The 1,153,433-nt window shown below is 47.7% G+C and overlaps 5 protein-coding genes, 2 long non-coding RNA genes and 1 pseudogene across 18 annotated transcripts; 4 read left to right on the top strand and 4 right to left on the bottom strand.

Annotated features, from left to right (window-relative positions):
* Nucleotides 1-5,018: 5,018 nt before the first annotated feature.
* On the bottom strand, nt 5,019-70,811 carry FAM131B (family with sequence similarity 131 member B). Of its 3 annotated transcripts, none has more exons than XM_006268594.3 (7): nt 70,227-70,809; nt 29,836-29,945; nt 27,573-27,608; nt 9,711-9,804; nt 8,261-8,458; nt 7,828-7,971; nt 5,019-5,834 (listed from the first exon to the last, which is right to left on the bottom strand). In XM_006268594.3, exons 1-7 carry the CDS (start codon nt 70,252-70,254, stop codon nt 5,278-5,280), a joined length of 1,167 nt encoding a protein of 388 aa, XP_006268656.1. In that variant the 5' UTR covers nt 70,255-70,809; the 3' UTR covers nt 5,019-5,277. The 3 variants fall into 3 exon arrangements, with proteins under 3 accessions (XP_006268656.1, XP_059582808.1, XP_019356130.1); XM_059726825.1 differs by lacking the exon at nt 70,227-70,809 and adding an exon at nt 28,880-29,264 and having other exon boundaries at nt 29,836-29,916; XM_019500585.2 differs by lacking the exon at nt 27,573-27,608 and having other exon boundaries at nt 70,227-70,811.
* Nucleotides 70,812-118,018: 47,207 nt separating this feature from the next.
* Nucleotides 118,019-119,530, bottom strand: LOC132250292 (uncharacterized). Its single transcript, XR_009461967.1, has 2 exons — nt 119,395-119,530; nt 118,019-118,441 (listed from the first exon to the last, which is right to left on the bottom strand). It is a non-coding gene; the product is annotated as an uncharacterized LOC132250292 (long non-coding RNA).
* Nucleotides 119,531-119,595: 65 nt separating this feature from the next.
* Nucleotides 119,596-133,253, top strand: ZYX (zyxin). Of its 3 annotated transcripts, none has more exons than XM_019500613.2 (10): nt 119,596-119,682; nt 125,991-126,277; nt 128,461-128,639; nt 129,136-129,228; nt 129,755-130,282; nt 130,567-130,711; nt 130,798-130,970; nt 131,194-131,372; nt 131,593-131,713; nt 131,827-133,253. In XM_019500613.2, exons 2-10 carry the CDS (start codon nt 126,013-126,015, stop codon nt 131,935-131,937), a joined length of 1,794 nt encoding a protein of 597 aa, XP_019356158.1. In that variant the 5' UTR covers nt 119,596-119,682; nt 125,991-126,012; the 3' UTR covers nt 131,938-133,253. The 3 variants fall into 3 exon arrangements, with proteins under 3 accessions (XP_019356158.1, XP_019356151.1, XP_006268658.1); XM_019500606.2 differs by lacking the exon at nt 119,596-119,682 and adding an exon at nt 119,812-119,933; XM_006268596.4 differs by lacking the exon at nt 119,596-119,682 and adding an exon at nt 119,814-119,933 and having other exon boundaries at nt 130,801-130,970.
* A 22,589-nt stretch (nt 133,254-155,842) lies between these two features.
* EPHA1 (EPH receptor A1) lies at nt 155,843-219,042 on the bottom strand. Of its 2 annotated transcripts, XM_014609234.3 has the most exons (18): nt 218,692-219,042; nt 213,815-213,882; nt 184,751-185,026; nt 179,777-180,167; nt 174,595-174,750; nt 173,961-174,290; nt 172,207-172,331; nt 171,898-172,057; nt 170,879-170,975; nt 164,768-164,823; nt 164,067-164,189; nt 163,767-163,952; nt 163,165-163,226; nt 160,201-160,410; nt 159,205-159,354; nt 158,148-158,341; nt 157,699-157,854; nt 155,843-157,008 (listed from the first exon to the last, which is right to left on the bottom strand). In XM_014609234.3, the coding sequence occupies exons 1-18, from the start codon at nt 218,822-218,824 to the stop codon at nt 156,930-156,932; spliced, it is 2,952 nt and encodes a 983-aa protein (XP_014464720.1). In that variant the 5' UTR covers nt 218,825-219,042; the 3' UTR covers nt 155,843-156,929. The 2 variants fall into 2 exon arrangements, with proteins under 2 accessions (XP_014464720.1, XP_019356177.1); XM_019500632.2 differs by lacking the exon at nt 213,815-213,882 and having other exon boundaries at nt 218,692-219,041.
* A 3,057-nt stretch (nt 219,043-222,099) lies between these two features.
* Nucleotides 222,100-242,481, top strand: LOC132250293 (zinc finger protein 883-like). Of its 5 annotated transcripts, none has more exons than XM_059726828.1 (5): nt 222,100-222,565; nt 223,202-223,412; nt 223,809-223,884; nt 224,340-224,516; nt 239,382-242,481. In XM_059726828.1, the coding sequence occupies exons 2-5, from the start codon at nt 223,374-223,376 to the stop codon at nt 241,325-241,327; spliced, it is 2,238 nt and encodes a 745-aa protein (XP_059582811.1). In that variant the 5' UTR covers nt 222,100-222,565; nt 223,202-223,373; the 3' UTR covers nt 241,328-242,481. The 5 variants fall into 5 exon arrangements, with proteins under 5 accessions (XP_059582811.1, XP_059582809.1, XP_059582812.1 ...); XM_059726826.1 differs by having other exon boundaries at nt 222,101-222,233; nt 222,401-222,565; nt 223,202-223,884; XM_059726829.1 differs by lacking the exon at nt 223,202-223,412 and having other exon boundaries at nt 222,101-222,565.
* Nucleotides 242,482-254,088: 11,607 nt separating this feature from the next.
* LOC102562640 (zinc finger protein 135-like) lies at nt 254,089-282,859 on the top strand (annotated as a pseudogene).
* A 1,881-nt stretch (nt 282,860-284,740) lies between these two features.
* Nucleotides 284,741-766,107, bottom strand: LOC102561347 (acid-sensing ion channel 2). 3 transcript variants are annotated; one of them, XR_002094474.2, is made up of 11 exons: nt 764,960-766,104; nt 575,322-575,472; nt 470,542-470,669; nt 367,402-367,552; nt 363,025-363,081; nt 359,724-359,877; nt 358,275-358,366; nt 317,402-317,481; nt 295,853-295,921; nt 285,165-285,340; nt 284,741-285,068 (listed from the first exon to the last, which is right to left on the bottom strand). XR_002094474.2 is itself a non-coding variant. In XM_019500653.2 (10 exons), exons 1-10 carry the CDS (start codon nt 765,596-765,598, stop codon nt 285,239-285,241), a joined length of 1,623 nt encoding a protein of 540 aa, XP_019356198.2. In that variant the 5' UTR covers nt 765,599-766,103; the 3' UTR covers nt 285,075-285,238. The 3 variants fall into 3 exon arrangements, 2 of the variants coding, with proteins under 2 accessions (XP_019356198.2, XP_059582814.1); XM_019500653.2 differs by lacking the exon at nt 284,741-285,068 and having other exon boundaries at nt 285,075-285,340; nt 764,960-766,103; XM_059726831.1 differs by lacking the exons at nt 284,741-285,068; nt 363,025-363,081 and having other exon boundaries at nt 285,075-285,340; nt 764,960-766,107.
* Nucleotides 766,108-1,033,973: 267,866 nt separating this feature from the next.
* On the top strand, nt 1,033,974-1,040,606 carry LOC132249880 (uncharacterized). The gene is made up of 2 exons (XR_009461360.1): nt 1,033,974-1,034,068; nt 1,040,102-1,040,606. It is a non-coding gene; the product is annotated as an uncharacterized LOC132249880 (long non-coding RNA).
* The last annotated feature ends 112,827 nt before the right edge of the window (nt 1,040,607-1,153,433 follow it).

A 1,153,433-nucleotide genomic window follows, 5' to 3' on the forward strand; every position in this document is an offset into this window, starting at 1 on the left:
TCGGGCCAAATCCGAATCCAAATCCAAATCAAATAGGGCCCGCTTTGCACACCTCTAATGTTCATTAATGTGCTGTAGTTACTGTACATTAAGTTTAGTACTTGGTTAACTAAGTACTAAATCAACATGCAGTAACTTGCGCTACTCTGCAGCGCACAGTTATTTAGTGATGCTTATTGCACAGTAGGCTAACACTACTGCACAGTAGTGTATTAGCACAGTTTTTGCCCAGCATAGTACTGCACAGTTAGTGTCTTGTGTAGATGTGCCCAGTTTGCTCTTCTCCAGACTAAACACTCCTGATTTATTTCCAGTCTTTCCTCAATGGTCTTCTTTCCTAGAACTCTAATATTTTTCTTGGTCTCCTCTGGAAACTTCCCCATTTATTCACATCTTTTTTGAAGAATGGGGCCCCAAATGGGACAGTGCTCCAGGTGAGGCCTCACCTGTACCAAATAGCTTGGAATGACCACTTCTCTTGATTTGCAAGTGGCGGTCCTATTAATATAAGTCAGTATGCTACTTGCCTTTCTTGCAACAAGAGCACACTGTTGGCTCACATTCAGCTTGTGGTACGCTGTAACCCCCAGATCCTTTTCTGTAGTGCTGCAGTCTAGCTAGTTATTCCCTAGTGTGTATTTGTACATGTAGCTGTTCTAAGTCCTAATTTTTAGCTGGAATTCACCAATTTATTTGAAAACTTAAAGGCTGTCAAGAGGAAAGATTTGTAATTAATACAACCAAAGAGAAGATTAAGTCCAATAACCAAGAAGTACTAAGATGTATAGGCCCTTTTGTAAACCCGTCAGCCAATTCCTCATACCTAAGACCTATGGTTGCCCCTATTGTTGCATGTATCCAAGGGTATTCTGAAATAAAATGACTCCAGCCACAAGAGTAGGAAAGAGTGCTTCCCTGCTAGCCATCACTGAATATGTTTGGAACATAATGTAAAGCTGTGCACTAGTTGCCATGAGTAGATTCAACAAAACAAAAAGTTAGCTTAGATTCTAATGACCACATTCAATACATTCACGCATCTCACACGTATCTCATTTAGTAGCTCCTTAAGCCCACCCATTTCCCTCCTGCTGACTTTGGACCAAACTCAGAACTGTGCCTCAAGACTGAAAGATCCCATATTCTTTTATTTGATTCCCCTGCCCTAGCTACTTCCCATACTGTAGTGATGTACTGAAAGTGCTGCCTTGGGGGTGAGGACTCTGACCCAATTACCCTCCATCAGCCAGGTTCTACCCTGCCTCATATTCCTGACTTTCCACGACCAACCTAAAGCTTCCAGGTTTAAATGAAGAAATATGAACTAGTCAGAGGGTGGCAGCAGATGGTTAAAGAACAAAAAAAGAATGATCTGATAACAGTCTGCAAGCTCTTTCAAGTACAGCCACTCATTGAAAGGGACGTTCTGCATTCAACACAAAAGTAAAAGCAGCACGGCTCTTGCTGAAGACAAATGGCTAAATCCCATCAGTATTAGGCTCATAAATGGAATTCTTGTGCAACTCCAGTACTTTCAGTCTGTCTGTACAGGTGTAGCTAACTGGAAGATAATAAAGGATTCTCTGGATTAATAAACCCTAACTTCCTCCCTCCAAGATGGACTGGCTTTGTAGGATGAACACAAGTAACAATCAGTTAAGAAATGAATTCAGCTCTAAGGCCAAGATTCTATAGTGACAAGAGATCTTTCATTCTTTGTTTTTTGTGTGCCTAATTTAAGACATTTTTCAAAGACCCGATTGTCAGAGAGTCCTGAGAACTAACTCTCTGAAATCAGGTCCCTGGAAAGTGAGATGAACTGGGTCTTCAGAAGCTGAGGAACTCAAAATCATGAGTTAGTTTTTAAAATCTTAGCCAAGGGAGAAGATCCAATGATGACTATACAAAGGGAGTGGGTATGTGGTATAAAAGGACACTTTTTGTATAGTCACTTTTTTTTAAGTAACTATATTTTAAAACGAGACTCAAACTGACCTATCAGTTTGACTTCAGATATCCATTCAGATGTTGCTTAGGAAATGGTAGGTGAAGATACTGTAGGAACCATGTCCAGTAAACTTTCAGGCAAAAGAAGAGGCACATGCATTTCTCCTTTGATGGCAGGGAAACAATAGGATTTTTTTTTTACAAAAGAGGCAAGACCGTTATTTACAAAAAAGCAAGACCTTCATGGAAAAGTCATAGAATTTAATAAGCTTGAAACTAACAGATCTATATAGGAATTACTCTTAAAACTTGTAGGTCTTAATAAAGGATAACAGCTTGTCTACATGCTTTTCAAAACCAGGACATTAAGTTCTACAGCAGGGTTATAATTTTCTATTCAATATACAGGTTAGAAATCCCTGTAGAAAGATTTTCACTTGCAATTAAATTCTGAAGATTTTTTCCATAAGGTCAAATTTTCGTTTTCAATCTTTGTTTTCAACATCATATGCATCTCTCTGTTATCATCCCCAGTTGGGCAAAATGTACATTTCACATCTTGCCTATATTAAAAAAAATAGACCTGCATAAGATAACCCACTTGCCCCAGTCCTGTGAATGACCACAGGGGAGCGAGGTGCATTTAATGATACACTGAAATATAGTGTATCTAGGTGGGTCCTGGACAGACATGCAGGGGCAAAATTATATGAAGAAAATAAGTAGTAGGCTACCTGAAACTTCACCCCCAAAGATATACTCCAAATCTTTTTTTGTTTCCCTGAAGGCTCAGAAAAAGGTGGGTTAAATTTTACTTGTTTGTTGTATGTTGAGGTGTCCTCTACACTCCCTCAGTTTCCCAGTCTGGCTAGTGAGATTTCACCATCCCATCAAGCAGCAAAGGCCCAAAGCAGTTCAGCTGAACTCAGGAAAATGAGCCCCCTCCTTGAATTTTGGGAAGTGCTTTATCGAGCTTTCTTAGTCTTCGGAGGTTGGCACCAGAACATGTAAACATATTTAATACATGCTGAAGCCTCACTGCTCAGGAAAGGAGAAGCCTTCCTTGAGGAGAGGCAAGAAAAGCTCCAAAATAAACAGTAGTTTCTTAGGTATTTGTCTCATGCCTGCCCATGAGCATTAGGTTTACTTAATACCTCCCAAATATTCATCCCAAAGACATTTCCATTAGAGGTGCAGTGAAGAAGGAAGACAGTTCTCTTGAAATGGAGCTGGCTGCAGAAGCTCAGAAATTCACGGTGAAGTTGTCTCTTCCTCCATTTATTAGGGGTAATGGTTCAGAAAGGCATGTGGCAGAAATACCACCTGACAGTCTCCATGTCCAATCCTTTAACAGTCCTGAATGTATTATGCTCACTAGTGGCTGCCTCAGCAATCTGTCTCAAGGATAAATACTCAGGCCACCTTTGCCTCTCTTGGTACATTTACTGGGTCCCAAACTTGCATCAGGAGAGGAGCATGCTTCACTCTCCCATGCCTTGAGCAATAATACCAAATCTTCAGCCTGGGGAGAAGGCAGAGAGATGTGTGTCAGCTGAATAGAGTAGAGCAGCCGGAGGAAAAGATCACTCTGGGGTAATGTGGTGATATCCGACCTAGTCTATTTATCCAGGAAGACTTTAACTTTAGATCCAAACATACTCTTTGTGGACATTTCCTTTCAAGAGTATAGCAATCACTCATATGCTACCAATATTTCAATAAAGGTTTAACACTTCCTTCCTCCTCTGAGATCCATTCATCCTGTTCAGTCCTCTAGCAAAACGGATTGTTCCACATGATTTTGGTTCCCCATTTATTCTTTAGCAAGGGCCAGAATGAAGACAATGGATTAAATGCCTTTGATACCACTTTCCCTGCATTTTCTCCACAGCAGGAAGTTGAGGAATCTCATGACAATGAAAACCCTCCAGTCAATGAATCATAAACTTTGTTAACAAAAATATAGAACCCGTACAAATGGGGGAAGCCCCCAAACCTAGCCTTTCCCATCTCTGAAAAAGAAATGGGAGATAAGCGAAAAAAGGAACAAGAGCTGAGGAGTATTTACATTGTTAGGGAGAAAAACCCAGAAAATATAAAAAAAAATGAACAGGAGGAAAGGAGAAAATTCCTCTCCCACCTTCTTTTGTTCATCTGCATTTGGTACTGCAGAGGGAATGGCAACACTGGGAATGGTGCCAGGCTTGTGATCAGTGGTGGCCAGTCCATAGGCATGTCCCACTTTGTTAAGAAACATTACTCAGCAATATAAAAATGTAGAAAAAGCAACAACAAAAAGCTCCAATGTAAACTGGAAAACTGTGATACTGTTAATGCTGCTTCTTGACTTGCTGCCTCTTTTTTTCCCCTGTTACTGGCAAAGGAAAAGAGAAAAGGATTCAAGCAGCAGCACCATGATGAACAAGTTTCCAAGCCTTCCAGGAAAGTCAGCTTTATGTTACTGTGTCTGTATAGTAGAAAATGGCATGTGACCCTCCCTATCCCTTCCTTTGACAACCAGTGGAAATATCCCTCTCTCTGACTTCGAGCCAGAGATTGATGTCAGATGTCTGAGGGAGCAAAAGAAAACTGCTTCAAAGAGAACAAAGCAAAGCTGTTTGGGAATGGGATATCCATATCCACAGAGCTACTCAGTCCATATGAAAGCAGAGCCCTTGGTCACAGAGCTGTGCCATCTGTATCACAGTCTGTATTTATACAGCCTTGAGTCTTGTATCGAGGTACTGTATTTATCCCCATAAAACATTCTTTATATCAGTGCAAAGTTCATAACCATACAGACTTATGCTTCTTTTCTTACATCAGCCATAATCCCTGTATCAGTGCAATCAGTATCTTCAAAACTGTTTTCCGTTTAAGACAGAATCTGTATTCACATCTCCCATGTATCAAAGTGGACTGTATCCATAAAACGTCATTCTTTTCACCAAGAAAATATCCTATCCATATAGCTATATCCATGTAGTAAGCTACTTTCCATGTTTCAAGAGACACCCAAGTATCAGAACAGTTGGCATCCAGAGCCAAACCACTGGTTCAAAAAGACTTGCAGGTGATGTCACTATCCACTTTCCAAGCACTCCGTGCACACTATCCAGGGCAACGAGGCTCCGTCTAGTCACAGATGAGGAGAGCTTTAAACCTGTCAATCACATAAAGTTTTCACTCTCATTTCTTTTTTTTTTTTTAATTAAATGTCAGAAAGTGTATCTGCCTGGGAATCTGGGGAGCTGGAGAAAGGATTCCCTGCCATTTCAATTCTCCCTCTCCCCTGTCTTAGCAGTAATGGAGACTTGATCCCTGATAGTGTCAATTGTTTGTTTCCCCCTCCTCCTCATCAAAGGACTGCACCCCGGATGAAGTAACATCTGAGACCTTACGGCTGAGTGCAGCATTTTCCAACTCCTCCCTAGGAGAGAGGGACTCTAAGTCCCGGCATACAGCATCATCCTCCTCTGGTGAAGGCTTCTTGTTCAGCAGGGGAGCTTTCTCCAGCAGTGGGTTCCCTTCCTCCTCTGTGTGAACCCCCACATAGGTGCTGGATTCAGCACCAGTGCCCCCACCTGGAGCAGTCTGGGGGGGCCACACATCAACTAGCCCTGCATTCTGCAATATGGCTTGCTGCTGCTGCTGCTGCTGCTGTTGCTGCATCTGATGCTGATGGATGAGGCTGCTCTGAATCAATATGCTCTCCTGCAGGTTGGGCTGGGACTCTTCAAAGTTTTGGCCTAGGTAAGAGCCAGTAGCTGGTGAAGCGATGAGGGACTGGTCACTGGTCTCCCAAGCATCAGAGGAGCCTAGGCAGTACATGCCCTGTGAGACATAGGAATGAGGCCAACTGTCGTACTGTGTCTGAGCCATATGTTCTGCAGAAAGGAAAAGGAAGAGAAAGAGAGAGAGAGTGAATTGGGAAAGGACACAGTGCAAAAGTAGGAAAAGAAGAAAAAGGGAAAAATAGGAGAGAGAATGAGAAAAGAACAGTGATATCTATGAAGAGAAAGACAGAAATAGCAAGACAGAGAGGAAGGCAGTTGGATCAATGAGATTTTCCCTGAGAAGCAAAGATAATTGGGGCAGGCAGGGCACCACGTAGCATGGCTATGCTAATTTCAATACTGAGCTATTTTTTAGAGGTAGCTTGAGTACTTCCACACTGTTCTATGTAGACGTATCAAAGAAATCAGGATACAAACTATGTAGGCATGATGTGTTTGGTAGAATGATGTGTTTGGGGGAAGGGGAGCGTGGTACTGTATGTTAAAGATAGTACAGACCTAACAACATAAAAATCTTATCAAAAAGGATTTTTTGTGGGTAGAAATTCCATACTCAAATAAAGAAACATAGTATTAGGACTGTACTATTGACCACTTGATCAGGATGGCAAAGTCGTTTCTTAACTAGGGTGCTGCAGCACCACAGGGTGCTGTGGGGCACCATACAATATTTGGACAGTTAGGTGTGCACACATTTACATAATTCACAAAATAAACCACATATTTCAAGTAGGAATCTAGTGTTAACAACATGCTAATCTTTTGTGGTTCTTTGCAACAGAAAAATTGTTTTATTATTTTCCTATAGTCAAAAAACAAGCGAAAATTAAGAGCTGGCATTTTCCAAGGGGTGCCTTAAGTCTAAAAAGCTTGAAAACTCCTGCTGCAAAGTATCTATTCCTTGTCACTATTGGAGAAAAGATTCTGGGCAAGATGGACTGTTGATCTGACTCAGTCAGCACTTCCTATATTCTCCTTTTCTTGTGTAAACTGGAAGCAGGGTGAAGTGCAGAACCTGGATATACATGTGATTAACTCCAGGAGGCTCCAGGCCACCCCACTCCCCCAACATGTGCTCCGAGGCTCAAGAGAAAGTGCTTGAAGCATGGGTGGATCTAGGAGTTTGTTAAGGGGGTGCAGAACAGTGACCAATACTACAGGAGTGACTGCCCCCTACACTCCCAGCCTCCCCTGCCCCCACCAAGGCAGACCATGCTGCAGGAGCAGCAGCCAGGGTCTTTTTTTAAGTCCCTCAACCATGTAAGAATCTTCTTTCCTACCCTCCCTTCCCCTCTGTGCACTGTGGCGTATCTCCTCCCATCCCATTCCCCCCCTCCCTTGCTTACTGCTACTGCTAATCCCTGCTGTCCCCAGCTACGCCAGTTATGGAGATGGGTGGGAGGGAGGCTCCTGAGCTGTTCCTGGCTCACTTTAGCTGGGCTGCATGTGAAGCTGGGGTTCCACCAGAGACTGCAGTGGTGGCAGCAGTGGGTGAGTTCCCTTTTCACATGCCTACTCCCAGGCTAGTAAGGAACATGGGGACCAGGCAGGGAGGAGGAACCCACTTGCAATTGATAGTGATTCTGGCAAAACCTGCCTCCCTGTAGAGCCTGGCTGGAGGGACCGGGAGCAGCTCTGGAGTCTCCTCCCTTCCCCTGCCTCTACCCCCAGGTAGAGACAGCAGCAGTGGTGGGTAGGGAGGCAGGGAGAGAGAAGGGGAGGGGAGGTGCTGCTGAGCACAGAGGTAAAGGGAGGGGGGAATTCTTTTTTTTTTTTTTCCGGAGACTTAAAAGAAAACCCCAGCTGCTGCTGCTGTGGTGGTGTTGGCTGAAAGCGTGGATGCAGTAGTGACATAACACCCCCTCTGGATCTGCCCCAGCTTGAAGTCAATCTGATAGGACCTGACTCCATGGGCAAATCCAAAAATTGCAGATACTCCTCTTTATTAGTTCTACACCCCAAAATGGATGATGCTGAAACCCAGGGGGATACAAAACCTTGACAAGGTGAGTGTTGGAGAGAACCCTGGAAGCACAGGCAGGGGAAGTTAGAGGTGGACTATCCTAGGACTGGTGGCATTTACCTGGGTTCTCCATCAGTTCCTGGTAGTTCTCACTATAGTTGCTTGCCAGATTCTCTTGATTTGAGTTGACACTCACATCCTCACCATCCATGGAGGACCAGGCCATGAGAGTAGCCTCAGAGATGGCAAACTGCTCCATCACTCCTATGCCAGAGAGAGACAAGGAGAATCAGTACAGATATAAAGGTTTATAGCTGAACCTCCCTACTTAACTGTTTCATTGACATGTTGTCCCCCTATTCCTGATTCCATAATATTCATTGCTCTAAAGTGCTGCTTCCAACATCATGGATATCTCCTCTCAAGGTCTATCATGCCACCTCTCCACCCCCAACCTGTGCAGATTCTCCAGAAGGTCTCCCACCCTGGTCCTTTCATGCATTGTTAATGTTTTAGATTCTCCTTCCCCCAGTGTGGGGTAAGTCTAGACTACCTGCAAGGAATCGGGCTTCTTTCTCGCCGTCGCTCAGGTCTGAATAGGCATCAGCATCTTTGCGCGCTGTCTCATGTGTGTGCTGCTGTTGCTGGCTGTTCCCTTTGCCCCAGCCTTGCCACTCAATCATGTGAGCCACACGACCCTGCCCCATAGCTGTTGGCTTCGTGACGTGATCCTTCATGCTGCGAGATATCCCTAAGGGGCCAGACATTAGAAAACAAGGAGGGGCTATTACACAGCTCGATGGATGTTTCTTGTCTTTGAAGCAGGGCTTCCCATATCATCCTCCAGACTCCTTGCCTCAGATGTTTCATTTCTCTTTTTCTTACTGTGAGATTCCCCCAGAAAATCATAAGCCCCATTAAGCAACTCTAAGATCTCTCCCAGTTCTCTGTATCCCTTTCTGAAATAGATTCCCCATCACTTACTGGATGGGGTATCACTGGGGAAACAGGGAGAGAAAGGAAAAAATCCAGAGGCAGAGGAACTTGGACAATACATTCTTTTCTTTGCCTATGACCTGCCCAAAACAGAACAGAGTGTTAGGGAAAAGTACTTTAAGTGTCAAAATGTAAAACCTGATGACCTAGTAGCATAGAGAGAAGTGACAATTTTCGCCCCATCTGGCCACAGAAAGTGGTTTATAGCTGTGAACAAACACAAGTGCATGGTAGCAGACAGCTTCAAAAATGGCTGATGGGGTGAAAATCTGAAACCTCATTGCATGACAGGGTCAGATGATGACATTTCAAAACAGAGTGTCTTCTGTAACTTCAGTCTGCCTGCCTGCTACCCTTTCACTGTTTTCAGGAAGGGAGGGGGAAAGGGAGCAGAGGGAGTTCAGCGTAGGAGCTTTTCAGCCCTTCCTAGAGGTGGGAGGGGGAAGGGGTCCAGTGCACCAACCCCAACTCCAATGCCAGCTGGGGAGTTCCCTCCGCTCCCTTTCCCCCTTCCCCTTCTGAAAACTTTGCACCCTGGCAGGGGGGAGGGACCATTGCTAGGGGAAACTAGCTGCAGGCTGGGCGCCAGCAACTAGATTTCCCTCCCCTCTAGAACCAACAGTGAACTTGTTTGGTCCAGGGGATCAGGATGCTTCCTGCAAAGCATTCTCAGTTACAGCAGGGAGCTGCACTTCTGTCTGCACCCTATTGCTGAAAAGATGGCTTATCCCAGGGCAGGCTTGAGGGGAAGCAATCAGAGAAGTCTGAGCTTGGGCGCACAGTGAGAAGAGGCTGAAAAATATGGGAAAACCCTGATGCTGGGGCAGGTGTCAGCTGCTGGAGGGGCCTAAAGCTTTTAGTAGTATTTAATGCAGAGAGGTCTAGATCTAGGCGATGAGGACAGAAGTGGGGAGATACCTGGGGTTGGGGAGGAACAGCAGCAGGGAAAACAGTGGATCTAATGGACAGGAGCAGAAGGAGAGGAGCCCAGGGTTTGAGGTTCTCACCAGAGAAAGATGATTTAGCCAAAGCCCCGATCCCATAAGCATTGGAGTTCCGCTTCAGCCTGGGGAGAATGGAGGTTGTGTCTTCCATGGAGAGCTGGAAAGAAAAACAGCATGAAGGATTGGAAGAGGGTGGGAAAGAGGAAGGGAACGAAAAGGAAAGACAACGTGGGAAGAGAACGGGGAGAAGAAAAACAAGAGAAAGAAATGAGAAATCAGTTGAAAGATTCAGGAAGGAAGAAGTCAGATGGAAAGCAGAAGCAAATTACAAGAGAAGGAATGAAGAAGGTGTTGTGTCTTATTGTGTTTTCCTTGCACTGTCCCTTGAAGGCCAAAGCCCTCCTGTTCAGCACTGCAGGGTTCGGTTACTTTGTGGCAGTTTTGCAGCACTGGGATCCCCATTGTCTCTGCCATGAGGAGTCAGAGGCTTTCTTGGTTCCCTTCCCTCCATGGGACTGGACTAGGTCAAGTCAGAGGCAGAGCAAATATAAGATCTGCATACATGTACTGAGGCAGTTGTTAGATCCACCCTGGATATGATTCCAGAGTTATAATAATAAATGACTGTTAGTTTAACACAGGAGTGTCCAGCATTGTTGCTGGACTCACAATGTATCATCTGGCGATGAGGATGGGATCCTTTGCTAAAAAGGCCCCGCTAGATTGTGGGATGATATTCAGAGACCAACCCGTGTTTTGTGATCAGAGGGAAGTTTTATTTTTTCTTCTTCTTTTCTCCCTATTACAGCTGATGTTAGTTAAAATGGCTACATTGGGGCACGTAGAAGAATTTGATGTGAGCCAGCTGGCTCCTTGGGACTCCCATATGGAAAGGCTATCCTATTACCTGGAAGCAAACAAAGTGGAAAACCCAGAACAGAAGTGTGCAATCCTCCTGACAGTCTGTGGTGCCAAAACATTTGCAATTGTTCGTTCCCTCACAGCACCTGCCTTACCAAACACTAAGTCTTCTGGTGAACTAATTGCTCTGTTAAAGGCACATTTTTGCCCAAGGCCATCTGTTACCTTGCAGAAATTTCATTTTTTTAAACAGGACCAAAAGGTGAACGAAGGCATAGCAGATTATCTGGCTGAGCTCTGTTGCCTTGCCCAATTTTGTGAGTTTGGTGATCTCCTGGATGGCCTGCTTCGCAACCCCTCATCTGTGAGGTTCAAGAGCATCACCTGCTCTCTGAACCAAATTTGACCTTGGCTACTGCACAAGAAAAAGCCTTGGCAGCTGAAGCAGCATCCCATAACATGAGAGAAATTCGCCAGGCATTCTCCAGAAATGTCCACTTACTCCAAAAAGATCAAGAATCAGATCATCACCAGCAAATTCAGAGGATTATACCCTCACCAACAGCACCACGTAAGCCAAATAATCGACAGACATGTTTGAGTTGTGGCGGCCAACACAGATGAAGGGAGTGCAGGTTTAGGAATGTGGAGTGTCATGCCTGCAAGAAGAAGGGCCATATAGAGAGGGTTTGCTGCTCAAAGGCCAGTTCCAGGAAACAAAAAGACTGTGGCAAATGTATTCACTCCCAAGCCACTCACAGATTAGAGTCCTCCCCAGAACGCAAGGTACAAAAACCATATTTGATTCAAAATGCTGCTATTGTTGAAACTCAAGGTTCTGAGATGATTGTAACTGTAGTAATAAATGGAAATAAGTGCAAAATGGAAGCGGACTCAGGTTCAGGAGTATCCCTCATAGGTGAAAACACGTTCTTCCAGTTGTTTTGGCACCCTCTCCCCACGTTATTGAAACCTGTGTATTGCCTGTGTGACTACAATGAACAGACTGTGGATACCTTGGGTATCTGCAGTGTAGATGTCCAGTAGGGCTGTGCGAAATTTTGCCGAGTGTTTCGTTTTGAAGCTGTTTCGATGCATTTCGAGCTCAAAACTGTGAAATCGAAACTAAACAAAAAGCATTGAAACAGCTTCAAAATGAAATGAGGGCACTTGAAACATTTCGAAAGTTTTGAAACATTTCGAGCTTTGAAGCAGCCCGGTGGTGGGAGGCAGGGGAGAGCCAGGGCTGCACTCTGAGCAGCTCCACAGTCGCAGGTAGCTCACCCCCGCGGGGAGCGCAGCCCTGGATCTCCCCACCTCCCACTGCTGGGCTGCGCTCCATGGGGCTGGTGGAGTGGATAGAGTGCAGCCTGGCAGCGGGAGGCGGGCAAAGCCAGCACTACACTCTGATCAGCTCCGCCAGCCCCATGGAGCACAGCTTGGTGGCGGAAGGCAGGCAGAGCCAGCATTGTTCTCCAATCGGCTCCACCAGCCCCATAGAACGCAGCCTGGCGGTGGGAAGCAGGCAGAGCTGGGCATGCCCTTCACCTTCCGCCACCGGGCTCAGCTCCGTGGGGCTGGCGGAGCCGATCAGAGTGCAGCCCAGTGGTGGGAGGCGGGCAGAGCCGGCGCTGTGCTCCCATCAGCTCCTTCAGCACCACAGAGTGCAGCCCAGTGGCAGGAGGCAGGGAGAGCCAGGGCTGTGCTCTCCGCCGGGCTGAGCTACATGGGGATGTGAAGCTGCTCGGAGTGCAGCCCTGGCTCTCCCCTGCTTCCCACCACCAGGCTGCTCTGTGGGGCTGTCCCACTGCCAGGCTAAGCTTGATGGAGCCTGGCACTGGATGCGGGCTGTGCCCAGCGCAGGTCCCATGCAGCAGCGGCAGCCTCCTGTCATCTGTCACAGATCTTGCACCCCCCAGAGGAGTCCGGCACAGCCCTGCAGCTCACCTGGGTATGCAAGCCTGAGGATCTGCATGCTGGATGATAGAAGGCTGCCACTGCCAGCAAATTTGCTTTCAAGACTGAGGTGCAGTTTCTGAGAAACCTCTGCACCTATCTCCTTGAAACTTGGCAGACTTCGTGCCCTCAGAAGGAACAACCATTCCTGCAATTTGCATCTGAATCAGGCAACAAATGACAATATTTGAGGCATTTTTATGTTTCTTCATAATAGCCTATGGACAAAACAGTGAAATGAGTTGAAACAGTGAAACAAAATGAAACAACAAAATGAAACATTGTCCCTTTGAAATGGTGAAATGGATGGTGAAACGAAACAATGGTGTTTTGCACACAAGGTTCCATGGGTGAATTTGATATCTTTTATTAGACTAACCCAAATGGTTGGAGAATAGTTATTAAGCAAGCTTTTGGGTTCAAAAACCCTTCGTCAGGCTAAGGAAGCTGCAGCAGTTGCTGTGCGCTCTTCCTGGATGGAATGAAAAGTAAACAAGCCAGGGGCTGGGCTGGGCTGGGCTGGGGAGTCAGTCCAGTATGGATCTGTTAGACAGCATCTACTCCTCATTGTCACTAAGGGTTCCTGCAAAAGTCTTCTGGGGAGAAACTGGTTTTCACCATTGGGAATTAGTATTCAAGACATACACAGTCTCTGTACAGAAAGTCTGGACAGGGTTGCAAGGGAGTTTCCCCAAGTATTCTCTGAGGAATTAGGAACTTACTCTGGTTTACCTGTGATGTTCCAAATGGATCCTGCCCCTATCTTTATGAAGGCTCGGCATGTACCTTTCACACTGTGGCTGAAAATTGATGCAGAATTATATCGGCTTATCACACAAGGGGCCCTCGAGCCAATCGTACATACAAGCTGGACCACACCAATTGCTCCTGTTTTAAAACCTAATGGCAGTTTTCATGTATGTGGGGATTACAAGTGTGCTCTTAATAAAGCACTTAAGCAGGACTCGCACCCAGTGCCTGCCATTAACCAGTTACTGTCTCTTCTTGCAGGAGGGAAGGTTTTTGCCAAACTTGACCTCGCTCAAGCCTATCAGCAACTGATAGTGGATGGCAAGGCTGCTGAGGCCCAAACAATAACTACACACTGGGGAGCGTGCCACGTCAAGCGCCTCCAGTTTGGAATTTCTGTGGCACCAGGAATTTTCCAGCAGTTCATGGAGAAAATGCTAGCAGGAATTCCTGGGGTTGTTCCATACTTTGATGATGTGTTGATAATGGGGCCATCTAGAGAGAAACTCACTGAGAGACTCAGATAAGTTTTACAGAGATTCAATAAAGCAGGTATCAGAGTAAAAAGAGAGAAATGTCAACTGGTAGTTTCCAGTATCAACTTTCTGGGATATCAAATTGATGCTTCTAGCATTCACCCAGCTGAAGACAAGGTAAAAGCAATACATGATGCCCCTGTACCAAAATGGAGACAGGATCTTCTTCAAGCATTCTTAGGACTTCTCAATTTTTATCCCATCATCTTGAAAGACAAAGCCACCATAGCAGAGCCCCTTCATCACTTACTGGATAAAGGAGCTCAGTGGAAGTGGACTTGCCAGCAGAAGAAAGCCTTCCAGGGCATCAAGAAATTGCTGACATCATACTCTGTTTTTGTTCACTATGATAAGCAGAAGCCACTGTCCATTACTTGTGATACCTCACCAGTCAGCTAGAAGAAGCCTTTCTCTGAGGCCTTTTCCTCTGCTCCCATCTCTAGGTGACTGTTACAGGTTTTCTTCACGGTGACCGCTAGCTTTAGATGCAGGGAGTGGGGATTCAAAGTGAAGCAATAACTGAGTTAGAATCATAGAAATATAGAAAGTTAGGTTTGGAAGGGACCTCAGGATGTCATCTAGTCCAACCTCCTGCTCAAAGCATGACTGGCCTCAACAAGATCATCCTAACTAAAGCTTTGTCTAGCTAGGTCTTGCAAACCTCCAAGGATGGAGATTCTACAACCTCTCTGGGTAACCTGTTCCAGTGTTTTATTACCCTCCTAGTGAGAAAATTCTTCCTAATATCTAACCTAAACTTTTCTTGCTGCAACTTGAGACCATTGCTCCTTGTTCTGTCATCTGCCACCACTGAAAACAGTTTAGTTCCATCCACTACCGAACTCTCCTTCTTCAAGTAGTTGAAGGTTGCTATTAAACCCCCTCTCTGTCTCTGCTTCTCTAGACTAAATAATCCCAGTTCCCTCAGTCTTTCCTCATAAGTTATGTCCCCCAACCCTCTCACCATTTTTGTTGCCTTCGGCTGGACTTTTTCCAATTTGTCCACATCCTTTTTGTAGTGGGGGGTCCAAAACTAGACACAGTACTCCAGATGTGGCCTCACCAGTGCTGAATAGAGGGGAATAATCACTTCCGTTGACCTACACACCATAGCAACACACCTACAAATACAGCCCAGTATGCTGTTAGCCGTCTTGGCAACAAGGGCACACTGCTGGCTCATATTCAGCTTCTTGTCCACTGTAACCAAGTCCCAAGTACTTTTCTGCAGAGCTGTTGTCCAGCCAGTCAGCCCCCTGCCTGTACTGGTGCATGGGATTGTTCTGTCCTAGGTGCAGGACTTCGCACTTGTCTTGGTTAAACCTCATAAAATTCCTTTTGGCCCAACTGTCGAATTTGTCTAGGTCACTCTGAATCCTAGCCCTACCCTCCAGAATAACTACTGCTCCCCACAGCTTGGTGTCAACTGAAACTTGCTGAGGGTGCACTCTATGCCATCTTCCATGTCTTTGATAAACACATGGAACAAAACCAGCCCCAGGACCAACCCCTGGGGCACTCCACTTCATACTGGCAGGACTAGACATCGAGTCATTGATTACTACCCTCTGAGCCTGAAGTTCCAGCCAGTTTTCTATCCATCTTACATTCCACTCATCCAGCCCAACTTCCTTAGCTTGCCTGTGAGAATGTTGTAGGAGACTGTATCAACAGCCTTGCTAAAGTCAAGATGTACCATATCCACTGGTCTCCCTGCATCCACAGAGCCAGTCATGTCATCATAGAAGGCAGACAGGTTGGTCAGGCACGACCTGCGCCTGGTGAATCCATTCTGACTGTTCCTAATCACCTTCTCCTCCAAGTGCTTAGAAATGAATTCCTTCAGGATCTGCTCCATGATATTTCCAGGGACTGAGATGAGGCTAACTGCTCTGTATTTCCCTGGATCCTCCTTTTTCCCTTTCTTAAATATGGGCATTATGTTTGCCCTTTTCCAATCATCCGGGACCACTCCTGATAGCCATGAGTTTTCAAAGATGATGGCCAGTGGTTCTGTAATCTCATCTGTCAACTCCCTCAGCACCCTTAGGTACATCCCATCCAGCCCCATGGACCTGTATATGTCCAAATTTTCTAAATAGTCCCTAACCTGCAGGGCCAGATTTACACCTCACATGTCCCTAGGCACACAATGTTCAGTGTCACCTATCTGGATGCAGGGGGGGTTGGGGTGGGGGGGTATTGTGCAGCTAAACGCGAAGCAGGGAGGCAGGGACGGTATGCAGGCAGCAGGGACAGAGCGCTGCTGCCTCCCCAGAGCAGGGCTGGGAGGGGTGAGAGCAGTGGCACCCCTCTGTGGGGCGAGGAAGCTGGTGGGTGGTGCTGGCACCTGCCACCCCTGGTATGTTGGTGTCCTTAGGCACGTGCCTATTTTGCCTTATGGGTAATTTGGCTCTGCTAACCTGTTCTTTCACCACTGTTGGCTGCTTACCTCCTCCCCAAACCGTGCAGTAGTCTGGGAGCTGACCTTGCCTGTGAAGACTGAGGCAAAAAGGTATTGAGCACTTTGGCCTTTTCTGCATCCTGTCACAAGGTTCCCTCCCCGATTCAGTAAGGGACCCACACTTTCTCTGATCCTTGTCTTGCTACCAACATACTTGTAGAAACCCTTCTTGTTACCCTTCACCTCCCTTGCTAGCTGGAACTCTAATTCTGCTTTAGCCTTTCTGTCTTCATCCCCACATGCCTGAGCAACGCTCTTACACTCCTCCCTAGATATTTGTCCAAGTTTCCACTTCTTTTGAGCATCCTTTTTGACCCTTTTTGTGACTTAGTTTACTGTACAGCTCCCTGCTAAGCCAAGCTGGTCTTCTGCCATACTTGCTAGTCTTCATGCACATTGGGATGGTTTGTTCCTGCACTCTAAGTAAGGCATGTTTGAAGTACCACCAGCTCTCCTGGACTCCTCTCCCGCTCAGTCTGGTTTCCCATGGGATCCTATCCATGACTTCCCTGAGCAAGTTGAAGGCTGCTTTTCTGAAGTCCAGGGACCTTACTCTGCTGCTCTCCATCTTTCCTTTCCTTAGGACCCTGAATACAATCATCTTGTGGTCACTGCTGCCCAAATTGCCATTCACTACTACATTCCCCACCAATTCTTCCCTGTTTGTGAGCAGCAGGTCAAGAAGAGCATGGACTCTAATTGGCTGCTCCAGCACTTGCACCAAGAAATTGTCCCCAGTACTTTTATAAACGCCCTGGATTGCCTCTATACTGCTGTATTGTCCTCCCAGCACATGTCAGGGTGATTGATAGATAAGGTTCGTAGATTCATATTCATAGATGTTAGGGTCGGAAGGGACATCAATAGATCATCGAGTCTGACCCCCTGCATAAGCAGGAAAGAGTGCTGGGTCTAGATGACCCCAGCTAGATACTCATCTAACCTCCTCTTGAAGACCCCCAGGGTAGGGGAGAGCACCACCTCCCTTGGGAGCCCGTTCCAGACCCTGGCCACTCGAACTGTGAAGAAGTTCTTCCTAATGTCCAGTCTAAATCTGCTCCCTGCTAGCTTGTGGCCATTGTTTCCTGTAACCCCTGGGGGCGCCTTGGTGAATAAATACTCACCAATTCCCTTCTGTGCCCCCGTGATGAACTTATAGGCAGCCACAAGGTCGCCTCTCAACCTTCTCTTGCGGAGGCTGAAAAGGTCCAGTTTCTCTAGTCTCTCCTTGTAGGGCTTGGTCTGCAGGCCCTTAACCATACGAGTGGCCCTTCTCTGAACCCTCTCCAGGTTATCCGCATCCTTCTTGAAGTGCGGCGCCCAGAATTGCACGCAGTACTCCAACTGCGGTCTGACCAGCGCCCGATAGAGGGGAAGTATCACCTCCTTGGACCTATTCGTCATGCATCTGCTGATGCACGATAAAGTGCCATTGGCTTTTTTGATGGCTTCATCACACTGCCGACTCATGTTCATCTTGGAGTCCACTAGGACTCCAAGATCCCTTTCCACCTCTGTGCCACCCAGCAGGTCATTCCCTAGGCTGTAGGTGTGCTGGACATTTTTCCTCCCTAGGTGCAGCACTTTGCATTTCTCCTTGTTGAACTGCATCCTGTTGTTTTCTGCCCACTTGTCCAACCTATCCAGGTCTGCCTGCAGCTGTTCCCTGCCCTCCGGCGTGTCCACTTCTCCCCATAGCTTTGTGTCATCCGCAAACTTGGACAGAGTACATTTCACTCCCTCGTCCAAGTCACTGATGAAGACATTAAAGAGTATCGGTCCAAGGACCGAGCCCTGCGGGACCCCACTGCCCACACCCTTCCAGGTCGAGACCGACCCATCCACCACGACTCTCTGGGTGCGACCCTCTAGCCAATTCGCCACCCACCGGACTGTGTAGTCATCCAAGTCACAGCCTCTTAACTTGTTCACCAGTATGGGGTGGGATACCGTATCAAAGGCCTTCCTGAAGTCTAAGTATACGAAATCCACCCCTCCTCCTGTGTCCAGGCGTTTCGTAACCTGGTCATAGAAAGAGACTAGATTGGTCAGGCATGATCTGCCTGCCACAAACCCATGCTGGTTTCCCCTCAGCATAATTTGTCCTGCTGGGCTCTCACAAATGTGAGCCTTGATAATTTTTTCAAAGACTTTGCCAAGGATGGAGGTGAGACTGACTGGTCTATAGTTGCCCGGGTCCTCCTTCCTCCCTTTTTTGAAAATGGGGACCACGTTGGCCCTTTTCCAGTCCTCTGGGACCTGGCCCGTGCGGCACGAGTGTTCAAATATTCCCGCCAGTGGCTCTGCAGTGATGTCGGCCAGTGCCTTCAGCACCCTCGGATGGAGCTCATCCGGGCCTGCCGACTTAAAGACATCCAGTTCTTCCAAGTGACTCTGCATCATCTCAGGGTCTACGCATGGAAGTCTGGCACCTTGCTGCTGCCTCTCTACAACCCCAGCGAGAGCCTTGTCGTGCCCCTCGCTTAGGAACACTGAGGCAAAGAACTCGTTGAGGAGTTCAGCCTTGTCCCCCCTGTCCGTCACCAATTGTTTCTGCCCATTTAGCAGGGGTCCTATTCCTCCCTGGGCCTTCCTTTTACTCCCTATATATCTAAAAAACAATTTCTTGTTGTCTTTTACTTGGGTTGCCATCCTCAGCTCCATGGTAGCTTTGGCCCGTCTAACTGCCTCCCTACAAGCACGAGCAGAGGAGGTATATTCGTCTTTGGTGATCTCTCCCTGTTTCCACTTTTTATGTGCTCCCCTTTTGTCCCTTAGGCTGCCCTGGATTTCTCTGGTCAGCCAGGGAAGCTTCCTGGCCCCTTTCCCTCTTTTGCCTCGCTCGGGGATTGTCTTGCTTTGTGCCCGAAGGATCGTTTCCTTAAGGCACAGCCACCCTTCTTGGGCTCCCATCCCTTCAAAACTCCTACTCTGCAGTGCGTCCTTGACTAATTGCCTGCATTCATTGAGATCAGCTTTCCTAAAGTCTAGCACTTTCACCCTACTAGTTACCTTACCCACTCGACGTCTTATGTTGAATTCTATTATTAGGTGATCACTGTCCCCCAGATGGCTAGCGATCTGGAGGTCCTCTACCATGTCATCCCCCGTTGCCAATACTAGATCCAGTATGGCATTCCCCCTAGTGGGACTGTGTACCTCCTGTGTACACAGGAGGTGTACACAGGTGTAGAAAGGTGGCAGAAACTTCTTCATCTCTGGCATCCTTTCATCTGTGGGAGATGGTGGATATTGCAGCCTATGACGTAGATGGTTTGCAATGTCTTATGTGACTGAATAGTTCAGTCTGAGATTTGCATGATCTGTGGCAGTGGTTACAAATGTATATGTCATGGTTTGGTGGTTCAGGAGCTGCTTACTTCCTATGGGCTCTTTTCTGTTCAAGCTGTTGGAGCCAATTTCTGTCATGCACTTTGATGCCCTGGTGGAGATGATCACGCCACTTGTTACAATCACTTTCCAAGGTTTCCCATTGGTGGCAGAAGCATTAATAATGGAAACAATTTGCTTCTGGCATTTGTTTTTTCTCACACATGTTAAATAACCTCTAATAAAAAACTAACAGGAATGTATCAGTGATGATTCCTCCTTTGTTCAGACCATCAACAGCTATCAAAACCTAATAAAGAAATTATGCCCAGGGTTCTTATGAATCCCAGGTACTTCCCATTTCGTGTTTAGTCACAACCCCTAAGAGACAGTTAAGAAAAGTACCACAACAAACAGGAGTTTATTAATAACCACTTTCGTAGATGCATTAGGTTTTTAAAGGGGCACATAATCCAATTCTTCCTTGAAAATGGCAGTACTTTGAATGCCAAGTCCTCCTCCACAAAAAACGATCTTTCCAGAAAAATCCTTCAGGTTTCCACATACAGTCCAGCCAAAATCATCTGACTTGTGGGGTTGCTTATAAACATTTGTTTAAATATGCATGAGGGCCCTAAATTGAAGTGGTGGGCTTTAAAAAACACCATTTCAATTTAGGGCTGATTAAACTGCTGTGTTGTACACACACCCCACTTACCTACCTGCCTCTCTGGCAGGGAGGGGAGGGCAAGCTGCCAGTTGGCAAAGCCAACCCTGGGCTGGGTGGGGCGGGGGTTAGTGCTTCCCTTTGCAGCAGCAGTGGCCCCCCCAGGCAGCACCTGCCCGCAGGCACCCGGCTCAGGCAGTCCCGGGGACACCGCAGCCATGGAGGAAAGCACCAGGCCCCCGTGCAGCTCATGCAGGCTCTGTGGGGGGTTGAGGGGAGGAAGATCAGGCTCACCATTTTCCTTGGGTGGAGCCTGCTTTCCCAGGTTGCTGCCAGGCTGCCTGCAGGGCTTCCTGCAGAGCTGCAGAGCTGCACGGAGCCCAGTGCTTCGCTTCACAGCTGTAAGGGCAGGAGTTTTAGTTTGCTGCATCCCCAGTCATTTAAGGTGCATTATGGGGCCAAATTTCCTGCAGCAGCTGGAATTAACGCACAATACGCCATCGAGGCGCAAAAACCAACACCATTAAAGCGGTGCAAAAGCATTTAGCCTGCTTTAAAGTGTTGTGCGCACACACCTCTCGTTTCATCTACACACAGCCAAATGGTAGTTAATTCAAAGCTGTGTTCAGTTCTGTTGTTCTTCTCTCTGCATATGTTATATTATTCGATACAAATGCAATATGGATGTATCTTTACATTTCAGCTAAAGTTATATTAGTAAGACAGTAAGTAAGGATGTTCATGTCTTTTAATATGAACAGCCAACAACTGTTTACCCTTAAAAGAGCCAATGGCTGAGAAATAGCATTGGATTTGGTTTATATATTTGTCCTCCAGGTGGAAGTACTAAGAGACAGGAGAAGCCTGGGTCTGTTCAAACAATGACATCTTTTAAAAGAAACCTAACACCCAGCTGGTCACACTATCATACAAAAGAGACAGCATATCAGATTAATGAACCCGCGTGTCTGAAAAGGAGGCAAGAACGTAGTTTGGTAAATAGGCACCATGGAGGAGAGGAGTGGTCTGGAACTTACTTCCACAGTGTGAGTCCCCCTAGAAATGAAGGACTGATGTACATTACTAGCCGGACTGACAAAGGTACTTAAACCTATCTAGAGAGCATGACTAAGTCTTCAGTCTTCCTGTGTACAAGGGAGTGGCTGACTCCCTCAATCACAACGTCTGGGTAAATTAAACTGACAGTGGAATGTAGGGTCAGACCCAGAGGCTGCATTTAGACCCTTGAAGCTGGCTAAGGACTACATCTATGGATTTAAAGTGTAGGGTAAGACGTGGTCAGTGTTTTCGTATTTTCTTTTGTTCGTTTATTCTTATATCTCTGTCTGTATCTCAACGTGTGGTTACTGGTTTCTTATGCTTTTTCTGTTTCTATAATACATTATTTTGTTCATTGATGATGTGTAAGTGTTGATAGTGGGGGGGAGCACAACTCCGTGTCGCCACCAACCTCATTGCTGCTGGGCCCTGGTTCTGACTCTCACCCTGAGCCCCACCATTGGTACAAAAATCTGGGGGGGTTCCCCCTATGACATGTCACCAATGATTTTGTTGTTTGGCCTGTTACAGGTCGGCCTGTTCAAAGAGTGACAGGCAAAGAATGACGTCTGGGCAGGTGATATTCCAGACTAACCCTCTCCACAAAGAGCGGGGGGCTATCATTTCTTTTTTCATAACCCAAAAGTGTAGGCCACTTGGGGCCAGCAGAGATCTCTTGCTGCAGCTGCAGTATATAGTTTAATGACTGAGAAACTGAGGTGCTGGGATAGGGAGTTATCTTGGGGCAACATTAATCTGTTCCTTGGAGTGAGCGGAACCACAGTGGGGAGAAATTTGGGGCTCTTTAGGTCCCCTGCCAACGGTCTTCACAGTTTCATAGTTGGTAGGGTTGGAAGGGCAGATCATCAGATCTGACCCCCTGCTATGGCAGGAAAAAGTACTGGGGTCAAACGACCCCAGCGAGGTGTTCGTCTTACCTCCTCTTAAAGACCCCCCAGGGTAGGAGCCAGCACCACTTCGCTTGGAAGTTGGTTGCAGATCCTAGCCGCCCTGACAGTGAAGTAGAGCCTCCTGATGTCTAGTCTGAATCTGCCCTCTGCCAGTTTGTGACCGTTATTTCTAGTCACTCCTGGTAGTGCTCGGGGGAACAGGGACTCCCCCAATGCCTGCTGGTCCCCTCTGACTAGTTTGTAACAGGCCACTAGATCCCCCCTCAGCCTTCTCTTGTGGAGGCTGAACAGGTTTAGGTCCCTTAGCCTCTCCTCGTAGGGCCTGCCCTGCTGCCCCCTGATCATGCAGGTGGCCCTCCTCTGAACTCTCTCAATGCTGTCCACATCCCTCCTGAAGTGCGGCGCCCATAACTGGACGCAGTACTCTTGTGACAGGGTTTCTAACTTGCATCACTTTTCTTGTAAAACTAGTATCTTGAGTTATCTATTCTACAGGATGTAGAAGGAGCCATGCTCTAGAAATAACCTTAAATAGATAAAAAAGAATAGATGCTTTAACAAGCTGATAATTCAAGATCTTCCATTGCTTTACGTGCTACTGGGAAACTAGAAAAAAACTTCCCTTTCTAGTGATACCAAACTTCCATTTCTAAGCCATTAGTTAGTATCTCTAAACCTGTAAGTGGCGGCACAAAGCTGGGTCCCACTTGTCCTGGACCTTAGGAAAGAGCAATTTGAGGGAATGATTCCCTCACTTAGCAGGGGGTCGGACTTGAGAGAAGGAAACATTTCTGAGATGGCCAATTTAAAAAAATGGTAGCCGAATATGGAGTGTTATAAAAGTTCCAAGGGAAGTGGATCTGTGGGCAGAATGCAAGTGAATAGGTTTACACATAGCAAATTAAGTGCCGTATGATCCATTTATTTACACCATGGAGATCACATGTGCAAACTGTTTGTGGTGTGACAAATGGAGTTGTTGCTGACATATTTCAATGAGACTCATGGTAGGGGTAAGTCCTTATTAAGGACTGTCATCATGATGTGACCTGAAGAACGGGGAGCAAGAAAGCATTTCATGTCTGTGGAATGAGCAGAGAACTGCAGTGGAGAGGAAGAAAAAAGTGAATCTGCTTTCTAGACTGATAGCTGTGGAAAGAAGGGGAATGTAATAAGCCACAGAGTCAAAGATTTGGGCCACCGCAGATTTGATAGAAATCATAAAAGTATTTTGATGAAATGGGAATTTAACAGAGATATTCAAAGAATGTGTGTGAGAGAGAGACAGAGCGAGAGACAGGGAAAGAGAGAGAGAAAGAGTGTGTGTGGGGGGGAGAAGAGTGTGCGAGAAAGAGAGAGAGAGAGAGTATGTGTGTGTGAGACAGAGAGAGGAACATAGTCTGATTGATGGTAGAGGAACACATTTTGTTGATTACAGTCTGGTCCAAACATGTTCATCTTTCCAAAGTACTCCTCTTGCTCTACCCAATGCACTGAAACACCTAGTAACTGGCTTGCATTTTTTTTCTCTTTTGAGTAAGCTAGTACTGAAATTAATATGGGGTTGGACAAGGAGGACCTTCCCTGACCCCGGGAAAGAAACAATACCTCTCCCCCATGCTGAAGTCAGATAAACCCTAATATATATCTTTTTTTCTAATAACACAGACATAAATGAGACGTGAAGTCAATAGGATGCTTATCCCACCAACCTCCAGCAGTCAGATGTTAAAACATGGGCATACTTCCAAGTGAACGACAAAAGGGATCTTATGCAAGTTTCAAATGCTTGAATTTGAAATATAGCTATGGTACTGATACTGGGGTTCAAGACAAACTCCATCATTTGACTTTGCTAGACATGACTATTATGGTTTGCCTAACAGGGTTGCAGCTGATAGATTTGGGCTATGAACAAGCTGTGGTAAAGGAAAGAACCATTTTATCCCATGAAGTATATCCATTAGACATCCAGCCACTTGTCTCAATTCATTGGGACACTATGGAGAGACATATGCAAACAAGAGTACAGACCCATCTAGGGTTACCATACGTCTGGGTCTTCCTGGACATGTCCTCTTTTTTGGCCCCCGGTCCTTGTGTCCAGGAGGGTTTTTAAAATGCGAGCAATTATCCAGGTTTTTGCTTTGCCCCCACTTTCCCTAGGCACAAGCAGCTTGGATGTTTGGGGCTGAGAGCGGCAGGCAAGGTGACTGAATGCCGGGGGTCACATGCTCTGTGCGCGGGCCCCAGCAAGGGTGTGTATGTCTGCTGTCTGTGCCTGTGCAGGAGCTGCATGGGCAGCAGGGCTGGAGGGATGGGGGTCTCTGGGTCAGGAGTGAGGGGCACTGGCAGTCCTGGGGGGCAGGGGATGTGGCCTGGGAGTGAGGGACAGCGGCAAGGCTAGTGGGCAGGGGCTGCAGGTTGGGAGTGAGGGGCACCAGCAGTTATGGTGGGGTCAGGGCTGTGGGTTGGGAGTGAGGGGAACTGGCAGAGTGAGGGACACTGGCAGTGGTAGCGGGGGGAAGGACTGCAGGTTGTGAGTGAGGGGCACCAGCAGGGCTGGGGAGGACAGGGCTGTGGTTTGAGAGTGAGGGCACTGGCAAAGTGAGGGGTACCAGCAGTGCTGGGGGGGCAGGCCTGTGCATCAGGAGTGAGGGGCATTTGCAGAGTGAGGGGCACCGGCACTGCTGGGGGTGGCAGGGCTGTGGGTCAGGAGTGAGGGGCTGTGGGGGCCAGGGCTGTGGGTCGGGAGTGAAGGGAACTAGCAGGGTTGGGGGGACAGGGGCTTAGGAATGAAGGACAGAGGCAGGGCAAAGGCATATTACTTCCCCACAACATATACCACCCTCCCCTTCTTCTCCTCCCACAGGAGTCCTCTTTTTTGATCTTGGAAACATGGTAATCCTAGTCACCTATCAAAGTAGGGCAATTGTAGCCAAGAGACTGACTTATGTCTTTCTTGGTTATGACTGGCCAGATTTTATTTATGTGTATGTAACCCACACAATGTACAAGCCATTTTGTATTGCAAAGTGTGTTGTTGTATATTGTTTTAGTTAAATATAATTGTATATATTTTTTCTGCTGTGCTGTATATATCATGTTTTCTGTATTTGAGTATCTTGTTTTCTCTCCCCTGCTTGGGAAAGATGGAAAGAAGCAAGAGATACTGCATGTAAGCAGGTACTGGAGGCAAATAGTCCTTTTTGTTTAGAACTTACCCCCTGCTGTTTACTGTAAATAGCAGAGTAGGGGCAGGGGTCAGCCACATAATCAGGGGGAGATCAGACCCCTACCCTAATTGGCAGTGTTCTTTTTAAAATTAATTGGCTAATAAGAAAACCTGAAGACCTGGAAAGCACTGACTGGAAAAGCTTAGGTGAAGCCACACCAAGTATATAGGAATTTCTCAGCTGGGACTTAGGCCTCTTTCTCCAGGGGCTGCTGAGAGCTGAAAAGCTGAACTAAGAGCTGGAGAAACGCCGCCCCCCGCCTTCACTGGAGAAGTGAGCTGAAGCTATGTGAAGGGAAAGCCTCAGGTACAGGGAGAGAAAGACTGTCTCAGGGTTTGAGACCTCTATTCCCTCCCTCTTCTTTCCCTTTTTGTTTTCCTGGGTTTTGAATAGGATAATACCATGGGGATGCTAATCCCTAGAGCAACGGTTCTGAACTGGGGGTACATGTACCCCCAGGGGGTACGTGAAGCACATGAAGCCTCATCGGGGGTACGTGAGATATATTTCATACATTGTCTAACACAGGTCGAAGGGCCTAAAAAAAATTAATTTCCCATTGAAAGGGGGTACGTGAAGCCTCACTCTAAGACCAAGGGGTACGTCAAGTGAAAAAGGTTCAGAACCGCTGCCCTAGGGCATGCTTACCAAGGTTGAAGCCTGGCAGTTTTATTGACAGATTTGGGCCAGGATTAAAAGCCTGGCATGATGTCGAGGGCCTGGGACATCTGTTGCTGTTACAACTTCTTTTAGTTTCAGCCTAGCTCTGTGGTTGAACCCCAGCTGTATGTTTTATTGGCAGTTTTGGCTAGGATTTAAAGGCCTGGCAAATTTGGGCAGGATAATACCATGGGGATATTAATCCCTGGAACATGCTGACCAGGGTTGGAGCCTGGCAGTTTTGCTGGCAGATTTAGGCCAGGGTGAGACCTGGCACAGTTGGAGCCAGGGTGAGACCTGGCACGATTGGGCCATGGTGAGGAGCCTGACACATTTTGTTACCTAGTCCGGGCCAAACTCACAATGGGCTGGCCCGTCTTTGGGTTCTTTTGCAGTTTTCTGCCCCAGCAGAGCTGGGGATTGGCACTAGGAATTTTGGGGGTGCAGTATGCTGACCGAAGCCACAAGTCACCCCCTCAAAGCCCAGGAAGCAATGAGGGGCCCTTTGCACTTCAGAAAGATCTTCGCTTACTAGCAGCTCTCCAAGATGCAGTAAACCTCAAGGAACATCATAAGACACTTCAGCGTGGGCCATCCTGTCCAGCCTACTGCTGAAGGGCAGGTATAGGAGTGCAGGCCCCTCGAACTGCCCTTTGAGGAGCCGCCATGTCCCAGACTGCCTGGACATGAGTGAAGCCTCCCCAAGAGGCTATAGACCAGGGGTCAGCAATGTTTTTGGGAAGAGTGCCAAAAACATCTGCAACCTCAATTTGTAAGATGTTGGCATGCCAGGGGCAGGTGGCAAGGTAGCTGCAAGGGGTCTGATGCTTGTTGTGGCAGTGCAGACCCAGGCCCTTCCCCACCCTCCACTCTGAGGCTTACGTGCCAAGCAAAATGCCTTTGCGTACCATGCTCTGGCACCTGTGTCGGGAGTTGCCTATCCCTGCTATAGACTATGCCTTGTAGTTGGTAGTGTTTTAAATTGCATTTCATGTTTTCCTTTGTTTTCCTTCCCTTTGGTTTCTGTAATAAATCTGTCCTTCATGTTTACACTGCTTGTAAGGAGGGGGTTTTGTTTATGCAGGACACTCCAGCCAAATTCAGCGATCCCAGATGGGACTTGAGCCACAGTGAAAACTTATTGGGGACCCCAAAGTTTGAACCCAGCCCTTGTTGCTACTAACTGGTGCCCAGCAGAAGGGTTACATATATATTTATTTAAATACATGTTTCCATAGAGGAACTGGACAACCTAGAATCCACTGGTATCCAAATAATTCCTAAAATATTAGTCTCAAATCTGTCAACAGTCACATACTACATAACAATTCCCACAATTTCAGTGACATTCAAGGCTCCAGAGACATTTCTGAAATTGTACCCATTAGTCCAGCTGGAGAGTTTGACAAGCCCAGCTAATCTATTGGCTGTGCAAGTGCAAATACTTCTTTGCTGCCACCCATGAAATAGAAAAAGTTGCAGGGCTTGTACTCACATTGATACCATCCCAGGAAAAATCTGTCCGTGTTTGCTATAAAAGGGAAGAAAGACAACGTGTTAATGTAACACAGAGGTACAGTGTGTGTGACTATGTCTCTCTGCAGTGGCAGGTCCTAGAGCAGGGGTGGACAAAATGCAGCCTGTGGGATGGATGCAGCCCGCCAGGCCATTCTATCTGGCCCGCAAGGCCCCTAAAAAATTTAGAAAATTAAATCATATCTGCCCCTGGCTGTCTGTCATGTGGCACTCGATGGCTTGCCAACACTCATTAAGTGGCCCTTCACCTGAAATAATTGCCCACCCCTGTCCTAGAGGGTGTCAATACATGAGCAGCAAGGCTGCTCTGACGCGCTGGAATTCCAGTGCATTGGAGTAGATTTGATTAATTGTACCATGCTCCAGCAGCTTCCTGTGTCTCATGTATCAGCGCCCCTACACTTAAAAATGGCAGTGGATGTGCTTAAACTAAAGCTCATTTGATGAGCTTTAGTTCAAGTGCTTCCCACTGCCATTTTTAAGCGCAGGGATGTTGATACACAAGACACAGCAGAGCTTTAATTGGAGCAGCTCTTGAACCCACTCTAATTCAAGCACCACCTCCCCCACCCCTGCAAGAATACAGGAGCCTTCTATTCATAGTTAGAGAAATTATGCTTTAGCTTAAGTAATAGAGGCTTATACTTTTGGTGTTGAAGATTCCAGCTTCATTCTTTCCTGCTGATAGTGGTGTCTGCAGGTATGTGTTTACGGTTTGTTGTATCAGGGATTGGAAAGATGCATAGAAGCAGAGGAGGAAATAAAACAAAATACAATAAAACAAAACAGAAGAAAACAAACAAAAAACCCACAACACAAGAGAAAGGCAAGGAGAGGGTATTTATAGGACCCCCTTGCATCTATAGTGTTTCTCAGCTGGACAGTGCAGCCTGGTACGTTTGGTTGTTTCCAGAAGATGAGCTTGTGAGATTCTTATTTAAGGGAAAACTACAACTGTGCAAACTTTATATAGGAAGTGCTCTTGCCTCAGGCTCATTCAGTTAGGAGCACGAGAAACTATTTGAATGTAAATAATTATTTAACAGACAACAAAACCATTTGCTCATGAAATGGCATGATGTGTCCATATTAGCCAGCTTTCTTTGCACAAAGTAGTTACAAATGTTCCCTCCAGCCATTTTAGTGCTATCTCATTGTACAACTCTTTAGTTTAGTACCTTTCTCTAAAGGGACATTTGGGAAAGTTAAGGAGAGTCAATGAAAGGTGTAAGAGTCAATGCACATAAGCTGAAGTCTGTTAAATACCTGTGTGGATCCTCTCATTCAGGAGTAAGAGGGCCTTAGATCAATGTAGATTAATCTTCTTGGAGCAACCACACATGTTTTTGCTGTTCTGTAGCTTATACATATTGATTAATATTTTTAGCTGAGTTGCCTTGACTTTCATGAGCGTTCCAGGCACTGCCCAGCTTATCCTGCAGTTCTTGCTAGAGTTCCCCCAACAGGAGTTTCTGGAAGTTACACTTCCCAGTTGTAAAGGTTCTGTATCAAAATGTAATTCTTATATACTGGTATCTTGTAATGTGTGACATTGTTGGTGTTTTATGAAGTAACGTAGTACAGGTATCGAAAAAAATAATTGTGGCCTTTTGTTCAACATGAAATGTTTCATGATTGCATGCAGTAGACCCTACAGAATAGAAAAATAAGATTATGAAATTACAGAGGTTGCAATAATGCAAAACAGGAAGTGACTCACTACAGGAGATACTGCATAGCAACCAAACAGCAGGGATTAAGAGAACATATCTGAAAAATATTGAAATAAAAAAACAAAGTATTTTTTCACAGCAATGTAGGTCTTTGCTGAGGGTCGTATAGGCTTTTGTCCTCAACCTTAACCAATATTCATGTAGTTCAGCTTTTAGTTCAGTGGTTATCAGACTTGGTCTGAGCATCCAACTTGGTCTGAGTATCTTCCACTCCTCTAACCATTTATGAACTGTCAGACACACTTTTCCTTGTGAAATCTTATTTAGTCTAAATTTTCAAAAATAGACCCTAATTTTGGCTCAACTTTTAGTTGTCCAGCTAGAAACCAAATCTTTGACTTCAGAAAATTTGGGCCTGAAAGTCTTTAGTGCAGTTAAGATTTCTGTGCCCTTCTTAGGTGAGCCTGATAACTTCAGCCCAGTTATATGTATTCAATAAGGTTGAGACTTCCTGGTCCTCTCCCCTGTGGATACAGGGTTGGCACTCACCTCAGTGGAGGGTCGGTGGATGCTGCTTCCATGTAGAGAACTGGTGCTGTCCATATTGATTTGGTCCACATCTTTCAGTCCTTTCCAGTCCACTGCAATCACCTCATTTCCTGAAGAGACAGGAATACAGTTAGGTTAATAGACTCATAGAGTTTAAGGTCAGAACATACAATGAGATATTCTCACTGGCCCTCTCTTATCTCATCACCCACTAAATGTCACCTAATTATCCTTGTCTGGAACCAAATAATTTGTTTTCAGCTGAAGTGTATATTCCAAAAGAAAGGCATTGAGACATTATTAAAGGTGGAAAATCCACCCCTACTCTTGAGTACTCAGTTACAATGGATTATCATCCACCCTGGTGTCTGTTTAAAATCTATCTGGCATCAGTTTCATTATTGGTTTTTGTTTTGTCTTTCTCTGTTAAAGAGATCTTTAGTATTTGGCCATTTTTTCACATGAAGGTACTTATATTCTGTGATCAAGTTATCTTTATCCTCTATGTGACCAGCTGAGCATGACTACACTGCAAATGTAGCCATTCTAGACAGATTATGCTCAATTATGCCATGCTGTTCCACGTGCATTACCCTCTAAGCCAGAAGCTGGGTAGCAGGACTCTGCCTCTCAGTAGAGAGAGATTCATAGAATCAGTGGACCAGAAGGGACCTGGAAGATCATCAAGTCTGGTCCCCTGCCATAGGCAGGTGGTTAATGAGCAAAAATGAGCTCAATGTGGTGCTTATCCAGCCTCCTCTTGACCACCTTCAAGGATGGCAACCGCACCACCTCTGCCAAGAGTGTGTTCCAGGTTCTGGTTGCCCTTACAGAGAAGTTCTTCCTTATGTCCAGGCTAAATCTTCCCTCTATTAGCTTGTGACCATTCGTCCTCGTCTTCTCAGGGGGTGTCTTCCTGAAGAGTTGCTTCCCCAGATCTTGGTGCTTCCCCCTGACATCCTTGTAGGCGGCTATCAAGTCACCCCTCAGCCTCCTTTTACTCAGACTGAACAAGCCCAGCTCCCGAAGTCTCTCCTTATAAGGCCTATCCTCCAGGCCCCTGATCATGCAGGTGACCTTTCTCTGCACCCTCTCGTGCTTGTCTGTGTTCTTCTTGAAGTGCAGTGCCCAAAACTGGGCACAGTACTTCAGCTGTGTCCTCACCAATGCTGAGTAGAGGAGGAGGAGCACCGCTCTGGGCTACTGCCTAAGCTATAGTTATGGTGAAGGTTCTTCCTACCTAGATGAAGGACCCAGCACTTTTCCCTGTTGAACCTCATCTGATTCTGATCAGCCCATAGAACCAGGCTGTCTAGTACAGCTGTGAGAAATTTCACTTGCAGTTTCGTTTCGACACTGTTTTGACTCGTTTTGAGCTTGAAACAGCAAAATCGAAATGAAACAGAGAGCTTCAAAACAGCCTCAAAACGAAATGAGGCAAGTTGAAATGTTTTGAAATTTCCAAAACATTTTGAGTTTCAAAGCTCAAGCTGGGCTTGCCTGCAGGGAAACAGAAACTAAAGTAAGGAGGGGGAGGAGAAAGAGGGAAAAGGGGGGGGAAGGAGTGCTCTAATTATTGACTGTATAGCTGGCCAGTGACTGTCATCCTTTCCTGAAGTCCCTTCCAATCTCAGTGCTCTGGGGGAGGGATGGAAAACCTGCATAAAAGGCATCATTGTTTGAACTACCCTGCTTTCTGCCTTGGTGTCAGTTGAGTGAGGGCGCACCTCAACACACACACAGTGTCACTGACCCATTGCCTGTCAGCAGCTAGAGGTGCAGGGTCCCAGAAGCCCCTGTATCTATCTCAACAGTTGGCAGGCTTTGTGGCCACAGCAGGGGATAGCATGCCTCCCGTTTTTACCCTGCTGCGCCTTAACACACACAGTGTCACCCATGTCACAAGTTTTGCTTGTCAGTAGCTTGAGGTGCAGTTTCCCCAAAACCCCTACACCTGTCTCCTTGAAAGCTGGCAGGCTTCATTGCCTCAGCAGGGGCTATCAAGCCTACAGTTTTGACCCCACTGTGGCTTAACACATACACTTGACATGGATTTTCTGCTTTTCAAGACTTTGAGGTGCAGTTTCCCTGAAACCCCTACACCTGTCTCCTTGAAACTTGGCAGGCTTTATGCCCCCAGAAGAGGCTACCATTCCTGCAAGTTTCATCCAAATCAGGCCAGAAATGACAAAGTTATGGGCTGTTTCGAGCTTCCCCATTATAGCCTATGGGGAAAACATCGAAACAGTGTTGAAACAGTGAAACTGTTTCGATGAAACAGAATGAAACAGCAGTTTTGAATCAAAATGAAATGCTGTTGTGTCGAAATGCAAGTCAAAACAGGAAGGTGCCGTTTCGCCCAGTCCTACTGTCTAGGTCATTCTGGATCCTTACCTATCCTCTGGTGTGCTTGCATTTCCCCACAGCTTGGTATCATCAGCAAACTTAATCATAGAGCATTCCACCCCTGCATCCAAGTCATTAATGAATATGTTAAAAAGCATGGGTCCAAGCACCAATCCCTGTGGGATGCCACAGGAGACAGCCCTCCAAGATGAAGCCGTCTCATCGATTACAACTCTCTGGGACCGGCCTCTAAGCCAGTTGTCCACCCACCTCACCGTAGGCTGCACCAGTTTAACTGAGAGAATTTCATGGGAGATAGAGTCAAAGGCCTTACTGAAGTCCAGGTAAATGATGTCTACTTCATGTCTCTTGTCCAGCTGGTTAGTTACCTGGTCATAAAAGGACACCAGGTTTGTTAGGCATGATCTACCCTCCACAAAGCCATTGTGGAGGGCATGATCTACCCTCCACAGTATTGTTTCTAAATAACCTGTCAGTTGCTAGCTTGCAATTAATGGCCTTCTTAACAATTTTTTCAGAAGTTTTTCCTAGGATCAAAGTCAAACTGACCAGTTTATAGTTTGCAGAGTCATCCCTCCTCCCTTTCTTAAAGATGGGTATTACGTTAGCCCTCTTCCAATCATCCAGGACCACTCCCGTGTTCCACGACTTTTCAAATATCTTTTCCAAGGGCCCTGCTATAAGTTCAGCCGGTTCTTTTAGGACTCTTGGGTGTAGGTCATCTGGCCCAGAGGACTTGAAAACGTCTAATTGTTCTAAGAGGACCCTCACCTGGTTGGGGATGATTACTTGTTGTCTGTTGACTTCCCCATTTTCCCTGGGCCTCAGGACAGGTGAACAGCTCTTGTTAGCCTTCTGGAATACTAATGTGAAGTAGCCATTTAGGACCTCTGACTTTTCATGGGGATCTACTGTGGACTGCCCCTCCAAATTCAGTAGGGGTCCCACAGTGAAGCTTGATTTTTTTTCTTGCTCCCCATGTACCTGTAGAAGGACTTTTTGTTGTTCTTAATTTTGGATGCTAGCCTGATCTATGTGCCTGCCTTGGCTTTCAGTATCTCATACCTGCCAACCCTGGTTATATAAGTGAACTCTTCTCGTTGCTGATCTTTCCTTCCATTGCGTATATGTATCCTTTTCCTGTTTCAAAAGGTCTCTGATCTCCCTATTGAGCCAAGCAGGTCTTTTGGCTCCCTTCCTGCTTTTTGATCTCATGGGAATGACCTCTTTTTGTGCAGAGGATTGCTGCCTTCAGGAGGCACCATTGCTCCTGGACCCCCAAATCCTCCAGTTGCTGGTCACAGAGGGCCTTACTAACTAGACTCCTGAGTTTGTTAAAGTCTGCCCTTCTGAAGTCTAGGACTTCTGCTCTACTAACTGAAATCCTAGCCTTCTGGTGGATGATGAACCTAATCAGATCATGGTCACTGTCACCCAGAGTACCACCAATCCTCAGGTCCTCTACCATGTCCTTCCCTTTGATAAGCACTAAGTCCAGAGTGGCTTCCCCCCCAGTCAGTCCTTAGACAACTTGTGACAGGAACAGGTCATCAATAGTTGCCAAGAAATCAACAGGAATCCGGGTTTTCCATTTCCTGTGGGAAAACACGGGGAAATGCGGATTTTTTTCCTTTAAAGGAGAAAAATCACAGATTTTTCTCACAAAAGGAGAAAGCTTCAGGAAACTGGGTTTTTCCTTGCAGGCTGGCAGCCTTCCAGTTTGCAAGTTGCTGCTTGAGGCTGGGGTGAAGGTGATTGAAGGCATGAAGTGCCATGTGCGTGTATGCACTCATGTGGCCAGCATACAGCCAGGTAGGGTGGTGGGATCAGCCCTGGCAGCTGGATACAGGTAAGTCTATGGGGTGGGGATTGGAAGGCCAGATCCAGGAGACTGTCTAGGGGAGCTGTGCAGGGCATATGTGTGTGTGTTTGTGACAGAGGTATGTGGAGGAGGTTTGAGTGCCTACTGGCACTGGGAGGTGTCCAGGTGCTGGGGCTGTGGCAGGAGAGGGGGATCTGAGGCTGTGCTCGGTGCTGCTGGTGAGCCTGGCTCCATGCTGTTGCTTGCAGGACCTGGCCAGAGGCTCCTACCCTTCCAGCTGGGGAAGCAGGTGTGGGTCCTTTGGGGGTGATGGGAAGCTGTATGGCTGGGCCACCAATGCCAGGGCCTGTACCCAAGCTCTCAGTAGAAGGGGGTAGGACAGCTAGGAGATGCTATCTGCTGGGGGGGGGCGGGGTCCGGAGAGAGCTGACCATGGCCAGGCTGCCTGGCGCAGCATGGCAGCTCCAGCCTGGGGTGGGAGGTACCATAGGCATCCCCTTCTCCTCCCTCAAGCCCGTGGCATGGCTAGACTCATGCTGCTGCCACCCACATGAGCTGGAGCTGTTGCAGCCACAGCTGCAGCTGCAGCCACCATGCTCTGGCCTGGACAGGACGGCGGCGACCTGGAGCCCCTTGCTGTCCTGCTACCTGAGGCACAGCCTGGGCCAGAGACGTGCTTGGCTTCATGCTGCTACTGTGGAGCATGGTGCTGATCCTTACCGCTGCACCATGCCCTAGATCGTGGCATGGAGCAGTGTGTAGTGCCTGAGCAATTGCCTGTGCTTCCACGTGAGGTGTGCTACATGCATCTCATGCTGGAGGCTGTCCCTGCCATGTCCCTGCAGACCATCATTCTGTGAGTCTGTGTGGGGCTGGGAGGGGTGGTGGGAAACTGGGGACCCTCTCCAGCAGGGCTGAGATGCAGGGGGCTGAAGGTTGGAGTAAGGGGCACTAGCAGAGCTGGGGGTGGTAGTGGTGGGATGTAGGTTGGGAGTGGGAGGCACTGGCAGGGACAGGGGACTATGGGTTGGGAGTGACAGGCACCAGCATGGCTGGGGGTGGGGAGTGCAGAACTCTGGGTTGGGAGTGAGGGGCACCAGCAGGGCTGGGAGGGGGCTGTGGCTTGGGAGTTGGGGGCAACAGCATAGGCAGGGGCAGGAAACTGGCATATCAGGGCTGCTCAGCATCACAAAGTAGCTGGGGGGACAGCTGCAGCTGGACCTGTGTCCTGGTGAGCAAGGGGGGCAGAAGGAGCTCTGATTTTCCATGAAGAAAAAAAATCAAATCAAAGAACAAGATATGTAGGTATTTAGAATTCATTTTATTATAATGATTGAGGCACTTTAAAATTGTAAATATATCTATAAAACATTGTGTTCAACTGACACATACATATATACATATAGTGGTATTTCATTTTAATTGCAGAAAAATGCAGATTTTGGTTTGGGATTTTTTTTGGGATTTTGAAACAGAGAAAACCAGGATCCCTGATAATCAGCCTGCTTGCAGTGCCCTGCAAATGCAGTACACTGCTTCTGGTTTGGAAGGTTGGGCATGCAAAACGGCGCAGTCTGTTTGAGGGTGGTGTTGCCTGGCAAAGCAAGTCCACAATGAAGACATTCTAAATCTTTACAACCCTAAATTTTTTATGGTTCTTTTTCTATACCTTCTCCAAGTTTTTAACCCTCAAGCCTTGCAGTAGTCCATTTTACAGTAGCCTCATACTGGCAGCTCATATTCAGTTTGTTGTCTATGGTGAACCAAATCCTTTTCAGTAATTGCTTTCTAGAACATAGTCATCCATTCTTTAACTGTAGCCTACATTCTTTGTTTTAGATGTATCATCCTTTGGCTATACAAAACCACATTTTGTGAGAATGGCCCCAGCTTCATCCTTAGCAGTCCCTTGCAGTTGAGGATGATTGTCTTCTATGATTGCCTTATCTGTGGTTCTGAAGATGATTGATAAGCAGGGATCCTGGTTTTCCCTGATAAAAAAATTGCAAATTCTCTGATAAAAACCCCAAACTCTGTAATTAAAATTAAGGGCCCACCACAGGCCCCTCCCCAGCCCTGCTGGTGCCCCTCACTGCCCCCAAAAGCCCCCCAGCCCTGCTCATGCCCCCCACCCCCCCACAACAGCCCCCCACCCCTACTGGTGCCCTTCATTCCCCACATCAGCCCCCCAGCCCTACTGGTGACCCTCACTCCCCCACAACAGCCCCCCACCCCTACTGGTGCCCCTCACTCCCCAGCTACAGCCCCCTGGCCCTGCTTGTGCCTCTCACTCTCCCCCAAATCCCCTGAGCGGCTCATTCAGGGGGCATGGCTCCTGCTGCTACATGCCTCCTAGAAGGCATGGGGGGCACAGGGCGGGCTGCTGCTGCAGGCTGGGGCTGGGGCTGTGCCAGGCTCTTCCTGGCGGGAGGGGGCCATTCTACACTGGGGGTGGGCAGTGGCAGTGCTGGGAGGGAAGCTAAGGGTAAGGGGGGCAATTGCAGCTACCCCAAGAGTCTCCGTAGCCCACCTGATCCCCCTCCCAGCACTGCTGCCACCTGCCCACAGGGTAGCATGCCCCCCCGGGAGGAGCCCAGCACTGCCCTGGCCACAGCCAGCAGCAGCTGGCCACCCTTGTCCCATGCAGATTGTCCCCTGTGCCTCCCAGGACATGTGCAGCGGTGGGAGCTGCCACCCCCTCCCTGTTCCCCCGACGAGCCGTGGCTCCGTCCTGTGCCCTGCCCTGCCCCAGCTGCGCAGGGCCTGGGGGGGGGGGGGGGGGGGATTCAGGGGTCCTGGGGGCTCCATCCCCTCTGGCCTGGCAGCACAGTCAAAGCTGGCCCTGATCCGGCTACCCTGTCCAGACAGCTGAGGCTGGTGAAGGGCTGGGGGCAGCACACGCGCGGACTTTCCCCCACAGACTTTCCTGCCTGGGGGGGTGCAAGCGCTCAGCCCTCCCCCAAAATTTTTCTCTCCCTCCACCTATGATTCCACTCCAGCGGGAAGCTTGTTGATGGTCAGATGTAGCAAGAAACCAGTGAACAGGGGCTGCAAAAAAGGTAAGTAGTTTGCAGGCAGTTCACAGGTCAGTCCGCAAGTCAGTTTGTCCCCCACCTTTTTGAGGGGAGAGCCTTTCAGTTTGGTGTGAGGAAGCAGGGAAGAAGGAACCTTTTGGGGCCACCAAGTAGTAAACACGCCAGCTTCCAGGTGTGCTTGGAAGAAGGGCAGTAAGAGAAAGAAGGCAGATTAAGAGACCAAGGGAAATGGCTGGAGGACGTCACAATGGCAGAGCCACTGCCACTGCCTCTGCTTGCAGCTCTGAGGTTTCTGTCCAGGCAGGACGGCTTACCAATAAGGCTTGCTCCCAGGTCCAGGCTTGATGCTGTGGGGACTGAGGCTTGAAGGTGCCTTCCAACAACAGCCAAATCTGGGGGTGCCTGTGGTGTAACCTCCTGGTGGTGTCTCTCAGGGAACAGGCATGAGAGGTACATGAGGAGGTGGTGAGGCTCTGAAGCATCCTCCACCATGAGGAGTTCATTGATTTGATGCTGATCTCTGGAACTGTGGAGGAAGAACTGCCAAAGGCAGCGCTAGAAGAGAAAGGACATAGACTCCCACAAGGGTGGAAGCTGGAAGCTTGTGGCCTCTGGCAGCAAGCAGAAAACTTCACCTCCACCTGCAGCAGTTTGCTGTAGAACAGATATACAGCCCTACAAACACACAGGGAGGAGTATGTTCCATTGGTGGAGGAGGATAGGTCAGGCCTCACCAAGGTGGAAAGGATCGTGACAACCGCCACCAAGCAGAAGCGATGGGTACTGGTGGTTGGAGACTGTCTTTTGCAGAGGACAGAGGGAGCCATCTGCTGACCTGACCTGTTGTCTTGGGAAGTCTGCTGTTTGTCTACAGCCCAGACCCAAGATGTCAAGGAGGTATTACTGAGACTCATCCAGCCCCCCGACTCCTAACCTCATGCTGCTCATCCATGTGGGCACCAATGGTACTGCCAGGGGAGACCCTGAGCAGATCAAAAGTGACTACAGTACTCAGAGTGCAAGGGTGAAGGAGTCTGGGGCTTAGGTTGTGTTCTCTTCAGTCCTTCTGGTCCAGGAAAAGGGCCCTGGCAGGAACAGGTGCATCATGCAGATCAATACCTGGCTGTGCAGGTGGTGTCGCCAGCAAGGCTTTGGCTTCTTCAACCATGGGATGTTGTTTCAAGAAGAAGGATTGCTGGGAAGAGATGGGATTCACCTGACAAAGAGAGCGAAGAGCATCTTTGCAGACAGGCTTAGTGAGGAGGGCTTTAAACTAGGTTTGTGGCAGGGTGGAGACCAAAGCCCTGAGGTAAGTAGGGAATCGGGAGATCTGGAGGAAGAGCAAACAGGAGACAGCAACAGGGGAAGTGTTCTCATTCTTCCTGAGAAATCAGGGCAATCGACTAGTTACCTCGGGTGCCTGTATACAAATGCACAGAGCCTGGGAAACAAGCAGGAAGAACTGGAAGTCCTTGCACAGTTACAGAACTATGATGCGATTGGAATAACAGAGACTTGGTGGGGTAGCTCGCATGACTGGAGCACTGTCATGAGTGGGTACAAACTGTTCAGGATGGAGAGGTCGGGGAGAAGAGGAAGAGGAGTTGCACTTAATGTAAAAGAGCCATGATTGCTCAGAGCTCCAGTATGAAACTGGAGATAGACCTGTTGAAAGTCTCTGAGTTAAGGTTAGAAGGGAGAGAAACAAGGGTGATGTTGTAGTGAATGTCTGCTATAGACCACCAGGTCAGAAGGAAGAGGTAGATTAGGCTTTCTTCAAACAGGTAGTGAAAGTTTCCCAATCACAAGTCCTGGTTCTCATGGGGGACTTCAATCACCCTGACATCTGCTTGGAGGGCAATACTGTACAGCAGTGCACAGGCAATCCAAGAAGTTTCTGGAGAGTTTTGGGAACTTCTTGGTGCAAATGCTGGAGCAGTCAACTAGAAGCCATGCTCCTCTTGACTTCCTGCTCTCAAACAGGGATGAATTGGTGAGGAATGTAGTATGGCAACTTGGACAGCAGTAGATGGCAACTTGGGCAGCAGTGACCACAAGATGATTAAGTTCAGGATCCTGAGGAAAGGAAGGATGGAGAGCAGCAAAGTAAGGACCCTGGCCTTCAGAAAAGCAGACTTCAACTCACTCAGGGAACTCGTGGGCAGGATTCCCTGGGAAGCCAGTGTGAGGGGGAGAGGAGTCCAGGAGAACTGGCTGTATTTTAAAGAAGCCTTACTGAGAGCAGGAACAAACCATCCCGATGCACAAGAAGACTAGCAAGTATGGCAGAAGACTAGCTTCGTTTAGCAGGGAACTCTTCAGAAAAATTAGTCACAAAAAGGGTCACAAAAAGGAAGCTTATAAGAAGTGCAAACTTGGACAAATATCTAGGGAGGTGTATGAGAGCAGTGCTCAGGCATGCGGGGATGAAGACAGAAAGGCCAAAGCAGAATTGGAGTTGCAGCTATTAAGGGATGTGAAGGGTAACAGGAAGGGTTTCTACAAGTATGTCAGCAGCAAGAAGAGGGTCAGGGAAAGTGTGGGTCCCTTACTGAATCAGGGAGGGAACCTTGTGACAGAGGATGCAGAAAAGGCTGAAGTGCTCAATGCCTTCTTTGCCTAAGTCTTCACAGCCAAGGTCAGCTGGCAGCACAGTTTGGGGAGAAGGTGAGCAGCCAGCAGTGGTGAAAGAAGAGTGTAGGGACTATTTAGAAAAGCTGGATATATACAAAGCATATATATGGATGCACCCATGGGTGCTGAGGGAGTTGGCTGATGAGATTGCAGAGCCACTGGCCATCATCTTTGAAAACTCATAGTTATGAGGAGAGGTCCCAGATGACTGGAAAAGGGCAAACATAATGCCCACATTTAGGAAAGGAAAAAAGGAGGATCCAGGGAACTACAGACCAGTTAACCTCGCCTCAGTCTCTGAAAATATCATGGAGCAGATCCTCAAGGAATCCATTTCTAAGCGCTTGGAAGAGAAGGTGATTAGGAACAGTCAGCATGGATTCACCAAGGGCAAGTCATCCCTGACCAACCTAACTGCCTTCTATGATGACATGACTGGCTCTGTGGATGAGGGGAGACCAGTGGATATGGTACATCTTGATTTTAGCAAGGCTTTTGATACAGTCTCCCACAACATTCTCACAGGCAAGCTAAGGAAGTACAGGCTGCATGAACAGACTATAAGGTGGACAGAAAGCTGGCTGGAGCTTTGGGCTCAGAGGGTAGTAAGCAATGGCTTGATGTCTACTTGGCAGCCAGTATTAAGTGGAGTGCCCCAGGAGTCAGTCCTGGGGCTGGTTTTGTTCAATGTCTTTATCAATGACCTAGAAGATGGCATAGAGTGCGTCCTCAGCAAATTTGCACATGACACCAAGCTGTGGGGAGTAGCAGATATGCTGGAGGGTAGGGCTAGGATTTGGAGTGACCTAGACAAATTGGAGGATTGGGCCAAAAGGAAACTCATGAGGTCAACAAGGACAAGTGCCAAGTCCTGCATTTAGGATGGAGCAATCCCATGCAATAGTACAAGCTGGGGGCTGACTGTTTGGGCAGCAACTCTGCAGAAAAGGACCTGGGGTTTACTGTGGACAATAAGCTGAATATAAGCCAACAGCATGACCTTGATGCAAAGAAGGCTAACAGCATACTGGACTGCATTGATAGGAGTGTTGCCAGCAGGTTAAGGGAAGTGATTATTCCTCTATATTCAGCACTGGTGAGGCCACATCTGGAGTACTGTGTTCAGTTTTGAGCCCCCCACTACAGAAAGAATGGGGACAAATTAGAAAGAATCCAGTGGAGGGCAACAAAAAGTTTAGGGGGGTTAGGGCACATGATTTCTAAGGAGAGGCTGAGGGAACTGGGCTTATTTATTTTGGATAAGACAAGACTGAGAGGGGATTTAATAGCAGCCTTTAACTACCTGAAGGGAGGTTTGAATAAGGATGGAACTAGACTGTCTCAGTGGTGGCAGAACAAGGAGCAACAGTCTCAAGTTGCAGCAGGGGAAGTTTAGGTTAGATATTAGGAAGAATTTTCTCACTAGGAGGGTAGTAAAACACTGGAACAGGTTACCCAGAGAGGTGGTGGGATCTCTGTTCTTGGAGGTTTTCAACTCGCGGGTAGACAAAGCTTTGGCTGGGATGATCTAGTTGGTCCTGCTTTTGAGCATGGGGTTGGACTAGATGACAGCAAGGAGATCCCTCTGTAATTTTCACAGTCAGACATGTCTCCTTTCTTGAAGGTTGTCGTGAAGGTGTCCATGATGTCATCTGGAATTTCCTCATCATTCCAGATGCTTAAGATGAGGGAATGGAGCTATGATGTAAACTTCTCTCCCTCCTGCTTGAAGATTTCTGCCTGGATTCCAAATGCTCCAAATGCTTTGCTGTTCTTCATCTGCTTGATGGCTTTCCTCACCTTGTCAAAGGGATTGAGGGATTCTGATGTTGTTTCTGACTGTGTTGTGGGATGGGGTTGAGAACACTCTCTCATCAATCATAGCATCTAAAGAAGCAGATGGATGTGTACAAAAAGTTCATGCCCCTCTAAACCAGTTAGCCTCTAAGGGCACCTATATATGTGATGGAGCTCTGCTCTGACATGTAGTATGAGTTGGAGCAGTCTTGATTAATCAAATCTGCTCTGAGTCTGCTAAACTGTGCTAATTAGCACACTCCAGCAGCCTCCATATCAGGTGTATTCAGTGTCCCCACGTTTCAAAATGGTGGCAGGGACACTTTAACTAAAGCTCATTGAATGACTTTTAGTTAAAGTGCCCTCACCACCATTTTGAAGCATAGGAGGCTGAATACATGTGACTGCAGGCACTTTAATTAGAGTGACTCTCAGAGCCGCTCTAATTAAAGTGCCCTCCCCCACCTCCACCTCAGAGCATGTGTACAGACGCCCTAAGGCTGTATACAAGCATTGCATTTCCACCAGTAGAACTGCAGTTCCACTGGTTAAAATGTTAGATGTACAAGTGTTCATAGCACTTCCACCAGAAAAAATATTCTGTGCATAGTGGAAATCTCCACCTGTTGAAGTCACTTCAATTGAGGTTCAACAAGTTCAACAAACACTTTTCATAGATTTCATAGATATTAGTGTTGGAAGGAACCTCAAAGATCATGAAGTCCAGCCTCCTGCTGGAAGCCCAGCCCCCAGGGGCAGGAAGTCAGCTAGGGTCAAAGGATCCCAGCAAGATAAGCATCTAAACGTTTCCTGAATGAGTAGGTGCTTGCACCACTTCTGGAGGGAGTCTATTCCAAGCCTTGGGGGCTCAGACAGTAAAGAAGTTTTTCCTTACGTCTAGCCTAAAACAGTCATGGAAGAGTTTATGATTGTTGGTACTCGTTATCCCTTGGGGTGCTCTGGTGAACAGACGTTCCCCCAGATCCTGATGCACACCCCTTACGTACTTATAGGCATTACCTGAGCCTGCGCTCAGGTCACCCCTGAGCCTGCGCTTTTCTAGGCTGAAGAGTCCCATGGCTCTCAGCCTGTCTTCATAAGGCCTATTTTCTTGCCCTCTGATCATGTGTGTGGCTCTCCTCTGGACTCTCTCAAGTTTCTCCACATCCTTCTTGAATTGTAGAGCCCAGAATTGGATGCAGTACTCCAGCTGTGGCCTCACCAAGGTTGAGTAAAGCGGGAGGATGACATCCTGGCATTTGCTTGAGAAGCATCTATGGATGCAAACCAGAATTTTATTTGCTTTACCAGCTGCAACATCACATTGGTGGCTCATGTTCAACTTGTGGTCACTCATGACCCCCGAGTCTCTTTCAGCCGTGGTGCTAGTGAGCGTAGCACTGCCAAGCCCATAAGCGTGCTGCATGTTTTTTCCCCCCGAGGTGGAGTACCTTGCATTTTTTGGTATTGAACGTCATCAAGTTTGTGTCCACCCACTTACTAAGTTTATCCAAGTCAGCCTGGATCACTAGCCTATCCTCAGGTATGGACGTTATGCCCCAAAGTTTAGTGTCATCGGCAAACTTGGCCAGTGTGCTTCTGACACCAATGTCCACATTATTGATAAAGATGTTAAAGAGAACTGGTCCAAAGACAGAGCCTTGGGGGACACCACTGGTCATGGAGCGCCATAGTGATTCCCTTCCATCAACTACTACTCTCTGGGCCCAACCTCAGAGCCAATTTCCCAGCCATTGGACTGTGGTGTAGCCAAAGCCACAGTTGGACAATTTTTCCATGAGGAGGTCATGGGGCACCAGATCAAGGGCTTTTTTAAAGTCCAGATATATGACGTCAATCTCTTTTCCCTTTTCCAGGTGATAAGTCACCTGGTCATAGAAGGAGATAAGACTGGTCAGGCAAGACCTACCCATAACAAACCTGTGCTAGCTGTCCCTCAGGATGTTGCCATCAGCCAGCTTATCAAGAAGGGTCTCTGATAATTTTCTCCAGAATCTTGAGGTCAAGCTGATTGGCCTGTAATTCACAGGATCTACTTTCTGCCTTTTCTTGAAGATGGGTACCACACTGGCCTTCTTCCAGGCTTCAGGTACTTCACCTGAGCATCATGGACTTCCGAATATTTTTGCCAATGGTTGGGCTATGACACCTGCCAGCTCCTTGAGTACTTTAGGGTGTAATCTGTCAGGACCAGCTGACTTGAAGATGTCCAGCCACTCAAGGTGTTCCTTTACAAGGTCTACATCGATGCTGTGTATAAATATGCTCTCACCCTGGCCGTCCCGTGTCATGCTGGGCAGGGCAGTCCCCTTGGGCTGATGAAAGACCGATGCAAAGTACCCATTAAGCAGGTTGGCTTTTTCCTGGGTGTCAGTTATCAGTTGTCCCATTTGGTTCAGCAGGGGTCAAATGTTACCCTTGCTTTTTTTCCAACTCGCTACATATCTGAAAAAGGACTTTTTATTATCCTTGATATATGAAGCCAGATGGAGTTTGGTTGCAGCCTTGGCTTTCCTGGTCCGCTCCCTGCAGGCACAGACCAGTGCTGAGTACTCCTCCTTGGTGGTTATTCCAGCCTTCCATCCTTTATAAGTCTCTCTTTTTAGGTGTAGGAGGTCCTCAAGTTCCCTGCTGAGTCAAGGGGGTTGCTGTGCCCTTTTACTACCCTTCCTCCGAGATGGGATGGACAACCCTTGTGCTGTCAGGATCGCTCCCTTGTGGAGCAACCACTCCTCTTGGACTCCTTTTTCTGTTGAGTCATAGTCCCTTAGGGACTTGACAATCAGCCTCCTGAGCTTGTCAAAGTCAGCTTTCCTAAAGTCAAGGATTTCTGTGTTGCTGACTGACTTGCCAGCATTGCGATGGATAGTAAAGGTGACCAGCTCATGGTCACTATCACCCAGTTTTCCATCGATTCTTAGGTCACTGACTAGATCGTCCCCTTTGGCCAGTACCAGGTCCAGCAACGCTTTATCTCTTGTCAGTCCATAGACTTTTTGAGTCACGTAGAGCTCATCCACGCATGTGAGGAAGCTTTGCACCCTCCCTTATTGATAGGAGCCACTGTACCACCTTCTGATACACTGTACCACCATCCCACTCCCCACCCCCAAGAGACACTTTGGCATTCAGCTGCCCTTCACTGTTCCAGTAAAGCACAAAGCAAACACCCCTCCCCCATCAGCTTCAGTTCTAGGGAAGCTCAGCCCCTTTCACCAGCCCCACACTGCACTGTAGGCAAATACAGGGGAGTAGGGGTTAAGGCATATATGTGAAGTCCCCCAAGACACACACACAGACCCATGCACCCAGAGCGAGAGACCCCCAAAACTCAGACACAGACCCAAAGATCCAGGACCCCAAGATTCAAATCAAGACCTGAGATCCCCAAACCAAAGATGCAGCCCCAAACACCTCCAGTTCAAAACCCTGGCATGGCTCCTGGCTCACACATGTGGGAGGTGTTCTGACATTTCAGGTATGGGGTAGGGGGCAGACCAGTTTGGCTGGCAGGGAGTTGACTCTTGAAATATTTAGGGCGTGGTTGGCTATGGTCAGCCCATGGTGGGCCTCCAGGTAGTGGACCCTGTAAACTTTGGAGCTGTGTTGGAGTTTGCAGGTAGATATCCCTGGAAAGTTTGGAGCTTGGAGAGCCTGCCCAGCCATGCTTGGACCAGCAGGTGGATGGCCCTCAAAAGTTCAGAGCTGGGGGTGGCATGGTCAGCCATGCTGGAACTGCAAAGCAGATGGCCCTTTAAAGTTCAGGGCTCGGGAGGGGCATGAACAGTGGTATTGAGGTATCTGGAATGAGGGGACACATCTGATCAGACCTGGACCCAGTTGAAGTTAGAGAGAACCATATACCTGTAGGAATTCTGGTTGTTCTAGGCTGTAGTTATACTAAGCTTTAGTAAACTATGATGCCAAAAACAGTATGGGAGAAAGTTCCTGACTACTGGATGACCCGGTAAGGGGAAAAAAACAAACTACATGCACTAACGATCAAAAAGACTTTGGAAGTAGTACAAAAAGAGAAGCTACAAATGTAGTTAGAACTTACTAATGAGAACCTCTCATTACAGGAACTTGGCAAACAAAAACAAAGATGAACATCTTGACAGAGAGAGATAAGAGTGGGCATGAGATAGGGTGGGGTGGGGGGATGCAAGTATAAATACAGGAGTTCAGAGACCTCTCCTTCATAAAGGTCATAGGGAGCATGAATAATGTATCTACTGGTAATGGTCAAGCTTCAAGTTGGACTGACTGTTAATCAGACTAACTGATATGCTCTCCAATGACACTAAACCTTTCTGAGCTTTTGCCACCCAACAGGTATCTGAGTTGTGATTTCTACATCATCTGCAGTATCAAGAAGACAGCTTTCTAGCACCAGCCTCCCAGAACAACTAGACTCCAGCAGCCTGTATACCAAAAGTCTCAGCAACAACTTACCACCCAAGAAAACACTGTACATGCCTCAGAATAACAGTGCCCAGAGCCACACCCCTGTGACATGACCAGTACCCTCATACCCAGACCTTTATTCACCTGGTGACATCTGAACCAGTTTGTATTTACTGAGATCCCACAGGAACAGCCCCAAACCATAGCAGACCCCATCCCTTCCTCTTCTGCTGCTTACAGCTGGGGGCAGAATTTGGTCATCAAGGAAATGATGAACCTCATCACCCTCTGGGGTACTGAGAAGATCCAGGAACAGTGCCGCACTGTGCACCTCAACAAGGAGGTGCAAAAGCAGAAGGCACAGGGCCCTGACCAATACTAGTCATAGCACAAAACCAAAATCAAGTGGATGGAAACCTACTTCAGGAGGGCTGTCAATGCCAACAGGATCTCCAGGGCCAAGAGACAGACCATGCCTTTCCATGAAGAGCTGTTCTGCATACTTGGTAGGAATGATCATACTGTGAGCACCTATGCCATTATGGGGCAGGTGCAGCAGCAGGTAGCAGAAACACCCTGAGAGCACATGGTGCATAACAGCCCCAGGGAAGGCAGTGGAGCCCACCACCAAGGCAGGGAACAACCCCCTGGGGACCTGATTTCATAAGCACTGGGCAGGTGAGGACAGTGCAGTTCCCGGACATTGAGGGAGATAGAGAAGATGGGGAACTTCATATTTTGAGCTTCTGTTGCTGTAAGAGTCCCTGGCTGAGAAATGCTAGATGGGTGAAACCTCAAATTGACAAAGCCACAGTGTTTCTTGTCTCTATTCTCAGGGGCAACACCTACATGCAGAAGGTGTGAGCATAGAAGATGAGATAGAAGCTCAAGGACAGGCCATCACATAGTTGCAAACACAGAAGAGATGTCTGGAGAAGATGGGCAGCAAGGAAATGTTTGAGGTGCTGCTTACTTCACATCACCGATTACTTGCACTTCAAGCTGTGGGGGAACTAGCACATGGAGAGACTGGAGATGTGGAGGGGGGACCTTGTGAGGCTGATGGATGTCCACACAAGGTCTGCCAAGGAACAAGAAAGGGTCACTGATAGTCACATGGTGCCTCGAGGAAGCCAACCATGCCTCATCAAGGCTGGCTGATTCCCAGCAGCAGGACAAGGACCTGGATAGCCTTTAGAAGACCTATATTAGCCCAGTTGCTGTACTGCTCTCTCCCTGGAACACATCATAACCCCCATGGCCCTGAATGGAGTGTGAGGCATCTAGCAGCCCCAGTCACCACGGTAAATCCAACCCTATGGACTCTTCCCATTGGGGTGGCGAACAGGATTTCTGCACTCAGCACCTTGGGAGGCAGTCTTGGTCCTCCCTCTCTTGGTGCCTTGTCTGGCAACACAAGAAGTGGGAAGAGGAGCAGGGACAGGAGAAGCAGGGCTGGAGATACTGCAACCTGGCTGACTGATAGGAAGAAGGGCAACTTGGCTGTGCCATCTCCAAAGGGCAAGGGAAAAAGTGTGACTGGGACTGAGACATCCACTCCCACCCTCCCCCCGACACCATGGTCATCCCCAGGGCTGTCACCTCCCCAACAGTTCTAGCAGTCCCCCTGGGTCTGTAGGCCACCAAATTGGTACTGGACAGCTCTAGCAAGACATAGGACTGCCAAACTCAAGGGAATAATCAAATCCCACTTCTCTGCCATGACAGAACGTTGCAAGGACAGAGCCTTGAGTGGGGACCTGGGACCCTTATATCCCCCCTTCACCATGTCTGAGACCTAGAAGTGAGCTCGCCCCACACCCAGGACCATAGTCCTGCTTGCCAGGACCTCTCTAGACCCCAGATGAGAGAATGGCCTGCCAACTCTGGTCTTGGCACACACAAGACCTGCTAAGCATTGCCAGGAGTCCCATGGTGCCTGGAGTGGGACAACGGAATCCAGGGACCATGGACAAGGATGTCAGGGTTCCTCAGCAGGCCATGAGGTGCCAGCAAGACTGGCTGTGGAGCAGACTCCTGCCGCACCCCTGCCCACACTCCTTTTAGGGGAATAGTGGGTCAGGGATCACCCACCTGCCCAGACCTATGGAGAAAAGTCCATGGACCTCACTCCACTGCCAGGGACCTAGGGCACTGGGGCTTCCACCCTTCCATCCCCCTTGAGGTTGTCTCCCAATTCCTGTGGAAGTTGCTACCCCACTGGCAAAACCTTGGTTCCCAACTCACCCATCCCTGTTATCTTGCCCTTCCCACTTCTCCCTCCAAGTTCGTTTTGTAGTTTTTCACCAAGAAAAGGACTTGTTTTTCAAAAGTTTAACGTTCAGTGGGTTTTATTAAATAAAGTTCTACTATATTAATGAAAAAGGTAAACTGAGGCACATTTATTTCCTGTGCCATATTCCCCTATATCTGGGTGCTTCTACTAAAGATCAGCCAGTTTCTCTAGATCCCCCAGTCCCCAGTTCATCTGGCACATCATCCCAGTGTACCAGAATCTCCCTGACCATGACTCCCTGGGTGGTGATGCCCAGACAAGGGCACACTATGGTTTCTCCCCTGGTCTCACAGATGTTGTGGAGGATGCAGATGGCAATGATGAAGTACAGCAAGTACTCTTCAGCTGAGTTGAGGCATATGCCCAGAGCCCTTTACCGCATGTTGAGGTGGCCAAAAGAACACTTAATAGTGGGGTGGGAAGTGGCAGAAGTGCAGGGAGTGGCAGGGGCCACAGGCAGCGGCGCAGGGAGTGGTAGGGTCTGTGGGGAGCAGTGGCAGAGGGGGAATTGGCAAGCAAGGGTATGGGAGGGAAAGCAGGGAAACGATGGAGTAGCGGTAGTGGTAGGTGAGCGTGGAGCCCATGCAGGTGCCCTGGGACTGGCAGGGACCCAGGGTGGGGTGGCAGGAGTGCGGAGCCTGGGCGCAGGATCTGCCTGGCTGCGTCACGTGAGGCACCTGGGCCCCATCTCTCTTTCTCTCCCACTCAACCCCACACCATACCACAGCCCCATCTCCAATAACTTATTTTAATTTTAAAATATTTTTGTACTAATTTATGTGTTTACAAAGTGTATCTAGAGCTGACTGCGTAATAGCTCAAAATACAGTCCTACTATATATTGTGTGTGGGTGGTAAGGGGATGTATATAGTGGGGTGTGATTGGGGAGTGTGTGTGTGGGGTGAAGTGTGGGTGTGGTGGGTGTGGGGTATGTGGTTGAGGTAGAGGCTGTGGGGTACCCATGCGGTCCTCAACAGCTCACCAAAACTCAGTAAGCAGGCCTCCACCTGAAATAACTGTCAGCCCCCATTGTATGGGCATGCACAGGCCAGAAATGATTACCATTTATACATGCGCTCTGGAAGTATGGGGGCTCTTAAGAGGCTCCAAGAGCCACTCTAATTAAAGTACCCAGAGCACCTCATATATCAGAGTCCACATGCTGAAAAATGGCTGTGGGAGTGCTTTAACTAAGCTCACTGAAAGAGCTTTAGTTAAAGTTCCTCCAATGCCATTTTTCATCATAGGGATTCTAATATTTGAGATGTTGGAGTCTGCTGGTGCACAGTAATTACCACGCTGCAGCAGACTCAATTACGGTATTTTACAGTGTATAGGTTGACACAGTGTATAACTCGACCCCATATTTCTGTACAAAAAAGTTAGGATTTTTGTAGATCCATTGTATAAGTTGACCCCACCCCAGTGTGCAAAGTGCTGGAAGCCTGGGCAGACTCAGGGGATATGTGGCATGTTGGCAGGCTCCTGGGGAGTTGAATCAGACTCCTAGGAGCTTGGGCAGCACACGGCCTGCTGGCAGCCTACCCAGCTGGCACCCAGGAGTGCTGCCACCGCAGAGGGAAGGACTGGGCCCCCTCTGCAGGTCAGGGGCTGCCCAGCCCAGTGCAGCTCACCCCCAGCTGTGGGGCAGGCAGGGAGGCTCCACTAAAAGCAGGATTGGGCCCCTTGCTGCTTTAACCTTCAGCAGGTTCCTGCAGCTGACAAGACACCTGGTGCCATCCAAGAAAGGGCTGGCTTCAGTTTCATAGTTGGTAGGGTTGGAAGGGACCTAAGCAGATCATCAAGTCCAACCCCCTGCCATGGGCAGAAGAGGATGCTGGGGTCAAATGACCCCAGCTAGGTGGTTGTCTAGCCTCCTTTTGAAGACCCCCAGGGTAGGGGCGAGCACCATTTCCCTTGGAAGTTGGTTCCAGCTCCTAGCCCACCTGACTGTGAAGTACTGCCTCCTGTTGTCTAGCTTGAATCTACTCTCAGTCAACTTATAGCCGTTGTTCCTTGTTACTCTCGGTAGTGCTCGGGGGAACAGGGACTCTCCCACTGCCTACTGGTCCCTTTGGCAAGTTTATAAGTGACCACCAGATCCCCTCTCAGCCTTCTTTTGTGGAGGCTGAACAGGTTCAGGTCCTGTAGCCTTGCCTCATAGGGCCTACCTTGCTGCCCCCAATCATGCGAGTGGCCCTCCTCTAGACCGTCTCGATGCTATTCACATCCCTCCTGAAGTGCGGTGCCCAGAACTGGATGCAGTACTCCAACTGGGGCCTGACCAATGTCACATAGAGGGGGAGGATCACCTCCTTGGACTTGCTCTATGGATGCATGACAAGGTGTGTTAAGCTGCCTTCCTGTCCCCATACTGGCGGCTTACGCTTATCTTGGAATCAATAGAGACTCCAAGATCCTTTTCTGCCTCTGTGCTGACAAGGACCTACAGTTCCCCAGCCTGTAGGTATCCTGCTGGTTCTTCCTCCCCAGGTGCAACACCTTGCACTTGTCCATACTGAAACCCATCCTACTCTCATCTGGCCACCTCTGTAACCTATCCAGATCTAGTTGTAACCTGTCCCTCCCTTCTAGCATGCCCACTTCTCCCCACATCTTAGTGTCATCTGCGAACTTGAACAAGGTGCTTTTCACCCCCTTGTCCAAGTCGCTGATGAAGATATTGAACAGTGCGGGCCCGAGGATCAAGCCCTGGGGAACTACACTGCCCACATCCCTCCAGGTCGAAAATGACCCATCCACTACCACTCTCTGGGTGCGGCAAACCAGCCAATTTGCGACCCATCTGACTGTGTAGGTGTTGACACCAGTCGCCTAATTTTTTAATGAGGATGGGGTGAGAGACAGTGTTGAGTGCCTAGGGGTGGCAGGCTCTGCCCGCCACCCCTAGCTTCCCCCTGCCTGACACCCCATGTTGCCCGCCAGGGCCAACCAGGCAAGCTGCCAATGGGCCATGTGCTACCTGAGCTCCTAGAGGAGTCAGGGCACTGCTACTCACAGGGGATAGTGTATAAGTCAAGGTTGAATTCTAATTGAGTCTGCTCCAATGTGCTGTTATTACAGTGCAGAGTAGCCTTGCTGCATGTGTATAGGCTCTGAGATGGCAGCAGCTGTGAATGTAACAAAAAGAGCAGTTCAGCCTAGTCAACCCTCTGCTGTCACTTCCTCATACCATTCTAAAAAAAAAATCGCTTCCAAATCAGATTCATACCAAAAGATGATTTAATTTTTTTAAATATTTGAGTAGAATCCATTTTTAGATCAGACATGAAGGAAACAAGCAAACTTTCCTCGATAAACAAAAATGAATTTTATACGCAGGGGAGCAGGTGATTAAATTATAAGATGGCAAAATACACCTATGATGTGTCTTTACAGATGAAGATAGTGGCATATTACAATCAGCTTATATTGTATTATAAGTGCTATTGAACCTAATTGAGCACTAGGCTCCAAAATACTTTAAGCTCCTTTGAAAATCACAGCCTCAAATGAACCAATTAAAAAGGATTCATATTTGCTTTAAATATATATTATATAAAATATTTTTGTTAAATTGCTGGGTCTTCGCAAAAATTCTTACAGATCCTTAAAGTTACATTAATTTTAGTACCTATTTGTCTGAAAATTCATACCAACAGTGCCTAATATATTATTCATCATTCTCCATTTGAAATATTTTAGTCACCAAACAAGGAAACAGAATACTATGGACCAAATTCTATTGGGTCTTTATGTGCCTCATGTTACTGCATTAATAAAATGTTTTGGTGCTTATATAATGTTTAGATTCCATCTCTACTTGTGTACCTGAGCTTGCCCCATGCTTCCCTTCTGAGTATGTTCAAAAGATCCACTGTGGTGAAAGAGACTCCGCCTTGGCAGATCTAGTATTTTGAAAAGTGTAGTGCAGACAGTGTGGCACATCATCATGTATAGCACAATACATTTTTCTATAGCTAAAGAGAAACTAGAAGCTTTACTAACCCGCTAGGGGGCTAGCACTGCAGTATTTAGTTTAGATCAAAGAAAAAATATATAATTATTGGAATGTGCCCTAAACTGCTAGATTATATATACAGTTAAAAAAAAAAACTAGAAAAAATAGTCAAAAGATAGTGTGTCATTAGTCCCATAGTCATTATAGTTAAATATACATTTTTATTTAGAATCATAAAACAAAACCTAGCCTTCCTGAGCATCTTGACAGTGCCCCCAATACTTTATCATCAGTCATTTCACAGGGCTGTGAAAAAGAAGACAGACATTACAGAAATGGCTAACAGACAACAAACCTGCAGAAAAAGGGATAGTTGGAACAGTTGTACATCAAGACCATTAAAAAGACGCCTTAAAGGTTGTTAACACCTGTGGAGTAGACAGAGATGATCAGGAATCAGGGAGAGATAACAAGCTATGAAGTCAATTGACTCTCTCAGCACTGCCTAAATAGAAATGTCACTACCCCTGCCAGGCAATTGGGTTTAAAGTTTGGGTGAAACAAGAATCAAAAGTGGGCAGGGGAGAGGGGGTGCAACAGCACCACTGCACTCCTCCCCACCCAATTCATCCCAGAGTTCTCAGGTAGAACAGAATCACTTGGGCATGTATGTAACTATGCACATGTCCCCAAAACTTTAGGCAAAGGAAAACAATTGCTAACAAGTATTTGATGACAGTGGAGGAGGAAAAGGACCCTTCAACCTTTTAGTTTAGCATTCTTATGGTTAAAGCCCCAGTGAGGCAGAAACTATCTGAACGCTATTTATCCATCAAATATTAAAGGCCAGGAACAGAAAAGCCATTGGGGGCAGGGACAAGAACCCATACCCCTTTCTTTGAAGGGCAGTGACCATCACTTTGAACCACCTCGTCCCATATATTTTTCCTGCTTGGCTGCCCAGTGGACCAACTTCTGGAAGAGGGTAAATAGTACTTTGAACACTGCCTAGCTGGTTGGTGGCAGAGGCGGAGTGGGTGCAATCTGCTGCATGCAAGGCACAGGTAGCCTCTGCATGTGGCATGCAGCCTATCAGAGAGGGGGCAGGGACCACAGCAGCAGATCAGGCAGGGAGCACAGTGCAAAGAGCAGAAAGCAGAGCAGCCGGTCAGACAGGGGAAGGAAATGGGAGTACAGGGCTTTGTTTCAGGCACATTGGCCAAAAAGGGTGGCCAACATTGGCCTAGAACCTTGAGCACTTTGCTGGGAAGCAGGAGACGTGTGTTCTAAACCCCTTCTGAATGAAAATGGAGTTAAACCAGATCCTTCAATATGTGTCTTAACCATTAAACTACTGGGTAAAAGGTGAGAGGGTCTTCTCTTCTGTACCCCCAAATCTTACTTTGAGAAGTTACACACATACTTAGGCAATCCTATTCCACTACATGTAGAAATAGACTCTAAGGGCATGTCCGCACATGCAGGCATGTGTACTTGCAGCAGCTCAAATAGGACCGGCACAAATTTGAGCAGGGGACTTTTCGCTCAGCGCATGTGCCCAGACATGCACTTTGGTGTGGGGCAGGTTGTACCACTTAGGAGAAAATAACCTTGCGCAGCTCCTCCCAGATCTGCAGCCTGGGGGACCTAGAGACTGGAGCCAGCCCCAGCAGTATAAAAAGCTGCCCTGGTGAGTAGCTCAGGGCTACTTGCCCTCAAAAGCTTCTAAGGCCAGTGACTGAGCCTGTACTCCATCCTCACCCCATGAGCCACTGGGGACTTCAGCTGGTGGCTCCTCCATGGAGCCATAGCCACGAGCGTGTATGTGGCAAGCTTCATGGACACCCTGGTCTCCTGCCCCTTCTGTGAGTAGAGGGAGACCCTGGCTCACATGACCCTCGAGTGCACCAGGCTGCAGCCCCTCCACCTCCAGAACCTTCTCTGAAGTTCTGGTTGAATTTTATCCCCTACCTTTTTGTTTTTTATCACCCCATCCATGGCCCCACCAAGTCCTGGGACCTACCGGTTAACCTCCTCCTGGCTCTGGCCAAGTGGGCTTCTCTGCTTGACCAGGAAGGAGGCTCTGGCCAGGAAGGTGCCCGAAGACTGCAGGGCCACTTTCCTCTCACTCATCCATGCACATATCTGGGCAGATCACCAGTGGGCAGTGTCCGCCAGCTCCTTGGATGCCTTTGAGGACCAGTGGGTGTGGCCCAGGGGGCTCTGCTTGGTGTCCCCCTCCGGAGAACTTCTTTTCACATTTTGAACCTTTGATCCCCACATCACTCCTACCCTTTTCTTCCTTAGTTGTCCCACAAAAAAAAAAAAAAAAAAAAAGAAAAGAATTGTATCCTTCAACCTTTGGCCCCCGGAAGTGGGGGCTATTAGTTAAATAGGTGGACCTTAAGGCCCATGATCTCTGGAAGATACAAATAGACAGGAGCTTCTGAGGCCAGTGGCTGAGCCTGTACACTCCACCCTCATCCCACAAGGCACTGGGGACCTCAGCTGGTGGCTCCTCCATGGAGCTGTCACCAAGGACATGTACGTGGTGAGCTTCACAGACACCCCAGTCTCCTTCCCCTTCTGCAGGCAGAGGGAGACCCTGGTGCACATGACACTTGAGTGCACCAGGCTGCAGCCCCTCCACATCCGGAACCTCTGCCTGAGGTTCTGGATGAACCTACCCCCCACCTCTTTGTTTTTGGATGAACTTTACCCTCCCATTCGTGGTCCCACCAAGTCCTGGGACCTCCTGGTCAACCTCCTCCTGGCCCTGGCCCTGGCCCTGGCCAAGTGGGCCTTGTACATAACCAGGAAGGAGCCTAGGGACTGAAGGGCCACATTCCTCTCACTCATCTGCGCACGTTTCTAGGCAAAGCACAAATGGGCAGTGTCCACCGGCTCCTTGGATGTCTTTGAGGACTGATGGGTGTGGCCTGGGGAGCTCTGCTCAGTATTCCCTGTCAGGAACATTCGTTTTCATGGTTTGACCCTCTGACCCTCACATCACTCCTATCCTGGTTTTTACTTTTGTTGTCCCAAGAAATTTAGTTGCACCTCTCACTCAATGGCCCCGCAAAGTAGGGGCTATTAGTTAGTTGGGTGGGCCTTACTGCCCACGCAAATATGAAGGATACAAATAGACAGGAGCTTGTAAGGTCCGGCCACTTGGTATTTGGGGACACTACCCCTTGTACCAGCTGGGCTGCTGAAGCAGCCCTAACCTGGAGTGGTTGCTGCCCCCCCCACCCACTGCAGCAGTCTGGCAGTGGGGGCTGCTGCCTAGCTGTGACCTGCTGCCACCTGCGACAGCACGTGGCCCCAATGCTGCACACCTGCCAGACCTGGATGGCGACTGTACGGCTGCAGCAGAGGCATCTGCACCTCTGAGCCAGCTGCCAGTAGGCTGTGGCTGCATGGTTGGCCTCTGTGCAGCACTACTATCATGTGTGCCACTGCCCTGCCATCTGGGCAGCTATCACCCAGAAGATGTTCTGTGTAGTGGCCTGCTTTGAACTGTTAAAATATGTCCTCTTGCTCGGGCTAGGAGGTGGGCCACCTCCAGATGGGTCCTGGGTGCCAGCCCTGAGCAGGCTCCTCTGCCTGGGTCCTGCCACCTACCTCACCAGCAGTAATTCTCGTGGTCCCTATTTAAAAACTGCAAAATCTCTGACAAAAAAATTCCAAATTCAATCCTTAAAATAACCCCAAATCCATGTTCTTCCACAATTAAAACAAAAGACCACTATACATACATACATACATATACATACACACACACACACATGTGCAGAGAGATCAGTTGGGCAATGTTTTATTGATATATTTACAATGTTAAAGCATTTTGGAAGCTTACCAGTGTCTCGATCATCAAAATAAAATAAATTCTAAATATTTATGTTTTGAGGTGTGCTTTTGGTTTTCTTATCATAGAACAATTAGCGGTTCCCCTGACCCCTTCACTAACTAGAATGTGGGGACAACTGCCCCTGCAGCCACAGTTCCTGCCAGCAGGTCTCATCCTGTCTGGCAGCTGGGCACAATGGGTGTGTGATGAGGGGATGTGGGGTTTGCAGGAGGGGGGTGGGATAAGGTGTAGGGGGATGCAGATGGGTGTGTGGGGATTGTGGAGGGGACTGTGGGTGTGGGAGAACTGTGTGGGTGGAGCTGCTCAGGAGGGGTGGGTCCCCTTCCCCCCACAGGGCACAGGCCCCCCCACAGCACATGGATTGCCACCCCCCCTGCAGGGCACAGATAGCACCCCACTGGGGCTACAACCCACCCTGGTCGTGCCCCACTGGTGCCCCACAAGTTGCCCCTGCAAGGAGGGCCCTGAGCACCCAGATGGTCACTGCTGCAGTGGGAGTGAGTGTGGGCCCTGCGAGGGGGGAGAAAGGGGGGGGCCCGTAGCCCCAGCAGGGGGCAGGTGGGGGACCCACACCTCCCGAGCAGTTCCCCCCCCCAGATTCCCCCCCCCAGCCCCCCAAACCCACACAGCCCCGGCTCCAGTTCCCCCAACCCTCAGTCCCTACTTACCTGGGGACGGACCCCGGGTTTGGGTTCTTGCAGCTTGCAGAGCTTTTTGGCCTGCACATGCTGCAGTGTGCTGCAGTACGGGGGCAATGGGCAGCCATAGAGACGCTCTGGATGGCTACTAGAGTGTCTCTGTGGAGGACGCAAGCCTCCGGATGCCTAAGGGCATGGTCGGGGACTATGCCCTGCCCCACTTCTTTCCCCCAGATTTTATTTTGGTACCTGGATCTCCAGGTGTCAAGTTTTGAGCCCATGCTGCAAATATGCAGCACAGGGAATTTTTTTGTTTTCGGCGTGCATCTTGCAGCATCTCAAATTCCTTTGAAACGCTGCAAGAGGCACGCGTGCGCTCATCTAGACGCACCCTTAAAGTTCCATAGGAGCCAAAAACAGCACTTGAGCACCTATGTAGGTGCCGCTTAAGGTGAAAGTGAAATATAATTTGGCTCTGTTTGATCACATGTATATTAAACAAAACAAATAGTGGCCAGTTGAAATTAAAAGTTCATGAATGGTGAAAATTATCAATCTAAATAATTCAGTAAAAATTTGGAATAATGAATACTTTGAAGAAAATCAGAATCTGTTCACAAAATATTTAAAAGGACATAAACTAAATGCAAGAATCTACATTAACAGAACGTTAAGATACCGCATACTAAGGAGAAGGAGATAATTTCTGGCATCTACGGGTATAGTTACATATTACAATTAGATCATACTAAGAGCACTTAAAACACAAGTATCCGCATGTTAAATCTCATTAATTCATGCTAAGCGCATTCTGAGTGTCTCAAAGTTACACTACTTCAGGTCAGACTTAGCTTGAATCTGTGCTACCTAGCTCAGGTTAGGGTAACTTCAGTCTGCTTTACAGAAATAAAACAAGCAATCAGCAGTCCTCCAGCATCCCCGTATGCACCTCTCCCAGCCCTTCACCACCCAACCAGTAAAAAGCCAACTTACTAAATGGGTACTTTGTGTCAGTCTTTCACAAGTCCCATGGGACGCCCCTGCCCATTATGGGACCGGGACGCCTGAGTGAGGGTGGTTCCTTGTCTTCCATTAATGCTGACCTCGTGAAGGAACACCTTGAGAGGCTGGACACCTTCAAGTCAGCTGGCCCTGACATTTACACCTCAGAGTACTCACGGAGCTGGCCTGCATCATAGCTTAGCCCCGGCACGGATCTTCCAGAGCTCCTGGTGCTCTGGTGAAGTGCCCAATGATTGGAAGAAGGCCAATGTGGTGCCTATTTTCAAGAAAGGAAGGAAAGTGGATCCGGCAAACTACAGGCCCATCAGCCTGACCTCTATCCAGGGGAACGTCTTAGAAAAGATATCAAAGAGGCCATTCTTAATGGACTGGCCAATGGCAACATGCTGAGGGATAGCAAGCATGGGTTTGTTGCAGGTAGGTTGTGCTTGACCAATCTCATTTCCTTTTATGACCAGGTGACCTATCACCTGGACAAGGGGGAAGAGATTGATGTCATATATCTTGACTTTAAAAAAAGCCTTTGATCTGGTATCCCATGATCACCTCTTGGCAAAACTGGCCAACTGCGGCCTCGGGTCCACCATGATCCGCTGGCTGGGGAATTGGCTCCGTGGTCAGACCCAGAGGGTGATGGTTGATGGAAGTCAATCGTCAAGGTGCCCTGTGACCCGTGGGGTTCCTCAAGGCTCTGTCCTTGGACCTATTTTGTTCAACCTCTTCATTAATTATGTGGACATTGGAGTCAGAAGCGGACTGGCCAAGTTCGCCGATGATACCAAACTTTGGGGCAAAGCATCCACACGTGAGGACAGGGTGGTAATCCAGGCTGACCTTGACAGACTCATAAAATTGGTAGACGAGAACCTGATGATGTTTAACACCGAAAAATGGAAGGTTCTCCACCTTGGGAGGAAAAACCTGCAGCATGTCTATAGGCTTGGCAGTGCTACGCTGGCTAACACTACGGATGAGAGGGATTATGGGGTCAGGATTGACCACAAGATGAGCATGAGCCTTCAATGTGATGCTACAGCTAGTTAAGTGAGAAAAACCCTGGCTTGCATCCGTAGATGCTTCTCAAGCAAATCCCAGGATGTCATTCTCCCCTTGTACTTGGCCTTGGTGAGGCCGCAGCTGGAGTACTGCATCTAGTTTTAGGCCCCAGAATTCAAAAAGGATGTGGAGAAGCTTGAGAGTCCAGAGGAGAGCCACGCGCATGATCAGAGGTCAGGAAAACAGACCTTATGATGACAGGTTGAGATCCATGGGACTCTTCAGCCTGGAAAAGCACAGGCTCACAGGTGACCTGATGGCCACCTGTAAGTTTATCAGGGGTGTTCACCAGGATCTGGGGGAACATTTGTTCACCAGAGCACCCCAAGGGATGACAAGGTCGAACGGTTATAAATTACTGCAAGACCATTTCAGGCTGGACATAAGGAAGAACTTCTTTACTGTCCGCACCCCCAAGGTTTGGAATCGCCTGCCACCAGAGGCGGTTCAAGCACCTACTTTGAACGCCTTCAAGAGAAACCTGGATTTTTTTCTTGCTGGGATCCTATGACTCCAGCTGACTTCCTGCCCCTGGGGTGCGGGGCTGGACTTGATGATCTTCTGAGGTCATTTCCAGCCCCAATGTCTATGAAATCTATGAAACCTAGAGCAGGCTCCTAGCCACACCCCTCATCATCAGCCTTTTGGGTTAGGGACAGAAGTTACACATAAACCAGTTTAAGTGATCAAAAACTGGTTTAAACCTGTAACAGAACATAAGTTCAGTGCACATAAACCAGTTTCAAAATGGCTGAAACTGGTTTAAGATAAACCTGGTTGAATGTAATATCAGACTTAACTGATTTGGGTCAAAACAGTTTATGAAACTTCTGTCCCAGACCCCTTCCTGGTTAAATTAAACCAGAATCCCCCAGCATCCCAGCAAACTTTTCAGCCCTGGGCTGGGCTGTGCTGTCTGTTCCAGATAGCAGGGCTGGCCCCACCCCTCTGCTCTCTGGCCAGAGCAGGGGTGGGGGCATGACCAGACCCAGGCCTGGCATGGTCCCCTGAGGCAAAGAGAGCAGGGAGGGGGTTTATTCTCCCCTCCCTCCCCTCGACTGCCAGGGGACTGCAGCTGGGGTCTGCCTGGCCAGGGTGTAGCAGCCCCTATCAGACATACCCCTCCTCGTTGCTAGAGTATGGGGCCATCCCCCACCCACAGCCTGAAGCAAATGGGGAGAGGGTGTGGGATTTAATCTCCCCCTCTGTCCCATTCCATTGACAGCTGGTGTCTGCCTGGCCAGGGAGGAGCAGCCCTTGTCAGGGATTCCCTCTTTTCCCCACTCCAGTAGCAGGGGTGGGAGCATGGCCAGTATGGCCCCGCCATCCTCCTGCCTCACCTGTGGCTGGGGCTCAGGCTGTGGGGCTGAGCCAAGCCCCACCCATGCCCAGCCAACTCCTGCCCATGCTGCCAGGCCCAGCTGTCACAGAGTTGCAAGCAGCTGGGAAGGACCCTGCCTCCACGGCCCTTCCCAGAAGGCTGCAGTTCCATGACAGCCAGGCCCGGCCTGGGCATGGGGAGCTGGGAGCAATCTGGCCCCGCAGCTCCCGTGGTCCAGGCCAAGCCACAGCCCATTGGGAAGGGCCTGGCCCCCGTGGCCCACTCTGGGCTGGCCTCTCTGCGTCCACACTCCACAGCACTTGCAGGCCAGCTCTACTCAGCCCCATAGCCCCAGCCCTACATCCCCAGCCCTAGGTGGATAGCAGGGCCATGCCAGCACGCAAGTCGGAGTAGGGGGGAAAGCTGGGCAGATTCCGCATATGTCCTGTGCCCGGAGACAGGGGAGTTTAATCGCCCCTCCCTGCCCCACTTTACCTAAAGTGCTGCCCCAGCCAGTGCCTGGCCTGGAGGACAAACCTCGCAAGGGCTGCTTTCCCCCTCCCCCTCCAGGCACACCATGGCTGGGGTCCCTACAGGCCAGGATCGGGGTTTAAACCCCTCCATATCATAATTAGACCCTGCCAGGGGCCTGACCATGCCCTCCAGGTCCGCTTCCTTCCAGCCTTGCGGCTGCTGAAGAAGGAAAAGGAAGTCTGCTCTAGGGCCCCCTGGCTTCTAGCCTGAGCCACTGTAGGCATGTGCCTGCATTTCCGGAATCAAAACTGAATGTGTTTACTTGCAAATTGGTTCAATCTTTGCAGGTTAGACTAACAGATTTAGTATAATCTAAGTGCAATGTGTAATTTCACCCTAAATGGAGTTAGGCTTGGGGACAGCTATGATCCCACCTGTTAAAAGCTAAGAATAGTTTTAGATTTTATTTCACTTTTGCTAGAAACAGCTGAAACAAAATTAAATCACTGAAAGAACATGGCATCATAGATCTGAAAGGTCAAACTCTGTTCTCAGTCACGTAACACACTGGGGTTATGCCAGGGAAAATGGAAGTATTTATCACAAGATGTTGGATAAAACATTGTTCCTATAAAATAAAACAATTACTATATAGTAATTTACTGAGCAGTTTTTTTTCTTTTCCCTTTCTGCTTTATTCTTCATATGTATTTTACTCTCCTATATTTTCATGTATCCTTTCTTCGATCTCTTTCACTCACAACGTTGTCTTTTTAAGCTTTGAGTTCTTCCTCTCTTTAATCTTCTCTTCTTTCAGCGTGTTCTGCTTTTCTGGTTATACCTTTTTTCCCCTCAGGGGCTAAGGTGGACAGTTTTAGGGCTTGCTGGATAAAAGCTTGCTGTGAATGCAGAGAACTGGGTTTAGAACTTTCTAATCCATTTCTATCTCCATTGTCAGTCTTCTCTTGTCTCTCAGAGCATAGGCCTTGCTCACCTTAAAAACAGTGATGGCAAAAATATTTTAAAGGGTAGGATAGATCACAGAGATAATTTGAAGGTGTCACCTTTGACATGTAATGAAAAAGATGCAAGGATATTTTGGTTTAACGGGGGGGGGGGTTTGTTTGATTTGGGTTTTTTGGTTTGTTTTGGGGGGGTTGCTTTTCAGTTATTGGGTTTTTTTACACTAAACAGTCACAGATATTCAGGCCTTGCCTTCTCTCTTTTCAGTACACATTTAAATGCAAACTCTCAAAAGGCAGGAAAAGAGAGCATTAAGAAGCAGTTTGAATTTAGTCACATTGTGATAAAATCAATGAACACATCCAAGGACCAACTTGGATGGGTATATACCACAGTGTTCATGTTACATCTTACTTTTAATTTAAGTGATTCAGTCTGCCACATGTTGTGCTATACATTCTGCCATGTCTTTTATTTATCCTGGAGACAGACTGGGGTTCTTGGAGCAAGTTACTTTTTCTCTTTCTTACTACTTTCATTTTCTACTATCTCTACTCTCGCTCATACTTTTTGTGTTTATAAGAATTGTATCTTGCTTTAAATTGCATTTTTGCCATAACGTTTAGAGGTCCATCTGCTTTGGGTTTCATGGGCCTTTGGTTCTCTCCATTCCTATTTCAAGTCTGCAATCAGTGATGCTATATTTAGCCAGCCTGCCTTTGTTTTGTTCATTTGACAAGTAGATGGCAAGAGTCTAGAATCTGTGCAGAAGCCTCTTACAGTGTATTTTCTTGTAATTTTCTATCTTCTTATACAATATGCCTCATGCAGTCTAGGTTATTATTTAATTTACTGTAGTAGAGTAAGATGCAATTTTAAATGATGATTCTCTTAGTCTTACTGTAAATATCATTAGGACAGTGGTCACCAACCTGGGGATCCTGATCTACAGGTAGATCCCAGAGTCTCTTTTGATAGATCCTGGGCTGAACGGAACAGCTGGGCATGCGCACCCGCTGCCCCCAGCCCCAGCAGGTCAATCTGTGGGGGAGGGAAGATCGGAGACCCCGCGGTGAGTGGCTGACCATGTGGCCCAGCCAGAAGCAGGGGAAGGCAAGTGGGGCCCTCCTCTAGGAGTGTGGGAAGCTCCCTCCCCATCTCTGTGCAGGCAGAGGTGGCAGAGACTGCTGCCGCTCCACCTTAAGTCCCACTGCAGCTGCTCACGTGCAGGAGCAGCTCAGCTCAGCAGTGGGGACAGCCCTGGCCCAGCCGGATCTGGCAAGATCTGGTTGTCCAGGAGCACATGGGGAGGAGAGGGGGGCGGGAGACCCTGAGGGCCTGCGCCCCCTCCACCTGTGCATGGGAACAGTGGGCAGCCCGCAGCAGCAACTGCCTCATCCCGAGCATGGGGAGGGGACAGGCCCCCGGGGCCTCCACCAGGCTACACCCAGCGGTAGGAGGCCCCCTCCCCTCCACATGCCCCTGGACTGTGGAAACTTCCAGACCCCGCTGGGCTGAGGCCCAACACCAGTTCTTCTGGCTGCTGGGTGGACATGGCTCAGTGCAGCTGTGGCACAGAAACGGGATCGAGCCCTGGCCCAGACGGGTATAGGACATTCTGTGATCCAGGGCCGTGTGGGGTGCGGGGGGAGTGCGATAGATCCTGGGGTGATCTTTAGTTCCAAAAAAATGCTCTTCACCATAAAAAGGTTGGAGACCACTGCATTAGCAGCTGTCAGTAAACCAGTATAGCTATGGAATGTGTTCACATTACACTTTTGTTTCAGGAGTCTGTCTCAGGTAATCTAGTAGTTTAAGCAGAGGAGAAACTGAAAAACTAAACACATCTAGTGAGCACATTGTTTTTTTAATGTGATCCTCTGCAGCTGATGAAATATCCTAGGATGACATTCCTAAACACTGAAGTCCTCCACTGTCCACAAGAGAACAGCAATAAAGTAATACTCATGCTGTACAACCAAACTGCTTCAATGCTTCCATGGAATGTGGTGAGTGTAGAGGTGTCTCTCCAAGAACCATTCAATGTTAAGGCTCTTTGATGAGATTACAAGCCAAGGGCTTCAACTTTCTTCATTTAAAATGAAAATAATTTTTGCAATTGACTCTTTCCTCACAAACTGTCCTTTCCCCCCCACATTTCTCAGTCTTAGTGGACAAAATCACCACCTTTTCAAAACTCAGGCCCTTCAACCACATTATATCTGTCCTGGTCCATCTTGCAGACCAGACACATTCATTCATTCAATTCACAGATCTAATGCCAAGCCAATAAGGTTATCATCACCTTATCTGACTTCTTGCATAATATAGACCATGCATCTTCCCTGTTAGAAGTCCACTCACTATGCTAGGAAACACCAGTCTTGAAGTAAAATGTTGCAGTGACTTATGGTCCACAACAGACCTGGCTAAGTTATTCTAATGTTAGGTACTCTCACTATTAAAATGTGGCATGTTATTTCTCATTTAAATTGAGAAACTCTATATGTTTCGAATTTTCTGTTCCATACAGAGATGCTTACAGACTGTAATCTAATCAACCCTTACCCTTCTGTCTGATAAATTAAATCCATTAAGTCACTAAAATCTTTCACTGTCAGGCATATTTTCCAGTCTCTCAATCATTCTTTTGGCTCTTCTCTGAACCCTCTCCAATTTATTAAAATACTTTCAGAAGCAAAGACAGCAAAACTGAACATTTTTCCCATAGTCATTTCACTGGGGTCAAATACAGAAGCTATATAAACTTTGTATTCTTACTCAGTATTTCTCTCTTCATACATCTAAAGATTACACCAGCCCTTTTGGCCCTAGCATCATACTGAGAAATCACATACAACATTAGCTATCATGACCCCCTAAACTTATGAAAATCATCCCTTCCCAGCATAGTTCCATGTCCTGGAATAAAGATATAGGCTGTATTACTATGTGTGCATCCATACATATTGTTTGCTTACATCCAGATCACTAAATGATCCAGATTGCTCTGCATCAGGGGTTTGTGACCCGACTTCTTTATTTCTGAACATTCACTAATCTTTGTCATCTGCAACCTTTCATAGTATTGATGTTTTTCTTCTTTTTTGAGTAACTGATTTAAAAAAAAATTAAGGAGTATAGGCATAAGAAGCAAGCCTAGGGGGTGGACTCTATTAAAAACACAGCTTTCTGACAATGATTCTGTTTATACTGTATTTACTTGAACCTAAGACAAGGGTTTTCCCCCCAAACAGCATAGGGAAAAAAGTCCTTAATCTTAGATTCATATACAAAGCGGCAGGGGAAGGGGTAGGGACTTCAGGCAGTTGCTGAAGCTCTGATTCTGGCTCCAACCCAGGCTCTGGTCCAGAGTCAGACCCACAGCATTCTCCTGCCTACTTCCTCTGCACTTCCTCTCTGTACTTCTGCCCCTCTCTATGCTCTTTTCCCTACACCCTTACTGTCAGGTGCAGCTTGGCTCTGGTTTGGGCTAGACCCCTTCCCACAGAGCAATGGAAATTCTGTCCCAATGTGCCTGGCCAATCAGTAGTGCTGCCATTATTGCGTGGCCTGTCAAAGGCTGTGCTTCCATATGCTATATGTACTCCAGGAGGGAACAAAGCCCTAGCCGTGTCTCATAGTAAAGAAGGGGGAAGAGACAGAGGCTACAGGGAGTGCCAGTGGTGGGGAGGCAGGGAGGTTGTGTGGGGGAGAAGTGGAGGGTGGGCAGAGGGCAAGGGGGCCACCTCACACCTCCCCAGCTACCTGACTGTACCCCCACCCCCCAGACACTATTTTCCCAGCTGTAGCAGTGGGAAAGGGACACATTCAAGACAACCCTCCAGTAGTTAGAGTCTATATTTAGAAAATTATAACAAATTTATAAATGTTCCATATATAGAATAAAAATATTAGGGGGTTATCTTAAATTTAGGGTTGACTTAGACTTGAGTAAATATAGTAATTATTTTGAGACTATCAGTTAGCCAGTTTTTAATCTGTTTAATATGTATCACAGTTCTAGGTTTTTAATTAAGCTGTTGATTGTTAAATATAGTCCATCAATACAAATACTTTTATCATAGGAAAGTAGGACATGGGGGGAGAGGCCTAGTTAGTTTGACAAGACATATTGATGTTGGTTGGCATTAATTATATTGCCCTCTTTCAAAGTCTTATTAGTCAAACCCTGTATCAACCATTCCATTATCTTGCCTGAGATTGGTGGGACTGATATTAGGCAAACAGATGTATAGCTACTTGGGTCTCATCCCATTTAAACATTAGAAGCAGTTTACATAATAGTAGCTTTCATCCTGTCCTCCTCTGGTTCTTCCTTAGTGTTCTAAGATTTATTGAAAATCATCATTAACAGTCCAGAGAGCTATTTAGACAGCTCTTTTACAATTCTTGAGAGTAAATTATCTGGGCCTGCTGATTTTAAAATGTCTATTGTTAGTAGCTGCTGTTTAATATCATCCTTATCTACTGCTATAGTGCCAAATTTATCATCTTATTTTATGAATACATCTATTTTCCCAGATACAGAACAAATATTTATTGAACATTTCTTACTTTTCAGAATTATCATTGACACTTTTACCATGTAAATATAATAATGAAGTGATAGCTCTGTAAAAATTCTTTTTGTTCTTAATATCCTTATAACCTCTTCTATTTTTATTATTTTTAACCAAAGATTTCTCCTTGTGTCCTGTTTCCTTTGCCAATTTCCAACCTTTCCTCTCATTTCAATTATATTTATTGTTACCTGATTTCCCCTTTTCCTATTACATATTAGGCTCTGTCTAAATCCAGTTGTTACTTACTACACCATATTTCTAAGAGCTCATGGAGTTGTTTTTTTTCAGTTGACACAACCTGAAGTCCAATCCAAAGCCTTGACGATCAGAACTTTCTCCTTTCTCACTTGTGGAAATGCCCCCTCAAAATCGTTCAAAACATTGCTTTCAAGATAATCTTCTTGACTTGTTTCTCCATGATATTCTTCTGCCTTTGCATCTGTCCACTGGCCCTTGCTTTCTGACTGCAACAAACACTATTTGATTTGAACGCCCATCATTGGTTTGGTTCCGTCTAATTCATTACTGAGACTTACTAGGTTAATTAGTCCAATATTCATTTTCTCTTGCGCCCCTTTGTGCATCCTCACCCAATGAACCTTTTGCATAGAAGGCGCTCCCCCTGAAAAACACAGAACTAGTACACAATTCTTCAATTTTCTCCTTCAAACTCTTCTCTAATTAAAACAAACACTTCCCAATGGCCAGGCAGTTAGGCAGCAGTTGTCCACACACTGTAATAGTAAGTGTAATTGTGTAGTTGTGCCTATTATACTGAGCATTATTTGCCTGTAACATGTTGTATCAATCTGTTCTTTTTTGTCATATACTGATTTTCTCAGCTCATAGGGGACATACTGCCTTTTTATTATGTGTACATATAGTACATACATAGAACAATAAGGTCTACTACCCTTATGAAGGCTACTAGTTATTACCATAACAATACAAATCATAATAACGAATGCAAGGGGGTGGAATTGAACCCTACATGGCCTATTTGTGCCAGTTGTGGAGATGGTCTTTTATAAAGATATCATTCATGGGGAGTGGGCTGAGACATACCAACTCATTTTACACCATTCAAGGTAAACAGTGTAGGAAACATTATAATAATGCTAAATACATAATATTTAAAAGTCTGTAAACACCCTTTCACCTAACAGCAGAGGTTCTCAGCTGTTTTAGACTCAAGGCACTCTCAGAAATTGCCTACTCTTAGCTTTCACTCCTTTTTTCACTCCAAAAAATACTAGAGCAATTCTTGTTTTGCACAGAATTCAGGAAGACCACAATAGGCCAGAATGTTTTTGACACTGTGGATTCCTATTTGAAATGCTGAGGTTTATCTTGTGACTCATGTATTGCCTTTGCTCATCTGACAGTTCTAATACTGTGTGGCATCTGCCGTACCCTTAAAATATCTCAAGTCACCCCAGGGTGCCATGGCGCCCTGGCTAGAATCATTGCCCAACAGGAATCACAAATTACTAGAACGCAGTCTATACATGTAGGGAACACTTACTGTTGAATCACAGCCATCTCTGTAACCACTTAATCACACTTTTTGTCAGAGCAGGGTGATATCCACAGTGCCCCAGTTGAATTTTAATTTGGCTAATTACCTTTCACCAGTTTATAGTTCTCCTAGCTACTTAATACGAGTCACATCCTATGCTAAACTTCTGACCACTGTGAAGAGAAATAGTTGGAAGCTCAAAAGACCCCCCCCCCCCCCCCGCCACACAAAGAACATGAGAACCACATGCAGATTTCATATAATGTAAGCAGGGGTGGATCCAGGGAGAGTGCACTGGTGCTCATGCACCCCCTCCCCACTTTGATTGCTTCTCCACCTGAAGTTTAAAAATGACTGCCTTGCAATGGCAGCAGTATTTCTAGTCAAGCAGTGCTGAAGGAGTCAATTGACTTAATGGCTCATTATAAACATCATGGCTCATTATAATCTACCTGATCCTTCTAAACTCTTCATTCCAACTGCTGTCTGCTAGTTGCACTCAGTAATGAAGCTCCTATTTCACAGTTCTGTAGATTGTTTTTAACTCATTCCCATGAAGTTACATTTGTTTTTCTTCCATCTTCAAGTGAATGATACAGTCCTGGACCCCAAGCATATTAATGAAGCTTTTAGTTTCTTTTTAAATGTAAAAAATGTGTTGTTTTATAGGTGATGATGCACTTCACCATGTACACCCCCTTTTCAAAATTCTAGATCTGTCCATGAATGTAGGCATTGGACACAATTACTAGGTAAATGTTTTAGACCTATAACTCCCAAAATACAGAACTCTTGTCACATATTATCTTTACTGAGAGCCCAGCTCTTGGAAGTCAACATGTCTAGCCAGTGGATTCCCAAAGGTCCAACAAATCCAGTACAGCCTTGTGATAGTATGAGCCATATATTTAGAATTATGGTATAGATGCACTTGTTCATGCAAAGTATGGTTTCACCACTGGATGTACAATTGGACATTTTGGCACTTACAAATCCATGTCCACACACAAAAAGATAATTTACACATGCACTTGTGGTAAATGTGGATACAAAGGAAAATACCTGATTGCACAGAATTTTGCCCAGTACAGACTTTAGGCCTTTAATCATCAAGATGTAGAAACAAATATCTATGTAAATAACAATGAGTAGTTTGGGAGAATGCTGGACAACTGGGAAGATGTGTCCCTGGACAGATGCTATTTTCTGCTATATACTAAATGAGATCTGATACCATTAGTTCAGACACAATGATGGTAAGTGCAATATGACAGATAATCTGCTATACTGCACTTATCAGTATAGATATATTTAGACAGGGAGAGAAGGGGGGATGTTGATTTTGTTACAATGCCCATCTGGTGTCTGTATGTGCAGAAAGGGGGAAGCATATCATGTTGATATGCTTCAGGGTGCCATCAGGCTTAGTAACATATCCTAGGAGAAACACTCTGTGTTCTTAGTGGTAGGACAGTATAAAGGGGCAGGCAGAGCCTGGTGGGGAAGGTTGGAGAGATGGAGAGAGAAAACAGGGGAAGAAACCTTAAGGCAGGAGCTAGTTTCACTGGGTTTAGGCTTGCTTAAAATAAAAATACATTGACGACACTCTGGGAAAATGTTCCCAACAGTGTCCTCCCAAGATGCATAGGGCCAGAGAAAGGATAGGCATGTTATTTTTAGATCAAATAGAGGGCTCACAGGATGGGGAGCAGTTCTTTAGTGCAGGCCCACTTTGGTGTGTTCTCAGGGACATGACTCAATATCCTGACCCCTACACATTTTTATTGCTGTTGGGCGGTACATGGTTTGCGCGATCTGGGGAAGGCTTTGGGGAGGGCAATAGCCTAGGAAAGGAGCTGGTATTTTCTACTAATGGGGTGTGCAGCATCAGGTGGGTGGCATGCCCCTCTTTGGCTGACACTTCGGGGTGCTGAAGGCCCCGCGGAACGCGTGCACTTTCCCCTGAGTGGGAAGTGTCAGGGCCATTCATTATCCTGGACCCCTGCCTGTTCATTAAGCGGGAGGGATGTCACAGGGATGTCTATGCTTGCCATCCTCCCACAAGAAGTGGGTGGCCCCAAGGCAGGGGGCGTGCCTGGCACAGTGCCCCTAGCCCGGCTCTCCGGGATGGGAGGTGTTGGGTGGATATTTATTATTCTCCAATGAGGCGCGGGTAGCAGGGAAGGAGGAGGAGGATGAGCAGCTCTCACTGCAGTGATACGGGTAGTCCGATAACAACAACCCATCCCTTAAGGATCCCGGTCTCCTCCCTCAGTCCTCCCGCGATGACAGAAGGGGCAGTGCCACGCACCCGCCCACCCCTCGCCTCCCCGCATGGGGCACCCGGGTCCCTACCCGCCCGCCCGCCCTCGGGGGAGCATGCACCAAGCCCCGGCGCAGCCAGCCGCACTGCCGCTGCAGAGGGAGGCACCGGCGCCCGGGGACAAGGGGCAGGGGCGCGGAGGGCGCCGAGTCCGGAGGGAGAGGCGGATGGCAGGAGACGCCGGGGGAGGATGGGAGCCCCGCACTACTCCCCAGCCCGGCTGCCCCGGGGGAGGCTCTGCGTGTGCACAAGCAGCTCCCGGCCCCGGCCCCTTACCGACAGTCCTGGAGCCTATGCAGCCCATCACTCCAGCAGGTCTCCGTGTGGAGGCAGCGGCCGCAGCGAGAAGGAGGAGGAGCGGGGGGCGAGGGCGGGAGGCGGCGCTGAGGCGCTGGGCGCCCCCCACTCAGCGGGAAAGCCCCGCGGGGCCCGGCCGCAGGCGGCGGGGGGTCATGGCGAGGTGCGTGCGCGCAGTGCGCCCCCCGAGCCGCAGCCGCCCGGTGGAGACGCCCCGAGGGAGCTGCCCTGGGCAGGGCGCTCATCCACCCTTCTCCAGCCGCCGCCTCCCTCCCCGGGCCCAAGCCCCGCGCGGCCCCTTCTCCCCCCCCCGCCGCCGCTGCCGCCGCCGCCTCTGGCGCGCCCGCCCGGTGCCTGCCACAGGGACGGGCACAGGGACTGGGGGGCGCGGATTGGGTAAACAGCTCGCAGCCCGGCAGCGCCGCTGCTATTGGCTGCGCCGGGTCCGCGGCTGCAGGGGGCGGGGAAGCGCTGAGCCCGCGGGATGCGGAGCCAGTCCCGCCCGGCACGGCGCGGCGCGGCACTGCTCGGCGGCCGTCCGCGGCACTGGGGCGGGGGCTCTCGCGCGCGGAGGGAGGCTCCCGGGGGCGGGGGCCATTTTGGAGCTCTTGGAGGCAGAGTAAGAGCGGGGCGGGGGGGGAGGCCGGCACCGGCCTGTCAGGCGCGGGGCCGGTGCCCCAGACGCCGCGGAGGCCCTAAGGAGCGGGGCGGGAAGGAGCCAGGTGTAGGCCGGCGCGGTCCTCTCCCAGCCCGCTGGGCTGAGTAGCGGGACGCGCAGGGGCGGAGCAGTGCCGACTTCCTCCCGCCCCTGCTCCCCGCCGGGGAGGAAGATGCTGCTCATCGTCAGAGGCCGCCTGCCACGAGCCTGCTTGCGGCGGCAGCCCCGAGCGCTGCCCCGCCCCGCCCCGCCCAGCCCAGCTGCGGGGTGAATCAGCCGCGGGGGAGGGGAGCACGCGGGAGGGCGCGCCCGGAAAGGGAGCCAAGCTAGGGGCGGGCAGTAATAGGACAGGTGAGGAAATAGGTTAGAAGCCAGGGGAGGTCATGGGGAGTGACGGCGGGCAGGGGCTCCCGAGCAAATCGTGCCTGTGGAGACCAGTGAAAGATCCGCAGGACGAGTGCGCCCGAGGGAGGGAGGGAGGGAAGTGGAAACAGCAGGGAGTCGGGTGCCAGGACGCTGTCTCGGTAACTACATTTCCAGACTCTATCCAATTAAGAGGAAAGCCCCTCTGGTGGCCACGGTCGGCAGCAGCAGCCAAGTCCCAGGGTGGGGTGTGGCTCAGGCTTGCTCACAGCTATTTGCTCTTAATTGAACTAGAGGAACAGAAAAAGGGCAAACCCATGCAACCCTCCAACCCTGAAGCAGTAGAGACCCCTACCTATCACCTCCTCTCCCCTGAACTGGCCACCACCCGTGACACTTGGTAGAGCTCACAGTCTTAAAGGGTAGCTGTTTTTATTTTATTGTCTTTACCAGATGTATGTGTGGCCTTCCTTTGTGATTCACAGACCTGCCCTGAACTGGAATCAGCTGCTGGAGTTGCAGACATGCATCTTTAATGCATTTTATGCCTACTAACTCTGCAAAGTCAACACCGCTCAGAAAAAAAATGGAGCTGAAATATCAAGGGAATTGTTTACCATTGCTCTTATAGGTTACTCCTGTGGAAATTCATGGAGGCAATGGAGTGACAGACCAGCCACCAAGAGAGAAGTTTCAGAGTTGAGCTTTGCTTTCAGATGAAGTAGGAGAAGTCAGGCAGAATTTGAGACTGATCTGGAGAAAGCATGGGAAAGAGGTGTAGATCAGATGGGCAGACCTGTATGCAAGAAAGAGGGATAGCAGGAGACAAGATGCATGTTGTTGGGGAGGTGACACTCCTGGAAGGTTACATTTGTATACACCTGTGTACTCAGTGTCTTTGAAAAATCAAGTTCCTAATGACTCCACAGCAAGGGAATTGGGGAGCAGCCATGCAGAATAGGTGTAGCAGGACATAAATGTGGAGGACAACCAATACTTGTTTCAGAGAAGTGAAATATAATTGCTTCCTGCTGGGAAAGCTCTTTTCCTATATGTTTAAACCCCCAGGTAATACTGATTGATATATCCTGCCTCCCTGACCCTGTGGCTGAAACTAAAATGTCTTCCCTCTGAAGTTTTTCTGCAAAACCCACCCAACAGCATGTGTGTCATTTTTTAATCATGGAAGAGATCTTGCCGTCATACCTAAAGTCAGATTTAAAGTTCTTGCTCTCTTTTCTTAACCCTTTTCTCCTTTCATACATCTCATCCTCTTTCCCCTCTCCAATTTCAAACTCTTTGGGGTTTATAGCTCTGCCCGTCACCTCAATTCTGATTTCTTTCCTCTCCAAGATGGTCAGTAAGTCTCATCAGCCTCTCTCTTCCATCATTTTATTCTCTATGCTTGACTCTGTTTTCTTTATCATCTCACCAAGAACAATCTCTCTTTCTTCACTTTCTACCTAGGCTCTCATCTGACCTAATGCAGCAATATCATGCATGGATGGCAATGTAACAGGCAGAATAAAAGGTGTCCATGTACTTCCATTTTAAGTTGAGGAGTCATAGTTAAACATCGAAATTTCCTTTCTTGTTTTGCTTGTAAACCACACTTTTCATATGGAGTATTTTAAATATGTTCATTTTTAAATCTCAGACTTGTATTAATGTATACTTCACTTTTCCTTTCTTCTGTTAATTAGACATTCCCTCACTTTCTTTTTATAAACCTTGGTATCAGTTCTACAATCTTGAGTGCTCTGCAGTTTTTAGATCTGTCTACCATCATGACTTCTGCAAATTGTAGCTAATTGTTGCTGCAGTACCTCTTTGCTAGCAAGCACCATCAATCCATTTCCTTCTTTATTCAAGCACATGATTCTTCTGTGTTTATGTGCATTGAAACTACCTCCAGGAGATAATTTGGACATTTAAACTGAAATCACTATTTCCCAATCTTCCATTTACAGTCACTTAATTTACTATGTTTTCTAACATCTTTAGATATCAACAAGAAAACAGTCAGTGGAGAAAGCACTATCATTTTTCCCCTTGACCTTACCATAGACTTTTTGTATGATCATAATCGAGTCACTTTGATTAACGTTTTCAACACTTGGCCACTTCAGTTTTTCTTAGCTCAGCTAACGGCAAGCCAGGGCCTCATAACAGATGTTGGTCATTCACTGCTCCCATTTATTGCAATGGGGGCTTAAATGCTCAAGACTCCTAAAAAAAAATCAGAATCTATCTGTTTTAGGTCAGGGACTCAAAATAAGCAGCATCCAGAGTCAATGGACAGTTATGAAAAAATGGTCATAATATACATAGAAAACATGCAGAGAGATTATGGTGATAAATGACAATGGTACTTACCTACTTATGTGAGAAACAAGGTTTTTTTTGTGATATCTTTTATTGGCCCAACTGTATCCCTGGGAGAGATGTCAGACAAGCTTTTGGACACAAAGTACCCTTCTTCAGGTCTGGGAAAGAAGTGACTTGCTTGAAGAAGTACACTTCATGCTCAAAAGCTTATCAAACATCTTTCCTAACTATAGAATAAAAGATGTAATAAAGAAAAACCTCCTTTCTTCTCTCATATTTCCTGGATGATCACAGCTACAACAACACTCCATTTTATGCAGTTGTCTAAACATGCTTACTAAAACCTGTCATTTTTAACTCTTAAGTTGCATTAATTGACATTACTGTGACTATGGACAACCGGGGGTAAAAATGAATAACAGAACAGGTGCCAGATTTTGAGGGAGGCACTATGAAAGGAAAGCTGAGTATGACTGATCCTGTTTGGGGTAAGAAGCAGACTTTTAAGCCAGGAACCCCACTAGGGACCACAAAGAGATAAGTTTCAGCTGTTGTAAATGCATGGGAAACGAAATGGAAAATTGTGCCAAGCCAGAATCCATGGGTTGTGTTTGGGACCCAAGAAGAGTTAACCTAGTTACCTGGGAAAAACTGGACTGTTGACCAGGGGGAACTGATGCTCTTCTTGAAGCCCAGGGTGGAGAAGACCTGCTTACCCCACTGAGGAGGGAGGTGGCTGGGCCTCCGATATTGACTTCACACGATGCTTTCAGAGACCTCCACAGGGCACAGTCTGGATCTCATCTCTGGAGGTGGATGAGAAACCTGTGAAGACACTCTGGGATACTGGGGCTGAGATAACTTTGGTCCATGAGAGTATAGTGAACTTGAACAAGCTGATTCCCAGTATATTTGTGTAGGTGTGGGGCTGTTTAATTCCACAAAAAGCCTGTTGAAAAAATATATCCAAAATGTGGCACCAAAAAAGAGTTCAAAGACGTCACCCAATTTGGAGGGGTCACCCAATTTGATACTGGGGACTGGATTTGAAGAAAAAGCCCAAAACTTTTGAAGCAATTTGCAAGTACTGCCAAACCTCGTTTGCTAATCAGAGGGTAAGGGGAATACTGAGCTTAGTGAGGAAAGATTGAAAAGGAAAATATCCTTCCAGAGGAAGAATTGGTAATGGAAACTACTACCTCAGGGGAAGAGGCACCCATGGTGTTTCTGAAATGAAACCTGGTCCCCAGGGAGGAAAAACTATGCAAATGTTGTTATTGATGCTTTGTCTTGAAGGGGTGGGGGGCTTGATCTCCCATCACTAGTCAGCCTCTCAGCCTAATTTCATGGATGTCCCATTTTCCACCTCAACCTATTTCATTTCCATTAGCTTTTCCCGCTACGTTTCTTGCTTTCAGTTTAGAACAACATCGCTGTACTGTAACTTATTTTTTCAGAAATATCAATATTATTCTGATGGTATCTAGCCCATTCTGATTTTCACACAAAAATTATATTTTTTGCCACATATTTTATTCCCTATGCATTACAAAAAGTCACACATTAATGTCTTTTTGCAGTTCTCATTTATGTGCATATAGGATTTCAGAAAAAATCACCATCTGGAGGTATGGCTAGATAGACTGTTGCTAACTCTTCCATGATTCAGTAGTCAGAGTTAACAAACATCTGTAGACATTTTCTTTAGTGGCTAACCTACATTACTTAGATGAAGCTAATGGAATTCTCCTGTTAGTGTAGGTAGTTTTTGCAATAGGGGCTGAGCACATTTGATTCAATCACCACTGGTGATCACAGCTTATGTCTGCAGCCCACAAAGATCTAGAATGATCTAAGGAAAAAAATTCTGCCAGCATTTTGAGTAGAATTCTATTTCATTTAATGGACAACCGAAATGCAGATGGGAACCAACTCTTAATTATATCACAGGCATATAGGAATTATTCTGTTAACTCCTCTAAGTGCATACTTGCCCCAGTCATAAGAATAGGATTGCTCTCAGGAGACATGCACTGGGAGAGAGCAATAAAATTGCTCCTACACTTTAGTTGGGTAACTCACAGTTGGCTGCAGGGGGGCAGATTCTATTTAACCAATTAAGTACTTAAGTGGCCTACTCAAGTCCCCAAAAGCCCATCTACCTTTGTGACACACTGCCATATTACCCTTAAGATTGAGCCACAAAAAAAGTAGTGAGGAGGAGGACCCCCACCTTTTGTATTACTAGTTTTTCAGGGTAATACAAAGTGAGCAGTGTGAAATTATGGGTGCAGACAGAAGTGCAGCTCCCTGCTGTAATAGAACGCTTTGCAGGAAGCGGTCTGAGTTACAAAGATTCCTTGTAACAAACAGAAGGTCACTGTTGGTTCCAGGGGGGAAGAGAATCTAGTTGCTAGCGCCCAACCAGCAGCTGGTTTCCCCTAGCAATGGTCCCTGCTAGGCTGTAAAAGTTTTCAGAATGGGGGTGTGGGGAAAGGGAGCAGAGGGAGCTTGTTCTTGTTCCTCGGCCAGGGCTGGAGGGTGGGATGTGTGAATTAGAGCCCTCCCTACCTTGGAGGGTGGGGGGCACTCCAATACACCCACCCCACTCTCCAGCAGGGGCTGAAACACCCCCAGACAGAACTGCCTTCTACTTCCTTTCCCCGCTTCCATTCTGAAAACAGCTTGAGGCTGGCAGGCAAAGCAGACAGAAGTTACAGAAGATGCTCTGTTTTGAAACATCTTCATCTGTCCCCTCTTGCAATGAGGGGCCAGATTTTCACCTGATTGGCCATTTTTGAAGCCCTCTGCAGCTGTGCACGTGTGTTTACTCATGGCTATAAACTGCTTTCTGTGGCCAGATCTGGCAAATATTGTCACTTCTGTTTATGACCAGAAATGCACATAAGTAAATACATCCATTTATATGCTTAAGAGGTGGCATAGTATCTAGCCCTGAATGTTTTAAGTTTAGGCATGTCAGCACAAATTCATCTCTCCCTTCAGATGCACAGATATAAGATAGATGATGCACAAGTGGCATTTAAGACTACTGTGACAGACTATGGTACTGTTTGTGCTATGTCTGAGTTAAATGTATTTATGTTATAATAATACTGTTTATCTCAGTTCCTCAAACTAGCTTGTACTTTGAAAATGTGGGCTAATGGTGTCTTGAAGCTGACTTGGAAGGCTCTGTACTAAGTGCCTCAGCTACAGGGCAATGGGCCATCAGGAAAACAATGAATCGCTTTACGTTAGAAGTGGTCTTCAACCTTTTAAACTTGAGGCACCCCTGAGTAGACTTGAAGCACCCTTCAGAAAATGTTAGCTCTTGCTTCATGATGACAGAAAAATAAGAGCAATTCTTCTGTTGCATAGAACTTAAAGGACATTTTACATGGGCTTGGGGAGGGGGATGGAGGGAGTGCTTTAATTAGAGTGGCTCGGAGACCACAACAGGTCAAAATGTTTTGACTCTGTAGATTCCTATTGAAATCCCTGTGTGCATCCAGACGAGCCTGCACATGCTTCTTGCAGCGTCTCAAACCTGTTTGAGACGCTGCAAGAGGCACGTGCAGGAATGAGAAAATGTTCCCCATGCTGCAAGTTTGCAGCGTGGGGGCAAAATCAGATGCCTGGATATCCAGGGGTCAAAAAAACCCACAAAGAAAAAAAGCAGGGCAGGACATGGACCCCTGCTGGCTCCGCCTGCTCCCCCAGACCCCCGATCTCTTCCTTACCTGGCCCCACCCCGCACATGCCCCCAAGTCTCCCTGATCCCTTCCCTGCCCAGCCCCAGCCCCGCTCAATCCCTTCCCCGCCCAGCCCCCTGAGCCCCCCCGATTCTTGCCCCACCCCAGCATTGGGAACCCCCCCAACCCCCCCCCCAGCACTTACCGGCAGTTTGAGCTGCCGTTGAGGTCGCTGGGGTCCCCCCCTGCACAATGCAGGGCAGGGTGACAGCCCCAGTGGCCCCAGCATGGACCCTGCTGCCACCCACTGGCCTGTGTTGCCTGGAGGGGCTCTACCAGGAGGCCCCAGAGCCCCCCCAGACCCTGATCAGTAAGTAGAGGCTTTTTTTTTTTTAAGTGCCAGAGGCTTGGGGGTGCAGCCATGGGGGACTGTGGGTGCAAGTGGGGGCTGGGCGGGCAACCATTGGGGGGTTTGGGGGTGGGGCTGGGTGGGGCAGCCTTTGTGGGTGGGCTGCAGGAGGTGGCAGGGGAGGGGGCAAGGGAGGGCAGCAGTGCAGGGGGCTGGGGGAACAAGCAGGGGTGGGGTGGTGCATGTGAGCCTTGCAGGAGGGGGTAGCCCCTCTGGGGGGTCATGGCCTTCTGGGGAGCTGTAGCTCCTGTGGGTGGGCTGTGGCCCCTGTGGGAGGCAGTAAAATATATATTCATGTATTCATGAATTCATGAAACATGTATTTAGAGTTCATTTTATTATTATGATAGAGACACTGGTAGTCTTCCAAACTGCTTTAACACTGTAGATATATCAATAAAACATTGGCCAACTGGTCGCTCTCTCTCTCTCTCTCTCTTTATATCTTTTGTTTTAATTGTGAAGGAACATGGATTTTGGGGTATTTTACAGAGTGACTTTGGGATTTTTTTATCAGGGATTTTTCAGTTTTCCAATAGGGAACACCAGAATTCCTGCTAGGGAGGCCAGTGGCAGGACCCTGCCTGCTCAGAGCTGGCACCTCGGACCCAGCTGGCTGTGGCTGACCTCCTGGCCAACTGGGGCCAAGAGGACATGCTTTGACAGTTCAAAGCAGGCCACCACATCCAAAACATCTGCGTGATAGCTGCCCAGAGGGCCTGTCAGGGGCACACATGGCAGTAGTGCCACACAAAGGCCATCCCTCCAGCCACAGGCCACTGGCAGCTGGCCCAGAGGGGCAGATCCCCCTATGGGCTGTACAGTCCCCATCTGGGTCTGGCAGGTGCACAGCAGGTCACATCCAGGCAGCAGCCCCCACTGCCAAACTGCTGCAGTGGGTAGAGGGTGCAGGGAACTCTCAGGGCTGCTTCAGCAGTCCAGCTGGCACAAGGGGTAGTGTCCCCAGGTACCAATTGGCTGGGCCCCAGGAGCTCCTGAGCTACTTGCCAGGGCAGCTTTTTATACTGCTGGGGACAGCACAGGTGCTGGCTGTGGGCTCTAGCTCCCCCTGGCTGCAGATCTGGGAGGAGCCAGGCAGGGTTATTTTGCCCGAAGTGGCACAATTTGCTCCACAACAAAGTGTATGTCCAAGCACATGTGCTGAGGCAAAAAGCCCCAGCTCAAATTTGCACCGCTTCTATTTGAGTTGCTGCAAGTGCATGTGCTTGCATGTGTGGACGCGCCCCCTGGGTTTATCTTGAGTCATGTTTGCACACCTAATAGTGCTAATATTGCCTGGCACCCTGCAGTACCCTTCAAAGGATCTCCAGGCACTCCAGGACACCACAACATCCTAGTTGAGAATCTCGGCATTAGAAGATACAAGGAGCCATACTGAATTCAGGCCTTGGCACCTTGAAGCCTGTTGCTGTTGCTGGAGGCCAGGTACAAACATTACATTCATTGCACAGTAGGCATGCAGCAAAGTCTACAGCTATAACCAGACAGTCAGGGCATATAAAGTGCTGTAGAAATGGTGGATCCCACCTTAAGATAACCCCAGGTGGATGTGGTATCAGACTTCAGTGCTGTAGGTTAGAGCGCTGTAATGAACATCTGTGCCACATCCCATTGTGACTCATGGTGGGTCTCATTCCTTCACCATCCCATGGAGCATTGAAGCACTTCATTCACCCCACCTCCTAACATGGTGCTCTAGCCTCAGCCAGAGCTTGTGTGATCTACCTGAGCACTGGATCAGCCCTGCCCCTGGGCTGTCACTGACAGGAGTCAGCAAAGCCTCTCCCCAGGCCCTCACACACATCCTCCTTCCAGGTAGCATAGATCCATCCACACAAAGAAAACTGCTTATTCCTGAATTTCTCTTATTGCATAGTGTCATGGGTGCAGGAGAGCAAGTGCTGAATGTAGATCTGATATTTTGCTTCTGCTTACAGAGAACATGCCTTACAAATCAATTCATCTGCACTGATTTCTGGCAAAGGGCAAGTTCCCTAATGGCAGTAAAAAATGTACTTGAACATACCCAAAATGTACATCAGCCCACCTATGCATACAAATATGTAGCATCACTACTTTCCAACTTGTCTGGGAAAACCGAATGCATGGTAAAATGTAAATTGTCAGAAGCACTTACACTGCTTATGCTCAATACAGGATGCAGGACCAGAAACCCATGAATACAGCTCACAGACACGAAGCTCCACAAACCTTGGATACATTCAATAACCCATAAAGAGACAGAGAGTATTTTCCTGTTTTCATGTCTTAAAGCCAATTTCTAATAATTCTAGTTACTTGAGCAATGGTTTGGAATAATATGCACTTGATAGAAAACTGGTTCAGACAGTCTGTTACAGAGTTTGAGAAGCACAACTTCTGTAATGTTCCTCTTAGGAAACACCTGACAATCTTCAATGGGAGGAAAGGAAATTCTTTTCCTGTCTTCCTAATCTGCTGCCTGCAAAAGAAGCAGTGATTTGATCCTTCCCTTCTGAACCCAGTAGATCCCCTAAAATCCATACAGAATTTTGGAAGATACCAGACAAACAGGGTCACTTTCCTGAATCCCTAGTGAGTGGAGACAGTCAGGTTGTCCCCATTTGCTACCTCATGCCCCAGAAAGGATGGCTTAGGATCACCAGGTACTTGGTAATGGGTCGATATTCCAACAGTTCTGTTTTAATTGCCTGATTAGCTGGTGCCCTAACATTACCAGCCAATTGAAGTTATTGTGTGTTTGCAAGACAGTGGAGTCATGGGCCAGGACAATATACTCTTTACCGAGAAATTGTTTGAAAGTTTTAAAAGGCATTGAATGTTTGCAGTCAGGGCAATTACACTCCCATTGTGTATTTTCTGAAGTGGTATAATGGATAGTACAGTAAACTTTGGGGAGGGAAGGGTTGTTACTTTTTTATCTAAGTTTATCACATAGTCCTTCAGTAAGATGCAAATTTTTAAAATATAGCAACACTTAAATCTGAAATTGGGATAATTTTCTCTTGATTTCAAGTGGAGCAGAATTGGATCTTTGTAAAGTACTGTTGATTCTATAAGGTACATCTCTAGCCTGCCCTTGTTTAGTCTCCTTGCAGTGAATTAAAGAAATTGCCTGAGCTGGGGAAAATCTCTTAATGATTACCCAGATGGGAAGTGAAGTTACAAGTACAGGTTTCCCTCACTTTATATGGGTTCTATATGTGTGAATTCACTCTTATGCGATGACCCTTTTTATACCCAAAAATCGTTATATGCAAGGTAAATTTACTCTTATGCGATTGGCATAGGTGTGCTTCCCCCGCCCCCAAGCAGGTAAGTCTGTGGGGGGAGGGGAAAGGGCTGTAGGGCCAGGGCCCACTCACCCCAGCCCCTGCTGCAGAGGCCCTGGGAGTGGCCAATGCCAGCTGTCTCCAGCTGCTGGGCTGCGCTGCGCCCCAACCTTCCCAAGGGTCCGCTTGTCCCCACTCACCCCAGCCCCTGGGCTGCACTGTGCCATGGTGCAGGCAGCTGGCGTCCGCTGCTCCCAGGGCCACTGCAGCAGGGGGTGGAGTGAGTGGAGGGGCAGCGGCCCTGGGAAGTCAACACCAGCTGCCTGCACCATGGCATGATGCAGCCTAGAGTCTGGGGTGAGTGAGGACAAGTGGAGCCCCGGGGGGGCTGGGGCACGGTACAGTCCAGCAGCTGCAGGCAGCTGGTGTCGACCGTTTCTGGGGCCGCTGCAGCAGGGGCTGGGGTGAGCAGGCACAAGCTGCGCTGTACTTTGTGCCCCCACTTGTCCCCACTCACCCCAGCCCCTGCTGCAGTGGCCCTAGGAATGGCTGATGCCAGCTATGGAGGGAACTGTCAGTGGGTGGGGGGCAGAGGGGCATGGCTCTTGCTACTACACGCACCCCAGGAGGGCTGCAGGCTGGGGGGCTGCACCAGGCTCTCCCCAGGGGGCACATGCCCCTGGATCTGCACTTGGGATGACAGCAGTATGCCGCCTGCCCCAAGTGCCAGGAAGAGCCCAGTGCTGCTGCTTGCCCCAGCCCGCAGCAGCAGCCTTCTCTCCTCCCGTGTGCAGATCTGGGGGCATATGCCCCCTGGGAAGAGCCCAGCATAGCCCCCAAGCCTGCAGCCCTCCTGGGGTGCACATAGCAGCAAGAGCTGCTCCCGCCCTGCACTGACTGACAATTCCCCCCCACTTTGCTCCCTGCTGCAGCCCTGGGAGTGGCTGATGCCACCTGCCTGCAGCCCTTGGGCTGCACTACGTCCCTCTCCCCACCCCTGCCCTAACCTCAGCCTTGCTCCCTCCCTACCTCACTGCCTATCCTATTTGTTATCTTATTAACTGGGTTCCCTTTATGTGAACTCAATTTATGCACGGTTTTCTGGGAACGCATGTACTCCATAAAGCGAGAGAAACCTGTTTGCAAAAATTCTATAGTTTGGGAAAAGGGGCAGAGAAAAGACAGCATATTCAGGGTGAATGAAGCCAACTAAGACTTATCAGATGAAGCTTCTGAGCTCTATATACCTGTAAAGAAAAGAAGAATAAGAGCCAGTTATGTATGTGGGTTTGAATTAGGAAGCAAAATCCTCCCTGAAATATTTTAATAGTACTCCACTTTCTTCATATGATGTTGGGGTAAACAAAATAACCAAAAATAAACTGTATTTCTTGTTTTTGGTATCTACAATCCATACTCTCTACTCTCTCCATCCTGCATTGTCCAAAGTGATTTCAGAATCATCTGATGCAGTAAGCAGCTGCTTATACTCGGAAGTGTTTTGTAATGTTCTGATGCAAACAGTGTCTTGTTCAAATCAAGTTCGTGTTTGCCTGAGACTTAGGTTAGTTCTCAACTCTGAACCAAAAACTCTTTGGACTTGCCTTGTTCATTCAAAAATTACTTTCACTTACAAAAGGAATAAAGCCTTAAATATGAAATTTCAATTTAGGTGTGTGGGGGAGTGTTTGCATTAGTCTTGGATCTGAACCTAGCATATGGTCTTGGTTCCAACACTAGAATAGTTCTGCTTATGTATCTTCTTGAAGGGTTACAGCTCTGGATGATGGAAAGTGATGAGAGGTGATGATCTCTCCATATCTGTCTCATATCTCCTTTGTAATCTTCCTTTTAAAATCTCATGCCTCTCCATACCACATTTGCCACTATGAGTTATCCCAACTTTCTATCTTGCTCAGGTTTATAAACTACATATCTAGATGTATTTATTTATTTTTTAAATATTGAAATACATTTGAAATCATTCAAAACAACCACTTGACAGTGTATTACTGTGTGCCTTCTTACATGTGATATCTATATTTATATCAAAATCTCCTCAAATAGGGACTATGTACAGTGCCAGTAAAGGATGGGGAAAGAAAAGGTGAAAGTGGAAAAATGAAATCTAATAAAATTTTGCAAGTACTATTTGGGGTTGAAATTCATAACCTGCCAATAATAGAATCCACTACACTAAAGTCCTCTATGTTATAAAGTTATAAAGTAAGGGTGGCTGAGCTGGGCTGTAAATATTTGCCATCCTTTTTTTTTTTAATTTCTTTCAGAGGGAAGGCTGACATGTCCTTCATCCTCATTCAGTGCAGATTGACTCCCACACTTCTTGCTTGCTGATCAGATAGCTAGTAGGTGATCAACTAGGTAGTTCTGGGGGGGGGGGGAGAGGCACTGATGTTGTGGGGCATTGAACCTACAAGTCAAGACAAGCACACATACACTCCCCCTGGAACTTAAAGGACTGTGTGGGGCATGGACCCTTAAATTTTACAGTTGAGATGGGGCATGTGGCATTTCCAGAATCACAGAGCATCAGCTGAAAGCCCCTGGACATTGAGATTCTGGAGATGGTCTGAGCGGTGGAGGCCAGGTGACATGGGAGCAGAGGCCCCAAGCTTCTGAAGTGAGAGTGAGAACTATGCACCAGGAACTGCACCTTCACATGTCCACCACTGCTTCCATCCTTCCGTCCATCCACCCTTCCAGTCTTCAACTCACTCTCTCACAGCCAAACCATTACTCATCCATGGATACAGAGATCCCATGGGCAGCGCCACAGACCATGGATGAATCCAGTCCATCCACCACCACCAGCCAAGCCTGGGAACACAAGTGGCAGTTTGGAGAATTAAAGGATCTTATCACTATCTGGGCTGAGGAATACATCCAGCACCAGACAGGGCATTCATAGGTGGAAGAAGAACAAAAATTTTGGGGGGACTGAGTGTGTGCATGCATATGTGCGTGCACACACCCCCACATGCGGAAGTCTGCAGGGGGAGGGGAGCAGCATTGACTAGTGCTGCACCGCGCTGGCTGCCTCCCAGCCCAAGCTGCACTGGCCTCTGGCCCGGGCCACAGCTCCAGTGGCCCCTAGCCTCAGCTGCCTCCCAGGCCCGACTGCACTGGCCCCCAACCCTGGCTGAATTGGCCCCGGCCCTGACCCCAGTGGCCCCTGGCCCCAGCTGCAGCCGCCTCCCTGCCCCAGCCCTGGCCGTGTACCGCCTAGGGGAGCCCAGAGCCGGAGCAAGGCCAGCCTCAGCTGCACTACTGGGCCAGAGGGCTTCTTGCCTCCCTGCCCCCCCTGCTTTGAAAGCAGCGGGCTCCGCCATGTGCATCCCACCACTAGGTGGGCCAGACGGTGAGGTACATGGCACTGCGTTGCACCACTTTCAAAGGAGCGGCAGCAAGGTGCAGAGACAAGGAGCAGAGCACAGCTCACAGCTGCAGCGTGCCCTCGCCCGATGCAAAGATTGGGGGGGCCATGTGCTCCTCACCCCGCCTTGGCTGCCCAGCACCAAGCATCTGGAGGAGCCACTGGGCTCCAATTGTCCCACAACCCAGCCCAGGCAGGGCCCAATTCACTGTGAATGGAGCCCTGGCCGGGCCAAGTCATGGGGTAATCAGAGCCCAGCGACCCATCCAGGAGCGTGGTGCAGCATAACCAAGAGTGGGGTGGAACTCCCCCCTTGGCTCCCCATGGTGCTTGCAGTGGCAGGAGCTGCCCACCCATGTACCTAGATGAGCCGCTGGGCTCTGATTGTCCTATGACCTGGTCTAGCCAGGGCTCCATTCACGGTGAATGGGGCCCTGGCCGCGCCGGGTCATGGGACAATCCCCACAGTGCAGCAGGGAGTGGGGTAGGGGCAAGGGTGAATGATTCACCCTTGCCCCTACCCACTCCCTCCTGCACTGTGGGGGGATCTCGATCTGCCCCCACTCCCCCCCAAGGCCAGGGTGATAAAGTAAGAAAATTTAAAAAAATGTACCTGCCTGCATGCAGCTGGTCTGGGTGCAAGTGTGCAGGGTATCTGAGTGTGCCCTCCCCTCCCCCCCTGCTGCAGCAGCCCATGGCCAGGCTACCCTAAGGCTATGTTTGCTGCTGCTCTCTGTATGGCGGGGTTGAGCCCTGTTAGCCCCACACTTCCACCATCTATGCATCAAATTGGAGATGTCTTTAAGTATATCTCCCAGGAGATGCAAGTGAGGGGTCACAATAGAGACTGGAAGCAGAGCCTCACCAAGGCCACATAGATGAGGAGGCAATACTACTGCATTCTTGATGATAGAAAGTGGTCTGTGGGCTGACGGCAGAGCAGGTCATTCTACAAGGACCTGTCCCATTTCCTCATCAAGAACAGAGCAGATGCCTGTCCTCCACCCCACCCTGCTCCCACGCCCATGGGTCCAGGGGTGTTTCCAGAGGAGCTGCCCACAGCAATCCCACAGGAGGAGAAGGAGACAGAGTGAGGCTCCACAACGCCATTCTTCAAACAGGGGCCATGGCTGTTCTGGACCAAGTCCTGTCATATGTCACTTCACCCCTCCCACAGATGCAGAGTGAGTACCACCTCTCCCCCCTCCCCCCGCCCCCAAGTACCAAAGCAGTGACTGTTGTGCTGGCACAACACATAGGACCCAGGGCCAGTTCTCCTAACATTTCTTCTGATGAGTGAGGCCACGTGTGAGGATGCTGTGTAACCTGTGATGGTAAGGCTCACCCCAGCTCCGTGTGACCATGACAAGGACTCTGGTCACAGAGGAAATGCAGAGGCCTGGGGAGGGGGAAGGGGGAGGGAGGAAGGAAGGGACAGTGGGAGGAGCCAGGCCACCACAGGCCATTCCCTGTGATCATAGACCTTTCTTAGGCCATTATGACCGAGAAGCCCACAAAAGGGTAGGGGACGGAGTGTGGGGAGGGGTGCCAGAAATGCTGGGGCATAGGGAAAAGGTAAATCATCTGCTTTCTGCCCACCCCTGCCCTCCTCAGCTGAAGTGTGAAGTGCAGTCAAAGTGCCAGTTTCCCCTCCCCAGCCAGTCGTAGGCACTTAAGAGAGCATATGCCATTCATTGGGATCATAAATCTGCATAATTTACATGTCCTTGCCATTTCTGTTAGGACCATGCTGTACTCCATGAGAGATTTGGGGCTAAGCACAGATGCCTCAAGCACTTGAGTATAAACAGCTCTCCCTCCAATCCAAGCACTCATGGAAAGGCATCAATAGAGTTTATTGAGCTCAGCTGGCAAAAGGGTGATAAACAGAAGTATTTGCAGAGAGCACCCCTAGGTCAGGGACCAAAGATACCTCACAGCTATGTCTGACAACTGCTGCAGTCACAGTGCAGCAGGAATGAGGAAAAAAATGTTCCCTTTCCAAAAAGCCCCCAGACTTCCCTCCCACTCCTGGGAAGAAACGCATGTAATGGAAAGATTCCCACATGAGAACCATTATCTCAGCTGTTTGGCTCTCACTACCAGAGTGACTCAGGTTCTGCACCTGGACAGGCTAGCAAGTGGTCCAACAGCACTTCCCCCACCCCTCCTGATCTGATCAGTGAGTGAGGTCCAACGGGCACTGGCTGATTCTCTCTTTCTCATGGCACATGCACTACTGTATCATGGCAACTTCTAATCCCCCTCTTGCATTCATGGCCCCATCCTGACCCCAGACCTGTACCTGCAACCCCTCCCCCGCAACTCCTGTAAGCTAAGTAACCCCTACCCCTTGTCTGCAGGCTCCATGTCTGCACATGAAAGGCCAGGTCATGGCAGCCAGTATGGTGAGTCCAGGATGGGCAGCCAAACACCTGCTGAGTGAATGGAAGATGTGAGTACAAGGTACCAGCAAGGTGAAGAAGAGATACTACAAGCTCTGGTCACAGGCTCTGAGCTCAGGCCATGCACCATGGAGTCCTGTCACCAGGGGCTGCAAGACCAGCAGAGGGAATGAATTGGGAAATGTACAGGACAAATGGACAGGCTGGAGGGTGCTTACATGCTGGCTGCTGAGTCACATGACCAAGGGCTTTAGATGCCTACCTACTGGTTGGAGGAGACACCTGCACAGAAGAGGTTGGAGTCGTAGCACCAGGATAGGGAGTTAATGCACGTGGCCCTGGACCGCTGCTGGTCCTCTCGTAGGCAAAGTCTCCCTAAGCAGGTCCAGGCCAGTCCCAAAGGGGTGCAGGAGTGCTCATAATGGGTGGGAGAGTGCAGCCCACCAGCCTGCCAGGCCAAGTGGTCACTGGGGGAGCTTCTGGTACCAGAGCCCAGTGGCCTCAGCTCATTCACCAGCTGGGAAGTTGGGTGGGAGCTCTTCCACTCCCCACGGCCCCACTCATGGCCCAAGTCCTGCTGTGGGGAGCAGCACAGCCTTGGCAAGAATAGGTAGCCCTCCAGCTTGAGCTGGCTGCCTGACATGAGCCCCAGGTGTTGGTGAGGGCTGTGGGTCCATGGCCCTTGAAGACAGAGATATGGCCTTGGGGGCCAAGAGCTGCAGTGATGCCTCCCAGCCCGCTGCTCTCTCAGACAAACATCTGGCATTTATAGACCTGCTCTGGGAGGTTGGGGCAGGGGGTGCTTTAATGAGCGGATCTGAGAGCTGCTCTAATTAAAGGTCCTGGAGCATCACGTGTATCAGCAACCCTGCACAGAGAAATGGTACCAGGGGTGCTTTAAAACTTGCTTGACAAGGAATTAAATGCGTCTGCTCTGATGCATTGGAATTACAGTGCATTGGAGCAGTCTCTCTGCACATGTATAAGTGCCCATTGGGTCTAGGAACATGCAGCTATCCAGCTCCTACAGAGAAATCCCTGGAAAGTAGGGGGTCAAGTCAAAAGTCCCCTACTACAAGATTGCATGTTTGCTGAACAGCCCTGGTTGCCCCTGACCCCAAGCCCTCTCCCAGGTTCTGTCACCTCACTCTCAACTGAAGTGCATGCTCCTTCAGGTGTTCCATCATTGGGCCTCATGAGCTAGAGCAGAAGTGGGTAGGTCAGGCCCCCAGTGAGGATTGGGGGAGTGATGACATTGCCAATGACAAAACTGGAGACCCTAAAGCATAGCACCTGCTCTCTCACCCTGGGGAACAGGGACTTGCACAAGAGGTGGGTATCATCCTCATCAACTGTGTGAAAGTCAGTGGCCCAATCGCGCCCCTGATGCATGGGTTCTGTGTGTGTGTGTGTGTGTGTGTGTCTAGGATGCCTGGGTTCTGTGTGTGTGTGGGTACACAGACAGAGACACACACAGACACACCCCAGGCATCCAGGATACATACACATACTTGGTGGGTGCAGGGTGCACTGGGTGGGCATGCACATGACGTGGCTGATGGCTCATAGCCATGATGAGCCAGTCCCGCATCAGGTCCAGGTGGGTGGCCATGATGTCCCTGCCATCCAATCACGGGTGGCTCAGCCATTTGGCTGTGCTCAGGAGTCTTCGGCAGCCTGAGAAGCCTGCAGGACATGCTGGGAGGTGTATGAGAGACCCCCCAACCTGCTGCACCAGAGCTGTTCAGGCAGACTCAGAGCCACCCCTTCTGCCCTCAAAGGGTAATGTGTGTTCTGCTTCCTTCCAGACTAAATGGGGACACTTAGAGTAAAACTTGAAAGCTAGAATGCTTCTGCCACAGGCTTCTTGAACACCTGTATTTAGCCTGAGAGAAACTTCAAAGGAGTCCTAACACAAGAAGACTATCTTGAATAGAGGACTCCCAAAGACATGTGGGGAGAGAAAGGCAGGAAAAGAGAACTGAGAAGCTGGAAAGAGAACAGTAGGAGCTGCAACTCTGCCTAGGAACTGGCCTAGGCACTGTGGCCTGAGGAGTCTGCCTTTTGTATTGCTGAGAGGGTTAGTTAGCCATGAACTAATACACATTGTTTTTGTTGAAGAAGAGCTGCCTGCTTTGCTGCATATGATTTTAGGTGCACTACATACTCATAAAGAGGTTAAGTCCCCATCTGGGGCTAAGCCATCTGGGGCTAAGCCAGCTCTGAGGGTGGGCCACAGGTAACCAAGGCAGTCGGGGACCAAAAGGCTGGGTCTTGGAATTTAAGGAGCAACAAGCTCACCCATTTCTGAAGCTAACCCAGGCTTAGCTTCTAGGAAGTACTCCAAAAGATTATATAAAGCAAGAACTCCTCTGGGGAATTCATGGCAGCCACTTAGAAAGATTTTTTAATCCTACTGTAGCAAGACTGAGTCCCAGGGGCGGCAGTCATGATGCCCCATTGTTCTGATGACTCCTGCCTTGCTCTGGTTCTCCAGGTATCCTCTGTTTTTCCTCTCTTGCCTGTAAAACCTTGTTGTGATTATGTTATTTGTGAGAAAGGGAGGCTGCCCCTAGGGTTGCAGAGCAAGACTTCATCTACTGCTCGTATGCCCTTAGACATTAGGTGGGCCTTCCCAGCCCATCCATACCCTTGCATACTAATTGCCTTAGGGGCTAATTTTGTGGCCTCCAACCTACCCTACAGCCACACCCAGGCCTTGCAGGGGTTAACAGTTAAGCATTCTAGGAGCATCTTGGCCCTACACAAGTTCAAAATCTTGCACTCTTGTTAGGACTTCCGCCTTCTGTCCCTTTTCTCTTACTGGGCCCCTGTAGCTGAAGTCCACCATACTGGACATAGCTCCTGAGTTCCAGCCCTTGTCTAGTTCTTCTGGCTTTGGGCCCTGGCCCTAATCTTGCCCTTCCAGGGCTGTGGGCCTCTGGCCTTGGTATCCCTCCAAGGTAGTCTTGCCCCTGTAGGGCTCTGGTCTCACACTCCAGGACTGTGGACCCCTGGCCCTAACTACACCCCTCTTGGGCTCTGGATTTGCCTCTCAAGGGCTGTGGGCCTCTGGCTCAGCCCTTCTAGGGCTATAGTTTTGCCCCTCAGCTGTAGTCTCACCCCTGTGGGCTGAGGGCTCTTGGCCCCATCTCCACCCCTCTCAGATGCTGGGCCCTTGGCCCCACCTACTTTTCACTTGCTGTGACTTTCTCAAGCTTAGGCTTCACCCCTTCTTAGGTGCCACCTGTTAGTACCCTGAGTCTGGCCCCTGACTGGGCTCATAGCATCGTAGTAACATGCCACCTCAGGCACCACTGGATCTCCAACCTCTTCTGATTGGCAGTTTGGGTTAGGACTGTCTCAACTATAATGAAAACATAAGCACACTGGCTACAACACAAAATCCAAGCTTATATGCCATGTAACAAACTCCCCCTGCAAACCCTTAGTTCTTTATTTGCAGTCCTCATTGCAGATGGATTTCAGTAAATCTCTCAGCCATAGTCCTTCCAATGCAGAGTTACTTTCATGGTAGCCTGCAGAACCAGACAGCCTCTCTTAACCAGCCCTGAGCTTATATACTACCTAAGCCCTGGCCCTTCTGGTCATGTGGGCCCCAGGTGCTTCTTATTAGGTTAAGTGGCTGGCCTCCAGAGCATCTTACAGTTGCTGAGTTAGCAGATATGGCCATAACGCAAGTGAGCTAGATAAGGCTCTGCTCCCTCACACTACTGCAGAGCAGCTAGCTCTGCAACAGTCCCTCCCAGCCTATAAGACCATGATAGACTGTTCTTCTATAGCTCATAAAAAGCAGCCTCCCAACCAGGGGAATCTCCTGGCTGCTGCTTCTCCCTTAACGTAAGACAGAGCCCCTGGTTCCCTGTTATACCTGTTCTGGGCTGCACAATGAGACATGTCTTTCTGAGTATGTTCATAGGCATATATGGTCTGTTAGAAGGCAGGGTAGAGATGCACTTAATATATAGACAGGATCACAGATGAATAAACTATGTTACTAGGTCAAGGCAAAGCCTGAAGCAAACACAGACACTATTATTTAAGTTATATTGGTTTATTCATTCCCTTGCATGGTCTGGATGCTGTTGACTGCAGACCGTTAACAAGAGCCCCGGGCTCAGCTAACTTACACTGACCCCGGACCACTTAGTTTTCTTCCTACGTGGACCTGTCTGCCTAGCACATTGTGGCAGTGAGAGGATAAATGCCTTTAAAAATAACTTAAGGGAAGCATGCAGGAAGCCGTGGTGTAGAGGTGAATTGATTCAGTCAACACTAACACTGACAAGAGAAACCCCGCCGCCAGTGCCAGCATGTTTTATGAACACCTGCCAACTCTGATTGGCAGGGTGGAACACCAGTGGCCAGATAAAAGCTGCTCAGGAGCCTACAACAGGGGGACTGGAAGTGAAAACCCAGAGCCATGGAGAGCAGCATCTTGGTATGGAGTGCCCCGAGAGGGGCAACTGGTGGGAGCCAAAACTGCATCCCATGGATAGAGGCTTGGAGGAGCCTACATACTTACCTGAAAAAGCTGCGTGGATGCCTCAAAGTAGTGGCTAGGTGCCAGATGACAAGGATCCTGAAGAGACAGAATGAGAGATGCATCAGAAGCATGAGTAAAAGGAGGAAGTGAGTCGTTCCCATATAGCTCATCCCTTTTCAGCGTGTACTTGGAGAATAAGGGAAACTTTATTGTAAAGGACTTATAACGTGAACGAAGAGAGGGAGGTGGACAAACAGGGTTAGGAGTTCAACAACCTCTCATGGGCCCTCCAGTGAAGGGACCATAAAAAGACAGAGAGACCTTACTTATCTTATTGGGGTTCTAACACTGGGTTGGCACTGGGTGGGGTGTAGGGGAAGCGGAGCCCCAGAAGACAGCACTTGATCTGAGTGTTGATGTCAAGAGATGGAAGACCTTTCTCCCATTCTCAATAAATTTAAATATCAAATTGTGGTGGGTGAGAGCATTCAGCACTATGAAAGTTAATTTGAGTCAAACTGTCTGCCCATAAAGGTACAGACACGGAGCTGTACTGAAAGAGGTAAACATCCGGCCAAGGAACAGCATGGACGGATACAACTTGGTACACTGGCTGGGAAACAGTGCGTTGACCCAACCCTGGAGGAAGATATAGACATGGATGTGGGCACGATGTCCCAAGTAGACATTCCCGTCATTTTAGGGATTTGGAATTTCTCTGATGCTCCTAATATGGCTGCTTGTTAAGCCTCCTATCTTCTCACTGAGCGCTTGTTGTTGACTAAGCACTGCCATACTTGCTTCAGCCTCCTGGCTCCTTACTCATACTAATTCCTCCAGCTGTACCTGTTGAGCGTGCATTATCTGCACCACCACTTGATGGGCTTGCTGCCAATCTTTTGGAGCAGCTATCCCCACATGGGTTGCAGCATTCTCCATTACTATCTCCTCAGATTAAGGATGAGTCCTCGTAATTTTCCAGCTCATTTCAGTTTCCTGGCCAGTGCACCATTGTGAATGTTAAGCTACGCCCACAAAAATAAATCACAATCTCTTGTTTTAATATGATCTGGTTAATTTCTTTTATTTCTCGCATGCCACGACTTTGATGGAATAATGTAAGGAAATAAACACAATCCTGAAAGACAAAGAAGATTTTGTGTCTTCAGTTCAGCAAAAATAACTCTTCGGCACACTTGTTATGTCTCTCTTAGATATATTTAGTTCTCTCTCTCTTTGGGAGCTCTCAATTTCTTGGTTGCTTGCCCCATTCCCTTTCGCACAGGTCCCAAGCAAATGGCAATTCTATGCCACCTTGTATTTTCTACTGATATCAAAATGTGGGGTTCTCTTCTTTGTTAATCTTCATACATTCTCATTCCTTTCTCTTTTTTTAGGTCTCTGGAATGTTACCTGACATTCTCAGGTATCAGACTCACCAACTCAGAGGTCTCCCTCATTACCTCACTTCAGCTTCCTAGGTAAGTCTCTCTCCAGGACCCTTCTTCCATTCCCTTCTCTCTGTTGTCTGTTCTCTCTCTCTTGTAGTATCTCCCTGTTTCTTCTGGGTTTCTTTCTTCTCTTTTCCAGAGCAAATTCTGGGCTTCGTTCCCCTTTAAATCCTTCTGGCCATCTCCTGCCTCTCTCGTAGCCAGCACTCTCCTCCCTCGCTCTACACATGCTGCCTTTGTTTTTTGTTTTCATCCGGGTCCCTCTCTCCTCCATCCAGGTATCCCTGCCCCTCACTCTCCTCGGACTTGTTGCTAAGGTAAGTTTTCTGTTTCCCTTCACCCCCTGGAGTTCTGTGACTGGGCAGACTTGGTGCCCCGTCACACCAGGTATAAGAGAGGAAGTGACTCACCAGGATAAATCCTGTAGGAAATGCCAAAGAATCACGGAAAGATGCTCCTCTCATGCTCAACTCCAAATGATGCCTGTTATAGGCATCCCATTTGACTGAGTGGCTCTTGATATTGTGGGCCCTCTTCCAAAAAGTAATGCGGGACATCAATTAATTTTAGTTATGATTCACTATGCTACTCGGTATCCATAGGCCATTTTGCTAAGGGTGGTGATGGCGACACATATGGCTGAGGAGCTCCTCAAGTGGATTTCAAGGGTAGGGGTCCCAAGGGAAATTCTGACTAGGTACAAATTTTATGTTTGGAATGATGAAGGCTACATTCCAGGTACTAGGCATAAAACAGCTCAGAATATTGGTTTATCATCCTCAAACTAACAGGTTCATAGAACATTTAAATGGTACCATAAAATGCATGTTGCCTTGCTGCATGCAAAAAGATCTAAAGAAATGGGACTTGCTGTTAACACCTTTATTGTTTGCCCTGCGGGATACCCCTCAAGCATCAACACAATTTGCCCCATTTGTGTTGGTATATGGGCATAAGCCCAGGGGTTTGCTGCAGATGGTGAGGGAGGACTGGGAGAGCTCAGGGAACAAAGGTGTGGGTATCCACCAACATAGGCAGATGATGATAGATCATCTCAGTATGCTAGGCAAGCTGCATGGGAGAATATGGAAATAGCACAACAGCGACAGAAGGAAAGTTATGATCAAAAGGTTAAAGAGAGAGAGTTTCAGGTGGGGGGATAAAGTTTTGGTCCTACTCCCTACCTCAGCTAATAAATTGCTTACGAAGTGGCAAGGCTCTTTCAAGGTCATATGCAAAGCTGGTCCCATAGATTATGAAGTACACTGCCCTGGATATGCCAGGGAATGACAAATTTATCATGTTAATCTGTTAAAAGCCTGGAAGGACCCTGAGGGCTGGATGGTCAGCCCCAAATATATAAAAGAAGAATTTGGGTCCAAAATTTGTAAGCACAGTGGGGAGAAAAGGTTAGATGTGTTAATCCAGCAGGAAGAGAGATTAACACACACACAACAAAGGGATCTGTGGATGGTGATTCATAGTTTTAAGGATGTGTTTAATGAGAGACCTGGGAAGGCTAAAGGCATAAGACATGAGATTCAAACACCAAAAGGGGTGATTGTGTGGAAACGGTGGCACCCAGTGCCGCACCACTTACAGCAGGTGGTATATGAAGAATTAAGGAAAATTTTGGAACAGGGAATTATAGTACCATCACGTAGTCTCTGGCACAATCCCATGGTTATTGTCCCTAAAGCAGATGGGTCACTTAGAATTTGCATGGATTTTAGACAGGTTAATACCATAGCCAGGTTTGACGCTTTTCCTATGCTCCACATGGAGGAGTTGTTAGAGTGTATAGGTCAGTCAAAATATATTTTTACCATTGATTTGTCAAAAGGCTATTGGCAGATCCCCACTGTGGCAGAGCACAGGGTGTGTCTGCCACTTTAAGGGCCTGGAGCTGGCAGCCTCCGGGTGCCTGATTAGGGCAGCCATTTTGGAGACAGCAGCTGCCTATTTAAACAGGGCAGTTTGGCTGCAGGAGGCCAAGCAGCAACATTGCCTGGTCGGAGGGCTGCTGAGAACAACCCGGAGGTAAGGGGGAGCTGCAAGGGGTTGGTAAGGAGGCTCCTGGTCCTGGGCATGACCTGAAACTGCACCCTGCTGGGAGTGGGTGGTCTGGTGGGGCTCTCAGTGGCACGGGAGCCCCCAGGAAATGCCAGGCCAGTTACCACCCCAGTGAAAGGCGGGTCGGGGCGCCTTAACCCCTAGCTCCCACCACTGGGTGGGTAACCCTGTATTTGGAGGGGCCCAGAGGGTGGACCCCAAGACAGTGATTGCGTACAGGGCGTGGTGCTGTGGTTGCCCCTGGGAGAAGGGAGTAGTGGCACGGTGAGCTTGAGGATAGAGAGTGATGGGCTAGAGACCCAGCCCGAAGGAGAGAGTACCCTCGACTGGCCCAAGCTGGGGCCAGGACCCAGTGGGTCAAAAGGGCCAGGGGCCCACCGCGAGGGACGCCCAAGAGCCGGGGGCCTGGGGTCCCAACTGGCCTGGAGGTGGGCCAGGGCCAGTTAGCCAAAGGTCCCAGGGGGACCACACCCGAGAGGGGAAAGTAGCTTCGAGGGGGCTAGGTAGCCTGGATGAAGGCGGAGAGGCTGCCTGATAGGAGAGGATCATAGAGGGGTCCTGTATGGATGATTCTGGGGCCCAGTGTGGGGCCGGTGATTATGGGAACATCAAGATGCCATCTGTGAGGCTTGGGCTGCGGTATTAGGGGAGGTCGGAGCCGCAGAGCGCCCCCTGGCATCAGGGCATTACAATGGGTAGCCTCCCGCTTAATTGACATCGGATCGAATCGATTATCATCAAAGGCATGGCGGGTGAGATAGGTGGGCGGTTGCCCAGAGACAGGTGGGCGGGCCACAAAGAGCTCGGCCCTGAGTAGGCCCCCTGTCATGGTGACAGGTGGGCGGGCCACGGACATCGGCCCCAGGAGGCCCCCCTGTCACACCCATGACTAAGGAAAATCAGGCCAAGACCATGTTCGGGACACCATGGGAATTATATGAATTTATGTGGCTGCCTTTTGGATTACACGGGGTGGCAGCCACTTTCTAGAGGCTTATGGATCATATATTAATATCACATATGGCAGGCACAGCCACGTACATAGACAATATTATAATCTATTCGCAGTCCTGGGATCAGCACATCCAACATGTAAGGGCAATACTTAAAGAGTTGTGATATATAGGGATGACCGTGAATCCCAAAAAGTGTGTGTTGGGAATGGCTGAAGCTAAATATTTCGTTTTTTTGGTAGGGCAAGGGATCATTTGGCCTTTGGCCAGTATAGTAGAAGCTATGGAGAACTATTGACCTCCTCAGACCAAGAGACAAATGAGGTCATTTTTAGGGTTGACCAACTACTACCACAGGTTTATACCCAATTTTGCAGAAATAGTTTCTCCTTTGATGGATGCTGTGACAGCGGGGTCCTTCAGGAGGGCCATGATCTCCTTGTGGCCCCCTTTACCGTGCCAAGTCGGCCCAAGGCTTCCTCAATTCTCACCCACCACGTCTTTGCTGTTTAGTATAAAGTTGGGAGGCTGCCTACGACTCCCTGGGCACGGTTAGCCGGGACCTCTGTCCACGTATATTCCGGGACCCCCTGGGGTCTCCCGGGATGATAGGTGCTCCCCAGACACCCTAGCCTTATGGGCTATGCGTGGCTCCTACCAACCCCTAATACCACGCCCCAAGCCTCACAGATGTACCAGACGTTGGACTGTCAACATAAACGCCTGCCCGCTCTCTCGGGCCTTCTCTGTATACTTGCCCGCTCTCTCTCGGGCCTTCCCTAACGTCGCCCCTCTCGGGGCTCCTGGTGTACCCCTTTCTGGGCTCTCTCTCTCTAGTCTACTTCCCTTGGGACTCTCAATATGCCCCCTCTGGGCTCTCTCTAAAATACGTCCCTCCTCGGGACTCTTGTCCACTCTAGGACTTCTTATCGGGCCACTGGTCTTTTAGGCCCACCGCACTGCTTCCCCTTTCCTAGACGCTGTGCCGCTATTCCCTTTTTCCCGGGGTCACCGCAGCACCCTGTCCCTCAGGCTTACCGCACTACTACCCCGTTTTTCCCAGGGTCACCGCAGCACCGCCCTTCTTCTGGGTTCTCCTGCAGTGCAGGCCTGTCCCCGGGTCCGCCACGCCCGTCCTGGGCTTCTTAATCTGGCCCCTCTCCAGGGCTTCTCAATCTGGCCCCCTTTGGGCCTCTCAATCATTGCCCGACTTGGGCCTCGCAATGGTCCCCTCTCTGGGACCTTCTGGGCCCCGCTGGGCTCCTTAATAATACTGCCCCCTTTTGGGGCTCTCTATGCCCACACTGGGCTCTTAAAAGTGCCCCACCCTGGGGCTGGGGTCTATGCACCCTGCAAGTGACGCGCTTACTGGTGTCAGGGTCCTCATGCTCCGACGTGAGGCCCCTTTAAGGCTACTGCGCCCTTCCCAGGTGCTAGGGTCCCCCACTCCTATGGGGTCCCTATGAGGACACTGTGCCCTTGTCAGGCGCTGGGGCCCCACCCCTTTGGGGTCCCTATGAGGCCTCCTCCAACCCTTAATAGCCTCTCCCAAGCCACCGGTGTAATACACAACACCAAAGCAAAACAAGCCTCTAGGCTATAACTTAACATAAGCCGCCTGGCTATAACTTAGCATCATGTCTCAAGCCTCCAGAGCTATCGTGAGCTATACTTGTGATCAGGCTTCTACCCATAGCTTGACTGAGGGAGCTCCTGCCTCTCCGGCCACTGGCAGGGAACTGCCAGCCTGGCTTCAGCCCTGGGTTTTATAAGGGCCAGGCCCTGCTTCCTACAGGCAGCTGGCTCCCCTTAGTTACTCCGGCAACCCGCAGCTGCGCTTGTTACCCTGGCCACCCTCAGCTGGGCTCATTATGTTCTGCCAGGGCTCTCTTCTCCCTGGCAGTCTCTACTCCCTAGGAGCAGGCACGGAGGTGCCCTGCGACAGACGCAATGAGGTAAAGTAAGGGGACCTGTAAAATGTGCCCCATATATGGAAGAAGTATTTAAGAGGGTTAAGAAGGCCCTCTGTAGTAAAGTTTTAGTGATAATGTCAGATTTTACAAGACCTTTTATCCTCCAGAAGGATGCCTTGGAAACAGCTCTGGGGGCAGTGCTGTGTCAAGAGAGAGAAGGTGCTGAGAAACTCATTTCTAATGCAAGAAGAAAACTGAATGCTGCTGAGAAGAGGTATGCCATGGTAGAAAGACAATGCCTAGTGATCAAGTGGGTGGTGGAGTATTTTAGATATTATCTAATAGAAGAGAATTTCAGCTCATAGTAAATCATGCCTCATTGCAGTGGTTGTGCAAAGCCGAAAATGATAATGCTCGCATTATGAGATGGGCACTTGCCTTACAACTTTTAAAATTGGTGGTGGATGGGTCATTTTCAACCTGGAGGGATGTAGCCAGTGGGGTCCCCCAGGGCTCAGTCCTCAGACCTGCACTGTTCAACATCTTCATCAGTGACTTGACGAGGGGATAAAAAGCACCTTATTCAAACTTGTTGATGACACTAAGATGTGGGGGGATGTGGGCATGCTAGAAGGGAGGAATAGGCTGCAATTGGACCTAGACAGGTTACAGGGGTGGGCATATGAGAACAGGATGGGTTTCAACACTGACAAGTGCAAGGTGCTGCACCTGGGAAGGAAGAACCAGCAGCATACTTACACGCTGGGGAACTCTCTTCTCGTCAGTGGAGAGGCAGAAAAGGATCTTGGAATCATTATTGATGCCAAAATGAACATGGGTCGATAGTGTGGGGATACGGTCAGGAAGGCCAACCACACCTTGTCATGCATCCACAAATGCATCTTGAGCAGGTCCAAGGAGGTGATCCTCCCCCTCTATGCGGCACTGGCCAGGCCACAGTTGGTAGGTACTACGTCCAGTTCTGGGCGCTGCACTTCAGGAGGGATGTGGACAGCATGGAGAGGGTTCATAGGAGGGCCACCCGCATGATCAGGGGGCAGCAGGGCAGGCCCTATGAGGAGAGGCTAAGGAACTTGAACCTGTTCAGCCTCCACAAGAGAAGGCTGAGGGGGGATCTAGTGGCGTGTTACAAACTAGTCAGAGGGGACCATCAGGTATTGGGGGAGGCCCTGTTCCCCTGAGCACTACCAGGAGTGACTAGAAATAACAGCCACAAGCTGGCAGAGGGTAGATTCAGACTAGACATCAGGAGGTGCTACTTCACAGTCAGGGCGGCTAGGATCTGAAACCAACTTCCAAGCGAAGTGGTGCTGGCTCCTACCCTGGGGTCTTTAAGAGGAGGTTAGATGAACACCTTGCTGGGGTCATTTGACCCCAGTACTTTTTCCTGCCATAGCAGGGGGTCAGACTTGATGATCTGCTCAGGTCCCTTCCGACCCTACCAAATATGAAACTATGAAAATTCTCAATTAACTACAGGCCAGGCGCATCTAATGGAGTGGCCGATTTTTTTTTGTCATGATGTGAGGAGCCTTTGAAGACGTGTAAAAGAATGCGTGTTGACAGCCAGAGGATGATGAATAAGAGTAGCAATAGAGATGCCACCTTAAGAAGGCCACAAGGTGACTTAATTGGGTATGTGGCAGCAACAAGATAAATGCCTTTAAAAATGACTTACAGGAAGCATGCAGGAAGCCGTGGCTTAGAGGCGAGCGAGTTGGGTCAGCGCTGATGATAGAAACCCCACCACCAGCGCCAGGACACTTTATAAGCACCTGCCAGCTTCAGTTGGCAGGGAGGAACACAAGTGACCAGATAAAAGATGCTTGTGAGCCTATAACAGGGGGACCAGAATTTAAAACCCAGAGCCATGGAGAGCAGCGTTCTGGCACAGAGTGCCCTGAGAGGACAACAGCATGTATGGATACACACATGAAGTTAGGTGCCTAGGAAGACCAGGTGTTATGATCACCACCATAACACCCGCATGGAAAGGGGTGGAGTATAGGGAGGTGGAGTCCCACAGACTCTCAGACATTATGACCTGCACTGGTCTCAACAAACCCTATATGATCAGGTACCACATCCCTGTTGGTGCTGGATTTATGACCCAGATACCTTGTTCCAGGCAGACCCAAACCCTCAGACAGACCATGACTTCTCCATTTAATAATAGGTGAATTTTATTGATACAGTGATAGCAGATAAGAATAATGTAGGCAAGGCAAACAAAATAACTTCCCCAATTCTATGTCTACCAGTTCTAGGGCTGTCACAGAAGGAAGGTATGTCTGGCCAGTATGCAAGCTTCACGCTGAGGTTCTCACTTGAATGTCAGATGTCAGCAGCCTGGAGGTCGAGGGCTGAGGCCCACTCCCCCAGTGGGGTAGGTGAGATGGGCTGGTGGTGTGCTTTCTGCCCATGGTGGCCTCGGGTTCCTTCCTTAGGATCCTTTGCTACTCTGAAATCCCTCCTTTTGTATTCTTTCTCCCCTCTGACGACTCTTCATCCTGGGCATTGTTGATTGGTTTTCCTGTAGTCATCATACTGTCCATGTTCTGTTCTGTAAACATATTCATTTGTTTTCCACAAATCCATCACATGCACCATCTTAATTTGGTTATTTACTAGTGTTTTCCTAATTTGGTCTGTTCACCAAAACCAGAGATTCCCAAGGCCTCTGCAGTTGAGCACTGTGACCTAATGCCATCTTATCTTATGTTATGGAACAGTGTGGTACATGTCTTCAATTTCCCAGCCTGTGTGTCTGCCTACTCCAAAAAGAGTGGGCCATGAAGGAAACTTTGTCACAAACAGGCTTTTAGAAACAAATTAACCCTTCCCTTTGCCCTGGGCCATTATTCTAATGCGTATCTACTTTACCTACAAGCCATTTCCTGAAAGCAAACCTCTAAATACCATTTTCTAGCCATCACTCCTGATATCCTTTATAGTTACACCAAGTCATGGTGGAAGAGATACAAAAATAGAGGAATAAGACACCTGTTGAGCATGCAGCATCCGGGCCCCAACCCAGTGTGGCTGCTCAGCCCACATCCATCTACAAGTGGTGCATTGGCTGGGAAACTACAAGACTTGGACAACAATAGTCCTAACCCATGGGCCATGAAAGAAAATCATGGAAGGCACACACATTGGTGCAGCTGGGTCTACAGGTCCTAGGCCACAGCCTCAGGAAACCATATTGCAGCTGTTCCAAGAGCTGGTTCATGCCCATGGTGCTTTGTTTTTGTGCCAGCAAGACCTGGCAGAGAAATTAGCTGAGATGCAGGCTATAAATGCCCAAGGTCACGGAGAGCCTCGGATGACAAAAATGACAAAAGAAGATGATACCAAGGCATACCTTGAGTCTTTCTAGGGCACTACCTCAGCAGCAGGGTGGGCACCAGCAGATGGATTATCTAGGACACTTGCTGACTAGCCATGCTCAAGCCACATATTGGGCCCTGTTGTGGCTGCATTATATTGCCTTGAGGTTTCCCTCAAACACTATCTCATTCTTTTTCACCCAGAACTGTAAATGAGAGAGAAAACCCTGGATGCTGGCCCAAATGCTCAAGGATGCTGTGGTAAAATGGGTTAAATCTGAGGAGACTCCTCCTCTCAGGATGTTTGACATGGTGGTGCCTGAGCTGTTCATTTGGGATCATGAGGAGCAAACCCAGAAGTGGGTGAAACAGCATTAACCAGGCACGCTAGATGATGCGGTTAAGTGTGACCAATCACACTTGGCTGATGCATTGGCAGAGGTGGATGAAGAGACACCCAGAGAATTTGGTATGAGAGCAGAGACCCAATCTAATGTGCCCTCAGGATGGAGAGAATTTAAGGATGTTAAGCGCAGAGTGGCATATCAAGAAGATAGGTGCACTTGGTGTGGACTGTCCAGGCACCCTATATGGAAAAGCTCTGGGAGTTTCACAGGTCACAACTTAGGGCATGACCCATCCCACAGACAACCTGAAGCCAAACCTACTGACACTGAACAGGAACAAATGGACTTCACTTTTGCGCATGCATGCCTTGGATGGACACACCCATGATCCATCATGAACATACATATGGGTGGATGAACAATTACCATGATGATAGACAATGGGTGTGCACAGTCCATGATATATGCTGGTGCCCTACAGCCTCACCTGGGGACTCCTGTCAGCAAGACAACTGTAGTCTGAACGCACAGAATACCTATGACATATAGGGGACGGAGGCTTTGGGTCATGATAACAGGTAGAACACACAAGATGCCTATTGAGATTTCTAATGACCTCCCATGCCCTATGATACTAAGGTGGGATTGGTCACACTTCCAGGATGTCTCAGCACACCCTGAAACCAGCAGCAGCAGCTAGCTGTGAGATCACAGAGGTGAGCCATCAAGCAGAAGGACTAGTGGGGGAAACAGCCTCAGGAGAAGAGGAGGACCTCGAGACGCCACAGATAGATATCAAAGAGCTGATGGAGTCTGACTTATTCTGAGAGGACCGGATGGATGAATTGGCCTTTTGCCACATGTATAGCAAAGTACTGGTCTGGTGCAATGAAGAGTTGCTGCAACTGCAGAAGACAAGCCAAGTTCCTCAGTTCGAGATAAGAAATGATCTTGTTTACAGAATAGATAAAGGGAAAGAAGACCAAAAAGAGACTGCCCAGCTTCTAGTGCCCCAGAGGTACCAGAAATGATTAATACAGCTAGATCATGATGGACCCTTGGGTGGGCATCTTGGCTGTGATAAGATGGGGGCATGCCTGATATGGAGATTTTATTGGCCAGGGTTACACAAGGAGGTTGGGTGGTACTGTGAGACTTGCCCGATCTGTCAAAAAGCCTCCACAGAGAAGCCTCCAGTAGTCCCCTTGATCACGGGCAACTGGTGCCTCCTGGTACTGGGGGGGGACCAGCAGTTGATCGCCAACTGTGGGCAGGAGTCCCCTAGTGGGCAATAACTGCCGCCAGCAACAAAACCTAAAGTGTTGGCGGCAAACCCAGAAATGCCGCCAGCTCTTCTCTCAGTGCCCCCACAATCTCAGGGGGGCACCAGCTGTCGCCCCCCACTTCCTGGCTGGCAAGGGCCAATCTCGGGGGGGCACATGCCCCCCACCCCCTGCATCGCCTATGCCCTTGATAGTGATGCCTGTTATTGGGAAGCCATTTGACAGAATAGCTTTAGACATCACCAGACCCCTACCTAAATGCAGTGTGGGCTATCAATATATATTAATAATCATGGACTATGTAATGTGGTTCCCTGGGGCCATCCCACTGAGGTCTGAAATGGCCCCCAGAATAGCCGATGAACTGCATAAACGGATAGCCAGGGTGGGCATCCCTAAAGAAATTATAACTGACCAAGGAACAAATTTTTATGGCCAGAGAGTGTGCAATACCTTACTGATAAGGCACCTGCACACCTCCATATACCACCCCCAAAACTGATGGCCTGGTCGAGTGGTTCAACCGAACTATGAAGGCCAAGCTTAGGAATGTATTCAGGGGGATTGAAAACAATGAGAGCAAATGCTGCCATCATTAATATTTGCCATACAAGAGGCACCTCAGGCCTGTACCAGACATTCACTTTTTGAATTGGTGTAAGGATATCAGCCCATGGGCCTGCTGGACATCATAAAGGAAGGCTGGGAACAACAGCAAGCCCTAGGGGCCCAAATCCCTGCATGCCTCACAGACCTTTGGCAAAGGTTATGCAGCACTCAACAAAAAGTGAAGGAAAACCTCTGAAGAGGCCAGACTAGGGAAAAAACCTACTATGACCGCAGGGCTTGAGAGCACACGTTTAAAGTGGAAGACAAGGTCCTGATATTACTACCCAACCAGAATAGTCAGCTTCTATCTAGGTGGCAGGGCCTCTTTGAGGTATCATGCCAAGTCGGGCCTATAGATTATGAAGTTATCTGACCAGGGCACAGACCACCCCAACATATATTTCATATAAATCTACTAAAAGAGTGGCATGATTTGGAGAGCTTCCTAATAACCCCTTTCCCAGATAGCCAGGAGTTAGCACTACCACCAGAGGAGCCTGGCCTCACAGAAGGGCCTATGCTCAGTAAACAGCTCGATGCCACACAACAGTGGCAATTATGACGATTAACATGAGAGTACCACAACATATTCTGCACAGAACCTGGACATGCAAAGGGCTTGGTGCATAAAATTACAACTTCTCCAGGTTGTGTGGTCAAAGAGACGTGGTGGTAGGTCCCTCCACACTTACACAGGTCTATTAAACAGGAATTATGAAAGATGCTAGGCAAGGGGATTATTAGAGAGTCAAGAAGGCAGTGGTGAAGCCCCCCCAGTGATCATCCCTAAAAAGGAAGGGCCCCTATGCCTATGTATAGATTTTAGAAAGGTCAACACGTTGGCTATATATCTACCTTGGTTAGTCCATAAGGTGCAAATCTACCATGCCTTTCACAAGATAAACCCAGAAATTTCAAATAGGTATTAATGTAATTCTGAATTGTTGTGGTCTTTCTGAGTTCTTTGCACAGAATTGCTCTATTATTTTTCTGTAGTCAAAAAAAGAGTGAAAGCTAAGAGCTGGCATTCTCCGAGGGGTGTCTTGAGCCTAAAAAGATTGAGAACCACTGGTGTAGGGTAACAGTATCAAGGAAATCAAGAGTGAATTTGAAAAGTAACAAGTTAACTAAAAATTGAGTGAGATTCACTAAAACTGTGCATATCTCAGGGAGTTAATTTCTGTTCACAATGGGCCCAGAGAAAATTCTCCCATCAAAAGAATAGTTGTGACAGGGAGGTGGAAAGCAAATTGTATTTCCCTTCTTAGTCACATCCACTGTAGGAGGAGGAACTGTTTTTTTCAGATTACAAAACCACAAGCTTAAAAAACTAGTTGGCAAATGCAAAGTCAGACTCAGTGTCTTCCCACCCATCTGTCGAATTCTGTTCTCTCGCTTCCGGACTTCCTTTCTCCATCTGTTAAACCCCTCTCTATTTCTTATCAGCTCTCACCGTGATGAGCGACAAAAAAGAGCTTAATGTCCCTGTTTTTATTCCTCTTATTTCTTCCCTATTTGATCTGGTTTCATGTTATTAGCCAACTATTTCCCTGTCATTACTGTAGCAGGACAACGGGAGTACCCTCTTCACCCTTGGTTTTTTACCTATGCCGTGTTATAGGGTATTTTTGGTGCTTGGTAACTAAGTGTGTGTGAAGGTTTGAAATGGAAATTTTGGATATTCCTTGGCTGCCTGCAAAAAATGGGAGACTAGATTCAGTGGCCCAGGAGGCCCCCACCATGCACTTTTATTTGTTTTTCATTCACCACTTTGTCCTAAGAAGGATCTCACTGGATCAGAAAGGAATTAATCAGTTTCCATATCCTTCACCCCTGGACTTCAAGTCACAGTACATAATAAAGAATACCTCTTTTCAGTCAGGGCAGTGTGTATCATATGCTGGTGAGAAATGAACGTGTGTCTGGGATGGTTAGGAATAGTGAATCCTACATTTGTGCAGGGGTTGTCATACATCCGGGTTTTCCTGGACATGTTCTCTTTTTGGGTCCTCCGATCTCCATCTGGGTGGTTTTTTTTAAATATCAACAAATGTCTAGGATTTTGCTCTACCTTTGCTCATCATCAAAGTTTTTCCTGGCACTTCCAGGCTTACCCAGGCAAGGAGTTGCTTGGGGCTGGTGGGAGGCAGGGGAGGTGCCTGCCCCTCTAGTAGGGGAGGGGCATGGGGGGGTTGTTTGGGGGCAGCAGGGCTGGGGGTGTAGGGGGCTGCAGGTCAGGAGTGAAGGGAACTGGCAGGGCTGAGGAGAGCTATGGCTTGGGAGTGAGGGGCATCAGGGAGCTGGAGACTGTGGGTTGGGAGCACAGGGCACAGGCATGGCCTGTCGGTCAGGGATGAGGGGTATCAGCAGGGGCAGAGGAGCTGTGGGTTGGGAGTGAGGGGCAGCAGCAGGGCTGGGGGGCTATGGCTTGGGAGTGAGGGCAGGGGCAGGGCATGGGCATATCACTGCCTCCCCATCATATTACCCTCCCCCCCAACAAGTGTCCTCTTTTTTTAAACTAGTAGTATGGGAACCCTAGGTTGGACCAGATGACCTTGAGGTCCTTTTCAACCCTATGATTCTGTTCAAGCCAAACAGCTGAATTTACAGATGTATGAAATGCCATAGACCAAGACTAGGCTGCCATAAAAGGAGTTATGCTGCAAGGCTGGGGGTGGTGGGGGATGAGGTTCAAATTCTAGACCAAAATGAAAGTGGGATCCCTTTGATTTAGCCAGTGTGTGATACTCCTGGTCCTGAAGGGTGCCTGTAGATGTGCCAGGAGGTTACTCAGATGCACTGTAATTAGTGCATCAGAACAGACTCAATTAAGTGAGTCTGCTGTAGTGTGCTAATTAGCATGCTCCAGCCACTCTCTGTGTCATGTATCAGTGTCCCTGCCCTTCAAAATGGCAGCAGAGGCATGTTAAAGCTTGTCAAATGAGCTTTAGTTAAAGCACTCCTGCTGCCATTTTGAAGTGCAGGGATCCTGATACATGAGAGACTGCAGCAGGAACTTTAATTACAGTGGCTCTTGGAGCTATGAGGTGCCCCCACCCACTCCCAGAGCATATGTAAAAATTGCCCAAAGAGCTGAGTCCAAACTAGCTAAGAAGAAAAAATGTGGGAAGTGAAACAGAGAAAAGAAGTGACTTTGCTAAAATGTGTATTTGTGGATTGTTTATTATAAGGCACTCTGAGCCTTTTGAAAAGGACAGGATATAAATTTATTAAATAAACAAAAGCTTCATTAAGCCTCAGCTCTTGCTTAATACTACCAAGTTCTGCTGGCATAGCTACATCAACACAGGTGTAAAAAGATCACACCTGGAACTTATGTGGTTCTTCCAGCACAACCCCAGGCACGGATGCAGCTCTGATGGCAGAAATCTTCTCGCAGGAGAGGTTCATTCTAGTACCGACACCAGCCAACAGTGGCAGGTGCTTGATAGGGAAGCCTACCCAGGAGGACCTTGCTGCTCCTCACTGCCAGGGGGTGCCATGCTGCTTCAGAGGCTTTATCATCTTGTAACGGGTTGCTGCCTCAGAGCCTTTTCGCCCAGGCTTTTATTCCTTTCCTGAGCATCTCTTAGTCAGCCTCTGTAATATGCAGTCGTTTAACCTGATGGCTTCTGCTGCCTGTACCATCTCTCTGTATGCCTGTCATATACAGCCCTTTTACCAAAATAAAGCAGCAAACAAAAAAAACCCAACGACACTGAGAAGGATCTCCTGTGACTTCCACCTTCCCAACACAGGCTTGCCCACTTCATAGCCCAGAAGTCCCCTTGTCTCTAGCGCTTCTCCTTCACACACCCTAATTCCGCCTGGTGGAGCTTTTGCTTTCCAGTGAACCATGCCCCTATTAGTTTTCTCACAGCTGCAGCCCTTCAACCAGGCTAGCTGCCTTCTGTACACGAGACACTACTGTGCAGTGGTTACTGCACATTTATTAATTGTATATAAACAAGGACTAAATACACGTGCAGTAACCAGAATGTAACAGGAGTAGGGTGCTCTCCTGTTTGGGCAGCCTGTTTCACTCTTTCCTGCCATGTCTTGATGGTTAGATGGAAAAATGTAGTGTGGGAGGCTGCCTTGCCTATATGGCCTTAGTAGCTGTGGCTCGAAGTACACAGCTTCACCTTCCCCTACACTGTGTCTAACTCCACCCTCAGATCTTAATGGCCCTGGTTGACTAATGAAGTTCTCAGTTGGGATTCACTGTATTTTTATTCACACTTTGAATTTGGGTGCTCAGTTTGGAATAATTGCCAATCTTTAGCTTTCTTACTTAAATGATAATAATAAAAAAGCAAAATAATAACTCAAAGCAAGGAGTCAGTATTTGCTAACCAATTTGCCTTCTACTGGAGACTTTTGTTTACAATTCATGTTGCAATAAACCAAAAGTCACTTGGTTGCACTTAACCAGCTTGTATTTTTCCAGCCCAGTCTCTGTTCCCATTACAGATGCTTTCCCACGCTGTTAAGTCCAACCCTGTCTCTGTCAGTGATCAGGTTGTTTTGCTGTATGAGACGGACCCCCCCGCACAGTCACAGTCCTCCCCGCCTGGGTTCTTCACCACCCAGGGTGTGTTTCACCTTTTGACAGAAGTCTGACTCTTTACTTACAGTTCCTTTTTGAAACTGTCTTTCTCTCTCTTCCTTTTCTCCCGCAGGGCCGGGCAATCTCTGCCTTCCAGCATTTGGGAGACCAAAGAAACCAGTCTCAGTGCTGTCCTCCAGGATGGCTGCTTCAGCATCTGTCCGCCCACATCTCCCTGCCATCCCGTGTAAATTACTGTGCCCAGTCTTAGTCCCTTTCCCAGAGTCACTCTCTCTCCCTCTGTAGCTTGAAGTCCCTTTTCTCCCCACCCCCGAAGTCCTGGCATACTTTCCCCGCCCCCCGCTTGTTTACCATGTTACTCCCCCACACCCTCCCTAAAAGTCCCATATCCCCTTTTATTTGAACCTCACCACTGGATTCCCAGTGTTGGCTCCTCTGCAGGACGAGCATAGCAAAGTCCAACTCTCTGTTACCTACCTCCCCCACTACTGTGGAGTCTATCTCCAGTTCTTGTCCTACTGTTCATTTGGTCACCTAATTTCTTTTCTCCTTCATTTATCATCTTTTTTTCAAGCATATCTGTTTCCTCCATACTTCAGTATAAGAAATCAGTGGGGTTGTTTAGTTTTCCTGCTCGGCGTTCAACTGAAAAACAAAAAGGTTGGAGGGCCAGGGTCCATCTCATCAGCCAGTTCTTGGTCTTCATAGATTGAAGCCATTTTAATGGTGCATAGTCGATCACTAAGATAACCTCCGGCCCAGCAGATAATACCTAAATAGATTGATGCTCCACTTAATTGTTAAACATTCTCTCTCAATTGTAGAATATCAAGACTGACCCTGTCAATTTCCAGCTAGCATAAGCTATTGATTTTTCTAGATCATCTACTTTCTGAGCTAGCACTGCCTCTAGAGCTCAGCTAGAGACATCAGTTTGTAGTATAAAAGTCTTGGAAAAATCTGGGGTATGTAGCACTGGGTTACTACACAAGGCCTTAAGCTGCTGAAAAGCCCTTACTGCTTCTGGAGACCAGTGGATGTCTCCCCTTTTCCCTCTTGTTAAGTCAGTTAAGGGCTAGAATAAACAACAGAGCAGCCTGCAGGTGGCTGCATTCCCAATCAGGAGTCACGTGGCCAGCAGGAGGCCACCTGATTGGGAAGTGGGACCAGCTGCCTGATATAAGAGCAGGACCTGAGCAGTAGGGCCTGCAGTTTGCTGCAAGCAGTCAGAGGGGGAACATTGCCTGGCTTGAGCTGCTGCTCACATAACATTCTTGCAGGTATAGGGCAGGAACTATGGGGATGGTGGAGGGTCCTGGTCCTGGGGCATGACCTAAAAGTACACCCTGCTGGGGTAAGATGGCATGGTGGGGCTGCCTGCAGTGGGGTGGTCCCCAGGAAATGCCACACCAGTTGCCTCCCTAGTGAAAGGTGAATATGTGGTGCCTTATATCTTCAGCCCCCACAACCTGGTGGGTAACCTAGCAAGGAAGTTGCAGGACCAAGAGGGTCCAGAGTGGGGCAAGGAGCCCAGAGTTTGTGGAAAGGGCATGGAGCCTAATGAGAGGCATGGAGTCTACTGAGAGGGAGGGAGCCCAGAGGCAAGGAGCCTAGAGTGTGTGTGAGGGACATGGAGCCTAATAATGAGGGGCATGGAGCCTGGTGAGAGGCAAGGAGCCCAGCGGCAAGGAGCCTAGCGTGTGTATGAGGGGCAAGGAGTCCCAGTATGAGTGAGAAGCACGGAGCCCAGTGAGTGAGGCCGAAGTTAAGGGCTGGGATAGGGATAATAATCTGGATGCCACCTGCGAGGCATGGGACATGGTATAGATTCATAGACATTAGGGATGGAAGGGACCTCGGAAGATCATTGAGTCCAGCCCCCCACCCCAGGGGCAGGAAGTCAGCTGGGGTCATAGGACACCAGAAAGATAAACATCCAAATGTCTCTTGAAGGCGTTCAAAGTGGGTGCTTGAACAACCTCTGGCGGCAGTCTATTCCAAACCTTGGGGGCTTGGACAGTAAAGACGTTCTTCCTTATGTCCAGCCTGAAATGGTCATGGGGGAGTTTGTGACCGTTCGATCTTGTCATCCCTTGGGGTGCTCTGGTGACAATCCCAGATCTTGGCGAGCACCTCTGATAAACTTATAGGTGGCCACCAGATCACCCCTGAGCCTGTACATTTCTAGGCTGAAGAGTCCCATAGCTCTCAGCCTCTCATCGTAAGGTCTGGTTTCCTGACCTCTGCCCATGCGTATGGCTGTCCTCTGGACTCTCAAGCTTCTCCACATCCTTTTTGAATTGTGGAGCCCAAAACTGGACCCAGTACTCCAGCTGCGGCCTCACCAAGGCCAAGTACAACGGGAGAATGATGTCCTGGGATTTGCTTGAGAAGCATCTGTGGATGTAAGCCAGCATTTTGCTTGCTTTACTAGCCGCAGCATCACATTGAAGGCTCATGTTCATTTTGTGGTCAGTCATGACCCCCAAGTCCCTTTCGTCTGTAGCGCTAACCAGCGTAGCACTGTTGAGCCTATAAGCATGCTGCAGGTTTTTCCTCCCAAGGTGGAGAACCTTGCATTTTTTGGTGTTAAACACCATCAGGTTCTCATCTGTCCATTTCCTGAGCCTTTCAAAGTCAGCCTGAATCACCCTCCTGTCCTCAGGTGTGGATGCTTTACCCCAAAGTTTGGTGTCGTTGGCGAACTTGGCCAGTTCACTTCTGATACCAGTGTCCACATCATTAATGAAGATGTTGAATAGTGTTGGCCCATGGACAGAGTCTTGAGGGACCCCACTGATCACAGCATACCACAATGATTGACTTCCATCAACCACCACCCTCTGGGTCCGACCACAGAGCCAATTCCCCAGCCAGCTGACCATGGTAGGGGAGGTCGGAGCCATGTATAAACGCCCTTGGCATCAGGGCATAAAATGGTCAGCCTCCCGAATTTTACATCGGTTATTTTACATTAAGTCATGGCAGACAAGACAAGGCAGACTGCCCTAGACAGGTGGGCAGGCCGGCTTTGGGCCTGGCCTTGGGATTGCCCCGTCACAACACCTCCTCGACACTGGGCATAGGAAAGGCATCAAACACTGATACCGTGTTTACTTTTCTAAAATTGATACATAACCAAATAGAGTCATCTGGTTTTGGGACTATAACTATTGGGCTGCACCATGGGCTTCTTGTTTCTTCAGTAATTCCCCATGCTAACATCTGGTCAAATTCTTTCTTAACGGGGCCATATAAGGATTGAGTGAGTCTCCTCCACTGTTCCCTAATGACACACCCCAAAGGTATAATGATTTTATGCTCAACCCCTCAGGCTACCCCCAGTTCTTCAATCAGCACATCTTGGAACTGTTCTAGTAACTCCTGGAGCTGTCTCCTTTGATTGGCATTCAGTTGCTCCCCCATTACCAATTTCTTTTACCCTTTCTTCCTGTCCCCATTTGGGCTTAATACCTCCTCCCCCGCTACTGGGTCTAACAAACATCCTTCAGGATCCACTCAGGGCTTTAGCAAATTAACATGGTAAATCTGCAGGGGTCTTCTCTATCCCAAATACTCTACTTCATAATTAACAGGTAATTACGAGTAATTTTGTAGGGCCTTTTCCATCTTGACCTTAATTTACCTGCTCCTTCTGACTGCAGTATCAACACCTTATCACCCTCTCTAAAGTCCCAGGTCTTAGCCCTACAATTGTATAGGTCTTTCTGACATTCTTGGCTCTGCCCGAGATTCTCCCTCGCCACTCTCCTTATTTTTTCTATTACTTCCCGTAATACTTTTACATACTGGGGTTTTTTCCCTTCGCCCAGTACTATCTCTTGCCAACCTTCTCAAACAAGGTCCAAAAGACTGCGCGGTTTGTGGCTGTAAAGTAATTCAAAAGGTGTGCACCCAGTGGATGCTTGGAGCACCTCTCTTATGTCGAACATCAATAGGGGACAATATAAATCCCATTTCTTAACATAGCCTTGGATACACATCCTTAACGTTTTCTTAATCATTTGTGTTGCCAGTTAAGGCAACTAGAGGGATGCTTACCGAGGAATCATGGTAGCCTACACCCAAGCCATCACCAAACTGCAAGGGAAAAGAGACCAGGAAGGGCTGCTGACAAGTCAAACTTACCTGCAGGGTCGGAAGCAGAGATACAAGAGTGGTACATGCTGCTCCCACATCATTTTGAAAATATGTACTCCCTGTACATTGGAGGACACACAGGGAGGGACATCAAAAGGCACCCAGGTGTCAGAGGTGGCAAAAGACCACCAAGAGCTGAAGCAGGACAGAGGTGGCTACGAGAGCCTCTGTGCCCCAACCCAGAGCCGAACCCATTCTATTGAGTCAGGCAGAAAGGAGAAGAAAAGCCCTGAGCTCTGGTAAGCTGAGGAACTGGAGGCTCAGGGATTTGCCTGCAGAGAGGACTCATAAAAAAAAGACTTGGAGGGCCAAAAGGGGAGCACTGGAGTGCCTGTCACCCTACCAACCCTCCTGCTGCCTTCACCTATGTGAAGGTGGGGGAGGAGCAGGCATGCTCATAAAAAAAAGACTTGGAGGGCCAAAAGGGGAGCACATAAAAAGTGGAAACAGGGAGAGATCACCAAAGACGAATATACCTCCTCTGCTCGTGCTTGTAGGGAGGCAGTTAGATGGGCCAAAGCTACCATGGAGCTGAGGATGGCAACCCAAGTAAAAGACAACAAGAAATTGTTTTTAAATATATAGGGAGTAAAAGGAAGACCCAGGGAGGAATAGGACCCCTGCTAAATGGGCAGAAACAATTGGTGACAGACAGGGGGGACAAGGCTGAACTCCTCAACGAGTTCTTTGCCTCAGTGTTCCTAAGCAAGGGACACGACAAGTCTCTCACTGGGGTTGTAGAGAGGCAGCAGCAAGGCGCCAGACTTCCATGCGTAGACCCTGAGATGGTGCAGAGTCACTTGGAAGAACTGGATGCCTTTAAGTCGGCAGGCCCGGATCAGCTCCATCCGAGGGTGCTGAAGGCACTGGCCGACATCATTGCAGAGCCACTGGCGGGAATATTCGAACACTCATGGCGCACGGGCCAAGTCCCGGAGGACTGGAAAAGGGCCAACGTGGTCCCCACTTTCAAAAAGGGGAGGAAGGAGGACCCGGACAACTATAGGCCAGTCAGTCTCACCTCCATCCTTGGCAAAGTCTTTGAAAAAATTATCAAGGCTCACATTTGTGAGAGCCCGGCAGGACAAATTATGCTGAGGGGAAACCAGCACGGGTTTGTGGCAGGCAGATTGTGCCTGACCAATCTAGTCTCTTTTTATGACCAGGTTACGAAACACCTGGACACAGGAGGAGGGGTAGATGTCATATACTTAGACTTCAGGAAGGCCTTCGATACGGTATCCCACCCCATACTGGTGAACAAGTTAAGAGGCTGTGACTTGGATGACTACACAGTCCGGTGGGTGGCGAATTGGCTGGAGGGTCGCGCCCAGAGAGTCGTGGTAGATGGGTCGGTTTTGACCTGGAAGGGTGTGGGCAGTGGGGTCCCGCAGGGCTCGGTCCTTGGACCGATACTCTTCAATGTCTTCATCAGCGACTTGGACGAGGAAGTGAAATGTACTCTGTCCAAGTTTGCAGATGACACAAAGCTATGGGGAGATGTGGACATGCCGGAGGGCAGGGAACAGCTGCAGGAAGACCTGGATAGGTTGGACAAGTGGGCAGAAACCAACAGGATGCAGTTCAACAAGGAGAAATGCAAAGTGCTGCACCTAGGGAGGAAAAATATCCAGCACACCTACAGCCTGGGAAATGACCTGCTCGGTGGCACAGAGGTGGAAAGGGATCTTGGAGTCCTAGTGGACTCCAAGATGAACATGAGTCGGCAGTGTGACAAAGCCATCAAAAAAGCCATGGCACTTTATCGTGCATCAGCAGATGCATGACAAATAGGTCCAAGGAGGTGATACTTCCCCTCTATCAGGAGCTGGTCAGACCGCAGTTGGAGTACTGCGTGCAATTCTGGGCACCACACTTCAAGAAGGATGCGGATAACCTGGAGAGGGTCCAGAGAAGGGCCACTCATATGGTTAGGGGCCTGCAGACCAAGCCCTATGAGGAGAGACTAGAGAAACTGGACCTTTTCAGCCTCCGCAACAGAAGGGAATTGGTGAGTATTTATTCACCAAGGCGCCCCCGGGGGTTACAAGAAACAATGGCCACGAGCTAGCAGACAGCAGATTTAGATTGGACATTAGGAAGAACTTCTTCACAGTTCGAGTGGCCAAGGTCTGGAACGGGCTCCCAAGGGAGGTGGTGCTCTCCCTTACCCTGGGGGTCTTCAAGAGGAGGTTAGATGAGTATCTAGCTGGGGGCATCTAGACCCAGCACTCTTTCCTGCTTATGCAGGGGGTCAGAGTCGATGATCTATTGAGGTCCCTTCCGACCCTAACATCTATGAATCTATGAATCTATGAGTCCTCGCTCACAGGGGAAGGGGCATGGTGGGGCAGATCGAGGCCTGCATGGTGAGGGAGGTGGTGGGGCTGGGACAGGGGCAGGCACTGCCCAGCTGGGGTGGGGCAGGGTGCAAGGACAGAGCCATGGGAAGCTTGTTTAGAGTCACAGGGGTGGGGTGGAGGCAGGGAGGAGGTGGCTCCCGCTGCTGCATACACCCTTGGGGAAGGCATGGGGGGCATGTGCCCCCTGGATTTGTACATGTGGTAAGAACGGGCTGCCCAGGGGCTGTGCCAGCCTCTTCCCAGCAAGGGGGCTGGCTGCACACAGGGCATACAGGGGCAGGGTGGGTGGCGGTGATGCTGTGAGCGGGGGCTATGATGAATTTTGGGGTGGCTGTAGCCCATTCTGTAACCCCCCCCTCCCAGCACCGCTGCCACCTACCCCTCCCCCATCTTTCCTGAGCACAACCTGGTCCAGCCCCCTCTCCCCACTCCCACCACTGGGAAGAGCCCAAAGTGGGCAGCCCGCCATCATCCTGTGCACAAATACGATGAGCATATGCCCCCCATGCCTCCCTTGCAGTGTGCACAGCACGGAGAAACATTTCCCCCCCTCCCTGAATGAGCCACCCATGGCTCCGTCCTGTTCCTTGCCCCGCCTGGGCAGTGTCTGCCCCAGCCCCAGCCCCAGCCCCTCCCTCATCATGGGGGGGGGCCTCAATCTGTTCTCCCCATGCCTCCTCCATCCCCCATGCCCCTTACCCCCCACACACTTACCAGCCAGACACTGCTCTTCAAGCTGCCAGGCTGCATATCAGCAATCGGATCAGTACCAGCCATTATGGCTAGTTAATAATCGACCATCGGTACTGGCCAAAAAATCTTTATCAGTGCACCCCTACTAATTCTACTTCATTCTTTTTGAGATATGGAGACCAAAACTACACACAGTATTCAAGATGTGGGCACACCATGGATTTGCATAACGGCATGATAACATTTTGTTTTCAATTCCCTTAACGATGCCCAAAACTTCATTGGCTTTTTTTGGTTGCCACTGCACATTGAGCTAGGTCAGAACCCAGTATTATGTAGGTATAGTTGAAGCTGTTTTTCCCTAGGTGTATTTTCCTTTCAAAATTAATCTGCCATTTTTTTGCCCACTCAGTCTGCTTGGTAAGATGTTTCTGCAGCTCCTCTTGATCAGTTTGGGACTTGACCACCCAGAATAATTTATCATCTGCAAACTTGGAGATTTCACTCTGCATCCGAATTTCCAAGTCATTGATGAAAATGTTGAACAATACTGGGTCCAGCACAGATCCCTGCGGGATCCCATTCTCAACCTCCCTCCATCCTGAAAAGTAACTGTTTAGCTCTACCCTTTGTTTCTTGCTCTCAGTCTGCAAAAGAACCTTCCCTTCAATCCTGTCACAATGCAGTTTTTTTAAAAGCCTTTGTTGAAAGTTTTGTGAAAGTCCAAATATATTATGTCAACTGGATCTCCCTTGACCACGTGCTTGTTAACACCCTGCACCAGATTTGTGAAGCAGGATTTCTCTTTACAAAAACAGTGCTGGCTCTTCCCTAGCAGATCTTATTCATTCATATGACTGCTGAATTTATTTATTATTGATTCTACCAACTTGTCAGGGATGAAAGTGAGACTCACTGGTCTGTAAGTTCCCAGGTCACCTCTGAAGCCCTTTTTGAAAATGGGCATTTTGTTGGCAACCCACCAGTCCTCTGGCACAGAGTCTGTTTTGTTATGATAAGTTACTGATAGGTTATTGCCAGCCATTCTGAAATTTCACCCTTGAGTTCCTTCAGAACTCTGGGGTGAATGCCATCCGGTCCTCATGACTTATTAGTATTTCATTGGATTTATTCTAAAACTTCCTCTGTTGTTATTTCAGTGTGGTCCAGCTCTTTAGGCTCAATGATTAGAAGGCACTGATCTGGCATGGAAATTTCCACAGTATCTTCTGCAGCAAACATCAACGCAACAATTTTTTTTAGCTTCTCTCCTATGGCTTTATTATCTGAGTGCACCTTTTACACCTTGGTCATCTAATAGTCCCACCAATTATCTAGCTGGCTTCCTGCTTCTGATGTATTTGAAAAAGTTATTATGATGAACTTTAACATTTTTGCTAGATGTTCCTCAAATTCTTTTTTGGCCTTCCTTATTTTGCTTTTATACTTGATCTGCCAGGGCTTGTGATCTTTCCTGTTTTCCTTACTTGGGCATGTTTTCTATTCTTTAAAGGATGCCCGTTTGCCTCGAATGGCTTCCTTGACTCTGCTATTAAAGCATGCAGAGGTTTTATTGGTGTGCATGTTACCCTTTCTGATTTGTGGTACACACTTTTCCTGAGCCTCTAATACGGTATTTTTAAATACCTTTCAAGCTTCCTGCAAGCTTTTTACATTTTTGACTGCTCCTTTAAATTTCTAACTTCCTCATTTTTGTGTAATTTCCCTTCCTAAAGTTGTATATTGGTGTGGTGGACTTCTTTGGCTTACTCCTTCCTGCTAGAATGTTGAACACGATTATGTTATGATTGCTTTTACAGCATGGCTAACCAACAAATACCTCTTGAACTAGGCCCTGTGTGTTACTCAGGATTAGGTCTAGACTTGCATCTCCTCTTGTGGGTTCCAAGATGAGTTGTTGTAGAAAGCAGTCATTTATCACATCCAAAAATTGTATATCCACGTCATGTCCTGATGAGGTGTTTACCCAGTCTATGTGAGGATAGTTGAAGCCTCCCATTATTATCGCTAGTCCTATTTTAGCAGTCTCTTTAATCTCCCTAAGCATTTCATAATTATTTAAACCTGATCAGGTGGTTGGTAGTACAATCCAAGTACTAAATACTTTGTATTCAATTATTGGATTTCTACCCACAGGTATTCTATAGTTGTTTTCCTTTCAGGTAAGATTTGTACGCTCTTACTAGCTATATTATCCTTAACATATATTGCCACTCATCCACCTGCATGTCTTACTCTGTTATTTCTATATAGTTTGTAACCTGTTAGAACAGTATCCCACTGATTATCATCCTTCCTCCAAGTCTCTGGGATGCCTATTATGTCAGCTACCATTTAATACTAGGTATTATAGTTCACCCATCTTATTTTTTAGGCTTCTGGCATTAGTGTAGAAACATTTATAAATGTCCTTGCACAGCTGCCTGCAACTGTTCGCACTGAGCAATGGATTAGCTCAGCAAGCGGCCGATTAACTCAGCTGGTTAGTGCATGGTGCTAATAATGCCAAGGTTGCTGGTCTGATATCTGTTTAAGACACAACACCTTTTCTGCCTCAGGCAGGGGGCTGGACTGGATGACCTCTTAAGGTCCCTTCCAGGCCTACTTCTCTACAACTTCTATTTGGAACTCGATGTTCTGACTTATCTTCACTATTATAGTTATACTTCTTACTCCCTCACTATCCTCTTCAAAACAGTAGACTCCAAATTAACATTCCACTTTTGTTTTGCATCAGCCCAACCTGTGTGCTCTGTGTCACTACAAAATGTCTAATGCAGGCACACTATGTTAGTGTAAACTGCTGTCTCAACTGGCACAATCAGCAGTGTGCCTTAACTGAGGTAGATCTATGATGAGCATACTTTGGAGCAGTTACACTGTTGGCTAATAACCCTAGCACAGATGGACAATGAAGTCATCTAGGCATAACAATTAGTAAGTTATTTCTTAGGAATCTGGCAACAATAGAACCATTAGCCAGTAGCAAGTATCAAGGCCAGATTCTGAGGGCAAAGTCTGATGATTATGCAAAACAAAGGAGTTTCCCTTGGCACTTTCCCTCAAATTCCTTGGAGAGAATTTACTGAGGGAGGTTGTGCTTTGATAAGAGTGGCTTAAAGAAAAGAAAGAAAACCAAAGATCTGGTATTTAAGTTGTGAGGTCCTTGATGTAGGGGCAAGATCTTTTGGGTCAAATACTGTGGAGTGCCGCTGGCCAGCAAAATAATAGGGAACACTTTGAGTGGATTTAGGATTCTGCAGATCAAGATTGTCACATAGGACTGGCAAAGCAGGAGGAATCTTACTCTGTGTGACTATGCATCGGGACTGAGAAGCATCAGTAGATGTCAGGTCTGAAATAGAAAATCAGGTGGCATTAGCATCATTTCAAGAAACAAAGTGATCTTACTGGGGGCTGAGGTTTGAAATAGTTGAGTCATGTCTCATATAGAGTACAACAGGAATACCTTACTTGCAGTATTGTGGGCTTGGCTGTGGGTTGTTTAAAAAAACAAACAAACAACCAACAAACATTGAGAGGACTGGGAAAGTCTGAGTCAGATGCTCTTGCAGCTGGCTCATACATGGAGGGGGCGGGGGAAAAGGATAGATGGGACATGACTCAGGAGAACTGTAAAGTTGCTGCGTTGGTGGCTAGAAAAGTCACCCATAGGCTGCGGACTGAGGAGTGCCACCCGGGCCATGGCCCGACCAACTTTTAGCATGTTAATTTAGCTAGCTACGCAGTTAAAAAAATAGCTATACAGTTTTAATTGGAATGACAATTGTGCATCTGTGGGTTATATAAGTCATGGGCGACTGGTGTCACCTTAGCTGGGGGGGGAGGGGGCACGTGCCCCCCCCCACAACCAGGGGTTCCCCTGCAGGCAATCTTGTGGACTGGGGGGGGAGGAGTCCCCCCATGGCAAAACTCACTGACCGGGAAGTAGCTGCAGGGCTCCCAGAAGCAGCCACGGCGCTACAGCGAGTGCTCCTGCTCTCCCACTAGTGCTTGCAGGGTGGGCACTGGCGCTCCCGCCTGCCCATCGCTTAAGCGGGGAGCACAGCCTGTCAGGGGGTGCAGCAGCGCTCTCAGGGGGTGCACATGCACTCCCAATGCGTCGCCACGGATAAAAATTAACGTGATACAAGTTGGCCGTGCCAGGCCCAGGTAGCCCACCCCGTTCCACGGCCTACGAAGTCGCCAGCCAGCAGGAGTGGCAGAGGGGAAGCATTGAGGACTAGGCGGATACAAGGGAAAAGCAGGCATGGGATCAAGGGGGAGGAGAGAGAAGCAGTGACTGACCCAGGAACGGATGGGCATATGCAGGGCGAGTCACAATGGGGCGGCTCTGGTAAAACACAGCATCTGGGGCTGGGCAAGGAAAGAAGAGAGGCTACAAGACGTTCAGTTTCCAGGCCCTGAAGAGAAGAGAAGAGAAGAAGAGAAGAGCGGACGGGAGGGCGCCTCCTTCTCCTCGGGAGGAGTCGAGGGCGGGGCTGGGGGCGCAGCCTGGAGGGATGACCGCCGCCAGCCAGCTACGGCTTCTCCGCGCCCCCCGCCCGCCCCGTTACCTCATTGCCACATTCCCCGGTGAGTGAGCTCAGCTGCCCGCGCAGCCTCGCGCTCCTTTTATGGGCAAACAGCGCGGGCTGGGCGAGGCCTTCTCGCCGCCTGCGAGGAAGTGATCGGGCTGCTCCGCTCCCCACCCGGCCACATCCTCCCCTTCCCTCCCCTCGCAGCGCAGACGCGGGCCCGGGCAGGGAGCCGAGCCGAGTCGAGCCGCGGCGGACAGGAGCTGGTCCCCGCGGGCGGGGGCTCTGAGGCGTCGGCGCGGAGCGGAGGTGAGCCCCCCCCGCCCGGCCCCGCATCCCGTGAGGCGAGCTCGGGCCCGGGAAGCGGCTCCTCCTTTCTGTCCCGGAGCCCCCCGCGCCTGACCCGCTCCCACACGCGTGGCAGCGTGACTCCGGGCCTGCCTGGCCCCCTCCCCTCCGCGGGCCGGGCGCTGGCCTGCAGCGGGTGCGCGGAAGGGTTTGTGGCTGTTGTCGAGACTTTCTTCTCTTTTGCCAGCGAAGCTATTTATTTTTTGCAGGAGTGACCCGCGAAAAGTGGGGGGTGAAGTGAATGTGGCGCTGCTTCCAGCTGATCCTTTCACTTCGCCTTTGTAGGGGCACTTCCCCTGTGCTGCTTTGCACTTGGAGGAAGCGGGTGACTGCATGCAGAGCCGAGAGTTAAATCGCGAAATAGGTTACTGGATGGTGTGTCGCCCTTGCCTGACTTAAAGCTGAGATGCCCTTCCCTTCGTGGAAGGAAAAAAGTAACTAGGAGGGCACGGGGGACCTCCTCCCCGTGCGAGCATGGGGGAGCGTGGAGACCGGCTTGCGAAGTTCAGGTGTTTGCAAGGTTTCAAGTCCAAGGTTTTATTGTACTTGAGGATTGGTTTGTTCACAAATGTGAGCGCCTTCCTTAAACTGGGTTGCTTCTGTGTATGAGATGCATCTGTGGCCAGCAGGACAGACAGCAGTTTGTGTTCCAGGTGTGTGGAGAAGACATTGCGGGTGGGAAGGTAGCCTTTGCCTGGGGCTTTGGTGATGCCTTCCTCTACACTTCCGCTGGGCTTCCTGAATATTGCTGCTAATAGCAGGGCAGCACGATGATTTAGGATCGGGCCTCTGCTGCTGACACAACCTTTTTGTCCGTTTATATGCATGGATAGCAGACCTGCCTGAACTGGATTGTGTGTTCAGGGGAGCTGCAGCTCGGAATTGAGTACCAGTAGAACTGGACAAGGGGGCAAAACAGCAAGCAGCTGTATTGCAAGTTATTGGGGAAAGCTGTCCCTTGGCTGCCCCATTTTTCTTTTTTAACTTTCCTCTGACAAATAGGGTGGTGGCTGAACAGACGGGAAAGATCACGTTAAGTAACATTTAGGACAGGCAAAGGCAGCTGCTGTGAATAGAGAGAAGCTTTGATCTAAGTAGAACGTGTAGGGAAAGGAGCTGCTTGGGTATATGGGAGAACGGGACCGCTGCAGGTAATTAATCCAAGTGTCTGCATGAAGCAGCCAATGTCCCAGAATCCTTTCTGTGGAGACTGTCCCCATGATGGTGTGCAAGTACAATCTGGCAGTGACTGACTCATGGCCTGTAAGTTTCTACCTGGCAAGATAAGATTGTAATGGTAATGGGTCTTTCCTTAACCTAGCAAAAGCAAAATAAGCTCCAGTGACTTGCCTAGACTGTAGATGAGATTGAGATCTCTATCCATCACTTAAGATCTATATTAATCAATTAAGGTCTCTGTAGGATACGTCTGCTCTTCAGTGCTCTCAAGTCTGCCATTGAAGATCCTGTCCTGCGCATTTTCTCCCTTTTCATATAAGCACAACCGAGAGAAATGAGGCAGCTCGGTCAGGGGATACTTGTTTCCAGGATCGGCTTATGTAGAGGGAGTGTGGGAGGGTAGAGTATAATTTTTTCCCCCTCTCTTTTCAACAGCAGACTCCAAAGTGTTGGAAAAGCAGTGCCCTTAGTACTCTGAATCTTTCAGAAAGAGGATGTTTGCTGGAGTTAGAATACATACATACGTCTGAAAGAATCATTGGGTGGGGTCTGCGATTTGTTTGCTTATACAGGAGATTTGCACTAGCTGACCATAATATTCATTCAGATATATGGAGGTATTCTGCAGGACTCTGAGAAACTTTAATAGTGCCAATGTCTGATACTGGGTGAAATGGGTCTTGGGTTTTAGTAACTAATGACTGTAGAAAGAAGCAATTATCCAGATAGAAATAGTTCCATCACTGGAGGAGAATGGGTGAGGATGAGGGAATGAGACACATTTTTGATAGAGGTGCACTGATATATCAGTTCATATCATATAGGCACTGATAAAAGGAAAATTGACAGTCGGCTTTTTTCGACTGATGTGGCCAATTAATGTTGCCGATTTAAATACTGCATGCATGTGCACAGCCACAGTATGCATATGGCCAGGAGTGCAGCCTGGCAATTTGGAGCACAGTGTCTGACTGGTAAGTCTGTTGGAAGGGGGTTGGGGGGAGTGGGGCTGGTGCAGGTACTGCCCAGCCAGGACAGCTACAGTCACCCTAAAATTCACCATAGCTTCCCAGTGGTAACTCCTTCTCCCAGTGCTGCTGCCGCTCAGCCCAGACACAGTCCCAGCCCAACCCCCCTGCTGGGAAGAGCCCAGCACCGCCCCGGCCTCAGCCTGCCTTTGCCCTGTGCACAGATCCGGTGGGCATGTGCCCCCTGTGCCTCCTCCAGGGGTGTGCACAGCGGTGGGAGCTGGCCTCCACACCCCCTGGACAAGCTGCTCACGGCTCCGTCCTGCACCCTGCCCCTTCCCTTCCCTTGCCTCAGCCCCATTCCCTCCCTCACCACAGGGGGCCTCAATCTGCCCTTCCCCTAATAGACTTACCAGTTGGATGCTGCTCTCCACACTGCCTGGCTTGCATATCGGCAATCAGATCAATATCAGCAGATATGGCTCACTTAATTGACCGTTGGTATCTGCCCAAAAGATCTTTATTGGCGCACCCCTAATTTCTGAGTGCAAGGGCAAACTTCAAAATCATGGAATCATAGAAATTAAGGTCTGGAAGGGACCTTGAGAGATCATTGAGTCCAACCTTCCTGTTCTGGGCAGGAGAACTGCTGAGAAAAATGATCCTAGCATAGTGTCTGTCCAGCCTCCTTTTGAAGATTTCCAAGGTTGGGGACTGTACCACCCCCTTGGGAAGTCTATTCCAGATTCTGGTCACCCTTACCATAAAGAAATTCTTTACATCCAGCCTGAAACCATCCTTTAATGCAGTGGTTCTCAACTTTTTTTTGCTGTGACCCACTGCTGGGAGCAGGGTGCAGCAGCGGCGCCCTGAGGGCAGGGGAGCTCCCGGCACAGCTCGTCTTTTGTGTGCAGCGCTGCTGGCATTGCCCCCCGCAACCCTCATTTGGGTTGCGATCTGAGGTTGGGAGCTACTGCTCTAACAGTTTATGGCCTGCTCCTTGTCCTCCCCTGGGGCGCCCCCTTTTTTTCCCACCTCCATGGCATCTCCACAGTTTGGAAACTTTGGGCACATCATTAACTTCTGGCCACCTATACAGGCTTCATCAGTAATGGATGATCAGTGGGACAGCAATGCTGAGGATTGCTTTCAGCATCAGGACTGTTTTATAGCTGCACTTATTGCCCATGCTGACTGAAAAAGGGCTGGTATTGTTGAGGAACACTGTCCAAGCAGTGCTTTATCCAAAGCTAACTGACTTTGAAGGTTGGTAGTATGCTTGCCTGCGCACCACTGGGAGTATTACTGTATGTGGGTACTAGGCCGTACTGATGTTAAGGCCATACTGGTGGAACTTGGAGCTGCTGGCACTGCAGACTTTTAGTGCAGGCGAGATCTATGGGCTGAATAACAGGATGAGAAGTTTTTTAGAAATTGGCAGTCTTATCATAGGATCTCCAGTACTGATTATGCTGAGTTTGGAAATATCTTAAAGATAAATTAATTCATGGAAAGATGGGGAAAGATTAAGGGGAAAGTTTTTTATTTCTGAAGAGATTCTGTGCCCTTCCCTTCCCCCCCCCCCCCTTAAAGACCTGAGTTCCTATACCAGCAGTGGGTATGTCTAGCTTGGTGTTTCCCAGCCTTTTCCAGCCCAAGGCACACTTACATTAATAACAATTTTCTGTGGCACACCTGTTGAGGCATTCCCCATCTTTATAGCTCATTGCCATGGCAAAATTCTGCAGCACACCTGTTCATTTCTGATGGCACACTTTTGTGCTGCGGCACACTGGTTGGGAAACACTGGTCTAGCTGACTGAGGTAAGCCACATGCCACATTAGCATTGGCATAACTGTGAGCATATAGTGGAACAAAAGAGGTTATTTTGGCAGCACTGTATTCTGCTGCACCCTGAGGCTTTGGCAGCACTGTACTTTGCTGCACCCTGAGGCTAGGTCAGAAGTGGAATGGGCTGGCTTTAGTACAACATCTGTGCAGCAGGGGCTGGGAGGGAGTGACTCTAAGAGTGTGTCAGTGGAGCTGGCTAGATCAAGAAGTCACTTCCTGTAGGAAAGGGAGGAGGCGGGACAGGCTGCCTGTTGTTGCAGCTAGTGAGGATGCTTTAAGAGCTCTTATCTATTACCGCAGTGACAGGGACAGCAAAACCATCAGAGCAGGAGAGCAAGACGGAGACCTTGTCTGAGGAATGTGTTATGCTGTGAAATCCCCTAGGCTTTCTTCTGTTCTTGCGTTGCAGCTGTCTGTGCTTTGTTAGCTGTCTGAAGAAAACTGGGCCTAGAGGTAAAAGTTTTGGGGGTGGGGTTGTGATGACAGGGAGGTAGGTATTCTGTCTAGAAAAGATACAGGAAGAAATGGATAGCATTGTGATTTGGGGTATGCAAATATTGCTGTTTCAAGGGGCTGCTGGCCCCTCTGCAGAAGGTTGGCATCTCCAAGAACTCTGTTCTCCTGGGTTTTTTTCCTGCCATTTAGATTTGTAAATACTATATCTTTATTCATGCCATTCAGCAAAGGGTTAAAGCAGTGGTTTTCAACCTTTTTTTTAACAAGTGTACCCCTTTTCTCCCAAAGTTCCAGCTCATGTACCCTCATATATTTTTTTTTTTCCTTGTTTTTAAGGGGGAGGGGGGCAGACCGAGGCCCCCACAGTGAGGGAGGAAGTGGGGCTGGGACTGCACAGCTGGGGCAGAGTGCCGGACGGAGCCGTGGGTTGTCCAGGCAGCGCAGAAAGTGGGGGTGGCTCCCACCAGTGCACGCACCCTGGGAGGTCATGGGTGCGTGTGCCCCTGGATCTGTGCTCGGGGTGGGCTGGCCCAGTGGTGGGGAGGGAATGGGGCTGGGGCAGGGACTGCCTGGACAGGATGTAGGACTCAGCTGTGTGGGGGGTGGGCTGTGTGCCTCTGGATCTGCATGCAAGGCAGGTTGCCACTGCGGGCTGGGTTTTGCACTGGGCTCTTCTCAGCAAGGGGTTGGGCTGCGCTGCACTCGGGGCAGGTGGTGGTAGCACTGGGAGGAGGGTTGGGGTGGCTATGGCGAAGTCTGGAAGAGGGCTGCAGCCACCCCATAGCCCCTTCCCAGCGCTGCTGCCACCTGGCTCAGAGCACAGCCCAACCCAGCCCCTTCTGGGAAGAGCCCCAGCCTGCACACAGATCCCACGACATATGCCTCCTGGGACACTTGCAGCAGTGGGACCTGTCCCCTCCCCTGGATGAGCTGGCTTGTCCAGGGAGGGGAAGGGTGGCTCCCACTACTGCATGCACCCCAGGATGGCATGGTGGAGCATGTGCCCCTGGATCTGCATGTGAGGTGGGATGGGATGCTGGCTATGCAGCCCCTGTCCCAGCCTTCCAACACCTGGCTTCCTGCATGCTGTGCTGCAGCTGTGCGCACGCAGGCAGCATTCATCGGCCACATTAGGTCTGCGTACCCCCCATGACCTTTTTAAGTATCCCTAGGGGTACACATACCCCCAGTTGACAGCCACTGGGTTAAAGGTTTCTCTGTACTGGAAGAGGTGTAGGGGATGTCACTTGCTTTGGATAGTTATCTTTGCCTTATACCATCCCTGAGTGAAGATAGTAAATTAGATCGTTGGGGTCATGTTCATTTTGGGCACTTTTTTTTTTTTTTTTTTTTTTTCATTTAAGAGTTTTATTTTTTTGCTGTGTTCCAATCCTAAGGGGTACCCCAAGGTTTATTAATGCCTCTGTAGAACCTATATGTGTACACACACAACCCTTATTCCTGTTGGCTTCCTACTGTGCATTCCTCAAATTCCTTTGCATTTCTTTTTTACAGTCTCATGTCTGACATCTTGTGCCTCTTGTTCTTGCCTTCTTCGCACAGGTGCTGAATAGCCATTAACAAGATGGCTTCACCAGGTCCCCCAGGAACTCGTATGACCTCTACAGTCAGCATCAATATTTCTACCCCTACCTTCTACAACCCTCAAAAGAAGTTTGCTCCTGTGGTTGCTCCCAAACCTAAAGTGAACCCCTTCAAAGATGGGGGAGCTGTACCTGTTGGTCCTTCTGAGTCACCTCTGCCACAGCCTCCTGGGGCTGGTGCACAACGTGCCCAAATAGGGAAGGTGGGGGAGATCCCACCAGCTTCTACACCTGAGCTTGCTGAAGGTATGTGAAGTCTGTGACATGTTATCCACATGTGAGGGTGCAATGTACATTGAGAACTCAAATGCGCCTCGTGTAGGGCTGAACCAAAAAATGAAGAGTGCTAGCATTGGGGCGAGTAGTACAATACCAGAATGTGGTGAAGGAGGGGATGTAATTGCCGGGGGCAAGGGAAATGTTTCTCATCGCTCTGATCTTAAGATGCATAGCATGGTGTTCCCAATAGAAAAGGTAGGGGTAGGGGGGAGATAATGATTGTGCCTCCTCACTAGTACTCTGTACCATATTTACCATATTCTAGTATTCAAGTACTATATTTACTTGATTGTTAGACTAGGTATCTTTCCCTGCCTTTAACATGGGGTGGGGGGTGTCACTTATCATAGAATCAGCTATGAGGGTAGTGAAGAGGCAGGCTGCTGCTGTGGCTTGGGCTCCTGCCCCTACATGGGGTCAGGGCCATAGCCATAGCTGCAGCTGCTGCTCGCCACCTCTGCACCCTGCCATCTCCCCTCCTATAGTCTTTCTCCCCACCACCCTCCCACACAGCCTTTGCTGTCCTGCTTGCCCCTCTCCCTCCCCTGCCCTTAGCCTTGCTCTGTACTGGCAGGTTCTTCTGAACACAGCCCCAACCCAGCACTGCTGTGGTGGCATGCAGCATGTAGTCCAGACAGCTGCTACAGGGGCTGGGCCGGGGCTGGGCTCACTGCCTCAGGTTGGAATGGAATTGGAGTCCACTGGCATGGAGCAACCCTCCAATAATTAGGTTCTATATATGGAACATTATAACAAATGTATGCATCTTTCATGCATAGAATCTGGGGAGTTCATCTTAGGGTTGTCAGAGATACAGGATGTAGGAATACATTGAGTCTCTGTAGCATTTTCTTGATTTACTTTATTTATTTTCCCCCACCATTTGTGACCTGAGATCAGAGCCTATTGCTAGTTAGAATTCCCCACCACATACACAGTTTCTCCTTCTAGGCTGCTGAGAGAGGGGGGAGCGGGTTTCATTCCTCTCCTACTCAGTGGCTTGTGCAAACTCTTCCCCCTCATGGTCTCTCTAACTTTCTGCCATTGCACCATACTTCCTTGGTATGAAGAGTAATTTCAAGTGCATTACAGTAATTCACCGCCTCCTAAACACAAAGTCCTGGCACTGCAATGGTGTTGCTTCATCTACTTAGCTCTGTTGTGTTTGTTTTCACTCCTCTGAAATGTGCCGTCATGCAGCACACTGACATTGGTGAAGCCTGCCTTTACACTAGTGCAAGTACAGTGCATACAAATTATGTACAGCTCTGCACCAGTGAATTATTGTATTCTGGCATTACCCCTCAGAATACTGGGATCAACTCTCTGCTGGTGCAAGTTACAGTAGTGTACAGGCTGTGATGCACTGTAGTCAGTTTTATCTCTATCCCTTTATACAGTGTGGACTGTTATCGGCTCCCCTGACACCTTATGGTGAGGCACCTGTAATGGCACATTCTAATTAAGAATTAAGATTGAACAACAGTTTTCTGAGACTTTTTTCCCCCCACTCCAGTTCAGACAGCTATGTGGACTTTTCTCCAATTTTTCTCTTCGTTGTTTGTTTTTTGGGGGGGGGGGACAGAGGCTAAAGTTGGGAAATGCAGATTCAGATCATGCTGGGCAGGCATCTTTTATTTCTTAGCAAAATGTTCTAACCACCTTGCCATACCAGATCACCTCTTGAAGCTGGCCTATTGTACCTTCCATTTAATATTCTTTGGACATAAAACCGCACTGGGAATGCTTCAGATTCATTAGGAGCAAGGGCCCAGACTAGAATTAAGAAACCCCTCCATTCTAGAAGGCATCTCCGAGTTGTGTACTCTGGCTTGTTCTTTTCTTCTTGGCTCCACATGACTCCCTCTCTTGGCAAATAAAAAATAAGATGCCAATTGCATTGGCTTGTACGCATGCTGTTTTGCATCCTCTCCTAGGTGAGCAATTTGTAGTGGTTGTTTCAAGGCTGTGAGTGGGGAGCAGGGGAACAGTCCCTGTGTCATGGCATGTCTGTTGTGGGGGGGGTTAAGGACTGTAGCTTGGAAAGCATTATCACTCCTGGTCTGGAGAGTACTCTGGTTGCTCTTATGAGTGGTACTGGAGAAGTGCAGAAGAGAACCAAAACCTTCTCCTTTTCTTTTTCACTGCAGAATTGCCGCTGCCACCCCCACCCCCTCTGGGAGAGGAGATGGCACTCTCTCCAAACAGTACTTTTCTCCCTCCACCACCACCCTTTGAAGAACCATTCCCCCCAGCCCCAGAGGAGGTTTTTCCTTCTCCTCCTCCACCCATGGCTGAGGGCCTTGGGACTGGAGTGTCCATCCCACAGGTGAGCAGAACCACAGCTGGTCAGTGGTTTTAGTTGGGCCAGTTCAGTTCCTTGCTTTGGTCTGAGCATGTGGGTTAAAAGACAGTATTGCCTACTATTGGGACAGCTTTTCTGTGTGTGCAGAGTTCAGCAGTGGGAAGATGCAGAAAGTGGGAGGGGTCCAGAGCTCTGTCACTGCAAATACTGGGAGAGAGAACAGAGTGCTCTGCTCCTGGGGAAGGCATGACTTGCAAACATGCTATGGAGCAATATACCCGGAATGTGTACTCCTCACTGATCACAGTGCTTGGAGACCATGTGCCTAGTCCCCATCTATCACCTGAACCTCCCTGCATACCCTAAACCAGCTTCAGTTTTGTTCCATGAGCCCAGTCCCACAATTCCACTGCAGCAGATAGCAGGGGAGGGGATACACCTAGGGCTGTGGCACTTCATGTTGGGGTGGTCCCTGCAATATACTCTGTTGTTCCTTCCTTCTGCATGATTGGTGGCCCAGGTACGTGGGAAAGTGAGCAGCATAGATCTGGAGATTGACTCTCTGTCCTCAATGTTGGATGACATGGAGAAGAATGACCCTTTCAAATCCCGGGTGAGCTGCACCATGGTGCACTGAATTGAATGGATCAGGTGTGAAGGGAAGGGGTGGCCGGTTGATTTGATTTGCAGTATAAATGGGAGGCTGAATGAATATTGTCTTAGTTGGAAGTAGCTAACCCAACTGTAGGGGGAGGATGCATAGAGAAGGGGAAAAAAAACATAAGTTCTACAACAAGGTTGTCAGAACCTCTGGATAGAAGAGGTGGGGGTTGGAGTACAGAGGAAAGAAGGGTTCTTCTAGCCTTCTGGTGGGGGGGGGGGGGGGGGTGTGTTTTGTTTTATCCCCCAGCAGTCTGAGGGAATGGATTATTTTTTGTGTTTATGAGATCTGGGATTGCCACTTCTTCTCTTCCTGAGGCAGTTTCCTGTGTGCTTCATGCTGAGGGTGTGGTGTGTGTGCTCTCTCTTTTTTTCTTCTTTCTCTCCCACCCCCCACCCCCTAAAGCATGGTAGACAACTGCTAGCATGACATGCTGTCTCTTTCTCTCCTCCTCCCCCACCACTCTTCCCTTTTGTAGGCATCTCCTGGATCTACAGTTCCCCTGAGAACACCTGCTCTTAAAAGCCATGTGGAAACTATGTCTGCAGTGAAAGATCCTCCAGTTCCTGCTTCTTTCCCCCCCAAGATCACACCAAAACCCAGTGGAGGCTTCACACCTAAACCTCCTGGGGTGGATGTGGCCCCAGCTTCAACCCCTTGGGCAGCACCAGTGCAGTGCAGAAAATCCCCAGCCACAGAGCCACAAGTGCCAGCTCCAGTTGCTCCTCCTTTACCAGCCCACCCTGCTCCTAAATTCAACCCATCACCCACTGTAAGCTCCCCCAAACTTGGATCCAAACCAAGTGCTAGTGCTCCAGGTGTTCCCCCTAGCTCCATGAGATTTAATGCTACTGTTCCTGGCCAGACCCGATTTACAGCCCCTTCAGCTGGGGTTTCAGCTCCAAGGCCACAGCCCCCTACTTTTGCCTATGCCCAGCAACGGGAGAAACCCCCAGTACAGGAGAAGCTGCGTCCCACAGGACAGCCGCCTACTGTCTGTGACAAGGTAAGGAGAGGAGTGCTACATTCCACATGGCTTATAGCAGAAAGAGTATCCCTGGGAGTGGGAGGGGGAAGGATGGCAGAGGAAATTCATTGTGATTTATTGAACAGGAATGGCCAGGCAAGGGCTGTGGAAAGGACTTCACTTGTTCACCCGAGGGGGGAGATAAATAGGCAAAAGGTGTGGGGGGGTTATTCCCTAGAGTTACTGTGAAGGGCAAGAACAAAGGGGCTCCTCACCTACCTGTACATGCTGTCAAGGGTTGAATATTTCCTTTCTTCCCACAGCCAAGAATCCCTGGAGGTACTGGCTCTGAATCTCCCAGGGGTAACTCCTTGTTGACCATGAAGGAGGTAGAAGAGCTAGAGATGCTGACACAGAAGCTCATGAAGGACATGGAGCAGTCTCCGCAGGTGGAAGCTTCAACTTCTGGTAGGTGTGTGTGTATGCATGTTTCCCCAGTGGAGTACCTGGGGTGACAGCAGTTATTTCCTCTCTCACCCTCTTCTTCCCCTTAGCAGAGCTCTGTGGTTTTTGTCAGAAGCCCCTGTCACGAACTCAGCCAGCTGTGCGTGCCTTGGACTGCCTCTTCCATGTTGAGTGCTTCACCTGCTTCAAGTGTGAGAAGCAGCTGCAGGGGCAACAGTTCTACAATGTGGATGAGAAACCCTTCTGTGAGGAGTGCTATGCTGTGAGTGACTCCTGGGATGGCAGATCAGGGTGGGGCTCCATATAGGCAGGAAGGAGTGGTCAGGAGGTCTGGTAGTGGTGAGCTTGGCCTCTGTCTGGGCTGCTCCCACTGTTGCACTTGGCTGCTTAAGGAGAGGTTGCCTTGTCTGTCTATTTTGCCACTCCTGTAGCAGTACTGTTGGGCTGGGCTGATCCTGTCTTGAATCACCTTTCCTTTTCCCCAGGGCACCCTGGAGAAGTGTAGTGTCTGCAAACAGACTATTACAGACCGGATGCTGAAGGCCACAGGCAATGCTTATCATCCTCAGTGCTTCACTTGTGTGGTGTGCCACTGCACTCTTGAGGGCACTTCTTTCATTGTGGACCAGGCCAATCAGCCCCATTGTGTGGATGACTACCATAGGTAGGTAGGAGACTGCACATGTAGTCATTATTTCCAAAGGAAGGAAAGCTACCTTCGCTGCCACCTGATGTACCTGGCCTTGCCGAAGGGCACCCGGACTCCTCGCTTTTATTTCTTGCACTCTTTGTTCAGCTAAGTCCCTGGTGGGAAGGCTGTCCCATAACTTCTTCATTGAATTCTGGAGTTGTGAGTGTCTTCTCTCCTTTCCTGTGTATTGTAGAAAGTATGCCCCCCGCTGCTCGGTTTGTGCTGAGCCCATCATGCCAGAGCCTGGGAAGGATGAGACTGTCCGTGTGGTGGCACTGGAGAAAAACTTCCACATGAAGTGCTACAAGTGTGAGGTGATAAGGTTTCTACCACTTTTCCCGCTCCCCCTGCTCTGGGTGTTCAGTGAACTGTATCCACTTTCATGTTAGCTGTCACTGACCATTATGTTGTCCTCTTCTTCCCTCAGGACTGCGGGAAGCCTCTGTCTATTGAGGCAGATGAGAGAGGTTGCTTTCCGCTGGATGGGCATGTGCTGTGTATGAAGTGTCACACCACACGTGCCAAAGCTGTGCACTGATTTGAGGCACACCCCTGACACAACTGCACCCTAAACTGCATTTCCTTCCCCACAATTGTCCAACTGTCTGCTGTGCAGGGCACATTTCTCAAGGGACTCTGGAGAGTGATAGCTTTCATCATATGCATATTCTATTTCCAGCCCCTCCCTTCAAGCACTCGTCAGGACAAGATTCCCTTCTACAATCCCCAGTTCCCTACCTGCAGTGCATTCCAGACTGTGGGGAGTAACATGGAAGTTGCAAGAGATCGTTCTGTTCCCATAAGCTGCCCTTAAAAGGACACATCTTAGCAGCCCTAGAGAAAAGTGGCTTTGCTTCCAATTCTGTCTTCACACTTTTGGCTCACTTGGTGAGAATAAAATACCTGATGGCTGAGAGGTGGTCTAAAGCTCAGGGTACGTTCTGCTCTTTGGAGTAGAAGTACAGTTATTTGGCATTGAGAGTGACAAGATGATGGGTACTGCCATCTGTTCCTTTTTCCTGCTGGCTCCCAAGGGCTCCTATAGATGCGCAGGGAGCCTGCTCTGACATGCTAGAAATTCCAGCACGTTGGAGTAAACTTGATTACCCGAGTCTGTTGGAACATGAAAATTTAATGCGCTCTGGCAGCCTTCTCTGTCATGTGTATCACCATCCCCACGCTGAAAAGATGGTGGTAGGGCACTTTGAAATAAAACACATTCAGTGAGCTTTAGTTCAAAGCGCCCTGCCACCATTTTTTCAGTTTGGGGACATAGATGCACCTGATGCGTGGGCACTTTTTTAACTGGCACAGCTTGCTAATTAAAGCACCTGGTGCTGCATCCCAGAGCACGTGTAAAAATTCCCTAAGATACCACTCTGCCCTTCCTTCTTCCTGACTTCAGACTAACACAGTTAACTACCTCTCTAGACTGGAAAATGTTAATAGCTTTCCTTTGATGGATCTTACTGGCTGGGTTAAACCATATGTAGAAGTTCCGTATGTTTAGGGAACTTTCACGCTTCTTTCCAAAAGTTAGTTGCTTCCCAGATCCTGTCAGCCATTTTTATCTGTGGCACTTGGTCTAGCCACCTCTGAGAAGCAAAATTTATCAGAAGTCCTGAGAGTGCATTGTGGGGAATGGCCACAGGGCACAAGGTGAAGATCTGGTAGAAGGGTGTGTCTTCAACTGGTGAAAATTGATAATCAAAATGTACTGGCTGACTTTGCCTGTCACTGTCTTGAGCCCCTCTTTCTGGACTAGAGCCTCTTGGGGACCAAACAGGTATTTTACAATGGATACTATGTTGTCTAGCCACAGACATCTAATAAAACCTTTTCTTTTTTTTTTTTTTCCCCTGTCGAAGCATCCTTGCTCCGTCTATCCACTTCCTGCATGGGAATTGTTGTTCCACCTACTACTTTCTTGTTTGTTACCTGAACCCCAGGGATATGGATTCTGCTCCTGTATGTCAGAGGAGAGTAGCTGAATTTCCTAACCAGTTATCTTCCTCAAACTGTCTAGACTTTCCACCAGGAGTTAGATGCTTATGATTAAGTGCTTAGTGGAATTTTCTGTGTATCTGGACTGTTAGTTGACTAGATATATTTGAAAATTTGGCCCTTAGGATGTTCTACAATAATGAGTTAACTGGTTCCTTGGACTTCTTCCAATAGCTCTTATTTTGTTTTTGGGTAAGTATCATCTCACAATGCTTCTGCTGCTCATGTCATAGGCTCTTGGTAACTTACTTAAGCAATTCAAATGAGTTCCCTCCATCATAATCTAGCTGCTGGTCCACCTATAACTACAGCACTGGGTTAAGAAATGAATTCAAACTGGGGTGTTTTTTTTTTCCATTTTTACCCATCATTTTGAGTAATGACCATTCTTAAGGGCAACTTGGGCATTTAAGTGTGCAGACAGGTTCATCAAATAATTCTGATGCATCAGAGGAAGAAGGTTTCGGAGGTCACGCTTTGTTTTTTGCTTTCTTGCCTGTAAAACTAACAGGAATGAAAATCAGGAGAGTCTCTTTTTTGCCACTAAAATTGGCAGCTACGACTAATAAACAAAGAGCAAAGCTGTGTACCCAGGAAGGACTATTTTCTCAGTTACTTTTCAAAGTATGATCATGTTACGAAGGAACAAAATACGTTGTTTCTATACTTGACATAGTATATTGGGTGCATATAGTCTTCTAATTTCTGAGATTAATATGTGGAATTTGACTTTAAATTCCTGAATTTTAGGTACCAATGGAACTTGTTGTGCAGACTTAGGCAAATGAAGTGATTTAGTAAATGCAGAGGAACTGATTGCCCAGGCATTGCACTGCCAACTTTTGTCTGTGGGACTGTTTGTCATTATGGCAACCTTACTTGCTTTCCTTTTATCCAGTTTTATTTTGCTTTTTTATGTCCTTTTCATTCTGAGTAAGATTTGGATGTTAATAATATTAGGCTTGGCAGAATTTGATTTTTATTTTTTAATGATTTTTCAACAGCTAAACATGTTTTTGTTTTTAAGCATTTATTTTGGTGTGTTGTTTTTGTTTGTTTGTTTGTTTTTTAATTAACAACATAAAGCTCTTCTGCCCCTTGGCACGACACCTTTCCTTCCCCCCCCCCCCCCCCCCCCCCCCAAAACAATGAGAAGGCCAAGAAAACACCAAAACTTGTATCCTTTCCAACAAGTCTTTCTCTCTACGTACCAGTCTCAGCAGTAGCCTACTCTGCCTCTTTTTACAGTTTGAATGCAGTTGCAGAGAACTGGGGAATCTCACTTGGGCATCAGAGATTCCTTCTGCTTCAAATGTCTTGCTCCATGGCTGTTTCTTCTGGTCCAGCACAAATACTTTCCTCCCCATTTTGAGCTTTACATAGGGGTTTAACTATCTTCTTATCTTCCTCCCATGCCCCCCAACAAGCAGCAAACTGCTTAATTGACAAGTAATTAGGTACATTTCCTACCCCCCGCAACTTTCCACTTTACAAAGACTGGCCTTCTATATTCTGGCCAGTGACTCCCTTCTGTTTTTCCCCTTTTGAATTGTTAACGATGAAAATACTTTTTAACGTGTCTGTGAAATGTGAGGTGAAATCAGGTTTTAAAAATCGAATCCTGCCAAGCTTATACTAAGTGCAGGGGAGCCAAACATATGAGGGTCCCATTATCCACCTCCTCCACCCCAGTGCTGCCCCTGGGTGTGATCAGACCTACACGCCATGCCTGGGGTGTGGGGCTGGCCAATGGGCCAGATCTGGCCTACATACCGCCTTCCTTCCCTCTCCCTTTCCCCTTGCTCATTCCCTTCCCACAGCATACCTGAACTGGTGGCTGTCCCAGCTGGTCTGAGACCTGCACTGCAGCACAGATAATGGAGCAGCTAGAATGAGCACAGTACCCTGCATGTAGCACAGTCTGGCCAGAACAGCTGCTGCTCTGCACATGGTGGTTGCCCCAGCTGGACTGCACTACTTGCTGTGGGGTGTGTGCTGTGCATGGTGCCTGCTCTAGCCAGTCCGGGGCCCATGCTGCATGTGGCCTTCATAAATGCCATGTGCAGTATGCATCCCAAATCAGCTGGAATGGGTGCCAGATGCAGTGCAGTCCTGGAGCTGCTAGGGTGGCCACTGCATATAGCACAGCTGCACTGCATGCAGTGTCTGTTCTGGCTGTCCTAGGATCTGTTCCCATGCAGTGTGGGTCTCAGACTTCCTGAAGTAGCAACTGGATCAGGTATACTGGGAGAGGGGGAAGGGGCTCCTTGGGCCTGATCCAGCTTGCAGACTGGCCCTGTGTCACTAATCTGGACCACAGCGCTGAGTGAGTTTAACAACCCTGATTTAATGGTTTAGATGGAGGTGAATGCGCCACACTAAGTTAGGTATATACTGTTGACAGTCTTCCAAGTAGAGGTTGCATATGATCAGAAATCCAGCAGCTCTTGGTGCTCACTCTCTGCTACATACATAGCCTAGTTTTCCTGTATTAGCCCTACCATCATGTGATAAGCCGCTGACACCATACTCTTAATTTGGATGCAGAAGGTCTCTGGTTCAAGTCTATATGCATTACCTGTACATTTTAAGTGTGCCAACTGTTGTATGATTTTGTGTTAAGTCATACTGCTTTCAACCTCTGGGCTGTGAGACTGGTTACACACACGACAGGACGTATTTTGTTGATTTAATGCGGATTGCTCAACCTGCCTGCAGGCGAAATGCAGCCTGTGCTGTCATCTCATGTGGGGCTCCCCACAGATCAAGAAATTTTGGTGGCAGGGGAAGAGTGACCATTACTACCAAATTCCTAAATCCCAAGCTAAGCCTTCCCCCTGCAGGACTGGGTTGGGGCCTGGCCACCCCTTCTTCCCATCTCTACCCTTGTGGCGGCAGGCCACACCCCATTTCCCCCTCTTCCACAAGGCCAGGCTGTGGCTGGGCAATGCCCCCTTTTCCCCTGTGGGGCTGAATCACCCTCTTCTTTCCTCCCCTCCCCACCCCACCCCTGCTGCCATATTCCCTACCCTGGGATGCCAGGCTCAAGCAGGTCTGCTCTCAGTCTCCACTAGATGGCTAGATGGTGGCCACTGTTCTGGCCCCAGGTGCTGAACTGGAACCAGTCTGGCCTATTATCAGACCAGGTACTGGTCATCTGGCTTGGTGGAGAAAAAGGTTTTTCATCACTGGACTAGTGCAACTGAAAGCTCAGAAGTTGTATCACCCATGTATGTATATACAGTGTGATGTACTACATGCTGGGGCAGGTTGTCAGTGTCCCTTTTTGCTACGATAAATAACATTTCCCTCTGGACACTTAGAGCCAGATTCTATTTCCAATGTTTAGAGCTGTAAGTGGATTTGGGCACCTAGAGTGCAATACCATTCCACCCTGCTTAAATCCCTGAAGAACAGTTAATACAAAAGGTTCATAGATTCATAGATGTTGGGGTCGGAAGGGACTTCAATAGATCATTGAGTCTGACCCCGTGCATAGGTAGGAAAGAGTGCTGGGTTCGGATGACCCCAGCTCGATGCCTATCTAGCCTCCGCTTGAAGACCCTCAGGGTAGGGGAGAGCACCACCTCCCTTGGGAGCCCATTCCAGACTTTGGCCACTCTAACTGTGAAGTTCTTCCTAAAGTCCAGTCTAAATCTGCTCTCTGCTGGCTTATGGCCATTATTTCTTGTAACCCCTGGGGGTGCCTTGGTGAATAAAACCTCACCAATTCCCTTCTGTGCCCCTGTGATGAACTTATAGGCAGCCACAAGGTTGCCTCTCAACCTTCTCTTGTGGAGACTGAAGAGGTCCAGGTGCCCTAGTCTCTCCTCATAGGGCTTGGCCTGCAAGCCCTTAACCATACGAGTGGCCCTTCTCTGGACCCTCTCCAGGTTATCCACATCCCTCTTGCAGTGCAGCGCCCAAAACTGCATGCAGTACTCCAACTGTGGTCTGACCAGTGCCCGATAGAGGGGAAGTATCACCTCCTTGGTTCTGTTAGTCATGCATCTGCTGATGCATGATAAAGTGCCATTAGCTTTCCTGATGACTTCATCACACTGACGACTCATGTTCATCTTGGAGTCCACTAGGACTCCAAGATCCCTTTCTGCTTCCGTGCCACCAAGCAGGTCATTTCCTAGGCAGTAGGTAATGCTGGACATTTTTCCTCCCCAGGTGCAGCACTTTGCATTTCTCCTTGTTGAATTGCATTCTGTTATTTTCTGCCCATATGTCCAACCTGTCCAGGTCTGCTTGTAGTTGTTCCCTGCCCTCCGGCATGTCCACTTCTCCCCACAGTTTTGTCATCCGCAAACTTGGACAGAGTACACTTCACTCCCTCATCCAAGTCACTGATGAAGACATTGAAGAGTATCGGTCCTAGGACCGAGCCCTGCGGGACTCCACTGCCCGCACCCTTCCAAGTCGATACCAACCCATCCACTACGACTCTCTGGGTACAACCCTCTAGGTTGGTGGATACCATTTCCTCCTCCTTCTTTTATGTGCCACAATTTTAAGGTTAAGATAACAGTCTTCTAATTAATTATTTTTTTAAATAATGAATGGACAACTTAGCAGGGTGGACCAAAATCACACTTAACTGCCTTAATCCACTTACATAATACAGGAAACAGCATTTGGCTCTGTTTGTGACCAATTCTCAGGTCCTGACTAAAATGGAGTGGTTTTTTATTACGGTCTCTGGGCAAGTCCTCCTAGTATAGGAATAGGCAATGTAGACATGTCTTTGGAGGGTGATCTTGTTCCTTTAATGGGGAAGGTTGTGTACTTATAGGAGATAACAGAGCCTCAAGGTCCAGGAGCCAGACATGGTATGCCTGCTCTTCACAGTTCCTCCCACTCATGCATGTCCTTCTTCGACTTCTGTAGGCCTGGCACGTGGAGGACATCATACATGTCTGTCAGCTGCTCCTCTGTGATAGTGACCAGCCAGTTTAGGAGCAGGATCCAATCCTGCTTCTGCTGCTGTCAGAGGCAGTGAATGGGGAAAATGCCAGCTGCTGGGGGCACTGTCCCTGCTGATGCCACATCCCTGGTGGCAGCTGGTGTCTCTCTCCTGTGAGCAGCTGCTGGAGCTGCAGAGCAAAGACAGAGGCTGGCTGTGAGATTTTAAAACATTTCAGAGGTAACATGCACTATACGAAGGGGCTGTTCATGACCTACCCTCAGGTTGGGGATCATGTGGTCCCTATGCTCCTGTGCACATAGTAAGTTGGCTGGGCAGCCTCTGCCACAGGCGAATGGTGGCTGAGCCCTCTGGGGGGCGGGAGGCCCACCTGGCACTTGCTGCAGGCAGCCTGCCTTCCCAATACCCTCCCCAGGGCTGGCTTCTGGCAGCAGCTGCCACAGCTGCTCTGGCTGTATTCCATACCACACCCCTGCCCCCAGTTGTAGGCCAGGCATTTTGTTCCTGTGGTGCCAGGCCTGCACCTGTTGGGGGGCAAGAGGCTCCCACCTGGCTGGGACATGGAGCTAGTGATGCCTCTGTCTTCCCTCTGGTGGGTCAGGGCAAGGCCCCATTGTGTGTGGCCTGTGCCTCGAGTGGGCCCCTGCTAAGAGTCCTCCAGGCATGCCATGACCAGCTGTTTGAGCATATGGAGGGGTGTCTGACCCATTACACCCTGCTGCTGCTCACCATGGTGCCTTGGGTGCAACTGAGAGCCTAGCACATGGCCTTGAGTTTTAATGGTGCCACAGGCAAGCCTGCACATCCCTGCAATGTGCACTGCCACCTGGAGTGATACTTCTGCCTACACTACAAGTCCCTGACCCCCCACCAGGAGGAGATTGCACAGCCATCCATGAGTTCCTCTGCATGGGATGGGCCCCTGGCTGCCTAGCTGGGAGGGCACTGGCTGCCCAATAAAGTTCTGCAGGGGGGAGTTCAGTGAGACAGGATGGGGGGGAGGGGAGGGAACATGAGGAGAGGTCTCCACCCCCTGTGTGGGGGCTCTGGTGTCAGGCTGTAGGCCAAGGGTGGGCTAGGGTGCTGCACCAGGTCTTTGCCCCCCCCCACCCCTTTTTTCCCTTGGAGTAGTGGGTCCTAATGCCCTGCCTTCAAGCTTTGGGGTGGGGGTCCTCTGGGGAGCGTCTCAGTCACCACCCTCCTGCTGGAGGGCCAGGACCTCAGCCTCTGCCACATCCAATCCTTCTGCTGCCAGGTACCTATCCAGCTGGTGGTGGGGGCAGGAGGGAGGGAGGGGCTTTATGGTCCCCTTCCAGGGATCCCTCAACTAAGTTTTCTATGTGTTGAATGGGCTGAGGTGCTTCTAGTGCCAGGCACAGGGGGAGAGAGGTCCCTCAACCAGCAGTGTGGGGGGGGGGGCACTGTAGACCCCTATTGAGGAAATCACCCCTGGCACCTTAGCCCCAGCATCCAAGACCCCACAAACTCAGGGACCTCTGCACCACACCTGCTGGCAGGGTCACGGGGAAGTAGGGTGCAGGCAGGGGAGTGGGGTGGGGGGCATGTCTGCCCCCACCAGCAATGCCATCCCCTCCTCACTCCACACCACTCCCAGCAGCCCTGATCAGTCCCAGCCTGTGCCACCCTGAGGATGGGTGGGTGCTGATCCCACATAGGCAGCAATCTGCCATCCAAAGGCTGCATGCATAGCCCAGGCACAACTAAAACCCTCTGCTATGGAGGAGGCCCCCTCTGCATGGTCAGGCCTACCACTTCCTGAGCTGTGCTTCTGGGATATCCCACCCCCGGAAAAAATAAAGAAATTTGCTACAACCACATGGAAGGATCCAGGACAGCATGGATATCCTGTGGTAGGGGAGCCCATGGAGGACTGAACTACTCTGGCTGTGATCTGCCTCCCACCACTGCAGGTGCTGAGGCCCCAGCCCAAACCACCTTGGGGACAAGTCTGAGAGTGGAACCTCCCCTCTCAGCCATCTGCAGGAGGTGAGAGTCCTGGGGCCCACACTAGTGGGTCCCAGTGAGGAAGAGTCCCTCTCCCAGGGCTCTGGGGAGGGCACCATCACCAGCCAGGTGCCTGAACCATCTTCTCCAGCCCTATTCAAAGCCACCCCTGCCATAGACCTCAGCATGTCCTGTGGCACCAGCACAAAGGGGGGAGAAGCAAGGCCCCCCCCAATTTATTCCAACCCCAAGGGGGGGCCCCACAGAGACCCCACTGCCACTTGCCCTCCTACTCCCTGTGCTGCTCCCTTCCCTGCCCTAGGGGACTGCAGCTCTCCCTACCCCAGTGTTGGGGGATGTAGCAGACCAGGTGGTTCAGGCAGTGCTCTAAAGAGCCTCTGGACCCACAGGGGAAGAGGAGGGGAAAACACCCTGCAGCCAGGAGGAGCCCACCAAACCATAGGGCCAGGAAGGGGGTGACCAGCACCTGTGGGCTCCATAAAACCTACAAACCTATTAGCCCCAGCAGTACCCAGGGAAGAGCTCCAGTTCTTGGAGAGCACTCTGCTCTCTGGGAACAAGGTGAAGCTTGCCCTGGACCTCAATGGATTTCCACCATCTTCAACTTAGCGAGGGCTTTGGTGGGGGAAGGCAAGAAGCATAAATAGAGCACTGCCAGAAACTACCAGCAGGCCCTCAGTTTCCATTATGCCCTTTACACCTATGGGAGGGTGTTGGGTTTTCTGATGGGCCCCGCACCTGGTGCTGTCTCATGCAAAAGCCCTGCCATGCCTAAAACTCCCAAACTATGAGGTCCCTCACTGTGGTGACTCTCAATATACATGGCTGCAGGATGGGTCTCTGCAGGTGCTCTGGGAGGGAGGGTACTCTGTGCTTTTGCTGCAGGAGAGCCACATAACATTGGCTGGTGAAGCCAACTGGTGGCTGAACTGGGGAGACAGGATGTACTTCAGCCACCTCATAGGGGCATCCTGTGGGGTGGCGGATCCTCCAGGCTGCTGAGATGGTGCCAGGCCACCTGCTTCATCTCCAGGTCTAAATACAAGGTCTTGTCCTGAACATCTATGCCCCTGTGCATGACCTGGAAATGGCCTGTTTCTGTCCATGGGCAGCCACCTACCTCAGGGCATTTAGTCCTCATGAGTGCTGGTCCTCTGCAGGGACTTTAATGCCACTCTCAAGGTGCAGGACCACATAGGCAGGGAGTGAAGCCAGGCTGTGGAGGATGTCCTCAGGGTAATCATTGCTGACCACTCTTTGATGGAGGGGAGACCGAGCTGCCCAAGGGCAATCTGCCAAGATGCCATAGAGACTACTGACCACCTCCTATGGCTCTGCTCATACCCCAAGGAGTGTGGAAAAAGGTTAAGCAGCTGTGTGAAGTGGTGACAGGGGATGGACAGTTGTTGAAAGAGGCTGCTCTGTACAGACATCTGACTAAACACCAGGGGAGCCTGTCAGTCCACTTCAATCAGTTCATGTCCTGCAACAGGAGCACTCTGTGGAAGTCCAGGAACCTCCTGATGTACAGGCACATGAACCTTGAGGTGGTAGACTGTGTTAAAATGGCTCTGCGTGAACTCCAGTCCTCAGAAATCAGTAGCAGAGGATGGTGAGGATGCCGCCAACCTCACCTGGCAAAGGGACATTTGGCACAGGATCTTCAAAGACCTTCCCAGAGGGCAATGGACAGTGACAGTGAAGAGGATGATGAGACAACCAGACTTGGAGACAGTGAGGAGCACAGCAGCAGCGACAGCAGCAGCGGGCCATCCAGCAAGACAGCAGTCAATAATGGAACTGAGACTTTAAACCCAGTAATTGGGGCTGGGACTAAGGGACAGTGTGATTGAGTTGGGAAAGCCTTGAGGACAGGTGCATGGAAGTTCAGTTCCGCTGGAACATGTATAGTAATGGGTGAGTGGGTTGTCCTTTTGAGGGTTATGGTATAAATACACACACACACACATACACATATATACATACATACATACACACACATATGTAACTTTATTCTTACAAAAAAAAAGTCTGGTGTGCCCACCATTGTGACACCACCACCACTTTCACCTTTGCCAGGGTGGAGGAGCAGCAGGCATACCACTCCCAGTTGGACTGAATCTACATTTCCACATTAAATACTGCCCAAATCCACCCCTCTGGCATTAGGCTGGCCCCCTTCAGTGACCACCAACTAGTGTATGTTCAGGTCATGCCACAGCCGGAGTATCCAGGTCTGGCCGCTGGCACAACAGTAGCAGGCTGATGGAGGACGTGGGCTTTGTGACTGCCTTCCAGGAGTTCTGGCTGGCCTTGCATAAGCAGCAGCAGGGCCTTCCCTTGTGCCAGAGCTGGTGGGACATGGAGAATGTGTGTATCAGGCTGTATTGTTGCTGTTACACCTGGGGGCACACTAAAGAGCAGCAGGTGGCTAGAGAGCAGCCCAAGAGGGAAGCGTTGGAGCTGGAGAGGTACCAAATCACTGACCCGGACAACCTGCCCTAGAGAAGAGGAGGGGTGCCAAGAAGTACATCACTTGCCTCCTGGTGGAGGATGGCACCTCACTCACAGATCTTGGTGAGCTGCAAGAAAGGGGAAGGACTTTCTACTCAATGCTCTTCTCATTGTATTCTACTAACACTGATGCCTGCCAGGTCCTATGGGAAAGACTGCCACAGGTCAGTGTGGGTGACTGGGTCCGGCTAGAGGGTACTCTCACCCTGGCCAAGCTTTCAGATGCCCTCTACCTAATGCCCACCAACAAAGTGCCAGGCTTTGACAGGCTGACCATGAAGTTCTACCACACCTTCTGGGATGTCTTCAGCCCAGACCTTGCTGCAGTCTAGGCTGAGTCTGAAGGGGATGGGGAGCTCCCCATTGTGCAGGAGCACCATCTTAATCCTCCTGCCCAAAAAGGGGGACCCTCATGGTCTGAGGAACTGGTGCCCAGTCTCAGTCTTCTGTATAGACAATAAAATCATAGTGAAAGCCATCTTGCTGCACCTGAGGTCCAGGGAGGTGGATATGATTCACCTCAACCTTGATGTACATGGTTCCAGGGCACTCCATCTTAAATGACTTGTATCTGGTATGAGACCTCTTGAACTCACTTGCCAGGAAGTCTTTCCTCTTTCTATCCCTCAACTAGGAGAAGGCTTTTGACAGGGTAGATCATGGAAACCTCATAGGTACACTGAGGGCATTTGGCTTTGGTCCTCACTTTGTGAGGTTTCTCTGGGTGCTGTACACCTCCACAGAGTGCATGGTCAAGCTCAACTGGATGCTGATGGAGCCCATCCCATTTGGGCATGGAGTACCTCACGGTTGTCTACTGTTAGGCCAGCTCTATGTCATTACCCTCGAGTCGTTCCTCTGCCTCCTGTGGAAGTGGGTGTGGGACTGGTGCTCGAGGAGCTGCCTTTGAGGGTGTTCCTGTCAGGTTATACTGATGATATGCTCCTTACCATCCAGGACCAGGTGGAAATGGGCCAAGGTGAAGGCCTGCCAATCCATCTACTCAGCAGCTTCCTTTGCCTGGGACAACTGAGTCAAGAGCTCTGGACTGACCATGGGTGATGGGTGGCAGGTGGGTTCACTCCCAACTGTGCTCCAAAATATCCAATGGAGTGTGGGCCTGCTGCTGTATCTGGGGGTCTACTTGTCCCCCAGACATTCCTCCCAACTGGAGAACTGGCAAAAACTAGAAGTTAGGGTATCTGAGCAGCTGCAGGTATGGGCAGGCCTGCTGCAGCGTATCTCCCTTTGTGGAAGGGTGTTGTTCATCAACTAGCTGGTACTGCCCATGGTTTGACAGCATTTTAACAGCCTGGACGTGCCCCCAGAGTTCCTGGCTAGGCTCCAGAGACAGGCACTGGGGTTCTTCTGGCTAGGACAGCACTGGGTCTCTGCAGGTGTTCTGAGCCTCCTCTTGTGGGAGAGTGGGCAGGGCCTGGTCTGCCTCCACAGCCAGGTCCACACCTTCTGCCTTCAGGCCCTGCAGGGGCTCCTGTTGGGTGCTGGTGGCAATGCAGCATGGAGCCACATAGGATACACCTTTCTCCACCACTTCTGAGGGTTCCAGTATGACTGGCAGCTCTTCTACCTGTGAGGTCTCCCTAAGCAGGATCTAAAGGAGCTGTCAGATTTCTATCAGGACTTCTTCAAGGCTTGGAGACTGGTCTCTACTTCCAGGTCCCCAGACATGGTCACCCAGGGTGCTGACCTCTGAACCAAGCCCCTGCTAAAAAAACTGCAGCTGGTGGTGCCAGCAATGGAGGCACCCTGGATGCATTGGAGGATGGTCCTAGGCAACATCATTCATCTTGGGGATCTCCTGGACTGCGTTCTAGCCTGGCACATGGACCTGCCAGTTGCACTTAAAAATGGGTTTTTAAACCTAGTGCTTGAAGAAGTGACACAACACTTGGTTGATTAATAGCAGAAAAACTTGCTTTAATAACTACCAGTGAGCTAAAAAACTAAATGATAGAAAAAAAGACTCATTCCCTATAAAATGAGCTACTACACAAAGTCCTAGTACATATTTAGTTGCAGCAGTGTTTTCTCACCAATGCAGGCAGAGAGGAAGCTGGTCCAGTCTTGCAGCCTTCACCAAGCAGGATCCTTTGCATGTTAAGCTGGGTGCAGTATGGCTTTTTGGTCTTTCTTAGACTGCACACCTTGCTGACAGTTCTGTCTTGCTTTATACTGTTTAATTGTATAGCTTTAAAGCATCTTTCCTTGATGGTTGGCCAATTAAAGTTGGAACAAAACAGGGAGAAAAAGGGTGGCCATCATATTAGAACTGTTAAATTGCCTGGCTCCTGCTTTTGGATTTGTCTAGGTGTGAAGACTTGTGTTTCTTGTAGCTTTTGACTAGCTCAGCAATTGAATGTGATGGGCCTTGAGTGGCTAAACAGGATGCTTAGAGGCACTGGTTATGAGACCAGTCTCTGGGTATTTGTTTATCAATGGGCCAAATTTGCAATAGCTTTTACTGGTGATGGTCTATTTACAAAACTCCAGACATACACTGAATAATTGAGAAATTTATAACACCTTAGACATTGGATACCCGTTTTGAGAAATGTGAGGATGTGTTTAGCAGGGTGCATTTGTCAGGTACAGGGATTTTTTCCTGTATTCAATGCACCTTTTATAGCTTTTGCTTGAAATGTATATTTAGTCTTTTGTTTTCTTTAGTTGCTAGTTCAATTAAAATGCATATGTAGTTTCCTTGCCTTCTTTAGTTACACTGGCTTAGCCTTTCTCTCTCGCTTTCTTAGCTTGGAGATACACATGTGATGAGCATGTCAGATCCAACAATTTTAACCATCCCTTTTACTATTTTATGGGTCTGGTATTGGGTACTGCAAGCTCCTCTCTCTCTTACTTCTAATGGGTTGCAAACCATTAGTGGAGTTTGATATTCTTTGTCTTGCCCCAGCCATTGTCTTGTATTTTTGAGCAAGAGGCACTGTTCCAAGCTTTCACAGCTTTTAAAGCCAGCACCACCCATGCTGCGTGCTCCCTGCTGCTTACTTCAGACAGTAAAGTCTGCTCTGCTGCCCACTGGCCTACCCTATATTGACCAGATCCTGTGTGAAGGCCGTCGTCACCCACCAGTATCTCCCAGCCCTCCGGAGTTAGTTGTGGGGCTGCTGCCTTGGCAGGCCCCATGGCAGTCCTCGCCACTCCATCTCAGCCATCTGGGGGATACCTAGTTGGTTTGCCTCTGAACAGCCCCCTGCTTCCATGCTTGTGTTCCTCACAATCCATCATCCCATCCTCCCGTTCTGACTCTGACAAGTGGTGGGACACCCTATCCAAGGACAGGGGTGAGGGTCCCCATTGTAAAAGTCTGTATGCCACCCTGATCCCATGAGCCACTGGGGGATGTCAGCTGGTGGATCCTTCACATACACACCTGTAGTGGTGACTATCTGGCATGCTTTATGGACAGCCTTGACACCTGCACCTTTTGCCAACAGAGGGAGACCCTGGTACAGTCTTACCTCGAGTGTGCCAGGTTGCAGCCCCTCTACTGCTTCCTCCAGGACCTCATGCTGAGGTTATGGCTGCACTTGTCCCTGAGCCTTTTTTGTTATTCACTCCCTTTGTAAGGCCTCACCATGCCTTGGGATCTCCTGGTTAACTTCTTCCTGGCACTGACCAAGCTTGCCTTCCACAAGACTAGGAAGGAGACCCTGGCCAGGAGGACCCATGTGGGGGTGTGGGGCTGTTTTCCTTTGATGCTGCCACTCATCTCTGGGCAGAATTTCACTAGTTGGCCTCCACAGACTTCTCTCAACTCCTTCAGGGGGCAGTGGGCACTGGCTGGTGTCCCCTACCAGATCCCTTGTTATCGGCTTAAGACCTCACTCCTCTTCCTGTTTTCTTTTTATTTGTCCCCTGGAATTAGTTTGTGTGTCCCCAGTGGCCTCCCTTATTAAGGGAAGCTCATAGTAATTCATAATAGGTCTAAGTCCATGATCTTTTGGCACATCAAATAGGCCTGTGTTACACAGTGGCAGAGATTGGATGCTGAAAGGGAGAGTGAACAGGCCACGACCAGTTTTTTCCCCTCACTATTCCTTTCCCACTTGCAGCTTCCAGAATTTAGTGCTATTAAACCTGCACCTTTAATATCTATTCTGTCCTCTTGGGAGTTATTTGTACATAGGTTTCTTATACAGTATGTGTTTGGTCTTTTAAAATATTTTTATTCTGTTTCACTGATGTTGGCTTTCCTGTTCTAGGGACTAGCATATCACTAGCATTGCCATGAGAGAGCTCAGGTGGAAGCTGTTTTTCAGGCTTTAAACAAAAATATTCACTATTGCCAGCAGCAGCCAAGGTGAAATTTTAAAGTGACAGAGGGCACGTATACATGTGCAATGAATGTGCATGAATAAACTTCAGAATTTATTGCTCTGGAGTTTTTTGCTCTCAGACATGCTGTTTGAATGTGCACCTGGGAACAAAAAACTCTGGGGCATATTGCTTCAGAGTTTATTTGTGCACAGCACATGGAGCCTGTCTGTAGTGGGTTATGGAATAGAGAAAATCCCACACAATTTACTGATTCGTTTTGATGCACTGGCAGGGGGAGTAGTTAACTGATTGCACGATTTCACAATGATTACACACTTAATTCATACAACACAATTTTATTTTAAAACTCTTTGCTACGCATATAACACTGCTTAGCTTTAAGAAACACCACAAACATTAAAAACACAATAATTACATATATTAGCTCCAAATGCACTTCCTTCCCAAACAATGCTATAAGAATTAGTATTACAAAAACAACTACAATTACAACTAAAAGTTAAATTTGAATCAATACTATTATTTTCATAATATACTTACAATCCTAGAATTCCGAGAAGCCAAATACCAAAATATGGTTTCATTCCTCAGTAGTACGATTTAATGGGTTGGCCTCAGTAGTACGGTTCAATGGGCTCGCCTCAGCAATACAATTCAATAGGCTGGCCTCGGCAGTGATAGGATATGCCTCAGCATGAGGGCTGCACCTTCATGCCCCAGCCACTGCACATGGAGCCTAGTCAGAACAGCCCTGAGCTGGCAGACTGTCTTCCTGAGCCCCCTACCAGCTCAGGGCAGCTCCAGCTGGACTCCCTGCGCAACATGGGGGCTGGTTGAGGCATGAGATTGCTTCAGCATGGGGGCTGCTTACCAGTTAGCCCTGCACTGAAGCACCCTCATGCCTCAGCCGCCCCCCCTCCCCCACTGTACACTGAGCTGAGTCGGAGCAGCCCTGGGCTGGCAGAGGACCTGGAGCTGCTGCACAGCAGCCTCTGGAGCAGCCTGCCAAGTCTGGCTCCGTGTTTTGCGGAGGGGCTGGCTGGGGCACAAGGGTGCTCCAGTGCAGGGCTAGCCAGGCAGGCAGTCCCTGCACTGAAGCACCCTCATGCCCCAGCCAGCCCTGTCATTCCCTGTCCGGAGTTTTTTGCTCCCAGACACGCCATTTGAATGTGCACTTGGGAACAAAAAACTCCACATGAGCTGAAGCACACAAAACAATGCCACCTCAGGTTCCTACTTGGGTTTAGCTGGACTATCTTGCAGTGGAGTTTCTGGCTGTTTGTGAACATACTCACTGTTTTCTTAACTGATTCGCATCACTCCTTTGAATCAAATTTCAATTCAAATGAAGGGTTAATAGACAATCATTGACCATCAAGGCCTTGGCTACGCACACTCTATACACTTGACACCCCTGAAAAGACCCAATTCACAGCCTGTGTGTGTGAGTTTATGCATAATCAGAAGGTGTTAATAAGCCTGTTTAGGCACTGCTACATTGTTGCAAACCTACCAACCCTTATCTAAAGTGCTGGTGCAGAAGCCATTGAACTTGCCTAAAATATATTTTCACATTTCAGCAGAGACACAGGAAGACTTCAACCCACCTCTGCCCCCTGCATGAATGGTTTTAAATTAGCCAGTTTAAACCTTCACACTGGCAGTATCTCTGATGTCTTGTTGCTGGGTATATAATCTCTCTGGCATAATTGGGGTACTCCTATTTAACTCTTACTCTCCTTTAGTTAAACAATATAATCTCTATCCCCTTTGTCAATCTTATTTCAACCTTATTTACTTGCCTAACAGAAAGACAAAGCTAGTAGATATGATGCCAGCTGTGAGTAATATTTTTTCATTCCCCATTTCTCTAGTCTGTCTAAATTAGTGAAACTTCAGGTGTAGGTAAAACTATGACATTTAATTGCAACAGGGTTTCTTTACAGCTTTATTTCTCTTACTTAAACACAGTTATCTACCCCCTATTTTTTGTAAACAAATGCTTAATATAAGGTCCTGACTAAAAGAAAGTAACCTTTTGGTTCAGCTCTTCAGTTAACACATGATCCTTAATTGCTGTATGTTTCAAGTGACTGCCTCAGTAACTGTAACAGCTTGCTATGTCTACAGGAAGGAGCAGCCTTTTAGTTCCACTAGTTGAGGCCTTGTGCTTTGGTTCTGCAGATCATGGTATCTTATGATTTCTATACATAGGTAACCATGACTTGTCACCTCTCTATCTTATGTTCTTAAATCTTGCCATGTAGAAGTGGTGCATGTGCAAAAATAACAAAATTTCTTTCTGTCCCAGATAGAGGGCAAAGGGAGAATAAAAATTGCAGTAGGAAATTTAATTCTGATGCCTTAGCTTGCTGGCAGTTAAAGTGGCAATACTGTTGTGTTTCAAGTCTATAAGGAACTGTGCAATTACCTGATGGCTGCTAAGTAGTTGCTGCATAACTGCTAGACAATTATCCTGCATCAGGATGAGAAGTATTAAAATCCCACTTAATTAAAATTGCATGAGGCAGTAGTTGGAAGTGCAAGAAAAGTGGATAACAAGCCTAGAAGGCTGTGATTGATCATACAGATGGAAAACAAATTCTCTTCCAGAAAGCTTGTTTAGCTGAATGGTGGTGGTGGCAGCTGCAGAGGAGGTGAGGTGGCAGGAGGGAATGAGTAACATACAGAAAGAATGTAATGCATCTCTCAGTTCTTTATTCTTGGGGTTGTTCTACAGGAACTTGTTGCCTAGTTATGCCTCCTTATGTCCTTATACAAACTTCTTGGCTACTAGACCTAGTCAACAAGGAGGCAAGTACCATGTCAGTTTTTACAGCTCTACCCACACGATTATCTATGCCTGCAACTGTTAATACTGATTAAGGTAGAGAATGAATTTAATTCAGGATAGCTATTCAATAAGCCCATGGGTGGAGACTTCTCTTCTAGAATACATAACCACAGCTGGAAATATCCCTGAACAATCCTCTGACCATAGGATTGTCAATAGGAAGCTTGTTTAGCATAGTTGGGTGCATCTACATGAGATGCTTTACTGTGCATTAGACTAATCAAATGTGCAGTAAAGTGTCACTGCAGAACTGTGCACTAGGCTAATGCACTTTAAAACTGGCTAATGCATTTTTTTCTAGTACCTGAAAATACAGGGTGTCTGTACACATGTGGGGAGGCTGTTCCCACGCACTGCAATTACAACACATTGGAGCAGACTTGATTAATTGAGTCTGCTGGACTGTACTAATTAGCGCACTCCAGCCAGCTTCTGCATCTCATGCATCAGTATTTCTGCACTTCAAAATGGTGGTGGGGGCACTGTAAGGCTCATTCAATGAACTTTAGTTAAAGTGCCCCTGCTGCCATTTTGAAGTGTGGGGACACTGATACACAAGATGCTGTAGGCACTTTAGTTCAAGAGGCTCTCAGAGCTGCTCTAATTAAAGTGCCCCCACCCCTTCCCCCGTGTAGAACACCCATAGATACTAGATTTTATGTGCATTAGCTAAAGTGCAATAGTGCATGTGTAACTGACCAAATTTGCTTCCCGTCAGCCAGTCTGGTAGGGGACCAGCCTCGAGCTAGAAGCAGAGCATTGTGGCGGGGAGTCCCTCCAGCCACAGGGCAGGGTTGACTCTTCAGCAGCCCCTGCCTGGCCCTGACCAATGTGGGTTCCTTCAGTGGGCCTGTGTTGGCAACAGCAGCATTGCACAGCCCTGGCCTGAGTCCCAGGGCTCAGCCGGCTGCCCCCTGGCCCCTGGGCATTGTGCCCCTGTGTTGCGAGCACATGCTGGCTCCTACACTCCTGTAAGAACCCTGGCCTGCCTCTCATGGCTGGTAGCTGCACCTGCCTGGCCCCTGGGCACTGTGCCCCTTGCTGGTGTCCACAAGCTGGAGCCAATGGCACCTGCAGTCCCTGGTGGAGGCAGCCCCATACGTGTCAGCTTCCCTGACCCTGACATAAGCAGCCTGGGGTGTCAACTAGGCAGCAACGGAGACTGCTTACCTGACGGCCATTTGAAATCAAGGCTGTATGGGACCAGCGGATCCATGATAGACCACAATAGATGGTCTCTAGTAGTCCTCAGGACCATGCCCTGCATGCGGGAGCTGGACAGAATCCTGGGTCCCAAGTTATGGGCAGGATATTTATTCCATCACTGGCAGGCTGCTGGAGCCCTTGTTGCAGCCCAACCCTGATGAACAATTGCCAAAGGAGGGCCCCTTGGGCCAGCAGTGCCAGGAGCCAGCGTGCTTCTCGCCAATGGCCTTGTTGTCCTGTGTGGGCAGCTTCCTGGAGTGGCCCACTGTTGGGAGGGTAGGGGTGTCACCAGATCTCAGCTGGGGAGGATCTCCTAGCTTCCCAACCCCAGCTGGCATGGGCCTGGCAACACAGGAACAAAATGCCTGGCCTGCAGGAGGAGGAGTAGAGCCTCCTTGGCCTGGTCTGGGGAGGGGATTGGGAAGGCAGGCTGTCTGCAGCAAGCACCAGAAAGGCCACCTGCCCTTACAGAGGGCTACACCCCATGGAGGTTGCCTTCCCCCCATGGATGGCTCAGCTGCTGGCTGCCTGTGACAGGGGTGGCCCAGCCAACTTACCATGGTCCCTGGGCACCTATGTATGCATGATCCCTAACTTGAGGCTGGGCAGTGCACAGTTCCTTGGTATAATGCATGTTATCGCTGAAATGTAAAATATCATAAAGAGCCTCTGTTTTTGCTCTGCAGGTCCAGCAGCTGCTCATGGGGAGAGGCACCAACTGCCGCTGGGGATATGTCATCAGGGACAATGTGCCCAACAGCTTGCACCCTCCACATGCACCGCAATTGACAGCCACAGATGCAGGATCAGACCCTGCTCCCGCACTGGCTGGTCACCATCATGGAGGAGTGGCTGGTAGACTCATGGGTCTGGCACATGAAGGAAATCACGCACAAGTGGAAGCAGGACATGTGCAAGTGGGAGAGGGACATACACAAGCAGGAGAAGGACTGCGAGGAGCAGGTGTACCGTGCCCAGCTCCTGGTTCTTGAAGAGAGGCATGTTGCCCTCAAGAGGATAGTGGCCGCCTAAGAGCAGCTGGCCTCCATGGCAGCTTGGGCAGTGGCAGCCATGGAGGAGGACCACCAGATATTTGACAGCATCCTGGCCCTGGTGGCCTCCTTTGTGCCACCCACTGCCCATCCACCAGCCCCACCTGCCAACCACCTGCTGCCCAGCCCTGGCCCCAGCTGCTCATGGGCCAGGCACCAGCCCCAGCTTCAGCCCTGCCTGCCAACCACCTGTTGCCTAGCCACCAGCCCTGGCCCTGGACCAGTGGGCCTGGGAGGAGGTCCAACATAAGCTGAAGTGACCAGGACCCCCTGCCCCTGCTCCTGAGCTGGGTCTCCCAGCAGCCAGGTTGCCCACCTGGGCTGGAGCCCCCCTAGTCCTCTGCCTGCCATGTGGCCCCTGAATGAGAGCAGTCTCCCACCAGGCCTGGCCCCATGGAGAAGGGGGAACAGGTTGGACAGCACCCACACTCACCCCTGGCTGAGCTGCTGGGCCACCAGCCTTGCTGCGGTGTCTGCACGCACAGTGGTACTCCCAGAAGCTGGGGTACCAGGTACCTCTCCACAGGTTCTGTGTCACGGGCACCACCATGCCACCATTCCCCTCTCACGCTACATCAAGTGCACTCTTGCAAATAGTCATATGGGGAGGAGGGTGTTTTAGTGATAGTGGGTGTTGGGGTTTGGGGGGGGTGTTGTTGGTGGGAGGGCAGAGGGGACTGTGCTGTATTGCAGATTGTTGAATGGAAACCATCCCAAGTGCATGTAGTCTTGGGGAAGTGTTGTGGGCCTGGGGTCCATGGGCAGCAGCCCAGGTGCCCTACTACATGGGGCTGGGGAAGAGGTGGTCTGTGGATGCCTCGCAGACATGGTGTCTTGTCTGCCACTGCTGGGGGGGGGGAGGAATCCATGGTGCACTTGCCACAGGCTAACAGAACAGTGTCCCCTGCCAGGCTCTGCCTGCCCGTTCCCCCTAGGAGACCCCTGCCAGGCCGTGCCCTTCTCCCTCCTCCGAGCCCCCTGGCACCTGGTCAGCTGCAGTCAGAGGCTGCAGCTCCCCTTGGCTGCTGCAGGAGGTCAAAGCTGTGAAGGAGCAGGCCTGGATTTACTTAGTCCTATAAGGAATAAATCTACTCCCAACAGAGTGCACATGTAGACACATTTCCAGGGCTGGCTTACTGTGCAGTAATTTACTGCACAGTAAGATGATATAGCATTAATTGCATGTGTAGATGTGTCCAGTTGGTGTGTAATCCACTTACTGTGTCCAGTCAGGAAAAAAGAAAACTGACTGCCTAGTTATGCCTTTCTGGCAGGAGGTGTGGAATTACAACTTGCTTGCTCTTCCAATCTCACTGGACTGAAACATGTCACTTGCTGACTGCGTTAATACTTGCCAGATAAACTGATCTTCAGGTTCAATCATTTGAAATACGTTCTTGGCATCTGCTTGAGGTCATTTTTTTTTTTTTGATACAAGCATGAGATGTTCGGCCATTTCCAAAATGGGACATGAAAAGGTGAGGAGGGATGCTGCAGTCTGCAGACCACTTATCCTCTTATAAGTGGCCTACAGACTGTAGTCTGAGATCTCTGGCTTAGAAGGAAGCTTATTGGGCTAAACCGGAAGTTCAAGATTAATCAGCTGAAGTAGCAGAAATTTGCAAATCTGGTTGAGCAAGGTTGCATGTCCCAACTTGAGGGTCAGGCAAGTATTTGTCTTCCTCATTCTACAGATGAAATTAGTTAAGAAGTTGCATAATTTACAATGATATTTCTCCTCTTCTATCTTACCTCCCTTCATTCAATGCACAAAATACAAGGTCTATCACTTGCTGTAAAGCTATAAAGGACAGCATGAACAAAATGATGCTTCTGTGTTTAGGACACTGGATAGAAGCAATTCTGGCTGTGGTACAGTGTCATAGCTGGTGATGAGGCTGACAAGTTATCTAAGACAGAGTGGTGTTTGTTGGTTTGTTTTTTTTTTAAGTCAACTGCTAATTGTAGTTTCCAATTCTATTGGAATTCTATTTCCAATACAATTGTAGGACCTACTATAAGACAAAAACTAACTTAAGTAAATCAAAGGGATTTGGAATGTGACTTCATAATTCAAATGATTTCTGTGGATGGTAGAATGAAAACTATCAAATACAGGGAATAGGAAGAGCATACTTTCTAAACAGACTAGGCTATGGTATTTGAACATGGCTCTGTGTTTTCAGCTCTCTTTATTATGGTGGGACTTAAGGGCCAATCCTACTTTCCTTTTAGGTCCCTAAGTAAAGTCCTCTTCCACTCTCCTCAAGGACCTGGAAAAAGGGTTAATACAAAAGGTGTGTGGGTAGGTACTCCTTGCTGCTTTGGTGATTTAGTTTTAAGGCTAAGATGACAGCACATTACAAAAAAAGGCGTATTAACAGGTTCTCCAGGGACTCAAGGTGGATTAAGCACCTAACTGAACTCCTAAAGCTGCTTAGCAACATTATAGGTAGACTAAGACTGGTCTTCAGGCTACCTACATGGGTGTTTGAGGGTGGGGTTCCCAGACAGCCGCTCTAAAATGGCTCACTGTCATGTGGATTAAGCCCACCCTGCATTTCAAATTGGCTGCAGAACACTATCTAAAGCTCATTTAATATGCTTTAGATAAAGCGCCCCTGCAGGCATTTTGAAATGCAGGGGGACTTAATACATATGATGGTAAGGTGATGCTGGAGCATTCCAATTAAAATGCAGAGCAGACTCAATTCATTGAGTCAGTTCCAATGCATTCTAATTACAACGCGAATGCGCATGTCTAGGCATCCATAGTGCTTAGATATAAACTAAGACTCTTCTCTAGGGTCTCGGAGGGAAGCAGGCCGGTATTAGGAAGTGTCAAATGCAGAAAGTTCTCTCTCTTTCTGCACTTCAACAGTGGCATGTTTGCCTGCCAGTAGAGTGGCAGTGCTCACACAACTGTCAGCTCCATAGCAGCAGCTGGGAGTGCCACCAACACTTACTTCATTTAGGCACTCATGCGGCCTATGGCCCTACAGGTATGACACTGCAGAGATACTGTGATTGCCAAATCTTACAAGTTATTCTGGAGCAGCCACATCAGTTTAGAGTCTAATACAGGTACTGCCAATGTAACATACAGTATTGAAGAGATGAAGAAGCAAATGTAAATCCTGGGCCTGCAGCAACAGGGGAGTCCTGTGTCCTTGATGCAGTCATAGTAACAAATGAGGAGGAAACAGTGGATGCGTCTACATGTGCATTAATGTGCTTTTCCTAATGCACATTAAATTTAGTATCTCCAATGTGAGGTACTAAATGAATGTGCATTAGGCTGCCCTAGCATCCACTCATGCTTTTTAGGAGTAATGCACAGTAGCCTATTTTACTGAGCATTAGCATAATAGCACTTTTTTTACATGCTGCTTTAATGCACAGTAAAATAGGCTACTGCACATAAAAGCACACATGTAGAAGCACCAGTGTAAGACAATTTGGGCGTGACACTATCACAGTTAGAGACAATACCGTGCAGAGCCCATCCTGTACCCGGAAGGAAAGTTTGCATTAGTACTTAAGGTATTAGTCAAGGAAAGCTACACTATGCAGCTTCTGTTCTCGCAGAAGTTTATTTACAAAAGAATATCTACAATCCATAATCTCTCTTCATCCAGTTCCTTCTCCATGATTTCTTATACATTTTTAAAGCACATTTCCTTCACAGAGGAAGAGTGAGACATATCTCCTGCACTTTTCTTACTGGGACAAATTACTCATTGCAGCAAAACAAACAAAAACAAACAAAAAAACCATCCATCTTCCCATTTGGCAAAAAAAAATGCAGAAATTGGTATTTGGTCAGAGACTCTGTAACCAGGACAGCACTGGGGCAGCAGGAGGAGAGGTGTGTAGCTCCATGTTTCAGCATTAATCATGTGTCTATATCACAGATAAAGTTATGTGACGCACATGGGTAACAACAAGGTGCTTCTCTTCCTTCCTCCTCTTGCACCTCAACCTCCCTCCTTGGCAGGAAGTGACCAGTTACAGCAGGGGAAAGAGTATACCATTACTTGGTATTAGTGATACCTGGGCAGCCCTCCTTCCCTGAGTGCATGAAGAATTCTGATCCTGATCAAGACCAATGGTGCATCTGCTTTTGTTATAATAGTGAATAAAGAAGATAGAAGGACTTGTGAAAAATGGAACATGTGATAACAATGGTACTGGTACTTGTCATGGACCAATTTCTTCTGCTCTGGCCTCTTCGTGCGTTCCCTCTACAGATTATCCTCTCTCTCTTAACAGGGGGTTAACAGGGACATACCTTTGTGTGTGTGTGTCCCTAAGAAGTTCCATGAACAACATAACCAGTCACTGCTGTGTGGGCTGCAGAGGGTATGTTAGGACTGCACAGAACACAATACAGATATCATCAGTGCTGGGGATTGGTGCTGAGGACTCTTCCTGACTCCAGCACCCATGCAAAATGCTGCATTAGGACCAGAGGCTCACAAAAATAAGTCAAGGAAGAAGGGAGGGCAAAGTAGGCAAGACTTCCCTGTGAGTTCATTCTGGCCTATTTGTCACTTTGATCATACCAGTCTTTCTTCTTGGAAACAGTCACCGTTGGGAATGGTTCCAAGTAATACCCAGTATGCTTGGGTGTATTAGCAGCTTGTGGCCCTGAGTTCTGGTCACTCCTTGAAGCCCTGGATGCTACAGAGAATCCTCTTCTGATGGCCATGCAGGGATATCCCCATGTGTTTCAAGTCCCTTTAAAGCGACAAAGGAAAAAAGATGGAAACATAAGCTGAATCACTGTTCTTGCTCTTAGTGACTGAGAGCAGGGAAAGGAAGACCCTATTCTTCAACCTGAATGCAAGTGATTCAGACCCCTTGCTTTCAGCTCAAAGCTGTGTCTCCCTGGTTGAGAATCACTGCTTTAGTATCTTCTCTCTGGACTGGGAAGGATACTTACATGGCAAAACAGAGAGGAATGAAGCTGCTGGTATAGTCCTTGCAGGTATTTCCACAGAGACTTGCTGTCTGACTCCAATACAGGAACCAAATTTGCAAAGCCCTTCAAGTAAGAAGAGCCAGCCAGCTCTGGAACTGCCCACCACTGAGTGCTCAAACTACTGTCTTCCCCTAGCACCTGTGGCTGATGCAAGATCATGGTATCTGTGGCAGGTCACAGTGAGGACCGAGTACATTCAGTGGAGGGCATACAGCCCTGAAGTAAATTTGAGGGAATTAGGCTGAGTTTGCTTAGCTACCTTCTGGGAAAGATGGAACCTCTGCTTTGGTTACTTTACAGGGAAGGTTGGGGGTAAAGCTCCAACTCCTTTTGGGTAATATATAGAGGGAGATTTGGAAACCAGGATGGCAGCTGCAAGTGAATTCAGCTGTGAGACTTCTACCCTCATACAAGCCAGACCTGCCCTGGGTGTAACTTCTGCTTACTCGGCTGTGAGGTCCAAGATGGATTCCATGGTGTCCAAGCCTGCAGTGCGGAAGTTGATGATATAACGCTTCATACGGATGGATTCCAGCCATTCTGGGATAGACCGATAGGGAATCCCATCAGAACCGCTGCAGCTGGGGAACCGGAGTGTCACCCTGAAGACAAAAAGTCACCATAAAGGTAGCTACCTTAAACTTAATGCCAGCAGCAGAAGACAGGCACTTTCCTACAGGCGAGAGTACTCTCTGTTGCGATCAGGGAGACATGCCTGCTTCCTCTTGACATGGGGCTCAGTGTCCCAATCTAGCAACAATGCCCTCTGTTAATGCCAAAAATGCAATTTTTTCATTTCCTGAACACCCAATCATGAGGTGTTCCTCTTTTGCACTATCAATAGGCCCAAGAAGTCATTCCCTCAGTTCTGAGCAACTCCCCCATGCCTCCTTACCTGGGGTCGAAGTCTGCAACAGATCGGAGCAAGTGGGGGCTAGAGATAAAGTGTTCCAGCTGTGCTTGGATCTCCTGGAAGCGGGGCCTCTGTAGGCAATCATGCAACCAGCAACTTTTCATGAGCTCATAAAGGATGGATGGGCAGTCCACAGGCGGGGGCAGACGGTACCCATCCTCTATGCTCTTCATGACCTACACATGAAAGGGCACACCAGACTTCACAAGAGGCAGAGAAATCACAGAGTGCCTCTATAGGGTGAAACCAGTCACAAAATTATCCTAGGATTTTTATGGGGTCCTATGCAACATGAAACATCTGGGGCAAGTTACTTCAGAGTGGGGGGCAAAAAGGGTGGGCAGACAGGTGGGGGCTTAGAACAGCTGGGGAAACAACTGCCAGGAGCAATGGGATTTAGAGTGAGACAGCTGTCACTGGCCACTGCCATGTTCATCTTTTAAGGCACCTTGTAATAGATATGGATCTATACCTTCTTTCTTCTATACCTGATGTTACCAGTCTCAGAGAAAGGATCCTACCTGCCTGCCTGCTTTTGCTGCAAAGGTGCACTGATCTGGCCAGGTGTACAAAAGGAACTAATCAGAAAACTAGAAAAGGGGAACTGGGTAGGAAGAACAGAGTATTCTCAGAGAGTATAGGGAGGAGGCAGAAGGTTTCTCTATGCTTTCTGTGGCCTTGGCTAGGAGTAGCACATCTTTCAGGATTACAACTGAAGAAACCCTGTGGCTGAGAGCCTTGATTTGATCAGTCTGTCAGCTGGAGGTTTATTTCCAGCTCCTCCCCCATGAACTAGGTCAGGGTTCCAACAGTTCAGTTCCATTATCACACTAAAAATCAATGTCCACTGACTGCAGTTGCTAATGTTCAATGGAGCAAGGGTGTTACAGCAGGGTTTGCACTCAGTGGGACTGGCAACAGAGCAGGGTACTTGCAAACAGGCTTATGTGGCTTGCCTATTCTAGCATATGCAGACTCAATCTTGCCTGCTCGGGCTTAGATCACTACGTTGATATCACATCCTCTCAATGTTTGTTACCTCCTGATTCATCATGTCTCCATAGGGCTTGTCACCAAATGAGAGAACCTCCCACATGACAATGCCGAAACTCCACACATCACTGGCTGATGTGAAGATCTGGTGAGCAATGGCCTCAGGTGCTGTCCATCGGATGGGGATCTTTCCACCCTTTAGGGAAAGGAAGTCACAGGAGAGCTCATATTTAGCTGAAGGGTAACTCCATTACTTTTCACCCAAGCAGTCACTGTAGTGACTTAGGCCCCCCTGGTACATGGGGGAGCTGAGGCAACTGAAGCAGGAAAGGCAAGTGATTATAGCACAAGTGACTTTTGACCTGTTCCAAAGCCAATCAGTTGTGGCCGTATGTCTGTGGGTAGTCACCAGTGATGCTGGGATACCGCCTGTGGACCTGTTTTTATTATTTATTTATTTTTAGAACTTGTTTTTATTGTAAGCTAATCCTGAGCATTTGGGGGAGGGTGGCATAGAACTCAATCAATCAAATAAATTAAAGTGTTTTACAGACCATATATAAATTGGGATCACTTCACCCACCAGTCACAAGCAGAGGTAATCTAGGGGAATGAAAGCAACTTTCTACCAGTTCAGTAACCTAATTTTTAAAAGAAAAAATGAGGGCAAATTCCTTCGTTTCTATTGAGCCACTTTTAAGGACCATCTGTAATGGAAATGGGCCAGGACACCATCCTTAATGATCCACATCTTACATGAAGTGGCATAAGGTTTTAAATGATTGTAAATGGCTACCTCATCTAAATGAGAACATTTCCAGTTCCAACAGTTTTAAATGAGGAACTGAGGTCCGTTCTGACTGACATAAGAAAAGCATCCCTCTCAGTCACCCACACAAACTCTTTTAAGTTTTAACTTGGAAGTCCCTCATCCAAATCCTTGCCTGCCTGGCTTTCTTCACATGGCAGCCAGTAGTGTCCCATCCCCAAAGCTATGTTAACTTCATTTTTGAGATTACAACAAAGATTGTTCCCAAGTTACCTTAGTTTTGTATATTCCCTCCACATCAGCTTCCCGTATCTGTGAAAGGCCAAAGTCAGACACCTTACACTGGAGATTGTGAGTTACCAGGATGTTGCGAGCTGCTAAGTCCCGGTGCACGTAGTTGCGGTCTGACAGATAGGTCATTCCTGAAGCTATCCCTTGCAGCATGCTGACCAGCTGCACAGGCTTCAACTTCTCTTCATTTTTCTGCAAAGAAAGGGAAAAGGGGACAGGGAGGGGATGCAAATCTCTTGATTCCCAGTTACAGGACTATTGATTCACAAAAGGTTTTGGGTGAATAAAGATAAATACAATGTCACTGACAGTGTGGCAGAGGGGGCTTCCTGGTTCTTGACACAGTACAGAAATTCCACTGTAATCATAACCAGACATTGCCATTAAATACCGAACAGGCAGAATTCAGGAGATTAACGAGCCTGACTGGGCTCAACCCATAGCAATGGACACCAGGGATGCAATTCCCAGTTAAGAGAACCCCCTGAAAGTAGCAACAGGTGACCTTCTTGCACCTTTCAGTGGCCTGAATGCAGGCAGTAGCTGGCAAGTGCCCATAACAGTGATTCTCATCCAGGGTGCCACAGCATCCTGGGGTGCCTTGAGATCTTTTCAAGGGTACTTCTCAGTGTTAGTACTGTTAGGTGTGCAAACATGATTCACAATGTGGCCTGTTTGCTGGTGGCAGCCTGGCGTGCCAGCTTCAAGGAAGCTCAAAGTGATTGGTGGGGTATTACCTCTTCCCCACCAATTGGGTGATAACAGGGGAGAGGCCTGCCCTGCCCCCCTACCCCAGGGCAAGGCAAAGAGCTGGACCTGAAAGGGGACTGACACACCCCTCTTTCTGATTGGTCCATTTCCAATCCAGGGGTGGAGCCTTCAAAGGGAGTAAAAGGGCAGTGTGCCTGGCACACGGGTGGCTGTGTCGAGGGATGAAGAAGAGGGTGAAAGAAAAGCTGGCAGAGCTGGCCAGCAGGTTGGAGCGGTTGCCCCAGAAGAGCCCGGAAGATGACTCATCAGACAGAGAATGGCAAGCGGCCATGTCCCCAGACCTGCCGTGAGGGAGCATGGCGTTGGTGCACAGCCGGTGCATGGATGGTCTGGGAGCAGACCAAGGCCTTAGAGCTGCAGGCAGTAGTTTGGGCCCCAACTCTTACACAAAGCGGGGCACCCAGTGCACAGAAGGTGCAGGAGGGGACTGCGACTGGGGTTGGGGACCATGGTGGCTCAAGCCCCAACCCCAGCATGAGGCCAGGCATGCGGTGTACAGGTCAGTGCATGGAGAGTCCCAGAGCAAACCAAGACCTTGGAGCCACATGGGGCAGCTTGAGTTGCTAACCCCTTGCACAAGGCAGGGCATATAGTGCACAGGTCAGTGCATGGAGGATCCGGGACTGGACTGAGACCCTGGCGCTGCACAAGGTGGCTCGGGTCTCCAACACCTTGCATGAGGCAGGGCCATCGGTGCATGGAACGGTGCACAGGGCCATGAGTGGGCCAGAGGCTGAGAAAGCCCCAATGTAGCTGAGGGCCCCTGCAGATTGAGGCGATGCCTCACCCCAAGAGTTGAGGACAGCCTCATCAGGCCCCAGGGAGTTGGGAGTCACCCGGGAAAGGGATTCCCACAGGGGACAGAGGTCCCCCATCCTGGTGGCACACAGCTGGGGAGATGCCCCAAGGGAAAGAAGGGGCTGTTGCGTTGGAGCCTAGTCAACTGGGTGGTCTAGGCAGAGTTAAGATTGCCTCATAGGGCATCAGGGTATTAAATACTCGCTTTCCTTTTCCCTTCTCCCCTCAGGGTAGTTTCTTCTGGGGAACAACCACTGCATTCGGGTAGTATACTAACCTCTGTTTTCTGTAACCCCGCACCTCAAACTTTGTGACTTCACACCTTATTTGAGTATAAGACTGCATAATGTTCAACAAAACCCTTGTTTTAACCTACTGACCCCTCACCTGCATATAGTGTTTTCATAGATCTTTAAATATCTATATCTATAGTTCCATATAAACACACACACATTTATATTTATAATAATATTATAACTGTTATCTTCTATCAAATCTGTACATAGTTAAGTCTCAACAAATGTTCTGGCCTTTCTCTACAGGGAGGGGGAAGAAAACTGCACACAGCAGGGCAGCTACTCCTCCCACAGCGCATCTACACCCATTAACATCCCTTCATTTAGAGAGCGGGGTACATACCCGAGTACCACCCGGGTTATATTTTGGGGGCTTGTCCGGGATTTTGTTGGTGGGTGCTCTTAGCACTTGTGGAGTGCTGTGTACCCCTATAGAGAAATAAGAACATGTCTGATCCTGCTAGCCCTCCAGTATTGCCAGGGGATGGTGAACAGGGACCCCCTGAGCCAGAAGGGGCAAGGGTGACGGCGTCTCCCAGTGCTGCCCTGGAGCGGCGGGGGGGGGGGGGGGGGGCCACAGGGCCAAACACAGGAGTCCATTCCTGACTGCCCCTCCCCCCCCTCCCCCCGGGTCATTCTTGACAGGCAATTTGCTAGTAATATTATAACTGTTATCTTCTATTAAATCTGTATATAGTTAAGTCTCAACAAATGTTCTGGCCTTTCTCTATAGGGAGGTTGAGGAAAACTGCATACAGCAGGGCAGCTCCTCCTCTCATAGTGCATCTGCACCCATTAACATCCCTTCATTTAGAGAGTGGGGTACATACCCGAGACAAACCCAGGTTACAACAAGATAAAACCATACATTTCACATAGGAATCCATAGTCTCAAAAACATTCTGATCTGTTGTCATTTTCTGAGTTCTTTGTAATGAAAGAATTGCTCTATTATTTTTCTATTGTTAAAAAATGAGTGAAGACTAAGAGCTGACATTTTCCAAGGGCTCTCTAGAATCTAAAAACCTTAAGAACCTCTGACCCACAGTATAAAGACACATTACAAATGTCAGGCCCTCACCTGGAGGAAGGCATCCAGGGCTCCATTCTCCATATACTCAGTAATGATCATCATTGGTCTCCCTGGCTCAAAATGAGAAAAAAATATCATCTACATGGCATCCCTTCCAAATGCCCTGTTCCCTAGCCACAAAGGTGTAGGACACTAAACCTCTAATTTGCCCTGCAGGAATGTACCCCACTACCCCATTCCACCACACTGGATTGTAGGATCCAACCCATGTCAACCTCCCTCACTTCATTCCTGAAAACATCCAACTGCTCTAATCTGCTCTCACCTCCAGAGATGAATCTATACCTCCTTCCTTATGTTCATCTCACACCCATGGATTGATAGAGTAGCACATTTCATCTCCTCATTCACTCATCATGCTCATTAGGTGCTGTCATGGAGGCACTTGTGGGGGCCTCTCATACAAGACACTTCCTGTCCTCCCTGCCACAAGACACTTGTCTCCTCTCCTCTGTATAGACTAGTTAACACCATTCTCTCCTTACTGTGAACTCTCACTGGAATACCTCCTTCCTTATTCCCTCTGTAAACTCCCACAGAAGTGCTCCTTCATGGGTCATTCCATATACAGACTGGACAGGGTCTCTTACGCTTTGTGACAACCCCTTCCAGACGCACGATGTTTGGGTGGTTGAACTGGCCCATAATTGTTGCCTCTCGCAGAAAATTCCATCGTTGTGAATCAGAGTATGTTGACTTCAATGTCTTGATGGCAACTGTGATGCTTTCTCTCCCTGGGAGGTGCAAGGATCCAAGAAAAACCTCCCCAAACTCTCCTGTGGCACAACCAAGAGATACGAGGTTACAGGTAGTAGGCAAACAGACATAGGCGGGGAAAAGATGTGATGATGAGGAAAAAAATAACGGGGAGCTGGCAGAATGAAACTCACCCTCCCCAATAACATTTTCCATGGTGACACAGGACACATCCAGCTCCCTGGTGAACTCCAGAACCCCCCTGCTGGGGTCCTCATAGGGCTGCAGTTCCACATAGGGCTTCAACCAGATTTTCTCTGTGATGAAGGGAAACAAAAGAATAACCAACCTGTCAAGTTGCCAGTGTTAGAGACTGCCTATTATTCTCACAATAACAGAGCAAAGATTAATATGCTTCCCAACTAGAGCTGTGGATGAACCAAGGATGGATACTGAAGCCAGCATAGGGAGAGATAATTTAAATTTGAATATCTGCATTTCTAGCCACAGCAGACAGGACAAGAAGTAATGGGCTGAAGAAAGACCTATTTTAGATATTAAGAAAAGACATTCTATGAGGGTGGTTTAGAATTAGAACAGATGATTTAGATAGGATGGTGGAACCACCATCCCTGGATGTATTAAATGCAGATTACATAAGTGCTTGTTTGGGATAATTTAGACAAGGATGATCCCACTTGGAACAGCAGGTTGGACTGGATGACCTCTTGAGACCCTTTTCTGTCCCATCAATCTGTTTATAGGAAGCCAGTATCCTGACAGCATCCTCTAATATCTCTCATAAATAATGCCTAAAGTTGTCCCATTCCCTGGACCCATTGCCTTTCCCACCACAAGCAGAACTTCAGGTCTTTTTCCTTGTTTTGTGCCTCACCTCGGTCAAACCCTGAGATATCATAGTCTGGCCGTCCTTGGCGATGACCGGCTCGCCTGTAAGACACATGACAATCATTATGAAACCTGAATGATGAGTAAAGCAGCAGGGTATTGCAGTAGGAACAAAAGTATGATTTTCAGGGTCTCTGCTGTAGGCTAGAAAGGATCAGGCACTTCATGGTAGGTCAGAGCCAAGTCCTGTATTAGCTTTCTGGGATCCTGATGCAACAGACAGGAAACTGCAGCAGCTTTATTTCCTACTAACAAAAGGAGTTTAATGTCTCACTGTGGGAATAAAGAAGACCATCATGGAGCTCTTGGTAAATATGTTTGCTCCCTAAGATGCTACACTTGCCTCAGGAGAGCTGATGTGATGACTCTGAAACTCATGCTAAGCTGGGGCCTACTCACAAAAGTTAAAATACAAAATACTAATGCTAACTGCATAGTACAAGAAGTTGCGATTTCATAGCTAGGCCATCTGAAATGAAATAATGAGCTATCCCTTCCAGCTTATCTTACTATATTCATGATTATTTTAACCAGGCTCCTAGTTGTTTGGTATGTAACCATGTGAAATGTCTATCCTTGATTAATTAGTACGATAAATATTTCTCTTGCAATTAACTCATGTTGTGTACAGGAGGAGTCATTCTCCATATGTAATAGATGTCTCGTCCTGATTTTCCAAGGACACTCCCCAAAACCTCATGTTTCTCTTGGTTGTTAATCAGTTTCTTGATATGTTCCAAACTTAGTAGAAATGGATAACCTCTTGTCACTGAGGAAGGTAATTCATTCAAATTGGAATTGTCTGATAACCAATAATGAGCAGTTCGATTAACAGGATTTTCCTGTTAATTACTGCTTGGGATGCTCTCTCTTGATTTATACAACTAAAAGAATGCTATGAAGGTGCTGGGCTAAGGGTATAAGAACAGCATGAAAACAGCCAACAGCATGCACTTCAAGAATGAGAAATTTCTCTGACACCAACTGCTGCTGCGCCCCAGCTATCTCAAGAAGCTGGAAGAAACAGACTGTCTCTCTTGTCACCTGTTTTGTGAGAAATCATCACCTTATATCTAATTACTGGACTTTGCTTTGTTTTGGGCTCATTTGACTTTGAATACTTGTAGTAAATAAAGCCTTTCTGTTACCCATCCAATGAGGTGTCGTGTCAGTCCCTAGGCTTGTCCAGAATCCTAGTTTTTTATTAGCTAACAGAGCAATGCAATTGTAGTTAATAGGGAACACTAAGAATAAGGGTGTGCCTGAACTCCTGCCTCTCTTGAAAGCTTAGACATCTGAAATTCAATCACTGCCTAGTCAAGAGGGCAGTGCTCATGGGAGAACAAGCAAGAGGAAATTGTGGAAGCTCTATCATAGAAGGTGTTTAGGAATAGATTGGATAAGTATTGGTCAGGGATGATCTAGAAGTAGCTATGCCTTTGCTATGCTATGTGTATTTCCAGTGCTGCTTGGTTTTGCTGGTTGCTGTATGGGGCTGGGAAGGATTTTTGTTTCCCTTCCTGTTGATATACATGTTAGGGATGGGGGTATGTAGCAGGGTGGCATCCCCAGGAGTGGTCATAAGCTTTGGGAGGCCCCCCAAAATTAACCTTTTTGCCTTGCTCACTCTGGGAACAGTCTCCCTTTTGCTTACCTGCCACACCTTGATGTTTTTATCGTTATAAAAGGGAGACTGCCTCAGGGCTTCCCAGACCTGATCTTGCTTTAATGACCAATTGGTGGCTGTGGTCCTTTGCCTTATGGCTTAATTGCATGGCTCCATACCTCTCCTACACCATGCCCCATGCCTCGTAGATGGCATCATCATGAATGTTCTTTTTGTCACGTGTCTACACCCATGCAGCCTTCCTCTGGGTCCTTAGACCCTCAGTCTCTCATACAGCTCTCTTCTGGGCCTTCAGATTGCTTGGTCTCTTGCATGGCCTCCCTTGAGTCTCCAGGTCTCTCAGTCCCTCACTTAGCCACTCTCTGGGCTGCCAGGCCCCTCAGCTCCTCTCTCGACTCCCCTCTGGGCTGCCAGACCCATTGATCCCTTCTTGGGTCCTCAAACCTCTCAGCCTCTCAGTCAGCCCTTCTCTGGGCTGCCACACCCCTGGTCTCACTCTTGAGGGGAGCTCCACTCTGCACAAAACACACACACCCTGCCACTGAGTCACACACATGCACCCACACGCATGCACACTTACTCATTTGCTCACTCACATACATGCAGTCACACACCTCACTCACTCACCCTTCCTCAAGCACTTCTTCCTCCTATTGCTGCTGCTGCTCCAGAAAAGTTGCACTAAGTCTTAACTCAGGAGTGGGCAATTTGGGCTTCAGGGCCAATTAGCATGTTTTGGTGAACTCTTGAGGTTTCACACACACACACACACACACACACACGCACGTGAATACATATGCAGATGTGTGTATGCACAGACATGCACAGACACACACATGCGCAGACACACACAAAAGCTCCTCTCAGCTCTCACTACACACCCTCCCCAAGTCTCCAGTATGTAGCTGGGTATGGCAGGAGCCACACCAGCCACTCCAGCTTCACCCATGTGGCCTGAAGTGAAACATGGGAACACAGAGTTTCACCAGCCTGACCCAGTCACATGCCAGGGACTCAGGGCAGGGAAGGAAGGGAGAAGGGAGCTGGGAGTTGCAGATGATTTGAGCTGTACCGGTGCTGTACTGCGTTCTCATGTGCCGCTTCAGGCCATGTGGGTGTAGTTGGAGTTGCTGGCATAGCTCCTGCTTGACCCTGCCATGTGCCAGGGTCAGGCATCAGCTCTGCACCAGAGTCAGGCAGGAGTTGCACCAGCTGCTCCAGCTGCAGCCATGTGGCAGGGCCCGAAGCAGCACCTGGGAACACAGTATGGCACCGTGTTAGTGGTGCCTGCGCCCCTACCAGGCCCAAGCACAGAAGGGTCTGGATAACCCATGGCTTCTGGCTCTCTTCCCCCTGCACCCTCTGCCAGCGGGAAGAAACTTACCTGAACTTCGACTATTGCCAGCAGCTGGGCTGTCTAATCTGCGAACTGCTGCAGTGTCAGAAGCCTGGCCCCTGGTCAGAAGCTCATTGTCTCCTGCTTTGGAGCATTCAAGGGGAAGATGGGAGGCAGGGCAGGCTGATGCGGAAAAAGTAGTGGCTGTCAGGCCACTGAAGCCAGAGCTGCTGCTGCTGCTGCTGCTACTGCAGCCAGCTACAGCAGGGGGAAGTTAGAAAGGTGAGAAGTGCTGAAAGCCAGAGCAGCCATGAGTTGAACACGATTCTCCTTCAGAGGAACAGCTACGAGACAGATAGAATCATTTGATGGGCCAAATCTGGCCCATGGGCCATATTTTGCCCACTCCTGCCTCAATTGCAGAGGGCAGCCAGGGCTGTGTCCTTTGCCTAGGATCTGGGATCCGAGGCAGAAGGGGTTGGGGCTACTGTTCCACCTGCCCTGGCCTGATGCCAACAGCCAGGGATGGAGCCCAGAGACTCACTCTCCTTGCAGAGCAGAGACCATTACCTCCTGCCAGGAAATTATACTCCTCACTGCATACACAAGCCCTCTCCCCGCTACAATGCTAGCAGCATAGGGGCAGCTGCTGCTGGCTCACTCTGTCTGCTCTGTGCTGCTCCCAGGTGTTTGAATGCCATCCCTGCCTAGGGATGCCATATAAAGAGAAATAAATACAGAGCTATAGACACTTCCTCCCCGCCCCCCACTTGCAGCTGACAACTTAGAGTAGATGAGCACAGTTGAAGCTAGCGACCTGCCTGGGGGTGAGGGGGATAATCAGGGGGCCCGCAAGGCATCCGAGGATTCTGGGGGATTGTGAGGTAACTTGAGTCAGGAAGGGATCTGGGACAGAAGTTCTATAGACTAGTATCATAGTTTCATAGTGCTTAGGGTCGGAAGGGACCTAAACAGATCATCTGGTCCAACCCCCTGCCCCGGGGTAGGAACGGGCGTGGGGGTCATATCACCCCAGCCAAATATCTGTCCAGCCTCCTCTTGAAGACCCCCAAGGTAGGAGAGAGCACCACCTCACTTGAGAGCCCATTCCAGAGTCTGGCAGCCCTAACTGTAAAGTAATGCCTCCTGATGTCCAGCCTGAACCTTCTCTCTAACAATTCTCTCTAGTGTAACCTAAAGCAGTTAAGACTGATACTACATCCACCCAGGCTTATCTTAAATTTGTTACGGCCATTTTGAAACCTATGTGCACTGAACTTCTGTTACACGTTTAGACCAGTTTCTGATCACTTAAACCAGTTTATGTGTAATGTCTGTTCCAAGCCTAGAGGTCTCTTCCAGCTCTGCTTTTCAATAATTCCAGATTCTGTGAAATGTGACTGTAACCCAGGGGTGAGCATAGTCTTCTGGGAAGAAAAAGGCCTAGGTTCTGTTCCCTACTCCCAGCAGTATTTTTGAACCGGACTCAATATATCAGAGCAAGTTATGTGCACTCTAAACACACCTGATGGAGAAAGTCATTCCAGAAACTTAGCTGTCTTTCTAGAATCAATCTCTATTACAACAGGGCTCAAGCAAGTGTCACTGGATCACTTCTGATCGCTTTTGAACATGCTCAGAAGCCCGAGCATTTGGGGGATTTTGCAGTTCAAAATGGAAGCCCTGCCTGAACTTAAGTGTCTACAAAGTTTTGTGACATCTGGAGCAGGGCTAATCTGGATCACCTTTTGTAATGTAGGAGACAGACTTCTGCTGAAATCCCATGAAATACCGATGTGATCAAACTGGAGTTGGTGCTAAATTTAATTAATACCACATTGTTGTCAATTTTTTCATCTTCAGAGTCTCTCATACTCTTATTGTACAAATGAATAATGATGCTGCAGAAGCGTCTTGTGGTAAGTGGAGCATTGGTATCTGGGATGAGGGCACCTCAGGGAGAGGAACACAGGAAGCTGACGAAGATTATGGGATATTCACACTAGTTGGATACTTTTACTGAAGGATGAATACTGATAGTCTATACATATGCTTTTTTAATAATACTGTTTATATTTAATTGGCTTTTAGGTTTTAGAGATAACACTTCGTTAATATGAAAAGAGTTGGCAACTGTCAGAGCTATGATTTCAAGCCACCTGCAGACCAAGGCAAAAATGTCAAGTTACATTGCCTCAGGTACACTTGATTCATTCTGTCAGGCTTTTTTGGCATCCAGAAGAAACAGGACAATAATAATAATAATAAGATTCTCCTGCAAAGGCTGTGGTTGTAGAATATAAGATGCAGGGCACATCTACACGTGCATTAATGCACCGTAACCTGTAATAACAGGTACTAATTTAATGCACCGTTAATCAGTGCTACTGTGCAGTAGCGCTGGCACCCGTCTTTTTGGTGATGCTAATGTGCAGTAGACTAATTCTACTGTGCATTAGCACATTAGCATGGCTTTTGCTGTGATGCACTAATGTGCAGTAAAATTAGTCTACTGTACTTCTAGCATCTAGTGTTGAAGTTCCCGCAGAGGACTGCTGTCCTCATGCAGAACCACATGAGCTATGCTGCTATGCTTCATTCCTGACTCTTATCTTCCAATTCAGCCAATACGCTTTGCTGTTTTCTGCAGCTGTGATGTCAGGGCTATAATCATCTCCTTCCCTCCCCCTAAGAGAGGTGCTGTTTCAACTAAGTCATTCAAGAAGCAGCATCTGTTCTATGTGGCTGAGAATGGGCAGGGCCTGGCTTAGTCCATACACCCCTGTAGTGACATGGCAGGCTCACAAAGACATCACATCCTAAAGAAAATGGAACTGCTTCTCCTTTCTATGTCTTCAAAGCAGCAAGTGCCAGCTTGACACAGGTAATGTACAAATCACATATTAACCCTGCACATTAACTTGAGCAGCATAAGCATATTATCTGTTCCACTTGCACTGGGTCTCCCCTTTCACTTCTAATCAATCAATTCCATGACTCTAATCAGTCACCCCAATTTATACTTTTTCTACTCTCAAATAAGCAGGCATGGCCACCCCTTGCCTTTCTGTGTCTCTTTCTGTATCACACAGCTTTGCCTCTCCCTCTCCTGTGCCAGCAACTGCGGCACTTACCTTCTCCAGAAGATGAAGAGTCCTGCACTCAGCCCCATGAACAGCAGAACTCCAAAGATTATAGAAACTATCACACCACCGGAAAGAGCCCCATTATCTGTGGAGACAAAGGGACAGGACTGGGTTAGGAGAAAAACCATAGGATCTCTACTCTAGAAATAAATATTCGATGGCTGTGTTTACATGAAATGCTGACTGTGAAGTAGCCCAGTACTACTGCTCAGTAGTGTTGCATGGGAAAAAATGATGTGACACTACTGCACAGTAGTATTAGGCTACTGCGCAGTAGTGTCACAAAAATGCATTCATTGGTGCTACTGTGCAGTAATTCAGGTTACTGTGCACTCATTTAGTACTTGTTTATGACTGCACAGTCAGCGTCTCATGTAGATGTGGCCAATGGGAGGGAACCTGAAGATAAAAGGCAGAACGAGTGGAAGGGAAATGGATAGCAACAACACTGATAACAATGGAAGTCAGGGTGGTGTTCCAGTCAGCAATCTGATTGCTCTTATTCTACTTGGGACTTCTGAGAAAGCCAAACAGAAACAACAGAAATGTATGTATACAAACATAGTGAGTTCAGGCAATAAAATGGAAGAACTTGAACTTCTGGTGTGTGTTGTGAAACTAGACAAAATAGAAGTAAATGAAACATGGAGCCATAGTAGCCATGCCTGGAACATGGGGCACTGAAAGGTATAAGCTGTTTAGGAAGGATAGAAATAAGAGTGAGGTTTGTGGGGTTGCACTGTTTATCAGTGAGGTGATTTTATAACACGGGCAAAACAGAAGCTGTTTTGGTGAGGACTGCACAAGGGACATTCTGAAGGGTCTTCTGCCTCAATTGATTTTCTGCATCTTGCATTTAAAATTAACTGGATAAAATGGTAGATAGTAGTGGAAATTTTCTGCTTCATTGTCATCCAGGGTTAGGGTTAGTTTCTGTATGTGCACATGCATATGTGTGTGGCAGAAGAAAGTATTAGGGAAATGAGAATCTGCCCTACTCCATTTACCAGGTGGGAGGGTGCGAAACTCCTTGTCCTGGGAGAAGGGACCAGGACCAAGGGGTGTGATGGATCGCACACGAAGCAGGTAGGCTGTGTCTGGCTGTAAGTTTGTCAGGGTCACATTGGGTTCCTGCAAGTGTTTAACTCCATAGAGTTTTTCTTCTCCCTGCAGGAATCAGGAAACAAATGATTTCTTCAGTGAACAGTAATATGGAAACAGAGGAGGAGAAAACTTTTCTAGGAAGGGTGGAAGAGAGAAGGGGAGGGGAGGGGAGGAGAAGGGAGGAAAATTAGCACAGAAAATGCACCTCTTACCTTCTCAAAGTACACAACCTCATACTCCACTGAACTTCTGCTGCTATGCTTGGGGGCTGGCCATGAGAAAGACAGGCTGCTGTCATCACGCTGCAAAAGGGTCACATGGGAAACTGTCACTGGTGCTGCAGGGGAGAAAAATTAGAGGATACATGAGCAAAGGAAAGCATAGGGTACACACAGCCCCTTCCCACTCTTCCCAGAACCCACTCTTTTTTCTTTTTAAGGCTATTCCCATCTTCCTTCCCTTACCACCCATCCCCAACACCCAAGCAACAGGAATGGACTTCCTTCTCACTGCCACTGCTGATTATCAAGTACTTTATCCTTCTTTAGTATGCCTAAAGGGGAAAAGATCTCCAGTTGTAATTGCACTGGTAATGGAGAGAGCTGAGAAGTGGTGCAACTTACCATATTGATCACTACACAAAGTAATTTTACTGAGTACGGCATTAATGTGAAAACTTGAAAGACAAAAATAAATGCTAAAAGTTAGGGATCCCACAGCAACGTTAAGACAACCACAATGCATGTTGTATGGGCATGGCTCTGCATTTCTCAGTTAACCCAGAGCAAACCTCCTACTTTTGTGAGTAAAAAGCTGTTCTCTAATGCTTTTTTGGGATTCAAGAGACAAGCCAGGATGGGCCTTGCTTATTTCACTTATTAGGAATATAAAGGGACTTAGGCACCTAAGTATGAAACTATGCCACCCTGCTCAAGTCTCTGAAAAAATCTTAACACACAAAATAGATGGGTCCTCTATCTTCTCATTGATTTTTTGTGATTCAGTAAGCTGCAAATGTAGATGCATTAATGGTTTTTCAGGACTTGAGCAGGATGGAATAGAATTGCACTTAGGAGCTTACCTTCACATAGATGTCGAATAGATTAAATAGAATCTGGCCTAGTCTTTCCTTGTTCTACATCACCACTGGTAAGAAAGACTATACAGGGCATAGGGTGTCTTCAGTGTCACCCATACAACCTCACAACTGTTCCCAGGCTTGGGCTGGTGTCCTGGGAACTTTACAAATATTTCTGTTAATGGTGTATTAATTCTGAGCTGTGCTGGCTCTGCAGGGGGAACAGGGAATAAAAACACGATTAAAATTATATTTTTTGTCACTAGACTTAGCAGTGGTGACCCTGAAAGTGTATAAGGATAGGTCTGTTAAGTAAGAAGATGTTGCTTTTTTACAATCATTTTACACAGATTTTACATTGGCCAGGACAGCCAAACTATCAAATGAAAGCCATATTCTTCAAAGATGCCAAATGGCTGAATGAGCAGGGATGTGAAACCTGCACTTTTGAGCGTCCCAATTCCTGTGTTTAAAGTTTCTGTTTTAAAGCTCCACCAGGATTTGAGGGTTGTTGGTTTTTTGTTTTTGTTTTTGCATATATGGCAGAAAATATATCTTGCTCAACAGGCTCAGTGCCATGGGGTACAAGGCAATGGGACTGCCTCCGATGTAACAGAGGAGAGAACTGGGTTGCAGTGTATTTCTAAAGCACCTAGGAAATTTACTGTTCTTCTTGTATGATTATTTCAGCTGTAGTGGCTTAAAAAAGGAGAATGCATGACAGAGTTCACATGTAAGATATTTTAAAACCTTTGTGAACAGACAGAAAGCAGGGTCCTTTGCTGGTGGTGTGAAGAAATAAGATGGAGAAACCTCTTAGACCTACAAGGCCTCTTTTTCTCAATGGACAGGGAAACACTGATCCACCTCTCCCTCTTACAGACTTACCTGCATGCCCAACAGAGACCCAGATGGAAGCAGTAGCACGTTGGGAAGTGACAGCAACCTCTGAGACACCATTATGTGCCTCCACAGTGAATGTATAGTTGGTGTAAGCCTCTAGGCCATCCACATCCACTGATGGCTCGGTAAGACCTGAGGTGCTGCGAGAAAAGACCACACCAGGGTTGCATGGCTCACACACAAGATGACAGTGCTGGCATAAGACACTGTAGGTAAGATCCTTCCGTCCACCCAGGTCGCTGGGTGGCTGCCACCAAAGGGAGAGCTGAGTCCCCATCAAGGAGAAGCTGATATTGCGGGGAGCTGTGGGAGGGCCTGCAGTGAGTTAAAGAAGGTGGATTAGACCTAGCATGAAGCTTCAGCCTCAGCACATACCTTCCCCATGATGTCTTTCAGTGTGCGTTTCCCCCCACCCCCCCTCTCCAATCTTTCTCCATATTTTAACCTGGTTCCCTGTTCCCCAAACTTCCTCCTCTCTGAATACCCTTAGGGGCATTTATAGAGGGGAGGGGTGGGGGCACCCTTTAATTAGAGAAGCTGCGAGAGTATGGCACATTGAAGCAGCCTCCTTTCATGTATATAAGTGTCCCTTGTTCTCATTTTCCCAGTTGTGACTCACGGGTGCAAGCAACATTCTGGCCCTCGTTGGATGCCCGGAAGAAGCCAATGTAGCAGGGACAGGAAGTAGCCCCCGAAGCATTGGATGAGCTGTGTGGGGGGCATTTGAGGCAGCGTTCAGTCTCCAGAGAGTGACGATAGAATCCCCGCTGACAGGCTGCAAAGAAACAACAGGAAGCACAGGACTGGGAGGAAGCTGATGGTCAGTCTTGGCAGTCCCCCTGATCACCCTCTCATCTTCTACCTCAGCACCACTGTGTACCTCTTCTTTTTCCCCCCTTCTCACAGATTGGAAGTGGGAGGTCCTGCCAAACAAGGACCCTGCTGTAAAAAATCAACACAGTACTTATGGCTTTGTCAGCCTCAGAGAGATTTCTCCCAAGAGATATGGTCCTCATCCTCATCCCTTCCAGCTTTTTGCCAGACCAGTCTGTACCTCCAGGGGCCATGAACAGCTGGGCTAAGTTAGTACTTCACTAGCTAGTAGCTAATGGGCCTGCTAGTACTAGTAGCTAATGGGCCTGCTGGCACTAGTAGCTAATGGGACTGCTAGTACTTCACTTTATACTTTTATATGGAGACTGCTTATCCAAAACGGCACCTTTGTGCTGCAGTTGATGCAGCATGCTATGGAGAAGATGCACATACACATGCAGGGGGACATTCCTTTTATTCATTCTTATTTTCTTGTTTCCTTGGTCTAAAATAAAACTCTGAACTGGAGCTAGAAAGTTTCTCCTTCATGAATGGAAAACAGAGGACAATGAATGCTGTTCCCTGAGACTTCCCTGCCCCCTAGAATCATAGAATTGGCAGGGATTTCAAGGGTCACTTAATCCAGGGGTTGCAAATATATAACCCACGGGCTGGATCTGTGCTGTGGAGCTGTTCCATCTGGTGGTCCCAGTTTCCATAAGTTTGGGGGATGGGGCTAGTGGGGCATGGCCTACCACAGAATTTGGGTCCCTGGGCCTTGTTGGATATTGCTGTCAGTGGCAAGGGGCACAAGAGAAGACTGTGCAGATATGGCCCTCACTCACCCCACCACTACCTGACCCCTGCCACTGGCCCCAGAGCCCCACTGCTGCCCCTGGACCTGTGCTGCTACTTGACCCCATTGCTGCTGCCTACTGATCCAAGCTGCTGTACCCATGCCTTTGATCAGCCCCCAGTGTTGGCTCTGGACCTACATCACTGCCCCCAGAACTGTTCTGTCCGGGGACCCCCAGCACTAACTTCAAAACCATGCTGAAGCCCACAGACCCACACTGCTGCCAGACTTCTGCTGCTGGCCCCAGATTCCTGTTGCTGCCACCTGACCCAGTGCAGCTGCTGCAGGCCATACAGATCCAGCCTGGGACGAGCCCCTGCAATCTGGATCCAACCCAGGGTTTGAGGTGAGTTTGATGTCCATGATGATCTACTCCAACCCCTTACAAAGATGTGGGATTCACGATTCCTAAACCATCCTAGATACAGGCTTCTCGTCTCCCCTTGATAACCACCAGTGGGAGGTTGTTTCTGAGCAAAAATGGTATGCACCATTCACTGTTAATGACTCAAAGCAGTTCTTCTGTCTGGGATTTAACTGGTGCCAGAGTGAAGAGGAAGGCTTTCTGAACCTCCCATTTTAAGATTTAAAAAATACTTTATTTTCCAATCAGTTTGGCTTGGCAGAGCATTGACAGTAAGAGGTCCACTAAGAAATACCAGTTTCCTGCTCTAGGCCACCTGCTCTGTCTTCCCATGCCAAGCACAAGTTGGACTGGAGACCCCAGGACTCCAGAAACAATTAAATTCCTTCATCCGATCCCTCATAACTCTCAGCCTGCAGTGATGTGGTCCATTTTTCTCAGTCACCTTATGGCTACTGAAATCATGCAGCAGCCACAGCCAGGCTATGTGAAGGCCATCAAGAGCGAGTAAAGATCATCTTCTATATATTTATGTCTATATATTTACATATAGTGAGTAAAGGTCATATTCTATGTATTTATGTCTATATGACTAGCCACTAAACCCCGGTGTTTGATTTAAAATCAAAGCATCATATCCCAGAGAGAAAGAAAAAATACAAATTCAGGTCTTCTAAGCAAACCAAGTCCCAACACTAACAACTCTTAGCATACAGCTCTCAGACTAACTTCTTCAGACCTCTTTCCCTCCCTCCAGTGACTGGAGGGGCAAAAACACTTATCTGATGCTATTCCCCCGCAACCCAGTGGGAAGCAGTCCCTGGGTCCTTGAACCAAAAGCTTCAGGCAAAGAATCTTGATTTCTGGGCAGAAGAATGGGAAAAAGGAGCAGGTTTCAAAGGAAGTAAGCCAGATGCAGGTCAGAGTGAGCCTATCATGCTGGCAGGCAGTAGGTGGTGCAATTCCTCAAAGGAGGTAGCATGGAGTGCAGGACTAACCCAGAGCACTGTTGCCATTGCACTGCAACATCCGGTCCCACCCAGCAGTTATCTTTAACAGGGCCTTTATGGGCTCATTAAACAGAAAGAGGAACAAAGAGCCTCTGCCTTCAACCTACCCAGTTGGAGATGTAAGCTCCAGCTGAGACTCTCCCACTCCCTGTACCTCGTGTCTCCTCCCTTGATGCCAGCAATCTCCTGGCGCCAGCCTCCCCAGTCACCTTTTAGTATGCTGGCATTACGCTTCACTTGAGGGCTGGAATTACACTTCAAATGAATTTGATGGGGACAACAAACTCTATATGAAAAAAAAAAACCCTAGTTCCCCTCTTAACCACACATTTAAGAGGGTTCTCTCCCCTTCGGTCTTACAGATGTTTATACCATGTCTGTCACTGGGGTAATTGGTAGCCTTAAGGGAACAAAGATGAGCCATGCAAGAGTTCAGCAATAAGAGACTGAACCACCTGCTCTCTGCTTCCTTGTCACTCAGTTAGGAAACTAGACTCCAGTCAGATGGGGAAAGGTTGGGTAAAGAAGTATGTGCTGCAATTTAAAAGGATTCATATTACAACAGTAAGCTAATATTTGGGATTCAGGTTAGCCGCTGAATGCCAAGTTGTAGCTCCCTGGGTAAGCATAGCTTGGAGGCAGGTGCAGAATGGTGAGGTGCTTGGGATGAGACCACTATGATTTAATGTACAGGTACCAGTACCTGTAAGTTCACCCAGCAGCTGACTGAGTTAGTGCAGAGCTGGGACCTTCTTACTCTTCGGTTACTACCCTTCCATTCCTTTCTATCCCCGAATAAAAGTCAGAGCTGCCTCCCCCCACTGCCACTCTTATCTTCACCACTTTTATCACAGGGCAAAGGTGACAGTGTAGTTTCCCTTCCCACGCTTTGGCCACTGGAGCAAAAGTCAGTTGATAGTCTCCCTGCATTTTAACCTGCTGCCCTTCTCCCCCACCCCTGCCTCATTTCCTTCTCAGAGTGGGGTTTTAAGTTGGAACCTCTCCTTTTTCTGAGGGCAAAGATACAAGGTATGATCCCTGTCTTCATCCCAGGAGTTGGCTCAGAGAGAAATCTGGGTCATTTCCAAGTTCATGCAGGCACTTGGTCTCTTTCTGCTGGAAATCGGCTGGAATGAGGACATGGAAGAAGGAAGCTTCTCCAGCTACACAAACAGGTTCTCCATCCTCTTTTATCTTGGATCCACCTACATAACACCACTCCTTGTCTTGGCATATCACCCCCTCCACACTTCTGTTTGGAGAATTCCCCATTTCCTCATAACCCTAGAGAAGACAATTCTGACTTCTGTTGTGCTCGGGCTGAATGGGAAGAAGCTGTGATGCAGAGGTTGCCATGCACTGTGATAGCGAGAACCTGCCCAGGCAAGACAAGTTCTTCACCCTTTCATGGGAGAGCACAGCAGCAGATAAGTAGAAAAACTGGCTGAGCTGGGGAGAGAGAGCAGAGGGGAGGGGCCTTGATCCTATACTGAAATACGTAGTCTCTTAACCCTTCAATCAGTTGCCAGAGCAAGGCAGGAGTGGGGAGGCAGCAGCCATCCAAATAGAGCTCAGAGCCTCCAAGCTGAGCAAACAGGAAGACAGTGTAATTGAAGACCCTTACAAACCCTTAGGACAGAATGTAGATTCCATCTCTGATCCTTAGACTCCCATTAATATTCCCCCTTCCTCTTATTGCAGCTTGAGCCAAATGGCATATGAACCTGCCGAGCTTTTTACTACAGTGGCTCAGGCCTAAGCACCACCTATAATACAGAACCTGTAACTGTCTCTGCACTGTTGGAATATCCCCTTGCCAGCATCTTTTTTCTCTTCTCTGTCAAGGGCAGATTCAAACTACAATGATCCTAGTTCAGCTTGCTGAGTGTTCCCATCCAGGTGGTGGGTGTTTGTATACCCTCCCATGAGCACGTTCTATCTGGACTCTGATCCAGGTTTCAAACAGGTCGTGTCCTTCCCTGTGATAGAAAAATGAAATCCACTGAACAAAGGCAGCCCCACACTTGAATTCCTTGAGTTCTTGGGATAATGGTATATCTACTCAATCCTAACCTGGGTGTTCCCAGAGAACCAGCTTCCAGTTAAGGGTTGGCTGTCAGGTGACTCAGTGGGCACATCTACATGTGCAGTTAATGTGACTGAATATACTCTGGCTCAATTTGAGTTGGAGTAAACTAATCCCAATGCCACCATCTACTCATGCATCTAAGCACAGTAATTTACTGCTCTGCCTGATACTACTTGTATTTGACAGGACTATCCAGCAGCACAGTAAATTAGTCTACTAAACCCTAATTGCTGCACATGTGTAGACGGTGACACTTAACTGTGCAGCAAATTAGTTTCCTGCGCAGTAAAGCATCTTGTGTAGATGCACCCGGTGTCAATGATATACTTACAGCTCCCAGAAACTGGCTGAAGGCTGATGGATGGAGTTTGAGAGTGGAAGGGTGTTTGCAATTGTTGTATCTGAGAGAGACAGAGAGAGAGAAATAAAAAAGACAATAGCAGAGCCACAGATATACACATGTAGCAGAAAGCAGAGATGAGATGCAGATAAAGAGAGATAGGAAGCAGTGAAGTCAGAGACAAGATAGGGCTCAGTGGAATCAGTCTAATGCAACTCTCACCTCACTATCCACCTGAAAACAATCATATGTTCATGGATTGTATCACTATCTATATCTCCATAATTTCCTGCACATTCTGCCATCCCCTCCCTTTTCTGCATACCTACCTACACAGCTTTCATCAGCCTCCTCAAACCCTACGTCACAGAGGCAGCGGCTCATTTGCACCAGCCACTTGCCATCAGTACTGCAGTGCATCCTGGGTGGGAGGCCTGCTTCTTCAGCTGCATTTTCCACGCAGACTCCTGACACCTCTGTCAGCCCTTCTGAGCCTGCTATTGTCTCTGGGAAGTGGGCCAGGCCTTGGACTGACTCTGGGCAGGTTTTGTAATATACCCGGGTGGAAACCAGGGCCACACAAGCCCCAGAGTTCTGGAAAGCTAGGTAGAATCCACGCTGAGACAGTTTCCCTATTGGACACACTTCTGTGTTCAGCTGCAAGGCCCGTGATTCAATGTCCTGGTTTGTGAAACTTCGATCTGCTGCCACCGTGTTGACCTGAACAGAAGAAAAATCAGGCTCTAGAAGGTATAAGCATGCAGCAGCACTTTTAGCTCCAAAGCAACTCCATTTGTCAGACCTCTTGCATCCCAAAGCCCCAAACAGACTGTATACATACAGTCTATGCAGATTCTTTTCTTTACGGCCTTTTTCTATCCCGGGTCACTGATGCAGCTCTCCTCATCTCCACTTATCCCATGCTCAATTCCAGGTTGCTGCCAGGCCAATATACTGACTCCCTCATTTTACAGACTTTCCCCAGGTCCCTTAGTTTCTGGTCTTCCTTCTCAACTTGTCATGTAGCTTCACTTCAACAGCTGCATGGCTCATTTATTTGTGTTTGTACCTAACAAACTGGAGCCCTGATCTCAGTGGAGTGTTTGGGAACTGTCAAAGTGTAAGTTAAAAGTAGCAGCAAACCATTCTTTCAGCTGCATTTTCTGTCTCTTTCTGTTTGCAAATTGTATGAAGAAGATAAACTGATTTTCCTCAGTTTGCATATTAGAAATAAATGGGTGAAATGTAGCAATTTGGTGTTTGAGAAAGGCTGGTGTTTTAGAACTTTTAATACCACAGATGGGTCACATAGTATGTTTCCATGTCTTGACTCGATAAGAAGCATCATTGCTATTTGATTTGCCATTGCTTCTGGACAACATGTGGAAGTCAATGTGAACTGATCCCCAACCTCTCTCAGACTCTTGAATATTACAACATTAATCCTCCATACCATTAACTATTTCACAATCACAAAACCAGAATCTCCCAGTTTTATTAGGGATGGATCCAGAGGGGATCCAGTAGTGTAGATGCACCCCCCCTTTCAATTGATGCTGCAGGAACAGTAGTTGGGGACTTTTTGGGGGTCGTCTAAGCAAGTAAGAATTCCCCCTTCTGTTTCACTCCATGCTCAAACACCTTCCCTCCTACCCTCTCCCACCACTGCTGATGTCCTCAGCTGCCTTGGGGACAAGGCAGCTCCAGAGTCACTCCTGCACTGCTCCAGGTGGGCTCCACGGGGAGCCAGGCTCATTTGGGAACAACAGCAGCCATGGCTGTGGGCAGGTTCCTCCTCCCTACCCAGTCCCTGGGGTATTCCTTGACATCCTAGATGCAGGCTTAGGGAGAGGGAACCTGCCTACCACCACGGCTGTCCCTGACTGAGCCTGGCTGCTTGTACAGCCCAGTTAGAGCAAGGCAGGAGCATCTCTGGAGCCTCCCCCCTCCACACACATATTCCTGGGTCATCCAGGGAATGAAGGACAGCAGCAGCAATGGGTAGGGGAGAAGAGAAGGGGAGTGGAAGGGATGTGCTTTTGAGCATGGAGGGTGAGGGACGGGGGACTGAAAGGGGGTAGGGAAGATTATTATCTGACTGGGGGATGTGATGAAGTGTTTAGCCTGCAGAAGGCTAAGAACCAGCTGTAGGTAGTCAGCAGTTAAAAGTCTGCATGGCTGGAATCGATGATCAGCAGGGATCTGTGTTTTCTGTTTCCCACAGAAAAATGGAAAAAACCATGGACTTCCCATTTTTCTCAGAGAAAACGTGGATTTTACCTTTTAGCAGAGAAACCCGGGGATTTCCCAGATTTGCAAGAGCTCTGCAGGCTGGCAGAGTTCCAGCCTGCAGGAGCTGATTGCAAAATGGGCGGGAAACCCCCAGCCCTGTCAGGAGGGAGAGGGGGAAGGGCAGGGCCTGAGCCTCTTAGTCAGTCCCAAGGCTTGCTTCAGGCTTACTTTACTTCTTGGAGCCTGTAAGGTTAGGTAAGTGGGACTGGTAAGTGGGACTGGTAAGTGGCAGTAAGTGGGACTTAGGTAAGGGCTGGGGGAGAAGTTGGCTTGGGGCTGAGCTGGCTGGGGGGGAAGCTGGCTGCACGTGGACTGCGAGTGGTGCTATTGGCCTAACCAGGCTCAGCGCCTCCATGTGTGGCTCCCCTTAAGGGCCGATAATGTGCCGCTCCGGTTCCATGTGCCACTGGCCAGGCGGGCACTCCATGTAGGGCTTTCCCTAACATCACCCCCTCCCTCAGCCTGGATGGGCAGGTGGGCGGGGATGGAGCATGCCCACGGACACACCTGCAGCATTTCCCTTGGCACCTTCCCATACTTTCCTTGTTTCCCAGGGGAGGGGGTGGGCAGGGGAGTGCCGGGTGCTGCCGGCCCCATGCAGCACACTGTGGCACCTTCCCACCCCTCACCTCAGCTCACTCTCTCTGCCCACTCCCAGGAGCAGGGCCGGGGGGGGGGGGGCAGGGCAGCAGTGGCGGCAGGGGCATGGCTTGCATATGGCAGCCACTACCACCACTGCCATCACTGCCGTGCCCTGTGCTGCTTTCCTGTGGTCAGTCATATGTCTGGCTCCACAGGCAAGTGGCACAGCAGTGACGGTGGTGATGTGGCAGCAGCCACCACGTGCACAAACCAAGCTCACTGCAGGAGTGCCTGCCAGGCCGGCGACACATGGATGGGGGCTGAGGGAAAGCAGCGCAGGGCTTGGCAGTGCCAGTCACCATGTGTGAACTGCCCCCCCTCCCTCCCCAGCCAGGCAGCGCATGTGCAGCCCACAGAGGGGCACTGCTGCCCTCGCTCTCCCCAGCCCTGCTCCTGGGAGTGGGCACAGAGAGCAAGCTGAGGTTGGGGCTGGGGAGGTGCGCGGTGTGACGCGAGGGGCCAGTGGCGCCCGGTGCGCCCCTCCCTCTCCCCTGGGAAAGAAGGAAAATATGGGAAGGTGCCGACGGAGGCACAGCCGCCGTGCCCCTGGGTGCGCTCCATCCTCGCCTGCCTGTACCTGCTCCCTTTCATTCTCCCCCCAATTCTTGAACTGGCTTTCCCCCAGCCCCTTCCCTTTCCCCCCCCACCCCTTCCCCCCCACACACACTTACTTGCTGGGGTGTGTGTACCTGTGTCTGTGTGTGCCTGCATGTCTGTGTTTGTATGTCTGCATGTGTGTGTCTGCACATCTGTCTGTGTCTGTGTCAGTGTTTGTTTGCTGTGAGGACAATGGTGCTCCAGGTAAAATAAACTAACTGGAAACCTGAACTCAGAGCTAACCTTGATGGGGAAGCTGGGTGAATGACTTGTTTGCCTTGGTCTTAAAAACGTTCCTGCCTGCCACTCTCTTTGGGTGGTCTGCCCACCCCAGGGGAGGGAGGAAGCTGGGAGTGGTGGGGTGTAGCCACCCCTGCAGCATTGATTGCTGTTCCCGCAACCCCCTTCACAAAATCCTGGATCGACCTCTGGTGCTTAATGTTCAGATATTGAACCTGTATACAGGGGAAGCTAGTTTATGGAGATATGGTTGCACAGAAGTGGGTGTACAAAAAAAAAAAGATTTTTTTTTCGCATCTTAAGATGGGAGCAAATAAGAGATCTAGGCAACCTGGGTTAGTGGACAAGACAGAGCACTAGACTGAAATTAAAGCGACTTAGGTTCTATCTCCAGTTCTCCCACCAGCCTCTTGAACTGTTAAGAGAAAACTCAGGGACACGATGGTTATGTCTACATGTTGCCCTACAGTGACGCTGTTACTGCACCGTGCTTTAAGTACTAAAGCATGGTGCAGTAACCACCCATACTGCACTGTATGCATGATGCACAGTTATTTTTAGCCATCACTTCACCATAGTGGTACGCTAAAACAGGGGAGCGCACCGCCACGGCGAAGTAGCTGCCGGTGATGTGTAGATGCACGTGATCACTATGTTGCTGTAGCACATTTTTATGGTGATGTAGGGTGATGTGTAGACGTGCCCAATAAAAAGTTGTGTCAGCTTGGAAAGGCATGACTTTAATATCAAAACAGATCATCCAAAGCATTTTATATACCAGTTTCATGTTTTAAAATTGTCCTGGTAAATCACTGCAACTCTCTGGGTTTGAGGTCACTAAAAGCTATTGCAGAAATGTTCAAAGTGTTGAAGAATTTATCTTGGTATGTCAGCGAAAATGTAGAGGGAAAGATTGCCAAGGAATTTCAGTCTGTGACTTGTTATAGTATATATTATACATAACATATACTTGTTATAAAATGTATTACAGGAGACTCCATATGGAAGTTGAGACTCCATCTTTTGGAATTCAGCTTTTTCTCTAGGGGAAGGGAAGGGAAGGGAAGTATAATCAACCAGAAGTGCAAGATAAATTTAGGGAGGTAGAATGTAGTTGCAAACATGAGTATCTGATTGAGACTTTGGTGCTGTTGCCTCCAGCATCAGAAGAAGTGATGTTTGCTCTTCTGAGCAACAAAACAAAACAAAAACCCAGCCTTGATTTAACTGTTAGTAAAATGAGTAAATCGATACTGACATACTTGTTGAAACACTGAAAAAATGTTGGAAAAATGACCAATCACTATCATCATGTGTACTTAGGACCTCTCATTTCAAAATTGGCAGCTCCCATAGCAAAAAATGCCCTGAATATGAAGCTGGGACATTGGCATGAGTTCTGACTCTCGGGAATGAGCATTTCTTGTGGAGTCACCCACCCACTTTACAGCCTACATGAACCTGGATTTCCATGGAAGTCTGCCATTCATCAAGACCCATCAGGGATAGCTCCACCTTCCAGTATCACTGACCTTGGTGAACAGTGGGCGACGGAACTGAATGCCAACATCCTGCTCTGACTCCATGTAGTAAAGATTGAAGGTCTCTTTGCAGGTCACAGCTTTGCCTTTGAAACTCTTGCAGTCACGCACAGTGAACTTTAGTTCCACGTAAATGAGAGAAGCTGCCTCGCCCCGGTAAATCCAGTTGGTTCGAAGCCAGTGATCAGTGTCACCCTCAGAAAATACACTGCAATCCTGGTACATATAGGCTGCGGTACCATTTATCATCTGCTGCACTTCACTCCACTGTTCCCAGGAAAGAAGACAGCATACATGCTTATGTTACAAAGAGATGAAAGACATGGTATGTATAAAAGTGCAATAAACCCAAGCCTACAGGATCCATACCCCTCCAAATAAAAACTTAAGACCTAAGGTGCTCAAAAAATGTTACATCTGTCTCTGACCCTTGCAGCTGTCTTACCTGAGCAACGAACACTGAACATGAGCCTTGACCAGAATCTGACTCAGAACTAGTTGACAGCAACCTACCACTTCTCCTGGGCTTTGTGCCATTCTTCCCTCATCCTGTTCTCTTCCAATTCCCAAGGGCAAGGGCATTGCTGCAGGAGGCTGTCTCTGGTCTAGATAAGTATCATATTCTTATTAAGCCTAAACCCAAACTCAGGCCTAGTAATTAGGTTCTCTCTCCCTACCCCTGACTGGGAGGAAGAAAGACAGTGTCACGCCTGACCAACCAGATTTCCTTTTATGATAAAGCGACTGGCTCTGTGGATGGAGGGAGAGCAGCAGATGTAATATACTTTGACTTCAGCAGGCTTTTGATGCTGTCTCCCACAACATTATCATGGAAAAGCTAAGGAAATACAGACTAGATGAAAGTACTGTAACATGGATATATAACTGGATCATCATAGTCAACAAATAGTTATCAATGGCTGAATTTCTAGCTGGGAGAAGGTATGAAGTGGAGTTCCCCAGGGGTCTGTCCTAGGTCTAGTATTTTTTTAATATTTTCATTAATGATTTGGTTGATGGAATTGAGAACATGTTTAGCAAATTTTAGATGACATCAAGTGGGGTGGAGTTGTAGATCCTCTGGAGGATCTCTCCCCACAGGTTGGGAAATTTGGCAGTGGGGGAGTGGTGGCCATTAATATGAGCACCACCCCCCATTAGCAAATTCCCAAATCCTAAGCCCAACACACCCCTGTTGGGGCCAAGCTATGTCCCATTCCCCACATGGAGCAGGGTTGGGGCCAGGCCACACCCCTGTTCTGCCTGCTCCTGGACAGAAGCTGGACCACCCCTTCCCCCCCACCAGGCTACTCCCCCTTCCCCTGAAGGGCTGGGTTGTTCTGGACTGCCCTCCTGCACCCCTCTGCATGGCTGAATGGTGCCTGGTGTGCCCACTGCAGGTGCCCAATCGGGATCACTGGTTGTATTTGGCCTGCAGATGGACTGGGCACTACCCATCCAGCACACCAGGACAAATCTTGAGCACCACTGCAGTAGACCATAAACTGAATATGACCCAACAGTGTGGTCTTGTTGCAAAAAAAAAAAAAAAAAAAAAGCCACAAGCATATTGGGTTGTATTAACAGGAGTGTCACTTGCAAATCAAGGGGGAAGCATGACTTATGAGAAAAGGCTGGAACACCTAGGGTTATTTAGTCTGGACGAGAGAAGACTGAGAGGGAGTTTGATGATCACAGTGTTCAAATACCTGAGAGGCAATTACAGAGAGGATGGAGATGGGATTTTCTCTGTGGTTGTAGGGGACAGCAATGGCTGCAATGGCTGCAAGCTGCAGCAGAGTTAAATTGGAGAGTAGGAGGATCTTTCTGACTATGAGGGTAGTCATGCACTGGAACAGGCTACCTGGAGAAATTGTGGCATCCTCATTCTTGGGAGTTTTCAGGTTGAACAGGCTCTTGGCTGGCATGGTTTAGTCATGGATCATCCAGCTTTGAGTAGGGACTCAACAAGATGAACTTGTGAGGTCCCTTCCTACCCTACTTAGGGGGTGGGGGTGGTTGGCATTAGCCCCTAGGCACTGGAGACCCATGGTACGCCACTGCTCCCAGCCTGTCACTGTTTTCAGAATGGGAGGGGGGCAAGGGAGCACAGGGAATTCAGGCTCCCAGCCTGCAGCTAGATTCTCCTCCCCCCTGGAGCCAACAGTGAACCTGTGTTTGGTTCGGGGTAAGGTTGTAACAGAGCGCTTTGCAGAAATCTTTCTGAGTTACAGCTGGGAGCTGTACTTCTGTCTTCACCATTTACACTAAAGGTAGCATTTTCTAAAGCATCTACCTGACTTCAGAGCTAAACTCTTCTTTTCAATACAAACTTGACCTTTAGAAACTTTTGAAAAGTTCGCCCTTGCTACTGGACAAAACTACTAAGTTGTCCCATCCCTACATTTCCTAATGCAGTGGAACACGTGTCCAGCCTGCAGGCCAGATCTGGCTCATGGAGCTGTTTTCTGGCCCATGGGGCTCCCCACAGGTCCAGAAATTTTGTGGTGGGCGAGTGGTGGCAATGTTAATCACTGCTTTCTGTTGTCAAATTTCTGGATCTATGGAGAGCCTCACAGGCTGGATAACGTGTCCCTGAATTATTGACGGTACCTCTGTAGGGTTAGGCTGGTGCACAGCTAGAACTGGTGCACAGGGCTGCACCCATGGACCAGTCCTATGTGCCAACCCCATGCAGGATCTAGTCCATGGACTGACCCCATGCCACTCAATCAGCCCACAAGACTGGAAGATTGGGTGCTGCTATCCAAGTACATCTCCTCCTAATCGTCTATCAGACTGTACACTGGCAGGGACTCTCTTTACCGTTGTTTTTTGCATAGTTGCACTCTCATTTAGGGTGCAAATAATTAACAAGGAAGCTAGAAGCAGAAAATACAGGAAATAGGCTTGATGAAGGAAATGAAAAAGAATGAGTCTATAAATTATACTACAAGTATAGAACTCATAAGTAATCCTTTAAATTTCAGAGAACTCGAGGAAAAAATGAGAGGTTTGCCACACTCATGAAAGAATTAATGAACTCTCAAGCTGTCACACAAATTGCTAAGCAGCAGTGTCATGTCCAAACATTAGCTGTCAGTCAGAATTGATGCCTCTGTTGTAATGCTTACAATTAATTCAGTGTCCTCACTGGAGCTGTGTGGGTGAAATTTGGCTCAATCATTCTCAGCTACCTGACTTTCCAGCTTGCCTGCTAGTGCTGCTGAATTATTCTCCTCCAGTAAAGTCTTTCCATTTAATTGCAGACTCTTTACACAATCTTTAGTCTTTACTCCAATGAATACAGTCTGGCAAGGATAGGCATCAGTGGCTGCGCCTACACGAGACGCTACTGCACATTTTATTTAGAACAAACACTAAATAAGTGTGTAGTAAGCTGTGTTACTGTGTGGTAGCACTGGCGGATGCCTTTTTTGTGATGCTGCTGCACAGTAGCCTAATACTACTGCACAACAGCGTTGTGTAGACACAGCAGTGTTCTGGAAAAAAAGGAAAAACAGAGAATATCTCATTTTATCAATCAATCTGAATCATGCTTTCATGATGCTACACAGTGTTAACTCTCATAAGAAGCCTCCACAAAACTAGAAGTAAAGGCCAAGATTTTCAAGACAAAAGTAAAAATGAGTGGCTAACCTTTTGAAAAGGGTTTATGCACTGTAGCCACTCCATTTTTAAAGTCAACAGAAGTAGATTCTGATTTGAATGATCAGGGCACATATTTAGACATGCATTTTAAAAGGCTTGGCTAAACAGTACAGACTATAGTACAAAGGGAACCAAGCTCTTGTCACTTGTGACCCGTTCACATTAAAGGCTAAATTGAAGATAAAACAATTTAATATTTGCATTAGTGAATGAACGTCTCTAAAAAAGGTAGATTTGCAAAAGTACCTCCAGTGATCATTGAGAACTGCCAGGAGCAAAGCTGTCTGAACTGAGAGAAAATGCAAGAGATCTGGCTTTCATGGTTCAGTTTGATTCAACATCATAACAGCTAGAAGATACATTTGCACAGGAGATTAATAGTGAACTGAATGGCAAATCAGATACAGCAGCCCTCAAGGAAAACTGGATTTGGATCTGGACTCTGGCCCCTGGGAATAAACTGGGAGAGCACAGGTCATAGTGTTCAAGGATTTAACTGCACTGAGCTACTCCACACAGACACACCAAGCATTCCTTTTCATAGAGCAATGGAAACACCAGAGAGCTACATGTGCAAAGGGATAGAAACTTTTAAAATGAAAAAGTAAGATTTGTATTCATCATGTGCTACAAGGAGCTTTGCCCCTTCATGATAGAAGGTATCAGACAACAGATTGGCAAGGTGTGGCAAACCCTTGTGTTCACACCAGACTCATCACTATTCATAGCTGTTGTGTACTGGGTATTATGTCTGTGTTTTGTGTATGTGTGCATAAGTGCATGTGAATTGCCAGTTGGTGGGGCTATTCCGTGTTGTGTTGGTCTCCTCTTGCTGCCTGTTTTACTTGAAGAGCATTCAGTTAAGCCCTTTATTAATACAATAAAAGTGGTTGCAACTGTTGCTCTCTGTCTAATCTTCCTGGGACAAACAAGTTCCTGCAATGCACTAAGCTGGCAACAAGTGAGGCTTCCTGCACTTCATTCTGAGCTCTAAATACCAAGTACTGCATGGGAGAAGGGGTCCTGCACCACTTGGGGAGCCCAGGTCAGGGGGGGTTCCCCCAGGGTGCATTCAGTGTGGCTGCTTTCCATGATGCAAACTTGGGTGGCACTGAAACATTTGATGAGGCCAAGCAGTCGTCCTAGGACTCCTACGCCAACCTGGATCCAGGTCTTCTACCTGGATACCAATCAGATCACTGAAGCTAGTCAGAAACATGCTGCATTACTATCTTCAGCTCACAGGATTTTGATATTGTTCACTCACTCATGGCCCTGGTCAAACCTCATGACAAGTAATACAATGAAATCCTCACACTACTAAAAATTACTTCACCCACTCCATCTCAAACAGTTAGGCATTTCAATCAACACAATCAGCTGCCAGGTGAAGAGACTGCAGTATACATAGCTGAGTTGCATCACTTATCTGAGAATTGTAATTTGGTAGATGTCATGAGTCTCTATGGAGGGACTGACTTGTGGGTAGGATTTGAGATAAGGGCCTACAGTGCAAACGCCTGACAAAGCTAAAACTTTAACATTCCCTATTACTCAGAATCAAACACTTGCTCATGAGGCTGCATTTCTCCATTCAAAGGAGTTCCAAATATTGGCTGTGAAAATGACCTCGCCAAGTACAAACCAAAAAGAATTCTCTAAAGAAGTCACTAACAGCAGACAAGAAAATAAATCATCCATCCCTGGGAAGCTGCTGTAGTTGTGGTGGGAGCCATGGACATGACACATACTGTAGCACCAGATTTAGGCACAAGCTAAGTAGGCTACAACTTAGGGCTTCACATTATGAGGGGCCACTAAAACCCCTCCCAGTAAAACCTCACAAATCCAGCTTGCTCGAGACCGAACACGTGCTGGAAATTTGAAAATACTGTTTTTTTAAAACCGGCATTGCAGCCAGTCGCAGAGCTGGGGTGGGGGTAGTGGTGGCTGGTCCTGGAGCACTGGTCACACACACAGCAGCGGCACGGGATGCTTAATGAAGGCGGTGGCAGCCGCATGCAAGCTTCCCCTGTGCTGCCCCCCAGCAGTCCTCTTCTACCCCACAACTGGAAGTCTCTACCTGCCACAGCTTTTGGGCTGCTCCAGCACCATGTGGCTGCATCACCAGACTGCGGGAGCATGGGGCTGCGCTCGTACCCCAGGGCCAGGAGTGGGTGTTTGCGTGAGAGAGAGAAAGAGACTGTATGCACTGATCTGTATAATTGCTCTTGTGTTGCTGTAGATTGTTTTCATATATGCTAATTAAGAAATCATAAAATATTTGAACTTGAAAGTGTTTCATAATGCAAATAGGCTTATTGCAAGACATGTTTTAGTTAGATCATTAGCTTTTGTTGCACCTTCGCCTATGTATATATGCAAATATAAAGCTTTACTATTTCTATTTTCATTGTCCTTTCTGTTAAAATAATACACTTGTTTTGGTAATGCTACGGGGCCTCTTAAACTTGACCTAGCTTAGGACCCCAGCATGTCATAATCCGGCCCTGACATACTGTCTCCCTGATGCCAAATGTCATCCTTGCAAGCACAAGGGTTAAACTGAATATGTGTCTCATCAAAAGTTCAAGCCATTTGGAAAGATGTCAAATAAGCAGAGTGTTCCTCTGGCTGCCACAAATACTGCTGCGGATCCTCATGGAATTTCAGTCCGTGGAATGCTCACAGATGCCTATGCTACCAGGTTTGTCAGCCTCGTAGAAACACCACCCTTACAGAAGAAGACAACCTACACAACAGGTATTCTATGTTCCATGAAGGTTGAGTCAGGATCTGAGTTTCCCTTAATTTCTGAAGAGATGTACAAATTACTATGACCTAGAAATCTTCCTCCAGTTGTTCTGTGCGAAGCAAAATTTATCAATTACAATATACAAACAGCTGACTTGAAGGGAAAATATAACATTAGTGTCCACTATAAGAAGTATTGAGAGGTCTTCCACCTCTTAATTGCCAAGGACAACAAGCAAGTTTGCTAGATGAATAACTGTTTGACCCATTGGCCATCAAGTGACCAGGAGTGCTCACCATTGCAACAGACACTATTCAAAATGTCCTAACAGAAGTGAGCGAAGCTTTCAAAGAAGAGTTAGGTGTGTACTAAGGCCCACCAGTTTCACTTGTGTTGGATGCAGCCATGGTTCTGATTCAAATGAAGTTTAATTGTGTTGCATGCACCCTCTGTTCCAAGGCTGATGCACAGATGGATCGTCTTGTAGAACTAGAAGCAGTAGTAAATCTGTCATGGTCTGCTTCCACTGTACTTATGAAGTCAAATTGTGATGTTTGAATATGTGCTAACTACAAGTTTAGATAAACAAAGCACTGCAGAAACATCCATACCACATTCCATCCATAAACCAGAGATTTAGTGAAAGCACCCCCACTGCCATTTTGAAGTGTGGGACACTAAATACATGAGACACTGCAGATGTTTTAATTACAGCAGCTCCCAAGAGCCGCTCAAATTAAAATGTTCCACACCCTGGAGCACATGTAAAGATGCTCATTGACTAGAACTAAAGTCAAGTTCCAGATGATGCATAAGGATATTGCAGAAGACGTCACTATCACCAGGATGAGGTCTTACGATTCCATCAGTTGTTGTTCTAGACCCATTAACTTTTTCAGTTGCTGAACCAATTTAAGAAGGGCTAAAACAGCCTGCTGCCATCTCCAACAAGATGACTTCAGTCCTTGAATTGGGTTGCCCAGTACAAATCACCACAACCTGACGGCATTTACCCTAGGGTAATGAAGGAGCTCAGATCAGAAATTGCTGAACTCCTAATTGTATCATGCAACTCATCACTAAAACCAACCTTGGTACCAGAAGCCTGGAGGGTTGCCAAAATGACTTCCATATATAAAAAAGGCTCATAGGGGGGATGGACCCTAGACACTACAGGCTGGCCTAACTTCTGTTCTTGGAAAACTGGTAGAAACAATAATAAAAGAAAGAGAATTGTTCATTGTTCAGCATATCGGTAATCCCTCAGTGACATCTTGGATCCGGGCAAGCAGCAGCCTTCCCGAGACAACAGGTCAGGTCAGTAGATGGATCCCTTTGCCCCCTGCAGAAGTTGGTCTCCAACCACCACCACCACCCATCTCTTTTTCTTAGTGGTGGTGGTCTCGATCCTTCCCACCTTGGGGAGGCCTGGCCAGTTCTCCTCCACAAAATGAACATGCTCCTCACCTCTGTTGCTATCCATATCTATTCACCAGATGAACTGTTGCAGGTGAATATGAAGATTTCTGCTTGCTGCCAGAGGTCATAGTTTCATAGTTTCTAGGTTTGGAAGGGACCTGAACAGATCATGAAGTCCAACCCCCTGTCCTGGGCAGGAACAAGTGCTGGGATCATAATACCCCAGCCAGATATCTATCCAACCCCCTCTTGAAGACCCTCAAGGTAGGGGAGAGCACCACCTCCCTTGGGAGCCCATTCCAGAGCTTGGCAGCCCTAACCGTAAAGTAATGCCTCCTGATATCAAGCCTGAACCTACTCTCAATTCATTTATGGCTGTTATTCCTTGTTATCCCAGGTGGTGCCCGAGGGAACAGAGCCTCACCTATTTTCTGCTGGTCCCCCCTGGTGAGTTTATAGACACCCACCAGATCCCTTCTCAGTCTTCTCTTGTGGAGGCTGAAAAGATTCAGCCCCTTTAGTCTATCTTCGTAGGGCCTGGCCTGCTGCCCCCTGACCATGTGAGTGACCCTCCTCTGGACCCTCTCAAGGTTAGCCACATCCTTCTTGAAGTGCGGCGCCCAGAACTGGATGCAGTATTCCAACTGCGGTGTGACCAGTGCCACATAGACGGGAAGGATAACCTCCCTAGACCTGCTTGTGATGTATCTGTAGATGCACGACAAGGTGCAGTTAGCCTTACTGACCGCTTCCTTGCATTGGCGGCTCATGTCCATCCTGGAGTCAACAATGACTCCAAGATCCCTTTCAGCCACTGTGATGTTGAAAAGGGTGTTCCCCAGCCTATAGGTAGGTTGCAGGTTCCTTCTCCCTAGACGCAGCACCTTGAACTTGTCTGCATTGAATGCCATCCTATTCTCATCCGCCCACCTCTGTAACCTGTCTAGATCTAGTTGGATTCTGTCCCTCCCCTCCAGTGTGCCCACTTCTCCCCACATCTTTGTGTCATCAAGGTATTTGGACAGTGTGCTTTCCACACCCACCTCCAAGTCACTGATAAAGATGTTGAATAGGTCACAAGCTTCCAACTTCAACCTTCCTTGCAAAGCAGTTATAATGATACCAGACAAATGGCTCCCAAAATAGGTCCTATACTCCCAGCTTGCCAGTGGTCACTGCTCTAAAGTTGGCCAAAGAAGATTTCATAGATTTCATAGACATTAGGGCTGGAAGGGACCTCGGAAGATCATCGAGTCCAGCCCCCCGCCCAAAGGGCAGGACGTCAGCTGGGGTCATAGGATCCCAGCAAGATAAGCATCCAGTTTCATCTTGAAGGTGTTCAATGAAGGCGCTTGAACAACCTCCGGTGGCAGGCTGTTCCAGACCTTGGGGGCTTGGACAGTAAAGAAATTCTTCCTTATGTCCAGCCTGAAATGATCTTGTAGTAGTTTGTGACCATTCGTCCTCGTCATCCCTTGGGGCGCTCTGGTGAACAAACGTTCCCCTAGATACTGGTGGTCACCCCTGATAAACTTGTAGGTGGCCATCAGATCACCCCGAGCCTGCGCTTTTCCAGGCTAAAGAGCCCCAGGGCTCTCAGCCTGTCATCGTAGGGTCTGCTTCCCTGACCTCTGATCATGCGCGTGGCTCTTCTCTGGACTCTCTCAAGCTTCTCCACATCCTTTTTGAATTGTGGAGCCCAAAACTGGACGCAGTACTCCAGCTGCGGCCTCACTAAGGCCGAGTACAGGGGGAGAATGACGTTCTGGGATTTGCTTGAGAAGCATCTATGGATGCAAGCCAGCGTTTTGGTCGCTTTACTAGCCGCAGCATCGCATTGCAGGCTCATGTTCATCTTGTGGTCAATGATGACCCCCAAGTCTCTTTCTTCCATAGTGCTAACCAACATAGCACTGCCGAGCCTATAAGGATGCTGCGGGTTTTTTTTCCCAAGGTGGAGAACCTTGCATTTATTGGCGTTGAACACCATCAGATTCTCATCTGCCCACTTGCTGAGCCTGTCCAGGTCAGCCTGGATCACCCGCCTGTCTTCTGGTGTGGATGCTTTGCCCCAAAGTTTGGTGTCATCGGCGAACTTGGCCAGTCCGCTTCTGACTCCAGTGTCCACATCATTAATGAAGATGTTGAACAGTATGGGTCCAAGGACAGAGCCCTGGGGGACCCCACTGGTCACAGGATACCACGATGAGTGACTTCCATCAATTACTACCCTCTGGGTCCGACCCCGGAGCCAATTTTCCAGCCAGTGGATCGTGGGGGACCCAAGGCGACAATTGGCCAGTTTCTCCAAGAGACGATCATGGGACACCAGATCGAAGGCTTTTTTGAAGTCAAGATATATGACATCAATCTCATCTCCCTTGTCCAGGTGATAGGTCACCTGGTCGTAGAAGGAAATGAGATTGGTCAAGCAAGACCTACCCGCAACAAACCCGTGCTGGCTATCCCTTAAGATGTTGGCATCGGCCAGTCCATTAAGGATGGCCTCCTTAATAAACTTTTCTAAGATCTTCCCCGGGATAGAAGTCAGGCTGATGGGTCTATAGTTAGCCGGATCCACTTTCCTCCCTTTCTTGAAGATAGGCACCACATTGGCCTTCTTCCAGTCTTCGGGCACTACACCAGAGCGCCAAGAGTTTTCAAAGATCCGCGCTAGAGGCTGGGCTATGATGCTCGCCAGCTCCTTGAGTACCCTGGGGTGAAGATTGTCAGGGCCGGCTGACTTGAAGGTATCCAGCTTCTCAAGATGTTCCTTCACAAAGTCAGCATTAATGGAGGGCAGGGGATCACCCTCACCTGGACTTCCCGGCCCTGTAGCAGGCACAGGCGTCCCACGGGGCTGATGAAAGACCGACGCAAAGTACCTATTTAATAGGTTGGCTTTTTCCTGGGCGTCAGTTGTCAGTTGCCTCATCTGGTTCAGCAGGGGTCCAGCGTTGCCCCTGCTTTTCCTCCGGCTCCCCACATACCTGAAAAAGGACTTTTTATTGTCCTTGATGCTCAAAGCTAGCTGGAGTTCAGTTGCAGCCTTGGCTTTCCTGGTCTGCTCCCTACAGGACCGGACCAGTGCAGCATAATCCTCCTTGGAGGTGACTCCCATCCTCCATCCTTTGTAGGCCTTTCTTTTTAGCCTCAGGAGGTCTGCTAGGTCCCTGGAGAGCCAGGGGGGCTGCTGTGCCCTCTTGCTGCCTTTCCTCCGAGAGATTCAAGGACATCTTGAAGGCCAATATGAACAAGTGCAATTTTTACATCAATACCTGGGAGACTTGAGCACTGAATTTTCCCCTATTGTGCCATGGAGTATAATAAGGCATCAACCACTTTGTACAAACCCACCTCACTATGATCTGTCACTGAGTCCAGTATTTTTTAATATCTTCCTTAATGATTTGGATGATGGGATTGAGTGCATGCTTAGCAAATTTGTGCATGACATTAAGCAGGGTGGAGTTGCAGGTGATCCTCTGAGCTAGGGACGGACATTACACATAAACTGGTTTAAATGATCAGAAACTGGTTTAAACCTGTAACAGAACAGACATTCAGTGCACATAACCCAATTTCAAAATGGCCCAAACTGGTTGGAGATAAACCTGGTTGAATGTCTTAATTGATTTGGCTCAAACTGGTTTATGCAATATCTGTCCTAGACCCCTTCCTGGTTTAACTTAAACCAGAGTCCCCCAGCATCCCAGCATGCTCTCTGGGCTGGGCTCTCTGCTCCAGTCCAGCAAGGTTGGCCCCACCTCTCTCCTCCTCAGCTGGAGCAGGGACAGGCAGGGGCGGGGGTCTGGCTAGAGCGGGGTTTAAGTCCCCCCTCCCTGTCCCACCAGCAGGGACCCAAGCTGGGTCTGCCGAGTGCTACCCCCTTGCTGCTGCAGTGGTGGACCAACATGGCCCCTGAGGCAGATAGGGCAGGAAGGGGTATTATTATCCCCTCTACCCCTACTACCCCCAGGAGGCTGCAGCCAGATCTGCCCACCCCAACCCCTGCCACCACACAGCAGTGGAATAAGCCCCCTCCTGTCCCCTCCACTGGATGCTGGAGGGAGGGGGAATAACCCCTGTACGTGCCCACCCTGCACCAAGGGGCCATGCCCAGTGACATCTGGGTGCACCCCTGCCCAGCTGCTGCAGTGGGAATGGGGAGGGCCCTTGATGGGGGCAGCAACCCCTGTCAGTGTTGGGGAGTGTGAGCCCCTTTCTGGCAGGGGGCCCCGCTGTGAGGTGGGCAGAGCTGTGGCAGACTGCACATGGCAGCACCGGGGCCTGGAGGGGGCCAGAGCCTTCTAAGCCCTCTCCAACACCATGATCCATAGCAGATTTCCTCACCCTGCAGCATGGCCCCCCTTGCCAGGAAGGGGCTTGCGCGTAGGAAAACCATGATAGGGACTGCTGTCCCCATCACGATCACTCCCCCCTTGCCACTCCAGTGGTTGGGTGCGGGCAGGGCCAGACCCCGCCATCAGGGCCCCTTGGGAAGGAGGTGGCATGGAGTGGGGTTATTCCCCCCTCTGTCTCTGGGGCACTGCAGCAGAGTCTGCTCACTGCAGCTGCTGCTGCTGCTGCTCACTCTGTGCTTGGGGCAAGTGGTGGAATAAGCACCCCCCACCAGATGCCATGGGGAGGGGTGGACAGGAGGGGGCTTATCCTGTCACTTGCCTTGGGCACAGAGCAAGTGGCAGCAGTGGCCGTGGTGGGCAGATCCCACTGCAGTGCCCTGGGGGCAAAGGGGGTAATAACCCCACTCCCTGCCTCCCCCCGAAGGGGCCCTGCTGGTGGCATCTGGCCCCGCCCTTGCCCAGCTACTGGAGCAGTGAGGGAGGAGCAACCCTGCTAGGGGCAGAAGCCCCTGTCATGGTTTCCCTCAGCATGAGCCCCTTCCTGGCGGGCGTGGGGGCATGCTGCGGGGTGAGGAAAGCTGCTGCACTGTGTGGCAGCACTGCCTGGGGCTTGAAGTCCTCCGGCCCCCTTCAGGCCCCAGTGCTACCACGTGCAGTCCACTGCAGCTCTGCCTACCCTGCAGCAGGGCCCCACACTGGGAAGGGGATCATGCTCCCTGATACCATGACAGGGGCTGCTGCCCCCATCAAGGGCGCTGCCCACTCCTGCTGCAGCGACCAGGCAGGGGCATGGCCAGATGCTGACTGGCAGGGCCCCTTGAGGAGGGGCAGGGATGGAAGTTATTCCCCCTCCCTCTGGTGTCTGGTGGAGGGGATAGGAGGGGGCTTATTCCACCGCTCAGCGGCGGCGATTAAGGCTGGCAGACCCAGCTGAGGTCCATGGGAGCAGTGGGGTAGAGGGGAGAATAACCCCCCTCCCTGCCCACTTTGCCTCAGGGGCCATGGTGCCCCCCCACCCCACTGCAGCAGCAAAGGGGGAGCACCCAGCAGACCCAGCTTGGGTCCCTGCTGGTGGGACAGGGAGGGGGGAAGTAAACCACTCTCTGGCCAGTTCAGCCCAGACTGGCCACTCCTCATCCCCTGCACAGCTCTCCTGCAGCCAAGGGCATGCTCTAGCACTCCCTGGCACCTGGCCTGAGCAACTGCAGGCACATGCCTGCATTGCCTCGGTTCAGACAGAATGTCTGTACTGTTACAAACCAGTTCAACCTAGGCAGGTTAGACCAACCTGCAAAGGTTGAATCAATCCAGGCTTCGGCTTTTTGAATGTCCCTAGCCCTGGAGGATAGGGCTAGGATCTAGAATGACCAGAACAGACTGGAGAAGTGATCCTCAATCACTTAGATGAGATTTAACAAGGACAAGTGCACAGTTTTGCACTTGGGGATAGAATAATTGCATGCACAAATACTGATTGGGGAATGACTGGCTAGACTGCAGTATTTCAGAGAAGGATGTGGGAATTACAGTAGGTCATAAGCTGAATGGACTTTTTTCTGTAGCTGTAGGCCATAGGAGTAGTAGCAATGGTTTCAAGCTGCAGTTGGGGAAACTTAGGTTGGAGATTATGAGGTTCTTTATGACTATGAGGGTGGTCAAATATTAGAACAGGCTACTTAGAGAAATTGTGGTATTTCCATTCTTGGAAGTTTTTAAGAGCAAGTTAGACAGACACTTGTCTGGGATAGTTTAGTCAAGGATGATCCTGCCTTAAGCAGGGGGCTAGACTAGATGGCCTTGCCAGATGCCTTTCAGCTCTACTTTCCTATGAGTCCTAAGATTCACCTTTCCTGTCAAATGAGGACACAGCCATCGTGATTCAGCTTTCATTATGTGCAACTCTCTCTATCCAATGTTGAACATTATTAAATTAGAGATTGAAATTGGTAGAGCCTGTTGCAGCACGCCTGTTTGTTCACAAACTCCATCTCCTTCCCATTCAACTCGGAACAGAATTCAGTCCTAGTTTTAATATATGAGCCCTTTGTGTACAGAGACTTGCTTCAGGGGGGAAAAAAATCACCTTATCCTCTGATGCCAGTCTGCAGCATAAAAAGGTTGGGAACCCCTGTCCTATGGCACTTGGATGCATTTAGACTGGACTGGATTAGCCTCTGCTCGTAGAACTGTGCTAACTCTGCCTTTGTTCAAGTCAGGAATGGATTTAGAGTTATAGGAAGTAACACAATAGTAAATTTTCAAGATTCTGTAAAGCTAAATTAGTACTTCCCTATTATGAGATGCTGCATTCAGAAACCTTAAAGAACTCCTGCTAGAAGGAATAGACTTAGTAATAAGTGTGCCTGTGTCCAATCTACCTCAGCACTCCTTCCTGTTAATATAAATCAGGGATGGACAAACTGGCTTAAGACAAACTGCTATTTCATCTTAACAAACCTAAATGGTATTTACAAAGTTGTGTAACTGCAATTTATGGACTTCCACCTGTAGCAGAATAGGATCACCCAGACATGCATGTTCCTGCTGGAAGTAACATGTCAGCTGAAATGCAGTTCCTAAAGAAAGTTCTTTAACAATAAATTAATATTTGAGCAGAGGCACTATGTGCAGATCACTGACTCAGGCACATATATTTCTGTAGTATTGTATTCTGTGGCTCTTAGCCATGTCAAGAATTTGGTTTGCAGCTAGAAGGGTACCAAGTTTGTCCACTCTTGGTATAGGCTGTGAAATGACGGGCTACTTCTCTGAGGTAGATTTCATGAAGATTTGCTTAAAGGCAAAGCTAGGCAAGAAGACAAAAATGGAACTTTGGTATACTGAAATAATTATTCTAGGGGTGCACCTATAGAGATTTTTGGGGTCGATACTGATAGTCAATATTTAAGAAGGCATATCGGTCAATACCGATCCGATTTCGGATACAGCTGCCTCCAGCTGGTAAGTCCATTGTGGTGGAAGGGGAGAGGGAAGGGAAGTGGGGGGGCAGATCAATGCTCCCCACAGTGAGGGAGGGGGTAGGGGCAGGTGCTGCCCAGGTGGGGTGGGGAGGGACTGAAGCCACAGCTCGTGGGAGGGAGGAAGGTGGTTCCCACTGTTGCTTGCACCCCAGGAGGGCACGGGGGTGGGGGGTGGTGGTGCCCCCGGATCTGCATGGGACAGGGCAGGCTGCAGCTGGGGCTGCACAGGGCTCTTCTCAGTGGGGGCTGGGCTCGGAGCAGGCGCCAGCAGCATTGGGAGGATGCTGCATCCACCCCAAATTTTGCCACTGCTCTGCTCCCAGCGCCACCACTGCCAGCCTTCTGACACAGCTGTGGCTCAATGCCCTGCCTCCATCTACACGCCAGGAAAAGCCAGGGTTGCACCAGGCAGCTGGCAGTGGTGGCTCTGGGAGCAGAGCAGTGGCAAAATTTGGAGTGGATGCAGGATCCTCTCAGTGCCGCTGGCACCTGTTTCAAGCACAGCCTCTGCTGAGAAGAGCCCTGTGCGGACCCGGTTGCAGCCCGCCCTGCCCAGCCCCACGCAGATCTGGGGGCACATACCCCCCCCATGCCCTCCCAGGGTGCAAGCAGCAACGGGAGCCATCTCCCCACCATGAGCTGTGGCTCCAGCCCCACCCACACTGCCCAGGCAACATCTGCCCCTGCCCCTGCCCCCACCCTCACTGCAGGGCAGGGAGTGTTGATCTGCCTCCCCCACACCCCTTCCCTTGCCTCTCCCCTTTCACCACACTGTATTTCCCAGCTGGAGGCAGCTCTCCCTGCTGCCGGCTCTGCTCCTCACTGCCTAAGGGCTGTGCACATCACAGGCATTTATTGGCCGATATCCAACATAGCCAGTTCTCTTTATATTGGTACCAATCTGATATCGGACCAATGTATCGGTGCACCTCTAAATTATTCCAATATGAACTTTCTTTCACCCTTGATCGAGAAATCTTAAAATGTTGATGACCTTGCCAACTTCTGCATTTTTTACAACCTAGTGGTGAAACAACTTCAGACATAAACACTGCGTGCCCCCGGCAGCTGTGGGGGCACAGCGAGCTCTGGCAGGCAGCAGCAGTACGGTCGGCGGCAGGAGCATGGCGGTGGTAAGCATGGAGCTGCCACTGGCAGTCGCAGTGCTGTCGGCAGCAGACGGGAGGGCGGGAGTGAGCCAGCAGTGTTGGTGGTGCCTTTTCATAGGGGGTGCACTGCCACGCTCAGGGGGTGCACATGCACCCCCTACGTGTTGCCAATGACTTCTGAAATATATAGATACCTTCAACTTTAGTGACCTTGGGCTAGATTTTATTCCATTTATTATGCTTATCATGCAATTATTTAGGCTGGAGGGCCACTCAAAGAGTTTTGGTGAGCTGTTGGGGGCCACTAGGGTAGTCCCACCCTGACAGGTGCCCTGCCCCCTGGTTGCCATCTTGGGACTGGAAGTCCCGTCCCAACCCCTGACCTGTGCCACTGGATGTCCCTCCCCTTGCCCCCGGAAATACTCCTTTTGGAAAAGAGGAGTTTGCTATCTTGGAACTGGAAAAAAAAACAAATCATATACTAAAAATCAAACATCTATTATAACCTTTTTTATTTCAGAAAATATTGTTGTCTTTATTTACATGTATTTGTGTAGTCATAGTGTATATAGAGGTGATTGCAAAACAGCTCAAAATAAAGTCTTACTCTTTTATATTGTGTGTGGGGTGTGGTTAGGAGGCTGCATGTTTCTGTGGTGGGGTGTGGGGTATGTATGTGTGCCATGGTGGAGTGTGTAGAGAGTGGTATGGTGTTTATAGGGGATGTATTTGTGTGTGGGGGAGAGTGTGGTTGTGGGGTTTTGTGCTGGCTGTAGGTGTTCATGGATTCATAGATTATAGAGTCGGAAGGGACCCAATGGATCATTGTGTCCGACCCCCTGCCCTTAGCAGGAAAGAGGACCAAGGTCAGACAACCCCAGCCAGGTGATTGTCAAGCCTCCTCTTGAAGACCTCCATGTTAGGTGATAGTACCCCCTTTCTTGGAAGCCCATTCCAGACCCTGGCCACCCTTACTGTAAAAAATGTCTTCCTAATGTCTAACTTAAATCTGCTCTCCACTAGTTTGCACTTATTATTTCTAGTTACTCCCTGGGGTGCTCTGATAAACAGCACATCCCCAATTCCCTGCTGTCCTCCCTTGATACACTTATAGGCGGCTACAAGGTCACCCTTCAGCCGTCTTTTGTAAAGGCTGAAGAGATCCAGATCTCTCAACCTCTCCTCGTAGGGTCTTTCATGGAGGCCACTAAAAATGCGAGTGGCCCTCCTCTGAACCCTCTCCAGATTCTCTGCATCCCTCTTGAAGTGTGGCATCCAAAACTGGACACAGTACTCCAACTGCGGCCTGACCACTGCTGCATAGAGGGGGAGCATCACCTCCCTTGATCTGTTGGTCATGCATCTGCTAATACACGAGAAGGTGCGATTGGCTTTGCTGATGGCCTCATTACACTGCCGGCTCATGTTCAACTTGGAGTCAACTATGACTCCAAGATCTCTTTCAGCCTCTGAGCTGCTGAGGAGGTCATCCCCCAACCCATAGGTGTGCTGGGAATTCCTCCCTCCTAGGTGGAGTACCTTATATTTATCTTTGTTGAATTCCATCCCATTTCGTTCTGCCCATTGATCTAACCTGTCCAGGTCAGCCTGTATCTGCTCCCTGCCCTCCGGTGTATTAACTTTGCCCCATAACTTGGTATCATCTGCGAACTTGGAGAGGGTGCTCTCCACACCTTTGTCCAAATTGCTGATGAAGATATTAAATAACACTGGTCCAAGGACCAAACCCTGTAGGACCCCACTGCCCACCTCCTTCTAGGCCGAGAACAACCCATCCACCACCATTCTCTGGTTGTGGTCCCTAAGCCAGTCAGCCACCCACCTGACTGTGTAGGTGTCCACTCCACAGCCCGTTAATTTCCCTATAAGAATAGTATGCGAAACTATGTTGAAGGCCTTCCTAAAACCCAGGTAGATGACATTGGCCTCAGCTCCTGTGTCAAGGCAGTGTGTGACCTGGCAGTGTGTTATATGGCTTCTGATCTTTGCCAAGAGACCGCCAACCTACAGGTGGTGACAGGGTGGAGTTTAGGGTAAGACTGCCTGATCTGCCTGGAGGATGATCTGCCTGGCTGCTGCTGCTGCTCAGCGTGAGCGGGCAGTGCAGAGCAGGTGTGGGGTGGGTTGGGGTCGGGGCTGTGCCAGTACCATGGAGCTGAGGCCAGTGGCAGCAGTAGCAGCTGGAAGAAGCTGCCACCATCTGAGCTGCCTAGTAAGGCAGTCCAGCTGTGGAGTCTCCTCAGCCTCACTGCATGCCCAGGGGGAAGCGAGACACACCACAGGTTGGATGGCATTTGTGCCAAGTGAGACTGAGGGACCCGCTGCAGGCCAGACAAAGACACTCGTTGGCCAGGTCTGGCTCACAGGCTGCATTTTGTCCACCCCTGTTAGTGGACCTAGGACCCTCCCTAAGTGTCATTCCATTTGCAGAGACTATTTCAGTTTCTGAAAAAATATTAAAATAAAAGTTGGTTGGTCCTCCTTCTCCTTACTGCTGTCCTGGGACTCAGTCTTAAGGGTTAGATGACAGATGGTGTGTTACTGGATTTTTAGTGACTTGAACAGGATGGAATAGAATTGCAGTTAGGCATGTAAATCCACTTACATGTATAATAGTGGAAGAAAACCTTCCCCTCCCCAGCTCTAGATATTAGTACAGCATGAAAGCTGCACATATTTTATTGATCTCTTTGCAATGGACAGGAAAATCAGGTGTCCATTCTCACTTGCACAGAATGAGAATCATAGAAAATTAGGTTGGAAGAGACTTCAGGAGGTCATCTAGTCCAACCAACCCCCTGCTCCAAGTTCGGTTTTTGTATGAAAATGACTCTAGCCAGGATTGATATTGCCAGTCAGGGGGAAGTTATTCCATTACACTGAAACGTATGATAATTCTCTTAAATGAGGGGGTACTCCCACCTCTCTGCTCACCATTTTATAATTTGGGTGTTTCTAAGGCTCATTCTGTGCTTCTAGTTTTTCAAATGACAGTTGAAATCTGATTGGTCTTTTTACCAAGATCTAGCTCTTTCCTTTCTGATGTAACCTTTGTCATGTTCCCATCACCTCCAAGTTCAGTTATCAGAATGCACTCCACCTCACTGCATGCTTAAAGTTAAAACCCATTCACCTTTTCAAACCTAAATAGCATTTACAGAGCTGTGAAACTAGAAGTTTTGGACTTATGCAGAGTTTGGATACTATTGCCACCTGTGGTAGACTAGGGTTACCAAGATATGTGCACTTCTTCTGGAAGTAATGTGGCAGAGACAGAGGGGCCCCCCTCATCTTTCCAAGTGGGTAGGGCAAATGCCCAGTAAATGAGAGAACTAGGTTGTAGGCCCTCCCTCCTCCAGAAAGAGTTCTCTCTCTCACTTTGGGTGCACTCGTCCGCACACGTAGAGAGCGGTCCAGAAAAGCGAAGGCAGAAAACAAACTCAGGCTAGCCACAGGAATCAAGGACAACAAAAAGTCCTTCTTCAGATAGGTGGGAAGCCGAAGAAAGAACAAAGGCAACATTGGACCCCTGCGAGATCAAATGGGGCAGCTGACGTTTGACACCCAAGAAAAGGCCAATCTCCTAAATGATTACCTTGCATCAGTTTTCCACCCACCCAGAGGGGTCACACTGTCAGACAGAATGCAAAACACCCAGGGAGTGGAAGATGGACCCACAATTGACATGGACCAGGTGAGGGAACACCTTGAGGCTAGACATCCATAAGTCTGTGGGCCTGGACAGAATGCAGCCTAGAGTCTTGAATGAGCTGGCAGACATCATAGCTCACCCTATGGCGAAGTTATTTGAAAATTTGTGGTGCAAAGGGAGGTTTTGGAAGACTGGAAAAGAGCCAATGTGGTCCCAATCTTCAAGAAGAAAGGAAGATCCAGGGAATTACAGGCCAATCAGTCTGATGTCCATCCCTGGAAATATCTTGGAGAAAATCATCAAGGGATCCATCAACAGGCTAATGGAAGGCAACCTTTTGAATGCCAGCCAGCATGGCTTTGCTACTGGAAGGTCTTGCCTGACCAACCTCGTCTCCTTCTATGACCAGGTGATGCACTGCCTGGACAAGGGAGACAAGATTGATGCCATATATCTGGATTTCAAGAAAGCTTTTGACTTAGTCTCCCATGATGTCCTCATGGTTAAGCTGGGGAGCTGTGGCCTTGACCATCTCACAGTCTGATGGTTGGGGAACTGGCTCCGGGGTTGGACCCAAAGAGTACTAGTTGATGGAAGTGAATCAGTGTGGTGCAAAGTGACCAGTGGTGTCCCTCAGGGCTCAGTACTCGGGCCAGTACTCTTCAACATCTTCATTAATTATCTGGATTTGGGCAACAGTTGTGGACTGGAAAAGTTTGCAGATGACACTAAATTATGGTGGAAGGTGGTCACACTGGAGGGCATGCTGGGGATACAGGCCAACCTGGACAGACGCGCAAGGTGGGCGGACCAAAACCTGATGTCCTTCAATGTAGAGAAGTGCAGGGTGCTTCACCTTGGGAGGAAGAACCAGCAGAACACTTATAGGCTCGGCAGTGCTACGCTCGCTAGCACCATGATTGAAAGAGACTTGGGGGTCTTGATTGACCACAAGATGAACATAAGCCACCAATGGGATGCTGTGGCCAGCAAAGCAAACCAAAGTCTGGCATGCATCCACTGATACATCTCATGCAAAACTAGGGATGTCATCCTTCTACTTTACTTGGCCTTAGTGAGGCCGCAGCTGGAGTACTTCATCCAGTTTTGGGCCCCCCACTTCAGGAGGGACATGGATAAGCTTGAGAGAATCCAAAGGAGAGCCATCTGTATGATCAAAGGCCAAGAGGGCAAGCCTTATGGGGAGAGGCTAAAGGACTTGGGACTCTTCAACCTGGAGAAGGGAAGGATCAGGCAGGACTTGGTGGCAGCCTACACATGTATAAGAGGGGTGCATCAGAACCTGTGAGAACAGTTGTTTACCAGAGCTCCCCAAGGGATAACAAGGTCTAACAGCCACAAACTCCTGGAAGGCTGATTTAGACTGGATATAAGAAAAAACTTCTTTACAGTCCATGTGTCCAGGGTCTGGAACAGACTCATAGATTCATAGATGTTAGGGTCGGAAGGGACCTCAATAGATCATCGAGTCCGACCCCCTGCATAGGCAGGAAAGAGTGCTGGGTCTAGATGACCCCAGCTAGATGCTTATCTATCCTCCTCTTGAAGACCCCCAGGGTAGGGGAGAGCACCACCTCCCTTGGGAGCCTGTTCCAGACCCTGGCCACTCGAACTGTGAAGAAGTTCTTCCTAATGTCCAATCTAAATCTGCTCTCTGCTAGCTTGTGGCCATTATTTCTTGTAACCCCCGGGGGTGCCTTGGCGAATAAAAACTCACCAATTCCCTTCTGTGCCCCCGTGATGAACTTATAGGCAGCCACAAGGTTGCCTCTCAACCTTCTCTTGCGGAGGCTGAAAAGGTCCAGTTTCTCTAGTCTCTCCTCGTAGGGCTTGGTCTGCAGGCCCCTAACCATACGAGTGGCCCTTCTCTGGACCCTCTCCAGGTTATCCGCATCCTTCTTGAAGTGCGGCGCCCAGAATTGCACGCAGTACTCCAACTGCGGTCTGACCAGTGCACGATAGAGGGGAAGTATCACCTCCTTGGATCTATTCGTCATGCATCTGCTAATGCACGATAAAGTGCCATTGGCTTTTCTGATGGCTTCGTCACACTGCCGACTCATGTTCATCTTGGAGTCCACTAGGACTCCAAGATCCCTTTCCACTTCCGTTCCACCAAGCAGGTCATTCCCTATGCTGTAGGTGTGCTGGACATTTTTCCTCCCTAGGTGCAGCACTTTGCATTTCTCCTTGTTGAACTGCATTCTGTTGTTTTCTGCCCACTTGTCCAACCTGTCCAGGTCTGCTTGCAGCTGTTCCCTGCCCTCCGGCGTGTCCACTTCTCCCCATAGCTTTGTGTCATCCGCAAACTTGGACAGAGTACATTTCACTCCCTCGTCCAAGTCGCTGATGAAGACATTGAAGAGTATCGGTCCGAGGACCGAGCCCTGCGGGACCCCACTGCCCACACCCTTCCAGGTCGATACCGACCCATCCACTATGACTCTCTGGGTGCGACCCTCTAGCCAATTCGCCACCCACCGGACTGTGTAGTCATCCACGTCACAGCCTCTTAACTTGTTCACCAGTATGGGGTGGGATACCGTATCGAAGGCCTTCCTGAAGTCTAAGCATACGACATCCACCCCTCCTCCTGTGTCCAGGCGTTTCGTAACCTGGTCATAAAAAGAGACTAGATTAGTCAGGCACGATCTGCCTGCTACGAACCCATGCTGGTTTCCCCTCAGCATAATTTGTCCTGCCGGGCTCTTGCAAATGTGAGCCTTGATAATTTTTTCAAAGATTTTGCCAAGGATGGAGGTGAGACTGACTGGTCTATAGTTGCCCGGGTCCTCCTTCCTCCCCTTCTTGAAGATGGGGACTACATTGGCCCTTTTCCAGTCCTCCGGGACTTTGCCCGTGCGCCACGAGCGTTCAAATATTCCCGCCAGTGGCTCTGCAATGATGTCGGCCAGTGCCTTCAGCACCCTCAGATGGAGCTCATCCGGGCCTGCCGACTTAAAGGCATCCAGTTCTTCCAAGTGACTCTGCACCATCTCAGGGTCTACGCATGGTAGTCTGGTGCCTTGCTGCTGCCTCTCTACAACCCCAGTGAGAGACTTGTCGTGCCCCTCTCTTAGGAACACTGAGGCAAAGAACTCGTTGAGGAGTTCAGCCTTGTCCCCTCTGTCCGTCACCAATTGCTTCTGCCCATTTAGCAGGGGTCCTCCCGCCAGAGGTGGTGCAAGCACCTACTCTGGACTCATTCAAAAGGCATCTGGATGTTTATCTTGCTAGAATCATTTGACCCCAGCAGACTTCCTACCTATGGCAGGGGGCCTGGACTCGATGATCTTGCAAGGTCTGTTCCAGCCCCTAATGTCTATGAAATCTATAAGAGTACTACTTAGAGGCGTAAACTGATGTATCTTGCTTCTCAGCAAAGTGTTAACAACCAGGTTGTAGGCAAGTCAGAGAGAGGGTGGCTCACTAACATGGATTTTGCTGGAATGTAGGGGACCCTGGGTTCTGTTCTCAGTGGACAGAATTATTCTACCACTGTTTATTCATTAAATACAATAAAGATTAAATACATAGTTCAGAAAAGCCATTAGGGGCATGGGTCAGAACTGTCCAAGAGGAAAAATGGTCACTGTTCTGGAAAATGATCTGTGGCAAGGAGGTTACGATAGGAGGTGCAGGCTCAAAACTCCTGTAGCTAATGCTAGAAATACATGTTGCCAAATGAAGCAGATCAGGTGTGCCAGGATGCATTGAAACTGATCTACTTCATTGGACAAAAGACACACGACCCATTGTCCTGACTGTTGATGCTGAGGGATAACAGGCAACATATTCTCCTGGGGTTAGTGGCCTGGTCCTGTGCACTCTGGAACTTCCTGCACAGGATTGGGTCCCTCAAGCCCTAGGAAAACATGTCCAGATTTCCCTGCTTACTAAGAAGCGCCCCTGGTATCTTCGGGATACATCTCTAAGCAGAGACATTGGAGTTTCTCCACTTACCAAGGTGTGATCTTGATGTCTCACTAAGTGACGAAAACTGGGCAGGCACTCCCAGGGTTTGAGGGACCCAATCCTGTGTGGAGATCCTGGGGGTATGTTTCAATAAGTGGGGAACCTCCAAATTTCGCCACTTACAGAGATGCACCCTGGTGATCTTGAGGGATGTGTCTTGGTAAGTGGGAAAAGGTGGGCAGGCACTCTTGGGGCTTGAGGGGGAACTCTCAGGGTATGTCGGATTAGGTTCTTCAAGCCCCTGGAACACCTGCCTGGGATATCTGGAGGTATCTATGTGGCCACAGTGCAGTTGACTAAGCATGCTCAGTAAAGAAGTTCAGGGCGAGCATAGCTACGTAGAATCTAAACTCAGCATAAGTGCTAAAAACTTTAGTTAAGCAGTTATATAAGTGCTACTTAGGTACATAAAAGTGAAATAGAATTAAGCCCTTAGGATATGATTATATGGTACAAGGCAATGCTGCATAGATATTCTCTGCTTGTTAGCTGCAAAACTGCAAGCAATGCTGTTGAACATTAGTGCAGTATTGCATATAGGACAGTAAATTCTGAGAAACACAGATGAAACTGCTTTCAGCACCACAGCAGCATGGCTATAATCCTGCTTCTACAGCTAGAAAACTTGCCTAGGATCTGTAAACTGTTGCAGGAAAAAAAAAAATGTTTCATGTTGGTCTACTCTGGTAAAACCCAACTGACTCAATGCAAAAAAGAAAGAAAAAAACCTTATATTTTTTGGATTTGGGATTCATAAATCTAAAGTGCTTAACAGAATGTGACCAGTGCTATTATCAGCTTTAATTTTAATTGTATGATGTCGCTGCAGCTGGAATAGTACTATATACAGCATTTTGAATAATGAAATTCCATATGGATAGTATGTTATAGATCAGGGGGTGTGTTCATATGTTATTAATGCACCGTAATTATGGCACATTAAGTTTAGTACTGTAATAGCAGGTAATAACTTAATGCACCATAATCAGTGCTACTGCGCAGTAACACAGATGATTGTTTTTTAGGTGACACTTAATGCCCACTGGACTAATCTGCTGCACATTAGCACACTAGCACAGTTTCTGCCAGCCACACTAATGCACAGTAGAATTAGTCCAACAGGCATTGTCTTGTGTAGATGCACCCAAGGACTATCTAATTTTTAAGTGGCGAGGGGCCTCCCTAGCAGGAACTGCACACTCTATGGGCTGTACCAGCATGGCTCATGGGCCTCTTAGGGGCAGGTACAGAACATGGACAATGGAGGAGGACACAGGACAAGGGAGCCTGGACACTGGCTGCTGTTGCAGCTGGAGAGATAAGAGGAGTAGTAGCCAAGTGGAAGCCTGAGGGCTGCAACCTAACCCCAATAGTCCACCAGTTGGACAGCTTTGCTGAACATACAAAAACTACCAAAAACAATGTGAAAAGCAGCACATTTTTAGAGCAGAAAGTTTTTCATGGGGTATCCTGTTCAGGGTCAGGCATACTGGCAACGCTTATAAAGGCAACCTACTACCTTAGTGCTCACTTCTCTGTGTTTTCTCTACTTATAGAAGTCTTATACAGGTTTCCCTTGCTTTATGCTGTACATGCGTTCCTGGAAAATGGCGCCTAAGTCAAATTCACATAAAGGAAACCCACTTTGCAATGTAACAAATAAGGATACGTTCCAAGACCTCAACTATACTCACCCCCAGGCCCATTTCTACCACTTTTACAAGAAAATTTTGGTACTCATCAACAGCAAACAGTGCACACAAGCACAGGGTGGTGGTGAATGTTACCATAATGGGGATGGCAACTACAGAAACACGGGTCGCAGACAATCAGTGAGGAGCACAGATCCACACAGGAGACTACATTTTGGTGCGTGTCACTTCTACAATGCACTGTGCAAAGCAGCTGACTGCAGGGTTCCACCACACTGATCGCATAAGAATGAATTTACCTCACATATAATGAATTTTTGGTATAAAAAGGGTCATTTTATAAGAGTGAATTTGCGCATACAGAGCCCACATAAAGCGAGGAAAACCTGTACAGGATCATCAGTAAAATATACTTGTTCAGACCAGTGGGAAGGAGTATGAAATAACCAATGCTCATAAAAAGGTTAATCAGCTCTCAGAAAATGCTAGGCAACAGAATAAATATACTTTTAGCACAGTGATTTTCAACTTTTTTAAACTCAAGATACCCCTTGGAAATTGGCAGCTCTTAGCTTTCGCATGTTTTTTTGATTACGGAGAAACAGGAGAGCAATTCTTCTGTTGCAAAGAACTCAGAAAGACAACAGGTTACAGAATATTTTAACATTATAGATTCCTATTTGAAATCTCTGGGTTTATTTTGTGAATCATGTGTATATACATTAATAATCAATTTTATTTTCCAACTATTTTCTCTAATTGGACAACTGATGAGTCCAAAGATTTGTTCAAGGACACCCAAGCAGATGTTGCCTCTGCACTGTGCCAGCAACTGCCACTACTACTAGCCCATGAGGACACTTTGCACATTTCAGTTCACCATAGCCCTGAAGCCAGAGCTGCCGCTACAGCTACAGCATGGAGACAGGCTCTTTAGACAGATGTTCCAAAAACTGGTTCTTAAAGCCTTATGCTATCCATATTAAAATATCATGTTACTGTCAACCAGAGATGCCCAACAGTACATGTAATATATGGGTGTCAAACATACAGCCCACAGGTTGTGGAGCTATATCATCTGGCCTCTTGCTGCTGGTGGGTCTTGGAGTGACCCAGAGGCAACATGTGGAGCATGTTGGATGGCCATGCATGTTATTTGGGGTGTGTATTCCAACTGGTGCCCTGGAGTGGTGGAGCAGCCACCTCAAGCAACACAGTCCCAGAGTGGACACTATACAACCCCACAGGGTTGCGGCTCCAGCTGCAGGGCCCGAACCATGTAGAACAGTCCCACGGCAGCTCTGGCTTCAGGGCTATGGAGGACAGCCCCCTGGAAGTGTTGGCTCTAAGGCTGGGCTGCACAGTCCTGGAGTGGCTAGAGCAGGGCTGCATGCAGCACTCACTCCAGATCCAGAATGTGGGGCCAGTCTGTGGGTCCCATCCAGCCAATGGACCAACCCCACGTCACTCATTTGGGCCATGGGGTTTTTCTATACACCGCACCTTTATATTACTAGTAAGCTGCTAAAAACATCTGCCATTTTTGTTCAGATCAGATACAGATTATTACAGAGAAAACAAGTAACCTGTTATCTTTCAGAAGTCAGTTCTGCCTTGATCTAAAAATAAGTCATTTAGACCAAGGGTTGGCAACCTTTTTTGCTATTGCAAGGCCACTGCTTACAACACAGCTGCTGCCACAGGCTGCCCCTCCCTCACCTCCCCCCATCAGCAAAGGCTGCGAATGGACTAGATAGAAAGTTGTGGGTGCTAGCACCTTGGGGATTCCTCCTCTGCTGCAGCAGATAAAAACTGAACTTGGCAAGCAATAGGACCCTGAGGACCCCTCCTCTGATGCTATGGTTGGACCAGTGCTGTTTCTTTGGATTCTCTGAGCTGCCCAGTGCTGGATCCAGGCTCTTTGCCGGCCAGATCTGGCTCGTGAGCTGTAGGTTGCTGACACTAATTTAGACAGGCTAGACATTTGAACAGTATACATAGAGGAAGAAGAAGAGAAAAAAAACCCCTAAACACAATCCCAAACGCTCAGATGAATACTTAGATCCCAGGTCTGAGTTCACTTCTTAGAACTAGAAAAGTAATAGCATCTGTAGATCATAAAGCACTTTACAAAAATAGCAGAGTAGCATTATCTCTATTATACAAGTGTGAGGCTTAAACCAGAGGTTCCTGGCTAGAGGGTCTTGCCTCTCTGCTCAGGGTCACACTGATCACCATATATGGGGTCAGGAAGGAATTTTACCCCATGGTCAGATTGGTACAGATGGGGGAGCGGGCCAGGGGGATGTAATGGTGGTGTGTGTGGCCCCCTTCCTTGGATCGCTTGCAGCAGCTGGACATTGGCCACTGTTGTCTCCCTGCTTTACCTGTGGCAGATCAAGGTGTCATGCCTTATGGTTGTGTCAGGATTGACTGTGTAGTTTGTTTAATAGGTTAGACAATAGATTTATACAGGATGGTTTGGATAGGGATGATCCTGCCTGAAGGTCCCTTCCAGCTCTACTTTTCTATGATTCTCCAGACCCCTGTAAAGCTGAAATTTCCTTAGCACTTGTAATACATAACACAGCTGAAGCAGTTTTGAATGAAACTCCTCTGTTCATAGAAACACAGAGGTGAAGTGATAGTAATCTATTAGGCCAACGGCAGTCTCAGGAATAGGTTTCTCAAGTTCTAGTTTTTTGCTCTAGCCACTTGGGACACATCTCTCCATAATTTTATTAATTTGATAGTTAGTGACAGACTAGAAGATCAAATTTCTTCAATTTAAATTTTCTGAAAAGGAGTGAGCTCAGAATCCCAGTTATTTCCATGCTGATGCAAGTATAAATACACAGACAGAGGTAATTCTGCCACAAGTATTTTTGGAGAGATGAATGTGTATGCCTTCCTTCTTGCAACACATTAGAAGTTGTAAAACAGGAGAATGGTTTTATTCTTTCTCCTCCTATATTTTTGTTTCTCATATGAGCTTTTTCCTTGTGCGTAAGCAGTATCTATTCAAGCCTAAGAATGTAAAACTTTATTCTGTGTCCTTAGTAGGGGGATCTGCAGCACTAGAACAGTAGTGGGCCTGGAAGACGGGACAAAAAGCTTTGGCAAGTCTGCATGGAAAGTCCAGGACTGAAACAACAGAAAGGGCTTCATATAGAATATGTGCCTTGTGAGTCCTTTTCTGGGATTAATCTCAATTTCTCTCCATGACAAAAAATATTCAGGGACCATCTTTTGTTCAAATATACATAGAGACAAGGATATTTTTGATGGTATCGTTTATTAGACCAACTGTATAATGATGTTAAACAGTCTAATAAGATATCGCCCCCCCACTCAAATTCCTTCCTCCTCACATTTTTCCTGTACCATCACAACTACAACATCACCCCAACATTATCTCATATATACATACTCACCCCTGTTTCTGGAGGATCTGGAAGCCAGCCCAGCTCACTCTGAGCAGTGCTTGTATCTAGGAGATTCACTGCAAACCAGAAGATAATGATTAGACACCCAGCTCTAAAAAGCCCTCACATGAGGAGGTGGATGCATGTCTGAGCCTCTCCCTTCTTGTCACTGCTCCAGAGCTTTTAAAAGAATGGAGAAGTCAAAAACCAAGTCACTCAATAATGTTTGCACTTCCACCCTCAGTTAATAGACAAGTCCCCCTGCTTCCATATCTTCTTTTCCAGACATGAAAAGAACATGAAGGCCTATGCTTTTGTACTAAACAATAAAACAGCCAGAGGAAGGATAGATGCAACATTATAATGAACAAGAAATTCTTCTCTGTTCAGTGGGAGAAACCACCAAAAAAGCCCAGGTCTGAAAGTAGAGCTCTGTCAAAGTTTCCACACACATTCCACAGAATGGCCACAGGAGAGTGATAAATTAAATGGAAGCTCAGTGCCCAAAAACTGGTCTCAGGAGTTATCATTTCTGCAGAAGAGTAATGACAAAAAGACAAAGAAAAACCATAGCCACTTACAACAACAACACTAGATTCAGACCCCATTTTTAACCTGCTACAATACCAACCCTGTGATACAGGCAACAGAATCCCTTTGGTTGTCACTTACAACCCCCAGCTCTAATACCTTAGGCCAGTGGTGGCCAACCTTTTTGGCAAGCATACCACAAGATAAAACAAAGTATTAGACAGGGTTACTCTACTAAATCAGCCACCACTGTTGCCCAGTGCTGCCAAATTCCACTGCCATCGAGATGTGGCAACACTGAATTTGGTGGCACCTACCCCCAAAGCTCCTGCAGGGCTAAACCCTTGAACCGAATAAGTCCTGTCCTCTCCCTGAGTGCTGCTCTTATCCCTGCCTCCTCCCCGAGTATTGCCCTGACTCACATCACCATCTCTTCCCTTTAATTCAACATTTAGGGCTTGTGTGCCAAACCCATTACCTGTCTGTACCACTTATGCTGCATGTGTGCTGCAGGCTTGCTACCACATCCTTAGATGCTTTATCTCCAACCCCTCCTGGAAAATGACAACTATCTTTAGCTGGTTTTGAAGGAAAAGCCTATACTGGCTTACAGACACTCCTTACAACCTCAAATAATGTCCACCCCACAACAGATTGCTAAACTCCAGTCCTTTGAAAACCACCAAGCCTTGTTACAGACCTATATGCCAGCTGTCAGCAGGTAGGACTGCAGACTAGCCAAATTACCACCAGGTAGCCCCTGGCCTGGTTGCCAAGGGTCTAACTGCCCCATCTGGCCCATCTGCCTGCTGGATGTGGCTGTCTGCTTTAATTAGCAGCCCTTCCAGTGTCTAACAGACCACTCAACACTGTCTACACTGGTCAGATGAAGCAGTTCCAATGTAAAAGAATGAATGGATGCTGATTTGACAACAAATCAGTTGAGGCCTAACCAGTGCCAAGTGGAGAGGCACTATCATCTCCAGGGTTTTACACTGTTAGAACAGTGAGGCAGCGAAACAAACTGCCTAAGGAAGTTGTGGACTCTCCATCATTGGAAGTGTTCAAGAAGAGGTTGGACAGCCACTAGTGGGAGATGATACCGGCGTAGCTATGCGTATTTTCTACTACGGGCATTTCCCATACATCTGGCTTTTGTTGGTTGCCACATAGGGTTGAGAGGGAATTCCACTCCCCCACCCCACACACACTTTTCTGTTACATGTGTCAGGGTGTTTTTAAGCCTTCCTCAGAGGCACTAGGTGTTGGCTGAACCCAAGGCTGGGAATTTTGACTGGGGTGTGCCAGTGCTCCTGCTGGAACTTAAGCCCAGAAGTTCCAGGCTAGAGAGTCTTGCTCCTCCACTTCAGGTCAGACCAATCACTATATTTGGGTTCAAGAAGGAATTTTACCCCATGATCAGATTGATATTGACTATGGGTTTTTTTGCCTTCCTCTGTAGCAAGGGATGTGGCCCTGTTCCTTGGATCTCTTAAGCATATATTAACAACCTTTTATAGAAGCAGAATACTGACCAGCACTGTTCCCCTGCTTTCCCTGTGGCAGATCAGGGTGTTATGTCTTTTGTGTGTGTGTGTGTGTGTGTGTGTGTGTGTGTGTAGGGGGGCAGTGTGTGTGCATAGGGAGGGACTGTGTGTGCGTAGGGAGGGAGAGACTGTGGTGTGCATGTGTAGGGTGGGACTGTGGGTGTGTAGGGAGTGTGTGTGTGTGTGTGTAGGGAGGGACTGTTCAAGTTTGTGTGTTCATAGGGTGAGTCCCACATGCACATCCCATCATACACATGCACCCACACCCCCCTCACACTGCCATACATGCAGACCACCACACTCCCTCACACACCTCAGGCACCCTCCCCCACACAGCCCCCACAAACTCCACACCCACCCACACCCCACATATCCACACACACACCCACATGCTCCCTCACTCCACACCCAGAGATACATCCACATCCTCCCCAACACCCTACATACCCACAGACCCCCACAAACCTACACCCCCCACAATATATGAATAAGAAATGTATAATATATACAATATATAAGAGTAACTTCATCTTAAACTATTACAAACAATCACCTCTGTGTACACTACACAAACACATATTAATCAGGACAAAAATATTTTTTGAAATCAAATTAATGAATGTTGTAGATGTTTGATTTTTAGAATATAATTTGGTATTTTTCTGGTTCCGAGATGGCAAAACCCCTTGTTGAAAGGAGTACTTCTGGGGGCAAGGGGAGGGACTGCTGTGGCAAAGGTCAGGGGTGAGGAGGCGGGACTTCCAGTCACAAGATGGTGGCCAGGGGGCGGGGCACCTATCAAGGGGCGGGGCTACCCATGCAGCCCTTGACAGCTTGCCAAAACTTGGTAAATGGCCCTCCCTCCGCCCGAAATAATTGCCAGCTCCTGTCCTAGAACCTACCACTCCCATTCCTTGAGCAGACACCTTAGCCATCAGCCATAGGCTAAAACAGGGCTGTCCAACTTCTGGATGGTAAGGGAATCTTACACCATCCACACTGCAGACCCTGGGCCACACAACCTATGGGCTGTGGACTCCTGGGGTTCTTTTTCTCCATGCTGCCTGGGCAGCTAGGCTTTTCTGTGCCACAGGCCTAGCCCAGCTCCTCTCTGCCATATATGCAGACCAGCCCTGGACTAAAAGATAGGATACGTGCTGTCCTCCTTCTCAGGTATCAAATACCTGTTACTTATGGCTTTTCTGCAACGTAACCTTGGGAACTTACCCAGCATTAAATGAATGCCTGGGCAGTTCTGTTTCACCCATGTATCTGGGCAGTCAGGATGCAACCTATTGAGCATGCAAAATAGGGAAGCACTGGGTAGGAATAGCTATGCTGAATCCCACATAGTATATAAATCGCAAAAACTGAAGTTCTGCAGCTACATCACTAACAGGCACACGAAATGAGAAGTGGTCCAAAATGCCTCTGCTGTAGACCTGGCTAGAGACTGTGCTGCAGAAGTGTAAGAGAAAATGCCTGAAGAATTCCCTGCACGTATCTGTTAACCTCACACCGATGCAACCACATTAGGAAAGAACTGACTATCAATAAGCCATTTAAGAGCTGAAATTTTTCTCTTCTTGTCCTGAGTGGATCATGATTGCCTGTAATCCAGTCCAATCCGTTCTTTGGTAAAGCTTTGACAAACAAATCGGTTCCTGGAGTATGGAGAGCCTAATCTGGAATACTTCTGAGCCAGTATGGGCCTCACTGATGCAGCCAAATGTATCTAGAAACTCATTTGTTCCAACCTCCCTGTAAAGTAAGGGCCACGTCCTTAAACCGCCTGCTCAGGACCAGGGACACTTGGTACAAATGGCTCTTCTAAGGGGTGTGCTGCGGGTAGGCAGGAAAGAAAGTCAGCAAGTGAATCTTCAGTGGAACAGGAGAACCTCAATGTGCAGAGTGGGACAGGAGAAAGGGGCAATTTACAGCTTTTCTGCCTCTCAGCTCTAGCTAGAGTTTATACCTCAAATTTTCACAGGCCGTACTGTAGCTGCATAAATATCTATCACCATATTTTGCAGCGTTAAGCAGGAGGGAGAAAGGAGGGGAGTCATGCCTAAGAGGTGGAGGGGAAGGGAAAGAAGTCAGTCAGATGTAAAACTGCATGTTCCTGAGGGAGAATTGGAGAATTTCGAGAAGTAAAAGATGCTAAAGCCCAGCACTGGTTACTGACGCTGCTACAAGGAAGCAGGGGCTGACCAAGGCTCCCACATTCTCTTCACAACCAAGAAATTAAAATACAAAGCCCTGTTGCTGCTGGGAGGGTGAACTACTTCTCCAGCTCCCAAGGAAATTCCTCCAGGAGGAGGGAAGGGGATTTTTTGGTCTGAGTTTGTTACCCTCAAAGTCTCTGTTCAGTGCATGGGAAGGAAAACCCATTCTCGATGCTTTAAAGAGTTGGGCTTAAACTGAGAGGGGGTGAAGCTTCCCCCACCCATCAGAAGTGGCAGTGGGGAGAGTAGCATTCTCCCTTCCCGCCTTTCCCTTTGTCAGGCATGGGATGAAAAAGAGTTTACGCAGCTGCAAGATAAATGTACAGCGAGGAGTGCTCCCAGGGACCCCCACCATGTGCTCTCAGCCTCCACATCACTCCGTGCAGCCACTCCTTTCCTGCTGCCCTGCCTGGGGTTTCTGTCTCCTGACAGAGCTTCTTCTGCAGCCCCCTCCTCTCTCGTGTCCACTAAAGGAGTATCACTTCGTCCCACCTGCGGTCCCCCAAGGAGCCCGTGTGCCCAGCTGCAGGGGCTAGAGAAAGGCCATGGCAAGGGGGGAGGAGGGTGCAGGCACTTTCCTTACCTTCTTTCCCAGATATCTCAGAAGGAAGGAGCACACAAAGCAGGAGGAGCCCCAGGGAGCAATCCGTCCGGCTGCCAGGGAATTTCCACTTCATATTCTGTGGGGAGGAAGCGCGACTCCCAGCCCTCCACATCCTGCACCTCTCTGCTTAGGCCCTCAAGCCCTGGGGCTTGCTCCCCGCGTGTGAGGATCTCCGGAAGCCTGACTGGAGCACGCACATTGCAAAACCTGCCAGCTGCACTGTCCTGGAGATGTGACGAAAGCCTAAAGCAGGGAAGTGGAAAAGCCAGTTCTCTCTACCCATTTACTGCCTCTACCTGCTTTAAAGGGGTTGGCCATAGACTTCCCATCTGGCAGGCAAATACATTCACCTTAAAGGCAGCCACCTTTTCCTGGGATCATCCTCCTACCTTGCCTCTTGTCCTGACCGTGGCTTTAGCTTGCCACCTCCTGGCCAGTTGTTGCCATTGTTCCTGTCCCAAATGCAGAGCAGAGTTTCTCCACCCACAGACAGCTTCCTGGCATCCGTGGAAGAAGTTGATAATTCAACATTCTCTGGCCCATGATGGTGTTTATACTTTTAGGTATCCAAGGCAGAGGGTCAGTCTGGGTCCTCTCCTCCTGTTAACCCTATTAGAGCATAACTCTAATGTAACCGAAATGAGCAACTGCATGGTTTGCACTGTCCCAACTCTGCCTATAGAATGATCCTAGTCTCTGCTGCAAGTGTCTACAGGCACTTCTGTTAGGGTTCTCAGCAGACAACCCTAAAAAATTGGACACAATCTGTTAGGGATGGCTGATTGTGATCAGCTTTTTCTCTTCCAGGCGCTTGCAAATAGATTTCCGTAGGATATGCTCCAATAACTTCCCACATTTTGAGGTGAGGCTAACTGGTCTGTTGTTCCCCAGGTCCTTGTTGCCTTTTTTTAAAGGGAGGCACTATATGTCCCTTTTCCAGCCCCCTGGTACCTTGCCCGTCTCCCAAAACTTCATGAAGATCATTGCCAAGTGCTCTGAGATCTCCTCTGCCCATAGGCAACATGTAGGGGGACAGGTGCCCCCCCGACAGCGAGCACTCTGGATGGTAGGGAGGCACTGAAATTGGCTCCAGCGGCAGCACACTGACTGAGGCAGAAGTGCTGCTGGGAGACCCGTTCCCCCAGTTGCCGGCTGGCTGCTGGGGGACACCCCAGTCATGCCCCACCCATGCCTCTGCCAGTTCCTTCACTACACTGGGATGAAGTTTATCAGGCCCTGCTGACTTGAATTCATTGAAACCTATCAAAAGCTCTCTGACAGTCTCTTTTGTTATCTCATCCCTCATCTTGGCCCCTTCCTTATTCACATAAGTTTATTAGCTTTTTTTTTTTTGTGAAGACTGAGGTAAAGTAGCTGTTAAGTAGCTCTGCCTTCTTTTCATCTTGTTAAAAGTTCACCCTGGCTAGTTAACAGTGGACCCACAGCTTCCTTGGTCTTTCTTTTCTGGTCAGTATACTTGTTGTCTTTAACCTCCCTCACCAAATGCAGCTCATTTTTATTTTTGCCTTTCTGATTTTGTCCCTCCAGGTTCTTGCTATTTCCTAGTATGCTTCCTTTGTGACCTGCCCATTTTTCCATTGCCCGTATGCTTTCCTTTTGCATTTAGGCCATCCAAGGAGCCACATTGATCCTTTGCTTTTCTTCTTGAGCTTCCATAGTGTCAAAACAGTTTCTTGTTGGGCTTCCAATACTGTGCCCTTTAGAAACTCCCAGCCCTCCTGGCCACTATTATCCTTCAGCCTAACTTCCCATGGCCTATTAACTCCCTGAATCGATTGAAATCTAGCGTCTTGATTTTGCTGACCTCATGCTTTCCCCATCTCATTATCTGGAATTCTATCCTATCATGATCACTTCCCAAGTTACTCATCACCTTCACATCCTCTGCCAATTCTTCCCTGCTGGTCAGGACAAGATCTAAGATAGATGATCCCCTATTTGAATCCTCCACCTTCTGGAGGATTGATGCCAGGGTGCTCTGATTGGCCCTACTGACTGAATCCAAAGTAGTCAAATCAGCCCTCTCAAGCAACTAATGGGATCCCAGGGTTCTTAAGCCAACACATCCAAATGATCCTGGGGTTGTTGGATAAACTATTAACCAATTGACCATAGGTGGGGTGGTTGGGCCAGCCCATAAAGTGACTCTGGGATAGTATGGTTGACCCCAGTGACATACCCCAGGGTGCTCAGTAGGGCCTAAGAGAGTGACCACAGGGTGTTCAGGACAGTCCAGCTGACTGATCCCTAGGTGTTTGAGTTGGCCCTCCTCCTGACCCTGTAGTCCTACTGACTAACCCTGGGGTATTGAGGTGGGCTTGATTGACCAATTCTGGAGCATCTGGGGCAGTTTGGAGTGGTCGGGCTGACTCTCTGACTGACTCTGGATGGTCCGATTGGCCCTATCAACTAACCCCAGGTAGTAGATTTGGCTTGACCAACTGTCCCTGGGATGGTTGGGGCAGCCCAAGGGGCCAACACCAGTGCGGTTGGATGGACCCAACACATTGGCTCTGGGGAAGTCAGGTTGGCCCAACAGACCCACCCCAGAGTAATCAGGATGGCCTAGCAAACCGACCCACGGTTATTGGGAAAGCCTGGCCATCCTTCTCTGGGGAGGTTGGGGCAGCCTGACCAACTGTCATGATAAGGAAGTCAAAGCAGGGAAACCTCTTGAAAAGAGAGGTAGCCCTCCCAAGCTCACCTCAGGTGACCTGAGGATCACCACAAGCGTATGTCAGCATGTCACGTTTTTGGAGTGAGTACTCACTCCGGATTGGAGGGCACATAGGCGGTGAAAGGCAGGGGCTACTGGGGCTCAGCCCCCCCCAAACACAGGGCAGCAGGTACAGCTACAGCGCAGCCCAGCCACAGGCTCCAGGCTGCTGCAACAAAGGGCGAGGGGGGTGTGCACACTCAGACATGAAGCCAGGATTGCAGCCCTGGTGTGTGGCTGCCCAGCACAGCAGGCAAGTTTCAGTCTACTTTCTTTGTGAAGTGGAAAGGGCCTGCAGGGGCAGAGGGCACATCAAGACCCCCTGCGAAGGCGGCAAAGGAGCCGGCGGGCCTCCAGCAGAGGAAGCGCTGCCACCGGAGTGCGAGGCGGTGAGACGTGACCGCGAAGCGGGCGGGGAGAGGGGGAAGCGAAGAGCCCTCTCAAGGGGCAGGCAGGGCGGCGTTGCGGAGCTGGACGGGCTGCGTTGCATCTTCTCTGGTTTGCACTGTTCCTTCTGCGGCTGAGGGCACGTCTTTCCTGTCCGGTTTCACGCTTCACCTGGCTCCGCTGCCCCGAGCGCGGCTAATTTGAGGGCTGTGGACCGGACCCCAGCCGTCTGGAGAAGCCCGCGGTCCAGACAGTCCCGCCCCGGCCCGCCCGGGGGAGGAGTAACCCTGGCCGCAGACACCGCGCCCCGGTCCCGGCACCGGCACGGGGTGGGGCTTCGAGCCGGAAGTGCTGCGGCGGCCGCTTGTCTTCCCGCCCGGCCGGGCGCCGCGCGCAGGTGTGTGCGGGACCTGGCAGAGGGTTGTTTCTGAAGCCTGCCGGGTCCTGACAGTCTGTCAGAGCTGGGCAGACCAGAGGGTCATGTCTCGGGTCTCCCGTCACACGGTGAGGGCTGCACCGTCTCCTTTCCCCCTGGCAGCTCCGAAAATGGGATGCTTTTGACAGGTGCCAGAGTGAGCGGAGGGAGAGCACGAGCCCAAGCCCCAGGCTGTGGTGCTGCCTCTCCTGGTGGAGAAAATGTCTGCTGAGCTGGAGCCCATGGCAGCTGTGGACCTTCCTGTCACAGCCCCTGAGGTGAAGATGGAGGAATAGGACCCAGGAGGTTTTCAGGTAGGAGCTGAGGGAGCAGAAAATGTCCCTGGTGTCGTCCAGTCCAGGACCGGTGGGGTGTCCTCGAGATGGTTGGTACCAGAGCCAAGCAAGCAGCAGCTGCAGGTGGGGCTGGTCCAACCCCAGGAGGCCCAGGAGCAGGAGGTGAACCAGGCCATGCAGCCCCTTTCTGAGGCTGAGCTGCCCTTGGTGACCCCACAGTTGGCATCAGGAGATGATCTCCTCACCCCAGAGACATGCCAGTGTTTCCATGGCTTCTGCTAGCAGGAGGCCAAAGCACAGTGGGAGATTTGCAGCCACCTGTAGCAGCTCTGCTAGTGCTGACTGGATCCCAGCACCACAGCACGCAACAAATCTTGGAGCTGGCGGTGCTGGGGCTGTTCCTGGTCATTCTGCTCCAGGAGATCCAGAGCTGGGAGTGGGAGTGTGGCGTGGAGACCTGTGCTGAGGCAGTGGCCCTGATCAGGGTGTTGTAGCTGAGGCAGGTAGAGGATGAGAAGCTCCAGCTGAGAGTGATCATATTATCCTAATCATTGATGTTGCCCTCCTCACCTCCATGTGTCTGGGAGATGTTCCCTCCTAGCCCCATTTCTCCCAGTGCCTGACTTGCCAGTGACATAGTTATTTTGTCCCCAGGTCACAGTAAGTGTGGAAGTCAAGGAGGTGTCCTAAGGCATGGTGCAGCACAGTGGGGCATGGCAGGAACCGTGCGATTCCTGTCTGGTGCAGCCAAAGGCCTATCCTGTGAACATGCCTATGGGGGAGGCAGGACAGAGGGAAACCCCAGAACCCCGGGACAAACCACCTCATGTCCCCAAAGAGGAGCCCCTGCCCAACCAGGAGTAGGGTAAGGTACTGGATGCTGGTCACGCTGTGGGCCTGCATGCAGGGGAAGATGCTCAAATGTCCGCCTCTGCTCATGACGGGGCCATGATGTATGTAACCGTGTGGCTGGGGTGTGCAGCACCCAGGTTGGGGGTCCCTGATCTTTCTCGCTGCATGTGAGCAGCTCCTAGCAGAAAGATGCTCTATCTTTGTTGGGCCTTGTAGTGCTACCATGGTAACAATCCATGAGCTAGTTGATTTTTCTGTTAATCAGTATTCTAATCAGCCCTTTCTCATGCCCCTACAAACCCTCTGTGCCCATTAAAGGGCTGGTGCAGGTGTTGGGGAAATGCATTTCCTCAGTGACATTTGTCTGGTTTGTGTACAGTTAACCCACCCCACTCCTGTCTTGCTGCAGCTTCCCCCAGTACCAAGGAGACTTGGGACTGGTCAGCAGATGAAAGCTCTTGGGGCTGGTGCCCTGGACAAAGCAGGTAAGGAGTGGTGATTTTACCCTATCCAGTGGCAGGAGGCATGATCCATGAATGGAAAACTGTCTCTGCTAGATAGATAAGCTTCTTTTCTCGGAGTGCACTGGGAAACCGTTCACACACCATAGAGCAGATGAACCTTGCGTTTTTCCTTCTCCTCCCCTTAAAATGGTGACACTGCACCAATGTTCCTTGAGCTTCTTTCACAGGGAGTTATGTCCCTGCAGGCTCTGACCAGGCATTGTGATCAGCACCCTTCCCTGGGAAAGTTAGTGGATTTCATGTCCAGCCTCATGCCAACAGAGGTGTATTAGCCAGAGCTGAGTCTTCCTTCTCCCACCTCTTCCATGCACTGAAGTCTCCAGCTGCCTTAGTCACAGGCCAGTACAAGAGAGTAGTAGGGCTTTCCCAGTGCCAGCAGCACCAGGGCTAACTTATGCATTCTCTTCCCCCCACAGCAGGTGCAGAAACCTTGAGTGGAGCTGAGAAGCAGGCTCCTAAGGAAGGGCCTGTTAAGCTGGAGCTGCAGAGGACTTCCCCAGGAAGACTGGGAGAAAGGGGCTCCTTTACACCTGATCTGGGCCAACTGCAGAAGTGGCAAGGCAGACCTCCAAAGCGGGGGGGAGAGCTTGGAGGTGAGCAAGGCACCAGGTTCAGTTTGGGGTGAGAATGAAGCTGGGGCAGAGGCAAGGAGGAGCCAGGGGTACAAGGTAGAATTTTGGGGAGGGAGAGGTCAGAAAACCAGGTCAGAGGCCATAGAGCCAGGGCTCCCTCTACCTCTAGAAGAGCTACCTCTAAGGATTGATCAAATAGAACATTTTAAGTCCTGAAGAAGCCCCTTTAGGTACACTGTGATAGAGCCAGCCAGCACCAGGAAGCATGAGGCATTGCTTTCTACAGCTGAGACCAGCAAGTCCCCTCCAACCTGTCCTGGACTGTGGAGCACAGGGGATAGTCTCTGCATCTGATTCCAGCAAGACCCCTCCAGCCTAGCCAGTACCTAGGCAGCTTCATGGGCAGGCAGTTTAGGAGGAATGAGCAGCATACCTGGCTGCTAATTACCTGTGTTTAGTCTGAGTTCAGGCAGAGGGCAGGTGAGATTTGCATTTTACAAACTAAGTGAATCAGAGAGGCATAGCAGAAGTTTTTTGTGGGCCTAAGCTCATTTCTTCAGATGCAATGAAAGGACATGCACAAGCCAGACTATCAAATGGAGTCTTTTGAATACCAAATGTGGGAGGAAGAGAGGGGGACAGTGCTGGGAGAGGGGAAAATAAGTTAAGAGCCCCTCCACACAAAGGGGACACAGAAGCTAATCTAGGTAATTGGGTAAGAATCTACAGTCCCTATTGAGATTGTATTTAGCACAATTCAGCCTGTGGATGACTTCTTGTTGCACAATTCCACATCCCAACTTTGTTTTTTAAAGTGTTTTGGTTTAAGAACAGCTGCTCTGAGGTCAGCAATGGAATGTCCAGGGAGCTTAAAGTATCCTGCCACAAGCCTTTCCGTCTTCCTGGACCTGATGTCAGATTGGGGTTCATTCAGTCTTTCCTGTAGGGATTGCACCATCTGACAGTGTAGACCACAAAGGGTCACTTTGTAAGCAGGAGACAGCCTATATGAGAATGGCAGAGTTCAAAGTAAATGGTCCTCAGCTGCTGTAATCCATGTTATTTGGCACGGTGGTGATGTGTGTAAAGAGGGAGCACAGTTTGTGTCGGGGTCCATTACAAGGCCTGGTGCCTTGGTGAGAATAGGAGTTATTTAACCTGTTGTTTGAGAGGCTGTTGGGGGGCTATCTGTTAGCCAGATTGGTTTGTCCTTTAGGGCTACACTGAAACAACTGTCCTTTTCCAGGTGGGGATGGAGGTCATTAATGATGTGTCCAAGGTAGATTTGATTTGAACCAAATCAATTTAAATCACTATTTAAACCACTGGTCAAGAAGCCTCAATTTTAATCTCTGTTTTCTACAAAAAGTGCATTCTTGTTGTTTGATATAACCTTAATTCATATTATTCAAAACTCAGAGATGTAGGTTTCATTTTTAGAAGGTACACATTTTACGTTTTAAAGCAGTGATTTATTTTGATATTATTTTTTCAGATGTAATTTTGCAGTTACATCAGAAAACTGAATTATGATTTTGTTATTTTATTTACCAAAGCTAATTGAAGTAGATACTTGTGAAGTCATTGGGAGGTGAACTATCTCCAATTTACTAGATTACTCATGGATATGTGGGGGATATTTTTGCTTATCTGTATTAGGAGAACAACAAGTCACCAAAAACAACGAACATTTAAATTGTTTCATTTAACTAAAACAATAAGCTTATGTATTTTGGATATTTTTTCAACAACAAACATGCATAATTATTTTAACAAAAGCATATGTATTTTTGAATTTTTAACTATTTTAGTTATAAATGTGAAATGTGTTTGTTGTTAACAAAAATTAAATAGATAATTTCAGCCACGTCTATCTTAGAAACTGAAAATACTGGGTTATGCAGCAAACTCAGTCTTTACCTCCCTCTTCCTGTTTATTCTTATGCTAGAAAACAAAAGACAATCTTTCCTGCTTTTTCAGTTTCCAAGCAATTTTTCTCAATTTAGAATGACTAAATATAATTCGTTCCCAGGGCTCCCCACTTGTACTTAGAAAATCACTGAAATCCCCACTCATAAAATCACTGGATTCAGACATCTACATGTATGTTAATGCTTTATTTAACACTTAGAACTTTGAAATAATGTATAAAATTACAAAATAAAGTAATGAACTGTATGCACAGATTCACTTTCACTTTTTGCTCTTTGGGCTTCCCTCAGCACTCGGAATCAGAGCTGTCAGGGGTAGTGTCAGTTTCAGGGGATTTTGAAATGCTTGGCTGAGGATTTTTTTTGAGAGCTGGCTGCAGGGGTTGAAGCTGGAGTTGTGCATTTCCTGAAAAAGGAATCCATTGATAGCTGCACTTTCGGCTGCTTCTTGTCATCGTAAAGCAGCTTGTAACAACTGACTTCATTGTTAACTCCTCTTGCAACTGCAGAACTGTACTGCGTGTCAGGGTCATTCTCGTTGAAGTAGGAAAGAGAAGCTTCATGATGTTTGAAAGCTTCAGCCATGCCTTTGCCGGTTAAGGCCCTTGCTGGTTGAACATCTTCCTCCTTTTCATGGGTTCTCTGCTGTTCTATTTGAATAAGGTCCTCATTGCCCAATTCCTCCCTGTTGGAAACTATCAACTCCTGAATGTCCTCAGGTTCAAGTTCATCAAATCCAATTTTCCTTCCAAAGTCAATGATAATGCCCTGAATTGTCACCAGTGGTTCCTCAAACCCTTGGGAAGCCTGCATACAGTATGCCCAAAGCTTTCACCAGATGCCATTGTTTTAGAAGCAACTTCCTCCCAGGCCCTTGAAATGTTATCTGTTGTTTTGCGGATATTATAGCCCTTGCAAAATTCTTTTAGGGTTGGAGCACCCTCTCCACCTGTAGCCCTGACAGCCTGGGCGAATGTTTTCCTTATGTAATAATCCTTAAAGGCAGCAATGGCATCCTGGTCCATCAGTTGTAAAATAGAGGTGGTACTGAGGAGCAGGAAAACAGCTTTTAAATTATCACTGAGGCCATCAAGTGTGGTAGGATGTCCTGGTGCATTGTCTAAAATGAGAAGTGCCTTGTGGGACAGATTGTTTTCAGCACAATATTTTACAGCTGCAGGACAAAAATAATCGCTGAACCAATCCTGAAAGACTGACATTGTCAGATTGAGGCCCCCATGGTGAAGGAAGGAGTGGGGCTGGGGCTGCGCCAAGCTCTTCCCAGCATATGGGTGGGGGAGGGGGCCAGGGCTGTGCTTGGGGTGGGTGGCAGTGGTGCTGGGAGGGAGAGTTGGGGAAGGCTATGGTGAATTTTGGGGTAGCTGTAGCCCCCACCCAGCATGGCTGCCATCTGCCCTGAGCGCAGCCTGGCCCAGCCCCTGCTGGGAAGAGCCCAGCACTGCCCTGGCCCCAGCCCACAGCTGTAGCCTGTGCTACCTGTGCCCCATGCAGATCTGGGGGCATACATCTCCCTTCTGCCACCCCCACCATGCCCTCCCAGGGTGTACAGAGCAGCGGGAGCCCCACCCCCTGGACGAGTCGTGGCTCTGCCCTGCACCACGCCTTGCCTGGCCAGCGCCTGCCCCAGCCCCACTCTTCCCTCACCCCCATGCCCCTTCCTTCCCCCCTCCCCTTCCACCACAACAGACTTAACAGCTGCATGCAGTGCTCTATGATGTATCGGAAACTGGATCCGATATGCCTCCTTAAAAATTGGCTATCGGTATTAGCCCCCAAAATTTTTATCGATGCATCCCTAGTTCCCTTGCTTCAGTTAGCTTCAGGACATCCAGTTTAAGCTCTAGCATTACACTTTTGTGCTGTTTTTTCTTGGCACTTTCAGTCACAGAGTTGGTTGCACGCTTTTGACCAATGATGATTGATTTCAACACCGAGCTCAAAAGACAAAGCAAGATGGCGACACAAGCACAGAGCACAAAAGTTTTTGACAAAGCAAGATGGTAACGAGGCTGCATACTGCTGATGCTCCCTGCTCAATACCCATGAGCATTATATCGAAACTCACTGAGCGCTAAGTGGAATTGGGTATCAATGTAAAATGAGCGCTATAGCGAAATAGCGCTAAGCAAAACAGTGTTAAGTGAGGTTTGCCTGTAATCCCTATTCCATGGTGATATTTTTGAGCTTTTAACATATATCTTAAATTAAAACTATTGGTTTGTTTGTTTTTTAAAAGCATTGCAAACAAAAAATACAATTAAAATCTGATTTAAATAAAAATTCCAATTTTTTAATTAAAAAAAAAATCATTGATTTTTATCCATCTTGGATGTGTCCAAGGTTTTTGAGCTGGGGGCTGTGGGTGACACTAGCAGTGGCACTCTGTTGTCTTTGTTCCCCAGGTTGGTATTGCAGGAGGTTGAAATGACATCTGAGTCTGGATTTGTTGCTTGCAGTGACTACAGTTTTGGGATTGTATTCTAACTCTAGGATTCTCTCCTTCAGGCTCTTAAGGTGTGCATCCTGGTAGGTGGGAGGTATTGAAACAGATAGTGTTGTAGCATAGAGTTGGACTGTGGATATCTAGTGGTATACTTAGGATGAAAGCTAGCTGTAGCAGTCAGTAGGTTTCTGATATGACATGGTGGCAACGTAGCCATTGCAAACCTTCACCGTGGTGTCTAGGAAAAAATTTGCTGGATGCGATATTCCAGTGTTGATTTGAGGGAGGGGTGGAAGTTGTTAAAATCCTGGTGAAATTTCTCTAGGGGTTCCTTCTGATCTGTTCATAAAATGAAGATGTTATTCCTGTAGCTTAGGTATATGAAGGAGATGAGAGGCAACTATGGAGGAAACAGACTTCCAGGTCTGTCTTAAAAATATTGACATGCTGTGGGGGCCATATGCATCCCCATGGCATTGCCATTTGTAATTGCGTATAGGGAGTTGCCGTATCTAATTGTGTGTAAGGTAAAGAAAGCCAGTGTTTGTGCAAACCCTAAGAAAGTGAAATGAATACCAGTCCCTGTCCCCTGTACCAGGATCTGATGGGGAGAAAAGACACAGCTCCAGAGCTGATACCATCCATAGAAAATTCTTCCATGATGATAGGTGTGACTTCTGCCCAAAGGAGTCCAGAAACTTTGTGACTCCATTTCCAGAGACTGCAATATGACAGTTCCTGGAGTTTGAAAACCACATTTCTTCTTCCATTTATTTCTGAACTCATTTGCTCTGAGTCCAGCCTGCCCAACCTGTCACAACCTTTGGGGACCCACAGCCTTGCAGCCTCTCTTTCTCTTCATTTCCCTTCCCTGCAATCCTCAGCTAGACACAGCAGAGATTCCTACAGCAGCCCCTGCACAGGTGAGACATCATCGAGAGCGGGGGGTCCCCTTTGTTGTATGGCTGCATAGTCTGGGGAGAAGGTGAGCAGCCAACAGTGGCAAAAGAATAGGTTAGGCACTATTTAGAAAAGGTGGAAATATACAAGGCCATGGGGCCGGATGGGATGCACCCAAGGGTGCTGAGGGAGTTGGCTGATGTGATTGCAGAGCCACTGGCCATCATCTTTGAAAAATAATAGCGATCAGAAGAGGTCCCGGATGATTGGAAAAGGGCAAACATTGTGGCCATATTTAAGAAAGGGAAAAAGGAGGATCCAGAGAACTACAGACCAGTCAGCCTCACTTCACCTCAATCCCTAGGAAAATGAATCCATTTCTAGGCACTTGGAGGAGAAGAAGGTGATGAGGAACAGTCAGCATGGATTCACCAAGGGCAAGTCATGCCTGACCAACCTGATTGGTTTCTATGATGAGATGACTGGCTCTGTGGATGCGGGGAGACCAGTGGATGTGGTATACTTTGATTTTAGCAAGGCTTTTAATGTGGTCTCCCACAACGTTCTCACAGGCAAGCTAAGGAAGTACGAGCTGGATGAATGAACTGTAAGGTGGATAGAAAACTGGCTGGAGCATTGGCCTCAGAGGCTAGTAATCAATGGCTTGATGTCTAGTTGGCAGCCCTAATTTTCTATGATTCTATGGGGCCAGCCAGTCTCACTGTAGGCTCTTAGCTTCCCACCTCAAAGCCACATGGGAAGCAAAGAGAAACTCTTGACATCGCTGTGGCAGGCTCTGGAGTTCCTTGGGATGGTGTCTGTTGGAAAAGGATAAATTCTTGGGGTCCCACCTCCCATGCAAGAGTCCTTGCTGTGAGTCACTGCCATGATCAACAGCTTCCTGATGATGACTTAGAGCACCTACACTACTGACCCTCCACTGGGCTAGCACCTTATGCCAACTAAAATTAGCTGCACCATCTCCCAGGATGAGATGGGTTAAGGCAGACACATTAACTCCTATGTCCACCGAGCCATATCCACATCATATGACAGCTGAATAATGGGGAATTTTGTACCCCTACCTATCATGGCTAAGCTTGCAAAACTTTGTAGTAAAGAGTAAGTACAGATAGGGCTGTGGGGGCTGGAAGCAGCTGGAATAGGATATATTGATGCTGTAATGCTTGTGACTGTAGCTCTGGGATGTCTTTGAGGATGTGGCTCTTCATTTCACATGGAAGGAGTAGAAGCTGCTGGAAGATGAAGAAAAGGTGCTTTACCAGGACCAAATGCTGAGGAATTACCAAGCCCTTGTTTCCCTGGGTAAAGCTTTGGTTCTTGCTTATCCCTATTGCTACATGAATTCTGAAGTTTGTCTTCTCCATGAGTTTCAAGCCTCATGAACTTTTGACTGGTGGTTTAAATCTACTTTCTCCCCACTTCTCTGTTAGTGATCAGGCCTCTCTCCGATTTCATGTTCATATATCCTCCTTCATTTGATTTAGATGCCTTCCCTTGAGTTTTCTCCATTCTTATAACTCCTGGTACTTCTGCATTCAGCAGTTTCTTGGCAACATGATCTCCTTTTGTTTTCTTAGTATATTCACATCATCTCCAATTCATTGTCCATAAAAAATCACCAACTGCCCATCCTTGCAGAATTATTCTGATTTCCTCCCTCTTTGACCTATTCTATCCTGTCCAAGCACATTTGATATCCAAGCATGCTGTGTTCAGTGCTATCTAAATCCTCTTTCTCCTCCTTTGCATACTTTGGGTACTTTGTGTTGGTCTTTCATCAGTTCCATGGGACACCCATGCCCACTACGGGACAGGTAGGTCTGGGTGAGGGAGATTCCCTGCCCTCCATCAATGCTGACCTTGTGAAGGAACACCTTGAGAGGCTGGATACCTTCAAGTCAGCTGGGTCTGACAATCTATACCCCAGGGTACTTAAGGAGCTGGCGAGCATCATAGCCCAGCCTCTGGCACGGATCTTTGAGAACTCTTGGTGCTCTGGTGAAGTGCCCGAAGACTGGAAGAAGGCCAATGTGGTACCTATCTTCAAGAAAGGGAGGAAAGTGGATCCAGCAAACTATAGGCCCATCAGCCTGACCTCTATCCCAGGGAAGTCTTAGAAAAGTTTATTAAAGAGGCCATCCTTAATGGACTGCTGATGCCAACATCCTGAAGGATAGCCAGCACGAGTTTGTTGTGGGTAGGTCTTGCTTGACCAACCTCATTTCCTTCTACGACCAGGTAACTTACCACCTGGACAAGGGAGAAGAGACTGATGTCATATATCTTGACTTCAAAAAAAGCCTTCAATTTGGTATACCATGATTGCCTCTTGGCAAAACTGGCCAATTGTGGCCTTGGGTCCACCACGATCTGCTGGCTGGGAAATTGGCTCTGTGGTCAGACCCATAGGGTGGTAATTGACGGAAGTCAATCGTCATGTTGCCTTGTGACCAGTGGGGTCCCCCAAGGCTCTGTCCTGGGACCCATATTGTTCAACATCTTTATTAATGAGGTGGACATTGGAGTTGGAAGTGGACTGGCCAAGTTCGCTGATGACACCAAACTTTGGGGCAAAGCATCCACACCTGAAGACAGGAGGGCGATCCAGGCTGACCAAATGGGCGGATGAGAACCTGATCGGTGTTTAACACTGAAAAATGCAAGGTCCTCCACTTTCGGAGGAAAAACCTGCAGCATCCTTATAGGCTTGGCAGTGCTATGCTGGCGAGCACTGTGGAAGAAAGAGACTTGGGGGTCGTCATTGACCACAAGATGAACATGAGCCTTCAATGCGATGCTGCGGCTAGTAAAGCAACCAAAACGCTGGCCTGCATCCATAGATGCTTCTCAAGCAAATCCCAGGACGTCATTCTCCCGTTGTACTCGGCCTTGGTGAGGCCGCAGCTGGAGTACTGTGTCCGGTTTTGGGCCCCACAATTCAAAAAGGATGTGGAGAGACTTGAAGAATCCAGAGAAGAGCCACACGCATGATCAGAGGTCAGGAAAACAGATCTTATGACAACAGGCTGAGAGTTATGGGGCTCTTTAGCCTGGAAAAGTGCAGGCTCAGGGGAGATCTGATGACCGCCTATAAGTTTATCAGGGGTGACCACCAGGATCTGGAGGAACGTTTGTTCACCAGAGCGCCCCAAGAGACGACGAGGTCGAATGGTTACAAACTACTACAAGACTGATTCAGGCTGGACATAAGGAAGAATTTCTTTACTGTCTGAGCCCCCAAGGTCTGGAACAGCCTGCCATCAGAGGTGGTTCAAGCACCTACATTGAACACCTTCCAGGAAAAATTGGATGCTTATCTTGCTTGGGATCCTATGACCCCAGCTGCCTTCGGGCTGGGGGCTGGACTCAATGATCTTCCCAGGTCCCTTCCAGCCCTAATGTCTATGAAATCTATGAAATCCTTTGGTTTTTACCAGGCAGAAGTTAATGGGAGTCATAATCTGCCTATACTGCTACAACACGGATTTTGCATTTCTTTAACTTCTTCTATAGTGACATATGTACATGTGATGGAACCCAGATACAGGCAACCCCCGTTTAGTGCTCTTAATTGGTTCCAGAAAAAACAAGCATTAAGTGAAACCAAAAGTATTTGATGACCCAAGATGGCGACTGCAACTGTTTTTAATGACCCAAGATGGTGACCACGAGCGTTATAATGAAACTCGTTGAGTGCTAAGTGAAATCAGGTATCAATTTCAAATGAGCATTATAACGAAATAGTGCTAAGTGAAATGGGTTGCCTGTACTTCTTAGGAGGAGTCACTGGAAGCTTCTTTCCACAGTCCTTCCTGTCTTGGGTGGCCGGAGCCAACCCGAGGATCGCTAGTTTAATTGGACGTCAGGCAGGCCGGCAATGAAGAGGCGAGACAGCTTATTGGTTTTAAAAGATTGCTTTTACTTACGCTGTGTGGAATGGCAGCGCAGGCTTCGAGGTAGCTTGCTTGCGTTGTCGGATAACAAAACGAGTTACGAGTAAACGAGCTTTTGAACGAAAAGGAACCTGCAGGATAGCGGGGTACGTCAAAAGGACCCGGTGACGGGGAGATATCGGTGGGTGATCAGTCCACCAAGTTTCCTCGATCGCGCTACAGAGTTCTCTGTGGTTGCTCTGCCGCGTGCTCAGAGGTCTCCGACTTGGGCGGAAGTTGCATGAACTTTTATATGTCTGGAGTAGCCAATAACGGACTGAATACTAATGAGGCGGAACATGACCAAATTTGAAAGTAACTGCAGTTATTCAGGGCAGTTCTATTGTGATAGGGACACTCAACTCATTTGGTTATGACACTTCCTAACATCTCCCTCTATACAGACCACTGACTCTGGCTTTGCTGTACTTGCTGTACTTGCTTTGAGACCTGTAGTCTCCAGCTCACTCTGCCATTCTCAAAAGTTTCCTTGTCCTCTTTCTAAAACCCTTCTGCATGACAGATGCCTATCACTGTGATAAAAGGAACTGGGCTCAGTGCAGGGCCTAGTGAAAACCAGCTTTCATTTCCAGAAGATCTCTAATACAAGGGCTTGTTCTGGCTTGTGTGGACATTTGAGGGACTTAACTTTTACTGGGTCAATTTGCTTTTCTAGTGCTTTCTGAGGATTTTTGCACACTAAAAACATATTGATTATCACTTATGTTGGTGGTCCTCTTGATTGTAGCTGCAATAATCTTTACTTTTTTCAAGGAGTGGCTAAGTAACATTTTCCAGTCATTAGTATTTACTACCCATCTCTTTGAACAGGAAATATGATATTATATTAGTCACCTTTCACCCCCAGTCTCTTATCCTGTTCATTTTCTAGATGAAATACAATAATTCACATCTCATTACTCTCCTAATGTTTTGGGATCTTCCACAGACTAGGTATACAACTCCTCTGTTTACCCATTTTTTCAGTTTACTACTTTCCTAATTTGCTGTGTACTGTCTCCTGGAATTCCAACATTCAATTACAGTGGGCGCATCTACACAAGATGCTTTACTGTGCAGTAGATAAATTTAGTGTGCAGTAAGCGTCACCATCTACATGTGCAGATGCTTACTGCACAGTAAATTGGTCTACTCCATGGATAGTTAATGTGCTATTCTGCAGAAAAATAACTGTAGAGTAGTTACTATGCGGTAAGGCATGTGTAGGCAACCAACTGGGAACAAATTTGCTCCCAGTCAGCCGGGCAGCAGGGGGCAGGAGATTACTCCCTAGCCCCAGGAACTGCCTGCTGCTGGGACAGGCTCCAATGATGGAGCCTAGGCTGAGACAATGTCTTCTTGCCCTGGCAGTAGGGAGTTTCTGGGCCTGGCTCCATATCTGGAGCGGGGTCTGAGAGATTGCTCCCTGCCTGTAGGAGCTGCCTGCTGATGGGGTGGGCTCCAATGGCAGAGCCCGGGCTGGGAAAATGTCCCCCTGCCCCGGCAGCATGGAGCTCCTGGGCCTGGCTCTATGATCAGAGTGGGGGCCAGGAGATTGCTCTCTCCCTCTGGGAGCTGCCTGCTATTGAGATAGGCTCCAGTGGAAGAGCCTGGACTGGGACAATGTCCCCCTGTCCTGACAGCGGGAAGCAATCTCCTGGCCCCCGTTGTGATTGCAGAGCCTGGAGCTCCCTGCACAGGGAGAGTTGCCCACCCAGCCCAGAGCTGGCTGGTACCTGCCCCAGACTGGGACAGTTCTCAGCCCCAGCCTGTGTGGGAAAGTCTACATGTGCAGCTTGGAGCTGGCTAGGAACTGTCCCATTTTGGACAGGTCTCAGCCAGCGCTTGCACATGCATACTTCCTTGCTCAGCCCAGGGCTGGCCAGGAACTGTCCTGGTCTGGAGCAGGTTCCAGCCCCGTGCCCCAATCAGGTGATCGAGGCATGGGACTTGGAAAGAGCTTCAGGGGAGGGGCAGGTCCCAGCCTTCTGCCTTGATCTGCTGGTGGGCCAGCTAGCAACAAGTCCCCAGCTGGGTGGGAAATCGTGGGACAGCTCTCAGCCGCCCCCAGTTGAGTGGGGAATCCCCACCCAGCCAGAAGCTCACTGCTACCTGCCCCACCAGGACCTGTCTCTATGGGATCTGCCTCTCTCCAACAGCTGTTTTCCAGCCCCTTGCCCTGAATCGCAGAGCCAGGGCTGGGAGCTCCCTACTACTGGGGCAAAGGGACATTGTTCAAGCCTGGGCTCTGCCACTGGAGCCTACTCCTGGACATGGAGTAATCTCCCAGCCCCTGCCAGGGCACAGCTGTTGCCTGGCTCAGTACTCCCTGCTAGCCCCTGGGCTAGCCTGGAGCTCTCACTGGCTGCTACATAGGGGCAGAACAGGGTGGAAGCAACCCTCTTCAGGCTGTTCCCATTAGGAGAAAATCTGTTCTCAAGTGCCTTCACACTTGTAGATGCCTGTCCAGGGTGAGTTTACTCCTTAGTAAATTACTGCGGAGTAAACTCATCCAGCAGCATTTGCACGTGTAGATGCGCCCAGTGTCAACAGATGCAAATGTTCTTTGGCTAATTCTCCTTTTTAAAAAGTTTTTGAAATATGCCTTTCAGGCATGAAAGACCTGTCAGAGACTGTGTGTTAATCCTCTTTTCTAGCACTAACAGCAATGGGTTCAGAATCCAAGTCATTTGTTTATGCATGGTGGATTTTAGCCAGCTGAGCGATTTTTTTTTTTTTTTTAATTTTTTTTTCCTCTATCACTCTCTTTAAGTTTCTGATGCAAGTCATTCAGTGCTACTTCTCTGACTGCTCCCCTTTATATATTCTTATCTTTTGTGCATAAAACTTGGTCCAAATCCAGCTTTGCCAGTTTTTGAGTACTTCTCTTTCCTTCAATACCTCATGAAACCTATATATTCCTCCACAAGTTTTGCCACCTGATTTTTCATTATGTGACTGGGTTTCACTTAATACTATTTCAGCAGCTGAAAGTGCAAACTCCTTCCCTGTATCTCAAAGTGTATCTGCATCAAACTCTTTATTATAGTAAGAAAACTGTTGGTTGACTTTGCTACATAGCTCAGGCTTTCCCTACAAGCTAATTTCTACCATTTCATGTCTCCCCCAGTTTGGGAGTAGCCCAAAGCCATCAAATGGTATGCTGTGCTGGGCCACTAAGCTCTCATAAGATACCACACTTTCACTACGGTAATATCTCTATGTCTAGTTCTGGTGCAATTTATTTGTCTGGAACAGCCCTCTCTTTTAGAGGTGATTCTAGGGTGTCCTTGTTTTGGGAAACTAGGTCATTTTCATGTTATGGGATTTCATATGATATAAAATGTGTCTCCCTTTTTTCTTTTTTTGTCCATCTTCATGACTCCCATGAATTTTGTCATAAACCCTGCAGTATCTGCCAATCTGTGCACTCATCTCTGCCCTGGGATCATCCTGCCATTGGATGAGGTGATTGCTTTAGTTGCATCTACAGTTCTTAGAAAATCATCCTTTCCTGTGCCTTCCTGAATGAATTACCCTCTCTCCCAGAAAAAAAGTTTAATTGTGAACCATCTGTCACAGATTCTTTTCAGTGCCATGAGGCATCACTTTAAACCTTCAGTGAGAATAAACTCATTTCCACTCCTTTGCCTGGAATTATACGAATAAGATAAATGTTATCCGTCCATAAGTGTGTCCAGTGTCTTCTAATTTTGGTTCCTTGAAAATAGCAAAAACTTTTCTGCTTTCTTCTCAGATCACTGCATCATCACCCCGTCCCTCGTGTCTCTGTCAGTTTCATACCATTTTTATACTTAAAGAGTGGTTTGTGCTTTGTTTCCTATGACCACCCCTCCATTACCTGGGTGGCAAGGACCATCATCTATTGACTTGAAGGCTTCTCCCTGCAGTGCCATCTCATTCATCCTAAATGTCCATTCTCCCTTGTCCTTCAGCTGAAGGGATCTATTCCCCAAATTCCGGTTTCTTATTGTCTATCCAGTACCAGCCACAAACACTCCTTAACCACTGCCCCAAACAGGATATTGAGGTTCCACATCTGACTTAATCTGCCGCATCCAGCAAGGAGAGGTGGAGCTCTGGGTCCGTGATGATGAAGACTGTGGGGAAATCTCAGGGTCAGAGGATCTGCTACTAGGTGAGCTGTGGGACTCCACTCCACCCAACTCCCTTCTCAGAAAAGTTCCATACCCAGACTAACAGGGGGCCTGCCCTGCACTGACCTAAAATAACCTATCTTGTAATGTGTCCCAGCAGGTGTTATCCCTGAAATTCAAAGCTGTGGACACAACAACAGTTCCTTTCCCTAATTACAGCTGTTAGGGGACAATAGAGTTTGCTGCCTTGACTTTTTTAGGCACAGATCTGGTTTCCCTTGGATACCATGATCTTAAATTTCCAGCTTCACATACCATTGTAAGAGGTGATTCCTTAGCACAAGGTAGCCATGCCTCTCTAACACCCTCTCCCAGGACATGATGGGATTTATAGTCTGCCATGGAAATCAACATGGTATACAGATGTCCAACAGTAATAGCAACACAGAACAAGAGAGAGGCCTGGGCTTTGCCTGGTTTCTCCTCGTCAGGCTGACCTGGGACTCAGGAAATGTTTAATCATGGTCTCAGGCTGCATTAAGTGATTCCATGGAGCGAGTGGGATTGAAAAGGTTTCATGTTGTGGGATGAAGTGAATACCCCCCTTTCTGTTTCATCTCAGGACCCTTGAATGTCACAGAGCCTGAGACTCGCCACAGAATCCAAGTGCAGATTCATGCCAAGGCCTTTGTCCTGGTGCAGATTCCTGTGACATGCAGGCCACCTGGGCCTTGTCAGCAGAGGAAGCTCCATGGGCTCCTCCCTGCACTAGACCTTTCCCTGGAGGTAGGTAGGAAACACAGCCTTGCTCCTCTCAGAAGAGAAAGCCACAACTCTAAATACTTCCCTTCCAGAATATTTCTTGGATGAAGGAGGGATGAAAAACGTTGGCTTTTTGTAACAAACAAAAGCAGCTGGTCCAATGTAAGGCAGAGCTCCCAACATACCCATGAATGCTGACAAGCCCCAGAAATCCACCACGAGGCTGTACCCAGATGCTGCTCTCGGGACTGTCAGAAAGCAAGGGTGAGCACTAGAGAGCAGTCTCATCAATGTACTTTGGCTCTGGTGTATGTGAGCCAATTCAGCTATAGTGCTTGGTGTAATCTCCCCCTGGACCCATCACTGCTGTGGGATGTAGCAGACCTCATTCTTCCTTTAAGCAGATCCTTCTGGTCTCATCCTTAGCTCATTTGATCATGAAGCCATTCATGTACTGTTCTGATGCACGTGTCCCTTGTGTTTTTCCCAACAGGGTCTGAGGTGATGGGGCAGACAGCAACTCTGAGAATCTGGCTCCGAAATCCATCAAGCAGGGAAAGTTAACATGGCACAGGGATCTGCCCCTCCCTCACACCCAGTGCTTAGGGTTTGAAAGGAAGACCTTGTTTTCTTAAGAAAACACAGGTGACAAAATCCAGTCCTGCTCAGAGGCCCATCCCAGCAGAAGGAATAGCAGTGTTTGTCCTTTGCCAGCAGGGCAGGGACTAATCTGGAATTTCTCTTCCCCACACAGGAGGTGCCTGGCTGCTGAGCAGAGCTGAGGAGCAGGCTGCTGAAGAAGGGCCTGCAAATGTGGAGTCGCCACAGACTTCTCCAGGGTGTTTGCATGGGCTGGACTTGCTGCAACCTGAGAAGGACCAGTGGCACAGGAGTCAGGGTAGGCCTCACAAGCAGAAGGAGAATATAGCAGTGAATTGGGTAGCATCTCCAGTTGGGCATGAAAGTGGAAAAGGGACAGAAGCCAGAAAGAGCCCTGGGTCCAGGGAAGAATTTGTGGAGTTGAGAGACCTGAAGAATAAGACAAAGTTCCACTGGAGAGAGAGACTGCATCCAAACAAAGCTAGTGGGGAGGGCCTCAGAGGGAAGCTGGAACTCATCACCAAGCCCAGGAGGAGAGCCCACTCCTGCCCTGTGTGCAAGAAAAGCTTTAGTTACCCCTCACTCCTGGCTCTGCACAAAATAAGGTACCCTGGGGAGAAGTCCTGTGTAGCCACCAAGTGCAGGAAGAACTTCACTTGCCTCTCAATCCTGGCTACTCACTGCAAGATCCATTCTGGAGGGCTCCCCCACCACTTCACTAAATGTGGGAAGAGCTTTGTCTGCCCCTTGGACCTGGTCAAGAACCAACACGTGCACAGGGAGAAGCATCTGTACCACTGCATCATGTGTTGTAAGACCCATTTCTCTTCTCTGGCTCAGCACCGGAGCATCCACTTGAGGAGGAAGATACACTGCTGCACCAAGTGCAAGAAGAACTTCATCTGCTGGCAAGGCCTGTCCCAGCACCAGTGTGTGCAAAGGAGGGAACAGACATACTGCTGTACCAGGTGTGGGAAGAGCTTCAAGCAGCCCTCCAGCCTGGCCAGGCACAGGCAAATGCATGCAAGGGAGAAGCCACATCAGCACTCTGAGTATGATAAGAGCTTCACCCACTCTTTCATCCTGGCCAAACACCAGCTCATCCACACAGGGGAGAAGCCATATCAGTGCTTTGAGTGTGGGAAGAGCTTCACCCACTTCTCCTACCTGACTGAACACAAGCAAATTCACATGTGGGAGAAGCCACATCAGTGCTCAGAGTGCGATAAGAACATTACTCAGTCCTCCAGCCTAGCCCAGCGCCAGCACATCTACACTGGAGAGAAGCCACATCAGTGCTCATATTGTGGGAAGAGCTTCACCCACTCTTCCCGTCTGGCCCAGCACCAGCTCATCCACACAGGGAAGAGGCCACATCAGTGCTCTGAATGTGGGAAGAGCTTCAGTCAATCCTCCCATCTGGTCCAGCACCAGTGCATCCACATGGGGGAGAAGCCGCATCAGTGCTCTGTGTGTGGAAAGAGCTTCAGCAAATCTTCCAGCCTAGCCCAGCACAAGCGCATCCACACGGAGGCAGAGCCACATCGGTGCTCTGTGTGTGGGAAGAGCTTCACTTACTTCTCTAGTTTGGCCCTGCACCAGCACATCCACACTGCAGAGAAGCTGCATCAGTGCTCTGAATGTGGAAACAGCTCTACCTACTCCTCCAGCCTGGCCCTGCACCTGCTTATCCACAAAGGGGAGAAACCACATCAGTGCCATGAGTTTGGGAAGAGCTTCACCCAATCCTCCCACCTGGCCCAGCACCAGCTTATCCACACGGGGGAGAAGCTACATCAATGCCCCAAGTGTGGAAAGAGCTTCCGCCGTTCCTCCAGCCTGACCCTGCACCAGTTTATTCACACAGGGGAGAAACCACATCAGTGCCTTGAGTGTGAGAAGAGCTTCACCCAGTCCTCCAGCCTGGCCCGGCACCAGCTTATCCACACAGGGGACAAGCCACATCAGTGCTTGGAGAGTGGAAAGAGCTTCTCCCAGTCCTTCAACCTGACCCAGCACAAGTCCATCCACACAGGGGAGAAGCCACATCAGTGCTCAGAGTGTGGGAAGAGCTTCACCCGCTTCTCCAACCTGGCTTAGCACCAGCGCATCCACTCCTGGGAGTATCTATAATTCTGTCAGCAATGCAGGGGAGGGCTGGGAGATGTCTACCTGCTCAGTACTCACCAGTTCATAGAATCATAGAAGTAGGGTCAGAAGGGACCTTGTAGATCTTCAAGTCCGAGCCCCTGCCTGGGCAGGAGGAAAACTGGGCTCAAGTGACCCCAGTCAGGTAGGCATCAAGCCGCTTCTTAAAGACCCCCAGGGTAGGAGCCAGCACCACTTCTCTTGGAAGTTGGTTCCAGATCCTAGCCACCCTTACTGTGAAGTAGTTCTTACGGATGTATAATCTAAACCTACTCTCCAACAACTTGTGGCCGTTATTCCTTATTGATGCATGCCAGAAAGCAGACTCATGCTGGTGTACTGCAGAGAAAAATTCACCCAGCCTTCGTCCCTTGTAGGGCACAGCAGAACCCAAAGGACCCAGAGGCTAGCCCTCAAGGTTTAATTGGAGGGAAGGGCTAAGAGGAAAGAATGCAGGCAGAAGCCAGCCCAAATGCTAGGGGAAGTGGTGAGGACATGAGTGACTGGTGCCTCCTGAATCTGGGGGGGGGGCACCCACAGAAGCTGCTGACCCTCCTTTCTGAAATATTCTCTATGGGTTTCCTTGTTCCTGCCCTGGCCAATGTGAGGGGTGCCTGGTTGTGGACAGCTCATTCCAGTCTCAGTCACAAGCTCAAATGTGTCTGTGCCCAGACATGAATCTTGGCAGGATTCAGTCCTAGAGCTCAGGGGACAGGACACCTCAGGGATGGGAACAGATGAGGGTTTGTTGTCATTGAACGACTCTGCCTAAGGCTTCAGACTGCAGCGGGACAGAGCATGCCAACAGCCAGTATCTGGTGTGTAGAATTTTGAAAATGCCTTTTAAGTTTGTGAATTTCCTTTAAAAAATCTGACAGAAATACTAAAGGGGATACCGTCCTGTTCCCTGCCATGGACCCACCTTGTATAGGTGCCCCCTGCCATTCTCCCAGGATGTAGGAAACCCCTCTGACCCCTCCCCCACTGGCTATCAGAAATTCCTTCCCCCCCCGGGTACAGAACCCCCCTGCCCCCACTTCACTGGGACTAGGGGGCTCCTTGCCCTCCATTTCTGGGGTGGTGAGAAGGAGTAGGGGGGGCTGAGCTGGGAGTCGGGGATCAGGGGGGCTGGGGTGGTAGTCAGAGGTCAAAGCAAGCTGGTGGAGCAGGGGGGTGGGCTGGGAGTCAGTGGGGCCAGGGCTGACATTGGAGTCAGGAGAACTAGGAGGAGGGTCAGGGGAGATCAGGGGCTAGGATGGTTGTTGGGGAGTGGGGGTCAGGGGAACTGGGCTAGGGGGTAGGGAGATCTGGTGGGTTAGGGTGGTGCTTGGGAGTCTGGGAGGTGGACTGGGTTTGTGGGGAACAGAGATCATTGGAGGATGGGATGATGGTCAGGGGGTTAGGATTTGGGTCAAGGTGGCTGGGGTGGGGGTCAGAGGGTGGGCTGAAAGACGGATATTGGGGGGTTTGGGGTGGCAGGGATCTGGGGGCAGTCGGGGGATCTGGATGTCTGGAGGGGCAGTCAGGGTGGTCCAGGAGACTTGGGGTTCAGAGGCATCTGGGGGTTGGGGTGGCAGTTAAGGGGCCTAAGGAGCTGTGGTGGGGCTCAGCAAGACTGGAGGGCCTGGGTGGTGATGAAGGGCTGGGGGTCAGGGGCATCTGGGAGGTTGGGGGGCAGTTGGAGTGGTCCAGGAGCTGGGGTTCAGGGAGGAAATTGGGGTGGCTGGGGTGGGAGTCAGGGAAACTGGGAGGGGGGCTGGGTGGTGACTGGGAGCCTGAAAGGTTGGTATGGGGGGCCTGGGGAGCAGTAATGGGGTCAAAGGGCCATGGATGGAAGGACTGCCTGTCTGGGCCCTGTTGCCACCCACGGTGTACATGTGGTGTGAAGGCCAGGGGGGTGCCTTACCTCCCGGACTTGCCCCAACCCCCCAGCATGGACGCACCACACGTACCCAGGCATCCAGGACTGTGCTCACAGATGCACACAAACACTCACAGAACCCGGGTGTCTCTCCTCTCCCCACCCAGGAACCCATGTGTGACCCACATGTGTGCACACACACACGTGTGCACACGTGTTAGCAGCTTGATTGTGCTAATGACCTGCAGTTGCTCAGGCAGCTGGGAACGGAGCCGAATCTTGGGGAAGTAAAAGCTGTGAGTGTGTCCTGGGTGCCTGGGTTCCTGCTGTAAGTGCCTGGCTGTGTCTAGGACTCTTGGGTGTTGTGTATGTATGGGTGGGGTGTGTGTGTGTGTCAGATGCCTGGGTTCCACGTGTGTTGGTGGCTCCATGGGTGGGTACCTCGGACTCCTGGGTTCCATGTTTGTAGCTGTGGGTGGGGTGTGCATGATAGGGGAGGCATCTCTTGGATGCCTGGGGGGTGTGCGTGTGTATGCTTGTGTGTGTGTGTGTGTGTGTGTGTGTGTGTGTGTGTGTGTGTGTGTGACCCACACACCTGGGTTCCATGTGAACGCGTGTGTGACCAAGACACGTGGGTTCCATGTGTGTGAGTGCATGTGGAAAAGCCCCAGTCCTGGAGACCCCACCTCCCTACACCACAGTGCCCCTCCTGCCCCAATCTCCCCCACAGCTGCTGCAGTCTCTGCCCTCCCCTCTCCATGGCAGCAGGATACCGGAGACAGGAGTGTGGTGTGCCACAATGGGTCCCCAAGTGGCAAGCCGGTGCTGTCTGGCCCATCCTCGTACCTCCCATCCACCTCAGTGGCTTGTCTTTGTCACAGAGGTGACTGGGTAGGGGTGGTCTGTGCATGGTGCCAGCTCCATGGGGGTCTGGTTTTCCATGCTGCTGACAATACCTCCTGAAGACAGCCCCAGGACATGCAGCATCAGGCTTTGCTGGGTGGTGGTAGGACAATTTGAGCTTAGGATAGGGTGTGTTTGTTGGGCCCCAGGGCTGGGTGGCTGGGCACGGGCTGCCTGGCCAGATCTGGGGGAGCTGAGTTGGGTTTGCTGCCCCCTTCCCCAGGGGTTGAGGGGGTTGCACCTGCTGGCCTCTGCAGGATGATTAGTCATGGTCTGTTTCCTAGGGAAGGGCAGGTCCCAGAGCTGGAGGTTGATACTCCCCGTGCCCTGCGGAGTGTGCCAGGGAGGATGAGGGGGGGGGCAGCGCTGACTTTATTCAGGCACTGCTGTGTGTCCCAGATGCTTGGGTTCTGTGTGCATGTGTGTCTGTCTGTCAGTCTGTCCTGGATCCCTGGTTTCCACGTGTGTTGTGGGGAGGTGGGGTGTCTGTCTGTCCTGGATGCCTGCGTTCTCTGTGTGTGTGTCTGTTTCACTGTCCTGGAGGGCCTGGACTGTGCGTGTATGCATGCGTGTGTATCCCAGACTCAAGGGATGTGGGCTGTGGGACTGGGGGGGGAGGGGGTGTTATACCTTCACATTGCCTGCAGGGGTTACTGTGGAGGTAGGTAGATACTTCACCTGGAGGTTTATACCACCCATGCCCTGTGGGGGTTGCCATGGTGTGGTGAGGTCTGCACTTACCTGGCACAGTTGACTGTGTGCCCCTGATCAGGGTTTAATGTATGTGGGATACAGGCGATATGGACAGTGATAGACTGGTGGGGGTGTTATACTCTCATGCTCCTGCAGGGGGTGCTGTAGGGGTGGGGGCATCAGACCTGACCTTTGACAGGTGTGATAGGGACTGTGATGGAGCAGGGTTGCTATGCCTTCACTGTCTAGCAGGGAGCCCTTGGGGGGAGCCTGTGCTCACCTGGGACAGGTGTGATGTAGGGGGTGTTACATCCTCAGGGCACCAGCAGGGGTCACTGTGGGAAGCCCTTCCTCCCCTGAGGCAGGTGTGAGGCCCCCATACACCTGCAGTGGGTGCTGGGGAGGGTGTTATCTGCATTTACCCAGGGCAGTTGTAATGTGGGCCATGGCAGCTGGGAGGTGATACCTTCATTGCTCTGCAGGGGGCATCATCACTGGGTGCACAAGTCCAGCTAGGGTAGGTAGGATGCACCTACAGGGGACACGGGGGGTGGGGGGGAGGGTCAACACTCACCTGGGGCAGGTGTGATATGGGCTGTAATTGGGTGGGATGCTACATCTTCAGTGACTAGTAGGGGCCACTATTGGGGTCATTGCCCTTCAGGGGCCACTGTGGGGTGTGTGAATCCATCTGGGACAGGTGTGAGGCACCTACAGGGGGCACTGAGTAGGTCTGCACTCACCTGGGGCAGGTGCAATAGGGGCTGTAATGGGGTGGGGTGCTATATCTTCATTTTCCAGGAAGGAATGCTGTGGGAGGTCCACATGCATCAGGGGCAGGCGGATGCACCCGTAGGAAGCACTGTGGAGACGTGCATGCTCAACTTCGACAGGGGTGCTAAAGTCTGTAATGGGGTGAGGGCACTATACCTCCATTGTCCAGCAGGGTGTGCTGTGGGGGTGTCTTTGCTCACTTGGGGCAGGTGAGGTGTGGGCTGTCATGGAGTGGGGGCATGGATGGACCCCATCTTTTCTCCCCACCTTCTACTTGCACCATCCTTGTGGCCCCCATGGCCAAAGAAGCCCAAGCCCAGCTGGTGACCCCGCTCCCTGCAGCCGTGGGGAGATCTTCAGGGTAAATCAGCTCTAGCCCAGGGTTTCCCCTTGAGCACCAAGATGGGTCTGACCCCCTGGTCAGACTAGTTTGGAGTGGGTAGTGGGGTTACCTTCCTTTATAGCTGGGTCATGGCCTCTACCTGGGATCTCTTGAGTGTAAATGAACAACCTTTCACAGCAGCAGGACATTGGCTGCTGTGGTCCCTCTGCTTTCCCTGTGGTAGGCTTGGGTGCGATGCCTAATATTGTGTCAACTTTGATGGCAGTTTTGCTAAGACGTTTTGATAATTGATTTGAACAGGGCTGATCCTGCCCTAGGCAGAGGTTAGATTGATGTGACCTATGGAAGTCACTTCCAGCTCCACTGCTCCAGGATTTCTATGATTCTTTATGTAGTCCTGGCCCTGGCATAGAACCCCCATAGAAAAGTCAAAACTGACTAAAGTAACCACCTGTACTTAAGGAAACACATGTGAAAAAATAAAAACCTTGGGTAGACTTCACCATTCGGTGCCTTCTAAGCATGGTACAAAGGTAATCTTGGTGTCTGACCCAATGTTTTCAAGGTCAAATAATCCAATAAAGATGTTTCCAATGTCACAGTGACAAAAGAAAGTAGGGTTCACGCTTCTCTCAAGGCAAATTATCTCAACATTATTTATTAATTTTTTTCTTACATACCAGTTGAAATCTAAATGCTGTATATAAAACTGGAATATCAATATGGAATTAAGAAGTGCTATAGCATACAACATGATATTAGATTAATGTTACTATTGAAAGAATTTTTTTTTAATGTTTTTGGGTGATACAACACATCATCCATTAGACTATTTGGTTTTCCTTATACAGTTTTCACTACATTTGTAATGTTCAGTACAAGAAATGTAATTTTTTGGCACTTGCATCTTGCAGTTTTGCATGTTGCACAGTTACATGTCAGCAATAATTCATCAGGAACAGAATGGAGACATTTGTCTGGAAAGAGCTCCACTCAAGTCTTTGTCCCACCCAAAATGTTTCAGATTTAACATACTTCCGTAGATGCTATCACCCAGGCTAAAGCATTCATGTGCCACAAAGAAGCATCTCCTGTGATGTCCATTTTGAATAGAGAAAGAGGGCGGGGAGGGGGTTACTTTTGTAAAGTGCAAAACAAAGCTCATCAAATGTTTTGCAATGAAATGATGGCTGTAGGACCTTAACAAGGTATTCTTTGTTTCTGTTAGCATAATTTCGAGGACATAGTTATCTTCAGCGAAACCTAAGAGGAATTTCTCTGGTGATGCGCTCCATGCTGACAGTTTTGCTCTTATTTTGCTGGTGACATCACATCCTGTGAGGATGTGAGCCTTAATAAGTTGGTCCTGCACACAATTGGTCCTAGTTTCTGTCCAAGAGTGTGAAGAAGAGCAAATCTTACTTTTATCACCCAAGCCTGCTTTAATCCAAAGTTCCAAAAGTCCTTTTTCAAACAGTTGAAACAGACATCAAAGAACAAAAACATCTGTATCATTAGAAAGCACTATGACATGTGAAACCAGATAAAACTGCATCAAATAAATGGATGATCAGCCGAGCACCTGCTTCTTTTAGAGCAGCAAACAGATGATTGCATACCTAAATGCCATTATCTGTGATCATTGTGGCCTCCCTTCTGTCATTTTCTCCCGTCATAGTTCCACTTAACACTGAAGTATGTATGCTACTCTCTCTTCATTTTTCACAAAAGTATTGCTTGGCTGACAGTTGTAATAACTCTTTGTTTGCTTAAGAAGGCCAAAACGTCTCCATCTGAACAGGTGAAATGTCAGGATCCAGTTTTACAAACTCGATTGGTGTAGTAGTCTTTCTTCTCTCTCATTCACCTTCTCTCAATGACTTCTCAATGTAAGTGTCAAACACAATATCCACCCTACGAACTAATTGGAATTGGATCGCTTTCCTCCACATGCTATCATAGATTCATAGATTCATAGACATTAGGGCTGGAAGGGACCTTGGAAGATCATAGAGTCCAGCCCCCTGCCCAAAGGGCAGGAAGTCAGCTGTTCCAGACCTTGGGGGCTTGGACAGTAAAGAAATTCTTCCTTATGTCCAGCCTGAAACGGTCTTGTAGTAGTTTATGACCATTCGACCTAGTCGTCATCCTTTGGGGCGCTCTGGTGAACAAACGTTCCCCCAGATACTGGTGGTCACCCCTGATAAACTTATAGGTGGCCATCAGATCACCCCTGAGCCTGCGCTTTTCCAGGCTAAAGAGCCCCAGGGCTCTCAGCCTGTCATCGTAGGGTCTGCTTCCCTGACCTCTGATCATGCGCGTGGCTCTTCTCTGGACTCTCTCAAGCTTCTCCACATCCTTTTTGAATTGTGGAGCCCAAAACGACGCAGTACTCCAGCTGCGGCCTCACCAAGGCTGAGTACAAGGGGAGAATGATGTCCCGGGATTTGCTTGAGAAGCATCTATGGATGCAAGCCAGAGTTTTGGCCACTTTACTAGCCGCAGCATCGCACTGCAGGCTCATGTTCATCTTGTGGTCAATGATGACCCCCAAGTCTCTTTCTTCCTTCGTGCTAGCCAACATAGCACTGACGAGCCTATAAGGATGCTGCGGGTTTTTTTTCCCAAGGTGGAGAACCTTGCATTTATTGGTGTTGAACACCATCAGATTCTCATCCGCTCACTTGCTGAGCCTGTCCAGGTCAGCCTGGATCACCCGCCTGTCTTCTGGTGTGGATGTTTTGCCCCAAAGTTTGGTGTCATCGGCGAACTTGGCCATTCCACTTCTGACTCCAGTGTCCACATCATTAATGAAGATGTTGAACAGTATGGGTCCAAGGACAGAGCCTTGGGGGACCCCACTGGTCACAGGACACCATGATGAGTGACTTCCATCAATTACTACCCTCTGGGTCCAACCCCGGAGCCAATTTTCCAGCCAGTGGATCGTGGAGGACCCAAGGCGACAATTGGCCAGTTTCTCCAAGAGGTGATCATGGGAAACCAGATCGAAGGCTTTTTTGAAGTCAAGATATATGACATCAATCTTCTCCCTTATCCAGGTGATAGGTCACCTGGTTGTAGAAGGAAATGAGAATTGTCAAGCAAGACCTACCTGCAACAAACCCATGCTGGCTATCCCTTAAGATGTTGGCGTCAGCCAGTCCATTAAGGATGGCCTCTTTAATAAACTTTTCTAAGATCTTCCCCGGGATAGAAGTCAGGCCAATGGGCCTATAGTTAGCCGGATCCACTTTCCTCCCTTTCTTGAAGATAGGCACCACATTGGCCTTCTTCCAGTCTTCGGGCACTACACCAGAGCGTCAGGAGTTCTCGAAGATCCATGCCAGAGGCTGGGCTATGATGCTTGCCAGCTCCTTGAGTACCCTGGGGTGAAGATTGCCAGGGTCGGCTGACTTGAAGGTATCCAGCTTCTCAAGATGTTCCTTCACGAAGTCAGCATTAATGGAGGGCAGGGGATCACCCTCACCTGGACTCCCGTCCCATAGCGGGCATGGGTGTCCCGTGGGACTGATGAAAGACCGACGCAAAGTACCTATTTAATAGGTTGGCTTTTTCCTGGGCGTCAGTTGTCAGTTGCCCCATCTGGAAAAGTTTTCATTTTTTTGCTTCAGGTGTGGCATACTTGAGACAAAGTCTACAATTATCACAGTTTTTTTGTTGCTGTACTGATGGAAATTGTAATCAGATAGCTGCAGTTCCTTCCCAAGCTCCCTTAAAAGAACAAACTTGGCTGGTTTAGTAAGAAGGCCATAATCATCAAATAACATGTTACATGGCAGTAGATTGTACCTCAGTATACAGACTCTCCTTAATCCTTTGCTGTATGTAGGATTGTCTTAGCTGCAAAGTAGGATTTCTTTTCTGATGCTACAGCTGGTTTGTTTTTCTCCATCTGTTCATCTCCATCAGAAACAAGTCCTGGACATTTTACCTTCTTAATGGTATCCAAAAGCTTCTTTATTTTCTTAATTAAATGTTCATCTCTAAACTGTATATAAGCCTCCTTTGCATGTTCTCTGAATGAAAGCAGTCTTTCAGCTACCTCTTTTGGGACACATTGCTTGCTTATGAAATTGTGAAGTTGCATCTGACCAGATGTGATATATGGGTTCCCTCTATCTTTCATGAACTGGAACACACAGGAAACACGTGATGCAATATTTGAGGCTGAACTCCCAGGCAACTCATGGTGAGTGGATATCTCATGATACCTAGTTCTGTCAGACCCTGTTAATTCTCAGAATGTATTGCTGATTGCGAGAATGTCATGATAAACAAGTTTCCATTCATTAACATATTGTTGTTGCCCAGTCTGTCCAATTATACCTCTACCAGGACTTTTTTGAGATCTCTGAATAGTTCGTTCCAGCTTCATATCAGAAGAAATTGCACAGAATGACCTGTTCCATTGTTGGACAACAAAATGGCTATCTAAATTTTTTGGAACACATCTGCATGTTGTGAATAGAGACTTCTCATATTTTCAAGGTACCAAGAAGCATAGCAGAAGTAATGCAGTCAAATTCTCTAAAGATAGGGAGGAGGTCCTGTACAGCTTGAAGATGTGATTCTCAATCACCTTCTCTATCAGCGGCTACCAGATTTTTGAGCATCTGAACTAGCTCAATGAAACCCTTCCGATACTTGCACATTTCAGATTTCTCCTGACAGGAAGCACTGAAAGCCTTGTAATCTTCATAGAGATCATTAATCAGCAGTAAAAGGTTTTCATAAGTGTCCTCAGTTGTCTTTGTAACCTTATCTATGAGAGATGTCTTCAGTTTTTCTGCATTTTTGAGTACTGCAAAATACTTGTCAGTGGGAGTGATTTTCCAGAAAGCATCCCATTTCAGTTTGTGTATGACTTCTGACAAGATGAGCAATCCCTTGAATGACCTCACATAGTGACCGTTCAGCAATGGAAGAACGGATCAGCTACCAGAGAGAAATACACCTGTATTGCCAGGGCCTGAAGATACGAGACAAGGAAAGCTAAGGCAGGCATGGAAATCAAGCTGGCAACTAGCATAAAAGACAACAAAAAGTCCTTTTACACATACGTAGGAAGCAAGAAAAAATTGGGATCTACTGTGGAACCCCTGCTGAATGCTCAGGAGCAGCCCACAATTGACACCTGGGAAAAGGGAGAACTCATACTTCTCATTGGTATTCCTGAAACCAAACAGGAGCTGCTTGCCTGACCAGTGGCCCAGGGAATGGGGGGAAGACAACAGATTACATGAAATCAGTCCCAAAGAGGTGAGGAATCTCCTACAATGCCTGGATGCTTTCAAGTCTGCCAGGCCAGATGGCCTGCACCTGAGAGTCCTGAAAGAACTGGATGATCTTATAACAGCGCCATTGGCCAAGCCGTTTGAAGAATTGTGAAACTCGGGAGTGGTCCTGGACGACTAGAAGAGGGCCAGTGTGGTACCCATCTTTAAGAAAGGGAAGAGGGATGACCTGACAAACTACAGACTTCAGTCCTGGGAAAAATCTTTGAAAAATTTGTTAAGGAGGCCATCAATCACAAGCTGGCAACTGAAGGGGTGTTGTGAAGCAACCAGCATAGCTTTGTTGAGGGTAGATCATGCCTGACTAACCTACTGTCTTTATACGACCAAGTAACTGGCCATCTGGATGAGGGACATGAGGTTGATGTCATTTACTTAGATTTCAGTAAAGCCTTTGACACCATCTCCCATGAGATTCTCTCAATCAAACTGAAGGGTACTGGGCTGCCGTCAGCCTGCTGCCACCTGCACTAGCTGGGTGCAGCCCCAGCATGACTCAGGGCAGCTCCTGCAGGGACTATAAGGCCCCAAAACAAGCCAAGGACATTGCTGCCCCTCCTCTCCCATAAGAAACTTCATGGTTGGTGGCAGCAGAAACAGCAGCTGTAGGTCCTGGTGTGTGACCCCTGCAGTCTGGTATGGCTGTGCCCTGCCCCTGCCAGCACAGACAGACCCTTTGACCACCTGCCTGCCCTACCCATTCCCACTCACACTTCACAGCCTCCTACTGGCTCCTAGTCTGCTTGCACCATGTACCGACATCCCTGGATGATGCCAGCACCTCCTTACCCACACCTGTGCTTACACCCACTCTCCAGGCTGCACATGTAGCCTGGGATCCCTTGCACCCCAGCCTGGCAGATAGGCAGCTCCTGAGTCTTGCTTCCCTCTGACCCTGACCCTTCCCTCCAGCCTGGTCACCACCCAGACCCTGCCTTCGAGGCAGTCAGCCCAGAACCCCCTCTGCAGCCTGTAGTTCTTGTGGTTTTCTCCAGCCTCAGCTCTACAGCTTTTAATTCCCACCCAACCCATCCCCTACTTATGACCCTATTTTCTTTTTTATTTGCCCCAAGAACTCAGTAGACGTGACCACAGTGGGTGGCCTCCCTTAGTAAGGAAAGCTGATCATTTCTTTGTGGGCATTGGCCCATGAACTCCCGTGGCACATCAAACAGGCCTGTTTGCAGCTCCGGCAGCTGCACAGCAAATAGACCCGCCTACGGTTGCCAGGACAGAAGGCCTCACCCCAACCCATGGGGGAGTTGGGTCCAAGGTTGGCTTGCAGAGGAGGCAGCTCCAGGGCTGGGGGAGGGACAGCAGCAAATAGGGAGCTCAGTAACTTACTGTCTATGGTAGGAGAGACCCAGCCAGAGCTGAGGAAGGCATGCAGCTGAGACCAGTAGTGTCTGCCCCTGGCCCAGGCACTGCAGGGGCAGCCTCAGGAGTAGGCAGGTTGGTGGCATGGAGCAGCTGCCGCAGGGAAAGCCCTGGTGGGGAGAGTCACATGGCAGTGACATTCACCCTAACCTCAAGCCCTTTGGGCCAGGTCAGACTGGGACAAAAGTCCCATCCTTAGAGCTGATGCTGTCTGGATAGTCCCTCTCCACGCCTGCAGCTGTGACCTGTGCCCAGGGAACATGCATCACTACAGAGCTCTTGCTTCTCTGCCAAAAGAAACACTTTTATGGCAACTGGTAGCTGGGGGTCACAAGTGGTGTGTTTCTGTGCAAGGAAAGCAATGTTCCTTGTCTTTCAAGTGCTTGCTGCTTGGTTTCCTTGGCAGTGGAATAGTTTGGGTGACAGTTACTGGAAACAACTCCAAGTTTCTAAAGGGCACTTTCTGGGAACAAAAAAACGTCGGTACCAAGAAGTGAGATTGTAGCTCTCCTGTGCTGGCTGGATGCAGATCAGCTTGTATTAGCAACCCTGCCTCACCCACAGCTCAATTGATTACAGCCTGGTGCTAATAACATTAAGGTTGCAGCTTTGATTCCCTGGTTTGCCCAGACAATCTCAAGGGCCCTTCCAGCCTGACTCCTCTATGAAATCAATCCTGCTCAGTTTGATTAGCCTAAAAACTTCCACATCTGCAGACAAGGTTCTTTGGGTGAACCTGATATCTTTCATTAGACCAACTTAAATAGTTGGAATTTTTTTGTTGTTGCAAGTGCTTGGGTTTAAAAACCCTTGGTCAGGCTGAGGAAGCCTCTGCAGTTGGTGTGTGCTCTTCCTGGGTGGAGCGAATAGCAAAGAAACCCCAGGCTGGGCTGGTATGTAGGCAAGACAGGCAGTCGGGTAAGATGTCAACTAAGGATTTGAAGATGTACATTAATACCACATCTGGCCTATTCTTCCTCCCGGTTCACACAACCTTCCTCTCACTTTCTTTGTTCACTCCTGGGAGCGTCCTCCTAGTCCCTCCCCCCCATCATTTCCTAGCTCTGGTTCACGCCAGTTTCTCACACAAAAGCCGCCTGCCGGAGATGCTCGGGCTTGCACCGGACGCCATGACCCATCCCCTCCCCTCGGGCGCAGCGATGCGCGGGCCTTGCTCCTGCCCGCAGCAGCGCCCATCACAGCGGCGTGGCGCTGAGCGCGGCCTTTCGGTCCCGGGCAGGCGCGGGCGGCAGGTGAGGGCCGGGGCAGCCTCCCAGGTCGTGGCCGCGGGGCCACAAGTCGTTCTCGAGCGAGTCAAACGGATTCGGGTTTGATCCGGCTAATCTGCAACACGACACAAATCCCCGCCCCCCAAATAATAATAATAATAATAATAATACAAAGCAGCCTGCCTTGCTCCGCAGGCGCCACCCCACAGCCGCCTCCGCCCGCCCCTGCGCGCGGGGCTGCGGGCGCGGGGGTGGAGCTGCGGCCCGGACGTGCTGCGGCCGCAGAGGCGGGCGGTTTCCCCTGTGCCTGTGCCCGTGCTTCCCGCGGCGTGCTTGCGGGGTGGGCATCGCTGCGGCCGGAGCGGGGGTGGGGGCAGGAGGCTACGGGCGGAGAGCGACGGGCACCAGCAGGGAGGCAGGCAGGCAGGCGTGTGCCCTCGCCCTGCCGCGGGAAGACTGGGGGGGGGGGGGGGGGTGTCTTTGGACTGGAGCTGAATCCGTGGGGAGTTGTGGGGCGCTGCGGTCAGTGCGGGAGCGCGGGGCGGGAGCGCTGCGGGGGTGCTATGTGGCGAGGCGAGGAGGCGGTGCTGGTGCCTGGGCTGTTGGGAGAAACTGGAGGGCTGGGAAGAGCCCCCCTCCCAGGCTGTGTGCCCCTCCTAGTGAGGCAGGGCAGGAGGCTGGGGCAGCTGTGGGAAGGGGCATTTCTGGAGCCAGCCCAGTCCTGGCAGCCTGCGTCAGGGCAGGAGGGGAAGCGAGGACACGGTGGGTGAAAATCAGTGGGCGTTGGGGCAGCGGGGACGTGGTCCTGGTCTCCCATCATGCGGTAAGTTCTGTGCTGTCTCCTTTCGGCCAGGACACCAGACACTGCTGGCTGGCGCCATGCGTGAGCAGAGGGAGAGCGAGCCCAGGCTGGGGTGAGGCCTTTTCTAGTGGAGAAAATGGCTGCTGAGCTGGAACCGGTGGCTGTGGTGGACCTTCCCTTTGCAGCCCTGGTACAGCCCGAGGTGAAGATGGAGGAGCAGGACCCAGGAGGTCTCTGGAAAGGAGCTGAGGGAGCAGGAAAAGTCCCTCGTGTCATCCAGGCTGGGGCCAGCAGGGCATCCCCATGGCGGTCAGCACTGCAGCCCGTAAAGCAGCAGATGGCAGAGCCAGTCCAAAGCCAGGAGATCCAGGGGCAAGAGGTGAAGCAGGCTGTGCAGCTGCCTTCTGAGGTCAAGCTGCTCTCGGAAACTACACTGCTGGCACCAGGGGACGACCTCCCGACCCCAGAGACCTGGCGCCAGTGCTTCCGGGGCCTCTGCTACCAGGAGGCCGAGGGGCCGCAGGAGGTCTGCAGCCGCCTGTGGGAACTCTGCTGCCATTGGTTGGAGCCCCAGTGCCGCAGCAAGGAGCAGATCCTGGAGCTGGTGGTGCTGGAGCAGTTCTTGGCCATCCTGCCGCAGGAGATGCAGAGCTGGGAGTGGGGGCGCAGCGTGGAGACATGTGCTGAGGCAGTGGCCCTGGCCCAGGGGTTTCAGCTGGAGCAGGCAGAGGATGAGAAGCTCCAGGTGAGAGCGTGTATTTCAGTTTAATCATCAATGCTGCCATCCCCACCTCCATCCGTTTGTGGGATGTTCCCTCCAAGCCATGTGTCTCCCAGTTCCCGGCTCCCCAGTGACATATTTATCTTGGCCCCAGGTCACAGTGCATGTGAAGATTGAAGAGGTGTCCTCAGACAAGATGCAGTACGCTGGGGCATTGCAGGAACCTGGTGATTGTTGGCTGGAGCAGGCAAAGGCCCATCCTGCAGATGTGTTCCTGGAGGAGGCAGGAGAGAAGGAGACCTCTGGGCCTTGGGACAAGCCACCTCGTATCCCCAAAGAGGAGCCCCTGCCCAACCAGGAGTCAGGTCCTTACCAACTTATTTAACATATAAGGTTAACATGGGCTGATACTCACAGAGAAATGGTTACCCCTCCTGCCTAACCCTCTCTCCTGGTTATTAGGGTTGGCTATCAGGTATATTCATTTGATTTTGGGGGACAACTAAAAAGAAAACAGGAAGAAAACAGGGATGGGAGAGAGGTCTCTAGAGATGTGAAGGCCTGGAAAAAAACCCAGAAAAGTTTGGGGGAAAAAATGTTTTTTTCCCTGCTTTTTTCTGAGGACATTTTTTGTTTTTTTCTGAAAAACTGGAAAAACTTTTTAAATTTTTTGGAAAAATTTAAAAAAAGCTCTTATGAGATATTTTCTTTTAGAACGATGAATAAGATGTTTAAGGCGAGTTGTTCATACTTTGCTACCCTTTACTCCCCAAAAATGTTTTCTAATAACTATGTAATAGGAAGACTTTTATGTAAGATTATCTATAGTATCAGATCATTACAATTCCTGTACACCAAGGCCAAGCAGTACAGCACAACTCTTAAATGCAAGAGAAGATACACTTCTGCCCACAGGGGGCACTGCTGTTTTCACAAGAGGAGGAAGAAGGATTTAGTGCAGGGGCAGGCAATTATTTTGGGCAGAGGGCTGCTTACCGAGTTTTGGCAAGCCATCGAGGGCTGCATGATAGGCAGCCAGGGGCAGATAAATATTAATTTTCTAAATTTTTTAGGGACCCCGTGGGCTGGATAGAATCGCCTGGCAGGCCCCTTGGGCCACATTTTGCCCACCCCTGATTCAGTGCCCTCTTTGCTTGTGGATTCCCTCTATTGTCGACTTTTGATCTAGAGGTTCGTGGATCTGCTCCTGTCCTCCTGACTAGACTTCAAAGGACTGGGCGTGGACACTGGCAGCAGCATCCATTCGTCCCTGTAGAGATTAGAAAGAAGGAGCTTATTGCCTTGCTTGCTCAAAAGCCTCAGGAGAGAAGACAGAGCAAGTCTAAAGGTTTTGGAGTTGGAAGGAACCTGCTCTTCCTGGCCCTGTGACCTTGAGATCCACAGAAGTGCAGAAGCAGCACAAAGGAACTAAAAGAAAGTATACTTTTTTACTGAAAGGTAAGAGTTTTACATTTATCTGAATTCGGTGCATTCAACTATATTTTAGCTGCATTAGTATATTTTCATAACCTATGTAATTCATAATTGAATTCCTACTAATCTGATGTTTTGTGATGCATCACCCAACCTTAGCAGTGAGGTGAGTCCTGCAGGGCAGGGAAGTTGTTCACTGTTAATTCTGAGGAGGCTTCTCCTCCATCCATTACTAAATGTGTACATGCTGTAGCTTAGTGTTTATATATGCAAGCTAGCTACTAAATTACATTTTTCTTTTTTCTCCCTCAGCAAAATGGTGCGACCAACTTCTAGCATATGGAAGGATTTCCACACTGCAAGATATTCTGAGGAAAAAAAATGTGATTTGCAAATACTGTCAAATGAAATATGCAATTCCAAATGATGCTAGGATGACCAAGCACATCATTGTATGTAAGAAGTGTCCTGCAGACATTAAAAAATCCTTCATGGGTGTATGTAAGGAGGAGGTAGATCCTGATGATGAAAGTGCAAGTAGCTCTTTCCAACGCTCTTGATCCAGAATTCCTGCTGCTGCTGCTTCTATAACATCAGCATCACAAAGGGTTGCTCAGTCAGTATCCTTAAGTAACCAAATATTGCAACCAACTGCATACAAAAGACTCTCAATATCTTAATATGTAGACAAGATATCACCTGAAGATCAGGAAAAAAATTGACCAAGCTCTTGCAAGAGCAATATATTCTTCTGAGGCACCATTGTCAATAATTGAAAATGCCTACTGGCAGGAAGCTTTTAAATTACTAAGACCATCATACCATTTGCCCAGCAGACATTCTTGAGCAAGCCTCTTTTAGAATCAGAATATGAATGTGTAATGCAATCTGCAAGGAAAAATCAACAAAGCACTGTGTCTTCCAGTACTTACAGATGGATGCACAAATGTGCAGGGAGAAGGAATCATAAACTTTGTGATAACGACACCTCAACCATTTTTTTTTTTTTATGGAAGCATTGAAACAGGAGAGAACAGGCATACTACAGAGTATATCAGTAATAAAATATGTGAAATCCTACAGAAGATTGGGAGTGGTAAAGTATTTGCTTTGCTGACTGACAATGCAAGTAACATGAAAGCAGCATGGAAGATCATAACGGATAATTATCCACATATTACTGCAATAGGATGTGTATCCTATGGACTAAACTTGCTTCTTAATGACATTGGGAAGGTGGACACTGCAAAAGATCTATTGAAGACCAAAAGAAGTTATAAAACATGTAAAAGCTACTCATATTGTAGCTGCAATTTTTAAGAAGAATCAGGAAGAAAAGAATGTAAAGAATAAAATGGTGACATTCAAACTGTAGTAAAACTAGATGGGGTGGAATGGTGATCTGATTTGAAAGTTTACTAAAAAACAAAGAAGCTTTGCAAGAAACAGTAATAACTGAGGATCTTAAAGTACCCGTAAGTGTAAGGAACACTGTACTTGATGAGGATGTCTTCTGGATTTAGCTGCAGAACTTCCTGAAGATTCAAAAGCCAATTTACTCCGCAATCACTGTGTCTGAATCAGATGGAGGGGTTTAGGTTGTAGCTGTGTTGATCTAAGGACATAGGCAGACAAGGTTCCTTGGGTGAATTTGATATCTTTTATTAGACCAACCCAAATGGTTGGAGAATAGTTATTAAGCAAGCTTTTGGGTTCAAAAACCCTTTGTCAGGCTAAGGAAGCTTCAGCAGTTGGTGTGTGCTCTTCCTGGATGGAATGAATCAGATGGTGCACTTTTGTCAGACGTTCCTTACTAAATGGCCCAGATAAAAACTGGGTATGAGAATCTAAGTGTAGCTCCGCTTACAAGTACAAAAGAAAGACAAGTGAAAGACTTTATTAACAGACGGAAAGACTTTTGTTGCCAGTCAATTCATGCTGCTGCAAATCTCTTGGATCCAAAATTCACAGGCAGAAGTGTTAGTGATGATAGCACTGCTACTGCATTTGACTGGATTATAAACCAAGCAACACGCTTAGGGCTTGATGCTGGAAAGGTACTTTCAAATGTTGCAGCATACAGAACATCTTCAGGTATTTGGTCCAGCAATGTAGTCTGGGACTCTGCCAAGTACATCCCTCCTGCAGTATGGTGGCAAGGCCTTTGCATGACATAGCCTCTGACTCCTTGCTTCTCACCTGCTTCAGGTTCCTCCATCTTCTGTAGCATGTGAAAGAAACTGATCTATGTTTGGAAATACTCACATAGACCAAACGAACATATGAAAGAAGAGAGAAGCTTGTCTCAATCCGGGCAAACCTTCACTTTTCAGAAGTGCATGAAGATAAAAATGAAGAATCAGAGGAATCGGGAGAAGCAGAAACTGATAATAGTGATAGCTCAGAAATGAGACTGATTAGACAAAGTTTCTTGTAGCAAAATTTGTATTCAATGAGTCTTATTTTTTTTCTCTTTTTTTTTTCTCAGCTCTTTTTCTAAAAATGAGTGCTTTGGTATCTGCTTGACCCAGTGGAGGAGACTAAGTCCAGAATACATAATAACTTCCTTTGTTTGATTACTATAGTGTTGATGGTTTATTCTATTTTCAACTTTAATTTTTTCCTGCTTCTCATCAACTGGAAAACACTAAGATGCTAGGTTCTTTAGAGTTCAGCAGCTTGCAGCTCCATTTGTAACAGAAATTAAAAACATTTTAAAGTAAATTCAATTAGTAAATTTGTAATTATTGTCTGAATAAACTATACTTTTAATTTTAATAAATATACCAAACGATAATTTTATGAGCAAACCAAGTTATACATAATACATTTTATGTTTTTAAAGTAGCAAAGTGAATTTAGATCTGTAAAGGAGGCTAGGAAAATAAGTATTGCATATATTTCCATTTTCCCCCAAAATTTGTTTTTGTTTTTTTTTCCCTGAAAAAAAAAACGGGAAAAAAATGTTCTTTTTTCCCATGGCTTCAAAATTTCCACAAATTTTGCATCTCTAGAGGTCTAGGGTTCAAAACAAGTGCTCCAAGGGGGAACACCAAGCACAGCACACTGGACGGTACCCACCAGCTCCTTAATAAATCCAAGGAGCCAGTGGCAGGTAAGATACTGGGTGCAGGCCAGGGCATGGGTCTGGGTGCCTGAGTGGTTGTCCTGCATTCAGGGTGAGAGGCCCTTGTCTGTGACACAGCTGCAGTATTTATAACTATATAGCTGGAGTTGAGGTGGGGCTTTGACCTGTCTGGGTGGGCAGCATCCAGGCTGAGGGCCCCTGATCTTTCTCACTGCATGTGTGCAGCTCCCAGCAGAAAAATGCTTTTTCTTGGTTGGGCTTTGATCCAATTGATGTTCTAAGGATCAGTGTTCTACTAGCCCCTTTCTCATTTCCTCATGATCCTTTTGTGCCCCATAAGGGTCTGGTGCAGGTGTCTGGGAAATATGTTCCCCCAGTGATGTTTGGCTGGTTCATGTACAGTTAATGTCAAGCTTCTGTCCTGCTGTAGATTCCCCCAAAACAGAGGAGACCTGGGACTGGTCAGCAGATGAAAGCTCCTCAGACTGGTGGCCTGGACAAGGCCCTTCCCCAGGAGCAGGTAGGGAGCAGTGGTTCTCTCCTTTTTCAGTAGTAGGAGGCACCATCCATCAGTAGAGAAATCTCTCTCCCAGAACATTTTGATAGATTCAGTGCTTCAACAGGTCGGGTTTTCTTGTTCTCCTAGTGCCCATGGAAGCATTTCACATATCCTGGAGCATACTGATCTTGCATTCCCCCTCCCCCACCCCTTAAAATGTGGATGCTGCCACTGTACCAGTGTCCCCTGAGCTGCTCTCCCAGGGAGCAATGTACCTGCAGGCTCTGACATGGTGTTTTGATCAGCATCCTGCACTGGACATGTTATTGGGTCTCATGTCTAGCTTTGTGCCTGTGGTAGTCTGTGAGCAAGAGCTGTGGGTCTGTGAGTATTCCTTCTCCCCCTTTTTCCATGCATTGAAGCCTCCGGCTGTTGTAGTAGCAGGCCAGTTCAGGAGGCTTGCAGGGCTTTCCCTATGCCACCAGCACCAGGGCTAACCTGTGCATTCTCTTCCTCGCTCTGCAGGTGCAGGAGCTCTGAGTATTGCTAAACATCTGCCTCTTGAGGAAAGGCCTGTAAACCTGGAGCTGCTGAGGATTTCCCCAGGGAGACTGGAAGAGAGTGGTTCCCGAACACCAGAGCCAGGTCAAGTGCAGAAGGGGCAGGACAGGCCTCCAAAGCTGGGGGAGACCTTGGAGGTGAGCAAGGTGCCAGGTTCAGTTTGGTGTGAGAGTAGAACTGGGGCAGAGGTGACGAGCCAGGGGTGCAGGGAAGAATTTTGGGTAGTGGAGAGACCTGAAGAATGACAGGAGGAAGCTTCATTTGTGACAGAGGCTGTAACTATTCCAAGCTGGTATTAGCAGGAACTCTTCCAAATGCAGATATCTAGGGTTGCTGGCATTGGAAGACCTGGTTAGAGGCCTTGGAGCCATGGCTCCCTTTTCCTTGAGAAGTGCAGCCTCAGTTGTCTCTAGGAATTGATCAAATAGAAAATGTTAAAACCTAAAGAACCAAAAAAGAGTCCATCTGGTTACACTATAACACTCAGCCAGCACCAGGAAGCATGGGGCAATGGTCTCTACGGCTGAGCCTAGCAAGTCTCTTCCAGCCTGGCTAGGACTGCCGAGCACGAAGGGTCTCTGCTGGGGATGCCAGCAGAATCTTCCAGCGCAGCTCGTGCCTGGGCAATCTCATGGGCAGGCAGGTTGGTAGGCGTGAGCAGCACACCTGGCTGCTAGTTATCCGTGTTAGTCTGAGATCAGGCAGAAGGCAGAATAAATTTGCACCTTACCAACTATTTGAATGAGAGAGGCATAGCAAAAGTTTTTACGAGCCCAAACTCATTTCTTTAGATGCAACGAAAGGCTATTCACAGGCCAGGCTATCAAATAGAGTCTTTAGAAGATGGGACAGTGCTGGGAAAGGGGAAAATAAGTAGACACCCCCACAGACAAAGGGGACACAAAAGCTGATCTAGGTAATTGGATAAGAATCCATAGTCCCTATTTTGACTGCACTTAACACAATCCAACCTGTGGATGATTTCCCATGGCACAATTCCATGTTCACGTTTGTTTTAAAGTGTTTTGGATTAAGAGCCGTAGAGGTGCACCGATAGATTGGTCCAATATTGAATCAGCACTGACATAAAGAAAATTGAGTGTATTGGAAATCAGCCTGATGTGGCCGGTGATTTAGCCAATAAATGCCTGTGTGTGTTCAGCTGCAGCGCAGCATGCAGGCAGTGAGGAGCACAGCTCAGCAGCTTGGAGAGCTGCATGCAGCTGATAAGTCTCTTGTGGGGGAGGGGGAAGGGAAGGGGCATGGGGCAACAGATCAAGGTCCCCCGCAGTGAGGTAAGGAGTGGGGCTGGGGCAGGTGCTGCCCAGCCAGGGCAGGGCAGGTGCAGGACTGAGCCATGGCTCGTAGGGAGGGGGAGGAGGGCTCCGGCCACTGCATGCACCCTGGGAGAGCATGGGGGCGGGAGGCATGTGCTTCCCGGATTAGCATGGGGTGGGGCAGAGCAGGCTGAAGCTGTGGGCTGGTACTGGGGCAGCACTGGGCTTTTCCCAGTGGGGGCTGGGCCGGGCTGCACTTCAGGACGGGCGGCAGCGGCGCTAGGAGGGGGGCGACAGAGGGGGTTGCAGCTACCCTAGATTGCACCATAGCTCTCCCCCTCCCAGCACTGCTGCTGCCTGCCCCACATGCAGCCCAGCCCAGCCCCCGCTGGGAAAAGCCTAGGGCATCCCTAGCCCACAGCTGCAGTTCGCCCTGCCTTGCGCAGATCTGGGGGCCACATGCCCTTCACTCCCCTGTGCCCTCCTGGGGTGTGTGCAGTGGTGGGAGACCTCCCATGGCCCCCAGACAAGATGTGGCTCTGTCCCTCACCACGGGGCCCTTGATCTGCCCCTCCACACCCCTTCCCTCCCTCCTCCCCTTCCACCACAAGAGACTTACCAACTGCATGTAGCTATATTGGAAATTGCATTGGTAATGGCCAATATGCCTCTTTTAAAAAAGGCTATCAGTATCGGCCCCCCAAATCTCTATCGGTGCACACCTAAAGAGCAGCTACTCTGAGGCCAGCAATGGAATGTTCAGGGAGCTTCAAGTATCCTGCCAAGTCTTTGTGTCTTCCTGGACCTGATGTCAGATTGGGGCTCATTCAGCCTTTTCTGTAGAGATTGCACCATTTGCCAGTGCAGACAGCAGAGGAGCACTGTATGTAGGGGATGGCCTAGGTGAGAAGGGTAGAGTTCAACGTGAATGACCATCAGATGGTATAATCCATACTATTTGGGTCAGTAAGGATGTGGTGTGTATTGATGAGGGAGCACAGTTTGCATCTGGGTCCATTGTAAGGCCTGGTGCCTTGGTGAGAATGGGAGTTAGGTAGCCTTTTGCTTGAGAGAAGCTGTTTAAGGTTGGGGGGGCTTCCTGTAAGCCAGGACTAGTTTGTCCCCCATGGCTACAGTGAAAGATCCCTCCTTTTCCAGGATGGGGGATGGAGGTCATTAATGATTGTCCAAGGTTTTTGAGCTGGGGGCTGTAGGTGACAGTAGCAGCGGCACTCTTTTTGTTTTGGTATTGCAGCAAGTTAGAGTGAGGTCTGAGTCTGGTTTTGTTACTTGCAGTGACTACAGTTTTGGGATTGTATTGTAACTGTAGGATTCTGTAGTCTGGGCCCTTAGGGTATGCATCCCAGTGGGTGGGAGGTATTGAAACAGGTAGTGTAGTGTAGAGCTGGGCTTTGAATGATGGATCTCATGGTGTGCTTAGGATGAAAGCTAGCTGTGGTAGTGGGTGAGTTTCTGATACAGTGTGGTGGCAATGTAGCCATTGCAAACCTTCATCTTGGTGTCTAGGAAATGAATTTGCTGGATGGAATATTCCAGTGTTAATTTGAGGGAGGGGTGGAAGTTGTTAAAATCCTGGTGAAATTTCTCTAGGGGTTCCTTCCCGTCTATCCATATGATGAAGATGCCATTGACGTACCTTAGGTATATGAAAGGGATGAGATGCAACTATGGAGGAAACAGGCTTCCAGGTTTGTCATAAAAATATTGGCATATTGTGGAGGCCATATGCATGCCCATGGTGTTGCCATGTGTAGGTATCTATAGGGAGTCCCCATATCTGAAGTAGATGTATGTAAGGATAAAGAAAAGTCCGTATTTGCACAACACCCAAGAAAGTGAAATTAATATCTTTCCCTGTCCCTTTATACCAGCGTCTAATGGGGAGAAAAGACACAGCCCCCACAGCTGATAACATCCATAGAAACCCCCTCCATGCCTACCGGTCGGTGTCTTTGCCCACTAGAGTTCAGACATGTGGCTCTATTTCCAGAGACTACAATATTACAGTTCCTGGAGTTTGAAAACCATATTTAAAAAGAAATGGAAGAATAAACTCATTTTGCACTGAGTCCAGCCTGCCCCATCTTGTTGCAGCCTTTGGGGATCCATGTTCCCCTTTCCAGTCTTCCCTCCTTCTCCATCCCTTCATTTCTGCTCCTCGGCCAAACACAGTAGGGACGTCTACAGAAGCCCCTGCTCAGGTGAGGCATCAGGGAGGTCCCTTGTGTTGAATGTGGCCAGCCAGCCTGACCCTAGACTCTAGGCTCTTAGTTTTGCACCCCAAAGCCACATGGGAAGTGAAGAGAAATTCCTGACCTTACTGTGCCAGGCCCTGGAATTCCCAGGGGTGGTGTCTGGTGGAAAAGGATGAATTCCTCTTGTCCCCACTCCCAGGCAGGTGTTCTCCCTGCATGTCACTGCCATGAAAACAGCTTCCCCAGGAAGACTTAGTGCATCTATACTACAGAGTCTCCACTGGGGCACCAGTGCCAACTAAAATTAGCTGCACTGTCTCCCAGGATGAGAGAGGCTTAGGCAGACCAATTAACTCCTATACCCACAGACCTGTGTCCACATAAACTGTCAGCTGAATAATGGGCAATTGTGTACCCCTACCTGTCATGGCTAAGTTTCAAGTCTTTCTAGTACAGAGTGAGTACAGATAGGGCTGTTGGGGCTGGAGGCAGCTGGAACAGGAGATACTAATGCTGTAATGCTTGTGACTGCAGCTCTGGGAGGTCTTTGAGAATGTCGCTTTACATTTCACGAGGACAGAATGGGAGCTTCTGGAAGATGAAGACAAGGTGCTTTACCGGGACCAGATGCTGAGGAATTACCAAGCCCTTGTTTCCCTGGGTAAAGCTCTGGTTCTTGCTTCTCTGTGGAGCTATGTGAACTCTGAAATTTATTGTCTTCTCCCTATTTTTCAACAGTCTTGTCCTCATGAACTTTTGGCTGGTGGTTTAAATCCAGTTCTTCCCCACTGCCCACTCAGCGATCAGACTTTCACATTTCATATTAATGTGTCCTCCTTGATTTGATCCAGCCACCTTCATTTGCATATTTTCCATTCATGAAACACCTGGTGCTTCCATATTCTGCGGTTTCTTGCCAACATAATCTCTCTTTGTCTTCTCAGCATGTTCATATTATCTCCAATTCATTGTGCATAAAAATTCACTAACATCTCTTCCTTGGGAAATTATTCTGATTTCCTCCCTCTCTTGCCTAGTTTTTCCTGTCCAAACCCATTTAACATCCTAATATGCTTAGTACAATACAGTGATATCTAAATTCCCTTTTTCCTCCTTTGCTTACAACTCTGTGGAAGTTAGTGGAAGTCTTATCAGCCTCTGCTGCTACAACATATAGAATTTGAATTTCCTCAACTCTTTCTTTAGTGACATATGTACACATGATTAGAGGTGCACTGATACATCGGTCCGATTATTGGATCATAACCAATATAAAGGAAATTGGTTGCATTGGATATCGGCCTGATGGGGCCGATAAATGCCAGTGCGTGCATGCAGCAGCAGCACAGCACTCGGGCAGTGAGGAGCACAGCCTGGCAGCGTGGAGAGCTGCCTCCAGCTGGTAAGTCTGTTGTGGTGGAAGGGGAGGAGGGAGAGAAGGGGCGTGGGGGGGGGGAGCAGATCAACCCCCTCCCCCTCTGCACAGTGAGGGAGGGGGCAGGGGCAGGCACTGCCCGCGTGGGGTGCAGGACAGAGGCATGGCTCTGGGGGTCGGGGGCAGCTCCTGCTGCTGCTTGAACCCTGGAGAACTGCCTCCAGCTGGTAAGTCCACTGTGGTGGAAGAGGAGGGGGCCAGATCAACCCCTCTGCTGGAGCTGGAGGCACAGCTTGTGGGAGCTGGGGTGGGGGGGGCAGCTCCCACTGCTGCTTGTATCATGTGAGGGCATGTGCGGGGCATGTGCCCTCCGGATCTGTGCAGGATGAGCAGGTGGGCTGCAGCTACTGGTTGGAGCCAGGCTCTTCTCGCCAGGAGCTGGCTTTGGAGCAGGGGCTATGGAGGGGGCTATAGCCACCCTAAATTTTGCCATAGCTCCCAAGACAGCCGCTGCTGCACACCCAGTGCACCCTGGCTCTTCCCAGTGCGTAGGGGGAAGTGGGGGTTGATCCAGGCTATGCTGGATGCATGGTGGCAGCGGTGCTGGGAGGGAGCTACAGCAAAATTTGTGGTAGCTGCAGCCCCCTCTGTAGTCCCAGCCCAGCCCCCAGTGAGAAGAGCCTGGCTCCAGCCCACAGCTGCAGCCCGCTTGCTCACCCCACGCAGATCTTGGGGGCACACGCCCCCTCCCCTGCCCTCCCAGGGTGCAAACAGTGGTGGGAGCCACCCCCCCCCCCCCAAAGAAGCCATGCCTCCAGTGGTGGCGGGGGGGGGGTGTGTATGTGATCTGCCCCCCTCCTCTTCCACCACAACGGACTTACTAGGTGGACGCAGCTCTTTATGCTATATCAGAAATCGGATTGGTATCAGCCGATATGCCTCCTTAAAAATCGAATCTTGGTATTGACCCCAAAAATATATCGGAGCACCCCTACACACGATGCAACCCAGGTACTTCTAAAAAGGAATTACTGGAAGCTTCTGTCCACAGTCCTTCCTAACATCTTCATCTCCATAGACCACAGATTGTGGCTTTGCTGTATTTACTTTGAGACTTGTGCTCTCAAGCTCACTGTGCCATACTCAAGAGTTTTCTTGTCCTCCTCCTAAAATCCTACATATCAGGTGCCCATCACTGTGATAAAAAGAAGGTTGGGTGCAGGGCTTAGTGAAAGCCCGTTTCCAGTTCCAGGGGATCTCTAATACAGGGACTTGTTCTGACTTTTGTGTAGGTTTGAGGAACTTGGCTTTTACTAGACCAGTTTGCTTTCCTGGTGCTTTCTGTTTCCTCCATTTCCCTCAAGGGACTTACTTAGGGAGGTGCTTAAATATATTTTCTAGTTCAGCAAAGATAATATAGACTATTTCTACATTATGGGCTTTCAAGTGCTGTAAAATGTGTCTCTTTCTGCCTTCTTTTGTCCTTTTCCATGACTCCCAGGAACTTTGTTTTAAATCCTGTAGTATTTGCCAACTTGTATACTCATCTTCCCTTCTGGGATGATCCTCCCTTTGGATGGGATGATTGCTTCAGTTCCATCTACAGTTATGTTAAAATCATCTTTTCATGTATCCTGTTGATCAATTACCTTCTTTCCCAGGGGAAAATTTTCATTGTCAGCCATATGGCATGGATTCTTTTCACTGCCATGAGTCCTCACTTTAAACCTTCACTGCGAAATAACTTCCACTTGTTTGCCTGGAATAAGACTGATGAGATGGATGTTATCTGTCTGTAAGTGTGTCCAGTGTCTTAATTTTGGTTCTTTGAAAACAGTAAAAGCTCTATCTTTCTGTTCTCTAGTACATCATAGATCATTGTATCACTACCCCTGCCATTGGTGACTAAGTTTCATACCCTTTTTATACCTCAGAGTGTTTGGTGCTTTGTTTCCTTTGACCATCCCTCCACCATCTGGGTGACGGGGACCATCATCTATTGAAGGCTTCTCCCTGCAGTGCCTTCTCTTTCACTCTACATGTTCACCCTCCCTTATCTGTCAAGATCCTAGTAGAATACTTGAGTTCATTTGATCCATTCCCCAAATCCTGGTTTGTTATTCTCTGTCCAGTAGCCAGTCAAAAACACTCTTTAACCACTGCCCTAAACAGGATATCGAGGTCCCACACCTGACTTAATCTGCCGCATCCAGCAAGGAGAGGTGGAGCTCTGGGTCTGTGAGGAAGAAGACTGTGAGAAAATCTTAAGGTTGGAGGACCTGCTGCCAGGTGAGTTGTGGCATTCTCCTCCACCCAACATAGCTCTCAGAAATGCTCCATGCCTGGAGTGATAGGATGCCTGGAAACTGAAGACTTGCTCTTTGCTGCCATTGTAGGGTGCTGACCTCAAATACAATACATTCTGCTGTAATATGTCCAGGCAGGTGTGGTTCCCATTCCATGAAATTCAAAGCTGTGGAGACAAGCGTCTGTTCCTTTTTCTCCCCCTAATTATGGCTGTTAGGGGACAATGGAGTTTGCTGTCTTGATTTTTAGGCACAGATCTGGTTTCCCTGGGATACCATGATCTTAAATTTCCATCCTTGCTCAGCAGTGTAAGAGTTGATTCCCCAGCCCAAGGTAGCCATACCTCTCTAACACCCTGTCTCAGGGATGATAGGATTTGTAGTTCCCCATGGAAATAAGCTGCGGTGGCTGAAGTTTTGTGTAGCTATTATTGCTGGACAAGAGAGAACCTGGAGCTGCCTCTGGTTTTTCCTAGTTAGTCACTTGGAACTCAGGAAGTGTTTTAATCATGGTCTTAGGCTCCATTTAATGGCTCCATGGGGTGACTGGGATTAACAAAATTTCAGGTTGAGAGGGGAAGTGAGCACTGCATGGTTTGCATTACAGTCTCCCCATTTCTGTTTTGTCTCTGGGGCCCTGACTGTCACAGAGCCTGAGACTCAGCACAGAGTCCACGTGTAGGTCAATGCCAAGGTATTTGTCCCCGTGCAGATTCCTGTGATGTGGAGGCCACCTGGGACTTGTCAGCAGAGGAAAGTGCCATGGATTCATTCCCTGCACCAGACCTTGCCCTGCAAGCAGGTAGGAAGCACAGCCCTGCTCCTTTCAGAAGAGAGAACCACAGCTCTAAAGCCTTCCCTCCCAGAACATTTCTTGGAGGTATGAGGGATGAAACTTGTTGGCTTTCTCACCAAGCAGAAGCAGCACCTAGTCACCCATTCACCTCGTCACACGTACACACCTATGTGTGTAGCATAGAAGCACTTAGTCCAGTGCAGTGGTCTAGTCTAAGGCAGTGCTCCCGACACACCCAGGCTGATAAGCCCCAAAAATCCACAGTGAGGCTGTTCACCTTTGTACGCATATGCTGATCTCAGGACTGCCAGAGATGAAGGGTGAGCACTGGAGAACATCTCACCAATGCAGTTTGGCTTTCGGAGCACGTAAGCTCAGTCAGGGGGAGTGCTCAGCTCATCTCCCCCTGGTCCCACCAGTGCTGTGGGATAAAGCAGCAGTTAGAGAGCCTCATACTTCTGTTAAGCAGATGCCTCTGGTCTTGTCCTCAGCCCATTACAGCATTAAGCCATTCAGATACTATCCTGATATACATGTCCCACATGTATTTCTCTCAGCAGGGTCTGAGGTGTTGGGGCTGACAGCTGGGACAGAAACCCTGATAATCTGGGTCTGAAATCCACTGAACAGGGAGCATTAGCCTGGTACAGGGACCTGCCCCTCCCTCACACTCAACACTTGGGGTTATGGAAGGAGGACCTTGTTTTCTTGAGGAAACACATGTGCCAAGGTCCAGTCTTGCTCTGAGGCCCATTCCATCGAGGGAACATGTGTTTTTGCCCTTGCCAAAAGACCAGGGACTAATCTGGAGTTTCTCTTATCCATGCAGGAGGTACCTGGCTGCTGAGCGGAGCTGAGGAGCATGCTTCTGAGGAAGGGCCTGCAAACCTGGAGCCAATACAGTCATCCCCAGGGAGTTTGGGTGAGATGGACTCCCTGAAACCTGAGAATGACCCATGGCACAAGAGTGAAGGGAGACATGAAAAGCAGGAGGAGAATGTAGTAGTGAAACAGGTACCATCACCTGTTGGTGGTGAGAGTGGAAAAGGGACAAAACCCAGAAAGAGCCCTGGGTGTAGGGAAGAATTTGTGGAGCTGGAAGACCTGAAGACCCACTGGAAAGAGACACTGCATCCAAACCAAGGTAGTGGGGATGACCTAGGAGGAAAGCAGGAACTGAATGCCAAGCACAGGGAGAGAGCCCACCCTTGCTCTGAGTGCAGGAAAACCTTTAACTGCCCATCACTCCTGGCTCTGCACAAGATGAGGCACACTGCAGAGAAGCCCCATGTATGTGCCAAGCGCGGGAAAAGCTTCAGCTGCCTTGCAACCCTGGCTGCTCACCGCAAGATCCATTCTGGAATGCTCCCCAACCACTTCACCAAATGTGGGAAGACCTTTGTGTGCAGCTCAGACCTGGTCAAGAATCAACATGTGCATGGGGAGAAGCATCAGTACAGCAGTGTCACTTGTGGTAAGACCTTCACCCCTTCCTTCTCCCTGGATCAGCACCGGTGCATCCACTTGGGGAGGAAGACACAATGCTGCACCAAGTGCAGGAAGAACTTCATGTGCTGGCAAGACCTGTCCCAGCACCAGTGTATTCAGAGTGGGGAGCAGCCATACCACTGCACAAAGTGTGGGAAGAGCTTCAGCCAGCCCTCCAACCTGGCCAGGCACCGGTGCTTGTGCACAAGAGAGAAGCCACATCAGTACTCTGAATGTGGTAAGAGTTTCACTCACTCCAATCTGGCCAAAAACCAGCAAATCCACATAGGAGAGAAGTCACATCCATGTCCTTATTGTGGAAAGAGCTTTAGTCGCCCTTCCCGCCTGGCTCGGCACCAGTTAATTCACACAGGGGAGAAGCCACATCAGTGCTCTTTGTGTAGGAAGAGCTTCACTCGCTCTGAGCACCTGACGGAGCACCAGCGCACCCACATGGCAGAGAAGCCGCATCGGTGTTCTGAGTGTGGGAAGAGCTTCACCCGCCCCTCTCACTTGGCTGAGCACCAACGCATCCACACAGGGGAGAAACCACATCAGTGCTCTGAGTGTGGGAAGAGCTTCACCCGCTCCTCCAACCTGGCACAGCACAAGCTTATCCACACAGGGGAAAAGCCGCATCGGTGCTCAGAATGTGGGAAGAGCTTCACACGCTCCTCCTACCTGGCTGCGCACCAGTTAATCCACACGGGAAAAGCCACATCAGTGCTCGGAGTGTGGGAAGAGCTTCACCCACTCCTCCCACCTGGACAAGCACCAGTGCCTCCACACAGGGGGGAAGACACATCGGTGCTCTTTGTTTGGGAAGAGCTTCCCCCACTCCTCGCGCCTGTACAAGAACCAGCACATCCACATGGGGGAAAAGCCACATCAGGGTTCTGAGTGTGGGAAGAGCTTTATATGCTTCTCTCACCTGGCCAAACAGCGCATCTGCACAGGGGAGAAGCCACATTGGTCCCATGAGTGTGGGAAAAACTTCAGCCACTCCTCCAGCAGCACCAGCTCATCTACCCAGGGGAGAAGCCACATCAGTGTTCACAGTGTGCAAAGAGCTTCACTCAGTCCTCCAGCCAGGTCTGGCACCAGTGCATCCACACCCGGGAGCATCCATAGTTTTACAGGCAATGAAGGGAGGGCTTAGGGATGTCCACCTGCTCAGCACCCACCAGTTACTGCATTCAGGCAAGCAGCCTCATGCTGTTGGACTGCTGGAAGAGTTCACCTGGCCCTTGTAGGGCACAGCAGAACAAAGGGACCCAGAGACTGGCTCCTACTGTTTGGGTTGTGGAGGGGGTGGGGAATGCTGAGAAGAAACACCTAAGGCAGTGGCTAGTCCAGATGCTGGGGAAACCTGTGAGGAGATAATCTTTGCATCAGCCTTGGAGCTTGTGCATTCCCCATCATTCTCTAACAGCAGTTAGTGCTCCCAGGGGGAGATGACATGGCTTCACAACAGGGTGCCTTCCCAAGACAACTGGATCCAAATGACACCCAGACGTTGTCATTCACCACTTTCCAGCTTTGTCCCTCCTGGGCCCGGGATTCTGGTATGTGAGGCTCTTGAGTTGCAGGGAGGAGGGCGTTTATGGCTGGGGAAGCATTCCCTTCCCTTCACCCTGACCTCACCTTTTCTCCCCATCTAATAACCCTTCTCTCAGGCCTGCTTATGCCCATGGGGTCTGCAAGGAGCTGCTACTGCCACTGTCTGAGCCCAGTTTGGCAGGTTTTGCTTCTTATCCTCTCTCCAGAACACTGCACCAGTGGGTGCCTGCTGATCCCCTTGCCCTCCTTCCCTTCAGAGTTTTCTCTATAATGCATTCTGTGCTACTAAAGCCCCAGAACTGAACATGGTAACCCTGTGGTTGGTTTCTGTGCCCTCTCCAGAGTTGTGTAGTGGGTACAGACCAGGGCCCAGAATCCTTTCTGGGGCAGATATCTCTGTGACTTCCCAATCCCAACCCCTTCCAGAGAATTCACCATAATCTAGGGTTTGTTGCTAACCCTTGGGAGCAGGAGTTGGTCACACATGAAACATTATTCCCATGTCCTGCTGTTCAGCAAGGACCTTCCCCTTTTGAAGAAGCACATGACCAGGAGGCAGTAGAGTCCCTTTCCTGGGTGAAATGGGGTAGTGGAAGTGAAGGGGGTGCAACCTGTGACAGGTCCTGTTTCTCCTGTGGAAGGGTGGGCAAAGTGTGAAGGCATACTTTGGGTGAAATGCAGCATTTTGTAATGTATTGTAAATACTGAAGCCTTGCTAATTACAAAGCTGTTTGGCTCCATGATTGTCTTGGGGACACATCCTGCTGCACAGCTGCCCCAGAGACTCCTGCCACTCCCAGGGCACTGGCCTTTGGCAGGGAGATGGTACCCCTACCCCTGCTAACCCCAGGCAAGGGGAAGTGCAGGGAGGGAGACCTTTCTTCTTGGCAGGTCCTGAGCCATTCAGGTGTGCACAGGGGAGTGTGTTCAGACAGAAGTAGCTGGGGCTGTACCCTGGGGCCTTCTGTTGAGATAGGAGCCCAGGGCAGCCCCCAGTTCAGAAAGCAAACAGGAGGGGCATGATCCAGACACCCCAGTCTTGGGTTCTGGGGGTGCAGAGGTCAGAGATAGCAGCCAACGATTTGCACCAGAAGCAGCTGCAGAACTCGGCTCCCCAGAGACAAGAGCAGTACATGAGACCTTTGAGCAGGCCCTGGCCACGACCAAAGACAGCAGTGGGGAGCAGTCTTTGCCAAATGGGGTAGGGTGGGGCATGGGGAGGCTGCTCAAGGGTGTGGTGTTGCTGCTACTGGCCTTGGGGAAGTTAATGCCTCCTGCACTGCCATTGCTGGTGGCTCTGGCATCGCTGTTTGGGGCATGGAGGCAGGAGCCTTTCTGTCTGTTACCAACTGTCTGGGATGGAGAAAGCAGGAGGGTGCTGAGGGCTGCAGGGCTCGATGACTCGTGGGCAACAGGAATGATGCAATGACTAGGGAAAGCCCTCCCCTCCTTCACAACATCAATGGGACTTTTCTCAGAGGTATATCCCTGCTGCTTTTCTGCCCTGTGCTCTCAGTCGCAGACTCCTTCCTGACCTCTGTCTGCTATGGTTGCTTTTGCCTTTTGCCAGTGTGAGGGTTGTCTTGTGGATAATTCATTCCAGTCTCAGTCACAAACTCAAATGTGTCTGTGCCCAGAGGTGAATCCTGGCAGGATTCAGTCCTGGAGCTCAGGGGACAGGACACCTCAGGGACATGAATAGTCAAGAGTTTGTTGTCACTGGGCAGAGCAGAACTGCACCACCCAAAACTTGGCACTGCCCTTGAGGACGCTGTCCCCAGAGCCCATGCCCAGTGCACCATGGTTGCTCCTTGCCCAGCCCCTGGCAGCGACAACCAGTGTCGTGGGCTTCTATTTGCCCCTGTACTTGCTAAGCTGCACAAATTGCCACCTGGCCCTGATGGGCCTCAGTCCCATCTGCCTCCCCCCCCCCCCCCCCCCCATGGCTGTGGGTGTGCACACAAGGCCCAGCCTGTGTGCCACTGCCCCTGCATCAGTTACCAACCCCTTGGCCACCTCCTGGACCTTGGCAGGGATGCTGATGATGGCCATATGGACTCTGCTGTACCCACCATCCGTGAACTTCAGGGTTCTGGCCCTAGTATTTTTGGGTCCGCCCCGGCAGCCAGGAGTCATTGCTTTGTATCATCCAGCTTAACCTGGGATGGTGATGAGTGGTGTGGCTGGTGTTGTTCTAGATGATCTGGGCTGTGTTCCAGGAGCCAGTATAGCAGCTCGGCCCAAACCTGGAGTGCCAGCCCACCACCATGTGCTCGACTCTTCCCCACAAAGACCTGGGTGCCCACTAGGGCTGTGTGAAACAGCACTGTTTCGTTTCTACTGCTTTGTCGTTTTGAAGGAGCAGTGTTTTGTTTTGCTTTTTCGAAGCACTGTTCCATTTCGCTTTGTTGAAACTGTTTCGCTGTTTCAACGCTTTTCAACGTTTTGCCCATAGGCTATATTGGGGACTCATGAAACTGCCTATAATTTTATCATTTCCTGCCTGATTCAGATGAAAATTGCAGGGATGTTCTGTGGGCATGAAGCCTGCCAAGTTTCAAGAAGATAGGTGCAGGGAGTTTTGTGGAACTGCACCTCTAATTGTTCAAAGCAAAACTAGTATCACTTGCTGGCAGTGACAGCATGCTGTCATCCTGCACGCAGATCCGAGGGCCTGCTCAGGCCCTTCAGCAAGGCCCTTCAGCCCTCCCGGGGGGGAGGGGAGGGAGCTCAAGCCCCTGGATCTGCGCATGGGATGAAAATAGGCTGCTTCTGCCGGCTGGGGTTAGCGCTAGCACTGGGTTCTTAGCGCTTAGCATGGGCTGGGCTGGGCTGGGCAGACTCAGGTGCTGGTGCTGGCCCCAGCCAGCAGTGGCAGCATGCTGTCATCCACATGCTCTGCAGCCAGTTTGTGGAGCTTTAAAAGAAAAGGCCTGCACTCACCAGCTTTGGCAGTGGCAACTGGGGCCTCTGGGTGCTCGTGGCAGAGTTGCCCTGCACAGCGCAGGGCAGTGGGGATTGCCACCCCCCACCTGGCACCCGCCCAGCAGCTTCACCATCGTGGAGGTGCAGCGCAGCTCAGTAGGGCGCTGCACACTGTCTCGCAGCTGGGGCAGATCCACCTATCAGCTGGAGCTTCTGGTTCGATTCCCCAGCTCTCTGATCATGCCCCCAGCTCTTCCTGGGTGGCGTGGCCCCTGGATTTGTGTGCAGGGTTTCAGCAGGCTGCTGCTGCCAGCTGGGGAAATAGCCCAGAGCCATCACCATCCCTAGCTGGTAGTGGCAGCCTGCTGTCATCCCACAGCATCTGGGGGCCTGTGCCCCCTGGGAAGAGCTGGGAGAAGTGATCAGAGAGCTGGGGGAAAGATCAGGGAGCTGGGGAATTGATCTGGGAACTATGGGAATGTTCAGGGACCTGAACGTTCCCCCAGCCTCCGGCTCAATTCCTCAACCCCTGGTTCGATTCCCCCTAACTCTTCTTGGGGGGTGCAGGCCCCTGGAGCTGTGCGCTGTGGAGCCAGAGGTCAATATCAGAGCAGAGTGTCGTTCCGCACACTTCTCCCTTCCTCTCCTTAGTTTCTGTTTACCTGCAAGCAAGCTGGGCTTCGAAACTTTCGAAATGTTTTGAGTGCCCATGATCTGTGTGCTGGGTTTCAGCAGGCTGCTGCTGCAGGCTGGGGCTGGGAAGACTGCAGTGCTGCTGCTGGCCCAGCCTGCAGCAGCAGCCTGCTGAAACTCCGCACACAGATCAGGGGCCTGGGCAGCTGGGGAATCGAACCAGGAACTAGATGTCAATATCAGAGCAGTGCTTCCTCTGTCTTCTCCCTCCCTCTCCTTCGTTTCTGTTTAGCTGCAAGCAAGTCCGGCTTCGAAACTCAAAACTTTCAAAACATTTTGAGTGCCCTTGTTTCATTTCAAAGCTGTTTTGAAGCCTTTCGTTTCATTTTGATTTTGCTGTTTTGAGCTTGAAATGCATCAAAACAGCTTTGAAACAAAACACCCATCAAAATTTCGCACAGCCCTAGTGCCCATGAGCCTCCTGAAGCTGTCCACACTTGACAGCCTGCGCTATGTCAGCCCTCTGTTTGGCATGGACAATGTAAGTGCCAGGGAGGCTATCCTGGAGGTACACAACCAACAACTTCCAGGACATACTGGCCCACACTGTGCTGGTTACCAACCCCCTGAAGGTGGTGGTGGGCTTCTGAGCCCTCAGCTTCACACTGCATTGGGGCCCTTGAGTGGGACACATCCTTTTTACCTGCCTGCTCTGGGTTGGACCACCCCTACTGTGGCTGGCAGGGCTTCCACTCCCTCGTGCTGCTGGTCATGGTGGACCACTGGGGTGCCTTCATAAACATCTGTGCTGGCTGGGCTACTAGCACCCACAACACTGGGATTTTCCTGGGCTTTCCCTGCCAGCCTTGGTGGAGAGTGGCTGCTTTGTTCCAGGTGTCCTGGACCTGCAGCTGGGCAACATGACGGTCCCACCTTTCTTCTTGGGAGATGCCACCTACCCACTGCTGCCATGGCTCATGTGCCCCTACAATGGCAAGCTCAACCTATGCCAGGCACACAGGTGCTTGGGCCAGAGCTGCATGCGGGTTGAGCGCACCTTTGGGTATGTCAGGGGATGCTAGCACACCCTCACTGCCTGCCTCGAGTTTGTGAAGACCAACATCCCCAAGTCATCACCATAGCCTGCATGCTGCACAACATCTAGGTGGAGAAAGGGTGAGACCTGGGGTTAAGTCCCTGCTCCGAGTCGAGCAGAAGATTTAAGCCCAGATCTTCCATAACATGGGCGAGCAAGCTTAAAAGCATCTTCTACTTCTTCAGAACTGTTAGGAATTACATCCAAGGCCTCTTGTGGAACTAGTCCTTCCTGGTCAGCTTTCCTTTCCTTTTAATAAAAGAGTGGTTAAAATGCCTGAGATCAGAACAATGTGGGTTTTTCAGGTTGATGGAAACAATCTAAGAAAGTGATGGGATTGTTTTAAAAAAAAAAAAGAATGCCAAAAATTCTTTAAAATTGTAGTTTCTGGTTGATCTGCAACAGCTTTTATTGATTTCCTTTTTAAAAAAAAGTAAGCAAAGAAACAGACCAAAAGTTCCTTTCTCAGAGGCCTTGAGTGGTGTCATTCATTTTTTAATGTTCTTTTTCCCAGGTTCATCCTGGTTCTCTCAGCTGCAGTCTTACAAATCAGACTCAACCATCCCCCTCCCTGTATGCTTTGTCCTCTTCAAATGGCTGCAGACTGTGAATTATCTTGCTAAAATCTCTCAGATTGAACTCTTTTCCCTCAAAGCAAATCTTCCAACTCCTTCAGTGTCTCATCTTTTATTTTTTGTTTCTTCCATGGAAAAAATTCAGTGAAACTGAAAAATGCTTTTGTCATCCATTGAACACTTCAATTATTCATTAAAAGTCCCCTGAAAATGCAAAACTTTTCCTTTTTATTGGCAGCAAAACCTTCAAAGTATTTGGCTAGAAACTGAAATGACTTCAAACAATGGCTTGACACTGCAGTGAAGTTGGTTTAGATTAGATATCAGGAAAATGCTTAACTGTTAAAACAATGAGCAATGGAATAGATTGCCTAGGAAAGCTGTACAATCTCTTTCAATGGAGGTTTCAAGCAGAGGCTGGATAAGTATTGGTCAGGGCTGGTCTAAGAGTAGCAATGTCTGATGTTGGCTGTGAACAGCAACAGTTGGAAGCTGAGGAGACCTCCACACATGTGTTGTGAATTGGAGAGGGTGAATAAAGCAGGGCTCCAGAACCATCTTGCTTGCAGAACAAGATTAAAGAACTAGAATAAGTTTATGGAGAGGATATGATGACAGAAAGGCAAGTTCTAGCTCTCTGGTTATAGTGTCTGTTACATGCAGTTGTATCTGTTGTCTCCAGGTGCAAGAGCAGAGTGGAGGGTGTTTGGTTTTTCCAATGATTAGCAGTTGCCCCATGATATTGGGAATGATTTTTTTATGGCTTCTGTTGCTATGGGTGCCAGGTTGCACCCACTTTCCTGAGAAGCATTAGATGTTGGCTGCAGCCAAGGCTAGAAATGTTAACTGGGGTGTGCTGATGCTTCTGCTGAGACTAAAAAAACTTGAAGGTTCCTTCCCTAGAGGTTTTTGTTCCTCTGCTTAAAGTCAGAGCAATCATCACAATTGTTATCAGGAAGGAATTTTACCCCACATTCAAATTGGCATTAACTGAGCGACAGTATTGGAGGGAAGGGGGGTTACCTTCATCTGTAACATGAGATGATTATTTTCCTTGGGTCTATTGAGAATATTTTAAACTACTTCTCACCCTTGGAGTGGCAGGACATTGACAGTGCCCTCATCTCCTGCTTTACTTGTGGCAAATTAGGGTGTTCTTGATATTTGGGGGCATAGTGCCTGGTTATTATAGATGAGAATTGCTTATTCAGTTTTAAGACTAGGTTAGACAAACACTTATACAGGACTGCTTAGTAGGGATGATCCCGCTTTGAACAAGTTAAATTGGATGACCTCCTGAGATTCTTTCCAGTCCTACTTTTCTAGAATTCTGCAAACAAATTTTGGGTCTTAGGGTTTCAGTTTTACAATGAAAGTAAAATATTTCATTGGCAGGGGGAAACAGAGCAGAAACTTTCTGTGAACATTTTGAAAAGTCATTTCAAGACCACTGTGCCTGTTATTTGCGAACCAGGGTAAAAATTAAACGGGGATGAAAAGGAAAGTGTGGCAGTGCATGTTTGGTGTCTGAGGGGCCAGAGAGGCAGCAGTCTGTGTTGAAGCAGCCAACATTGGGCTAAGCTGCTCCTGGAACACCTTGGAGGTAAGGGTGAGGCAATGGGGACGGAGGAGGCCTCAGCGGTCCTGGACATGACTGACCTGAAACTGTACCCTGCCGGGATAGGGAGGCCTGGTGGGACAGCCGGTGGCACGGTAGCCCCACTTAAATACCAGGACTGTGAACCTCCCTGGTGTAAGGTGGGTTGGGGCGCCTAAAGCCCAGCCCCCACCTTTGGGTGGGTTACTAAGAGGGAAGAGTAGGGCCAGGCATGGCTGCGGGCAACTGACCCCACAGGGGTTTGAGACCCCAGAGGCCTTGGGGAGGGGATGGTTGTGTGGCCCCAGAGAAGAGACCACTTGAGAGACCCTGAGAGCAGGGGGGTAGGTGGGCCCACCCAGAGTAGGGTGTATCTTCACAACCTGAAGGACTGGGCATAATCCAGGGTTGAGTAGGTCTGAAGGGATGGCCAGAAGGGCAGCACACAGGCCAACCCACCACAGAATTGTGGTGTTGTGTATAAGGATCCCGGTGAGGGGCTAGGGGGAAGTTGGCCCTCCATTTGGTGAATTAATTGGCACTGCATGTCTCTAGCTGAGGCATGATTCAGATAAGCCTGATGGCCAGAAGGGTCGCTCCAGGAGAGAGCAAGGCAGAGTGGAGGGGGCACAGTATGGTGCAGTGAGCAAGAAACCCTGTGAGAGGGTGGAGTGTGAGAGGCCCCTCTAATAGGCAGGTGGTGTGTGTTTGTGTGTGTGTGTGTGTGTGAGAGAGAGAGAGAGACACCTGGTGGAGGACTAGGTTTGGTCTGGCTTGTGGCCAGGAGTATGATAACATCTTGGATGCCATTTGTGAGATGTGGGCCACTGTATAGGGAAGGTACAGAGCCATGGACAGTGCCTCCTGGCATCAGGACATAGAATGGCCAGCCTCCCACATTTACCACCAGTGTAGTCTAATAGCAAAGTTGTGGCAGGCGAGGCTGGGTGGACTGCCCTACATAGACAGGTGGGCAGGCCAACTTGAGACTTGGCCCTGAGTTTGACCCCTGTCACAAAGCAAAAAAAATGCAATTCACAGGGAAGATAAAGTGCAATTTCTGTAGGAAACATATTCCTCCACTTATTTTAGAGAGTTTCCGAGCTTGTTCAATGAACCTAAACTAGACACAGACATAACTAAAGGGCTTGATTCACTGGAAATTTAATTCAAATAGGGTCAGTGACCTGGAGACTGGAAAGTCTCATCAGAAGCAGGTCTTCTTGTATGGTTAAACCGTTTTTGCTTCCTTTTCCAAACTCTGACTCTACCGCAGTTTCTACATGTGTGTAGGGGGTAAAGAAAGACGGTTTTACAGTACTCAAAATTTGACCTAGCCTCTGGCCAAAAGGAAAAAATATACCAACTCACTAGTTTCCAACTTGAGCACAAGCCCCACAGTGGGTCTCTTAACTGCTGTAAAGACCTTATCTGCAAACTGCTGAATCCTTCCCAGCCTTCAGAGGAACCTTCTTGGGTCTGAATTTTTCACTCTTAGACTGGCAGCAACACCGTTCACTCCAGCAGCCAGGAACAAACTACCTGGTCTTGCTCAGGAGTCAGGATTTATACTTCCAGAGCTTCAGCCCTTTCAGTAAAGTGCCTCTCAGACCAGTGACAGGTGTGTTACCCTGGATAAATAGGCAACCTTCTCTCATCTACTGCCACCTGCATTATTCGCTTGATTATATCCCTGGACTCTGCCTATTGCCTATTGTCTATTGCAGAGCCACTTGCTTTGGGACTCCTGCCTATATGCTTCTTCAGTTGCCCTTTCCTTCTTGAAGTGACAGGGACCTTTGCAGAGGTGTCAGAGGAGATTAGGATTTGAAAAGCTCTCTGCATTTGGGACATCTGCCAATGGTCTTGAGTATTTTCAGGTGTGTCTATGTGTGGGTGTGCAGTGGCTTAATGTGCATGCCTGCTCTATCAGTGCATCGTCTGGTTCAGTCCCATGGATCAGTTGGTGATCCTTGGGGATGAGGTTTGCCACTGTGGACAAGCCTTTTTCATCTCCCTAACTTCAATATTTCATCTGAACCTCTGGGCATTCCTCCTAAAAATGGCAAGAGAGTATTGCTGTGTCTTTATATTGTACAGTACTAGTCAATGGTTTAGCTGTTTTCCAGAACAAGTGATGACCAGGAATTGATCATCTCATCTAGAAACTGACTACTGTTTTGGGGCAATCTGCTCCTCAGGCTTCAACAGGGGCCCATAAGACTTCTGGGATGGGCATGGATTCTCTGCCACTTCCCCTTATTGTTTATGAGTACATGCTGGCCATTGAAGGTGCCCTCTCTCTGGCTAAGTAGTGCTGGGTGTACTGTTTTCTGCAGTAAGTCCAGGTTACTTACACCATAATTCAGCAGGTGGAGCAGGTGGGAGTTGCTGCTTGCATAGCATAGACCACCCTGTCCCCAGTATCTGAAAATGGAATTTGAAACCTATTCTGCTCTCTGATGAATAAACCACACAGAGTAAATCCAGAGCAGGGAGAGTAGAGTTGTTGCCCTTGGCACAGCCTGGCTTGTGCAGCAGATGGCTGAGCAGCCTACAACTAAATTTTATAGCTATTCTTTATAGTACTGGCCATAGTGGGCTTGGGGTTGCACATAGGAACATAGCCAGCAAGAGCAATACCATTGATTGATATCCTGCCAGCAACAGCAAATCTAGAGAAAGGACAAATCCATAGAATAGATGAATTCCATGCCCACAGTGGGACTTTCCTTACCTCAACAGATATCTTGGGGGCTGGGGTGGTGCTAAGGTGCACAGTTGACAGCTTAGAGGCTGTGAGTTTGAGGCTACAGCCAGGGCCAGATTAATGCATAGGCAAACTAAGCACATGCCTAGTGAAGAAGGGGCCCAGTTGTGCTTATTTTACATATTATAATTAATGAGTGAAAAAAAGTAATATAAACATTTCATCTTCAGCTGGGAGCCCATGAGTTTGTTTGCCTAGGGCCCACTAAAAGGTTAATTCAGCCCTGGTTATAGCAGAAGGGCTCATGACACAGCCATATCAGATTCCAACAAACCTGCAACTTCTGCTAAATACCTTGTGACAAGGACATGAGAAGGAAGAAAGGAAGGACCAGACCTCCAGCTGGCACCACCAGGGAGCTGAACTTGGACTTCTCTCATTTGTTGGGCGGGCAGTCTAGCCACTAGGATAGTGAATAGAAGGCAACTATTTTAAAAGAAAGGAATGAGCCCTGTTCAGTCCTTTGACCAAATGGTTGTGGATACCAAAGAGGATGAAGCCAGCTCTCTGCATCCCACATTGGGAGGCTGGTACTCAGATGCCCCTCTGTTCTAAAGGCTCTGGGCACCTCCTTATTCAGTGTGTAGTTTTTGGATTGCTGTTCTTTGGCACCTAACTTTTTCCATGAGCTGCATGGGGAGCCTTGTGGCCTCACACAGGGTACTGGATTCCACTCTGGAGCTGTGATGTAAGTGTTAAGCACTGCAGTTGAAGGCCTCCAAGTGCTATCTTGGCTCTGGCCCTGAATGACTTGTTCATGATCAAACATGGTATCTTCAGTGGAGCATGGCCCACCAGTCCTATGCGACAGGCCTAAAAACTGGACCTGATATCTTCTTAGTTACCCTGCAAGTTAGATACTAGAGAACTGAATGTTGTTACATCAAAGCTCTGTTGTGGATCTAGTTCATAGTTTCTCGTGGCTCTATTACCTGCCCTTAACAATGAGCAAAAAGCACTGCCCTACATCACAGGGGGCTGCGCATGGAAATATATTTCAGAGGGCGGTGTGCTCATATATAACAGTCATTCAAGGCAATAGAAGTATTGACAAGAGAGATGGCAGGTCCTTTTTCTGGGTACTGTGTGTTTTGCAAAGTGTTAATGAAACATTTTTACTTCTGAATATGAGGCAAAATCAGTTCACCAGTCAGTAGGGTTCCCCTCTCTATCTGTGTTCCCACAATTGTTCCTATATAGATCCAACCTGAGTATACTCCATCCGCACCTTGGTTTGTCTGAGCCAATAAAAAGAGCTGCACTTGGATCTTTGTGAAACTCACTTTTTCTCTCTTTATTGGTGGAAAGTTCTAACACGTGATAGCGTTTTGACAAGGTACACGATTCTCTTTGAACATATGGTCACTGACAAATAAGACTCTGATGGAGGCCACATTGTTGATGTACAAAAGAAATGGTTCAACAAAGTGGTGTGTTTGGATTGCAGGAAAAATATGCTCAAAACAGTCCATGATGCAGAATACACAGGCCTTTCCAGAGAGAATATCATGGATACTGTGTGTTGCTGGAGTAACCTGGCCTGCAGAGGTGAGTTAGCAGAATCCCTTGGGTGTGTATATACAATCACTGCTTCTTGGAAATGCAGCAGGGATAGGAGTTTTACTCAGCTCCCAGATATCAGTGGAATCAGGGGTTACATTTTTGTACCGTGTGGAAAATGAAAAAAACTTTGGAGCTGGTTAGGAATTGAGCATTACCAACTGCTTCTAACAGCACATGTGACTCCAGGGCAGCACCTCATCTGGTTTAAGCTGGTGTGACCCCACTGATGCTAATTTGAGCAGGGACAGTTTTTACTTGCTGAGAACCCAGCCTTTCCTACTGATATTCACCAAGTTATTTATCATGTATTTTACTTGCAGCATTTGGCTATACAAATTGAACCCAGTGGGACTTTCGGAGAGCTGAAAGTCCAAATGAGCAGGGTCAAAACTTTTGTTTACTGCCAATTTATCAAACCTATTGCAAAGCGAAGAGGTGGCTGCATATGTCTGGGGGTGGAAAGATGTGGACAGGAGGATGTGGAAGAGTGAAACATGCTGGACAAAATAGCCTTCACTTTCCAACCCCTGTTCAAAGGAAGCCTTCCCTGCTGCTGGGGCTCTGAACTGAGAAACATCTTCAAGGCATCTGACCCACAGAAAGAGGGTGACACTGCCAAATAAAAGCTGTTATTACAGTAGTATTAACAAGGCAGATGTTCTTCTAGGCAAATACTAGGCAATCCTCCCTCAGTGGGACACAACTGCGTAGGAAGTCTGCATGCACACATGTATGCCTGGGTTTGGGCACAGGGAAGAAAAAAACAGCAGAAAAACCACCACAGTCCCAAATAGGGTGCTGGCCTCTCCACTCATGCTACATGTGCAGCTGTTCCCTGATGAAATTGGCCTTTCTGGGGAGCAGTGGATGCTTTGGGAATATGGGGGACATGCTGCTCTCAGTACTGGAGAAAAACAAGTCCCCCCCGCTTGATGTAATTACTGGCTAATAGCCAAAGCTTTCACAGGCTGAATAAATATAAAATCCCAGACCCCTCTCTGGTAGATCAGGGAGATGCTCGACTGACAAGTCCTGAGGGAAGGGGCAAGTCCGAGATCAGCAGCTCGATGAGTATGAAGATAAACCCGTGGATCCCTTCACTGGGGAAGGCAGCAGGGACTGCCTGCCTTAGAGGATACCTATGAAGTAGAGTACTAAGACAGTGCCAAGCTGTTCCATAAGCCTGTCTACCCCAAACTAATGCTGGTACGGAGGCGGACGACTGGCAGACATGGCAGAAATGACACGATCTGGCCATTTGCACAAGACCAGATTTAATACTACTCATGATAATGAGGCAAGCGCATAATAAATTAATGAAAAATAAAATCAACTGATCTCCACCCCTCTGCACTTTCATCTGCTCACACCTCCGAAGGCAGATTATAAAGGCTACATTACAGACTGAGTAGTACAACATAATAGCCATGGTATGTGATATCTGGGTCAGTCATGTGTTGTCCTGGGCTGCTCACCATAGCGACTAAGAGGGTTGGCTATGGCATAGCCCTCTGGGGACCTGGCATAGATTAAGATTCCTTACCAACTGACATGAAGGACAAGAAAGTAACAAGAGTCCAAGAGCTGCAAGTTTGTTTGTTTCTTTATTCTAATTCAGCTACGATATTAGTAATGGTGATTTTGGGGATGGCTGGGCCTGCAAATTCCTTCTTGGTAGTGAAAATCAGAGGCTGTAAAGAGGAACAGAGCTTATAAAGACAGATAGGAATATATTGCCATAAAAAGTATCAGCATGCAAGTGCTTTATACATTTGGCAGTATATGAAATGGTGGTTTTGTTGTTTTATTGGTGTTGGTTGTTTGTACAGTTCAAAAATAAACTGTGTCTTCAGATCCTGAAGATGATCCCCCACAGGAAAGGATGACGCAAGTCAAGTCCAAGGTGTCTCTCACTTGGTTTTGGCAAAGAGATTTTATATATATATATATATATATATATATATATATATATATGCATAGCAATTTTCTTTTCCCCCCCAGTTGCAAACCTGAGCTTGATCCCTGCTTTCCTGTGCAGATTCCTTCTGTTAGGTCTTCGCACCACAGAGCTGTTAGGAAGGTGTCAGCAAGCTATTTCTTCCAGCGTTCCCAGGGTGGCCTGCAGGGGCACGTTCACAGTGTGGCTGATGGTTTCGGAATGATTTGGCATGGGGTCACAAGTGCTCTGAGGAAGGACAGCAAGGAAGTTACTGTACTGGACAGCTGTTCCTGAGCTGCTCATGGCATTTAATCCCCCCAGCTGTCAAGTGATTTCCCCCAAAAAAACAGGGGATGAACTCAGGGATGGGGTAGGAGGAGGCACAGCAACTTAGAGGATGAGGCCTGCAGAGCCTCAGGTTGGATTTAAAATCTACTGTAGCTCAGCTTGTCCCATCTATCTCATATTTATTTGGGCACTTGGTTTTACCATAACTGCAAAAAGTCTTCAATGGCTGGTAACATCAACTTCCCCCTTTACACCTTAGGGTGACTATGCCCCATTCAGCAGGACTATTTTTCCCCTATCCAGCAACACAGCAGATGTTTCACTTGGGTGCGCTTGGGCTGTCCTCACACACATAGACCCCTCTTTATATCAGCTTGAGGCCAGAGGGTAACAAATACGCATCCCTCTTTTCCCATCTCCTGTTCAAGATGGAAGTGCTCCTGCAAGCTATACCCCACCCCAAGGAGTGCTTTTCTGCAGCTGCTAGCTACAGAGCCAAGTCCAGTTTAGCAAAGTCATGTTCCAACAACATCTCTGTTGTCTGACACACGCAACCAATTCAGGGTTGGGTGAAGCTGGCTAGCCAACCCATAATTGCCTGGGCTGGGATTCCTACATCTGCACAACTGGCATCTCTGAACATTTTTGTTTCCCCCTGCTTTGATACAAAATTCAATAAACTGAGCGAAGTTTAGCCTGGGCAACAAGGATGATTGGTGGTATGGAGAAGCTTCCATATGAGAAAAGACTAAAGAAGCTAGGCGTATTTAGTTTAGAAAAGAGATACTTATGCGGGGGACATAATGGTTTACAAAATACTAAATGGTGAGGAAAAAGTAAATAATTACTTTCTTTTGCAATACACATGCACCCAGGCTTCCTCATACACTCCACCCCACCATACTCACACACACCCAATACTGTCCTGCACACCCCACACCCCAACCACACACCCCACCATATACATCCCATACACACCCACACACCCAGACCTGCACCATACCCAACCCTCGCACCCCCCATACCCAAACACACCCCACACCTGAAGCACACATGCACCCCACACCCCTTACACACCTCACACCCACACATATCCCCTCACCCATACACCCACCCACATCCCCTCACACACCCACACCCACATCCAACAGTCCCACACACCCCCACATCCCAACCACACATCCCACACCCTCACACACATCTACCTATATCCCCCACAAACCCTATTTGCAACATACCCACACATGCCCAGCAGTCCTACACATGCCACGCACACTCCACACCCACACATACACCCCTCACACCCCTCCTACACACCCACACCATACCCATACCCCACACCCCCCCAACCACATACTATCCCAACCTCACACATCCCCCTACCCCTCCACATATAATATACAAGCAACCCCCCAAAGGAGTACTTCCTGGGCAAGGGAAGAGACTTCTAGTTGCAAAGGTCAGGGGTTAGGGGGCAGGACTTCCGATCACAAGATCACAACCAGGAGGCTGGACACCTGTCAAGAGGCTGAGCTATCCTTGTGGCCCTTGATGCCTCACCTAAACTCATTAAGTGGCCCTCCATCCAAAATAATTGCCCACCCCTGGTATAGCATCTTTGTTACTGCACCATCATTTAGTACTTCCTTTTGGAAGAACTAAATGATGGCAGAGTTACAGTCCATAGTGCACCATGAGTGCACTGCATGGTTATTTTTAGCTGCTGGGTCACTGTAGCAGTGTGCTATAATGAGGGAGCACGTTGCTACAGTGACGTAGTGTCATGTGTAGATGTGACCAGTGTGTAATTAACGTGGGGGACTCATTGCCACCAGATGTTGTGGAAGCTTGACAATTTAGCCAAATTCAAAATGGACTGGAGAAACCCTTGGAGGGAAAGGGGTATCAATATGTATTGGGCATGACAGTTAGGATACAGCCTCTGAAATAGAACTTCCTAGACCTAAAGCAGTGGAGGCTGCAAGTGGAAGAGGAACGATGAAAAAAACTCTGGTAATACCCTGCTCACTCTCCCTTTCAGCATCTGCTCTCTGTCACTGTGTGACACAGGCCTATTTGATGTGCCATAGAAGGGTATTAGGACTAGGCCCATCACCAGGAACTGTAAGCCTCCCTTAGGAAGGGAGGCCACTGGGGACACACCAACTAAATATGTGGGTCAACAAATAAGAAAACAGGAACAGGAGTGAGGTCATAGGTTAAGAGCTAGGGCATTGGAAGGGGACACAGAACAGAACACACCAGCCAGCACCCACTGCCCTCTGAAGGTGTTGAGGGATCCTGTGGATGCAGATCAGTGAAACTCTGTCTGGATGCATGAGTGAAGAAGTGCCAGGAAAGCAGACCCACACTTGCCCAGGCTCTTCCCAGCTGGAGCCTCTTTCCTGGTCTTATAAATGCTGAGCTTGGCCAAAGCCAGGAGGAGGTTAAACAGGAGGTCCCAGGACTTGGTGGGCCAGTGGATAGGAAGTCCATAAAAGAAAAGGTGTGGGGAGAAGTGTAGCTGGAGCCTCAGCAGGCGGGTCTGAAGGAGGCAGAAGAGGGGTTGCAGCTTTGTGCACTTGGATAGGTGTGTGCCAGGGTCTCCCTCTGAGGGGAGAAGAGGCAGGTGTCCTGGGTGTCTGTAAAGAATGCCAGATACACCCATGGAGATGGCTCCAATGAGGAGCCACCAGCTGAGGACCCCAGCAGCTCATAGGATCAAACTGGAATACAGGCTACTCTACCGGGGGCCCCTGCCCCTACCCTCACTTATGGTGTCTGGCCATTTGTTGTTGAGGAGGGATGCAAGGACAGGATAATGGACTGTGCAGAGCATGAGCATGTAGAGCTGGTGGTGGTGGGCTGTTTGGTGTCCCCCAGCCTGCTGAGGTGGTGGGGCAGGGACCACCATAGGGCCTGCTGAGGCAGCAGCCTCATGATGAGATCCAGAGAAGTGGGGGACACTGTGGGGTGGGGACTGCCCTGGTGCATGACCTGGTCAATGTAGGTGAGGGAGTGGGTGGCAGGGCAACCTTTACCTCCTGGAGTATGTGGCAGGGAGCATGCAACCTGGGCAGCTCCATGCACCGAGCCAGTGCAGAGGGATCAGCCCAGCCCTGCCTAGCATAGTCCAGGAGGTGTCTGACATCAGTGATGTGGGCCAGGACCATCCTCTGGCACATCCAGGGCACCTCTGTTGCTGGCACCACCAGCTGTGTGTTTTTCAGCAGGGGCTTGATGAGAAGGTCAGTGCCCTGGGTGACTGGTAGAACAGGTGCTGGTCATATCAGAACTTTTGGAGGTGGTGGAGGAAGGCACAGCCAATCAGGTACCACGCTGCCTGGCTACCAACACCATAGAGGAGACTCTGCAAGTCTGAAGGTGGAAGATATGGACCTGGCTGCAGAGGCAGAGCAGGCCCTGCCTGCCCTCCTGCAAGAGGAGGCTCAGGACACCTGCAGAGACCCAGTGCCATCCTGGCCAGAAGAACCCTAGTGCCTGTCTCTGGAGACTGACCAGGAGCTCCGGGGGCATAGCAAAGGTACTGAAACCATTCCAGAGCATGGACAGGACCAACTAGTTGATGACCAGTGCCCTCCTACAAAGGGAGAGATGCTGCAGCAGGCCCATCTATTACTGCAGCTGTTCAGCTACCCTGACTTTCAGCTGGTGCCAGTTCTCCAGCGGGGAGGGATGACTGGGGGGCAAGTAGAGCCCCAGATAGAGCAATGAGCCCACGCTTCATTGGATGTGCTGGAGCACAGGTGGGAGCAAGCTCACCTGCCACCCATCACCCCTGAAGCCTGATGGGTTCCATCAGAATCCAGTTGAGCATACACTCCACAGAGGTGTCCAACACCTGGAGAAACTGCACGAAGTGGGAACCAAAGTCGAATGCTCTCAGCATACCTATGAAGTACCCATGATCCAGCCTATCAAACACTTTCTCCTGGTCAAGGGACAGGAGGGTGAATGACAGGCCATCCCTGTGAGTGAGCTCTCAGAGGTCCCGGACCAGGTACAGCTTATTGAAGATGGAACACCTTGGAACCGTGTATATCTGGTCAGGGGGAATCATATCCAACTGTACAGACCTCAGGCACAGTGAGATGGCTTGTGCTATGACCTTGTAGACTGTACAGAAAAGTGAGACTGGGTGCCAGTTCCTCAGGGCATGGGTGTCCCCCTTCTTGGGCAGCAGGGCCAGATGGCCCTTCTGCATGATGGGAAGCTCCTCATCTTCTTCAGACTCAGCCCAGACCCCAGAGAGGTCTGGGATGAGGATGTCCCAGAAGGCACAGTAGAACTCTACAGTCAGCCCATTGATGCCCAGCGCTTTGTTAGCGTGCATCAGATGGAGGGCATCCAAGAGCTTGGCGAGGGTGAGAGGAACCTCCAGAGAGTCTCAGTCACCCACACTGACCTGCAGAAGTCCCTCCCACAGGACCTGGCAGGTGTCAGCAACTATTAGAACCGGGGAAAAGAGCTCTACGTAGAAAGGCCTTGCCCTTTCTTGCATCTCACCTGGGTCCATAAGGGGGGTGTCATTGCCTGCCAGGAGGCAGGTGATGTATTTCTTAGCACCCCTTCTCTTCTCCAGAGCATAGTAGAAGTGGATGCCCCAGTCCATCTCCCAAAGGAGCTGGACGTGTGAACAGACAGATGTGCCGTGGGTGCAGCGGTCGTCCAGAGCGCAAAGCTCTTCCCGCCTCTCCTGATGCTTTTTGCAGAGGGACGGGTTGTGTGGGTCACCTCCAGCTCCAACGCCTCCTTCTCGAGCCATTCTCTAGCCATCTCCCACTGTTGTGTGTTCCCCAGGGTGGGGTGGCAACAGTATTACCTGATGCATGCCTTCCCCACATCCCACCATATGGGTTGGCTGGCTGCTGTTTATGCCAGGCCATCCAAAACTCCCAGAAGGTGGCCAAAAAGCCCATGCCCTCCAGCAGGCTGTTGTTGACATGCCAATAGGCCAGCCCCAAACATTTGGGTTGCAGCATGACCCAAGCATACACTAGGTGGTGGTCACTCAAGGGGGGCAGTCTAGTGCTGGAGGCATGGACTTGGGTGGTGTTCATTATGGGCATGTAGATTTGGTCCAACAGGGAGTTGCATGCTTGTTCTTCCTCCACCTTGGCAAAGGTGAAGGTGGAGGCATCATCAGGGTGGTGGGCACGCCAGACCTCAACCAGGGAGTGGTCCATGATGATCTCCCTGAGAATGCCCATGGTGGCCTGGCTCCACTCCCTGTCACTATGGTCCTGCACCCTGAGGGTGACACTGAAGTCCCTGCCAAGTACCACGCACTCATAAGGTCTCAGGGTCCTGAGGTAGGTGGCTGCCTACCAGTAGAAACGGATCATCTCTGAGTCATGCACAGGGGCATAGATGTTGACCAAGTTGAGGACGAGCCCCTGGACCTGGACCCAGAGATGCAGCAGGAGGCCTGGCACTACCTCAATGGCGAGAAAGACCTCCGGCTGCAGGCTTGGGGAGAAAAGGGTGGTCACCCCACAGGTCATGTCCGTGAGGTAGCTGAGGTAGATCCTGTCTCCCACTCCACCTGCCTGTTGGCTTTGGCGGCCAGAGTTGTGTGGGTCTCCTGCAGGAAAACCATGGAGTACCCCACTGCTACAGGAAGGAGAGCACCTGGCACCTGCAGAGACCCATCCTGCAGCCATGCATGTTGAGAGTTACCACAGTGAGAGACCTCATTGGTTGAAGGGGTTGTTAGGTTGGATGGAGCTTTTGTGGGAGGCAACACCAGCTGTGGGGCCCAGAGCAATCCTGCCACCCTCCCAAAGATGTAGAGGGCGTTATAGAAGCTTTAGGCCCAATGGTAATTTTTGTCATGGCTCTCCTTGTGCTCCCTGCCTTCCCCCACCAGAGCCCTCACCAAATTGAGGACTTGGTGGAAATCCACCCCCCAGCATTTCAGGGTGAGCTGCACCTTCTTCCTGGAGTGGCGCATGCTGTCCAGGAATTGGAGCAGCTCCTGCCTGGGTACTGCTGGGGCCAAGAGGTCTGCAGGCTCTATGGAGCCCTGGTCATCCTCTTCCTGGTCCTGTGGTTTGGCACGCTCCTCCTGGATGCTGGGTGGGGTGAGTGTTTCATCCCTCTCTACCCCCGTGGGGGCAGAGGCCCGGCAGAGTGCTGCCTGAACCACCCAGTCTGCTTCATCTCCTGACACCGGGAGAAGGAGAGATGCAGCCTTTTGGGCTGGGGGAGGGGGCAGCATGGGGAGTGGCAGAGGAAATGGCAATGGTTTCTGAGCAAGGTCTCTCTTGGTGTTAGAATGGTGGTCAGTGGGGGACCCTGCTTCTCTCCGCTCAGAACTGTGGCCACAGGAGATACTGGGGTCTGCAGCAGGGGTGGATTCATTTGGGGTTTGAGGAGGCATATCAGGGACCTGAATGGTGTTGGTGCCCTCCTCAGAGCCCAAAGGAAGAGAATCCTTCCCATCAGGGCCCACTGGCATGAGTCCAAGGGCTCCCACCTCCCCAGGTGGTCAGAGGGGGAGGGCTCTGCTACTTGACCCACTCCCAGGGTGGTGGGGGCTGAAGTCTCAATATCTACAGCAGTGGGGGGAAGGTCACAGCCAGAAGAGTTGGGGGTCTCCTCCATGGGCTCCTCTACCTCAGAACAGCTGGGCTGTCCTGGGCCCTCCTCTGTGGTGTTAACAGTTATCTGTTTTTATTTTCTCTGTGTGTGGGAGTCCTGGTACAGCTCATGAGGTGGTGGGAATGATAATAATGTCAGCCCCCCTCTTGGGTGGTGGGATGGGGGCCCCTGCCATGTCAGAGGGCCCAATTTGTGCTTGGTCCTTGCGTTTGACCTGAGTGGCTGATCACCACCCATATGTGACTAGCACCCACCCAGACTTGGTGTTGTCTAGGGAGAGGTCACTTTGGGGTGCCAGTGGTGGTGTGGGGCTAGGAAAGAGTGGCAGTGGTGGTGGGGGCTGGCATGACCCCGTCACTACCCTCCCCTGCCTGCACCCCCCTGTTTTGGAATCCCTCTGATGGATGAGGTGCAAGGTCCCCTGAGCTTTGGGGGGGGGGGGGGCTGGATGCTGGGGATAGGGTGTCGGGTGTCAGTGGTGGTGGCATCTTCTCCTTGGTGGGGGCCTACGGTGTCCTCTGTGGCTAAGGGGGCACTCCTGGCAGAGGTGCCCTGGTGCCCAGCACTGGAAACATCTCACCTCCCCCGCCATGTAGTGGATGTGGTTGGGGGGACCCCTGGAAGGGAACCATGAAGGTCCCCCTTGCCTCTGCCCCTGCCACCCCTGGATGGTGACTTGGCGGTGGAAGAACTGAATATGGTGGAGGCCGGGGTCCCGGCACCTCAGCAGAAGAGTGAAAACTGGGGCTAGGACTCTCCCCAAGCCCTGCAGAAAGGGCATGAGGGCCCAGTTGGGGATGTAGGACATGATGGAGTTGAGGACCACCCAGGTCCCTCAGCTCCTCTAGGGGCATGAGTGGGACATATTTGTCCCCACCTTCTCCACTGCCTCCTGGGTAGCAGCTTCCATGGCAAGGTAGAATACACCCTTGTGGTAACACCTGGAGGCTTCCACAATCAGTGGTGATGCGTAGGGGGTGCATGTGCACCCTCTGAGAGCACCGGTGCCCCCCCTGCAAGCGCAGGCTGATTGCTGTGCTCACTGCAGCCGCTTTCAGCGATTGGCTGCAGGCTCCTGGGACTGTAGGATTGCCCACAGCCCGCCCCCTACCCCCCAGACCACAGAATTACCCGCGTGGGACCACCCCCTCCAGTCGGTGGGACTTGTTGCAGGGGGGGCACATGCCCTCCAGGACTAAGGTGGTACCAGTCGCCCTTGTCCACAATCTTTGGAGCCCCCACTACCCGAGCGAGCACATGCATAGTTCTCAACTGGTGACAGCTCAATCTTGGGCATGTTACAGTGCCTGGTGATGGAGGGGAGGGCCCGATTGCCTGAGGTGTTATGGACAGAGGCAGTGGAGGGCCCACCTGGGCATAGCTCTGGCTGAAGACCTGGGAGAAACCTGAGCAGCTGGGGCACCTGCTAACCAGGTGTTACTGGTCCCTGCAGGTGCTGGCAATTTGGTCTTTTGCGCTGGCCCTTTACCCTTCCTAGCCCTTGTGAAGGAGGAGGACGAGCAGCCCTTGCCTTTTCCCCTGCCCTGGTTGTGGGGCACCTTGTAACCCCCTCTGGTGGCGACTGGCCAGAGGGAGTCCCCCTGGCCCTGCGGGGTCTCTCTCGGCTCATTGGCAGCCCCCTGGTTAGGGGCTGCTGGTGTGGCAGTCCCCTCAGGGGGCTCTTGCCCTGCCGTTGGAGGCTAGTTTGGAAGGGGTTGGGTGGGGTGAGAGAGGGGGAGCCATGGTTTTCCCCTCTGCCTGAGGGGAGAAAAGTGGCTACCTGTAGGGGGGTTCCTGGGTGCTTGCTCTGGCTGCACTAGGTGAGGAGCTGTGGAGGGGTGGGTGAGGGGCTGGTGCTGGGGCTGCGGGGGGCGGACATAAAAGACACACAGGGACACACACAGGAGGGAGGGAGAAGCACGTTGCTGGCTTACTCAGCTGTACACAAACACTGGGAGAGGGGGAGTGGAGCACAGGACTCACCACAGGAGGACAAATATAGGGGTGCTGCTGGAGCAGCTAGCAAGCAGACAGCACGTGGTGGTGCTGGTGGAGGGGCCCCACTGGTATTGTGGGGTCCCCTCTGGCTGTAGGTGGCTGTGGCAGCAGGTGCTGGCTGGTGCTGGGGAGGGTGGCTTGCAGGTCCAGGAGAAGTAGTGATGGTAGTGGTGGGGAGAGCAGGAGCCTACAGCAGCTTCTCAGGCTCCTACTGGTCCCTGCCCAGCTCCAGCAGCAGCCAGGGAGAAGTGGTGGCACCCCTGCTGCTCAGAGGCTGCTGGGCAAGATGAACCTATGGTCTGACCCAGGAAATAGCAGATCTTATGCTCTTATGGGCTCCACATATATGTAGGGAGCAAGGCTGAGGAGTGGGGGGAGAAGCTTTAAGTTCTCCGTACCTCTGGAGACGGAACAAGGAAGTGTGTTCTTGAACTCGCCTGTGGCTGCCCTTGCTGTACTCAAGGCTCTCCTAGATTCTCTAGCCACTGGCAGGCACAAACCCAGCCTGCAGTTTGGCTGAGAACTGGAGAAACTCTGGGAGCCTCTGAAAACTTAAGATCACAAATGGGGACCAATTCTGAGTAGGCTTTGTTTTTGCTTCTCCTCTTCCCCATCAGGACCTGGAGTCATAGTGATATAGCAAGTTCTTGGAAAAGTGCTAATGGAGTGGTCTATGATACCGACTGATGTTGTCAGTTCCCGCAAGTAGATGAAGGCTGTAGAATCAAGGCCTCTGTAATTCCACCCGTGAACCAGGGATGGAGCTTATGCTCTGGGCACAGAGATGGAGGGAGTGCTAATGGAGTGGGTGTGAAAATCTCTCTCTTAAAAAGAGCTTCAATATTGTAAAGCACAATAAACATTTTTAATGTTTCTCCCTTCCAAACTTATTTATTTTTTGTAAGGAATTGTTGACCTAATTCACACTGCCTACTTCTGGCAGTATTTCCTGGGACTATGTTTAGTGACACTCTTATGGACATTTTTGATTTACTGGCACTTTTTTTACTTCGTTGATATTCTTAGTTTTATTGAAATGGCCTGGTTTTAGTGATATTTCCTATGACCACTTGTGCAACTATGCTCATTGACCTCAAAATATTTACCAAAGCTGTTTTCTAAGTCCTTGTGAAAAAATAATATTGAAAACACAATTTTTAGGGAAAAAAAATGCAGTTTGGGGAAAACAAAAAATGACAATAGCAATTGCTATAAAAATGACAATAACATTTTGATAAATATTGTACTTAAGCTTGTGTAGCACATTTCATAAAATAAATAATGGGCGTAGTTCCAACTCTGTCAAAAAAAAAAAGAATAACTATGGCATTTTGAAATTTTTCATCATTTTTCCCCATTAATACTGGGCATCTCTGCCTCAACTGTTCATTCAAGAGTTGCCCAACAAGCTGACACTTTAAATTGTTTCATAAAAATATCTATAATTCCTTCTTTTATCATCATGAAGCAAACTCTCTCTTCTTTGATTTGGTTAACTGCTTCTGAATACTACTGTGGTGTTATTGTGTGTCTTGTGATAGATTTTATTTCCCTGGAGTACCTTGCTCTTGGAGCCAGGTGACTCTCAGGTTATTTTTAATGAGAGGTTCTCACAATGACAGAGAAGAGCTGGAAAACGTGTCCTCTGATGTTCAAAAAGCAAACAGGCCTTCTCCCTCTAAAATGTATTAAAACCCCCCGAATCTCATGATTTTTGAAGCCTCTGGGCTGGGGTTGGCTCTGCTGCCTCACTTTCTAGTATATTTCCTTCTGTATCAAGGATGATTTGGGAGCTGGCAGCTGGACAGTTTTGGGGCACTCTGTGATGGTACTGATTATTGTCCTTACCACATTTTCATCATGGCTCCCCTCCTCCTCCTCCTTGCCAAGCAGATCTAAGAGTTTTTCCTTAATCAGCTGAAAGAGAGGCAAAGTTTGTTACATTAAGCCAGGTGGGGGCCAAACTTTTTGGCAGATTTGCCATAAATTAAGCCCTTTGCTCTCCCCAAGTGCCATTCCAATCCCCTTTCCCTGCCTGATCTGCCGCTGTACCTTCTATTCCCTGCCCTATCTGCTGCTGTGCTGCCTGCCCTGTCCCTGATCACACACAGAGGCTGCCTGCGCAGTGACTGCCCACCCCAGCCCCTCTACCCTGGGGGTGTTCATAGCAGCATGCTCCATAGCACCTAGACAGCCATTCTGATGAACCCTCACATTGGGTACTCCCCTAACCCATTTTCTATTGGATTTAGCACTCACCTTTCAAGGCTGAACTATGTAATCTCAGTCCTCAGCTCAATATAAATACTTCCAGGACCCCTCTGAGAGCTCCTGGTATCTGACCATTGAGGGTTGGATCCAGCTCCACTGCCAGCATGGCCCCCAGTTTTAAAGACAGCAAGATCTTGCTGGCATTGTGCTTTTGAAGAAGTCCTGGCACCAGGTAATTCACAAAGCCCTGCTTTCCAATATGGGGTTTACTGGGGGATGTCCACGTCCCTCTCATAGCTACAGACAGAGGCTTTTGGTTATTTCATATCCCATAATCTGAAGCTGATTGATGATTACTTAAAGGGACTTGTGAAAACTGAGCCCTGCCCCTTCCACCACATCCAGTTTATTTCAGCTGCTGCAACTGAATGGGGAAAAATCCCTTAAAATCATTCTGCTGCTTATAGCAAAGGACTATTTGGAGGCTAACAGAAGCCAAGGCAGGGAAATGCCCTGTCTCTGCAAGTTCCAATCCCACCTGGCACAAACTACCTAGGATCAGCTACTGGGAGAGGGATTTAGGCAGCAGTAGGCAGGGGATCCATTTACTTCTCCCCCACATCCCACAGATAGTCCAGGAAGTCCCTTTTGTGCTCAGCAGCACTTCTTAAAGGAGTCAGGCCCTAGCACCATTAGTGGCTGGGAATGAGCTGCATTGTGACTGCAGCTGAACTGCACTGCTAGGGAATAGAAAAGAGTCACAAGGAGCCCATTGCAGAGTGGAAGTGAGAGACTTTCAGTTTTTCGGACACCCTGCACTGGGAACATAACAAAGCTTTTTAGGTGGAAAGTAGCTATGTTTTTCAAGAGCAACATTACTGCCCAGAATCACTGTTTCTGATGACATTGGGAGGAGGGGAGGACAGTGTTTGAAAAATCTTGGCTGGTGAGGTAAAGATTTTCACTTTAGCCTGCACTCCTGACTAGCTAAGGCAGTTCCATTCATTGCACCAGCAAGTCATGCTTCACAAAAGGTGAAAGACAAGGAAGAAAAAACTTCTTCAGGTTCTTGGAGATGTCAATTGAGAGAAAGAAATGGGAAATGAAGGGGGGAAGCCTTTAGTTCAGATAGTCTGTATTAATTTCTCATTAAAGAAGCCTAAATAAAGACTGAGTTTTAAAATGTTAATGAAATAATGTGGGCATGCAGACATAAGGAGAAAATTCCTTTTGAGCTCCAAAGCCCATATTGGTTGTAGGCTTGTAATTTTCAATATATTTCATTACAAAGAAATGCCACCAAATATTAATAGCTGCTTAGAAGCTATGGGCCAGATCCAAATGGTTCTCGTAAGTGCTTCCACTTAGGAACTGCAATGCCTAAAAATTAGACACGTTGCCCCAGAAAGTGGCAAGGACTGGTTATCTAAGATACCCCCTCCAATCAAGGGAGAGAGTTAGTAGTCATGATAAAGTGATTTAGAACAACTAAATCCTGAGTCTGGAAGCCCTTAGAGCAGTGTTTCTCAACCAGTGTGCCGCAGCACAAAAGCGTGCCATCAGAAATCCATAGGTGTGCCACAGAATTTTGCCATGGCAATGAGCTACAAAGAACTACAATAGGTATGAGGATGGGGAATGCCTTAACAGGTGTGATGCAGGACATTTGTATTAATGTAAGTGTGCCTTGGGCTGTAAAAGGTTGGAAAACACTGCCCTAGATTGCCTGAAAAGACAATACTAGGTATTCCTGCACTTCTCTGGAATTCAGTCACATGAATCAGGGGTGCAAGAAAGGAACCTCCACCATCTCAGGAGCCAGAGGTATGTTGTGCACATCAGCAGCAGCACATAGTCGAATGCAAAGCCCAGCAACTCCAGTAGTGTCCTCTCCTCAGCTTGGAGGGATTTGATTTCTTGCAACCCACTCTTTAGGATAGTGCCTTAGCCACCAGACTATAGTGCAGATCAGGTGAGAACTCTCTCCTCCCCTCCTTTGGAAGCTGGACCATCAGAGTCATGAGTCCAAGATTCATGGGGCACAGAAGAAGACACAGCAAAATGGATCCTGATTGTAGGTCAGTGATAAAGGTGCTCAGGTGGGAGTTAGGAGTGGTTGCATTCTGCCCAGAGGCCTACCTGGTAGGATTTGTGCTCTGGGCAGCTCTGGCTGCTGTCCAGGATTCAGGCAGTATAGGCAGGGGGTCTCTAGGGTCCTGGCAACTGCTGGCTCCAGCTTTAGAAACAAAGGGGAAAGGAGCCATGGGGGTGAAGCCAGGGGAAGATTTAGGGTCCCACCAGTTATGGGGAAGGTGACCTCCAGCCAAGCAGTTAACCTTCTTGCCTGCCTTCTTCATCAGCAGCAGTCTGTGACAAATGCCATGGTGAGTAAAGATAATTCAGTGGCAGGGAGGGGGCATCTCCTTGCCTTCACCCCTTGACTCCTTCCCCAGATCCACACAGCTGGAGCCTTAGCTGCTTGAGTAAAAGTTGTCTGTATCTATTCTGATGCTCCCTCCTGCTCTGTCCTAGCCTCTAGTCCCTTTATCAGGGTCAGGGGCTCATGTTCCCATCACCTAACCATAGTTACCAATTGTAGTTACGCTACAGGTTCTGCTCTTTGCTGACAGGGCTATTTCTGTTTTTTAAACAGTGACCGTTTCATGTGAAAATGCACAAACAGCCTTGGGAACAGGTATTAGAACCCCGTACTCCCTCCTTCCAAGAGAGCACCTGCTTCATTACACCACAGAATTGCACTTCCTTTTGTTTGCACTCCTTCCGGCTGCATGACTTTTCCATCTGTGGTGCCTGCTGGGGCAGTATCAGTTGGGGAGAGGAAGGCAACTCACACCCAATCTCTTCTGTTGCCTGTGCCTGGGGCATTCTCCCAAAGGTGGTTTTGAATCCTCTCAAGTGGAAAAGGGTACACTTCCTAGGCCAGTGCTCTAACCATTAGGGAGATTGTGCCAAAGGCAGGCCCTGCCTCCATGACTTGTTCAAGAGTGAAGGCTGCTCCAAATGCTATGCTTTGCAGTGACCTCAATGCTGTCATTGATATCAGCTAGGCACTCTGCGGGTACGGAAGCGACGGGCTGTGGTGTACTTTTCTGCACTTCTTAGGTCCCATACGGTTCCTGACTGAGCTAAGGTGGTACCTAGGTGCCTCAGGGCTCAATCTGGATCACCTCTGAACAAGTGAAAAGTCTCCATATGGACATCTAGGTGCCCTTTTAGGTGAAAATGGAGGTGTCAGGTGAATCTAGGCTCTCTATAGTTTTCATAGATCTCATAGACACTAGGGCTGGAAGGGACCTCAGAAGATCATCATAAGTCATTGTAAGTCAGCTGGGGACACAGGATCCCAGCAAGATGAACGTCCAATTGACTCTTAAAGGGGTCCAGAGTAGGTGCTTGAAGCGGCAGGAGCAGTGTCCCTGGGTTTTTTCATTTTTTTTTCTTCTTAAAGGGCCAGAGCTGGCCTGGGTGGAGCACCAGTGGGGAGGCTGGGGGACTTGGGGGTGGGGGGGATGGACAGGTGGCTTGTGGAGAGCCCCCCATGAAGCGTGGGGCAGTGGATCACCCCCTGCCCAGCTGCACCCGGTGAGCTGGGTCTTTATTTTTTACAAGTGCCGGGAGCTGGGGCAGCCATTGCCGGGCTGGGAGAGTGGGAGGGGGATAGGCCTGGCCTGGTTGATTTGGAGATTCAGCCAAATCAAATCGGGACAGTGATTTCAATCATTGAATCGAATCACTGTCCCCCGAATCAGCCGAATCCAAATCTGAAGCGAATACTAGCCACTTCACACAGGCCTAATGTCTATGCTGTAATCATGGTGGGCCATCCCAAGAAGAGGCATCAATATGCCACAGACCTGCAAGCTCATTCTATATGCAGAAGCTTACCACCAAGCCTGGGAAAACCTCTCTGAGCTACTTCTGAGTTGAGAATGTGACTGTGGGTGTGGGCATGTGGGGTATGTTTGGTCCTATCTTCACTGGGATCTGTTACCGCTATGGTGTAGCGGTAACAGATGTACCCTTTGGTGCCTAAAGTCTTCTGAAGTCTTGTTTAGGAGTCTGTGGGCATACTTACACGAGACATTTACTGTGGACCTGCCTAATCAGCTCCACAGTAAAGTCACAGCTTCCATATGGGAAGTCCTCTTAAGCCACAATAAACTAATTAACTCCAACATAGGTTAGTATTTGGAAATACAAGTACTATCCTATGGCAGAGTTCTTTACTGCACAGCAACAGATGTGTAGATGCTGATGGTACTGGCTGGGGTATGAGGGTGCTTCAGTGCAGGGGCTGCCCGCTGGCTAGCCCCACACTAGAGCACCTTTGTGCCCCAGGCAGCCCCTCTGCAGTATGTTGAGTTGGGCTGGAGCAGCCCCAGGCTGGCAGGCTGATCTGGACAGCCCCTGCCAGCCAGGGCTGCTCTGACTTGGCTCAACATGCTGAGGTCCCAGGTGCAGGTGTAACCATGGTGCCTGGGAGCAACAAACTCCACTGTGATATATTCTGGGATTTATTGCTTGGCACTAATTTCATGTGTAGATGCATCCTGTGAGAGCGATTTGGAGCAGGCCTGTATAATTGAAGTGTCTTCCTTACACTGTAGAAACATCACTGTATATTTAGAAATAATTTTTCCTAAGCTCTGAAGTGCATGCAGGGCGCTCATTCCATTGGAAGTCATTGAGTTGTTTCTTCTGAACTCATTTGGGCACTTTGGAAAATATTAATCAATTGTCATAAGCTACATGTGAATGCAATATCCAGGAAACTTTACAAATATATCTGTTAAAAAAAACCTGTTTAAAAACGATATTTAAACAACTTCTTTATTCAAGAAGAAAGCAAATGACTTGGCATTTTAACAGTTATAATATTGTACACGCATGTGGAAGAAGGCCTTTGTTTGAAATCAGGAAGTTCCATTTCCTTTTTTTATTCCTTTCTTATATGCTCATCTCAGTAAGTACATCTACACAAAATGCTTTACTAAGCAGTAGCACAGTTTACTGCACAGTAAGTGTGGGTGTCTATATTTGCACATGCTTACTGAGTAGATTTGCTACCTGGAAATGCAAGTAGCAGATTTACTCATGAGTAGTTATTGTACAGAAACACACGTGTAGATGCCAACCAGGAATAAATTTGCTCCTGTGCAGCCCTGGCACTAGGGGGTCAGCCTACAGTCAGCCCCAGGCCCCCAGGGCTGGGAGCCTCTCCTGCTCTAGGACTGGGCTGGGTCTATGGCAGCCCCAGCCCCAGGCCCTTAAAAGCCTGCAGGCAGTTTGAGCCCTGGGGCACAAGAGCAGGGAGTCTGGGGTTACTGTTGGCCACTGCCACCCCTGCACAGACTATAGGCCAGCTGTAGTAGCTGGCTTGTATCCTGGCAGCACTTTCTGGCACCACAGGGCCATGCAGTCCAGCCCTGCAGGGTGCTGCAGGCTCCTGCCAGGCATACCAGCACCTGGGCCCAGCTGCAGCCAGCTCCTGGTCACTGGGGTCAACTTCAGCTGCCCATAGCCAACCCCCAGCAGCCTGCCTGGACCCTGCAGTTCCTGCAGGGCCTTGCCTCACTGTGCAGCTGCTAGTCCCGTGCTGTGTCTCTGTACTGGGCACTGCAGGTAGCTGTCCAGACCCTGTTCAAGCAGTGGCACAGTTGTGCAGAGGCCCAAAGAGCTGGCACAGGAGCCCCAGTGGCATCATTGCTGATGCCACACTCTGCCTTCTGGAGCCCCAACTGGTCACAGGAGGAGACTGGTGACCTAGTGGCACTGAGGTGTGAGACCGAGGTTCAGCGGCAATTTGTGCAGGGCAGGCACTCCCAACACCCACATGTATAAGAGGCTGTCAGGCCAAACGCCGAAGTGCAGATATGACCGGTTGGTACAGCAGTGCTGCATAAAGGTTAAGGCCTTGCAGGCAGAGTGGGTTACCCTCTAACCCTCTAACCAGGGCCAACAGGAGCCTCTGGGCACATTAACCCCACGATACTGTAAGCCCCACAGTGGGTGGGGAGAGCCCTTTCTGCCTCAGGCCCTGCCCTCAGCCCTGGTTCTGGCCTTTGCCCCACCTTTCTGCCCACCCTGGCTGTGCTCCCCTGGCCCCCAGGTTTCACTCCCCACAGCATACAGGGAGGCAGGAGAAAGTGCAACACTTTATTGAGCAGCCTGTGCCCATGCAACTAGATGGGAAGGGGACTCTCACACACCAAGGAATGTGTCAATACCATTGGCAATGTCCTTGGCTGTGGGGGGCAGGGACATGTAATGCAGAGACAGATGCAACCCTCTAGGCAGTGGCAAAGATTGTGGGGAAGCGTGGGCTTGCCTGCCACACTGTTAAACCTTAGGGTCCCGTGCCAGGTGCACATGTATGCCCAAGACACAATGACCGTTATCAGCACCAGGGTATAGTGGGTCAGGCACCTCTCAGTCTGCTCAAATAGCTCCTCATGCTGCACCCAGGACACTCGCAGCAGGGGCATGCTTGGGATGAAGCACTTCTGTGGTGGGAGGATGGTCCTGGGGTACTTCTCCATAGAGGCCCCTTGCAGGGAGGGTGGGGGAACGGCTAGCTCTGTGTCCTAGTCGTCTGGGAGCTCTGTGCCCCCCAACCCCAGGTAACATGGGCTTTGCGGCAGCACAGGAGACAAGCTGGCCTGCAGGAGGTGAAGTGGAGGGCTGGGGGCCTGGAGCTGTCAGGAAGGTCAGGTGCTGTCAGAAGCCTGGCCTGTCCTGGCCTGAGAATGGGGCGGAAGGAGGCAGGCTCCCTTTGGCTAGCACACAGCAGCCTACTGGCTTCTGGGGTGCGAGTGGGGATGGGGAGCTCAGCTGATGGCTGCCTGGGCCCAGGTCTACCTGGCTGACTTATTATGGTCCATGCGCACCCATGCATGCACAACCCCTAATCTGAGGCCAGGCAGCACATGGCCCCCTGGTACACAGCATCTTATCTCAGAAATGTCACACACTCTCACAAACAGCTTCTTCCTCATGGCTCTTCAGGTTCTGAAGCTGCATATGGGGGAGAAGCCACAGTTTGCAGCTGGAATGTGCTGTCAGGGTTGCTGCTGCCCATGGCCAGGGCCCTGCGGATGCACCAGCTCTGCAGGAAGAGGACCCAGGACTGGACCCTCCTCCTGGACCAGCCAGTGATGGCCTCAGAGGACCAGCTGGTAGATGTATGAGCGTGGCAGGCGGAGGATGTCACCCACCAGGACAGGTGGCAGGCAGAGGATATCACCTGTGAGGGTGTGTGGGGCCAGGTAGACCAGGAATTTATGGCACAGCTTCTGGCCCTAGAGGCACAGTGCATAGAGGCCCTGCAGCAGCAGGCTGAGCTCATGGCTAGGGCAATGGAGGCCATGAAGGAGGACTGCCACGTATAGGCTCTGGCTCTGGCAGTTGCCTTCATGCCACCCACTGCCATGCCCCCAACTGTAGTCCTGCCTGGCACCTGGCAGCCATCCATCGCCTAGTAGCAGGCCCCTTCCCTTCATGAGCTTGAGTTGAGGTCCAGTGCTGCCTCCAATGGCCAGGAGCCCCTGCCCCAGGTTCCCTACCTGGGCCCAGTCCCGCTGCTCATCTCGGTTCCTTGTGGGCTCAGGTGCAGTTCAAAACTGCCTACAATGGGGCCAAGATCATGTGCTGGCCCTCCCGACCCTGGCCACTGGCTGCTGGAGGGGGAGCTGCCCACGCTCAGAGACCAGCAGCCGGCACCATCCCTGGGTGAGCCCCCAGGCCACCAGGCTCACCATGGTGTATATACCTACATGGGAATCATCAGAGGCTGGGGTGCTGGACCCTGGGCTCCATCCCCTAGATGCCCCCACCCCGCAGCCCCCCCCCGTGGGACAGAACACACACAAACCACATTGTAAATACTTTGCACAGGGACAAGGGTGTTTTATCATTGGTGGGTGGGATGGGTGGAGGAAGGGCTTTGTTGTTGGGGGGGAGGGGAAATGAGCTCTGTTATTGGAGGGTGGGGGCTGTTTGTTGTAAGGGCAATAAAGTGTTTTTCTGAGAACTGTCTGCAGTGAGTGGTGCTGGAGGTGGGCAGTGGGGTGGGGGTCTGTAGGCAGCTGTTCAGGTGGGCTACAGTGGGGAGTATAGAAGGAGGTGGTCAGCCAGCACCTCCTACACCCAGTGCCCTGGCCCCCACTGGTGGGTGTGCAGCTCACTTGGGGCCTCAGTGTGAGGGCCCCACCGCTGTCACTGCTGCTGCAGCTGGTGATCCCATTGACAGGCATTCTCCACCCATTGTGCCTTCTCCATCCAGGCCTCATGGAAGAGCTCCCCACCAGCTTTGCAGGTGTTATCCAGCACAAAGGCTGCAATGATGACCCAGGGATGTTGGGCTTAGCAAACTCAAGGCGGGCAGTATGTGCCATCCTCCCTTTAGCCGGATGAAGGTGCACTCCATGAGGGTGCTGGTTTGGCCCAGGCACCTGTTGAAGTGAGCCTGGCAAGAGTCCATCTGGCTGGTGTAGGACTGCATAAGTGAGGAGGGAAGTGGGTAGACGGGGTCCCCAATGAGGAGGGGCAGGACCACCGCAGCACCCGACTGGAGGCCTGGCACACCCCAGATGAAGTGCCAACTCTGCACCAGGGCTGGCAGAGAGCAATTCCTGAAGATGCGGGCATCATGGGCACTGCCCAACCAGCTGGTGCTCACATTCATGAAGGCGTTGCAGTGGTCAATGCTGGCTTGTAGCATGATGGAGTGGAAGCCCCACCGGCTGTAGTAGGGGCAGTCATTACAAGGCGGGCAGGTGACGGGGATGTGGGTCCCATCCAGGGTCCTGATGCGCTAGGGGAATCCCAAGGGAACCCTACCACTACCACCAGAGGGTTGTGCACCCAGAGCACTGTGTGCCCGAGAACACCCTGGAAGGCACTGCATACCTCCAGGATGGCCTCCCCAGAAGTGGCCTTGCCCATGCCAAACAGGTGGCTGACATAGTGCAGGCTTGCGGGCATGGTCAGCTTCAGAAAGGCAATGGCCAGCTGGGTGTCCGCAGGGAGGGGCTGCTGCACGGCGGTGTCTTGCTGCTCCAGATGCAGGTGGATCTGCTTCAGGAGGTCCTAGGTGGTCAGGGCCATGAAGAATGCCTCCAGCCACTGCTTATTGTTCCAGGTGGCCTGAATGATGTTCAGCCACCTGTCCTGGCTGGCTGGGTTGGTCTAGAGATAGCAGGGCTGGAGGCCTAGGAGAGTATGGATGGCCCTGGAGGTGGCATCCAGGCACGCATCACCAGCATCTCTGCTGGGGTCCAGCCAGCAAGACAGGGTCCACTGTGCAGCAGCACTAGCCATGGGACAATGCAGTGTGGCCGGCCAGGTGGTTCTTGCGTGTTGGGGGGCCTGCAGGGCCCAGATGGCCATGAGCCAGATGGCGGTCACTGCAGCAAGACAGCAGGGCCAGTGTGGTTGGTAGCAGGAGCCCAGGGCACTGTGTATTGCTTCCAGGGGCAGGGGCTGGAGCAGCGATGGCATGGGGAGGCAGAGGCTGTGACAAGAGACCTGCCGTGTGCTGCCCCCATGCTGCGCATGCTGCCCCTGGCCAGGTAGGTGGCAGGCCAGGGAATGGGGCTGCCTTTTAAAGATGGTGTCTGATTGCAGGCAGCTGCAGCCAGAGTCTCCCGCTCCCCCTGGTGGCAGCAGGGGCCCATTACAGGGCCCCAGAATGTGGGTTAATTAGCAGCAAATCTGATTCTGCTTCCTTGTACATGTAGGCATCTGCCCAGGAGTATTTGCTCACGAGGAAACTGCTCCCAGATCAAATGCAAGCATAGACACACCCAGTGGGCACGTCTGCACAAGATGCTAACTGCACAGTAGCCTAATACTGTGTGGTAGCGTGCCAGGCAAAACCCATGCTAGTACACTACTGCACATCAGTATTTGACTACTGCGCAGTTAGCATCACTAAAAAACTGTGTGCCAGTGCTACTGTGCAGTAACTACATAACATTAATAAATGTGTAGAGTGCCCAATGAGTACTTCTGTTACACTCACAGTTATCTACAAGGTACCCCTTGACAAGAAAACACTGGTAAATTAGCATCAAGTGCAAAAAACAAATATATATTCTCATTTATAAATAACTTGCTCTATGGTAGCACCAGATTTATCAGCCAGAATCAAGGCTGCTGTATGCTGGGCACTTTACTGGCACTGATTCAGAACATAACAGATCTTGCAGTGCAGGAATTTCCTGTGAAATGGGAATTCCATTGGAAGGAGGCTGTCCTCAAAGGCTATGATGGAGTGAGACAGAGATAAAGACTACCCATAGGAGCTCCTGCCCCATATGCCCCTCATTTAATAATCAGCATAAAAAGCAAGTCCCAGTAATTCTCCTCTCAAAAAAGGGCCAAACTGATTTTGTTCTTCTTTAAGGTTGAGCATTACCCATAAGTTTCTGTTCCCAGTGGCTGGGGTACCTCCTCCAAGCCAATTCTTCAAGTATGTGCATACTGAATGCCTGTACTCTGAAGCCATGCAGCTTGTTCCTTCTTTGATGTACCTGCTTCTTAATGATGAGGAAGTATTTGCAAATTGACTTGCCACTGTCTTTTGTTGGCCCAAATAGCTGTGAGATCAGAACTGTCAGCCCAAGGCAGGTGTGAGCTTTTCTCTGGAGTTTTGATCTTGGATAGAGCTTTGTGACACAAGATCATATCTGTCAATCATCTTGTGAAAGATATGGTGTCAAAGCCAAGACTTCAGGGTCATTGGAGTAGCCCATGACGGGACCTAAATAATTCTGAACTTACATAAACTCCCTTCAAAAGGAGGGAGGGAAGCATCCAGGAACTTCTACACAATCCCAAGAGAGAGACGTTACCTCTCCCTAGTTTGCAAAGTCCCTTGGACAGAAATTAGTAGGCCTGTGCGAGTCGGCAGCAATCCGATCCAGCTTCAGATCCAGCTGCTTCAGATGGCTGCGATCTGATCCGGAGCTTTGGACCGGGTTTCTGCCTCAATCTGGCCAAAGCTTTGGAGCTGCCTCGGAGATCTGGCCATAGGGTATAATGGCGAATCAATTAAATATCTATAACTTTGTTGTTTTTTGTCTGATTTGGATGAAACCTGAAGGGATGGTAGCCTCTGCTAAGAGCATGAAACCTGTCAAGTTTCAAGAAGATCAGTGCAGGGGTTTGGGGGGAACTGTATTCCAAATCCTTGAAAGCCAAACTCATGTCACGGCTGTGTGTTACACCACAGGGGGGTCAAAATTGCAGGGGTGGTAGCTCTTACTGAGGCCACAAAGCTGCCACATTTCAAGGAGATGGATGCAGGGGTTTGTGGGGAACTGCACCTCAAGCTGTGGACAAGCAAAACTCGTGCCATGGGTGACACTGCGTCTGTTAAGGCGCAGTGGGGTGACAGCTGCAGGGATGGTGGCCCCTGCTGTGACGCCTGCCAGCTGTGGAGGAGATCGGTGCAGGGGGGTCCTGGGGCCCGGCATCCCTAGCTGCTGACAGGGAAAACTCGTGCCAAGACTGTCCTTGTCCTGGGGCAGTTGATTCTCTGTATTGATTCTTTCCTCTCCTTAGCCTGTTTTTTTAGGTACTAATTGATGCTCGTTAAGTCTTTATGTAGTAGCTAGGTCCTGTGTATTAAGCTGGTCCCTGAGTCCCTGGTCCCTGCCTGAATCACGATTGATTGGTAACTGGTAACACAGCAGCTTAGCAGCCAGGCCTGCAGCAGTGTCTCCCCTCCCTGCCCCAGGACAGACACAGTCAGTCCCACAAGCACCCATGGCACCAGTTTTGCTTGTCCTCAGCTTGAGGGGCACTTCCCCCCAAACCCCTCCACCGATCTTCTTGAAACTTGGCAGGCTTTGTGGCCTCAGTAAGAGCTACCACTTCTGCACTTTTCACCCCGCTACGTTTTAACACCTAGACGTGACATGAGTTTTGCTTTCAAGAATTTGGGGTGCTGTTACTCCCAAACCCCTGCACAGATCTTCTTGAAACCTGGTGAACTTCATTCTCTCTGAAGAGTCTACCATTCCTGAAAATTTCATCCAAATCAGACAAAAAACAATAAAGTTATAGATATTTCATTGATTCCCCATTATACCCTATGGCCGGATCTCTGGGGTGGCTCCAAAGCTTCGGAGCTGCTTTGGCTGGACCGAGGCGGAAACCCGGTCCAGAGTTCCGGATCAGATCGTGGCCAACCAAAGCAGCTGGATCAGATTGCTGCCGACTCACACAGGCTTACTAATTTCTGTCCAAGGGACTTTGCAAACCATGGAGAGGCCAGAGCTTCAACCCGGATGTGCTGCTTCGGACCCCAAAGTGTCCAAAGCTTCTCTGGACCCGAAGCTCTGTCCAAAGCCTTGCACAGCCCTAGAAATTAGCCAACCAGGCTTCATGCCCAAGTGCTCCAAATACTTCTGGGATATGCTTTGCAAAGGAGGTACACTCAACCCACTTCACACAGGGATAAACTAGAGCCCAGGTTGTCACTTGAACTCACAGTTTACTTTATATAACAGGAGTACATCACAGAGCCTCATCACAGAGCTCAGAGACACCTTACCACATAAGAAATTTCTGCCCAGAAGAGCATTCCATCTTTTTACTCCTCTGAAATATGAAACACCATAACCAGAAGGAAATATGACTACATCCTGCTTACCACAAAACAACTTTGAGGTAATCAAACTCTTCCAACTTTTCTCTGAGCTTAATCTGCATATAAAAAGACCTGTTCCAAACAGGAGATGTTACCACACCTTCAACTCTCCTATGAAATATGAACTTTCATTTCTACCCAGGAGAACTTTTACAGTCTTTTCTCCTATGCCTAAAGAAGGGTGCTTGTCCTCGAAAGTCTGCAATTAAAGATTTAAAAAAAAAAATCTAGTTGGTCTAGTAAACGGTATCATGTCTACCACGAGTTTGGATTCCAGGAGTACAGTGAGGACATTCATACTGAAACAGGAGAGATACCTTTGTGTTGGCATGAGGTGGAAGCATCAGAATAGTTCTAGGTAAAGCAGCCTTACCCTATCTTTCAGCACTTTTGCCCTGCAAAGAGATGGAGGCATGGGGCCAAAGTTTGCCCCCTGGTAGAAGGGGGACAGAAAGGCCTGATTTCAGCATAAAGGTGTGGCTGTTGGGGTTCAGGGGCTGTTGAGCTAATGATAAGAGCAGGGCTCCACTCTGAGGAGTGTGAGTGGGAAGGATGAAGAGACAATGGCATTGGGGGCCAGGGGAAAATATTGTATGCAGGGAGCCAAAGGATCAAATGACTCCCTCAACTATCTGACTTTCATTGCTGCTCTTCTTGTAGAAGGATCCTGGCTTGGACTGAGGCCAGTTCCCTCCCTGACCCTTGTTAAATACTAGGACTGTCAGGCCAGCCATGTGTTTTGCTTGGGAATGATTAATAGGATGAAATATTTATATCATCAGTCATTAAATGAATGAAGTGGAAGCTGGAACTACAGTGATGCCATCTGACAGCTTGACTCCTTCATTGCTCCAAGAATTCAGTGGCCCTGGACTCCATCTGGGCTAGACTCTGGGGCTGGGCTTCTCCCTATGCTGCTGAGGTGGATTTGAGGATGTGAAATATGAGAGCCCTGCAGTAGCAGAACCTAAAGCTTCCCCAGCAGGGAAGCTACCTGTTGAGTAGCTTTGACTAAACTGCGAGCTAGGATTCCTGGGTTCTCATCTAGAGAAAGCCCTTGGAACAAGTCACTGCAGCCCTCTGCCTGCTTTCTATTGTCAAATAGGGATTAAAAGATAGCTCCTTCCCTCTGGCAAGTGCTTTGGACGGAAGGTGTTATTATTGTTCAGAGCATTGGCCTGCTTCTTTCACAGACTTATCTCCAGACACGAAATAGCTGAAGTAAGGTCAGCTGCCATTCAGCCATTGACTCCACTTCTAGACTTTAGGTGGGGGGGCTATCGCCAACATACCTATCAATATGATAATATAGCACCTTGTCTCTGAGCTCTTTTGATATAATTCCCTGCAGCTAGACCCACAACACTGACACTCAGGGGAAAAGCTCCAGGCCCTATTACTAGCTTGATTGGCCTAGGGCTTTATAAACACAGGGCATGTCTACACGTGCATTTAGTTGTGCCTAGATTTGCTGCACAGTAGCTTACTGTGCACTTATTGTGCCTAGCAATTTTTGCTAGGTATCTACACATGCAAGGATCTGGCAACAAATTTGCTGCCAGGTCCCTACAAACCTGCTAGGCACACCTGTGGCCACCAGGGGGAGCTCCCAGCTTGGGCCCCAGCTGCTTGCACCTAGCAGCCATCTTTGAAGCCATCTGCAGCTGCCAGCCATCTTTAAAACCCAGACCCGCTCCATGCACTCTGGGCAGCCAGGTCCTGTGCTCAGAGGAGCAGCGTGGCACACACGGAGGCAGCACATGGCAGCTGTGTTAGTGCCCACTGTGCCTCCCAGCTATGGCTGCTCCAGCCTCTGGCACTAGAAGCAATGAACAGTGTTCCAGAATCCTGCTGGTTGCCTTGGTCACACTGCTGCCTGCCACACGGACTGCCTCCTGGCCTATGGCTGGCTCACCCTGCCCGGTTCCCTCACACATAGTGACCACATGCCTGCCCACAGCATGCCCTTCCAGGACTCCCACCACTGCTGTGCAGCTCCTGCCATCAGGGACATTGATGAAGGGCTCCTTGAGGCCACCACCCGGGCAGCCGTCAACCTCCTGGGCCTTCAGCCCCACCACCTCTGGGCCCGTCACTTCAGTCAGCACTGGTGGCAGCACTTGCTGTAGCACATCTGGGACAATGAGCAGTGGGTACATGCCTTCCAGCTGACCTAGGCCACATTTTGGGGCCTGCTCCATCAGCTCCAGTCCCACCTGCAGTGTCAGGACACCAACATGTGGCCATCATTCCCGATTGACACTCACCTGACCCTGGAACTGCTCAAACTGGCCATGCCCACCAGCCTCCAGTATGTGGAACATCTATTCAGTGTGGGCAAGGACACCACCAGGAAGGCCATCTCGGAGGTCTGTGGTGCCCTCCAGGATGTGCTGGCAGACACTGTCCTCCATGTCCATGACCCCCAGGCAGTGGTGGCAGTCTTCCGTGCATTGGGCTTCCCCCAGTGTATCGGGGCCCTGGATGGGACACACATACTGGTCACCCGCTCTCCCCATGGAGACTACCCCTATTATAGCGCAGGGAATTCCTCTCTGATTCTGCAGGTCATTGTGGATCACCAGGTCATGTTCATCCATGTGAGGACCAGCTGGGTGGGCAGTGCACACAATGCCCGTGTCTTCAGGAACTTCAGTCTGGCTGTGTTGGTGGAGAGTAGGCACTTTGCACCGGGGTGCTGCAGCTGGGTGCTGTCATCATCCCACCCCTGCTCATCAGGGTCCCTGTTTACCTGCTCCTGCCCTGGCTGATGAAGCCCTACACCAGCTACCTGGACCCCCACCATGTCCACTTTAACCAGTGCCTGGGCAAGACCTGTACCCTGGCAAAGTGAGCCTTCAGCCACCTTGAGGGCCACTGGCGTTCCCTCACTGCCCGCCTTGAAGTCACTGAGGACGTCCTCTGAGTTTTCGTTACAGCCTGTGCGCTGCACAATATCTGTGAGGCCCAGGGAGTGTTGTTTTACAAGGCCTGGGTAGAGGGGAGCACCAGCTGCGGTGGCAGCGGCAGCAGTGTGTCCCCCACACTGAGGCCCCGGGAGAGCCATGCACCCACCAGAGGAAACCTGGCACTGGGTGCAGGATGCTCTTATGGACCACCCCCATCTTGCCCTCCCCCATCTTGCCCCACTACCCACAGACCCATACTCCCTGCCCACCCCCAGCAGCACTCTCATGACAGGCACGGATCCAAAGAACACATTTTTATTCCACTCACAGTTCACTCCTGATTATCCCTCCCCACTCTCTCCCCAACACACAGAGCCCCTCCCCCCTGCCTCCCCGACAAACAGAGCCCCTCTACCACCCTCCCCACCCACTAGCTCTAACCATACCTCCTTCCTAATTTGAAAACTATATACAAAGTGTCTGTTTTGTGTCCTGGAATTGGGGGATATGGGGTTGGGGCACCTTTGGGGCAGAGCCTAGGGGAAGGAGGCCAGAACCCTGGCCTCAGGGCTAGTGCTCCTCTGAGGTGGGTGGCTCCCTCTCTGGCTGGCAAAGTCTATGCCCACCAGGGCCTATGTCAAGTCCCAGCACCGCTCCAGGCAGCTCCAACTTGTGCCTGTGTGGAGATGGGATAAATGGTGGGCTGGAGCCTAGAGGGGTGGCACTGGACCTGGGGCAGGTGCCAGAGGCAGTGGAGGACCTCCTACCAGGACTAGGCGGGGGCCTGCTGTGGGTTGGTGGGTGACTGCCAGGGGGCCTGTGGGGCTAGGGCTGGGGTCAGGCAGTGGCAGGCATAAATGAGACCACCAGGCCCAGGAAAGTGTCTAGGGTCTGGTGGTCATCATCTGTGGCCTCCATAGTTTGGCCCAGGATGTTATTTTGGGCCCACAGGACCTGCATGTGCTCTTGGCTCTAGGACTAGGGCCAGGACCTCGGCCCAGAACTTGCACTCTGCCTAGTCCCGTGCCTCCTCCTGGGTGGTCTCCTGGGCAATATCCTGTGCCCCCCACCTCTCCCGGCAGGCAAGGTCATCCTCCCACCATGTCTGAGCATGCTCCTCCCATTCCCTGGCCACCAGCACCAGCTGCTGGAAGTGGAGGGCTCTATGTCATGTGCACTTCCAGCACAGCTGAGGTATCTGCAGGGCTCCAGCACTGGGAAGTGGTGTAACTGAGCCCACATCCTCGCTTATCCCTGCAGCCTCTCCTCCATGTTCAAATGCTGGCCCTGCAGAGGCAAGAAATAGAAGACTTTTGTAAGAGTTCGCAACATTTGAGAGATAAGTTGCTCTGTGTTGGGGCCATGCAGTGTCCGGTCTCAAATCAGGGGTTGGCCATGCACGAGTGCATGAGGGACCATGGTAAGTCAGGCAGGCAGCCCTGGCCCAGGCGGCTACCAGCTGAACCCCCATCCTCACATGGTTCCCTGGGGCCAGTGGCCCTCTGGGTGCTGGCCGCAGGCAGCCTGCCTCCTCCACCCCTTTCTAGGGTGGGACAGGCCAGGCTTCTGGCAGCACCTGCTCCTTTGGCTTCAGACCCCGCTCCATTCCCTTTCCCCCTACAGACCAACGGGTCTGCTGCACTGCTGCCTAGCCCATGGCACCCAGGCTTGGGGCTCACTGGTTCCCAGACAACAGGAGTGAGGAGCTGGCCATGCCCCCACCCCCCCTGCAGAGGGCCTCTCTGGGGAGGCACGCTGGGGCCAGGCCCCCACTGCTCCTCAAGTGTGCCCCTGCTGCATGTGCCCGAGGTGGAGTGTGATGAGCTCTTTGTGCAGGCTGAGGCATGCCCAACCCACTACACCCTGCTGCTATCAATCCTCCTGGTGCCCTGGGCACACCTGCACAACTGGCATGGGAGCCTGAGCTACAATGGTGTAGGTGGCAAGCCCAGGCTGCCCTGCAACCTCCACCACTGTCTGGAGGGCTACTTGTGGCAGCACTACATGTCCCTGCCCCCCACTGCTGAGAAGGACATCACTGCTGATATTAACACCTTCCTCAATGTGTGAGAAGCCCATGACCACCCAGCTGTGGGGGTACAGACTGCTCAATAAAGTTTTGTACTGTGTCCCACCTCTCTGTGTGCTGTGGCAGAGAACCTGGGGCCAGGGGAGCGCAGATAGACTGGGTGGGGAGGGGGGGCAGGGGCAGTGGCAGGGGTGGGGTTTGAAGTGGGGAGGGCCTTTCCCCCCCTAGTGTGGGTCTTACCATGTGTCCAGGGCTGGCAAGGCTGGTGGCTTGGCATGGTTCTCCCTGTTGGTGATGGCATACAGCAGCACCTGGTATCCTGGGCCCATGGTGCACAGCATGCAGGCACCCAGTCAGGGCTCCCCACCAGGGAGGAGCTGGTGCTGGTGACAGACAGCAGTGTCATGGCCCGCTGTTCCTCAAGGCAGGGTCTTGGGCTGCGGAGCTAGCAAGGTAGCCACTGGTCAGGGATCCCTGAGCTCCTAGTGGACTGAGCAGTCAAGGGAGCTGGGCACGGTGGGACACTGAATGCCCAAGTGTTCCTTCTTCAGCGATGTGTCACCAGAGGGCTCAGGGTGGGTGGGGGCTTGGGCAGCCCACCTGTGCTGGTGTAAATCTCTGTGCTGGGCCTGGGTCCCAGAGCACCAAAATATTGGTCAGCTGCCACATCAAGAGCATGGTCTTATGGGAACAACCAGACTGACAGTTGTGGTCAGTCACAGCCACCCATTGTGCCCATAAGGCCTTGATCTTGATGCAGCATTACCACACCAACCAGGAGTGCCCACACTCCTGCATCCCACCCAACAGGGCCTCGTAGATATAGGTGTTCAAGTGCCCACTCCACTCAAACTTCTTCTGCACCTCTGCATTGCCCAAGAGTGCCACGAGGTCACCAACCTCTTCCTGGCTCCAGTTGGGTTCCCAGGTGTGTGCACACAGGTGGTGGCAGACTTAGGGAGGATGAGGTCATGCTGCTGCGTCCTGTGCCAGCTCTCTGGGTCCCCATGCAGCTATCCCTCTGTTGTCAGCCCTGGGCAGCTACCAGCAGTACCCAGCACAGGGGCATGGCAAGGAACTGGCAGCTGTGCAGCAGAGGCTATGCCCCGCAGCAGCTGCAGGGCAGGCTGCTGGAAGTGTGCAGCAGGCAGGTACTGCTGGCCCTGATGCACAGAGCTGGCTGCAGGTGGCCCTGGGGGCTGGCAGGCCTGGACAGAGGCTGCAGCAGGCTTCTGGCCCTGACATCAGTGTCCTGGCAGCCCTGTGGCTGGGCAGGGCCAGGCAGCACTGCTGAGGTCCTGGGAAGCAGGCACACCAGGGCTGTGGCCTGCCCACAGGCACACTCAGGGCCTGCAGTGTTCTCAGGCTCCCTGGTCTGTGTGTCCCATGGCACAACATGTCCACAGGGTGTTATAGCCTGCAGCTAGGGGCTGCCATAGAGGCAGCCTAGTTCTTGTGCAACAGAGGCTCCTAGTCCCTAGTGGCTGGGCAGACCTGGCAGCAAATTTGCTGCCGGGTCATGTCTACACATGCTTTAACTGTGTACTTACTAATCACGCTTAAATTTGCTATCTACATTTGCAGGTAGCAAATTTAATCATGATTAGCCACTTTTACTGCACAGTAAGGGCACACACATGTAGATGCTCGACTTAACTGCACAGTAAACCAAGCTACTGTGCAGCGGTGCATCTCATGTAGATGCGCCCATACAGAGTACTGAGCACAGGTAGCAGTTGGGAGAATATTCTCCTTCCACCTATTAGATGGAGTAGAGGGCACATCAGCCCCACAACCTGAGCTCCAAGAAATGGCTTGACTTCGTTGGTTGGTAGCATAAATGACCATTCCCATGAACACAAGAAGCTCATGTTCTTATTCTGTTTGGCTGATTCATTTGTGTCACTGTTATAATTGGAAAGAGGCAGTTATGAAATGACATTATTACACTTCCCGTAGACTGCTGCTTCATGTGGACCCAGCTAAGGTTTCTCAATGCTAGAAAAAATATTTGGGTGTGTTTCACAGCTTGCTGAGTTCCACTTTTGGTTTTTTCTTCAAATGAAAATAATATCTGCTAATATTCTCCCGTCAAATCGCTTCTCCCAGTCCCCTTCAGTCTCCCTTTTTTGTTGGCAGATTCAGCGCCAGATTAAGAGCTGGCAATTAAAAATTCAAATCCATCTCCATGCTCAAATGCAGTGAAAAAATGTCCTGTGTACAGTGCGATCCATGTGCCTAATCATGGATCCTTAACTTATTTTCTAACAAGGTTAATGAGATTCATGATGACAACTAAGCTCTGTGCATGTGTTTAGCATGTTCCAGCACCCTGTTCAGGCACTTATGAACTAGGAAAAGCCACAGAAATCATTCACTTTCCCAGTAAACCTATGACATAGTCAAGGATACAAACAAAGTCTTCCAAAATCCAAAATGTGTGTTAACTATAAGATCATTTTTTCTCCCAGAATGAGGCAGATCCTTGTCTTGTTCAGTTCCCTCCAAAGATAGTGGGGGTTATCTGCAGAGTAAATCCATGTTGTCTGGAGGTGGTACCCTCACACATACTGCACTACCCTGCCAACGCTCACTAATAACTGCAAGTGTCCATGGACTAATTAGTATTGCTAGAAGTACTAGTGGCAGGAACAGTTAGTAGTATCATGCAGATGAACCTACACTGCTTCCAATTCAGGAGCTAACTTATGTGATGTGATGCAAAGCTGACTCCCTGGGCAGCCAGGATAGGGACCGTGTGGCAGGGGGAGTCGGATGGAAGAGGAAAAGGTAGTTTGTGTGTCTCAGTGAGATGGACTCTGCTCCAAAAGGCAGCAGGTCTTGGGTTCTACCTTGTATCTTTCCTCCTGCATTGCTCTCCATCCATTTTCCTATGCATATTAAATGCATAGAGAAATGATTCAGCTTCAAAAGGAGATCTGGAAAGGAACCTGGATAATAGCTAACCTGTGTCCTTGTGGTTAGAGCACTGTGCTAGGAAGTAAAAAATGCATATTTAAACCCCTATGGGTGATGGGGACCTAGAATTCAGGTCTCCAATTTCCTGGGCAGACACCATAAGCGTGCAGCTATGGAGGGCTAAGATGTGGTAGGGCCCTCCTCCTGTATCTTGCACCCTCTAGTTTGGGTCAGGGGAGGGCAGGGGGAGTGGAACAGCTTCTAGCTATCCCCAAGTGAAACTGGAGTAGAAGTGCCTGGGAGGTAAGAGGCTGAATATCACTAGAGACTCCAGGGTTCAGCTATGTTTTTTGGTTTTACATTTTGCAGGAGGGATGTAGTGCAATATTTTAGGGGTGCAGCATCAGCTGATAGGAGATGTCAGGTGATCACAGAGCAGGCTGTGCAAAGAAATTGTGCCCCATAAGGGGCTGCAGACAGCAATGGTTCAAACAGATGACCTGTGCACCTGGGAAGTGAGTGCAACTGGACCACTTCAGGGAAGGTCAGTCAGGGGAGGGCCAAGGGTTGCTCTTAGGCAAGCACAATGTTTACCCAGTTAAGGAGGGTAACACCATCCATCCTGAATGAGGAACCCAAAATGGGGATCTTACCTCATAAATATAATCAAAGAGCTCTAGAATTGTCAGGATACTAGCACCAATAAATAGTCCCATCTGACCTCCAATGTCACCTAGGAGAAAGAAAACAGCTCATTTTACTTGCATGCTGTCAGAGAAATTTGCTCAGGTGGTGCAGGGTTGTAAATATTAGTTATGTCTTTATCTGGCATTTTCTGAGGAGTTCTATTCTATTCATAGCCCTTCTATTATGGTCAAGAACAAAATCACAAAAGATACAATGCCTGAACTTCCACATCACCCTCCATCAAGATTTCCCCTCAGGCTGACATGCTTGTGGAGTGATATTATTACCTGTGCTGCTGACATCATGGGCAGAACTTCTCCCTGAATTAACTTTGGCCAGCAGGTATTTTCAGCCTCAGAGCATTGTTGTGACAAACAAAAAGGCCATATCACCCCAACCATCACATGTGATGAATGATCACATTCATAGTGGTCAGCAGAGGAACCCACTTATTTTCAAACATTTATTTGAAAATAGCCAGGAATGAAGGAAGGAAAAAAAATGATGAAAAATGAGATCTCCAGTGAATCACCAACTAGATTTCAAAGTTTGTTCCCCATGATGTAGCCCAGGAGAGGCAGCATAGAAATCATGCCTGCCCATGCCCTCTGAAACAGCCAAGGCAGAGCACAGGGAAATACAATGCATGCTGTTAACAGACAGGAGAAGCCAGAGGCCTAACAAGCAGGGTTTGCATCCCAGGCAAGCCCTGAAGGTAAGTGAAGGAGGGGGAGGCGTCTCTGAGCACTGGAAGGGATACAGTCCTGAGAGCAGGGGAGAGAAGGGCAGGGAAGTGTCTTACCTATTTAGGGACTCAAAAACAATCTCTGGCTGTTGCTGCTATGACATGGTCTGCATGCCCCAAGTGTTGCTCCTACAGCAGCATTGTAGTGTTCTTATGCCTGGCTACTGCTGCAACAGCAGGGCCATGGTGCTGCTTTTGCTTTTGGGGTGTGGATTTGTGTGGGGGACACCATTCTGGTGCTCCTTCTAAGTCATTGCCTGGAGCTGGTGCTCTGCTCACCTCCATCCCAAATTATGTTATTGGGGGAGGTTATAGGCAAACTGCCGTGGAACAAATGGAACTCAGATCTTAACATCAGCTTTCTATTTTCAAATGTTACAGGCAGTATAGTGTAGAAGGAAGTGAGCATGTGACTCTCTCCCAGCCTATTCCCCATGCCCTGGGAATATCCCAGCTCGGACTGAGAAGGGAATGCTCTTTCCAGGACCAACTCTCTTCCTAAATCTGTTACCAGAGTGTTCTATATCTCTGTATAGATAAGTAGGAGGGAGCCACTGAATGTGAACCGCATCAAACCATCAGTATAATGAGGCATGTGACAAAGATCCTATTAAAGCTGATGATGAGAGCTAGAAGTAGAATAAGCCCGCGGATTGCAAAAGTTCAATGTGGTTTTATTGAAGATCAAGGTACAAGAATTGCTATCTTCATGGTACAAATGCTTTCAGAGATGGCAGTAGAAATGGGGAAAGACCTTTTCTTGTGTTTTATTGATTATACCAAAGCTTTTGATAGAGTCAAGCATGAGGAGTTAATGAGAATGCTGGAAGAATTGAATATTGATGGCAAAGACTTGAGAATTTTAAGAAACCTCTATTGGGACCAAATTGAAGCAGTGAAGATAGAAAATGAACTAAGTGATTTCATTCAAATTAAGAGAGGTGTGAGACAAGGCTGTGTCTTTTCACCTGACCTGTTTAACTTTTACAGTGAGAAAATACTGAGGGAGATTGAGGATTTACCAGGGCTGATCATTGGCGGACAGAATTTGAACAACTTGTGTTATGCTGATGACACAGTCTTAATAGCTGATTCAGAAGAGAAGCTGCAGGAAATTTTAGAAAATATTGTTAGTAAGAAGAAGGGTCTCAGTATCACCTGTAGAAAAACAGAATGCATGGTAATTACAAAGAAGAAGATCATTCTTGTATGCAACAACAAAGTAGATAAGGAACAGATAAGGCAGATCAATAAATTGAACTATTTGGGAAGCTGGATAATATCAGATGGTAAATGTGATCATGAAATAAAACAGAATAGGGATGGCAAAAGATGCATTTCTGAAAATGAAAAAGATATTGACAAATAGTAAAATTTCTTGGGGACGAAGCCAAGAGTTTTGGATTGCATACATCAGGGGGTGCACATATCATCAGAAAGAGACAGTTGGAGTTTCTCAGACATGTTAGGAGGAAAAAGGAAATAGAAAGTTTGGTCAGAACTGGAAAGATTGAAGGAAGGAGAGATCACAGAAGACAGAGGTTGACTTATGTCAGGAGTCTATCTAAATGGATGAATGTATTAATACTGGAAACATGGGCAACTGATGCCACCTTAGTCGGGGGGGCACGACCCCCCCAGCGACCAGTCAGTGATGGGGGGGGGGGGGAGGGGAGGTCCCCCACGGCTGATTGCACCAATTGAGAAGCAGCCACAGCACTCCCAGAAATGGGCACAGCGCTTCATCTGGCGCTCGCACTCTCTGGCTGATGCTTGCAGGGGGGGCACCGGTGCTCCTGCCTGCCCCCCTGCCCATCGCCTAAGCAGGGTGCATGGCCTGTCAGGGGGTGCACCAGCGCTCTCAGGGGGTGCACGTGCACCCCCATACACCCCATATGGGTCGCCACTGACTGGAAATTCTGTATGCCTAAAAGAGAAGAGGTTTGTGGAAGACCATGGTCACCAATGTCCTGTTTGGATCTGGTACCTAGAGAGAGAGAGAGAATAGATATGGTGCCAGTAGATGGTGCTCAAGAACCAATTCCTGGGTGCACTGTAAATAGTTTTCTTTAGCAGACCCTCAAGTGAGTCCTAACAAACTCTTTTTTCTAGGTTCTTTTGCAAAATTCATTTCTAAGAATCTATAGGATAAAAAGGGATTAAGAAAAAGCCAACATAATTTTGTCAAAAGCAGGTCATGCCTAATCAACTTGATTGCCTTCTATAACAGGGTGCTGAGCTTTACGGATAGGAAGAACAGGAGATATGATATACCTTGACTTCAATAAGGGTTTTTTACACCATTGGTCATGATATTCTCATATGTAAATGTGGCAGGGCACCTTTGATGTCTGCCACTTTAAGAGCAGCAAACAGGCAGCAGCTAGGTGCCTGATCAGCGCAGCCATTTTGGCCCAGGGATATAAGCTGGGCTGCAGTTTGCTACAGGAAGGAGGAAACATCAGGCTGAAAAGCTGCTCTGGCCAGAGTCAGGAGGTAAGGGCAGAGGCTAAGGGGAAGAGGTGACCCCTTGTCCTGGGAAAGATGTAAAACTGTACCCTGCTGGGGAAGGGTGGTCTGGAGGGGCTTCTAGTGGCATGGGAGCCCCCAGGAAATGCCAGGCCCGTTACCTCCCTGGTGAAAGGTGGGTTGGGGAGCCTTAATAACCCCAGCCCCACATCCCTGGTGGTCTTTTAGTGAGCAGGGGGAGCCCAGGGCCCTTGGTTAAGGAGCTCTGTGGCAGAGCTCAGGCTGGAGGAGGGACCTGGGGCCACACCCAGGCAGCAGAGGAAAGCCTGAGGGCACGAATGAGCCCCTGAGTGAGAGGGGCGACGATTAGTGAGACCGTCTGTGAGAGGGGCGATGAACAGAGTGGCCTGTGAGTGTGGGTGAGTGAGGAGGCCCAGTGGGGTCATAGTGGTCTGGTGAGGGGCTAGGAGTGAAATAGGCCTACAGTCGTACAAGCACTCAGTCAACACTCAGGTGAGGGTAGCAGGAGATACCCAACAGACTGCATCGGGGCTGACCGAGGCAAGGAGAGCTAAGTCTGAAGCCGGGTGGCATATGCGTGGCCCCTGAGAGAGGGAAGTATGAAAGAGGCTGGGTGAGAGCCAGTGGAGTGAGTGAGACCCCAGTGAGAGAGTGGTAGTGTGTGAGTGGCCCTCCTGGGCTGTAGAAAAGAGCTACCACTGTGTGCCCAGTTAGCTCTGGCCATAGGCCAGAGAAGTAACATCAGAGTAACATCTGTGAAGCATGGGACCCATGGAGGGGAGGTTGGAGTGGGTATTAGGCCTTTGTCAGCAGGGCGAGTAATGAGTAGCCTCCCACCTTAGTAACAACTCTCATATTTTTTCATCAAGGCGTGGCAGGTGAGTAAGTGGGTGGTTACCTGAGGAGCAGGGCGGCCAGCAAAGACTTGATGAGGCCACCCTGTTACAATAAATTAAGAAAGTAAGGTGCATGACTGTAACTCATTGGGTGCCTCTACACATGCAGAACAATCAACTCTGGTGCTTATTGCACCAAAATTTATTGCTGCTGGGAGTTGTATATACACATGCATCCAGGACTACAGCATGTTGAGCCAGGTCGGAGCAGCCCCAGTGGGCAGGGGGCTGCTCCAACCCAGATAAATGTGCTGTGGAAGGGGTTGGCTAGGGCATGAGAGTGCTTCAATGCAACACTAGGCAGGCAGCTCCTTCACTGAAGCACCCTTGTGCCCCAGCCAGTCGTGTCAGTGTCTACACATGTGGCTATAGAGTAAAAAAAAATTCCCCATCAAGCAAGTACTTGTTTTTACAAGGACTATGCTGCTGCGGAGTTTATTAGTTTACTCCAGCCTAATAGGGCTGCATGCGTAGATGTGAGACATTTACTGCAGAGCTAATTACTCTTCTCCATAGTAGATGTCTCATGTATATGCAACCATTGTATTCAAAGTATATTTATCAGTGGCTCAATATGTAACTGGTAGAAAGTATTAAGTAGGTTTTCTCAAAGAACTGACCTAGGTTCAATTCTGTTCAATATCATCATTAATGATGTGAGGAATAGGGCTGAGTGCATGTTAAGTAAATCTGTAGATGACATCAGGCACAGTGGTGTAGCAGACAATTTGGAGGATAGGATTAGCCTTCAGAATGACCTTGATCAGTTGGACAAATGGATTGAAATAAATCAGATGAAACTCAGTAAGAACAAATGCAAAGTGCTACAGTCAGGAATAAACAATACAAATGCAATAATACAAAATGGGGAACAACTGGCTAAGCTTCAGTACTGCAGAAAAGGATTTGGGGGTGGAGGGAGGAGAAGTAATAGTGCACTATGTACTGAATATGAGCCAACAGAATAATAGTGTTGCAAAATAGGATACTAGTATGTTGGGGTATGTTGATAGGGTGTCATATCCAAGTGATTTTTCTACTCTGTTCAGTACTGAGGCCTCCTCTGGAATACTGAGTCCACTTTTGAACGCTGAGCTTCAAGAAAGAAATAGACAAGTTGGAAAGAGGCCAGAGGAAAGAAACCAAAACAATGAAAGGTCTAGAAAATATGATATAGGAGAATAGGCTGGAAGAACTGTAGTATCTAGTCTGCAGAGGAGACAGCTCAGGGGGGATGTAATGGGGTTAAATTGAAAAACATGAAATACAGATTAAATATTAGAAAGAAATATCTACCACTTAGGGTGATTAAACACTGGAACAAATCACCTAGTGAGGTTGTAGAGTTTCCATCAGTACAAGTGTTTCAGGACAGGTTAGATAAATGGTTATCTGGGATGGCTCAGATAACAATGATCCTGCCTAAAACAGGGGATTAGGCTAGATGACTTCTTGAGGGACGTTCCCTCAAGCGCTATGTTATGCAATTCTATGCACTATGTCTATGTCTAGCCTAATCCCCTGTTTTAGGCAGGATCATTGCTCAGGGTATCTGTTTACTAATATGTGATTCATAGATTCTAGGGCTGGAAGGGACCTCAGTGGGCCATCTAGTATGACCCCCTGCCCCTGGCAGGCAAGAAAAGGGTCACCAAACCTGGGATTATGTGATCCCAGCCAGGTGCATGTCAAGTCTCCTCTTGAAGACCACCAAGGATGGGGGGAGAACCAGCTCCCTTGGAAGCCCATTCTAGATCCTGACAACCCTGACCATGAAGAACCTTTTTCTAATGTCTAGTCAAAACCTACTCTCCAATAGCTTGTGGCCATTGTTCCTTGTTGTTCCAGGGGATGCTCTGGTAAACAGATCGTTGCCTACTTCGTGTTGCTCTCCCTTTATGAATTTGTATGCCACCACAAGGTCTCCTCCCAGCCTTCTCTTTGAGAGGCTGAAGAGGTTAAGGTCCCTTAGCCTTTCCTCATAGGGCCTTCCCTGCAGGCCTCCAATCAGCTGGGTGGCTCTTCTTTGGATCCTCTCCAGGTTGCCCTCATCCCGCTTGAACTGCGACATCCAGAACTGGACACAGTACTCCAGCTGCAGCCTGACCAGTGCCACGTAGAGAGGGAGAATCACCTCCCTGGACCTGTTTGTGAAGTACCTATGGATGCATGACAAGGTGCGATTGGCTCTTCCGACTACTTCATCACATTGACGGCTCACGTTCATCCTGGAGTCAACAGTGACTCGAAGATCTCTTTCTGCCTCAGTGGTGCTGAGAAGGTCACCCTCCAGCCTATAGGTATGATGGCAATTTTTTCTCCTTAGATGTAGCACCTTGCACTTGTTCTTATTGAATTGCATCCTGTTGCTGTCTGCCCACTTCCCCAACTTGTCAAGGTCATACTGGATCTGGTTCCTCCTCTCCAGGGTGTTAGCTTCACCCCATATTTTTGTGTCATCCATGAATTTGGACAGGGTGCTTCCCACCCCCTTGTCCAGATCACTGATGTTGATGTTGAACAGCACCTGAGGAACTCCACTGCACACATCTTTCCAGGCTGATACTGACCCATCCACCACCACCCTCTGAGTGCAACCCCTGAGCCAGTTTGCTACCCATTCTACCGTATAATCATCCAAGGCAAATCTCCTCAGTTTATTAATAAGGATGTGGATTGACACTGTTACCTCATGTAATTTAGACCCCTATGTCAATAATCTGTCCCAGTGCTTTACTACCCTCCCAGTGAGAGTTTTTCTTAATACCTAACTTAGCCTTCCCTTGCTGCAATTTGACACCATTGTTCCTTCTTCTGTTATCTACCACCACTGAGAACAGTCTAACTCCATCCTCTTTTGAACACCTTTTCAGGTAGTTGAAGGCTGCTGTTAAATCTCTGCTCAGTATTCTCTTTTCTAGACTAAATAAGCCCAGTTCCCTCAGCCTCTTCTCATAAGTTATATACTTCAGCCCTTTCATTGCCATCCACTGGACTTTTCAATTTGTCTACATCTTTTTGTAGTGGAGGGCCCAAAACTGGACACAGGACTCCAGATGTGGCTTCACCAGTGCTGAATAGAGGGGAATAATCACTTCCCATGATCTGCTGGCAATGATCCTAGCAATGCAGCCCAGTATGCTGTTAGCTGTCTTGGCAACAATGGCATGCTATTGGCTCATATTCAGCTTATTGTCCACTGTAACCCCCAGGTCCTTTTCTTCAGAGCTGCTCTTTATTCAGTCGATCCCCAGCCTGTACCACTACATGGGGTTGTTCTGTCCTAAGTGCAGGACTTTGCACTTGTCCTTAATGAACCTTATGAGATTTGTTTTGATCTAAATCCTCCAATTTGTCTAGGTCACCCTGAATCCTAGCTCTACCCTCCAGCATATCTACTACTTCCCACAGTTTGGTGTCATCTGCAAACTTGTTGAGGATGCACTACATCCCATCTTCCAGCTCACTGATGAAGATACTGAACAAAACTGGCCCTAGGGCCAACCCCTGGGCACTCAACTTAATACCAGCTACCAACTAGACATTGAGCCACCCATTACTACCCTCTAAGCCTGATGATCCAGTCAGTTTTCTATCCACCAATGATGAGGGACTGGTCATAAATTAAATATTTATCACAGGGAAAGAGACTGAGCAGAGCAAAGACAGGAAGACAGCAGGAGAACTATGCTTCCGGAACAGCTTCTCCTTTAAGATAGAGAAACCCCAGAAGGGGTGGTGCGGTGTGCGGAGAGACGACTCCGAAGAAAAAAAACTGGAACAGACTGCTGGGAATGGAGAATCCCTAGAACTGGACCCAAGTGGAAGAGAAGACTCAACTGGATACTAGGGCTGTGCAAAACAGCACCGTTCCGTTTTGCCTTGAGTTTTGATGGTTCGACCGAACAGCATTCCATTTTGAATTTAATTTTGATTTGAAACAGCTGTTCCGTTCCATTCTGTCGAAACAGAAAGGCTGTTTTGATGCTGTTTTGATGTTTTACTGGGGATGGGAAGTCAGCCCAGCTGGGCTGCCTCCCCATCCCCTGTGCTAGATCCTGCCCGGGGCTGGGCTGCTCCCCACCCCAGGTGCGATCTAGCTGGGGGATAGGGAGGCAGCCCAGCCTACAGTCCATTCATTCAATCCAGACTTCTTTAGCTTGCTTGTGAGAATGTTGAGGGAGACTGTATCAAAAGCCTGGCTAAAATCAAGGTATACTATAGTCACTGCTTTTCCTGCATCCACAGAGCCAGTCAGCTCATCATAGAAGGCAATCAGATTGGTCAGGCATGACTTGCCCTTGGTGAATTCATACTGACTGTTCCTCATCACCTTCTTCTCCTCCAAATTCTTAGACATGGATTCCATGAGGACCTGCTCCATGATTTTTCCAGAGCTTGAGGTGACGCTGGCCAGTCTAGCTCCCTGGATTCTCCTCCTTCCTTCTCTTAAAGATGCACACTATATTTGCCCCTTTCCAGTTATCCAGGACCATTCCTGATTGTCATGAGTTTTCTGAGATGATGGCTAGTGGCTCTACATATCACATCAGCCAACTCCTTTAGCACCCTCAGGTACATACATGGCCCCATGGAATTATACATGTCCGGCTTTTCAAAATAGTATCTAACCTGTTTTTTCACTACTGTTGTCTGCTTACCTCTTCCCCAAACTGTTTTGCCATGTGCAGTAGTCTGGGAGCTGATCTTGCCCATAAAGACTGAGGTGAAAAAGGCATTGAGTACTTCAGCCTTTTTTTGCATTCTATGTCACTAGGTTGCCTCCCCGCATTTAGTAAAAGGTCCACACTTTTCCTGATCCTCATCCTCAGTAAGGTCCTTTTGACAAGCAGATAAATGGAAGGGGAAAGGGGAGAGTAGGAGGGGGGTATTTTTTACTTTTTATCAGACTACCTAGAATTCTGACTGGAATTAGTCAAAACATAATCTAGCCCTCAGCTGACTATTGTGGCTATGATTTGGATGCTAGAAACAGTGGAGACACAGAAGACCTGTTTTTAAAGTATGGCCATGGCTCTTGGAGACAGCTCAGGCAAATCATGGAACTGTTTCCATATGTAGAAAATGGGAGGAGTGAAGGTTAAATTGATCAATTCCTCTAAACTTTTCACAAAATTAAATTTCAAATGGGTGTAAAATCACGACATGAATGATTGGAAAGGTCTACATTGCTATATTCCTTCAAATTGAAGACTTGATTTTTCAAATTTAAAAACTATCTCTAATAGTAGCCTACCTCTGAAACTTGGGGTGGGGAGAGGGCAGGGTTAAGTAAAAAAACAAACCTTACATGTACCATTGGTACATCTTTTTAAACATGTCTTTCTTTCATGTTTTTTTGTCTTCAAGTGAGAGTCATAAAATATGGATGTTTCTTAAATGCAAGTGAGTGTTACATTTGAATGAATAGGGTAATTTTGACCAAGTGTTTACAACAGTTTCACCTAACTCTTTCTTTCCACAGGAGGTGAAATGTCCAGTGGCTTGGGAAACCTTCCCTATGCCTACCTCTGTCTTGGGAAGTTTCGTTCAGTTGCTCAGCTACAGACTCTCTCAGGATGTTGGGTAAGACATTTAAAAGTTGTCTACAGTGCTAGAGATAGAGGCCCCAATACCTGGCCCACCACAGACACTGTGTTTAAGTCCCAATGCAGAAGGATGAAAGTTTGCAACAGCCCTCTTGGCTCACTGCTAGGTTTGGAGTATGCCTTCTGAGGTGTGTGGGTGAGGTGTGGGCAGGGCATATTTGAACTCTCCTGTTCTGGTCCCTGCTCTGCAGCAGTGTACACATGTCCTCAGTCAGTTGTATCTCAAAGTCATTGCCCTATTTGTGCAGTGGGAATAACAGCACAGCTCTGCTTCACAGAATTGCTGTGAGGACCCCTGAACTGAGCTCACCAGGTACTCACAGAAGCACCTGAAATGACCAGATCAATGTTTGTGCCTTTGTATAACATGAACATCTGATGAAAATAACAGTAAATAAGGCCCAGGACCCTCTGAACTTTGGGCAGCAATTAATCCAAACAGAGAAGCAGTTAGTAAAAGCAGGTGTATATAGCTCCAAGTGGTCTGCATGCAGAAGCTCCAGTCGATCATGAAATCATAGGAGTAGTAGCTGGAAACACCCACTTGTAAACTTGACAGGTGGCCACCTTGGCTGCCATCTTGGGACTGGAAGTCCCACCCCATCACATGGTCTTTGACATCACAACCCCCCCTCCTTTCCCCCTTATATGGTGTATGACAACACAAACCCCACCCCAGTCACATGACACATGACATCAGAAACTCTACACCTGCTCCCATTCACATGTTGTGTGACATCACAAACCCCACCCCTGCCCCTGGTCACATGATGCGTGACATCAGAAACCTGCCCCTGCCCCTAGTCACATGATGTATAACACCAAAAAACCTGCCCCTGACCCCATCACATGGCATGTGACACCACCATTATATCAGAAAGATGATTCGTGACATCAGAAAGACAGTTCATTCAGGCCCCAAAGCATACCACTCATGCTGCAAGACCTGCCCTAGACCACATGGTACAGTTATGAACTATCAGGTCCCAGACTGCAACACTAGCTCCAGAATTCCCCGCCCCATCACATGATGTGTGACATCAGAAGGGTTGCCCAACAGCCCCAAACCCCACCCCCATTCCACATGCTGCACAGCACTGCCCTAGCCCACCAGGCACAGGCATGGCATATCAGGTAGTGTGGGGGGGTTGTGACCCCACTACCAACCTGCCCCACCACCTCCTACCAACTGGCAGGGGGTTTCAGAGGCCTCAGACCTCTCCAAGAACAGTACCAAACCATTGGGAGTGAGTAGATGGGGTGGGGCCTAGGTTGCAAGTCCACCCAGTCTGCAGGCATGCCCTCTGTCTGAGACTGTGCTAAGGCAAGCAGGGGCAGATATGGATTCTTACACTTCACCTGTAAGACCCCTCATCTTCACCATACCACCAAGACTTGTTAGATGTCCGCATATAACACTTTACCGTAGAAATAGTTTTGAGGAGGACAGGCCCCTAGCCCAAAGACTTCCTGAGATACCTGAACCTGGTCTGGAACCCCATGTGAACATGCAAGAGGAGACCTGCGAGCCAGAAACTCAGGCTGCTGAACACTGAGCTTGTCTGGGCCTACATGCACTATTCAAATGACTAAATTATAATATCAGTGCCCTTTTGCGCATGTAAACTCATTCTGAAACTTAACGATACAGTTAATCTCATCTCTGACTTTGGTATGAAGTACATCCCATGCCCAAATACTCTAAATTGATTATGAATAAGTTCCCCTTTCAATGTGATTGCCTCTTCCTTGTTATCAGATCCATCACCAATCTAGGTGTCTGTACCAGTTGGAAAATATTTTGGGTTCCACCCTGTTATCACAACAACCTATACAGTGCCTTACAATTCAAGGTCTAAGGTGCTCAAGTCAAATAATCAAGTCCTACTGAAATTAAATCAAGTAGTATACCTCTGGTTTAGGGTGTTGGGCTTGAGCAATCAAGCCACATTATAGTTAAGCAAATGACAAACCTCCAGAGCAATCAAAGGATTTTGTGCATGTCAGTTTCACCTACAACAACCAGAGATAGATCCAAAAGGCTAACATTTACTCCACGACCAAAGGACAATGACCTCTACATTGTCAGCTTTGTTTGAACCCTGCTCTTCAACCCATCAAGAAAAATATGCTTTGGAGAATGAGTATAAGAGAAGGGTGGAGGTGGCAGCAAAATGCGTTCACCTCAGAAGGGAAACACCACACTGACCCATCATAACCTGCGCCCAGCTGACCACCCTCAATGGAAGTGTCGTGTCAGACACAGATGTTGAGAATTTGGAAGAAGAGGGTAGCCTTGTGCCAGAGCTCGCATGGGAAGAAGAGGTTGACAGAAGGGAGGTAGGAAGTAGCTAAGGATTGATTTTTAAACAGTGGCTTGCTAAGGTTTTTATTTGAATCCTTCTGCAGTTAGATGAAGCCTTTTTAATGACTCAAGAAAGCCTGCCCACCAGTACACCCATAAACCTGACACCAGAAAGAAGTTGTTTTTTAAGAGAACAGAGACTAGATGATGACAAATATTTTAAAAGACAATTAGGCATTCAATCAACAGGTCCTGTTTCACATAAAATATTCATGAAGTCTCTTATGCCTGTTTCTTTTTATGGCATAATGAAATACTGTTTGAGGATGAGGCTTTTTGAAAAGTGCATGGGTTGTGTTTTTGATGAGAGGGGGTCAAGGTTGTCATGATTGTGTTACCAGGTTAGATGAAGATACGAGGTAAACAATTTGAGAACTTTGTAATGAGTTGTGTATAGAAAGTGTTCTAAATGCTGTAATGGCCATCAGATTTGCCAAGAAAATCCTCAGAATTACTGAGAAACATTTGGCTCAGGGTATAGAGCTTCTAAATCCTGTGTATTTTGCAGAAGATCCTAACACTGCTCTTTATGGGTTGATCACTGAGGAAGATAAACGTCTGGTACCCTATACTGAATGCTTAGTTGGCACTAGAAATTATAAAACCCTGCTTAAGAGAAGGGTTTAGCAAAAACAGTTTAAAATGTGTTTTACTGGCTGTGGCAACATGTAGGGTGGCGGTGCACCCCCTGTCAGGCTGCGCTCCCTGTTTAGCCGGTGGGCAGAGGGGCAGGCAGAATCACCAGTGCCCCCCCAGTGAGTACCAGCCAGGGAGTCAGGCTGCCAGCAAAAGTGGCTGTGGGACTTCTGGAAGCATCATGACCGCTTTTTGGTGAGTGGGATCAGCTGCGGGGGACCACCCCCACCCCAGTCACTGACTGGTGTCAGGGGAGGCATGTGCCTCCCCTGACTCAAGAGGCACCAGTCACCTATGCTTACTGGTACAACTTTTGCTGTTGGGGGATAGGGCTCAAAGAATTAAGACTAACGCACATCAGCTGATTTCAGATGGACAGATTACCATTTGCTTTAGTGCCTCGGATCTCTAAGCACATTCATATGGGGGCATGTTGTAAAGATAAAGCCAATGAGATTTAGTTGTCACTAGAAATGACAAAACCCCTTCTTAGGAGAAGACGGTTTAGCAAAATAAACCAGTAAATATTGTAAAGGTTTTTGATGGAAATAAAGACTGATTTAAAAAGTATATTGTCACAGAATTTGTGTGCTGTTCTGTGGAGTAGGCTGTCATTTTTGGGTGGAATGGAGCGGGTGGTGAATTTCCTAAACCACAGGGTTTGTTGTAAAGATAAATCAGAACACAAAAAAATTTAGATGTGACCAGAGCTTCTAACAGCAGACCTCTACCTATTTTAAGACTAAAGGGATTATCTTTTACCAAAAATCTTTTTAGTCATGACTCTTTTAAAACATTTGGTATATACTTTATATACACTATTTTACTTACTGCATTATTTAATTTTTAATACAAGGGGCTAATAATGTATTATTTGATTTTTATTACAGCAAGCTTATCTACTGGGAAAGCCCCATGCAATTTTACCACAGCAAAGTAGAAATTTATTTTAAAATGGAGGGGTTATTTGTGGCCATGTTAATATTAACATACTAAGTTGTATTATAAATGTCTCTAACTCTTTGTTTTCAGACAGAACTCCTCCTTTTAAAATAGAAAAGCAGAACAAACACATACATTCATGTTTTTATCCAGTAGTAAAAGGTACATTTCTGAAATCAGCTTTTGAAACTTTATGTGTTTCTTGGGGAGGAGAGGTTGGGTGTGTGTGAATTAGTCCCCTGTGGATGAAGGGGGGGGGCCTGTGAGTATATAGATGGGTTAAACCTTTTTTTTTTGTTTCTTGGGTATGTGTGAATTAGTCCCCTGTGAATGTAGAGATAGAGGGTGGGGTTAAGGAAATTTTAAATTTGTAGTGTATGAGGCTTAGTGATACACTTGTGGAAAGTGAATTCTCAAGGCTGAGATATAAATTTTACATTTCCTAAGTGATCACATGCAACACTCCTGAAGAAAGACAGGAACTAGGTCAGAGAGCTTTAACAACACTATAAAAAACCACAGAAATGCTCAGCCTGCAGATCATAACACCCAAGGACCAGAAGACCATCAGGACAGAACAGAAGGGCATGATTCCTCAGAGGAAAACATAGTTTCATAGTTTCATAGTTGATAGGGTCAGAAGGGACCCGAGCAGATCATCAAGTTCGACTCCTGCCCTGGGCAGGAAAGAGTACTGGAGTCAAACAACCCCGGCAAGGTGTGTATCTAGCCTAACATGCCACCAACCTCTGAGAAAAATCACGTGTAAAAACCCAAGGATTCAAACCCCCAAAGCAGGTGATGAGAAACACAAAGAGAAAGAGGAGGGTCTTCATCTTTTTTCGAAAGATCATGATTACTATGAAAACCAAAAGATAGGGTTTTGGGGGGATGTGAGTACATACCTTGCCTTAAAAGATCATGATTATTGTAAAAACCAAAAGAGGGGGAGTTTAAGGGGTGTGGGTAACCATCTTGCCTTGAAAAATCATGAATTATCATGATTATTGTGAAAACAAAAAGAGGAGGGGTTTGGGTGGTGCTGGCCAATGTATACATCTCAGAAAGTGTGTGTAGAGTGCAGAGTGGTTTGAAAGATTATGATTACTGTTGGAGCAAAAGGGTAAATATTATTCAGAGAGGAGGTAGCCTGTATGACCCGGACAGCAGTCATGGCATGTATCATAAGAAGGGGAGCCATGATAAACCCGGAGTTAAGAACGAGGAGCTAACCATTAAGTGGCTTGCAGGGCAAAAAGTAAGGGCCTGGATAAAGAGGAGTGTGGGAAAGACTAATTGCCTGTTGAGAAAAAATAAGAGATCCCCTAGTGATGGTGCTTTAGAAGACTCCTTACAGGGCCCCTCAAACGCTCCCCCTACTCCAGGGCTTGGCCCTCCTCCAGGTGGGATGACAAATATGATTTAGAAGACCCTTTAGAAGGCCTCTCAAATACTCCACAGCCTCCTGAACCTGCGAAGGATGTTTTACCAGATGTACATACGGTGCAGATGAGAAGGCAAGAGTGGTCTGTAGCTAGGTTTGGAGGCACGAGGTACACAGAGGAGTCCCATTTGGTGAATCTGGACCATTACACATGGTGTATGAAGCCGTAAGCAGAGGGGTAGAACAAAATATAGCAGAACTCCACCAGAGATTCATGCCCCCAAACTATGCCCAGTTATGTATTTAGGCAGATAGCATGAGGAACTGTTTATATTCTCAAGCTATTAATTTAAATCAGATGACCCTGGGGTTGTTTTTAGAGTGGATTCGTAACCTGTTACAAAACTAGAGAGAACTACTGCTTGATTTGACATTTCAGCTGATTGTGGTCATTGTGAGGGACACAGCCGGTGGGAGCCAGAGTTATAAATTCTATCCCCTATTCCCAGATCATTGCTAAAAAGAGGAAGTATTTAATTGACCCAAATACTTCTGAGAGTAACCTGTGCTTGGCAGGCAGTCTATTGGCTGTTACAAAAAGTAGAGATGCCACAGACGCTGAACTGCTAGATGGTGTCAAAGAACTGCACAGGAAATTGGGCCTGTCTATACATCAAAAGGTTATGCTCCACCAAGTAGCTTTGTTTGAAGACCTTGAACAGGTTAACATTCATATAGTAATGCATAAAGAGAAAAAGGGGTGGAGTATATTTAAAACCCATGACACATCCAGATACTCCAGCACCTGTTTTCTTTTGCTGCGTAATAAACATTACCATGGTGTTTTGGATGTAAGGTGTTTGGTTTGAGAAATTATTGCGATCTTTGTCAGACACTGTACAGTCATAGCCATGCATGCAGGTTCCAATGTCGTCTTTGCCTGAGCTCGAACTGCCCTGACAATATGGGCAAGGCACAGAGGTGCCCTAACTGTAAACTGTTCTGTCATTCCAAAGAGTGCTTAGAAAGGCATGTGGCTCTGGCCTCTGAAAAGTAGATCGAATGTCTGACTAAAACTTTGTGCGATGAGTGTAAATATTAAGTGAACAAAAAGCACAAGTGCAAAGGGAGGCAGTGCAGGCAGTGTTAAGCGGAAGTCACGGATGTAAACAAGCATCAGTGCTTAATGCACCAGATTGCAGAGCCTGAAATAGGTGCAGGGTACATTTTCAATGATTTTGAATGTGTGCAGGAGATGGGGGTGCATGTGCCCAATTACATTTTTGTGATGGAGCTAAAGACAGGAAAAAAAACCTCTCAGAAAGCCACAGGCAAAACCCCAAAAAGGCTTGTAAAGCTAAGGCCAAAAAGCCAAAAAGCACTTGGGAGTTTAAGGGCAAAGAGTGTCTGTTTGATTTTATTAAGATCTTTATCAATAAAAAGTTCAAGGACTACACCTTCGTAGCTTACAATGCCAAAGGCTATGACAGTTACTTCATCATTAGCCAGTTATTGAAGGAAAAAATGGGTGTGAAACTAATCACCCAGGGCGGTAAACTCATGTGTATAAAAGTGATCAACCTAGGTATCCATTTCATAGATTCTTTAAACTTTTTGCCAATGAAACTTAGTAAGCTTCCCCAGGTGATGGGGTTTGAAGGATGCAAAGGGGATTTCCCACATTTGCTTTAACATAGCAGAAAACCAAAATTATGTGGGACCTTTCCCAAAGGTGGAGTACTACGGTATTGTAAGTATGTCTGGTGAGAAAGAATAGTTTTTAGAGTGGTATCAGGATAACTGTGATAAAACCTTTGACATGCAAAAGGAGCTGGCCTATTATTGCTAGCAGGACATAAAACATTCGAAAGAGGCCTGCCTCCTCTCCAGGGATGAGATTATGAAAATGACGTGGCAGGTAGATTGGGTGAAAATAGATGTTAAACTCCAAAATGTAAAACACCGCATAGATCCTTTCCAGTACATCATGCTGGCCTCCATCTGTATGGTCATGTACAGGTTTAAGTTTTTGGAATCACAAACCAAAGCGCTTCTCCCCTTGGACAACTATCACAGGCAGAAAAAGAGGCATTCAACCCCCGTCTATCCAGTGGCTAATGTACATCTTGGAAAAATAAAATATTCAAATTTGGCATGCTTTTTACAGGGTGGGGATTTTCAGGTAGGACCCTATTTTATAGATGCCTATGCCAAAATTGCCTTTGAATTTAATGAGTGCTTTTTCCATTGTTGTGTCTCTTGGTACAATGAAGAAGACCAGAATCCACTGATGGGGACAGCCTATGGGTTTTGGAATTACCAGACATTGTACAAGGTCTATTATAGCAAGAGAGAGGGGTTTACCATTAGGACCATTTGGGAGTATGAGTGGAGGGCTCTGTTAGAAATGGATGGTGATCTCACAGATTTTTAAGCAGAACCCAGCTGCCTTCTCCTCTGATGCCTAGGGCATCTTTTTGGGGGGAGAACTACTATCATCTGTCTTTATTACCAAACTAAACCTGGCGAACAAATACATTATTATGATTTTACCAGCCTTTACCCCTTCATAAACAAAATGAAGGAATACCCAATTGGACACCCTATAACCATTCATGACAATTTCAGACCTGTGTCAAGCTATTTTGGAATGGCCAGGGTGAAACCGCACCTCCCATGAAACCTTTTTTCCCTCGTGCAACCCATCAGGGTGAAAGGGAAACTTAAATTCCCATTGTTCTGCCTCAGTGTGGGAACAAGACAGCAAAAGTGCAACCACACTGAAGAAGAGAGGGGCCTCCTGGGCACGTGGTGCACACCAAAATTTAATAAAGCTATCGCCAAGGGGTACAAAGTAAGTAAAATCTATGAAGTCTGGCATTTTGCTAAGCAGTCTAACACCATTTTTCATGGTACATAAAACTGCACCTCCAACAGAAGCAGGAAGACTCGGGCTATCCTGCCTGGTGTACCAATCGAGAAAAACAAGACAGATACTATAAAACTCAACCCCACAAAGTGCTAAATAGCAAAATTGTTTCTAAATTCTTTGTGGAGTAAATTTGGTCAGAGAAGCAACCTGCCCAACACCACCATTGTCAGAAAGCCTAAAGAACTCAGACAAGGGACATCCACAAGTCTGCAGGCCCAAATGGTATGCATCCGAGAGTCTAAAAGGAGCTGGAGGACATCATAGCATGGCCTATGGCAAAGACATTTGAGAACTTATGGTGCTCAGGAGAGGTACTGAGAGATTGGAAAAGAGCCAATGTGGTTCCAATCTTCAAGAAAGGAAGGAAGGAAGGAAGACCCAGGGAATTACAGACCAATCAGTCTGACAACCATCCCTGGAAAGATCCTGGAGAAAATTATCAAGAGTTCCATCAGCAGCAGGCTAATGGAAGACAACTTTTTGAGTGCCAGCCAACATGGCTTTGTTGCTGGAAGGTCTTGCCTGACTTGCCTGACATCTCCCTTGTCCAGGAATGTGTCACCTCGTCTTCTTCTTTGACCAGGTGACGCATTGCCTGGACAAGGGAGATGAGGTTGATGTCATATATCTGGATTTCAAGAAGGCCTTTGACTTGGTCTCCCATGATATCCTCATGGCTAAATTGGAAAACTGCAGCCTCAACCTTTTTACAGTTTGCTGGCTGGGGAACTGGCTCTGGGGTTGGACCCAATGAGTACTGGTTGATGGGAACAAATCAACATGGTGTGAGGTGACTAGTGGTGTCCCTCAGGGCTCAGGCCAGTACTCTTCAACGTCTTCATTAATGATCTGGATTCAGGAGTCAGATGCAAACTGGCAAAGTTTGCAGATGAAGCTAAACTATGGGGGAAGGCAGTCACACTGGAGAACAGGTTGGGGGTGCAGGTCAACCTGGACAGGCTTGCAAGGTGCGTGGACCAAAACCTGATGGCATTTAATGTAGAGAAGTACAGGGTGCTCCACCTTGGGAGGAAAAACCAGCATCATACTTATAGGCTTGGTAGTGCTATGCTTGCTAGCACTATGATTGAAAGAGACTTGGGGGTCTTCATTGACCACAAGATGAACATGAGCCACCAATGCGATGCTGTGGCTGGCAAAGCAAACCAAACTCTGGCATGCATCCACTGATGCATCTCAAGCAAAACCAGGGACACCATCCTTCTGCTCTACACAGCCTTAGTGAGGCTGCAGCTAGAGTACTGCATCCAGTTTTGGGACCTCGACTTCAGGAGGGACGTGGGTAAGCTGGAGAGAGTCCAGAGGAGAGCCACCCACATAATCAAAGGCTAGGAGAGCAAGTCTTATGAGGAGAGGCTGAGGGACATGGGACTCTTCAGCCTGGAGAAGAGAAGGCTCAGGGGGGATTTGGTGGCAGCCTATAAGTATATTAGGGGGGGTGCACCAGGATCTGGGAGAACAGTTGTTCACCAGGCTCCCCAAGGGATAACAAGGTCTAACGGCCACAAACTTCTGGAAGACCAATTTAGACTGGACATAAGGAAAAACTTGTTTATGGTCTAAGTGTCCAAGGTCTGGAACAGACTCCCCCCAGAGGTGGTGCAAGCACATACTCTGGACTCGTTCAAATGGTGTTTGGATGCTTATCTTACAGGGGTCTTTTGACTCCAGCAGACTTCCTGCCTATGGCAGGGGGGCTGGACTTGATGATCTTGTGAGGTCCCTTCCATCACCTAATGTCTATGAATCTATAAAAAAACTCTTTGGCTATCTCTTTTCTCCCACCTATGAAATTTGATCTGGCAACTTTATTGATGATGAGACAGCCTGTGTGTCTTAGAAGTACGCCAAAGAGAGTTACATGCTCTCAGGTAACATGAACATCTTTTTAGCCTGTTTCACCACTGCTTATGTGCACTTAGATTTGTATGAGCTGCTAGACAGATTGCAAGACCAGCGTCTGTACCACAACACAGATTCTGTGATATTTGTGAGCCATAAGGGATATTGGAACCCCATGCTAAGCGATTACTTAGGCAAGCTCACCAGCCAAATTCCACCAGTTGAACACATCATGGAGTTTGTATTGGCCAGTCTGAAAACCTATCGGTAAAAACTGTGTGGGGGGAAGGTTTGCTTGAAGGTCAGAGGGATTACCTTGAATGTGGCCAATTGTGAAAAAGTCCATTTGAAAACTTGAGAGATCTTGTTCTAGATTACGGAGCAAATCCCACTGAGGACACTCATAAAACAATTGCAATACAATAGTGCTTTATCATCAGGAGCAAAAACAGGTGGACAATAGAAACCAAAGTCTTGAAAAAAATGCAGACAGTTGTTTATAGTTTCATAGTTTCATAGTTTGTAGGGTCAGAAGGGACCTGAGCAGATCATCAAGTCCGACCCCCTGCCATGGCAGGAAAGATGCTGGGGTCAAATGACCCTGGCAAGGTGTTCGTCTAACCTCCTCTTAAAGACCCCCAGGGTAGGAGCCAGCACCACTTTGCTTGGAAGTTGGTTTCCAGATCCTAGCCGCCCTGACAGTGAAGTAGCGCCTCCTGATGACAAAAGGGTCCTCATGGAAAACTTTAACAGTCTCTCCTATGGTTTTTGAATATGGATATGTGCTGGAAACACTTCTTTTCTGTGATTTTGGCAGGACCTAGCAACTGTGGTAAAAGTTACTGTATAAAAAACCTTTTGGATCACTCTGATAGAATGTTGTCTGTTGTGCCTGAGAATATCGTGTGGTGTTATAACTGTTGGCAACCTTTGTATAAAGAACTGTTTTGTAAATATCCTTTTATCAAATTTGGGGAGGGTCTGCCAGACAGTCTCAATGCCAACTGTTTGTTTCCTCCTAATAAAGTAAATATGGTTGTGGTAGATGATTAGGTGGACTCTGCTTGTGAGAGCAGCAAAATTAAAAAAGCCTTTACCAAGTACATGCATCACCAGAATCTTAGCATTATATATATATATATATATATATATATATATATATATATATATATCAAAATGTTTACTGTCAAAGGAAAAGGAGCTGCACCATTACCCTTAACACAAAATGCATGGTTTTGTTTAAAAATCCCAGGGATAAGCTACAGATGGTGTCCTTGGCAAAGCAGATTGTACCTAGATAAGGCCCAAATCTTTCTAGAAGCTTTTGAGGATGTCACTAAAACACCTTATGGGTATCTGGTGGTGGATTTAAATGCTTCTACCCTGGATACATTTTGATTAATAACTGAGCTTTCTCCTCCTGACCAACTGGCTGTTTACACTTAAAAAAAAACAGTGGGTGGGAATAAAAAGAGATGAGGTAGCAGCGGGCTCTTCTTTATTTCAATGCTGATTGTATCAATGTGGTGCTGACTCATTGGGACATAATGCAGCTTGTCATATGTGATGGTGACAAACTCATTGTTGCTCCCACAGACAGGGACACACTGTAGTAGTAAGGGAACTTAAAAGTCCCTGACAAGCTGATGTTCTGCAATGCCTGCGTAGACATAAAGTGAATTGAACCTTCTGGTAATATCAGCCAGGAAGGGTGTTTTTTTAACAGTGTGCCTGTGTAGGAATCCCAAAATATAGGCTAGCTCACCATCGGTAGAAAAAGCATAAGTGCTATCACTGGTTTTAGGTACAGGTGCACCAATACGTTGGTCCTATGTTGGATCGGCATTGATATAAGGCAAATTGACTACCAGCGATCAGCTTTTTTTTGGCTGGTATGGACGATAATGCCACTGATAAGTGCCCCGTGCATGCGCAGCCACAGCGTAGCATGCAGGTGGCCAGGAACGCAGCCTAGTGGCATGGAGAGCAGCTGAGTCCGGCTGGTAAGTCTGTTGTGAGGGAAGGGGTGGGGGACCTGCAGTGAGGGAGGGAGTGAGGTTGGAGCTGGGGCAGGGGCAGGCACTGCACAGCCAGGGTGAGGTTCTGGGATGCAGCTGCAAGCAGCTCATCTGGAGGATAAAAGTGGGGGGGCGGCTCCTGCTACGGCAAGCAATGTGGGAGGGCAAGGGGGGCATGTGTCCCCAGATCTGTGCATGGGGTGAGGGCAGGCTAGCACTGTGGGCTGGGACTAGAGCAGTGCAGGCTCTTCCCAGTGGGGGTTGGGCTGGGCTTTGCTTGGGGTGGGCAGTGGTGGTGCTGGGAGGGAGGGTTGGGGAGGGGTCTACAGCAAATTTTGGGGAGGCTGCAGCCCCCCTGTAGCCCTGCTTCCACCACTGCCGCCATCCTCCCCAAGCACAGCTTGGCCCAGCCCCCTGCTGGGAAGAGTCCAGAGCTGCCCCAGCCCACAGCCACAGCCCACCCTCGCCACGCATGCAGGTCTGGTGGGCACATGTCCCCCATGCCCTCCCAGGGTGCATTCAGCAGCTGGAGTCCCCCTCCCCCCCATATCTCTTGGATGAGCCACTCATGGTTCCATCCTGTGCCCTCCCATGGTTGGGCAGCTCCTGCCCCTATGCCTGCCCCAGCCCCAGCCCCACTCCCCCCCTTCCTGCAGGGGCCTTGATCTGTCTCCCCCACGCCCCTTCCCTCTCCCTTGCCTCTTCCCCCACAATAGACTTACCAGCTGGAGGTGGCTCTCCAAGCTGCCCAGCTGCATATCGAAAATAGATTGGCATAGGCCGATATGGCTCATTAAAAATTGGCCATCAGTATCGGCCCAAAAATTCTCTATTGGTGCACACCTAGTTTTAAGTCTCACTTTTCTGATCACTTGATCATAGTGCGTAACGAATTCAGGTGGAGTAGGGTGGTTGGCAGTAACATTATTCATAAAATCCAGTAACTCTGTGATGATTGGATAATATCTCCGATGCAGGAGGTACTCTCATTTTTTAGTCCCAAAAATGATCTTGAAAGGGGTGTCTTCATTGATGTTGTTCCAGCTGTGTGGGTATTGTACAGGCGACTCTTGCCATTCATGGGGGATGCATTCTGGAGATCCCCGTGAATAGTGAAATGTGATAATATGGCACTGCGTTCATGAACGCCGTCTACGTTCATGAATGCAGTACCCCTAGCTGCTGGGGGTGGGGGCATGGATGCACTGGCAATGGTGGCAGCCTGGCGGCAGTGGCAGAAGCCCAGCAGTGGCAGCAAGAGTCTGGCTGAGGGAGCCCGGTGATGGCAAGCGTGGCGCTCCCAAGAAGCTCCTGTAAGTGTATCTAAGATGCAGGTTCGGCATTCGCGAATATTTGAAACCACAAATGCTGAACCCACAAATAGCGAGGGTTTCCTGTATTTCTGCTCACCCTATCTCTAAGTTCCCCAGGAGAGCCAGAGGTTTAATTGGCTGTATGATAAAGTTCAAACTGCTGTTCTGCAGAAAAAAACCCTGGCACTGGTGTTGCTGGGCAAAGTGATGTAAAACCAACTGTCACTCATCTCATCCTTCTGGCAGAGGTATCCCTATGAGTTACAAACATGGGAGGCTTCCACCCAGGTATTAAATTTAGCCGGCCACCCCAACCATTTCACCAGCAACCACTTCTTTCTCCCCTTTCCTTTTGTTGCTAGAACTTTTTCAACCCTGTAAACTCTGTCCTGTTTGGGGTTCATTTTTTGTAGTTCTTCAGAGTAAAAAGAACCCTCAATAGGTTTGTCTTTGTAATCTTTTAGGTGGTATACAGATGGCGGCATACATCTAAGGACTTCATCCACTATGCGAATCTCATCAGTGGATGTTTGTTCATAACCTTTTTCAAATCCCCCTTTGGTCCTAGACATGGTCCCCTTTTCTGAACAGCAGTGCTGCTGCTTTCATTTTAAAATAGTCTCCATATGCAGCTTTCCACACCCGTAGAGTTTGAGAAGTTCACGTCAACAGGCCTTGCACAAATAGTTCTGTGAAAACTGTGGTTGTAGCTCTTTATAAACTCTGATAATGCATCAGTGTAGTGAAAGGTGTTGTGGGCTGTAAAATACCTCCATATCTTTGATTTTAATGTTCTGTTAAACTGCTCTACCACTACCGCTTTCACTTCACTATTCATCACAAAATGGTGAATATTATACTGCTTTAACAGTTTGCATAAAGGCTTATTTAAAAATTCTTTCCCCTGATCAGTCAGTCTATAATATGCGAGGTACACAGCCCTCTGTAAAAATGGTTTTAAAGGCCTGAGCTATTTCACTGCCCAACTTGTCTTTTAAATCCACACCTTAGGCATGCTTTGATAATATGTCTATCACTGTTAAGACGTACTTAACTCCACGGTTGTGTTTGGAAAACTGCTGCATATCCACCAAATCTGCCTGCCATTGCACATCAATATTTGAAACAACAGTCTTGTTTCCTTTAAAATGTCTTGTTGCTGGCTTGTGTAGGGTATAAGTGTCCTAATCTGAAAGTCAGGCTGTCACCCTACTTCTGTTCAATACCTTATTCTGTCTTTTGGCCACTTCAAAAAGTGAGTTCACCCCACCAAAAACTCCCAGCTTCTCTGGGAGAGTAATACAATTCCTTTAACAAAACCTCCTGTATAGACACGTCTGGTAATAGCAGTACCTGCCCCCCTCACCCTCACCCCACACTAACACCCATATGGTGCATTAAAGTGCCTGAGAACATATCTAAACTATGGTAAAATGAGGTTTATTAAGCAGGTAATGAAATACAACATTAACAATGGTCTTCACCCTCATCTTGAACAGTTGTTCAAAACTAGGTCACACAAAAAACCTTTTCTGAACAGGGGTGAGCTACTTTTCTTTTGAAAATAGTCCACTGTACAGCCCTGCTTGGTGACCTCCATGGGCTTGTAACCCTGTTCAGTAAACTCCACAGGCTAAAAGCCTTGGTTGGCAGCCATTGTCTTTCGACAAAACTGTTGCATCAGTGTTCAGGCTTGAACTTCTCTCTTTTGGACAGGAACAAAAGTAGTTCATGCAAAAGACCTTTACTTTTTGTGGGGTGCCAATATTCAGGTTTTGAAAGCTCTCTATAAAGACGTCATTTGCCTGCAAAAAGATTGTAATTAGCCCAGGCTCAGACAGTTATAAGAAAAAAACACCCCCACAAAAAATAATGTAAATGAGTTACCTCAGCAGAGCCCCTTGGGACAGGATTGCCCAACACATCCACACTCTCCATAGGTAGGTCTGATACAGACTGCTTGGGTTCTGTCACAGTTCCTGGTCCTGTTTCAGAAGTCTTGCAATCCATCTCACACTCCCAAACCTCACTCATATCTACCACTGTCTGCCTTAGCACAGTCTCAGACAAACAGAGGGCAAACTTGGGAAAGCAGAGTCTGGGTGGGCTTGCAGCCTAGGTCTCACACCTCTATTCACTCTGGTTGGTTTGGTACCGTTCTTGGGGAGGTCTGAGGCCTCTGAAACCCTATGCCGATTGGTCAGGGGTGGTGGGGTAGGTTTTTAGAGGGGTCACCCCCCCCCAATATGTTATACCTGTGCCTGGTGAGATAGGGCAGTGCCATGCAGCATTTGGAGTGGGGGTGGGGTTTGTGGCTGGTGGGCAACACTTCTGATGTCACATGTCATGTGATGGGGTGGGGAATTGCAGTCTGGAGCATTGCAGTCTGGAGCCTGATAAATCATGACTATACCATGTGGTTTAAGGCAGGTCTTGCATCATAAGGGATGGGTTTTGGGGCCTGAATGGGCTGTCCTTCTGATCTCATGGACCATGTGATGGTGGTGTCATGCACTATGTGATGGGGTCAGGGGCAGGTTTTTTGGTGTCACTCATCATGTGACTAGGGGCAGGGGCGGGGTTTGTGATGTCGCACACCATATAAGGGGAAAGGGGGTGGGGCTTGTGACATTAAAGACCATGTGATGGGGCAGGACTTCCGGTCCAAGATGGTGGCCAAGATGGCCACCTGTTAAGTTGACAAGTGGGTGTTCCTATATACTATTCACAGGCCACATACCCACAAGCAGGAATGTGTACTTTGCAGCACCTCAAGGGCTTCTAAGGCACTGCAAAAAGCACACAGCGCAGGTGAAAAGGTTCTCTGCACTGCATATTTGCAGCATAGAGCCAAAATTGGATACCAGGAAATCCTGGGATGTAAAAAACTGCTTAAAAATAAAAGTGGGGTGGTACATGTGGCTGTAGCCTGAGCTACCTGAAACTGGAGCCTGGCTTGCCAGAGTCATACTCTGGCTGCCAGCTAGGCTCTGTGCCCAGATCACCTCTGCTGCAGCCCCAGGAGACCCCCAGAACCCCAGGTAAGGCTTCTGGGGCCAATCCAGATGGTGGCTCCTGCCTCCCCTACCCTACCTGGGCAATATACCATGCACCACAGCACAGTGCAGGGGTGTTTTCTGGGGACAAGTAGCAGTGGCACAACTATGGACTGCTGCTGTTTGTCCCTGGGGAAATGCGCATACGCACTCAAGGGGATATGCCCATGGTTGCATATCCAAGATTTTGTCATTAAAATGTGTGGGTGGGGCATTTACGTTATGCAGATTAGTATTAAACAAATTTATCTTCATGTTTAGGTAAGAGAGTAAATTGTGTGCTTTACACAGGCAATACTCTTTCTGGCTGTCTTGCAAGAGTGTTTTCTATCCCTGAGGATAAGGTCCTGGGTCATCTCTTGTATAAACTTCAAAGCTAGAGCACTCAAATAGCCCTCAATCAAAGCAGTGATATGACTGTTTTCCAGGTAAGCTACAGCAGGAAAAGCATGTTTGCCAGATGCTGGAGGCATAGGGAGAGAGACAAAAATGCTGAGCACTGTACAACTCCTTTGAAAGAACACTGGGAACCATCTGTGTAGAAATAGTGGGTATGAGCTCTTTTGCTTGCTGGCAGCTATTCCATCGCTGATGGATCTCATCTCTTATGCAAGTTGAGAAATGGTTAGCTGTTTATTTAAATTTCTGGTAATTGTATTTGCCAAAATACAAAGGAAGCAAAGCAATACAACCTGTTGTTTAGCTGCAGGAATAAAGCATCCATAAAAGGAAGAAGTAGGATTAGTAGAAACTGGGGCTGTGTGAAGCTTTGATCCCTGATTCGATTAGGCGGCTATTAGGCGGTGATTTGGCCTGATTCGGTGGCTGAATCTCCAAATCTGAATAAAATCAGAGGACCCTTTAATCTCTCCGAATTGAATTGAAACTCTCCAAATTGATTCGGAGAGATTCGGAAAGATTCAGAGATCCGGACAGAGACACAGCTTTAAATGTTTTTTTCTACATACCTCTAGGTAGCAGGGGCTTGTGAATGCTGCGATGCTGGGGTGCATGAAGTGTCCCACAGAAGCATGGGGGGGGCTCCCCAGAGCACTCAGCAGCAGACCCGGAAGTGGACCAAAAGCAGGGCAGAGAGAGAAACTTTGGGATAGAAGGGAATGGCAAAAATTCTGGGCCTAATATGATAGACGGTGAGAGGTCTGGGAGATTAGAAGGGTAAAAGTACAGACAAGTATTTATGATTTATAGGATACCTGGATGAGGATGTGGAAGACAAGCCAGTCAGTAAAAATCATCAACAGTTCTACTCACTCATACCTCTTGATCAAAAGCTGTAGGCGGCAATGCCCCACAACTTACTGCACCATGACCCTACCACTTCTGGGAGGAAGCACTAGGGCAGGGATGGGCACAATACAGCCCACAGGCCAAATTTAGCCTCTCAAGAGATTCTATCTGGCCCACAGCTGCTTCTCTGAAGTAGAACTGTATCCAGGCCACAGCCGTCCTGGCTTTTGGTGCCTCTTGCCCCTCTCCCTTCCCCATGCCATAGCTGGCTACAGCATCAGTAGCAGCTATGGCTCCAGTGGCCAGGCATCCACTCCTCCCTCTAGCCTGGCCTGTCCTTCCCTGCCTTGCCCTGCCAGCGTATGCTCCAAGGCAGGGGGTGCTGAGATCCTGGCCAAGCTGAGGCTGCATACAGCTCTGAGCCTGAGGCCATTCACAGACCAGAGAGCAAAACTTTGGGTGAGAGTCAAAGCTCAGGTATGTTTCTCTCCACTGTCAGAGGGTACAGGGAGAAGAGGGCCAGGAGTCATGGGTTATCTGGGCTCTGCTGGGCTGGGTCAGGGCCTGTTAGGGGCTCAGGCACCACTAATGTGGTACCATGCTCTGTTCCACACCTGTTTCAGGCCATGCCACATGGATGCAGCCAGTGTGGCGCATGCCTGACCCTGGCGCAGCTTTTTCCTGACCCCATGTACCCAGCATGCAGCCAGATTGGGAAGGAGTTGCTCCAGCTGTGCCTATGTGGCCCAAAGTGGAATACAGGAGCAAAGTGTGGCACTGGCTTGGCCCAGTCACATGCTAAGGACTTGGGGAGGGGAAGGGTGTGCAGGGAGAAAGGGGAAACACAGCAGAGCACCAGCCCAGCCAGGACCAAATAACTTGTGGCTCCTGGCCCCCTTCTCCCTGCACCCCCTTCCTGAGTCCCTGGCATGTGGCTGGGCTGGCTTGGTGCCATGCTGTGTTCCTACGTGTCGCTTTGGGACATGTGGACACAGCTTGAGTGGCTGGCGCAACTCTTGCCTGACCCAGCTGTGTCAGGGACTTGAGGCAGGGGAGGGGGTGCAGGGAGAACTGCAGGGAGCTTGTGTGTGTGTATATATGTATCTGCACGTGTGTGTGTGTGTGTGTGTGTGTGTGTTTGTGTGTGTGCCTGCATGGCCCTTAACAGCTCAGCAAACCTCATTAAGTGGCCCTCCAGCCCAAATAATTGCCCACCCCTGCACTAGGGTATATATCTCCAAGGAAACGAAAACGCTTTGGCTATGCAGCAGGTGGCATATTTGTCCATAGTGGGCCCATCTACATGTGCCCCCATGGCATAGTTATTACTGTACCATCATTTAGTGCTACCTCTAGGGAGTGGCAGGGGGCAAGCTGCCTGCCCTCCCAGTGCCTCCTCACTGCCTGTTTACTACCACTTACACCCTACTGGCTTTCCCTCACTGTTTGCCTGCTGCTTGCCCCCTTATTACTTCTACCACTGCCTGACCCACACTACCTGACATGCTACCACTCCTTGCTGCAGTGGTGGTGAGGATGAATTCAAGATAATCCTCCAATAATTAGAATATGTACACAGAAAATTATAACAACTGTATAAATGATAACAAATGTATTAATTTTCCATATATATAATCTAATTATTGGGGGTTGTCTTAAATTCAGGGTCCTCTTGGATTTCTGTATGTATGGTAAGTCTGTCCTCAGTGGCATCTGCCTCCTAAACCAGAAATGGTATGGCCACCTAAGCACAGTGTTGGGAGCAAGCTAGTTAGCACTGTCAAATAATACTGATAATTAGTCTGCTTTAAAGCTAATAGACCTGCTTCTAGCACTGACTACATCACTTTTTGTTTAGGAGGCAGCCCATCTGGAGCAGTGCAGTGTACCTGAGGATGCCATTGCTGGAAGTGGAGAGTATAGAGATGTGTCCTTCATGTCTCAAATCTCCATCTCTAGACCAGGGAGAAAGTACTTCCCTACCTTGCAGGAGGGACTCTGAGTGTAAAAATGTTACAAAAGTGGTGATTATATGGAATCTATAATAGGAGGCTACAGAAATAGAGATGTATAATAAGAATTTACCTGGGTGAATACTGTGGTGACATTAATTAGGCCATGTGGTGCAGAATTTAATGACAAAGTCTCTGATATATGCAGGTTTGAGATCACACAGTGTGTGACCAAGACTCCTAGGGCTTATTTAAAAGGAACAATGGGTGTAATTAACAGGTTTGGGCTATGTAGTTTCTGGGTCTGATTGAAAAACACAGGGAGAAACAGGGATGTGCCCCAGCACCACCTCCTCCTGAACTTGTAGCCCTGAAACTAGCCCACTGTTTGTTGCTTTTATGGATTTCAGGTATGGACTGTTTCAAATATCCATAGCAATGGTGCAGCTACTTAAATGAACCTTTCATGTGGAAAAAGGCCCAGAGAGCCTTGAATGAATGAGGGAGATTTGACATACACAAATTAAACAGCCCTTTCATCAGAGCAATAGGAGAGCAGTTTGGCTGCACAAATATCAACTGGAGAGAAGTGCAAAAGCAGGTGCTAGGAACCTCTAGCAGGTGAAGGGAGCTCCAGCAACAACTTCTAGGCAGTGAAAGCCACCCCCAGGATGGGAACAAACCTCAAGCCATGCATAGGCAAAGCCCAGGATCATAGGGGGCACCTGCTGGGGTCAAATTGAGGTTTCTAAATAAGTATGCAACATGAAGGACTGGATCAGTCCCTCAGATATCCCAGGGACCAAGAGGGGATCAATCCTCGGCCAGTTCATCCTTTCCCTTTTCAGTATTTATTTCTCTGGTTTCTTTTCCTTTATTCCCCCTACCCTTCTTCCTGCCTTGTATCCCTCTTTCTGCTACTTGCACTTCCTTTGTGTTGCCAAAGTCAAACTCAAAGGTAGAGAAGCCTGAAACAAAATGGCTGCTGGGTCCATGTACAGACAGTACCTGATGGCCTTGGGGGAGGTAGTGGAGGGTCATGTGACCCAGAACACCATTTATATCCAAGTCTCATACCAGAAAAGGATTCTGGCTGTAGGAGCTACAAGGGTGGGGGGAGCCTCTGATGGAAGGAATCAGAGTCTGAACTCTGGACCATGAAGGGAGGATGCAGAGCAGCAGTCAGCCTACGCAACTGGTAACTGTTGGGGGGGGCACAATTTAAAGGTTCTGATGGTAGACAGCGGGGTTCGGGGCAGGCATTCAAACAAATATCTGCTCATTGCATGCTGCTGGAGCTTGCTTGATCACTGCCCTGATGGCACTGGAGCTGGTTCAGGCTTGCCAGAGCTTGGCCCTTGCCCCAGTGATGCAGGGCTGGTCCAGATTTGCCAAACCTTGGCCCCTGAGCATGCCTGGATCAGCCCCGTACCTTTACGACTGTGTGCTGGGCTTGGGCATGCCTGGATCAGCCTCACACCATCAGGGCTGTGCACCAGGCCCAGGCAACCCAATGGTACGATCCTAGTTTGGGCTCACCAGAGCACATCCCCTGGCCCCAGTGGTACAGGGATGATCCCCAAACCCTGGCCCTCCAACCCCCCTGCACCCATTTACCTTCAGAAGCAGCTCCTGAGTCCTGCCTGAAGGGGAATGGAAGGTGCAGCTGCTGGAGCTGCTCCCACCACCCTGCTTGTACTGTTGGCCACTTGTGTGTGTGCATGCATATGCACATGCACATGACGCCCTGTGCCCTGCAGCCCCAGATTTTTTCTCCCCTTTACTTCCCTTCCTCCCTTTCTATAAATGTCAATGTTCATTGATGTTTATCGATAAAATCAATTAACATTAAATCTGGGTTGGGGGGGAGGAGGCAGCAAGTGCCTCCTTCCTCTTCCTGTACCTCCCCAACACATTACCAATGGCAGCCAGGGTAAAGAAAACCCAAGGGCCTGTACTGGGAGCAAGCTAAGTACCTCAAATCTTTTCTATTTTTCTTTTGCTTGGTGAATGATACTGCAGGGTGAGGCAAACCCCAAGTGGAACATTTCTTTGAGCCAGGACCAGCACCTGTGTTTTAGTGGCTTTTGTTTCCCTGGTGGATTGGAATGTGGCTGTAGGGGCAGCAGCGACCCCTAAAAGGAGTGCTTGGGGACACCCTGAATTTCGGACTCTGTTGAGACGGCAGAAGATAAAGATTGGGGGTATGTTCTGAGCCCAAGATGGGTAGAACCTGAAAGGCTGGTATGCAACATAGGATAACAAGACCTGTAGCTCTAGCTGCCTGTGCAGGGGTCTAATGGGGCCTAGAGCCTGATGTCATGAGGGCATAGCCCAAGATGAGCCAGAAGCTTGCAGCACTGAACAATGGGCTCCAAGCTAGAAGGAAAAGCCAAAGTAAAAGTGGGAGTGGGCCAGGAAAGCCATGGTCCAGACAAGGGTTCCCTTTTCCAAAACTCTTTCGTACCTTGGGCATCCTTCCCTGTCTAGTTTATTACATTGAGACATGGCAGGAAAGAATACAGGGAGAGCGAACAAAGGGTGCTAGCAGGAAGAGGGTCCTAAAGGCAGGTGAATTGTGTTGGCACCCATGGGCATCCTACAAGGAGCTATTAGCAGAAGACAAAAAAAGCAGAACTGCTTAATGACTACTCTGCATTTTTTTCATTAAAAAGACAAACAAACATTGCAACCAGGCTGCTAATAAAAATAATATGAAAAAGAAGAGGTAAGAGCTGTGGGTCTTAAAAAGCAGAGCACATCACAAAGCTTTTGACAAACTTGAATGAATTTAAGTCAGCAGGGCTTGATGAAATTCATGCCAGAGTGATAAAATAATTGCCTGAAGAAATCTGGGAGTTACGGGCAATATTTGGAAAGTCATGGATGACAGATAAGGTCCCAGAGGACTGGAGATGAACTTTAAGAAATGAAAAAATAGGGAATTGTAAATACAGAGGAGAATGAGCGCTGATTACTAGTAGTCAGCATGAATTTATTACAAATACATCACACCAAACCAACTTGACTTCCTTCTTTAACAGAATAATTAGTTCGTTGGATGAAGGGAATGTAGTGGACATAATGTGTCTGGATTTTAGTATGTCTTTTGATGCAGTTTCATATTATCATAAGTAAACTACATAAATGGGGGATTCATAGAATTACTGATAGGTGGATGTATACTTGGCTAAATAAATGTAAGCAGAATGATTGTTAATGAATGACAGGAAGTTTAGCGTGGTTCTTCAAGGGTGTGTTCTGGTCTAGTGCTGTTTACTATTTCTGTTAATAACTTGGATGCAGGAATGGAGAGCTTTATGATCAAATTTACAGATGACACAAAACTCTGAGGGACTGCAAACACTTCAGAGAAATAGTGTTCAGCTTTTTGACCCATGGGCCAGATGAGTGGCACAAGGCCTGTCTGTGGGTCAGATCGAGCCCTGGGGCCTGGCACTACCCTCTCCTATGCCCCATAGACCAAGATCGAGTCCTGGTGGCCTACTGCTGCCCCTTCCTGGCCCCCCACACCAGGCTTGGGTCCTGGGGCCCAGCATCATGCCCATCTGTTGCTACACTGATATTGGGTGCTGGATCCAGTGTTCAGGGCCCAGGGTTTCCCATGGGGCTAGAGATTTGGCAGCAGAGAGAGGTGGCATTGCTCACCTGCCACCAAATTTATGGACATGGTGCCATGGGCTGGAAGTTGAACACCTCTGCTTTAGAGGACTGGGTTAGAATTCAAAAGGATCTTGATAGACTGGAGACCCAGATGCTAGAGAATAGAATAAATTCAAGACAGACATATGTAAGAGAAGAAAAATTAAATGTATAAAGGTAGACTGTGAGCTAACCACAAGCACAACAACAGGAAGAGCTGAGCCACCTGCCCCCACAACCTCCTCTGAAGTGCCAGAGAAGGAGACCAGCCTCTAGGGGAACTTTGAGAGGTGTGGAGCACAAACTCAGATTCTCCCTTGTTCCCCTGAATTTCCTTTACTATGGCCCTCAGCTCATCTGCTTCCAGATCCAGCTCCTCCTCTGTCACTGGAAGGCTCATGCTAGGAACTGAAATTGGGGTGGAGAATGTCATGCTGCTGCTGGTTAGTGGTGTTACTGGTGGTGGTGCAGGTGCAGGCACTGCTACTACCTCCTTGCTCCCACTAGTAGCAGAAGACTCATTTCTGCCAGGAAAGAGGGGCAGGGGGAACTTGCAGCTCTCCCTCTGCCCCCTCTCCCTCCACTGCCAAAAGACCTGGCACCTGCCTTTCCAGCACGCTTCATAATGTTTGGTGTGCTGCAAAATGTGTGTGTGTGTGTAATATATGTTGTGCTTTCCTGCACAGTGATGACACTGTCAGGGAAAACACAGATTTCTTTTTGTGGTGGGAAAGAATCAAGACAGACTAACAAGAACGAATAAGAGGATTTGGGGGGAAAAATAAGTTGAAAGGAATGGATAGGAATAACAATAGGTATTTGTTAGACCTTACTCCATGTGGCGCCCAATGACTAGGGAGATGGCGATCCAATTGCTCATAGATCCTGTTATTCATTAGCCAGAGCAAGCAGGGAGAAAACACCAGCACACATTGCTTGCAACAGCTTTATTCAGAATGGAGACAGCTTTGGGCGAGCTCCCTCACAGACACCCAATCTATGAACACGGGGAGCAGCATTGAACAATATTTTTTTTTCACATTTTATACACCTTGGTTTATGCTCATTAACATTTACTCCACCTATGTCCCTCCTTGGGTTCCACCCATTTCTCCTCCCATCACAAGCTCTGCCTCGGTTTACTGATTACTTCATTAGCATGGAATTGCCTATGCATTTCATTCATGTACATGCCTCTGCTATGAGCGCATGCATAAGGCCATGAACTCGGGTACTCTCAGTCAATCACTGTTTTTTCTGGTTCTTGCTGCCTTCAGTACCACCTCCAAGGTCTTGCTTCTGCTTTATCTCCTGACGACAGCTAGTGGGCTGCATCTTTTTCTCCATATACAATGGGCTCTAACACTACAACTTGGTTAGAAAACTGCTTGCCTAAGCATTTGTAAGGTTATTTTTAATACATCATTCTCCCTTGTGACCAGCAACTCTGCTGAGACACAGAAAAAAAGGCCTTTATCCAGCTGCAAATCCAGTGCTTCCCCAAAATCCACATTATTGTCACCCTAACAGTATTGTAGGCAAGGGTAAGTAGGAAAAGATTGGATACAACTTACAAGAAGAGAGACTAGCTACCAAGAGACTAGCTAGCAAGCCGGAGCTTTTCAGATGCTGCTGGTCCAAGAAAGAGACAGCTCACAAAAGGCCCAAGTCACTTCAGACACAGCTTGATATGTTGTTTCTATGTCCCACCCCTAGAGCACTGTGATTGGAAGGGAACTCAGAGAAAGATCAGTCACTGGCCAACTACAGATGTCACTATCAGAGCAGTCTTCCCCCCACCCCCTCAGCCTTTTCCAAATATGGAAGATTACTCCATCCCACTCCCTCCTCTCAGTTTTTGTGTCCTGCTAGCCTTCCAAATCTCTGAATCTCTCTGAATTGATTCAGAGGTTTCCAAATTTGGAGAGCTTTGATGATTCGGGCAGTCCCCAGTGGCTGCAGTAGGGAGCTGCAGCTGACTCTGAGCTGGTAAATACTAGGGGTGGGGACGAGGGGGCTGGGGGGGGGAACCATACTTGAAATATGTATACCTAGTTAGAGATTTGCCATACATTTGTTCACAACATTACCAAATTATTGCTTATGATCCAAACAGAATAATTGCTACTCTTCCAAGCAGGAACAATTGGAAGTCCTCGCACGCAGTCATGGAGCTATGACCTGACTGGAATCACAGAGACTTGGTGGGATAGCTCACATAACTGGAGCAGTCATGGATGGTGTAGTACAGGGCATAGGGTCCAGGCAGCTGCGGCAAGAAGGGGAGGGGCTGCTTTTCCCCTGCACCAAGCAGCAGCATCTGCCTGGCCACTGCCGCTGCTCAGTGTGGCCAGGTGGTTCAGAGCAGGCGTGGGAGTGGGGATGGGGCTCGGTGTGCAGGTTTCAGCTGGCCCACTCCAGCCGGGGTGAGTCAGAAACAGGCACGGGGTGGGCTGTGGTTCAGGCGGGGCTGTGCGCTGTTGGCGGTGGCAGGGAGGAGCTGCAGGCTGCGTGGGCTCTGGGCTGTTGCCCAGGGGAAATGGGGGGGGATGGTGCCAACTTGCCGACAGCAGCTCTACAGATCTGCCTATGTGGCCTGTAGGCCCAAATAATTGCCCGCCTCTGGTGTAACACATTGGGGTCCAAGGGGAAGCTGTGATGCCCACTGGTGACTCTGCGACTATGCTCCACTCTGCCCCTAGGGTGCCTTCTCATCTCACCAACCATGCCTTGATGGAATAATAAGGTTAACAAGGAGGGTGCCCACGGGCCTTTGCATGGGTCCCAGTATAGATGAACCTTGCCACTGGGGCTACCAGGCCCCGTGCAGGGCCTCTATGGCTCCCAGACCCCATATAGGGCCTCTCTGGTTGATGTGCCGCCTGGGCACCTAAAGCCTTGAGAGTTAATTGTGTGTCTCCAGTCTCCCCTACACCATGCCTCAAGCCTCACGGGTGTTACAATAACATTATTCTCCTGTCAGGGCTTCAGCCTCTGCCCCTTTACTCTAGCTAGGCCTTCTAGCTCAGGCCCACTGTATCAGACCTGGCTTTGAGGCACTAGCTCTGGTTTGGCCCTTTTGGGCACCGGGCCCCTGTCCCCTGTCAAGCTGTGCCCCTGTCAGGCACTGGGCCCCTGACTCCTACCTGGCTCTGCCTGGCTCAGTGACTCAAGACTTGAGCCTGCCCCTGGCAAGGTTCAAGACAATAGTGTGCCCTCAGGCACTAATGGGACCACTGTATACCACCCCTATGGTCCCAACCCAAACCATCAGTATAACTACAACATAAACATAAGCTCCCAGGCTACAACATAAATACCAAAAGAAGAAGCAGCCCTCTGTCCCTTTAAAAGGGAAAATCTTTCCCTCATCTCTCACTTAGGATAGCCTCCCAGCCCTGGGCTATATCCAGATGAGCTCCCCTAGCCTCACTGGGGCTCTGTATGCAGCAACACAGTCCCTTCAGGAACCTTGCTGCCAGGAGCTCTCCTGATGGCAACTGGGGACTGACTAGTTTGCTAGTCCAAGCCTCAGGCTTATTCTCCCAGGGCCCTGCCCCCTTCCAGTTGATGGACTGCCAGGGCTGCCTGCAGGTGCCTGCTAATTGCCCCAATTGCCCCCTTGCTATGGTGACCTGAAGCAGCTGCACCTTGCCTCGCCTGCAGTGTTCCCTTGCTGGGCTGCTTCCTTCCCTTTAAAGGAACAGAGAGCCCCATGCTGTCTGTTACAGATGGGTATAAACTGTTCAGGAAGGATAAGCAGGGGAGAAGAGGAGGAGGAGTTGTCCTTTATGTAAAAGAGCTGTACATAAAAGAACTCCAGTATGAAACTGGAGATAGCCGTGTTGAAAGTCTCTGGGTTAAAGTCAGAGGGGACAGCAACAAATGTGATGTGCTGGGTGACTGCTATAGACCATCAGGTCAGAATCACAGGCCCAAGTTCTCATGGGGGACTTCAGTCACCCTGACATCTGCTGGGAGGGCAACACAGCAGTGCACAGCCAATCTAGAAATTTTTTGGAGAGTGTTAGGGGACAACTTCCTGGTCCAAGAATTGGAGAAGCCAACTAGGGACCATGCTCTTCTTGCCCTGCTGCTCACGAACAGTTAAGAATTGGTGAAGAATGTAAAAGTGGATAGCAACTTGGGCAGCAGAGATCACTAGATGATTGAGTTCAGGGTCCTGAGGAAAGGAAGGAAAGAGGGCAGCAGAGTAAGGAACCTAGACTTCAGAAAAGCGAACTTCAACTCACTCAGGGAACTGATGGATAGCAGACAACAGTAGTGAAAGAACAGGTTAGGGACTCTGAGAAAAAATGGACATACACAAGACCATGGGGCCAGACACGATGCACATAGCCCAATGGATGTGATGCTGAATTGGCTGATGTGATTGCATAGCCACTGGTCATTATCTTTGAAAACTCATGGTGTTCAGGGGAGGTCCCAGATGATCAGAAAAGGGCAAGATCCCTTCCCATCTTTAAGAAAGGGAAGAAGGAGGATCTAGGGAGTTACAGACCAGTCAGCCTCACCTTAGTCTCTGGAAAACTCATGGAACAGTTCCTCAAGGAATCCATTTCTAAGCACTTGGGGGAGCAGGTGATTAAGAACAGTCAGCATGGATTCACCATAGGTAAGTCATGCCTGACCAACCTGACTGCTTTCTATGACAAAAATAACTGGCTCTGCGGATGCGGGGAGATTAGTGGATGTGATAAACTTTGACTTTGAGCCCAAAAGCTTGCAGAAAAAGATATTTTTTGGGTGATTTCCCAGGTGGTCTAATAAAAGGTATCATTTCTGAACCAGGAGTTCTAGATTTTTGCATGACTTTAGCAAAGCTTTTTTTGATATTGTCCCCCGCAACGTTCTCGCAAGCAAACTAAGTATATCTGGGTTGGATGAATGGACGGTAAAGCTTAGGTTAACTATTAGGAAAAAACCTTTCCCACTAGGAGGGTAATAAAGCACTGAAACAGGCTACCCAGAGAGGTTGTGGAATCTCCATCCTTAGAGGTTTTTAAGACCCAGCCTAATAAAGCCTTGTCTGGGATGATCTAGTTGGGGATGGTCCTGTTTTGAGCAGGGGGCTAGACTAGATTATCTGCTGAGGTCCCTTCCAACCCTAATTTTCTATGATTTCTATGCTTGGAATGTAGTGACTTGTTAAATTCAAGACATGTTAATGAGATAATCCTTTCCTGAAAGGGAAAAACATTGCAACACAAGAGTGGATTTTGCCTTTCCCCACCCGCACCCCCCCGGCCCCACCCAAAAGGAGAGAATGGATTTGTGCAGTGCAGCGAGGACATTTATTTATAGATAGATAGATAGATAGATATACATATGCCTGTTAAAGCAGGAAGAAGGCCTGTCTCTGGAGCATGTATGGTATTGAACCTTGATCAGTGGGGTGAGTAAATTTATAAAAGAAGATATATTGTCAGGGAAAAACCTGACCCCCAGGTATCTGGAAAGGAGGGCTATCAAAACAGGGAGGCAACAGGGAGGCACCCAGAATCAGTATGCATATTGATCAGCTAGGAGTGGGAAGTGTTCAAAGGAAAGGCCATTATCAGGGGAAATCCAGGTGCCCAAGCAGAAAGGAATTATTTGGAGAATTCACTTTCTTTCTGAGGATTGCATAGAAAAGAAAAAAAGATCAGGGGAGCTGGCTTTAAGGTATTTATAAGGTGTCTGATGGGAAGACAAGGTCTTGAGTTACTTTTTATTGTGCAATCTATCTTTTTTGTACAATAAATATTGTTTGTTTTATACTATGTATATATATTACACACACACACACAAACAAACACATGTCGGGGGGGGAGGTGAAATGAATGTTCAGTGCAATTGACAATTACACGTATATAATCTCTGCAGAGGTGAGGATCTATATTTTGCAAACCAAGGGTGAAGATCCCAGGAGCTGGAAAAGTTTCGCTCGTAGGAACTTCAAGGTCTGGTCAAGAGCTGGGGAGACTGAGCTGTGCTGAGGGTAAGGAGTTTGCCCACAAGTGCAAAAATCTAGCCTGTTCCTTAAAAACACACAGCAGAACAGGAGGGAGAGACCTAGGGCTCTGGCATCACCTCAACAGTGGTTTGTCATGGGGGGGCTGAGAGTGTAAGGGCCATATCCTGATTGGCCTCTGAGAAGTATTGACACAGCTTTGAGGTGCCTCAATCGCTAACACAATCCAGTTCCCCTGGTGCAACAGTCATTTTGCTGCCTGGATATCAGGACTTCTTGTGCACCTCCAGGGCAGTAGGCTGAGAATGCTCAGAAATGCTTTCCTGAAGATTTACCTTCACTTATGCTGTGTTAAAATCAGAATATGCCCAGGAATTGCCTAATATCAGTGTAAATTCCCAAATCCTTAGCCAAAGAAAAGCTGTCACTAATGACCAGGCAGGGAGAGGAGGAGAACACTCCTGCCTTTTAGCCCAGTTACCTAGGGGATTATGCTACTTGCCAAGGGTGTAAAAGACTATGGTTCTACACCTTTATCACCCAAGTGTCTTCTACTTCTAGCATGCTACTTTCACCACCAGGATATGGACTAGCCATTCCCCAGAACACTTTCTGTTTATCCTACTGAAGCTGGGCAGCCAGGAGAGTAAGAGTCAGGGATCTAGAAGGATAGCAAGCAAGGAGTGTGACCTTGTGGCCCAGTGAAAAAGGGCTTGTGGCCTGCAAAAGAGGGAGCTGGGTTCTGTTTCCAAAGATGTTCCTGTACGTGTTGAGCAGAGCCCAGGGCACTGCAGGCCAATGTTCAAGGACAGAGCAGGTACAGCCTAGGCAGCAGTAGTGCAAGCTTCCCCCACCAATGTATTTCAATCAGAACCTGAGTAGGGCAGGGGAGAGAAGTGTTATTTGCCCTTTCAATTCCCCTGGCAATGGTGACAATTATTGAAAAACCTAGGATGATGGTCTTGCTATACACTCTGCTGGGACTTGCCAGATCCTTTTGCACAACCTCCTAAACTGTGATGATTTCCAGTTACAGCTGGCTTTAGCCAATCAAACCAGCACCCTAGAAAGTGAGCAGCTCTATATTCCCTTACTAATAAGCTGAGATACCCCAGCTACTGAGCCAAATCATCCACATACCCTGATTTGTCTTGATCAGGTAGCAACTGGCAGCATCTACATAAGATGCTGACTGCACAGTTGTTACTATGCAGTCATTTAGTGCTGGCGTTACTGCACGGTAACATCTCTGCATAGCTTTGTGGTGATGCTGACTGTGCAGTAGTTCATTGCTACTACTGCACAGTAAGCATCTCATGTAGATGCGACCACTGTGTACGGCAAAGATAGGGACAGTGCCCTCTTGTTCAGAGGTAGAACTGAGTCTATACTGATCTCAACAGGGAGTAGCTTTGCTTCCAATCACCTTAAGGGAGGGGGGGGAGAGGGGGGATCATGATCCCAAGACATTCACCCACTCAGTGCAGGAAAGAAAATGAGAGATGAACTTTACGTTACAATGGATAATTACTGTGATGGTTCCAGGACTCCCAGGCCACTGTTTTAAAAGCACAGTATAAGCACACTCAATCTGCACAAACACCCTTCTACTTCATTTGCCTTTTATGTACAACCCCCCAACCCTGCATATATGCACTCAGTGTGTGGCTGTATGCACTGTCCCTCTGTCTGTTGTTCTCAGCATGGATGCATACACTGATTCAGAAATTCATATGATAAGAATGGTCCTTACCAAGTAAGGCTGCCACTTCGTATGCTTTCTTCTGTTCAATGGTCTCGTAGTTGAGTGCTTCAAAAAATATATCCAGCACAAGAATATTCTCTCTGCACAAACAGGACAATGGCATCAGAACACCTGCTGCCTAAAGCTACCTGGGCTTTGTAAGAAGAAGTGAAGAGTGACCCATCTCCTCTCTTCTACCGCCTCTGAGAAAGTCTCAGCACACCAAAGATACACTTCTAGATTCATGGATTTAAGGCCAAAAGAGCCCATTCTGATGACCCAGCCTGAACTCCTGTGTAGTACAGTCTGGAGAACTTCACCTAGGGGAGCCCCTCACCCAGCCCAGATACTATGGTTGAGCCAGGGCAAGCCACTCAGTCTTCACTGCATCTTTCTCTTGCAGGGAAAGCCAGGTTAGATGTCATGTGAGAAAAGAATGCTGGTCACCTGAAACTGTTGCTGGTCCTTTCACAATAATCACACATATAGTGTGAGATGGGAGTGGGGCTGGGGGTGGGGCAGGATTGGAGGAAGAGTCTAATTCCTTCACCAATCATTAGAACTCTTCATTCCAACCATTAATCCAATGCAGAGTGCTGTTCACTCACTCAGAGGAGCAGCACCTACAGTTCAGAAATGGACACTAAGGTTATATCTTCACTTCCAGAAAAGCAGTGCTTTTACCTCACCAGCATTATATTGAGGTAGAACAGGAGGGTCAAACTCATTTGGCCCCATAAGCTGGATGAATAGCATGGGTCTCCCTGCAGGCTGGATCTGGAGCATGGGGCACCCTGTGGGCTGGGCATTTATACACAGGCTCTGGGAATGGCGGGGGAGCTTTAGTTAGAGCAGCTCCGAGAGCCGCTCTAATTAAAGTGCCCGGAGCTTCATGTGTATCAGCGTCCCCACTGATAAATGGCGGCAAGGTGCTTTAACTAAAGCTCATCAAACAAGTTTTAGTTAAAGCACCCCCATTGCTATTTTTCAGCACAGGGATGCTGATACATGTGACGCTGGAGTTTGCTGGGCTGCGATAATTGTCACATAACTACAGCACATCAAAGCAGCCTCACTGCACCTGTATAGGTGCCCAAAGATTTGAATTGGTCCACAGGTATCCAGCCTCTGGCCTCTATGTTTAACACTCCTAATTGTAGAATTCTAATGGAGACAAGGCTCTCAAACCAAGGGGGTGAATCTCAAGTGGGAGCAGAGAGTTGACCTCAAGCAACTACACTGAGGAAAAACCTACCTGTGTCTTATCTGAGGAAAGGTTTTACATGGTGTATTACATGGCACTTTATCTTTGCAGTGAATGCATCACCAGCATTTGGCACCAGTACCAGCTGAGTTAAGCACTGAATCGATCTGGCCCTTGGAAGCCTGCTCTGAAGAAGCTTTTTACATTATAAATTAAATTAGATAAACTATTCTAGCACTGGTGCCTGCACTTACGAGATGTATTTTTCCGACTTGTTGAATTTTTTCTCCAGATACTTGGCTGAAGTCTTGCTGGGGATTTTCACCATGGATAGCTCTTTGTTGTACCTTGTTAGGTTGCACGGTGTGCTGCAGATACAGTAATTGCTGTCCTTTTCAACAAGCATACCTAGAAAAAGACGAGGGAACTGAGTCACATGGGATTACATCAACATCCACTTTCAAGAGTTACTGGGCATAGCCTACAGATATAACCTTTCTTTGATTCAAAGCAGATTGGGAGTGGAAGGGGCAGGCAGTTCTACCCAGGGAAGGGTCAAACAATCAGCAATATGTAAAGGCCATTTCTGTCAAATTCCCTATCATTCAATCCACCGCTTCACTACTGTGGCCATTCCTACCCACCTGTAACATGGGAGAAGCCTGTCCCATGGACTCATTCAGATTCTGGGTTTTGGCTGGGGATGTATAAAGAAAGGGAAGAGACCCAATGTTATGGCTGCCTATTCAGCATAACTGCCCACTAGTATAGTTCTTGTACTTCAAGAGGTTGCATTTGGATAAACTATAATGGAGGTGATGTGATGGGGTGGAGGTGCAAAACAATGACATTGTTAAAAGTATCTAAGTGACTTAGGAGCCTACAGCTCATTTTCAAAAAAGGCTTAGAGTCAGGTACTTAGAATGCTTAGGATCCAGGTACTTTTGACCCCCCACCCCCACCCCCCAGCATCTAATTTCAAGTGATTTCAATGGCAATTATGTGCCTTGGGTGCCTTGAAAATTCCTGTAGGTCCTAATTGGTCCTAATTAGGCACCTATGATTAGGACCTTAGGGATTAGGCACCTAAGATCTTTAAAAAAATGTCCCTAAGTGCCCAAGTCATTTTAAAAATAGGACTTAGTCTTCTAAGTTTCCTAGGCCCAGACCCTCAATGTTATTTTGATATCTGATGCCCATGATTTTTAATAGGAGTTAGGTGCCAAATACCAGATCTGGGCCTCAGGCAGTTTTGAAAATGTCCTAAAATATCTTAAGACACCTCTGAAAATGGGACTTGGTCTCCCAAGTAATTTTGTGCTTTTGAAACTGTTATCCCTTATTTTTATCCTTCTCAAAACATGATTAGCTGAGATTGCTCTGGTGGTGAATTACATGAAGATTAAAAGAGATGAAAGACTATGAAAATGACCAGTTACAGGACCTTCTACCAATATTCCTCCCATTAGCCTTGCAGTTTGGATACTTAGCTAACAACAGTACTGACGTGTAAAGTCTCAGTCTTTTGTAAACAACCTTCACTGGGACCCACTGCACATCCATAGGGACTTCACTGACACATTAATACAAGAGATGAATACATTCATCAGAGTCCACAATGAGTGGTCTAATGCAGAAAGTATTGGTAGGCATGGTCAGAGTTAAGGTTGTTTGTGTACCCATCAGTGTAGAGTCTTCCCTGTTGTACCTGAGGGCTTATTTCAAAATGATTCATCTTGACCTTTTGAAACTCTGCAAGAAAAATTACCTCTCCTCATGAACTAACCACAACAGATTAATAATATTATTTTTTGTCACTGTCACAGCAGTCATAAACCAGGACCTTATTGTGCTAGGTGCTGTATAAACACAGAGAAAAAAAGATGACCCGTGACCAAGATAGTTGTCTTTTTCCTACCAGGAGCGAGCCACTCACACACCTGCTGTGACTTCTAAAGACCTAGAACTGCAGGGTTGGGTTGGATGCAGACCACACAGGTGAATAACACAGACATTTCTGAGAGCTCCTGCAAGCTCAGGGGAACCATAGCAAAAATGTGTGCCCTTGCCATGTGTCAATGATATTACTGTAACATCTTTTAAGAGCCCCAAAACGAATGGACAGCACTTAGCTTTGGGGGGACCCGTGGGTGCGGAAGACATTCAAGAACAACAGTGAATCTCAGTGCTGGGGGGTTAAAGTTTCATGATGGTTGGGGTGTGATGATGTTGAACAGCAGGGATGGGACTTAGTCTATTATGGATCTTCTTAAACCTTCCTGCTGGCTGCTTTTTCTGACTTGGGCCACTTGCCTGCCCCAACCCTGCTTCCGACAATGTGCCATATACGATTCCTCCAAATTGGGGCTGATACATGCCCAGAACATGCTGGGCTCTTAGGAATATTGTGTGCACTATTTATCCAAATTTCTCTTCTCTAAAGCATGCAACTGAGGAAATGTTGCTGAGAAGTATTCTGAATGAAGCTAAGGCTTGGTCCCATAGTCCCGGAGTAACCAGCAAATGCTGTTGTCTCCAGTCCCATCACAAACCATTTGTTTGCTGTCTGCTGTATGTTAATCAAAGAATACAGTCAGGCCTCGATTTACACGGTGGTTACGTTCTTGAAACAACACCGTGCAAATAGAAATCATGTAAAAAGATACCACGGGTCTATCGGAAATAAGGGTTTAGGTTCCAGGCTCACAAGATGACTTCTCATTTATCCAATCCCCGCCTCCACTCATGCACCGGAAAGAGCTGGGGCTGCACTGGGTGGGCAGCAGCAGTGCTGGGAGAAGGCTATGATGAAATTTGGGGTGGTTGCAGCCCTCCCCCGTAGTCTGCTCCCAGTGTTGCTGCTGCCTGCCCTGAGCTCAGCCTGGTCAGCCCCCACTGAGAAGAGCCCAGTGTGGCCCACAGCTGCAGCCCGCCCTGCCCCATGAAGATCTAGGGGGCACATACTCCCCCCGTGCCCTTCTAGGGTGCATGCAGTGGCAGTAGCTGCCCCCCCCGCCGTGCCTCCCAAATGAGCCACAGCTCTATCTTGCACCCACCCCACCCTGGCTGGGCAGCATCTGCCCCTGCCCCCCTGCCCCACTCCCTCCTTCACCACGGGGGGCCATGATCTGCACCTCCTTTCCCTCCCCCCCTCCCCTTCCACCACACCAGACTTACCAGCTGCATGCAGCTCTCCAAGCTACCTGGCTGTGCTCCTCACTGCCTACATACTGCACTGTGGCTGCATGCATGCATGGGCATTTATTGGCCAAATTATCGGCCGCATTGCACCGATTTCTGATACAGCCAATTTTCTTTATTGCACCGTGTAAAAGTGAATCCATACCGTGTACAAAAATAAAGGGTCACAATTAATTGACCGTGCATAACTGAAACCGCGCTGCAAAAATACTGTATAAATCGAGGCCTGGCTGTACTGACAAAGAGACTACAGGCAGCTTGGGAGGTACCTCCCCTCCCCCCATTTGATACCCACATCATTCATCACCATTGTAAAGGGTCCGAGTGAGCCTGAGAATTTGTGGCTGTACTAACCTAGAGCAGGTTCTGCACATTCCTTATACTGCTCAGGAGTACAGAAAGGTGCATCCCCTGCATAGAAAAGAAACAGAAGACAAGAGGGAAATACACAGAGTCAGAAAACAGATGCTGGTGTCAGAGCAGCAACTAGCACGTTTGGCATCAACAGCATGAAAGCAGCCATACTTACGTATTAGACAACCTCTTGTTAGTGTACCCAGTACAAACAGCCTAGGAAGAGGTGCATTTGGGGACGATGAGGCTGGAAGGCAGGATGCAGGGTGAGATGTGAAGCAGGTTAGAGTCAGCATCTCACTGTAGCTTCCCCACTGGAGTTAGGTACTCTGTATGTAAAATAGGCAGGATGGCACAGAGCTAGGCCACTTTGTCAGATTTCTGGGAAAGGTCTGTTTGGCCTAAATCAGCATTTGGATTGGAGGCCTGAAAGTATCATCCAGGTTCTACATAAAGCAGTCATTGATCAAATAAGTTGCCTCTTCCTCCTTTTCCAAACTAAACAAAAGACTTGGCATGATGCAAGAGCGCAATAAGCAAATTAATTTCTCACACCTGCCTGTAACCAAGTATGTCTGCATGGAAGTCTTAGTTTTACCCTAAAATCATCAAAACAAACCCTAAAATCTCATTTCCAGCTTCTCCCAGAAGTTTGTATTTCCTGAGTTTCCCCTCAATGGACATCTCTTTTGATGCTCCTAATTACTTTTCTTCCAAGATTCTTAAACTCCTTATTCTTCAGGATTGAATTTATGCTTCTGTATCTGTGCTCCTGAAGTGAACCCACATGGTCTTACTGCTGGCTGAATCAGCATAAACAGCCCTGCATCTGTATGGAGGGATCTTAGCACTTCGCATCTTATTGAAAACATACTGTGCTAAAGATGGGGCATGAAATATAGTCTCTGACCATTTGAGGCCATCCATGAGCACAAGGTGCAGGTAATTAAATTCCTAATTAGACCCCTTTTATAGGTTCAGTGGAGCATGGTTTCCTTCATCATCTCCAGTGAAAAGATGCTAACCCTGCTAAACAGCATTTGCATTCTGCCTCAGAGGTGTCTGGTCTTCAGTAGTCAGTAAATCAACCCAAGAATGCAGTTTGTGCCTTAGAATATATGGGAATAATCATGCTCCTCTATATGCACTTCTGCATATTAACTACAACCTGGTAATCCCCCTGGATTCAGAGAGGTGGTGATAGTCTTATAGCCTGCTTCAAGTCCATGAAGTCAGTCTACCTACTCAGGCAGGTGGGGTGAAAGGAGGATTCCACTGGTCTCAGTGGGATTCCTGCCCTGGTTTCCTTCTGCATTGTCATATTTAGTGGGTTCTTGGGCTCTGGGGGTGCAGCTACATGAGATGCTACATCATCGTAGCAATGAGCTACTATGCTGTAAATCATTGCTACAACAATGTAGCATCGCTGGGCACGAACTGGGGTGCCAACGCTATTGCGCAGTAGCAATAATCTACTGCACAGTGGCTCATTGCTATTGTGCAGTAGCAGCTAAAAATAACTGTGTGGGATCGGGACTGTGCAGTAACTAAATGACTGTGCAGTAACAACTCTGCAGTCAGCCGGTCATGTAGACATGGCCTGGGTGTAATTTTATCCTGTCAATCAGAACCCATCCACAATTTGGTGGGATGTCCTAGGTGCTGGGTTTTGTATGGCAGGAGACCAACTTCTTCCAGGTTGGACAGTGAAGCTGGAATGAAGGAAATATTGATGTCCAGATGCTGTGGTCAGGGTAGGACTGTGGAGCATGGAAGGAAGGAAGCTTTTGTATTTCACCCACACTGAGACTGGCCAGGGGGTAATTTAGGATCTTGATGGCTACTGTCATAGAATCATAGAGAAGTAGGGCTGGAAGGGACCTCCATAGGTCATCTAGTCCAGCCCCATCTGAGACAGGACCATCTCTATCTAACCACTCTATACAATCCATAATATAAACTACATAAAACTATCATCAACCCTGACACGACACAGACCTAATACCCTAACCTGCCACTGATAAAGCAGGGGACCCATGGCAGCAAATGCCTTGCTTCTATGAAATGTGCTCAAGAGATCTAGGATGAAGGGCCATGCTCCCTGCTACAGACGAAGGCAAAAACACCCACAGTCTGTTCCAATCTGACTATGGGGTAAAATGTCTTCCTGACCCCAAGTATGGCAATCAGCCTAACCCTGAGCAGAGGGGCAAGACTCTCCAGCCAGGAAAGTCTGGGTTTGGTACCAGCAGGAGCGTTGGCACACCCCAGTCAATTTATGTTGGATGCTTAGAAGGGTTAGATAGGGATGCTCTGCAATCTAGGGGTGGCAGATGCCCCATGGCAAAGGCCTCTTTCCCCAGTGGCTTCCCAGGGTGCTCTCCTGTTCCAAGTTAAGCCACAGTACTTCAGGCTGCTTTGTGCAGCTGTAGTGCAAAGGAACCAAGCAGAACTGATCTATTTGGACACTATCAAAATCAATAATTCATCTCTATAAATATTGCAACAATGCAGGGAAGTGAAAAAAGTCATACTACCACCTCAATCAGATGCAGTGCTTTGGTAAGCAGTTTTCAAAGCAGTTTATAAAGGTCAAGGTCTTCCAACAGTTCTTTCAACTACAGAACTGTTCCAATAAAAGATATCACAAAAACCCCTGACTTTCATCACTAAACCAGTGCATTTTGCAAACCATGAACTGGATTTCACAGTCCCCACATAGCAAGGCCAATGAAACCTAAGGGGGGGACACACATAACAACTGAATCAATTCCAAATGTCACCAATTTGGAATTGGTTCAAAATTGCTGTAGATCAGAAATGTCCACGTGAATAGTGTCCTAAGATGCCAGGTAGAACAATAACTTTTTAGGTGCTGAAGTGCTGTGTCCCTGGCACCTGGGGTGGGAGTGATCATCACCCAGCCCAGCATGCATCACAATGGGCAAGTGGGGAGGAAGTACTTGCGCCCATGCTTTGTGGGTTCCATAGAGTGGTTGGTGGCATTTTCATTTTCCCTTCTTTCCTAAATATCAGATTAATAAAGTTAAGTATCCTGCATTTTGCTAAAGTCTGCAGTGTGCTTGCCTGACTTGCACACCCAGGAAGGGGTAATGTTTGTACTCATGTTTTTAGGTTCCCAGGGACTGGCAGAAGGCACAATGAGAACCCCACTTGCTTGTGTAACAAGTGGGGACATGAATGCTTGCTAGAAAGATAGCATTTATTGACCAAATCCTGCAAGGGAACTCATTGATAAAAAAAAGTGCCAATAAAAGGGAAAAATAGGGCAGTAGAGTTTTGGCCATGCACCAGAACACACCAGTTGTAGCAATGGGGAGGGTGTGGGTCAGGGGGAGGAGTCATGTAGTATGGGATGCCTGGATAACTGATCAGACCTGTGGCAAAGAACACTGCTTGTCTCTATGTAACATTGACCCAGCTCACAGTGAACTAGTTCAAAACAGCACTTAAATTTCAGATTGCTGCTCCATAAGTAGGGAAGTCAGGGTTCCCCACTCAGCCCGACCTGTCCCTCTGATTGCAAAAGAGCAGGTCTGGCTGTGCAAGGAACAGCCTAACTTTCTCTGCTCAGTCAGACTCATCTCCAGTGATTGCTAAGAACAGGTCTGGATGAGCAGGCAAAGCAGGGAGATCATAGTACCCCTTGTCCTACACCATCAAAGGTTAAATAAAGGGTGATGTGTGCTTTGCTAAAGGAAGCAGATCATCTGTCACAATACATCGCGGCACAGCTGATCCACTTCATTCAGCAACATCTATTTCTAGCCTTTGGTACCATTCTCACAAGCTTTAAGCCAGTCTAACAAGCTCGTATGTCTGTCCACTTCAGGTTTCAATTTAAATCAGTCTAAGTGTTATGTGTGTCCATACCCTTAAAGGGCTGCAAGTTCAAAAGTAAACATTGCTACTGAATTGGCCACCAAGAGTTGGTAGGTGAAATGATCTCTAACTAGTGCAGGGCAGAAGGTGACAGAGGAAATCCTTAAACTCCAGTAAAGTTCAGCACAGTCTCTAAAGCCTGCAGGGGGATTGGGACACATCAGAAATGTAATGTCCTTCTGCAAAATCATGTGCTTAATAGGGCTAGTGCCTGATTAACTCCCCATGTGCACATTCTTATTCCATAACAACAACAATAATAATACCGCAAATGAGTTTAGTTCACTTGGAAGGGGGTTAAACTAATCTACAATAAGGCACCCAAATCCTGGAAGGAAAGCATTCACACAAGTAGTTAATCAGGAACAGCTCTACTGCTTTAAATTAACATCTGGGCTTAATCCAATTTAATTTACAAATAAGAAAATGAGCTACATTGCTGGGCATATTCCAAGACACCTTGTGCAGACTGACCTGGCATATGAACCATTTTGCAGTTGCAGTTCTCCACGATGTATCGAGTTTCACAGTCAATCCTGCAAGCTGTGATACTGTAAACAGGAAAGAAGGCTAAACCCATATCTGAGGAGCGACATTCACCCCACGGAGGGGGCAAGTATGTCAGCTGCAAGAGAGGAAAAAGCCATTAGTTAGCAGTGTTGAGAAAGCAGGCATACTGGTCACATCTACGCAAGCATTTGATCCAAGATCAGTTTACTTGCAAGTAAACTACTCGTGAGTAAGCGCTCCCAGGCAGTTGTTTACACATAAAGGGACTTAAGAGCAGATTAGCTGCTCCAGGCAGCAAACTGCTGCCACTTTCTGTGGCCCTGCAATGGGCCCTGCCACCAGGGGGAACTCAAGGCACCGGCTACAGCTGCCAGCAGCTGGCAGCCATATTGAAAAGCCAACCTCCCTTCCTGCTTCCTGGCCAGCCCCTTCCCAGGCTTCTGCCACTGAAGCCTCTAGGCCACCGCACTGGCCCTGCTGGTCTCCCATGCCAACCGCTGGCTGGCACATAGCTGTCTGGGCCCTACTGGCTCCCCGACATGCAGGGACCACCTGCCCGGCTGCAATGCACCATCCCAGGGTGGCCGCTGCCACCACCACACAGCTGCCGCTTGGACCCCGTCCAGCTGGCTGGACCCCAGCAGGGACACTGATGATGGGCTCCAGGATGCTACTGCCAGGGCCACCCTCACGATCCTGTGCCTCTAACCCTGCTGCCTCTGAGCCCAGCCAGGAATGGTAGCTGAGGTATTCAGGATGATCCAGGCCATCTTTCTGGATCTCCTGGGGCAGCTCCACCTGCACCTGGAGCAGCAGGACACTGACATGTGGCCACCTCTCTCCATGGACACCTGGCTGGTCCTTGCCCTGGTGAAGCTGACCACACCCACCAGCCTCCACTATGGAAGAGCCATCTCTTTGGCATGGGAAGGCCGCTGCCATGAAGGCTCCCTCCAGCATATGCAGCACCCTCCAGGATGTGCTGGGGCATACAGTGCTCTGGATGCATGACACCCTGGAGGTGGTGGCAGGGTTCTGTGTCCTGGGATTCCCCCAGTGCATCATGGCCCTGGACAGGACCCACATTCCTGTCACCTGCCTGCTGCAGGGTGACTGGCCCTATTACAGTTGGAGGGGCTTTCACTTTGTGGTGCTCCAGGCCTTTGTGGACCCACCGCAGCACCTTCAACAATGTGAGTGCTGGCTGCGTGGGCAGTGCCCAAGATACCTGCATGTTTTGCAACTCCACCCTGCCTGCCCTGGTGCAAAGCGGGTGTTTCACGCTGGGGGTGCTAGACCTCCAGCTGGGTACCATGATGGTCCTGCCCCTCCTCATCAGGGACCCCACCTACTCACTTCTGCCCTGGCTACTGCAGCCCTACACTGGCCAGCTGGACCCCTGCCAGGGCCACTATAACTGCTACCTGAACTGGATCTATGCCCTGGTGGAATGTGCCTTCATCCACCCCAAGGGACACTGGTGCACCCTCATTGCATACTTCGAGGTTGCTAAGGACAACATCCCCTGGGCCATCGTCACAGCCTGCCTGCTGCCTAACATCTGTGAGGCCCAGGGGGAGCTGTTTCATGAGGCCTGTGTGGAGGAGGTCTGACAACCTGACAGCAGGAGCACCAGCTGTGGTGGCAGCAACAGCAGTGGTCCCCACCTGCCAGTGGGGACCAGGGCACCACATGTGAGAGGTGCTGGCCGACTGCCTCCTCCTGCACTCCCCACTATAGCCTGCCTAGACCGCCACCCAGAGACACCCCCACCCCTCCCAGCCACCCCCATCACCACGTTCACTACAGCCATATCTCAGAACAACAGTTTTTATTCCCCTCACATCAAACAGACCTCCCCTCCCTCCCCAACAAAAGAGCCCCATGCCTCCCTACCTCCCCAAAAAACAGAACTTTCTCCTCCTTCCCTGCCACCAAACAGAGGTGCTCCACCACACACTGACAATAAAACATGCTCTTTCCTGTGCAGACTATTTACAAGTGGAGTGCTGTGGTGTGTCTGTGTGTCCTCCTGGCATGGGCAGCTGTGGAGTGGGGGCACGGAGGGGGCAGAGCCTTGAGACAGGCAACAAGCACCCTGGCCTCTGGCCATTCCCCCATGGATGCGCATGCTGTGGTGAGTCCAGCAGGTGTGGGGCTCATCCAGGGCAATGGCAGGTGGTATTGTCCTGGTTCCGGCAGTCTCCCCTCCGGCAGCTGGTGCCCAGGGCCAGCAGGTCTGGCATGCCATTCTTGCCTTGCTGCAGGCAGCTCCAGCTCAGCACCCACTTGGGGACAGGGTGAGTGGCAGGCCTCAGCTCAGCTGTGGGGGCTGAGTGGCAGGAGACCTGAGGCAGAGCCAAGACAGGGGTTCCTGGCTGGTGGAGGCAGCACTGGACCTCTGCCCAGGCCCAGCTGGGTGGTGGGTGGGGCAGGCCAGGCTAGGGTCAGGGGCCAGGCAGTGGGCAGCACAAAGGTGACCACCAGGGCCAGGATGCTGTCCAGGACCCAGCTGTCATCCTTTGTGACCTGCAGTTCCCTGCCCAGGACTGCACTCTGCTCTCACAGAGCTTCCAGCTGTTCATGCTCCAGGGCCAGGGCCCGCGTCCAGAACTCCTGGTCTGTCTGGTCCCATGCCTTCTCATGCCAGTCCCATGCTTCCTTGCACCAGTCCTGAGCATCCTGGCAGGCCATGTCCTCCACCCACCAGGCCCAAACAGCCTTGAGATGGTCCTCTGATACCATAACCAGGTTGTTCAGGAGGAGGGTCCTGTCCTGCATCTTCCTCTGGTAGAACCGGAGCATCCACAGGGTCCCGGCTGTGGGTGGCAGTGACCCTGAGCCCATATCCTGGCTGCCACCTGCAGCCTCATCCCCAAGTGTAGCTGCAGGGCCTGCAGAGCCATGAGAAAGAAGCTGTCTGTGAGAGTTTGCAACATTTCTGAGAAAAGATGCTCTGTTCCAGGAGCTGTGTGGGGCCCGGCCGTAGATCAGGGAGTGGGTGTTCACAGGTGGCCAGGGACCATGGAAAGTTGGGTGGGTGAGCGTGCCCCTACTGTGCATCTCCTGGGCATTGTGTGAGGAGCTGTTTGTGCTGACCAACAGATGTCTGACTCACTATGCCCTGCTGCTGCTGATCGCCATGGTGCCCCAGGCTTATTTGAACACCTGGCACAGGACCCTGAGCTTCAACAGTGTGGGGGGCAAGCCTGGGCTGCTCTGCAACCTCCACCACCACCTAGAGGCCTATCTGTCACTGTGCTAAATGTCCCTGGCCCCTGCTACTGAGGAGGACATCATTGCCGGCATTTACATGTTCCTCAGTGTGTGAGAGGCCCATGTTCTCCTAGCTGCGGCAGTTTGAGCTGCTTAATAATGTTTTGCACTGCCTCCCACCTCCCTGAATGCTGTGAGGGGGAACCCAGCTAGGGGAGTGTGGCTGGGACAGCTGGGGAGCGGGGGCAGGGGTTTGGGTGGAGGGCCCTCTCTCCCAGTACAGGGTTTACCATGTAGTCAGGGCTGGTGTGGCTGGGGGCTTTGGTCAGTCCCAGCTGGTGGTGACAGCTTGTGGCTCCTGGCAGATTCATCAGATGGCAAGGCACATTGTAGGCAGCCTCCCTTACCTGGGGGAGGATCTGGTGCTGGTGGTGGCCGGCACTGACATGGCTGGCTGCATCTCATGGCTGGGGCGAAGGCTGTGGAGATGTCATAGCAAGCACTCACCCAGGCTCCCTAAGCTGCTGGTGGAGGCTGCATGCAGGGAGCTTGTCAGGACAGGGTGCTGATGCCCCAAGAGTCCCTCCCCTGGCAGCACTTCACCATGGGTGCCAGGCTTGGGCATGAGTGGGAACCCAGCCAGGCTGCCCATGCTGCTGTACACAGTACAGCTGTGGCCTGGGTCCCAGGGCATTAGGATCTCTATCAGCAGCCACATAAAGGGCATGGTCTTGTGGGCAGTCTCTTAACTGACAACTGTGATGCCAATGGACACCCACTGTGCCTGCAAGGCCTTGACCTTTATATGGCACTGCCACACTGACTGGTCATGCCCTTGCTCCCACATCTAACCCGACAGCCCCTCATACACATGGATATTGGAGCATTGATCCTGCGCAAATGCCACTGTACCTCCTCCTCGCCCCACAGTGCCATGAGGTTGCCAGTCTTCTCCATGGACCAGTTGGTGCCCCAGGTTGGGGCGGGGGGGGACTGGCATGGGCGATGATGTGGCCATCAGGGCTCCTGTGCTGGCTCTCCAGGCCTCTGCATGGCTGTCCCTGAACTGCTGGGCCTGGGCAGCTGCCTGCAGTGCCCGGCTCAAGGGCACAGTGTGGGACTGACTGGCAGCTGTGCAGCAAGGCAATGCCCCACAGCACCTGCAGGCTCCAGGCAGAGTACTGGGGGTGGGCTGCTGGTAGCTGGAGCTGGCCCCGGTGACTAGGAGCTGCCTGCAGCTGGGCCTGGGTGCTGACAGGCCTGGCAGGAGCCTGAAGCAGCCTGCAGGCCTGGACAGCACAGGCCTGGCAGCCACATAGCACTGCAGTGACAGGCAATGGCACCGGTGTGCAGGCAGGCTAGTTCAGCTAGTCTTTAGCCTGCTCGGGGGGACACAGGGGCCTGGAGTAGCCTCAGGTTGCTATCCCAGGGCTCAAAATGCTTGTAGGCTTTTAAGGCCCTGAGGTAGGGGCTGCCATAGAGCAGGCCCAGACCAGGGGAGAAGATGCTCCCATCCTCAGAGCCCTGGGTTGGCCTCCTAGTGGCAGGGCTGACCGGGAGCAAACTTGCTCCTGGTTGGTGTCTACATGTGCATTACTGCACAGTAACTACTCATGCATAAATGTGCTACTTACATTTGCAGGTAGCAAATTTACTTCCAAGTAGTGTAACTTACAGTGCAGTAAGTGTATGCAAATGTAGACACATGTGCTTACTGCTAAGTAAACTATGCTACTGCTTAGTTAAGTGTCTTGTATAGACATGCCTACTGAGACCTAAGAGAGCCTTCTGTGACCTTATGGGAACTTTGTGATATTTTGGCCAGGTCAGACTTGTGTAAGAAATCTTTTTTGGCTCTCTCTCCATGAGAGGTAATATCTGCTGGGGGGAAGGGGGGAATTATTGGTGAGTATTAAAGTGGCTGAGAAGTCCAATCCATGCTCTGAAAGTTTTTCCACAGATATGACAGAGAGTGCCGGGGGGGGGGGGGGGGGGGGAGGGGCGTGAATGGGGGGAGCACAGCTGTGGGCCAGGATGTTGTGTGCTTTCCCTCCTCCTCTGCTGTTTCTCAGCTTCCTAAGCAAAACGGTTCTTTTCAAGGTGGGTTGTAGCTTGATGTATGGTGCAGTGCCATTGAGACATGTTACCAGCCAGCACTTCCCAGTTTGTAAGGTTGCTGCCACCCTTCTTAAGGTATACTTTCAGGGTGCCCTTTTTGCACTTCCTCTATTCTCCATGGGTCCTCTTACCATGGCTGAGTTGAGAGAAGAGGACTTGCTTTAGGAGACAAGTGTCAGCCATCTGCACACAGTGGCCAGCCCAGCAGAGTTGATGTTTCATGATCTCTGCCTCAATGCTGGTTATGTTAGCTGCAGAAAGGATGCTAGTACTGGTGCAGTGGTCTTCCCATCTAATGCAAAAGATCTTCTTTAGGCAATGGTGATGGAACCATTCCAGGCACTTAAGATGGCTTCAGTATGTCATCCAAGTCCCATGCCCATAGAGGAGCATGGGGATAACCACTGCACTGTAGACCAGGATCTTAGTTTCCATCTGCAGATCTTGGTCGGTGAAGCAGCTTTATGAAGGATACGCTGGCACAGGGTATTCCATGTTTGATTTCTACATCAAGACTGACTGACAGGGAGAAGTGGCTGCCAAGGTATGGAAAATGTTTGACATTTTCCAGTGGTTTTCCACCAAAGGTAATCTGTAGTCGGGGGCAGCTTGTTCTGGGACAGGCTGATGGCGCACTTTGCTCTTCTCAATATTAAGGGAGAGTCCCAGGCTATGAGAGGCACCTGAAAAAGTTCATTGATGAACTGCAGATCGGTAGTACTGTGTGTGTGAGGATATCACTCATCAGCTGCAGTCAGTGATGCCAGTCTTGGTAACTTTAATTTTGCTGTGAAGGTGCTTCAGGCTGAAAAACTGACCATCCATTCAATAAACCCCAGTTCCAGGAGGAAGGTGGTCATGGATGAGAAACAAAATCACAGCAAGATAGATGGAAAAAAGGGTTGGGGCAATGACACAACCCTGCTTGGCAGCAGTATGGTTGGTAAATGGGTCCGTCTCCGATCCATTGCAAAAGACTGTGGCAGTCATCCCATCATGGAGTAGCTTGAGGACACTGATGAACTTTAGTGGACAACCAAACTTAGCCAGCACTTTCCATCAGGCTTCATGATTAAAGGAGTCAAAGGCCTTGGTTAGATTAATGAATGGCATAAACAGCTCCTGGTGTTGCTCTCTGCACTTATCCTCGATCTTTCATGCACCAAAAATCATGTCAGTTGTATCCCAAAATGGTTTAAAGCCATGCTGAGATTCTGGGAGGACTGCAAGGATGCTAGCACTGGTGCAGTGGTCTTCCCATCTAATGCAAAAGATCTTCCTTAGGCAATGGTGATGGAACCATTCCAGGCACTTAAGATGGCTTCAGTATGTCATCCAAGTCCCATACCCCTAGAGGAGCATGGGGATAACCACTGCACTGTGGAGGAGGTAATTCAGAAGGATCCAAGTAAGAATCTTCCCAGCAATGGAGAGAAGAGCAATGCCTCGGTAGTTCCCACACACTGACTTGTCCCCGTTCTTGAGGGTGGTCACAATGGCCGCATCCACACATGGTGTGGACATTTGGTTCCTGGGGACAACTAGCAGCAGCACTGCACCTTGTGCTACCACTACTTGTCCCTGGGGAACGTGGGCATATGGCAAGTTACCCTGGGTGGAGTAGGGGAGGCTGGGGCCAGCACTGGGGCCTGCAGCACTGGTGATTCTGCTGTGTGGAGCCTGGCTGGCAGCTGCAGCATGGCTCCAGGTGGCCTGGCTCCTCTTTTGAGTGGTGCATGCTGCTTGTGTATATGTTGCTCTGCTTTTTTTCTCTTCTGTTTTTTTTTTAACCCAGGATCCATGGCCACAGCTATCCAGCTGCTACAGGGGGGCTTCAGGGCTGGGTGCAGGTTCAACTGCTGGTCAATGGGAGGGGTGAGCACCAGCTTGTCACTCCCCACAGGCATAGCAGCCTGATTCTAGCCCAAGCATTCAGAGCAATAAACCAGCCAATCCAGGAGGCACCACAGCTGCTGGGTGCTTCAGGGCTGCAGCACTGGCTCTACCTGATGGGAGCATAAGGGCAGATGCACAGTACCTGGGCCCACTATGCCCCAGCTTCCCCACTTGCCCTGGCTCAGGAGGGGCCATTGCATTCTGGGATACTGGAGGACTTGAACGTGAGCTGAATAACTCTCTGGAGTGGCCATGCCTTAATGGAAAGGGAGCAAGACTAGGCAGATTAGAGATACCCTGCCCTGGAGTGGCTTTACTTTAAACTGAATAACAAGTGCTTTAGGCCACTTAAAAGGTGTTAATGTGTAGCCAAACCAGGGGTTAAGAGCTCCAGAAGCCATCTAAAGTTCCTGGATACCCTAAATGTGTCTTTATGGTGGAGCTGACTAATTAGCTCTGCAATAAAATGTCAACATCTAGACATGTGCATGTCAGGGTGCAGTAAATTAATTAGCTCTGCCCATACTAAGCATTACTCTGAACACATTCTAACTTTTAAATCTCCATTGATGTTGTGCGGAGTTGCTGACTCACAGCACATTCTGAGAACCAGGCCTCAGGCATCATAAACTGAGCAACCACATGTTCAGGTGTGGAGGGAGCAGTAACATAATGCTTACATTCTTACAACTTGCCCAGAACTAATCCAATCACGAATGCAGTTAGTAAACGGGGGGGAGGGTGAATCTGTTCACATTCCTCCAGATATTTCTACTGTTTATAATTATCTCTCTAACAGACTATTAGTTATTCCTAAGGCTTGACACTGCAGACTTAATTGCTCTATCTTCTTTTCATTTTGTATTAATTGTTTGTGCAAATCTTTCCCTTCTTCAGCATATTTGCTCTTTTCTGTTACAGTGACTTTAAGAGCTTGCCACAACAGCCAACAGCCTGCCATCAGTTTCTGTTCATTTGACAGCTTAAAGATACTGTAATATTTTTCAAAAGTCTGCTCAATATCTCCTATTGAAGATCCTGGAGGTACTGCCTCCTCTGTCCACAGACAAAAACCCCTATGTTCAATGAGCATTTTGTAAGGCAGATGGCTTATCTACCTTTGTCTAATCCTCTACCTTCAGATCTGTTTGACCTGATTTTTTTCTCTTTTCTACAAAACTTAGTGGCCCTGTGCAGTATCGACCACTCAACTTTCTAAATTCCCAACAGCTAGTAACTATATCCTTCACTACCTCGCTGCCCTTATATTACCTCAAGCCTAGTCTCCCCACTTTTACATTCTCCACCAATTGCTGCTACTCAAAATGATCACTTGCAGGATCTTACAAAGGGTAAGACTTTATTGATAACAGGTTGTAAAGCCAATCACATTCATTCACTCACACACACTCACACCATACCAGTAGCTGTGTCAGGTATTCATGACGGCTCTTAAGTGGCCATCTTCAGGAGTCATACTGTCAATCTGGGAGATGGGTGATGGCAACACTCATCCCTTTAGTATGTAAGACACCAACAAAGTCATTCACTAATCAGATCTTAAAAACAGTTCAAACAAAGAAAGCTCACTGCCAACTTACTCCACCAATCATAAATTATCCACGTATCACAGCCCAGCTGTTACACAAGTCTTTTGAAAGGTCCTTGTGCAAGCATTACTGTGGTCACAGCAGATGTTCTTTGTTTCTTTGAAGACCTTGATAAAAACCGTGCTGATGTCAGAGATACATGGATGTCTCATTCTCATACATTCCCTCTTACTATTCTCCCTGCTTGCTACTGTTGCATATCTTACTAGTATCTTCTTGCTTTTGGCGATCATCCATACACACATCCAGTCACTCAGCATTCATTACAATAGCTGATGCTTAATACATATAAGTTCAGTCAAAATTTAACCCTTCACTGGGAACCAGAAGTTCTGAGCACAGCTGTCTAAACCTGACTTTTGCTAATCAAACTGGAGCTAGGCTTCCCCAAATACCTAATTGAAACTATGTAATATTGTAACTGTTTTATTGGTCTCTCTTGTATGGCTATTACTACTAGTATCATCATAAGTTCATATATATACCTGGCAATTAATAACTTCTACGGTCAAGCTGGTTGCTATACTCTCTGTCTGAACCTCATTTACTCTTCCTTCCCCTTGACCTCCCCATTTGCTCTGCAGTAACACTTCTTTTACCTAAGCCAAAGAACCCTGTAATGCCCAAAACTATGGTGGGGTCTGCTTATCAGGGGAGTTATTAGTAGGACCATTGTAACAAGAGATTGGGACATGCTGAGTTTTGAGGCACATGGGGGTATCAGCTGAAAGCGCTGATCGGACCCAGCCTGCTCATACTCTGTTAGCTTGTGTGTATGTGTCTAACTGCATTTATTATTGTCCTGATAAAATAAGGGATGAACTGAGTTCAAGGCACATGAGGGTGTCAGCCTGTCAATGCTGAATAACCCGGCCTGACTCAGATGTGCTCTGTTAACCCGTGTGCTTGTGTCTGATTGCATTTTATTGTTGCCCTGATAAACTGAGTTCAAGGCATATGAGGGCGTTAGCCTGTCAATACTGAATAACCTGACCCGGCTCAGGCATGCTCTGCTAATCCGTGTGTATGTGCATATATGTGTTTGATTGATTCGCTGGTTGGAGGAACCCAGCCCCGTTGAAACTGAGTCCTGCAGGATCTCTCTATTGGGGGGGAGGACTTACAGAAGGGAGAGATGCTTGTGTTTCTTTATGGAGCTGTAACACAAGCAGCACATTAATAACATTACAGAGACCCCAGAAATGTACCCTAATAAATCAGCACACCCCAAAGTGATGGGCAAATCTGGTAACAGCACCAGCAAGAAAGGCATCCTGTTTCTTTTGGCAGGTTTAAATATATGCCCAGAAAGACACTTTCTTCCATCAGTTTATTCATCTGCTTTCCATCTCCTCTATCAGGCGCTCTCTGAAGAATGCTTATTATACTTTTGAAAACTCAAATATAATGATAATACAGCCTCTCAGTCATAGTGCTTTCCTGCAGCCAACAGTGACTTCTTTCTGATTTAGATGCCTCTTTTGTTCCACTCATGGTCTAGGGACATGGAAGAAAATCAAAAATCATTGCCTGCAAAGGTTGTAAATAACACAAACAAATCAGTGGAGTGATAAATAATGGCAGGCTGGTTTCACAGAGCAATCTGGATCACTGGGTAAGATGAACTCAGTTGAACAATGTGCGTGTGTTTTAATGCGGTTAAATGTAAAGAAATACATCTAGAAACAAAGCTCAGTGGATGGAGACTGTATTTTGGAAAGCAGCGACTCTGAAAGGAACTTAGGGCTCTTTGTGGAAATCAAAAGAACATGACTGATGTTAACAGCATGATACTGTGACTTGCTGGGTTATCTTAAAATTAGGCTGTATAAGCAGAGGAATATAGAGGAAGAATAGACTAGTAAAGCATATTTTCTTTGTATAAGGCATTAGTAAAGGTTTCTGTTGGTTGGTTCTAGTATCCACATATTAAAAAGCAGACTGACAAAATGGAAAAGATTCACAGCTACAGTGATGATGCCTGGAAAATCTGTCTTGTAGTGGGGGACTAAAGAAACTCAATCTATTCATTTTATTCAAAAGTGAAGAGGTGATTTGATCATAGTCTACAAGTACCTGAGGGACACAAGACTTCCAACAGTAGCAAGCACTTTACTTAGCAGTCAAAGACAGACGAAGACACAGTGGCTGGAAGCTAAAGCTACAAGGATCCAGACTCTTGAGAAGAGGCTCATTTCTAAGCAAGAGCTTACACTACAGGAACAGTGGATTGTGATGTATTTCTACCAACTCACTCTCTACATTTGTGATCAGGACTTTATAACATCCAAAGTTAAAAAACCCCCTCCAGATAGCCTCTCCTAGGTTCCACTTTTAGCTCAGTGCACACTAGGAAAGTGCTCTAGCAGTTCAGCGAGTGTTGTTTGTATAGGGCACATATTCAGTGTAGTTATGGTAATAAAGTTTAGGCTGAAAAATTTTTCTCATGAGTTTCACTGATTTGATCTGGGGAGCTCCAGGGAACCAGAGGTGCAATGTGCTTATATATTGCCTTACAAGTGATTTTCAGCCATTCATTCACTCAGAGATATTAAAAAGGATTCAGCTAAATTCTCTCTCAATTTAATGGTAAATTTGGATAAAGCTAAAAAACTGCATCCCCCAAAGCAGCTCCCCTTATCAATGGTGACAGTTGAGTAAAGGCTCCAGACCTTAGCTGATTAAAAAGCCTGTTAATACAGTCCTAAGTCCTGAAGTTTTTGTGCAGTTCTTAGTAAACACTAAGTCTAGTCAGTGAAGAATGTGCCTGCATAAGAACTGATGAAGATGATAACCCATGGTGCTTTGTGAGTATCCTACCTCAACAAGATAACACTAGGTACATCTACATGTGCGCCCCACTGTGCAGTCATTTAGTACTTCCTTTCTAAATGACTGCACATTTATTACTTGTTAAAGCAAATACTAAAGCACGTTTAGTACTTGTTAAAGCAAGTACTAAATGACTGTGCTAAATAACTAGTACTAAATGACCAAATTCCCAGTACCACATAGCCCTGGTGCTGCATGAGTTGTTGCAGTACTGGCAGCATCAGAGTTATTGCCTGTAAACGCTACATCACCATTCAAACGAGCTATGTCGCCATAGCTTGTCACTATGGCAATGTAGTATCTTGCGTAGACGCACCCACTGTCACACTAAAGACGGCAAACACAGCCTTGGCAATGAAGCATTGACAATTCCTGTCTAATGGTTTTGGGTTTTTTTTAAATTTCCATGTTGCTTTATTTCATGCCATTCATAAAAACAATTACCAAAAAACCTGGTTAATGACATTAAGCAAACAGATGCAGACAGCAGCATAATCAAAACAAAAGGGACTGATACTACTACTTGATTTGGTGTGAACAGTGTTGTCACATTCTCATTGTTACCTTTCTGATGTGCATTATTCAGAATAGTAACGGTAACCCTGTAGTATAGCAGCCATGTGCCCTAGAAACACCTGAGCAGACAAGAGTACTTGTGCTACCTGGAGCTTACCAGTCATTAAGGAGAGACAAAAGACAAATTACTGAATAGCAATTTCCACATGAACACAGGCAAACAGAGAAAATGGAAGCTTCTGAAAAAAAAATGTTGGCATACAGATCTTGTCTGAAGAATAATCTTTCTTCTCCTTTGGAGGATGGGTCTACTCCACAGGGTGGGCAATTATTTTGGATGGAGGGCTACTTAGCGAGTTTGGGTGAGCTGTTGAGGGCCGCAAGGATAGCTCCACCCCTTGGCAGGTGCCATGCTCTATGGTCAATGTCACAGCGGGGTCCTACAGGAGGGCCGTGATCTCCTCAAGGCCCCCTTCCCGTGCCAAGTTGGCCCAAGGGCACCCTCAGGTTCTCACCTGCCATGTCTTTGATGTTCCAATATATTAGGGAAGCTGCCTTACGCCTTCTTGGACACGGTTTGCTGTAACCTCTGGCCCCGTGGACTCCCGGACCCTTCGTGGGTCCTGTCCTGTAAATGGGTGCTTCAGGGCACCCTAGCCTTATGGGCTATGCGTGGCTCCCACCACCCCTTTTACCACGCCCCAAGCCTTGCAGCTGGAATAGATGTTGTTCGGTCTGGGTCTACACCCTCTCTTTGGTGCTCGGGCTCTCCGCGGCCCTGTCTCTCTCTGCGCCTGCTCTCTGGCACTTCTCCACAATGCTGCCCCTTTTCCTGGGGCTTCTCAAGCGCGGCTCCCTTCTCCTGGGGCTCTTCACTGCCCATCTCCTCTAGGGTCTTCTCAGTAAAGCTGCCCTCTCCTCTAGGGCCTTCTCAGTAAAGCCGCCCTCTCTCTGGGGCTCTTCTACAATGCCGCCCTCTCTCGGGGGCCTCCTCAGTAAGGCTGCCATCTCTCTGGGGCTCACCGCGCCCACACTGGGGCTTCTCAGCAATGCCCCCTCTCCTGGGGCTCCTCAGTAATGCTGCCTCTTCTCTGGGGCTCACTGCACCCGCCCTGGGGCTTCTCAGCAATGCCCCATCTCTGGGGCTGGGGTGTGTACACCCCCAAAGCTGCATCCTTGCTGGTGCCAGCATTCCCGCACTACTGTGGATCTCCTACGAGGCCTCCTCCAACCCCTAATAGCCTCATGCAAACCACCAGTGATAAACAGCAACACAAACTCAAGCCCCTAGGCTATAACATAAACAGAAGGCGCCCGGCTATAATCATGCTCAAGCCTACCGGGGTTTCTTCATCCCACAGCAGTGCCAGACATTGCTCCCTCGTCAGGCTCCTCTCCTCTCCTCTCCTCTCCTCTCCTCTCCTCTCCTCTCCTCTCCTCTCCTCTCCTCCACAGTAGAGAGTTCCTTTCTCCTAGGCTGCTGGCAAGGAACTGCCTCTGGCCTCAGCTCCTAGGGTTTATAAGGGAGCCAGGCCCTGCCCCTTTCAGTCAGCTGATCGCTGGCAGGTGTGGGTAGCTTGCTGGCTCCAGTTGCCCTGGCAACCAACGGCTGGGCTCCTTACTCACTGCTAGGGCTCTTTCTCTAGCAATTTCTCCTCTTTAGGAGCAGGGCACTTAGGTGCCCTGCGACAGTCACCATCTTGGGGCTGGAATCCCTGCCCCCTAACCCCTGGACTTTGCCACCAGAAGTCCCTCCCCTTGCCTTGGAAGTACGCATTTTGGAAGGAGGGGTGTGGTCTTGGAAACAGAAGTCACACTCCGTCACATGGTCTATGACATGAGACCCACCCACCCAACACCAAACTTTACCCCAGTTGACATGTTGGTTCCAGAATCCCCTGCTCTCATCACATGTTACTTGACATCAGAAGGCCCACCCTTTGACTGGGAAACACTGCCCCTCCACAGGGCCCACCCTCATGGTGCATGGCCTGCCCCTGGGCCCCAGAAGTTCTGCCCTCTAGGCCGTGAGGTACAGGCACAACCTATCAGTTAGCAAGGGATCATGATCCCTCTAACATGCTGCCCCATAACCCACAACCAATTGGTGGGGGTTTCATGGGCATCAGACCTCCCAAAGAATGGTGCCAAACCAATCAAGCAAGGACTGCACACATAAAATCTTTCAGAAGAAATCATTTTAACAAAATATAGATAAAAAAATCATATACTAAAAATCTACTATAGATATTTAATTTAATTTTAAAACATAATTTGAGTTGTATGCATAGAGACAATTGAATAATAACTTAAATGTGGTGGTATGGAGTGAGCCCAGCCCAGCCTGGCCCAAAGGCCTGCAGTTCATGGCTGTGACACTGGAGCCCACATGTGGCAGAATGGTGTCAGTCTGGCCCAGCCTGGTGGCATGCAGTTCCTGGGTGAAACGCTGGGGTCCATATGTGGCAGCACAGAGCTAGCCTGGCCCAGTCTGATGGTGCACAGTTCTTGGCTGCAATGCCAGGTGCTGTCATAGAGCCAGGCCAGCCTGGCTGGCCCAATGGTGCATTAGAGTGCCAGAAGCCATGGGGAGTTCTGCACCATTAGGCTGCACTGGTTCCATGCCTCCACGGGGCTCCTAGCACTCTAGCCAGAAGCTGTGCATGGAGGCACAGAGCCAGAGCCCTGTGAGCTGCACAGAGTGGGGTGATTGCCCATGATTCCCTCTCCCCCCTACGGCTATTCTTACCTGAATTTCCACTCTCAGAAGGAGGGAGGGCTGGGGAACAATCATAGGGTCACTAAGGCAGAAGCCTTTGCTAGGCAGAAGCTTCTGGTATCCAGAAGCTTCGGAGGGCTTGGGGTGGGCTGCAGTGGGGCAGGGTAGATCAGTTTGGGTTGAGGTTGGTCACTTCACAACCAGAGCCCAAGCTGCTGCTGTAGCCGATGCCTCCTGCCACCAGCTACTCATTGGCTTTCAGACAGGCGGTCACCAGTGGGAAACGATTTTCTAAATTTTATAGGGACCCCGTGGGCCAGATAGAATGGCCTGGTGGCCTGGATTCAGCCCATGGGCTATATTTTGCCTGCCCCTAATTTCGAGTGATCTGTCTCCTATTCACTACCCTCCCTGACATCCACCATTATTAGTATAATGCAGGGGCAGGCAATTATTTCGGGCAGAGGGCTGCTTACTGAGTTTTGGCAAGCCATCGAGGGCCACATGACAGGCAGCCAGAGGTACATAACTATTCATTTTCTAAACTTTTTAGGGGCCCTGTGGGCCAGATTGAATGGCCTAGCAGGCCGCATCTGGCCTGCGGGCTGCATTTTGCCCACCCCTGGTATAATGTCTCTCCTACTTTTTATCTCTGGCACATTGTAATGTGTAATGGTTTTGTTTTCATGAAGTGATTTATGACTGTGGTGTAGGAGGGGCCGAAGTGGATGATTGTTAGGACTTCAGATAAGTGGTGGCCTGCAAATATAGAGAACTGGAATCAATAACCTGTGAAACCTCTTCCAAGCCTGTCTACCTTAGATTGTTCAGCTGGAAGGGAATAAGTGCAGTGAATTAACAAAAACAGGTGATGCTGCTGGACTACTAGTCCAGGATTAATTCCTTCAGCACCCAGGGGAAATTCTTGCTGTCCTTGATCCAGGTGCTGGTGAGATTGAATGTTTCGTTCTGCTATAGGAGATCTCTCCCTTCCTTTCCCCACCAGGAGTCTGCTATAGAACTGGCTTGCCTGGATTCTAAAAGGAGCCGCTCCAAGCCCCACTGAGGTAAGAATTGGGGAGGGAGAGGGTAGGGAGGGTCTGGGAATTTCCCTGCTTCCCATCAGGGTTACAAGTGTTGGCACCTACCAAAACTCTATCCAGCGTTTGCTCCAATTCTCTGAGCAAGTAAAATCCATAACCAGCTAGCTGGTTGAGCACATGTTCTCTGGGGACTACCCCACAGGATCAGGCCTCTCTCATGCTGGCACATGGTGGCCATGGATCTTCTCTGTAATAATCTTAGAATATTGGGATTCAATCATTCTGTGGCCCTGGAAAGAACCAGGGTAAGAAGGCAACAATTCTTCACTCAACAGATGCAGCAAGGGATTGTTTGTGCAAACCCAGGGAAAAGAACATCAAATGCCAAATAATATAATTTTCTAGACATCAACATATGGAGTGAACCCAGCTCTGCTGAAACTGTATCCCAGCCAAATATGGTATATCCTTCTGGATTATCAGCCTTCTAGGTGCTCTGTTTCAGCAGACGCAATCTTTTTATTTTGCTTTTGTATAGTGCTTAGTACTATACACAGAGGTCCTTGCCCTGGCTACAATTCTTGGGTACTGCCACAATGCAAATAGCAACACGAGCAATGTTGTCCCCAAACAACGGTGAGTTCGTGCCCGGTGCGCTTGTGCCAATAAACACACAGGGTTGAAGGATCCAACTTAATCTTTATTTCTGCGCAGAAAGTGGTGCTTGGCAATCGTTTGCAAAGCAAGCACCCACACCTCAGTGAGCGTCTGCCTTATATAGCTACGTAATAGGTTAAACTTGCTGATGTGATGAAATGTATAGCAAGCCCAGCAAGTAACCCCCCTTCCAGCTCCGGACTTTGTTGATACAGCTTTCCTTCTAGCGAGGCCAGCAATTAAGCAACTAAGCAACAAGCGATCTCCCCCAGCCTAAACAACCTACTCTATGCCCTTGGTTAGATAAAATACTTTTCAAAACATATAAAGCTGTTCCCGAAGTAGAAAATGCATAGTGAAAGTTTAGGGGTACCCATCAGCAACATCTGTAATTGCCTACTTAAATTCCTAAGCAAAAACAAAAACTATACATTAATACAATAATCTTTTCTAATTCATAGATTTGGATTTAGTAAAGGAGGAGTAATTTCAGCCTTTTTCCCATGGCCACAACTTGTTTTTCCTTTATTTAGTGCTTATCCATTTCCTATCCATCTTAGCTCTTCTTTAAAAATTCTGAGATATTTTCTGATAGAGAACAGAAAATAGATGTTTTTTTCCCTTTTCTTTTCCAATACAGAGGCAAAGCACTCTGTATTTGAAGCAGTGCTCTTTATTTGAAGGTTGAATGAGCAAGTTTTACAATGCTCCTCTCAACAAAAAAAGATATATAAAAACATATTAATGATCCCACAGCACCCCAGGCCTGGTTCCAATGTGCGTCTTTTAGGCACCTTCCATACCTCTGTAGCAGTAAAAAAGTGGAAGCAGCAAAAAGAATGCAATACACTAGAAGCAGGTTGTAGAGACTTCACTGAATGAAAAACTGCCACTAGGCAATGGCTTCACACTAAGGGTGAAGTTACATGTCACATTTAGACCCTACTAAGGGGATATAACAATCTTGTTAACAAGTACTAAGTGTCCTGTAAACATCTTAAAGTTAAGACACTTTAGGTGGGGATTATCTTTGAGTTGGGTTATCCAGCTCAAATTACCTTAATATTAGGATGCTTCACTGAGATAAAGCAATCAATTTGCAGTCCTCCAGGAGAGTATGGAAGTGGAGGAGTAGGTAGGGCTAGGTAGGGAGTTGTTGGGCAGTAGCTTGCAGGGACTGGTGGGTGAGTAGGCAACTGCTCACTGCATGTGCTAACTTTAACACTAACATGCCTTAGAGTTAGCAAGGGCTAATTGTAAAGTGTGTTTCAAAGTTATGCCACATCAGGTGATGGTTAACTTTGGGCTGTGCTACCTAACTCATGTTACTGTAACTTCAGTGCTTTATGGAGCTAAAACGAGCAAATTGCAGTCCTCCAGTATCCCAGGATTCACTGCTCCTAGCCTCCCCACCCCCAACCCAGAGCAGGGATATAGCCCAGCTGTCCTAGCTCCTAGACATGCTGCTCACTAACCCTCTGGTGGCAAGTCAGAGCTCTGCAGGCAAGAAACAGTATTAGCCTTTAGCATATGACTGCTTACAGCATATTCTAACTTGAACACAGCTTAGCATTCCACAGATTTAGTATGGTCTAAGTGTAATGTGCAAATTCACCCTACATGGCTATTGTGCACTTACAACTGATTAGTGTTAAGTGAGAAGAATGATAATTATGTGTTGAGAATTGATATCTAACTCAGGAAATGTGGGTTCAGTTCCTAAACCTGCTTCAGGTTTCCTGGTTGAGCTGATTTGAGGTCCTGAGAATTTCCAAAGCAAACGGAAAATCTATCATTACAACCATGTGCCCAAGGTATCTTGGGTACTCAAAATTCATAGCTGGGCTCTCTAAAAGCAACAGTGTAATCATGGGTGAAGCAAATGGGCCATCAGCTCTAGGTGCATAGTTAGAGGGGGCAGAGGTGTAGGTAACTCCTTCAATTCCTGGGCAGTGGTGGGACAAAGCATGGGGTGTAGCAACTTGCCTGCCTCAGCTCTCCAGCAGCTGTTTTTACAGCTGTGGCTGCTGCTTTAACAGTATTGGCTCAAGCAGCTGCTACCTGGGGACAGGCTAACCACATACCAGTTGCAGCAGTCTTGTAATGTGAGCTCCTTAGAGGCCTCCATCCTGTTCACTGCCCCCTCAGGCTATGCCTGGCAAATATTTCTAGGTGGCCTTCTGGTTCCCCCTCTAAGTCTAAGTCAGCACCCAGGGATGGTGCCCCACTACCTCCCCCCCACAGCGTAGTTACACTACTAACAGGCAAAGCAGCTGGGAGGAAGAAAAGAAGGTTCCTACTATTTAACCCAATCACTAGGTGGTTAGAGTATTTGCCCAGCACATGGGAAGCTTGAGGTCTAGCCCTGTCCCCCCCCAGTAGACTTCCTAGGAATAAACCCAAACCACCAAAGCATGGGATGGATGGCCAAGTGCACCCTTCCTGCCTCCTGTTGAAGCTGTCCACTTGGCTCTACAGCTCAGTGAAATGGATGGTGTCCTGAAAAAGTGGGTGTTGCGAGGAGTGGGCATTGTATTCCACTGCTGTCTATCCACTTTATCCAATGATGGTTAAAAGCACAATGCAGAAATACTGTGAAAAGGTAATAGCTGATGTGCTCTTTCTGGGTTGAGCATTGCATTGAGGAGGCCAGTCAAAGGCAGACCACTTTTGGCATCAGACCTTTGACTCTGATCTCACTTCTACAGTTGTCTGGGTTAGTTAACTTAAGGCCACTGTGTAGAATTATAGGCAGAATGGAAGGGACCTCAGGAGGCTATCTAACTCAACTTCCTACTTAAGGCAGGATCATCCTCATCCAAACCATCCTAGACAAGTGTTTGTCTAACCTATTCTTAAAAAACCTTGCAAACAAGTAATCCTCTCCAGGGATCACCACCTTGTAGTGGTGGAGAGGCTTGCATGTTCCAATGATCCTGAAAGCAAGGCCATTGGGAGCTTCATGCTCTTGGGAGGGTCACCCATGGAGGCAAGGTTGAGGGGGAGATTCCTGGCTAAGAACGATCCAAGAAGACCTCAATGGTGGACCAGGAGGAAGAAAAGTATAACCCCCTTTTCAGCAGCTGTGAAGGTGGATGAAGTCTGCAGCAGATCAAGGGTCTTCAATCGTCTTGGATTCCATGCCATTGGACTTAGATCCCTATGTGTCAAAGACCGTGCATTTGTTGGCGTGCGACAACATCCTCATGCTAAAAGAAATCACACACAGGAATCTTTCTTATGGGAATCGTACATCTCCTCTGCACAACAGGAAAGTCCTATGGTGATTGGTGAGTGGTGACGGGGACAGGACTATGAGATTTGGAAGTTCCTAGTCATGGACCAGCATGTAGGTGGTGGGTGTTTGCTTCAGTCATCTTGTTTGACGACAGGGGCAGTAAGAGCAATTTGGCAGCTGCACTCATGACTGAGCAGTCCTATTTAGGATCCACTTTGCTCACCCCACATGGGGAGGGGGATAGAAAAGGTGCCCCAAATATAGTTTTACAAAAAACTAGAACTCTTGGTTCCAAAATGATATCTTTTATTAGACCTGTGCAAAAATGAAGTTTATTTCCGACCTACAGGAACTTTTTACAATCTTGTACCATCTATACTTGTACCATCTATACTCAAGTACACCCCTGAAACACAGAAGATGCTGAATTTTAGCTGATTTTGGATTTTAAACTTCCTTGCAGAACAACAAGAAAGATTTTCTTACCTCCCTGCCTGCCATCTGACACCTCCAGGGAAGGAATTCTACCTGGTCTACACATCAAAATACTACTCAGCACAGCTCACAAAGACATGCTTATGGACCCAGAGGGAGAGCCTTCCATCTTCAGCTCCCTCTATGCAAAAATGAAGTATATTTCCAACCTATGGGGACTTTTTACCATCTTGTACCATCCATACTTTTCCCAGAGCTTGATGAAGAGACATTGATCCCGAAAGCTTGCAGAAAAGGACATTTTTCTTGTGATTTCCCAGTTGGTCTAAGAAAAGGTATCATTTTGGAACCAGGAGTTCTTGTTTTTTGTATGTCTTCTTGTCTCAGACCAACACAGCTACCAAGTACACCCCCAAACATATTCTGTCTCACTCAGTTCCTGACTGGATAACTGCATCCAGTGGGATCACCTCTATGCGGTCACAAAGAAACAAAAATGATTTTTGGAACCTGGAATGTAATGGGCTATGCAAATGGACTACGCAAATAATGATTGCCTTGAGTGAATGACAGCAATCATTTGTCATGAACTGAGGAAGTTAAATATCGACATTGCTGCCTTATCTGAAACTCGACATGCTGGAGAGGGACATTTGAAAGAAGACAGTGGAGAATACACCTTCTGGAGAGCAGAAGAAGAGCACACGGAGTTGGCTTTGCCATCAAAAATGAACTTGTGAACCAACTCCCAGAACTCCCAATTGGTGTTAATGAATGCCTCATGACTCTCCGTCTGAAACTTGCCAAAAACCAACAGACGACAAATGTGAGTGTATATGCTCTGACTCTCAATGCCAATGAGATTATGAAGGAGAACTTCTATTCACAGCTTGACACCATCCTCTCAGATATGCCAATGGAATATAAGATCATCCTTCTTTGAGATTTTAATGGGAAGAGACTCAAAACTTTGGAATGGTACTATCGGAAATGTTGGCATTGGAAATTCAAATGCTAATGGGGTTCTTCTCCTGATGAAGTGTGAAGAACACAGGCTTGTCATCACAAATACCCTGTTCAGTCAAAGGAACAAGTTCAAGATGTGCTGGAAACACCCTAGATTGAAACACTGGCATTTGATTGACTATGTGATTGTTTGGACTCGCAATCACCAGGATATCCTGATTAGAAGAGCCATGACTAGTGCTGATGACTGTTGGACTAACCACTGCCTCATCCATTCCTGCATGTCCATCAGGATTGCTCCTAAATGAAGAATGCAAAGGAAGCAGATGGAGCACAAGTTACATATCAAGTGCATGAAGGACCCACTCAAGTAGAGAGAATTCCAGCCACTCCTGAATGAGACACTACCAACAGAGCACCCAGAAGGAGTTGAGGAGCACTGGATGGGACTCAAGATATCTGTTCTCTCATCCTGTGAAAATACCATAGGATACAAGACCAGGAAACATCAAGACAGTTTGACAAAAGTGACATTGAAATGCAAGGTCTCATCGACAGGAAATGGAAAGCTTTCTGTGCCTGGCAGAATGACATCAACTCTGCCATCAAGAAAAATGCACACCAACAAGTAAAATCAGAGGTGCAGAGGAGAACATGAGAAGTGAAGAATGATTGGTGGATTCAGGAATAAAAAGAAATCCAACATTTTGCTGACATCCATGACAGTCATGGCTTCTTCAGTGCTACCAAAGCTGGCTATGGCTCTAGCACTCAAGGCCTGAATCCTCTAAGATCAAAGGATGGAACAACACTCCTGAAAGACAGCAGATCCATCAATGCTCACTGGAAAGAACATTTCCAGAACCTTTTGAATCATGACTCAACTATCAATGAAGATCAGATCAAAAACTTTCCACAAAAAGCAAATCAGAGAAGACCTTGGTTTGCCACCTACCCTGGCAGAAGTCAGGAATGCCATCAGGAAAATGAAGAATCACAAGGCAGCCAGTGTTGACGGAATACCTGCAAAGATTTTCAAAGGAGGAGGAGAACAACTTACACATCAGCTTCATTTTCTCATCCTTAAAATCTGGAACAAGGAAGAAATCCCAGCTGACCTCAAATTAACGGAGAATTGCTGGAGAACCTGGATTACTTCACTTATCTTGGAAGCCATCTTTCATCAAAGGCAGACATTGATGTGGAAATATAACACTGCTTGAAATGTGCGAGTGCAGCCTTTGGACATCTGAGTAAGAGAGCCTTCTTAAATCATGACACCCTTGCTGAAATGAAGCTCTTGGTTTATCAAGCCATTGTCATTCCAACTCTGCTGTATGGCTCAGAAACTTGGACCACATACAGAAGACATATCAACAGCTTGGAAAAGTACCACCAATGGTGCATTCTCAAGATCCTTCATATTAGCTGGGAGGATAGATGCACAAACATCAGCATTTTGGTTGAAGCAAATTCCAACAGCATTGAGGCCGTGATCATCTAAAACCAACTTTGCTAGACAGGTCATGTTGTTTGCATGCCTGACTCCCACTTTCCAAAGAGAATCTTTTTCTCACAGCTGAAAGAAGATCAGTGATGTAGCGGAGGGCAAAGAAAGTGCTTCAAAGACACCCTGAAGACAAACATGAAAAGGTGTAACATAGACATCAACACTTGGGAGACCCTTACTCAGGACCAACCAAAATGGAGGAAGGCTCTTTGGGAGGGACCTCAACACTTTGAAATAGCTCATCGACAGGCAGACGAGGAAAAGAGGAATAGGCAAAAAGAAAATCAGAACATCCAACGCAGCAACACAGTGCCCATGCCTCCTGGAAACACCTGTCCTCACTGCGACAAGATATGTGGAACTAGAATTGGACTATGAAGCCACTTGTGAACTCACTATTAAGATCCTTGGAAGACAATCTTACTCATTCACAAGTGATCACCCATCATTTGTCTAACCTATTCTTAAAAAACCTTACAAAGAACCCTTTCATGCAACTACTAGGCATGAAGCCCAAAACATCAAAAACATCCTATCGTACCACAAGTAAATCAGGGGGATGAGGGCACTGGCCAATGGAAGGACAGGCAGTAGTTTTTTTAAATACATGTAAGAGTTCTAAGGAAGAGGACCATTCTACCCTGCTACAAAGAAACACAAAAACTTCCACAAACTATGTCAATTTGTACATGGGGTAAAATTTCTTCCTGATCCTGAAATCTGACAGGCAGTACAACCCTGAGCAGAGAAGGCAAATGCTCTTGCTCTAACCAGGAGTCTCTGGGTTGTTCAATCCCAGAAGCACTGGCATGCCCCATTCAAAATCTTTGATCTTGGCTGAATCTAACACCCAGTGCTTCTGGGAGGAGAGGGAAAAAATCCTTCCTGCCCCATTTGGCAACTAGCAAAGCCTAAAAGCATGGGACAACCAAACATACCTTTCATTCTGCACTGCAACCTGGGGGCTGCAAATACAGTTCTACATATCACACATCCTACCTGGAGTGCCAGAACTCCTTCCTCTATAATGCTCTCCTCTCCATAAACTTACCTCAGCTCCTTTAATTTTATTTCAAAATCAAGCTGGTTGTGGAACTGTGCTTCATTCTCCTGCTGCTGAGCATGGTCTAACCCAGTTTCCATCTGCTGTGTATTATAGAGCTTATCTCATGGTCTCTGAGTGCTGTGTATATGCGGAACACTTGGGCTTCCCACTGTTGCTCTTTACAGCAGACTCTAGGCTTTGCTACTCCTGAATTCTACCTCAACAGAGGCAGAGAGAGGGTGCAGTGGCAGGGCTACACCCCTTCTTTCTGACCATGCCTCATAAACAGCAGCCCAGGATTTAAGTGCCAAAGATGGCAAGCATTACCCCTTTCCCTTTCCTTCAGTGTTCAAAAACACACCCCCTTCTCTCCCCACTCTGACCCCTCCTCTCCAATTCCCACCTCTCCTTCCTGCTGCTGCCAGTGATTGAACTGCTCCTAGGGTGAAGGGAGATTTTGCCTACTTGTGCTGGGCTGCACAGTAACTCCACTCACCTGGGACTTCAGCAGCAGTGGTAGGCAGGCCCACTGCCCCTCCCTGCCTGCTTCCCCTGTGTATTCCCTGCCCACCCACCACTACCACTGCCCTGGATGAACATAGCTACCACACAGCCCAGCTGGAATGGGACAGAAGCTGTCTTCAGCCATGGGACAGTGCAGACACTGGAAGCAGCAGGCAAGGGAGAATGGGAGGAGAGGGGAAGGAAATCAGAGGAAAGGGGATGTAGTTTTGAGGATGCAGGGAAAGGGAAGGGAAATTCTTACATTCCTTGGGACTTAAGTTCCTAGCTGCTATCCTCCCTCCCTTCCAAACCCAGTGGTGGGAAGGGGGAAATGGAAGCTAGGAACAGGGGTTCAGACACCTCTGCAGCCCCAGTTGCTGCAACCACACTTTCCTTTTTAAATTTGAGGATACATTTCTGTTCCCCAACCATGCTTATCCATTGAAAATCTCCAATAAAGGTGGTTCCACAACATCCGCAGGCAGTCTGTTCCACTGCCTCTCTGAAGAAGTTTTTCCTCATATCCAGTCTAAACCTACAATTCTAAGTCATTGCTCTGTGTCCTACTTGTTAGGGTGGCAATAATTTGGATTACTAGGGAGCACTGAATTTGCAGCTGAATACAAGGCATGACCTGTGGCCCATTTTAATTGTGTCAACCATTTTCTGAGGAAAAAGCAGCAAGTGAATCTGTGTGAGTCTGTGTGCTGTGAACCAGCTACATTAAGGAACGAGATAAGATACAGGGGTTCCAAAAGGGTGGAAGATGGTACAACCTGAGACAGAAAAACAGACTGGAATGTGAAAAACAACACGTAATTGGTAACAGAATCTGAGATGAACATATGGAAAAAGGTGAATGGTGATTGGTGAAGAAGCCTCCAGAAGCTTCCAGGTTTTGGTCAAAGTCTGCCCATTGACCGAAGAAGAGAAGTCAAGGTCTTAGACATGCACTTATAGCAAAAAGACACGTAAATGAATGAAATGCATAGGCAATTCCATGTTAATGAAGCAAACAGTAAACAGAGGTGGAGCTTGAGATGGGAGGAGAAATGGGTGGAACATAGGAGGGGCAAGGGTAGAATAAATGTTAATGAATATGAACCAAAGTGTATAAATATGGAAAAAAAAAACTATTGTTCGTTGTTGCTCCTCATCTCTTATGGAGAGAGCTCGCCTGATGCTGTCTCCATTCTGAATAAAGCTGTGGCGAGCATTGTGTGCTGGTGTTTGCTTCCTGCTCTGCTCTGGATAATGAGTAATAAGATCCACAGGTAATTGGACCGTCGTCTCCCTAGTCGTTGGGCGCTACATGGAGTCAGGGTCTAACACTACTCTCTGCAGCAAGGAAGAAAAGGTGTGCTCTGATGCCATGAAGACTGCTTAATTGCCTCTTCTGTAAATAGATGCTTAGTTTTCTCAACCTCTTCTTGCATAGCCTGCTTTCCAAGTCCTGTATCCTTTTTTTTAGCCAGACTTTGGACCCTCTCTAAGCCTTTTTAAAATGTGAAGTCTAGAACCACACACAATACTCTACATGAGGCCTGACCAGCACTAACATTGGCCCTTAAATTGACTTGGAAAAACACAGTGAGGAGAAGAAGAATTCCTCTGCTTTTTGCATTAATTGTTTTCCAGTTTTTCCAAATGACTGGGTCAGCTGCCTGAGGCAGTAGTGTAGTAGGCAAAGAGATGGTTGCTGGAATGGGATGAAGGAGACTTGTGATCTATTTCAAGCCCTGCCATGGATTCACTTCTGGCCAAACTTTAAAAAGAGCTCCGCCTGGGTGGTGTTAGGCAAGGTATTTACACTTTCTGTGGCTCAGTTTTACCGCTTGCATAGCAGAGATCCTAATTCTTTTGTGAAGCATTATACGAGCTATGGCTGACAAGTTAATGGTCCTACATTACTTATGACTAATGGGAAAAGAGATGTCAAATAAGCTGACTCAGGAACTCAGGAAATCTATATAAATTATAGCTCTTATTCTGGAGGCCAAATCTGTCAGCCTACGCCAGGGGTGGACAATTATTTTGGGTGGAGGGCCACTTAATGAGTTTTGGTGAGCTGTTGACGGCCATATTGGTAGTCCCGCCCCTTGACAGTTGCCCCACCCCCTTGTCGCCATCTTGGAATGAGATGTCTTACCCCCTAACCCCTGACCTTTGCCACTGGAAGTCCTCCCCTTTGCCCCCCGGAAATACTCGGGGGGGGGGGGTGCCCACTTGGAACCAGGAAAAAAACAACAAATCATACACTATAAATCAAACACCTTTTATAACATATTTTAATTTTATGATGAAAAATATTTTTGTCATGATTTGTGTTTGCGTAGTGTATATAGAGGTGATTGCATAATAACTCAAAAATAAATTCTTAGTTTTGTATATTGTGGGGGGAGGGTGTGCATGTGTCATGTCATATGTGTGTGGTGTCTGTGTGGTGTGTGTAGTGTGGTGTGTGAGGGGGTAATGTGTGATGTGTGTGTCTATGGTGGATGTGTATGGCGGGGTGTGGGGTGTGTGGGTGTGGGTGTCTGGTAGGATGTGGGTGTGTGTGTGGGAAGGTCTGTGAGGGGGGTGTGGCTGTGTGTGGGGGACAAAGGGTATGTTGTGGGGTTGTGTACATGTGGGGGGTTATAGGGGCAGGGTGTGTGTTTGAAGGAGGTTGTGGTGGGGTGTGGAGACTCCCCCACAGTCCCCCTCCCCATGGTGCAGCAGCAGGCAGGTCGCTCAGGGTGCAGGTGCCTGGCAGGCCATGGTTCTGGCCAGCACTGCCATCGTAGGGTGGGGTGCAGCCTCCATGCGGCTGCCTGTATCACTGGTGCTCCCTGCCACTCACGCACAATCCCTTGCACTAGCACAGCAGGGAGGGAAGCCCCGCATGCTAGAGCCAGGTGCCTTCCCTGTCGGGGCTGTGCAGCACCAGAGAGAAACTTCAAGCTCCAGAGATAGCTGCCTTCCCTGCCCTTGCAGGGAAGGCAGCTAGCTCCAGCAACTGAGGCTTTTCTTTGGTGCTGAGCAGCCCCAGCAGGGAAGACACCTGGCTTCAGCACATGGGGCTTTCCTCCCTGCTGTGCTAGTGCAGGGATTGTGCGTGAGTGGCAGGGAGCACCAGCAATACAGGTAGTCACACAGAGGCTGTGACCCTTGCTGTGATGTGCAGTACTAGCCGAAGACGCACCCTGCGAGGCACCTACACTCTGAGCACCCCACCTGCTGCTGCTCCCACTGCCTGCCAGGGCTGCATGCCATAGGGAGTGTGGGGGGTCCCCAACCTCCCCACTCTTCCTCACACACACATACTGTCCACTCCAGCTCCGCATTGCCACTGCCCCCTATTCCCCTGGGTGTAGGCTTCATGCTGCCACCAGCCCCAGCACCACGCTCCGGCCTTCCTCCCTGATGCAGCCCCACCCCTGCTGCTTCCCTACCTGCTGCCTAGAGCCAGCAGGAGACTAGGAAAGTGAGACGGTCCCAGGGGCTGCAGCAGCAGCAGCCCTGTGCAGAAGCTGCACACTGGCCAGCCAGGCCCTTCCGCCCACAAGGGTGGGAGCCAGGCAATAGGGTGCATTTTTGGAGCTGTGTGTACACATGGGTGACTCAGTCCCACCCTTGTGGGTGGAAGGGCTGGGTGGGGCAAAATTTGCTGCGGGGCCCCATGGACTGGATAAAAGTGTTTGGTGGGCTGGATCCCACCCGTGGGCCGCATTTTGTCCGCCTCTGGCCTATGTGCAATTCATAGTGATATAATGATGAAGGGCCGTTCAGTAAACGCTTGGCTCAAGATTCAGCGTTGCCTAGATACCAGTAACAGTGTATCTAATAATGTTTGCTATGTTGTTAAAGTGCCATGAAGGTCTCCAGGGAACTCTGAAAGTGTCAGCTAAAGGCGATCTGGTCTGGTCCTCCAGGTTGGGGGTAATGTGGGGGTTGGTAGCTCACCCATGTAAAAAATTTCAATTACAGCCTACAAGAGAAGAAACCAGATGGAAACGATGGTCTGAATGCTTTTGAAGTTGGAACAGGCAATGATGCATAAAGCATAAAGTGAAGATGCTGATGACTATGACAAAAGGTTATCAAAAATTAAAAAAAATCAAATTAATCTTCCGCAGTGAAGCAGAGGTTCAACTAGTAACACTGGAAACCCCTGGATGCCCATTAAACAGAATAGGGTGTCCTCAGTAGTGGAGTTATTTTGACAATGACTGTTATGGAAAGCATCCTGTGTTGCAGTCTTTATAGTATTTTACTGATGTCCATTCCTTGCTGTCAGTCATTCTAGATGTAGGGGGCACTTTTACATGTGCTCTGGGAGTAGGGGGCAGGGGGTGCAGCACTTTAATTAGATCAGCTCTAAAAGCTGATCGAATTAAAGTGCCACCACTTCCCATGTATCAACGTCCCCGTGCTTAAAAATGGTGGCAAGGGCACTTGAATTAAAGCTTGTTCAACAAGCTTTAGTTCAAGCATGCCTGCCACCATTTTTAAGCATGGGGATGCTGATGCCCAAGATGCAGGAGGCTGCTGGAGTGTAGCAATTGCCATGGTCCAGTAGATTTGATTAATCAAGTCTGCTCCAATGCACTGGAATTCCAGAGCATTGGAGCAGCCGCCACACTTCTGTAGAAGTGTCCAAAGACCTGAATGATAAGAGACCGAAACTGTTAAAAACTTTTCACCTTTCCTTATACTCAACTCCTTTCTTTCCTTTGCTCTTTGCACATACCTGATAGATGTGTTAGATTTAAATGGCCTACAGGCCCCTTGGTGGAAGTGAGTACTTCATCTCCAGCATAAAATGGGTAACTGCTGCTTTTCCAAGGGTGATCACTGGGCAGATAGCTCAGAAAGCTGTTTTGCTCAGAAGGATTGAGGCCTGGAATTTACTTGCCTTGCTTTTCTGTTGCCTGATGGGCATTTGTCTGCAGACAGAATCCTGACTACTCCAGCATTCATCCACCCTGCTGTTCCCCAACCCACCTGGGCTCATAGAATCATAGAAACTCAGGTTTGGAAGGGACCTAAGGAGGTCATCTAGTCCAACCCCCAGCTCAAATCAGGACCATCTCCAACTATCATTCCAGGCAAGGTTTTGTCTATCCAGGTCTTACAAACCTCCAAGAATGGAGATTTCAAAACCTCTCTGGGTAGCCTGTTCTACTGCTTTACTGCCTCCTTAGTGCAAAAGTTTCCCCTAATATCTAACCTAAACTGTCCTTGCTGAAACTTCAGACCTTGCTTCTTGTTCTGTCACCTGCCACCACTGAGAACAATCTAGCTCCATCCTCTTCAGAACCACCCTTTAGGTAGTTGAAGGCTGTTATTAATTCTGCCCTCAGTCTTCTCTTCTACAGCCCAAATATGCCCAATTCCCTCAGCCTCTCCTCAGAAGTCATGTTCCCCAGCTCTCTAACCATTTTTGTTGCCCTCTGCTGGACTCTCTCCAATTTGTCCACACCCCTTCTGTAGTGGAGGGGCCAAAACAGGACACAGCGCTCCAGATGTGGCCTCACCAGTATTGCAGAGGAGAAAAATCACTTCCCATGATCTGCTGGCAACACTTGTACCAATGCAGCCCAGTATGTCATTAGCCTTCTTCACAACAGAGGCACACTGTTGGCTCATATTTAGCTTATTGTCCACTGTAACCGCCAGGTCCTTTTCTGCAGAGCTGCTGCTTATCCAGTCAGTTCCCAGCCAGTACCATTACATGGGATTGTTCTATCCTAAGTGCAGGACTTTGCACTTGTTCTTATAGAATTTCATGATATTACTTCGGGTCCAATCCTCCAATGTGTTCAGGTCTCTCTGAATCCTAGCCCTACCCTCCAGTTTATCTATTAGTCCCCCCAGCTTTGTGCCATTTGCAAACTTGCTAAGGTGAACTCCATCCCATCTTCCAGATAATTACTGAAAATATTGAACAAACCAGCCCCAAAACTGATGCCCAGAGCACTGCACTTCATGTCAGCTGCCAACTAGATGTTAAGCCATTTATTACTACCCTTTGAGCCCAACTATCCAGTTAGTTTTTTATCCACATTACAGTCCATTTGTCCAAACCATACTTTCTTAGCTTGCTCACAAGAATGTTGTGGGATACCGGATCAAAAAGCCTTGCTACAATGAGGGCTTAAGGGGATTTCAGAGTAAAACCCAAAATTTAGTATTTTCCTGGGAAAACTGTGATTTGTCTGGAAATGGCCTGAAACAGCAGGGGGAGGAGGGAGGGCAGGGAAAACAAGTAAAAAAACACCTGAAGCATGAAGAAGAAAGGCAGCAGAGGCCCAGAAACATTGTGGAAGCCCCACATGTTTCCAGGGGCAGCCTAATACAGCCTGCCAGAGCTCAGCCAATCAAGTTGTTCAATTCCTCATTTTGCTGGGGAGTTTAAAAGCCCTGCCCAGAGCCGAGCAAGTAAGTACCTCCTACCCTAGGGGCTGTGGGAATGGGCATGCCACGTCTGTCCCCACAGGTGGGCATGGGGAACAAGGTTCCCCTGCCATAGGGGCTTGCCCCCACCCCACATGGCTTTCCTGAGGCCTACTTTGTTTTGATGCTATGCAAGAGAGGAGAGGAATTTTCCCCTCCCCTTATCTGCATGGTGGGGCAGAGCTGGTCTCAGGAGACCCATGCTCAGGAGTCCCATGGTGGGGGAAAGCCCCTACAGCAGGGGCACCCTGCACCCCACACCCAGTTGTGGGGCAAGAATGCAGCTTGGGTCTCCCAAGTCCCACTCTGTCCCACTGTGTAAAGAAGGGGAGGAGGAAATTCTCCTTCTCTCCCATGCAACAGCAAAGCAAAGCAGGGCTCAGGAGACCCTGCACCAAACTGGGGGAAGCACCTACACTACACCTGGCTGTGGAGGCAGGCACCTGGCAGGGGGGAACCCTCCTCCCCACTCCCTCCCACACTTTCCCCACTCACCCCACATCCAGCCAGCTAAGCAAAGCTTTGGCTAAGATGACATAGTGATGATATAGTTGGGGCTGGTCCTGCTTTGTGCAGGGAGTTGGACAAGATGACCTCCTTAGGTCCCTTCCAACCCTAAATTTCTATGATTGTATGTTTTCAGCATTTTGCACAGTGCAAGCTGAAAAGCTGAGCAAGAGCAGTGTGACGACGCCCCACGTAGCAAAACAAAAAATTCTGCCATGGATCGAGTGAAGCAGCTTCCTACAGGCACTCTTCATACAGATGGTGGCAAGCTCTTCCACTCCTTGTGCAGTGTGACTCTGGATCTGGTGAGGAAAAATAGTATCGACTGCCATTTAGATTCAGAAGTATGCCAGAAGAGAGAGGCTGCTGCAGAGGCTGAAGGACAGAGCAAGCAACAAACCACCATGTCCTTGATGTTCAAAAATCAGTCTGGCAAGGAGAGAGGCTAAATTTGCTCTGCTTAAGGCATTCACAGCTGCAAATATCCCTCTGCAGAAGCATGACCACCAAATCCTGAGACAGTATTTGCAGGACAATGTGCCAAATGGGGGAAGAATTTCAACACTAACAGGCTTCAGGACGAATGTCTTCCACAGTTGATAGCTTCACACATGCAGTCCACAGAAGTTGCATTGGCAAAGTTCAACTCCATTTTCATTGTGGCTGATGGAGCCACAGATAGTCAAGAAAACTACATGCTGTGTATTTTATTTGTAGGTGGGAGTGACTTGCCTGTTTTTCAGACAGAACCAGTCTACCTCATGGCTGTCAGTTCTTCAACAGTTGCACAGGCAGTCATGAAAGCTGTTTTTACCTACCACTTAGACTTGAACAGTATATGGGCCTTCCTTTCTGACAATGCCAGGTACATGTGCAAGGCTTTCACTGATGGTTCCAGGAAGCGATGACCAGTTCTGTACATGTCACCTGCAATGCGCACATCCTGTCATTAATGGGTGACATCTGGTGCGCACAGTTTCATGATGTGGATGGTCTGGTGTTCTGCCTGAAGAAAGCCTTCAAACACTGTCCTGGCTGTAAACTCTGGTACAGGGACTTCATCGCCAATCAGTGTGAGGAAGCATGCTACTCTTCTTTTGCTACCAGAGCCTGTGCTCACCTGGTGGAATTCATGGCTCAGTGCCATCCAGTACCATGCCGAACACATCCAGTACCACTGGCAGTTTGTGGCCAAAGAGCTGGACATCACACCAGCCATACAGTACGTGCTCGAGTTAAGGAATCTTCTGGAAAACAGAGACATTAAAGAGCAGGTGGCCTTTGTGGCATAAAATGCCACAAAAATCATGGAGTTCCTCACTTGGTTTGAGGGCTGGCAGCCTTCCATCTACCAGACTCACAACAAAGTGATGGATTTACGAAGCTGGGTTGAAGTTGGACATCATTGCTCAAACTTTCCAAGCATTGATAAGAAAACCAGTGCAAAAAAGAGGTGTTTCAGGCAGTAGCTATTAAGCTGCACCAATATTACAGATACAATTCCTCCAACCCACCAAGGTTCAGGCAACTGGCTGCCTCATTCCTTAAGGCAGTACAATTTTTTGAGCCAAACCAGGCGGCTCTCTAAGCTTTGATGCTCAGCTGCTCAAGTCCATTCCTGAGTGGGGGAAACAGCATGAGCAGGAATATCCTAATTATGTAAGCTGTGTCAAAGAGTGCCAGCTGCTTGTGAATATAACTATATTCTGGAAGTCTTTCAGGGAGCAGTTCCCAGAGCTATACACTGGCAAAACAGTGCCTCACATTCCCCATGAATTCCATGGATGTGCAGCACCATCTTTATCTATGGCCAAGTGTTCACTCCACAAAGATAGGCTATGTTCCTAGGAAACGTCAGTGGCTGCTTCATGCTCACTTTGAATTATTAACATGGTTTTGTAGCAGTGGGCTTTGCCTGAGGGTCAGTGTTCTGTAAAAGTTAGCACTCAATAAAAGTTGTTTAATCAAGTTTATTTATTATAGTTCCATTGAGTTCTAAGTGGTGAGCTTTACTTAAAATTTGTTGTTTAAAAAGTGGTGAGCTTTACTTAAAACAGCTGAAGAACAGCCTGTGTGCTGCTGTTCAGTCCTATGGTGGGCTCCCTCAACCATTCAGAGGTTTGGGAGAGGCCACCTTGAAAAATGCCCGAAATTGGCACCAATGAGCCTTCAGGAAGCCTGCTTTCCCCTGCCCCTAAGCCTGAATTACAGTAGTTCCTAATTATGTCCACTGATCTCTCTGCATTCACAGGGCCAGTCATCTTGTCATAGAAGGCAATCAAGTCAATGTCTTGCTTTGTAATCCTGCTTTGCCAGGCAGGAGATTATTCTACTTTAAAGACTGGGTAGTTTTCCAACACTGCTGTGTTGGCTGGTTTCTAAAAGGCAGAACAGAGGGAGCTCCACTTGACTATTTAAAAGGACCCCACCCAATTGCCACTTCAAGTGAGAATGTGCAGCAGATAAGCAAAAAATCCCATCTACATGCAAAGAACTCAGGTGGTAAGAATAATAACAAGGATCCCGGGAAATATGCAGATACTAGTAAAAGAATGGCATTGCCTCTAAATAAGCTGTTTTGAATGTTGCCAGTGAGGTGCCTTTGAATGAAAAGATTTGAATCTTCTTGTGACAGTGATGGGGCAGCATTTGAAGGATGTCTTTTCTCATTTGCTTTACTCTTGTAATATAATAGCGTGCCAGATGCCACCATTTAGTCATCCATGGTGGAGAAAGGGACCCATATGTTGCACATTGTATAATAAAGAAGAATGTTGCACATTGTATGATAAAGACTTAGCTGGAATCAGCTGTCTCCCTAGCACAGTAACACACAAATCTTTTAAGCCCTTTAAATAGTATTCTGAATGTAGGTGACCAGATCAGAAAATGATGGAGTTATGATCAGATATTTAGTTTAAATATCTATTTAGTTATTCATCCAGCCCTGGATTTGAGCCATGTTGCTTGGGAATTGGCACAGTTTCTGTGGGAAACTCACACTCTGAATGCTTAATTAAGCTATCTCAAATGTGATTTGATTGACAGGGCTAGGGCACATTTCATAGTGGAGCACCAGGTCCACTCCACTCCTACTGAATTAATTCATACACAGCACTGCCTGGCTTTCTTGCAAGCATACCAACCTCTGGATTCTTTACTATTCATTCCATACAGGAAGAGCACAGACCAACTGCAGATGCTACCTCAGCCTGACGAAGGGTGTTTGTGCCCGAAAGCTTGCAAAGAAGAATGTTTTCCAGTTATTTGAGTTGGTCTAATAAGATATCAGATTTATGTAAAGAACATCTTCCTCTTCTATGAAGGTCTCATGAGCTCACCTCTTGTTTGAGTAATGGGGAGGGGCTGGGGGGTAGGGGGAGCTTGCATTTGCTGGGAATTCTCCTGCAAGAAGCAGTTTTGCTAGGTCAAATAAAACAAACGGCTGGTGAGAGTTCAACCACATTGTGATGAGAGTCCAATGTAACTATGACCCACAATGAAATGGGACAGTCATGTAGGGGAGAAGCTATTGATTTTATCTTGATATTCAGCTACAGATCTTAGTGTAGATGTTACAGTAAAATCTACCATGCTTAAAGCTCAGAAGGCAAATTTCCCCTGCTCTTTGATCTGTGCTTCCTAACTGACCCTAATGGGAAGGGACCTACTATATTTGGGGTAGCTGCCCCCTGATTTGGCAGTCCAAGAGAGGCACTGGTCGCGGAAGCATGGCTGGCTCCTCTATGCCTGTGATTGGCAGAGGGATCCTGGAAGTCCCACCTCTCCCCGGAGATTGACAGATGGCCAGTCACAGCCATGGGGGAGGTCCTATCACATTCTGCCACAAAAATCCTGCACCCACCCCAGCCTCTGTTCTTTAAGACACCAAGGCTTCCCACCCTTTTCTGTTTGCATTTCCTGTCCCCCCCCCCCCCCACTCATTAGCCATTTTCATGCTTTTTAGCAGTCGTCACGATTTTCGTGGTGAATGAGCTTTTTGGTGGGGGGCCTACCAATGTTGCGGTTTCAGCAAAAATTGCAACATTGTGATTTCAGTAGAACCCTACTAATAGGACTCTACTGGGATATATGAGACTAGGACAGAGCTCTCTTTTATGCTCAGCAATGCAGATGTCACAGTGAAGGGTGACTTTGGATTCTGTTACAGGGTATCTTTAAAACATTTTAAATCTGTGAACTGCTTTGCTATCACTAAGTTAGAAGAGTATCAGAGCGGACTCAGTTTAAGGCTTAATGTCCTGTCAGACCTGCACAACTGTGACTTGCCACTAGAGGGTCTCACAAGAATGGGCATGAACAGGAGCCGGGACTCTACTCTTTCCCTGGGGTGGAAGAGGAGTGGGAAAGGTGGCATGTAGCTGGCTCAGAGGTGGAGAAAGGAGCATGTGGTCTGTGGCTTTCCTCCCTCCACAGCAGCAGGAGCACAGCCAAAGCTGGGGGTGGGAGGGGTGAAATCTTGAAAAACTGTTTGAAGAGCAGGGGCCTGGAGAGAAATAAAGAGAAAAGAGTGAAAGAAGAAAAAAAAAAAAAAGATCAAAAATGCTTGTGTCTCAGTAAATTGAGTTGGGGGCTGGGGGCAGGGGGGCGGGGGGAGGGAGGAGCAGCAGGGTTTGTGGTGGCTGGAATGGGGGAGCTGCCTTGTCCCCAGGGGGCTGGAGGAGGAGAGGAACAGACAGACAGGGCACAAGGCTGAGAACCAGCATGTTTGCTGCCTGGCACAGAGTATTCCAGGCAGAGCAGAGAACCAGGGGGTTTGTGCAGTCAGGCATGATGAAGTGGCTGGCTGGCATGGGGGAGGGGAGGCATAGCTATGGAGGGAGACCCCCTCAGCATCAGCCCACCTTGCCCTGTATAAATTCTTTCAGGTTATGTAAAGTATTGTTATTCAAGCGTATTTATTTGGAATTAAATAAAAGAACTGAAAAAACCTCTCATATGTTAATGAATTGTCATTGGTGGTAAAGGGCTAGGCCCTGGGGATCCCCCTAGCTGAGCCCCACCAGCTGGCCCTACCCTAGCCTGCTCCAAGGAATCCTCTGGCACTGTCCTCTCTGGGGAAGCCCGGGGAGGGAGGCGGGGAATGGACCTGGATCAGGTCAGAGATAGGAGAGTTATGCAGGTTGGAATGCTGAGGTGTCGGGAGGCTCTGCATTCCTGTCCTGGCTAGGGAGGGGGTAAGGGTGGGAGGGGACTGGCAAGCACCAGCTGCCTGCAACAAACTCTGCTGAGCTCCCTGCAGTCCTGTCCCAGGTAGTGGGGGGTTTAGAGGGGCCTCAGCTCCCCCTCTGCCTCCACCCCACATCCTTCACACTCCCATCCCAGCCTAGGAGAGAAGGGTATGGTAAGTGGAGCTCAGGAAGCTGGCTGTACACCAGCTACCTACAAAGAGCTGTGCCAAACCAGACCTTGGGCTCCCTTCCCCATCCCAGCCCCTTCACTCCATGCTTGGGGCTGCTTGTGTCTTTAAGCTAGGCACAAGGGGTGGAGAAATCTCAATTAAGCTCACTTTACCTAAGATTAATTGACATTTTTACATACCCCTAGCCCTTTTCCCCTGTTCCCCTGGCCAGGTAGGTGGTGGAGGTCAGCGGGGAGGGACAGCTTTCTCTGGAGGCCCCCCCCCCAAAGTCCACTCTGAGTGAGGGGGGATATGGAAGGCTAGCAGGGTATGGGAGAGCAGGGAGGCATACTTACCATCACCTCAGCTAACCCCCCAGCAAGGTATGTGTGGGGGGTGAAGCTAGAGCTGCAGAGCAGCCAGACCAGACCATAGAGCAGCCAGATGGCGATACCATAATGCTACTGCTGCACTTAAGGTTCTGAGAGCTTCTACTCTCAGCACAGTGCTATCTAAGCAGGGAGGAAGACCAATGGATGTATGGAAAGGGGGAAAGGGGCTTGGAGAATAGGCAGTAGAAGACCAAGGCTAAGGGGACTCAGCCCCGCCAAACACGGGCCAGCTGGTAGAGCTGTAAGGCAGCCCAGCTGTGGGCTCTGGGGGGGGCTGCAGCAGGGGTGGAGTGGGGCATGCACGCAGCCAGGATTACAGCCTGGTGTGTGGATCACTGGCTGCCCAGCTGGGTGGTGGCACAATTAGAGCCCAGGCTGTTTGTCCAGGGGCATGGGGGGGGGGTGTTCCCGCTGCTGTGCGTACCCTGGGGGGCACCCAGGGGAAACATGCCCCTCTAATCTGTGAGCAGGGTGGAGGTGGCTCCAGCTGTGGGCTGTGCTTTGCATCCAGCTGTGGCTGCCTCCATAGAGGCGTGATGCCACATGCCTGCTGCTGCTGTGCTGTGCTGTGCCCCTGCCTATCTGGTGGCAGGATGCATGTGGCATTATGTGGGATGTGGGTCCAGAGGCAGCTGCAGCTGGGCATAAAGCACAGCCTGCAGCAGTAGCCACCTCCACCCTGTGCATAGATTGCGGGGGGGCATGTGCCCCCCGGGCCTCTGCTAGGGTGCAAACAGTCGTGGAAGCCCACCCAGAGTGCCCCTAGATGAGCCGCCTGGGCTCTAATTGTCTCATCACCTGGCCCAGCCAGGGACCCACTCATCCCAGCCTCTGCCTGTGCCCTGCTCCCTCCCTTACTGTGGGAGCCTTGATTTTACCTGCCCACACACCCTTTCTCCCTCCTCCCACCCCTTCCCCCACAGACTTACCTGTTGGGCAGGGGATGAGGGAGCATTTTATCCCACTGCCTATGGCTAGGAGCTATGCATCTTGGGATTTTAGAGGACTGCAAATTAATCAGTTTATCTCCCAGGAGCTAGTAGACTGCTGCAGGCTTTCTGGAAGCAAGGGAAGTATGTGGAAGGATGGGCAGGGGTACAACCCCTGGGGAAAGGCACCTGATTAAGGATGGTGCCTGCAAAACTAAAGCCTTTCTTCTGGAAAGAAGGGAAAAATCTGAGGAACCAAGCTTATCCAATGGGAAAGAGGAATATCTGACAAGGGAGGAAGTGACACCAGATCTGTCTCCACTTAAATCAGGAGGTAACAAAGCTAAAACGCTATAAGAGCAAAGTAAATGAGAGGAGAAAAGGGCATTTGGGATGGGGAAGAAACAATAGCAACAAACAGAAGCTCCAAGGAATGAGATGTCATCCCAGCCCACCCAACTGGGGAAGCTATGGGCTCAGGTGAGAGTCAGGCCGCACGGTCCAAGTGCAAAATCAAGCACTGTATTGGTGGGGTCCCCTCATCTCTATGTATTATTCACTCCTTAAATGCTGACAGCATGTTGGGTTCTGTAGGAAGGCCAAGAAGAGAGATGGTCTGTGCCATAGAGAACTTGTAGATCCCAATCCTGCAGTAGGTCTGCTCACACAGCCACAGCACCCATCCACTGAGGCCCGACTGCAGTCCAGCTTTTGCTCCATACAGAAGCAAATTTATGTTAATTCATAAATATTAACATAAATTCAAGCCAGTGATCCCAGGGTGCTTGGCACCTCCCTTGCAAACCCTCCCACACAGAGTGGGCAGGCTAGTATTGGCCCAGGCTGTCTGGTCCAGCTGAGCAGGGAGTTGTGCTCTAGCACCTCCTACTTCTGGCCTGGGCCATTGTAGGCATGTGGCTGCATTTCCAGGGCCAAAAGTATCTTTTGACATCCCCCCTCTGCATTTAAATTGTGATTTATATGCTAAGTTATTTCAGTTATCAAATATGCTGTAATCATTCTCCGTCTCAAGAACTGAGCCTCACTATAGGAAGGGAAGAGGAAAATCATACTCTTTTATACCAGGGCCAACTGACCCTCCGGATATTATTCAGACCATTGCGGCTCTTTGGGGCCAGATCCAGACCTGGTAGTGGATAGAGCAGACATGCATCTACAATACAGCTCCATCTCTGAAATTTCATCAGTGGGCCCTGATTCCCCCTACACTCCAACCCCAAATTCCTGGCCCCAGAAAGAGCGCCACAGGCCAGATGACATGACTCCATGGACTGGATCAGTCTTGCAGGTTGTATGTTGGACAACAGTGGTGATGTGTAGGTGCCCCCCTGAGAGTGCTGGTAGGGGAGTGGGGGCACCAGGAGGAGTGCCTCTGGCACTTCTGAGTTGGAGCGATTGGCCATGCCCCACCACCCTGGTTGGTGCAATTGGCCACAGGGGCTCCCCCCCCCCGCAACGGTCACTGACTGGCTTCTGGGGGGGGGGGAGGCAAGTACCCCCCCCCTAAATCAGGAGGCACCAGTCACCCATGTTGGACAACCTTGCCTTATGAGCAGAGAAAGGTAGTTAGTTGTGTTAGTCTGAAGTCAGGCAGAAAGCAGAGTAGGTTTTCACATTACAGACTAGCTAAATCAGACAGAGGTATATACCGTAAACTTTTGTAAGCTCATGCTCAGTTCATCAGGCCATGAAAGAACATGCATAGAGATATAAAATGGAGAGAGTGATTTGAATACAAAAGACAGGAAGGAAGGAAGGAAGGAAGGAAGGAAGGACTTTTGACTTTTGACAACTTTATTTCACAAAAGATCAGGTACAGAAAGCAAAAAAACCATCAAACCACACCAAAGAGAAACCATTCCAGGACATTCAGAACATCACACCGTGACAAACACCTTCGCAGTAATACACATCGTGTCTAACATGCTATTTATATATATAGCCCTCGAGAAACGAACAATTCCACCCTTCCCTGTCCCATAGTACACGTACAAAACCCTTCGACTTCTCACCCCGAGAAAATAAACAACAGCAGCCTGGTGAGGGCCCAGGGCACGGCACAAGCCGGAAGCCACAGTCCGCCACCGCGCCCGCCCGGTCGCCCAGACCGGTCACGACATCAGAGCGCGTATTTGAGACGGCCGTCCTCCACGTGGCACAGCGCTCCCTCAAGGGCCCAGAGTGCCTCGAAGGCGGGCACCCCCCGCCGGAGCACAGCGTGCTCAAACTCCAGCGAGAGGCGCGCCCGCACTAGGAGGCCAAAGAGCCGCGGGGCATCGTCTGAGCCGGTGCCGGCAAGCCGGTTACGGCGGCTCTTGAGGACGGCCATCTTGGCCTGGCCCAGCAAAAAGTTGGCCAGGCAGATGGCGCCCCGCTCGGCCGCCCGGTACGGGTAGGAGCATATGTAGGTGGTCTCTGAGAGGCTCCTGCCCAGCGCCCGCAGCGGCAGCTCGAGGGTGGCAAAGAGCGGCCGCAGGCGGGGACAGTCCAGGAAGGCGTGAAAGAGATCCTCCTCCACGCCCCCAGGGCAGAAGGGGCAGGCCGTCGAAGCGGCTGGGTCAAAGTGGGACGCAAACGTGCCAGTGGCTAGGATGCCGTGCAGCAACCGCCACTGCAGGTCGCCAGTCTTCTTGGCGGTCGGCGGCTTATACAACGTGCGCCACGCCGGGTGGGCCGGTGGGGAAGCCGGTGGCCCCAGGCGCCGTCGCCACGGTGTATCGGGGCGTCCCGCCAGCACCTGAGCATGGCGGACACAGACCACCCAGGCATACAAGCTTCTACGCGATAGAGAAGCAAAGGGGCAACCCGTGTCACTATCGGGAGGCATGGGGAGCCGCAACAGAGTGCCCGGCCCACCGGCCAACTCCGCGGCCACAGCCGGGGTGACCGGCAGCGAAGGGAAAGCCTCGCTCGCGGCATCCGCGGCCCGCGGGATCTGGCGCGCACGGAGATGTTCGTCCAAGGCGGCCGCCGCCACCGGCGGGAGGGCGGCGCGGATGTCACGCAGGAGATGACCCATGGTGCGGATGGAGCGCACGCCCAGCCGTGCGGCCAGCGCCTCGGGCGAGAGCCAGGCTGACCGAGCGGGGTCCAGGAGATGGTGCAGGCGGAGGACACGCGCCTGGATGAGGGTGGCCGTGAGGCTGGCAGAGGCCAGGCTCGGCACGGAGCCCCACAGGGCTGAGTTGTGCACCAGAGGCTCCCTCAGCAGCTGCGGGAAACACAGTGTCCGGGCTCGAGGCTGGAGGCGGAAGGCGACCTGCCAGGCTCGTACCACGCTGCGATAAAAGGCCGGAAGCACCGCCCAGTTCAGGAGCGTGGGTGTCAACAAAAAGAGCTCCCGGTCAAAGCCAAGGGCGCCGACCCTCTGTAGGAACCGGCACGCCAGTTGTTGCCATGGCAGCTGCTCCTCGCTGTAAAGCAGTCGCTGAAGGGCCTGCAGGCGGAAGGCCGCCACCCTGCTGGCCAGGTCAACCAGACCCTGGCCCCCCTCGGCAACAGGCAGGTGAAGGACGGCTCGTGGGAGCCAGTGGCGCCCATCCCAGAAGAAGTCCACCAGGTTGCGCTGGAGTCTCTCCAGGAGATCCGGTGGGGGGTCGAGCACGGCGCACCGGTGCCACAAGGTCGCTGCCGCCAGGTTGTTGATGACAAGGACGCGCCCCCGGTAGGAAAGGCTGGGCAGGCGCCAGCGCCACCGCTGCAGGCGGGCCTCCACCCCCCCCTCGAGGTCGTCCCAGTTACGCGCCATGAAGGCCGGTGGCCCCAGGAACACGCCCAAGATCTTGAGGCCCTCGCGGCGCCATGTGAGCCCCCCCGGCAAGTCCGGGGGGAGCGTGCCAGTCCATGCGCCAAGCAACAAAGTATCGCTCTTGGCCCAGTTGATGCGGGCGGAGGAGGCGCGCTCATAGGCACGCTGGCAATCCGCCAGGGCCCGCACGTCTTCCTGAGTGTTGAGGAAGACGGTGACATCATCCGCATACGCCGACAGCCGGAGACGAGGCCTAGCGGACGGGCCGGTGGCCACTGGCAGGGCCACACCACTCAGGCGGCGTCGCAGCGTGTGCAGCAGCGGCTCGATGGCCAGGGAGTAGAGCATGCCCGACAGCGGACACCCCTGACGAATGCCCCTGCGTGCGGGGAACGGAGCACACAGCACACCGTTCACCTTGAGCAGGCTGGAAATGTCTCGGTACAAGACCCGGAGGGCCCCGGTGAAGAGGGGCCCAAAACCAAAGGCCTCCAGAGTCTGGAAGAGATAGGCGTGGCCCACCCGGTCAAAGGCCTTCTCCTGGTCTAGAGAGATGAGGCCGATGTCGAGGCCAAAGAGCTCGCTAGCCGTGAGTAGGTCCCGCAGCAGGAACAGGTTGTCTTGAATGGTCCTGCCCGGCACGCAGTAGCTCTGCTCGGGCCCGGTGAGAGAGGCCATGACCGTGCGGAGGCGGGTGGCCAACGCTTTGGCCAGGATCTTATAGTCCGCGCACAGCAGGGAGACCGGCCGCCAGTTCTTCATGTAGCCCAGGTCTCCCTTCTTGGGCAGCAGGGTCAGCACCGCTCGGCGGCAGCTGATCGGCAAGACCTTGTCGGCGAGGCTCTCCTGGAAAACGCGCAGGAGGCTGGGGCCGAGGAGAGGCCAGAAGGTCTTGTAAAACTCAGCAGGCAACCCATCGAGGCCCGGGGCTTTGCCGGAGGCGAGGCCGGCCGTGGCGGCCGCCAGCTCTTCCAGGGACAAGTCCCGTTCAAGCTCTCCGGCCTCCAGGGCATCGAGACGTGGTAGGCCCACGTGGAGTTCCCGCGTGGCCTCGGGGCACGACGGCTCGGCCGCAAACAGGTCACGATAGAAGGCGACGGCATGTTCGCGTATTTCGCCGGGCTCTGTAATGACCCGGCCCTCAGGAGTCTTGAGATGGTCCAAGACTTTGCTCGCTGCCCTCCGCCGCTCCAGGTTGAAAAAGAAGCGGGTCGGGGCGTCAGTTTCCGCCAGTTCCTGGCAACGGGCGCGGATCCTCGCGCCGCGGGCCGCGCTCTCCGCCAGGTCGCGCAGACATCTCCTGCGGAACCGGAGGCTCTCGCTCAGTGCCGCGTCGCTGCCAGCGGCCAGCAGAGCAGCCTCGAGCTCCGCCACGTCCTCCTCCAACTCCCGGATACGTCGGCGCGTCTCGTTCGCGGCCAGCTGGGTGTACTGCTGGCAAAAGGCTCGGATCTGTACCTTGCCCACGTCCCACCACAGCTTCCAGGAGGAGTGGCTCGATCTCGCAGCCTCCCACCTCCTCCAGAAGTGGGCAAAGCAGTCCCGGAAATAGGAGTCCTGAAGCAGGCTGGCGTTGAGACACCAATAAGGTGCCCGCGCACAGGCTCTCCCCGGCAGGCTCAGTTCACTGAAGGCTAGGTCATGATCTGACAGACCCGAGGGAGCGATGCAGCTGCTGCGCAGGAGTGGCAGGTGGTGCCTGGTGACATAAAGGCGGTCGAGGCGAGCCATGGTGACACCGCCGGCACCCATCCTGGCCCAGGTGTACTGGCACGCATCAGGATGCAGGGCTCGCCAGATGTCCACGAGGTCTGCCCCCTCCAAGGCAGATTGCAGCTTGCGAGCGGAGGGCAGGTGGGGTTCAGGCCCTGTGCGGTCGAGGCGCGGGGCAGTGGTGCAGTTGAAATCCCCACCGAGGAGGAGCAGGTCATCATCCTCGCTAGCGTCGCGCAGGAGGGCAGCCAAGGTCTCGAAGAAAACGACCCTCTCCTGACCATCGGAAGGCGCGTAGACGTTGATGAGCAGCAGGCGGTGTTGTGCGAGGGTGACGCGGACGGTCAGCAGGCGGCCGGGGATGACCTCCCGCGGCACCGCCGCGTCAAGCTGCAGCTGTGGTGATAAGAGAGTCGCGACCCCAGCGCTAAGGTTGGTGCCATGGCTCAGGAACACCTGTCCTCGCCAGGCAGCCCGCCAGGCCGCCTGGTTGAATCTGTCAGAGTGCGTCTCTTGAAGGAAGGCGACGGCCAGCCTCTTCTGTCGCAGGAGCTCCAGGACGGCTTCGCGCTTCACCGAGTCTCGACAGCCGTTGATGTTGAAGGTGCCAATGATTGTGTCTGCCATGGATGTGGGTGTGGGAGAGGAAGAGCAAAGCAAGGTACGGGTGGAAGAACGAGCACCCAAGAGCAGAGCAAGGCAGTACAGACAGGTCAAGGAAGGCCTACTGTGCCCTACTCTAGTCGAGGGACCCGCCCAAGTCCCACTCAACTCTCACCCTCTGGGCAAGCTTCTCCAAACGGTAAGCCATCTGGCGTGTGCCCAGATCCCGCTGCATGAGCTTGGCAGCTGCCCTGGCACCCTTTACGAACACTTTGGGGTCTGTGCACCACTGAGTGATGCGTCCTGCTACGTTCCTCTGCCCCTTAGTTAACTTCAAGAAGGACAGGAGTCCCCCATAGTCTGGAGGGACCCAGGGGGGCTCCGCCAGCTTGGGGTGGATGTTGCCTAAGGAAGAGCGTCGAGTCCGCACCCCCGGCGGGAGCTCGTCCGCAACCGCAGCATCGACACCCTCGATGTCTAGACACATCAGCCGCCTCTCATCGTCCGAGTCAAGGACCGGCTCCACGAGGGCATTCCCTGTCTTCCTAGGGGGGGAGAGGCCATCCCGCTCACGACGCCTCTTGCGAGACTCAGTGAGCTGGACCTCCATCTCGTCAACTTCTCCATCTAATCCACCAGGCTGGGGCATGTCCAAGGGGGTAGCAGACTCTCCCGCCACCCCCGAGGCCAGGCCACCAGAAGAGAGGCATTCGCCACCATCCCCGCCGCCGCCCGACTCCGGAGGCTGGGGGACAGGCGAGGGGAGAGGGACCCCTGAAGCCCCCTCCCCCTCCGCTAAGTCTGCCCCGCCGACAGCTACATCCAACGGGGTGGGTGGTATGGCAGCCAGAGCGGGGCCAGGCTCTTTAGTGGGGGGTCCCTCGGCACTGGCCGAGGAGGGCAGGGCATCCTGAGAGGCCCCCCTCATCTTCCTCTCTTTGTCCTCCTTCTTCTTCTTCTTGGTGGTAGTGGGCAGCTGCCCCTGTGCTGGGGACGGGCCAGACTGCCCTGCCCCCCCAGCCGGCGGGGCCCCCGCACTGAGGGCAGGGGGCGCCACAGACGGGGGAGGCGGCGGCGGGGCCTGGGTAGTAGCACCAGCCTCTCCACTGGACGATGGTTTCACACCAGAGCCCCCCGTCCCCTGAGATGGAGTAGGGGTGGAAGGAGGCTGGGAGAAAGAGCTCCCTGCTTCCCTGGGCCTGCCGCATGTCCCAGAAGTCGACGCGCCGTCTCTCGGCTCTGCCGCAGGTGGCGATGGTCCGGCCGCCTTGCCCTGAGGGCACTGAGCAGCCAGGTGGGAGGAGCCGCCGCACTTAAAACACGTAGTCTCTCCCACAGACAAATAGATAATATACCTCCGACCCTCGAGCGTGAAGCTCAGGGAGCGAGGTAGAGACTGGGGGCCCTCCTTGAGGAGCATAAAGACCTGCCTCCGAAAAGACAGGACGTGCTTCCGCTGAGGGTCCTTGCTTCCCATCGGCAGCCGGCGAAAAGGACTCGTAAGAACTCCATAGGCCTCGAGTCCCCTGGCCAGCTCCCGATCAGAAACATGTGGTGGGATGTTAGAGATCACCACCCTCACTGCCTGAGTCTCTAGGGGCGTGACAGGGTAGTGGATGCCCGCAATGTCTAGGCCCTCAGCACACACCCTGTCAACCAAGGCAGGCGTGCTCAAATAAATCATCGGGACCGTGTTCACACGACCCGCATAGCGGATCGTACGCCATCCCAGGAGCGCAGCCAGAGCCTCCATGCAAACCTCAAGCCCCACATGGAGAGGGGCATGAACCCTCAGGCCATGCGTCAGCGGGAGGTCCCGAGAGACATCCTCATGCCAACTGCCAGGTGTAGGAGCAGCCATCCTCACTAGGACAGGGTTAAACTGCAAAGCAAAAAAAACTAAGGGAATGAAAAGAAAACTTAAACACAGGAGCTCAAGGCCAAGCTCCCGGGAATGCGGCCAAAACAGAAAGTGAAGATAAGCCACTGAAAGGGAGGGAGGGATTTGGGGGGTGAAGAAAAAAAAAAAAGCGTGGATAGAACAAAAAAAAAGAGGGGGGGAAGGAGAAAAAAGCACCCCTCAAGCGGCAAATGATAATAGAGACCTCCCCACAAAGGGGGAGGAGGGTGGGGGGGGGGAAAAAGCGGCAGGGGAAGGAGGGGGGGGGTTAAAACAGCAAAAAGAAAAAAGAAAAGGAAAACTAAAGGGTGAGGGGGGGATGGAGGGTTAATTAAGAGCACCTCTGGAAGGCAGGCTAATGGAAAAGGTAACTCCCCGTAACGAGCAGACAGAAAAAAGAGAAAGAGAGGGAAAGAGACAGTAAAAGAGAAGGCTGCGAGAAGCGTCTCACAGACAAAGAAACCGGAAGCAGAGGGGGAGGGAAGAGAGAGGAGAGAAAAGTGGGGGTAAAAGCTGCAAAAAAGCAAGAAAAGAGTCAGAAAGCGAAATAAACAGAGGCTAGAGACCTTTAGAGAGGTGGGAGTGAAGCAAGAAAAGAGATAGGAAGCCGGGGAGTCTTACGCTCGGGATCGCCCCACGCAGCTCCAAGCGAGCCTGGTCCGAAGCGTCCAAAGCGGAAGGAAGGAAGGAAGGAAGGAAGGAAGGAAGGACTTTTGACTTTTAACAACTTTATTTCACAAAAGATCGGGTACAGAAAGCAAAAAAACCATCAAACCACACCAAAGAGAAACCATTCCAGGACATTCAGAACATCACACCGTGACAAACACCTTCGCAGTAATACACATCGTGTCTAACATGCTATTTATGTATATAGCCCTCGAGAAACGAACAATTCCACCCTTCCCTGTCCCATAGTACACGTACAAAACCCTTCAACTTCTCACCCCGAGAAAATAAACAACAGCAGCCTGGTGAGGGCCCAGGGCACGGCACAAGCCGGAAGCCACAGTCCGCCACCGCACCTGCCCGGTCGCCCAGACCGGTCACGACATCAGAGCGCGTATTTGAGACGGCCGTCCTCCACGTGGCACAGCGCTCCCTCAAGGGCCCAGAGTGCCTCAAAGGCGGGCACCCCCCGCCGGAGCACAGCGTGCTCAAACTCCAGCGAGAGGCGCGCCCGCACTAGGAGGCCAAAGAGCCGCGGGGCATCGTCTGAGCCGGTGCCGGCAAGCCGGTTACGGCGGCTCTTGAGGACGGCCATCTTGGCCTGGCCCAGCAAAAAGTTGGCCAGGCAGATGGCGCCCCGCTCGGCCGCCCGGTACGGGTAGGAGCATATGTAGGTGGTCTCTGAGAGGCTCCTGCCCAGCGCCCGCAGCGGCAGCTCGAGGGTGGCAAAGAGCGGCCGCAGGCGGGGACAGTCCAGGAAGGCGTGAAAGAGATCCTCCTCCACGCCCCCAGGGCAGAAGGGGCAGGCCGTCGAAGCGGCTGGGTCAAAGTGGGACGCAAACGTGCCAGTGGCTAGGATGCCGTGCAGCAACCGCCACTGCAGGTCGCCAGTCTTCTTGGCGGTCGGCGGCTTATACAATGTGCGCCACGCCGGGTGGGCCGGTGGGGAAGCCGGTGGCCCCAGGCGCCGTCGCCACGGTGTATCGGGGCGTCCCGCCAGCACCTGAGCATGGCGGACACAGACCACCCAGGCATACAAGCTTCTACGCGATAGAGAAGCAAAGGGGCAACCCGTGTCACTATCGGGAGGCATGGGGAGCCGCAACAGAGTGCCCGGCCCACCGGCCAACTCCGCGGCCACAGCCGGGGTGACCGGCAGCGAAGGGAAAGCCTCGCTCGCGGCATCCGCGGCCCGCGGGATCTGGCGCGCACGGAGATGTTCGTCCAAGGCGGCCGCCGCCACCGGCGGGAGGGCGGCGCGGATGTCACGCAGGAGATGACCCATGGTGCGGATGGAGCGCACGCCCAGCCGTGTGGCCAGCGCCTCGGGCGAGAGCCAGGCTGACCGAGCGGGGTCCAGGAGATGGTGCAGGCGGAGGACACGCGCCTGGATGAGGGTGGCCGTGAGGCTGGCAGAGGCCAGGCTCGGCACGGAGCCCCACAGGGCTGAGTTGTGCACCAGAGGCTCCCTCAGCAGCTGCGGGAAACACAGTGTCCGGGCTCGAGGCTGGAGGCGGAAGGCGACCTGCCAGGCTCGTACCACGCTGCGATAAAAGGCCGGAAGCACCGCCCAGTTCAGGAGCGTGGGTGTCAACAAAAAGAGCTCCCGGTCAAAGCCAAGGGCGCCGACCCTCTGTAGGAACCGGCACGCCAGTTGTTGCCATGGCAGCTGCTCCTCGCTGTAAAGCAGTCGCTGAAGGGCCTGCAGGCGGAAGGCCGCCACCCTGCTGGCCAGGTCAACCAGACCCTGGCCCCCCTCGGCAACAGGCAGGTGAAGGACGGCTCGTGGGAGCCAGTGGCGCCCATCCCAGAAGAAGTCCACCAGGTTGCGCTGGAGTCTCTCCAGGAGATCCGGTGGGGGGTCGAGCACGGCGCACCGGTGCCACAAGGTCGCTGCCGCCAGGTTGTTGATGACAAGGACGCGCCCCCGGTAGGAAAGGCTGGGCAGGCGCCAGCGCCACCGCTGCAGGCGGGCCTCCACCCCCTCCTCGAGGTCGTCCCAGTTACGCGCCATGAAGGCCGGTGGCCCCAGGAACACGCCCAAGATCTTGAGGCCCTCGCGGCGCCATGTGAGCCCCCCCGGCAAGTCCGGGGGGAGCGTGCCAGTCCATGCGCCAAGCAACAAAGTATCGCTCTTGGCCCAGTTGATGCGGGCGGAGGAGGCGCGCTCATAGGCACGCTGGCAATCCGCCAGGGCCCGCACGTCTTCCTGAGTGTTGAGGAAGACGGTGACATCATCCGCATATGCCGACAGCCGGAGACGAGGCCTAGCGGACGGGCCGGTGGCCACTGGCAGGGCCACACCACTCAGGCGGCGTCGCAGCGTGTGCAGCAGCGGCTCGATGGCCAGGGAGTAGAGCATGCCCGACAGCGGACACCCCTGACGAATGCCCCTGCGTGCGGGGAACGGAGCACACAGCACACCGTTCACCTTGAGCAGGCTGGAAATGTCTCGGTACAAGACCCGGAGGGCCCCGGTGAAGAGGGGCCCAAAACCAAAGGCCTCCAGAGTCTGGAAGAGATAGGCGTGGCCCACCCGGTCAAAGGCCTTCTCCTGGTCTAGAGAGATGAGGCCGATGTCGAGGCCAAAGAGCTCGCTAGCCGTGAGTAGGTCCCGCAGCAGGAACAGGTTGTCTTGAATGGTCCTGCCCGGCACGCAGTAGCTCTGCTCGGGCCCGGTGAGAGAGGCCATGACCGTGCGGAGGCGGGTGGCCAACGCTTTGGCCAGGATCTTATAGTCCGCGCACAGCAGGGAGACCGGCCGCCAGTTCTTCATGTAGCCCAGGTCTCCCTTCTTGGGCAGCAGGGTCAGCACCGCTCGGCGGCAGCTGATCGGCAAGACCTTGTCGGCGAGGCTCTCCTGGAAAACGCGCAGGAGGCTGGGGCCGAGGAGAGGCCAGAAGGTCTTGTAAAACTCAGCAGGCAACCCATCGAGGCCCGGGGCTTTGCCGGAGGCGAGGCCGGCCGTGGCGGCCGCCAGCTCTTCCAGGGACAAGTCCCGCTCAAGCTCTCCGGCCTCCAGGGCATCGAGACGTGGTAGGCCCTCGTGGAGTTCCCGCGTGGCCTCGGGGCACGACGGCTCGGCCGCAAACAGGTCACGATAGAAGGCGACGGCATGTTCGCGTATTTCGCCGGGCTCTGTAATTACCCGGCCCTCAGGAGTCTTGAGATGGTCCAAGACTTTGCTCGCTGCCCTCCGCCGCTCCAGGTTGAAAAAGAAGCGGGTCGGGGCGTCAGTTTCCGCCAGTTCCTGGCAACGGGCGCGGATCCTCGCGCCGCGGGCCGCGCTCTCCGCCAGGTCGCGCAGACATCTCCTGCGGAACCGGAGGCTCTCGCTCAGTGCCGCGTCGCTGCCAGCGGCCAGCAGAGCAGCCTCGAGCTCCGCCACGTCCTCCTCCAACTCCCGGATACGTCGGCGCGTCTCGTTCGCGGCCAGCTGGGTGTACTGCTGGCAAAAGGCTCGGATCTGTACCTTGCCCACGTCCCACCACAGCTTCCAGGAGGAGTGGCTCGATCTCGCAGCCTCCCAGCTCCTCCAGAAGTGGGCAAAGCAGTCCCGGAAATAGGAGTCCTGAAGCAGGCTGACGTTGAAACACCAATAAGGTGCCCGCGCACAGGCTCTCCCCGGCAGGCTCAGTTCACTGAAGGCTAGGTCATGATCTGACAGACCCGAGGGAACGATGCAGCTGCTGCGCAGGAGTGGCAGGTGGTGCCTGGTGACATAAAGGCGGTCGAGGCGAGCCATGGTGACACCACCGGCACCCATCCTGGCCCAGGTGTACTGGCGCGCATCAGGATGCAGGGCTCGCCAGATGTCCACGAGGTCTGCCCCCTCCAAGGCAGATTGCAGCTTGCGAGCGGAGGGCAGGTGGGGTTCAGGCCCTGTGCGGTCGAGGCGCGGGGCAGTGGTGCAGTTGAAATCCCCACCGAGGAGGAGCAGGTCATCATCCTCGCTAGCGTCGCGCAGGAGGGCAGCCAAGGTCTCGAAGAAACCGACCCTCTCCTGACCATCGGAAGGCGCGTAGACGTTGATGAGCAGCAGGCGGTGCTGTGCGAGGGTGACGCGGACGGTCAGCAGGCGGCCGGGGATGACCTCCTTCGGCACCGCCGCGTCAAGCTGCAGCTGTGGTGATAAGAGAGTCGCGACCCCAGCGCTAAGGTTGGTGCCATGGCTCAGGAACACCTGTCCTCGCCAGGCAGCCCGCCAGGCCGCCTGGTTGAATCTGTCAGAGTGCGTCTCTTGAAGGAAGGCGACGGCCAGTCTCTTCTGTCGCAGGAGCTCCAGGACGGCTTCGCGCTTCACCGAGTCTCGACAGCCGTTGATGTTGAAGGTGCCAATGATTGTGTCTGCCATGGATGTGGGTGTGGGAGAGGAAGAGCAAAGCAAGGTACGGGTGGAAGAACGAGCACCCAAGAGCAGAGCAAGGCAGTACAGACAGGTCAAGGAAGGCCTACTGTGCCCTACTCTAGTCGAGGGACCCGCCCAAGTCCCACTCAACTCTCACCCTCTGGGCAAGCTTCTCCAAACGGTAAGCCATCTGGCGTGTGCCCAGATCCCGCTGCATGAGCTTGGCAGCTGCCCTGGCACCCTTTACGAACACTTTGGGGTCTGTGCACCACTGAGTGATGCGTCCTGCTACGTTCCTCTGCCCCTTAGTTAACTTCAAGAAGGACAGGAGTCCCCCATAGTCTGGAGGGACCCAGGGGGGCTCCGCCAGCTTGGGGTGGATGTTGCCTAAGGAAGAGCGTCGAGTCCGCACCCCCGGCGGGAGCTCGTCCGCAACCGCAGCATCGACACCCTCGATGTCTAGACACATCAGCCGCCTCTCATCGTCCGAGTCAAGGACCGGCTCCACGAGGGCATTCCCTGTCTTCCTGGGGGGGGAGAGGCCATCCCGCTCACGACGCCTCTTGCGAGACTCAGTGAGCTGGACCTCCATCTCGTCAACTTCTCCATCTAATCCACCAGGCTGGGGCATGACCAAGGGGGTAGCAGACTCTCCCGCCACCCCCGAGGCCAGGCCACCAGAAGAGAGGCATTCGCCACCATCCCCGCCGCCGCCCGACTCCGGAGGCTGGGGGACAGGCGAGGGGAGAGGGACCCCTGAAGCCCCCTCCCCCTCCGCTAAGTCTGCCCCACCGACAGCTACATCCAACGGGGTGGGTGGTATGGCAGCCAGAGCGGGGCCAGGCTCTTTAGTGGGGGGTCCCTCGGCACTGGCCGAGGAGGGCAGGGCATCCTGAGAGGCCCCCTTCATCTTCCTCTCTTTGTCCTCCTTCTTCTTCTTCTTGGTGGTAGTGGGCAGCTGCCCCTGTGCTGGGGACGGGCCAGACTGCCCTGGGCGGCGGCGGGGCCTGGGTAGTAGCACCAGCCTCTCCACTGGACGATGGTTTCACAGCAGAGCCCCCCGTCCCCTGAGATGGAGTAGGGGTGGAAGGAGGCTGGGAGGAAGAGCTCCCTGCTTCCCTGGGCCTGCCGCGTGTCCCAGAAGTCGACACGCCGTCTCTCGGCTCTGCCGCAGGTGGCGATGGTCCGGCCGCCTTGCCCTGAGGGCACTGAGCAGCCAGGTGGGAGGAGCCGCCGCACTTAAAACACGTAGTCTCTCCCACAGACAAATAGATAATATACCTCCGACCCTCGAGCGTGAAGCTCAGGGAGCGAGGTAGAGACTGGGGGCCCTCCTTGAGGAGCATAAAGACCTGCCTCCGAAAAGACAGGACGTGCTTCCGCTGAGGGTCCTTGCTTCCCATCGGCAGCCGGCGAAAAGGACTCGTAAGAACTCCATAGGCCTCGAGTCCCCTGGCCAGCTCCCGATCAGAAACATGTGGTGGGATGTTAGAGATCACCACCCTCACTGCCTGAGTCTCTAGGGGCGTGACAGGGTAGTGGATGCCCGCAATGTCTAGGCCCTCAGCACACACCCTGTCAACCAAGGCAGGCGTGCTCAAATAAATCATCGGGACCGTGTTCACACGACCCGCATAGCGGATCGTACGCCATCCCAGGAGCGCAGCCAGAGCCTCCATGCAAACCTCAAGCCCCACATGGAGAGGGGCATGAACCCTCAGGCCATGCGTCAGCGGGAGGTCCCGAGAGACATCCTCATGCCAACTGCCAGGTGTAGGAGCAGCCATCCTCACTAGGACAGGGTTAAACTGCAAAGCAAAAAAAACTAAGGGAATGAAAAGAAAACTTAAACACAGGAGCTCAAGGCCAAGCTCCCGGGAATGCGGCCAAAACAGAAAGTGAAGATAAGCCACTGAAAGGGAGGGAGGGATTTGGGGGGTGAAGAAAAAAAAAAAAGCGTGGATAGAACAAAAAAAAAGAGGGGGGGAAGGAGAAAAAAGCACCCCTCAAGCGGCAAATGATAATAGAGACCTCCCCACAAAGGGGGAGGAGGGTGGGGGGGGGGAAAAAGCGGCAGGGGAAGGAGGGGGGGGGTTAAAACAGCAAAAAGAAAAAAGAAAAGGAAAACTAAAGGGTGAGGGGGGGATGGAGGGTTAATTAAGAGCACCTCTGGAAGGCAGGCTAATGGAAAAGGTAACTCCCCGTAACGAGCAGACAGAAAAAAGAGAAAGAGAGGGAAAGAGACAGTAAAAGAGAAGGCTGCGAGAAGCGTCTCACAGACAAAGAAACCGGAAGCAGAGGGGGAGGGAAGAGAGAGGAGAGAAAAGTGGGGGTAAAAGCTGCAAAAAAGCAAGAAAAGAGTCAGAAAGCGAAATAAACAGAGGCTAGAGACCTTTAGAGAGGTGGGAGTGAAGCAAGAAAAGAGATAGGAAGCCGGGGAGTCTTACGCTCGGGATCGCCCCACGCAGCTCCAAGCGAGCCTGGTCCGAAGCGTCCAAAGCGGAAGGAAGGAAGGAAGGAAGGAAGGAAGGAAGGACTTTGACTTTTGACAACTTTATTTCACAAAAGATCAGGTACAGAAAGCAAAAAAACCATCAAACCACACCAAAGAGAAACCATTCCCGGACGTTCAGAACATCACACCGTGACAAACACCTTCGCAGTAATACACATCGTGTCTAACATGCTATTTATATATATAGCCCTCGAGAAACGAACAATTCCACCCTTCCCTGTCCCATAGTACACGTACAAAACCCTTTGACTTCTCACCCCGAGAAAATAAACAACAGCAGCCTGGTGAGGGCCCAGGGCACGGCACAAGCCGGAAGCCACAGTCCGCCACCGCACCCGCCCGGTCGCCCAGACCGGTCGCGACATCAGAGCGCGTATTTGAGACGGCCGTCCTCCACGTGGCACAGCGCTCCCTCAAGGGCCCAGAGTGCCTCGAAGGCGGGCACCCCCCGCCGGAGCACAGCGTGCTCAAACTCCAGCGAGAGGCGCGCCCGCACTAGGAGGCCAAAGAGCCGCGGGGCATCGTCTGAGCCGGTGCCGGCAAGCCGGTTACGGCGGCTCTTGAGGACGGCCATCTTGGCCTGGCCCAGCAAAAAGTTGGCCAGGCAGATGGCGCCCCGCTCGGCCGCCCGGTACGAGTAGGAGCATATGTAGGTGGTCTCTGAGAGGCTCCTGCCCAGCGCCCGCAGCGGCAGCTCGAGGGTGGCAAAGAGCGGCCGCAGGCGGGGACAGTCCAGGAAGGCGTGAAAGAGATCCTCCTCCACGCCCCCAGGGCAGAAGGGGCAGGCCGTCGAAGCGGCTGGGTCAAAGTGGGACGCATACGTGCCAGTGGCTAGGATGCCGTGCAGCAACCGCCACTGCAGGTCGCCAGTCTTCTTGGCGGTCGGCGGCTTATACAATGTGCGCCACGCCGGGTGGGCCGGTGGGGAAGCCGGTGGCCCCAGGCGCCGTCGCCACGGTGTATCGGGGCGTCCCGCCAGCACCTGAGCATGGCGGACACAGACCACCCAGGCATACAAGCTTCTACGCGATAGAGAAGCAAAGGGGCAACCCGTGTCACTATCGGGAGGCATGGGGAGCCGCAACAGAGTGCCCGGCCCACCGGCCAACTCCGCGGCCACAGCCGGGGTGACCGGCAGCGAAGGGAAAGCCTCGCTCGCGGCATCCGCGGCCCGCGGGATCTGGCGCGCACGGAGATGTTCGTCCAAGGCGGCCGCCGCCACCGGCGGGAGGGCGGCGCGGATGTCACGCAGGAGATGACCCATGGTGCGGATGGAGCGTACGCCCAGCCGTGTGGCCAGCGCCTCGGGCGAGAGCCAGGCTGACCGAGCGGGGTCCAGGAGATGGTGCAGGCGGAGGACACGCGCCTGGATAAGGGTGGCCGTGAGGCTGGCAGAGGCCAGGCTCGGCACGGAGCCCCACAGGGCTGAGTTGTGCACCAGAGGCTCCCTCAGCAGCTGCGGGAAACACAGTGTCCGGGCTCGAGGCTGGAGGCGGAAGGCGACCTGCCAGGCTCGTACCACGCTGCGATAAAAGGCCGGAAGCACCGCCCAGTTCAGGAGCGTGGGTGTCAACAAAAAGAGCTCCCGGTCAAAGCCAAGGGCGCCGACCCTCTGTAGGAACCGGCACGCCAGTTGTTGCCATGGCAGCTGCTCCTCGCTGTAAAGCAGTCGCTGAAGGGCCTGCAGGCGGAAGGCCGCCACCCTGCTGGCCAGGTCAACCAGACCCTGGCCCCCCTCGGCAACAGGCAGGTGAAGGACGGCTCGTGGGAGCCAGTGGCGCCCATCCCAGAAGAAGTCCACCAGGTTGCGCTGGAGTCTCTCCAGGAGATCCGGTGGGGGGTCGAGCACGGCGCACCGGTGCCACAAGGTCGCTGCCGCCAGGTTGTTGATGACAAGGACGCGCCCCCGGTAGGAAAGGCTGGGCAGGCGCCAGCGCCACCGCTGCAGGCGGGCCTCCACCCCCCCCTCGAGGTCGTCCCAGTTACGCGCCATGAAGGCCGGTGGCCCCAGGAACACGCCCAAGATCTTGAGGCCCTCGCGGCGCCATGTGAGCCCCCCCGGCAAGTCCGGGGGGAGCGTGCCAGTCCATGCGCCAAGCAACAAAGTATCGCTCTTGGCCCAGTTGATGCGGGCGGAGGAGGCGCGCTCATAGGCACGCTGGCAATCCGCCAGGGCCCGCACGTCTTCCTGAGTGTTGAGGAAGACGGTGACATCATCCGCATATGCCGACAGCCGGAGACGAGGCCCAGCGGACGGGCCGGTGGCCACTGGCAGGGCCACACCACTCAGGCGGCGTCGCAGCGTGTGCAGCAGCGGCTCGATGGCCAGGGAGTAGAGCATGCCCGACAGCGGACACCCCTGACGAATGCCCCTGCGTGCGGGGAACGGAGCACACAGCACACCGTTCACCTTGAGCAGGCTGGAAATGTCTCGGTACAAGACCCGGAGGGCCCCGGTGAAGAGGGGCCCAAAACCAAAGGCCTCCAGAGTCCGGAAGAGATAGGCGTGGCCCACCCGGTCAAAGGCCTTCTCCTGGTCTAGAGAGATGAGGCCGATGTCGAGGCCAAAGAGCTCGCTAGCCGTGAGTAGGTCCCGCAGCAGGAACAGGTTGTCTTGAATGGTCCTGCCCGGCACGCAGTAGCTCTGCTCGGGCCCGGTGAGAGAGGCCATGACCGCGCGGAGGCGGGTGGCCAACGCTTTGGCCAGGATCTTATAGTCCGCGCACAGCAGGGAGACCGGCCGCCAGTTCTTCATGTAGCCCAGGTCTCCCTTCTTGGGCAGCAGGGTCAGCACCGCTCGGCGGCAGCTGATCGGCAAGACCTTGTCGGCGAGGCTCTCCTGGAAAACGCGCAGGAGGCTGGGGCCGAGGAGAGGCCAGAAGGTCTTGTAAAACTCAGCAGGCAACCCATCGAGGCCCGGGGCTTTGCCGGAGGCGAGGCCGGCCGTGGCGGCCGCCAGCTCTTCCAGGGACAAGTCCCGCTCAAGCTCTCCGGCCTCCAGGGCATCGAGACGTGGTAGGCCCTCGTGGAGTTCCCGCGTGGCCTCGGGGCATGACGGCTCGGCCGCAAACAGGTCACGATAGAAGGCGACGGCATGTTCGCGTATTTCGCCGGGCTCTGTAATTACCCGGCCCTCAGGAGTCTTGAGATGGTCCAAGACTTTGCTCGCTGCCCTCCGCCGCTCCAGGTTGAAAAAGAAGCGGGTCGGGGCGTCAGTTTCCGCCAGTTCCTGGCAACGGGCGCGGATCCTCGCGCCGCGGGCCGCGCTCTCCGCCAGGTCGCGCAGACATCTCCTGCGGAACCGGAGGCTCTCGCTCAGTGCCGCGTCGCTGCCAGCAGCCAGCAGAGCAGCCTCGAGCTCCGCCACGTCCTCCTCCAACTCCCGGATACGTCGGCGCGTCTCGTTCGCGGCCAGCTGGGTGTACTGCTGGCAAAAGGCTCGGATCTGTACCTTGCCTACGTCCCACCACAGCTTCCAGGAGGAGTGGCTCGATCTCGCAGCCTCCCAGCTCCTCCAGAAGTGGGCAAAGCAGTCCCGGAAATAGGAGTCCTGAAGCAGGCTGACGTTGAAACACCAATAAGGTGCCTGCGCACAGGCTCTCCCCGGCAGGCTCAGTTCACTGAAGGCTAGGTCATGATCTGACAGACCCGAGGGAGCGATGCAGCTGCTGCGCAGGAGTGGCAGGTGGTGCCTGGTGACATAAAGGCGGTCGAGGCGAGCCATGGTGACACCACCGGCACCCATCCTGGCCCAGGTGTACTGGCGCGCATCAGGATGCAGGGCTCGCCAGATGTCCACGAGGTCTGCCCCCTCCAAGGCAGATTGCAGCTTGCGAGCGGAGGGCAGGTGGGGTTCAGGCCCTGTGCGGTCGAGGCGCGGGGCAGTGGTGCAGTTGAAATCCCCACCGAGGAGGAGCAGGTCATCATCCTCGCTAGCGTCGCGCAGGAGGGCAGCCAAGGTCTCGAAGAAAACGACCCTCTCCTGACCATCGGAAGGCGCGTAGACGTTGATGAGCAGCAGGCGGTGTTGTGCGAGGGTGACGCGGACGGTCAGCAGGCGGCCGGGGATGACCTCCCGCGGCACCGCCGCGTCAAGCTGCAGCTGTGGTGATAAGAGAGTCGCGACCCCAGCGCTAAGGTTGGTGCCATGGCTCAGGAACACCTGTCCTCGCCAGGCAGCCCGCCAGGCCGCCTGGTTGAATCTGTCAGAGTGCGTCTCTTGAAGGAAGGCGACGGCCAGCCTCTTCTGTCGCAGGAGCTCCAGGACGGCTTCGCGCTTCACCGAGTCTCGACAGCCGTTGATGTTGAAGGTGCCAATGATTGTGTCTGCCATGGATGTGGGTGTGGGAGAGGAAGAGCAAAGCAAGGTACGGGTGGAAGAACGAGCACCCAAGAGCAGAGCAAGGCAGTACAGACAGGTCAAGGAAGGCCTACTGTGCCCTACTCTAGTCGAGGGACCCGCCCAAGTCCCACTCAACTCTCACCCTCTGGGCAAGCTTCTCCAAACGGTAAGCCATCTGGCGTGTGCCCAGATCCCGCTGCATGAGCTTGGCAGCTGCCCTGGCACCCTTTACGAACACTTTGGGGTCTGTGCACCACTGAGTGATGCGTCCTGCTACGTTCCTCTGCCCCTTAGTTAACTTCAAGAAGGACAGGAGTCCCCCATAGTCTGGAGGGACCCAGGGGGGCTCCGCCAGCTTGGGGTGGATGTTGCCTAAGGAAGAGCGTCGAGTCCGCACCCCCGGCGGGAGCTCGTCCGCAACCGCAGCATCGACACCCTCGATGTCTAGACACATCAGCCGCCTCTCATCGTCCGAGTCAAGGACCGGCTCCACGAGGGCATTCCCTGTCTTCCTGGGGGGGGAGAGGCCATCCCGCTCACGACGCCTCTTGCGAGACTCAGTGAGCTGGACCTCCATCTCGTCAACTTCTCCATCTAATCCACCAGGCTGGGGCATGACCAAGGGGGTAGCAGACTCTCCCGCCACCCCCGAGGCCAGGCCACCAGAAGAGAGGCATTCGCCACCATCCCCGCCGCCGCCCGACTCCGGAGGCTGGGGGACAGGCGAGGGGAGAGGGACCCCTGAAGCCCCCTCCCCCTCCGCTAAGTCTGCCCCACCGACAGCTACATCCAACGGGGTGGGTGGTATGGCAGCCAGAGCGGGGCCAGGCTCTTTAGTGGGGGGTCCCTCGGCACTGGCCGAGGAGGGCAGGGCATCCTGAGAGGCCCCCTTCATCTTCCTCTCTTTGTCCTCCTTCTTCTTCTTCTTGGTGGTAGTGGGCAGCTGCCCCTGTGCTGGGGACGGGCCAGACTGCCCTGGGCGGCGGCGGGGCCTGGGTAGTAGCACCAGCCTCTCCACTGGACGATGGTTTCACAGCAGAGCCCCCCGTCCCCTGAGATGGAGTAGGGGTGGAAGGAGGCTGGGAGGAAGAGCTCCCTGCTTCCCTGGGCCTGCCGCGTGTCCCAGAAGTCGACACGCCGTCTCTCGGCTCTGCCGCAGGTGGCGATGGTCCGGCCGCCTTGCCCTGAGGGCACTGAGCAGCCAGGTGGGAGGAGCCGCCGCACTTAAAACACGTAGTCTCTCCCACAGACAAATAGATAATATACCTCCGACCCTCGAGCGTGAAGCTCAGGGAGCGAGGTAGAGACTGGGGGCCCTCCTTGAGGAGCATAAAGACCTGCCTCCGAAAAGACAGGACGTGCTTCCGCTGAGGGTCCTTGCTTCCCATCGGCAGCCGGCGAAAAGGACTCGTAAGAACTCCATAGGCCTCGAGTCCCCTGGCCAGCTCCCGATCAGAAACATGTGGTGGGATGTTAGAGATCACCACCCTCACTGCCTGAGTCTCTAGGGGCGTGACAGGGTAGTGGATGCCCGCAATGTCTAGGCCCTCAGCACACACCCTGTCAACCAAGGCAGGCGTGCTCAAATAAATCATCGGGACCGTGTTCACACGACCCGCATAGCGGATCGTACGCCATCCCAGGAGCGCAGCCAGAGCCTCCATGCAAACCTCAAGCCCCACATGGAGAGGGGCATGAACCCTCAGGCCATGCGTCAGCGGGAGGTCCCGAGAGACATCCTCATGCCAACTGCCAGGTGTAGGAGCAGCCATCCTCACTAGGACAGGGTTAAACTGCAAAGCAAAAAAAACTAAGGGAATGAAAAGAAAACTTAAACACAGGAGCTCAAGGCCAAGCTCCCGGGAATGCGGCCAAAACAGAAAGTGAAGATAAGCCACTGAAAGGGAGGGAGGGATTTGGGGGGTGAAGAAAAAAAAAAAAGCGTGGATAGAACAAAAAAAAAGAGGGGGGGAAGGAGAAAAAAGCACCCCTCAAGCGGCAAATGATAATAGAGACCTCCCCACAAAGGGGGAGGAGGGTGGGGGGGGGGAAAAAGCGGCAGGGGAAGGAGGGGGGGGGTTAAAACAGCAAAAAGAAAAAAGAAAAGGAAAACTAAAGGGTGAGGGGGGGATGGAGGGTTAATTAAGAGCACCTCTGGAAGGCAGGCTAATGGAAAAGGTAACTCCCCGTAACGAGCAGACAGAAAAAAGAGAAAGAGAGGGAAAGAGACAGTAAAAGAGAAGGCTGCGAGAAGCGTCTCACAGACAAAGAAACCGGAAGCAGAGGGGGAGGGAAGAGAGAGGAGAGAAAAGTGGGGGTAAAAGCTGCAAAAAAGCAAGAAAAGAGTCAGAAAGCGAAATAAACAGAGGCTAGAGACCTTTAGAGAGGTGGGAGTGAAGCAAGAAAAGAGATAGGAAGCCGGGGAGTCTTACGCTCGGGATCGCCCCACGCAGCTCCAAGCGAGCCTGGTCCGAAGCGTCCAAAGCGGAAGGAAGGAAGGAAGGAAGGAAGGAAGGAAGGAAGGAAGGAAGACAAGAGGGGGAGGGGTCAAGCAGTGCTGGGAGACTTGCTACAATACTAACACTTGGACAAGGACAACAGAATCCCTCTAGTTGCCACCTACAGTCCTCATCTTTAGTACCTTGGACATATCATTAAATGACCTCGTACTCCTCCAGGAAAAGGACAACCATCTCAGTGTGGGCATGGAGGACAAGCCTATCCCGGCTTACAGGCAGCCTCCTCATCCTCAAACAACATCTCACAAGCAACAGGCTACCTAATTCCCACTTTCACTTTGGCACAGGCCTTGCAATGGACCCAGGGCCCTTGTCCACATAATGCATTACCTAGATACACCTCACAAAATGGCAGCAAAAATCTCCATTTTGCTAGCTGAATTGCATCTGAAGATACACGTTCACCTGGTTTTATTGTGGTAGATTTCCAATTATCATGGTAAATTAAACCACCTCCAATGTGTTTTATTTTTAGTGTGGGAAATTGTGCCAACAGGATTATTTTTATTGTGATAGTTTTTAAATGTGTATTCCAAGATACAGGCAAAACCAGGATTTTCCCTCTTCTGCCACAATTTGCCCACCAGGTGCCACTGGGTTCACTCAGAAATCCATGAAATTTCTGTTGCAATGCAGCCACTACACACCAAGTGGAATGGATGAAATCTTTATTGGTCAGGCAGTTCAAGGGTCAGGTTAATAAAAAATACTATTTGTTGGACTGAACAAGGTGCCACCAGGAAACAGGAGCTTCCCCCCTGCTCTTTGCTGACAGCTGAAAGCCGAGCAGCCAAAAAAAATTCTTTCAGTCTTTGATTTAGTCAAATGTAGGTACCTCGCCTTCAGGGCACTGTTGGGGCAAGCACAAGCACACACTGCTGGGGCAGTTGGTCAGCATTGGGGTTTGCCCACCCAGGGCACCATCATGGGTTCAGGGCACTGTTGGGAAAAGCACAAGCACACACCACTAGGGTACTGGTGGGACTTTGGGGGCCCCAGCAAGACCCCCACCCCGTTTGTAGGCATGCATGCCTTAGTTAATGTAGGGTGTCCTGACCTGCTCATCTCAAAGGGATAATGGCCAGTGATCAGCAGGCTGGTTCCTGGTGGCAGCATGCACGCCTGGGGGGCAGTGGGGACCCGTGCCTCCCAGATGTATGTGGGGGTGGGAGCAGGGAGGGTGTGTGGTGTGGGCTCATGCTCCCCACCATGCTGCTATCCCCCAGGCCCTCCAGAGCATAGCGTGTGCAACCCAGTGCAGCAGTGCGCGGGGGACACTCATGAAAGCTGCCTGCTGCTGCAAGCTCCTGCAGGTGGGGACAGAAGCAAAAGGAACAAGTCTGCACGGTCCCCATGCACACTGGAGAAGCGTGGCCAGGGCAGCACGGAGCTTGCGGCAGCAAGCAGCTTTCCTGTGCAGCTCTGCTGTGCCTCGCCATGCCAGGTTGCTTACGCTGCAGTCTGGAGGGCAGCAGGGCGGGGAGCACAGTGTTTGCGACCCAGGGTTTGCAGCCAGCTGGGCACGCCAGCTGAGAGTGGGGTGGGTGTGGTTTGCAGCCTCCCTGCTTCTGGCCAGAGTGCCTGGCCAGCTGCAAACCCCGCCTTCCAGCCGGAGAGTGCCCAAGCTGGCTGGGAGCTGTGGGGGGAGGGGGGAGACTGCTTTTGCAGCCGGCTGGGCACTCCAGCTGGGAGCAGGGAGACTGCAACCCCCACCCCCCCACCCCCAGCCAGAGTGCCCAGCCAGCTGAAAGCCTTCCCCGCTCCCTCAGCCCTGAGCCAGCTTCCCCCCTAGCCTTACCTCACAACCCCACTTACCTCCAGCAAACAGAGTGAGCCTGAAGCAGCCTCTGGTAAGTGCACGTGTCAGGCCCTGCCTTTCCCCCTCTCCCTTCCCCTCAGGGCAGGGTTGGGGGTTTCCCTGACCCTTTTGCAAATGGCTCTTGCAGGCTGGAACTCAGCCAGCCTGCAGAGCTCTTTGCAAAAAGGGGGAAATTCATGGGTTTCCCTTCGCAAAGGGAAAATCCATGTTTTCTCTGATAAAAATGGGAAAGCCATGGTTTTCTGTTTTTCCCATGGGAAACAGAAAACCTGGATCCCTGGTGATCAGTGACTATTCATTAAAGTTCTTTGAGTTAATAAATGTTCTGAGCCGAAGGCAAAGCCTCAGTAACACCCACGCTTGTGATCCCAATTAAGGGGTCCCTCCCTGGCTCTTCCACCCACCCAGTCTGAGATTACGTGCAAAATTGTAAAGGTGCAAAGGCAAATTTACCCTCCCCACGCTTTAGGGCACTAATGGTCCAAGCACACAACACTCAGTCAGTACACAGTGCTTGGGCACACAGACCCTGGCATGACTTTGTGGTTCCCCCACCAAGTGGACCCTGAACCTTTTCCCAAGTGCCTCTTTGAAACCCCAAAATGAAGCTTCACCCAGCAGCTGACAATTTCTTCCAGGATTCGGATTAGTTGCTCCCCTGGCCCCTCAAAAGTTCCCCCAGTCATGCAAGGCAACGGTGCCCCTGCACCCTTCAGCACACTCATGGGGCAGACACACAGCACTTGAGCAGTCGCTGGACTTTCCTAGGTTACAGGTGCCAGCAGGAGACAGTATTCTCAGCCCTCACCCTGTTTCAGCGCACTTTTGGGGCAGGCATACAGTCCTGGGGCATTCTTGGGACTTTGAGGTCCCCCCCCATGTTCCTTTTTTGAACACACAAACCGGTGATTAACCCAAATTGCCCTCCTCACTCATATCCCCTTCCCCTGTCCACACACGTTGCAATTCTCTCTTGAAATGCACCATCACTTCATTACCAATTTTTTTTGCAGCACACAAACAACTGTACTGTACTGATCCAAAACTTTTAATAACAGAATTTAAAGTAACAACCATCAATCAATAATTCAATCAATCAATCAATCAAACGAACAACAACGGTCATTAAATAATAGAGCAGTAAACAGCATTCCCTCATGGAATAATTGGAGACCATCTTGTTTTCACTTCTGTCACAAGAAGAATTTGAAATCTTTACAATGGGCCCTCAGTATTACTCTGCAGCGAAGGAAGGAAGAATCAAAGGAATTGGGCTTTCTTCTCACCCTACATAATTGCATAACTTAGATTTGCACAACTCTTTTCAATTAAATACCTACCTAATCAATCACTGTCCTGATTGATAGTATTATTCCTCTGTCTGACTCATGGCATTGCATGTGGCAGGGTGAGGAACAGCTGGCAGGGGAAATGACACTGAGCAGTTAGCCCATTCATAAATCTCCCCTAAAAATCAGTGGCTTTTTGAGAAATACACCACTAGTTGGAAACTTACCAACATCCGGCACTCTCACTCTTGGTCCCCAAATCCTGATTGGTGGCCACAGGACTCCAAATGGTGCAGTGCTATCAAGGGGGGAAGAGAGTGGGGGAGGAGGTGCAGGACCATGTACACAGTTGTGTGTACTAGAACTACTGTTGGTGGTGTTAACAGTAGCACCCTTTGAATGGGTAAGGGTGGAGGAGTGGGTGCCCTTGCCTGAGGCAGTGGCGAATGCATTCTGTTCATAACAGGGCTTGGGTAACTAAGGTTTTTGGGGCAGTTTGTCCTATTTGTCCACCCTGCTCAACTCCCTGTGTTGGAAGCCATGGTGTCGGTCTGTGGTTCTGTGGCTTGGCTGGTCTTTGTTCAGTTCTGCTGTGACATGGTGCTATTATGCTTGCTTTATGGTAATTTATCTACAGTTTGTTCTGCTGCCTTTGTAAAGGGATAATGGCTGGTCATCAGTGACCATTCATTAAAATCTTTTGAGATGAGAAGTGCCCTCAGCCATAAGGCATACCTCATGAGCAGGCCTCAAGCTGGCTGTCACTAGTCTTGTGATTCTGATTACGGGGTCCCTCCTTGTTTTCCCCCACCCAGCCTCAGATTAAGGGATTGCAACCCAGCGTGTTCCATCATTTCCATGTGGCTGTCTTGTGGTTCCCTTCCTGGCATCCCACACCATGCTCCTCTCTCCTCCTTCTAACTTTTTGCTCTTCTGGACACCCACACAGTCACCAAGACATGGAAGGCACAGCATGGGTCCCTACAATGTCAGCTGCTTAGCCAGCTGCCCACTCAGCACCCCTTTTCTGGAGCTCGGGCCCCTGACTGTGCTCCTCCCAGCACTGCACACTCTTTACTGGTCCAACAGTTCCTGGGTTCCTGGGTTTGCTGCAGGTGAGGGCTGGCCAAGTCAGCCTTTCACATTTCCAGAAAAGAGCCCACCTTTGCCTCTACAGCACCCATTCCAGGGCTGGCCATCCAACCACTGAAACTGTATTCCTTGGATCAGCTGTCCCTCACCACCCCCCCTTTTTTACAGTGGTGGCCCTGAATGGCCATGCACGCTTTTGCAACCTCTCAGTACCAACCAGGACTACCCAAGGATTGTCATACCCCAGGAGCTTTACAACCCATTTGTCATCCCTGCTTGGTTGACAGTTTAATAGTGTCCCCAGTGTTCTCACAGGCATTTCCCACATTGGCATAAGAGCTACTTCTGAGACTGAGCCCCAAGGAGTCTAATTCTACCCCTTCCCCTCACTCCTCCCCTCGTCCATGCTGTTGCTGCTTTGTGATTTTTTGGGTTTCATAAAGCACCTTCCTTTCCTGCTGCTTCACAAATAAATTGCAATTCATGATAGTACGCAAGTATACACCAAAGAAGAGGAGAATCATTCATCATTTACATTAGTAATCTTTAATTATTTATTTACCATAAGTTACGTAAAAATAGAAAAACCCAGTAGTTTCCATGTAAGCATTTTTCAACCCCATTACTTCAGCGTATTGAAGACAGCATATTGTAGCAAATATAGTTTATTTCACCCACACCAGATTGTGCACCCCATGCCAGAAAAGACTGCTGAGGGAAGAAAGTTTGACAGAGAGGCGCTTGCAGGACAAGGTGAAGGGTGGGCAAATAGTGCCTGGGAAAATTCTTAGCAGCCGTGGCCCCTGTGGCAGGCCAGTGGGGGCCACTTGTGAGCTGAGCCACCCACCTCACTGTGTCTAGCCAAAAAACAAGCCTCGAGTGCCTCCCCTGGGGTGCCTATGCCTGTTCAACCCCCTTCCTGGAGCACACCTACAAGCCTGGGGTACCGCTGCCACCACCTGGACTCAGGTTTTCAGGCCCTGTGCTGCCCAGGATACACAGACCCTGTACACCTAGGAGTTGCTAATCCCCAGCAGGATACATCTGGGTGCTTCTTACAGTCTGAAGCATAGAAAGTAGCCTCCCTTAGTCAGCTGAGTAAAGGGAGCAAGAAGGCCTGCCCAATCCCTCTCAAGCATGTACAAGACTGGCTATAATGGATAGCTTTATTGGGTAGAGGAGGTAAGCATGGGGAGGAGTACAAGTCAGAGAAGTAGTAAAAGAATAACCCTGAGCAAACAGAAGCAGCTTGGTAGCCTTTTGATATGCTTCTAGAACAGTATTACTGGATAAATTTCAGGTAAGGTACTCACATGTTCATCTGGAGTCTAGAAGAGCTCCAGAGGCCATGTGCTTTCTTCATGTTCCCAAATATGTCTGCCTCTACTTTGTCACGGAGAGGCTTTTTTATACACTTTTTGTGACCTCATCACTAATTTCCCACCAGAAGCAGAACAACTGGATGCTGACCGGTGCTTCCAAATGATGTCACCTTTCCAGGTGAGGGGACTAGTCACATGACCTGCAGTGGTGGGGACTCTTAAAGAAAGAGGGCGCTCCCCCTTCCCTATGAAATTTGCAACCCTGTTACCTGGGAGATCAGGTGAATTCAGGAGCCTGAGTTTGTAACCAGAGGGTTTGGGCTGTACAGCAGTGAGACAGGCTGGCAGAGAGAGTGATTTCTCCACAGCCCCAAGACCCAAACATGTGAGAGGTGACTGCAGTTCCAGGGAGGGTATCACTCTGTACAACTGCCTACAGACAACGGAAAAGATGGAAGAGGCAACATCTTGTAAAGCTAAAGCTGACTAAGTTAAAGTGAATAAAATTGCACATACTTTTCTGTTAAAAATATAAACTGTAGCATCTCTTAAAAGTTATTCATATTATTAATGCTTTACACAAGCCAACTGATATTAATCAAGGTTAGAGCACCCAAACAGGCAACGGAAGTATTACAGAATGCTTCCCCAATTATAATTACACATAGATTTCAATTAGATTTTAATTCAGATTATTATTATTAGAGGCAGATTATCATTAGAGGCGCATTACCATTGAGCTATTTTGATTATCATTTATCAATCAAGTGTAATTGAGATTGTTTAGAGAGAGATTGATGAAGAAACCCACAAGCACACCCACAATGGGTTGGTCTCCAGACTGCTCAGGGGGCTGTGGGGTAGAGGCCAGGGCATACTGGGGGAAAACAGGATATGGGAGAAGCCACAGACATCAGAGCCCTGAGCCTCTAATCTCTGAAAATCCCTAAAAATCATAGGGGAGTGATAAGACCACATTGCCTTCACATCACTCTCTGTGGCAGGTAGAGGGTGCAGGGGAGAGATAAGTCCAGGCCAGGCCCACAGGGGCAAAACAGTGTTTTGGAAAAGCCTCAGGAGGCTTTACACACAGACCCAAAGAGATGTAATTCCCCCACCTCACACTTATGCTACAGGGAAACGACCATGGGGACCAGCTTAGAAAGATATCTTCATATTATTAATGCTTGACACAAACCTATTGGTTTTAAATCAGTGTTACAAGACCTAACAAGCAAAAGCAGCCAAACAACCAAATCTGGGAGAAGCCTCAGCAGGCTTGGCACACAGGCCCAAACATATACAATAACCTGCCTATCCCCCCACCCCCACTTATGCTACTGGCCAAGGACAAGGTGCACCAGCTAAATGTTATCTGTGACTATGCAGAAAGCTTAAATTACTCTTGTACGTCACTTATTATTAGAGGTAGAGTATCATTAGAAGCACATTTCCACTGAGCAAATTTTGATTATCATTTAACAATTGAGTTTAATTGAGATTGATTAGAGAGAGATTGGTGAGGAAACCCATGAGCACACCCACACTTGGTCGCCCTCCAGACTGCACAGTGGGCAGGGATTTGCAGGCTAGTGTATCCTTGGGGAAAACAGGATGTGGGAGAAGCCTCAGATGTCAGAGCCCTGAGCCCCTAACATCTGAAAAATCCCTAAAAGTCATAGGGGAGTGATAAGACCACATTGCCTTCACATCACTCTCTGTGGCAGGTGGAGTACACAGGGGAGGATCAGTGTTTTGGAAAAGCCTAAGGAGGCTTGGCACAGAGGCCCAAACACATGCAATTCCCCCACCACACACTTATGTTACAGGGAAAGGACTATGGGAACCAGCTTGGAAAGATATCTTTGTATTATTAATGCTTTACACAAGCCTATTGGTTTTAAACCAGCCTTACTGTACCCAAAAAGTGCCAGTTTAAAATGTAGGTGTCCCTAGAATTTACTGTGGAACAAAGCCAATAAGAGGAAACAGGCAGGTCTTGAAGTATTTAACAGAAATCTTCCCCAGTATTAGAGGCAGATTATCAATACAGGTAGATTATCATTGTGCTATTTCAATTATCAGTAGAGGCAGATTTGTATTATTATTGCTTTAAACAAGCCTATTGGTATTAGTCAACCTTAGAGCACCAAAACAGTACTATTTTAAAATTGACAGGCCCCTAAAATTGAGAGTCCGTCCCTCCCCCTCTTTACGCCACAGATTGAGGAATAGAGGCAGCAGCTTGGAAATACTTCTTCATATTATTGATGCTTAACACAAGACTTTTGGTATTAATGAACATTAGAGCACCCAAACACACAAATATGTGAAAAGCCTCAGCAGGCTTGGCACAGAGCACTGAACAAATAACAGCTCCCCACATGCAATCCCTCCCACTCTAATCACTTAATTGTGAGACGTATTCATATTATTAATGCTTTAAACAAGCATATTGCTATTAATTAACGTTGGAGCATGTTTTGCTCATACTTTAAAGATGGGAGCACCAGAAGCAATCTATTGCTATTAATTAACATTAGAGCACATTGCAATCATATTTTACAAATAGGACCAGAAGAATAGGGGGACCAGAAGAAATCTGCTCATTCATCAGAGCTCAACTGAGATGTGTCACATGGAAGTGGTTGGATGCATGAAAGCCTTGTTGGGGGGCTTTCAGGATAAGCTGAGGGGGAAGGTGGCACTTCTTATGACCATCAGGAATAGAATGGTGATTGGCACACCAGCGAGGACCTGTAGATCCTGTCAGTTTTGTGTATTACTTCTTTGTGTTTCTTGCTTAATCTCACAAAGCACCCCAGTGACACTTCCCACAGACCGGTGAACTTGTTGGACGATTTCCTGGATCCATTCTGTGCATTCATTCAGGCTCTTTATGATCCAATCAGTTTGCACATCGGTAGCCTGGTTGGTCCTCCTAATTGTTCTCAGGGGAAGGGGTAGCAATCAGAACTGGAATGTAACACAGAAGTGATTGAACAATATTCACTGCTTGAAAGGCAGAACTTTGGCTGCAACATAATTTTCACAACGTTGGCAAAGCTGCCTGTGATGTTTTCAGAGTGCCAACTCAAAACCGAATGAGAACCTAAAAAAGAGGAGACTAATAGTACCTCATTGCATGCTCTGCATTTTGACATCTAACATCACCCATGGCTTTTTAATGCCCTGCCAAAATCACACTAGCACCCCTGCCCAGTTCACCCCACACAAGACCCTCCAAAGTATTACAGCTTAGACAACATATCTTGTGGGGTGGTGGAGGTCCCAGGTCTCTCCTCCTGGTGCTTGGAGCCCACACAGGACATCCCACTGCATGCACCACTGTGCTTTGAACTTGAGTTGCTGACAGCAGCGCCTGTGGCCAGTGTGGTGGGAGAGCTGCTGCCACTAGTGGAACATCTCAGGGGAGAGGATGTCCTTGTGCCAGTGGTTGTGGCTGTCCATCATTCCAACACATCCATAAATTGATCCATGTATTGAGAGCTGACTATGTGCTTGACCAGTGTACCCATGAGCTGTGCCCTGATGACGTCCCTACGGAATTTGGTGTGAAGTGATTTTGCCTTGACATGGCACTGCTCTGGTGTTTTGTTGTAGCCACGGTCCACCATTCTGCTAGAAACATTGCAGTATACATGCCAGTTTGCTTTCGGGCTGATCACAAATTGGTGAAGTGCCTCTGGTTGGGCCAGTACATGCCCAAGGCTCTTAACTTCTTGGATGTTTCATGCTATTCTAGTCTTCTTTGCCACTGTCTGCTTGGTCTTATGATGTTCCTCAGCCATCTCTGTGCTGTGGGTCCACTCCCAAGTGTGCTGGGGCATCAATTTACAGAAATTCTTTTGGACGAGCACAAAACACCTGCAAATGATCCCTTTGCCTGAACAAGAGTGTTTGTACCTGAAAGCTTGCAAAAAATAATTGTTTCTATTTTATTTGGTCTAATAAAAGATAGCTTATAGTGGTCATTTTACGAGGCTGACTGTATTTGCTACATACTAAGCTTACAAGGACTATGCAGCATGCCTCTTGGCCAGTTTGATTTTTTTTTGAGGATGGCTTATCCCAGAAGCCAATATACAATATGCCATTCAGTGAAAATGCAAATTGTGGCAGATAATGGGTGACAAGCAGGTAGGGGTGGAGGGAGGGGAATGTTGACTTGTAGCTGGAGTCTTTGGGTAGAGGTGATACCTTTTATTAGACCAACTGAATAGTTGCAAAAAAAGTTGTTATTTGAAAGCTTTTGGACACACACAATCTTCCTCAGGGAAAAAAAAAATTGTCAAGCTAGAGTCTACATGACCACTATACTAAAACATCATTCCTTTCATGTTCTTATACATTTATGGTCATGCATCTGAGTAATTTTTCTAAGGCAGTTGTTTTATTCAATTTTGTGTGTGGCAAAATTAAGTAGTTAATTTCAACATTGTGTGTTGTGCTTTATTTATTAATGCACTGTGCAAACACTTAACAGGTCTATTTATTAGTGCTTTTTGATACTTTCATGTTTATAATGGAGTGTGGGGAGCCTCTAATTTTCTGTTTTCCCAGGGCCCCAATGAATCTTAATACACTTCTGGTCACAGACTTGCTACACGAGTCCTACAGCCAGAGGTGAAATTGCATCAGGTGTAGACAAACCCAAGATAGATTTAATCTAGTTCACATCAGCATCCAGAACAGTGGAGCATAAGATCATGGCTGGAAGAAAACTCTTGAGATCATCTAGTTCAGCCCCCTGCTCAAGGCAGGATCTCAACCATCTGACTAAACAATCCCAACCAAGTGTCTGTCCATCCTGCTCTAGAAAGTTTCCAAGAATGGAGATTCAACAACTTCTCTAGATAATCTGTGTCAATGCTTAATCACCTGCATAGTCAGAAAGTTCTTCCTAGTCCCTAACCTAAATTTTTTGCTGCAGCTTGAGACTATTGCTCCTAGTCACATTCCCTACAGCCACAAGGAAAAGGCTGTCTCCGTCTTCTCCCTATAACTGCCTTTCTGGTATCTGAAGACTTATCACATTCCCCTCATTCTTCTCTTCATCAGACTAAATAACTCTAATTCTTTCAGCCTTTCCTCATAAGTCTTGCTTCCCAGGCATTTTTGTCACTTTCCACTGAACTCACAACTTTCTCAAAGTATGGGGCCCAAAACTGGACACTGTACTCTGAGTGCCACCTCACCAGTGCTGAATAAAGAGGAGGAATCAGTTCCCTTGATTTGACAGGGACATTATTGTTAATACAGTCCAGTATGCTGTTGGGCTTGTGTTTTGGTTTTTTTTGCAACACGTGCACATTGTTGGCTCATATACAGCTTATGGTCTGCTGTAACTCCCAGGTCCATCTCTGCAGTACTGTAGCCTTGCCAATCATTCCCTTCAACACAGATTCCTTGAGGACCTCCTTCATGATCTGTCAATTATTGAGGTCAGACTGACTGGTCTGTAATTCCTCAGATTCTCCTTTTTCTTTTTCTTAAAGATGGACACTATATTTTACAAACATCTGGGACCTCACACAAACTCCACAGCTTCTCAGAGTGGATAGCTAATGGCTCTGAAATTACCTCAGCATGGCACCCTGTATGAGTATACCAGTGCTCCTGTGTATAGATTCAGCAGCCCATGCTGCTGTGCTCTCCCAGCTATTGATGCCTACACTACCTAGATTGATGCTAGTTCAGGTACATATCTCCATGCTGCTGTCACACCTATTTTACCCCATGGGTTGTGGTGAAGGTAAAGACTGTAGAGCCTGAGGCACTCAAATATTGTGGTGAGGAGAGTTGCAGGTACATAATGGATATCCAGGGAGAGGAAAGCATCATCTGAATACCCTCAGAAGTCCCTGCATGTTGTTTAATCATCCAGCCCCTAGCAGGAGGTGTTCATCACCACCATATGAAGGCCGGGAACCTTTTCAAATAGAGCTCTGACAGGCTGGACCAAGCACAGTCTTGTAAAGGCTTCCCCAGTAAAGGCTAATGGCCTATTTGTCAGTGGCTTGAGGAAAGTCAATATGGATATCTGTGCTGTGTTGCCTTTGCAAACCCTGCTTCTCTGGGATTTTTGTGCTTCATTTGTCAAATGAGAGGTATCCCATTACCTCCCTATTGGCTACTATCACTATGTACTCAGATGCAGCTGCTGAGTCTGGTTTTGCCAGAGAAATGACTGCAAATTTCTGAGGTCAGTCATTCTACACTCTTCAATGTGGAGTGGCAGGGCAAGCAAAGTATCTGGAGCATGAGATTTCATGGTCACAGGAAAATTCCTTGTTTTGAAGCCATGTGGCTATGGTCTCTTAGTCCTCTACAGGTGGAACTATGTTGCATAAGATGTCAGAAGGTCTCCCAACCCTACTTTTTGGTTCTTGAAATGAATACAGTGCATTCCTGAGGATGTACCACAACTTTCTGTGCAAGCCCCAAGACTGTGGAGGCAAATAAGGAAGAGATGTGCCTCCTGAGATGAAAGCAGAAAATTGAGGGGTCATTACTACCTACTACCAGCTTAGTTTACAGAAAGAGCTGGCTCCCTCCATAGTGGCAAAGTGAAAAGTGAGGGAATGGACACTTGGGGCGCTTATACATGCCATAGCATTTAATCCTCGTTAATTTAATGAGCTTGAAAAGTTTTGACTTGGGTCATTTTGGTGCATCACATTTGTGTTTGCACACCATGGGCTTTCGAAAGAATTAAGTCCCATGTGTAATTCCCAGCAAATTCCAGCAGGGGGAGGCAAATACCAGTCTATCCCCAGTAATGTCTTTCTTAATGAATTATAGCAGGAGGTGCATGTTTGCTGGTAAACCGGCCTCCACAGTCTCTGCCCCCTCCACCCCGCCGCCAGGAGTGTCATGCTAAACTTTCCACCACCCTCCATGCCAGGCCGTGCTTACCCCAAAACCCTGCTACTTTTACCTGCCTAGGTTTGATCTGGTCTCCCAGTAGGTGACCCTGTAGTGATCCTGATCTCAAGCAGTGTGAATCATCCCCTTCCCTCCCTTTCCCCATGTTACAAAATAATGAAAACGAATATATGCATTTTTTTCTTTTGATATTTTCTTTTGATACCAGGATTTCCTGGTATCAAACTTAGAGTCCTTGGTACATATTTGCAGTCTGGGGAACATTTTTTCATTCATGGCATGCCTCCTGCAGCATCTCAAACTGCCTTGAGATGCCAGAACAGGCACTTCCTCATTTGTGTGAATGCAGTTTATGAGTGCAATTCTGCCTAGTTATCCTGTGAACACAAACTGAGTAACAGAAAAGTCTCTCAGATTGAAGCTATATAAACAAAATAAGCAAGATTAATTAGATTTGATTCTCCCCTGAATCCCCTTTTGAGCCACATATAATGATGCAGATACTGCAAAAAAATGACTTGTTATGACCAATACTATTTTTAGCAGAAACTGGTACCCTAGTGAAAGAAGGAGTTGTACTGAGGTCAAAGTTGTCATCTACTGGATTGACAGGTATTATGAGGAAGGTGATGTGGGGTGGGGGTGAGGGGCTCATGATTTTCTTGGGGGTAATGCATTAAATATAGGAGAGATTTGAAACTTGGAATCAGCAGAGATGCAGAAGCAGACGATAAAACTGCCCAAAACTGACATAACTTCAGATCTTTTCCATTGAATCAGATAATGTTGTACTGTCTTTGTAACATTGAAACACACTGGTGTTACTGTAATAGGGCAGGAGGGCCCTGTAAAAGCAGGTTGTGCTAGGTCAGAGAATGGAACTGGTCAAGACTGTAAAAAATAGAGCCTGGGAGTTGTGAGACCTGGCTGAGCAGGGAGAGGCTCCCAGGGGAGAAAGACTAGCAGAAACCAGAAATCAAGAGAGAATCTCTCATGGTCCAGAGACAGCAAGATCATCCAACTGCCAAAGACGGGTCTGCAGGAAAGGACCAGAGGCAAGGAGGAGTCTGAAGGAGTATATCTTCTCCACTTGCTAGAGGGTTTCTGGACAGGAACCCAGGAGAAGGCCCCTGGTTCCCCTATGGTACCATGAGGGGGAGACCATTTGTTGATTTCCTTGTACTCAGCTGTGCTTCCAGGAGGAGGAGGAGGCTGATACTTTAGCCTTGGATGGATGGCAGTGGCTAGTGATATCCATAGGAGGACAGAAGGCCTCTTTTAACAAGGGAGGGAAAGCCTGGGGTACTGCCCTGAAGAAGTGATTGTGTCTGAGGGGCAGGAAGGCTTTTAATTACTTATGCAGGGGATGGAGTCACATCAGAGATAAATCAAGACATAGGTTTCTTCATTCCCAAGAGTCATACATCTTTAATAAATTTATTTTGGTCTTCCCTTTCCTCCCTATCATTTTCTCTAAAACCCATGTGTTTAGTAATACCCATGTCAAATCCACAGTTCATTTTCCTACTTAAGAGAGAGGCTTCTGAATAGGCTCAGGGCCACCAACAGCTGAGGTGGTACTGTAATGAGAAGGGCAATTGCTATCTGCTAGTGGCTGGGCTATACCAAGCACTAGGAATCAGCTACTGCTGGTTACAGGAGATGTCAGTAGTGCTGGTTAAAGAGGTCTGTTTTTCTGGATGGAAGCACCAGGATTTGAGTCCTGGGTCTTCAGGGGAGTATTTCATTTAGTCTGAGTCTGTCACTGTCAACATGTGGGTATAGATTCGTAGATTCATAGAGTTGGAAGGGACCTCAGTGGGACATCTAGTCTGACCCCCTGCCAGGCAAGAAAAGAAACACCAACCCTGGGGTCATGTGGTCCCAGCCAGGTGCCTGTCCAGTCTCTTCTTGAAGACCCCCAAGGATGGGGCGAGGACTACCTCCCTTGGGAGCCCATTCCAGATCCTGGCAACCCTGACCATGAAGAACTTTTTCTTACTGTCCAGCCTGAACTTTCTCTCTAGTAGTTTATGGCCATTGTTCCTTGTTGTTCCAGGGGGTACCCTGGTGAACAGATCGTCGCCTACTTCATGTTGTGCTCCCCTTATGAACTTGTACGCCGCCAGAAGGTCCCCTCTCAGCCTTCTCTTGGAGAGGCTGAAGAGGTTAAGGTCCCTTAGCCTTTCCTCATAAGGTCTTCCCTGCAGGCCTCTAATCAGGTGAGTGGCTCTTCTTTGGACCCTCTCCAGGTTGTCTGCATCCCACTTGAACTGCGGCATCCAGAACTGGACACAGTACTCCAGCTGCAGACTGACCAGTGCCGCGTAGAGGGAGAGAATCACTTCCCTGGACCTGTTTATGAAGCACCTATGGATGCACGACAAGGTGCGATTGGCTCTGCCAACTGCTTCATCACATTGGCGACTCATGTTCATCCTGGAGTCAACAGTGACTCCAAGATCTTTTTCTGCCTCAGTGGAGCTAAGAAATTCGCCCCCCAGCCTGTAGGTATGATGGCAGTTCTTCCTCCCTAGAAGCAGCACCTTGCACTTGTCCTTATTGAATTGCATCCTGTTGCTCTCTGCCCACTTCCCCAGCCCATCTAGGACAGCCTGGATCTAGTTCCTCCTCTACAGGGTGTTAGCTACACCCCAGATTTTGTGTCGTCCATAAATTTGGACAGGGTGCTTCCAACCCCCTCATGCAGATCACTGATGAAGATGTGGAACAGCACTGGCCCCAGAACTGAGCCCTGAGGGACTCCACTGCACACATCTTTCCAGGTTGACACCAACCCGTCCACTACTACCCTCTGAGTGCGACCCTTGAGTCAATTTGCTACCCAGTCTACTGTGTAATCATTCAAGGCAAATCCCCTCAGTTTATTTATAAGGATGGTATGGGATACCTTGTCAAAGGTATGTTACAGGACATTTTCTCTGGCAAATGGGATTGGTGTTTCTCCCTGGAGCTCTAGGTGTTGGCTGTTGTGGCCACTCAGGAAACTGCCTGGCAATGCATGTATCTATGGGGCAGTGCAAAGCTCCCAGCTAGTGTGCAGGCTGACTAGGGGGGTGGTGGGTTGGCCACTCTACTTTGTCCTGAACCACAGAAATGGGAGACACAGCACAGAGATTCTCACATGTGGGGCTCCCCTCCACCAAGAAATGTTAGTAACATGTGAGGAAATACCATTTCCCTCATTTGAAGAACTTTGTGCTCCTTAACTAAGGAGGTCTGGGGTAGGGAAATGAGGCAGGGAGGCAAAGTTAGGATGGAACTGATCTCTGTATGAGGACCAGTAGGTTGGTGCAGAGCTGCAATCAATCAACTCCTCAGTTTGGTGGTTGAATCAAAACAATAAAATAAAGTAAAATGATGATAATTTCAGGTCAACAAGAAAAAAAAAAGTATTTTTGGTTTTCTGTCTGAAATGGGACCGAAGGAGAGGGAGGTATTAATTCAGCATCAAAGGAAATATTTTGTTCACCCCCAGATGAAAACATCCCTATTTAATTTTTTTTAAATAAACTGGCAATGTTCAAAATGAAAAAAAAAGCAACGAAATTTTGTTTGGAAACTGTTGAAATAAATGTTTTAACTTTTCCAAATGTTTTAACCCTTTTTTTCTAGCTGAAACTCTTTTGTAGTGTTGGCAATAGCTTTACTCCCATGAAACGGCCATTTTTCTGAGTAAAGAAAAAATGCCAAAAAGCATTTGCCCAGCTCTAAGATGGGGCTCCTGGGTCTCAGTCAAATGCACAGGCCACTCGACTTCTCCCCTTATCTACTGATGTTCACAACGCAAGCACCCTGCTAAGAGGGCAGAACAAGAGTGCAGAAGATAAAAAGCAGAGAAAGTGAGAATAACACATGGCAGTTTCACCATCAACTCCCTGCTGCATATCCACAAAAGTAACAGTGAGATTATATTTTGCTTCACTGCAATGGCAGCTTTCCAACAGCTCCAAATGCAGATGCTTCTTTGGCATGGAGAAAGGTACAGTTATAGAAACTTGATTTTAACCTTTAATTGAGGTTGACAAATTTACTTCCTTGCACATTCACAATCATTAATACTTAATTAATTAAATGATTTTTAAATTCCCTCAATCTCCTCTATTAAGAATTGAGACAATCAGTAATTAATTGGAAGACTTAGAGAGAAAAGGATTAAATCGAACCATTCTCTTCAAATGCATGATGGATTTGCTTTCTTGAAATTAGAGAACTGCTTAAACAAAGGCCATGCACACAATATAAGCACAATCAGGAATGGGACAGAAGTCCAGGAGCAGGGAGTAAGGATTCAAGGCCAGGCTGGGATTGTGTGGGATGTCTACATGTGAAATTAATTGAAAGCAATAAACTCTAACATTTGCACCAGTGTTAATTGCTCCCGGATGCACTGTTTGAATGTGCACCTGGGACTGAAGCATGTTGAGCTGTGTTGGAGCAGCCCTTTCTGATAGGGGGCCCAAGGGTTCAGCCTGCCAGTCTGGGGCTGCCAGGCCTTGCTCAATTTGTTGAGGAGAGGCTGGCTGTGGTACAAGGGTGCTCCTATGTGAAGCTAGCTGGGAGGCAGCTCCCACACTGAATCACCCTCATGCTGCAGCCAGCTGCATCAGCGTCTACACTTGCAATGCTGCAGAGTAAAAAAAACCCTGTATAGTATTTGTATTTCCAAGTACTACTCTGCTGTGGCACTTTTTAGTTTAGTCCAGCCTAATAGCCCTGCATGGATAGACACTGAGAGCTTTACTGTGGAGCTAATTAGGCAACTCCACAGTAAACTTCTTGTGTAGATGTGCCCTGTATATGCAATAATGGCTGTGCTGTTAGTTCTTATAACCTAAGCCCTAGTTTTTATAACCTAATCCCTATAGTCTTTCTCCCATGGCTAAGTAATTGCCCTTCATATTTTACTCTTAGCGCCATGATTCAAAGCAAATGCAAATATGGCTATCTCAGCATCTACAGAATTTTTAAAGTCGTTTCATCTTTAAGTGTGGTTTTCAGAGGTACTGAACAAAGGGATAGATTCAGAGAGCTGAAGAGAGACAGAGAGAGTGTTCAGGCCAACTTGAGCAACATCATCCAGTCCTAAGCACAGCAGTTCCTGCTATCCCAGCTCTGGAGAAGACATGCATACAACGGGATGGTCCCAGCTCAGAGCTCAAGGACTGCTATGTTGATGTGTCCTACATCACAGCTTCCATACTACAAGTCCAGACTTTTATTCTGCCCTCCAGCTCTCTTGGCTGGTCCTGTCTTGTGCCACACTCTTTATAGCCCACAAACACCTGTAAGTACCTCATTTCTCACATGCAGAAGCCTGTTGCCCTGGTGTCAGACAGGAGAGTGTAGCTAAACCTCCCTCTGGCTGAATTTGAGTGCTATCTCCACTCTCTCTTCCTTAATATTGTTTCCTGACTCACCCTGGCAAACCTGCTCTGAGGAGTAAACTGAGTATGTTGGCTCCTTGCAAAGCTGCTTGCAAGGCCATGTGTCCTTCATATGGCAGGCAGGGCATGGCAAGGGTTTCTGAGCATGCAGACCTGTGCACAGCCCCAACAGAAATGCTATTGTGAAGTGAGTGGCAGAGAGGCAATCAAGCCTCTCTTTTTAGTGGTCCCCATTACCCAGTAGGTACAGAACATTCATTTCTGCACCCTGAACAGCCAGCTTACACTTCTTAGGTGCTACTGGGAGGCCACAGGCTGGAGTGCTGAGAGGTCCCTAAAACCTGCTACCAGAAATCACAGACAGGTCTGACTTGGAAAGCATCTCCTCTCCTTTGGCCACCTCCACTTGGCTCCCACAGAGTCTTGCCAAAGATGAGGGTTTATGAGGAGAACCTGCTTTGGTTAACCATACTCATGACCTCTGACCCTGGGGAACAATCCTCTGGTTCCTGCAGACTTAAAGCAGTGAAGAAGATTTGCAATTCACAGCCACTGCTCATTGGAATTAACTCCTTCTGTAGAGCAAGCAAGGTGGTCCTGCAAAGGCCACCCCAAACTCTCTTCCTTCAGCATCACGGTCAAATTGTTTCAGGTGCCAGACTGATGGGGTAATTGGCCTATTTCTAGTTCTGCCACAAATTTAATGCAAGACCCTGGGCAAATCACGTGTTTGCACATCTGTAAAGTACGGAGGGTACATCCCTTCCTCACAAAGGTGTTAGAAAGCCAGCACAACACCTGTAAAGCACATTGCAATCTCCATGGGTCCAGAGGTGCATGTAGATAAGCTATTGCATGATATCTGTGACTGGGTAGACACCTGCATATCTCCCTTAGACAAGCAGAATAAGGAGTGTATGTGCTGACCTTGGAGGACCCCAGTGAACAGACAGGATGTGGTCCAACTTCAGACTGTGATCAGCTGAGGGGAATTCAAATTCTCTGGGTTTCACAAGCTTCTGTATGCTGTGAGTGCAAGTCTTGGGTATATATGCATTTGCTCCAAATGAAATCACGAGCAGAAAGCTATGTTCTTTAATGGGACATCAAATAACATCTACTTAATAGAATTTCAATTCCAGACAGTGTTAGTACTTGTAACATAGTTAAAAGCTTCACACACACACAGTTTGCCATCATTGTTGTCACCATTGCCTAGTTAATGATGCTGGAATTTCTCTATTTACTGTCTCATTTTGCAAACAGTGCTGTGTTCAGTGCAATACATCTGTTCCTTCCCATTTGCTCTCTTCATGGAAGCACCAGAAGTGTTGTTTTCCTTACAGAGAATTAACCTGCCTGTCCCATCCATGGGTGACTGGTGTGGCCTTAGTCAGGTGGGGCACGTACCCCCCCCAGCGACCAGTCAGCGACTGGGTGGGGTGTCCCCACTGACAATCTCGCTGACAGGGGGTGGGAGGGTGGGCTGCTCCCACTCCCCAGCTGGTGCTTGCGAGGTGGGGAGGGGGCACTGGTGCTCCTGCTTGTCCCCACTGCCTGTCGCCTAAGCAGTCATGGCTGGTAAGGGGGTGCATCGTAGCTCTGAGGGTGTATGTGCACCATGTTGCCACTGGTCCCATCACTTCAAGGCCCTCATAGTGAGCTTGGCCATCTCCTGTTGCCTCGACCACTACACAGGAAACATAGCTGTTGCCTTAGCAACTTTTGCAAATGCATAAAAGTTGATCTTGTGAGCCCTATGGTGCTGGATTTTCATGCAGTAGGCTGGGGAGATAACTGCAAGAAAAGCACCTGCCTCAGAATTTGAAGTTCACAGTTTCTAGCACTGAGCTCCACTTCTGATTGGCTTTGGCACATGTCATTCTTGTCAAACCAGACAAGATTTTAACCTAGGAGGGAAAAAGTATAAAAGTCCAAGCCTTCCTAGCAACCCTGTATTAACTCCATGATACCAGGTACTGGAATGCAAGCTGGTTAGTCACACTTCTCATAGATTGTGTGATTCTGAACTCCAGAAGGCAGGGTAGATTTGCACCTTATAAACTAACTAAATCAGAGATGTGTAGCATAAGTTTTCATGACTGTGAGCTAAGGCCTTTCCCGGATGTCTAACTACAGAAGGGCTGAATTTGTCATCAGCTTTGCACAAAGAAAACAATACAGCCACTCTTCTTGCCTCTGTGTTGCCACAGTTTTCTCCCAACTGTTTCAGAGACAGACCTTCAAAATGCATGGGTATCCAGATTTGGGGAGAGCCTGCAGTTCTCCACCCAGCATCAGGACACCCTGTTACAAATTTCTATGAGTCTTGAAATGGTACCTTCCTAGAATGCCCCATCCCATGAACATATTATGAAAATGCCTTGGCACACAGAACTAACTCAGGAATGAACTAGTGCACTAGCTTTTAACATAGCTTGTTTGTATTTTTTCCACTGCTGCATACCACCTCAAAAGGGTTGGGCAGGCTACAGGGCACAGCAAACCTTGCCAAGACCCAGACTCATCAGCAAAGCAAATCAGAAAACAAAATGAAGAATCGATGGTTGTTGCCACTATGTCCCAAATATCACAGGACAAAGGTGAAAATGTGAGCAAGAAATTCCAGAGAAAGGCATCTGACCAAACTGGGTACTTTTGGCACTAGAAATCTTGATGGGTGAACTCAGATTGATTGGGGACACACAATAGGAGATGATACCCTCCTTCAACCCTTTTCTATTAACCTTCCTGAAGCCCTTGCCAAATGCAAGAAAAAGGGATTGTGATAGCCAGCCACTAGTACCCCTCCAGTAACTCTCTTGGGTAACATTACAAATTATTTTAAGCTGGATTCAGAGGCACATAGCTCTTTGAATCTCACTTACAATTTATCTCTGTGCCTTGAGAGACCACTGTCATTGGAATGCATTGGCCACAGTTTGGGGTGCCATTGGCCACAGATAGCCTTGTGGGTTTTTTTGCATTCTGTAACTCTGGGCACCAGAGACAATCCCAGCAGGGCGTGGGGCCCAGGGCAAAGCAGGCTGCATGGGGCACCCCTCCCTGTCCCAAGGTGCACTTATGCCAGGGAGTGAAAGCCCCAGCACACTGGATGTGGTGGGATGGGTGGTGGCCGGAACAAACAAAGAGCTGTCCAACCCACCGGGCAGATGGGAAGGTAAGCTAAACTGCAACTGTGGCCTCTCTGTCCGGCTCTGCAGGGCACCCTGATTCACCCCCGCCCCCAAGTTGGCCCTGCTGGGTACGATGCTACCAGTGCCCTCACCTGAAGAGTAGGATCCTGGGGTACCTGGTGGCCCTGCTCAGCTACCTGAGTAGCTGCTACATGGTCCCTGAGTGGAGAGCCTCCCCTTACAATCAAACAACCTTGCAGATAGTTATAAAACTATTTACAGGATTTAATTATTTACAAGGTAACATATAACCAATGCAAACAAATGTTACACTGCATGACCTGGCAATGGTGGCTTAAGGGTTAATGCTTCTTGGATACACATTACACTAGGGAAAGGTATACAAATTACCCATGATAAATAAGAAACCAATAAATAAATACTTTGATACTCCAACTAATAAACCATCAAGAACTTATTTAAATGGTCTATAAATTGTACACCGTGTACTGAGGACCCTGTGTGCACTGCCCCTGGCTGGGTGTCTCAGAGAGCAGGACTGGGTCTGTGTCCCTGCCACAGGAGCCGTGAGCAGGTCCCTGCAGCTCGCATCCCTCGCATAAGCTCATCAGATCGTAGTCCCATTTTCCTGCTTTTCTTAGAGTAATTTACCATTCTTGAGGCAGCATTTCTTCATAGCTGATGCTCTCTGTCCCATGCAAACATTACAAGGGGTTGAGTCTCTGAGGCACACTAGAGCAGTATTAAACAATATTTCTCCATCTTCCAACCTGTTGCATAATTTAAACCTCTTAAATTTGTATTGCCAAGTTGGCAGAAATTGCCAGTTTAGTATGCATTTCATCGTCTCTAACGTACTGTATATGGGATGTAACAAGTAGCAATAGTGCCTGGGTAAGTAATGTTATCTGATCCCCCTCATTTCATGCAGAGTGGCTGGAACAATGCTGCAGGCATTTCCAAGCTGAGAGATGATGTCTGCTATAAAATTCAGACTAAAAGAAAATTCTAAGGAGGTGATTTGAGGAGGAAGCTAAGTGCAGCCACCTGCCTCTGCATTTCTAAAGGGTAAAGCAAAGAAAGGCCTTTTTATTGTGATTAATGGAGCCACTTACAATGGAGGGACTGTATCATTTCTAAGTCACAGTGTCCAGCCTCTTCAGGAGAGTTGGCTAATGAAACCAGTTTTGGGGAAGTGTGTGCTCCTGCTTCCACTGACAGAGAGAGATGGGGGAGCATACTTCCAGCCTGCCCTCAAGTTTCAGAGCTCAAATTTCATCCAGCCCTTAAAATTCAGAATGAAGCATCTATCAAAATGAGAGCTGCTCCTGGCTAGCACTTGTGCAACCCGCCAAAAGAAACTGACCCCTGCAACCTGCACAAGTGCAGGGCAGTGCTTCATTCACAATTCAGATTCTGAGCAAATGCAGCAGCTTCATGGAATTTGCTTTGCAGAGCGGTGGAGAGTTTCCCGAGAGGCAAACTGCAAGCTGCTGTCCCCAGCACAGTCTGACTGCTTTCCCTCTTTTCCCACAGGCTACCATTGCACAGAGGAGCATTGGTTCCAGCAATGGCTTTAAAAGCTTTTGGTTTTTCAGGGGAAAAATAATATTATTCATTAACCATGTAATTGCCATAGCAACTTCTTTTCCATGATATGGAGCCCCCTTCCATAAATTGCTGTGTTAGAATGAAACACAGGTCAGCTCTGCTGCACTCCTTGAATGGTTGCCATGAATAAAGGTGCTTCCCACTGTTCATTTGAAGTCTGACCCATTACAGAGAGACTCTGGTCTACGTATGTTGTGCAGTCAGCTCTGAGTCTCTTTTGTAACAGGATAGTCTGATAGTTTATGGGCGCTTATGGGATACTCCTCTGACTTGGCTGAGAATTTTTCTGCCACATCAGTTCTGCAGCAAAACTATACTGGTATGTGGAGTGGGATTCAGAGAGATTCAGAGAGTATGACAGAGAGCTGGGAACAGGGCCCCAGACTTCTGCATCAAAACAGCCTTACCTGGGGCACCACCTGGGTCACTGCTTGGGCTTCAGCACTCACTGCTGAAGAACTTGGACAGCTCCTCTAGGTGCAAAGATGCTGTGTGCTGATAGAGGCTCCTTCATCACATGTGAACAGCACAGATCAGAGGTCTTCACACAGCAATTCCCACTTCCAACTGAGTAGCTTATGATGTGATTCAGCTTGAAGAAACCCTTGCTCCAAGTATTTCAAATGACAGAGTCCACCATACTCCCAAATAAGTTTGTTCAAATATTTAATTAACCATGTGAACATGAAAGGGGTAAGTCTACACCAGAGGGCCCTGCAATGAAGCACAGCATGCTCATGCCACACACCCTACACACCACAAAGGATGTAATACAGCTGCCATAGCATAATGCTGACCATGTACCAATAAGTGTTCTGTCACTAAAACACCTACGGACCCTAACTCCACAGTCAATTTAGTCAGATAACCACAGTAGGAACACTGAGACTGAATGAGATTTGAAGCACAGTATAAATATCCTGGAAGCTTTTTCAGAACATCCTTGATTTTCAATTTCTTCCCTCTCCAGAGTGCTTCATAAATTACAGGTTAGATTTTGGGACACTGGCCAGGTCTACACTAGAAAAGGCTTGCTGGCATTGCTGTACTGGGAAAGCCTTCTAGTGTAAACACAACTTGTAATAGCAAAAGACAGCATTTTCTAGTGTAGCTTATCCTGATTCAGCAAGCAAATTAAACTATTATCAACAAAAGCACTTTTATGTTGGTAGGTGTGTTTTTGGCTGGGATAGAAATATTACAAAAACAACTCATAAAAAACCCCTACAACATTTGTTTAACCAACTATAACACTATGATATGATATGATACAGTACTTTAGAACAGTGGGGGCCAAACTTTTTGGCAGGTGAGCTACAAATTAGTCCCACATCCCCCTTGGGTGCCACTCGAATCCCCTTCTCCTACCCAATCTGATACTTTTTCTGGTTTTTGCCCTGGGCTTCTTGCCCAGTCTACTAGGCTTTGAGTTCTTCTTTCTACCCTATCTGCCACACATTGCCTATCCCTTCACCAGTCTACAGAATGCCACACACAGAGGCTGGCTGTGCCACTTACGTCATCTGTACCATAAAATGCCCATCCCTTCTTTAGATAATATTAATAGAGGTGAACCCAGGCTTTTCACAGAAAACTGGTTATGACTGTCATTGTAGCATTGCTACTGCAGCTCTGGAGTGGCTGCTCAAATCACTTGTTAATGAACCACAGCATCCCTTAGTGTGTGAATCAAGTGGAAAGGTAAAGACAACCCAAGGAACAGCCAGATGATAAAACACCCTATTACTGCTGGTGATGGAGGCATCTGTCTGAGTGTTTAAACAATTTTGGTAGCATCTCATTAAACAAAGGATCACAGTAAAGACTGCAATGAAGAATGACAGCAGTCACAGAGTTCATGCATGGCAAAAATTAAAGGAACTGAACCAGTGGCCTGGTTTTAAGGGGTGCTGAGCAATCTGTAGCTTATATTGACTGAAATGGGTGCTGCAGTTGCTCCAGCACCCCTAAAAGCCTAACTGTGGCTAACGTCTGTGGTTTACAGAAATGGAAGTGGTGGTGGCTCTGTCTGGGGAGAAACACAATACAAATGAGGAGATTTTTTTAAAGCTATTCAAATCTGTTTTAAGAGAAGTAATATCACTATATTTGTAACACCCACACATACTTGTGCTGTGTATGGCAGAGTGTGTGCCTTTGGTTTGACATGTATTGTGGGGTCTTGTTTTCCTATATTTATATTTTTGTTTTTCTTTGTTTTCCTTTTCTCCTCTGGCCTGTTGCTGAAGAGAAAACATGCAGTCTGGCCATGTGGGCAGGATGGCTCCTGTTGTTCTTGCCATGTGCTCTGCACAGGGAGAGCTGGGGACTTGTATTTGGGTGAGACATGTAAAATCCTAGGGCCTAATTGGCCAGGGGGAACAAAGACTTCTTCAGGAAGATTGGTTGAGGAAGAGAGACTGGAGCATGGCACTCCCTGTCTGGACAAGGCTAAGGTGATGTCATACTAAGGGATATAAGATCAGCTACACTGGTTTGGCGGGGGAGCGGAGGGGAGAAGCTGCTGGGAGTTGCTGAAGAGCGAAGTCCCTTCCAAGGGGAGAAGAAGGAATCTGTGGCTAGAGAAAGGAGAAACTCAGGGAGAGGAGAGAGAATTGTCTCAGTGTCTGGGAATTCCTCTCTCATTTTCTTCCCCCTTTTCTGAGGTTTTAAGGGATTAATACTGGGGATGAGGGTATTGATTTCTTAGTTGGCTGGCTAGGAATTAGGCCTGGCAGTGTTTCAACAGAGTTGCAACCTGAGAGTTTCTAATCCTGCCAGTTTGGGAGCAGGGTTGAAGTGTGTAAACTTCTTCTCCCAGTGGAGCTCTGAACCCAAACTACCTGCAGACCTGAGGGTAGGCCTGGCTTTCCCCTTTTGTTTCTTTTGATGGTCCTTAGCTCCAGCCAAGCAGTGTGGTTGGCACAGCTGTAACCAGTATTCAATCTGGCTCCCCTTTCAGTTTGTCCTACAGTTTCTGTCTCAGCAGGCCATATAACCCAGCTTAAAACTTTTGGGGTGCGTGTATGATGGCTGGAGCCATAGTCACCACTCCCCCTCTGCCCCCAACACACACAACATCTCCAAGGGAGCAAAGATCAGCACTCTGCCACTTCTCCAGGGCCAATGAGGGGCCCTTTGCACCATAGCCAAACCACCAACCACAAGGAGCTTCTTGAGGACCATGGGTGACTGGTGCCTCCTGAGTCAGGGAGGGCACATGCTCCCCCTTTCACCAGTCAATGACCAGAGGGGTTCCCCGGCAGCTGATCCCACTGACCGGGGCAGGGGTGGTCCCCCGGTGGCCCATCTCACCCATCAAAAAGCAGCTGCACCACTTCCAGAAGTCCCACGGCCACTTCTGGAAATGCCGCGGCTGCTTTTGCTGGTGGCCCTGCTCCCCAGCCGACACTCGCGGGGGGGCCACTGGTGCTCCTGCCTGCCCCCCTGTCCACCGGCTAAATAGGAAACACGGCCTGACAGGGGGTGCATTGGCACTCTCAGGGAGTGCATGTGCACCCCCCTGTACCGCTACGCATTGCTCCTGCTGTGGACCCTGGAACTAATTCTCTGGGGAGCCCCAAGTCCCAGACTGGCCTGGATAAGGGAGAAGTCTCCCTAAAGAGGTTCAACCTATGAATTGTAGTTATAGAGATAACTTCTATATATTGTATTTAAGGTTTTTTTTAATTGTTTTATTTATGTTTTGATAATTTGTGTTTGTGGGTTTATACTGCTTGCGAGAACAGGAATTTGTGGGGGATACCCCTGTTAAATTTAGTGTTCCCAGATTTCTGGTTGGGGACTCGAGCCACTGCTATAATTCATTGGGTACCCCAAAATGTGAACCTGGCCCTTCTTGCTGCCAACCAGTGCCTAGCAGAAGGGTTATACACTGGAGAATAGCTAGGTTGAAGTAGACATAAAAGGAAACCATTCTCAAGATGGTAGCATATGAGTAGTGGAATCATCAGTAAGTTGGTTGAAGCTCTACCCAAGGGGAACACTTGGGAGAATTAAATAGTACTCTAGGAGGAAGAAGCCAGCATGAGGTATAGAGGGGATGGACTGTGATTTCAGGGGCTCCTTCCAGAATGGACTGCCAGGAATATACTCAGCAGCTAGTTTTAAAGAGGCATTTAACAAAAATCACTTTCCTCTCTACAGCCAGAGAGTTTATTTTTTAATGTAGCACCTTGCATGTGTGTAAGCAGAAAGGTCAACATTTTACTGCCATCTGGATCCATTTCTCAGGGAAGATCTGAACCTGAGAGCACGAGATGCTGCTATTTTATTTATCCATTCCCATCCCCATCATGAATTTAGTGTATAAAATCTCAGAAGCACAGAGATGCTAGTGATCTAAACATAGGTCTGGGAACCCCTGAATATATTACTGCCTTTGTGAGCTTTGTGTGACTTCTGTGTCTTTTCTTCCACTGGTACAGTGGAGTCCAAATAACTATGTCTGCTGTACCCAGAACCCATTGAGTGCCAGTAGTGGATCACAAACTATTTAAAGATGCACAACCCAACTCCCATACACTGCATTCAGCTTCCATCATTTAGTTAAAGGGAAAACATAGCATATGTTCCTCTGAATTCCCAGGGGGTTACAATAATGACTGTTCAACACACTGCAGATGTTAGTGCTCGGACATCAATATTAAAAGCAAGCTAGCATGTAGTTAAAGATAGGACTCATACACAGGATTATTCATCGATTCATAGACTGTATGTAAGGCTGGAAGAGACCTTGGAAGATCATCAGGTCCAGCCCCCCTGCACCAGGCAGGAAAGACAGCTGGGGTCAGGTGGTCCCTGCAAGGTGACTGTCCAGTCTCCTCTTTGAGATTTCCCATGTAGGTGATTGCACCACCTCTGGAGGGAGCTTATTCCACAGTCCAGCCACTCTAACTGTGAAGAAGTTTTTCCTAATGTTGAGCCTAAAATGGTCTTCCATGAGGTTGTGGCCATTACTCCTGCTTTTCCCCAAGGGTGCCCTGGTGAACAGTTGTTCACCAAGCCCTTGATGTACTTTCTTGATGTAGCAGTTAGCTCCTACCAAGTCCCTTCTCAGCCTTCTCTTTATTAGGCCAAAGAGTATCGGGTCCGTCATCCTTTCCTCGTATGGCTTCCTGTGCAAGTCTCTGATCATACAGATGGCCCTTCTCTGAACTCTCTCAAGCTTTACCATGTCCTTGTTAAAGTGCAGCGCCCAGAACTGGATGCTGTTCTCCAGCTGTGGTCTCACCAATGCCAAGTCGAGCAGAAGAATCACTTCCTTGGTTTTGCGGGAGATGCATTGATTGATGCATGCCAGAGTGTTATTTGCCCTGCTGGCTACAGCATCGCACTGCCAGCTCATATTCATACTGTGGTCTATTATTTGCCCTAGGTCCCTTTTGTTCATAGTGCTGGTCAGTTTGTCACTGCCAAGCTTGTAGGTGTGTAGTAGGGGTGTGCGAAGCAGCCCTATTCGATTCGGATTCAGCCTGAATCAGGGACAGTGATTTGATTCATTGATTCAGATCTCTGTCACTGATTCAATTTGGTCGAAGCCAAATCTGAAGATTCAATGCTGATTTGGACATAGGCATAGCTGTAAATGTTTTTTCTACATACCTAGAGGTACCAGCGCAGCTTGTGAATGTTGCAATGCTGGGGCGGATGGAGCGTCTCACAGGAACACAGAGGGCCCCTACACGTGTTCAGTGGTGAACCCAGAAGTGGACCAGAAGCACTTCCGGTCCACTTCCGGGTCCTCTGGTGAGCATGCGGGGGCCCCTGCTTGGGCCCCCCTGGCTCAGTGATCAGCCATGGGGGGACTCCAGGTGCCCCCCCCCCCCCAAACCCAGAAGGTACCAGTCACTGAGCCAGGGGTGCGTGGCAGGGGGACCCAGTACACTCTCCAGCGGACCTGGAAATGGCCAGAAGTACTTCTGCTGCCGAGCATGCTGGGGACCCCACTGCACTCCTGTGGGATGCTCCATCTGCCCCAGCAACACAGCATTCATGAGCTACCTGCTACCTAGATGTATTTAGAAAAAACATTTTAAAGTTGTGTCTATGTCCAAATTGCTGAATTTTTCTGAATCTCTCCAAATCAATTTGGAGGCTTCTGATTTGATTCGGAGAGATTAAAGGGTCCTCTGATTTGATTCAGATTCAGAGATTCAGCCACCAAATCGGGCCAAATCTCTGCCAAATTGAATCAGGGACCAAAGCTTCTCACAACCCTGGTGTGTAGGGGGTTGTTCATCCCCAGGTGGAGCACTTTACATTTCTCAATGTTGAACTTCATCTGGTTCTGACCCACCCAACTGGCCAGCCTGTCTAAATCTGCCTGCATCTGTATCTTACCTTCAAGTGTGACCATGTGTCCCCATAACTTGGTGTCATCTGCAAACTTGACAAGTGAGCTCTTTACCCCCACATCTAAATCATTGATAAAGATGTTGAAAAGTACTGGACCAAGCACTGACCCCTGTGGGACACCGCTGCCCACTTCTCACCAGGACAACACAGATCCATTCATTAGGACTCTCTGGGTCCTATCCTGCATCCAGCTTCCTACCCACCTAACTGCCTCATAGTTAAGCCCACAGTCCTCCAATTTTCTTGCAAGGACATTGTGGAATACCAGATCAAAGGCTTTTGAAAGTCAAGGTATACAATGTCAACCTCCTCTCTCTTATCCAGGTGGTGAGTTACCTGATTGTAAAAGGAGATGAGGTTGGTAAGACAAGACCTGCCCACGACGAAGCTATGCTGGCTGTTGTTCAGAATCCTATCTTCTGCAAGTCTATCGCACATAGACTCCTTAATGAATTTTTCCTGGGATAGAAGTTAGGCTAATTGGCCTATAGTTATCCAGGTCTTCCCTCCTCCCCTTCTTGAAGATGGGCACAACACTGGCCCTCTTCCAGTCCTCAGGGACCTCTCTGGAGTACCATGAGTTTTGGAACAGTTTTGTTGGGGTCTCTATGATGACTTCAGCCAGCTCCTTCAGCACTCTCAAATGGAGTTCATTCGGTCCAGCTGACCAATTTTTTAAATTGATCACACGTCAGTTCTATGGCAATAGTAGGAAGGCAGTCATTTCTGCCCTGCTTGTTTTGTATCCTATCTGGAATGATTTTCCCCTTGGCCCAGTGAAATACCAAAGCAAAGTAGTCTATCAGGAGTTCAGTTTTCTCCTTAGTGCCAATAATGAGCTGTCCTGAGTTGTTGAGCAATGACCCCACACTCCCGTTTGTTTTCCTCCTGTCCCTACATATCCAAAGAAGGGCTTCTTGTTGTCCTTGATTCCAGTTGCTAATTTAAATTGCCTTAGCCTTTCTAATTTATTTTCTACAAGTGTGTGCCGTTGTTACATAGTCCTCCTTGGGGCTTCTATTGTTTGTACGCCTCTTTCTTCTTTCTTAGGAGGACCATGATTTCCCTGTTTAGCCAAGAGAGCTTCCCAGTCCTTTTGGTACCTTTCCTCTACATGGAAATGCCCTTAAAGAACAACCAATCTTCATGCACTCCTTTTGCCTTTGGTCCCTGGTTCCACAGTGCTAACCCTATTAGTGACCTGAGCTTGTTGAAATTTACATTTTTGAAGTCCAAAACTTCAACCCTGCTAGCTGATTTGTCTGTCTTGCAATGGACAGTGAACATGATGGTTTCATGGTCACTGTTGCCCAGGCTACCCTCTATATTTCAGTCGGTCACCAGGTCATCTCCTTTGGCCAGGACCAAGTCTAGGAGAGCATTACCTCTGGTTGGCCCATGCACCTTCTGAGCCAGGAAGAGCTCTTTGATGCAGGTCAGGAAGGAATATGACTGGTCCGACTTGGCTGAGTGTTCCTCCCAAGAGATATCTGGATAAGTGAAGTCACCCATGATGACCATGTCCTGTGCATGTGTGGCCTTTGTCTGTTCTCAGGTGAACTCTAGATTGAGTTGCTCCCCATAGTTTGGTGGTCTATAGTATGCACCTACAGTTAGGTCTTTCTCGCCACCCCACCTCCCCCCACCCCCCGGCAGCTTGATCCAGCAGGTTTCAAGCCATTCTTCTTTGGAGCTGATATCAGTATCCAAGGAGGTGTTCTCCTCCTTCACATAGACAGCTATACCCCCACCTTTCTTCCCTACTTGGTCCATTTTATGTAGGGTGCAGCCCTCTGTGGCTACACTCCAATCATTTGAGGAGTCCCACCAGGTCTCTATAATCCCTACTAGGTCATAATGCCCACTGGAGAGCAGGAGGGATAGCTCTTCCTGCTCATTCCCCATGCTCCTGGTATTAGTGTACAGGCCAGGAACATGGGGAACAAGCAGGAGGAGACTGGAAATCTTCAAGATGAGACTGGACAGTCAGCTTGCTGGGGTCATCTGACCCCAGCTGTCCTTCCTACCTGGTGCAGGGGGCTGGACCCAATGATCTTCCAAGGTCCCTTCCAGTTTTACAATCTATGAATCTATGAATAATCCTGTGTATGAGTCCTGTCTTTAACTACATGCTAGCTTGCTTTTAATATTGATGTCTGAGCACTAACATCTACAGTGTGCTGAACAGTCATAATTGCCACCCCCTGGGAATTCAGAGGAACATACGCTATGTTTTCTCTTTAACTGTGCGGGCCGGGAGTGGTCCGAGGCCCTCGGGGGTGCGCGGCAGGCTGTGGCCAGCAGCCCTGGCACGCGGGTCGGGGAATGCAGGCTGGCGGACTAGAATTAGGCACGGACGCTTAGCGGTTGATTAAAGGTTATTTTACTTACACCGTAGATGGTTGCGGTGCAGGCAGGAAAACTTGCTTGAGTTGCAGTTACAGACAGGAAAGAAGAAAAGCGGACAAGAGTTCCTTCCACGCAAACTCTAGCCCAATCCGGTTGAAGGCTCTAAAACCGCGAGCCCGTCGTGTCAACCAAAGAAAACAACTCGGAGAAGAGCTCTGGATACACTCACACGAAGTTTGCTAGGCTCCGTGGAACTTGCGCGCAGGGAAGGGGTTCGTCGAGGAATCGTTTGGCGACGGGGAGAGGCCAGAGGTTGATCAGACCCCTATAGCCTTCTTAAGGTACGCGCTGGGTTCGATAGGCTCCGCAGTGCTTAGAGTTCTTCACAAGACGTGAAGCCCTCCTCCTCCAGATGGTTGTGGAGTCCTCCCTTGCGGGGTTCTCCTTAGAGTTCTCCAACTTGGGCAGAAACCGCTCAAGCCTCTTATACAGCTAGCAAGCCAATCACTAGCTGCCATGTGGGAATAATTTAGAACTGGCCAATAGTGGGACACAAATTGGCATGCGGGTGGCGGGAACTCCTTTGCACCGTGCACTTCTCTTTGCAACTGAGAAATGCACCCTGCAAAGAAAGCTCCGAGTGGCAGGAAATAATTTAGCAGTGCCGAAGTGCACACAAACAAAATCACACCCTTGGGTTGTGACATTAACTAAATGATGGAAGCTGAATGTAGTGTATGGGAGTTGGGTTGTACACCTTTAAATAATCTGTGATCCACTACTGGCACTCAATGGGTTCTAGGTATAGCAGACATAGTTATTTGGACTCCACTGTACCAGTGTAAGAAAAGACTCAGGCACAGAAGTCACCCAAAGCTCACAGCCCTCCTGCTCTCCAGTTGCCTATTACAGGTTTCCCTTGATTTATGTGGTACATGCATTCCTGGAGAACACCGCATAAATCGAATCTGCATAAAGTGAACCTACTTTGTAATGTAATAAATAGGGATAGGTTCCCCTGTCAGCTCCCGTGGTTGGCTGGGGTGAGTGTGGACAAGCAGAGCCCTGGGTGGTGTGGGACGCAGCACTCACCCCAGCCCTGGCTGCAGCGGCCCTGGGAGCTGCTGGCACCAGCTGCCAGAGGCCACTGGGCTGCACCATGCCCCAAACCCCTGTGGGGCTCTGCCTGTCCCCACTCACCACAGCTCCTGCTGCAGCTGTCCCAAGGGGTTGGGGCATGGCACAGTGCAGCGGCTGCAAGTAGGCGGCATCCACGGCTGCAGCAGGGGCCGGCTGGTGCGTGCAGCAGGGGCTGGCTGGTGCGTGCAGCCAGATGAGACCAGGCTAGGGCCAGTGGTGTGCTCAGGGGCTCCAGGCTCTTCCTGGTGCTCTGCCGGTCTCCACCCCAGCCCTGGCTGCAGCGGTTCTGGGAGCTGCCGGCACCAGCTGCCTGCACCAGGGCACGGGGAGTTGGTATTGGCCGCTCCCGGGACAGCTGCAGCAGGAGCCTGGATGAGTGGGGACAGGCAGAGCCCTGGGGGGTTCAGGGCATGGTGCAGCCCAGTGGCTGCTGGCAGCTGGTGCTGGCAGCTCCTGGGGCCACTGCAGCTTGGGCTGGGATGAGTGCTGCGCCCTGCACTGCCCAGGGCTCTGCTCATCTGCACTCACCCCAGATGGCCCCAGGAGCAGCTGACAGGGGAACCTATCCCTATTTCTTATATTACCGTATAAAGTAGATTTGCTTTATGCAAATTTGATTTATGAGGCATTCTCTGGGCCCATGCCCATCGTATATATGCAAATTTACCTTGCATATAAGAAATCTCGGGTACAAAAGGGTCATTGCATAAAAGTGAATTTGTATAAATCAAACCCGCATAAATCGAGGGAGACCTGTACTTGCCTGATCAAGGTCTTGTAGTAAGATTTAACAGGATGCTTGTTAGGAGGCAGGAGACTCTGCTACATCACGATCAAATACATAAGACAAAAGTCATATAGGTTGCTTTTCCAGTTACTGTTCTTATGTGTCCTTGGATGTGTATCTTAACTCCTTTCTGCCTTGAGACATACAAGCTGCAATTAGTCATCTGCTGAAAGCCTTTTGGAAGCTGTGATGAATTCAGTTCAACTAACTTTGCAGCTAAGCTCTTTTCAAATTAAGAGATGCAAGACACAACAAACCAACTGGAGATCTCACATTTAGCCAGTGTATTTCAGAGACCTTGGCTATTGCAGGGTCCTCAATTCAGTAAGCCATTTCTGGCCACAAAGCTGTTAATTTAACCAAAAGTAATCTGGTTCAGGACACTGCATAGGATGACACAGGAAAGGAGATGGTATTCTTTAATTAGCCTTTATCACCCCTGGAAGTTGAGCTTCTCAGGAAACTGAAGTGACATATTTCCATCATGAAGTATTCTCTGCTCTCCCACTGTTCATCCAGCAGGCAGGACTTGCCAAAATCCTTCTCTGAAGTGTAACACACTCCCTGTCTCTGAAGTTTACAAAACCCCATGAGTAAGGAACCCTAGGGATGAACTCTGAGTAAGGCTTACAATTTATTCATCGCCAGGGATTCTGATTTTCCTTGGTAAAAAACTGCAAATTCTCTGATAAAACCTCCTAAATCCATGATTGAAATGAAAGGCCCCTCACTCCCTCCCACAGCCTCCCCGGGCCCTGCTGGTGCCCTTCACTCCCCACCCCCAAAGCTCCCTGGCCCTGTTCATGTCCCTCACTCCTTCCTTCCCACAGCCCCTACATCACTGCTCATGCCCCTCACTTCCCCCCACAGGTCCCCCAGCCTTGCCAGTGCCCTCCCAGATGGGGTCCTTAGCTGCCAGGGCTACAAGACCAGGGACTCAGGTCCGCAATCCTCTTCCCCAGCAGGAGACGGCAGCTGCTGCAGTGAAGTGAAGCTCCCCACCTCTGCTGCCTGCGGCCTGCCCCTGCAGGCTGGAGGGGGCTGGCTCCCTGCTTCTGTGCGCACTCCCGGGGGGCAGTGGGGACCCATGCCCCCCAGATCTGTGCACGGGGTGGAGGTGGGCATGGACTGCCTGCTGTGGGCTGGGCTCCTGCCCTGCTGTCCTCCCCCAGGGCTTTTGCTGCTGCAGAGGGAAGCACCAGTCTTCCCCTACAGCCCAGGGACCACTCCGCCCGACAGCAGCTCCCCTTTCCATCCCTGCCAGAGGCAAGTAGGTTAGTGCACACGACATGGGGGCTTAATCAGCCCCAAATTGAAGCAGTGTTTTTTAAAACCCGCTGCTTCAACTTAGGGTGCCCGTTTCATCTACACACGCCCAGAGTTAACAGTAGTAAAATACTTCACTAGAGAAGTGCTGCTTCTAGTCTAGGTTGATAATTGTGTTATCACCAGGGTTTACTCCACTTCCACCAGAGTGCAGCCAGTCCAGAGAGGACTGGATATGGAGATAAAGGATGCACAGGGGATTGTTCCAGGGGAGATCATTGCTAGTCTTCTGCTTTGTAGTGAGACAGAGTGTCAGATAACATTTTCATCCCCTCACCAGTGTTGCCCAAACTACACAAGAACAGAACTTTCCAGTTACACATCAACTCCTCTTGCCAAGTTCTAAGAACACACCATATGCTTTTAAAAACTGCTCAGCCAAAGATCAACAAGGCAGATGTATTCTGGGGAGATGGCATCTTCTGCCTGTTACATTTCATTACAAGGTCAGACAGTGCGAAAAAAAAAAAGGATGCAAAAGTTGGAAAACAGGAGTTACCACACAGAGATTTTCAGCCCTGGATCGTTGCCATATGTTCTAATTATGAATTACAGTGGGTTTGGTTCCCATCTACACTTTAGGCCCTCTAAAACCTGAGGGTAAAATTCATGCCTACTCACTTAAATGCCCATTTCCACTACTCTGCTGCGTATATGAGTCTGAGTATTAATGTGAATCAAGCCCTCTTTGTTCAGATGAATTTATTCAAGTAACAATTAGAGACAGCAAAGTTGCCTGGACACAATATGACTATTATCTCTTGAGGTTGGGAATTTTCAGATGGGTTTGGCTTCCCTCAGATGTGTGGACAGGCATTGAAGTGAACCAAACTCATTGCTGACCTAATAGCAGCTATCACTCCACTAAAACTTGACAGCTTATCATTAACGAGGAGGTTGAAAAATGGGCCAAAAGAAGTAATACAGTTTCTCCTTTAACTCTATAACTGCCTTCTTCAATGAAAGGCAAAGTTCTGTGGGTAGATGCACTGAAGTTTCTCATTAAGTGGAAGTGTCTGTACTCACAGTTAATGCACAGAAAGCTTACTGCACAGTAAAATACTGGGCAATAAGCTTTCCCTGGGAGCATGTCTACAGCGACTTGGATGAGGGGGTGAAAAGCACCTTGTTCAAATTCGCAGGTGACACTAAGATGTGGGAGAAGTGGGCACGCTAGAAGGGAGGGACAGGCTGCAATTGGATCTGGACAGGTTACAGAGGTGGGCGGATGACAATAAGATGGGATTTAATACTGACAAGTGCAGGGTACTGCACCTAAGGAGAAAGAACCAGCAACATACCTACAGGCTGGGGAATTCCCTTCTCATCAGCACAGAGGCAGAAAAGGATCTTGGAGTCATTATGATCTTGGAGATCATCTCGGGAACCAGCAGTGGGAAGGAGAGGAGGCAGCACACGTGTGTCCCGCACACACGTGTGCCCTTCTTACCAACCAACTGACCGGAGGCGGCGGCGGCAGCAGCAACAACAGAGGAATCGGCAGCGGGGGCAGCAGCAGCTGATCCCCCGAAGGTAAGTGGGGCAGAGGGACCCGGCGCAGCTGAGCCGGATCCGGAGGGGAAACCCCCCGGGTCCCATATAGCTGAGCCGGTAGGGAGCCGCGCTCCCGAGCCGCGCGGCGCAAACAGAGCGTGCAAACAGGCGCGCTCTGTAAGAGCACGCCGGTGTTTGCGCGGGCGTTTACGCCGGAGGGTGGGCCAGGAGGGCCAGGAGTGGGACTCCTGTAGGGGTAGGGCGTAGACACCGCGCAGGTCTACAAACAGCAGCTTGTAGAATGGTGTCTACGAGGAGTACTGCTAGGGCCTCTGCCCAGGGGGACAAGGCTACCAGGGGCCGGTCTGAGGCCTCCACCCAGACCGAGCCCATGGGGGAGCCGGTGTCCCCCTACCTCCTGGCCTGTGGGGGATCCCCAGCAGGGCCGGGGGGAGCAGAGATTGGGGGCCCCCACACCTGTCCAGCAGGTGCCCGTCTTAGGGCTCTGGAGGCGCAGGTGAGGGAGCTCCGGGAGGAGGTTAGCAGGCTGAGGGGGATCAGGGAGGCGGAGGAGGAAATTGACAGTTATTTCCTTTCCCTGCAGGCCCAGGCACCCAAGGAAGAAGCACCCCGGGGAATACCCTCCACAGCAGAGTGGCAGACGGTCACAGCCAGGACCGGAGCGGCACGCAGTGAACCGGTACCAGCTTCTCCAGTCCGACTGGTGAACAGGTACGAGGCCCTGGCGACCCTGCAGGAGATGGAAGGGGAGGAGGACACCCTTGGGCAAGAAGAAACACCACGTTCTTCACACCCCAAACAGATCAAGAGATCCACGATGACCCAGAGGAGGAGGCGACGAGCGCTCGTCATAGGAGACTCCATCCTGAGAGGTACGGAAGGACCCATCTGTCGCCAGGACCCCTCGGCACGAGAGGTATGCTGCCTCCCTGGAGCAAAGATTCGGGATGTGACGGAGGTAATCCAGGCCAGGATCAAGCCCACCGATTATTACCCCATGGTCCTAGTCCATGTGGGTACTAATGATGCGGCCAGGAGAACCCCCGATCACTTGATGGCGGACTACTGTGCTCTGGGCGGCGTGCTGAAGGAGTTCGGTGCCCAGGTGGTTTTCTCTTCCATCCTACCAGTGACCGGACGAGGAAGACGGCAGGAGAACTGCATCAGAGAGACCAACTGGCGGCTTCGGCAGTGGTGTCTCGAGGCAGGCTTCGGCTTCCTGGACCATGACCCGCACATCACGACGAGGGAGATGCTCAGCTGGGATGGGCTTCACCTGTCCCCCAAAGGTAAGCGTGTGTTTTCTTCTAGGTTGGCGGATCTCCTCCGGCGGGCTTTAAACTAGGCTCGTCGGGGGGAGGGGAGTATGAGGGCAGGGGAAGCTGTGGACCACCAAACCATGTGGCACCCACAAGGACAGCCCAGCCTGAAGAAGGAGAACATTGGGAACCTGAAAGCCATGGGGAGGCCAGCACAACAGAACAGGTAAGGAACAAGAAGGTAAGAAACAATGGGCCCCATGGGACTGGGAGCGGGGGGGCAGCAAAGGCGCCAGTCGCAGGGCTCAAGTGCCTATATACTAATGCTAGGAGCATGGGGAACAAGCAGGATGAACTAGCGCTCCTGCTTGCACTAAACACCTATGACTTAGTGGGGCTAACAGAGACCTGGTGGGATTCATCCCATGACTGGGCAGTACATATTGAGGGCTATAGATTGTACAGAAAGGACAGGTCGGGGAAGAAAGGGGGGGGGGGTTGCACTTTATGTCAGTGAGCAATATACATCAACCCTCATCAAGACAGAATCCGAGGCTGAGGAAGTAGAAGGATTGTGGGTTAGGCTACATGGGGGGCAAGGAGAAAGGGATTTGGTGGTAGGGGTCTGTTACAGACCCCCACACCAAGGGGAAGAAATAGATGCGGGGCTCCTGAGGCAACTCTCGGAGACCATAAAAGCTAAAGAGGCGGTAGTCATGGGGGACCTAAACTACCCGGGCATCTGCTGGGAGACGCAGACAGCAAGGTCCCATCGCTCACGCAGGTTTCTAACTTGTGTACAGGACCTCCACCTGACACAGGAGGTGTATGGTCCCACTAGGGGGAATGCCATACTGGATCTGGTATTGGCAACGGGAGATGACATGATAGGGGACCTCCAGATCGGTAGCTATCTGGGAGACAGTGATCACCTTATAATAGAATTCAACATAAGACGGTGAGTGGGTAAGGTAACTAGTAGGGTGAAAGTGCTAGACTTTAGGAAAGCTGATCTCATTGCACTCAGGCGATTAGTCAAGGAAGCACTGCAGAGTAGGAGTTTTGATGGGATGGGAGCCCAAGAAGGGTGGCTGTGCCTAAAGGAAACAATCCTTTGGGCACAAAGCAAGACGATCCCCGAGCGAGGCAAAAGAGGGAAAGGGGCCAGGAGGCTTCCATGGCTGACCAGAGAAATCCAGGGCAGCCTAAGGGCCAAAAGGGGAGCACATACAAAGTGGAAACAGGGTGAGATCACTAAAGATGAATATACCTCCTCTGCTCGTGCTTGTAGGGAGGCAGTTAGGCGGGCCAAAGCTACCATGGAGCTGAGGATGGCAACCTAAGTAAAGGACAACAAGAAATTGTTCTTTAGATATATAGGGAGTAAAAGGAAGGCCCAGGGAGGAATAGGACCCCTGCTAAATGGGCAGAAGCAATTGGTGACAGATTGGGGGGACAAGGCTGAACTCCTCAACGAGTTCTTTGCCTCAGTGTTCCTAAGCGAGGGGCACGACAAGTCTCTCACTGGGGTTGTAGAGAGGCAGCAGCAAGGCGCCAGACTTCCACACGTAGATCCTGAGGTGGTGCAGAGTCACTTGGAAGAACTGGATGCCTTTAAGTCGGCAGGCCCGGATGGGCTCCATCCGAGGGTGCTGAAGGCACTGGCCGACGTCATTGTAGAGCCACTGGCGGGAATATTCGAATGCTCGTGGCGCACGGGCCAAGTCCCGGAGGACTGGAAAAGGGCTAACGTGGTCCCCATTTTCAAAAAGGGGAGGAAGGAGGACCTGGGCAACTATAGGCCGGTCAGTCTCACCTCCATCCTTGGTAAAGTATTTGGAAAAATTATCAAGGCTCACATTTGTGAGAGCCCGGCAGGACAAATTATGCTGAGGGGAAACCAGCATGGGTTTGTGGCGGGCAGATCGTGCCTGACCAACCTAGTCTCTTTCTATGACCAGGTTACGAAACGCCTGGACACAGGAGGAGGGGTGGATGTCGTATACTTGGACTTCAGGAAGGCCTTCGATACGGTATCCCACCCCATACTGGTGAACAAATTAAAAGGCTGTGATGTGGATGACTGCACAGTCCGGTGGGTGGCGAATTGGCTAGAGGGTCACACCCAAAGAGTCGTGGTAGATGGGTCGGTCTCGACCTGGAAGGGTGTGGGCAGTGGGGTCCCGCAGGGCTCGGTCCTTGGACCGATACTCTTTAATGTCTTCATCAGTGACTTGGACGAGGGAGTGAAATGTACTCTGTCCAAGTTTGCAGATGACACAAAGCTATGGGGAGAAATGGACACGCTGGAGGGCAGGGAACAGCTGCAGGCAGACCTGGATAGGCTGGACAAGTGGGCAGAAAACAACAGGATGCAGTTCAACAAGGAGAAATGCAAAGTGCTGCACCTAGGGAGGAAAAATGTCCAGCACACCTACAGCCTAGGGAATAACCTGCTGGGTGGCACAGAGGTGGAAAGGGATCTTGGAGTCCTAGTGGACTCCAAGTTGAACATGAGCCGGCAGTGTGACGAAGCCATCAGAAAAGCCAATGGCACTTTATCGTGCATCAGCAGATGCATGACAAATAGGTCCAGGGAGGTGATACTTCCCCTCTATCGGGCGCTGGTCAGACCGCAGTTGGAGTACTGCGTGCAATTCTGGGCGCCGCACTTCAAGAAGGATGCGGATAACCTGGAGAGGGTACAGCGAAGGGCAACTCGTATGGTTAAGGGCCTGCAGACCAAGCCCTACAAGGAGAGACTAGAGAAACTGGACCTCTTCAGCCTCCGCAAGAGAAGGTTGAGAGGCGACCTTGTGGCTGCCTATAAGTTCATCACGGGGGCACAGAAGGGAATTGGTGAGGATTTATTCACCAAGGCGCCCCCGGGGGTTACAAGAAACAATGGCCACAAGCTAGCAGAGAGCAGATTTAGACTGGACATTAGGAAGAACTTCTTCACAGTTCGAGTGGCCAAGGTCTGGAACGGGCTCCCAAGGGAGGTGGTGCTCTCCCCTACCCTGGGGGTCTTCAAGAGGAGGTTAGACGAGTATCTAGCTGGGGTCATCTAGACCCAGCACTCTTTCCTGCTTATGCAGGAGGTCGGACTTGATGATCTATTGAGGTCCCTTCCTACCCTAACATCTATGAATCTATGAATCATTATAGACTCCAAGATGAACATGGGCTGCCAATGTGGGGATGCAATCAGGAAGGCTAACTGCACCTTGTCATGCATCCACAGATGCATCATGAGCAGGCCCAAGGAGGTGATCCTCCCCCTTTATATGACATTGGTCAGGTTGCATTTGGAGTACTGCATCCAGTTCTGGGTGCCACACTTCAGGAGGGATGTGGACAAAATTGAGAGGGTCCAGAGGAGGGCCACTCGCATGATCAGGGGGCAGCAAGGCAGGCCCTACGAGGAGAGGCTACGAGACCTGAACCTGTTCAGCCTCCAAAAGGGAAGGCTGAGAGGGGATCTGGTGGCCATCTGTAAACTGGCCAAGGGAGACCAGCAGGCAATGGGAGAGTCCCTGTTCCCCTGAGCACTACTGGGAGTAACAAGGAATAATGGCCATAAGTTGACAGAGAGTAGATTCAGGCTAGACATCAGGAGGCGCTACTGCACATTCAGGGCGGCTAGGATCTGGAACCAACTTCCAAGAGAAGTGGTGCTTGCTTCTACCCTGGGGGTCTTTAAAAGGAAGCTAGATAGACACCTTGCTGGGGTTGTTTGACCCCAGTACTTTTTCCTGCCATGGCAGGGGGTCGGACTTGATGATCTGCTCAGGTCCCTTCCGACCCTACCTACTATGAAACTATGAAACTATGTGCGTCCCTCAGGAGCAAATCTGCTCCAATGGGAGCAGTTCAGGGCAGGGTTATTCCTGCCCTTCTCTGTTCCCATATGGCAGCCAAAGAGAGCTCTAGGCTCCTTCTGGGTGCCAGTCCCAGGATGGCAGGCAGCAACAGGGTCAGGGCTGTGGAGAAGTTCAGGGAAGAGCTACTCCTGTCCTACTCTGCTCTCACATGGCAGCCCTGGGCTGGCAGGCAGCACCAGGGTCATGCCTGGGCTCCAAGGACTGGGAAGGAGCCGTCCCACTTCTGGGGCAGCTGCTTCCCACACCCCTGCCTCAGGCAGCTGCCTGCTGCCCAACCCCTTGTCTGAGATCAGACCTGTACTGCTTTAATGATGTTGGTGTTTGCACGTGTCGGCGGTGTTTTGTGCGGTAATTCCAGCTGGTGTAGCAAATTTGGCAGCATGATCTGCCTTAAATGACTTGAGGAGCAGCAAACTAAAACTCCGAGGAGGAGTTTTAGTTTGCTGCCTTACAGCTGCAGAGCGAAGCACTGGGCTCTGTGCAGCTCAGGGGCTCTGCAGTAAGCCCATGCAAGTGGCCCGGCAGCAGCCCGGGAAAGTACCAGGCCCCCTGCAGCTCAGGGACGGCTTTGCTCACCAACAGCTTGCCCTCCCCTCCCCTCCCCGCTGCCAGAGAAGCAGGTAAGACATGGGTGTACATGACACGGGGATTTACATTGCCCTAAATTGAAGCAGTGTTTTTAAAAACCCACCACTTCAATTTAGGGTCCCTGTCTCATCTACACACACCCTCAGACACCAGGCTAGGATAATTCCTTGGTTGGCAGAGATTTTCTTTTAATTTCCTCCCCATCCAAACACATACATGCCCCATACTCAGAATATCTCTCTCCAAACCCATGCTTGCTCCATAAATTTCTTTGCCAAGAGTTTCAAAGATATAAATTCCATAGTAACTAGATTTGCTATTAAAATAAAAAAGAGAAGCAAACACACACACTGGGTACATCTACATGTGCACTTAATGCACCAAATTTTCTGTGCAGAAAATTCAGGCTTATTAAGGGTTCCCAAGGAAGCATCTATACAAGCTGGCAGAGGGCACAGGGCTTGTCCTGAGCCCTGGGGGGTGGTATAGCTCCCTCCCAGCTAGGGGGAGAATGGGGATGGCCCTGAGCCCCAGGGGATGAGGGAAGCTGTCCTGGGTTCCGGGGCAGCTCCCTCCCAGCCACAGGGAGAGCAGGGCTGGCTCCAAGGCCCAGAGAAAGTTTGTAGTTGAGACTTTAGAATAGGAATTGCCACCAGGAAGCCCATAGCCACCACATTCGAGCAAGTTAATCTGAAATTTGCAATACCAAAAACAGGAATGACCAAAGTTTTCAAACCATGTGCCCAGTGGATCAGAGAGCATCTTTCCCCCTTTAGTAGCTGCCTTGTCTTGACCAGTTCCATGATCCCTAGATAACAGGGAAAAATGCAAAATTATTCTGAAAGTGCTGCTACAAGAAAGGGTCTATCTCACTCTCTCTCTTTCTGTATTCTCTGAAGCAACTGATAATATCAAAATGTTTGAGAGGTCTCACTCTGTCAGTAAAACTAAAGACTTACCCTTTGCTCTTGTGTGGCGACAAAGGTCTGAAATCCAGGGGCCACTCCAAAACCAAGCTCTTGGACGAATGGTGGCTCAGACTGGCTGTGGATCTGAACTTTGACTCCAGCTTCAAATGTAGTTTCCTCTAAAAAGAGAGGCAGGGATTTAGTTAAGAGTACAAAAGCCAAGGGGCATCTGGGGTTGTGACAGCCATGATCAGAGGGGACAGCCACGTGCAATCAGATTTGGATTAGATCCTGTATTGGCCCCTACTGTCCCAAAAGAGTTTTATGTGAATTCATCATGTCAGCAAATGTGCTGCTCAGAGGGATGTATGCAACTTGCCAGCTAAGCAAGTTTTCACTTTAGGCTGTTCTCAATAGGCCCAATGAAATCAAATAAGCATCACCCTTTATTGTGATTTGAACAAACTCTAGACTTATCATCTAGGGCAGGGGTGTGCAACTTCCAAGTGTTGCAGGACTCACAGACCACACTCACAGGCCACATATCCCATGGGCAGCACCAGAGGAAGCACACCCCATGGACACCTTCGCTGGTGTACCATGCACTCACACCCTTCCCCCCACCCTGAACACCACATGTCTATGACCCACCATCACTGCACTGCACATCTGTGACCCCCCTCCTCCCACCACTACATTACAGGACCATGAATGAATCCCCTACTGCACCATTTCCCATGATTCCCACCCCCTATACTGCACACATGCCCATAGGGCATCCCACCCCTTCACTTCATGCCTGTGACCCCTGAACCTCCCCACCCCTCACTGAACTTTGCATCCCAGGCTCACCATCACTGCCCTGTGCTGCTACACTGTCCTGCTCCTTGGGGCAGGAAACAGCAGCCTCAGAAAAAGGGAGGGAAGCCCAGAGACTCCAGCTGCTCTTGCAGCCAGAGCCATGGGAGCAAAGAGAGGAGGTGGCAGCAGCTAGGCAGGAGCCTGGGGAGCTGCAATTTAATCCCTTACAGCCTGCATGTGATCCACAGGCCTTCAGTCCAGTAAAACCCTGGTTTAGGGGTTTACTTCGGCTCAGACCTGATAGCATTGCTACTGATCCATGAGAATAGCAATAGCTTTGGGTGACACAGCTGCCTAGTTAGATGGGAATATAGCTTGTGGATATAACTTTCTTACTTTGTGGGGATAACTGGGATTCTTACCTTGCAGGGATAACTTTCTGTATCATGGAAAGTTCTCCATTCTCTGCACGCTTACAAAAGTTTCAAGGGATAAGGAAATGTAGATAATTTCTCCTGTTTCCTGGAAATATGTCTACATTTTCTAGGTAGCACCTGTATCTTTCTGATGTCTGCTGGACACACTAATCCACAATGTTTTTTTGGCCTACAGTGCACAGGGTGAACTGAAAGCTAGTGGGTCACCAATCTTTTATTCCCCTACCTGCTCTCTTTTTCACTTTGTGTATGTGGAGAAGTGAGATTTTAGGAGACATTCAACAGTGGAGACAGTCAGATGATGTCCCATACAACAGGGTGGGCTAATGACAGAGGGCTGAAGAAGTCTAAGTATTGTACATGTGAGTTTCCATATAGGAAAGTCAGAGGCATTCGGGTTTGCTATGATCAGTCCACCAGGCTTTCCTTTCTTCTCTCCAAGCACATGCACAGAGATTCTGGATCCCATCTATCAAGTGTCCTCTCGTGCACAAAGAAACACTGCAGCGAGGACTGTCACTTTAAAGGCTTTCCAAGCAGTGTAGTCTGGGTGTCTCTTCCACCTTTTTGGGAAGGGAGTTTCAAGCAGGCACCATGTAGAGAAGTCTGTCCTCTGCCCCAGTGCTGTTCACACAGTTTTCCCAATGACTTTGAAATGCAAAATGCTCAAAAAGCAGTGGAAGTGAAGACTCACTTCCCCCTACCAGGGCAGCATTTTCCTCCCTGAGCCACAGGATCAGGCTTGCTTAAGAAAGCAGATGCCACAGGAGGCATGTTAGGAATGAAAAAAATGTTCCCTGTGCTGCATATTTGCAGCACGGACTTTAAATTTGATACCGGGAAATCCCAGTATTAAAAAAAAACCAAACCATACTGAAAAACGCAACTCAGGTGTGGCACGTTTCCAGATCATGCCCTGAAGCACCTGGAGGCTGAGTTCTCCAGAGAGATACTCGAGCACCCAGCCAGGGCATCTCTATGCCTGCTGCATACCTCTGCTGCTCCTGCACGCTGCCTCAGCATGCTGGAGCAAATAGGAGCGAGGCAAGGCTGCAGCAGTGGCCCAGACCCAGGCTCTGTCCCAGATAAAGCAGGGATGTGCAGGTGGCGGGTACTGTGTGGGGGTGGGATGGACTGTGTGGTGCTCATGGCCCCTCCTGGCAGAGCCCCCCGGCAGGACATGGTGCTGCTTGAGACCCAGGGGCTGCACATGCTGCATGGTGCCAGCTCACTGGCACGTGCCCTTGACTAGGACTGGGCCAGCTCTTGCTGTCATCCAGGCTCCCAGCACCACATGCAGAAGTCACATGCCAGCAGGCCAGGTCGAGTCCTGCCTCCATGTGCCCTATGAACTGTTGGGCCAGGCCGACTGTATGGAGAAAAAACCAATGGAAAAAAAAAACAGAGCACACATGGGCAGCACACCCTTGCAGTGCGGGGAACACCTGACTGTGCGGTGTGTAACGCTGTAGACATGTTCGCGGTGCCACATTTCGCACAGCCACGCTCATCTGGACATGCCCATAGGGTTTAAGGATCTAGTCACTTTTGAAACTGAGATTTAAGCTCGTAAATCATTTAAATCATTTAGAGAATTTTATCCTGAAACATGATATACACAAGAAGAACAAATGAAGGTTTTCATGGCAATCATAAATCTGGTACTTTCTAGATTTTGAGTGTCTGATTTTGCAAGTTAAATGTTTGTAACACTCCATTTTAATGTGACGGAAAACATAAAAACAGTCTCTAAAAAATTCAGCTATTTTAGTGGTGGTACCGTGAGTCTGACTTTAAAGAATATCCATATTGAGTTATTATTTTGGCAGTCTGCCATCATTCGCTGACAGTGCAAGTGACATTAGTGAAATGCCCATTTTCATCCATGTATAACTCCAGTAAATCCTACTAGTATTTCACAAGACAAAGCAAAGGCATTTTCCAAGCCAGAGGAATTCCCTGGGCTAAATTTCAGAAACTTTCTGCAAACAGCCTTCTTAAAAAAATTGCAAGTCTTTTAGAAGAGGGGTATCAAGCATATAGCCCCTCCAGTTTTGTCTGACCTGTGGTGCTCATGTAGGGCACAAGAATTTTGGGTGAGGCAGGCAGGGGATAAGGCCTGCCACATAATTCACAACTATGGAGCCTTCAGTGGCCAGGGGGGCGAGGGGAGCAGGGGGGAGTGGGGGGCAAGAGACAGCTGTCAATACAGTACTGCTTATGCTGTCACTCCTTGCCACTTTCCCATTATTGCTTGCCTCACTGATGCATGCCCTGCTACTGCAAGTTGCCCCACCACTTGACCTTACCATGACTGGGTCTGGATCCAGCTTGCAAGGAGCCCTGTGGTCTATGTCCAGCCTGGGCGATGGGAGGACCAGGGTGAATTTGACATCCCTGTTTTAATGCAATAGGTTATACAACCTCTTACTCCCACATCTCTCTCTCTCCTTCATGTGCACACACACACACACGTGAGTACATACACACACACGCGTGCACACACACACACACACAGAGTACATAAAGAGGTTGGCAGGTTAAAGGGTAAGAACTTGAGAATGGCTTACTGCTGTCAAAGCAAGATACTGATGGCTAGAAACTGGTATTTAGAGGTTTGCTTTTGGGAACTGGATTATAGATAAACTAGATATGCATTAGAATAATGGTCCAGAGCAACAGCAAGGGTTAATTGATTTCTAAAAAGCCTGTCTGTGACAAAGTTTCTTCAAGGCCTGCTGTGTCTGATGTGGGCAAGCAGTGAGCAGACACACAGGCTGGAAATTGAAACAATGTGCTACTCTGTTCCATAACATGAGAGGAGGTAGCATTAGGTCACAGTTGACAGAAAGCTGCATAACCAGTCTTGGACTGTAGGCCCAAATTTGGTGAGGTGTTTAGGAAAAATGTGGTCAGGGCGAGCAGCTTTACCTGTTTTAATGCAAGACTGTGCTGTCTTCATCTCTTCTTCAGTGAAAGGAGCTATCAGGTTTTGATTTGCAGTTGGTGATTTTAGGCTGGATGTGGTTTTTTGCTGGATGACCTTGTCAAAACTCCTATTTGGTTCTGGAAAGTTGCTGTTTGTGACTAATACACTTGCAATGGCATTTGGTTGAACACGGCAGAGTCTCTGTGGCTTGCCCTCTCCAGTTGGTCTCTTGATGGTTGACCAAGCCTTTAGGCCTGAATGTGTCGTGTGTATTTTTTTTTATATGCATAATTGCAAGAGACCAAAAATCTGGTGCAAGACCAACATCATTGCAACACAGAAGCCAGGGAAAGACCCAACAGACCGAAAGAGCTACAGATATCACTTCTGTCAGTGGTCTATAAACTCCTAGAGTAACTTATCCTGAACCAGATCACACCAATTGTTGACCAACAGCTGCCACATGAGCAAGCAGGTTTCAGATTAAACTGATCAACCCTTGACTATGTGGCAGCTCTTACAACTGACATTGAGAGAGCCTTTGAGAATTGAGAAAAAGTTGGAGTGGTTCTAGTTGACTTAACAGCAGCCTACAACATGATTTGGAACCCAGGGCATCTGGTTAACTTCATCATGGACATGATCTTGAATCAGTCCTTTATTCTGAGTACATCATGCGGAAAGACAAGTCAGCACAAGAGACTCAGGAATGGAGTACCACAAGGCTCTGTCCTAGCTCCCACCCTTTTTAACATCTACACAGCAGACTACATAAACACCACATCAACTAAATACATGTATGCAGACGACCCGGAACTTGCCACTGCTAGTTATCACATATCATTAATAGAGGCTAAACTGAACTGTGACATTGCTTCCTACCTAAAAACATAGCTTCCTACCTAAAATAAACGGAACCGACTCATAGCTTCCTACCTAAAACATTGGCGATTGAAGCTGAATATACAGAAGACTACCTCAACACTTTTTCACCTAAACAATCATGCCACAAGTGCCAAGATAAGAGCTGTTGTGGAGAAAAAAGAGTTACTCTTTGAGAAGAAACAAACCTGTCTGGGTGTCACTCTAGATAGAAGCCTAACCTTCCACCAACACCTGGAGAAGTTGAGGCACAAGGTAACCTCAAGGGCAGATGCCATTAAAAGACTAGCTGGTACAACATAGGGAGCCTACTTCTCTACCTTGAGAACAACTACACTAGCCACACCACTGGAATACTGCCTCCCTGTGTGGGCAAATAGCTCCCACACCCGCAAAGTGGACAGTGCCCTGAATTCTCCACTACGAACAATAAGTGCTGTCAGAATGGGAAACATGTTCATACATGGAATAGGAAAACATGTTTATCTTGGCAGGAACCCCCCCCCCCCCCCCATAACATCAAGAGGTCTGGAATATGGCTTGACCTAGCAACCAAAACCCAACAGGAAGCCCATTCACTACAGGACATGACTGAAAAATACCCAATGCAGAAACATCTAAGAAGCGGAAAACCCCTTCCAGTATCCACCAGAAACATCACAGAGTAAGCAGGAGACACTATACTGTCATCATAGCCCCAGAGAAGGTGGGAAGAGCAATGGGATAACAACTGCACACCACTACACAACTACATACAACTACCATCCTGATATCCTTCTGGTCATAAACTCCCATGTAAGGCACAGGTAAACCTGAATCAACTGTGATCAGGCTATGAAGTCTTCAATAAAATCAAATATAAAATGGGCCTTACAAACTCACCATTGTGTCCCTGTAGCAAAGGAGATCATACAACCTAGCATATACTAACTGGCTACCTTCTATATGGTCTACCAGAGGGAGTGACCAGTCTGAAAGATTGCGATAATAGTGATGGATGTACTCTTAAATGGTTGGAGTCAACCTTCTGAAGTCATATGCAAGAAGAAGAAGGTCACAGTGCCCAGCCGCAGAACCCTTGGGATTTCTGGTTTTGGGGAACAGACCAAATTAGAACATACGTAAAGCCCAAATTAGGATGTGTGCATGTGATGGATTTGTGAAACAAAGGATTATGCTGACAGGGCAGAACGTGGACAGTATGACAACCACTGAGAGACCAATCAGCAATGGCCAGAAATGAAGAGTCATCAGGAGGAGAAAAGACTACAAAAGAAGGGATTTCAGAGCAGGGCATACCACTGGCCCATCTCACCCACCCCACTGGAGGGTGGGGGGGAGAGAGGTCAGGTCTCAGCCTCCAACCTTCAGGCTGCTGACATCTGACATTCAAGAGAGAACCTCAGGGTGAAGCTCATGTACTGGCCAGATGTACCTTCCCTCTGATGACAGCTCTAGAACTGGTAAATATAGAATTGTTTGTATTATTCTTATCTCCTATCACTGTGTATCAATAAAATTAACCTGCTATTGAATAGAGAGGTTGTGGCTGGTCTGAGGTTTTGGGTCCACCTTGAACAAGGTATCGGATAGGGCTGTGCAAAGCTTTGGTCGCTGATTCAATTTGGCAGAGATTCAGCCTGATTTGGTGGCCGAATCTCTGAATTCACATTGAATCAGGAGACCCTTTTATCTCTCCGAATCAAATCAGAACCCTCCAAATCAATTTGGAGAGATTCAGAGATATTTGGTGATTCAGACATAGATACAGCTTTATATGTTTTTTCTACATACCTCAAGGTACCAGGTGCCTTGTGTGAATGTTGAGATGGTGGGGTGGATGGAGCATCCCATGGGAGCATGGGGGGCGGGGTCCCCAGTGCCCTCGGCGGTGGACCTGGAAGTGGACCAGAAACACTTCTGGTCCACTTCTGAGTCTACTACGGAGTGTGCGGGGGACCCCTCCCCCTTCCCCAGCTTGGCAAATGGTGTCTCCTGGGTCTGGGGGGCCTCTTGGGTTCCCCAATGGCTGATTGCTGAGTCAGGGGGGCACTGGGGTGGGGAGTTCTGGTTCACTTTTTAGTCTGCTGCCAAGTACCCAGGGCCCCCCCTCCCCCCGAGCTCATGTGGGACACTCCACTGCCCCACCATCTCAGCGTGCATGAGCCGTGCCTGGTACCTCGAGGTATGTAGAAAAAACATTTAAAGTTGTGTCTATGGCCAAATTGCTGATTCTCTGAATCAGAATCAAATCTTCGGATTTGGATTCAGCTGAATTGAATAGGGACAGTGATCCAAATCAACTAATCGAATCGCTGTCCCCCGAATCAGGCTGAATTTGGATCCAAATCTGAATCAAATATGGCCTGCTTCACACACTCCTAGTAGCTGGGTCATAAATCCAATGCCAACAGATACCAGTTGGAAGTTACCAGATGGACATAAAGGGCACTTACACACACTCAGGGAGGCTGTTATGACATGCTTTAAATCAAGTGTACTGGAGCAGCCTCAATCGAGTCTTATGGGGCATGGCAATTAATGAGCTTTTGTTCCAAGTGCCCTGCCACATTTTTTTCATCATGGGGATGCTGATACCCATGATGTTTGAGCATTTTTAATTAGCGTGGCTCATTAATTAAAGTGCCCCCCCCCTCCGCTTCCCGGAGCATGTCTATAAACACCCAAAGTCTCACAAATTCTTTCTCTCAACATGAAAACAATGTAAGTTTTTCAAAGAAATGCTGCATCATTATTTTTGTGCTGTAATATGAGCTGTTTGAAGTACTGCTGTTGAGCAGTGTGACAGCTTGGTCACTGCCTTAATCATTGTAACTAAAAACAATTAGTGCAAAAATTGCCTCTCTGAAACCAGACATTGGTGGAGGTTCCTGAACGTAGGGCTCTCTTACATACTGTGTTTGACTATCTCTGTCCCAAGGCAGGTGTATAGTCTATTAATAAACACATTGCATTAAGAACATACCCACTGATTCTTCTTCCAGCAGGATCCTGACCTCTGAGGTCCTAGCATCTGCTAATGCCCAGCAGATGGACAATGCTTTGAAAGATTGCAGACAGTGTCCATGGAAATGGTGTAGATGGTACCACAGCAACCCAATTATCCAGTGACCTTGCATTAACAGAGAACTTGGTAAATGGGGGGGTCAGCCAGTTCAGCATGCTCAGAAGTTTGTGGTCATGATTCTCCTACCCTTAACACAACTATTTGAGCCTGTTATCTAGCTTTCCTGACTGCATACTGTTTAGGCCTGTGTGAAGCAGCTGGTGTCATGACCCAAAGGTCTGATTTTTTTTTGTGTGTGCTTCGGCACTAAGAATTATCCCCGCAGGTATGCAGCTTCGTTGCACAGAGGAGTTCTGCTGCGCAGAGAACCCGCATGCAGGGAAGTGTTCCCGCCACTTTGCAGCGATCTTTGTAGGGTGCATTTCCTTTGCAGCACAGAAATGCACGGTGCAAAGGTTTCCCGCTCGTCGTATGCAAATTCGTGCCCCGCAATTGGCTAGTTCTAAATTATTCACACGTGGCGGCTAGTGATTGGCCTGCTAGCCGTATAAGAGGCTTGAGCAGTTTCCGCCCAAGCCGAAGAGGACTCCGCATCCATCTTGTGGGGACTCTGGGTGTGCACGGCAGGGTAATAGAAACCCTGTGTGTTGCTCAGAGGGGTTTGGCGGCCTGATCCACCGCCCACCTCTTCCCGTCTTCGAACGGAGCCTACTATAAGACGTAACGACGAGTTTAATGTGCGCTTGTCCTGGACATCCGGAGTTTGTCTGCGTGGAGCCTAGCAACCTCCACGTGATTGTTCGTGTTCTGTCTGCGTGGAGCCTTGCAACCTCCACGTGTGTTCGTGTTTTTTGTTGTAACCGCAACTCAAGCAAGTTCTCAGCCTACAGCATGACCATCTCGGTGTAAGTAAAATAATCTTAAAATCAACCGTTACGTGTCTGTGCCTAATTCTAGCTCGGCGCCCGCCCTCTCCGACCTGGCCTGCCCGGGCTGCTGGCCACAGCCCGCGTGCAGAGCGACGAAAGCAACCCGGGGTCAGACCCGGCGCGCACATGACGACGAGGATGGGATCGGGATCACCGCGACCCATGATGGGATCGGGATCACCGCGGCACACGCCGATGGGATCAGGAGAGGGCTCGCTAGAGTTAGAATTAGTTGAGAACTGCCCTTGGAGAAGTGGGAGACGCAGTGTAGCAAGCGTCACAGAACTGGAGGCGCACCTCGCATACCACCAGGCAGGCGGAACGGGCAGGAGATGTGTCCATGGACACCTTTCGTTAAGGGGAGAAGAGGGAACTCCAGAAGTCGGAGCCCTGGAAGGGAAAGAGATATATCTTCACCCCGCGGCATTCGGGTGTATCATGGGCAGTGAGCGGGTCCTGTATAGGCCCCTCGAAACTGTGACCCTTGCCGAAGTCAACCCGGCGAGCGCAGTAAGCCCGACCCCCACCCGGGAGTGTGTCCATTGCTCACGGTGTGCCTGAGAGATGGGAGAGACGATGCCAATCGGCTGGTTTTCCCCGTGTATGGTGGTGCCTAGACTGAGGGGTCGTGAGCGTCGGTTCGAGCTCCGCAAAGACCCGGAGACGGAGGACCGCGCTGTAAATGAGAGAATGGTCCTACGGTGCGACAAGGGGGGAAAACTGAATGCAGCCTTTCAAACTATGGCTGATTTAATGACTGAAACTTTAAGTTTAAAGACCCAGCTGCATATGGCCATTCGAGCGGTCGGAGAAGCGGCTGAGAAAGGGGATCTTGAAAAGCCCCAACAAGATGGCGCCGAGCAGAGGGAAGACCGCGTGGAGAAGCCGGAAGTGAGGGATGGAGCTTCGGGAGAGCCCGCGAGGGTTCGGCTGGTAACTCCGCCCAGCGACGCAGCGTCGGTTCCGCCGACCACGCCCCTTTGCCGAGGGGAGGGGGAGTCAAGCGGAGGAGTGCATCCGCCCCTCCCGCCTGAGACAGCAACGACTCCCACTGTAACAATGACTGCAGCTCCGACAGAAACAGCAACAGCAACAACAACTCATGAGGAAATTGATCAGCCTGCAGTATCAAGCAGCCCAGTCATCGGTCCGCAGAATGCAGTTCAAGCTACCATCTATTACGCTCGTTCCAGAGCCGAACTGCAGAATTTGTGTAGGGAATCCAGGATACGATCTGACGAAACTCTGGCTGTGTGGTTGGGACGTCTGGTTGTGGAACTTGGGTCCGACCTCCTGGACCAGGAAGCAGCAAGCTTCTTGGTGAGACAAGCTTCATGGAGTAGGGGACATGTCACTGACATCGACATGGTGGCGTTTAGCGTCCACTGGCCTATTCTGATTCCAGCGCTTGTGGCAGGAGTGATAGAACAGAAGGCCCACGTATGGCATGACGGCCGACCAGAGCACACCAGTGCAGAACAGCTTGTACTGGCTATTATCAGAGTTTCGTACTGCGCCTGGAACCCAAGAGAATGCACGTTGGGACTAACACCGCTCCAACGAATGCGACCATGGCCTCATCGTCACCTGCGAGACCCTGGAACCGTTCCAGTGACCCTCGACAGCATAGATAGTTGTCTTAAAGTTTACGGGCAAAGAAACATCATGGTTTTGCGAATTGTGCTGAACCCACTGGTCGATCATCCTGTGAGTAGTCTCCTTCATCAGTTGTCAAGACTACGCGTCCTAATGGAGCCAAGACTATCCAGTGATTGGGAGTGTCAACGCCCAACTGAGGCTCAGAACACAAAACACCGTGAATCCAAGCGTCCAGTATTACGCCAGAGAACACAGGAGGAGAGATATATGTTTGGATTCCTCCTGCAGCGTTCTGGACTTAATAAGAGACAGCTTCGGATTTTAGGAGACGCGGGACAATGGCAGCTAGCCTACGAGTTAGGTTTTCACTATCTAGAAGAAGGCAACGATGACTCTTCAACGATTTCGTCGAGTTGCTGAGTCGGAAAAGGAAGAGAGCTGTCCAGTATAGAATCGTGTTTATATATTTGTATTTAATAGTACTGATAAGTTTAATTAACTGCATTATCGTGCGGTCCTGTGTGATTTTATAGATAGTATTGAATAACCATTTTAAGAGAGTTCTTTTACAGATCTGGGATTCGGAGAGCATGGTGGAGAGAGGCCCCGAGAGGGACAACATCACCGAGAGGAACAAAGGCCTGACACGCGATTCCACCATGACGCCCACCGAAGTCATGATCATCCAGTTTTTTATTATGAATGTGATTTTATGTATATGTGTGTGTGCCGGCTATTATTTGATTCGATCCCTTGAGGACGAACTTTTATTGTTGACTGATTTTGTTTATGCTCGTTTAGTTTTGCGAACCATTGACAGAGCTATGAATAACCTGGATGATAGGTTTGAAGTATAATTCTATTGTGCCTTCAGCAAAGGGGGATGTCATGACCCAAAGGTCTGATTTTTTTTGTGTGTGCTTCGGCACTAAGAATTATCCCCGCGGGTATACAGCTTCGTTGCACAGAGGAGTTCTGCTGCGCAGAGAACCCGTGTGCAGGGAAGTGTTCCCGCCACTTTGCAGCGATCTTTGCAGGGTGCATTTCCTTTGCAGCACAGAAATGCACGGTGCAAAGGTTTCCCGCTCGTCGTAAGCAAATTCGTGCCCCGCAATTGGCTAGTTCTAAATTATTCACACGTGGTGGCTAGCGATTGGCCTGCTAGCCTTATAAGAGGCTTGAGCAGTTTCCGCCCAAGCCGAAGAGGACTCCGCATCCATCTTGTGGGGACTCTGGGTGTGCACGGCAGGGTAATAGAAACCCTGTGTGTTGCTCAGAGGGGTTTGGCGGCCTGATCCACCGCCCACCTCTTCCCGTCTTCGAATGGAGCCTACTATAAGACGTAACGACGAGTTTAATGCGCGCTTGTCCTGGACATCCAGAGTTTGTCTGCGTGGAGCCTAGCAACCTCCACGTGATTGTTCGTGTTCTGTTTGCGTGGAGCCTTGCAACCTCCACGTGTGTTCGTGTTTTTTGTTGTAACCGCAACTCAAGCAAGTTCTCAGCTTACAGCACGACCATCTCGGTGTAAGTAAAATAATCTTAAAATCAACCGTTACGTGTCTGTGCCTAATTCTAGCTTGGCGCCCGCCCTCTCCCACCTGGCCTGCCCGGGCTGCTGGCCACAGCCTGCGTGCAGAGCGACGAAAGTGACCCGGGGTCAGACCCGGCGCGCACAGCTGGTATTTGCTTCAGATTCAAATTTGGCTGATTTGGGGGACTGCACATTAATGAATGTGTAGACGTACCCCCTGAGCACCATTTTTCTCTGCCATCAGTGCTTGAAAGTTATCTTAAGGAAGCAAGTCTTGCATATGGAACCTGTACAGAACTAAACTCTCTCTCTTTCTATTCTTTGACGGAGGTCTTCAATAAATCCTTACCCCTTTGCTAACTAACATGATTGATTATATTAAAATGATTATGTTAAGAAATAGGAGAGTAGTGGTGCTTGCTAATTCCAGTTTGCAGGTGCCAGAAGTACCCAATATGTTATCCAGAATTGGGGTCTCAGGAGGTATGTTCTCTGCCTGGATCCCGTATACAGGATGTAACAGAAAACTGCCAGAGCTCTTTCATCCCTCTGACCACTACCGTCTTTTGATTGTTCATGTAGGTACTAATGATACTTCCAGGAACAACACTGACCATATGAGAGGAGACAATGAGACTCTTGACAAGAGGGTTAAGGAAATTGGACTACAAATAGTGTTCTCATCAATCCTCCCTGTGGAAGACAAGGGTCCACACAGGGACCATGGTATCATGGAAGTAAACACCTGACTGAGAAGGTGGTATTGACATGAAGGCTTTGGATTCTTTGAAAGTGAGCAGATATTCTGGGGAGGATTGCTATTAAGAGACAGGATCCATCTGAGCAGAAAAGGGAAGAGCATATTTGGGCACTTTCTGGCCAGCTTAGTAAGGGGGCATTAAGGTGAGTTCCATGGGGGATGGTATACAAAACCTTCTAGCAACAGAAAAAACAATCTAGAGGGGAAAGGACCAGAAGAAGATCAACTGTGGCAAAGGGCCAGAAAGCCACAGGTCAGAAACTGTGATGTAAAAGGGAAATGAGTAGTTCAGACTACAAATGGGTGCATTTACATGAGACAATACATTGCTGTAGCAATGCACAACAGTGTAGTGTTGGCAGGTACAAATCCTGATGCTATAGCTATGTTGCCATAGCAATGCATTCCATCATTATAGTGCATTGCTACGGTGACATAGTGGCTAAAAATAATTGTGCATTGCTGGCACAGCACAGTATGGGCTGCTACTGTGCTGTCATTTAGTACTTCCAAAAGGAAGCACTAAATGATGGCGCAGAAACAGTGGCACCACAGGGGTATGTGTAGACATTAGGGCTGTGCGAAGCTTCAGTAGCCAATTTGATTTGGAGAAGATTCAGCTGCCAAGTCAGGCAGAATCTCCCAATCGAATTGAGAGACCCATTAATAGCTCTGAATTGAACTGAAGGCTCCAGATTGATTTGGAAAAGATTTGGTGATTCAGAAGGCAGGCATGCAGGAAACGGAAACTGAGAAGAGGGAGGGGGTGGAAAGACTGCTTTGATATTGACATCTGTAGCTGGGCAGTGACTGTGATCTTTCTGTGAATTCCCTTCTGTGGCAGGGCACTGTTGGTGCCTGCCACTTTAAGAACTGAGCCAAGCAGCCAGCGGGTGCTTAATTGCTGTGGCCATTTTAGATCTTTGGCCACCCATATAAACAGAGCAGTAACATTGCCTGGTTGCAAGGTTGCATGCAACAACCTGAAGGTAAGGGCAGGAGCTGTAGGGGATGGCTTGGAGGCTCCTGGTCCTGGGAATGACCTAAAACTGCACCCTGCTGGGAGTGGGTGGTCTGGTGAGGCTCTCAGTGGCATGGGAGCCCCCAGGAAATGCCAGGCCAATTACTACCCTGGTGAAAGGCAGGTTGGGGTGCCTTAATAACCCCAGCTCCCACAACCGGGTAGGTTACTCCCTAGTAGGGTCCAGAAGGAAGACCCAGGAAAGAGAGTGGGGCTATAGACTCAGAAGCCTGACTTGAAATCCCTTGACTGGTCAATGCTGGGGCCAGAACTGGAAGGGTCAAAAGGGCCAGGGGTCCACTGCAAGGAATGCCCAGAGCTGAGGGCCTGGGGTTCTGACTGGCCTGGAGGTGAGGCCAGGGCCTGTGTAGCCAAAGGTCCCAGGGGGACCACACCGGTAAGGGGGAACAGCTCAGGGAGCTAGGTAGCCCAGAATGAAGGTGGAGTAGGCTGCCTGAGTGGAGGGATCCAGTTGGGGTCCAGACTGGAGGATTCTGGGGCCCAGTGTGGGGTAAAGGTAAGATCCATGGATGCCATCTGTGAGTCTTGGGCTGTAGTGTAGGAGAGGAACGGAGCCGCAGATAGCGCCCCCTAGCATCGGGGCAAGAAATGGGCAGCCTTCCGCCTAATTAACAACTTCATTAAATAGCATCACAGCGTGGCAGGCGAGAAGGTGGGTGGTTGGCCCAGAAACAGGTGGGCAGGCCATTGATTGACTGGCCCCGAGAAGACCCCCTGTTACACTTTCCAATCACAGTGCTCTGGGGGAGGGACGTAGAAACAACATATAAGGCTATGTGAACTCATCTGTGTGCCTTTTGTGAGCTGTCTGTCTGTCACTCTGTTGCAGCAGCAGCGTCTGAAGGGCTCTGGCTTGGTAGTAGATAATTTCTTGCCACCAAGGTCTATCCAATCCTTTCCTATTTACCCTTGCCTACAATCCCTATTGTTATCCATTCCTTTCAGCTTATTCTTCCCCCAAAATCCTCTTATTTGTTCTTATTAGTCTGTCATTTTTTTTCCTCCCACAAAAACAAACCTGTGTTTTCCCTGACAGTGTGTCATCACTGTGCAGGAAAGCACAACATATATTAAATATATTACACAGAGACTCACACACATTTTGCAGTACACCAATCATCATGAAGTGTGTCTCTCACCCCATGATGCCTCAATTTACATTTTCACTGACTGGCTTTCTTGCATGCCTCTAGCTTCTTTACTGTTCATTCCATTCAGGAAGAGCACACCAACTGCAGATGTTTCCTCCGCCTGACAAAGGGTTTTTAAACCCAAAAGCTTGCCAAGATATATTTCTCCAACTATTCAATTGATCTAATTAAAGATATCACATCTACTCAAAGAACCTTGCCTGCCTGTTCCTTAGACCAACACGGCTACAACCAGAAACCCAGATAATACACACAAGTGACATGAGTTTTGATTTCAACAGTTTGAGGTGCACTTTCACAGAAGCCCCTGCACCTATCTCCTTGAAACCTGGCAAACTTTATGCTCTCAGAAGGTACTACAATCCCTGCTGTTTTCATCACGCTCTGCCTTAATATACACAGATGACACGAGTTTTGCTTTCAACAGTTTGAGGGGTGCTTTCATAGAAACCCCTACACCTATCTTCTTGAAACTTGGCAGGCTTCATGCCCTCAGAAGGGTCTATCATCTCTGCTGTTTTCATCCAAATTTTCAAAAAATTACGAAGCTATAGGTATTTTAGTGATTCCTCATTATAGTTTATGGCCAAATCACTAATTTGGTGGCCGAATCTCTGAATCCAATTTGGTTGAATCAAATCAGGACAGTGATTTGAATCACCAAATCAAATCACTGTCCCTCTGAATTGGCTGAATCCAAATCCAAATCAAATACTTGCCGCTTCACACAGGCCTAGTAGACATGCCCCATATGTTCTATGTATGTATACAAATGCAAGATCTATGGGGAAGAAACAAGATGAGCTGACAATCATAGCCTGTGAAAAGAACTATGATCTGATTGGTATCACAGAGCCCTGGTGGGACAGCTCTTATGATTGGAACATGAACATTGAGGACTACACACTGTTTCAGAAGGATGGAGCTGGAAGAAAGGGTGGTGGTGGCATTACTTCGTGTATCAAAAACAAATACACTTGTACCCTGGTTCAGGAGTAAGAAAGTAGCAGATCAGAATGTGTTTGGGTAGGGATGAAAGCTATACCATAGATATATGGTGGAGATGTATTATAGAACACCAAATCAAGAGGAAGAGGTGAATGTGGCACTCTTCAGGAAAGTGACAAAATTATCCAAAAGTTATGAGTTAGCACTGATGGGAGACTTCAATTTTATGCACATTTGATGGAAGAATAATACAGCCAAACATAAATGTTGAGCAAGTTCTTAAGTTGTGTGGAGGATAACTTTCTCTTTCATAAAATTGAGGATACAACTAGGGGATCATCCAGGTTCATCCCCTGTGCCATTGCTGTGCCCTGAGCATGCCCTTGCTGCATGTGTCCTGGCTATGCACAGTGAACTGTTTGTGCAGGCTGAGGGGTGCCTGATCCACTATGCCCTGCTGCTGCTGTTCAGGAACTCTGCAAATAAGCAAGAACTGACAATGCACTGAACAAATGCAACAAATCTTTGGCTGCATTCATAGCCTAACAATTTTCTACCTACATTATTATTAGCAAAACCATGCTTGAGCAGCAAGCAGCAAGAGGGTGGGGGAGGGGGGAAGTCAGGCAGGCTCTGCTGTACCTGCAGTCTTCACTGGAGCTGTGGCTAGGGAGCAAAGGGGTGGGGCTAGCCCTGTTCTCTGGATCAGACATCACAGTACAGCCCAGCACAGCCCAGGACTGCAAAGCATCTGGGATGCTGGGGGGACTCTGGTTTAACTTAAACCAGAAAGGGCTCTGGTACAGACATTTCATAAACCAATTTTACCCAAATCAGCTAAGTCTGATACTACATTCAACCAGGTTTATCTTAAACCAGTTTCAGCCATTTTGAAACTGGTTGGTGTGCACTGAACTTATGTTCTGTTACAGGTTTAAACCAGTTTCTGGTCACTTAAACTGGTTTATGTGTAATGTCTGTCCCTAGACCCAAAGGACCTTTTCCAGCCCTACTTTTCTATTAGTTTATGATTATTTGTATTGTCATAGCAACTAGAAGTCTTGGTCATGGATCAGAACCCTAACACACTAGGTGCTGTACAGACATAAACTGTCAATGCTGCAAAAAAAAATCCAATCTCTGTATAAGACTAGAGGAAACAGAGGGGAGCACAAATAAATTATAAGACGCTGCTGCTCAGCATGACCAGGAATGGCCTTGCATTTTTTTTTTTTTTTTGGTAGGTAAGTAGCAAAGGATTTTTTGCCTTTTCTTCCCAAGGGATTTTGCCCTGGGTATTATAAGTTTATGCAAACCCCATGAGTTCAGCTACCCAAATGCATTTAGAGGCTCTAATTTCTCCTTATTCTGGAAACAAAGCACCAAACAGCATGCTTCCTTAAAGTTTGGAAAACAGTCAGTTCATTAAAAAAACCCTTGACAATGAGGCTGCTTTTCATGTTGGTTACTTCAAACATCATGCTCTGTAAATGGAGTAGTATACCTAGGGGTTACATCTTGAGTTCTCAGACATGTCTCAGCAGTCTTTATAGAAACAGTAGCAGGTGTGGCCTATTAATATTTAAAAACAATTCCAAGATAAATAGAATTTATTAAAAACATTGCTTTTGTGGGCTTTGCAGATTTCTGAGCAATCCCTCGGGTGGGCAGTAACTTCTGAGAGTGCTCAGTAAGCTCAGAGCTCTAACTGTTTGGGTGGAACATTCAGCTAGTCCCAATTCACTGATTTATAAATTTGGCTATACAATACAGACTTCTATTCATTGATATCTTTGATGTTAGGATTAGTTGTGCACCCTGAACATCTTGGTCTGTATATATTTTGTAAGGCAATCATATCTTTTTTGCTCTTTTTTTGTTTTTGAAAATAGTACATTTAGCTACATGGTATCATAATTATTGAATGCAATTGTTGTTTTTGTATGTTGTTGCACTGTGAACAAGTATAACACAGATCAGTCCACCAATGTATGAAAGCAACAGAAATAAATATACTGTGAAGTGATTAGATCCCGCTCTGGATCAGTCTTATCTGATCAGAATGACAAAGTAGGAGCAACATCAGGCAGGGAGAAGGAAAAAGCTGTGTACATTTAAACTCTCATGTTGTTTTCTGGAGAAACTACTGTCAGCTTCCTGGAAGAGGGAACAACACCCTACAGAACTGGTAACGGAAAGCAGAGGGGTTTGAAGCCACCACTGACAGGGATTCTTACCGACTTCTGTTGAGATGGTGTGAGACTGGTCATTTAATGGTGGGAGCATGGCATGGGTTGCCCCAGGAGGGAGTGGATGGGGCTCAGCCCCATGCAGAGCACCATGGGGGCAGCTTCAGGCTGGATACAATCAATTGGCAGGCAGGATCCAGCCCACAGGCTGCATTTTGCTCACCCCGACCTAACTTATCATTACAAATGGCTTCTGTGTCAGACAACTGGAAGGTTGTCAACATAATACCCATCTTCAAAAGGATTCCAGAGGTTATCCTGGGAATTACAGACCAGTGAGTCTCACTTCCATCCCTGGCAAATTGGTAGAATCTATAATACAGAATAAAACCAGAAGTCACATGAACAAATATATGATCTGTTGCGGAACAGAAAATTTCAACATGGGTTTTATAAATGAATTCTGTCTCACCTATCTACTGGAGGTCTTCAAGGGTGAACAAGCACCTGGAAAGGGGGATCAAGCTGACATATATTTGAACTTTCAAATAGTTTCAGCAAAGTCAATCACCAAAGGATTTGTTTAAAAACTGCATTGCCGTGGGATTGGTGGGAAGTTTCTCTCATGGTCTGAGAGCAGGTTAAAATATAGGAACCAAAGGGTAGGGCCAAATGGTCACTTTTCAGGATGGAAGCAGGTCAAAATTGGGGTTCTACAGGGATCTGCACTGGGTCTCATTTTGTTCAATGTTTTCATCAATGACCTGGAAATGGAGGTACACAATGTAATCTTCAGGTCTGCAGATGATGCCAAATTATTCCAGATGGTCAAGTCTCAAACTGATGGAGATGAGCTGCAGAAAACTCACCAAGCTAAATGGGTAGAAAAAAGGCATATGAACTTCAGTGTCAAGTGCAAAGTAATACTTCTGGGGAATAATAACCTCAATTAGATGTACAAAATGTTAGGTTATGGACTAGCCATTACAACTTGAGAAAGAGACCTTAGAATCATTGTAGCTAGTTCTCAAAAAATGTCAGCTCAGTGTACAGTGGTGACCAAAAAGCCAATAAAATGTTTGGCATCATTAAGAAGAGAACTGAAAACAAAACAGATACCATCTTCACACCATTGTATAAATTCATGGTGCACTTGCATCTTGAATACTGTGTGCAGTTCTGGGCTCCGCAGCTCAAAAAGGATGCAGTAGAATCTAAAAAGGTACAAAGAAGGGTAACCAAAATGACTAGGGGCCTTGAGCATGTTCCATGCCAGGAGCAACTAAAAGCCTTCAGTTTGGAAAAGAGAAGCCGGAGAGATATGATAAAGATCTATAGAATCATGAAGAGTGTGGATCAAGGGAACAGAGAACAGCTGTTTACCAAGTCCCAGAATACTAGAACTAGGGGTTCACCCACTGATATTAGTAGGTGACAGGCTTAAATCTGACAAGAGACAGTACAAAAAGCAGTGCTTATGGAATTCATTGCCACAGGAGCTAGTGGAGGTAGATAACATAGCCAGGTTAAAAAAGATACTGGGTCAATTCATGGATGATATATCTATTCATTGCTATTGAACAGAATGGTTGGAGATGTTTCCTCTAGTATCTATAACCAATAAATGGTGGATGCCAAGGAGGGTGTTGAATAAGTGATAGCACTCTAGAAGTATCTGGTTCAGTGTTCTCCCTATATAGCCTCCACTTCTGCTACTGTTGGAAACATGATATTGAGATAGATGGACCATTGGTGTGACCCATTATGGCACTTCCTATGTTTTTATGCCCCCAACAATACTATCTTACAGTGGAGTTAATTAGTTTACTGTGTGCTAATACCGGCACACAAGTAGAGGGTGATGCTTTACTGAAGAGCTAATTAATTTAATCATAGTAAAACACACATGTAGATGCACCCATAAGGTGCATCCAGACAAGTGCATACATGCCTGTTGCAGTGTCTCAAATCAATAAGAGGCATGCTGAGAATAAAAATATGTTCTCCGTGCTGCATGGTCCCAGATCCCTTAGTCTTGCCTAATAAGTTTTGTCCTCCAGGCCCTTAATCATTCTTGTGGCCCTTCTCAAGATCCTTTCAAGATTCTTCATGTCTTTTTTGAAGTGTGGTGCCCAGAGCTGGACACAGTATTCCAGCTGGGGTCTCACCAGCACTGAGTAGAGAAGAAGAATCAGTTCCTTAGCTCTGCTTGCAACACAATGGTTAATGCATCCCAGTATGTTATTAGCTCCGATGAGTATAGCATAGCACTAGCGGCTCACGTTCATTCTGTGATCAACCATACCCCCAAGGTCCCTTTCAGCCATCATGCTAGCTGGGACATCTCCTCCTAACCTATATTCATGTCACTAGTTACTTCTCCCTTGGTGAAGCACTCTGCTTTGAACTACCGGTTCCACTCCGCCCACTTTTCCAGCTTGTTCAGGTCTGCTTGGATTCACATCCTACCCCATAGCATGACTGCTTTTCCCCATAACTTAGTATCATCCACAAACTTTGCCAGTGTGCTTTCCACATCCTCATCTAAATCACTGATAAAGATGTTGAACAGCTGAGGACCAAGAACCGAACCCTGCGGGACAGCACTGGCTACTCCCAGCCAAGACGATACAGACCCATCCACTAACACTCTCCAGGTTTGACCTCTTAGCCAGTTCCCAACCCGCCTGACCATGGACTCTGCCAGCTCACAATTCCCCTTTTTTTTTTTTTTTTTTGCAAGATTGTCATGGGAGACCATATTGAAGGCCTTTTTAAAAACCATGTGACACCAACCACGTCTCCCACATCTAAGCAGTTTGTTACTTGATTATAGAAGGTGAAGTTGGTCAGACATGACCTGCCTACAGTCAAACCATGGTGGCTATCCTTTAGCATCATGCTTTCTGCCAGTCAGAAAGCATGATGCTAAAGGTTGCAAAAAGATATAAACTTTGTGGTGACATAAAAAATGTTACGGCAACACAAAAGCCAAGTGATGAGACATCATTGCCCTTTCTTGCACCGCAAGTACTTAAGTCATGTGGCACCAAAAAAGGTTGTAACAATTTGCACTTCCTTTTTGCGACTAATGGTGGTACACATGAACACTGAGTGCCCCTGGAGGCTGTGGGGGCATGGAGAACTCCCGCAGGCAGCAGTGGCAGTGTTGGCGGTGGCAGTGTCGGCGGTGGGAGCATGGTGGTGGTGAGTGGTGAGCTCCTGCAGGTGGCTGTGGTGCTGTTGGTGGGGGGGGGGGAGGAGTGGTGAGTGGTGACCACCTGCAGGCACTGCCGGCAGCATCGGCAACAGTTTTTGCAGAGGATGCACCGCCAAGCTCAGGGGGTGCACATGCACCCGCATGAACCCCCTACACATCGCCAATGGTGGGACACTACAAGCTGCTACTGGTAGGAACTCCTGGGGTAAAAAGTCCCTGGGTGTCCCATCCCAGTTGCAGATGCACCCTCATGTTGAGGCACAGGGAAATCCCCAGAAGAGAGTGGGAAAAGCACACAGGTACCAGCATGCCTATCCTGCTATTACCCCTGGCCCAGGGACCATGTGCAAGCATAACAGGAAACTCCTAGGGGAGTTCCACCTTTGTGTTTGTTGACCCCTGCCAGAGTATGATTCCCTTGCTGCAGTATGATTCATCCAGATGAGCATGCACGTGCCTCTTGCAGCATCTCAAACCCCTTTGAGACACTGCAAGACGCACGTGTGGGAACAAAAAAGTGTTTCCTGTGCTGCATATTTGCAGTATGGGGGCAAAAATTGGTACCTGGAGATCCAGGTATCAAAAAATACCCAGGGAAAAAAAGTGGGGCAGGCAACCGGAGCTCAGGGCCTCCACAGAGATGCTCTGGTAGCCAGCCAGGGCATCTATATGGCTGGCCTTTGCCCCGGTGCTGAAGCATGCCGCTTGTTCCTTGCAAGAAAGTAGTGGTGCAGGCTGCAGGGACCTGGATGTGGGCTTCTGCCAGGAAAGTAGAGGGTCGGGGGAGCTGGAGGAGGGGGGAGGGGACCATGCCCCCGCCCACCTGGACCCAATCCCCTGCTTGCTTCCCCAGCTCCCAGCTCATTTCCCCAGCTCTCCCCTCATTTCCCCATCTCTCCCCTCATTTCCCCAGCTCCTGGCTCATTTCCCCATCTCTCCCCTCAGTTCTCCAGCTCTTCCCTCATTTCCCCAGATCTCCCCAGCCCTCCCCTCATTTCCCCTGTACTCCACCCTCATCCTATGAGCCACTGGGAACCTCAGCTGGCAGCTCCTCCATGGAGCCATTGCCATGGGTGTGTATGTGGTGAGTTTCACAGACACCCCAGTCTCCTGCCCCTGCTGCAGGCAGAGGGAGACCCTAGTGCACATGACACTTGAGTGTGCCAGGCTGCAGCCCCTCCACCTCCAGAACCTCCTCCTGAGGTTCTGGTTGAACTTTACCCCCCACCTTTTTATTTTTGGGCACCCCATCCATGGCCCCATCAAGTCCCAGGACCTCCTGGTCAACCTCCTCCTGGTTCTGGCCAACTGGGCCCTGTATATGACCAGGAAGGATGCTCTGGCCAGGAAGTGCCCAGGAAGTGTGGGGCTGCTTTCCTCTCACTTGTCTGTAAATGTTTCCGGGCAAAGCACCAATGGGCAGCGTGCACCGGGTCCTTGGATGCCTTTGGGGATTGGTGGGTGTGGCCCAGGGGGCTCTACTTGGTGTCCCCCTCCAGAGAACTTATTTTTACATTTTGACCCCCCATGTCACTCCTATTCTGTCTTTTCCTTAGTTGTCCTACAAAATCAGTTGTTCCATTTATCCATTAGTCCCTGTGAAAAGGGACTACTAGTTAGTTGGGTGGGCCTTAGAGCCCAAAATCAGTGAATGGAGAAATAGACAGGAGCTTCTGAGCGCTGGCCAGTTGACATATGGGGATACTAGTTCCCATGTCAGCTGGACTGCTGCAGCAGCCCTGACCTACAGTGGCCCCTGTACCCTTTAGCCACCGCAGCAGTCTCGCAGTGGGGGCTGCTGCCTGGCTGTGACTTGATGCCACCTGCAACAGCATCTTCCCCCTTGGACCTGCAGCCCCATGACTGCACACGTACCAGACCTGGATGGGGACCACACAGCCACCTGGGCTGTAGCATGGACACTGCAGTAGAGCTTTCTGCACCTGTGAGCCAGCTGCCAGTGGGCCGTGGCTGCACAGTTGGCCTTTGTGCAACACTGCTGCCATGTGTCCCCCTGCCCTGTCATCTGGGCAACCATTGCCTGGAAGATGTTCTCAGTGTGGTGGCCTGCTTTCAAATGTCAAAGCAAGTCCTCCTAGCCCCAAATGTTCAGGAGGTTGGCCACCCCATTTGACCTCCATCTGGGTCCTGGGTGCCAGCCCTGAGCAGGCTCCTCTGCCTGGGTCCTGCCACTTGCCTCACCAGCAGGAACCCTGGTGTTCCCTATTTAAAAACTGCAAATTCTCTGATTAAAATATCCCAAATTCACTCTTTAAATTACCCCCAAATCCAAACCCCACATCTGGGGGGCAGGTTTGGACCCAAAATGGAGGAAAGGGTTGGGGCAGGGTTGGACCTGCACTGGGGGGGAGAGGAAGTGGGGGGGGTGGGGTCAGAACCAAATGTGGGGGAGAGGGGAAAGGAGTCAAACCCAAAGTAGGTAGAGGGGAGGTGGGGTCAGACCTGAACTGGGGGGGTCAGGGTAGACCCAAACTGGGGAGGAAGGCCAGAGTGGGGTCAGACCCAAAATGAGGGGGAGGAGGGGCAGGGTTGGACCTGAACTGGGGGGAGGGGGGTTGAGCAGGGTCACACCTGAAGTGGGAGGGAGGGGGGTGGAGCAGAGTTAGGTTCAAAGCGGGTGGGAGGGTGGTGGATTGGGGTTGGACCCTAAGTGAAGCAGGGGGAGTGGGTTTGGACCCGAAGTGGGGGAGGGAGAAGCAGGTTTGGAGCCGAAGTGGAGGGCTGCTGGGCCGGATGCGTGGCTGGCCCCCCTTCCCCCATCGCTCTTGATGGGCAATTTGCTAGTAATAAAATAAATTCTAAATATCTATATGGTTTGATGTTTGCTTTGGCTTTCTTATCATAGAAAAATTAGAGCTACCCCTGACCCCTTCACTAACCAGGATGTGGGGACCTGAATGAAGCCACAGCTCCTGCAGGCACAGCTTCTGCCCTGTCTGGCAGCTAGGCATGCTGGGGGAGTGTGGGGGATGTGTGGTGTGTAGGTGGGTGTGGGGGGCCATGGGGTGTGTGGGTCAGTGTGGGGGATGTGGGGTTTGCCAGAGGGGGATGGGGGAGCAGGTGTGGGGGGATGTGGGGTTTGTAGGAAGGGGGTGGGTGGTGTGAGGTGTGTGGGTGGGGATGTGGGGTTTGTTGGGGGGGTGGCACCACATACCCGCCTCCACAACACTCAGTGTGAGAAGCAGCAGCCGTGAGGGCCATGGCCCACTGTCAGCACAGCCCTGAAGCCGGCTCACCTGAGAACGGGCCGGGCCTGGCCCGACCTAGCGGCAGATTTGTTGCCCTCTCCGACTTAGGATATGTTGCAGAAACTTCCCAGGTACTGAGGTGAGGCTAACTGGTCTTTAATTTCCTGGGTCGTCCTCCTTTTTTTTTAAAAAGAGGCTCTTTTTCCATCCTCTGGTACCTTGCCCATCTCACATGCCTTCATGAATATCATTGCCTAGTGCTCCAAGATCTACTCTTCAGGGTTCTGGGATGAAGTTCATCAGGCCCTGCTAACCTGAGTTCATTTGGACCCACCAAAAGCTCCCTTTTTCTTTTGTTATCTCATCCCTCAGTTTGTCCCTTCCTTATCCAAATAATCCTTGTTAGCTGTCTGGTTGCAGCCTAATTTTTTGTGAAGACTTAGGCAAAGTAAGTGTTGAGTATTTCTGTCTCCTTTGCAACTTCTATTAAGAGTTTTTTCCCGGCTATTTAACAGTGGACCCACAGCTTCCTTTGTCTTTCTTTTCTGGACAACATACTTATAGAACCTCTTCTAGTTGTCTTTAACCTTCCTTGCTGGAGGCAGCTTATTCCTTATTTTTTTCTTCCTGATTATTCCTGAAGGTGTTTGCTATTTCCTCGTAAGGTTCTTTGGTGGTCTGCCCATGGCCCATATGCCCATGGCCCATATGCTTTCCTTTTGCATTTGAGGCATCCTTAGAAGCTTCTTTTTCAGCCACATTGGTCTCTTGCTTTTCTTTTTGTGCCCCATTGAGTTGGAAAAGTTGTGCTGAGCTCCCAATACTGTACGGTTTAGAAGCTTCCAGCCCTCCTGGGCACCTTTATTCTTCAGTGAGTCTTCCCAAGGCACAGGGCTTATTAACTCCTTGAGTTAGGTGAAATTTACCTCTTTGAAATCTAGCATCCTAATTTCACTTTCCCCCTATCAGGTTCTGGAATGTTATCATATTGTAATCACTTTCTCCCAAGTTGCCCATCACCTTCACATCATCCATCAGTTCTTCCCTTATGATCAGGACAAAATCCAAGATAGATGACGCCCTAGTTGTATCTTCAACCTTATGGAACAGAAAGCTGTGCTCCACACAAGTTAGGAGCTGGCTTGACATTTTCTTCTTGATACTGTATTGTTCTTCCAGCAGATATTTGCAAAACTGAAGTCTCCCATTAGTATCATCCCACAACTTTTGGATATGTCACTTCCTTTAAGACTGCCTCATCCACCTCCTCTTGCTGATTTGGTGACCTATAATAAATTCCCACCATTATATCAATGCTGCATCTTTCATCTCCAGCTAAATACACTCTGCGATCTTTTTCCTCCTAAACCAGGGAACAAGTGTATGTGATTGTGGCTTACAAGGTGAAATCACCAACTTTTCTCCCAACCTTGATATTCTGAAACAAAGTATAACACTTAATGTTGACATTCCAGCCCTAAGAGCTGTCCTACCAGGTCTCTGTGATTGCAATCAAGTCATACTTCTTTTCACATAGAGCTCATATGTTTGTCACAGAGGGTGGGATCACCATCAAAAGAAAACTCCAGTTTATTTTTATGCTTTATTTCCCAAGCACATGGCCTGGACACCCTTGAAGTCATACCACTGCAAGAGGCAAGGACAGCAGGCAAAAACAGCATCTAGGTACTAACTGTAAGAACAGAGATCTCCCCCGAGACAGCAAGAAATGTAGTGTCCTTTCCTTGCTTTTAAAATCCAGCTGGTATATATAGGTTATACTGCCTTTCCTACCTCACTTTCATCTTCCCAGGTGGTTGGCAACACTGCACTCAGAAACACTTAACAGAGGGACAACACATACCTTTAATTGCCTAGGCCAGGAATTGGCAACCTAGTACTGTGCAGTAAATGTGTTGTGCAGATGTGTCCCGTGACAGACAGAATAGGACCATGTGGTACATTGGTCTGATCCAGGTCCTACATTTCTAATGACTGGAAAACCTACTTGTATGCTTTTCTATGCTTCAGCCCATTAAAGTTCTTTGTAAAGAACAGCTGTGATTCATTACTCACCAAATAACAGGTGCTATAATAAACTATATTAAGCATATCAGCTATTTTTAGTTAAGCATATTGCACTTGCATACTAAATATGAGGAGCCATATGTCTTGATATATATTAGTAAAAGATTGTTACATGATATACAGGGTATGAAAATGCTGCTGGTCCCTGGAGCCATTTATAGATCTTATGTTTTTCTAGGTTTAATCTGGATTATAGCCATTGCTATATGTACCTGAACATCTGTAGTCAGAATTTGAATTGGCACCAGTCCAAATCAACTAATCCTCATTGAATGAGGGTTAAATTTAATGCATACTCAGGATTTGAAACATAAGAGGCTATCAGGCACAAAGTTACACCTTTACAAAGTCAAACCTCACCATGACTGAGCATCAGTAACCTGACTAAACCCCCAGCCCTACCCAACCACATAGGCTACTGGTCGATGAAGAAGGGGGCAAACCCCTTGATTATCTATTAGCTCTTAATTCAAATTGAAATTTAAGTCCAACTGTGTGATGCGAATCTGTTAACATGGTTCAGAAAATGGCGAGTACATCTACAAACAGCCTGCGTGGCTGGGATCTGTTGCATTCCGAGAAGATGTCTGTCCTGCTGAGTGGTACAATAATGATACCAGATGCTCTATCTCCTTACCAATCCACCCCTACTAAATTAAAGCTCTAAATTATTACCAGAAGTCAGAGATAACATTATTCTTCTCACTGGAGAGTTCCATTGGGGGAAGGGAGTGTCTAAGGCTGTTTTATACCACTCTGTTTAGGAACAGCCACTCACTGTCACGGTATGGGGAAAACTTCTTCCATAATAACCAATAATAGGCCTTGTTTGTACTTTTCTTGGGAACAGTGAGCACTGGCCATTGCAGAGGACAGCCTAGCAGAAGAAACAACCCCTGGTCTGAGAAGGTGTAGCAATTCCTATTCTGGGTGCATCTACACATAAACATTTACTGCACAGTAACCTAAATTACTACAGAGTATGGTGCATGTATACACATGCCTGCCCATATTGCACAGTAACTATGGTAACTTTTGCCAACTTGCGCATAAATATGATACCTGCATGCTGCTGGGCTGCGCTGCTCTCTGGCAGCCCCTAGCTGCAGGGTAGAAAAGCCTGCAGCTATTTATTTTATTTTATTTTATTTCTGCAGGGCACACATTCCAGGAGCCTGCAGGAGCTTGTGCTTACTGGTGGAGCCCAGAAGGCCCTGTGTGCCCCCCTGGACAGCTCACAGCAGGGGCAATGTATAGGGGGTGCACAGGGGTGCATGTGCACCATCGCCGGTGCACCCCCTGTCAGGCCATGCTCCCTGTTTAGCCGGCAGGCAGGGGTGGCAGGTGAGAGCATAAGCGCCCTCTCTGTGAGTGCCGGGTGGGGAGTGGCCGCAGGAGTTCCGGAAGGAGTGGAAGTGGCTGCAGGAGTTCCATAAGTGGCACAGCTACTTTTATGGTGAGTGAGATCAGCTGTGGTGGACCCCCCCCCCCCCGGTCAGCGAGATCTGTGATCGGGGCCACCCCCCCAGTCGCTGACTGGGGGAGGGGGGGAAGCACCAGACAGCCACTGGCCCACAGTCTGTGTCTGCCAGATGTGTCCCACTCCAGAGCTGCTGCCTGGCCACAGGTGAGTCATGTAAAGGACTGCAGTTTGCTGCATCCCTTACCCAGCCCTGTAATCCCACCAAGGCTACTGGCCCTGCTGGCTGTGCCACTAGGGGCAGCACCTGCTGCCACCTGCTGTTCACCCCCAGCTGTCTCTCTTTGCAGAACCATGCTGAAGTGCCTTAGCCACACAGCTGCAACTCCCTGGCTGTGCCCCTGTTGGGGGCGCTGCTGCCAGCCCTCTAAGGCTGGCCACATGGGGCCAGATGTGCAGGGACCCAGTCAGATGGCATGGGGACAATGTCCATCACCTCTGTTGTGTCTATCCCCAGCCCTGCCACATGTGCCTATCTGTCCACAGCCCCAGAGTGGTACTTTGTGGTGGGGAGGATATCCTGAGGCAGTTTGCCCACGTTGGGCATTCAAATGCCCACATTTTTGAGGCCCTAGTGGCTGGGATGTGGGCATAGGGCCACCTCTGGTTGGTGTAGCAGTGCTATGTGACGGCCAAGGCCCTGCGGGCCCAGTGGGTGGTCATCACCAGCCACAATTGCCAGTCTGGTAGGACCCCCAGGACCATGCCCTTCATGCAAGAGCTAACTTGCATTTTGGTGCCCCAGAGATCCAGACTTGCACCCCACCCTGATGCCTCATTTGACTCTTCCTCAGGGAAGTGCACCTCAGGCCACCAGCACCCCACCCTGCACTCTTTCCCAGCTGCTTCACCCACTGGTAGCCTGGGTAGCCCTGGCCACTGGCTGCCTCGGCCTTAATCCTACCCTATAGCTGCCCTTGAGAACCGGCCAGTCACACTACCACTGACTTTCAGCAGCACCAGCTCCTTCCAAGGTGCGGCCCTGGCCAGGTGCTGGCCACCAGCCCATCGTGGGCTGCAGACACCGGGCAGAGCTGGATGCTGTCTGGCACAGGGTGCCCTATGCCAATTAGCCTGTTATCTGTTAGCCTTGCCAGTCCTGGACCTGTGGTAAGTCCCATGTTAAGGCAGGCCCTCCCAGGCCCAGTACCCACCCCTGCCCCTTCCCCTGGCCCTGGCCTCAGCTCCCCTCCTTGCCCCACCCAGCCCCACTCCTCTGTCCCTGGGTTCCTCCCCAAAGCATGCAGGGAGGCGGGGCATAGTTTAGAACTTAATTGAGCAGGTCATGTCCCCGCAACTGGGTGGGCACAGGCCTCTTGTGATGAGGAACACGTCAATCCTGGTGGCAATTTCCTCAATGGACAGGGGCGGAAACATGTAGCGCTGTGACAGGTAGGCCTCCAGGTGGCAGCAAACGTTGTGGGGCTTGCTCCACATGCCATTGTAGCTCAGGGTCACAATCCAGGACTGTAGCAGGGCAAAGTGGCTGGAGCAGTCCTCTGCTTGCATAAACAGCCTATTGTGCACCACCCACAACACATGCAGCAGAGGCATGCTCTGGGTGCAACAGCAGTATGGTAGAGGGCCAGCCATGGGGCACCTCCCTGGAAAAGCCCCCTGCAGGGAGGGCAGGGGTCCAGCCAGCCCCTTGCCCCCATTGTCTGGGAGCCCCACATGCCTTGTGCCTGGGAGCCAGGGGCTGGGTGGCAACGAAGCACAGCAGTGGGCCTGGGTGGGGGGGTTAGTAGAGGCTGGGGGTGTGGCAGTAGGTGCTGCCAGCAGCCTGTGGCCAGGCCCCAGGGAGCAATCAGGGTTGGGGGCTTTGGCAGCACCCAACTGGGCCCAGGCCTGCCCAGTCAGCTTACCACAGTCCCTGGGCACTTGTACACTGCTGCCCTCTGATCTGAGGCCAGGCAGAACAGGGCCCCTGGAGTAGAACATCTTATCTCTCAAAGGTTGCAAACTCTCACAAAAGCCTTTTGTCTCTTGCCTCTGCAGGGCCAACATCTGGACATGAGGAGAGGCTGCAGGGGCCTGCAGGACTGCTGTCACAGGGTTGCCACCACCTTCTGCTGGTGCCACCCAGAGCTGCCAGTGGCACCACCACTACATCCCTGAGTGTACCTGCCTGCTCCAGTGGGTGGTGGTGACCATGGAAGGTTAGGTGGCAGACCACTGGGCATAGCAGGTGGAGAACCTTGCCCAGGAGGCTGCCTGGGAGGAGGTGCAGTTCTGGGCATACACAGAGCATGGGGCTGTGCTGGTGGTCCTAGAGCATTGGCATGAGGTTCTGCTGGAGCAGCAGCTCACTGCCCAGCTGTCCAGCAGTGCCTGGCCCCCTGCCCTGGCCCTGCAGGGCCCCTGGGTCCTGCCTACCACTCTGCATCAGGGCCCCAGCAGTGCCCTCAAGGAACTGGTGTGGTGCCTGCTGGCTGCAGGCATCCCTGGGCTCCACTGTGGCCCTTGGACCCACAGCAGCACTTCCTGTGGCTGGGGTGCTGGCCACCTGCCATCAGGCTCTCTGTCCTGGGCAGTCCCATCCCTGAGCCCCTTGCAGGTTGACTCGGGGACAAGATCAGACTTCTGAAATGTCTTTGAAGTTTGGGGAATGGTATTTTTATTGTTGGTGGGTGAGGAGGGTAGTGGAGGGTCACTGTGTGGGGTGGGGAGGGGCCTGTGTTTGTTAAGGGAGGAGGGATGGGGGGGGGGTTGTTCTATTAATAAAGTTTGTACTGTTTCTCCTACATGTGTGTCCTGGAGTGGTGCTGGGGGTGGGCAGGGGGTTGGGGGTGTGTGGGCAGCAGGGTAGGGGGGATGGAATGGGGACCACAGCAGGAGGGGGTCAACAAGAGCCTCCTGAAGCTAGTGCCCTGGGCCCCCCTGGCAGGTGCACAGCTGTCCTGGAGCCTGGGCGGGGTGGGGCATTGTTGGGTCAGCAGGGCTAGCACCATGGCCAGCAGCAGCACAGGCCGCTGGTTGCCACGCATAGGGGCAGGGGCAGGGGTGGTGCAGGGAAGGAGTTGTCACATGCTGGCCCTGTGCTGGGCAGGGCTGTGTGGGCAGAGATGAGCATTTAAAATGGCCACCACATGCTGCCAGGTGCCTTTGGCCTCAGCATGGCTGCCAAGTACTGGCAGACATGTGGCTGGAGGCTGGAGCTCCCCCCCAGTGGCCACAGGGGCACATGGCAGGCTGTTCTGATTTGGGACTAAATCTAATCCCAAATCAGCTACACTGACCTATTTCTTTTTACTGCACAGTAATTTACTGGGCAGTAAATTTAATGCGGCGTAAATGCATGTTTAGATGTGTCCTCTGAGTGGTACCACCCCATGAGGCAAGACCTGAATGATGGAGGGCACAAATACAAAGGCAGCAAATAATAAATATTCCTCTCCAAATCCTAGGTTGTCTCTTGTCTCTGGAGCTCTGGGTGCCTGCCTCTAGGGCCTTCCATCTGCCAACTTTCAGCTCAGCAAACTGCATTCACAATAAAAAGAGCCTTTTAAAGACATAGCAGCAGTTTGTCTGAAGCCAGCATCCCTGCCTTCACACAGGAGTCTTGCTACTTCTCACTGAACATCTTGAAATAATAAACAGTTAAATATCTGTTGCTAATTTCAGTTTACATTAGAGCCAGGTGGAAGCAGATTTATGAACTCTGGTTTTGGGTTCATTCTGTCCATGTCATTTTTCAGCAGATGGATGGGCTACTGGCCAGTTGGAAGCTCACAAAGATGAATTTCCATTAAAAAACTATGTTCGCCTATAAAAAGACAGAATGGGATCCCTCACGCCACTATTCAGAGCACAAAATGGAGAAAGATTTCCAATACCCTAATGACTTTCTTAGTGTTTTGTCAGGCACCCTGGCAGTCTTTACTAGAAGAGATGATCTCAATGCAAATTACTGCCCCTTCAGAGCCTCACTAATGATGGATCAATGCCATAAATTGTAAACCAGGAGGTCAAGCACTTACACTGAACTAAAGCCATGGGAAACATTTACGCATTTACACACTGAACAGCCGACAAGGTTTTGGTAAATTACCTTCATACTGCAAGGACAACAGAGAAAGGGACAAATCCAAATAGACCTTGCAGGCCTCTGAGGAGGACTTGGGCAGAATTCAGGCAGAAATCAACCCTACTCAGGGGTCACAAAGCTATCACTGTGCCTATCTATATTTATTACATAACATCATTTGGCCTGAAAACATGCTCGACCTGGGCTGTTGCACTTACTCAGACCAGATGTGATCCAGACAAGCTGGCTACATGACTGGCTCCTGCCTAAGCTCTGCAGTGGTCCAGATCTGGGCTAGACTTCAACATCACCTATTAATCCTTAAATCCTTAGGCAAGGTCAGATCATGCCTAGCAACTGTCTAATCCTGAGTGTACTCACATGGGATGAAGAGGCAGGGCTGCCATTTTTTTACCCAATCAACGGACAATTTGCCCTAGAAGTTGAAGACCTGAGTTCTAGGCCTCCCTAGCTGAAGGAATTTTAACCTACATCTCTCACTTCCCAGGAAAGTGCTCTCTCCAACAGATTACAGAACAGGCTGGTTGAGGGCTCCCTCCACTAGTTATGTTGAAGCAGGCCATGGACAACCAAAAGTGATGGGACTAGAAGGAGTGCAAGCAAGAGAGAGTGTGACTGTATAGTCTAAAGTTTATAACAGTCAGCTGGGAGGGAGGAATTCCAGCTTCTATCCCCTGCTGCCAGGCTTTTCTGATTTGGATTTTCCAAACTTGGTCATCTGAACTGACAACAGCCTGAGAGAGCATCAGGAGGAGAAGAAGGGGGTACCACCTGAGGATTGGGAATGGCACCACCAGCACAACCAATGCTTTTACTGCAGTAAAACTTGGCATAGCATTGCCTTTTGTTCAGTACCTGGAGGGTTTTCAGAAACACTGAGGTACAGGCCCTCTGAGTGGAGCAGGCCTGCGATCCACCCATAACACCCCACACCTCAAGTTTTAGTGGGCCTACTCACTGCCAAGACCCTCATCTGTAATTGGTCACATATCTATATGAACCTGGTTTGTCTCGACCACCCCTGGAGCTGACTGTCCTCCTCAACTCAGGTCTACTGACTGCTTCATGGACAAGGAGACTGCCTGGAGATTGCACATTCCCTTATGCCCACAAGCTATTCCAGACCTAATAGAAACCAGTAGGGCTGTGCAAAGCTTCGGTCCCTGATTCGATTGGGTGGAGATCCAGGCCGAATCTTTGAATCCGAATTGAATCAGAGAACCCTTTAATCTCTTCAAATTGAATTGGAACCCTCTGAATCAATTTGGAGAGATTTGGAAAGATTCAGTGATTCTGACATAGACACAGCTTTAAATGTTTTCGGATTATGAAAGATCATTCAACCACCATTTCTCAGTGCAGGGACACTGATATATGTGATGCTCCAGCCACTTTAATTAGAGCAGCTCTTGGAGCCATTCTAATTAGAGCACCTCCTCCACACACACTCCCAGAGCACATTTATAAATGCCCAGTGTTCAAATACCTGAAGGGAAATTACAGAAAGGATGCAGATGGGCTTTCCTCTATGGCCATAAGGGACAGGACTAGGAGCAGTAGCCTCAAGCTGCAGCAGGAGAAATTTAGGTTGGGGAATCAGGAAGAACTTTCTGACTATGAGAATGGTCAACCATTAAAGCAGGATACCTAGAGATACTGTGGAATCTCCACCCTTGGAAGTCTTCAACACCCTGTTAAGACAGACTCTTGGCTGGGATGGTCTATGGAGGGATGATCCTGCCTTAAATGGGAGCTGGATTAGATGACCTGCTGAATTCTCTTCTTTCTTATGAACTTATGATGAACACTGGTCTCCACACCATCTTACTTAGGGTCATGACAGACATACATGCCCCCACTTTAACTCATAGCACTTTATATAAAGCACTCTGACTCAACAGATGTTTGTTTGCTGAGTAAAGGTGGGGGGGATTGAGACTGCCTGCAGGAGTCTGCCTGCAGTGGAGGAGCTGCCCTTGTCTCTCAGCCCCCCTCTCCCAAGCTCCAGTGCTATCTGCAGGAAGGGAGTGGGGAGAGTGGAGGAGAAGTGAGCTGTAGGCTAGGGAGCACCTGGCTTGAGCTGTAGGGGGGAGGGCTTGATGGGGGCATGAGGTGGGGAGCTACAATCCACCAGTCCCCCCTGTCAGCTCAGGCCAGGCAAACCCCAGCTCACAGCTCACTCCGCCTCCCCTTCCCCACTCCCTTCCTGCAGACAGGCTTGGGGGCAGGGCTAGGCTGCATCAGCCCAATTGTTTGCAGGAAAGATCAACTCTAGGGACCACAAGTTCCCTAAGGCACTCCAAAGGCACCCAAAAGTACTCTGCAGCTTTGCCCATGTGTCACGATGACATATGTGTAAAGTGCTTTCATGGGGCTAATCATACAACACATGTAACTTCTGTCTGCACTTTTATTTCATTAACCAGAGGATGATGGAGGAAGACAGAGCCTACAGCTAGGAACCAGATCTCCAGGCTGAAATGCTCCTGTCCCTACAATTTCAAAAATCTCCATCTTTGCAAGCCCTCATATGGAGAGAGGATAAGAGGTCCCAGCAAATGGCCATGCACACATACCCAGAACAGCAGGAAAGATGGGTACAGTCAGACATCAGCATAACTTTTAGAGCAACATTTTTCCAAAACACATAAATGATTTAGGAGCCCATTTGCCAATAAATTTTATGAGGATCCCAAGTACCTATGTCATCCTTGAGAATCATGAAGGAGTTCCAGTTGTGCTAGGCTATAGTTATGCTATCATGCTGAAAAGCAGTGTGGGGAAAAAGGGGCCCCCTGACTTCTATAGGACCCAGTAAGAAAGAAAAATAAAAAATAAAAATGCACTAGTGAGCAAAAAGACATTGAAGAGAGTATGAAAACAGCAGCTATACATGTAGAAGAACTTACTAATGAGACTGTAGTGTGTGAACCTGGCAAACAAAACAAAGAAAGATGAACATCTCAAGAGAGAAAGAGATAAGAGTGGACACAAGATGGGGGAGGGGAGCGGGCGCAAGATGTGGGAGGTATGTAAACATAAATACAGGAGTTGGGGGACCTGTCTCTCATAGAGACCTAGGGGAGTGTGAATAATGTATGATGTCTCTACTGGTCAAGGAGAAGCTTCACCAAGTTGGACTGCCTGTTAATCAGACCAATTGGTGTGCTGCCTGATGACAATAAACTTTTCTGAGATTTTGCCACTGAAAATGAATCTGAGTTGTGTTTTCTGCGTTGCCTTCAGGATCTGGAACATGACATGCTGGCATCAGCCTCCCAGACCATAAAGACTCCAGCAGTCTGTAGATCAAAAGCAACAGCAACCAGATACCACCCAAGAAAATGTTGCATGCCTCAGAACAACAAATGGGACTTGGGCATTTGTAAAAAAGAATTATTGTACCCTTTGTTACCTTCAGCAAGGAAATAGCATTCATGCTGCAGTATTAGAGTTTGCACTAGAGCAGGGGTTTTGAACTTTTAAAAATCAAAGTATCTCTGGTGGCCAGATGCAGAGCGGGGGAGGGGGGAGTGAGCGTGCGGCTGGATGCAGAGCAGAGGTGGGGGGAGGTGGCAAGTGACCAGACACGGAGCAGTGACATCATGGGCTGGTGGGTGGCAAGCTTCTCCCCGCAGAGGGGTGCTGCTGCCCTGCCTCGACCTTGCTCCTTGGAGGTAGCAGCACTCCATCCCTGCCCACCCACACATACCCCCTAGGACCATTGCAAGTACAAGCAATTTGTACAAGTGCAATCACTTGCTTTCTGTTGTATCACAATGGAAATGGAACAGGTGCAAAGAATTAGCTAAAATGAAACTCCACAGGTAATGGGGTTGGAACAATTCCAAAGCCCTTGGATTACAAAAGAGCAGAAAATATCTCCGAAGGATTTACTCCAACCTCCATTGAAATTCATGGCCAAACTCCTTTTGTTTTCTGCAGGATGGACGCCTGAAGATTAGGGAGCCACAATAATGAGGATTTTTGCTTTAACAGTGTTGTGCCTTACATTAATAGTCACATGAGTGTCAGCAGTAATGCTTAATTATTGTTTTCATTAATGAAATATTTATGGGAGTCCATATAACATCCATATAAATAGCTAAATGAGGCCATTACTACTGTTACAGAAATAAATATCTACACTGAAGGACATTATGATGAGACAATGAAGATAAATTATTGCTAGCTTCTGGGATTAAGCATAGCAAATTGCTTTATAACATTAACACATATTGATTTCTCTTTTGAAAATTTGATCAGGTGATCAGGGGCTCATCTCTGAACATGAGGAATCACAAAGGGTTAGTCTGATGTGGATCTGATTGGAATCAACTGTCTTCCAAAGCAGGAGGTGTGCCCCATCCCCATACTCCCTGAAATGTGGCTGTACTTTAAATGTACTTTAACAGACTAGGAGAAGACAACGCCTTGCTCTGGGACCCTGGGAGCAACCTCCCTTTTTCTCAGTAAAATAATAACAGCAAAGCATGGCAGGTGAGGCAGCAAAAGGAAGGGTACCCAAAACGACAGAACCAAGCAGGAGTTGTGAGGCCACCAGGGGGCATCATAGCTGCACCTAAGACTCCATCCTGCTACAAAGTTGAAGTCTGTTTGGTCATGGTGAGAGAGTGCAAAGAGCCACAGTAGTTGCCCATGCTCTCTAGCTTCCCTGGGCAGGTGCTCCAGAAGCTTAAGGGGCCCAATCCTGTGCACCCCAGGGAATTCCCAGGCAGAATCAAGCCCCTGAGCACCTGCCTGGCTTGCCCAGGAAATCTCAGGGTGTATCTAGGTAATCAGGGAAAGCCAGGATTTCCCCACTTACAGAGATACCCCCAGGGTCTCTTGGGCTTATCTCCTTAAGTGCAGAATAACCAGCGTCTCTATGCTAGGACCCATCCCACACTAACTGTTGTGGAAGCATGGCTCAGCACAGGTTTCAGAAAGGAGGTACAGGATCTAGAGGGCTTTCCCAGGCTTTCCTTGCTTGAGACAGACTCCCAGGAGACACAGGAGCTGGGAAATTCCTGGTGCCCTGTATGTCTATGCTGTTACTCATCCTGCACTGACCTGTGCTTCATGTCGAGGAACAGGTCAGTGTTGGTTGGGGTGTGGAAAGTACAGAAGCCAACAATTGCCAAGCTCCTGTGCAGCCCCAGGCCTCTGTGCCACTCTGTGCTGACCTATGCCTCCACATGAGGCAAGGGCAGCATGGATTTCACGATGGAGGAATGAGGTATTAGGAATTCCTCAGCTCCCACACCACCCCATACCTCCTTGTAGGGACCTGTGCTGACCTTTGCTTCACCTGGGACAGGTCAGTATGGATCCCGGAAAAGAGGCAAGGGAAAGTGGGAGGGACAGAGAATCTCCTGAAAAGGGAAACACATTGTCCCTTGTCCCACATCAAGGCTCCTACTGCAGCTGATCCATTAACATTTGAGGATGCCTATTTCTAGCTTGACAGGAGGTCTAGTCTGGGATATATGGATGCATGAACTACCACTACCTCAAGGCAATATTGCTCCATAGGCAAAAACTACTGAATGCCAACCAACATATTCTGATTCAAGTTAAACTGACCCAAAATAAAATGATTTTCCCCAATTGGTAATTTTCAAAATTATTGAAGGAAAAATCTCATCTGGTTCTATAGTGAATGTCAATATAGTGCTGTGGGTGCAACCAGTTTTCTGGCACAGCACTTCCCAAGTATATGGAAAAGGGGGTGAGTAACAAGGTGACCAAATTTGCCAATGACACAAAATTGTTCAAAGTGGTAAAGACCAAGGCAGACTATGAGGAACTGCAGAAGGATCTGGCACAGGTGAGCAAATGGGCAACTAAATGGCAGATTAAGTTCAACGTAGATAACAGCAAAGTGATACGACTGGGCAAAAATAACCTGGACTATATCTACACTATAATGGACTCTGATATTAGCTGTTACAACAGAGGAAAGAGACCTGGGAGTCATTGTGGCCAGTTTGCTAAAAGCAACAGCTCAGTGCTCAGCAGCTATGCAAAAGACAAACAAAATGTTAGGGATTATTAAGAAAAGAATGGTTAACAAAATGGAGAGTATCATTATACCCCTTTATAAATCCATGGAGCATCCACACCTTGAATACCGTACCCAGTTCTGGTCTCCACACCTCAAAAAGGATATAAAAAAAAACTAGAGAAGGTACAGAGAAGGGCAGCAAGGATGTTTAATGGCATGGAGGGGATTCCAGATAAGGAGACTAAAGAGGTTAGGTCTATCGTGTTTAGCAAAGAGATGCCTGAATGGAGGCATGATACATGTTTATCAAATACTAAATGGTGAGGAGAAAGTAAATAGGGATTTATTATTTACTCTCTCTCACATTACAAAGACTAGGGGCCATAAAAAGAAACTAGTGGGTCTTAAGTGTAAAACCAACAAATGGAAGTTCTTTTTCATACAGCGTATAAAGTGTGGAACTCATTTTCACCAGGTGTTTTGGAAGATGACAGTTTAGCCAGATTTAGAAAGGGATTGGACACATTCTTGGAGGAAAGGGGCAGCAGTAGCTGTTGAGCTTGGGAGTTAGGGATTTCATAGATTTCATTGACATTAGGGCTGGAAGGGACCTTGGAAGATCATCGAGTCCAGCCCCCTGCCCAAGGGGCAGGAAGTCAGTTGGGGTCATAGGATCCCAGCAAGATAAGCATCCAAATTTCTCTTGAAGGAGTTCAATGTAGGCGCTTGAACCACCCCCAATGGCAGGCTATTCCAGACCTTGGGGGCTTGGACAGTAAAGAAATTCTTTCTTATGTCCAGCCTGAAATGGTCTTGCTGGTGTTTATAACCGTTCAACCCTGTCATCCCTTGGGGCGCTCTGGTGAACAAACGTTCCCTCAGATCCTGGTGAACACCCCTGATAAACTTATAGGTGGCCATCAGATCATCCCTGAGCCTGCGCTTTTCCAGGCTAAAAAGCCCCATAGCTCTCAGCCTGTCATCATAAGGTCTATTTTCCTGTCCTCTGATCATGTGTGTGGCTCTTCTCTGGACTCTCAAGCTTCTCCACATCCTTTTTGAATTGTGGAGCCCAAAACTGGATGCAGTACTCCAACTTCAGCCTCATCAAGGCCAAGTACAATGGGAGAATGATGTCCCAGGATTTGCTTGAGCAGCATCTATGGATGCAAGCCAGCATTTTGGTCGCTTTACTAGCTGCAGCATCACATTGAAGGCTCATGTTCATCTTGTGGTCAATCATGACCCCCAAGTCCTTTTCATCCATAGTGCTAGCCAGAATAGCACTGCCGAGCCTATAAGGATGCTGCAGGTTTTTCCTCCCAAGGTGGAGAACCTTGCATTTTTCGGTGTTAAACACAATCAGGTTCTCGTCCACCAATTTCTTTTCCTCCGGCTCCCCACATATATGAAAAAGGACATTTTATTGTCCTTGATACTTGTAGCTAGTTGGAGTTCTGTCGCAGCCTTGGCTTTCCTGGTTTGCAAATCAGTGCAGAATATTCCTTCTTGGAGGTGGATCCCATCCTCCATCCTTTGTAGGCCTTTCTTTTTAGCTGCAGAAGGTCCGCTAGTTCCCTGGAAAGCCAAAGGGGCTGCTGTGCCCTTTTGCCACCTTTGCTCTGAGATGGAATAGCCTGAGCTTGTGCATCAAAGATTGTACACTTGACGAGCAACCACTCTTCCTGAACTCCCCTCCCCTTAGGGTCATGGTCCCTTAGGGCCTCACCAACAAGCCTCCTCAGCTTGTCAAAGTCAGCTTTCCTAAAGTCAAGGACTTCTGTATTGCTGACTGACTTGCCAACTTTATGGCAGATGGTGAAGATGATCAGCTCATGGTCGCTGTCACCCAGCTTCCCATCGATTGTTAGGTTCTGATTAAGTTTTCCCCAGTTGCCAGTACCAGGTCGAGCAGCGCTTTACCTCTTGTTGGCCCATAGACTTCTTGAATCAGATAGAGCTCATCCACGCACAAGAGGAAGCTTTGCAACCGCTCAGATTTAGCCGAGCGCTCTTCCCACGAGATGTCTAGGTAGTTGAAGTCTCCCATGACAACCATGGACCGGTATCATGAGGCCTCAGCCAATCAGAGGATGCAGCCTCTGAATTAGAACTTCGTAGGCTATAAATTCTGGAGCTTTCAAGTGAGAGAGGAACAGTAGGGGAAGGGGTCGCATGAGGGGTGGAGGGACCCTAGTTCTACCCAGTTTACTCTCCTTTTCAGCATCTGGTCTCTGCTACTGTGTGAGACAGGACCCTGGGCAAGATGGTTTGACCCAGTAAATGACAATTCTTAAGTTCTAATGTGACTCCACCTGTGGAGCAGGCGGGGGTGAGGGAAGAACCTGCATACAAGATACATTCTTGATTTGTGTCTCCTCCTTTAGTCACAGTCAACCCTTAATTCACTTCTCATCGCTATAGCACTCCGCTGTGGTGGAGTGCAGCCCAGCACAGGGTGGTGCAGAGGCCTGGGGCTGCACAGGAGCTTGGCCATTGCTGGCTTCTGTCCCTTCCACACCCCAACCAACGCTCCAATGTGTTACTGTATGCTATGTTTCATCAGGACTGTGATTTCCCCCTGCACAACAATGGCTGAGTTTCTATGTTATGTGTCTTAAATATTTTAAAATGTTGTGCAAGATACGCTGAAGATACCGTTAGTGCAGAACGGTGAACACTGTATAGCACCAAGACACTTTTCAGACACTAAATTCAGCCTTCTGGAGAGCCCTTGATGGCCCATGGAAAGAGGCCAAGGAGCTGAAACAAAAGCATATCCCCACAGAGAAAATGACATCCAAAACATCCTAATTATTTCCAATAGTGAGAAGAGTATGTGAGAGTGGCTCTTCACACCACTGCCCTGGTCTGCAGCTTAGAGTTGCAGAGTTGTTCCCCCCCGCGCCAACCCCGCCTTGACTCAGTGGCCTATGCTAATCCTAAATAAATTTCCTTGGGGACTGAATCTTGTGGCAAAAATCCCAGAGCTTCAGAAGGAGAGGGAAGCAAAGGCATAAAAAGAGTAGCCAGTGCACAGCATGCTTCTGGTCTGAAAACTGACTGAAAAAAATGACCTTGAGGATTTATGTACCTATCATCACTTAGTACACCAACAAATGTACTCCGTTCACAAGGAAAAGTATATTTTTTCTTAAGCACTGATCATTCTGAAACTCATGCTAAGCTGGGGCCTACTCACAGAAGTTAAAATACAACATACTTTTTATCATACTATATTCATGATGATTTCAAGCAGGCTCCTAGTTGTCTGGTATGTAACCATGTGAAATGTTTATCCTTGATTAATTAGTATGGTAAATATTTCTCTTACAATTAACTCATGTTATGTATAGGCAGAGTCATTCTTCATATCTGATAGACGTCTCCTCCTGATTTGCTTTTGTTTTGCCTAGTGGTTCCCTTGATTTTCCAAGGACACTTCCCAAAACCTTGTGTTTTTCCTGGTTGTTAATCAGTTTCTTGATATGTTCCAAACTTAGTAGAAATGGATAACCTCTTGGTACTGAGGAAGGTAGTTCAATCAAATTGGAATTGTCTGATAACCAATAATGAGCAGTTTGATAAACAGGATTTTCCTGTCAATTACTGCTTAGGATGCTCTCTCTTGATTTATACAACTAAAAAAATGCTTTGAACATGCTGGACTAAGGGTATGAGAACAAAGTGAAAACAGCTGACAGCACGCACGTTTCAAGAGTGAGAAATAATTCTGACACCAACTGTTGCTGTGCCCCAGCTATCTTAAGAAGCTGGAAGAAACAGACCGTCTCTCTTGTTGCCTGTTTGGTGAGAAATCATCACCTTATAGCTAATTACTTGATTTTGATTTGTTTGGGCTCACTTGACTTGACTTTGAATACTTGTAGTAAATAAAGCCTTCTGTCACTCTTTGAACAAGGTGTCATGTCAATCCCTAGGCTAGTCTGTAATCCTAGGTTTTTATTAGCTAACAGCACTACCCCTACAAATTGCCTTCAGACTCTGAGAGTAAAGCTGAATCCTCTCCTTCTCACACATCATCACCTTTAATAAGGAATCTTCAGGCCAACTTGAGTCTCACTGACAACAATGCAACCCTATTATCATCTTCTGTAACTGACAGGAACTTACGACACAATTCTACTGATGGTATTTGAGAATGAATGGACTCTAGCTCTCTCTCCTTCAGCCAGTTTGGTTCAGTAGACCTAATGGAAATCAAAACTACTACACACAACTTGTGACTACACGTGCAATTAATGCTATTTAGACTTACTGGTCATGTCTACGTGAGACGCTGACTGCACAGTCATTACTGCACAGTCATTTAATACTTGTATACACAAATAGCACAGTAACCAGAGTTACTGCACAGTCACACTGAGGAATGGCTTTTTCATGATACTGACTGCACAGTAGTTTGTGACTACTGCACAGTAGCATCACATCATGTTCCTGCCATGTGACACTATTGTTCAGTAGTCATGGGCTACTGCACAGTCAGCATCTTGTGTAGACATGGCCACTGAACGGTAATTTACTGTGCAGTAAGCCAGCTCTGGGAAGGTAGCTACATGTGTACCCTGCTGGGAACAGATTTTGTCTTTATAGGGGTAAGCAGATCAAGGCCTACTTCTGCCCTGCTCTGACCTCCTGAAGCAGCAAGGGGAGCTGCAAGCTCTGGATGCAGCTGCCCACATTCCAGGGGCCACCAGGGGGACAGGCTCAGGCTAGTTGGGGTATCTGGGGGCCAGGCTCAGACTAGCCAGAGATACTGTCCCAGGAGCCTGTGATGAGTCCGCCATGGATGCTACCTGCCCTCCCCACCAGCAGCAGTGGACAGGACACTGTGTCTTGTGGATCTCCTCCTCCTCTACCCCCAAAATAGGGCCCCTGGGTGGCTGACCATGACTTTCAGGTCCACAGTGCACCCCAAGACCACACTCCTGACAGCTTCCAATCACCAATCCTTTATTTCTGTTCCCAACAACACAGTTGGGGTCAAACCAGGGGTCCAAAGGCCAGCCAGGGACTGCTAAAGAGCCATCCCTGCCATGTGGCTGGAGGGACTCCCAGCCATATTGCCCTTCCCCTGGCAGGAGGCTGGCCCCCTGATGATTTGGCTGACCAGAAGTAAATATGCTCCTGGTCAGCATCTACATATGCATTACAGCACATTAGCTGATGTGCAGTAAATCTATTACCTGCAAATACAGATTTACTGCACATTAGCTTATTATACTGCACAGTAGCTCAGTGCATGTGGGCACATCTACACATGGGCTGTAATACACAGTAGACTATTTTTTCTGGGCATTAAACCATAATGTAAAATACTGTGACATTATGCTAATGCAGAGTGAAATAGTCTACTGTGCATTAAGCATCGCTAAAGAAGTGTGCAAATGCGCTTCTGCACATTAGAGCAGGCTAATGTGCATTAATTTAGTACCTCACATTGGAGGTATGAAATTTAATGCATATTAGAAAACATGCATTAATGCACATGTAGATGTGCCCAGTGACCCACAAAAAAGCAAGTCAGCTCACTAAAAGCTGCCCATTTTTCTTTTGCATGCTGCTGTTTCTGAGCAGAGCCAGAAATGCAGACAGGCATATACAACTGTGTACAGTTCTTCCTTATAGATTCATAGATTGTAAGGCTGGAAGGGACCTTAAAAGATCATTCCTGCACCAAGCAGGAAAGACAACAGGGGTCAGGTGACCCAAACCAGGTGACCATCCAGTCTCCTTTTGAAGGTTTTCAGAGTAGGCGATCGCACCACCTCTGGAGGGAACTTATTCCACAGCCTGGACACCTTAGCTATGAAGTAGTTTGAAGTAGAACATTTTTTTAATGTCGAGCCTGAAACAGTTTTCCATGAGTTTGTGACCATTACTCCTAGTTTTCCCCAAGGGTGCCCTGGTGAACAGTTGCTCACCAAACTCCTGATGTATGCCTCTGATTTACATGCATCCTATTAAGCTAGGTAGACAGATTTAGACAGCTCTGTCTTCCTCAGGGTAGTGGCCAGGTGACAAATGAAAGCTGGGTTTAGGAATACAAGCCCAAGCTCTGGGCTAGGAGGGAAGGAAGTTTATATCCTGAAGGTGATGGGCATGAATGGGAGGAACTGGAAGCTGGGGAAGGAAACCTGAGCCACTCTAGACAGCAGTAACCTTTGTCACAACTATGGAGGGTTGGAACTAGCTTTTAGCAGGATGATGAACCCCTTTGTTCCAATTATTTGTTCTGGAATTGAATTTTAAAGACTGGAGGACTGGGAGTCACTGTAGGGATGGAGGAGGCCATGAGCAGGGTACCTGATAGCCATGTTGTGCTGCAGGGCTCAGACCAGAGAGCCAGGGCCCAAAATAGTGGACCTGAGATGAAATATCTCAGTTAAAGGAAAAAGGGCCAAAGCCAAAAAGGTTGGGCTTGAGGAGCCCAGTGCTGATCTTCTGTAAAGAAAGAGACCATGAGGAAGAGACTCTCTAAAAAGGGGCAGATGCATAGTCATCAGTGAGGCATGGGCATGGCTACAGGGGTGGCAAGAGGCCATGATAATAGCCATAAGGCACAAAGGAAAGGACTATCCCCATCTCAAGTGCAGCCTCCCTCAGAATACATATCGATTGCCATTAAGTCATGGCAGGAAAGAAGCAGGAGGCAAAACAGGCTGGGGAATATGGACAGGAAGAGGCAGGGACCAAAGCCCACACCTGTCACAAACTAGTTTCTGGTCAGTCCTTGAAAAAACCCATACTGAACCACTCCTACTCCACTCCCCCCAATAATCCCAACCCTACCCTTGCAAGACAACTGGCTGCTCTGGTACTGCTCACTGCTCAGATAGAGAGGGGAAGGGATGATGTCCCTGCTTCTAGGGGAGGAACAATTACCAATTAATGGTCCAATTCACATTGATATAGCATGAAATTGAAAGCCATTCTATGTTATTAAGTGGCTACTTTTCAGTTTTTGTTTTCCATGTTAGCAATTGTCCCCTTACTATTAAAAGACAACCAACTACTCATCTTACACTGTGTGTGTGGAAAGGGTGAATTGAAAAAAATTAAACAGCTTTCTAGGGAAAGTCTTTCACTTAGTACTGGGAGGCATGCTGGGCTGGGTACTCACTCTTACACCAGTGGCAGTTCAAAACCACTGCAATGACTATAATGTAACTGTTCTATGTACAGCCCTTGGGTGGTGTATGTGCAGACACCTCAGACATAGCAGTCATGAACTGGCTCCCAGAGACATAGCTGGACATCTCCATGCCTGGGCCAGCAAGAATGCGCAGAGCAGTGTGGGTTGCTATCATGCTGATTACAGTAGCATTATCAGCTACCACTGTGGGGAAGCAACTGTTTTTGCACCCACTTCCCCCCATAAAGGTGGCATGTGGACCTGCTGCCTGGTGTCCTCCCTTCATTTATAATAATACAGACAGCCATTGATCCTCCAGATCGTGGTGTAAGCACAAGAGATCTATGACCATGACACCAAGACCTGTGATGTGTAGGTCTAGGCAAGACTATGGAGACTGTAGGCTGTACATGGCCTGTGTGACATAAGCCCTGTAAATGGGGGACAGTTCTCATCATTAAGAGCTGTCCTCTGGTCATCACAACGGCAGCGGTGGCAGAAGGGGATATTTCCCAATGGCAAAGCTGGCAGAAGAAGATGACAGTAACCACTGCTTTGTGGAATGCCTCAGGAGAGGTGAAGGCTAAGAGAGTAAATAGTGAAAGACAACCCAGAGTGAAGCCCCTAAGGCAGTTAGGTGATTATTCAATCTTCTTTCTGGCAGCTCCTACAACTTTCCTGGCTCCGCATCGTACTGGTTCTACATTTCCAGTGGATAAATCAGCAAAGCTGAAAGAGTGATTCTGATGATTGGGCAACTCTTGATCACCATCAAATGTCCCAGCCTTTGCACCCTGGATAGGTTACTCCAGCTTCACCAATGCATTGAAACAAATGGAAGTCAACAGTAACCAGTTATAAGCCACGGATTGATTGTCATAGATGCAGGCACTAGGGGTTGTCTCTGATGGTGGGAGAGAAATCATTGCACCTCATTGGAAAACTATCTCCTGCCTCAAGCTGGGCAGTCCCCATCCAATGAGGTATTTCCAACCATAATCTGCTGTTTCAGTGGGTGCTTGGAGCTTAGAGATTCAACATGAAATAGGACTGTTATCATGCAGTATCAGTTACTACAAAAAATGTGAGCAAAAATCCCAGATATACCCAATGACCTCCAAACCACTGATGACACACGCACAACTGCAGTCATTGATGCAGAACTGCTGAGACTGAATGTTGATATTGTCACTGTACAAGAAACCAGACTACCAGGCACTGAGAGGGAAGAACTACAGTTTTTTCTGGTGTAGTAAACAGCCCAAAGAAATCAGAGAGTATGGTATTAGCTTTACAGTAAAAAACAGAAACTTCTGTTTGCAATATAACCTCCAAACAAAGGCTCCAAAAGATTAATGGTGCTTTTTGTCCACTAGGATATATAAATAGTTGTCCACTAATCCAAAAGATTAATGGACAACATTTGCTTGAGCTACGTTCATGAAATGAGCTTTGTATAATAAATTATTTCTTCAATGTGAAACCTCAACACAAAGTACCTTGATCTGGACACCGGCATCAACTAGACCTGATTATCACCTGCTCATGAGACATCATGCAATCCTATCAGAGTGCTGACTGTGATACCAAACATTCATTGGTATGTACTAATTGTGTTAAATTGTGCCCCAGGAAATTGTACAAGAGCAATAAACTCTCCTTACTACAAATAAATGCCACATGACTGAAAGCTGAAGACACATCATCTCAATTCATCAAAACTCTCTCTGGGGCTCTATCATCTCTTAAGTCATGCAGAACTGCTGAGGAGAAATTGGTTCAGTTTAATGGAGCCATGTATTAAACTGTTTTGGACTCTTGTGGTACCTTGCATCATAGCTCAAATGATTGGTTTGATGAGAACTCATTTGAAATGATCTCACTCATAGAAAATAAATGGTCAGCTCCCCTTAAATATGTGTGACCCTAGGCACTCCAACTTGCAGGCGCTTTGAAAGATCTGGAAAAAAATCAAATGTACAGTAAAACAGTGTGTAAACAAGTATTGGCTACAACTGTGTGAAAGTATCTAAAAAGCTGCTGACTGAGGCAACACACAAGCAATATATGGGAGCATCCGGAAACTTATCAGTCTATTCCAAGGAAGACGGGGCCTTCAAAATCCTCCACAGGTGAAGTCATCAATGACTGCAATAAGCAGACAGATCGATGGGTTGAACATTACTCAGAACTCTACTCTCACAAAAATGTGGTCTGTGATTCCACTCTTAATGCACTTGAAGACCCCTCAAATTTGACAGTGCTTGACTATGAATCTACCATATGAAATAGAAAAAGCCACAGATCAGCTTGCTTGTGGTAAAGCCCCAGGTGCAGATTACATAACAGCTAAAGTTTGTAAGTGCAGAAAATCCATCCATTCTCCTCCATCTTCACAAATTAATATTTATGTGTTGGAAAGAAGGCGGAGTTCCTCAAGATAAAAAAGATACAAGCATAGACACTCTGTACAAAAATAAAAGTGGTATCAGAGACTTTAATAACTATTGCAGTATATCCTTCATTTGGATCATTGGGAAGCTATTTGCCAAAGTCATCCTGCTAAGACTGCAGACTATGTGGACAGAGTTTACCCTGAGTTCCTATGTGGTTTCAGATCTGGTAGAACAGAGGTGGGCACAGTACAGCCTGTGGGCCAGATTTGGCCCACTAGGCCAGTCTATCTGACCTGCAGGGGACCTAGAAAATTTAGAAAATTAATATTTATCTGCCCCTGGCTCCCTGTCAAAGATGACAGGAGCAAGGGGCAGTAGCACCCAGGGGAAGCCATGACAGGCTCCTGCAATAGCAAGGCTCACCTGTCCCTGCCTCCTCACCTAGCAGGGGCTTCTGGCCTGGGACCGTGGGGCTGCTCATGCCTCCCTGCGCTGGAGCAGGAAATTCAGGTAGGAAGGAACAGAGGGCGCAGAGGCAGGGAAGGACTGTGGGCGATCGCCCCAGTCCTCAGGGCTGGGCCGGCTTCATCTGAATCCTGCGGTCCAGCCATGCAGCCAGGAGCCATGTGGTGTAGAGTGGCTGGCAGGCAGGCAGCATTTTGTGCACTTCTACTGCTCATCCTCAGCCCCAGAGCCGGCTCCAGGTTCACTCATCAGGGCTGAGCAGCAGTGGCAGCAGCAGCTGGGCACAAACTACTACTCGGGGTGCAGGAAAGTGTCCCCCCCCCACCGCTTGCTGTTGTCGGTACTGGTTGCTGCAGCTGCCCGGAGCCTGCACCACGCTAAGCAGCGCTGCGGCTCCTTCACCACCATTTGTGAGCTGCCCAGCGTGGCACCAATGACAATGTGGAGCAGCTGCAGTGCAGCTCACAAGTGGCAGTGAAGGTGCTGCACCACAGCTTAGAGCAGCTTGGGCTCCGAGTGGCCACAGCAAACCCTGCCTGGCAGCAGCAAGAGAGAAGCCACTTTCTTCTGCCCTGAGCAGCAGTTTGTGCCCAGCTGCTGCTGCTGCTCAGCCCCAACAGGTGAGCCCAGAGCTGAGGCTCAGGATGAGCAGCGGCAGCACTGGACAAACTGCTGCTCAGTGTGGGGGAAAAGCATCCCCTCCCTCTCCCACTGCTGGCAGTCCCTCTTTCAGTCTCTCAGAGCCCATGCAGGGCTGCCTGTGCCTGCTCTCTGCTGCCACCACTGCCCCATAGGGCAGCCCAGAGGTGGCAGTGACATGGCGGAGATGCAAGACAGCCCCACATGGGCTCCGGGTGGCTGCATCAGGAAGCACTAGCCATGGGGAGGGACCACATTTCCCTTGTGCTGAGCAGAAGCTTTGTTTTGCACTGCTGCTGCTCAGCCCAGATGGGTGAGTGCAGGGTGTGCAGGACTGGGGCTGCATACACTCATCCCTGCCTGTCCTGCAGGGCTGGGGCAGGGGGAACAGGGGCAGGGAGAGAGCAGACATGCGGGAGCCAGTGACACCTGGACAGGCGCGCGGGACCTGCGCCAGTGGAGCCCAGAGTGGGGCGGCAGGAGCACAGGGTCCTGGCTGGCAGGTCCTCTGTGCAGCCGGGCCAGCGTTCCCCTCTCCCTGTTGGCACAGCTGAGCCCAGCTCCATACACCCCTGCCAGCCTGCATCCTGAACTCCTGCCACTCTGCTTTGGGTCCCATTGGTGCTGGCACTGGGACATCAGCATAGGCTCTGCGCTTCCACATGCCTGCTCACTTCCACTCCCCCTTGTCCACGCCACCACTTTCCCCACTTTCCTGCCTGTCTGCTGGCCACTCTGAACCACATGGCTCCCATACCCATATCCATACACACAAAACCATACCCACACACACACATCCATACATCCCCACAAACTCCTATATACCTACTCACCCACAGCTCCCCACAAACCCCACACTCACCATCCCATACCCCCAGAGACCCCTTCACATCTCATACAATATACAAGTAAGACCGCATTTTAAGCTATTATGCAATCACTTCTACATTGTAAAGTACTTGACCACTGCTCGAGTATTGGCGACAAAATGTCTTGTACTAATTCGGCTATTAATTGGTCCTAGCAAGTAAAATTGTCCCCATGTGTCTTCTATATTAAAGTAATTTTAGTCTCCAGGTTTCCAGCAGAAGATTCCCAGGCTATTTCTTAGCGCAGGGTACTTCACACCCCGCTCTCGTCTGCCACGTCTTGATGATAAAAGAGGAAAATAAAGGATGTCAGGCTAACTGCATGAATGATCCTTGGTGATACCTTAACATAGCGAGGGCTCTGCCAACCCCTACACCCTCTCCTGATCCACTGGGTGGTAACTCATTGTCCATATAACATTAAAAAAAGTCCACAGGATCCTTTTGTTAGGCTTGTACCTTTAACTTAAATCAAAACAAACTTAGTCCCAGTTAATCCTCACCGGGACTCTGAAAGTGAAATGCCTTTCCTCTAAATGGTTTATTAGCCTAGGTGCAGATATCTGAGCTTTATCCTTGCTTTATTTTCTGGGAGGATTCCCACCTCCTTTAGTCCAGTGGAAATAATGAACAAAACAATGATCACTGTCCAAATATCTCAGTATTAACGGTACCTCTGTCTAAAGTTAACTTAACACTGTCCATATATCTCAGTATTTATGGTACATCCATCTCATCCCTTCTCACAGGGCTAGCTGACTGGAGTGTTGGATTTCATTCTGCTGCTTTGTCACAGATATGTCTCTCTCAGTGGCAAATCTGCAGGTAGCTTCAGGCAGAACTGTTGCTTGTGCTTCCTTGCCTCTCTCAGCTTTTTCCTCCCTTGCTGTCAGGGTGAGGAACTTCCGGTTCCTGGCTCTGGCCCTGAGTCTGCTCCGGGTCCTTCTTTATACTGGAGCTCGCCTTCCTTCCCCCTCCCCTCCAGAAGCACTGGGAGAAGAAAGATTCCTTTGTAGCTGTATGTATCCTAGGCAATGGAATGACTGCAGGCAAGCACCCTTCAAACCCTGGTTTCTTCTTCTCTGCCCCAGGGATTCCTTCTCTTCCCTTACATACATATACAGCACACACACAAATCAGAAGAAAAATATATATTTTGAAATTAAATTAAAATATATTATTATGGGTGTTTGATTTTTAGTATATAATTTGCTTTCCCCCCCCCCCCAAACATGATAAACCCTCTTCCTCAAAGGAGTACTTCCAGGGACAAAGGGAGGGACTTCTGGTGGCAAAGGTCAGAGGTTGGGGCAGGGCTTCTGGACCCAAGATGGCAACAAAGGGGTGCGGCACCTGTCAAGGGGTGGCGCTATCCATACGGACCTCAACATCTTGCCAGAACTCGATAAGCGGCTCTCTGCCCGAAATAATTGCCTGCCCCTGTGGTAGATCCATGACGGATATGATATTTTCCTTGAGACAGCTATAACTAAAGTGCTGTGAACAAACAAAATATCTGTATATAGCATTTGGAGATCTCAACAGTTTTTCATCTTGTCAGCACAGATGGTTTGTTCCAAATCTTGAAGAAGATAGGATGCCCTCCTAAGCTCCTGAGCATCATGAAGTCCTTCCACATCAGTATGCATGGAATGCTGCAGTTTGATGGGTCACATTTAGAAGAATGAAATCAGGAGTGGGCTTGTCAAACAGGGCTGTGTCCTATCTTTGATGGTTTTGGGGATTTATTTTGTTTTGCTGTCCTACTCAAATATGCATTCAGTGGCTCTTCAAAAGGAATATACCTTTGGACCACATCTGATGAGCACCTGTTTAATTTCACTCATCTCAAAGTGAAAACAAAAACTTAAGAAGTTCCTGTCCATGAAATGAACTTTGCTGACAATGCAGCTATTGCTGGTCATTCAGAAACAGGATGGCAAAGTCTCATACATAGGTGGAGGAAGAAAATATTTGAGGGGGCTGAGCATGCATGTGCTTGCATGTACATGCATGCATACATCCTGCCCCGCCCCCCGCAGGTAAGTCTGCCATGGGTAAGAGGCATGGGGGGTGCAGATCAAGGCCCCCGTGGTGAGGAAGGGAGTGGGGCAAAGGCAGTGGCAGGCAGGGGCTGAGGCAAATGGGACCCCGCGGCTCATCCAGGGGCTTTGGGGAGGGGGGGGGAGGAGGGGCTCCCGCCACTGCATGCACCCTGGAGGAGGCAAGGGATGGCATGTGCTTTCCGGTCTGTGCACGGGGTGGAGGCAGGCTGCACTCTGCGCCCTGCTGCTGTTTCCCTGGAGTGGCACGACACCGTGTGCCTGCTGCACACAGGGCACAGAGTCCAAAAATCATGGACTCAATACAGATATTGGATTTATGACACATTACAACCTGCCTGATATCTGATTTACCAGGTGTGGAAAAATTCCATATTAGTCTCTTCTCAGTCTCTTCTTTTTGTTTCCCCCCGCCCGCTTGCCATTGTCTTCCCACCTGTCTGTCAACTGGTTGCTGAGCAACCAGCTCTGCCTACATGACCTGGGCCAGGTGAGAGGGGGGTGGACCAAGATCTCCATTGTATTAGCACTGACCTCATGGGATTGGGGCAGGGACTCAAGCTCCTGTCACTCTCACAGGTGAGCAGTGATGCTTTTTAAATTGATTGGTTGGCACCCCACAATACCTGGCCATAATTGACTCTCACGGATGATGTCAAAAGGCCTATATAAACCTAAGACTGCCCAGGGGGAGGGACAACAGCCATGTTAAGGGTCACAAAGCAGCTGGAACATCTGCAGCTCTCACTCTCCCTCTCAAGATGCTGAAGTGAGTAAACTGCCTGAAACCTACCTAGATACATAGCTTACTGTAATGTACAAGCCTATCAACCAGCTGCTACGGTGACACTGTTTTCTCTAAGTTTATGCTTTGTTAGTTCCCTATAATGTACCCTTCCACAAGCCTAGCCTCTTTAACCAATAAAGCTTTCCACTATTACAAGCGTGGTGAACTTGTGGGGAGAGGGATCAGGGCATGCCTGTAAGCTCCCTAGGCTCAGATAACTAAGGGAGGCTACTTTCTGTGTTTCAGGCTAAAGGAAGCATGCCATGTTCTTGCAGGAGGACAAGCACCATCAAGGTCTACAAGGCCTGTGTACCCCAGAGGGCACAGGGCCCCAATACAGACCAGCATCCCTGGGTGGTGGCAGTGGTACCCCGGGCTTGCGGGTGCGCTCCAGGAAGGGGGTTGGTTGGATGTGAGGTGCCCCTGGGGAGGCACTCAGAGCTTGGTAGGTGGTTGGGTGCAGTGAGGTGGGTGGCTCAGTGCAGGAGTGCCCCCAGCTTGTCTGCCACACCAGGTACCTCCCAGACCTGATCTCTTACACTTTTCCCCTCCTCCCTTCCTCCCCTCTCCTCCCCTCCTTTTCTGCCTTGTGTCTTCCTAATTTCTGGCTATTTATTTTTTTCACAGACAGCCTCTTTTCTACCTTGAAAATCTACTACTGTAGAGTTTTTCTTACTGACCTTTGGCTCCCCCCCCCCCACCTTATTCCCCTTCCCCCTTCCCTGCCCTAGATTTTGTTTTCCTTATTTCTACCTATTTACATCCTCACTGACATCCTGTCACACTTTTAGCTTCTGTCATTCCTTGGAGTCTCAGAACAGCAGAGATTTCCTATGTCTGAAGAAGGGTAATTGTGCCCAAATGCTCGCAAATAACTTTTTCCCAGCTACTCAGTTGGTCTAATAAAAGAGATCACGTCTACCCAAAGAACCTTGCCTGCCTATGTCCTTAGACCAACACGGCTACAACCAAAAACCCAGTAAGTACTGCACACGAATGAACGTGTAGATGTGCTCAGTGAGAGTTAATTTGAAAAGTAAGATTGGTGGGCACTGTATAAAACTTTTACCTACTAACTTCCAAATACATTTCTTCTAGTGTGATCCTTGCATTTACTAATTTTGAACAAAATTCACATTTTGCAAAAAAGCAATTGGGTTTTTTTGTGTGATTTATAAACCCTCAATGTTGCTTGCTGTTCAAAGTTCAGAGCTGATCGAGAATATGTCATTCACCTCCATGAAATGTACTCCAAAGTAATCCTGTCTAAGCTTCATTATTACCAACCCAAAGCATTCAAAAGCATGAGTCAGGCCTCCAGAGTGGAAAAAAAAGGCTAAAACATAAGGTTTTTTGTTTTGTTTTACATTAATGTCAGATTTTCTTAGTTGCCTTCTGGTTCCTGAGCATATAGGGTCAGATTCAGACCATATCTTAAGACTTTTTTATGAAGAAGAGGTCTAGAATTTATATATATGCACGTATAGAGTTCATCTACGTGTTGTGCTACGTTGCTGTAGTGTCACACTACACCACCATAACAATGCACTACGTCAGTGTAGTAACCATGCGAGTCTACCGTGACTGGCAACTGCTTTGCTGTAGTGGTGTGTCCCCCCATTTTAATGTGACACTATGGTGAAGTAGCAGCTAAAACTTGCTATGGGCTGTGTGCACAGCACAGTAGGGGTGGTTACTGTGCCAAAGGGCAACGTATAGATGTGCCCATAGTCTCATAAGTCTCATAGCTACAGCAGTGGAAACTCCAAGGGTTCAGGCCAAATTATCACACAAGTCAGCAATACCAAAGCTTCCTCTTCTATGCTTTAATGTTGGCTCTTGCCCCAAGTTTCACTACAGCTCAGATGGCACCATTCCCCATGCCCTTCCCTCCTATACTAACTAGTGATTCTTTTATCGGGTGCAAGGGCAGAAAGGTTTAAGTATGTTATTATAGCTCTGGTGATGTGAATGCAAGTATTGCTCTGGACTCATATTACATTTGCCTGAAGTCACCAGGCTATACATAGATAGTGGGTCTTTTACAATGGGGAGTGAAAGGAAGCAGTTCTGATGCCGGTCTTATCATTCCTTTGTGTGTTTTTGGTTATACAAACTGGCATGCCTCAGCCACACCACCTTGATTGGCCTGATCAGCTCATGTGAATTTATCGCAAGTCCTTTTTACATCAAATATTAAAACTGCTATCCAAAACATACATGAATGTTACCATACAAGATAGACTGCTTGGAGTCATTGCATGCAGTTCACTAAACAAAACAGAAAGTAGCATTATGCTCCTGTTTAAATCTAGTGTGCATTCACGCCTTTATGCTGTATGCAGTTTGAGTTCTTTCACCTCAGAAAGGATATAGAAGAACTAGAAAAGAGACAAATAAGAGCAACAAAGATGATCGGGGTATGAATGGATTTCTATATGAGGAGAGTCTACAAAGACTAGGACTTTTCAGCATAGAAAAGGGACATTTGAGGTGGGGCATGATAGAAGTATATAAAATACTAAAAGATGCAGAAAAAGTAAATAGAGATTTATTATTTATATCCCTCACAATACTAGAGCTAAGGTGAATAAAATGAAATTAAGTAGTAGGTTTAAAACTAACAAAAATAAATTCTTTTTCACACAATGTGTAATTAATTTGTAGACCTAACTGCCACACAGTGCTGTGGAGGCTGATAGCTTAATCCGGTTCAAAAGGAAATTGGACACATTTTTGGAGGAAAAGTTCATCAGTGAGTACTGAACATGGTAGACAAGGATACAGCCTCAAAATAAAGAGCTTCCTAAGCCTCCAATTGCTGAAAGCTGCAATGAGAGAGGAGCAGTGGGTGGGAGATTCTGGACATGCTCTGTTCACCCTCCTTCCTTCAGAATCTACTCTCTGTCACTGTGTACACAGGATACTGAGCTAGATGGATCTATTGTCTGACCCAGAAAACAGCACTTCTGTATTTTAGAAGGGAAACAGATTTCCATCCAAAGCCTCTGTCCATAGGCCAATATGGAGGCTCATGCAACATGGCTCATCTCAGTCCTTGCACAGTCAGGTTATTTTGAAAGCATATGTTACTATGCTCATAAACCAATGAGATGAGCTCCTTGGCCTGCTTGAATCCATTGGGCATCCTAAATATTGTGTGTAGTATGAAGCACTTGTCTGTGCCCTTGGAAAGGCTTTAGCAGTTTGCTGCAAACTGGCAAATAAACCCAACACTCCTGCTTGATTAATCATACTTCCATGGGTGACTGGTGCCTCCTGAGTCTGGGGGGGCACCAGATCGCCAATGGGGGTGGGTGGGAGGGAAGGTGGTCTCCCCAGTGGCCGATCACTGAGCTGTCCTTTTGGTTTTGTGGCTGGCGCTTTCAGGGGGTGCACAGCTGATCTCAGGGGGTGCACGTGCACCCGTGTGCACCCCTACGCATTGCCAATGCGTACTTTATAACATTAAAATAAGCTAAATCTGATTGATGTCCCTGCACTTAATTAGCAGGCAGGAGTTCAACACTGAAAAATTAAATGACTGAGGGCATTTTTAAAATGTGCTCCTTTTCTAACTTTGGTGTATTGCTAGCACTTCACGGAGTTAATTTTAATTATAATCATGTTTAAAAAGTACTTTAAAACATGATTATAATTACTGCTGGCCATACTTCCTAACACTGAGCAAATACTCCCCAGAAAGGGGGGACTAAGGGCCATTGCTGGCTGGCTTGCTGAAAGATACTATTGTTGTCTGTAAGGACACTTTTGTTCCAGCTGACTCATTCTATGACCATCCCTTTGTTCAAATGTTTAGAGGACTGGAACAACATACAAATGATTCCACAAGCAACCCACACCAGATAGGGGAATGCTGTGCCATTTCCAACTCTGCCACGCTCAAGGGCCAAGCCAACAGGGTGCCTTTCTTTCTTCGCTCCTTTATAAGCACGAAGACAATGCGATTTACCAGTTGGCCCCTCCTATAGAAATTCATGTCTAGGCAACATTTCCTTGAGACTTCAGGAATGACTGGAGAAATGGCATAATTAGGATATCACAGGCACTCTGTCAACGAAGCCAGATTAACTGTGCCAGGAGGGAACTTTCGCTGAAACTCTTTGTCTTTCTGTTGGGTTTTGCTGACAGCGGTGCAGCTCAAATGCCTAAAACACATGTGGGGAAAATAATATTTGGTAAAAATTCAGCAGCTACCTTCCCATTCCATTTTCTTCCCCAACTCTTTCAGCTCCTCCCCAGCACCATCAGTATTTCTCAGCTTAAGAACAAAAACAATTTGCTGGGTGGGGACAAGGAATCTTTCAGACTTTTTTATAACGTGGTATAAAACATGAAAAACAAGGCCAAAAATGCCATCTCTCTCATACTGTAGGTAACCATGATATATGACTGCCTGTCAGCGTTCAGTATAGTGTGGCAACCAATCCCTCTGCCCTCCAAGAATTAGCTAAAAGGAGGAACCTGCAGGGAACCACAGGCTCTGTCAGTGTGTCCAGACAATAGCGTTCAGAGCTGACAGTTGCCCCAAATTGGATTGGTTCCCTAGCTGTACAGCCTCATAAAAGCAGGGACATTTCTGGGAATTTCACCAATTTTCCTTATCTATTTCCTTCCTGCAGTAACTAGAAAAGGGAATGGGATCTTCGCAGGCAGAGTTCTGAATCTAGTCCTGCCTGCTATCTGCAGCTAGGAAAGATTATATATTTTGGTGAAGTGGCTTCAGTTGTCAGGATTTTCCCCTAACAAAGGAGCTGACTGAAAGCTCCCTGAAGAAGAGGCTGTCTGTCTACTTCACATTCATATGGTGCCAGCACAGCAGGGTGTCTATCACTGACTGGGCTTCCAGGGGCTACAGAAAAACAAGTAACAACATCCTGATACTCATAATAAAGGAGAACAAGGTGATGAGGAACATCCAGCATGAATTCATCAAGAGCAAGTCATGCCTGACCAATCTGATTTCCTTCTACAAGGTGACAGGCTCTGTGGAAGCGGGGAGAGCGGTGGATGTGATATACCGTGACTTTAGCAAGGCTTTTGACATTGTTCCTCACAACATTCTCATTAACAAGCTAAGAAAATATAAACTAGATGAAGAACTGTGAGGTGGACAGACAACTGGTTTGATCACATGGCTCAACATGTAGTCATCATTGTCAAGTTGGGAGGAAGTATCAGCGGGGGGCTCCTTAGGGGTCAGTTTTGGGTTTGTTATTGTTTAATATCTTCATTAAAGATTTGAAGGAAGGGATTGAGCGAATGCTTAGCAAATACTGCAGATGAGAGTGGCATTAAAAACACTCTGGAGGTTGGGGATAGGGTCCAGAATGACCTAGATAGACTGGAAAAATGGTCTGCAGTTAACTAGATGAAATTCAACAGTAACAAGTGCAAAGTTGTACACTCGAGACAGAATGATTGCACATGTGCATAGAGACTAGGGGATGACTGGCTAGCTACAGTACTGCAGCGAAGGACCTGGGGGTTGTAGTGGACCATAAGCCGAACATGAGACAACAGTGTGCTTGTGTTACAACAAAAGGAGTGTCACTTGCAAATGAAGGAAAGTGATTCTCCCACTTTATTCAGCACTAGTGAGGCTTCCCATGGAGTACTGGGTCTAGTTTGGGCTCCATACTTTAACAAGGATGTGGACAGATTATAAAGAGTCCAGTGGAGAACAACAAAAATGATTAGAGGTATAGGAAGTAAAACTTATAGAACTGTAGAATCATAGAAATATAGTGCTGGAAACGGCTTCCAGAAATCATCTAGTCCAATGTATTAGTAAAACTACACATTCAACAGTGACACAACCACAAGACTTCACATGCTAACTTAACACAGGTGAAGCAGGGGGACAACAGCATCAAATATCCTACTTCTGTGAGGCCTGTTAAAATACATTTGAGAGACTCAAGGAAGAATGCCATGGTCCTACTACAGAGAAATGCACAAACGTACGCTGACTGTAGTATTAGGGTTACCATTATTTCCAGTTCCAAGAAAGAGGATACCTGACATGTGGGGGGGGGGGGGGGAGAGGGGGTATATGACTGTAGAGGCACAGTGATATGGCTGTGCCCTACCCCTACCCATTCTGTTATCCCTCACTCCCAAGAAACAGCCCCCTCCCAGCCCTGCTGCTGCCCCTCACTCCTGACTCTCAGACCCCAGCTGTGCCAGTGCCCCTCACTCCCAACCCACAGCCCCCTATCCCTACTGGTGCTCTTCACTCCCAACCCACAACCACCTGGCACTGCCAATGCCCTGCTCTCCCAACCCACAGTCCCCTGCTCTCCCAACCCACAGTCCCCCATGCCCCTCACTCCTATGCCACAGGCTCCCCAGTTCTGCTGGAGCCCCTCACTCCTAACCTACAACCTCCTGCTCTTCCCATCCCTGGTTCTGCAAGCACAAGCACTGGCCCTGGTGCTGCTGGGCCAGCCACACAGCTCCTTGCTGCCCTTAAGCCCCCCTCCCCCAGCACCCCCTTCCCCTGTTGGAGCGGCAGGTGCCTCCTCCACCCTGCTGCAAACCCGGACCTGCCCCCCACCACACACACACACACACAGAACCCCACTCCCCACAGACTTACCTGTACTCAGCTGATGAGCTGCTCTTATCCCCTGCCTGGCTACATGCTAGCCACATGTATGTGCGCCTTGCCTCCAATAGTTCTGCCCCCAGCCCCAAGCAGCTTCTTGCTAGGGCAAGCCAGGAAGTGCTGGGAAAAGCTTTGAAGCTGAGGTGTTCAAAATCCCAGACATTTGAACACCACCCAGACTGAGATCAGAGGATCTAAAAAGAGGACATGTCTAGGAAGACCCAGACATATGGTAAATCTAGTCTGTGCAAATCTGACCATGGAGTTAAATTCCTTTCTGACCCCAAATGTGGTGATTGCTCTGGTCCTGAGCAGAAGGGCAAGACCCTCTGGCCAGGATCCTCTGGGTTTAAGTCAGGAACATTGGCATACCCTAGTCAAAATCCCCAACTTTGGCTGCAGCCAACCTTTATGCTTCTGAGGAAGGTGATAAAAAAACACACACCCTGATACACAGGAGAAGACACAAATTCCTTCCCAGCCCCAGAAAAGCCCAGAAAAGCCTAGAATCAGGGGAAACAACTATAGTAGAGTATAGATATAGTTATTCCTAGATCATCCCTGACCAATGCTTGTCCTGTCTCTTCTTAAATGTCTCCAGTGATGGAGATTACACAAATTCCCTGGCTAGCCTGCTCCAGTGCTTCACTGTTCTAACAATGAAGATGTTTTTCCTAATGACTGATCCAAACCTACTTTGCTGCAACTTCAAGCCATTGTTGCATGTCCCGATCTTTGGAGCAAGAGGAAAGAGGTGTTTCATTCTATGGTAACACTCAAATATTTGAAGATTGCTATCTTATCTGCTTTTAAGCACCTTTTCTGCAAGCAGAACATGCCTAAACCTCTTCCTGTATGACTTGCCTTCCAAGACCTTTGTCATTTTTATTGCCTGTGTCTGGACCAGGGTTGCCAACCCAATATTTTTTTTTTTCTACTGACAATCTGCAACATTTTTACTAACAGGTAAACTTTTTTACTGATTTTTTTTACTGTAATTAAAAAAATCTTAGATTGGCAGCCTTTTGTGACCGCAACAGTGATTTTTCATCCTGCTGTCCCCACCATGAGGGTCCCCTATTCACCCACACCAGGCATGTATACACGTGTGTTTACTGTGCAGTAGAGCAATTTATTGCACAGTAAAGTATTACCATCTACACATGCACAGCAGTTAGGTCAGTGTAGACTAATGTACTGCTGTAAGGTTGGATAGTCCCATCAGACACAAGTGGTATCCAACAGCACAGTAAATTACTGTACTTAAATGCACATGTAGATGGTGATGCAGGAAAAGAATTCACCCAGTCAGCCAAACCAGCAGGGGGGGCAAACTCCACCATGGCTTGGCAGCTTCTGGAGCTGGGTGGTATGGGAAGATCCTCAGGTACCCAACACTACCACCCAGACCCTGGGCCTAACACCCTGAGGCTCCTGCCAGCCTGAACTGGCCTGCCAGGCACTGTGCCCACCACTGCAGGCACATGCAACCCAACACTTGACCCAGACCCTGTGGCTGCCCTGCCAAGGCCCCTGCTGACCTCAGCCTCCTCTCCCCCACCCCCCAGGCACTGTAGCCTACTGCTGCAGGCATCTGCTGCCAGCTGCTGCTCAATGCTTCAGCCAGAGCCTAGGGCTGTCTCACTGAGGCCCAAGCTAGCCTGGGTCTGACTTCTGACACTGTGGTCCCCATGGTTGGCCCACTGAGGCCTCTGGCAGCCTGCTCCTGCCCCTTGGGCACTGTGCCCCACTGCAGCAGGCACCTGTCATTGATGATTGCATTAGAAGTCCAGCCCTGACCCCCTGAGGCCCCTGCCAGCTGCCACTATGCTGACACACAGGGCCAGGGGCCCAACTGGAGCCATGAACAGATGGCAGACTCTCTGAAATGTTGCAAACTCTCCCAAAGAGCCTCTCTGTCCTTGTTTTGTAGATCTGCTTTGCAGATCCAGCTATATGGGGGTGACCCACCTGCTGCCAGCTGAGATGGGACCCCAAGGACATCACCACCCTTGGCAGGCAGGCTTTTCATGAATTGGCTCCATTAGTGCCAGAGCCAGGACAGGATGGCTCTCTTTGAGCAGCTGTTTGGCATCTCCAAGGAATGGCTGAAGGAGACTTAGGCCTGGTGCCACAAGGTCCATAATATGGACTGGGAGTACCTTGCCCTCCTGGAGAGGTACCTTGTCTTCCTGGAGAGGCAGGTGGAGCTCCAAGAGCAGCAGTGTGCTGTGCTGTGCTGTGGTGGGTCAGGTGGTAGACACCCCTGAGAATAACTGGCACCTTGTCAACACAGTGCTGGCTCTGGTGGTCTCTTTTGTGCCACCCAGCATCCAGACCCAGGCCTGATCTCTGTTGGTCCCTGGCAGCCACCTGTGCACCTGCGTCAGGCCCCCTAGCGGGCATGGGAGGAGGTGCAGCATCATCTACAGGAACTAGGTCCTTCAGCCCCTGCTCCAGATCCTAGGTCCCAGTGACTGGGCCCCCCACCTCACCTGGCACCTACCACTCACCCCACCTCCATGCAGCCCCTTAGTGGGAGCTGGCTGTGGTGGAGCCAGCTCCCCACATGGACTTTTTTGTCCCTAGTCCAATGGAGGAGGCAGAGGGTGGATTGAGTGGGCTGGATAGCACTCACCCAGGCCCACGGGCCAGCCCCCAGCCTGCTGGGCTCACCGTGGTATCTGAACCTGAGGTTGTGAGAGCAGAGCCTGGGGTGCTGGCCACCTCCCTCTGGGCTCCATGCCATAGGTATCTTCTCCCCACCCCGTTCACCCCCTGACACTTGAAAAAAGACACTTGTAAATAGTTTCATAGGTAAAAGGGTGATTTACTGGTGGTATGGATTGGGGTTAGGGTAGGGTCTGTTGTTGGAAAGGGAGGGAGAGGGTCTGGTGTTGTGAGGTGTGGGATCAGCTGTGTTGGGGATGTAAATAAAGGTTGTGGAATTGCAGCTAGCAAGGGATGTGAAGGGTAACAAGAAGCATCTCTATAAGTATGTCAGTAACAAGAGGAGGATCAGGGAAAGTGTAGGTCTCTTACTGAATGTGGGAAGCAACTTAGTGACAGGGGATGCAGAAAAGGCTGAAGTAATCAATGCCTTTTTCACTTTAGACTTCACAGGCAAGGTCAACTCCTAGACTATTGCACCTGGCAGCACAGTTTGAGGAGGAAGTCAGAAGCCAGCAGTAGCAAAAGAACAAGTTAGTGTTAGGGACTATTTAGAAAAGCTGGACGTCTACAAGTCCATGGACCTGGATGAAAATCACTTGAGGGTGCTGAGGGAACTGTCTGATGTGATTGCAGAGCAACTGTCCATCTTCTTTGAAAACTCATGGTGATTGGGAGAGGTCCTAGACAATGGGAAAAGGGCAAATAAAGTGCCTTAAACCAACCTTCTGATATGCCGCAGGCACTGCTGCCTTTGGTTCATGTGTATTCTTTGATGTCACAATGTTCATTTGCCATTCCCAGGGACATTGCAATGGCCCCACTCTCTTTCTTTTCAGAATCAGCTTACCTTCTTGCTAATTTTACCAGTTTCAGCCATTTGAAACTCTGTTAAGGAGCCTAGGCTTTACATCCCAGATACAAAGGCACACATGAAAGCCACAGCACAAAATACATATTTAATTGTTATGCTACATGGACTTACTTTGCAACATGACTCTGAATTTTATGAACCTTATCTATGTTTTAGTAGACTTTCCAAAACTAGCCTGTTTTAGTACCCTAAGTTTCCCTTAAATGAACATTTCCTACAAGGAAGGAAGGAAATTAAAAATCAGATTTGTAACTTTATTTTAAAGAATTTCTGTTGAGGTAGTGAGCTGTATTTATGAATGTAGATGAATAACCCAGTTTTACCATGCTTTGGGTCTTGGAATTTCCTCCTATGCCCACCAATATCCAGGCTACAGAGGACAGGAACCACCCAATATTGCAGCTCATAGATACTATCTTTTATGTAAAAGAGGCAAACGTCTGTGTTCTAGCTGATGATGGTCAAAAATATCTTCATGACCAGAATGGCGGTGTATGTAAAGAGCAGGCTCCATAGAACCCCTGCCAGCTGGGACCCCGCGCTCCTGCCACCCTGTTCTGGGCCCCACCGGCACTGGCCCTGGGACACCCATGCGGGCCTTGTGCTCCCACTGGCTCCCCAGCTGCTCACTCCCAGTGCTCTCCAGCCCTGTAGTACGGGTGGGGGGCAGTTCACAGCCCTGACCCCCTGCTCGCCAGCAGGGAAGAAGCTGGTCCTGAGCATGGGGAAAAGTGGCCCCTCACCTGCCCCATGGCCAGTGCTCCGCACTGCAGGCTCTCGCAGACCAGGCGGGGCTGTGTGGAACAGGAACAGTCAGCCCCAGGCCGGCTGTGAGCGGCTGCAGTACGGGACACTGGCCATGGGGTGGGCGAAGGGCCACTTTTCCCCGTGCTCAGCACCAGCTTGTAACCTGCCCCACTGCCAGCCTGGCAGTGGGGCCAGGTTACAAGGTGGTGCTGAGTGCAGGGGGGGGAGAGAAAGCAGCCCCTCCCCAACCCATGGCCGGCGCCCTGCACTGCAGCCACTCAAGCCTGCCTGGGGCTGCCTGTGCCTGCTTCAGACAGCCCTGTGTGGGCTGCAAGCGCCTGCAGCCCGGGGCACCAGGCATGGGGTGGGTGAGGGGCTGCTTTTCTCCACTCAGGGAAGGAGCCGAGGGAAAATCTGAGTGCGGGGGGGAAGTGGCCCCTCCCCTTCCCCATGCCCAGTACCCCATGCTGCAGGCACTCGCAGCCCACATGGGGCTGTCTGGAGTGGGCACAGGCAGCACCACTTGGGCTGCAAGCAGCTGCAGCATGGGGCACTGGGCGTGCCCCATGGGGAGGGGCTGCTTCCCCATGCTCCTTCCTTGCCCAGGGTCCCCCCGCCACTTACCTGAGCTTCCTGCACCGCCAGGGCACTGCTTCCAGCCCAGAAACCCCAGAAGGGGCTTCCAGCTGGGGTGCAGGGCCAGGCAGTTAGAGCCTGCTGGGCTTCCCCTGGGTCCTACTGCCCTTGGTTCCTGTCATTTTTAACAGGAACCAAAGGCAGAGAAATACTAATTTTCCAAATTTTTTTAGGGGCCCTGCAGGCCAGATAAAATGGCCTCGCAGGCCAGATCTGGCCCACGGGCTGTATTTTGCCCATCCCTGCCTTCGAGCACTGGCCAACAAATGGAGGCTCATAGCTGAAATTCTCAATGAGTCACTGTAAAATGTTCATCCATAGGTGCTTCGGAAAGATGGGTATGACTTGGCATAATGCAGGCCCCAGCTCAACAAAGCACTTAAGTACCCACATATTTAAGAAAGGTTGAAACATTTCTGTCAAAACTTCTCTTTTTTTAGAAAGAAAATTGTGTTTCTGACTAAATGAAAAGTCGGAAGTTCCTGCTCTTTTGGATACTTTTTCATTAGAAAACAAAAGGCCAGAAACATGAACCTTTTTTTAGTTTTCCAGTTGCTGAAAAAAAACAAGCACATTTATTTTTTAACCCAAGGTTGATATTTTTCCACAGAAATCCTTACCCTGTTTTCCAGTTGGTCCCATTGCTAGCATCAGAGAGCCAGCAACCTGGATTGTTGTTTGCATATTTGCTCTAGATATGGAAATCAATGTCTTCTATTATGTTTTCAGGGAGAGAATAGCTTTTTCATTAGCGGTACTTGGAAAACCCAGCAAATGGTAAAGCTTGGAGACTCAGGAGAGCTATTCACCTCTAGCTGGAATATATCAGATACATGACAAGCTTAATGATACAGTTTGGCACAAAAGCCCGCCTAACCTTTAAACTGACTCTCTTTACTGAGGCACTATTATTGAGTCTGTTCAGTCACACACAATTATTTTTTACTTGGAGTCTAATTTTCCTGATGCTCCGGTCATCGGATTGGTCATGGAAGACGGAAATAATGCTGACCTTTTCTCCCTGAGAAACTCAGTTAATTGAATGAATTCTTGCTCTCATTAGGAAAAGGTCCAAGATGCAATGATATAGAGAACATTTTAAAATTTCCCTTTGGGTGACAACTTCCAAACTTTTCAAAGGTCAAGTAGAATTCTGATGAGGTGAAACACAACCTGGTCTGAAAATTATTTCTAGCACAATAACACATGCTGTTCCCTAGAATTTTTATTCTCAAGATCACTGGTACTTTACAGATGCTATTTATCTAGTATTACTTTTACATTCTCAGTGGCATGAATCAAATACTTGTCACATTTTGATTGTCTTGGCTTAATAATGCTACCTGGTAATGCAATCCCTTGCACATTATTTAAAATAAAAGTGTACTCCCTTTGTAGGCCTGATTGCAGCTCTGCTGAACTTGTTCTACAATGGAGTTTAATAGCATAACCAGGAAGGGCTTATACTTAGCAAGACGAGTGCTACATAAGAGATTTATGCATCGAACGCCCTGCTTTGTTTAGCAAGAAGGGACAGAAAGAAGGAAGAACGTTCTGAATCTCAGAGGAGGGTCTCTGCATCGCACAACAAATTACCGGTGAAAGGAAGATATCAATAACGTTATATATCAATATTGCCCTATCTCTGTGCTAGGAATTCACCATATATTTTTTTGTAAAATGTTTAGGATGTGTCAACACATTCCTTCTGTGTCTTGAACATACATATTATAGGTGGTCATTCTCCCCATGTTGTAAGCAACTGATCTGTGTTGGTTGTCAGATAGTAAGTGAAGACTGTGGGCTTTATGACTTGCATTCATGGATGTCTTTATTTATTTGGATTTTGATGTTGTGCCTATCTTGAGCTCCAGGGGCTTACAGACCTTAAAATTCACATGATCCATAAAATACAGTAACAGGAGAGGAAACAGTAAGCTGCAGAGTCTATGGTCTGTAGATATATGCTAAAATGAAATCCTCCATTACAATATGTAAAGTGTGACTGTCTATAAACAATGCACATTAACATGTGTGGCTGCACTGGGCTAATTCCAAAGTCAAGGGACCATTCATAGAAAACATCTTATTGGTATTTAAGCCAAGGAGGCTCTGACTTAGGGACCTTTGTTGACTGCAACTAAGAGCACATCCTTCATGTTAAGTGCATTAACAAAACCTTACTAATTGTAATGAAGTAACACCTAGTAGCATAAGCTCCATGGTACTTGGTGCTGTACAAACAAGGGTGGGTGGGGCAGGAGGGAAGTCTTCTCTGCCTCAAACAGCTCTTGCTTAACTGTAACATGGCTGTCATCAGTGGGTGTCTTTGGATTTGTTCTTTAAACAATTTACACATTTGGGTGTTGCATGAATAGTCTCCAGAGTTCAAGATGTTAAACTAATTATTTAAAGTACTGGGTTTTAGGACAAAAAAGAGACTGGCCACAGCCAAAGTTAAGCAGGTAGTGATGGGAGCTGGAGGACAGTGTCTTAATAAAGATCCAGGAAGAAGAGTTTTTCTCTAGTTTTTCTGTACTGAAACAATAAATGAGTTGTGATGCAGAATCCACACACTCACACAAACACACATACAATGTATGCTCTCCTTAGTAAAGAATAGGGGTGTGCAAAGTGGGCCCTATTCAATTCAGATTCAGATTTGACCTGAATCAGGGACAGTGATTTGATTAATTGATTCAGATCACTGTCTCTGATTTGTTTCGGCCAAATCCGGATCTGAAGATTCAATGATGATTTGGAGAATCAGTGATTTGGCCATGCACACAGCTTTAAATTTTTTTTTTACATACCTTGGGGGCGGGGGAGGGTGGGCACTCCATGTGCTGAGCAGTGAACCCGGAAGTGGACCAGAAGTACTTCCAGTCCACTTCTGAGTCTGCCAGGGAGCATGTTGGGAGGCCCCCTCATGTTCTCCGGGCTTGGTGATCAGCCACAGGGGGACCCTGGTTGCCCTCCCAGACCCAGGAGGCACCAGTCACTGAGCTGGGGACAGGGGACATGGGGGGGGGGGGCACCCCTGCGCACTCCCCAATGGACCTGGAAGTGGACTGGAAGTGCTTCTGGTCCACTTCCACGTCTGCTTCTGAGCGTACTGGGGAGCCCCCCACACTCCTGTGGGACGCTCCATGCACCCCATCATCACAGCATTCACAAGCTCCTGCTACCTAGAGGTATGTAGAAAAACATTTAAAGCTGTGTCTATGTCCAAATCGCCGAATCATTCCAAATGTCTCTGAATCAATTTGGAGGGTTCTGATTCAATTCAGAGGGATTAAAGGGTCCTCTGATTTGATTCAGATTTGGAGATTAGGCCACCAAATCTGGCCAAATCTCTGCCGAATCGAATCAGGGACTGAAACTTCACACCAGCCTAGTAAAGGAAGTTATCAAGTTTTCATACCACAAAGTGTACGTGTCCTACATATTACAATAAATTAGAACATTACAAACTCCCATTACAACATAAGACTCCCAACATTACAAAATGACACATAAACTAGAAGTTTAGATATTGAGATGAGTCTAAATACATGCAGAAAGTACTATTCTGAATAGATTATCCTTAGTTTTTAAATTTGCATACCCTCCCAATCCTGTAGGTTCTCTGTGCTGGATTCTGTCCAGGATAATGGAAGTTCCACAGGAGAAGTGGAGGTAGGTCTGGACCTTCACTCATTTGACATGGCTCTCTCAGGAGGTCTTGCAAATTTATTTTAATACGCTCTGCATAGAAGATAAGCTGTGGTCCTGAACCTGGGCCTTATAGGCCACAGGGTGCTTGCAAGACTGTCTGGCATTTCTCTTCCTATCTTTCTTCCAGTCAAGATGGAAGGCAAAGTTTGATGTTGCATACTGTGCTCCATTTTACTATAGATGAGCCAGCAAAGGTTGGGAACCTTGGGGACAAGGCATTGGCCTGGTGTCCACAAAACCTGGGAACTATCTCAGGCTCTGATAAGAAAGTCAGTCCCTCTACTACCTCAGTTTTCTCTATAAGACAATGATTGCAGTATTAACCTCCCATGTAAAGCACTATGCTAAGCACTCCACAGAGGATAAGAACAAGAGATTATGACAACCTGGGCTTTGTCATGGGCTGCAGAGAACTAAAATGGATTAGGAATGGCAGTCCCAACTCTCAAGGATATTTTCAGGGGTGGGAGAGAGTTGTTATAATTATAAATAAAGAGAAAGAAATAAAAAAAATTAAATAAATCCAGTTAAAAAGTCTATCTCTAGGCCAGCAAGACAGATCTATGTGATGTTCAAGTGTCTCACAGTAATTGCATCTAATTGCTCTAATTAAAATGGTTTATAGTTTATGAAATTGTAGAGAGTAAGCACAACAAAACTGACAGTCCTTGTTTCCAACAACAGTGCATAGGCACATGCTATTAGCTTTGCATTGCTACTTGTAAGGCAACAATTAATTGGCAATTAAGACATAGTCCTCTGACAAATTAAGAAAATCAAGTTAGAGTCATTATAGAGCAGCAGCACGTGATGTCTAAAGCTGTGATCCTTCACTTATGCTAGATTGCAGGTCACACTGGAACAGGAGGCAAGTGGGCATTTCAACCAAACTGAAGTGCTACATACAAGTTTCTAGTAAATATATCAGAGTAGATGGAGTTAGAACTATGTGGCTGAAGGTAAGCTTTCTGGATGAGATATACATTCAGTTCTGAGTTGTGCTAATACAAGACCCCATGGTACTTTTTGTAATAATACAGAGCAATAACCCAAGTGTCTTGGTTAAATACCAAGTCAGATCATTATATTGTAGCTCCCTAAATACCTCCTGCTTTGTTCAGGTGAATTCAATATTGCTTCTTCCACATCTTAAAGTGTTAGGTTTGATCTGCACTGCTAAATGCATTTTGTCTTCCACCCCACAGAGAGCTTTTCATCTGCTTTGATAAAGCATTACATAGATAACATTCACTAATTAGCTCACAAAATGCTTTGTGTTGAAAGGTGCTAAGGAGAGGTAAGTTAGCATTAGATGGACCTTCCCTTTTTTAACTGAAAGTAATATGAAATTCAGAATCAGTACTTCCAAGGCAAAATAAAATTTTAAGTTGGCCTCTAATGCACCATAACAGAGAGATGCTCTCAACACTCAATGGAAATGGAATTGCAAAGGCACTGTGGAACTGGGTGGTCAACTGTAACTATCCTAGGTTGTACAGAAGCATTTAGGGCAGGATTGTATTTCCCTTTGTGCATCTAAATGGCAGCTTTCTAGCCATGTAAATGGCATTTCTGGCATCTATTCCTAGGTGATTCTACCTCCCCTGCAGTGTGCACATGTAAATGTGCTTACATAGACTGAGTGTGCACAGTCAGCTAGCCACTGCAGGCATGTATGTACATCAAAGTCAGGTAAATGTAGGCATCCAGAACCCATGACCAGTGGGTGTTAGACATAGAAGGAATACCTTTCTATGCTTCAGACCCAAGAGGTAGTTGAAACCACACAGGAAGCCATAGATCTATATCCCCTCCTTGCCAAGAAGGAATTTGATCCTGTGTCTTTTTTATTTCCCAGCACAGAGCTCTAACCACCACATCACAGGTTAGGCATGGCCCAGTCTCCTCTTGGATCCTACTTTTGAAGCTATCACCCTGGGCAATCAAGAGAAGGAGACATTTAAAGCCAAGAGGAAACAAGCAGGGTATAGGATGCATGGTTCAGTGTGATGGCTACTGTCTTTGATGGGAGGGGGTCCTGGCTTCTAGCCTTGGACTCTTGCTCAGTACTGCAAAACCTTTTGCACTGCTTTCCATTTCTTATAATCCATGATTATTAAATGGAAGGAGCAGAGGTTCATCTTGAAACCTGTGTCCAAACAATAGGTTAGATAACAATATGGATAGCAATAGGTATGCTAATGATGATACATTTGTAGATATGGTACTACAGGTCCCTTACCTATCCCATCTCCCCTGACATCCCCCACATAGTAGTAGTAGTAGTCCAAATGCTACTGTCATTTATACCAATCTGGAGTAACTTCACTGAATGTAATAAAGCTGCTCATGTTTCCACTGGAGTCTTTTGGAGTGGATTGGTTGCTAAACACAATTTGAAGGCAAGTGTACTGCTCCTTCACATAGAGAACTACACCCCTAACCCTCTTCCCAACACAGTCTCTCCTGTACAAGCTATAGCCTTCTATACCTATGCACCAGTTGTAGGTGGAGTCCCACCAGGTCTCCATTATCCCTATGAGATCATAATCTTTGCCACTCAGGAGAAGGGCCAGTTCCTCTTGCTTGTTTCCAAAACTCCTGGCATTTGTGTATAGGCAGTTGAGCCTGCCATGAGAAGCCCTGGACTTCCCTGTGTGCTGGGCCATGATTTTTCCTTGGGCTGTCATCAGAGTAGGTTCTCTTGGGTTACCTAACCTGTTAATACTATGGTTGACATGGCCTGAGCTAGAACTGTTAATTGACCACTCATCCCCCAGAGATCCTAATTTAAAGTCCTGTCAGTAGGTCAGCCATTCTGGCTGAGAAGAGCTTCTTTCTTTTCATGATGAGGTGGAGACCATTCCTTCCCAACAAGCCACTGCTTCTCTCCCTGAAGTGTGGACCATGGTTGAAGAAGCCAAACCCCTTGTGATGGCACTATTGCTGGAGTCTTCTGTTGACCTCTTTGATGCACCTTTCCCTCGAAGGCCTGTGACCCATGACTAGGAGGATCGAGGGAAAAACTACCTGTACTCCCAGACCTTTGAGCCCAGTCCCCAGAGTCCTGTAGTCACGCATGACACAGCTGGGATTATTCCAACCCATGTCATTCATGCCCACGTGGATGAGTAGCATGGGGTGGTGGTCAGACGGCTGAATGAGTTCAGGCATCCTCTCAGTTACATCCTGGACATGAGCCCCTGGGAGGCAGCAGATCTCACAGGCTAAGGGGTCAGGATGACAGACCGCCCCCTCTGTTCCCTTCAAGAGGGAGTCACCTACCATGATTACTCTGTGCCTTCTCCTGGGTATGGTTGCTGGTAGCCCTCTATCCTCACATGCTGGAGCCAGCAGATCAGCTGACTTCACCGATGTAAGGGGTTTGAAATGGTTGTGTTTCTCCAGGGGAGTGTAACCCTGGTGCAGAGGCTACCTTTGTCCAGGCAACCTCTGGTTGGACTTCATGGTGGCTCTTAATTTCTGCCCTGAAGTTGCCAGCCATCTTCACTCTTTCCCCTTCGTTCTTCTGGTGGACAGCCTGGTAGTCCTGTTCTACATCCCTACATCCCTAATGGTGTGCAGCTTCTGCATCGCTGCCTGAAGATCCTTAATATGGCACTCCAAGTCCTCCACTGTTGAGCACGTCCCACAAGGGGAGGTGTCAGTGCTCCTAAACCCAGGCAGCCTCCACAGAAAGCCAAAGGCTCTGTCTGTTTGGAAACTGGGGCCGTGGATTCCACTGGGGTGTGAGCAGGGACCACAGGCTCCGTTTGGATACCAGCCAGAACCATAGATTCCATATGGGTGGAGGCCTTGGAGATAATAGAGGAGAGGGGTCCAGTCATGGAGGGGATCTGCAGGGTGCGATGTGTCCCCACCATGGTCTGCGTAGTAGTCTGGGCTACTACTGTTGACCCTGCTCTTCAGGCTCATCACCAAGAGCCTTGTGCCCCTCCTGCTTGAACTACCATGCTAACTCATGCACCAGGCCCAGAGTGTGACTGTTTGTGTGCTCTGTTCATGTGGCTCCCTAGATGGCTGGGTCATGTAGGAGCTGGGTGGGGGCATGATCCTCCTTGGCTCCTCTCAGCTGCCTAACACCTACCCACTGTAGGCTTCACCTACCTCCCGGCAGTGCTGGGGGTCTGGGTTGGTGTCTTCTGGGTTTGTGCTGGGTGTCCTCAGGGATCCAGCCTCAATGGGGGTGTGATAGGCTTCTGCCCATGCATCTTGCACCAGAGCTGGGTCCAAACTCTTGACATTATTAAGAGTACACATTACTGTAATTACATTAATATGTAGAAGTAAATTACAATTACTATTTTGTACATCAGCACAGACTCTAAGTAGGGGTAGGGAACCCCCAGCACATGTGCTAGAGTGTGGCACATGAAGGCATTTTCCTTTTCATGCACACCTTGAAGTGGATGGCGGGGGAGCCACAAAGGGCCCAATCCTTGTTGTGGCAGTACAGCCCTGGTCCCTTCCCTGCTATCAGTCTTGAGTTGTGTGTGCAACCATTGTCAGCAACGAGTGGGACCAGAGCTCCACAGGCCCCAGTGCAGCTGCTTGCAGCCTGCTGTGAGCAACTCAGGCTCCAGAGTGGGTAGTAGGGGCCTGTCCAAAGCCTAGGATGGCTGTGGCATGCAGCTAGGAGGGGTCTGCAGAGCCACGGCCTGGCTTGTTGCTAGTGGCAGGTACACAAGCACCTCATGGTAGACAGCAGGGAAGGGGCCAGGGCTGCACTCAGGGTTGCACTCAAGGCTGCACTTAGGACTGCACTCAGAGCCACAGCAAGGATCATGCCTGTTGTGGCTCCCCCATCGTCCACCTCTGGCATGCCAACATCTTACAAGTCAAGGTTGCAGGTGTTTTTGGCACTCTGCCCAAAAACATTTCCAACCCCTGCTCATGGTTCCACAGTACCTATATGTGGGGATCTACTTGGATTATGGTTTCACAATTTTCATGGAAACCACAAAAAACTGGTTTCTGCAAACACCATAAAAATGGTGTTTCCCGTGATTTTGCATGGCATCGTCCAGAAAAAAGAAAAGCTTACCAGAAAAAAAAGGTGTGGCAATCCTTGCATCCATAAAGCACGTGGTTTGAGAGAGAGAGCAACTGAGGCTGAACTAGTGATTTAAATTCAGCAAAGGCAGCAGTCAGAAAAATGAAAGGGTTCCAGTGCCATTTTTTAAGAAGCCAGATGCAATGCTGCAGTCTGAAGGTAAGTGGGGGTGGGGCCATAGGGGCCCCTTGGCCAATCAGCAGTGAGGGAGGTTTACCACAAGAAGACCGTAAAATCAGCTCCATTTGCTGCAAGTGGACCATGAAAATCCCTCCATCTCACCATGATTTAGGTAGGTCCCTATTTATGTGCTGAGCATGGAGTTTGCATAGGTAGAAAGGGCAAAACCCCAACTTGTAATCCTTACGGCTAAGAGGACAAGTTGCCCTTAAACCTGAGCTAAATCCTTACTGTTCTGCTTATTGCTATGAAATATTTTGCTGTACTATATCTGATTGAAGCAGCAACAGCATTTCATACACACATCTCTGCAGCACAGGATAGATACTGTTTTAAATGTTTTACCTAACACAAAATCCTTGCAGACAGGAAAATGAAAGAAACCATGGAAACACTCTGAATTTATGCCAGTACCAGCAAACTTTGCAAGAGGAATTTCATGGTACTTAGTAGCTGCCTCTAGATAACTGAAATGACACAATTTCATGCTTCTCTTTGCCCACTGGTATGGGCATTGAGAGTAAAGCTTTCACCCCAACACCTCCCTGTGGACTGAAATATTCTGAATACTATCATGACTAGTAACCAGCTGCCCAGACACAATCTATGTAAGTAACATATGTGACAGTTAGTGCTGTGAATTCCCTGTTATAAGCCTACTGTAGGCAGCAAGCACCTGAAAAAATAGAAGAGGACTATAGTACTAATTTCCTAGGAGAGAATTTCTGCCAGCTAAGCTTCTGTCTTTCCAGAAGGTAGCTATGCCATCAGAGAAACTCCTATGCTGCCATACCCCATGTATCCACTAGATGATTCTGTCAGCATGGTTCTGGTAACAGTAGCTCTGTTCCAGAGGTGTGAGTCCCTTCTGACTCCTACATTGCTGAGAAGAATAAGTCTGTCTCACTCTGGAACACTCAGAAAGGACTTGGTCAACGTTGGTATAGAATTCCTCGTTGGTTTTGTTGGTCGTGTTAAGAGTTAGGACATATGCACTGATGACAATGGCATATTGGTTCCCTGCCAGTTTAAGATGGCAGGGAGCCATCTTAAACTGAGGAGCTCATTAATTTTGATAGGAAACTTTTTGAGTTGGTTTATGAGTTCATTCTTGATGGCAAAGCCAATTCTGTGAAGCCAGCATTCTCCTTCCTGTTTACCCTACCAGAGGAAGGTATAGCCACCTTCTTGTTCTTTGGGCTGTCCATCTTCTGCTTTCTGGGTCTCTCTCAGTGCAGCAATATCAATGTTTTGTCACCTGAGTTCTTGAGCCGTGACTGCAGTGTGGTGCTCTGGGCATTCACTATTAGGATTTTGCATGAGAGTCATGCTGAGGTCATGCATGAGGTCCCAAAATTGGGTCTTTGTTGATTTTGACCACAGTAAAGGTGATCCCAAAGGACACATTTTTCCAGTCAGGAAAAAGTTATCCAGACTATGTTCAGGGCACCTTTTCTAGACCTTTCCCTATTTGGGGTGAGCCAAGAGGCTCCTGAAGACAGTTGCTCAGCTGAAGTTACAGATGCCAAATTGCACTCCTAACTCCAAGTGCTACATGACTTTCTTGCGACTGTTGTCTTTGTGCTAGTTCATGACTAGGAGCTTCCAGACCTCACAATCCTGCTCCTGTCATGACTAGCTGGTTGTCAAAGGACTTAAAGAATGTGCTGGAAAAGCTGTTTCCATGGAAGACTGTGTGCATGATTTATTTTATCATGGAGAAGATGCTGCACATCAGCTTCCATACAGTTCTTAACGGAACAAGACCTTGATCCAATGGCAAGGAGGCCAAGAAAACTGGAGATCTCATTCTACTGCAGCCTTTGTCCACCTTCACAGCTGTTGAGATTCTAATATCTTCTTCTACCTGTTCCCCCACTGAGGACCTGTAGACCCATGGCTGGGGTCTGGGCAGGCTCATTATAGTGGTGACTTGTACTTACAATATCACATCACTGTCAAAGGATATATTTGGCTTTTCTTGAAGGAAAGCATTCCCATCTGCTCTCCCCACCACATCCTGGGGGGGGCTGCCACTCCTTGGTCCATGAATGCTTATTTATCAGAGTTACCATTACTTATCTGTAGGCCATTCCACTGTCTGCCACCTTTGGATGTGCAGCTTTGTCACCTCAAACCTCTGAAATGTGACCATTGACAAGAAAAGGGTGGGAAAGGTCAACTCCAATGGCATCTACCTTTTGATTAAACATGCAGAACATGGATTCATCATCACATCACCAACACCCTGTTCTGCCAGAAAAAACATGCACAAGACATTATAGCAACACCTGTGATCCAAGCATTGGCACTTGATTGACTGTGAGTGTGTCTACACATTGTTGTATGGCAATGTTTCTATGGCGCTATGTTTTACCTTTTGCTTCCTTTTAGAAGTACTAAAGGACAGCATAGTAACTGCCCAAACTGCACTGTACGCATGGCGCACAGTTAGATTTGTTGCTACTTCACTTTAGCAGCATGCTAAAATGGGGGAGCGTGCCACTACGGTGACATAATTACTGATCATGTATAGACTCATGTGATCTCTTCATAGTGTGCTGTACGGTGATGTAGCGCATTGCTACAGAGACATAGGGTGATGTGTAGATGTGCCTTATATAATAGTTTGCAACTGGGATTACAAAGATATCCACATCACCCAAGCCGTGCTAGGAGCTAACATCTGCTGGACCAATCACCGACTCATCAACTCAGTTATGTAATTCAAACTGGTTCCCATATGACAGTTGCAACAGAAGCAATGCTGTCAGAAGATCAGCATCAAAGGATTCAAGGACCCAATCAAGTGAGACCACTTCCACCAGCGTCTCAACAAAAAATGGTGAATTGCAATCAACAACAATGGGAAAATGTCAGCAGTGCTTGGGGTGCCTTCAAAGCCACTGTCATAAGCACCTGTGAAGTGACACTTGGATTCTTTACCAGGAAACATCAAGACTGGTTTGATGAAAATGACCAGGAGATCCAAGAGTTGATTGACTGCAAGTGCAAGACCTTTTGTGCTTGGAAGAATGACATAAGTTCCAAGTAAAAGAAATTAAATCACCCAAAAGCCAAAGTAGAGGTTAAAAGGAGAACCCATTATATGAAGAACAGATGGTGGGAAGACAAGGCAAAGGCGATTCATCATTTCACTGACATCCACAATATGCACATTTTTTTTCCAGTGACACCAAAGCTATCTGTGCTCCAAGCACTCAGGAACCACCCCCCTTGAGACCTAAGTATGGAGAAGATCTGATCAAGATCTGATCAATTACCATTGGAAGGAGCATTTTGAAGACCTCTTCAATTGAGACTCTGTTGTTGATGAGAGTGTTCTCAAGTCCATCCCACAACATCCAGTCAGAAACAATCTCAGAATCCCATCCCTCTAATCCATAGTGAGGTGAGGAAAGCCATCAATCAGATGAAGAATGACAAGGCATCTGGAGCTGATGGAATTCCTGCTGAATTATTCAAGCAGGGGGGAGAGGAGCTGACATCAGAGCTCCATGCCCTCATTTTAAAGATCTGGTATGATGAGGAAATCCCAGATGACCTCAGGGATTCCATGATCATGATAATATTCAAGAAAGGAGACAAGTCCAACTGTGGAAATTACAGAGGGATTTCCTTGCTGTCCACCATAGGAGAAATCATTGTGAGATCCCTCCTGAACTGTCTCCTTCCACTTGATGCAGTGCTCTTTCTGGAATCTCAGTTTGGGTCAAGGGCATCAAGAGGCACAACTGACATGACCTTCACTGCTTGCCAACTGCAGGAAAAATGCTAGGAACCACATAAACCTCTTTACATGGCCTTCTTTGACCTCACAAAAGCCTCAGACTCTATCAACTGAGAAGTGCTGTGGAAGATCCTTCTGAAGTAAATATGCCCACCAAAAATTCATCATCATTCTTTTTCTGCTTTGTGATGGTATGTGAGCAATGGTTCTCAATATTGGATCTATCACAGATCCCTTTGAGGTTAAGACAATAGTTAAGCAAGGCTGTGTCACTGCTTCAACACTCTTCCCAATATTCCTTACCACAATGCTGCATCTGACCACCAACAAGCTTCTAGTCGGAGTGGACCTAAACTAGCAAATGGAGATAAACTCTTTAATCTCAGCTGATTCCAAACCAAAACTAAGACCACCCCAATCTCAGTCATCAAGCTCCAGTACACTGATGATGCTCTAGTGTGTGCTCACTTGGAAGCAGACCTTCAGGTAACCATCAACGTCTTTACCAAAGCATACAAGAAAATAGGACTGATGCTTAACATTCAGAAGACTAAGGTCTTCCATCAACAAGCTCTTAATGAGCAGTCCCCAGCTTTGGCAATTCAGATTCATGGAGAGATTCTAGAGAATATTGAGCATTTCCTGTACACCTCAAGTCACTGGAGAAGTACCATTAAAGCTGAGTGTGGAAGATCCTTCAAATACAGTGGATAGACAGACACACCAATATTGGAATCCTCACAAGCAAACGCCATGAGCGTTGAGGTGATGAGCATCTGATATCCACTTTGCTGAGCAAGCCGTGTCATCTGGATGTCCAACTACAGACTTGTTACCAGATTTGCCCATCACTTTGGGGTGCACTCATTTATTAGAGTTATGTTTCTGGGGTCTCTGTAATTCTATCAATATGCTACTTGTGTCAATTGTATTTCTATACGGAGCTCTCTCTCTCTCCCTTCTGCATGTCCTCACTCCCAATGGAGCTACCTTGCAGGGCTTATCTTCAATAGGGTTGGGTTCCTCCAGCTACAGAGTCAGGTGAACACATACACACACACACACACACACACACGTCTGAGCAGGCTGGGTTAATCAGCATTTTCAGGTGGCACCCTTATGTGCTACAACCTACCACAGAACTTATTTCAGCAGGACAATAATAAATGCAGCCAGACACACACAGGATAACAGGGCATGCCTGAGCAGGCTGGGTCTGATCAGCACTTTCAGCTGATACCCTTATGTGCCTCAAACTCAGTATGTCCCCATCTCTTGTCACAAATGTCCTGGTAGTAACTCCCTTGATGAGCAGACCCCCCAGGACCTTTGGGCTTTACAGGGATCTTTGGCTTAGGTAACAGAAACATTGCTGCAGAGCAAGTGGGGGGGGGAGGGGTAAAGGTTCAGTGAGAGTATGGCAACCATGAAAGTTATTGTATTACCAGGTATATGAAACTTATGATGATACTAGTAGTAATAGCCATACAAGGAAAATCAAAGAAAACAGTTACAAAATTACATGGGTTCAATTGGGTATTTGGGGAAATCTAGCTCAAGTTTGATCAATGAAAGTCAGGTTTAGAAGCTATGCCTGGAGTGAGAGAGAAGGAGAGAGAGAGAGAGAGCTTAAATCAAGTCTGAGGTTTAGAAAGTGGGCTTAAACAAAAGAGGGAGGGAGGGAGGGAGAGAGAGAGACAGAAAGAGAGAGAGTTGGGGTTCTCACCACTCCAAGGTTCCCAGGTGTTTGTTGACAGGCAGAGCCCCCAGCACGATCAGTGAAGGTAGAAAAGGAGAAAGTATAGTCCCAGGCAGAAAAGGAGAAAGTATAGTCCCAGTGGAACTGATGCAGCTTTTTGGATCCAAGCACCGAGACTTGAGCTTGGGTTGGAGGTTCTTATAGGGAAACAACAACGGTTCAAGGGAGAACAATGGATTTGTTTATGCTGGACAATAGGAACTGATTATTCCTGGCTCTAGGTGGTGTTAGTCAGAGGGAGCTCATAATGCAATCAGGCAGAGACAGTTTTTTTGGGTACCAATAAAGGATTTATCACTAGAATGGGTCTGATAAATACTGAGCAGGATGTGTACAGGCATGGGTTAATTAATATCTGGAGCAGAGATCCCCCATCATGCAGCACTTCCCTGGTCCCAGAGTTCAGTGTGGTCCTCTTCTTGGAACTCTGTTCTCCACCCTTGATGCTAATGAAGGCTCCTTACTTTTCCCATCTCCAGTGTAAATGAGACTGGGGGAAGTTGCTGTAATCTTGTTACCCATATCCGGTGGAGCTTAGGTGTGTTTCACACTGTATCTTCATTTCCTTTTGTAAGCTTTTCTTTTGATTAGTTCTGGTTCAGGCAGAGGTGAGGTGGTGGAGGGGCAAGTTGTTCATGAATCAGACAGGCTGGATACTGTGCCAGGGTTCCCTAGGAACACAGAGCTGACAGGTAACTAACTCCAGAAGTAAATTTTGTTCTCCCAGCTCAGTCAAGGCATATGCTCAAAAGGAGTGCAGAGAAAGCGTTTCAAGGACATACTCAAAGTCACCTTGAAAACATCAACACTGATATCAACTCATGGAAGATTATTACCTAGGACCACCCCAAATGGAGGCACAGTGTGCTGCAAGGATCTCAGTACTTGGAAACATCATGACAACAGGAAATGGAAAAACAGGAGCAGTGGAAACAGTGTGTCATGGACCAAACCAAGAACCCAGAGGTACCCACCCCACCAGAAACGTGCCTGAGCTGCAACAGAGTCCGTCAATCCCAGATACATCTTGTCAGTCATCTTCAGACCCACAAACAAGATGATCATGCAAAACAATCATCCTTGACTGGGAAAGATTGCCGATGGCAGAAATAGCCCCAGAATGCAGACAGGTCTCAGGAGAAGAGATTCTCCCTTTAGTCATTGTTACTGAGTACATGACCCATCACTAACTATAAAATAGAGCCAGCATTGGGTAGTTAAGCCTAACATATGTGGAACAGAGAGACAGGCAAAAGTAGGGAAGTGAAGCAAGTTAAACTGAATTATGACCACTTTAATTCTGAATAATAGGTTTAACTAATTTAAGTTCCCACCTTCTGTTAGTTCAGATTGACACTCCTTACTGCCTCCAAGTAGGCAGATCCTAATTGCCTTGCCCAAGCTGATATAGTGGATCCAGAGAAAAACAGAGTTTAAAGCAGTGTTTTTTGAGGGTCTAGATCTCTATCTAGCAGTTGATACAAATGGGGTCCAGCTCTATAAATGTAGATCTCAAATGTATAATATCCAGGTGAAAACTGACAGAGGAATTTGCATCCTCCCAAAACTTCTTCTTTCCACAGTTATGGTTCCTTGTACAACACTAAGCATCAAGAAGAGATCCTGCAAGGAGAAGGAGCTGGCTTAGCTCATGTAACTGCAAGAAACCTTTAAGTAAAATTACTGTCTCATTGAACAAATATACTATTATCAATTTTTGATTGCACAGCTGCACAATAACATGGACCTTAGATCTTGTTTGCATGCAACTTCACTAGAAAGCCTGCTTGGAGGCCACATTGCTTTTTTGTATTAAATGAAAACAGCTCGGGATGTTCCTTGATTGTTTACTAAGGGCTTCAGCCTTTATGGATTTCATGCTTCTACTAGTGTGATTTTACAGTGTTCTTTATCCCTTTTCTTATTAAACAAGTCACATGATTAATTAGTATGCAATATTCATTTCTCAAATGATGCTTGAAAAACAAACATACATCTATTTGCTTTTATTTGTTATTTAGTACACTGTTGTTTGAATGATTTCCTAGTTTCTTTGTTGGTCTATTATGTCTACACCTAACTACTATAACACAGGCAGTCAGATTAACTGGTAATAGATTTCATTGTCAGTCAAATATTGAGTGCCATAATATAAGTTCTTTTTAATATGTTTGATTGGATTTCTGTTGGCTTTGCTACAAAGTAAAATAGAATAATCACTCACACACTGTATGACTCGCGGACCCTATAAACATATATTCAGACAGTGACTTTCCATTAGATCAGGGGCCTGTAACCTTTTCAAGGTATGTGCTGAAACATCCCAGCTCCAGTCTGGCTCAGGCTGAATAGCTTCAGTGGCATGTCAGCAGTGAGGGGGATTTGCTGGGAGCTGCACTGGCCCTGCCACCACTTTTCCCAGGTCACCACTGCCCAGCTAGGGTGTGAGCACAGCTTCCAGCTGAAAGAGAGCTGCACCAGGGCCATGTAGCTGCGAACTGTACCCATGGTGATGCCACTGTTTCTCTTCACCTCCTGTTTCCCAGCTGCAGCATGGGAACCGCTTCCAGCTACTGGGGAGCTGCACCAGGGCTAGGCAGCTGAAGCTGCATCTGCACTGCTGCTGCTTCTTCCCATCCCCATCTTCTATGTACCAGCTGTGTCAAAGGTGCAGCTGGAAGTTGCCCAGCCCCCATACAGCTCTCCTCCACCTGGAAGCTGTGTCCAGGCTGCAGCTTGGGAGCTGGGATTGGGAAGAAGCAGTAGCAATGAAAGTGCAGCTTCCAGCTGCACAGCCACAGGCCAATTGTGGGCAAGGTCAAAGCTTCTGGGTCTGTGGGCCAAGAGTGGCTCTGCAGGCCAAATCTGGCCTGAGGACTATATTGCTGAGCTCTGCCTTACACTATTTGGAGTCTGCTGTTTTTCCTTATCTTGCTGGATAGCTTCTGCTTTAATTCTGTGGTCTCACATATCACTTCTATGCTTGAAAAGTGTTGCTAACACTTGCAATGTTACTGCAATCTTGTGAGTCTTGTTATATTTAACACTTTTCTTAAAGCCCTGGACTCTGGAATCACATGAATATTTCAAATTTATGGATACAGTCTGCAAAACAGATTTTCTAGCTGTCGGTGGTTATGGAAACAATGCTGGAGAACTTTCTCCAAGGTTGAAAATTTTCTTTTTAGCTAATGAATTTTCATTTTATTTTATGAGTTTAAGATAATCTTATGATTCTGGGAGATTTGACTTATGATTTTTTAAATTTTTATGGTTGGACATGCTCCCTCATATAATGACACATTTAAGCATGTTTACAATTTTTGTTCCTGCTATTAGACAATCTAATGAAGCAAACTGTGTATACTTTCTATTATAAATGTACCCACCGGGCTTTGACCATTTGGTCACGTGTGGCCTTGGTACGGGCGGCCGGTAGAGGGCATCCTACGGTCTCCTGTAGGCCTGAGGGCAGCCGTCTATCCCCTGAGTGGCTTCCCCCAATCTCACCTGCCATGACTTTGAATGTTATACCAGTGGGGGAGTCAACCACCCAGGGTTCAGCTGCAGCGGAGAGTCCGTCCGGTGCTAGTCCATGGGGCTCTACCTCCCTTACACCCCAACCTCATGCCAACTTCCGGCAGGTCACTAGCTCTTCTCGGCCGTACCCCCAATGATGTTGTTTTCCCTGGGACACGGTGGCCTACATGGCCCTATCACATTCTAGGACCTGCCTCCCGAGGTAACTAACTCAACCAGAAGTAGGGCTCCGGAAAATCACACCCTCCTGGCTCAAAACAATCCCTACCTGGGACTCTAACTTCAACCTACACTCAAATAAAAGATGGAGGATCAAAGGAAAATATGACACAATGCTATCTTGTCTGTATCACCTCACTGTACCTCTCAGCCCCTCCAAAAGGGGGAAACTAAAAAAAGAAAAAAACAACACAAATCAATTGTGGAGGGACCTGACCGGTCCTTTCCCCTACCCTTATGTTAGGGTGATGGAATAACCTTCATGCCCTCTGATCCTGCTGGGGTTTGGCCCATCATGGTCAACGTAGACCAGGGACCTTCGCCCCAGGTCATTACGGCTCTCATTCCGCCCTGTGTGACATACGCCGTTGCTGTCCTTTTCCACTGCAGGGAGCACTCAGCTTCCGGTGTCCTGTGGTATCTCCCCACGTACCTGACTACTCCTTGTGCTGTGGGCTGACATGCAGCCTTTGGCCGTTCTGTATCTCAGCTTCCCTTGTTGCTCCATTCTGTCTCCACCCAGAGGGGGAGCCTCCTTTGACTCCCACATTCCTCTGACGCTTCTACTTCTGTTGGTGAGGAGAGCCTCCTCCGGCTTTGTCGTCCCTCTGCTGATCCTGTCTCTGTCAGTGCAGGGAGTCTCTTCTGGCTTCTCTGTCTCCTCACCATGTTGTTTCCCACTGACGTAGAGAGCCCCTGCCAGCTCTCTCTCCCTTGGGGTATCCCAGGCAGTGCCCGGCGTTGGAGACTTCCCTGACTCTGCTCCGCTTCCCCTGCCATCGTCCCCGGCAGTCCATTTTATCCCTACTGGCCGGTGATTGCCAATGATGTTGCCAGCTGGTTTCAGCTGGATAAAGGCATGGCTTATGACCTGCGTGGGTTTCCTTTCTTGCTCCAGCTGTGTCGCAGGTCCTGCCACTGCTGGTAAGTATTTCCTTTGAGTTATTTTTATATCTTTTCCTTTTTTGCCACATGTTGTCCACCCCAGGGGGTCCCCTTTCATTGTTTGGGATTCTTTCCCCTGCTCTCCCCTGGGACAATAAAATTAGGATTTTCCTGACTGACTGTGGATTTAGCAGCATATTCAAATAGTGGCCTTATACAAATATACACTATTCCAGCTAAACATATTTGTTTCTCATGAAATTAATGAGACCCCAATCATGAGACTACAGGCTTGTGGAGAGCCTGGAGAATGGAATATAACCTAAGATCTGGCTTTGGTCCAGAGCACTGCAAAGAGTACCAAAGTATTGGACCAAAATGGAGTTCAATGTTAATCTGTGATAAATCTCACCAGCAATGTGACTATCCTCATCTTTTTGGCATCTTTCCCTATACCAACACTTGTGTAGCAGGCTTGCCTTTTGGAGCTTGGGTTGAGTCCCAGGCTTGAAATCTTGTTGTTTTGATTGGTGAAGCCCATCCACCAATAAGGGGGCAGCAAGAGGAGTTAAGTCATGCCCCTTTCCTGAGGGGAGGGGGAGAGGAGTTCCCTCCCACCCCCGGACCCGATTGAATACTGCAACACTCAGGTCCAGAAGACTTCAGGGGCGGAGCCCTGGAGTGTATAAAAGGAGCTGCATGTCCAGCATGAATGGAACACATCAGGGACAGAGAAGAGAGAAGAGCAGGGCTTAGAAGAGCTGAGGAGAGCTGCTCAGCAGGTTGAAGCAGTAGCCCAGAAGCACTCCTGAAGCCTTCCATCAGTGGAAGTCTGCAGCAGCTTGGCTCTCAGTGTGCAGCATGGCACACAGTGTCCAGACCCTGGGAGCTGTGTGAGGTGGCTCGGGTCTGCAACCTCTGGTGTGCAGCCAGAGACATGGTGCACAGGCCGGTGCACGGAGTAGGACTTTTGGAGTGCTTGGGCAGCTCAGGCCCTCAACCCCCAGAACGAGGCTGGGAGCTCAGTGCAGGAGGTGCTGCATGGAGGGTCTGGAAGCAGGTCGAGCCTGGTGCTGCCCAGGCCTCCAACCCATAGCAAAAGGTTGAGTCCAGGGAGCCAGGCGGTGCTCGGCCTACTGAGCCAGCAGACAGGGCCGAGCCAGAGGCCCCAGAAGCCCTCCATAGAAGAATCCTGTTCCAAGGGACAGCGACCCCTCCCCCACACCACCTGAAGCCCACTGCAAGCAAGAGAGCAGTTTGGCTCAGAGGATGAGGGCCACCTTCCAGGCCTGGGAGCCGTGAGTTGCACGGAAAAGACGATTCCCACAGGGGAGGGGGAGTCCCCCCTGGTTAGTTAAGGGCTCCTGAAAGTGGAGGTCCCACTGGAAGGACCCCCCTGAAGTTACCAGCTTCCTTGTGGGGCTTGGGAAAAGCCCAAGGGCACTGGGGTTTCCCCTTGGGATTAAGTTTATCTTTGGGGTTCCTGTACCATAAGTAGTGAGATGGCATGCCTTATATTTTGTGAACTCTCATGTTTAAATTAGTAGCTAAGTAGAGTCCTAGAGCTTTGCTGGGACCCACTGTTGGTATTATTTCACCTGTTACTTGTATTTATTTGTGGCTTATTTATTGTTCACCCATACTTACCTATAGTTTATCTGTTGGCTATCTATGTTTATTTTGGGGTTTATCTGTTTCAGATCAGATACTTACTTGTGACTTACCTGTATCTGGAGCACTGGTATAAGGTTTTATGTCATTTACCCAGAGGGTCTTGTTTATGTTACTTGCTTAGATAGATATATATATATATATATATATATATAGTACATATGTTTATATCCATGTTCCTTTCCCTTGTGATAACTTAATGTAAATAAATGTGTATATAGTTAAGTCCCCTGACTGGCCTGGCCTGGTTCTATAGGGATGGAAGGAAAACTAAGCGGTCTGCAGTTCCCACCCCACCCCACACTTGCCAGCTAACAATCCCCTTCAATTGGAGAAGTGGAGTATATACCCAAGTTACCTGGACTACACTGCTCTGGGGGTTTAAGTTTCTTACTATGTTCTGTGCAATGAAGGCCGATAGCAAAGGGAAGCCTTTGCAGGTTCCAATTTACAGATGCTGAGTAGATTTAAATTATTATGCAAATTTATGGAAATCATTAACTTCTTCACTCACCTGCTAGGAGCCATGTTAAGTGTTTCTATGGGAACAGCATCTGTTAGCACTGTTATTGATATTTGTATTCTTGTAATGTCCAGAGAACCCAGTCAGGATCAGAGTCTCATTGTATTAGGTATTGTGCAAGTAATGGACCCCTGCCGGCATGTAGCAATCTGGATTTCATATAGCTCCAAGAGGATGACTGGTACCAAAGTTCATTGCGACCTGCAAGTATACTCTGGGCACAATTCTGGTGCTGTTTCTCCCCACTGTAGCAGTTTCCTATATATCATGGGTAGGCAAAATACAGTCCATGGGCCAGATTCAGCCCACCAGGCCATTCTATCCAATCTATGGAGCACCTAAAAAGTTTTAAAGATTAATATTTATCTGCTCCTCGCTGCCTGTCAAAGATGACAGGATTCGGGTCTGTAGGACCCAGGGGAAGCCAGAAGGACTCACCAGCAATGCCAGGCCAGCCCTGCCCCCCCCCCCCAGTCCTCTCCAACCCCCACCCCCCCAACCAGAAGTTTCTGCCAGCCATAGCTTTCCCTGCATTTGGTCATCTGCTTCAGCATCTCGTGGTACTCCAGCGCCAGCAAAGGGGGGGGGGCGGGATTGTGTGTGTGTGCATAGTGAGAGAGGTACACTGTGCATGTGTGTGTCTGTCCATCCATCCATCCATCTGTGCAATGAGGGAGAGATAGTGTGTGTATCTGTGTTTGTGTCTGTGTGTTTCTGTGCAATGAGGGAGGGGGAGAGAGAGATAAAGAGGGCAATAAGGGAAGGAGAGTGTGTGTGTGTGTGTGTGTGTGTGTATGGTGAGGGAAGCAGAATGTGTGTGATTGTGTGGGTGGGTGTGTGTAGTGAGGGAAGCAGAGTGTGTGTGTGTGTGTGTGTGTGTGTAATGAGGGAGGCACAGAGTGTGTGTGTGCAATGAGGGAAGGAGAGTGTATGTGTGTGTGTTCATAGGGCGAATTCCACAGGCGCACCCCATCATACACATGCACCCACACCCCCCTCGCACTGCCCTACACACAGACCCACATACCCACAGCTCCCTGACACCCCAGCCACCCTTCCCTGCCACACATCCCCCCACAAACTCCATACCCACCCACACCCCGCACATCCACACACACCCACATACTCCCTCACCCCCACCCATCCCCACACCTATCTACCCTCCCCCACATACCCACAGCCCCCCACAATTCTATACCCACCCCCACTCACCCACGGTATACAAGAATAAGACTTCATTTTAAGCTGTTCCACAATCACCTCTGTGTACACTACACAAATGCATGTAAATCAGGACAAAAATATTTTTTGAAATTAAATTAATAAATGTTGTAGATGTTAATTTTTTAGAATAAAATTTGGTATTTTTTTGGTTCCAAGATGGCAAAACCCCTTGCTGAAAGGAGTATTTTCGGGGGCCAGGGGAGGGACTTCTGGTGGCAAAGGGCGGGGGTTAGGGTGCAGGACTTTTGGTCCCAAGATGGTGACCAGAGGGTGGGGCACCTGTCAAGGGGAGGGGCCACTCATAGCCCTCAACAGCCTGCCAAAACTCGGTAAACGGCCCTCATCCCGAAATAATAGCTCACCCTTGCTCTATATCATCTCACCAAATATGCAGTGGGATCATTCTTACAGCATTAGCTTACCTTCCTGATAATTTTATGTCAAGATAGCAGTCATGTGTTAACTATCTGAATATAAGGGCACCCCTTTTTGCCATGGCAAAAGAACCTGAGCTGGTCTTAGACCGGTGAAAGGGCATCCAAATTTGGTCTAATGTCTAAAATGGTTAGGAAGTTAGGGAAAACTGGGACAAAAAGACTGGTACACATTTTAAGGTGAAAGCATTGTAGTTAGAGGTTGAGTCTCTGGATGAGGTCACAGACACATAACACAAGCTCAGGTTTCTAGAAACTGAATAAAGTGCGGTGTACCCAACCATATATGTGCTGAAATCAAGTCAGGCATTAGGGCTGTGCAAAACTTTGGTCCCTGATTCAATTTGGCAGAGATTCGGCCCAATTCAATGACTGACTCCCCAAATCTGAATCGAATCAGAGGACACTTTAATTCTCTGAATCGAATTGGAACCCTCTGAATTCATTCAGAGAAGATTTGAAGATTCGGACACAGACACAGTTTTAATTTTTTTTCTACATACCTCTAGGTACCGGGTGACTCATGAATGCTGCGATGCTGGGGCACATGGAGTGTCCCACAGAAGCACAGGGGGGCTCCCCAGCGTGCTTGGCAGCAGACCCAGAAATGCACCAGAAGCACTTCCAGTCCAATTCCGGGTCCACCAGGGAGCATGCTGGGCCCCCCCCCGTGCCCCCTTGGCTCAGCGACTGGTACCTCCTGGGTCGGGGGGGGAACCTGGGGTCCCCCCATGACTGATCACCAAGCCATGGAGGTGCAGGGGGTCCCCTGGCATACTCCCCAGTAGACACGGAAGTGGACTGGAAGTACTTCCGGTCCACTTCTGGGTTTGCCGCAATGCATATGGGGGCCCCCCCCCCCACATTCCTGTGGGACGCTCCATGTGCCCCAGCATCACAGCATTCACAAGCCACGCTGGTACCGTGAGGTATGTGGCAAAAACATTGAAAGCTGTGTCTATGTCAGAATCGCTGATTCTCTGAATCAGCATCGAATCTTCAGATTCGGATACAACTGAATCAAATCAGGGACAGTGATCTGAATCAACTAAATGAATCACCGTCCCTGATTTAGGCCAAATCCAAATCCAAATCTAATAGGGCCTGCTTCACACACCCCTATCAGGCAACATAAAGCTGTGTTTTGGGGGTTTTGTTGTCATTTATTTGCTTGTTTGTTTGGGGTTTTGTTGGGGGGGGGGTTTTATTTGTAAATTTTCAGTTTATTTTCCTGCTGGTTCTTGCTGTGTTTCTATATGAAATCACCTAGTCTGTGTTTTCATAGGTAATGTTAGTTGGGAGCAGTTTATGGTCCTGCCTTTGGGCATGTAAAGTACCATTTAACCCACTTTCTCAAACACAGCTTGAGTACATTACTCTTTATTATACACAACCAATTTAAATAACAGAAAAAAGAAAAGAAAAGACAACAATAATTTGATAACAAAACCAACAACTTGGATAAAATTGCAACTACGGACTCGGTGGATAATTCCAGCACACTTCGTAGTTCCACTTGTGTTAAACAACCTGAATAACTAAAAACACCTTGTTATACCCTTTAGAACAGTTTCCCTTATAACACAATTGATTTCCTCCTGGTCACAATCAATTTTCCATAATTCAAAATAGCAACACAGCTATAACTATGATCCACCACTAAATGGCAGGGGCGAGGCTTCTTCTGCTTTCTGGAAGTGTGGCTCTTTTAAGCAGTCCTGGTAGCACAGGGAAACAGCCACTTAAAAGAAAAACGGCTGCAGACAAAGTGGTCTGCGTGTTTCCTTTGCTGGCAGAGTGTTCTCTTATGCAGTTTCCTTCTGAAAAATACTGGCAAGCGTGAGTGATTAGGGGTCCCCTTACACCCCATGATGCTTTTTTCTTCTCAGCTCTCTCCCTCTCAGGAGAAACCTACACCTCCCAGCACACCAACCCACAGACCGGGGTTTCCCTCTGCAGGTATCTGACTGTTGCTCAAGCCTTCCCAGCTCAGGTTTCATGCTGTGCTCAGCCCAGCATCCTAGCCAGACACAAACACATAGCCCAGTCATTAAGGACCCTTGTCCACGGTATTGGCTTTTTCTGGCTAAAGATGTTCCTGGTTTTTATTCACTGTTGTAATGTACCATGACTAATGACCTAAGATGTACGTTATTTACCACATTATGGCTTAATATGATATTACTAATTAAAAATGCTAGGGGGCACATCATAACAATTTTACCCTCCTGCCCTCACAGTACTAATTTACACCAGGGGGCATTTTAAGATAGGATTTGATTTCATTGAGGGGGAATGTCGTCAGCTTTCCTTGAGAGGCACCCCTATTTTGGGGGGGTTTGAGTTCAGTAAGAGGTGGTGTCCAACTCCTGCAAAGCCTTCCTCCCCCTTACAAGGCTTGGTATCAGGGGTCAGCCAGGCAGGCATCCACCCAAAGCTGGTGCCCCCTGGCCAAGCCTGATCCCGCACTCCCCCCTCTCATGCTTTTTCTGGGTGCTTGCAGCACAGGGCTCATGAAATCTTTTTGTGCAAACCACCACAAGTAGCTGCCTGCCACCCCCTCACAAGTCAGGGTGGGTGGATTTAACTACTATGAAGGAAGGTGCAAGATATTGCACAGTATGAAGCCCTGCAGTTGCAGCTCAAGGTTCGGGGGAGGGGGGAGGGAGAACGCCCTTCCCCACTTCCTTGGCCATCAGCCTCCTTTTTCCACCCCACACCCTGCCATACAGTAGTTCAGGACAGGAGACACTGCATGCTAGTTTTTAAATACAAATTCTTATGCTCTCTCTTAAACTTCCCTGATGCATTCCTTCCCTCCCTCCTATTTTTAGCTCCTGATTGCTATGCTCCATGTTGCTCCCGCTAGTCACAATAGGCAGCAGAGAAGAACACACTCATGAAGCCTGAGAAGGATGCCTGATGCCACTTCCGTCTTAAGTGGCAATGCTAGTAATGTCACTGCCAGGTGCCTATTTGCTTCTCGTAATATCCTTAGATTCATAATACTGAAAAAGCAATTGAGAATTCACCATTAGCAGTGTATGTATAAGATGTAAGCTTCTCTCTGCTGCGATGTAGACAGTTTCTAAGTAGGGATAAAGGCATCATATTGCGTGAATACATCAGCAACTAAACATGCACTTGAAGTAATTTCAGAAATTAAAAGTTAATATTTTGGTTTAATATATGAACATGCCAGTATTTACCAATGATTACAATTTTTTTTTGTCTCTTTTTAGGGTAAGAACCGTCTGTGCTGTGTTTGTTTGCCCTACTTCCAGGCTTGCCTGTTGCTCTGCTGCCCAACTTACAGTGTGCAAGATTTTAAAAGGCTGAAAAATTAGAAATGTTCAGGTAGTTCAAGCAGCTAATTACTGAAATATACTTCATTAGCTCTTTTCAAAGATGCTTTATGCAATGTTCCTTTTTTGTTTGTTTATATACCCCAAATGTTTTACTTCAATGTATTTTGCTACTTGGGCTTGGTGTACTCTATGTCCAGATACAAAGAAGCACAGTCATTTATGGGTGCTGGGTCCAGTAGGTACAGGAAAATAATTTGAATTAAGTTTTGGTATTAGAATACTGTATTTTCCTAATGATAATAATAATTTTCTTATCATGTAGTCTATTTGCATGTCAATCCTATTACTGCTTGCATTGTAGATCATTGCCTGCAGTCATATTCCCCCACCAGTTCTACTCCTGCCTTTCTTCTCAAGTCACCTGCCACCCCAAAACAACCCAGACCCATTCCCCATGCCTCCTACCCACCGAACCCCCATACAGAGACCTCTCTGAGAGCCCATTATGAACCAAGTATTGAACAAAACTTTATCTCAGAAATACTTTATTCAATTACGAAGTAACATGAAATTCAAGATAAAATATAAAAAATGATCAATTCACAATATTACAGAGGACATTCCCCTTCGTGAGCAGCCATGATGTGTGCTGTTCCCCCTCATGAGCTGCCAGGCAATTTATGACAATAGCTCCCCTGCTGCTGTTTTCCTGTATGTGTAAACCCCCCCACCCCACCCCCGATCAGTCTACTCCAACTCCCTCCCTCCCCGGCAATCACCACAGTGGCTAGGATGAACTGCCTTTCTACCTCCCTCCCACCCCCACATGGCAGGGGGATGGTGTGGTTGAGGTAAAGAAGGAAACAAAGCCCAGGGTCAACGAGGGGAATTTTCTTACCCTGCCCCCCCACCTTGCCCTCCTGCTCTCCGTGTAAATCTTGCAGCCTCTCTGGGTTCCCTTAAACGTTCTTTCCAAGACTCACTGAAAATCTTACCCCTTCTCTCAAAGATATTATGCAGCACACTTGCTGCCACTATGAAAGGGGTGATGTTTTCAGCACTTCTAGCTTGTAGCTGAGTGATCTCCAACGGGCTTTCAAGCACCCAAAATGCACACTCTACACTCATGCGACACTTGCTTAGGTGACTGTTGAACACTAATTTCTGTGGGTCACTCACTTGCCCACTATAGAGCTTCATGAGTCAGGGCAGAAGCAGGTAAGCTGCATCAGCAATTATTGGGGTTGGGGGTGGGGCACTGAAACACTTTGGATGACAACTTCCTCTAGTCCTGGGGCATATCGGCTCTTCTCCATCATCCCAGGGAGCGGTGAGTTTTGAAACACACGTGCATCATGGGTGCTTCCTGCCCATCCCACGTAAAAGTTTGTAAATCTGCCTTGGTGATCCACTACAGCTTGGAGAATGACTGAAGGAAACCCCTTTCTGTTTATGAACGAACGGTTGTCCTGGAACCATTTTAGGATGGGAATGTGCATGCTGTCAAGCGCTCCCACACAGTTTGGGAAGCCCATTGCCCAGTATCCTTCCACCACCTCATACTTAGGCATATGAATTTATTTGTTGCCAGCTCCAGCAGCAGGTGGCATACCTCACTGATTGCCCTCCCAGCAGTGCAGGGAGCCACGTTAAATTGATTTGCAATGTGACACAGGCTTGTTGGAGTGGCCAGTTTCATCACAGCCATGGCAACATGCTTCTCTGGGCTAATGGGCTGATGGGCTTCTGCATGACAGTTGTCCGGTGCTCAATGTACAGTGCAAGCAAGGTAACAACGTGTACGAAAGTCTTTTTGCTCATTCTTAATGTTTCAAGCCATTGGGCATCATTCCATGTTGACATGACGATTCTTTCCCACTAGTCAGAGCTGCTTTCGTGTGCCCATATCTGGTGAGCCTTGCCCTTAATGTATGGCCTGCAAGCCACTGTAGTCTTTTGAATCCAACCTTTTTGTTGTTGCAACGTGAGAGCAGCTTCCATAGTTCAATCAAGAACATTTTCTTCAAGGCAGTCATCCAAAGTTGGTTATTCAGGAGTTTTACAAGACAACAGCACAGGTGCCTCAAGTTGTTAAAGTCCTCCTTTAGAACCATACTTCTACAATATGAATATTTGATGGCCTTTAAGATTAACCTCTGCTTTCTGATTAGTCCATCAGGATTTGAGGAAGCCACTGTCTTTAGCAAGCAGGACACACACCAATTTCTGCCTGTTGTGTTCCCTGTTGCTCAAAGCCTGCAACAGTCAGTCCTATGTTAGCATGAAACCACTTGTGTCATTTGCATGTCAATAGCTACACAAACCATGTGCTCTTAACAATCCTCCCTGCATCTGCATCTTTCTGGTTTTGGTTGAAAAGACCTGAAATGTAACCGCATTCCTACTAAATTTACAATCCTTCCTTAGCTTCCTGCATTTCACATTTGATGTGTTAAACACCCCCTCCTCCCATAAAAGGTAGGCTATGCTTGTCTGTCTTTTGTGAAAATTGTCTGTCTGCTTGAACACTCTAGATCAAACCATCCCACCTCAGGCACTACATGGGGTTTGGCCCAATAATTTACAACTCTTTTGAATGCAGGGCTGTGAATTCAGGATTCAGGCTTCCCTAGTGTTCCTTGTAAGCTGAAGGTCAGAGCTGGCCAAGCAAACAATTTTAAATGGTGTTGGAATTATGGTGTCCCCAGGAGAGCTTCTTAGTTCCCTAAGTCAAGTCATGGATGGGTGCAGCCTGCCAATGTTTTTCCACGAAAAAATTGCCAGAAAACCATTCTAAAGCTGTGACTCAGTGCTGCAGCCTAGCAGGTGACAGCACCCCGGACACAGGAGGGGTTTCTATTCCATTCCACAATTTACCCTCAAGCACATGGAATAGGCAATTTCTATGCTCTGCACCCAAAAATGAGATTATGGACCACCACCCACATTGCACCCTCTCTCATGATGTAAGAATCCTGATCACCCTGCAGAAAATGCTCATACAGGATTTATTTTTGCCTGCATATCTAATGGACATGTGTTTCAGTCATGCATTCTAACATGTTTGCAGTTTCTTGCCTGAAGTGATCACCCAACATTTTCACCGATTTCCAGCACAATAGTTGTGTGAGTATGCTTCTGAATGCCAGCAGCTAGACTATCAAAAGTGAACAACTGCCACAAATATCTGGAGATTGCACCAATCACAATTCTATTAAGACTCTCTTCATAAAAGGTTTGCAGGTCTCAGGTCCTTGAACATACCCGAGAACAGGTCCTAGTAGGCTATACACTGTACCATCTACTTTGCTATATGTTTTGTTGGCCATGGAAGAGAGCAAAAAAAGGCCACATTTGGCAGACATGCTGGATACTTCTCAAGGCTGGGGACCAAACTGGACTTATGCAGAAGTTGAGGCACTGATTGATATTTGGGGTGAATGGAACGTGTTGACACAACTGGAAAACTGAAGAAATAAACCAGTGTATGTGGCTATTGTGGAACCATTAGCAGAACATGGCATCATTTGGGAATGGGAACAATGTTGCAGTAAGATCAAGTCCTTAAAGTGTGCCTTCCATTGCGTAAAAGACAATAATTCTTGGTCAAGTGCCTCACGTAGAATGATTCCACTCTATGACAAGCTGTTTACCATCGTTAAAAGTGATGCTTCAAAGGCTTGCATGAGCAAGTTTGGGACAACAGGTTTGGTGGATGAGGAACCAGAAACTCCACGGCACCACAGTACTTGGCAGGCCACAGCCACTGCACAAGCTCCATGCAATCAGGCTCCTCATTCACAGACTCAGTTACAGATGAATGACCTCAAGGGACCTCTATGGCACGCAGTCAGAAATGAGCAGCAGTGGACCAGAAATGACTCTCCTGTTCAGGATGCAGAAGAGGACTCTGACTCAACCAATATTCTGTCACAGGAGTCTTCGGGTTCCTGAGCAAGTCCTGTGTTGGAGACCCCACAAGCCTTGCGAACAGTGACTTCTAAGTTATAGCAGTAGTATTAGCCATGGGCGTAAAATATTAGTGCGGCATGTGTCCTTAGTCTCCTGGGGTGGGGGAGACTAGTCCCCTTAAACAAATCTAACCTACTCTCTGCTGGGTGGATGGTAGTATGCGTTTTTCCAGGCAGAGGGGTACCAGGTACAGGCAGGTGAGGGACTAGATGCCTTGAGACTGGTCAGAATATTTTTGGGGTGCAGCCTTAATAACACATTTGGGTGCTACCTAGTGTGTTTTCATTGGTAATTCATGTGGAGGGTGTCCTGTTAAAATATTTTAACAATGACTCACTGTTTTAAAAAAAAAAATGTTTAAAAGTAGACCAACACTGCATGAGAGCTTTCTCTTGTACACAGCAACCCCTACTACAGGAGCTGTGGATCCTGGATCATCAAGAGCAGATATTAACACTCATCATCAATGCAATTATTGAACAAATCAAAGAGCAACTAAAGAAAGTATTCTTCAGCTACTGACCAAATGACATCCAAAATTCAGGATATCTTCAGTAGGTTAATGAGGAGGGAGGAAGCCAATTTTGAGCTTATGGAAAGCAGGATTAATGAAATGGTACAATGTTTTAAGAAATTCACTAAGAAGGTTGATTGTCATTTGTGGCTGGAGCAAAGCTTTAAACGGGAGCTTCTAACAGAGTTTCAAGATTGTAAACATACTTAGAGGAGCACTGACAATATGCCACCCCAACCAACTGTTCATTCTCTTCCAAACAAGAGCTGAGCTTCCTCTAGCCACAAGAGGAGAGCCCCAAGATGGTTCAGGGACGAAGGGCAGGAGGATACTGAGCATCCCCAGGGAGGGTCGAAGAGGGGGGCATCGTGTGGGGTAGCAGGTTTTCGTGACTAAAGCATGAGTGTACACAAAGCTGAGCGATGTCCTAATAGAATTCCCATTCAACAGGCAGTCCTCAGTGATCAAGCTCTAACTGAATCCATTTTTAAAAAATCTCATTTAGATAGGCTATTATGTCACAAGAGGGCTGATGGGTGCTCTATTACCCCCTGTGGTGGTGTGCTTCTTAGGCAATGCTCCCTCATCTGCTGTCACCCCAATTTTCTCAAAGCAGATTGTACTTCTATCTATCTAGCATTTCTCTGTAACATTAAAGGCAGGGGTGGGAGGTGTGTGAACCAGGTTAGGTTCACTCGCTATATGTTTTTTCTATCTGCTTTAGTATTTTTTTTTTAAACTGATAGAAATAAAGTTCCTCAAAGGACTTTGGAAAGTGGCTTGTACTGTTTTTTCCATAGGAGGAAAGTTTTAAGTTACACTTTAAATTCACCTATGTTCCAGACTCCAAAGAATACCAGAATTGCAGTAGCAATCCCATGCTCTAACACCAAAAATGCCTTGTTCTCCCACCCTGGCCACCCAGATAACCCTGACAATTCCCCAAGTCTTGGATGATACAGGTAGGCAGCACATGAGCTGCACCATGACAGAGCAACACAAGCCCAGAACAGTGTGCTTGACAAAGCTGGCTGGTTAACCTCAAGGGGCATTACTTGGGGGTACACCACATACATGAGTAAATCTTTGATAATGTAACCCAGGTGGTACTCCAAGAGGTATCCCCTCTCCAACTGAAGGGATCAAAGCAGGTGCACAAGCGCTGTGGGAGGTATAGGGACTCTCCTCCCCCTATAGAGTAGAGCCAGACCACCAATGGGGACTTAACCATATACCTTTTAATGAGAGAACAGTACTGGGAACATAACCAGTATAAACCAGAGGGTATAGGGGACACTACAACACCCCGAGGGGGCAGGATTCAGCAAAGGTTAGATGCTTACAATCATAGACATATTCATCCAGTTGACAAAAGACAGGGTTAACAAAATATAAAACACAAACAGCAGAACAAACAATACTGGTTGGGGAAATATAAAAGGCGCAAAATACAAAATGTCAAATAACAAGGAATATAGGGCCTAGGTACCTGAAGGGGGAGAAAACCCAATGACCCCTTTCCACTGCAACAAGAACTTCTCGCTGTTATTTCACTCACCCCAAGTCATCCCAGCTGGGACTTGAACTCAGACCTCCCACCTAACAAGCAGAAACTCTACCACATAGCCACCAGTACCAATACTGTACAAAGCTGCTAGGGGTCTTGGTCTTTCAGAAGCCCGGCCTCACCTTGAGCTGCCTGGCCTCTTATTGGAAGAGCTGGAAGCAGAGCTGGGAACCTCTCAGGTCACTGCTCAGATCCTTGCTGGAGCTGGGGAGCCTCTCCTGCTGGCCACAGCCTCTTGTAGGGGGTTCTGAAGCCCAGCCGCGCTGCTGAGGGTCCAAATTCTGCCTGCAGGTCCCACTCCTTCAGGCTCTTCTGGGGCAACTGCTCCCGCCCAGCTCTTGCCAGCTCTTTAAAGCTCCTTCCTTGTGGTCCCTTGCTGGTCTCTCCTGAGTCAGCCGCACTGCCCCTTTTATCCCTCTCCAGGTGACCCAAGGGGCCAATCAGGGACATGGAGGGTGAGTCTCTGGGGCCTGATTGGTGAGGAAAGGGAATCCCAAGTCCTCCAATCATCTTTTACCCCTTCAAAACCCCTGGGCCAAATCATTACCAGTTTGGTGAGGAAAGGGAATCCCAAGTCCTCCAATCATCTTTTACCCTTTCAAAACCCCTGGGCTAAGTCACTACAGCTAGCCCATCACAATAATACATAGGGCTGAGCAAAACGGCATGTTTCGCTCTGATTTCTGTTTTGACATTTTTATGGGGCAGTGTTTTGCTTTGAGTTTTGTTTAATTTCAAAAGCACTGTTCCGTTTAGTTTCATCGAAAGTGTTTCGTTGTTTCGACACTGTTTCTATGTTTTGCCCATAAGCTATAATGGAGAATCATGAAAATGCCTAAAATATTGTCAATTCTTGCCTGATTCAGATGAAACTTGCCATGATGAAACTTGCCCCATTAGAGAGCATGAAGACTGCCAAGTTTCGAGGAGATAGATGCAGAGTTTCTGGGAAACTGCACTTTAAGGTGTTGACAAGCAAAACAAGCAAAAGACCAAGAGAGTCACACGGGGAGGAGGGAAGAAGCTTGGCAAATTTTTGCAGGATGCTGGGTAGGGTGATGCAGGGAGGCACCCCATAATATGAATCACAAGACTGGTGACAGCCATCTTGGGGCCTACATGACCAAGGCTACTGTCTTGTGGCTGAGGGCACTTATCAAGTAAGGATGACCAGCCATTAGCCCTTTATAAAGGCATTAGGAAACACTCTATGTAATGTAGCATAAATTTGAACAGGGTAACCAAACTGACACAGCAGGAACCCAGAAATCTGCCTTTCAACTTCCCACAGTGCCACCATTCACATTAGGCATGGGCACCCACTCATTGTCCTACTATACCCACTCCATGGGTGCTGTGGATAAGTTGTCCCTCCCTCCCCCTCCTGTATTTCTGGTACACATGACTGCGTACATGGTGCTGCACCACTGCCTTGCCAGCATGGCACCACTGGAAATGCTGCGGACACCACCTGTGCTTTGGGGACAAACAGCAACAAGGAGAGTGCGGGACAGTGGTAAGTTTGCCAATGGTGAGGTACTTGGAAAAAGACAAAAATTTTGGTTGAATTTTTGAATGGGCTAACTGCTCAATGTCATCTCCCATGACAGCTGTTCCTTGCCCTGACACAAGAGATGCCATGACACAGATAGAGGAGCAACAGGATCAATGAGGATATTGATTGATTAATTAGGTATGTATGTATGTAATCAAAAGAAAATACAAGTAATGTCATGTGGGAAGAAAGCCTAAGTGCTTAGATTCTTTCTGGCTGTCACATTTATTACCCGGAGAATAATACTGATGACACATTGTAAAGATTTCAAATTTGTCTTTTGACAGGAGTGAAAATGAGATCGTTGTCCAATCCCAGGAGACTGCTCCTTACTGTTGGAAGTGCATAGCTGTTTGTTTCCTTCTTTCTTCCTTCCTTCCTTTCTTTGCTTGTTTGTTTTTTAATTTGTTCATTTGTCATTTTCATTGTTTGAAGTCTTCATTTATGGTTCTTAAGTTAAATTTTTATGACTTTTTTTTTGCTCTGTACAGTACAGTTTTTTGTGTGCTTGCTTGAAATGCAAAAATGTGAAAAGTGGGAGAAATATGGTGGCCATGCATGGCCCAGGCGTGGTGTGAAAGCAGGGGTGTGCTCCAGGGATGCAGGGTCAGCCACTACTAGGGCAGGGAGAGGGGAGCAGCAGAAAAGTCAGGGCACTGTGAACAGAAGAGGCTTGCTGGCTCTGAGAAGCAGCAGTGGGGAAAATGGGCATTGCCTGCTGGTGGCAGCTGGGGAGAAGGGGAAGAGCCCTGATATTCAACCAGCCAGCCATGGGACTGTGCCCATGCACAGCCTGGGCATGATGTGAAAGCAAGAGTGTGCTCCAAAGGTGTGGGGTCAGCCACCACTGGTCAGGAGGAGGGGAGAGGCAGCAAAGCAGGGCATGCAAGGAACATTAGAAAAGTTGGGGTGAAGTGCATGTGACTATGGGGAACAATATTTTTTGGAATCCAAAGAAGTTGTTTTTTTCATTAACCTGAACCTTGAATTAAATCACCAGTAAAGATTTGCAATAATCGCACCTAGTGTCTTGTTGCAGCACTGTGTGAGACAGAGAGAGAGGCACAGGGAGCAAAGGAGCACTGGCCAAAGACAGAAGCAGCTGCACCAGCCCCAAAGCCCCAAAGAGCCCGGCAGAAATACTCCTGAACCAGGTGATTCTGGAGGTGAGGGGCTGGGAATTCAAACCTCATTATAAAGAAGAGCCTGGAGCAGGCAGGAAGGGAGGGTGCAGGACTGGAAGGAGAGGAGCCGGGTTGAGCAACGTTGCGGGAAAACTTGAGAGCAACCTGGAGAGCCAACAGGAGGCTCTTGCAGAGAGGGACCTCCCCAGAGAAGACTTAGAGGAAGGATTGGTGGAGTGGCAGTACCAGGTACTGCTTGGGCTGGGGAAAGTACTGTAAAAACCCTAATAGAGGGGCATTCTGGAAGAAAGTACCGTAAAGACCCTAAAAGGGGTGCAAGGACAAATGATCAATGGCAGACCCAGTGGGGTGAGGGGATTGTAATGATTCCAATAAGAGGCTTGTGAAGAGCTGCCGTAAAGACAGGAACAGGTGAAGGAGAAAGTGACCTCACTGAATATATTTTTTTTTTTCCCCAAAAAAGACGGGGAACAATAATCCAGGATGGGAGTGCTTGGTTTCTTTTTTTTTTTGACAGAGGCCCCAGGAAAGAACTCGATGGCCGAACATTGACGAAAGGATGATTTGATACCTGGTGGAATGGGTGAGGGTGTAGGGGATGGTGGAGCCCTCAGGAACATAGGACAGTGGATGACAAGCAACTAGAACTACATGACCAGGTACTGAATCTATGCCTATAAACACCAAGTCGTGGCAGATGAGGATGTGGGTGTGTGGACCTCCAGTTGGGATTCGTCCCTGACATCAGTTGACAGACTGAGGTCCTATGGGGATATAAACAGAATATATATATATATATATATATATATATATATATATATATACACATACACTTCTTTATCAAAAGAGAAATCAATAGGCCAGTGTGACGGCGACGGGCCGCCGTCATGGGTACAGGCAGAGGATAGGCAGGACAGGGGGGCAACAACACCCCCTCAAGAAAGCCACGGGCCGGGCTACTCACCCCCGGGAAGGACGGCGGCATCGGAGCTGGGACCGCAGCAGCAGACGCGGCCGCCATTACGGCCGCGCGAGCCGGCACTACGCCGGCTGTTTAAACAGCTGTTCGCAACAAGGGGAGCAGCTGAGCCAATTGCGGCAGCTGCAGCGGCTGCCGCAGGAAGTTTAAAAGCCCCGACAAACCCCGCGGTAAGGGGGAAGCCAGAGGAGGAGAGAGGAGGCATGCAGCACGTCGCTGCCGCTGCGGCTTCCCCAAAGCCAGAGCCTCAGGCAGGCAACTGGGCATCAATCCAGTGGCTGAGGCGAGAGCCGGAAGCCCCAGTCGGGGCAAGAGGAGTGACTCCCAGCGTTTGCTGGGAGCAGAGCAGCAACTCGGGAAGTTCTTCCATTCCCGAGGAGCAGTATTTTTGAGAGCATGGGAGAGAAGAAAGGAAAGGACCCGAGCTAGCGGCCGGGTCAGGTGGAGACGGAGCCAGGCTGCCTGAGGACGACCGTTGGCCTTGGGAAGGCCTGCCAGAAAGAAGTGCTGCAAGTAGCGGCGGATGACCATCTCATCAACAAGTGACCGGTTGGCGAGTGGACGGGGTGTAGGGGTGGCGGAGCCCCGTGGAACATCTGAGGACCCAACCGTGAGTACCCCCACTTTGTCGGGCAAGTCCCTCTGGCAGAAGATCTCCACTGAACCCCTCCTTCGAATCACTTAACATCCAAGTCATGGCAGGCGGGACGAGGGGGAGGGGCTATCAGACAAAGGGCGGTACCGGACGGGAGGCCCACGGACGTCACAGCCAGTCAGAGAAAAAAAGGAGATAACCACTTCTACCCTGAAACCAAGAGCGGGTAGAAAAGCAAAGACTCTTTGGGGGGGGAAGGGTGGTACTTAACTAGATACTTGACACACTGCAACAGAAATTTCATGGATTTTTGAGTGAACCCAAGTGGCACCTGGTGGTGAAATCATTGCAAGGCAGGGAAAATGCCACTTTCGCCCATATGAGAGATACACGTTGAAAAAATAATACGATAAAAATAATCCTCTTGGCACAAATTCAGCCACTAAAAATAAAACATGCTGGAGGTGGTTTCATTTACCATGATAAAAAGATGACTAACATGGTAACACAAGGTGACACCGTAGATCTTCAGATGTGATTAAGATAGCAAAATGGCAATTTTTGTCATGTGGAAACAGGAAAAGTGCAACGTGGACAAGGTCCCTAACACTCTAAGGGCTTTGCTGCTTCTCCCAGTCCCAGTGAGGCTATGAACCTTGCTTACCAACCCCTCCCTAAGCCCTTCACAGGATCCCTTCCAACTGTTTCCCTGGCACATGTGTCTCTGGCTACACAGCTCTGAATCTGGAGTGGGATCAGTTTCTCATGGGATGTCACAGGCTCTCCCTTGCCCTGATGCTCTCTGGGCAAGTTTCAGCATGGTCTCCCCTGACTTGGGTTGAGTTTCCCTGACCTCTCCGGGGCTGGGGTCTGCTACTTCCCCCATCTCCAAACTTTCCCTCCCTCAGCTTTTATGACTTAGTAGCAGCCAATCAGAGCCCCCAGTTTGCAATTCAGGCTCTGGTCACAATTTAAACATGCCAATAAGAAGCATGCATCATGGTACTATCTGGTAGGACTTGTGCACCCTCTGCAAAGTTTTGCTGCCCCCTCTCTTGCAAAGCTCTTAAGCCCCAATCACTCACTTGGCTTGAAGCCAGATGAATTTTGCAGCTGTTACACTTTAATACGCAGTAGACTATTTTACTGCTCATTAAAGCATCATGTAAAAAAAGTGACATTATGCTAATGTGCAGTAAAGTAGTCTACTGCTCATTAAGCATCACTAAAAAAGTATGCAAATTAGTGCAGTCTAATGAGCATTATTTAGTACCTCACATTGGAAGGTACCTGTACACATGCCAGATCTCTGCTCCTAATACATACTAATTAGCATGCGTTGGAAGAAACTAGATTAATCAAGTGTGCTGGAGCATGTTAATTAATATCTGTTCAGCATCTCTGCACTTCAAAATGGTGGCAGGAGCACTTGAAGTAAAGCTTGTCAAGTGAGCTTTAGTTCAAGTGCCCCTGCCATCATTTTGAAGTGTGGGACACTGAAAACATGTGATGCTATGGACACTTTAATTAGATCTCTCAGTGTCAAAAGCCCCCTCTGGGGCAGCTACCTCCCAGCCCTGTGCCCCAATCTGTGGATCAGGGTAATGGGGTGGGGAAAATGTCCCCTTCCCTTGGTTACTGCTTCCCAGCTCCATGCCCCAATCAGCAGAGGCTAGGAAGCAGCAGCCAGGGGAGGGGACATTTTCCCCACCTCATGCCCCTATCTTCCAATCAAAACATGAGGCTGGGAAGCAACTGCCTGGAGAAGGGACAGTTTCCCTGCCCCCTGCTGTCTACATGTGTGCTACTGCACAGTAGTTACTGTGTGGTTAATCTGCTACCTGTGTTGCAGAATACCATCTCTGTCTCTCCCCAAAACTCAACTATCTGACGATTTGGTTACCATGGCCACTGCAGAGGGCAGACACCTCTGACCCTGAGTTGTAACCTGAGCTGGATATAGTCCTGAGGGAGGGGGAAAACCTGCTTCTGCTGCCTATGTGACTGGTATCACATACCTGGGTGGGGGGCTAAAGCTCCTTATTGTTCTAAGCAATGCCAACATTACTGGGAGGGGGCTAAAGACCTTGCCAGTATATCCAGAAACCAGTGATGCCTTTCAGCTTGGTTGGCTGGCAGCCAACAGTTGTTGGTCTTCATTGGATCAGCTAAATGAGGTCATAAGGACTATATAAGTGAAGGACTGCCCAGGAGGAGGGGCAATAGCCATGATGAAAACTCACGGAGAGAAGCTGGACCATCTGAAATTCTCTCTCTCTTGAAATTCATGATCAATGAACGGTTTGCCTCCAGAGGGAATCTCCACCTGCCTTTGGATGATACTCATGAGTAAGCTACTGGAGAGCTTACTAGATATATAACTTGCAGTAACACAGATGTGTAATCAAAGGCTACCATGCCACTTTGCTGTAAGGGATTTCTCCAATACTGCTGTACCCTATTCCAAACCTTCTCCTTGTAACCAGTAAAGTTCTCCGTTTTACCTAGTGTGGGAGAATTATTGGGAGAGGGTATAGATTATGCCTTGGGGTCCTCTTGGTTCAGCTGACTAAGGAAGACCACTATTTGTGGTTCAGACTGAGGGAAGCACCCCAAGTTCTTGTAGTGGGTCAAGTACCCTCAAGGGCTAATAGGCCTGTGCTTCCCAGAGGGCACAGGTCCAGGATCAGTCCAGACTCTGGGTGGTGGTAGCGTTACCCCCAGGCTAGTGGGTGTGCTCCAGGAAGGGGGTTGGCCAGATGTGAGGCAGCCCCAGGGCAGCACTCAGAGCCTGTAAGGTGGTTGGGTGCAGTGAGGTGGGTGGCTCAGCACAGGAGCAACCCCTACTGGCCTGCCACAACCTGTATTTACAAGTAGGAGGCAACTTCACAGTAGACTAATCTACCACACAGTAAATGCTGCATACATGTAGATGGTGATGCTTTATTGCACAGTACATTAGTCTACTGTGCAGTAAAGTCTCTTGTGTAGATCAAACACATGTGCAGGCTTTAAGACTAGGGACAGACATTCAAAAAGCCTGAGCCTGAATTGATTCAGTCTTTGAAGGTTAGTCTAACATGGCTAGGCTCAATCAGTTTTGTAACCAGGCAGACATCCCAGAAATGCAGGCACATGCCTGCAGTGGCTCAAGCTAGAAGCTGGGTGGGGCACTGGAGCAACCCTCCCTTCCCTTGTACAGAGCTGAGCTGAGGACGGGCTGCGGCCAGGCTCCGGCAGGACACTATGATTAGTGAGGGGTTCCCCCTACTCCTGACCAGCCCAGCCCAGCAGGAAATGTTTATCACCCCTAATTCAGAGTTTATCAGCCCATTAAGAAGACAAAAGAAGGACATTACCAGATATCTGTTGATTCTGCCTTTGCCCTGTGCTGGCCTTTGGCAGAGGGTTGGACTTGATGACTTCTCAAGGTCCCTTACAACCCTACTTTTCAACAATTCTATGATTCTATGGGTCCCATCACCAGTGTCACTACCCCCTCCAGCTCCCAGCACCCTGCCAGACTAGCTGATGGGTGATCCCAGGCCAAAGCAGGTAAAACTGCCTGCCACTCCACCACTCCAGGCACCTGCCACCATTCCAGTGCCCCACTGCTCCCATGTTCTCCTGTACTCCCTCCTGCACCCCCCACCTGCTCTGCCCAGAGTGCTGTATAGCTAGTTATGACTCACTGGAAGATAGCCTAGCAAGTGGGGAATATTTCCAAGCTGGAAAGCAAGTCCTCAGAATAAACCACTGAACTTGCTCTTGCCCCTGAGTTTTGGGTAGTCAACTTCACTTTTAAGTTCCACCTGCATTTGTAAAGCTCAGATGCTCTCTGCAAAGCTTCAGAACTTTTAAAATTGAAACCTAAAACAGGTTTTGGCTGTTGATGGTGAGTGGAATTCCTTAGCCCATGGCAATGGGAAGAGACAACAAAGCTGGTACAAGTACATCTGCAACCAACTCACATCATTAGCTAAAGGAATTAACATTTGCTCTTACCTGTTTCTCCCCATATTGGTAAATATTCATCTTGCTGTATGTCCAGCATGAGTTCCAATCCATTGCCTGTCCCACCTTTGACTGTAGTAAGCAGAGGCCGCCCTTCTTCTCCTGAGTTAAACATGTAGCATTTCCCATATTTTGTAAACACCTTTGAGAGAGAGAAAAAAATAGAAAGCTCCTTATAATATGTGCCTTTTCCCAACCCGACCACAGCTGCAATATCATGAAGAATATAACTCCAGGACAGCTCTAAGGGACATGTCTGAAGACAAATTTAGTCTCATTAAATAATTTAGTGTATTTCATTCTTTTTTTTACAGGAAAAAAGAGGATAAGGGAGGAAAAATAATGTGGTATTTCAAAGGCATGAACAAAAAGTATGATTAATATTGTGTTAAATCTTTACAAAACTTTGTACACTTGCAGTATTTGAGTTCATGCTGAAATATAACATAGTTCCCCTGTTTGGTCTAAGATGTCACAATGGCATTTTATGATGGTAGATTTAGAGGTGGAATATTTTATGTCTAATCTCAAGCAAATATAAATGCCTGTGGGGGAAGTCCAGCTTACTCCAGGACAACTCATGTGAAACTAACTGTCAATCACCCTCCTAGCCTGCTGCCAGTCTAATCCAAGCCTTTTCATCCCAGTTCAATAAACATGCTTCTTGTTGTTTTGTTCTCCCCTCTTGACTAAGAAATAAAAGGCCTTTGGAAGGATAGAAGCTATTGAAGGAAAGTGGAAGGATAGATTAAGAAAGCAAAAGGCAGACTTCTGCCTAATGACAGTTACTTTTTGACCCCACAATACCTTCCTACTGAATATTGACTCACGAAGGCTTTGTTCATACTGTTTTATATATATAACAGAGCTGTTTATCCACAATGCTTTTTCCCACCAGTCACAATCCAAGTTACAGGCCTGCTCTCTCAACACACTCTTTAAGTATAAAAAATGTATTATTCTTCTCATTCACGATTTTAGCACTTCTCTGGAAGAAAATATAATTTATGCCACCTCCATAACAAAGCAAAACTTCCTCTTTAAAAAGAAAGTTTTCAAGATTTTCCCAGTCACTTCTGCTTTTGTTGAATCAGTGCTTTAAGCAGGCTGAGACCCACCTCCCCATGAGATCTTGTATAAAAAATGGTTAGTTAGCCAAACAGCATAAAGACAAATATTTTTACTACACACATTTTGAAAAGGGGGCAAATGCACTCTGCTGTCCTTCACTGACAACCCTACACCTCTCAAAATCAAAAGTCAAGTCCTACCCATCCCCAGATCATGAGATTTGCTTAAAAATAACAAGTGTTGGGGGTGGTTTTAAATTGCCTCTGGCTGCAGATGATGTCAGAGGTGATGTTTTTAAGCTTTTTGCTGCATTTAAGAAGGCTAGAAACTTTCTTAAAAATGAAAGCTGATACACAGTGCCAGCTTTCAGAAATAACCACTGATGAAAATGAGAACTACAATTCAATCAGATCCCCATGTCTGCAAGTATTCAAGTGACCACTGGTTTCTGCTTGAAAGAACGTGTAAATTCCCCAAATACCATACATTTTTAGCACTGAAGTGAAAATTAGCACTAGAAACTGTAATATTTTCTTCACACTGTTCTCTGGTTTTAAAAATTCCAGGCATCCAATCAATAAATAACTCACACATCATACTTAACATATATTCAAACAGAGCATTAAACAAGTTAAAAGCTAGTGTTGGTTTCCCTTCAAGATCCTGCAAATAATCACAAAGAAGGAACATAGTAGCTGAGATCAAATTACCATAAAAGCAATTCACAAACCTAAACAAAGGCTGGAATCATCAGCTAATACATTCAGAGTAAATAATCTCACTCGGCATGTCCAGACAAGCGTGCACGTGCCTCTTGCAGCGTCTCAAACCCCTTTGAGATGCTGCAAGAGGCACATGTGGGAACATAAAAACATTCCCCACGCTGCAAATTTGCAGTACAGGGGCAAAATTAGATCCCTGGATATCCAGAGGTTAAAAAATACCCTGGACAAAAAAAATGGGGCAGGGCATGGTCCCATTTTTACTACACATATTTTGAAAAGGGGGCAAGTGCACTCTGAGGCAACTGGAGGCTTGGTCTTCCACAGAGATGCTCTGGTAGCCAGCCAGCACATCTCTATGGCTGGCCCTCACCCTGGTGCTGAAGCACGCTGCTTGCCCATGCAGGGTAGGCAGTATGCCAGCTGCAGGGAGCTGGACCCGGTCTCTGTGCCAGTAAGTAGGGGGTGGGGGTGGAGAAGGGGCCCCATGCCCTGTGCTGGGGGGGGAACTCTGCCAAGAGGCCCCAGTGACCCCAATGGCAGCTGATACTGCCAGTGACTTTGGCCCTTTTTTTTTTCAATTGCCAGGATGCTGAGGCTGGGTGGGGCAGCAAGAGCTGGTGAGGGATGGGGTCAGTGGGACAGTGACAGTCCCCATCCGGATCTGGTAGGAGCACAGCAGGTCCCAGCCAGGCAGCAGCCTGCACTGCCAAACTGCTGCAGTGGGTAAAAGGTGAAAGGAATGCTCAGGGCTGCTTCAGCAGTCCAGCTGGAATAAGGGGTAGTGTCCCTAGGTACCAACTGGCCGGGCCCCAGAAGCTCCTGAGAGCGAGTAGCCCTGAGCTACTTACTAGAGCAGTATTTTGTACTAATGGGACCAGCACAGGTGCTGGCCCCAGGCTCTAGCTCCCCCTGGCTGCAGATCCAGAAGAAGCCAGGCAGGGTTATTGTGCCCCAAGTAGCACAACTTGTACCACACCAAAGTGCATGCCCGGGCATGTGCACTGAGGAAAAAAGCCCTGGCTCAAATTTCCACCACTTCTATTTGAGCTGCTGGAAGCGCACGTGCTTGCATGCATGGACACGCCTGTTAGATCTACATATGCAACAAAATCACAACATCGCTGCAAGAGCAAATGAAAACAAAAACATTAAGTTGATGATCATCATAATTAAACTAAAAATTATATTCAAATCAAACTATCCTATCAGAGCAAAGGGTACACATCCTTCTAAAATGATTTCTCCCAATATGAAAATCCTTCTTTAAAACATGCCTAACCTATTAAACCCAGTGGAATAAAAAGGATAATCCAAATAACTTGAAGTCCGTACCACTAGCCTCATGCTGTTTCCTTCAACTACCTGACGAGTGGTTCCAAAAAGAATGGAGCTAGATTGCTCTCAGTGGTAGCAGATGACAGAACAATGAGCAATAGTCTCAAGTTGCAGCAGGGAGGTTTAGGTTAGATATTAGGAAAAAAACGTTCTCACTAGGAGGGTAGTTAAAGCACTGGAACAGGGTATCCAGAGAGGTTGTGGAATCCTTGAAGGGTTGTAAGACCAGGCTAGACAAAACCTTGGCTGGAATGACAGTGGTAGGCGTGGTCCTGCTTTGAGTGGGGGGTTGGACTAGGTGACCTCCCGAAGTCCCTTCCAACCCTAATTTTCTATGATTTTATGACATGGGCTAGACATAATGCCATGGGCACAGGTTTATCTAAAGATGTGCTAAAAGCAGGGGCAACATTTTCCAACTGAGTTTAAGATACAGGAAGAAAATTCACATGCTACATGATAACAAGCTTGCTTATATCAAAGGCAACAGCACATTTTATTTGCTGAATGAGGATTTAACTGTTGATGCAGTTATTGTAGCCTTTAGCCAGCTGAACACCAAAGTGAAGCTAGGCAATTTTCCAAGGCTTTATATGAGACAGAAGTGCTCACAGACCCTTGGGATTTAAAATATTAAGTGTAAAACATCCAGGCAGGATATGTATTTATAACTCACCGAGTGTTCCCAGTCTCCTAAGCCCATTAGCCTGTGAGCTGAATGCCCAGAATACATAAATTTGTAGAAATCCCCATTGGCTCCTGTGCCGTTCTCAGAGCTTGGTCCACATGTCTCTGCTGCCTCCATGAGACTTCTGTGTTTAACCTAAACAGCTCTCTGAATCTCCAAACATGTACCTGTACTTCCTCTTGCTATTTAACTGAGCCAGAGGCATAACCAACTCACTGATCCCACTGAGATCTTTTCATGGAGTTCAAAAAGAACCCCTCACATTCTTCTCTCTCTCAAACTGGGCACAGTCATGTTCAGTAGCTTCCAGTGGTCAAAAGCTGAACCAGAGCAGTGAACCAGGCTCACAGAAAATCAAGACTTATGTCCTAATAAGGAATGGGCATGGTGAACCTCCTGGCTAGAGTGCCAAGACCAATAGAAAACTAAAAATCCGAGACAGGGAAACCAGACATTAAAACCTGGACAGTTATAAGGCTGATCAAAGCATGACTTAAAAGAAACATAAAGGAAAAAGCCATACCACATCAAGAGACCAAGGATGGGATAATGCAGAGATCAGGGATTTTCTGGTTTCTGTGGATTTGTTTTGAACACTTCCTGCCCTGTGCTCACAGAGGGGAGCTAGCATGGAATGGCCTCAGACTGCAGGAGAATTTAAAACTGGTGGAAATGACCTCAGGAAGGAGAGATGGCATCCCTATCCAAAGAAGTTTGCAAGCAGGCATCTCAAGGGAAATACAGGGTTAGACAATGAGTGAGAAAGATCTTGTGCCTCCACTGGCAATATCCCAGGCCTCTGTCCCTGAGGCTAGTCCTGCTCCATGTGGAAAAGGCATCCTAAAAGCCAGACAGAAAAAGGAACTTAAAATACAGCCCTTCTGGCCCAGACTACAACCACACTTCACTTACCCCACAGAACTACTCAGAAACTACTTGCCTCCTTGGGTAGAAAATGTATACTGGATTTGAATTTACAAGAGAACCCACTGCAGTCCTCCTGTCTCTCTGCAGGCTCTGAAAAAACAGACCTTCCTAACCTTACAAATGTGTACAGAGAACTGAATCTGAATTCTAATATATCTATAACAATAAAGATAGTGGTTGACCAGACAGCATGATTAAGCCTTGTAAACTGTCACATACAAAGCAATGTAGTCATCTAGCAGGAATGTAACTGGTGGTCTCTGTCTTGGTGTCTTCCATCCAGACAGCACCATGCCTACATTGAGGAAGAATCTGTTTTGTCTCTACTTCCACTTTCCTTATTTTGGCAAGGTCAGTACGGGCTGGAGAAGTGAAATTTGTTAGCAGCTGGGTATTACTGATTCAGGTTTTTAGGGTGTTTGTACATGCCACGGTGTTTGAGCCTCATTAATTTAACATGCCTAAACATTTTTAACCTGGGTTATTTTGCTGCACCGCATTTGTGTTTGCACACCACCAGGTCTTGAAGGACTTAAGTCCCATGTGTAATTCCCCGCAGATTCCAGCAGGGAGAGCCAAACACCAATCTACACCCAGTAACGTTTTTCCTAATGAGTTATAGCAGCAGGCACCTGTTTGCCAGTAAACCAGCCTCCCTCTACAGTCCCTGCCCCCTATCCTCTGCCAGGAGTCTCACACTAAGTCCCCTCCCACACACCCCCCTCCCCCCACTCCAGGCCACGGTCACCATTGGCTTAGGGGTCACACTCAGAGAGTGGTGGTAGACAGGTTGTTATCGACCTGGAAAGATGTGGGCAGTGGGGTCCTGCAAGTCTCAGTTCTTGGACCAGTGCTATTCAATGTCTTCATCAGTGACTTGGACGAGGGCATGGAGAGCACCCTGTCCAAGTTCGCAGATGATACCAAATCATGGAGCAAAGTTAACACACCAGAAGTTAGGGAACAGATCCAGGTGGATCTGGACAAGTTGGAAAAATGAGCAGAATGAAATAGGATGCCGTTCAACAAAGACAAGTACAAAGTGCTGCACCCGGGCAAAAAGAACCACCAACACACTGACAGGCTGGGGGATGACCTTCTCAGCAGCACAGCAGTGGAAAGGGATCTTGGAGTCATAGTTGATTCCAAGATGAATGTGAGTCGTCAATGTGACAAAATCCTGTTTGTGCAGCCATAGCAAAAGCAATGCAGGTGTAAGGGCACAACCAGCAGGACTGGACCAAGTGCTGGTGCAAGATCAAGGCCCTGAGATGTGCATTTCACCATGCCAAGGATGCAAATGCTCATTCTGGGGCAGGGCACACAATTGCTCCTTTCTATGACAAGCTGTCCATCATTCTACCCAAGGATGTGGGTGAAACTCCCTGTATACAGTCTTTTAGGACTGGCATTGTACTGGCGGAGAGCACACTGACAGAGGCAGCTCCTCCTGAACCAAAAGTCATGTCACATCAGTGGGGAGATTGCTCCTTGTTTCCAGATGACAAGGAGTGCCAAAAAGAGCAATATACCTTGGCCTTGACTACAATGTCCGCCCTGGTTCCATGGAGTAGCACAGATGATGAGGTGGAGGAGGATGAACAGGAAAAAACCTTTACCCATGCAGCTTCTCTTCCCCACGCTCAAACATCGGTTTCTGTTCCTGAGACTCAAGAAGATTCATGACCGGTTTCTCTTCCCTGCACTCAGACATTGGTTTCTGTTCCCGAGACCCAAAAATATGTGTACTTGGTGACTTGTAAGTATCATGGAATGTGCCTCTTGCCACTGGCAGGCACTGCTCAGGTACGTGCGAGTTGGGTTTGTGTGTATCTGGAGGGGAGAAATGCAGGTAGCACTGGAGGTGGGTCGCCATGCTCTTTTGGTGGTGAATGAAGGATACACATCATTCTCTTTTGGGGTTGGTAATGTAACTGGTAATGTAACAGATGCCAAACTCATTTTTTTGCTTTAATTGTTTACAGCTGGCACAGGCAGTGGCAGCAAGGGATGTGACCCTGGACCGGGGTCTTGTAAGTTTTGGGCAATGTGAATGGTGCTCCACTCTTGCAGGGTTTGTTTCTGTGCCTGTATGTCTTTTCCTCACTGCAGTGGCAGCGAGGGATTATGGGTGTAGAGTTTCCTCCTCTTTGGGGAAGGAAATGTCACCAACCAGGAACACTTTTTTGTTTGTTTACCAGGTACTGTGCCTGATGCCAGGAGGGCACGTTCACCCAAACCTCAGACACCAGCTCACACTACAGCAGAGCACTCAAGGGACATGTGCCACAGGCATCAACGGTCCCAAGAAAACATGATGGAAGCTTTGGTGGACTTGTCATGAGCCAGAATGTCAGGTGCAGAAGGCTGGCAGAATTAACTCTAGGACTCACTTCGTTCTGATGCAGAAAACATAAATGCCTTCTTTGAGAAGGTGCTAGACCACATGGGATGGTTGGGAGACATGGCTACAGAGTGCTATGTTGATTCCAGGAGGTCACAGGGCTTGATAAGTGATGTCCTGCAGTTAAAAAAGCAGATACCATCCCAAAAAAGGCAGACGCAGCTTGCCTCTGTCCAAGAGGTAGCCAGCAGCATCACAGCTGAGCCTCTTCCCCCAAATGCAGTTGGGGAGGGACAGAAGACTGCCAGCAGGGTTAGGTGGCCACCACAGTGGTTCAGGGAAGTAGGGCCCATTCAGGATGATGTTGGGGTAAAAGCAAAGAAGGCCAAATAACCGACTGGTTACAATATTGTGTTGCTTATAATAAAACCTCATGTCATGCTGGATTTCTGCATCTGGCTCCATAACTTTGAAGGGCTGCCAAGATCCCCACCTCACTGTGTTGGTTTGGGAGGTGGTGTGATTGGGAGGGGATCTGGCCTGCACACAACAAGTTTGCCAAGGCAGTCACTCTGCAAAGTCTCCCAACAGGGCTGCTCCCTGCCTAGGCTTTTCTTCCTATGGGGTGGGGGGTGGGAGGGCTGCTTGGCTATCTGTCTGGCTGACTGCAACTCCCCTCACACAGTGTGCAAAGGCACCACAAGTATTTTGCCGAGGCAGCCACTTTGCAAATGCACTTTTCCTACCATTTTTTCATGCTCTTTTACAGCCCAGTGCCAGACTGTCTGGATTTTTTTTTACACCAAAATGAGGTCAGTGGGGGGTGGCAGGAAGGGGGGGCGGGGGCTGCTCTGATCAAGGTCTATAAATTGAGGGAGCAGTTATTGAGGGTGCACATGCACTGTATCGATGGGAGAAGTTTGAGGTGGATGAGAGAGAGCAGCACACCAGAGGCAGAAGGATGCAGCCCAGTGTGGGTGCCATGAAGCTTTGATTGAAGCTTTGAGTGCAGGATGAGAGCTGCTTTGTGACATGGAACTTGAAAGAGGACATCACGACATGCTCCACAACTGGCCAAACTTTATGCATTGGTAAGTGACACCTGCCACTTGGGTGTGCCCTGAGGGTGGTGGTGGTGGTGGAGGGTGCATTGTTTACTTCAACTTTCATGTAAATTGTATTGGTAGGTTTTTTTGTCATGAAGGAAGGTACAAGAGGTATACAAGATGTCTAGGCAGGAGGCACTGCAGGGTGGTTTTCCAACAAAAATTCCTATGTTCTTTCTATGCTCCCTCCCTCCTATTTTTAACTCCCATTGCTATGCTGAGCTCCCAACGGTGAGAAGAATAGGTGGAAGAACCTGGGAAGGATGCCTGACGCCACTTACCTCTTCAGTATCTCAACTGGCAGTCTCAACTCACGGTGCTGCCAATGTCTCACTGCCAGGTACCTATCACTACTAGAATTAGATTCATAATAACCCTCATTCGTTCTTATGAAACCATAACCATTGTTGTTTTCATGGGGTAACTTGTTACCTCACCTGCATGAACAAAATGGAACCAGTGACAACAGTATAAATGTACCAAAAACTATTTATTAAACATACAGATTGTTTGAAAGAGTATTTATGATGATTTGAACCCAAAATATTATTTAACTAGAACTATGAACAAAATTTAAACTTTTTTTAGTTTCAAAATGTGAATGAACAATTTGCTAAGTCTGCAGTTCACACTGTTTTCAAACTAACAATTACTTCCAAAAACATTTCCTAACTGTTTTAACTAAATATAGCATTCCTCACAAAGCAGCAGTGATGTACTGTGGTGCACACAAGCAAATCACTTACAATCTTCACATCATTTCTGGGTTTTGCAGTCATCTGTCTTTGGACAAAAAGCTCAACGTCCACTCATGCTTGCAGAAGGTTCTAATGAGGTGGGTTGTAGCAATTTGTAATTTAAGGCAATCATACCAGACTTGACGGACTTAAACAGATTACGAGTATCCATCATTCTTAGTTTTATTTGTCCGTTGATCAACTGTTCTCCAAGATCCTGGAAAAAAAAAGCACCAGCTTCTTAAATGTAATCTTCCAGTTTACATTGTGACCTAGCCAAATGATGAGGCTGACAATGGCAGCCACATCCAGCATATTGAAAAACAGTGTAATTGGCCACCTGTTGATTTTCCATCTGCAGGTGGTCATACAGACTAAGTGGTCAAGGTTGTCCACTCCACTCTTGTTTTTATTGTAGTCATGGATAATGTCCAGCTTTCTTTGCTCTCTACCCACTGACAGGTCATGGTGCATGCTTGACAGCAACAGCGCAGCTTTGCTTTGGAACATAGGAAAGTAGGGTGCGTTCCTCATTAAAAGCAAAAGTGGATGAAAAAGTTTACCTTCTTCAATTTGCTTGCATTTCGTTTGGGATATCGGCCTTGTTTTTCTGAATCATACCCACATAGTTCACGTCCTGCTATAGCAGTCTTTCTGCCAAGTCAGTATTTGTGAAGAAATTCTCACCCACAATATTCCTTCCCATCTTGTACCAAGGATGAACCAGTTTTTCAATGACCTGGGTACCTAGATTACCTTGGCATAGAGCTTCTGGTTGCTTGCCCAGGTAGATGTCTTCAGATGGGGGAATGATGTTGCTGCATCACAGCACCATGACATTTTCAAGCCATATTTGTCAGGCTACCTGGGCATATACTGTCTGGAATGACAGCAACCCCTGAATGCAATGATCTGCTCATCAACCATCAGGTGTATTCCTGGAATATACCGTTTTGTGAGCTACTCCACAAATTGTGCCCAAATATCTTTGAAGGCAGCAAGCTTGGCCACAGCTCTCCTTTCCTCATGTGCCAGTTTGTTGTCAAATCTGAGGTAGCTAGTGATTTGTTGGAATCGTTTTAAACTCATGGTGGCACAGAAGCAAGGACGCCTGGTGCATTGCTGCCACAACTCCTCCAGTGCCTTGTGACCACTGTGGTATAGACCACTCAGCAGTAGGAGGCCTATGTAGGCTTTCACCTCTGTTTCATACAGCTTTTTTCACTTTCTATTTTCAGGATGGCTATCATTTCACTCCTTGAATCTTCTTTCTGGCTCTCTGTTTGTTTCTCTAATGATAACAGTCAGTATATCTTGCGAGAGAAACAGGTGGAATGTTTCCATCACTGTGTCTTTATTACTTTCTCTTGCTGGCCCAGCACTTTCATGGACTGTGGACTTTTTTCCACATTCTGCCATTCTTTCCTCTAAAGGTGTCATCATCTGCAATGTTTTACAGGGGTGGTGGCAGTGGTTCTGCTCCGCGCCCTGCTGTAGCTCTCCCTGGTCTTCCACAGTGGCCCCATACTGGTCCTCTTCCCTTTCCCACTGGAAGTATTGGCATCATTTCTGCTTGTGGCACCAACTCCTCCTCATCTGAGCTGGATGAAGCTTCCATAGACATATGGTCTTCTTGCTTTGAACCATCTTCCATGTCTGGAACAAAGTCAGCATCTTGGGATATGATTTCATCAGTGGACGTGTTGCTGTCATCCCTGGTTACCTGTGCAAGACAGGCTTCAGCACTGAATATGCATTGTCTTTTATTCCTGGACTGCAGAAAAAAAAAGAAAAAATGATTACTGCTGAATGCGTATAAATAACAATCAAAGACAAGCCTGTCCACCTATGCTGTCACAGAAGCAATTCCGCCCTGCCCTATGGCAGTGCAGGTAGCACCCTTTCCTCCTGGTCACAGAAGCCAGAGACCAGCATCCACCCTTTGCAGGCAAGCCAAATGTGGGTGGATACTGTTTGGAAACCACACATGCAGGGGCTTATTGAGAGCAGGTAAAAGGGGCATGGGGAGTGTGAAGCCCTTACCGTTGAAGGGGACTCCATAGTGTACGCTGTATTGCAGTATGATGTTGTTCTATTTCTTCTCTGCTGTCCCTTTGCTCCTTGTCTTCACTTCCAACAAAGACAGTGGAAACTAGCTTGTATGTTATGAAAGGGGCAGGTAAGGCGGAGTTTTGCCATGAGAAAAGAGAACAGAGGTGGATTTGGGTGTGACAAAGGGTTTTTTGTTTTTGTTTGGCAAAGGGCAGGGTGTTTTGATGTCCTTGCAGCCTGCAAACAAAGTGGTTAGAAAAAGGGATTACTATATCTTCTGCAAAAGCATAGTGGAGGATGGCCATCCATTAGTTACCATGGATACCTGAAGTAGACATGAATGAGGTGTGAATGAATGCTGACCTTGCAGATGCAGTCACCCAAAGCGGCCAAACAGGTCTAGGCCTGTCATTTATACAGAAATTGCATTGGGGTAACAAATGCATTAACACGGGCTTGGGATAAGTTGTTACCCCATATGGAAAAACACATTTATGCCTGGAGTAACATGTTATCCTGGACAGTTTTTCATCCACAGAGAGCAAACTATTATGTAAGCTGGCTGTCCTTTGGTGATATTGTGCACTGCAGTGCCAGTGACAATGTCCTAAAAAGAATATTTTTTTGAATTAATTAACTTTAAGATACTGCACAAAATATGTGTCTGGGGTAGGAAATTATCCCATGGGAACATATCATGGTTAAAAAAGAATTGTGTGAGAAATGAGCATTATAATTAGTCCCGATAACGGTAGCAAACAGTGCATATACAAAAACTATCCCTCTCTCCACCACACCATACAGAGTTTATAAATATAAAGAAAAGGGACCTTACCCTGTGACTATAGCAGCAACTAAGCATGCACATGAAAGAGCAATTCATTATTTTAAAAATATATATTTTGTTTTAATATTAATGTGCTAGTATTTATTAATTATTAGAATGTTTTTGTCTCTGGTCCAGGTAAGAACAGTCTACGTGTGTGTGCCCTGGTTCCAGTGCTGACTGTCGTTCAGCCTACTGCCCTACATTGTGCAAGATTTTGAAATGGTAAAAAATTACAAATGTTCAGGTAGTCTAACCCAGCACTTACTCAAATATGCTTCATTACTCCTTTGAAAAATGCTGCATTCAATTTTCCTTTTCTTTTTATTTGCTTTATATTTTTTACATCAATGTAAAAGAAAGAAGAGGCTAGTATACAATAGTAAATGGAAATGTGGGTTGCTCCTCCATTTCTTAAGTGCTAGGGTAACTAACATTTTGATTTCTTGTGATTATGTCCCTCCCTCCTTCCCTCTTGCCTGCTGCCCGGTTGTGACTGGGATGTTCATTTCAGAATTAAGATGTCCCACCCCATTCTCAGAGGTTACAGTCCCATGAAAAACTGCATTTATGCATCTTTTCTGCTGGCCACAAACACTACTACTGAATTTCCCTTGTTGAGGGCAGAGTGCATCTTTATTTTGTGCTGACCACAAACCCTACTATTGAGTTTTCCTTGCTAAAGGAAATTGAAAACTGCATCTATGCTTCCCCACTTGGCTGTCAACAGCACTCTCCCTGCTCTGGCTGGTGGGTCTCCTTGCTGACGACATTCCCATCAAGGGAAAGTTGGGTCTGGGCCTTTATTGAAGCATTACTCAAGGCTTTAGCTTGTAATTTTGAAATTGGTGCTTGCCACAAAGCCTATATAGAGAGCTTCCCTCATTGAGGGCATCTTTTTGTGTTAATTATACACAGTGCTCCAACCCTTGAATACCAATGGCCCTTTACACCTCCCCCTGCTCCCCCCCCAGCTGCTGGGTCTCCTCCCTACTGCCTGCTTGGTCTCAGGTCTTTAATTTTAATGACACACATACATATTCATACATGCATACATACTTTCTAATACATACATGCATATATATACATTGTCTTAGCACCAGAGGAAAATGTACATTGACTACATGTCTCTATCTAACGTGTTCTTGTTTGGGTTTATTAAAGGGAAGAGCATTTATTAAAGGGAAGAACCCTTTAATAAAAAGGTTTTATTAAAGTGACTGGCAAAGGCCCTCCCTCCCGCTTGCCTGCTACCTGGCTTGGTGTGTCTTTGTTCCCAGCATGGCCTGTAATTTTGAAATTGAAATCAAGTAAAATTTCAATTTATTGCCATTTGCCAGTGGAAAATCTGCATGGGGGGGAAGCACATACAGGACCACTGGAAGTGGTACATGATTGACCAATTGTGATTGACCAATCAAAAAATCAAATCTATCAATTTGTACTTAGTCCTGCTTGGTGTCAGCGCCAGGGCCTGGGCCTGCCTGTTTTGAGGTCAGGTAAGAAAGGTCTCAACTTTCCTCATGTACATATATGCATGAATAAGATTTCAAAGTACTGTGATTCACCAATCAAAATAACATTTTAATTTATTTTAATAGAATTTCAATCCCCTTTCCCCCTATTGCCTGGAATCCCTGGGCTTGACACCCCACCCTGTGTTATTCTTTGCCTCTGCCCTGCTGGGGTGGGTGGGTTGTTGCTCACTGTGAATGCTTGGATTCATACAAATGTAACTCACTCATGGTTTTACTAATGAAAAAGAAAATAAAACATTAAAGGATTGTTATGTAAAAGAGAATCTGACTTCTGTCTGTTGGTCTGTTGTGAAACTATTTGCAAAGCCTACAACTGAGGAGCTATTTAAACAGCAGAGCAGCAGCATGGGGCAGGTAGGTGTTGCCTTTGCAGCGTAGAGTTGGATTAATATTAATATTAATATTCCTTGGGTAGTTGGGATCCCACCCAATGGGGACACAGAGGATACTGCTTTACCTACACTGCATGTTTGGAGGGGGGTGGGCGGGAGAGGAGGGAACCACTCATGGCAGGAGGGTGTTTTGGAGGTGATGCAAAAAATAAAAGCCAAGCATTACATAGAAGAGTTGCTAATTGCCCTCATTCAACTATGAAGGAAAGCTCTCCCATGCCAGACCCAGTACTGCTGCTTGCGCTTTTTCTTGTGTGTTTAGTTCTGGGGTGGATGGGGTTTGGGGGGAGAGGGGGGCGTGTCTTTCTTACAAACAGCATTGGACCTCCCATAACAATCTACTCTGAAACTCTTTCCAGTAATACCATCACTTCATAAATGCCCCCAAGCAAAGGACCCCCACACAAAAAAAAAAACTGAGGTGGGCGGGCGCAATCATCACCACTCCCAACCCTCCCACTCCCAAACAGCATAGACTGCCATGCATGCCAATCTATGAAAGAAAACATGTCACCCATATAGACACAATTTCAAATCTTTATTTAAAAAATGCAGTATATTTACATGATTTTTTTAATCAAAAAAGGCATAATTAAAAAGAATTTAAATCATGAATAAATTAAAGAAAATTAAAAAAATTAGGAAAATGGACAAATAGTAGGGGGGAAATCAGGATTTTTCTCCCCAGCACCTATACAGCATTGTCGATACACTAATAGATTTTACACACTATACACTATTTATACAGTATTTTCTATAAGACACTATACAGTATATACTACTTATTACATACACTATACACTATTTAACAATTACACTATTACTAATAACTTGTTTCTACTGGTGGATTCTTCCTGCTTTTATTAACCTTTTGCGATTTCTGACCTCAAAAGTCTTCTGCAGGGAGGGGAAGAAAGAAGAAAAGGGTGGGATTTTGGACCACAGTCCAAACACTGCCCTCTTGTCCCCCAACCCCCTCCACCCCCGCCGAAGGTCAGCGTGGCATTTTTTATATTGCCTATATATCACCTGGGATGTTGCATATCCTGGGGGAGGGGTCTGGCATGCAGCATCCGCCTGCACTATTCCTTTTCTTCTGGAATGAATGGCAATGTCAATTATAAGAAATATTGAAGTGTTAAGAAGAGGTGCCATACTCCAAATACAAATCCAAGTTGCAAACTTACCATGCTGCTGGCAGTGGTGATGCCGCTGTGCTCATTGGCATTTGAGAACACTGTGGTGGGCACAGCAGCATGGGGGAGGTTGGGGGGAGGGGGGCAGAAATCACATGCAGGACTATTAGTGGTGGTGGTGGTGGTACAGGCACAGCCACAAGTAGAGGGTAGTAAAAAAACAGTACTTGGCAATGCTTGCTCCTCCATTTCTTTCTTATTAAGTATTCTCTGCTAGCTAGGTTAACTTTACTACAGATGCCCCCTGCACCTGCCCCGGCTACAGGCACAGCTGTGGGAGCAGGGGGAGGGAGAGGGAGATGAGGAGCCAAAAAAAAAGCAAAAAATAACAGTAGCAAATAACAGTGGCACCTATTGGCCAAAGGCCTGAACTACAGAAATAGCACAGCACCACCTGGTGGCAAAAGAAAGTAATTAAAAGTCTTTGAGACACTGGGTGTTTACACGCCACAAATCCATAGATATGGAAATGTAAGCAGCGGCGACGCAAACTAAACTATGTCCTAGCAGCTGTAGTTAAATGCACTGAAAAGACTTTTAAATCAATGGGAAATCCTGCTCATGCAAACACAAACGCAGTTGCAGGAGCTTAAACGAGAAATCTCGCGTCGTGTACAAACGGCCTTAGAGCTTGTAGGATTGCCTGAGAGTGGCTGACGAAGGATGCCTTAAAGAATCAGGCAGGACTTCAACACAGGCTTGGGGACACAGCCAAGACTATAACAGAACTCCATCAAGAAAGAAGAGTCATCAAAAACCTCACCACCTTCCACTGTGAGTACCAGACACACTTCCTCAGCTTGCTTAGGCTGAAAGAGACACGGGGCTGTGTGTACTCGTAAAAGACTCGACCAAAACAAAACATTATGGTGCAGGCATAAATCTCTTCTCAGGGGAGGATGAGAGAGAGACTGAACCAGGCATAACAGATGTGTTACATCACTTAATGCACAACTGAGATTAAACTACAGTGCTGAGGGCGGTATAAGAACCTGAACAGAAGAGCACAGAACAGAACATGTCTCCTGGGTCCTCTCCAGAGCTCTCACTGCACAGCAACTACTTCTTCTCTATGAGCTGTCCAAGAAGCAATAAAGCATAATTTATAGCAGCAGTTAAAAAAAAAAACCATTGCCAAATCTGGCCAAACTGAAAATCCATATGCCTTCATTTAAACCCACCTTAAACAGCTCCTGCATTTTCCCCTTTGCTCTAAATGACAACTTGGAAGATATTTCTCAGGTGCATCTCTTTTTCCTATATTGAATTCCCTTGGTTCTTGGAAGGCACATTGTTATACTTCAATGTCTTACATTTGGTATCAAATGAATTGGGTTGAAAGACCTGGCTGGTTGGATAGGAAAGAACTTGGGTTTATGCACTGGAGTTATACTATGCAACTACAATAGTAAATGGAACCCAGCAAAGAAACACACAATTTAATTGGGGTTTGTTTGGTTTGGAGGAAGTGGTAAACACATGTGCTAACATTGGCTTAACTGCAGGAATGGTGCTTTTAACTTGAGACAAGAATATATTTCAGCGCAAAATGGGAAAACTAAAGATCTACCTTGAAAGTCATCTCCACAATGCCAGATTTCTCAGTGATAGATCACTAGTTACTTCTGACAACTCATCTGAAAATCTACATTTAAGCTCAAATGCAAACACGTTTTATATTTTTAATTGGTATTTGAGTGATACAATCATCCTTTTTATTTAGTGCCTAAAGGAAATATATGTATAGCCCATGAAATTAAAATGCAGTATATAGACATTTCAAAGGCACTGCATATATAAAAACAAAATATCATTCTTTATAATTTTCAGAAAGACAAATCTATATCTTATGGGGTGCATTTACACATTCATTAATGTGCTGTAATAACAGGTACTAACATAATGCGCCATAATTGGCACTACTGCACATGAGCGCAGATTTACACTTTTTGTGTGATGCATAAAGCCCATTGGACTACTCTACTGTGCATTAGAGTCTTAGCATGTTTTTTGCCATCTGCGCTAATGTGCAGTAAAATTAGTCCAATGGGCATGAAACATCTCATGTAGATGCACCCCCTAAATGTCAGACCAAACCAGTAGTCTAAAACAGATTCATATTCAATGTGTGAGTAAGTCTGGCCAGAATAATAGATGGAAAATATTTTACTGTTTATACTCAAAGTCTACATGGCATGTGAAAGGATGGTATCTGATACTGAATTATGTTTTAAATACAGAGTGAAATGATGGTAAAAGCTGGTACTTGAGTTCTGTAAATACAGTAAAAAGATGTAAAATGGAGTTTACTAAGAATGAAAGACTCTGTTTGCTTGATTAAAGTATAAGCTACTGAAAAGGGAGTGAATTAGCATCTCTAACAATCATCTTTGCTCAAACTGAGGCATGTCAAAGTTTACAAACACCTTTTGTTTCTATCTGCTTTAAAAAGGATTATGTGGGAGATAGAAGGTAGGAAAATGGGGAAGCTTTCCTGGGGTAACAGTAGCTGACTGACAGCAATTAATAAATTAGTAAACCTCATGTGGTGAATGGAGACTCATCCATCTTCTCCAAATGACACACAATTGAATCCTCCTGTGTGAAAATTATGGAATTTCCTTATCCAGATATGAAAATGGCCTCCAAACTTTACAGCCAAATTGGACGAATAAACGGACTGAATGATTTGTCTGGGTTGATAATGAAAAGGAAACAACTCCCAAATGGGCAGAGGAGAATCTCATTCAGGTTTTCATGGAAAAAGAGTGAGGCAATTAATTGATTTCATGAGATGCAATGACTCTATGGACTGTGTGAGGGGTTTAAATGAAGTATATGCTGCGGAACCAATGACTTTCCTGCCACATGATTTTCTTTATCTTTTCAATAAGTTCTGTTTTAACTTGATTTTTTGATTTGTAGGGTGCTGGCTGGGTAATTTCATTCAGCCAGCCTGAAGAAATGAGAATCCATCCATCTCCATGGAGAAGTAGCAACTGACTGGCAAAGAATAAGACTTGTACCAAATTTTCCCTGAAGACTGGGTGTTGGGGGTTTTTTTAATGGAAAATTCAGTTTAAATTTTTTTCTTTTTTAGACAGTGTCTACTTCTACAGAAACATCCACACTCAAAACATCCAAAAACTGAAATACTTTTATTTGGATATTTAATGCTGGTGTTTTACTAGAGCTGCAATTCAGGCTCTGTGCATCTTCAAAATTCCCTGCAGGCCAGTCTCCTTACTTGGCTTAAGAGGTGTAACAGAGCAGCTCCACATCATGGGCAGCTTCCATGCATGGGGAGGTGCCAACTGCTGTGCTGCTGACAGTGGCAACACAGCCAGCCTCCCAGCTACAGCATAGGTTCATTTTGCAGCCTCCCGTCCCCCGAGGATGGCACTTAGAATTACTGCAGGGGCTCCCATGATGCAACTGCTGCCTCTTACCAGCAGGTGAAGCTATAATATAGCATATCATAGTAAATGTAGTTGGCAGGGAATTCCAACAACTCCTGTGAGGTACCCTGGCAGCATTCCCTACTCAAATTATTTTTAGTTTTCAAAATTTTACCACAAAAGTTGAAATGTTCCATGACAATTTTAATTAAAACAGTTTTTGTTTTGCTTTGTTTTAGCCAAATTTTCCATAGGGGGGAGAGCTTATTTTCCAACCATCTCCAGTAAGCAATTGCTAGAGACAAGCCTTGTCAGAGCAAGCCTGTATGTGGCAGTGATGGATGCTCTCCCCTAGGTTTCAGTCCAGCCTTTCAATGCTGTTTATGGATTTTATACAATGACTTTTAAATGTAAAATGCATTAGCAGTCCCTAGGTCTTCCTAGTAAAGTTATTCTCCTGGGAACTGGGAGATATGGGGGGCCCAAAACCCACATCCACCACTTTCTGGGCAACTGTCCTAACTACTAGGCTTTTATATTAAAGTTGGACACCAACAATGGCCCTGAGTTTCTAAAGAAAGTGGTTGAAGCTGCTGTACTTTCTATTGACCTCAATGCTGTAAGCACATATTAGGCATACTCTTGAGTTCCCCTGCTGGTTGTGGCCACTGGAAGACTTAGCTACAGGGAGGCCTAATTTATTAATCCCAGCCAGCCTTAGGCATGATGTCAGTTCTGAGATGATCCACTCAGCAAGACTACGGTGCTTCTGGGTAAATGCAGTGGCAGAACCTGAGGCATATGTAAACTCCTAGACATGTAAGAATCAACAGTAGGTTTGTGTGGCATTGACCTATGGCAAATTGCAAGTTAAACTGAGAGATATAGCAGCACCTCCTCACTGGTACTGTGGAGTGTGGTGCATATAGTGGAAGAATTAGGGCACAGGGCAGGGGTAGATTAATGCATGGACCCAGGGGCCCCTGCCAATCAGGGCCCCCTGGGGTGCCAGGGATAACATGGCATGTGGGTATCCTGGCTGTGGGCATCTGGGATGGGCAACGTGCACTGCCTGCCCTCTGGCTGGGCCAGGGCCAGGGCCTAGGGCTATAGGTGGCCACAGGGCTCCCTTCAGGTGATGGTGGCTTTCAGGGCCTGTCTGCTGCCAGGAGGCCCCGCGGACAGCCCCGCTCCCACTCTCTGCTGTCTGCGGGCTGCCATTGGCATCAGTGCCACTGGAGTAGGATAGGACAGCCCTGTCCTGCCCCACCTGAGCCGGCAGAGAGGTGGAAGGGCAGCTGGGAGTAAAGCTTGTGGCCCCCACAAGCTGACCCAGCCTCAACCTGTCTTGTGGTGCTGGGGGACTGCAGCTCTGGCTACATGACACCTGCCACGTGGTGGGGCTGGGCTGGGCTGGGGCCAAGGCCGTTTTCACCTCAGTGGTGCTCGTGCCGCCTGGCTCACCCCGGATGAGCTGAGGAGGCTGGGCAGACGTAGTCGCAGCCCCCTGGCAGGCGCAGAGAGAACCTGCCCTTGCCTGGTGCAGGGCCTCCAATTTTCTGGTTGCCCAGGGCCCCACTAAATCATAATCCACCACTATACAAGGGGTGCATCTACATGAGACATAGCGCTGGCAGGCACGAACCATGACACCACAGCTACTGCGCAGGAGCAACGAGTTACTGTTCAGTGGAGTTGGACATGACTTGCGTGCTGCCAGGACTGTACAGTAACAGGGGTTACTGTGCAGTCATTTAGTACTTGCAAAAGCACTAAAATAAATACTAAATGACTGTGCAGTAACAACTGTGCAGTCCAATACATGTGTAGATGCACCCAGGTAGATTAAGTCAGCTAATGATAATATGGCTCATTAATGAGATGCACTAATAAAGTGGGTCTCAGAGCAGCTCAGAAGGTCTGGCTTTCAGTGGTTTACTCCAACAGATGTGGGTAAACCCTGCAGAACTCAAAGCATTAGCAGAGCTGGCATGCTGCTCACTCCACACTGTCTTTTGACCTTCTTCCATGGAGGCAGTAGGATGATACAGCTCCAAGTCGTTTTTAAATATTGTCATTTACTCTTCCTACACAATCATTCACAGGAGGGGGGTGACACTGCACATAATGGAACAGTTACTGCAAAAGGCCACAAAAAAGACATTTAAATATATTAAAACATTGGATTTAATGCCCAAAAGTGACTACTGATTTTGTGTATTTATTTTGAGAGAAAGTAATACAATATTACATGCTGAGCCGCTTGAAGGCCTCAAAGTACTACATAAGTGCAAGCAATTGCTATTATTAAATATCAGTGAAAATCTGGAAGCAACAATGTGCACAGATGAAATACCTTGAAAGCCTCATTCCAAAACATGATCGTATGCTTCCCTTTACTTCCTTGTTTGTTTTACATAGTCTTAAACTTGACACAAGATTCTCAAAGAAGCAGAATATTTTGGATTGTCATGTATAATCTTGGCATGGAAGGAGTGATGGAGATCTAGTTCTAGATAGCAGAGCCATAAAACTTGTCAGAGATGTGTTTATAGGTTACAGCTTTACTTTTGGCCTCTGTGACTGAAATATGACAATGAGGTATGAAAAGTAACTCTGAAATGCAAGACTGAGAGATGCTTTGTCTTAATCAGATATTTGCACACACCCTTTTGGGCACAGTTGCCATATGACTGCATGGGACACATAGGGATGACATCTCAGGTTTTATACTAGGATGCTGTTACTCAATAAGAACTCTTTGATACCTTGGGTACTGCCTGAGGCTAAGGCAGACTTATGTTAGCATTAATTTTATTTCTCCTATAGGAGGTAACATCCAAGGCCCAAGCTGTACATTAGTCTGGCATTCCACACAAGCATATATATAATACACACTGCTATGAACTGCTGTCTTCCAAACTATCTCCTTGTAGCTAGACCAGGACTGATATTCATAAATTGTAAGACTGGAAGGGACCTTGGAAGATCATCGTGTCCAGCCCCTCACCAAGCAGGAAAGATAACTGGGGGTCAGGTGACCCCAGAAAAGTGACTGTCTAATCTTCTCTTGAAGATTTACAGGGTAGGTGATTGGACCACCTGTAGAGGGAGCTTATTCCACAGTCTGGACACCCTGGCTGTGAAGTTTTTCCTCATGTTGAACCTGAATCTGTCTTCAAGGAGTTTGTGGCCATTACTCTTAGTTTTCTCCTTGGATGCCCTGGTGAACAGTTGCTCACCAAGCCCTTGATGTACTCCCCTATTATAGTGGTAAGCTGCTACCAGGTCCCCTCTCAGCCTTCTTTTCCTCAGGCTGAAGAGTCCCAGATCCCTCAGCCTTTCCTGATATGGCTTGCTGTGTAAGCCTGTAATCATACGGGTAGCTCTTCTTTGGACTCTCTCAAGCTTGTCCACGTCCTTGTCAAAGTGTGGTGCCCAGAACTGGACACAGTACTCCAGCTGCAGTCTCACCAGCGGTGAGTACAGCAGAAGAATCACCTCCTGGGTTTTGCTGGAGATGCATAAATTGATTCATGCCAGAGTATTATTTGATTTTTGGAGATAAATACGGAGTTAAGCATGTTGATGTATGTGAAAATTCAACCCACATATTCTAACCTTTAAGAACATTTAAGCCCTAGAAGAGCAAACCAAGATGTATGAAAGGCTACATACATCAGACTGAGAGATATTGTCATTTCCTTCATATTTGAGCAATCAGCCGCTCACTGTAATAGCATATTGGTGGAGGCATTTGTTTGAACGGTGAGTACTTATGAAGGGTCCTTAGTGGTAACATAAATCATCTACATAGATATACTTGCAATTTAGTATTGGCTGAGTGGGTATTTAAAAAGAAATACAGTACAAATATTCTGGCAGCAAATTAATAAAATAATGGTTAGGCTCAAAATATTTGAGATGTCTGCTGGTATATAAATTAAGTAATATGCTATACTCTATATTGTTCCCCTTGATAATTATCTAGAAGGCATAATAAACTCGTAACAGAACAACATGGCAAGAGGTGCTGATGGAGCACTGCTTTGTTTCATTAGACATTTTGCTCTCAAAGACGCTGGCTGGAATCATGGCAGCTCTACCAAGTACAGATAAACCTAATGACCCAGTGAACACTAATAAGCAGATAGACATATTTTTTAAGTTGTTTGGAGCAGCCAAGGTATTTTAAGCTGCAACAGAAAAGATAAGCGAGGTTCAAAAGTTTTAGATTTTTTTTTTAATATAACAAAGCCAAATTGGGTCATCCTTGAAGTCTGTGGAGTTCTGGCAGGAGGTGGGTGGAGGGTCTGAAAATACTTTTCAACCATTCTGAAATGAAACATGAGTTGTTTCTAGAATTAAAAATAATCCATGCATCTGTTATGGGAGAACCCCTAGGATGTGTGATCACAAATACATACATATGCATGAAACCACACACACAAACACACACAGACACCCATTCAAATATGAATATCTTTTACATCACATTTTCTCAAGGTTCAGAAACATTCAGTATTGTGATTATGTAGTATCACATTTATGGGTGTATCTGTTATTTAGTTTTCTGATGTTTTGCTATAAACAGGAGGCCTGTTTTACAAAACTCCCTTGACATATAGAAAGAAAGCATAATCAATGTGAACTTTGCAAAAACTTCAGCAGCTGCATGTTCCTGAGTGTTTGTGCACATTTTGAAAATAGTTTTTTTTAAAGTTAATGTCTGACCTAGTGTCCTATTCATGTAATTCTGGGAAAGTGATATCAGGTTAAGCAAAATCAGACCTGATTAAGTAGTTGGGAGATTGCCCTAAGGAAAGGCAGATGGTGTGGGAAGAACAGTAGCACTGGGGACTCAGTAGGGTAGCACTCTTCTGCCAAGTTTGTCCTAGTTTGGAGCTAGTAGGAACTGGCAATGCTTGCAGTATCAGCTTTCAGCTGAGATAGGAAACAAAGTTGCTCTTCATCTGTGGTTACAGAAAATCCTAGAATCTTCTGTAACAGGTGTTAGTATATGTCCAGAAGGCTAAGATGAATTTGGGTAATAATTACAATCTGTCTTCCTACAGTCTTCCAGTGATTACATTTAATAATTTATTCTTTGTTGCCCTCACTAAATTTCATGATCAGTAATATTACAATTGCGACTGCATCTCAGAAAGTAAAGTGGCCTATGACAGTCTGTAGCATAATTCTACAGGGATCTGTCAGGATAGAACAGGGGCGGACAATTATTTTGGCTGGAGGACTGATTAACAAGTGTTGGCAAGCTGCCAGGGCTGCATGGGTAGCCCTACCCCTTGACAGGTACCCTGCGCCCTGGTCACCATCTTGTGACCGGAAGTCCCACCCCCTAACCCCCAACCTTTCCCACCAGATGTCCTTCCCCTTGCCCCTAGAAGTACTTCTTTCAGTAAGGGGTTTTGCCATCTTGGAACAAGAAAAATACCAAATTATATTCTAAAAAGAAAACATGTACAATATTAATTTGATTTAAAAAAATATAATTGTCCTGATTTACATGTGTTTGTATAGTATACATAGAGGTGATTGAACAATAGCTTAAATTAAGTCTTATTTTTTCTTGTATACTGTGGCGGGGGTATAGGTTTGTGGGGGGCTGTGTGTGGGAGGGAGGGTGGCTGGGGTGTGGGAAGGAGTGTGGGTATAGGGTTTGCAAGTATGGCAGTGCGAGGCAGGGTGTGGGTGCATGTGTATGGTGGGGTGTGCATGTGGGCTCTCTCTCTCCCCGCCTCCCTCCCTCCCTCATTGCATGGACACATGCATGCATACACCCCTCCCTCCCTCCTACTCCTGGCCCCAGGGTACCGGTGCAGACCCCATGCTCCAGCGGTCCGGTGATGCAGCTGGAAGCCACATGGCATAGGAATGGGCAGCGGCGGGCAAGAAAGCAGTGAAAGTGGTGGCAGGCAGGGAGGAGTGGCAGTGAGTGGGCATGTGGGAGCACAGCACCAGCTAAGAGGGAGCACAGGACCTGCACCGGTGTCCCTGGACCAGGGCCGGCCAGGCACAGAATGGGATGGCAGAAGCATGGGGTCAGGCTGGCAGGGCTCCATGGAGACAGGCTGGCTACCCCTCTCCCCGCTGGCGCAGCCTGGCCTGGGTCTATGGAGTCTCTGCCACCCAGCTCTGGGTGCCATTGGCTATATATATAACCACATATGTATATATAGCTGCACTCCCACCCAGCTGTCACCAAGATCTTGCATGCCCACTCACTGCCACTTGCCCCCACCTGCTGCTGCTTTCACAGCTTTCCAGCCCACCCGCTGGTTGCTCTGGCACCATGTGGTTCCTGGCTGCATGGTCAGACCGCAGAACTCAGCGGGAGCTGGCTCAGCCTGACCCTAAGGACTGGGGCAATCACCTTCAGTCCTCCCCTGCTCCCCCTTCTCCCCCACTCTTATCTGAATTTCCCTCTCAGGTGGAGGGAGGCAGGCAACAGCTCCATGGTCCCAGGCCAGAATCCTCTGGCTTCTGGTTGGGAGGTGGAGCTGGGCAGGCCTTGCTGCTGGGCTGCTGGGTCCTGCTGCCAGCGTCCTCTGCTTTGTACTGCCCCTGGCTCCTGCCACCTTTGACAGGCAGCCAGGAGCAAACAAATATTAATTTTCTAATTTTTTTAGGGGCATGGCGGGCCAGATAAAATGGCTTGGTGGGTCGGATCTGGCCTGTGGGCTTTATTTTGCCCACCCCTGGGATGGAGCATGCCATGACAATGTCTGTGCTGAAAGTTGTGTGTTTAGGTGCCTGCTACTGGCAAGATACACATTCATAACTCAGTAGGATGCCTCTTATAAGAATGGGCATGCTTGTATTTAACAGTCCTGGGCACTGATATATGTTAAAATATCTGGGGGCATTTTTACACATGCTCCCAATGCAGCATTGGGTGCTTTTAATCAGTAATCTGCACTAATGAAAAGCACCCAACACTGTGTCAAGATGTGGATGTATAAGTGGCAGAGTGCACGTCAGCACTGAGAAAATGGTGGTGGTGCTCTTTTAACTAAAGCACACTGAATGTGTTTTAGTTTAAAGTGCCTGCCTGCCTTTTCTTCAGTGCTGATGTGCTCTGCACTGCTTATATAAATGCAACCGACTCAGCGTCAGGCACATCAATTATGTGCTCCAGCAGGCTCGATTAATAAAATCTGCTCTGACATGCTGGATTTCTGGCACATCAGGACAGACTTGCAGATAGGTACACAGAACAGGATTGCAAGCTCAAACGATCAGCTACAAGGGAGGATAAGACTTATCAACTTAAAATATCAACACCAAACACAAACCCACTGAAATAAGATAGGATCTCCCAGGCTTTTCACCGGCATCTTTCTCCTAGGTGGTGAGCAGCAGTGTCCATATTATATTGTAGCTGGACCAATGCTACAATCAGGGATCAGGTGTTTTAACTTAGAGTAGGTTCATAGAAAATGCACTTGAACCCTTTGTCAGTGTTTACAGAAGTTATGTTGCACAGCTGTGAGAAAAATAATTATTTTTCTACTGCACATCAAATCTGGGGCTACCAAATCTTGGGTCAGCAAACATCTCTGTGCCAGAGTCAGTTCCCTAAAAATTATATCCCATCAAGTTCCCAGGAATCCCAAGCACCAATCTCATAAGGATGAAGTTACGCATTACACCTAGACTATATCAAACCTTGGTATGCAGAGTTAAACAGTGTTAAAGTTAGAAGGTGCTGTTAGCACTTGCACATTAAGGCAGGGACAGGCCAAATATGGCCCATGGGTTGGATCCAGCCCACCAGGCACTTTCATCCAACCCGCCAACATCCACCAATGAATTGTACCTCACCCAGTCCTTCTGCCCACAAGGGTAGGAGTGAGGCACCCAGGTATACATCCCCCCCCTCCACATACCTTATTGCACCTTGCTCCCACCCTTGTGGGCAGAAGGGTCTGGCCCAGCCAGCAGTCACTTCTTGGCGGGGCTGCTGCTGCTGAAGCCACACCTGGGGGAACTGCTAAGTTTGCCTGGCATCCTGCTCACTCTAACAGCAGGTAGGGAAGCAGAGGTGGTGGGGGCAGTTGGGAGCTGCAGCTGGGTAGGGCAGGGAACGTAGGGCTGGCAGCAATGCAAAACCTAAGTCCATGGGGCAGTGGGAGTGTGGAGCTTAGCTGGGCAGGGTGTGGGTGTGAGGGAGGGTGGGGGTGGTGGGGGGGATCCCCCACACACTCCCCCACATGGTGTCCAACCCCTGCTGCTGGCTGCAGCAGCAGGCAGGGATGCTTGGGGTGCTCATACCCCATGCAGGTGCTCACACCCAGTGGCACATGGCTCCAGCCACAGCTGCACGTGGGGGCAAGGGACACAGCCTGCCTGGCCTGTCCCTACCCAGCCCCACACTGGAGCTGGTTGACTTCCCTACCCCCTGCTTCATAGGTCCTGGGACTCTGCTGAAAGTGGAGGAGAGCCCTGGCCCCTGCTTTCCCACAGAGTCACATGATCTGCACAGCAGGGGGAGGGGGAAGGCAGCTGAGCTACTATGCAATCCCTTCTGCATACAGTATGCAAACACAAACCGATATTGTATACGGTATGCAAATACAAATCATGACAAATATTTTTTGAAATAAAATCAAAATATGTTATTGTAGGTGTTTGACTTTTAGTGTAAGATTTGGTTTTTTCCTGGTTCCAAGATGGCAACGCCCCCCCCCTCCCACAACAGCAGTATTTCCAGGGTGCAAGGATTCCAGTTGCAAAGGTCAGGAGTTAGGGGGCAGGACTTCTGATCTCAATATGGTGACCAGGGGGTGTGGCAAAGGTCAAGGGGCAGGGCTACCTATGTGACCCTCGACAGCTCACCAAAACTCATTAAGTGGTCCTTCAGCCAAAATAATTGCCCGTCCCTGCGTTAAGGATTAATACAGTTTCTTGCCTGCACAGCTCTGACTTGCCACTAGAGGGCTGACATGCAAGGGTGTGGCTAGCAGCCATGACACTTGAACTCAATCCTTGCTCTGGGCAGTTGAGAGAGGAGGAGAGACAGGGAACAGTGTATCAAGGGATGTTAAAGGACTGCAAATTGCTCATTTCATCTCCATGGAGCAGACTAACAGCTAGATAACCTGGCACAGAATTAACCCTCGCCTGAAACGGTGTAACTTTGAGATGCTCAGAAGGCACTTAGTTCAAGTTAGTGCATAGACACTTATGTTTTAAGTGTCGTTAAGTACATGGTCCAAATGTAACGTAACTTCACCCTTGGAGGATCGCACCTATAGCTAAGCCTTTGATGAAACATGTGTCAGCAGATTGGGTGTCGTGGGTGGACTGGACTTTCATTTCCTTTATTCTCCAGGTCATGATGGGTGGTCTGACTGTGCCTTCTTCCACATTATCATCCCTCCCAACTCTTGCTGAGCACTCAAATCACCCTGGTTCCTCTGTGCTTCAGTGCCCAATCCTTCCCTACCATGGGGAAAGATTTGCTTAAATATTTAAATTTATATTCGCTTAAACCCTTAAATATTTACTCAACCTTATGAGGCTATATTCAACCTAGAAACACAAGATTCCCAGACAGGCAAAGGGAAGCCATGTAGAAAATAACTCAAAATTCAGAACAGAGATGAGGATCTGCAGTTTCCTCAGTGGGGAAGTATCTGCAGTATTTCTCAGTGGGGAAGAAATTCTGTTCAATTCTTTCTAACAGAAAAAAGAAATGAGTGTTGCTTCCCTCCTCCTTTCAAAAGATAAATATTGAAAATGGCTTTGAAAACAGAGTTCCTCTGAACTCGAGGAGTCCAGACACTCTTGGGGTTTTCATTATTTACAGCCCAAAGAGTTCTCACCTTTCCCATAACATCCCTATCTCTATCCTGTATCACTTCACTCCCTGTGATGCACCCCTGCTTTGCAAGCCCCCTCATCTGCCCTTCACTGGGACTCACACCAGTGCTGCAGGCCACAGCACAGGAAACCTGCCAGCAGCAGTCCCAAAACCCCTGTCCCTGATTTCAAGCTTTCTGAACACCACTTCCTTTCTCTTTCTTGGAAGGAGAGACAAGTAATCTACATGATAAGGTTGGATCAATCCCATGCACCAGTGCAGGCTGGAGGTTGACTGGCTAGGCAGCAATCTGTAGAAAAGGATCTAGGAGTTACAGTGGACAATAAGCTGAATATGAGCTAACAATGTGCCATTGTTGCCAAGAAGACTAATGGCATATGGAGATGCATTGGTAGGAATGTTGCCAGCATACCAAGGGAAATGATTATTCTCTTCTATTCAGCACTGGTAAGGCCACATCTGGAGTACTGTGTCCAGTTTTGGGCTGCCCACCACAGAAAGGAAGTAGACAAACTGGAGAGAATCCAGTGGAGGGCAACAAAAATGGTTAGGGGGCTGGAGCACAAGGAGAGGCTATGTGGACTGGCATGGGCAAGTGATGCCTCCTGAGTCGGTGGGGGGGCACTTGCCCCCACAGCAGTCAGCAACTGGGGAGGGCTCCCCCTGCAGTCATCGCACCGATGTGGAAGTGCCACCATCGGCTCTGGGGGTGGTGGGGACCATGGGGATCATTTCTCCTTGCCCCCACTCCACGGCTGGCACTCTTAGGAAGGGCACCTGCACTCCTGCCTGCCCATCACCTAAGCAGGGAACGCTGCTTTCAGGGGGTGCATCAGCACTCTCAGGGCATCCACGGGCACCCCCATGCACCCCCTATACATCATCACTGTGGCATATTTAGTCTAGAGAAGAGAAGACTGAGAGAGGATTTAAGAGCAGCCTTCAACTACCTGAAGGGGGGTTCCAAAGAGGATGAAGCTAGACTGTTCTCAGTGGTGGCAGATGACAGAACAAGGAGCAATGGTCTCAAGTTGCAGCAAGGGACGTTCAGGTTAGATAGGAAAAATGTTCTCACTAGGAGGATAGTAAAAGACTGAAACAGGTTACCCAGAGGTTGTGGAATTTCCATTCTTGGAGGTTTTTAAGACCTGTCTAGACAAAGCCTTGGCTGGGATGATCTAGTTGGGGATGGTCATGCTTTGAGCAGGGGCTTGGACTAGATGACCTCCTAAGGCCCCTTTCAAACCTAATGTTCTATGATTCTATGACTCAAAGATTCTTAGAAGGGCTTTATAAGGGAAAGGGGGAAACATCAAAGTGGACCCTAAACATAAGTATAGACATAGCCACTATTTCATAGTTTCATAGTTTGTAGGGTCGGAAGGGACCTTGACAGATCATCAAGTCCGACCCCCTGCCATGGCAGGAAAGAGCACTGGGGTCAAACGATCCCAGCAAGGTGTTCATCTAGCCTCCTCTTAAAGACCCCCAGGGTAGGAGCGAGCACCACTTCTCTTGGAAGTTGGTTCCAGATCCCAGCCACCCTGACCATGAAGTAGCGCCCCCTGATGTTTAGTCTGAATCTACCCTCTGCCAGCTTGTGACTGTTATTTCTAGTCACTCCTTGTAGTGCTCATGGGAACAGGGACTCCCCCAATACCTGCTGGTCCCCTCTGACTAGTTTGTAAATGGCCACTAGATCCCCCCTCACCCTTCTCTTGTGGAGGCTGAACAGGTTCAGGTCCCGTAGCCTCTCCTTATAGGGCCTGCCCTGCTGCCCCCCAGATCATGCAGGTGGCCCTCCTCTGAACCCTCTCAATGCTGTCCACATCCCTCCTGAAGTGCGGCGCCCAGAACTGGATGCAGTACTCCAACTGCAGCCTGACCAGTGCCACATAGAGGGGGAGGATCACCCCCTTGGACCTGCTCGAGATGCATCTGTGGATGCATGACAAAGTACGGTTGGCCTTCCTGACTGCATTCCTACACTGATGGCCCATGTTCATTTTGGCATCAATAATGATTCCAAGATCCTTTTCTGCCTCTGCACTGACAAGAATGGAGTTCCCCAGCCTGTAGGTATGCTGCTGGTTCTTCCTCCCCAGGTGCAGCACCTTGCACTTGTCAGTGTTGAAACCCATCCTGTTCTCATCTGCCCACCCCTGTAACCTGTCTAGGTCCAATTGCAGCCTATTCCTCCCTTCTAGTGTGCCCACATCCCCCCACATCTTAGTGTCATCAGCAAATTTGAATAGGGTGCTTTTTACCCCCTTGTCCAAGTCACTGATGAAGATGTTGAACAGTGTAGGCCCGAGGACCGAGCCCTGGGGAACCCCACTGCCCACATCACTCCAGGTCGAAAATGACCCATCCACCATCACTCTCTGGGTGCAGCCCTCCAGCCAGTTAGCAACCCATTTGACTGTGTAGGCATCAATGCCACAGTTCCCTAGTTTTTTTAATGAGAATGGGGTGAGAGACAGTGTAGAAGGCCTTCCTGAAGTCCAGAAAGACTATGTCCTCTGCTACTCCTGCTTCTAAGGATTTTGTGACCTGGTCATAGAAGGCCACCAGGTTGGTCTGACAGGACCTGCCTCTAATGAACCCGTGTTGGTTGCCACTAAGCATAACCTCCCCTGCTGGCCCCTCGTGGACATGCGCCAGGATACTTCTCTCAAAAAGCTTACCCAGGATCGAGGTAAGGCTGACTGGCCTATAGTTCCCTGAGTCCTCCTTCCTCCCTTTTTTGAAAATGGGAACCACATTGGCCCTTTTCCAGTCCTCTGGCACCACACCACAGCACCACGAGTGCTCGTAAAGCCGTGCCAGGGGTCCCGCAATGACCTCTGCTAATTCCCTCAGCTCTCTGGGGTGGAGGTCATCAGGACCAGCTGATTTAAATATGTCCAGTCCCTCCAGAAGTTCCCTGACTAGATCCTCACTGACCCTAGGCCTGGGTGCGCTTCCCCCAGGGCCTGAGGGGGTCCCGGCGGATGGGATGATCTGGTCCCTGCTCAGGAAAATGGAGACAAAGAAATTGCTAAATAGGTTAGCCTTGTCATCTGGTGCGACAACCGGATTTCCTAGCATGTCTTGCAGAGGCCCCATGTTACCAGGTACCTTCTTTATTTCTCTGTGCTTCTCTTCCTACTCTGTAAACTGAATATAAAAACACTGCCCTACCTCACAGGACTACCTGAGGATGCCTGCATTAAGATAGTAAGATGCTCAAGCACTGTTTGACATAGAGGGTTGCATGTAGACATATGGGACGTTTGCTCCAATGCACTATAATTACAGCGCTTTGAAGCTGACTTGATAAATCAAATTTAATTAGCATGCCCCAGCAGCCTCAGCATCTTATGTATTCAGGGTCTCTGCACTTCAAAATGACAGGGGGGGGTGCTTTAACTAAGCATGGGACACTGAATACACCCTCCCCGATCCCCTCACTGCTGAAGCACATGTAAAGATGCCCATAGGTACCTGTAGGAGACATGAAGAATACACAGGAGTTCCTTCCCTGTCATTCGGGGAGTTTTACTACTGATGTGAGTGAGAGTCAAAGCAGGCCCTATATTAACATGACACCATGGTATAGCATTTGACTCTCAATGTATGAAGCTGCTATCCTGTGCATGTATGTGTGTGTTGTGGTGGGGGACAAACAAAAAAACCCCTCTCTCAACAATACAACTGTCTTATTACAGAAAACTACAGAACACGGCTGTCTTGTGCATCAGGGAAGTGGTACCTAGAACTCCTTTCAAGTACTGTCTCATAAGCAATAGGCCTGGCTGCCTGTACCTCACTTGGAGGAGCCATATGGTCTAGACAGTCTTGCACTGAATTTCTGGGCTACAGCCCCCATTTCCAAACACATTAATGCAATCTTCCAAATTGCATTTTGTACCTGCAAGCTCCTTCAATCTGGGAATGTAACTGGCAAATTGATTAACACAACACAAAAACGTTTCAAAGCACAGCGCTTTGTATTTACTTAATTAAAGATACCAAGGCATGTGCTTGCTTGGCCAGTGATTACTTGGACAATACATCTGACTATGAACTAGTAGATTGTTGGCTTGTCTCCTGTCTGGCTTTTGGATTTCTTCTCCTGGTAGCTTGTGTTTTGTGGGAGTGGGGTTAGGAGCCCTATGGGCATCTTTACATGTACTCTGGGATGGGGTAGGGGCTTTAGTTAAAGCCTTCCATGATCTTTAGTTAAAGCACCCCACCACCATTTTGAAGCATGGAAATGCTGAATATACATGATGCTGAGGCTGCTGGAGTGTGCTAATTAGCTCACACTAGAGCAGGTTTTGGGCCCATTTATAGGTGCCCTATGATTCTGTATACAGCAAAGGAAAAAAAAACAACAACAATGAAAGGACTGTCTGCATGAGTCTTGCTTACATCTCAGTCCTTCCTTGTCAGCTTTTTCAAGTTCCCTTCAGCCCAGCTAACCCCCAACTTTGGCTAAGAGAAGTGGAATATCCTCTTCTAGCATGTACTCTTTCCTTGTGTCTCCTTGCCAGCCTTGGGTCTTCTGATGATGTTTCCTGGGCACTGTCTGATCAATCATCCCCGCTTTTGTAGCCTCTCCACACTAAAGTCCTCTTTCAGTATCTTCATGCTCCTAGAACTCACCATGGGATGAATTCTGTCCCACAATGCCAGGAGCAAGGGAGGAAGTATTTTCCAAAACCAGCTAAGTTATTGTTTCCACAAAGACTCTTTTCTGTCCCATATGGTTATCTTTTCATTTTTATCTCCAAGAAAAGGAACTAATCATAAACAAAGACACAGAGCCATATAACATATTTATAAAAATAATACAGGTATTTCCAAGCTTATCACAGTAATACAGAACTGATATCCATAAAAATGAATCCAACAGTTCAACAGAAATCAGTTTCTCTGCTTTAGGAAGCAGATGATTAAGAGACACTATCATAAAGCATTTAAATTAACAACTAGTCTTGAAAACGGAGATAAAAAAATTCTGTTCTGCCTGTCTCATACCACAGGTACAGGCAGGCATGCAATGAAATAGAAATATAGCAACTTTTAAACATTAACACCTTCTGCATTTGGACAAGCCACTCACTGCTACAGGGAATCTTGGAGGCCAAAAACGCAGCAAGATTCTCAACGAGATTAGACATGGGTAATGTGGTATAATAACTAATGAATAACAGTTTTGGAAAAATATTAACCTTCATGATTCAGGATTTAAACCAATCCCTGAGTATTAGAGACCACGGTGATGTTTTATGTGGGAATCGATTATGCACAACTTTCTACTCCAAACACCAAACACTTTCATTTCAAATACCTGATGCTGGCCAGAGCCAGAGACTGGGTGAGTCTCAGCTAAGATCCAGTCTGTAAGCTGCCATGTTCCTGATTTAGGAAGCCATTTCAACTGACCAGAAAGTAAGCAATCTATGAAGGAATATGGTTTCATCATTGCGCAGATACAACTCCCCTGCAAAAAAAAGAATTTCTGCATTTTCATTCACAAAATGGCCTTTGCTTTGCATGGATTTTGCACCTGTGAAAAATATATACATTTCATCAACCATTCCTTGCCGCATATGTTGAGAGACCTACATCTTTTTCCAATACCAGCTCATGCTCTGGAGTTTACAAATCAACTGCACTTCATTAACAGCTGCCATTCCTTTCTCAGATACTACCATATGATGGGAGCTTAGCACCTTCACCAGCATCTAACCTTTGGTCTTTCCTAACACCGCTTAGTATCTGAAATGAACAATAGTATCACCCTGTATACTTAGGGGTAACAGTTACAAAAAAGCACATACTGAATACCAAAGCCAACATCAACACACAAAACAATATTCTGCATAAACTCACAAATTCCAAGTGGGGAGCACATCCACCCACTTTACGCACTACTGCCTTAGCACTTTGTTTCTCTGTGGTTGAATATGCCTGCACCACCTGGGGATGCTTAAGTCACAGTTAACATATTGACACGGCCCTAAATGATACATGCACAATTATAACAGGCTGCCTAAAACCCACCTTCGTTCCCTAGCTATACGCGCTATCAGGAGGAAAGTAGCAAATTACACTGACTGGCAGGTATAAGAGTCAGATGACCCGCCGCCCCCCCATACCCTCCGCTATACGGACAACAACCAGCACACAATCATCTCTCATCAAGAAATAGCTTTTCATCTTTTACCATACCATTGACCATATCACCAGATTCAGCTAGAACTACCTTGTATTCAAAAGAATGGGAGAAACTAGGTGACAAAGCTATTGAATGGAGTTGGTGAGGAATTACCACCAGTGCGAAGTTACCACCTGGCTCCAACTACACATAGCACACGTGGCAGAGCCTGAAAAGATTGAAAGTTGATCTCAGCAGATAAATTTTCTTATGAAATCATGGGGTGGGTCCCTACACAACTGACCAATGTGTTTGCCAGAAGAAGCAAACCATGGATCATCTCCTGAGGTGCCTGTTAGCACCACAATGCACCCGACAAGATCTGGCAACACCAACACAAGAAGCAGTTGTCTGTGCAGAATATTGGGAGCAGACCATAAAGAAAGTTTGGATTCGAGACATAATGAAGAATCTGGAATGAATTTTTGCTTCAGTCCATTTAACCAAATTGTTGGTCAATTTTTACATGCATGTTCCGGGTTCAGGATGAACAGTTTACAAATCAAGCATTTATGTGGGGTTTTTTTGTCAAAACCTTTGCCGCATACTAAATATAAAACCTTCTGTGTACAGCCTGGTCAGTGGCATCACTAACCTCCTCAGAAAGAGAAATTGAAGTTAGTTGGGCATGAAGGGCACTTTTACACGTGACAGGATTTAATCCTTACTAAATTAAGTAGGTTTATTAAAATTGAAATGAGTTGTTTTCATTCAGTAAATCATTGTTTACAAGTGACAGACTTTAAATCAAATTAAGCTCTGTGTGCAATTCACAGTAAATTACAGCAGGGGGAACTGCATAAAAATGTACCCCGCTGATCTCCTTGGTACTCAATTACAGCAGAGGGTGCCAGCAAACCAGTAATCCAGTTACTCCTGAAATGCAAGCCCCTTGAAGCTATAGCTGCCCGCAGGGAGCCCCACACCAATTCACTTATGAAAAAAAAATCTACATCTGGAAGGAACTTTATAAATTAAAACCTTTATTAGCATTTAAAAAATATTATTTACAAAGTATAAAAATATAAGTATTATAATATAAATATATGAATAGCACTAGAAAACACTGTATAAAATGGAAAACACAGTATAAAATAGATTATAAAATATAGTCTTTCTGCCTTATATTAAAAAAACAAATAAATATCTACAAATAAATAGGTAATTAAATAAATAAATAAAAAGCAGCTCATATACATTAATAACATTAAACTTTCCCACCACCTATCCTATTATTTTCTACTATTTGTTATCCTTTTATATTTTTATTCTACTATGTATTGTGTTCTATTCTATTGCTCTATATTCTGTTCTATTAATCTTTATTTTATTCTATTTTATTCTATTTTTATTCTATTATCATTCTGCTTTCCAATATGTCTCTATTCTTGTTTCTTCAACTGTCTTCTTCTTCAAGGTCTGCTCCTCTAAAAGTCCTGCAGGGAAAGAAAGAAGATGGGTTTTGCCCCATACTCCCAAAACTACCTTCTTCATCTTCCCCCCTACAGGCTACAAAATGTCCTGTGAGAGATTTCTCCAACTATTATGTCTGTCATTACCTATATATAACCTGGGATGCAGCCCAGCCCAGTGGATGGATCTGGCAGGATGCATTTGCCATGCATGAGTTTTCCAGAAGGCATTTATAAGAAAGATGTAAATTACCCCAAAACATTAACTTGCTAATATGTGCCAAGGCACACCCCCTCAATTGTAAAGTTACCATTTGCTGCACCTGCTGCTGCACATCTTAATAGGTGGCTTGGTGCTGTGATGTTTGGGGTTGAGGGGCAGGAGGAAGCATCACCAGCATAGCTGGCAGTGCTGGGACAAACAACACCACCGTATATGGTCAGTACATAGCCAGTCTGGGGGGGGGGGGGGGGGGGAATTGATGCTCTGTCCCTCCATGTTTTTTTTCTTTGCAGCCAGACTACATTTCCCAGCAGCCCTTGACGGCATGGCTGGGTTTCCGTGAAGACCCCAGCAGCAGCCACACTGTGAGAGCATGGCCCCAGGGTTTCTGTGGAGACATAGCCAGATGTGCTGGCTGTGCATGCAGCTGTGTGAGCAGCTACGTGCAATTTTGGGGTGGCTTGGGCCCCACAAAGACCTCCCCCTTAGCATTGGTCCTGCTCTCAGGGTGAGCAATATGGCGTGAATCTGCACTGCAGCTGGCCTGGCATCTGTAGCGGTGACAGCGTGGTTTGTAGCTGGGGCAGAAGCATGATCTACAGCCTACATGCTCCAGCCTTGTCTCCCTGCTGCCACTTGCTATGGCTGCTCCTAGGGCTTTGGTATGGTTGTGACCCCCTGCCCCCTCACAGTTCCTGGAAGCTAGCCTGTGTGTTACTTCACCTGTGGGTAGGGGTTAGGCAATCTTTTCCAACATGAAGGGAAATTTTGGCACCCATTAACCAGTCTTGCCATGGTGTACACTTAGGTACTAACTCTCAGTACAGTCACACCCATGAGTTTTAGCAGGCAGCCCCCCTGCCAAGTCCCGGAGTCCTGTAGGAGGGTCAACACCTTCCTTAGAAAGTAAGCAACACACTCCCACTCAGTACAGTACTGGGGAAAGGAAATGGGATGATAAATAAAATTGTGAACCTTATCATGCCTGTGCATGTCCTGTGCTGGTTGGAACAAGGTGCCAAGCCAGTGCTGTCATGCCATCCCACCCTAACAGTAATCCTAAAACTACTTAGATCTTCATTTTGTGCTGTCATGCCCATTGAGGAAAGAACTGACCTGATATTCATAAAGCAGGTGGCCCTGCTTATGTTCTCACAGGATCACAGAACACCATTTATCGGGTTTTTCTGTAAAACTGCCGCTTGAATATGTGGGGAGTTTTGGGGGGTGGGGAGGAAATTCAGCCACAGCATGCCAAAAAAGGATGTTTTAGTGGAGAGTAGTGGGTAGCAGTGGTTCCTCAAGGCCACTGCTTTCATGTAAAGTCTTGGGAGCACTGCTCTACTAACATATGTTCTGTAGTGCAGCAGTTGCAATTTTCACTGGTGCCTGTGAACACCATGCTCAGAACTGCCTGTCACCACCACTGGGGGTGGGGGGGGGGGGTGTTTCCAGTGAATTGCACTGAGAAAAAGAACCTTTCCCCATCTCAGTGACCCAGACACTGTGACCCAGTGACCCAGACACTGGTATTGGGGACCCTTGCCTGACTACCCCCTCCCCTGGGCCAACCAGGACCATGCATGATCCTTCCCTGGTGTTGGCCCAGGTAGAAGTCTGGTTTATGTATGACCTGGTCAAAGTCCAGGGGAACAGGGAGGTAGCATGGTGCAAAGTAGTTCTGATGCCTGTAGCTGTGGAATTAGAGAACTGTATGCTAGTTTAAATGGCAAATGAAAGCAGTCAAAGCAGAGAAGTGGTCATTAATTTCATGCTAGTGTCAGATTAACAGACAGGCACAAGGGGGGGGGGGGCAGGATCTGGGGTTCCTTTGGTAATCATGATGCACCTGGACTTGACAGAGAGATGGCATGGACCTGGCAGGCATGAGAGCCACTGTCATCTGTGGCAGCCACTGTGTTAGTGAGCCCACTTGTGTGTTCAGTGGACATGCTTTATGAATAGCAGGTCAGTTATCATAGAATCATAGAAATTAAGGGCTGGAAGGGACCTGGAAAGATCATCCAGTCCAACCCCTCTGATCTGGGCAGGAATACTGCTGAGATCAAATGATCCCAGTGAGGTGTCTGTCCAGTCTCCTCTTGAAGACTTCCAAGGTTGGGGACTGCACCATCTCCTTGGGAAGTCTATTCTAGATTCTGGTCACCCTTACCATGAAGAAATTCTTCCTTACATCCAACCTGAAACCATCTTCTAAGAGTTTATGGCCATTGCTCTTTGCTCTGCTCTGGGGCACCCCTAGTGAACAGTTTCTCTCTCAGCTCCAGATATTCACCCCTTACATACTTATAGACAGCCACCAAGTCCCCCCTCAGTCTTCTCTTCCCCACGTTTAACATTCCCAGATCCCTTAGTCTTTCCTCATATGGTTTGTCAGCATTCATTCATTCATTCATTCATTGCCTCACCAGATATGGAAACTGTGAGCAAGGACCGGTGTCTTGACAGATGGGTGACTGGTGGGTAGACCTCTATTGTGCCATGGCCTGAAAGGGACCCTGTGGGCAACCCTCATTGGTATACCTGCCAGTACATGGCTCATTGGTTAGCTACACCATCCACAGATTTTGGGAGCCAAAAACAGCAAAAACCTGTCCTGAGCAAGTATGCCCATAAGAAACAAAATTGCGAGCATGGCATGTTTGTTGTACAAACTTTTTGCACCGAAATGAGGGTTGGAAGGGGGTGAATTTTCTTGACCTGCTCAACAAGAGACCTATAAATTGAGGGCTCAGGGGCCCACATATGGGTACCCCTTATTGATCTGAGATGTCTGACGCTGAGGAGAGAAGAGAGCAGACCAGGAAGAGAAGGGAGCAAACCAGGGCGTGTAAGACTAGGACCACTTGGTCCTATGCAGAAGCTAAGAGCCTGGTGCAGGTGCTGGGGAGCCCTGAGGTGTCAACTGAATTTGGCATTGACTACAGCCCAAGTGTGAAATTATACATTTATCTGGATATGTCCAGGAGACTTGTGGAGTGGGGTCACAACAAGACGGTGGTCCAGTGCAGGGTCAGGGCCAAGAATATGAGGGCTACTTTCTGACGTGAAGTAGCAAGAGCTCAGCGGAACAGCACCCTGGTGTGTATTGTGCCACATTATCAGTACCTCCAATGGAGGTACTTGAATGTCAGGTAATGAAACTATCAGAGATATCCAGACCATCCTCCGCTCCTGAGATCCAAATCCTGCTGCCTCAAGCAAGGAAGAGTGTCAGTTCACTAGTACTGGCCCTTGAAGAGTCTGCCGAAGAGGAGAGAACAGGGGCATCGTCCTCCACAATCAGTATGTGAAGCCCTGGGGAACCTTTAAATCAACTGTTTTCCAAACTGACACCTGTGATTAGGCTGGGCTGTGAGGTGAAGGTGCAGAGGGAGCAAGTTGGTGTCGGACACTGCTTTAAAGATTCAGCAAGTTAGGCAGTGCAGGGAGGTGCAGGGCAACGCACAGCAGGGAGGCTCTGCTGGGCAATTGTTTGCAGCCATTCAGGGCCTGCAGTCCAACAACGTGACAGGCAGGCAAGCCCTTCTTGGTGTTTTTCCCTGACCATTTCTTATCTGATTGTCTGATTTGCTAAGTATAGCCTCTCAAAAAAGGCTTGATTCCCCACGTTCCTTGATTTTCAGTTCTGCTTTTTATGCTGTGACCACCGAAAAAATTCAGACCACGTAGGAAGCCTGCTAACGATGCCCAGACACATAGGATCATTAATGTCATCAGTACCTGCGCAGTTTTTTTGAGGGAGATTGCAGGGCAGGCACATCAAGTCTGTAGCCAAATGTCGTCCAGGCAACACAGCAGGAGGCATTCAAGAGAATGTGAGAGAAACGGAAGGAAAAGAGTATTGCTTATTTGCAGTGAAAGTTGTTGATTATTGTTGATTGCTCATTTGTTGTTTTAAACATTCAATGCCTATGGTTATTACTTCTTGTTATAAAAGTTGTTTTAAAACCTCAAGCAATAATCCACAAATTTTATAAATTGAAAAGTATTGCTTGTTGATCATGGTTACCCTGTAAATGCTCTGATGTTTGGTAATTTATGTAAAGTATGCTTAATATATCAGTAAAGGTTAATTATTTTTTAAAAATCAACTTTCCTATTTTCTTTTCTTCCAGTGTGGGCCATTAGGAGGCCATCAAGCCAAGCTCCCTGGCTTTGTTCTCATCACTGCCAAATCAACAGCTGTTTGTGCTATCAGAGAGGATTGTTAAACTAACTTGTGAAACTGGAAAAACCAGTAAATCCCCAAGCAGCACCAACATAGCACAGGTGGACAGGGCAGTGCAGGTTGGGATTGAGGGGCACTGATAGGGTCAGGGGTCCCCAGGTCAGGAGTGAAGGCTCAGGGGGCTGTGGCTTTGGCGTGAGGAGCAACAGAATGGGCAGGGCCAGGGTACCTCTTTTTTGGAACTGGAAATATGTGAACCCTAGTGACGGTGACGTTATCAGTAAGGGCTGCCAGCTGCCATTGCGGGAGCACTCATGGGTCTGACTGTGGGGTTGGTGAGGCTGTGCAATTGCAACTGTTGTGGCAGCCAGCAAGAGCAGAGAAAAAATTATGAAGCACGGCAGCCACAGGCTGGCTGCACTTAGTGCTGTGAGAGGGCGGGTGCCATTTGCTCTAAAGGGGAAATGAAAGCAGTATAGGGCACCCCCTTTAGGTGCCCAGTTTTTCACGCCTGAACTGAAGCAGGGCCAGATTATGTGGTGATGGTGCCATTTTCATTAAGGGATGCCTGCTGACATGGCTCTGACGGTGAGGTGAGCTTGTGTGTGGAGGCTGTGGGCTAAAATTCTGTGATCAGGAGGGTGCCATTTGTTCATAAAGGAACGGAAACTGCTCCTGCCTTTAGACAGCCAAGAGAGTCTTCATTCCTGGATGGAACTAGAGGCAGATTATGGGGTGATGGTGCCAATGTCACCCTGGCCAGGGCATAACCGGGGTGGGGGGGGAGGGGCAGAGGCTGGGTTTCTGGGCAGGTGAGCAGAATATTTATTCATGTTGGGCTGGGTGGACCGCAACACTTTGCATGCAGCACCTGGAGTCTGAAAAACACATTGCACCCAAGTACCTAAAAACTGCAGGTATCCTCCTTCTCTCCTATCTGCAATTCGACGCAAAAACTGGTGGAAAAAGGGGCTCAACTACACAAAAATTGCAGTGGCATCTGGTGGACAAAGGGGCTCATTACATGTTGTTGAGTGAATTTCTGTTTCCATGTGATGGATCCAAGGAGACATCTGTGTAATTCGTGGTGATCCAAAGTAAAATACATTGGGATGTGTTTTACTTTGAATTGCAAAGAAGATATTTAAATCACTAAAAAAAACCCCTATATGTGAAAACTGTAACACAGTAAAACAGCAAAAAAGGGCAATTTCCATCATGTGTACAAGTGTCCAAGATGATCGCTCATTTAACAGTGCAATCCAGGAAATGCTTTTCATATCCTCACATCAAATTTAAATTATGCAGTCAAACCAATTTTACAATCTTTTCTCCAATACCTGATGAAGGGTGTTTGTGCCTGAAAGCTTGCAATTAAAGATATGTTTTTTGCCAAAATCTAGTTGTTCTAACATGGATACCTGAAAAAATCCCAGGCACCCTTAAGCTGTCTTCTATTAAGGTAGCTACCAGCCCAAAGGAATATATATAGGACATCAACAGCATTGCCAAACAGACCTTCTGACATCAAAGAACAGAACAGATCAGAGCTGATATCTGCTTTGAATTCAGGGGTATAAATCCTCAACTTCCAAAATCCCATGGCAAAAGTACAAAATGATGACATTTTCATACAATCACATACATTTGTATAAATCCAGGTACAAACAGATTGTAAGCACTTTCCTTAACGTTGTACCTTCTGACCTTGAACATGGATGATCCCAACCATAGGGAATAGAAGGTGGCTTTTGAGTATTTTAAAGCCAAGGCAATTTCTTTAGCCACACACAAGTAACTGCTCAGATTTCACAGAGCATCAGGTTTGGAAAGAACAAGAAAAACAGTCCATTTGGGCTTGATGACTTATAGTAGATGAGCAGTGATATTTGTTTTTATCTCTGCAAGTCTGTTGTCAACAGTTATTCATTACCAAAAAGATTTAAACCAGGAGGCAATCTTTAGGCAGCATTAACAAGGTCTGTGACATTCCATTTCCTTTGTTTTAAAAGGAATAATTTCTCAGAACCACATGTACACAAGGCCCACAACTCACCTTCAGCTCCTTGCAAATCAACTTCCTAGCCAACAGCACTAATGTAGAGACTAATGAAGGTAGCACAGGGGCGGGCAATTATTTTGGGTGGAGGGCCACTTACTGAGTTTTGGCAAGCCATTGAGGGCCACATGACAGGCCACCAGGGGCAGATAAATATTAATTTTCTAAATATTTAGGGGCCCCACAGGCCAGATAGAATGGCCTGGTGGGCCACATCTGGCCCACAGGCTGCATTTTGCCCACCCCTGAGGTAGCATCAGCTCTTCCTGCCTTTGATTCCCCAGCTTGAAAAGCCAGGGTCCCATTATACCTGGCTGGCCTACAGGAAGCCTTTGGCATGAGTTGAGAGCAGAACATGACCTCACACCTCTAGAGTAGCAGGTTTCAATTTTTTTATTTACAGACCCCTAAATTTTTTTTTGAATGGAGGTGTGGACCCCTAAAAAAATTCTGCATGGATATGCAGATCCTTTGGAAATAGAATACCTTTTCTGGTATTTGAAACTTTATTTTTATAATCATCTTTCGTGGACCCCTTCGACATAGTCATTAGACTGGACATTAGGAAGAACTTCTTCACAGTTCATTAGACTGGACATTAGGAAGAACTTCACAGTTTGAGTGGCCAAGGTCTGGAACGGGCTCCCAAGGGAGGTGGTGCTCTCCCCTACCCTGGGGGTCTTCAAGAGGAGGTTAGATGAGTATCTAGCTGGGGTCATCTAGACCCAGCACTCTTTCCTGCTTATGCAGGGGGTTGGACTCGATGATCTATTGAGGTCCCTTCCGACCCTAACATCTATGAATCTATGAATCTATAGTCTGCGGACCCCCAGCAGTTTGCAGACAACAAGTTGAAAACCACTGCTCTAGAGCAAAATACCCCTCTGCAGCTGTTTGAGTAATTAATAGATGAAGTATTGCTCACCATTAACTATAGTGGAGCCAGTGCTCTACGACATAGCTGCCCAACTTGCAGTTCCCAGGTGCTGCAACCCCAGATTCAGAAAAGTTGGACTGCCCTCCTATATCTACCACACTATCAAGATCCTGCATATGTTGTCATCAGGAGACTAGAAGGGAAATCATTCCTTGTCCTTTAATGTAGAGAAAACAATCTCAACTCTTTAAAAGACAATAAATTATTAAAATAAATAAAAGAGAAACTGAATGAGAATGAGAGACAAATATCTAATTTGTTTTTCACAGATGACTGGCTTAGAACGGAAGTCCAGATCTGAACTCTGATTTGATCAGAGTTTGCTGCTTAAAACTGCCATCTAATTGCAATCCTTGAATTCATGTACAAAAATCCCATCTGCATCAGTAATATAAATTAGAAAACCTCCAGTAACCTGTTATTTATCACTGGGCCTGTGCCACAGAATTCCAATTCTTAGCTGTCACCAGTAAACTGCCTCATGTATATCTATAAAATGCAGATCTACAGATTCATATGATGTTATAAATTACTAGTGTTCATATTCTATGTGTATGATGTTACAAATTAGTAGTATTCTGCCCAGACTTGATATATGCCTTGTACAATCTCTCACCACTGTCAGACATTAGATAGAAAAAATGTGACCATAAATAATATGACACTAGCTCAATTCACTGCTAATACAGAATTATTCCTCCTACAGTTACACAGTAAGTGAGTCTTATAACAGTGAAGATGCCACTAGTCAAATCATACATGACAGAGCAGCATAATGGGTTACATAAACAAAGCCTGCTACTGATAGACAATGTCTGTTAAGTGGAAATAGAATAATAGAAGTAGTAGTGTTGGAAGGGACCTCCAGAGGTCATCTAGTCCAACCTCCAAAAGATTCATTTTGAATGAAGAAACACCAAAGAATACAAAAAGGAGTTCAGTAATATGTGGTAAGCTTTTTCTCATGGGGAATAAAGTTGTGTATGGAACTGAAAATGTGGTTTTCCTCTGAAAGGTGACTGTGTAAAAATGGTCCCTTCTGACTCAGCCAACTGTATGTGCAGAGTCATATCTTTTCCATCTTTTTCTTCCCTTTAGTTCCAGAGAGTCAGAACAGCCCTGGGAAAAACACAATTCTTGTCTAGCTCCTGCATTTAGCAGAAGAACAGTTAGCCAAGTTCCAAATGCATTTTTAAATGCTGATGATGTGAGACACTTTCTTTCAGATTCCAGGATGAATCTGTAGCCCAGGCAAACAAAACATCATTTTTATGCTTTCAAACAGAGCAGATTTCATCTAGATATCACTGAGGCATGGCAAACATGGAACATCATGATACCATTCTTATAGCTATTTTTCAGAGCAGAACTGAACTTTAAGAGATTATTGGATTCAATATTTTGGCCAAACATCTTCTATAACATTAGAATCATAATGTTGCATTTCCACATTGTTTCCTAGCAGCATGTCAGCCACCACATCTATTTGGGGTGAAAATAACATTTTCAATAAATCCACCTGTCTCATCATGGTTTAATATAAACATCTTTTTATAACTTTTTGCTTGAGAATGGAATCGAATCTTGACTATGGAAATGTACTAATGTAATCAAGCAAGTGGCAATAAAGAAGTATTACTATTCACTGCAGTACTAAACTAAGGCAGTGTATATAAGCTTTAGATGCAGAAGAAGCTGCTCAGAGAGAACCTTACAAAAGGAAGGGGATGTTTTAAAGGGGCAATATTAAAATGCAGTTGGGAAAATATTTGGTGATGAACGTTCTTAAACAAGGACTCTATATTATACTAGAAAGAAGTTTAGTTCATGTTGATATAATTGCTCTGCTGGGACTCTGGCTAAATTACCACTGAAGGTGCTGATTGAGCAAGGAGCTTTTTAGCTATAATTTGTATTGCAATGGTACTTAGAAGCCCGAGTCGTGGACTGGGACCCTACTGTCTTTGGCACTGTAGAAACATAGGATAAAACAATAAAGAACTTATGCATAACCTTTATGCTGATCTCAGCTCACAGTGACACAATCAGAACACTGATTGTGAAGCTCACAATTAAAACCTCAGCTTTTATTAGCAAAGCCATTTTGATACACATAGGGTACATCTACACAAGTGCATTTACTGCAAAGTAACCAAAATTACTGTGCAGTACAGGTACGCATCTGTATGTGCATGCCTGTACTGCACAGTAGGTATGGCAACTTCGCACTGCTGACTTGAATGTAAATTTGATACCTGCATTATGCAGGTATCAAATTTACACCCAATTAGCTACTGCACAGTAATCCTCATATAGATGCTTTACTGCACAGTAACTCAGGAGGCCTCCCTGCTGGGTCTGCCCAGCCACTAGGGGGCTAGCCCGAGCCTGGCCCCAGGGCTCCTGCCTTACTGCCTTTCTTGGCTTCAATTTGGGACTAAAGTTAGTCCCAAGAGCTGATAGCCATGTGGCCGGAGGCTGGAGCTCCCACCGATGGCCACAGGGGCACGAGGCAAGCTGCTCTGACCTGGGACTAAATTTAGTCTGAGGTTGCCTACATGTGAAGATGCCAGCCTATTCCTGCTTACTGTGCAGTAATTTACTGCATGGTAAATTTAAACTGGCATAAACGCATCTGTAGACGTTTCTGCGTACCAACAGAATTTCTGGAACAACTAATGCAAAAACAGGGACAGAAGCACATGTCAAAAGTCAATAATTTGTGCTCCAAGGGTTGGGGGGCAACAAGTAGAGCACACCAGTCAACCCCCACAGTGCCTCAAATGAACCCAAGGAGTTAGTGAACACCACCCAGTGAAACTGTCCAGAGACATGAATGGATGAGGAACTGGAACACGGCTCCACAGTCACTGGGGATCCCATTCAACTAGAGTCTCTTTTGTGGCCAGATACATGGCCAGCTTTGCCTCCTGGAGGCAGAAGGAGGTTGATCAGGAGGTCCCAGGACTTGGTGGGGCCACAGAGAGTGCATAAACAAAAAGGTGCAGGTAGCAGTGAAGCCAGAGAGGCTCAGCAAGAGGTTAATGAGGAGACAGTGAGGGTGCTGAAACCTGTTGCACTTGAGGTAGGTGGTGTGTACCAGGGTCTCCCTCTGCTGATAGAAGGGGCAGGTGTCATGAAGCATGCCAGATGGCAAAGGCTTTATGTAGGAGCAGCCAGAAGAAGTCCCCGGCAGCTCATGGGAAGAGGGTAGAGTATAGGCTTGTCCACTAGGGACCTTTGTCCTCACTGAGGGTGTTTTGCCACTTAGAAATTGGGTAGGATGTGAGGACAGGATGTTGGATCATTCTGAGCATGAGTATATAGAGTTGATAGTGATGGGCTATTTTGAAGTGGACTGGTTTTGTATCCTGCAGCCTGCTGAGGTGGTGCAGTAGGGAGTGTTATGAGACTTGCTGAGGCAGGGGCCCAGGATGAGCTCTGGGGGACTGTGGAATACCAGAGAGTGGGGACCATGCTCATACGGGACCTGTTGGATGAAGGCAAGGACAGTGAACAGCAGGGAGACCTTGATCACCTGAAGAAAGAAGCAGGGCATACACACTGTGGGCAGCTGTATGTGCCAGGCCAGCACAGAGAGATCTGTCCACCCCTGCTGTGCATAGTCCAGGATGTCTCAGATACAGGAGATGTTGTTCAGGATCATCCTGCAGAGCACCTAGTGCATTTCCACTGCTGGCACCACCAGCTGCATGTTTTTTCAGCAGGGACTCAGTTAAGAGGTCTGTACCCTAGGCAGAGCCACCCCTAGGGGTGTGTGGGGCCTGGGGCATATCACCCCATGCTGGGCCAGGGGGTGGCAAGTGGCTGGAGTGGAGCAGGGGGTGGGGTGGAGTGCTGAGTAGCCAGAGCACAGAGCTGGGGGGTGGAGGGTGGCAAGTGGCCGGAGCATGGAGCAGGGGGTGGGGTGGGGTGGTGAGCAGCCAGAGCGTGGAGCTGGCAGTGCACAGCAAAGCTTGTATGGCACTGTCTGTGGGGGCCCCCAAAGCATGGGGCCCAAGGCAGTTGTCCCAATTCGTCCCCCTCCTTGGGATGGCCCTGACCTTGGATGACTATGTCTGGGGACCTTGAGGCAGAGACTAGCCTCCAGGCCCTGAGGATGTCCTGGTAGAGTTCTAGCAGCTCGTCAAGGCCTCATATGGATGGCAGCCTCACAGGCCAATCACCGGCCAGTCACATCAAAACCCTCAGAGACATTGGAGGAAGGCGTGCTAGAGGGTATGTCTTATGGGATACCATGCTGCCTGGCTACTGGCACTGTAAAGGAGCTTCTTCAACCTGAAGATGTGGACCTGGCTGTGCAAGCAGATCAGATTCTTCCCCCACTTATACAAGGGGAGGCTCAGGACACCTGCAGAGACCCAGTGCCATTTGGGCCAGAAGAAACGCTAGTGCTTATCTCTGGAGCCTAGCTAGGAGCTCCAGGGGCAAGGGCAAGGTGTTGAAGTGGTGCCAAAGACACGGACAAGGCAAGCTGGTTGATGACCAGTGCCATGCCTGCAACCACTCAGACACTCTAACTCCAGGAGGTTTTTTCATAGACTTCATAAATGTTAGGGCTGGAAGGGACCTTGGAAGATCATTGAGTCCAGCCCCCTGCCCCAGGGGCAGGAAGTCAGCTGGGGTCACAGGATCCCAGCAAGGTAAACATCCAATTGACTGTTAAAGGAGTCCAGAGAAGGCACTTGTTCTCTGGTTGGCAGGGTTGGCTGAGGGACAGGTAGACCCCCAGGTACCACAGGAGGCCCACATGCCAGAAGATGCCATGGCAGATGCAGGGGGGAGGGAGCCCATCTGTCATCCATCACCCCCTGTCAGTACAGAGCTCTTGGTCATGTTGATCCAGATAGAGGAGGCTGTCAAGTAGATACACGGGCAGGCCTCCACCTGTACCAGGTTGCTCAGGTCCTGAACAGCGAGAAGCAAGACACTGACATATGCTGATAGGACCAGTCTCATGGCTGGTTCCTGGAGCACCATCCCCACCAACTACTTGTGCAGGAGGCAGAGGAAGGGCTCAAAGGTGGCAGTGTAGAGCTATCCCAACAGTGGGCAGCCTTGATTCACTCCTCATTCAAACAGGATGAGCTCCATCAGTGTCCAGTTGAGCTTGACCAGACACTCAGCAGAGGTAAACAGCATCTGGAGAAGCTATATCAAACAGGGATTGAAGCTGAACACCCTCAGTGTGTCTGCAAAATACCCATGATCCACCATGTCAAATGCCTTCTCCTGGTCAAGGGACAGGAATGTGAACGATAGGCTGATTCTGGAAAGTAAGCTCAAGGAGGAGATGAGGTCTAAGTTGTTGAAGATGGTCCGTCCTGGCACTGTGTACATCTGGTCAGGGTGGATCATATCCACCACCACAGACATCAGGTGCAGCAAGATGGCCTTTGTTATGATCTTATTATGCATGCACAGGAGGGAAACTGGGCACCAGTTTCTCAGGTTGCAGGGGTCACCCTTCTTGGGCAGCATGGCCAGCATATCCCCCCTGCTCAACAGGGGGAGCTCCCCATCCCCTTTGGACTCAGTCCAAACTGTGGTAAGGTCTGGGCTGAGGACTTCTCAAAAGGTGCAGCAGAGCAATGGTCAGCCTGTTGATGCCTGGTGGCATAGATGACACATAGGGGGTGCACATGCACTCCCTGAGAGCACTGGTGCCCCCCTGAGAGCAAGTGCTCTCAGATTAGGTGACAGATAGGGGGGGCAGGTGGAGTGCTGGTGTCCCCTATCCTGAGAAGTGCCACTGGCACTCCTGGGCATGCCGCCGGCACCTCAGGGCTCGGTGTCCAACTGCAGATGGTCCCCGCTCAGCCCGCCCTCACCACTGACCCCCATGTTGCTGCCTGCAGGGGGTTGCCATGCCCCCCCAGCCTCAGGAGGCATGCATCATCTATGCCTGGTGGACATCAGGCAGAAGACATCCAAGCTCAGCCAGGGTGATAGGACCTTCAAGTCAGTCCTGGCTAATGCTGATCTGTAGCAGACACTCCCACAGGACCTGCAAGGCATAAGCGCTGGTTGGATTTGGTGAGAAGAGCACCTCATAGAAGGCCCTCACCCTCGCAGCTCACTGGGATCGAGGAGGTAGATGATGTACTCCATTGCCCCCTATTTTCCAGAAGATCTAGATCTGTGATCAGATGAACACGTTGTAGGCACAGTTGTCATCCACAGCTCCTATTAGTAAGGTGACAGATGCATCTGATGAAAGAAAACCCCCAGTTGTGGAAGCAATGGTAAAAAAAAATATATATATCCCACAGGATCCTGAAGCTACAAATAGTAGAAAATCAAGCTGCAAGCCTTGATTGCATGTTAGCTTTGACAAGGAATGCCCTGACTTTCAAGACGTTGCATCAAATCCTTAGCATAACTAAGGTTGGGAAGAGAGAGAGGATTTATTTATAAGGATACAAGACTCATTGCAATGTTCTGTTCCAATTACAGTATTAGTATATTTCAGATTGTATATTTCAATTCACCACTTGCCCACTAGTCAGTTTCAGCTCAATAATAATTTTGGGTAATGGGCCAGGACATACACATCATGTAGAAATTCATAAACACATCACATGACAGCAGGGTTAGAATTCAGCTGCCAGAACTACTGCAGCTTTTCCATTTCACCTCCCCTGTCTCCAAAGAGAAACTGGATCCTAGGAGGGGTAAGCCTATCACCTGCACAAAGAGAGTACTGCAAAACAGCCTCCTAGTAGAATTAAAATAGATAAATAACATGAAAAAGAAAAGAAAGAGAGGAAGCAAATTCAGATAAATTAATGAGTCGTGAAGCAGACATACCTACTAAAGGTTTATAATCTACATGTTTGACTGCACTACCTGTCTGTGTCTCAGGAATAAATGAAAAGAAAAATGTGACATGATCCTGGAATGTGCCTTTAAAGTCAGCCACTACTTTTCACCTCCTTTTAAACAATGCAGCATTGCAGGCCATGACTCAGAAATGATTCCTCCTGTTTGACAACATATGAATGCCATGAAACCTACATGTGAGCATATTCTAGATCTGACAGTCCCAAAATGATTAATTAGTGCTCACCAGCAGCCAGGTATGATTGGCTCATGAGTGGTCCTAACCTCAAGGCATGTTCAATCAATGCAAATTTGCTCTGGTCATAATGTCTCTTACACAAAGCTATGGGAGAAAAGGGGGAACAAGATTTACTTTGATATAAAAATCAACAGATTGAGTTCTGCCTAAACCTGGCAGTGGGGTTGAAGCTAATTCCTAGATCACTTTTTGGTGCTATGACATGGAGCCAGAGGCTCCTATCATTTTAAGTAGAGAGTGCAACAGGCCAAGCTTGGTGCATGGGGCTGCAGCAGAAGAGCACAGGTTGGCCATTAGCAAAGGGAAATCCCCTGTAGGTGACTGGAGAGCCACATGACTGGAAGGGGTGGGGTCTGAGGCAAAGCAGGCTGTTTGTCCCTGTGTGCTGCAGGGAAAGGAGCTCCTGGGAGAGGGGCTTCAAGGAACAGGCCCATGGACACCCAAGCTACCCCGGGGAGGTAGACAGAACAGCTAAATGGGAGGTATGGCTTGTGGTGGGGTACTGACCCAGAGTGGGGATAAAGTTTAGTTTGGAAGTGGTTTGCTTATATTTGTGTTATGATTAAGTCTGGAGGGTTGGTTTGTGGCTATGGGGATAGTATGGAGGCCACAGAGACATCTGCAGGGCACCCACCTTCGAGCCTGGTCAGAGTTCCCTAGTGGGGGTTGGACAGACCAAGAGCATGATTAATGCCCCTCAGGGTGTCAGGCATTCCAGATGTCCACTAGGGAGTGGTCTAAGTGGACCCCCTGAGGATGGTGGTGATGGCCTAGCTCTACTCCCTGCCCATATGGTCCTGCAGCTTGGGAGTGATGTTAAAGTCCCCACTGAGGACTAGGAGCTCATGAGGGTTGAGGGTGCCAAGGTAGGTGGCTGCCTGCTGATAAAACCAGGCCATCTCTGAGTCATGCACAGGAACTTAAATATTCATCAGGTTTAGAACAAGCCCCTGTGCCCAGACTTGGAGATGCAGCAGGGGCCTGGGACTACCTCAATATCCTGGAGGATTTACAGCCACAGGCTTGGGTAGAAGAGGGTAGCCACTCATGCAATGTCTCCATAAGGTGGCTGAAGTCACCCTTTCTCACACTCCAGTCACTAACTGGCTTCAGTGGCCTGAGTTGTGTGGGTTTCCTGCAGAAGAAGCATAGAGTTCCCCCCATCCTGAAGGAAGGAGTACCTGGTACCTGTGGAGACAAGTCCTGCAGCTGCATCATGTTGAGGATCACAATGTTAAGCAACCTCATTGCTGGGGGGTATCAGCAGGATCAGCAGGGGCCTTGAGGGTGGCAACACCAGGCCCAGAGCCCAGCAGCAACCCTACTACCTTCCTGTGTACATAGAAGGTATCATGGATGCTGTAGGTCTACATGTAGGTCTTGGCATTGCACCACTTCAGCCATATGCCTTCCTCCACCAGCATCATCACAGCATTGAGGATGCAGTGGAAGTCCCCCCAGTAGTCCAGGATGAGCTGCACCTGGCTCCCAGAGAACCGTGTGCTTTCTGGGAACTGGAGCAGCTCTTCCCTGGGGACCACTGGAGCTGAGAGGTCCTCAGACTCCACAGAAACCATGGACTCCTGGTCATCCTCTTCCTAGCCCTGTGACTCAGCAGGAACCTCTTGGATGATGGTGGGGGCAGGTGCAGCCCCTTGGGGTAGGGGCGAGGTCAGCTTAGGGGATGGCAGGTCAGAACACAGTGGGGTCTGTACAGGGCTCCCCTCAGGGTTTTTCTGGGTGTCAGGGGACCCTGCTTTGACCTCCCTCTGTTAGGACCATAGGGCAGGTCTAAGATGATTTCTGGGGAGGGTTTTGTCACTGGACCTGCCCTAGGGGTGGCTGAGGCCTGTGTCTCAGCATTCACTGTGCTGGGGTGGGGGCAGGTTGTGGTCAGCAGAGTGGGGGCTCTCCACCGTGGGCTCCTCTCCTGGATCTTCTTTATGTTCCCTGGGGATGCAGTGTCTGGCACAGCTCAGAAGGTATCAGGGATATCTTTCAGCTTGGCTCCCCTCTTGGTGGGCTGGAGTGGGGGCTTCCTCCATGTCAGAGGGCCTGAGTTGCCCTTGGTTCTTTTGCTTGCGAGTGGCTGAGGCATGGGGGTCCCCTGAGCATGGTTGGGGGGCGGCTGGGTGCAGCAGTTGGGGTGCCAGAGGTGTTAGTGGTATGGGTACCTCTCTCTCTGGTGTGGGTTGGCAGTGCTCCCCAGTGCTGGCCTAGGGAGCACTTTTGGTGCAGGTGCCCCATTGCACAACACCAGAGGCACCTCAGGTCCCCCATGGTGTATTTGAATCTTATTAGGTAACCCTTACGCCTTAAAGTGTGGGCCTTCTTTCTCAGGCAGCCAGCACGTCACCCCATGCCTGCAAGTGAGGGCCTGGAAGGGGACCCCACTGCCAGAGGTAGATAGGTTGGCTTTTCTTCTAGGTTGGCTGATCTTGTATGGCAGGCTTTAAACTAGCTTCACCGGGGGAAGGGGCCGCTCCAAGTGGAGAGGATGCTTCACCAACATGCAGGGTGACAAGAGAAAGGGATGCCCAGGTAAGCAACAATGTCCTGGGAGTAGGGAGAACAACTGTCCTGTGAGTGGGGGGGAGGCGCATGCACCCTCAGGAGGCCTCAAATGCCTCTACACTAATGTATGGGGAACAAGCAGGAGGAACTGTGCCTCCTGATTGTGAGTAAGAATCCAGACTCAGTAGGGCTCACAGAAACCTGGTGGGACCCCACCCACGACTGGGCAGTGGGCATTGGGGGATACACCCTATATAGAAGTGACAGGACAGAGAGGAAAGGTGGTGGGGGGGGGGTCGTGCTTTATGTCAAAGAGCACCTCACAACATCAAGGATTGGCTTCGGGTTAGAGGAGAGTTGGGCGGAGACACTGTGTATCAAACTACAAGGGGTGGGGGGGGTGTGGTGAAAGGGACCTTATGGTGGGTGTCTACTACAGACCACCAAACCAGGAGGAAGAGCTGGACTGGGACTTCTCCTGTCAGCTTATGGAGGCGGTTAGGTCAAGGGATGTTATTGTCATGGGTGACCTAAACTACCCAGACATTTGCTGGGAGGAGCAAATTGTTCAGAGCAAATTGTTCCTACCAGAGGTAGGAACAATCTCGGGGATTGCTCTGTCAGGCCTTTGGTCAGTGCAGATGTAGTTAGGGATCTTCTGGAAGGGCTGGACATTTTTAAATCTGCAGGTCCAGATGCCCTCCATCCAAGGGTGTTGAGGAAGCTGGCAAAGGTCATTGTGAAGCACTTGGCCTGGCTGTATGAGCATTCGTGGTCATCTGGCCAGGTGCTGAAGGATTGGAAACTAGCTAATGTGGTCCCAATTTTTAAGAAAGGGAGGAAGGAGGACCCAAGTAACTATAAGCCTGTAAGCCTCACCTCGGTGCTCGGGAAGATCTTGGAGAGAATCATCAAGGAGCACATCTGTGGGGGGCCTGCAGGGGAGATTGTGCTCAGGGGCAATCGGCATGGGCTCATCAAAGGCAAGTCCTGCCTGACCAACCTGATTGCCTTTTACGACCGAGTAACTACATCCTTGCATGATGGTGTTGCTGTGGATGTAGTCTTACTAGACTTTAAGAATGCCTAATTTATTCTCATCAATAAATTAGGCAACTGTGGCATTGATGCCTACACAGTTGGATGGGTAAAAAATTGGCTGATAGGGCACACCCAGAGAGTAGTAGTGGATGGGTCGTACTCAACCTGGTGAGATGTGAGCAGTGGGGTCCCCCAGGGCTCAGTCCTCAGGCCCACACTATTTAACATCTTCATCAGTGACTTGGACAAGGGGGTTGAAAGCACGCTGTCCAAGTCTGCTGATGACACTAAGATGCGGGGCGAGGTGGACACACTTGAAGGGAGAAAGAGGCTGCAACTAGATTTAGACAGGCTACAAAAGTGGGCAGATGAGAAAAGGATGGGGTTCAATGTAAACAAATGCAGGGTGCTGCACCTTGGGAGAAGGAATCCACAGCATACATACAGGCTGGGGAGCTCCCCTCTTGAAAGCACAGAGGCGGAAAGGGATCTTGGAGTCATTATTAACTCCAAGACGAACATGAGCTGCCAATGCCAGACTGCAGCCAGCAAGGCCAGCCATACCTTGTCATGCATCCAAAGATGCATCTCAAGCCAGTCCAGAGAGGTGATACTCCCCCTCTATGCAACATTGTTCAGGCCACAATTGGAGTACTGCGTCCAGTACTGGGCGCCGCACTTTAAAAAGGATGTGGCCAGCCTGGAGAGAGTTCAGAGGAGGGCCACCCATTTGAAGAGAGGGCAGCAGGACAGGCCCTATGAGGAGAGACTGAGGGACCTGAACCTGTTCAGCCTCTGCAAGAGGAGGCTGAGGGGGGACCTGGTGGCTGCCTACAAACTCATCAGGGGAGATCATCAGCAAATAGGAAGAGCCCTATTCTCCCCAGCACCACCTGGGGTGACAAGGAACAATGTTAATAAGCTGATGGAGAATAGGTTTAGGTTGGAGATCAGAAGGCAATATTTTACAGTTCGGGTGGCCAAAATCTGGAACCAACTTCCCAGGGAAGTGGTCCTCGCCCCTACCTTGGGCAAATTCAAAAAGAGGTTAGATGATCACCTGTCTGGGGTCTTGTGAACCCAGCATTCATTCCTGCCTGTGGCAGGGGGTCAGGCTAGATGATCTGATCAGGTCCCTCCTGACCCTAGCTACCATGAAACTATAGAGCAGTGGCAATGAAGAGCCCAGGCTTAGGACCTGGGGACTTCCCCACAGTAGCGTGGGCATAGCTGAGGCTTCCCAGATGGGAAGCCGTATTGGCAGGACCAGGGATGGGCGGAGTGAATGTGGTGCTCTGATGAAGAACACCTGGACCCCTCAGGTGCTGGTGGTTTGGGTTTGGCAGCCAGCTCTTTGCCGTTCCCAGCCCTAGGTATGGAAGAGGCTCCTGAGGAGCCCTTACCTGGGTCCCTTTGGGGGAAGTCTGGCTGAGCAGAGCCCCCTGGCACTGCTGGCTCTTCCCTATTTCATTGCCAGCCTCCAAGTTGGGGACTGTTGGGGTAACAGCTCCCTCAGGGGGCTCCTGCCCTGCCATGGGATAGTGCAGGGCTTCCCCTCCATTCATTAAATGGGTTGAGGGGGTCAGAAGGGCTCAGTCAGGTGCTTCCTCTGGCTGCACTATGGGAGGGATATTGTGACACTGGGGGTGGGATGTGCTGGAGCAGAAGGGGTGGGCCACGGGAGTGGGGAGGGTAGACACACACACACACATGGGAGGGCATGCCTCTGGCTTACTCAGCCTGTGTACAAAAAAAAAATGAAGCAAACACAGGGATGGGGAGGGGGTGGGAACCCAGGACTCACACAGGACAGAGATGCAGGGTGTTGCCCAGGCAGCTGACATGGCTGGAGCAGGTGAAGGGGCCCTAGTGGCACTGTGGGATCCCCTTGGACAGGTAGTATGGGTGGCAGTGGTGCAGGAGGCCCTGCTGATGCTGCAGGATCTGCCTGGTCTGCGCAGCAGCCCAACAGCTCAAAAACTGGAGCAGGAAGCAGGAGCTGGGGAATCCAGGGGCCTGTGTAGGGAAGGAGGGGTCCCGCAGGGAGCTGGGGTGGCAGCAGCATCAGTGGCAGCAACAGCAGCAGTGGTCCAGGGGAGTTAGCTGAGGTGGAGCAGGCAGGGGGCTGGCCCCATGTGGAACCAGTGGGAGTCCTCTTTGGGGAAGCCAGGAAGGGAAGCAGGCTCTGGGGAAGGGGAGGGGCACAGTGTTTGGTTTCTTGCCCAAGAGCTCTGGCAACAGGTGGTAGTGCTGGCACCCTCATGTGGCACAGGAGACTGGGCAAGATGGACCTATGCTCTGACCCGGTAAGTGGTAATTCTTATGTTATTATGTTCTTATAGTCTGAATGATTAATTAAAATTAACAGATTGATTTTAAAGATCAGAGCAAGAGCTATGAGGCATTTCCCTGGATCAGGCCTCTTGGCTGTGCTAACATGCTCAGGTAGGGTTTGCCTTTTGGAGATCCTTGCTCTTTATTAGACTGTAAATGTACAATGTCAATATAATGCAATGGCGTCCCTGACCACCACAGAGCACTGTAAATCTGAAGGGTTTTCACTGCCCCAGCAACATATTTGATGGCAGAGCGAGGATCACTCCATCTGTATAGGCAGACAGGCTGCCAGCTCATTTGTCGGACACTATGGTTGGAAACAGATATTACCTAGAATCTCATTTGTGCTGACTGTTTTTATGGTGGCACAAATACTGAGCAAATAAACATTGACACCTTTTGTTGCTCCGCATGAAAGGAAAAAAATCACTGTGCAACAGAAAGTGGCAAAAGGCTCTGCCACTTTATAGTGATGGCCATCTATTACCTCTGTGGCATTTTCTCCACTCAGTCAGAGCTATGCCCCAGGTGTGGCTGGGCAGGGAGAAATACTTCTCCACTCAACCAGACCAACTTATCCTGCTTTTCCCCACCCAGTCAGACTCAGGCCATGGGTATGGCTGAATGGAGAAAGTGAGATCACTTCACCTCTTGTCCCACATCATCAAGGGCAGGACAAAGGACAATGCAACACATCATGGCACAGCTGATCTTCATTCAGTAATATCCACTTTGGTTGGCATATTGGTGTTGTCAGCAATAGCCAGCCTTCTCCAGCCCTCCCCTGCACTATGGTAAAGTCATGATAAAGTCTGTTTCTTCTTCTTGCTCTTGCACCATTACTCAACTGAGCATTACACAACAAAGCACCATTAGACATGCCCCATTCCTTTCAGTGGGATACAGAGTTCTTCCCAGAGTATTCATTTTCTCCAGTTAATAGATACACTTGCATCAGTGGCTACCAAGAATTTCATGAAGCCTTTCAAACACAGCTAAATTAACACATATTGTGCTTTGTTACAGCAGCTTACACAGCTGATCTGTCCTGACTGCTCAAAGAAACACCATGCCATGAAAGCATTCATATATTAAAAAGCCCCCTTAGACACCTATTAACAAAACATAGCAGCAAGGATTATTACTAAAGTTATTGCAACAAAATGCTAACAAAGTCTGTTTGATAGCAACAGAAACCCAGTAGACAGGATCAACAGGAAATTCCATTACAGCTGACATTTTTTAAAACTTTGTTTAAATTTGTGTGGAAATAAAAAGGGTTAATAAGTTATAAGGGAGCAGAATCTCTTATTGGCTTCATATTCATGTGCAAGGTTTTTGGGGCAGGGGCCATCATTTGACCCTGCTCAATGGTGGGGCTCAAAGGACTACTAATAATAGTTGTACAAAAGCTTCTGAAGTAAGCACTGAGATCTTCCCAGAAGAAAGCTGAAATAGGCAGGGCTAGGCACAAACACAGCAACCTGTACATACTTCTTCAGGCAAACACTGCAGCCTTTTAGCCATAATGCTGGTGTTTTCCTAATGCTTCTACCCTTTGTGAAGGGTTAAAACAAAAGAGCCAATTTGGAAATGAATGTTGTCTTGTAAGTTGTATGGCAGAGCTCACAAGAGGGGAATCTTAGCCCCGCTAGCCTGATCTGAGAAGGAATGTACACCTCTTGTCTCTTATTAAATAACTGTGAACCATAGGCAAAGATGGTGGTTTGATTTCATGCTACTTCACAGAAGCTAACAGCCTAACAATCCAGAGAGCCTCCTGTGCAGCAAAAAGAGCAAGATTCTAGTTATCTCCTGAATAAAATGTCACGGTACAGGATTACAGATATTTGCTTACGGCTTCTTCCTGCCCTCCCCCCCTCCAGAGTACTTTGTTTCTGCTCCCTTTGTAAATTCATTTCCATGATGATGATTGATGGCAAAGACCTTCTTGTGAAAGTGGTTTAGCATTTAAGAGCTGAGGTTTTTATAAATGATTACAATTATGGACAGTGAAACAGTACAAGAACTGACTTGCGGGGCTGGGAGTGAGGGGGGGAACCACACATCTGGACTGGACTGACTTCCAGAGAGATATCAACCAAGCTGAGGTACACAAACACTTGTTTAAATCTATGTTTATGAAAACACTCAGTTCTTGGGAACACCTTCAATCTGAAGGTCTTAAAATATTTTGCTAGTAGTGGACTCTACTTCAAAACACCACTATGGAGTGGGATGACTACAAAGGTGAGGCCTGGAGAAAGGAAGTGCTCATGGCCACACACAAATTAAGTGGCAGAACTAGTAAGAGAATGTAGATCGCATCGCCAGTTGCCTCACTCATCCTGCCTATTTTGACCAAAGAGTCCTTCAAAGATACTTTTCGCTGTTGTGCCAGGTGGTAACAGGGAAGTTACCTTAGAGCAAGACTGTCCAACTCTAGGCAGGTGGGCTTCATACACCCCATAAGGATTAACTTGTGATCTACTACCACTGCCCTAAACGCTCCTCCTGTTGTTGCCAGAGTCACCAGGCTCCCTCTCCTTCCTCCAGTTCTCTTTTAAAGCCCTCATCTCTGGGACAGTGTGGCATAACCTATCAGTACCCACACAGTCCGTGCAGCAGGGGGGCTTGTGGCAGAGTGGCCCAAGATGTCTGCATAGCCCATGTGGTGGTCCTGCATGGCATGTGGCCCCTGGCCTCTCAGAAGTTGTACAGCACTGTCTTAAAGAATAATTCATGTCTGTCTTGCAATCTTTATTCAAACACTTTTGTGAACTACCCACAAAACCGTGACACTACCCAACATTAAAGAACAGAGGTAACCCATCTCCCACATTGCCAGCTTAGAGCAATGTAGGGCAGTAAGTAGTAGTGATGGTTGTAGGATTCATGGTAAACAACCAGTGCAAGGGAGCAATTAGGAATTCTAAGGTAGGGTTACCGTATTTCCAGTTCCAAAAAAGAAGACACCTGTCATGCGGGGGGTAGGGGGACAGTGATATGCCAGTACTCTGCCCCTGCCCACTCTGTTGCCCCTCATTCCCAAGCCACCCCACCCCCTAGCCCTGCCAGTGGCCCTGACTCCAAATCTGAAGTACCCTGTCTCCCTGGGCCATGCCAGTGCCCCACACTCCCAATCCGCACCCCCTCCTCCAATCCCTTCTGATGCCAATCACTCCCAACCTGCAAACCCCTGGTGCTGCCAGTGCCCCACCCTCCCAATCCACAGTCCCCTCACCCAGTGCCACTCACTCCCAAGCCACAGCTGCGCCCCCCGTCAGCCCTTTAGCATCTCCCAGATGTCCTACAAACATAGGCACAGGCCCCAGTGCCACTGGCCTGGCTCCATGCTGCCTCTGAAGGCCCCCCATCCCCTTCCCCCACTGGAGGGGCAGGTGCCTTCCCCAGTCTGCTGCAGCCTCAGCACCAGGACAACTCCTCTGAGTGCCAGCAGGCACCCATCCCCTCCACACACACCCATTCCCCCCACCCCAAACAGTTCCCAAGTCCTGGCCCTCCAACCCCCACCTCTCACAGATTTACCTGTATCCAGCTGCTGGGCTTCTCCCTGCCCTGCCTGGCTACATGCTGGCAGTGTATACCCTGCCTCTAATGCCCTGTCCTCAGACCTAAGCAGCTGCTTGCTAGCTAGGGCAAGCTGGGAAGTGCCAGGAAAACCTTTGAGACTGAGCAGAGAAAAATGCCAAACATTTGATCATACTTAAAAAAAAAAAAGTCCTGGACCAAGATTGGAGGATCTAAGAAAAGAGGACATGTCTGGGATGTCCTGGATGTATGGTAACCCTACAGAGAAACTCTGAGTAAAAGCCCAGAGTGGTGTGATCTCTGCATACCATATCACTGAGACCATTCTTGGAGGTCATGTGCACAGCATCCACACCTCACAGTTCTGTGAAGATCAGAAAAATATTAAGAAAAATAAGTTTCAAAAGATTTGTGGTCTGGAAAGCTTCCTACTGGTGCTTAATCTTAATTTATTGAAGAGGAGGCTAAAAGATTATTTGACCATGGTCTATGTATGCCACACAGGGATGAACTATCAGATGCAGGGGTGCTCAGTCCCTGACCTGCAGCCCTGATCAGCGCCAGCCAGGCAGCACCATTCATTAGATCAGTCCCACAAACAGGATACAGCCAATGGGCCAACTGACACTGCTCATCTGGCCCATGGGCCAAAAAGGTTAATCACCACTGGTCTGATGGTCCAGGGCTCTTTAATCCAGCAAAGAAATGCAGAACAAACACTTATGGCCATAGGCTGAAGCCTTATCCATTAACACTGAAAATTCAGAGCACTTTAACAAAGAGGTTAAGTAGCCACTGGCAGAGTTTCTCTATACTGCTATAGAGTCCCCCTCAACTTGAGATCTTTGCAGCAAGATAGCTGTATTCTTAAAAAGGTGCACTGATTTGCAGCCACAAGTTATTGGGTAAAATGTTTTGGCAAGTGATACCTAGGAGGTCAGAGAAGACAAGGAAAAAGGACCTTTCTGGCCTTAAAACTTTTGGATCTCAGAAGAAGGGCTTTTACATAAGATTGAAAGGATTACACAAATTGATGAGAGAATGCCAATGAATTTACTCCCAGTTTTAGTTTTTGTAGAATTTAGAAAACCTAACCCAGATTAAAATATTTGCATTATTGCAAATTACTACTTCAGCTGATGAAGCCTAGGATAAAGCATTCTTATCAAAGAGATTCAGTTCTGGAATGAACTTCCAGAGATTAAGCAAACCAAAATTCTCCCCATGATTAGGAAATGCTGCATGAAAGCACCTCCCTCAGGTCAAGAAAAAAAAAATTCTCAGCATCACCTCTCCAACTTTTCTTCCAGCTCTCCCCACTTCTCAAGCTCCCCTAACTCCTGTAATTAATGCGCATTCCTCCGCTAAAAAAAATTCCGTAAACGGGGTTTTACTTCAAACAGTCCAGAGATGCCATGATGCTTAGTGCGGTAACAAAGTTCCCCTAGTAATATGTGAAATATGTTCCCACTACACATTTAATGGGCTGTACAGAAATCCTTACACAAACAGACAGAGTATGTGGAGACAGACAGACAGGTGATTATTTTAAATATCATTGGAGGATGTATTTTAAAACAGCCAGACATTTTCATGGAATGCTTGGAATACAAAGAATGCAGGGGTGAGTACCCCACACCAGCTACAAACAAAAGTGAACCTGATGTGGTTGATTCAAGTGGTTGAATTTGAAGAGAATATAGAAAGTAAACAACATAATCACTCAGAAGTTGATTTTTAATATTCTTTCAGTTATAAAGTTTGTAAAGTCTAAGGAGATACTGGTAACACAGGCAGGGAAATGAGTTTGCTTAATATATTCACTGAGAGTTTTAAACTTTTCTGAAGATACCCTTCTAGCCTGCCCAGTATGCAGAACCACCTGAACTGACTATTCACTTAAATGAAGAGCCTACTCCATTTTCAAGATTCAGCCTGCTGTTTTATTTAAACAGTTCTGCAGGAATAACACCAGCCAAGGTTGCTGTTCAGTACCATAGATGCTTTGTTACAGATGCTTTACTTCTAAACTGGAGGGAAATGTATATAAATATATATATTTCCCTCCAGTTTAGCAGAAAAGCATTTGTGGATAAATATATAAATATGACACAGAGAGACTAGTTTGTTCCAGTCATCATTAGCAGAGTGATTGTGTAGCTCCAGCTTTGCCATCTGTGGTGTTACACGGAAGAGGTCCCTAGTTCAACACCCCTTCCCCCACAAACATGAATTACTGTGCTAGCCAAGATGGTAGCTATCAAAATATCAGCAAGGCTAGGGACAGACATTACACATAAACCAATTTAAGTGATCAGAAACTGGTGTAAACCTGTAACAGAACAGATGCTCAGTGCACACAAACCAGCTTGAAAATGGCTGAAACCAGTTGATAAAGCTGGTTGAACGTAGTATCAGACTTAACTGATTTGACTCAAACCAGTTTGTGCAATGTCTGCCCCAGGCCCCTTACTGGTTTAAGATAAATCAGAGCCCCCCAGCATCCAGGCATGCTCTTGGGCTAGGGGAGGCTTTCTGCTTCACAGCAGGGCTGGCCCCTCCCCTCTGCTACCTTGCTAGAGCTCCAGTCTCTGCAGGTGTCTGTCTAGCTTCTGCTCCCCACTCCCTCCCCTCCCCACTCTGTGCTAAGCAGGCATTCCCAGTCCCACACAGACACCTTAGCATTAGCTAGCAGACCATATGCTGGCTATACTCCCTGCTGTGGGAGAGACAAAGACAGACAGGCTTTATGGAGCTAATCAACAGGTGGATTAATGTCCTTCCTTGGAAATGCTGTTTGAGAAGAGCAGTTTGCTCCCCTCCCTCCCCCTCACCACTGTCCACTAAGTACAAATTCCCCGCTCCCCTCTGCCTTGCTGAGGGGTGCCTGTGTATTAGCCAGCAGACCACATGCTGGGTCTGTGCTGAATTAACAAATAGCTGGTAACTTTTCTCTGTTTTCATAATGGGGCAATAAACAGTGAGATAAGGGTGATAAGTACTGTTAACCCCCCCCCCCCCGGGCCCGCCCAACACTTGCTTGCCTGGCAGTTTCCTGCAGATAGTATACAGAAGCAGGGAGGGTGAAAAACTTTGTATCATCAACAGATGCATGGACTGCACATACCCCTTTGCCTCAGAGTGCTAGTGCTGCAGGCTGGCAACACTCCTGTCCCTTGAGCCAGAAAAAGCCTGGGACTGGAGGCAGGATGGGGGTTCACACCCCTCCCTAATCAGAGCCCTGCTGGGGCCTGGCCACACCCTCATCAGTTTAGCACTGTGGAAAGGCCGGGAGGGCTGCTCTAGCATCCCCCAGCTTCCAGCCTGAGCCACTGCAGGCATGTGCCTAAATTTCCTCAATCTAGAGGGGTTGTCTGTATGGTTAGAAACCAGTTGAACCTAGCCAGGTTAGATTAACCTGCAAAGGTTGAATCAATTCAGGTTCAGGCTTTTTGAATGTCTGTCCCTAGCTGGTCCTGAACTTCCGGAAGATACAAGAGACCTTTGCCATATTTCCTGCTTTATCCCACTCTCAGCCATCCATTAGACAACGGGCTCTCTGGAGCCAAGGATTCACCATACCAGTTCAAATCACTGGTTTATCTGCTTGGCAGTCTGCCTTTGGAATTACCCTACATTTAAGAAGATCAGAAGGATAACGAATGTGACCATTTGCATTCTGGAGAGGAAGAAAATTATGTAACTCCAAATAGCACTCTGTCACCTCTGTAGCATGAGATCCGATTGTAGGCTATAAGTGCTATCACTTGATTCAACTATAAATTATTGCACCTCTAGCTGTCCTGCAGAGCCCTCCCTGTGCTGTTGTCCTCTTAAAGTGACAGGCCACCCTTGGCTCACTGTCACATTTACAAATTCAAATGTGTGGCAGTGAGGATCAAAGTGGGGTGGGATACAAGGTGTGTGTGTGTGGGGGGGTTGTGACCTGGTGATAGAATATAGCTGGTTAAATGTAGAGAGGTTACAGGGATTATCAGATGGTAGGCAGGTTATAATGACAAAAGACTTTGAAGGGGAAAACACAAGAATAAAACCCAGACCCACTGCTTGCAAGTCCTCCAAACATTTCAGGAATGGAAGAAAACCCAGTTATTTCAAACAAAATTGAATTGCTACTCTAAAGTCTGAAAACTACCTGTTCCAAAATCTAGAGACTTTATTTTTTAATTAATGTGATACTAATTACTGAAAAGCTCAAATACTTAGCACCTTATTTGCATGATTTGCATGTCACTGAATAAAGATTTTACTTGATTTCCATTTTAAAGACTTGCCTTGTATTTTATATTCAGGACAGTGCATTGAGTTTACAAAGCTAAGCTGCATGCAGGCCTATTTTCATAGCACAGGGGTGTCAAATATATGGCCTGCAGGCCAGATTTAGCCCTGAGTACCATTCAGTCTGGTCTGGTACCACTGTAGACTACCAGAAGTTAGGAAGTGGAGCTAGAGTGAGCCTATTGCAGAATTTGGGACCCCTGGACCCTCATGGGCATGGCCAATGGCAGCATGAGGGTGAGCAAGAGCTATGTAGATATAGGCCTCACTCATCCTCCAGTGACTTGGCTCCCTGCCACCAGTCCCTCACCAGTGACCCCAGATCTATGCTACCATGAAATCCATGAAACCTCTGTTAGATCCCCCACTGCTAGATCCTTGCCATTGGTTCCTGAACTGCTGAAGCTGCCACTGGCCCTGTAGATCTGGCCTGGGAAAACAGTCTGGATGCGACCCAGAGCCCAGAGTGAGTTTGACATATATGACATAGCAACATAAAATCAGTAAAGATGCTTCACAAATGAGGGGGCAGGGCCTTTGATGGGGGCAGGGAGCAGGGCAGCAAGGGGGCAGGGCCCTTGATGGAGCAGCAGCCCCTGTCATAGTGTCAGGGAGCCCAAGCCCCTTTTTGGTGGGGGAGCCCCACTGTGGGCTGGACAGAGCTGCGGCAGACATTGTGCAGCAATACCAGGGCCTGGAGGTGGCCAGAGCCCCGCAAGCCATTGCTGCTGCACTCCACACTAGCTTTTCTCGCCCCACAGTATGGCTTCCCACCGGGAAGAGGTTTGCTGTCAGGGAAACCATGATAGAGGCCGCTCCAGTGGCTGGGTGGGGGCAGGGCCAGACTCTAGCCACCAAGGCTCCTTAGGCAGGTGGCAGGGAGCGGGGCTATTCCCCGCTCTGTCCCCAGAGCACCACAGCAGGGTCTGCCAGGCCTGACCACTGCTTGCTCTGTGCCAGAGGCAATCAGTGGAATAATCTCCCTCCACCAGATACCAGAGGGAGGGAGGCAGGAGGGGGCTTACTCCGCTGCTTGACCCGAGCACAGAGCAAGTGGTGGCGGCCGGGATGGGAAGACCCTGCTGCAGTGCCCTGGGGGCAAAGTAGGGAATAACCCCACTCCTTGCCCCCCTCCCCTCTGGGACCTGCTGGCTGGCTGGCATCTGGCCCCACTGCTGCCCAGCCACTGGAGCAGGAAGGGGGGAGCAACAGAGGGGAGCAATAGATGGGGGCAGCAGCCTCTGTCATGGTTTCCCCGAGAGCAAGACTCTTTCCTCCAGTCAAAGCTGCTGTGGGGCGAGGAAAGCTGCTACGGAGCATGGCAGTGAAGCTTGCAGGGCTCTGGCCCCCCCATGGCTTCCAGTGCTGCCACGTGCAGTCTGCTGCAGCTCTGCCTGCCTGCTCCGCAGTGGGGCCCCCCTGCTGGGAAAGGGCTCACACTCCCTGACACTGTGACAGGGGCTGCTGCCTCCATTAAGGGCCTCGCCTCCTCGCTGATGCAGCAGCCCGGAGAGGGCACAGCCAGATGCTGGCCAGCAGGGCCCCTTGGGCAGAGGAAGGGACAGGGATTATTCCTCCTCCCTCCCGTGTCTGGCAGAGGGAGACGCAGGGGGCTTATTCCGCCGCTTGTCCCAAGCAGAGAGCAAGTGGCAGTGGCGGTTGGGGCAGGCAGACCCAGATGTGGTGCCCCAGGGGGTAGAGGAGGGAATAACTCCACTCCCTGGCCCCTTTACCTTGGGCCGTGCCAGCTCGCCACTGAAGCAAATGGCTCAGAAATTGGAAATATCCTAAGCATGGCTGAGTTTGGAGGAAACTCTTGGGGTTTTTTGCAATCCTACTGAGACTTTAAGGAAGTAGACAGGGCACAGAATAATGCATCTTGCTTTATGCAAAGTTGCATACTAAATTACAGTCTATACTATACCATTGTTGACAGATAATACCATGCTATTAATAGAGGATACATTTTAAAATACAACAGGAGAAAAGAGTTGATGCAGAGCTTTCATCCACATATCTACTTCTCCTCATTTTAACTGGCTGGCTTCCTAAACTCAGTGCTACTGGAAATGCCTTTTTTGGTTGTGTGTGGTCAGCATGTAAAACAAACAATGCTGAAGGTGTAAAGACTTATTTAGGTCTCAGGTACTGACTAGCACTGCCCTGGGGAAAATGAGCCTAGGAGATACTTCAGTCTAACACCTTTAAAGAAGATGTTCACTCTTGATAAATATTGCTTCCCAGAACTGTGAGGTGGCCTTGGCTGTGAAGTAGGCTGTCAAAATGCAAGGCCTGCTTGAAGCTACTAACCCTTTCATTGTAGAGAGGTTTATACCAGTACTTCTGGAAAGAGAACATAAACACTTATATGCGCTTTTAATGGTAGAGAACATACTGTCCTATACTGCTTTGTGTTCTGCTGTATACATCATCATCATTCCTCATCACAACCTGTATAAAAATAAAGAATTCCATCCTGCTTTTGGTTACAGCATGCAATGCAGCATGAGACAGACATAACAATTATACTGATATTAAGTTATAGCAATATATGATCTTCTGATGCACCGGTTAGAATTAAAGTGGTATAAATGGAGTAAAATCATCACAAATTTAACCCTGTTTCATTCAGGGTTTTCTTTTTGTTCTATTTGTACATTCTCTATCATAATGGGGTCCTGATCCCTAACTCATTCTCCAGAACACTACTGCTTTGTAGATAATAAACAGATCGTCATTCTGATTTCAGAAAAAAAACAATGAAACCCTTTCCCCTTAGGAACGTAAACTTCTTCAAGGATGCTGCTCTCCTATGGAATGGGGATTAGAATCCTTTATGTTTAAAATAATGGAATGGCCATAATTTTTTTAAGGATAATTCTTCCATTTTATAGATGAAATAGTCCTTTATAATCTTGTGTCTAACTACTGAGAAATCAGTCAGAAGTTATTAAAGTTGTGTTTTAAATACTGGTATTACACTGCTATCTTGGAAACTAAGGGCATTTGTACACGCCATGATGTTTGATCCTCGTTAATTTTTTGTGCCTTAAAAATTTTAACCTGGGTTATTGTGCTGCGGCGTGTTTGTGTTTGCAAGCCACACTCTTTCATGTGTCATTCCCCATAAATTCCAGCAGGGGTAGGCAAAATACCAGTTTACTCCAGTAATGTCTTTCCTAATGAATTACAGCAGGAAGCACTTGTCCAGCTGGGGGGGTAGGTAAGGGGGGGCGTACAGGATGTGGGCACAGCGGTGCTGGGAGCAGGGGCTATGTGCCCTGCTGCCACTTGCCCAACTGAGGCAGGGCGGGAGGCACAATGCAGGCACAGCTCGCTCCAGGCAGAAGGCGTTGGGAGTGGGGGCTCTGCCCTGTTGCTGCTTGTCCAGCCACGGCAGGGGGGTGGTGCGGGGCAGAGATGCTGTGCTGCCTCGGACAAGCGGCATGCAGCAGCAGAGCCTCTCCAGCCTCCCCATGCCTCCTGGATGAGCCACGGTTTCACTCCACACTGATGAGCAGCGGCTGGGCATGGCAAGGGCATATGCCCCAGATCTGCTTGGGGCAGCCTGGGCCGGGGCTGCTCTGGGCAGGAGGCGGGGCCTATGGGGAACTTTAGGGTAGCTGCAGCACCCCTATAGCCTCCGCTCTGCTGCTAACCCTGTGCAGATCCGGGGCCACACAACCCCGCCATGCCCTGCAGCTGCTGCTGCTCAGTGGGGTGAAACCGTGGCTTGTCCATGAGGTGCAGGGAGGCTGGAGGAGCTCTGCCACTGTGAGCCACTTGTCTGAAGCAGCACAATGCCTCTGACCTGTGCTCTCCCCCTCTTACCAGCTGGGCAAGTGGTGGCAGGGCAGAGCCCCTGCACGCAGCCCCTTCCACCTGGTGCGCAGCCCTGGCTCCATCCACCCCACTCAGGTCTGGGGCACATGCCTCCCCCCCCCCCCCCCCCCCGTGCCCTCTTGGACATGCAGTGCACAGCAGCAGGAGCCACCTCATCCCCTCCCTGTGCCCCCTCCACCCTGGCTGGGAAGCACTTGCCCCAGCCCCAGCTGCAATCCCTCCCTCATTGTGGCAGCCTTGATCTGCCTCCCCACCACTTTTCCCTCCCCCACACAAGAACAGACTTATGAGCTGGACACAGCTGTGTCCAGTGTCAGAACGTTGAAACAGGGTGCCAATTTTAAAATGTCGTAAGTGCCATTCAATGTAACTCAAAACTTCATAAGTCGAGGCCTGCCCTGTAAAAGGCTGATGCCTACATTTTGCCAGGGGCCTGTCATGAATCAGAATCACTTGCTGTTGACCATGAACTGCTTTGCCATGTCTCAGAAAGCCAAGGCCAGCAGTATGGAAGTGATTGAGCAGGACACTGATACTTCCAATACCCAGGGAACTCACTGGACCCGGGAAGAACTCCAAGATTTAATTGACATTTGGTCGGAGCAAAGCATCATAGACAAGCTGGAAAGTAGAAGAAATATGCCTGTTTATGTCTTCATTGCAAAAGCGATGCAGGTGCGAGGGCACAATCATGACTGGACCCAGGTCCAGTGCAAGATCAAGGCCCTGAGATCTGCATTTTACCATGCCAAAGATGCAAACTCTCACTCTGGGGCAGGGTGTACAATTGCTTCTTTCTATGACCAGTCCCAAAACACTGCATACCTGGAGTGTCACCTACATCCTTAGAAAAAATGATGGCCAGATGCTCCCAGCACCATCGCTGCCCACCCTGAGCACAGCTTGCCTTCGCCCCACGCAGATCCGGGGGTTATCCCTCTTTTTTACAAGAATGAAAAAGCCATTTCTTAGTTAATAAACAACTCAATTTCCAATTTTAGAAGAGATTATTTGGGAATTTAGTGTGTGTGGAAAGGGAATGATTAGAAAATGCAGAATCATCACAACTAAAACCTTCCATAGTGATGTTTTGGGTTTGAAAGTCTGTTGGGAGGGTCTCTCAGGTGCATGATGGAGCTCCTGGTCAAAGCAAAAGACAGGTTCAGCTGCAATCCAGATCAGTCACTCACTTAAAGATTTGATACCCAGAAGTAATGAGAGAGAAACCAGGAAGATCAGGTCATCCATATTACAAAGGAAGCCCCTAACCACCAGGCTATTGATACTTTTGAGGGAGGGAGGGAGTCTTTCTGACTTCTTCCTCCTCCTCAAAAACAAACAAACAACAAACAAACAAACAAACAAACCAATCCCCCCCTCCCCAAATAAACTCCACTTTGCAAGGTCTGGATTTATCCTACTATAAAAAGGGGAAATTTTCAAAATCTTATAAATATTTACAGGCTGGGGAAATCTTTCCCTGACCAGATTTAATAATAATAATTCTAACTCTCTTTTCTTCATCTCAACCTATGCTCCCTTTTTAAAAATGTACCAAAAATAGAGTATTAGCTCCAAACATTTCTGTGGATACGGTAGGATCTTTATGCCAAATTTAAATTGAAGTGGGAGGAAAACTGTTTTGTTTTGGTTTTGATCTTAGGAGTGAACAAGAAAAAAATAAAAAACCCAGATTTTTTTTTTTTTTTTGCTTGAGAAAGAAAAAAACTATATTGTTTTTATGATGTTCCATGTCAGATTCATATCCTGGAAAGTTTGGCTTGCTTAAAATACTTTGACCCCAATTATGATGACTGCACAGATCCCCCAAAAGGGCAGTAAACTGGATCTTCCTGTAGGTCTTTAAAATGACTGTGAATTAAAGAGTTTATATACTTTCTTGCAATCCAGGTGTCCCCTTTATAACATACAGCCCCCTCACGCCCCACACTGCTGTTGAGTGAAAGATTGATTCTTCATGTATGTCATTTTGATTAATAGTCAAGACAGCTTATCCTTATAAGGTTTCCTGACCAAGGTTTCCTTCGTTTTTGCCCAATCCTGCTCTGCTATCTTTCTACCCCGAGGCCTTGAGCAGCGCTAGCAAAGTTTATTGTACAGAATTGCTGTAAAACCCTCAGATATGTTGTCAGAGATAATATCCATCTTCACAACTTCTCTGGATCTTATAACTGATGTCTGAGAACCTCCTGATGCTCACTGTGTGTATTTTTATAACATCCCCATGAGGAAGGGTAGTGCTATTATCCCAATTGTACAGCAGTATTGGGCAACATGCAGGAGATCAGAGACAGAGTATGGAACCAAGCAGAGATCTGACTGAGAGTGACTTAGGTGCAGGTAATGGCACTATCTATTGTACAACTCTGCCTCCCCATTTCATTATTGTTGTATACACTGCTCTTGCTTCTGCCTATCAATGCAAAGCAACTGAAAGGAGGAGAGAGACAGTGCACAGCTCATTGGACTAATTCAGGAGTGCAGATCAGATCATTAGAGTCCACTAAAAATCCACAACATTGGAAATGGAATGATACCTGCTGCCAGACTGAGTCTGTGGTTGCTGGCAATCAAGATGAGGCTGGTAAGAAGAAGTGGTAGGCTGCAGCTTGGGAGGGATGACTATTTGTGGAGTCACACATCCTCATCCAACTCTGGTAGCTGTTTGTGAGCTCCTGTAACACTGGTCCTGCTCCAGGTAGGATTCTTTTATCTTTACCTCTAAGAGCAAGGACATGTTCTCTTTCCTTTCCTCAGCCATTTCTTCACTACAGATCTTCACAAACACATGCACAACAGAGGAACCCTTTAACATTATATAACAGGACTGTCATCTCAGCATTGGGGTGAAGAGTAGAGCAACTATTCTGTGCATTTCTCTGCTGTGTAGGGGCGTAATGCCAAACTACAAGTGTTGTAAAGAGTTACAGACAGGCAGTGGCAATGGCAGGCTCCCAATTTACTAACAGGGCTATATCCAAAAAAGAAGCAGGACCCAGCCTGTTTTACCCTACAAACTGCTCTGAAGTGAGTTCCAGTTAGTTTGGAGCAATTCAGTGGAAGGAGGAGTTCTGCAAGTTAGTAATTAGCCATACAAAGCACAGCCCAGCTTCACCTTCAACTCTAGTAAAAGAGAATACTAGTGCCTGTGTCCCCAGTGCAGACTGCAAAACGGTTCTGCGCCCAATTTCCAAAGCATGGCTCCTCAGCAATTTTCAGATGCCTTCCCTCAGCCATTTCTGCACTACAGTTCTTCACAAACAGCTGTCAGATTTTTTTCTCTCTAATCAGCAGAGATGTTTTTACTTTCTGCCAAAAAATGAGCCAACTTCATTCAAACTTCCTCTTCTGGGCAGTGGCCAAAACTAAAGAATTTCAGCCCAAGAATGGAAAGCTTGGGAACAAAATCATATTTGTACTAAGACCCCTTTCCCCTTCACTGGCACAGTAGTGCCAAGGGTAAGGCACAAGCCTGAAATCTGCAAGACTTGAGTGCAATCGTCTAGCCCGGTGGTTTTCAACCTATGGTACGAAGAGCCTTGAGGGCCTGCAGACTGTGTCTACAGGATCCACAACAGACATCTACGATCAATTAAAAGTATGTCATACCCACACTTACAATTCAAAGGGGTCCATAGCTACATTCAATTTTTTTAGGGTATGCACATATAAAAGGTTGGAAACCAGTGGTCTAGTCCATCACATATTCCTGTGTGACCCTGGTAAAGTCACTTAATCTCTCTGTTTCTTGCTTCTCCATGTAAGGGTGCTTACAGAAGCTACATTTTTCACATGATTGGGCCCCTAATCATGCTCTACAGCCATGATATAACACACGGGCATGTCTGCAGAGCACTTAAAAAATGGCTGATAGTGTGAAAAAATGAACCTTTGTCAAATCAGGTATTAGATGAAGGCAGAGGGGCAGTTTAGCAACATCCCTGGAAGCTGCTGGAGCACCCCCTCCTGCTGGCCAGGGCTGGTGCAGGCAGACTTGATTTCTGCCTCCCCCCACCCACCCAACAGGTGAACATCTGTTGGGGGGGGGGAGGGGGGGAATCTCTAACTCATATAAAGTGCCATGAGTTATAGCACATCCCCTAAACATCTATAGGCACACTAATACAATTAAGAAAATAGCACTGCCCTTTCTCAGAGGGGTGTCATGAAGACGAATACATGACACATCAAATGTATTTAATCATAATGCTGTTGGAGATCTGTTAAGGACCAGTGATAGATAAAGGGGCTGTAAAGTAACACAGCAGGGTAATGATGCTTTAATGTACTTAATCAGGCTCAAGGAAGAAAAAATGCAAATAATTATAACAGCCTTTCTAGCAGGTCACTACAAGTTCCCCTGTAATAGATAATTACTCCATATTAATGATGCTTGCAAGTGAGCATTAACATTGCTCTTGCTTCCACACTAATACAGACTAACCTATTTTTGTCTGTTATTGTGCAGATACTCAGTGCAGGGCTCCTCATCCCAATGTTCCATTCAATTTATGGTAAAAATGAATCAACTCTAAACACTGACCAAATCTGTTATTACAACTGAATTATGTTTCCTGTGGTGAGAAATTGTCTCCCTGCCATAGTAACCAGTGCAATATTTATTTAGCTCTTTTTATTTAATCATCCAGAAAGTGACGTACTATCCACAGAGGCACGAGTTAAGGAAGAGAAGCAGGATAAATTAATAAATAATAATTGGCCCATCTCAATTCCCCATGAGGGATAAAAAGTACACGATTTGCTTTGTGGACTGGAGAGAGGTTAGCCCCCTGGATAGGGAGAAGCTTGAGAAAATACAAATGTTGCATCTGTCCAGTTACCAGGTCCACAGGGCCAATTGTTTCTTGGCAGTTGTTCAAATCAAAATGCCAGGTACTAAGGAAGGGACTGGCTCTTTGCTTTGTTCTTGTGGACCACACTGGTATACCAGCCCATGAATGGAGCGTTTCAGTGCTATCTTAACAAGAATGAGGCTTAAGTTACAATTGTAATTCTATTGTTAAATGGGAAAATATTTAAGTATATAGTGTTGTGAAAATAAGGTTGAAAATAGGGTGGAGGAGTCCGTACACTCAAAATGAGTTAGGTGTGGTGAGAGAACAGATAGATGTGAGCGCCTGCCTGTGTACATACTCTTACCCTGCTGTAAGGAGTAGCTGAATTGCAGTAATTTATACCTTAGGGTTAAGCAGCTACAGTTTAGCTTCCTTTGAATGGAAGTTAAAAACATACACGTGGACATTTACCCTGGAACAACTGACAATAAAGCCCCTTTCCCTTTTACCTTACAATAAATTGCTCATTCATTCATATTGTAAAGAGAGTTGTTAGACAGTTGAGCAATGCTCAGCTCAGCACATCCAAAGCATGATACAACCTGCAAAATACCTGACAGACAGGAGTCAGTGCTATCCCTGAACACCATCCTAGCCTCACTAACTGAAAACTTAATCGTGATCTAACCAGGCAGCCTTACACTCATTAACAGAGGATTGACTGTGGCAGTAGAATTTAAGCCAAAGTGTACTACTTTTGACATCACTAGAACTATTTATCTGGCCCTAAAGAAGGCTAAAGCTTAGTGGCTTAGAAAGGATTTTTTTAAAACCTACTAATGGTAGAGAGAATTCTCTGCAAGTAAACAGGATCTCAGATTGAAGGCCTCTGACGTATCTGTCCACTCACAGTTAACTCCTTGTGTCAGGATTCTTCAACTCTACATACAAGCAGCTCAAACAACCTGAAATCTAGTAGGCCAATAATTTATAACATTCAGATCTGTATCAGTAATGTCTCAGCCCTAGTTGTGAGATATGTAATTATGTAGGCAGGTGAGTGGGCTGAATTCTGGATGGGTCTTAAGAAGCCCATCTCCCTGGGGTTTTCCTGTATCATTCCAAGGTAGACATATGGCTATATTTGTATCTTTGCCTGGCAATTCTGGGATGTTGTTTGTTGTTCTGAATCCTAGCCTAAACAGCCACTGGTAAAGTCAGATTAATTAATCAACATTTTTTTAAATAAAGCATAAAGTCAAGGCAAGCCAGGCAGACAGGGAAGTATGTAGCAAAAAATGTAGAGTTTATTTTTTTTCTTTATTCTCATGCAAGTGGATGGTGACACACAAATTCTATCTGTTTGCTATGGTCTGGTCCTATAAGTATATCTCCCTGTGGACAATAACATTATAAAATGTTCCTTTTTACTATGGGGTTTTAAATTTATCTAAGCATAGTGTCTGGGTTGTGTGTGAATACATTACTTGGCATAAGAGGTGAATCCATATAGCCAACCCACAGAGAAATTGCAGCAGAGAGACATGCAAACATGGGGAAACTGGGCAGGCAGACAGCCACCAGAGCAAAGAGCTGATAGTATAGACAGTCACCCCAGCTAAACATAAAAACTTTGTTACTTCACCCCTTGTCCACAGTGCTTCCTTGAAGAGCCTCCGAGAATACAGTTCTAGGAGCAAGAAGGGTGGGGGGATGTAGGAACTGTGCAAAGTCTGTGTCCCACTCCTTTGCCCAGTAGTGCCTCTCAAATACTACTAAAAGTACTTATCTATGACCTATTACTACAAATACCTCTAAGTAGTTGGACCTAAGTGAATTGACCAATATCACAAGAAAGGGCAGGATCCTGAGTCACTCCTGCTGCCCACATTGCACTTACCTGACCATTTGATAGCTGTTTTGGATATTTCATAGATTCATAGATGTTATGGTCGGAAGGGACCTCAATAGATCATTGAGTCCGACCCCCTGCATAGGCAGGAAAGAGTGCTGGGTCTAGATGACCCCAGCTACATGCTTATCTAACCTCCTCTTGAAGACCCCCAGGGTAGGGGAGAGCACCACCTCCCTTGGGAGCCCGTTCCAGACCCTGGCCACTCGAACTGTGAAGAAGTTCTTCCTAATGTCCAATCTAAATCTGCTCTCTGTTAGCTTGTGGCCATTATTTCTTGTAACCCCCGGGGGCACCTTGGTGAATAAATACTCACCAATTCCCCTCTGTGCCCCCATGATGAACTTATAGGCAGCCACAAGGTCGCCTCTCAACCTTCTCTTGCAGAGGCTGAAAAGGTCCAGTTTCTCTAGTCTCTCCTCGTAGGGCTTGGTCTGCAGGCCCTTAACCATACGAGTGGCCCTTCTCTGGACCCTCTCCAGGTTATCCGCATCCCTCTTGAAGTGCGGCGCCCAGAATTGCATGCAGTACTCCAACTGCGGTCTGACCAACGCCCTATAGAGGGGAAGTATCACCTCCTTGGATCTATTCGTCATGCATCTGCTGATGCACGATAAAGTGCCATTGGCTTTTCTGATTGGCTTCGTCATGCTGCCGACTCATGTTCATCTTGGAGTCCACTAGGACTCCAAGATCCCTTTCCACTTCTGTGCCACCCAGCAGGTCATTTCCTAGGCAGTAGGTATGCTGGACATTTTTCCTCCCTAGGTGCAGCACTTTGCATTTCTCCTTGTTGAACTGCATCCTGTTGTTTTCTGCCCACTTGTCCAACCTGTCCAGGTCTGCTTGCAGCTGTTCCCTGCCCTCCGGCGTGTCCACTTCTCCCCATAGCTTTGTGTCATCTGCAGACTTGGACAGAGTACACTTCACTCCCTCGTCCAAGTCGCCGATGAAGACATTAAGAGTATCAGTCCAAGGACCGAGCCCTGCGGGACCCCACTGCCCACACCCTTCCAGGTCAAAACCGACCCATCCACCACGACTCTCTGGGTGCGACCCTCCAGCCAATTCGCCACCCACCAGACTGTGTAGTCATCCAAGTCACAGCCTCTTAACTTGTTCACCAGTATGGGGTGGGATACCGTATCGAAGGCCTTCCTGAAGTCTAAGTATACGACATCCACCCCTCCTCCTGTGTCCAGGCGTTTCGTAACCTGGTCATAAAAAGAGACTAGATTAGTCAGGCACGATCTGCCTGCTACGAACCCATAGCAGGCAGATTTGTGTATAGTTAGTGATTCTGCCACATACCCCTGGGCAGCCAAGGGAGGAAGATATTTGGGACAAGGGAAAAGGACAGTCTGTGGAGTAATGAGGCTCAGTGAGACAGCTGCTGCTACTGTGAAACAAAGCAGGTTCTGAGTTCTAACCAGATTCTTGCTTCAAATGGGGTGGGTGACACCTTGCTGGATGGCAGCACTACAAGGAAGGATCTGGGAGTCTTGGTAGATCACAGATTCAATATGAGTTTGTCGAATTACTGCAGCTGCACAAAAGGGGAATGCAGTTTTGGCATGCATCAACAGAAGCATCAGGTGCAAGACACAGGAGGTGAGAGTGCCTCTCTACTTGGCACTGGGTAAGCCTCACCTAGAGCATTATGTGCAGTCTGGAACTCCGTATTTTAAAAAGAATGTGGAGAAGCTGGACAGGGTTCAGAGGCAGGCAACAAAAATGGTAAAGGGCTTGCAGGGCAAGACATATAAGAGGAGGTTGAAAGAAATAGGCGTATTCAGTTTGTGAAAAAGGTGCTTAAGAGATAGCAATCTTCAAATTCCTGAAGGGCTGCCATAACGGAGGAGGAAAACACATTTACTCTCTCGCTGCACAGAGGATGACATGGACCAATGGCTTTAAAGTTGCAGCCAAGTAGACATAGATTGGATATCAGGAAAAATGTCTTCTCTGTTATAACAGTGAAATAGACTGCCTAGGGAAGTTGTGCACTCTCCATCGTTGAAGGTGTTCAAGAAGATGTTGGACAGGCAAAGGTCAGGGATGATCTAGGAGTGGCTATGGCTGTGTTCTCCTATGGGTTTTTGCCATATTTATTTCTGGACTTTTCTGGTTGCCATATGGGACCCAGAGGGATTTTTTGCCCGCTTTGTGCTGCTCCATGTATTAGAGGTTTTTTACCTTCTTCAGAGGTATTAGGTGTTTGCTGCAGCCAAGGCTGGGGATTTTGACTGGGGTGTGCCAATGAACCTGTTAGGACTAAAACCTGCAGGTTCCTGGCTAGACAGCTTGCTCCCTCCACTTAGGGTCAGACTGATTGCCCTATTATGGGTCAGGAAGAAATTTTACCTCATGGTCAGATTGGTATGGACTGTGGGAGTTTTGCCTGTACTGGCGCGTTGTGGCCCTCGTCCTGGGATCTCTTGAGCTGATTTCAACAACCTCTGTAGAAGCAAGACATTGGCCTCCATGGTCACACCTGTGGTGTGTAGGGTGGTTTAGATAGGGGTGATCCTGCCTCAGGCTGGGGGGTTGGACTAGATAACTTCTCAAGGTTCCTCTCTGATTGTTTAATAAACTTCCTCATTGCTATTAAATGCTAAGTGCAGTCAGTTAAAATGTCAAGTCTCCACAGAGGTCTGTTCAGTTTTCCAGACCTTGTTTCAACCTCTTTAGAGCTCCCATCTCAAAATAAGCATTCCTGTAAACTTCCTGAGGAGGAGGTTCATTTTCATGCTCTAACCCTGTCTCTTTTGGTGGTTGATCCTCTTTATGTTGAGATGGAATATACAGGGAAACAGGGTTCATCTTCTGGAGAAAGCCTTTTGGAGTCTCCAGTAACTAGGATCTAGGGGTGTCTGTCACAGTTTGGGCAGGTCCAAACATTTGGGAACGTTTGAGCCAAACTCTGAACCCTGGCAGCAGCTCAGAGCATAACCACTGCCACTGTAAAAAACTGAAGTTCCTGTACTGATGAAATTCTAGTTCAGTTTCTCATTTCTTAAATTCCTATAGATTGGGGCATCTTGGTTTAACCTAATCCATGCTATAGGTCATGGCATCCTAAATTATCATCCCACGAGCAGTTCAGCTGGAAACAGTCCTAATGCCAGTGGTGTATATCAATGCCAGAAGTGCCAGATACAGATTTCTGTATTTATGCAGAAGTTGTTTCAAAGTTCTCTGCAAACTGCAGAAATAACGCAAAAGTAAACTGAGGTCTATTATCCAATATGACAACCTCAGAAACACCATGCTTTGCAAATATAGACTTCATTTTTTGAGTGACCTATGCTGATGAGGTCTGTATACATAAAGCTAACTCAATATATCTGGAGAAAGTCTACTACAATAAAATGTGCATGTCCTTTCCAGAAAAATAAACCCATTGCTACCAAGATCCTTCTCACGTATTTGCAAGAAGAAATGGCAGCAGAGATGGTCTTTATTTTTTTTTTTTCTTTTCTTCATTCCCCACAACCTTCTACTGAAATCAGAATTTGTTTATGCAGACTAGGGCACCATATAAACTGTGGTGGCCTAGGCTGTGTATAAGCTATTTCCATGTATTTGTTTATACTCCAGTGTCCTTCATGGATCTTCAAAGCATTTCTTTTCAAAGAACCTGAGGGATCACAATACATCAGCTATCTGGAGGTCATTTCAGTCCTGTCAATATGGTTGTAGGTCTTCTGGACTTTGTGTCCTGTGACCCCATCCATCTCGACAGAAATGAAATTGTTTCTGGCAAGTGTCAAACTTTCATTGTTCATTTTTTATTTCCCAAGGAAGTAAGAGCTCACCCATTCATAGGCCCAACTAGCTGCTAAGGCTTCTTTTTTCACTTGAGCATAACACTGCTCAGTATCTGTAAGACATCTCGATATAAATGTCACTGAAAGAGTACTGCTCCTAAATCATATGAAGATGCATATGCTGTGACTGCTGTGGTATAATTCACCAACTACTGTTCTAAAACAGGTGGTGATGCCAGTAGTCGTTCATTACATTGAATGTCCCTTGTGCATTCCCCCAGACACACACTTTGCATCCATTGAGGTTTTGTTAGTGGTACAATTTTTTTCCAAATTGATTGGTTATACCCAGAAACTGTCCTATGGTAGGAACATCTTGGGGTTAAACTAAAGTATACAATGCCTTTATTTTTTGTCTTAGTCTGGCTGAATTCCATTTTTGTTAATATGTTCAACAAACTTTATTTGTTCCTTCCTAGATTCATATTTCTTATTCAAAGTGAGACCAGACTGTTGGAAGCATTGCAAAACAGATGAATGCCTACATGCATGTTCCTGTTTGTCTTTGCCATATATATCTACATGTCATCTTCATGGCAAAGGATGCTGGACAGCTCCACGACAATCTGAGTCATCGATTTTCGAAAATGTTCTGGCACTGATGATATGCAAAAAAAGATGACGCTTGATACATTACCCCATTTGGGAGAAATTGTATGTAGTTAACAGTCTAGATTCTTGTGCACGAGGATTTGCCAAAATCCTGATGTAGCATCTAATTTTGAGAATACTTTAGCCTCAGACAGCCAGGCTAATGTCTGTTCTACTACAGGAAGCATGTGTCTTTTTGCATATATTTTTGTTAAGTACAGTCGACAGAAATGCAAATTTTTCCATTGGGTTTTGGTACTACAACTGTTCCTGCACACCAGTCTGTGGGTTAATCTATTTGGGAAATAACCACCAGTGCTTCCATCCTCTTTAAGTCTTCCCTGACTTTATTGAAAATGAATGGGGATGCACAAAGGAGGTGTCAGAGCAAGAGAGGTTGGTGATTTTAATTTTATATTCCCCTGACAGCTTCCCCAACCCTGTGAAGACCTGAAGGTACATCTCTTGTATGGCTTGCATTTTTCTATTAATTGAGTCTAGTTTTTCCACTAGATGTAGTCCTTGTACTGCTGGCCATCCCAATGAGGGAACTGTTAACACTTGTACCACATAAGTTGTGACACTTTTCCCCTTTTTTTTCCAATTTCCCCTTGAATTGGCCACACACTTCTAATGCAGTATCACTTTCCCCTCTGAGAATCTTCTCTCACCTTTACAGATCTCTTTTCCCAAGACAGATCATAATCTTTTGCAGAGATGGCAGTAACTACAGCTCCAGTGTCTATTTTGAATTTAATGATTCAACTATTGAGATCTGCATTCGTGTACCAAGTTGTTGACTCTATTGAGGATATAGTTCCTAGTAGCATAGGCTCATTGTTATCAAATGCCACTCCTGCCTCTTCAATTATTTCCACTAGCCTGGGTGATCTGCACTGCCTTGCAAAATACCCTTTTTTGTGGCATGTCCTGCACTCTATATTTATTGCTAGACATTGTTACCAATAGTGACTTGGTGTTTTGCCACATCTACTATACCTTTCACTACTGAAGTTTCTCAATTGTTTTTGCCTCTTTTGCTCTATTTTTATATTACATCTTAGATGTGAGGGTCCCTTCCTCTCTTAGATCTTGTCTTTTTACTACCATATTTACCTGAAAATAAGATGACCCTGAATTTAAAACCACCCCCCAATAATTAGATTCCATACTGGGAAAATTTCTAAATATGCTATAATTTTTCCTTCCTCTCCCTGCCCCCAGGTTTGCTCTGTCCAGCACACTACATCCCCATTCTAGCTTGAGGCACTGAGCATGGCCCCAGCCCAGCCCCCATAGCAATCCCTAGGGCTGTGCTCCATGCTCCAGGCTGCAGCATGGACAGAGACTGCTGGCATGGAGCAAGGATAAGGTGGGGAGGGAGAGGGGAAAATAGGGGAGCAGAGGCTGCAGGAGGGAGATGGTGGGGTGCATAGGTGGTGCAAGGTAAACAGCAACTGCTGCAATGGCCCCAAACCTAGGTAGGAGCTGGAGCCTGATCCACAACAGCCACCTGCTCTCTCTCCCCTCCCTCCCCCCTACTCAATTTTAAGACAAGGGGCATCCCCCCCAACGCTAAATGGGAGGGGAAAACTCATTTTAGAATTGAGTTAATATGGTACATCCATATTCTCTGAGGAGTTTTTAGTATACTGCTAGCCTACAAGTCATCCTGATGATTCTTTATCTTTTCTTGCATCTTAACATTACTTACAGCTTTTCCTAGAGTGAGTTCTGGATCCAACTATAGTTGTGTTGAGAAACTGGCATCACTGATGCCTACAGCAATCCTGTCACCATCTTATGAGTTCTTTCAAAACACTAATTGCAGTGTTCAGCAAAAGGGTGAACTGCAGTAACAAAAGATTTAGCCGTTTTCCCTGGTTCTTGGTATCTCATACTGAATTTGGCCCTTGTGCATAGCATTTCTTTTCCCTATGAAATGGGCATCAACAACTTTTTTTTTTCTTCACATAGTCTCAGGGAATGGGGAGGCACATAAGGGCCTTTAACTGGTATTCCTGTGTTCTTTCTGATAAGCCTGAAACGTCTGGAACTGCTAAAACCTTCTGATCCAGCAAGGCCAGGTCCCTGCATTCCCACATTCAGACTTCTCTCACAGAGCTACTTTTGTTATGGCTTGTGTAGCTGCCCTGGGCTTTCTCTTCCCTGCTGCAGTGAACAGAGTCTCTCCCTGACTGCAGTCTGGCAGGCTGGGGCTCCTTTCTCTCTCACTTTCTTTTTCCTAGAGAGAAGAATCAGGCCTATTCCTGACAGGGTGGAAGACCAGGACTCCGTATTTAATCCATATTATGTGTGCTGCTGGGACCCTGGAGTGTTGTAGAAAAAGGAAACAAACCAGGACCTGGCATTCGCAGAACAGACAGAACACAGACCATCATCCCCAGCAACACCAAATGGTGAAATGCCAATAATTGCAAGCCAGTAAGTCTAGCTTTAGACCCTGGTAGAATTATCAAAAAGAAAGCGTGTGCAGATGAACTATAGAAAGTACTCTTTAACAGGAGGCAGTGCAGTTTTATACCAGGTGCATAGTAGATAGTGCCATAATTGCAGGAGAAGGCAGGCACACTGACAAGGAATGTGATGGATCTAGACTGCTTGCAACACACACCTGCTTGGTTCTTAGTCACCCTGAACAGAGGACATGGGAATATTAATTGGATAGTGATTTGGCTAAAAGGACAGAAGCAGGAGGTCACCTCCAACAACTATGGGTCACTGCTGCAAGGAGTAATGAGGGAGCTCTCTTTGCCTGTTAATGACTTTGTGCACAACAGCTGCTGTAAGTCTGTCAAATGCAACTATGAATTTCTCCAGAGACACACAGATAATCTTCAGGATGATTGAAAGCCACCATGAGAGCAAGCTAGGCAGCAATTTTTGCATTGGTAAGTGAAAAATTATGCATTTTGGATTTTAACCCTGTCCCGCATACACACTAATATGAAAAAAAGAGAGCAAAGAGATAACTTATAAGACAATGAACCTGGAAGTTCAGATTTGCAATAAAAGGGAACTAGAAATTCCTGATCACTTTGCCATGAGCCTCCCAAGAAACAGCAATGTTTGTACATGAAGTCAAGGTATTCCTACCCTTCTACACTGGCCTACGGACTTTCTGTGCCCATGGAGTTTTTAGCACTGCAACATAGTTCTCGGGTGTGTTTTGTGGGTGCCCCGGCCTTCCTCATTTCTGTCAATCTACAGATTCTTCTAGGCAATGATTTCCCAGGCTTATGGCCCATTGAACAGTAATGCTGTGCTCATGAACCACTTACCCACCCTAACAGTTCAGCCCTGAGACGTCACATAGACATCTGATAGGAGAGAGTTTCAGAACTGCTGCTTTGATAAGATCAAGAGACAGCAATGAACTCAGCAAAATTCAGCAAAAAGTGTTCTGCCCTCAGTTTGGGGGCTTCAAGCCCACACATGCCACAGAAAGGGATCTACTGCCTTCTAATTCCTACATCTAGAAAACAGTTGCAAAGATTTACACCACTTATCTCAGAAACTGAGAGCAGATGGGGCTTTTGGCTACTGGGATAGCTTCCTGCAATGAATCCTCAAGAAGCCCAGATAGGGATTCCCAACCAAGTCTCTTCCTGCAGCCAGAGTACATGTATTTCCTTGTGATGACTTTATCCTAAGGAAGCTGTCATTGCAGTCAGAAAGCATTACTTTTCCTGCTGCACTGCGATTAGTACAACCCCACCACACACTGAGTGTGCAAGGAAAAATTTAAAGATTTTGGCCAGGTTTGGCCATCATTCACCCTGCTGTAAATGTAGGATCACTGTGTTGAAGTCTGTGAAGTTAGTATACAGTTAAAGCAGCGCAACCAAGCTCAGGGTCTGGGCCATAAAATTGCAGTCAGTATTTGTCATGGCCCCAGAAAAGCCCATCTATTCTATCACTTCAATTCTTTGCTCTATTGTTCCATTATTTAGTGTCTGATATGCTGCTCTGCCTCTGCTGTAATGGTGCATTCACTTTCCAGTTTTGGCTAGCTCTTGTATTGCCCAACTGTTCAAGCCGTTAATAATCCCTAACACCATAATAACTGTCCCATACTTTACCTCAAGTCATTGCCCCTTGCTTTGCCATGTTCCAAGACCATTATTAATGGCCTCGTGGGATCTTTTTCAAAGGAAAAGGTCTTTCACTTAGACTATTCCCTTGAAGGTAATTATTGATTCGGATCTTTCAACACTGTGCATTTAGCTCCTTGATGCACTCTCTCAGTATTATTTTTTAGAAATCGCTTGCATTTTTTTCTAACTTCCTATTCTAACATGGCAGGGGAGTAGAATCTGTTTCAATGGATGTAGCTAGGCTAAAAGGATTCCTCATATCCAGTCTCAATATCATGTATTCCGCTTGCTATCTGTCTAATGAACAAACTCTTTGGACCAGGCTTATTTAATCTGATCAGTCTTCATCATGAACACAAAAAAACATACTCTATTTCACAGAGAAGCCAAGATTTCCATATACCAGCACCAAGCCAGATGTCCAAATATGGATTTCAGCTACTACACACATCTCCCAGCTTCTTCCCCAGAGCTCTCCCTAGAATTAAAAGGTGCTGCTGGAAGCTTGGCAGTTTGAAAGTCTTTGTGCTAAAGAAGTCTCACCTAGGATTTCTCTTGGGGAAAAGATCCATCCTGTTAGCAGCAGTCTTCCTTGAATTAAGAAGACCTGCTCCCTTGGGCCTATGTTTAAATGTATTGGGTGAATCTACATGTGAATTTACTTGCACGTAAAGTTGATACACTTAAACTCTATAACATGTAAGGGTCCCAGGGGTAGCCATGACACCCTCTGGTGGCTCTACAACTGTGCCTCGCTCCACCCCTAGGGCTCCCTCCTGGCTCACCTGCGACGCCTCGATGGCAATGTAAAGAAACGGGGAGGATGCCCATGGACCTTTGCTATGCCTCAGTCACTCTGGTACCAGGCCCCCGGCTCGGCTGGGCCCAGAGCCTTAAGGAATAATTGCACGGCTCCAAATCCTCCCCTTTACCACGCCCCATGCTTCACGGGTGTTATAGGTGTGTTGTCCCTGTGTTGGGGCTTCAGCCTCCGCCCCCTTTAATTTTGCTAGGCCTTCTAGCCTAAGCCCACTGAAAGATTGGGCCTGGCTTTGAGGTACTAGCTTCATTTGTCCCTTCCAGTCACCAGGCCTCTGGCCCCTCTGTGGCTGCACCCTCTCTGGTGTCACTCTGGGCTCAATAAGGGCTCAATCCCTGAGCCTGCCCCTGGTAGTGCTCAAGGCAGCCAAGCGCCCCCTCGACACTAATGAGGCCTCCACCTCCCCTTATAGCCTCATCCTGGTACACCAGTAGAAACAGTAACATAACATAAATCCCTGGGCTATAACATAAGCAAAACAATAGAGGCAACCCTCTGCCCCTTTAAGAGGGCAAACCTTCTTGGGCCAGCATACCTCCCAGCCTGGCCCCTTGTGAGCTCCTCAGGCCTAAGTCTCCCTGCAAGCAGTCTGTCAAGTGTCCCTGGGTGCTTTCTCCTGGGCAGGAGCTCCTAACCCTGCAGAAAGCAGGGCTAGACTGGCTTGCCAGCTCAAGCCCCGGGTTTACACGCACCCACAGCCCTGCCTCTGGTCAGGTGACTGCCTAGGCTGGCTTTTAATTGTTTCATTAGCCCTGTTGCCCCAGCAACCGGCAGCTGTGGCCCCCTTTCTAGTCTGCAGAGATCCCTCACTGGGCTGCTTCTCCTCTTAAAGTAACAGAGAGCCCAGGACTCTCTGTTACAAACTTACCCTAAGGCTCATTAAGGAAATTTACATCTACATGTATATGCCTCAAGGTGCCTTAACAGGGCTTTGCAGTAGGCCTGTGAGAAGCAGCAAGTATTCGATTCGGCCGATTCTGAGGAACAGTGATTCAATTTGGTGATTCAAACCACTGTCCCAACTTGATTCAGCCGATTCAGATTTGGAGATTCAGCCGCTGAATCTCCTCTGAATTGAACAGGTGGTGGCGGCAGTGTTGGCAGCGGGGGCATGGCGGCAGTGAGCGGGGCCCCAAGCCCCGCCTGCTTCCCCAGACCCTGCCGTGGCTGCCCTGCCCCGCCCCAGCGTCACAGCACTTTAAAAAAGCCCCACACTCAAGAGCTGCAGCAGCAGCGATCAGGGCCTCTGGGGGCTCATGGCAAAGTCCCACCATGCAGTGGCAGGCAGTGGGGATTGGGCCCCCCCTTTCCCGCCTGGCACCCATGCAACAGCTGTCATATCATGTGGGTGCAGCACAGCTTGGCAGGGTGCTGCACACTGTCCCGGAGCTGGGGCAGCTCCAGCAGTCACCTGAAGCCCAGCAGCACATAGTCCGTGTGGCCCCGGCTCCCGGACAGCGCACAGACCCCCATGGTGCACTGCCGCGCTATGCTGCACCCATGTGATGTGACAGCTGCTGCATAGGTGCCAAGTGGGGCCAGGGGCCTGATCCCCCTGGCCCCTACTACACATGGGGTCGGGGGCTCTGCCATCAGCCCCCAGAGGCCCCAAACACCACTGCTGCAGCCCACGAGTTTAGGGCTTTTAAAAAAAAAAGTGCCAGGATGCTGCACTAGGGCAGCCATAGGAGGGTGCTGGGGGAGTGAGTGGGGGGTGGAGCTTGGCCAGGGTTCCCCAGTGGTCCTCTCCCCCCTGTTCCAGACCCCCCACCCCCTACTTAACGACAGAGGTCCAGCTCCCTGTGGCAGTGGGCGGAGACCACCCAAATCTCCAAATCAATTTGGAGCCTTCCAATTCCAATTCAGACCTTTTAATGGGTCTCCCAATTCTATTTGGATTTGGTGATTCAGCCTCCAAATTAGGCCGAATCTCCTAGGAACTGAACCGACTACCAAAACCTTGCACAGCCCTACTTTGCAGCCTTCTTTGGTCAGCACCCTGGACAGCTGCCATCACCTCCCACCTCTAATCTGCTCCTCCCGCCCAGCAGATCAGAGAAGCACCACCACCAACTAAAAGCAGTGGGTGTTTTTGCATCTCCTAGCACATTTTCCACACCTCTGCCTCAGTGTAGGCTTCCTGGCCTGGCAATGCAGCCCCTGCAGCAGTGGGACATGTTGCTGCCCTCCCAGGATTCAGACGCCCTTAGAAGCCAGTGCTGGGGTTCCCACCTAAGACAGCAGGCAGGTTGGGGCAACGTCTGCTCCAGCAGCTGGCGTGGCTTTCCCTGCTGCAGCCACCTCCATCTCAGGCAAGCACCAGGCTTCCCTGCCAGGAGAATACTCCTAGGGGCTCTGCTTGGCTTAGCCCAGGTGGGCCTGCTCACAGAACTGGGTGGGAAACAAATTCCTTAGCCTGTTCCCCAGACAGCTCAGGGCTCACAGAGCTCAGCGGGGAATGGGCTCCCCAGCCCCTGCCAGCAGGGAGCTCCCAGTGCCAGCTCCATGGGTTGGGGGCCAGTGGTGGGAGACCCTTATCTTCCAGGGACAACACCAGCTTCTAAGGGTGCCTGAATTCTGGGGAGGCAGGGAGGCCTCCCCAGAAGGAGGGGAGCTGCATTGCCCGGCCAAGAAACCTGCCCCGAGGCAGACACGTGAAGGTGCCAGCAGCTGCAAAAAGCACCTGTGGCTTTTACTTTCTGGCAGGGTGTGCCTGGTGGGCTCGGCTGCAGCTGGCTCGGCTGCAGCTGACATTAAGGTGCTATACCATGTCTACACAAGGGTTACAGTGCCTTAACTACTCACACCTAAATTTGATGCCTGCTTTATGCAGGTATCAAATTTAGTGCCAGATTGTCCCTAATCATCCATATTTAAGGCAGATTAAGGATGGGAACATGTAGGCCCATCCTTAATGCACCTTAAATATGGTGACTAATGCTCCATTAATTGCCTTATGTCACCTTAAGGGAGCACATGTAGATATGCTCCACTGAGAAGGGACACCACCTTTTATCTTCTTTAAATCTGATGGCCTAATTTAGGGGTCTGCTAAAATTGAGGGAGCAGCCAGCCAACTTCACAGGCAAACCCTGGGGTCAGCAGCCATTTTCAAAGGCCGAGTGGGGTCAACCATAGAGTTAGGACATAGAGCTAGGACTAGCGTCCAAGATCAAAGATAATAAAAAGTCCTTTTTCAAATATATAGGGAGGATGAAGAAGGCACCAGGAAATGTGGGGCCCCTACAAGATATGCTGGGCTATCTGGTGGTTGTGCCAGAGGAGAAGGCAGACCTCTTTAACAAATTCTTCACCTCTGTTTTCTTGTGCAGGGACTGGGACTCCCCCACCATGATTCAAGACAGACTCGAGGGGAACGCCTCAAGACCTAAGGTTGAGGAGGACCGGGTTAGAGTGCTTCTGGAGGGGCTGGACGTGTTCAAATCAGCAGGTCCAGATGCTCTCCACCCCAGGGTGTTGAGGGAGCTATCAGGGGTTATTGCAGGGCCCTTGGCACGGCTTTACGAGCGCTTGTGGTGCTCAGACCAGGTGCCAGATGATTGGAAGATAGCCAATGTGGTCCCCATCTTTAAAAAAGGGAGAAGGGAGGACCCGGGCAACTATAGACCCGTCAGACTTACCTCAATCCTGGGGAAACTCTTTGAGAAGATCATCAAGGAGCACATCTGTGATGGGCCAGCATCTGGGATGATGCTCAAGGGCAACCAGCATGGTTTCATTAAGGGCAGGTCATGTCAGACCAACCTGATTACCTTTTATGATCAGGTCACAAAAGCACTGGATGCAGGTGTCACCGTGGATGTAGTCTTTCTGGACTTCAGCAAGGCCTTTGACACTGTCTCCCACCCCATCTTCATTAAAAAACTAGGCAACTGTGGCATCGATGCCTACACAGTCAGATGGATTGCAAATTGACTGAAGGGTCGTACTCAGAGGGTAGTGGTGGACGGGTCATATTCGACCTGAGGGGAAGTGGGCAGCGGAGTCCCCCAGGGCTCGGTCCTTGGGCCCGCACTGTTCAATTTATCAGCGATTTGGACGACACGGTGAAAAGCAACCTGTTCAAATTTGCTGATGATACCAAAATTTGGGGTGAGGTGGGCACATTAGTAGGGAGGGAAAGACTGCAGAAAGACCTGGATAGGTTGCAGGGGTGGGCTAACAAAAACAGGATGCGTTTCAATACGGACAAGTGCAGGGTGCTGCACTTGGGCAGTAGTAACCAGCAGCACACTTATAAGATGAGAAACTCCCTTCTTGAGAGCATGGAGGCAGAAAGGGATCTTGGAGTCATCACTGACTCCAAGATGAACATGGGCCGACAATGCGAGGTCACGGTCGGCAGGGCTAACCGGACCCTATCGTGCATCCACAGGTGCATCTCAAGTAGGTCCAAGGAGGTGATCCTCCCCCTCTGTGTGACACTGGTCAGGCCACAGCTGGAGTACTGTGTCCAGTTCTGGGCACCCCACTTCAAGAGGGATGTGGACAACACTGAGAGGGTCCAGAGGAGGGCGACCCGCATGATCCAGGGACAGCAGGGCAGACCCTACAATGAGAGGCTATGGGACCTGAACCTGTTCAGCCTTCACAAGAGAAGGCTGAGGGAGGGGATCTGGTGACCATCTATAAACTCACTGGGGGGACCAGAAGGGTTTGGGGGAGACCTTATTTCCCCTAGCGCCCCCCGGGATAACAAGGAATAATGGCCACAAGTTGTTGGAGAGTAGGTTTAGATTAGACATCCGTAAGAACTACTTCACAGTAAGGGCGGCTAGGATCTGGAACCGACTTCCAAGGGAAGTGGTGCTGGCTCCTACCCTGGGGGTCTTTAAGAAGTGGCTTGATGCCTACCTGACTGGGGTCATTTGAGCCCAGCTTTCCTCCTGCCCAGGCAGGGGGTTGGACTTGAAGGTCTACAAGGTCCCTTCCAACCCTACTTCTATGATTCTATGAGCCCCTCCTACACCTGTGATGGGCCAAGGGGCCCTGGTGGCCCCACTTCTCACTGCTGGTTGGTGAAGAGGAGTGGGGCTGTATGACAGACAGCCCTCATAGTCAATCAGTGAGAGGCAGGAGCAGTGGTCATCTTAGTGTGCTGGCATCTCCTCTCTCCCCACCCTAGTGGGCTGTGTAGCTGGGCAACCCAGTGGGAGCAAGAATTTAATTTTTTTCCACTAAGTTGTTTTATTCCCCCCATCCAGGAAGCCCACTAAAAGTGCAGTGCCCACACTTTTTAGCCTACCTAAAAATCACAGTTTCCATGAAAATTGCACAACTGCAATTTTGGTAGGCCCCTAACTATATGTACATTCTGTTAATTTGCCCAGCCACCTCCTACCAATTTGCCAGCCAGCTAAGTTCACAAGTGGCAGAAGATGACATTAAACTTTCTCCATAATAGAGACCTTAGGAAGTCGACAAGGCTGGTTTACAAGGCTGTTGTGCTGACCACTGTCTACTGTAGTGAAACCTGGACCATCTGCCAATGCCACATTAAGATCCTTGAGAACTTTCACCAGCAGTGCTTGTGCCAAATCCTGGGGATCAAAGAGGAGGACCGCCGGACCAGCGTGACCGTTGTCCATGAAGCTGCATCCACTAGCATCAAAGCCTTGCTCTTGAAAAATCAACTGTGATGGATGGGCCACTGCATCTGGTTGTCCAAGGACTGCTTTCCTCATCAAATTATCTTCTCCCAGCTCTCTGTTGGCCAACACTCAAAGGGCAGCCAAAGGAAACAGTACAAAGACACGCTCAAGGTTGCCCTCAAGCACAGAGGGATCAACACCAATGGCTGGGAGGAGCAAGCTGATAACCATTTGGTGTGGTGCCATCTAGTCCATCAAGGCGCGTGCCACTTCAAGGCCCAACAACTTGATACTGAGGTGGAACGGCAGCAGCAGAGGAGGGAGAAGGAGACCAACCCAGGGCTGCAAATTCTACTCCTCCATGCAACAACATGCCCCCATTGCCAAAAAATGTATGCATCCAGAATTGGGCTCCTCAGTCACTTGAGGACCCATCAAGTCTGGCAGACATCATCCTCAACTTTAAGGGACTACCACCAAAACCTCCAGTATCTGGGTCAGATGGCATTTCACAAGTAGTTCCACTGAGTTTTGAGTCATTACTATTTATCATCCATTATTTCTGCTCCACAAGTCAGACATTAGTATATTTCTTATTCAAGGTTTTAAGAGAAACACACATGTTCAGCCAGAGAGATTGAATGTCAGTATTCACTGGTGTTTTCTGCTATCCACAACCCATCAAAGAACCAGCCAACTGCAACTTCTTTCCTTCTGCAGAATCTGAAGTGTGAATGCACATTCTGTGTATCATATTCTTTAATCATTTAAATTACACATTTGTAGACACTACTTATCACTTTAACACCTGAGTGCTTTGCCTTAATTAAGGTGCTGTTCTACACTGAAAAGAGGGAAAAATGACACTTTTAAACTTCACAGACCTGTTTCCTCTACATAATCATTATCACTTCTGCTTACATTATTGATTAAAATAAGTTTATGCAACATTTTCCTCACATTAGGAAAATATATTGATAGGTACCTGAAAATATATTATGAGGTCCACAGCTCTATTCCAGAGGGGGCTTCAGCCTACACATAACTCTGGAGGAGGCAAAGCCAGAGGCATCAGTAATCACAAGAAAATAGCCTGCCTCTTGAAGACCCCTCCAGCTGGAAACTGAAAATAAAAAAGAAACTCACCTCCAGCTGAGACCACTTTTTCTAGGATAATTCACATCTACTCAAACTACAGATTATGTGAAATATAGACAGGTAATTTTCATATAGTAATGGACACATTTTGCATTCTTCTTCATGCTACAGATCCATCAAAATCAGGGTTTCCTTGCACAGTTCAACCTGGGGTCTAAGTAGGGGGTCATTGGAGTGTATGCGGGGGGGGGGGGGGGGGGAGGGAGGAGCTGACCCAGAGGCCCTTAGGGCACTTAGCATAGGTAGTTCTGTGTTATGCCTGGTTTTTTGGAGGAGGTGCATAGAATGGTTGCTCCTGGCATGGCCTCCGGGAACCCAGGCCTCATTTTTCCTTCGGCACATTGTCCACTTGGCTTGACTCCTCTCAGGAGCTGGGGTGAAGAGGTACCTGCTGTGAAGTTAGGTCTTTTCCCATCCTGCCCAGCATCCTTCCTTCCAAAGCTTGCCTCCTAGGGTAGACTATACTGGTCATGCCCCATTTGGGCAAGAGCTGGCTGAGTTCTCCAGCCCAATTTAAGTCTTTACATCAACATTTAACATTCTCTGGCTCAGCTCTCCCAGAGCCTGCTAGAGCACAAGACAGAGGAATGACTCTGAAGAGGTTGTAGTGCTGAGAGGAGTTTATGGGAGCCTAGCTGGGAAATGGACAGGTCAATTCCTGAGCTGAACTACTAATTCAGAATGTGAAAGTTCCACTGAGCAAGGAAACTGGAAAAAGGGCCTTCCCTGAGCCAGAGGCTGACAAGGCTGGGTTTCTCTTAGCTTCAGTAAGGCAGAAGTACCCATTTTGGCAGAGCTGTGTACTTGATCATGCAGAACAAACCCTTGCATCTCTGGCAGCAATAAATAGATGCTACTCTGGGCTATACTCCGTCAACAGGACCTTTAGTCATGGTACAACAGAACGATTTTTATGATTGGTGATTAGGAAAAGGAAAGAACCCATATAACAGAGCACCAACCCCAGGGTGTTTGAGAACCTCTGGAGGTGACCCCGAGTACCCTTTATTTCAATCTCCCCTTCACTCACCCATCACATCTTGATGTTTCTTTTGGTTCTCAAAGGGGAGGCTGCCCCAGGGCTTCTCAGATTGGGTCTTTACTCCAGAGCACCCAGAAATGAGGAGGTCCTGCTTTAAGGGATAATGGCATGCCTCCATACCACTCCTATACTGTGCCCCATGCCTTACAGATGTCACATGACTATTGCTGGGGCCTCGGCCTATTCAACTACTGCCCCTTTAATGCGGCTAGACCTTCTAGCTTAGGCCCACTGTGTTGGACCTAGATTTGAGGTGTTAGCTCAGTTTCCTCCTTTCCCATTGCTAGGCCCCTGGCCCCTGTCAGCTGCACCCCTCTGTTGCCAGGCTCTCTGGGCCCTGTGTCTCTGTGCAATACTCACAGGAGCCTTGAGCCTGCCCCTGGCAGGGCTTAAGGTGCTTTTGCACCCCTGGGCACTAATGAGGCCTCCAAACCTTCCCTTTTAAGCCTCATCCCAAGACTCTGGTTTAAACTACAACATAAACACTAAGCCATTGGACTATAACAAAGAAAAATAATAGAGGCAGCATGCCTGCTTACCCCTGGCTCCTCTTTCCTGGGTCGCTCTATCTGGTGCTCCAGCCTGAAATGCTGGTTTCCAGTTTCCTGAGGCATTCAGGAGTCCACACTCCACCACAGCCTAGGGTGGATGTCCTACAGCTAGCTCAGGCCAGGGCTTATATAGATATGGCCTGAGCTCTCACAGTCATGTGACAGCCCCCAGTCAGCTGACTGGCTAGCAGGGCTACCCTTTAACCCCTCCTCTTTTGGCAGACTGTACTGTGAAGACTCTGGCCTTAAAGGGGCCATTCTGCTTCCTAGTAATAGGGCTAGGGTTCTCTGTTACAACCCAGATTTATTTCAATATCTTAATTTTGGACTAATCAAGTTTTGGTGCCGCAATTGAGTGAAAAGCTGATCAAAAGTGTTCACCTGTTAGGTCAAACAGGGAAGAGTGGGGCAGCACCTTAAAGACTAACTGGTTCTGGTAGGCATGAGCTTTTTGGAGGCAAGAGCCTACTTCAGGGGTGGCCAACCCATGTCATGCATGCCGCAAGTGGCACAGTCAGCCTCTTGCATGTGGCATGCTTCAGATAGGGAAGGAGCACAGAGAACAGTGACAGAGCAGGAAGGAGAAAGAAGAGCAGTAATCAGTCAGGGAAAGGGAGTGGCAGTTGGGGATGATACAGGGCATAACACCAGTAAAAAAGGTTTGCCCTTACTGGCCTATGTCATCAGGTGCGGTGAAAGAAATATTTCTACCACAACTGCCAAAGGTAAAAACTCCTAGAGTTAAACATCTTACTACTAATGACAATTCTGCAGACTGAATTATGTTCTCCATGATATCTGAGCAGTTATGATGCTCATGGTAGTCTTGTGAGTATGCTAGTAAACAATTCAGTCAATACCATACAAGAAAGAACACATCCCTGCTCCCACAATCACAAACACATTTTCTCTGTGAGGCAAATGGGATCAAACTGCAGTAAAAGCTCATTTGAGCCATGAAACTCTGCAGATCAGGGAGCAGAGCTACTGATGAAGACAGCATGAGTCCTTTTGAAAGCAAACAAAACTTTACAATAAGGAACCTAACTAACAGATGGCCTAGGCTGTCTTGGCAGATGATACTCCTCAGTTCTGAAGTCATTCAAACACCTGAACACAGAGAATGAATTCACATTTAGTGGTGGTGGAAACTCTGACTTGTTGACTAGCATACGTGCCACCACCAAAACAGACAAGTGGAAGTATTTACAAGATTTCTTTTAGAAAGACTAAAGATGACAAAGCTGCCCTATCATTGACTGAAAGTCAGGAGCATTGCCAAAAAACTGCTTCTGCTGAAACAGAAAGCAAGTGTCAGTTGCCTCCTACTTCCCAGCTTCACCCCCCTGGAAGCAAACTGCTTAAATTCCTTGCCAGTCACAGCAGGCTTTCAGAAAGGAAGACAAAAATTACTCTGGTAGTAATCAATATACATGCAGATTCCATGCTTTGGCAGACATAAGAGGAGGGTAAGAAAGCAATGTCACTGCAAATGCTGGTGGCAATGCTTTGTTTTGGTTGCCAAGGTAAACAGTGGCTATTGACTGTTCATTACAATCATATAAGAGATTAGAAAAGCCCACCTGTAATAGACTATATCACCTACAAAAACAGGTTGCTAACTGCTCACAATAGAACTACAAATTACTAGAGCAAGCTCCTCAATGTAAGAATTACCATATTGTTACCATTAATAGTAACAATATTAATAACACCTCCCCAGCTGCAGTGAGAATGACACACTGGGGGAAGTATGCATGAAACCATGCAACTTATTTGCATGGCTGACATTCACAATCAGGATGCCATTGCCAGCAATGCACTGATGTTAGCAGCAGACTTCCCTGCCAGGATTAAACAGATTTTATTGGTCACTGCAGGCATTTATAGTTACATTTTTCTGGGGCTACAGGGAACCAATACATGCCAGGTCTTGCTGTTTGAATTTGGAAGGAATTAGGATAGACACTGTAATAACAAGGTCTGCAATTAGTCAAAAGCCAGTGGGATGTAAGTGAAAACAGTATGGAGACAAGGTAGCTTGGCAAGTTCTGTGACACCCTGGCAAAATTAGCTAGGTGCAAGCTCGATTTTCATCAATAAGTGCTTTACAAGAAGCCTATTAAGAACCAGATGTTAGTGAAAACATGCTATCCAGTTGTTGGCTGGCTGGCCCCAACAAAACACACCTCACATGTTGCAATGGCTGCAAAGCTTAATGATGGCAAATGCACACAGAATAACAACTGACTTTCTCTTTCAGTTACTATATTAAGGTGTGAGTCACAACCAATGCATTTGGATCGTATACACTAGGGCTAGGGACAGACATTCAAAAAGCCTGAGCCTGAATTAATTCAATCTTTGCAGGTTAGTTTAACCTGGCTAGGCTGAACTGGTTTGTAATGGTAAAACATTCTCTCTAGACTGAGAAAATGCAGGCACATGCCTGCAGTGGCTCAAGCTAGAAGCTGGAGGGAGCTAGAGCAGCCCTCCCTTTCCTTCCACAGTGTTGAGCTGATGGGTGTGTGGCCAGGCCCAGTAGGATGCTGATTAGGGTTCCTTCCAATTCTACCCCTTGAAAACAGAGCATTTATCAGTTCTTATCAGCATTTAGTACCCCATTAGAAAAAAAAAGTCTCTCTCATTAATTCAAGCTCTTCTTAATCAACTTTTTCCAAGGGAGGGAACATTTCAAGGAGGGACATTACCGGCTACCTGTTGATTAGCTCCAAAAAGTCCTAAGTGGACACTGTCCTGTCTGCCTTACACAGACACTTCTCAGCATTAGCTAGCATACCACACGCTGGCTATGGTCCACGCTGTGGGAGAGAGGAAGGAGGGATCCCTGCTTGGGCAGTGAGCAGTGAGGGGTGGGGGGAGGGGGCAGGAAAAGCCAGTCAGAGGCTGTTGTGCCTGCAAGTCTCTGCAGGAGCTTCAGCGAGGGAGCAGAGGGGAGGGGCCACCCCAGCTCTCTGGAGCAGAGAACCCAGCCCAGCCCAGAGAGCATGCTGGTGGACTCTGATTACCTTAAACCAGGAAGGGATTTGAGACAGACATTGCATATACTGATTTGACCCAAATCAGTTAAGTCTGATACTACATTCAACCAGGTTTATCTCAAACCAGTTTTAGCCATTTTCAAACTAGTTTATGTGTACTGAATATCTGTTCTACTACAGGTTTAAACCAGTCTGTGATCACTTAAACTGGTTTATGTGTAATGTCTGTCCCTAGCCTAGATGAGTTGGACTGTATTGTGTGCTGGAGTAGCAAAACACCACAGTATTCCTAGGTACTGCATCCTTTTTTTCAGATGAGCAGTTACAATGATTGTAACATCATGACAGTGGCAATACAGAACTCTAGACAGTGCCTTTGAGGAATAATAGCTATTAGCTCATTGTCGCTAACTTGTCTAGATAGTTGGCACTGACATGTGTGCATTGTATTTGCTCTACAGGTCTTGGATTTTCTCTCACTAGTTCCCTTGCAGTATTATTTACTATCTGGAAACATGCTTTTAAAGAGAGTGGAGGAAGAAGGAACTCTACAAACATTAATTTGAAGAGAGGGTTTCAGTTCCTCTGACAGAAATAACTAAATGAAGCAGAATTTAAGGAATAAATCTTGCACATTCCTAACTAGAACCAGGGTGACCTTGAAGGAATTCCTCCGGCTTTGTAGAAGGAAAAAGAAAATGGGTTGAAAAGTGATTTTGCTATTTCTCTGTGGTAATTATATGTCATGAAAGCACTAAAATGGTTTCCAAATCAAAGTGAGCTGCATCCTCCCCCTCATAGGGTTCAATTTATCTGATTTGCACTTCATCTCAAATCTTTCACAAGTCTAAACAGTGCTTGCCCTTCTAGGAATAAGTTTCAGCAATAAATCAGAAAAAGCACGTAACAGTGAAAGGTGCAATGATGACACTTTTATATCAAAACTGCACATGGGGCACAGCTCAAACTTCGCTTTCTGTGAAGCAAGAATATTATGTCAAAGGAATAGATTATTTCCCAATTTCTACCATAACAATTTGGGGGATTTTACAATTTATGAGTTCTGTGCTGAGATTATGAACATTCTTTATATCAGAGTAGCAAACTGAAAATTGGATTGAGAAATTGCAGCATATTCTCTGTTGCCTTTTTTTTCAATCCAGAATGGAATGCCAAGAGTTAGTAACCAAGACGTAACAACGGATGTCTGTGAAACTTGGAAGCTCTGTTACACAAATGGAAGCCCCATTGGACAAGGAAAAAAGAAGAGGGTGACCAGATAAAGAAAACAACTCTGCCCATGAAGCCTGGTTTCCAAATAGATCATTGGTGTGGGCTCTAAACACTGATGAAACTGATGGGGTGGGGGGGTTCACACAACACAGGGAACCACAGGGTTATAAGAGAAGGACTCTCACCAGCTATTTATTGAGTGACTGAGAAGAGAGAAGTCTGTGCAGTACAAGAAGGCAGAGGATTATAGACATGCAAGAAGACATCAACCAAATATGAAAAACTGTTCAAGGCTGATTAGGTAACTGATTCAGGAGACTGAGTAGGAGTTTCATTGTTCTATCTAGAGCAGCCTATTTCCTGGGCTAACAATATATGTGTTTTAGATTACCATGTATGTGTGTGTCAACTATAACATGTTGATGAGCAGATTTTCAAAATGTACCAGTGACTCTAATGCTTCATATTTGCAAAAGTAATCAAGGCTAACCAAGTCTGCATGCAAGAGGATGAAAATCTGGTAAAAATAAATAAATAAATAAATAAATAAAAAAAAAAGCTCCCCCACAACTCCCAGTCCATATAAATGTGTACTCCCTGATGCCAGGGGCATAAACCCAGTCCAGGTACAATGTTGTCTTGTCTATGGTGAAACTAAATCTTCTCAGCATCCCCTACTAATTTGATCTGCAGCACCCCTTTTCCTATCACCAGTATGAATTCTCATTCCATTACCTTGATCAGAAGTGGTGAATCCAGATGGCTTTGCAAAAGCCAATGCATACACCACAAAAACTGCTGTAGTCCAAGCATTCCCCACCCCACTCCAATAGGCCTGCTTGATATAGGGCACTCAGCTAAAGGAGATAAAATGGAAACTTCCCACACTAAGCACAGAAAGCAATAAAAAGCCCTAAATTTAACTGGAACAGGTAGAGACTTCCTAAACATTGCCAGAGCAAACTGCCAGGAAACAAAATGCCATTAAAAAAACACACACAAAAAAACTTGTGACATGGAGGGAGATGGAAGAGGTTTCTTCCTCTGTCAGATCCCTCAAGACACTGTCATCCCTCTCACCTACATTTAAATACTCTACCAGGGAGTGAGTTAAAAAAAGCTTCCCACAGTGCTTACAGAAAGGTGGTGGAGCTCCCTCATGCAGAAATGTGATGCGACTGGTAGAAGACTGGAACCTGAGGAAGGAAGGACTAGCTAGTGACCTGTAGCCATCCCATAAAGACAAGCCTTCTGCCACCCTCATTACAAGAATCAAGGGATGCTCAGAAATCCCCTTGGATACAAGGCTAATGCTTTGCCCATGGAGCTGCCACCAGCCCTCTTGCACTATGTAACATTCCATTTTAAATAAAAATCTGTAAGGGAAAAAAGGAGAGAGTTAAAACAGTTCTGCTTCTCTCTTGTAAAACTCTACATATGTTAGTTGGCTAACTCCCTCCCTGTCCTTCAAAATCCCTAAAGTCACATAACAGAGGTCACGACATCCTTACCTACCCTCTAAGGACCTCCAGAGGGTGGGGGAAGTGGGAGGGCTGCTCCATAATGGCACAGAGGACTGCTAGGGCCAAAAAATAATTATAGAAGGTCAACAAGGTTCTTTAGGTAAATGTGATATCTTTTATTAGACCAACAGGATAGTTGGAGAAATTGTTCTTTGCAAGCTTTCACGTACAAGCACCCTTTTTTCAGGGATAGGGGAAGTCTGCTGCTGTTTGTGCACTCTCCTGGGTGGAATAGAAGTGTAAGTCAATATGTAAAATACATGTCTGTGAAAATGCAAGTGCATAGCAGGGAAAATCAGAGAGGATGAAAGAAAATAGGTGCAAGACAGGTAGCTGGATGAGGAAAGGGAGGAATGTTGACACGGTGATAGAATATAGCTGGTAAAATGCAGAGAGGTTACCTGGGGTTATCGGATGGCAGGCCCTTTATAATGTGCCATAAATCCAATGTCTATATTCAGTCCATGATTTTTTGTATCCAGTAGATTTATGAAGTGGAGTCTGTAGGCTCATCTATACAAGATCCAAACTTTCTGATAATTAACTGGTATCTAAGCTTTCTTAAGGAATGTAGAAATTCAATTAAACTGCCTTTGGAATAGAATAAAAATGAGATGTTCTGATAATCTTTTGAGAGGGCTTTTTGTAACACTCTTTGGAACATAGGTACACTGCCATGAAGCCGCCCATCCCCACAGATGCCCAGCTGTCCCTCACCCTGCTAAAGCTGACCATACCCATTAGCCTTCACCAAGGAGGCACAGTAGGCTGAGGCCTCTACCCAGGCCTCACAGAAGAGCTCCCTCCGGGCATTACAAATGTTATGCAGCATGCAGGCTACAACAATGACCTAGGGGAGATTGTCTTTGACAGACTCAAAGCAGATGGTGAGGGTGCACCAACATACCTTCAGGTGCCAGAAGGCATACTCCACCAGGGCATGGGTATGGCCCAGGCAGCAGCTAAAATAGGGGGGTCCTGGAAGGTGACCCAGGTCATCCTGAATGCCTCCAGCCACTGTTCGTCATCCCAGGTCTGCTGGATGATGTGCAGCCACCAGTCCTGGCTGGTCCGATGGGCCCAGAGGCAGCAGGGCTACAGGCCCAGAAGGGCGAGGGTGGCTCCAGCAGTGGCATCCAGCAGCTCATCATTGGCATCCCTGCCAGGGTCTGGCCAGCTGGATGCAGTCCATGTGGCATGTGCATGGTGGTGGCAGCCCTGGGATGGCAAGGTAGGGTTGGTCAGGTGGTCACTATACATGGGGAGCTGGGTAGGTCCAGATGGTCATGGGCCAGCCAGCAGTTGGCACAGAGGGCCAGCAGAGCCAGTGCGGTGTCCAGCAGGAGCTTGGAGTGCTGGTTGTCACTGCTAGGGGCAGGGGCTGGAGTAGCCATGGCACGAGGAGGCAGAGTCAGTGAGGAGATAGTTGCCTTGTGCTGCCCCTGTGCTGTGCTCACTGCTCTTGGCCAGGGAAGTGGCTGGCCAGGGAGCAGAAAGAGGGGCTGGCTTTTCAAAAGGGCTGCCAGCTGCTGCAGCCAGAGCCTGGAGCCCTCCCCCCACTCCATGGCAGCAGGAGCCTATTGCAGGGCTGCAGGAAGTGGAACCAGTTTAGTGCTACTGGTGCCAAGTCCCTGCATGTGTAGATGCCTGCCTGGTAGCTTTTACTAACAAGTAGTTTACTTGAAAGGTAACTTGATCTCAGATCAAATCATGTGTAGATGCACCCAGTAAGAAAGAAATGCACCCTCACCTTCCCTATGTCTTCACAGAAGAATGTATAGGTGGCTTGCAGAGGAATGGCAGTTTGACTCTTCTTTCCACCAATCTCATGTCCCAGCATTTTGAACAGGCACATCACTGTGGTATCCAAACACCAAAAGGGCAGCACTATGTATTAAGCTCAACCACCTGGCTTCTGAGCTCCCCAGCTCCAAACATCTCTGCTGTTCTGGACACACTTCCCAAGGTGAATTATTACCAGTTTGCAAAAGACTTTGAGACGGTCATTTACTACAGTCACAGGAAGCCAGGCAACACCCAAAAGCAGAGGCGTAATGCTGCTGCTTTTAATCCGTAAGCATGAAATAAGCCATCTTGATGTAATTACCAGACACAGCAGCTTCTGCTCTTTGAGCTCAACTACCCTAGCAAAGTATGGGGACACTTACATCACTGGTTGGCAGCCTTTTCAGGTTGTGGGCCAGATGACCCAGCTCAGGTCAAAGATAAGTGGGCACTAGGACTGAGCCACCACTGCTGCTTCTCAGCATTAAGGCAAAGAGAGGGCTGCCACAACCATCGTATCTCCCTATGGTGGCATGGAGAGAGGAACTGCTCTCAAAGCCCCTTGCAACTGAAGCCCCATGCCCACAGGCCAAATCAAATGACTCTGTGGACTGAATCCAGTCCACAGGCTGTAGATTGCCAACCCCTGATTAAGTCACAAAGGTCTAAGTGAAGGGAAAAAAAATCATGTTTCTAACTTTGTCCATAAAATGTTTGGGTTTTTTTTTTGTCCTGTTGGCAACATCCTCTGACTCTGAGGAGCTGAGAATTTCACCCAAGACATCTGTGGCAAAAGCAAGCAAGCAGTGAATTTAATACGGCAGAGATGGAACCTCACTGACTGTAGCAGGACCAAGGCCTTAGGGGTGGCCATGATATCATCTGGTGACCAAGTGCATCCTGCCCCACTCAAGCTCCTTGGGATACCAGCCAGGCATACCCCTTTTGCCTGCCCTGGTCCCCTCCCCAATGTGATAGGAAGTCCACCTCCATATAGCAAGAGCCTCTTGACTGCATTGCATGCCCTCCTTTTTAGGGTATTTTCTCTTTCTGTCTAACCTTTTCTTCCTTCCTCCCTTTTCTTATTCTCTTTTCATTGTAAGAATAAAGGTATAGAATTATTTGGGTACGAAATTGTGTTTTATGAAATTATATTTGTTAGGTGCTTCTATAGGTATAATGACATATTTTGCCTTTGTATTTCTCCCTCGTATTTTGTATTGTATCTATTTTATTGTGCCATAGCATTTTACCTTTTATATTATATATTTTATACTTTTAAACTTTTAATGAATATATTTTATTTAGAAATAAGTTTTATCCTGTAACAGTATTAGAACTATGATTCAATGGCGCATTGACATTGAAATGGTAAGGGCAGGAATCGAACCCCTGCTTGTCTGTATTAGGCTGGTTTTATGAATGAATGAGATGGGGTGAATGAATGAGTGATTGGATGCATAATGAGTTAATGAGTGGCAATTAACACTTGCAGAACCACAGACTGTCAGGAGGAAGAAATCAATACCAGAGCCAGGAACTCCCTGAAACTCCACTGTGAGTGCAACAAAGTCTTTGATTTGAATTAACGCTGGAGACTGGCTCTTGAGACTGCATGCCAACCAACCAACCACTCCCAGAGCCCTATTCAAAAATCACCAACGAACTCCCAAAACTGCACACACCAGCGGGTTTGACCCCCAGTGACTGACAACTATTATTCAACAACCATCAGGGGACAGTCAGGGGATGTCACCCAAGGACCAGCAGCCCTTAGATTGGATAAGCTTGGAAACTGGGAGGAGGGGGGTGCAGAAGGGGGGTGCAGAAGACTGCCAGAGAGGAATAAAAGGCAGTGAAAAGTGACCCCAATGGTGCCCTCTTCAACCCAGCCAGAAGGACCAGCCAGCCACCCCTTCTGAAGACAACACCGCCTTGGAAGAAATCTTGACTGGCCATCTGTGGCAGACTCCAACACTTAGGTTACGTATACTCACCAGTGGTGCTCTATTGCTGATGCTACATGAGAGAGAGAGAGTGTGTGTGTGTATGTGTGCGCGCGCACACGCGTGAGTTTGTAGGCAATTAAACTGTCTTAAGACAGTACCCCTCATAACTAAAGTTTTGCATTTGTGACTTGTGATTTTGTGAACTTTGCACTCCATCCAATAAACTAGAATTTTGATGATCCTGAGAGTTGGTGCTTTGTATCCAACATTATCTGGTGGAGAATGTGGGCAAAATATTAAAATTATTGACAGATGTGACAGTTGATAATTGTGGGGGGGCTGTGTCACCTCATAGAACCCACGTCCACGGAGGAGTGGGAGTTGTTTGGATAATTGTGGGGAGGCTGTGTCACTTCATAGAACCTATGTCCATAGAGGAGTGGGAGTTGCTTGGATAATTGGGGGGGGGGGCTGTGTCACCTCATAGAACCCACATTCATGGAGGAGTGGAAGTTGGTTATAGACAGAACTCACATCCATGAAGGAGTGAGATTCGGTTGTGTCACAACCCAAGGGTGTGATTTTTTTTTGTGTGCGCTTCAGCACCACTGAATTATTTTCCCGCCGTTTTGGAGCTTTCTTTGCAGGGTGCATTTCTTCTTTGCAGCACAGAGATGCACGTTGCAAGGAGTTCCCGCCATTTGTATCAGAATTCGAGCCCCATTATTGGCTTGTGTTAAAATATTCCCATGTGGCAGCTAGCGATTAGCTTGCTAGCCGTATAAGAGGCTTGAGTGGTTTCCGCCCAAGTTGGAGAACTCCGAGGAGAACCCTGCAAGGGAGGACTCCATGAACATCAGGAGGAGGAGACTTCACGTCTTGTGAAGATCTCTAAGCGCTGCGGAGCCTATTGGACCCAGCGTGAATAGAAGGCAACAGGGGTCTGATCAGCCTCTCGCCTCTCCCCGTCGCCGAGCGCAATCCTCAACGTATCCCTCTTCCCTGTGCGCAAAAAGGACCCACGGAGCCTAGCAAACTTCGTGTGAGTCTATTCAGAGCTCTTTGTTTCGAGTACTTTCTTCGGTTGGCGCGACGGGCTCGCCGTTTAGAGCCTCCAACCGGATGGGCTTAAAGAATGTTCACGGGAAGGAACTCTAGTCCGCCTCTCTTCTTTTCTATCTGTAACCGCAACTCAAGCAAGTTTTCCTGCCTGCACCGCGACCATTTTCGGTGTAAGTAAACTAATCTTAAACAACCATTAAGCGTCCGTGCCTAATTCTAGTGTGTCGCCTGCTTTCTCCGACCCAGCGTGCCCAGGCTGCTGGCCACAGCCCGCAGTGCGAAAAAGGGCCCGGATCACTCCTGGCCCGCACAGGTTGAAGAACTCCTGCGGGGCAGGGGCATAGTCAGTTGGGCAGCTGAGGGCTCGGGAACCAACAGGCTCAGTCAGGAACACATAGAACTCACCCAAGGGAGTGGGCATATCCCAGGGAAGGGATTTGGTTGTAGAATTCCTGCAGGGCAGGGGCAAAGTCAGTCGAGCAGCTGAGGGCTCAGGAACCAACAGGCTCAGGGTCAGGATTTAGAACTCACTCCAAAGAGGAGTGGGAATATCCAAGGAGTGTCAGATAAATTTAGAATTCACCCAGAGACCAACTGGTGGCTTCGGCAGTGGTGTCTCAAGGCAGGCTTCGGATTCCTGGACAATGACCCGCACATCACAACGAGGGACATGCTCAGCTGGGATGGGCTTCACCTGTCCCCCAAAGGTAAGCGTGTGTTTTCTTCTAGGTTGGCGGATCTCCTCCGGCGGGCTTTAAACTAGGCTCGTCGGGGGGAGGGGAGTACGAGGGCAGGGGAAGCTGTGGCCCACCAAACCATGTGGCACCCACAAGGACAGCCCAGCCTGAAGAAGGAGAACATTGGAAACCTGAAAGCCATGGGGAGACCAGCACTACAGAACAGGTAAGAAACAAGAAGGTAAGAAACAATGGGCCCCTTGGGACTCGGAGCGGGGGGGCAGCAAAGGCACCAGTCGCAGGGCTCAAGTGCCTATATACTAATGCTAGGAGCATGGGGAACAAGCAGGATGAATTAGTGCTCCTGCTTGCACTAAACACCTGTGACTTAGTGGGGCTAACAGAGACCTGGTGGGATTCATCCCATGACTGGGCGGTACATATTGAGGGCTATAGATTGTACAGAAAGGACAGGTCAGGGAAGAAAGGGGGGGGGTTGCACTTTATGTCAGTGAGCAATATACATCAACCCTCATCAAGACAGAATCCGAGGTTGAGGAAGTAGAAGGATTGTGGGTTAGGCTACATGGTGGGCAGGGAGAAAGGGATTTGGTGGTAGGGGTCTGCTACAGACCCCCACACCAAGGGGAAGAAATAGATGCGGGGCTCCTGAGGCAACTCTCGGAGACCATAAAAGCTAAAGAGGCGGTAGTCATGGGGGACCTAAACTACCCGGACATCTGCTGGGAGACGCAGACAGCAAGGTCCCATCGCTCACGCAGGTTTCTAACCTGTATACAGGACCTCCACCTGACACAGGAGGTGCACGGTCCCACTAGGGGGAATGCCATACTGGATCTGGTATTGGCAACAGGAGATGACATGATAGGGGACCTCCAGATCGGTAGCCATTTGGGAGACAGTGATCACCTAATAATAGAATTCAACATAAGATGGCGAGTGGGTAAGGTAACTAGTAGGGTGAAAGTGCTAGACTTTAGGAAAGCTGATCTCAAAGCACTCAGGCGATTAGTCAAGGATGCACTGCAGAGTAGGAGTTTTGAAGGGATGGGAGCCCAAGAAGGGTGGCTGTGCCTAAAGGAAACGATCATTCGGGCACAAAGCATGACAATCCCCGAGCGAGGCAAAAAAGGGAAAGGGGCCAGGAGGCTTCCCTGGCTGACCACAGAAATCCAGGGCAGCCTAAGGGCCAAAAGGGGAGCACATACAAAGTGGAAACAGGGTGAGATCACTAAAGATGAATATACCTCCTCTGCTCGTGCTTGTAGGGAGGCAGTTAGGCGGGCCAAAGCTACCATGGAGCTGAGGATGGCAACCGAAGTAAAAGACAACAAGAAATTGTTTTATAGATATATTGGGAGTAAAAGGAAGGCCCAGGGGGAAATAGGACCACTGCTAAATGGGCAGAAAGAATTGGTGACAAGTAGGGGGGACAAGGCTGAACTCCTCAACGAGTTCTTTGCCTCAGTGTTCCTAAGTGAGGGGCACGACAAGTCTCTCACTGGGGTTGTAGAGAGGCAGCAGCAAGGCGCCAGACTTCCACACGTAGATCCTGAGGTGGTGCAGAGTCATTTGGAAGAACTGGATGCCTTTAAGTCGGCAGGCCCGGATGGGCTCCATCCGAGGGTGCTGAAGGCACTGGCTGACATCATTGCAGAGCCACTGGCAGGAATATTCGAACGCTCGTGGCACACGGGCCAAGTCCCAGAGGACTGGAAAAGGGCTAATGTGGTCCCCATTTTCAAAAAGGGGAGGAAGGAGGACCTGGGCAACTATAGGCCAGTCAGTCTCACTTCCATCCTTGGTAAAGTCTTTGAAAAAATTATCAAGGCTCACATTTGTGAGAGCCCGGCAGGGCAAATTATGCTGAGGGGAAACCAGCACGGGTTTGTGGCGGGCAGATCGTGCCTGACCAATCTAGTCTCTTTCTATGACCAGGTTACGAAACGCCTGGACACAGGAGGAGGGGTGGATGTCGTATACTTAGACTTCAGGAAGGCCTTCGATACGGTATCCCACCCCATACTGGTGAACAAGCTAAGAGGCTGTGATGTGGATGACTGCACAGTCTGGTGGGTGGCGAATTGGCTAGAGGGCCACACCCAAAGAGTCGTGGTGCATGGCTCGGTCTCGACCTGGAAGGGTGTGGGCAGTGGGGTCCCGCAGGGCTCGGTCCTTGGACTGATACTCTTTAATGTCTTCATCAGCAACTTGGACGAGGGAGTCAAATGTACTCTGTCCAAGTTTGCAGATGACACAAAGCTATGGGGAGAAGTGGACACGCCGGAGGGCAGGGAACAGCTGCAGGCAGACCTGGATAGGTTGGACAAGTGGGCAGAAAACAACAGGATGCAGTTCAACAAGGAGAAATGCAAAGTGCTGCACCTAGGGAGGAAAAATGTCCAGCACACCTACAGCCTAGGGAATGACCTGCTGGGTGGCACAGAGGTGGAAAGGGATCTTGGAGTCCTAGTGGACTCCAAGATGAACATGAGCCGGCAGTGTGACGAAGCCATCCGAAAAGCCAATGGCACTTTATCGTGCATCAGCAGATGCATGACAAATAGGTCCAGGGAGGTGATACTTCCCCTCTATAGGGCGCTGGTCAGACTGCAGTTGGAGTACTGCGTGCAATTCTGGGCGCCGCACTTCAAGAAGGATGCGGATAACCTGGAGAGGGTCCAGAGAAGGGCCACTCGTCTGCAGGCTCTTAACCATACCAAGTCCTACGAGGAGAGACTAGAGAAACTGGACCTTTTCAGCCTCCGCAAGAGAAGGTTGAGAGGTGACCTTGTGGCTGCCTATAAGTTCATCACGGGGGCACAGAAGGGAACTGGTGAGGATTTATTCACCAAGGCGCCCCCTGGGGTTACAAGAAACAATGGCCACAGACTAGCAGAGAGCAGATTTAGATTGGACATTAGGAAGAACTTCTTCACAGTTCGAGTGGCCAAGGTCTGGAACGGGCTCCCAAGGGAGGTGGTGCTCTCCCCTACCCTGGGGGTCTTCAAGAGGAGGTTAGATGAGTATCTAGCTGGGGTCATCTAGATCCAGCACTCTTTCCTGCTTATGCAGGGGGTCGGACTCGATGATCTACTGAGGTCCCTTCCGACCCTAACATCTATGAATCTATGAATCTATAAGAGGGGGGTGGGCATATCCCAGGGAAGGGATTTGGTTATAGAATTCCTGCGGGGCAGGGGCATAGTCAGTTGGGCAGCTGAGGGCTCAGGAACCAACAGGCTCAGAGTATGTTTAGGAAAATGTCCTTATTCAGGAAGAACTCCCCTAAGGTTGAAACAGGGGACCATGAAGTTAAGTGGGTATAAAGGGAGGAAATTTTCCTTCTCTATAAGGAAATCCTAAAGGGTGGACCTAGCCCATGGAGGGAGGATGTGTGTGCCCCAGGTTTTTCCAAAGGGGACATCGAGGTTCAATTTAAAAAAAATATACCTTTGTGAAAAACCCTCGGCCAAAAGTAGCACAATGCCCTGGTTTGGCTACTGGGGCATGCTGTCAGGACAGCTACTAAAGAAAAAGCCCCGAGAGCCTCAGAAATTGAGGAGAAGGAAGAACAAATCCAAATTCTAAAAGATAAATGTTCCCGATTAGAAACCAGTAATCAAACCCTAAAAGGACTGTCTCAGAATTTGGAAAATGAAAATGAAAAATTGAGGAAAGTAAATCAAGATAACACCCAACACTTGGAATCCTTGGGCCAGGAAAAGGCTAGCTGAGAAGCCTTACAAAAATTGGCAAAGACTATGGCTAAAGATCAAGCCAAAAGGGGAACCAAAGTAAACCATGGCCCCTGCCTGAACACCATAAATTGCTTAAAGTGAGAACTCTGGGAGTGCAGCATGCAAGTAGCAGCTGTAATCCAGGGAGATCAAGCCTGGGACCCAGACATCCCCATCAACCCAGGAGAGATTTGGGATGGGGAGATGTGGGGAGACCCAGAGGACACAGTGGATCCCTCCCATGAGGACCCTAAGTCCAAGAAGGAAAGCTATATGGTGCCTGAGGTGAGTGCGATCACTCGAACCTCAGTCACCTGGGACATTCAGGGAAACTCAAGGGAAACCACATACGTGACAGTTCCCCTTAGTGGAGCTGATCTAACTTGCTCTGGCAAGACTCTGGGACCTGCTAATGTTAGAAACCTGGGGCAGTGGCTCCAGAAATCTTTAACTGTAGTGGAGTGGGAAACCTTGAATGTCTGGAAATGGCACCACTTAAGGGCTTGTGCTACCCCAGAGATTCAGGTGGCCATGAGTCTTGAGAACAGCTTTTGGGGAAACACTATTCCCTGGAGCATAGCAGACTTGAGAATCAATCTAGGGAGAAAGTCATTCAAGGGGCAGTTTGGGGCAAGCCACCAGACACCTAGGGAACCTGTCAGAGACTGTAATTTGATGTGTCATGTTGGGGTTGCTGTTAGGGTCCATACTACCCCTGAACAGGGTAGGCAACCTCACATCCAGTATCCCAAATATAGATCCCCCCCCAGCTTTTGGAAAGAAGTACAGGAGGGTATGCATCAGTCCATAATCAGACTGATGGGTCAGCTCCAAGAAACCTGGAATTATGCGCTGGGAGAAGTCCTATCCTGGACTCAGGATGTAGAGTGGTTGATTGGACAGGAAGGGGGGGGGGGCAAATGCAGCCACCCAGTTCAAAGAGAAGGCCAATGACACACCAAATTACATGGTCACATATTCTAATGAAAGTGCATACCTCAAACCTAACCGGTGGGTGGAGGGACCAAATCACCGTCCTGGCCCACACTTGGTTAACCCGAGGCTAGCAAAGGAAAGGGAAAGGGAGACCGGAATTCAGGAGGCAGTCTGGAGATTTTCAATTTAGCATGGGGAACTCAGAGAGAGAGATGGGACAAGAAGCTCCTACCTGAGCTAATTACCAGAATGACAGAGCTGAGTAGGGAAGGGAGGGGGGCAATGCCTTCCCATTCTAAACAGAATAGCAGCCTCAGCTCTGGTCTCCAAAGAATGCTGATGGAGCCCCCGTAGCTGATGGAGCCCTGAGTAGAGCCCAGGCTTGTGGGAAAAATTGGGGACCCTCAATTGGGATCCAGGAGGCAGATCCCAAATACCCATTATGGTGGGGAACCAAGGGCATACCAGCGCACTTTTGGACACCGGAGCTGCGCTGAATATATTTGGAAGAAGATGGAACCTAAGCCAGTTTGGGACCAAGCAAATAACGCTCTGGTCCTTCATGGGACAAGAGACAGCCGGGGTTGTATACAAAGGAGTAGCCATCTGTATTTGATTCCCAGAAGGAACCTATGAGATTGAGATACAAGGGGTTCAAAAAACAGGGCTTGACTGAACAATTAATTTTGGGACCCCCCTTGCTCAACAGAGAAGGCTGGATCCTGGATCTGGCCAACGGGGTCATGTGGCAGGCACGGAAAGCTGATCCCTGGGAGCCTTTGTGAAACAAACCCATATTGGAAGTGGGAATGGTGTACGGGTATTGGGGCAATCAATCTTGATTCAGAGGATGAGTGGGTGCAACAGTTCCCTGACATATGGGCTAAAAGTAAAAGTAACTGCGGCTGGATCAACACCTGCGTTAAAATCATAGGTGATCCGGTGCCTCCTCAGAAACAGTATAATTTCCCTAAGCAAGCAGAGGAAGCTATATAGTTAATTATTAAGGACTTACTGAAGCAGGGGGTTCTAACTGAAACCAATTCAGAGTTTAACTCCCCCACATGGCCTATCCTAAAAGCAGACAGGGTATCATGGAGACTGACAGTAGACTATCGAGCCATTAACAAGAAGACTCGTCCCATGGCCCCAGTAGTGGCTAACATGCCTGCCATGCTCAGCATAGTGCAAGAGAGTCCTCGATGGTTTTCTGTAATAGATTTGGCTAATTGCTTCTTTGCAATCCCCTTGCACCTGGAGTCATGAAACCGGTTTGCTTTCACATTTAAAGGGAAACAGTATACCTTTACTTGGGTCCCACAGGGGTTTCACAATGCTCCAGCCATAGCACACCACCACATTGTGACTATGCTCCAGAACCTAGCCGGACCCGATCAGGAGAGGGTGGTCTTCTATGTAGATGACATTCTGGTATGGGGAGATCATGAACACTAAGTGAAGGAATGCACCAACAAGGAGCTAGCCCTGATTCAGGAAACTGGATTCAGGGTTAGCAGACCAAATGCTCAATTAGTCACACAGGAAGTAACATACTTGGGTGTAAAACTGGGGGTGGAAGCAAAGAAAATAGACTCCCAAAAGATCACTGCCCTGTTGAACATGCTGGTCCCCAAGGATCCTCATTCCCTGCACATACTGCTTGGAGGATTTAATTTTCTCTGCTCACATATCCATCAATTTGCAGAAATTACTCAGCCCTTGTGGAGGCTGCTAAAGAAAAAGGTACAGTGGGAGTAGGGAGACCCCGAGCAGACAGCATTTTGCCTACTTAAGGAGGCATTAGTCACCACTCTGGCTCTGGCATACCCGAACCCGTCAAAACCGTTCTATATTAAATTGGCAACAAATGACAAGGCTCTATTAGCCATACTGCTACAAAAAGATTTGGATAATTAATTGGTACCTATAGCTTATGAATCCCACAAACTGACAAGTCCAAAAATCAACTTTAACCAGTGTGAATGAGAATGTCTGGCTGCAATATGGGCTGTTCAAAAATTTGAAGGACTCATGGAAATGGCACTGGTCATCATTCAGACAAACCATTCATCCCTAAAATATATCCTATCAGGAAACCTAACCGGGTCTAAAGTGTCCAACACCCGAATCGCTCAGTGGGCATTGCTCCTAACCGGACAGGGAGTCGAACATGAAACCTAGTCTAAAATAGATATGCTCCCATACTCCCAAAGATATACTCCCATGCTTTGCTAATAGAGGGCACCACTCATGACAGCCCTGGCATAGTTCCCTGCCAAGGGCATATAGGAGTGACTGAGGCTCCACCACTGAGAAAAATTCAGTGGTGAAGGATCAGCTTGCCCATGTGTGATTTACAGATGGAAGCTCCAGCTTTGAAAATAGGAAGTTGTTTACTGGGTATGGAGTGGTGAATTTTAATAATGATCAGATAAGGGTTACACTGACTCGGACTCTGCGCTAAGGCTCTTCTGTATTGGGTATATAATTAAAACAAAGCTAATTGGTATGCCGCTGATGGCAAGGAAATTGCACAGAAAGCCAATTGGTAGGCAATTTGGGAATGGAGTCAAAGGTATTCACCCTCACTGTGCATTCAACATGTTAAGGGTCACCAAAAGGCTGACACCTTAGAAGCCAAAATGAACCAATTAGCAGATGCCGTGGCAAAGAAAGGGAGACATTTCAGCAATACAGACCCGGTCCTCAAACCACCAAAATTGGAAAATTCAGGAGGAGTATGCTATTCATCAGGAAACTGGGGAAGTGAGATAGGTGCCACCCCCGGAGTGCAGAGAGGAAATTATTAGTGCCTGTCATAGTCTCAGACATGAAGCACCCGAAGCCACTACAGCCAGGGTGCAGGAAATTGCCTACTGGCCAGGGATGTCCAAAGATGTAAAGAAATGGGTACAGAACTGCTTGCGTTGTGCAGGGAAGGAAGCAAAGCCAAAGGACCTTGGGCTCATTTTTCATCAGAAAATAGTGGGTCTGAGGCAATGGATCCAAATGGATTATATTGATAAACTTCCCCACACAGCCAGGGGAAACTAGTATTTGCTCGTGATTATAGATTCTTTCAGTGGATGGTGGGAGGCATTTCCTATGCACACCCACACTGCTGAAGCCACAGCAAAGCAGCTGTGGACAGAGACGATATGCAGATTTGGAACCCCAAAGGTTATTGATTTGGACTGAAGTCCCTGCTTCACTGGGGCGGTCATTAAGCAGCTGCTACAAGCCTTAGGCATCGAGCAGCAATGGCACATTCCTTACCACCCCTAGGCAGCCGGACAAGTGAAGTGAATGAATAGAACAATCAAGGAATTTTTGAGGAAAGTTGTGAATCAAATGGGCACAGACTGGGACCTTAAGCTCTCCCTGATTTTGGTGACTCTCAGGAATGGGAACAGCTTGGGAACCAGCCTCCAGCCCTACCAAATTCTATTTGGCAAGCAAATGAATCTAATACCTACCAGGCTTATCCCATACCTGGACAGCCTAGACAATCCACAATCCACAGAAATTATTGAGTGGGTAAAAAAGCTTCCGTATCAGTTAAAGCAGCAGGAGCTGCAAATTAATGAAGTCAATCAGCAAGCTTGGATGCAGATGGACAAGCAGTTTGAACAGCTTCCAGTCTGTGGGAAACTGGACAATTGGTCATGTACCTTAGATTCACCCCAAAGGCACATGTCCTGGAGTCCAAATGGATTGGGCCATTTACCATCATTAACCTAATGAGCCCAACCATGGTTCAAATTGATAAAGGGGTATCAGGGAAATGGGCACATGTGTCCCAACTAAAATTGTTCAAAGGGGCAGGATAAGTCGAACCCTGCATTTAGCCCTGTTCTAATAGGATTCTTACCATTGTGAGGAGAGCATCACAGGATCCCGGCTCAAAGGATGAAAAGTAAACTGACCACCTAACAACTCACCCCCAAGGAATAAGGTAACCAATTTCTTCAACCCTACCAGCCACCCTTCGTGACTACCAATGAGGAAAAGCTTGAGCTGTTGGAAAATACGCATCAGGCAAGCTGACCAGCACCCATCCCAATTTTTAGGCAGGAAAAGGCCAGAGAAGTCTTCAACTTATGACAGCCACCCTCTTATAGGTAAGTGCCTCACTCTTTCTGCAAAGAATCTACATTAAAACAGGCACTGCTGATTAAGTTCCCTCTCCTCATCTTCACCCTGCCTTTCCTGTTAACCTGAACTGCCTATTTTTATTTTTTTGTGTGCTAAAGATTTTGATATGGAGACTTTAAGTCTGTGTGGAATCCTTTTCATATGGATCCTTCCGCTTAATGCCAGCCTTCATTGTACCCCGAACAGTGACTTGATCTTACAAAGCAAGGGAGTCAAATGCTGCTTGGAGGTAATTAGCTGTGATGGTAGCCTAGAGAGCATCCAGGATTCACAGTGGCCAACCTCCCAGCAAAAAGGCTGCAAGTTCTGGGCAGCACAGTCCTGGCAAATCCAGAATGGCATAAACAAATTCAGCCTGCAGGATCCTTTAAGAAAAATGACAAGGTTAAGTCCAGATGCAACCCCCACACAGTGTGTTTGTGTAGGACTGAATCCCAGCAGAGAAATCTGGGACTACCAGGGCAGTAAGGTCTGAAGAAATGCCAGAATCCTTGTCTGCATTGGGGGACAGGGAATATTGGGGTGGTTGCGAGATGGACCAATTGGGTGCACTGGGCACTCCTGCGCTTTTAGATTGGTCTATCCACCCAGACCCACACCTGCCCCCATGGTGTCCACAACCCTACCCTTTCTACCACCACCTCCCACCTGCTCATGTATAAGGTGGAACCTCTCAAGCCCCTTGCCTGCTGGGAAGCACACTACCCAGGCATGCTGGGGCAGCAATAGCACTGACCCAGACCCCCAGTACAAATGGCCATGAGTTCCCTGCAAGGACAGCTGGCTGTCAGCCTCACCAGCCCAAAATCTGAACCCATGAATTTTACCCTCAATGCCTCCAGCTGCTCTCAGGAATGCCCTCTACTCAGCTGTGGCACCCTAACCCACAACTTCTCCCTGTCAAGCTCTGGAGTGTGGGGAGCTTCTGCTTCCAAGGTCTCCCCAACCCTAGTCACAGAAATAATACATGAAAAGGCACAAGAACATGAAGTCAGACCCTTTGTACTGAGACAAGATATTAGCAAACCTTTATTAACTAATATAACACAGTCTTTATGGAATGTAACTAACAATCTGCAGTCCCACAGTATCACATAGCTGTATCCACAGTGTGGCAGCTATGTTATTCTGCTAAACCTTGTATGGCAGGCATGGACTCAGCAAATCCATCACGAACCCCCCAATAGCTCTGGAACTGGCAGCCCATGACACCGATGATCCCTGGACAGAGTGTTGGGGGCAATTGGGACTGGCACCAGTGTCCTCAATACCATCAATGCAGAGGTGCTCTAAAATAAATTGGCAACTGTTGGAAATCTCCTTCACCAATTAGATGAGCCTACAAAGGACAATGTTGATGCCTCCATTCAGTTAAGTGTTTCTATTACCTCTCTCGTGCAGTGGATGACTCACGTGGCATCCCAGGACTGCCATACCCTAACTGAAGCTATCATAGCCCTAGGGCAAAACACCTCTCTTGCCCTCATGTGCACCGAAGCCCAAGTATGGTACCTGGATGCAATTAAGGGCATCATATTTCAGGGCATGGAAGGACACATTCCCTTAGAACAGTAAAACTTGCTAACACATTAAACCAAGCAGTCTCCACAGTTAACCCCTTACAATTGGCTAATAGAATTTGGGTTTAACCCAAAGTTATGGCCCATTAATCTTATAACCAGGAGGAGGGGAGAGGGGGGGAGGGTTAGTGGCAAATTAGACTAAGTATTCCCAGCCATAACATTGGGAAGCCACATCAATGATACTTTCATGATCCCACAGACAGGCAAACATTGGGCTCTAAAGCAACCTAGTGGCCAATTCAAAGCCATTGCTGTCAATAACTGTGAAGACACAGGCTCTGGTTTCCTTTGTGAAGAACTCATGTTAAAATCCCAATCCCTCTGTTTTGACCCTGACATTTCAATTTGTCCCTATGTGATATTTAGAGACCCACTGTAAAGTCATTATTTATCAATATTGGTTTTGGATGTGTTTGCCTCCATACTCTATGTCCCCTCATTACTGTGAATGAGTTTTATAATATTACTGACCTACAACACAACCTCTGTCTGTGTAATGTCAGATCCATTACTGTGTGACATTCAATACAAAAGGAAAACTACATTACACCAATTAATCACCTCACAGTACAGCCTCTTTGTATCTAAGCTCACCCCAGTCCATCTAGGCATGCCCACCAAAGCTCTCAGACATGCCCACACCCAGAACTCCAACAGGCTTTAAAGCATTACAGTGTCAAGCCAACAAAACCTACACCATCATCCAAACTAATAACCAAGTTACTCAAGTACTCGCCAAAATCAAAGAAGTCACTCAGTACAGCCCATGGGAAATCCCCTTGGGCTGGTCCCCAACAGCCAATAGAATCCTGAACCTTATGATGAACCTCATTGTAATATTATACTAATGATAATTTTAATGTTCCTAGTCTTCTACTGTAAACTTATTTCCACCCTATGTACAATACATGCTAAAATAGATGAGGGCAAATTATTAGCCAGAATGCTATAGTGACATCGCCCTGATGGCCAATGCCAAGAGAGAGAATAATGTAGCAAGAAGCCCCTTTTGCCTGCCCCCTCCCCCTGCCCCACAACTGTGATAGGAAGTCCCTTCCATATAGCAAAAGTCTCATGCCTGTATTGCATGCCCCCCTCTTTAGGGTATTTTCTCTTTCCCTCTGCCTTTTCTTCCTTCCTCACTTTTCTTCTTCTCTTTTCACTATAAGAATAAAGGTATAGAACTATTTGAGTACAAATTGTGTTTTATGAAATTATATTTGAAAGGTGCTTCTATAGGTATAGTGAGGCATTTTGCCTTTGTATTTCCCCCTCATTGTATTTTGTATTTTATCTATTTTATTGTGCCATGGCATTTTACCTTTTATAGTCTATATTTTATATTTTTAAACTTTTAATGCATGCATTTTATTTAGAAATAAGTTTATCCTGTAACAGTATTAGAACTATGATTGAATAGGGCATTGGCATTGGAATTGTAAGAGTGAGAATTGAACCCCCGCTTCTCTGTATCAGACTGATTTTATGAATAAATGGGACAGGGTGAGTGAATGAGTGTTTGGACGCATAACGAGTTAATGAGCGTCAATTAACACTTGCAAAACTGCAGATTGTCAGGAGGAAGAAATCTATACCAGAGCTGGGAACTCCCTACAACTTCATCGTGAGTGCACCAGAAAGTCTTTGATTTGAGTTAATCAATGCTGGAGATCGGCTCCTGAGACTGCATGCCAACCAACTGACCACTGCAAGAGCCCTATTCAAAAATCACCAACAGACTCCCGAAACTGTATGTACCAAAGACATGACCTCCAGTGACTGACAACTGTCATTCAACAGCCATCAGGGGATGGTTAGGGGACGTCACCCAAGGACCAGTAACCCTTGGAGTAGACAAGCTTTGAAACTGGGGAGAGGGAGGGGGGTAAAGAAGTCTGCCAGAGAATACAAGGCAGTGAAAAGTGACCCCTGGTGGCGCTCTCTTCCACCCAGCCAGGAGGACCAGCCAGCCACCCCCTTCTGGAGACAACACCGCCTTGAAAGAAACCTTAACTGGCCATCAACGGCAGACTCATGTGTGTGGGGGGGAGGGGGGCATTTAAACGGACAGTATCTTAATGAGACTGTACCCCTCTTAACTAAACGTGGTCCCCATTTTCATTTTCAAAAAGGGGAGGAAGGAGGACCCAGGCAACTATAGGCCAGTCAGTCTCACCTCCATCCTTGGTAAAGTCTTTGAAAAAATTATCAAGGCTCACATTTGTGAGAGCCCGGCAGGACAAATTATGTTGAGGGGAAACCAGCATGGGTTTGTGGCGGGCAGATCGTGCCTGACCAATCTAGTCTCTTTCTATGACCAGGTTACGAAACGCCTGGACACAGGAGGAGGGGTGGATGTCGTATACTTAGACTTCAGGAAGGCCTTCGATACGGTATCCCACCCCATACTGGTGAACAAGTTAAGAGGCTGTGACTTGGATGACTACACAGTCTGGTGGGTGGCGAATTGGCTAGAGGGTTGCACCCAGAGAGTCATGGTGGATGGATCGCTCTCGACCTGGAAGGGTGTGGGCAGTGGGGTCCCGCAGGGCTCGGTCCTTGGATCGATACTCTTTAATGTCTTCATCAGCGACTTGGACGAGGGAGTCAAATGTACTCTGTCCAAGTTTGCAGATGACACAAAGCTATGGGGAGAAGTGGACACACTGGAGGGCAGGGAACAGCTGCAGGCAGACCTGGATAGGTTGGACAAGTGGGCAGAAAACAACAGGATGCAGTTCAACAAGGAGAAATGCAAAGTGCTGCACCTAGGGAGGAAAAATGTCCAGCACACCTACAGCCTAGGGAATGACCTGCTAGGTGGCACAGAGGTGAAAAGGGATCTTGGAGTCCTAGTGGACTCCAAGATGAACATGAGCCGGCAGTGTGATGAAGCCATCAGGAAAGCCAATGGCACTTTATCGTGCATCAGCAGATGCATGACGAGTAGATCCAAGGAGGTGATACTTCCCCTCTACAGGGTGCTGGTCAGACCGCAGTTGGAGTACGGTGTGCAATTCTGGGCGCCACACTTCAAGAAGGATGCGGATAACCTGGAGAGGGTCCAGAGAAGGGCAACTTGTATGGTCAAGGGCCTGCAGACCAAGCCCTACGAGGAGAGACTAGAGAAACTGGACCTTTTCAGCCTCCGCAAGAGAAGGTTGAGAGGCGACCTTGTGGCTGCCTATAAGTTCATCACGGGGGCACAGAAGGGAATTGGTGAGGATTTATTCACCAAGGCGCCCCGGGGTTACAAGAAACAATGGTCACAAGCTAGCAGAGAGCAGATTTAGATTGGACATTAGGAAGAACTTCTTCACAGTTCGAGTGGCCAAGGTCTGGAACGGGCTCCCAAGGGAGGTGGTGCTCTCCCCTACCCTGGGGGTCTTCAAGAGGAGGTTAGATGAGTATCTAGCTGGGGTCATCTAGACCCAGCACTCTTTCCTGCTTATGCAGGGGGTCGGACTCGATGATCTATTGAGGTCCCTTCCGACCCTAACATCTATGAATCTATGAATCTATAAAGGTTTGCATTTGTGACTTGTGATTTTGTTAACTTCGCAGTCCATCCAGTAAACTAGAATTTTGATGATCCCTTTGTAGCCAACACCTTGATGTAACTAATAATACTTACGGAGGCTGTCCCAGGGCCCCAAAGTGAGCTTCTGTCCCTTAGCTATCTACTGACTCAAGTGCCTGCCTGGCACCTATCTCACTCCTTCACTTGGGTCATGGTCTCCTGGCTCTATCTGTGCTTAGAGCACAAGCTACCTTACAGGTGATAATAGTGGTCTCTATCCTCCTGCAGCCAGGCCCATGCCTTAGAGGTGTTATTCTGACAATGCCCTGGACCTTCCTGTAAGGGCCTCTGCCTTCACTTTGGCACCCTGTTATCCCATTTGCCATCCTCCATCTGTGGCCCACTTGTTCCAGCCCAGTTTTCTCAGCCTCAGCCCTCTCTATATATCAGACCCTGGGCTCACCCTTTTTGGGGCCCTTCACCCTCCTGGGGTTCCTGAGCCAGGCAAGGCTGCTCTTCTTTTCTTTCAGTCCCCTGGGGTCCCTGACTCAGGCAAGGCTGAGTATGTACCCCTCAGCTTCCTGGGGGTTTCTAACCCAGATCAGGCAGTTCTGGGTCTGCCCAGCCCCTTATGATACCAGACCCCTACAAGGCTGTATGCAGGCTGCCTCTCAGGCACCCCTGTTGTCTCCATACTGCCTCCATAGCTGTAACCCAGTTCTCCAGTTTCAACTTAATGTCACACAAACACAAGCAACCACTTTCAACAAAACTCTGCCCCTCACTCTAGATTTACGCATTCCTGCAAGGCCTACCTTCCTTTGGACTCTCACCTTCCAGCTCCCATCATGGTTTGGGTGTTTGCCTGGCTGTTTCTTTCAGCCCCTCTTTCCCTGGAGCTCAGCTTCCTGTAGCACACAGGGTCCAGACTGCCTGCCTTGCTTCTGGTATTTGGGTTATTTTGCACTGAAGCACCATCTCTTCAGGGAGGGGGTGAGTGGGGATCACGGACCACCCGCAGACACCGCCCACAGGAGCCACGCTCAGGGTGTGCACATTCACCCATGTGCACCCCCTATGCATCACCCCTGGTGCAGCCATTGCACATCTTGCCACCCTCTGGGCATGCAGCAGGGCTGGGGCAGCTCCACAGCTGGACTTTCTAGTTAGCCCAGATGGCAGGTGGCTCCTTCAGCTTCTGCCACTGCTTGCCCCAGCCCTGCAGTACCTCTCTGATGTAGAATTGTGCCCCCAAATGCTGGTGGGTGGGCAGGGGGAGCACAGCCAGTACAGGGCTCCCAAGGGAAAGGCAGCAGAGTGGGGAGCCCCAAGCCCACAGCAGGCAACCTGCATCCACCCCGATCTACTCCATCTGTGCTGCCAGCGGGGGGGGGAGGGGGGAATGTGTCCCACCTTTACATTTTAAAAAAGTGGTCACCCTATGTTCATAGCCTTTACTCTCAGGCTGCCTAAAATCTGCTTCACACAGCCAGCTTGTGGCAATGCAGCTAACTCCTGTTCAGCTGCCCGCCTACACAACAAAGTTGGCCTGTTACACTTTCCCCTTAAAGTAACAGGAGCCTCTGGCGCTCTGTTACACTGATATTCTTTGCACCTTGCAATTTTAAAATCAGCGTGGATGAGGGAATTATCTAAAGAAGCACTGACTTTAAAAGCCTGGGGTGTTTTTAAAGGATAAATGTCTGAGCCTAGGCATTACAGTCCAGTGTTAGAGGTATTTACTTATTCTGGAACATTTATGGTAATTTCTGCAGCAAAACCTCACATAAATCATGTGAGCATAAGGAAAACCTTTGTCCATGCAGCCTTAATTTAACTTTGTTATTCCTAATCACTTTTCTATTTCTGTTGGTCCCCTCTACTTCCTCCCTCACTTGGACTCTGAGGCAAAAGAATACAGCCAGTTTGTTTACCTTTTAATCTGCAAACCTTTTGGGTGGTAACACCAATAAAAGCCAATAGTGGGGCTGTATTTCACATCCCAACTCTGCAGTCTGTATATATTTAACAGCAGTGTGCATACATACATAGTCTTCCCTTGTACTCAGTGGTTTTTCAGCTTGTGGTCTGTGGAGACCTGGGGGTCTGCAGACTATGTCTAAGGGATCCACAAAAGATGATTATGATCAAGCAAAAAAGTATGTGAAGGGTGCCTCTGATGCTAGGTCCCTCTCCACCACCATGGGGCCAGGGCCAGCAAGGCCCAGGTTGGGTGCTGGCCTTGCTGTGGGCAGCTCCAGTTCAGATGTCGCATGGCACCTGGGCAAGCGGTTGGGGGGTGGCAGGGCATCATGTGCACACAGGTGCCCATGGACCATGGTAAGTTGGCCAGGTTGGTCCTGCCACAGGCAGCCACTGCCTGAGCCCTCCACCTATGCTCCACCCATGCTCCCTCCAGGTTGGGCCAGGGCTGGCTTCTGGCAGCAGCTGCCATGGCTGGGAGAAGATGTGAGGGGAGAGCGCATCCAGGTGTGCAGCCCAGGTGCAAGCGAGAGAGCTAGCATGGGCCCAGGTGCCCATGGTGCTGGCTGCCTTCCTTCCCCCCCCCCCCCCCCGCAGCCCTCCTTCCTGTGCAGGGCTTACCAGATGGTCATGGCAAGTGTCCTTGGTAGCCTAAGTCTGTCCCTACAGGTGGCAATGAGGTGCAGCTCTCGCCTATGTCCTGGGGTTCAGGGGCATGGTGCCTGGTTGTTTGGGCAATTGTCCCCTCCAAGGAGGATCTGGAGTTCCTCACAGCAGCTGGTGTCATGACCAAGCTATCCTCCTGGGTGGTGCTGTGCACACAGAGCTTGTGTGGCAGTTGCTAGCCTGGGGTCCCAGGGTGGCAGTTGCTAGCCAGGCCCCCAAAAGCATGGCAGGGATTTAAAGGTCAGGCTGGGGCAGGAAAAGAGCTGTCCCAGCCCCAGGACTGGAGGAACAGCCCCATGCCCCTGGGGCAAGCCTGAGGGTGCCCCTAGTGGTGGGGTAAACCGGGAACAAATTTGCTTCTGGTCAGCATCTACACATATGCTACTGCGCAGTACCTACTGAATGGTTAATTTACTGCTTGCATTTGCAGGTAGTAAAATAATCACATAGTAGAGTAATTTACTGTAGAGTAACTGCCTACATGTGTAGACAGTGATGCTTTACTGTGCAGTAAAGTGTCTCATGTAGATGCGTCCACTGATATAATTTCAGGAGATGATGAGGACAGAGTGCTCTATAAACTCAACTCCTCAAGTCAGCATGAGCCTAGAGTCCTCTGCATTCTGTGCACAGGCCTTCAACACACTGCAAGTAACAAACATTGTCAGTGAAGCATACCTAGTTATCAACCATGAAAAGAACCAAATATCTATAACTTCGTTGTTTTTTGTCTCATTTGGATGAAACTTGCAGACATGGTAGCTTCTGCAGAGAGCATGAAGCCTGCCAAGTTTCAAGACAATCAGTGCACGGGTTCAGGGGAAACTGCACCTCAAATTCTTGAAAGCAAAACTCATGTCATGTGCACGTGTTACACCACAGGGGGATGAAAACGGCAGGGGTAGTAGCCCCTGCTGCAGCCACAAAACCTGTCAAGTTTCAAGAAAATCGGTGTAGGGGTTTGAGGGGAACTGCACCCCAAATTCTTGAAAGCAAAACTCATGTCACATGTATGTGTTAAGCAACAGGGGGGTGAAAACTGCAGGGTGGCCCCTGCTCAGGCCACAAAGCCTGCCAAGTTTTAAGAAGACAGGCACAGGGGTTTGGGGGGAACTGCACCTCAAGCTGCAGACAAGCAAAACTCATGACATGGGTGACACTGTGTGTTAAGGCGCAGCAGGGTGAAAGCTGCAGGGATGGTTGCCCCTGCTGAGGCCACAAAGCCTGCCAGCTGTCAAGGACATAGGTGCAGGGCTTCTGGGTTCTGGGGCCCTGCACCCCTAGCTGCTGATGGGCAAAACTTGTGATATGGGTGCTTGTGCAACAGACAGTGTCTGTCTTGGGGCAGTTGATTGTCTGTATTGATTATTTCCTCTCCTTAGTCTGTGGTTTTATAGGTGTTAATGAGTTAACAAGCAACAATTAACACCTACAAAACCACAGATTAAGGAGAGGAAATAATCAATACAGACAATCAACTGCCCAAGACAGACACAGTCAGTTGCACAAGCAACCATGTCATGAGTTTTGCCGATCAGCAGCTAGAGGTACAGGGCCCCAGAACCTCCCTGCACCTATCTCCTTGAAACTTGGCAGGCTTTGTGGCCAGAGCAGGGGCCACCACCCCTTTAGTTTTCAGCCCGTGCGCCCTAACACACAGTGTCACCCATGTCACAAGTTTTACCTGTCAGCAGCTTGAGGTACAGTTCCCCCCAAACTCCTCTACCTATCTTCTTGAAACTTGGCAGGCTTTGTGGCCTCATCAGGTGCTACTTCCCCTGCAGTTTTGACCCCACTGTGGCTTAACACATACATGTGGCATGAGTTTTGCTTTCAAGAATTTGGGGTGCAGTTCCCCCCAAACCCCTGCACTGATTGTCTTGAAACTTGGTAGGCATCATGCTCTCAGCAGAGGCTACCATCCCTGCATGTTTCATCTAAATCAGACAAAAACCAAGATTTTAGATACGTCATTGATTTTCCATTATACCCTATGGCTGGATCACCGAAGTGGCTCCAAAGCTTCAGAGCCGCTTCGGCTGGATCGAAGCAGTAATCTGGTCGGGAGCTCTGGATTGGATCTCTGGCATCCGAAGCGATCAGATCTGAATCCAGATTGAATAGCTGCCTACTTGCACAGGCCTAGTGCTCAATGGGTGTAAAACATCCAATTTCTAATATTAAAGATCAGTTTCCCAATCTAGCCAGCTGATTGTTGGCACTGGCCCCTAGGGCAGCACCAGCTCTCTTACTGGGCTTAAGACTGCCCTGTACATTCTCAGCAGGGGAAGCCAAGGGGCTCCCCCACTGAGGAGTATAAAATCCCATATTCTAACTCCCCCATGCTGGGCACCTCTGGTGGGGTTCCTGGGCATGGGGGATCAGAAATGCCTGGTGGGGGAAGCCAAAGGGCTTTTCCTGCTGACAACTTTAAACCCCGTATCCACCATTTTAAGTCCTCAGCAGGGAAAATCCTTCAGTTATCCCACCAAAAGCCTCTGAACCTTCATGCCAAGGATCTCCAGCACAGGTGCCAGGCAGGAGTGGACCTGTGACTAACAATCAGCTGATTGTTGGCCTTGGCCCCAGGACAGCCCTGGGTTGCATGAGGCTTCAGGCACTCGGCTTTCAGCTTCCTGGTAAAGAAGGAACTGATTTATGTGTAGTGAATTTATGTTCTGTTACAGGTTTAAAACAGTTTCTGATCACTTAAACTGGTTTATGTGTAACATCTGCCCCTAGCCCTTGAGGCAAAATGCATGTCAGCAAAACCAAAATTTTAAATTTTCACCTCTCAGATTTCTAAAATTGAACATTCCCTCTTCCCATTCCCAAAATGGCCTAGTTTGTTTGAATATGTCCACATCACCACCCTCAGACTTGGGGAACTTAGAACATTTTCTTCAAAACTGAAAGAAAATGCAAACCCCTGAGATCCTGTGATTGTTAAACTTCACCTTGTTTCACCCCACCCTGTTTGGGAACATGATACAAAAGAATTTGTCTGAGACAAAGCCCACCTGGGTTTTGTGACTTACACTCTACTATGTAGGGATAGGATTGGCCTGACCTAGTAAAAGAAAATGTTGTTCCTGGCTGCTACATAAAGGGCCTGGTGTAACTTTGAATTGTTCACCATCTGCATTCAGCATAGTATTAGCTGTGCTTTAACTGGCACATATACCTCAGCAATAAATGTGCCTGGATTGAAGAAGCAGGGTGGAGATAAGCTCCAGCAGCACAGGATCTGGGATTGTCCCTGAACTGGCAGGCAACCACTAGACAAAAGGCAGTTTTATCTCCTGCCTCCATATTAGTTGATGATAGCAGCTCTTCTGCCCTGCTAGAAGCATCTTAGACTAAGACTAAGACAACAATCCTCTGTCTGAGCCAACAGTCTGTAATAGCATTTGCTAATTATTATTATTAAAGGCAAGGGATGAGGAAGGAGGGGTTAACTGTCTGGGATTTTGCTTATCCTTGCTCTCAAAACTCTGTTCAGAACAGCAGGATTAAGTATTTTAATCCCATGAATCATGTCTCCCCACTTCCCGCCATTCATCATGTCCACAGAAACAGCTTACTCTGTTGCAAAATGTTCACCTCAGCAAAAAATGTCTGGGGGGGATGTTGGCCTTGACTATTCCCCCTACCAGCAATGAAGTGCAGGGAAGAGGCAAAGAATCCTTTTGACCTGGAAACCCCTTGTCTCCCCTTACAAGCATGTCTGTCCTTAGCGCACAACATGCAAAGTTTATAACCCTTCTTCAACTACCTGAGGAGCATTTCATTCCTGCAAAAAAGTAACTCTTAAACAAAAAGGATCTTTCCAGCTGAGATTTTGTAACTGCCCTTCAGACTATTCTAATTCAATGAACATGTAGCACAAAGGTCCTCCAGGGCCAGGAGGTCAGTCCAGGCATTCTCTGGCTCCTTTGCCAGCATAGCGTAAGAATTTAACAGTTTATGCACAGATTGCATCTTCCAGACCCTGCCACCTCTTGTCCGTTTAACTGTTTTGTGTTCAGGAGTGGCTGATCCCAAGAAGTGGGTTTTTTTGGCATGGCATGCCCTGTGATAGGCCACTGAGAAAATCCTCACCTGGACGGTTGTAATAAACAACTGCATTTGTTATGTGTAATTCAAAGCAAGACAAAACATTGTTCATACTTTTAAAGGGGGTGAAACAGAGAGCTCTACAGAAATTGCAGCACACAGGTTAATGAAACAATCCTGATACCAACTTTTATTGCTGAACTCCAGTACACACCTTCAAACAGAAACTTCTTCAGGGAAAAATCACCCAAAGCAGACTGATTTCTGCCACTGAAGCAAAGCACAGTGACAAATTCTAGAGCCTTGTCTAGAGTACATTGATTAGTTATACCAGTACAGCCTCCTTTATATGGACACAGGCAAATGAGTGCCAAGCTGCTTCTTACTGAGACAGCTATTCCCACTGGGAAACAGAATAAACTACAGTGGCATAAGGAACATTTATAGAGCTATACCTGCAACCCCACTTGAGGACTGTGATGTTTTAACCACTGCCGTAGAAAAAACCCAACAACATTCTTCACTGAAATAGTGAAACCAATAGGGTGCACAGACAGTCTTAGGCAATCTTCACCCATTTTCTCCAGTTCCAAGCACAGAAAAAGAGCACTCATGATAAGGTAATGCCAGCCATGCAAAATCCAAGAAAATTATATTTTTATTTTTTTACATTTCACATAACTAACATACAACCGGCAATTTTCTCCCCCACAAAATAATTTCATACCTAGTAAAACATACCTAGTATTCATACCTAGTAAAACATCATGAGACACTAAACTGTGTGAATATATACTAATTCTAACTCTTCTGCCAAATCGTAAAACTGTTCCTTACAAATAAAGTAACTGTCTAATTTTTCTAGTGTGCGTGCTTAATGCTTGTGTGTGTGAATTAAGTTTTAGTGTTAGAATGATGGTGATCTCCATCTTTCTATGGGTTTGGTTTTGTTGGAGTGTTTTTTGTTATGGATATATTTAATGGTACATCTTCTGAAAAGCAGTTAGCAGCCTTAAATGTAACTTAAATTTTGTCTGATAGTAATGAATGGGTTTAATGAATACTAACAAACCATATTAGCATAATTATTATGCAAATACTCCATTCAACCCAGCCCTCTTATCAGGGACAGTTGTATCTGGAAATTGCTTCCAACTAAAAATATTACATTCCTAATATAGCAAGCTAAACAAACCTTTGGGGAAGTTGGACAGACGCACTGTGGTAATATATACATTGTACACTATCTGCATTGAATTGAATGGAATCATTTAAGCAGGGCCATTCCCAACCCACTCTTCCCTCTTCTGGGTTCTGCTCCTTATGCTGTGATGCACTAGTAAAAGAAAATTAATCAGTATATTCTGAATCACCCACGTATGCTTTAAAGAAGGATGGAGTACAAAACAAATGGGGTTTTATACTTCATACAAGTCTTACAAAGTTCTTAAAATAAAAAATATTGAGCTATTTTCTTAATATTATTCAGTGCGATTAAGTAGGAAATTACAATCTTTAATAAAGCTCTTTAAAGCTCAAGGCAGTAGCATAATTTTCCCCCTTCAGTAGTAAAAGAGAGAAAGAGAGAAAGAGAGAGTGAGAGAGAGAGCGCTGAAGAACAAGAAAGATTGGATTGTGCCTTATCATAAGTCACCAGTACCACCTAGGGTAGAACACTTCTGCAGAATGTTAAGCAATTACTGATGTGTTCATTAAAATATTATTAATATGCAAATGAAACCAAATCAATATATCAGTTAGCAACCTACTTTCCCCAGAATAGGAAATGAAGCTATAAAGTTGACTACTACAACACACCAGTGACTAATAATACAAGTAAACTTTCTCACAATGGCGTACTTGCAGAGTAATAACACTTCTTTGCAGAAGTACTGGAACTTCACCCAGAGTAAGAGAAACTGCCTTGATCAGCTTGAGCTTGGGATGGCCTCATTACTGACACTTAGCAAACATGTGAATGCTCTATGGAAGCCATCCTAAAATAAATTGGTATCAGTGGTGCTCAACCATCTGGCCCTGTGGTCAGATGAGTGGTGCAGGGTCATGCCACAGACCAGAGCCAGTTGCACACTGGCTCAACCCTGCAAGCTAGCCACACCACACACAGGTAAAAACCATTGCACAGGGCTATGTCATCCAGTCCATTGGACTCCCCACAGGTCTGGAAATTTGGCAGCAAGTTTGATCACTGCCACCGCTCCTCCACCACCAAATTTTTGGATCTGAAGGACAGATGGCATGCCTCCACAAGCTGGAGTTTGAGCACCACTGCTCTATACTATACCAAGCATTTAGAGGCAGCATGGCCCAGTGCTGTTACCACTGACTAGTATGCCATTGAGCCACTGGAGTGAAGCTGTGTAACATCTCTCTATTTCTAGGCTTTCAGTGATTTTTTACAGCTATGCAGCCCAGACTGGGAGCACCTTAAAAAATTGGGACGGAGACCTTCAGCTCAATTTGCTGGTCCCTGGAAAGCCCATGTGGAGAGCAGAGGACAGGTGTCACAGCTCCTCCCTTCCTTATCTAGTCAGTTTACTCACTTAGAACAGTCTAAGAACCAGGGGTTGTGCATAGCAGTAAGGAAGACCAATGTTTGCTCAAATGCTGCAGGTGGATGACCAGGGATCCTGGTTTTCTCTGTTTAAAAATCCCAAAGTCTCCGATTAAAAAACCCAAATCCGTATTTTTCCACAATTAAAATACAACACCATTCTCTATATATGTATCAGCTGAACACACTGTTTTATTGACATAGTTATAATTTTAAAGCAATTTGGAAGCTGACCAGTGTCTCAATCATTACAATAAAATAAATTTTAAATACCTATATATTTTAGCATTTGATTTGTTTTTTGTTTTGTCTTTTTATCACAGACAATCAGAACTTCCTCTGCCTGTTCAGCTGTGGCTGTCTCCTCCACCCCCCAGGTGCATTGTGGCACTGAGCAGTCCTAATATTCTGGCATCCCTCACTCCCAAACCACAGTTCCCCCAGTCCTGCCAGTGCCCCTCACTCCCAACCCACCACCCCCATCCCTGTCAGTGTCCCTTTCTCCTGACCCACAGTCCCCCACCTCCCCCAGCCCTACTGATGCCCCTCACTCCCAACTTGCTACCCCTTGCCCCCAGGCCCCAAGTCCCCAGTATGTGGAGTGGGGGGTGAGGTGTGGGGAGCAGTGCCTGACCATAGGCAATGCTCTAGGCGACACACTGTGGGGGGAGTGGGGGGGGGGGGGACCATGCCCCTCCAGATTTGTGGGCCCACAGTGGGACATGGGACTGCAGGCTGTGCTGACTAGCATAGGCAAGAGCTGCCTCTGTGACCCAGCAGACGGGACTCAGCATGGCAGGGCGGAGCAGAACAGTGAGACATGTTGCTGCTGCTGCCACCACTGCCAGAACCTCCACACCAACTGTGCTGCCATCAGTACAAAGAGTAATGGATGTGGGGTGATGGGCAGGCTGCCCTCACCTCCTCCTGCTGTCAGCTGTTTGCATGCCAGGCCATAGGTTTACCTACCACCATGGCCAATCTGCCACCACCACTCCCTTCCCCTTCAGGCTGCTCATGCTGGCATCTACCCCACCTTCCCTCTGGTGTAGAGCTGTAGCCTGGCATGCAAACAGCTGGCAGTGGGAGGAGGCTAGGGCAGTGTGGCAACCTTCCTCCCCCTAGTCCATTATTCCTTGCACTGCTGAAAGCACAGTTGGCACAGGGGTCCCTGCAGTGGCAGTGGCAGCAGCAGCAGAGTCTCGCTGCCCCACTCCACTCTCTCACACAGGGTCCTCCCCTTTGGGCCACAGAGGCAGGTCCTGCTGGTGCTGGTCCAGTCAGGCTACAGTCCCATTCCCTGCTGTGGGTGCGCAAATCTGGGAGGGCATGTGCCCCCACAGCATGCTGCTTATGGTGCCTGGCCTCTCCATGGGAGTGCATGCAGCAGTGGGGAGCTGGCTCCTCCATCCGGCCCCTGCCGCCCCCTTCTCCCACCACCAGATGAGCTGTCTACGGCTCTGTCCTGTTTCCTACCTGGGCCCCACAAATGCGCATTCCTGCCCCAGCCCTGGGCACCACTCCAGCTGGGCAGCGCCCCCAGCCCCAGCCACCGACTCTACCATACTTCCTCCCTTACTGTGGGGGCTCAGCTGCCTCCATCTCCCCCTACCCCCACACATTACCTATGCCTGCCCTCTACCCCCCATGTATCACCAGTACATCCCTAATTAGACTTACCTGCAGGCAGATGGGGGAGCTACTCTCCAGCATGCTGCCTGGTTGTATTGCTGGCCACCTGCATGTGCGTGCATACACACATGCATGTGGTGCCCCGTACATCTGATTGACCTCCTCCTACTCCCCCAGCCCTGAGCAGCCAGCCTGCAGCTCTGCCACCCCGCAAGGGGAAACCTGTGGTTTCCCATATTTTTCTCATTTAAAGGAGAAAATCTATATTTTTTTCCCATGGCAAACAGAAAACCTAGATCTCTGTTGATGAATAAGGTGAGCTTGCTGTTGGGATCATCAATTAATCTGCATGTAATGGAAGACAGGAAAGGCCATTCTCATTGGTTTTTTTCTTCAGCATTTCACTACAGAGAAAGAATTAAGGTTATGTGAAAAGCCTAAACTAGGCTTTCCAGTGAAAAATGAGCCTTAACTGAATTTCCTGTGTTTCTAGCCCTTGCTCTGTTTTAACAATGCAACATTTTTGGCAGCTTATTTAGTCATATATTATGGATATTTACTCTCTTGTTTAATAGAACTTGTGTGTCTGTGACTGTTCAGGAGTCTAAGGGACAGATTCTGATCTTGCTTATACCAGTTTAATCTCAACAAAATCAGTAGCAGTTATCCTGGGATTCACAACAATGTAATGAAAATCAGACTCCATCAAAAGATGTACCCAGCCATATACAACACTTATCACAGGTGCAGCTATTACAAGTGTGGTGGGCTCGGCCGCTTTTGCTCAACAAGCCAGGCTTGGAGAAGGACACTTTGGATTGATGGAACATTTCCACCAATCGGGTAACAGCTGGGACGGACTTGCCCTGCCCCTGCTCAAAGGTGTGGGGTGAGGAGCCCCTGGACCTGATTGAAGACTGTGCTTTGCAGGTCTGACAGACTTTGGGGTGCGGTCTCCGGTGTAGATAAAAGTCCAGCATGCTTGACATGCTGGGCAGATGCAGCAAGGGATGGCGAGGAGGGAGGAACTCCAGATAAGACTGTCATTGGGACCCAGCCTGATCCTCGACAGTGCACAGATCAGCGCACGGCACTCAGGCCTAGGGTGCTGCTTGATGCAGCTTGAGCCTGCAAACCCAACAAGCAGCTGGGTGCGGCGGTGTGGGGATCGGCGCATGGAGAGCCAGCCCTGGGAGCAACTTGAGGCTGCTCAGGCCCCACACAGTGCACAGGTCAGTGCACGGAGAGCCGGCCCTGGAAGCAGCTCGAGGCTGCTTGGGTTCCACATGGTGCACAGGTCGGTGCATGGAGAGTCAACCTCGAGAGCAGCTTGAGGCTGCTCAAGTTAGCCCTGGTTCTACAGCAGGTAATCGGAGCCCCTCAGGGCCCGGGAATGGGAAAACCTCCCAGCATGAGGCCGAGGACTCGGAGCCAGTGACGGCTTGGCTTCCATATGAGCTTCCATTTGCATGGGTTTTTTCAGATGCTAACTGTGCAGCAGCCTAATATTACTGCACAGTCGTGTATTAGCATGGGTTCCGCCCAGCATGCTACTGTGTAGTGTTATTAGGCTACTGCGCAGTTAGCATCTCATGTAGATGCACCTATAGGCACATATATATATATATATGTATATATGTAAATTACTGTGGAGTAAATCATCCAGCAGCATTTGCACATGTAGATGTCCCCTTTGAGCCTGACAATCCAATCAGTTTTCTATCCACCTGACAGTTCATTCATCTAACACCTAGTTCTTTAGCTTGACTGTGAGAACATTGAGGGAGACAGCATCAAAAGCCTTACTAAAGTCAAAGTATATTATATCCACTGTTTCCCTACATCCACAGAGCCAGTCATGTTATCACAGAAGGCAATCAGGTTGGTCGGGGCTGGACTTGATGATCTTCCGAGGTCCCTTCCAGCCCTAATGTCTATGAAATCTATGACTTGTCCATAGTGAATCCATACTGGCTGTCCCTAATCACCTTCTCTTCCAAATGCTTAAAAATCAATTCCTTGGGGACCTGCTCCATCATTTTTTGAGGAACTAAGGTGACACTGACTGGTCTGTAGTTCCTAGGATCCTTCTTCTTCTTAAAGATGGGCACTATATTGCCCTTTTGGGACCTCTCCTGAAAGCCATCGGTTTTCAAAGGCGATGGCCAATGGCAATCTCATCAGCCAACTCCCTCAGCATCTACAGGTGCATCGCATCCGGGCCCATGGGCATGTACACATCCAGTTTGTCTAAACAGTCCCTAACCTGTTCTTTCACCACTGTCAGCTACTCACCTCCTCTCCAAACTGTGCTGCCTGCTGCAGAAGTCTGGGAACTGACCTTGCCTGTGAAGACGCACACACACATGCACACACACTGTCCCTCCCTCCCTGCACACGCATGCGCACACACACACACACACACACACACTCTGCCTGTCCCTCCCTCCCTGTGCGCATGCACACACACACACACACTCTGTCCCTTCCTGCACATACACACACACTCACTCTGTCCCTCCCCCTCTGCACACACAAATGCACACACGCACACAGTCCCTCCCTGTACACACAACCACACACACACAAACACACACTATCTATCCTTCCCTCCTTCCACACACACAATTTCTCCCTCCTTGCACCCACACTCTATCCCTCCTTCCCTGCACACATGCAACACACAGTCCCTCCTGCCCTGCACACACACACACAGACACAATCTATCCTTCCCTCCCTCCACACACAATTCCTTCCTCCTTGCGCGCACACACACACTCTATCCCCTTCCCTTCACACACACACACACTGTCCCTCCCTGCACAGTCTGCCCCTACACACACACACTCTGTCCCTCCCTCCCTGTACACACACACATTCTGTCCCTCCCTCCCTGCACACACAAATTCACACATGCACACAGTCCCTCCCTCTACACACAATCACACACACACAAACACACACTATCTTTTCCTCCTTCCACACAAACAATTCCTCCCTCCTTGCACCCACACATACTCTATCCCTCCTTCCCTGCACACATGCACACACACAGTCCCTCCTGCCCTGCACACACACACACACATACAGACACAATCCTTCCCTCCCTCCACACACAATTCCTTCCTCCTTGCACACACACACACACACACTCTATCCCCCTCCCTTCACACACACACACACACACACACACTGTCCCTGTACACGCGCGCGCACGCACACACACACACACACATTCTGTCCCTCCCTCCCTGCACACACAAATTCACACACACACACAGTCCCTCCCTCTCTCCCTCTACACACAATCACACATGCGCGTGCACGCGCACATGCACACACACACACACGCACACACTCTGTCCCTCCCTCCCTGTGCACATGTACACACCCACCCACACTACCATTTCCCTGCTTTCTAGTCTACTGCCGGCCACTTCAGCATAACATGGTTCTCAGCTGCATGGCCACAACCACAGGACTCAGCAAGAGCTGACCCGTCCCCAAGGACTGGGATGATCACCCACATTCCTCCCATGCCTCCCTCCCTCCCTCCTCCCCCACCACTCTTATCTGAGTTTCCTTCACTGGTGGTGGAAGGCAGGAACAGCTCCACAGTCCCAGGCCAGAAGCCTCTGCTAGGCAGAGGCTTCCAGTTGGGGGCAGGGGGTGAGGCTGGGCAGGCCTTGCTGCTGGGCTGCAGGGTCTTGCTGCTGGCTTCCTCCAGGTCCTACCACCCCTGGCTCCTGTCATCTTTGACAGGCATCCAGGAGCAGATAAATATTAATTTCCTAAAATTTTTAGGGATCCCTCAGGCTGGATAGAACAGCCTGGTGGGCCTGAGGGCCATATTTTGCCTGCCCCTGAATTAATGCGAAACAATAAACTCTGGCACATATTGTGCTGGATTTTATTGCTTCTGAGCACTGTGTTTACATATGCATCCAGGACCGCAGTACACTGAGCCAGGCTGGAGCAGCCCTGGCTAGCAGGGATCCGAGGGGTCAGCTTGCTAGCTTGTGGCTTCTCCGACCTGGTTCAGTGTACTGCAGAGGGGCTGTCTGGGGCACAAGGGTTCACCACTGTGGGGGCTGCCCGCTGGTTAGTTGCCAGTCATCTGTCTAAAATTTCACTTCTTATAATTCCACTTTCTTTTTGTGTGCTAGCTCACTGAAGAGTTCCCTGCTGAGCCAAGCTGGTCTTCTGCCATAGTTGTTAGTCTTCCTGTATATCAGGATGATTCAATTCCCGTGCCCTCATTAAAATTACTTTAAAATACAGTCAGCTCTCCTAGGCTCCCTTCCCCCCTCAAACCAGCCTCCCAGGGGATTTTGCCTATCAGTTCCCTGAGTGAGTTCAAGTCTGCTTTTCTGAAGTCCAGGGTCCTTACTCTTCTGCTTTCCTTTCTTTTCTTAGCATCCTGAACTCAATCAATCATCTTGTGGTCCTTCTGCCCAAGATGCCATCTATTTCTACATTCCCCACACATTCTTCCCTATTTGTGAGCAGCAGGTCAAGAGGAACATGGTCCTTAGTTGGCTGCTCCAACACTGGCACCAGAAAGTTGTCCCTAACACTCTCCAAAAACTTTCTGGATTGCCTGTGGACTGCTGCATTGCCTTCTCAGCAGAAACTTCCACTAGCTATTTGAAGAAAGCCTCATCTACCTCATCTTCCTGGTCTGATGGTCCACACTCACCTAGACATCATCTTTGTTGCTCTCCCCTCTGACCCTCATCCAGAGACTTTCTCTTTTACATAAAGAGCAATGCTTCCTCTTCTCCCCTGCCTATCCTTCCTGAACAGCTTATGCCCATCCATAACAGTGCTCCAGTCATGCAAGCTATTCCACCAAATTACTATTATTCCAATCATGTCATAGTTCCATGACTGTGTTAAGACTTCCAATTCTTCCTGCTCATTTCCCAGGCTGCATGTATTCATATACAGATGCCTAAGGTAACTAGCTGATGGCCCTACTTTGTCAGGATGAATGAGGCCTCCCCTGTTGCTCCCTCCTGCTTGTGCTTCTTCCAGGTCACCCACTTCTCCACTTACCTCAGGGTTTTGGTCTCCATCCCTGAGTGAACCTAGTTTAGAACCCTCCTCACTAGGTTAGCAAGCCTGTCTGCAAAGATGCTCTTTCCTCTCTTCATCAGGTGGATCCATGTCTTCCTAGCAGTTCTTCTTCTTGGAACAACATCCCATGGTTGAAGAAGCCAAAGCCCTGCTGGTGATATCACCTGTGCAGCCATGCATTGATCTGCAAGATGTGTCCTCTCCTGCCTCAGCCCTTCCCCTTGACCAGAAAGATTGAGAAAAACAGCACTTGAGCCCCATCCCCTTCATTCATATACCCAGAGCCCTCTGGTCACTTTTGATCTGCTCAGGGTCACTCCTGGCAGTATCAGTGGGGCCCACATGGATAAGCAGCATGGGGTAGTAGTCAGAGGGCCAGATGAGTCTTGACAATCTTTTCATGACATCTCAGATCCAGGCTTAAGGCAAACAGTAGACCTACAGAAACAACAGGTCAGGCCAGCAGATGGATGCCTCCACGCCCTATAGAATGGAGTCTCCAACCACCACCACTTGTTGCTTCCTCTTGGTGGCAGTGGTCTCAGTCCTCCCAACCTTGGGGATGCCTGTCCTGGCCTATTCCACCAACAGAATGTGCTCCTCCTCCTGTGTTGCTAGGACTCCATATCTGTTCTCCAGCTAAAATGCAGCAAGTGGGGATGAAGACTTCTGCTTACTGCCAGGCGTCACAAGTTTCCAGCTTCCACCTTCCTGGAAGTCCATGTCCTCTTTCAACTCTAGTGCTGCCTGACAGTCCTTCCTCTGCAGTCCTAGAAATCTCTTCCAGCATTACATTGATGAATCCCTCATGACGGAGGATGCTTCAAAGCCTTGCCACTTCCTACTGTAGCTCTCTTGCCTGCTTCTTGAGGGACATCACCAGGAGGCTTTGCTTACATTGCAGGCTGGCTAGAAGGAACATGTAAGCCACAGTTTCCACAGCATTAAACCAGGATCTGGCTGGAAGCCTCAACAGTGGGTGATCCTGCCCAGACAGACACCTCACAGATGAAAGCACAGGAAGAGCTGGCAGTGGCAGCGGCTCTGGCATTATGATGTCCTCCAGCTATCTCTCTGGGTCTCTTAAATCTGCTGCCTCTCTTCCTACCCTTCTCTTTAAAAAGACATTCCCTAGCAACTCCCCTATAAGCTGGCATGTTTGCTGCTGTTTGGTCCTTAGTGATCCTCTTTTCCCTGCTAACCTGCTTCCTCTCACCAAACTTACAGTGAAGGAAGGTGAGATAATTTCCAGGCAAACTCCCTAGTGAGCTCTCCCTCGCTCTGGACTCTAGTTAAACAAGGGACTTAAGCATTGGTTTAACTGCTGAGTTTTAGCTACTTATGGTAAATATGTGTAGGTTAGTTGCTCCTAATTAAGGAAAGAACTTACCTTAGAGGCTCCCCTTCTAAGATGGAAGCAAAAAATTAACCTGTGAACTGACTAGAGAACTGCCTGCAAACATATACATAAACAACATACACACAAACACACATGCACCCACAGATAAACATACACACAGATATATACCTACTCACATCTATGTTCATACATACATATACGGTCACATTCACATATATAGACATATACACAATCTCCTATATATGAACACATACAAACACATACATACATGCAGATATGCACATATACATACACACTCACACATATACATACACATACTCATTCATGCATACACATGCATATATGTACAGACTTACACACAACTACATGCAGTTATATAAATACATACACAAACACATATATACACACACACATATGCACATGAGCATTCATACACACATACACATACAGGCACATACATAAATATGCACATATATACACCACACATACACCCCCACACAGATAAGCACATATATATGTACATACACCACACACATGCATATATACACACACACAACACACATATATATATACCTACACACATATACATATGGATATATGTACACATATATGCACACATACACACACACACACTTACACTCCCTCATATACATGCACACACACACATACCCACACCCTTACACATGCACACACATGTACACATATGCATACACACATGTACACACATGTGCACATTACATTTTATTTAGGTAGTCTGTAAGTGTGCATATCTACCTTGCCTCCTAGAGTACTATGCCCACACAACCCCTCTTTCCAGAAAAAGCTGTATCAGTGCAGCCTATTTTTGCCCTCACTGGCTGCATCTATGGTAGATGCAACTGCAGTCATTACTGCACAGTCATTTAGTAATTGTATGTGCGCAGTAACGTCACCGAAAAGCTTTTTCTTGATGCAGACTGAGCAGCAGCCTGAGAGTACTGTGCAATAGCATCACATCAGATTTTCTGCCACATGACACTACTGTGCAGTAGTCACAAGCTACCGTGCAGTCAGCTTCTTGTGTAGATGCAGCCACTGGGATGCTGGCCATCCCTGACTCCAGTTCCAAACTACCCTCTGGGTTGCCAATATCTCTATGGATTTCTCTAGTGCCTACCACTTTGAACATGCACCCAACTACAGCTATTAGCAGCTCAAGGCTCTTAACCTCCTTTAGATCTCTTTGCCTTGTATCACCATGGACTGGTAAGAGAAAGGTTGCTGCCTTCCATTCCCTTTGAAATGCTCTCGCATCCCCCCACACCACTGAGTTACTGCTCCTCTTTAAATCATGCCTGACTGTCATCTTGCCCTGTTTATCTCCTGACTGGCTCTCCCTGGGAAGCATTATAAGACTCTCTGCATTAAGGCCACTATATAGAATCATTTGTGCTGTGCTGTGCAATGATTATGTCTGCCAAGATTGAAAAAGTAGCAAGTGGGGGAAAAGTCTGACTTTCTAGGGAATCTGCTGAGTACTGGGAACTCTCCATATTGTGCATCTGTCTCCACTGTCAGAAGAAAGGGCAGCATTTTTTAGAAGAATAAAACCAGACCTGGAAACAGCACAATGTTTGAAGAACAAAAACAAAACAGGAGGAAAATGTTACCTAGTGGGCACATCTACATGTGCTCATTTACTGCCTACTAACCAAAATTACTGCATAGCACGGGCATGTCTCCCCACATGCATGCCCGTACTACTCAGTAAATATGGTGACTTACACTGACTTGAGTGTAAATTTGATACCTGCATCATGCAGGTATCAAATTTACTCCCCATTAGTTACTGTGCAGTAACACACGTGTAGAAACCTTACGGCACAGTAACACTGTGTGTGGACTGATTTGGGACTAACTTTAGTCTCAAGTCAGTCCACACAGTGTTACTGCATTTTAACGCCTGCACAAGTAGACACTCGGCTATTCCTGCTTACTGCACAGTAATTTACTGCACAGTAAATTTAAGCCAGTGTAAATGCACATATAAACACATGCAGTGTGCTGAATAATGATACCTCCATCTGGGTTCAATCCAACAGGAACAACTGGTTTCTCTGGTCTCTATGAAGGGGAGAATGCCTGGTTAGGCTGGCTGCTGAGGTTCTTTTCCATGCCAGTAGAAACACAGCCTTACAGTTCTGTATGTAGGTTAATGCTCTGCAGGGTCCACCTACTTTGTCACTTTGAAATACTTGCAGCCATAGCATTTTGTCTAAACTTTAATTAACACCAGGCCTCCTGGCAGTTACTGAGGTTGAGCTGCACTGAACTGCCACAGCCCAAAGAAAGCCCAGACAAAGAGCAATGGATCTACGCTGCGCTCATAGGCCTGTGTACTATAGCAGATCTTAGAAACAGAAAAGACCTATATGTTCTTATTCAGTCCATAATCCCTTAAGTGCAACACTGGTCACTACAGTTTGTTCTTAACAGAGCTTTGCCTAGTCCCATTTCACATACCCCAATCAATGAGCCTTTGCTAGCTTCCCAGGAGAACAATCTAAATATTAACAGGAAGTTATAGTTGGAAATGACATCCCCAGAGAATCTACATTTCCCTTTGCTTTATTCTTTTCCTATTAGGCTAGTAGCCCCTTTGGTGAAATCTCTCTTCCCCAGACCATACCAGTTGATGCTTCTACCCTTTATTCTTACTACCATCCCTGAAAGCCAAGCAGCACAGTTCACACATCTGCACAGTTTTCTACAATGTCTCCATAAACCAGAAGCATTTTTGCACTCCTAGGGCAATAATATTCTTCAGGAACCAGAAACAATATGAATTTATTCACCTTTAATGTTTTATCTTCATGCACATTTTGTATGTGAATCTGCAGTTCTAATCTCCCTAGGCATTCACCCTCAAATTTAATTAGGCTGCTAAATGGACTAAAAAAATCCTCATAGATTCTGGTTTGACATTTTGAACCAATGCTTAATTGTAGCCATGTGAGATGAATCCAGGGTTCATATAAAACCAAACCAAACCACACAAACATTCCAAACAAATGGCAGTGAAGAAATTGCTTTGTTTAGCATTTGGATTCTTATTATTAAAGCAGTCATCTTTGATAACTCAGCAGTTACCTAACAACCTCATCCATGAGACAGCAGTCACTACTTATTCTAAATAATAGTCTCCAAGGTATCACTAGTAATAAATATTGGATTTTTAATGCTGCCCTCAAAAACTCAAGGAAAGAAAACAGAAAACAAAGGCTGGGGTTATTAATTATGCTCACCATTTTATATCTGCAAAGCAATGCACAAACATGCTTAAATTAAACTTTGCTTCACACCAAGCTCTATGTAACTGATCCCTAGAATGGATCAAAACTTGGAGGGGGGCGTGGAAAATTAAAACAAAGACCTAACAAAAATTTCATTTTGATCAAAATAGTCTCAGGAAAATGACAGCATTTTGTCAAGGAAACCAAAAGTGGGGTGGAGGGGAGAAGGGACGGAGGTTAGCAGAGAAAAGAATTGATAAAAATTTGAAGTTTGTCAGGAAAAAAAAAAGGGGGGGGGGGTTTGAAAATGTGATTGCCCATAAAGAAACATTTACAAGAGGAAGATGCCCAGCCTCTAATAGGATCACAAAGGGCAGCCAGCAATCAAGACAGGGGCTGCTCCATCACCCCTCTTCCCCCCCTCCCCAAGTCCTCCCTGCAAGTCAGCACTGAGGGGTGGGGCTTCTCTGCCAATCAAAGTGCTCTATCTGGGGATGAACAGTCCCCCGCACACGTACAGGCTTGGCAATGCCAACCTGACCAGTACCATGAATGAAAGGGGCCTGGGGGTAATAATAGACCACAGTATGAATATGAGCCGGCAATGCAATGTTGTAGCCAGCAGGGCTAACAATACCCTGGCACAAGTCCAGTTCAGAGAAGTGCCACCCATATGATCAGAGACTCGAACAGCAAGTTATATGGGGAAAGGCTGAGGGATTTGGGACTCTTCAGCCTGAAAAAAAAGGCTGAGAGGGGACTCGGTAGCAGCTTACCACTATATCAGAGGTGTACATCAAGGGCTCGGTGAACAACTGTTCACCAGGGCACTTTTGAGGATAACGAAGATTAATGGTCACAAACTCCTGGAAGACAGTTTCAGGCTAAACACAACCCCCCCACATACAACCTGCAACATACCCTACATCCCCCACATATACACAGCCACACCCCCTCACAAACTCCACACACAAACACACCATGTCCCATCATACACACACACCCACCCACCCACACCCTACACACTCCCCCAAACACAGTAAACAAGAGTAAGACTTTGTTTTTGAGCTATTAGGCTATCATCTCTATATATACTATGCAAACAAAAATAAATTGGGACTTAAAAAAAAATTAAAATATGTTATAGTAGATGTTTGACTTGTAGTATATGATTTGTTTTTTGTCTGGTTGCAAGGTGGCAACCACCCTGCCTCCCAAAAGGAGTATTTCCAGGGGCAAGGGGAGGGACTCCCAGTGGCAAAGGTCAGTGGTAAGGGGCAGGAGGTCCATTCCCAAGACAGCAACCACAGGCAGGGCACCTGTCAAGGGATGGGGCTACTCTTGTAGCCCTCAACACGTCACCAAAACTCATGAAGAAATAATTGCCCACCCCTGATTTAGAGAGATATATGCCCATACCAGTCACAGCTCTCCACATATATCCACAGGGCTCACTGCTCAGCCTCATTTGGCACGGTATCCTCCTCCACACTGACAAAGGTGCACCTCCACTCCCACCACCTGGCCTTCTTGCACCCACTTTCCACAAGACAAGATCTTATTTGTTCTCCCCATCTTCCACGCTCAGAAGCAGACTCCAACCCTGCCCCCTATACCCACAGCTACAGCCAGCCCCTATTTGTGAATCTCTCTTTACTTCTCCTTAAACAGATGTCATTCCTTCCCTCCTGTTGCTCTGCATGTGCCTCCAGGGGAACACACATACCTTATGCATCTTGTGAATATATCCCCCCCCCCCGCACCACACACACACACACACACACACACATGCACAGAGCTTTATGGAGAATGGGATGGAGTAGCTCCCTGCCTTCTCTCTGTAATGATAAAAGTTGCTATTTAAAGATGGTTCCTAATTACGGAGCCTGAGGAAATTAGTAATTGAGAGATGATCCCTCAGTTAAATAGCCAGTACTTGGAGACAGGCAAGGATCTACAGAAGTGACCCATGACTCCACAATTTAAGTTTGTTGTTAGTTCTTCTCATTCACTGGATGCCTGCATTTATTGCCCAGACTGTCCATCGCAAGCTCATGCTGGGCAGGAAGAAGCAAACTTTGCAGCTGGAATGTCCCCTGCTCCTTCCTCCCTCAGCACCTAGAGAGGAGGCTGGAGATGAATATGCCAAGGGAAGTAGACATGTCCCTCCCCGGAAGCAAAAATTAGGTGTCGGGGCTGGGGGGGGGGGGGCAGCAGGGGGAAGTGACATCCCCTTCAGCCCACCCCAGGCACAATGCGTAACATGGCTGTAGAACTCATCACAGAGGCGAAGAGCCCAGGAAGGGATGAGACATTTCTAGGGAAAGCAAGAGCATGCAGAGTTGCTGTAGCAAGCAATAATAACCATTCTCTAAGTAAATGAAACCTCATATACCAAGGCTTGCACCCATTGCTTGCTGTTGCAGACCAGGATAAGGCCTAATGTGAAGGTGGCTAGTCCCTCCTGTCCCATCTGACTGCTTATTGATTCCTCTGAGGCATCTGGCTCTGGTCATTGGTAGAGAAAGTGTCACAGCATGGAGTCTAATTTAGGCTGACAATTCCTACATTTCCCTTGGTGACTACAGAAAGGAGTAAGTGTGCCTCTTTGTTGCGGAGCTAAGCAGTACCCTGAGGCAGCTACAATATGTTTCAGATTGGGAAGTGTCTAGCCATTTAGGCCACTCCCTGGTCTTGCAGGTGAAAGAAGTAAATTAAGAGACCCCAGAGGAGTTACTTCCAACTTAGGCCAAGCTGAATCCTGAGGGGTCTTAGCCTCTCAAAAATGAGGGTATGCAGCAAGAATTATCTCCAGGGCCAGTTCTGTTGTAACAGCCACAATAATTCTAAAAATGAAGAGGAAGAATGCTTGCCATGTCTCCATTTCTCTGCCTCTGGTGGCAAAGAAGTGGCCCCTTTTCTCTTTGCTTGTATTGGGCAAAATACATGATTTTATTTCTGCAATGTACGTTTCCCTGCTGGCTGGCAGTCTCGGAGATCTGGCCACACAAACAGCTGGTAAGCCTCATATTAAGGTTTGGTGAGAAGTAGTGGGTCAGGTCTATATTTCCCGGCTGCTGAACTACACGAACTACAAAATGAACCAAATAAATTACAGAGAAACTGAAAATACACTGGAACTGGAAATACAAAATTCTTCTCGAAGAGACAGCAGAGACCAGTGGCTCTGCTCTGCCTCATATGTGTTGCCTTTTCACCTCTCTTCTACCAATCACTGTGGTTTTATTCTATTTTTTCCTGAAAACCAAAATAATTAGCTGGCAAAATGGCCATAAACTCACATTTAGCCAACACCATGATGCGTAAGCTTAGGCATGGAGAAAGAAGACACCTGAGTCCCATCAACAAGTGCAAAGCAGGTTTTCAGTTGAGAGACTTTGATGCTGCTCCATACTGACCTGCTTACTGAAACACCTTCTCCATCTTTTCTTCCTCTCTTTTACACACACAGTATCTGTGTATACCAATATTCATGCAGGCATAAATAACGGTACAGGTTAGCTATTAGGGGTGTGCGAAGCTTCAGTCTGTGATTTGATTCTGAGAAGATTCAGCCCAATTCGGAAGCTGAATTGCCAAATCCCTGAATCGGGAGAAGAAAAACATCTCCAAATCAATTCAGAGCCTCTGAATAGATTCAGAAAAGATTCAGAGATTCAGAAGGCAGTTTTTTCAGGGGAACAGAAACTGAGAAGAGGTAGTGGGGGGGCAGTGGGGGAAAGACTGACATCTGTAGCTGGCCAGTGACTATGATCTTTCCCTGAGGCCCCTTCTAATCACAGTGTCTGGGGGAGAGACATAGAAACAGCACACAAGCCTCTGTCTGCAGGCTTTCTGTACCTTTTGTGAGCTGTTTCTGCCTGAGCAACAGCGTCTGAAAGGTACTGGATTAGCTTGGCTTCCTATCTAGTAAATCTCCTGCTACTTTCTGTTCTTGGAAAGGATTGGATATAGCTTACTAATTAGAATCCCTCTACTTATCCCTATCCAATCCATTTCTTTTCATTTATATTTGCTCTTCTTCCCTCCCCCCCATACTGATTAAAAAGAAAGCTGTGTTTTCCCTGGCAGTGAAACCCGTGCACCTATCTCCTTGAATCCTGGCATGCTTCATGCCCTCAGAAGGGGCTAACATTCCTACAATTTTTATTTGAATCATCCAAAAAATGACAAAGCTATAGGTATTTCAGTGGTTCTCCATTATAGTCTATGGCCGAATCTCTGAATCTCTCTGAATCAGCACTGAATCTTCCGAAGCTGATTCAGCCAAATCGATTCGGGACAGCGATCTGAATCTCCAAATTGAATCCCTGTCCTCTGAATTGGCCGAATCCAAATCGAATACTTCCCTATTTGTGCAGGCCTATTAGCTATTAACTAATGCATCAAATCTGCCTTCCAGTTCTATTACTACAGTCACCCTTAAGGTAGCATCACATCAGAGGCTCATCACAAATGTACAGAAAAGTAGGTCAGGGAAAAACATTTTGAATAGCATAAACTGAGTTCTACACCTAAACTATCCTCAGGAAAAACCAAGCCCGTGATTTGTATATAACTTGCACCTACATTTTGCAAAATATTGAACTACTATCAGTACTAAAAAAGAGCCTCTGAAAATAGAAATTCCTCTCCTCCCTATGAAATTATATGATTTTTAATTCAAAAGTAAAAGAAACAAGCTGAATCTATTATACATAGGGACAATGTATTTTTATTAGATTTTGTGCAGCTACAATTTCTACAGGCCATTTTAAGATAATTAGGTAATACGGAGCATGACATCTGTCAGTTTTCTAGCACTTACTTGGTGAAGGCTTTGCAGCTTGCTGTGTACTCCACTGTCCACATGTAACTTAAATTCCCTATTGACAGCAAAGCTATTTTATTGTGGCAGCCCCCTTGCTTGCAAAAACAGTGGGCCAAAGTGTTAGTAGGTGTAAACTGATATGATTTCACTGATTTCAATTGCTTGCAAGTGATTCACACCAGCTGAGAATGTCCCAAAGACTTTCATTTTATAAACTTGGGGCGGACACATTCTAACAAGCTGTAGCCAAGCCTTTATTGGAAAGGGCAGCCTATAGAACAAAATTATGCAGAGTGACGCTGTCCAGGGTGCTAGGTAATGCATGGTATGTTTATGCTGCAACCACTGCTACAACTGTAATCGAGTGTAGACGTACCTGGTCAAGCTTAAATTAACTAGATCATGTAGCAGTAGTATTTCTAGTTGCAGAAGAACACATTTCAACATGGGTTACTCCACTAGTATTCACCTACCTTTTTGGGTGGTTTTAGAAGCCTGTGCCAAGTTTGGTGCCACTGCTGAACTAACTGAATGCTAATTTGTGCTAGCTACACCAAATTTCAGGTATTGCAATGATGGCAGTGCAGAGATTGTTCATGCAACCAACTTATTTAATACCTGTTTCTTCTATGCTTAAAAGTAAGAGTGAAAATCATTACCAGGAGCCCTTGTTCATCTGAGAAACAGCTCCTACATAACCCAACAATCCCACAGCACTTTGCAAGAAGGCAACAAAGAAAAAACACAATAGGACCCAGTGAGAAGCCACTCCTTAGCTGCCTTTTGAAGGATAAGATTTGAACGCACAGCATGGAAGGATGGAGATACTAGTCTGAAAGCAAATTTTATTTTCAAGCTTCTGAAGAATGAGTCTCAGTATATTTGATTTTGTTAAAAAAAATAAAGGAGCAAACACCATTTGCACACAGATTTGGTTGTCAATACATTCTTTCAGCTTCATTTAATGTTCATTAACTTACCATGTTTGATAAGTCACATGGAGCATTTGTACACAAGTTTATGCTGCAGCACTGGGCATGTTTAAGTGCCTGGCACTGTGGCGCATAGTTATATAAGCAGTGAAATGTGTGTCAGTGCTGAGAAAATGGCAGTGGCACACTTTTGAACTAAAACATCTCAAAGGTGTTTTAGTTCAAAAGTGCACCACCGCCATGTTCTGCGTGCTGATGCACATTTTGCCACTTATACAACTGCACGCGACAGCGCAGCACATGTCAGCTCGCATGCGAAGCAGACTTGATTAATCGAGTCTGCTCTGACCCGCTGGATCTCCGGCATGTTGCAGGACAAAAAGGTATGTGTATAAATGCCCATATGATAGAAAAGGAAAAAAACCCCAACAATCAAAATATCTTCTGTCTTTACAACCAAAGATAATGATCAAGAAACAGTGTATGTATACTTATGGCAACTGCAAACTTTTAATGGAGGCCAGGGCTCTCTCTGAACTGTGCCACTCACTGGATGCCTGAGTGTCTCTGCTGGGAATCTTCCAACACATCCAGAGTAAAACAAGAGATATGCTGCCAAATTCAGTATGCAGGAGTTTCTACCAGCACAACAGAAGGCAGGCTGAACAACAAAAATGATCAGTTTTGCTCCTCTGGGCTTTTGCAATGCTGGCTGAAACAGTCTGGGTAACATGAAGTGTGGGGGAAGCAGCAATTCAGAGAGCAGGAGGAAACTATGGTGTAGTGTCCCCTGTTATCACATGGAATGGGTGAATTTTGGAGGCTGAAATGGTCTCTCCTCATCTGGCGAGCAGTCCAAAACACACCAAATAGGGCAGTGTCACTCAGAGACAGTTATGCTTTAATCAGCACCACTTATCCATTGAAAGAGATATAGCACTACCCGATTTCAGATTTGCCTATCAGGCATGCTGTACCTTACTGGAGGCCAGTTTGCTTTAGTGAATTAACCATGGGATGGCTTCCAGACTTCAGGGGACTATTCATAACTATACCAGAAATGTTTCTGAGCAAATCACTAAGCTTCTTATTTTCCATCTCTACAGTGTGCTGGATAAATCATCTCATGATTAATGGCTAAGCCTAGACATTAGAATATGAATGGCATGGATTCTGAAAACAACCCAAACCTTGGCCAGGCAACAAAAGTGGAAGAAATCTGCCAACTGTGATTTTTACCTAAATTTGTTTTTTTTTTCCAAAATATCTGAGTAAAAACAGTTTAATATTTTTTGAGGCTGAGAAGGAGCAAAATTATTAATGTCTTATTAGTAAAAAAAGGAAATCTCTTTCTGAACAGTTCTTAATCCAAAATGGCCTTAATTTTAAATGCTCAAGGTGCATCTTTGCTTAGGAAGGAATCAGTTCAAGTTTGGCCAAAGTGGAAAGTACTGAAATACTGCATATTGAGCATTTGTAAACCAGCTGCCTCCTAGGTACAAAGAAATCCTGTGCAGGGGCTGCCAAAGTTTGAGAGTGAGAAGTATGCTAGTTGGCCCACAGAATGGCCTCAGATCAATTTAAACCACTTTGCTGGTATCAGATTTAATAAACATGTTCCCATTGAATACTCTGCTCATTAGTTGCTCCATTTGGCCTGAAGAAAAGTACTCAGGACTAGAAACCAGGTAAGTCTAGGGTCTGTTCCCACTTACTACTGCTTATAAATCCCTTTAGGTGGTAATTCTTCCACATCATGAAACTGTACCTTTTATTTACGGATCTATAGTGAGAGCATCTAATTGCACCAGCAGGAGTTGGGCTGTGTAATATGGGGATATCCATTTTGAGAGCTGGACAATGGTGAGTTACATTAAGAGTTCCATCAGGATATACAAACCATCCTTCAGTCATCAGAAGGTTGTGTTATGCCAGTTCACATTTTAATTTCCCTTGGGGGACTAAAGCAAGTTGTTAACAAATCTGGATATATTCTAAGCATTCCCCTCCTCTGACTGAAAAGAAAACAGTGCACATGAAACACTTCCTATGACATAAAATAAAACACATTAAATTCTTTGCATCATATCCAGACCATTGAACTTTTTTGATGGTGGTGGTTACACTGTGTCAATGACTGCAACCAGTCTTTGGAGTCTAAATATTTATTTCAAGTGAATTAGAATTATACTGTCCTGGCAAAAATCCAAGCCCTGAATCAACAAATGGAAAAAGGACCGTGTAGCAAACACACTCACATCACCTGCAAGTACAAACCCTTGTGGTCCCCAAAAACATCTTTTGTGCCAACAGTCCAGACTAATGCCCTGATGCTTGTTCATGTCCTGCTTTCCAGAAATCAAGTCCACATTTATAAGAGTTTCTCTAGACCACATTATCATTCCATACCATGGACGCCTACTCCAATAGTGGCTAATTGCTAACAAGCTCATTACAAGAAGAAAGCAGCAGGAGTATAATGCTGGAATGTTTCCCTTTGTCTGCAGTGAACAGCTGGCCACCAAACCTAGAGTATTAATTTGATAAAACAGTGACAAAAATATCTACGTCTAGGTAAAACAAAAGACACTGGGGTATGAATGCCCTATTCTCAAAGTTCATCACAACTTTGCCAATTTTGAAAGTGCTTCCACTAGTTATATTCCAGGAGAGATATAAGATGCACTGTCTGTGACTAATTATGTGCAATAAATGTACAGTCCTATCATTCAGGACAGATGAGGATGAACAAGTAAGGGAGAGACAGAAACTGTGTGCACATGTGCGCATGAGAGAGAGAGAAGGAAGACTACTCATATCAGGTGATCCAGAGCCATGATGGAAGCATAGGAAAAGGGACTCTCTCTCTGTGTTATCTGAGAACAAGAGTTAGTAAAGAATGGTACTGGGGCAGTGGGGATTTCTATAACAGTGGGAAAAAATTACTTGCAGCAATTTTTTCTTTGGCCATTTCCTTTTTTCTCTGCAATTTATCCTCAATCAGTCTCTGATCTGTACAAGCCTGTTCACTAATCTAATTTGCTTGTATAACAATTTACAAAAGCACATTTCTGCCCAGGAGCTGGTGCTTCCCTGGTTGCTTGGCTCCCAATAAGCTACCTGTGCAAGATTCTGGAGTGGAGGTTTGTTGCATCCTGTGCACTTTACACAATCCCAACAGTATAAAAAAAGTCATGCAGGTACAGCGTGGTTTCCCAAATAACTGTGCACAAGCACATCCAGCAGTGTAGCTATATGTATATAGAGTGGGTACAACCTACCCATATTATAGTTTTTAAAACATGACACATAGGAAACACCACTGGAGGGCTCACAAATTATTCAGAGAGATAATCTCGCATTTCTGCAGTGGCAGAAATGTGGGGATGGCAGAAGTGGGATGCACTTGCAAAGCAGTCATAGCACCTTGCTATAGCTCTGGAGGCGAGCGTGTGAAATTTGCTCTGGACACATGTCAAAGGCCATCAGGCTAACCCAGCTGTACTTAGTCATTTGGACTGGAAAATCAAAGGCAGCCAGATCCGATGTGGCCACATCACTTCTTTGTTCACACCTGATTAGAGAAATTGTTTAGCCAAGGGGTTGGCATCCTAAGTCCTGTGGAATGGGGGCTTTAAGCAGTAGGAGTCCTTGGCAGTGTTCAGCAGTGGGAGCTTCATCGCCTATGACTCAGTGAGCACATCTACAAGCGCTCCCTCTTGGGAGCAGATTTTCTCCCACCCTGCTATGCCCCGCCCTGCAGCAGCCAGGGGGAGCTCCAGGCTCCCCCTGGGTGCTAGCCCAGAGGCTGGCAGGGAGCACAAAGCCAGGAGACAGCTGTTTCCTGGCCTCATACACATTGGGAATGGTCATGATGTGCATGTGCGTGTTCTGCTACTGCAGAGCTCTCCCACCTTGTGCACATGTGGACAAGCCTTGTGCCTAGCAGGGTTTCCCCATGCAGCCCATAGCTGGCCGTGACCTATCCTGTTCTGGGGCAAGTCCCAGCCAGCCCTGGGCTAGGAGGGGAACTCTTCTGGTGCAAGGAGCTCCTGGCTCTGGCTCCATGATTGCAGTGGGGGTAGGAAATTACTTCTTGCCCCCAGAAGCTGCCTGCTGCTGGGGCGGGCTCCCAACTCAGAGCCCAGGCCAGGACAACATCTCTCTGCCCTAGCAGCAGGCAGCTTCCAGCCCTGCCTCCCTGCTGGAATCCTAGGTTTTATTCCCAGATCAGCGATTGACACCTGGGCAGATGACATGCAAATGGGGACTGGGCAGATGATATAAACCCACATATAGGAATATCTTTGACCAATACAGTTTAAAATAACAAATTTAAGAATCAGGGAAAGGAAAAAAAATAATGATAAAATGAAAAATAATGCCTGAGTAGGTATCATCTGCTTAGAATTCAGTTATCCATTTACACACTGCTTTGAGTAAGGCACTTACCAGCAGTAAGGTGCTTTAATAGCATCAAGTGAATGTAGTTATCCCAGTGTAGCTGTTCACCTGTGCATGAAAGATCCCGATGTAATTTACACTGGTGTACAACTAAATGGCCCTGGTGTAATACAATATCTATCTAGACCCTGAGAAATGGTAACGTTAGATAGGCCTCTTACTCTCTGTATGCCTTTGTCTAAAACAAAGATAGTAATATATACCTACCGTACAGGAGGTTTCAATACTAATTACTCTCTGAACAACTGTATAAAGTAAAGCAATCTGCTATTAATATAATCATGCTTCATCTATAGAAGCTAGATCTTCCAAACAGCTGATTTAACAAAAACAAGCTCAAACTGGATGCATCTACACATTCAATTAATGTGGAACAAAAAACTCTGACATTTATTGCTCCACAGTTTATTGCTCCTGGGTGCTCTGTTGCAACGTGCACCCAGGACTACAGACCATTGAGCTGGGTCAGTGCAGCCATGGCTGGCCGGGGGCCACAGGGGTCAGCCCACCAGCCTAAGGCTGCTCCCCCTCTGGCTCAATGTGCTGTGGAGGGGTTGGCTGGGGTATGTGGGTGCTCCAGTTGGGGTTAGCTGGTAGGCAACCCCCTGCACTGAATCACCCTCATGTGAGGGAGGGAAGGGGGGAAACGGGGAGAGAGAGAAGATACCTTCGATACGGTATCCCACCCCATACTGGTGAACAAATTAAGAGGCTGTGATGTGGATGACTGCACAGTTCGGTGGGTGGCGAATTGGCTAGAGGGTCGCACCCAAAGAGTCGTGGTAGATGGGTCGGTCTCGACCTGGAAGGGTGTGGGCAGTGGGGTCCCGCAGGGTTCGGTCCTTGGACCGATACTCTTTAATGTCTTCATCAGCGACTTGGACGTGGGAGTGAAATGTACTCTGTCCAAGTTTGCAGATGATACAAAGCTATGGGGAGAAGTGGACACGCCGGAGGGCAGGGAACAGCTGCAGGCAGACCTGGATAGGCTGGACAAGTGGGCAGAAAACAACAGGATGCAGTTCAACAAGGAGAAATGCAAAGTGCTGCACCTAGGGAGGAAAAATGTCCAGCACACCTACAGCCTAGGGAATGACCTGCTGGGTGGCACGGAGGTGGAAAGGGATCTTGGAGTCCTAGTGGACTCCAAGTTGAACATGAGCCGGCAGTGTGACGAAGCCATCCGAAAAGCCAATGGCACTTTATCGTGCATCAGCAGATGCATGACAAATAGGTCCAGGGAGGTGATACTTCCCCTCTATAGGGCGTTGGTCAGACCGCAGTTGGAGTACTGCGTGCAATTCTGGGCGCCACACTTCAAGAAGGATGCGGATAACCTGGAGAGGGTACAGCGAAGGGCAACTCGTATGGTCAAGGGCCTGCAGACCAAGCCCTACGAGGAGAGACTGGAGAAACTGGACCTTTTCAGCCTCCGCAAGAGAAGGTTGAGAGGCGACCTTGTGGCTGCCTATAAGTTCATCACGGGGGCACAGAAGGGAATTGGTGAGGATTTATTCACCAAGGCGCCCCCGGGGGTTACAAGAAACAATGGCCACAAGCTAGCAGAGAGCAGATTTAGACTGGACATTAGGAAGAACTTCTTCACAGTTCGAGTGGCCAAGGTCTGGAACGGGCTCCCAAGGGAGGTGGTGCTCTCCCCTACCCTGGGGGTCTTCAAGAGGAGGTTAGACGAGTATCTAGCTGGGGTCATTTAGACCCAGCACTCTTTCCTGCTTATGCAGGGGGTCGGACTTGATGATCTATTGAGGTCCCTTCCGACCCTAACATCTATGAATCTATGAAAAGGGGAGGGGAGGGGAGGGGAGAGTTCAACAAGGACCAGGGACCCAGAGTGCAGAGAGCCCTTTAGGCAGTCAAGGCCCAGAGGGCCACAATTAAGGGCTGACAAGCCCTGAGACATGAAGGCCAGTGAGGCAGGACAGGGAAGCCCATGGACAAGGGAAACACAAGCAGTATGTCTTGCTCAGGTGGGGACTGGGGCCAGAAGGAGGCCCTCTAGTGATGAGAAAGATGGAATGAAGCACCAATGGCTTACTCTGATGTCTGAGGGCAGCCTCCCACATCTTATTTGGACATCAAGGGGTGGTAGGCAAACAAAGGGTGGTGGTCTGAGAGACCATCAGACCAGCACAGGGATTGGAGTGTCCTCTAGAGGATATCATGGCCATCCTTTGGAGGCAGATCCTGTGGCACAGCACATCAAATTCTAGCCAGTGACTTTAAAAGAACTGATCTTGTTTTTCAAAAACCATGCTGAATATTTTAAGCACTGTGAGCTCTAAGTTTATTGTGTGTCAAATTTTCTTTCCTTCATTATTTATTTGATACTGCTTTTCATACTTAAAAGTTAAGGAGATACAAATTAGTAAATGAGTTTCATGAAAAATGTAATCAACTTACTATGGTCATCTTTATTCCCCCTCAGAGCTGGAAGGGATACCCAAGCCTGGAGAATGAGTCTATTCTTCTCTCACGGTATATATTTTAATATCAAAGAGCCTTGATGAACCCATGGAAGAACAGACACAAAGAGTTGGTGTCAGACTAATTCTATCAGCTGTCGATGCCTCATGGGCAACTTCTAAAACTAATTTGACTGACATGCATAAAATATTTTCTCTCTTTTTTTATTTGCTGAAAATCAGGTTCTTTGTGGCTATTTAAATCTGTCTATGCCCGCTATTTAGACAGTCCACTTTCAGGTCCACCGAGGAGCACACCAGGGCCCCCCCCCCCGCACCCTGGCTCAGTGATCAGCCACAGGGAGACCCCAGGTGCCCCCCCCAGACCCAAGAGGCACCAGTTGCTGAGCCAGAAGGGGCACAGAGAGCTCCCCCACCCCATTCCCTGGCAGACCCAGAAGAGCTTCTGGTCCACTTCCGGGTCCACTGCTGAGCGCGCTGGGGAGCCCTTCACACTCCTGTGGGACACTCCATCTGCCCCAGCATCACAGCATTCATGAGCCATCTGCTACCTAGAGGTATGTAGAAAAAACATTTAAAGCTGTGTCTATGTCCAAATTGTCAAATCTTTCTGAATCTCTCCGAATCAATTCAGAGAGTTCCAATTCAATTCGGAGAGATTAAAGGGTCTTCGACTCCGATTCAGAGATTTAGCCACCGAATCAGGCCAAATCTCTGCCATATCAAATCAGAGACTGAAGATTCGCACAGCCCTAATGCTCATTTGCTCATTATAACAGAACGCTGACACTGTGAGGGTCACAGCAGAGGTGAGTCTGAAAAGCAAACTGAATGAAGAGAAGTTACCAGGAAGCTGTCATCAATTGACACAATCAAGGCATGTGAGAATTAGCTTTAAGAATGCTGTGCAAGGGATGACTTTTGAAATACTGTGGAGAAAGAAATACAGCAATCTGATCATGAGAAGGAGAGGAAGCCATCTGCCTTTCTGATTTAAAACTTACTTAAGTGGAGTTCCTGTAACACCCTTGTACTGCAGAAGGGACCTTTTCAAAATTCATCTTGGACCCTCTTGAGTATGCTCGGTGGGGATATGGAAGTGGTTGGAAGCAAGGCTGCCTATACATGAGCTTGGGGGTAGGAGGGGGGCACATTTTAATTAGAGTGGTCCCTGGAGAGCGGCTCTAATTAAAATGGCTCACTGTCGCATATACTAAGCCCTCATGGGTTTAAACGAGGTTTAGATAAAGCGCCCCAGAGGCCGTTTTTAAACATGCAGGGGCTTAAACATGTGACAGTGAAGCCATGCTGGAGCATTCTAAATAGAAAGCAGAGCAGACTTGATTAATTTAATTAAAACGTGAACCAGCACATGCATAGGCAGCCCAAGTTAGGTATCAAGGGGAGACAAAAACGCTATCCTAGCAGCCACATTGGAGTGTGTGTATGGCAACTGGGGCCCAGAGTGGGGTGTTCTCAGAACTGTCTGTGAACAGAGGCAGGGTCTGATTGACTGAAACAGATCATCCTATTGAAAACACTGATGATCAGGGTTGGGCGAGCTCTTGCTCCTGCTGGTAGAGGGGTAAGAAAGCTATCCAGCATCCCAGGAACTGAAAGAGGTTGAGGAGAAATTTGGATGAATCTTCTCTCTGTCAGAGAAACACGCATCCTGCTTTGAGCACTTGCTGGGGGAAAAAAAAATTACAAGAAAAATAGCATAATCATGTTGGATCCATCCAGAGTTTCCGGAGAAGGTGAATTAAATCTACACTAACCGCATGCAGAATGCAGGGAGCATCAGGGATGGTGAAGCTGGTTATCACTTTATTTGCTACCAAAAGGAAGGGGAGAGGGAGACATTTTTAATGTTTTTCATTATTGTGTGTGTTGTTTGTTATTGTAGTAAAAAGATACATTTGAGCATTTTTGTATTCATTATTATTCACTGAGGAAAACTTGATGCCAAGCCTCTCATACCAGGTGCTGCTGGATTATATGTCGGTGTGTGGTGAACCCAGAATGGTATTACATAATCCTTATAGTCCCAGTATTACAATGCTCCCATCTATAGGACAGCTACAAATGTTGTGGCAGCAGTTTGTAAAATAAGCAGGCTCAGATGTGGATATGCTACTGCTTGGTTTAATTTGCGTGCTCAGGGCCATTCTATGTTCCACAGAACAGGGCAAAGATCAGTGGTGAAATCCTGGTCCCACTAAAGTCAATGGGAGTTTCAGTATTAAATAAATCCTGGAGAGCCAAGATTTTACTTATGGAGACAGACAAATGAGGAAGGAGAAGAGACACAGCTTCATACAGAGAGGGTAGATGCTTCTCCAGTCCCTATAAATTCCTGGACATGGACTATATAGAAGCTCATGCAGAATTAAAACATATAAAAGCAACAACCAGACCATCACCCTCTCTCACAGTTTCCACTTAAATGAGAGACAGAGTCACAGAAAATCAGTAAATTACAGCATTAAACTACTTTAAATACTGGGATCAGACATTCCAGGCTGCAGCAATTCTGTAAGGCAGGTTTGCGTCCAGGTTAGTAAAAGGCACCTCAAACAACCTGTCTTTAACCTAACTTCAGGGGCAGTAATACTTCCTAGGGGAGCTCTGCATTGTGAGCTCAGCGGTAAATGAAGCATAAATAGATATACCCATACTAGCTGTAAACCAACCAGCTCAACCCTAATGGATACATGGGCTTGAGCTGCTGAATACATACCCAAAATCCTGAGAGGGCTTGGGTAGCTTATGTGCAGCTTGTGTCTCCATGGCTGTGTTAATGAGGTACCCTAGCTAGCTAGTTCAGCTGCAGTAGTTCATCTGAGCTGCAATCACAAAGCTGGAAGGAAGGGCAGCTATAACCACAGCCTTGCTCAGTGCTCTAGGAGAACTTTATGCTTCATTAGCTCATTTCCATACAGTCTATGCTCGTGACCAGCACCTGAACCAGGCTTGCTGTCATTAACAGCACATTTTTTAAGACTGTGTAGCAACTCCAGTGTCATTTATTCCCCTTCTTCAAAATCAGAGCTTGAAAATGTACACAGATAAAATAATTGCCATTAGCTTGTCATTTCTGCTATTACACTGCATTGGTTAGACAGCCAGGTGCTCAGATCATGTAAAGTTCCTTTCACACTTTACATTTCTTTTTATTATTTTTACCTTCCCCTGAGAGACTCCCAGGTCAGGCCTGAGTTCAAGATCAGCCATGGAGGCAGAGCATCTCCCCTGTGACTTGTACCAAGGACCACTCATACCACTCAAGGGTAGAGAAAAGATCCATGAGGCAGATCAAAATAATTGCCCTTAATTTTGGCCTTCTCCATGTCAAGTCAAAGTACTAACAAATCAATCATTTCCATTAACCCTACTTACCTGCCAGTTTCTGTCTGCCTTCAAGGCTCTAGTTATACCTTCCCTGGTGTACATTTCCAGCCTAAGGCCAGACTTGCACACATTTTTTGGCTGCAGCAGCAATGCAGCTAATCAACAAATAAATGTTCAGTAGAGGCTTTTGGGGGGTCTGTTCCCTATTTTTTATTGCATGAGACAAACAGACATGATGACCATTTAAACCAAACAAAAATGATTACCTATTTTGGACATCTTTTTTCAAGGGAAAAGAAGGAAATGCATGAATTTCACTAGGGACCTCTGAATAGCTGAATTTCTGTTTAACAGAAATGCCACAAGATTGTTAATCTCTGAATAGAAAAAGATGTTGATTTTCATGATTTTTGTTGCCTGAATTTTTATGGGCAAGCAAACAAATGTCTCTACTCGTTGCTGCACCACATCAATGGCCGCAACAAAGGGTAGTGCTGCTTTCTTGCAATGGATATCTTTTTGTCCTGTAGTGGGAGAATGGGGACAGCCTGGAGCTGCCCAATTTCTCCAGCTACCCTAGGCAGGTGCTCTGGGGGCTCGAGGGGCCCGATCCTTCACACTCCTGGAATTCCTGTGCAGGATTGGACCCCTCAAGCCCCAGGAGAACCTGCCCAGCTTTCTCCAGTTACAGAGATACTCCTCAGGGAATCTTGCAGCACCTGTCTAGTAGTAGGAAAAGTCAGGGATCCCCACTTACAGACCCAACCCAAGATCTCCAGAGAAGCATCTCCATAAGCAAGAAAGCTCGCATAGGTCCCAACATGGAGGCCTGGAACCTGGAGATTTCCCAGCACCCTATGCCTCTAAGACCCATGGTGAGTCTCATGCCAGCAGGTTGGCACAGGACGTAGTGTAGGTCCTCATAAGGAGGTGCACAGCAGTGAGGGACATGAGGATTCTCCAGGCCAGGGTAAGTTAATAAAGTAGATTATCTGTAGTGGGATGTGTCCTACCACAGATGATCTGCTTCATGGGTGACATCTGTTTTTACCCTCTGTGAACAGCAGAGAAACCCCGAGTTGTTACAGACTGCATTCTTAAGGGCCAGCACATAGCATATCAGATGAGTCACTATTTTAACTATAAGAGTTTTGAAAAGACAACTGATTTTTAAACCCCAATAAACCATACTTCTGGCTCCAAAGAGTAACCTAAGAGTAAAAGTTTAAAAATTACTGGGCAAAGGCAACTAACCAATCTAATGTAAAAGGTGGAATTTACCTGCAATAGGAGGGAAGATCAGGTTTTTGTCCTGTTTAAGACCCTTTTATTTGAAGAAATAGGGGACTGTAGGTGCAATTACAGAAGTCAACCGCAAACAAACAAGAAAGCTGCCACAAGCCACTGAAAGGGAATGCAAAGTCAGGTACTTTGAAGGGAACTGCACAAAAGAAGCACATGTCAGGCAAGTGGTTTTGGTTGTTTACTCATGTGGTCAAGTAGGTTAAATAAAACTGACCTGGTAGAAGGAGGCTGGGGAAAAATTAGAGTTATCTACCACCATATTTTTTGCTTTGCTACTTTATCAGTAAAAAGGAAAGTCATAAAGGAATATATAATCTATAAAAAAAAAAGTATTGAAATTACTTCCAAGGCTCTTAAATAATTATATTAGGAATTCAAAGCTTGTCTAATCCAGAGGATACTATAGCGACTGAAAAACTAATTAAAAAAGAGCATCATAAGAGCTAAGTAAGTAAAAGCAAAGCAAAAATGAGAAAGGCAAAGATTTTTAATCAGAATGATAAAACTAGTTTTAGTTTGTCTTTTAGCATCTTTTTAATTCCAATGCCAAACACACAAGTGGAAACAAAAGTAGTTTGTGCTACAGAGTTCACCATCACAGTCTACTCCATCAATTAAAATAAGACACGCCATAATAAATATCTCAGAGACATTCCCCCCCCCCTCCAAAAAAAAGGGGGGGTCAGAGGAGACCACAAACCTATCTGCTCTTGAATCCCTAAGTAAAATCAAGGGAAAACAATTAAATCTTTTGAGTTTTCACTATCTCTGAGAAAAGCAATTCATGACCACCTACCTATCCCCCAACCCCTCAAGCATACCTGTGCTGTCCTGCACCTCCTGGAAGGGATAGCCCAGGCTATAGAAGAAAAGAGAGTGGTCAAATAAAGGTCTGGGCTTTTCAGAAAAAGGGAGTAGCTCCATCCTGCTCAGCAATGACTACAGGTAATAGGTGCATGCTTAAAAAGCCCCTACATAACCCAGGAGGTCATATTCTACTTTCAAGACTGCGTGTCTCACAGAAACTCAATGGGACTTGGTGGGTGTTCTACTAAATCACTTAGAAAGATCCAAAGGACTTGCAGTAACACATTGGCTCCTAATCACTTTCAGAAATTGGAAATTAACTCCCATGTTATTTGTGGCTTGTCAATAGTACCTTTTTGCTGTGCCAATGACCACCACAGAGAAGCATTCCCTGTCCACTGCTTCCCATTCAGCACACAATAAATCCCACAAATGAGGTCCAGAGATCCTATTCCATGGCCCTGAGTGCAGGCTCCAGAACTGCTCTCTGGTTCTTTGCCATGGGTATGATTCTTGACACATACTCCAAGCTGCTCTGAAGTACAAATACTGACTAGTTTCTGGGATCTAGAGTGTAATGAGCAGGACCATGCAACCTAGTAGCATGCCCAGCTACAGTACAAATGTGATTTAGGCGTGGCTTTAGGCACTTCTCACAGTTTTATCCAGGATCTTATACATACTCCCAGTAGAAAAGTAATTTGTCCATGCTGTTAGGAAGTAAGGAAGGGCCTGGCCAGCCCAGACCAATGCTCCACCCACAACAACACCAGGTGTCTGCAGACAGCCAGCACCACCTACTGCAGAAGAAACTGCAAGGCACCCAGTAGCAAGTAAATAAGGTATAATCCGTGCCCAGAGAAAAATACTCCTTCAACTCCAGTTCTTTGATGCTGGTTTAGATTCTGAAGTGGGAAGTCTTGTCATCTTTTAATATTGGCTGTTATTCCTTTGTATCCTCCTGGCATTCACACAAGTGTCCAATTCTCTTTTGAATCTTTTTGTCCTTATCATTTGTTTCATGAGCAAGGCTAGGAGGGTGAACGAGATGTCATATTCTCCACCTGGTGTCTTGCAACATACACAATTGCTGTGGCAGCCATGACTGAGATGGTATCAGGAAAGTTCCTCCCACTTTCATCAGCTGAGGTCATTTTGCTGTAGGCATGTTAATAAACAAACAAGGAAGATACAGAAAACAGAGGTTTCCCTACAGCAAAAAAAGCTCCAGACAGACAGATGACTCAACTGAACTAAAAGATACAAAGAGAAGAACATCACACACTATTTTTAAGACTTCCATGTAAAAAACAAAAGATAAAACATAAATCAAACTAAACCACAGAAATCTAGCACACACTTTTAAAAATATCCTTCAACAATTTACATCTTTTCACCTTTCTTCTCACTTTGTTTTTGTCTGATCTTCTGCAAATGTCTCCATTTGGCAAATCATATGAAGTCAGTAACTGAGGAGATTAGAACAGGTTTATTAAATGCCCCCCAAGAGTGGCCTTCACCTAATGCTTCAGAACAAGACAAAAATCACCACTAGGATGCTGAGCAGATCCTGCTACAACAGTGGTTAAGGACCTACAGCCCATGGTCCAGATCTGACTTGTGGATCCACTGGATTTAGCCTGAAGCTGGAAGCTTTTGACGGCATTCGGGGGAGAAGTGGGGGTGGGAAGTTTCAGCCACACCACACCATGTTTGGATGCCTTAGTGGTGGGGAGAAACAGTGGTAGTGGCCAGGTCCTAGAGACAGCTTGCCTTGAACCCAACCTGGGTCATTTTGATTCAACTCCAGAAAACCATTACAAATATTGCATGCAAGAGAAACTATAGTGAATAAATATGAAGATGGCAAAGATATACCCCTAAAATAAACAAATGCTAGATAAGAGGTTGCCTAAGCAGCCTTAATTCAACCCCCCTTGGGCACATCCAAACAAGTGTGTATGTGCATTTCCAGGGGACAAATGGCATGTGCTGCTGCTACTTATCCCCTGGGAACACGTATACATGTGCGTTCTGGTACACGGCAAGTTGTCCCAGGTGAGGTAGGAGAGGCTGAGGGCAGCACCTGGGCTGGCCCCAGCAGCCTTACCTGGGGGTCTTGGGGGCTTCCCAGAGCTCGTCTGGCAGTGATTTGGGGGCACAGAGCCTGGCTGGTAGCTGGAACATGGCTCCAGCTCTCCAGGCTTTAGTTTTGGGCAGCGCACGCCGCCACCATGTGCACCACCCCACTTTCTTCTCCCATGGGTTTTATTGACACTGGGATCTCCTGATGTAAAAAACCCCACTACACTGCAAATTAACAGTATGGCAAATGCCTGCATGTGCAGCGTGTGTGGTTTGCAGCACTGCAGGTGGGTCTTTTCACAGCACACTCTTTCTAAAATGCGCCCAATCACTGCATTTATGCTGCTATGTGCCCTTGCCAGCTCACTGAAATCAATGGCAGCTTTTCCAACAACAATAATCAACTCTAGATGAAGATCCCAACTCTGTAAGGTTCTCTTCATGAGTTCTGATCCAGACTTTTCCATCATTTGGAATGACTTTGCAAAGGGATTTTGCTACAATACAATAGTCAATGAACAGAAGCCATAGGGCAAACATCATCCATTGACATTCAACATTGCCCTCCAGGGAGGTCTCAAAAGAAAAGAAAAGCCTGAAAGGAAAAGGTAGAGGCCAAGCCCAGTAACAGGTCTACAGACGGGGACTGAGTAGCTTGCACTGCCCATTGTCCCCGCTGCTCCTGCTGTGCATAAACAAAGAACTTCCATCCAGCATCTTTGGGCACTTCCATCCAGCACCACTAGACACTTCTGATTAAGGGCCTCATCCTATTTGGTGTTCTTCTTTAAATCAAAGCTTCTCCAGTCAGGAAAATGAGAGTAAAATCTCACCTTTTCTTTTATACTAGCCCTCAGGCTTGTGAAGAAAAGCTGGGAAATATCACTTCTAAAATGCTCAAAAATTTAAGGCAAAAAAACCCCCAAAACTCCCAACCACCCCTACACACGTTATTTCTTAAAGCTCCTTTTTTTTGGCCAATAATCATGATTTTTCCCCCTACCAATATTACATGTGTTTTCATATGCAACAACCTCTGTTTCTGCGATGACATGTAATATTTGCTTCACCAGCTACACAGTACAGCACATTATTACAATTTGTGCGGTCTGCCTGTACAATATAAAGCTGTAAAAACCTACCATTTGTAATGATGTGTCATGTTGCCCAGCAGGTGACACCCACTGAATCCAGAGTCACTCTAACTTTGAAGACTAACTCAGAGTCTTCCCAAACTTTGAATGGGAGTAAAAGCACCACACAAGCACTTGTCATTTCATGATGTGTCCACATTGTCCATGTTAACTCTCATTATTAAATAAAGGAGGTTTCATTAAGAAATGGAAGAATCTGATCACAACAAAATTCTTTCTTGCCCAGAGCCAGACTGCAGAACTTATTCCTATAAGATATTATGGAGCCTGAGGTCTGTGATTTTAGAAAAGGAACAGCCATTTATGCAAATAGAAAAACCCAGTTACACAATAGAATTAAAAAAAAATAGATGACAGCTATAAACATGCACAGACTCACTGTGTAAAAGATCTTGCTCCATCCAAGGAATGCATTAAACCTCCACAAGTAAACAGAACTCTTGGAGAGGTAATATCTTTTATTAGACTAACTAGATAGTTGAAAAAAATGTCTTTATTTAAAAGCTTTCAGGCAAACATGTCCTTCCTCAAGCATAGAACAGTGCAAAGATTATACAGTTGTAAATTTCTCCCAGGTAGAAATGAAAATTCATATTTCACAAAAAACCTGAAAAGTGGTATAGGATCTTCACCTGGAAAAAAATTACAGTCTTTGCACTCTCCTATGCTTGAGGGAGGGCACATGTGCCTGAAAGCTTGTAAATAAGGACTTTTTGTGCAGCTACGTAGTTGGTCTAATAAAAGATATCACTTCCCCAAGAGTTCTGATTACTTTTGCCTGCAGACCAATACACTACAAGCTGTACCCTCAAACCTCCACATTCAGTCATGCCCTATCCCCCTACTCTCAATATGTCAAGTGCCTTAAAACTGGTAACGAAAGCACACCTAGAAGGTTGGTGCTGGGGGGAAGAATCATTCTCCCAGTTTTACAGATGGAGAAATGGAGAAGTGAGATACAGAAACTAAATGCCTGGTGCAAACTCTCAGAGGGAGTTTATATTAAGTATGTCAAGCGCTAAGTATCCCAATTGTACCCAGTTAGGGGAGAGAATGAGGTAGACCGTGTGTCTGTCTGTGTCACCCCACCATGTGGAGTGTCCCACGCTTATCCCTCCCTCCTGGATTTTAGGAGCGTTTCCTGCAGGGGGAACAAGCTCCCTCTTCGTTCACCTATCATGACTTGATTGAGATAAGATACCTGAAAAGGGAGGCTCCAATAATGGAATATTCCTTCCATTCAGGAGAATCTCCTGGGTGGATTTTTTGAGGCTCCACCTCCCCTACAGCACTTCCATGTGCCAACTGTGATGTTTAGATGGACAGTGCTTCTTAACGTGGGATTAATTGCATAACCTTTAGTTGCCAGCCACAGAACACAAATTGTACCATCAAAATTGATCTGTAAGTATCAGGATCCTTGATGGTCCTTCTCAGGAGGCTTAGCCAGTCCTACCAATCTTGTATCAGTAACAATATTGACAGTATTCAAAAGTCATTCTTAACATAAATTCATAATAATTATAACAAACCTGATGTGGGTGTCCAAGCTTTTAGAGTCTTATAGCACCATGTAGATAGCCAGTAACAGGAAATCAAAACAACTGTTGCCCTGCAGTGCCCTCCTTCAGGCACTATTGCAGGGTTCACACTCATGCTTCCCTTTTTAGGATGATCCTTTCTGGTACAAATTTCTACTGCCATCCCAACTCTTTGGGCTCACCAGCCTTGTAGGTAAGAACTCCTCCAAGTTCTCCCTTTAAAGACTCCCCTGTCAGACCTTGGTGTCCAGCACTCCAGAGATCACTGGAATCAGGGGCCTCTCTCTGCTGCTTTCACCCAGCTTAGCAGCATGGGCTCTTGGCCGTGCCAAAGCAAGGGGGCTCTCTCATCTGCCACCATCTGGCTCCAGCACCTGGCTGCTCTGCTCTTGTGGGCAGGCCTTTTGTGCATCACTCCCTGCACATCTTCCTATAATCAGGGAGTATGTACTCTTAAAGTGGTGCAGTGGCACTGCATGCTGCTCTAGTGTTTTGGCTCCAGTGCCAGCAGGTGAGTTTTAAATGTCACTAGCCCTTCCCAAGCTAGTCTCCCTCAGGGGCTGATGCCATTTCAAGTGAGGGTTACCCTCCCCCAGGGAACATGGTTCCCAGGCCACATTGTGTGGTGACTGCAAGCTCCAATTCAGTACCTTCCCCTTATGAAGTATGTCATGCTCAAGACTGGATTAAATGGGGAGTTTCCTATTAGTTCTCCTGACAGACCTGTCATCTCACATACACACAAAGAGTCCTGGCCCAAGTCTTAGCAGAAGAACACAATGTGCCACAAGCCCATAAGCAGGAAAACAGAGGCACTGGGTAAAATCTGGTAATCCTGTGACCATGAGATTATGTGTCACCAATCACTCATAAAGCCAGTTGCTTTCTTGATAGTGGAAATCACATATTTGTGAAATATACAAGTCCAGGCAAGCAAGGTTCTTTGGATAGATGTGATATCTTTTATTAGATCAACTCAATAGTTGGAAAAATTGTTTCATAGGGAAAGTCTGTCCTGAAGAAGGGTGCTTGTGCCCAAAGCTTGCAAAGAACAATTTTTCCAACTATTGAGTTGGTTTAATAAAAGATATCACATCTACCCAGAGAACCTTGTCTGCCTATGTCCTTAGACCAACACAGCTACAACCAACATCCCCAAAGTCAGGAAATGTTTCTTATCAGTAATTAGCAGAGCCAGGTGATCCGTAGCTGACCTGGCTATATGTACACCTAGGTCCACTTTCCAGTTTCATTAACAGAAAGAACCAAAACATCAGCTACTTAATTGCACCATGCAAAAAAATGCTCTCTCTAAAAGCTACAAATTACATAAATGATAATGAAAGCAGACAAGAATGTTTTCAAAGCACTATAGTCTCCTGCTGCTGAGTAAACATCATCCTGTCTATCAAAGCTGAATATCATCACCAAGCCAAGATGTTCAGTACCAGGGAGCGACACACCCACTCTGGGACAGCATTTTATTCCAGTCGTGTATGGTTATAAGGCAAACAGCCTAATGGTAGCATTTATACGAGATGGACATTGGTGGAAGAAACCCTCCATAGCTCTAAAAGGAGGAGGATGCTAGGGAGTAAGATTTAGGCACCTAATTCTCTTTGTCTGCTTTGAAAATCCCATCCTTAGCACTTGCATTGTCAAGCACTGCAAAAACATTAAGAACCCATTGCAACTATCACATTGTACTTCCGGGAACAAGAACGTTTCTAGACTCGTAGGAGTTTAACTCCTCTAAACCTCGATGGGAAAGCATAAAGCATGCATGGGGGCACTGTTCCTTCTGACCACCTCAGGTTTCGCAATAGCTTCCATGCACTACAAAAGATTCCCATGTATGCTAATGAATTAGGAGTAGGGTTGATATGCAGATGAGGACACAGAGGATAGCTGTTTAAGATGAAATTCCTTGCTTACAACACACCCTGGACAGTTTAAGGGCAAGGCCTGTAGCTCATGCCACAGGTTCTTACCCTGAAAAGAAACTTTCCAAACAGGCGTATTGAATGAATCTGGTATTTTTCTAAGCCAAGTCACTCGGAACAGATAATCAAATAGAATAAATGTTAGAATACGTTTCCAAGGTGAAAGACAGGGACGCTTTTAAAACACTGTCATTCCATTTCCAACTCCTACCAGGCTTCCAAGAATAACTTTACCCTAGGAGGACATGCAGCATGCAGGTCTTCCCAAAGCCCACTATCTTTCTTGTGAATCTTAGGAATACAGGTGGAGGAAGAGTATTTGGTTTTGTCCTTTAAACTGGCTTCAAAATAGGAAACCAGCTGTAACCATAACTATGGGGTACCCAGCACTACTCCATCAATCAAGCAGTTACCTTCTGGAAGCTAACACAAGAATATTTGTGCAGAAAAAAAGTCAAGCAGGCAAGGGTGATCCACCAAGCAAGGAGCTCTGCTGATATGAAAGCTTTATCTATGTTGTATTAACAGGAGTTGGTAGAGAGTGCTTTTGTAATGGGTTACATATGAAGCAATTCTCATTCCCTCTCCATATTTAAAAAAAGGAAGAATGTCTTGGGTCATGCTCATTTTCACAGAAGGAACACTTAACTTCAGCCAATAAGATAACCACCAGCAAGAGAATAATGTAGACTTCTAGAAGCTAAGGGTCTTTAATTCCACAGAAAAAGGCAGAAAAAAAACGAATGGTTCAAAAATGAAGCTAGACAACCTCACACTAGCAACAAAGAAAAATTTATATCAGCAAACAACTCTATTAAGAATTCTCCAAGACAAAGCCTATAAATCAAGACTCGATTACTTCCTGCTAGGTATGTGTTAGCTCACCCAGAAGTTATGACCTGGATGAAGACGGGGTGGATCCAGAGGGATTGCAGCAGTGCAGAGACACATCCCTTTCCATTTCTCCCACTGCTGTCCCAGGCTGATCTGGATGCAGGGCAGACCCAAAACTTCTCCTGCCCTGCTCCAGCTATAAGCCACATCTGCACAGGTGCCAGGCTCAGCAAGGAGCAGCAGTGGCAACACACAAGTTCTTCCTTTCAGCACTTTCTCCCTGCCCACCCACCCTTCCCTGGCTGGGGTGCCCCAGTAGTTCTCAACAGATGCTAAAGGAGGAACCGGCACACTGCTGCCACTGTCTCAAGCTGATGTATGTATGGGGGCAGCACCAGAGCTACTGTCCCATTCTGCAGGGAATGGCTCTGCAGAGATCCAACTTAGCTGTAGTAGTGCAGAGGTTCCTCCTTCTAGTACCTATGGACCAGGGGCATGCAGAGTGCAGAGGCTGGAAGGAAGAAACTACATGCCACTGCAAGGGTCCAGGACAAGCACCCATGCAGCCATTCCCCAGGGTCCCCAGCTGGAGCTGAGCAGGAGCAGCTCTGCCCCGCCCCCCGCTCCCCCCCCATTGCTGGGGACAGCACCAGCGGTGTTGGCAGTGGGCCAGGAATCCCCCCACCCCACCACCACCACTTCCACTGCTAGCAGGGAGGCAGGTGTCCCCATTCCTATCTTTCTGCACCTCCTCCCTGTTCACCTCCTCACCATCTCCTGCTGACTTAGGGGCTCCAGCCATGACTTGCCCCCATCCCTCCATGGTCTGAGGGGAGGTATGCTGTACCTCCCCTCTAGTAAATCTAAGATCTGCCCATGAACACAGAAATCATTGGGTGAAATTCTGCAATCAGACGAGGTTGTCAGAAGGGTCCCTTCTGGGCTTAAAATCTCTGCATCTATGGTAATGAGTGGGAAGGTTTGGACACATGAGATGCCAACTTGTGTGGGGATGGAGAAGGCAGTGGAACAGAGGGAAAAGCAGTGACAGCAGAGGGACCACTTGTAAAGATTGCTGAGTGGAACCAACACAAAGGAACCAGGCACCACATGTCAGAAGAGCATCAGGGAGGCAGGAGCTAAAGGGAGAATGCAGAAGACGAAAGCAGAAATAAACTGAAAAGTACACCCTGAAAGTCAAACCCTGCGAATTCCTAGGTGAATTCCACTCATCTCCGGTGAGGGGGAGGAAGGAGTGTTTGACCTCAAGATCAAAATAAAACTAACCATACTACCCTACCCCTAATCAAATAAATGTGCCTGTAGGAGCCCAAACCCAAGGAGGCAAAAACCAGCTCAGAGAGGGATATTTACATTACATTCACCAGGAATTCAGGGTGTACAGATACAGCTTCTCAAAATGAGGTGGGGCTAAGGAGGAAAGGAGACAGGGGCAGTGTGGATTATAGTAGCACAGGGGTTCACAGACAGACAGATCAGAGCCATGGCCCATCAGAGCAGGGGTCTGGCTGCTCTGGGCTCTCTCTAACACCATTTGCTTGTGAATAAAGCAACTGGCCAGAAGAAGGCCTCAGGAAAAGACAGCCATTCTACCATTATGGAAATGTATCGTTTTAAAGTCAGGGAGATGATACATTTAATATGTGGAAATTGCATTTTAATTATTTAATGAGATGCCAATGGACCAGACTATTGTGATATTGTAATGGGTCTCCTACCACCAGACAAATGCCACCATGAAGCAAAGAACCATTATCTCATCAAACAGTCCCTTACAGAGACTCCAGGGGTCCTAAATGCTCTGGAGTGTGGCTCAGTCAGTAGGAGACACATTTAGTGCATCAAATAAAAGCCACATGAGATGGTATGGAAGGGCAAAGACAGTAAGCAGAGATGAGTGGGGCAGCTTTCATAGAATCATAGAAAAGTAAGCCTGGAAGGGATCTCAGGATGTCATATAGTCCAAACCCCTGCACGATCATCTCAGTCTAAGTCATCCTAGACAAGGAAGGAGAGAGGAATGAATATAAATGGGGAGAGGTTTCAGGGTGGGAGGCTTGTTTGCATGGGAGGTAAAGGGTCTGGAGGGAAAATTAGAAACAAAGAGGGTGAATGGAGTGAGGAAAAACAGTCCGATGGAATTGGGCCCTTGCCATTTTCTGCACTATCACAGCATGGGTGCATCTGTCCCCAAATGTTGATACAACAGTAGAACAGCAGGAAACCCTTGAGCCCCTACACAGTAAAAAGGCACCCAAACAAATTCTTCAGACCAATGAGCTGAACACTCATTTATATATTTGCAATGGTTTGTGGAAAATACTTTCCCTTTTCTGACTGATTCCTCCTGTAAGTTGTTTGATCCAATTACATATATATATATATAAAACCGTTCTATTTTTCTTGCAGATATTTTTTTACAGTGACATGTGGGGAGGGGGGAGGATCTGTTTTTGAAAGAAAAATTCCAGTCAGCTTTATTTAGACTACCACTCCGATGTAACTTCAAGTCATTCTCTGGTTGCTCAAATGAAATGCAGTATTAGATTCATAGACACAAGTATCTGTGTTGCTAATAAAATGCAAGAGACAGTTTCCAGATGCAGCAGTATCCCAGGTGCAAACAGTGTCCCAGGTGTTATCCAGGAGTTTATACACAGGGAGTTCCTGAAGCCAGGTATTATTAGAAACAGTGATTGACATGTCTGATATTATGGGGTGTATTGAATTTGTGGCACTGGACATGTTTGAGATGTGTATGCAAAGTTCGCATTTGTCATCCTATGTAGTAAATATTATAAGTATTGTTTCATAGAAAATAATTCCAGGCACGGCAATATAACATAAATTTATTCATTGCAGAGAACGTGTTTCTGCATTTTAACATCAGTCTGATATGTTGATTTGTGGGTATCTCTTTGGAGATATAGAATGGCTAGTACAAACTGGCTGGAGGAAGAGCAAATGCTCAGTATTGATCAAAACTAGAGGACTGGCTAGTTACCTTAACTACTGCATTTCCCGATTTTGTAAAACTTTGGGAGGATTCACAGGTAGAGAATGTTTGTAACAAAGTGCTTCTGAATTTGAGCAGGATTCCTCCAAAATATACTCTTAGCTTTAGCTCTGTTTTGTTTTTAACTACTTACCTCCAACTCTTTTAAAATGCCACGCTGAAGCACAGAAAGGGGGAACTGACTGAAAGAGGCCCTGTGGTAAAGGTGCTAACTGTGGACAATGGACAATATTTTTTGTAATAAAATGAACATATTTTAATTTTATGAAAAACCAACATTTTTGTCATGTTTTGTATTTGCGTATTGTATATAGAGTTTATTGCACAATAACTCAAAAATAAATTTTTAGTTTTGTATATCATGGGAGAAAGGTGTGTGCATGTGGTATGTGCATGGTATGTGGTATGTGTGGGGGGTGGCATAGGTGACTGGTAGGGGGTGCACGTGCCCCCCCGGATGGGGCCAGTGCCCCCCCAATGGCTAACATTGATGCTCTCGGCAGGGCCGGTACCCTCCCAACAGGGCCGCCGCCATCAGCGGCTTCTGCAGGTGCCCCGCCCCCGGTTCATGAGGCACCAATCACTCATGGGGAGTGGTACATGTGGGGGGGGTGGAATATGTGGGGGGTGTGGTGTATGTGGTAGGCGTGTATGGTGGGGAGCATAGGGTATGTTGTGGGGTTGTGTATATGTGGGGGGTTGTGGGGGCAGGGTCTGGGTGTGAGGGAGGTTGTGGGGGTGTGGGGAGCTCCCTGTTGCTTCTCCTTCTCCTTCTGATTGGTGAGGCCAGACTAGAATAGGCTAAAATAAAAATATTTTCCCCCTTTTGTTGCAGGAACCTGGTAGCTCAAATGAAATAGCAGATTTGCAAAAAATGAAAAATGTTGAGCTGCCAAGTCTGGGGGGAAGAAGCAGCAGGATCCTCACTTGCATGATTACTGTCACCAGATATTGAATCCACCATGAGTAGCTGTTCAAGAGAGTCAAGCTTTGCGGACAAAATGTCAAAAGAAGATCAAGAAAAAGCAGATGAGACTTTAGCTCGAGCTATATTTGCAAGCGGTACACCTCTTTCCATAACTGAAAATCCATACTGGAAGGAACATTACAAACTAATTCGCCCATCATATAACTTAATGTTGCATTATTGCTTATCACATCCTCTCTTAGAGACTATGACAGAGTTCAAACAATGGTTATTCAAAGGATTGGTCAAGCAGAATCACTGACTGATGTCAGATGGATAGACTGATATACAAGGAAATCCTTTATTGAACATTATGTTAGCAAAACCTGAACCAATATTCCCGAAAGCAATTGCTACTAAGTCTTCTCATCATACAGGTGAATACACAGCCAATTTACTGAGTGAAGAAATTGGAAGTGCAGGTCCCTCTAGGGTACAAACCCTTGTAACTGATAATGTGTGAGAGAGTGTAGGGTGATTTTAGCCTCTTTTCCCCTCTTGTACTCACCTGCCACAACTTGGATTAAATAGGAAAAAAGAAGGAGATCAGTGGACTTTGATGTTTTTGATTGGTAAATACCACCCAGGTGTTAAAAGCTCAAGTAAGGGTTTATTTTCCACAATAACAGATATAATCACAAAAACCTCACCAATTACTTCGTTGGCGAGGACATTCTGGGTTACAGAATACTTGTTACTTGAGAGATACTTTGTAACTAAATTGCATCCACTGACAATTACTTCATTAGCGGAGCGCGTTTCTCCGCGTCCTCTGTTCTCCTTCTGCGGCTCTCTGTTTGTTCTGCTATCTTCTTAGCAGATGCTGCCCTGACAGGGTCAGAGACTTCTCCTGATTCCTGTCTCCCTGTGAACTGTCCCAGAGACACAGTCTCTCATTTGGCTCGGGGCAGAGCCACTTCCAGCACTCACCGCATGTAGTCCAATTTCCCGGACCATCGCCCATCATGCGTCCAACCTGTTCTCCAGTGTCCCCAGCTCACAGTGCTCTCTGGGACCACAGGTAAGAATCCTTTCCTGCTTTCTCTGTCTTCCTGGGGTCTCAGTCACCCCTGCATTTGTCTTCCAGTGCCCGAAGGCAATCAGTAAATGTCCTGCTGCTGGTTTTATCTTCGGTTTTCGCGGGCTAATTATCTAATCTTCCCCCTGGTGTGAAATCCTCTCCACCTGGCAGGAGCACAGGGGTCACTCCTCCCAGAGCTAGCCTGTAACAGGGCTCCTGTCCGAGTCCCTGTTACAATGCGAGTAACATGAAAGCTGCATGGCAAATATTAAAGGCAAAATATCCTCAGTTAATAGTATTTGGCTGTCTTGCTCATGGGTTGAATCTTCTGGCAAAAGACACAGTAAGTGTAAATACAATTAAAGCAATATTGGCAAACTGCAAAGCGATTGTGAAGGGGAAGGAAAGTGCACTTTTATTGCCAGAAGAAACTAGATGGGGCTTAGCTACAAAGTGTTTACATAGTTTACTACACACAAAGAACTGTTTGCAGTGTGCTTCAGTAGATGACACAGTATCCAAGATTATTCCCACGAACATTCAGAAGCAGATCCTCGACAAGGATCATTCAATTTGCTACTACCTGTTTCAGTGGCTATCAAGAAACTTGAAGGAGATGCACCAAGCCTTTCAAATATTCCAGAGATATTCAGACAACTGAATGAAAATCTAACTGAGCTTTTGCCTTCTTCACCTCTATCCAAAAAAGTAGTAGTAAAACAAATTTTTACTAAGAGATCTGAGTTTTGCTCTCATCCAGTTAATCTGGCAGCAAACCTTTTGGATCCTCAATGCAGAGGACATTTATCAAAAGATTAATTATTTACTAGTCTCGATACAATTATGGAAGTAGCTGAGAATGTCCCCAACATCGACAAAATAGCTGTGATGACAGACACTGCCAAGCACAGCACAAAAGCAAAACTTTGGAGCAAAGATATCATTTGGCGGGCAGCAGAGAATATGTCTCCTCTCACATGTGGAAGGGATACTGCAACACCCACCTGTTGTCCAGAATTGCTCGAAGGATCCCAAACATTCCCCCAACAGCAGCTTCTTGTGAACGGAACAGGAAGGCTTTCAGCTCAATCAAGACAAAAAAGAGGAATAGGCTAACAAATGAACGCACCGCTAAGCTTGTTTCTATTTCTCAAAATCTCTTGCTTCTGGAGAATCAGTCAGAAGCACAATTCGTGAAGATGTAGTGGGATGATAAGCTGCCCTCGCCCATAGACTCATTGGTAACACTATTTGCCTCAATCTGATTCTGAAATTGAACTAATAAGTAGTGCAAGCGATTCTACAGACAGTGACAGTGAAACTGGAGGTGCTGCAATGACCTCAGTGGAAGAGAGTTAAACTCTATTGAAGTAGATGAGTAGAAAACCACGGCATATCATACACAGTTCTTTTGGTGTATTAATTAGCGTGTCAACAGTTTTCAGTGCCTTCTTTCTTTTTCTTAAATTTAAACAAACAATGTAAGGGAAGTACACGCTATTGTGTATTGTCTTTACATTTTTACAAGTATTTCAATAAAAATAATTTCTTTCCACAAAAAGCTTTGAATTTGTTTGGAATATAATGTTTAAACTACATTAAGTGTGCTGTATTTATTTTTTTCCCCTAATCAAATATTTCAGTTCAAATACCTGTGGCTATTGAGACATGAAATTAACATGGAGGGTACTTTTTTAGTGTTGTTTACTAAATATAAGTCAAATAAACATGCTAAATCTGATCACGCTCTACTTCGTAGATTTCATAGACATTAGGAGCTGGAAGGGACCTTGTGAGATCGAGTCCAGTCCCACTCCCCAACCCCCCTTGCCATAGGCAGGAAGTCAGCTGGGATCAAGTAATCCCAGCAAGGAAAACATCCAGATGTTTTCTGAATGAGTCCAGAGTTGGTGCTTGCATTACCTCTGGTTGGAATCTGTTCCAGAACCTGGACACACACACCCTAAAGACATTTTTTCTTATGTCTAGTCTAAATCGGCCTTCCTGGAGTTTATGGCCATTAGACCTTGTTATCTCTTGGGGAGCTCTGGTGAACAGCTCTTCTCCCAGGTCCTGATGCACCCCTCTTACATAACTGTAGGCTGCTACCAAGTTCCCCCTGAGCCTTCTCTTTTCCAGACTGAAGAGTCCCAAATCCCTCAGCCTCTCCTCATATTGCCTGCCCTCCAGCTATCCTCCGGACTCTCTCAAGTTTTTCTACATCCCTCCTGAAGTGCGAGGCTCAAAACTGGATGCAATACTCCAGCTGTGGCCTCACCAAAGCTGAGTAAAGCAGAAGGATGACATCCCTGGTTTTGCTTGCAATGCATTGGTAGATGCACACCAGAGGTTGGTTTGCTTTGTTAGCCACAGCATTGCGTTGGTGACTTGTATTCATCTTGTGGTCAATCAGGACCCCCAAGTCTCTTTCGGTCATGGTACTAGTGAGCATAACACTGCCAAGCTTGTAAGTACAGGCATCCTGCATCTTACGTGGGGGTTACGTTCTAAAGGCAGCGCGTAAAGGCGAAAATCACATATAGTGAAATCTCTTATTACTGTGCCAGCGGTGACTGCCTCTGCCTCCAAAACCTCCCGCCGCCACCGCCGTCCTATTTAGGGCATTGGAAAATTTAGGGCATAGGAAATTGGAAAATTACAATGGTTTCAACCATTTTCAAACTGGTTTATGTGCACTGAACATCTGTTCTGTTACAGGTTTAAAACAATTTCTGGTCACTTAAACTGTTTATGTGCAATGTCTGTCCCTAGCCCAGAAAACCACCTCCCTCTCTCCAATCTCTCAGTTCTAATCCTCAAAAGGAATTTACTGAACACCCTTCACACATAAGCCTACAAATTTCACTTTATCAACCTACTGGATAAAAAAAAAAAAATCATGGACTAAATATAGATATTGGATTTATGACACATTATGACCTGTCTAACATCCGACTCCCCAGGCACCTCTCCACTATTTACCAGCTACATCCCCCCCCCCCCCCACCTGTTTGTCACCCATTCACTCCTATTTACATAGTCACTGACTGGCTTTCCAGTCTCTGGATTCTTTACTATTCATTCCATCCAGGACGAACACAGACCGATTGCAGATACTTCCTCAATCTGAAAAAGGGTGCTCATGCCCAAAAGCTTGCAAAGAAGATTTTTTTTCCAACTATTTGAATTGGTCTAATAAAATATATCAGATTTACCCAAAAAACTGTGTCTTCTGTTACAAAGAATTCAGAAAGACCACAGCATGTCAGAATATTTTTGATGCTGCTACAGATTCTTAATTGAAACCTCTGAATTTATCTTGTGAATTGCATGTAGGTGTTTGCAAACCTAACACTGCTAGTATTGTGTGGCACCCTACACCACCCTTAAAGGTATCTTGTGGCACCTTAATTGAAAATCACTGGCCTAAGCCTTTTCATGGATCTTGTTGGCTCCTTTGTACCTCGGATCCCTGACTAGACAACAGGAACAAAAACAATACTCTGCCACACAAGGCTACTGTGAAGAGGAAAAGATGAAAGATTGTGAGGTGCTCAGATAATGTGCTAATGGAAGCCAACTAAGTACCAAAGAGGGATAGAAAAGGCTGTATTTTTTATGAGTTCATATATTTTAAGGCCAGAGGAGACTGTTAGATCTTGTCTCTGACCTCTTGTATGAAACAGGCTAGTAAATTTTAACCAATTACCCTTGTACTGAGCCCAGTCACTTGTATTTGGTTAAAGCCAATCTCCCAGGAAGGCATCTAGTCTTGTTCTGAAGATATTAGAGGGTAAACGTCTCCCTTGGAGATAGGCCTTACTTATGGCACCAACTCACTGCTACAGATGCTCCATATTAATAAAGAGCAGCTTAAAGGAGCCTGCCAGGATGTTGTACAGTGACTAAAGTGAGCTTTGCTTGTATCAGCTGGTTTGGTTTTAATCACTGTAACTATTCTTGGAGTTTTCTCAAATCTCTCTCTCTCACATTCTACTGACAAGAGGGAGGTAACACTGCATATTCAATCACAGCACAGCTACCAAGACCATTATTATGGCTGGCCAATTTAGGTGCTGACACACAAGCGTCTTTACCACTGCCTAAGTACATTCACCTTTACTCCTAATTTCATTACTGTTTTCTTGATTATCTGGCCAATTTCAGTCCTTCCTTCTCACATTTGTAGTTATTTTGTTCTTAGAATATTGGAAAAGGATGGTCAGATGCTGACAAGTTTTCCAAAACAAAATTAGAAAACTAAAAATTTTAATTTTTCTTAAAGTGTTTTTGTTATTCAGTAAAGAACATGTGGTCAACTAATTAGACGACTATGCTGGAAAGTCAGGCAGATGGAGGCAGTCAGTATCTGCCTGGCCACTGCATAGTCTACTGAGTGTGCTCAATAGACATGTAGACACTTAGTCCCCATTGCAAAGTTAACAGATTCACAAACCATGCCTAAGCATAAAAAATGCTGCTTATGCAGTTGATTGGCTAGTTACCCACATTTGATCATGTATAGGGCAATAGAGTTAGATTCCTTATGTCTTTTGCATACAAAGTGGTCAACTACTGCCAGTGGCCTGTGCCTGTCACAAGCATGAGCTGGAGTTACATATGCAATATGCAACCACAAGCACTAAGGTGCATGGGGCAAAAATTTATAACCCACAAGAAAAATTCAGTGTCATGCTGCAATTCCCAGTTTGCTCTTAAAACAGAGGAAGGTAGTAGGCAAAACTTGCCCTCCCTATCCCTGGCTTTTAAGAAACATACGTATTTTGAATTTAAAATTATGTTTGGTCAAAAGAACATCATGCTGGGAGCACCCTACTGACACTAGCTCTCCTGCCCACTGGTCACAGACAGGCTGGGGTCCATCCACAAGAACAAGTTTAGAGGCACTGATGCATAAAGTTTAATCAAGCAACAGGATGAAGTTATTTATTTTTGTCAGTAACACATATTGGGAGAATATGAAAATTTACACGCCCACACAAAAAGCTTTAATTATTAAATTAATTTATTATAAAAACAGCTAATTAATTCCCTACTGCTTATTTTTCATTCCAGCAGGTGAAATGCATCCTTTAAAAGACAATAAAGTCTGCTTCAAACCTGTCCCAATCTTATTATGTAACTTTTCCTCCACATTGGAAACAGTAAATCCTGCTTGTGATTCAGAGCTAATTATATTATAACGTGCCATTCTTCATGATTTAATATACTGTATAAACATCACTATGTAAGTGAGTCCATGTTGTTGTGAGATTAGTAACTGCTTTAATTTTTAATTTGTGTTCACACTTTATCATTGGAAAATTTCAAAACTCAAGTGCATTATGATGGATTTTTTGGTTGTTTGCTTTAGCTGTGAAGTAAATTACAAAATTAAGAGAGTGGGGAAAAAATAAATTACAAATACCTGCTTCCGCTGCATGAAATTGCAACTCCTGAAGTGGAGTGTTAATTTTTTTCCTCTGAACTGTGACTGATAAGCAAATGAAACAGCTATATGATTATTGAATTTCACAATAGGATCCTTGCCAGCTCTAGAAGTTGAAGAGAAAACTAAGATGAAAGCTGCGCAGCAAAATACATGGGAGTCATTTCTTTATCTATTGAGTTAAACCTTTTTTAAAGATAGGAAGGGATTAGAAGAAGCCAGGGAGATCAGTCAAGGTTTACATATAAAGAGACATAGGCTGCTTGTACATGCCACAGGGGTTTACTTCAGTTTAATCCTCCTTAATTTGAAGCAGTGGGTTTTTAAAAACACCACTTCAAATTAAGGCAAAGTAACCCCCCATGGTGTGTACAGAAGGGTCAGGCCCAATCCTTACTTGCCTCTCTGGTGGTAGGGGGTGGGGAAGGCGAGCTGCCGGAGGGCCAGGTGGTCCCTGAGCTGTCGGGGGGGGGGGAGGAGGAGGGGGGCAGTGCTTGCCTCCATGGCAGTGGCGGCACCCCTCATGAGGCACCCACCCGCAGGCACCCTTCCTGGGAGGTCCTAGGGGGCATCGCAGCCACAGAGGGAAGGACTGGGTCCCCGCAGTCACACAGGGAAGCACTGGGCCCCCACACAGCTCAGGCAGGCAAGCAGGCTCCGGGGAGATCAGGCTTGCCGTTTTGTCTTTTTTTTCCCTTCAGTAGAGCCTGCCTGCATGGGCTGCCACCGGGCTCCCTGCACAGGCTGCCTGCATAGTCCCTGAGCTGCACGGGGCCCAGTGCTTCCTTCATGACTGTTAGGCAGCAAACTAAAACACCTCAGACATGTTTTATTTTGCTGTGTCCCAAAGTCATTTAATGCGCAATATGCCATCAACAGCGTAAACAGCTGCCCCATTAAAGTGGTGCAATACGGCATTTAAATAGGCCTGTGCGAGTCGGCAGCAATCCGATCTAGAGCTCCGGACTGGGTTTCTGCCTCGATCGGCCAAAGTGGCTCCGAAGCTTCAGAGCCGCCTCGGAGATCCGGCCATAGAGTATAATGGGGGGAATCAATGAAAGTTCTATACCTTTGTTGTTTTTTGTCTGATCTGAATGAAACTTGCAGGGATGGTAGCCCCTGATGAGTGCATGAAACCTGCCAAATTTCAAGAAGATGAGTGCAGGGGCTTGGGGGGAAACTGTACCCCAAATTCTTGAAAGCAAAACTCCTGTCACGCCTGTGTTACACCACAGTGGGGCCAAAACTGCACAGTGGTAGCTCTTACTGAGGCCACAAAGCCTGCCAAGTTTCAAAATGATGGGTGCAGAGGTTTGAGGGGAACTGCCCCTCAAGCTGCAGACAAGCAAAACTCATGCCATGGGTGACCCTGTGTGTGTTAAGGTGCAGTGGGGTGACAGCTGCAGGGATGGTGGCCCCTGCTGAGGGCACGATGCCTGCCAGCTGTCGAGGAGACAGGTGCAGGGGGGTTCTGGGGCCCTGCACCCCTAGCTGCTGACAAAAAACTCATGCCACAAGTCAAAGCAGTGGCAGTGAGGCAGGGAGCAGAGGCTGCAGTCCACCCTTGCTTCATGCACAGACCGGGGAGCTACATGCCGCCCCATTGGCTCCCCAGCGCCACGCCTCTAGAGAAGCTGCCGGGCTCCGATGGTCTCATGACCTGGCCCAACCAGGCCACGCTGGGGCAATCAGAACCCGGTGGTTCATCCAGGGGTGCAGCATGGGGGAGCCAAAGGGGAGGTGAATGTGCCCTGCCTTCCCCAGCTCCCCCATGATGTGTGCAGTGGCAGGAGCTGCCCACCCACAGCCCTGGAGGAGCCATCAGGCTCTTATTGCCCCATGACCTGGCCTGGCCTGAGCACAGCCCGCCCCTCTTGGGGCCTAGTCCCAACCCCAACCCCACTGCACCCCGTTCCACAGCCCTTCCCCTGGCAGTGGCAGTGGCGGGGCAATGGGCCGCCGCAACACCTGCTCTGCTCCACTTCCTGCCAGTTCTTGTCAGGGGGGTAGGAGATGTGGCACCATGGCTCCCTCTCCCCCAATCACCTCTGCTTCCTCCCCTGAGCCCCAGTGCAAAGTTACGCCCATGGCCACCCAGGCCAGCCAATCACCACCCGCCCTATCAGCAGGGCATGCACAATTGGCCCAGAGCATTATGGATAGACAGACAGATGGACTAAGGCTTTTATTGTATTAGAAATATACACACACCCACACACATATATATACACACATACATACACACACATGCACATAATTATACACACACACATATATAGTATACATAATTATATACATACACATATACACACACACACACACTATATATGTCTATTCAGATAGATAGATAGATAGATAGATATAATAAAAAAGATTAGTCTGTCTGTCTGTAACACGTCTGGCCAACTGCATGTGAGCTGCCGAGAGGGCAGGCAGTGATTGGCTGCGCAGCCTGGGCTGCACGGTCCCAAGTTTACATTGCTGCTGGAGAAGTTTGGCAGTGGGGAACACACCCTGGCTGTCTGAGCAGTGGGGCTCCCCCCCTGCTTCCCTGCCTGAGGGTGAAGGGGGTGATCATGGTGGCTGCACCCCCCAGAACAGCCAGCAGGGAGGGGGAAGTGGTGAGCAGGATGGAGGGAGGGGAGTGGGGAAGCAGGTAGATGCAGGCCAGGCAGACCTGAAGCAGAGTAGGGGAGGGGGGCCAGACCCAAAACAGTGAAAGGGGTGGGCAGTGGGATTGGAATCAAAGTGGGGAGCAGGGCCAGACCCGAAGGGGCGGGGGGGAAAGTAGGGCAAGTGGGGTTGGACCCAAAGAGGTAGAGGGGAAGGGAGGAGCAGGGCTGCACCTGAAGCCACAGGTGGAGGGGGTGGGTGGGAGAGGGGCTGGACACAAAGCGGTGGGGGAGGTGGGGAGCAGGGTCAGACCCGAAGCGGCAGGTGGAAGGGGGGAATGGAAAGGGGTGAAGGTAGAGCAAGGATGGACAAGGAGCGGCAGTGGGGTTGGGGAGGTGTGGAGCGGGGCAGGACCCAGCGCAGCAGTGGGGGGTGGAGTGAGGCCGGATAAGGAGTGGTGGGAGGGAAAGCAGGGGCGCAGGGTCAGACACAGGGCTTCATCCCCACCTCCTCCCTGTCATTCTAGATGGGCAATCTGCTAGTATATATTTATTAGTAGTAAGTTGGAAGATCTTGAAGTAATTTACAAATACTAATTAAGCCTCAGCATGTACCTGGGTGATACATAAGTGTAATTAAGTTCATAATTATATTTATTATACTGTAGGGCTGCAAATAATTATTTGAAATCTATCTATGGCTAAAACAAACCTACATTTGTGTGTATACTTTTTGAAAGTAACTGTAAATTATCATTTTTTCCTAATAGGTCCAGAGAAAAGAAAACAAAAAATATAAAAAGCTAATTTTGACTGTAATAATTATATACAGGGTCAGGCCTGTCACTGCAGAAATGTGATTTCCCCTGAGCCTCACTACTTTTATCATTCAGTCACACATGGCTTAACACCACAGATGGTCACTTTCTTAAGTTTTCACTTGACCTCAGATGACTGATGCTCCTGCATTTCTGATCCTGCTGGGACTATTCAGACCCAAACAGGCTGCCCGGCCCTTTCTTTGCAACCAGAGTTATGATCTCAAATGCTTAAGTTAGATGTTTCAATCCATAGGTTCAGTTCAGTTCTACCAGGAGATCTGGCACTATGTGAAATACAATTTGCTTCATTATGCGGTTTTCCAATATGGTATGAAATGAGTGTCTTGCCACCACCCTCAGATGAGACATAAAGCAGAGGTCATAGCCTCTGCGGGGTTTCCTGGATTTCTATGGAAAACTCAATGTTATTTTTATTATTATTGTATTTTTACTTAAGAGCCAGGGCCTGAACCCTAGTGCACTAGCCAAATTACAATCTGCAGGATTCATTTTCCTTCCCCAAATTTTGTTATTGGCTTTAAATTATCACACAGTGCTGCTGCATGTTTTTAACCATTACAGCAGGTGTACAACTGAAGTCCTACACAGAAGAAATGAGCCTTAACATAGCTGGTTTCCTTCCTCTACTGTCACAGTCCCACCTGCCAGAAGGAGTGTTCCTGTTCTGAACTGACCCTAAAAATCAAATGTGCCCTGTCTCAGGGTTTAAGGGTTTAGAACATGCAAATAGAGTGATGTTACAGCAAAGGTGGCTTTAGTGTCAGGAGTTTGGATGTTTTCTCTTTTTTCTTGGGGTTGGGGGAAGGAGGAAGGATTAGCTAAACAGTGGTATGATCCAAAGAAAAGGTAAATGATAAAAAGAAATGGGGATGAGGTTGGCATCTGGAGAGCAGGAGGGAGGTGGAGTAGTGGTTAGATCAGCTCATGGAATGCACTTGAGCTTGAGAAAAAGAGCACAATTTGCCTCTAACAGCAAAATTGTGTACCAAGGAAATCCTGCTTCCATTGCTATTTACAGCACCATGAAACTTAAATGAGTTTTTTTATGTTCTTATCTTCATCACAACTATCTGCCAAAATGTTTTGAACTCCTTTGCATATTTTAGGAAGAATAGGATGGCTTTTCCTATACGAGTGCGTTTTTCAAAAAGGATATGACAGACCTGGTTAAAATTCATAAGGTTCATCCTTTAGGAAATGCCCAGATGTTTAAAACTGGTTTTGTTCCTGAATGGGACAAACAGTCAATCTTGGAGTTTTTCACGAAAGAAACTATCCTGAGAAATGTCCTGTTTGAACATTAGATTTTTGTGAATGATGTCAGTTGTCTGGAACCTCAACCCCCCGCTTCTGATTTCTATGTTATAATATAAATCAAGGTGGTAAAGTTCTGTATCAGTTGGGTAATATTCCACAAAAGATTTAATTTTTCATCAGAAAGTACTGATTCAACAAAACCTGTTCTGCTGAAACATCCTTAACCAGCTCTAGTTTCACATACTTCAGAATTTTAGTTCTTGATGCCTGGGGACATTGTATGTGGCCCTGGAGAAACTGCACTGCCATGCTACATTAGCTCTGCACTCCTCATGAGTAGAAAGATATTGACAACTTGAGGGAACCTGAAGAACAACAATACACAATATGATGACTATAATGGTTGATTTATGAAGAAGGATAAAAAAAAATCGTATCTGCATGACTTGTCTAACTGCATAACCTCCCCACAAATAAAACAAGGCTGGCTATGATAAGTTGCTACATCCCCTCTAATGAGGAAGTGCTTAGGATGAAATTGATTTTTTTTTTTTAATTTGGAAGGACAGATTTAGGAGTGTGTTGCACCAGTGGGTCAGCAGTAACTTCTCTGAATTTCATCAATATTTTGAATTGGTCATGGATGCTGCAACATCCCTCCAGCTGATTCAGGGACTGAAATGTAAAATCTTGGCTTCTGATAGATCACATGAACTTCCTGAAGGATGCTGGCTTTATGAATGTCTGAGTAGATTACTCTTCTTTATTGTAGGACATACAGTTGAATTTTTTATTGCTTTTACCCCTTGCTTCTAGCTAGCTTTGCACTGCAAGAATGCCTGCTAGAGACAGTCAGTCTGCTCTGAGTAACAGGGCTGTCTTTACTTTGGGCTCTGAACAAAAACTATTAGCATGTGGGACAAGAAAGTGGCTAAAATTTTGTGCTGCATAGATTCTAGGCTACTCTGGAGTCGGTTATGGTACTAGTGCATCCAATGTTAGGCACCTAAGTCCAATCCTATGATCCTGGAAACCCCTAGCTGAGCTGCCACCTAACCCTGGGAGGGCTTAAAATCCATAGGCACCTCAATATTACACTTGATCTTGATCTCCTGGAACCCAAACCTCAGCTTCTGGGCATTCACAACATCACCTCAGTCTTATCAGCACTGAACAATTCAGAGCACATCACATGCCAAAGCTTGATTAAGATGCAGAAACCAGATATGACTCCAACTAAGACCCCACTAGTTCTGGGGTACCTGGGGTGGGTCCCTGCTCATTCCACTGGCTGCTGTTGCTCCTGTTCTCAGGAGCCTCACTCTCCCCATGCACTGTGCAGAATTCTTGCTCTCCCCATGCATTGTACAGGGGCCTGAGAATTGAACTCAACTTTAGGGATTCTATTTTGGGGACAGGCATTTGAAAGTGAGGCTTTGCCAGAGGTTAATCCTTCCCTGGGCCCATGACTGACACAGTTTTACGTGGAGAGTGACCCTCCAAAGCCAACCCATTTTGCAGTGCCTACAGGGCGAGGAAAGGTTAACCTGGCTGCTGTTGTTAATACCTCCCTTCCCAGCAGCAGCATCTCCCGTGGGAAGAGGGAGGGGGAAGCTGACAACAGGATGCCTTCCCCTTCTCCAGTCTGCAAAACTGGAGCTTCAAACCACCTGCCTCCATTCAGCACTTCTCCCCCATGCTGAGAGCCTAGGGCTCATGCTCCAATCGCCAACTCTTACTTATACTAATGGGCAAGGCCTAACCTCCTCACTGATCCAAGACAGGGCTTCTCTTCTATCTGTTGTACAGCACCTAGCACAATAAAGCCACAATTTCTCCTTGGATCCCTGGATGCACTTGTAATACAAAAATAAAATTATTTAGTACAACTTCAATCTAGTAAGCAGAGCATGACCTTGGCAGTGTCATGCTAAAACATTGGGTTGGATCCAACTGGCTCCACTTTGTAGTTTTTAAGTGGCAGTTGCACGGATCAGTAGCACATTTAAAACTTCAGCCCCACAGCAGAGTAATTAAATGTATATATTTCTTTTCCAAAACCAATGGCAACAGCAAGCCAGATCCTGAGTTAGGCTTGGAACCCTAGAAATCCCTATCCAGTTATTATTCCATAAGGGCCCTATTCAGGGAGTAGATAATAACTGGTCTAATATAAATGGTGAACAAATAAAAACACTAACAGCTTTTGACTCAAGAGCCTTTGAAATAGCCCTATAAATCACAGCTCTTGACATGGTTTGTTTCACAAAAATGTAATAAGGAAACAGAATGTAATGTCCCATCTTTCAAGGCAATTTGCATATGTGTCCATTGTAATGTGTATATTGCCAGCTATGATTTTTCTAGTCAGTCTTGCAAATAAAATGACTAGTTCTATTTTGAAGGGTTCTTAAATCAAGTAGATAAAATTAGTTCATATATTTCAACACACAAGTGGAATGAACTGGACTCCATCTGTACATGGGTATAACCATGTTATTTGTGATACCATAACTAATAAAGGGCCAAATTTTGCCCTTTATTAATGTTCATTCAAATACACTCAGAGCAACTATACTAAGCAAGTATTAAAAAGCATAAAATCTGCTTCTCAGACAAATAACTCATTTGACCTGTTTTCCAATATATCCAGTAGCAGAGATTTCCACAAATTAGTTGTGCAATACAGAAAAAAGCAATTAAAAGAGAAATATATCCATCTATTTTGAAGTGGTTGTACATCATTGATGGTAGGGTAATCATGCAGCACAAGTGTGATACAGCTGTGAAAAAGGGTAATACAATCTGATATATTAGCCAGGGTATATGCAGTAGAGAGAGGTGTGCAGTTCTGGTCAGTGGTGTTCAAAGACGAACTTAAGCTGGATGAAGTTCAAAGAGGGGAACTAAGCTTGTCAAGGAAATTGAGACCTTTTCTTATATGAAATAATTAAAGTAGCTTGGATTGCTTAGTTAAGCAAAACAGACTTTAAGAGGAAATAGGATCACCTTTTACATGAAACTTTGTAGAGACAATAAAGGAAGGAGAACTTTTTTTTTTTTTCAGCTGAAAAACACTAGCACAAAATTAAATAGCTACAATCTGGTTATGGATAAATTCAAATGGGATACCATATTGGTCAGCAGCCTGTGGCCTATAGCCCAGATATGAACTACAGAGCCTTTGGATGTGGCCCATGGAGCCATGGATTTGATGGCATTCAGAGGTGAGAGCCTCTCCCTGCACAAAACTGAAGTTAGATGTCTGGGCTCCAGGAGAATGGGAGCTCTGCTTATGCCTTGCCACAGTTCAGCGCCACAGACACTGATGGAGGGGGGATTTTGACTTGCTCAGTTGAACAGCAGAGAAAAGCAATGGCAGAGGCTGAGTCCTAATGCCTGCCTACCTGCAACCCGCAACCTAGGCCGGGTCATTATAGCCCCTTTCTCCCTCCCCCCAATAAAATGTTACTGACCCCTAGCATATCATAAGATCTCTAATGATCAGAGGAGTAATGAGTTGGAAAAGACTTCACAGAAAAGTGGTAGGACAAAGAACCTGAAGTTCTAAGAATGAAATAAAGAAGTTAATGGAAGGGCTGGTATGATGGGACAGGAGATTATGTCTCATTGATCAGTGTGTGTGATGTCGAGTCATGCGTCTAACCTCAGGGCTCTGGTATATAAAGTCCCATATTGCATTGTCACCAATATAAGGAACATTTACATTATCGGCAATCGGCTTTTTTGGCTGATGTGGCCGATAATATCTCCCATGAATGCGTTGTGCATGAGCACAGCTGCAGCGCAGCACACAGATGGCAAGGAGTGTAGCCTGGCAGCATGGAGAGCAGCATCTAGCTGCTAAATCTGTTGTGGGGAAGGAAGGAGTGTGGGGGGCAGACTGAGGCCCCAATGGTGAGGGAGGTCCTGCCCCATCCAGCCGGGGCAGGATGTGACATGGGACGGAGGCACGAGCAGCTTCTCTGAGGAACAGCTCCTGGGGTGTATGCCCCCTAGATCTGTGCGCTGGGTGAGGGTGAGTTACAGCTGCAGGCTGGGGCCAGGAGCAGCACCAGGCTCTTCCCAGCAGTGAGGGGGACGGGGGGGAAGGAAGCTGGGGCTGCACTCAGGGAGGGTCACAGCAGCACTTGGAGGCAGGGGCTACAGCCACTCCAAAATTAATTGTAGCCCCCCCTCCCAGAACTCTCACCACCCACTCCAAGCACAGCTCCAGCCCAACCCTCCCTCTTGGGAGACCCCAACACTGCCACTGTCCCCAGCCCGCAGTGGCAGCCCACCCTTGTGTGACACCAAGATCCAGGGGGCACATGCCCCCTTGCACCTCCAGGGTGTGTGCAGCAGTGGGAGCCACCCCCCACCCCCTAGATGAGCCACAGCTCCACCTCATGCACCACCTGCCCTGGCTGGGCAGTGTTTGCCCCAGTCCCAGTGCCAGCCCCACTCCCACCCTCACCATGGGGGGCCCATACCCCTTCCCTTGCCCAACAACAGACATACCAACCAGACGCTGCTGTCTATGCTGCCAGGTCACATATCAGGAGTCGGATCAGTATCAGCTGATATGGGTTGTTAAAAATTGCTACTGGCCCAGAAAACCTCTATCAGTATACCCTTAGTGGTGTATAGAAGCTCTTGTACTGTGGAATGTGTCCAATAAGCCCAAGCCTCAGGGATTTTGCTGGTTGCCATATGGGGTCAGGAAGGTTTGTTATTTTCCTCCTCATGAATGCTACTGGCTTTGGGAGACTGAGGGAGGATCTGCCTTCTGCTGAAGTACTGGAACACTGGCTATAACTAAGACTGGAGGTTTTTAAGTGAGGTGCACTGGTGCTTCTGCCAGTACTTAGAAAATCCACAAGTTGCTGGCTCAAAGAACATTTTTTTTTTCTGGTCAGTCTCACAATGATCATCAAATCTGGGGCCAAAGCAGAATTTTCTCCCTAGGTCAGAATTACATGGAGTGTAAGGGGTTTGCATTCCTCTGCTGCTTGGGGCATGATCCTTTGCCTACTATCTTCTGAACGTATATTAACCAACTGCTTCCTTCTCACTGCAGTGGCATTGTAACCCTCTTCTCCCATGCATTTATGGTGGGGGGTGGTGGGGAACCTTTTTGGCAGGCAGAGGAAGTAGTGTTAGTCATGGTCTCCTTAAAACAGTAGGTCAGTGGTTAGGGCACTCACTCAGCCAGATACCTTCCTTCTTCTGGCTAAGGAAATTGAAATCCCTGCTCCAAGACCTGGTTATATAATTAACATATGGCAGAGATGCTCAACCCCTGGCCCATAGCACCATGTCATCTGGTCTACAGGGCTCCCCATGGGTCCATAAATTTGGCTGGGCCCTCAGGCCCCAACCTTGGCACATGAGGGCAGCAAGGGGCAGTGTGTGGTCCCTAGGACCCAAACATGGCATGCAGGGGGCAGGAGAGGACAGTTCTGGGCTCCTAGGACCTAATCCCAGCACATGGAGAGCAGGAGTGGGTGGCACCAGACCCCTGGGACCCAATTCCAGCATGTGGAGCTGGAAGGAGGTAGTACAGAGCCCCAGGGCCCAATCCAGCCCATGGACTGACCCCGTGCCACTCATCTCGCCTGCAGGGCCAAATGTTGAGTATCACTGACACAAAGCATAACAAACAAATAGGTCAAGTCTCTTGCTTCCCTCACTGGCATAACCAAGACTAGTCAATTAGCCATTCACTCATTTGTGCTCTCTCTGGCCACTGACTTGAACAGCAGCATAACTAGGGTGGAACAACCAGGGCAAGCAGCCTAGGCATTGGCTGTGGCAAAGAAGGGAGGAGGGAGAAAAGCTGGCAGCTGGAAGCAGCTACTGCCTCCATGTATCACAGATGACCCAGGAGCCTGACTGTGGTGTTAGACAGATGAATTAGAATTCTTTCTTCCCAACAGCGCTATCTTAATGGGACAGCTGAACGATATCCCATATCTTGAGAAATATGGTCCACCCTGGATTTGAGCTCCTCAACTAGAGGAAGGAGCTGATTCTGGGTTCCCACCTCCTAGATGAGGATTTCTAGTATGCTCTGAGAATGCCTACTTGATCAAGGGGTGATGGCTAGAGAAATATCTCATGCTGGGGTTTAGGCAGAAGCTAGGAACCTGCTTGCTCAGAAGCATCAGGCTTGGACATCCAGAACATTGGGCACCTGAGCATATTAGTACTGAGAGCTTATCCAGAATTAGACAGCAACCAAGCCAGGCTTGGGGACACTTAATTCTGCCTTAGGTGTATTCCATATTAAAAGTTTTCCTGGTAGAACTTTGAGTGTGGGGATGAAACACACTTCCTGCCATCAGAATCATGCAACTCAGCAAAGGGGAAAAAGGCTACTGCCACTGCTCAGCAGCAGGCTGAAGGCACAACTACACAGTCTGGTCCTATCAACTGGCTGCTGTGGTCCATTCGGCATGCTCTAGTGGTTCAGCTGCTGAATGGAGCTGTGCAGACCTGCCAGTGGCACATCGTAGTGCACATACTCTGGCAGCTTGGCAGCAGAAGCATCTGAGGGGAGACACAGATCATGTCTATTTGATGTACATGGTCCCTTTTTGGATTTGTGCCTCCAAAGTTCCACATTCTACAGCAGGTCTTACTATTGATGCACAACTCACTTAGCTCCAACCTCGTACAGGTAGATTTTGAAAGCTATGCTTTGCAACATTATCAGGAAGGAGAGAAAAGCCACATTCATTAGTCTTCTTCGTTTGCATTTAGCAGGCACTGCAAACATTAGTAACTGGGAGGTTGATTATATTAAACAGAAGTCTACATTTGATTCCTATGCTGTTCTCCCTGGAATCCTTCACTGATGTCACGCACAAACAGCACTTGAGGCTTCATGTTTTGCAGGATAACATGTTTACAAATCATCTTTTCCTTGCTCTCTAAAACTTCAGTAAGAGTTCATTAAAACTGACAAGCAGGTCTACTGAACTAGCAAAGAGAGAAAATGTGTAGGCTGTAAGAAGAAGAGCTCTCCTCAGAATTTAGGTTTAATTCCTAATTGTTTCTGTTTACTTCACCAGCCCCACTCTTAGTAGTCATAAGTTTCTCTCCATCACCCTGTAGGTTTTTTTTCTGTGATGTCCCAAAAGGAAAGCAAAAATCAACCAGACATAAAAAACATTCCTCTCTTTTTAGCAAAGGCACCCTCTATTAATGAAGAAAACCCCATCATTACAGCCCACAGCCACAGAAGCATATACTAGCTCAACAGTCCTTTGCTACTCAAATTATCCCATGGGGAATCAATCTCTCTCTCTCTCTACCCCCCCACCCCCTCCAAGCCTGATGTTTTCTTTTGATTTTAGGTATATATCTCAGGCTAGGCCAAACGAATTGGGAATTAAATGGGGCTCCTGCAACTCAGTAGCAACAGCACTTCAGGGTAACTGACTCTCCCTAAAGCCCACCACACCAGCACTGGTAGTAGTAGTGGGGATGTTTCATAGATTTCATAGACATAAGGGGCTGGAAGGGACCTTGCGAGATCATGGAGTCCAGCCCCCTGCCATACACAGGAAGTCTGCTGGGGTCAAATGATCCCAGCAAGATATGCATCCAAACACCTTTTGAATGAGTCCAGAGTAGGTGCTTGCACCACCTCCGGGGAGAGTGTGTTCCAGACCCTGGACACTGGGACCATAAACAAGTTTTTCCTTATGTCCAGTCTAAATCAGCCTTCCAGAAGTTTGCACCCATTTAACTGAAGAATGTGCTCTTCTCTCCTTGACATTACAATAGAGACAGGAACAACAGACTGTTCCTACACAATAAACATTAAGTTGCTACCGTGAAGTGAGATTCTCAAAAGTCCAGTTAGGGGTACTTTTAAAGTGAATTCAGTTTGCTTTCTCCTCTGAAATGCTTTTTTCCCATAAACAGTGTCCCCACCCACAAGGGCAAAGGGACTACTTGTTCTATGTGACAAGAAGGACAGAATGGGAATGGTCCTGCTTTGAGCAGGGGGTTGGACTAGATGACCTCCGGAGGTCCCTTCCAACCTTCATTTTCTGATTCTATGATTCCAATGAGGTCCTCAGTTTCAAAGTATGTTAATTCAAGTCCTGTCCACACACTTAGACCCTTCACTTAGTGCTGGTTATGCTTGTAAATGAAAATGCTTGGACTCCAGTTAGTACAATTCATTGGACACTAATCCAACCACTCTGCAAAATAACCCTTAAGCTGAAGGGGTTGACTGCTCTTAGCTGAGCAAGGTGAGCTCAGGAGTTAACTGTGTTGAAGATGTAGCCAGAGAAAAGATGCAGAATCACCAAACCCAGACTCCCAGACCCCCTCCACAGTGCTCTATGATTAAGGTCAACCTTCACAGTGGACTACTGCTTGACAACCAAACCAAGCTACTAAATATTACTGGCCACAAAAATACAAAACAGCAGTGCTATATTGTACAGGGTATGTGTAAGGAGGATCCATTCAGGGGAACTTTGCTTGCTTGTTGGGGATGGAGAATCACAAAGACTCCAGGTATTCTGAGAGTCATATGAGGAATAAAGTCACAGAAGTGTTTGAAGGAGGTTACCAGCTGCGAGGAGACTGTGTGGCACTTTTTAAGCAGAATCCATCAAGAGAGGCAGACTGCTCTGTTCGGAAGCACTGTTCTTTTAGTTGTTAACAGGTGGAGAGAGACTGTCTAAAAATTTATATTCGTGTCTTAGGTAGAAAGGGAAATAAAAACTTGGAGAAACAGAAGTGAGTAGCCAGGGACTGTCAAGAGAACAAACTTTGAAGGCAGCTCTGTGGGAGCAGATTCCTAGGGTTTTCACACAGGTAGGGTAGTTACAGGACCTAATGGCTGAAGGACAAGGGATTTGTAATCCAGGCTTTCTTGATGCTATTAATATTAAGGCTAATGATTGTGGCAATTATTACCAAGAAAAAAACCCTGGTTAAGAATTGAAAGGTACCTGAGGAGAATTAAGGGAAGCCCAGAAGAGGAACTGAGATACTGTTTTGTTCCAGGAATGTATGCATGTGTGCTCCGATTTACTTCCACAAAATGCCATGTTAAAACAAAAATTGCTTGTCTTTCTGTTTTACCTGCACTTACAAGCACAGTGCAAGGCAACCTCACCTGTGCAGGGTTGAACTGGGAATTGATCTCAGTGGCCTTCACCACATGCCTTCTAGACAAAAGCACATGTTTCAAAATGACCACACGGCCCCTTCCATGGGATAAGTCTGTCCGGAACTTCCCAAGCTTATTTTGCTCTGTTACTGCATTGCTTCCTCATGGTCAAAACAAACATCTTCACCCCCCCCTTTCCCCCCCAACCCCAACCTAGAAGAAGGTTCCTCTTCTGTTTCAGGCCCAGATCAATTGTCAGCCTTTCAGTGAAACCTGCAGGGAACCAAATATCCATGTCTCTCTGCTCTAATACCTTATCCTTGAGGAAAACAAGCTGGAAGTCAGCTTGTTCCTGTTATGCTCTGAAAAATCCCATTTACAGGCCTTACTTCCCGGCAGGAATACTGGGATTTCTGTCCCAAGCTCCCCCCTCCTGCCAAAACAAACTTTAAAGACCTGTAGCATATATGAGCTCTCCCAATCTGGGGGACCAGCTGGCATGTACATAGCCAAGAGACAACAGGCTTCTAGCGAAAAGTCTTATTGAGGCTGACTTTTCCTTAGAACAAGGAAAGGATTCCTTGCTTCTCTGCTGAAGGAGCTATGGATGAAGAAACACAGTGGGGTCAAATCCCACTTACACTGGACTTGGACTCAAATATGTGCTGCAACCAACATTTCCCCTTCCTTCCCCCACCCCATGGCTAAGGGCTGAGCTACAACCTTGAGCCGGAGAGTCCGGGAAGGAAAAGTCAAATGCCAATCAGGACTCCTCGTAGAGATGATCTCTTTTATTAGATCAACAAGATTTTTGCAAAAAAAGAAAAGAAATTATTTAATTGCAAGCTTTTGGGCACAAACACCCTTCACCGACATTTGTGCCCAAAAGCTTGCAATTAAAGAATTCAGGCATAAACACCCTTCACTGGCATTTGTGCCCAAAAGCTTGCAATTAAGTAATTCTGGCACAAACGCCCGTCACCAGTGTTTGCGCCCGAAAGCTTGCAATGAAAGAATTCAGGCACAAACACCCTTCATGGGCATTTGTGCCCAAAAGCTTGCAATTAAGTAATACTGGCATAAACGCCCTTCACCAGTGTTTGTGCCCGAAAGCTTGCAATGAAAGAATTTTTTGTGTGCGCGCAAAAATCTTGTCAGTCTAATAAAAGTGATCATCTCTACTACCAGTCCTGATTGCCTTTGCCTCTCTAGACCAAGACGGCTACAACCTGGATCCCTGACAGCTTGACTAGAGGCAGGCGCCAGGAGCCCCACAGAAACACCTGCTGGCATGCTGGTAGCTCGGACAGCTCCTCAGGCGGGGGCTGGAGGCTGGTACCACCCTTACGCCGCTGGGGAAGGGTGGGGGGGCAGGATAAGGATCCTGACTGCTCCCCCTGACCGGGAGCGGAGGGAGCCCCGGCCCCGGCCGAGCGCGGCGCGCACTCACCGCGGAGAAGTTCTGGGGCCCGCAGAGCTCGCCGCGGTACTTGCAGGAGAGCAGCATGTCGTCCAGCTGGTGGCCCAGGCGGTCCATGAACTGGGCGCTGATGCCCTCGTAGTGGCGGGGCGGCAGGAAGAGGCGGAAATCCGCGAGCTTGGCGAACCACCGGAGGCGCGACTCGTCGCCGCGGAGCAGCTCGGCCAGCAGCGGGCGGGCCGTGCGGTTGGGCAGCAGCAGCCCCAGCCAGTGGCCCGCGTAGTAGAGGTCGCCCTTGGAGAGGCGGGGGAAGCGCAGCGGGTTGTTGTTGCAGACGGTGACGGCGGGGAAGGGCAGCTGGCGGCTCCACTCGGTGCGCACCTGGGTGTGCGACGGGAAGGCGAGCCAGTGCAGCAGCCGGTTCGAGGACCAGGAGAGCAGCAAGCCCAGCGAGGTGCAGAAAGCCAGCACCCAGAGCGCCCGCCGCTGCAGCGCCGCCCTCCGCGAGCACATGTGCCGCAGGCCGTGCAGCCGGGGGCGCAGCAGCGGTGCCCGCCGCGCCCCGCGCCCCCGCGCCATGGGCGCCGCCGTCCTCCGCCGCCGCCGCCGCTGCCGGGGGCTCAGCGCCAGGGCAGCGGCATCGCGGCAGCGCAGCCCGACCCACAGCATTCAGGCGGGCGGCGGCCCCGAGCGGCGGGGGGAGCCGCCATGGGCAGCCCGCGGCGCCGGGGACCTCTGAGCCGGGCAGGAGTTCCGGCAGCGCAGCATGCCGGGCGCCGCCCCCGCCACCAGCCCTCCCGCCGCGGGACGGGCCCCGTGCGCCGGCCGCTCTCTCCAGGGGGGCCGCTCTCCCGCCCGCCTGCCCGCCCGCCTGTCAGTCCGTCGGGGGTGCTGCTCCGCGCCGGCTCCTCAGCCCGTCCCGCGCTCTGCCTGCGCGGGGGGCGCTCTGGCGGGCCAGGGGCTCGCGCCGGGGCTCATCCTCCGGGCGCGCCCCCGCCGCTCCTCCACCGGCGGCAGGAGCAGGGCGAGACTCTCCTCCGCGTGGCTCGGATCCGCCGCCCGAGTGGCAGAGCGGCAGGCCGGCTCCTCCCCGCGATGCGCCCCGGCAAGGCTGCAGCCCGCCACTGAGACGCGGGGCATGACGCGCCCGGCTCCGGCGGGGGGAGGGGGCGCCGCCGCCGCTGCTCAGCCTCCGGCACGCGCGGCTCCCGCCCCTCGCCCGGCCGGTGCCTTCCCGCGGGGCCGGGGGGCCACTTCGGCAGCTCTTGCCCTGTGTAGCGGCGCGCAGGGCTGGCTGGGGGCGGGGAGGTTCCCCTGCTTCCTCCCCCGGGGGTGGCGAGGTGGCACCGCGGGGCCTGCTCCCATCTCCCCCGGCATCCCCGTCTCCCCGAGGAGGAGAAGACACGGCCGAGACGAGCTCGGGCTGGCTCTTGCCATTTGCAATTGGAGCCCCGCTTTATTTGTGGCCCCGGTTTCCTTCCCTGTTCCGTGTTTCCTTTCCCTTGGTAAGTTTTCCCAGAGCATCAGCCCCTGGCTGCTCCCCTCTGCCGTTTTTGATGTGTCTGTCCATCAGAGTTCCTACTTTCAGGCTTCGCGCTTCATCCTTTCAACAGCCAAAGGAGGGAAACATCGTGATCCTGGCGGACAAGGCACATCCTACTGAAACAGGGGCAAAGAAAGCTTCAGAGTGCAGCTTCATATTGGGGGAAGAGAGGGGAAGGTGTTTTTTTTTTGGTTTTTTTTAAGCCTCCCTGCCTGTTTCTTAACTTAAACCTAGAAATGAAAGGCAGTATATGAACCGCAGCTAATTATTATGACCCTGCAGGGTTTTTCAAAGGAGGGACATCATCTGCATTTTTATCCTGCTGAGAATCAGGCTCCTCTCCTGCTGCACACCCTGCGCCCCTGGAAAAGGAAATCCTAAAAGACATATATATCCCTTGCATGGGATTTGTGGCATTGACACTTGAAATGCAGCCTCTTTTGGTGTGTAAAGTTGTCTGAATCCTCTTCCTGTTTATATAAGTGATTAGGAAAAAATACAGGAAAGCAGCTGTAGCTTCTATTAACTGCTTTGGGGCAGCTATGATGCTTTGGTCTAAATTTGGTTTTCTTGTAGGTTTTATATTGTTTCACATTTTCACCCAATAGATGGAGCCGTTACAGCCTGGTTTCTGGATCCTTTATAAAGAGTTTATTTTAGATACTGTAGACCTGTGTGGACCAGTCTTTTCGGCCAGTGTGCCACATAGCCCTGCACCATCTCCGAAAGCCACTCTGATCTCTTTCCCCTGCCTGATGCACCACTCTGCTCTCTATCTCTTACCTCTCCTCTCCCTGACTGATCTACTCCTCTGCTTTCTACTTCCTGCCCTATCTGCTTGCTGCATGCTATACACAGAGGATGCCCTTACCACTTGCAACACATGTGCCACAAGTTGTCCATCCTGACCAAAGACCCATGTCTTTGGATAGTCCATAGGATATTCTCACTTCCCCATAGCAAGTGATTCCTGTTTAGGAAAATGGAAGCTGATTTGCCCTGGACACAGCACCCTGCCACAGTTGTCTCTGCCTGCAAATACACTCCTACAAGTACACCTTTCTTTGTCAACAACCAAGCCCGTTAGCAATGTCAAAGCAATTCTCATTCACTTCCATACCCTTCCTGACCCATGGCTCACCAAAGCAAACAGAAGTCTTTGCCAGCTTGCCACTTAATGGGGAAAACTGCCAGTTCAACTTCAGGAAGTCTTGGATCAGATTTCAGAGGTAAGATTCTTCTCTTGGAAATGCAGGGCAGGCCATGACTCAAGTATTTTGCTCTCTGCAAATATAATAGAGCCCTACAAGCCTTGGCAAGGACTCCCTTTCAAAACGGAAGGGATAAGGCCCTTCCAGCACCATATCTATAAGACCCAGCACCTAGCAAGTTCCCTTTGTGACACTTCTGGCCAAATATTCAAAACAATCCTGACTTTGCCGTAATTTATTTCCTGTTAGCTAGTGAATTTTTCACCATTGGCTTGATTGGAACATGCACCTTTGTTGTGAAGCAGTTAGAGATCATCTGCATACAATGTGTGCCATAACCTCACAAAAATCAAGGAAATAAAGCTATCACACTGTAACTAACTCAGCTTTTCTAACCCAGCTTTATGCCTACCAATTACCCCATGCCACAGAGTCTGCATACTTATTGTTTATTACAATGTATTCCACTTGCATGTATCCCAAGGAAGCAGGTAACTCAGGTATTAGAATAGCAGAATGCCAGTTCTGATTTGCCGTTTGTTACAGCAAACATTGATTATCCATGTATTGGATGATATTATAAGCCACTTAGGTGCATAGTACTTTTTGGGCCCCACTACTTGATTTCAAACATAATGGTACTCTAGGATAACTGGGTGGAATGGTGAAGGGGAATGAGCTTTCCAAGGACTGTTAATAGAAGCCTTGAAATTGGCAGGGCTCAGTCAGTGTAAGAGCTGTTCTGTCCCCTCATTTTCCAGATTTCTAATAGCAGCCCTGCAGCATGTTTTTAGGAGCCTTGAAAATGAAGGGAGTTAGTGAATGTCAAGGATGCTAGTGCCACTGCACTGATAGCACCATGTACTTAAGGATCACTGGTTATATTTATTCAGCTGCATGCATACTTTAGGTAAGTGCAGAGCATTTTTTTTCAGTCTCAAAGCCATCCATGCACTTAGACTGGGTTCACAGTATTTCTGTTGGAGCGTCTTCTAGGAGCTCCAGTCCTGGAATAACGCTTTACTATGGATATGTGATGGGGAGCCATCCCAAGGCCGGTCACAATATTGGCCTGCACACCTGTCTAGGGCAGTCCGCCCACCTGACTCACCTGCCATGCCTTTATTGTAACTGAATAGTTGTTCCTAGGCAGGAGGCTGCCCATTTAATGTCCTGATGCCAAAGGAATAATACACGGCTCTAACTTCCCCTTTACCATGTCCCATGCCTTGCAGATGGCATCCAAAACCACTTCCAACTCCTCCATTACTGGGCTGCACTCGGCCACTAGCCCAAACTTGGCTTTAGGCATCCTCAGACATACCTTGACCCAAGCTTTGGCACTAACTTGGCCTCAGGTGTCCTTAGACATGCCTGGGTCTCTCAGGGACCTGTAATCTGCCCCTTTCTGGGCTCCTTGCCTCTCATTAAGCTTATTGCCCCTCATACTCTACCCCCTCACTGGGCCTTATACCCCTTGGGCCTCAGGTGTCTGTCAGTGTTGGGGCTCCTGGGCCTTATGCCCCTTGAGCCTCAGGGGTTTGTCAATGTGCCTGGACCCCTAACTTGGCCTATGGCCCACTCAGCTCTCTGTCAACAAACCTGGACCTCACTCATATTCAAGCCTTCCCTTTGGCCTCACTCATTCAGGCCTTCCCCTAAGTCTACTCTCTCAGGCATTGGGTCTTGGGCCCTCCTGGCCCCTGTGTTGCTACCTAAGCCTCACTCTCTCAGATTTTGGACCTCAGGCCCTGGTGGCCCCATGGTTTGTTACCTAAGCCTAGTGACTTTCAGGTTGTGCTTCCTGAGCTTTTATCCTCTACAGGGTCACCCACAAAGCAGCAGGGGATGAGGCTTTCTGGTGCCCCATACTCACCTTTCACTAGGGAAGGCATTGGTGTGGCATTTCCTGAAGACTGCCCTGTCACAGGCAGCCCCACCATACCATCCAACCCCATCAGAGTGTAGTTTTAGGTCATACCCTAGGACCAGGAACTTTCTCCATCCCCATAGCTCCTACCCTCTCTTCCAGTTGTTTTGGGAGCTGTAAACTGAGCCATATGGTCCCTCTGGCTCCCTAGATGTAACCGCCAGCTCAGCTTCCAGGCCCTGGGCTTATACTGAGGCTGCCCATCCCTCCTCCAATCGAGGGCCCTCTTGCAGTCATGTGACTGCCTAATTGGGCCTGACCACACCTGCCAGCTACTCCACAGAGTGCTGAAGCCCCTTAAAGTGTCAGGCACCAAAGATGCCCTGCCACAGGATAATGCCATTCAAAAATCAAAACCTGGTCCCTGCTGCCTTCCTTCCTTCCTTGAACCCTTCTTCATTAACATGTTCCCAAATCATTTCTTCCGTGCACCCAACAAAAATGGAGAATGGATGGAGTGCACCATTTTTCAAGAGGGCAATTTTGGTAGCAGGTTGATATTGGAGAGATTAATAGAAGGCCAGCATGAAAATCCTGGTTGATTTTTTTTTTGTCATAAGCTGATCATTGTAGCATCTGTTCACAGAATCTGCCTCTGCTCCAGGTTCAGTGTAGGGAAGTGATGGGTGTTGTTAGTTTGCTTGTTTTTGAGAGAGAACAGCCAACTGTTAAAAGAGGGATGCCCAAGGAAGTAATTAAACTGAGCCTACATTTACAGAGTTTCGATTAAAACTTTATGAAGAAGAAACAACAGAAAAGAACAGAGAGAATTCAAGGACTGTGGAAACAAACTTTGGTATCAAATTTCATAGAATTGGCGACCTGTTCTGAGAGAGAAACAGGAACTTGTGTCCCTTTTTGTCCTAATAATGAAGTATCTGTTATGTTCCTCCATTCTCATAGGGAATGGGCCTGATTCTCATTCATACAGCCATAGCAGGTCCCAGGGATCACAGAGTACCTGAGTATCAGGGTTGGTGCCTGTGAATGTTATATATGGTTTTATCCATAAGTAGGCTGGGGGAGGTTAATTCGATTATTGGGCTTTTGTTGAAGTGATGAGGGGGAGCAGGGAAGGACAAGGGACTGGTAAATAGCTCATCTGCTAGAAAATGTTGTTTGGAGCAGACCAAAACTATTTGTGAACTCCGGCTGAATGTGATAGGGCACTTAGGGCACCCGTCACTTTAAGAGGAAAGGACTGCCTGAGAAGCAGCCTGCAGGTGGTGATGGGAGCCAATCAGGGAGCAACCTGACCAGGGCGGGGCTGGACTTGAGCTATATAAGCCCAGGGTCTGAACTGGTCAGGCAATTTAGTCCCAGGGGCCACAGAAAGAGGAAGGAGTTCCTACCTTATCATCTGAGCTGAGGCTAGGCAGCACTGAGTCCAGGAACAGGAGTATGTGAGCCCATACCCTTGGAAAAGACAGGCATGGGATCAAGGACCAGGGTTTTGCACCTGAGAGGGGCAAAACAAGCCATGGATTGGAGACAATAGCCTGAGAGGGCTGGTCGTAAACAGTGCCTGGTGGTTGTGGAAGGGACTGGAGAGAAGGAATGGAGGCCCCATTTGGTACAGCAAGAGAGAGTGAGGCCAGAAAAACAGAGGGCATGGGGCCCAGAGAGAGAGAGAGCTTGAGTCCATAGTGAGACAGAGTCCAGGGCCAGAGTGGGACTCGGAAGAGATAGCCCTGAAGCCTACAGAGAGAGAGCTTGAGCCCAGGAAGTACTAGGTACTTGGGAGAAAGTCTGGTGCCTTTGGGGGTGGGGAGGACACCAGGAAGGTCCAATGTCCAGGGCAAACTAGAGCATATCATGAGACGGTCCAGTGCTTGGAGGGGACTAGGACGATTGGGTGCCCAGGGGTGACTAGGGTGAATTGAGGGAAGCTCCCGTGCCTGGGGCCTCCCAGAGGGCAATGTATGGGGCCAAAAGGCCCAAACCTATAGAAAAGGTAGTGTCAGAAGGGCTAAAGAGCCTGGAGGTCTTGAACCCAGGAGGTGTGAGGACTGGGGCTTAGAGCCTATAGCCCATGAGTGGTGTATGTTAGCAAATAACCTGTGAGGCTTGGGAGTGGGTATTGGGAAGTATAGAGCCCATGAAGTTAACCCTTAAGTCAATAACCATGAGCACCTGTGGTCATAAAAGTAAGACTAGGCTTGGGGAAATCCTGGGGCAGTGTCCCTTTCACCAGAAATCAATAACATTGAGGTGTGGCAGGAGAATAACAAGGAAAGGGCCTGAAGGGAAGCAAAGTTGACAAGGGCTGAGCAGCCACTAGGGGGGCATTGCAGTCACCTCTGGGACATCCTGAACTTGGTGAAACTTTTAGTCAAAAGAAAGAAATGGGTGGGGGGGGGGGATGGAAAGGAAGTGAATCAAAGCATTCTGCTTTCCTCCCAGGAGGGGTGAGGACTGGGGTTTGAAGCCCATAGCTCAGGTCTGGCCAAAATATGGCCAGGGGGCTGTGCATTGGAGGGGGGAGAGGGAGTAAGCAGGGGTCCCCATACCACCCCTATCCTCCCTCACAAGCCACAAACGCCAGATGCCCCCCACATATACATACATCTACCCCCCCCACACACACACTATACAAAAGTAAGACTTTATTATTTTCAAGCTTTTATGCAATTGTGTCTATATATACTATGCAAACACATACAAATCAGGTCAAAAATATTTTCTGAAATAAAATTAAAATACATTATAGTAGATATACTAAAAGTCAAATACAACTTTTTTTTTTTCCAGTTCTAAGATGGCAACCCCCCCGCCCTCCCTACCACCCCCACCAAAAGGATTATTTCTGGGGCAAGGGCAGGGACTTCCAGTGGCAAGGATCAGGGGCTGGACTTCTGGTCCCAAGAGTACGATTAGGGGGTGTGGCACCTGTGAAAAGGTGGGGATACCATTGCAACGCTTGACAGCTCACCAAAATTCATTAAGTGGCCCTCCAGCTGAAATAATTGCCCACCACTGCCCTAGCCCATAAGTGGCATATGTTAACAGACCACCTATGAGTTTTAATTCCAAAGGATCAAATCATTTTGCTTTGATCCTTTGGAAACAAAACGCTTGAGATTTTTATTTCAAAACAACATTTTTCTTTCAAATATTGACACAATATAATAAAAAAGGGGTCAAATGAGCAATTAAAATAAAAGCCCTCAAATATATCACTTTACGTTTAGTCTGAAACTGCATTTTTTTTATTTAAAAAAACAAAACAAAACAAAAATAGCTTTCATTTAGGGTGGATTCAGAATAATTATTTTTCCACTCTGTCTATAAACTGGAAAGCCAGCTATTTGAGGTCTGTTGTTCATGCAGCTCTGTTCAATAAGCCTCAGTCAGCATTAGAAAACACAAAATTCAGGGCACAGTATAATCTGAAGCAGGCACAGCCTCTGGCCAAAGAGGCTTATGGTCTAAGATCCCAGAATTGCAAGCCTAAAGGTGACCAAGTTTTGTAACAGCTTGTGCAGTGTACAGCATAAGTGACAGTAGTTTCACCTCACTATCCAAAATGCATGCTTTTGGCTGAGGCATGATTTCCACAGCTTCTTAGTACTGCAGTACTATTTCCTCTGTGTATAAGGTCAACAGATCTGTCTTGAGTTTTGTAAAAGAACAAGTTAGTAATTGTACTGTGATTGTACCCAGGACTTGGAAAATCTTTGCAAAAGCTATCATTTCATCAGTTTTGTAGCAGTTATAGGAAAAATGGTCTCTGCGTGCAGTAGGCAAGATTGCAGCAATGCGATCAAAGCTGCAGAATGCTGGTTAGCAGCTTGCAGCATTACCTGAATATTATAAAACCTTATTAAAAATGAAGGGCTTGATTATGACTCTTAGGAGCCTAACCCCTTATGTGAAGGCACATTGACTGAGCAGCACTACCTGGAAAGTATTGTGTTTTTGGAAGGTATAATGGTTTTAGGAAACAACACATCAGGTTTTACCTGCTCTACAAGTTTAGCACATCATCCATCTGGGAACAGAGCGTGGCAGACCATAGAATCACAGAAAATTACTGTTTGAAGTAACCACAGGAGGTCATCTAGTCCAACCCCCCTGCTAAAAGCAAGACCATTCTGCAAGTATAACATCCCAGGAAAGGCTTTGTCTACTCAGGTCTTAAAAACCTCCAAGGATGAAGATTACACAGCCTCTCTCAGTAGCCTGTTCCAGTGATTTACTACCCTCCTAGTGAGAAAGCCTTTCCTAATATCTAATCAAAGTTTCCTTTGCTGCAACTTGAGACCATTGCTCCTTGTTCTGTTATTTGCTACTACTGAGAACAGTTTCGCTCCATCCCCTTTGGGAACCACCCTTTAGGTAGAAGAGTGGTTCCAAATCTGTCCTCGGTCCAAATCTGCTATTAAATCCACCCTCAGTCTTGTGGTCTATGCTGGTGGGTAGGGCTAAGATTCAGAGTGACATAGAGACATTGGAGGATTGGGCAAAAATAAATCTCATGAGGTTTAACAAGGCTAAGTGCAAAGTCCTTCACTTAGGATGGAAGAATCCCATACACCACTACAGACTGGGGACCAACTGCCTAAGCAGCCGCTCTGCAGAAAAGGACCTGGGGGGTTACAGAGGACAGTAAGCTGAGTCAATAGTGTGTCCTTGTTGCCAAAAGGGCTAACAGCATACTGGGCTGCATTAGTACAAGCATTGTTAGCAGATTGAAGGAAGTAATTCCCTCTATTCAGCACTGCTGAGGCCACATCTAGAGTACTGTGTCCAGCTTTCAGCTTCTGCTGCAGTTAAGGCTGTGGACAAGTTGGAGAGAGTCCAGCAGAGGGCAATGAAAATGGTTAGGGAGCTGGGACACATGATTTCTGAGGAGATGCTGAGGGACCTGGGCTTATTTAGTCTGGAGAAGAGAAGACTGAGGGAGGGTTTGATACTAGCTTTTAATTATCTGAATGGTGATTACAAAAACGATGGAGCTAAACTGTTCTTTGTGATGGCAGATGACAGAACAAGGAGCAATGATCTCAAATTGCAGCAAGGGAAGTTTAGGTTAGATATTAGGAAAAAACTTTCTCCCTAGGAGGGTGGTGAAGTGCTAGAACAGGTGACCTAGAGAGGTGGTGGAATCTCCATCCTTGGAGGTTTTTAAGGCCTGGCTCAACAAAGCTGTGGCTGGAATGATCTAATTGGGGCTGGTCCTGCTTTGAGCAGAAGGTTGGACTAGATGACCTCCTGAGGTCCCTTCCAACCCTAATTTTCCATGATGATTCTATGATTATTTTCTCCAGAATAAATAAACCCAGTTCTCTAGAACAGCCTCTCCTCATAAGTCATGTACCCCAGCCCCCTAATAATTATTGTTGCCTTCCTCTGGACTCTCTCCAATTTGTCCACATCTTTTCTGTAGTGGGGGGCCCAAAACTGGACACAGTACTCCAGATTTGGCCTCACCAGTGTCAAATAGAATAGAAGAATCACTTCCCTCAATCTGCTAGCAATGCTCCTACTTCTGCAGTCCAGCATGCCGTTAGTCTTCTTGGCAACAAGGGCACACTGTTGACTCATATTCAGTTTATTATCCACTGTAACCCCATGTTCTTTTCTTCAGAGCTGCTGCTTAACGAGTTGATCCCCAGCCTATAGAGGTGCATTTTCTTCTGTCCTAGGTGCAGGACTTTACACTTCTTATTGAACCTCATGAGATTTCCAGTCTTCTGATTTGTTGAGGTCCTGCCCCTTCAAAAAATTATTCCTTTCCATAGTTAGAAGTCTTTGATGTGAAGTGGATGCCCCTGCCCCTCTTGTAGAGCACTGAACAATTGGCTAGCGAGGCACCCTATGAAAAACAGGTCGAAAAAAAGATTCTAGGGTCAAAACTCAGTGAGCTGATCCAGTGTACTCAATGAGCTTCATGTTGCATCCAAACAAAATAAGCCCTTTTTGGTGTATCTTTAAAAAAAGGGTATATGTGCTTTCTTTGGGCTTCTTTAAAGATCAATATTTCCCAATTCTTCCCATTTTGGTTGGAAATAGCCATGATTAAATTCCAGCACAGCCATGCCAGAAAGCTTCTTAAAATAAGGATTTAGACATAGGTTGCTATCTTGGAATTCATTCTAGCATTCCTATATCAAGTCCTGTATTATAACAAAACTGTTCTTTTCTGGAAGGCAATCCGACGGCAGGTGGCTATCTGAGAAGTCCATCGGGGGCCAGCTCCTTTTAACAGTGACTTTATTATAAAATATGTTTTATTTTCTGTAATTTTTTTATGGAGGGCAGCCTATTGAACTGCCAACTGTAAAATTCTACAAGTTCACTTGGGATTCTTAGAGCAGTATCTTGATCACTATTACTAAGCATTGTGTGTTCTATAGGGAGTTTTGTTTTTTTCATGGTTTTGGCATTTTCTTTGCTGTTTTAATACAGGGAGGTAAAATACTTGATCGAAAATAAAATACAGAAAGCAGAAATAATATATGCCTGCACATCCATATTATGCAGATGCCTATTTATTCATCCACCAGCATGCATTATAATGAAATACAGCAATCCTGACACATGTAAAGTAGCAAAACCATTTCTACCTAATAGCTCTCATTTCTAACATCATAAATATGAGAAACCATTTAGTCTAATTTTTTCCATGACCAATGTTTGTGCAAATATATAAATGAGCTATATAGGCCCGCAGCTGAGACTAAAAAACCCCATGGTTCTTGGTTAGAGGGTCTTACTTCTCCACTCAGGGTTGGATCTATTGCCAGATCTGGGGTAATGAAAGAATTTTGCCCCATGGTTGGATTGATGTAGACTGTGGGGGAGTTCGCCTTCCTCTACAGCAGAAGACAGAGAAAGGAAGAGGAGGGGGGGGGTGTCTATTTTTCTGGATCTCTCTTGTGTGGTTTAACTTTAACAAACATCAGCACCAAGATATTGAGAGTGCCTTGGGCTTCAAACTGACTAAGTGAGACTGGTACACTGGGCAGCCAAGAGGATGACAAAGTGTGGGGCCAGGTGGACGGCAAACCAGAGGCATGTGTCTCAGTGGGATGAAGGGTGCCAAGGAAGGCTGGATCCTTCCTTGAAACCATGCTGCCAGTAGGGCAGAAGCTTCTGAACTGCTATCCATCTACTTTATTGACTGTTAAATATCATGGTGAGTGACTCAGCTTCAAAAGAAGTACTGGAGATAGTACTGTAGTAAGTAGGAAGTTTGGTTCCCAGGGCAGCCTGCCCTTGCCCCATGCACAGATCTGGGGGGGTACATGCCCCCCATGCTTGCCAGGGAGTGCACACAGCAGCAGGAGCCATCCTCCCCGCATCCCTGCTCCCCCCCAGATGAGGCGCTCATAGCTCCATCCCGCAGCCTGCCCTGGCTAGGCAGAGCCTTTTGGTGTGCCTTTGCTTCAGCACCTGGGGCAGTCACCCTGTTTGCCCCCCCCCCCCCCCGCTACAGTACTGGCTGGAGAGGCTTTTGTGTACCACTGGACTAGTGGTCAGAACACTGTGTTGTGAAATTAGAGAGATACAGATTCAAACCACTCTGGGTGAAAGAGGTCTAAGCTCTGCTCCTGCTTCCTAGCTGTGCTCCTGCTTCCCAGACAAGAGTCCCAACCATTCAGATCTTAAGGTTAAAACCTTAAAGGACTTTCCTTCTCTTCCTTGTTTATTCTGAGAATTGCACCAAGGCTTGCAAATATGTAACTGTGTAACTGTCCAGCCTGGGCATCCTCCATCTGTTCCATAGATTTATGTTTCCACACTGCATAATAGACACTATCCAGGTTGGATAATAAAATTACTACCTGTGTGTACGTGCCAAAAACACCACTTCAGCAGGTAGAAAGCTGAACTTGAGGTGCACAAAGGGCAATTGAATTCCACTTTAAATGAATTTGTGTGAACTTTTTTACAAACATGTTTAAGTTGTGTGTATGTAAAATAGCAACCAGTGCTGGTTTTGGTGCACTGAATACATGATGTTGCGCAATATGAGTCTGATCCTGTTCCTAGCATGCTGTATGCCTATTAAAGCCAAACTGGCCTTTGTGGCACAGCATCTGGTCCCAAGAAAACATACTATCTCCTGATAAAATGAATTTTTCTCACATTTCCTTACAATTTTCCTTCCATATCCCATTGGTTGTCCAACCATATAGCTCCTTTCCACAGATGTCCCAGCTTTGGGAGGAATGGTGATCAGTGGTTGACCACTAGCCTGGCTGTATGGGAAGCCTGATTTTAATGCCCTGTCCTGTCCCAGATTATCCGTATAAACTCAAGGGCATCATTTAGACCCAGATTCATGACAGGGCTTAGGCACCTGAAGTGAGATTTAGAGGGGATGCCAGTATCTATGTCTTGCCTCCCATGTAAGCAACTCAGTACTGTTCCCACTTGGGCTTCCACACATAGCCTGAAGCAATTCAATCTGGTCAGTGCAGAGCAACACAGCATGCATATCAGAACTAAACACTCTGGGATCCACAAATCCATCCCACTTCTATGCTTGCTAAAGGGCCTGATTTGGAGCACACTAAGGCACAGGCTCAGTGGCAATAGCTGCTTTTATTTAAAAGCTTCAGTAGAGGAAGAAGTGGAGCTACTACCCCGCTCGTTTCTACAATGTAGTCTAGTGGCTAGAGAACTCAACCCAGATGTGGGAAACCAGGCTCAATACCTGACACTGTCTGAGAGCTTTCACATCTGTCCCTAAGCTAGACCCATGCCTATGACCCCTCTCTCTTGTATTCTTTTCTACAAAATGGAACAGCCTCTGCCTGAGGTGTGAACAATGCCCTACATGCACCTCAGGATAGTCCATAGCCAAGTGATGAGGGAGCTTTTGTGGAGATGTGTATTTAAAGCCCCTGCAGCAGAAGTGGAAATTAAAACTAGGTCACCTTCACCACTCAAGGCTGCACTTACGTGATGAGGCATCAAAGCCCTGGTAAGAGGTAGGCTCTTCTCCTCCATGCTGAGCATTTCCCTTTACCTGGCTGAGGCATCTCTCTCCCCACAGATGGGTTTCTGTGGATCCCATTTAGGGGCACTTAGCTATGAACAGCCTGGACACCTAATTTGGACCCAATGATTTCACTTGGGGGACCCGGCCTCCCACAATTAAGCATTAAGATGCTCATCACTACCCTGGTGGATCTCATTCTTAATATCTCTGTATTTTATTTTCCTATCAGTAGAATGAAAATAAGCATGCTGCCCCATCTCAGTGAATTATTAGGAGGGTGATAAGCCCAGAAGAGACTGTAAGTGATTATCTATACCATGATGGTAATATATCCTATCTCCAGAGGACATGAGCGCTCCCCACTACCCCCCTGAGTTTGTTCATTTGCTCCAGAGCCATACGTTTACCAGTGCGGCAGTGCTCGGCTCATCCTTAACACCCACTCCTGAGTCCTTGGTCTCTACGGACAAACCCTCATCAATCCCACTGTCAAACATCCTGCTTTGTAGCAGGTCAGCAGATTTGGATCGTTGTGGTGGGGGGGTGAGGGGAGCATATTCAGGCCCTCCAGCGCCAGGCCACACCACCACCATGGTAGATCTACACCCCAATGTCATCTAGCCACACCTTTCATTTTCAAGACCTGCTCTCCAACTCCTGCCCAGTTGGGTAGGAGCATGCATTGCATCAGCATTACTGAAAAGTCTCACAGAGATGGTGAGAGGAACACCGTGATTTGAAGTTGATCAGTTCTGATAATCCTTTCAAGCCTAAATGTGCAGCAGGAGAAACAATTCAAATGAGTATAATTGAAAGAAGAGAAAAAAGATTCTCTTATCTGTGGTATGTATTGCTATCTACAGCATCTAGTGTGGGTGTGAGTGACAGGTTTGATAAAATAATCTTTTTAAAGACAGCAGAATAGTTACCCCAAAGATATAAGGGCCTGTTCCAGCATCAGTTGAATCTGATGAGAATTTCTGCAGCTTGAAGCTGTCAAAACGTGGAGGGAAGGGAATAACTGGGTTGATGATGGACCTAGATGTCTGGAATGTTTCACACAATAGCTGAACTTCCAGAACTTCTGTGTGAGCTGAGGAAAGACACATTGTGTAGGAGGTTGCTTTGAATATAAAAAGTAGTATGAAATCCAGGAAAGGAATCAGGGTAAAACAAGACAAAGGGATCTGGGGGAAGAGGAGTAAGAAGAGGATGGAGGCAGTGGGAACTGGGGGCTGAGATGTAGCTGGGAGCAGAAGTGTAGGATGTGCGTCTCTCACATCAATCGAGGTTTCCCTAAGCTACACCTGTGAGAGAAGAGACCTGTAGAGAGCTCAGCTGGAGAAGCAGAAGGCAAGGAAATGCTGGTCCAGATCCAGGAGGTGGGAGACACTGAGCAAGGGCCAGGTGAAATTGCTTGGATCTTACCCAGGGCTAAGGTTTAGTATTGTCTCTGTTTTGGAGAGAGCTTTTGTATCTACTGTGCTGCCAAGCCACAGGGCACCTTTCCACGGAGCAATTTTTTTGCATTGTCAAATTAAAAAAAAAAAGGATTTCAATTCATTTAGTATTGCATGGCATTTTAGTTGGTAAGATCTTGCTGTTTCAGCTCACATCTTTATTTATGATAGGCTGTATTGCACAAAAGCATTCTCCCTTTCATAAGCAGGAGCGATACTGTGGCTTTGCTTCAGCATTTAATCAAACTCCAAAGCATTTTACAGCTTTGTGTACACTGCCATAGGAAATGTTCTGACTTAATTAAAAAGTCTCTACAAAAATGCAAGGTTCTTTTTATTGTTAAACTCTGTGTAATCCAGCCATACTCTTCAGCACTGTGCTGCAGTGAGGAGCAGTATGAACTAAAGTCCCCGGGTCTGATTCTCTACTTCATTACTCCCACACTTGTTCATGAGGCAAGCTGAACCATTGTAAATGCAGGGTGGCAAGATGTGCAAAACACCAACTACTTCTTGGGTCTTGAAGACAACTCACTGGGTGGCTGTGGATGAATTGAGGACAGAAGACAGAGCACAAAGTTGTTCTTATCATGTGGGCATAGAAGAAGGATCTTCCAGACAATATCCATGACCCAGATACAGCTGAGTAGCTGCAGAGACAATAAGGACCACCTCAGTTTTATTCTCAAGTTTGTAATTTCTTATATGATTGAAATTGTAGGGACTCCCCTAACACATAAATTGATACATTTTGGTACCCTATTTTGCATTCACTTAAAAAAAGAAGGAAAACTGGGTAATTGTGGTAGTAAATCAGGACCAGAAGGGTCAAAGCTGAAAAGAGAGGATTCAGCTTTCCTCCCATCCTCACAATTAACTTTGAAACTTACACAGGTACAAACCCCAGATAAAAATAAAGCCCCGAGTCTTGTAAGATTGATTCTGCCTGCTCCCCTTCCCAAAGTCTCCCTCCCCTCCAGCCATCGGTCCAGACAGCCAGAAAAATAAAATACTTAGAATTCTACCATCCAAGTGCAATCCCATCAGGAGGCCCATGAAGAGATGTGCCCAGCACCTGGCTCAGGGTCTAACACATCACAACCATACCTGAGCCAAACCAGTGCCACCATCAGTGGGTCTTTGCTTATGTAAGGGCATGGATGCAGTAACTGTGGATAGTCCATCCTGTGTGTGTGCATTTCATAACTGTAGGGAGTGGGTGGGGGGGGATGCCATTCATGATCTCTACAGAACCCCATGGTACTGACTCCCCATGACTCAGGTGAAATTCATAGCCATTAGCCAATATTGGGACTGGTGTCTCCATGTTTAGATGCTGGAGGGGAACATTACAGTTCTTCCAAGGAAGTTCATCAATTTCTTCAGTTACTATTTATTCTGACTTTGTTCAACTTTTTAAAGTTCCTATAGGAGCAAGTAGAACAACATCCATTTCCCTTAAACCTGCCAATGCAACTGAGTCCACAACAGGATGTTACAAGTCCTCCCCTTACAATATCACAAAGCGTGGCAAATCAGTAGTAAAGCTGTGGTCCAGAAACAGATCCAAAATCCAGGGGTACAGTTGCAGCCACCTGTACTACAAGGGTGGCTGCACACCTGCTCCCAGCCTCCTTCCCCTGCTCCAGCTCTGCACTGGGGCAGGCAGATAGCACTACAGGAGCAACAGCCAAGGACTTCAGTCCCAGAGAAGGCAAGCATCCCCTGTCCCTTCACTTCCCACACCGGCCTCTGCCTGCTGCTGCCAGCTGCTGTTCTGGGAGTGAGAGGAGTTCCTGCCCACTGCAGCTGGGCTGCAAGGGGATGCACTCACTGGGGACAGTGGCTGCAGCAGCAGTGGCCGGGGACTATTTCTTCTCCCTGTACATGTTCCCAGGCTGGCACAGAGCACCCAGGGGGAATAGGTAGGGAGAGGGAACCTGCCTGCCTGCTTCAGCCCCAGTCCCTGTGCAGCTCAGCTGCAGTGATCAGGAGACCCCCATACCACAACCTACCCCCCCGCCCCCAGTTCTCTCCCAGAAGCAGGCAAGGTAGGGGGGAGAAGATGTGCCTTTTAATCATGGAAGGAAAACAGACAGAGAGAGAGAAGGATGGGGAGGAACATGTTTACTTTCTTCAAGACTTAAATCCCTGGCAGGTATTCCAGCAGCATGGCTGGAAAGGAGTAGGAAGGGTGCTGCTGCCCCACTGTACCCCCCCTCTGGATCCAGCCCCGCTCTGGTCATTCAAACACTTAAATATGCACTCAGGTTCATAGCTACATAAGTATTTCCACAGAGGTCAGCAGGATTACTAGCTCCTTACAGAAACTGACAGAGCATGTAAGCATTTGTGAAAACAGGGCCTGAACATTTATTTGATAACTGCCCTGTTTGCTGCTTGCAAATCTAATGTACATGGGTGACTGGTGCCTCCTGAGTCTGGGGGAGCACCAGTGGCCAATCGCCGACTGGGAGGGAGGGGTCCCCCAGCGGCCGATTGCTGAAGGTGGGGGGGTGGGGGGTGGGGAAGCAGCTGATCACCATCCCCTGAAGTGCCAGCGGCAAAACCCAACACTAGCCCCGCTCCCTCCCTCCCAGCTGTAAGTACATCCCTTCCCACCCCTGCTGCAGCCACCAGAAGCGGCTAGGCTGCCTTGCGGCCCTACCACTGCCTCGCATTGGGGGGGGGCTAAGTCTCATTAGCCTCCCCCTTCCACTGTCTATGCCCCCAGCCCTGCTGGTGCCCCTCAATCCTGACCCCACATCCTGCTACCTCCCCCCCCAACCCTGCAAGAGGGGGCCCCCAGCTACCAGGGCTATGGGACCCAGTTACTGTATCCTGCCCATTCCCTGCTTTATGCCCTGTGGGTGCTATCCACAGCTGGCCAGTAGGGCTGTGCGAAGCTTCAGTCCCGATTTGCTTCGGTGGAGATTTGGCCTGATCTGGTGGCTGAATCTCTGAATCCAAATTGAATCAGGAAACCCTTTAATCTCTCCAAATCAAATTGGAACTGTCTGAATCAATTTGGAAAGAAACACAGCTGTAAATGTTTTTTCTACATACCTCAAGGTACCAGGCGGCTTGTAAATACTGCAATGCTGGGGCGGATGGAGCAGATGGAGCGTCCCACAGGAGTGCGAGGGGGACCAGAGGGTCCCCAGTGCACTCAGCAGCAGACCCAGAAGTGGACCAGAAACACTTCGGGGTCCACCAGTGAGCATGCTGCACCCCCCCCCGCCCCACTGCACTCCCCTAGCTCAGCAACTGGTGCCTCCTGGGTCTGGGGGGCACCCAGTGTCTCCCTGCGGCTGACTGCTGAGCCGGGAGGTGCGGGGGCGCAGGAGGGCTCCCCCACCATGCTCTCTGGCAGACTTGGAAGTAATCAGAAGTACTTCTGGTCCACTTTTGGGTTCGCCACTGAGCATGCAGGGCACCCCCACACTCCTGTGGGATGCTCCATCCACTCCAGCATTGCCACATTCATGAGCCATGCCTGGTACCTCGAGGTATGTAGAAAAAGCATTTAAAGCTGTGTCTATGGCCGAATCACTGATTCTCCAAATCAGTGTCGAATCTTCAGATTCGGATTCAGCCAAATCGAATCAGGGACAGTGATCTGAATCAAAGAATTGAATTGCTGTCCCCAATTTGGACTGAATCTGAATCCAAATCTAATACGGCCTGTTTCGCACACCCCTACTGGCCAGTGGCACCTGAGCCCCAGCTGCTGTGCACAGAAGTCGACAGCTGTTGCAGCTGGAGCAGAGGGAAGAGCACAAAGCCTAGGGTCTCACCCTCTGCCCTACCCTGCCCATGGGCAACAGAGAGCGGAGACAAGTACAGGCCATGTGGGGCAGTGGTGGGGGTGGGGGGAGGATGTGGGCTGCCTGCTGCAGGGCTCAGACCTCCCCGTCCTGCTGTCCTCCCTCAGGGGCCTCCACAGCACAACAGGTGGGAACCAGTACAGGAGTGGAGAGTGGGGCAGTGAGACTTATTGCTGTTGCCATGACTCCCATGCCAGTTGCGCTGCCAGCTATGTGAGGAGTAATGGATATTGGCAGTGGCAATAGATCTTGGTGGTGGCGGCAATAAATATTGCTGCCCCGCTCCACCCTCCCATGCTGGGTCCCACCTACCGGGCCCTGTACCCACTGTGGGCACAGAAATCTGGGAGGGTAAAGGAGTTCCCTCATTCTCCTGATGCATCATCTATGCCCCCCAGCCTCCAGCACCCTACCTAAGGCCCCCATAGACTTACCTGCAGGGAGCTGCTGGAGCTGCTCTCCACCATGCTGTCTGGCTGACATGTATGTGTGTGTGCGTGCACATGCACATGCACATGGTGCCTCCTGCCTGATTGCCCTTCTCCTGCTCCCCACAGCCCCAAGTAGCCCCTTACAGGCTGGAATTCTGCCAGCCTGCAAGGGGGCACCCTCTGTTTCCCATGTATTTCTCTTCTAAAGGAGAAAATATATGTTTTTCCACAGCAAATGGAAACCCAAATCCCTGTTCATGTCTGATATACCAGAGACTGAGCTAAGGAGTTCTAGAACTACAAAGTATGATTTTCTACATCTTGAGCTTGCCACCTGCAACAGGTGATGGGTACAAGGCTCAAAGGTGGATGTGTATGGCACACACATGCACATATGCCCCCCTGCCACCATGGGGCAGGGGAGGGGCGGGGGCAGGGGATACAAATGGATATATAGGTCAAATTAGCAAGAGTAAATAGACAAAATAATTCTATTTATTTATTCTGTACATTACACATGTACATAGCAGCTAAGAGAGGAATCCTGGGAGACAATTTTCTATAGCTTTCAATGCTGTGACAAACTCCTGTTAAAGTCATTGTTGGTATGTATACAGACTGCCTGGAGTTCAGTATAGGTTGCAAAACTCACTTGGGAGCCATATATGCTTGGGTGGCTACCCCAGGCTCCCTTCTTCTGCAGTCAAGGATCTATCAGAACTCAAACCAGCTAGCTTCAAGGTTTTTTTACTGAATATCCAATGTGAGTTTACTACATTCCCACTGTGGGATATTTATGCTTTAGCAGAAGAAGAATTGGGCCAATTCTGAATGCTTTTAAAAATATCACCCTTGGTCTTTTAGCTACTGAAATACAGCCTTATGGCATGGACAGATGGAATGTTTATGCTGTTGTGACTGGCATTACACTGTTGAAAAAATAGTGAACAGAAAAGGCAAATAAACCAGAGTAATATCACCCAATCCCATGGAGAATTACCTTGGGTAGAGTCAATGCTTAAACCTTACTGGTGTAATTACAATGGTTTAGGTTCTGTCTGTCCATGTCCACCCTAAATTTGTGGCTTGTTAAAGGCTAACAGGCTCCCTCCCACCAGAGATTCAGGGAGGAATTTTGGTTGTGCAGTCACACCTTCTCCCCTTTGATTCCTGATACATTCAGAGTTTAAAACAAACTGCCCAGCAGCAGCAACTGTATTCAGAGAGAGCTGAGAGAGTCAGCTGACTTCACCTCATTATCCACTTGATTGCAGCTAACCTCTTCACTCCATAGGTGTTAGCAATGCTTGGTCTTCTACTAATCAAACCATTCTTTCTTCTACAATTATACTGTTTGTTATCTACTCCTGGTAATATTTCTCTGCTCACCCCACTGCATATCCAGTAAAGATGTTATGCTACCTAGAACCCTGTACTAGGTGTGAGGGGGGTTGAGAGCAAGACAGATTGTGGATAAGCAGGGCCCAGGAGGTGTGCCAGACTGAAGTAAGGTTTAGGTATTTGGAGGGCTTACTGGGGTGTGAGGGATCAGGGGAGCTAGAAAGTGATGGGGAGGGTTCTGTGCAGGGTACAGTGGGCTCATGGGGGCAGTAAGGGGGCAGGTTAGAACTCAGTGGGGCATGAGGGGGATCTTAGGGTCTGATGGGGCTTGGAACACAATGGGGTGGGCTGAGCATGGGGGATATATGGGATAACAAAGAACAGAATGAAGACGGGAAGCATTCGAGGTACTAGAAGCAATGTATAAAAGGCAGTGTGGGGTACTTTGGCACCATGGTGGAGTGTCTGGGGGACACATGTATTGGGGTGCAGGAAGCTGTTTTGTGTCTAGCCAGGTTTGGAAGGTGACAGCTCTACTTCCCTGGCATCAGGTACCTGCCTCACCCTGGAGCTAGCAAATCAGCCCCTCTCCCAAACTCAGTTATATTTCTTTTCACTTGGATCTTAAACAAAATGATATAGTCCTAGCTCTCTAGCATATTAGTAAAACTTCTAGTTTCTTCATAATTAAGAAAAATGTGTTGTTATCTGATGGTATGCCACACCACCTGCACCACTCCCTTCCAATTCTCAAAATCCCAGATCCACTTCTGCCTCTCACCTAGTGGCAAGACACAATTATATCTACTGTTTCAGCATGTTATAGCAACACCACTGTCTACTCCTGATCCCAGTATCATTTATATCTGCTTGCATACCAGTGTACATGGCATAAGGGGATGTGTAAGTCTGTCCATACCCTCAACTGATAACAATAGTAGAATTCCTATCCTCCTCGTATACAGGCAACTCTCTCATCCGGTTTTTCTTATGGGCACATGTTCCACACAAAGATGATATATTGCAACTTAGTAAAAGTATTTCTTTATCTGAAACATAGTAGAGCCATTTTATAACTCTGTGCTGGTGGATACCCCTTCTTGTTTTGGGTTTTTTTTTCCTTTGTTTTTTTTACTGTGCTGATGTATGTGTGCTCATACTAAAATAAGATTAATATTCACATATTTACATGGGTCTACATCACATTGGGATGTGGGTATCCAGGTCTGGAGTCACAGACTCATAGAAAATTAGGGTCAGAAGGGACCTCAAGATGTCATCTAGTCCAACCCCCTGCTCAAAGCAGGACCACTTGGGGATTAAGGCACTGACCATGGATAGGTAAGTAGAATCTAAGGTCAGACTGGGTCAGGAAGCCAGGAGATCAAACAGAAGGTGAATTCCAGGGACAAACTGAGTCAGAAAGCTGGGAGATTAAACAGAAAGTGAAACTAAGGAGCAAGCCAAAGGAAGCACCAAAGGAATCTTGGGCCAGATTGCCTAGATCAGGGGTAGGCAACATTTTTTGGCCGGAGTGCCAAAAAAACCACAATGGAAGGTGCTGGAGTGCCAACATGCTGGAGCCCGGAGCAGCTGTTTGCGGCCTCCCAGCTGCAGCCAGCCCACGGAGCCTGGTCTTCTTGCAGCAGGGCTTGCAGCCTCCCAGCCACCTGCTGGGAGCAGCCTGGGCTCTGGGCTGGCAGCAGCTGCTTAGAGCGTGGGCTGGCGGTGGTGTGCCAGGCAAAATGGCCTTGTGTGCTATGCTTGGCATGCACGCCGGGGGTTGCTGACCCCTGGCCTAGATGCTTTGTGTCCTGGTCCAGTGTTTATATGGGGAGAGTAAAGCTTCAGGGTATCCTAGCTGGCCGCTCTGGTAAAAAGGAGTGTGCAGAGGGCTAGACCCCACATTGGCTTTCACCAAGACCAAGTCCCTACATCAAGGTTGTGGCCTGACAGCCTAATAATTCCAATTATTTTTGACTGAAGTATAATACTTTTGCTCATTAATGGCATTAAAGCCCACAGAATAGATTTTTTTCCCCTGCAAACACTTGTCTCAACCCAAATATCAGTAGAGTAAGCAGCAGTGGAATTCACTTCTAGGAATGTGGGATTTTGTGAAAGTCTATTCATAGCAAACTGAATGGAAAGTCTCAAACTGCAATGTGTTCACCACATCCATTTTCATGTCTTGATTAAGTTAAGCACTTTGCATGTTTAAGCAGTCCTTTCTGAGTCAGCAGTGGTAGCTGGTGATTTAGATTTAAGTGGCACTGCCCACATGATTCACTGCTTCACTAAGTCAGGGCTGTTGTGAAACTGCTCCATGAAAAAGCGAAACGTGATACAGTGATTTGAGCAGGCAGTTGGTCTGGTAATAGATGGAACAGGACAGGTGACCATGCAAAGGCTTTAATCACCAGGCAAAATAACTTAATCATGAGCTGATTAAGGCTGCAGGGCCAATCTACACTACTGTTTCACCCTCTGTGGGTGCTGGTAATCCTGCACAAGGGAGCGGAAATAGAAGGTTTTAAAAAGTGGAGTAGTTTTCATTAGTTGGGAGGCAGCCCAGGATGCCTTCACTGTATTCAGAGCAGTCACCTCCAAGCACAGCATGCTGCTACCTGCCCAGGATGCCAAGCAGGCTACACCTGCTAAGATGCTGGTGTAGAGGATCCATGCTGCTCCCTCCCTGGCATATTGATGGGTGGCAGCAGGTGCGTGGGAAGCCTAATGGAGAAAAGGTTTGATAAGATAGAAGTGCCAGACCCAAGTTTTTCATGCTTTTTTGCACTTATATAATTTTAAAATGACATTGATTAAAATAACAGAAAATTTGCACATGCTCAGGACAGGGTTCTGCTCCTGCCTTCCTAGCACTTCTCCCTGACTTCTGTGGGGTCAGTGCAGATGGATGAATGGGTTCTGAGGACCAAGATTAGGCCGGCAACCCTTACCGTGGTCCAATTACCTCTGGTACATTGAAGAGGAAAACAATTATTTTAAATGGCCACATCACTCTAGGAAGCATCTACTGTGGGTGAGCATCATTTCCAGTTCAAACGCATTACTATTCTGGCTGGCATTGCACAGCACTGAGTTAGTAAGGCACTTGCATGTCTATGGCAGCTACATTGGCTGTCAGGTTGCTAACACCCTCCCAAGCATATCTGGTTCTTTGCAATTAGTTCTCCATGGGTGGATCTAAGAATTTGGAAAGGAGTGCAAGAGATACAACCAGTGCTGAGGGGAGATTGCAGACCCCTTCCCCACTCACTGCAGCCATACCCTACTCACTGCAGGCAGGCAGCTGCTTGGAAAAGCAGGTTAGACCCCCCACTCCTGCACATGTCTTCTGGCACCCCCTCCACTCTAGTTTAGGCACCTCCCCTCCCCTCACACCTTGGGGGAATGCAGGGAGTAGGAGCTCCTGAAACCTTAAGTGCCCTTGTTCTCTGCCTGCCCTTAGGTTCCTCCCCACACAGTCCAGGAGCAGGCACTGGAAGCCACCTTCCAGTGCTTGCTTCTGGACTGGGGAGGCATGTGTGGGGACTGGCCACTGGTGCCACTGTTCCCAGCTCTGTCCATCATTCCATGCAGCTGTTTCTCTTAGCTGAAGCCCTCCAACCTGCAGAAGAAATGCAGTGGAGGGGAGGGAGCAGGGACCCAGCACTCTGTGCAGCTGCTCCCCACACACCCCTGGCTGATGAAGGACAGGAGTAATTCTGGAGCTTCTCTTGCCCCTAGGTCGGCTGGGGACACCAGAAGCAGCCAACAGGTCTGCTCTTCTTTACCCGGCCTCAGTTTGGTGCCTCTGGATGCATCTACATGTGTCATTATGGGGCAACAAGAAACTGCAGAGCCTATTTTTCCACAGCTTATTGCTTCTGGGAAGCTCCCAGGCACATGTTTGGACTTGCATCTGGACCGCAGCATCCTGGGACTGCTCCGAAAGGAGTGCTGCTGAGGGGCTGGCTGGGGCATAGGGGTGCTTTCATGTGGGGCTAGTCATCAGGCACCCCAGCGCTGAGGCACCCTTACACCCCAGTCAGCTGGTCAGCATCTACACATGCACTGCTGCACATGAAAAACTCCAGAAAAGGGCAGTACTTGTATTTACAAGTACTGCCCTTCTGTGGAGTTTATTAGTTTCCTGCACGCTAACAGGTGCACATGTGTCAACAGTGAGACATTTACTGTGCAGTCAATTAGTCAACGGCACAGTAAACATCTTGTGTAGACATGTCCTCTGTGTCCTACTTTAGCCTCCTTCTAGGTGTGCCTCAGATACCCCAGGGAACCTAAGCATCTGGGGACCCTGGGAAATGGAGTCTCCAGCACATTGCTTTCACTGTGAAAAGGGTTGCAACCATGCTACTGCACCCTACCGGAATCCTCCCCTGGATCCCTTTCTCATCTCCAGTAGGCAAGCATTCAGGCTTTAAGCTAGTTTACCATTAAAATCAATTAGCAAAAATAAGTGGAACCCCTTGATGATGTTGGCCTGACAAGACCATGACAAGCGATGGTGTGCTGGGTATGTAGAAGCAGAAGTGGCAGAGGTAAAAATGATACAGTGTTATGAAGAAACCTTATGATCTTGAGGCTAGGGTAGTGGGTACTGGAATCAATCTCTTCTTGGTTCTGTCACTGATTTACTGTGTGATCATGAGCATCTTATCTCCCCTCTCTGTGCCTCTGCTGCTGTTCTCATCTGATTAGACTGTGAACTGTCCGGGGCAGGGAGTGTCTCGTGTGATGGATCTGTTTAGTACACAGAATTACAGGGCCTTGGTCTCTGCTGGGGCCAAGTTGATATAGGATTCAATAAGGCATGCATTTAGATGGATTTTTTAAGAAATGGTTGTATATCTTAAACTATTTCCATGGTACCAGCCAGTGTGGTTTTAAAGCCAGGTTACTATTCTGAGCAAAGCTGGTGCTATGTAGTTTGAAATACTTGTAAGGTTTGAATTAAACAATTTGGGGTAAGAAGTAACACACACACACCCTTAAGAGATGCAGTGTTTCCAAACATTGCCTAGCTGTGGAAGGTTGATTTTTCATTTCCAGTCAGTTCTTTCTAGGCAACCAGCAGTTTTCTTTGGAGTCCTTCTTCCCTTGGGCATTTTTCAGAGCAGCATTCTGCAGCAGCTTTTTAGGGCAATAGAAAGACTGGCTAGAAAGTGACCTGGGTTTGGCACACCATTGCTTCCAAGTATAGGAAGATGTGTATTCTTGGGCTTTGCACAGGAGGTGCAATCTGACTTGTGGGCAACTGAAGGACTAAAACGTTCTTATTTTGTATAAACATCATCTGTGTCTAAGTTTGACTCTTGGATATTACCCTTCCTGACTGCATAGAGCTAAATCAAAATAAACTGTTACAGGAGAAGCCATATTAAGTGTAGTCAAGACAAAGCTAAAGCTTTCTAAGGGAGAAATGGGGGGTGGGGGGGTGGGGGGGAACTATTGAATGTATGGAGCTCTTGGACAAAATATATTTTTGAAAAAAAAAATCTATAAACATTTCTGTCAAGTCTGGTTTTAGTGTTGTGTGGAATTCTGTCCTCTTCTGATGGGGTAAGCTTCTTGAAGGTACTGAAACCCAATGGTGGCAACATCCTGTTTCAAATTCCTATGTAGTTCATTAATAAGTATATGGCTATTCATCAGTCCTTTTCCTATCCTATTCTTCAATTCATTTGTTTAATTCTTTTCTCTGTGTGTGCATGCATGCACATATGAGATACACATACACATTTTTCATAGACTGCAAAAAAGGCACAATATTTAATGGACTGGATGCTTCTCCTGGATGATATATCAGCAGTTTTCTTTGGTGAGTATTTTTATCTCTCGATTGATTTCTAAAATAATAAACCTGTGAGTGTAAAAGCTATGCATGGAAATGAGGAAAAGTATAATGGATAAGTACCTTACAAACACTTTCAATAGAAACACCCAGTGCTTTTCTGTACTTTCCATACCTAGCTGTCTCTCTTAGCTCTCTCATTCACATGGTTGCTTTCTTTTTTATATCTCATAGAGATTTATCTCACCTCATATGAACTGTTTTAATTTTGTTGTTAATCTTGTAACCAAGATGCTCCTAAGAAACAATTTCTGTCCTCTTACTGTAAAAGTCTTCTGGATCTGGGGCACAAGAAGGTCTCTGTTGTCCCTCCTTTCGTTTCCAAGGGTAAATTTATTTTGAAAAAATAAAGGACCATTGTAATTGATTTGATAAAGAATAGGTCCTGACAAATAAATCCTGGTCCCTGACTGAGGCTTCCAGGTACTACTGCAATACAAATAATTAATAAATCTAAAAGTTAACCAAAAATGGGCCCAATTCTATAGACACTCCCAAAGCTTCAATTCCAACACTTTGGACACAGTACTGACAAGATCAAGCCCAATATAAATCTGATTTCCCCAATACATTATACGCTCAGTAGTAAACTTAGGGAGACAAGTATAGTAGCTCCAGGCACCAACTTAGGGAGGGGCATCAAAATAACAGCTTCCATCACAGCCATGTAGCTTTTCAGCAGCACTACAGCTGGGAGCCACTGCTGCCACAGGTGCCCAGCTGCCCTATTATTCTTCTGTATATAGCTACCTCAAAGGTGTCAACTGAGCAACTGCACAGAGGCCCAGTAACTTCTTTGCATTGTAACAGTCCTCAGTACAAGTCTCTGATAGAACTGGAACCTGAGCATCAGCAGCAAAAGCATGCAGATTCAAGCAGAAAGTGGGTTCTTACCCTCACTTGGCACCAGCCACTGGTCGGGGACTTGTCACACTTAACCCTAGTTTTGCATGACTGCAGCGTTATTTTAGACTCTCCAGTAGATTTTGATTGGTGCAGAATACCTCCTGCTCCTCTGGTCTTTAAGCAGCCTCATGAAAGCTCAGCAACTTGGGATATCAGCCTGTGATCATTGTCTCTTGTCCACATCTGCACAGAAGTGGCTGCTTGTGCTGGTAGCTGCAGGAACCCAGCATTGCTAATAATCAGTCTATGTAGTCCGCTGTCTCTGCAAAAGACTGAAATGCATAAGGAAGAATGGAATGCCCCGAAAGCACTGAAGGGATAAATGTGACAGTTCCTAAACACTTTGTTTAAATTAAACCTATACTAGTTGAACCTGTGCTTCGCTGCAGAAGATTAATTAATTTATTATTTTTTATAACCTTTTGTCATCATCATTTTCACTTTATGGTTTATACATCATTGCCTGTTCCAACTTCAAAAGCTTCTAGACCATTGTTAGCATTGGCTTTTTCTCTTGTAGACTGTAATTGAAATTTTTGACCTGGGGGAGCTACCAACCCCCTACACTACCTGCAACCTGGAGGACCAGACCAGAGTCCCTTTAGCTGATGTTTTCACAAATCCCTGGGGACCTTCGTGGCACTTTAGCAACGTAGCAAACATTATTAGATGCACTGTTACTGGTATCTAGGCAACGTTGAATCTTGAACGAAGTGTTTACTAAACGGCCCTTCATCATTATATCACTATGAATTGTGCGTAGGCCTGGGGTGGGCAAAATAAGGCCCACGGGCCGGATCCAGCACACGAAGCACTTTCATCCATCCCGCAGGGCACCCCAACAAATGTGTCCTGCAAGCCCTTCCGCCCACAAGGGTGGGAGCGAGGCATCCATGTATACACGCAGCCCAAAAAATGTACCCTATTGCCTGGCTCCCACCCTTGTGGACAGAAGGGCCTGGCTGGCCAGTGTGCAGCTTCCATGTGGGGCTGCTGCTACCACAGCCCCCAGGACCTGCTCGCTTCCCCTGTCTCCTGCTGGCTCCAGGCAGTAGGTAGGGAAGCAGCAGGTGGGGTGCTCAGGGTGCAGGTGTCCAGCAGGGCACAGCTCCAACCAGCGCTGTGTATCTCAGTGTGGGGTCCAGCCTCTGCATGATTGCCTGTATTGCTGGTGTTCCTTGCTACTCACATGCAACCCCTTCACTCACACAGCAGGGAGGAAAGCCTCACATGCTGGAGCCAGGTATCTTCCCTGCTGGGGCTGCACAGCACTAGAGAGAAGCCTCAGGTGCTGGAGCTAGCTGTCTTCCTCACAGGGGCTGCATTGCAGGGGAGGGAAGCCCCAGGTGCCTTCCCTTGTGGGGCAGGGAAGGCAGCTAGCTCCAGAGTCTGAAATTTCTCTCTGGTGCTGAGCAGCCCTGGCAGGGAAGGCACCTGGCTCCAGCATGTGGGGCTTCCCTCCCTGCTGTGCTAATGCAGGGGCTGTGTGTGAGTGGCAGGGAGCACCAGTGATACAGGCAGCCATGCAGAGGCTGTGCTTCTTGCTGCGATGGGCAGTGCTGGCCAGAGCCGCACCCCACCAGGTACCTGTGCCCTGAGCACCCCGCCTGTCGCTGCACCATGTGGGGAGTGTGGGGGTGTCCCCATACCCCCCAACCTCTCTCACACCCACGCCCTGCCTCCACAACCACCCATATTTACACAACTCCCCCAATATACCCTATGCCCCCCCACACAGCCACACCCCCTCACAACTTCCCCACACACCCTCACATCCAACCACACACCCCAACACCACCACATCCACCATACACATGGGCAACTGGTGCCTCCTGAGTCGGGGAGGGGCACCAGATCACTGATGGGGAGGGTCCCCCAGCAGCCAATTGCTGAGCCTTGTACCACCAGTGGCGAAACTGGCAAAACCGGAAGTGCATTTCCACCAGCAAGTATACAAAACTAAGAATTTTTTTTTAATTATTATGCAATCACCTCTATATACACTATGCAAACACAAATCATAACAAAAATATTTTTTTGTAATAAAATTAAAATGTTTTAGTAGGTGTTTGACTTTTAGTGTATGATTTGGTTTTTTTCTGGTTCCAAGGTGGGCCCCCACCCCATAGGATTATTTCCCCGGGGGAGGAGGGGTAAGGGAAAGGACTTCCGGTGGCAAAAGTCAGGGATTAGCGGGTGGAACTTCTGGTCCCAAGATGGCAACAATGGGGTGGGGCAACTGTCAAGGGGTGGGACTACCCGTGTGGCCCTCAACAGCTCACCAAAACTCATTAAGTGGCCCTCCACCTGAAATAATTGCCTGCCCGTGGCGTAGGGTGACAGATCTGGCTTCTGAAATAAGAGATTTAATTTATATAGATTTTTGCAATGCCAGAGCAGTTCAATGGGCTGAGAAAGGAGGAGAAATATTAATAGAACCATCATCCCCCTGAGACTGACAGAGCTGCTCAGGGAGTGGGGTGAGTGCTATCTTCATATCCTCTATTGGTAGATGAGATTGTCAAGGTGATGGGAATGGGGCCTATTCCCCATATTATGGGAGAGCTGTGTACAATCACACACTCCCAGTATGATTGCTGAAGCTCAATCTGATGCCGTGAGCAGCCAAAACTATAAATTGTTCTGCCAAAGTTTTACACCTGGCTAATTTTCTTTGAATTATTAGTTATTATGAGATGAAATTTAGTCACTCCTGAGGAAATGGGATGCAGTGGCAGATAAAATGTCATATTTTCTCACATACAACGTGCATTTTCCTCAAAAGTCAGCCCCTTCTCCCCCCAAAGTTGGGGTGTATCTATTAAAGGGAAAGCTGTTTTCTTCACGAGAAAAAACCATACCTGGAGATACAGTGCATGTCATGCAGCTGCCAAAATGGCTGCCCTTATGTTGGCTTAGAAAGCTGAATGGGCAGAAACATATGTTTACTGTCTGACAGCCATAGCTATTGGCTGAGCACTGCAACTTATGCCAGAACAGCAAGTGAACTGTCAGTAGTTAACTTGATGAGACTTGTGATATGGAAACAACCCTTTCTTTATGAGAACTTATTTAAGAACTACTTACAGTAAAAAGTAATAGTCTTGCTACTGCCCTTGCAAGGATCTGGGGCCCAACCTTGTGTGACCTAAAGTAAGTCCTCCTGAGAAAAATTAAGTGTTCAAAAGTGTGGCATCCCAGAAAACAGCATGCTGCATCAGGAAGGTCCTTGTGCCTATTGCCTTCCCTACACTATCTCCTGGGATGCCATGCTTCCTGATACTCTTTCTTCCCTGGAAGTCTTACTGTGTTTCCCACAGATGACTATGGCTCTGGTAAAAAAAAAAAAAATATGTCATACATATATGGCACAGACTGGAACTATATAGAGTGTAACTATTTTTATAGTCAGAAGCCTGTTCTATATATCTCTTCCTCTGTCCTTTCATCTCATCTAAGTAACAGTAGCGTGCATCTACATAAGATGTTTACTGTGCAGTAGATTAATTAGCTGTGCAGTAAACATTTTGGCATCTACTACACATGAGCCCTTATTAGGCTGGAATAAATTAATTAATTCTGCAGCAGGATAGTACTTGCAAATAGAAGTAATATCCTGCTGCAGAGTAAAAAAAAACTCCACAGCAGCACATATGTAGACACTGGAAGGGCTGGGTAAGGTAAGAGAACGCTTCAGTATGGGGACTGCCTACAAGCTAGCCACATGTTGAATCACCCTTGTGCTCCAGACACCCCCTCCATAGCATGTTGGGCTGGGGGGAACAGGTTGGCAGGCTGGCCCCTGGGGCCCCCTGCCATATGGGGCTGCTCTGTCCTGGCTCAACATGCTGCAATCCTGGGTGCATATGCAGACATGCCCGACAGCAATAAGCATATTGCTGCACATTAACAAGCACATGCCCATAGACAAGAATATTGACAAGGTACTGGTACTTCTGCATATAAAATAATGGAGTAAAGACAACCATCCTAGTTGATAGGCTTGCCAGGTTTAAACAATTTGCAAATATTTCTGTAATTCCAAATCCTTGATTTTAATCATAAGATACTGGTGTAGACAGCGGAGCAACTGTAGATCTAAGTGGAGAAGCCCAAAGCATAACATCATGAGAAGCTGGATACCTTCAAGTCAGCCGGCCCTGACAATCTTCACCCCAGGGTACTCAAGGAGCTGGCAAGCATCATAGCTCAGCCTCTAGCACGGATCTTTGAAAACTCTTGACGCTCTGGTGTAGTGCCTCAAGACTGGAAGAAGGCCAATGTGGTGCCTATCTTCAAGAAAGGGAGGAAAGTGGATCTGGCTAACTATAGGCCCATTAGCCTGACCTCTATCCCAGGGAAGATCTTAGAAAAGTTTATTAAAGAGGCCATCCTTAATGGACTGGCCGACACCAACATCTTAAGGGATAGCCAGCACGGGTTTGTTGCGGGTAGGTCTTGCTTGACCAATCTCATTTCCTTCTACGACCAGGTGACCTATCACCTGGACAAGGGAGAAGAGATTGATGTCATATATATTGACTTCAGAAAAGCCTTCGATCTGGTTTCCCATGATCGCCTCTTGGAGAAACTGGCCAATTGTTGCCTTGGGTCCTCCACGATCCACTGGCTGGAAAATTGGCTCCGGGGTCGGACCCAGAGGGTAGTAATTGATGGAAGTCACTCATCATGGTGTCCTGTGACCAGTGGTGTCCCCCAAGGCTCTGTCCTTGGACCCATACTGTTCAACATCTTCATTAATGATGTGGACACTGGAGTCAGAAGCGGACTGGCCAAGTTCGCCGATGACACCAAACTTTGGGGCAAAACATCCACACCAGAAGACAGGCGGGTGATCCAGGCTGACCTGGACAGGTTCAGCAAGTGGGCGGACGAGAATCTGATGGTGTTCAACACCGATAAATGCAAGGTTCTCCACCTTGGGAAGAAAAATCCACAGCATCCTTATAGGCTTGGCAGTGCTATGTTGGCTAGCACAAAGGAAGAAAGAGACTTGGGGGTCATCATTGACCACAAGATGAACATGAGCCTGCAGTGCGATGCTGCGGCTAGTAAAGTGACCAAAACGCTGGCTTGCATCCATAGATGCTTCTCAAGCAAATCCTGGGACGTCATTCTCCCCTTGTACTTGGCCTTAGTGGGGCCGCAGCTGGAGTACTGCATCCAGTTTTGGGTTCCACAATTCAAAAGGATGTGGAGAAGCTTGAGAGAGTCCAGAGAAGAGCCACGCGCATGATCAGAGGTCAGGGAAATAGACCCTACGATGACAGGCTGAGAGCCCTGGGGCTCTTTAGCCTGGAAAAGCGCAGGCTCAGGGGTGATCTGATGGCCACCTATAAGTTTATCAGGGGTGACCACCAGTATCTGGGGGAACGTTGGTTCACCAGAGCGCCCCTAGGGATGACGACTAGGTTGAACGGTCATAAACTACTACAAGACCATTTCAGGCTGGACATAAGGAAGAATTTCTTTACTGTCCGAGCCCCCAAGGTCTGGAACAGCCTGCCACCGGAGGTGGTTCAAGCGCCCACATTGAACACCTTCAAGAGCAAACTGGATGCTCATCTTGTTGGGATCCTATGACCCCAGCTGACTTCCTGCCTTTTGGGCAGGGGGCTGGACTCGATGAACTTCCGAGGTCCCTTCCAGCCCTAATGTCTATGAAATCTATGAAATCTATGAAATCTTGGCCACTTTGAAAACAAAGGCAAAGCTCCCATTTACTTCAGTGAGGTCTAGATTTCATTTTAAAATTTCGCCTGCATATAAGTACCTGACACCAATGGTCTGATTGACAGAAGCACTGAGGACCGGCAGCTTCAGGCAGCTTGAGCTGGAGATGGGTGTTCAGTACTTCTGAAAAGACCTGCATTAACCCTGCACTACTGGTACTCAGAGCCTCTGAGGCATGTTTGCAGTGATCTCTAGAATTAAGGTACAGCAGTTAGAGCAGGGCTGGAAGTTATTCTTCCCATTCAGTGAAAAGTTTGGGGAATTCGATTTCAACTTTTTGGAACAAAATCAAAATATTTTGTGGAAAAAAAAGTGCGAGAAAGAGACCAGTCTCATAATAACCAGCAGGCAAGTAGTCAGAGCCTCACTTGGGCCATGTGGACCTTAGTTTCAAGTCCCTGATCTGAATTAGGCAAAGCTGAGATGTGAACCAGGCAAGTGACCCCACCATAGGCTGACTGTGCTGAGTCTTACATTCTCAGTTCTTTATGTAGGAATAGCTTAGTCCTGTTACTAAGCACTACCATCTGGCAGCTCACTAGGAAGCTTTATCCCTTTAACTACTTTCATCCCCAAACTGATATAATGCTGCCAAAATGGAGGATCAGCTAGTCCCTAAGAGCTTTGAGGCTAACAGTCTGTGGCATTGTACCTGTTCCATGGCAGAATACCAGACCACTTAAATTTGGAGTCATTGATATTTTTCCTACTATGGGCACATCCAGACGAGCATGCATGTGCCTCTTTCGGCATCCCAAACCAGTTTGAGACACTGTAAGAGGTACAATGGGAACAAATAAACATTCCCCGCACTGCATATTGGTAGCGCAGGCTCAAAATTTGATACCTGGAGATCCAGGTATCAAAAAATACCTGGGGGGAAAAAAAGTGGGGCAGGGCACGGTCCCAGACCATGCCCTGAGGCAACCGGAGGCTCGTGTCTTCCACAGAGATGCTGTGGTAGCCAGCGAGAGTGTCTTTATGGCTGGTCCTTGTCCCCCTGCTGAAGCACTCTGAAGGCATGGCTAGAGGTCCCTGTGAGTGGCGTGGGGCCCCAGGTGACAGTCTCAGCAGCCTAGAGCTGCCTGAAAGTGCAAGGCACCATGCAGCGTGCCGTCAAGCTGGGCCGCATTTGCGTGCTGTGGCAGAGGCAGTGCAGGTGTCAGGTAGATGGGGCCAAGCCTCACTGCCCCCTGCTACAGAGGGGCTGGGGCCAGGCAGGGGGGAATGTGGACTCTGTTGGGAGGCTGTAGCCCCTTCAGTGGTGCATGCGAGCCCTCTTGGGGTCTGTGGTCCCTGTTCGAGGGGGCTATGGGCCCTGCAGGGGGGCATGTGGCCCCTGTTGGGAGGAGCTTTGGCCCCTGTGGGGGGGAGCCCATAGGGGGGCTGCATCCTGCAGGGAACAGGGGACTGTGCTAGCCAGAACCAGAAGGGTTAATAAGCAGTTATAACAAAAGAAAATGCTTTTTGAAGATATCTGAAATAGAACTTATAAAACAGATTTTTGTCTGTCTAGAGTATAACCCACAAGAATTATATATAACTTTTATATTAATCTTGAAACAGCATAACTTTTAAAAAGCAAAACTAAAAAATATAACCGCAGACTTAGCTAATTTTATAATTTTTTCTGCTTAGAAATAGTAAAATAAACTGAAGCAAAAACATGTTAATCTCAACCCCCAAAGTAACGTAGTGTGATTTACTTATTAAGCAGTAACTTATTGTAATAATTTCTAACACATTTTAACCCCATAAAGTAACAGCTATAGAACAAGATTATAAATTATTATATAACCAACAAATTAGCATAAACAAGATATAAAAGAACATGCATGCTAAGTAACCCTCAAGACAGACAGAACAGAAAGAGCATTGCTGTTCCATTCCCCTAGATCTCTCTTATTCCCTGTGTAAATGAAGGCCAGATCCTGACTGAGAGATCTCCTCCAGTTTTCCTTCTGACAGCATAAATCGGAGACACCTGACTTCACTGAATCAACTTGACATGTTTCTAACTGAGAGACTATTGATAAGTTACTAACCAAGTGAGAACTCTTGGTTAATTTCTCTGTTTTATTATTATTGCCACTTTTAATTTGTATTTTTATGCTGTCTGTTTATTAGCTTAAGCTTTTACTAACTGTCATATGTGCAAGCTATATCTTTTGTTGTTATAAGTAAAATTCATTTTTTATTATAAGTGAAACTTGTCATTGCTTTCCTTTCCAACATCACCTCCTCAATCCCAAACCAAAAAACCCAGTAGCTAATAAAGTTGCAGTGCTCGGTCAGTCTGCAACTAAATTGATATACTCACAGTGCCCAGCTGGCCTGTGACAGGGGACCCACCCCTCCTGAGCAGCCCCACATATATCCTGGGGCAGGAGTGAGGGGAATGGGGTGGGAGGTAGGTTGTGGGCTGAGAGTGAGAGGCAAGGGCAGGGGCAGGGCACCGGCATATCAGTGCTACTCAGCACCGCACATCCTGGTTAGCAAAGGAGATGGGGCAGCTATGATTTTTCTATGACAAAAAATCCAAAAGTCAATGCCAGACTATTTAGACTGTATTTTATTATGATGTAGGAGGTACTGGTAGGCTTCCAAATTGTTTTAAAATTGTAAATATATCAATAAACCTTGCCCAACTGATCAATCTCTCTCTCTCTCTCTCTCTCTCTCTCTCTCTATATATATAGTGGTCTTTTGTTTTAATTGTAGAAGAACATGGATTTGGGGGTATTTTAAAGAGTAAATTTGGGATTTTTTTATCAGAGATTTTGCAGTTTTTAAATACGGACTACCAGAATTCCTGCTAGTGAGCTAGCTGGAGGTGGCTGACCTCGTGGACACTTGGGCCCCGGAGGACATACTTTGGCAGTTCAAAGCAGGCCACCACGCTGAGAACATCTTCCGGGTGACAGCTGCCCAGATGGCAGGGCAGTGGCATACATGGCAGTAGTGCCGCACAAAAGCCAACTGTGCAGCCACAGCCCACTGGCAGATGGCCCAGAGGTGCAGATGCCTTTACGGGCCATGCAGTCCCCTTCCAAGTCTGGCATGTACGCAGCCTTGGGGCCATATGCTGTTGCAGGTGTCAGCAGGTCACAGCCAGGCAGCAGCTCCCACTGCCAGACTGCTGCAGTGGGTAAAGGGTGCAGGGAACTCTCAGGGCTGCTTCAGCAGTCTAGCTGCCACAAAGAGTAGTGTCCACAGATATTAATTGGCCAGGCACCAGAAGCTCCTGTCTATATGTCCATTCAAAATTGCTCTAAGGCCCACCCGGTAAACTAGTAGCCCCCACTAGTAGCCCCCCACTAGTAGCCCCCACAGCTAAGGAAAAAAACAGGATAGGAGTGATGTAGGGGTTCAAAAAGTGAAAGTAAGTACTCCAGAGAGGGACACTGAGCAGAGCCCCTTGGGCCGCACCGACCGGTCCTGAAAGGCATCCAAGGAGCCAGTGGACACCACCCACTGGTGCTCTACCCAGAAACATGCTCAGACAAGTGAGAGGAAAGCTGCCCCAAAGTCTCTGGGTACCTTCCCGGCCAGAGCCTCCTTCCTGGTCAAGTACAGGGCCCACTTGGCCAGGGCCAGGGCAAGAGCCAGGAGGAGGTTGACCAGGAGGTTCCCCCAGAAGCTCCTGTCTATTTGTGTCTTGCAGAGATCGTGGGCCTTAAGGCCCACCTAGTTACCTAATAGTCCCCACTACTGTGTGGGACCAAAGTTTGACAGATACAACTAATTTTATTTTATTTTATTTTATTTTATTGGGGGGGGGGGGACTAAGGAAGAAAAGGGTAGGAGTGATGTGGGGGTTATAGGTTTAAATGTGAAAAGAAGTTCACCAAGCAGAGCCTCCTGGGCTGTACCCACTGGTCCTCAAAGGCATTCAAGGAGTCAGTGGACACCGCCCACTGGTGCTGTGCCTGGAAACGTGCACGGATAAGGGAGAGGAAAGTGGCCCTGCAGTCTCCAGGCACCTTCCCAGCCAGAGCATCCTTCCTGGTCAAGTACAGGGCCCACTTGGCCAGGGCCAGGGCCAGGGCCAGGGCCAGGAGGAGGTTGACCAGGAGGTTCCTACAGAAGCTCCTGAGAGCAAGTAGCCATGAACTACTTGCCAGGGCAGGTTTTTATATTGCTGGGGCCAGCATAGGTGCTGGCCCCAGGCTCTAGCTCCCCCTGGCTGCAGATCCAGGTGGAGCTGGGCAGGGTTATTTTGCCCCAAGAGGCACAATTTGCCCCACAGCAAAGTGCATGTTTGGGCATGAGCACGGAGGCAAAAGCCCTGGCTCAAATTTGTGTTGCTCCTATTTGAGCTGCTGCAAGCACATATGTCTGCATGTGTGGATGTGCCCTATAAGAGCATTTTAGTTTTTTGCCACGAGGGTCTAAGTAGCAAGTGCTACAAATTCTATAGTCTTTTATCTATCAAGCACATCATTAATGGTCCCTAGTCCTCACTATCTGCTAGTTCTCCTGCAGCCTGTTTGAGATGGTTTGACTGTGGGTAAACAGCAAGTTAGCAGTAGAAGGAAAAAGCCAGAGAAATTCTTACTTGCTCTAGCTTGACCTTACTAAGACTCTGCTCCCTGCACATAGAGACCCTTGGGGACTGGGCCTCACATTATCTTTCCAAAGGCTTTCTAATTTCTTAGGGCCCTTCCTATTCAGCTAGACATTTGAACAGGTGTCTTCAGTGACAATTTTGCAAGGTTCCTTTAGTTTTTTGAGAAGCGGAGATGCCCATCTTTCAAAGCTTTGATGCACTCAGACCCAAACCACTCGGTTTTAATCCAGTTCTTAATAACTGTGTTCTCAGCATAGCTGCCAGGATTTGGCACTATAGATGGAAGTCTCAACACAAAAAGACCATGTATTGTCTGAGCCTTAACAATGACAGGATGGTTTGTTCCTGCCGGGGCCAAGACTCACTGATGATGTGGACACAGAGGTATCTTGCCTAGCTAGCTGTGAAGGCCACAGGTTTAGCAGGAGATGCTTATGTCTAAGGACTGTTACTAATACTTTGTGACATTCCATTCCCCCTTGTTGCCCTGGTACCTTAGGTTTTAGAGGAGATAACTGGACTCACGTGGATTTGCCACCCCCAACAATTCAGAGGGAAGCAGCATCTTTCAAGTCTATACTAATTTGTGCTACCTTCTCTTCTGTGCTGCAGAAATCCCTTGTGGGGATGCTTTGATGGGAAGTATAGCCAGGGGAAGCCAAGCAAGTCCAAGTGTAATGGAGCAGGTGGAAGGGGCATCTGCAGGCATCTTCCCTGAGTCTGTGTGGTCCCTGAGGGTCCTCAAACACTCACAGAGTGAATTACAAGTGATATCAGTTCCTCCCTTTGAAGTGGAATTTAAAGAAATAAACTCCCATCTTTATTAACTACCTCATCGGAAAAAGGCTTGCCAAAATTCAGGCTTTTAATATTTTAAAGGGTACAGTATCTGTGCAGCTGTGAAGGAGTGCCTAGATGTTTATGAATCTTCATGCTGTACAATCTGCTTCACCATGAAAGGGCAGTGAAGTGCTGCAGTTGTGAATGTACAGTGAAAGAAACATGAAGGAAGCCTATGAAACTCCATAAATTAATACTGCTATCCTCCGTTGTTTTTCTATGCCTGCATGACTTGAGAAATACAGGGGAGAGTCACTTTCAGTTTGGGCTGGGAATCCCATTTGTTGAGGCTGCCGGAGGATGGATCTGTGCACCTGCATCTGCCAGCCGTGTCCATTTTTTGGCCATTGCTGCAAATTTCTTGAGCAGCTCTGGGCTCCTAGCACTGTAGGGCAAGTGGACATTAAACACTAATAAAGCTGCCCTCTGGCTGGGGATGGCTGTGGCTGATGGAATCTGTTGGATATGTACTTTAGAGCAGCGGTTCCTAAACTGTGGTAAGTGTACCACCAGTGGTACACAGACACCCTGTGAGTAGTATGAGGAATGCCAGGGGAGGGGCAGGGCCTGCACACACACAGACACTAACCCAGCTTGCTTCAGGCGGGCAGGAATGCAGCCTGGTCATGTGTGCAGCAGTGCCTGTCAGGTAAGTGTGTTGGGGGAAGGGGCAGGGGCCAGATTGAGTCCCCCATGGTGAGGGAGGGAGTGGGGCAGGGGTGAATGGGGCTGGTGGGGAAGGTGATGATGGGAGTGCCGGGCGACTCACTTTTGTGCACAGTGCGGGGGCGGGCTGCCATTGCCTTGTGGCCATGCGCGACGCCATGTGGCTTCCATGCACAGACTGTCCAGTGCTGGAAGGCACATGGCATTGCATGTGGTTCCTGATGCACAGAACCAAGTGTGCAGCATCAGTGCCTCTGCCCTGTACATAAATCTGGGGGACACGTGACCCCTGTGCCTACCCCAAGGTGCACACACTGCTGGGGTCCCCCGTGACGCTGGAAAGACCCAAGTTGCCCTGAGAAGGGCTATGGCAGGAAGGCAGGCAGGTAGGGGTGCCCAGTGGCATCTGAGATGGGGCCTGACTGCACCTATGCAGCTCTGAGGGGATGCTGCTTGGCTGAGGCAGGACACAGGGCTTGGTGGCAGGGCTCTTGGCTCTGGGCTTAGCCTCCCTGCATGCCGGGCACAGTGCAAGTGGAGCAGAGTCAACTCCACTGCAAGGGCCTGGCTACAGAAGATCCTGGCATAGCTGCCCCAGCCTGCCTGAGCCCCAGCTTTGCCCACCTACAGTTCCCCTCAAGGGGCCAGGGCTGGAGCAGGCGTTGCACAGGGCGGCTGCGCTGCAGGCTCCCAGCCAGCTTAGCTCTGAGCATCACCTGGGGCAGCTATTCCCAGAGCCCAGGGAGTCCCTGTTGCAGCCCAGGGAGCTCCACCCCATTCACGCTGCACCCAGCATGCAGATGCCAAGCTGGGAGCCCCCCAAGCCTGGTGTCCTGCCCTGGCCAGGCAGCGTCCCCTGTGGACAGTGTGGCTGCGCCCCACCCTTGCAGACCTGCGTAGCCCAAGCCAGGCCCCCTCTCCTGTGCAGCTGAGCACCCCCGCTGCACCCAAGTCTGCAAAGCCCCAGAACAGCTGCCACTGCCCACCTGGCCCCTGCTGTCTTCTGGCTGCCACTTCCCAAGGGCCTGGCCGGGCCAGCCTGCCTGCAGCACTTCCCCCACATTTGCTTCTCCCCACACCTCTCTTCTCCCTCTTTTCTTCCTCCTCTCTCTTTTCTCTCTTGCCCCCCATCACAACATGCTTAACAAAAAAGAATACATAAGAACAAAGGTAGTATATGAAATTTTATTTATTGTCATCATGTTTAGAATTTTTAGAAAACCTCGCATTTAGTGTAAAAAAAAAAGAAGCAATGTTTATGATTATTAACTATATTAATATTCAGTGCGTCCTGCTATGTACCCTCTGCTCCAGATTTGTTTTTCTGGTGTGCCTGCACTCTGGCACCTTATGGGGTACACATTGTAGTTTTTTTGGTACTCGGGCCAAAAATGTTGCCTACCCCTGGGTTACACGGTTTTTTCCCCCCCAATTTACAATTGTTTTATATGGCTACTGTAACTGATAAACTAATGTTTTCTGATTACTAAATGTTTTGATGTTGTTTTAATACATGGTCTGTTACCTACGTGTATGAAAAATTTGCCGGTGGTACTTAAGGCTTTATTATTTTAAATTGGTGATACTCTGTCTGTCAAAGTTTGGGAACCGCTGCTTTAGAGACATGTTCCAAGGAGCTGGAGGAGAGGACCCCAAAACAAGGAAACACCTTCAGAGCTCTTGCCAAGGTAGAGAGCTCTATTTGGATAGCCCTTTGCCTTTTTGGGTTTTCTCTCAAAATCTAGCAAATCTGAGGGCTCAACTTCCTGGTTCTTGCAGTAGGCATTATGCCAATTGCCTGCGGCAATCATCTCCCTTTTCAGATTTGCTGTTTTCTTCTATTTACCTGCACAGCCAATCTAGAGTAAAGTTTGCCCCTCTGACTGGCAGGAATATAGTTTAATATAACTGCATAGAACTGCTATAGTGTTTTCAGGAGTATGCTTTTGCTCAGCCCTGAGACCACAAACTGGAAATGAAATGTATGTAAACTAAAGATTTGATTTTCCTTTCTTGAAGAGTATTTGTAAAGTTCTTGTTTGCACAGTGTTTCTTGTTTGTTTGGTTAGAGCCTCCTGGTACTTTTAGGGGATGCGACGTACATTCATAAATAATAATTATCTCCCTGGGACTTTCCCAGTTTAAACATTTTAAGTTAATAGATGTACATCTCCTAAATGCAATCTTTTATGTAACCACATTACATTTGCCAGCATGCTGCTTCCAATGAGAAACCCTGTTGAGAAGTAGGGATTGGATTGGCTAGTGTTTTCTTTCCTAATGAAGAATGGGAAATGGAAACTGCTGCATTTCTGGAAAATAGAATGGAGAAATTGGATAGTGGAATATTTGGTCTAAATTAGACCATTTCCCATAATTCACTGACTTTTCTGCTAATAAAACCCTTAAGAATCCTGGTTGAAGACTCAGTTATGTAATCAAGAGGGCATAACAGCTAACAGAATTTCATATGATATTTGATTTTGTCACCACATTCATTCAAAAGCATCATCTTTTCTCACAAACAGATGTTCTTAGCCTACCCTATTGTCTTTTCCATGCACACTTTCTCTTAGATACGGCATGCTGCCACACACATGTCACAAGAGCAGGCAGTATACATTAAGGCCATCTGAACTCCACCATTAAGCCAGCCCTGTTGCACACTTCCATTGTCTAATCTATATCATTTAAATCTCTTATTCCAGAGGCCAGATCTGTTGGCCTATGCCAGGGGCAGGCAATTATTTCAAGTGGAGGGCCGCTTAATGAGTTTTGGTGAGCTGTCAAGGGCCGCATAAATATTCGTACCCTTTGATAGTTGCCCTACCCCCTTGTCACCATCTTGGGACCAGAAGTCCTAGGCCCTAACCCATGAACCTTGACACCAGAAGTCCTTCCCCTTGCCCTGCCGAAATACTCCTTTTGGCAGTTGGGGGGGGGGTGGGGTGTTGCAATTTTGGAACCAGAAAACCAAATCATACATTAAAAGTCAAACACCTACTATAACATATTTTAATTTTATTACAAAAATATTTCTGTCATGATTTGTGTTTGTATAGTGCATATAGAGGTGATTGCATAATAACTCAAAAATAAATTCTTAGTTTTGTATATTGTGGGGAAAGGGTGCATGCGTGTGGTACGTGCATGGTGTATGTATGGTGTGTGTGATGTGTGAGGTGGGTATGTGTGGTGTCTGTGGGGGGTGGTGTGGAGTGTGTGGGGGGGATGGGTGTGTGGTATATTTAATGTGTGTGTATAGTGGATATGTATGGTGGAGTGTGGAGGTGTGTGGGTGTAGTTGTGTGGTAGGATGTGGGTATATGTGGAGGGCTTGAGGGGGTGTGGCTGTGTGTGGGGGCATAGTGTATGTTTGGGGGTTGTGTACATGTGGGGGTTGTGGGGGAAGGGTGTGAGTGTGAGGGAGGTTGGGGGGTGTCGGGATCCCCCCCACACTTCCTCCATGGCACAGCAGCAGGTGGGGCATTCAGGGCACAGGCATCCGGCAGGGTGCAGCTCCAGCCAGAGCTGCACATAGCACCATGGGGTGCAGCCTCTGCACAGCTGCCTGTATTGCTGGTGCTCCCTGCCATGCACGTGCAGCTCCTGCACTCACACAGCAGGTAGGGAAGTCCCATGTGCTGGAGCAAGGTGCCTTCCCTGCCGGGGTTGTTCAGCACCAGAGAGAAACTTCAGGGTTCAGAGCTAGCTGCCTTCCCTGCCCCACAGGAGAAGGCACTTGGTGCTTCCCTCCCCTGAAGTGCAGCCCCTGTGGGGAAGGCAGCTAGCTCCAGCACCTGAGTCTTGTCTCTGGTGCTGTGTAGCCCTGACAGGGAAGGCACCTGGCTCCAGCACATGGGGCTTCCCTCCCTGCTGCATGAGTGCAGGGGCTGCACATGAGTGGGAGGGAGCATTGGCAATATAGGCAAGCACACAGAGGCAGCACCCCTTGCTATGATGTGCAGTGCTGGCCAGAGCTGTACCTTGCCAGGAAGCCTGTGCCCTGCGCACCCCACCCTCACTCTGACATATTGCCCATCCCAGCTCTGTACTACCACCATCTCCTGTCCCCCTGGTTGTGGGCTCCATGATGCCACCAGCCCCAGCCCCACGCTCTGGGCTCCCTCCCAGCTGCAGCCCCAGCCCCACTGCTTCCCTATATGCTTCCTGGAGTCAGCAGGAGACAGGGGAAGCGAGCAAGTCCCAGGGGCTGCGGCAGCAGCAGCACCACATGGAAGCTGCATGTTGGCCAGCCAGGCCCTTCTGCCCATGAGGGTGGGAGCCAGGCAATGGGGTACGTTTTTGGGGCTGCATGTACATGTGGGTGCCTCACTCCCCCAATTTGTTGGGGGGCCTTGCGGAATGGATGAAAGCACTTGACAGACTGGATCCAGCCCATGGGCAATATTTTGCTCACTCCTGACTTACGTGCAGTTCATAGTGATATAACGGTGAATGGCCGTTCAGTAAATGCTTCTCTCAAGATTCAACGTTGCCTAGATACCAGTTACAGTACATCTAATAATGTTTACTACATTTTTTAAGTGGCATGAAGGTGTCCAGGGAACTGTGAAAATGTTGGCTAAAGGAGCTCTGGTCTGGTCCTCCAGGTTGGGGGTAGTGTGTAGGATTAGTTGCTCACCCATGTCAAAAGTTCAATTGCAGTCTACAAGAGAAGAAACCAGATGGAAATGATGGTCTGAAAGTTTTTGAAGTTAGAATAGGAAATGATGAGTAAATCATAAAGTGAAGATGATTATGACAAAAGGTTATAAAAAAAATCAAATTAATCTTCTGCAGTGAAGCACAGGTTCAACTAGTATTTGATATTTTACTGAAAGCCCCCACTCCTGGAATCATATGATTACATGACAATCTCAATTTTCTTAAACAACAAAACAAAACTACTTACCAGTCCCTTTACCAATCCCAGCCAAACCATGACAATTAAAACAGAAGCCCCAGAATCATAGGGATGTGGGGCATAGTCCATCAGGGAGGCAAAGTGCTACGATGTGCCATGCTGCTCCAGCTCCCCACTGGATTGTGCCCTGTGCCCTTGTTTGCCTGCCTCTGCTTGCAGTAGCATTGCTGATTTGGACAGGGTTGGGGACAGTGTCCTGAATATACTGGTTTTCCTTATGGTCACCCTAACATAAAGGGCCACCCAGTAACATAGGAATGGGAAACGTAATGCCATTGGCTGATAGAAATGGGACTATAGAAAGCCAGGCAGGGACCCAAGTGTCATCTTACCATCGTACAAATCTTAGGAGCAGAATCAAGTACTATCAACTAGTACTAGCAGAATCTAGTAGTAGCCTAATTCTACTGCACATTATTAGGGGCACTTGTACAAATGACAGGGATTTAGTCCCCTAAATTGAAATGGTGGATTGTTAATTGTGACAATTAACAACCCACCTTTTCAATTTTTGGGCTTCTGTCAGCGTTACAGTGAGGGGCCTGATTTTTTTTTCTTTTTTTTTTTTTGTGTAGAGCCTGCCTGCATTTCCTGCAACTAGGGGGGTGCCAGTGGGCTGAGTTGCCCCTGAGCTGTGGGGGCCCTGGTCCTTTCCTCTGCAGCAACAGTGCCCCCAAGAGCTGCCCAGGGGGCTGTTAAAAGGCTGAATGCTGCCCCAGCTAAGGCTTGGGGAAAAGTTGGATCAGGCTGGGTGCTACCTCCAAACTGGGGCAGCATCTACCTGCTAGTCACCTGCCCAGGCAGCCCCAGGGGGCATGCACCACCATGGAGGGAAGGACTGGGTCCCTCTACAGCTCAGGGCCCACCAGCAGCTCACCCTTCGGCCGCAGGAGCAGTGGGCAAGTTCCACAAAAAAAAAAAAAGTATCATGCCCCTTGCCAGATCCAACTCTTCCCTGAGCCCACCTGCTGGAAGCCCACTGGGTGTTGCTCCTGGGTAGGCTTGGGGAAAAGTTCAATCTGGTGGGGTACTGCCTATGAGCTGGGTCAGCCCCTGGATCACTAGCACCCCATCCTTGTATCCTTGGGGCTGCTGCCACCATGGATAGAAGGACCAGACCCCCCTGCCACTCAAGGGCTGTGCAGCCTGCCAGCAGCTCATGTGGGCAGGATCTGCTGGGGGGGAAGTGGCGAGGGGCCCTATCCTTATTTTTTTTTTTGGACTCTGCTTGACTCTCCTACAGCTGGGGGGTGAGCTGCTGGTGGGCCCTGAAGTGCAGGGGGCCTCAGTCCTTCCCTCCATGGCAGTAACACCTCCCAGAGCTGCCTGGGTGGGTGGGTGGGTAGTGAGCGGTGCTGGCCCAGCTTGGAGGCAGCACCCAGCCCAATCCAACTCTTTCCCAAGCCTGAGCTGGGGTAGCATCTGATCTTCTTTCAGCCTGCCTGGGAGGCTCTGGGGGTGCCACCACTGGGGAGGGAAGAACCAGGCCTCCTGCAGCTCAGGGGCTGCTTGGCCCTCTGGCAGCTCACCCCCCAGCTGCAAGAGATGTGGGAAGTCTCCATGGGGGGGAAAAAAGGTATCTGGCCCCTTGCCACTTCTGCTTTGAGCCTGCCTTTCCCATGGGGGGGGGGAGCGAGCTGTCAAAAGGCTGCAGTGTTACAAATCACTACTTTGAAAACTAAACTACATGCCGATGTGGTTTATTTTGCAACATGAAAAACTCATTCAAATTGTAAAAAAAACCCATATGTGTATGGTGTGATCCAATTAAACTGCAAAACTGGGCAATTTTCAGTATGTGTACAAGCACCCTGGCTTATTAGCATGGTTGTTGTTGTGACTCTCTAATGCACAGTAGAATAGACTGCTGTAGATTAAAGCATTTTATGTAGCTGTGCCCAGAAAGGAAGCAGGTTCTTCCAAGAGCTTTTTGCTGTCTGTGACAGGTTCTGCCTATGGAAGGCAGCCATGATACCCCTGGCTGCCAAATTGATCCCTCTTTGCTTACTTCAGTCTCTCAAGACTACCGCCTCTTCCTTGCCAGTCATGTTTCTTTAGATGTCCCATGTATATTTAGGAATCTGCCCTTGGCGAGTCGCAGCGAGCCCTGGGTTCTCTTTTCTGGTTGGCCTCAATCACTTATTCCTAATCCTGGTCTTTCTTTGTCAGTTGTAGTCCTAGTCTTACTGGCACTAATTGCCTTAGGGGAGTTAAACATGGCTTCCAGTCTCCCCCATAACCATGACCATGCTTTGTGGGTGTCAATCACTGCCAGCTAGTAATTTTAGCCCTTTGGGCCCTCATCCCGTTTTATTCAGGCCTTGGTCTTTATGACTTTGGCACATTTCCTCTGGCCATAACTTTTGTCCAAGACCCACTCATTCTGGCCTGCATCAGCCCCTTGCTCCTGGCCTTGGCCCTCTTATCCTTATCTTGTGCCCAGTCCTGGCCTTGGTGCTCTCATCCTTATTGTGCCCTCTTGGCTTCTGTCACACCCCTGCTCAATGCAGGGCTTGAAACCCAGAGTGCCTCCAGGCAACCTGCTGTGTGGCCTCCTATGCACCCCTACAGCCACAGTCCAGTCCTCCAGTGTTCAACAACCCACAATAATCAAAACCACACCATAATCAGTCAGGGCTAGGTGCTTCTTTCTATGCTTGCTACAGGTCCTCCCTGCTTGGTTGACTTCTTCCACTTCTGGCCATTCTCAGCCTACTAACATTTCCAACTGCCTATCAGCTCTGTGCCAGGAGCTTTTTCCATTAGTGCAGCCTGGGCCAGATTGCCTTCTCTGGCTGAGGAGCTGAATTTGTATCTCCTGGGCTTCATCTGTTCTGGTCAGGTGATCTCTTGACCAATTGCAGGTATGTTCCCATAGCTTAATTAGCAGCCTGACCTCATCTGCTGCAATTTGCCTTCCCATTTGTCTGGAGCTCTGCTCTGCTGTCTTGCAGTGGGCTTTCAAATAGCTACCTTACAGTCTTTATCTTTTTGGCTTTCCCTGGCCACTTCTTGCCCCACAGCTTTTTCTGCCTTAGGTACTTACTTCAAATGTCAACCTTCTGATGCTGCCTTTTTATTGTCCAAGTAGCAGGGATTGAGAGCCCCTTCAGTTTCTTGGATAAAGAGGGACTTTATCCATGGGGATAGCAAACAGAAATGCAGCAGAATAAAGTGTGTGTCCCCGGGTTGTATGAGGAACAAGCCAGTATAGAGGTGCTCCCACAAGGAATCCATATTTCATTGGCACCTATTACTTTTAGGTTTACACAACTGAGTGGCCTTTACTACAACCTATGCTCAGTTGAACCTATTACATGACTCAATGAATTCCTAGTGCAATGCAATTAAAACCTTGCAGATGAAGTATGCATTGTGCTTGTTAGAATAAAAATGTTAGCAATGTAAAGAACGACAATGACAAAGTGATCACTGTGGGAGATGAAATTCAGACTCTCTAAGACTGTCTGGTAAAGACTTGTTTAATTTAGTGCACAGTGTTTGAATTCAATATTTTCTTGACTTTTATTAAAATGAGGATTTACTCTCTTTGTGGTTATTCATGAGCTATATAATAAGTACCAGCCAGTGGGAGTGCAATTAGCAAGAAATTACTTAGAGAGATGAGAAACTGTTAAAACCAAGTAAACAATGTGTCCGTTTTCCTCTAAAGTGGACTGACAGCAGGTCTACTACACAACCAAATCTATAAGGGCTGACATCTCTGGCAGCTATCACAAGAGTAACGATGTTTTCAAATAAAGACATGGGAATAACTAACAGAAGCAGGAAACATGCAAACTGTCAGCATGATTCACTGAGTAATTATAGAATAATACAGTGTAAACTATTAGGAGATAATAACAATAATTCAGGATTGATTCATCTCTCTGCAGTCAGGGCTGACATGCCCACCAGTTATTTGTTCATTTTCAAAGCCTGGTCTGCAAATGTAAAGCAAACCAAGGAACTATAATCTTGTGGCAGGCCCTTGTATTCACAGCAGACTAATCAGGTGATTTTGTTTACATTTTGACAGATACAAAGTTGCAGGTGTAGAAAGCCATAAATATTGGTGGGCTAATGTCTTTGGCAGAGTTAGATAACTGCTAGGAATCTGCCTAATACAATTCAGAAAAGGATTAGATACTTGCAGGAATGAGACCAGCTTGTAGAGTGACATTAGCTAGAATAGAAACATAAGGCATTTGGCCTCATGCTTCAAGGCTGATGGCTAGCAGGGGTACAGGGAGGAGTTTCTCCCATAGTGCAGTGCTATATAAAGCACAGTGTTATCTATGTGCTTTGTCTTTCCATCTTTAGAAATATGTTCTCAAGGCTCATAGATTAGGACTAGGCAAGGAAAAGTTCTCTCATTGTATGAGAAATGTTTACATTTTAAAAATGTTGCCAGCCCTGAAAAGTGGCAAAAAGACAAAATCTTAATATTTTTTTGCCAAATAACAAACCCAAATGATCTAAGTACTAACTAACTACAATTCAGTTTTGATCTATCAGTCTGTTGTTTTCAGTAATTTCAAAAGTTTTGTTTCATTCACAACCATTATTACATCTTTTCTACGGTACAAATTAAGTTAAATTTCCAAAACTTAATTTCCAAAAAACAAAACAAAAAAGAAAAACATTTCTTTTGGAGATGTTGAGAATGTTGAGATGGGATATTGTATTAATGTTGCAATTATTTTTCCACAGCATATTTTTAAGTCAGGAAATTTGCCAAAATCAACTCTTTCCAACAGAGCAGTTTTGCTTTCAGTGAACTGATTTCCTGAAAAAAAGTTACATTGAAATGTTCCCAACTCTACTCTGTACTGTGTTAAATATTGATCTGGCCTGTGACAGTAGTTTCTGTTTTTCATATAGTATCATAAATGCCTCCATAATTGCCAGTTGCTATCTTGTTTATTAGATGTTATATTCAACTTCTGAGGAAGAATGACATCTTCGTAAGTAGATACTTAGGGTTAAACTCACCCCTTGGGTGCATGCACACATGCAAGCATGTGCGCTTGCAGCAGCTCAAATAGAAGCAGTGCAAATTTGAGCCAGGGCTTTTTGCCTCAGTGCACATGCTTGGACATGAACTTTCTTTTGGAGCAAATTATTCCACTTGGGTCAAAATAACCCTGCCTGGCTCCTCCTGAATCTGCTGCCAGGGGGAGCTAGAGCCCAGGGCCAGCACCTGAGCTGTCCCCAGCAGTATAAAAAGCTGCCCTGGCAAGTAGCTCAGGGCTACGCCCTTTCAGGAGCTCCTGGGGCCCAGCCAATTGGTACCTGGGGACACTACCCCTTGTGCCAGCTGGACTGCTGAAGCAGCCCTGAGAGTTCCCTGCACCCTCTACCCACTGCAGCAGTCTGGTAGTGGGGGCTGCTGCCTGGATGTGACCTGCTGCATACCTGCCAGACCCAGATGGGAACTGCACAGCCAGTAGAGGCATCTTCCCCTCTGGGCCAGCTGCCCACGGGTTGTGGCTGCAGAGTTGGCTTCTGTGCGGCACTACTGCCATCTCGGCAGCTACTGCCTGGAAGATGTTCTGGGTGTGGTGGCCTGCTTTGAATGGTTAAAACATGTCCTCCTGGCCCTAATTGGCCAGGAGGTCAGCCTCAGCCAGCTGGGTCCGAGGTGCCAGCTCTGAGCAGGCAGGGTCCTGCCACTGGCCTCCCTAGCAGGAATTCTGGTGTTCCCTATTGGAAAACTGAAAAATCCCTGATAAAAAAAATCCCAGAGTTACTCTGTAAAATACCCCCAAATCCATGTTCCTCCACAAGTAAAGCAAAAGATCACTATAAAGAGAGTGAGACAAAGACAGCGATCAGTTGGGCAATGTTTCATTGATATATCTACAGTGTCAAAGCAATGTGGAAGTCTCTATCATAATAATAAAGTGAACTCTAAATATATGTATTCATGAATTCATGAAACATAAATATATATTTTACTTCCCTCCCACAGGGGCTACGGCCCCCCCCAACAGGGGCTACAGCCCCCACACAGGGGTTATGGCCCCCCAACAGGGGCTATGAGCCCACACAGGGCTTATGGCCCCTCAACAGGGGCCAAATGGCTCCCACAGGGGCTATCCTCCCACTTCAATGCCCACATGTCTCACCCCAGCCCCGCAATTGCTGCACCACCTGGCCCCATCCCCCACCAGCTGCTGCAGCCCCTCCAATGGCTGCCCCACCCATCCCTACCCCCTGCTTCCCCAGATCCCCCAATGGCTGCCCTGCCTGACCCCATCCCCCACTTGCACCCCCAGCCCCTGTGGCTACCCCCCTCCCCCAGGCACCGTCACTTTGCAAAGAAAAAAAGCCCCTGAAAAAAGCCTCTATTTACTCTAGAAGCAGGGGCTGGTAGGGCTCTGGGGCCTCCTGGCAGAGCCCCCCTGGGCAGCACAGGTCAGCCGGGGGCAGGAGGGCCTGGGCTGGGGCTGCTGGGGCTGTCCCTCTGCTCTGTACTGTGCAGGTGGGGCCCCAGTGACCCAGACAGCAGCTGGACTGCTGGTAAGTGCTGTTTTTTTTTTGTTTTGTTTTAAACTGTTGGGATGCTGGGGTGGGGGGGCAGGAATCAGGGGTATTGAGGGGTAGGTAGGGGGAGGGGCTGGGCAGAAAAGTGATCAGGGGGGTCGGGGTTGAGGATGGGCAGGACAGGGCTGGGGGGGGGGGGGCTGGGGTAGTGGGCAAGGCCAGCAGGGGTCCCCCCCCATAGTCCCCTCCACCCTCCTCCAGCCCCCCTGAGCCCTTACTTATGGCACTGGAGCCCTGCTGCTGAGCCCACCAGGGTGAGGGGCCAACCATAGAGACACTCTGGCGGCCAGAGCATCTCCATGGAGGACCCAGCCTCGGGTTTCATCAGGGCACAGTCCCTGCCCCGCTTTTTTTAACTTCATTTTTTTTAGACCCCTGGATATCTAGGGGTCTAATTTTCTCCCTGTGCTGCAAGTTTGCAGCGTGGAGAACATTTTTTTGTTCCCACATGTGCCTCTTGCCCCGTCTCAAAGGAGTTTGAGACGGGGCAAGAGGCACATGCGCGCTCATCTGGATGCACCCCGTGGGTGCATATACAGGCCTTCCACTGATGGCAGTGTGGGTTCCACTCTGAGGACCAAAGTCAAGTTCACTGCTGCCAGTACCTTATGTGTTATTTATCACAGTGAAAAATGGGTATAGGTTGCTGCCAAAATTAATAAGGAAATGCACAGTGCTGTTTTCTTCTGCCAGCAATTTGCACTCTGCTTGCAAGGGCAGAAATGACAACACAAGGTTTCGGTTGAATCTGGTTCAGAATCTGGCACGGAGAATGTAATTATATTTGAAAGGAAAGACTGTAACTTAATGTTTATGAAATCAGCTCCCTACCAGTAGCTCATGTGAGTTTCATTAAGAGGCAATTGTAAGTACCCAAGAAGAGGCAAGGGGAAAGGCCCCATTAAATGTGTCTAACAAGTAATGCCAGCAAAGCTGATTGAATCTGTGTCTGCAACAGAACATTTATTTGCTAGAACTTTTGTCACTGCCAACATTGCTGTGTCACTGTAGCATGTGTCCACTCAGCTGTTTTGGGCACTCATCCTTGCTGCCAGTGGTTGAGTCAGCAGAAAATGCACTAGAAGAGACAGAGCTTCTGGCTGCTGATATTCCTGTGTGGCTGGAATGCATCCACACTGACTGACAATTTGTGTCATGCTGAGATGTGGTTTTATTCAGATGATGAAGAGGTTGGGTTTTGTTTGCTTACATCACATTTGTATGTGAATAGTTTGTAAACTGATAGCAACAGAAGGCAACTGGTGATGAACTTTTAAGGTGTGGGCCAGACCTGAATTTGGCTCCATTCTTACATGCCCTTCAACTTCAGTGAATCCAAATAAAATTCTGAATGCATTGTTCTGTGACTTTTTTATCCCAGTCATCTGGGATGTACTCTGTGGAACCAAAGTGACTCACAGCTCCAGTACCACAATCTCATTATTGACCCCAGTTTATTCCAGGTTGGATGCTGCCTGGTAGGAAACAATCACAGCCTAAAACATATGCAGTGAGAAAGCTCATTATCCATGGAGTAGTGATGTAGGGACACCATTACAAAAATCTGCATTTCATGTGATTGAGAACCAGGGGTTATTTTCTGCACTTAATGGCTGCAATAAACTTTCTTAAAATGAGAAAAATCCACCTGTGTGTCCCATTCATTATTCACTTAGGTAATAATATTTCCAGGAATATTTCTTCAGGCAAGTTTACAGCTTGTATTCACAATCTAATTGTTTGGTAGCAAGAGCAGTGAGCAATGATTTTTGTTCTCTGGCTTTCAGTACTCATAGCATTTCCATTTTTATGTCATTTGATTATGCATTAGACATTTAAGATGCATTTATACTATTAACCTCTCCAAAGAGGCCACTCCTAAAACAGCTCTATTTGCCTTTTTAAAATGCAGCTCTTGCAGTTGTACGTACTTCAACAGATCTGAGTTAATGAATCAAACATCTGAAATATTAAGAAAAAAAAAATCTGTTTCCTAACAAATGACCTGCAGTATAATATCAGATGCTTACTCATTTGTCAAAGCAGCTGAGTGCTGTTCAGCTACTCATAGAATTGTAATTTGCAAATTTGAATGCAATTTGATGTTTTTTCATCCTGTGACATCCCCATGGGTGAAAGGACAAGTGATTCATTTTCATGTAGTGGCCACTTTTTCTACCCTAATGCACTGCCTGATCCTCTCTGTTCTTCAGTAATGTGTTGCATAGCTGAGATAGTGAAAGTAAAAAAGAGAACAGTTTAGTTTTACATATGGTTTACATCTTGGATTGTGATTGTTGTCAGATCTCACAAGCTAAGTAAACCTCAGACCTGGTCAGTCTTCAGATGGGAGGCCTCCATAAGCAAGCAGCACTGGTAATACTGAAAATTAGCTTTTGTGCTGTGACATAGCATTAGAGTCAAACATGTTTTACAAAGGATGTCAATGTCATTATCCTCGTGGGAAAGCTAAGGCTCAGAGCAGTGAAATAACTTGCTCAAGGTTACTGTGATGGATAACAGCAGAGGATGGAGAAACACAGTGGCATCCTGCATGCAGTCTAGCATGCGGTCCAGACTGAGTTTTCTGTAGCTCTAAGCTAATACTGACTAATTCTCCAGGAAGCAGGATAGATTTGCAACTTCACAGACTAACTAAATCTGAGATGACAGATCATGGAGTCTGATTCCTTGTGTTGCTCATCTCACCCCACTAGTACATTGTTGATATCATCACATGGATGCATGGGAAGGAATGTCTCCAGAAAGTCCACTAGGGCTTTAACAACTTCCACGCCTTCATCAAGCTGACTCTGGAACACTCCTCCCAGCAATTAATTTTTTGGACACCACTGTAAGAGTTTGCAATTGTCATATCACCACCACATTGTAACAGAAATAAATCAACCACTAAAGCTATCTCTACACCAGTTGCTCTTATACTCAGATCCCACTCCAAACTACTATACTTACCAACCCCAAGACAAGGACAACAGAATCCCTCTGGTTGCCACCTACAGTCCCCAGCTTGAACACTTCAGATGCATCATTAGTGAACTCTAACAGCACCTAGAAAATAACGATCATCTCAAGATAGCCATGGGGGACAAACCTGTCCTGACTTACAGACAGCTCCCCAGCTTCAAACAGTATCTCTCTAGCAACACACTACATAATTCCTGTTTCACCAAGGCACCAGACCTTGCTTTGGACCCAGATGCCACCTATGCCCACACATCAGCACATACAACATAATCACTAGGCTGAATAACATAGATTATAACTAGGGACCTACTCAATTTGCAATTTCACAGATTTTGTGGAAATTGTGAAATTAGGCATTGCCTGTAAAATCAGGCAGCATCTGCAAAATCTGCAAGGAAAAAAAAAAAACTTACTAAAAATAAAATGGTGGCTATCCAGTGGAAGCCAGGGGTCCTCATGGCCACTGTGGTCTGGTTGTGCAGCCCATGAACAGGGAAGGTGGGGAGGGGGGCTGCCAGCATGGCAGCCACCTCCACCCTTTGCCATTAATTGGTTAAGAGAGCTGTCTATCATGAAGCCCTGGCCCTTTCTGCCAATTAGCCATGCACAATCGACAGGCCTCTTGGCCAATCAGCAGTGAGGGGCAGGGCCACTTGGGCCCCTCAGCCAATCAGAGGCATGGGGGGACACTGCAATAAGCCCATGAAGATGGCAGCTGGCCCCACAATCTGCCCATGAAATTGGCTGCCTGCCTCCTCAATTTGGGGTGGTCCCTAATTATAACATCTGAGGTCCATTTATTTGTACCTCTACCAATATTATATATGCCATTACCTGCTTACAGTGCCCCTCTGCTGTTGGCTTTGGACAGACAGGGCAATCCCTATGTGTAAGAAAGAATAAATACTGACCTGAGATCAATAACAGAAGAAGAGACACATCTGTAGCAGAACTCTTTAACCTACCTGGACATTCAATCTCAGACCTCATAGTGGCTGTTCTTAGACAGCAAAACTTTAAAAGTGAACCTGAAAAGAAAATTACAGAACAAGAGATCTCCATAGATTGGACTGTGTTAAATAAGTCTAAACTGAGATTATGGATTCTTATCTCATTACCTGGATTAGCTTTTATAAACCCTGTTCACAAAAGCTTATGGTATACCTCTCTGATTTTGTCAATAAAGGTGCAAATCTGCCCTGCCTTCTACCTGATTTCAGACTAATACAGTTAACTTACTCTCTCTAATTTCCCAGCATGTTTATTACTTCATAACTTCTGTTTTCTTATTACTTTATATGCATTGCTGCAGTACCTAGACACCCTCATCAGGGTTTGGGGTCTTTCTGTGGTAGGTGCTGCACATATATCTAATAAAAAGGCAGCTTTACAAAGTAACAATATATATAAGACCAGAAATCACATGTAGTTGGAGACAGACAAGTTAACAGTAGGCCTGTCTACACAGACAGAAAAAGGTTCTTTGGGTAGATGTGATATATTTTACTAGACCAATTAAATAGTTGGAAAAATTGTTCTTTACAAGCTTTTGAGCACAAAAACCCTTTATCAGAAATAGGGGAAGTCTGAAGAAGGTCGTTTGTGCCTGAAAGTTTGCAAAGGGTAATTTTTCCAACTATTTAATTGGTCCAATAAAAGATATCACATCTACCCAAAGAACCTCATCTGCCTACGTCCTTAGGCCAACACAACTACAACCAACACATTTACACATACATTAATGTGCTTTAGTTAATGCACATTAAATTTAGTACCTCCAATGTGAGGGAATTTTTACACATGCTTCTAGACACAGCTCTGGTCACTTTAATTAACAAGCCACACTAGTTAAAAGCACCTGCACATCAGTATTAGCATTGTCTCACGTCCCCAGGCTGAAAAAATGGCAGCAGGGTGCTTTGAACTAAACCTCATCGGACATGTTTTATTTGAAAGTGCCCCAGGGCCATTTTGTCAGTGTGGAGGTGCACAGTGGTGCTGTTACACATGACATGCAAGGCTGCTGGAGCACATCAATTTCTCTGCTCTAGCAGACTCAATTAATCGAGCACATTGGAGCAGGCTCCTTGCATGAGTATCAGAGCCCTAGGAAAATGTGCATTTGCCTTCATGCACATCAGCTAAAGAGCATGAGGCACCTGTACACAAGTGTAGAGGTTGCTCCAATGCACTGAAATTCCAGCATGCCAGAGCAGAGTCAATTAATTGAGTCTGCAGGTGCACGGTAATTGCCATGCTCCACAGCCTTCTGCATCTCATGCATCAGCATTCCTGCACTAAAAAATGGTGGCAGGGGTGTGTGCACTAAAGCTTTTCAAACAAGCTTGAGTTCAAGCACACCTGCCACCATTTTTAAGCATGGGGGTGCTGATATATGAGACACAGTGGTGCTTTAATTAGAGTGGCTCTTGGAGCCACTCTAATGAAAGCACTATCCCCTCCACCCCATCCCTGGAGCACATGTAAAAGTGCTTATGGTTTTTAATTGACACTTAATGTTTCATAGATTCATAGATATTAGGGGCTGGAAGGGACCTTACACGATCATTGGGTCCAGCCCCCCTGCACTTGGGAATTGGCCTATTTTAATATGCATTAACTAAATAGCATGGTTTTTAGTGACACTTTGAATGCACACTAAAGCAGGCTAATGCACATTAAAATGCAAATGTAGATGTGACCAGTAAGTAGTATTCACGGCATGGTAGCAGCCTGAGCAATGCCAGGGTTCTTGACCAGTGATGGATTTGGAGCCACCCATGGTAATTTATGAATATGACACATTGCTACGGTCACTTAGGCATTTTCTATATGAGTATGCTGGTTTATCTCAAATGAAGTCATCTGAAAAACCATGCAGAACGTAAGAGAATAAGTCATGGTAAACCACCCTTCAGCAAACACTGGGGTTGTTAAGGAATAATTACAGCTACTGGGCTCTGAGGACTTTGGCTTGGTCTGCTGTTAGGTCTACAGGACTGGTTTAGACCAGAAATGTCAGAGCCCTGGAACACAGACTATTTTTACAGGGTCCTTTTCTCATTCAGTGCGCAGAAAATATGGCTAATTAGGATGGTATGGTAAGGGAGGTTGATGTCTGTAGGACCCTGTTTAATTTGTAGGAGAAGCTGGAAGGCATGATGTGAGTGAAATAAGGAACTGTAGGGAGAGAGAAGAGGTTTGCATGTTTATAGCAGCTGAAGGTAGGTCTGCAGAACTGGTTTCTATGCTAGAGAGCTTCTTTTGGATGCTGCATAATTCACTCAAAGCCTACTTTTCACAGGTGGTCAAAAATTGTGTGTTCCTCCCTTTCTGGGTACCTGAGACAAGACTTTGGGGGTGTTGTAGGCCAAAGCAGTGGAAAAATCACAACTGCAATTGAAGCCAATGGCAGCTAAGCACTCAGATAAATGAAGAATGAGGATCCTAATTTGGACATCCAAATTTAGCAGATTAAAAAAAAAAAAATATTCTCTCTGCTCCTCAGTTCTCCATCTATTACACGAAGATAATAATATCACCTTATCTCACAGGGGTGTCATGGAATACATGACAATGGAATACCCAGCAATTTTATGAACTACTCAGGCACTGTGGTGATTTCATAGATTTCATAGACATTAGGGCTGGAAGGGACCTCGGAAGATCATCGAGTCCAGCCCCCTGCCCAAAGGGCAGGAAGTCAGCTGGGTTTATAGGATCCCAGCAAGATGAGCATCCAGTTTGCTCTTGAAGGTGTTCAATGTGGGCGCTTGAACCACCTCCGGTGGCAGGCTGTTCCAGACCTTGGGGGCTCGGACAGTAAAGAAATTCTTCCTTATGTCCAACCTGAAACGGTCTTGTAGTAGTTTATGACCGTTCGACCTAGTCATCATCCCTGGGGGTGCTCTGGTGAACAAACGTTCCCCCAGATACTGGTGGTCACCCCTGATAAACTTATAGGTGGCCATCAGATCACCCCTGAGCCTGCGCTTTTCCAGGCTAAAGAGCCCCAGGGCTCTCAGCCTGTCATCATAGGGTCTGCTTCCCTGACCTCTGATCATGCGCGTGGCTCTTCTCTGGACTCTCTCAAGCTTCTCCACATCCTTTTTGAATTGTGGAGCCAAAACTGGATGCAGTACTCCAGCTGCGGCCTCACTAAGGCCGAGTACAAGGGGAGAATGACGTCCCGGGATTTGCTTGAGAAGCATCTATGGATGCAAGCCAGCGTTTTGGTCGCTTTACTAGCCGCAGCATCGCATTGTAGGCTCATGTTCATGTGATGAATGCCATTGAAAAAGTTCATGAAGAAATTAGTCACATTGTTATCAGCACTGTGTTTGAATAACATGCAGTAACTAAGTCCTGGGAATACACCATGAATGACAAGGAGGAAACAACATTTATAATAGCTGGTCATTAAATGGCAGCTGTCCACTTATTACACTGTATGAAGCAAGAGTCCTGTGGAAAAAATAGCAATGTAATCATGTAATTAAAGACAGGTTCATAATGCATATCCATAAGGGAGCCAAATGAACATGGCAGAGACAATAACTATATTGGCATCTCCAAATTTTTGAGTTTTTGATATTCTAATCTTACTAGTATTCTTTTAATGCATTTTTACGTGTATAATGTATTCATGTTTACATTTAGCAGTATAAACAGTAATCAGAATCTGACACATGGGCCAGATGACTGAGCTAATGATACTAGGAGAACCTTTAGGTTGTTAATATCCTGCTGTTTGTGTGGTTACATACAGGATGAACACAGTGTATTGAAACGTAGCTATATCAATGCACATGCTTTCTTTTGCCAAGCAGCGCTGGGTTTGAATCAGAATGTATGTACACTATAATTATTCTTAGTTGTTCCTTTCTTTTTTATTGTAATTTGCTTGCTAATTACCATAAAAGATTCTTAACTTGGTTGTTCTCATTAATCTTAAATTAATTATAAGGTAGTCCCTACTAATTTAACACTGGGGATTTTTTTAATCACATGCTTTTATGCTTTTGTTAATGTGCTGGAGACAGTCATATTTAAAGAGGAGCTCTGCATGGAAAATTGACTTAGCAAAAATGGCATTGTGAGACTCCTTGTTTGTGTGTGTGTCAGGGTTAGATAGCATCAATTTACCAGTTCAAAGATATTTTCCCTTATCTGTTCCCTCCTCCCACCCTTCACCCCCATCCAACCCATCTAGTGTGATATGAAGCTAGGGTTTTTTCTTTTTCCTTTTCATGCATCATTCTCAGTAATAAAGATGCTATAGTTTTCAAAGAAGCCCAAGTCAGTAGACACCTACATTCAGTGGGATTTGGGCTCTTTTATTTTAGCTGTTGCCTACAGTTTTCAAAATAGTACAGCCATCCTGACCTGCTTCTACCCTACGGGTAGGAATAAATGTTTGGGAGGTTAGGTGGAAGTTAGAGAGCATTAGAAATGGCCACCCAATCTAACTTAGTTTGCCTAGGTTCAGACCTTACGCTATTTAGGTGGATCTAAGTCAGGGGTGAGTAAAATACAGCCCACAGGCTGCATCTGGCCTGCCAGGCCATTCTATCCGGCCTGGGAGGCCCCTAAAAAAACTTAGAAAATGAATATGTATTTATCTGTCTTTGGTTCCTGTCAAAGATGACAGGTGCCAGGGGCATTAGGACCCAGGGGAAGCCCTGGCAGGCTCCTGCAAAAGCAGGGCCCACCTGGCCCTGCCCCCCAGCTGGAAGCCCCAGAAGAGCCTTCTGGCTTGGGACCATCTGGCTCCTCGTTTGTTTATGGGTAAACAATGGCTCAAGGGACTATATCAGAGTTGTTTTGTTATGCTGGACAAGGTCCAGGTCCTTCTTTCTTTATAGAAAGATATAAAAAGGTGTTTTCTCTCTTCTTTATGCAAGCCCTTCAGGTATTTGAAGACTGTTGACATGTCCCCTCTTAAGCACCTTTACCAAAAGCTGAACATAGTTTCATAGTTGGTAGGGTTGGAAGGGACCTGAGCAGATCATCAAGTCCAACCCCCTGCCATGGCAAGAAAACGGACCTTGAAGGTGCAGCAAAGCAGGTGCAAAATATTCCTAAGTGGGCACATCTACATAAGACACACACGCACAGTGATGTAGCTCATCACTATGGTGACGTAGCATTGGTGGGCATGAACTATGAAGCTGATGCTACTGTGCATGCCTCTTTCCTTTATTTCTCTCCTCCTATGACTTAACCTGTAAGCCTTTTATCATTTCTGTTGCCTGCCTCTGAACCCTGCCTAACTTCTCCACATCCTTTTTAAAATGTGGAGCTCAAAGCTTTACATAATATACTAGATGAGGCCTAATCAGTGCCAAATAGTGGAACACTATCACTTCCTGTGTTTTGCACCTAATGTTTCTATTGATTTATCCCAAAACTGCATTCGTCTTGTACAATTGCATCACACTTCAGATTCATATTGAGTCTGTGATCTACCAAGACTCCCATATACTTCTCTGTAGTACTTTCATCCAGCTAGGTGTCACCGATTTTATATTTGTATTTTGGATTATTCTTCCTGAGGTGCACCTTGCATTTGTCAGCACTGTATTTCATCTTGTTAGCTCCACCCAGCTTTCCAATTTCTCAAGATCCTTCTTGACAGATTGGCCCTGATGCTGCCTTCAGCATTTTGCCAGTTGCTCATTGGCTCATGGATTGCACTACAGTACTGCAATCATGAGGTGATGGGGTCATGTAGGTAACTAGTGCTCCGTTCCCTCCCCACTGAAGTCAGCAAAGAAGTTCCTTGTAGACAATGGAGTAGGCATACAAATCTTTGATAATTTATTTCCTATTGCAGATGTCTGCATTTTAACTACTTGTTCCTCTGGTCTTGGATGGGTAGAGGAGAAGCTAATCCCTTGCTAAGAAAAAGACATTATTACAGATTATAGGAGCAAAGCTTCTCTACCAGGTGTTGGTGCCCAGGGTGACATCACCTATAGAAGCACACTCCAGCTGCTGCTTTTTTTAATTGGAAAAAAAAAGTTTAAATTGGTTGTACACAGTGATGGGCTTGGAATTAGTTGCAACCTCTTAGGAGCATTCTCCAGATGATGTCGTGGAAGGTTGAATGATTCCAAAACGAAAAAGCCACTTAAAATTAAAGTACAACACAGTTCAAGGGCTGAAATACAATAACTATGTATGCTTCATATAGATTGCCCCTCTGTTGTTACCTATCAGCTCTATGTTCCTGGGGAACCCTGGCACAGTACCCAGCCTGTCTGACTCACAAAGGACTCTCCCCTCTCCCCAACCCCACCTCTGCCTAAATCAAAACTGATCAGAAGAAGGACTTTCACAAGGCAATGAGGATGCAGTGAGACACACCCCTAAACCCTCTGGATAAGCCTGACAGGATTAAGGCAACTCTCCCAGTCCCTTTTGCATCAGAGATGGGAAAGGGAGGCATCTCCATTAGCATCAGAATAGAGAACAGAGAATCAAAGGCACAGACCACACTGAACTATGAGACCAGACAAGCAGGGGAGCACTGCATAATGGGGGATCCCTGTTCCAAATGCTAATCAACCCACATCTGCACACACCCTGCTCAGCATCTATCAGACCAATTCTAGTGATGACTCCTTTATTGGTACCCAAAACATGAATCTGCCTGTTGCATTGTGAGATCCCTCAGGTTAAAGCTGCCCATAGCCAGGAATGATCAGCTCCCATTGTCCAGCACAACAAAACAGCTCTGGTATACTCCCTTGAGCCTTTGTTTACCCATAAACAAACCTAGCGCTCTCCCTTGAACCATTGCTATTTCCCTACAAAACCCCTACTCCAGCTCAAGTTTCTGTCCTGGTGCTTGGATCCAAAAGCTGCACCAGTTCCACTGGGACTTCACCTTCTCTTTTCCTGCCTCAGATACCTTCACCCATCATGCTAGGAGCTCTGCCTGTCAACAAATACCTGGGAACCTTGGAGTGGTGAGACCCCTACTCTCTCTCTCTCTCTCTCTCTCTCTCTCTCTCTTTTTCTGTTTAAGCCCATTTTCTGAACCTCAGACTTGGTTTAATCTCTCTCTTACTCAAGGAATAGCTTTCTAAACCTGACTTTCATTGATCAAACTTGAGCCAGACTTCCCCAAATACCCAATTGAAACTGTAATATTGTAACTTTTTTTTTTTGTTTTTCCTTGCATGGCTATTACTACTAGTATCATCATGTTTCATATATCTGGCAATAAAATAATGTTTATTGGCAAGCTGGTTGCCATACTCTCTCTGAACCTCGTTTACTCTTCCTTCTCTTCTACCTTCTCACTTGGCCTGCAACAACACTTCTTTTACCTAAGCCAAAAATCCCTGTAAAGACCAAAGATCCTGTGCGGTCTGCTCATCGAGGGAGTTACTACCAGGACACTTGTGACAAGAGTTTGGGATGTGTTGGGTTGTGGCACAAAAGGGTGTCAGCTGAAAGTGCTGATTGGACCCAGTGTGTGTGTGTGTGTGTGTGTGTGTGTGTGTGTGTGTGTGTTCACCTGACACTGTGGCTGGAGGAACCCAGCCCTACTGAAGCTAAACCCTGCAAGAGCAAGGTAGCTCCATTGGGAGTGAGGACTTGCAGAAGGGAGAGAGAGAGAGCTCGGTACAGAAACACAAGTGACTCAACCAGCACATTGATAGAATTAAAGAGACCCCAGAAATTTAACTCTAATAAATGAGTGCACCCCAAAGTGATGGGCAAATCTGGTAACACTGTCTTTCCGAGGATATTTGACAGTACAGTTGAATTTCACTCCAGGGGTATCCTCAAACCTTCTCCACCCACATAGTGGGCTCATGAAGGTTTAATTGCCAAAGGATTTCAGTCTCCGCTAGCACTCTACCAGCACTAGGCAATCAAATGTGAACAGGCTCCAAACATTTAGAAGCGAGTGTGCTACTGTTGGGGAAGCAGAGCTAGGGGTTTACTGACTGGCAGCTTCTGCAGGTGGCTCTGGGGATATCAGAGATCTTGTTTCTTATGCTTGTTTGGAATTTACAGCTTGTTGAGCTGTGTGAAGAAATGAGGTTGATTCCTGTTGCAGTGACTCTGCCAATTTGTATCATGGGGGTTGAATAAGAGCCTGATAAAGATACTGCAGACCCTGGAGAGGCTTGGAGATTTGTTTTTTGATTAACCTGGGTCTCTTGAGAACTATCCCTCCTGCTTTACACACCCTGGCCTTACCACTAGTAGCATTCTCATTCCAGGCCCTAGTCTCTGTGGCAGCTCATCCAAATCATGATTGACTTCCCAAGGGCATTTGATACTTGTAAGGAGATGGGAGATAAGAATGTGACTTGAGAAAAATAACAGACAGGACCTCTTGCAAAAGTGCCTAGGATGAGAATCCTTTTATTGCTAACACAAGCACTGGGCCTTGCTGATATATACATTCTGATCTCAGATCTGTTTATGCTTTGTGGAGCACTCCTCCTGTGCTCTTCACCTCTAGGCAAGGGCTCTGGGAAGAATCAAACATGACTGTCAACAGCATTTAAGGCTAATTCCTCCTGCCGCTGCAGGAGGGCTAATAAACACCCGTAAAATTGCTCCCTCTCTCTCTAGCCATCAAAGTATATGGAGTACAAATCAGTACACCTGCTAATGTAGCATAAATATCAGCTGAAGAATATTAATGTCACTTACTGCTTACTAAAATGTCTCTCAGGAATTTCTCAATTAGCCTCCTGTCTCCAGTCTTTGCTTGATATAGTCCTTCTGTAAAGACGTTTCCATAATGCTGTGATTTTGGATATGTAAAAAAAGTCTGGCTAATTAAGTATTCCTGATGGGGTAAAGGAGAGAGAAATAAAACGCAGGCAGGGGAAAAGAGATACAATAGACCAAGACGACGGACTATCTGAAAATTTGAGGGTGTCTGAGCATTTTAGAGTGGTTTTGAGAGCCACTCTAATTAAAGCATTGCTGCATCACATGTATCAGCGTCCCTGTGCTTAAAAATGGCAGTGGGGGGGCTTGCACTAAGCTTGTTGAACAGTAATTGCCATGCTCCAGCAGACTCAACCAAGTCTGCCCCAACATACTGGAATTCCAACACACCAGAGCAGCCTCTACGCTTATGTATAGATGCCCTCCAATGTGAGGTACTAAACAAATGCACATTAGGCTGCCTTAGTGCACAGTAACAAATGTTCACATTTTTTTAGTGACACTTAATATGCAGCAGCCTATTTTACGGCACATAAGCATAACCATGCTTTTTTTTACATGACACTAAAACGTGCAGTAAAATAAGCTACTGTGCATTAAAATGCACATGTAGACGTGCTCATTGAGTAGCAAGAGTGATACCCAGACTGTGTTCCTTCCCAAGAACACAGCAGACAGACAAATTGTGGATAAACCAGTATGAATACATGTAAATAAAATATTTTTTTGCCCTCATTGTGCTCCAAACTGTGTAGGAAGAGGGGCTGGAAAAAAAATTGGTTAGCTTTGCAAAGTGATTCTTCTCTCAATCTCTACAGGGACCACACAGGACTAGTTCACCAGTACTATGTAGACACTTAGAAAAAGGTGAAGATTATTTTCTGTCTCTCTGTTTGCTCCACACTCCTCAACCTGAGTGTCATGTTCTTTCAGGCTGTCACTCAGTTCCCAGCATGGCAGGTATTTAGTCCAAGCCTTGTAGAGAGATGAGATATAGGAATCTGACTAGACTAGAACAATAGGACATTGTGTGTCCTGGGTAGGATACTCCCCAGCATGGCCACCATCTTCTTCCACACTGTTCCTCACTTTTTTGTATGGCTTTTTTCTGGTCCTGGTTGACCCCTTATTCTCCACTCCATTCTCTATTATGTACAGGGCTGCTCCATTTGAAGTGCAGCTCAATTTGGATAACATTGGCTAATCACAGAGAGTGCAGACGGCAGCAAGGAGCCTGGTATTGCCACCCTAGCCAGCTAGTAGGAGTAATGACTTTAGATTTTTTCAGATTCAGGTCCCAGACTGTGGGAGAAGCTTTTGGGCAGAGAGCTTGGGGAGTGAACTCAATCAGCAGTGCCAAAGATCAGATGCCAACACAACAAGGAAAGACTCTTGCTTTAAATTACTGGGAAAGCCTAACCAGGTGTAGATAGTGGCTTTGACTAGCCCTGCCAAAAGAAGATGGAGCCTCTATACTCCGGGGCTAGTGCAGTCTGCACACAGTGGGTGTGTCCCCACAAGCAGGAATGTGCATTTCCTGGGGACAAATAGCAGTGGCACATATTTGTGCTGCAGCTAGTTGTCCCTGGGGAATGCTGCTGCCCATGCACTGTCATGGAGCAAGTTGCCCCAGGTGGGGTAGGGAAGGCTGAGGCCAGCACCTGTGCTGCCCTCAGAAGCTCTACCTGGGGTCCTGGGGGGCTCCCAGGGCTACAGTGGCAGCAATCTGTGCATATGGAGCCTGGCTGACATTCAGAACATGGCTCTGGTTGGCCAGCCTCTGGTTTTGGATGGTGGATGCTGCCACCACATGCACTGCCCTGCTTTTTTCTGGCATCAGTTTTTTTGACACCAGGATCTTCCACTGCAAATTAGCAGTGTGGCGAATGCCTGCATGTATGGCATGTGCAGTTTGTGGTGCCACAGATGGGCCTGCAGTGATGCAAACCTCACACATGTGTTTGTATGGCCACACCCAGATTTTTCCAGAAGAAGTGTCAGCGCTAAGGGCAGCCCAAGGGACCTGAGTCCTTAGTTAGCTTAGACTGAAAGAAAAATGCATGAGAGAGATACTCAGCCAGAAGGACTTGGGAAGGTCAACTGAGGGACCCTGTAGACAGCTTAAAGAACCCTGACATTTTTTTGTGAGCAGGTGCTGCAGAACGATGCACCAGTCCATCTTTGAAAATTAAACCAGGTGTGTGAATAAGGCCACTTCTTCCCTCAGCTGAGTCATTTATCTGTAGTCAAAAGGGCTGTGCCCAGATGAGCATGAACATTTGTTTCCCCAAGGACAAGTAGCAGTGGCACATCTTGTGCCACCGCTACTTGTCTCCAATGAATGCCCATCCCATGTGCACTCTGGTGTGCAGCAAGTTACCCTGAGTGGGGTAGTGGAGGCTGGGGCCAGCAACTTTTCTGGCCCCAGCAGACTTACTTGGGTCCTGGAGTCTCAGGGAGCTGCAGCCACAGCGCTCCTTCAGCTGGGAGCCTGACCAGCAGCTGGAGCATGGCTCTGGCTGGCCAGGCTCTAGTTTTGGGCAATGTGTGCTGCTACCATGTGCACCACCCTACTTTCTTTCCATGCAAATTATTCTGACCCTTGATTGCTCAAGGTCAAAAAAAACCCCTGCACTGCAAGGTAGCAGTGCAGGGAATGCCTGCATGTGTAGTGTATGGCACTCCAGACAGGTCTGTGGCACCACATACTACACACCCATGCTCGTCTGGACACAGCTGAAGAGATCAAGGACCTGGCTGTTTGTTGTAGAACAGAGCACATCACTACAGCATTTGCCATAGCATCCTGCTTATCTCTGAAAAACACACAGGGCACTGACAGAAGTGTAGGACCCTGCTCGAACTCATGGCACTTTGCATAAAGTGAGATGATTTAGAGCGTCCACCTGACCCAAGACACGTTCACCTGTTGGGTTGGGGGGAGAGAGGAATCAAGTCTACATGTAGGAGCCTGAGGAGCTTGCCTGCAGACAAAGATCTACCCCTCTCTCTCACCTCTGGCCCTGTTTCCATCTCCAGGCCTGACCAAGGAGGGGGAGGGGGTGCTCTGATCCACCCGCCCCCCATCCAGCTGTGACTTTGGTGCCATGGAGGCTCTGGAACTATGCCCCTTTAATGCTGGCTGCCTCTGGCTCACAGATCTCCAACTTTATTTTGCACAGTGGCCCAGCTTGAATAAAAAAGGTAAACAATGTCACTGCAGAACACATTATAGCCTGACAGTTCAGTCATTTTCCTTGCAGGTGGGAGAAATGGAGTTAAATCCCTTTAGGTGGAGGAGGTACTTGAACCCACATCTCCCACATCCCGGGTTAGTGCTGTTAAAGTTCCATGACTATATGAAAGGAGAACATCAACACACCAGTCAAAACTACAGTGTTTTGCGAGGAGGCTAGTCCTGCCATCTAGTTCTGGGCACACCTCCTTGAGAGAATCCCTCAGGGACTCGGGCAGAGGAATGTCTGATGTTTGCCTCTGTAGCAGCTTTGGGTGTCACCTAAGCATCAATTCCTTCAGTCCTGCCAAGACTGTGACAGTTTCTAGCATTCCCAAGGGCATGCTACAGGTGGGTGCAGCCAGTTAGGTGCCCCCCAGGTTTAATTGGCTGCTGGATAGAGGTTTTTGGGATTGCAGTTTTGGACTTTGATATCCTAATGGGGATGCAAAGTAAACAGAGCAGCTGTCTCCTAGATTCAGACCAGCTCTGGGAAGATCATCCACAGTCCACATGTGTAATAAGAATCTACTATGAATTTAGTATAAAAATAACCTTCATTATTAAACAAAGAATTCAAGAAATAAACAGAAGCACCGTTGATGGTTTCACCTCCTCCTGAATATAATATTTAAATACCCCATAAAGATCTGGAAGGAGTGTTTGGGAGAAGGTCAGCATTCATCTATTAGTCCTTCAGAGAATCAGGACCTATTTTATTTGTTCAAGGCAGTTCAAATTTGAAGAATGTCTCTGAAATGAGACTTTCATTTACTCGTAATGTGAATGATAAACTACTTTGAAATGAAAAGCTGACTTGGGAGCAATGGAAGTATTTCTTAATCAGAAACCCCTCTGTGCTGGCTTTTCTTCCCCAGGCTTATCATTGACTAGACTCAATGTTTTTGTAAGGAGGAGATTAGTAAGTTTTGAGTCATTTCAAGTGCACTCAGGAAAACAGAAGCAGCAGAGGTCTCTCTCTAAATGACTAATCACCCATGTGAATAATAAAAGCCAGAGAGGAGGTGAAGTGTTGTGAATAATGGCGACCAAGGGGTATCTGCTAATTATTTCTATTCTGGGGCTGACAGTCACCCTTGTAGCATAAAGAAAAAGTAGTTGGGATCCATTCAGGAAAGTCTACAAATCTTTGGGGTAAATATCTGGTCCCTTTTCCCTGCAGGGTTGTACCCTGCAGGTGCTCCTTTCAGGGTAGCTTGTGGATGGGTAAATACCACATTTACTCTGTTCCCAGATAGTTTGGGCCTGGTATAGAGAGGCTAGAAAGTCACATGGATTCTTTCATTTCCATAGTACTTGGGGTAGGATGAGAAGGGGGCAATATAATATTGTATTGATTGAAAGACCTTGAGGTGGGTAAAGTTCAGCATGAAGTTGAAGACACAGACATAACAAGGAGTTTACTCTTTCCTTTTAAGGAAAAAAGGCACACTTAGCACAGTCACCAGCCACTAAACAGGAGTATTCTTATCACATGGCTGTCAAAATTCTACCCTTGGGTAACTTCATTGACTGCTCTGGAATCACATCAAAGACACATCTGGCCTCAGATGCCACACTAAATTGTTTTGTATCTTATTGTACCTTTGAGCTGGTAAGGTCTTCAGAAATGGGACCTTGTTTTTTTGGTTTTCTGTTGGGGAGGTGATGTAACATCCTTTATTCAATCAACCTCCCATCACAAATCTTGCTTTTCACATAACCCTGGCAAGAGTGTAACTAGGGATGGGCAATGGGACAATACCCCAGGTGTTGATTCAGAGGTGATACAAGAATGGTGGCTGCCACCATTACTGGGCCAGCTGCCACAGCTGCTGCCACAGCTGCTGCTACTGCCGTGGCTACCAAAGCTACCCAGGGTGCAGAAACTGCTTGCTATGCCCCTGATCCCTGGACCATGACATTTATACCACCACCGTGACTTGTTGGTTTGGGGTTTTTTTTGGGAGGGGGGGGGGATTGTTTTACCTGACTAGCTATCTAAGCAACAGAAAGCTAAATTGAATATTTGTTGTGACAGTATTTCTAGTAGTTCCAGCACAGCTCTGAGATTCTCAGATGTACAACATCTGTACTCTCTGTTACTATGTCAACATTTTCCAAATCCTTCCTCAGGTGTATGAGAAATATAGTTATACTTCTATAAATTGAAGTCAGGCATTGAGTGAGATATTGCAGATGCCTCTATCAGTGAGACCTCTGTAAATACAAAACACTATAAGTACTGAAAGGTAAGGAGAACAGAGAAGTATCACTATGGGGATGAGACTCTAACTTCAAATGAATCCAGAAATGACATCTTCCAAATAATCTGAAATCCAGCAACAGGAGTAATAGTAGCCCTGATAGGTAGACATTGGCCTAGACTGTGAATGCAGGGGACCGGACTTGCTGGTTCAGGAGGCCCCTTCCAGCTCTGTGCTCTTACATCTGGGCTTGTGGTTTGAACCTGTCTCTTATATTAGCTAGTTATACCATGACTTAGCATTGCTTCTCAGGAAGAGTAACTGCTTCTCTTCTGTGAGGCAGCAAAACTGTAAGTCCATTCTTGGAGCACGGTTCAATGGTTAAAAATGTTACAAACTGCACTGTGTTGCTTTGCAGTCCTGCACCCGGTTTATTTTTTGCATAACATTTAACGTTTTGAATCTGTCTTTCCCCTGGACCTGAGTCATCATAAATTTGCATAAAGGCCAAATCTGGTCTTATTTAAATGGTCACATCAAGGACAGCTCCTCTAAAGTCATTGGAGTTACACCAGTAAAACTGTAGTGGGAGCAAGAGGAGAATTAGGCCCATTTGTGCCCAGGGTTATGTGTCTTCATCAGCATAACTTTCTTTCCATTCACAGAGGAACATCTATTATCAAGCTGTCTATTACTAATGAGCTTCATCACAGCAAACAGGAGTCATCAGTAGGCATGACTGGAGGTCCTCATTTGAATAAAAAATGCATCATTAGCATACAGCATCAAGGAGAAGCATCAGTTCTGGCACAGTGATCCTTTTAAAATGACCAACATAATTTCAATCACATGACATTCCCCTGCATCTTCTCTCATCCATGCTCCTGGCACAATACAAAATGCCCACAGGTAAAATCAGAAAGTTCATTCCCTCCCCACCACCTTTCTGCAGCAGAGAATACACACCTGTCACAACCATCACATAATGCATGAGGATTCTCACAATTTGACGTGTGGTTGTGTGTGTGTGCACACGTGCGCGCGCGCACTCACACACACACGCACACACACACTGAGACTAGAAAAACAATGCAAAAAGCCCAACAGGATAGAGGGGGAGGATTACTTAGAGCTAGTGATGAGAACAGCAGCATCAGGTCAGTGAGACATCAGATATACTTAGCTGATCTTTAGTAATTAGACTTGTCTTTGTTCTTAGAAGGTTTTCTTCCCATTCTTCCCCCTGTCCCACACCTTCTGTCATGTCCTGTCTCATCCCATCCTGTCTCCTTTCTGGAAACAGAAGTCAATATGTTCTCTTTTCATTTGTATCTTTTTACATCCCAGCAAATCGCTAGAGGCCTCGGGAAAACAAATAATTGCTGGTTCTTGTCAAACGTGGTTGAGCCCATTGTGTGCAAACCTGGGTGTGTAAAAGGATTGAGTATTTGCGCATCGACAGACACTGACTAAGAAGAAGTATGCTGAAGAGGAGCAAGTAAGAAGAGAGTCTCAGCAGGAATACCTGAAAATAATTTTCATCTCCCCTGGAGTCCTCACCATCTAAAAAGGATTGTGGCTACCAAACCATTATAGAAGACAAAGTTTGCAGAAATGGTATTGAAGCTTCTGAAGGAATGGGAATTAGAAGGAAAGGGAACCTGAACCAGATATTATATTCTTTACTGATGATTCAAGAGGATTATGAAAACTTATCAAGGATCAAAAAAAGCACAGTAGACAAATGAATTAAATATAAAGATGGGTTCTGGACTGTGATGCATAGTGCACATGCAAAAAAAAATGGAAGTCTTAGAGAAAGAAAGATAAGCAACAAAGATCTTTGAAAGGTGTGTATTTCTGCTAAAACCAGGCAAATATAGAGTGTTTAATGTTACTGCTGTTTCACTCACTAAATAACCTTACATAGAATTAACTAATTTGGGTGTGGGTATGTGTGAAGAAGACCTTGGACAATGGGATAAATATTTTATTGGAATGAGTTTGGGCTGGCAAGGCTATACATGTGCTATATATGGTCATCAGAAGGCACAGACACATGTGATATTTTTTGCCTGATCTGGACCCTGGAAGCAGCTTACAGCCATGACCAAATACAAGTACATAGCTGTAGGCCACTTTAAAAGGTCCCGATCCCGCAACAACCTGAACCCTCATTGCAGATGAGGGTTCAGATGAAGGTGCTCCAAAATGGAGCCAAGTACTGCTCTTGGCAGTGTTTTCAGAATGGGAGGGAGAGAAGGCAGGGGAGGGAGGTCCTTCCTGGGGTTTCCCCAGGTGTGCTGAAGTGGGAGGGGGGTGGATTGGAGCCCCCCTGAGGTGGGGGCTCCAATCCACCTGGCTCCCTGCTCCAGTGTGGCTGGGGAATCTCCAGAATGAAACTCCCTACCCTGCCTTCTCCCTTGCTCATCATAAAATGAGCTGCAAGATGTGGGGCAGAGCTAGGATAGAGAGGCTGCAGACATGCAGCCTCTTTCCCTTGATTGGCTCCAATTTGGAGCTGATTCTCCATGCTCCCAACCTAACAGTTAACGTCTGTTGGGTCGGGAGCATTGGTCTAACTCATGGCACTTTCTGCAAAGCACCATGAGTTAGACCAAGGAACTGTATTTCTGTCTGCACCTCAAATGAATACCAAAAAAATCATGGTCCCACCCCAACTCAGAGCTGGGAGAAGGAGGCAGCATGTTTCCTGTGAAGCTACATTTGGATTTACACATGACTACTGTGATTGGGTTACAACTCTTTTGCACTTACCCTCCCTATTCTCCTACATAGGGTTCTCACATATGGATTTTACTGCCTGAATATTCATTTCAAGTGGCTGGTAGTTCATGTTAAACTCATGCAATGAGTTCATGCTGTGTGCACACCTGTGTGAAAGGACAGCAGGCAGCTGAGTATCATTTAGGTTATTGGATAGTGGAGACTCCATAGAGTAGGATGTGAAGTGTTTCCTTTGATATGTCTTGGGTTGCTAAAGTATTAAATTTTGTGAGTCTAAATAGTTTATAAATGGCTGAGTAAATGCAGACTTGGATATTTACACACTATTTGGGATTCTATTTTGCCCAGCAGTGAAACCAAATCGCCCACTAAACATGCAGTTGTTGGAAGTGGTAAGGAAGAGTGGGAAGGCATCCCTTCCACGTTTCAGCCCAGTAGCCTTGTGAGCTAAAAAACATTCTTTCCCATAAGTGAGAAATCTGGATTCTAGTTCTCCATCCTCCACATCACCCAGAGTGGTGCTGAATTTGCATCCCAGCAATATGCTTTACCACAAAACCAGTGATTCTTAACCTTTTAGACTCAAGGCACCCCTCTATAACTTTACAAATCGAGTGGTGCCCAATTTCAAAAACAAATTTATCTATTACAGTGATTACTTCTTTACATAGAGGCTCAGCAGTAGGGGTGGGGGATCATCCAGGCAAGAATAAGTCCTCTATGAGGCATTGGTCAGGCCAGAGTTGGAGAACTGCATCCAGTTCTGGGCACCGCAGTTCAAGAGGGATGTGGCTAGCATTGAGAGGGTCCAGAGGAGGGCCACTCACATGGTCAAGGGGCAGTGGGGCAGGCCCTATGAAGAGAGGCTAAAGGGCCTGAACATATTTAGCTTCCACAAGAGAAGGCTGAGAGGGGATCTGGTGGCTGTTTACAAACTCACCAGGGGGGACCAGCGGGAATTGGGGGAGGCTCTGTTCCCACGGGCACCACTCAGGGTTACTAGGAATAATGGCCACAAATTGTTAGAGAGAAGGTTTAGGCTGGACATCAGGAGAAATTACTTTACAGTTGGGGCTGCCAGGCTCTGGAATGGGCTCCCAAGTGAGGTGGTACTCTCTCTTACCTTGGAGGTCTTCAAGAGGAGGCTGGACAGATATTTGGCTGGAGTGATATGTCCCTGGCACCCATTCCTGCCCAGGGCAGGGGTCAGACCTGATGATCTATTTAGGTCCCTTCTGACCCTAAGTACTATGATACTATGAAGCCTGAACCTGGCTTAACTGCTTAATTTATTTGCTTATCTCTTTGCACTTCCTGGTATGTTTCAAAGGATCTGGTGGTACTCCAGCATGCCCTTGCACTCTGGTTGAGAGTCACTGCACTGGATTATGAAGCAGGCATCATCTAGCACAGGGCCGGGCAAAATACAGCCTGTGGGACGCACCTGGCCTGCCAGGCACTTTCATCCAGCCCATGGAACCCCTCCAAAATGCAGGTAATGGTGGCAGCCTGCCTGAAAGCCTCCAGTGGTATCTGGCACCACAAGCCACCGGCTGCAGCAGCCTCTACTGTTTGCTTGGATTCTGGTTGTGAAGCAGCTGACCCTGACCCCATCCTGACCCAGCTGGCCTTTTCTGCCCCTAGCTGAGGCCAGGTCTGCAGCTTGAGGTGGGCAGGATGGGCTGAACCAGATCCTGTGGCACTGGTGAGGGGAAGGGGTCACTGCTGGCTTCTGGTTTGCTGCATGGGACTGAGGAGGATTGGTCAGATCCTGCCTTGCAGGTGAGGAGAAGTGACAGCTGGGCTAGCTTCAGCCATGTGCCACTTGGTCTGGGCTGGCACAGGAGAGAAGAAGTGGCAGCTGGGCTGGCTTTGGCTGTGCTGTGCTGCTCAGGATGGGCTGGGCTGGCACTGGGGAGGGGAAATGGTAGCTGGGACAGCTTTGGCCACACTATGCTGCTCAGGATGGGCAAGATTGGGTCAGCACTGGGGAGGGGGAGTGGTGGCTGGGCTGGCTTCCACTCTGTGCCACTCAGGATGGGATGAGACGGACTGGGTCCTGCAGCATTGGATGGGCCAAGCCGGTGCCAGTAAAGGGATCCTGGGGCTGGGCTGGCTTCTGCCATGCTATGTGGGGTAGGATGGGCTGGGATGGCATGGGTTAGATGGGCCTGACTGGCACCAGTGAGGGGAAGGGGGTTGGGGGGAGTTGGCCAGCTTTTGCCATTGCATGGGGTGGAATGAGCCGGGTTCTGCTGCATGGGATGGCTCCGGTGTCTGGGGCTGGTGATGGGAAGGGAGGCTGGGCCAACTTCTGCTGCCCTGTGAGGCAGGACAGTCCTGCCATGCAGGTGAGGGGAAGGGCAAGCTGGGCTGGCTTCTGCTGCACTGTGCGGGTCCTGGCCTCTTCCTTGCAGCTGGGAACACTGTGCTGCTGGGAGGGGATGGGCCTGGCCATGAGGACCCAACCTTGTAGCCGGGAACCAGTTACTGTCAGGCTAGCCCTGGCTGGCTCCTTGCCCCACATGCAGGTCCAGCCTTGCAGCTGCCAACGGTTTGCTGCAGCCAGAACAGGACAGCCAGGGCTAGGTACTTGCTGTGCTATGCAGGCCTGGGCCTTGCAGTCAGGAACTGTTTGTGATTGGAGTCACGGGCAACTTGAGGTGGGTTGGGCCCTGGTAGGTGCATAGGCAACAGCCATGCTCTGTCCCCACAGGAGGCCTAATGCTCCTACTGCAGTTACTGGCCCACCTACCAAGTTCCCCCAATCACCTTGGTGGCTGTTATAACAAGGACATCTACGTGACTGGTAAGGGAAGAGGCCAGGGCAAGGGGAATGTCCTGAGACATTGTGGTTAAGTGGCAAACTTAGAAAAATGTAAATGGTTATGATATTTACATCCCTAATATCACCACTCCACAGAAGAATAATTTGGATGTGAGCACATTAAAGAAGAGGAAGGTAGACACTGAATGTCAAATATTAAACGAAGAATGGACTTCTAAATATTTTAGAAGTGGGAGGAAAAGCTGTTTGCTTAATTTGCAAAGTAAGTGTGGCTGTATTCAAAGAATACAATTTGAACCAGCACTTTGAGACCAAGTATGCATCCAAATATGAAAAATTGTCTGTCCAAGAAAAAGCAAAGAAAGCAGAGGAGATGGTTGCTGCAATGCAGAAAGAGCAAAGTTTTGTCACAAAAGCATTGGAAGCACAGGATGGAATTATGAGAACGAATTACGAGATTGCACACTTAATCACCAAGAAGAGCAAACCATTCTCTGATGCAGAATTTGTAAAGGAATGTATACTCAAGTGTGCTGCGAATTTGTGCCCAGATGAGAAAAAGCAGTTTTAGAATGTTAGCTTGTCAAGGCAGACTTGTTGAAGATATCTCTGAGAACCTACACCAGTAGTTGAAAAGTAAGGTAAATGATTTATCATGTTTTGCTTTAGCACTTGATGACAGTTGTGATGTCAAAGACACAGCCCAGTTGTTGATTTTCACTCAAGCAATCACTGAAAATTTTGAACTCACAGAAGAATTGGCATCGATACAGTCAATGAAAGACACAACAACTGGAAAAGATTTATTGGATGCAGTCAATCAAGGCATGTCAAAATTGGGAATAGACTGGAAATAAAATGGTGTGTGTAACTACCAATGGAAGCCCAAACTTGACAGGCAAACATGTTGGATCACTCAAAAGAATTCAAAACCAAGTCAAAGAAATAAATCCAAAACAGAAAATTATTAAAATTATATTATTCTTCAAGAAGTCCTCTGTAAAAGTGTTCTAAAACTAAGCACTGTCATGGACACGGTTACAAAAGTGGTCACTTACATTCAAGCAAGAGGATGAAACCACAGGAAATTTGTAACTGCTTGAGAAGTCTGAATCCAAGCACACAGATGTTCTGTATCATACCAATGTAAGATGGTTTAGTTTGGGTAACGTTTTCAAAAGGGTGTGGGAACTGAGAGCTGAGATTGGTTTATTTTTGAACACGAAAGGAAAAGATTTAGATTTCCCACTGCTGAACGATGCAGATTGTCTTTCTGATTTTGCATTTGCCATCGATATCATGGGTTACATGAATGATCCGAGTTCGTGACTAAAAGGGAAGGGGCTTTTTGCTCATGAATTGCATTCCAGCATCAAGTCATTTATGACAAAGTTACTCCTTTTCTCCCATCAGATAGGAAACAAAGATTTTGGCCATTTTCCTACATTGCAGCAGATTACTGTTTCTGATCCAAACCTAAAAAATATATACGTCATTACTAGTGGACTTGCATGCTGAATTTTCTTGCCATTGCAAGTATTTTTGAATGATAGAAAAAGACTTGTCTTTGGTCTCCTCTCCTTTCACATTTAATGTTGACAGATCTCCATGTGACCTCCAACTTGAGCTTATTGCTGTGTGATGCACTGCTTGTGGAGCAATTCAAATCAGTGCCACTTGCTAGCTTTTATGCCTGTCTCAACGAACAGAAGTTTTTAAAGATCAAGGCTCATGCCCAGAAGATGCTTGTGCTGTTTGGCTCAACATATGTATGTGATCAGACATTTTCTGTAATGAAAGTCAGCAAATCCAATCTTAGATCTTTGATAAGTGATGACCACCTTGCAGCAGTGCTCCACATTGCAACAACAGAGGTGATGCCTGACTTTGATGTTCTGGTTAATGCACATCAGAGGCTTAATTCTTCACACTGAGTTTGTTTGTTTGTCTGTAAGTTAATCATCTTTACATACACTACTCAAATTTTAAATAAAATTAAAATCTGTTATAGTAGATGTTTGATTTTTAGTATAGGATACTTTATCTATACTTTGTTAAAATGATTTATTCTGAAAGGTTTTGTGTGTCCAGTCCTTGACTCAATTGGTTTGGCTCCAGTCTAAGGGAGGTCTGATGCCCCTGCAACCCCACCAATTGGTTGAGGGTGATGGGGCAGCAAGGGGTCACAACCCCTTGCTACTTGATTCATTGTACCTGTGCCTCACGGCCTAGAAGGCAGAACTCCTGGGGCCCCAGGAACAGGCCATGCACCATGAGGGTGGGCCCTGTGGTGGGGCACTGTTTCCCAGTTAAAGGCTAGACCTTCTGATGTCAGGGATCATGTGATGAGAGCAGTGGATTCTGGGACAGATGTTGCGAATGGGGCAAGGTTTGGTGTTGGGTAGGTGGGTCTTATGACACAGATCATGTGACAGGGGTAACTTTCAGTTCAAAGCCACAGCCCCTCGCAAAAGGAATACTTCTGGGACAAGGGGAGGAAATTCTGGTGGCAAAGGTCAGGGGCTAGGGGGTGGGACTTCTGATCCCAAGATGGCAACCAGGGGGCGGGGCAACCCTTGACAGTTCACCAAAACTCGTGAAGTGGTCCTCCAGCTGAAATAATTTCCTGTCCCTGACCTAGCACTTTTTCTAGGCTTTCTCTTGAAGCTGGCCCTCTTAGCAGCCAAGAAGGAGAAGTATGGGGCTAGGAGAAATAGAGTAAAGCAAAGGGTGCGTGAATAAATGAGATAGGCACTGGTCTAGAGGGCAAAGGGCTTGTGTGCTCTAACCTGAAGGTTTGCTTCTGCTGGGGAAGACAATTGTCTAATGCTCTGTAGCCTTTTTATACAAGCAGGAGGGCAGTAGCATAGCTAAAGGGTGGGCAAGGGTGGCATGCTTTTCAGGCACCAAGTTAGAAAGGGCGCTGGAATTGGCTGTACCCCTGCCAAGTCCATGCACGGTAGCAAGAGCAGCCCCATGGCATATCCATACTGGGGAATTCAAAACAGTCCCCAGCTGCTGCAGTTGCTGCTTTAAGGGCAATTGCCAGTGTGAGCAGAGCATGCAGTGGCAGCAGCAACAAAAGCCCAGCTGGGGACTGTTTAGGAATGCCTGGCGACGTGTACACAAGACACTGACTGTTCAGTTGCTACTGAGCAGTCATTTAGTACTTGTATAAACAAGCACAGTAACCTGAGTTACTGCACAGTAGCACTGATGAACAGCTTTTCGTAACACTTCTGCGGAGTAGCCCAAGACTACTATTCAGTAGCGTCACATCACGGTTTCTGCCATATGACACTACGGCACAGTAGTCTTGGGCTATAGCACAGTAGGGCTGTGTGAAATTTCACCGGCTGTTTTGTTCTGACACTGTTTTGACCAATTTTGAGGTCAAAACAGCAACATCAGAATGAAACAAAGGTCACCAAAATAGCCTTGAAACAAAATGAGGCTGGTTGAAACGTTTTGAAAGTCGAAACGTTTTGACCATAGGCTAGGGATGGGAAGTCAGTCCAGCTGGGCTGACTTCCCATCCCCAGGACAAGATTGCACTGGGGGCAGAAGGCAGCCTATCTGGGCTGCTTCCCGGTGCCCTGTGCTAGATCGCACCAGGGGTGGGTGGCAGCCCAGCTGGGGCGGGAGGCAGCCCAGTCCAGAGGCTATGTCTACACAAGACACTGACTGTGCAGTAGGGCTGTGTGAAATGGCGCCGTTCCATTTCACCTTGTGTTTTGACAGTTCTTGGGAACAGTGCTTCATGTTGAATTTCACTTTGAGTTGAACCAGCTCTTCCATTCTGTTGAAACAGAAGGCTATTTTGACACTGTTTCGAGTTTTGCTGAGGATGGGAAGTCAGTCCAGCTGGGCTGCCTCCTGCCCCAGAGTAATCTAGTGTGGGGAATGGGAAAACAGCCCATCTGGGCTACCTTCCAGTCCCGGCACGATCTAGCGCTGGGGATGGGAAGTCAGCCCAGCTGGGGTGACAAAACTCGAACCAGTGTCAAAACAGCCTTTCTGTTTCAACGGAATGGAACGGAACAGCTGTTTCAATTCAAAATGAAATTTGAGATGAAACACTGTACCCTTGAACTGTCAAAACACAAGGTAAAATAGAATGGTGCCGTTTCGTGCAGACCTCCAGCACAGTCAGTGTCTTGTGTAGACGCAGCCTCTGGCAAGCTTAAGATTGTTGAGATTATGGATTTCAGTGATGCATTGACTTGTTTTGACTGTCTGCAGGAAGCTGACTGGTACATTGAGAATGGCCTGCGCAACTAACCAACAGTACAAACTGTGAACTATATACTTAAGTACACCATACATAATCTACACAATTGGCTGGTTGCTGGCAATTCGCCTGCACCTTAGAGGAAAATTAGTAACAGAACTAATAGTAAAGCTTTTCAGAGGATGGAAGTTCTGTTACATGAAAATTGATAGCTTTTTAAATTTGTCCTTTTTTTAAAACACAAAGCTACCTGAAAACTTAAAAATAATCCACAACAGAAAATTCTGGAAGAAATATTTTGAAGGGATAAAATGTGCTTTTTAAATTCATTTTTGTTATTATTGTATGAATTATAATAACAAAAAGTAATTTCAGAATAAAAATTGAAACATTTTGTTCAGAAAATGTCACACATTGGATATCCTTTTCTGTCTTTTTTCCTTTAAAGCATTTTTCTGCTGATATTGACACACTTCTATGATTATTTTTTGTTTTTAATGCAACTCCGTTTCCTAATGCAAAATGGTTCTGTTGAAGATTTTCTGAAAACTTCTAGTTACTACATCTTCAAAACACCTAAACACATGTTTTTCTGTGCAAAGCTATGTCATAGGTTTAAGATATTGAAATATCAACACATACTACAGCAAGCACTCATATTGTATTAAATTCTCTGGAATGTGGAGAGAGACAGACTGAATTCAGTTCTCTGTTTCCCATCCTAGTGTGCTGAGGCAAGAGCTGATGGGGAAAAATGCTGATTTGTTGAACCTGAAATGTTTTGTTCAAAACACCTCACGTTCTACCCTTGAGTTGTTGACCCTGGGATATTGGTGTCCCTGACCATGGGGCTGTTTTGTTAGGTATATTCTGGAGTCAGAGACCTTGGAAGTATGTAATTCCTCAGCCTTAGTTTTGTCCATCCAAAAGGATTCTAGCATTTGCAAACTCCACTAAACTGCCCAGAGGACCCCAGGATTCCAGCATCTGCAGTTCCAGGCTGGCAGCCAAGCCAGTACTTCCAGTTTTCTGCCAGGGAGCTGGAAGCTTGAAAGTCATGCTCTGTGCATGTGCGCATATGCACAAAATGTGCACATGTATAAGTGCATATGTATTGCCCAAAAGTAAGTCTCCAACAGCTATGGGAGATGCATCTGCTTGTGGGGGAACAAGCAGGTTGAGATCTGCAGCCCTTCCAGAACTTGTCAACTGAGGCAGCCTGGCATCCAGATTTGCTGATAAAGTGTATACATACTTCCCTCAGACTTTTGGTTTTTTTTCATAAAGCCGCTGTAGGTATATGTCCTGAATGAACATACCCCAGGTATGAATGACATACTCTGGGTTTGACATGCTCACTACCCATTTAAAACCACCCAAAGACGTGGATGATGAAACCAGGGAAATTCAAACCCTTGAAAGCTGTTGCATCATGAGGATTTATGAGGCATTAAGCATAGAGGGCCAGATCCATCCCTTGAAACCAATGGATTTATGCCAAGAATTAGTTTGACTCAGAGAAATCAATAAGACAACTGAAGGAAACCGTGAATCTGTGGGTAGGCAAAGCAATCACCTTTTATTTCCCTAGCAGAGGCCTGAAGATGCAGCTGTAGACATAATCCTCCACCTCAGATTCCTTGAATTAGACTTTAAACTTGAAGGGAGGTGAAGTGGTTGCTTGGGTTATTTTTTTAAATGAATATTTCTCAAAGAGTTACCTTATAATATCCAGTAGGATTCCCTGATGGCTGAAAGCTGCTGGATACCAGTTCAACATAAAAGCCAAAGTGTGCAGTGTTTTCTCCTACACAGGTATCCCCAGGAGTAAAGCAAACTGAATACCACAAGAAAGGGTTCAGCTTATTTATTCATCCAAACACACACACCTTTCTTCTTTCACTCACAAACTACCCATGATGTATTTATCTGTAGATATGTCTGTGTACCATTTACTGGATAGGTGTAGTTTAGTTATTTTACAATTTTAGAAGTGTGTAAAAAGGGTTTGTACATAGTTGAATTTATTTAGCTTTATGAGTCCCTGCCCTATACTCTGGGTCCCCTGACTCCATTTCCTTTCCTTGTGGTGAAGGATATATACAAAGCTGCATGCAGGGCTGGCTCATCCCATCCTGTGGAACCTGCAGCCAAAGGGGTCCCTGCAGACAAGGAGCCATGCCCCACTTTCCCCCCCCCCACCTGCGCCATGCTTAAAGGGCTCGATGCAGGCAGGGAGTCCCTTCCCGGCGAGCGGGGAAGGAGTTCCTAGCTCTGCTCCAGCCCCGGCCCCGGCCCTGGCCCTGGGGAGGGAACCCAGGTGTCCTCAGCACATGCTACCCCCACCCCACGCCCCCTGCAGCACAGCCCATGTGCACACAGCCCAGCTCTATTTTATCTCAGTGAGTTTATACCGCATTTAACCACAATTTTGATTTTCCAATGGATCAGGGGGCCCAAAAAATTGTGGGCCAGCCCTGCTTGCAGAATGAGAGCTTGCTCAGCTGTGAAAAAAGGCTGCTCAGTTTTGGGAATACACATGTACTGTGACAGCTTTACAAAAGGACAGCATCTGCATGTTATTTACACTCAAACAAAAGGATTGAATTTCTCCATAATACCTTCTTGAAATAGCTTAGCAACCTATACCAGCACTATATCGGTTCCAAAGAAAGTCCCAGCCACATACTTGCTTGTCTTCAAGTTATTAATTTGAAAACAAATGTGTCCAGGCCAAACAGCAAGCCAGTCAGCAAAACAAAGAAGGCTCTGCTGCCAGGCTGCTGGTTTGTGTTTATCAGCATTGGGCTTGGCAATGTACAGAGTTGGTTTAAGCTTCATCTGCTCATTCTGTTAGCTGCTTGGGTGAGAACCAATACTCCCTCACCCTGTGGGGTTTGTGGGTTTTTTGGGGGGTTTTGTACAGTTCTGTGAAAAGATGGAAAGAGGCTCTATGGCATCTGGGAAGCCTGGGCTAGATTGTAAACCTTAAAAGAGCACTCCCTGAGTTATTCAATCTCATTAGGCCAAGGACTCCTTCATTCTCTATATAGCTTGGCTAATGCATCTTATTTCTCCCTAGGTACTGACAGGCAACGAGGGACAGGTGGGGCCCAGAGGCATAGGTGATGTGTAGGGGGATATGGGGGGGCATGTGCCCCCCCCCCCCCCCGAGAGCAGTGGTGCCCCCCCTGACAGCAAGCGCTCCATCAGTGGCCTGGAAGTGTTGCCACATGTGGTCACCAGCTGGCCACTGGGCCCCATCATGGTCGTGCCCTGCTGTGCCTCCCAGACTCAGGAGGCACCAGTCACTCGTGCCCAGAGGCAACAGTAAGTCAGAGTAAGACTTTTTTGGCACTCAGGCTCTATCATCCTGGAGCAGACAGGAATGTGGAACTATCTGGTTAGGGGATGAAGCCCTCTTACCATGTTCAGATTGCCTTATGTGAAGGGAAGAGGCTAAATGTACACAACAGGCTTAAGTCTTGGAGGTTACATTGTTTGTCATTCATTCCCTGTAACATTTTGGTGGCTTTCAGGGCTTGATGGTCCATTTATAGTCAAAGCAAACCCAACCACAGGCTGTAAAGCAGAATGCACAGAGGCTCACTACCACAACAATAAATTATGTTTTTCCATTACTCACTACATCAGAATTGTGAACTGACAAGACACATTAGCAGCTCTTTATTCCTACCAATAGGTGGCATTAGCCAGTTCTATATTTATCTTCCCAAAGAATCCTTTGCAGTTTTAGTTACTACCAATAGGTGACACAAGTAATCTCTCTAAGGACTGTTATATGTGTGAATGCATTTACAATGTCGCTATTACATAGGAAAAAGAGGGAGGTTTGCAAAAAATAGAAACAAATCAGGACACTCACAAAGAAAAAGGGTGCAAATTTTAAAGAACGAAACTTCCATTTACAACTCTGACCATTTCCAGGGGAAATTGAAAGACATCTAAATGGATGATATCAAAGGGGTTTGGGAAGACACAATCACATCAAGTGACATTCAGTAATAATAATTTGTGAAGCAATCATATGCCAAATCCACAAGCGAATAAATCATAAGTCAGTACCTTTCCAAAATAATGAGGTTGGTTTCAAATCATGTGGCTTTTTTAAAATAACATGGTTTGTTCTGTTTACTGGTCTACTGGCTTCTGAACCTTTACATTGCATGAGGGGGATTTTCAAGCTTTTCTTCATAACTGAGAGGACTATGTAAGTATGTAAAAAGAAAGCTGAGATTCTCACCTAATTCAGTGCTTCCAGGTTGTGGGATTGTGAGGAAACCACCAACTATTGAAAAAGTTGGAATGAAATTGAGAGATGTCAGCAGTAATTCCTCAGAGCGCTTAAGGTTTAGGGATCATCATCCATCTCTCTACCCATTTATCCATCTGCTTGTCTAATCTTTTCATCTGATTGTAAACTTTGGGCCAGGGGCTGTTTCCATTTTGTGTTTTCTACATCATTAAATTTATCATGTGATCTTAGTGGTAATCAGCTGTGATCCTGGCCCTGCAAACTGTTGTTGCAGTGGGGACTCTAGCAATCACAAAACCCCAGTCCTTGCATAGATCTTTTTAATAATGTTTTCTTTCCCTGGTGAATGCTGTTCTCGGAGTTCACTGCTACACCACATATATACAATGAGGGTTCTGATGTTATGGGAGGAAACAGCAAGGTAGTTTCAATTTTGGTATACTTTAAAATACCATTGAAATAATATGACATGAAAAAAGGTCTCTTAAATGCCCTGTGGCACTTACCAAAGGGAGGGGAATAAAAAAGGTAGGAAGCAAATTGTTTGGGGAAAGCCTGGATTTCTTAGAGAAAACACTTATGAAGTTACAGTCTCCCTCTGCAACAAAGTCTTTTCATCCCTGCTGACAGTGAAACACATTTTCCCATATATCTTGGTTCCTTGATAATACCTGGACAGAAGAACTGAGAGAAAATTTCAGGAAGTGCAGTGTTGGCAGAAGTACCCCAGCATACAGCCTACCACCGGAAGAAAGCTCAGCTGTACGCAGGCCTGGCCGATAATGAGTAGATCTGTCCTGCAAAAACTGATGGTCAAGCTCCTACCTGAACCTCTCCTGTGATAAGCAAAGCTTGTCAAAGCAGAGAAACTGGGCCAACCTGTCATTTGGATGTAGATAAAAGACCCTTCTCTAAAGTTTTAGCATTTCAGAGTATGGTACTATCCTGGTTACAGATTTTACAGGTTTCACAGGGCCTTCTGCCTTCTAAATTTGTAAATAATTAGAAGTGACATGCATCACATGCATGAAAGTCAAAAGGGAGAGAATTCCTTGCAAATTAAAACTGAATAACATTTTCTGAATTTCAAAAAAATAAAAATACAATTACTTTTAAGTTGACCTTAAAATGTGAGTTTATGAACATTTAATTCAACCCAAAACAAAACACTCCATTTGGGACTCAAGCATTCATTTGACTTTTTTTTTTCACACTTCTTTTTTTTTTAAATAAAGTTGAAGTAAATTTCTACATGAAACAGCTGTTTCTAATCAAAATGCTTTGACTTGCATGTTTTTTAACATGAAAAATTCAGTGAAACAGATCAATTCACAAAACCTTTTACTATCAAGGAATCTTTTTTGGGTGCTGAAATCAATTGCAAATACAAATGTCATTCAATTCTCATGATAAATCTCTAGGATTTTCTCAATGTGGTATTTCAGATTATTTCATAAGTGCTAATAAACACACCCTCCTATGTGATGGGTAAATATGAACCTGCCCATTTTACTACTGTAGGCAAAATATAAGCAAAACTCATTCAGAATAGAGGGCCACCACAAGGGCTAAGTGTCAATGAAAGTAGGATGGGTGTGATGTGTTTAGCCTTCTTCTAGGTTATCAGTTCTACAGAATTTGGCAATTGGAAATAGAAGGTCTTATGGGAAAGGGAGCAGAGCAAGACTTTGGAGTTTAATGGTTGATTTGAAGCTCCACAGCTCTAACCATTTTATCTCTCAGCCCTCAATGCAACCGAGTGGGGTTGGCAGCAACTCTTCTCTGCCTCATTTATTTCTGTAGGGCAAGGTCTGTTTCTTACCATGGATTATGCAGCACCTTGCACCATATGTCATCTAGATGTTACTGTAAAGAAAGTCATAGTCACAGACTTGCTCAATGTCATAAAAGAAATCACTGATGGAGACAGTTCTTGAAACCAAGAGCCTCAATCTTTGGATGGCTATAGGTAGCAGTTTTGCTCTCAGCCCTTGGTTTCTGACTGCTATTATTTTCAGTTTTCCTCTCTAAGTATGAGATGAAAAGTCTTTCCCATAGGGACAAATAATAGAGATTAGAGAAACAAACAAACAAATCAGATGTGAGAGAGTAGCCAACAGTTACCCACTATAAAGTGAACTAAATTATATTTTTCTCTTGTTTGTATGATATCAAATTAAGTCTACATAAGGTTAAAACAAGAAGACCCCCTCAAAGTATTTTGAAATATCTCATGTATTGCTAGATGAACTGTTAAATCACCACCCAATTAAATCACTTTTGAACTCTGTGCACAGCAACCGGACTAATTGCAGCTCAGATTAATGAGTTTCACGAAAGTCCTAATTGTATAATGAGAACTTTATAGTTCACTTTTAACTATTGAGCTGTTTCCAAATTAACCAGCCAATTCATACACATTCTGTAGTTTGGTTCATTTGCATACTATAATTACAAGTGTTTCACTTTATACATGACTCTGTGGTTCCCGTTACAAAGCATTTGTTTATGCTCCAAAAATCTGTATTTTTGGACATGTGCATTACTGTCAAATAACAACTGGCAAGGAGATAGCTAAGTGTTGTTTTCATAGACATTAGGGCTGGAAGGGACCTTGAAAGATCATCGAGTCCAGCCCCCTGCCCTGGGGGCAGGAAGTCAGCTAGGGTCAAAGGATCCCAGCAAGATAGGCATCCAAATGTTTCTTAAAACAGTCCAGAGTAAGTGCTTGCACCATCTCTGGGGGGAGTCTATTCCAGGCGTTGGGGTCTCAGACAGTAAAGAAGTTTTTCCTTATGTCCAGCCTAAAACGGTCTTCCAGGAGTTTGTGACCATTGGACTTTGTCATCCCTTGGGGTGCTGGGGTGAACAAGCATTCCCCCAGATCCTGATGGACACCCCTTATGTACTTATAGGCAGATGCTAAGTCACCTCTGAGTGACTGAGTTTTGAACTGCCTCTTGAACAAGCAAGAATTCACAGTTATCATAGCTCAGTTGTTATTCTCTGTTAGCTCTCTGTGTGGCTGACCAGTTCATAGAATCATAGAATCATAGAAGTAGGGTCAGAAGGGACCTTGTAGATCTTCAAGTCCGACCCCCTGCCTGGGCAGGAGGGAAACTGGGCTCAAGTGTCCCCAGCCAGGTAGGCATCAAGCAGCTTCTTAAAGACCTCCAGGGTAGGAGCCAGCACCACTTCTCTTGGAAGTCGGTTCCAGATCCTAGCCGCCCTGACTGTGAAGTAGTTCTTACGGATGTCTAATCTAAACCTACTCTCCAACAACTTGTGGCTGTTATTTCTTGTTATCCTGGGGGGCGCTAGGGGAAACAAGGTCTCCCCCAAACCCTTCTGGTCCCCCCTAGTGAATTTATAGATGGTCACAAGGTCCCCCCTCAGCCTTCTCTTGTGAAGGCTGAACAGGTTCAGGTCCCGTAGCCTCTCATTGTAGGGTCTGCCCTGCTGTCCCCGGATCATGTGGGTGGCCCTCCTCTGGACCCTCTCAATGTTGTCCACATCCCTCTTGAAGTGAGGTGCCCAGAACTGGATACAGTACTCCAGCTGTGGCCTGACCAGTGTCACGTAGAGGGGGAGGATCACCTCCTTGGTCCTACTTGAGATGCACCTGTGGATGCACGATAGGGTCCGGTTAGCCCTGCCGACCATGACCTCGCATTGTCGGCCCACGTTCATCTTGGAGTCAATGATGATTCCAAGATCTCTTCCTGCCTCCATGCTCTCAAGAAGGGAGTTTCCCATCTTATAAGTGTGTTGCTGGTTACTACTGCCCAAGTGTAGCGCCCTGCACTTGTCCGTATTGAAACACATCCTGTTTTTGTTAGCCCACCCCTGCAACCTATCCAGGTCTTTCTGCAGTCTTTCCCTCCCTGCTAACATGCCCACCTCACCCCAAATTTTGGTATCATCAGCAAATTTGAACAGGTTGCTTTTCACCCCATCGTCCAAATTGCTGATAAAGAAATTGAACAGTGTGGGCCCAAGGACCGAGCCCTGGGGGACTCTGCTGCCCGCTTCCCCCCAGGTCAAATATGACCCGTCTACCACCACACTCTGAGTACGGCCCTTCAGCCAATTCACAATCCATCTGACCATGTAGGCATCGATGCCACAGTCGCCTAGTTTTTTAATGAGGATGGGGTGGTCGACAGTGTCAAAGGCCTTGCTGAAGTCCAGAAAGACTACATCTACGGCGACACCTGCATCCAATGCTTTTGTGACCTGATCATAAAAGGCAATCAGGTTGGTCTGACATGACCTGCCCCTAATGAAACCATGCTGGTTGCCCTTGAGCATCATCCCCGATGCTGGCCCATCACAGATGTGCTCCTTGATGATCTTCTCAAAGAGTTTCCCCAGGATTGAGGTAAGACTGACGGGCCTATAGTTGCCCGGGTCCTCACTCCTCCCTTTTTTAAAGATGGGGACCACATTGGCTATCTTCCAATCATCTGGCACCCGGCCCGAGCACCACGAGTGCTCGTAAAGCCATGCCAAGGGCCCAGCAATAACCCCTGCTAGCTCCCTCAACACCCTGGGGTGGAGAGCATCTCGACCTGCTGACTTGAACACGTCCAGCCCCTCCAGAAGCACTCTAACCTGGTCCTCCTCAACCTTAGGTCTTGAGGCGTTCCCCTCAAGTCCGTCTTGAAACATGGTGGGGGAGTCCCGGTCCCTGCACAAGAAAACAGAGGTGAAGAATTTGCTAAAGAGGTCTGCCTTCTCCTCTGGCGCAACCACCAGATTGCCCAGTGCATCTTGCAGGGGTCCCACATTTCCCAGCGCCTTCTTCATCCTCCCTATATATTTGAAAAAGGACTTTTTATTATCTTTGATCTTGGACGCTAGTCCTAGCTCTGTGTCCGCCTTAGCTTTCCTAACAGCCCCCCTACAGGCCCAAGCAGTGGAGGTATACTCTTTGGAGATAGCCGCCCCCTTCCACCGGGTGTACGCCTCCTTTTTGGCAACCAGGCATTCCCGGACTTCCTTGGTGAGCCAGGGAGGCTTTTGGGCACTCTTGCCCCCCTTGCTTCTTGTTGGGATTGTCACCCCTTGGGCCCCGAGTATCGTCTCCTTAAGGAACAACCACTCATCTTGGGCACTGAATTCCCCTGCCCTCGAGAACCCCAGCGCCTCTTCCACCAATCTCCTCAACTCGTTGAAGTTGGCCCTCTTGAAGTCTAGGGCTACCACCTTGCTGCAGGCCCTTGACACTCTGCGCTGGATGATTAATTCCGGCAAGCGATGATCGCTATCACAGTTCTTTGCTTTTACTTATTTAAGTGTAGTAGGACCTCATATTCTAGACTGAAGAAGACAAAGGTTTCCAGTGGTGTTTCCTTGGTCCATTTAAATGCTCCCCTGAGTTTCACCAGCTAAGATCTATTCACATAGTGAGGGTGCCATACCCTATCTGGGTCCTGCTGATTGTCATCCTTTAAGTAAAAGGGGTTAATTTAGAGAAGCCTGTTGGGAGTCAAATGAGAGCTCTGAGTTGCATTCGCACGAGGGAAGGAACAACAGGAGGAGTTTCTCCTTTTATTCCTCTATTGCTTCTCCAAATTTGGAAAAATTATTAGAAGTGACAAAGAAAAAAAGGGGAAAAAATTTAAAAGGAAAAAGTGGACCCTTCTCCCTTGAACTTATCGGTAATTCATTCTATCACAGTAAGTGGCCAAAAAATGGAAATAAAAGGAGGAAAATAATCCCATTTTTATGCTTTTGAAATACAAAACAAAATTAATCAATTCAAAATCTTTATTTCAAATTGGCTCAATTTGGTTGAGTTTTAAAATTTCCTGCAAGAGAAAAAAAATCCCTACAAAAAGTATTTGCTTATGACAAAGGCCTATTTTCCTGCCTAATATACCATAAACGTTTAGAAATCATGACTTTGCCCTCAACACCTGCTGAAACACAGGCATCTTCCTCTGAATGCTTCCTACGAGCATTCCAACCTCCCACAAATCCTGAACCTTTTCCTTCAGTCCTGGGAGCACAGACATCAGTTCTTTTCTAGTGCCATATTATGCTTATTGTTCACTGGAAAGATCTCAGGGGAGGGATCACCTGAAAATCTTAATCAATGCCCCAGAAAGCATTCTTGATTGCATGACAGCTTCTTTACTGATGCAGTTTGTTCTCTGAGGTCCTAGGGTTGTGAGTAGTCCTGCAGCCTTCTCCAAAGTAGATCCTAGGAGGCAGAAGACATATTGTCATCAGTCAAGATTATTTAGCTGTATTTTCTCCTGCTGGCTGTTTTCCGTTGCTTGAATCAATGCTGGGTCAGACGTTTGATACTAACTGGGCACGTCTACACGAGATGCTATGTCGCTGTAGTGATGAGCTACATAACTGTAGCTTGCTGCTGTGGCAACAATGTCAATGGGCATGAACTGTGATGCCAATCCTACTGCACAGGAGAGTGGGGAAAAAAACCCTGTGTGGTGTAGAAACTGCGCAGTAATGCCAGTTACTGCACAGACATTTAGTGGTACTTGCTTAAGCAAGTTCTAAATAATTGCACAATAACAGTTGTGCAGTCCAGTGCATGTATAGACATGCCCTTTTATGATGAACCCGTGTCTTATCTAGAATGAAGGACTTGTAGCAGGTATCAAGGAGAAACAGATCTATACATGCTTGTTTCATGTACTGTGTTTTGAGTAATAACATGAAAAGGCTCCAAGCTTGAAAAATAGATGTGCCTTTTTATTCAGAGCCCTGTTTAAGAGAATTTTAACAATTTCAGCCATGTGCACCCAGGCTGACTTTCTGGTGCCTTCTAAAACCTGCACTGTTGCTCCCTGTGCTTGTCTCTTCAAATTCCAGACAGGTTGCTATGTGTTTAGGATAGCATGACACATTTTTATCCCTCCTTCCATCTGGTCTGAAGACCACCCTGAAAAGCCTTTCATAAATACTGTACCTTATCTTGATACTTATCTTGTTTGGATCCTTTTATGGTCCTCAGTCATGTTGCTATCATGGTTTTTAAACATAAGCAAAAACACTACCTGGTCTCTACTGGGCAGTCATTGCGGCTCTCAGAGTAATTTTTAACAGCAGTTCTTACTCTGCTATTGCTGATACATGTTATCATCAAGGCTTCTGTTCTCACAGTTTGTTGTTTCTTTGTCAGTATTAGGCTAGCTCTAGGAATGCTGTACACCAGCTCCCAGCAACCTTTAACAAGCTGTGGGCAGGAACACCCCAGGTCCAGGTCTGATGCAGGTTGGGTGGCTTTGCAGCACGAGTGGCGGGGGGGCTTTCCCTGCATCTGCCAGGGCCACACAGCTGGGAGATGTGACAGCACTGCCACTGCTTCTCCCTGCTTCCCACCTACCCCATGCCTCCCTGCTGGGCCACTGTAGCTTCCAGCTGGTGGGGAACTGCACCAGGGCTGGGCTGTTGCCCATTCTCCTTTTCCCTCCCACCCCTCTGCTTCCTTGCCGCTTTAGGAGGAACACAGCTAGCCCAAAGCCAAAATGATAAAATATTTATACCTGAATTCCCTTTCTTTCTGCCTACCTATGCACTAGTGAGATGAGTTTTAATTCTGCGCTGCTTATTTCCTATAGAAGTTTTCTATGGAAACACACCAAGCATTTTCCAGCACTTTGCATTTTGAAATGAAGAACAGCCCTTAGCACAAACATGATAACACGTGGAACTTCTCTGCACCTCTGAAGTATAGCCATCATCATCTTCATCATGGATTTAATTATGACTAATTCTGTGGCTGAATAGTGATGTTTTCAGACAGTAGCATATTATGATAGCACAACTCCATTCTGGCCAAGAAGATAAATTGTTTTCCATATACATGTTCTATATATTGGACAAAGACTCTTGTTTCTATTCTGTACATAGATAATCAAGTCCCTTCCAACCCTAATCTTCTATTATTCTATTTACTCCAGCCATCCAGAGTTATAATTGAGTCTTGCCTTTCTGAAGTGTTCTGTTTGCAGAGATTCTTGCTTCTCAGTTGCAGTAAACATTGCCTGTATGCTGTGCATACTCAGACACACACACTCACACTCACAGTCACATAAGCATATATAAATCATTTTGTCATGCATTTCCAGTGGTAAAAAGACTCTCCTCCCCCAACACACATTATAAATAATAATCACATTTTGAGTACTCAGTTATGTAACACTATTAATGATAATGTTCTTTTCATTAGATAGAGGGTCTTTCTCCTGCTTCTTTCTATAATAAAAAATAGATGTAAATAATCTAAAAAAAAAAAAGAATTTGCAACATATATTTCTGCCGCATTGGCACAAGAGTCAACTATCCCATCATGCTGTCTACCTGATGCTGTATTAGAAATGAGCAGTGTTAGGCCCAAGGACTGGTCTCCTACACCGTTACTTAGCATTTGGAATGAAAACAGAATAGAAAATACAGGGTCAGTGAAAGAATCACATCCCACTTCCTTACCATTTATACTGGGAGAGAAAAATGTAACAGGCATCTTCACATGCATCATAAAATCATAGAATCATCGAAAATGTAGGGTTCAAAGTGACCTCAGGAAGTCATCTAGTCCAACCCCTGTTCAAAGCAGGAACATCCCCAACTAGATCAATCCAGTCAGGGCTTTGTCAAGCCTTTAAAACTTCCAAGTAGGGAGGTTCCACCACCTCTCTAGGTAACCTATTCCACTGCTTCACCAGCCTCCTAGTGAGAAAGTTTTTCCTAATATCCAATCTAAAGCTTATATTGCCCTTAAATGTATTCTAAGTACCAAATAAAGTGGCCCCTAGTTATATTGTTTTAAATATCACCTTTGAAGCAGCTCAGGGAAATGTTTGCTGTTAAAAGGCAGGCAAGGTTCTTTGAGTAGATGTGATATATTTTATTAAACCAATTGAGTAATTGGGGAAAAGTTCTTAGCAAGCTTTTGGGCACAATCACCCTTCTACAGGCATAGGAAATCTTTGCTGTTCTGAGACTCCAAGGAATGAGAGAAGCTAAAAGTGTGGCAGGATGTCAGTGAAAATGTAAACAGGTAGAAAGTAGATGGCCAAAAGGTGAAGCAGAAAGGTAAAGCAGGGAGGGGAGGGGGAAGAAAGCAGTGGGGGGAAAGGCTAAAGGGAGACATTACAATGACAGAATACACAGTAGAAAAGAGATTGTCAGTGAAAAAGGAAATAGTTGGAGATCGGGAAAACAGGACTGAGAGAAGCTCAAAGTGTGGGAGGATGTAGTGAAAATATAAATAGGTAAAAAGGAAAAACAAAAGGTAAAGCAGGAGAAGGAGGAGGTAGAAAGCAGGAGGTAAAAAAAAGGCCAAAGGGAAATACTACAATGGTAATAATACAAGGTAAGAAGGAGACTCTCAATGAAGAAGGAAGTAGTAGGAAATCAGGGAGACAAAGGGCAGAGAAGTGGGGGAGGGGAGAAAAGGTGGGGAAAGAAGAATGTAAGTGGTTAGGTCTGGCTGGTACCTGGTGAATCAGATGTTAGGTAGGTTACAATGTGTCATAAAACCAATGTCTATATTGAGTCCATGATTTTTTGTATCCAGTAGATTTATGAAGTGAAGTTCATAGGCTCGACTACAAAAGGTGTTTTGTAAGGTCCCTTTGAGGATTAGAACTAAGAGACCGGAGAGGGAGTGATTGTCCTGTGAGAAATGTGTCCCCACAGGTAACTGGGTCTTCTTGTTTTTGATAGATTTACGGTGTACATTCATTCTGGTGCTCAGTTTTGTTTGGTTTCTCCTACTTATTTTTCATCAGGGCATTTGGTGTGCTAAATGAGATATATAACATTTCTGGAGGTGCAGAAAATGCACAGGAAATTTTTATTTTTACACTGCGAGGGCAAGCCTGGAGGGATAAACCCCAGGTTCTATCTGTTGTATCAGGGCCCCTACATAGGCCATATTTTAGTTTTTCCTTGTTTGATCATTATCCCATTTTCCCCTGAAATAGAACTTTATAAAAAGTCAAAAAGTCTTTATTTCTTTCAAAACAGCTGCCAACAGGAGTGTTTGCTCAGAGCTCTGAGACCTTCTCCCTGTTTTATGAGCCTTTCTCTTTCTCTGGATTTGTTTTCCCTCCCCCAGGCAGTCTGACTCCTTTCCCACTGCAGTCCCCCACTTTTCATTACTTTTTCCTGCCTTTTCCCCCCTTTTCTCAGCCCTTTCTCCTGAAGAGAACCCTTTGCCCCTCCCCTTGCCCTCCCTCAGGTTGTTTTTTTGTGTCCCCCCCTGCATCTCCCTGCAGCTTTTCTCCTGCTTATTGTTTTCCTTTTCCTTCCCTGCCACATTGCTTACCTTTCTCATGTCTCTTGGGGTTTATTTGTTTGTTTGTTTCCAGGCCTGAAGAGGGCTGCCAACCCCTCACCCCTCTGGTTCCTTGCATGGTTAACCCCTTTTTTGCTGGAATGCCTGAAGACAGCTCCCAGCAGTTCACTGCTGGGGCTTCAGCCCCCCTGGACTGGAGCTTTGGTCTCTGGCTTCATGCCCCTCCCTCCATTGCAGTGGAGTGTGCTGAGTGTGCTGCTGCTGTGGGTGTGCTCATAGGCTGCAAACATGTCCTCTATGCTGCTCATGTGAGTTTAGTCCCCATCATCTTCCTCAGCTCTCCTGCTTTAGTGCATGAAGTTGTGGTAACAGGTGTGTCTGTTGGGGGTGTTTTTTGCCTTGCAACACCCCTAGACACACCAGCCATTCTTGTGGAAACCTTGAATGTGTCTCCATTTTTCTTGGAGAATGACCTCACTACCCACTTCCACCCTTATAGCATGGTTACAGGGCCAGTCTGTAACCAGACTGGAGGGATGAACCCCAGATTCTATCTGTTGTACCAGGGCCCCTACATGGGCCATATTTTGTTTTTTCCTTGCTTGAGCATTATCCCATTTTCCCCTGAAATAGACCTTTATAATGATGATGTCACAGCTCGAAGACAGGTACGGTATTACAATTTGAGTCAGGTATTACATTTTAAAGCAAAGAGATGCTCCCAACTCATTTGGGCAAAAAAGAAAGCCTGTAAGATGCTTTAGTCAATCAAGTGCACCCTGTATCAGTGATTCATAGCCAGGCTAGTGTGAGGTATGAAGAGATAAGCAGACAAGCAAATAAATAAACCCAGGCATGCCTGGATGATCCCCCACATTCACTACTTAGCTCCTCTGGGGAGGATCTGGCCCCTCGTGCTGAGAAAGAAAAGTCCCAGAAAAAAGGGGTCTTCTAAAAAGGCCTCGTTATCCCCTCCAGACCTCCCTATCACTTCAAGGGGAGCCGAGGTTAATAAGCACCCCCCTGCCCTCTGCCCGCCTCCTCAGCACCCCACTCCCCGACCCTGTAGTACTCAGGGGTGACCTGGGGGTAGGGGAAATGGTGGTGTAGTCCAAAGGCCCTCCCCCTACCTCTCAGCTCCTTGAGGATGATGAGGTTGGACCCTCTGGAAGCCACAAGCAGCTCTGGGAGGAAGAGTGCCCAGCCCACGAGAGCACCCCACCCAAGAGATTAGGGGCTGATGTCCCCCACCAGGCCCCCTCAGAGAACACTGCTCCCACAGGGCCTGATTGTGAGGATCCTGGTGAGGGGACAAGTGCTCCTCCCAGGGCTCAGCAGCTCTCAGTGCTTGATGTGTACAGCTCCTCCTCCTCGGGGTTGGATTTTGATTCTGCCTCTGAGGACTAGTTAACAGAAGTCTTGCCTCAGGAGGTGTTCTCCAATTCAGTTAAGGTGCCCCCCCACAATAGGGAGCATCCCCATTCCAGAGGCAGAACCTATTCTTGCTTCTGAGGAACCTCCCTGTGTCAGTTACTCCATTGAAAGCCTTATTGAGTTTCTAGACCAGACAAAGCACCACCGGAGGGTTGCACAGCATATACGTAAATGGTCCCCAGAACCTGAGACATTTGTGGTGCCTGCTAAGGCCACAGCAATGACACTGCACTCCACTGCAGGGATGCAGTGATATAGTTTTTGCCTAAGCAAGCTTCCGGGTGATGTTGGCACTTGTTGTGAGCAGCGCCAGCTGGCAAGCTGTAGGCCTGTTTTTTCCTCCAGTCCTGCATGCTTGCTCCTCTTTGCTGTTCCTCTCTGTTCCCTTTGCTTTGTCTGTCCCTGTTTTCTACACCGTTCACGCTTGGCTGCCACAACCTTTAGTTTACTCAATGTCAATGGCTGCAGAGACCCTGTGAAGCAGATGGTACTCTTTGATTTTCTGCACTAGAAAAAGCTGGACATCACCTTTCTGCATGAAATGCTAGTCAGGCTTACAGGCATGCCACCTGGAAGGGCCATATGACCCTGAGCCATGGCACCTCTCTCAGCACAGGAGTTGCAATCATTTTATCGTCACAGCTAATGCCTGACTCAGCGGTAACCCAAGACATCATCCTGGGCTGCCTGCTAACTGCTCACATCACGTTAGCACAACATCGCCATCTCCTAATTAACATCTATGTGGCCACTGCCGGACAGCCTTCTTTGAGACCCTGGCTGACTTTTTGAGAAGTGCAGTTGATGATGATGGCCTTCTCCTCCTGGGCAGGGACTTTAATCACACGGTCAGTGAACAGCATGACCAGAACAGGCCAGAACCCCATTCGTCCTCAGCCGGGCAGCTACGGACAGCTTTGGAGGCAGGGCACCTTGTTGACATCTGGCACCATTTCCATGCTGATGCAAGGCAATGAACTTTGATAAAGGCAACTGCTAGTAGGATTGCCATGGCATGTCTTGGCCGCATATATGTTGCCAAGCATTGTCTGCCAGTCCTGCATGGCAGCTGCATTATTCCATCCGGACTCTCAGATCACAGTCTTAGTTGCTGCAAGCTGAGTGTCCTTGGCAAATTGTGTCCCCGGGCACTCTACTGGTTTTTTAACACCAGCTTGCTATAAGACGCTCACTTCTATGAATGCTTTGCCTATTTCTGGTGGACATGGGAGACTGTGAGATCCACCTTTTCCTCCTGGAAGCAATAGTGGGATGTGGGGAAGGCACAGGTCAGAGCCTTCTGCCAGCAATCCAAACAGCTGGCAATGACTGAGCTCTTCTGCTGTGTCCTGGGGTTGGAGGAGGATGTAGCAAAGCTCAAGGCAGCCCTACATGATGCAGGCAGAGACACAGGACTACTTGAGGGCCTTAAGCTTCAGGAGAAGCACCTGCAGGAGTTGGCGGAGGGTGCAGCCCAAGGCACAAGGATTTATGTCCACTGCCAAGAGCTGGCAGCGGCTTATGCCCTAACCCAGTTCTTTTTCAACTTGGAAAAGCAATGGGCCCTGCAGAAAATCCTTGACCATCTCAAGGCTCCTGATGGTCAGATACTCATGGATCCTGTTGAAATCTGTTGTCACACTGTAGCCTTCTATCAGGACCTGTTTGCAGCTGAACCTCTCTGTCCAGAGTCCATTAAGCACTTGCACAATGGCCTCCCCAAGCTGTGCCCAATGGTGGCTGATGAACTTGAATGAGGGCTGTCCCTCAAGGAACTCACGATTGTGGAAGGGAGCCTCACTGTGGGCAAAGCCCCAGGGCTCGACTTGTTGCCTACCAAGTTTTATAAGACCTTCCGGCCCCTCCTTGGCCCCTGCCTCTTGCATGTGTTTCATGAGAGCCTTGCTGATAAGATCCTGCTTGTCAGCTGTTGCCAGGTGGTTTTTACCCTGCTACCAAAGACAGGGAACCTTGGCTGCATTAGGAACTGGTGGCTGGTATCCCTTCTGTGTGCTGAGTACAAGATTCTGGCCAAAGCCTTAGCCAATCGACTACATACTGTCATAGCCTCAGTTATTGGTCCTGAACACAGCTACTACATGCTGGGCAGAACTATCCAGGACAATCTGTTCCTGTTTCGTGGCCTAGTGACAGCTGTGGACCTCTTTGGAATGAATGCTGGGCTTATCACCTTGGACCAGGACAAAGCCTTTGATAGGGTTAGCTTCAACTACATTTTTCAGACCCTAGAGGCCTTTGGCTTTGGACTGGTCTTTACCTCTACCCTCCAGGTACTATACTGAGACATCTCCAATCTCTTGAAAGTGAACAGCATGCTCTGTGCTCCATTCCCAGCTCACAAGGGCATCAGTCAGGGCTGTCCTTTCTTGGGAATGCTGGCCATTGACCCCTTGAGCCTCTGGCCATTGAGCCCTTGCTTCATGCACTGCGATGGCGCCTGACCAGCCTCATTCTTCATTGACCTCTGGATTGGTTGGTGGGCCACCGCTTAGGCTGATGGTGTATGCAGATGATGTAACCATTCTCCTCAGCACCCAGGGTGATGTCCAGTCAGTAGGAGACTGTCAGCGTGCTTATGAGCATGCTTCCTCAGCTTGCATTAACTGGCCTAAGAGCAATGCCCTCTTCTTTGGTGTGTGGACCAATCATCTCTGCTCCCCCCCCCGACCTTCCCAGGGGTCTCGCCTGGCAGTGCAAGGGCCTTAAAGCTCTGGGGGTGTTCCTTAGCCCATCAGTCTTCCCAGCCTGGAATTGGGAAGGCCTCAGTGAGGAGGTGGAGGTGTGCCTGCAGCGGTGACACTGGTGCTTGCCCAACCTCAGCTACCATGGGTGGGTTCTCACTGTGAACAGCTGAATGTCAGCTGAAACATTATGGCACCAGTGTGCCATGTTGGAACCCCTGCTGGATTTAGTCAAACAGCTTCAAAGACTGCTGGTGGACTTTTTCTGGGATGGATGCCATTGGCTCTCCTGAGCTGTTCTCTGTCTGCCTACAGCTGAGGGAGGACAGGGCTTGGTTGACCTGGCAAGCAGAGTGGTTGCTTCCTACAGGCTATCCAGAGACTCCTTTATTGTGTAGACTGCCCTCCCTGTCAGTAGCTGGCCTGTGAGTTTCTGCGCTGGGTAGGGAACCTTGGGTTTGACCAAGAACTCTTTCTCCTGGATCCTGCTCTCCTTGACTGGGGCACCTTCCTGCCCTTTTACCGCAGCCTGGTGTGAGCCTGGTGGACTTCCTTCCACCTCCAACCCTGTGCCAGATATCTGTAATTTCCACAGCTGCTGCAGAAGCCACTTGTTTACAACCTGGGCCTGCAGAACAGGCTGTCATGCCTCACTGACTGTCTCATCCAGTTACATACAGTCTGGCTAGGTCACCTTCTTGATATGGCCCAGTCAGACTGGCTGTAAGCCAAGGCTCTGGATGCCCAGTTGGGCATACATTCAGTCCGCTGCATTGCCCATCTCTTGAGGGACATGTGGGCCACCCTCCCAGTGGAGGCAGCGGCTGCCATTGAGGATTACCTCTAAGCATGGTGGGACATCCCTGCTGGAGATGTCTCCGGAGAGCCCTTTCCACCACTGTCTGTTGTCCAAGCCATGGATAACCATCTGGGCGGTGGGCCTGGCACCTTATTGACTCTTCCCGTGTGTCCTGACAGTGATGGTGGGATTTGATTTGATGTGCTCCCCCAGAAAACCCTGTACACATGGGTGGTTTGTTTGCCATGCTTGTGTTCTTGCCACTTGACCTGACACGACGTGGAAGCACCACCTAGTGGCACTGGCACTTACACCAGCTCGCCCTGCCTGGCACATGCTTTATAAGCTACCCATTGCCCAACAGAATGGCAACCTCTAGTGGCGGTTGCTGCATGGGATACTGGCCACTGGTACTCTCATCTGCCACATGGACCCAGCTGCATTGGAGGCCTTTTCCTTTTGCCCAGGGAAGGTAGAAGACGATTTATTCCATGCCTTCCTTGGGTGTCCCTGGCTGCTGCCTCTCTTTCCTGCCCTCGGTGCCTTGTTAGACTTGGACTTCTCGGAGGTTATGTATTTGTTTTTTTTCCCATACTGGGTGGCAGAGGGTGGTGTCATCTGCCTGGCCAACTTTTTGCTTGGTCAAGCCGAGATGGCCATCCTGAAGAGTTCCAGGAACCAGCTCTCTGGATCCAGTTCTGATGATGCTCTATAACTCTTTCCATTCTTGGGCACACTTCTGGGCACACCTGACACTGGAATTTGGAAAAGTGGTTCTCCAGTGGACAGTACCCATTTTTCAGGTGTGCTGGACCATTCAGGGGGTGCTCTGCAGTGTTGAGGGCATCCATTTAGTTCTCATGCTGTGATACTGCTTTCCCCTTCCTGGGGTACCAGCAGAGGTCTGAATGGGCTGTTGTTGAACTAGCTGGTTTTGTTTTTAGACTGTGAGGGTAGGCTTTGTGTACCATAAACCTATGCTCTGTCTGTTGTACTGGGCCCCTGCATGGGCAGGGTTTTATTTTTTTGTTGGATTGCTGCCCCCTTTTCCCCCTTAATAAACCTTTTAGAAAGAAAAACTTTGACTTTTTATTCTTTCAAGATGGCTATCAACAGGTGAAGCCCTCCTGAGCTCCTCCAGCTCAGGTCCCTTCTGCGTATTCCCCCCCCCCACTCCCTGCCCCCCCCCCCCCATTTCTCTCCACCCCTAAACCTTGCCTCTCCACACAGCCTGTTCTTGGGGACCCCCTCTCTGCCCCTTTCCCTGCTTTCTGAGCTTTTCCTCCTGGGCTCTGGCATCCTCGCTTAACTCTGCCCTTCCCCCACTCCCACCTGTGCTCTCCTTTGGTTCCTGTTGCCTCCCTCTTCCAGAGACCCTTACCCTGGTCTCTGCCACCTCCTCCTGCCTTACAACTTGCCTTCAGACCCTGAATGGCTGTTTTGCGCCTCCTGGGGCTGATATTGGGGCTGTTTTAGCCCCCTTCCAGTCCCCAGCTTCAGTCTGAAGCTTTTTTCCACCTTGCAGAAGCTCCTGTGGGAGAGTTAACCCTCTTCTGCTCAGGATGGCTGCTAGCAGCCAAGGCACTTGTCACGGGGATGTCTCTGCAGACCTGTCCCTCAGCCATGGTCTGCGGGCACACGCCCCTGTCCACATCAGGGTGGAGGCCTGTGCCGGTGCTCTGACGGATCTGGCAGAATGCTGGAACATCCGGTTTGCCTCCCAGGTTAACTCACTGCCTGTCATCTACCTGAGCTCCCCTGGCCTGGTGAGGGAGGTGTGTGTAGCGGGGCTGGGTGTCCACTACTTGGTCACACCCCTGGAGACCCTGCCAGTGTGGGTGGTGCCCTCCAACATACCCCCACACCTGCCAGACCGCGACCTCACCAAAGCACTAGAGTGCTATGGCATCCTCACCAGCCCCTGGCGCAGGCTGACTATGGGGAGCAGGGACCCCAGGCTCAGGAACATCTGTCCTGTCCTTCTGGAAGCAGGTGTTCATGTTCCTCAAGGGGGGCCCCCAGACCTTGCCTCGCTCCATGACCTTTGTGGTAGATGGGAGGCTGGCTGTACATGGTCTAGTTTTCCCAGCATGGGACTGCATGCCACTGCTGTGGCAGCAGCTCCTACCTGGCTGCCCAGTGCCCACCGGGGCAGTCAGCTGGGACACTGGCTGCTGCACCCACACAAGAAGGTGGTGCATCCACCTCTGGCATAGGAGCCTCATCAAAGGATCCTCCTCCCAGCCCCACTCCACTCCTGCTTCATCTGGGGGGATCAATGCCTCTGGTGTGAACATACCACCGGGGGGGGGGGTGCTGGGATGTCCTCCCAGGCTCCTCCTGCCCATGTTGGGCCTGATGCCCCACCCAGTGGAGGGACTGGGGACTCCTCCCAGCCCCCTCCTATCCTGGTCCTCTCTCAGGTGGCTGGTGCCTCAGGCACTGACACCCCACTGGGGGTGGCAACTGTGGCCTCCTCTCAGCCTCCCTCCACCCTCCATCTGCCTGATGGGGCTACCCCCCACAATGTGGGGGATTCATCTGATGGAGGGGCTGGGAGGTCTTTTCAGTCCCCTCCATTCCAATTCCACTCAGGGCAGCTAGTGTCTCGGGTGCTGGGGCCCCATCGGGTGAAACAACCGAGACCCGCCTCTCTGCCTCCCTCCACCCCCACCTCAGTTGAGGTGGTGGGCCTGGAGGTGGTAAGCCCCAAGCAGCCTGGCCTAGCACCTTTGGAGGAGGCACCACCTACCCCCACTCCTAAGAAAGCCAAGAACAAGAGGCGGAAGGGAGATTCCCAAGGAGCCCCAACCCCTTTGAGGCCCGCCTCTGCCAGTGCTGGGGGGGAATGTAGCCTGGGAGCCTGACACCACCCTGTCTGCCCCCCTGGTGACCCTGCCACCTCAGGCCACAACGGAGGATATCCCAGTGGTGTGTGTGTGTGTGGGGGGGTGCTGGAGGAGTCTGGCAACCCCTTGCCCCCAGCCCGTGGGACTTGCAAATGGCAGGGCAGAGATAGAGTACCTACTTCTCTGGCATCAGGCGCAGGAGACAGCAGAGGCCCCCCCCCCCCCCCCCCCCCCCCCCGCTCCCCTGCCCACTGAGGCTGACAATGAGAAGATGCAGTGCCTGCCCTATGAGTATCCGGCAGTGGTGCCTGGACCGCATGCAGTTTGCCTGGGCCACCAGTGATGCGGTGAGGCTCATGCAATGGGATCCAGGCATGCACCAACATGATTTCTGCCTTGAGAAGCTGGTGACCCCGGTGAGGGAGGTGTGGGGCCGGGGCAGGTCCACAGAATAGAATAGGGCAAGGACAGGCCTTCCCCTGTCTCTGTGGCTTTGCCCTACTCTATCACCTGCTCTCTCGCCTATACCCTGCCTATCCTTTTTTTCTATTCTCCTGCTCATGGCTGCTACTACAATTGCCTTGCTGAATACCAATGGCTGTAGGGACCCAGTGAAGTGGACGGCCATCCTGGAGGGTTTGTGGCAGAAGCAGCTGGTAATTGCCTTCCTCCAGGAGATGCACAACGATGTGTATGATCAAGCCAACTGGCATGCTGCCTGGGGAGGCCGCTTGTTTCTAAACCACAATACCAACCTCAATGCAGGGGTGGTAATTCTCCTCTTGCCACAGCTGCAGTATGACTCAGCGGTAGCATGAGAGATCATCTCCAGCTGGTTGCTGACCATCCACATCATCCTGGCACACCAGTGCCTGCTCCTCATAAACATCTACACACCCATCAAGGGAAGGGAGAGGGTAGCCTTCTTAGAGACTCAGGGCGATTTCCTGCACGATGCTAGCAAGAGTGATGACCTGCTCCTCATGGGCGGGGATTTAAACTGCACCATCAACACGCTGCTAGACCAAATGGAGCCAGAACCACACCTGCCTTCAGCCTGCAAGGTGGGAGCCGTGCTGGAGGCAATGGACCTCATTGACACCTTGTGGGTCCTCCATGCCAACACGCGCCAATACACCTGGGCACAGATGAACGCCAGTGGGATCGCCATGGCCCACCTTGACCACCTCTACATCACCCAGCACCATCTACCATTACTGTGCAGCAGTCGCATCATACCATCAGGCCTCTTGGGCCACGCTCTGGTCTGCTGTGAACTCAGCCTGCCCAGCAGGGCATGCACATGGGCCACTTACTGGTGCCTCAAAATCAGCCTGCTACAGGGTGCCCACTTCTGGGACTGCTTTGTCCATCTCTGGAGGAGCTGGGAGGCCATGTGAACAGACTACTCCTCCTGGTGGCTGTGGTGGGAAGTGGGGAAGATCCAGGTCTGGGCATTCTGCCAGCGGTATTCCCAGCTGGCGGTAAGTGAGATCTGCCGCCACACCCAAAAGCTGGAGGAGGATGTGGCAGAGCTCGAGGTGGCCTTGCTCTGTGCTGGCAACAACACAGCACTCCTCAAGAGCCTCCAGCCCCACAAGAAACTACTGTAGGAGCTGATGGAGGATGTGGCCCATGGTGCAAGGGTGCATGCCAGGAGCTGGCAGAGGCTGATGCCCTGACCGGCTTCTTCTTTGGCCTGGAGAGGCAGTGGGCTCCGGCAAAGATCTTGGACTATCTCAAGACCCTGGAAGGACGGCTGCTCATGGACCTGGGCGAAGTGCAAGGGCACACCGTCGTCTTCTACTGGGATTTGTTTGTGGCTGGCCCCACCTGCCCGGAGGCCTCTCAATGGCTGCATGAGGACCTATCATACCTCTGCGCTTCGCAAGCTGAGGCCCTGGACCATGAGCTCTCTCTGGCAGAACTAGAGGCTGCTGTGGGGGGGGGGGGTTGTCTTGGGCAGGGCCCCAGGCCTTGGTGGACTGCCCATGGAGTTTTACAAAGCCTTCTGGCCCCTCCTTGGCCCAAGTGCTCTGTGTCTTCCATGAGAGCCTCACCAATGGGACCTTGCCAACCAGTTGCTGCCAGGCAGTGCTCACCTTGCTGCCCAAGAAGGGGGACTTCGACTGCCTTAAGAACTGGTGGCCCATCTCCTTTCTGTGCACCGATTATAAGATCTTGGCAAAGGTGCTGATGAACCAGCTCCATACCATCATGGCCTCTGTCATGCGGCCCGAGCAGAGCTACTGTGTGCCAGGCAGGACCATCCAGGACAATCTGTTCCTGCTGCATGACCTGCTCACAGCTGCGGAGCTCTTTGGCCTGGATGTTGGCCTGGTCTCGCTGGACCAGGAGAAGGCCTTTGATCGTGTTGACCACCAGTACCTGCTTGACACCCTCGAAGCTTTTGGCTTCGGGCCCCTTTTCATCGTAGTGCTCTGGGTCCTGTATAGCAATGCCTCCAGCCTGCTGAAGGTGAATGGCATGTTGTGGGCCCCATTACTGGTGCATTGGGGCATCCGCCAGGGCTGCCTCCTGTTGGGCATGCTGTACACCCAGGCCATCAAACTGCTGCTGCACTTTCTGCGATGCCATCTGACCAGCTAAGCCCAGCCACTGGCCCCATGATCTGGCTGATGGTGTACACGGATGATGTGGCAGTCTTTCTGGGGAGCCAGGAGTATGTGTGGGCCCTGGTGGACTGCCAGCGCACCTACGACCTCGCCTCATCAGTCTGCATCAACTAGGGCAAGAGTGACACCCTCCTGCTCAGGACGTGGACCAGCATACCCACCCCGGACCTGCTGGGTGGCGGGGGGGGGGGGGGGGCTCACCTGGCACCAGGAAGGCCTTAAAGCCCTGGGAGTATTTCTGGGGCTACTGGCCTTTGTGGCCCTCAACTGGGAGGACCTGGTGTAGGGAGTGGAGGTCCACCTGCAGTGCTGGCCCTGGCGCTTGCCCAGCCTTTCCTACTGTGGCCAGGTTCTCATCACCAACAACCTGGTGGTGGCAACCCTGTGACACTGCTGTGCTGTGCTGAACTCCCTGCCGAAGCTGCTTGAGAGGTTGCAGTGGCTCCCAGTGGACTTCTTTTGGGATGGATACCACTGGTTCCCAGGAGCTGCCCTTTACCTGCCCACCACTGAGGGGGGCCAGGGCCTGATTGACCTGGCCAGCAGGGTGGCCGCCTACCAGCTGCAAGCCCTCCAGTGGCTCTTGTACACCAAGGGCCACCTCTCATGGTGGCAGATGGAATGCTGGTTCCTGCACTGAGTGGCTGGCCTCGACTTTGACTGGAAGCTGTTTATGCTGGACCTCACCTTCCTGAATGGGGCGGTCCTTCTCCCATTCTACCACAGCATGGTGCAGGCCTGGCAGGCTGCCTTCCATCTTTGTCCCCAGGCCAGGTGCCTGCGGTTCCCTGGTAATAACATCTGTCTCCGATGCATTTGTTCTTTAGTAAGTCTTGACACACTTTACAAAGTAGGTTAGGTCTTTTTAAAGTGAAGACAGAAAGGGGTAGTGACTTGATTATTTATAGTTACACAGCAGGCTAGTGAAAGAGTAGAACACAAGCTTCCTGCACCTTAAGGCAGTGTTCTCTTCACTACACAATGTTGTAGCTCACAAAAACGTTAAAGTTCCAGCAGCAACATGAATCCTGACATTTCATATATGTGTGCGATATTGCAATTCTTCTCCTGGGTTTCAGTCTGCATTTTTAATAGAGTAGTATTTACATTATAACTTGTATTCTATAGAGACAAAGAATGCACCATGTAGTTGAACAAAAATTTTTGTTGGTAAGTCACTTGCCCCCCATAGGACTTCATGAGCCAAGGCAGGAGTGGGTAAGCCATGTCAGCAATTAAGGAGGGGGGGGGGGCACTGAAACACCCCAGATGACAACCTCTTTCAGTCCTGGGGCATATTGGCCCTTTGCCATCCTTCCAGTCACTGATGAATTTTGAAACAAATGTTCAGCATGGGCACTTCTTGCCCATCCAGTGCAATTGTACATCTTCCTTGGTAATCCACTACAGCTTGGAGAATGACTAAAGGACATCCCTTCCTGTTGATGAATGACCAGTTGTTCTGGGATGGTTTTAGGATGGGATTGTGTGTTCTGTCCAGTGCTCCCACACAGTTTGGGAAGCCCATCACCCAGAATCCTTCCACCACCTTCCTGGGATTACTTAGGCAGATTAATTTGTTTGCTACTAGCTCCTGGAGCAGCTGGCATACCTATCTGGTCGCTCTCCCAGCAGTGCAGGGGGCCATGCTGAACTGATTTGCAACATTTGCGCAGGCTTGTTGGAGTGGCCAGTTTAATCATGGCCATGGCAACACACTTCTCTGGGACAATGGGCTTCTGCATGACAGTTTTCTGTAATTTAGTGTGCAGTGACAGCATGCTAACAATGTGGAAGAAAGTGTTCCTGCTCATTCTTAATGCCTCCAGCCACTGATTATTTTTCCAGGTTGACATAAAAGCTAAGACTAGTGGGAATGAATTATGTTCCCATATCTTGCAAAGCTTGCCCTTAAAGTATGGCCAGCAATCCACTATAGTCTTATGAACCCGCAGTTTATCTTATTCAAAATGTGACAGCACCTTGTACAGTTCAGTCAAGAACCTGATCTTGGAGGCAGACATCTGAAGGTGTCTTTGTAGCAGTTTGAATGTTATTAGTAGATGTTTAGGATTGTGAGTCCAAAAAGATGACAAAGCCAGTAGGGAAATACAAATTGCCCAAGTGAGGGACTAACATTAGAGGGATGGGGGTGAGGATGGGAGAGCAACTAGGTTACAGAAAATACAATGTTAGCCAACTAAGCCGGGGGGGGGGAGGGGGTTCACAACGCTGAGAGAGAAAGAAGATAGATACACACAAACCCATACAACGGCCTGCAATGGTGGAGAAAGTAGGTTGAAGAAAGTGTCTCAGTCCATATAGAGTCTCATCACGGGGGTCCACTTCGGGTGGAGCGGGGTGGTTCATTGCTGAAGAATCCTTTCGAAGTGAAGTTCATCTGGTGCGGAGTGGGGTTCAGGTGGTCTCCTAAATTGTTCATCTGATGAGGCAGTGAATATACACCCCAATAGCTCAGGATCTGGGAATTTGAGAGGTACTAAGGACACCACCGAATCTCGTGCACCTTGTCCTCAAAATGCTTCCTCTTATTTTTTTTTTTAAGGCATATTCTCTGCTTTGCTTTTCTGCTTGGTCTGTACTCCCAACACCTGGACAAATAGTGTAAATGAACCTGTAGCCCACACAGATGACATGCCAATGCAAGCTAAATCCAAAAGTGCAGAGCGGGGTTCAGACGGTCCCCTCTGGGTCCAGTCCAGCAGCAGTCTGTCTGGTGGGGTGGAGTACTGGCAGTGGCCCATGATGTGCTCCATGTAGGTTTCACAGGACCAGTGGATTGTGTTGGACACCATGAGGCAGCACATCACCTTGGCATAGCGGCAGGAGATGTGGCAGGCATGTGGGATGCTCTTGTTGCTGGGGTCCCAGGCTCCAAGCATTCCCACGATGAGCGTGTTGACTGTCACATCATAGCCGCAGCCCCTCAGGATGTTGGTCAGTGGGGTGTACTTCTCCCGCTTGCGAGCCTGGGCATGGGTGAAAGCTTGGTGCTGGTTCGTGAAGGGGATGGTCATGTCCACAATCACGACCTTCTTGGCCTCTTCATTGGTGATCATGATGTTGGGACGCATCTGGCTCTCACAGCCTGATCTCCCCCGCTGCAGCCGGGAAGGCCATCACCAGGCAGTCCTGGACAGTGTTGTGGCGGAGCTGCTAGGCTCTAGCATGTGGCCTGCAGCTGCACAGCATGTGGGGGAAGGTCTCTGCCACGTAGCTGCACCATCGGCACCTCTTGTCCCAGTGGCCGAGCGGACGGTCCTGTTCAGAGACAGGCAGTTGAGGTAGGCAAGGTGGAGGAAGTACCAGTCCACAAAGTGCGTCAAGTTCCCACTGGGTATGAAGTAGTTGCTGGAGTCCCACTTTGAGGTGACATTGTAGACCTTGCCCTGGTCGGGTTTGGCCCTCAGGTCACCAGTGTACTTATTTCAGATGGTGTCCTTCAGGAACTGTTCCAGGAAGGTCCTCGTGTTGGGCATCACAGTGTCACATTCGGTGTGTGGGGCTGGTTGCAGGGAGACTTCCAGCTCCCGGCACTCCTTGGTCCAGATCCAGGCGCAGCCGATGCACTTGCTGAGGTGGCACATGGTGTTGTGGGCTCAGCTCCACATGAGGCAAAGTCCCCGCTGTCTCTGCTGAACTTGCCCTCCAGTAAGCCACTGAGGAAGGTGGCCAAGTCACGTCTGATTGGCTGTCTCGCGATCCTTTTGCGGGTGGTCTCCTCAAAGGCGCTGGGGTCTTTGTAGGAGTTTTACTACTACATACCAGCTCAGTTCCATAAACTCGATAATTTCCTCTTCTATAACCAGACTTCTGCCATGTGAATCTTCTATGGCCATAAAGAGTAATCTCTTCTTTTTGCTTAGTCCGTTAGGACTCAAGGGAGCCATGATCCAATTCTGCTTCTTTGCCCTGGTCCCCAAAGCCTGCAACAGCCCCTGACACCAATGACAGTAGTGAACCATGGCACTGTCTCCTCATCTCTCCATGCATAAATAGTTCCACCCAGCACTGACCCCATTCACCTCCAAAGACAGATGTGGCACAGACCAAGCTGCATTGTTACCCCCTGGGGGTGCCAGAGCAAGTGTGCACAATGTTTTGGTGGGAAGCCACCTACCCTGAACTGTTTCCCTAACAGCTCCCCTTCTTTTTGCACCCTGGACACCTGACATTGGGCTTCCCCCAGCCCCACATACTCTGAAATGATCTGTGAATTTAGGGTTTCTGCTTTGTCCAGCAGCCAATGATTTTTTACATTATTCGAATTAGGGGCTCTTTGGGACATCCCATCACTTCCCCAAGTCATGGATGGCACATTTACGTCACCACAAAGGGTGCAGCTTGCCAAGGCTTGCCAGCAAAACATCCTGTGACTCACTGCCTGCCTGTAGCCTGGTAGACACCCACCCCCAGAAGTGGGCAGAAGTGGGGGTTTGCTTCCACAATTTAAAATGAACATGGAATATTCAACTTCTTTAATTCTTTGCAACCAAACCACGCAAAACCCACCCCCTCCTACCATGATCACCCTGTGGAAACTGCTCATGCAGGCGTTAGATTCCTTGCATATCTAATGTAAATGTTTTTCAATCATGGTCAATTCTAACACAGTGGTATTTTTTTGCCTGCAATCATTACACACCATTTTCACCAATCACCAGAACAATAGTATTTTGAATATGTTTGTAAATACCGATGCTTAGACTCACAAAGCAAAAAAACTGCTACAAATCTCTGCAGATTGCACAAATCACATGGGTAGTATTACTATGCATCTCTTCATAAAAGGTTCACGGGTCTTAGGTCATTGAACATACATGAGAACAGGTCCTCGCAGTCCATTCTGCAAACTTCACTTTCTCTTCTGCTCTCACCTAACACACTTGTTGGTTATGGCGGGGACAAAGAAAAAGCAACATTCTGAAGACATCCCAGATACTTCTCAGGGCTGGGGGCCAAACTGAGTTTATGCAGAAGTTGAGGCACTGTTTGATATTAGGGGTGAAAGGAAGGTGCTCACGCAACTGAAAAACCAAAGAAATAAGCCAGTGTATGTGACTATTGCAGACCTATTGAAGCAACATGGCTACAGTCAGGCCTGGGAATAGTGTAGAAGTAAGACCAAGTCCTTGAAGTGTGCCTTCCATCATGTTAAGGACAATAATTCTCATTCTGGTGTCTCACACAGAATGATTCTGTTCTATGACAAGCTGGCTACTGTCCTTAAAAAAAGATGCTACAGAGGTTTGCATGAATGAGTTTGGGACAAGAGGCTTGCAGGCAAGGAGCCTGAAAGCATATCCACACTTTCCTGGCGCCACAGTATGTTGGCAGCCACATCAAAACCTGCACACAGCCAGCATCAGTCACAGCTGAACAAGCTTGGTTGGGACTGTTCAGAAGAGACATTTGGCATGGAGCCAGAAATGAGCTTGCCTTCTACTATTATTGTCCCACACGTTTTGGCATTAGATTCACAGGATGATGAGCAGCAGGGACTCAGAAATCACTCTTTTGTTCATGAGTATGATGATGACTCTGACTCCATCAATATTCCCTTGCAGGAGTCTTCAGGTTCCCAAGACAGATTGTTTGGGTCTGTGCCGGAGACCCCACAAGCCTTGCAACCAGTCACTTGTAAGTTATAGCAGTGGCATTAGAAATCATGCTACAATATTGGGGTCATGCACATTTTTAGTCTGCCAGGCTGTGGGAGACTGCTAACATTAACCAAATCTCAGGTATTCCCTGACAGGTGGTTGCTGGAAGGTGTGTTTTGCTGTGGAAGGGTACCGGGCACAGCCCGTCAAGGTGGAGGATATGTTGTGACTGTTTAGAATAGTTTGGTGGCGGGTTTTATATCATAATATGAGTGGGTGGTAGTGGGGGGTCTGCTTGGTAATTCTTGCTGAGTGTGTCCTGTTACAATATTGTAAATAGTAGCTTCTTAAAATGTTTTAAAATAGCCTTAGACTTCATGAGACCTTTCTTTTTCTCTTTGCTATAGCTACACCTAGTACTGCAGCTGTGGTTCCTAGCTCATCAACAGCAATTGATAATGCTGAACGTCAACATAATTACAGGACAAAGCAAAGAAAAACTAAGGAAAACATTCTTCAGGTACTGGCAGAAGCATTCCAAAACATATCTATGAGCAGTGATCAAATGGCAGGTGACATTAATATGTTTAATTGGCTACTGAGGCGTGAGGAAGCCAATTTTGATATTATGGATAGTAGGACTATGAAATTGTACAGATTATTGAGCATTTCCATAAGGAAGCTAATTGTAGAGGACATATGGAGGCAAGGTTTAGACAGCAGCCTTTAAACAAGTATTGCCAATGGCAATACTATTGAGAACAATGAGAATAGACCATCCCAATCCACTGTGCATTCTCTTCCAAAAGAGAGCCATGCCTCCTCTAGCCACAAGAGAGTGCCAGTATGCTTCAGGGATGAAGGGTAGGAAGATAGAGATCAGCCCAGGGGGGCAGGAGGGGGCCATCTCCTTGGGCACCAAGTTCTTGTCCCTAAAAAGTATGATTGTACCCAAAGCTGAGCAATGTCCTATTAGAATTTCCAGTCCACAGGCAGTCAGCAGTGCTCAAGCTGTAACGGTTCTCTAACTTCTTATTAACTTTTATTACTATGTAGTCAATGCATGTACCGTTTTCAATTTGAAATAGCTGGAGATCTATTTCAAATCAGGGTTGATGGGATTTTGTAGTACTCCCTGTGGTAGTGGGCTTTGTTAGGCAATGCTCCCTCATCTTATCTGACCTCAGCTTATGCATTAATAGTATCCTTCTATCTAGTAGGGCTGTGCGAAGCTTCGGGTGGTGATTCGATTTGGAGGAGATTTGGCCCAATTCAGTGGCCGAATCTCCAAATCTGAATCAAATCAGGGGACCAATTTAATGGTCCGAATGGATTCAAAGCTCTCTGAATCTTTGGCAAAGGTTCGGAGAGCTTTGATGATTCGGGCAGTCCCCAGTGGCTGCAGCAGAGAGCTGCAGCCACTCCAAGCTGGTAAGTACTAGGGGCAGGAGAGTGGGGCTAGGGGAAGGGGGAGGAGACCATGGGGAGGACCCCTGCCAGCCCCCCTGACCCCAGTCTCCCAGTCCCCCCATGGCTGCCCCGTCCGCCCCAGTTCTGTACTTAAAAAAAAAAAAAAGCCCCCGTGCTCACCGGGTGCTGCCAAGTGGGGGGTGATCCCCACTTCCCCCCACTGCCCCATGCTGCATGGGGGTCTCTGCTGCCCCACCTGCTGGGGCTCTTTAAGGAAAAAAAAAAAAAAAAAGCAGAGAAAAGCGCCAGGACTCACTGCTCCTGGTGCAGCTTTAGGAGCCCCTGCAGAGCTGATGTGGACCAGGGATTGCCCCACGCTGGCAGGAGTGGCGAATCCCAGGTTTTCCTCTGGTTTTTTTTTTTTCTTAAAGGGCTAGAGCTGGCCCATGCAGGGCACCTGCGAGGGCTGGGGGTCGAGGGCTCATGCAGTGCTCTCCACACAGTGTGGGGCAGCAAGGATCGCCCCCCACCTGGCAGCACCTGCTGAGCCAGGGCTCCCCCCGCCCTCCCAAGTGCTGGGAGCTGAGGCGGGTGGGTCAGCCATTGCTGGGCTGAGAGAAGGGCAGGGGATGGGCCTGGCTTGGCTAATTCAGAGATTTGGCTGCTTCTGAATCTCCAAATCAGATTCAGCCAAACTGAATCAGGACAGTGATTTGAATCACCGAATCAAATCACAGTGCCTCGAATTGGCCAAATCTGAATCCAAAGTGAATACTAGCCACTTTGCACAGGCCTACGGATCAGCGTTGAATCATCTTATTTGGCCGAAACGAATCGGGGCAGTGATCCGAATCAATGAAACAAATCACTGTGCCCTATTCGGGTCGAATCCAAATCTGAATCAAATACTAGTTGCTTCGCACAGGCCTACTATTTAGCACGTCTCCCCAAGATTAATAGCTGGGTGGGGGGTCTTCAGAACTTGGAAATTTGTGTCTAGATTTACTCCATAGGTGTTACTCTTACTGTTGGTTTAACTGTTTTATTAGTGCTTGTGAAATTGTCAGTGACATAAAGTTCACAGAATGACTTTGCAAACTGTGCAGAACTATTTATTTCCAAATGAGGAGAAGTGTAAATTCCTTTTTAAAACCAACTCTGTTCATTCTCCAATGTTCATTCTCCATCCCAATTCCTGCTCCTAGTCCCCATACAAGATAAAGTCCTTTCCCTGAGACTCATCAACTCAGCACACCCTCGTGCTTTCTCCCGATCTCTCCCTGGCAAAGCTGAAGGTGAAGAGTGGCCCAAAATTCCTTTCACCTTTCAAGGTATCATTGCAAGTATCATACTTTGCCCAGCAGCCAGCAATTTAATTTGTTATTTGAATTAGGGAATCCCCTGGCCTCCCTGACTCCCTGATAATTTCTCAAGTCTTGGATGGCACAGGTAGATATCCTGATGGATGCACCATGCCATGGCTGGCCAGCACCCTAGAAACACCCTGCTCCCCCTTTGGTACCCTCTAGGCAGAGGTTCCCTATTAGCACCCATCCAACCTGGGTTTACATGGATGGGGTCATCACTACAAGCATGCAAAGTTGCTTCACCTAGCAGTCAAAAATATACACTGGTCTTTGAACTGAGACTTCACCCGGGTCACCCCAACAGCTCCCCAAGTCATGCATGACACAGGTCATCAGGCACCTCAAGGGCTGCACCATGCCAGTGCTGGTCAGCAAACCATTGCCAAACTCATTTGTTCCTGCCTTGGCTCTTCCTAACCCCACCCCCTTTCTTACAGCCCAAACTGCAAACCCCCCAAAAAGGACTTGTTTTCAGCATGAGGTACTCTAAGTGCCTTAGTAATTTAGGGTGTCACCTGGGCTTTTGAAGAGTGCAGGCTCTGCTGCAAGGCAATGGGCAATGGCATCCTCTGATACCCTGGGCACAATGCACTCCTTTGGGCTTTCCATCAGGCAGGCGTCTTCACACCCATGCCTGGCAGCCTTAGTGGGATTTTGGTGTTAGGGTCACCCACTCCAGTGCTCAGCCAGGCAGCACCCCCATTGCCAGCATGGCTCCCTCTGACATTGAGTGCACTAGCAGACCATAGAACTGTTTCCTGGTTGCCCTGTGCTGAACAGGTTGACCCAGGACTGACCTGCAAAATCAGCATCTGCATTCGGTGCCAGATTTTGCTACTAATGCCTGCAAAATGTACTGCTTTGCTGGGTGTGACCTTTCCAAGGATAGGTCACTCAGAATTCTATAAATTGATGCCCTAGCACACCCAAGGGTACACCCACACAGCAGAGATGGCTGAGAAACATCAGAAGACCAAGTGGATAGCAGCAAAGATGACTAGAGTAGTATGGACCATGCCAGGAGTTAAGAGCCTCGTGCGTGTACTGGCACAACCAGAGGTGATTTGGCAATATGTGATCAGCCCAAAAGCAAACTGACATATACTGCGACGTATCCAGCAGAGTGATGGATCGTGGCCACAAGAAGTCACCAGAGCAGTGTTGTACCAAGGCAAAGTCATGTTGTGCCAAATCTATAGGGATGTCACTAGGGAACAGCTCATGGGCACACCAGTCAAGCATGAAGTCAATGATCAATACATGCATTTACTTATGGACGTGTTGGAATGATGGACATCCACAACCGCTAGCACAAGGGCATCCTCTCCCCCAGGACGTCCCTATAGTGGCAGCAGCTCTCCCACCACACCGGCCACAGGTGCTGGTGTCAGCGACTCGAGTTCAGAGTGCAGTGGTGCATGCAGTAACATGTCCTGTGTGGGCTCTGAACACCAGAAGGAGAGACTTGGGACCTCCAGCTCCCAGAAGGTATGTTGCCTAAGCTGCACTAATTCAGAAGGTCTTGTGTGAGGTGAACTGGTCAGGGATGCCAGTGTGATTTTGCCATGACTTTAAAAAGCCACTGGTGATGTCATATATCAAAATGCAGAGCACAAAACCAATTACTATTAGTTTGCTCTTTTTTTTGAGTTTCCACTCGCTCATGGTTTTGAGTTGGCACGCTGAAAATCTCGAGGGACGCAGACACTTGCAGGTATCTTTGGCAATGCTGAAAAAGCTATGTTTCAGAAAGAGTTTAACCTTTTAAAAACATATGGTTCAATCACATGTTTTTCATATTACCATTCTGATTGCAACCCCCCCCCCCCCAAAAAAAAACAAACAACCCCCCCCCCAAAAAAAACCCAATTAGGAACACCAACAGGACTGCCGATTTGCAAACCGATCAGATTGTGAAGAGCCTGAAAGAATGCACAGAATGGAGCAAGGAAATCATCTGACAAGCTTGCTGGTCTGTGATAAGTGTCACTGGGGTGCTTCATGAGATGAAGCAAGAAACAAAAAGAAGTACTACACAAAACCAACAGGATCTACAGATCCTGGTTGGCATGCTGATCACCATGCTGGTCCTGATGGTCATCAGAAAAGTGTCACCTTCCCACCCCTCAGCTTCCTTGCTAAGCCCCCCCAACAAGGTTTTCATGCATCCAACCACTGCCAAGTGACACATCTCAGTCACGCTCTGATGAGCGAGCAGATTGCTTCTGGTATGATTGCAAGATACTCTAAATTTAATTAATAGCAATAGGTTGCTTCTGGTGCTCCCAGCCTTAATGCAGTTGTGAAATGTTCTTTAACGTAAATTAATAAAAAAACCTCACTCGTTTAAAGCAATAATAAGTTGATGATTCAAGCTGCTGCCTCAATTTCTCTGTCTGTGCAGGGTGGGGGAATTGTATGTCTCTCAGCCTGTGTGCCAGGTCTCCTGGAACTTGCCTGAGCTAGTATTTCCCTTTGGGGTGCTGGTTTTCTGATTACAAATCAATAGGCTTGTGTAAGTCTTTAACCATGCAAAGGTGTTTTTGCAGAGTGGTCGGTCCCTTTGGCCCTATTCCCTGTGTGGGGTGGGGGAATTGTATGTCTCTGGGTCTGTGTGTCAGGGCAGGCTTGCCCAAGATTGGGTGGGGAAGCTAGTATTTTCCTTTGGGGTGCTGGTTTCCCCAATTACAAATCAATAAACTTGTGTAAATCTTTAATCATACAAAGGTGTCTTTGAAGGGTGGTTGGTCCCTTTGGCCCTATTCCCTGTGTGGGGAATTGTATGTCTCTGGGCCTCTGTGCCAGGACTGACTTGCCCAAGACTGGGGTAAGCAGCTAAAATTTTGACTTTTTCACTGTTTTGGTGAATTGAAGTGTATAATTAAGTTATTAATAATACAAATAACTTTCAAGAGATGCTACAGCTTATGTTTTTAACAGAAAAGTACATTCAACTTTATTCAGTTCAGCCTGTTCAAGATGTTCCCTCTTCCGCTACACTAACCTGTCTTGTCTCAGCAGATTTTCCTGACATGAGGTGCACAATCTGGCCCGGGTGCAAACTAAAATGGTACAGCAAGCTGTGTTCAATAAACTGTTTTCAATACCCTGTCTTGAATAGGCTGAAGTACCTTGTTTTAAAAAAAATGTTTAAACAGAAAGTGATGTAATTTCTTTATGGTTATGTAACTTATGTTAAAGAAATCATTAAATATTAATAATGTCAATGATGAATGTCTCTCCTTTTCTTTGGTATATACTGGTTTACTATTATGCATTTAAACTTGTGTGTGACATAGCAGGAAAGAAAGGTGCTTTACAAATCTCAAGAAAAATCCCAAAACAGCAACACCATGAAAGAGGTGAGGGTGGGAAGGGGTAGAATTAGACTCCTTGGGGCTCAGTCTCAGGGGTACCTCTTATACCAATGTGGAAAATGCCTGGGGGAACACTGGGAACACCCTAAAACTAGCAAACAAGCAGGGCTGACAGACAGGGTGTGAAGCATGCAGGGTGCAACAACCCTTGAGTAGCCCTGGACAGTACTGAAAGGTGGCAAAACATGTATGGCTGTTCAGGGCCGCCACTGTCAAAAAAGTGGGATGATGAGGGAAAACTGACAAGAGGGACACGGTTGTGAATGGCCAGCCTTGGAATGGGTACTATACAGACAAAGGTAGGTTGTTTCTTTTCTGGAAAATGTGAAGGGCTGGCTTGGCCAGCCCTCACCTGCGGGGAACCCAGGGACCCATGAATTGGTGGACCAGTAAAGAGTTTGCAGAGCTTGGTGCTGCAGGGGTCCAGGGTGCAGAAAATGGTTGCCGAGTGTGATGGTAGACAACCAGCTCACATTGTAGGGACCCCATGCTGTACTTTCCATGTCTTGGGGGCTGTGTAAATGTCCAAGGGAGCAAAACGTTAGAAGGAAGAGAGAAGAGACTGGGGTGGGGTCCCAGGAAATGGAAGTCTGAGACAGCCACACAGGGAGGAGGGAAGAGCCCAGCTTTCAATCTCTTAATGTGACGCTGGGTGGGGGGAAAACAGGGAGGGACCCTATAATATGAAATCAGGAGACTGGTGACAGCTAGCTTGGGGCCTGCTTATGAGCTGTGGCTGGTGGCTGAGGGCACTTCACACCTCAAAAGACTACTGAATGGTCACTGATGACCAGCAAAGAGCCCTTTACAAAGGCAGTAGAACACAATCTATATAATCTATCATAAAGCAGTGATAATGTCACCGTGGACCAGCAGAACTGAATACAGACCAACCAAGCCACAGGATGAAAGACCCACACTATGGCTTTCAACAGAGGTAGTTGGGAAGGGTGGACAAGATGGATAAACTACCTCTAGTGTTACTCAAGACCTTTTGGTAACAGAGGGCATTCACCACTGCCCCAGCCATGGGCACCCACATCTCCACCCTTACCCACTCAACAGGTGGTAGGGATAAGGCCACCCACAGTAATTATGGTATACATGACCGTATACATGGTCCCACACCTCCCCTTGCCAGCACTGCACCTTGGGAGAAGGAATCCACAGCATACATACAGACTGGGGAGTTCCCCTCTTGAAAGCACAGAGGCGGGAAGGGATCTCGGAGTCATTATTGACTCCAAGATGAACATGAACTGCCAATGCCAGACCACAGCCAGCAAGGCCAGCCATACCTCATCATGCATCCAAAGGTGCATCTCAAGCCAGTCCAGAGAGGTGATACTCTCCCTCTATGCGACTTTGGTCAGGCCGCAGTTGGAGTACTGCGTCCAGTACTGGGCGCCACACTTCAAAAGGGGTGTGGCCAGCCTGGAGAGGGTTCAGAGGAGGGCCACCCACTTGGTGAGAGGGCAGCAGGACAGGCCCTATGAGGAGAGACTGAAGGACCTGAACCTGTTCAGCCTCAGCAAGAGGAGGCTGAGGGGGGACCTGGTGGCTGCCTACAAGCAAACTGGGGGGGTGGGGGTGGAAATCAACAGCAAATAGGCACAGCCCTTTTCTCCCCAGCACCACCTGGGGTGATGAGAAGCAATGGTCATAAGCTGATAGAGAATAGGTTTAGGTTGGAGATCAGAAGGCAATATTTTACAGTTAGGGTGGCCAAAATCTGGAACCAACTTCCCAGGGAGGTGGTCCTCACCCCTACCTTGGGCATATTCAAGAGGAGGTTGGACGATCACCTGTCTGGGGTCTCGTGAACCCAGCATTCATTCCTGCCTGTGGCAGGGGGTCAGGCTAGATGACCTGTTCAGGTCCTTCCTGGCCCTAGCTACTATGATACTATGAATCAGAAGCCCCTAACTTGCAGAAGGGCCAGCCACAGTACTGTGTGTATGGTCCAACCGTACTGTGAAGGAAGGGGTGCGCCACAGGGGTGCATGGTGAGCAATCTTTTGGGCGGTCCAGGGGAGCACCTAATGCAAACACCAGGAGAAATGTTTGGATACTGTGTGAGGTTTTTTTGGTTTTGGCAACTGGGAAAACATACATTGCACCGGTGCGGGGCGGGGGGAAAGAAGAGCCCAAAGTTGTGGCAGGGACAGCTGTGGTACTGTGTTCATGGTCCAACCATGCTGTGAAGGAAGGGGTGTGCTGCAGGGGTTCAGGGCCCCAGACCCTCCCTGCACCCATCTCCTTGACAGCTAACAGCCATCATGGCCGCAGCAGGGCACAGTGTCACCCATGTCACGAGTTTTGCTTGTCCGCAGCTTGAGGTGTAGTTCCCCCCAAACCTCTACACCCATCTCCTTGAAACTTGGCAGGCTTCGTGGCCTCAGCAGGGGCCTTTACCCCCCTGTGGCATAACACATACACGTTACATGAGTTTTGCTTTCAAGCATTTGGGACGCAGTTCCCCCCAAACCCCTGCACTGATCTTTTTGAAACTTGGCAGACTTCATGCTCTCAGCAAAGGCTACCATTCCTGCAATTTTTATCCAAATCAGACCAAAAAAACCCCAACAAAGTTATAGATATTTCTTTGATTCCCCATTATACCCTATGGCTGGATCTCCAAGGCGGCTCAGAAGCGGTTCGGAGCTTCTAAACTGCTTCAGAAAGCCCAATGAAGCCAGCACTTCGATCCAGACATGCTGCTTTGGATGCCAAAGTGTCTGAAGCTTCTCCAGATCCGAAGCCACGCACAGCCCTAATGTACATGAAACACTTACTACAGAGTTGATCAATTAGCTCTGCAATAAAGCAGCACCAGTCTACACATGCAGTGCTAGGAGGCTGAAGTGAACTGGTTAACTCCACTGTAGGATAGTACTGCCCAACACAAGTACTATTCTATGGTGGATTTATTTGCTCCAGTATTTCCAATCTCACCATTAAAAAAAAAAAAAAATCATGAGTCAAACCCTTAAAAAAAAACCCTAAGAGATTAGTACGTAAATTACGAAATGCTATTTTTGAAGTCTGTGTGTGTGGGGGGGGGGGGGGGGGGGAGGGGGGGGTTTGGAGTCCAGAGCGACAAGGGGGGGGGGGGCGCAGGGGGAGGTGGTCCCCACACACTCTGGCAGGATGCGGGGTACTGAGGATCAGTAGCAGGAGGCAGCAGCAGCAGGGCTGGGCAGGCTGTGGCTTGGGAGTGAGGGGCAGACTGACAGAGATACAGACACAGAGAGTACCCAGCTGGTAGGTAAGTGAGGGAAATGGGCAGGGGGGGAAAAAAAAAGAGGGAAGGGGCATGCGGGGTGGAGATGGAGGCCCCTGCAGTGAGGAAGGGAGTGGGGCAGGGATGAATGGGGCCCCAGGGTCAGGGCAGATCATCCAGAGGCACAGGGGAGGGGTATGGCTCCCCACAGCAGCGCAGACCCCCGTGCCCCTTATGGGGCAGAGGTGGGCTGCCCACTTCAGGCTGGGGCTCTTTGCCCTGCCGTCTTTGCCCCAGGAGCTCAGCCATGTGACCTGTGTGCCTCCATGCAGCAAGTGCACCCCACGCTCCCCGACTACCTGGTGGGCAGCGATGGCATCATATAGCCGAGTTCCTGGGGCAAGGCAGAAGGGTGTAGAGCCCCAGCCCACAGCAGGGAGCCTGCTTCTGCCCTGTAGGGGGCATGTTCCCCTAGGTCTCCCTTGGGAGTCTGTGCTGCTGCAGGGAGCTGCACCCCTCTTCTGAACAATCTGCCCCAGCCCTGTGGCCCCATTCAACCCTGCTTCTATCCCACTGCATCCCTCATGGTGGGGGCCTCAGTCTCCCCCCATCCCTTTCCCTCACCTCCCCCACCCCTTTTTATTCACTTACCAGCTAGGAAAATCCAGAGATCTGAGGGTTGGATTGTGAGTTGGAGTTATTTTGACTTTGAAATGCCAAGTCTCATAATGGTCTCATGACCACAACATAGACAGTGACTGGGTCATGGAGATGCTTTACATGAAGGTGGTGAAGCATTGGCATGAAAGTGCTATAGTGTGGGGCTGCCTGCTGGCTGGTTAGAACAGCCTTAGACTTGCAGAGTGAAGCCCTCCCTCAACCCCCTGCCAGCTAGGGCTGTGCTACCTCAGCTCAATAGCAGTGCAATTCTGGGCACCAATGTGCACCCAGGAGCAACAAATTGCACTTGAATATTAATACAGACACAATAAACTCATGTGTAGATTCATCTGCAGGCTGCACAGATTGTGGCTTCTGCACTTCAAGTTGCAGGTGTTCCTTTTATCATAATCTTGAGATTTTACCAGGTTAGAAGACTTGCAACAGATGTAATAAAAAAACAAAACAAGACAAAACACCTGACAAAATGAGGGAGTTACAGCTCTGCACACACATAGTAGATAACCATTGCAGATCTAAATGATAGATCTTGAGCAACTGATCCGCAGCTTCCTAATAAGCTCCAGTCTCTCACGATCAGGCTCAGAGGGTGACTGTAGTGAGGTCCATGTTATCCTAGCACCACCAGCCTGAAGTCAATCCTTAAGCCCTGTTATCTTATTCCTTTGCCTAGTCCCAGCAACACAGTCTCACTCTGGACTCCACCACATGTGCTATAATGCCCTGGGTTCTTCTGCTCCACCTAGGGCTCAGCCAAAAGCATAAGCAGTCCCAAATACAAATGCTTTTAACCGAGCCCCAGCAACACAAGCTTCAAGCCCTGAGTTACTCTGCATCAGAGCTCAGCAAAAAATATAAAACAACTAAAAATGAACACCCACAAATAGAGGTTAGTTCTTACCATATACCTACCTTCTTACTTTGAAAAGTCATTCCCTCACTTCCTCTTCCTACCTTTTTATTTCCAGTCAGCTAGTCAACTTCCCCTCATTGTTGAAGGCTGCCTGCCAAGTGAGGCCCCTTAGGCAGGTGGCTTGTCACCAGCTGGTTATTTGATCCCAGCTGTAAGCCTGCAGCCTGTTACAGTGACCTATAAACTGCAGGCTCACCAGTAAGTTACATACTTCCTATGATCAGAAGAAGGTTGTTTAGAGAATTGGAGGCCTGCAGTGGGTCAGCTCTAGACTAGATCCCACTGATGCAATTACACACTGAGCAATGAGCCATGAATCTCCAGGGCTGTAAATATCAGCTGAGACAAACTTCTCTTCAGGTCAAGCACAGAGTACACCTGTCACATAGATCCATCTGTGGGTTAAAGATAAATTAGAGCTAAACCAGTTAAAGCCATGTTTAAATTAAGTTGAATTCTTCTATTCTTTTAGCATGTGAGAAAATGGCTTTTTACCTATGAAAGTTCACGTCTCTCTGAACCAGTTAGTCTCTAAGGTCCCTGGAAAACATTCATTTAATGATGCAATGGCATTCTGATCACAATGCGAACAACCAACTGTTCTGCCATGCCACATGATTGGCTTTCTGCACGCAACAAGCTCAAAGCTGGGCACCCAGGGGTGCCTCCATCCCCAGACCAACAATCACTTGATTACTGACATGGAGACAGAGCATCCTGGGGTCTCCAACTGAGCTGGGGCTGCCCCCTTTACAATGCTGATAATCAGCTGAGTGTCAGGATGGCATGGGGGTAGCCTGGGGTACCATACATTCAATTTAAGGTGCAATGAAAACCATCTTTGTGGCTGGTTTCTCATTTTATCATGCTCTTAATTGGCTGAACATGTAGCAGGGTTATCATTTATTAATATGTCAATTGTGCAATAAATGGAACATATGCTAGGACCCCAAGGTGACAACCTGCCTTACTTTTTTCCTCTCTTCTAAGGCCATCATACCATTTAATATGTCACTGTTCTCTGCATGATGAATAAGCATAAGGACATAGTTTTCATGGCACCCCTTAAGACTTTCCACAAACCTACTGCTCAGAACCTGGACTTTTCATGACATATTCTATCACAGACATGCCCACTTTAGCCAACCCTGGACATACAGAAATTGCAAACCAGGTCCCCCCATTATGAGAATTTTGGGAATGATAAACTTGGTTCTTCTTTCTATTTGGCTTCTGGTCTGGAAACTTGTAATGGTCATGTGTTCTAGGTTCTCTCTGAAATCATGGGTGCTAGAGCTAGATGAGAACTAGTTTACTCATCCTGTGAAGAGTTTCAAGATTTTAACATTTTTCCCATGTCCCCAATTGGGAAAAGGGGGTGAAATTTCAGTAATATTAAAAAAAAAAAATCACTTGAAAATATTATAAAAGAAAATTGAAATTGAAACATTTTGTTTCTAAATTTTTGAAAAAAGTTTGTTTCAGTTTAAATATTTTAAATTTTAATCAAGATATGAAGGAAAAGTCATTTCAGACTGCAAGGCAACAACTTTCTTTTTGCTCAAATGGAATTTTTTTGAAATTTTGAATCTCCCCCCTCCCCCCTCCTGTCCCAACATCAAACGTCTGATGGCATGAGTGACTGGTGCCTCCTCTGGGAGGGCACTAAGTCAGGGGTTAAGTGAAACTAACCCCTTTCTAGAAATGTTTTTGGTGTTAATGAATTGTCATTTTTCTGCCTCTCACAACCCTATTTTGTCAGAAAATTCCTAAGTTACTTTACTCAAAATTTACTTTTATTTTTTTTTCAAATGAAGGGTAGGATTCTTATAGAGTCATATAACTCCAGGATCTGGGGATTTGAGGAAAAAGATTGAATGCTGTGAGAGTTGGCAACACTGCATGCACATGAAACAGACTAGCCGTGTGTGGCAGGGCACTGTTTATGCCTGCCACTTTAAAAATTGAGCCAAGCAGCCAGCAGGTGCTTGATTGCAGTGGCCATTTTAGATCTTCGGCTGCCTATATAAACAGAGCATTTTGCTGCTGGCAGGTTAGGCAGCAGCATTGTCTAGTTGTAAAACTTCATGGAATATCTTGGAGGTAAGGGAAGGTGCTGTAGGGGATGGTTTGGAGGCTCTTGGTCCTGGGCATGACCTAAAACTGCACCCTGCTGGGAGTGGGTGGCTGGCCTGGTGGGGCTTTCAGTGGTGTGGGAGCCCCCAGGAAATGCCAGGCCAGTTACCACCCTGGTGAAAAGTAGGTTGGGGTGCCTTAATAAACCCACTTCTCACAACCTTGTGGGTTACCCCCTTGTAGGGTCCAGAAAGTGGACCCTGGAGAGAGAGTGGGGCTGTAGACTTGGCAACATATCTTGAAATCCTCTGACTGGTCAGTGCTGGGGCCAGAACTGGAAGGGTCAAAGGGCTGGGGGCCCACCATGAGAGATGCCCAGAGATGAGGGCCTGGGGTTCTGACTGGCCTGAAGGTGAGGCCAGGGCCAGTGTAGCCGAAGGTCCTGGGGGGACCACGCCATAAGGGGGAACAGCTCAGGGAGTTAGGTAGCCTAGAATGAAGGTAGAGTAGGCTGCCTGAGTGGAAGGATCCAGGTGGTGTTCAGACTGGAGGATACTGGGGCCCAGAGTGGGGCTGATGATGTTGACAACAGTGGATGACATCTGTGAGGCTTGGGCTACAGTGTAGGGGAGGAACAGAGCTGCAGATACCACCCCGTGGCATCAGGGCAAGAAATGGGCAGCCTTCTGTCTAATTAACAACTTAATTAGATAATGCCAAGGTATGGCAGATGAAGGTGAGTGGTTGGCCTAGAACATGTGGGTGGGGCATTGGTAGGTTGGGCCCTGAGGATGCCCCCCTGTTACACTACGTCAGTAGGCTGGAAGAGCAAGGCCGAATACACTGTCACAGGGCACTGACAGATATGCAGCTCCCTGGTCTAAATTATGGCATTTCACAGTAAGTGCCATGAGTTAGATCAATCCTCTTGACCCATCAGACATTGGCGACGTGTATGGGATGCATGCAGGTCTACGTGCACACCCTAAGATCGGCTGTGCACACCCTGGAAGCACCAGCCATGAAACCAGAAATGTTAGCAGAAGTGCACTTCCCATTTCGCTGGTTTTGCTTCTGGCTTGATGATATCTGCTGGGGGACTCCTCCCCCTTCATTGGCAATCTAGGGCCTCCCCCCACCCCCCCTCCTCCATAGGAGACACCAGTCACTCATGCCATCTGACATGAGTGAAAGTCCCACCGCTCATGCAGGTTTCTAACCTGTGTACAGGACCCCCACCTGACACAGGAGGTACATGGTCCCACTAGGGGGAATGCCATAATGGATCTGGTATTGGCAATGGGGGATGACATGGTAGGGGACCTACAGATCAGTAGCCATCTGGGGGACAGTGATCACCAAATAATAGAATTCACCGTAAGACATCGAGTGGGTAAGGTAACTAGTAGGGTGAAAATGCTAGACTTTAGGAAAGCTGGTTTAAATGAACTCAGGTGATTAGTCAAGGACGCACTGCAGAGTAGGAGTTTTGAAGTGATGGGATCCCAAGAAGGGTGGCTGTGCCTTAAGGAAACGATCCTTCGGGCACAAAGCGAGACAATCCCCATGTGGGGTAAAAGAGGGAAAGGGGCCAGGAGGCTTCCCTGGCTGACCACAGAAATCCAGGGCAGCCTAAGTGCCAAAAGGGGAGCACATAAAAAGTGGAGACAGGGAGAGATCACCAAAGACAAATATACCTCCTCTGCTCGTGCTTGTAGGGAGGCAGTTAGGCGGGCCAAAGCTACCATGGAGCTGAGGATGGCAACCCAAGTAAAGGACAACAAGAAATTGTTTTTTAGATGTATAGGGAGTAAAAAGAAGGCGCAGGGAGGAATAGGACCCCTGCTAAATGGGCAGAAACAATTGGCGACGGACAGGGGGGACAAGGCTGAACTCCTCAATGAGTTCTTTGCCTCAGTGTTCCTAAGCGAGGGGCATGACAAGTCTCTCACTGGGGTTGTAGAGAGGCAGCAGCAAGGTGCCAGACTTCCATGCGTAGACCCTGAGATGGTGCAGAGTCACTTGGAAGACCTGGATGCCTTTCGGCAGGCCCGGATGAGCTCCATCCGAGGGTGCTGAAGGCACTGGCCGACATCACTGCAGAGCCACTGGTGAGAATATTTGAAAGCTTGTGGCACATGGGCCAAGTCCCAGAGGACTGGAAAAGGGCCAATGTGGTCCCAATTTTCAAGAAGGGGAGGAAGGAGGACCTGGGCAACTGTAGGCCAGTCAGTCTCACCTCCATCCTTGGCAAAGTCTTTGAAAAAATTATCAAGGCTCACATTTGCAAGAGCCCGGCAGGACAAATTATGCTGAGGGGAAACCAGCACGGGTTCGTGGCAGGCAGATCGTGCCTGACCAATCTAGTCTCTTTTTATGACCAGGTTACAAAATGCCTAGACACAGGTGGAGGGGTGGATGTCGTATACTTAGACTTCAGGAAGACCTTCGATACGGTATCCCACCCCATACTGGTGAACAAGTTAAGAGGCTATGATTTGGATGATTACACAGTCCGGTGGGTGGCGAATTGGCTGGAGGGTTGCACCCAGAGAGTCGTGGTGGATGGGTCGGCTTTGACCTGGAAGGGTGTGGGCAGTGGGGTCCCGCAGGGCTCGGTCCTTGGACCGATACTCTTCAATGTCTTCATCAGCGACTTGGATGAGGGAGTGAAATGTACTCTGTCCAAGTTTGCAGATGACACAAAACTATGGGAAGAAGTGGACACGCTGGAGGGCAGGGAAGAGCTGCAAGCAGACCTGGACAGGTTAGACAAGTGGGCAGAAAACAACAGAATGCAGTTCAACAAGGAGAAATGCAAAGTGCTGCACCTAAGGAGGAAAAATGTCCAGCACACCTACAGCCTAGGGAATGACCTGCTGGGTGGCACGGAAGTGGAAAGGGATCTTGGAGTCCTAGCGGACTCCAAGATGAACATGAGTTGGCAGTGTGACGAAGCCATCAGAAAGGCAATGGCACTTGGCTTTCGCAGATGCATGACGAATAGGTCCAAGGAGGTGATACTTCCCCTCTATCGGGCGCTGGTCACTCTGCAGTTGGAGTACTGCGTGCAATTCTGGGCGCCACAATTCAATAGGGATGCGGATAACCTGGAGAGGGTCCAGAGAAGGGCCACTCGTCTGCAGGCTCTTAACCATACCAAGTCCTACGTGGAGAGACTAGAGAAACTGGACCTTTTCAGCCTCCGCAAGAGAAGGTTGAGAGGCGACCTTGTGGCTGCCTATAAGTTCATCACGGGGGCACAGAAGGGAACTGGTGAAGATTTATTCACCAAGGCACCCCCGGGGGTTACAAGAAATAATGGCCACAAGCTAGCAGAGAGCAGATTTAGATTGGACATTAGGAAGAACTTCTTCACAGTTCGAGTGGCCAAGGTCTGGAATGGGCTCCCAAGGGAGGTGGTGCTCTCCCCTACCCTGGGGGGTCTTCAAGAGGAGGTTAGATAAGCATGTAGCTGGGGTCATCTAGACCCAGCACTCTTTCCTGCCTATGCAGGGGGTCGGACTCAATGATCTATTGAGGTCCCTTCCGACCCTAACATCTCTGAATCTATGACATTTGATTTTGGGTCAGGAGGGTGAGGGATTGAGCTCCACTTTGGAGCCAATCCAGCAAAGAAGTTGCATGTTTGCAGCTCCTCTCCCCTAACTGCCTTCCCTTCCCCCCCACCCCAGCTCCAGTGCTATCTGCATGATGGCAGGGGGGAGAAAAGAAGGGAGGGAACTCAGTCTGGGGTTTGTCCAGGGTGCAGTACGGGAAGGGTGGGGGTGGTGTGGGTTGGAGTCCTCCAATCAGCTCAGGCACCCAAGCAGACAGAAGTTAATGAAGGTGAGGCTCCACTTCATCTGAGCACTCGTACAACAAATTAACTTTCATTATATGTCATGGACTTTTAAAGCACTCTGCAGCTGTGTACTTCTGTCAGAGCATGGCTGTAGACTGTTTTCAAGGGGCTGATCACATGACAAATGTAATTTCTATATGTGCTCTCTATTTCCTCAACTCTAGTACATGTCTGTTTGCATTTGTCTCCCTTGGTTAATGTATTAGTGCTAGTCTTTGCGACTGGAACTATAAAGTTTTACTGTCTTCTAGGGGAAGGTTGGAGATTTTGGGGCTGTCACTCAACTTGCTTGTTTGGGAATAAATTGCTCTTCTGGAAGAGCTAGGTATCACACTACCAGTGCTGGGCACTTGACTGAAAAAATCTGCTAACTTTCCAATCTCTTGGGCAATTGACTGGGGAAAAAAAAAAATCTAACCCCTCCTGTTTTTCTCATTTCTGCTCCAGATCCTCAGCCTAAACTTTTTCTCCCTTGGTATATCATGTGCATTTTAATTAACTCCTGCACAGAATACAAGCTCACTAACTCAATCACCATAAACCCCATGTCCCCCAGTGAGTATCACATGCTGAAATTTGAGCTTTGCAATGCATGTTATGCAGTTAGATAGAACTTGAATCTTTGCTTTATTCATGTTATTTGTCTGAAGCTATACCTATCATATGTTGGCTCTTTAAAACATACACTGCCAGCAAGGGACCTTATATAGCCTACTCTGTAAGGTTCATGATTTGTGACATTAGCAGCAGCTACTTTGCCCTAGTCTTTACAAGAAAATTAAGCTGAAGCCAGATATGTAATAATTATTTGGATAAGGAAGGGGACAAGCTGAAGGGTGAGATAACAAATGATACAGTCAAAGAGATTTGATGGGTCAGAATGAATTCCGGTCAGCATGACATGATGTATTTCATCCCCGGGGTACTGAAGGAACTGGAAGAGGTGATCTTGGACCCTTTGGCAACAATATTTATGACGTCCTGGAAGATGGGCAAGGTACCAGAGTACTGGAAGAGGGCAAGTATAGTGTCCATTTTTTTTTTTTTTTTTTGAGAGAGGAACTACAGACTAGTTAACCTCACCTCAACTCCCAGGGAGTTACTGGAACATATCCTAAGGAATCCATTTGCAAGCATCTGGAGAAGGAAAGACTGATCATTAACAGGCAGCATGAATTTACCAGAAATGAATTGTGCCAAGCAAACTTGATTTCCTTCTTTGACAAAGTAACTACTTGGGTAGAAGAAGGAAATTCTGTGGATCTAGTTAAAGGCCTACTTAAATCATGATTGTACAGATTTCACAGAAATCACAAAATCAGGTGATCTCCAAAAATCTATGGAAAACAAAGGGGGGTAGGTGGTTGGGTGTGTGCGCATGTCATGATAAGCCCATTAAAATAATGGCTGGCTCTAGGATCTGCCCACTAAATTGGCCAGCCATCTCCTTGAGTTAGGTAAACCCCTAGATACACTATATCTCAACTACATCAAGATTTTGACAAGGTCCCACATGACCTTCTCATAAACAAATTGGAAAAAATGTGTCTTAGAGAAAAGTAGTATAAGATGGACAGTCAATTGGTTCAATAGCCACAAGCAAAAGATAATTATTAATGGATCCATGTCAGAATGGCAGGGAGTCTTAAGTATAGTTCCACAGGGGTTTGTCCTAGACTCAGTGCTGTTTAATTTATTTATTTATGATTTAGATGCTGGCACAGAAAGCTTCTTGAGCAAGTTTGCAGATGACACGGAACTGGAAAGGACTGTTGGAGGATAGGAATGCAATTCAGAAGGAACCTGACAGACTGGAAAGCTGGGTTGAAGCTAGCAGGATGAAATTCAGTGTTTGCAAATGCAGGTGCTGTAACTCAGGAAGAGTAGTCAAAAATAGAAATACAAAATGGTCTTGCATCTGGCTGGCTGCCATCAGTACAGAGAAGGATCTAGGAATCTCGGTAGATCACAGACACAACCAGAGTCTGTAATGTGATGCAGCTGCACAACAGGGGAATGTGGTTTTGAGATGCATCAATAGAAACTTTAAGTTCAAGACATGGGAAGTAATAGTGCCTCAGTGTTTGGCACTGGCTAAGCTTCATCTAGATTACTATATTGAGTTCTGGACTCCACATTTCAAAAAGGACATGGACAACACAGAGGATCCAGAGGGAGATTAGGGGGCAGGGAATGATAAAAGGCTTGGAAGGCAAGTCAGAAGAGGTTGAAGGAACTGGGCATGCTCAGGTTGAGGAAAAGGTGCTTGAGAGAGGCTTGATAGCAGTCTTCAAATACTTGAAGGGCTGCCATAAAGAAGAGGGAAAACGCCTTCTTTATTTTGCTTCAGAGAGTAGGACAAAGAACAATGGCTTGAGGATACAGCTAAAGTACCTTTTAACTGGATATCAGGAAGAAACTTCTTCACTGTCAAAACAGGAGACAATGGAATAGACTGCCTAGGGAAGTTGTGGGCTCTCCATTGGAGGTGCTCAAGAAGAGATTGTATAAGCATTAGTCAGGAATGATCTAGATTAATAATTCTCTATCAGGAAGCTGTGGCACCCAAGTGATGCTTGAGATCCCTTCCCAGTTGATGCAAGCTGTCTAGCACTGTTATATGTGCACATGTGCTTCACAAGCTAAACCCAGAAATTGCAACTAGGAATTCTTAGTGTTAAAAACAGTCCACCTTGTTGTGGTCTTTGAGTTCTTTTCAACAGAAGAATTGCTGTATTTTTCTGTAGTAAAAAATAAGTGAAAACTAAGAGCTGGCATTTTCCAAGGAGTGCCTCAAACCAAACAAGGCATTTGGGTTGAAAAAAGATGAAAACCACTGCTCTAGACACAGCTATGCCTGTTTTGCTTGTTGCCATATAGAGCCAGAAGGGAATTTTTCCTCTCCTGCTGCTACATGTCAGTTTTTAAAGCCTTCTTCAGAAGTACAGAGTGTTGGCTGATGCCAAAGCTAGGGATTTTGGCTGGGGAATGCTAATGCTCCTGCAGAGACTTAGATCTGGAGGTTCTTGGCTAGAGAGTCTTCTCCCAAATTGATCACTATATTTAGGTCAGGCAGCAATTTTATCCCATGATCAGATTGATAGGGATTGTGGGGGCTTTTGTCATTCTGCATAGCAGGGGAAGTAGGGGCATGGCTCTCTTCCTGGTATCTCTCAACTTTTTTTTTAACAACTTTTGCAGCTGCGTTGCGTTGGCCACTGAGGTTCCCCTGCTTTACCTGTGGCAAATTAGGGTATTATGTCTTGTAGTTAGTTCAGGTTAACTGCATAACCTTGTTAATAAAATAGAAACTGGATTTGTATGGGATGGTTTGGATAGGGATTATCCTGCCCCAGGCAGGGGCTTAGATTAGATGACCTCTGGAGATCCCTTCCAGCCTTCTGTATGATTCTATGAATACAGACATTTAGGCCACATGCAGACAAGCGAGCACATGCCTGTTGCAGCATCTCAAAGAAGTTTGAGACACTGCAGGAGGCACGCTAGGAATGAAAATGTTTCTCATGCTGCGTATTTGCAGTGAGGACTCTAACTTTTGATACTGAGAAATCCAAGTATTTAAACAAAAAAAAGTTTGGGGGGAGGGGAAGGTGTTGCAGGGCATGCTGCTGGAGCATGGAGGTGCTCTAGCAATTTGGCTGGGTGCTAGAGCATCTCATTGGAGGCTGGGTTATCCAATGAGATGCTCTAGCACCTGACCAAAATGTGTTTATGCATGCCGTATGCCCCTGTTGCTCCAGCATGCTCCCTTAGTGCTCTGGAGCAAATAGAATCAGGGCAAGGCTGGCAACAAGTGTCTCAGACCCAGGCTGTATTCCAGGTGAGCAGGGATGCAGGGGTGGGGCTGACTGCAGGGGCGGGGAATTGTTGGAGTGGGAGGGATTACTGTGTGGGGGTAACTGGGTTGGAGACTGGTGGGAGGGGTGGGTCCCCTGCCACCCTCTGATGGCACAGTCCCCACTGCGCCACAGCAGAAGCAGCATCCAGCAGCAGCAGTCGGGGCACTTGTGACCCCTGGTGGTGCATGGCACTGCCTGATACCGGGGTGCTCTCATGTGGTACATAGAGCCAGCCCGGCCCAGCGGTACACACCTTCAGGCAACACCAGGCCAGCTCTTGCTGCCTGCTGGGGCTTCTAGCACTGCAGGCAGGAGCGGCATGTCACTGGGCTGGCCTATCTTCTGCCGCCATGGAGCTAGCCCAGCCCAGTGGCATATGGGACACAGAAGCAGGAGCTTGCCCAACCTGTGGTGCATGGCTCCTGCTTGTGGAGCCAGGAGCCCTGGGTGGCAGCAAGAACTGGCCTGGTCCTGCTCAAAGGCATGTGCCAGCAGGCCAGGATGGCTCCATGTGCCACATGGAACCCCCAGTCTTGGGCAGTGCTGTGCACAGCCAGGGGACTCTGCCAGGAGTGGGCTATGAGTGCCCTGATGACACACTGCTGGCTGCTGCTGTGTGTGTGTGTGTGTGTGTGTGTGTGTGTGTGTGTGGGGGGGGGGGGGGGGGGAGGGGGCGGTGGCGGTGGCTATGTGCCATGCAGGGGGAGCTGAGAGGAGGACCCACACATCCCACATAGTACCCACAACCCCCTCAACAAGCCACCCACACTCACAAGCCACCCCCACAACAACCCCATGCCCACCCACATCTCTACTTACAAAACCCACACCCACAACCCCCAGCCCCCCAAAGCCTGGCACAGGTCCCACACCCCCCACAAACCTCATTCTCACAAATCCTATATTCACCCCTACACCCACCCACAAATGCCACCAAACTGATCCCACAAACACCACACACCCTCCCCCACAAAACCCACACTCACCTCCTCACACCATTTCTGCCCCAAACCCCACATCCCCGCCACAAATCTCACACCCTGTGTGCCCAGCTGCCACATGTGATGGGACCTGGTAGTGGGAGCCACAGCTACAGGGGCAACTGCCACACTGCAGCCCTACCTCATGCCCACACTGGTGGTGGGACATGCAGCCCCAGCCTGGGGGACGACTGGTCCCAGGAATCACTGGAGCGGGGGGTTGGAGGTGTGGTGGGCTGCAGGGAGGGGCGGAGGTGGCAGCAGGGGTGTATGTGTGAGAAAGAAAGGGATGGGGGAGTGCTCTGGGTAGGAGAGGCTGCCAGAGCTGGGCTTGGAGCTCCCTTGCCCCCCTAGAGCAGTCTGTGCAGGGGGAAGCCAGGCTGGAAGGGAAGAGGCTTTCCCAGCCCAGTACCTGAGCCCCACTTGAGAGCTTCCAAGGAATGGAATAGGGATTGCTTCGGCCTGGACACAGGTGAAAGGGCTGGCACTCCTTAGAGCCACAAAGCAGTGGGTAGGACAGCTGCAGGTGTACCCATGTCCTGGTGCTGGGATAGAGCTAGTGGGGGGCAGGCAGAGGCTGCAGGTCCAGAGTGAAGGGTTCTGGTGGGGCTGTGGGTTGGTAGTGAGGGATAACGGCATGGAGAAGGGAAGGACACTGGCATCTCAGTGCCCAATGTCCTGGTGAACAAAGGGGGCAAAGGCAGCTCTGATTTTTCTATGATTTAAACCCCCCCCCCCCCCCCCAAAAAAAAAAAAACAAACCAAAAGCAAATGCCAAAGTGTGTAGATAGTTAGAATTCATTTTATTATGCTGATAGAGGAACTGGTAGACTTCCAGATTTGCTTTAAAAATGTAAATATCCATTTGACAGTGTTTTATTGATATCTCTATATAGCAGAGTTTCATTTTAATCATGGAAGAACATGGATTTTGGATATTTTAATGAGAATTGTTTCTTTTTTTAATCGGAGAATTTGCAATTTTTAAATGGGGGACACCAGGATCTCTGCTGGTGAGGCAAGTGGCAGGACCCTTGAAGAGAAGCCTGCCCAGGGCCAGCACCTGGGACCCAGCTAGAGGGCAGAAGAGGTGGCTGACATCCTGGCCATTTGGGGCCAGGAAGACATGCTTTGACAGGTTAAAATGGGCCACTTCAATGAGCAATAGCTGTTCAGATGGCAGAGCGGGGGCACCAAAAGACATGACAGCAGTGCCACAGGAAGGCCAACTGTGTAGCCATGGCCTACTGGCAGCTGGCCCAGAGCTGCAGGCTGCTTTGGTGCCCATACCACAGCTCAGGGGGATGTGTCATCCCTGTCTAGGTCTGGCAGTTGAGCAGTCATGACCACAGGTCTAAGGGGCAAATTCTGTTGCAGGTGGCAGCAAGTCACAGCCAGGCAGCAGCCCTCACTGCCAGATTGCTGTAGTGGGTGCAGGGGTCACTTGAGGTTAGGGCTGCTTCAGCAGTCCGGATGACACAAGGGGCTAGTGTCTCCAGATACCAACTGGCTGGGCCTCAGGGCTACTGGGCCTCAGGGCTACTTGCCCTCAGGTGCCTGAGCTGCTCACCAGGGCAGCTTGTTATACTACTGGAGCCAGCATAGGTGGGAAGGGTCAGTTTGCTCCAAGTGACACAATATGACCCACACCAAAGTTTACCTTCAGGCATGTGTGCTGAGGCACAAATCTCTGGCACAAATTTATGCTGCTGCTATTTGAGCTGCTGCAAGCGCATATGCCTGCATGTGTGGACATTCCTGCAGAGCTAAAAAAAAATAATACTTCTGTAGCTTTTCACATGAAAATGTGAGACCACACTGCTGTACTCGTCTGGAATGTGAGGCCACAAACATATCTGCAGTGCCACATACCACACAGCCAGATATTCTCTGCACTGCAAGGGAGTACTTCCCATGTTCCTGTTGCTCAGAGGGGGTGGTCCTGCAGGTTTTTTTTTGACCCCTGGATAAACCCACAGGAAAAAAAAGTGGAATAGCGCATACATGGGTAGCGTACACCACTGAAAAGCAGAGCTGGACTGCCTGGAGCCATGCCATGGCTGCCAGCCAGGCTCCACTTGTCAGGAACACTGCTTCTGTAGCCTCAGGAGGTCCCCAGGACTGCAGGTAAGGTTTCTGGGGCAGCCCAGTGCTGGCCCCAGCCTCCCCTACTGCCCCAGGGTAACTTGCCATGTGCCAAAGCACTCATGGCACAGGAATTCTCTAGGGACAAGTAGCTGCAGTGCAAGGTGCACTGCTGTTACTTATCCCTGGGGAACCAAAAAGCTGTGCTCATCTGAATGCAGCCAAAGGGTCCTTTTCCCTGTGATCACTTTCCGTGCTAGTGCCACAGTGCTGGGAAATCAATTGCTTGGCTTTTCTCTTGCGTGTCTCATACTGTAAAAAAAAAAAAAAAAAATGTAGTAAGCAAAATATTTTAGTTATTTTTCTCCATCCTGGCTCTTCTGTATTTGAGACTTGGTGCATACAAGGCAGTGGTTTGCATATATGCTTATCAGGTTTTTATAAAATCACAGAATCAAAGAAGTGGGGCTGGAAAGAACATCAGGATATCATCGGGCATTTGTACACATGATTGCACCGGAGTACTGGGCACATTTAAAAGTGCCCGGCAATGCAACACATGCATTTGTATAAATGGCTAAATGTACATCAGCACTGAGAAAATAGTAGCAGCGTGCTTTTGAATGAAAACACATCAAGGGTGTTCTAGATCAAAACTGCACCACACCATTTTCTCAGCACTGACATGCATTTTGCTGTTACAAATGCTTGAGATGCAGCACTGGGCGTGTCAACTTGTATGCACAGCAGGTTCAATTAACTGAGTCCGACATACCAGAACTCTGATGCGTTGGAGCAGACAAATGTATGTGTATAAATGCCCATCTAGTCTCTCTGCTCAAGGAAGGATCATCCCTTCCTAAATCATCCTGGATACGTGTTTGTCTAACCTATTCTTAGATTTTAGGAACGGCCCTCACACAACTACTAGGCATAATGCATGAAACATCAAAAAGACCCTTTAACTTGTCCCAAGTAAAGAAGGGGGAGGGCACTGTTGATGTCCAGCCACTGCAATGACAAGAGCAGTTTGTTATCTAAGGAATTTTTTTTTCAAAATTATCTAAAAATATTAAGAACCTAAATTCCACTTTAAAAATGACTTCATTGCATACTTTTCCTCATGAGGTGGATGCCTTAAGGCCCTGTTTGCGGCCAGGGTGGCCAATCTTTCGGACAGGGCTTTAAATTAAGATTGCTAGGGGATGGAGATACAAAAATTCAAACATGCCCAGGGACCAACATACAAGTAAGCCCAGTAGGTGGGGATACTGGGAGAGCCACTCTTGAGGGAGCTGAGGGAATAGTTCTCCATCAGCAGGATGGGAAGACAAGGGCCTCTGTAAGAGGACTCAGGTGCCTACATACTAATGCCAGGAGTGTGGGGAACAAGAGGGAGTGCTAGCTCCTCCTACTCTCCAGTGTGCATTATGATCTAGTGGGGATTACAGAGACCTGGTGGGACTCCTCACTCAACTGGAGTGTAGCTATAGAGGGCTACACCCTGCATAGAAGGGACTGGGTGGAGTGGGGGGGAAGGTGCAGGCATTGCTCTTTGTGAAAGAGTACACCTCTTTGGAGCCAACATCAGCTCCAAAAATGGACAGCTTGAAACCCTCTGGGTTAAGCTGCGGGGGAGGGCACAGTGAGAGACCTAACTGTTGATGTATACAACAGACCACCAAACCAGGGGGAGGAACTCACTCTGGAGTTCACTGGAGAATTGACTGAGACTGCACGTGCATGTGACATGGCCATCATAGGCGATTTTTAATTATCCAGACATCTCTTGGGAGGAACACTTGGCCAAGCTGGAATGGTCATGATCGTCCCTAACCTCTGTAGATGAGCTATTCCTGACTCAGGAGGTGTATAGGCCAAACAGAGGTGATGCTCTGCTAGACTTGGTCCTGGTCAAAGGAGACAACCTGGTGACCAACTTAAAAATAGAGGGAAGTCTGGGTGACAGCGACCATGATGCCATCATGTTCAGTGTCTGACATAAGACAGACAAATCGGATAGTAGGATTGAAGTCTTGGACTTCAAAAATGCAAATTTCAACAAGCTTAGGTCACTAGTAGGGCAAGTGCTGTGGGACCAGGGACTGAAGGTGAAAGGTGTGCATGAAGAGTGGTTGTTCCTTAAGTACACAATCCTTGAAGCACAAAGGAAGTCCATTCCCATGCAGAGAAAAAGTAACAGAAGGGCTGGGAAGCCCTCTTGGCTAAACAAGGAAATCACGGTCCTCTTAAGAAAGAAGAAAGAGGCTTATAAACAATGGAAGCTTGGCATGAGCCCCAAGGAGGACTATTCTACAATGGTCTGCATTTGCAGGGAACAGATAAGAAGGGCTAAAGCGGTGACCAAACTTAGATTAGCAACAGGAATCAAAGGCAACATGAAGTCCTTCTTTAGGTACATGGGAAACAGGAGGAAAACAAATGGGAGTGTGGGGCCACTGTTCAACAACTCGGGAAAGCTGGTTACCTGCACCCAGAAGAAAGCTGAACTCCTGAATGACTACTTCACCTCAGTCTTAACAAGGATGTGGACAAGCTTGAGAGAGTCCAAAGAAGAGCCACCTGTATGATTGGTCTTAAAAGGCAAGCCATATCAGGAAAGGCTGAGGCATCTGGGACTCTTCAGCATGAGGAAAACAAGGCTGAGAGAGGACCTGGTAGCAGCTTACCAGTACACTAGGGGAGTACATTAAGGGCTCAGTGAGCAGCTGTTCAGCAGGGCACCTGAGGGGAAAACTAGGAGTAATGTCACAAAATCCTGGAAGATTGATTCAGGCTCAACATTAGGAAAAACTTCTTCACAGTCAGGGTGTCCAGACTGTGGAATAAGCTCCCTCTAGAGGTGGTGCGATCACCTACCCCAGAAATCTTCAAGAGGAGACTAGACAGTCACCTTGCTGGGGTTACCTGACCCCCAGTTGTCTTTCCTGCTTGGTGCACGGGGCTGGACTCAACGATCTTCCAAGGTCCCTTACAGTCCCATGAATCTGTTAAGCCAGATAGTCCATTCCAAATGCAAAACTGTTCTCTGCCTGGTTTTCTAACTTTGACTAGTTTTAAGTATCTTGGACAATAGAGATTCTACAATTTTATGCAGAATATTAATTTATGGAAATGCATGTCACTACTAGGATTTTTGCTTTTTGTTTTGAAGTTTATTTTATGTTTTGCTTGCCTTTACCTTAGTGAATTATTTTTACCTGCACCCTCTTCAACCCAAATGCTTTCCCTTTCATCAAAAATTAACTCTAAAAATTGGGCAAAATTTATACGAACCTCAAAGCACTTTTTGTTCTTTTGTTGATCTTCCAATTCATCAAAATATTTTGGAATGAAGAACATATGAATGAATGAATATTGTGTGTATGTAAAAGACAGTATGCCAAGACTTTATTTATTTATTTTGAGATGCCCAGGACTGCCCATAATCTTCTAACTGCAGCCTTAGTAAAGGAGTACAAGGCACTATCACTTCCTTTAAAAATCAGAGAGGTCTCAACAATAAAATCTTATTCATTCTTATTGCCTTATTTTGATAATATATGAACATTAAAGACAATAAATCTGCCTGACTTTTGTGCATAGTGTGGAGCAATCCTTTTGTTTTAAAATAAAGAAGGTTATCACCCAAGTGCCACAATCCTGACAGCTCAAAAGGCAATAATGCTGTTATGATAACCTCCTTTAAATTTGTCTTGGTTCCAAAAATAGATTGACAAAGTTTTATTTATGTGTTTGTGGTCATTTGAAAATAAAATAAAATAAAATATGACAATAGGTTTTTATCTTAAGAAAGGAGTCTGTAATCACTAAACCTCTGAGCATTTCAGTTCTGGAAACAATATTTCAGAGCTGTTCCCAATTGGAACGAATTAAAATGTTGCAAATGTCCCAAGGGGAACCCAGTCTTGTGTATACACTATGCAAATGTATTTTTATAACAACCAATTGTAGTTTCATTTATTTAACTTTTTCCCTTCTTACATATGACTATTTTTTTTTTTTAAGTTAATGAAATATTACTGCCTCCAGATTTCAGTTTCTACACATTTATTACCTACAATAAGTGTATGTAGTTCAGGAACGCTAAGGACTAGTAGCTAATCTAGTTAGTGACAGTAGATATATTAGTCACGTTGTTCAGAAGAGTTGAGCTGTTTCATAGTTGCATCTCATGTTGTCTTGGAAGATGGCGTGTTTTATTAGCAAGGAAGTTACTAAGCAGAGGGGGTCTTGTACTGAGCCTTCACAACAGGATTTTAATGAAACGGGATGTCTTGCACATCACAGCATAATCCCCCAGAGTAATATGTACATTCATAACAGGGAAGGGTTTCTAAGTCTGTGGAAACAGGGTAAAACTACCAACATTATGAGAGCTTCAGTTGCTTAACTGTAGGGCCAGGCAGTACCATGCTGGGATGTTGCACCTGCTCCATTCACATTACCTCCCTAACTGCATTAGTGCTCTACCATGCATGTGCTGATGTTATTGGTATACAGACAGGACTGCACTAAGGGTGGCAGTCTAGTCTTTTCTAGTGGTCTGAATGACTGTGCAATTTCTAGTTTTGGGGGTAATGTACAGGGAGTGAAGTCCATGCATCTCTGCATGGCAGTTCCTGGCACTGTACTAGGTGGCATGTTTCTTTTAAAACAAACACTTTAAACAAGGAGAGAACCTCTTTTCCCACCCCCCCCAATTGTTTTGTTATATCAGGCTGGGATTGTATCAGCCAAAACAGAATGTTTAGTGCTTTTAATTTATGGTAAAAATCTTTGGAAGAGTGGGTTGATACAAATACCAGGTAGGGGTGAGGTTGGGGGATGAAGTAGAATGTTTGTAGGAAACATCTTGGTATAATGGATAAGGAAGAGAATGTTGTGGGGAAGGAAAGTAAGTTGCTCACCTTTCTTCTCTTCAAGAAAGGGCGGAAAGTAGATCCCGGGAATCAGTTTGACCTCAATCCCTGGTAAGATACTGGAGAAAATTATCAAGGAGACCCTTCTGGATAAGCTGGCTGAGGGCAACATCCTGAGGGACAGCCAGCACGGGTTTGTCAGGGGTAGGTCTTGCCTGACAAATCTCATCTCCTTCTATGACCAGGTGACATCACCTGGACAAGGAAGAACAGATTGACATCCTATATCTGGACTTTAAAAAAAGTCCTTGATCTGGTGGAAAAATTGGTCCACTGTGGCCTCGGCTACACCACAGTCTGGTGGCTGGGAAATTGTCTCCGAGGTTGGACCCAGAGAGTAGTGGTGGATGGTAGCAAATCATTATGGTGCTTCATGACCAGTGGCACCCTGCAAGGCTCTGTCCTTGGACCGGTTCCCTTTAACATCCTTATCAATGATGTGGACATTGGTGTTAGAAGCACACTGGCTAATTTCACTGATGACACTAAACTTTGGGACATAGTGTCCACACCTGAGGACAGGCTAGTGATCCAGGATGACTTGGATAAATGTAGTAGGTGGGTGAACACAAACCTGATGACATTCAATACCAATTAAATGCAAGGTACTCCACCTTGGGGGGATACCCCCAGCATACTTACAGGCTTGGCAGTGCTACGCTTGCTAGCACCACTGCTGAAAGAGAGTGTGGTCACGACTGACTGCAAGATGAACATAAGACACCAATGCAATGTCACAGGTGGTAAAGCAAACAAAACCCTGGCTTGCATCCATAGATGCTTCTCAAGTAAATCTCAGGATGTCATCCTCCTGCTGTACTTGGCCTTGGTGAGGCTGCAGCTGGAGTACTGTATCCAATTCTGGGCTCCACAATTCAAGAGGGATGTCAAGAAGCTTGAGAGAGAGTCCAGAGGAGAGCCATGTGCATGATCAGAGAGCAAGAGAATTGTCCTTATGAAGAGAGGCTGAGAACCATGGGACTCTTCAGCCTGGAAAAGTGCAGGCTCAGGGAGGACCTGGTGGCTGTTTATAAGTACATAAGGAGAGTACATCAGGACCTGGGAGAGCATCTGTTTACCAGAATGCCCCAAGTTTAAAACAAGGACCAATGGTCACAAACTCCTCCAAGACCATTTTAGGCTGGACATAAGAAAAAAATTTCTTTACTGTCCAAGGCCCCAAGACCTGGAATAGACTCCCTCCAGAAGTGGTACAGGCACCTACTTTGGACTCATTCAAGAAATGCTTGGTTGCTTATCTTTCTGGGATCCTTTCACCCTAGCTGACTTCCTGCTCCTGGGGAGGGGACTGGATTTGATGATCTTTGAGGTCCCTTCCAGCCCCAATGTCTATGAAATCTATGAAAGAATTAGAGTGGAATGGTACTGGTTTCAACTTGTGCATAAGAATAGTAGGCCCCATGGGCCCCTAAACCAAATTTGAAGGGACAGACAGTGATGTCTGACAGAATGCTATAATACAATGGTGTTCAATCTTTATCCCTGGAGGGGCAGTGCCTAGTTTGTCTGCATGGTCCTGATCCGGCAACTGTGGCAGGCCAGGCACATGCCATCTAGCTGTGTGGAGAGAGAGAGGGCACAGAACAGTTCCAAAGCTCTGGGGATGAACATGGACACCAGAAGGGCCACACTCACAGGAGCTGAGGGAATAGCATTCCTGCAGCATGACAGGAAGTTGAAGGCCTCAGTAGGAGGACTCAGGTGCCTGTACACTAATGCCAGGAGCATAGGGAACAAACAGGTGGACAAGCCCTCCTGCTTTCCAGTGGCCATTATGATCTAGTAGGGATTACAGAGACTTGGCAGGACTCCTCACATGACTGGAGTGTTGCCCTGCATAGAAGGGACTGAGTATGGAAAAAAGGTGGAGGTGTAGCTCTATATGTGAAGGAGCCGTACACCTTCTTGAAGGCCAATATTGGCTACAAAGGTGAACGTCTTGAAACCATCTGGGTCAAGCTGCGGAGGAGGCATAGCAAGAGAGATCTAACTGTAGTTGTATATTATAGACCACCAAACAAGGGGGAGGAACTTGATCTGGAGTTCGCCCGAGAACTAACAGAGGCTGCCTGGGCATGGGACATGGTCATCATGGGCGACTTCAATTGTCCAGACATCTCTTGGGAGGAACACTTGGCCAAGTCAGATCAGTCCTGCTCCTTCCTGACCTTTTATCAAAGAGCTTTTTCTGACTCAGGAAGTGCATGGGACAACCAGACGTAATGCTCTTCTAGACTTGGTCCTGGTCAAAGGAGACAACCTGGTGACTAACTTAAACACAGAGGGAAGCCTGGGTGATAGCAACCATGAAAGCATTATGTTCATGGTCTGTCACAAGGCAGACAAATCGGATAGGAGGCTTGAAGTTTTGGACTTAAAAACGCAAACTTCAACAAGCTCAGGTGACTAGTAGGGAATGTGCTGAGAGGCCAGGGACCAAAGGTGAAAGGAGTGCCTAATGAATAGTTGTTTCTAAAGGACATGATCCTTGAAGCACAAGGGAAGTCCATTCCCCTGCAGAGGAAATGTAGCAAAAGGGCTGGGAAGCCCTCTTGGCTAAACAGGGAAATTATGGTCCTCTTAAGAAAGAAGAAAGAGGTGTACAGTCAACAGAAGCTAGGGGCAGCCCCCCAGGAGGACTATGTAACTATTAGGGCTGTGGAAAATGGCACTGTTCCATTTTGACTTGCATTTCAATGGAACAGTGTTTTGTTTCGGATTTCATTTTAATTCGAAACCACTGTTCTGTTTCATTTTGTCAAAACAGTTTCACTGTTTCAATGCTGTTTCAACACTTCACCCATAGGCTATAATGGGGAAGCTTGAAACAGCCTATAACTTTGTGATTTCTGGCCTGATATTGATGAAACCTGCAGGAATGGTAACCCCTTCTGAGGCCATGAAGTCTGCCAAGTTTCAAGGAGATAGGGAAACTGCACCTCAAAGTCTTGAAAGCAGAAAACTCATGTAATGTGTGTGTATTAAGCCACAGTGGGGTCAAAACTGAAGGCTTGCTAGCCCCTGCTAAGGCAACGAAGCCTGCCAAGTTTCAAGGAGATAGGTGCAGGGGTTTGTGGGGAAACTGCACCTCAAGCTGTAGATGAGCAAAACCTGTGATATGGGTGACACTATGTGTGTGTTAAGGCACAGCAGGGTGAAAACTGCAGGCATGCTAGCCCCTTCTGAGGCCACAAAGCCTGCCAGCTTTCAAAGAGATAGGTGCAGGGGTTCTGGGGCCCTGCACCTCTTTCTGCTGACAGGCAAAACTCTTAACATGGGTGCTTGTGGGACTGTGTCTGTCTTAGGGCACAGGGAGGTGAAAACTGCAGGCCTGCTAGGCCCTGCTGCGGCCACAAAGCTTGCCAGCTGTTAAGGAGATCGGTGCAGGGAGAGTCTGGGTTCTAGGGCCCTGCACCTCTAGCTGCTGACAGGCAAAACTCATGACATAGGTCAGTGACTGTGTGTGTTGAGGTGCACCCTCACTTAACTGACACCAAGGCAGAAAGCAGGGCGGTTCAAACAATGCTTCAGTTTTTGCAACCCTCCCCCAGAGCACTGGGATTTGGAGGAACCTCAGGGAAGGATGATAGTCAGTGGCCAGCTACACAGTCAATAATGAGAGCACTCCTTACCACTTCTTCCCCCTCCCTCTCCTTGCTTTAGTTTCTGTTTCCCTGCAGGCAAGCTCAGCCTGAGCTTTGAAACTCAAAACATTTCGAAAATTTCCACTGCTCAACAACTCGGGACAGCTAGTCACCAGCACTCAGGAGATAACTGAACTCCTGAGTGACTACTTTGCTTCAGTCTTCCACCAGGCCAAGGGGAAAACCATGTTAGCTAGGGTACAGAATGAGCAGGGTTCAAATGACCACCTTCCTTTTATTGCCATAGAACTGGTGTGTAATCAAAGAAATGGGATGTATATAAGTCAGCAGGTCCAGAAGAACTTCACCTGAGAGTGCTGAAAGAGATGGCTGAAGTAATTGTGGAACCCCTGGAGAAGCTCTTCCAAAACTTGTGGCACTCCGGGGAGGTCCCCGAGGAGGGGAAGAGGGCCAGTGTTGTGCCCATCTTCAAGAAGGGGAGGAGGGATGACCTGGGTAACTATAGGCCAATTAGCCTAACTTCTATCCCAGGGAAAATCCTGGAAAAAATTATCAAGGAGTCTATATGAGAGGTTTGCAGAAGGTAGGATTCTGAATGACAGCCAGCATGGCTTTGTCATGGGCAGGTCTTGTCTTGCCAACTTCACTTCCTTTTGTGATCAGGTGATTCACCACCTGGATAAGAGAGAGGAGGGTGACATTATATACCTTGACTTCTTCCAAAAAGCTTTCGATCTAGTATCCCATAATGTTCTCGTGAGAAAAGTGGAAGACTGTGGGCTTAACTGCAAGACAGGTGGGTAGGAAACTGGCTGTAGGGCAGGACCCAGAGAGTTCTAATGAACAGATCTGTGTCATCTTGGCAGGAAGTGGCCAGTGGTGTCCTGCCGGGGTCGGTGCTTTGTCCAGTGCTATTCAACATCTTCATCAATGATTTGGATGTGGGGGTGAAGAGCTCACTGGCTAAGTTCATGGACAACACCAAGTTTTGGGGAAGTGTGCTCATGCTCGAAGATAGACTGCAGATACAGGTGGACATTGACAGGCTTGCAAGTTGGGTAGACCAGAACCAGATGAAGTTCAACATTTAGAAACGTGAAGTGCTCCACCTGGGTATGAACAATCCCCTGTGCATCTACAGGCTTGGCAATGCCAACCTGAGCTGCACTACAAATGAAAGGGACCTGGGGGTAATAATTGACCACAGTATGAACATAAGCTGGCAGTGTGACACTGTAGCCAGCAGGGCCAACAATACCCTGGCATGCATCAATTGATATATCTTCAGGAAAATCAAAGAAGTGATTCTCCTGCTCTACTCAGCATTGGTAAAAGTGCAGCTGGAGTACTGCATCCAGTTTTGGGCACCACACTTTAACAAGGACGTGGTAAAGCTTGAGAGAGTCCAGAGAAGGGCCACCTGTATGATTAGAGATTTGAGCGGCAAGCCACATGAGGAAAGGCTGAGGGATCTTCAGCCTGAAAAGGAGAAGGCTGAGAGGGGACTTGGTAGCAGCTTACTGCTACATCGGAGGTGTACATCAAGGGCTTGGTGAACAAGTGTTCACCAGGGCACCCTTGGGGAAAACTAGGAGTAATGGTCACAAACTCCTGGAAGATCCTTTCAGGCTCAACATTAGGAAAAAACTACTTCACAGCTAGGGTGTCCAGACTGTGGAAAAAGCGCCCTCCAGAGATGGTACAATCACCTACCCTGGAAGTTTTCAAGAGGAGACTGGATGGTCACCTTGCTGGGGTCACCTGACCCCAGTTGTCTTTCCTGCTTGGTGCAGGGAGCTGGACCCAATGATCTTGTGAGGTCCCTTCCAGCCTTATGATCTATGAATACAGCCCCACAGGGTAAAGCACCTAACGTGGTCCTGTGGGGAGGAACGTACCCCAGCCTGGCTTTGAGAGGGGGTGTGGCCCAGCCCCAGCTAGGCCTAGCAGGGAAGGGGCATGGCTCAGCCCTGGCCATGTGCTATGGCAGGGGAGAGGGCATGGCCTGGCCCCAGCCTGCTCCATAGGTGTGGAGGGGTGGTGAAAGGGGGAGGGGGCATGGCCCACCTCCAACCAGCTGCACGGGGGTTGGAGTCTGGAAATTTAGCAGGGTGGAGGGTGGTGAACTAATTATCACCGCTTCACTGCTACCAAATTTAGAGACACTAGTCTGTAGGGGAGCACTGCAGGACAGATGCAATGGCTCTGCAGTCTGCATTTGGCCTGCAGACTGGAGACTGAGCACCCCTGCTGTAATACAAGGAACTCAGAAAACTGGTGTTAAAAATGGATGTTACCTGGTTTCAGTTGATTGAAGCAAATAATAATATATTCTAGTTAAATCTGAGTTGTGTATGTGCCTATACATAACATAAGAATGGTGTCTTTACCCAATTATCTATGCAATGAATAACATTTTAAAAGCCTTTGTTTGAACAGGTTTTAAAATAACTCTTTTGGAAATTGAGAGTTGATTAAAGCAGACACCAAAACCTGCAGAATGAGGTCATCTGAAGTACATGGCAAGATCATTCCAATCTAATAACAAACCTGCTATCTCTGACTGATCAATGCCAGCTGCTGTTGGTAACTTGTCTAACTGCTGCTTTCAAAACTGACTTATTATTTTTAATGAGAAGACATTTTCCCTCTCTTTTTCCTGCTTGTTTGCACAGGGTCAGAGAGACTTTTTTTGTGTTTGAACTGACTTAAACTAAAGAAATTGGTGTTGCCTTAAAAATGCCAAAAAAGCCTATTTAGACGTTTCTTCGGAGAAATTCCTATGCCTAGATGCATTGTCCTACTTTTTACATAATGATTTGTTACGCACTGCTGTCACTGAATTTCACTGAGAGGAGTTATTAAAAGCAACTACTGTTTTAACACCTACAATTTTGATTTTAAATTTAGAACCTCATTCTCCTCTTGGACTTCCTTTTTTATACTCATGTAACTCCATGAACACAAAATGATCCACTCCTGATTTTCCTTATGTGAGTGCAGAATCAGGGTTTTTCTGTACAGATTCTTATTACATTTGCTTTCTTAGTTGCAGGCATCAGCTTGCTCTATGTTCTTTCCCATTTATTCCCAGTTGGGATAAGGTTTAAAGAAGAGCCTGAAGTTTTTCTTAGCAATTGCATGTGGATTCAGTTCTTATGCAATGGAGGAGTTGACAGATCTGACTACAGCAGAAGGAGAGGTGTGGTGCTAGCTTTCCCTTATTCAGTTGCCAGTGCACCACAATGGCTATTCCAGATTTTGGATATCCAAACAGCTGTGCCGACGGACCTAAGTAATGACCCATAATGTCTCAGACTTTTCACGCACTGGACATATACACGAAGCTCAGACAGTGCGTCTCAGCATTAGCTTTCAGTGCCGTATGTCAGTCCAGATCAGCTCTGCTTATGACTTCAGGTCCTGATTCACGGAGCCCCATGTTACTCTAGATTTAGGACTCTGTTGACAAGAAACTGCCTATAGTGATGCATGGTGAGGCAGAGTTTACTCTTGTTTTGATGCCTCTTCAGTATCCATCGAATTCAGCTGTGATTAAAAAATGAGGCCCAAAGAGCTAGGGTTCTAAAGGGTTGTGTGGATCTGATGGCTTTAGCCTTCTGTCATTTGATAAGTAGGAGGGGTGAGCTCCTAGCTTGAGAACTGTGCCTTGTGCTTCAAGAAATTGGGAGTTAAAGCAGAGGGACTTTTTTTTTTTAATTTCTAACATTACTAGGGAGGAGGATTGGCACAAATGCATTTCCTATTAAAACAAAACCTTAATGAAAGACTTTGGGGTTCCCTGTTGCTTAATTCCGGGTCCTTTTCGTCACTCCCTCCTGTTGTAAGTAAGGGTTCTCACAAACTGAGGGCTGTCTGCCAACATGCCTTTGCTTGACTCTTGCTGGCAGAAATAATTGTATTATGATGCTGAATTATTTCTGTTGTGCTGGCAGCTAAGGAGCCAAATCATGACTGAGGCACCTTTTTTGCTATTTGCTGCACAAACACATAGAAACATGAGACCCCTCCAGAAAGTTTACAACCAGATTTCTTTTTCCTATTGCTGTGTCCTACAAAAACACAAACCCTGATTTTTGATTTTTTGTCTTTGTTAAAGTGTGTGCCCAGAACTGGATGCAGTACTCCAGCTGGGGTCTCACCAGTGCTGAGTAGAGAAGAAGAATCACTTCCTTGGTTTTGCTGGAGATGCATTGATTGATGCACGCCAGAATATTATTTGCCCTGCTGGCAACAGAGTCTCATTGCTGGCTCATACTCATGCTGTGGTCTATTATTATCCTCAGGTCTTTTTCATTTGCAGTGCTGGTCAGTTTGGTGTTGCCAAGTCTGTAGGTGTGCAGGAGATTGTTCATCCCCAGGTGGAGCATTTTACATGTCTCGACATTGAACTTCATTTGGTTCCGACTTGTCCAACTTGCTAGCCTATCTAGATCTGCCTGTATCTGTAGCCCATCTTCAAGCGTGACCATGCTTCTGTATAACTTGGTGTCCTCTGTGAACTCAGCCAGTGAGCTCTTCACCCCCTCATCCAAATCATTGATGAAAATGCTGAAAAGTACAGAACCAAGCCCTGGCTCCTGCAGTACACTGCTGCCTGCTTTTCGCCAAGAAAATACACATCTGTTCATTAGGTCTTTTTGGGTTCTACCCCATAGCTAGCTTCCTTCCCACGTAACTGTCTTGCAGTTAAGCCCACTATCTTCCAATTTTCTTGTAAGAACATCATGGGATACCAGATCAAAGGCTTCTTGGAAGTCAAAGTATATAATATTCACCACTTCTCCCTTATCCAGGTGGCGAGTCACCTGTCATAAAAGGAGATGAAGTTGGTAGGACAAGACCTGCCCAGGACTAAGCCATGCTGGCTGTTGTGACAGCTGAAAAGTGTGCCTGAGTGATAAAGGTGCTTGCTGAAGGCTCTATGAAGATTATATGAAGTGTTTTTTCTGTATTTGCTTAGATATTAAGCTATATGTTGTTGCTAAAAGCCTAATTAAAGTTTAAGATGTAGTGAGGCCCTGTATAAAGTAAGACCTAGTAAATTTAGCAAAGCCTAGAAGTAGTAAGGCCCTGTGGCGCAGTTAAAATTACCTTATCAAAGGAATGCAAGGCTTGTACTGCTAATTGGTCAGTCTAAGGACAGTTGAAGTAAAAGGAATCTGAGTGGTTGTTCATTATCAGTATCATTCAGAAGCTATAAATGAGCTGGAATATATTTGGAAACCATTCAGAAGGAAGAGACAGCTCTGTAAAAGAATTAGTAGCTGTTGCCTGGATCAGTGAGCCCTTGGACCTCGAAGAGACCAAGAACTGCATCCCAGGGTCCTTCACGTTATCCCTTTGGACAGTGTCATTCGGGGATGCCTGACTTTGCTGAACTTTGAGGAAAAGAAGCTTGCTGTGTATCAGGTATCAGAGGGGACTGCCGATAAGTTGCCGATACTAATTGCTTTTGTCTGTCATTGTTTGTTTTGTTACTATGTGTAGTTGTGTTTTTGTTAAGTCAATAAATCTTTCTTACCTTTCTACCCCCGACCTTACTCTCAATCCCGAACCCTCTGCAGGCTGCAGCTGGGACAGCTGTCATTCAGAATCCTACCTTCTGCAAGTCTTTTGCACATATACTCCTTAATTTTTTCCCGGATTTTTCCAGGGATAGAAGTTAGGCTAATTGGCCTATAGTTACCCGGTTCCTCCCTCTTCCCCTTCTTGAAGATGGGTACAACGTTGGTCCTCTTCTAGTCCTCAGAGACCTCTCCAAAGCACCACGAGTTTTGGAACAATTTTGCCAGGGGCTCTATGGTGACATCAGCCAGCTCTTTCACCACTTTCAGATGGAGTTCACTTGGTCCTGTTGACTTATATATGTCTAATTTCTTTAATTGATCACACACCAGTTCTATAACAACAGCAGGGAGGCAGTCATTTCTGCCCTGCTCATTCTGTACCCTTTCTGGCATGATTTTCCCCATGGCTTGGTGACACACTGAGGCAAAGTAGTTGTTCAGAAGTTCAGTTTTCTCCTGAGTGTTAGTAATCAGTTGTCCTGATTTGTTGATCAGTGGTCCCACACTCCCATTTTCTTTCCTCTTGTTCCCTATGTACCTAAAAAATTACTTTTTGTTGTCCTTGATTCCCATTGCTAATCTATGTTTGGTTGCCGCCTTAGCCTTTCTAATTTGTTCCCTACATGTACAAGTCATTGTTTTATAGTTCTCCTTGGGCCCTGTCCCCAGATTCCATTGTTTGTACGCCTCTTTCTTCTTTCTATGATGCACCCAACTGAAAATCATTGTTTCCCTTAAAAAAAATCCCTTGTCTCTTTGTCCTATCCCTGAATATGAAATTTAATACTCAGTTCATTCACTGTCACTTCCTCTGAAGGACTCACTGCTGCTGTCACTACTATCCTCATCACTGTCTTCCAGTCCAGTAGTCTCAATGTCCTCTTTGCTATCACTATCTGTTTCACCACTGGGGGTGTCTTGAAAGATCCTGTGCCAAGTGTCCTTCTGCCAGATGGATTTGGCTGTGACCTCCTGTAATAGTAAGAGCTTTGCTAATAGCAAGAGTTCTGCACACTGATTCCATAGTAGGCTGGTGAAGCAGCACGTAGCCTCCTGCTCTGTGAGCATGACTGAACCATGAACCTAGATAGTAGAATGTTGTAATACAGTGGAATGTGGTAAATACCAGGTGTTGGATCACGACTCATCCCCCAATTCCTAGTTTGAGATAACCAAATCCCTAGCTCAAGATAATGTTATTTACTCCAGACTATATAAGCAGTACATTCTTAAGTTACAATGGGTTCCTCATCTCTGGCAAGAGTTCCAGCTTGCGCGGAGCCCCGGCATAGGCTATCACATCCCCGGGTTTGGGACACTCCGGGGCCAGGGGAACCATGTTGAATGGTGGCTACTGCCTAAGGCCGATGCGAGGTGACCGTCCTCTTTGCTCTGTTCTATCGCCTGCCTCTGTGAGTATCCTTAAATGAAGCTTTACAAGGGTGAAAACAACCGTGAGTACGTCCTTTGTTCAAGCGTGGGAAATCTTCCGAACCCAGTAGTTCATTCTAAGACACCTCCCCATCCTCTGCTACTGATTTCTGGTAGTAGGGTTGGAGTTGGCTCAAGGCCATTTTAGCAGTCTATCACCTCAAGGTTCTGTGCCTGTAGATCAGAAAGTTCCTGGATTTCCATAGGGCACTACTGACGTATGACATGAACTGATCAAAATGGGCCAATGGGCTCCCCTGATGTTTAGTCAGGTGTCCGTATAGCTTCGCCTCTCTTGGCAGCTGTCTGACCCCTGTCATTGCTTCACAGAGCCTCTTTATCTTCTTCCACATCTCCTTGGTGTGTAAGCAGAGCTATAGGAAGTGATCAACAGCCTTTGTGGCATCTGGGCAGATTGCCCTTGGGCAGCTCTATCTCCCTCGTTGCCCCTCTCTGTCTCTGGTCTCTGACTGGGAGGACTTGGTACTATGCTTGATATTAGTCCAAAACCCAAAGACTTATAATTTACTATATAGTTCATTGGTCTGGTCCCCAACAGAGTCAAAAGCATTTCAACCCATGTTGATCCCATAGCTCAGCACTGCCCAGTATGTGTGTGTATTCCAGCTACCCACTACAAAGGATCCGCAGGCTATTTAGCACCCCCTCATGACTGGAACTGGGTGTTTGTGTCATTAGTCCTGGGATGCTCCAAAAATCTATATGCAGATGAGGCATAGAGTGACTTAATCTGGCTTCATCTCTTGGAGGTGGGGCCACACTAATTATATGCAACAGGCTGAGAGAGAGGACTGACAGAGTAAACTGGGTAAACTATTTGGGTAACTGTCTGGGTAAACTGATTTGGGCCCCATTTGCTGATGTTTGCCAGACATTTAAGGCTGGTGAAGAAATAAGAATACTTGTAAATGGGAAAGAAACACACATCTCAGCTGTGGGGGTGAAGAGGAAACCAAAATGTATGCGATGTAGTGGCTCCCCATGAATTCAAAAGAATCAGTGTTGAGGGGGACTGCACTCAATGGGCAATGTCCTATATGTTTTTCATATGGGTTATACTAACCTACCTTTGTGGTAGGTTTCTATCAGCAGAAGAAATCCCATGACCTCTAAGGTGGTTTACCTAGTTGCAGGGGAAAAAAAACACTTTTTTGGCAGGGGGTAGTACCCTGACTGAGGTAATGAATAGATAGCTTCCCACTTTTACTTCCAGTGGGAAGATCTTGGCTGTATGCTGACTTTATGAAAATGGGAGACTTCTCCCTAGCTTGCTTCTGCAGCCATATGCCTGAGGGCAAGCAAAACTTGGGGGCATCCAAACCCCAAGTTTCCAGGCTTGGGCCTGCATGTAGGATGCCTGCCAAAAGATGTGGAAGCACCTGAAGCCCCAGGTGGGTGTGGGGGATGCTTGCAGGTAGCTGGACCACAAATGGTTCTTGAATGACTCATGGATTTGGAATTGATTTGGTTTGGAACACAACCATTTTTCCTTAAAAATAAAATAACATAAAAGGTTCCTATCAGCAGCATAGCCTCTTGGCCATTCTTTGGCTAAGGTCAAGTGCAGTGACTGGCGGAGACCCTGTTTTACTTCCTTAGTCGATGTCAAGAGTATCGGCAGGCAGCATCAGTAGCAGTTTTGGAGAGGAGAGTGGTAGCTATGGAAGAGAAAGTGGACCAAGAGATGAAAAGTGAATTGGAGAGCAGAAGCAAAGATCAAGAATTTGATGGAGGATGAATGAAGGTGGGGAAGAGGGGATGAAAGAAAGGTATCATAGAATTGGTGGTTTTGAAGGAGGCTTTACTGAAGAAAGGAATCAGGGAAGAGTCCAGTCAGCAGGAAGAATGGGACAAGAAGAGAAGAGCAGGTCAGGAGGGAGAAATGAAGAATGAAAAAGTGATTGAAGTAAAGAGGAAAACTAGTGGGTGGAATAAGCCTGACCTATAAAGAGAAGGAAGAAGGGAAGAAGTGAGAGATTGAGCAGCAGGTAATTTTTTACTGAGAATAAGAGCAGTAGTAACAGGAAAAGGATATCAGATAAATCAGACAATGAAGAGATACATTTATAGAAAAAAAAATTGTTTGAAGTCTTGGATGTTAAAACAGAACATTTGAATAGCCTGGTTGCCTTTCCTAACTGGAAGTCTTGGGAAATTTTGTATTGGAGTAAAAAAGGTTATGAGGATTTTTGGAAGATGTTTGTAGAAGGAGGTAAAAGAGTAGAACTTAAGGGGATTCATAGATTGTAAGGCCAGAAGGGACCTTGGAAGATCATTGGGTCCAGCCCCCTGGACCAAGCAGGAAAGATAACTGGGGGTCAAGTGATCCCAGCAAGGTGACTGTCTAGTCTCCTCTTGAAGATTTCCAGGGTAGGTGATTGCACCACCTCTGGAGGGGGGCTTTTTCTACAGTCTGGACACCCTGACTGTAAAGAAATTTTTCCTAATGTTGACCCTGAATTGATCTTCCAGGAGTTTGTGGACATTAGTCCTGGTTTTCCCCCTGGGTGCCCTGTTGAACAGTTGCTCACTGAGCCTTTGATGTACTCCCCTAGTGTAGCAGTAAGCAGCTACCAAGTCCCCTCTCAGCCTTTTTTTCCTCATGCTGAAGAGTCCCAGATCCCTCAGCCTTACCTCATATGGTTTGCCTTTTAAGACTCCGATCATACGGATGGCTCTTCTTTGGAATCTCTCAAGCTTGTCCATGCCCTTGTTAAAGTGTGGTGCCCAGAACTGGATGCAGTACTCCATCTGCAGTCTCACCAGTGCTGAGCAGAGTGGAAGAATCACCTCCTTGGCTTTGCTGGAGATGCATCGATTGATGCATGCCAGAGTATTATTTGCCCTACTGGCTACAGCATCACACTGCTGGCTCATATTCATACTGTGGTCTATTATTACCCCCAGGTCCCTTTCACTCATGGTGCTAGTCAGTTTGGTGCCACCAAGCCTGTAGGTGTGCTGGGGGTTGCTCTTCCTAAGGTGGAGCACTTTACATTTCTTGACATTGAACTTCTTCAGATTCCAATCTGCCCAACTTGCTAGCCTGTCTACGTTCACCTGTAACTGTAGCCTATCTTCAGGTGTGACCATGCTTCCCCATAACTTGGTGTCATCCATGAACTTGGTCAGTGAGCTCTTCACCCCCACATCCAAATCATTAATAAAGATGTTGAAAAGTACTGGACCAAACACCGAACCCTGCGGGACACTGCTGCCCACTTCCCACCAGGGTGACACAGATCCATTCACTATGACTCTCCTGGGTTCTATCAGCCAGCATGACTTTGTGTATCAGGGGTGTACTTGGTAGCCGTGTTGGTCTGAGACAAAAAGACATACAAAAAACTAGAACTCTTGGTTCCAAAATGATACCTTTTATTAGACCAACTGGAAAATGGCAAGAAAATGTTTCTTGCCATTTTCCAGTTGGTCTAATAAAAGGTATCATTTTGGAACCAAGAGTTCTAGTTTTTTGTATGACTTTGTGTATTGCAACTATGTCAGAAGTGTGTTACTGAGAATGAGGTGAGATAAGATTATGCCAATACTGAGGAGAGTAAACGTGAACATAATGCTTATGAGAGTGTGGAATTTTATGAGAGGGATCATAAGCATTTTCTAAAAAGTTGGGGATGGGGGGGTGGGCAGGGTCAGATGTAAACAAAATGGCTGGAGTTGCAATTTTGCTCAAGAGTGAGGAAGTGGAAGTGTGGCAAGTGTAAGTGAATGTGAAATGGAGGCTGCAATGGCTGCTGCTGGAGTTTAAGAAGAAGTGTTAAAGATTTTTAATATATAGGCACTGGCTAAAAGAGAAGGAAGGATTGCTTGGTTGAAGAAATTAGACATATATGTAGGTGGAAGTAGGCAGCAAATTCTGGTGGGGGATTTCAATTGTATTTTCAAGGAAGGGAATAGGAGAGGGGTGGAGGGGAGGGGGAACTAGATTGCTTGTCAAAAAATACTGATTAATGTAATAAAAGAAGAAGGTTTAAAGAATGTATGGGGCCAGTAAAAAGGTGATTACAAGGATGGAATTGAATGAGAGACAGGTGTCGAAGATTGATTTTTTTTTTTTTTGTATGCATGTCAAATGGGCTAGAGATTGGAAAGAAGGAAGCCATAGATGTGACCCTCAGTGATCATCAGATGCTGAGAATGGAAGTGAGTTTAGAAAAAATTAAAGGTAGGGGGAAAGGGATGTACGAGTTAAATGCTCAATTATTACAAGACGAGGAGGCCTGTCAAGAATATGCAGAAGTGTATAAAGGATGGAGGACTCTGAAGAGATACTACAAAAGCATTTGGGAGTGGTGGACTATGGTAAAAAGAAGAACAAGTGAATTTTTTTCAGAAACATTGGTTGAAGAGAGGCAAAGGAAAGGGTGAAAGAGCTAGAAAGACTTCAGGCAAGGAAGCAGAATTATTAAAGGAGGCAGTAAGAAGAGTATGAGTGAAAGAAGAACTTGAAGATACAAAGTGATGGACGGAAGAATGGTTCAAAAAGAAAATGGATGAGAAAATATTTCCGACCAAAGAGCCTTAGGTGAATAACAGGGAAGGATAGTGTAAGTATTTTTCAGCAAAATTGAGGAAAAGAAGGAAGGAACTGAAAGCAATGAGAACTGAAGAAGGAATCCAAAAAGAAGAGCGTGCAAAGGTATTCGATGTGGTGGTGGAGTATTATACATTGCTGTACAAAAGAAGAGGAGTGGATGGTAGAAATATAAAGGTGTTCCTTGAGGGCATAAAGGAAGGGCTAGAATAGGGGTTGGGCAGTTATTTCCAGCAGAGGGCTGCTTAGGCAAGGTTTGGTGAGCTGACAGGTGTCCTGCCCCGGTCACCGTCTTGGGACCAGAAGTCCTACCCCTAACCCCTGATCTTTGGCACCAGAAGTCTCTTGCCTTGCCCCCTGGAAATCCTCCTTTTGGGAGGAGGGGTTGCCATCTTAGAATCAGAAAAAAACAAATCATACACTAAAAGTCAAACACCTATTATAATATATTTTCATTTTATTACAAAAAATATTTTTTTCATGACTTGTTTGTGTATTGTATACCAAGGTGATTGCATAATAACTCAAAAATAAATTCATAGTCTTTTCTATTGTGTATCAGGAGGGTATTTGTCTGTGTGTGTGTGGTGGGGGGGTGTATGGTGTGTTTGTTTATGGTGGGGATGTATGGTGGGGTGTGGAGGTTTTTAGGCTGGGGTATTGATGTGTGTGGCAGGAGTGTGGGGGATTTTGTGAGGGGGTGTGGCTGTGTAGGGGGCGCATAAAGTGTGTTGGGGGGTTGTGTGGCATGGGTGGGTGTGGGTGTGTGGCTCTGGAACACACTGTCCTCTCCCGCAGTCAACACCGGCAACACTGGGGTGTGTGTGTGTGTGAGATTTATGGAGTGTGAGGGAAGGTGGGATGGGTGTGGGAACCTCCCCCCACTCCCTCCATGGTGCAGCAGCTGGCGGGGGTGCTGGCGCCTAGCTATGGTAAGCAATTCACATCACAGCAAAGAGCTCAGTCCCCCACTAGGCCATTTGTTTCCCTGGTACTCCCCGCACTCACAGGACACAGGAGGGAAGCCCCAGGAGTTGGAGCCAGATGTTTTCCCCACCCCAACCCACTCCAGTACCTGGGGCTTCTGTCCTGTGCCCCACAAGTGCAGGAAGCATTGGGGAAACAAGAGGCCTGGCCAGGGCTGTGCTACTTGCAGCACTGGCTGGAGCCAGGAGCCAGGCAGCCACACTGAGCAAAAAGCCCACTCCGTCCCCTCCCCTGCTGCTGCTTCCCCCACTGCCTGCTAGGGCTGCGCACCATGGGGGGAGTGTGGGTGGGGTCCCCATACTCCTCCCCCTCACACCCACACCCTGCCCAGCCGAGCTCTGTGCTGCTGCCCAGGGGTGTGGGCTCTGTGCTGCAGCCAGCTCCAGGCCCATGCTCCACACTCCCACCCACCTGCAGCCCTGCCCACACCCCAGCTTTTCTACCTGATGCCCAGAGGGAGCGGGATGCTGGGGAAGCCTGCAGCAGCAGCCCCACCCCATGCTAGCAGGGACAGCTTTTCTGCCCCCTAATGTGGGAGTGAGGCATATGTTGGGGGTGGTTGTAGGCACCTTGCCTCAACCCTTGCTGGCAGAAGGGCTGGGTAGGGCAAAATTCATTGGGGGGTGCTGTGGGCTGGATGAAAGTGCCTGGTGGGCTGGATCCATCCTGTAGGCTATATTTCACCTGCCCCATACTAGAAGATGGAAAGACAAAAAAAAAAAAAAAAAATAGAGGAGAAGTTAAGTATTAGAAAGTTGGAGGATAATGTAAAACCTTGTGAGAGGGGGAACATCCTGGGAAGAGAGAAACTGCCGATGGAATTATATGAAAAATTTTGGCAATGGTTGGGGACAGATACAATAGAAACACAGGGAAATTATGGAGGGTGGGAAGACAGGAAAGGATTTTGCAGGAGGTGTAATTTTGATATGCAAGAAGAGAAAGGAAGATGTATTAGGAACCTGGAGGCCCATAAGCCTTTTAAATGTAGACTACAAGCTGATGACAAAACTACTGGCCAAAAGAATGTATGACTGTTTAGCAGATGCGATACAAGAGGAACAAACATATGTCATTCCTGACAGAAGGATATACCAGACCCTATGGTTAATGAGAGATGTCATATTGGATGTGTAAAAGAGGAAAAGGATATGGTAATAATGAATCTAGACCTGTAAAAAGCTCATGATAAGGTTGAACATGATTTCCTGTTTGAAGTATCGTGGAGGTTGGGGTATCTGGTGAAGATAATTGGATAGGTTAAAGTGCTATACAGTAAAACAGGAAGTAGAGTACTGGTAAATGGTTACTTGAGCAAAACATTCCCATACAAACAGGGGTAAGATAGGGATGCCCGTTGTCCCCTTATCTTTTTGCATGGGTGATAGGGCCATTGGCACAAAGAATTTGTGGTGAGAAACTAATAAGTGGTGTGAAGATCCCAGGAGGAGAAGGTCAATGTAAATTATATGTGGACAATGTGAACATAGTGGCTCAGGACAATGTATCAATTGAGAGGGTATTGAAGTATACTGAAGACTATGGTGAAATTAAATAAGATGAAAAGTATATTGATACGTGTGGGGAATTGAAAGAATTTACAGACGGCTACAGGTCAGGCTACAGGTAGTAGAGGGTGTAATAAAGATCTTGAGAATCCCAGTGTGTACCAAAGGGACAGGAACAAAGGGAGAAATTAGAGATAAGAGTAAAGTAGATAATGGGATGGTGGAGTGGTAGAACGTTATCTTTCAAGACTAAAGTGGCTGTGGTGAAAATGGTACTCTTGTCAATCATTGTCTACACAGGAGTGGTGTATCCACTAGGGCTGTGTGAAACAGCTATGTTTCTTTTCGGTTTCAGATTTGGCATTTCGGGGGGGGGGGGGGACAGTGTTTTGTTTCGGTGTTTCATAGAGCTGTGTGAAATGGCTGTGTTTATTTTTGGTTCAGATTTGCCATTTCAGAGGGATTTGTTTTGGTGTTTCGGATCACTGTCCCATTTTGTTTTGGCCCGAATTGTTTTGAAACTGTTTCAGGATTTTGATGCTGTTTCGGTGTTTTGACCATAGACTATAATGGGGAACCACAAAACTGCCAATAACTTTATAATTTCCTGCCCAATGTGGATGAAACTTGCAAGAATTCTAGCCCCTTCTGAGGCCATAAATTCTGACGAGTTTCAAGGAGATAGGTGTATGGGTTTCTGGGAAACTGCACCTCAAACTGTTCAAAGTGAAACATGTCAACTGTGTGTGTGTGTGTGTGTGTGTGTGTGTAGGCAGAGCAGGATGAAAATTGCAGTGATGGTAGCCCCTGTTCTCTCTCACAACCCCAATGCAAACAGTAAGCCTCAGGCCTCTCAGAGACCTTACAGATCTGGGCTTTACCCAGCTAGGACTGTGCAGTAGCTGGCGGTTATCAGCTGTCTCCTATCCTACCTTCACCAAGGAGGTACATGATTCTGGCATTTCCTGGGGTTGCCACACCACTGGCAGTCCCACCCAGTCCTCCCTACCCTGGCAAGGTTCAGTTTTAGGTCATGCCCAGGATGATGTGGGGCCGCCTCCTCCCCATATAGCCCTAGCCCTTATACCTCCAAGTTCTTCCTGGCACAGGAGCTCAGCAAGAAGATGTTTTTCCACTGCTGGCTGCTGAGAAACTAAATTGCCATCTCCAGCTTTGAGAGTGGGGCGCCCTCATTAGCACCTGTTCTGCCACATACATAGGCCCTTGTGTGGGCATAAATCCTGCCAGGTTTCAGCAGAGTGGGGCAGGGGTTTCTGTGAAACTGCACCTCAAACTGCTGAAAGCAAAACTTGTATCACTTGTGTGTGTTAAGGGGTGTAGGTTGTAGCTGTGTTGGTCTAAGGACGAAGCCCAGACAAGGTTCTTAGGGTCAATCTGATATCTTTTATTAGACCAACTGAATAGTTGGAGAGATTCTGCTTTGCAAGCTTTTGGGTTTAAAAACCCTTCGTTGGGCTGAGGAAGCATCTGCAGTTTCTGTGTGTGCTCTTCCTGGATGGAAGAAATAGTAAAGAAGCCAGAGGCTGGCATGCAATAAAGGCAAGAAAGCCAGCCAGTGAAAATTTAAATTGAGGCATCAGGGAGTAAGACAGAGGCTGGGAGGGGGAGGAGGGTGCAAGGGGGATGTAGAAGGTAAAATTGGAGAGGTCCCTGCTACCTGGGGAGTCAGATGTCAGGCAGGTTGTAGTGTGTCATAAATCCAACATCTATATTATGTCCATGAGTTTCCTTATCTAGGAGGTTGATGAAGCGAAGTTCATAGGTGAAAAACCTATTGTTGGTCAAGGGAATGGCTTTAACCAAAGAGAATATTTGGAGTTGACAATATATGAACTGAAATACTATGTGGATGAAAATATGGATAGATGGGAAAGGAAAAGGCAGAGGAGAGGTGGAGGAAAGAGGAATGGTGGTGCTTCTTCCAAAAGAACAAAGGGACAATGTGAAAGTTGTTGCTTCCTCCTGGGTTGAGGGTGGTTTGTGAGAGGTTAGTGGGTTAATAGTAAAAAGGGGTGCAATAAGAACAAGGTCTTATTGTAAGGGAAGTTGTCAAGTTTTGTGTTAATCTAGTTACTTTTAGCAGTTGTTTTAATTTTAGAAAAGGTTCCCTTTGGCATTTTTGGCATCAGGAGAGGGTGTTGAGGCTTGTTCTGTTCTCTCCAAGTGCTGGCCTGGTGTTGTAGTGTCTCCAGGCCAGTGTCTATTCCTCCCTGGGGGAGCAACTGTCTGGTTTTTTTTTAAGGGTCCCAAACACAAAATTTCCTGTCTGCATGTTTTCCCAATATGGGCCATGTATTTTATAGTCACGCTCAGTGCTGGCTGCATTTAATTAACTTCATAGTTGGTTTCCATTACTGAGAACATGATGCTTTTAGCAACAGTTCAAAGATAGGCAATATATTTAATGAGGCTTCCTTGTATGCAAATGTAAGACAAGGGACTTGTTTTCCCCATGCTGATTAGGAGGGGAAATAGTATTTGAGTAAATATAGCATGTCTTTATAATGATTAAAAACATCTGCCTAAAAATTCTTAGCACTTTTATGGTACTTTTTGACTACAGAGCTCAAGACACTTAGGGAAGACCATTATCCTTCTACTAAACACAGGAAGGGAAGTGACTTGCCTACGATCATCCTAGCAAAGCTAATACTGGCAGAGCTGATACTTTAATGTGGTTTCCTAGGCCAGAATCTTTCTGTGAGAGAGAAAAGCTTAGTCATGGCTGATGCCAGGAGTGGTATATGACACCAATGTACAGTGTTGTTCAACTTGAGGACAACCAACTGTTCCCTTTTACATTGAAAGAAAAGTGTGATAGCAATTCGTTGAATCAAGATGCTGGCAATTATTTGCTTCTGCTCTTGCATCAATTTGAGAGTAAATCTCTGCACTGAACTCCAGCTGTTTCAGAGGGTTTTATGAATGAATGGAGATGCAGGGCCAAATCCTGTCATGCAGCGTAGTGCTCTCTCCACTTGAGGTTAGCAAAGGCTTAGAAAGGGGGGGATTTGTCCTTGAGAGAAGATTAATTTTATGAGTCATCAAAATGTAAAAAGCAGAAATCTAATTCTTATTTAATGGAAATATACCTTTTATATAAATTTTAAATAATCCAGAAACCTTATACAAATCTTATAGAAGCAGTGTTTTATTAAATATTACTAATAATAATCTTTAATAAAAGAAACATTGTTCCATTTACTTGAAAGAATTCTGAAGCTAACAAGTTTCTTTAAAAAAAATCCATTTAGACTTTTTTAGAAAAGGGTAAAATCATATGAAACAGAAAATAAAGCTATCCCCAAAGGATGAAAGGCCTTAAACAAAGAAACCTATGTATGCAGGCCAGGTGCCCCCCCCAGTGTACTTGTACATGTGGCTAGTTGTAGTAAAGCAAGCTACCCCCCTGGCCCCTGTTTACCTCTGGAGCTCCACTAGTGTATATGTGCAAGTGACTGGTTGGTGGTAGCTTGCAAAAAAACAAGCCAGGCTGCTGGGGGGTGACATGAGATTGTGTTTGTGTGCAAGCAAAGCTGCAAACCCCAACCCCCTCCCCCCAACCAACAGCCTCACTCAGGTGTTACACACACACCAGGAAGCTTTGTGTAGGGTGAGCCAAGAAAGAGCACAAAGAAGGGTGGATATGGAAGCAGACACAGGAAGCCAGGAAACTATGAGCTTTTGTTGTTTGCAACAAAGTATTACAGCAGTTACTTGGGCTTCTTCGCCTTCACCCCACCATGACCCTAAACCGCCCCTGACTCCCTGAAATGCAGTGGCACCATCCTGGCCCTGCTGGCAATCATATGGCCCTGCTGTTACCCTACAGAGTAAAGGGGAACAGGCTCATCTTGCACAGAGGCAAGATGAGCAGACTTATTTTTCCCTTTTGGGCATCATACCCATTCGTTTTTTACAAAGTACTGCAAGGCCTCCTTGAAAATGTCATGTGAACTCTGTAAGTCAGCACTGGATTTGTCGACTGTGCCTTTCAAATTCCTCAAGGTGGCTCATACTTCCTGAAGGATGGCATGGTCCTTACACATTGAATCATGGAGTTCATCCTGCCAGTTATCTTCATGTTGTACTCTGGCTACTGAGGACTCCGCCAAAACCTCAAGGTTTCGCGGGACTGTTTCTGTTTGCTGTAAAAATCTCTGCAGCCTTCTGCTGAAGTGTGAATGGGGCACCATTCCCAGTGGCCATGGGTCACGGCAGCTGATAAACAAAGAAAAAAGCAATGGTTGGCTTCCCCCCAAAAGGAGGAAAGTATACACCCCCACCCCCACCATGCAGTGCACAAAATCCCAGCAGGCACGGAAACAGACCCTGCAAAACTAGGGCACCACTTGTACTGCCCAAAACTTACGAGTACTCGCTGCTCTGGGAGGAACAGATCCATGGCTGCCACTGCCCATGCTAGCTGCAACAAATTAATTAAAGCAAATAATTAGCTGGGCTGCACCACCACCAAAAGAACATGGTGACCCACCTACAACAACACATGAATTTCTCTCCCTCCCACCCAGCCCCCCAAACCCAAACAGAAAGACCCAGGAGTTTCCTGGCAGTGGCGAGAGGCACATTACAAGAGACCTACCAGGTCCAACAGATGATGTTTCTTCCTGCCCCCCACCCCCCACCTCCTCTGATTCATCATCCGTGCTACTCCGTGGAATGGAGGGGCTACGTGGCAATAATTGTAAGGTGACTGATGATTCTTCCTGCCACTGGCCATCTGGGAACAGGGAGCAGTCTCCAAACACCTGAGATACGATGATGGTTTCACCCTCAGGAGGGGCTGCTGCCGCTGCTACCGCCTCCTCCTCTACCTCCAGCCCAACTCCTGTGCTGAAAGTCTCTAAAGCCGGGTTGTCACCCACATCCCTGGAGAGAATAATGGACACCTTGTCATAGAATGGGGCAGTGTGTGACCTGCCCCAGAATGAGAGTTTGCATCTTTGGCTCTGTAAAATGCTGATCTCAGAGACTTGATCTTGCACTGGACCTGGGTCCAGTCACGATTGTGCACTTGTGCCTGCATGCCTTTTGTGATCTCAGCATAAACAGGCTTATTCCTCCTACTCTCCAGCCTGTCTGTGATCCTTTTCTCTGACCAAATGTTGATTAAGTCCTCCAGTTCTTCCCAGCTCCAGTTGGGTCCATGGGCAATGGAGATATTAGCCTCCTGGGCCATCAGTTCCATCATACTGCTGGCCTTAGCTTTTTGAGACATGATGAAGCAGTTGGTGGTCAAAAGCACAAGCAATTTGTGAAAGGGGTTGGCAATTTTTTTGGTTTTTGGGGGGGGGCTTTATACTCAGGCTGTGCTTGCAGGAGAGTCTGGGAAAATTCCAAGGATTTTGAAGTCATTACCTGTGAGCATCAAAACACCCAAAGGTGATGAAGCACCCCCAGTTAACAACAAAAAAGACCTGGTGATGGGGTAAACAAGGCCATTGTACTTTGGGATGTCTGCTCAATGGCCAGAAATGTTGCAAAAATCATTTATAACTGCCTGCTTGTGCAAAATAATTTTATTACTGAAGCACAGCATTATGTTTTCCCTTAAACTGGCAAAAGTTTTAAATAGCCAGAAGGAGTAGGCAAAACATTTTTTTTTTTGTTTGCAAGCTTGATTACAGCATAACACCAGTGGCTGCAAAGCTCATGCAAAAGGCATAATGCCACAGGGATTCTGGGGTGGAGTGTTGAAAGAGCAGCTACACCAAGCTCCAGACCAACCACCAACTACACACACACACAATCCCTGCCACCCTGCTTGGTACAGATGGGAGAAAGGGAAAAATGGAGAATGAGGATGAAGTACACAACATGATGGATGACATGGAGCAGGAGGAGAAGGTAAAGGAGGAGGAGGACGCAGTACTGGAAATACTGTTTTACTGGAGATTACTGCTGGAACTCTTCAGTAGGAAAAGGACACTACACTGTTCAGTGGCAATTTGTTGTGTTCCTGCTTTCATAGATTTCATAGACATTAGGGCTGGAAGGGACCTTGGAAGATCATCGAGTCCAGCCCTCTGCCCAAAGGGCAGGACGTCAGCTGGGGTCATAGGATCCCAAAAAGATAAGAATCCAGTTTGCTCTTGAAGGTGTTCAATCTAGATGCTTGAACCACCTCCGGTGGCAGGCTGTTCCAGACCTTGGGGGCTCGGACAGTAAAGAAATTCTTCCTTATGTCCAGCCTGAAATGGTCTTGTAGTAGTTTATGACCGTTCGACCTAGTCATCATCCCTAGGGGCGCTCTGGTGAACAAACGTTCCCCCAGATACTGGTGGTCACCCCTGATAAACTTATAGGTGGCCACCAGATCACCCCTGAGCCTGAGCTTTTCCAGGCTAGAGAGCCCCAGGGCTCTCAGCCTGGCATAGTAGGGTCTGCTTCCCTGACCTCTGATCATGCGTGTGGCTTGATGTTAAGAAGACACAATGAGTACTCAGGAGAATGTGCAGAGCAAAGCAAATAAGTGGAATCTGACCAGGCTCTGTTGAGAAATCTGAGGAGGACCAGCAGAATCCGCATGGTGTGGGTCTGTGAGAGCAGCTCAGACTGGTGGGAGCGAATCATCCTGATCACTTAGAACAGCTAACAGTGACTGTAGATGTTCTGAATGAAAAGGAAGATGTTCTACCATATTGTCTTGATGCTGGGCCAACACATCATGAGACAGGACAAAAACATGTGCCAGGCCATCCCACCAGACAAGGAGGTTGCAATGGCTATTGTGAAACTGGCCAGCCCATCCAGCCTCTGCTACATTTCCAACCAGTTTGTCATGACTCCCTGCATGGTGGGACAGGCGACTCATGAGGTATGCCAACTGCTTAAGGATATCGCTTCTAACAAATTCATCTGCCTGGCGAATCTACAGCAAGTCACAGATGGCTTTAATAAGAAGGGGTTCCCGAATTGCATGGGGGCTTTAGACAGCGCTCACATCCCAGGGCCATGCCCTGCAGAGAGTGGGAAGCTTTAAACAAACAGGAAAGGATATGCCTCTGTGATCCTACAAGCTATGGTGGACCACTGGGGTCGGTTCACGAACATTTTTATGGGGTGGGCTGGCAGCGCACACAATATGTGCATGTTCCGTAACTTAACTCTGGCTGACCTCATGGAGAAAGGACAGTATGCACCTGGCATAGAGGAGAGAGTGATTTGTGGTGTTGCCTGTAATATTAGCAGATGCTACTACCCCCTAAAGTCCTGGCTTGTGAAGCCTTCTTTAGGGAACGTCACCAACCCATAAAAGCTGGCTTTCAATGATTACCTCAGCAGTTGCAGGATGGCCGTGGAATGTGTGTTTGGCCAACTGAAAGGACAATGGAGGGTGCTTACATGCCGGTTTGACATAGATGAAGAAAATCTACCACCCTTGATTGTAGCAGTCTGCATGCTGCACAATATCTGCAACAGCCGAGGAGAGGTTTTCAATGACTCATGGAAACAAGAAGTGCAACAGGAGGTGGAAAGTCAACAGAGATGTGGAGCAGCAGCACAGGAACCAAGGAGATATCCTCAAGGAAAGGCTGGTCGGGAGGTCCTTGTGCGTGATTGTCTTGCAGGATACATTGCTGACAACAACCCCTAGGGAGTGCTTTCTTCTAAAATAAATTCATTAATTTTTTTACACTTTGAAATGTGTCTGTCTACAGGGGTGTGCAATGTTGAAGATGGGGGACAGAAAGGGGGATGGTCAGGGGATGGTTAGGGGAAAGGGGGAGGAAATCGGGACTGGGATAGGGGTTTGCTGCTTTTCCAGACTGTGAGTGGTTTGCAGGAGGGGGGCATTTTGCACTGTCACCCACACCTGAATGAGCCCCCACCTCCACATCTTGGTTGGGGGGGGGGGGGACCAAGCTGAACAGCAACCCACATTTTGAAAATCTTTCCAAAAACATTTATAAAACAATTCACAACAATTCACAATACACCTCCAAAAGCCAGATGTGGCACTGTACAAACAGTACTTTGGCAGGAAACGGAAGGGTTCCAATGGGAAACTGCTTGGGGGAGGGGCATTACGCTCTTGGAGGGCTAGGCGGTTGCGGGGCAGGGGGGGGACCAAGCCAAACAGCAACCCACATTTTGAAAAAACATTCCAAAAACATTTATAAAACAATTCACAACACACCTCCAAAAGCCATACATAAACAGATTGCACTACACAAACAGACTGACAGCGCACCTGGCCAGGGAACTGGAGGCTTTCCCATTGGAAACTGTAAGAAGATCAATGAGCTCAGGAATACTGGCAAATGTAGTCCAAACCCCCCCACAAAACCGAATAAAAAAAGACAGAAGACCACCAACATATATATTTAGGCAGCAATCGCCTATCAACCAGGTGGCAACAACACCCAACCACCCGATACTCTTATGATATAGCTAGTTATTAAGTAATTATATTAATGGAAATTCCATGGTACAATGGAAAGAGAAAGGAAGGAATGGGAGGGAAGGATTCACTCTGTGGCTTGTCTTTTGGGATTGGGATAGGGTCCTTGCAATCACATACTGATGGAAAGAGACCAGACCAGACCAGACCAAATGAGCATAGATGGGTGTGAGTGACAAGGATTTTGGGGTGACCATGCCCATGCCCAGAGAGACTCCGAAAGAGTCAGGACTGCCCAATGAGAGTCTGGGGGCTGGGGAGCCTGAGTGGTTCACATGCGCCTCCTGCTGTAATACATTAGAAAAGACATTCTAGGGGGTAAAATGGTATTTGACTCTCTCTACTGACATCTGTGGGGAATGACACACAGGGGCTTAACTTGCTTGAAAGTGCCATTTGTGCAAACACGAACACTGTGTCGTGCAAACAAAAATGCATCACACTAAAAAAAAGTCTCAGTAAAATTTTGGGGCGGTCTACATTAACTCCCATGTTGTCTACACATGCCCCCAGGCAATGTACTTGCCCAACCCAATGAACCCAATCCTTAATCAGAACAAAGCTTCCTGTTTTTCAAGTCAGATGCCTTTGGGCTCATGTCTAGCACAGCTTTATTAAGGTTTTAACTTGAATAGGCTTCCAATATATATGGACTAATATTATGCCATGTCATATTTAAAATGTGTGTGTATGTATGTGTATGTTTAAAAATATTAAAATAAAGAAATATGTTTATTTAATTAGGATGTCCCTTTCTGATTAGTACAAAATGAGGGTTTTTTTCCCCAAATGCTCCATTTTGTAGAAATGTCTGTTCTCCCTCCGCGATTCTGATACATTTTTTGAGATTTTGAATCTTTTTCCTTGGATGTATATTTTGACCAGCTTTATAATATATAGTATCAGCTGTAACCCTCCTGTGAACTCTGGTGATCTCAGTTTGGGCTGACCCTGAGCCTTTAAACAAGGGACTCACATTTTAGAACTTCCCAGAACGCTCTGAATATTTGCACTATCTATGTTAGAACCTTGGTCTAATTGTATCCATTATCATTTCTATCAGATCAGTTTTCTGTATCAATTATGCATTCACATTCCATTCACATGCGCATAAAAATCCAAATGGCAAAGTCAAATTCCTACCAGATAGGAAAGACCAGGATTAAGACAACCATCACAACCTTATTTCACCCTCTGTGCATATCTTTTCTCACATGATAATCTGCCACCTATTCCAGAGAACTTCAAACTCATTCAGGGTGCAGGAGGGAACTGTTTTGTGAATCAGGTTTGGTTGCACAAGGAATGAGGAGTTTTGGTGTTTTGAATGGAAGGGAAAGTTTCCTTTCTTCCTGAATTCCCACAGTAATTTATCCCAACATTCATAAAAACCCCAAATCTGGTGACTCATTTTAAGGATTATATTTATGACTTGTCTAAAACTACAGTTTCTTCCTTCCTTGATTCCTACCTTCCTTCCGCTTTGGACGCTTCGGACCAGGCTCGTTTGGAGCTGCGTGGGGCGATCCCGAGCGTAAGACTCCCCGGCTTCCTATCTCTTTTCTGTCTTCACTCCCACCTCTCTAAAGGTCTCTAGCTTCTGTTTATTTCGCTTTCTGACTCTTTTCTTGCTTTTTTGCAGCTTTTTCCCCCACTTTTCTCTCCTCTCTGTTCCCTCCCCCTCTGTTTCCAGTTTCTTTGTCTGTGAGACGCTTCTTGCAGCCTTCTCTTTTACTGTCTCTTTCCCTTTCTTTCTTTTTTCTGTCTGCTTCTTACGGGGAGTTACCTTTTCCATTAGCCTGCCTTCCAGAATGCTCTTAATTAACCCTCCATCCCCCCCTCACCCCTTAGTTTTCCTTTTCTTTTTTCTTTTCGCTGTTTTAATCCCCCCCCCCCTTCCCCTGCCACTTTTTTTCCCCTCCACCCTCCTCCCCCTTTGCGGGGAGGTCTCTATTATCATTTGCCGTTTGAGGGGTGCATTTTTCTTTCCCCCTCCTCTTTTTTTGTTCTATCCACGCTTTTTTTTCACCCCCCCAAATCCCTCCCTCCCTTTCAGTGGCTTATCTTCACTTTCTGTTTTGGCCGCATTCCCAGGAGCTTGGCCTTGAGCTCCTGTGTTTAAGTTTTCTTTTCGTTCCCTTAGTTTTTTTGCTTTGCAGTTTAACCCTGTCCTAGTGAGGATGGCTGCTCCTACACCTGGCAGTTGGCATGAGGATGTCTCTCGGGACCTCCTGCTGATGCATGGCCTGCAGCTTCATACCCCTCTCCATGTGGGGCTCGAGGTTTGCATGGAGGCTCTGGCTGCGCTCCTGGGATGGCGTACCATCCGCTATGCGGGTCGTGTGAACACGGTCCCGATGATTTATTTGAGCACGCCTGCCTTGGTTGACAGGGTGTGTGCGGAGGGCCTAGACATTGCGGGCATCCACTACCCTGTCACGCCCCTAGAGACTCAGGCAGTGAGGGTGGTGATCTCTAACATCCCACCACATGCTTCTGATCGGGAGCTGGCCAGGGGACTCGAGGCCTATGGAGTTCCTATGAGTCCTTTTCGCCGGCTGCCGATAGGAAGCAAGGACCCTCAGTGGAAGCACGTCCTGTCTTTTTGGAGGCAGGTCTTTATGCTCCTCAAGGAGTGCCCCCAGTCTCTACCTCGCTCCCTGAGCCTCACGCTTGAGGGTCGGAGGTATATTATCTATTTGTCTGTGGGAGAGACTACGTGTTTTAAGTGCGGTGGCTCCTCCCACCTGGCTGTTCAGTGCCCTCAGGGCAAGGCGGCCGGACCATCGCCACCTGCGGGAGCGCCGAGAGACGGCGTATCGACTTCTGGGGCATGCGGCAGGCCCAGGGAGGCAGGGAGCTCTTCCTCCCAGCCTCCTTCCACCCCTACTCCATCTCAGGGGATTGGGGGCTCTGGTGTGAAACCATTGTCCAGTGGAGAGGCTGGTGCTACTACTCAGGCCCCACCGCCACCTCTCCAGTCTGTGGCGCCCCCTGCCCTCAGTGCGGGGGCCCCGCCGGCTGGGGGGGCGGGGCAGTCTGGCCCATCCCCAGCACAGGGGCAGCTGCCCACTACCACCAAGAAGAAGAAGAAGGAGGACAAAGAGAGGAAGATGAAGGGGGCCTCTCAGGACGCCCCATCCCTGTCAGGACCCTCCTCGGCCAGTGCCGAGGGACCCCCCCCACTAGAGAGCCTGGCCCCACTCTGGCTGCCATACCACCCACCACATTGGATGTAGCCATCGGCGGGGCAGACTTGGCGGAGGGGGAGGGGGCTTTACGGGTCCCTCTCCCCTCGCCTGTCCCCCAGCCTCCGGAGTCGGGCGGCGGCGGGGATGGTGGCGAATGCCTCTCTTCTGGTGGCCTGGCCTCGGGTGTGGCAGGAGAGTCTGCTACCCCCTTGGTCATGTCCCAGCCTGGTGGATCAGATGGAGAAGTTGGCGAGATGGAGGTCCAGCTCACTGAGTCTCGCAAGAGGCGTCGTGAGCGGGATGGCCTCTCCCCCCCCCAAGAAGACAGGGAATGCCCTCGTGGAGCCGGTCCTTGACTCGGACGATGAGAGGTGGCTGATGTGCCTAGACATCGAGGGTGTCGACGCTGCAGTTGAGGGCGAGCTCCCGCCGGGGGTGCGGACTCGCCGCTCTTCCTTAGGCAACACCCACCCCAAGCTGGCGGAGCCCCCCTGGGTCCCTCCTGACTATGGGGGACTCCTGTCCTTGTTGAAGTTAACTAAGGGGCAGAAGAACGTAGCGGGACGCATCACTCAGTGGTGTGCAGACCCCAAAGTGTTTGTTAAGGGTGCCAGGGCAGCTGCCAAGCTCATGCAGCAGGATCTGGGCACACGCCAGATGGCTTACTGTTTGGAGAAGCTTGCCCAGAGGGTGAGAGTTGAGTGGGACTTGGGCGGGTCCCTCGACTAGAGTAGGGCACAGTAGGCCTTCCTTGACCTGTCTGTACTGCCTTGCTCTGCTCTTGGGTGCTCGTTTCTTCCACTCGTACCTTGCTTTGCTCTTCCTCTCCCACACCCACATCCATGGCAGCCACAACCATTGGCACCTTCAACATCAACGGCTGTCGAGACTCGGTGAAGCGCGAGGCCGTCCTGGAGCTCCTGTGACAGAAGGGGCTGGCCGTCGCCTTCCTTCAAGAGACACACTCTGACAGATTCAACCAGGCGGCCTGGCGGGCTGCTTGGCGAGGACAGGTGTTCCTGAGCCATGGCACCAACCTCAGCGCTGGGGTCGCAACTCTCTTATCACCGCAGCTGCAGCTTGACGCGGCGGTGCCGCGGGAGGTCGTCCCCAGCTGCCTGCTGACCGTCCGCATCACCCTTACACAACACCGCCTGCTGCTCATCAACGTCTATGCGCCTTCCCATGGTCAGGAGAGGGTTGTTTTCTTCGAGACCTTGGCTGCCCTCCTGTGCGATGCTAGTGAGGATGATGACCTGCTCCTCCTCGGTGGGGATTTCAACTGTACCACTGCCCCGCGCCTCGACCGCATAGGGCCTGAGCCCCACCTGCCCTCCGCTCGCAAGCTGCAATCTGCCTTGGAGGGGGCAGACCTCGTGGACATCTAGTGAGCCCTGCATCCTGATGCGCACCAGTACACTTGGGCCAGGATGGGTGCCAGTGGTGTCACCATGGCTCGCCTCGACCGCCTTTATGTCACCAGGCACCACCTACCACTCCTGCGCAGCAGCCGCATCACTCCCTCGGGTCTGTCAGATCATGACCTAGCCTTCAGTGAACTGAGCCTGCCAGGGAGAGCCTGTGCACGGGCACCTTATTGGTGTTTCAACGTCAGCCTGCTTCAGGACTCCTATTTCCGGTACTGCTTTGCCCACTTCTGGAGGAGGTGGGAGGCTGCGAGATCGAGCCACTCCTCCTGGAAGCTGTGGTGGGACGTGGGCAAGGTACAGATCCGAGCCTTTTGCCAGCAGTACACCCAGCTGGCTGCGAACGAGATGCGCCAACGTATCCGGGAGTTGGAGGAGGACGTGGCGGAGCTCGAGGCTGCTCTGCTGGCCGCTGGCAGCGACGCAGCACTGAGTGAGAGCCTCCGGTTCCGTAGGAAATGTCTGCATGACTTGGCGGAGAGCGCGGCCCGCGGCGCGAGGATCCGCGCCTGTTGCCAGGAGCTGGCGGAAACTGACGCCCCGACCCGCTTCTTTTTCAACCTGGAGCGGCGGAGGGCAGCGAGCAAAGTCTTGGACCTCAAGACTCCTGAGGGCCGGGTTATTACAGAGCCCGGCGAAATACGCGAACATGCCGTCGCCTTCTATCGTGACTTGTTTGCGGCCGAGCCATCATGCCCTGAGGCCACACGGGAGCTCCACGAGGGCATGCCGCATCTCGATGCCCTGGAGGCCGGAGAGCTTGAGCGGGACTTGTCCCTGGAAGAGCTGGCGGCCGCCACGGCCGACCTCGCCTCCGGCAAGGCCCTGGGCCTCGATGGCTTGCCTGCTGAGTTTTACAAGACCTTCTGGCCTCTCCTCGGCCCCAGCCTCCTGCGCGTTTTCCAGGAGAGCCTCGCTGACAAGATCTTGCTGATCAGCTGCCGCCGAGCGGTGCTGACCCTGCTGCCCAAGAAGGGAGACCTCAGATATATGAAGAACTGGCGGCCGGTCTCCCTGCTGCGCGCGGACTATAAGATTCTGGCCAAAGCGCTGGCCACCCGCCTCTGCGCAGTCATGGCCTCTCTCACCGGGCCCGAGCAGAGCTACTGCGTGCCGGGCAGGACCATTCATGACAACCTGTTCCTGCTGCGTGACCTTCTCGTGGCTAGCGAGCTCTTTGGCCTCAACATCGGCCTCATCTCTCTAGACCAGGAGAAGGCCTTTGACCGGGTGGGCCACGCCTATCTCTTCCGAACTCTGGAGGCCTTTGGTTTTGGGCCCCTCTTCATCGGCGCCCTCTGGGTCTTGTACCAAGACATTTCCAGCCTGCTCAAGGTGAACGGTGTGCTTTGTGCTCCGTTCCCCGCACTCAGGGGCATTCGTCAGGGGTGTCCGCTGTTGGGCATGCTCTACGCCCTGGCCATCGAGCCACTGCTGCACGCGCTGCGACGCTGCCTGAGTGGTGTGGCCCTGCCATTGGCCACGGGCCCGTCCGCTAGGCCTCCTCTTTGGCTGTCGGCATATGCGGATGATGTCACCGTCTTCCTCAACACTCAGGAAGATGTGCGGGCCCTGGCAGATTGCCAGCGTGCCTATGAGCGTGCCTCCTCTGCCCGCATTAACTGGGCCAAGAGCGATACTTTGCTGCTTGGCGCATGGACTGGCATGCCCCCCCCCGGACTTGCCGGGGGGGCTCACATGGTGCCGTGAGGGACTCAAGATCTTGGGCGTGTTCCTGGGGCCACCGACCTTCATGGCGCGCAACTGGGACGACCTCGAGGAGGGGGTGGAGGCCCGCCTGCAGCGGTGGCGCTGGCGCCTGCCCAGCCTTTCCTACCGGGGGCACGTCCTTGTCATCAACAACCTGGCGGCAGCGACCTTGTGGCACCAGTGCGCCATGCTTGACCCCCCACCGGATCTACTGGAGAGACTCCAGCGCAACCTGGTTGACTTCTTCTGGGATGGCCGCCACTGGCTCCCGCGAGCCGTCCTTCACCTGCCTGTCGCCGAGGGGGGCCAGGGTCTGGTTGACCTGGCCAGCAGGGTGGCGGCCTTCCGCCTGCAGGCCCTTCAGCGACTGCTTTACAGCGAGGAGCAGCTGCCATGGCAACAACTGGCGTGCCATTTCCTGCAGAGGGTCGGCGCCCTTGGCTTTGACCGGGAGCTCTTTTTGTTGACACCCACGCTCCTGAACTGGGCGGTGCTTCTGGACTTTTATCGCAGCGTAGTGCGAGCCTGGCAGGCCGCCTTCTGCCTCCAGCCTCGAGCCTGGACACTGTTTCCCACAGCTGCTGAGGGAGCCTCTGGTGCACAACTCAGCCCTGTGGGGCTCTGTGCTGAGCCTGGCCTCTGCCAGCCTCACGGCCACCCTCATCCAGGCGCGTGTCCTCCGCCTGCACCATCTCCTGGACCCCGCTCGGTCAGCCTGGCTCTCGCCCGAGGCGCTGGCAGCACGGCTGGGCGTGCGCTTCGTCCGCACCATGGGTCATCTTCTGTGTGACATCCATACCGCCCTCCCGCCGGTGGCGGTGGCCGCCTTGGACGAACATCTCCGTGCATGCCAGATCCCGTGGGCTGCGGATGCCGCGAGCGAGGCTTTCCCTTCGCTGCTGGTCACCCTGGTTGTGGCCGCGGAGTTGGCCGGTGGGCCGGGCACTCTGTTGCGGCTCCCCATGCCTCCCAATAGTGACACGGGTTGTCCCTTTGCTTCTCTATCGCGTAGAAGCTTGTATGCCTGGGTGGTTTGTGTCCGCCATGCTCAGGTGCTGGCGGGCTGCCCCAATACACCGTGGCGACGGCGCCTGGGGCCACCGGCTTCCCCACCGGCCCACCTGGCATTGTGCACATTGTATAAGCCGCCGACTGCCAAGAAGACTGGCGATCTGCAGTGGCGGTTGCTGCATGGCATCCTAGCCACTGGCACTTTTGCGTCCCACTTTGACCCAGCCGCTTCGACGGCCTGCCCCTTCTGCCCTGGGGGCGTGGAGGAGGATCTCTTTCACGCCTTCCTGGACTGTCCCCGCCTGCGGCCGCTCTTTGCCACCCTCGAGCTGCTGCTGCGGGTGCTGGGCAGGAGCTTCTCAGAGACCACCTACATATGCTCCTACCCGTACCGGGCGGCCGAGCGGGGCGCCATCTGCCTGGCCAACTTCTTGTTGGGCCAGGCCAAGATGGCCGTCCTCAAGAGCCGCCATAACCGGCTTGCCGGCACCGGCTCAGATGATGCCCCGCGGCTCTTCGGCCTCCTAGTGCGGGCGTGCCTCTCGCTGGAGTTTGAGCACGCTGTGCTCCGGCAGGGGGTGCCCGCCTTCGAGGCACTCTGGGCCCTTGAGGGAGCACTGTGCCACGTGGAGGACGGCCGTCTCAAATACGTGCTCTGATGTCATGACCGGTCTGGGCGACCGGCCGGGCGCGGTGGCGGACTGTGGCTTCCGGCTTGTGCCGTGCCCTGGGCCCTCACCAGGCTGCTTTTGTTTATTTTCTTGGGGTTTGAAGTTGAAGGTTTTTGTACGTGTACTATGGGACAGGGAAGGGTGGAATTGTTCGTTTCTCGAGGGCTATATATAGCATGTTAGACACGATGTGCATTACTGCGAAGGTGTTTGTCACGGTGTGATGTTCTGAATGTCCTGGAATGGTTTCTCTTTGGTGTGGTTTGATGGTTTTTTGCTTTCTGTACCTCATCTTTTGTGAAATAAAGTTGTTAAAAGTCAAAAGTCCCAGACACTTATCTTTGTAGTTAATATACACAACTTTTTTTTGTTCCCTTAGCTTTAGCTTTTGAAATTAATTCTGTCCTAACAGGAATGGCTTCTCCTAAAACCAGCAGCTGGCATGAGGATGCCTCTCAAGGCCTCCCCCTTAACCATGGCTTGAGGGTTCACACCGCTCCCTCTGTCAGGGTCGAGGTCTGCGTAGGTGTTCTAGCTGGTCTCCTGGGAAAGCCTAACATATGTTAAATGGGTCACATTAATACAGTCCAGGTGATTTACCTGAGCACTTCCACCCTGGTCAACAGGGTGTGCATGGAGGGCCTGGACATTGCACCTATATGCTATCTTGTTATGCCCCTAGATACCCAGGCTGTGAGGGAGGTGATTTCCAATGTGCCCCCACATGTTTCCAACCAGGAGCTGGCCAAGGGACTCAAGTGCTATGGGGTTCCTATGAGTCCCTTTTGCTGACTGATGATTGGAAGCAAGGACCCAAAGCTGAAGCATGTCCTGTCTTTTCGAAGGCAGGTTTCGTGCTCCTTAGGGAGGACCCTCGGTCTCTGCCTCACTCCTCGAACCCCACGCTCGATGGGCAGAGGTTTGTGATTGATTTCTCTTTGGTAGAGACCACATGTTTCCAGTGTGATAGCTCTTCCCACCTAGCTGCCCAGTGCCTGTGGGGGTAATTGGCCAGAACATCAGTGACTGCAGTGACAACAGATGGTGCATCCACTTCTGGGATGGATGCAGGCCCCACCCAGTGAGGCTGGGAGCTCTTCCTGACCTTTCACCCCTGTTCCATCTGAGGGGGCTGGGGTTTCTGGTCTGAGAGCACCATTCAGTGGAGGGGCTGGGACTACTCCTCAGCCCTCTCCCTCACCCATTCCATCTACGGTGCCCACCCCACCAGTGCAGAGGCCCCACCAGGTGGAGGGACTCATGCTCCCACTTGCCCCCTGCCTGCCCTGACCACCTCGGCCGAGGTGGCTGGGGTGGCTGGTGACTGTGGCACCAAGACCCTGTCAGATGATGGGGTTCAGGCCTCCTCCCAACTGCCCTCCATTGCAGCATTGTTTGAGGTGGCTAGCCCTGGGGAGGTGGGCTGGGAACAATCCGGCCCATCCCTTATGAAGGGTGGGCCACCTGCCACTAAGATGAAGAAGAACAAAGAGAGTAAGGTGAAGGGGGTCTCTCAGTACACTCCATCTCTGCTGGGACCCTCCTCGGCCAGTGTCACAGGGGGCCCTGCTAGAGAGGCTGACCCCACTCTGGCTGTCATGCTGGCAACCCTGTTGCACATGACCATGGAGTGGGACAGCTTGGAGGTGGGGGAGGTGATGGTTGTGGTCACCAACCCTCCAATTGTCTCCTAGCTTCCAGAGTTGGGTGGCAGTAAAAATGAGTCAAAATGCCTCTCTTCTGAAGGCCCAACCCATTGGGTGGCAGAGGAGTCTGCTGACCTCTTGGTCACATCCCAGCCTACTGAATTGGATGAGAAAGCTAGTGAGATGGAGATCCAGCTTTCTGACTGTTGCAAGTGATCTTGAGAACAGGATGACCTCTCTCCCCGCAAGAAGGTAAGAATTGCTTTCCCGGAGCCAGGCTTCTACCTGGATGATGTGAGGAGGCTGATGTGTCTAGACATTGAAGGTGTAGACACTGTGTTTGTGAGTGAGCTCCCACCTGGGGTGCAGCCTCGCAATGCTTCTGTCAGAAATGTCCAGCCCATGTTGGCAGGCCCCGCCTGGGTTGGCCCCGACTATGGGGGTTTCCTGGCCTTTTTGAAGCAGACCAAAGGACAGAAGAATGTAGTGGGGTTCATCACCCACTGGTGTGCAGATCCTAAACACTTTGTCAAGGCTGCCAGAGCTATGGCCAAACTTATGCAACAAGATCTAGACACTTGGCAGATGGCTTACCATGTGGAGAAGCTCACACAGCAGGTGAGAGACGAGTGGGGCCTGGCGGGGTCCCTGGAGTAGAGGCATGATAGGCCTTCCTTGACCTGTTTCTGCTATTTTGCTCTACTTGGGTGCTTGCTCTTCCACCTACACCTTAGCTTGCTCTTCCTCTCCCATACCCACACCCATGGCAGCCATGACCATTGGTATTTTTAACATGAATTGCTGTTGAGATCTGGCAAAACAGGAGGCCATCCTGGAGCTCCTGCACCAGAAGTGGCTGGCTGTCACCTTCCTCCAGGAGACACATTCTGATGGGGTCAACCAGGTGGCTTGGCATGCTGCCTGGCAAGGCCACTTGTTCCTGAGCCGTGGCACCAACCTGAGTGCCGGGGTTGTGACTCTCCTATTGCCACAACTACAGCATGATATGGTCATGGCATGGGAGGTTGTCCCCGGCTGCCTGCTGACTGTCCACGTCACCCTAGCACACCACCTGCTACTTGTCAATGCCTACACACCCACTGATGGCCAGGAGAGGGTCGCTTTCTTCAAGACATTGGCCACCCTCCTGTGTGATGCTAGTGAGGATGATGACCTGCTCCTCATAGTAGGGGACTTTAACTGCACCATTGACACCTCGCTCGATTGCACGGGGCCTGAGCCTCACCTGCCCTTAGCCCACAAACTGCAGTCTTCCCTGGGGACTGCAGGCCTCATTGACATCTGGTGAGCCCTACATCCTGACATGTGCCAGCACACCTGGGCCAGGATGAGTGCTAGTGTTCTCACCATGCCCTGCCTTGACTGCCTTTATGTCACCAGGCACCAACTGCCACTCCTGCACAGTGGCTGCATTGTTCCCTCAGGCCTGTCAGATCATGGCCTGGCCTGCTGTAATATTGGACCCCTGCTAAACCAAATGGGACAACTGACAACCGACACCCAGGAAAAATCTAACCTGCTTAATGGGTACTTCACATTGGTTTTTATCAACCCAAAGGGTCTGCCCTGCTTAGCAAGTTGTGGGACGGCCAGGGTGAGGGTGAGTTTATACCCAGCATCAGTGTAGACCTTGTAAAGGAACACCTTGAGAGCCTGGGCACCTTCAAGTCAGCCGGTCCTGACAGATTGCACCCCAGAGTAGTTAAGAAGCTGACAGGAGTCATAGCCCAGCCACTGGCAAAGATTTTTGAAAACTCCAGGTACTCAGGAGAAGAACCTGAAGATTGGAAGAAGGCCAATGTGGTGCCCATCTTCAAGAAAGGAAGGAAAGTAGACCCAGGGAACTATAGGGAAATCATCTTGGCTTCAATCCCTGGTAAGATTCTAGAAAAAAAAATCATCAAAGAGTCCATTCTTGACAAGCTGGCTGATGACAACATCCTGAGGGACAGCCAGCATGGGTTTGTTGTGGGCAGGTCTTGCTCAATCAATCTCATCTCCTTCTATGACCAGGTGATATATCACCTGGACAAGGGAGAAGAGATTGACATCATATATCTGGACTTTAGAAAAGCCTTTGATCTGGTGTCCCATGACCTCCTCATGGAAAAATTGGCCAACTGTGGCCTTGGTTACGCCAGTCTGATGACTGGGAAATTGGCTCTGAGGTCGAACCCAGACAAGTAGTGGTCGATGGTAGCAAATCACTGTGGTGGTCCATGACCAGGGGTGTCCCCCAAGGCTCTGTCCTTGGACCAGTTCTCTTTTACATCTTTATCAATGATGTGGACATGGGTGTCAGAAGTGTACTGGCTAAGTTTGCCAGTGACACCAAACTTTGGGGTAGAACATCCACACCTGAGGATAGGCTGGTTATTCAGGCTGACCTGGATAGGCTGAAAAAGTGGGCAGATACAAATCTGATGACATTCAATACTGACAAATGTAAGGTACTCCACCTTGGGGGAAAAAAATACCCTGCAGCATGCTTATAGACTCGGCAGTGCTATGCTTGCTAGCATCAAGGCCAAAAGAGACTTGGGGGTCATGACTGACCACAAGATGAACATGAGCCACCAATGCAATGTCACAGCTGGTAAAGCAATCCAAACTCTGGCTTGTGTCCATAGATGCTTCTCAAGTAAATCTCAGGATGTCATCCTATCTCAGGCCCGGATGAGCTCCATCCGAGGGTGCTGAAGGCACTGGCCGACATCATTGCAGAGCCACTGGCGGGAATATTCAAACGCTCGTGGCACACGGGCCAAGTCCCGGAGGACTGGAAAAGGGCTAACGTGGTCCCCATTTTCAAAAAGGGGAGGAAGGAGGACCCGGGCAACTATAGGCCAGTCAGTCTCACCTCCATCCTTGGTAAAGTCTTTGAAAAAATTATCAAGGCTCACATTTGTGAGAGCCTGGCAGGGCAAATTATGCTGAGGGGAAACCAGCACGGGTTTGTGGTGGGCAGATCGTGCCTGACCAATCTAGTCTCTTTCTATAACCAGGTTACGAAACGCCTGGACACAGAAGGAGGGGTGGATGTCGTATACTTAGACTTCAGGAAGGCCTTCGATACGGTATCCCACCCCATACTGGTGAACAAGTTAAGAGGCTGTGATGTGGATGACTACACAGTCCGGTGGGTGGCGAATTGGCTAGAGGGTCGCACCCAAAGAGTCGTGGTGGATGGGTCAGTCTCGACCTGGAAGGGTGTGGGCAGTGGGGTCCCGCAGGTCTCGGTCCTTGGACCGATACTCTTTAATGTCTTCATCAGTGACTTGGACGAGGGAGTGAAATGTACTCTGTCCAAGTTTGCAGATGACACAAAGCTATGGGGAGATGTGGCTATGGGGAGATGTAGACATGCCGGAGGGCAGGGAACAGCTGCAGGCAGACCTGGATAGGTTGGACAAGTGGGAGGAAAACAACAGGATGCAGTTCAACAAGGAGAAATGCAAAGTGCTGCACCTAGGGAGGAAAAATGTCCAGCACACCTACAGCCTAGGGAATGACCTGCTGGGTGGCACAGAGGTGGAAAGGGATCTTGGAGTCCTAGTGGACTCCAAGATGAACATGAGCCGGCAGTGTGACAAAGCCATCAGAAAAGCCAATGGCACTTTATCGTGCATCAGCAGATGCATGACAAATAGGTCCAGGGAGGTGATACTTCCCCTCTATAGGGCGTTGGTCAGACCGCAGTTGGAGTACTGCGTGCAATTCTGGGCGCCACACTTCAAGAAGGATTCGGATAACCTGGAGAGGGTCCAGAGAAGGGCAACTCGTATGGTCAAGGGCCTGCAGACCAAGCCCTACGAGGAGAGACTAGAGAAACTGGACCTTTTCAGCCTCCGCAAGAGAAGGTTGAGAGGCGACCTTGCGGCTGCCTTTAAGTTCATCACGGGGGCACAGAAGGGAATTGGTGAGTATTTATTCACCAAGGCGCCCCCAGGGGTTACAAGAAACAATGGCCACAAGCTAGCAGAGAGCAGATTTAGATTGGACATTAGGAAGAACTTCTTCACAGTTTGAGTGGCCAAGGTCTGGAATGGGCTCCCAAGGGAGGTGGTGCTCTCCCCTACCCTGGGGGTCTTCAAGAGGAGGTTAGATGAGTATCTAGCTGGGGTCATCTAGACCCAGCACTCTTTCCTGCTTATGCAGGGGGTCGGACTCAATGATCTATTGAGGTCCCTTCCAACCCTAACATCTATGAATCTATGAATTACCTCTGTACTTGGCCTTGGTGAGGCCACAGCTGGAGTACTGCATCCAATTCTGAGCTCCACAATTCCAGAAGGATGTGGAGAAGCTTGAGAGATTCCAGAGGAGAGCCACACACATGATCAGAGGGCAGGAGAATAGGTCTTATAAAGAGAGGCTGAGAGCCATGGGACTCAGCCTGGAAAAGTACATGCTCAGGGGTGACCTGGTGGCAGCCTGTAAGTACATCAGGGGTGTGCATCAGGGTCTGGGAGAATGCCTGTTCACCAGAGCGCACCAAAGGATGACAAGGAACAACGGTCACAAACTCCTCCAAGACCGTTTTAGGCTGGACATAAGGAAAAACTTTACTGCCCAAGCCCCAAACTCCTGGAATAGACTCCCTACAGAGGTGGTGCAAGCACGTACTCTGGACTCCTTTATGAAGCATTTGGATGCTTATCTTGCTGGGATCCTTTGACCCTAGCTGACTGCCTGCCCTTGGGGCAGGGGGCTGGACCCGATGATCTCCTGAGGTCCCTTCCAGCCTTAATGTCTATGAATCTATGAAGCACATGCTGGGAGTGGTAGCCTGCTTTGGAGAAAATTGAAGCCAGAACTACAACTCCCAAACTTCAGCAACAATGTGGAAATGAAGTTTAATGGCTTATTGAACTGACTTGAAACCAAAGGATGTGAGGAAGATCAAGAACAATAAATATTTAAATTTTGATCAAAATGATTTATAAGGAAATATAGGAGAGGTAAGTGTTTTTCAGATATATATTTCATTGGACCAGCTATATAACTGGGGGAGAACATTAACAAGCTTTCAGGCACAAAGCACCCTTCTTCAGGTCCCTTTAGTCCTAAACTTCAGTTCCTTGAAGCAGGTGTAGTAGTTTCAGTTATTTTAGTTATGATAAGCTATAGTTCAGCTAACCCAGCACAAAGCACCTTGGAATTAACAGGCTTCATTGACTGCGGGATGGCCTGATAAAAGACACAGTAAGTGAAAACACTAATTCAAAGTAAGAAACCACAGCTGAACAAGTTGGGAAATAAAAATTTTAAAACTTGCTAGTAAACGAGAGATAACAAGCAGTGAGCTGTATTCAACAGGGGTAAGCTGAAGATATTCAAATTCAGTAGCAAGTAAGCTAGAAAAGCCCAAACTCAGGAGGGAGCGAGCTCTATGTGCTCAAACTTGGAAGTGGAGAGCTGAAGCTGGCAGGAGATAGCTGCAGACGCCTGGACTTCACAAAAATACAAATAAAGAGGATCTCAACATAGAGAGATAGTTAAGAACTGGTATTGAATTGGATCAGGGCATCTAGGCTATAAATACAAGGGTTGTGAGCCTCACCCTTTTGTAGTGACTTAGTGTACATGTAATGTTTTGTTTACACAGACATCACTGCATGTAATGCGTCATTGTCTGGGCAGTTTCACTGAGCTGAGCTGGTTTGGTGTATAGACCACTAGCTACTGTCCTAAAAGACAATAAACCTATCTGGGCTTTTGCCACCAAACACAATTTGGAACACTGCCAGCCTGCAAGGGGAAACCCATGCTTTCATGGGTTTTTCTGGGGACCTGCTCATGACCCTTTCAAATATTCTCGTGACCCACTTTTGGGTCGCTACCCACCAATTGATAAATGCTGCTCTAAATGAGGGGTGATAGCTCTTTCTTGGGAAGCTGCACTTTAAATGTAAAGTAGCTATACCTGCACTTTGTGAGGGGTTCAGTCCCATCATTAGCCATCTACACATGCACTTAACTGCAGAATAGACAAATCTGTTGTGGAGTAAAGTATCATTGTATACACCTGCAGTGCTATTAGGTGGCAGTAAACCAATTAACATCACCATAAGATAGTACTGTTTGGGACAGTACTTTATTATGGGGGGGTAATTAACTGTAATTAAATGCACATGTAGACACTGACTGTGGGCATAAATTATGCTTGGTCAGCCCAGCCAGCAGGGGGCCAGACTTTTGCCTGACACCTAGCCACACAGCTCTGCACTTTCAGCACCCTTGTGCCTCAGCCAGCCCCTTTGTCACCCACTACTGCCACACGAAGCCTGGGGCTAACCCCCTTTGTCCCTGGCCATGGCAAAAATTGCTCCACCCTGGCTCAAATTGCTGTTGTTCCAGACACGCGTAGAGATGCTGTGCCCAGGAGTAGTTTACTCTGGCTCAAATTTCTCCAGAGTTTATTGCTTTGAATTATAGTCTGAGGTTCTTGTACCTCAGACCAGCCTGCTTTTTGGATCCTGACTGGTCGCAAGTGGGAGCCAGATGCTTGACTGTTCAGGATGGGCAGTTAAGGGTGTAATGATAGACATTGTAATTTGGAGACACTCCCTTACTTAGAAGATTGAAGAGGTTGAAAGTTAGGAGATTGTCCTTCAGGTTAGTTATTTCCAGAGACTAAAGGACTGCAGAAACTTGCTTACTGCTCCACAATAAAGCTTTTTTAGTTCTTTTCATTTGCATATGCCTGTGTTTATTGAACTGGTGATCATTACATGGTGTCAGAATTGGTTAATGAGCAAGAATTTAAAAGAATCTGATGCCAAGCTTAAAAAGTTGAAACCTGAGAGCAAGTGGAGTAATGCAGCCATGTAGAAAAACAAGGGCCACTGTAAGAAATCTTCCTGCAAACTTATAGTCTAAATAAAAGAACAGTTATTCATGAACATTTAACAGCTTCCATCTGCCCTTCTAATATTGGGTACTATAGAAGGAAACTGGAGGACACTCAAGCAAAGGTTTGAGTGGTACCTAGCGGCCACAGGGGCAGAAGAGAAAAATGACAAAATCAAATCCTCAAAATTCTTGTGTTCTGGGGAGGTAGCCCTGGATGGTTATAACACATTTGCCTTTGAAGAGAGCCAAAATATGCAGTTAAATGCAATGTTGTCCAAATTTGAGAAGTACTGCTTGCCAAAAAAGAATGACACCCTTGAAAACTTCTGTTTTTTTATGTGCAGACAAACAACGGGAGAAAATAGAGATCAGTATGTCACTGAACTAAAGAGACTGGTAACAACTGAGCTTTTGAACTTGACAGAATTTCTGGTTAAGGATAGGATTATTTCTGGCATTGCAGACACTGCATTACAAGAAAATCTTTTGTGTGAGACAGGCTTGTCCCTAAAAAAGACTATCCAAACATGCTCCCCTGAACATTTGTTAGAATCAAGCAAAATAAATGAGGGACTGAATTTTGCCAGTGGAAGTGTAAGGATCACTGGTTTCATTTAAATGGACAAAGGAGCTCAGGTTCATATTTTATCAGAGCATGAATATAGAAAATTTAAAATGAGAACAAAAGTGAGTCCAACAAACATCAAAATAACTGGTTATTCAGGAGGAATATACCAGTGAACCTGACCGCATCTACATGAGAGGCTGACTGTGTAGTTGTCACTGTGTAGTCATATAGTATTTGAATATTGTCAGTGTCACCTAAAAGCTTTTAGGTAACACTGACAGTAGCTCATTACTACTCTGCAGTAGCATTGTATCACATTTGGTGCCACACAATGCTAGTGCACAGTGGTAATGAGCTACTGCGCAGTGAGCATCTTGTGTAGACACAGCTACTGAGAGGAATTGCCAGAATCCAGTATAGAAATAGAGCATACAAACTCTCATTCATTGTGGTGCCTGGGAAGGTGACACCAATTTTGGGTCTAGCAGCTTGTGAGAATCTGATTTTGGTTAAGTGTGTGTTTTCCATACAAGAAGACTCAAAATTCATGCCTCCTGGAGAATCTCTTGGCCATCATGGCTCAAATCTGTACAATTTCACTGAGAAGAAACCAGTTTTTCCAGAACACAAGAAGCAATCATGTCCTTAAGGGAAGAAATGTACCTATGGGCATAAATGTAAATACCATCATTCGGAAAGAGGAAGTCAGTCTCTGCAGTCTATAGTGAATAAACATTGTGTTATGTGCAGAAGCACAGCCACCAAAAGTACAAGTGAGTCAGATACCAGTTTATGGCCTCAAGTCTATCATGACTTGGAGAAAAGCTTCCCACCAAAAACAAATCAGAAACTGGATCTTGCAGTTTGTGGACCTGAGAAGAAAGTTAAACTTCCTGAAAGACTCATTGAGTTGTCTACACAAGATGTAGCACATATACTAAAATTGGAACTGCCAGTTAGGTCTGCAGTACATTCTCTGTCTCTCCACATGGAAGTCTCAGTAAATTAATAAATGCCACCGTAGGTTAGTACTTGTAGATGCAAATACTATCCTGTGGTGGCATTATTTACTGTATAGCAACACATGTGTAACAGGCAGCCTCAGCTCTGAAGCACCCTCATGCCGCAGCCAGTCCTTCTGCAGCATGTTGAGCTGGATCAGAGCAGCCCTGGCAGCAGACTCACTCCCTCTCCACCTCTGCCTGAACAAGAACTGATTAGGCAAAAACTTACAAAAGACAATGAAGATGCAGTGGGAGATGCATCTAAAGCCCTCCAGACAAGGGTGATCAGAGTAAAGCAACTCTCCTGGTCTCATTTTCATGGGAGATGGGACAGGAATGCACCTTCATTAGCATTCAGGACAGAGAACAGAGATTCCAAGGCAAGGACCGCAATGAATTCTGGGACCAGAGAAGCAGGAGAGCACTGCATGATGCGGGATCCCTGCTCCAGTTGCTAATCAACCCATGGCTGCACACACCCAGATCAGCATTTATCAGACCAATTCTAGTAATGACTGCTTTATTGGTACCCAAAACCAGAATCTGCCTGTCTGTATTGTGAGCTCCCTCAGAGTAATACCACCCATAGCCAGGAATGATCAGTTGCTGTTATCCAGCATATGAGCCATTGTTTACCCGTAAACAAACCTAGTGCTCTCCCTTGAGTCATTGTGAGTTCCCTACAAAAACCCCTACTCAAGCTCTGGTGCTTGGATCCAAAGCTGCACCAGTTCCACTCCTTTTCTGCCTGGAATCCCTTCACTGATAGTGCTGAGGGCTCTGCCTGTCTGCAACCTCCAACAAACACCTGGGAACCATGACCGGTTCAAGCTTCGCTGAGTGGTGAGACCCCAACTCTCTCTCTCTCTCTGACTCCAGGAACCTGACTTTTCTTCTCTTACTCCAGGCACAGCTGTCTAAACCTGACTTTTGCTAATCGAATTTGAGCTAGACTTCCCCAAATACCTAATTAAAAATATGTAATATTGTAACTGTTTTATTTGTATCTCTTGTATGGCTATTCCTACTGGTATCATCATAAGTTCATATACCTGGCAATAAATAACTTTTATGGTCAAGCTGGTTGCTATACTCTCTCTCTCTGAACCTCATTTACTCTTCCTTCCCCTTGACCTCCCCCTTTGCTCTGCAGCAACGCTTCTTTTACACAAGCCAAAGATCCCTGTAATGCCCAAAATTATGGTGGGGTCTGCTCATCAAGGGAGTTACTGCTAGGGTCCATTGTGACAAGAGATTGGGATGTGCTGAGTTTTGAGGCGCATGGGGGTATCAGTTGAAAGTGCTGATTGGACCTAGCCTGCTCAGATATATTCTGTTAGTGTGTTTCTATGTGTGTAACTGCATTTATTATTGTCCTGCTGAAATAAGAGATGAACTGAGTTCAAGGCACATGCAGGTGTCAGCTTGTCAATGCTGAATAATCCGGCCTGGCTCAGCTGTGTCCTGTTAATCTGTGTGTGTATGTGCGTATATGTGTTTGACTGATTTGGTGGTTGGAGGAACCCAGCCCCATTGAAACTGAGTCCTGCAAGATAGCTCCATTGGGGGTGAGGACTTGCAGAAGGGAGAGATACAGTTCCATACAGAAACACAGGTAACACAAGCAGCACATTGATAGAATTACAGAGACCCCAGAAATGTACCCCTAATAAATGAGCACACCCCAAAGTGACGGGCAAATCTGGTAACACATGTAAACATGTTGCCCAAGAGCAATAAATTCCTATGCAAGCTGCATCAGAACATATTGCTTTGCATTAATTGCATGCTTAGTTGCACCCATAGACTGGTTAAAAGAGCTGCAGAAAGTGGGGGAATAAGAAGGTGAATGGTAAAGACATACTCCAGAATGAGGTGCTAGTAACCTCTCCTTAGTAGGTGGGCGTTAACTGGTTTTAGTGATAATCATGTTTGTTCCTACTATTAAGAGGGAAGATGTACTGTTAGGAATTCTATTTGGAGACACTCCCTTGCTTGTAAGACTGAGGAGATGAGTGTTGGGAGGTGCTCTCTCAGGTCAGTTACTTATGGGCTTGTTACATGATAATTTTGGGCAGCTTCTGAAACTCTTAACCCCTGGGTTGTCTGCAGATTCACGCCTGAAACTAGTTTTAAGCACTCATGAGGCTCAAAGTGATGCCACTCCAAGTCAGGATTATATCTCTGATTCGGGTTACCCATCTTGTGTTGCAGTAAGGTGTGGCTACTCTAAGCTGCACCTTTATGTAAACACCTCCATCCCCATTGCCCCCCATCCCTGCTTCCTAGTGGCTGCCCATGCTGTCTGTCCTGAGGCAGCAGTTAGGGAAGGGTTAACCTGTCTGCCCAATCCCTGCCACTGATGCTGCCGCTCTCTGGACCAGAAAAGCAGTAGCAGCTGGGCAGACAGCTTAACCCCTCCCTGCCTGATTCCTTAGGACAGACAGCATGGGTATCCACTAATAAATAATGACCTAGGTGGGGGGAAGTGAGAAGCAAGAGGCAGCTTTGAAGGGCAGGAGGGGGCCATGGGGGGTGGGAGGGGAGGGACTGAGGAAGTCCTAGGTAGAGGGGGCAGGGGAAAGCTCAGAATGGGAGGGGGGAATTCTTACCTTTGAGTCCTCCAGGCCTCTGGCTTGAATTTTTGACTCTTTCAAACATGAGTTAACACTAACACCCATCAGCATTTATGCAGCTCACAGCATAAGGTATAACAAGACCGTAAAGAGACTAAAAAATTACAGAAACTTGTTTATGGCTCCACAAAAAAGACTAGTTTAGTTCTCATTTGCATATGCCTGTGTTTATTGAACACAGCATGCACAGAAGCAGACATGCAAATGCCTAGGGAAGTATTAGCTCAAACAGGGAGATGTTTGTTGAGCTCTGGTACCTTCAGGGCTAGACAGCTCTTGAATGTGAATTCTTTGGGTGGCACTTTTGGACTTAGGTGTCTAAAGTCATCTTTGGCTCTGTCCCTACGTGGCTTGCCCAGGGTCACACAGGACTTGAGTTTAGGTCTCTACAGTCAGCCATTACCACTAAACCCACCTTTCTCTGTACACAAACCTTCAGTGTCTCTGGGGGCGTCTACATGAGATGCTACATCACCATAGTGATGAGCTACAGTGACGTAGCATCAGTGGGCACGAACCATGACACCAATGCTATTGCACAGTAGCAACTGCACAGTCGGGGGTACATGTAGACACACCCACAGTATGTCTGATCTAGAGTCTTGCACGGGAATGTTGAACTCTTTAGCCTCGTTGCAAGAGTGGAGGTTGTTGTTTTTCTGCTTATCCACTATGTCCCTCAATCCTTCCTAGGTTGTAATATTTTTTTAAAGCTGGGCTATGCTTTATACAAATTGGGTAATTTTGGGCCCTCTGCATGGCTACTGAATTAAGCAATAGAAACACATCATCACAATAATGAATTTAATATTTCCTATGGAAGAATGAATGCATTTCATCTCTGAAATTCTAGTGCTCAATGAGATGCAGATATGTGGTTTCACCCCTCTGCTGCTGCTGCTATCACTGCCCCTGGCTGAGCTGAGCATAGGAGGAGCCCCACATGTACTCCCCAGCCTCACCCCGGCTGCAGCTGCACAAAGAGCTAGCCTTGTCAGGAGACAGTGGCAGTAGTAGCAAAGGATTATTCTTTTTTCACCTGCTCCCTGCCACCCCCACCAGGTATCCCCCACAGGCCAGGAGCAGCTGCTGGAAGGAAAAATTCACCTGTTGCTGCCATTGTCCCTGACTGCTGGGCCTGGGGGAGCATCAGAGAGCTTCTTCTACCCTACTCCAGCCTCAGGCTGCAAGAAGCAGCTGCACAGTGTGCTAAGCTCTGCTGGGGATAGAAGCAGAAGCAGACAGGCTCTCTCTCTCAGAGCCTGCTCCTCGCCCCACCTCCCCCAAGTTTCTCCCATTGGTTGAGAAAGGGAACTGGAAGCAGGAGCCTGGGTTGCTGCCCCTGGCTGTGCCCAGCGCTCTGTACTGCTGCTCTCTGTAGCTCAAGACTTGGGTAGCTGTAGGGCTCCCCAAAAAAACAGCTCATCTGGGGACAACAACAGCAGGTGGGTCTCTCCCCAGTACCTGCTCCTCGCCTGGCTTTCTGTGGTCTCTAACTGCCTCAGGGGGCCTTCAGTCTCACCTCACCCTCACCCCCCAACATGGTCTGAGGGCTGGTATGCCACACCCTCTATTATTACATCCTGGATCTGCCCATTTGAAAGCTGGGCATTTAATATTATCACACAGAATAGCAGAGCTTTGGAATTAAACAGAGAGGAGAATCCTCTACTAATTCTATTGTTTTTTACAGACCGCTGTGTATTTTGTAACTCCACCATGCCAAACAGCTTCTTAAGTGATATGACCATGTAGAGTTGCTCAGAACACCTTTTTTATGCTATAGAAGTATGAACTCTTACTCTGTTATTTAGAAGAGAATTGTAACAATAGTGATTGCATCTGACTGATATTGAGAAAACATAAAATGCTCTTAAAACACTATTAGCAGCAGGACATTTAGATGAAAGTGTCAATAATAATGCTTTCCATATCTATGGTCCTTTGCATTGCAAGCTATCAAAGCATTTTAGAATCATGAGCTAAGCAAGTGAATCTCACAGAACCCCTGTGAAGAAAGCATTAACTCGCTACAGTAACGGAAAGTTAGTTTGGTACTTAGGATACTTGGCATTTACGAAATAGTAACTGAACTCTTCTCTGGGGCAAAGGTGGAACAGACCTGGGGCAAAATCCTATTTCACTTTACGCACTCAAATGGTACCTACGCAGTCATGTAACTGCCATTTTCTGCACTTATACACAGTTACCAATCCTACTCTGATCCACCATGCAGTGTAAGGATCCACAAAGCTGTTGAGTATACAGGGAGGGCTACGCACTGGCTGGGCAGGTTTGCTGCTCACTATGTATAGAAATCTCAAAAGCATAGCTGTGCTAGACCTTATTGTTACTGAGGTTCAGATGTCAGAGGGAAGGAGGATGATGTTTCTATGTGTTATCCCCAAAGCCACATTTTTTATGGGCTTTGTTGGTTGCCACAAGAGGCCAGGATTTTTTTTTTCCCTGCCTGTTTTTATAAGTGTCAGCAGAAGTGTAGCAAGCTGCTGCAGCATCCTGGGTACAGTGGCAAACACTGGTGAGCAGGATGGGAAGGAATCTTACCTACCCCAGCTCTCTCTGCACTCTGGCAGCAGCAGCTGCTTTTGCAGCTGCTTTTGCAGCTGAGGAGTATGCTCTCTACACACCAGCTGTAGCTGGGGGTGCCAGACTCAATACTGTGGCAAGGCACTGGGAATGGGTGTCTATGTGGGGTGCACCAAATAAAATGGAAATAATTACATACTAATGAATAGGGGAACTCTCTGCACATGAGCTGCACCAGGCACCAAAATGTCTGGTGCCTCTGACCAGGATGCTGCCCTTTCAGGAGTCTTTGCTGAGGCACTCACAGTCATCCACAGAAGCCAGGCAGCCGTGTGTCCAGTAGTGTATGGGGGAGAAGAGTTAAATGAAATGGCACCCCACTGGGATTTTTGCCATTGGAGGGACAACTCCTCACCCAGTACCATATGTACAGGGTGGGGAGAAGTGAACAAGGCATGAGGAGCAGGGATGTTCCAGCTGAACCTCACACAGTGGCTGCAGCAGCCCCATGGCACAGACTCCCTGGGGGCTGCCTGTGGTGCCCTGTTCACTTTCCACCCCATCCCCCAACTCCAAATATGCTATGGAGTGAGGAGCTGTGCCTCCCTTGGCAAAAAGGTAGATAGTTCTTGGGTGTGCCTACTCATTATTGGGTTATTTTCCTTTAAAAGAAACATCTCCCCAAAAATCAGCCCTGCCTTACTGGAACCCTGTTTTGAAAGAAACATCTCAGAAAACATCCTTGCTCTGTACCAGCCCAGGTTTGAAGGAAGCATCTCCCCAGAAAACAGCCATGCCCTGCAAGAACCCTGGTTTGAAAGCAACATTTCCCCAGGAAAGAGCCTTCCCCCACACTAGGCAAGGTTTGAAACAGGTGTGTGTGATGGACAGCGTTATGTCTCCTGTGCCCCACTCTCCCCTTCCTCATCTGTTAGAACAAGTTCTGCACCCCCCATCCCATATATAATTCCATTGTTCATTTCATTCATTGCTAAAAATATTGTGGTTCTGGCAGTTGAGGACACAATGCCCTTGAGTTGATGGCACAGCAAGGCTAGGGGCAGTTTGGCCTGTAGGAAGAGCAGCCAGGCCCAGGCACTTGGGTGTGATCATCATTGGGACATTATCGAGATATCCAAATGGACAATGGGGGCCAATTTGGGCTAGGCTATGCCTATCATCATTTCTTTGTTCGTAAAAGGTGCTTGATCAGATTGCCCTGACTGCTGGTTCTGAGACACAGTTGAAACCTTCACAGTTATAAGTACATGAAATTTTCAAAATGTTTTATTCAAGACAAGTCTATATAACAACCCCACAAAGTTTGCCAGTGACCTGTCATGATTCTGTTGTTGTCAGGATATCTCAGTCTTGACAACTTCTTGGGCATGAACAGCTTCCCCAATGTCTCAGAAAGCCAAGTCCAACAGTATGCAGGTGATGGAACAGGAGAGTGATACATCCATCAATCATGGCTCCAGCTGGACCTGGGAAGAACTGAATAAGTTGATTGACATTTGGCTGGATGAAAATATCATAGAGTAGCTGGAAAGTAGAAGGAATAAGCTGGTGAATACTGCAATAGCAAAAGAAATGAAGGCACGAGGGCACAACTGGGACTGGACATATTGCCAGAGCAAGATCAAGGCCCTGAGATGTGCGTTTCATCAAGCCAAGGATGAGAACTCTCATTCTGGGGCAGGGCACACAATTGCTCCTTTCTATGATCAGCTGTTCATCATTCTCTCCAAGGATGAGGATGAGGCTTCCTGTCTCTGGTTTTTTGGGACTGTCATTATTTTGGAGAGCACACCTAAGGAAGGAGCCTCAGAGTGTCCTGAGACGGAAACTGTGAGCATGTTGGAGCAGTGTGGCAACTGCTCCATGCCGCTGGATGAGAGGGACGCTCAGGAGGAGGTGACCCTGATCATGGCCCCAGTCTCCCCTTCAATTTTACAGAGTAGCACAGATGAGGAGGAGGAGGAGGACACTGCTTTGGATGTGAGTACCATCTCAGGTTCCTCCAGAGTTCCAAAGAATGGTTTCTGTTCCCTAGACACAAGAGGATGCACAACTGGGGACGTGTAAATAACAGGGAATGGGCATTATATTTATTTGTGCCACTCTGGCAGGCACTGTTTTGGTGCCTGTGGGTTGACTGTGCTGGGGGGTTAGTACATGTAGCATTGGAGGTGGGTCACCGTCCTCTTGAATGCTTGAGGGGTGGGGGAAGGATGTGTCACCACACCACGAACACTGTTTTCCTTTTCCTGTTACCAGCTACCACGGCCGATGCCAGGCAGGGACGTGCCTCCGAACCGGGAGTTTGTAAGTTTCAGGGAATGGGCATTATATCCATTTGTGCCACTCTGGCAGGAATTGTTTTGGTGCCTGCAGGTTGGAGCTTAGCAAGATATATATATATATATATATATGTCTTTTTCTCTATATAAATTCAATAATGTAGGTGTGTGGTGAAAAAAAAAATGTTTAGCAAGAAATATATATGTCTTTCTCCCTATATAAATTCAATAACATAGGTGTGGTGCAAATAATACATGTATAACACAAAATATAAATATATCTTTCTTCCTATCTAAATTCTATAATGTATGTATGTATGCTGCAAAGCTTTAAATGTATAGAAATAAAATATAAATGTATTTGCCTTCCTATATAAATTAAAGTCTATAGTGTGATCCTATCCAATATAATTATAAATTTCAAAATAATAAATCAATGAATATGATAATAAAATCAAGGTGTCTAGAAGAAAGAAAAAGCCAAAAAGGTATTCTGAAATCCCTCTTGCTAGGCTAGCCTAGGCTAGCGAGTAGGAAATCCTTCACAAGATCACTCAGTGCTATAGCCTTCGTTGTCTGATGCTGAGCTGCTGGAACACACAGATCAGTATAACTGACACCAAGGCAGAAAGCAGGGCAATTCAAACAATGCTGCCTTTTATGCTGTTTTTCCATCCCTCCCCCAGAGCACTGGGATTGGAAGGGACCTCGGGGAAGGATGACAGTCACTGGTCAGTTACACAGTCAATACGGAAGTAGTCCTTCCCTCCTCTTCCCCCTCCCTCTCCTTACTTTCTGTTTCCGTGCAGGCAAGCCCAGTTTGAGCTTCAAAACTCAAAACATTCTGAAACTTTTGAAACATTTTGACTGCCCTTATTTCATTTTGAGGCCTTCTGTTTCATTTCAATTTTGCTGTTTTGAGCTCGAAATGAGTCGAAACAGTCTAGAAACGAAACAGCCGGCAAAGCTTCACACAGCCCTAATATATATGTATATGTATATATATTTGTGTATATATGTACGTGTACATGTGTGTATGTATGTACACGTGTGTATATACACACATGCATGTGTTCCATTTTAATCATGGAAGAATGTGGATTTGGGGTTATTTTTTAAAAATGAAAATGTGCCTTTTTTTTTTTTTTAATCAGAGAAAACCAGAATCCCTGGTTATGACATACCAGTCTGCCCTGGAACCTATACAGAAAATCCTCAAACAATGCAAACCATACTAGAAGACGACCCAGTTCTTAAAGAGATCTTTCCAGGACCACCCACAGTATCCTTTAAACAAACATTGAATCCTGCCAACCTCATCACCAGAAGCACACTTCCTATGGCCCAAAGCACACAGAATAGATCCAGACCATGCTGGGACAAGAAATGTAAAACCTGCCAACACATCTCCAACACTTCCATTATAACTACAACCCAAAACAGAACCATCACCATTCCTGGATTTTACACCTGCCCCTCCAGAAATGTAATAGATCTCATCCAGTGCACCAAATACCCTGATGTAAAATATATAGGAGAAACCAAACAACAACTGTATACCAGAATGAACACACACCGAAAATCTATCAAAGACAAAAATATTCAATTACCTGTGGGTGCACACTTCTCACAAGACAACCACTTTCTTTCCAATCTCTCAGTTCTAATCCTCAAAAGGATTTTACAAAACACCTTTTATAGAAGAGCCTACAAAGTTCACTTCATGAATCTACTGGATACAAAAAAATCATGGACTAAATATAGACACTGGATTTGTGGCACATTTTAACCTGCCTACCATCTGATAACCCCACGTAACCTGTCTGCATTTTACCAGCTACATTATTCTATCACCAGTTCAACATTCCCCTTCCCCCATCCCAACCTATCTGTCTCATATCTACTGTCTCCTATTCCCTCTGATCCTTACTGCCATACATTTGCACTTTCACAGACCTGCATTTTGCATATTGGCTTCTTTTCTACCATGGAAAACTTATAACAGCAGCAGACTTTCCCTATGCCTGAAGAAGGGTGTTTGTGCCTGAAAGCTTGCAAAGAACATTTTTTTTTCCAATTATTTAGTTGCTCTAATAACAGATATCACATTTACCCAAATAACCTTGTTTGCCAAAAAGTGAATACTGAATTGAGTGGCTAGCTTAAAGCCACTCTGACTTGTGTGCAAACAAGCACCCACTAAGAGATGGCCCAATAGTGGTGCTGGAGCTTTAGTGCTCAGGGCCATTCTATACCATTGCATTTTAGGGTTTGAGGCACGTGAAACAGGAGTGAGTTAGCAGTCCTCCTGGACTTGATAGGGAATCTGTATGGACACAGCCTTATTACTTGTTTCTTGAGTTGTGCTTTGCCAAAAGGGGGCAGGGGGAGGGGGGGAACTGGAGTAGAGGGAAGGAGTTAGAGAAGAAGATAGGTATCAGGCAGACTTATTCTCCCTCATAATAGAGGTTTAAGCCTTTGCCTTTCTTTGACATTATTCAGTCTTCTTTCCCATAGTGCCTGGTGGGAGGGACTACTCCACAAGCACTCAGATTCCTTTGCTCTCCAGTCGACGCAATTTTGCTGGAAATTAAAATTTTAGAAGCAATTTACTGGAGCTCTACAAGAAGTGCCCTAAATCCCAAGCCCCAGAGAAAAACAGTACATAAAGCCACATTACTGTAGGCACTCTTCCTCTGGGGACTTTATTGAGTGTTTGAATTCTGTGACTATTGCTGACACCGCTATTTCCCATTAGTTTCCTTAGCCCGCATTATCCCTGCTGCTGTTCTACTCAGAGCTGAGAGCAAGAGGAAACCTAGAATTCACAGAGCTGTCTATTTTCAAAGTTCCATTCAAAGAGCAAAATACAAATACACAAGTCTGTTTTTGTCTGTGTTTGTAAAGGGAGAGGACATGTACTACAGGAGTGTGGATGCACTGGGACATGGGAAAACTGATGCTGTGTCTGTGTGAGTGGGTAGGTGAGAATTAGGAGAATGAGGCTACACATGGGGGAAGTTAGCCAGTGTGGTTACATTGCAGGGTGTTCAGACATTGTCATTGTGTGTGGGGTGCGCAGGTACCAGGAAAATGCATATGAGGATTCTGGGGCAATGTAATTTCATGGGTATGTATAGAGGGTGTTTGGGTAGCATAGGTTTGTGTGTATGGTGTTGAGAGGGGGTGTTTGTGTGTTTGTGAATAGAAATGTTACCGAAGGTAGTTGGAGACACACAGTTTCCTATGAGGATGCAACAGGCATTTGTGGTTGAGGGGTATGGGTGACACAGTGTTGGGACAATGTGTTTTGTGTATGTGTGGGCAAATGCACGTGGACACGTGCACATATATGTTAATGAAGTGTGCTCTAAATCTGACTTGAGGAGAATTAACAGACAATAGCAAATTCTACAGCAAAATCCAACTTTGCAAGCTTCTTCTCACTCTCATTGCACCTAATGCATTCTGCCTTGTAATTGTAATAAATGGATGCAAAACCCTGAATCATGTTAATAATTTTAAGCCTGCAAAAAGTGAATTTTAAAATCCTAAGCAAAAATTAAATGACTATAAAATGTGTATTCACCTCCCAGGAGACAGATCTGTTTTACATTGACAGTTTAATTAAAAGGCAGGTAAATTTAATGCAACAGTCTTTGTAAGGAGCATGAGGGGAGAGAGAAGGTTCTTCTAATTTAGTGGAAGTATAAGTAAACTGAGCTCCCCATTCTTTGTGATCTCTCCAAGGGCTAGTGAGACAGCCTGATGTTGGTGCTCATGAAAGGCTGAAGCAGGCAGAGAAAGACTGAGGGACAAGTTTCCTTGTCATGATAGCAGTTTGGCATGAGTCAGGATCATAGAAGAGAATTGACTTCATGGGAAATTGTTTAAAGTCTTGCAACCTGGGTTGTATCTGTGCTCCTTTAGGTAGGGCATATTCCATGTGCATATAGGCCTTGGCCTGGACCTAACGGAATCCTTCTCAGAGGTGCAGAGGTCATATTAACTGGTGCAGCTGTAGCTGGTGCAGATCATGGCAGCCCACCTTCTGATGGGGATTGGTTCAATCTAAGCTGCCTAGGTTGAACCAATAACCAACTGAACTGAAGTTCAGTTTTCAATGGGGACAGGCAAGGGGAGGTCTGTACTGCCCAGGCCAGTAGGCAGGGGCCACTAGAGCACATCTCCCAGCCTGCTAGCCATTGCAAGCCCAGTTAAGTGGGGCCATTCCCAATTGGCTCCCCAGTACATGCTCCAACCCCCCTGCTGTACCCTTACAGAGGGTTGGGAAGCCACCTGTCTGGGTGCTGGCCCAACCTGGGGGAGTCTGACCCTCAGGGGGTTTCCCCCAGATTGAGCTCCCCAGCCCAGGAAGTTCTGGGGAACTGAGGGGAATCCTCCCCTCCCTCTTCCCAGCTGCTGATTGCTTCAGCTGCTGCACCAGGAGGGAGGGAGAAGCTGCCCTCCAGGCCAGGTTCCTGCCCATGGTCTTTGAGTCTGAGGCAAGCAGCTGTGGGGGAGCAGAAGAATTTCTCTCTGCTGCCTGAGGCTATCCATGAGACTCCAGTGGCTGAAGCAAGCAGCTGTGGGGGGAGCCCAACTGGGTGCATTCTCCTCAGCTGCCTGGAGCTGCCTCTTGCTGGAGTACTCAGGGCAAGGGTGAGGAGGAATCTCCCCAAGGCATCTCTGGTGCCCCCATACTGGGCTGCATGGGAAGGCACTCGGCTTAGAAGACTGCATTCCCCTCCCTCCTGTAGCACTGGCTGAAGCAATCAGCAGCTGGGAAAGGGGAGGGGGTGAATTCCTCTTGGCTCTCCAGGGCTATGCCTGGCTAGGGTACCCAGGGTGGGGGTGGAGGAAGCCCCCTGAAACAAGGAATCCCTGGTGTCCACACCTTTTGGGAACTCTTTCCCCCTTCCTCCCATGACAGCTAAGGTAAGCAGCTCTGCAGGGGAGGGAGAGGTAAGGAATTCCCCCAGCTCTTTGGGTTGCCCCTGGCAGAGGGTGGGGGGTATGTGGAGGGATGAAAAGCCCCCACCACAGGGACTTTCCCTCCTCTTATGCATTGTGTAGATCCAGGCTAGGGGAGCATGGGGGTCTGTTCCCCTGTCCTCCATCCCTATAAGCTGATGGATGCAGACAGGAAGCAAAGGGACAGGGCAGCCCCTGCTCTGCTGGAACAGACAGAAGAGCCCAGGGCTGCAAAGCATCCTGGGATCCTGGGGGACTGTAAATTAACTTGAACTGGGAAGGGATCTGGGTTCCATAACCCAGTTTGATCTAAATCAGTTAAACCTGACATTACATCCATCCAGGTTTAACTTAAACCAGTTTTGGCCATTTGGAAAGTAGTTTAACTTTTGTCTGGGAGGCTCCAGTAGAGTCTGGGTGACTCCAGTGCTCCAAAATCTGTACTGGCTCCCAATAGCTGAAGGGGTAGCTATGGGAGGGAATCTTCAAACATACAGGCGACCCTTGCCATTCACGGGGGTTATGTTCATGTGATCCCCGCTAATGGTGAAATCTGTGAATAAGGTACTGTGTTCATGAATGCAGTGCCCCTGGCAGCTGGGGGGGGCGGGGGTGGGGCACGGCTCTGGCAGTGACAGTAGGAGTGCAGCAATGGTGGCCGGAGCCCAGTGGCGATGGCGGGAGCTTGGTGGCAGCAAGCACAGAGCTCCCGAGGAGCTCCTGTAAGTGTATAAAGTGTATTTAAAATGCCGGTTTGGCGTTCGCAAATATTTGAAACCGCAAATGCCAAACCCACAAATAACGAGGGTTTCCTGTGTTTCCCAATAACACTCCTGTTCCTGGCCCCATCTTAATGAATAGGCATTGAAGCCTACCCTAAAATCAAAACCTTTTAATGTGGATGACCAGTGTGTATTAACTCTATTGAACCATCGTACTATAACTTCTTTGGCATCTCTAACAGGAACAATTCAAAGCCATGGCTGTATGCAGGCTCACTTACAAGGGTTTCCACAGCCATAGGCCCATTCAATCCTCCACAGAAACTTCAGTATCAGCAGTACAGAGGTATGCATGCTGCCTCATATGCTGTGCTAATGATTTGGAGGTAGGAAAATAGGTTGCAGGAAAAGTCTGAAGAGGCAAAAGAAAGTGAGTCTGTATGTGCATGGCCTGAAGGCCAGTTACAGCTGCTGCAGTTCTGTAAATTGTCTACTTAATTTAAGTTTGTTTTGCAAACATGGACTCCATCCACAAAATCTTAGCACACAGAAGCTGAATGCTGCTGGCACAATCCATCCATATACTGCATTGGTATCATCGAATATAGGATAGGGGGATCTCAGGCTCTTCGGCCCAATTAACCTTTGATTTGCTCAGAAAACGGGATGTGCATTTCTTCAGTGTTCTTCAGTGTTCAGTGTTCAGTTTGATGGCGGAGAGGGAGGAAGCTGAGCTTAAAATTTAGGCACTGACTACCATTAATGGAAACTGGGTTCAAATTCCTACTTGCAATGGCTTCCTGGTTGGTCTTGTTTAAGTCACTGTCTTTGTATGTATAATACACTGGTTGCCCATCTCTGTAATGGAGAAAATATTCACCAGTCCTGTCTAGTTAAACCAGGGGCAGGCAATTATTTTGGCTGGAGGTCCACATATCAAGTTTTGGCAAGCTGTTTAGGGTCACATGGGTAGGCCCTCCCCTTGAAAGGTGCCCCGCCCCCTGGTCACCATCTTGGGAGCGGAAGTCCTGCCCCTTAGCCCCTGACCTTTGCCACCAGAAATCCATTCCCTTGCCCCCAGAATTACTCCTTTCAGCCAGGGATTTTGACACCTTGGAACCAGAAAAATACAAAATTATATTCTAAAAATTGAACATCTACAACATTCATTAATTTGATTTAAAAAAGAAAATAGCTTTGTCCTGATTTACATGTGGTTGTTCAGTGTACATAGAGGTGATCGCACAACAGCTTAAAATGAAATCTTACTCTTGTATATTGTGGAGAAGGATGGGGAGTATGGGGGGTGGGTATAGATTTGTGGCGGGGCTGTGGGTATGTGCGGTGTGGGGGTGTGGGTATGGGGTGAGGAAGCATGTGGGTGTGTGTGGATATGTAGGGTGTGGTGGATATGGGGTTTGTGGTGGGGCTGTATGTAGGGCGAGGGTGGCTGGGGTGTTTGAGGAGGTGTGGGTGTTGGTCTGTGTGTATGGTAGTGTGAGGGAGTGTGGGTGCATGTGTATGGTGGGTGTATGGTGGGGTGCGCATGTGGGACTCACCCTATGAACACACACACACACACACACACACACAATCTGCCCCCTCATTACACACACGCTCTGTCCCTCCCTTATTGCACATACACACATACTCTGTCCCTTCCTCATTACACACACATATTGCCCTCATTGCACACACACTTTGTCCCTCCCTCATTACACACACATGCACAGAAACTGTGTCCCTCCCTCACTACACACACATTCACAGACACTGTGTCCCTCCCTCACTGTACACACACACTCTGTCCCTCCCTCATTGTACATGCACACACACTGTCCCTCCCTCCTTACACTCTCTCTCTCTCTGTCCCTCCCTCGTTGTACACACACATTCTGTCCCTCCCTCCTTACACTCTCTCTCTCTCTCTGTCCCTCCCTCGTTGTACACACACATTCTGTCCCTCCCTCCTTACACTCTCTCTCTCTCTGTCCCTCCTTCATTGCATACACACACACACACACACACACACACACACACACAGTCCCTCACCCACTGCATACACACACTCTGTCTATCCCTCCCTAATCGCACACACACAAATATGCTCTGTCCCTCCCTCATTACACACACACTCTGTCCCTCCTTGCACACACATGTAGCAGAAAGCCCCCTTTTCCTCTTGCCTGCAGTTGCTCCCCGCTCCTTGGATATGTTTTTCCTCTTCTACCTTTTCTTCCTTCCTCTTTCTTTCACTTTAAGATAAGGAATTGTGTTTTAAAATTTGTGTGTGCATTTTGTATCTCCCCTTGTATTTTGGTATTTTGTATCTATTTGTGTGCCATGGCATTACTTTTGTAGCTTATATTTTATACTCCTCACCTTTCAACTAAATGTGTTTAGTTTCATAAGTAAGTTATACATTGTAACAATGTTAACAAGGGCAGGAGTCAAACTGCCCTTCCCTGTATCAGGCTGGCCCCTGAAAGAGCGAGTGAATCAGTGATTGAATGCGTAACATAGTAGCAAACAGAAATTAACACCTAAGGAAACTGCAGATCAACCAAGGGAAGAAATCAATAGAAGACAATGTAGCAACCAGGACCATCTCTAAATGTCACTGATCAAGGGCTAGAAGCCCTGGCCTGAGTTAATCAATGCTGGGGACCAACTTTTGGGCTGAATATCTCCAGATCGACCGCTCCCAGAGCCCTATTCAAAATTCATCAATGGACTCCCAAACCTGCACGTACGTGCGGACAACCCCTGGGGCTGACAGATGCCATCCAATAGCCACCGAGGGGGGAAGTCTCACGAGGGTTAATGACCCCTGGATTGAGCAAACCTGAAAACTAGGGAGTCACCAAAGTCTGCCAAGGACAGATAAAAAGCAGTGAAAAGTGACCCTCAGTGGCACCCTCTTGAGCTCCAACTCAACCAGCACCCGACCTGTCCAGCCAGAAGGACCAGCCGGTGACCCCCTTCTGGAGGATAACACCACGCTGAAAGAAGCCTCGACTGGCCATTGACGGCAGACTCCAGCGCTTGTAGGATAGGTATACCTGACTCTTGTAGCTTGCTACTGTGTGTGTGTGCGTGGATGTGTGTGTGTGTGTAGGGGGGACCAGCCCCAAGGTTTATGGTTTAACTTTATTATAGTGCTTCAATCCACCTAATAAACCAGAATTTTTAAGGATCCCGAGTTGGACATTTGTAGCCAACATACAGACACACACACACACATTCTGTACTCCCCTCATTGCGTGTGCCTGCATGCGCACACATACACACGCACACAGAGTTCCTCCCTCATTATACACACTGTCTCTCCCTCATTACACACACATACACATTACACATGCACTCTGTCCCTCCCTCATTGCACACACACACACTGTCCCTCCCTCATTACACATGCACAAATTCTGTCCCTCCCTTCCTCCTTCCTTCATGTAGGCACACATGCACTCCCCTCCTGCTCCTGGCCCAGTCATGTAGGCAGAGCTGGTTGCTTAGCAAATGAAGTGATAGACATACCTGAGATTGAGGAAGGGGACAGAGTAGCCCCAGGGTGAGGAGGAGCCTGGAATGGGGTTTCATCATGCTCCTACGGTCCAGCAGTGCAGCCAGGAGCCAGCTGGTGCTGGAGTGGCCACCAGGTGGGTAGCAGTGGGTAGGAAATTGAGGAAATGGCAGTTAAAAGCAGGAGGGAGTGGGAATGAGTGGGCGTGCAGGAGCACAGAGACAGCTGGATGGGAGTGCGGGGCCCGTGCTGATGCCCTGGGGCCAATACTGGCAGAGGCCCAAAGCAGGGTGGCAGGAGCATGAAGCCTGTGTTGGCAGGGGATCTGTGGAGCCAAGATGGCTTCCCCCTCTCCCTGCTGCTGCAACCTGGCCCATCTCCATAGACCCCCTGCCAGCCCAGACCCTGCACTTGTGCTGCCCCGCTTACAGTCCCTGCTGGCCCTGGATTCATAGATTCATAGATTCATAGATGTTAGGGTCGGAAGGGACCTCAATAGATCATCAAGTCCGACCCCCTGCATAAGCAGGAAAGAGTGTTGGGTCTAAATGACCCCAGCTAGATACTCGTCTAACCTCCTCTTGAAGACCCCCAGGGTAGGGGAGAGCACCACCTCCCTTGGGAGCCCGTTCCAGACCTTGGCCACTCGAACTGTGAAGAAGTTCTTCCTAATGTCCAGTCTAAATCTGCTCTCTGCTAGCTTGTGGCCATTGTTTCTTGTAACCCCCGGGGGCGCCTTGGTGAATAAATCCTCACCAATTCCCTTCTGTGCCCCCGTGATGAACTTATAGGCAGCCACTAGGTCGCCTCTCAACCTTCTCTTGCGGAGGCTGAAAAGGTCCAGTTTCACTAGTCTCTCCTCGTAGGGCTTGGTCTGCAGGCCCTTGACCATACGAGTTGCCCTTCGCTGTACCCTCTCCAGGTTATCCGCATCCTTCTTGAAGTGCGGCGCCCAGAATTGCACGCAGTACTCCAACTGCGGTCTGACCAGCGCCCGATAGAGGGGAAGTATCACCTCCCTGGACCTATTTGTCATGCATCTGCTGATGCACGATAAAGTGCCATTGGCTTTTCTGATGGCTTCGTCACACTGCCGGCTCATGTTCAACTTGGAGTCCACTAGGACTCCAAGATCCCTTTCCACCTCCGTGCCACCCAGCAGGTCATTCCCTAGGCTGTAGGTGTGCTGGACATTTTTCCTCCCTAGGTGCAGCACTTTGCATTTCTCCTTGTTGAACTGCATCTTGTTGTTTTCTGCCCACTTGTCCAGCCTATCCAGGTCTGCCTGCAGCTGTTCCCTGCCCTCCGGCGTGTCCACTTCTCCCCATAGCTTTGTGTCATCTGCAAACTTGGACAGAGTACATTTCACTCCCACGTCCAAGTCGCTGATGAAGACATTAAAGAGTATCGGTCCAAGGACCGAACCCTGCGGGACCCCACTACCCACACCCTTCCAGGTCGAGACCGACCCATCTACCACGACTCTTTGGGTGCGACCCTCTAGCCAATTCGCCACCCACCGAACTGTGCAGTCATCCACATCACAGCCTCTTAATTTGTTCACCAGTATGGGGTGGGATACCGTATCGAAGGCCTTCCTGAAGTCCAGGTATACGACATCCACCCCTCCTCCTGTGTCCAGGCGTTTCGTAACCTGGTCATAAAAAGAGACTAGGTTGGTCAGGCACGATCTGCCCGCCACAAACCCATGCTGGTTTCCCCTCAGCATAATTTGCCCTGCCGGGCTCTCACAAATGTTAGCCTTGATAATTTTTTCAAATACTTTACCAAGGATGGAGGTGAGACTGACTGGCCTATAGTTGCCCGGGTCCTCCTTCCTCCCCTTTTTGAAAATGGGGACCACGTTAGCCCTTTTCCAGTCCTCCGGGACTTGGCCCGTGCGCCACGAGCATTCGAATATTCCCGCCAGTGGCTCTGCAATGACGTCGGCCAGTGCCTTCAGCACCCTCGGATGGAGCCCATCCGGGCCTGCCGACTTAAAGGCATCCAGTTCTTCCAAATGACTCTGCACCACCTCAGGGTCTACGCATGGAAGTCTGGCGCCTTGCTGCTGCCTCTCTACAACCCCAGTGAGAGACTTGTCGCGCCCCTCGCTTAGGAACACTGAGGCAAAGAACTCGTTGAGGAGTTCAGCCTTGTCCCCTCTATCTGTCACCAATTGCTGCTGCCCATTTAGCAGGGGTCCTATTCCTCCCTGGGCCTTCTTTTTACTCCCAATATATCTAAAAAACAATTTCTTGTTGTCCTTTACTTGGGTTGCCATCCTCAGCTCCATGGTAGCTTTGGCCCGCCTAACTGCCTCCCTACAAGCACGAGCAGAGGAGGTATATTCATCTTTAGTGATCTCACCCTTTTTCCACTTTTTATGTGCTCCCCTTTTGGCCCTTAGGCTGCCCTGGATTTCTCTGGTCAGCCATGGAAGCCTCCTGGCCCCTTTCCCTCTTTTGCCTCGCTCGGGGATCGTCTTGCTTTGTGCCCAAAGGATCGTTTCCTTTAGGCACAGCCACCCTTCTTGGGCACCCATCCCATCAAAACTCCTACTCTGCAGTGCTTCCTTGACTAATCGCCTGAGTGCAATGAGATCAGCTTTCCTAATCTGGGACACCAGCGTGGGCCCTGTGCTCCCATGCAGCTGTTGCTGCTCTTCCCATGTGACTGCTCACTCCCACACCTGCAGCCACTTTCACTGCTTTCTTGCCCACTGCCACAGCACTCTGGCACCGCTCTGGTCCAGCTGCAAGGCCATGACTGCAGGACTCAGCAGGAGCTGGCCCAGCCCTGAGGACTGGGGAATCACCTGTGGCCCTTCCCTGCCTCCTTGCCCCCCACTCTTATCTGAATTTTCCTCTCCAGTGGAGAGAGATGGGGAACAGCCCAATGGTCCCAGGCCAGAAGCCTCTGCTAGGCAGAGGCTTCCAGTTGGGGGGACAAAGATGGGGGACTTGGGGTGGGGTGGTGCCTGGTGGGCCTTGCTACTGAGCTGCTGGGTCCTGCTGCTGGCTTCCTCTGGGTTGTACTGCCCCTAGCTCCTGTCATCTTTAACAGGCGGCCAGGAGCAGAAAACTATTAATTTTCTAAAATTTTTAGGGGCACTGCAGGTCAGATAGAATGGCCTGGTGGGTCAGATCCAGCCTGCAGGCCATATTTTGCTCACCCCTGAGCTAGATTGTACTGTCTTTGGGATAAGGCCCATCTCTTGCTATGTCTATGTAGAGATTCTATCAGGCTAGCATTTCAAGCTTCTATGCACCACTTCATTGTTGAAAATGTTATCTACAATCTGAGACCTGATCACTATAAGAAGAATGTTCTCCCAAATACAAATAAATAGCCAACAGGTAATGAAGAAAGGAGAAACATTAGGGACTTGGTCCTGAGGGCTGGGGTTCAAATCTCTGTCCTCCTGGAGATGCTTTATGGCAATTATGGATATATCTTATTTCTCCTTAGGCACATATGCAGCTGTGCAAATGCAGTTTATAGAATTGTAGAATCATAGAAAATTAGGGTTGAAAGGGACCTCAGGAAATCATATAATCTAACCCCCTGCTCAAAGTAGGACCATCCCCAACTGGATCATCCCAGCTAAGCCCTTGTCTCTCTGGGTCTTAAAAACCTCCAAGGATCAAGATTCCATAGCCTCTCTGGGTAACCTGTTCCAGTGCTTTACTACCCTCCTAGTAAGAAAGTTTTCCCTAATACCTATCCTAAACTTCCCTTGCTACAACTTCAAACCTTTGATCCTTGTACTGCCATCTGCCACCACTGAGAACAGTCTACCTCCATCCCCTTTGAACCATGCATCAAGTAGTTGAAGGCTGTTCTTAGATCCCTTATCAGTCTTCTCTTCTCTAGACTAAATAAGCCCCACCCCCTAAGCCTCTCCTCATAAGTCATCGGCTAGGAAGGGGGCCAGGGACCTGGGTCTGCAGTCCCTGCCCTGCCACCAGCAGTGCTTGAGCCCCCGCTGCCACCCATGGCATTGGCTGCTGCTGCTGAGAATGTTGTGGGAAACCGTATCAAAAGCCTTGCTAAAGTCAAGGTATACGACATCCATTGGCCTCCCTGCATCCACAAAGTCAATTCATAGAAGGCAATCAGGTTGGTCAGGCATGACTTGCTCTTGGTGGATTCATGCCAACTGTTTCTAATCACCTTCTTCTCCTTCAAATGCTTACAGATGGATTCCTCCAGGATCTGTTCCATGATTTTTCCAGGGACTAATGTGAGGCTGGCCAGTCTAGTTTGCTGGATCCTCCTTTTTCCTTTTCTTTAATATGGGCTCCTCAGAGATCCTTCCCATGAATTCCCTGAGTGAGTCAAAGTCTGATTTTCTGAAGTCCAGGGTCCTTACTTTGCTGCTCTATGTGTCTTTGTTCAGGATCCTGAACAATCATCCAATCATCTCATGGTTGTTGCTGTCAAGTTGCCATTCACTACTACATTCCCCACCAATTCTTCCCTGTTTGTGAGCAGCAGATCAAGAAGAGCATGGCCCCTAGTTGGCCACTCCAGCATTTGTACCAGGAAGTTGTCCCCAACACTCTCCAAAAACTTTCTGGATTCCCTGCACACTGCTGTATTGCCCTCCCAGCAGACCTCAGGGTGACTGAAGTTCCCCATGAGAACGAGGCTTGTGATCAGGAAAAAACTGTGAGCTGTGTGAAGAAAGCCTTATGTACCTCATCCTCCTGGTCTCGTGGTCTATAGCAGACACCCACCATGACATCATCCTTGTTGTTCTCTCCTTTGACCCTAACCCAGAGACTTTCAACAGGCCTATCTCTAGTGTCATGCTGGAACTGAGCAATCATATGGCTCTTTTACATAAAGTGAAACTCCTCTTCCTCTTCTCCCCTGCCTGTCCTTCCTTAACAGTTTATACCCATCCATACACTGCTCCACTGCTGGACACTACTCCAGTCATGTGAGCTATCCTACCAAGTCTCTGTTATTCCAATCACATCATAGCTCCGTGACTGTGTGAAGATTTCCAATTCTTCCTGCTCATTTCCCAGGCTCCGTACAGACACCTAAGGTAACTAGCCAATTGCCCTGATTTCTCAGAAAAAATGGGACTGCCTCCCTTATTGCCCACTCCTACTTGTGCTTCCTTCAAGTCACTCTCTCCCCGCTTACCTCAGTGCTTTGGTCTCCATTCCCCGGCCAACCTAATTTAAAGTCCTCCTCTGTTTTTGGCACTTATATGCTCAGTTTGTAGCACTTACTTACGCACTTTGCCACCATATGTGGGGTCCTTATTGTATTCTAATTCTACAAAGCCATATAATAACCAACAGTTTAAACATTTTCTCAGAAAAAGTTTTAAAACTAACAAATATTTCAAGTTATAAAACTAAGTGTTATTAAGGTATTTAACATATCTAGCATGATATAATAAATAGTTAAGACATTGAAAATATATGGTTTTATTTAAATACTTACTAAAGCAAACAGTTTAATTAATTTCATTCAATGTCATTTAAACAGTCAATTTAGTGCATTAATCTAGTTTTTACAGATTTGAGATCAAATTTAGCTTCCCATAAAAAGCGTTTTTTAATCCTACCGGCAAACTTCAACACAATTAATTCAATCTGCCTGAAGTGTCATAGACTTCAAGACAGGGCATATTTTTTCAGGAATGTTTGAGACAAATTGGATAATGAGTTTGAGAGAGAAAAAGCATAAAGATAAGGAACTTCTGTTTATATATTTTTAAATATTCATTTACTACTACTGAACTCATTCATTTAGCTACTCTGAACCTTTTGGTATCATTGGATTTATTTGCATTTGTTTTAAAATAATAAATAAATAATAGAAATGCCCCATTTGTTGCAATTGTTTGTCTTTGCATGACATATTGGGCTGGATTTAGGTACATTATCTGGTTATTAAAATAAATTTCAATTAAACCTATTGCTTGGCTCCATGGAGATTATCTCTATGCATCTTCCACAGTTTACACAGTTGAATGGAGTTCCTTCTGAACCAGGGATTACTTTGTAAAGGCTTTAAAAAAAAAAAAAAAGAACATTCTCTGAAGAAAGCTTAATAAATCTGTAATTAATTTAATATCTAACAACTACTTAAAAGTGAAGGAAAAAGGAAACTGAAGAGTTCATTGATATTTTCTCTGAGAGCTTGAAAATTCAAAGTTAAGGTTCTACTTGGAAAAAAAACACCACTAACTTTGAAACCAGGGAAACGTATCATTGAATTAATTCAAACAACAATAACTGCATCAGCATCTACAAAATAGCTACAAATGTCACAATCAAGAACACACATTTTCAGTGGTATCTGTCTGACATTCTTAAAAGGGCAGGGGGAACACAAGACGCAATTTTTCCAGTTGAAATGCAGACAAAAGCCTTTACTAAACAAGTCCTAAGGAAAAAAAGAACTAGGCTAAAGGTCATGGAAAGTTTAGCTAAGTGTGTGATATAAATTAACAAAGCATTAGGAGAGTTGGATTAACTAAACACTAAAAAACTCTTTTCTTAATAAGCATACATGCAAAAGAGAATCTTTCAATAGCACATACTAACAAAAGTGCAAGTCGAACATCTAAAGAAAGCTTATAAATCTCTGTAATAAACCTCATATTGAAAAATGAAACTTGCAAAATTACTTCTTCAAAATGTGCATATGGATATTAAGGCTAGGTGACAATTTGTGCTCTTTCATCTTGGCATTCTCATCCTGAGTTCTATGACTGTATCCTAAAACAACATGGATTTTACAAAAGCAAAACCCACTCAAAAGTTTTTTGACATCTCTAGTAGGCCTGTAGAAGCAGCTGGTATTCATTTCAGATTTGGATTCAACCAATTTGGGGGACAGTGATTCAATTCAGTGATTTGAATCACTGTCCCGAATTGATTCGGCTGAATCTGATTTGGAGATTCAGCTACCGCTGAATCAATCGAATCTCTGAATCACACAGGCCCCATCCCCTGCCCGCTCTCCCAGCCCTGGCAATGCCTGCCCTGTAGGACTGTGCGAGGCGTCGGACCCTGCTTTGGATCAGGAGAAGCTTTGGACACTTTGGCATCCAAAGCAGCAGTCTGGATCGAAGTGTTAACTTTGTTAGGCTTTCTGAAGTAGTTTGGAGCTTCCGAAGTGCTTTGAAAGAGCTTTGGAGCTGCTTTGGAGATCCAGTCATAGGTTATAATGGGGAATCAATTAAATATCTATGACTTTGTTGTTTTTTGTCTCATTTGGATAAAATTTGCAGGGGTAGTAGCCCCTGCTGAGGCCACAAAGTCTGCTAAGTTTCAAGAAGATCAATGTAGGGGTTTGGGGGGAACTGCACCTCAAGCTGCTGACAGGCAAAACTCATGACACAGATGACCCTGTGTGTGTTAAGGCACAGGGGGCTGAAACCTGCAGGGGTGGTGGCCCCTTCTCAGGCCAGAAAGCCTTCCAAGTTTCAAGGAGATAAGTGCAAGGGTTTGGGGGAAACTGCACCTCAACCTGTGGACAAGTAAAACTTGTGACATGGGTGACACTGCATGTTAATTGCAGCGGGGTGAAAGCTGCAGGGATGGTAGCCCCTTTTGAGATTACGAAGCCTCCCAGCTGTTGAGGAGATAGATGTAGGGAGTTCTGGGGCCCTGCACCCCTAGCTGCTGACGGGCAAAACTCGTGACATACGTGCTTGTACCACTGTGTCTGTCTTGGGGCGGGGGTAAGGGGGTTAACTACTGCAGGCCTGGCTGCTAAGCTACTGTGTTGCCAGTTACCAATCAATCATGATTCACTCAGGGACCAGCTCAATACACAGTTCCTAGCTACTAGGGCTGTGTGAAACGTTTCAACCAGCATTTCAATGTTTCAACAGAACACTGTTTCATTTTGTTTCTCAGCAATAGTGCCTCAGTGGGCATATGTGTTGGTGGCAGAGGCAGAGACAAGTGGGAAGGGGGAGTGGGAGGTGACAGCTTATATTAACCCCCATGCTACCACTCATAACTGCTGCTGCTCACTGCCCTACCACTGCAACTTGCCATGACTGATTGAGATCCTTGCCCCCCCTCCACCACTGCACAGGTCCATTTCTTTCCCAGCAGGTTCTTTCCAGTCCAAATCTGGTCTACAAGGGCCCCTGCAATGTGAATACAGCCCAAGGCGCAGGTGAGTTTGACACCTCTTCACTATAGAGTGTGGTATCCACAGAGGAAGCCTGACCAATAGAAAGTGATCCACTGATATGAATATGCCTAATTTACAACCACTAAGGTGATGGCATAATGTAAAACTTTAAATTTTTAAAATCTAATATTTTTTTCTCACTCTTCCTCATATTGGAATATTACTTTTCTATCCTAGTAAAAACCACAAGCCTGGCTCCTCACATCAGTCCAAAAATCCTTGGGCTCAGAGTGAGCCCTGACTGGTATAACTATTTACTACAGCATTTCTGTTGCCTCTGAGAGAGAACACAGCCGTTGTCTACTTGCTTGCAGATATGATAGAGGCCAGTTTATGTCATTAAGGGAAGTAGAATATTCTCTAAGAGAAATATTAGGTTACAGTTTAAGTAGACATTATGCAATTAGCCACTAGATTTGGATGAATTTGCAAATCAATCTATTTTCTTGGAATATGTAATCAAACCTCTGCTGTGCCCTGCTTTTGTTCACTTTCCACTGACATTAGCAAATGAGGAATGCTCACAAAAATGATATGTGTGGATTAATTAACAGGGCATGTTTGGGGAAAGCAAACCTCACATTAGAAAATGTGAATATTAACACTTGTGACCTGATTCAAAGTATTATACTGGTATGAATGTGACACAAAACTGCAGCATGTGGTCCATTGATCCCATAATGACTAACTAATTTATCCCACATTTGACTATCAAAGACCTGCTTGTGCCTGAGCTATAGGGCAAAAAATATTTGCTGAAATTATTTGCTGAACAATTTCAAATAGTAAGTATATTTGAGAAATTACATGTTTATAGACAAATTGAGAAAAGTAGGTGAAATTTATCAAAGATATATCTTGCTACAAAGTATTATGATAGAATGAATAATATGCTTAATCCTAGCAATTACCCTAATAGGGTGTTTGTAGATGACACTTTAAACCAGGTTTAAAGCAGGTTAAATGCCTTTTGCACCACTTTAATGGCATTGCTGTTTGCACATTTGGTGAAGTATTGCATGTTAATTCCAACTACTGTAGCACTTTCAGTGGCATAATGTGTCTTAAATGACTTTGGGATACAGCAAATGACTTTGGGGCACTGCAAAGTAAAACATCTCCAAGGAGTTTTAGTTTTTAAACCCTACAGCCACAGAGGGAAGCACCAGGCCCTGTGCAGCTCAGGGGCTATACAGGCAGCCCCTGCAGGCAGCCCAGCAGCAGCCTGGGAAGGCAGGCTCTACAGAAGGGGAAAGAAAAAAGCGGCAAGCCTGATCTTCCTCCCCTCCCCCCGAACCTGTCTGCCTGCCTGAGCTGCATGGGGGCCTGGCGCTTCCCTCTGTAGCTGTGGTACCCCACAGGACTGCTCGAGCCAGTTGCCTGCAGGTGGGTGCTACCTGGGGGGTGGGGGAGTGCATGCTGCCACAGAGGGAAGCACCAGCCTCCCCCCAGCCCCACATCTCAGGGGCCACTCTGCACACCAGCAGCTCTCTCTCTCCTCCCCACCACTAGAGAGGCAGATAAGGATCGGGCTCCAACATGGGTGTACACAACAACAGGGTTTACTTCACCCTAAATTGAAGCAGTGTTCTTAAAAGAACACCACTTTCATTTAGGGAGAATTAACCCTCCATGTTGTGTACAACACCCCCCCCCCCCCCCCCGCAGCCCCAGTTATTAACTTTAAAATGTCTATGGGGAAAAAGGCAGACAAGGTTCCTTGGGTGAATCTGATATTTTTTATTAGACCAACTTAAATAGTTGGGGAAAAAAATTCTTAGCAAGCTTTTGGGTTTAAAAACCCTTTGTCAGTCTGAGGAAGGATTTGCAGTTGGTGTGTGCTCTTCCTGGATGGAAGAAATAGTAAAGAAGCCAGAGGCTGGCATGCAATGTAGGCAAGAAAGCCAGTCAGTGAAAATGTAAATTGAGGCATCAGGGGGTGAGAGAGAGGCTGGGGTGGGGTGGGGCAGGGGGGCAGGAAGAAGGATGTAGCAGGTAAAAGTGGAGAAGTACCTGCTACTTGAGGAGTCAGATGTCAGCAAGGTTGTAGTATGTCATAAATCCAATGTCTCTATTGAGTCCATGAATTTCTGTATCTAGAAGTTTGATGAAGTGAAGTTCATAGGCTTGTCTATGAAAAGTGTTTTGTAATGTCCCTTTGAGGATTAGAAATGGTAGATTGGAGAGAAAGTGGTTTTCTTGTGAGAAATGTGACCCCACAGGTAATTGGGTGATCTTATCTTTAATAGATTTCCGGTGTGCATTCATTCTGGTGTGCACTTGTTGTTTGGTCTCTCCTGCATCTATTCCGTCAGGGCATTTGGTGCATTGGATGAGATATATAACATTTCTGGAGGAGCAGCTGTAAGATCCAGGAATGCAGATGGCTCTGTTGTGGGGTGTAGTAATTGTGGGGGTGGTGGAGATGTGTTGGCAGGTTTTGCATTTCTTGTCATGGCGTGGTCTGGATCCACTCAGTGTGTCCTGGGCCATAGAAAGTTTGCTTCTGGTGATGAGGAAACTTGGTGGGGGGGGGGGGGGGAGTTATTGTCTTGTCTATTATTGTATTTACTCAAATCTAAGATGACCCCTCATAAACCAAAGGCAGGGGAGTATCATTTTACTGGAATACTGGACAGGGCTGGCAGCAGTCGAGGTTTGGCTCCATGCAGAGAGCTGAAGCTGGAGCTGAGTTGCCATCTGCCCCAGACTGGGGTGGCTTGTGCAGGAGGCACATGGCTAAAGAAGCCTGGGAGGAGATGGCATGGTGAGGGAGGGGAACAGTGGAGGCATGCCTGTGTGGTTTAGAGGGGCATGGAGGAGACTGTGCTACCTCCACCCCTTGCCTCCACCACTTATTTATGAACCCTGGAGCTGCTGCTGATGTTTCTGCCTGACTGGGCAAGGCAGGACTGGACTGGGTCCATCACCCCTGACTGACCCAAAGCTGAATCAGAGCAGAGCAGCAGAAGGTAAGTAGTAAGGGGGAGTGGGTTGTTGTGGGGGACATGGAGTGGAGAGGGAGGCATGGGAGGGCAGGTGGCAGGGGTCAGGCACAGGCACGGGGGGAGAGGGGGAACCAGGCAGCAGAAGGCATATGCCAGGGGTAGGTGTCAGACACAGGCATAGGGGGACAAGAGACAGGGGGGTAAGGAGAGAGGGCAAGGGGTGGGAGTTTGGCCTCTTGCCCCCTGCTGATGCTTTCCCAGGTCACAGCTGTGGCATAGGAAGCACTTAAGACAACCTTCCAAGAATTAGTTCCATACATGGAAAATTATAACAAATGTATATTCTTCTATGTGTAGGATCTAATTATTGAAGGGACTTCTTAAATTTGAAGAGATCTTGGATTCAGATACATACAATATGTCACTTTATCTAATCAGGAACAGATCTAGTACCACCTGACTTTGGTGATACTTTATATCTCACAGAAGCAACTATTGAATAGTTGAAATGAACAATTTATAAACTGGAAATTATCTGGTTAATGATCATGATGACAGTGGTGATGATGATAAGGCAGGACTAAATCTCTGACCTAATGTATAAACACAAGCTATAATGTTTTGCACTATTACATCTGCACTGAGCCCAATAACCCATGTATATGGAGATGAAGTTATGGCAAAACATATGGTTTAAGAAAAAGTAACTTGACTATGGTTTATTAATCAGATATGGTGCAATCATGATTGGTTTGTAAATTATTTATTTACTAACTAGAAATGAAGCCAAGTTCATAATGAACATGCCTCAAAACAGGATGTTTGACTGGCTTTATAAAGCTATTACAGCTATTGGACATTAAAGGCATTTGGTATAATAAAAAACACACATAGAATATATTTAAAATGTTTTTCACATGTGGGTTTTTCTTAGGAATTCTGGGCAGGTGGTAGAACTGCAATTGAGACTAGCCTTTTTGAAAGCTATGACAATGCAAGTTCACCTGAGCCAAGACTGGGCAACATTTTTTGTTTTGCCAAGAACAGATTATTCTCTGAAAAAATATGCACATCTGGGTTGACTGAAATTGTTGGTGAAGTTGGTTTGAGTGTGATGAGTAGTTTCATCTGAGAAGAATTTGAGATTTTTTTTAAGTTTACATTTCTTAATGACTTGAAAGTCAATTTCCCTCCCCCCCCCCCATTTCAAAATGGCATTTTTTCTGAAATTTAGTTAAGTTTCTTGAAAAATGCAAAGGTTAAAAACACCAGAAAATGAAATCAGAATTTATTTCCAGGTTCAAACAGTTTTCATTCAACCTTGAATTAATTTTTAGCAATTCTCATTTCAGTCACTTGAAATGGCTTTTGTTGGCTTGTCGGTGGAACCAAAAAACAAAACAAAACAAAAGAAAACAAACAAACAAACAAAAAAAACCAGTTATCCACACAGTCCTAAAATGCACTAATTTTGGCTGTGCCGAAAAGTTTAATGTAAATGGATTAGATTTAGGGAGTACTGTAGGGAGTCAACACACTCTGAAAAAAGTGACATATGATGCTGTTTTTAGAATGCCAACAGCAGGAGATCAACTCTGTGTTCCTAGCATTGCTGACCAAGGGAAGCATTGGAGGAAATTTTTGCAAAACATATCCAAGTGCCCAAGTTCCAAAAGCCTCTGATGTGCTATTTCATCCACTGTTGCTGACCTAGCTAGGGAGTCCTTGTAATCTCTCACACAGAGCCCTGGCTCTTGCCACACTATTATCTGGCTTTTAAACATTTCAGTAAGGGAATATGTGATTTTCTTCAGTCAGTCATGTGTGCCTAAAACAATCATCCTCACCAGGGAATGGAAAAAAGAATCCAGCCCCTTTTGAAGTTCCTTGCAGACATTTTTTTGTTACTCACCCCTGTAGGCAGAGGACTTTACTAGAAATAATTCCTCCTGTGGGAGTGTTTGGAATAGCCTCTTTCATAAAGAGGCTACACCTGATCTCCTACAGGCTTTGTCTAGAATGGGATTGCACACTGGGTGCATCTACACATGCACATTAATGCTCATTAGCCTATTTTAATGTATATTAAAACACCATGTAAAAATCCCTGGGCATTTTTACTCACATAAGCACCACAGTGCTGGGTGGCTTGAAGAGCACCCGGTGCTGCAACACCTGTAGTTGTATAAGCAGCAAAATGCATGCCAGTGCTGAGAAAATGGTGGCAGTGTACTTTTGAGCTAAAACACCTTTGACATGCTTCAGTTCAAAAGCGCACCACCACCATTTTCTGCATGCTGACACACATTTCACCTCTTATACAACTGGACATGGTGCAGCACAGTTTGCCTCAGCTTGTAGGCAGAGCAGAATCAATTAATCAAGTCTCCTCCGAAGTGAAGGATCTCCGGCACATTGTGGGGGGTGGGGGGAAAGTGTGTATAAATGCCCCATATGTTTTTTTTACTTGTTGCTTAATAAGCACCACTTTAGAAGTGTGCGCTTTAGTAAATGCACATTAAGCCAAGTTAACGTACATTTTCCTAGTACCTCACAATGGATGGAGGGCATTTATACATGTACCTTTATCTGGCACATTGGATCAAACATCCAGCATGTCAGATAAGGCTTGATTAAACTGAGTCTGCAGAACATGTGAGCTGATGCACTCAGTGCTGCATAGCATGCATTTGTATAAATGGTGAAATGTGTGTCAGCGCACAAAATATGGTGGCAGTGTGCTTTGAACTAAGACACCTGCAATGCGTTTTAGTTCAAAAGCACACCACCACCACCACCTTCTAAGCACTGATGTGCATTTTACCATTTATACAAATGCATGCAGTGCACATGTGTACAAATGCCCGGAGGTACTAGATTTAATGTAAATTAACTACAACTCATTAATGTACTTGTAGGTGTGCCCACTGTGTTGTAAGACCATGTTAGCCAACTCCTCCTTACGAGAAATGATCAAAAGCAGGAATTCCTCCTTGGACAAAACTGTTGTGTATTGTGTTATATGTGGTTTGTCCAATGACACTGAATATGGAAGCAAGTACAGGAGATTTATTTGGAGAAAGATAAATTTGGCTCTATTTTTAGGAAATCTCCAGAAGCAAAGTGAAATCAGATATAGAGTAGGCCAGCGTTTCGCAAGCGGCATGCTGCAGCACACTGGTATACATAGTCAGGCATGTCCAGGTGTGTTGTGGCATTTTGGGCTGGAGCCATGCCCCATGTCTGGCTGGAGCCAAGCCTCCTCATCTGCTGCTGCAGGCAGCCAGACAGGCAGGGGGAGGGGGGGGGGGTGCGTGGCTCCGGACAGTGATTCAAACATGGTGCCACCTACTTCCCGCCACTCACTACCCCCACCTCCCCCATCTGTAGTATTCAGCTGATCACCACTTGATTCCCGCCCTTTGTCCCTTCCTCCATGGCTTTTGGCTGTTTGTCCCTCCGCCTCCCATCTGCAGCATTTGGCTGCTCATTACCCTCCTGCCCACCTTGACTGGTGTGCCATGGGGTATAAAAGTTTGGGAAATGCTAGACTAGACCTTTATTGTTCCAAGGCCTGTACAAATAAAGAACCAAAAAGGTAGTTTCTTCGCTAGGATCTCAGCTGGTAAGGTGAATGCTCAATGTGTCTGGTTATTCCTGCAGGTCTTCTCATCTGTCTCAAAATTTCAGAACTCCATTCATAAAGCAGAACTGGTTTCATACGCTTTTCTGGGCCACAGGATTACTACATTTCCCATTGTTCCTTAGGGTCTCCCAGTAACAGTGACTAAGACAACAAGCAAGGTCTTTTTTTTGGGGGGGGGGGGGGGGGGGGAGGGGGTCCAATGCGTCTCAGACAGCTGCCCAAGAATAATATTTTGCCACCAGTGGTCTCATCTAGTGAGCCACTGACAGCTAGGGAATGAAAATGAGAGTTACCTGAAAACACCATCTTTAATTGTTTTCTGGTGAACCCCTGACTCTGGTCCGTGTCCTAAACCCAGCTTGTTGTTCCTGGTTTCCTGTTCTCTGGGTTCCATTTCCTGACTTCCATGCTCTAACCTTGTTTCTGGTTCCTACCTGTTGACCCCTTGGTTTCACACTGCTTTGTCATCATCCCCTGGCCTAGCTTGTTGATTGTCTATGCTCTGGTTGTGGGCCTGACAGTATGTTATTAAATGATTTCTACATGCAGTACAAGTTGTTTTCTGTGCATTAAGAAATAAAGTGTGTTAAAATATTTAATCCCAAGCAAAATCAGGAAAATTCACACTCCTTTTAAAAAGTGTAAAATTTTACACAAATGCCAAAAAGACTATAAAAGTTTCAGCCAGTATCAAAGCCAGTTAAGTAGCACGGAGGGAAGGGGAAATCTTGCTCCTTGCCTTGAACTACTGTATATCTCTGTTCTGCTGGATTCCTCTTTGGATGGGTCTCTATTTCAGCAATGAGAGAAACAAGTCCTATACAGGTGCTAAATTCTGCTTCTAGACTTAAAGGGTACAATATGTGCACATCTAAGGACTGGTATGAGCCTTGAGTAATAAGCCACTGCCACATATTATACAACTAAAAGGAGATATTGGATAAACAGAAGTAATTAGTATTAGGGTTGCACTGATAAGAGATTTTTTGGGCTAATACTGATGGCCAAGTTTTAAGAAGCCATAATCAGCCGATACTGATATGCAGCTAGGCAGTGTGGAGGGTGCTGTCTGGCTGGTAAGTCTGTTGTGGGGGAAGGGGCAAGGAGGGAGGGAGTGAGGCTGGAGCAGGGTGTGGGACACAGGGGTGGGGAAGTGGAGGGGGGTGGCTTCTACCGCTACGCACACCCTGGGAGGGTATGAGGTGTGTGCCCCGAGATCTGCATGCAGGATGAGGGTGGTCTGGGGCTGGCACTGAGCTCTTCCCAGCAGGGGGGCTGGGCTGTGTTCGAGGTGGGCAGCGGCAGTGCTGGGAGCAGGGCTATGGGGTGGGGGCTGCAGCCACCCCAAAACTCACCATAGCCCTCCCAATCTCCCCTCCCAGCACCGCCACTGCCCACCCCAGGGACAGCCCTGGCCCAACCCCCCTCCCCTCCAAGGAAAAGCCTGGTGCCCCCCAGGCCCCAGCCCACAGCAGCAGCCTGCCCTCACCCCATGCAGACCTGGGGGCACATGCCCCCCCATAGCAAGTCACTTTACTTGCACTGTCAAAGCTTGGTAAACCGTTGGGAAGCACTTTGGGAATCCTGTGGTATTGTTTGTTGGAGTTAGACATTTATGTCATGGAACAAACTGCACTGGGTTCAGGAAAGGCCCAGTAATAGAGTTTACCAATATCTGAACACAAATCCTTCCCTTGGTCAAGAGTTCAGTTACACATCTTAATGCTGATGACCATGCTATATCACTGAGACCTCTGCTCTGGTCAGGGGGTGTTGAGGAGCTGTCTGGTTTCATAGCAAGTTCCAGGGGAAGAGCTTTCAGCCTTTTAACCTCCCATACATAATCTTGTGGATTAAATATAACACTGGAAGTCAAGCAATCTTGACATAAAGGCTCCATCACTACCCTGGTCTGCCCTTAATATCACATTGTTTCTGCAAACAGAGACAAAGGAATACAGAGAAGTTAAGTCTCTCACCACAAGTCTGCACCAGCATTAGAAAGAATGAGAACTGAGGCAGACTGCAACCCTCCCTGGTTTCCTGCCAGCTTGCCAGACTCCTCAATGGCACAGGTTCCCAGGATCTGCATGCTCTATGGGAGCTCCATGATGAGTGCTGCCTGGGACTCAAGGATTATGAGGCATCTAAGCTCTTTGCAATGGAGGTAAAAAAAAACATGGGCATCTCAAGGTCCAAGGTTTTAACTTTTTCCAGAGTTCCAGGCCTTCTAGGCTCCAGAATTCCCTGGTAAGTACAGCTAAGCTGGGTCCTTGGGCATCTAAGCTTTCTGAATCAAATACTTTTCAAAATTCAAAGCAGATTATTTCAAAACATTTCTTTCAGATTTTCTCTTTGGAGGGAACTTAGAAGAATGCTACTTTTTGTTCAAAAACAGCTTAAAACAGAAACAAAAGACACCATCACTGTCCCTGACATTGAATTTCAGAATCTTCCATAGAACCTGAATTCTGACTTTCAAACAACTCAATTGTGCCTTATGAAATCCAAACTTTTGCCTTAGGCTGTAGAGCCAGGCATCCCCTCCTGCCACCCTGGGGTCCTACCCAGCTTTGGCAAAACATGGTGCTGAAGTCCAGAAGTCCTGGACTGCAGCACCACTTCATTGTTCTGGTAATGAACACTAGGGCTGTGTGAAATTTTGGAAGCCGTTTTATTTCAGAGGTTTTTTGGTCCATTTTGGCACCTGAAAAACACTGAATCCAAAATGAAACTGAGGGCTTCAAAACATCTCTGAAACAAAATTAAGCCATCCAAAACATTTTGGAAGTGTTTTGGAATGTTTAAGAGGCACCACCCAGGAATGATCTGACAGTCCTGCAGCCCTCCTTTTGAAGTGCTGGGAGGCTGGGGCTGGGCAGGGCAGCCATGGGGGTTCTCCCATGGCTCCCCCCACTGGGGCAGAGGCAGGCACAGCTGGAGGATCTGTAGGAGAAGCCCCCATGGGTGCCCTGCCTACCCCCATCTCCAGCCTTCCAACACTTAAAAAATAAATAAATAAAAAGCCCCGCACTCACTAGCTGCAGCAGCAGTAATTGGGGCCTCTGAGGGCTTGTGGCAGAGCCCCCCTGCATAGCACAAGGCAGTGGGGGGCAGCAGGAATCACCCCCGCCCTTGCCTGGCACCCATGTGGCAGCTGTCCCATGGTGCAGGTGCAGTGTGGCTTGGCAGGGTGCTGCGTACTATCTGGGAGCTGGGGCCACTGAGGCTGAGGGTTGCTGGGCTCTGCCCGACTGCTGGAGCCACCCCAGCTCCCAAACAGCGCATGGTGCCCTGCTGAGCTGTGCTTCACCTGCGAGATGTGACATCTGCTGTGTGGGTGCCAGGCGGGGAGGGGGGTGATCCCTGCTTCCTCCCACTGCACAAGGTGGGGCTCTGCCACAAGCCCTTAAAAGGCCCTGACCACTGCTGCTGCAGCTGGTAAATGAAGGGCTTTTATTGTTTCTTTAAAATGCCTGCAGGCTGAGGCTGGGCCAGGCAGGGAAGCTGTGGGATCTTCTCTTGTGGCTCCCCCCACCCATGGCAGAGGCAAGCACAACCTGAGGAGCTTCAGGAGAACCTGAAGCCGCTAGGCTGTGCCTGCCTCTCCCCAGCCCATCTGAATCGGCACTGAAACAAATCGCTGTCCTCTGAAATGGCCCAAACTGAAATGAAACAGCCATTTCACACAGCTCTAATGAACACCAACTTGGCATCAGCTATATATTCCTGATTTACACAACCACCAGTTTTTCCACAGCTGTGATTCTCCTGCACAGAAATTCCTGCTCAGGTTGACACTAATATTGCCACATTCTAATATGTGCCACAGAAGACCCTGGACGATACCCCATGTCAGCTTTTGAATCTAGATTTCCCAAACTGATGCATTAAACCAACAAGCCAGGATATGATATTAATTAGCTAATAGCCAAGGAAAATTAATGAGATTAGCCATCATTAAATTGGTTTTGAAACCCTTTCTTTACTACATAAAGCACATCAAAGATTTCTTGTTCCATCCTGCCATATGGTCTGTGTAGCATAAAAGCACAGTTATTGGCAATCAAAGCATGCAAAGACCATCATTTAACTTCATAGTTAACTGCAGCACTAAGTGAATCAACTAGTGTTTGCAAAAAAAGAGACTAACTTTTATTTTTAATCCCTAATGGATCCATCTATCCCCTGGGACACTATTGCACAGTAACCTTCCTTCTCTCATAAGCCAAGATGGGTCTCCTGTTAGAACTCTGTTTGCTTTCAGGGAGCACCATACAGTGGCACAGGGTTCAGTGTTCAGCAAGCTTCTTGTCCTGTTGAGAGAAAGGCTGAGCATGTATTCTAAAACAGATTTTCCTGTTAACACTCTGCAGGGTCACTGCTGCCAAAGCAGTGGAGTAGCCCTTTTCATCTGATTTTCCCTTCCCTTGCAGGTGCAGCTCCTTCCTATCAATCCTGCCAGCCTCATCCATTCTCCAGCCTTCACAGCTTTTGCTTCTGCCAGACCACATGGCAATTCATGTAAATTAGCCTCAGGCCACATGCTTGTTGGTGTAACAATTCAGACTGCTCAAGATATTTGAAAGTGAAAGCCAGAGGAAGTTAAGCCAAAAATGTTAAGCAGATCACACTGGAAAAGTTTTACTGACTAAAACCTAGGTAAAATGCATTTCCCCCCCCCCAAAAAAAAAATCTGACCAGCTTTTAGCAGGTTTAGAGATAACTTTAAGCCAGGTTTAAACTGACATGAGAGCATCCATATAGAAAGAGGCTGCATTCTGCATTCACTTGAATTGCTATAGCTGTGGGCACATCTACATGAGACACTTTACTGTGCAGTAGATTAATTTATTGAACAGTGGGCATGTCTACACATGTGCATTTACTGCACAGTAACTGAAATAACTGAGTAGTATGGGTGCAGGTCTACATGTGCATCATGCAAGTATCAGATTTACACCCAATTAGTTCCTGTACAGTAATGCACATGTAGACATCTAACTATGCAGTAATACTGCATGTGTGGACTGACTTGAGACTAACTTTAGTCAGTCCACACAGTGTTAATGTGCTTTAATGTCTGCACATGTAGATGCTGGCCTATTCCCCCACTTACTGCACTGTAAGTGGCTTTGCAGTAAATTTAAGCCAGTGTAGACATGCCCAGTAAGTGTCACTATCTACACATGCAGATGCTTACTGCACAGTAAAGTAGTTTACTCAGTGGACCTGCAATGTAACTGTAGAGTAATTACTGCACAGTAATGCATGCAATTCACAACAGCAACTGGGAGCATATTTGCTCCCAGTCAGCCCCACTACTAGGGGGCCACCCTTGGGCTAGCCCCAGGACCACAGGGCTTGGAGTGTCTCCAGCCCCAGGGATTCATAGATTCATAGATGTTAGGGTCAGAAGGGACCTCAATAGATCATCAAGTCCGACCCCCTGCATAAGCAGGAAAGAGTGCTGGGTCTAAATGACCCCAGCTAGATAGATGGGGGATGGGGTGGCTCTTTGCCTTCCCCAGCCCCTGGCCATTAAAAGGCTGCAGGGACACTGGGGCCCTGGGCCACCTGTAGCCAGCCTCTGGCCACTGGGTCCCACACTTGTGGAACCTGGAAGCCTCAGCAGCCTGCTTGGGCCCTAGCACTAGTCCTGAACATAGCCCACTGTTAAGGAAGGACAGGCAGGGGACAAGAGGAAGAGGAGTTGCACTTTATGTAAGAGAGCCATATGCTTGCTCAGAGTCCAGTAAGAAACTAGAGCTAGGCCTGTAGAAAGTCTCTGGGTTAGGGTCAAAGGCGAGAACAACAAGGGTGATGCCATAGTGGGTGCCTGCTATAGACCTCCACAACAGGAGGAAGTGGTAGATGAGGCTTTCTTCACAAAGCTAGCAGAATTTTCCTGATCACAGGCCCTGGTTCTCATGGGGGACTTCAGTCACCCTGAGATCTTCTGGGAGGGCAATACAGCAGTGTGCAGGGAATCCAGGAACTTCCTGGTGCAAGTGCTGGAGTGCCCAACTAGGGGCTATGCTCTTCTTGAACTTTTGTTTGTGAGCAGCAGAATTGGTAGTGAACTTAGTTGTGGATGGCAACTTGACAGCAGCAACCATGAGGTGACCGATTTCAGGATCCTGAGCAAAGGAACAAAGAAGAAAAGCAGAGTAAGGACCTGGACTTTGGGGGGGGGGGGGGGCGGAAAAGACTGTGTCTTACTTAGGGAATTGATGGGAAGGATTCCTGGGAAGTCCATATAAAGAAAATGAAAAAGGAAGATCCACTGAAATACAAGCTGGCTGCAGTCCCTGGAAAAAATCATGCAGCAAATCCTCCAGGAATCCACTTTTAAGCACTTGGAAGAGAAGAAGGTGATTAGGAACAGTTGGAATTGATTCACCAAGAGCATGTCATGCCTGACCAACCTGATTGCCTTCTACTATAAGGTGGCCAACTCTGTGGATGCAGGGAGACCAGTGAATGTGGTATACCTTGAATTTAGAAAAGGCTTTTGATAAAGTCTTCCACAACATTCTTGCAGAAAAGCTAAGGAAGTATAGGCTTGATGAATGAACTAAAGGTGGATAGAAAAATTGGCTGGATCAGGCTCAGATGGTAGTAATCAATGGCTCAATATCTAGTTGGCAGCCAGTATTAAGTATGGTGTGCCCAATGGTCCTGGGGCCTTTAATTTAATGTCTTCATCAATGACATGGAAGATGGCATAGCATGCACCCTCAGCAAGTTTACAGATGTCACCAAGCTGGGGGAGTATAGTAGATATGTTGGACACTAGGGCTAGGATTCAGTGACCTAGAACAACTGGAAGATTAGGCCAAAAGAAATCTCATGGACCTCTTGTACATGTGATAGGGGTTTAGTCCTCTATATTGAAATGGTGGGGTTTTAGTTAAGATGATTAAAAACCCACCATTTCAATTTGCTGCAGAGGGCAGTAAAAATGGTGAGGGGGCTGGGACACATTACTTATAAGGAGAAGCTGAGGGAACTGGGCTTATTTAGTTTGGATAAGAAAAGACTGAGAGGAGATTTAATAGCAGCCTTCAACTACCAGAAGGGAGGTTCAAAAGAGGATACAGCTAGATTGTTCTCAGTGGTAGCAAATGACAGAACGAGGAGCAGCAGTCTCAAGTTGCATCAAGATAAGTTTAGGTTAGATATTCGGAAGGATTTTCTCACTGGGAGGGTATTAAAACACTGGAACAGGCTGCCTAGAGAGATTGTGGAATCTCCATCTTTGGAAGTTTTCAAGTGCAGACTAGACAAAGCTTTGGCTGTAATGATTGAGTTTGGGATGGTCCTGATCTGAGCAGGGGGTTGGACTAGATGACTTCCAGAGGTCCTTTCCAACCTTAAATTTTCTACGATTCTATAACCAGATGGGGTTACACAACAAGGCAGCTCCTGTCTGCTTTAGGTTGAGTGCAGCTGTAATGTTGCAGTACTGCTTTACAAAAGCATTCTGATTTTCAAAGGTATCTGGACTACTGATTACCTTTAAAAAATCAGATCAAATCAATAATTTCAGCATACCAGAGACAAAAAAGAAATGTGTTCCTCCTTGTGGGGAGGGGATGGCAAGGAAAGTGTTCTTGCATTTTCTTCACCCTTTTAACCAAATGCAATGTTCTCAACCTCCTTGAATGTGCAGAGGGAGTCTGGGCTCAGCGAAGCAGGCAGAGTGGGAGAAGGGTTATGGATCTGAGAGTGCCAGCAGCATGCCCCTGGCCTGATTCTGGCACGTGAAACAGAATTTTATCCAGCATGAAGACATCTATTGCTCACAGCCTTGGTCCAGATCACATGAATGAATGGCTTGAAATCAAATCTCTGCATGTACAAAAAGGAGCCATCTGTTTTTTTTCTAGTGACTGCTGGGAATTCTCTCTGTGGGGCAGCAATAAGAGTAGCATTCATGCACAAGGACCATGGGTGGTGTGGAGCCCCCAAGATAACTGCTTCCCTTTCCAACCACACTGGCACCTTCCCCTAGTACACATACTCAAAGGGCACATCTACACAAGATGTTTTACTAGGCATTAAACTAAGGTAATGTCCAGTAAATCTTCACCATCTACACATGCATGGCATTTACTGTGCAGTTAAATTAGACTACTGCACAGTTTGCTAGTATGCATCGGTGGAGGGAGAAAAACATATTTGAGGGAGCTGACCATGCGTGTAAGTTGGTGAGAGAAGGGGCAGGGGGAGGGAGTGGGGTTGGGGCAGCAGCAGGCCCTGCACAGCCAGGATGGGGTATGGGGATAGAACTGAGAGTGGCTTGTCTAGGGGGCTCCCTCTGTTGCATGCACCCCAGGAGGGCATGGGGGGGCATGTGCCCCTGGATCTGCATGCTGGATCTGTTCCCAGTGCGGGGTGGGAGGGGGGATTGGGCCATGTTGCACTCAGGGAGGGCAGAAGTGGTGGTAAGAGGGAGGTTGGGGGATATGGTGAATTTTGATTTTGGGGTAGCTGCAGCATCCCTCCCCATAGTCTCCCTCCTAGTGCTGCTGCCACCTGCCCTGAACACAGGCTGGCTCAACCTCCCCTCCTCCCCCCCCCCCCCCCCCCATCTTAGTGCAGCCCTAGTCCCAGCCTGCAGCCGCAATTTGTGCCCGCCCCATGCACAGATCCAGCTCCTCCCCTCCCCCCCCCCCATTCCTTTCCTGGGGTGCACATAGGAGCAGGAGCCACATCTCCCAGACAGGCTGCTCATGGCTTAGGCCCATGCCCCACCTCAACTGTGCAGTGCCTGCCACAGCCCCAGCCCAAGCTCCACTTGCTCCTTTACCACTGCATGAGCACCCCTCCTCACCCCTGCTGAAAGCCTGCAGCTGGGCTGCCTTGTAGCCCTACCACTGCCCTGCATTTGGTGGGGAGAGCTAAGCCCCGTTACTGCCTTCCCCATACCTCCTATGACTGAAGGGGCTGTGCAGGAGTGGCAAGCAGCACTGGTGATGCAGACAGTCAGGCAGAGGCTCCATCCCTCACTGGTGTGCTGCTGGCTGCAGCGACGGGAAGCCTGTACTCGGAGCACCCTTGCGCGCTCCCGAGCCATGGGGGGGGGGGGTGTGTGGGGGGGGGGTGAGGGTCCCCACAGCCCCCCCAACCTCCCTGAGACCCAGACCTTGCCCCCACAACTCCCCACATATATATGCACCCCCCACATGCCACCCCCATCCTCCTTTCACAATTTACAAAACTAAGAATTTTGAGTTATTATGCAATCACCTCTAGATACAACATGCAAACAAAAAGCATGACAAAATATTTTTTTTGGTAAAAAAATTAAAATATTATAGTAGGTATTTGGCTTTTAGTGTATGCTTTGTTTTTGTCCTGGGTCTAAGATGCACCCCCCCCCCTCCCAAAAGGAGTATTTCTGGGGGTCAAGGGGAAGGACTTCCAGTGGCAAATGTCAGGGATTAGGGGTGAGACTTCCAGTCCCAATATGGCTACACTGGGGCAGGACAACTATCAAGGGGAAGGACTATTCATGCAGCCCTCAACAGCTCTCCAAGGCTCATTAAGTGACCCTCCACCTGAAATAATTGCCTGCCCCTAGATTAAACAGTTTATTTTGATGGGTAAATCTCATCAACACATTCACCCTGCTTCAGAATTCAATTTCCAAAGGAATAAATGAGAATCATAAAGAAATAATTGTATTAGTTTCTCATTTTCACTTATTGCATCAGAGTTTAGTATCTTTGAGTGCCATGTTTACAAGTACACTTAGGACTGCTGCATATTGAGCTGGGCTGGAGTATGCTCTGGCATGCCAGGGGGCCCTGGGTGTCAGCTTGCCAGACTGGGGCTACTCAAACCCAGCTCAACGTGCTGCAGGGGGGCTGGCTGGGGCATAGCAGTGCTCTAGTGCAGTCCTAGCCAGCAGGCAGCCCCCAGACTAAAGCACCCTCATACCCCAGAAAGCCATGTCAGCATCTACATATACAGTGCTGCAGAATAAAAGACTCCACACTAGGATACTACTTGTATTTACAAGTACTACCTTGCTTTGGAGTAAATTAGTTTCCTGCAGCCTATTAGGGCTGCTGTAACAAGTGGGCCTTCCCGGGGCCAGTCAGATGTTGACCTGCCCACCTGTTTCTGGGTTAATTGCCCACTTTTCATCTGCCACACCTTGTTGATACATAGTTGTAATGTTAATTAGGCAGGAGACAGCACCCCCTGGCATTGGGGTTGGAAAAATGGGCAATCTGCAGCTCCGTTCCTTGCAGCCCAAGCCTCACAGGTGTTCCCTCCAGCTAGCTAGCTAGCTAGCACTGGGACTCAAGCTCCAGGGTCTCACCAGGACTCTCACTCCTCACTGGAGCTCCTGGTGCCAGCACCCTCACACTGGGTTAACACAGTACAAACACAAAGCAACATACACCAGGTTCTATGCCCACACACTGGTCTCCAACCCCTTCCACACTCAGAGCTCCAAGCCCTCCCTGGGCAGTCCCCTTACCCCTGGCCCCAGGAGCTTCCTTAATAGTTCCCTAAGGCTCAGGGCCCCACCCCCCTAGAGCTTCATGCTGGCTTCTATATGCAGCCTCAGACCTCCACCAAGGGGCAGAGCCTGGGAACCACCACAGGTCCCTCCACCAGTCTTGGTACTGCCTCAGTGCTCCATGGTAAGCTTGGGCCCCACTTGTTTGATCTCACCCACCAGGGATGTGGGAGCTGGGGTTGTTAAGGTGCCCCAACCCATCTTTCACTGGGATGGTAACTGGCCTGGTACTTCCTGGGGGATCCTGCACTACTGGGAGCCCTACCAGACCACCCACTCCCAGCAGGGTGCAGTTTTAGGTCATGCCCAGGACCAAAAGCCTTCTAGCCATCCCCCATCAACTCATTCCCTTACCTCCTGGTTGTTCCTTCTGCAGCTCAGCCAGGCAATATTTCTGCCTGGCTTAGCAGCAGCAAACTTCAGCCTTTATATACTAGGTTCTCAAAATGGTTGCTGCCATCAGGCATCTGATCGCCATCAGGCACTGCCATCAGGCTGCCTGACTGCCCTTAAAGTGGCAGGCACCAACAACGCCCTGCTACAGATGCATGTAGGCATGAAATGTCTTGTGTAGATGTGAGATGTATGCTCAGTAAACAGCTCATTTAAACACACACCGACAGTACTTACTTATGATTCTCAAGTACTGCAGGTACCCACAATTGTGGCTTTACATCAAATTTTTTAGGGCTGAGCACCTTAGCACCTATCTTCTAAGCCTTCTCAGGATGCAAACATTAGGGGCCATGCTCCCTCCATTAAGCACACAAGTTGATTTTAAATTATTAGGTGCCTATGTGAGATTGTTCCATCCTGCTTAAGTCCCTGAAAATCAGTTCATATGAAAAGTGGGTGGATCTTGCACGTCCTTCTTGATGATTTTTTGTAGCTCTATGACTAATGTTACACCTTACACTTAGCATAGATTATATTTAGATCATAGTAAGTCAATATGACTTAGAAAGTTTTCTGAGCAATCGCGCATTAGTGTTTACTATGATTCAAATATAGATTGCAGTACTGCACCAGTCCTGAATTGGCTCAGGTTCGATCCCAGGGCTGAGAGTGAAAAATAACTGAATTTTAGCTTCAGCCCTGGAATCACACCAGAGCCCTAAACTGGCTTCAGTGCAATGTGAGGACTAGAAATGACGCTGGCACCCAGGCCCCACAGCATGGGAGCCTTGATCTGTCACAGCTGTTATTGGGTGGGAGCTTGACACTGTGGTTTGTTGGGCTTCTAGCCTTGTTAGTGCACCAGAACCTTGAACCACGAAGGCTCCAGTATGTTGGGAATGTTGGCAGCCTGACAAAGCTGGTTTTTGAGCTCCCAGCCTCCTTACCACACTGGAGCTGTAAACTAGCAAAGCTGTGGTGCAGTGGAAGCCCAAAAAGCTATTTGTGTGTTAGACTCCTGTTCCTCTTGGAGCTGCTCTAATTAAAGTGCTCCCCCTCCCCCTCCTGGAGCATGTGTATAAATGCCCAAAGAACCTAAGAACCTGACAAACAGCTTTTTTGGGTTCCTACCCTCCTCACTGCACCAGAGTCCCCTAATCTTATTACCTCCATGCAGCAGTCTGACATTAGCTCTATATGTGTAAGGTAATACTATGTGGAGATAATGCTCTCTGGAAAAGGCCTAACTTTACTATACTTTGGGTGCATCTGCATGAGTGCTTTAATGTGCAGCAGCCTATTTTACTGTACATTACAGCATCATGGCAAAAACAGTGCTAATATGCTAATGCGCAGTAAAAGTAAGCTACTGCACATTAAACATCACTAAAAAAGCATGCACTTTTGCTACTGTACATTGGGGCATTCTAATGCACATTTAGTTAGTACCTCACAATAGAGGTAGTAAACAATGCTCAGTACCAAAAGCACATTCACGAACATATAGATGCAACCACTGATGGCCCTTAGCACATGCTTCACTCCTTGAATGTTCAGACATTAGTGTTGTAGGTAGCTAGCTTGTGTTAAATGTAATGTAGTAATGTGTGACAATACCCAGTCTTAATGGTAGGATGCTGATGTGTTATAAAAGTAAAAGTATGAATGGATTTTCAAGGATTCAAGCAGGGTGGAATAGAATTGCACTTATGCACCTAATGCCCAAGAGGTGAAATTGAATCTGGCCCTGAGTGTTCCTCTGCCCAAGTTTTTTGAGGGGCTTGAATTATTTGGTGTTTCTAGAGCATACCAAACATATACTGGTAAGCTTGGTGTCCTAAAAAATGCAGCTCCACTTTCTTTTAAGGCAGTGCTAAAAATGCGCCCCTCCCCTCTCCAGCCTCCCGTTATAGAATGTCCTAATGTCCCCTGCCTAAGGGTAATTCTACCTCATATCTTTCACTTCTTGAGAGAGGAACCTAACCACCAGGCAGTGCCATTTTCTACTCCTTCTGATGAATCTTTGCTGCTGTAGAGAAGAGAATTCAAGAATCACTAGGGAAAGGGGAGGCAGTGGGGATTAGAGGCAGGGGAAGGGCTGTGAGCCCTCAAGAAAGCATGATGGCATAGCCTAGAAGAGGATGAATCTGGGTTGTGTCCCATGCTCCAAGGGCTGTCCCTGTATTTTATCTTAAAGAGTTACTGGCTAAAGTAACTAAAGGTGTGTATAGATGAAACAGGGGCCCCAAATTGAAGTGGTTGGCTTTTAAAAACACTGCTTCTATTTAAGGGTGATTAAACCCCTGTGTCATACACACACCCCACTGACTCTCTGACAGGAAGGGGAGGGTGAGCTGCTGGTGGGCAGAGTGGTCCCTGGGTTGCAGGAGGGGGCGATGTGCTTCCATCCACAGCAGCTGTGCCCCCCCCAGGCAGCACCCACCCACAGGCACCCAACTCGGGCAGTCCTGGGGGACACCACAGCCATGGAGGGAAGCACCGGGCCCCCACACAGCTCAGGCAGGGCTCCAGGGAGGGGGGTGGGGAATAAAAAAGATCAGGCTCGCTGTTTTTCATGGGTGGAGCTGCTTTCCCAGGCTGCTGCCAGGCTGTCTGCAGGGCTTTCTGCAGAGCTGTGCAGCTGCACGGAGCCTGTTGCTTTGCTCCAAGGCTGTAGGGGCAGCAAACTAAAACTCCTCAAAGGAGTTTTAGTTTGCTGCACCCCAAGTCATTTAAGGTGCATTATACCACTGAATTAATGCGCAATATGCTGCCGAGGCGTGCAAACACTGATGCCATTAAAGCACTGGAAAAGCATTTAGCTCACTTTAAAGTGTCATGCACACACGCCGCTCATTTTGTCTACACATGGCCTAAAGCATTTCATGTAGGAGGGACTAGAATGCAGGTTTGTTCCTTGCTAGATGACAGTTCTAAGCACTGGGCTACACAAATCATGCTGCCTTGTACTTTTCTTTCTCTTCCTCACTTGAATAAACTTTAAATTCTTTCCCAGTGGCAGAAATTCACCAAAATGTCATTTTTTTGGTTCAAAATCAGAATGAAAAATATCAAAATCGTGAAAGTTCCACTAAAGCAAAAAATCAGAAATGTCATTTTGAAAAATCAAAATTAAATATTCTCATTTATAATATGCCATAACAATTATTGGGTGGAACAGTTAGTTTGCACTAAGTGCCATACTACACACTAAATGCTAGCAATACCTAAGCTGGCTACTTAAAAAAAAAATCTTATGTACACAAGAATTGGTGCTGTAACAGTGACTGCAGAGTTGAAAACCCACCAGTAACAGGCCACCATCCTTCAGAGCACTATTTTAACCACAGTAACATCTTTGCATTCTTTCCCTGGTTACATTTAGCATGGAGATATGCTTGGGATAAACACCTGGTTCACTATTTCCTCTATTTCAATATATGACTATGGGGACCTTGAGAGACTACACTTTTATGCCTGTATACCTATCAGCATTGCACCAACATGAACAGACTCTTAAACTACAGTAATCAGTCAAATCTGGTAGAGAAAGTGGCAGAATTAAAATGTCACCAGTACAAATTACACAGGTGTAGGGGCTGTTTGTCTAAGTCTGTTCTGGGACATCTTAGTACTGAAGGCAAAAAGACTATGACTTCCTCTCTATATGTCACTGTTATAGTCACCTACTTCATTTTGCTACCTTGGGATAGCTGCATGTCTGTCTGTTCCTAATCCCAATGGAATTCATAATAAAATAGAGAATCAGAGTAAATTATGCTGGAGTATGTAGTCATCTGTCTGGGACCTAAATCCTACAACAAAAGGACAATTTCCCCCCTATATTCTGATACAGAAATCCATATGGCTGTTTTATTTAGTTACCTTTTATTGTTTTTAATGTTGATGCCTGTCATATTTTTAAAGAAGCAGTCTGAGTTTCCCAGTGAGGATTCTTAAATGCCAACAAAGCTATGGTAGGAAGTTAGGTCATATTAGCTCTGTAGTAAGAGCCAAAGCACTGAAATAATCTCTATGCCTATTTTTTCTCAATTGGACTCCAAAGAGCAGAGAGCTATTACAATTCTAATGGCCTCTGATAATCTGAATGGAATGAGGGAGAAGGCAAGCATATCAGAATCCATATCTGTCTGCTCATGTGTACTGACCTTGAATTACACACAATGCACACTGCACACTGCCAGAAAGCAACTAATGACCCAAGATGTGGAAGATTCCCTTTTTCCTTGTCTGCAAAGCTGACTGTGACTTTAAATGGCAATGCCCTCAGTCTGTGCCCAGCAAGCATTATAATTAAATCATGTCCAGCTGTCAGGAAAACTCATTTGCACATTGTCTTTTTTGCATGAAGGGCCAGATTCTGGCCCCATTGAAGTAAACAGGCCTTTTGCCATTGTCTACAGTGGCTCTAAGATTTGTCCTTTTTCGATCTGGAACATGGGGAAATGAAAATGTCAAGAATACAAAGAGTAGAAAATAAAACACAGGAGCAAAACAATGGCCAGACTGTATCAGGCTATCAAAGCCTGTTGGCAGAGGCCAGTAAAAGAGTTTTTCAAGCACCGTGCAAGAAACTTACAGTAAAATACGTGGCATCATCTGACACACATACTGGGCACATCTACATGGGACTCTTTACCGCACATTAAACTAATCTAATGCACAGTAAAGCATCATCATCTACACGTGCATAGCAATTATTGCACATTAAATTACTGCACATTAAAAAATACTGCACAAACATGCTGTTTGCTAGTACCAATAGATTCAAGTACTAGAAAACAGCACATTAAATTCATGTGCCATACTGCACATGTAGGTGCTGAGTGGAAGCAAATTGCTCCCAGTCAGATTAGGCAGCAGGCGGCCACAACTGCTGCCTGGATAAGCCCTGAGCTCCAAGGAATGCGGGCAGCTGTCTCTGGATCTGGTGACAGCTTCCAACCATGTGAAGCTCAGGGTCAGCTGCAGCTGGTGCTTCTGGGAGGAGCCCATGTGAGTCTGAGCCACCAGCTGGTGAGGTAGGACCCTTGGTACCCATACCGTACCTGTCTTTCCTTCCCCTAGGAGCTTCAATTTCCAATGGGATCTGTGATCTCAGTGGTAGTGGAACCTGGAGCTTCCCCACAGTGCTTGTCCTCAGGGCTGGGAAATGCACTTGAGTCACTGAGCAGCCAATCGTGTCCCCAGCTGGGATGTCTGGACCCCTGTTCCCCTGCAGTACCTGGTGTAATGACAGAGCCTGGCCCAGTCCATCACCAAACCTGCCTGACTCTAGAGCTCTGGTGAAGTAGGGATCCCCATTGACGTGTCTCCAGGCCTGCCACCCCTGCACAGTTACCATGCCGGTGTGAGGCTGTGCCCAGTGCACTGGCAGAGCTTTTGGCAAGGGGCAGGCAAGTACTGGTGAAAGGTGAGGCTGGAAGCATATAGTGCAAGGCAGAGAGCAATGAGTAAGCAAGCATGGGGATGAGGGGGTTGGGCACTGCAATTGCAGCTCCCAGGGGGAAATCACAGCTCCTGGGGGAAGAAAGGATAGGTACAGTACAGATGCCATGGGCCCCACCTCCCCAGCTGGTGGCTTGGACCTGCACACGCTCCTCCCAGGAGCACCAGTGGCAGATGACATCAAGCCCTGCACATCTGGGAGCTGCTTCTGAAGCCAGAGAGAAGTCCCCCCACCCCACAAAGCTCAGGGCAATGCAGGTAGTAAATTAACCATGCAGTAGTGACTGCACATTAGCTCACATGTCAATGGCTGATAGAGAGCAAATATGCTCCCGGTCAGCCTGGGCAGTAGCGGGTAGGAGAACAATCCCTTCCACAGAAACTGCCTGTGACCAGGACAGGCTCTGAGCTTGGAGCCCAGGCCAGGACAATATTCCCTGCCCTGGTAGCAGGCAATTCCCTGCCCTGGATCCACAGTCAGAACAATGGGCTGAAAGAGTTCTCCCTGCCCCTGGGAGTTGCCTGCTGCTGAGTTGGGCTCCAAGCATGGAGACCAGCTGTGACAATGTCCCCCTGCCCTGGCAGCAGGCAGCTCCATAATTAGAGCTGGGAGCTGATCAGCATGGGGACTGGCTCCCTCTCTGCCCCGCACTCCCTGTCCCAGCACTATGGGATTCCTGGCTCCCCATAGGAGCAAGGAGCGGAGCACTTCCAGGACTGGGGACCTACCAGTGTGGTATCTACCAGCGAGTCCCTTTGCTTGAAGCTCTTGCTCAGTTTCATGTCCCAATCAGACTATCAGGGCACAGGGCTGGTAAAGAGCTGGGGGGAGGGGAACAGATTGGAGCTGGCTGGGACCTGGGGACAGGTCCCCTCCAGGCATGGGGAAACCCTGCTGGGCACAAAGTTTGTCCCCATGTGCACAAGGTGGAAGAGCTCTGCAGTAACAGCTCTCCTGCCCTGTGCACATCTGGAACCCTCCCAATCTGTGCTCCCTGCCAGTCCCTGGGCTAGCACCCAGGAGGAGCCTGAAGCTCCCCCTGGCTGCTTCAGGCAGGCAGGGCAGAGCAGAGTGGGGGCAGCCCTCTCTGGGATGCTCCCAGGAGGGAGCACATAAAGATTTGCTCTCCAGTAGGTTTACTACACAGTATATTTACTGTGCAGTAACCCTGCTTTGAATTAATTGCTCAGGTAGACACACCCAAAGGGTATTTGTGCTATGGATTTAAGTGATTTACTACATAGCAGTCTGTGCATGATGCATCTTTTCTAGTTTAGCTATGCACTAATGTCAATTGAATTTTTTTTTTGTGGAAATCCAGCATATTCGGAGAAAATCTCATGTAGTTAAGAACCCAATTTTTTTGCCAAAACACTTTTGATTAAACATTTTGACAAGACTTCCAACTCCACATCTTTTGTGTTTCTAGTAATTTTTTACTAGATTTCACTTTCCTATTACATAGAGGCTGCATCTGGGCTGTCCATGGGTGCAGAGGGCCGATTATTTGATTATAAAAACAATTTCAGCAAAATATTTCTGGGTAGCTTCACTAGCTTAGAGAAAAGCTACGGAAATTAAATACAAATCTACATTTGATCCAATGGTATTGCTTTCCCTTTCTCTCTAGGACCTTAGTCACACAGCAGAGCCTGTATAGATTTCTGCTTCTGCGTGCATATGCGCTGTGACCTTCCTTTGTTCTGTGGCTTTGTGCTTAGGAAAGTCTGATAGTGTGAAGGCTACAGAACTTGCTGCAGAGCCAGTCAATTTTTCCACTTTTATTTATCATTGACAGGGGGAAAAAAACCCCTTATTAATTTATGCAGCTGTTTGCCTAATGGTTCTGTTTGTGATGCAGAACCATGGGGGTGATTATTCTTAATCGGTGCTGCCTTATTTTTAATCGGAAGGATTCCATGCTAATTGTGCAGCTTCCATCTCAGGCACTGAGCTCTTTTCTGCCAGCCTGCCTAGCTGAGTTGCTGTAAGGGATGCAGCACAAGTTGTGATTGAGTGGCAATTTGTTTTTGTTTATTTGGCCAATTAAGGTCAAGTTAATGAAGCATCTGGTGGAAAATAGCAGTTCTTGTTATGTTGCCACAGCAGTACTTACGGTCCTCTTGAAAGAAGGTTAAAAAATTAATTGTGGTGTTCTTTAGATATAAAATTGAAGCAGGGATTCTGTCTAAGCCAGTCATGGGAGATCACTAATCTCCCTGCTGTTCTGGGCTGCTTTTAAAAACACTGGACACTGAAGAAGCAGCTCATTTCTGGCTCTTTGTGGGTTTGAAACTTTTGGGTTTCCATAGAAGGATTAGAATCAGGAGGGATACCGCCACCAGACAACAGTTTCCAGATGAGACATGTATAATGCAATTGGATCAGCCTATGATGCACTTTGCAACTACTGTCTACTTGGATCTCAGCCACTGGCTGAGGGGTACCACAAGAATGGATTGAACCAATGAGTGGCAGTCCTACCAGACAGCAGACCTCCTATGACCCTGGCTGTGAATATTAAAAAATGGTGGCCATGTCGATAAAATGTATATTTGGGATTTAGGACATGGATGTTCCCCTGCCTGTACAATCACTGCATAACTTTAAGGAAATCACATTGGCCTGACTTGCTTTACAAGACCATGCTGCTTATCTGTACCAATATAAATAAATCAATACAGGCCTCAGCCTCCAGTTGTGGATACACTTATGCTGGTATAAAAATACCTATCCTTGTACAGAGTATTCCAGTATGGGAAGCAGAATAAGTATGGTACTATAAGGAGCTTTTATATTAGTATAAGGGATACAGGTTGTAGCCGTATTGGTCTACAGGTGAAAGGAATCAGAATTCTGGGTAGATATAAAAGATAGCACCTCTACCCAGAGTTTTGATTCCTTGATATTAGTATAAGTACACTCACACCAAGAGTTATTGATATAACCATATCAGCAACAATCACATGCTGAACCCAAGCAGTTATAGCTACACAAAAGCTATATGTAAAATAAGATTCAGTATGGTGCCAATGAGTTGATTTAGAGGTTTGCATCCCTTTTTCTAGTTGCAAGTCCCACTTCTGTAGCCTCCAAGAATTTGTCCAATCCCTTTTTCAATCTGGTTAAACTGCCAGCTTTGGCAATGAGTTTCACATTTTAATTACATGTTGTGTGAAAGAGCTTCACTTTTTTCCAGTATATGTGTACAAATGCAAGAAATATGGGCAATAAATAAGCTGAGCTGGAAGCCAAAGTGTGAAAAGAAATGTGACCTGATTAGTATCACAGAGACCTGGTAGAACAGCTTTTATTATTGGAATGTCAACATTGAGAGGTATATTCTATTTTGGAAGGAGAAAATTTTGAGAAAAGATGGTGTGATCTTGCATGTCAAAAACACATATACTTGTTCCCTGGTTCAGTAGGAGGAAGATTGCAGAGCAAAATGCATTTGGCTGAAGATGAAATGTGAAAGATTCATCACTGTTATAATGGTGGGAATTTATTATAGGCCACCAAATCAAGAAGAGGATGTGGATGAGGCACTTTTCAAGGAGGTGACAGATCTGTCCAAAAGTTATGGGATGGTATTGAGGGGAGGCTTCAGTTTTCCAGACATCTTCTAGAAGAACAATACAGCCAAACATAGAATGTCAAACCAGTTTCTAGTTGTGTAAAGGATAACTTTCTGTTTCAGAAGGTTGAAGATGCAACTAGGGGGTCATTGTTTATCTTGAATCTTGTCCTGGTCAATAGGGAAGAATCGGTGGAGAATGTGAAGGTGATGGGTGACAGCATTACAGAGAAGGATCTGGGAGTCTTGGCAGATCACAGACTCAGTCTGAGTTTGTAGCATGATGCAGCTGCACAAAAGTTGAACAAGGTTTTAGAATACATCAGTAGAAGCAATAGGTACAAGGAACGGGGGGTAATAGTGCCTCTCCACTCAGTGTTGGTTAGGCCTCATTTATTAAGAAAAACCCCTACTTGCAGATAGAGAAGGTTCTTTGGTTGAATCTGATATCTTTTATTAGACCAACTTAAATAGTTGGAAATTTTTTTCTTAGCAAACTTTTGGGTTTAAAAACCCTTTGTCAGGCTGAGGAGGCAACTGCACAGCTACAATCTACACCCCTACTTGCAGATAATAAGCACTCTCCTTCTGTGGGGTGGGGATCCCCATGGGAGTTCCCTGCTCTGCACTTGCAGGCACAAGTGGGAAAATCTCTCTGCAAAGAATTTCCCCATGTGCATTCTCAAGCATGGAAGAGAGAACTTGCACAGAGGTCCCTGCTGTGCATTTGCAGGTACCCGTGAGGAAATTCCTTTGAGAGCAATTTTCCTGAATGTCTGGGATTTCCGCACGGGGGTCTTCAAACATGAAAGTGTGGAGAGCTCCCATAGAATCATAGAATCACAGAAAATTAAGGTTGGAAGGGACCTCAGGAGGTCATCTAGTCCAACCCATTGCTCAAAGCAGGACCAGCCCTAGCTATATCATCCCAGACAAGGCTTTGTTGAGATAGGTTTTAACAACTTCTAAGGACGGAGATTCCACAATCTCTCTTGGTAGACTGTTTCAGCATGAAAGTTTTTCCTCATATCTAACCCAACTTGGGAAGGCCTTAGGGAGTATGCACAGGTGGGCAGGGATGCAGTACTGCTACCCACCACCCTGTGCTGCCACTTCCCAGGAGCAGGGCTGGACGGGGTGGGTGACAGCAGCAGCGCCCCTCTGCGGGCTGCACAGGCACTGCCCAGCTGGCCGGACGCGGGGGAGAGAAGCTTGCATGTGGCCAGGGCAGGCCTGCACTGCTGCTGCTCCACATCCAGCTGCACAATCTCCCCCCACTCCACTCTGCATCTGGCCGACCGCCAGGTCTCCTTCCCTCCCCACCTGGCTGTTGGGGGTACACTTATTTAAAAAGGTTGAAAATCCCCGACCTAACCTAAACTTCTCTTACTGCAACTTGAGACCATTGCTCCTTGTTTTCTCATCTACCACCACTGAGAACAGTCTAGCTCCATCCTCTTTGAAACCACGCTTCAGATGGTTGAAGGCTGCTATTAAAGCCACCCTCACTCTTCTCTTCTCCAGTCCAAATAAACCCAGTTACTCAGTGTCTCCTCATAAGTCAGGCTACCTAGCACCCTAATAATTTTTGTTGCCATCCTCTGGACTCTCTCCAGTTTGTCTATTCTTTTCTGTGTGGTTGGCCTGAAACTGGACATAGTACTCCAGATGTGACCTCATTAGTGCCAAATACAGTGGAAAGATCATTTTCCTCAATCACCTGGTAATGGTCCTACTAATGTCCCCTGGTATGCCATTAGCCTTCTTGGCAAGAAGGGCACTTTATTGGCTCATATTACACTTATTGAATTCACTGTAACCCCCAGGTCCTTTTCCACAGACCTGCTGCTTAGGCAGTTGGTCCCAAGCCTGTAGTGGCTCATGGGATTGTTCTCTCCTAAATGCAGGATTTTGCATTTGTCCTTATTGAATTTCATGAGATTCCTTTTAGCCTGATCCTCCAATGTGTCCAGGCCTCTCTGAATACTAGCCCTACCCTCCAGCATATCTACTACTTCCTCCAGCTTGGTGTCATTCACAAACTTGCTGAGGGTGTACTCTATCCCATTTACCAGATTGTTGATGAAAACGCTGAACAAAACTGGCTCTAGAAGTCAACCCCTGGGGCACTCCACTTGATACTGGCTGCCAGCTGGACACCGAGCCATTGATTATTACTCTTTGGAACTGCAGATCCAGCCAGTTTTCTATCCACCATACAGTCTATTCATCCAACCCATACTTCCTTAGCTTGCTTGTGAGAATGTTGTGGGAGACTATCAAAAGCCATCTTGCTTATATCAAGATAGATATATCATGTCCACTCTCTCTGTATCCACAGAATGAGTCACTTCATCATAGAAGGCTGATCAGGCAGGACTTGCCCATGGTGAATCCATGCTGACTGTTCCTAATCACCTTCTCCTCCAAATGGATTCCTTGAAAGATCATGATGCAGGTCCTCAAAGGATTGAGGTTGGCTGAGCGGTCTGTAGTTCCCTGGATCCTCCTTTCTCCCGTTCTTAACAATGGGCACTATATTTGCCCTTTTCCAATTGTCAGGGACTTCTCCCAATCACCACACATTTTCAAAGTTGATGGCCTGTGGCTCTTCAATTACATTGGCCAACTCTCAGCACTCTCAGGTGCATCGTGTATGGTCCAATGGACTTGGGCATGTCCTGCTTTTCTAAATTTCCTAACCTCCTCAAACTGTGCTGCCAGCTGCAGTAGTCTGAGAGCTGACCTTGCCTGTGAAGACTGAGGTAAAAAAGGCATTGAGCACTTCAGCATTTTCCACATCATCTGTCACTAAGTTGCTTCTCCCATTCAGAAAGAAGCATGTATACTTTCTGATCTTCTTGGTACTGACATACCTGTAGAAACCCTTCATATCCCTTGCTAGCTGCAACTCCAATTGTGCTTTGGCCTTCCTAATTTCATCCCTGCATGCCCAAGCAATAGTCTTATACTCCTTCCTAATCATTTGTCCAAGCTTCCAATCTTTGTAAGCTTTGTTTTTATGTTTAAGCTCATTGAAGAGTTTCCTGGTAAGTCAAGCTGGTTTTCTGCCATATTTGCTAGTCTTCCTTCACATCAGGATGATTCATTCCTGCACCCTTAGTAAGGTTTTTTAAAGTACAGCCAGCTCTCCTGGACTCCTTTTTTCTCCCTCAGACTGGCTTCTCAAGGAATTCTGCTCATCAGTTCCCTGAGTGAATTGAAATCTGCTTTTCTGAAGTCCAGGGTCCATACTCTGTTGCTCTCCCTCCTTCCTTTCCTCAGGATCCTGAACAAAATCATCTCATGGTCACTATTGCCCAAGTTACCATCCACTTCTACATTCCCCACCAAGTCTTTCCCACTTGTGAGCAGCAGATCAGAAAGAGCATGGCCCTTAGCTAGCCTGTCCACCCCTTGCACCAGGAAGTTGCTCCCAACATGCTCCAAAAGCTTCCTGGACTTCCTTTATTGCCCTCCCAGCAGATGTGAGGGTGGTTGAAGTTCCCATGAGAACCAGGACCTGTGATCTGGAAACTTCCACCAGCTGTTTGAAGAAAGCCTCATCCATCTCAACCTCTTGGTCTTCTGGTCTATGGCAGACACCCACCATGACATCACCCTTTTTGCTCTTCCATCTGACCTTAACCCAGAGACTTTCAACAGGCCTATCTCTAATTTAATACTGTACCTCTGAGTAATCTTGGAGTTCTGTTATGTAAAGAGAAGCTCCTTCTCCTCTTCTCCCCTGCCTGTCCTTCATGGGCAGTTTTTTACTCCCGTCATGTGAGCTACCCTGCCAAGTCTGTTATTCCAATCACATCATAGTTTCATGACTGTGCAAGGACTTCCAAGTCTTTCTGCTCATTTCCCAGCCTCCATGCTTTCTTGTGCCTCAGGTGGATCCTGTCTCTTCCTAGCAATCATTCTTGGAGCAACAGCCTGTGATCAAAGAAGGGATACCATGTGCACAGCTATGAATTGATCTGCAAGATGTGTTCTCTCTTGCCTGGGCCCCTGACTGGAAAGATCAAGGAGAACACTATTTGAGTCTTGTTCCCTTCACTCCTGCACCCAGAGCCCTGTAGTCACTTTTGATCTGCTCAGAATCACCCCTAGCTATATCATTGGTGCCCACATGGATGAGCAACATGAGTAATAGTCAGAGGGCAAGATGAGTGTCAGTAATGCTTTCATAAGATCTTGGATCCGGGCTCCAGGCTCTGGGCAAGCAAGACCTCCAGAGACAACAGATCAGGCCATGAAATAGATGTCTCCATCCCCTACAGAAGGGAGTCTCCAACCACCACCACCCATTGCTTCCTCTTAGTGGCAGCGGTCTCAATCCTCTCAGCCTTGGGGATGCCTGTCTTTGCCTTTTCCACTAATGGCATGTGCTTCTCTTGTGTTGCTAAAGCTTCATATCTGTTCTCCAGGAAAACCACTGCAGATGAAGATGAAGACTTATCCTTGCTGCCAGAGGCCACAAGCTTCCAACTTTCACCTTCCTGAGAGTCTGTGTCCTCTTCTTTTTTCAGCACTGCCTCTGGCAGTCCTTCCTCTGCAGTACTAGAGGTATCCTCCAGCATCAAAGACAGACTCCTCATGGCTGAGGATACTTCAGAGCCTTGCCAGCTCCTCCTCTAGCTCTCTTAATCTGCTTCTTGATGGATATCACCAGGAAACACCACTCACATCTCGGGCACTCCCTCATCTGGTTCTTACTGGAAGTAGCCTGAAAGCCACAGTCCCCACAGTGCCAAACCAGGACCTGGGTGGAAGCGTTGATGGTGAATGGTCCTGCCTGGACAAACACCACACAGTTACAAGCAAAGGAAGAGCTGGCAAAAGCAGTTGCTTTGGGATTGTGACATCCTCCATCCATCTCTCTGGGTCTTTTAAATGTACTGCCTACCTCTTCCTGTCTCTCTCTCCAAGTAGAGCTTCCCTAGCAAACTCCCCTGCAAACTAGATTATTCATGGCTCCTTGGTCCTTAAAGTTCCTGTTTCCCAGCTAATCTGCTTCTTCTCACTAAGCTTACAGTAAAAAAAGGTGAGAGTGACTGTTTCTGGGCAAACTCCTTAGTGAACTTCCCACTCACTCTAAGTCTGTAGTTAAACAAGGGACTTAAGTATTGATCAAACTACTGTGTTTTAGCTACTGACACTAAATATCTAAGTTAATTGCTCTTACTTAAAGAAATAGTTTACCTTAAAGGTTCCTCTTCAAAGAGGGGGGCAGCGAATTGACTTATGAACCAACTTGCAAATTCCTTGCAAACTGCCCAGTTTGCCATCGCTGTTCACTCAGGGGACTCTCTTCGCTGTTCACTCAGGGGACTCTCGTCGGCCAGGACTGGCTCTGCCCCTTTGTTAGGGCTTTTGTCAGACACAGGCATCAATCACTCAGCTACCAGCTCTCACCGCTGAGGGCACATGCCCAAACACACAGCCAGACAAACAAACACTCACCAAGCCAAACACCCAGAGAGCCCCAGCTCACTTACCTTCCAGAAGCAGGATCTCGTGCCTGGCTCTTCTTCCTCCACTTGCTCCCATGAAACTTCTTGCAAACTGCCTTATTTGCTGGCACTGTTCACTTGTATAGAGGGTACCTCTCTGCATTTGTGGTCCATTCTCTGCATTGACTCCAGAAATGTACACCAGGTCAACATATATTTCTGGCAACAGCATAAGGTATGGGCTACATACACAGAGGGGGATATACAAGTGGGAGCTCCCCTTCCACACTTGCAGGGCACATTGCCTGCAGAGGCATCTTCCCACATATTGCACAAGGTACGTGCCTACAAGTGGGTAGGTAATCCCCACTTGTAGACAGGCACTCTGAAGCCCTGGAGGAATGTGTCTGAATAAGCAAGGAAGTGAGGCAGGTACTCCCGAAGTCTGAGAGGGCTCAACTTACCCAGGAAATCCCAGGATGTACAGGACCAGCCCCCTTAAGCCTGCAGAGACACTGCACAAGGTGGCAGGAGAGCCCTGGCAGTTTCATGCTGCCAAAGCTCTTCAGCCATAAGCAAACAGACATGGGCTACAATAAAGTGGCCCAAATTTCTTTCTTTTGCAGCCACACAATTTTGAGCATTTGTACGCAGTTGAATGTATAGACTTCTGTTTGCTTTCACTGTATGCTGTCATAAAAAAAAATGATGGCAGTAGAAAAATGACATCTATTTCCACCCTTAGATTCCACCTTATGGATAATGGTGGGATAGATGCTCTGTGAAATATAGCAATGTCTGTAAGATGGCACAAGGGTAATTAGCCTTTAGCCTCCTGCATGACAGACCTCACACTGTGAAACAATGTCAGCCCAGCAAGGAATGAAGCACAGGTTTGGATCATGGCTTTAATAGTGGGATGTTGCAGAAGACAATGCTCATTTTCATGTGTGTCTCTCCACTTCAGGTTCATCCTGCTACCTATCTAGAGAATGATTTTCATCCAAACAGTAGTTCATTGAAAAGACTTGTTTTAACTATTCTTTTTCACAAAATATTGTCAATTTTGATTAATTCCTTCTGAAAAATGTATTGTTGGAGAATTCCTGTTTTGCAGAAAGTTTAGAAAATAGGTATTTTCATTCTGATGGAGAAGGGGGAAAAATCAAATTTCAAAATTTCCTGTGAAATGGACAGTCTAAGTTTGGACCAGCTCTGCTTGAGAGTCTTATCCAGCACTCTGAATCTCATTTAAGCCCACATAAAGAATCAGAGGATGAACCCACCCACTTTTGTCTTATAGATTCATAGATGCTAGGGTCGGAAGGGACCTCAATAGATCATCGAGTCCGACCCCCTGCATAGGCAGGAAAGAGTGCTGGGTTCAGATGACCCCAATTAGATGCTTATCTAACCTCCTCTTGAAGACCCCCAGAGTAGGGGAGAGCACCACCTCCCTTGGGAGCCCATTCTAGACCTTTGCCACTTGAACTGTGAAGAAGTTCTTCCTAATGTCCAGTCTAAATCTGCTCTCTGCTAGCTTGTGGTCATTATTTCTTGTAACCCCCGGGGGCGCCTTGGTGAATAAAACCTCACCAATTCCCTTCTGTGCCCCTGTGATGAATTTATAGGTAGCCACAAGGTCGCCTCTCAACCTTCTCTTGCGGAGGCTGAAGAGGTCCAGGTGCCCCAGTCTCTTCTCATAGGGCTTGAGGAGATCTTGTCTCCCCTCCATTCTACCACTGCTGGCTCCACGTTGATGACTCCCTGCTCCTGGCCTGAACCAAAAATCTGTCCACTTCACAGAAGAAAGAAGCCATTTGACTTTTTTTATTGGCTTTGAGGAGAATGAATCATCTCAGTTGAGTGGGCTGGAAGAAGAAAGCCCCATCTCTTAGCACTTGGAGATGGGGGTGAATATTTAAATATCATTTAAAGACACTTGCAAGTAATGTTTTAGTGACAAATATTTATCGGTTTTGATCTATGTTGTCTAAACAAAATATAAGCAGTAATATAAAATACATAGTTGCACACACAGAACAGACAACTGCTTGCCAAGCTGTGAAGTTCAGTCACCTTTGCTGAAACACATCTATAGTATGTTGCATGAATAAAATTGCCAGTTTGCACCCTTGTACTCAAACATTCCTTACACTGCCTAGCCATTGAGGCCCAAATCCTTAATAGTATTTAGGTACCTAAATCATCCTGGGTGTTGGAGGACTAAATACGTTTGAGGATTGGGACCTGTGCTTGGAACACTCTGGCTTCCTGTTTCTAAAGCACTCTGAGCAGTTTTGAACTAAGATGTCTTTCCTGGTGGATTTTGTTCACTTTCCTTTGTCAAAAACTGATTCCGCCTCCTCCTTTGTTTCTAATGGAGCTTGAAATAAATACAATTATCTGCTGCCTGCCTGCTTCTTTGTGTCTGTCTAAACACAGATTTGTCCCCTCCCAGCTGGGCATGCCCCAGCATTTGTTGAAAACTGAGGAGTTTATCCCTTCAAGGCTTTTTTTAGTGCTCAGCATGCTAACACTACTGTGTCAATTATAAGCCTCTTCCTGAGGGAGGCTGGGAAGTGTTAGATTGCTGACAGGTGTCATCACTGGAGCAATTTTGATGCAATATAGAGCTATGAGTCTGTGATTCCCGACTCAGTTTTTTCTGAGGCAAGCCTGGACATGAAAATACAGGGGCTGATCCATAGTCCATGGAAGGCAACAAGAACCTGTCATCAACTGGAACTGTTGTACAGACTGCCAAGCTTTTACTCCATTTTGGAGTTGGCTTTTCATAATGTCTGTGCCTACAAGACTCTCTGGCCCAAGTTGAGCTCCACCTTGGCATTTAAGTATAATTTACAGATCTAAATTTAGCTGCATAAGTATCAATCCACGCCTTGTGGGACAGAAATAATCCTGTTGTTGTCCATCCATTTTAACCAATGCCTATTAAATGCAAATACAGAAAGATCAATGGAGGACAGGATCATCTCCTCAAAAACGACAGGGCAAGGCGGAGGGATGACTCAATGTCTCAGCTTCTAGAACCATGCTTCCTAGTCTTTCTTGCTCTCCTAAGCCTTTCTTTCTTCCCAGCCTTTCTTGCTTCCCCCTGCATTAGCTTGAGGCCATTGCTCCTTGTCCTGTTCCATATGGCCTCAGAGAAGAGTCTATCCCCATCCTTTCTGTAATTGCCTTTCAGATATTTTCAGAGTTTCGGATATTTGAAGACAAATTCTCCCTCAGTCTTCTCTTCTCCAGATAAATAACCCAAGGTCCTTTCCTGTCTTCATAAGTCTCGTATCCCAAGACCCTAAAAATTTTGGTTGCTCCATGTAAGACTCTTTTCAAACTGTCCACATCCTTCTTGAAATGTGGACCCCCAAAACTGACACAGCACCCCAGAGGAGGCCTCACCAGCATAGGCTACATGAGACCCTGAAGGCTGGGGGGGCACGGTGACCACCCGCAGGTGGCGGCAGTGTCAGTGGTGGGGGCGAGGCAGCAATGAGCGGGGACTGCCCACAGGCAGCTGCGCTGACGTCAGCAGTGAGGGTGAGCTGAGTAGAGACCATCCACAGGTGACCATGGTGGTGTCAGCGGCAGGGAGCGGGGTCCACCCCTGTGGCCAGACACCGGGCCTGGAAGTGCCAGCTGCACTTCTGGAGGGGGGGAGCACTAGCGTTCTGCCTGCCCCCTCTGTCTGTCGCTGAAGCCGAGAGTGCTGGCACTCAGGGGGGACATGTGCACCCTAGTGCACCCCCTACTCATTGCCTGTGCTCATTAGTAATTAATAGACTGGAACTGCTTCCCTTCATTTGCCAGTGACACCCCTGTTAATACAGTCCTGTACGCTGTGGGCTCCTGTTCAGTTTATGGTTCACTATAGCATCCAGGTTCTTCTCTGAAGTACTGCAAACTAGCCAATCACTCCCCAGTCTATATTTTGCATGCAATTATTCTGTCCCAAGTGCAAGACTTTGAACTTGCCCTTGTTGAATCCCACCTGATTGTTTTGCAGACCATTTCTCCAGTCTATCCAGATCATTCTTAGCATAAATTTGCTAAGTGTGCACTCCATGTCACTGTCCAAATCATTAATGAAGATATTAAACAATACTAGACCCAGGACAGACCCCTGGGGAACCCCACTTGATACCTGTTCTCAAGTAGGAATTGAGCCACTAATGACTACTTTCTGACCATGATGATCCAACCAATTGTGTATGCACCTTACAGTCCATTCATGAAATCTGTATTTCCTTAGTATATAATGAGAAAGTTATGGGAGAGTGTCAAAAGCCTTGCTAAAGCCAAGGCATATAACATCCACTGCTCCCCCTCCATCCACAGAGCCTATAACCTTGTCACAGAAGGAAATCAGGTTGGTTGGACATAACTTGCTCTTAGTGAACAAATAGAAGTCTTCAAATAGCTGAGAAGCTGCCATAATGAAGTGGAAGAACTCCTTTTCTCTCTTATTACAGAAGGCAGGACACAGACCAATGGCTTGAAGTTGTAGCAAAGTAGTTTTAGATTGGATGCCAGGAAAAAAAATCCCTCTTGACTGTTGGAACAGTGAGTCAATGGAATAGATTAGCCAGGGAAGTTATGGACCCTCTATCATTGGATGTGTTCAAGAAAAGGCTGAATAAGCATTGGTCAGTGATGATCTAGGTATAGCTATGCCTAAGCCCTACCATGTGTATTTTCTATGCTTCTGGGCTTTGCTGGTTGCCACAGGGGGCAGGAAATAATTCCCCCTCTCCCTTTCCTGTTGCTACATGTAAAGGTTTAATTCTTTTTCTCCTATCTCAGAATCATTAGGTGTCTGCTGCAGCCAAGGCTAGAGATTTTTAGCGGGGTGTGCCAGTGCTATTGCTTGGACTAAAAACCTGGAGGTTCCTGGCTAAAGGGCCTTGGCCCTCCACTCTGGGTCAGACTGATTGAAACTTGAGATCAGGAAGGAATATTATCCCATGATCAATTTGGTATGGACTGTGGGAGTTTGTCTCCCTCTGTAGCAAGTGGGGAGTTGGGGTGGGGGATAGCCCTCTTCCTCAGATCTCTCAAGCACATATTAACAAGCCTTGCTGCAGCAGGACATGGGTCATAATTCTTCCCCTGCTTTGCCTATGACAGGTTAAGGTGCTGTGCCTTGTGGTTGTGTGACAGGGTTGGCTGAGCAGTTTTAGTAATAGGTTAGACAAGGTGTCACAGGGTACCCCCAAAAAAGTTTTGAAATACCCTGGTCTATGGACAGTCTGCCCAGCTCTTGCCCACCACACCTTGATGCTAGTTGACATACAGAGTGCAGGAGGCTGCCCTGGTTTTGTTACAGTGACCACCCAGATTGTGGTCCTAGCCTTATGGACCAATTGCATGGCTCTGTACCTTCCCTACACCATGCCCCATGCCTCACAGATGGCATCCTTACAGATATTCTACCAGTTGCTGATACAGCATCTCTCTGGGCCTTCTAATCCTTTGGCCTCTCTCAGCCCTGCTCTGGGCCCTCATACCACTCAGTCTCTCCTCACAGCTCTCTTGGACTCCCCCTTGGCCTCACTCAAGTTGCTAAAACCCTAGGTCTCTCTTTCAGCCCAGCTCTGGGCCCTCAGACCTCTAGGTCTTGCACAACCACTCCCTGGGCTGTCAGGTCTCTTCATCTCCTTCCCAGCCACCCTCTGGGGTGCTAGTTTATTTTGGTCTCTCATCCTGGACCTTTTTAGTTCTCCACTTTCTTGTCTTCTCTCCAGGCCCTTAGCCCCATCAGGTCCTGTGCTCTATTGCAGGTCCCTCACTCGGCCACTGGATTCTTCTGGTCCTACTACATTCACTGGGCCACACTATCTGCCACAGGCCCCTCACTGAACCTCACTATCCAGGTCCTTGGACACATCTGGTCCTGCACTCTATTCCCAGCCCCTTGGTGGGCCATTGGACCCCTCTGGTCCCACTATGCTCCTGGGCCTCACTATATTTATTCATAGATTGTGGGCTGGAAGGGACCTTGGAAGATCATATTGTCCAGCCCCCTGCACCACACAGGAAAGACTGGGGTCAAGTGACCTCAGCAAGGTGACTGTCCAGTCTCCTCTTGAAGATTTCCAGAATAGGCAATTGCACAATCTAGGAGGGAGCTTATTCCATAGTCTAGACACCCTAGCTGTGAAGAAGTTTTCCCTAATCTTGAGCTTGAAACGGTCTTCCAGGAACTTCTGACCCATTGCTCATGGTGTTCCCCAAGGGTTTCCTGATGAACAGTTGTTCACCAAGCCCTTGATGTACTCCCCTGAGGTAGCAGTAAGCTGCTACCAAGTCCCCTCTCAGCCTTCTCTTCTTCAGGCTGGAGAGTCCCAGGTCCCTCAGCCTTTCCTCGTATGGCTTGCTGTGCAAGTCTCTGATGATATGGGTGGAACTTCTCTGAACTTTCTCAAGCTTTTCCACAACCTTGTTGAAGTGCGGCGCCCAGAGTGGATGCAGTACTCCATCTGTGGTCTCACCAATGCTGAGTAGAGCAGAAGAATCACTTCTTTGGTTTTGCTGGAGATGCATTGATTGATGCATGCCACAGTATTATTTGCTCTGCTGGCTACAGCATCGCACTGCTGGCTCATGTTCATACTATGGTCAATTATTACCCCCAGGTCTCTTTCATTCATAGTGCTGGTCAGGTTGGTGTTGCCAAGCCTGTAGATGTGCAGGGGATTGTTTGTCCCCAGGTGGAGCACTTTACTTTTCTTGGTGTTAAACCTTATCCGATTCTGATCCGCCCAACTTGGCAGCCTGTGTAGGTCCACCTGTATCTGTAGACTATTCTCAAGCATGATCAAGCTTCCCCATAACTTGGTGTTGTCCACAAACTTAGCCAGTGAGCTCTTCACCTCCACATCCAAATCATTGATGAAGATGTTAAAAAGCACTGGATCAAGCACTGACCCCCGAGGGACACCACTGGCCACTTCTTGCCAAGATGACACAGATCCATTCAGTAGAATTTACTGGGTCCTACCCGATAGCCAGCTTCCTACTCACCTAACTGTCTCACAGTTAAGCCCACAACATTCCAATTTTCTCATGAGAACACCGTGGGATACCAGATCAAAAGCTTTTTGGAAGTTAAGGTATACAATGTCAACCTCCTCTCTCTTATCCAGGTGATGAGTTACCTGATCATAAAAGGAGATGAGGTTGAGACCTGCCCATGACAAAGCCATGCTGGCTGTATTTTGGAATGCTACCTCTTTCAAGACTATCGTATACAGAATCCTTGATAAACGTTTATGCCTCAGGCCCCTTGATGGGCCACAGGATCCACATGGCCCTGGTCTCCCTGGCCCCTCACTGGGTCTCTGGACCCACAGTCTTCCTTGCCAAGTGATTTTCTGTTGGGGTGTGATCCCCTACCCTTCCCCCTCCATGGGGTAGGCCACAAGGCAGCTGAGGATTTCTGGCATCCCATCCTTGCCTTTCCCTGAAGTGGCCCATGAGTGACATTTCATGGAGGCTGCCCTGCCTGAGGCAGCCCCACAACGCCAACCAGCTCCAGTAGGGTATAGTTTGAAGTCTTACCCAGGACCAGTCTTCAGGCTTACCTGATCTTACTTGTTCCTTCCTGGGCTCCCCCTAGGTGTCCGATGCCCCTCCTGGGTTGCTAATCACCAGGCTACCTGGCACTGGCTTCATCTTCCCACCAAGTCCTCTCTCAGGGATCCTCTGGCCTCTTAAGAGGCCCACAAAATCTGACTCCTCTCTCAGGGCTCACTTTGAATCCCACTAGGCCTCTGTGCATTTAGCCCCTCTCTCTCTAGGCTCATCCAGTTTCTTAACAGACACCAAGCACTCAGCTCCCTTCTCAGAGCTCTGGACCCCACAGTGCATCCCTAGGAACCTCCTCCATCCCCTTAGTTCCTACCCAAACCTCCAGATGTCTCAGATGTTATTCTCCTTGCTGGCATGCAGGAGCTGCAGCCTTCCTGCTGGGTGATGTTCCTTCACCAGCTCCCAAGATGTTACCGCCAGCCCTGTTCTCAGGGTCTGGGTATATACCCTGTCTAAACCCAACCGTCCTCCAATCAGGTGACTCCCTTGATCAAGCCTATATCACCTGTCAGCCCCTGGGTCAGCTGACTCCACAATTATCCCTGATCCACACCTGCAGGTGGCTCAGCAGGCTACCTAAGCTCTTAAAGTGGCGGGCATAACAATTACCCTGCCACATAAGGATTTGTGTGGGATGTTTTATATAGCTATGGTCCTGCTTCAGGCAGGGGGTTGAACTGGATGACCTCCAGAGGTTCCTTCTAGCCTACTTTTCTATTATATTATGACTTCCCAAGTGACACTGGGGCCATATAAATCTCAAGCATACATTTTGCTGTAGGGGTGGCACTGTGTTCTTTTTAGGTGCCCAAGCACCCCAATTTTGTCATCTATATGGTATACTTGATGGCATACCTGTGAGACTTTATTTTTTCCTGATCCTCTACAGGGAATTTTTAACACTTACATGCCTAGAAGAATTCTATGCCTGGATGCACAGCCCTGTGTATGTTGATGACTGGCATGATTACATAATCATGCAGACTGAGCATGAGAAGTAGGAGCCAGGGCTGGTAGATATGCCCATCTTGGACGCATAGACTTCTGACAGACATGGGGGGAAAAAAACCAAAAAACCCCAGTGTTTTACTAGAAGAGGATCTATGTCAATTTGATCCAACTTACCCAGTGTCTGTATAGCTTGAGCACTTCAGCAGTGGGTTTTGGTGCCTTTATCTAATAGCTGCTTCATTGAGAACAAAGATTTCAGCTGTAACCAAGGGCCCCTCCTTTCTAGGCCAGCAGCCATCTCATTAAATCACAAGCCCTTGACTTGCTCGCATTCTCTTGGTCCCACATATCTCACTGTCTTTTCTACGCAGGGGGGCTGCTTCAAACAGGTTTTAGTAATGGCTGACCTCTGGTGTGGTGGTTTTAGCTCTAGGTTAGGAAATCAGAGAAGGCCTGATTATAGTCCCCTCTAGGTCTGAAACTCCAAGAACCCAGAACCTCCATCCTCTTGCTGCCCAGGTGAGTGCCCTGTCCACTCATTGATAGAAGGGAAGATTAAAGGTATTCCTCTCTCATTTTATTGTTGCCACTCTGCATACCTATATACTTGTCTGTACATTTCTAGAAATAGAATTCCCCTGGGAGCATAAATGCTTTATGGACAACCAAACATGGCCATTTAGATGACCAAGAAACATGGCTATTTAGATGACCAAGAACAGATAGAATGTCACCTTAAGTAGTCAAGAATGAGCAATCACTGGTTTAAAATTATTATTTATTAAGTAAACTATTTAGCAGAGTAAAGCACTGACAATCCCTCAGTTCAACCACCTGGCAGTCCAGGAATCAGTGTGAAGCTACTATATGAGCTCAGTTTGTATACATGTGTATGCATAAATTCACATTTAAGAAGGCATTGTCTCTGACTCCTTTAGAAAATCAGAGCAGCAAGGCTGGCAGCAGCTCAGCACAACATGATGGTGCCTTGTTGAAGTCTTTAGCCATCAAAGCTCTCTGATCTCTCTATGAAAATCCACCTGAGCATAAAGCCCAGAGGCATTTTAAGCCTTGAGTTAATTACAGAAAAAGAAAAAGAAGTCTTGGAGGAAAATACCTTCAAGTAAAAGCAGCCCAGAAGCAGCTACTAAGAGCAGAACCTAAAACAACGAATATAGCGGTCACTGTCATGAAAATTCTCCTTCAAACCATGCATCAAGGATGCTTTTTGCTCCCAAAATATGCCCATATGTAATTTATTCATCAACTATATTAAAGGGGAAGTGGTCTGAGCACTAGGGTTGGGGAATACATCAGCTATTCTTTTGTTCCAATAAAAGGCTATAATGGCAGGGGCAGGGGAATGGGGGTTAATGAGTATATTTTATAGCTATTTGGCCCCAGGGGACACTTTCTTGTTTAGGCCAGGTTCCCTAGCTGAACTACATCCTCATGGGATGCCCTGGAACCATGGACTCCCAGGCTCAGCCAGAATACCATGATGTAGTTTGGGAGATATCAGGCTGTCTGATTCATATTGAAGGATGGAGGAATTAAGCTTCTGAACTACAAGTGCAATGAGTCACTGTAACATGTTTCTGATTAGGAAAGCACAGTTTTCAATTGAAATATTTCCATCCCCACTTGGTTTTGATTTGTCACCTAAAAGGTGACATTTGCTATGAATAACCCCTCCCTCCCTGTTCTGCCCAGCTACAGTGTTTTCATTTCATTTGACCGTAACCAACTATGACAGCTGTAAAAGTGCTAAAATCTGACTGAGCTCAGTGCTAATGCAATAGCCAATTGTTGGATAATGTATAGGGGACTGAATGAGAGAGTGCCAGTGCTAAAACCAGGAGCTGTGAGAGCATAGTCTAAAGGTCTAATACACCATTAGCAGGGGCTGTAAAAATTCATCTTCTCTGTGAATCAGAAACTAGCACACACGCACACAAGTATGTTACACTAACAAGGTTTGATATGGCACTCATGTCACATGTGTTAGCTGTTTGGAAAGAAAGCATCTTTCTTTCTAGTCTAAACAGGGAACAGTGAATCAGAGGTACTGTAAGGAATATTGCTCTAAAGCTATAGGATCATGGAATTGCTAGATTGGCTTGGACTTAGGTTCCATCTCAGTTTGCACCCTGCCTGTAGCAGTGGCTAGTACCATGTCTTTTTTTCAGTTTTTGACAGCTGTTTGCCCTAACCACAAGACTAATAGGATCATTCCAATGCTCACAAGTCCACCAGGTTTGAAAATTTTACTTAAATATATAGGGTCCCCATACATGTGCTCCAATGCATTCTAATTGGAATGCATTGGAGGAGACTTAATTAATCGAGTCTGCTCCTTAATTGAGTCTGCTCCTCATTCTAATTAGAATGCTTTAGCATTGATGCTGCATCACATGTATAAGCCCCTGCTTGTTTAAAACTGGCTTTGGGGTGCTTTAACTAAAGCTTGTTGAATGAGCTTCAGTTAAATAATCCCGCATCCATTTTTAAACACTTAGGGGCTTAATACACATGATGCTGCAGTGTTTTAATTAGATCAGCTGTCTGGCAACCACTCTATTTAAAATACCTCACCACCTCCGAGCATGTGTTTAGGAACGCATGTCTCCAAAAGATGACTAGCAAGATTAGAATCTAAGGATTTCTTAAGAATCAATATATTTGTAGACTACCTGGTTGCTTGGAAAAGTTTGAAAACATGACTTGAGAATGACCTAGAAGAAACATAAAACAAAGCAGAATGTGTTAAATTATAAAAAAATACATTATAATATACATATATATGTATATAGATATATCATTGTGCATGTGTGTGTGTGTGTGTGTCTGTGTTTATAGCTGATTTCAGGATTTTGAGGGACATAAGTCTTGTTTTATTAACAGTTTGTGCTGTTGACAATTATGTCATTATACATATTTGAGGAAAATAAGATAACAGAATGTTCTTCTAAAAAAGTTTAGAGGAAGCTACCGCCTTGGAATTTAATCATGAATGCAAATTTTTGCATATATAATCACTAAACCATTGGCAAAGGAGATTGTTATTATTTCTTGTTATAACAGCAAGTCCTACAAGGACACTGGAGAGACACCTTGCGTTTCTAAACTGGGCAACAACAGCAGCAAGATTCCTCAGCCCTCAGAAAACATACGCAACCCGCAAATGCTTTGTAGTCAAAATATTTCTCATAAAATTCATTTAAAAAGAACTTTGCGATGAAAACTAATTGTACTTCTAAGGCTAGCTTCAGTATAACATATTTTTCTGGCTAAAAATGTTATTCTCTTTCCACATTTCCTTGCTCTGGGAAGTTAGAATTCCTGCTGTGTAGAAAATTCTGACATTTCAAAATTCAGGCAAACAAAATGATTTATTGATATATTAATTTGAGACCTGTCATTTCAACATTTCCTGAATCAAAATGCTTCATTTCTGTTCCACTTTATATTAATCTGGGTCTGCTTCAGCTGCTCTGAACCTGTCATGGAAATTCATAGTTCAAACACCTAGAGGAGGAATCTCAGAAACTAAATGGATTTAGGCACTTAAGTGTAATCCTATCCTGTTTTGATCCCTGTGCCTCCTATTCTAACACTTTAAAAAAATTCTAACACACCATGATATTAGCCTTTAGACTAAAGTGCGCGTGCACACACACACACACACACACACACACACACACACAAAGAAGAGGAGGACCCGCCCAGAATTTGCCTTATTTTTCAGGAACTTCAGCAGGGTGACATAGAATCATACTTGGGTGCCTAAGGGCGTGCCTTTATATGGCAATATTGTTACTGCGCCATGTTTTGAAGTACTAAAACATGGTCCAATAACCATTTGTACTGTGCCATATGGGTGGCACATGTGAAGATTTCCCTGCTATGTCACTGTAGCAGTATGCTATAAGTGGGGAGCGTGCCACTATGGTGATGTAGCTAGTGATCATGTGCAGACTCACATGATTGCTATGTCACCATAGCGTGCCACATGGCGATGTAGCATGTTGCTAAGTAGGGCGACGTGTACATGCACCCTAAACTCACCTATGTGCTTAATGCATGGAGTATACTCTGGGTCTTAATGTCATCACTATCCTCTATGAGCTGGCTGCTTGATTGATCTAGATTTAATATAATGTAGAGTGGTAACATGGCTCTCTTGATGCAACAAATGAGATCAGGTAGATGTGAGACTTAAGTGCATGGTGGGTGTGACAGGGGGCTGTCTCAAAGCTGGATACAATGTCATCACACCCACCTGTTTAGAGAAGTCCACCCTGATTTGCTCACCACACTTTGATGTATTCAAATAAACTGAGGGCAAAATGTGGGAGGCTGCCCATGTTATGCTCTGATGCCGAGGACATAATACATGTCTCTGAACCTCCCTTTATACTGTGTCCCATGCCTCACAGATGGCATCCAATTCTACTATTGCTCACCAGCAACTTAATTGGCCTCCCCCAGCCCCTTAATTGCTCTCCCAGCCCCGCACTTGGCCTCTGGCCCAACTTGGCCTCAGGTGCCCTTAGAAATGCCTGGGCCTCATGCGCCGTCAGCGGGGCCTCAACTCACACCCCCTCTCTGGGGCCCCAACTCTGGCTACTCTGGTCAGCACATGTGCAGTCCTAGGCCATACTCTACATGGCTGCCAGCTCCTGCTCTGCCCCCACACTGAGGCCACTACTCCACCCTCTCATTGGGGCATCTGGGCCTTCTGCCCCTTGGGCCCCAGGAATCTGTCGACATACCTAAGCCCCCAGCTCATCCAGTGGCCCACTCAGGCCTCAGGTGTATGTTGATGTGCCTGGGTCCCACCTCAGACCCCACTCAATGGGCCTGTGCCCCTGTGCTTTACTGCTGGGGTATGCTCCCCTAGCCTTTCCCCTCCACAGGGTCCCTACAAGGCAGAGGGGGCTGAGGCTTTCTCGTGCCACATCCTCACCCTCCACTGGGGAGGCACAGGTGTGGTATTTCCTGGAGACTGCCCCTCCACAAGCAGCCCTACCACAACATCCTCCCCAGGAGGGTGTAGTTTTAGGTCATTCCCCAGCACCAGCTCCCAGGCTGGCAGAGAACACCCAGGGAGAGTAGGCAGGGAAAGGGAGCACACTTCCTCACTGCTGAGATCCCTGGTTTAGCCCAGCCCCACTGCAGCCCAGCTGGAGTGGGTAGGAGCTCCTCTTGCCCCCAAGGACAGCAAAGACCCTGGCAGTGGCAGGGGGCATGCCATTGAGCATGGAGGGAAAGTGGGGAGGGGAGTACCTTATTTGAGACATGCCCCTGGATGCTGCTTTGTTGGCATGTTTGGAAAGAGGAGAGGTGCAAACATGCCACTGCAACAACTCTGGATCCACCCCTAGCTGTCTTCAAAAGACAGGTGGAAAAAAATGGGGCATAAGGAAGCAGTGACTTGCTGGAGGAAAGCAGTGAATGCTTATCAATGCAAATAAGTACTGAAAACTCCATCTGTTAATTTTTATACACTATTTCCATTTTTTCCAGATTAGCTAGAACAGGGGCCAGAAACCTATGGCTTGTGAGTCAAATCTTACCCACAAAGCCATGGTATCTGGCTTACAGAGCTGGGGCTTTGGTGGTTTTCACTTGTTGCATTTAAACGAGATATTATGGCAACTTAGCGATGAGCCACAGTGATGTAGCTCAACACGACGTAAGATTGGCAGACACTAACTGTGATGCCATTGCTACTGCACAGTAGCAATGAGCTACTGCTCAGTAGGCTTGGAAAAGACCTGTGCACCACAGGGACTGCATAGTATCAGTGGGTACTGTGAAGTCATTTAGTACTTGCTAAAACAAGTACTAAGTGACTGTGCAGTACCAACTGTGGAGTGGAGTGCATGTGTAGACACACCCAATATCTGAGGGTATAAGCAGCAGGGGTTTTGCCCCTGCTGTGCTGCACTGTCTGTGGGAGACTAGACAGCCAGGTGGCAAGGTAGTTTCATGTGCCATGCTGTGCTGCAGCTGGGCAGCAAGTAGAAGCAACAGCAGGGAAAAGCAGCAGTGGTGTCTGGGTCCAAGTGCTGGCCTACTGGGGACTTGAGCTGGGCCATTCCATCCTGCTGTTGCAAATGTTTCTCATTGCTGAACTAGAAAGATGGTAAATAAGACAATATTCATCTGACCCCACCTGTGACACTAAACATCACCTCATCATGTGATACAATGACCTTCTTTTGCCACATCTTTTCATTTATCATCTTACAACCAGATGGGATCCAGTATTCAAATTAGAGATTGTGGAAAGGTGAAGGATGTTGACAGATGCAATGTTTAAAGTGCTGCCTTTGAAGCTCTTCAAAGGGCAAACATACAGATGTATGTACCCATTGGACATGCTTTGAAAATGGAAAAAAAAAAATGTTCCAGAACTAACCCTGGAGAAAACAAATACTGTTTAGCAATGCTTCAGGGAAACTCCCTGGAGACTCCCCATATGTCTCTTGGGTTGAAAACAAACATCACCTTTGTGTTGCCATAAAAAATGTTTATGGTGACCCAAATCTGAAGCAAATAGAAGTCTCTGCCTTTGTTGCACCACAGATACCCCAAATTGTCTCTGCAGCAATAAGTAGTATAAATGTGTGCTGCTTTTTGTGGTGGATATGTCTGGGTTATGGTGAGAGTGCTCCTGGGGCTTCAGGAGTCCAATATTATCCCAGGGATTTCCCTGTGGGTGCATTCCTAGGGTGCATAGGATCACGCCTGCCTGGGTTCTCTGCTTGCAGAGGCACACCCCAGGAATCTCTTGGCAGCAAATGGGGGAATCCTGAGGGAAACCTATTTGCAGAGGCACACCCAGAGTTGGTTCCCTTGTTTGCAGTTGTCCCACAGGACTGGGCCCCTGAAGCCCAAGGAGCAGCAAGAGCTTGACTCTGGAGGACAATGGGCAACAACTGTCTTGCCTACTGAAATAGATCAGCTGCCTTATGGAGCTGGGGCTTCAGCAGTATTCAGTGGCAGGAGGGGTTCAGCAGATCTATGTGTGTTTATAGCCTCAGTTCCAGTGGGGGCTTCTCCAGGAGAGCAGAGGTGGAGGTGTTGTTTGGAGCCAGGGATAATCAATTCCACAGTTCATAGCAGCCCCTCCAGGGTGTAAAGAGTGCTGACAAGCAGCTCACTGTCTTCCTTAGTTATATTATCAAATATTTTACTAGGGCTCAGTCATGTTAACACATATCCACATAAATAGGGTGTTTTGTGCCCAAAAGCCTGTTAAATTTCACTCCTAACTATTCAGTTTGTCCACTAAAAGCTATCACAAACAAACCCTTGCCTCTTGTACATTTTCTGGACCATAATGGTTACAACAACAACACTGCTACTATTACGTGTACTTGCAGTCCCATTGATATCAAAGTAAAGTTACTCTTTTGCTTACATGTCTGTTAGACTGGGCTGTAAACCCAGATCTGTTATAGTCAATGGGTATTTGTACACGCCACGAGATTTCCTGTTTAAGCCACTACAACTGCATTTGTGTTTGCATGATTGGGATTTCCTGCCACTTTAAAAGTCTTTTCAGTGCATTAAACTGAAGCTGCTCGGACATGTTTTAGTTTGCGTCTACGCTGCTTATGTCAACCTACCTATGGATTCGTGTTGTGCAAACACAAAAGCACTCAAAGACTCATAATGAGCCTCTTTGTCTACCAGATGGTGCTTTGAACTGCCGCAATGTGGCAGCCCCATCCCAGGGTGGGGGGTGCTACAAACCTCCCCTCCTTTTCCCTCTGGCCTGTGCTGGGACTAGACGCACCCTGACACCTGCATGAGACAGGGGTGGGGACATCTGGGGCCCCTCCAGGAGGCCTGGGGTGGCAGGGGCTGTGGGTCGGAGGTGAGGGGCACTGGCAGGGCTAGGGGGCTGCGTGACAGGACTACAGTCCTCCCCCTGCATGACAGGACTATGGTTCCCAGCATCCCCCAGCTGTCTGGGCTTGGTACAGTTTCGATGGGGACCCATGGATCACTATCTTATCTCGGGGACTGCATAGTGTCCTTTCTCTATCAAGCCACACAGCAGAGACTTTCTTAACATGTGTGTGTGTTCCTTTAAATGTCTCCAGTACAATAAAGCTGCATGTTTTCCTGTCTGTCTGTCTCTGCCTGCTTCATTGAGAAGAAGTGAATATGCCTGCCTCTGAGTGGGATGGGGGCTGGGGGACAGGGGAAGAAAATCCATCAGCTTCTGTTGCTTACAGGACAGTGAAAGAGATTTGACCTTGGAAAGATGCTAAGTGCCCTCTTTGAAATGTAAAGGGTGCTCTCCCTGCTTTGCAATAGGTGATTGTTTCACTCCTGATTGTTCCTGTAGAAAAATTAAAGCTAAGTTAGCTGGGGAAGGAGGGTTACCTAAAGTGTCTGGAAATGTCAAAGGACTACAACCAAAAACCCAGAAACATTGACATACTATATTTGTTTTCCTTATCTCCCTCATAAATAGCTCCATCCTACACTGAAAAACCCCCACCCTCAAAAGAACACTGCATGTAACTAAACTAAAGTAAACAGAGAACTCCTGGCTGTTTGCTAGGGGTTTTCTTGTAGCCACATACAAATTGAAAATACCTTCCTGTTGCATTCTTTCCACATCTGTAAGGCCCATACTTAGAAGATTTCATTAAAAAATATTTCCTCTTATCATGAGCAGGTTGTGATATAAGCCAGGTATTTGTTAATCCTAATACACAGTTTTTATCAAGGGCACATTTTCATTTACACAGTGCAACTGAACTAAAGTCTTTAGTTTATGACTGGTATTTATAGTCATTTTATCTGCCTCTTTCCCAGGCTTCAGGATATGCATTTTGGGCCTGAAAGTTTGCCTAACATTTCTCCCAACTGTAAGACTAATTCAGTAAAAGATATTAGCAAACAAAGCTTTGCTTCAGATGTACAAAAGGCAACTATGTATTTGACACTCCAACAATGGTACAATGAGAAATAGGTATTACCTGGTTACGGATAACGTTACATTGGGGTTTGGAAGAATGTTTCTATCAAAATAATGAGGTTCTGGAGCAGACTCCAGTAGAAGGGGCAAAAAAATTCAACTTCTTTTAGGGTACCGTTTAATCTAGTTATAAAAGGGATCATCTGATGTTGTTTCTTACTTTAGGAACAGGCTGAATTTGATGGCAAGACTGTCCCTTCCTGTCTTGGAGAAATAATTTCCCAGTCGTTGGGTGTGTGTAGATGAAACAGGGGCCCTAAATTGAAGCAGTGGGTTTTAAAAAACACCGCTTCAATTTAGGGCTGATTAAACCACTGTGTCATATGCACACCCCACTGGGTTACCTGCCTCTCCGGCGGGGAGGGGAAAGCAAGCTGCCGGCGGGCAGAGCGGTCCCTGGGCTGTGTGTGTGTGTGCGTGCACACGTGGGGGCAGGGGCTGGGGGGGGGGGTCATCTACACATGCCCAAAGACTGGAAAATTATTTCTCCAAGACAGGAAGGGACTGTCTGACAGACGGAAAACTCCTTTGGGCAGTTCTTAGCTGGTGAGGAGCCTCAGGTCTCGTGTGAGGCTGTGGTGATGAAAATTACCTTAGACAAAGGCAGTAGTAGGATCTCAGGTCTGACCAAAAAAGCAGGGAGGGCAGCCTTTACATTTCAAAGACTGTAAGTATCACCTTTCTCAGGCCCAGCTCTATCTGTTTTGTTCTCCTCAGAGCGAGAGGCTGAGAGATGTTCTTCCCCTCCCTCCACCCCCCATTCCACCCAGAGGCAGGATGATGTGGAGGGCAGTGACATGCTGGTGCCCCGCTTTTGCTCATTCTGTTGCCAGCTAATGCCAAGCCACAGCCCCCCACACCCCCAACTCTGCTGATGCCCCTCACTCCTGACCCTCTGTGTCCCCTGTAGCCTCTAATTGCCCTCCCCCTGGTCCCGCCAGCAGAACAAAGCACTGTATTATGGGAACTGGAGTTCTACCTAGTGGTGGCCATGTTGAAATCAAACCAGAGGAGGAAATTAAAAAAAAAACCCACCCAGGCACAGCATTGGGGGGGGGGGGGGGGGGCAAAAAAGAGGACATGTATGGGAAAACCTTGTGAATCCCAGCTGGCCATGGAGTTCCCTGCTGCCCCCAGAGCCAATCCCTGCCCCTCCTGCCCTGTAGCTGCCCCAGCCTCTGCCCCTGCCCCTGCCCCTCCTGCCCTGATTAAATGTCAGGGATTTTACTTTACTCAGCTGGTGGGAGCAGGAGCAGGGTGATCCAAGCTAGATTGGTATTTGTCCTGCCCCCGCCTCCCACCCACTGGAATTTATGGGGAATTACACACAGGACTTAACTAGTTCAAAACCTGTGGTGTGTAGACACAAACATGACACACCAAAATAACCAAGGTTAAAATTTTTAAGGCAAGGTAAATTAATGAGGATCAAACACCATGGTTTGTACACATGCCTAATATGTTCCCTTAGGCTACTCGTATATGGAGCTTAGAAAAACTGTTATCTAATGTGCTTTGATATTTACTAATTTTATGCTATATATAATTTTTAGTAGCATTGTTCTTTCAAGCCTAAGTTTTGCTCACTCCAAGAACTACAAGTGTAAATAATGCAAACAGGATTTGGCCCTGAGGACAGAAACCACTAGAGTTATGCCATCTTGCACTGTCAGGATTTCTGGATGTAAATGTTGATAGTTTAGTTCAGTGAATCATTGTTTAGTTCTTTTCTAAGGGGTCTGAATTAGAACATAAAATCATAGAAAAATAGGTCTGGAAAGGACTTTCAGAAGTCATCTAGTACAACTCTCCACCAGAGGCAGGATCATCCCTGTCTAAACGATCCTAAACAAATCCATTGTATAACCTGTTAGAAAACTACACAGTCAACCCTGGCACAACCACAAAGAATAATACTCTAACCTGCCACAGGTAAAGCAGGAGAACAATGGTGGACAATGTCCTGCTTCTGAAAATGTTAAAATATGCTCAAGAGATCCAAGGAAGAGGGTCGTGCCCCTACTACAGAGAAAGGCAAAAATCCCAACAGACTATAGAAGTATAATCATGGGATAAAATTATTTCCTGATCTTAAATATGAGGATTCATCTGACCTGAGAGGAGGGGCAAGGCCCTCTAGCCAGGAACCTCTAGGTTTAAGTCCCAGCAGAAGCATGAACATACCCCAGTCCCAATCCCCAGATGTTCCCTGGTAGCTTGATTCTTATCTCACTTATGCTGATTATTTCTGGAACATAACTGACTTCCATTTATAGTATATCTGCATTAATTCCACGGACTTTAGTGGCCTAGTTTCTGATTTTCATTCATATGTAACCAAGATCAGATTGATGTACCTGCTGGGACTGCTCACATCATTACTGTAACTTGTTACTTTTGCTTCTGCCCCCTGGTTCTCTCTGGCCGCTGCATCTACACAAGATGCTTACTGCACAGTAACCCATGATTATTGTGCAGCAGCGTCACATGGCAGAAAGTGTGATGCAAAGCTACTGTGCAGTAGTCTCAGGCTACTGTGCAGTCAGCATCACAACAAAGGCATTCAGTGACAATGAATACTGTTACTGTTAGTGAACACAGTGACTCCTGTTACTGCACAGTCATTTAGTACTTCTTTATACAAATACTAAATGACTGTACAATAACAACTGCACAATCAGCATTTCATGTAGATGCAGCCTGTGATGGCTTCAAAGACAAGACCTGCCAGAGATTTGTTTAGCTGATCCCTGGTTGAGCATCTGAATGTGCTTCTTGACTCATTGCAGGACTGAGTCTCTTCTCCCTTTTCTTTAACACTGATGCAACTCACTCCACTGAATATAACTGGATAGGTGTGTCTTCACAAGATGCTAAAAGTGCAGTAGACTAATTCTACTGCACATTAGCACATTACAGCAAAACCTGTGCTAATTCATTAATGCACAGTAGAATTAGTCTACTGTACATTAGCATCACGTGAAAGATATGCACTGGTGCTACTGCACAGTAGTGCCAATTACAGTGCATTAAATTAGTACCTGTTATTTCTGGGAATTTATAAACATACATTTTCATGCCCGGACATGCCAGAGATCTGGCACGTTGGAGCAGAGTCAATTAATCGAGTCTGCTCTGCATGTGAGCTGATGCACATGGTGCTGTGTCACTTGCAGTTGGGTAAGTGGTGAAATACACATCAGCATGGAGAAAATGGTTGCAGTGTGCTTTTGAACTAGAACAGTTTCTATGTGTTTTAGTTCAAAAGCACGCCACCACCATTTTCTGCATGCTGACGTGTATTTCACCACTTATACAACTGCAATCAATGCAGTGCTTGTTAGACCCCAACTCCATGTGGTACCCAATGACTAGGTAGGCAACAATCCAATTGCTCATGGATCCTGTTATTCATTAGCCAGAGCAAGCAGGGAGCAAACACCAGTACACATTGCTCCCAACAGCTTTATTCAAAATGGCAACAGCTTCAGACCAAGTTCCAAAAAACCAACAAACTGGGTTGAACAATAGTTTTTTTTTCCATTTTTATATACTTTGGTTCATACTCATTAGCATTTACTCCTCCTTTGCCCCTCCTTTGTTCCACCCATCTCTCCTCCTATCTCAAGCTCTGCCTCTGTATACTGTTTACTTCATTAGCATGGAATTACCTATGTATTTCACTTATTTACAAGTCTTTTTGCTATGAGTGCATGTCTAAGACCTTGACTCCACTTCTTTGGTCAATGGGCAGACTTTGACCCAAACATGGAAGCTTCTAGAGGCTTCTTCACCAATCACCATTCACCTTTTCACATATGTCTATCTCAGATTCTGTTACCAATTATGTGTTGTTTTTCACATTCCAGTTTGTTTTTCAGTCCCATGTTGTACTATCTTCCACATTCCTAAAATGTCACCTCATTCACAGCACACAGACTTACACAGACTCACTTGAAAATAGTTGATACAGTTAAGATGGTTACTTAGCATAAGCAAATGGCTGGCTTAGCATAAGCATTCATAAGTAAAATCCGCTTTATCATCTAACGATACATATTTTACAACACTGCTATATTGTTAAGCAAATGCTCGCCTAAGCATCTTGCAATGTTACTTTTAATATATCATTCTGCCCTGTGGTTAGCAGCTTTGCTAGGCCACAGGTTACAGCCTTTTATTCTGCTGCAAATCTAATGTCCCCCAAGGTCCAAATACTGTCACCCTAACAGCATTGGGCTCTTTTCAAAGTGCCCAGTGCTGTGGTGTTTATATGTGTAAAAATTCCCACAGGTACTAAACTTAATGCACCATAATTATACTATATTAATGCATGTGTAGACATGCCCAATGTCTCCTGATTTCACAGTGTAGCAGTGCACCTTCGGTGCCTGCCATTTTAAGGGCTGGAGCAGGGAGCAGCCAAGTGGCTGATGAAGGCAGCCATTTTCAAACACAGGCCAGCCATATAAAGCCAGTAGTTGCTGCTTGCAGAGGAGGCAGCAACATCAGCTGGCAAAGCTACTGCTCATCAAATTTCTGTACATAAGGGCAGGAGCTAGGGGGATGGCTTGGAGTCTCCTGCTCCTGGGTAAGACCTAAAACTGCACCCTACCAGGGACAGGTGGCCTGGTGGGGCTCCTGGTGGCATGGGAGCCCCCAGGAAATGCCACACCAGTTACCTCCCCAGTGAAAAGCGAGTATGGGGTGCCTCTTAAACCCAGTCCCACATCCCTGGTGGAACTGAGATCATACAGGAGGAATGCAAGCTTATTAGGCAAGAGAGATTATGGTGTAAGGAGGCCCAGTGAGGGGCACAAGGGGTGGAGTTAGCCCCCTGTTTGGAAAAGTGCCTGACCTGGTGCAGATGAGGGTAATGGAAGATGCCCAAAAGGCTGCATGTGAAGCCTGATGGCCTAGGGGAGTCACTCCAAAGGGGAGCAGGGCAGTAGAGTGGGTGATGGATGAGAGAGACTCTGTGAGAAAGGGTGGAGTGTTAGTGGCCCTCATGCGAGGGGGCAGTATGAGTGTGGCCCATGAGGGCAGCGTGTAAGAGCCCTAACAGAGGACTGAGTCTGGCCCAGCCACAGGACAGGGTATGAATAAGAATGGGAGATGTCATCTGCAAGGCATGGGACATATGTAAGGGGAGGTCAGAGTGTGTACTAAGACCCTGATGATCAACAAGGCAAGAAAATGTGTAGCCTCCTGCTTAAATAACAACTGAACTTTGTTTACAACAAGGCATGGCAAGCAAGTGAAGCAGGCAGGCAGCTCAGAGACAGGGGAGAACTGGAAGTGGAGACCAGGCTGGCAAGGTACCCCTGTTACACACACAGATAAGAATCAGGCCTATTAATTTTTCCCAGTTACAGCTATCTTCCTTAACAAGAATTTCATTGCCTCTTACTTGTCCATGCTCATTTCTTATTTTTTTCGTGTTAAATGTCAAGCTTGTTTTTCATTTAGATTGTAGTACAATTTTCCTCTGATCTTTTATGCTGTAGTTGAATCATCCGTTACTGGTAAGAGATTCCTTCATGGAAGAGACACTGAAAAAACAGTGTTATGCTCATCTTATCAAGAGTGATGCAGATATTTAGTTCATTAAACTGCAATAGATCCCAACACAAAGGAGGAGTTGGTGTCATTAAATGATATTTTTTCTTTCTTTTTTTATGTTTCAAGTGAAATGAGAAGCTTGTTTTCAAAGTGGCTGAGAGAGCTAAAGGCATTGAGGCAAAGAGAATGGATATAAGAGCAGCATCCCTGCTTATACCAAAGCAGTGAAACTGAATCCCACATTTACACATACAAATGATATTCCAAGGAGTTCAGAGCTGTCTATCAAGCTCCCCATGTTCCTGTGACCACAGTATATATCTCATGTATTCCACGTCCCACAGTTCAGAATGGTAGTGGAGCTGCTTTAACTAAAGCTCTTTCAACAAGCTTTAGATAAAGTGCCCCCACTGCCATTTTGACGTGTGGGAACACTGAATACATGATACATAGAGGCTGCAGGAGTGTGTTAATTAGCACCCCCCAGCAGAGTTGATTAATCACCCCAATGTATTAATCCTTATAGCATGCCTAGGTATGGGACAGTGCTATTACCTAAAATTGAATGAAAAACTCCTTTCCTGTTCTGTGAACTTTTTAGAGATATTGAAACATGTAGATATCCTGAACTGAGACAGAAAGTCAATACTTTCAAAACATAGATAGAGAGCTAGATAGATATCTATATCTAAATCTATATCTATACCTATATATGTTTGAGTTTTGTTAAAATAATTTCAATGGACACCTATACACATGATGGAGATTGTGGCAAATATCATACAAACATACAGTAGAAGACAGTCCTAGATGGGAGAGCCTTAGGATATTGTTACACATTAAATTTAGTACATGCTAACAGCATTAACAATAATAGGGCACCTATACATGTGACAGACCTCTGCTCCAATGTATTCTAATTAGCACATGTCAGGGGAGACTCGATTAATTGAGTCTGCTGTGAGGCTGCTGGAATGTGCTAATTAGCATGCTCCAGCAGCCTCCTTCTCCAATGTATTCAGTTTCAAAATGGTGGTGGGGACACTTTAACTAAAGCTCGTTGAACATGCTTTAGTTAAAGTTCCCCTGGCACCATTTTGAAATGTGGAACACTGAATAAACGTGACACTGTGAACACTTTAATCAGAGTGGCTCTGAGAGCCGCTCTAATTAAAACACCTCCTCCCCCCGCCCCCCGGAGCACGTACATAGATGCCCAACATCATTTTTCATGCTCAACATGTTTCATTGTGATTTTAACCATTTTCCCTTTGTGTGAAAGCAATGTGCAAAAAAGGGAAATAAATAAATAAATAAAACCCTAGAGTCTCCTTTGTGGCTTGCTTGCCTGCAATGCCTTTGATGGGAGAAAAATTTATAAGTTAGTACACATAGGACTCTTTTTGTTGTTTATAAATTCTGCATTTTTCTTTTTAATTTTCTTCACACAGTTTCACTCACAACAGGCTAAAAGCCTCATGTACCCTGGCTCAAAATCCTCCCGGGATATCAAATAAGTAAACAAACAAAATCTCAAATAAATTCCCCACAGTCTCATTTTTTACAGAGAGGGGTTTCTTACACCCACTATGTTGCTTTAAGTGACACTGTTGCAGGTGCATAAGCACAGGGGGCACACAACCCCAGGGAAGAAACCCCGAAAATAAAGATTACTTACCCACTTTAGGGCTCTGGAATCCAGAGGACGGACACCAACAAGAGAAACCCGCACGGTTCGTCAGCTGCACCTATATACAGCTGGGGCCAGAGGGTGATGTCTCAGATGATCACTGGCCAGCCGGGATAAAAGCCGGCACCAGCTGGGTGCCAGAGAGAGCAGGAGGGGCAGCAGAGGCTGTGGATGACACAGCAAGAAAAACACCAATTGGGCAGGGCCACCCAGGAAGCAACAGCTGCTGAAGAACGCCATGCTGGTCACAGGCAGCACCGGCGTGTGGGGAGGAACCCCATTCTGGGAAGAATGGAGAGAAGAATTTGGGATCGGAGAGCACTCCACACCCCGGGCATGCATGGACTGGGTCTAAAAGAATAATTAGCCTCAAGGCAGCAGTAAAGGAAGCTCTCAAGCAGGACAGAGAGCGGTACAGCGTTGGGGGACTCAGATAGGCACAAGCTCTAGAATAGAGCTAGTTTAGTAAGGCAGTCCAGCCTGATCTTTAGTTATTCTCCTGTACCTCCATTTTCCTCTTTTTCTTTCCTGTGTGAGTCTCCCCTTTCATTTCATACTACTCTGTGCCTACTCCTCAGTTGTCTTTGGGTTTTGTCTTTCTTTATACTTCTTATTTGGTCAATGACTCTGCGTTGTGGGGTCTGGGCAGCAGCCAGACATCAAGGACCATTCACAAGAAGTGGCAGACATCTGGCAGGAAGCAAAAGTGACCCACAGGAGAGGAAAAGATCCCACAGGCTCGTAGTTCCTTGGGACAAGGAGAAGAAGACACGGTAGCAGGGAACATGCAATGGGTAAGAGTCACCATGACCAGAGGGCGGCTGCATTAAAATCAGGTGGCCCACTGGAGGTTGGTGTAAGGAAGGGGTGTAGGGGAGGTGGAGCCCCATGAATATCTGCCGGGAGGAGTGACTGACTCCGAGGGACTTACGGAAGAAGAACCCTCTACTTAAAATACATTCAAAGTCATGGCAGGAGAGTTTAGCAGCCTTCTCTGGGGTGCTCAAGGTCCCTCTCAGTGGCCACACAAACCCTCACCATGCCCACCACCAGGCATATGCACTAAGGCAGTGCGTGAACGGGTATTTGAAATGAGGTGGTCATGGACATCTTTCACTGTCTCTTTGAGATGTTTCTCAAGCTTACAAACTCTCCAGTTACCTCAGTCTGGGATCAAAGTATTGTCTCCGTCTGTCTCCAACTTCATCAGCAGTCAGGGGGATTTTTCCCAAAGTGCTAACCTTTAGCAACTAGATGCCTCCACACAAATCACTCTGGTCACTTCACACAAACTCAGTTCCACTTCCAGGGGATGTTTCCAACTCCTTCCTTCTTACTTATGCAAGAGTCATTTCCAGCGAGTGATTGGAATTATTTCATTACTTTTCTTTTCAGGTGTGCTTAACACCTCCAACACCATCTGATGACATCTGCATTTTTCTCGTCACTCCACAGCAGCCATGGTAAGTATCGTCTCCTTGTTAATCAAGTAACAGGAGGACAACCTCCCTGTTACCCTTCTTAAAAAATAAATTTGCTAACATTTCACAACAAAATATTGTTTGGATTTGTAAAATTGAAACTTTTCAGAGAATGCTGAAAGGAGATATTCTGATCATGTCATTTTTGTTTTTTTTCCCCAAACACTTTTTCAATTCAGGGGATGTTCAAAGCTCACCTCATTTTGTGAATTTGTTTTTGGATAAACTGTCTGTGAAACACCCACACCATACTATGAATTGAAAACTTCCCAGCCAGCTATACTATTAGCTTCTCTATACAACTGGATCACCAAGTAATTTGTTTGAGGTCACACATGGAATCTATAGCAGAGCATCTACTTGAATAGAAGTTACCTAAATCCTTAGCTAGCACTTGAGAACCCATAGAATCTTTCCTGTCCACTTCTTGTATCTCACTCCACTCTACCTGGCCCACATTAATACATTTGCATCTAAAAATCATAAATAAAAATATGGAGACTAATCTCTGAAAACCTGAGCCAGTGTAAAAAATTCCTATTTATGCCATGCACAAGTACAAGTTTGCAAAACTAGTGGTGTTAACAAAAAATTGGATTGAGGCATCATACTGTAAAACTTAATCTACCATAAGAGGCTTAGTCTACCATAAAAGAAACAGTGCTGAAGGATATAAGAAAACATGAGACCCTTGGGATGCTCTAATGTCCCAAAGACATAAAGACATAAGCCACAGCAATACAAAAATGAGCTCAGTAACATAGAGGCAATTATATTTCAATTGGCTATATGTACTTCACATAAAACACAATCAAAACACTTTCTTTTTTGAAGATGTAAATGCATTTTTGAGTTTAAAAGAGATTGTGTTACCAATCTGGAATATTCAATAGCATTTTAACATTTAAGGGTTCATAGTTTTCCCTCTCCCTAAGCAAGCACAAACATCCCTGTGAAATCAAATATCTCCATGTCACATTTGTTCATATTCCAGGGAGCTGATTAATGTGGTTAAAATAAGGAAGGATGGCTGTGTGGTTAGATCAATAGATCTACCTTCATTTCCTGCCTCTGCTATGAATTTCCTGGATGATTTGGGAAAAATCATTTATTCTCTATGGGCACATCTACACTTGTATTTTACTGTGGAGCTGACTAGTTAACCCCACAGTAAGGCATCACCATCTACACATGCACCCATATTAGGTTGCAGTAAATTAATTAATTCCACTGTAGGATAGTACTGTCCAGGACAACTACTATCTTACAGCAGAGTAGTTAAGTGTGCTGAAATGCACTTATAGCTGGTGACTGGGACTAGCTGGGGCACAAGGGTGCTGCAGTGCAGGGCTGCCTGCCAGCTAACCCCACACTGTAACACCCTCATGCCCCAGCCAGCCCTTCTGAAGCACACTGAGGCCAGGGCAGAGAAGCCCCAGGCTGACTGGTTGCCCCCCCCCCCCCCCCAGGCTCCCTGCCAGCCTGGGACTGCTCTACCCTGGCTTAACATGCTACAGTCCTGGGAGAATTGTAAATGCTGTGACTGGGAGAAATAAACTCTAGTGTGAACTGTATCAGAGTCTACTGCTACATGCTAATTGTATGTGTAGATGCACCCTACTCATTTGGTCTAATAAAAGATATCAAATTTACTCATAGAACCTTGCCTGCCTATGTCCTTAGACCAACACGACTACCACCAAATACCCTATCTAATATAAAAAAAAGGCTTATTCTGTCTCTCTGGCCGGCTGCCTGCCTGTCTGTAATGCTTTTGTCCAACTGCACTTGTGCTGCTGAAAGGGCGGGTGGCAATTGGCTGCACGGGCCGGGCTGCTCAGGCCTAAGTTTGCAGTGTTGCCAGGGAAGTTTGGCAGTGGGGAACATGCCTCGGCCACCCAAGCAGTGGGGCTGCTCCATGCCTCCCTGCCAGAGGCAGTGGCTTCCTCCTCTCCCACCTAGCTCTGCCTCCTCTGAGTAGTGGGGCTACCCTCTGCCTCCCTGCCTGAAGGTGAAGCAGGGATCATAGTGGCAATGCCCCTCAGCTGCCCAGCCCTGATGCCCCCCAGAACAGCTGGCAGGGAGGGGGAGATGGCAGGAAGGGAGGGAGGGAGGGAGGGAGGGAGAGGAAGGGGGGTGGCAGATGTGGGAGGGGCACAGGGCTGAATTCAGAGGGGGGAGTGGGACTGGAGCCTGAGTGGTGGGGTGGAGGGGGAGTGGGGCTGGAGCCTGAGGGGTGACAGGGGTGGGGCACAGCTGTACCCTGAGGAATGATGGGGGGGGGCAGCCAGACCCTGAGCACCGATGGGGGGGAGGAGTGGGACTGGACCCCAAGCAGTGGGGATAGGGAGGTGCAGCTGGACCCTGAGGAGCAATGGGGGGTTTCAGCCACAGGGGGAGCAGGGCTGGATCCTGGGTAGAGTGGGGGTAACCAGACCCCAAGTGGTGGTGGGGGGGGGGACCAGACCCTGAGTGGTGACAGGGGGAGGGGGGCATGGCCAGACCCTGAGTGGCGGAGAGGGGGGCGGTGGCTGGACCCCGAGTGGCGGGGAAGGCAGGCTGAATACGGAGCAGTGGGGGGGGGGATGGGCCCAGACATGGGGGGTCACCTGCCCCCTCCATCATTCTTGATGGGTAATTTGCTAGTTATATTATAAAGTTTTAAGATTGTTTCATATTTAATGCTTGAATTTATATATTTCACATAAAATATTGTGATGTTTTGATGCTATCAAAATCGAATGTTTTAATATTCCCAAAATGAAGTTTTGAAAAATTATTACACATAAAATATTTCTAAATTTTGAATTTCCCTTTTGAGATACAAACACATTGAAAAGTGTTTGAAATTGTGAAAATTGCCTGTTCTATTTCTGTCCAGCTCTGTTACAAGCATTCTTGTGATTTCTGTGGACTTGGAGATAGCAGTCCCTTGAGAGGTAAATACTGGAGAAATCTCCTACAGCTCAGGGGCCTATTGGTCCCTAAATCCCTTACTTTTCAGAGAGAACAGAAACTTTGGACTTTTAATCCCTTGCATCCCTGCATGACCAAAGGTGATTTTGAGGCTTGAGTTTAGGCAAGAAAGAAAGCCTTTAGCTTAATGGCTGGTGTGGCAAAAGGCCACCTCTGTTTCTCCCCAAAAACTCTGCTCTGTGACAATTTGATAAGGTTGGGCCCAGCAGAGGGTACACACCTTACCCTATCTGTTTAGGTAATCTGAGCTGGATACATTCCTGAGGGAGGGGGGAAACCTGCTCCCTCGGCCTACGTGACTGGTATCACATACCTGAGTGAGGGGCTTGCTCCCTGGGGACTGCCAGTCTGCCCAGCAACTAGTGATGCATTTCAAATTGGTTGGCTGACAGCTAACAGGTGCTGGCCTCCATTGGACCAGGTAAATGAGGTAACAATGGGTATATAAGTTAAGGACTGCCCAGGAGGAGGGGGCAGAAGCCATTAGGAAGACTCAGAGAGGGAGAAGAGCTGAACCATCTGAAACTTGCTCTCTCTCAAAACTCATGATCAAGGAACTGCCTGCCTCCAGAGGGAATCTCCACCTGCCTCTGGATGATACTTGTGAGTAAGCTACCCGAGATCTAACTAGATATATAGAATGCAGTAACTCAGATGCGTGATCAAAGGCTATGCAACCAGGGGAGTTTGCTTTATGGGATTTCTCTGATATTGCTCTACCCTCTACCCTATTCTAACCCTACACTTTGTAACCATAGATTCATAGATTCATAGATGCTAGGGTTGGAAGGGACCTCAATAGATCATCAAGTCTGACTCCCTGCATAGGCAGGAAAAAGTGCTGGGTTCAGATGACCCCAGCTAGATGCTTATCTAACCTCCTCTTGAAGACCCCCAGGGTAGGGGAGAGCACCACCTTCCTTGGGAGCCCATTCCAGACCTTGGCCACTCGAACTGTGAAGAAGTTCTTCCTAATGTCCAATCTAAATCTGCTCTCTGCTAGCTTGTGGCCATTATTTCTTGTAACCCCCGGGGGTGCCTTGGTGAATAAAACCTCACCAATTCCCTTCTGTGCCCCTGTGATGAACTTATAGGCAGCCACAAGGTCACCTCTCAACCTTCTCTTGCGGAGGCTGAAAAGGTCCAGGTGCCTCAGTCTCTCCTCATAGGGCTTGGCCTGCAAGCCCTTAACCATACGTGTGGCCCTTCTCTGGACCCTCTCCAGGTTATCCACATCCCTCTTGAAGTACAGCACCCAAAACTGCACGCAGTATTCCAACTGTGGTCTGACCAGTGCCCAATAGAGGGGAAGTATCACCTCTTTGGATCTGTTCGTCATGCATCTGCTGATGCACGATAAAGTGCCATTAGCTTTTCTGATGGCTTCGTCACACTGCCGACTCATGTTCATCTTGGAGTCCACTAGGACTCCAAGATCCCTTTCCCCTTCCGTTCCACCAAGCAGGTCATTTCCTAGGCAGTAGGTATGCTGGACATTTTTCCTCCCTAGGTGCAGCACTTTGCATTTATCCTTGTTGAATTGCATTCTGTTGTTTTCTGCCCATATGTCCAACCTGTCCAGGTCTGCTTGTAGTTGTTCCCTGACCTCTGGCGTGTCCACTTCTCCCCACAGTTTTGTGTCATCTGCAAACTTGGACAGAGTACACTTCACTCCCTTGTCCAAGTTGCTGATGAAGATATTGAAGAGTATTGGTCCAAGGACCGAGCCCTGCGGGACCCCACTGCCCATACCCTTCCAGGTTGATACCGACCCATCCACTACGACTTTCTGGGTGTGACCCTCTAGCCAATTCGCCACACACTGGACCGTGTAGTCATCCAAGTCACAGCCTCTTAACTTGTTTACCAGTATGGTGTGGGATACCGTATCGAAGGCCTTCCTGAAGTCTAAGTATACGACATCAACCCCTACTCCTGCGTCCAGGCATTTTATAACGTGGTCATAAAAAGAGACTAAATTAGTCAGGCAAGAGACTAGATATATCTATCTATCTATCTATCTATCTATCTATCTATCTATCTATCTATCTAGTCTCTTGCCTGACTCCCAATATAGTTCTCCTTTGTACCTAGTGTGGGAAACTTATTGGGAGTGGGTCTAGATTATGCCTGGGGGTCCCCTTGGTTTGGCTGACTAAGGGAGACCACTACTTGTGCTTCTGACTGAGGGAAGCATCCCAAGTTCTTGAAGTGAATCAAGTACCCTTGAGGACTACTAGGCCTGTGTTTCTCAGGGCGCACAGAGTCAGAATCAAGTGCAACCCTGGGTGGTGGCAGTGGAACCCCCAGGTTAGTAAGTGTGCTCCAGGAAGGGGGTCAGCCAGATGTGAGGTGTCCCCAGGGAGGCACTTGGAGCCTGGAAGGTGGTCGGGCACAGTGAAGTGGGTGGCTCAATGCGGGAGCTCCCCCTACTGGCCCACCACAGCTAGTCTTTAGCTAATATTCAGCACAGCATTCAGGACCAGCACAGATGTACACATCAACTACATTTCCCAAATTTTTCCATAACTATGGGGTCATGGGTTTCTTGACCCTTTCCTGGTGCTGAGCCCAGTCAGACACCAGAAGCTGAGCTAACTATCCCGTGGGGCTGATCTAGACTATAATGAGGCCAGGCCAGAACTCTGGACCCAGCCAGTTTCAATCAAGAGATAAGGACAAGTCATACCCAGAACAAGTGTCACCTGCAGCAAACCCAGAACAACATTCTGGTCCTAGCTTGACTGAGTGAGGCAATTAAGGCAGTTAATCCCCTGAAGCCACAGGCAGTAGGTCCCACCTACTCCAGCCCTTAAAAACCAGATCCACCCCACAGTCTATTTGTTCAGGCAAAGGCAAAAGTTTTTCCTCCTGACCTTCCATAGACTTCCTTGCTGGCCTCCTGGCTCAACCTGGGTCTGACTCCAGCTTCTGACTCTGATAAGACTCTTAGCATTCCTTGATTCCAGTTCCCTGCTGATGGTTATGGCTTGACTTCTGGCTCTTATTTTGGATTCTAATCCCAGTTAACCCTTAGTTTACCTTGTCTCTGAATTCATCTTCTGACTCTGGCTTGTCCTGACTTTGACTACAGCTCCCGAATACAGTTCCACCACCAGACCCTCCAGACCCCAGCTCCCTGGGTAGCCCTCCTGGATCAACCCCACACTTTGGGTAACTAACCTTCACTCAACCACCTATGCCCATACCCTGGCACATCACACAGCGTATGTTACTAAATTACTGATCAGTACTGACTTCAAGAACCCTAGAACAACTGGCAGAGAGGAGAAGGCAGAACATTGATATAGAGAAAGTGGAGGATTTCAAAACTTACTGATGTCCTCTTGTGAGCTGGTGCGCAAAAGCAGGGGAGTGGTAGGAAGTTTTCTATGCCTCCACAAGGAGCAGAGCAAGATCATCCCAGAGTTCAGGAGCATGAAAAGCGATGGGCCAGACCAAGGCACAAATCTTAAAGTCATAATCCTTCACTAAGACCTAAGCATCCAGAGCCTATGGACAATGAGGCAAAGCCAGTCCTTTGTGATAGGTTCAGAGAGCAATGCTTGGAGGAAGAGCTAAATTTTCTGGAAAGTGAGTGACATGGTCCTGAGCCTGAAGCTTTTCTAGAGTCAGCAGGAGCCTTGGGTCATGGGTTGGATGGAGTGTGCCCCAAGCTGCTTTTGGGACCTCTTGCCCATCCACCAATTGGGTGAGGATTTGGTACCAAATAATTAGGTGGCTTGAAAAGGCTCCAGATAGAGTAGAGAACCAAAGCCATTGTCACAGGTTTATTTTTTTACATAACCACATACTGTATTTGGAAGCCCATTCAAATATAGGGCAGATCACTTGTAAAACCATGGCCTAATGATGGCTTGAGATGCTGACAGAAACAGCTATCAAGTCTCCTGATTGTCTCATCTGAATCTCCATAAAAAAGTCACAGGTAGTGAATCACTTCTGATGTATCATTCACCCAAGTTCCCTGTTTGATTCCTCAGCTCCCAGTTTGATCCCCCAGCTTCCTGATCATTCCCCACAGCTTCTCCTGGGGCTGCCGGGGTCAGGGGAGGGGCATCCAAGGGAGCAACCGGTTGAGCCACAGCTTCTCCTGGGGCTGCTACCTCAAGCCGGGGCTCCCCTGGCTGCTCCTGCCGCACTGCCTGTCTATCTAGTCTATGGCCAAATAAGATTTGGTGCTAAATATCTTTGGATTCGGATTTGCTGAATCAAATCAGGATAGTGATTCGAATAAACAAATCTAATCACTGTCCCTCTGAATCTCCAAATCCGAATCTGAAGTGGACACTTTTCACTTTACACAGGCCTACTCCACAGGTCTTCTGCTCCAACCCCCTCCCTGAGGTAGGGTCATCAAACCATTCTATACAACTCCATTGTCTAATATATTTGCAAAACTACACAGTCAATCCTGACATGACACAAGATATCCTAGCCTACAACCAGTAAAACAGAGGGACTACAGTAGCTTTGTAATTGCGTTGTAGATCAGAAAAACAATTCTTTCTTCAGCTGAATTTTCATAGCTTATGGCCAAAAAGTAATTCTGTTTTTGATATAAAGTCAACATTTTCTATGTGCAATAAAAACCATTTTCCAAGCAGCCCTTTGCAGGACTAAGTCCTTCATTCACAACTAAATAAACTGAAATTGGCAGCAAATACATTATTGTAAGTCACATCGCCAATCTCCAAATACATTTCCTGGCTTAATGCTGAGTTACTCTGAAAATGCACTTAAATATTGCCTGATGAGAGGTGAAGAGATAAAGTAGAGAGAAATCTGTCATTTATAATCAATAAAACTCAAAAAGCCTCTTAGCTCTAGGTAGCTGAAAAAAAACTGAGTGAAAGATTCATGCAGAAGGCTCTGTGGAAGCATTGTCCTTGGTAACCATAGGCATAATGTGTCCATTATTTTACTGTCACTAATTATTCATTATTTTTCAGCATCAAAGAAGGTCCCCTTCAGGAACAGGACTATTATGCTGCACAAGCATACAGAAGCCCATCATTTACTGAGAAAAACAAAATCCTTCCCATTCTTGTGCTATGAACTACTTTTTCTTAGTAAAATACAATGTTTTTCCCCCACAGGAAGGATTTGTTCTCTGTTGATATTAACTATGTCAGCAGAAGACAAGGTTTTGGAGTTCCAGGGAGGCTGCTGCTCCTGACCTGGCCTGGTGCTGCTGCTTCTCCCTGCTTCCTGGTTGCAACACATACACACATCCTCACTGCTTCCTGCCATGTACACAAACCCTATGGATCCGTGAGCTGGAGCCAATGGTTCTGTGGGCCTTATCCAGCCTGCATACTGTATGATGCCAAGCCATGAATCATGTTTATCATCACACTAGTGCCAAAGGACAAATTGAGATTGTGGCAAGCATCATACAAACAGAGTAGAAGACGGTCCTAGATGGGACAGCCTTAGGATATTGTTACACTTTAAATTTAGCACATCCTAACAGCATTAACAATACTAGGGCACCTATACATGTGACAGACCTCTGCTCCAGCACATGTTAATTAGCACGTGTCAGAGCAGACGCAATTAATCAAGTCTGTTGTGAGTCTGCTGGAGCGTGCTTAGTATGGGAATAAGCTCAAAGCTTTGGTGGGACATGGGGAATGGCATGGAAGCTGGTCCCAGTCCCTGTATCACACAGGAACCTAGAATTGGTTTTGGTTGCAGTAGGGGCTGAAGTGGGAGCCTGAAAAACAGTTGCTTGTCTGTTTCCCAGACTCCTTACCACATGGGAACCTCAAATGAGCTCCAAAGCAATCTCAGAGATGAGACTAAAAAGCAGCTGATTTTCCGTCTCTGTCCTGGGACTGTACTGGAGCCTATCCAGACTCTGGTGGGGTACTATGATGTATATTTATTTATGCTCTGTATTAATGTGCAACCACTCAGAAAACTTTCTACCTTCTATTAATGCTTACTACAATCTAAATATACCATATACTAAGTGTAAAAATACCTTGTTGTATTGAGGCAGGAGCTGTATGTTGTAATGAGGCAGGAGTTGTGATGGATTGGAAGTAGGGAGATTGTGCATAGTAAGGTTGTGTACACACAAATCACTTTTCTTTCCAGATAAATGTCACTGATACAGCATATGATAAGATCCCTGCTCCTTATCCCATGTGAATGAGCTTTAGAGCTTTAGAGTATTTGTGTACTTTAGAGTATTAATTAATCCATACTGGGTACATCTACATAGGACACTACTGTGGAATTGACTTATTAGCTCCACAGTGGGCACATCTACATGTGCCCCCCACTGCACATTTGGTACTGGACAGTCATTCAGTACTTGCTTTAGCAAGTGCTAAATGATTGTGGAGTTACCTGCCAGTACTTTGCAGTCCCTGTTAGGGTAGCTTGTTATGTTTAATGCTTTGAAGTTGCACCTCCTTATAGTATTGTTTCTATTTTAGCTTTACTTAATCATTGCTTATGTTTTGTCCTTACTGTTTGTTTTTTATTATTAGCTGGGTTTGAGCTGTTTTTGTAGAGCTCATAGGTGCTGATTATATTATATCTTGTCTTTTTTATCACTGTGAGAAGTTCTTTAATATAACATAGCAATGGTCTTGTTACCAGCTCCAGTTAACTGAACTTGGCACTAACCAGCTGAATCAGAAGGATGAAATAATTGGATATATTAATGAAAGGTGATAAGGAAAACCAATGGACAACGTCCAAAGTAAGACACCAGAAAAAGACCAAATTAAGAAGTGTGCTTGTAATGGGTCTGTTAGACAAAGAAATATGCTGATGGGAGAAAAGATGGATAGTATGCTGACTGCAGAGAGACCAATCCAAAAGGAAAGAGTCATCAAAGAAGTGAAGTTGAGTAAAAGCATAAAAGCGGGGAGCAAGGCAGTTCATCATCATCATCATCAATTTCCAGCCTTCAACACCTGTCTGGACTGTTCCAGCCCACAACGTACCCTTTGCTTCCAGGAACTGAGTGGCCGTCTTTTCTGTTGAGCAAAGGAACATCTGGAATTGAATGAGATTATTGTGCTGAATGTTCTTCTCTCTCTTAATATAGAAACTGCTAAGATAATACTTGTTGTACTAATAAAGTTAGACTTTGATTTTAGGACACTGAGTTGTCTGTACTTTGATTTTAGGACACCAAGTATTCCAAGCTGTTGGATTTCAAGACACTGAGCTGTCTGCATTTAAATGAAACTTTGATTTTAGGACGCAGAGTTGTCTTCATTCATATTTCACATTCCATTTAAGGGTTAATTGTGATTTAACAATCTCTAAGCACAGCTGGTGGACAGTGGTGCTAACAGGCCTAGTGGCGCATGGTGATTTTTAGACAGTTTGTGCATGCCGACACTATGTCACCGTAGAGACAAGCTATGTCACCATACAACATCACCATAGCGATGAGCTGTCTCATGTAGACACGCCTAGTAAAGCATCACCGTGTACATGTGCATCACTATTAGGCTGGAGTAAACTAATGAACTCTGCCATAGGATAGTGCTGCCCAACACAAGTACTATCCTATGGCAGAGTTATTTACTTTACCACAACACATGTGTAGAGGGTGACCGGGGCTGGCTGGGGCATAAGATTGCTACAGTGCAGGGGTTGTGGGCCAGCTAGCCCAGAATGGGAGTACCTGTGTGCTCCGCCCAGCCCCTCCACAGCACATTGAGCTGGGGTGGAGCAGCAAGCTGATCCCCACAGTCCCCCTGCTACCTGGGGCTGCATTGCCTCAGTTCAACATGTTGTCGTCCTGGTCACACATGTAAATTCAGTGCCCAGGAGCAACAAATGATAGAGTGAACTGCACCAGAGTTTGTGTCGCATTAATATCACATGCAGATGCGCCCACCAAATTCACGTGGTTTTTCATCACCCAAGATCTAACCATTCAAAAATCATGAGTCAGCCCTGCACAAAAGCACCACCTCTTTTAGAAATAACAGTATATAGTAGGTTTTATTTTGTATATGTGCTTTCTGGATTTTCATCCTCTAGGCCAGAGGTTCCTAAACTCTTACAGATTATTCACCACCAATTCAAAACAATAAAATTTTACTTACCACCAGCAATTTTTTCAGTTCAACATTAAGTACCACCAGCAAATTTTTGCCATATAAAATAATTATAATAAATTTGTTAACTTGTACCACTGACAGGTTGTCTGTGTATCACTGGTGGTACCCATACCACAGATTGGGAACCGCTGACCTAGGCAATCATATGATTAAACTAATCTCTGCAGTTATGGAATGGGGACACTTTTGCAAAGCTAAAGTTCCTACATTATCACCTGCTTTCAGAAGTAGGAAGATTATGAGAAAGACCAAACAGCATGAGACTTACAGTAAAATGCTAAGAACTAGTGACCTTGTTTCTTGTGAGAAAGTAACTTGCTTTGGATGCTAGAAATCTCTTCCAGGAGAGGCACAGTTTAATACATGTATCTGCCCCACTCAGGGACTTTGAATAAAAAAAACAGAATAGCAGTCAGACTGGCAATTTATAAATCTATATTTAAGCACATAACCACCCACCTTGATTTCTAAAGGTGCTAAGTTATCAAAGTAAACAGGAGCTGCCAGTGCTCTGCACCACCAAAAATGAGGCTTTTATTACCCTGCTTAAAATATAAGTCTACTCCAAAAACTTGAGCTCTCACCTTCAAAAAATATTGTCCAGCATTCTTAGTGGCACAGCAAAACTAAAACCCACCTGGATCAGGCTCTAAACACCAGAAGATTTTTCTAATGGGTGTTTTTGGTGCAAGACTGTGCTGAACTCCAGGAACTCTTTGACCTCTTGACTTCATAACCCTAAGACTGACCTGATGAGACACCATTTGGTAAGACAATAGGCATAGACATGTGGATGCCAGATTATTTGAAATGCTTTAAAAAAAAAAAAGTATGCCTGTCTCAGTATTATGGTGGAATTAGCATTCCTCCAGAATAAGTCAGTAGGGCTTCAAAGAAGTTGTTATGTGACTGCCTGGTCCAATCCACAAATGTGGGCTCCTTTCCTACATGTGCTGTGTGACCTTGGGTGAGTTCTTTCTACTTTTTCTGCCTCTAGTTCTGTTCCAGACATTTTCTGTGTATCCCCCTTCAAGCAGGGACTTCCTCTCCCTAAGTAAGATCTTCTGTGAGCAAGAACCACCTCTCCTATAGTCATCTAGTGGGCTAACTGGGCATGTCTACATGTGGTCATTAAGTATGCATTAGCCCAATTTAAGGTGCATTGAGGGCATGTGTCTACATATATGCACCCTTAATGCACCTTTAAAATGGTGAATTTAGGTTAATATCACCTAAATTTGATACCTGCATAAAGTAAGTATCAAATTGAGGCACAATTAGTTAAAGCACATTAACGCACATGTACATGTGTTAATGTGCATTAACGCAGGGACTTCAGTGCTGGATCTTCCCAGCCACTAGGGGGCTGGCCAGAGCCCAGCCTCAGGACCCCTGGCTGGCCACCTCTTCTCTTCCAGGGCTGGGCTGCTCTCTGGCAGCCTTTAGCTACAGGCTATAAATGCCTCCAGCCATTTTGTGCCTTAGGGCATGTAGCACTGGTAGACTGAAGGAGCCAGTGCTGCCTGCAGGAGCCCACTAGGCCCCATGTCCCCCTAGACAGGACCCAGGAAGCCTCTGCCCATCCTGTCCCCTAGTTGGAGCTGCTCTTTGCCCACAGGTGAGTGTTGTAAAGGGCTGCTGCTTGCTGCATCCCTTACCCAGCCCTGGGATTTCCCCCAGGGCTGCTGGCCCTGCTGTCATAGACAGCAGGGCCAGCACCTGCTCCCTGCTGCCCCTCACCCCCAGCCCTGTGCCTCTGCCACCTGGCTCCCCAGCCTTGCCTGTGCCCTTGTCCAGGGTGCTGTTGGCACCTATTCAGGGCCAGAATCACAGGGACAGCTGTGCAGGGGCCCAGACAGCCAACATGGAGAGTATGTCCGGCGCATCATCCCTGTCAAGCCCCAGCTCTGCCCATGTGCCCCTGGCCATCCTGAGTCCCTGGGCCCCCAACTAAACCCATGAGGAGGTGAGAAAACTTGTGGCGCTCTGGGGCAGGTCTGATGTCCAGAGGCAGTTCACATGGGGTGGGCACTTGAATGTCCACATTCATGAGGCCATTTCAGCTGGGATGTGTGTATGAGGACCCTCCCAGATGGCACAGAAGTGCTGCATGAAGTCCAAGGTCTTGCGGGCACAGTGGGTAGCAATGACCTACTTCAGTTGTCAGTCTAGTTATGCCCAGAAGACCATGCCTTTCATGCAGGAGATAACCCAAATTATGGCACCCTGGGAGACAGGCCACACCCATGTGAGTGCCACCAGCAGGAGTGGCCTGCCCTCGCCCACATCCCTCTCTGACGTGTCTAGTGATATGTAACTGGAGGAGGGGACCACAAGTCTTCAGCGCCCAGCCCACCTCCCAAGCTGCTGCATCCACTGGCAGTTCGGAGAACCCTGCCCAGTGACTGCCTTGCCCTCAGCTCAGCCCCACACCCTGCCATGAAGAGTGGCTGGTCAAGCCACTGCCACCATCAGCTACTTACCAGGGGGGACCCTGGCTGGGTGCTGGCCTGCTGCTCACCTCAGGCCATGGACACCAGATGCAGCCAGATGCTGTCATTCATGGGAAGCTCCAGACTGAGCCACCAGCTTCACCAGCCCTGGACACATGATAAGTCCTGCACTGGGGGAGGGCTATCCCAGGCCCTGGCCCCTGGCCCTGCCTTCACTCTCTACTTAGTCTGACAACACTCCCTTGGCCCCAGGTTCCTCCCTTCCCCCACTGCATGCATAGATGCAGGACACAGTTAAAAACTTTATTGAGTAGCCTGTGTCCCTGCAACTGGGCTGTCACAGGTGTCTTACATGCCAAGAAAGGTGTCAATGTTGGCGACAATGTCCTTCTCAGCAGCAGGGAGCATGGATGTGTAGCACTGCCACAGGTAGCCATCCAGGCAGCAGTGAGGTTTGTGGGGCAGCCTGGACTTGCCTGCTGCACCATTGTAGCTCATGGTTCTGTAACAGGAGTGCAGGTGTACTCAGAATCAGCAGGGCATAGTGGCTTGAGCAGTCTTCCACCTGCACAAGCAGGTCATCGCATACCACCTAGGGCACATGCAGCAAGTGCACGCTCAGTGTGCAGCTGCGGCACAGAGGGAGCTGGTTCCATGGTGCTTCCCCAGAGAGGCCCCCTGTGGGGAGGGAGGTGTGCAGTTAGCCCCTCACCCCAGTTGTCTGGGAGCCCCTCACACCCGAGCTCAGGCACCATAGCTGGCCAGCAGTGCAGCAGAATAGTTGGCTTGCAGGGAGAATAGGGGGAAAGGGATCTGGAAGTGCAGCAGCAGGTGCTGCCAGCAGCTTTGCCTGGCCCACCCTGGGAAGGGGGCAGGGAGGCAGGCTGCGTGCGATGAGCAGCCAGTGGGCTGCCAGGCCCAGGGGAGCAAGCAGGACTGCGGGGCTCAGGTGGTGGCAGTTTGGGCCCAGCCCTACCTGGACAGCTTACCATGTTCCCTGGGCATCCACACACAGCCAACCTCCAATCTGAGACTAGGCAGTTCAGGCCCTCTGATACAGAGTATCTTATCTCTACAATAATGCATACTCACTCAAAAGGCTTCAGCTTCTTGCCTCTACAGGGCCAGCACTTATAGATTCATAGATGTTAGGGTCGGAAGGGACCTCAATAGATCATCAAGTCCGACCCTGCATAGGCAGGAAAGAGTGCTGGGTCTAGATGACCCCAGCTAGATGGTTATCTAACCTCCTCTTGAAGACCCCCAGGGTAGGGGAGAGCACCACCTCCCTTGGGAGCCCGTTCCAGACCTTGGCCACTCAAACTGTGAAAAAGTTCCTCCTAATGTCCAATCTAAATCTGCTCTCTGCTAGCTTGTGGCCATTATTTCTTGTAACCCCCGGGGGCGCCTTGGTGAATAAATCCTCACCAATTCCCTTCTGTGCCCCCGTGATGAACTTATAGGCAGCCACAAGGTCGCCTCTCAACCTTCTCTTAAGGAGGCTGAAAAGGTAATGTTTCTCTAGTCTCTCCTCGTAGGGCTTGGTCTGCAGGCCCTTAACCGTATGAGTTGCCCTTCTCTGGACCCTCTCCAGCTTATCCGCATCCTTCTTGAATTGTGGCGCCCAGAATTGCACGCAGTACTCCAACTGCGGTCTGACCAGCGCCCGATAGAGGGGAAGTATCACCTCCTTGGACCTATTCGTCATGCATCTGCTGATGCACGATAAAGTGCCATTGGCTTTTCTGATGGCTTCGTCACACTGCCGACTCATGTGCATCTTGGAGTCCACTAGGACTCCAAGATCCCTTTCCACTTCTGTGCCACCCAGCAGGTCATTCCCTAGGCTGTAGGTGTGCTGGACATTTTTCCTCCCTAGGTGCAGCACTTTGCATTTCTCCTTGTTGAACTGCATTCTGTTGTTTTCTGCCCACTTGTCTAACCTGTCCAGGTCTGCTTGCAGCTGTTCCCTGCCCTCCGGCGTGTCCACTTCTCACCATAGCTTTGTGTCATCTGCAAACTTGGACAGAGTACATTTCACTCCCTTGTCCAAGTCGCTGATGAAGACATTAAAGAGTATCGGTCCAAGGACCGAGCCCTGCGGGACCCCACTGCCCACACCCTTCCAGGTCGAAGCCGACCCATCCACCACAACTCTCTGGGTGCGACCCTCCAGCCAATTCGCCACCCACTGGACTGCGTAGTCATCCAAGTCACAGCCTCTTAACTTGTTCACCAGTATGGGGAGGGGTACTGTATCGAAGGCCTTCCTGAAGTCTAAGTATATGACATCTACCCCTCCTCCTGTGTCCAGGCGTTTCGTAACCTGGTCATAAAAAGAGACTAGATTGGTCAGGCACAATCTGCCTGCCACAAACCCGTGCTGGTTTCCCCTCAGCAAAATTTGTCCTGCCGGGCTCTCGCGTATGTGAGCCTTGATAATTTTTTCAAAGACTTTGCCAAGGGTGGAGGTAAGACTGACTGACACTTGGACATGGGAGAGATATTACAGGGCCCTGTGGGAGTGCCACAGTAGGGTCACCACCACCCACAACTGGAGCCGCCCAGACGTGCTGTCTGTGCCAGTGGCACACCACAAACTGGACCCTCCTGCTCCAGTGGCTGGTGGTGGTGGTTGAGAACTGGGTGGCACAGGAGCAGGCACAGCAGCAGGTGTGGGAGGTGTGGGACCTGGCCTGGCAAAATTAAGACATTGCCTGGGACACTGCTCAGGAGGCGGCATGGGACTAGGTGCAGCAGGTGCACTGAGCCAAGCTAGAGGCCCTGGAGCAGTGCATTGTGGAGCTGATCCAGCAGCAACTGGCAAGCCAGGTGTGGCCACTGGAGCCCACATGCCGGGCCCCGATCCCTGGCCCTACAGGGCCCCTGGGTCCTGCCTACCACTCCTCAGTAGGCCCCTGCCTGGGCCTCAGAGGAGGCCTCCACTGCCTCCCACCTATAGGAGCCCCTGCCATTCTCCATGGCCCCTGGACCCACAGGGAAACTGTTTGTGGCCAGGGTGCTGGCTGCCTGCCACCAGGCTCTGCTTCCTGGGTACCCCCACTGCACAGCCCCCCACTCTAGGACTAAGGGAAGGTCTGATACTGATGTATATTGTTTTCAGTTTGGGAGTAAGTTTTTTTATTGTTGGTGGGTGGGAAGCGGGCTGGAGGGGCTCTGTGTGTTGGGGAGGGAGGGAGGGACATAGTTGGTTGAGGGGGGAAGTAGAGGGGATGGGGTTGAGGAGTGTGAGTGGAATAAAGGTTTTCATTACAAACATGCATGTCCTGGAGTGGTACTGGGGGGTGGGCAGGAGGTAGAGGGTGTGTAAGCCAGGCTGGTGTCAGCAGCGATGGCTGGGAACTTCTTCGTGTCCCAACACTTCAGGTGAGGCAAGATATGGCACAGGAGGTCTTCAAAGGTGGCCCAGGTCATTCAGAACATGTCAACCCACTGGTCATTGTCCCATTCCTCCATCATGACACACTGCCACCAGTATTGGCTGGCACAGCAGGCCTTGAGGTTGTGGTGCTGTTGGGACTGGAGGGTGATGGCAGTCCCAGCAATAGCATCCTGGAGCTCATGGTCACCAGGGCTGGTGGGAGCAGCTGTGTGGTGGCAGGGGCCACCATACAGGGGAATGCCATGTACCAGTTGTCCAGCAGGTGGCCAGAGCAGGTGGGGGATTCAGGTAGTGCTAGGTAGTGGAGCGCCAGTCACTCGGAATGGCAGTGGGCAAATAAGAGAGCTGCAGCAGCCCTGAGGAGTGGGGGACCCTGTCCTTGGTACCTGGGCCAGGAGCTGGGGCAGTCAGGGATGGGAGGGCTGAGCTGCAGCAGGAGCAGAACAAACACATTCTGTCTGATCTTATACCAGAAGCATCAGCCCAGAGGTCACAGTCTGAGGGTGTGCTTTTAAGATGACTGCTGAATGCTGGCAGCTGGCTCTGGCTTCATTTCAGCTTCCAAATGCTGGCAGCCATGTGGCCAGAAGCTGGAGTTTCCCCCCAGCAGCCACAGGGGTGCATGGCAGGGCTGGACTGACCTGGGACTAAAGATAGTGTCAAGTCCCACTGCATGTAGACAACTGCCAAAAAAACACTTAATATGCTTTAAGATAATGCACATTAAATTTAAGCCCACTTAAATTCATGTGTAGACATGCCCACCAACCATGAATTCTCCCAGAGACCTCAGCCACTGGGAAGAAGCTCCCCAAAAGATTACAGTTGTTGCCATGGCTGGGCAGGATACAGCATTTACCGTGAAACTTGGAAGAGGGGAAATTTTTGCTTTAGTGACTCCTACAATTAGAGAGGCCTGCAATAGTGTGGCTGCATCTCTCCTCCTCCTCCAGCTTAGCATCACATGGAGCAGCAGCACTAATAATCTGACCCAGCAGTATCCTTCACAGCTGGTCACAGGATCAGCTTGAAGAAGCACATTCTATTATTTATTTCCTGTATTTTATTTTTTTCCTCAGCAGCAGCAGAAAGACACTGGTGGGAGGGTCATTCAAGGCCTAATACTTTATGTGAGGATTGAAGCAGTTATCCTTAGCAGCATTATGCCTTTAATGTTGATAAATGTTCCTTCACCCTGCTTGCTTATGTGCGTGGCAAAAGCCATCACTGCCCTCCTCCATTGGTATTAATGGAACAGACAGCCAGCTTTTCCTTTTGGAATCATATAGACTTCCAAGATTTCTTCTGTGTGACCAGAACAGAGTTAAAAAAAAAAAAGTTTCTCCTTTGAGGACTTCTGCAAAAATTGAAAAGTGCGAGTTTTAGTGCAAGAAGGAGAATGTTATCTTAAAGGACTCCTAGAGAGAGCTGGAGCAGAGCTTACAGGCCAGCTAATCCACCAACTATTTCTCCTGATGAAGGGTTTTTGAACCCGAAAGCTTGCTTAATAATTGTTTTTCCAACTATTTAAGTTGATCTAATAAAAGATATCAGATTGATCCAAAGAACTTTGTCTGCCTATGTCCTTAGACCAACACGGCTACAACCTACACCCCTGTAACTATTCCTCCTGGCACTTTCACTAATTGTGCTCTCTCTGAGCTATTTTCAGATGTCTCCAGCCAGGAGACCTTCACAGTTTGGCCATGTCATGCCTTTGCTCCATTCTTTGGTTTCTCTGTCTGTAAAATGGGGGTAACAATACTGACCTTTTTTGTAAAGCAGTTTATATTTACTTGATGAAAAGTGCTCTATACAAGTAAGGTACTCACAGTTCCCAGATTCTCCCTATAAAATTGTGTACTTCACCTCACCGACCTCCTTTATATGTGGAGAACTGGTGTGGGCATTGCCTTACAGATAGTGTCTTCCTTTCTGCTAGCGTGGCCCTGAGGTTCACTGCAGGGCATCATCCTTCTTTCCAACAAAAATCATTGTTTTGATCTGGAAATGCCCTGAAGGTTAACATATTACATCCATTCGGACACACAAAGCCTACACATTACACAGGCATACAAGCCTAAGCTCCTGGAGTGACACAAGCCTACTCTGATGTCAGAAGTGGGGACTATTAGGAAGACCACTAAGCATTGTGTGATGATAAGAAAACAGCAAGTGTTGACACTTGTGACTATGTTCCTCCCATAAGGTTGCCCTCTTCCTATACTGTGAACATTAACCATCCAGGATAGTAACAGGCACAGAGCTCCTTTCAAATTTCTCTGCCTGACCTTGAGCTGAAGACACAAGCTTGGAGAAAAACCTCCTGTTCAAGTTTTTTATTACATTGGAACCACCACTAATAATGAGCTGTAAATTTGCAGGATCACTGAACATCCGGAAGTAGCAAATACATATTGGTAAGAAAGCAAAGATTATCCTCTAAGAGCACTAATTGGGAAGTCACAGTCTCAGGGCAGCCTTCTGAAGGAGCTGTCAGTTTTCTTTTCTATGGGATAAAGAGATCAGCTTAGCGCACTGTTGCATACGCAAGTGAACAAATTATACAATATTTGTGGGCCTTTAAATGAAATGTCACTTTCTAAGCTGACTTTTGAGGCTGTATCAGTGCACACAACTGCAGCAACTGTGGGTGCCAATTAGACACTGTTGCTCACGTAGCTGTATTGAAAGAAATAGGGTGGAAGAGCCTAGTGCAAAATACTCATGGAAGGCCTTTTTTTTAAATGAAAAAGACTGGATCTATATTTCAGGCATAAGATGCAAAGCAGTGAAAAGTAAGTGGCTTCCAGTGGCAGAGATCCTAACTGATATCAGCTGAGAACTCCAGACTAAAATGAATGACTGTTGTTTATTATATCTGAACCTGAAATGTCAAAGGGTCTGACCTCAGTCTGCCCTTTTCACACAAGGAGTAATGCATTAAATAATTGAGAAACTGATCAAGGAAGCTAGAAGCTATAATAAAATAGCTTAGTGCTAAAAGGAATATCAAGATCTATCCTTGCTCTCCAGGAAGGATGCACTGTGTTACGAGCCTAGAAGCCTAACTGTTATATAGGGGAGAATAAACTTATTCCATGACTAGAAATCCAAGATGGAGCATAAGGATGTGTATGTGAGTTTTGGGACAACAAATGTAAAACCTGCCAACACATCACTACTCCCACAACAACTACACGCCACAACAGAACCATTAAGCCTGTGTAAAGTGGCTACTTTGCTTTGGATTTGGATTCGGCTGATTCAGGGGACAGTGATTCAATTTGGTGATTCAAATCACTGTCCTGAATTGATTCAGACAAATCTGATTCAGAGAGTCAGCCGCCACCGAATTGGCCAAATCTCCAAATTGAACAAGCCCCATCCCCCGACCACTCACCCAGCTCCATCAATAGCTGCCCCACCTGGCCCCAGCATCCCCGCACTTAACAAAAAAAAAAAGTGTCCCACATTCACTGTCTCCTGCCAGGTGGGGTGAGGGGACTATCCCCCCTGCCCCCCACTGCCGTGGGTTACATGGGAGGGCTCCGCCACAAGTCCCCATCTCCTGCACGCTCTCCCAGCCCTCTCAGTGGCTGCCCTGCCCAGCCCCAGTGTCCCAGCACTTAAAAAAAATGTCCCACACTCACCAGCTCCTCCCAGGCAGGGGGGCAATCCCCATTGGCCCCCACTGCCCTACACTGCATGGGGGGATCTACCATGAACCCCCATAGGCTCCGACAGCTGCTGCGCAGGCTGGGTGGCTGGGGGTGGGGCCAGATGAGTTAATATGGGAGACTCTACTGGCACCACCTCCTCCTGCAGCCTCCCATGTGGCAGTTCCCTCTGTCCCACCTCCACACGTAGCAAAAACATTAATTGGCACTTTACAAGCAGCAGGGCAAGCTGAGAAAAAGTGGGAAGCTAAGAAAAGGTGGGAACCCCTCCATCGGCCCCATGTCCTCCAACAGCCTCCGGTAGGCAGCTCCCATTATCCCACCTCCACAGAGGCAAAAAATAATTAAAAATGGGGTACAGCACTTTAAAAGTGGTGGGGCCAACTGATGAAAAGTAGGAGCCCCTCTGTGCACCCTGCCTCCTCCTCAAACCCTCCTCTCTACCTCCCAAACCAGGAGGGGAGTGGGGGCAGGGTTGGACACAATGTGGACAGGGGGGCAGGGTCAGACCTGAAGCCGGGGAGAAGGGAAAGAGTGGGGTTGGACATGAACTGTGGGGGAGGGAGGTAAAACAGGGTCAGACCCAAAGCGAGGGGGAGGGGGGAACAGGGTTGGGCCCAAACTGGGAGGGGAGAGGGAGTGGGGGTGGACCTGAACAGGGAGGGGAGGGGGGAGCAAGGTCAGACCCGAATGGGGGGATGCGGGGGTGAAACGCGGTTGGACCCAAAGCGGGGGTGAGGGGAGACAGGGTTGGGCCTGAACTGGGAGGAGGGGGGGCAGGGTCAGACCCAAATGGGGAGAGGAGGGAGGAGCAAAGTCAGACCTGAATGGGGGAGAGTGGGGGTGAAATGGGGTTGGACCCGAAGCAGGGGGGCAGGGGAAGACAAGGTTGGACCCAAACGGGGAGGAGAGGGGGCAGGGCCAGACCCAAATGGGGAGGGGGGTGGAGTCAGACCAGAGCTGGAGGAGGACGAGGGGTTGAAGGTTCAGACCTGAAGTGGGGGGGAGGTGTTGGAGTGGGGTTGGACCCAAAGAGGGGGGTTGAAACCCAAACTGAGCGGGGGGTGGAGCGTGATCAGACCTGAAGCGGCAGTGGGGAGGGGTGGGGAGTAGAGTTAGACCAGAAGCGTGGGAGGCAGGGTGCAGGGTCGGGCCTGGGGCTCCACCCCCACTGGCCCCACTTCCCCCATCATTCTTGACAGGCAGTTTGCTTGTCACTTCATAAATCTATTGGATACAAAAAATCATGGACTAAATATAGACACTGGATTTATGGCACATTATAACCTACCTGCCATCTGATAACCCCAGGTAACCCTTCCACATTTGATCAGCCACATTCTTCTGTAATAAGTTCAACATTCCCCAGCCCCTGCCCCAACTTGTTCCCTTTGATCCCCATCTGCCTCACACCTATTGTCTTCCAGCCCTCTGATCCTCACTGCCATGCATTTGCATTTTCACAGACCTACATTTTGCATATTGGCTTCTATTCTACTCAGGAGAGCACACAATTCACCAGCAGATTCTCTATGCCTGAAGAAGGATGTTTGTGCCCAAAAGCTTGCAAAGAACAATTTTTCCAACTATTTAGTTGGTTTAATTAAAGAAGTCACATGTACCCAAAGACCCTTGTCTGTATGTGAGTTACAAATCTATGGAGAAACATTGGTGTTGCAATCAGCTGATAAAGTCACCTTAGCATTTGTGCCAGTGCTTTGCTTCTTTGTACCTCTGTCTTGTGCAGCAGAGGTGACAGGAGAGTTTGGCATCAAATTAATAGGATAGGTAGGCTGCAGATGTAAGAGGTCACTTTGGCAGCTTTGCATGAATTCGGGGGGGGGGGGGGAAGAGCATTTAATGGCTTTTAAATGAAAGGGGACCAGCATATTGGCTGCCCGAGAGAGCACACTGTCTGTGTGGTTATGTTTGTGCACGTGTGTGACAGTGCTCCACCAGGCAAAAACAGGCTGCCACTGCCAGTAGGTTGCAGCTTCATGTCTCTCCATAAGTAGCCACTCCTTTTATTTATACAATTTGTGAATCCAATAGTAGTGTAACAATGGTTGAATGAGGGCCTTGTTACACCTTACATTGTGAGCTGCACAAATGTTGATGAGTAGGGCCTACCTAATCCATGGAAGTTGCCTCTAGATTTCATGCTCCTGGTGTGGCATAGGGTGCAATATTTGCTGCAGAGTGTGGTGGGCCCCCATATGCCTTTAACTGGCCAAGGACCCCTAGAAGTCCTACCACTCCCTGAAAATAGATAGATGGCCACCTGTCAATCTTGAAGTACGGCATCCAGTTTTGGGCACCATACTTCAAAAAGGATGTTGATAGACTCAAAAGGGTCCAGAGGAGGGCCCCTAGTATGGTTAGGGGCTTACAGGACAATCCCTATGAGGAGAGACTGAGGTATCTGGACCTCTTCAGCCTCTGCAAAATGAGGCTGAGGGGTGATCTTGTGGTTGCCTACAAATTCATTAGGGGGACGCAGCAAGGGATCGGAGATACTCTGTTCACCAGGGCACCTCTTGGGATAATAAGGAACAATGGTCACAAACTGACAGAGAGCAGATTTAGACTAGATATCAGGAAAAACTTCACAGTAACAGTGGTCAAAATTTGGAATGGGTTTCCAAGGGAGGTGGTGCTCTCCCCTGCCTTGGGGGTCTTTAAGAGAAGGCTGGATAGGCATCTGGCTGGGGTCATCTAACCCCAGCACTCTTTCCTGCCTAGGCAGGGGGTCAGACTCGATGATCTGTTGAGGTCCCTTCCAACCCTAGCATCTATGAATCTCTGAATCTCCAGGGTGGAGTGGTATTTATAGGGCTTCTTAGTGAATCGGAGGTGTGGCGGCCTCTGCTACCCCTCCCCAGAGACTGATAGATCTAGGGACATGACTTCCAGGGCCCCTCAGCCAGTCAGAGGCATGGGGAGAGTCCACCATAGTTTCCACAACAATCATGAAATCATGAATTTGGTAGGTTCCTATTGACAAGTGTTAGCGCTAGCTTGAGTTTGGAACACCACACTTCAGGCCATCAGGGGCCTGGAGGACTAAAAGGTAAGAATCCCTCCCTCTCTTTCTGGGCTTCTCCCCTTCTCCTTGTGCCTTAGAACTCCCCTGGTTCCTCCCCTACCACCCCTAGGTTCGCTGTCCTCCCCTTGGGCTTCCCACCTGTCACCTGCTGCCTGCCTTCCCTTTGCCCCTAGGACATTACTTACCTGTGCCTGCCTGCAGTCTGTCCCAGGGAAGTAGACAAGGAAGAGTTAACCTGACTTGCTCAGCCACTGCTGCTGCTTGGCTGCTGCTCTTGTGACCCAGAAAGCAGCAGTAGTGTCAGGGGCTGGGGAGTGAGTGGTGATCTGGGGTGCTGGGGGGGGGGGGGGGCAAATGAACCCAATCCAAGCCAGGGAGGGAGGAGGGACATGGGTAACATGGATCACAGATAATTGTGCCCTGGAGTGGCATCTCTTTGAGCCTCATAATGAGTGCTTTGTCAAAACAGTGAGGCTCTTTTGATGCTGTTTGGACATTTTGCCTGACTGTGGGGCTGTGGTAGGGAACTCAGCCCAGCTGGGCTGAGTTCTCAACCCCAGCCAGGGGTGGGAAGTCAGCCCAGCCAGACTGACTTTCCATCCCCAGTGCTATGGTCAAAACATTTCGACTTTTGAAATGTTTTGAATAGCCTTGTTTTGTTTTGAGACTATTTCAACGCTCTTTGTTTCACTTCGATTTTGCTGTTTTGACCTTGAAATGAGTCAAAACAGTGTTGAAACAAAATGGCCGGTGAAATTTCACACAGCCCTACTGGGTAAGCACTTCACCCTCCCATCCCTCATCTGCCCCCCTCAGTCCCCTTAAGAAGATGCAGCCAGCCCTGTTATGGATATGCAATTGTGGAGCACTCCACTAATAAGGGAGTGCCCCACTGGCAGTTTAAAGTCCATAAAGATGCCCTCTAATAGGCATAAGCAGTAGCTAGGGACAACCTTTCCCTACACCTGATTCCAAGCCAGTGAACTGGCTCCTTCTGGACCTTTTGGCAAGTCAACCTCTTTTCTTATGTTCCAAAATGAGCAGTTATCCCAGGACCAGCTGAGCATACATACCAAAACTGCAGTTGAGCAGAAATGTAAATGCCACTTAGGCACATTGAAGATGACAGGATTTAGGCCACTAGCTGATTTAATCCTTCCTGGGCATGTCTTCATGTGCATTTATGCTGTCTTAAATTTACTGCACAATGAATTACTGTGCAGTAAGCAGGAATAGGCTGTTGTCTACATATGCAGGTGTTAAGGTGCATTAACACTGTGTGTGGACTGAGTTGGGACTAAAGTTAGTCCCAAGTCAGTCCATACACACAGTGTTACTGTACAGTAAGACATCTACATGTGTATTATTGTGCAGTAACTAATTGGTTGTAATTTGATACCTGCATGATTCAGGTATCACTTTTATGCTCAAGTCAGCATAAGTCACCGTATTTGCTGTGCAGTACAGGCATGCATATGTAGATGCATGCCAGTACTGGACAGTAATTTCAGTTACTGTGCAGTAAATGTGTATGTGTAGATGTGCCCCCTGTGATTAAGATCTCAGCACATTCCTATTTAAGTTGTCCTGATAGTTAAATATAAAAAAGATATGCACTGACACAGACCCACCTACTCCCTGCTCTGTAAAGGTCCAACACTAAGCACCCTGTCTCATGAATGATGTCCACATTTTCACAATAAGTCTCGTTTTCAGTGAAACTAGAGTGTGTAAAAATCATGAAGAGGCATAAGTTCTGTAAGAGAAGATCCTTTGACTACAAAATATCCCATTTTCCCAGTGGGTTCTTTCAAGTTTCTTTTTTTTCCTACACAAACATTTATTTAGTTGACTCTAACTGAGTGAATTACTCATCCATCTAGTATTTCAGATCATTAAATCCATACACTTTGCTGTACAAGATGCTGTCAGTTCATGGAAAAAAGCAGTTAACCTGATATTATTTTTTAGCGTTTTCATTACCTGGTTTATCAATGCACTGATAAATCATCAGTGAGAAGTTACTCCTATTCTAAATCTCTTTTTTGATTGCTCATAACAGCCATACCAGAAATACCTTTATTGGTTTGACATTTCTCAGAGGACTTCAGAATTTCAAAACAATCTAATCCGGCACTTCTTGAGCTGTGATCATAAAAAAAAAAGTATCTATTGGCCTCAGCTGTCTTTCTTCAGAGTTTTTTTGTTTGTTTGTTTGGTTGGTTTTTTTGTGCTCAAATAGCTAAAAAAGGATAGCGGTTTGAATGGAACTAGACATAAATGTTTTTCCTTATTTAGAATTTTGACATTTTGAAAAATTGAAAACTGAAATATATTCACTTCAGGGAAGGGGGTGTTTTTTTGGTGACACATCAACATTTTTGGACATAATGATTGTAGGTAGACATCTTCAGCAAAACTAAATACATTTAATTGAAAACCCAACTTTTGTCAAAAAAAATGTTTCCACAATTTTTTTTCTCTCCTATTCTGAACTCTCAAGATCAACATGAAGATTAGCACTTCTTTAGTGTCTCAAGCTACAGACAGAGAGCCATGGATCTTTTTAAAACAGCATAAAGGAGAGTATTACTCCACTTAAATTCCAGTTAAATGTGCCAGGATGCAATTATATGTATATCTGCAAATATGGAAGTTTGAAAAGGCACACTGTTGCATATCTGATTGTGTAATTTGTCTAGTAGCCTAAAGGATGGAGTAGACTTTAAGAGGAGTAGTCAGCAAGTTCACTACTCTCTGGCTGCATCTACACAAGATGCTACCATGCAGTGGTTACTGTGCAGTAGCATCGGTGAATGCCTTTTTTGTGAAGCTACTGTGCAGTAGCCCAAGACTACTGTGCAATGGCATCACATCACAGTTTTTGCCATGCAACATTACTGCACAGTAGTATCAGGCTACCGTGCAGTCAGCATCTTGTATAGATGTACCCTCTAAGAAGATGAAACATTTACACATGGACACGTTTACACATGCATTTGATCTGGCATAAATTTACTCTGGTGTAAAATACTCTGGAGTAAGTACTTTCAGGCAGGCATCAATACATGCGGGGATTACGGAGCAGATTTGTTGCTCTTTGCACCAAGTTTCCTGCAGCTCTGCAATGGGCCTCTGCTGCCATCTAGGGGAGCACTAGGGTCCCTTTGGATGCTAGCTTAGGAGCTGGCAGGGCCCTGGGTAGCTGCCTGCTGCTGAAGCAGGGAAAATGTCCCCCTGCCCCATCAAAAGGGAGCTCCTGGCCCTGGCTCCCCCATCAGGGGTACGGGACTTGGAAAAAGCTGTAGGGGAGGGGAAGGTCTCAGTCCCCTGCCCTGATCCACCAGTGGGGCATCTAGCTAGCTTTCCCACTGGTAGACCAGAGCAGAGGGCTGGAACGTACCCCACCCCAAAGCTCTTTCCAATCCCTATGCCTTGATAACCTGATCAGGGCAAAAGGCTGGGAAACATCCCTGCCCAGAATAGTTCCCAACCTCTGTGAGCAGGGGAGCCTGTTCTCACCCAGCTCCATGAGCCCAGAGCTGGCAGGGTAGATAGGATGGGGGTCTTGTTCCCTGCCCAGCCCTGTGAGTGTGATGGTGGAGAGGGGACTGGTAGATAAGGATGTCCCAGCCCCTACTCCCTGATCATGATCTCACAGCAGAGGGCTTGGAGCTCCCTGCTGATGGGGCAGGGGTACATAGTCCCTGCCTGGGCACCTGTGATGGAGACTGCCTGGGCAGCAAGCAGCTCCCTGGGCAGGTACCTATCTCCCACCCCTGGTGTACAGATGACCAGGAGCAGATTTTGCTCCCCATCAGGCATCTACATGAGTGCTACTGCACTGTTACTAATCCCAAATAAATTTGCTACTTAAATTTGCAGGTAGCAAATTTACTTGGGATTAGGGAGGTTTACTGAGTAGTAAATGTGCACATGTAGATGCACATGCTTACTTCACAGTAAATTCTGCTAATAAGCAGTTAACCATCTTGTGTAGATGCACCCAGTAAGTATAACCCATTGCTGTAAAGAGAACAAGAGCAAACTAGAGGCATGACTTAAGTCCAATTCAGCTCTAAGGACCAGGGGTATGTAGATAACATTAATCATGAATGCACCATGCATCAACCTTCTTCTTTTGCAGCCATACCCTCTGTCTCTTCACTCTTCAACTGATCATGGAATCAGAGTTAATTTGTCTGTGAAACACTATTAATATTTGGTTGCTTTATGCAGTCTTACAAAAAGTAACCTCAGTCAGTTATACAGAAGCAGGAGTGGCTTTTTTAGGGAGAGAAGACAGAGTGTGGGTTGAGCACCCTGAATGGAGAAACTCTTGGTCCTAGATGGACCAAGCCCCAAAAGAGCTGGTGTTTGGAAACTGCATGGTGTTTGGACTTCCTAATAGGGAAGATAGCATACTGGTAATGTATATTTTAATATATTCTTAAAATGAATGGTGAGCTCAGATAAAGATAATACAGATGTCTGAACTCACCCTGGAATTAACTAATGATTGGAGTCATTGTAAATGTCAACTAAAAATGCAGTTGCCTGGTAACTTAAAAGCAGATATTGTTATTGAAATATTTAGCTTTCTAGACAGAGTCAGTATTACTGTGTTACAATGTTGCAATACATACATTTATTTCATAGTAATTGTTAATATTATGCCACTAGTGTTCATTACACCTTGTAGAAATGGAGTAGGCTAGCCTCCCATCTCAAAGAGATTTCAAACAATATTTGTAAACTAAAAAATGCTTGGCCATGAATGAAAGACAAGGCCTGTGATTTGGCTATAGACTGTCCTGTGTGCTCAAGCCACATTTCTATTCCATTAGATAACTCTTCTCCAGCTTGGTACCCTTTACAGTTGCAGGTTCACATGGTCCAGTCATACCAAGGAAGGAGAACAGTTAATCCCACTAAGTGAAGAGGCAGGCTTAGCACCATCTACTCACAGTCCATTCTGGTCCTTCAGGGTATGTCTACATCAGGAGAGAGCTCAGTTGTGCTAAACATGTATCAAACCAAAAATTAGGGCATGTGAAGGACCATGTAAGTAAGCCTTTGGCAGGAATGAACACTTTGGTTCCCATATGAAAGATGGGTTTACAAAGTCTCCACAGCAGCTTCTAGCCTGAGCATCCATTCATTCTCACTGGGGGAATGGGATGGGATTCACCCCTGTGCTTTCACCCCTTTATGCTGGCATAGGTGTGGCAAAATGGCTCATAGAGGCCATGTGGATGCCTATAAAGCCCCCCAGAATACCATGGTAAAGTACAGTAGCTAGATCATTGAGAAGATAATGTATTAGAGCAGTACCATCCAACTCATTTGGGTTGGTGGGCTGGATCTGGACTGTGGGGCTTTTCACTGCCTGCATTACCAACTTATGACATCAGGGTAAGGGCCAGTAGCATTAATCCTTGCATGCTGACCATGCTGCTACCATTTGCCCCATCACTGAAAGTTATCCCCAATAAGTATCTTGACCCAGAAATTGAGCAGCGGAATTACCAGTGCTCAAGGGGTTAATGACACTTTTGCTCCCCACCAAAGTCATACCTAATGGGGATCTCAATCTGGAAATTCTGCAACAGAGAGAGCAATGACAGCATTAACCCCATGGATGCTGGCTCTTTCAACTTAATGACTCTGGCAGCTGTGGGAGTTAATGCCACCACTGCTCAGCCTGCTGCAGAATTTTTGGCACTGTGGCCCATGGTTTAACCAGTTGCGAGCCATACATACCCACATGCCTCCAGTTGGACAACCCTGTAGTAGGTATTCCTAGCAGCCCCTTCTGTCCCTGAAATCTGTGAATCTGCCCAACACACTGTCATGTAGATTTCAATGAATTTGCACGGATGAAAGTGAAAGAACTTAGTAAATCTTTGTGCATGTGATTCACAATAAAGCACAAGCTGTTTTGTTTTTTTAAATTTTTTTTTCCAGAAATAGGAAAAAGAAATTGATTTTGCCAACAAAATGAGCAGATCTGACTTTGATACAACCAGAGGGAGTGGAAATGAGCTCTTCAATGAGCAACTGCCAATTCTGGAGTGCCAGTCTTCATTAAAAAAACTGCATTTTAACCACAGTCTATTATAAAATGCCACTACAATCTCTTCACGTGGATGAACAGGAAGCATCTCTCTTAAAAGATTATTTTAAAATATTTCAGACCAGAAAAGTGCCACAGAAATATAGAACAGAGATGATCCTAAAACAAGGACCCACTTAAACCCTCAAACAAGAATCCACTGTGTCTGAACCCATTCAAACACTAAAACTTGCTGCTGAGGTTTAACATTATTAGGGACTTGAAAGAAAAGCTCCAAATTTCATCAGTTACACACTTTAGGCTAAAGTCATGTTTGGATGATTTCTCTTCTAAGCTTGCACTGTGGGCTGGTATCTTGTTAGTCTTATAGCTTGTCTGTCTTATGCACTGGGTCTTGTAATCTGCATCAACTTGGTTGTGAATTCAGCTTTGCACTGTAGACCTAAATTACTTCATTGCAATGGACAACCGTGTACAGTGATTATATTCTGTCAGTGTGTCTGCACAGGATACCCCCTAAACCCCTGGATTCTCGCCTGCCATGACTTTGATTTTAAAGAAAATAAGGAGGAAGGAGGTGTTACCTGAGCTAGTACCCATGGGAAGGACCACGCTGGATCAGAATACAGTATGGACGCTTTATTTCTCTCTCTCTCTCTCTTTACAGGAATGCCCGGAGGAGGACACAGTCTGTCAGACCTATCTCGGGGATCCCCTGAGCATCCAGGCAGAACCCCACCGGCTTATTGCATCGGTAAGTGCAGCATAGTGTCCCGGTTATCTGCCACCAATTACCTTTTTAGTGGCTGATTACTGGCAGTGCCGGGATTCCCTTGCCGTGCCTTGTGCCAGAGTGGGGATCATGGCTCTTTACAAGTCTCTTATCTCCAACCCCCTTTTCTTTGGGTGTGGGTGCTGTGTCCCCATCTCTTCAGGGGCGGGGAGGGCGTCCCCGCTCCCCTTTGCCTCTCGGGTAGCTCCGCCGCGTCTTGGCACAGAGTTGCGGCTTTTCCCCATGCTGCGGCTCCACTTCCCTGTGACTCACCACTGCTGCCATGGACTTAAGGTGTGTAGCGAGGAGCAGGGCTGGTCCTGGGACTCCGTCGTCATTTGGATCCTTGCACCAGGGATCCTTCCTCCAGATCCTTCATAGTGAGAGTCCTCAACAGCGTCTCTTGGTCTAGTGGTGCCCGAAGGCAACTTCTTCCCGGCCTTCTCCCCCTCTTATCCTTTGGACCTGAGTCTCATTGGCTCTCAGCAGGCGTGGCGCCCCTCCTCCCCAGCCAGTAATAATTATCTTCAGCTGCAAAAGTCCCTCCAGTAATAGAGTTTCAGTTGGGACTCTGTGACATATTCCATGCAAGAGGCCTCAACCTTTGTGCCCCTAGCTACCACCAAAATTCTTGCATTAAGCTGAGCATAAGGACAGTTACTTGCTAGCAGCAAGGGCTGGTTTCCCTAAAGCAGTGATGCCCAACCTTTTAGCCCCATGGGCCAGGTGGGTAGTGGCAGGGCTAATGGGCCCAATCTGGCACACAGAGGAGGGACCTTATCTGGCTAATGGGACAGGCACAGCTGGGACCTAATCTAGCTGTGTGATAATAGCCCAGCTGCAAACTGGTCACATGTCAATGGCCCATCCCAGACCCAATCTGGCCACTTGGGGCTTGGAAATTTGGCAGCAAGGGAGGTGTGGCAGTGTTAATTGCCACCACTGCTCCAGACACCAGATTTTCCTATCTGTGGAGAGCCCTGCAGGCCAAATGACATGGCTCTGCAAGATGGATTAGGGTTATGGGCTAGTGTTTGCACCCCCAGCCCTAAACAGAGGTGATATGACTATGATACAAAACCATTTCATACCAGTTAGCTACAGGTGACATGGTTCTCAGGCTTTCTGCAGTAACCATGCTTCCCCTAGATGCCCAGGTGTCCCAGGTGGCATTGTGCTTACTAACACTGGTGGAGCTCATTGTTAACAGTTTAAGCAGCAATCTCAAGTTGTCTGAATGTAAGCTTTAGGAAGTCCCAGATGTCATTTGCTATTGTCCAGACTCGTAGTAAGGACAGTGCTTCTGGATGCTCCATTTAGATTAATCACATGCTGCAAATTATTTTGCTGTTTGTATGAAATAGATATTACATCTTATTTTAAGATGTAATATCTTTTTACTTATTAAAAAGTAAAGGGGGATACAACAGCAGCTAGCCCAGCTGCCTTTGAAAGCTTGAAGGGTGCTGACATTGTAGTCCTTGCCCTTTCTTTCCTTTTGTTGCTTAACTGAACGGAGTCTTTTTATCTCTGCTCTTAACCTGTTGTACCTCAGGAATCAAAGACTTAAACCCAGGAGTTTTGCTAAGCATCTCACAGCATCACCTCCTGCTTGCTTTCCCCCCAGTTTGCTCTTTACCCCTCTGGAAAATATCAAGACCACTGGTGGGGCTAAAGGAGGTAGTAAGTGCCATGAAAAGAGCAGCCTCTTAGTACCTGCACCATATCCTCAATGCTCCTAGGGGTGGTGCTTAGAAGTAAACCCCTTACCACCAAAATCAGGAATGTATCAGTGCAAGCCCTTTGGGACATGCCACGTGGCCATCCACGGTCATGTACAGTGGTGACAGAAGCATTGAGAAAGTACTAGGCATGTCAGGTATGCTCTTAAGAGCTTGGTGTCTTTGAAATTTGCCTTTGCTTTCTAGTTTCCCCACTGGATCCATCTTCTCTCCGAAGGCCCTGAAGTTTCTTACCATTGTTCTAAGCAGGATTCTAGGATGGTCACAGCAGACTGAGACACAGAGCACAATGAAACATAAAATTTATCTTGTTGATACCTCTTCCTTTCATACTCGCACTACAGGACCCAAATGCTGATAACTACATCACTTGACTGATTCCCTTTTTCCAAGGGTCAGGACCTCAGAGCAAGGCCTACCACCAAGGTCTTTTGGCCCACTCCATGGTGCAGGGTGCTGGGGATAGACTGCAAACCATGATCCAAAGTCTTAATGCTTCTGGGTCAAAGAGAAGTAGAAATAAAATCCAACTCCAGATCTGGTGCCAGGTGTCACCATTGGTCTATATGTCAGTGGTTCCAGAGGTGAACTTCTTGGAATATGTCAGCGGTCCAGCCCCTGCCACATCAGTGCTTATACATTTTAACTTAGCCTGTCCCTACATTAAAACAAATAATGAAAAGATAACACAAGCAGGTTTCCCAAATCCCAGCAGAATATCCTAGCCACAAGACTACAGGGTCAGGCTCCCTCTTGTTCACTCACCTGCTGGCCCCATGAATTTTGCATTCCTTTCTGCTCAGTGGCTCATCTCTAATGGGTAGGAGCTGTAGGTTTGAATCCCTGCCAGCTGAGAAGAGTCTAGAACCTAGGCCTCCCACTTCCTACCCTGTACTCTAACCAATAGGCTATTATATAAAACAAGGTCTCTTCCAGCAGCCCCATTTTAAAAGAAAAAAAATGAAGCCTTGTTCAATAATAAATAATTAATAGGTACCACCCCTCAGAAGGGGACATGAGTTCAGGATCTGACAGGGATGAGGGTATTAGGGGTACGTGAAATACTTCAGATCTCCTTCTGGGTCCACTTCTGAGTGCACAGGGACCCACCCCCCGTGCCCCCTGGCTCAGTGATCGGACGCAGGGGTACCCTGGGTGTCCCCCCCAACCCAGGAGGCACCAGTTACCAAGCCAGGAATGTGCGTAAGGGGGTGGGTGGTTCCCCAGCACACTTCCTGGTGGACTCCGAAGTGGATTGGAAGTGCTTCTGGTCCACTTCCAGGTCTGCTGCCGAGAATGCCGGGGACCCCCCCATGCTCCTGTGCGATGCTCCATTCACCCTGCTATCTCAGTATTCATGAAGCACCTGGTACCTTAAGGTAAGTAGAAAAAACATTTAAAGCTGTGTCTTTGTCCGAATCACCAAATCTCTCCAAATCAATTTGGTGGGTTCCAATTCGATTCAGAGAGTTTAAAGGGTCTCCTGATGTGATTTGGATTCAGAGATTAGGCCACCGAATCGGGCTGAAGTGGGTTCAATCTCTGCTGAATTGAATCAGTGACCGAAGCTTCACACAGCTTGGCAGTCATCACTTAGACTCACTCTGGTGCTTATTGTTTCTTGTAGGCTATCTCTAGGAAGCGGGATAAAAAAGTTGGCAGGGCCGGGGGGAATGGAAGTGACAGTGACAGTGGCAGTAGAGGGAGGGAGAGTCACACACCACTACAGGAAGAAGAGTCACATGCTTTTGGAGAGGCTTGGGTCCTGCGATGCACCCAGATCTGGGTTGTAATGGCCATGTATGATAGTGTATGGTGCAGGCTGTGCTAAACTTGTTATATGTCGCCACTGCACCCAGCTCTGGGGTGTATCTCAACCCTCCCCATACACTGTTATATGCAGCTGTCACACCCCAGAGCTAGGGCCACCCCAGCAGGAGTGACGGGGGTGAGGGGCATCAGCAGAGCTGGGGGGGCAGTGGCTTGGCTGTAAAGCATGCTCATGTTTTCTGTGTGCTTGTTGTATATTGTGCCTCCTGTAGGACTGAAGAGGACCATTTCTCATCCTCCCTCAGACCATTACCTTAAGATTCCTCAACAGAACCTGTAAAACCAGTTGAGTGACTGGCCAAATCCTGCAGTGGTGATCCCGTTTGACCACCTGCAACATGAGATCCTTCTGCTGCCATTGTCTATGTTAATTTGCATCACCACAGGCACAGCCTCACAGAAAACCTGAGGCTTTTCCCTGCAGTTCAGGTTACAGCTTTCTCAACAGTCTGTGCCTTGAGGCAGACCTCCGAACCTGGCTTTCCAGGAGTTTGAACAGACACCAGTCCAGTTCAATAAACCATATAGTTTCCTCTAGAAGCAGATTTCTGTGATGTGACTGTTCTAGGGCCAGCAATATTATTGTTTTCTTGTTGCTTACCCCGTTAGGAATAGAGGAATCCATGCCCTGGCAAGCAGTCCACAGAGACAAATCCCCATTCCTTCATTACCTTCTGGTATGCCAAAGGCCTATTCCATGATTAATTACCCAGAGCTACCTGACCCATACCCCATGAACCCAATGCCACATGTTAGGGTTTTCTCCCAGAATTGACAAAAGCCTGCTTAGTTGTGACTTGCACTTGGCAAGCCATGCACTTTATTTGCTGTGTTCATCAGTCAGCCACCCTCAACATTTCTGAGGTCCTAGGAACATTTCATTTGCAAAATTCCCTGCTAGTCCCACTTTGCCCAGGCCTGGGGCTGTGGGGGACCCCCTGCTTGCAGTGAGTGGCCTGTTCTCACCATCCACTGTTTTGAGGCTCCCCAGGCCACATGCTAGGGTTTGCTCCCTGAATTTCAAGCTGCCTGCCTCCACTGAAGGTCAAGGAACATCTGTACCACACAGCTCCCCACAACCACCCCCACTGGTGGTGTGGGGCAGGGATCCCTGGCTGTCAGTGACTGGCCTTCTCACCATCCACTTTTTTGAGGCGGCCAATGCCAAGGTTACATGCTATGGTTCATGAGGCTGCAGTTTGTTCCTTTAATTTCCAGGTCCTTATTCCTGCCTCCCAGTTCCTTTTTCAAATCTAATCTATACCAAATAAAAGCTTGTTATTAATGAATTACACATTCTAAAGAGAGAGAATTCATTAGCTATGAATATTTACCAAATAATATGTAAATTAATATACTGCATCCACCATACGTGTGTACCACCAGGGGACTCTCCTGGATACCTCTGACCAGAGTCTTGCACAGCCTGAAGCATGGCCTGATTGACAGCCCCCCCATGCACACTGTAATAAGTATATGGACTTGAATAAGGAATTTCTTTTGGACTGGGTTTAGAGATGGAAATCCTTCTTAGGGCCCCCAATACCATAACTCTCTGCCACTGGGGCACTCTTCCAGACATCTCTGACTAGAGTCAGGGGTGTCTAGGAGAGTGCCAGAGGCATGGTGTGGGGTGGCCCTAGCTCTGGGGTGTAATGGCCACATATAACAGTGTATGGGGAGGGCTGAGATACACCCCAGAGCTGGGTGCAATGGCCACATATAACATTTCATCACAGCTGTCACCATACACTGTTATACATGGCCATTACACTCCAGAGCTAGGCACACCTGGGTCAGTCCTGGGTTGACATGGTTGTGTCCGGAGAGATAAGAAGACAGTACCATGGTCTGCTACAGTGGTCAGTGTCAGGGGGAGCTGTCCTGGCAATGAGGGTACTGCCTGGGTAATCAGCGGAGTCACCCTAAGACCAGCACCCCAGCAAGGCTGACAGATGAGGTGTGAAACCCCTGGTGTGCACCCCCATTGGAAAGCCCAATGGACTGCAGGGTGGCAAAGGGTGCAGGGACAGTGCTGGCATGGGCAGCTTCCCTGTCACCTAGCAATGTTGGTGACTCCATTAATGCCCAAAGTCTGTGAGGGAGCAAGAGTGCCTAGCTCGAATAGAACCCTGTTTCTGGGCATTAAAATAGATGCTGTCAAAAGCCAGGGAGGCAAGAAAGATTGGAGAAAGACCAGGCTTGGCAATGGTTTGGTAGCCAGCCAGGGCAGGGTGCACCCCCAACATCCTGTCCATGCCACTGGAGGACTGTCCCAAAGAATCCTGACCACAGTCCTGCCTGGCCCAAAGCGTGGTTTGTGTGCCAGGCTGCCAATTGACAGCCTCCCATATCCACTGTACTAAATATATGGGCTTGAATAAGGAACCGGTTTTGGGCTAGGATTATGCCTCGAAATCCTTCTTGGGCCACCCCACACCATGCCTCTGTGACACTGGATAACTCTCCTGGACATCTCTGACCAGAGACTTGCCCAGCCCAAAGCCCAATTTGTTCATGTGAGGCTGCCAACTGATAGCCTCCCCATGCCTGCTGTACTAATTATATGGGCTCAAATAAGGACCTGGCTTTTGGGCTGAGATTACAGATTAAAATCCTTTCTGGGCCATCTGACACCATGCCTGTGTGCCACAGGGGGCCTCTCCTGGACATCCCTGACCAGTCTTGTCTGGCCCAAAACACAGCTTGGCTGTGCCAGGCTGCCAACGGACAGCACCTCAGCCATGGTGCTAAATATATGGACTCTAAATAAAGAATTGGATTTGGGGCTGGGAGTATGGCTAGAAATCATTCTTAAGCCATCCCATGGCATACCTGTGTGGCACTGTGGGACTCTCCTGGACATCTCTGGCCAGAGTCTTGCCCATCCCAAAGCATGTTTTGTGTGTGCCAGGCTGCCAACTGACAGTCCCGCATGCCCACTGTACTAAGTATATGGGCTAAAGTATGGAATTTATTTTGGGCTGGGATTAGAGATAGAAATCCTTCCTGGGCCACCCCACACCGTGCCTCTTTGATTTTTCTAGTTTTCTGGTTTTCCAGGAACTGACCTGTTTCTGAGCTGGGATTATAGCTGGAAATTCTCCCTGGTCCAGCCCATATGGTCAGGGGTGTCCAAGAGAGTCCCCCAGTGCCACAGAGGCATGGCATGGGGTAGCCCTAGCTCTGGGGTGTAACAGCCACATACAACAGTGCATGGGAATGGCAGAGATGCACCCAGCTTTGGGGTGTAACAGCTGCATACAACAGTGCATGGGAATGGTAGAGATGCGCCCAGCTCTGGGGTGTAACAGCTGCATATAACAGTGCATGGGGAGGGCTGAAATACACCCCAGAGCTGGGTGCAATGGCCACATATACCAGTTTGGCACAGCCCACACCATACACTGCCAGGGCCCTTGACTCCTAAGCCTCAGCCCTCTAACCTCCCAGGAGCAGCCTGCAGTGAGTCCTGGAGGGATCATAGCCCTGAGATGCAGGTGGCAGCTTGGGTTCTTTCTGACCCCACTCTGGTGTGAAGCCAGGCAGCTTGGTGTGCAGATAGCACATGGAGGATCCCAGAGGCACTAGAGCCTGGAGCTGCAGCCAGCACCCCATGCATTGATAGCTCAGTGGTATAGCTTTCACCTGCTACATGGGTGACTTGGGGTTGATTCCTGGCCAAGGCACCAAAGGGTTGAGTTGCTTGCAAAAGGGAATCTCCAGTGGGGAGAGGGGTTCCCCTCACTTCCTTTATCCTGCCCCAGGGTGCCTGTGCCTCAAATTTTGTGGGATCTGTGCCTCATATTTTGGAAAACCCTGCACCTCAAGTCTGTTGTTGATTTGTCTCTATTATATGTGTATGCTCACCTAAAATCCCTTTGACTCCCCTCTGCTCCCCTGGTCCCCTCCACCCCCACCGGGTGCCCAGAGTGGGGGTACCATTATCTCCCAGGGTCCCCTTGACCCCTGCATATGTGTTATATTCCATCCTGCTCTTTCCCTATTAAACCTGTATATGGTTAAATTCCAATTGGTCTCAGCTCTACTCTATAGGGGTTAGGAGGAGAGCTGCTCCTCCATAAGTGGCTATCCCTCCCATAGCACACTAAATCCCTTCAATTGGAGAGGGGGTACCTCATCTGAATACCACCTGGGTTACATTTGCCACCTGGGTTACCCTTACCCTTCCAGTCCCCCTCACTCCTGACCTGCCCTGCCAAACCAAAAACCCAGTCCAACAAAAAGTAATTTTAATTAACCCAAGTCTTGAACTGCCTGACTCATTAGAATTTGATCTTTGCTATGAAGTGCATGCTGTCACAACCCAAAGTTGTGATTTGTTATTTGTGTGTGCTTCGGCAACGCTAAATTATGTTCCCATTAAAATTACAGTTTCCTTGCACGATCGAGTTCTCTGCTGCAGGAGAGAACTCCTGTGCAACGGGGAATTTCCCGCCAATTTGCAGCTTCTTTGCATGGTGCATTTCTTTTGCATCTCAGAGATGCACGGTGCAAAGGAGTTCCTGCCATTTGTATTTAGATTCGCGCCACATTATTCGCCAATTCTGAATGAAGGCACACGTGGCGGCTAGCTATTGGCTTGCTAGCCGTACAAAAGGCTTGGGTAGTTTCCGCCCAAGTCGGAGAGAGAGGAAAACTGGAGAGAGACAGAACTCTCCAGGAGGAGGAGACTTCGCACTGCGTGAAGATCTCTAAGTGATGTGGACCCTTGCGGACCCAACGCGCCTCTCTTAAGCAGGCAACAGAGGTCTAAACAGCCTCTGGCCTCTCCCCGTCGCCGAGCGCAATCCTAGACGTATCCCTATCCTATATACCCAATTTTCGAACCCATGGAGTCTTAACAGCTCCGGGGGCCTGGGAACCGAACAGAACCCATGGAGCTTCGACAACTCCGTGAGGAAAGAATTGCCGAACCCACGGAGCCTAAACAACTCCGGGGCCAAATAACCGAATTTGTCGGAGTTCTCCAACGAGGATTTAAGCGGAGCTGCACCTGGAAAACTGTCCAGCCTACACCGCAACCATCTTGGGTGTAAGTAAATAATCTTTTCAATCAACCACTACACCTCTGTGACTAATTCTAGCCCGTGCGTGCCTTGCCGCTGCGTGGATTTTCTCCGGCCCTGCGTGCCCGGGCTGCTGGCCACAGTCCGCGTGCGCAAAGACGGGCCTGGCTTGCCCCCAGCCCGCACATGGCGACAAGGATGGTATCAGGAGAAAACACGGTAGAGCTAGAATTAGTTAAGAACTGCCCTTGGCGCGATGACCAACACCAAGTGAAAAGCTTTGTGGAACTGGAGGCGCATATTGCTTACCACCAGGCGGGCGGAACGGGTGAAAGATTTGTCAGCGGATGCCTGTCGCTGAAGGGAGAAGAGGGAGTCTCCGAAGACGGAGCCCCAAGGGAGAGGGAAGTGTTTTTGCTCCCCACGGTGTTCAGGTGTATAATGAGAGATGAGCGGGTCCTGTTCAGGCCCCTCGATACTGTGTCCCTCGCTGGACCCAACCCAGCGGGCGAAATGAGCCCGGCTTTCACCCGGGAGTGTGCCCGATGCCTACAATATGCTCAGGAGAGTGAAGAACTGGAGTCGATCGGCCAGTTTCCTCCTCTCATGGCGGCTAGATTAAGGGGTCGCGAGCTACCAACCGAGCTCCGCAAAGATCTGGAGATGGAGGAACGAGCCGCAGATGAGAGTGTGGCCCCGTGGTACAACAAGGGGGGAGATTGTAGTGCAACTTTTCGTACTATAATGAATCTAATGCAAAAGAACTTAAGTTTGAAAACCCAGCTGCAGATGGCAATCTGAGCGGTCAAAGAAGCGACTGAGAAAAAGGAGCCTGAAACACCAATCCAAGATGGCACCAAGCAAGAGCGAGACCGCGTGGAAGAACCAGAAAAGAAGGGTGGAGCTTCTGAAGAATCCGCGAGAGTTCGGTCAGCGACTCCGCCCATCGATGCAGCGTCGTCGCCAGCAACCCCGCCTAGCGACGCAGCGACGCCCCTGCCAAGCACACCTTCCTGCCGACGAAGGAGAGAGTCAAGCGGAGGAGTGAATCCGCCCCTCCTGCCTGAAGCAGTAACAGCAGCAGTAACTCCAGAGGCAGCAGTTCAGCCTTTAACAACATCAACTCCTGAAAGAGCGGCTTGCCCTACAGCCACGATCAACCAAGCAACTGATGAGCGAGATGTCGTCACCAGTCACATTCGTGTTTGGACAGAATTACAACAGCTATATAAGGAATCAGAGATGGAATCTGATGAAGCTATAATCTCATGGCTAGATCTTATAGCCATGAAATTTAAATGTGATTAGTGAGTAATCTTCTTTGTCAGTTACCAAGACTGCGTATCCTGATGGAGCCAAGGTTGTCTCTTGATCGGGACTGTTGACACCCGACAGGACCTCAAGGCACCAGATGTTGTGGATCTGATCTTCCACCACTGCCACCGAGAACCCTAGAAGAGCGATACATGTTTGGATTTCTCCTACAGCGTTCCTGACTTAACAAGCGGCAGCTTCGGATTTTAGGGGACGCAGGCCAATGGCAATTGGCTTATGAGTTAGGTTTTCATTATTTAGAAGAGCCAGATGATGGATCCTCAATGATTTCATCCAATTGAGCCATGAAAATTGTTTAAGTTTGTTGAATAAGATCATTAATCTATTTTTGAGAGTTTTCTGTTTACAGATCCGAGCATCACAGCGCGTGGCGAGGAGGAGCCCTGAGAGGGATGACATCACCGAAAGAAGTGAGGGCCTGACGTATGACTTTGTCATGACGCCCACTGAAGCCCTGATCGTGCAATTTTGTTATGAATCAGATTATGTGTTTGTGTTGATTATTGTTTTTTGATTGTTATGTAACTTAATCCCAGGGCAGCAAATTTTATGTTTGTTTATTTGTTTGTTTGCTTGTCTGCTCGTTTGATGACTCACGATAAGGTTCTAGATAACTAGAAGAGTATGGCATAATTCAGCTATGCTCTCAGCAAGGGGGGATGTCACAACCCAAAGTTGTGATTTGTTGTTTGTGTGTGCTTCTGCAACGCTAAATTATGTTCCCATTAAAATTACAGTTTCCTTGCACGATCGAGGTCTCTGCTGCGGGAGAGAACTCCTGTGCAACGGGGAATTTCCCGCCAATTTGCAACTTCTTTGCATGGTGCGTTTCTTTTGCATCTCAGAGATGCACGGTGCAAAGGAGTTCCTGCCATTTGTATTTAGATTCGCGCCACATTATTCGCCAATTCTGAATGAAGGCACACGTGGCGGCTAGCTATTGGCTTGCTAGCTGTACAAAAGGCTTGGGTAGTTTCTGCCCAAGTCGGAGAGAGAGGAAAACTGGAGAGAGACAGAACTTGCCAGGAGAAGAAGACTTCGCACTGTGTGAAGATCTGTAAGTGATGTGGACCCTTGCGGACCCAACGCGCCTCTCTTAAGCAGGCAACAGAGGTCTAAACAGCCTCTGGCCTCTCCCCATCGCTGAGCGCAATCCTAGACGTATCCCTATCCTATATACCCAATTTTCGAACCCACGGAGTCTTAACAGCTCCGGGGGCCTGGGAACCGAACAGAACCCATGGAGCTTCGACAACTCTGTGAGGAAAGAATTGCCGAACCCGCGGAGCCTTAACAACTCCGCGGCCAAAGAACCGAATTTGTCGGAGTCCTCCAACGAGGATTTAAGCGGAGCTGCACCTGGAAAACTGTCCAGCCTACACCGCAACCATCTTGGGTGTAAGTAAATAATCTTTTCAATCAACCACTACACCTCTGTGACTAATTCTAGCCCGCGCATGCCTTGCTGCCGTGCGGTTTTCTCCAGCCCCGCGTGCCCAGGCTGCTGGCCACAGCCCGCGTGTGCAAAGACGGGCCTGGCTCGCCCCCGGCCCGCACACATGCGAACACAGGGAACATTTTTTTTTTTTTTTGGAATCCAAAAAAAGTTGTATTTTTCATTAATCTGAACCTTGAACTAAATCACCAGTAAAAAATTGCAAGATTAGTACCTGGAGTCTTGTTGAAGTATTGCAATAGAGATTCAGTGGATTTTCATGGATTACCGAGTGAACCCAAGTGGCACCTGGTGGTGTAACAGATGCAAAGCAAGGAAAATCATGTTTTCGGGCAGAAGTCAGACCCGCGCTGAAAATTTAAAATGATAAAAAAACGCTCGTGGAAGAAATTCAGGAGCTAAAAATACAACATGTAGGAGGTGTTTTAAATTACCACAGTAAAAAAACATCTAAAACAATAAAATCAGCTGACAATGTGGATACACAGACACTATTTAGGTAGCTTAATGGCGATTTTTGTCGTGTGGACATAGGAAAAGTATAACGTGGTAAAGGGAGAGGTGTAACATGGACAAGCGCCCCATATGGAAAAGTGATTTTTGAAGGCCATGAAGGAATTATGTGGCAGAACTGGCAATTTAACTCAAAGCCTTAAATACAAAACCATCTTTCTCCTCCCAAATGATTTCTTATCGTTATATCTACACAGGGCATTGAGTGAATACCATTCAATATCCAGTAAATACCTGTCCAATTTGAGCCAGCAAATAAACATGTGGAAGTAATTTGTAGGTATGTAAAAATATTTCAGAAGATCCCCAAATAAAATATTTGCAAAGAATGGCTTCCATTCTCGACCTCATCTCTCATCTGCCCACATATATTCCATTAATGATTCAATATTTTAGGCTGTTTTAAAAGGAAAGGGAAAAACAAAAAAGGATTTTTCCAACTCTTCTCCAAATATAAAATCTACCCACAACAAAATTTCAGCTGCATTTATTTATATTGATCTGGAAAGTATTTACTTCCAGCACTAAACAAATGTCTTTGTAAACATCAATATTGGTATAAGTCTCATAAATATCATCTATATTTCATAATGTGAGCACTGTGCAGCTGTTGCCTTTAGGAATGTTCAGGCCTTCATTCATCACATCTTTTTTTATTTTTCCTTTAAAAAATCTGCCCTGTGTAAGTGAAGTAGCAGCGTTACCACGTAGATATTCTAATGCTTCTTAGTTTGCTGCCAAGATGACAATGAATATGACTTTAACCAAAGAGAAGCATAGAGTTGGCTGAACCCACATAAACAGTATTGCAGAAAACTGAACATGAGGTTCATCATCAGTTCATTGTCATTAAAGCTCCCTGTTGTAGGCCATGGCCCTAGGAGGGAAGAATGCATAGAGGAAGTGAACCGATGTCTCCGACGGTGGTGCTACCGAGAGGGCTCCAGTTTCCTCAACCACAACACATGCTTCAGGGAGATAGGACTCCTGAGGAGAGACGGCATCGACCTCATGCAAAGAGGTAACTCCCTGTTCTCAGCTAGGATGGCCAATCTTCCATATAGGGCTTTAAACAAAGATTGCTGGGGGATGGTGATACACAGACTGGAGCAGGCTCGGGGGCCACCATAGAAGAAAGCGCCATAGTTAGGGACACTAGAAGAGCCACTCTCTCAGGAGCTGAGGGAGCAGTTTTCCATCAGCGTGGTAGGAAGTTGAGGGCCTCAATGGGAGGACTTTGATGCCTGAACACTAACACCAGGAGAATGGGGAACAAGCAGGAGGAGATAGCCCTCCTACTCTCCAGTGGGTATTATGATCTAGTAGGGATTATGGAGACCTGGTGGGACTCCTCACATGATTGGAACATATCCATAGATGGCTATGCTCTGCATAGAAGGGACTGAGTAGGGAAGAAAGGTGCAGGTGTACCTCTCTATGTGAAGGGACAGTATTCCTTCATGGAGGCTGGCATTGGTTCCGGAGAAGAACAGCTCAAAACCCTCTGGGTCAATCTGCTGGGGAGAGGGTGCATGGTGAGAGAGAGCTAACTGTAGGTGTGTGTTACAGACCACCAAACCAAGGGGAGTAACTCAATCTAGAGTGGGCTCAAAAACTGACAGAGGCTGCATGTGCACAGGACATGGTCATCATGGGCAACTTCAATTACCCAGACATCTCTTGGGAGGAACACTCGGCTAAGTCGGAACAATTGCATGCCTTTCTGACCTGCATCAAAGAGCTTTTTTTTTGACTGAGGAGGTGCAAGGGCCAACCAGAGGCAACACTCTTCTAGATGTGGTCCTGGCTAAAGGAGATGACCTGGTGACCGACTTAAACATAGAGGGAAGCCTGGGTGACAGCCACCATGAAACCATCACATTCACTGTCCATCACAAAGCAGACAAATTAGATAGCAGGATTGAAGTTTTAGACTTCAAAAATGCAAATTTCAACAAGTTCAGGTCACTAGTAGAGGAAGTGCTGTGGGACCAGGGACCAAAGGCAAAAGGAGTGCATGAAAAGTGGTTATTCCTTAAAGACACGACCCTTGAAGCTCAAAGGAAGTCCATTCCCATGCAAAGGAAAAGTAGTAAAAGGGCTGAGAAGCCCTCTTGGCTAAACAGGGAAATCATGGTCCTCTTAAGAAAGAAGAAAGAAGCGTGCAAACAATGGAAGCTTGGGGCATGACCCAAGGAGGACTATACCGCAATGGCCCACACTTGTAGGGAACAGATTAGAAGGGATAAGGTGGCAACTGAACTAAAATTAGCAATGGGAATCAAGGACAACAAGAAATGGTTCTTTAGGTATGATGGGAACAGGAGGAAAATAAATGGGAGTGTGGAGCCACTGCTTAGCAACTCAGGACAGTTGATTACCAGCACTCAGGAGAAAACTGAACTCTTGAATGACATCTATGCTTCAGTCTTTTACAAGGCCAATGGGAAAAACATGCCAGATAGGGTACAGAAGGAGCAGGATAGGAATGATCACCTTCCTGCTATTGTTGAAGATCTGGTATGTGATCAATTAAAAAAAAAATTAGACATATATAAATCAGTAGACCCAGATGAACTTCATTAGAGGGTGCTGATGGAGCTGGCCGAAGTTATCACAGAAACCCTGGCAAAGCTCTTCCAAAACTCATGGAATTCTGGAGAGGTCCCTGAGGACTTGGAGAGGGCCAAAGTTGTGTTCATCTTCAAGAAGGAGAGGAGGGATGACCCAGGTAACTATATGCCAATTATCCTAACTTCTATCCCAGGGAAAACCATGGAAAAAATTATCAAGGAGTCTATATGTGAGAGGCTTACAGAAGATAAGATTCTAAACGGCAGCCAGGATGGCTTCATTGTGCATAGGTCTTGTCTTACCTACGTCATCACCTTTTATGTCAGGTAACTCGCCACCTGGATAAGAGAGGAGGTTGACATTGTATACTTTGACTTCCAAAAAGCTTTGGATCTGGTATCCCATGATGTTCTCATGAGAAAATTGGAAGTTTGTGGGCTTAACTGTGAGACAGGTGGGTAGGAAGCTGGCTATGAGGTAGGACCCAGTGAGTTCTACTGAATGGATCTGTCATCTTGGCAAGAAGTGGCAAGTGGTGTCCCTTAGGGGTCAGCGCTTGTTCAAGTGCTTTTTAACATCTTTATCTATTATTCAGATGTGGGGGTGAAGAGCTAACTGTCCAAGCTCATGAATTACACCAAGTTATGGGAAAGTGTGCTCATGCTTGAAGATAGGCTACAGATACAGGCGGACCTAAACAGGCTGGCAAATTGGGCAGATCAGAGCCAGATGAGGTTTAACATCGAGAAATGTAAAGCGCTCCACCTGGGGACAAGCAATCCCCTGCACACCTACAGGCTCAGCAATGCCAATCTGACCAACACTATGAATGATAGAAATCTGGGGGCAATAATTGACCACAGTATGAACATAAGCCAGCTGTGTGATGCTGTAGCCAGCAGGGCAAATAATACTCCGGTGTGCATCAATCGACGCATCTCCAGCAAAACCAAGGAAGTGACTCTTCTGCTCTACTCAGCGCTGGTGAGACCACAGATGGAGTACTGCATCCAGTTCTGGGTGCCGCACTTCAACAAGGATGTGGAAAAGCTCGAGCGAGTCTAGAGAATGGCCACCCATATAATCAGCGACTTGCACGGCAAGCCATACAAGGTAAGGCTGAGGGACCTGGGACTCTTCAGCCTGAAAAAGAGAAGGCTGAGAGGGGACTTGGTAGCAGCTTACCGCTACATCAGAGGTGAACATTAAGGGCTTGATAAACAACTTTTCACCAGAGCAGTTTTGGGGAAAGTAGTGGTCACAAACTCCTGGAAGACCATTTCAGGATCAACTTTAAGAAAAACTTCTTCACAGCTAGTGTGTCCAGACTGTGAAATAAGCTCCCTCTAGAGGTGGTGCAATCACCTACCCTGGAAATCTTCAAGAGGAGACTGGACAGTCACCTTGCTGAGGTCACTTGACCCCAGTTGTCCTTCCTGCTTGGTGCGGGGGGGGGGTGGATCCAATGATCTTCCAAGGTCCCTTCCAGCCTGCAATCTATGACTGTATGAAAGCTGACTTTTCACATACATTCCACGGAGGAAGATGAGTTACAATAGTGAGTTTTACAATAACTCCTCAAGGCAGAGTCAATGCCAGTATCCCCATTTAGGAGGTGGGAAGACTGGGGCACTTAGCAGTTAAAGGTTGACACCACCTTCCCCCGCCCCCCAGGTTCTAAACCTTAGATTCCTAAATTCATAATCAGGAACCTAATTAGGCACTTCATTAGACATTCTGATTTTAGACACTAAGTACCTGCATATCTCTCCTTTAAACAACATTCTTTCTTAGAATCCTCTTTACTTCCCTCTCTTTTTTTCTTGAATTCATTTCCCCAAGAATGCTATTTCTTTTCTTTCTGTCTCCCTGAGGGGAAAAAAAAAAATGCCCCTAGAACAGAATTCTGCTTTACTCATTAGATATCTGACATGCCACCACTGCAAGATACTGATGCAAACAAAGAACATGAAAAAGAGATACTACTTCACCTGTGTGGATGAGTAGTTCTCCTGTGCTTTCATTGGGAACAAACATACAGTTCATGTACCCCAGGAGGTGAAGTCCCATTTACACAGGAGGCACATGACTATCACACCAATGGGGGATTGTAAGTAGTCCTAAAATATGTTTGAATGCTTCTTCCCCCTGATCACAGAAGGCATACACATCTCAGCAGGGCTGGTTTGTTCCTGGCAGCTAATGTCTACACCATCAGCATGATAGCTGGGTTTTAAGTAGGGACCCACACCACCATAGTATTAGCAGAGTGCTCTAACCCTAAAGCTATGGGACAGGGGGCGTGTCTACAAGTCACCCTATGGCGATGTATTGACATGCTATGTCACTGTATGGCACGCTATGGTGACATAGCTATCACATGGGTCTATATGGGATTGCCAGCTATGTTGCCATAGTGGCACAATCCCTTGTTATATAGTGTGCTGCTAGGGCCATGTAATGGTGAAATCTAAATGTGTGCTGTGCACACAGCACAGTAACTGGTGATACAGTGCCACGCTTTGGTACTTCCAAAAGGAAGCACTAAAGCACGGCACCATATCAATAGCACCATAGACAACATGTAGACACCCCAAGGAATGACCTTCCTTGTCTTCCTTTTGAAGTTGGTATACTAGGTAACCAAGAGGGGAACTATCCTGGGACTGGAAGGAAAGCAAGCAAGAGGAACATTAACTCTGTGGTCCAGGAAGGTGGGCATTGCCCTGGAAAAGCAGGAGTTGTCAATTCTGGCCCTTCTTCCAAGGCTGCACATGTATTTGACTCCAGTGTGTTTCTGCAATCAAGCCATTGTGACTCATGGAACTAGTCTGGATTGCACTATAGGAACAGGGGAGAAGGATTTGGGAGTTGAGTCAGTGCAAGTAGACTCTGACCTAAAGTGTATAGAGTCATCTGGAAACCAATGGGCCACCAGTTAAAAAGCTGCTAACATATGAGGTGGGAAGTGATGGTTTAAATCTTCCCAATAAGTCTAGCACCTAAGCTTCCCAGTGTTTTCCTGTGTTGGGTAGGTGCTATAAATAATAGGTTGCTAGATAAAAGTTGGGATAGGCATATGCAACCACACCTGTCAGTGTTAAACCATCTCTATTTGTGGTCCTGGGGTACCTACAATGTCCAGAATTTATGCTATGCCTCTGTCGCAGAGCTGAATTACAATGGAGCAAAAATGGATTTAGATGGATGAATGCCCTCATGCTAAATACACACTGGGTGCATCTACACATGCATTAATGTGCTTTTCCTAATGCACATTAAATTTCTTACCACATGGTGCCTATACATGAGCTGGAAGGCTGCTCTGATTTATTGTAATTACAGTGCATGGAAGCAGACTCCATTAATAGAGTCTGCTGAAGCATGGTAATTACTGTGCTCCATCCAGCCTCCATGTATCATGTACCAGCATTCCTGTGTTTCAAAGTGGCAGTGGGGGCACGTTAATGAAAGCTTGTTTGATGAGCATTAGATAAAGTGCCCTTGCCACCATTTTGAAATGTGGGGACATTGATGCATGAGACCCTCTGGGTGCTTTAATTAGAGCAGCTTTTGGAGCCACTCTGATAAAAGTGCCCCTTCTCTGCCCATACATACTCCTGGAACACGTGTAAAAATGCCCTCCAATGTGAGATACTAAATAACAGGGCTGTGCAAAGCTTCAGATCATGATTCAGATTCAGATTCAGAGATGCTTCGGATGATTCGGAGGCTGAATCTACGAATCCAAATTGAATCGTGGGAAGCTTTAGACTTTCTGAATCGATTCGGAAAAGATTCGGAGATTTGGCCATAGGGTATAATGAGGAATCAATGAAATATCTATAACTTGTTTGTTTTTTGGCTGATTCAGATGAAACTTTCAGAGATGGTAGCCTATTCTTAGAACATGAGGTGCAACAAGTTTCAAGGTGATAGATGCAGTGATTTCTGGGAAACTTCACCCCACATTTCTGAAAGCAAAACTCATGTCACGTATGTGTGTTAAGCCACACTGGGGTGAAAGCTGCAGATGTGGTAGCTCTTATAGAGGACACAAAGCCTGCCAGGTTTCAAGGAGATAGAAGTAGGGGTTTGGGGGAAACTGCACCCCAAATCTTGAAAGCAAAACTCATGTCATGTGTATATGTTAAGGCACAGTGGGGTGAAAACTGCAGGAATGCTAGCCCCTGGTGAGGCAACAAATCCTGCCAAGTTTCAAGGAGATAGGTACAGGGTTTGGGGGGAAACTGCACCTCAAGCTGTGGACAAGCAAAACTCAAGACATGGGTGACACTGTGTATGTTAAGGAGCAGCAGGGTGAAAGCTGCAGGCCTGCTAGCCCCTGCTGAGGCCACAAAGCCTGCCAGCTGTCAAAGAGATGGGTGTAGGGTGAGTCTGGGTTCTGGGGCCCTGCACCCTTAGCTGATGACAGGCAAAACTCATGTCATGGGTCCTGTGGGAGATGGGAGGGAGAAAGGAGGGGATCCCTGCTTGAGCAGCAAGCAGTGGGGGGGAGGGGGGGGCAGGGGAGGGTGGCAGGGGGAATCCAGGCAGATCCTGCAGTACCTGCAGTCTCCACCAGAGCTCTGGCTAGGAAGCAGAGGCGTGGGACCAGCTCTGCTCTCTGGAGCAGACAGCACAGCCCAGAGCTGCAAAGAATCTGAGATGCTGGGGGGCTGGTTTAACTTAAACCAGGAAGGGGTCTGGAACAGACATTTCATAAACTGGGTTAACCCAAAACAGTTAAGTCTGATACTACATTCAGCCAGGTTTATCTTACAGCAGTTTCAGCCATTTTGAAATTGGTTTATCTGCACTGAGCTAATGTTCTGTTACAGGTTTGCATCAGCTTATGTGTAATGTCTGTCCATAGCCTAGAGGTCTTCTTATTCTTTCATATGACATCATGTATTAATTTCCAAATCTATGAGGCATTGTCTGGTATAATTGCTCAATGTCTGAATTCCATCTATCCCATCTGGCTAATTGTAGAGATTGCAGCTTTCAATTAAATGTCATGCTGTGTATTGGACTCTCCATTCACACAGGGGGCTGTCCAAGATTTTCATCTTGTGGCGTGTTGTTTTGAAGTAGACATATCCAGATCTAAATCTATTCAGTTTGACCCATGCTTCTGTCAAGGTCATGCCCAATGGGGGACTTGTTTAGTGGTGGCATAAAATTCTGTAGGAATAGGTCTGATGTTTCCCAATGGTCAACCCACCCATAGGTTTGGTTCAGCATCCCCAATCTCTTCCACAGTTTTTGATTTTTGCATTCAGAGGGTTGTCTGGAGAACTGGAGTAGCTTAGTGTATACCTCCAGATGGAGTTGAAGGACACCACTACTCTGCAGGACTGGGTCCAACCTATGTGTGTATCAAACTAAAATAAATTAAACCTTATAAGCTGGCACCCTCCAGGTGGCCAGTTTTTAATAAATGCCACAGCCCAGTTATCTGGAAGGCAAAATGATGGTGGGGTTACACAGAAAATTCAGTCTTGCAAATGTCCAGTATGAAGTTGATATCAGTTAGAGTTTGGACTGTGTTTACAGTAGTGTAGAAAAATGTCACAATGTCTCACTGGTATTTAGGAGAAACAACAGGATTTCCAACCCTAGACCATTGAACTTTGAATACAGATAAAGGGGGAGGGTGTTTGTTTGTTTTTTTCCTGGGGTCATTTTTCATCTGAAGAAAACAAGGAAATTGCTGATATTAATGGATCACATAGATGATCAGCTTCAGTGCCCCAGTCAGGAATTAAAAAGAGCAGGATGTCACAGTGAGTTTAATCCACGGCTTCAGTGAGTGAGGCATTGGGATTTTGAAGACATAGGCTCAAGTGCCTGCTCTCCCTAAATGACATTTGTCGTGTCACTTAGGTCCAGACACTTGCTTTACTCCTACTGATTTCAAAGCGAGGAATGTAGAACTGGATTTAAGTCTCTCTGGGCCTCAGTCTCCCTTCAGTATGAAATACCTCCCTCCTGGGTATTTGCTGAAACTGCATTTATACAATAGATAGAATGCATCCACAATACAAATATGAATCCTCAGTTTTCTTGCCCTATTAACTTGGCTAAATCCCCCTTCCCTTTTCTTTTACCTATGCTTGGTTGTTTCATTTCCCATAGAATCTAAATTTGAGGAATTCTTAGACCTCAGACAACACATGGAAGCCATGTTTGCCAGTGCAGAGGAACGGCAGGCGTCATTGAAGCAGGACTCAGACTGTTGTCTAAAGGCTAGCTCTTAGCTAGTACAAATTCCTTCAAAGAAGAACAAACCAGATTAAGAAAACTGGGTGGCAGCTTCCTGTATTTTTTGTAGACATAGTCTATCCAGAGGAGTGTTTAGCACTCAGAGGGGCTGACTGCTCAGCACAGGACTCTGAAAATCATGGTTGACCTGAAATGCTGAGGGATCAGTATCTGACAAACAAGAAGTAATTTGACAGAGAAGATGTTGTGCTGCAGCTGAATTAAGATATCAGTCCAAAGCACAAGGCCCTGGAATCAGCACTCAGAAGAACTGAGAGGTGAAATCAGCCAAACAATGGAATTCCTCCTTTAAAAAAAAAAAGATACCTGATTTTCAAATTTTGTTTGGATGAAAATACACAAATTCTAAAATTGTTCATAAACTAGAACTCCCAAGAAAGTTTTGTGGGGAAAATGTGAAACTATTTTTGTTGAAGTGTTGTCAAACTCAGAACAAGGTAAAACAACCTAAATGATTTCATTTTGAGTGCAGACAGAAGTTCAGCTTCCCACTGTAACTCAGAACACTTTGTAGGAAGCATTCTGAGTTACAAGGATTCCTCAGACCAAACAGAAGTTCACTGTTCATTCCAGGGGGGAGGGGAGTCTAGCTGCTTGCTGCCAGCCTGCAGTCAGTTTCTCTTAGCAACGGACTCTCCTTCCTCCCTTCCTGTGCTATTTTCAGAACGGGAGCAGGAAAAGGGAGCAGAGGGAGCTTGTTCTAGGGATTCCCCAGCTAGTGCTGGAGGGTAACATTTGTGTTGCAGTCAACACCGTTGCGTAAATTTTTGCTTTTTTTTTCCCATCAGGAAAAAGGGTTTGCCAAAAAGGCTTTGATCAGCTGAGAAGAGAGAATGGAGGAAAATGTCCTACCCCACTGAGATATGAATGGCTACCATTCATTAGGAGATAAAGATTGGACAGAACATTGCCAGGTCTTAAATATGAAATGATCATATTGGAAGCCCCAAACCATTGTATTTGCTGAAAAAAACTATTGTATGTTGAAAAAAATGCAAAGCAGTATGCAAATAAGTATGCACATAAGTTTTCTTCTTTACTTTATATTGCTTACTGTAACTGGCAGTGAGAGAGTAAGACCTAGGACATCAAATTGAAACTTTTTTTTTTTATTTTGAGACAAGCAGCTGTAAAAAGGTGCTGATAGTAAACCCAAAAGTCAGTTAAAACTTCCTGAGAGTGACTTGGGTTTTGCATACATTATATCAATTAACTCCCTCAAAATTGTCATACATTATGAGCACTTTTACTATTATTGATTGTACATCATACAAGGGTTGAAATTATCATATGAATATGATAATTATCATACACCTGGCAACACTGATTGGACAAGAAAGTAGTTGCTACAAAGAAATACTTTTACTTTGAATCCTTCACCTGGGTGTGGTTTCTCCTTGGCTCTGAATCTGCTCTTGGGTCTCACCACTGAAAAGAACATGCCCCGGTAGTTGCAACAGCTGAAGCAGAATGTAGGAACAAGGAGGAGCTACATGTCTTGGTGGGAACTTTGTCCCTAGGGAAATGCATGGCCATGAGCATGAAGGACACCCTTAGAAGCGAATAGGGATGAAACTAATGGGGCTTTGTAAGTAGGTTGCCTAGCCTGCTGGTTTCTGAAGGCAGGTTTTACTCCTGGAGCAGCTCCTCCACCAGTCCCCCACATCTAACACCGTCTATAAGAATCAAATAAACAAAGAAATAAAACAAAACCCTTCTACCCTTCTCCTTAACTCTAGCCCCAGCACAGCAGCCTGGCTCCTCCATGAAACAAACTGTTCAGCTCACAGCATGCTTCCTTTCTCCCTGACAGCTTTCTCTCACGGTTTATCTCTTTCTAGGTCTCTTCTCTGGAGTTTTAAGCTCCCTGTGGTATGTTCCCTCATTATCAAAAGGCCCCCACAGCTGAGTGGTTTCAACAGGGCTAGGTGCCCTTTCTTAAGGGGACAAACCACCCTATTATGGGCTTATAGAAATGTCATAAGGTCCTTCAAAACCTGCAGAATTGTAATAGGAAAAGTGGGACATGCACCCTGGATAGTTATTTTCAGAACCCTTCTATAAATGGCTGACGTTCTTTGGCTTCTGTTAGGCAGAAGATTAGACCAGTAGTGCTCAGCCTTTTGGCCCCATGGGCCACATGAAAGACACAGGGCTGGACCAGGGACTGCATCGGATCCACACTTCAGGATCAGCTTGCATGCCTAGAACCAGACAGTGCTGAGCCCACAGGGCCCTGCATGCCAGAACAGGGGCTCCAGGACCTCTAATTGCCTTGACCTGGCCTTGCATACAAAGATCAAGGCCCCGTGATGTCTCTGCCTAGTTCCATGTATAGTTTTCTGGGCCCTGAGACCCTGAGCCATTTCTGCTCAGCCCTGCACAATGAGATTGGGCCCCAGAATTTCATGTTGCCTCTTGTCTGAACTTTGTATGTGTCACAACCAAATTAAGTAGTGCCCATGTCACAAACAAGTAAAACCATTCAAAACAGTTTTTTCTGCACTAGGTTAACTAAGGGTTAACAATAATGCTAGTAACCGCTTTTTTCTGCGCATGTCAAAAAGAAATTTATTGCTGCGCCACTAACAGAGATAAAACTTAGCCTTCTGTGCTGTACATAAATCATTATAACTGGTCAGAAAAAACAGGGAGTAACCCTATGATAACACCCTAGCGAAAACCGCTAGATAATTGGCGATTCTAATTAAATTTATGACGTGGCGAAAAGCAATTGGCTATTACACAAATAAAACCCGTCTTCACTTCTGTGAAGAATGGGAGACCTCCGCACACACACCTGAAAAACCTCTGAACGTATCCGTGAGAATAACTGACAAATTGATTGCTTGTCAGTCTCCCCCGTCTCGACCTTATCAGATGTAAATCAACAACCTGCCGGCCCGACTTTTTTCTCCGTTTATCTGCCCGATCAATGAACTCTTATGCAGACCGACATACGACCTACGAACCTTAAGCTGTAACTAACTAAGTATCTCTGACCTCAGCTATTCACCACCTTGACGGCGTGAGTAAATAATCTTGCTTTGCAACCGATAAGCGTCCGCCTAATTAATTGCACTCCAAGCATCACAAGTACCCGCCTGACGGCCTTCTAAGGCCCCGGACCCTTATCTGCCCGGGTGGGAGTCAGGGAGAGCTGCTGGCCGGCTGCCCTGGGTCCCGACAGTATGTAGGCATTAGGGCCCTGGGACCCTATGCTGCCTCTTCCCAGCCCTGATTGCAGGGATCAAGCTCTGGGGCTACATGTTTTCCAGCATGTTCCAGCCTGCCTGGATCAGGCCCTGTGCTACCTTGAGTGCTGGATCTAGTGCACAGGGCCATGGCCTATGGGGTTCCCCATAGATCTGTGGGAAGCTCTGTGGGCTGGATGATAAGGTGCTGTGGAGCCAGATTTGGCCCATAGGCTGGGGGTTGAGCACCCCTGGATTAGACTAGACCTTTTCTTCTTGCTTGAATATATTGCATGGCCTGCCTTCTTCTCTAATAATGGACCAATTATGTTTCTAAATACTATGCACATCATCAGCATCAGCAGTGATTTCTTGGCTCATGGATTTAAGACAAAAAGAAGGACGAAGCAAACTCTTGAGAAAAATGAGCCAGAATAGAAAAGGCACAGCATTTTCATCTTTCAGGAGATGGGGTCAAACCCAAACCTGAGAAGACCACAAACCAGAAGTGCAGTTACTGTGTGTGATAATTCAAAACCTCTCTGTGATTCCTGAGGGAGAGAGTGCAAAAGCACAGGTTGAAGCAAAGGGGGATTGAGGTGCCTGTGGTGTGATCTGTGATTTGCATTATGTTCATTTTTCCCTTTGAATGCAATGTAGCTACTTCAAAGTAACTCATTGCTGCTGCACAGTAGGGTCAAAAATGACCCATGAGCTGCTTGGACCGTGCAGTAGTAGCCTGAGTTGGTGAAGCTGGACTGGAATATCCAGGACTAGTGTTCTTTAAGTGAGAGGCTCCTGGCTTTGGCATTGCCTTCTCCATGCTTTTTTTTTTTTTTTTGTAGGCTAATTCCGATGAACTCTGGGTCACAGTGACAGATCTGATTATTTTATTTAGCATTGATGAGCCATGGTGTTGGGTTTCTTTGCTTTAATCTCTGTAACTAAAGCACCCACCTGCCATGGAAATAGCAGTAATAGAAATTACTGCTGTAGAATAGCCCCTTCCTCTCAGCACTCTTTCCACACTCTCTCAATGTTTTCATGTACAACATGCCCGCAGAAACAGCAGACTTTCCCTGCATGAGGCCCTCTCTGAGAGAAGCTCAGATGTGATGAAGTTGCAAGCCAAGTAAAAGGGAAGAGATCAAAAGGAAGGACTGTTTCATCTCAGTTTCCGATTAGTTCATTTTTGGCTGGATTTGTCCATGAACCAAAGACTACAAATGCCTTGCCTCCCAGATTCCACTGACAGCACAGCCCAAACAATAAAGTGAGGAGCAAAAGGATGATGTACTGGAGCAGAATGGATGTGGGCTGTATTTAGAAGTTGAAATAATGCTTTCCTGAAACTATCTAAAATAAAAGCTTCTGAGATCTTGGAGCAGGCACTCTTATTGACAGCTGGGCTAGGATAGGGCTAGGGCAGGTGACTGAGGGCCAGGGACTCAAAGAGTAAAAGGTTAAGGCCAAAGTAAGAAGGTCAAAGCCAAGAAGGTTTGAGCTGAGGGGCTAAGGCCTGGAAGGGGGCTGAAGCCCAGTACTGGTAAAAGACAGATGAGGGCCATCAGGCCCAGGAAGAAGAGAACCTAGGCCAGAGGCTTGGCAGGCTAGGTGGATTAGTTGCCATCAGGGCTAGTAGACAATCTGAAGGAACACTTGCGAGGCATGGGTGTGTCTGTAGGGGAGAAGGAAGCCATCGGTAGTGCTTAAGGTGACTGGTGCCCTGGAGGGGGTTCACTGCTAGTTGCCCCACTGGCAGATCAGGGTAAGGGGCTGGACCTTCCCCTCTCCTGATGTTCTTTCCAAATACTGTGCCTTGATTGCCTGATCAAAAGTTGCAGGGCTAGAACATGCCCCTGACCAGGACAGTTCCCAGCCAGCTCCAGGCTACATATGAATATTTCCCCATGCAGCCCAGGGCTGGCTGGCAAGTGTCCCAGTCAGGGGCAGGTCCCAGCCTGCTCCAGGCTGGGCAGGGAACTCTCCCTGTACAGAGAGCTCCCTGCCCCAGGTCCACAATTATGGAGCTGGGGCAGGGAGCAATCTCAGCTCCCACTCTCTGTGATCACAGAGCTGGAGCTGGGAGCTCCCTTCTGCTGGGGCAGGGGGATGTTGTCCCCACCCAGGCTCTGGTGGCAGAGACCGCCTTGGCATCCAGCAGCTCCAGCTCCAGGGAACAGTGGGTAATCTCCCATTCCCTTCTGTCCAACTGACTGAGAACAAATTTGCTCCTAGTCAGTTATCTACATGTGTCTTACTGTGGAATAATTATTCAGCAGTTAATTTGTTACTTGCATTTTCAGGTAGCATATTAACTGCTGAGTAGAGCAAATTACTGTGCATTAAGGGTCAGCACGTATAGACAGTGATGCTTACCATACAGTAATTAACTACTGTGCAATAAAGCATCTCATGTAGACACACTCCCTGGGATTTGAATTCAGGTCTTCTAAGTCACAAGCTAGCAAGCCTAACTGCTGGTACAGCTAACCTTGGTAGTAGACTTGGGAGTAATTTTTAGGGAGTCTGACAAAAACCACATGCAGCTTGTGGTACATAGTAAATGACAAATTCCTAAGGGGGCACATCTACACATGATATTACTACACATGCTATATTGTAAACTTACTGAGCAGTAAAATACTGTGCAGTAAGCCTTTCCTGGGACCACGTCTACACATGCTCCCTGTTGGGAGCAGATTTGCTCCTAGTGGGAGCAGCCTGGTACAGAGCTGCTTCTACTCTGCTCTACCCATTTCAGCAGCCAGGAGGCACATCGGTCCACGAACATGTGGGCCCCACTGCACACCAGAGTCCCCACGCTAAGCATGCCACGCACAGGCTGCCATCAGATCCAAAAGCCCCGTGGTGATGGAGAATGGGTAACGTGGACAGGGCTGTGATATCTGGAGGCCCCCAGCCAAGAATCTGCACACAGGCGACGGATACACGATGGTCATCAGGTGTGTTGGGACAGGAGTGTCTTTTAGCAGCTGCATACGTGACTGAGCAGTCCTTTTTAGGATACCCTCTGTCTGGATATCCTCCTTTTCAGGATACCAGTGTGTATCACCTGAGGACCCATCAAGCCTGATGGACATCATCCTCAACTTCAAGGAACTCCTGATGACAACAATGATGACAAGGAGCTCAAGGGAGTCCAGAGTACAGCCACGCAAAACATTAGAGGACAAGAGAGCAGGCCTTTATAGGAGAAGCTGAGACATGGAATTCTTCCGCTTGGAAAAGCATAGGCTCAGGGTGACTTGGTGGCATCCTATAAGTATATAAGGTTTGTGCACCAGGAACTGGGAGAATGTCTGTTCACCAGGGCAGCCCCTGGGAAGACTAGGTCCAATGGTCACAAACTTTTGGAAGACCATTTTAGGTTGGCCATAAGGAAAAACTTCTTTACTGTTTGAGTCCCCAAGGCCTGGAATAGATTCCCCCCAGAGGTGGTTCAGGCACTTACTCTAGAGTCCTTTAAGAAACACTTGGATGCCTATCTTGTTGGGATCGTTTGACCCCTGCTGGCTTCCTGCCCTTTGGCAGGCTGGACCTGATGATCTTGCAAGGTCCCTTCCAGTCCTAATGTCTATGAAATCTATGATGTCTATGAGGTTTCAGTGGATATATTAAAATTGAACTATTTTACCAAAAATGAAGGGGTGGTGGGCCATGCCACATGGGAGTTGTAATTTGCTTCTGGTGTTACCATCTTCCTGTGCGGTCTAGGATTCCCACTTGGATCAGGTCTCTCATATTTTCTATCCCAGTCTTTTCATAAAGGGAAACAATGCAACATGGAAAAATTGATTGCAGTGCATTATGGGACACATACAGCTGGAGATCCTCACCCCTAGAAGAAAATGAGAAGAAAACCTTCCCACGAGACACTACAAATCTCATTTTTGTCTGAAATCATTTGACCAAAAGAGGAAAGGTCCTGAAAACTTGTCTATATCCCTTCTAACTGTACAGTTAGTTCAATAAAAGATATCAGTCACAAAAATCCTTGCCTCTTGCACTGAAAGTAACCATTTTTTTGGAATCATAAATATTCAGTAAAAATCAACATTATTTTTTACTCTTGCAAATTTTTGAAAATTCTTTTCAACCAGCCTTAAAAATATGTTATAATATTAACCTTTAAATGAAGAATTTAAAACAAAGATTCCTTAACTGGGATTCATGGACCCCTGAGAGTCAGCTGGTCACATCTAATTGGCTAATTTTGTTTCTAGATACTAAATTTGCATTAAAAGAGGGTAATGCAGTTTCTCTGTTGAAGCAATTACTTGTTGCTTTATGATGTGGAATGGTGAGATAAGGTTGGGCCATCACAAGCCAGAAGGAAAATTTCCACAAGACAAACTTTGTTAATATGTGCTTCTGGTCAGAGCATTGAAGAATTTTTTCCTCTGGTATCAGGGGAGGAAAGGAAATATTTCCAGCCTGAAAAGGTGGGGCCACAAATATTATTGGTGTAGAGCTTGTTTGGAGAACAAGCTTTGATTTTAGCCTTTCTTTTTCCTGACTGTAAGTTCCCGTGCCATTCCCCTGTGCGTCAAGCACGTAGGTCCTCTCTGACTTCACTGTTGCCTTAGGGAAGGAACAGGTCTGTTAGTAGGGGGACTTTGGTCAGTCTCCTAGAGAGTCTCACCTGCCACATCTTTGATGGAAGAATAATTTTAATTGGGAGGAAGATGGTCTGTCCCCTCCCTCCTGGTTCCTTCCTTTAGTCATCCCAGTTGTTCCTCCTGCTTGGGGCTCCGCCTCCCCTACACCCCACCTAACACCAACGAAAGATGTCATCACCTAAATCATCAGAATTGGTAGATCATGCACACTTCAGTCCTTAAAACTTATGGCAATAGGATAGGGACATTGTTCTGGCCCAAGAGCTCCTTACCGCCCCTTTGCCTCATCTATGTGTCTTCATGAACTGGTGCCATCCTGTCCCCTGGCATCTCACTCCCTACTTGGGCTTCGTACTTGCTGTGGGCCAGTCGTTTATTGATTCTCGTCCTACTTGGTCCTGCCGTAATCCAGTCCCTGCTGTGGATGTCTGGTATCCAAGAAGACTTTGTAGGTAAATCTTTGGGCTCTCTCTGGCCCTGAATCCTTGCAAAAGTCCTTTCCTGGAGCAGCCACCAGGTCCCTACACTGAAATCAGGTTCTAAGTCTCGCATCTCCAGGCCAGTCGTGGACCTCACTTCCAGTCCTTTCAGCTGGTCTCCCACCGGGTCTTTTATTCTGGCTCCAGGGGTCCAGCCAACCAATCGGCCCCAACATGCTGCCACAAAGCATGCCCATGTTGACACAGGAGCCAGTCCCAGCTCCTTCCAGCTTGGCCATTTTTTTTCTCTTTTCTTTTTACCATGGCGTCTCTGCCTGCTGTGGTTTCACTTTCACTGCACTCCGTTTCCAGTGTAGGATCCCGCCAGCTTCACTCCTTGCTCGCCCAAGGTAAGTCTTCTCCACACTGATGTAGGCCCTAGTTAAAAATATTACCTAAAAAAATCAGAAGTTAACCAGATGAGAGAGATTCAGAATCTGGTATTGTTTTTAAGTTATGGAAAATTTAGATTCAATCATTTTATTTTTCCTTTTTATGAAATGTTCATTATAAAAATGTAAGTTACCAGTTTAAAAAAAAAAAAGGCTGAAATGATCTTTTTTATTTTATACAGCCATTTTCAATGAAGACAACTGAAAGCCAGGGAATTTCTAGTTTTCAGATTTTAAAAATTCTATTTTTTGGTAAAATTAATATTTTTGAGAAAGACGATACATTCACTGAAATTATGTTTTTTGTGGGGTTTTTTTAGTGTAATTTGCAATTAACAAAAGTTTAGGTGGAACTATTTTGACTAGCCAAAATCCAGACCTTTTGACACTGCTGTTCTGATTAGTTCTTAATAGGTGCATTGTTGGGACTAAGAGGCTTCTGGGCCCAATTCTCTAATACTGGTGCTTAGCAGAAGTCCTATAATATATATATTACTGCAGACTTAATCTGAGCTGCAACCAGCAACAACCTAGCAGAGATCTGATGTATGGGTCACACTGACTGTGACCCATCCTTGGTGAGAGAGAAAAGAAGTCTGGAAATACCCTGTTCAGATGACCAAAGTCAAAACAAGAAGTGGACCAACCAAAATAAGGAATTTGGCTTGGGAGAAAGGGAAATGATAAATAGCAAAACTAACCCCTACCTAAAAATAAAAAGCTACTAGTAACTGAAAAATTCCAGTTGCAAATAATCATATATGGCAAGCAGAAATAGGCTTATTAATATGCATTGTAGGGAAGAGTTTATGCTAATTTAGGAACTCCTCCTCAGAACACTTCTGAAGAAAGACTGAAGAGATTCTGTCACCGATCCAAAATCCTGTCTCAACATCAGATGCTAGAGCCAGGAGTCCCAGACAAGACTTCACAGCCTGATCAACCAGTGAAGTTGTGTGTGCAACATTATGGGGTGGTGAGCAGCATCTGCTTTGACTAGCTACAAACTTAAAATTTTTAACTGCTAATACTGCTTCAATGCTAATTAGAGTTTTATCTGTTAGGGTTCAATAAAATTGCTTTTAGTTTAGGATAACCATGTCTTCCTCTCCTTGTGGCATGCTAAAATGGGGGATCACGCTGCTATAGTAAAATAGCTACCTGTCAAGTGTAGATGTACGTGATTGCTACATCGCTGTAGCGCACTGTACGGCAATGTACTAAGTTGCTACGGTGACATAGGGTGATGTGTAGATGTGTCCACTGTCACTGAAATTCATCTCTCTGCTAATTTCTCATACTCCCAGACCACCAGAATACTTCTTTTACAATACCATTTATCATTTTTGCTAGAGGTGCACTGATACATTGGTCTGATATTGGATCAGGACCAATATAAAGCAAATTAACTATATTGGAAATCAGCCTGAAGTGGCCAATAATTTGGCCAATAAATGCCCATGTGCGCGTGTAGCCGCAGCACAACACATGGGCAACAAGGGGCACAGCCTGGCAACTTGGTCAGCTGCGTGCAGCTAATAAGCCTGTTGTGGTGGAAGAGGAGGGGGGATGGAAGAGGCATGGAGGGGAAGATCAAAGTCCCCCATGGTGAGGGAAGGAATGGGGCTGGGACTGGGGTAGGCACTTCCCAGTCAGGGTATGTCAGGTATGCCATGGCTCATCCAGGGGGTGGGGGGTGGTGGCTTCCATTGCTGCATGCAGCTCATCCAGTGGCTTGTCTAATCATCCAGCAACTCCTGCTGCTGCTCCTGCTGCTTGTTCAGGATGGCATGGGGTGGAGGGTGACCCTGGATCTGCACGGGCTGGGCGGGCTGCAGCTGTGGGCTGGGGCTGGGGGCCATGCTGTTCTGTGCTGCACTCAGGATGGGCAGCAGCAGCACTGGGAGGAGGCTATGGGGGGGCTATGGCAAAAGCTGGGGTGGCTGCAGCCTCCCCCCGTAGCATCCCTCCAAATGCAGCTGCCGCCTGCCCCAAGTACAGCACAATACAGTATGACCCCCAGCTCCAACCCACAGCTGCAGCCCGCCCTGCTCCACCCCATGTAGATCCTGGGGTACATGCCCCCCCTGTGTCCTCCTGGACAAGTCACAGGAGCAGTGGTGGGATCCACGCCACCCCCATACCTCCTGGATGAGCCATGGCTCCATCCCATGCCTGCCCCACCCTAGCTGGACAGCACCTACCCCAGCTCCAGCCCCAGCCTCAGGCCCACTGCCTCCCTCACCATGGAGGACATTGATCTGACTGCCATGCCCCTTCCCTCTCCCCTCCCCCTTCATTACAACAGACTTACCAGCTGCACGCAGCTGTATCAGAAATCAGATCAGTATTGTATTGGCTGATATGCCTCCTTAAAAATCAGCTATCAGTATTGGCCCCCAAAATCTCTATCGGTGCACTCCTAATTTTTGCTTGTCATTTACATATTTCTACCAATTTTGAATGAAAACTAGTTGTGTTGAAAATTACACAAGGGAAATAAGTAGATGTATGAGGAGAGATAGGAGCTGTTTTGTTTCAGAGTGGAATAGCTCTGATAGTGTTGAGTGAATGGTAACTTTAGATGCTGTTACAAGGTTCTGCATTTTGTTCTACAGTGGGAGGTGAAATTCCAGTTATTGCAGTTTGACATTGAAGTAAAATATAAATATAGAAGGTGTGAATCTCTAGAGTTCTACATCTTTACTTACAGAAATTATCTTAACTTCTTCCATCAAAGCTTGAAGTAAACTGAGTGGCAAAGTTGCAGAAGGCAAGTTCATACACATCTTTAGACTTGCTGCATTTATTTAATTGGAAATCTTGTAAAAAAAAAGAATCTTTCTTTTTCAGTTTTTGATATTTTTGTGATACACCTTGGCCAAAATCTGAAAATGGAGATAATAAAGAATAACAACTAACACATTCACTGATTATTTCATAATCTTGAAATGTAGGAGTGGTTGCTTGATGAGGTCGGCTTTTTGTGGGAGTGGATCTTCCTCTTAAAAGTGGAAGACATTTATAGGGAAAATGAGAAGTCAACTGTCCCAGATCTAATATGTTTTTGCAAGAGGATTCAGATAAATATTTACTTTCTCTGTCCATAAATGCCCTCTGTAGTCTAATCAGTAACACTTTGCACAAATGCAAAGCTCAGACTAGGATTTAGGGAGATCCTACTTGGTGATATTAGGGGTAGAGTCCTACTTAACTTTATGCATCAAAATGGCAGTTACCCAGATGCATTACTGATGTTTTTGGCACTTATGCACAGTTTGCATATTCTGTGCGCAGTGTGGAAATGTAAGTATCCACATGGCTACAGAGTTGGTGTTGTTCTGGCCAAGCAGGTATCTGACTTTACATGTGCATGCTTGAGCATAGGTCCCCAAATTGTAGTCTGGCAAAAACCAAAAGAAAATTAAAGTTGGAATTAGAATTTCCTGCCAAATGAAAATTCAGCATTTTGACCATCTCAGTGTTGCCTTAATCATCTAAATGTCAGTTATTTCTAGGGATCCTGGTTTTCTGGGATAGAAAATTGCAAATTCTATAAGGAAAAAACATCACAAATACTCTGATAAAACCCCCAAAATCTGAGATTAAAATGGAACACCACCATTTATATGTGTCAAAGTTTTATTGATATATTTACAATTTTAAAGCAATTTTGAAGCCTACCAGTGCCTCAATCACTATAATAAAACTGGCAAATTGCCCATCAAGAATGAGAGGGGAAGGGGGGCCGGCAGGGACAGAGCCTGCATCCAGCCCTGCACCCCCAGCCCTCTGCTTCTGGTCCAACCCTGCTCCTCACCCTGACCACCCACCACTTCAGGTCTGACCCTGCTCCACACCAACCCCCCATTCAGGTCCAAACCAGTTGCTGCCTTCAAGTCCAACCCCACTCCACCCACTCTGCTCCAGGTCCAACCCTGTTTCCCCCCCTTCCCCCTCTCTGTTTTGGGTCCAACCCTGCTCCACCCTCTCCGGTTCAGGTCCGGCCCCATTCCCCATCTCCCCCACTGCTCCAGCTCTGACCCTGCCCCCTACATCTGGTTTAGGTTCCACTGCGCTCCCCCTCCTCCCCCCACTCCCTTTGGGTCCAACTCTTCTATGACAGAGGGGGTCCCACTTTTCCTGAGCTAACCCCGCCACTTTTAAAGTGCTCTACCCAATTTTTTATTTTTATTTTTTGGTGCCTCTGTGGAGGTGGAGAGGAGGGAGCTGCCATACCAGAGGCTGGTGAAGGAGGCAGGGCTGACAGAGAGGCTCCCGCCTTTCTTCAGCTGGCCCCACCACTTGTAAAGTGCTTGTGCCAATTTATTTTTTTTTGCCATGTGTGGAGGTGGGGCAGAGGGAGCCACCACACAGGAGGAAATAGTCCCTGTCTGAACTTCTATTACTGCTTCCTCTCCTAGTTTCCACACTTCCCTGCTCCTTATCCCTTTCCTCGATCTTTCCATCTGATCTGCCCCCAAAGTTCTCCTTTATAGTAACTTGCAACTAAGTCACACCCCAAGAATCAAGTTATTGTAGAATATAGTGGACAAAAGCTATGAAGGGGACATGGAAAATGAACAAGGAACTTCTGAGAAACACAGAACCCTGTGCCTGAGTAGCAAGTTTTCCAATGATTTTGCAGTGTGAGCTAGAGCTTTCTATGCAAGCATATATTTCAACAGAAGCCACTTTGTCAACTGCTGAAAATAACAATAACCCAAGCAGAATTTTCCATTAGTCAGTACAGCCATTATTTTTATCACCCTTGAGTGTGTGTGTTTTTTTAACAACAGATTAACTCACATATAAAACATTTACAAAATAATTGATAATTACAGAAATATATCATTGGAGTGTTGGAGTGAAACTGTAGCTGTGATGGTCTAACAGATTTTCAAGAGACAAGGAGTTTTTTGGGGGGGTTGATATCTTTTATTGGACCAATTGCATAGAACAATGTGTTCTATATGCTGTTCTATCTTTTACTTAGCTCAACCTGTGTTTGCTTCTTTCCCAGACCTCGGAAAAGGTACATTGTGTCTGAAAGCTTGTCTAAAATCTCTCCCAACTATGCAATTGGTCCAAAAAATATATATAAACCCCACAAAAGATCCTTATTTTATATATTTTTTTTAATTTTAAAATAATTGCATACATGTTCTAATACCAAACAATATCATTAACTTTTGTTTGAATTATTCTTCCTGGCTTCTCTGCCCCAACTGGTCCCTACCCGCCTCTCACTGCCCTGGGAACAGTTGATGCTACTTCCTTGGGCAGCCCCCAAATTGCGCGAATAGAGAAGCTCCTGGAAAGGGATGATGAAGATTAGGAAAGCCCTTAGAAGCACCAGGATCAAGAAGGCACAAGCCAGCTCTGCTCTGTGCTTGTGCTCCAGGCTATACTATAGTAGGTATATCTCCAAGCTGTACAGAGGGATTAGACTCTTTTGATTTTCTCCATTAAAAATGCACATCGTTATCTGATGTGCTGTTTATGGAAGGAAAGCAAAAAGAATGAGGAATTGCATCCCTGTACTCAGCCTCCCCTGACAACATGCACGGGGCCTCAATTAGTCAAGATATAGCTCCCAGGGCAAACGCAGACCAGAAACGTTCAAAGGTGACGAATGGTAATATGATTCATTAGTAGGGGTGTGCAAAGTGACCCTATTTGATTTGGATTTGGCCTGAATCAGGAACAGTGATTCGATCTGTTGATTCAGCTCACTGTCCCTGATTCGATTCAGCCAAATCCACATCTGAAGATTCAATGCTGATTCGGAGAATCAGTGAGTCAGATGTAGACACAGCTTTAAATGTTTTTTTCTACATACCTCAAGGTACCAGTGTGGCTCATGAACACTGTTATGCTGGGGCGCATGGAGCATCCCACAGGAGCATGGTGGTGGGGGGGCTCCATGTGCTCTGTGGCAAACCCAGAAGTGGACCAGAAGTACTTCTGGTCCATTTCCGGGTCCACTAGGGAGTGTACTGCCCCCCCCAACCTTGGCCATCAGCCACAGGTGGAACCCCAGGTACACCCCCCCCAAACCCAGGAAGCACCATTCGCTGAGCCAGGAAGAGCATAGGGGAACCCCCTGCGCACTCCCCGGTGGACCCGGAAGTTCTTCTGGTCCACTTCTAGGTCTACTGCCAAGCACATTGGAGAGCCCCCCGTGCTTCTGTGGGATACTTCATTCACCCCAGCATCACAGCGCTCACGAGCCGCCTATCTAGAGGTATGTAGAAAAAACATTTAAAGCTGTGTCTATCTCTGAAACTTTCCAAATCTCTCCAAATAGATTTGGAGGGATTAAAGGTTCTCTTGATTCGATTCAGATTCAGAGATTCGGCCACCGAATCAGGTTGAACCTCTGCCAAATCAAATCAGGGACCAAAGCTTTGCACAGCTCTATTCATTAGTTGCTGGAACTGTCACCTGGTTAACTCCATGACTCTGGGCATGTTACTGTGTCTTTAAATGGAATGCGCTTTGCAAGAAGTGCTTTGAGGCAGGAAAGGGAATTTGGGGCACAGAAGTACAAGTAATTCAGAAGAAAAGAAGAGAGAGAGAGAGAGAGAGAGAGAGAGAGAGAGAGAGAACCGTGTGTGCTGTTGAAATTCAGCCTTCCTGTCTGACAGTTGCAACTGAAGGTAGTGTGTGAGCCTTATAACTGGGCAGATTCAAGATATTAGAATAAAGTAAGTAGAGAGTAGAGAGAGTGAGATGCCTAGCCATGGGATAAAGGGAAAATTCTGGTCTTACCTCAGCTAGGAAGTGGAAGTTTCTATTGTAACAACAGTGGATCTCATAGAGTCTGCCCTGAGCCCTCTGGCCTTGGGTGTATTGCAAGAATTTGCATTGGTTGTAACTACATCAGTTTAATTGCACTGGAGTATCACCTTCACCTTTCATGTGGTGAACTTTTTCTGCTCCTTTTGGTAGAATACATGGGTTCAGAGGGTTTTAGCATCAAAGCTGATCATTAATGTTATGATTAGGCAGGTTTCCATGGAGAGTGTGGAAACATTTTTTTCAAGAATGTACTATTTTGAAGCATCTGTAGAGAGAATTTTCTCATCTCCAAGATGGAGCTTCTTGGGAAACCAAAAACAAAACTCACAGCAGGATTGCCAACAGCCTGGTAGCGGGGCACTTATCTGGACAGTGGCAGACTGCCCTACTGTAGCTTGAGTTGAACAGAACAGGGATTTGCACCTGGGTTTCCTAATCCCCAAGCTGTTTGCAGATTTGTTATTGCTTCTTGGTTCTACATGAAACACTTGATAGGCTGTGCATCTGTCCTCAATGTGGAGCAGGGATGTTCTTGTAATCTTGAGATTTTATAGGACAGGAAAACTGTTTCCACCTCTGTTTGACTTGGTGCTGTCATTGTACAACTCTAGACAGTGAAATGTGTTTTAGAGGCCTCAGACTGAGACCTTGGCCTAATTAGTTCCATGATTAAAACTTTCATTAAAAAAGATGCAAATATGGAAAATGATGGAAACCTAGTTAGAGCATGAGAAGTATTAAGCAGCACTTTCTTTTTCACAGCCTTTATTCCCTTTTCCTTCAGTTGCAAAGTTTTTATAAGCTTTCCTCTCCCCACCAAGAAGCAGTCCTTTGGATTGTATTACCAAATCGATACTGTTCTTTAGGTAGAAAAGAGAAAAGATAGAAAAGATAGTTGAGACAGGCTGGTTGCTATTGTTAAAGACAGATCCCGCTTCTTTTAAGGTATAGTGAGACAAACAGACAAAGGAGGAAAGGAAGGAATAGCACAGGTAGAAAATGCAGATTCTCTCTCTGGCATTGATTTGGGTTATGTTGACACCATACAAAGCAGTGCAGCATAGAGATACCAGTGCTAGTTCTAAACTAGCTAGCATGTGTACTAGGGGCAGTGTGGTACTATTGTAGTTATTGCTGCTTCTTCCCAAGCTAGCTCTCAATGCTGGAAAATTTCTAGCCCAGAACAATGTCTTATGAGCCCCCTGGAGTCAGCATGGGCTACCTGTGGTACCTCTCCTAGATGCTTCTCTGGCTATGAGCTCAAGCAGTGTCTAGCTCAGTCTTTTTTTTTTTAATAGAAGGCAAAGACAAAGTGATAAGAATGAGAAAAAAATAGATGGGGAAGGAAAATGACCTCAGACAGAGAAGGAACAGCTTGAAACCAAGCCTCTGGATATTGTAGGTCTAGTTCAGGAATTCAGTCAAAGCAAGATCCTCCATTTCTTTCATTTGGTCCAACCCAGCCAGGGCCCCTCTCAGAGTCAGGACAAGGAAGGTCCATTGTGCTATGATGGATCCCTGTACACCACAAAATGGTGGAGGGCTAAAATAGCCATGATAAAGCTCAATTATTCTGGCTTACACATCCCCATTTGGTGTCATGAACCCCTCCAAAGTTGCTTTTCACAGACGCGGAATAGATCATCCCCCTGTCACTGTGTCCACTGATCAAGCCTAATTTCTGACACAGAATTTTGGCCCATTTAATTTTAAGTTTCTCCTTTCCTGTGTGGCACTGACAAACCTCCGGTTGGCAGGACCCAAAGGGTCTGTGACAGGACCCTGTCCTCAGCTTTTTTGCTGCCTTTCTTGTGAGAGGGAATAGACTTCCTTTGGGCTCAAGGAAGCCATCCTAAAAGCCCAAAGAAAGCCCATTCCCTTTCACAAGAAAGGCAGAAAAAGAGCTGAGAGACCCCCCTTGACCATCTGTGAGGCATGGGACACGGTATAGGGAAGGTCGGAGCTCTGTATATAATCCCTCATATCAGGGCAAGTAAATGGGCAGCCTTCTTCCTTGTTATCATTTTTTAATTGTATTATCAAAGATGTACCAGGTGAGGTAGGTAGGCAGTTAGCCCTGAGATGTGTGGGTAGGCCAACGATTTGACCGTCCCTGAGATGCCCACTTGTTACACTTACTCACCCAAGGATTGCCAATTTCTGAACTAAGAAAAAATATTGTTTTGCTAAGGAGCATCTATGTTTTTATGAGCCTAGATGTCATTCCTCCTTACAACAATGCAAATTCAGAAATACCCTGAAGATGCAATTTGCTAGACAGTCCTGTGCTTGAGTAGCTTCATTGCTTAACTCCTTCCAGCACAATTATTGCTACTATTCTCATACAAGCTACAGGATCTTCTGACTGGGATTTCATCCTTTGTGCCCAAATCAGTGGGGAATCATTGCTGCTGTCACCCTTTATGCAGGAATGATGAGGTGAGACATACATCTCTGGATGCCTTCCTGCTATGATAAGATCATTAGTGGATCCGCTTCCTTGCTATCCAGACCATTACATTACCTTCCATGTAATGTGTAGATGCAATACAGTGGTGGACACAGTGAAATAAGTGACTTGCTGAGGAGTATCATGCATTATTCCAAAGATATTTGACATACCCAGTTCTACTCACAACAACCACAACCAGTCACATGAGTGGTTGCAGGACTTCCAGAAGTGGCGTGACTGCTTTTTGGTGAGTGAGATCAGCTGCAGGGGCCCATTCAGTCAGTGGGATTGGCTGCCGGGGGAATGCCCCCCCGGTCACGGACTGGTATCAGACATGTGCCCCCCTGACTCAAGAGGCACCAGTCACCCATGACTATACAAACTGCCTTAAGTAGAGGCCCCGGCATATATACTGTGAAAGAGGAGCCATACAGTGCCTTGCTTTCAGTTACCCTGCCTGTACCTTTAGATTCATAGCATTCTGGCCAGAACCTTGTCAAGCACCAGGGTGGAGCTAGAGCCTGGGGCCAGCACCTGTGCTGGCCTCAGCAGTATAAAAACCTGCCCCGGGCTGGCCCCAGCAATATAAAATCTGCCCTGGTGAGCAGTTCATAATTGACTCCAAGATGAACATGAGCCAGCAGTATAATGAGGCCATCAACATGGTCAATCACACCTTGTTGTGCATTAGCAGGTGCATGACTAATAGATCAAAGGAGGTGATGCTCCCCCTCTATGCAGTGCTGGTCAGGCCACAGTTGGAGTACTGTGTCCAGTTTTGGGTGCCACACTTCAAGAGGGACGCGGAGAATCTGAAGAGAGTCCAGAGGAGGGCCACTTGCATGATTAGTGGCCTTCGTGATAGACCCTACAGGGGGAGGTTGAGAGAGCTGAATCTCTTCAGCCTTCAAAAGAGATGGCTGAGGGGAGATCTTGTGGCTGCCTATACATTTATTAGGGGAGGTCAATGGGGAATAGGTGATCCTCTGTTTACTAGGGTGCCCCAGGGAGTGACTAGGAATAACGGGTGTAAACTAGTTGAGAGTGGATTTAGGTTAGATATTAGGAAGACATTTTTCACAGTAAGGGTGTCCAGGATCTAGAATGGGTTTCCAAGAGAAATGGTGCTTTCACCTAGCTTGGAGGTCTTCAAGAAGAGGCTAGATAGTCACCTGGCTGGGGTCATCTGACCTTGGTCCTCTTTCCTGCCGGGGGCAGGGGGTCAGACACGACGATCCATTGTGGTCCCTTCCGACTCTACAGTCTGTGAATCTATGAATCTAACACTTGAATAGCTGACTTCAGACCCTACAGTGCAGCTTGCTTACTCAGATATTCTGTCTTGGCCCTACAGTCAGATTCAGCTAATGGCTTCACACACATGAAAAGATCCCACTTGTCATAAAGTGTCAAATCAATACTGTTTAATAAATAAGGGAAGTATTTTTGCAAGTACAAATAAACAAGTCAGACAGGGAAATGAGAAACCTTTCCAGCCAAAATATCAGCTGTCACTGTGTCAATAGCAGGGTTGGTTCAAAAGAGGAATGAGTCAGGGAGGCAAAAAGATTTCAGTTTTTGTGACCTTCTGGGTGCTCAGTGTTTACTGCTGCTGCACAGTACTTAAATAGTCTTCACCAGAAGTGCTTTACAAAGGGGACTCTTTGACTCCACTTTACATATAGGAACCTGAGACAAGAATAGATTAAGAGACTCAACCAAGGTCTCATAATGGGTCACTGACAAAGCTAGGCATAAAGGCTGATTACAGACGTTAAAAGAAGACCTCCAAAACCACTCTTTACCAGGAGAAGCAACACATTACTTTGACCCAGCTCTGCAGCATCTGTATGGATTGGATGCTTCAGCAGGACTTTTTAGCATTTTTCTATAAAGCTGAGTCAATCAGCTATTAGATAAAAACACCAAAAAGCCCCACTAAAGTGCCCGATCTCTGCAGATATTGGGCGAGCCAGGTCCAATTAATGCACTGCCTCTTCTGGGCATGTGCTGGGCATGGTGCAGAAGTGCACCAAGTTTAAAGTAAAGTGCCATTTTTTTAAATGTCCGCAAGCAGCCAAAAAAGCTAAGCAGATCTCTTAAATTCTCATTAATAGGATCACTTACTAATCACTAATTCTTGTGCTGGGGTTTCACCTCCTGTTTACTGGCAAATGGCGAAGGAGGCACTCTCCTGTGTTACACCACAGAGAGCACTCTGCTGTTGGCAAACAGGGATCAGGTTGGGTCACACTGGCTTGGGCTGAGTAGTAACCTGTGGCCTAGATATGAGGGTCTTAATCTTAGCTCTGCAGCCTGCTGAGCTCTCCAGGCCCAGCTCTCTATTTAGTTTGAAGAGAAAGAGCAAATTGCTCTCAGGCTGTGCCTACATCTGACACATTTGCATTCAACAGGAATGTTTACAACTAAACTGTAAGTGCCTGAAACTAAAGATTGATGATGAAAGGGCTGACACTGCTCTCCCTTCTGCACCCACCTCTCCCACCCTTCACCAGTGATTACTGCTAGTTCTGTCGAAGCTCTGTGACAGCCTCTCTGATCTGTCCTCCCACCATAGACAGCACAGACTAGATCTGGAGACTCTAGCAGTATGGCTTTGGTGTTCTCAGTTCTGAAAATGCTAGCGTGAAATAATTAACAAATACTACAAAGCCTGGGGCAGCCACTCTCTCTTAAATGAATGAGTTTACTGGTGCAGAGACATAGATCAAGGTGAGGCATAAGGAAAGTGGCAGGCCATGACAGAGGAGGAACCTTCCCTGCTTGCCTTCTCTGCACCATGACAGCTCAACACTCAAACCTTCTAACCCCATCTCCCTTTGTCTTTCATTGTGAAATAATGTGCCTTAAGATTTAAACTAGTCATAGGAATTTTGGCTATACTGGCATGGAGTCAAAGTTCATCTAATCCAAAATCCTGTCTCTGCCTCTGGCCAGCCCAAAATGTGTCAGAAAATCAGCAGTAGGCAGATACGAGATAAAATGCCCCAGAGAAGGTCTCATCCTAATCTGTGTTTGAGTCTCGAGGGATGTGTAGGTTTCTTCCTTTCAGATTCCTTCTTATGAGAGAAAACAATGATAATTCAGGCTGTTGTTATTGACAGACATGTCTAACCCCTCTTTGATTCTTGCTTAATCCTTGACCTCAGTGACACCCTACAATAGCAAATCCAACAACCTAATTACTCTGCATGGAAAAAATATATATTTCCTTTCATCAATTTTGAATTTGTCACCTATCAGTTGTAATAGTTGTCAACTTGCCCTTATGCTATAGAACAGGAAAAACAGAAGCTGCCACATGTTTTCTCTAGACCAAGGATGTCAAAAATACAGGCCATGGGCCAGATCCAGCCTTTGGAACCTCATCATCTGGTCCCCAGTGTTGCCCCTGTATCTGAAGTTGACCCACACACTACAAAAAGCACATGCTGGACTGGTCCCATACACAGCATCTAGGACTACACTGAATGTGGTAGTCATTCCAGCTGGTCCAGGACCCATGTTGCACATAGCACCTGTCAGGACTGGCCTGGGTGTGCTCTGCATGCAGTGCAGGCCCCCATCCAGGTGCAGCATGTGCCACATGCAGTGCAGTCCTAAACTGGCCAGAATAGGCACTGCCTGCACTGAATCCAGAATGCAGAGGAGGGGAGGGTGGAGGGGAGACAGTGGGCCCAATCCGGCCCATGGAGCCAGCCCCACACCATTCATCCAGCTCATGGGGCAGATGAGTTTGACACCCCTGCTCTAAGCCATCCATGCAGGGGAATCTTTGCATGACACTCCTGACAAGGTAAGGGAGAACCTTTCTCTGAAACAACTGTTGGCCCCAGGACATTGGACACAGCGGGTACCAGCAGGAGGAAGCATATTAAATCAGAGTGATTAAATAAGTTATTTAAGTTGCTTGAAAAAAAGTCATTAAATCCAATCAGGTTGAGGCCTTGTGCAACTAATATGACAATTTATTCTATTTAAACTTTAAAATTCTAATTTGGGGAAATAAATGACAAGTTTTGGGTTGGGGGGTTCTTTTATTTTATTTTTATTTTTTTGGTTAATGACACATTTAGGAAAATACCTTGTTTGAATTTTGTCAAAAAATGTAGACCAAAATAGTTAAAATGAAAGTGCTGATCTTTCAAACATTTAAGCAGGCAGATAGGTTTCCTCGTGAGTATGCTATTCATTTCAGTGGGACTAGCCATACACTTAAAATTCATCACATGTATAATGTTGACAGCATTAGGTTTTTTCCTCTCAGGCACTTAGATGAAGGATTTTCATTAGCATCTGAATTATATGCAATTTTAAATACCACTGATTTCACACTGCAAACCATGATGGAAGAATATAGCCTGACTCAAGTGTTTCAGGTCTCTAAAGTTGTGGAATGTCAATATATCAGAAAGTGGTGTTTTGGTTTCAAAGACAGCACAGGCTATTTTCTTATCTACTTTATGTTTGGAATTATGGTGTTGTCATAGTGAGATTATTAATGGTCCTCTGGACTTGTTTTTCTTAGTATAGGTGGTTATTTTAAAAAGAAAATGTCTTTACAGCAGAAATCCATCCTCAAAACGCAATATGACATTCTAATATTTAGGAAGTTAATTAAAGAAGCAAAGCGCCCACTTCAGTCATTTAAAACTATGTGTTGGGAGGAAAATAAAGAAATAGCAATGTACAAGTAAAATATATTACTTCAGTGTTTGTTTTTTTTAATGCTTAAATACAAAAACAAATCAATATTAAAATAAAAATGAAATTTTATTTTCTTAAAAAGCATTATATTTATCCACCCTGAATCACATTACAGTTTTTTATGGTGATGTGCTTGGGAGTATCATATTTAGAAAGCAGAGGCAATAGCATATTGACTTAAAGGATCAGTCACACAGCAGTAATTGTGAATTGTGAGTAGTGAATACTCAGTCAGAGAAACAAAAGTATGCAAGCAAATCCACTGGCTCCAATATATTCTTGCAAACTGCTCATCAAAGAGCAGCAGCTCCTGAACAAGTCTGTAAAAAGTGAGAGCTGTTTGCAGTGATCAGAGAAAGAAACTGAAATGATCAAATAACTAGTTTGCTGTAAAACGTTCATACAATTCTATTACGAGCAGCGAACAATTTATAGAAACACTTTCTCTCCTGAGCTTCTTGCTTCAGGCCTAAATGCTGCCCTTTAGCAGGCAAGACAAATTGGTTGACTACTGCAAGTCTGTACCCAATCTATGTGTCTGTCATTACCATATGTGAAGATAAAGCCTAGGACAATGCTATATCCTTGGGTGTGTACAAAACTTCAGGCAGTCTGTCACACAGGCCTGGCCTGGCTCCTCACCAAGACTAATTGGGGATAGCTGGGGGATGGGGGTGGGGGGCACACATGATAGGGGGGTCTCCCTTCCTCCACCCACTCCCCCCATGCAAGCATCTTGACACCAGCAGAGGCTTCCACATCTGGAGTGGGTTTGGATAAAAGAACCATGTTGCACCAGCCCTCTTTCGGATGCATTATTGTCCCACTTGCTCAGGGATGCAGTCTAAGGCATTTAAAACTGAGCACATTATGCAAAATAAATTCCTCTAAATACTTGTTCCAGTTTTTATCAGAACACACTTTGTCACCTCCAGTTCACACACACTAGACAGAGAATGAACTTTGGTGGAGAATATCATGTGCAGAAAACACAGTTAAAGTCATCTAAGCAAGTATTCATAATGGAAACGAACTATTTCCCTAAGTATAATTCAGAAAAGATATTGCATGCTTCTCTGAGCACAGAAACACAGCTCTGGTTTTGTATGCTATGACCGGGCTACAGATGTGACTAAATGTAAAAGTGAATGAATCACAGGAAATTGCAATCCACTCACGGATGAGCCAAGAGACTTTCCATCTGTCAGAGAAATTACTGGGTATGAATTATTCACTCATTCCTGGGGTTTATATTGATCTATAAAGCCCTGCATGATTTGGGCTCTGCCTAAAGAAAGTGGCTAGTAATGTTTTCTTCTCTGCATTTCTCTGGGAGGCGATGCTGTTTTTCTCAGTGCAATTCTATATTTCTTTGTCAACTCCAGGCTGAAGTATTGCAATGCCTTCTAAGTAGGATTCTCTCTGAGTATCATTTACAAAGTTCAGTTGATGCAAAATATGGTAGGCACTTTATCTAGCACAGGGTTGTCCAAATTATCAGGGACCACATTACACATGGGTCACATCAGTATAGGCCAGATGCCCCCCTGGAGCTTCACACCATATGAGCACACCATCCACTTCAACTGATCTATGCATGGGAGTACCTCCTTTCCCCCACTGTGCTTCACAGTGCCAAACACAGGCATTCCCTCCCTCTCCCCTTCCCCTTCCCCCATTGTGCTGCACAGTGTCTTACACAGACACTTCTGACCCCAACTGTACTGCACTGAACTGTGCCATGTGTGGGTACTCCCCATACACAGTACCCCTAGGCTACAGGCTACACTGCCATACCCTATGCCATCCTGGGGGTGGGAGCAAGAAGTGAGGGGATGAGGATCCCAGAGCCTTGGCTGCTGCTGCTGCGACATCCAGAGTAATGGAAGAGAGTAGCTGCTGGGGCCATGAATTAATCAAATCCAAGTGGATTTGGACAGGCTGGGGAGGTGGGCAGAACAGAATAGACTGCAGTTTAACGAGGATGCGTGTCACGTGTTGCACCTGGGAAGGAAGAATCATCAGCACTCCTATAGTCTGGGAGTGATCTTTCTAAGCAGCACAACTGCAGAAAGGGACCTCAGAGTCATAATCAACTTCAAAATGAACATGCGTCACCAATGTGATGAGGTAATAAGTAAAGCTAACCACACTCTTTCTTGCATAAGTCCGTGTATCACAAACAGGTTTAGGGAGGGGATACTTCCCCTCTATGCGGCATTGGAAGGCTGCAGCTGGAGTACTGCATCCAGTATTGGTTGCCACACTTCAGGAGGGATGTGGATAACCTGGAAAGGGTTCAGAGGAGGGCCACCTGTCTGGTTAAAGACCTGCAGAAAAAACCCTATGTGAACCGATTGGGAGACCTGAACCTCTTTAGCCTCCACAAGAGGAGGCTGAGGGGTGATCTTGTGGCTGCCTACAAACTCATTGCGGGGGGGGGGGGGGGGTCAGCAGGAAGTGGAGGATACAATGTTTACCAGGGTGACAGTCAGGGTAACTAGAAACAGTGGACACAAGTTAAAAGACAGCACATTCAGGCTGGACATCAGGAAAAAGTTCTTTACAGTGAGGGTCGCCAAAATAGACTTGGAATAGACTTCCAAGGGAAGTGGTGTTGTCCCCTTCCTTGGAAATATTCAAAAGGAGATTGAACAGACACCTGGCTGGGTGTCATCTGACCCCAGCGCTCTTTCCTGTCCAGGGCAGGGGGTCAGACTTGATGATCTAATAGGTCCCTTCTGACCCTAATAACTATGAAACTATGAAACTATAACCCCTGGGGCAGCATGCAGCCCATGGGCCACAGGTTGGACAGCACTCTTCTATAACAGCATCTTTAACCAGTGAGTGAAAGTTTCCATTACAGCATTTATTTAACCAAAACTGAATAATTGGTCTATCAAATGTTTGTGGGAAATGGTTGTTCTTAACAGTTTTGAATTTTTCATTGGAACTGAAAACCAATATTTTTCATCCAATAAATAAAAAAAAATATATATATTTTTAACCTTCTCAGGCAAACATATTTTATCTTTTAGCTGGGAAAAAATGGTTTTTAGTGAAGAATTAAAATATCCTGCTGAATGTGAAATAATTTTGGTGTTGCTGGCAACAGAGCCCATGGGGGAAACAAATCAATTTCTTAATCAGCTCTGTGGATTATACCAGTGTTCCAGAAATGGCTTCGAGTGTATTTTTAGATGCAGTTCAAAAGGCTGGTTTTTGATAATAGATACCTTTTTAATCCGAGTCCTAGATGCCTAAGACCCTCTCTTTGTCTCTCTCCCATGCTCTGCCTAACCCCAATTCATCAAGGCACTGAAGTGCACAGGCTTAACTTGAACTCTATGCCAACTTCCAGTTGATTTCAATGAGACAGCAGGTTAAATGCTCTGAACTCAGCCCTCTGTGCCTTATTCAGTCATATGTGCTCATCTGGGTATCTTGAGCTGACAGGCTGAAAGCTAGTACCTATGGGGAGTTTTGCCTGGAGGCAAAACACAGGTTTTGAATTTTTTTAAATCTCTCCTCACAGAACTTTTCCAGGCCTTTAATAAGATCATCGCTTCTCTCTGATTTCCTTCCAGTAATTCTATGTTTTCCTGCCATTAAGGTGCCCAGAACAAAGTGTAGGGACTTCAGCAAAGAAGATAAATACAGATAAAATATACAAAGGGAAGAAAAAGATGTGGAAAATTGTGAGAGAATTTGGCTGTAGAGGAGAAGCTGTCTTTAAAATGGGAGGTTGGGTTAGGAAAAAAAATGGATTTGGTGGCTGTATAACATTAGGGAAGAGTCAGTATTGATGAACGTGACAGTGCCACTCTGAAGGACTTATGTCGAGGATGTTTTCCACACAGAAAGAGCCATCATGCACCTTCACTCCAAATGCTTTCATTTGACTACATGTTGACTTGACACAGGACCCCTGGGTAAATTCTGTGCTCTGAACACATTGGGGTAAGTGATTCAATTAGTTCCTTCTGGCCTTCAAATCTAGGGCTCTGAAAATGGACATCACTTTACCTTGAGTAAGCCAGGAAGAAGCTAACCAGCTAACAGACAAAAGCAGAACAAAAGTAAAGATCCAGTGGGAGAGGTAGTAAACAGCACAATAGATTTTATTCAGGGGCAGTAAACAATCCACCCCTACAGACCCTATGTCTATAACGTCTACTCTATGTCTTTGGGTCCCAGGGATGGGGTACTCACTCAGACCTCCATACCTTTGGGGTTCTGTCCTTGAGTCCCAGTTCAGCAGAGACTGTTGGGATGGTAAACTGCTTTATCTTTATTAGGAACAGGATTCATCAACTCGCATGCTCACAACTTGCAGGGAGAACTACAACTACTCACCACCACAAACTGCATCCACAGGGCATCAGGGGGAGATACTGGGTCATCCCACTGTTGGCCCCTTAAAGGTACATCCCATATAGCACAATGTCTATCTCTTACTAACAGCTACTATCTAGCTAGCTAACTGCTGCCCAGCCCCAGCAGGCAGCCCAGCAGTAGCCCAGGAAGGCAGGATGCACTGAAGAAAAAAAAAAAAAAGCAGCAAGCCTGATTCTTTTTTTGTTTTTCTTCCCTGGAGCCTGCCTGACTGAGCTGTGCTGGGACCTGGTGATTTCCTCTGCATATGGGGCTGCCCAGGCCAGGTGCCTGCGGGCAGGTACTGCCTGGGGGCGCAGGGTGGGGGGGCACCACTGCCACAGACAGAAGCACCAGTCTCCCCACTCTCCCTGCCAAACTCAGGGACTGCTCATCCTGCTAGAAGCTCACTCTCCCCTCCCCGCCACTGGAGAGGCAGGTAAGGACACAGGTGTACATGACATGGGGGTTTACTTCACCCTAAATTGAAGCAGCGTTTTAAAAAAAAAACACTGTCTCAATTTAACCCCCCCACCCCCACCCTGTGCCGTCTACAAATGCCCTAACAGACCAACTCCCCATTTCCAGCTCCCTCAGCTTCCTGTTAGGAAGCCAAAGTTATAACTTCTGTCACTGCAGGAGACAGTGCACTTTTCCTCTGGAGTGTGCCTCACTGACTGTGGCTCACAAAACAGCCACCATCTTCACAGATCTCAGGCACCTGCAAGTGCCAAACACAAGCAACACACTTATAAAAGTTACATGGTTTACATGCATCTCTAAAATAGAGACAGGAAAAGAGTTGGGAGGGATGAATGCTGCCTTCTCCTTGCCCAAGGTAGAAGGGCAAAGGGATTCAATATGTAAAGATGTCTGTGTCTGAAAGGGGTGATGAGAACAAAGGAAAAAATCCAATATGACGTGACAAGAACACTAAGAGCAGGTATGGGAAGAAAAATGCTGTTTGGAGGATCCTTCAGGACTGCCTGACTGTCTCAGGAGAATCATTTCAGGAAATTCATTCAAAAAAATGAAGTTTGACCAAAGATGGAGGGAAAGGGGGGGGGGGGGAATGTAAAGCACAAATTCTAAACATTTCAGTTCATCATTTATTAGATTAAACTTTTATACTTCATCTTTTAAAATGACATGTTGTTTTATTTTAAAAGTTACCAAAATGAGGGGAAAACATTGAAAAGGGTGGGGAGGCTAAAGAATTTGAAATTAAAAATAATTACTAAAAACAAGATATTTTGTATTGACCCAAAACAATTCTTTTTCACCAAAATAACTCAATAACTTCTGCTTTACTTCAATCTGAGCCAGATTTTTTTTCCAGGTTTTTGTTTTGGCTTCCGACCTGCAAATCCATCATGTACCCAGCTCCGTTTGAGGGCAGGGAGGATAAGGGTACAGACATAAGGCTGTGATGGATTGTAGGTGAGCCCTCATGATCTCAGATGAATGGAAGGAACTATGGAGGCAGCTTCAGGGGACAGAGGATATCTGGAAGGAGGAAGGCATGGACAGAATTAATGTCCTGCATGAGTGCTACATGGGAACTGCCAACTTCAGACAAGCTGAACCTCTGATTTAGTCTGGTAGATCTTTCAGGCTCACCTATGTGGAATCAGAAAAAATATATGCCTTAAACTTTGATTATTTTAGTTATAAGATGACATAACCGCTTTGTGTAGAATTGCTGGCTCTGTACAGTAGAACAGATAAGGGCAAGTGTTTGTTCTTTGTAACTCTTCTGCAACTGCTTCGCTCACCGCGGCCTTGAAGGTAGCAAAAAAGTATGTACAAAGTAGATTTCCAGGTGCAAGAAGGAGGTTTGTGAACTAACCTCGCCTCCCCCATAGTTCCCATCCTGATTACAGCAAAGAAATAATGAAGTAATATTATAGCCGCTTTTTATGCTAATTTCACTATATGATCACGTGAGTTGTAAGCGACTGTTAAAAAGTATATAAGCCTCCTGATTTTGCTCTGGGGGGGGGGGGGGGACCCCTTCCAAGTGCTTGGGAAATCCATGTCACTTTGGAACTCCCCCTACAGCTGTAGTTTCTTTTGAATAAAAGCTTCTGCTGACCTGACCCAAAAGTACTCTGCGTGTGTTTCCACAACAATTCCTGGTGCCGTGACTCAGATCCAGAACACAGGCTGAGGAAGGAGGACCGCAGGCTGCCCCCCCCCCCCCCCGAACCCTGAGGCGCCAAACTTGAGAGGTAAGAGACCTAATTCAAAATCTCTATTGGGGTTTCGGAGGAGGACTGCCTGTAGGCTCCCAACTTGGCCGTGGTAACTGGATCTGAACCTTGTTAAAACAGGTCAGTCTGAACCTTACTGCCGGCTAAAATTTTCTGTCTGGTAAAGGATCCCATTTTGTGTCTGGTAACGTACGTTTTAGGGAGAAACTGTTTGAGGCACCTTCATCCAACAGCACATCGGGCTTGTAGTTAATTAACTAAGGCGGTGTGGGGTAGGAGGTCTGGCTGACTGAATAAATGTGCATGTGTGTGTATTTAGAAATATGAGCCACTGACCAGGACTGAGACTACGGTTGGGCTCAGCCGCCCCAATTCTGCCTGACAGGGCAGTTTTGAAAGCAAGGGGGCCCAACTGGAACCTCGTGACCCAGTGGACAGGGCTTATTGAATGAATGTGTGTGTATTTAGAAATATGAGCCACTGACCAGGACTGAGACTACGGTTGGGTTCAGCTGCCCCAATTCTGCCTGACAGGGCAGTTTTGAAAGCAAGGGGGCCCAACTGGAACCTCGTGACCCAGTGGACAGGGTGTCTGAGTGATTTTGTCTTTTTCAAACCCCTTGTCCCAGTAGCTTCTGCTGAAAGCAGGAGTGAAAGGATCCCTCTAGTGTTTCCCTCCCCATTTCCATTTTATGAGCCAGTGTCGGGTCAGTAGCCTTTTGTCTGGGCAGTGAAAAACTGCGGGGCAAGGCACTGAGCGGCCCGGACATCCTAAATAAGCCTCTCCTACGTCTTCCTGTGTGACTGAAAATGGGAACAAGTCAGTCTAAACAAGTTCCTGTCCCCCCTAAGGGGACTCTGGCGTACTTTATGTACACACACTATTCTTCCGAGACTTGCAAGTACCTGGATAAGTGGAACTGGTATACTAGGGATGATCCTGTGAAACATTTTCCACAGGAAGGAACATTTGATCAGGATAAAATAGTGCACTTGAGAGGGGCGTTAGAGTCCCGTGGATCCAAAACACCACAAAACCAGTGGGACGCGTTCTTTTATTGGTATGATGAAATGTCCAAAAGGCGGACAGAATCTCAAACTAGGAGCCTAAAAGACTCTCAAGAAAAATTAAAACAGCAGTTAAAAGCTGTTCGGGAGAAATTGGCTGCTCCCCCAAATTACACGCTGGCCGCCGCTCCGATGTATCCAGCATTGCCCGGGGCGCCCCCACCACCGGAGCCAGCAGAGGATATCCTTGACCTTTGTTCGAACCCTGCTCTCCTGGGACTCCCACATCAGCAACAACCGGTTCAACATCAGGCTGCAGCCCAGGCTAGTGACCCATTAGCTGAAGCTCCTTCAGTAAATCCATCCACGGAGCTTAATAGTCCAGACTCATCCACCATATCTGCCACTCAATCATCACCAGTGTGGCAATTTACTCCTGGGTCACAACCCACCACAGGTGTATTTAGAAGAATGGGAATAGGCATGGAAAGATCTCCCATTAATCTGAGATCCCGAACTGCACAAGTTTACCCCCTAAGACAAATGCCAGGCATTGGCACCGATGGACAAAATATAGTAACTACATGCACCCTGGACTCCAGGTGATCTCTACAATTTAACTCAAAAGTTCCCAAAAATCAGGGAAGACCCAGAAAAATTTCAGGAAGAATTGCAGACTGTTATAAATTGTTATAATCCAACATGGGCTGACATTAATCAGCTCATGCGATCCATTTTGCCCAAGGAAACTATGCTACATCTGTACGCTGCCTGTACTTGGCCAGATCAAAACCCAGGGATTGGCCAAGACTTATTGACAAGAGAAATGCTTTGGTTCAGGCAGTTCTCACAATTTGTCCAAAAAAGGCAGACTGGACCAAAATAAATACCTGTAAACAAAACAAAAATGAACACCCCAGTGACTATTTAAAACGCCTTAAACAGGCATTTGAACGATACTCAGGAATGGATAACCCAGTCAGAAATGCTAAACAAGCAATAGTGGCAGCATTCGTCCAGGGACTTAACCCTAAAATTGCTGAGAAAATTCAAACAGTAATTATTGGCTGGGAAACTAAAGATTTGACCAAAGTCCTTGCTGCGGCTAACCATTTTCATAACAAATTAGAACGGTCTAAAGACAATGCTGAGTTTAAGTTAATGGCCTTACAGATTTCTCAGTTGCAGGGTCCAGGTAGAGGAAGAGGACAAGGACGGGAAAGGGGAGGCCCGGGTAGATTCAGGGGAAGAGATAGATCCTTGAGCCCACAAAACCCAGGCTATGGGAACCAGTGTCATTATTGCAAGCAAGAAGGACATTGGAAATCAGAATGCCCCAACCGCCCCGGCCAAGGACCCAGACCCCAGCCCCCACCTCCACTTCCTGTCAATTTTCCCAGTGTTGAATAGGACAGCCTGAGGGACAGTGACATCATTGCTCCTTTGCTTGCTACTGACCAATCTGGTCCGTTTGTTGAATGCCTTATTTCTGGTAAACCTGTCTCCTGTCTTGTCGACACCGGACCGTCCCGCTCCACGCTAAAGGCTGCTGAGTTTCCTTTTCTACCTTATTCTCCTGAAACTGTAAATGCTGTCGGTATAGGCGGACAACCTATCCCACATCCCGTCTCTGAACCTGTCTCCATCTCTATTGGCCCTTTGTCTGAAAATCATGCCTTTCTTCTTAGCCCCTGTGCACCTGTCAACCTTCTTGATAAGGATTTGCTGTGTAAACTGGGATGCGTGATTTATTGTAGCCCAGATGGTGTTTACCTTGAGGTACCAGAACAGAGGGAAACCGAGCTTGTGGCTTTGCTAACCCAGGAGTACTCTGATCCTGACACTTCCTACTTGCAAGAGGAACTGTTGGCACGAGTACCTCCACAGCTGTGGTCCACCCATGCGAATGAAGTGGGGCACATGCTGAGTGCTGAACCAGTGCGTATCATCCTGAACCCTGCCAAGCCACTTCCTCGTGTCCCGCAGTACCCCATCTCAAAGGAAGCTGAGGAAGGGATCAAGCCTGTTGTTTCTTCACTCCTTGAGCAAGGTTTTATTGTCCCAATACGCTCCCCTTGCAACACACCTATCCTACCTGTCAAAAAACCTGGTAAAGATACGTATCGCTTTGTGCAAGATCTTCGAGCTGTAAATGCCGCTGTTTTACCCGCTTTCCCAGTGGTCCCTAACCCTGCCACTATTCTTTCCTGTATCCCTTCAGATGCTACATATTTCACAGTAGTGGATCTTTGTTCTGCTTTTTTCTCTATCCCCGTTCATAAGGATAGCCAGTATCTGTTTGCATTTACTTATCAGGGATTTCAATATACGTGGACAAGACTCCCTCAGAGATATACAGAGTCCCCAACCCTGTTTTCCCAGATCCTAAAAAAAGATTTGGATCCTATCACGTTCAAAGGGGGGTCCACCCTTGTTCAGTACGTTGATGATCTATTGTTAGCCTCACCCACTTTGGAGGCCTGTAAGCAAGATACTTTGACACTCCTCACAGCTTTAGCTCAGAAAGGCCACAAGGCCTCAAAATCTAAATTGCAGCTCTGCAAGTCTAAGGTACATTATTTAGGGCATGATATCTCAGCAGGAGAACGACACCTTTCCCCTAGTAGAGTTGAAGCTATCCTCAACATTCCCAAACCTATGACTAGAAAACAGATGAGGGGATTCTTAGGTGCAACGGGTTATTGTAGACAGTGGATCCTGGGTTATGCTGCTTTTGCAAAACCCTTGCAAGCATTCACTCATGATACCACCCCGGAACCCCTCCCTTGGACTCCTGAAGCCGAACAAGCATTTGCGGCCCTTAAGCAAGCCCTCACTCTTGCTCCCACTCTTGGACTTCCTAATTATAAGAAACCCTTTTTGTTTTGTCATAAACGGGAAGAAATTGCTTTAGGAATACTCACTCAGCTGCATGGTGAAAAGTATTGCCCAATTGCATATTACAGCTCTGCCCTTGATCCCGTAGCTGTGGGACTTCCTCCTTGCCTCTGTTCAGTTGCAGCTGCTGCCTTGTTGGTTAAAAAGGCAGATTCTCTAGTTTTGGGACACTCTTTAACCGTTGCAGTTCCACATGCTGTGATGGCCCTTCTGCTCAAGGGCAAAACTTAGCACATTTCCAATTCCCGTCTTACTAAATATGAGAAACTTCTACTGTCAGCTGCAAATGTAACCTTAAATCACTGTTCAATTCTGAATCCTGCGTCACTTCTGCCTATTGCCTCTGATGGTGAGCCTCATGATTACCTGTCTATCACAACTCAATTGTTAACCCCTCGAACTGACCTCAAGGACATTCCTATCCCGAACTCTGACCTTGTTTTGTTTGTTGATGGTTCCAGTCTTAGAAATGATGCAGGCAAATTAGTTGCGGGATATGCAGTATGCACTCAGTATGCTGTTTTGGAAGCCTATTCTTTACCCCAAGCTCATTCTGCTCAAGTTGCTGAACTCATTGCTTTAACACGTGCTTGCATTCTTGCAAAAAATCAAACCACAACCATTTATACTGACTCCAAGTATGCTTTTGGTGTTGTTCATGATTTTGGATAAATCTGGAAACAAAGAGGGTTCCTCACTTCATCAGGGACCCAAATCAGTCATGGTTGTTATGTAAAAGCGCTCTTAGAAGCTGTTCAATTGCCTCTTGCTATTGCTATTGTTAAATGTAAAGCTCATGAGAAACCGTTTGATGATGTCACACGAGGAAATGATCTGGCAGACCGTTCTGCCAGAAATGCGGCCCTTTCTGGCCCACAGGCTCCTAACTCTGTTTTTGTTTGTTTTTCAGCAGACCAGTCTCCTTTGGCTAGCCTTTCAAGTCTGGCCCTTCTTCAAAATCAGGCCCCAAAAAAGGAAATAAATGACTGGCTGCGTGCAGGATGTTCACTGCACCCCGACTCTCTCTGGCGCTCCCCAGACGGCCGCCTGGTGGCGCCTAGAGAGCTTTTGCCACAACTTGCTCGTTTAACCCACTCTGTGGCCCATACGAGCAAAGGAGGAATGATTGCTACAGTACAAAGAAATTGGTTTGCCCCAAATTTTCCTTCCATGGCACAACAGTACTGTAGCTCCTGTCCCATCTGCTTAGCTCACAACATAGGGCAATGGGTAAAAACGACACCCGCAGCCCATCCCCCTCCATGGGGACCATTAGTAAATCTGCAAATTGATTTTGTGCAGCTACCTAAGTGCTGTTCTTATGAGTACGTTCTTGTTATTATTGATGTGTTCTCTGGATGGGTGGAAGCCTACCCATGCGTACATGCTGATTCCATCACTGTAGCAAAGAAATTGCTCAAAGAATTCATCCCTAGATTTGGATTGCCCCTCACAATAGATAGTGACCGTGGCACCCATTTCACAGGACAGATAGTAAAAAACATCTGCCAAGCACTCAACATACAGCAACACCTACACTGTAGTTATCATCCACAATCAAGTGGTGCTGTAGAACGTAAAAACTCTGATTTAAAAACGCTCATTTGGAAGATTTGTGCTGAAACAGGCCTCAAATGGCCTGATGCACTGCCCATTGCTCTTATGCACATTAGAAACGCTGTTAACAGAAAACATGGCCTAACCCCTTATGAAATACTCATGGCATGACCCATGAGGATGCCAGCTACACCACCTGTTGCCCCTCACCAAACAGACCTACAATTAACTGATGAAACTGTACTAAATTATTGCAAGGCATTAATGAAGTATGCCAGGTCTGTTCATTCACAGGTCCAAGAAGCCTTACCTCAACCACCGGATGTTCCCTGTCACAACCTCGAACCAGGGGATTGGATATACGTAAAGGTCTATCAATGGAAAAACGCACTTCAACCCAGATGGAAAGGACCTTTCCAGGTACTTCTGACTACTAATTCTGCTGTTCATTGCCAAGGTCACCAAATGTGGACTCACGCCTCGCACTGCAAGAAGGTATCACCTCCATTGGACCCCGAAGCAGCTATATTCCAACCAAGGTTGGGATCTTTCCCTGAGGCCAAGGACAAGGACCCTCAGGACCTCACTCAGGCAAGTGAGGAGCATCAGGGTGCAAGTGCTAGTAACCTCTCCCCTGCACCCAACACCTCAGCCCAGCCGGATTCATCAGTTGAAGAACGAAGATATCATCTTTGGCCTCGAAGAAAGTGAATGCTCCCATTCGGAAGATCACCACCTCGATCAAGACCAAGCCAACATTATCAGTCCTTTAGGTAACTTGAGCCCAGAGGACGAAGAAAGACTTTGGCTGCCATCCTGGGTTTGGCTGGAAGTGTTCTTTTTCTTACTGGTGCTGGTTATGTTTGTTGTTAAGATTCTTTGTCCCTCCTGTATCTAAAAATGGCACTGATATCCTTATATATCACACTTGGGTATCTCAGTATCACCCAAGGGGGGTGGGAGAAAAATTTGTATTTGCAGATCTCCCATACGGTGGCTCAAGCTGGAAATAAAAGTGACTGCTGGATATGCTCTCACAGCCCAGCACACCTACACCAAGGAATCCCAATGATCGGAGTACCAATATCCTTCCAGCAATGGGGAACAATAAACGGCGGCTTCGTTAGACTCTACTCGTTAGCTGCCCATCGGTCCACTCCTAAAGAATGGAGGGCCGCCCCTGCTAACTGGATAATCTCCCCAAGAGTAGAGGTGCCTTTCTGTTACAGATCCAACAACACCGGAGCTTATAATAAAGCCACACCTGTAGGACACTACCCTCATTGCCTAACTACTCTAGATTATAACCCTAGTAGCACCAGTGGAATCCTGTTGGGTAACGTACCCTCTCTCAATTGTACAGGATTCATGGTCTACAACTTTTCTAAGGAACCTCATGTTGCTCTCATTGCAATCAGATCGGAATTTTACACTGACTCCAATTTTACTTCTTGTAATATATCTCGGTCCAGCAGGATAGCAGCTGAACGTGGTCCGTCCTATACGATGCATATCAATCGAAAGTGCCGGATATGGCACAACAACTGTCGAGATTTGAGTACCCTTTCTGCCCCAGGCCTTTACTGGCTCTGCGGAAACAGGGCTCATAAAATCTTGCCCTGGAATTGGGTGGGGGCATGCACTCTTGGACGTGTTATCCCTGGTTTCGAAATGCATAGTGCAATATATCTGGAACAAGTAAAAAATTTCAACCATCACATGAAAAGGGCGGTTAACCCCTTAGCTACCAGAAACACAGGGTTCCATCAATTTGTGAGAACCTTCATACCGTGGCTTGGAGTAAGAGAATTGGAACTAGCCATAATTAACATTTCAGCCACAATGGAAGCTATGGGAAATGCCACTGCGGATGCAATTCAGGCTCTGCAAAAAGAGATCTCCCAGATCTCACAAGTAACTATACAACACCGCATAGCCCTAGATTACCTATTGGTATTCCAGGGAGGAGTATGTGCCTTAGTAAACTCCACCTGTTGTGTCTATGTCAATCAGGACATGCGAATCGAAACTGACATTCGCAAAATCCGAAATCAGTAAGGGTCTTACATCAAGCGGCCTCAGAAAATACTGACTGGGGTCTAGAAGAAATGTGGTCTTGGCTAACCTCCTGGCTCCCAGATTTCGGGGCCCTTGGCAAGAAAATCCTGTATGGAATATTGTTTGTCTTGATAGTTCTGATAATGTTCTATGTCTTAGTGCAACTGATCCTCTGCTGCGTGAAAGCCAGCAGGAGAAGCTTTAGCAAGGCAAGAAAACCCACAGCAGAGTCTAGAATAATGGTGTTACAAAAGTGTGAGCAGATTGAAAGAAAACATGAAAGGCTGCATGATGAAATAGAGGGGCTCATGAGAATGGAAATTTAAGGCTAAAGTGAGACTAAATAGTCTCAAAGGGGGGGGGGGGGCTGTGGAATCAGAAAAAATATATGCCTTAAACTTTGATTATTTTAGTTATAAGATGACATAACCGCTTTGTATAGAATTGCTGGCTCTGTACAGTAGAACAGATAAGGGCAAGTGTTTGTTCTTTGTAACTCTTCTGCAACTGCTTCGCTCACCGCGGCCTTGAAGGTAGCAAAAAATTATGTACAAAGTAGATTTCCAGGTGCAAGAAGGAGGTTTGTGAACTAACCTCGCCTCCCCCATAAGTTCCCATCCTGATTACAGCAAAGAAATAATGAAGTAATATTATAGCCGCTTTTCATGCTAATTTCACTATATGATCACGTGAGTTGTAAGTGACTGTTAAAAAGTATATAAGCCTCCTGATTTTGCTCTGGGGGGGGGGATCCCTTCCAAGTGCTTGGGAAATCCATGTCACTTTGGAACTCCCCCTACAGCTGTAGTTTCTTTTGAATAAAAGCTTCTGCTGACCTGACCCAAAAGTACTCTGTGTGTGTTTCCACGACACCTATGTAAATCCAGCCCTATGTCTCGCTGAAGAATAACACAAATTGAGGAACCCACATTTTTAACCTTGTAAGTCTTTGAAGTATAAAATCCATTAATTCAAAAGGTTTTTAAATGAACACTTTTCTTTGTTCTTCTGAGTGACTCAAGAGAGGTAGCTGCTGTAGGCAGGAGATGAGGTAGGCACCAGCTGGCAGGAGGGAATCTTGTTTGCTCCAAACAATTGTATAATCTTTAGTGACTCACAGATATAGACTAAATGCTGTAGAAACTGCTCTTGCTTTCTGCTGATGTATATCCTTTGGCCCTGACCACTGCACCTTGCCCAGGTGTAATCATATGTTGTTGTCTGGAGCAAGGAAAGAACCAAAACCTTTGGAACTGAGCAAGCGACTCTACTGCCTCAGCAAAAGGACCTGACTCTTCCAGAGAAGACTGCTTCCTGTACACCACACTGATACAGATCTTGCTTCCTAACAAAACAGAGGCAGACCACCACACTGACAATGCTAGGAGCAAGCCTGGAACCCCGTTCCAACACATTCTGCACTGAGCACCAACTATCAGCCTGGTCTTTACAGCCTGCTTTTCATTAATGCTGTTTCTCTTTTCTAATCTAGTGTTGAGGAAGGTTATGCCATATTACTGTGTTACATAAACCCACGTATACCCCAGCTCCCTTAGGAAGGACCTTGGCAACACAGTTGCACCACTGCCATTGCATGGCTGCCAAACAGTGGCTGACAAGTCACAAATCTTTTGGAGGGTCTTTTTGGACAGCTGCTTTGATGCCTGTATACTTATCTCAGATATTTAGCTAGAATTCTCAAGAGATTTCTGGGTTTAGGGCACCAGGCTGTGAGAATTGTCACAAGGATAACCTTTTCTATTACTGGAGATTCAATGTTTTTCACACTGAGTCCAAGGTAGAACTCAGAATTAAAAGAGGTAGGTACCTGGGAACTGAAGCCCACAGAGGAGTGAAGTGAGCTTTTGTCAATCTCAGGAGTGATCCAAGGAGTCTGAAGGAAAGAGTCAGCTTGGCTCTAAGTTTTCTGCAGTGATTCACACATCCTTATTTCCATTCTGATTTTTAACTTTGACAGCACAGCCACACATTTTATTAAAGATCGATTTACAACAGAAGATTAATAAATGAGTATTAGGTGCTTTAGCAATTGGTTCATTAATTCTTCCAGAGTTCACAAAGCAATAGTTTGTTCGAGTCCTTCCTTACAACTTTACTTCCCATGATACCTACCAAAAACTGTGAAAACAGTTAGGCAGATGGTGTACCTAGGCCAGCAGCTAGCACAATGCAGTCCTTGTCCATGACTGAGGTTCTAAGGTCCTAAGACATACAGATAATGAAAGCTCACAACACATTCAATTAGTGTGCTTGGAATTATTCATAACTTATACAAGGCATGCTTACAACATGCTAATAATAGATATTAATCATTTATTACCACACCATAAACTGTATGTAAATAGAGCCTGAAATGAACGTGTAACCAACAACACAATTTCAGCTTTTATCAGGAACGGGGAATCTGGCAGTGCTATAGGAAAAGGAGCAACTTGGCCAAAAAAACAAACAAAAGCAGACCTGAGTTATTACAGCCCCCAGAGGAAAAAAGAGCCAGAGTTGTCATTAAGCTTTGGTGTTACTGTCAGATATTATGATGATAGGCAGCAGTATAAAACTCCAAAACAGGCAGAAAGAAGACTTGTCAGGCACTAGGATGGTATATAGAAATTAGAAGTATGCTCCTTATGCACCCATGCAGTCAGACTAGAACACTTGGTGAGAGGATAGCAGAGGGTTTGATGATCTCTAGTTTGTACCTGGTGAGTCATTTCAACTTGTGCACAGCAAGTGTAAAATGCTGTTCTGTTGTAGCAGCATATTATACCTGCTGGATGTTCATTTAGAGGGTTCAAATGTTGACAAAATGTAAGAATTGACCCACTTTTCCCTGTCTGATGTAAGAATGGAGTTCCTACAAGGAAGGCCTTGGAGCAGCTGCCTAGGTGTGAAGCTTTTTCTGGGACCATGTATAGCTTGGGCTTTTATCATGTTAAGTCATGAATGCAGCCTCAGCACATTAGCTGGAGTGTCATCTTACTAGGAGCCAAGGGTCTCCTGGCCAGGTTGTAAAAGCCCCTAGTTTTCAATGATTTTAATGGGACTAACTCAAAGCTTTCAAAGAGTGAGTGAAGAAAGGAGAGCATGTTATGGGATGGCATTGCCTTTGTCACTGGGATGGATCCCACCTGCTTACCAGAAGAAATAAACTCACTGTAACCATTCCTCCATCCCTGCTACAGTACTTTGCCACCCTCCAAAACTACCGAGGTTTTTTTTGGAATCCTAGATGGCTGGTGCTGTAGGGATGAAATATTCAGTAGCACTGCTATTCCTGCCTGTAAGAGTAGGATGTAACAGGCAAGATAACATTATGGGGAGTCAAACTGGGTTTCCTCCAACCCTGAATTTTGACAGCTTCTATGCAAATTGTCCTGTCAAGAGGACAAGCCACATTTTATCATCTGTGGATCTGCATGAATATTTCACTGTCTTTTTTATCAATTAACTCTACAAAACAGCAGTGATTTATTTCTTTCGATCCTAATCAGAGGCATGTGTGAATAATTGATACAAATTATCTTATTTTTGCAGCCATACAATGTTTGTCACAAACCTTTTCTGCCTCTGTGAGGGTGACATGCTAGAAGATACTGTACATTGTGTCTTACCAGATGAAAAGCATGTCAGCCCTAACCTAGTGCACTTTAAGAATTGGACTGAATTAATTTCCCCCAGGCTGGCTCTGATCAGTGTAAAGTCTGTCTGGAATGCAAAACAGCCCTGAGTTTCAATGGTGTATTAAGAGGTCTAGGAGGGAAAGTAATGATCAATAGCATTTAATCTTAAATCAGATTGAAAAAACATTATGCAGTGTAGCATGATCTTTAATTGAGCAATTGGGGTAAAATACGAAGAGGCAACATTTCAAGGTTTGTTGGCCACTGTCACGGTTTTGAAATGCTTTTGTTTAAGAAAAAATTATAGATGTTTTTTTCATAAGAGAGGGATTCTGAGGTCAACGCTCACCCTAGTTTGTTTTCAAGAACGTGGGTTGATCATTTTCTAGTCCAAGGTGCTTTGCAAACAGCTGTGCAAGTTATAAGTAGTGAGAAACTGTGCAAAAGGAAGTTTTCTCTTTGGCTTAAAGGAAAGATGAAAACTTGCTTATTGTCTGCTGTTTATATCCCATAGATAAATTATAGTTCTTATGAACTCTTCCCTGTAAGTCATCAGCTGTTAACAACTCAATAAGGAGCTTTCTAACAGGTCCCTTTTCCTTTATTACTTTATTAGGGCTTGGGATTTTTTTATTTGTTTTTTATAAGGAATAACACAAAACCATTTCTTTGTCCCACCCCAAGTAGAAATTCCTCCCAAAGTTACATAAGTCTGACGCATAGGAAAGTAATTATTCAGCCCTGTTTTAAAAACCTATTTAAAGTCCTATTATTAATATGTGACAACTATTTTATATTGTGTTTTAATCATAACATGTATTACTTTTAATTTTTTTTTCCTTTCCGCAGCTGTAGAGTTGGATTCAAATTTTGGAACTCTTGATTAGTTTTATAGGAAGAATGAAAATAGTCCTAATAAAAACATTTTATAAAGTTTCTAAAAAGCTTCAGTAAAACAGGCGAGTAAATAAAACATAAGATTGTTAAGAAGAAAAGAGGAAGGTTTTATTGTCATTGATAGGGAAATGACTTGTGCAATTGTTTGACTTTATCATGCATATTTTCTACTTAAATAAAAGATGTGTCCTTGTCTTTTACATTTACTTGCATGGACCTTCTAGGAGAACACATTTTTAGCAGCAAGGTATTGAGGAACATTGAATTGGGAGTGAATGTTAGGAAACAGTCACAGAAGGCAATGCTTTATTTTAGAAACACTGGGGGCATCTACATGTGCAAATAATCTGGGAGCAGTTTGCTCTCGAGTAAACTACTCTCAAGTAAACTCTCCTGGGAATGTGTGTACATGTGCAGGGACACAGGAGAAGATCTCCCTGTGCTGGCCCCATGACTGCAGAACTGGTGCTGGGAGAGAAGGATCTCCCAGCCTGGTTCCCATGACCGTGGAGTTTAGGGTGGGAGATAAGGATCTCTCAGCCCTGGCCCCATGACCATGGGACTCAAGCTGGGAGATAAGAAACTTCTAGACCCAGCCCAACGATTGTGGAGCTGGGAGTTCCCTGCTACTGGGGCAAAAAAATATTGTTCCCACTTGTGTCTGGTGGCAGAGCCTGCCCCAGCAGCAGGCCCGGGGCCAGAGAGCAATTTCCTGCCCCCTGCTGCCTGGCTGACCAGAAGCACATTTGCTCCAAGTCAGGGGTCTACATGTGCACTACTGAGCAGTAAGTAATTTTGAGCAAATATGCTACCTACATTTTCAGGTAGCAGAATTACTCTCAATTAGAGCCAATTACTGTGCAATAAGCATCTGCATGTGTAGATGTGGGCACTTACTAATTTGATCTACTGCACAGTAAAACATCTATGTAGATGTGCCCACAAACTTATGCACCAGAAACCTAATAATAATCTTGACCTAGACAGGCTAGCAAGTTGGGAGGATCAGAACCTGATGAAGTTCAACATCAAGAAATGTAAAGTGCTCCATCTCGGGACAAGCAACCCCCAACACACCTGCAGGGCCATGGAGAGCTTGAGTGCCAGTGAGGCGCAGTGTGAGACAGGGATGCGGAGAGGCTGAGTGTCAGTGAAGACGCAGAGCCTGAGCACTAGGGAGGCGCAGGCTGGGACAGGGCCACGAAGAGCCTGAGTGCCAGTGAGGCGCAGTGTGAGACAGGGCCACGGAGAGCCCGAGCTCCAATGAGGCACAGTGCGAGACAGGGCTGCAGAGAGCCCGAGCGCCAGTAAGGTGCAGAGCGAGACAGGGCTGCAGAGAGCCCGAGCGCCAGTGAAGGCACAGAGCCTGAGCACTAGGGAGGCGCAGACTGGGACAGGGCCGTGGAGAGCCTGAGTGCCAGTGAGGCGCAGTGCGAGACAGGGCTTTGGAGAGCCCAAGGAGGACTAGGGGGCCAAATTGTAACAAAGCCCAACACCGGAAAAGGCTAGAGCCTTGGAGTCAAACCCTGTTTGGTGGGTTTTGAATGGGGAGGCCTAGCTAGAGAAAGGCAGAGGTCAGGCCCATGTAGGCAAAAGATCCCAACATACAAAATACAATAGGCAGTCTCCTACTCGCAAGAACATCAACAATAATTTCCTTTGAGATATGGCAGGTGAGTAGAGGGCAGGACATAAGAACTCCAAAGAAGACTCAAAGGGTGCCCCACGTAAGGCGTGGATTAACAGGGAAGATGGTGGTGGGAAGGGCGACCTGTTACACTCTACATAGGAAGGAATATGAAAATGCATATTGTGGGAGATGGATTATCCTGCCCCTGCTTCTTGTAAAGTTCCTACTTCTTCCTCTGAAGTATCCAGTGCCACTTCTTAGTGCCACATCAGAGGCAGGACAAGGGACTGGGTGGAAAGTTGCTTTGACTTAGTCTGGCAGTTTTTATATTTCTAAGTAAAATCACTGGACTATTGGAAAATGTCCCTGTTCCTTGTTAATTTTTCCATCATAAAATGGCTTAGTTAGGGAGAATATTTGCATCATATCTTATATCATGTGCCATTATTCAGAGCCACAATTTGAATATTCGGTAAGATTTTATCCTCTGCCTTGGCTCAGATTACATTATAATAGAAATTCCTCATTTGTGCGTTGCCCTCTGGCAAATGGATCGCTAATGGTAAGCAGAGATGCTTCTGTGCTAATTTAAGGGACAAATTTAATATGCTTTCTCTCTCTCTCTCTCTTTTCTGCATGAAAGCAGAGAAGAGGCACTTTATATAATTGCATATTTTTGTAACTGCTCTTCCTAGATCCTCATGCTCTGCTTTAAAAACTTTGCCTCATTGAACAAAAGCCTATTCATAAAATTATTCTGTTAATTAAATCAATGAGTTTTAAAGATTTGTATTGAACATGTCAGTTCTTTTAGCTCATAGAGCATGTTGTATGGAGGTGAAGCCTGAAGTGAAAGAAGATAGTGTTCCATAATGGTATCACATTGGACTGGGATTCACAAGACCTAGCCTCAATTTCTGATTTTGGCAGTGATGGGTGACCTTGACCATGCCACTTATCCTACCTCATTTTACCATTCTACCCATATACAAGGTTATCCCAAGCCTAGACAGGTCGTAAGGGTAGCATGATTAAGGAAAATATCAGATATGGAAATTATGTGATTGGTGTCATGTATGACCACCATTCATTTCTGAACCAGGTATTACTCATACTTGAGTTGATTAGGAGTACCACTTCCTGAGTAGCTGGAAGGATTCAAGTGGGACATAGGCAGCTGCCCTGAGGGTAGGCCCTGAAGGATAACTAGGATGTCAACTAGGTAGGAGTAGACGTTATCAGGGCATCAGGTCATGGTCTGGATCAGAAGAACAGAGCACACAAGTATAGGTCCCAGGAGAGACAAGAGGGAGATCTGAGAGATGTAGTCCAGGGTGCAAGCTGAGATCAAAAGCCAGGTGAATCAAAGAGCTAGGTACTGAATTCCAGGAAAGATCCAAGAGCAGGGTTAGGGAAAAATGAAGCCAAGACAGGAGCCAGAAGAATCAGGGAGCTGAGTGCCAGGTTCCAGGAAAGATCCAAGAACAAGGTCAAGGAAAGCTGAAGTTGAGTCAAGAGCGAGGAGAACCAGAGACACCAGTGAACAGAAGGCTTGCCACGGAAGATTAAGGTTTTTGTCAAGGCATGTCTGCAGCCTGAGACTGCATATCTGATTAAAAGGGCTGAGTGGTGCTCTCACCAGTCAAACAGTTACAGAGTACTGAGGCAGTCACATTAGCCCAGGATCAAGGTCCAGTATGGAAGCTCAAGAGCTCAGTCCAGCTGGGCCTGACTGACAAGAGGCCGTGACAGTAGTGCACTGTAAAGTTAGAAAATAAACACAATACACTTGGGAGTTTTGATAGATCCCTTGGCAGAATATTATTTAATCCATGGGCAGGCAAAATACAGCCTGCGGGCTGGATCTCACCTGCCAGGTGTTTTCATCCACTCTGTGGATGCCCACCAAGTAATTGTATCTCATCCAGACCACGCACTTTGCTCCCACCCTTGTGTGTGGGAGGGCCCCAGCCCCAGCCCTGACCCTGGCCCTGGCCCTAGCCAAGATGTACAGTTTCCGGCTGGAGTCACTGCTGCCACTGCTATAGCCTCTGGGGGACCTGCTCAGATTCACCAGCCTCCAGCAGCTCCTTCTCGTGTCCTTGCCTTGCTACAACTCTCACTCCAGGCAGCATGTAGGGAAGCAGCAGCAGTAGTGTAGAGCTGGAGCTCGTGGAAGCGCACAGCCTGGGGTCTGGGCCCATGCCCAGCAGGGCAGTGGGAGTGCAGAGCCTGGGTCAGTCCATTTCCATCATGTGGGGCTCCCTGCAGCTTACATGCAGCTCCTGGGACTTGTGCACTGCCGGGGGAAGCTCCACATGATGAAGCCAGCAGACTTCCTCGCTCCCTGCCATGACTTGCAGATCCTGGTACTCCACTGGAAGTGGCAGGGAGCCACATTCCCTGCTTCCTGGTGGAGTCCAAGTAGCTGCACATGGTGGCAGGAAGCGGGGCAAGGCCACTGACTTCATCACATGGGGCGTTTCCTCAGTGTTGTGTGAGTCCCAGGAGCTTCACATGAGCTGTGGGGAGCCCTGAGTGATAGAGGCAGGACAGCCTGGCTCTGCTCCTTGCTGTTACATGCAGCTCCCGGAACTCCCTGTTGGATCCCATGCGCTGCCAGCCAGCTGTGCCAGCATGGGCCATGAGCACACCAAGGGTCTGCCAGAAGCAGGGACTGTGCACCACGGAGCAGTATGTTGTGGGGGGGGGGGTCTCCATACCTCCCCCACCCTCCCTCACACCCCACAAACTCCAAACACCCACACCCATAATCATACCTACACCCTGCCCACATAGCCCCCAAAGTCTTCCCACATATACAGTCCCTCACACCTCCAACATATCCTACACCTCCCACACACAGCCACAGCCCTTCACTACCCCTCACAGGCACACCCACACACCCCACCATACATACATTCCTACCCCCATACACCTCCCCACACACAATATACAAGTGTAAGACTTTATTGTCAAGCTATTATGAGATTACCTGTATATATACTATACAAACACACATAAATCAGGACAAAAATATTTTTCTGAAATAAAATTAAAACATGTTATAGTGGATGTTTGATTTTTAGTATATGATTTGTTTGTTTGGGTTTTTTTTTTGTTTTTTGTTTTTTGTTTTCATTTCCAAGATGACAACCTCACTCTCTCTCAAAAGGAGTACTTCTGGGATCAAAAGTCAGGGGGGTTACAGGAGGGGCTTCTGGTCCTAAGATGGTGACTGGGGATGGGGGAGAGGTGATGGGTACTTGTCAAGGGGAAGAAGTATCCTTGCAGGCCTTGACATATCACTGAAGCTCATTAAGTGGCCCTCCAGCTGAAATAATTACCCACCCCGATTTAACCAGTTGCTAAATTGCTCCACAGGGAGCTAATATAAACAGAAACATCCAACATGCCTACTGGGGTTCTTAAGGGCAGAGAAGTAGTAAATAGGTACTACCTGTTTGATTGAACAAATAGCACTCCAAAGGAAAACTATATTCAAAATCAACATAATTAGGAGATAGAAGACAGTTTGTTACTTATTAAAAGCTGATATTGCTACCAGTTCTTCATCTAAGATAGAAAAGGACAGAGTAATTAATGTCAAGATTTCACTAAGGGCTCTACAAAATATTACTTTAAACAATTCATTTTCTTCTGTTATGAATGTCAGCAATATAATGTGCAACTTAATTTCCCAAGAGGGAAGGGGGAAAAAAGTTTTAGAATTTCTTCTTTTCTTTTCTTTTCTTTTCTTTTCTTTTCTTTTCTTTTCTTTTTTCATTAAAACCATAAAATAAAATAAAAATCTGTTACGGTTCAAATTGCTTTTGCAGTTAAAACATCTGTGCAGTCTTTAGACTTCTTCTATCCTAAGTTAAACCTTCCTCTTTCATAATGATCAGAGCCATGTTGGAAATTCCTGTACATTTATCTCTATACAGTACATATTAACTGTCTTCCAACAGGGTATATAAAGTTTGCAAAGGAATCATAGCGTCTTGAGTGTTCTCTCAGCCATTTTCCCTAGGTAGTGCTAGTTGATGTCATTCTGGCCATTTTTAAAACAAACTCAACAAAAATATGATCTGTTATAGGACAAAAATGAGAAGTCTGGAAAATTCAGAAGGTTCAGAAGAACATTGAAAGTACAGAGTAAAATTGCTCACAATGTCTGTGACAGTTAGATCTGTATCCCAACCCTCCTTTCTGTGAGCTGTTGAATTCTCCAAGGCATGTGGCACTAACCTGTGTCAGAATCAGGTTACTAGGCTACATATATTTTGGGTTTGAACCAGTCTGACAATTGCTGTGTTCACAAGGACCAGAAAGTTAAAACAGTCCAAAGAGATGTCAGGATGTGAACACCACAAAAAGAAAGGAATTGTGTAGGGTGGAACAAGGGGTATAAGGAAGAGGAATGGAGTGAAATTTAACACTGGAAAAGCTAATCCAGTGAGATATACTATGGTAGATAACATCCTCTTAAGGCAGCTCAGAGGAACATTCTTGTTCAAACATTACAATCCAGGCAACCAAAGGCTGGATGATCTAATTCAGACTTGTTCAACATACAGCCCACGGGCCACCATGTGGCCCGCCAAGCCATTTTCTGAGGCCCAAGGTGCTGCGATGGGAAACAAGAGTAAATACTGTTTACTTTTGTTCCCATCCCTTGTCCCTTCCCCAGCCTCTCAGCAACTTCTTAATGGCTGCTGAAGGGCTGGGGAAGAGACAAGGTTCCCACACGCACCGCATCAGCTTGGCATTGCTGACGCAGTACGGCTCCTCCCCTGCCCTCTCATTTCATGATGTCCCTTCCTAGCCCCGCCCCTCCCTTCCTCATTTGTATGTCAGCTCCTTTCCTCTCCCTCATTGCAGGGTTTTGCTTCCTAGCTCCGCCTCTCCCTTCCTCATTTGCATGTCAGCCCCGCCCTGCGCTGGTCCCCAGCAGCCGTGCAGGCTGCTGCAAGTTGTGGTGCAGTGGGCAGGAGGGCGCAGGGGGCACGGATGCCGGCTCGGAGGGATGCTGAGGCCGGGACCGTGGGAGATGCTGCTGCCACTGCTGCTGTGGCTGTTGGGGTGGGAATCTGGTGCCACCCCCACCTCCCCACATCTCTCCACACCCACAGACATTGTGCTGGGCATGGTGATTCGTGAGACCCAGGGAGGGAGGGAGCCCTGCCGGTCAGGCTTGGACTCAGGCTGCTCCAGGAGTGTCCCTGCATGTCCCTCACCCTCCTGTAGAGTCCCTGCATGTCCCCCTGATTGCTGAGCCCAGGCGCGTGGGTGTGGGAGCATCCTTGAGGCTACCCAGGTGGCAGGGAGGACACAGCGGGGTCAGGTGGTGCCCCTGATTGCTGAGCCCAGGTGCGTGGGTGTGGGAGCATCCTTGAGGCTACCCAGGTGGCAGGGAGGACACAGCGGGATCAGGTGGTGCCCCTTGACCCCTGAGCCCCCAGGCCACGGCCAGACTGGACAAGCTGCATGAGCGCCCACTCCTGCCAGCCCACTGGGTGATAAAAAGTTCATGATCCGGCCCCACATTCAAAAAGATTGGACACCCCTGATCTAATATTTCTAACAATATTTTCAGAATGCAGCAGTGTGTCCCTAGCTCTGTGTCACAGTCCTGCCAGGGCCTGTGTAGACATCCTGCAAGGTCTCCAAGAATTTGTTTGTTCCTTAGAAGGGCAACTGCCCCATGACCCTTTAAAGGATAAAACAAAAGCAGGGTAAGCCTTTTTTTGTCCAGTGAAAGGTAAGATAAATTTTATTGCATGGGTTGATGGAAAAGCAGAGACCAGGATAAAGCAATAGTACCAAAAATATTGATAAATATTCTGTACTGAACATCTATCTATCTTTTTTTGTAGATGCTTCCACTTACTACATAGAAGGAATGATGCACCTCATTTCTTACCTCCACTATAATTACACAACAGGCCGCATATTTACCCATCTGTGTACCTCATCCCTGAATATTCGTTGTTGATAAGGTAATAATTAAGGTTTCATATTATATTGTAAGGGAGATTGGTACATTTCCTTATCAGGCAGCAACAGAAATAATTTGTGTGTGACTGTGTGAAATATATCATTACCATTGAAATGTACTATGATGGCACTGGTTAGGCATAGGAGAGGTTGTAGAGCTTGGCATTTTCTTGCCTTTTAGAGTTTTTATTTTGGGGTGCCATATTTCCCCTGGCCTCAATCTCTTTTAAAGGACATTTTGCTTATGAAATATTATGTGAGCCTGGTCACCTGGGTTTACCTCTGAGTTTCTGCAGGCAGGATTATCAGGAAAGATTAGGTCAGAGAGAGTGAACAGACAAGGTGAGAGAGAATAGTATTTTAAATGGAAGTATGGATGGATATCTTCAATATTCATAAGCTGTATTGGAGAACACCATTGCTAAACATGAGAATGTGCAAATATTGCAGTTTTCAAGCACAGAAAGATAAGAGATGATAATATTCAAGCATTTCACTTTTTAGTGTTGGAATGGGAAAGTCTATGCCAGAAATGATTTTTTTCTTATGATTTATTAACTTGGCATTACAGGAGACTGATAGTTTATCTAGGCAGGTGAAGAACAGCTCAATCACTCAGTACTATAAGAACTGTGAAGGCCTCAAATATAAACTGCGCTCTTTGATACCAGACTGCAAGCTATGTGATTTCATCATGAAAATCTTCTCTAACAGATCATTCAAACTCACTACCAGCCAAGGAGAAAAAAGCAGAGTATGAACCTTAAAGAATGGATCCCCCAAGGGTCAGTGCTAGCACCAATACTTTTCAATGTATATATCTCAGACTTCTAACATCTAAATGATACATGTACTCTGACAATGTTGCCTAAGTAGCCCAAGGCATAGACATGACAGAACTTGAAGATACTGAGATATGGAACTCTGCTGATTATCTCCACAAGTGGCACTTAAAGTTGGGCATCAATCAATCAGTATCATTAGTCTTCTACCTAGACAACTGTCAAGCCAAGAGCATGCTGAATATCAGAGTAGGCAACCACATCCTCCCCATGAGCCTACCCCGACCTTCCTAGGAGTCACATTAGATTGTTTTTTTCACTTATAAACACAATATTCAGAACGTCTTCAGTAAAGTCTCTACACGGGTAGCTGCCTTAAAATATATAGCCAGCATAATACGGGGTGCCAACTTTAAAGTAATCAGAACCACTGCACTTGCAATGTTACATGTCCCAGAAGAATATTCTGCTCCTGTATGGTCCAGAAGTTGACCACACTAAAAAGCTTGATGTACTTAACACAACTGATTGCACAACTTATACACACCTAGATATACTTCCTATACTCTCGGGCATTAGACCAAGTAACATAAGAAGACAGACCCTAACATCATTACTGGCAATAGAGGCAAGGGATGATGAAAAGCATCTGCTTCATCAACTAACTGGGTGCATCTACACAAGATGCTTTACCTAAGATTAGAGCTAATTACTGTGCAGTGGGTACATCTACATAAGATGCTACATCGTTGTACCAATGAGTTACGGTGAATAGCTCATTGCTACGGCAATGTAGTGTTGGCACTGGTATTGTGCAATAGCAGTGAGCATTAGGGCTGTGCAAAATTTCCCCGCCAGTTTAGTTTTGACACTGTTTCAACCCATTTCAAGGTCGAAACAGCAAAATCAAAATGAAACAGATATAGTCGAAACAGCCTCGAAACAAAATGAGGCAAGTCGAAACGTTTTGCTCTTTTGATTCTGTTTCGATGTTTTGCCCATAGGCTATAATGGGGAAGGACAAAACAGCCTATAACCCTGTCATTTCTGGCCTGATTTGGATGAAACTTGCAGTAATGGTAGCCCCTTCTGAGGGTATGGCACCTGCCAAGCTTCAAGGAGATAGGTGCAGGAAGTTTGGGGAAACTGCACCCCAAAGTTTTGAAAGCAAAACTTGTGTCACGTATATGTGTTAAGCCATAGTGGGGTCAAAACTGCAGACATGCTATCGCCTATGGAGGCCACAAATCCTGCTAAGTTTCAAGGAGATAGGTTCAGAGCTTTGGGGGAAACTGTACCTCAAGCTGCGGACAAGCAAAACTCGTGAAATGGGTGACACTCTGCATGTTAAGGCACAGCAGGGTGAAAGCTGCAGGCCTGCTAGCCCCTGCTGAGGCCATGAAGCCTGCCAGCTGTCAAGGAGATAGGTGCAGGGGTTATGAGCTCTAGGGCCCTTCACCTCTAGCTGCTGACAGGCAAAACTAGTGTCATGGGTGCTTGTACAACTGACTGTCTCTGTCCTGGTGCAGAAGCAGTTCCTGGCTCTGTCCTAATTCTTTCCTCTCCTTAGTCCAGGGGCAGGCAATGATTTTGGGTGGAGGGCCACTTACTGAGTTTTGGTATGCCATTGAGGGCCACATGAAAGGCAGCCAGGGACAGATAACTATTAATTTTCTAAATTTTTTAGGGGCCCCACGGGCCGGATAGAATGGCCTGGCATATCGAATCTGGCCCACGGGCCGCATTTTGCCCACCCCTATCTTAGTCTGTGGTTTTATAGGTGTTAATCCTTGCTATTAACTCATTATCCTGGCTAGCTACTGTGTATTGAGCTGGTCCCTGAGTGATTGATTGCATAACACAGTAGCTAGCTATCACAAGCACCTATGTCATGAGTTTTGCCTGTCAGCAGCTAGGGGTGCAGGGCCCCAGAACCCCCCTGCACCTATCACCTTAACAGCTGGCAGGCTTTGTGGCCACAGCAGGGCCTACCAGCCAGGCCTGCAGTAGTTTCCCCCCTCCCCCTGTGCCCCAAGACAGACACAGTCCCACAAGCACCCATGACACAAGTTTTGCCTGTCAGCAGCTAGAGGTGCAGGGCCCCAGAACCCAGAAGCCCTGTACCTATATCCTTGACAGCTGGCAGGCTTCCTGGCCTCAGCAGGGGCTAGCAGGCTTGCAGCTTTCACCCTGCTATGCCTTAATACACACAGTGTCACCCATGTCACAAGTTTTGCTTGTCTGCATCTTGAGGTACAGTTTTCCGTAAAACCCTGCACCTGTCTCCTTGAAACTTGGCAGGATTTGTGGCCTGAGAAGGGGCTAGCATACCTGCAGTATTGACTCCACTGTGATTTAACACGTACACATGACATGAGTTTTGCTTTCAAGAATTTGGGGTGCAGTTTCCCCCAAATCCCTGCATCTATCTCCTTGAAACTTGGCAGACTTCATACCCTTAGATGGAGCTACCCTCCTGTACATTTCATCCAAAGCAAGCTAGAAATGACAAATTTATATGCTGTTTTGTCCTTCCCTGTTATAGCCAATGGGCGAAATGTTGAAACAGTTTCACGGCTTCGACCCTGTTTTGACGGAAAAAAACTGAACAGCTGTTTCGAATTGAAACAAAATTTGAAATGAAATGCTGTTCTGTCGAAATGTTGAAACAGAATGCTGCTGTTTCACACAGCCCTAATAAGAATGTTCCCATGACCATGGAGCTGGCACTGAGAGAAAAGACTCTCCCAGGGCAAGCCCCATGACCGTGATCCTCAGGCTGGGAGATAAGGATCTCCTAGCCCTGGACCCACAATTGCAGAGTGGGGGCTGGGAGCTCCTTGCTGCTGAGGCAGGGAGACATTTTCCCTACCCAGGCTCCAGTGGCAGAGCCCACCCCGGCAGCAGGCAGCTCCCAGGGGCAGTAAGCAATGATCCAGCACCAGCCAGAAGACTCCTGGCCCTGTGCTCCCTGCTAGTCCCTGGGCTAGCACCTAGGGGAAGCCTAGAGCTCCCCCTGGCTGATGCAGAAATCTGTTCCCATGTTTCTACGTGTGTGGATGCATGCCTGGGAGAGTTTACTCTAGAGTACTTTACTCTAAAGTAAACTGCTCCCAGATTATTTGTCCACGTAGACATGCCCTCTGAAGACCCAGACAATGGGTGGCTTAAAAGGCTTAAAAGTAATAAACCATTTTAACCTGAAGGGCACAAGCTCCTGGAAGATATTGGGGGTGCCAAAACCAAACCTATGGGCAACAACAGAGTGGTCTGACCATTGGGAGAGGCCAGACCTATTGCTACAGTGTTTTATACCAACACCAATCAAGTCCCCAATTGGGCACAACTATGACAGAGAAGCATGGGTTGAGCTTAACAGACTGAGATCTTGATCTGGCCACTTGAAAACAACATTTCATACGATGGGCATCTTGGATGGCCCACTGTGTGAATGCAGAGTCCAACAAACAGAACAGCATTTAATTGAAAGCTACAGTCTCTATAAATGTTGCGATGGGATTGATGGAATCCACACATTGTGTGATAATACCAGACAATGATTCATAGATTTGGAAGCTGATACTGACACCATATGAAAGAAGAAGAGAAAACATGTTAAATTGTTCAGGATTGTGCAGTATGGTTTGCTGGACAAAATATAGACATATACCTTCAGTTCATCCTTAGATGCATTATCGGTATGTAAACAAGTAATCCTAATAAAGCTAACTGGGCAACTTAAATAAGGACTTCAGGGCTTTATGGTTCACTTTGTGATACTAGAGACTTGATTCTTCTTCTGCTTAGGTTTGTTTTCTCCATTTTATTTGCCTGATTTGTATTGGTGCAAATGAAAGAAGAATAAATATTCTTGCTTGCATTTGGAACTGGAAGGATTTGAGATCAATTAACTCCTGGAAACAATGTCCTTATTGGAAATGAACCTAAACACTTTCTAGCCCTGAGGTAAATGCATTTTTAAAGGTTTTCTTTTCCCCAGGTTTTGCTCAGTGTCTAGATAATTGTAGGGCTTTGATAAAACAGTCTTTGCAGTTTTCTGTCCCTTGATTGATTCAGAATTCACAATCCTAAGTGTTATTTAGACTTAATTAAATTATGTTGGTCTCTAAATGAGAGAGAATTGACTGTTCAGTGTATTTCCATGATCCCTTTATTTCTATAGCAATCAGGCAACAAATATATAGACTGCACATCCATTCCTTCTTAATTAATGTAGTTACCAGTAGTTTCACTGCATATAAATTGCATCTTTAAGGGCTGTGGTCAAGAAACCATAACACCAACAAAAGTTCTTATTGTCCACACCGCTGATTGGCAGGTTTACAACAAGCAAAAAGGAAGGGTTTTTTTACACAGTGTAAAATTAACTTTGGGGAACTTGTTGCCACAAGCTGCTGTAGAGGCTGATAATTCAACCACATTCAAAAGTGGATTGGACAAGTACACACAGGATAGGCTCATCAGCAGGTGTTACAGCACATGACAGTAAGGCTGCAAGCTCCAAATGAGGACTTTCTAAGCCTCTGAATTTGGGAGACTATAGGGGAAAGGAGTAGGGAACAGATCAGTGTGGACAGGTCCTGCACAAATATTCTTTCTGTTAGTATTCACTCTATGACACTTTGAGATGCTGGGTAGATGGACCCATGGTCTGAGCCAGTATGGCTTTCCTTATGTACTTATGACTCATGGAAGCAGCCTGGATTGTCTTCTAAGATGCAGCTATTTGGCACAATTTTATTTGGGCTTTGTTTCTATGTAAGTATATGGCAGGTTGAAAACATGAGCATTGCCACCTCGACCGCGCTGTTACACTTGCATAGTCCCAGCATCATCCCAGGATGAGAATGAATGAATGTGCTTATAAACACGCTGGTTCAAGAAAACCTGTTAGTAACATTCTGGCTCTATTGCAGTGAATGGCAAAGCTCCCATTGCTTTCAGTGGGGTCAGGATCCACATGAAGAGGACAGATCTGATGGTGGGACACTACCATGAAGTACTGGACTAACACTCTAGTTCTACTATATACTGCAGTTATGAGACTTGGTTGACTAGTTTCATGAAGTGGCTGAGATTGCCAGAGCACCACAGAACCCCTTAGGGCATCTTTACACATGCTTCTGGGTTGGGGGGGGGGTGGTGCTTGAATTAGAGCTGCTCTAATTAAACTGCCCACAGCATCTAATGTATTCAGCATCCTGCACTTGTAAATGGTGGCAGGGGCACTTTGGGTGCAGACAGAAGTGCAACTCCCAGCTGTAACTCAGAACGATTTTGCAAAGCATTCTGAGTTACAACTTTACTCCAAACCAAACAGTTCACTCTTGGTTCCAGAGGAGAGCAGAATCTAGCTGTGACTGGGAGCATGAAGCCAAGTTCTCATAGCAATGGCCAGGGCTCTCTGCCAATGCTCACTGTTTTCAGAATGGAATGGCAAAAAGGCAGCAAAGGAGCTCATTCTTGGGGCTCCCCAGCTGGTGTTGAAGGATGGGGTGGGTGAATTAACTAACTTTAGTTCCAGGTCTACCCTGCCACTAGGGTGCTGACCTGAGTTCAGCCTCAGGGAACATCCAGGGGTTGGGATGCTGGGCACCTGCCCTGGGGCCCTGCCTCCTAGCTCCCCTGCCCCACAGCCCCCCACTCTAGCTTTGAAGACCCATAATATTGTATATAGTTCCCTCTTGTATATAGTTTCCCACTAGTAAATCTGTTTTTTATTGTTGGTCAGTGGGAAGGGTGATGGAAGTGCTCTGTTGGTTGAGGGGGAGGGAGTTCTGTTTGTTGAGGGGGTAGTGGGGATGGATGGGTTGGATGTTGTGAGAGTAGTAATTTTTTTTTTTTGGTTTCACCTATGTGCATGTCATGACAGTGGCCCTGGGGGTAAGGCACAGGTAGGGGGTATGTGGGCGGCAGGGCAGGGCAGGTGGACTCGAGTGGGGAGTGCAAGAGGAGGGGATCAGACAGGGACTCCCACACCCTGGCCCCTGCTGGGGGGTGCACAGCTGTCCTGGGGCCTGGGTGCAGGGTGGGTCTGCTGGGGCAAGCCACCATACCCAGCAGGAGCTCAGAGTGCTGGTTGTCATTGGCATGGAGTGGGCTGGAGCAGCAGGGTGCTAGGCATTACTGCCAGGGGCAGAGGCAAGGGCAGGGGGAAGGCCTGGAGCAGCTCTTGCGTGGAGAGGCAGGCAGGGTGGGCAAGGAGGGAGCTGCCATGTGCTGCCTCTACACTAGGCACACGGCTCCTGGGCAGGGAAGGGGATGGCCAGGGATCAGAGTTTCCCAGATGGGTTCCAGGTGCTGGCAGCTGGCTTTGACTTCAAAAAGGCTGCCAAGTGCTGTCAGCCATGGGGTCAGAGGTTGGAACTCCCCACCAGTGGCCACAGGGGCATATGGCAGGGCTGCAGGGATTTGGGAATAACTTTAGTTCCAAGTCAAGGGACTTGAGACTAACTCTAGTCTAGCTGTGTGTAGATACCTGGCAAAAAGTGCTCATTGCGCATTAGCTTAATGTGCATTAAATTTTGTTGCACTTAACTGAACACGTAGATGCGCCCATTGATTGCCCATTGATGGGGCATCATCTGATAAGACACTTTTAATTGCATGCTGAAACAGCAAAGAAGCTGCTGTTGTGATTTGAAATGAAGTCGTATGCAAACTGGATCCAGGTTTAATTTGAATCTTTCTATGGAGGCAATGAAGACTTTGGCACCAGGTTTCCATTCTATCATATCAAAGTTGCAGGCCTGTTGTGAAAGGAGACAGATAAGTCTGTAAAGGAAAGCTCATAAGAAAAAGCTGAAAAGGAAACACGCTTTCTGATTACAATGGTATTTCAGAAGTAATATAAAATGAATAAAAACACGAAAGTGTCCACATTTTGAGAACCTCCTGAAGTGCTGATAGGGTTTTCAAAGTCAGCGGAATATGTCCTTTGCTTGCTGGCAAGCATTTTCATTGCTTACTCAGAGCTGAAACTAACATTTGAAATGCAGGGAATCAAGGAACTTGGAAACAGAAAAAAACAGAAAAACTTGTGGCATGTTGCTAACTTCATGGGAATGCTTGAAAATGAACTTGTCCCATTGAGGAAGCTGTTCTCAAAGCATCTACAAAGAGTGCACAAAAACTCTTTTACTGCAGTGTAGAAAGTGTGTTGGACTTAGGAGCAGTACCACAAAGCCAGTGGTGGAATGAAAAGTTAAAAAGAAAACCAAAACATTGCTTAGGACCCTGAGTATAAGACTTCTTACAACTCTACCAAATAATTTCAAGATCAAAAAGAAATGAGCAGGATTTGGAACTGGCCAAAACTATCTAATGACATTCAATCATATACAGAAGTCATGATTCAAATAGTAAATTCTTGAGGGAGGAGGCTTTATGGTTGTACATGTACTACAATAATAAAGTCCTGATAGAATCCAAGGAAAGTAGAGCTAGAACCAGCATTTCCTCTAAGCTGCACAGTGTGTGTGGCCATGCAGGCATTCCTGGCAGTGTGGCATAAGCATGCCTGTGCAGCCTCACACACCACACAGCTTAGAGGGAACCCTGGAAGGGACCTCACAAGGTCTTTTAGCCCAACCCCCTGCTCAAGGAATGTACTATCCCAATCTAAATTATTTTAGACAAGTGTTTGTCTAACCTATTCTTAAAAACTCATGAACAACCAAGTCATGCATATACCAGGCAAAATGCCCAAAACATTGTGCCCCAGGTAAAGCTGGAGAACAAGAACACTACCAATGTCCTTTCAGTGCAAGGGAAATAAGTTTTTACTAAATTATGCTCCAGAGATCATAGGTTGGTTGATGCCATAACATCAACAACAGTACTACTACTAATACTACTACTATTGCCTTATAGGTGATGACAGACATGGGGACCCCCCCCCACACACAAAAAAACAGTGCTTTACTGCAAGAGACAGCACATTAGTTTAACCCAGCTTCACAGCATCTGTTTAGATTGTATGCTTCAGCAGAGCTTTTTGGCACTTTTATCTAATAGTTGATTCAATGAGCTATTGAAGCGCCAAAAAAGCCCATTAAAGCACCCAATCTATGCAGATGTTGAGTGAGTTGGTTCCAACTAACGTGATGTGACTTCTGGGTATATACTGCACTCAGCGTGGAGTTGCACTGGGCTTAAAGTCCTGGTTCCCCAGCTCTCATCTGTAAAAAGCCTATGGGTGCTTCCATGCATGCAAGCACATGCACTTGCAGCAGCTCAAATAGAAGCGGTGCAAATTTGAGAAAGGGCTTTTTGCCTCAGCGCACATGCTTAGACATGCACTTTGTTGTGGAGCAAATTGTGCCACTTGGGGCAAAATAACCCTGCTTCACTCCTCCTAGATCTGCAGCCAGGGGGAGCTAGAGCCCGGGGCCAGAACCTGTGCTGTCCCCAGCAGTATAAAAAGCTGCCCTGTTCTGGCCCCAGAAATACAAAAACCTGCCCTAGCCAGCAGCTCAGGGTTACTTGACCTCAGGAGCTTCTGGGGCCCAGGCAATTGGTATCTGGGGACACTAGTCCTGTGTGTCAGCTAGACTGCTGAGGCAGCATCCCAAATTCACTTTTTAAAATGCCCCAAAATCCACATTCTTCCACAATTAGAAAAAAAAGAGAGCGAGAAAGAGGGATTGATCAGAAGGGCAATGTTTTATTGTTATATTTACAATGTTAAAGAGATTTAGAAGCCTATCAGTGTCTCAAGCATCATAATAAAATAAATCCTAAATATCTATATGTTTTAATGTTTGCTTTGAGTTTCCTTATCACATGGTGGGTATGTGATGGTGGGATGTGGGGTTTGCAAGCGGGGATAGAAAGGGGGGTGGGGGAATGTTGGTGGGTGTGGAGGGATGGGGGGAGATGTGGGTGTGGGGGCTGCTTAGGAGGGGTGGGTTCCCTGCATGGACACCGCACGACCCCGGTGGTTGGCAGGGCACAGCGGTGCTGATGGCGGTGGGGGCGTGTTTGGCAGTGGTAAACGGGGAGCTCCCGCAGATGCCACTGGCACTGTTGGCAGCGGGGAGAAGGGTGATGGGCGGTGAGCACCCACAGACACCACTGACAGTGACAGCAGTGGCCAGCAGGGATTGCTGACTGCCCGCAGACACCACTGGCAGTGCGGGGTAGCAAGCGGCAACTGCCTACAGGCACCACTGACAGTGTTGGTGGCACCTTTTTTGAGGGGGTGCACCGCCATGCTCAGGGAGTGCCCTGCCTGCAGGGTCCCAGGCCCCTCTAGGGGTGACAGCTCCCCCCCACCCTCCCTGGTCTTCAGCCCCCTGCTCATTCCCCTGCTCTTCTCCAGGCTCTGGAGGCAGTGTGCTTCAGGAATGGAGAAAGAGTCAATCATAGAGATGCTTTGGCACTCTGCCAGAGAGTCTCTGGAGGACTGAGCCTCCAATTGCCTCAAGGCATGGTCTGGGACCGTGCCCTGACCTGTTTTTTTCCCCCCAGGTTTTTGTTTGACCCCTGGATATCCAGGGGTCTAATTTTCTCCCTGCACTGCAAGTTTGCAGCGGGGGGAACATTTTTTCATTCCTGCACGTGCCTCCCTTTCCACCTCAAAGGGGTTTGAGATGGGGCAAGAGGCATGTGCATGCTCATCTGGATGTGCCCTATGTGTTCTGTCATTGGCAATTTGTCTTTTATACAGAGAAAATGGACTTAGAGTCATAAGAAGCAGATGAGATCTTGCCAAAGATTAAAACCAGGTCATCTCAAACTACTCCCTAACAACACACTTAATACTCTTTCCTGTGACCCATCACCCTTCCAGTTACCTCTGTCATCATAGCCTTACAGGGAGTCATATCACTTTCCTGTAGCAACCACAGCCATTACTTGCATAAAGCTGACCTGTTACAAAAGGACTTAACACATATTTGACTTCTTCCCAAGTAACTTAGTGACTAGAAATAAAGAAAAGCTGACTCCATGCATCCAACTGTTTTATTTGTCACTACCAATGCTTGGGGACCTCTGGGTTAGATCTCAAGAAAAACAGAATCAGGGAAATCAGAGAGGCTGTGGGGACAGTTTTAGATAGATAATATATTCTCTTTTGGTCCAAGAAGGCAAGCTTGCTAAGGTCAAGTGGAATAGGCTGACAGTAGATGCATGTCTGCTGTTGTGCAGGTCCTCCATAATATGGCAATCAATTGTGCTATGTTTTATTATGTGAATCCCATTGCTCAGTGTTTTGACATCAGGTTTGTTTGCAGACATCCCACTATATGATTCATAAGGATGATGAAGAATTGTCCCTGATAGTCCATGAGGCCTAGAGTGACAAAAATGTCCCATCAAGTGTCTAGGCTGATAGTAGCAGAATGTTCAGTACCAAATTTTACCTGCATAGAGCACTCTCTCCTGCCACACAGGCTCTATTGTACACTGTTGGGCCTAGATTCTTATCCAGTCCTCATCCTTGCAGCATCCAACTACCTGCCCATCACTGCATGAAGTGATATGCCTAACATGTCTGTAGGAGAATTGACCTGGGTCCCTGAAGACCCCAACTTTGATAAATCCCAAACTCCCAGCAACTCACTGGATGGTAAAATTGAAAACGAGTGGTTAAGCCACATGAGGCTTTGTGAGCTGAACATGTTTGCCAAGCTTCTTACCAGCAGTTACTTTCTCCCTTAGTGGCTTTTCTGCACCTTCATTTAATATCCATTTGAAAAAAGTGGATCAACATCAGGCGGACAGTTTATTCCCCACTTGTGCAAGTGGCACTGGCACAGGTAAATGCAACAGTGTCTGAAGAGGCCCTCAAATTGACTGAAGTCCCCCTTCCTGAACCCTGAGTTAAACTGCACAGAATGGCCTCATCTTTATTTCACAGCTAAGTCAGAATACAGTGGCTTAATTATATATGTGTGTGCATATATAAATATATAAATGTATATATTTTGTCTTCACCTTCAAGGAGGGTACCGATGTGTTCTCTTAACCTTTGAAGTTCCTGAAAATTCTCATTCTCCATGGATGGTCTGTGAGGTTAATGACTACCCTGCGGGAAGCTTTGAACAGTGCCATGGCACAGAAGTGGAGTAGTGAGCCAGCAACTCCTCTGGTAGTGAGCAAGGAATAGGCCTTTTGGAGAATGCATGCAGTGATTTATATAGTGATTGACAGTAGCACAGCCTTTAATACAAAGATTGTGAAATGGCTTATTTTGTCCCTTACCATAAATCTAAAAGATGTATAGTATCCAGAGCCATATTGGCTTTTGCCAGCATAACCTGTGGCAACTTCTGTGATGGACAGCAGATCTAAACAGCCAGCATCAACAATCCTTTCAACAGAAGAAGGACAAACATCAGTTAATGCTAATTCCCTAGGCTTTAGCAGCCCAAGCCCCATCTCACTGACTGAAGTAACTTTATAAAAACAGCAACAACATGGAGCTCTTATCCACAGGAGGAGATATAACTTGTTGAAAACTAAACAGTAGGGGAAGGTAATGTGACTGATTTAAGTTCATTTGGTAGCTGAAAGCTAGAGCCAGGAATAGTACTAAAGGTCTCCTCACTCCTAATCTAATAACCAAGCCACTGAACTGCACTGCTTTTTGAATTTCAGAAAATACATAGAGGTGGTTAGCTGCCTTTTGTTTGAGGTCAGCCAAAAGTTTGGGCACCTTAGAGACTAACTGGTTCAGAGATGCATGACCTTTTGTAGGCAACAACCTGCTTTGTCAGATGAACAATTTATAAGCACATTCTTCCTGCTACATTTTGTACCATGCGCAACAAACTGATTGAACAGGGGCCATGTGGTTTATTGAGTACATAACTGGGTGAGGACTCAGGAGACCTGGGTTGTATTCCTGTTCTACTACTGGTTTACATAGGGATTTTAGGGAAGTTCCCTCACCTCCTTGTGCCTCAGCTTCATCATCTGGAAATGAGGATGATGACACCAACTCCCTTTGTAAAAGGTACTGATATCCACAAGGCAGACAAGGTGGCTCACATTCATCTTGTGATTAATCAAGACCCCCAAGTCTCTTTCAGCCATGGTGCTAGTGAGTGTAGCACTGATGAGCCTATAAGTATGATGTGGGTTCTTTCTCTTGAGGTGGAAAACCTTGCATTTCTCTGTTTTGAATGTAATAGGGTTTTGATTAGTCCACCTTGTGAGCCTGTTGAGGTCAGCCTGAATCCCCAGCCTATCTGCTAGTGTGACCACACTTCCCTATAATTTGGTGTTGTCTTAATTTAGCCAGTCTGCTTCTGACGCCCAAATCCAGATCATTTATGAATATATTAAAAAGTACTGGTCTGAGTACTGAACCCTGAGGGATGCCACTGGTCACCGTGCACCTTGTTGACTCAGTTCCATCAAATATCACTCTCTGGATCTGTCCACATAGCCAGTTCCCCAGCCATCAGACTGTAAGGTTGTCGAGGCTGCAGTTCTCCAATTTTACCATGATAACATCATGGGAGACCAAGTCAAGGTTTTTTTTGAAATCCAGGTATATGACATCCACCTCCTCTCCCTTGTCCAGATGATGCGTCACCTGGTCATAGAAGAAAATGAGGTTGGTCAGACAAGACCTACCTGCTGTGAAGCCATGTTGGCTGTCTCTCAGATTGTTGACTTCCATTATCCTGTTGTTGATGGATTCTTTGATATCTTTTTCCAAGATCTTTCCAGGGATTGAGGGCAAACTGACTGCCCTGTAGTTCCCTGGATCCTCCTTCCTTCCTTTCTTTCAGATAAGCATCACAGTGACCCTCTTCTAATCTGCTGGAAATCTTTCCTGAGTGCCACGAGTTCTCAAAGATTCTCATTATTGGTTGTGCTATAATGTCAGCCAACTCTTTCAGTACTCTTGGGTGCATTCTGTCCAGGTCAGCTGACTTGTGGATGTCCAGCCTCTCAAGAAGTTCCCTCACAAGATCTTCATCAATTATAGGCATATGATCTCTCTTATCTTGTGTGGTGGAGCACCAGTGGGCTGCTCGCCACTTAAGGGCTGTTGCAGGCTCTGAGTGAGCCTGCTTTGTGAGCAGCAGGGAAAGCCTCCCCTAGGAAACATTTTAAGGGGGAAGGTGGGTGGCAGAGCACCTTTCGTGCCTGCCGCTTTAAAGAGGAGGACAGGCAGAAGACAGGTGCAGGCCAGCCCTGATGAGGCAGCCATTGTAAGATCCTGGCTCTCAGGGATGGGGCAGCAGTTTGCTGCCAGCAGCTGAGCAGTACACATCTGGCTGAGCTGCTGTTCAGGGAGCATCTTGGAGGTAAGAGCAAGAGCTATTGGGGATGGCAGGAGGCTCCTGGTCCTGGATTTGACTGAAAAGTGCACCCTGCTATGGAAAGGTGGTCTGGCGGGGCTGTCCATGGCAAGACAGTCCCCAAGAAATACCAGGCCAGTTACCTCCCCAGTGAAAGGTGGGTAAGGATGCCTGAAAATCCCAGCCCCCACCAGTCTGGTGGGTTATAATATTGGAGGGGAGTAGGGCCAGGCATGCCCAGGGAGGGGCACCTAAGCCCAAAGTGGATAGTAGGTCCAGGCACGCCCATGAGAGTGGCACCTGAGCCTGTGGGGGTGTAAGACCCTGGACAGTAGTGGGGCCAGACACGCCCAACTGGAGGCACCTGAGCCCAATAGGAATAGAGGGGCCAGGCATGCCCCTGGGAGGCACCTAAGCCTGTAGTGGGTATAAGAGCCCCTGCAGAGGGGGTGAGTGTGTTGAGGCCCCAAGGAGGGGGCCCATGTGAGTGGTGTTAAGGTCCGGGGTGAGTGGGTTAAGGTCCCATGAGGACAGGAGCAGAGATGCCCAGGTAAGCTTTTGGGCACCAGAGGCTGCAAGTGGGTCTGAGGCTGTGAGGTGGCATAAGGAGAGCTATGAGTGAAAGGGGTGAGTCACTGACCCCTATAGGAGACTAGGTGTTACCCAGTGAGGGGCCAGGGGTTGAGTTAGCTTAATGTTTGGTTAATTGCCCAGCCACTGAGCAGATGAGGGTCATGGGAGAGGCCCCAAAGGATGAGCCAGAGCTGGCCAGGGAGAGCAGATACAAGCCTGATGGCCTACGTGGTCACACAAAGGAGCAGGCAGAGTGTTAGAGGCCCCATTGAGAGGGGGGCAGTATGTGTGAGGCCCTGAACAGGGCAGTGTGAGAGAGGCCTAACAATGTGCTGACTTGGGCCTGGCCTCAGGCCAGAGCATAGCACAACTCACAGAAACATCTGTGAAGCATGGGACATGATAAGGGAAGGTCGGAGTCATGTGTAGGAATAGTGGGGCCAGGCATGCCCATGGGAGGCACCTGATCCTGTGGGGGTATAAGAAGCCAGAGCCCGTGCAGAGGGGGTGATTATCACCACAGGCAGTGACGGTCCAGAGAAAGCATAATGGAGCCTTTGGTCAAGGTGGCACAAACCTGAGTGGCCAACGTGGATGGCTGGCAGGACAAAATCTGGGAAGCGCTTAGGTCTGATGAGGACCAGGAGAACCTAAATGTGAACAACACAATTGAATTCTGAAAGCAGCTCCTAGACCTCACAGGGAAGTTTCTGGGCCTGGTCACACAGTGCTGTGTCAATGTACAGACAACACAAAACATGATTAAGGATGTCTTGCAGCATGTGAACAAGTGCAGCATCCACAAATGGGTACCACCCCAGAAAGGGCACAGTAGCTCTGCTCAGTTTGCCTCTGTCCAGGAGGTAGCTGGGAGCATTACATCTGAGCCTGTTCCTCACAATGCAGTTCAGTCAGCCAAGGGGGGCCTCAGTGCCAGCAGGGCCAGGTAGGCACCACTGCAGTTCAGGGAGCAATGGGTGGGTCAGGTGCAGGTGGGAGGTGGGGAGGGCAAAGGGAAAGAAGCCTAAGTAACCCACTGCTTCCATTAATTATGTCTGTGCTCCTTACATGTGCAGTAAAGCCACATTTTACCCTGTCTGTATGTCTGCCTCCTTAATTGGGAAGGACCAAAAATGCCTGCCTTAGGGTAGAATGAGAGGGGGCGGGGAACCAAGTATTCCCTGTCTAGGCTCTGACCCAGTGCAGGTGTTGTTGAAGCAGGGGAAGGGGGAATAAACTGTTAACAAAGACCCTCTCACCTTCTCCTGCTCCAGGGAGAACAAAGAGAGGGAGCTCAGCCTGAGAAGGTGCTAATTGCCCTCTTTAAAATGTATATCCTTCCTTGTGGCAGCCAAGGTTCTTTTATATGAGATGTGATATCTTTTATTAAACCCAGATATGAGATGTGATATCTTTTATTAAACCCAGCAAACCTTCCTTATGCAATCTCAGCCAGCACAAGAAGGGAAAACATGCTGCAGCTATGGAGCTGCATTCAGTCAGGGGGTGGGGCAGAGTAGGGGATGAAGGTGTTGTTGTTACCAAGGCCAGGGCAAGGCAGGGGCAGAGGTGAGGATGTGTGTCTGACTGTGAGCTGATATGGTGGCTAGGGGGCTACCTGCAATCTTTATATAGTGCCTTGACACATGTGTGACTTATAGGTACCCCTTGGGACCCTGTGGGCCACCCTCCTAGCCATACCCATCAGTACATGGCTCTCTTTTTACCTACAACCACTTTTGGTGCTCCTCTACAAAGAATTTTGCCAGGATGGCACCAGCATGTCTGCACCAATTGATACATGTTGTATGGAAAGGAGGGGCGGAGGGGAAGGAAAATTGTCAAATTTCAGGCTCTCTGTTGCCATGAATCTGACTGTGAAGAAACCTTCTTTGGGCAATCCCAGCCAGCACAAGGAAAAAAAAACACGGATATGGCACTGGGTGCCTTCGGTTAGGGGTAGGAGCAGATGATGGGGTCAAAGTGCTGTTGTCACCCTGGCCAAGGCAAGGCAGGGGCAAGCAGTGGTTGTGGGGATGGATGTTGCAAGTATGTGGGTCTGAGGATGTGGAATCTGTAAGCTGAGACTTTTTGAGCTCTTTTGCCTTTTTTTGTTGTGTGCTCTTTTGGCACAGGGTTTTGGCACTCTCTTGCAAAGCAGTTGCCAGGATGGCACCAGCATGTCTGCACCGATGGGATTTTTTGCACCAAAATGATGTTGGGGGTGACCTTTTCCTGACCTGCTGAACAGGAGCCCTATAAATTGTGAGAGCAGTGGTCAGGGTACTTCTACGCAATATTGATCTGAGATGTCTGAGGCTGAGGAGAAAAGACAGCAGACCAGAGGCAGAAAAAGACAGCCAGACGGGGCATGTAAGACTAGGGCAATGTGGCCCTCTGAACAGGGGCAACATGTAGGGGGTGCACATGAGTGCTTGAGCACACCCTGGGTGTGGCGGTGCACCCCCTACAAAAAGGAGCCACCGACACTGTTGGAGGCGTTTGAAGGTGGTCCACGATCACCACTGGCTGCCACTACCACAGCTGGCAACACCTGCAGGTGGTCGCTGACCCCTAGTCAGTGCTCACTACCCCCCCACCCCCTCACTGCTGCCAGTGCCAGCAGCATCTGTGGGAGCTCCCTGCTCACCACCACTGTGGTCCTGCTGCCACTGCTGTGCTCCCACTGCTGCCAGCACAGCCGTACCCCCGCAGCTGCTGGGGGCATGTGCTATTCATGCCTCTGAATGTCTTCCATGTTTCCAAAGACAGTTGCCCATTGGGGGCACAAGAATGCAGTGGTCAAGTGCAAGTTGTGGAGTTGCAAGAGTCATTGCAGTGTCCTCCACAACTGATACCTTTAGCCATTGGTAAGTGACACCTGAGACTAGGCTGGGCCTGGGGGGCGGGGAGGTGGATGTGTGAATGCAGGCAAGTGACATGTGGAGGAGGGGGGATTGTGTACTTCAACTTTCAACTAACTAGGGTGTGGGGGGATTTGATTTTTGTGCGGGAAGGTGAAGAAGCACACACAGCATGGAGACTTTCTCTGCTAGCTAGTGAATACTGTTCAGGGCAACACACAGCATGGAGGCTCTGCTTGCCAGTGAACTATAGTCACACATTCATGGCAGGCCCTTCTTGGTGTTTTTTCCATAAACCTTCCTACACACTGGTCTCCATGCCCCAACCCCGCCTTGCCCCCAGCCCAATGCACATTCCCTTCTTCCTGTTTTCAGCTCCGATTGCTACACTGCCACCACTACTACCTGCCACCACCGCCAGTTAAAGAAGAAAATCAGACCACGTATGAAGCCTAAGAATGATGCCCAGACATGCCATATCTTCCTTCACAGTGTGGTTGAGGCACATAAACCCCCCCCCCCCCCAATGCACTGTGGACACATGGTAATGGGCGATAAATCTCTTGGTTAGGTCCTGATTGCTCTTTACTTGTCTGGTTGCAAGTGGGGGGCAGGGCTTGCATCATGATAATGATACTGGTAAAGTTTGATGATAAATTTCAATAAAATGATAAAGTATGATAAAGTGTGATACAATGATAATGATAAAGTATGAATATTACACTGTTCGAAGGTCAATATTTTTCTGCCAGTGGTCTTAAAGAGGTCCCCTGAAAACCTTTCTGGAGGCTAGCATTCCAAAGAGCATCAGAAGACATTAAAAATGGTTTAAGCTCTCCACCTTCACTAGCATTTGATGCCTCACAGGAGTGACAATGTTTACAATGTCTGCCTGCCAGGTGCATATCTCTATAGGACTCTCTACCTGCCTGTGTTGCGTCCCTTGGGTGTCTGCCCATGTGGCTTTGGGGTCCCCTCTCTGCTTGGTGTCCTGCAGCTAGGGGGTGCCCTCCTTGCTTAATAGTAATAATCATTATGATGATGATGATGATAATACTGTTAATGTTGATAATAATGGTTTCAGCCTTTCTCCAAAGAGCACCTGAGGTCCTTATAAAAAAGAAAACTCTCTTTTCCTCAAGTTAAATAGTTAAATAGTTTCTACACAGGTACAAAAAGGGCCTTCAAGCTCTGCCTGGCACAATTCACTAACATTAGATTAGCAATGTTGCCAATGTCCACCTGCCAGGTGCTTCTATCTCCTCTCTACCTGTTTGTGCTGCCTCCCTTAGGTATGTGCCCAAGTGGGCTTGGGGTCCCCTCTCAGCTCAGTGTCCTGTGGCCGGGGGGTGCCCTTATACCTAATAATAATAATGAATATGCTCTTTACCTTTTGAGGACAATGAGCCCAATCAGCTCCTTTTTAAATGTTTCTGTGAAGCATGCTCTGTTATACTTCAAGCCCTGCCTCTCTGATCTGCCTCTATTGGCCTCTTGGCCTCCCTGTCCTGTGTCTCTTGGGTGTCTGGCAAAGTGGGTTTGGGGTCCCCGGTCTGCTCAGTGTCCTGCGGCCACAGGGTGCTCTCTTGCCTAATGATAATGATAGATAATTGTAGCTGCTACTTGTTGAAATGTGAATACAGCATGTTGTAAGTGCCAATTTTTCTACAAAAAAAAAAAAAATAAAATTGCTCAGTTTTCTACAAATGTAACTGTGCCACTTGGTTCCACGTATTTACTATGCTGAGGAGTGCTTACTGCTTCTTGCACAGTTTACCTTGAAAATTCTCTAACAGTTGTGTTGTTATTTAAGTTAGAGTGAACAAATCATTAAAGGTTAATTATGTAAAAGAGAATGATCTGCAACCTTTTCTTTTGTGTCTGCTATCTATGCTCACTTGCAATTTGTTTGAAACAGCAGGGAAGGTCGAAACCCCAAGAGGAAACAGTATGGGAGGGCAGAGATGGATTAAGATTTGTTGAGGCCCTGAGCTCCCTGTCCTACAGCCTGGGGCCCCCACCCGCCCCATGGCCTACCCCACAGCTGTGGGCTCCGTTCTTGGCCAGCACTGCAGGCGACATGGCCAAAACCCAAGCACTATAAATGGCTAATGGAAATTTCAAATTGGGGCAGTCTCAGTAGGAGGGAGGGGAGAGGAGCAGGTAGAGGTGGGTTCTGCTGCAGAATCCAAAACCTGGGGCTCAGTTGGACATGGTTTTTTGTTGGGGGGAAGGGGGCAAGCAACAGCTGCACTTGACTTATATCTGCTTGCCTCACTGCCACTGCTGCTGCCTCCACCATCACTGCTGCATGGCCAGCCCCACCACAGCTGCTGCTGGCACTACCATCGCTGACATGTTTTGTTTCAAAGAGAAGGGGAGAATACTTCAAAGTGAAGAGGAGTTAGTGAGTGACAGATTGCTCTGCCTCTCGCCCACTCAAGATGCTGCTGCTGTCCAGATAGCTGTTCTGACCCTGCTAGAAGAGTAATAGGAAGCCTCTGAGGCCTTTATTTTGGTCTGACATATTCATAACCCAAAGCTGGGAGTGATTTTTAGGACAGTTTACTCACCAAGAAATGTGGTATCAGGGCCCCTCAAAGCATCTGCAACTAGCTGCTGAATTTAGAGAATAGTTTTAGAAAAATATTCTGTAAAGTACAAACATTTGTTCTGAGGTTTGCAAAGCAAACTATTTCAGTCTTTCCTTTCCAAATCTTTCAAGATCAAATTTGCCCCAAATTTATTAAAATATAAGAAATAAATCAATATATAATGAACAAATGAATGGACAGAGTAAAAAAGGAAATGTTCAAGTTTAGCATGAGCCAAAACTTTCATTTGATTCAAAATTATGTCTTTCTTAGTCTTCACTTTCTCTGAGGAACCAATAATGTTTTATTGTATGTTAAAATAAATTTTTACCTTCCCTTTTTGAATTTTATAATTTTACTAGTAAACCAACAAAACAGAACAGAACAGGAAACCAAACCTATCACCCCTCTCCCTCCCCCCAATATTTATACAGTAGTACACAACTCTTCTGTGTCTGTGAGAGCCATTTTAATTCATTATGGTGATACGGATAGCAGGACACCCACCAGTATGTGGGTTGTTAGGGGCCTCCCTCTGTACATGGTCTTCAGAGGATGCAAATAACAATATAGCCTGCCCATGGAGTTTCCCAGCTCCTTTGCTGGTGGTATCCATTATGGGGCAAGTTTACAATCTCAGAGAACCCAGATTCATGTTTGCTAAACCTATAAGTGAAAGGATGTTTGCTATTTCCACCTGCACTTCAGGCTCACTGTGGGCTCTAGGATCCATACTAGGCCTTTTCCTCTTCAGGCAGCCTGACCTGGGGGGGAAAAAAAGATTCTTCAGGCTAAAATTTCTGTCCCCAGGGATGCCTGTGCAGTCCTACAGGTTTGCGGAGTCATAACTGAATATAATTTAGCAGAACACTTTGGGATGACTCTGAAAAGCCAACCATGGTAAAAAGCGAGGAAAGGCTTGGTCAGGAGTATCTGCACAAAGTACTGGTGACCTCCTGGGTTACCAAGTCCAGCTGTTGAAAACCAGAAACGAAGGGCCCTGATAGAGCTGCAAAGACGGGACAAGCCTTTATCCTAAAGAATGGTTTGAGGTCAGCAATGAAGAACACAGACTCGGGCCTGTACTTGAAGGGCGGGCAGTACAGGAGATCTGAATAAAGATATATTTGCAGAGCAGTGCATAATACAGTAGAGGGTTGCTTTAGAACAAGGCCCAGATTCCACTTCCTAGCAGCTGGTGCAGGCCTGTGAGAAGCAACCTATAGAGCAGATACCTCCACTCTTGCTACTCTTTCAATTTGTCATGTCTAAGAAAGCTACATACCTTCCCATGAGAAAGAAGAAACTGCTATCAGCTATAAAACACCTCAGTTTCCTCCAGCAATATACGCACCTAGCATTTTCTACTGTTGTTGGCTCAGCCATGTGAGTTATGTCGCCCCTGTTGAGAGTAAAAACACATAATGGAGTTAAAATCAATTTTCTTGTTGCTGAGGCTCCTGCAAAGAGGGCTTGTGGGATTAGAAGGTGCCGTCAGAGGAAGACACAGTTTCTTCCAATGACTAAATCATCTTTAACAGTGTTTGCATATCGCAAACTGATTTACCTCTATGGCAGAGTGCTACAAATGAGCAAAAGCACGTATCAGGAAATCATGCCAGCTTTCTGGAGATCTTCTAAGGGGTCTTGCAGCCTGTAGGAAGCCCAGCCAGTACATTTTGACTAAGGATGCTGCACCACAGGTCTATTTTGATCCACTCTATCTGTTGCTGGTTAGAAGCATCACTAAAGAGGATACATGCAAGTAGCAAAACCCCTATTTTCCAACAGTGGACTCTTCTTTGTTTCTGTAGCTCAGATTCTTTAGCCACAAAGAGTGGGAAACAAGTCAAAAGAACCTGTGGTAGTGTTGTCAACTTTCAGACCTCATGGCCTGTATTTCCTTAATTTCCAGCTTGAAAACAGGCTATCAGTGACTATGTTTATTCAAGAGGCTGACTGCAGTAGCCTGATACTACTGCACAGCAGCATCATGTGGCAAAAACCATTATGCGACATTACTTCACAGTAGTATTAGGCTACTGCCCAGTAGCATCACAAAAAAGGCATTTGTCAGCGCTACTATGCAGTAATTTGGGTTACTGCACATTCATTTAGTCCTTGTTTATACAAGTACTAAATAAATGCACAGTAACAACTACACAGTAGCATCTCATATAGATGCAGCCACTATGGCCTAAAGACTCAGAAATGAAGCGGGGGGACACCCAAAATATACATAAAGAACCAATCCTCATAATTTTTAAACCAATAATGAGACTGTTTTTTAGATTCCTAAGGAATCATTTCTAGGTACTTGGGGTTGGATGTATACACCTACTGCCAGACTATTTACCAGAATGGTCTCATCTTAAGACTAACTTATAGTATAATTTCTGCAGAGTAGGTGTGTCTATACAACACTCTAACTATGCAGTAGCCTAATAACAGTGCTCTGTAGCATGCTGGAAAAAACTTGTGCTGTGCAGTAGTATTCGGCTACTGCACAGTTAGCATCTGAAAAAAACAATATGCTGGTGCTACTGCACAGTAGTGCAAGTTACTGCACATTGATTTAGTACT

This window comes from Alligator mississippiensis, chromosome 4, assembly GCF_030867095.1.
Source record: "Alligator mississippiensis isolate rAllMis1 chromosome 4, rAllMis1, whole genome shotgun sequence".
Lineage (NCBI taxonomy): Eukaryota > Metazoa > Chordata > Crocodylia > Alligatoridae > Alligator > Alligator mississippiensis.

Bases quoted from the DNA above. Each gene is read 5' to 3' on its own strand.
- FAM131B (XM_006268594.3), bottom strand. From the start codon at position 70,254: ATGGGCTGCATAGGCTCCAGGACTGTCG. The intron at 9,805-27,572 runs GTGAGTACAAGC...TTTTCTTTCCAG, and splicing joins TTTCCTGGGATGGTATCAAT to CTCTCCATGGAAGACACAAC. The intron at 5,835-7,827 runs GTAAATGCCACC...TCCTTTCTGCAG, and splicing joins GGAACTGATGGAGAACCCAG to AACATATGGCTCAGACACAG.
- ZYX (XM_019500613.2), top strand. From the start codon at position 126,013: ATGGCTTCACCAGGTCCCCCAGGAACTCGTATGACCTCTACAGTCAGC. The intron at 126,278-128,460 runs GTATGTGAAGTC...TTTTCACTGCAG, and splicing joins TACACCTGAGCTTGCTGAAG to AATTGCCGCTGCCACCCCCA. The intron at 129,229-129,754 runs GTGAGCTGCACC...TCCCTTTTGTAG, and splicing joins ATGACCCTTTCAAATCCCGG to GCATCTCCTGGATCTACAGT.
- EPHA1 (XM_014609234.3), bottom strand. From the start codon at position 218,824: ATGTGGAGGGCTGGGAGTCGCGCTTCCTCCCCACAGAATATGAAGTGG. The intron at 164,824-170,878 runs GTAAGTGCCGCA...TGTGTCTTACAG, and splicing joins CTCTTCATCTTCTGGAGAAG to GCGAGCCGGTCATCGCCAAG. The intron at 160,411-163,164 runs GTGAGGGCCTGA...CTTTCTTTGCAG, and splicing joins CCCTGGATGCCTTCCTCCAG to AAAAATGAAGAGAAGTTGAA.
- LOC132250293 (XM_059726826.1), top strand. From the start codon at position 223,740: ATGCATTTCCTCAGTGACATTTGTCTGGTTTGTGTACAGTTAACCCAC. The intron at 223,885-224,339 runs GTAAGGAGTGGT...TTCCCCCCACAG, and splicing joins TGGTGCCCTGGACAAAGCAG to CAGGTGCAGAAACCTTGAGT. The intron at 224,517-239,381 runs GTGAGCAAGGCA...TTCCCCACACAG, and splicing joins GCGGGGGGGAGAGCTTGGAG to GAGGTGCCTGGCTGCTGAGC.
- LOC102561347 (XM_019500653.2), bottom strand. From the start codon at position 765,598: ATGCTGTGGGTCGGGCTGCGCTGCCGCGATGCCGCTGCCCTGGCGCTG. The intron at 575,473-764,959 runs GTGAGTGCGCGC...TCTCTCTCAAAG, and splicing joins GGCCCCAGAACTTCTCCGCG to GTGTTTACAAAATATGGGAA. The intron at 295,922-317,401 runs GTAAGATCCCCA...CCTCTCTTTCAG, and splicing joins TCTTTGATTATATTTATGAG to CTGATTAAGGAAAAACTCTT.